A 1,153,433-nucleotide genomic window follows, 5' to 3' on the forward strand; every position below is an offset into this window, starting at 1 on the left:
TCAGTGCATTTCTGGCCTTATGGAGTCATTCCTCAGCAGTGGAAGCATTCCAGAGCTCCAGCCCCCTGGGGCCAAACCCTGAGCTCTAGAAGGGAGCTGATACACTCACTCACCCTGAACTGTAAACGCTGATGGGGTGTAATCTTCTCAGATAAATGGATAAACAAACTATGGAATTTTGTTCAGTGATAAAACGAAACAAACTACTGATGCTTGCAATAATAGATGAATCTCAAAAACGTTATGCTCAGCACAGGAAACCAGACACAAAACAGTACATAGTCTAGAAGTGGATAAATGATGAGGCTAGACCTGCTAAAAGGTCAAAAGTTTGTACCAGCATGTCTAGCATCTCTTTGTAGAATGAGTGGGTATGCTCATATGTCATCTATTCAGGTTCATCCACAGTTCTGAAGAGAAACAGCCAACTTTAAGATCCTGTTGTGTATCTATGTGTCTTTAACTAGAAACTTTGGTTACCAACTCAGCATTCATTTCCTCATCGTTTTTCATTTCAGAACCCCAATTTACTCAAATAGCAATTCTATTATATTCCACATGGAGTTTCTTCTTTACTTGCTTAAGTCCATATGGTCAACTTCTTCCCCTGGTTAAGAATTATTTTAGGCTTGGGTATGTGACCTGCTTCTGGGCAATGAGATGTGAAAGGGCAGGGGACAACTGGGAAAGATTATTTTTCTCTTAGCAAGGAGACACCATAAGAGATGGTCCTCTTCTTTTCTAGACATTTATTGCATCCAGCAGAGACACCTGACCCGGGGATGATGATATGGGGACAGAGCCAAAACCCTAAGAGTAGCAAAACATAAAGATAGAAAAACTCTGAATCCTTGATCATGTGTTTGAATCACTGAATTAACCTACTCTGGAGCAGCCTCCCTCTGAACTTCATGTTGAGAGAGAAAATAAATTTCTTTATTGCTCAAGTCACATTGAATTGACTTTTCTGTTCCTTGCTGCTGAAAGCATCTTAACTGATACAACAAGTAACTCCTTGGAGGTGATACATAAAAGACACTCAATAAATGTTTGTTGAAATATTTTAAGACTGTGTATCTCAGACTCTCTGATGACCTCAAAGTTGCATCATTCCATCCAAGTAAGTGTGAATTGGGGCATGTTTATATTGCAAAATGAGTAGCACAATAAGAGGACATGGTAGGGTTTATGGGGAGTGAGTACATCTGAGAATCACTGATGGTCGAGAGTCAGCAGGGAACACATCAGTAAACCATCTGGCTGAAGAAATGAGGTTTATGCCTACAGGGACTTCAACCTTCAGTATGAAATCCTTGAAAATTCTGCTATAAAATGGGAAATGATGGTACAGCAGGATAATAGGTGATAATCTGAAAGTATTCCCAATCTGAGGTCTGGTGAAGACAAATGAAACAGAATCTGAGCCTCTAGAAAAGTAGATTTAGACCTTTGGGTTATGACACGAGTTTCTGTGTTCTCATATACTTAGAAAAATGCCACTCCATACAGGTTTTGATTGTTTTTTTATTTATTTTATTTTTGCATATTGCCACAGCCAAAGTGAGTTTTTGCAATGAGGGAAATGGCAATTCTAGGAAACCTTTTTTCAAACAATAACCCAAAGCCATGACTTCATGGGGACCTTAGTCAACACTATATTATTCCACCCAATCATACCCTACCTTTTAAAAAACAGACTTTATTTTTTAGAGAAGTTTTAAGTTCCCAGCAGAAATGATTGGAAGATACAGAGATTTTCCATATGCTTCCTGTCCCACACATGCATAGCTTTCCCCATCATCACCATCACTCACCAGAGGGGCACATTTGTTTCAATTGATGAACCTACACTGACATGTCATTATCACACAAGTCTATACTTTACATTAGGGTTCACTCTTGGTGTTGTATGCTCTGTGGGTTGACAGATGTATAATGACATGTATGTACCATTTTAGTATCATACAGGACAATTTCGCCACCCTAAAAATTCTCTGTTCTCTGCGTGTTCAGCTCTCCCTCACTACCCTGGCAACCACTGATCTTTTTACTGTCTCCATAGTTCTGCTTTTTCCAGAATGTCATATAGTTGGAATTATACTATAGTGTGTACCCTTTTCAGATTGACCTCTTTCAGTTAATAATATGCATTTCATTTTCCTCCATGTCTTTTCATGTCTTGATAGTTCATATCTTTTGAGCACTGAATAATATTCCATTGTCTGGATGAAATGCAGTTTATTTATCCACTCACCTACTGAAGGACATCTTGGTTGCTTCCAGGTTTTGGTAATTAAGAATAAAGCTACTGTAAACATCCATGTGCAGGTTTTTGTGTAGACATAAGTTTTCAACTGAGTTGAACTCACATAAATACCAAGGAGTGTAATTGCTGGGTCATACGGTAAGAGTATGTTTAGTTTTATAAGAAACCATCAAACCATATTCCAAAGTGGCTGCACCATTTGTATTCCCACCAGCAATGAATGAGAGTTTCTGCTATTCCATATCCTCACCAGCATTTGGTGTTGTCAATGTTCTGGATTTTGGCCATTTTAATAGGCATGCCATGGTATCTCATTGTTGTTTTAATTTGCAATTCCTTAATTACATATGATGCAGAGCATCTTTTCATACATATATATAGTTTAGATTTTTGGTTCTCTTTTTTTTATTCTTTGTTACCATATATTTATTTATTTTTAATTAAGGTATAATTGACATACAATATTATATTTGTTTCAGGTGTACAACATAATGATTATATATTTGTACGTATTGCAAAATAAATCACCACTATCAGTCTAGTTAACATCCATTACCATACATAGTTACAGAATTTTTTTTTCTTGTGATGTGTACATTTAAGGTTCATTTCTTAGCCACTTTAATACATGCAGTACACTTTTTATATGCTTATTTGCCATCTGAGTATCTTCTTTGTTAGGTATTTGTTCAGGTCTTTGGCCTATTTTTAAATTGGGTTGTTTGTTTTTTTGTGGTTGAGCCAAATTTTTAACTTCATTTTGGTGACATATTTCAAAAGAGATTGATCCTCTTCCCAACCTGATTCTATCCATATGTTTTAGATGTGCTGAAACTCACACGAAGGCAAGGCTAGAATTCAGTTCAGTGCAATACACATTATTTAACATCTATTATGTGCTCAACACATTGTTTTAAGTATTGTGGAAGATACAAAGAAGTATCAAATATGAGCGAGCCCTGTCATCTTGGCAATCTTTGAGGCAACCAAAAATATGGCAATAAAAAAAAAAAATTGACAACATTAAGGACACAAAAGGTTAATTGTCAAATGTGTGGTATCCCCTCTAAGCACTTCTCATGAAACTCTTTTCAATCTACTTAAAACTCAAATTTTCTATATACATACATTTAAAAGTTATTTTATGAAAGGTGACAATCAATCAGGCAGGTACAAGTATTTTACTGAGAACTATTAATCTATAAACTTATAGAGTACATACACATTTCACTTTTACTGGTGCACTGAATTACACTAGGCAGAGTAAAAGAAGGAATGGAACAATCATTTTATAACCTTTTAAATAGGTAAATTGATGGAGCTCTGTAAGTGGAGAAAACTTATCACAAGGACCCATATTTTATTCTTTGATGTGGAGATAAAGATCACATCAGGGGAAATAAAGAGCAGTGTGGAAACAACCAACCAGTGAGCTACAGTGCGCTGATGATCATTCAATAGAGGTATGGCAGCAATCATTAATAACTGAATTTCTGTCTACAGACCAATCAATCCTTCAGGAACCTAAAGACTGTAATGAGTCTGTGAAAGAATATAAGCATTATGAGAGGACCTAAATTTCGTCTGAGGAAATTTATCAAGAGATAAAATGCCTGTGGAAAAATGACTGACTAGAAAATCCAGCCTGTCAGCGACATTTCCCAGACTTACACAAGTTTTCTCAATTAGTAGGGCCCCGCAAACTGTCACCCAGGAGGGGGAAAAAGCACATTCCATTGACATTAGAATCCCTGGGGATGCAGAAAACAAACATTACAAAGAGACTGATTAAGCAGAGGAATTTGTGTAAGCTTTTTGGAGTTTCCATAAAACACTCATGAAAATAGATCTTCTCAGGAACACTCCATTGCAACCACACTGAGACAGCCCTAATTCTCTAAAAATAGAACTGGGTTCTCTAATTAGTCTGTGTATATTAGGAAACCTACTAGTACAAGAGGAAAGTAGGTATCATGGATAATATCTATAAATGGAACTTTGTGATGCATCCTTTGAACTTAGGGTTTACTTCCCCTGAGGCTTTATCCTAAGCTTATCTACTGAAGGTCTCCAATTCCCAAAAGACACCCAGAACTGACACGATCGATGGTAGGTTGGATAAACAAACCAAGGACTTTCCAAGAATGGGGAAATGGTAAAATTATCCCTATGAATATTTATTTTATTATTTTATTTTATTTTATATTTTATGGCAGACATTCTTAGTTGTCTACCCAATAGTCAACCAACTATGTCTGCCACTTGTCCTTCTTCTTTGCTTATAGAACCCAAATGTTGTTCACTGTTCTTAAAATAGCCATGTCCTTCAGAGGAAGTCACAGTTTCTTCTAGTCCCATGGGGCTGATGTCTCTTGCCAAATGATTTGTTTTAGGCAACAAGCATGTGGGAAGATCCTAGCCAATGAAACAGGAGGGATGTGTGCAGAAAAATAGTAATGTTTCTGCCTCTGAAAGAATGCTAATCTATATTTTATTTATTCACTTAATAAATATTTATTACTCAGCATGTGTCCTGAAATCAAGTCTACCTGTTCTTGAACTGGAAAGGAATGGTTTTAAGACTTGTACTTTAAAAATAGAATGGAAAAGGAAAGGAAATAAATAGCAGACAAGAAGGAGGAAGGACTGGGTCTCCAGCAGAATGGTTCTAAAGGCCTAGTTTGTTTTCGAGGTCTGGAGAAGGAAATGCATGTTGTAGACAAAGGCTACTGTCTTTCCCCAAAAATAAGACCTAGCCGGACAATCAGCTGTAATGCGTCTTTTGGAGCAAAAATTAATATAAGACTCGGTCTTATTTTCCTATAATATAAGACCTTATAATATAATATTAATATAATATTATATTATATATAATATATATAATATAATATTATATTATATATATCATATATAATATAATATATATTATATTATAAGGGTCTTATAATATAATATAATACCTGGTATAATATAATATAATATAAGACTGGGTCTAATATAATATAATATAATACCGGGTCTTATATTAATTTTTGCTCCAAAAGACGCATTAGAGCTGATTGTCCAGGGAGGTCTTATTTTCGGGGAAACATGGTAGAGACAAAAAGATAAGAAGAACAGCACCAGGGTTCCAAAAAAATCAACCAACTCCAAAGCCCAAAGATTCATAGGAGGATGTAGTGCCAAAGTGCTAGGCTGAGGAGCAGAACTAACAGTCCACAAATCTGAAAGATCAATGCAGCTTGAATGGGGTGGGACTTCTAATATCGTACTAGGGATGTTTGCTTTCTGCCGTGATTTTAGCTTCCCCACTATGCAAGCATGTGTGTGCTCATCTGTGTGCGTGTAGTAAGAGAGAAACTAAGTCCGACACAGCTGGGAGGATGCTGATTCCAGCAAAGACCAAGATTCTGCTCCTGTCCCAGGGCCCTTTACTAGATGTTCTCCTACTTCTATGGCCTCTTCTTTGAGACTCTTCTTCTGCCCATCCTATAAATTATCTGTTCTCCAAGTGTGGTCCAGGGATTCTTGGACCTGAGTGCCTGAGATACTTTCATGGAAAATGTGACATTAAACCTATTTCCATAGTAATAATAAGATGTCATTTGCCTTTTCACTCTCACTTTCTGATACACGCACAGTGGAGTTTTCCAGAGGCTACATGATGTGTGATATGGCAACAGACTGAATATAAAAGCAAATACGAGAATCTACCTTAGCTGCAAAAAGATTTGCAAAAATGCAAAATAATGCCACTCTCCATGTTAATTTTTTTGTTTTAGAAAATGTAACTATTTTCCACTAAAATGTGTAATTTACTCTAACACATAATGGGGCTACTTATTGTTATTTTAAAGTGAATTAACAAAAAATATTTTCAAAATTTTTCAGTTTCAATTTCTATACTGTTTCCCCGAAAATAAGACCTAGCCGTACAATCAGCTGTAATGCGTCTTTTGGAGCAAAAATTAATATAAGACCCGATATATTATATTATATTGTATTATATTATATTATATTATATTATATTATATTATATTATATTGACCCGGTCTTATATTATAGTAATATATTAATTTTTGCTCCAAAAGACGCATTAGAGCTGATTGTCCGGCGAGGTCTTATTTTCGGAGAAACACTGTAATGTGTGGTATCTGGACCAGCAGCCTCAGAGCTTGTGAGAAATGCAGACCTATGTATCAGAAGCTCTGCAGGTGGGGCCTAGCAATCAGGTTTGACAGCCCTCTAGGTAATTCTCATGGAAGCTTGACAGTCTTGGCTCTAATACATTTATCTGCCATCACTTCTCCAAGGTGAGCATCCCAAGTCCTCTTAATGCTAGTCTCCAGAGGTCGTGGCTCTGGTACTAGGTTATGGACCTGTCTCAGTCTGCTCGGGCCGCCATAACAAAATACCACAGGTTGGATGGCTTAAACAACAGAAATTTATTTTCTCACAGTCCTGAAGGATGGAAGTCTAAGATCAAGATGTCAGCAGGTTTGATTTCTCCTAAGGCCTCTCTCCTCGGCTTGCAGATGGCCTCCTTCTCACTGTGTCCTCACATGGTCGTTCCTCTGTGTGCCCCCAAAACTGTTCTTCCTGCTGTACTTTATATCCCTGTTGGTGGCATCCCAATCCATGAATTGTCACTTAAACCAGAAATCCTGGTGGGGAGGGGGAAATCACTGTGGTCTTCTCACTCTCTCCCACCACCTAGGAAAAATCAACCACTAATCCTCTGATTGCTTCTAGATTTTTCTCATCATCATCCTCTCCTCACCAACCCTGCTACTGATGTGCAAGTTATATACTTGTCATTTCTCACCTATACCAGTAGGCACCATCTTTTTCCTTCTGAGGAAAGTGTGCTCACGCATAATCATAGCACGTGTAGGACACTCCTGTAGCTATGGGCATGCAGCACAGATAAAAGAGGCTTCAAGTCCTGGGCAGTTTCTCGGCCCCTTGCAGGAGCTAGGGACAGTTCTCAGATTGATCAGGACACAGCACTGTCACTGAGAACCAGTGGCCTGCATGACAGCAACAGTTTTCTGAATGATCTTCCAGATACAACCTGGCTCCTTCAACTCCCGCTTCTACACGTGGCCAGAAGGCGCTCCCCAAACAACCCGACCAGGCCAGTCCCGGTTACAAATCATCTGAAGTTTCTCACTAACTACAGAACAAAACCCAATCACCTTCACGAGGAACACAAAGCTCACCATGCTCTACCCACTGCCAGCCTCTCAAGCCTCATTGCTGGACTCTCCCTCCCTGGCAAGATAAGCTCTGGCAACCCCAATGCTGCAGTTCCCTGAATACAGGGCTATCTATTCCTTACCTCTGTGCCAGTCCTCACGCTGCCATCCTGAACAAATGCCCTTCCTTTCATTATTCACCATGCTATACTCTTTAAAACAGCCAAATATCACCTCCTCCAGAAAGTCTTCCATGGCAGTGCCTCATCCACTTCCCTCTCCCCGTCTCAGGCATCCTGTAGTCACTCCTACCATGGCATTCACCACCCTGTCCCATACTTATGTCTTTAGAAATCTGTCTTTCTCACTAGACTCAGATTTCTTTGAGGACAGAGACCACACCTTTTTCTTATTTTTATTCCCAGCATCTAGCACAAGATCCTCATTTATAGTTGGTGCCCCATAAGTGTTAGGTGAGTGAATGAATGACTTCCAGGAATAATGGAGCTAACTCAAATGGCAGAATCAACAAGAGCACCACATACATGTCAGAGACAATCCAAAGTGCGTGGGGGGATTGGCACAATTGCTGGGCAAGGCAGGGCTGGGTGGGATAGCTTCAAAATGAAAAGTCCTGAGATGAAGTTGAGAGGAAAATGGTGTGTCTGAGCCCTATTTTTCAAAGCCTGGGGTCTGCTCCGACAGCCTTACCACTCTTAGACTGGCTATGCTTCAAGACTGTTTTGAGAGTATGCATCCAATTTCAGTCCCCAAGACATGTACTACCCATTAAGCTCAGTTTCAGGGATTTAGACATTGCCAATTCATATCCCATTGCTGGAATGTAATCTTTGTCTTCTAGAATCAGCTGCAATTGCCCTACGCAAACTGCCCCCAAAAGGAGGCCTCAGGGAGGGACCACTGCACATTCTGACAGTACCTGTGTTCCCACCTACCCTCGCCAGGGCAACAGGACTATTATTACCATGCAAACATCATCTTCAGTGGTCGCTTCCACTCTTAGCACCTCATGGAATGCAGCAGATAATCTCAGAGTTTATATCATCCTCCTGAGTGCAACAGACCAAGGCTCCGTGCTCCCTTTTGTGACATCTTGCCTCCTCTTAGCCACCCTGCTCCAATTTTTCAACTGTTACTTCTTTGAGATGATTTCTAACCCCCTCACAATTACGCACACTCTACTTCGAAACATTTCTGTGCTTTATTCGCCCATATTCCTCTTAAAACACGTTGCCTGGGATTCAAAGCAGTACTCCAGCAGTGTTCTTAACCATGCAGGACAGTTTATGTCAGTCAATGCGTTTATTTCTTATAGTGGTTATAAGGCCACTAAGATGACCTCGGTTTTTAGTAGCTGTATCATTACAGTATTGATAACTGTGCAATGGGGAGGAATATAATTATAATCAGCGCATAGATGCAGGACTTTGCCTTTGTCTCTGCATGAAAATGGCCTGGGAAGGTGAGAAGACTGGGAGGTAGCTCCAGAATGTAATATTCCAGCCATAACTTTGACATGGCATCAGACATTTAATAAAGGGTTACAAAGCAGCAGAAGTTTCTGGAGACATATTAAGCAGATGCTGAGGATGTGACCTGGCTCTTAGAAGAATTTAACATAAACAAAAGGAGTAGAAAGGATTAAGACACAGTTGCAAATTTCCTGTCATGCCCAAGTGAGCAATCACCTTAAAAACTGGGTAAAGGTGGTCAAAAGGTACAAACTTCCAGTTATAAATTAAATAAGTCATGGGGATGTCTGTACAGCATGGTGATTATAGTTAATAGTACTGCATTATATATTTGAAAGTTGCTAAGAGAGTAGTTCTTAAAAGTTCTCATTACAAGAAAATAATTTTATAATTTTATACTTGAAACCCATATAATTTTGTTAACTGATGTCATCCCAATACATTTAATTTTAAAAAAAAATGGGAAAAAAGAAAAAATTTTAACTATGTATGGTGATGGATGGTAACTAGACTTTTTGTGATCATTTCACAATATGTACAAATGTCGAATCATTATATCATACACCTGAAACCAAAATAATGTTATACGGCAATTATAGCTCAGTAAAAAAAAAATTAAGGTTCATTTCAAGGACTCCAGTTACCCAATGAAGAGATTTCACAATGAAACCATGACGAGGTCAAGCTCCAGGGCATCTCTTATCACCCCTGGTATGGGAGTCACATAGAACGAGTGGCAGCATCTAACCAGCAAATTTAAGATACAAAAGAAACTTTGTATACAGTTGGGGGTCAGTGGATGTTTATATCTGTTTAATGGACAAGTAAGAATTTTTATTATCTCTCTTTATTCAGTCTCAGGTGACTTTCTTTTGTAAAACAAAAAAATGCTTTGGTTTTCATTTAGCAAGTGACTAACTCATTGTTCACCCTGCTCCCCCTACTCCCCACACCTGTCTACCCTGATCTTTTTTTCAGAAACTGCTGCCAGGCAGATCTTTCCCGTCAGGCTTTGGTGCAGGCAGCTTGAGCTATCACTTCTAGCTTTGGGTCATCTATAAATCGCAAAGCACACTTTCTATAGAATCCATAAATAAATTAGGGGGTCAACAGTGTCCCCAAGAATAGGAATCATTAATCTTTCCTTGCCAAGAGTTGGAAGGAAAAAGTGGTAAGAGGATGGTTCTAGTAATACTGATAATTTGTTTTTTTTGATAATTCTGATAATATTGCCAAAGGGTTATTTTCAAATCATGGTAAGGAACATGGGAAGGGAATTTGCCTAGACTTGATTTAAATTTTCTACAATTAAAGGCTTGGTTAGCAAGTCTTACAACTGGTAACTTCTATGCCATAATTATAATGAATTGTTCCATTAATTTGTTTTTTCTTTGGACTGTTACCTATTTCTTGTATCCAAACCTCTTGATGTCTTTCTCTTTCCTGTCACCAGTCAACTCCAATTTTGTCAGTGTTTAGCATTCTTTGTTCGTCAGTTTTGCAAGAGGTAAAACTGCATTCAGCTTGCTTTGTCATTTAATAAAAACTCTGATAGGTGAGGAAGGAGATTGGTATGATTGGTTTGTTTCAATTTCCTTTCCAATGACCTGACTTTATATTAACAAAGCAATCACATCTATAACTGTCAGGAGGATCTGGGGGCAACATCACTAGAAACATTTTTAAGAGATGGAGTTGGAGATCTGAGGAAGAAGACAGGAGACCTAGATGTATTTTGTAAACCTAAATATTTTAAGATGTAATTTCATTAAAAAAGATGTAATTCCAAATATCCTGCTTACTTTGGCTTTCTTTTATCATAGAACAGGCAGTTCTTTGTGCCTTGAAAGAGACACGCAGGCTGCAAAGAGCCATCTGAACTGCCCAGAAATGTCTTTAATCTTGACCATTTTCAAACACAGATCTCCATGGTGAACAATTTTCTGAGGACTTCTTACAATGCAGAGTCTGTTCAGAGGATACTGATTTCAAAACCTCTGTACACAGGGCATAATGAAGAGGGGAAGAAAGTGCACAGCTTCGGGTAACTTAAGAAAAAGGAAAAAAATTCTACGGGAAATGAAAGACTACCCAAGTAGAAAGCATGTAGCATGCTATGATTCAGAATAAATGAGATGTAACTCTTCCAGGTCTAACAAAGACCAGTGCTTGCCCTCAAGCACTGCAAAGGATTATACGGTTTCTAGTTGTGTGAATAAGCACAAATAAAAAAGGATTCATGTAAAAGGTACTTAACATGATCACTGGCAAGAGATTTTCATTCATCTTTCATCTGTGATTTAGGTTCTATAATTTTCCATCGACTTTTATTCTCTTAGAACTGTAAAAATTCCACTCACGCATGAGCCGGTAAGAGTGTTTTATACTTACTGTTTGTCCGTTCAGTATGTGGATAGGTTAACCATTTCTGAACAGTGTGGTCTGAATAAGTGTGGTAATTTAGATATTCAGGAATGCAGATGAAGCCACTACACTGTTGGATTTTAGGGCTGACTGTGTGCGCATGTGAACATGAGCCAGTGGAGGGAGGAATTCAGTGCTCCCCCTTTCAGGACTGAGCAATACTGTTTGTCCTCAGATCCATTCTTTTTTTTTTTTATTAGTTTCAGGTGTACAAAACAATGTAATAGTTAGACATTTACACCCCTCACATAGTGATAACCACCCCCAATCTAGTACCCTCTGACATTGTATATAGCGGTTACAATTCCATTGACTCTGTTCCCTATGTTTTACTTTACATCCTGTGACTATATATATATATATATATATATATATATATTAAATTATAGTCGACATTCATTCTTATTCAGCTTCAGCTTCAGGTGTACAGTGCAGTGGTCAGGCATCTACACCATCCATAATGTTGTCTCCCTAATAAGACAAGTGTCCATTCTTTGTGCTTGTCCTGCTTTGCTCTGTATCACATGAGGCTGACCTCCGCAGGCTGTTTCCCAGGCTCCTGTTTCATGGGTCTCTAGCTGGGTTTGGCCAGAGATTGGACGGTAGGAAGAGGGGAGAAGCTGGGCTATTGCTCATTTTCCATCTCTGGCAGTGTTTTCATCTCTTTCTTGTCTCCAGCTTCCAAAGGACAAGCCCAACGTGATTCCTGCTTTGACTGGTCACCTTATGTTTCTCCAGCTTAAGGTTGATAGCAGTTTATAGCTATGGCCAATTTGGGGTTGCTTCACTGTCCCCTGTTGAGCTTCTAGCCTTTGTAGTCAATTTCCTACATTAAATTCCTTCTGTTTTAAATACTGAAAGTGGTTTCTGTTTCCGAATCGGATCTTGAATGATACAACTGATGTATAGGCTAATTGTCATCTATTGAATCATGGCTTCTTTTAATTTTATACAGAATCCCTTACTTTTATAATAAAAATAACAATAGCTAATATGTATAGAGAGAGTACTTCATAAGTACCAGGTAAACGTATTAGCAAGTCACTAAACAGAGGACAGCTACAGCTTTAGCCTCCAGCTTCCCTTTGCAGCAGCTGTGCTACACCCCCTCAGAGTTACCAGCTGCCCTGGACCCCTTGGTAGTCCAAATACTTGGTACTCCAATCAAAAGTCAGAACCACTTGTGCATGCCTGAGATGGGGATGAGACTTCCTCCAAGTTCCAGCTTTTAGGACCTCCCCCAGAGACACCTCTTCTCTTTTGGGTTCCAGCCCTAGGGGTGGTAGCCGCTTCTTTCACTAATTATCTGATTTACCTCAGCATTCTGGCTTCCAACATCTGTGTAACAAATCTCCTATATTCAATCTCCTTTGGTTGAAATATCTAGCATGGTTTATGTTACTATGATTAGACCTTGACTGATACATAGGTTCTTCTACCTTAATTCCCGTAAGTGTCCCATTGATTCTAAAAAATTGGCACTTACAGTCCATATTATTTCTATATTTATTTCAACTATACTAAGTTTAGGAGTTCTTATTTATATAACTACTTTTCATTCCCCCCCCTTTTTTGCTCTTTTTAATAAAATAATAAGAACAAAAATAAACACTGTCAAATAATTGCATAAATCCTGTTTACAAGCATAGCAATATTGCTGAAACAGAATATTTGACTGGCAGGCAGTGACTATGTGATACTTTATATGTTCATCAGCAACTGATGCATGAAAGATATACTTGGCATGCAAAGGGTGACCGAGAGATATATGAATGCTTAGCAATTTAAAAATTGAGAACCTTAAGCATTTGCTTTCCTGCAAAGGAAATTTAGAACTCTATTGGCAGACTCCTACTGCTTGTGTAATTAGAATGTTTTTATTGGCCATCATGATCTTATAACCATGTGCCAGATTACTTTTCATTTTAAGTAGGCAGTGATGAAAATCAAAACTTCCATCCGTAAACCACTGGTATATGTGGTAGACAGAACTCTAAGATGGCCCCCTATGATTTCTGCACTGTGGTGCACAATCCCTTGTCCTTGAGTATCAGCGAACTTGTGAATATAATGGATGTCACTTACATGATTATGTTACATTATATAACAGAAGGGATTTTGTAGGTGTGATTTTACCTACACCCAAAGTCAACCCAATAATCAGTTGACTTTGACTTAAAAGGGAGATTATCCTGGTGGGTCTGACTTAATTGGTTGAGCCCTTAAAAGGACTCCTGAAGCCTTTTAGTGTAACTTCAAAGTGTAAGCCTTTAGTGTAAGCCTTCAAAGTGTAACAGAGAGGACCTTTGGAAGGGGACTACATGGCATGGACCTGAGAGTGGTCTCTAGCAGCTGAGAATGTTCCCCAGAAAATAGACAACAAAAAAGCAGGGATCTCAGTCCTACAACCGCAAGGAAATTAATTCTGCCAACAACCTAAGAAAGCTTGGAAATGTATCTTTCCCTAGTCAAGCTTCCACATAAGGATTCACCTGGCTGACATCTTGACTTCAGCTTTGCATGGCATTAACCTGTTCTGGACTCCTGACCCCCAAAACTGGGAAGTAATAAATTTGTGTTAAGTCACTAAGATTGTGTAATTTGTTACACAGTAATAGAAAAATAATACAATCAATGAAGGAATCAATATAGATAGATTCCACTTGCAACCACAGCAAAATCCATAATAGCCCCAATAAGAAATATATGAGACCTATATAAAGAAAATTATACAATTTTATTGATGCATAAAAGAGCATTTGAAAAATGGAAAAATATAGTATGTCCCTAAATAGAAAGATTAAATGTTTTAAAGATATCAATCTTAAAGGAATTTTATGACAGATAAGAAATGCATTAATAGTTCAATAGGAAAAAAGTAAAATATTTGAACAGAAACTATGCAGACCATTTGGAAATCTTTGGGAAAGACCACCCTGGAAATAGCATCGAGGACCCTAAACTAAACCATAATCTCTAACTGGAACTTAAGTCTATAATGGTAGAATAAGTCTGACTTTTAGGCCAAGCAAACTCAACTGAACTGAGACAGTAAATTCCAGAGTTGGCAGGATAAATGACTTTGCAAACCCACAGAGGTAGAGAAGTAAGCACAAACCCACAGTGGGAGTACTTTTATGATAATTTTAGGACCTGGGAGACAAGGTATGTGAAAACTCTCTGTATGCTGTAAATATATACATATATATATATACATTATTATGTATTATCTTTGAAATGTAGATAATGATATCTGTTTTACTTATCTTGTGGTGTGATTTGATTAATTACGTGTACTTTAAAAATGCATGGATGTTAATGCAGGATTAGCTTTTGCTGAAACCCTAATCTCGACCCCAAATTTACACAGAGAGGGCCAATCTGAAGTCACTGAGCCATAGGGGCAGCAGCAGCAACAGCAGGAATTGGCACACGGCTAGAAGACAGACTGCCTGGTAGAGCCTCCTCCACTCTCCAGACTGTAGAATGCCGCCACCACAGTGGTTTGGCTACAAAAGGGCATCAGCTGGGAACTTCAGCTTCACACTGGGCCAGTTTCATGTGTGAGCGACTTCCTCGGGTCAGTTTCATGCCTGCAGCTGCAGTTAGAAGGGTCCATGGTTAGTGTATTTCTCTGTTGACACTGTCTTGAAATTCTTAATAATTTCTTAACAAAGGACACTGCATTTCCATTTTGCACTGAGCTGGGCAAATTATGTAGCCAGTAATGGCCTTAGAATCCATTTGGATTTTTGCTTCTTCTGACAAACAGGAATGAAATTTACCTGTGGTCAGGCACTGGCCCAGGAGTGAACATTTCTAGAACTGTCTTGACCTGCTCCCCTGCCAACCAGTGCCTTCTGTTTAATGTCCATCTGTTGAGCCGACTATAACTTCGAGAAACCTGGATAAGTCTCCAAAAAGAACTCTGCTGAGTTGCATTTGACCTCAGCAGCACCACCATTCTGTCAGCAACCTTCATGTTGTTACAGGTGTGGGAGACTACACTCCTGTCTGATTCCAACCAGTGGTGTATAACGGAGCTCCTGACGCTACCTGGGTGGGTAGCCTGGGTTGCTGAGGATGCTTTCTTCCAGGGTGGACAAAGGAGAACAGATAAAAGAAGGACAGAGGAGATTAGAAAAAAGATAGTATCAGAGATCAAGAATGATTACTCAAAAGTGAACTACCACTGAATGTTGCGTAACCTCCCTGAGCCTCAGTTTCCTCATTTGTAAATGGGGCAAGCAGAGAGGTACCCCCCACTCGCACCCCTCACTACCACCCCCACCACCCCCACCCTACCCCCACTGCCAGAGATGACAGAGTATGCGTAAAAGGCTTTGTTTAGTTCCTGGAGCTTAGTGTTATCACTGATTACACAGCGGTTCCTAATCATTTGGGTCATGGGCCCTGGGAGAACTTGATGGCACCTTTGGTTCTTTCTCCGTACCCCCAAAAATATCTCTTCTAAAAAGAGCTTGCAGAAGGTGCCAGCGTTAGACAACCGTTGAAGGTGGTCCCTGGGCCCAGGTGAAGGCCCTGCCTCTACACTGTTACTTAGGCGGTGCAATTTCCACTACCATCTTCGAAGTCTCCACCCGTGGGTCCCTGACGACCGCCACTCCGCTTCGACTCTACAGGAGGCTTCTCCATGCGGTCTGTACAGCCCGGCGAGGGTCCGGGAGGAATTAGCAGCTGCCGCAGCAGGAGGCGGGCCCGGCTCTCGGCCCGCCCCACGTCGGGGTCGGGGTGGGGGCTCCGGCCTGTTACCGGATGGAAACTCCGGGTGTCCAGGGGGGCGGGAGGGAAAGGGGGAGGGAGGGAGGTGCGCGGGTGAAAGGCGCATTGATGCAGCCTGCGCCGGCCTCGAAGAGCGGCGGGGCCAGACTCTGATCACGTCCGGGCTCCGGGTCTACTGGTCCTGCTCCTGCTCCGCGCGTCTCGGGGCCGCCGCGCGCCATGCGCCTTCAGAGCCCCGCCGCAGCCTCGGCTCAGCGGCTCCTCGGCCTCCTGCTGCTCCTGCTGCTGCAGCTGCGGGCGCCGTCGAGCGCCTCCGAGATCCCCAAGGCGAAGCAAAAGGCGCTGCTCCGGCAGAGGGAGGTGGTGGACCTGGTGAGTGCGGGGAGCCGGGGGGGGGGGGGGGGGGGGGGGGGGACAGAGCCGCCGGCAGCGCGGGCAGGGCGTCAGTCCAGCCGTTGTGTGTGTGGTGGAGCGGGGGCAGTTATGGGGGGGGGCGGGCGTGTGGGTGGGGGGCGTGGAGGGCGGTCTGCACAGCTGAGTGATGTGCCTTACTTGGGTGCGCCTAGGTGTCCCGCTTTGTCCCAGTCTACGTGTAAGGAAGGGCCTGAGCTGTAGGTGTAGTGGAGTTCTGGGACTCGCAGGGGAGACCAAAATGAGAGGGCCATCGAGCGGCGGAGATGCCACCTGGGTTAGGTGGGATACCCCTAAGAACAGGGAGTCGCCCAGTTATTTTTCTGGCCTCTGAGGCCCACCCTGGGATGATGATGAGGGTTAGAGCGGCAATGAGAGTACAATGAAGAGCTTGGGTAGGTTAAAGCGTTGACCTGAGATTTGCCTGGGAGACACTGGACTGGATAATCACCTGGGTGGGCTGGGCCAGGGATATGCAACGTGTCCTTTGTTGGGGCTGGTGGCCACGTCTGCTTGCAGGAGAGAATAACAACCCTCACAAAGCCTCTGTCCAACTCTTTGTAACTTGAAGACTATGAGTCATGTTGGGTCATCCTCCTAGGGAGTATGGGCTGCAATTTACTTTGTTGGACGACCACAGCTGGGGCCAGGAATGGTTCAGAAGGTTTAAGGCCAGAAGGGGAAACGAAGGGGCCCAGCATTGAGCCTTTGCGGGCCCATTTCATTGCTCACGTTAGAATATGGACAGTCAGTCCTTCAAGACACCGTGGGTCTTCAGCCTGTGACCGCCAGGTAGGAGGCATTACAATTGAGCTGAGGGAGAAGACAGTTTCCAGAAGAGCAAATAAATAGCCCAAGTGCTTTCTGAGGGGCTAATCTCTGCGAAGGTCTGTTGACTTAAAACTTTTTCCCTCTAAAAGTCAACAAACCCAATGGAGGGCAAGAGTGATCCTTTCACAACTATCATATTCCTTGACACATATCTTCAATCCATAAGCCAACTGCAGACAAATATGGCTTACAGGCATCGCAGGACATAGAGAGGAGGCATTTTTTGATTAAAAAACAAACAAACAAAAAACAACTGTTTCGAATTTGTTAAGCTGACATTGTAAACTGAACTAATAAGCCAAGTTCCCTGGCGGCTAGTTGTAAGGCAGATTCAAAAGCTCTGGAAAAAAATTCCTGCCATTTGACAGAGCACTTTTTGGTAATGCGCTATGTAATTTTGCTCCACAAAGCAGACTATGTGTTCAGGGCTACAGTTCTATTTTAAGTATCTAAATTGTTTAAAAAAAAAAAAACTGTACCAAATGAATGTGGTTTATGTGCAGTTTGCATTTGTAAATTTGTAGCTATGATACACAAAATACCCCTTTCCCATAAAGAAAGCTAGCAATTTTTTTCTTTCCCTCCAAGAATTTACAGTACCGTGGTTTCCCACAACTCTAGCCCAACTTGGAAAAGCTTACTATGCAGCCAGGCTCAGGTGCATCCTGTAGTTTGGACTTTGGTTTTGCTAGGGGGAAAAAAACCCACATAGTCGTTAAGAAGGCTTCAACAGATGCTATAAAGCAACTTCTTTGTACAGGATCTTTCAAAGCATTTCTTTCAAGCTTCCAGCAAGCTCTGCCCCCTAGTGGCCAGTGAAAGAAACAGGGGTTCCTTCCACAGACAGTTATCCAGCCTCTACCCGGCAAGTACTAAGCATGTGCTGTTAGCATTTTAAAGTGAAAAAAGAACACAGATGTAATACCTGTGGAACGAAATTCCATAAAATTATGTGGTCTCTGAAATGCAGTTTTTAGATGAAAAAACGGAATAAAAGTTCTCAACCACGGCACTATTGACATTTTGGGCCAAATAATTCTTTGCTGTGGGGACTGTACTGTGTACTGTAGCATATTTAGCAGCATCCCGGGCCTCTACTCACTAGATGCCAGTAGCAGTCTCCTTCTCCCAAGGTGTGACAACCAAAAATGTCTGCAGACATTTTCAGTGTCCCCTGTGGGACAAAATTGGCCCCAGTCGAGAACTACTGTTATATAGGAAAATGAAACTTTGTGTAGCATCTTGTCCTGAGGGGAATGATAGTGAAGAAATCAAAGAATACCAGAAGTCCTATTGTTTCTCTCTTTCCACCTGAAATCTATGTCCAAACATTGCATGTATCAGCTAGTGTAAGTGAATGAAATTACTAAAATGAAAATTAAGTCTAAAACTAGACTATCTTAGAATATTTTATACTTTAGCATATCTTCTAATACTTTTGCAATTTTGTTATTTTTCTTACTGTTTCTCTGTCAGTAAATAAATAACTGTCTTCCCCCCCCTTACAATCAGGAAAGTAGCAGTGGTCAAAGTCACAAAAATCATTTATTAAAACAAAGATCAAATAGGTAATGTGAGAAGCAAATTAATTGGCCAACATTAGAGACATAAGGATCCTGCTGAGGCAGTGTCATTACTGGATTTTATAATATGAGCATGTCTAATCCCAGATGGTGAAATTAAAAGATAAGCTTTGAAGTTATTTTAATATGAAAGGGAACTTGTTTTTTTGTTCTCATTGGACAGTATATTTATATAGAATGATAGTATTGGACAATCTACAGAAATGGGGTAATGTTACAATAAAAATTTAAGTTAGGTTTGGAATTTGGAGGGTCTAATAAGTGGACCAATTCAGGAATTTGATAGATGGAGATCAAAATATCACCTTTACCACCAATCCAACTACACTGGTATGTGTGGCTTATGTGTGTTAACTGGCATGTTTGCTGATGTTCTCTTCTCCAGATCTAGGCCCTGGTAATGTCCACCCAAGGGAGTGGACACACTTGCCCAGGGTCACTGCCAACCAGAATAACCATGTTTGGCATATGCAGTGTTTACTGTGTGCCAGGCACTGTTCTAAGCACATTTTATATATTATCTCACATCTCATACAAATCCTGCAAGGTAAGAATCCTTATTACTTTCCCCATTTTACAGATAGGGAAACAGATACTGCCATGTTTACCAGCTTACTCTACCTCACATTGCTAATAGTGAGAATCTGGCTCTAGAATCAATGCTGTTTAACTTGAATATGATACTGCCACTGCCACCCCCCACCCCAAAGAAAAACAAAGAAAATCCTAGCACTTAAGACATTTGATAGCTTACCGCTACCCTGTTGAAGACTAACGGTCACCTGCAAAGAGGTCATTTAATCCCTGTCAGGGAGGAGGAGTGGGGTTGGAGGTCAGAAGTGTTAACATTCTCCACATAAATTAGGCACGAGAAGCAGGGGATATGTATATCCAACTTAGAAATATTGCCAGTGTAAGATGATGATTGACGGTTAAGATTTTATTTTGTAATTATATCTCTCGGAATTTATTTTAGAGAAATAATTCAAAAGGAAAAAAGCTATATGGATAAAGATTTTCGTTACATTAATATTAATGATAGAAAAAATAGAAATAACCTAAGTATCCCAAAATAGTGCACTGTTTGCATAAAATTGTAAAAGTAGAATTCCAAGTCCCTTTACGACATATAGAGTTAGAAGAAAAAAGCAGTATATCAAATAATGTCCACCTTGGAATACAGCCATTTAAAAATGATGTATGCTTTTAATAGCAGTAGAAAAAAGCAGGTAAATGAAAACATTTTGTCTTTGATTTGTGTGTGAATGTGTATAAAGTCTGTGAAATAAAAAGAATAGGAAAAAGACCACAATATTTTAGAAATAACTTTAAAAGCATTTCTCTATAATAACTCATCTAGAACATGTACAAGTGGTATGAAAGGATTCTTGATTCCAAGGGCTCAAAATAAATGGAAATCTAATCAGAGTGAGTCTTTGAATTTTAAGTGGTACAAGTTTTTCTCCCTTTCCTTTTTCCACTAGTATAATGGAATGTGCTTACAAGGGCCTGCAGGAGTACCTGGTCGAGATGGGAGCCCTGGGGCCAATGGTATTCCTGGTACTCCTGGGATCCCAGGTCGGGATGGATTCAAAGGAGAAAAGGGGGAATGCCTGAGGGAAACCTTTGAGGAGTCTTGGACACCTAACTACAAGCAGTGCTCATGGAGTTCACTGAATTATGGCATAGATCTTGGAAAAATTGCAGTAAGTAAAATCTGAATTGTTTTAAAGTTGAAGCAAAACTTAAGGGTTTTCATAGTTGAGTGTTAATTTAGGTGAGATTTTATTTTATTTATTTTTACCAAAGACTTTTTAAAAAATTAAGGAGTAGGTACCATGTGACAGTAACTTAAAATTAATGAGAAGAAATTGATGACGTGAATTTTATAAAGGTATTTCTAATTTCTAAGACAAAAATGTCACCATATTATTTTAACCCTAATACCTCAAATAACTTACTTTTTTTTTTAATCCAAACAAAAAAGGTGAGCGTACGTGTCAGTGTCCACAAGATTGGACAGTAAGCAACTTTCCCATCTTATCCTAATGTAAATTTAAATTAGTTTAAGAAATTCTGCTGTGGCTTCAGACATAAGGATGGGAAGAACCTTCTAAGAAATTACTACGTGGAATTACTATCTGGAAGTGAGAAATTCATTAGTATTTGTCCTTATTCTGGGTAGCTGGCCTAACTTAAAATTGTTCAGCCTAAGAGAAGTGGAATGGACAAGAGTGACCATTTGGACTACAGTGACAATTTGAAATTGTTCTGCAACATTTGGGGGAAATTTACTCAAAATAGCCTGTCTGGCAATGCATTTTGATTAATGACTCAGTCACTTTGATCAGTGTTTGCTTTAAAAGTACCTGGCAAACCCCCTGGATGGCATAGAGTTGAAGAAGTTCCTACTATTCCTAAGCCTTTCATTTGTTGATCAACTCTGTACAGGATTCCATATCCACAATATATTACTTCATGATATTAACCACTACTACCACCAGGCAAATAGAAGAGATTTTATTTTCATAAAACTCTGTTTTAATCTATGTATTACCCCTGATCCTTATCTCAGCTCTTTAATGTCTGCTCTCTTATCTATAAAAAAGTTTGAGACTCGCTTGGTTTGATTTTTATGTGATAGAATTTCTGTATTGATTGTATGGTTTGGGTGACTGTGATCATTTTATTTTATTTGTGATTTCTTAGAAAGCATTTTGTTAAAATATTGCCTACTTCAAACGTTTGACATTAATAGACTGGTTGCTTATTTTATAGTTCATTGAAAGTTTCTGAGTTCTCTCTAAAACCATATCCCTATGAACTCTGAATTATTAATATGCTTTCAAGTTCTTTTTAGCAGTAGTCAGAATGGGTTTGGGAGCCTTCTGCAAGTAAAAGATAGTAGGACCATGAGCCAATTGACAGACAAATTTTTCAAAGACCAATTAAAGAGAGAGAAAAACAAAAATCAACCTAGGCTTTAGAATCATGTCACATAGGTAAAAACTGAAACCCTACCTATCTATTGTTGACCCCCTGATACCGTCTGCTGTTAATCAAATAGAAACAGATCAGGAATAAATACCGGGGGTGCAAAAAAAACGTATGTATACGAGGGGACACTTTGATCAGCTTTGCTCAAGCATTAGTTTGCCGTAATCAGAAGTGTCAGGACCCTGATGGTATCTTTGGTATCGGTATATATGGTATATCATCTTTTGTTATCGGTATCTATTGAGTATTACAATTTTAATACAGTTTTCTTTCTTAAAATGTGTATACATTTTTTTGGCACTCTGTATATCTGGACAGTGCTAGTCTAGAATGTGAGTTAGTGAGGGCAGAGATTCTGTTTCGTTTACTGCTGTATCTGTGGCATTCAGCACATAGGGCTCACAATATATTTTTGGAATGAAAAAAATATATATAGATTGGTTTGGTCTACATACTGAAAGCTAGCTGTTTTGGGTAAAAATAAAAGACAACTTCAATGGTGTGAATAATTCCAAGAATGCCATAATTTGATTTTTTTTTTAGAGTTCCTAACATCACAGTCTCATCTATCTTGGAGAACATCTTTTTCTCTCTCTCTAAAAGTTAAATGTGGTTTTGGGAAAAGGATAAATAAAATTCCCAACACAGTTTGAAGGCATCTTTTTAATTAAAGTTGAAAATGCACATTAAACCCTATTTCTATTTTGTGACAGGAGTGTACATTTACAAAGATGCGTTCGAACAGTGCTCTAAGAGTTCTGTTCAGTGGCTCACTTCGGTTAAAGTGCAGAAGCGCATGCTGTCAACGTTGGTATTTCACATTCAATGGAGCTGAATGTTCAGGACCTCTTCCCATTGAAGCCATAATTTATTTGGACCAAGGAAGTCCTGAACTGAATTCAACAATTAATATTCATCGCACTTCTTCTGGTATGTTGAATAGTGGCATTGCAGGGTGGGTCTCAGATCTTTAGAGACCAAAGATTTGTTTTGAGTCCACTATTACGTCAGGTCATGAGGCTGTTATTAAGAGACCTACAGCTCATAATGCTCCACCCTGGTTGCATTTCAGAAGATCCTGAAATGGATCTTTAAAAAATATGTGGATGCCTGGGTCTCATTTCTGACCAACTAAATCAGAATCTTTGGGGGTAAGACCATATCTTTTTAAAAAATCCCCAAGGTTGAAAATCACTTAGTTAGATGAAATGGCAAAACAGCCAATAATGCCATAGAACAGTGGTTTTTAGCATTGGCTACACATTGGACTAAACTGGGGAACTTAGAAAAACCCCCATGCATGCCTGGGTACCACCCCTCCAGGGAGTGTAACTTAATGGGTCTGGTACTCCCTAGGCAATGGGACTTCCGGACTCTCTCCTGGTTGTTCTAATGTTCAGCCAAGTTTGACAACCTCTAGCTTCAATTGATAAGGAGACCAATTTCTTTGCCTTATCCTTTAAAAGAATAGATGAAGTCTGCTGAATTTGTAAAAGAGAACATTTCTACATTATTCCTGCATTTTTTGTTTGTCTCTACCTAGTAGGAGAGAAAAGACATTCAATTAGACCAGTGGTCAGTTAAGCTATAAGAAAAAAATATATTGGTTTGTTTTGTTTTATTTTAAGGTTCAGTAAAGAAAGCTTAGAAGATATCAGAAAGTAAAAGGGGGAAAAATTACCTATTAATGTTATCATCCAGACACACAATCATCGATATTGGGCTGCCCGCCATTTTGGTTTCTTGAGTGGCTGTGAGGTGGCACACCATGACAGCACAGGCTGGGCGAATGACAAGATGTATATATTGCTGGCTTCATTTCCCTGATTTCTTGAAGGGATTTCTCACTAATTTTGTACTTAAAATGGCCAAAGGAAGAGAAGAGATCCCTCCACTGTTAACCAGAGGAAATTATAGTACAGCACTCTTTGGGAATCCAAGTCAGATACTTAACTCAAAAACTAATATAGCACATTTATCCTTAAGAAATCAAGGGCATCCCTTCCACATTCATCCTCAAATCTCCACAATGTTCTCGAGATGTAAAAAAGATATTTTAAGACCCTCTCTTTGCACACAGAGAAAGCCTAAGGAATTAAAGTGTCTTACCCAGGACAGCAGAATCAGTGTTCAGGAAAGCAGAAACCAGATTCCTGCTCTCTTGTCTCCCTAGCCCTCTCTTTGATCAGATTAAAAAGCCTCATCACAAAGTCCTTAGCTACATGTGCTGGAAAGGAAGATGTGCTTTCCCTCTGAGCAGCAGTCTCTAAAATAAGAAAAATATAGATATAAAATTAAAATTTGATTAGGAAGTGATACGTGTTTAGATAGTAGTAAATATAATCAACTTACTCTATTATCTGTAAGCTGTATGTGTTAATATCTTGCTATATAGTGTAAGCCCTCAGCCCAGAAACTGTAACCTATACATGTATATAGTTTCTAAATTATTTAACGTGGCATTTCCCAACCATGGTGTGAAATCTCATTTGGTGTGGTCAGTTGGGTGGAATGTCAGAAGCAATTTGTTATTCATAACATTTGTGTTAAGATGAATTGAAGGTTACCTCCACAATAAAATCACTTTCCCTTGCACACCGATACTCTTTCTTGAGGGAAAGGAAAGGAGATGCACTATGTTAGCAAATCAGAGGATGACTTAAAGCTTTGGATATGCCCATGGGAGTTTGAAAAACATTTGAATGCCATCTTATTACCTGGGTCCAGGAAGAAAACAGGTTGAGAACCCCTAATCCAACATATTTCAGGTGCTTAATAAGCTGCAATACTGTACGGTATTATAGCAAAACTGTTCATTCATTCAAAAAACATTTTTTTTGTTTGTTAAAGACTATATGCCATGACCATTTGACTCTTCCTGTGGGAGGCTGATGCTAGAACAAAGTTTGTTTGACATCCTATAAGGTGGGTGAAGTGAACAAGTTTCTAGCCCATGGATGTCAAGACCTTGGGAAAACAGGAGGGTTTCTGGGCATTCTCATCTGGCGTAGTGCTGAGGATACTAGATTAAATGGGACTGGGCACACTGGTTAGTTCTCCCAGCTTTGAAAGGGGCCTGCACTAGAGCCAGGTGTCTGGATTCTGAGGGACTTGCCTCAGGATTGCTACAGGCCTACATCCCTGAGGCTTAGCTGGAATGCACTGACTTTGCAAATAGGAACCCTGGCCTGTCACATGATGTCATCCTACACTACTTATATGTCAGGACTCATTTTCTTGAAGAATCTGTAACTTCTGGTTCCTTTTCCACCTTACACAGACATCAAAGGGGCTATTATCTTTTTGCCTATTAAAATGAGCACTGGGGGAAGATTTTTTTTTTTTAATGTAGAAGAACCTTGGTAAGATGAAATGCAAGCTGTGTATTAGTATGTGGAAGTCCAGAGATTCTGAGCAAAAGTATATATTTATATAGCATAAGAGGAAAGGCAGAGTTGTTTGTTTACTTGTTTTTTCACTGAGGAAATTCTGTGTAAAATGAGATTCGCAGGTTGAAGGACTGGTATAATGATTATGCTCGAATTAATGTTATAAAAGTTCTTTCTTCTACTTGAATATCATCAAGTGTGAAGGTAAGTGTTGGGAAGGGCTTTTTTAAAAAAAGACTTGCGTATCAAATAAAGTCTTGGCTTTTAATAGTGTTGGCTTCGTTTAGTCAAATAAATTGCTTTTTTGTTTTAGGTCATCTCTGTAACTAAACAAATTCTGGTATTATGTTAAAAACCTGTAAGAAACTGCCTGTTAAGCTTATGTTATAGATTGGATATGTATTTGTTTTTAAAATATGTATATGCCAATAAAAAGAGAATTTATCCCTATGAAACCCTTATCAACTATTAGAATTTTTAATTCACTTTACATTAAATAGATTTATTATCTAGCTTGCTAAAGTAATACAATTTAGCTAACGGTTTTTGCTTTCTAAAGAAAGATGTACCTTTCATCTTTGTTTTGCAGTGGAAGGACTTTGTGAAGGAATTGGTGCCGGATTGGTGGATGTTGCTATCTGGGTTGGTACTTGTTCCGATTATCCCAAAGGAGATGCCTCTACTGGATGGAACTCAGTGTCTCGCATCATTATTGAAGAACTACCAAAATAAATTCTTTAATTTTCATTCCCTACCTCTTTTTTATTATACCTTTGAATGGTTCGTTTTAGTGACATATAATTTTTAGGTATACATCTGAATGAAAAACGAAACTAAATATGTTTACAGACCAAAGTGTGATTTCACACTGTTTTTCAGTCCAGTATTATTCATTTTTTCCTTCGATCAAAGATGTTTGCAGGATTTTGTAGTTGAATAGAATACTGTCTTTGTATTCCCATTCCCTGAAACTATAATTTAGAATATCACTGTGGCCTTTAATTTTTCCTATTCTCTTAGTATAGCACTTTTTAAAATATAAAAGCTACCAGTCTTTGTACAAGTTGTAAATGTTCAAAATTGTTTTATATCTGTGAAATAAAACTTATTTCAAACAACTTTAATATCTTTGAACTAATTGCCACTAAAATTAGAGTTTCTGGTACTTTATATCTGAAAAGTTGAGTTAAATCTATATTTGTATTTATTCATTTAACAATGCTATATTGACATTTAGTATATGTATAATTCCATATTTTGAGGGATACAAAGAGAAAGGAAATTTATGTGTCAGCACTTTAGGAATTTTATCTTTATAATTTTTATCATTTTACTCTTAAAAAAAGAGTAAAAAGATGTGAATTCTGGCCTCAAATTGCTTACCACTTGGGAGGGAGGATAAGATATATACAAAAATATCAATAAATCAAAGATTATATGTTAATTGCCATAAAAGTTGTTGAAGAGACTGGTATAATTCAAAGGAAGATCTGTCACTTCTGGTTGAGGTGATTAGAAAGAATACAGGTGTAAGACTGATAAAGTTAAGTAAACCCTGGGCTTGAATTGGAAATGTCAGTAAGAGTTCATAAAGTACTTTATCTTAAATAAATCTCTAAAACAATAACAACAAAATCTCCTAGCTTTGTTTACTGAAAAGGCTTAGAAACAATGACTAATCTAGTAATGCCCAGATTGTGATCTCTACATACAATTTCCTACTCAAAGGAATTAAGTCTCCTTGAATAAATGGGTGATTTCATCTCTGGGGCAGGAAATGTACAATACAAGCCTAGAACACTTTGTCATACTGGAAAACAAGGCAACTATGAAAGACAAAAAGATCCAAGAACCAACATGAATTGTTCCCCAATGGCAAAGATGATAACGATTTAAGCATCAATAAAGATAATAACGGCAATGATTTGAGCCGCATCAAATATGTTTAAATGCATGAGTTCATAATGATATTAACATAAAATTCATTGGTCAACTTAGAGGACACCAGCAAACCAACTTGTTACTTTGAAAACTGGTACATAGTAAAAACCAAGCGTTTATTCTGCTTTCTCCATACGAACTGTATTTTTGAGTAACAAGTTGATGAAAGGAAATTTCACCTTATAGAAGTGTGTGTATGTACAAACTCGTGAATTAAGGGATCTAGCAATGGTCATCAGTGACTGATAACATCCCAAAGAGAAAGACAAACCAGACTATGTGCCTCCTAATGAAAGGACATAATAACACCCAAGAAATAATTTTGCCAAAGAACAATCAAACGTGGGTCTGATTTAGCCTCCAGATATAACCGTTAAATCGTAGGACAATTTAACGGTTATATCTGGAGGCTAAATACAGGGGGATAGAAGAACATGTTAATTGACATGACAGGGTTATAATCAGCAAATCCGGACTGTAGGAAACTCAAAAGACAACTTGGTTTCTTCAACAAATTGCAAGAAAAGAAAAAGAGAGAAAAAAAATGGAAGTAAAAGAGAGTTAATATATCAACCCATTTCAATGTAAGGACTTCATGTGAATGCTGGAGGTAGTTGACAACATTTGAACATTGGATATTTGATATTAAATAATTAAATATTTTTAGGTGTGATACTGGTATCGTGGTTGTTTTTAAATGGTGCTTATTTTTTAGAGATATTGAAGTATTTAAGATAAAGTGATATGGTGTCTGGCATTTGCTTCAAAATAATCTAGAAAGGAAAAATGGATGAGAGAGGATCTAGATGAAAAAATACTGAACATAGGTAGAAGTTAACCAAGATGAGTAAAAAATTTGACAGATGAGGCCTGGGATTAATGACATTTTGGGTGGGTGGGGACAAGAACATTAGTTAAGACCTCTTTGAATTGGCAGACTGTGAAGATATTTGTGTTCCACGTGAATGCCTACCAAATGTTATCCACTGCAGAGGAGGCTCTTAATAATGAGGTGGACAAAATAACACTGGATGTCAGTCAACTTCTTTCCCAATCCACTGCAGTGCTAGTTCAGTGGACCCATGAACAAAGAGGCCATGGTGGCAAGAATGGAGGCCATGTATGGAGTCAACAACATGGAATTTCCATTGCTAAGGCTGGCCTGACCACTGCTACTGCTAAATGAAGACCAACATTGAGTCTCTAATATGGCACCATAATATGGCACATGGGGGTCAAGCTAGCCACCTACTGGCAGGCTGATGACATTGAACTTCTATCATAGAGGTGCAGAAATTCATTCTCACAGAAATAGACATATATTCTAGGTACAAATTTGCCTTTTCTGACCGTAATGCATCGGCCAGCACTACCATTGATGGACTCACAAAATGCCTTATCCATTGTCATGGCATTCTACACAGCATTGCTTCTGATCAAGAAATTTCATTTTGTAGCAAAGAAGTGCAGCATTGGGACTCACCCCATGGAATTAAGTGGTCTTACCACATACCCCATTACTTGAAAGTGGCTGGCCTAAATGAAAGGTGAAATAGCTTATTGAGGACTCTATGGTACCAGTTGATAGATAACATCCTAAAAGAATAGGGTTCAGTGAGTGGATGGGTGGCTCAGTTGGTTAGAGCCCAAGCTCTGGGGCTGCCGGTTCAATTCCCACATGGGCCAGTGAGCTGCGCCCTCTGCAATTAGAATGAAGTCAATGAGCTGCCGCTCAGCTCCCAGGTGGCCAGATGGCTCAGTTGGTTGGAGCGTGGGCTGTCAACAACAAGGTTGCCGGTTCGACTCTTGCAAGGGATGGTGGGCTGTGCCTCCTGCAACTAACAATGGCAACTGGACCTGGAGCTGAGCTGCACTCTCCACAACTAAGATTGAAAGGACAACAACTTGACTTGAAAAAGTCCCGGAAGTACACACTGTTCCCCAATAAAGTCCTGTTCCCCTTCCGCAATAAAATCTTAAAAAAAAAGAACAGGGTTCTGTCTTATTAGGGTGCAGTATATGCTTCAGATTAGAAAGCATTATATGGTGTTCTCTCTCCTATAGCTAAAATACAAGCAGTATAAGTGGGAGTGGCTTTGCTCACTATTACACCTAATAACCCATTTGCAGACTTTTTGCTTCCTGTCCTGGCAATTTTGAGCTCTGCTGGTTTGGCGATTTTAGTATCCAAAAGGAGAATGCTTCCACCAGGGACCAACAATAGTTCCACCGAATTGGAATATAAGATTGTGTATTAGTTTTCTATTGGCTGCATAACAAATGACCACAAATTTAGTGGCTGAAAACAACATAAATGTATTTATCTCGTAGTTTCTGTGGGTCAAGGGTCTAGATACAGGTTAGCTGAGCCCTCTGCTCAGGGTGTTACCAGGCTAAAATCAAAGTGTTGGCTGGGGCGGTGATCTCATCCAAGGCTCTGTATCCTCTTCTCAGCTCATGTGGTTATTAGGAGAATACAATTCCTTGCAGCTGTGTGATTAAAGTCCCTGTTTTCTTGCTGTCAGCTGAGGACTGCTCTCAACTCCTCAAGGTCACTCTCAGGTCCTTGCCATGTGGCCCCTCCTCTCAAAACATGGCTGTTTTTCTTTCAGACTGGCAACAGTACTCTTCTGCTTTTAAAAGACTTGCTTGATTAGGTAGGTCGGATCCACCAAAGATAATCTCCCTTTGGATTATAGTTAGGGAACTTACTTACACCTGCAAAATCCCTTTTGCCGTATAGCATAATCATGGAGGTGATACCTAATTATATTTACGGGTCCCAAAAATGTGCAAGGGGAAATTATACAGGATGTGTACACCAGGGGGCAGGAATCATGGCGTCAATCTTAGAATTCTGCTGCCACAGACTGCCACCTGCCATTTTCCACTCCTTTTACCACTGAACCAACAGGTGAAAAACAGGAGGTTAATCTATTGGCTGTAGTGATTGATCCCAATTATCAAGGGGATTGTTGCTGCTACAACAGAAGCAAGGAGGACCATGTTAGAGAAAGTGCAGTTGCAGACCATTGGGTGGTGAGAAAGTTTGCTGGTTTGCCTGGGGCAGCAAATGATTCTAAAGTCTGGAGATCATCTAAAGTTTCTGTTCAAACTTTCAGGCCAACTGTAAAGGTAAATGGAAAACTACAGGAACCAGAAAAAGGCAGGATGATTGAGGATTCAGACTTCTTGGGAAGGAAAGTTTGGATCACTCCACCAGGTAAATAACCCAGCGCTGTGGGTAAGGAAAATAAAGAATGGGTAGCTGAAGGTGAAAGATAGCTATCAACTATAATCATGACCAATTACAGAAACCAGGACTGTGGTAGATTTGCATTATTTCTCTTTGTTATATGCATGTGTGTCACGCGGGTTGTCATGTGGGGTCTCTAGTCCTACTCCCCACATAAGAACTCAGGACATGGTGAGGTCAAAAAGGAACACCCACGGAGCCATAGATAGGGGAGTCATACCACTATAGTCTCGCTGGCGGCTGGGTTGGAGACTGTGGGGACAGAGCCCCAGAGAGCAGTTTCCAGGCTCTCGGCCTCACATAGAAAGGTGCTGGCTCGGGTAGTAAATGGCCATCATTAGATGTGATTAGATGGCCATCAGCTGTGGCTAGCTGGCCGTCAGCTGTAACCAGTGAGCCATTGGCCACTAATATAACTGCTATGGCTATGCTAGCAGCAAATGGGGGCTAGCAAGAAGATGGTGGCTGAGCTAGCAAGAGTGGATTGTAGTGAGCACGGTGGATGGCAGCTAGCGAGGGGAGTCGGTCGGTTGGCAGAAAAGCGGACAGCAGGTCACACGTCGTGTGAATCCAGCCTCCAGTGAGACCATAGTGGTATGACTCCCCTACCTATAGCTCCGTGGGTGTTCCTTTTTGGCCTAGCTACATCCTGCGTGGAGCAGGAGCAGAGACCCCTCAGGCCGCCCCGCGTGACTCCCTGCATGACAGAGTCACAGGAGGCAGAAGCCACACGATTCTCAACCTGCCGTCCGCTTCTCTGCCAACCAACCTCACTTGCTAGCTGCAATCCACCTCTCTGCAATCCATAATCCACACTCCACCACGCCACAACTACACCACCCTTTGCTAGCTTAGCCGCAGCAGTTATATCAGTGGCTAATGGCTAATCGGTAACAGCTGATGACCAACTAGTCACAGCTGATGGCCATCTACTACCTGAGCCAGCACCTTTCTATGTGAGGCGAGAGCCTGGAAACTGCACTCCTGGCTCTGACCCCACAATGTGTTTATTTATATATGCTAACCCTTTTTTTCTTTCCTCTCCTTCCCATTTTTATTTTATATAAAAATTGGTGGAGGTCACCTTTACAAAGTAGTCATTTTTTGGGGGGGGGGCGGATCTTTTTATTTGAAATACCATTAAATATGTAGAAAAGTAAAGAACATAATAAAACCAACACCCGTTACCCACCACCCAGCTTTAACAAAGCTTAATCTTTGGTCAGATTCAACACAGTTTTTTTTAAAATACATTTATCATAATATGCATATCATTCGGCAATTTGTGTTTCTCAACTACGATGATTTGGGGGATGTACACATGTTGATACCTATAGCTCCAGGTTTTTAATTGTCACTATTATATAATATTCTATCATGTGTATAACCCTATTAACCTATGCATTGTCATTGATGAACATTTAGGCTGTTCATCAGCCTAATTTTTTTCATTATTGCAAACAATGTTGCAATAAACATCCTTATCCCTATCTTTTTGTGCTTATGTGTAAAGTTTCTCTACAAATAAAACTAATTTAGTGGCTATATTTACCCCTTCATTAGCAGTATAGGGGAGGTTGTGTTTTTTTGTTTCTTTTTTTAATATTTTTTTAATATTTCAACTACAGTTGGCATACAACAATATACTAACTTCGGGTGTACAATACAATGACCAGACATGTACACAACTCATGAAGTGATCACCCTGGCAAATCCAGTACCCATCTTACACCATACATAGTTTTTACAATATTATTGACTATATTCCTTATGCTATGCTTTACATCCCCATGACTGTTTTGTAACTACCCATTTGTACTTCTTAATTCCTTCCCCTTTTTCATCCACCCCCCAAACCTCCTTCTATCTGGCAACCATCAAAATGTTCTCTGTATCTATGAGTTGTTTGTTTATTTTGTTCTTTAGATTCCACATATAAGTAAAATCATATGGCATTTGTCTTTCTCTGCCTGACTTACTCCACTCAGCATAGTACCCTCTAGGTCCATCCATGTTGTTACAGATGGCAACATTTCATTATTTTTTATGGCTGAGTAATAGTCCATTGTCTATATGTACCACCTCTTCTTTATCCATTCCTCTGCTGATGGACACCCACGTTGTCTCCATATTTTGGATATTGCAAATAATGCTGAAAGGAAATATGGATGCACATGTCCCTTTGAAGTTTTGGGTTTCTTCAAATAGATACCAAGAAGTGGGATTACTGGGTCTTTCTTTGTCTTTTGTTTTAGCCTTTGTTTTAGAGTCTATTTTGTCTGGTATAAGTATTGCTACCCCAGGTTTTTTGTTTGTTTGTTTGTTTTTCATTTCTATTTGCTTTCCATCTCTGTACTTTCAGTGTGTGTGTCTTTCAATTTGAAGTGAGTCTCTTGTAGGCAACATATGTAAGGGTCTTATTTTCATATCCATTCAGCACCCTATCTTTTGGTTGAAGCATTTAATCCATTTACATTTAAAGTAATTGTTGATAGATATGTAGTTGCCATTTTATTATTCATATTTTTCTTTTTTTCCTTCTTCTTAAGAAAGTCCTTTTAACATTTTTTGTAATACTGATTTTGGTGGTGATGAATTCCTTTAGCTTTTTCTTGACCGGGAAGCTCTTTGATTCTAAATGTTTTCTTTTCTGGGTAATCTTGGTTACAGGTTCTTATTTTTCATCACTTTGAATCCCTTCTAGCCTGCAAAGTTTCTGTTGAGAAATCAGCTGACAGTCTTATGGGAGCTCCCTTGTAAATAACTAACTGCTTGTCTCTTGCTACTTTTAAGATTATCTGTCTTTAACCTTTGACATTTTAATTATGGTATGTCTTGGTGTGGGCTTCTTTGGGTTCACCTTATTTGAGACTTTCTGCACTTCCTGGGCTTTTATGTCCATTTCCTTCACCAGATTAGGCAAGTTTTTCCTCATTATTTCTTCAAATACTTGTTTTTTCTTTCCAATTACTTTCTTTTTCTCTTCTCCTTCTGATACCCCTGTAATGTGAATGTTGGTATGCTTGACATTGTTCCAGGGGCCTCTTAAACTATCTTCTTTTTTTTATTCCTTTTTCTTTTTGCTGCTCTGATTGGTGGTTTTCTGCTACCTTGTCTTCCAAATCTTCCAAATCACTGATTAATCTAATCTACTTCATCTGCTTCATCTAATCTACTGTTGATTCCCTCTAATGTATTGTTCATTTCAGTTATTGTATTCTTCATTTCTGATTTTTTTAAATGTGTTTTCTATTTCTATTCTTATGTTTCCTATCTCTTTGTTGAAGTTCTCCCTGAGGTTACTGAGCATCCTTATAACCAGTGTTTTGAACTCTGCGTCTGGTAGATTGCTTATCTGTATTTTGTTTAGTCTTTTTTCTGGAGCTTTGTTCTGTTCTTTCATTTGGGACATGTTTCTTTGTCCCTCGTGTTTGTTTCTATGTATCAGGTAGGGCTGCTATGTCTCCTGATCTTAGCAGAGTGACCTTATGTAGTAGGTGTCCTGTGGGACCCAATGGTGCAGCCTCCCTGGTCACCTGAGCTGGGTGCTGCAGGTGTGTCCCTTGTGTGGGTTATGTGTGCCCTCCTGTTGTAGTTGAGCCTTGGTTGTTCTTTGCATGTCACTGGCAGGTGTTGATCCTCAGGCTGATTGGTTGTGAGAACTGGCCATAACTACAGTGGAGGAGCTGTTGTGCAGGGGCTGACCCTATGGAGTAGGATTTGCTTGAATACAGCTCTGGTGCCTGCTCAATCTGCCCTTTTGGGTGTGTCATCTTCCAAAGTGGCCAAGTGCTTCTCCAGCTTTGTTTGAATCCAGCCACTGTGCGTGCTGGCCCCAGGGCCACTTGGGGACAGGCTTTGCTGTAGGTCAAGTTCAGCTGTAGACTATGCCCTGCCCAGGGCCACCTGGCATGAGCCACAAAGCAATCCACAGATGGCTGCCGTCTACAGTGGGCTTGGAGGTCCCTCAAGAGGCCAAGCTGGGAATCATGGCCGGCTGCCACTAGTGCTGGGCTTGGGAATGCCCAGCAAGAGGTATGGGCACGCCAAGGCCAGATGCTGCTTGTTTGGGTTTTGTGAACCTTTCAGAGATTTTAGGAAAGTTCGCAGCATGAGCCAAGACAGGCTGTTTGTATGGAAAAACCAGTAGAAGCAGCTTGAGTGGCCCTACAAGTTGGGTGGGGAAGGGTCTCAGGGAATCACGAGGGTGGGTGATCTGTGTTAGCCAGGTTGATGGGAGATTCAGATATTGAGGCTGCCTGTGTCTGCACACTAGGAGGGGAGGGCTCAACAAAGAAACAATGGATTCTCCTAGCACTTCTGTCTGGGAGAAAACTGCCCCTCCAGCCCTCGCCCTGAAGTCAGATAACTCAGTTCCTCCTCATATGTCCCTGGCACCCCCGGAGGCTACTACACAAATACTGGAGCTCAGAGCAAGTGAGTCTGTCAGTGAATAAGTCTGTGTGCAGTCCCTTTAAGAGGAATGTTGTGAACTCCAGCTGCCCTCCATCTTACTCAGCCACAATCTCTGCTGATTTTCACAGCCAGAGGTTGTGGGGACTTCTTCCCAGCACTGGAGCCTTTGGTTCGGGGGCCTGGTGTGGGGCTGGGACGCCTTGCTCCTCCAGGTCAACCTCTGTAGCTGAGATATCCCTCCCAATTTTTAACTACCACAAAGGTGTGTGATCAGTGCATTCCGCATTTCTTCCCCTCCTACCAGTCTTGAGGTGGCTTCTTCTGTATGCCCTTAGTTGTAGGACTTCAGGTGATTCTCAATGATGGTTGTTCTGTAGTGTAGTTATAATTTTATGTGTTTATGAGAGGATGCAAACACAGTGTTTACCTACTTTGCCATCTTGACCAGAAATCCCAAAGCAGTCTTTAGTTAACAGAATAGTGGGACCATGACATAAATTTGGGGAGTAATTAACATAGCCAGGAATGGATTCAATAACTGTTGGGGTCCTGTGTCTTCTTGTTTGGGAGAAAAACAAGAACTTCACTTAACAGAATAGCTGCATCTTACTAGGCTAAAATACAGTTAACTGCTTTATTGTGCAGGAATTCAAATGTATAAGGGTGCATATGGAATCTGAGTGGTCAAAGGGGTTGACTGAGCCACTTATCAATCTATTGCTTCTCAGTTCCAAATTCATCCTACAGTACCTGATCGGCAATAATGGACTGGACTCTAAGCATTTCTCCTTTAGAATGAGCATATAAGTAAAGGATACTGGAGGGACATTGTAGGAGGATGGAAGTTTCTCTTCCTGGTTTCAATGTACTAAAATTTGCTTCTTCTTGCTCCTGCTGCATGATCTGTAAGTGGTGTGTGTATGTGTGTACATCTGATGATGCTTTGTTCCAGTTGCACACCCAGAATGCAGTCCCTCAACTATGTCACATCCCCAGCCCAGGAGGCCTGGTAATCACCTTCTTGTGGTCTTGAGAACATGCTCCTGGCCTTTCTAGCAGTGCCAACTCCCCAACTGCCCACTCACCCATCTCAGCTAGCCTGTCCCCTACAGGGTTGTTCCTGAGGCCTTTCCAACGTGGACAATGTCTGTTCCTAGCTTTGCACCTACAGAAATGACTTAACGCCCTCCACAACCTGCTCACCAGCCTGTGTCTCAGAGGGTCATTTTCTGTTTATCAGTCTGAATGCCAGAGGGGGACCCTCTTCCAAGCTTGTCCTTCCTGGGGTACTCTTCCTTAGTCCTAGGATAACATTTACAGTCCTCTTAAATATTTATATTATTCTGTCCTAGCTTAAATTTCTTAAATTTTATTTCAGGTGTACAAAACAAAGTAACAAGACATTTACACCCCTCACCAAGTGATAACCCCACCCAATCTACTACCCCTCTGACAGTGAATGTAGCTGTTACAATTCCATTGACTATATTCCCTGTTGTATTCCACCTCCCGTGACTACATACATACATATATACATATGTATACATACGCATATGTATATATGTATGTGTGTGTGTGTGTGTATATATATATATATACACATACATATAGTTGACATTATTATTCAGCTTCAGGTGTACAGCACAGTGGTCAAGCATCTACACATTCTATGAAGTGTTCTGCCTAGTAAGTCCAGTGCCCATCTGAAGCTTACCAATTCTTTAAGCTTCTCCTGGTTAAATTTACTGTGTGTTCTAGTCTCCTGGTTGGACCTAGATTGCTAGAGGCATGATTACTTGATTGCTGAGTTTGGGACAAAGAAGTGAGCATAATACTTTCTCTCCTCTCTCTTTGGGGATAAACTTCTCACAGAATGCATGCATTCTGCCCCTTTCCTCCTTGCTATAAATTTTACAAGGGCAGGCTGTAAAACAGTTTTGGTCCAGTATTGTCTGTGGCTGGATGGGTATATCTGCATGTTTCTGGGGTTTGGGAAAAGGAAGCCCATTTTTGCAGATATAAGCCTCATTCTCTACTTTCAGCCTTATCACTAATAAAGATCATATTTCATGTTCCACTTACCTCTTGTCTATTTCTAAATTAGTTTAGAACCTGAGTGGGAGTTTAATTTGGATCACTTAACAAAAGCTACTTGTTCCTTTTTCTTTTGACATGTTTCAGTGTGAACTGGTTTTACCACTCCAGCCTTGAGTAGAACAAGCCTAATGTTATAGTTAATATATATTGAAATTTACTATAAACACAATCCTGTAATATTTGATCTCAGAAAATATACTAGGGAGAACTTCCAAATCATCCAACTTTTGTACAGTTGGGCCTACTACCATGAACAGATTTTAGTTATTTTTCTAAGTCTACTGGTCAAATTTCTTTGATGCTTTTCATGGTGAGTTGAATAATCTTTAATTTTTATAAAAATTAAATAACAAGGTTTTTCTATTAAACAACAACAAAAAAACATTTTAAAGAACCTACACAACATATATAAGGGTCCCAAAGTGCTCACTTTTCATAAAGGTGATATCAATTTCCATAAACACAAAAGTTCACTGGCATCATGACAGTTGATGGGAAAGTGACAGACTTTAGGATCTGTATCGTATCGCCGATTCTCTGCCTAGGAAGCCTTCAGTTGTTACAAGTAATAGAAAAACCCAACCGAGACTGGCTTACAAAGTAAATTTATTGGTTCACCAAATTGAAAACTACAGAGGTACATGTTGCTAGGGCTGAGAATTGATCCAGAATCTCATATAACTGTGACTTAGGACCTAGTTTCTTTTCTGTTTTTCCCCCAGATCTATTTCTAGATGGTCAAATCTTAAGCTTATCTGAAACAAAAGGTTTTTCGTTTTTTGCTTTTTTTTTCAGTTCAAGATAGGACCTAATTTCTTTCAATTTTTTATTGTCCTTTCCTTAGTGTTGACTCCATTTGGACAAACTCATTCCCCCAATTCATGATACTAAATTGGCTTTAAAGAGCCCTGAGTTACATGCATCCTCATTCATAAAACAGCAAGGAGAGATTCTACATCAATATCCTCAGAACATAATGTCTTGAAGAGTCACTCTGATTGGACCAGCTTAGGTAACTGTGCCAATTGCAAACCACTCATGAAGAGATGGCACAGTCACATTAGTTGTGCTAATCAGGGCCATCCTCTGGGGCAGGTGAGGCCCATTCCATCTAAATCACAAAGGTGAGAATGAAGGGAGGGAATATGTTCCAAAAGGAAATTCAGGCTACTACTCCACAAAGGAAGAGGAATAGATGCTGGGCAGAAAATTACAGGTATTCACTACAAGCACTTCCAGAGTCTATTTCATATTTACTCATTTAGAAAGAAATGTAAGATTTTAAGTAACCCCAAACTTCACATACTTTCTGCATGTAAGCTAACACATTTTTAGAAAATGGGTTAAATAAAGGTTAAATAAATCATTTCACAGTATTTTATTTCTATAAGTAATTTTATTATCAGTAAAAAGATCTTGATATGAAAGTAGTAATACATACTTTATATAAACAGGAGAACTTTATATTCAGTAAAGTGCCAACATTCAAAAGAAAATCCTCTCTGATGCCTCATGAACGCACATACTTTTTAATTGATATCCCTTGTGTTTAAAAAAAACAGCATGACTTTCTTAAATTGCCAGACCACAAACGCACATATTGAAACATAATGGCCTTGTTTACATAAGGCATGGCCCCCATCACTGTCTTGGATCACATTCTACCATGTTTGTTCTCTGGTGCCTAGCTCCAGCAACCTTTTTTTGGCCTGTATCTCTGTCTTCACGCATTCCCCCACAATCATGTTCTGGTTTTCCCTTTGCCAACCTCCCCACTTCCACTCCTTCCTAGACTCCCAGCACTTTTTCAAGCTAAAGTCCTTTACCTTTCCTTTATCTGCTGAGATCCAAGAAAGAAGAGTCTGTAGTGAAATGAATACTTGGAGTTTGCAACACCTGCTTAGCTGCTTGCAATCTGTCTTCAGCCTCTATAATTTGAATCTACTTGAAGTTATCAGTGGCATTAATCTTCATCGTACTGAATATTTATATGGTTGATAACCCCTTCTGAGTTTGCTCCTACCTGATTGATCTTCCTCTGTTGCTCTAAGATGCAGCATGTCTCTCTGTTCCATTAATTATTCTTTATTTCTCTTATCCATCAAACAGGTTTAGTAAGGCTCTGAAAGTTATGTTTTGGTTCCAATCTTTCAACTTTGTCTCCCATTTCATTTCCTCATTGTCAACGCACTGCTCAAGACACCTTTGCTTTTTTCCATGGTTCCAAAGTTCCCTTTGAAATATCTTCCTTCAAGGCCCAGCTTAAAAGCTTTCCCCTCCACGAATCCTGCTGTAGTTTCTCCCAAGCTATAAACTACCTCCCACTCCATCAACCATGTCCATGCTACCACCAGCTATTGACTCAGTATCTATGAAAGCTTCCTAACTACCGGTAGTATCCCTGCTTCTTGCCTGTCTCCTGTTTCCTCATACAACCACCAGAAGGATCCCTCACGCAATCTAAACCCCCGACCATGGTCTGTAAGATCTGGCCCCTGCTAATGCTTACTGGCCCAGGAACTGTGCTAAGCACTTTACTTGAATTAATCCATTTAATCCTGTCAGTAATCCTACACCTATGTATTTTTAATATCCTCATTTGTAGTAGATGCTGTTGATGACCCACCCAGATCCCTTTTACAGGGCTGGTGCACCCATAGCCCAGCTGCTGTAGGTGTTGGCTGCTAACAGCTAACACCTCCACCTTACTTGGAGGAGTGCCCAAGGCTGAGAGGCACCTAGCCACCCCTCCAGCCCCTACTTCAGGTAGTAATGACTGCCTGAAATGGGAACATTAATAGCCCAGTCCTTCACTTCTGGGCAAGACAACCTCTGTGGTCCAATCCATACTGCAGTGTCCCATAGGGTCAGGCTGAGGCTCAACTTCTGAAACCTCTTCTTCCCCTGCTGGATCCTGGGTTTTTTGGTTTTTGTTTCTTAATTTCATTATAGATTTCTCTCCTAAAGAACGCCCTCATTTGCCCAGAATCCCCGTCTCAGCTGTCCACTATGAAGGAATGGATCTAAGACACATTTTACAGATGAGAAAACTTGAGACAAAAAGGGATGAAGTGATTGCCTAAGGTCAAACAGAAAATGGGAAAGCTGAAATTTGAACCCAGATAGTCTGGCTCCCCAACCTGTACTTTTTCCCACTACACAGTAATGGCTACTTCGCCAACCTCTCCCTGGCCACTCATCCCTTCCAGTCAAGTGACTTCCTGTCTCAGGGCCTTTGTATTTCCCATTTTCTCTACTTACAATGTGTTTTCTCTATCTCATTGTGCTTACTTCCTCACTTATGTCAAAATATTTCAAATATTACCTCCTCAAAGAGAAATTTCTTGACCCCAACCTAACAGAGCAACACTATTCCCAACTCTGCTTTCATTTGATTTACAGCATTTAATACCTGAAATTATATTATACATATATTTGTATGTTTGCTGTCACTCACACTAAAGTGAAAATTCTCCAAGGGCAGGAATGGTGGCTGGCTTATTTACTGCTATATTTTCAATGCTTGGTGACATAACTGGCACAGCAGGAGCTCAGTAACTATTTGTTGTTGAAGGAGGAGTGGAATGAGTCTCTTTCTCAGAACTCTTACAGCGCTTTGTAGAAAATTTGCATTGTTCTTAACCTAGAATTGTAGTTTTTTTAAAGCTTATTTTTTCTGCAAGCTTGTATTCTCTTAAAGGACAGAAATGGTATTTTATTAATTTGAGGGTACACAGGAGGCATTCAAATAATGGCACTACTTCTAAAACTCCAAATATCAACTGCAGCTTGTCTTTCCACATAGGGATTGGACTAATATCAGGATTTCATATGAATTACGGTATAATCCAGAGTATGAAAATAATGTATCACATTTAATTTATAAAGCATTCCTGTGCATGTTGTAAGAAAATTACAGTAAATATAATTAGGTACTTATCATTTTCACCTTTATTTTTAAAACAGTGCCATTTTCAAAATATAAAAAAATAGACCTAATTTTCAAAAACCCATTTAAATATGGCTTTGAAAACCACAACGTTTTATTTACAACAGATAGATGGTAGTGCAATAGTATTTATAAATGTTTATGATAAATAAAAATATTGGTATTATTCTGGCATCCCTTTAAGGCAGGCCTTTGCATTTATAGATATTTACAATGACTCATAAAACTGATAACAGCCATTAATGTAATTTGTATTTAAACCTGAATTTGATAACCAAAGTAGATTAGTCATTTATTTGGGATCTGGATTCATATCTGAAAACTGAAGTAGGAAGTTAAAGTATGTCATTTCCATAGTTTGTCAACAAACACATACCAGTCATTCCAGTATCTGTATAAAGTGATCTACCACATTTGCAACTCCAGTAATTTATTGCCAAACATGCTAAATAAGGGCTGACACAGCTAAACCCTAATTCAGATTTTATAAATTTAAAAGACACTAGGTAACCATGCCCAAATAATAATAATAATAATAATAATATAATAATAATAATAATACGATCCAGGACTACATTTTACATTATGGAAGAGCCTCTGGAAATAAAATTAGTGATGGAACGACACGATGTCAGATACTTCTCAAATTAAGAGAAGTACATAATTTCTCAAATTTCTCTAGTTAGTGCATTCCAATTGAATTAAAATTAAAACACTTTTACAGTGGATTTTTTTCTCTGTCAAATTTCTCAATTCTAAAATGGTCTGGATTTGGGCAACATCTTTTCCAGCAAATCCTTAAAGTTTGACTTACCCTCGAAACAGTGATATTCCTATAAGAAACCATTTTCTTGCAATTGCACAGAGGTCAATTTTAAAAACAATCCAGGTAAATGAGTTCAGAAAAAGAAGCATATCTATCTAATTCAATTAGCAAATGCTGCAAATCAGCTTCTACTTGAACAATGTAGAAATTTGTGAAACTCTCCAGTTGATGTCAATTTTACTGTTGTGTTCAGGCAGAGGTAGCCAAGTCCCGTATGTATGCGGAAGGCAAAAAGCTGAAAAACATTAACACTTAGCAGTTCTCTGACTTTTAATGATTACAGACCAATGTTGATTATGAGCCAAGTTGCTGTGTAGTATTCTTCTGAGCTTTACATTTCAAACGCAAAGCATGTTGCTGCCTTGGGCAGATATATTGGAATTATCTTCTTTTAGCTTACTTTTTCTTTTCTCTAAGATCAAGTAAAAAATGTGAGACATTTTCATATACCACAAAAGTAATACAGCAGGCTGGAGTCACTCTAATCAAATTGGGGGCAATTCCTTTGTAAAATCCACCGATGCCTTCTTTCCTTTAGAGGGAAAAATAGATAGGTGCTTAATTTCGTACATAGCTATCCTGAAGATACACACATTTAACTGGTATAGGGCATGGAGCCAGCAGTCAAACCTCACTGTGATTTAAGTCCATGTTTTCAATGTCTTTGAGGAATGTAGTTTTTGAGCCACTTTGTAGGGGTTTCTATTCCTTTTGTGGGCTGACTGAGGAAGAGAGCGCAGGGACACCTCAAAACTGAACTGAAAGGTGCTTCAATGATAACCATCTTTCAAATGTCCTGTGTGAACATGCAGGTTCTAATCTAATGATCAGTTAGTACTGATGTAAGCATTAAAATGATAATAATGATGTAAGCATTAAAAATACCATATAAATGCTAGAAAACACTAAAAATTGCATAAAGTAAAATAAAATTGTATTTTTTTAATGCCTAGAATAGGAATATAGCCTTGGAACTTGTCGCTTAGGTTCTTGATATTTACTAAATTGAACTAAATTTAACATTCTAAATATTCTGCTCTGACCTTTTAGAATTAAAGGTAATTCTAAACATGGGGATGTCTACCTATAAAAGTTTATTCCCATGCTGAAGAACAAGCATTTCTTCCATACATGGAAACTAGTGCAGTAAGTCCTCATTTTATATTATCAGTAGGTTCTGTGACTTTAAGTGAAACAACATAAAAGAAACCAATTTTTTACCATAGGCTAATTGATATAAACAAGAGTTGAGTTCCTACAGCATCTAATCAACTTTAAAAGAAAATGATGTTATGCGAGGACCTGCTGTATTTGCAAAAGTCATGGTGCCAGTGGCAGGTGTGGGGTCTTCTTAATTGTATTAAACTAGGTTCTTTCTGACTTTCAAGGCAAAACATTTTATAACACCTAAATTTTGTTTCATTAATTTGTCAAAACACTTGCAGATCTCATTTGATTTTTATAACCATATTAACTAATTTTACAAATGCAAAAACCAAGCCTTAGAGAGATTAAGTCCACATAGTAAATGGGAAATGGGAAAGCAGGGGCCACTAGCCATGTTTTCAGCACAGCACACTGGTCTTTGCTATAAAACTAATGTCAACCGGACAGTTTAAGGTTTGCAAGGTACGTCCTGAGAACCATTTTGATGTACCACATGCTCTCACCTCCATGTCTTTGTGATTACATCCACCACACCCTCGTAAGACATGTGTTGATCCTGCAGACGAGCTCTCACAACTTGATATGGATACGTTGCTGCTACAGCAAATATTTTGGACAGTGCTGCAACAGATATATATTCTACAGTGCTCTGAAATGACCACATAAAACATGTTTTTCTTCAGACACGATTTCTTTAAAAATATGGATGTATAAATTATATAGGAAAGCAAACATTTAAATGGATCTGTAAGTGAAAAAGACTATTTCCCCTCTTAACACAAGCTCTGAGCAATTAAGGGGTTCTATTTTTAACATATGTATCTTATTAGCCTATAAAATATTTAGCTATAAATTAAATTAGTGGCAGAGTACTCATCATCATACTACTACTACTAAAGTAAACATGACAAAATTTCCATCTATTATATGCCCATAAAAGTAAATGATACATTTTTTTCAAGAATCGTCTTACCAATTGGGCTTCAGGTAATCTATCGATATGCTGGTTATATTTCAACTTCAATAATTCATATGCCATAAACTGAAGGGCACCATGTGATGTTCCAAACAGCCCAGGAATAAATCCCTAAAAGGGAACAGTTAAAAGAAAAAGCTAAACTAAGCAAATTCCCAAGGGACCACAGCTTCCAGGGAGGGGAGTAAGGAATAGGTGAGCCCAATGTGTGAGTTAGTGAAATGGTCACTCAACAAAGTTTTAGACCGTCCTTCTCACACCCACCACCAGTGTCATGATGACCCATTTTATGGTAATGGGGATAAACAGCTTAAAGTACAATTCTAATACTGTAAACTAGATTTCAAGTTTTCATTAAATTGTTTCTTGCCTAAGTTTGGCTTCTTTTCAGGACTGACTACAGGTCATTCAGAACAATAAAGCCAAGGGAATTATAATGGTCAGTTATTAAAAATGTATTGATAATAGTTCATTACCTTATATAATCCACGCACACCTTCGAACTTATATATTTTCACAAGTGTATCAAACATTCCTTTATATTGCCGCTGTGGTGAGTTAACAACACCATTGTACTGTAACATAAGGCGAGTTTTTGCTACCCATAATGGGTTTGTGATGCAGAGTGTCATGGCTCCTAAAAACAGATTTAAATAAGATTACTCAGCATATAGGTACTTTCTCAATTATGACAATCCAAATTAAGAACAGTCCCTTTATATAAAGAATGGGGTTGCTCAGGGGCTGTACCTGCAACAGTGAGATGTCTCTGAGTCTGAGGCACAGTCTTAGGGCTAAAAGGTAGACATAGTTTTTGTGGTCACAAAAAGTTCCTCAGGTGGTTAGTGAGAGGTAAATGGAAAGGGATGTGAAAATGTGAACCACTTTCCCTCTGAGGTGTGAGGGCAGCAAAGATGTCCTGGCTCCTAAACAATGTGACCTGGTGTAGAGGACAGATGGCAGTCCTGGGAGACAGACTCTAACACGAGATACACACACTTAGGAGTAGGACACGGTAGTACCCAGAGGGCTTGAAGATTTGGTAAAAAGGACCAGGAACCCAGCACCTCAATAATCTGTGTATGTGTACACATATATCCACCCCAACTTTACCACGATCTTGCCCAAATCCATTCAAAGTAGCTACAACACCTCAAAAATTAAAGAACTATGCAATGTAATAATGTAATAATTCATATTCTCCATTCTTTACAGAAAGTGACAATTTTGTAAAAAAATCATCTGGTTAAGAGTCTCATTTGCTGAGTTTTCTAGTCCTTTATTCAACAAATATTTATTGCACCCTTTGTGATTCTGCTCTCTGTTAGCAGCTAGGTATTCAAAAATGAATACCCTGCCTTAAAAGACAATCAATAAACATCAAGAAACTAAAGTATGCAAAGTATCAAAGTAGGAGTTTTAAAGACTTTGGGGGTCTTACTTTGTTTTCTCCTTCTGAATATTATATACACATGAAGCAATTAAACAAGGCCACTAAATTGTGTAATTTGAAAATGGAAATTATATTTTCATTGAAGAAACACTATGCCGAATCATCTTAAACTATTAGAGATTTATAACTTTTCTAAATTTTACTACCCTGTGATAAGGAAAATTCTTGAAATCTATCTGGAGTAATCAATAAGAATACTTGCTTTCTAAGAAAGAATTTCACATGACCACTGATTAGTATAGATAGATAAACTTGGTATTCAAAGGGAAAAAAAGCAATAAAACAAAAAACAAAAGTGAAATCAATTTGGAAGCTGATGTTTTATATTTCACACAGTGTCTTACCAGCTTCGGCAGCTGAGACAAGGTATTCTGTTGCCTCTAACCGTTGAGCTCTTCCTTCTGTCTTATATGATTTGATAGCATTGTAACTAAAAAAAAAATTAAATAAATATGAGCCAGTTTAATAAATATTTGAATAGGTGTCATAAAAGAGTAAAGTCTGTTTTAAAGTGTTTAATTTTGCCAATAGTGGCCCAAAAGTAAAAGTCAAGGCATATGCAGCATAAAATGAGACCTTTTTCACGAATGGATTTGCTGGAATGGTTTACTGTAAGATTATTACCCCCCCACCCCAAACATATAGGGCTAGCAATACATATGTAAATATTTTAATCACACACTCATTAATCTACAAAAACAACAGACAGGGAAAACTGGGAGGTGGGAGGGTATGGTGGTGGTGCAGGGACTGCGCAGACAGGCAAGAAACCCAAAAAGACACCAACAAACACGTGCTGAACACCTCTATGCAGGTCTTATGGTTGGCACGTCTGAAGAAAAAGATAAACACTCAACGGATCCTTCCTAACAGAGGACCACAGGCAGCACACAAATAATAATAAAAGACAACACAAGCAGTGTAAGAGATTCAGAAACCTATGACTGAGATCACAGAAGGCTCTGTAATAGGAAGTGGCATTGGCTAGTATGAGAGACAAGTACAGTTTCAATAGGGAAACAGATGAGCATGAGCAAAATTTATAATAAGGGTGGATGGGAAGACAGGGAAACACTGAGCGACCCTTGAGTGGCAGACTGACATTTGGGCTTTATTTGGCAGAAAGTAGAGAGCCACTGAAATATTCCTGAGCAGGGGAGTTGAATCAGCCTAACTCCAATTTCCACTTTTCTCTTGAAAGAAGACTTCAGCTAAATAAATCTTTGCAGGTTCTACCAATGCCATTCTAACATGAAACAAGTATACTGTTTTTATTACAAAATTTTCAACACATAAACATTTTAGGGCTGGGTCCTTAGAAACTCTTTGGAGAACCTACCCAAGTCCAAAATTCATAGTAGCACAAGTTAAATACACATAGTTTCACCCTTCTAAGTATGTCGTAGAACCAAAAATGAGAAAAATATTTAATAATACTAAGGCTGAATTTTATTTGCTTTCACTTAAAAAATATTTTAAGATTCATTTAGATACTGCTATAAAATTATGAGATAAACTAAAATATATGGCACAAAAGAAAAAAAGGCAAATACAGCAGGTATTGATGTTTTCCTCAAAAATGGCCTTCTTTAAAACAAAGAAAAGCTACCCCCGCAACCTACACTCATGGATTCAGTTTCAAATATCAGAATCATGCTCAAGGCAGTCCAGGCTCCTCTACTGGGGTGCCCACACTCTTGTACACTCAAGTTGAACAGCCTGCCACAGGCGCTTTCTGTGGCTTCTTCAGTAAGCATGCAATTGGTGAACATGCAGTTGTTTCAAATGGTGATTACATCTGACAGGTCAAGGATAAAGGAAAAGAACTAGCTAGGAAGATGATGAAACAGGTCAAATAAGAGGTAAGGAGGAACATGCCTCAAGCTCTTTCAGCCATGCACTGGCTTTTGTTTTCTGTTCCAGTAGGGATTTTCCTGTTGTACATGTTCTTATAAGGACCCCAAGATCTGTCCTCTTCTGCTTTTCCAACTTCATTATGAATCAAAATATATTTTGGTATTACCAAATATATTTTGGTAAGCCATTTCCCTGAATTCATCTCACAAAAATGGTTTCTCAGGAGTGTTTCTCCATTTCACCTCTTTGCCTTTTTTCCTACTAAAACCTTTCTTTCAGACCAAATGCCTCTGATAGCTAACAGAGAATGAAAATGATAAGCTATTTTGCTTTTTCTAAGCTTTCCAACTCAGAGAAACTACTTAAATGACACATCTTGCTTCATTAACTGATATGTAGAAAATTACTAAAATAATAATTCCTTTTATTTAATTCTGTAAAATCTCCCAGATCTACTCACAAGAAAAAGTAGAGTCCCCAGGATAATCCTGCACCCCACACATTTGGGTTACTCCTTGGTAAAGTCCCGTAGTCCATCAAGTTTCCAAATGGTAGTCAAGCAATGCACGATTCCTTATATTTCGGTCTGAATTCCAATCCATCACTCACTGTAGTAAAGGATATACAAAGTGAGATGAGAGCAAAAGTTTTTAGTTCTGAATCCCAAACTGACACAATCAATCATTAAAGGAAATAAATTCAGAAGAAAAACCTTTTTAGGTGGAAAAAATTATTTTCCAGGATGACTTAATATTCAAAAATAAAAGAATTCATGAATTTATTCAAGACATACTAAGCACTCAAATAATATTGTAGGAAGTGTTAGATTAGCTCTTAAAATAATCCAAAAGCCTCTTAATAAGTTTCAACACAGGTTTGTTTTTGTTATAGATATCTAAGATTAAGGATTCAAAGATTAAAATATTACTCAAAAAATAAACTAGCCAGGAGCCTTAATTATATCAAGAGTACTGTCAAGACCTGAGGAGTGTTAGGAAAGAAAACAGGTAGGAAAGGAATCAATTTTTTCTGTAAATTCTTTTTCTACCCTCCCCACCAACACACAAAAATTAACATAGAAAGTAGAAAAAATGTCCTTCCCATTCATTGTTTTCTCACACTCAAAAGTTCTAAATTAATAAAATACAGGATAAAGGAAACACTAAGTTATATTATATACATATACATTTTATGTTTCTTAAATTAGAGGAATTCAAATCTGTTTTGGAAGCTTAAGAGAAAATATTTGATTACATAACTTTAAGCTTCTATTTCATGAAAGACTCCATAAATAAGAGATGGAGAAAAAAATGTTTGTAGTACAGAGTTAATATATATAATAGACAAGAAATATCTGCAAATCAATTAGAAAATGCACAAACAGCTCCTAAGAAAAATGGTCAAATTATATGAACTATCAATTTATAGAAAAATACAAATAGCCAAAATGCATTGAAAAGATATTCAACCTCACTGATAAAATCTTATTTTTTGGAAGTCTATTTAATAACAAAAGAGGAATGTTCAGAATATACTCGAGTGTGAGGAAAAAGCGTACAAAACTATATATAATTTAATTCTGTTGCTATTTGAAGAAATGATAGTGTCCTGAAGTAGGATGATGGCAGCGTGAAGTGAGAGATGTGGACAGGTCCAGGAAAGATTTATGATAGAATCAAAAGGACTCCTTAATTGATAGGTAAGAGAGTGTGAAGGGAGGAGGGTTCCCCTAGTTGATAGGTGAATTGTTTTTCTTTTTTTTTTGCTATTAAAAAGGTCTCTAGAGAATATTCTGTACAACAATTTGCACAAATTTTATATCCTTAGAATTAAGCATTAGAAGGGGAATTAATATGGGTCGAAGGGTAAAAATTTAAGGTTACAAATACATACTAAAATAGCCCCCCAGAAAGTTTATACAAATTATATAGTCCACTAGCCATATACAGTATGGCCAGCCAGTTCACTGTTCTATTGCCACTATTTTACTGTGTTTAACGGGGCCTGGCAAAGAAGAATCACTATTTATCATTTCCGGTAAAGGGAGGTAAGTCAATTTCTTTCATCATTCACCTGACAACGTTACACTCATGAAATGAGATTAAAGAACATGAGGTTTTGTTCAGAAAACTGTTTGGGGGAACACTGGGGATCTGGTGTAGCTGAAGTGTACAGATGGTGGAGGGAAGTGATGGTAGCAAGTTAGGCTAGAAAGAAGGGCAAGGGCCTGTTATGGACTGAATTGTGTCCAACCCTCCCTGCCCCCGCAATTCATATGTTGAAGCCCTAGCCATCGATGTGACTATTTAGAAATAGGACCTTTAAGAAGGTAATTGGGATTAAATGAGGTCATAGGATGGGGCCCTAATTCAAAAGGACTGGTGTCCTTATGAAGAAGGAGAAACACCACACAACACACACACCCCAAAAGGTCATGGGAGGACACAGTGAGAAAGCAGTAGCTGTAAATCAAGGAGAGAGGAATCACCAGAAACTAAGTCCTAGCTTCTTAATATTGGACTTCCAGCCCCCCAAACTGTGAGAAAATAAATTTCTGTTGTTTAAGCCATCCTGTCTGTGGTAGTTTTAGCCCTAGCGGACTAATAGAGGCCTAATTGCAAAGGTTCTTGAAAATTACACAAGAGAGTCTGGCTATGATCTCAAAGTCCAGTTTCTCAAATTTCGGTCCAAGTGTGCCTAAGATAGTAAAATACGTATGTGTATTAGAAAGGAAACCCTGCAGCCCCGGGAGAATGAATTTGAAGGTAAACAACCAGGAAGCAAGAAAGTAAGTTAATAGATCATTGCAAAGTTATTTAGATAAAGAGGATCTGAACTAGGGCATCCTTGAACTTGAATTAAAATTGCTATATAAATAAAATACAGTGAATATTTTTAGCCTAATGGCCCCATAATTTCCTTAAAAACATTTGCCACTAAAGAATTAGTATGTACATCTAACTACTTGCTACAAACTGTTACAATGAGAGTACTAAGAGATGCCAATAGACATAAGTAAAGATAGAAGTTTTGTGTGCAGGAGGGAGCCTAGACAGGGGACACTACTTTTAAATTCACTTTTGAGAAAAGACAACATAGAGACTTAAAAAAATTACCACCTAACACCAACCACCACCCTAACACAACTTGTTTCATTTGTTTGATATTAGTTTTACCTCTCCTATCCTGTCCTGAAGAGTTGGTCTTGTTTAATGAAACCAATCCTCTCTACCTGTATATACTCTATGTCAGTGTTTTTAAACCTGCAGATGGGTCAAGAAATTGAGCAGATCGCTAGTAGCCTTAAAAAACCAAAACAGACTGGAACAGAAAATAATGTAAGTGACATCACAAGTATAAGGATCAGGATTGTTATATGAAACTTATTTCAGTAATATATGTGTGTGTCCACACATACTGGATAGCAAAGGTAAAATTTATTTCCTACTGAGGAAACAAACGCACTGGCTAGTCTCTCAATCACTCAGGAGCTTCCATGGCTATCCCTGGGCTACAGTTTCTACATCTCTAGTCCTGCTTTCATTCCCAACATCCACACCTGGCTTCCATTTTTACATGGCATAAAAGATACATCAATTTGGCAGCTTCTTAAACTTTCTGGAATCATTTTTTCCCCCACCATTACCATTTTACCCTTTAGCTATACCAAACTACCCACTTAAGTTTTAAACTAACAGCATATGCTATGGAATCAGACTTACTAGGTTTGAATCCTAATTCCAACACTCACTTGTGACCCTGAGAAAGTTACTTGATTACTCTGTACCAGTTTTTTCATCCATAAAATGAGAAAAGTAACAGAACCTAACTCTAAAAATTACAAAAGGTTACATATAAATCCCTTAAAATCATGCCTGGCACATAGCAATTATTCAATAAGTATTAGTTTATTTATGCATCTGGCTCTTGCAATACTATACCAAAACTCAACTGTATGCTATTCTTGTTACTGGACTCTGCATTTTGGTTCCTTAATTTATGGATTACTAGACTTATAGGTTACTATATAAAATTACTATTTTTATAACTCATTTACATTCTTGTTAGTTGGGGGCTCTCTCATCATTCTTGATGTATCTAAAATTACAGTCTCCGCATCTGCAGATTCAACCAACCACGACCAAAAATATTGGAGAAAAAAGTTACACAGTTGCTGATATGTACTACGTAATTGGGCCTAGATGGTTGCATCTGTACTGAACATGTACAGACTTTTTTCCTTGTCATTCGTCGCTAAACAATAGAGTACAACTATTTACATAACATTTACATAGTATTAGGTATTTTAAGTAATCTAGAGATGATTTAAAGTATACAGGAGGATGTGCATAGGTTATATGCAAATACTATGCCATTTATTATAAGGGATTTGAACACCTGAGGATTTTGGTATCCACAGGGGAGATCCTGGAACCAATTCCCCATGGATACCAAGAGATGACTATATATCTTAAATTTAGAAGAGCCCTCAACAATCACCTAATCCAACCTTTCCATTCACTTTAAGAACATCATCGAAGCCCTGTCATGCAGCTTCAGAACCATTTCCAGTTATCACCAGTTTCATTTCTGAGCACCACTTTGCCAGGCCAAAATCTACTTCCCGGTAGTTTCCACCCAACTTCTTCTGCCCTTTAGGTCAACTCACAATAAGGTAACTCCATTTCCCACATGACAATTCTCTAAAGACCTTCGGTTCCACCACCCCCATCCCAAGCTAACTCGTTCTGCCAGTCATTTCTCACATGAAGTGATTTCTGATTTTTCTACCACGCTGGATACCTTTGAGTTCCAATTTGCACCTGACTTACTAAAATAGTCCAGGTTTGCTTTAATGGTACCTTCAAAACTAACACCCCAACACTAACTATTATAATTTCATTATCAGAGCTTAATTTTACTAAAGCATTAAAAACTACAGCACTAATGCTGATGGCCAATCAACTATTTTGATTTGTTATCCATCTTCCCCAAATTTCCTCTTTTCCATCAACACTCCATAGCCACACTGTGGATTCATCATTACAAAGTCCTGCTTCGACTCCTAGAGCTTTAATTGTGTTCCTCCCATCGAATCTCAATCACCTTATCAGTCACCTCAACCCTACTGGTTTCCTAATACTCTCCCTGTTTCATCAAGATTACCACTCTTCTCAGGTACCAAGAAATCCCTTTCCTCAGGTATAGTATGCTTACCGCATGCTCTTCAACTTACCAGGCCAACCACACTATTCCTCAAGGATTATCTCAACTGCCATTTCTTCTGCTCCTAGACAAAACACTGCAGAAGAGAGACACTAACTCATACAGGGATTCCTAGAGGTAGAAGTAGGGTGAGTGGTTAAGTGCCAGAGGGTTCTAGAATTAGACTGCCTGGGTTCAAATCCCAGCTCTATCTTCACAAACTTCTGCTTTGGTCAAGTTAGTCAATTTCTATTATTTTCATCTGTACAACGCAGATAATTCACAGGGTTGTTCAGAGTAGTCAATAAGATAATGTATGTAGGGTACTTAGTTTATTGCCTTGTTCCTAGTAAATGCTCAATTAATGTTACTTGTCCTCGTAATTTATTTGTGCACGCATATAAACTCCATGGAAATTATATGCCTGTGCGGGTTTTCTTCTAAGGATAATACTCCATAATTTTCACTGATTTTCCCCTTCACTGAATGTCTTCTTGCTTCCTGCCCAGATGTCAAAATACTAGTCCTTCTTTGGGAAACCGTAAGATCTAATGGAACCTTTACAGATACAGATTTATATGGCCATCAGAAATCTACAATATTCTTGATAGTCTACCTCTACTTATATTTTGGTATTTGTATTTATTCCATTTTGTCCTTGGTTTTATGTTGTCTAGACTAATCTTTTATATGACTAAGTCTCAGGCCTACATTTAGACTGTAAGTCCCCTGAGGACAAGAACTTTATTTAGGTGCTTCTGTATCCCATAGCACACTCTACAAATATTAAAAGAATATATCAGGTGAATAGAACAGAATAACTTTAACTCTTGAAGATAAACCACTTCTACAGATCTAATGCTCAAGGCAGAATTTAAGAGAAAACAGAAAAGTTTCCAAATAAAGTTATTGAAGACCTTCTTTGAAACTATCTTTTCCAGAATTTAGTATTGAGTTTAACTTCTAAAGTACTGTTAATTTCAATATACTTAACTCAAAGCACTTAATTCAATAAACCTAAATAAAAAACAACAAAAAAAAATGAAATACTATTTGAATTCTAACTATGTATTCCTTCGCAGAGAGAATTCTATCCCAAACCTTCTGGGGATTATGCCATACCCCCAAGCACTTGCATTTTCCTCTCAGCCAAGCTGCCAAACACGTGGCTACGCTCAAAGTACCTTAAACAGTGAATGTCCTCCTGCACGTGTTGAGGGCTAAGCCAAGTCAGGCCTTAAGCCCCACATTCTATACCAGTGAGAATTTTTCTACCCATGCTTCCCATCCCTCAGTCTTGGGGAACCGGGACGATGGTGGCCAGATCCCTTTACCAGGCTCCCCTTTCTCAAATCTAGTTGCAAGTGAGCCCGGACAGAGCATCTTCAACGCTCACCTCTTAGCAAGGAAGGAGGGGGAAACCAAGGCCTCCTTTTGCGTCCTTATCACCCAATTCCGGGTGACAGAGAGTAGAAGGAGCCCAGGGTCTGAGCGGGCACTTACCAGCAAAACGGATCTTCACGAGGTCCAGCGGGTGCAGCGCGAGGTTGGACAGGACCCCGCCGCTCACACCCGCCACCAGGTTCTCGTACCGTACGTGGCGGAATACCGTGCTCCACGCCGAAGACCCAGGCGCCGACTGGCCCTGGCTCGTCATTGGTTCGGGGCCCGCTGACACCACCGCGCCTGAGGCTGCCGAGGTGGAACGAGATGCAGGGGTCGCCACCGGGGCGACGAACGCCGCCTTGAAGCAGGAACACTTGGGCTCTAGCCCACTTCCGGGACCGGTGCGTGGTCTCGGACGCAAGCAGCCAAGCGACCGGGGCGCAGAGGGGGCATGTCAGGAGGGCAGCCGCACGTCACGCCAGCAGAGCGCAAAGGAGGGGGTGCGACCGCCCCCGCCGAGTCCCCGCCCAGCCTCGCCCACAGCTGCTGCGGGCTGGGGCTAGAGGACGTCGACGGGAGCGCAGAACCGCCCCCGGCCAACCTTTGTCAGCAAAACTACGGAGCGCCGCGGAGGCCAGCTGAGGCAGCGAGTTTCCGCTCCGTGAAAGTCACATGACAGGAAGTAGTCTAGAAGAAGCGGAAGTAGAATTAGCCGGAGGAGGCGGCGGTAGCGGCACCTGGAGGGAAAGGCTCGTGGAGTCCGGGAGAACTGATCGCCAAGATGAAGGTGAAGATGCTGAGCCGAAACCCGGACAACTATGTCCGCGAAACCAAGTTGGACTTACAGAGAGGTGAGACACGGTAGTAGGGAGCCCGCCAACCTTGGGTCTGCAGTCGGCTTTTACCTCGTAAAGGTGGCGGGGAGATGCGCTGTAGTCGCGTCCTTTTCCATGTTCTCTTTCTCTAAGGCAAACTTTGTACAGATCACGCCGTTACGAGACTGGGTAGGAGACAACTTCTCTTCAAGTCCTTTTTCTAAGGACTTTCTCTAGTGGTAAGTGGGAAATGTAGCCATGTGGAGAATGCTTGCGCCCCCACTACCGTCCCCCGCCAGCTACTGCTCGCAGATTTTTCTCAGGTTACTGTTGTTGTAAAGTGGAACTTGCATTAACCAAACTCGTGAACTGAAGCATTTAACAGTTAAGCAGGCTTCTGAAAACCTTCCTGTTTCTCTAACTTCTAAAAAGTGGAACTTGAATGAACCAAACTCGTAAATGGAAGCATTTCACTGTTAAAACAGGCTTCTTTGAACCTCCCTGTTGCTCTAACTTCTGGTCACTTTCCTACTGAAAATTATATACTGCTGGAAATGGGAAGAGACAAAGGTGAAACTTAAATCCATCAGGTTTCTCTTACAGCTCTTGGAATTGGGAATGGTTAAAATGAAATTAATGAATTTTATTTATCGGTCCTGGTCTGTTCCCCCATTAACATGCTGATTGCTTATGAATTATAGCTCATGATACCTAATCACAAGTAACCAAACATATGAGAACAGACTATTCTAATGAGAATAAGAAGTTCAAAGGCCTTAACGCAGGAATGAACTAAAGGCAGAAAAAAAAGGGCCGTGTAATCAGTGTTTGAGTAAGGAATAAGTGATAGAAAATGAGGTTAGAACAATATTTCACTATTTTGACTGAGTAGTAGAAGTTATCTGTCTATCCAAATGAGCTTTGCTAAGAGGTAAGTATGGACTCAACTCAGAAAATGTTTACGGGTTAAAGTAACAAGACAGTTATATTTCTAAAATGCAAATTAGGTTCTGCATTTTAGACTTGGATTTGACAGCAACTTTTTTCCTTGAATCTTCCTCTCTAGTTTCACCAGTCATGACTTTTCCCGCAAGTAGCTTATATTCACCCTTGCCAGTCTGAGTGCATTTCAGGCATGCTCTTTTCAGGCATCCTGTAGCACACACCCTTACCCAATTACTCTCCTTCATCTGGGAAGCTTTCTCTGAACAGCAATCCTTCCGTACTTACGTCTGTGGATCCTTCATCTAACCCCCATTTAAGTGCCCTTTTTAAATAATATCAGAGTGTTTATCACTTTGGCTTGTGATTATTTTGATTGTCAGTCCTTGCCATCAAACTGAGCTTGGAGAGGGGAAGAATTGTACCGGTTTCTTTATCCACTGTGTTTAGACACCTGGCACGTAGTAGTTGCTTTATAAATGTCTTAATGCGGGCATGAGTGAATGAATCTCAATATTAGGAGGTTATTCATCTGATCTTGTTGTTAAAGGTCTTATCTTCGCTAACATCTTCCTGTTTCTTTATACTTTCTGATGAAAGTGTTAATAGCAAAATGGAAAAATAGTATAAGTATTGGAGTTTTGTAAAACATACAATAAGAAAAACATTATCTTCCTTTATTCTTTCATTCTTTTTTTAAAACTTTTTTTTATTAGTTTCAGATGCACGAAACAATGTAATAGTTAGACATTTATCATTTATATCCCTCACACAGTGACAGCACCCTTTCCCCCATCCACTACCCCTCTGACATCGTGCACAGCCATTACATTTCCACTGTCTCTATTCCTAATGCTGTACTCCACTTCTTGTAACTATGTATATATAAAATTGTAGTTGACATGCATTATTGTTCAGCTTCAGGTGTACAGTGCAGTGACCAGGCATCTACATCATCCCTGAGGTGGTCTCCCTAATGAGACAAGTGTCCATCAGATACCCTACAAAATCTTTACAACATTATTGAGTACATTCCCCAGATTGTATCCCTGTGGCCAACTTGTGGTTACCGACTGTCTTTTCTAATCCCCTCACCCACCCCGCCTCCCATCTAGTAACTCAGTTTTTCCTCTATGTCTCTGAGACTGTTTCTGATTAGTTCATTCATTTATTCTTTTTTTTTAGATTCCACATATAAGTGAGATCATATGGTATTTCTTTCTCTGTCTGACTTATTTCATTTAACATAATTTTCTCTAGGTCCATTCATATTGTTGCAAATGGTAAGATTTCATTCTTCTTTATGGCTATTCTTTCATTCCTGTTTAGCTGTTATTTCCTTGTAAATTTTGTGCAGTATTCAAATACTTATTGAGTATTGATTAATAGACTCGGTGTGAGCATCAGAGAATCTGTATTTTTAAAACTCCTTTGGTTATTCTGATACAGTTGGTTAACATACAAATGTTTGAGAACAATTTACATAAATTTATGCCATGAGTCTGTTAGCTATGATATCCTTAGTGTTTGTGGCATATGGCAAGTGCCCCATATATATTTATTGCATGTTTATTGTTGACTAAATGTATGAATTTGGAGGTGGGAATGATCACAGTGATTTGAAAAACTTTATAGACATGAGATTTAAGCTGAGTATTTTTAAAGGCTACATAAGGTTTAGGTAGTTTAGGATGAAAGTTGGAGTACATTCATATTGGGAGAAATGACTTCTGCAAGCACACAAGAGTGGGAAGGAAAGAGCAAGGCAGTTTTAGGTGACAGTGAATAAACCAGTTTGGCTGGAGCTGAGTTTCAGAAAGCACTTGAAGCTCAAGAAGTAGATTGGGACCACGTTGTGGAAGACCAGAAAGAAGCTTGAAATTAATTCCATTGGTCACTGGTCTGTAAAATGGAGGTATTGGGCTATCCATTGTGGAGTGGGGGAAAAACAGTACTTCAGTTTATATTTCTTAAAAAGAAAATTAATCTTTATTTACCTAATACTTGCATTAATACTAATATCCTTATTTCAGCTAAATGTTAGTCACATGCTGTATGTGGTACTTCAGGTATACCGAGAAAAGACTGGAAGGTTGACAAAGGTGTGCTTCCTTCTAGAACCTTTGGAATATTAAAGTACATTACAGTTTACATTTATTGGGAGATTATATTTAATCTTTAAGTAACAAAGTCTTTATAATAACTTGTAAAGTGATGGGGGAACCATGAAAATCTTTTCCTGCAGAGGTTCCTTGGTGATATCATGGCAAAGTTCTTAAAAGAATTGTGGGACATAGTGATGAATTAAGCATTTTTTAAAAATTTGCTGAACCTTTGTGTGGCTGTGAACAGTAGGTAGGAGTTTTTATTTTAAAAGAAATACATAACCTGCTACTTCAAGGTCCATTTTAATGATGAATGGTAAGGAAGTGATTGCTTTTCAAAAAATCTTGAGCTATGGAAGACCATTTTGAAAATGGATATTTAGAACTGCTTTCATCATTTAAAAATTTTTGTCCTGAAAAATGATGAAAGTGTCCTCTATAAAAATTTGGTTTTGACTGCATGAAAATATTGGTAAACATAATGATCTACCTTGTTGAATCTTTTTAACTGTTAAAATTATGAAAATGCCAAATAGTTGTAAGAATAGCTATTGACACCAGAGTAAATGGAAATTTTCTAGATAAATTTCAGAAATAACCTTTGCAGAACTGGTGGATGGAACTGCAAAATTAAATACCAGGGGTGCCAAAAGAATGTATACACATTTTAAGAGATGTTATCTATGCTCAATGTTATCTCAGATGTTATCTGATTATGGTAGTTTGCCATAATCAGAAGTTTCTGGACGCTGATGGTAACCACTTTGAGCATCTCTTGTAATTGCAGAAGTCAAACGTGACTTGTATTCATCTTTTGTTATCAGTATATATTGAGTATTATAATTTTAATACGGTTATTTCCTTTCTTAAAATGGGTGCATTTTTTGGCACCCTCTGTATACTAAATCAACATAGCCAACAATGGATGTCTTTTCTTTGGATCTGCTTGTCTTTGTGAAGTGAAGGCATTCCTCCTTTTGCACAGTACCAGCCCCGTATTGACTGAACCAGCCCCACTCTGACGTGTTCATAGTGACTGAAGACACATCTGTTAGCACAAAACTGCAAAAGGAGGAATTGGTTCTGGTATGTCTGTGTTCCCAATAACACAATACCAGGCAATAGCTAGTTCTGCCTGTATCTTTCTCAACTATGATAGCAATTAAAACCAAACATTGAAATACATTAAGTTAAAACCTTTGAATCACTCTATCATAGTGTTAAATTGAAATTTGTTTCTAAAACAAGCCTCTTTAATTACATGCTCTCAATAAATATGGTTTATGTATGTAGAGGGGGGAAGACCTGCTCAAAAACTGTTGCTAATGGGGCACATCAAGAGTTTGAAGATTGCCACTGCAGGGAGCCTTGGCGAGTTTCTGAGCACAGGAGTAACATGTAAAAAGCTGGGTTTTAGGATGATGGTGTAAAGTGCCACCAAATCAAGTGGGGATGGTACGTATTACAGTAGTCCAAGTATAAAGTAATAAGGGCCAAAACTAAGTTACTAGAGGTAGGGAAAGAAAGGGAAGAATGAATAAGGATTTCAAACAGAGAATATAAGTAGGACTTTAAGTTTTGGCAGTCGGTAATGTGGAAGATGTAATACATAAGAATGAGCTTGATTAAATGTTAGATATAGTACCATTAATAGAGTCAGAAAGAAGAGACTGCAGGGTGAAGTTATGAGAAGATGCACTTACTTTTATAGACACTGAGGGTTTTTCAGACATGTAGACTTAGAATTATTTCCTAAGCATGATTATTAACTGAGACAACATGTTTGGTAGCATAGCATAATAGTTAACATGGATTCTGAAGCCAGACAGCCTTGGTTTGAATCCTGGCTCCATCACTTCATAGGCAAGTTACTGTTCTGTGCCTCAGTTTTCCCATCTATAAAGTGGGACTAGTAATAGAACCTAACCCATAGGGTGCTGTGGAGATTAAATGAGTTAATATACGACAGCGTAACTAAAGACACTCAGGGAAGAAGACTTCCAGGACTGCTTCAGAAAGTGGCAAGAATGATGGGAACACTGTATTCCAAGTGAAAGGGAGTATTTTGAGGGGGGTTAATGGCAATGTGTCTTTCACTGTAATAATTTTTTTAAATTTAAACATTCACCGTATTTTTTTATCACACTCCATAAGATATTTGGAACAGTGTCTGGCATTGGTAAACTCTTGTTTTTTTTTTTTTAAGTAAGTAAACAAATGTGGGAAATGCTCAATAAATAGTAGCTCTAATCATAATCACAACAGTGTATGCCTGTTACTACAGTGATTAGCACTAGGAATTAGTAATATTCCCTGCCCCACAAGGAGCTTAGAGTTTAGTCAGGCAAACATTTATCATGCACTTGTTTTGTACTAGGCACTGGGTAGGCTTGAGTACAAGTGAAGAGTATAGTTGGGGCGGGGGGGGAATATATATATATATGTGTATATATATATATGTATATATATATACACACATATATATAGCTAGCTTTCACAGGCAGCGTTTCCTCTCTCTCTCTCTCTCTCTCTCTCTCTCTCTCGCGAGAGAGAGAGAGAGAGAGAGAGAGAGAGAGGAAACGCTGCCTGTGAAAGCTTAGCACCCAGTTGAAGAGTGTAGTAGCACATATAAAAGGAAAAGCTATGTGCATATGTGTGTATATATATATATATATATGTGTGTGTGTGTGTATATATAGGGTCTAATTATTTTGCAAAATATATGCATTCTATGGTTTTATGGTAATTTTGGAAGTTTCTGGACAAAAGGTCTCCTACTTTTGTATTCACAGTACTAGGCATAGGTGTCCCTAGCAGTGGCTTATTGAATAACAAATGGAATGATTAGCTGAGGAAGACCACGGGAAATAATTAAAAGTGAATTATTTTATTAAGAAGAGTCATTCTTATTTCAGTTCCAAGAAACTATGATCCTACCTTACATCCTTTTGAGGTCCCACGAGAATACGTAAGAGCTTTAAATGCTACCAAACTGGAACGGGTATTTGCAAAACCATTCCTTGCTTCCCTGGATGGTCACCGAGATGGAGTCAATTGCTTGGCAAAGCATCCAAAGAGCCTGGCTACTGTCCTTTCTGGGGCATGTGATGGAGAGGCAAGTGTCATCTCTAAATGTTGATATTTTAAACTAAAAATAGTAACATTACAAATGTTCTTTAGTTTTGAATTTCTATGGGTTTTAATTGGTTTGATTTCATATTTCTATGTCTTGTTCTTTAATTCTCAAGTTTTAGTAGTTTCTTACCTAAACCTAAGAAATTAAAAATGTAGTAGTTTAAGACTTAATTTGACAGTAAATAATAAAGCATGCTTTCAGTAAAGATATTTCAATGTGAGTTTTATTAATAACAGGATGCTATTAATAATTCAACACTTCATTATTTCCCACTCTGGCAAAGAAGGAAAGCTTTGAAACATTCTAAACTACAATGAACAGAGTATTTTAACAGATTGAATATTGTGCGTGTTGGTATATTTATCCATATGCATTGCATTATTTTAATCCAGATGATTTTGTTTTTAGCTGTCTGGTAGAGTGATTCATAGCCTTTTCAGTGTTGAATTTATTTTTCTTGGAATGCAGTACTCCTGTGCCTGAACGTTTTATATTTACAATTCACTGGCATTTCCTGGTATGCTTTGTCATAGGTTAGAATTTGGAACTTGACTAAACGAAACTGTATCCGTACAATACAAGCACATGAAGGTTTTGTACGTGGAATATGTGCTCGCTTTTGTGGGACTTCTTTTTTTACTGTAAGTATCATGCAATTAAGTTACTAACTCTTTTCAACATGTATAAGATTAATCTAATTGAATATTTCCTGGGTTCATTTATTTGTTCCAAGGTCCTTTTGGAATTTCACAATGCAAAATACCTTCCTAAAACCTTAAAAAGTCCTAGTTGTCTTTATGTAATCCATCCTTCCCCTTTTTGATTTTTTAATTAATAATTACTTAACATAATCTTGGATTAGTATCCTATAGAAACTGAAAAGTGGGTTAAGCATTGTAAGACTAGAAAGGTAGTTTAGTTTATTCTGGAGGATTTTCAGTGCTAGGGATGAATAAGTTGTATGTGTCAGTAGTACGTCACAGAAGAATGTGTGTATGGGCAGGGGCTAAGATATATAACATAAAATTTACCATTCTGACCATTTTTAAGTGTACATTTCAGTGGCATTAAGTACATTCATATCATTGTGCAACTATGACCACTATCCATTTCCAGAAATTTTTTATTTTCCCACACTGAAACTCTGTGCCCCAATGAACAAGAATTCCCATCTGCCTGGCTCCCAGCCCTTGGTAATCACTGTCCTACTTTCTATATATTTAACTCTTCTAGGTATCTCTTATTAGCAGAATCACATAGTATTTGCCCTTTGGTGTCTGACCTATTTCACTTAGCATGGCCTGAAGCTTCATCCATGTTTTAGCATGTGTCAGAATTTCTTTCCTTTTTAAGGCTGAATAATCCATTTTATGTGTATTCCACATTTTGTTTATCCATTCACCCATCAATGAACATTTGGGTTGTTTCACCTTTTGGCTTTTATGAATAATGCTGCCAAGAACATTCGTGTACAAATGTCTGTTCGACTTCATTGAAAATTCTTTTAATGGGAATGACAGAACCTAAGCTGTGCTTTGACATGATTAATTTGACAGCAGTAAGCAATAATAAGAGTGAATGCTGGGGAGTGAAAACAGTGGAAAGTGGTTGTTAAGTTTGGAAACATTTTGGAGGTTTGACAGGCGTGACAACTGAGGGATGCCTCAGAAGCTGGTGGTTATTGTTACTGAAATGGGGAAACCAAGGGTGTCAAAAACTTTATAGGGCAGTGCGAATGTGAAGGCTATGGTGTGATGAGCGAGACTGCCAATGGGCTATGTTAAGTGAAGATGTCTGTCAGACTTACAGATGCAGGACTAGCGCTCAAGAGGGAAGTCAGAGCTAAACTTAGCAGCATCACTACAGAAATACTGATTGAAGCCATGGTATGGCGTCATTGGGGGGAAATGAGATGGAAAATGTGGAAATCAGAGATGTCAAGGAAATAGCCTTGGGGAATGCCTACCTCTACAAATGGGGAAACTTGGGGAGTAGCTAGAGAACTAGAAGAGCCTGTGAATGAGCTTAACATCTCAGGAGGAAGGGGTAGTTGGTTTGTGTGGACTACCGCAAGGTCTGGTGAGGACGAAGACTGAGAATAATACGTTAGGAATGTAGACCTGCAAAAAATAGAAAGTTAAAGGTCCTGTAATTCTATAATTTGATTTCTAACACTGATAGCCATTTCATGTATATCTTTTCAAATGTTTTACCCTGTATACACAACAGTTTGTGTATATATACACACTAACCAATTATGTAAATCTTACTTATTCAGTGGTGATTTTTTAAAGAACAGGTTGAGTAGTGTGCTAGGTGCAAAACCCAGATTGCAAGGAAATAATAAAAAGAAGAGATGACTTCTGGGAAACCTGAGAGCTACCTTTAAATATTTGAAAGATTGTCATGTGAAAGAGGAAATGGACTTATTTGTTGTTCCATATAGGAGCATTGGGAATAGGTGTTAATGTTAAAAGATTTGGTTTTGGTGTAAGGAAAAACTTATTTGCTGTCAAAAACCAAAATAGGCTACATTGCAAAAGCATTTAGTAGCTTTTCACTATAGAGGGGTGCAGACAAGTTTCATGATTCTGGATACGTATGTTGTAGAAGGAATCAGGTGGGAAGTTGGAGCAGACTGCAACTAATCTTCCAGTTAGCTATTTTTGATATATTGATTAGTTTAATTTCCCAGCCAGGGGATTTATTGTATATATTTTTTTAATACTTAAAATGAGTAAAGGCTGGAAATGTTTCATATTCATTATTCTTTTCTCCCTTCAAATATCTTTAAGTAATGTTTGCTTGGCTAGAGATGAGACACATGTGAAACCTACTTCCTGGCATAATTTCAGCACTTAATGTTTCAAAAAATGTTTAATACACAGAGTTGGCAAAGGATAACCTTTATTACCTAACTTTCATAGTATCTACAGTATCCCAGTTTGTGGTACCAACTTACTCAGCTTACTCAGCCTGGAGATGAGATATTCTAGCCAGCCACATATTCTCGTTTGGCTCCTCATTTCTTCAAGGTGTTGTTGAACTGTCTGGATTGATGGTCTGCTACTGACCTGTACTCAGTAGACTTGTACAGAACAGCTTAGACATTTACGAGGAAGTTTGGTCTTGAGCTTGCAGACACCATTTATCAAAACCTTGAAGAAACAGTCTTCAGGGAGGGTGTTCTCAATGACAGTTTTCCTGGCTTCCATAAATACTAAAATATTTCATTGGGACAAGCCAGATGAGCCAGCATCTCGGTACCTAGATAACATTTTACTGGCTGCCAATAGAATTGGGTTTGCAGAATTGAGTTTTGGTATGATGCCAGTACCTTAGATTCAGAGTTGTTAATAAAATATAGCCCTATTAAATACTTTTTGTGTATTATAAGGATGGTAAGGATTCTGTTTATTCGTGTCCTCAACAAAAGAAATTTCTGTCTGACCTTTGTACCAAAACCTCTCTCCTACTGTGTTTCCCCGAAAATAAGACCAAGCCAGACCATCAGCTCTAATGCGGCTTTTGAAGCAAAAATTAATATAAGACCCAGTATTATATTGTATTGTATTATTGTATATATTGTATTATATTTTGTATTGTATTGTGTTATATTAAATTATATTATAGTAAAATAAGACTGGATCTTATATTAATTTTTGCTCCTAAAGATGCATTAAAGCTGATTGTCTGGCTAGGTCTTATTTTCGGAGAAACACGGTAACCACTTATCTATTCTAATGTCATGAGTACTGAGAATTGTTTTTTGGGAAGGGTTTCCTTTTTTGGATTTGCTGCAAGAAAAGAACTAAATTCATATTTTTCCCATAGACAAATACATTTATTTGTTAATATTTTTATTTGAAAAGTAGATATAGATTGTGTATGATGTAGAAATGTAAAAAAAAACACCAGGAAGTTAATGTACCCTATAATTCTAATTTTAGTTGAAACTTAGCAGTTTGGTATATATACAATTTTTGTTCATCACCACATATGTTATTTTGTGTTTCTAACCCAGATCAGGTTATATTATGCACTGTTTTGCAGCTTATTTCACCTAATATCTTGAATATACCTGCCACATACCCAAGTCTAAATTACCATAGTTTGTTGCCTTGCCTTGATTGGAGCTGAGGTACCAATACTTCCACCCACCATTGCTTCTTCACCAACTGTACAGCTGTGATCACAGTGAAAAGGCAAATGATGTCTTTACTAACATTTTGAAAATGGTTTTGACCTCATGGACCTCTGAAAAAATTCTCACGGTCCTTCAGAGGTCTATAGTTCACAGTTTGAAAACCACCAACTTAACAGTTTTTAGAATTTTGTATCAGGTAAAGAAGGACTTTATTCATGTCAAGTTCATAAAAATGTCTCCTCTCTCTTATTTTTATGTTTTTTATTTCATTTTCCACATTTAAAGTTAGCTAAAATTTTATGTTTATGTCAGGCATCAGATTGGATCGTTTTTAAATGATTAACCTGGTCACAATATCATTTTGTTGCAATCCATTTTTCTCCCTAATTTGAAATACTATCCTTATTGCTATATGCATTTTTTGCCGTTACTTATGACTTCACTATTTTCCACTCTTATTCTTCTTTTGCTCTACTCATACTATTTTATTTTTAATTTTCTGTACTATATATATTTGTCACAAATCTGTAACAAGATGAGATATAAATGCATCAATAATTAAGATACTGGAAGGATGTGGTATGTGTTATTAAAAGTGGGGATGTTTACAATTTGATGTATATGTTGGCAAGTTTATAGTTTATAAATGTTCATTATCATCATCATAATAAATATTTCTAGGTTGGTGATGACAAAACTGTGAAGCAGTGGAAAATGGATGGACCAGGTTTTGGAGAAGAGGAAGAACCATTGCATACAATATTAGGAAAGGTACAAAAAGAAATCGACTCATGCTTTGTCTATTAAAATTTTTCTCTGTTACTTAAAATTATTTCATAATTTTAATTTCAAAAAGATGTAAATAAGAAAGCAAAGACTTTAGGCTATAGTAATTGACCTATTTTAGTTTTAAGCACTATTTGATGCAATTAAGGTCCTCTGCAGTTAAAGAATTTGATTTCTGTTTTTAGCTAGAAGATGCAATGAAACATTTCCCTGGAGGGAAATCTATTAAGGTGAAAGGTCATAAAAAATAATGCTTTAGCTTCTGTCTGATTTATATCATCACATATCTTATGCAAAGCTCAGAATTTCTTACTTAAAAGAATCCTTTAGGAAATGAAGAAATATAATATGATGACTTTTTGTATAAATCTTAATGTGCATTTTTTATAACATTCTGCAAATCAGGTGATATGGTATAGTTATAGCTTAAGTATAATTCAGAATATTTGACCTACCCATGTTTTATAATGTATAATGCTTACATTTTCATATTAAGCAAAATTCTAAAATTATATTTAATCTTTAAATATATTCATTTTTAAAATCACTTTGTCATTTCACTATTATAGTTTGTATATAAGTTTGCTTTTCAGGTTTCAAGAGGTTCGAAATGTTCTTAAAAGGACATGGAGGTGGGGTATGAGTATAAGATGGAAGTAATTTGCAAGTGGTTAAAAAAAATTAGTAATTCCTAAAACAAAATTGGTTTCATACTTGTAAAATGCCCTTTTTCTAAAAGTTGCAAATGAATTTTAAAAATTCTTAGTCTTTTGTCTATCTCTGTGGCATTGGCAAGTAATTCTTATTGTGGACAAGTTTGTAGGAACTGTATTCATGAATAAAAAGTGATTAGAAACCTGTAAATGCTGTTAAGAGTTCTTAAAGTATTGGCTAAATATTTCCCTATAATTTGCTTTGTAATGTTTTTTATCATATAGTACAAAGGCAGACTTTAATCTGGACCTGAATAGATTAATCACATACTTGAATAGTGAATAATATTCAAATTTATGAGTGAATAATAGCAAATTTATGAGATTTTGTTGCTTTTAACAATATTTGCATCCACCCTCACCAATTTTATTTTTCCCTCTAAATTTTAACACTGGTATCTGTGTTTCTGTCCTGGGAGTCAGTACTTCACATGTTCAATGTGGAATGAAGTTTGTGTTTCACTAGTTGGTTCCAAGAACCTTTAATACCCAATGATGATTTAAAAATACTTCAGTGATATATATTCAAACATAATTAAATGCATCCCATGTTAACATTTTATTCCCAAATGTGTGATAAGAAACATTACTCCTCATGGTACTGTTTTCTCCTTTAAGTGAGGGCTTCAAAGAAGTTTCTCTGTGAACGGGGATCTTTCTCAAAAAAAATGAGTGTAGATAAATATATTTAAAATACTATTCTGTAGATTAGAAGTAATAATGAAAAGACTCATCTATAACAAACTCTTTGCTTTCAAAGACAGTGTATACCGGAATTGATCATCACTGGAAAGAAGGCGTTTTTGCTACATGTGGACAGCAAGTAGATATTTGGGATGAACAAAGAACCAGTCCTATATGTTCAATGACCTGGGGATTCGACAGTATAAGTAGTGTTAAGTTTAATCCGATTGAGGTAATGTTTCTTTTTGAAATATTTTTCTGTTTCCTTATTATTTATAATTTCAGCTCTGTTTAGGAAACTTTTAAATGTATGATACAAGATTTTTCTGAGTTTTAATGGTGTTCTGGCATTTGGTCAATTTTTCAAATTATATCTGAGTTCTCATACTTTTGGTGAGATCTTGACATGTTTGCCTGCTGTTTGGTCCCAGCTACCAGTGGTCCCAGCACTCTTAGAGGAGGGTGTGTGCATGTGCTCATGGGATAGAATTCAAGTAAATACTGTACTGTGAAACTTCGGGTCTTACTTATGCCTTCAACACTCACATGTCACAGATTATTACATCGTTCTCTAGGAAAATGTTATTTTCCTTAACTCTCTCAGAGGTCAGAAAAAAGAGCATTGAGAGAGTCTGAAATGTCATTCCTAATTCCTTCCCGGTCTAAGGGAAGAATTGGAGATTGGCTACTACTTATTGTTAATTCAGATCTGAATTTAGGAAAGGAGGCTGCCCTGAAAGCTAAGTTAGCCCTTGGACTCCAGGTCTTACCCAAGCCTTTTCTGAATATATAGAAATAGGTGAACTCATTGTCCAGAAGACTCAGTAGAGATGCCTTTTCCTGTAGAAAGAAAAGGAAATTGTTGCATATATAAGCTGATTTTAGAAGTTATCAGATTATCATGTTAGATGGTATAAGAGAAAATCCTGATACACGCGTTTTATACTTGGGAGACCCAAGCTGACAAAAGGAGGGTAGAAAGGCCAAGTCAAGGTAGCAGGGTATAAAAATTGTTTGTATGATATATTGGAACATGAGGTGCTTCAGCATGATGTGAGCTTGGCCTTGTGCTACTGAGAAGTCAATCAGGACATGCTTCCTGGCCCCAGCACATATCTGCATACATACTTCTGGGTGGGATTATCAGTCTAGAGCAGAGATTGGCAAACCATGGTCTGTGAACCCAGTGCCTGTTTTTCTAAATTAAGTTTTACTAGAACACAGCCATGCCCTTTAGCTTACATATTGTTTGTAGCTACCTTTGCACTACAGCGGCAGAATTGTGCAAAAGCTACAGAGATCACATGGCTCACAAAGTCTAAAATAGTTACTCTCTGGCCTTTTACAGAAAAAGTTTGCTGATACCTGGTCTAGAGTATCCATCTGTACTATATTTTCCGTATTCTATCCTCTACCTCTCTTCCTTTGTTCGCCGTGGTTATAGAAGTGGAGATACAGCATGAAGGGGCAGCCAGCTCTGCAGAATTAGGCCATGGTGACACTAGACAGAAGTGGGCTACAAATACAAGCGATTTGTGGGAACATTTCATGTCCTGCTAGATGTGGAACTAACAGTTTGAACTGTTATTACCGGCCAGTGTGCCCTTGTTGTGCCTTTGACCTTCTATGGTCCAGACTTTTCTGTATATTTGTTTCTTTAATTCTAAAATGAGGTTAATTATATCTTTCAGTGCACTTCATAGGTTTGTTATGAGTATAAAATGTGATAATACCAGGGGTGCCAAAAAGATGTATACACATGATTTGTATGCATCTTTTGTTATCAGTATATATTGGGTATACAATTTTATATTGAGTATTACAGTTTTAATAGTTTTTTCCTTTCTTAAAATGTGTATACATTTTTTTTGGCAACCTCTGTCTATGTGAATATTTTTAAAAGGCGCTGTCCAAATTTCAGATGGTGATGCTATTACTATTTAAAAAAAAAGAAAAGAAGGAACAAACATGTTGATTCCTACTTCTCTGAGGGAAGATCTTTCACTTCTCTATTTTGATGAATAGCTGTGTCAGAAGAACTGATGGGTAATTCTAAAATGATAATTATTAGTGATGACCCAGCGACCATGTTTTTTAAATTTGCTTGTATTAACAACTATTTGTTCAGCTGTGTTCGTGGTCTTTTTTTTTTAACTTACGATTTGAGTTGGTAACAGCAAATAGTGTTTGTGTCTCTTGTATGAAATTTAATGGAAAAGTCATGTTGTTACGAACAAATAGAGTGTATTTGTCTCCTCTAATCATTAATAACAAATTTTCTGGTAAAATACTGAAGCCTAGACTTCTAATAAAGCCAAAAGTTTATGCTAAGCATTGCTACATTTTTACAGTGTGCAAGTCAGCTTTCAGTCTAGGTAGAATTTTTGCTTAGCTCAGATCAAAGTCTTTATTTTTAGAAATGGAGCCTGGTCAGACCTTGAAGTAACATAATGAGATACTAAGAAATGTTGAGAGGAGTCACTAGGGTTAGGCCTCAAACAGGAAGTGATTTGAAAGTGTTTTGGAACCATAATGATGTTTTATTTGAACTTTGTTCACACATGTGGTAGGGGTTAGCTGGCCACACAGCTGTTTAGTAAATAACTCTTGTTGTTCCTCTTATATTTGCAATAGGAAGTAATTAGTAGGGGGAGAAGCCAAGAGTTGTTAGTGTCAGGAACCATGAGTGAGCAGGAATGGTGCTACTGCGGGTGTGATTCAGGGCTCCACTGGTAGCTAAAGGGCTTATTTTCACTTAATGCCAAGGATTATGTAAGTACCTTGCATGTTTGTAACTGACTTACAAATAAATATTTGAAACAGTTAAAGAACAGCCCTGATTTAAACAGAGGCTTAATATACCTGATGAAATGTTTACTAATAAAGTAATAATTTATGTAATTAAGAAATATTGCCATACAGATACTAACTTTTAAATGATACTACCTAATGCTGCCCGGTTGCAGTAAAGTTGACATATTCCCACATTGCAGTGTATATTGGTACAGCTCTCTGGGAAATGATTAGCCCTAAATATCAAAAGCCATAAATTTTTTAACGCTTTTTGATTCAGTAATGCCAGTACTGAAATTTTATCCTTAGGGAAAAAAAGCTAAATGTATGAAAATGCTTATTAAAGTGTTATAATACTGAAGAAGAGAAAGCAGGTCTCAGTTGAGAATGGATAAGTAAAATATGCTGTTACAAAATAGAACACAGAATTATGCATGGGGATTTAACAGTGAAAATACTTGATTTAGGTTGCTGAGATTATGGATGTGAGTGATTCATTGTACCCTCTTAAAATGGACTTTTAATGTTGTAACTTTGTATCCTAAACATAAACATTAAGAGTAATTAAATCATTTGTTCACTGAATGGACATGGTTTGCTGCCAAGCCTGACTTTTAACTCGTGATGGTTATACTTATTTTTAGACATTTCTCTTGGGAAGTTGTGCTTCTGACAGGAATATAGTACTATATGATATGAGGCAAGCTACTCCTCTGAAAAAGGTGAGTTTCAATTTGTCTTCTGCTTTATACAATTGTTAATGCATTCCTCTGTAAATTGAGTGACTGAAAATATGGAACAAGTGTTTCTTCAAAATTCAAAAAAAAAATTTTTTTCATAGAGATGTTCTCAGAACCCACAGTGATTATAGTCGCATTCCCTCAGCACCCTGTTACTTTTTATACACCGTTAAATTCCCACTAGGTACTGGATCCTGGTCGTCTTTGTCTTCCATAATGCCAATAAATTTTAGCCATCCAGTTAGCGTTTATTAAATTAAAAGTTCTTAAATTAAAAGTATTACATCCCATTACTTCAGGCCCCAAGATTATCATATGACACATACAGTATTTTATTCCAGAAAGTTTTATAACTATATAACCAAGTTTATTTCTTTAGTTACATGCTGATGGGTACTAGTTTGGTGTTTTGTTTAGACAAACACTATCCTGTTCAAGGTGACAGATTTCCTAACAGTGCTAAGTGGTCTTTCCAGGACTTAGATATGAAAGCTAATACAACCTTAGGCTGACTCTAAAGAGGGAGAAAAATATTGTCGGTAAAGAGAGGAGTGCCATTGTAAGTAAAAGGATATAAAGTTGGTTTCAAGTATGTGCTAGAATTGTAAGTACAGAAGAAGGGTTAGACATCATTGATGTACCATGAGTTCATTGTCATAGTCTGCATGTAAAAGATGTGCTTCTAATATTTTTGTTGTTCCTCAATCACTTTTATAATATGTAATAAATTTAAGAATATTAGAAATAGAATATATTCATTGAAGTTTGAACTTGACAAATATAACCTTCCAAAGTACTGCTTGAATCATTTCACTCACTCATGGGATATAGTGGGAAGATCCTACATGAATTTTGGTTTTAGACTTGAAGCAGGTCATTTAATCTGTGTTTCTCCTATAAAGCAGTGATATTAATGACTATCTTGTAGCACATTGGTGAGAATACATGATACTTTAAGCATTTATCAGAAAGCTAACATGAAGTACTTGCTTAATAAGTAGTAGTTTCTGCCCCCTCCACCCTTCAAGTTTTTAAATGGTGTTCCATTGCTTTTAGTTTGAAGAAGAGAAATGTAGCCTGGCTTTCAAGGCCCTCCAAAATCTGGTCCATTTTGTATTCCATGCATTTATTTATTTCAGATAGTAAGGCAACATATAAATAGGGTTTGTCACATTGCAGGTCACCTGGATGGATGCAGAGATGCTCTTTTCTCTTATTTCTTCATTCTATCTACTAGACTATTGATGTCTCTACTATTCTCTCCTAAATGTAGTGGTTCTCAATCAGGGGTTGTACTCCCCCACCAGGTGTATTTTTGGAAATGTGAGAGGGGAATTTTAGAGACTGGTACTAGCGTTTAGTGGGCAGGTGCCTGGGAAGCTAAACATCCTACAATGGACAGTCACACAGTGTAAGATTATGCTACCCAAAATGTTCCTATTGAGAAGCTCTGTAATAAACTGGTCCTTCACAGGGCAGCGCAAATCATCCTTGTCTTTTGAAACCTTTCTTCTTCATTTTAACTCTAAGCTTACCATTAATTTAACCTCTAATTTGATACTTAAGCACTTACTGTTTCATTGTTTGTATTTTAATTTTTCTTATGTATGTCTCATTTTCCTGATTAAACTATGTTATTTGAGATCAAGGGACCATATATTAAGTATTTTTATATTTTTCAATATTAACCACTGCCTGTGTACTCAGGAAGCGATTATTGGTTGGTTTCTTTTCCTGTTGCACCAAGTCAAGTATTGAGCACACATTAGGTATTCTCTAAATATTTGCTTAAATCCAAGGGGGAAAGAAAGGAAAGGAAATGAAGTGGGAAATTATTCATTTTAGAGGGAATTAACTTCATAGTAATAGGTTAGTATGTTTCCTTTCTCAGGTCATCTTAGACATGAGAACAAATACAATTTGTTGGAACCCTATGGAAGCTTTCGTTTTTACTGCAGCAAATGAAGATTACAAGTAAGTTTCCGTCTTTTTAAAACTTATTTCTGTTAGAAATGGCTCAATTATATAAGTCTTACTAATTAAATAATGTTTCCTACGTAGTATTCCTTCCTATATGTTAGAAAACTGTCATTTGTTTTGCTACAAAAAATGTTTTCCCCCAAATTGGAGAATAACTACTAGCTTCTTAAAAACTATTCTGTTTTCAAAATGATACTGACAAGAGACAATAAACTATGACCTGTGGACCAAATCCCCTCTGCTGCCTATTTTTGTAAAGTTTTGTTGGAATATAGCCACACTGGTGTACTGAATATGGCTACTTTGTGCTATAATGCCTGAGTTGAGTAGTTGGAATAGAGACCATATGGCCCATAAAACCAAAAGTGTTTATCGGCCCCTTTACAGAAAAAGTTGGCTGATCTCTGATGCAAACCATGTAAATAATGACTAAACCATATGTGTTTTAGTAAAAACTAAAAATATCTACCTACAAAATTTGTAGCTCTTCAGGTAGATGACAACTCATGTAGTCATGTTATCAGCTATCACTGTTACTTCAGTAAGACAAAAGGAAAAACATAGTTTCAGTCTTTACCTTAGTATTTGTAGATATATTATTCTGTGACTATGTAAAAGTGACTTAGTGGCCTCATGTTCTTTGCCTAGATGCAATTTTATGATTCCTTGTATATTGCTTTAAAACTTGTTGAAGCATTTCACATTGACTGTCTTATTTATCTTTGCAGTATCCCTGTAAGGTGGATAGACATGTGTTATCCCCTTCTTAGAGATGAGGCTATTGAAGCAGGGAGTTTAATCTCGTAGTGAGAAAGGAGTGTCTTAATCAATTTTTTTATCCAAAGCATTTATTGTAAGTGCTATGCATATGGTAGGTTCATAACACAGGTTTTTTGGGGTGTTTTTTTGTTTTCTTTTGACAACGTGAAAGTTCATTGTTGGGTTGAACTTTAGAGCTTCTGCGTTTAAGTTCTGCGTTCTTTCTGCTACTATTTATGAAAGCATAAATTAGTTCAGAAATGGGATTTATTATATGATGCTATAGTGGTACCAACTAAAAACATCTATTACGACTTTGTGTACTAAAAAGTGCACTAGGATGCTCATTAACTAGCAATACCAAACCAAATTAGTTGAAGCCCTTTTAGTCTTTATTGACATTTTGAAATCAAATGGCCTTGTTCCGGTTAAAGGGGTTAAAAGCAAGAAAAGAATGTCTCGTAGACCAACCTTATTAAGGTTTCTAAAGCTCATTTTAATTGGCTATTTTGGCAAGATAATCTTTTTTGGGGGGTATCCCTGGAATTTCTTATTTCTTGCCTTGGGAAGAATCACATATGGCACCTGAAACAAAGAATACATTCCTCGTAAGAAGTGACTATTAGAGTACCCTAATTGCTCTTACTTGAAAGTGATCTTGCTATGGTATCCTTTTTCTATGTTTTTAATATTTTCTTTTATTGCCCTTTAAGTAGTCTAGTGATTCTGAATTAGAAACTGAAGTTCAAGCCTGGACCCAGCCAGTAACTACTGGTAGAAATATGGACAAGTTGTGTAAACTAAGTCTGTGCCATGGTTTCATCATCTGTAAGATAAGACAGTTGGAATAGATGATTCCTGAAGAATTTTATAACTCAAAACGTTGTTTATATAAATAAATGTCCATTCAAACTGGTCGATTTGCTTGTAATTTGACTTAATTTTTAACCTTTTTCTAAGGCAGAAATTAAAGCAATTTACTAAAAAACAAAACAAAATAAAAATAGAATTTACCAAAACAAAGCGAACCTGGTTGAAAACCACTGCTCTAGACAAGGAATATAAAGCAGTTTGTCAACTCAGAAATTTAACCTCACAGATCAGTATGACCTTGGATGACTCTCCTGTGGTAGTTATGTTGGAAGATTTTTAAGAGGAACACTGATTTGTCTCTTGATGAGAATTTCATGGTATTGGGGGTATTTTATCATTAACGTCAGTGACTTTTTGTAGTAAAGATATTAAAAAACATTCTTTTCGATGTGTTAAGTTTTTTTAAAACATTTTATTTTGAACTAAAATTTGTAAAAAGTTGCCCAAAAAAGAGGTAAAAATAGCACCTGTCAGCCAACTTCCCCTAATGTTAATGTCTTCCATAACCATAGTTCAGTTAGCAAAACCAAGAAATTAACATTGGTACCATACTATTCACTAAACTGCAGACTTTGCTCCATCACCAGTTTAATGTGTTCTTTTTCTATGGGAGAATCCAACGCAGGAGCAAATGTTGCATTTGATTGTCCTGCCTCCTTTGTCTGCTTAGTCTCTGTTCCTTGGTCTACCCTTGTCTTTCATGACCTTAGTACTTTTGAAAAGGACTCGCTTGTTTGTTTTGTAGACTGCCTTTAATTTGGGCTTAACTGATGTTTCTCATTATTATGCATTTTTTTGGCAAGAATACCAGGTATGCCTCTGGTGCATCAAATCAGGGTTACATGATGTCAGTGTGTCTTACAACCTGTGATGTTAACCTTGATCCCTTAGTTAAGGTGGCATCTGCCAGGTTTCTCCACCATAAAGTTACTGTTTTTTCCTCTTATAATTAACACATACCTTGGGGGAGATACTTTGAAATTTTGTAGCTATCCTGTTCCTTCTCAAACTTGCGCCCACTAACCTTAGCATCTTAAAGTGTTTTGATGTTAGAAACTTGGTCACAGTAATGCTGTTTTACTGTTGTCCATTGCCCATGTTGGCTCAATTTGAAGGGCTATTCTTTTAGCTGTTGATTAAGAAGAATGTTTTAAACCTTGACAGTCATGAAGTTATTGTTTTTACCAATTGTGTACATGCAGTTTTCTAACTTTACTACAGCCTTTGAAAGGCTGTGCTTCACCCTTATGTATTATTGCTAATATAAGTTAGTGCAATTTTGTTGGAAATGATTTGTCAACTCAAGCCTTAAAATGCTCATGACTTTGGACTTAATAATCCTAGGAATTGATTGTAGGAATCTGTCCAAATTTAATTGAAACCATCTCATTCAATTAAATATTTAATGTCAAAAATTGAAATATTGGAATTTTATTTAAGAATGTATGAATAAATTATTTATTAATGAATTTAAATTATAAATTATTTTAACTCGTATTTAAATATACAACCATTAAAATATTTTCAAAGAAAGATTTTTCAATGAATAAATGCTCATAATGTATGCTACATGAAATATCTGAATACAGAGCTTTATACAGTATTATTGAGTATCAGATACTCTCAATTTTATTAAGAGTCTATATATTTAAATTGCATGGTGAAAAGATTAGAAATAATTACTCTGGTGACTTTTTCAGGGTGGTGGAATTAAAGGTAAGTTTGGTACTCTGTACTTCTTTGAAATTTCCACATTTTCGACAATGAGATTTATGTTTATAAGGATGAAAGTGTGTATGTATAATCTTAAGAGATAATAAAAACTATTGATTGGTATTTTCCCTTTCCCTTTTCTGCTGTCTAAGGATTAAGCTGTTGATTTAGATGTGCATTATTTAGCAAATGGTCTTTTCAGTAGTGTCTCTTAAAATTGCATATACTTTATAGAAATTTGTATTGAGTAATTAAAAATCTTTTTGCAGCTTATATACGTTTGACATGCGTGCACTGGACAGTCCCGTAATGGTCCACATGGATCATGTTTCCGCAGTGCTTGATGTGGATTACGCCCCCACTGGGAAGGAGTTTGTGTCCGCCAGTTTTGATAAATCTATTCGAATCTTTCCTGTGGATAAAAGTAGAAGCAGGTATGTTACTCTCAATAAACCACTTGTTTTTGTTGGATTTTTCCTTGTCTTAATCATCTTTTTTTCTTTTTCTTTTTTTTTTTTTTTAAAGTGTGTTTGGTTGTGTGTATGCGATGGCACCCACACCCCAGAATTGTCATGTGGGGTACCAACTTCCACTTTGTCATCTCGGGGCGAAACCTCAGCCTGTTGGGCAGTTTCTTTCATTGAATAGGATGTTGTCTTTATATAATTTGTTGATAAGAAATTTTAGTGTTTGCCTTAGGAGAAAGCCTTTTATTTTAGCATCATTTGTAAATGTTTCATAGTGAACTTTTTTTAAATAAAGACTTTGTTTGTTTAGAGTGGTTTTAGGTTTACAACAAAATTGAGATGAAGAAACAGAGATTTCCCATATGTCCCTGATTCCACACACGCACAGCCTCCCTCACTACCAACATCACCACCAGAGTTGTCCACTTGTTACCAAGGGTGAACTTACATTGACACATCATAGTCACCCAAAGCCTGTAGTTTACCTTAGGGCTCATGCTTGGTTCTGTGGGTTTGAACAAATGTATAACAGAGATCTATCAGTGCACTATCATACAGAGTATTTTCGTCACCCTAGAATATAGTAAACTTAAAACATTTTTTAAAATTGATAATGAAGAACTTAGATAAGTTTTTCCCTAATACAGTTGAAGAGCAATTAATAATACCATATATTTGTTACTTCTTATTCAAATTCAGTTCTTACACACTAAGGCAGAAAACAAAAAAGGAAAGAGAGAGAGAGAAAAATAACAGTTTAAGTTGTCAGGATCATTCTCCCTTCATTCCGCTTAGTAGGTATATGTCCTGGAATGATCAGGAGCTGGGAGACAGAATTACTCAGCTGTCCTGTACTCTGTGTGTGTCTCATTCTGTAAGCGCATTGAGTGTCTTCAGGTGTTTAAGATGTGTGTTGTTTTGTACACCTTGGCCCTCTACTACATATTATACATTATTGAATGTTGTACGTATTTCTATTGTCTATATTGTATTATTATATTGAGGTAGTTTACAGAAAACTATAAGGTTTGGCATTTTAAGGGTAATTTTGACTACACTTGATTTTTTTCCTTTATAGCCTGACTTTAAAACTTAACTCCTATGTAAGATACAGCCCTTGTATAGTGTGTTATGGTTTACAGAGCACTTTTATACACATTCTTCTTGTTCTATAGTAAGGCCTTACATATGTTCCTGGAAGCATATTCAAAGCAAATCCAAGTAAACTAGAGGAAATTTATCTGTAAAAAATAATGATCGTTAAAGGATTATGGTGTCATTCACACTTGAAGATATGACCACCTCCATTTTAATACAATAATATTAATAACATTAAAATTTAAAAAGAAAATCTAAATATCTCTAAAATACAATAAAAATACATATCAGGGGTGCCAAAAAAATGTATACAAGTGGACACTTTGGTCAGCGTTGCTCAAGCAGTAATTCGCCATAATCAGAAGTGTCTGGACTCTGATGGTAACTACTTCGAGCACCTCTTGTAATTGCGGAAGTCAAACGTGACTTGTATTCATCTTCTGTTATCAGTATATATCGAGTATTACAATTTTAATAGTTTTTCTTAAAATGTGTATAAATTTTTTGGCATCCTTTGTGTACACACACACACACACACACACACACACACAAACTACACCCACGCGTATGCCTATATACATATACTTTATTGAATGGCCTGGTCTTGCTTGATGAAATTATAGTTCAGTGGGGAGAAGATGGGCTTGGTGAAAGATAATGGGGAATGACTGGAAGTAGTAGAAAAGGAAAAGAGAAAAGTGAGGGAAAGGAAAGAACAGAACCTGCCTATGAGGGTGAGAGGTAATGCCCTGTGCTCGAGGACAACAGTGAGGAGCTGGTAAAGCAGTTTACCCGGCTTCGTAAAGATTGATGGTAGCAGAGAATTTTTCTGGGACTCTTTTTTTCACTTAAAAGCAATCTAGAGAGCATTCAATTTGATATTGTTACTACAACAGGGTGGGAAAATCTCACTATTTTAGTGCAGTGATGAGAATTTTAATCATTACTCTTAATGGTAACTAGCCTAACTTCTACAGTGTTGAAGGTTTCTGAACCTTCTGCTGAAAGAATGCTGTTTGTTTTCAAAGGCATATCGTGTCCTCCTGACTCCCCGTCTTTCTGTTCTAATAGGGCCAGGACTACGGTGCCGAATTAAAGGAGTTATTCATTCTCAGGGTTGTGCAAGTGCCAACCCTATGGCTACACAACCCCGAAAGTGAGTGCCTCCTTCAGCGTTTACACTGTTGCTACCTCATTGGCCTTACTCTAATCCCAGCCCTGTGTTCACAACCGAAAGCACTTTCAGACCAAGCTTCCTCCTGAGAGTCAAGCAACACATCTGTACCTTTTTTGTCATGGCCAGTCTTTTTGGCCAGGCTTGTCTTTTTGGTGTTTTTATTTATGATAGTTGTATCTTGCTTTCCTCCAATTTAAGGAAGCCATATTGATTCCTAACCCACCTTGTATTGTCATTGATTGCCAGCAAATTATTGTTATCATCACTGTGTATCTGATTAAAAAGGTCTTTGAATCAAATGCATATTGATGGGAGCATGCTGACAACTTTGATAGTCATTCCATCCCCAGAGCTTCATTCCATCGTCTCCATTGTAGAACTCCTGGTTTTGATTTCTGTATGGCTACTAACTTGATATTATCCAAACAGTCATAAACGGTTTGTTGGGATTTTTCAGTCAGGCCCAAGGCAAGGCTGATAGTTTCCACTTTTCTTAGCTTTCTGGAAAATATTAAGCATCAAGAGAATATGACCCTCCATCATTTCTTGGCACCAGAACCTCCAAAGTAGTAGGGCACTATTTTTCCAATAGGTGGGAAAAGAACAAAGAAAGAGTAAGAGAAGTGGGAGTGTTTAGATACCTGTAATTTCAAGGGCCCACCAGTTGAGTTTAAGCTGAACTATTTCAAAACCAATACTAAATACAAGTCTAGCTAAAAAGGTGAAATTAAAATTGTATGAAGTGAGAAGTTCTTACACCCCCTTTCTGGGGAATTGTCTGCTGATGTCATTTGGAGGTTTTATAATCATAGTGTTAGTATGTGTTACTTCCTGTTCGGTTTACATATAAATTATATTCCCTCTGACCTTTGCCTTCATCTGCTTGAAAGCTAGTTCTGTTTGTTTCCATGTGGCCTACTCTAGTTTCCTATCATTACAAACATCAAATAACACAGGCAGTGCTTTGAATGACCTGTATTTTAAAAATATTTTCCTTTGAAAGACCTTAAAATGGTTAGTTATTTTTAAAGTAAATTCTGTGTAGATTTTTTATAACTACATTTAAATCGATATTTGAACGTAAGCTTCTATTGGGATTTCATGAAATATTTACTAAGCAAACAAGTAAATCGATTACATTTACATAGAGCAGTTAGTTTATTTTGACTTTGTATATAAAGACTTTAAGTTTTTAAAATATTTATCTCTGAATAGTATAACTTGTAATGAGCTTTATATATCTATCACATGTGTAAGCATAAATGTGTCTGTAAGTTAACTCTGCATAGTTTACCAGTAAGGAGGATTCTAAGTTGGTTAAGTGACTAACCATTAGATTTGACTGGTCTAATACGTGTACAGGTTATTTTTAATGGTTACCAAACCTGATTGAATTTCCTAATATTTATATTTATTACATGGCTATAGGTGGAAAAGGCCTCTTAAATAACAGAGATTATAAGAATTTAGGCTTGTAAAGCAGTGCATTGAGAGGCTAAGAAAAAGCAGTTTCATCTACTTTTCATTTTAATAGAATGTTCTTTCTAACCATTTTCCTACTTTTAGAAGAAAATTTAATGTGATTTATGTGCATGTTCACTTAGGACCTGAAAACATATCTTTCAGAAACTGTGTAAAAGACTAGCTTTGTGACTGTATTTCAGAGATGTTTTGATAGATATGTGCTTCTTTCCTTTCTCTAAGTAGTCTGCATTTTGAGTCTTTTTTTTTTTAAATCCAGATGTGGAAAATTTATTTCTTGAGAAGTCTCATCTTTTTAATTTTCTGTGACCTTATCTTATACTTTCTTTTTAATGCTGTTCTTCACACTTCCCAATATAGCATCTTCTGTGAATTCACTTAGCATGTTTCACAGTCTTTCCGAATAGGTATGATATTTGACATCTCCATTTATTAAATGATTCTTAACTCATCAGACACTTCTGTAGCCCTCCCTTTCTTTTCACGCATGTAAATCAGCTCTCACTTCAATTAAGTAAGCTTTTTAAACAATTTTACCAAAACACAAATCAGATATGATCAACATACCATGATGTGCTCTTTGAATGCCATTGCATTTATTTTGTTTTCCTGTAAAATGAAAAAAGAATAGTATGGTGGTTGACCAGAATTGATTTGAGGGTACAAGGGGGAAGCTTACTAAAAAACACTCCATTTCTTATTTTTATAAAATTACTCCAGATTCAACATATTTTGTGTTACATGCCTTCAGTTATTTTGTGAACTTTTCTAGGCATCTAGTTTTGCTTAGTTTGTTTATTTTTCTTATTGGATTCTAATTTCTCTGAGGAGAAGGATTTTTTTTTTAATTCCCCAATACTTAACATAGAATATTGTTAGTTTGGTTCAATAAAAATACATTAAAACGAATTTGAATTTCTCTTTTATACTCTCTTAGAACTCAAAAATTGTGTCCTGATACTTGATAGGCAGTGGTTAAAGAAAATCTGTACCAAAATACTAACGGTTTTAACTTAATCCCTCTTCTGTAGGGAAGTCTATCACACAAAAAGAATGCAACACGTTATCTGTGTAAAATGGACTTCTGACAGCAAATACATTATGTGTGGATCTGATGAAATGAATATTCGTCTGTGGAAAGCTAACGCTTCTGAAAAATTGGGTGTGGTAAGAGACCCCATTTTCTTTCATTGTCATAAAGCTAGTTTCTAATTTTATTGGATGTCATTATATTGTAAAGAGAATTTATTTGAAGTGCTTTAGGTATTTTGGTCAAATTGGCATAGTTGTGATAAAAAGAAATAACTTAGCACCAAAACAGACAAGGCTATATTAAGATTTTCTTTTTTTTTTTTTTTAGGTCAAAGGCACCTTCAGAGGTCTTTGTTAATTCAGGTGTTTGATAATATTTGAGCCATCTTGATTCTTTGTGTTTTCCTTGAGGTAGAGAGAGAAGATGTAGGACTAGAAGCTTAGCACTTAGATAGAACACCTATTTCTTTTGTTAAAGAAATAGTAATCTGGCAGATCAAAGGCTGCAAGTCCCTGTGAGTTCTTTTAATATCAAAGACACAGTGAAACACTTAAAAAACAAACAAACAAAAGGCTTCAGACTTTAAAAAAAAATTCAATGAAAATATAACAAATATTATCATTGGCTAGCTACCTCTGGGTTGTGGGGTTATATCTGCTTTTCTTGATATTTTGCTAAATGTCTCATGTTTTCTCTAAGAAAGATAACAATGTTTATATCAGAAATAAATACTAAGTTTAAGAAGGAGAGGTTAAGGGTTATTTTCTGCTTAGCCTCGGTAGGAAGATCAAGATATGATAAGCAGTAATTAAAGACAATTATGTTTTACATTTAATGATTGGTAAGTATTACACTATGCCTAGTTTTCAATTCATTAAATGTTCCTCTAAGTTGTATCATCCTTAACATTTGGTAAACAAAGGTAGTTAATACGGAATCGAATACTTTCTTTTTTGTTTTAATAGTTATTTCTGTAGAAAAAAAGTTGAGTGCTTAATTTAGCTGGTTTTCTCTGGTATTGATGCCTAAGGCAGGTCCAACTCAGTGGTCCACATAGCGCTGCTCCCTCGCACTGCTGTTTTTCACTTGCTGGCATTTATCACATTGTAGTCATGCATACTGCCTAAAAGGAAATTCATTGCTCGCAGAGCTGGTATTACTGACATAACCTTGTAAAGGGCACAATTACATTGGCAATTTTGGTTGCATGTCATAAAAGTTTAGTTTGAGGGAAAGTTTTGGGTGCATCCTAGGTTTGTTACACTGAAGCAATACAACACACCATTCATTCATTAAAATTCAAAATGCAATTTTTCAGCTTACATCACGAGAAAAAGCAGCCAAAGATTATAACCAGAAGTTAAAGGAGAAATTTCAGTATCATCCTCATATAAGACGAATTGCCCGTCACCGCCATCTACCAAAATCTATCTACAGCCAGATTCAAGAACAGCGCATCATGAAAGAAGCTCGTCGACGAAAGTATGTTTTGGGGCATTTGACTCTATCTCAGTACCCTTTTCTGACTTCCCCTCTCGTCTCACCAAAAACAAACAAGAAACCATCCTTTCAAGGGAAGAGTTTACGTGCTGTTACATATTAGAGATGTTTTTGAAGACTTCTCTGAGTTTTTCTTTTCTAATAAAAGGGGAAGCAACAAACATAAGATTGTGAGAGTTTCTAATACCTGTTTTTGAGAATATGTTTAAAGGACAGATAATGAAAATAACGTTTATCAAAATAAAAAAAAATGCTTCAGCTCATGCTAAAAGCTATTGTAAATAGATGTTTTAAATGATTTCTGATATAGTTAGAATTAAGAGGTATTACGTATTTTCCAAGTTAAAGAATACAAAGAACTCATCATGCACATTTTTTAAATAAAAATTTTCTAATATGCTTTATCATAACATTTGGAATCAGGTATTTTGGCTCTAAAGCAGAACTCCTCCCCACCATCACCATTTCCATATGGAATATTCTCTTTGCAGTTCTTGAATTCATGCAAAGTATTACAGAAATTCTAAGGTGGAGCTCCTTTTTTTTTTTTGAGTATACAAATGATTATTTTTCTGTCTTTGGATAGATGCTGGGATTGAGTCCCTTTTAAATATTTTAATAACTGGAGCAGGTTTTTAAACTTAATAAAAGGCACTGACATGTAATAAGAAAATAAGCAATTAAATAAGTTAACAAAAGTTGATTTCTAGCTACTTTTTACCTAATTTCATTGTGAAAACTTTTTTTTTCAGTAGGGAGTTTTCCAGTGAAAGAAAATGCTTTGTGATTTTTCTGTGAAAGTTTTCTTTGGTTAAGATTGTTTCTCATAAACTTGCTTATGTTTTGTGTATTTTGTTTTATTTCTAGGGAAGTGAATCGTCTCAAACATAGCAAGCCTGGATCTGTGCCGATTGTGTCAGAGAAGAAGAAACACATAGTGGCAGTTGTGAAATAATATTTGGTATTCCCACCAATACTGATGTATAATTATTTGTTATGTTTTGATTTGCAAACTACGAATAAAAATACAGTTGACCCTTTAGCAACACAGGTTTGAACTGACTGGGTCCACTTATATACGGATTTGTTTCAATAAATACACAGTTGGCCCTTTGTATTCCCAGGTTTTGAATCCAGGGATTCAACCAACTGTGGATCAAACACAGTGTTTTCTTTCCGAGGTTGGGAATCTGCAAATGTAGAGGGTCGACTGAAGTTATATGTGGATTTTCGACTGCCCAGTGGGTCGGCGCCCCTGACTTCCACATTGTTCAGGGATCAACTATACTGGTTCTCAGTATAACAAACAGTTTAGTTATCTGTATTGAACTTTATTGTTGCTCATTTTAACTACCCGGAAATATTATCTTTAAAAGGTGGCCTGGTTCATAAGACTATCCCAACATTTTATCCTTAATCTACTTTCTTACTAAAGAATACAGTATTTGCAAACTAGCTTATTTTTTCTGTTAGAAATTGCAGATATACTTTTGTTCTGATCTATTATTATAGATACTATAAATTTACATTTAAGACCAAACATCTCTTGTGTTACATTTAATATTACTTTGAATAATTACTGCAATGATTCTTCTTAAGGTTTCATAGAACATGTAAAAGAATAATGTCAGAACTTTTTTCAGTTGAATATACTGTCTGTGCTTTATTCATATTTGGCTTTTTGAGACTTTAAAGATGATCAGCCTGCATTTATGTAACTTTTATAATTGATCATTTCAATTTATGGTCAAGTCACAATAATAAACATCCTTTTTCTCAGCATTGTAACTGAACCATTTCTGCTAAATAATTTCTCTTCAATCTCACTAAATCGTAAATAGTTCTGCGTGACATCAGTTAGTAAACTATTACAATTTCCTAAATTCTAGGAAATTTAAAGTAAAGAAGAGATTTTAAAAATCCAAAGAAAAAATATGTTGTTTAAAAATACATACATTTGTAGTAAAAATAAGACACACTCAGAGACGATAAAGATCAAAATCTGGAGAGGGGTGAAGACACTGAGTGAGATATGCAGGAGACTTCAGCTCTTGGTAAGGTTTATTTCTTGAGCTCTTTGTTCATTCTATTATTTTTTATGCTTTCTTGGATAGCTTAAATATTTCATCATCTCTTTCATAAGGGTGAGAAGAGATGAACCGTCTGTCTTTTAATCCGTATGGTCTATTGTAGGCCTCAGATTACTTGATTTTTAAGGTGAAAGTGAACTTATACTGCTGTTTGTTTGGATGTGATTTCAAAGAAAATACACAAATAACAAATCCATAAATATGAGCTTCTGTGTCAGTTTGAGTTTTTAAGAAGCAGATACCTAAATGGGATAGGATGCACAAGAGATTTATTAAAGGGAACTGTCTTAAGGATGAACCTCTTAAGCAGGGAGCAGGAGTAGGCAGGGAGAGCCTTTCGTCTCTACTATCAGCTTGACTTCTATGAGGAGTCAGGAAGGAAGGGGACTGGGTAGGAGAGCCTCAGACAGCAGTGCAGTTTTAAACAAGGTTGGTCCAGGCTGACGTGGTGTTTGTGAGACAAAGTCGCTCGTCAAAGGATTCCCATGTGGTGCAAGAATGGGCCAGCACTAGACCCTCACTGCTCAGTCGGGGACAGGGAGCAGCCCTGGGGTGGCATGACCTTGCAGTGAATACAGTGGTAGACCCAAGAGGTGGCAGCTGGGACTTGGTCACCTGTGTTTCCTGCAGCCAGTTCTCTTGAGGGGATTCTGAGCAGAGCACTTCCAGGGCTTTACCTCTTGCTCCACACACAGATCCACTTCTTGCAGGTTTGAGGAGCTGCTCTTCCATGACTCCCAGGTACCTGTCTTAAAAGAGGGAGTTTGCTCGGGTGATATTCCCTGTCACTGACAGGCCGAAACTCACCCCTCTGTCTTCCATCGTCTTATCACCTTAGCAGGTCTTGGTGACTGACTTAGTGGTGTGACTTAAAATTTCATTCCTGACGTATCTGAGCCTTTGGTAATCATCCCTTCTCAGGCTGGTTGCTATGCACATTCACAGTTGCAGTGGAGCAAGGGAATACCAGTAGGCACCAAATGGATCGCCTGTGTTCTGCATGGATTTCTCCCATCCCACCAACGAGGGTGACAGCTCTTATAGCCTACTGATCCCTGGACATAAGTCCAAAGTACTTTGGTGACAGTCACCCCATGTAGTTCAGTAGAACTTTTGCTGTGTTTCCTAGCAAGAGTGTGCCCCCTTTGGTGACCAATACTTTCAACCCTGCAGAGCCCAGAGTTTTAGGAATGGGAAGCAGAGTCCTCCAGTGGGCACTAGAAATGATGGTAGTAGGAGCCACTCCTTTCTCTGGGTTCTTGGACTGATACAAAGGTTTGTGATTCTATGTATATACTGCATCCTATAGGATGGTATCTGAGCTTGTGCTTACATCGTGACTTTAGTAGGCCATTTAGTGATCTGTGGGACTGCATGTTTCTGGATTGCATATATGCGATAAGACCAGCAGGTTGGGCCACTCTCTCATACTCTTTGCTATGAAGTAGGTCCCCTGGATGAACACTGTGTTGAGTGGGATTTATGCTTATGAGTAGGCATTCCTTTGACACCCAAATAGTGGTGCTGACTGAGGGCTTTGTTGCTCTGGTAGCGGGGGATACCAGAGAAGGTATTCCTATGAAAGTGAATTGCTTGGCCCTTCTAGGATCAAAAGGATCCAGTGAAGTCAAGTTGACACCAATTGGCCTGTTCTAAAGGAATAGTGCCATATTGGGGGCATAGGTTGGACAGTCAGACACATGGCTAGATCAGCTTTGGCAAGTGGGGCTCATCTGTAGCGCTCATGCGTAGCCTCTCTCTCTGCCACAAGCCATTCCATCCTTGTGCCCATTGTGCCTTTCAGGCCAGCTAATGTCAACTGATGGAATCATTTTGTCTACTAGGTTATTCAGTGCCTCTTCTATGGTGGATGCTTTCTGGTGGACATTAACATGTTATACAAAAATACTTACTCTTCATTCATACTCCCTCACGTCCATTCACTTCCTTTACCCCAGACTCTCTCTGATCTAGCCCTTTTCCTTCCATACCCTGACCAGAGGGCCAGCTATTGACACTGCCCCGGAATCTCACCTAAGGCCACTTCTACATAAAATGGTGACCATGTACATTGATCACAGATCTGCCCATTGGGAAAATTTTCCTTTACCACTGTTTTTCAAGACCACCCCTTTAAATGCCTGTTTTGCTGCCATGTTTATTTGTATCTTACACCCACAATTTGAGCCAGGCCAACCCACTGGTAAAGTAATCTTGGGCATGTTGTCCTCTGTCAGCTGGTTGTATCTCCCCTCCCCATATGGCTGTAGGTGTAAGTGGGAGGAATGGCAGTTAAGCAACTCTGTTGGGTGACGTGGAGGTCTGTACTGTCTGCTCATACAGTTTACCTGTGCCTCCTGGTCCTGCCAGGCCCAGTCTCAGATGTACCAGTTTTGTCTTCTGATGGACTTCTGCTGAGTTCATACAACTTTGTGTCTCGCTAGGTCTGACTACGCTTAGCTCATAATGGGCCGTTCTGGACACATGATTACCTGGTGCTCCTGGTCAAGCATACTGTGTCGACCAGAGCTCAGTAACACACTAGGAGCTATTTCTCAAAAGGTATAATTCTCCAGTGCAGATGACATGGCCTTGCTCTGGAATCCTAGTTTTGTGTTGTGATTCTCCCACTGGGGCTTGCCATAAACTCCGAACTGCATCTTTCCCCCACCACTGATGCTTCCTACACCAGCAGGTCTGTTGATCTTATGGCCCAAGCCTCAGGGCTGCTTGCACCACAGCCTGGACCTGCCTTGGAGCTATTTCCTGCACTGGGCCCCATGCAAAGCTGCTAGCCTTCCATATTACCCAATATGCGAGCCAGAGCTGTAAGTATTCCTAGGTGTGGAATGTGTTGCCTACAGAACTCAAAGGAGCCTACCAGGTACAGTGTTCCTTCCAATGCAGCAGTTATACTTCAGAAAACATCATAGCCTACCCCTGATTGCTGGACCTCTAAAGTCAGTAGATTACTGAACCTTCATAGGATTAATTTCTCGCCCTCTTGACCTCGTGTCTTACCAAGGCTTCCAGTGCACTAGCCATCTTCTGTTTGACCGGTCCAATCAGCAGTAGGTCATCAATGTAATGGACAAATGTCATGTTCTGTGGGATGTCCAGTCAGTCCAGATCTCTTTGGACTATGAGAGAGTGTAAGAGAGTTAACAGCCCTGGGCAAAATGAAATGAATATTGTTCATTCCATGTAATATGAACTGTTTCGGATATTCCTTTTTAACCAGAATAGAAAACATTTGCCAGATCGATAGCTGTATACCATGTACACAAGGCCTAGTCCAGCACGGCAACTGATCATGGCCACCACTTTCAGCCATTTGCAGTGGCCTACATCACTGCAAATGAGCCAATTTTCCTATGTGGACCACTGACTGAAGAGGTGGCTCGGTCCCTGGGAGAAAGGACTTCATAAACCCATAATAGCAAGTATGTGCTTTAATGGTTCCTCGAAGGACCTATTCTAGAGTCATTCTCCAGAATCCATCTGGTTTGTGCACAGGTCTGACTGACAAATTAAATGGAGGTATACAAAAAGACCACCCCCATCTTTTAGGCCTTTAATGGTAGCACTAATCTCCCTATCCTATCCACCCCCGATGCGGTATTGTTTTTGATTTAATATATTGTTTGGGGGGATGAGGTGGGACTTAAAATGTTTTTACTTTTTTTTTGTCACTATCACAGCTCTTAACCCTAGAGGTCAAGAACCCAATATGGGAGTTATTCCAACTATATCATTCCCAGTTACACACCGGGAAACTGAGAAATGTCGACTGAGTACATCCATGGCCATAGTGGACCTACTGTAACTTAGACTCTAGATAGATCTCCATTTATTAAGTGACCCCCATAAGCTGCCATTTTAATAGGGTCATGATAACTCTTCAGATCTTCGGGAATCAAATGTCAACTCAGACCCTGGGTTGAATAGTCTTTGAAATATCTGGGTTAGAGTTTTCAGGAGGGAATTCCTGCCCATTCTCAGGAATTTTTTTCACTTTCCCATTCCCGAATCCCAAGATATAAACTGTTTTCTATTCTCCACGATGAATTGTTTCCACAAAGTGACGGCCGATACTACCAACCACCGGGATTCAAGGAGCCGATTTTCCCGATTTCCTGACCAACTTTTCTTGGGATTCGGGAACGGGAAAGCAAAAAAAAATTCCTGAGAACCGGCGGGAATTCCCCCCTGGAAACCCTAACCTGGGTGGGTATTCCCCTTTCTGTAGTGCAGTTACCTAAGTAAATGGCCATAGGTCCTTCTTAGGAACCATTATAGCATATACTTGCTGAGGGTTTGCAAAGTCCTTCCTCCTTGGTACTGAAGCACCTCTTTATTTATTTTTATTTTTTAAACTTTTATTTAAGTGTGTTTTTCCAGGACCCATCAGCTCCAAGTCGAGTCATTGTTTCAGTCTAGTTGTGGAGGGCACAGCTCACAGTGGCCCGTGTGGGGCATCGAACCCCCAACCTTGTTAAGAGCACGGTGCTCTAACCAACTGAGCTAACCGGCCACCCCCGAACCACCTTTTTAGTAAGCGGTTCCACATATGAAAATTAGCCCCGGTCTTGTAACTGAGCAAGAGATTGTGCCTTTTAATTGTGACTACACTCAGTCCTCTACACCTCCATTCTTGCTGTTTTTCTGGTTATAGATGTCAAGAGATAACCTCATTGGGTGTCCATCTATTTTGCCTCAAGGACTCCATGCTTTTAACTGTTTCCATAACTCCCTGCAGACTAAGGCTATTTGGCTGCTTCTCCAACCTTGCTGATCATTATGGCCTCCTGGCTTGTAATGATTGAGCACGGCCACCTGGCCTCTATTACTGGCATGTATTTGGGGGCAAGGGCATGATACCATGGAATTTAAAGAGCCCAGCTCTTTGACTGCCTCTCACCATTAGCTCTGTCCGCCAGAGAACCAGTACTGATTTTTGGGTGCTGTTAATGCTCCAATGTTAGCGCTTCTCTCACTAGCACGTTCACCCTGGTGAATGATGTGTCTTCCCTTGGAATATAATCTGATAGTCTTGTGGCCTATATTTCCATCCAGCATGACATCTTCCTTCAGCTCTTTATTTCTTCTTCTACAGGCTGCGAGGGCAACACAGCTGTGTTCCACTTTGCTCAATATTGACCAGCACTTTCTCCAAGCTACTAAGAGCCACCCTAGCAGTGAGTTTGACCTGGGGTCGTTGCCAGGGTGCTAAATCCCATGACATGAGACAATGCCCCCAATGTGATGCCTTCTTCCTTTTTCAGTGTTACATTCCTGTCCCCTTGATCAAGCACCCTCAAAATCCAATCCCACCAGTACTTGCCTGCTCCTGCCAGTATACACTAGCTAATTCTCACAGCTCCTTTGGTGTGTAATGTTTTTCCACTCTTGTCTGGCGCAACATATCCACAGCCAAGAAGTGCTGGAAATTAACTCCAGTTATTGGCTCAGCAGCCCAGAGTGTAGGTGGGGGAGCTCCACTCCGGTTGCTTGCAGGAGTGAAGCCTCTGTAATATTACCATGTGAGAGAAGTGCTTGCTCTTAACTTTACTAGAAAGGGGTAGACCACCTCTTCAAGTTTTAGGGGTTCAGGGAGGTTTGCAGTTCCCAAATCCTTGGAACATCCTCAGAAATCTCCTGTCTCATATTTCAAAACCCTTTGTTTTTCCTACCAGAACCCCGTCTTTAGCAAAATAGACCTACACTGGCTGGGCATTTAAATGTCTCAGGAGCTCTATAACTCTCATTATGAAATCCTGTCTGCTCCTCAGCTTTGCACTTTCACTGCACGATGTAAGTGCTTCTTCGTAAGCCAGCAAAGACACCCGTCTCTGGCTTTCATACTGAGCATCTAATTGTAAAGCCCTCGGTTTCTCATTCCTCTGCAGGGCCCCAGTACAACTTAACCAGCAACTCTGCTGTCCTTACAGACATTGTGTCCCTCCTATCTTTCAAATGCTTGAATCATCACACCTGTAAGGCTACTTTCCGCCACCAGGACATTTTTCTAGATCATCATCCTGAAATCAGCAACCTGGCCATTCAGATGGGGCCATTCTTTATCAGCCAGGCAGTGAGTGAGCTTGTCTCCAAACTCCAACTCCAACTTTATTTTCTTAAAGTACTCCTAGTACCACCTGTGTCCGTTCAGGTTCTCTGAGAAAACAGGGTTAGACAAGCAAGAGATTTATTGGAGGGAACTGTCTGTGAAGGATAAAGGGGGGTGAGCAGGAGTAGGCAGGGAGAGCCTTCCAACTGTACTGTAGGCTTGACACCTGTGACAGGAGAAAGGGAAAGGAGGAGGACTGGGTAGGGAGAGCCTGAGACTACAGTGCAGTTCTAGGAAAGCTTTAGCCAAACCAGTGGTGGTGAGCGGGGGGGTGGGGGGAGTCCTTTAGTCAAAGTTACCTATGAGAGAAATTGCCTAAATCCCGAAGGGATGGGCCAGCACTAAGTCCCCTGCTGTGCTCAGTCATTGGCTGGGGACAGCTGGGGAAAGTGTAGCCTCAGTGGGAGCCTGAGGGTGGATCCTGGGGTGGGTTGCAGCTCAGTTCTCCACAGCCAATTATCTTGAAGGAGATCTGAGTGGCACATTTCTGTGGCTGCCACTTTCATATCCATTGTCATTATGAGTTAGTATCTGTATTTCTGTATAGGAAATCTCGGATCGTTTAATAAGTGCACAGTAAATTTTCACTTATCCTGAAATTAATGTAAGTGAAAGTGCATTTTATTGGCAAAGTACTATTTAAAATATTGGTCTTAAGTGTTAGTCACTTAAGTGATATTAACTTAATATCGATCTTAAGTGATATTAACTGTCATGGAATTGGAAGTGACCATGGGCAAAAAAGGAGCCAAGCTCAACACTTAGCACTTGACACATAGTGGGGGCTCAGTAAATGTTTGTTGACATAAAACAAACAAAAAAACCCAGACTTGTGTTCCTGGTAGAATATTTACTATGTATTTTCGTAACTCTTTTTTTCCTAATTCCTTTGTCCTCCATAAGCTTGAGAGTGCAGAATATCTGTATTTAAGGAGAGGCCTTCTTAAAATATATTTTGTCCTGAAATACTAAAAAATATTTTGTCCATGTGCATGAATTAAACCATGTGATTCAATTTTTGATGGTGCTAATATAAAAAATGCATTTTATAAAAACTGGATTAAATTCAAGCCATTGGACTCTACATCATAACTTGTTAAATTCACCTTTAATGAAAATATTCAAGCGATTTTTTTGACATCCATACCATGCCTCAATTTGAATCAATTAATTGAAATAATTGATTCAAATTATTAAAAACATAATCCATTCACAAAAATGCAGTCAAATATTTAAAGTTAGGCCAAATGAATATTATAAAATACCTTTCTGATTTTATTATTTTGTTGAGGAGTGATCACTATAACTGAAACAGGACCCAACCATGATTTCTAAGGGATGAGTGATGGGCGTGCATAGATCAGATCACGCAGTTAAGAAACAAAGCCCCAGTTTTTCCCTTTGCTTGTTTTTTTTTTTTTTTTTTTTTTAGCCATGATGTGTTTTGTCTTTAATTTTACAAAATGTGAGGAGGACCATAGATTTCTGTACTTACTAAAGGGAACGGGCAAGATGTTTCATTGGTGGAAAAACATCATTACAGGGCTCTGGCTGCTCCACAAACCCTCTGACCACTTTTGAAAGTTTAAATATTTGCCATCAATCTATTTCACTTTTACATGAGGGGAGTATAGAGAGCAGTGAAGTAGGTGAATGGTCACCAAACTATCATGTCTGATGACTGAGTTCTCCACTTGAAATCAAAGGAAGATGTTGATAAAATGAATGTACAGAATAAGCATTTTTTGAGATACAATTGACATATAATTGTTTCAGGTGTACAACATGAGGATTCAATATTTGTATATATTGCAAAATGATCACCACAGTTAGTCTAGTTAGCATGCATCACCACACATGATGAAATTGTTTTTGTACTGAGATGTTTTGAGATCTCAGCAACTTTCAAGTACATAATACAGTATTATTAACTACAGTCACCGTGCTGTACATTACATCCTCATGATGTAGTTTATATAGTTTGTTTTTTTTTCACCACCCTCATCCATTTCGCTGTCTTCTACCCCCACCCCCTTATCCCCCAAATCCTGGCAACCATCAATCTGTTCTCTGTATCTATGAGTTCAGCTTTTTCTGTTTTGTTGTATTTGGGGGATTTTTAGATTCCACATATAAGGGAGATCATAAGGTATTTGTCTTTCTCTGACTTACTTCACTTAGCATAACGCCCTGTAGTGTAAGCCCTGACAGTTGGCTTTTCTTTTTGTGATACAAGTGCCTAACTTAAGATTTGATTGACAAGGCACCCACTTCAAAGATGGCTATCTCCAATATACACATTTCCAGACACAACTAGATAAAAAGTCAGGCCAGGTCAAAGACCCTTCAGGGTCTGCCAGCCCCTCAGGCTACTTTGTTTCAGAGATCTTGGTTTTTTTCAGTAACTGACCATTTGGGCCACTTGTTTTTTTTCTTCCCATGTATTAAATTCCTTCTCTTATGTTTTAAATTTACCTATAAAAAGTGAGCCCTCGAAATCCTAGTCCCCGCACCCTCAACCTCAATAAAAGCAGAATCCCAAAATGTGTGGCCCCAGGTGTGCCATGTAATTTCCAGGTTCTATAAGTAATAAACCTTGTCTCTTTCAAAGTTCCCTGATGGTTATTGCTGGGGGCATCTTGCAATCATAAGAACCACAAGGGTTGGTCCTGCTGCATCATTGGTTATGGATGGGCACACATGTCCTTCAGGTTCATTTATGTTGTTGCAAATGGTAAGGTTTCCTTCTTTTTTATGGCTGAAAAATATTCCCTTTTCTCCACATCCTCATCAACACTTGTTATTTCTTGATTTGTTTTTGTTTGCTTTTTTTTTCTTTCTTTATAATAGACATCTTAAAACGTGTGAAGTGATGTCTCATTGAGGCTTGTTTGATATTTTAAAACTTACTAGTTTACCTGACAACTGTAGGTAGTCTTTTAATATCAACTGAAGCGTGCATTTAATTTGTAAAGATAAGAATGTCTTAACATTTAGGAAGTATAAATAACCAGTTGGATATTGATTTTTATTTTATTTATAATTTTGGCTATTTTTTCAATGTTACTATTAGGATATTGTATATATGTCTTTTTGTACTTGTTTAAACATTTCCTTGAGATAAAAATTCTAAAAGATTGCTGAGCAAAGAGTTAAAGGAACATTTAAAGGTCTCAGTACACATTGCCCAATTGCCATCCAGAAAATTAGTCTGAATTTACAGCCCTGACCAGAAATGACAGTGCAATATTTCCCTATGTTCTTGCCAAAATTGGTTTTATCATTTTTTAAAAATTTATTTTTAATTATAGTTGACATAAAATATTATATTAGTTTCAGGTATACAACATAGTAGTTCAATATTTATATACATTAAAAGTGATCACAATAAATCTAGTAACCATCTGTCACTGCACATAGTTATTACGATATTATTGACACTTCCTTATGCTGTACACTACATCCCTGTGACTTATTTTATAGCTGGAAGTTTGTACTTCTTAATCCCCTTCCCCTTTTCTGCTCAATGACCAACCACCCCCTCTCTGGTAACCATCAGTCTATTCTCTGTATCTGAATTTGTTTCTGTTTCATTTTGTTTTTTCATTTCTTTTGTTTTTTAGCTTCTGCATATAAGGGAAATAATATAGTATTTGTCTTTTTGTGACTTATTTCACTTAGTATAATCATGTTGTTGCAAATAGCAAGATTTTGGGGTTTTTTTATGGCTGAGTAATATTCTGTTGTAAATATACCACTTCTTTATCCATTCTTCTATCAATGGACACCTAGGTTGCTTCCATATCTTGGCTATTGTGAACTATGCTGCAGTGAACATAAGGGTGTATATATCTTTTCAAATTAGTGTTTTCATTTTCTTCGGGTAAATGTCCAGAAATGGAATTGCTGGGTCATCCAGTAGTAGTTCTTTTTTTAATTTTTTGAGGTATCGGTCCAATTTTGCAATTCCACCAACAGTGCATGAAGGTTCCCTTTTCTCCACATCCCTGCCATAGTAGCCATTCTGACAGGTGTGAGGTGATACCTCATTGTGTTTTTTTTTTTTTAATTATTTTTCAATTACAGTTCCATAAGGAATAGAATATATGAAGGTCTGCCTGGGAACATTTGGGGATGTAAACTCTCACGGTGGCTGGGGTACGTGCTTGGCCTTGGAAGGATTGGCTACCCTCCCAAGGACCAAGAAAATATTTACAGGATGTGGAGCCTGGCCTTCGCCTTGACGCAGGTGGGCCGAGCTCCGACACATCTAATCTGGTACCCAGGACTGGCCCCGGCTCCTAGCCAGATCCGAGACCAGTTCCTTGTGTTGCTAACACGTATGCTTATTGGCTCCTTTCCGCTGTTGTTAGTGAAGTCCTCAAAAAAAACGCCAGAAAACCGAGGCAGGCACAGTTGTGTTCCCCGGGCCGCCTCGGCTGCTGCAAGATATTCCGCCCGTGCTGATGACTACTTGATTGGGATTTTGCCCAGGCTGTGAAGGGCCGGTGCTGTTTCTGCGTATAATGTTTTGCCCACGCTGATAAAGGGTTGGTGCTGTTCTGCGCATGATGCTTCGCCCGTGCTGATGAAAGGCCGTTGCTGTTTCTACGACTCTAATTGACTGGGCCCTGGTGGTATAATGAATTGCCTCCTTACTTGTTAGTTGTATGATGATATATTCCCCTAATCTCTGTCTTGTTTTACTTACTTTCACTTTGTAATAAAACTCTTTAACCCCTTCATCCCAGCTTGTGGTGGTGTGTCTTGCGTATAGGGCCTTGAAATGAAGTCTGTGCACAGCAATTGATAATACTTATCTATACAAGTTCACATACAATATTATTAATTTCAGGTATACGAGGTCTGACAATTAAGTTTGTGAACTTGTTGCAACGATGTTGCTAAACTTTTTGATATCAGAGGGATTATTCATTATGAATTTGTATCAACTGGACAGTTAACCAAGCTTACTATTTGGAAGTGCTGAAAAGGCTGTGTGAAAAAGTTAGATGAAAAAAAAAAAAAAGTTAGATGACCTGAACTTTTCGCCAACAATTCATGACTCTTACATCACAACAATGCACCAACTCACACAGCACTGTCGGTGAGGGAGTTTTTAGCCAGTAAACAAATAACTGTATTGGAACACCCTCCCTAATCACTTGATCTGGCCCCCAGTGACTTCTTTCTTTACCAGAAGGTAACGGAAATATTGAAAGGAAGACATTTTGATGACATTCAGGGCATCAAGGGTAATACGCCAACAGCTCTGATGGTCATTCTAGAAAAAGAGTTCCAAAATTGCTTTGAAGGGTAGACTAGGCGCTGGCGTCAGTGCATATCTTCCCAAGGGGAGTACTTCGAAGGTGACGTAGTGATACTCAGCAGTGACGTATGTAGCACTTTTTCTAGGGTGAGTTCGTGAACTTAACTGTCTGACCTCATACAACACAGTGATGAGACATTTATATTTCTGACATAGTGATAAGTCTAGTACCCGTCTGACACCATACATAGTTCTCACAGTATTATTGACTATATTCTTTGTGCTGTACTTTACATCCTCATGACTGTTTTTATAACTGGCAATTTGTACGATTTTGATTTGCATTTCCCTGATGGTTAGTGATGTTGAGCATCCTTTCATGTGTCTGTCAGCCATCTGTATGTCTTCTTTGGAGATATGTCTGTTCAGGTCCTCTGCCCATATTTTAATTGGATTATTTAGTTTTTTGATGTTAAGGTATATGAATTCCTTATATATTTTGGATATTAACCCTTATCAGATGTATCTTTTGCAAATATCTCCTTTCATTCAGTAGGTTGCCTTTTTGTCTTGTTGATGGTTTGTTTCCTTTGCTGTGCAAAAGCTTCTCAGTTCGATGTAATTCCATTTGTTTATTTTTGCTCTTGTTGCCTTTGCCTAAGGAGACATATCCAGTAAAATACTGCTAAGACCAATGCCAAAGAGTTCACGGCCTATGTTTTCTTCTAGGAGACTTATGGTTTCAGCCCTAAGTCTTTTCTTAGAATAATTCAAATCTTTATTCCATTTTGAGTTAATTTTGTGTGTGGCATAAGATAGTGGTCTAGTTTCATTCTTTTGCATGTGATTGTACATTTTTCCCAACACCATTTATCAAAGAAACTGTCCTTATTGTATATTTTTACCTCCTTTGTTGTAGATTAATTACCTAAATATGCATGGGTTTATTTCTGGGCTCTCTATTCTGTTCCTTTGATCTATGTGTCTGGTTTTATGTCAATAACATAGTATTGATTACTATAGCTTAGTAATATAGTTTGAAATCAGGGAGTGTAATACCTCCAGCTTTGCTCTTTCTCAAGATTGCTTTGGTTTTTCAGGGTCTTTTGTGGTTCTCTACAAATTTTAAGTTTGTTTATTGGAGTTCTGAATAAATGAAATTTATTTGAAAAATAAAGTGAAAAAATGTCATTGGAATATTGTTAGGGATTGCATTGAGTCTGAAGATTGCTTTGGGTGGTATGGACATTTTGACAGCATTTTTTCTTCCAATCCACAAATACTAACTACTTTGCATTTATTTTTGTCTTCTTCAGTTTCTTTCATCAACGTCATATAGTTTTCAGAATACAGGTCTTTTATCTTCTTGGTTAAATTTATTCCTAGGTAGTTTATTCTTTTTGATGCAATTGTAAATGGGACTGTTTTCTTAATTTCTTTTTCTGATAGTTTGTTATTAGTGTTTAGGAACACAAGTGATTTTTATAGATTGATTTTGTATCCTCCTTTACTGAATTAATTTATTGGCAGTAATAGTTTTTTGGTGGCGTCTTTAGGGTTTTCTATATATAATACCATGTCATCTAGCATTTTTAAAAAAGTAGAAAATGTTAAAAAAAGAAAAATACTTGGCACATATATTGCAAATAAAGGAAGGGGGAATCACTTCTAAAATGAGTCTTTTACCCCTGGCATTGAAGTTTAAGATTTCAATTAAAAAAAAAACTTTTTTCCATAAATATGTTTAAGAATAATCTAAATTCAAGCTCTCAGTTATCTGGGAGGAGGGCCTTTTACCTTTAGTCCCGTAGCCAGTTTTGTCTCCCTGGGGACATTTGACAAACGTCTGGAGACATTTTTTATTGTTATGACCAGGTGGGGGTGGAGGCTTGTTACTGTTATCTAGTGGTTAGAAGCCAGGGAGGGATGCCGTTAAATATATTACAATGTATAGGACTTCACCCCCACAACAAAGAATTTTCTAAAATATCAATAGTGGCATTGTTGAGAAATCCTGCTTGCTTGTTGAGAAACCCTGCTTGCTTTCATCAAATTTAGCCAAGCCACTATAGAAATAACAAGGATCCTTCTTTTTCAAAATCAAAATTCAAAACTGAAAATTTTAAGCAGTTTATAGAATTCATTAAGAAAAAAAATTCAAGGTGGGAAACTGTTTCATTATCTAGCAATGTCTTACCCTTCCAGGCAATAAGAATGCGCCTATCAGTAAAGAACTTCCTTCCCGTACAGCCTCCCCATGAGTAATCAATTCCAGTCACTGAGGCCAACTTTCAAGTGATTTACAAAGTTGAGTAGAATGAAAATTTACTTAACTTTGTTTTTCTTTCTCTTTTACCTCTCAACCCTGATCTTTCTCTTTTGCTGTTTTTCCTGCTTAGGTTTTGGCTGTTCTAAAATCCGGTTGCACCTTTGCCCGGTGAATGTCAATGTATATACCATCAAAAATATGAAACAACCATCATATGGTGTTTGCCTGGCATCTTGTCAGGGCACTGGGTACTACTGACTTTAAGGGAAATACCACCTGCTGAGTCACTGGTGCTGCCTCCTGCTACAAACTTGTGGTTTCCATAGTGATGTCTCAGTGAGCTGCACTCAACAGAACCTGACAGTTTAAAGACAAGAGCAATTTCCTGTGATTTGAACTTTTTACTAATCTAGAGATGGGAACATGATTTTGACCATTTCAAGTCTTTTGGAATAAAACAGGTATGTTTTGTGGTTATTTTTTTAAATTTTTTTATTGGGTAACAGTGTGTTTTTTTCCAGGGCCCATCAGCTCCAAGTCAAGTCATTGTCCTTCAGTCTAGTTGTGGAGAGTGCAGCTCAGCTCCAAGTCCAGTTGCCGGTTTTCAATCAGGTTTTCAATCCAGTTGCCAGGGGTGCAGCCCACCATCCCATGCGGCTACTGAACTGGCAACCTGTTGTTGAGAGCTCGCGTTTTAACCAACTGAGCCATCCGGCCGCCCCTAAAAGAGATATGTTTTAAGAAGTGAAGTTGTTATGGTAGAATCCTGAGGGAGGAGATAAGGATGGTGGTGATATGAAAGGGTTGCCTAAGGAGATAGAAAAACATTAGTAAATATAAGGGATTTATATAGTAGCCTCTCTGGAAAGAAAAGTTGCATCAAATGCCTCATTTAGTCTTGCCATTTGGTCACTGCAACAACACTTTTGATAGAACCTATTTTTTTACATCCCCACTCATAATCTTATTTTCAGAGAAAAGGAAGGGAAAAGAGCAATCTATTTGCACCTACTTGATACCCATTTAGTGATGTGGGCATAGAACAGCCTTTTTGTTTTTTTCTTCCTTTCTTCCTTCTTTCCTTCCTTCCTCCTTCCTCTCCTCCACTTCTTTCTACTTCTCTTCTTCCTTCTTTATCTTCTACATTTTTACAATTACAGAACAGGTTAGGGAGAATTTTCAAAATTGGAGTGACCTCTATGTACTAGCAAGTCTTAAGGCATCAAAAGTCCTTACAGAACGAACATTTATGGTCAGCTTGGATGTTTGAGAAATGAATCCAGAATTGGTTGCAAATCATTGAACATCAGTGATTTACACAAGGCCTTAAAGCCTCATAGTAGAAGATACTAAATAAGTGTTTGGTTTTTGGTAAAAGGGATTTAAAAACATAACAAATTAGTGTTTTCCACTTTTTTTGGTATTGTGACACTTGTATTAGGTTGGTGCAAAATTAATTGGGGTTTAAAAGGTTAAAAATAATTGCAAAAACCGCAATTACTTTTGCACCAACCTAATAGTGCTAATGGTGCATACATTTCATTAATTTTTTATTAATTTCAGGTGTACAAAACAACATAGTGATTAGACATAACAATACCATTACAATAGCCATTACAATGCCATTGACTATATTCCCTATTCTGTACTTTTCACTCTATGACCATATATATATTTTAAATTATAGTTGACATTCAATATTATTTTATATTGGTTTCAGGTGTACAGCATAGTGGTTAGACATTTATATAATTTATGCAGTGATCCCCCTGATATGTCTAGTACCCATCTGATATCATACATAGTTTTTACAATATTATTGACTATATTCCCTACCGTATTTCACATCCCTGTGACTATTTTGTAACTACCAAATTGTACTTCATAATCCCTTCACCTTTTTCACTCAGCACCCCCAACCTCCCTCCTACTGGCAACTATCAAAATGTTCTCCGTACCTATGAGTTTGTTTCTGTTTTGTTTGTTTATTCTGTTCTTTAGATCCCACATATAAGTGAGACCATATGGTATTTGTCTTTCTCACTCTTACTCCACTTAGCATAATACCCTCTAGGTCCATCCATGTTGTTGCAAACGGTAAGAGTTCATTATTTTTCGTGGCAGAATAATACTCCATTGTATATATGTACCATATCTTCTTTATCTATTCGTCTGTTGATGGGCATTTCAGTTGTTTCCTTATCTTGATTATTGTGAATAGTGTTGCAGTGAACATAGGGGAGCATATTATCTTTTCGAATTAGTGTTTTGGATTTCTTTAGATAAATACCCAGGATTGGAATTGCTGGGTCATAAGGTAGTTCTATTTTCAATTTTTTGAGGCACCTCCATACTGTTTTCCATAGTGGCTGCAGGTATATACATTTTAAAATAAACATTAAGTTTGCTTTCACCCTTTCCCTTAAAGTTATTGAATAGCAAGAATTAAATCAGGGCCAAGAACTCTTTCACTGAATGAATGAATGAATGAATGAATGAGCATTCTTTCATTTAGTCAACATTTATTGAGCCCCAGCTATGGGGATGTATATGTTTAAGTCAGCTTCATGCCTGGGTCCCTTCAGAAGCACCAAAGCTAATGTCCAAAAATGAACTATTTCCTCTTCCAACTCCCAAATTTTATTTCTTGCATTTCCTATTTCTGAATGGTACATCACCCACAAATATACCCAGACAGAAACCTGGTTGTAAGGAAGCAAATTACTACTTCTAATAGTAATAGTAAAAATAGCTGCCAATGTGTATTGAACAATCACAACACTGTAAATGCTTTGCATGCACTTAATTTAATTTATTTTTAATTCTCATAATAACCCCAAAAAGAAGGCCCTATTATAATCCGTATTTAGTCTCTGTACTTTGCACTAAATCTATAAAAGATTCTAAAAGGAGCTCAGTCTCAAAGGAGATAGACGTGAAAACAAGGAAATGAGACCTTACCAGGATACTATAGCAGCACCCAGGAAGGAAAGACTAACTTCCTGTTGGGAAAGAAAAAGCCCTCCAGAAGTGAATGATGTTTATCAAATGCCAGCTGGTTCTGGCATATTGCAAGTGTGAGTAGAAATACTGCTGGGCTGTTTTCAAAACAAATCTGTGATCCCTCACTCAGATATGTGACTATTAATGAAAGAAACTTGCAGCAATGCTATATTATCAGAAATGTATTACCCTAGGTCAAATAACATATAAGGTTTGGGCTAATATTCTCTAGAGAGATAAGAGAGTTTGGGGATAGAAATTTCATTAGGTACTAAAGATGAATGGATCCAAAAGAACAAAAAATATGTCTAAGGAGTCTTAGGGCACAGGGCAGAAAGGGCAAGTGTTAGATAAAGATAAAGATAAAGATAAAGGTAGGTGTGAGAAGTGGAGGCACTGAGCCAGAGCAGGATCTGCACATCCTGGTGGGCAGGCCCATGACGAGATCAGCCCACAGTGACAAAATAGGTTGCCACCAGGTGCTCCCTCATGCCCATGCACACATGGAAGAGCAGCGAGAAGGCTGGCAGCAGCTGCCAGGGAAGACATCTCTTCTGATCTTTAGTCACGTAATTCACCCAATCAAAGGAGGGGATCAAATTACTTTTAGGGCCAGCTTTAAAAATAAGCTCGAATGATTTTGTGATGCTCCATCTCCTGCCCCCACTACATTAAACATCTCTTTACTGCAATTAAACACAAAGATGAATAAATGAATTGACACACTGACTTGAACACACCACAGTTTTGTTGTAGATTGAGGATCATTTTGTTGCAAGGAACAATATTTTCCTCAAGGCAGTTCAAGAAATTTGTGATGAGGAGTCACACAGAAATCCAAGGAGAGGAAGCCAGTATAACTGAGCCAGACGTCTAGGGCTTTGGAGCTGGCACTGGAAAGCCACAAGGAAACAAGACTCCTGCGTCTGCTCTTTTAATTCTCTACCAAACGGATCCTTCTTCTTACTCGTAATTTCTACTGTTCCATAACTTCTCTTCGTGTCCCCAGATGGCGGCCCCAGACTGACTCGACATGACTGTTCAATTCCAATGCCCCATCAATTTGCTACTTACCTCTAAATCTTTCGGTTTCGGTTCCCCAGAGAGGAAAAGCCCTTAGCTGCGATCTCCTAATTGGGGGGCAGAGTCCTGTGTGGCCGTCACTCAGAGGCCCTGGTTAGCAGCAGGTCTGCCCTTGGCCACTAGGTGGGACGTCTTCAGAATGAACTCTGGGTAGACAAGCCCCCCAAATGCTTATTTCATTTCACTTAATTATCAACATAAAAAGCAATATCATATTAGTCTTTTGATATGGGCAAGGACGTGAAGCAAACAGGAAGAACTTGGGAGTTCAAAATAGGAGAGAGGTCACTCCTGAGTTGATTAAAAAAAAGGCACAGAAAGAGGAAGCTGGTGTCAACCTAATTCATTTTGACTGCCTCTGTTTTCCTAGCTCCTCAACCCCAAACACCTCCCCAGCTCGGTCTTGCCTCCATTGCTCCTAACTGAGATAGGAAGTATAAGGGAGGCTTGGATTTCACTTAGATTCCCTAGACCCTCCAAGTCTCCCTGGGTCTGGGAGACCCCAACCATCCATTCTCCATGTGGCTCCACGTTGAGCCCCTCTGGTGAGTAATGCCACAGAACTCTAACTAGTTCCTACCAAATTGGCTTCCTACCGGAATGGCTGGATCCTGCGAGCCTATGCTTGGCTTACTGGCATAACGGCTACTTGGGTAATTCTCTTGTCTGGCTCCTACACTGAACCACCACTCAGAAACTCTCTCTCTGTGCTCTGACCAACCACTGACGAGCCCCAGAATCCTGCCCCAGCTTGCTAAACCACAGCACTGCTGAGAGCACTGCAGCTGTTACCAGTAAATGCCACCCTCATTTTGCCAAGCCAGAGCTTCTCTTAGGCTGCCGGGGTCCCAGCGTGCTTTGTACCTGAGAAGAACACAAACTTTGCAGACTTCATAATTACTTCAAAGGGAATTTTATCTTCACCTTAGCGGTGATAAAAAAGAAGCTCTGTACAGAGGTGGTGTCCTGCCAACACATTCAGGAAGCCTTGCTTTGTTGGCTTTATCACCTTGAACTTCCTCATGAAGAAACTTATTCCCCCAAGGATTCCTTAATCAAAACATCACAACATTAGATTTGTAAAAAAGTTCCCTTAAACAATTAGAATTCGTAAGGAATATAAGCCCAAATAATGAGTTTGCTATGAGGGTAATACACATTCCTCAATATTTGTATTAATTTAAAAATTTGTTTGGATATATGTCTATTTGTTATCACAGTACATAGAATCCCAAATATAAAAGTTTCAAGCTCAACTATAACAACTGAGTAACAAGAACAAATATATTTGAGTCTAGTTTCAATTCTATAAGGAAATAGGTCAGGAAACTAATTTATAAAAAGCAATCTTGTTAATTAGATTCAATATGAATATTTGGATAGCATTATCCATTCTGATTTATAATTAATGAACTCAGTTTCTATTGTAACAAACAAATTTTCAATTTACGCATCAGAGACATTCAAATTTCCATCATTCTTTTTATGAGGAAAGAAGGTGAAATACTTTCTAGAGGACATGTATTTTAAAATAATTTTACTAATCATGTTTTGCTTAAATTGTAATAAAGTAGAAGAAATTACTCCAAATCTGTTCATCCTCAAAATAACCCATGATGCCTATAGTATGTAAGATTCTCACTGAGACTCTATGTAAAGTGGATATATTAAGGTGTGTATACCTTCACAGAACTGAGAGTTTCTAATGAGACAATGCCACATTCCAGGCAAACAACAATTTTGACAAAGATACTTGATTCAACATTTAAGAATCAAAGTTAAGGGTAGACCTGGGTGGTGTTTGTTATTTGAGTTGGCCAACATTTCTTGGGCAGAATTTCTCTGTTGGCCTTACAAACATTTCTGAAATCCTTAGCTGAAATTCTACACCGTTATTAATATAACAACACTTTAGTAAATTACCATAAGCATTGCACATTGGGCATTTGTCCTTTTTGTGGCTGCCCAGTATCTACTTTAATGGAATCTACACTGTGTGATTCTTGGAACTGATGGAGCCAGGCATTACCTCTCCACACTCCCTTAGGGGCAAAGCCAATTGGATGCCCATGCCCAGTGCTTTGAATCTGGGGTTGGTGAAGCCATTATGCGCGACAGTTTTGAATTGACACATGGAGGTGCATCCAGCAGTGGCCAAGGGCAGCTTTGGCAGTCATATCCATTGAGACATCTCAAACAGACCGTTCCTGCAATGGGACTTTGGCCTGGTTCCTGCTCCCTAACCTTGCCTGGCTCCTATTAGATTTCCAGCCTTGGAGTCTAGTCTTCCTATCCTGTACCTTTTCAACAAATTCCTTTTCTGCTGAAGTTAGCAATAGTCAGTCTCTGTTTTCAAGAACAAGCATATAGCTCTTAGCCAATTACAATAATTCATTAGGAAATTACCATTTGGAAGTTACATAAGAAAGAATTTTAATTCATTGGATTTTCTTAAGTAAATTTTGCCTTTCTGAGAATTGTTTTTCTTTAAAAAAACAATTGAGTGGGAACCCTAAAATAATGGTAAGCCCTGTATGTACATTCTATTGATCTGGATACATTCTATTACACCTGAACTACCTCCTCTTCTGGTTCAGATGGGGACTATTTTTGTCCTATTGGGGCTGTTCATTTCCTCTCTTTTCTTTTGTAACCCTGAATTGCTCTCCTCAAGACCATTTTTTTCTCATCTCTTGATCCCTACCCCACCAACATTTCGGCCACTGATCCAGTGGTTAGCACTGGTTGGTCAAGGAAAGGGGAATTGCATGGAGAAGGAGCACAAAGGAAGGGGAAACTGCAGTCCGTGTCTGGGAAGGAGAGAAGGGACAGGAAGGAAAGCTTATCACATTTCTACTTTAGTAAACTTCACTCTTCTACATTCTCCGCGCAGTTACTGTTTTCTACGCTTGGGGCAGAGAAATGCAATCGGGAAAGGTGGAAGAAAGAACTTTCTTGTCACAACTTTCTATCCTCAGCCCCTTATTTCCAACTAGACTGCAAGGGACTTTGTGTTTATTGTGGATTTCTCAGCACATAAAGTATCTATTGTATCATCGATGCTCAACTGAGTTTGTTGAATCAATGTGGTGGATCTCTTTCAGGTGATTTATATAGATTCTTATTGTAGCTCTATTAAGGCTTAAAATAAATTCTTCTGAGCTGGTTTGGGAACTTATCCACAATTTCTAACGTGTTCTATTAGAAATTACACTCCAAGAATCAAACCGTCTTACAAATAAACTATTGTAAGGCAATTTTAAATAGGTTTGGGACTGCCCCTCCAGTGGAACAGTGCAAATGTTGGCAGTGATGACAACAAGTAAAGGAGACTTCAGCTCAAAGTTGATCTGTGTTGATAATGAAAATATTAACATGATCTTAACATATAAATTGACTAATAGCTGTCCTCCCTTTAAAAATAGTTGCTCAAATTCTTTTTTCAGCAGTAAATCTACACCAGATAGCTAAAGCGAACTTTAGTAAACATATTTAAAAAGTGTTTTGGAAAGTGCCAAAAGAAGCTTCAGGAGCCTCTCCAGCTCGCAGACCATCCACCAATACTCCTCCTCCTCTTGTCATCCTAGTCATCAATGCCTGCCTTCTCCAGCTGCCATACCATCATCCTACATCCACCCCTCTGCTTCTACTTGCCCTGAAACATGCTAGCGTCTCTCCACTATTTCGTCTGATAATTACCCAGACAGTAGATTTCTACTTTTGGATGTCCTTGGCTGCTCTCTGTCCTTCCATCAGTCATCAAGTCCTAAATATCTCCTAATTACCTTTGAAACTTCCTTCTTCTCTTTATTCCCCACTGTCAACACCCCAATCTAGCCTATGATCAAACTTCAGTCAGACAGCAATCGCCTCCTAATGGGTCTTTTTACATAAATTTCTCCCCCTTTTAATTTGTCCGCTGCACTTTAACCAGAATAATCGTTTTTAAAAGCTAATTTCATCATGTTTCTCCTGTGCTTAAAAACCTTTTACCAGCTTACTGTTGTCATTAGAATAAAGCCCAAAGCTCTTAACATGGCCTACAAGGCTCTACATGGCCGGCTCTCTCAATCAGCATCACGTCTCCATCTCATGTTGCACTTCTCCATCTCTATGCTCAGCCAACTGGACTTCTCTCAGGTCTTTGATCACAGTGTGCTTTTTCCTGCCTCAATACTCCCACAAATGGTTCCCTCTGCCCTCAGGGCTTGTCCCAAATTCTTCAGGTCTTCTCAAACATTTCCTCAGAGAAAACTTCCCTGATCCCACAGGGCAGGTAAGTCCCTTGTTACATAATCCCTGAGCGCGTCTCTGCTATTGAGGCCTCTAAGAGGACATGGACCTTGTCTGTTTTATCCTCAGTTATAGTCTCAGCTCTGCTTTGTCATATTCCACAAAATTCCCTTTCCCTATTTCTTGAGGAGTACATGTTATTTCTTTCATTCTTTTCTCATTTCAAACTCTCTCTGAGAGAAATATATCCAACAGTTAATAACCTACAGCCCTAGGAGTCAGTGAGGTCTCTAATTAACCTATTTCAATAAGTAAATTTAGAGAGAGAAAATAGTACAGTAGACAAGATTGTAGTCACTCAAGGTAGACTGCTTGGATTCAAATCACTTTGCAAATCACAAGGAATGTAACCTTGGGTAAATCGCTCAACCTCTAGCCTTGATGGAGTTTTCTCATCTACAAAGTGGCAGGGTTGTTGGGAGAGTTAAATCAATGTAAGTCAAACACTTAGAACAGCATCTGATATATAATACATGCTAGGCAAATATTTGTTATTATCATTTCTTAAACATGGACTCTGTGTCACATTAAATTAGCAAAGTTAACCTTGTGAGGGTAGGGCTTATGGCAGTCTTGTTTATTTTGTTGTGCCCAATGTCTAGCACTAAATAGTTGCACATTAAATATTTATAGCATGAAATCAAGGATGATTGAATGAATGGTCATCATTCATTAGACATCATCATCATAGTGTAGAGTAGCAAAGAAAGGTCCTAACCTTTATTTAGCAATTTTCATAAACCTTCTGTCCTTACCTGAAAATGGCAGTAATAGTATCTTCTTCACAGGACTGTTGTGAGATTTCAGTGACAACAAAGTATGTAAAATACTCATCCCAGTGTCCAGTACACTAAGCTCACCAATTATGGGCTATTATTATTCTCTCAGCTTGGAAGCTAGTAGGTCTAACTCCTTATTTCTCTGGGTTCCAATATTAGGTTCTTAGTTCTGCCTCTTTGGCTGTCCTCTTTTATTATGGCATTTGTGACAAGATGATCTGTCCTCTCAACCTCTGATTGTTGTTATAAAATCTCTGTGAAAGGCCAGCAGACTCCTCTGCCTTCAATATTAGCCACTTTCCCTATCCAGAGCTTACTCCATCCTTACGGATATTGAGAAGATAAACGGAAATGATTAGAATGTACTTTCCAAATATAAAACATTGTACTCTAAGAGTTTGCCAAAGGGGATTAATATAGCCAGATATCTGCAGAACTTTATGAAGACCCTGTGTATCTCTCAACAATAATGTCTAAGATTGTAGATATGATAGAAATCTGTAAATAGAATGTAGAAGCCAATTTATTAAAGTCTAGGAAAACTGCATTACCCAGTTGTATACAGCATGTTCTTTCTTCAGATGCTGTGATAAATGAAAAAAATGGTTGCCATAGAGATAGGTAAACTATGCCCTTTGGCTAGTAGATTAGAAGTCCACTTCAATGTAAGAGAAGAGAATGTATTTTGTCTTTAAGTGGTATTCACAGATTATTTCTATCACAGATGCAACACAGGTTATTAAAGCTCATATATTAAACCTATAAACATTGAAATTTATGAAGACTTTTGTTTTTTTGGTAAAACTTATTTTAACATATATGTGCAAACCTTAAAAGCTACTATTTTTTTTGCATTGGCAAATGTAATTTAAAGTTCTTACCCCTGAGTTATAAAAATCTTCCTTGAAATCTATTCTACCACATGGTTGCTTCATTTTCTTTAAAGCTCATATTTTATTTTTGAATTATTTGTCAGAAGCAATATGTAGTATCGCAAAGGATGCACCAGCGCAGGAAATGCTTATGAAACATGGAAAACCCATTTAATAATAACTCATTGTAATCAGTTAGCAGGAAGATTTGTGGATGGTAATATTCAGATCCTTATGTAGTCATTTAATCTAATCTGTTCTTCAAAATTAAGAAAGTCATTACAAATCCACAGCCAGGAAAATCTGCCAATTGATGCAAGCATTTGCTGCAGGGAGAAAATTTGTCAAGGTTAAGCTTATTTTGCCTGGTTGGGTAAGATAGGTTCTGTGGAGAACAAAGAGGAAGCTGGATTTTTTTGTAAATGGAATGAATTTTATGTCATTGTAAATCTGACCACTGTTCCCTGAAATATTGCTGCATAAATCTATTTTTCAGGTGTGATAACTTAAAAGAGATTTGTATTCCCTGGGGAAATAATAATTTCCCTCTTTTCTCAGTCACAACCTTCCTTTGCCCAGGCCAAGGTTTAGATAATTGCTTCCTTCCCCTATGCTGGTGGTGACTATTTATATCGTTGTGTGTGTGTGTGTGTGTGTAAGTATATGTGCTGAACTGGGCATTGAAAGGGAGGAAGAATATTAGAGAAAAAGTACCTTGCTAAATATTGTGAACTCCAAACCAGGAAGCCTTAAAGTTCTAAATTTGGGTGGATAAATGACCACATAGCTCATTTCCCATCTTCCCCCTCATCCCCAACCTCCATTGTCTTTCTCTTCAATGTAGTAAAACCAAATGAGTCAAAATGCGTGAAGATCTTTTAGGACTAAAAAAGAAAGGTCACAAATCATTTAAGGTAGCATATCAGTTTTCTTTTTTCTGAGATGAAGGGTAAACTTCAGCAACGTCATTATTCCTAGGTTAATAGAGTTGAAATAGGAGTCACACATTGTCCATGTTCTTATTTATTATGCATAAAATCAGTTATTTTATTCATCTAAGAATCTCTTTAATGTTTGTATAAAGAAAAGCATGGCAAACAGTGAAATATAACTCGCTTAAAACCCATTCTCCATCCTCTTCTCTGTTCCCAACCCTCCACTTAGGAGGCTAGAAATATTTTCTTTCTACCCCCCTTACAGTTAGGGGTGGCCCTGTGAACCTGTTCTGGCCAATGCGGCATAAGCAGAAGTCTCCTGTGAGGTACCTGGGAAAGCTTTTCCTTCTTCATAAGGGGGCAGATATGGTTGGGGCCACCTTCTTTCTCCCCACACATGCCCCTCATCTCTTTTCTTCATGCCTTAAATGTGAACATGATAATATCGTGTTTCCCCAAAATTAAGACCGGGTCTTATATTAATTTTTGCTCCAAAAGACGCATTAGGGCTTATGTACAGGGGATGTCATCCTGAAAAATTATGCTAGGGCTTATTTTCCGATTAGGTCTTCTTTTCAGGGAAACACGGTATGAGGTCTGGTACTGTGGTGGCCATGAGTCCAAAGTATGAGGCTAAGGACGGTGGAATGGAAAGATAGAAAAGACCAGCATCTTCGATGGCATCATTCATCAGGAGATACTACCTTCTTTCTCCTGTTTTCTAATTATGAGACAAATAAATCCCGATTAGTTTAAGCCACTATTAGTTTGAATTTCTGAATATGTATAGCCAAGAAAACATTCTAACTGATACAAGACTTGGTTTGAGTTTCATTCTGAGAACCACTCCCCACCCCAAAGCATCAGTTAATATTTTCCATTTTTTTGTCTGTTTTAGGTGAGATTGTTCCATCTGTAGTAATCATTATAAGTTTGTTTTTTTTTCAATTCAGTAAGTAAGCTGGACCTTTCCAAAGGGTGGAAGAGAGGTGATAAGTTTGCTGTTATGCAAACATTAGCATGTTATCAAGATGTGCATGTAACATAGTTCAAGAATCATCCCCAGGGGGATAATAACTTTTAACCAGTTTGGGAAATGAGGCCAATTGCACACCAGGAAAGAGGATTTAAAGTTAATCCCTTTCAATCAGGGGTTCAGGTAGCTTATACCAGGCATTTTCTGCGGACGTTAATGAAACTGACTTCTGTAAAGTAAAAAGCACATCTTCCCTGTAAAAATTCTTAATTTTTCTACCCAAATTCTGTATCTTTGGGAATAGAACATGCTTTCTTGGCAGACTTGTCTGTTCTTAGTAGAATGATGTACAACTCATCTAAAGCACTTCTCTTGTTAACCACCCTTCTCCTTCCCCCCCATTTCCAGGTCCTAATTAGTATGCCACAGAATGGCAGATGTACTTCTATAGTTTCTAAGCTGTCAGCTGCAATGCTGTGTATCTATCAGCTTCATCACCTGACACTATCAAATTCCTCATGATCTCCCATCACTTCAGATAGACAGTTGTGTTCAAATTAATGTCACTTGTTCTGAACCAATCTCCATAAGTTATGGAGAAGCTAAATAATTTATACTGCTTTTTAACAGATTATCAGGTAAACTTTGAGCATACACACTTATAAAAAAGGATTTCCCTGAAAAGATAACCTTATATGATCCTTTGGAAAAAATTTTCAACTCAATAGACTATATACATCATCAAAAGTTATGGACATAATGTTGCATTATGTTGATTCTGGCCTCACATTTGCATGTCAGATCATTCAGTAACAATTATCAACTGCTTTTTTTGAGGAGATTGAGGTTAAATTCATGTAACATAAAATTAACCAGTTTAAAGTATACAATTCAATGGCATTTGGTATATTCGCAATGTTGTACAACCACCACTTCTGTCAAGTTCCAAAACATTTTCATCACCTCAAAGAAAATCCCATAGCCATCATGCAGTCACTCACTATTCTCTCCCTGAGACAACCACCAATCTGCTTTTTGTCTTTATAGATTTACCTATTCTGGTTATTTCATATAAATTAAATCATACAATATGTGGTGTTTGGTGTCTGGCTACTTTCATTTAGCATAATGTTTTCAAGGGTCCTCCACATCATGGCATGTATCAGTACTTTACTTCTTTTTTTGTTTGAATAATATTCCGTTGTATTCATATACCACATTTTGCTTAGCCATTAATCCATTGATGGACATTTGGGTTGTTTCCACCTTCAGGTTATTGTGAATAATGCTGTTAGTATTCCAATACTTGCTTTAAGTTATTTGAGCTATGTGCCTTGGAGTGAAGTTGCTGGGTCATATGGTAATTTTATGTTTAGCTTTTTGAGGAACCACCATACTGTTTTCCACAGCAGCTCACTATTTTAGATACTCACCAGCGAAGTACAAGAGTTCCAATTTGTTCACATCCTTACCACTTATTATTTTCCTTTTTTTAAATTATAGCCATCCTAGAGGGTGTAAATTGGTATCTCATTGTGGTTTTGACTTTCATTTCCCTAAGGATTAATGATGTTGAGAATGTTTTCATGTGCTTGTCGGTCATTTGCATGTCTTTTTTGTTTTTCGTTTTTGTTTTTAGAGAAATATCTACAAGTTTTTGCCCATTTTTTAATTGGGTTGTTTGTCTTTCTGTTGTTGAGTTGTAAGAGTTCTTTTTGTATTCTAGGTACAAGTCCTTTTTTGGATATGTGGCTTGCAAATATTCTCCCCAGTTATATGGCTTCTCTTTTCAGTTTTTTGATAATGTCCTTTGATACATGAAAGTTCTCAATTTCGATGAAGTCTAATTTATCTGTTTTTTTCTTTTGTTGCTTGTGATTTTGGTGCCATATCTAAGAATTCATTGCTTAATCCAAGGTCATAAAGATTTACCACTGTGTTTTCTTGTAAGAGATTTATAGCATCAAATGGTTTTATGAAGTTAGCACAGCATGACTGCTGAAAAGTAAAAAGAAATAAAGTTTATGGACTAACCTGCTCCAGAGAGAGCTTATCTAATACTAAAGATTTTATGTTTTCAGTACTGTATAATTAGAAGTTGGTCCTGGATTCTGTTACCTAGATGTCCCATTGTCCTTTTAGCATCTAGTTAACAGAGATTGTTAACTGATGAGTCAACTAAGAAAAAGACAAGAAGAAGGTCAGCATAGCCCTTGGAAGACAGGCAGATGGTTTGGTGACAAGATGCCAAACTTCTTACCAAAAGAAGGCTTACAGCACAAAGCTATCTTTGCTACGGTTCAAAATACTTTACCTACCACATAAATTCATTTCATGTCTTGAAAAGCTCCAGTAGTGAATATCTTGTATTGTACATCAAGGCACAGCCTCCACCAGTAAGATGTTAGACATAGGATGCCTTCACAATGCCACCCAGCAGAGCCAGTGTTTGGAAAGCTGGGCTAGAGATTAAGTTTGTCTTTAGCACCTATTGTACTGACTAAGTTTTCAAAGAAACACAGAACAGTCTCTGATCAACCTGGGCCCCAAATATGAATGATTTTCTTTAGTAGAGTCTCCGTAGAGTTTTAGCTTTGCAGGTTGAGAAATTATTTTTTTATTTCTTACAAAATTGTTCAAGTCTAGGGAGAACTCATTCATTCTAACCTAACTCACAAGAGGCTGCTTTATACAAGGATGCCAGTTTCAGAATTTATATCAGCCCAGATGCCACCCTTGGCTATTTGCTTCAATTTCTCTCTCTCAGCGGTAAATCTAAATTGTCGGTGCTACATTTTGGTAGAAATACAGTACAAGTGTGTGGTGGGTAAGGGTAGCATGGAGTTTTACCTGATCCTCTCCACTCATAGTATGAGGGAACTTGCATATAAATATTCATTGATTTCCCCCAAAGAGGTTCTGTCTTTCAACAGGTACACTGCTCATTCCCATATACACCTGTTCTCTTTGGTGAGTTGTAATCCGGATAAAAGTGTATGCAGAGTATCTAGGAACATTGCTCTATTTACAGTTCTGTACCAACAGTTCCTTCCATACTAGGGGAGAGCGTGCTTTTCTATTAATCTAAAAAACCCTCTTCCCAAATGGCTACCTCTCGCTTACACTTTGAGCAATCCAGTAGTTTCAGTAACTTAAAAGTAAGCCTCTGAGCCACCCAAATAGAAGGAAGGTAATGGTGCTTTATTTTCTCCGGCTTTTTTCTCTCATAAAGTAAGGAGCCTAAAAAAAAAAATAAAGTGAGTGCATTTAGTACTTCCCTTCTTACATACCAAACCACAACATTACTGGGGGTGAACAATATATATCTTAGTGTTTCTCAGAATGGGATCTGCATATCACCAGTACTACACAGGTTGATTTCAGCTGTCACACAGATGGAGAGCTTTTACTTTTAAGGTTATACATTTATGTTAATGTATGGTAGAAAAGCTCTTAACTAACTTATCAAACTCATGTTGTCATAGATACTATTGCTTAGAATGAAGCTAAAGTGTGAAAAAATAATTGTTTTAAAAATGATATTGAGATACACTAAAATAAGAATTAAGTTACATTAAGAAAGGATTACATTGAGTATAGGTGATGTGAGGATATGTCAGAGATGATAAAGGTAGGGCCCAAAGACTACACTTTGGGGCACACTGAATTTATTTCTCATATTATATTAAGTAACAAAGAGTTAGCAGCATTTATGCAATATGTCTTGATGGCTGATTTAATAACATTCAGCTTAATCACATTCTATTCCCATCTTCTACTTGGGCTGGTGATAAATGCTTACCCCTCAATTGCTTAACATTACAAAGTATCAGCTTCATTTGGGGGAAAAAATGCTTACTATGGCAAGTTGTACATGGAACATCTCCCAATTTTGCTTTTCATTCAAGCATTCAGATTCAGCATTTATCTATAAATGCATTCCCTTGTGATTATGCCTCATCCTAACTTTCTCTTATCAGTAGGTCAGCCTTGCCGTCCTCGTCTTTCTTTCTGTTCACCCACTCCCGAGCTGCATCAGCCTTGAAACTTCCATTTAGCAATTTATTTTCCTATCTAGCACTAAATGTACATTATTTTCCTCATCCATGACATTTCTATCCACTCTTCTTCCTAGTTCTTTCTGCCTACTGCAACACTCGGTAAAAATAATGACAACAAAGGTAGTTAGATGTAATTACTGGCTATTTTTATAAAATTAAGGGTAGCTTGCCCCTGCTCTATTCTATGTATATTCTAACTAAATAATTTCCATTGGCCCTCTGAAGTCAAAGTGTCCCTCCCTCTAGGGAGGCTGGATAAAACTAAGGTCAGCTTGCTCTCTTGCCTGCCTTTTCTTAGGTCTGAGGCGGATTTCCAGTACTCTGTTATGACAGCACAAGAGTCTAAGGCATTATCACTGAGTAAGCTATAGTTCTTAGAGAAACCCAGGGACTTTCTTAATTGGACTAAAAGACAATAGCTACGTTTGGGACATATTTATAACCCACTTAAAGTGAGCCTTTTCTGCAGATGCAGTCTTATCCAAGTTTTGTTAGTTTTCATATCAGAAGCTAACCTTTTCTTGACCTTATCCTCAAATTTTGTGCCTTAATGAATTACTATTTGGAGCCTTAATGAATTACTGCACTCTTCCGTACGATTCCTCAGCATCTCTACATCCAGGGCCTCCCTGTCTTAACCAGGTGCCCAAATATAAAGTGATCTTTGCCAACAAGGATTTTGTTGATTAAAAATAGTGACTACAAAAAGATAATCCTTCCCCAATGAATGTGTGGATTTAAGGGTATAATATTCCTGTCCATATAGAGGCAAGAATAATTGAAATGTAAATAGGCTTTATGTTGTATCAAGAAGAATAGGATGAAGGTTCTGGAAGTATAACTGTGAGAGAAAAAGATGCACAAAATGAAATGTAGAAGTTTTTAAAGAAACACTTGAAGAAAGTTCTAGAAGCATGGAAAATTAGAGCAGGGATAGTAGGTTGTAAGGATGCTAGATGAGTCCAATGGGAGAAGTACATTAGCTTTATATAGGTAAGTTATCTAGAAAAGGCTTGGAAAGAGGAAGCAGCAGCTTAAATCACTTCATCTGGACAGACCAAAGAGATCTTTGGATGAGAAATTTGATAAAGAGATTTAGGATGAAATCCAAATAGAACTGCTCAAGCAATACCTGGAGGTTGCAAAAAGAAAGCTATCTTCAGTTGGGACCAAGGACAGTACATGGTGGCTAGAACAGAGCTGAGCTGAATGACCAGCTGACCTGGCAGGGACGTTTGGGAAACAATCTGTTAAAATTGGGTTTTAATGAATTAAGAATCATTAAGCTGGTTTAAGAAGCCAGACTGTATTCCAGTAACTCTGGAAATTTGTATCCTGAAATTTCCTCACTGCAGAACAAAGCCATGTTGAAACCTAAGTCACTGATTGACTAGGCAGACATAACAAGGCCCAGAAAGGAGGGGAAATTAGCGATAAAAAATAATAACAATAACAATAATAATAATAATAATAATAATAAAATAGAAATAAAAGGAAAAAGCCACAGTCCATATGGGAAGTGGTAATTCCATTACCAGTCATGGAATTCTAGGAAGATTTCTCTAGGAGTAAGCACTCTGATATATTTTTGTCCCAAAGTACAAAAAAGATTATTTGGAGGTATGAGATCTTTGTAGTACCCTTCCGATCCTGCCATGTCTAGTCCTGAGAATAAGCTGAGGTGGGTAAAAATGCACTTAAAAAATACACACTGAAATCCAATGTATAACTGAAGCTTAAGTAAGCATAAGTGAAGCATAAGTACATTTTCCTTCAAATCAGATTTTCCCTATGTCAGAAGTTAAACCAAAGAAACACATGACCAAATACTTTATACTCTGTCTTTCTACCACAATTGCTCCATTCTTCCTTACAGGTAAAGGTTCATATTATTATATCATTTAAGTTTGGTGAGCAATTATGTTTTTGGTTGCTTATGATTCAGGTTACTTTTAAATTACTTTGTTTGGGATGTGATGAAACTCCAAACACATTATTCTTAGAGCTCTTCCCCCTACAAAGACCAATTTTATTTTTAAATTTTTATTTTTAAATAGTTTTTAAAGAGAATGGCTTCTCTTTAAAACAAAGCTGTTAATTGAATCAATCCAGTGGTTATCATAGGCAGCACAAAATTTTGATTTTGGGATGTGGAAAAGATTTGGAAATTTATTAAAATGAAGTGGCGTAGTGGTAGAATTAGACCTCCAAGTGAAAAAAGGAAAACCGGGGGCCGGCCCGGTGGCTCAGGTGGTTGGAGTTCCGTGCTCCTGACTCCGAAGGCTGCCGGTTTGATTCCCACATGGGCCAGTGGGCTCTCAACCACAAGGTTGCCAGTTTGATTACTCGACTCCCGCAAGGGATGGTGGGCTGCACCCCCTGCAACTAGTAACGGCGACTGAACTTGGAGCTGAGCTGCGCCCTCCACAACTAAGACTGAAAGGACAATAACTTGAAGCTGAGCAGCACCCTCCATGGCTAGGATTGAAAGAACAACTTGACTTGGAAAAAAGTCCTGGAAGTGCACACTGTTCCCCAATAAAGTCCTGTTCCCCTTCCCCAATAAAATTTTTTTTTTAAAAAGGAAAACCGTGTGTGGCACTGTGGCATCTCAGAAATGGGAGACCGGTGGCAAGTTTCAGTAACGGATGGCACCTGGCTCAAGGACAGCTATCAACCAGATAAGATAAACCCAGGGCTACTCTGCTGGGCTCTTAATTTAGTGCCCTAGTCCCATGCCCTGCGGTGGGATAAACATTCAGGGGACATTTGAAAAAAGGGAGAAAAGGATGATTCATATTGCAGGTAATGAGAATTTCCTAAACACACACTAGGCACCAAAGTGTGGGTAGAATCTGACATTTGCACATACAAGCCTGAGGGAGCAGGTAGGGTGGGGAGGGGTGGTGATAAGGCTGTTTTGGAGAAGCAAGAAACCACATAAAAAAGCAGCCACACTTTGTCTTCCTTCTTTACTGTTTCTGTCTTGATTTCACATTTGTCGTGCGGGAGACCCTGCTCGCTGCGCCATTTGTCGTGCAGGGTGGCAGGCGGGGTCTCTGCTCCCACTCCCCACATAAGAACGCAAGACATGGTGAGGCCAAAAAGGAACACCCACGGAGCCATAGATAGGGGAGTTACCACTATAGTCTCGCTGGCGGCTGGGTGGGAGACACAGGCAGCAGGATCCACACGATCTGCAACCTGCTGTCCACGTCTCTCTGCCAACCATCCTCACTTGCTAACTGCAATCCGCTCTTTCTAGCTTAGCCACCATCTTCTTGCTAGCCCCCATTTTCTGTTAATGTAGCCACGGCAGTTACATTAGTGGCCAGTGGCTCACTGATTATAGCTGACGGCCAACTAGCCACAGCTGATGGCCATCCAATCACAGTTGATGGCCATTTACTACCTGAACAAGCACCTTTCTACGTGAGGCCTAGAGCCTGGAAACTGCACTCCTGGCTCTGTCCCCATAGTTGTCCTCTCGGACATTTTTCCCCACCAAGGTGTCCCTGATGTTCATCTGTAACCGTTTCTTATCCCTGTAGAATAGCTCTGTTCAGACACCACATACGTTTAATGCACTACACATATACTGAGCACCTCGTAAACACTCAGTGGATACTCATGAAGAAGAGCCTGCAAGTGGGTGTGATCTCTGCTATTTCTGTAGCTTCCAGAGATTCTAAACGCTCTCAGAAGCCCACGCTCAGCCTTTAGTAATTCATTAAAAAAAATTAGTTGTATTCTTCTTCCCTGGAGTTTCTTCCTCCTGTGCTCTGCCACAAATGAGCCAGTATTCTTAGCCTATCTCCTTGGAAGTTCCTGTCTTTCCTTAGATTTCAGTGTTTGTTGCCCTGTGATATCAGCTTTTTGATGGGTGTAAGGAAAGGTTTGATTATGTTGATCATTCTACCTTTTGTTTTTATTAGGATGGAAACGATGTTCTTTCCAGCTCTGTACATCCTAGATGGAAGTGGAATTATATTTACTTTGAAATATATTTGGTTGGGCTGAAGGCAGGATGAGCATGCAGATATTTCTAAGATGTACTTAAAAATGTAAGACCCAAGACATGAAAATTCAGATGTCATCTGTAGATGTGATCACTAAAGTTGATAAAATAGATTCTACTTTAGGGGAAGAATAAACTGGAAAAAAGAGCTGATGGTTGGAGACACAGAATGAAATCATTGAACTTACTGTAAAAAGGATAATGTTTGTGTATATATGGGAAGTGGATGGTTGCACAAAATAATAATTATACTTTCTTTGTAATCTGCTATCATTGCATTTTTATATCTGATTTCCTGCTTCTGTGCCTTTTAGTTAAGCAGAACTGTTCCTAGAGAATCATCTAAAGGTTTTCTTCTTTCTCAGCTAGTTAATATTGATATATTCTGGCTTTATTGACAAAGAAAGAAACCACTATTTCTTTTATTTTTTCTTTCAAATTCCTTTAATTATTTAAAGTGGTGCTGCTCCAAATAGCTAAAGACTAATTAAAAAAACCAACTGGTGATTCATTCATTTCCTCCACCAGAGCCACATCTCAGCCCAAGGGCTCAGGATGACAGCAGCATGAGGTTAATTCTGGAATCACAGACTGCTTGCTTGAGAACTGTTAATTTCACTGCTTATCTCTTCTGAGTGGGGAGCTCCCACTGATTGCATATACAGAATGACAGATGAGAATTTGGCTTTCTAATTGGGAATTAGGTATTTTGAGCAAAATTAAGGATGGTGTCAGTAGGGTGGATTAGGCTGAAATGAAGCCCACTCTGACAAAGCTCTTTACGTATACACACACACATAGCCACTAGACGACAAAGCCAGTGTTCACCCTCAGAATGAGGTAAATCACCAAACATCTGCAGTGTCCTACTAGTTTTCCAGCAATAGCAGCATAGGGTGATGATTAAGGTTATGGATTCTGAGGTGAAATCCTGGCTGCATCACCCACTAGCTGTGTAACCTTGAAAAATTATTTGATCTCCCCAAGTTTCAGTTACCTCTAATGTAATCTAGGGGTTAATAATCATAGCTAACATTTGTCAAGTGTATGCTATGCACAGAGCATTTACTCATTTATTTATAATTTTTATTTTGAGAGTGCATAAAATCCTTTGTTTCAAACAATGAAGTGTATGTATATACTTTGTTTATTTTTTTTTGTTTTGTTTTGAAGATTTTATTGGGGAAGGGGAACAGGACTTTATTGGGGAACAGTGTGTACTTCCAGGACGTTTTTCCAAGTCAAGTTGTTGTCCTTTCAATCTTAGTTGTGGAGGGCACAGCTCGCTCCAGGTCCAGTTGCTGTTGCTAGTTGCAGGGGGCACAGCCCACCATCCCTTGCGGGACTCAAGCAGTTGAACTGGCAACCTTGTGGTTGAGAGCCCACTGGCCCATGTGGGAATCAAACCGGCAGCCTTCGGAGTTAGGAGCACGGAGCTCCAACCTCCTGAGCCATTGGGCCGGCCCCTATTTTGTTTATTTTTGATTTAATAAATTGGAAGAAGGGATCTTCAGACTTAAGCACACCAAGGGATGGAAAACAGAAAAGACAGTACAAGATAAATGAGACACAGTGAGTGGGTTCAACATGTGTAGCTGGAGTTCTAGGAGATGACAGTGAAGGAGGAGAAGCTTATTATTTGCCAGAGACTGCTTAAGCACTTCTCAGATATAATTCATTTAATTCTCATAAAAGCTCTATGACGTAGGTACTATTCTTGCCATACCCATTCAACAGATGAGGAAACCAAGTGCTGGTAAATCAGGTAACTTGCCCAGGGCCACATAGCTCATAAGTAGGGGACCTGGGCTATAAATCCAAGCAATCTGGCTTCACAATCCACATTCTAAACCAGTCCTATTCGGAAGACTTTACATATATGAACTCATTTAATGCTCACCGAACAACCCTTTGAGGTAAGTACCATCATTATCCTCATTCCATAGGTTAGGAAATTTGCCCAAGATTTGCACAGCTCGCTATAGCTAGTGGTAGAGCCAGGATGCACTCCCAGGCAAGTCTTGCTCCCAAGTCCACAGTCATAATCATTATGCTATATCCCCTTAGTAACAGTCCCCACACCATGGAGTTCTTGTGAGAATTAAATGGGATACAGTACATAAAAGGCTTAGCCCAATGCCAGGCACACGCTCAGTATTAATATTACTACTACTACTATTATTGTTGTTATTAATATTACTGTTAATGGTTATGTTCTGATGGCCTGTGGCTCCCTAAGAGCATGAGTAACAATTGCAGTGATGTGGGATTAGCAGGAATGTGTAGGATCCTACCTGAAATATGACTCCCTTAGTCTCCTCCTGTCTCTTCCTAATAAGAGCGTCCTTGCCTGAGAATCCTTATATCCCTGTTCATTTACCCCCCACTGCCTAACTGCAACACAGCAGGTGACTGGACACCAGAAAAATTGTAGGGAAAGAGAAAGGGCCATAAAACTTTTTCTGGGAGTTTTAAAATGTCATTACTTCTGATGGCCCCTAGAAATCCTCGGCCTTCCTTGTCTTGTAGCTGCATCACGTCAGTCTCTGCAGGGCCTTCACAGGGCCTTCTCTCCGTATGTCCTCTCCTCTTATAAGGATGACAATTCTTGGACTCTAAGCCCACCCTAATCCAGTAGGATGTCTTCTTAATTCCATTGCAAAGATCCTATTTCCAAATAGGGCCACTTTCTAAGGTTCTGGGTGGACATGAATTTTTGGAGGACACTTTTTCATTGACTACAACAGGCATTGGATCCTACGTCCTGGAACCAGGGCAGGAGAGGGAGTCCATTAGATTTTTTCAATCTCTTCCCCCACCCCCACACACCCTTCCTTCCTTCCTTCCTTCCTTCCTTCCTTCCTTCCTTCCTTCCTTCCTTCCTTCCTTCCTTCCTTCCTTCCTTCCTTCCTTTCTTTTCTTTCTCTCTCTCTCTCTCTCTCTCTCTCTCTCTCTCTCTCTCTCTCTCTCTCTTTCTCTCTTTCTTTTTATAAGGGAAGTATATTATGTTATCACAGCAAAAAGTAGAAACATACTTAGTTTTTCTCCTTCCTGTGTTTAACTTGACAAAACACTTCTGTTTGAGGATCCCATTTAACTGCAGTGTTCTTTTTTTTTTTTACAAAGCAATGTAATAGACATTTATCATTTATATCCCTCACACAGTGATAATCCTCTCCCCCATCTACTAAACCTCTGACATCGCATGCAGCCATTACATTACCACTGTCTCTCTTCCTAATGCTGAACTCTACTTCTTGTAAAATTGTATAAAATTGTAGTTGACTTTCATTATTGTTCAGCTTCAGCTTCAGGTGTACAGTGCAGTGATCAGGCATCTACATCTTCCCTGAGGTGGTCTCCCTAATAAGACAAGCCCATTGGGTACCCTACAAAATCTTTACAACATTATTGATTACATTCCCCAAACTGACTTTCGTATCCCTGTGGCCGTCTTGTGGTTACCAACTGTGCTTTCTAATCCCCTCACCTTCCCCCTTATCCCCACCCCCCCTCCCATCTAGTAACACTCAGTTTTTCCTCTATGTCTCTGAGACTGTTTCTGATTAGTTCGTTTATTTATTCTTTTCTTTAGATTCCACATATAAGTGAGATTGTATGGTATTTGTCTTTCTCTGTCTGACTTATTTCACTTAGCATAATGTTCTCTAGGTCCATCCATATTATTGCAAATGGTAAGATTTCATTCTTCTTCATGGCTGCATAATACTCCTTTGTATACATGTACCACAGTTTCTTAATCCAGTCATCTACCGATGGACATTTTGGTTGCTTCCATGTCTTGGCTATTGTGTATAGTGCTGCAATAAACATTGGGGTCTCTTAAATTAGCCCTTGTCTTCCTACTTCACCCCATGCCTGGGAACTCAAGTCCAGAGCCTCTTTGCTTCAGAGACCCATCTACTCATTGCATCTTGATGAAAGTCTTTGGGTATATGGTTGGGGTGGAGGACAGGTGCTGGAGAAAGTATGTTCTCACAAACTGCACACGGTTGGGAAGGAACCTAGGGAGTCTAATAATTTTCTGTCCAGATTTTTCAACCAGCCCTCCAGTTTAAGCCCCAGCCCTCCAGTTTAAGCCCTAGCCCTCACTGCCATTTGCTGTATCTTGGGCTTTCAAGTTGAAACCTTTCCATGGTTGTGTGGTTAAAACTGCTTCCTTTTCTTTAATATCTTCCCTTCCTGTCTCCCCCAGCTCTGGCCCCAGCAAGCACTTGGTTTTCACCGCAATCTGCTCTGCTAAGCCTGTTGCCACTTCTCCACCCTTCCCCACGGTTAGGTAGATGTTCAAATTATATTAAAAGATACAAGAAAGGTTGAGTTTTGTGTGTACTTATGAGAATCACATGAGATACTGTTTCTGAAAGCACGAGGCATATTAACTGTCATATGGCAAGAAATGGAAAGGTATTACTTAAATCTGAATTTCCTGGGGAAACAGTGTCTTTTGCAGAGCAAATTATCATGCCCTAATTTATCTTTTATATAAATCTAGATGTTCTTGTGATGAATTTGCATCAAGCAGACTAATACTGAAAAATCCTCCTCTTTCATTTATAAATAGTTGCTTACAACAAAAGATAAGTTTTGGGGTGCCTGGTTAGTTCACTTGGTGAGAGCGTGGTGCTAATAACACTAAAGTTGCCGGTTTGATCCCTGTATGGGCCACTGTGAGCTGTGCTCTCCTTAAAAAAAAAGAATAAATGAATGAATAAATAAGTAAATAAAAGATATAAGTTTTAATATAGTTTAAAAGTCTTCATTTTTAATTGAGCCAAATAAATTTTTTTCCCCTTTCTTCTGCCTCGCCCCCTCTCCTGTCTGGTTCAAGCTGTTGTTTCTCAGTCTAGTTGTGTAGGACACAGCTCCCTGGCCCATGCTGGCATTATGAGCCTTGCACTCTCCCCCACTGAGGCAGTCGGTCGCCAGTCGTTGGTCTGCCGGCCTGTCATAGCAGCTCTCACCAGCTGCCAGCTGGCAGCGGGCCACTCACGGTGGCTGCTGGCCTCTATGTTAGCCACTGGCCGCTCCTGGCAGCACAGGGTATCCTGCGGAAGCCCATGGTAGCACATGGCAACCTCCCGCTGCAGCTCACAGCAGCCCAGCTTGAGGGAGAGCTGTTGTTCACAATCTTAGCTGTAGAGGGCGCAGCTCACTGGCCACTGTAGGAATCGAACTGGCGTCCTCAGCCTTAGGAGCACAGCTCTCCAACCACCTGAGCCACCGGGCCGGCCCAAGCCAAATAAATTTTATATATTAATTTGTTTTAAAAAGAAATGCTTGTTTTCAATGTGACCTTTGATAAATACAATGATTTGGAAAAATATATTGCCTTAAAATTTTCATATGTAAATATAGCATTAAGATGTTGTTCAGTGTATTTAAGATTCTTAAGGAATCAAGAAATTTATATTTCCAGTGAATATGATTATATAAAATATACTAATATTTTGAAGGCAATAATATTTTAATTAAAAATTTTTATTTTAAAATGAATTAAAATCTGAGAAGATATTGTTTAAGAAAGAAATATACTAATAACAATTAGTGTAGTCATTTGCAATTTTTTATCAAATTCTCAACTTTATTCATGATGATGCATTGGTATGTTGTTAATGAAAAAATTGGTTCATATAAATACAAGTAAATTTGGCTTTTAATTAAGAAAATATTGGTTATTTGGATTCTTCTTTTGTTCATTAGGATTTAACATTTCTATGCACAATCTTTAAAGAAAAGTTTTATAAAAAATATTTGACTTTTGGAGTATAATTCATTTCACTCCCATTCCCTCCGCTTAGGCCCCCTTTTTAAATCTTTTAATTACAGTTGACATTCAATATTATTTTATATTAATTTCTGGTATAATTTCAGGTGTACAGTATCGTGGTTAGACATTTATATAATTTAAGAAGTGAGCCCCCTGACAAGTCTAGTACCCGCCCAGCACTATACATAGTTATTAACATATTATTGACTATATTCCCTATACTTTACAACCCCATGACTATTTTGTAGCTACCAATTTGTATTTATTAATCCCTTCACGTTTTTCACCCTGTCCCCCAACTCCTCTACCATCTATCACCCCAATAAATCTAGTACACATCTGACAGCATACATAGCTATTATAAAAGTATTGATTATATTCCTTATGCTATATCCTACATCCCCATGACTACTTCTTAATCCCTTCCCCTTTTTCATCCACCTCCAAAACCCCCTCCCACCTGGCAACCATCAAAATGTTTTCTGTATCTATGGTTTCTTTCTGTTTTGTTTGTTTATTTTATTCTTTAGATTCCACTTATAAGTGAAATCATATGCATATGACATTTGTCTTTCTCTGTCTGACTTACTACACTCAGCACAATACCTTCTAGGTCCCTCCATATTATTGCAGATGGCAAGATTTCATTCTTTTGTATGGCCAAGTAACATTCCATTGTACATATATGTACCACGTCCTCTTTATTCATTTATTCAGGGACACCAAAATTGGTTATTGTAACTAATGCTTCAGTTCACATATAGAAGCACATGTCACCTCGAAGTAGCGTTTTGGGTTTCTTCAGATAAATACTGAGAAGTGGGATTACTGGATCCTTCTTTGTCTCTTGTTATAGCCTTTGTTTTAAAGTCTATTTTGTCTGGTATAAGTATTGCTACCCCAGCTCTGTTTTTTTTTTTTTTTTTAATTTTCATTTTCATGAAATATATTTTTCCATCCTTTTACTTTCAGTTTGTGTGTATCTTTTGATCTGAAGTGAGTCTCTAGTAGGTAGCATATGGAAGGGTCTTGTTTTCTTATCCATTCAACCATCCCATGTCTTTTGATTGGAGCATTTAATCCATTTACATTTTAAGTAATTGTTGTAGATATGTCATTATAACCATTTTATTATATATATATTTGTCTTAAAGAAGTCCCTTTAAGATTCCTGTAATACTGGTTTGGTGGTAATGAAGTCCTTTAGCATTTTTTTATCTGGGCAGCTTTTTATGTGTTCTTCGATTCTAAAGGATAGCTTTGCTGGGTAGAATAATCTTGATTATATGTCCTCACTTTTCATCACTTTGAATATTTCCTGCCAATCCCTTCTGGCCTGCAAAGTTTTTGTTGAGAAATCACCTGACAGTCTTATGAGAGTGCTCTTGTAGGTAACTAACTGCTTTTCTCTTGCTGCTTTTAAGATTCTTTCTTTGTCCTTAACTTTTGGCATTTTAATTATGATGTGTCTTGTTGTGAGCCTCTTTGGGTTCATCTTGTTTTGGACTCTGTGCTTTCTAGGCTTTAATGTCCCTTTCCTTCAACAGGTTAGGGATATTTTTCATCATTATTTCTTCAAATAGGTTTTCAATTTCTTGTTCTCTCGGTTTTCCTTCTGGTACCCCTATGATGGGGATGTTGGTATACTTGATGTTGTCCCAGAGGCCCCTTAAACTGTCCTCATTTTTTGGATTCTTTTTTCTTTTTGCTGTTCTATTTGGGTGTTTTCTGCTACCTTATCTTCTAAATTGCTGATTTGATCCAAGGCTTCATGTAATCTATTATTGATTCCCTTTAATGTAGTCTTTATGTCAGTTACTGTATTCTTTATTTCTGACTGGTTCTTTTTTATGTTTTTTATCTCTTTGTTGAAGTTTTCACTGAGATAATTCAACATCCTGGTAACCATTGTTTTAAACTCTACATCTGGTAGATTGCTTGTCTCCATTTTGTTTAGTTCTTTTTCTGGAGCTTTGTTCTGTTCTTTCATTTGAGATACGTTTCTTTGTCTTCCCATTTTGGCTGCCTCTCTGTTTTTGTTTTTTTCCCCTCCTATGTATTAGGTAGCGCTGCTATGTCTCCCAGTCTTAGTAGAGTGGCCTTATGTAGTAGGTGTCCTGTGGGGCCCACTCGCAGAGTTTCCCTGGTTACCAGAGCCAGGTGCTCCAGGTGTGTACTTTGTGTGGGTTATGTGTGCCCTCCTGTTGTAGTTGAGCCTTGGTTTCTGTTTGCATGTCAATAGGAGGGATTGACCCTCAGGCTCATTTGTTGTGAGGACTGGTTGTGACTACAGTGGAGGGGTTGTGGTGCAGGGGCTGACCCTATGGAGCAGGATTCACTTTAGCAGGGCTCTGGTGCCTGCACAGTCTGCCCTTTGAGTGTGTCATCCTTGGAGGAAGCCAAGTGATGCTCTGGCGGGTCTGAAGCTGGCCACTGAGCATGACAGCACCAGGGCCTCTTTGGAGGGGGACCCACTGCAGGCCAATTTCAGCCACAGCCTGTGCCTTGATAGGGCTACCTGACAGGAGCCACAAAGCAATCCACAGATGGCCGCTGGGCTTGGAGTTTCCATAAGAGGCCAAGCCACGATCCAAGGCTGGCTGTCACTAATGCCAGGCTAGGGCTGCTCAGCCAGAGGTAGGGGGAATGCCAAAGACAGATGCTGTTTGTTTGGATTTTGAGATCCCTTGAAAGATTTTAGGAAAGTCTGTAGCATGAGCCAAGGTAGGCCATTTGTATGGAAAAGCCACTGGAAGCAGTTTGGGTGTGCCAGAAAGTTGGGGGGCACTGGTTCTCAGAATCATGACAGTGGAGGTAAAGAATGGTATTAACCAGCTTGATGGAGACTCAGATATGGTGGCCGCTTGCATTTGCATATGGGGAGTGGGGAGGGCTCACCAAAGAAACAATGGCTTCTGCCAGCTCTTTTGTCTACAAGAAGAACTGCCCCTCCAGCCCTCACCCTGCAGCCAGAAACTTCAGTTCTTTCCCGTATGTCCCTGGCACCTTTCAAGCTGCTGCCTCAGCACTGGAGCTAGAGCCAGTGAGTCTGTCAGCAAGTAAGTCTGTGCATGGGCCCTTTAAGAGGAGTGCCTGGGAATGCAGCCACCCTCGGTATCACTCAGCCATAATCTCCAGTGGTTTTCATAGCCAGAAGTTGTGGGGACTTCTCTTCCTGGCACTGGAACACTGGGCTGGGTAGCCTGGTGTGGAGCTGGGACCCCTTGCTTTTCCAGAGTGATTCTCAATAATGGTTTTTCTGTACCTTAGTTGTAATTTTGATATGGTTGTGAAAGGAGATAAGCACAGCATTTGCCTACTCTGCCTTCTTGACTGGAAATCACCAGTCATTTCTTTTGTTATATTTTTTTCTCTGTTATATTGGTAAAGATCCAATGCATAATTCCCCCCAATCTCAATGGTATTTCTCTTTTATTTTTAATTCCTCTAAGCTTCCCTCTAATTGAAATTTTGTATCTTCTTTTTCTCTCTCTCAATATTATTTCAACTCTGTTAAATCTCATAGTCTTAATTACTACTAAATACTTCAAGCCATTAGGAAGTTATCTTTGTACCAGCCCAGCACAGCATCATGTGGAGTAGAAGGTAATCATCAGGCACCATGGGGATCTATAATTAAATTGATGGTGATGGCAATAGTCAAAGATGTCCCATGTCTTTAGTCTTGTTTTGCTGAGATTTGCCTCCCTATTTTGCTGTCTCTTTCACTTAGGGATATCACATGAGTTGACATACTTAAGAGTGATCGCACACACTTTGTAAAAGTATTATATGCTGTGTTACAATGCCATGCACTTTTCTTATAAAAGCTGAAACACAAATCCATTTAAAGTTCATTCAGTGAAAATACTGGAAGGAAAATCTCAAGGAGGAAAAGGAAGAAAAAGACCCTAATTCTTTCATCTCCATTTTCATCTTCCTTTGGGATGACTTATGCTGTACCACTTTGAATTATGCTGGGTACCAAACCGTGGTCCAAATGTGAACAATATATACTTTCTTGGTTTTCCTTTGGACAAAGATGTAGGTGTTCATTTTGAAAACTTTACTAAATATTAAGATAGAACAGAAAACTAAATAGCCAAAAAAAAATATGAAAAAGAAAAGAAAAAAAGAAACAAGCAAAAAAGATATAAGTTTTTGATATTGAGATCATTATAATCACGCAGCAATTGTTAAAATATTAGATCAATTTTGCAAGCATGGTTTCTTTCCCTTTCATCTTCCTGCCTCAATAAGATGGGACATCTCATTTACCATCACAAAAGAGCTGTTGTTATGTCATTTTTGGGCCAGGGTTAGGATCCTGATTTAAATATTTCAGACTAACTAGAGTATTCTCACACAGTTCAGGTTTCTAGCCTGAGATATATACCTACCTTATCTGTAGTAAATTATTAGAATTATTACACTTCATACAGTGAGTTACCCAAAACTTTCTGGCTGAGGTTAACAGATCTGCCAACTACTTGAGCATTCTGTGAGGAAGTCCTCTAAAGGACTGTCATCATCATTACAAAATGATTTCAATCATATCACTATAATACGTACACAGCAACAACAGAATAGTCCTCGCATAGAAACACATAGGGAATTAAGCAGGAAAAAAATATCAGCAATCCTGGAACAGAAAATTATAAGCTTCTATATATGAGCTAGAAAAGAGTTTAATCACTTTTCATTTTCTTCTATAAAAAAGAAAATTTAATTAAAAAGTAAATTAAAATGAAGGTGAGCTAGAATTTAGAAAAGTAATATTTCATCAATTCACCTAACCAGATATATTTAATTTTTTTCAATACTTATGTTAACAATAAAACTAAAAGCAAAAGTAAAAAAAATATTCCTAAACATTTTAAATGAAAAAAATCACATTCCTATGTGTAGATGTTTTTCTTTCAAGTGTCAGGATTTTAGAGTATAAACATTGCCTATCAATTGTTGGCTGTTTAGTAAGGCTTATTGATTTGAAACTGAATGCAATAAATACTCAGTGGAGTAGAAGGCACTATGCTAGAGGATAGGTGAATAATAATAATAAAAAAATAATAATGCATTTCACATATCTTTAATTACTTCATAATCTAGTGGGGGGGAGACAGAACAGTTATTAGAACCATTACTAGGAATGCATTTTTTAAAGTTTGAGAAAGAGAAACTGCAGTAGTTATTTGTATACTTATTGTTTATTGAATCTGTTTTTAGAAATGAGTTTTTCCTTAATATGTTAATAATTCTTGCTTCTATACTTTGCTATGTTGCCCTGGTGAAATTAACTTTATAAAGCACCTTCACTTCATTTAACATTATTAGGAGTACATTTAATAGAAAAAGGCATTAGGTGAGTGCTAATGATTTCCATTTATAAATAAAAGATTATGTCATAATTAGACAGCTGGATTTGCTTTCTTCTTTTGAAGTGCAATAATTCAAAGAGAACTTTTCAGATCAGTCATATTTGAATTAAAAAATGTGAGTTAAAAATTAAAATACCAGCCAGCTGCATATCTACAAGCAACAGTTGTACTGTGAAGCGTTTATTATTAGAGACATATTAGATACCCAAATTTCAAGTCATAACATTTCAGTAAAATACATAATGTGTGGTTTTCATTAATAAAATATTTTGTATAGAAATAGCAAAATATTTTTATCAAAGTAGTTAGTCTGTCATCACTTCCACTTGCAAAGGATGAAGACTGTCAATAATAAGTCCTGTTTGTTAGAGCATTTTGTGTTCTAACAGTAAACGAAGCAATAAAGAGGTCAAGGGAGCAGTTAGGAAATAAATGAAAAGAATACGTTTTCCCAGATGCCACTTTAGGGAAAACACTTTGGAAGATTCAAAGGAAATAAGAAAGTTAAATTAAGATTGTCAACGCTAAGAAAGCCACTTGTGGAGTCATAAATATAGTTATTGAACAAAGCTATTAGAAAATCATATTGGCCTCAAACTTATTCTGAAAGCAGAAATGGGATTCTGTGGGTTCCTGCTTTGGGTAGAGAAACGGCCTGAGTTATTTTACCCAGGGATCCATTGCTTAACTTGTTACTCTCTTCCTAGGGCAGTTCTAAGACCCGGGTTACTCTTTTTCATCCATCCCACTTCTTTCAATCTCCTAGTTCCACTTTCTAAATATACAGCACAGAATCCACCATAAAACTGTTTTACCCTTCATTGAGTGTTCTCTGCATGCAGCTAGAAGCTGAAGAGGAATATAATATCCCTGACTTCAAGGAACTTATAATAAACTTAGGGAGGCAAGACACGTATACATAAAAGATACAGTATAAAGCAAGTCAAGAAGTGTTTATAGAAACTGACATTATCAGAAATGGTCTTTATTCAGGCATTAGGGATAGTGGAATGGACATTCTTTGCTCCATAACCAACATTCACTACCGGCTTTCCCATTATTAATAGCACCCAGACTTTAACTTGGATAGTATCCTTTACCATAAGCTCTAGTACTTTAGGGAAAGGTGATCCCATCTCAAACTTCAGGAGGAACTGTGGTTGGTTTAATGCCATCATTGGCACATTCCATTTTCCCTGGTTACATCATTGATTGGGGCTGGGAGGTGGGAAATGGGAGGATATAACCCAATTAAGGTGAATTTCAGGCTCTTGTTTGGAATACTGGGAGAATCTCTTCCTCCAACAACAAGGTGCATGGATGTGAAGCCTGAAACCACTAGAACTATTTTTCCAGATGTAAGTCAGCCTGAGGGCCACAGAAATATACAGAGAAGGGCACTGCCAAGAGAACAACAAAGACAAGGTAGAACACTTGGATCAAGCCAATCTGAATCCAGTCTTATCACTAGGCCAATATATTTTCTTATTGTTTAACATAGTGTATGTTGCCTTTTTGTTTTATGTAGCAGAAAGCCTTCTGATTTAATATGGGTACACTTCAAACAAGTGAAGAGGCTCGGTTGTTCTAGGCATAAATGATAGTGAAGAGATGCAAATAAGTCAGGAACCCTTTGAAGATAAAGAGTAGACCAGTATGTTTGGGGTGGAGGGTTTGCAGAATACAATAGCAAGAGCAAGTGTAAAAAAAGTGATTTAGAGGCAGATGTAGAAAAACGTAACTCAGGCTATGAGTTTTGGACTTGCTTTGTAGGCAGGGTCAATTAATGGGTTTTGATTGGGAAATGTAAGAATAACAAACATTTATTGAGCACTTAGAATGTACCAAGCATTATACATGTATTATCTAATTATTGAAATTCCCTGTTTGACAGATAAAGAAAACACTTAATAACACGGTTGGTAAGTGGCAAAACTGAGATTAGAATCTTTGCATTCTGACCTTAGAGCTGGCACTCTTAGCTATTGCTTTTCTCCACCTTCTAAGTGTCATAATCAAAGTGATGTTTATAAAATGGTTAATCTGGCAGCAGAGTACAGAATGATTTGGGGTGGGAAGAGTAGAAGAGACTGAAGCAAGGGGAAATAGTTCTGGCACAATATTTTAGAACTGAAGAGAACATAGTGATAATCTTGTCCAGTTCTATTCATTTTATAGTGGAATTTGGGGCTCAAAGATTGTGATACCTAAAATGATGTAACTAATTAGTGGTATACTGACTCAAAGTCCAGTGATTTTTCTCCTACATTATATGCTTAGGATATAGCAATTATTTGAGTGGGATGTGAGCATAAATTAAGGGCTATCTCTGAGATATTATAAGAAATAATTGATATTATGTAGGGGTTGATAAAATGTAAGAAAAACATGAGGAATAATCACAGATGTTTTTGATATTCCTACCCCAGAAAATTTGTGGGGAAATTATTTCAATGACAGAAAAATGGAAGTTGGAAAAGGAACTGGCCTTTTGTTGTTGGGGAAGGGGATAGTGGATAAATTCTGTTTTAGGCATGTGAAGTTTGAAGTGGTAGTGGAACGCTTAAGTATAAATGCTATATAGATAGACAGTTGAGAATGTAGGACTGAAACTGGAGATTCAGTTTTAGATATGAGTTTCATTGAGGTAGTAGTTGAAACTATAAATTTATCGTTAAACATAAAGTGAGAGTAAAACAAAGCAAGGACATTATTATTAATTTTTTTTTAACCTGGGGTCAGTTACTTGAAAAAACTTTAGGAAAATAAACTTTCAGTTATTTTGAAAAATCTTTTGCAATGCCTCTTCTACTGGATTTGGATAAAAATACTCCAATCAACAGAAGAGAAATGATAAGCAATAACATGTTTAAGGTTGTACCTTATCATGGGTAATCAATTCAATACATATTTGTATATTAGAAACTCTATTTATAAGGTAATTAATTCTTATGTGTATGTATTTTAACAGTGGGGTGGCCAAAATCCTTTTATTTCACTTTTGGTGCTGCTTCCATTTTATCAAAGATTCTCATCTGGAGTTTTGAGGTAAAAATCTAGATATATTCCAACCATTCTTATAATATCAATTTTGTTTTGAGTTGATTTCCCCCACTTTTTGTGTCTGGATGAAAAAAGTAAAATCACCTTCATGCTACCATTTTCTTCTTTATGCTCTAATGTGATTTTCATCTGTGAATCTGAAACAATATCATTTGCTCATTTTCACATTTCACAGTGTATTTTCTTAACATGAAACTATCTCACTTGAAATGTAAAGATTTTAAAAATAAGTTGATATAAGTGGAAACTGAAAAGCAGTCAACATTCTTTTATTGCTGACATGATAAATATCATGGCTATTTCTCCAACATCTATTCACTCTTCCCCATTGTTGCGACTACGTGGTTTGGGTGGGCTTAGCCTACCAGGTAATCCCATTCTCTTGCTGAGATGGTTTCAGGTTAGTCAGACGTAAGTCACCAGAGCATAGCCTGCCCTGCCCACAGCGATGAATGAGAAGTACTCCAATCAGTGCACAGTTTAAAACTTCAGTTTACTAGATATAGGAGCAGATTAACTCAGATAAGAAAAGGTCCTGGTTGTTTCTGTCAGTCGTATTATGTCAATGAAAGTAATTGTTGTTAAAGTTAAAACCATGGACAGAAGTACAGATCCAGAATGAAACCAAGTCCCTGAAAGAACATCGCTAGATTGTTGGATAAAGCAATTCTGATACCTTATCTATTTCTGGATTTTCTAGTTAAATGAACCAATAAATTTCCTTCTTGTTTGTCAGTTTGTGTTGAATTTTCCTTTATATAGATCACTGAAAGCATCTCAAGAGGTATAGATAGCATCCTTTCTCTATTGGTAAACTAACTGTTATGGGGGAAAGTCTTGGAATGCTCTTCCTTTAATCCTTTGTACTCAGTTTTTCTTTCTTGACTAAATTACTCATGGCAATTGCACAAGGCGTTACAATTGAGCCTTATTTATCCATTGCTTACACATGGGGAATGGGTCTGTTACCATTTTCACAGACCTACTTACAAATGAGCTCATTTTCTCAAGGGTGTTATGATCTTGAGACGTCTTCTGGGATTTCCAAACCTTGGTGTTGTTTCCCAAAGGAAAATGATGTTGATCTGCCAACATCTGCCAAGATCTCCTCACCTTCAATATGGTTTTCAAAAGTTCCCATTCCTTAATTCATTGACTGTTGCATTTTTAAAAATGTTAAAATATCTTCCAAGAAGAAAAGGATACATTTTAAAATAAATAAAGACAACAAATGTTTTTCATAATGTTGACTCCTTGCAATATAGATGCCTAAATGATCCTCTATCAGTACTGTCCAATAGAAATTTCTTCTAAGATGAAAATGTTCTATATTGGTGCTATGCAAAACTGTAGCCTCTAGCCACATATAGCTGTTGAAAACTTGAAGTGTGACTAGTGTAACTGAAGAACAAAAATTTTAATGTTATTTAATTAATATAATAATAAATTAATATAAATTTAAATAGCCACATGTGGCTAGTGTGGCTATGGCTAGTGGCTACATTGGACAACACAACTGTAGATCAACCTTAGACTATTACAGGGTCAAAGAGAACAATGGCAAAAGATTGTTGTATCCAAACAAATGTATATCCTGTTTGTACTCCCACAGAATTTTATAGATACCTCTTTATAGTATGTACCACAATGGATCATAAGTATTTGTGTGTCTCTCATACTAGACTGAACTTTTTAGACATTATTTCTTATACAGTTATGTTATTCACAGTAGTTCCCATTACATGCTTGCCATTTGAATGATATATTTCAGAAACGAGTATTATAATAGATAATGTAGTATTTCATAAAATCATTACATTTGAAAGGTAGAATCTTACTGATCACTGGGTAGAGGATTTTTTTTTACAAAAGGGAAACTGAAGTCTCCAAAGTTGAATGACTTTTCCAAAATGACTGGCATGGTGACATTTTTTCTGTATATACGAGACACCCCACACAATACCCAGCCAATAAATATAAACTTATTTTTCTCTCTCTGATATTTGGATGAACTAAATTTCATTCAACTAGGTAATAAACTTGGATTATTCTTGATCTCTTTTGCTAATCTTTTCTTCACCTTTCCCTTGTGGGAAATGACAGGACTCTTTTTCTATCTCCCTTTCAGTTTGTCTTATATGACGCTAATCAGAAAGATAGTGAAGTAATTAGGGATGCAGTACCATCACTACACAGCTGATAGTAAGCTTTGCATCTCCTTTCATCAGATCTAGGATGTGGTTTCTTAAATTTCACTGTGTCTGGCAGGATAAACATGGACGAAAGCAATTGGATCAGGCATCATCTAGATAAGACTAAAATGATCCTCGTAGGCAGAGGGACACAGTTGAAGTATACAGCATCTAGTTCACATTGTGGAAGATAAACCTGTCTCTGAAAGCCACAATTTTGTGGGAAATCTTAAATGATTAGATTTTGGCTGGGACTTCTATGATCACTTCCTACATGCTTTCAAGTAAACATCTATTATCTTTTATTCCAGTTGGGAAGCTTGCCATGACTTTATATTCTTGCACTGTATTTCAGCCTATGTAAATGACTTCCATATCAATTTTTATGCTTGTCTTACAAATCCTAGGCAGTTTGATCCATTTCTGCCATGAATCTTCATTAGAAGATGGGCTTGGTATTCCTGGTATTCTTATTAGTTATTTCTGGATTCCAGCTGGGTCAAAATCTTGTCCTAGGGAGGAATATATTCTTTTCTAATGGCAATGAGTAATTTATTCTTTTCTAATGGAAATTGATTAACTCTGTTTAAACCAAATTTATTAAATATCTAGCATGTAGTATAGTAATTACAAGATAGTTATAACATGGACCTTCACTCTAGGAACATACTGTTTAAATGTTATAGATTTTCTATACGCATTACATATTGTGCATCTGTGTCTAATTTATATTACATTAAATATAGCATGACCATAAAATTTGAGGTGCTAACTGGGATAGTTTTGAAAGTGAAAGGAATTGCAGTTAGTAATTATACCTGATCAACAGATTAAATGACTGTCCTGGGCAAACTGGGATAGTGTCAGGCAAACTGGAACATAATCAAACATTAGTATCTGTTATAATTGTTTTTTTTCACATGTTAAGTATGATAGTTATTAGGGATCAAGTTGGGCTATTTTATGATGACTATCCTATGCCAGATACTATAGTAAAAGTGTACTCAGATTTAGTCAGGGAAACAGAATATATACGAATAACCATTTTAAATAATTGTATATAGTTGCATGAATACTGGACAGGGAGACAGGAGACCTAGATCTGAAATTTGAAATTCAATCCCTTCCTTTGGTCAAAATACCTCTCAGGCTGTTTTCTTACCAGTAAAACGAAATAATACTAATTCTTCATACTATGGTGTGAGGTGGTAAAAAATGTGAAAGCAGCTAACACTTATCTATCAAATAATGAATGTTTGATAAAGGGTTATGTGTTTGTTGATTTCCGAGTTTAGCAAAAGGCAGCCAGAGTGGAAGTTAGAGAGTCTTATTCTCTTTGAAAAACTTTTATTATGAAGAAATTTTTTACTACCTTCCATGGCCAATTTTGCCTCATTCATACCCCCATCTATATTATTTTGAAGCAAATCTCAGATATCCCATAATTTCATCCATAGTCTTTCTGTATGTATTACTAAGGATTCTTCATGTTTTAACATCACCACAATATCAACCTAAGAAAAAATAATTTCCTATTATCAAGTACCTACTGTCCAAATTTCCAATTCTCTTATAAACATTTTTTTTTACAGTCTTTTTCCTTTAAAATCAAGGTCCAAATGAGGTTCATGAACGCTTGTACTTGGTTGATGTCTTAAAAGTTTCATTTAAACTAGATTCCTTGTTCCATCTCTTTTTTCCTTGCAATATATCTGTTGAAAAAACTGGGATTTATCCCATAGAATGTTCTGTAGTGTCCCACAGATTGCATCCCCATAGTGCAGTTTAATATGTTCCTCTGTCCTCAGTGTTTGCTGTTCATTGGTAGGTGGACCTAGAAGATGTTCAAATACATTTATATTTATTTATTTTTTGGCAAGACAGTTTCACAGTTTGTGTCGTTTTCTTCCATCAGGAAACATATAATGCTTCATTGATTATCTTTTATGATATTAGCAGCTGTTGCTATTTAATTGACATTTAAGGCCTAGATCCATTTGTTCATTAGTGGTATTTAATTTATTTCTGATCTCATAAAATTCACTTGGTTTATTTTTGTAACTTCTGTCATGGTCAGAGTTATAATTAAGATGAAGATATAATTAAGAAAATAGTAACATCAGTTATGCCTATATGTCTCAACCTCTAATATTGTCCTATTTCACTTTAAAGATGTGCTCATTGATTGTTAGGAACAAAAATAGAAATAACTTTATAATGCTATAATGAAAGATGATTAGAATATGATTTTCCCAGATCCTTTTAATATAAATGGCTCTATGGGTTTTATGATACAATCATTAAGACATAACGTGCTATATTGCTAAATACACAAAAAGTAATAAAGCTTATCTACACTAACATCCACTAAATTTTTCATTACTTCTTGGCTTCAAATCCCAATAATTAAACCATACTAATCTCTAGCTTCTCTTCTAGGAACAAACAATGTATTCTTACTCTAATGCTGTCTGTGTTCTTTTGTTGTTACTAATTGAATACTGTTTAATTTAAAATGACAGTATTGTCCTATAACCATAGCTAATCACTTTGAGTTACTTTTCCAATAATGCTGATAAACTTTTGATGAATCAGCCATATTCTTCCACCCAGTTCCTGGTCAAGAAATAACATGTTGTCATCTGACAACTGGCAAAGATTAACAGTCAGCTGTGGCCATTGCACTGGCTGACTCACCCAGGGATTTAAACCATGACCTTGGCCTCATTATCATGCTGTCATAATCTACTGAGCAAAATAGCCAGAAAAATAAATTCTGAAGATAGTAAGTGAAAAAAAATTCTGCTATTTGTGTCTCCAAGTCTAAACCACGCACATCTGTGTCCTTTCAGTAATTCTATTAGCAGGTGTTTTGGGTACGGATGAGGAACTGAAGGAAGAATATTCTCCTGAAAATCAAAGCTGATCAGGCCAGTTCTCTGGCTAAAAAAAACCTCCACTGCTTGTCTAGTGACTATAGGACAAATTCAAATTCTTTAGCATAGCTTATAAGGTTGTAGCATAATCTTGCCACAACCTATTTCTCCAGCTTTATCTCTTGCTACAACTCCCGGCCTCCCTCTCTTCACACTCCAATAACAGTGACTTTTCTCATTATTTTGTGACTGCTCATATAATTGTGTAGCATATATTTATTGAGTCCCTATAATATATAAGATAGGCTCCGGGTAAATTTGAGTAAAAACATATTCCTTGCCCTTTAAGAATTCGTGATCTAGTTGAGGAGATAGGCAAGGAAATAAATGGCTACAACATGGTATGATAAGTCTATATGTGAGCAAGGCCTATACAGTGCTGAGGGCCTGGAGCAAACATGTAGAAGGAGGAGAAATGGAAGGATAACATATGGTGGAAAAGACAAAGAAGTTAACTGACTGAAGGAAGATTATGGGAGAGCCAGTAGAAAAGGTGATCCAAGCTGAGGGAATAAAAAGCCGGAGATGAGAAATTACACATTCAATAAAGTGCAAGTCGGTTATCATGGCTGAAGAGGACATGTAGTAGGCTGGGTTGGAGATAAGGCAGGAGCTGAATTCTAAATGAACATATACTTTGATGAACAATTTAGATCTTCTCTGAACCTGTTTCCCTCTTTCAAGAATGCTTTTCCCCTTTCTCTCACCAAGTGAAACCAATAATAGAGACAAATTTCCTCTCCCCAGAAATTCATTCAACAAGCATTTGTTGGAACACCTATTATGTGTCATGTACTATTTTAGATGCTTGGGATACATTAGTAAAAATCCTGCTCTGTCCATCTGCTTATATTCTAGTAGGAGGAAGTTGATGATTAATGATAAACATAATAAGTGGCAAGTGCTACGGAAAAAAGGGAAGGTCAGGTAAAGAAAAAGACTGGAGGGACCAGGGAGTGGGCCAGGCAGCCTGGAGTATTAAGTAGTATGGATAACTGAGCAAAAATTGGGAGAAGAGGTAGTGAGCCAATTGAATATCTTAGTGGAGTATTGTAGGCAGAGGGAACAGCTAGAGGAAAGCCTAAAAGACAGTAGAAGATGAAGTTAGATAGATCATGTGGGACTTGTAGGCGATTTAGGGAGCGTAGCTCTGAGAAAATGGAGAGCTACCACAGGATTGTGACCACTGAGTGGTATGAGCTGAATAATGGGAGCCTTGCTGTTTATGCTGTGTGGAGAAAAGACTGCAGAGCCACAAGGAAAGGTGAGATCTGTTAGGAGAAACTTCAGAAATGCTAACCATCTATGTATATTTGTGTGCAGAAGAGCTGTAATGATTCCAAGCATTGTGAGGTCTCCAGATATCTTAGTAGAGTACTGAGTCCACAGTAAGTTATAGTGATGCGACTATTTCAGTTTATGATTTTAGTTTAGATGTACCTCTGTGGGGACAGAGTCCCAGAGAGCAATTTCCAGGCTCTCGGCCTCACGTGGAAAGGTGCTGGCTCGGGTGGTAGATGGCCATCAGCTGTAACTAGTTGGCCATCAGCTGTAACCAGTTAGCTATTGGCCACTAATATAACTGCCATGCTGAGCTCGCAAGGGCGGATTGCAGTTAGCAAGTGAGGTTGGTTGGCAGAGAAGTGGACGGCAGGTTGCGGATTGTGTGGCCTCTGCTTCCTGTGTCTCCAATCCAGCCGCCAGCGAGAATATAGTGGTATGACTCCCATATCTATGGCTCCGTGGGTGTTCCTTTTTGGCCTCACCCTGTCCTGTGTTCTTATGCGGGGAGCGGGACCAGAGACCCCGTATGACAGCCTCCTATAACTTATTCAGTAGATTACAAGTAAGTAGCCCTTACTCACATGTAAAAAATGAAAGTCCACAGACTCACAGGCTTTACAAGCTTGTGTTCCTATAGGAACTGAAGAAAGAACTTGCATTTTTAAATTAGTCTGGGCCTGTCAAAAAGACCTTTAGAATTCAGTGATGAAGAACGCCAGTTACTTATAAAGTTAAATAAGAATAATGCAGTTTTAACTCCAAAAGTGTTCATATATCTGAGGGGCATGCCCAAGTGAAACATTACGCCATACAGTGAGATGTGATAAACATTTTAGGTAAAATAGTAAACCAGAACAAACAAAATACCTCTAAGATCCATACTGTAGTAAGAGTAAAAGATAGATATTTTAAAGGTATTTTACTTTCTTTAGTTCTAAGCGTAGCAACCTTATACTAAATTGGGGCCCCTACTTTGAAAAGTAGCCTATTTAAAATTCTGTTATATATGTTTCTATCTATACGATGTGTAAATTTTTATTTTGAAAAGGTGTATGAATCAGGGTGGAAGATGATTTTATGATATTTTCACTCTTAAGGATTCCCTTTAATAGGAAAAACACATGTAATTGTAGTAAAGAAATGTAAAAAGGACACACAGTAATAGTAAGCTCACTCACTTCTGCTTCAGTCCTAGTAGAAGTCAGGTGTCCCAGTGATACTGGCACACACACTGTATATCATTTCATTTGTTGGCACTGATTCCAGGCAGGTGAAAGCCAGTGGGGGTGCAGGGAGACACAGGAACAGGCACCCAGCATGCTATGTGACTAGTGGAAAACAGTGCAGCAGCCAGGATGTGACTGTCTACTGCAAAGGAAGCGAAAATTGTTCAATTTGCACGATTTTTAAGTTCATATTTTATGTACTCAAAATAACTACACTATTTTAATCTCAGAGTTTCAACCTCAGAACAGTGTGTGTATTCTGGCTTCTGTTTCTGCTTGGGTTGATAGTTGGCTGGATGGTGGAAGTGGTGTTACTTCTTTAAATCTGGCTCAGAAATAGTTGAATAGGTAGAATGTTCCACCCATCCTTTTGGATTATTTTTAGTTCTGCTCTCCTTCTTTTTAAAGGAGCTTAGTTTATTTTAGTGGCACTTAGGGGTTCCTGAAGTCATAGGTACATGTACTTATTGGTACTTTTTGCATAGGAGTGGAAAGTGTGAATATTAGAAAACCCAACATTTCAATTTTAGGTAAAAAAAAAAAAATCAGTCTCTCTAGAAGTATTCTTTTTGTCTGTTTTCCACTTCCCAGTTTCTTCTCCCTTATCTATTTTGAAATGCACATAAGTGTAGTTCTCAACCTTCAGTATACATTAGTCACTTGAAAATTTAAAAAATATACCCATAACCAGAGATCTGATCTAGGGTTGGACTCACGTAGTTTTAAAAAAAGTGACCCAGGTAATTTTAATGTGCCAGCTAGGGTTAAAGACCAGCTTGGTTACAAACTGGAGTAAAAAATACCTGGGTTCTAGTTGCAGTGCTGTCATTCACTAGCTGGCCGATCTTAGTCCTCAATTTTCCTATAGGATGATGAGGTTGGATTAGAGATTTGTAAAAATTCTCTAACTCTAAAACAAAATTAAATAAATTGGGCTTTGTATCATCTCATCTACTTTGCTCAGCTCCAAAGAGATGAAAACAGAATTATCTGGAGTATGGGAGTTTGGTTTGAAGCAGGTGAGTAATAATAAAATAAAATAAGCCTTTAAACTTTTCCCTCTTCCTTCTTCCCAATTACAAGGCATGGGAGAAAAGAAACAAATTTAAACTTAGAAATCACTAGAGACTTCTAGGGTTGCTTTGTCTGTCCCCAGCTAGTCAACTGGGGAACAGAGTGAGGAGGGAGAGAGCTTACTACACACTAAGAAGGTAAATATAATACAAACCCCAAAGGCCTTACACTGCTCATCAGACCATAATCCGGCCTGGTATTAAAACAGGCACTTGTGGAAGGCGGGGTAGGGGTGTGTACATATACATGTGTAAACACACACACACACACACACACACACACACACACACAGTCATCCACTGCGCTTGCCGAGAGCACTAAGAAGAGGGGGTGATTCCTGGCTACCTGACCCCTGCCAGGTCCACCTGAGACTCACCTCTACCCCTCCCAGCTCGCTCCCTGCCCCGCCCTCCTCCGGAGGGTTGTCGGAGGGGGATAGGGGCGTTCAGCTCCACCAAGAAAAAAGAGGGCGGTGGCAGCCACTGCCATTCTCCAGGAGCTGGTTTTCTGCTACCCTCGACTTCTTTCACCGAACCCGTTGTGCTTCGAAAACCTGACTTCAATTCTAACCCGATCCCCTAGCTTCTTTGCCTCTTCTTTCTTCGTAGACTAGGTCCGCCAAAAAGGCTAAACAGACCGAAGTTCTTGGCCCCAGCGCCTGCTGAGCCTCACTCTCCGGATGATCCTCAGCCCATGCACCCTCACAGCCTCCCTTGTCCTCCTCATCCTCACACCTCTCCCGCACAAACCCTAACCCCCAGTCTCACCACCCCCACGTCCCCACGCTCTCCTGCGCCCTCCCCTCAGTACCTCTCTTAGCATGTTTTGCCGCCCTCCCGGTTTTCCAGAACTTCCTCATCACTCCCCTGCACCCCCGGGCCGTGCCGGACCCCTGGTTCCTGACATCACCTGAGCTTTCCACTCGCTCATACCTCCCTCTTCCTCCCCTCAAGTAACCCCATGCGCTCCCCAACTCTGACATCCCAGGGGACACCCCCACACCTACGTTCTCCCTCCTTCCAGGACCCCGCACACGACACCTCGAGAGCCCCTCTACGCACTCACTTTTACCTCCCGGCGGAAACCCGGGCACGCCCCTCCCCCACTCTTCCCTCCTTTCCAAAATTATGGGTGCCCCCTCTCTCTGGTCACACCCCATCATCTCCGGACCTGACATTCCTCATCCGCGACCCCCCAACCCCGCACCGGGCCCCACTCCTTTATCTCCGGACCTGACCCATTGGGCGCCCGCATCCACCCGGCTCACACCCTCCCTGCCACTCCCGACTCCTGCGGTGCCCTCTCCCACGTTCACATTCTCCACACCCCCGCCCTTCGCCCACCCCACCGCTCACACTCTTCCTCCCAGCCTCTCCCTGCCGGCCCCAGCCCACAGATCGCCCTTGGGAGGGGTGGCCGCCGCCCGCCGGGAGCCCGCTGTGCCTGGGCCTGGGCAGCCAGGAGGTGACGCGGGCCCCGCGGGAGGAGCCCAGGAGGCGGAGGGGCGGAGGAGGTGCGGGCGGCGGCAACGAGCGGCGGCGGCAGCGGCGGCGTAGGGAGCGAGCGGGCCCTCCGCGCCTACTCCACGGACCTAAGGGGCGGCGGCGGCTGAGGGACCCCGGGCGGGCGCGTGATGAGGGAGGATCTGCGCCCGACCCTGCGATGCATCGGAGCTCGCTGGGATCCGGGCGTTGGCAGCCGAGGGGCCCTAGCCCCGGGACTCTCCCCCGCTAGCCCTTGTCATCCCTTCGCTTTCGCTTCTCCGCTCTAGCCCGGAGGGGTCTCCGGCGGCCGTACCCGGCCCCCCTCTGGTCGTTTCTGGAGGGGTCCTCCCTCCACGGCACCTGAGAGCCCTGTGACGCGTCAGCCGGCGGGACGGCTGAGCTGCTTCTCTGGGAAATTAGCCCCTGCTGCTTTACTACCCTCTCCGCTCCCGCCTCGGCGCCCCTCCAGCTCGCGGGACGCTGCCTCCCGACGTTCGGAGCGAGTTCCCGGGACTCCTTGGGTTGCTGGTTCGCAGCTACCCCTTTCCCCTCAGTGGCGCGCGCGCCCCCCGCCCCCGCCGGACACACTGGAGCCCCGGCCCGCGCGCCGCCCTCGCGCCCGCTCCCTCCAGTCACCCCACCCTTAGCTGTCCCCGCCACCTTACTCCACCACCCTCCACCGCCGCTCCGCGCACACCGCGTCCCGGATCGGCCTCTCGCTCTTCTCTCACTCAAACCGCTCACTTGCCAGCCCTTCGCCCCCGGAGGCTGAAGACACATTTCCCGGATCGCACTCCTCAGACCTCCCTCCCCACCGCGCTCGCCCTCCCCTCCCCCCGCTCTTTCTTTCTTGGGGGAGGGGGGCTGTCGCCTCGGATTGAAGGCCATTGATTTGTATGTATTTGTCACAGCGCCGGAGGCTGCCCCAGCCGCCCGCGCGGGTGCCGCCGCCGCCGCCGCCAGTGGAGTTGCCTCCCTGCTTCCCTAGGGTGGTTAGGCTCCATCAAACATGTCGGCTCCTGTCGGGCCGAGGGGCCGCCCGGCTCCCACCCCCGCGGCCTCTCAGCCGCCTCTGCAGCCGGAGATGCCCGACCTCAGCCACCTCACGGAGGAGGAGAGGAAAATCATCCTGGCCGTCATGGATCGGCAGAAGAAAGAAGAGGAGAAGGAGCAGTCGGTGCTCAAGTAAGGACCCAGCTCCATCTTCCCGCCTCCTTCCCTGCCCTCCGCCCCCTCGGCGGCTGCCCTGCGGCCGCCTGCGCGCCCCGGATCGCCGCCCTCCCTCCCGCCCGCGGCGCCTGGGCCACGAGGGCTGCGGCCGGCGCCGGTTGCCGGGGCTGCTTTCTGGGTGTCAGAGCGCGGGGGTGTGTGTCGGGAAGGGAGGGCGCCGAGGCCGGCGCAGGTGAGGGTGGCGAGTCTTTGGGCGTTGTAATTTTTCCGGGCGTCCTTCCGGATTTCCCCGTGGGCAAGTTCGGCTCCCGCGCCCCGACGGGGCTGGGGCTGAACCCCGGTTCCGCGCGTGCCTTCTGCTTTGCCGCCGTCCCCGCGCGGAGGCAGTGACTGGGGCAATGAATCCAATATGGCCGTGCACAGGTGCTCCCTGGCTGGGACCCGAGCGAAGGCGCGCTGGCCGGGGATGCGGGTGCCGCCGTGGGCCCCTTGTCCCGCGTCTCCGCAGGGTGGCTCTGCCTCCAACGCTGAGAAGAGCAGAGCTGCCCACGGTTGTCACCGGCAGGAGGGCGGCGGTGGGGCGAGGGGCCTAAGATCTGTAGTGTCTCGGGTGGGTGTGCGGCCGCCGCCATCTTCCAGCCCCTCCCCCTCGGAGGGTTCTAACACCCTGCACTCTGCTGCTCTTCCTGTTTGCAACTAGTAAATCTGTTTAATCCTAAAGAGACTCTGAAGAGTCTCCAGGACCTACCATTACTGCAGTTTGGAATGCTTCCTACCTTGTGAAGTTCTATTCGAGCTCATAGTTTTAGGCAGCCGGGATTTGGCGGAGGATGGGAGAGTGAAAGCAGCTCCCAGCCATAGGTTTAGCGGCGGTGTAACTTCAGCACTAGGGAACTGTCCAGGCTGTAGCTTTGAGACTCCTTTTCTTGTCAGTCTAGCAAAGTGATTTGTTTATTCAGGTTTGCTTTTAAATGTTTTATGGTGATTTGATTTCTCAGTTACTACGTGAAAGAAATTGTACAGAAGATGTGTAACCTATTTATGTTTTTCTATCTCAACTTTTTTCTTTTTTACTTGAATTATTCAGTAAGCGATTAACTTGTACAGTTTATATGCCAAAGTGGGACGGTTCTTTTGCGGGTTATCAAATATACTTTTACCATATTCTCCACAGAATCACACAATTGAAAGTGTAGAGTTCCTCTGTGAAGAAACTAACACACTGACATCTAATCATGTAAATATAAAAAAACAGATTGTTGAATTCATTATTCTTTAGTTCACTTATGAAGAATTCTGTCTATACATATATACTTCCATAATTTAATGAAAATTACTATAAATTATCATGACAAACCTATCAAATATTTGTACATGTTTGAGAAAAATACTATTTATCAACAAATATTGAAGGGCTAAGCAAATGTATTCCTGACATATTAACTGAAATAAAGAATTGCTTCTTCAAAGATAATTTCTGGGTTAGAATACTTGTTTGGGAATGTGATTGATTAATAGGCTTAGAAAATGAAAAGAGATTAAGATAATTAAGTAGCTTATTTTAACAAATGGAAGAATAAAGCATTATTTTTAAAAGCCTTTTGAACATACTCCTAACTTTGCTTAACTTTACTGTATATACTAATAATGCCAAGCTTTTGATGAGTTAAAAGTTTGATATTTAGATATGTTAATCTATATTTTTTACTGTTATTGTTATGGAATTAGTGTTGCCAAACTGATGCTAAAATAACAGTTTTGCTTCTTTGACCCACATATTTAAATATGCAATGTGTTTTTTATTTCTTTATAGTATGCTAAATCACAGTATTTATTGGCAAGTTCGCTATAGTTCTGACTCTATTTATTGTTCTAATATTAAATGAGCTTTTGGGTACTGAATTAAGAATCACTCGAAATGAACAATATATTAGGAAAATGTGAAAAGTTTATTTAGATAGGTACATGTGAATATATAACACTTCTATGTAAACCTACATACTATGCAAATACATACAGTGTGCATTTATATTCGGACAGTTTATATAGAAACATTCTCTAAACATATAGTCATATAGTCGACGAAGGTACATTGATGGGAACCTATTCATATTTATTTTAAGTGTCTATTTGCATTTCTATCTAACTTAGTCTTGGAAGGGGTGTTACCTCCAAGTGGCTTACATGGTTTCAGAATTATTTTTGTATTCATTTTCACAAAAAGTTATTTGGAAGTTAAAGCATAATATATTTGAAAATTCTATTTTAAACATTTTTCAAAAATACTTTAGGCTTTTGTAATAAAATAAGAGTAGGCAAATAAAATGAGGAAAAGAATAGCCTTTATAATAGAATTATAATGAGAGAAATCATCTTTAAGAATTTGACAACTTGTTAAGTAATATATTATCAATATTGGGTATTAAGTTTCAAATGATACACACACACATATGAAAAAATAATACTAATATTTTTCAATGGTTACTATTTCCCATTCACTTTTAAGGGACAATTATCTGGTTTTGACTTATATCTTTTGTTTCTCTTTAATAATATCCATTTAATTGCATTGTTAATTTAACACCTATTCTGACAGAAGGTCACGGGCAGAGAGAAGTACACTGAAATTCAAATTCACATGTCTTTAAACAACTGTGTTAAAACAATTTGATGAGTGAAAAGTTGGAACTATTAGATGAAAGTATTTTTGCATGAACAGTGACTTTAAATATTCATGTTAAATATTTATACAAAGTGGGGTGTGCATACCTTAGAGCGTCACAGCATGATATATTGGAGTCCAGGAAGAAAATATGAAACCTTGTATTTACACTTATATTTTTAATTGAAAAAGCAATTTTTACTGACAGTATATAGATTGACAATATTAAGATGCATGTAATTTATAAATATGCATATATTAATAGGGTCATGCCTGAGAGATTTTTTAAATGAGAGAGGTGAGCGATAAAACAGATTGAGACTATTACAGTAACCTCTTTCCTCAGGAGCTGGAATAATTAATAACTATTTATATTTAGTTGTTAGCAGTTTCTTCAAAGCCTAGCTGAACATCCATATACTCAGGAAGTCTTCTGTCACCATCAAATCATACCATTTTACATGTGAGTGAGATAGAATTTTGGAAGCATGTTTATATCTCAGTAGACTTCTTAGTAGGTCAATATTTACTTTTTTTAAATTTTACATGAATTCCTTTAACCTTTTTAGTTTGGATGACTCAATCGATCAGTAAATTCTACAATGTCCTTTTACTGATTAATGTTTTTAAGCCTTGTCTTTCAAGATTATAAACTTCTTGAGGGTTAGAATAAAATGTACTCTTGGAGTTTGTGTTTTGCAGCATCCTTAATTACCTGCACATAGTAGGTACCTAATAAGTAATGTTGATTTGCCTTGTGGTAATGTTAATGAGGTAGCTAACCAATTTTGTTGGGAAACGAAGAATGATTTTTCTTTTAAAGAAAAGCATAATTTAAAAGTTTCTATTTTCCAATAAGGTGTTTTTTGTTTGTTTTTTGGTTTGGTACTATGAAAAAATATGAGTAAAACAAACCCACTGAAATCAATAGAAAAGTATTCACTTAGTAAATATTTATTGAATTTCTACTGTGTGCATATCATAGTCTTTCAGATGAGGTGGTTTTGTAACAAATTAGAAATTATATATTTCTTGATGAGTAAATTGTCTTTTCAATCTCAGTTTAGATTTTCTGTTAATGTCAAAGGGATAATTTGCTCTCCAAATAAAGGAAGGTAAAAGTAAAAATTTCCCTGATAGATCAAGGTAATAATTTAGCTTATATTTAAAACATTGTGAACAGTTCTAATTTTTTTTTTAATAATTCAATTTTTAAAGTACTTTCCAAAGTCAATTTGTAAATTTCTTTTTTTAATAGGTAACATATACATACATACGGTTCAAAATTTCTTAGCTAACTATTTCCCCTATCCAGACTACAACAGTGTATTGTATAGTCTTCCAGAAATATTCCAGGCATAAGAGTAGATATATGTGTATATCAAATATCTTGTGTGTATACATATATATGTATGTGAGTGCACATACATGTATGGATGCATGTGTGTAAACAAAAAAACACAAATGTGTCCTGAAGTTTACTTTTTAGGAAATAATTTCCACACCGTTTACTATGTAGCTGCCTAATTTATTTTAATGTCTGCATAATATCTCATTTTATGGATGTTCTGTAATTTCATTAACTAGTACCATATTTTTAGATAAGCTGATTCTAATTATTTTGCCATTAGGAAAAACACTATGTTAAATATCTTTGTACATATATTATTTCCCACATGTGTGAATATATCTATGGGATAAATTTTTAGAAATGGAATTATTTGGTCAAAAGGTCAGTATGTTTAAAAACTTTTTTTCCTCTTTCTTCCACCTCCCCCCACATTCCTGTTCAAGCCGTTGTTTCTCAGTCTAGTTGCGTAGGACACAGCTCCCTGACCCATGCTGGTATTATGAGCCTTGGCTCCCTGTTTAAAGGGATCTCAGAATCCTACCCACCCCCCCACCTTTCCCCCCACTCTCCCTCCCACCCCCACCCTCCCCCCACCCTCCCCCCACTTCCCCTCCCCCCCTGATGAGGCAGTCTGTCCTAGCTGCTCACATGGCAGCTCTCGATGGCTGCTGGCTGCTCACGATGGCCACCGGCTGCTCCTGGCAGACCACAGCAGCTCACGGTAGCTTACGCCAACCTACAGCTACTCATGGCAGCCCAGCTCCAGGGAGAGCTATTGTTCACAATCTTAGCTGTAGAGGGCGCAACTCACTGGCCCATGTGGGAATCGAACCGGTGACCAGGGCGTTAGGAACCAGGCGTTCCAACCACCTGGCCAGCTCTATGTTTTAAATTTTAATAAATATTGCCAAATTTACTTTCATAGAGGAAGTAGGCATGAGTGACATATGTTAGGGAGACTTTACCACATCCTTGCCAACTCAGTGTGTGATAATCTTTGCCAATATTTTGGTGAAAAATACGCCATTGTAGATTTAATTGTAGTTTTCTTTTTTTAATTATTAGTGAGGTTCAGAGCCTTTTACATTTGTCTAGAGCCTTTTCTATTTCTTTTTTTTTTGTTCATTTTCAGTGATTTGTAGAAGCTCTTTATATGTCTTTTGTTTTAAAATCTTATTTGTACCATTTTTTAATGGCCAGGATTTTTAAAAAAATTATTTGAATTTATTAATTTTTATTTTATGGCTTGGGGTTTGTGATATACTTAGAATGACCTTCATCATTCTAATATTAAAAAAAAAACTACCATATGTTCTTATAGCCAAATAAAAATTTAAGGACATGGCATGTCAGATAAATGATGCAATTGAATCATAAGACTTTTCAATAAAAATTACTATTGTATATGTAAATAACCATTGCCATTGCCAAAAATTGAAAACCTATAACTTTTAAGGATTCAAAATGCATTCTAAAATTTTGATTGACATTTTATGAGAAAGTACCTAATAAATTCTGTATATGTATTCTATGTTTTAAAGTAGCTAGGACAATTAATACCTTCTTGTTGACAATACGTATTGATAAAGAACTGTTTTTACTGTGTGAGGAAGAGGGAAGTAGTGGAGGCAAGTGTGATGGACCAAATGGAATTGGACCTGAAACCTTACTTTACTAATTAATAAGTGTAAGGTCCAGCTTATGTTATTAAACCCTCTGAGCCCATGTTTTCTCATCTTTGTTATCTGAGTGATAACACCTACCTTGAAGGATTATTGTGATCAATATAGACTAAGTGTCCTGGTGCAAATAGGTGTGCAGTAAGTAGTTTTTAATAACTGATTATAGATAACAGTCTCTAAACCTTAATATTGTTGTAGCGTTCCTGGGTGAAATCTTCCTTTTTTTTTTTTTTTCCAATTGAGTGATTCTTTTCCTTGCATACTAGGAAAAATAGGCCAGGGATGAGGAGAGGGAAAGTGATGAATTGGAAGAAATTTCCTCAGCAAAAACCATTCTTAGGGAGTCTGATAACAAAGGTGTAGCCGTGAAAATAATACTGACATCAAGTTATTGATTATTGGCAAGATATTGATTGTTGTAGGTAAATGTGAGGAAACTAATTTGTTCAAATTCCTCTGTGATTATCCTTAGATTTGTGGGGGATGAAATTTTTGCTCTATTAATAAATCAAAATATGTATTTACTTATTTGTCTTACTCATATTATATTTGAGAACTCAAAATCTTACTAGGTTAATCTAATTCTGATGCACGACTGTTAGAGCTTAGAATGCTCATCCACTTTCCATTGTCCCTCAAATACACACAATCTTTGTATGACTGCTGCTTTTTCATTCTTCTGGCCTTAGCTTCAAATTTGCCTCCTTAGAGAGCTCCTTCCTGACAACGCTTTCCTAAGTAGGTTCTCCTTTATTCTTTATCACAACATTTAAAATATGTCCCAAATATGCTTATCAAAATTTACAGTGATTTCTTTATTAGTTTATGGTCTGTGTACCCTGCTTGATTATAAACTCTCAGCAGACACCATGTCTTGTTCACTATTTCAGTCTCAGCTTGTAATCTAACCCAATGCCTTACGCATAGTAGTACTCAAAACTATTATTAAGTGGGTGAATGAATGAAACATTGGGAATGAAATACTATGTTCATTTAGGTAGTACTAGCTTTCAAGGTGAAATTCAGTAATCTGAAAGGAAAAGGTTTGCTTAGGTAGTAGTGCTCTTATTTTTGAAGTCAAATGTAATTTTTAAATATATGTCCAATTTTGCTTATTTTTCCTGAAGCAAACAGAGTATTTGTGTAGGATTGAAACTTGTGTTTCTTTTCTTTTTTTTTTTTTTTGACTAAGAGCATATCCATTTTGACTAAAAACTTGAAGAATATTGTGATATATCATTTTTTAATTTAAGGAACATTACAAATTAAGAAATGTTTTGGCTTCAAAAATTATTACTTTACTTCCAAATCATTTACAGATTTATAGTGTGTTTCGCAGAGTTGAATGGTAAGCAATGTACAGAATGTTTTGGATAGAAATAATACTTTTCCTCTAGGGGCAGATAGTGTAAGGCCAATCATAATTATGAACACATGAAAATGTAGTGTTATGAAAAAACACTGTACAGTAGTACCTCGGTTTTCGAACATCTCTGTTGACGAACATTTTGGTTTACGATGCCGTAAACCTGGAAATAAATGCTTCGGTTTTTGAACACGCCTCGGAAGTCAAACATGTCATGTGGCTTCCGCTGAGTGCAAGATCCTGAGGCCTAGCTATCGGCTGTTTTCGAACGTTTCAGAACTCGAATGGTCTTCCAGAATGGATTACGTTAGAAAACCGAGGTGCCACTGTAAAGGTGCTTTTAGTACATTATAACCATAGTAAAAAATATGTCTAATTCATCTAGTGAGTAGTTTGTCATCTCTTTGGTATTGTTTGAGGGTGTCAGACAGTTTATCCTTTTAATATCTAGAAATTTCACTCCTAGATAATAAAGATCCTAGAGACTAGATACTTTTGTATACTCTAGTCACCCAGAGAATTGCAGATCTCTCTCGGTGTTAAAACACTTTTAACCCTTTTCAGCTAACCCTTAAGAATCTCAGAAGAAGAAACATGATAGACCACAATTAATATATTGCATGGCAAGTGCTAGGAGACCAGTGTGCGTAGTGTATCATGGATATATTTACACAAGAGGAGCACCAGATCCAATCTTGGGGATATGACATTAAGGCCATTTCAGATGATGAGTAGCTAGCTGAGCAGAGGATGATATTCTAAGCAAAAATACTACAACTCCTAAGTCTCCCCCTCCTCCCCAAACTTTACCTTTCATTTGTAAAAGAGACTAAGTGCATGGTCAAGAAATTCACTTGAAGTGGTTCAGAAGGCCTGGAGCATAGGGTTTGAATAGAGGTGGGTCAGTAGAGGAGACTGGAGAGATGGCAAGGGTCAGATCTTAAAAGACTTTATATGCTATTCTTTTGATTTGGATTTAATCCTGAAGGCAGTAAGGATTCATGGAGGGATTTTTAAGCAGTGGTGCAATATCATCAGACTTTTGTTAAAAAAAGAAAAACAACCCACTCTTACAGTATAATGGATTGATGATGATATATAGTGCCAGAGACAAGGGCGGTAGTTAGGAGACTCGTATAGTAATCCAGGTGATAAATGATAATATGAAAGAAGGCAGTCATGGTGGAAGTGGAGAGGCAGGACAGATTTTGAAAAATTTAGGAGCCAAATTGCCAGTATTTCACAACTGTGTGTAAAGGGTGAAGTAAGCTTTTTTTTTTGTTTTTTTTAAAGATTTTATTGGGGAAGGGGAACAGGACTTTATTGGGGAACAGTGTGTACTTCCAGGCCTGCTTTCCAAGTCAAGTTGTTGTCCTTTCAGTCTTAGTTGTGGAGGGCCAGTCTTAGTTGTGGAGGGCGCAGCTCAGCTCCAGGTCCAGTTGCCGTTGCTAGTTGCAGGGGGCACAGCCCACCATCACTTGCGGGAGTTGAACCGGCAACCTTGTGGTTGAGAGGATGCACTCCAACAAACTGAGCCATCCGGGAGCTCAGCAGCAGCTCAGCTCAAGGTGCCGTGTTCAATCTTAGTTGCAGGGGGCGGAGCCCATTATCCCTTGAGGGAGTCGAGGAATTGAACTGGCAACCTTGTGGCTGAGAGCCCACTGGCCCATGTGGGAATCGAACCGGCAGCCTTCGGAGTTAGGAGCATGGAGCTCTAACCGCCTGAGCCACCAGCCCGGCCCCTGAAGTAAGCTTTTAAGATGCCTGACTTGCTCAACTGACTGCTTATCTCACTGATGGTCAGCTCTCTGAACTCTAGTCTCAGGACCAGTGTTCTCTTCAGAGAGCAGTTGGGAAGTGGCTCCTTTTATTGTTTTAGTAATTCTAAAGAATTTATAATATGAATAAGAGTACTAAAAGTGACTACAGCTTGGGATATAGTGGGGGTAGGGAGGAAAATAACAGAACAGTAGTAGAAAGGGTCAATTTTTGGGAGAAAGAAGAGAAGGCAGAGAAAAATGGGAGAATGACATATACAATGGAATACTACTTGGCCATAAAAAAGATGAAAGATTGCCATTTGCGATATCGTTGATGGATCTTGAGAGTATCATGCTAAGTGAAATAGGTGAGATGGAAAAGGACTAAAACCATATTTCACTCATGTGGAAAAAGCAACAAACGAGTATGTTAGAAAGGCTTGCAGAAATTGGAGGTGAATTTTATAAGACCAGAGGGAGATATAGTTGAATGTTGAACTTTATCACCGCATGTTACATATTTTTCCATTCACCCCTTTAAATCTACTCCACACGTTTTTTCCCCTTTGCAGTGTACCATGGAAGGCTGACCTCAATGGATTGCACCAGTGGGTTCCACTGTTGTGTGACTTCCAGCTGGGTTCTATTGATGTAAGACACTGGCAGATTGGAGGGAAGGAAGAGAATGAGGTTAGATTATTTCTTCCCAGGCTTCCTTCATCCTAGCTAGGCCTTTGCAGTTGGCTCTCTAGTGAAAACAACAGTTCCAGCTGGTGACCCTCTTAGTATAGCTGTTCTCTTCTGGTTATGGAAATTGCTTTCCACTCTTGCTAGCTCTGGGTACTGCACCTTCCTTTGTTGGTTTCCTTAAAGTCTGCCCACACCTTTGTAACATAGTCTCTTTATTAAACTCGCCTTTGTTACTCAGTTTGAATATGCCATCTGTTTCCTGCCAGGACCCAGACTGATGTTGTTCAGTAAAAATTTATTGGATTATGAATGTGCGTGAACCATGACTTTAGGTATTCACAATCCATTTCCTTCAATATAATGATAGTAATCTTTTAATGAATCTCTCTGTATGTCACGTCCTTTAACTCTCTGATTGTGTACATGCCCTCACCCTTTATCTGATTAGCTGTTTTGTGCCCAGCTCCATTGCTGTGAGGAGATACGTCTCTTTGATACATTTCTATTAGTTAGGTGTCTCTTCTCTCAATTTCCATAGCATTTTGTATATAATTATTTTATAAGGTTTCTGATATTCAATCGTAGTTGCTAATCACTATGTTCTTCTTACTATAACTGGTTTCTTTTAAGTCATGGACCAAGTTTTAATCATCTTTTTATATCCAGGTAGTACCAGGCACATATTTGTCAGACAATAAACATTTGTTAATAAAACCTGGTGGTGGTGAGAATCATTCTAATTTCTTTTCTCTCCCTCAGCCCTCAAATATAATTAGTTACCAAATCCTGTCATTATCTCCCCAATATCTTAGAAATCTGACTCCTTCTCTCTATCTTCATTGTCACTACATTGTTTTATGCCTTTATTATATTTTCCTTAATTATTCATTTCTAAACAGTATCTCCACTTTCTGGTTCACCTCCTGTAATCCAACCTTCATAATAGTACAATACTCTTAACACACAGATCTATTTTGAAATCTGTAATATTCTTCCGTGCCTCCCCATTGCATTTACTGTACACTCCAAACTTCTGGTTTGTCATTGAAGTCCCTTTGTGATGTTTTATCAATCTTTGTGTCCTGGTAGTCCTTCATAGGCATTGCCTGTTTTGGTTATATCAAACTATTTGAAGTTAGTTTTATAATGTTTTCTCAATCTTCCATCTGTAGTTTACCATATACTGTTCTCTTTGCTTAGAAACCTCTACTCACTTTTCTCTGGCTAAGTCCTGTTAGTTCTTAACTGAGAGTCATCTCAGGTTTCCAAACTATTGAAAACTGGGTTAGGTGACTCTCCTTTGTGCTCTCATAACTCTTATTGTATACTTCTGTTGTAACCCTAACTACATTAATAATAGCCAACATTTATTGAATGCTTATTGTGCTATTAGTTTGCTACATTATATATGCATTATATGATTCAGCCCCTACAACAACCTTATGAGGTAGTTAATATTTTTCCAAGTTTTACAGATGAAAAACTGAACTCAAGTTATATGCTCAGTTTACAGTAGGCTGCAAGGATTTAAACTCAAGCTGTAATTTTCTAGAATTTGCACTCTTAATAACTACACTTTATTATATTACAGTTGTTGACTTTCTTTTCTCTCTTTTCTAATAAATGGTAGAGAAAGGATTGTGTACCCAGTGGGTAGTTCATTGTAAGTGGATAGAAATGTTTTATGAATGAATGATTAAGTCTGGCATTGCCTAACAGAGTGGATATCTGCTAATACCTCAAGAAATGATTATCTTTGCGATTTGGTGGTCACATTTGCAAGAAGCTTTATGCTTTATTGTTAATTTTCTTGGACATGAGAGCTAATGATTATGTGTATGGTATTAATAAAGCTAACAATCAAGCAGTGAGCAACAAATGAAATCAGTGAGAACAAAACATATTTAATAAATACTATTTTTTCCATTTAAAAACTTTCATTTAATAAACATTTGTTCAAGGATGTGAGAGATTAAGCCACCTTTTCCTGGTGGTAGACACTGTTTTTTTTCTTTCTTTCTTGCTATTGTGTAGAATATTTTTCTGTTTGAAATAGTAGTTGTTAACATTTTAGAAACCACCACCAACAAAAAAATTCCTTGGGCAATAATGATGGTGGTAGTGCAGGGATAGGAAACTAAGTGGATATTCAGAGAGAATGTGTGCAAATGGATCATCTTGTAGGTATGCTGAAAAAAAACTCACAGAATTTTAAAATAAAGGGACTTGACCACAGGCATTTAAATGGTCAGCTAGTGCAGAGGGTATGTCCCTCTGAGGACAAAGCATCTTTGTTAAGACCAGGGTCAATGTCTAGAATATGAGATGATGAAGTTGATTTCTACATGGTAAAGAATATAAAGAATATTAGCATAAAGAATATTAACATTGACAATGATCACTCTTTAAGTATATGAACAAAAACAGGGTAACATGGTAACAAAGTCGAGCCAAAGAAATGAACCAGAAGGTGTGTATAATAAACTGTTTCATCTGAAGTAATCTATGGCTAAGATTACCTTAAATCAAGGAGTCTTTGCTCTACCTATATCTCATGTTTAATTTCTTTAAAATGTACTGTCTACCAATGTTCTTAGAGTAAATGCCAGTCTATTTTTGTTCCTACAATAATGAGAGCTTACAGTACCCCTACAGACAGTCTTGTTGTGGTGTACCATAAGTTGTCTTAGTTGAGATCGGAGAAAAGGAATATGTGGAACTGGGAGAAAGAAGTGGAAATTCAGGCTTATGAGACTAGTATTCAGTTTTTATCTTAAGTCTATTCCACATAGGATTTCTTTTGCATTTGAATATTTTAATATCTCTAGATTTGTAGCAGGAATTGAAGGAAGGAACTAACATTTGTTCAGTGTCCACTATGTGCTGAGATCCAAGTCGCAAAGCTTATAAGTACCAGAACACAGATCTGTAACTAGGTCTTTCTAACTCTGAAACCAATTTTCTTTCCATCGTATTGCCATTTAGTCTCATGGAAAACAGTTAAGAGCCTAGTGCTTAAGTGCTTGGATTCTGGAGTCAGAAAAGCTTGGGTTTGAATCCTAGCTCTGTTACTTTGTAGCTATGTACCTCAGTGTGTTTATCTGTAAAATAGCGATAATAGCATCCACTTCAAAAGCTGTTATGAGGATTGCGTTTACATTTGCAAAGCCCTTAGAAGAATTCCTAACACATAATAAACACCACATAAATGTTTATTAAACAAATAAATTAGCTAGAACAGGAAAGCATTGGTCACTGTAGAGAATATTAGTACAGTTTATTATCAATAAATACTTTTATGAACCCCTAATTTTTAAATATCTGTTGAAAGGACATTGCTACGTTCTTTAATAAAGACCTAGATCTTCCAAGTTTACAAATACTATTTCTTGTATTAGTTTTCTACTACTAACAAACTTAACGGCTTAAAACAACACAAATTTTTTATCTTACAGTTCTGTAGGTCAGAATTCTGACACGGGTCTCACTGGACTAAAATCAAAGGAATTGGCTGTTTCTTTCTGGAAGCGAGAGGGGAGGATGTCTCCTTGATCATTTGGTTGGTTGAAAGAGTTCAGTTCCTTAAGAGTATAGGACTGAGCTCCCCATTTCCTGTTGACTATCGATTGAATGCTGGTCTAACCTCCTGGGCCTCTCTCTGGTGCTTGTCTGTAGCCTTCTACGTTGTAGAACCAACAGTGGGGTGTTGGATCCTCATGATGCCATCGCTTTGACCCTACTTCTGTCATTGCATCTCTCTCTGTCCATAGGTGGGAAAGATTTTTCTCTTTTAAGAACTCATGTGATTAGATTGGGCCCACGCAGATATTGTAGAATAATTTCCCCATCTTTATCACATCTGTAACATCCTGTTTGCCAAGTAAGGATACATATTTACACATTCCTGGAATTAGAATGCAAACATCTTAGGGGGGCCCATTATTTTTCTTACATTTCTCAAGTGAGTGCTGCTAAATATAAGTTTGATATGTTTTTTATAAAGTAGACATTGTGCTACTCTTTTTTAAAACGCATTTTTGTATTCAGAGACATAAATTACAAAATGATATCTCTGAAATAATATTTTACAACGCACTTTTCCGTGGATTTGTAATAACTTATTGCCCTCAAATTATTGCCAATCTACTTTTCAATTTTTATTTATTTAATAGTTTAGTCATGAATTAAAATGTTGTTTTAACTGAGGGTAGGATTGGGGGTCTGGGGACCCGCAGTGTGAATTGTTTTGGGCTCTGTACGTGAAAAGCACATACGTTCTCTTCCTAACTAGTCATTTTAGTTAACAATTGTATTTATTTTTATAGGGGGAGGAATAAATAATTTTGCCATATGACAAACATAATGAGTTATTGAAATCTTTTCCAAATGCAGTATTTTCATTATCTAATGGTCATTTAAAAAGACTCAGCATAAACTTTATATTGCAATATGAGTAAATAAAGATTTGGATTTAATCTTTTGACAAGAATATGGTTTCTCTTAGCATGTTTGGTTGAAAAGCCTTTTCCTACCCTATAATAGGTGTGCTTTCATGTACTGTTTTTCTTTCTTATGCTTATTAGTCAAGAAGTTTGACTTAATGAAAAGATATAGTATGTATTATGACTTAAACTTTGTCATTGTTTAACTTAGGTATATAAAATATTAAAAGTAACTATGAAATAAAGAAGAAAAATAAAATAGGCTAAGGTTGTCTTTCAAAACTAATATAAATTCATGTTGCAGTATATAGTTTTATGTGTTAGGATAGATTAGATATCAGAGACCAGTCCAGAGATAGAAACTACAACAGTAATTTAAACAGGGAAATTTTAATACAAAGGATTATTAACCTATAGCAGGAAGGAGCTACCTCTTTTAGAGCTGAGGCCAAGAAACCAGGCAAGGAACAAACTTGAAAGAGGCCCCTTCCCTCATGGCGAAGGCCGAGATTCAGCCCTTGTTGCAGGGCGTGCCTGTGGCTCTTTTAGCTGCCATAGGCTGGGGCAAGCACGCTAGAGTTCATCTGTGGAGGTGTTAGAGGGGCTTGCTTAGAAGCTGGCTGGAGTGCTCAGGAAACACTGGCAAGCCACCAGTTGGGTGTCAGAGAGACTTGTCGGAATACTGCCTGGTGGGGCGCTGCTGAAACTGCTGGAAAGATGCCCGCTGGGGTGCTGGTGAAACGTGCAAAGAGGTTGAGTGCCACAGGGTTTCCTGGAAGCTCCTGGCCCCTAAGCATCTCAGGAAAACTAAGCACCCAGAACCGGAGAGTAGCCCCATCCGTTAATGTTGCTCCGGCTCCCTCTACTGACAAAGCTTAACATTGTACCAACGTACAATCCAGTATCCAGTATCCAGTATCACAAAGCAGGACAAAGAAGGGTGGATTTGGAGCTCAGAGACAATAAATTTATAAATTTACAGTAGGCTATACTATCTCCAAATATCAGTAGCATAAAACAACATAGGTTTATCTCTTTTTCATGCTATATGTTTTCTCTGGATCACTTGGGATCTCTATTCCATGTCATCCTGATTCTGAATACAAGCTGATGGAGAAGCTGTCTGGATCATTGAGAGAAGATGAAAAAAGAGACTGTAGTGAATCGCAAGTTGTCTCTTAAGAAATATGTATACAATTTATGCTCACAAATTACATGATCCTGCCTACCTCGGTAGAGAAGTGCAATCCTACCTTGTATGGAGGGAGAATCCGAAATATTTGTGGAAAATATAATCACCACAAGATTTACACGATTGGTATTAGAAGATTTGGCAATCCCTAAGATAATTATTTATAATTCTCCCTTTAAATTTTTGTGTTATTTTCTTTGTGGTTTTTATGATTTTTAGCGAAAAACAGCATTGACATAAAAGTTGATGGTGCTCTTAACTTTGGGATCGGTGACCTTAGAAGTTAGTCATTTGTGTAAACAGTGAAGCTGAAAACAAATTTAAGCAGTAGAAAAACTTTTGTTGGAACGTTAGATACAGACTTTATTTGAAAAGTTTGCATTTAAAAATTTTTATATTAACTTACGCTTACATGATATTACATGAAATATGAAATGTCTCTTTATGCAGAAAAAGGTTTTTTCATTTATGGTCAGTCGTGAATAGGGGATAAAATACAAGATTTAGAGATCTGGGTTGGAGTCCCAGCTCCATCATTTACAAGCTATGGTATGTTGAAGAAGTCACGTAAGGTCCCTAAATTCTGTAAAACAGAGATTGAAAATACAGATCCAAAATCACTTAACTGAATGAAACTCTTGGTGCTAGATGGATTTTAGAATTCAGGGACTTTGTATTTTAGAAATGTAAAGGTGCTTATATCATATATGTTACTCTTAAGAAATATGTATACAATTTATGCTCACAAATTACATGATCTTAGCAGGGTCAGGACAGCAGCTCCTAATCAAACACATTTATATAACTCCAATGAAATATATGAATATTTACAACTGGGTCAACAAAGATGATATATAGACTTCATGCTAAGTTATATTAGTAATTTTGGACAGACTTACAAGAAAAGTTTTGTTTTTGGAGCGTTTTAGATTTTGGAATTATGGATAAGGAATTATGGGCCTGTGGTGTCTTTGTCATAGGGTTAACGTGACACTATATAAATGAAAGTGCTGTGAGCTATAAATTGCTGATATGTTAATTATCATAATCACAATGGCCACTGATGTTATTATTATCAGTCATTTAAAATAATGTTTAAAGGAAAGAATTGAAAATTAGATTTTGCTACTATTGGCTCACTTAAATAGATCAATATTGGTGCCTTTATTGATCCCAGATAATTTAAGTTTTTATTTAAAATTATTTAAATGGTACTGTTGCCAGAAAGAGCTTTACACATGAAAAATCTGATCATGTAACTCTTTTGCTTAAAAATCAGTGTCTCCCCATTGCTAGCTGCATGCAACTTCAACTGGAGTCCCTCCTCTGATCCATGCAACACACAAAATTATGAGTAATTCTTTTCTCCCTTCTCCCAGGAATGGGTACATAACTAGTACCATTGTAGATGCATAAGTGATAAATTAATTTATTACATACAATGGATACTTTAGGACTTTAGAGCTTAATTCTCTTCCAGATTTCTGTTTGACAAAAGCTGGTAAAAGTGTACAATTATTAACATGGCAAACAAGGCCTGTCATAATTTGTCCTATATTTATTTACTATTTGCAGTCTTATTTTGTCCTCATCCATTATATATTTTAGCTAAAGAGATACTCCTTTACTTAGTACTTCCTAACCTTTTTGATGTCATGCCACACACAGAATGGTAATAGACGTGTATGTCATGTTGGAAAAGACTTGGGGATCTATATGGGACTTTGTGAAAAAATAAATCACATTTTCTATTTTATAAGCAAAACGAATGCCCGCTATTATGGAAGGCAGTAAATGTTGAACTGTAAAAACTTTTAGACAATATCTTTCCAACATCTAAAATGAGAAACTTAGCTGGCTTCTGTAAATATAACTTTTTATTCATGTTTATTTACTTATTTTTGAAAGAGATATACTTGACTCCTAATCAAGGCGGTTTAATGATAATCTATTTAAATTCTTTTCAGTTACCATTGATGAGAAACTCCATGCAAGCAGTTGGTAGTATTGAAGGAAAGAACCTATTTCTTTTTAAAGAGAAAAGTTGATGGAAATTCCTTTTATGCTATTAGACAGAATTTTGAAAATTCATCCTCTTTAAATTTCACTTTAATGGTGATAACATTCTTTAACTGCTTTTCCTTTTCTTTCATTGACAAATGTAATGTTGAAATTTCTTTTGAAAATATGAATGGATTTCAAATGCAGTTGTACTTTTAAAAAATATCAATTATTTACAAATAATGTTGATATTCTTTTTAAAGCATATATAATACTCTACTAGCCATAATTAGCACTCAAATTATAACATTGACTCCCTGGTGAATCATTTTAACCTCATTTTTATGAAGTTGAGCATTGCTTTGATTCTGTAAACTTTGTCATACTTATTAATATACTTTCATGTGGTTTGTGGACATTTTTGATTAAGGTCGTTCAGGTGTTTGAAACTGTCAGAAAATAAGCCATGTTTTGAAGCCATTTACCAACCTTCAACAAATGTGTAAAGCAAGAATCACTCACAATGTCAGTGCTTATTTTTAACCGATAAACTTTAAAATAAACACTTTCCTTTTGAGTAGACAACACTAGGCTGGGGAGCCTGGTATGGGGCTGGGACCCCTTGCTGCTATGGGGAGAGGGGAAACCTCTGCAGCCGAGATACACTTCCCAATTTTTAATGGTCACACGTGGGTGTGGGAACAGCCCGTTCTGTGTCTCTGCCCCTCCTACCAGTCTCAGGTGACTTCTTCTATGTTAGTTGTAGGGCTTAGTTGTAGGGATTCAGTTGAACTAGACTTGGGGCGATTCTCAATGATGTTTATAGTGCAATTGTAATTTTGATATGGTTGTGAGAGGAAGTGAGCACAGCATTTACCTACACCACCATCTTGACCGGGTCCCCTTAGTTTTTATTTTTAATAGTAAAATAATTCATTGTGACATTCTGTCATGAATAAGTCTTTTTCTAATTGTTATCACCAAAAACCAATAAGAAAGAAAAAAAAATGAAAGAAAAGAAGGGAAGAACGACAAACAATAAAACAATCGATAAAATAATTTATGTTCTAAGAGGGATTTCTAATATGACATAATGATGCTGATAAGTATCGTGGTAGTAATCATATATACTTTTTTGCTAGAAAAATGTGAAAATAAGGGGAAATTAAATTTAAAATAAATATTTAACATGTATATAAAACAAAGAACTTCACTAATAATAAGCCCATTGCAGCAAATGTAATAATTAGACTACCTGAGATGATTGAGTGGGAAGGCCAGGGAGAGATGCTACATGGTGCCGCTTTTAGAAAACCATGTGTATACTCTGTACTCTCTAAAATAATTTAGAAAAAATAGGCATCCTTTAGTACATGTTTAAGTTTGCATGTAAAAATTTCTAATATAGCATACAGTGTAGAAAATCGAAGATAATGATTATTTTTGGTTTACGTACTTCTTTTAAATAACTGTGTTTTGAGTGTTTGCTATATACTAGCCACTGCATTCATTTAGGAAATAGAGAGGAAGAGGGCATAATCTCTACCCTTAAGGTGCTCACAGTCTAGTGGACAAGGATCATGTAAATAAGTAATTAAATACATGATAAATGCTTTATGATAGTTGCGTACCAATTGTTTAGATGAAAAAGCGTAAAGGGCATGTATATGAACATGGAGGATTGAGGGGGAAGGCTTTATAACCAAAGATAACATTTAAACTGGATTTTACAGGAAAATTATAATTCTGTATGTGGAGGAGAATGGCATTCTGGGGGAATGGCCAATATTCCCATATTGCTAGAAGCATGGAAGATGGAGTGGTGGCATCTAATTGGTAGGGATCAGTTGTAAAGGGTTTTGTATGCAGGACTGGCATTTAACTGAGTTATACACCAGTACAGAGATACTACTTATTAAAATATTAAATCACAATCATGCAAATTGGTAAATTACACTGAGAGTATATGAGGTGTGCTAATTAAGTTCACGAACTTGCCATTGTGCGCTTACATTGGCAATATTACAAATAGCTCGGTAAGGTTTCATAACCATGGTATATCAGTGTCTCACAGCTGTGTTCCTATCAACGTGTGGCAGTGTCATCCTAAGTAACGTTCATTATTGTTGTTGTGTGTTTTTGTGTGCCATCGCGAGAATGTCTGAGCTTGAATTAGAGCAATGAACAAACATTTAAATTTATTGTTAAAGTTGGCAAGAATGGAAGTGAAATCAGGGACATGTTAGTTCAAGTTCATTGGGATACTGCCATGAGGAAAACAGCAGTGTACAAATAGATTAAACGTTTTTCTGAGGGGAGAGAAGGCATCACAGATGAAGAGAGGTCAGGGTGGCCAGTAACGAGACTGACGAAAACATTGCAAAAATTCGTGGAATTGTGTGTCAAAATCGTCAGCTGACTGTGAGAAGAGTAGCAGACCAAGTAAACATTGATAGAGAAACAGGAAAATCTTAACTGAAAATCTTTGCATGAGAAAGGTGTGCATAAAAATGATCCTGAAGGAGCTCACCGATGAACAAAAGCAAAGGAGAGTCAAAGTTTGCCAAAACCCTTTGGAGAGGCAAGACAATGTTTTGGGCCATGTTGTCACTGGTGATGAAACATGAGTGTACCGATACGACCTTGAAACAACACGTCAAAGTGCACAATGGAAGCCAGCCAATTCTCCATGACCAAAAAAGTTGTCAGTCCAAATCAAGAGTCAAAATGATGTTGCTGACCTTTTTTGATATCAGAAGGATTATTCATAATGAATTTGTACCAACTGGACAAACAGTTAATCAAGTTTACTACTTAGAAGTGCTAAAAAGGCTGCGTGAAAAAGTTAGATGAAAATGACCTGAACTTTTCGCCAACAATTCGTGGCTCTTGCATCACGACAATGCACTGGAACATTTTGAAATCAAAAGAACATTTTGAAAGATAAAGTTTGGTCACATTCTTTCATTCATTCATTCATATACATTGATGTGTGCCCTGTGCCAGTCATTCTTCCAGGCACTAGTCTGTGAGGGAGCTTTTAGCCAGTAAACAAATAACTGTATTGAAACACCCTCCCTACTCACCTGATCTGCCCCCAGTGACTTCTTTCTTTACAGGAAGATAAAGGAAATATTGAAAGGAAGACATTTTGATGACATTCAGGACACTAAGGGTAATACGACGACAGCTCTGATGGCCATTCCAGAAAGAGTTTCAAAATTGCTTTGAAGGGTGGACTAGGCGCTGGCATCGGTGCATAGCTTCCCACGGGGAGTACTTCGAAGGTGACCGTAGTGATATTCAGCAATGAGGTGTGTAGCACTTCTTCTAGGATGAGTTCTCGAATGTAATTGTTGGATCTTGTAGGTTGTCCAGTTTAATCTCTAGAGGTGGCTTTGGGTCCTAGTAACTAACTAGCTGGTGTGGATTAGTATGGTCTTTGGGAGGCATGTAGTGGCTGGAGTGTCAGTGCTTGCTTGATACTCCAGGGTGTCCTGTTGTTGGAGGCCATGGAGTAGGCTGCAGTGCAGGTAATTTTTGTGGTTTTTTTGGAGGTGTCCTGAGGCACAGGGATTTCATGGCCTGTTGGAAACACTGGCATCCATATATATGCATATGTGACAGTGTCCTACAGGCAACTTGTCCAGCTGCCACAAAGTACAGCTGCCTTATAGTTGTAACAAAGTGCTACTGGGCGGCAGGGACTAATGATTGTCATTTTAATGAGGAGGATGTTGGGAAAAGGTGGGTACAGTTCTGAATACCAAATCTGGCCCCATTGAAGAGATTAAATCAATACTTTCTAAAATTCAACAAATAATTTGGAAATTATTAAAATGACTATATGAGTAATTTATTCTACAACTCTTATTATACAATAAGCAGATATATGCACATATATATCTATATGTATAGTTTATTTGGAAAAGAAATTTATATTTAATGTTAATTTATATATTGATTTGCATATTAATTTTATATGATTATATCAGTTGCTAAATATTTAGAATCACCTATGCTTTATGCCATATTAAAAATTCTCAGTTTATCAAAAAACTTTGAATTTATCTCATTGGCATGCTTGATTATAGGTTTTGAAATAAGAGTAGGACAGGGCCTGTTACATGAATAGATTCTATTGATCTCGTGTCAGAGAGTCTAACTAGTGTGAGAATTGTCACCAGTGTATTTCTACTGGTACTGCCACTGTCTTGTATTCTGGGGTCTTGTGTCTCTCTACTGTGTTTGTCCTCTGTATTGCTGTAGAATACCTTCCTAAAAATCAAATTTAAATCATTCATTCCCTAGTTTAAAGACCTCTTTAAGCTTCCTGTTGCTTTGAATAAAATTCAAAGTACTTTTCCTTACAAGCTCTTTCATAGTCTCTCTCGAACCTATCTTTCTAGCTTCATCTTCCACCTCTTCCTTTTATACATTTTTTATTTTAGTGATAAGATTTTCCCTGTTTCTGGAGCATTGAAGTAGGGAAGGGGATCCTCTTGTAAGGGGTATATGTATGGAATAAATAATTCAATGAATTAATAATATATATATCCTAAATATTTGAGATTGAGACCACATCAACGGTGCTTTCATTTAAAATCTTATACTAAAATCAACTTTTGAAGAAATCAGATACCATTAAGGACATAAAACTTTCATTACTCATTTTCTTCAACTTTAATAGGAAATATTATGGAATTATTTTGGAACACATGCTTCCAATCTGCCACCAGATTTTGCAGCAGGAATTTATATAACCATGCCATAGCTCAGACTGTCTCACAATTTACCATATGTTTCAATATTTCCAGTGTTTTCAAACACTCTCCTCTTTCCTACCCTTTCCAGTTCACATTTCTCAGCTTTATCCTGGCTTTTACCCCACAATTCTCATTTCTGTGATTCATGAATAATCTCTGTTAGAGCATTACATTAGAGTCAGTTCTATTCTGATTCTCTATCCCGGGCCCTTTTCTAGACTGTTATAAGCAATGCTTAATTCTCAGTTTAGAACCGTTGATTCCTGGCCGAAGGCTCAGCACTCTAATCTCAGTACTTGTTTTTATAGCTTTGCTACTTGTCTTTTACCTCTGTTTAAAGTTACTAGAGTCAGAAAGATTATGAGGAGTCGGGTTGGCTTCTGTAACAATATAAGTTAGTAGTTCTAGTTAAAATTTCCCTCTTATGAATTCTGTTTTCATCTGGTTAGAATTTAGGGGAATTTCTAGTCTAAATCTAAGCAGTTAAGATAGTTTTATACGTATGTAACTGGACCTTTATGACAGCAAATACTACTTTTTCTGCTTATTTTCCTCCCAATCCTGTGTTTCCGTAACTGGCTTCAAGGAGTCAAGGCAGTGCAGTGTGGGTAAGCAGTATAAAGGCAAGGCTTTGGCATTAGTCAGCTTTGGGTCATACTACCATAGTTTGCCAGTTACTAGTTGTGTGACCTCGAGCAAGTCACTTAATCTTTTGGACTCTCTGTTGCTTTATCTATAAATTGAAGTCAATAATGCCTGTTTTACAGGGTTGTGGTGAGATGCAAATGTAATGTATCTGGCACACAGAAGATAGGTAATAAACATTAGTAGGAAAGAATAGACACTATGCATTTTAGGTTACTTTTTCTGCTACCAGTCGTATTCTTGCCATCCCTATCCAAAGTTAGATTCATTTGTTTATATGAAGGTCAGTCTTGAGGTTAGATGACGAGACTGTGGTGAGAGGAAGTGAGAAGAACACAGGTGAAATTCATCTGGGTGTTTGTCCTTGAACATTTTCTTCACTAAAGGAGTTTTGAGATTGTTGATAATAGCAAATTGTCTTCTTGAGGTTGGAAGGTGGAATTTTTGTCTTTGTCTTTTTTTTTTTTTTTTTTTTTTTAAACAACGGGCTGAAAATAGTTAACTAGAATCTCAGCTTCGTTTGACTGGTATTCATTCTTGCCATTAGTAACTTGACAATTGTATATTTTTTTTAATTAAAGTTTATTGGAGTGGCAATTGTTAGTAAAGCTACATAGATTTCAGGTGTACAATTCTATCATACATCATCTATACATCACATTGTGTGTTCACCACCCAGAGTCAGTTCTGTTTCTATCACCATATATTGGATCCCCTTTACCCTCCTCTACCACTCCCCAACCCCTTTAGGGGTTAATATTATAATTAGATTTCACCAATATTTTCCTTGGGTTTATATGGAGTAGAATAATGACCTTGATTAACAGACCCTCTTAGGACATAGCTCCTTTATAATAGCCTCAGTAAAATAGAAAAAAAAGTCATTAGTCTGGAACAATTGTATTTTTATAGTCTTTTCATAACTAAAAAGTAGTAGTATTTAAAAAATTTGTTTTGTTTTTGAAATTCTGCAAAGTGCTTTTCCAAATCTAAACCCTGCTATGGACTTCTGTAGTTTGATAAGTGTATATTTCAAGGCTGTTCATAACTTCAAATTGATCCAAATAGTATATTAATTCTAAATTTACATTAATTATCTTCTTAGCGTCTTCTGGTACTGAAATCACCAATCTTCCAGATACTTTCACCTACAGCACTAATTCCATTATATAGAAATAGAAAATCAAAGACTATTAATTTATCTCAATTTTTATTATAAAACTTAATAACAATAGTACACATTTTTTTTAAAAGATAAAATTTTGTAAACTGTCACCACCCTACATTACTGTTTTTTACATATTCCCTTGTAGTTTTTATCTCTATGCATCATGTATTTTACATATATGCAGTGATGGTATATGTACAATTTTATATTCTGCTTAGTACTTTATATAAATGTTTTTTACTTAAGAAGATATCATAAATATCTTTTCCATGAATTTATTTCTCAGTCATCTACCTCACTACCTAATCACATGTCATACATATTCAACTAAATGGGTTTTCCTCTATTCTAGTTTTTAATACTTGCAGAACATTTCATTGCAATTACAACAAAATTTGTAAACATTCCACTATTCATTTTTGTTGTATGTTTTACCTTTATCTCTACCCTGGTGTCAAGCTAAATGTGGGGCACAGCCCTATTTTCCAGATGCTAAAATTTTACTTGTGTTCGGCAGCAGTGTTCATAGCATTTCTTAAGAGATTTAGAGATAATGATAATGAGGTTTCCACACAGTGGATAACTCAAAATTGAATTAGACTTTTCCATTCTTAAAAAGTCTCTGAGCATTTCTGCCCACTAGGGTTCCAACTTATGAGCATATTGTTAGCCCCACCTTTGTTTTTGATCTCCCTTTCTTTTCTCCTCCATTTCTTCTCCTCTCTCCAATTTCTATTAATTTTTATACATACCAGGTTAGCAATGTTTCTGTTTTTTTTTTTTTTAAATCTATTCCCTTGGAGTTCCCCTTCTATTCTGAAATAGCTTATCAAGATTTTTACCTAAATGTAGTTTTTTTTCCTAATGAAAAATACCTCTAGTATTATTTAGTAAAATATTTTTTCTCAATTCTGTTGCTTAGGTTTTTCCATATGTAGTGGTTTAGTTGCTTTTGGTTTGTCTTTAGGGGATTCCTTCCGACTTACGTTCACTTGGACCTGAATAGTATCAAAATGTGGGTAAGAGTTTTACTCTACCTACTTAAGACAAAGGTTAAGGAACACTAGGTTAATATTATAATTAGATTTCACCAATATTTTCCTTGGGTTTATATGGAGTAGAATAATGACCTTGATTAACAGACCCTCTTAGGACATAGCTCCTTTATAATAGCCTCAGTAAAATAGAAAAAAAAGTCATTAGTCTTTTGAAACATTTTTGTTGTGAGTCTTATGGCTAAAAGACAATGTTCCTAATGACAATGCAGTTTTTATTTATCTACCCAAGTTTGATGATAAAGAGGGCAAGGACACAGTAAATTAGTCCGCTTGGTGGAAACTACCTTGTGTGCTCCCAAGATTACCTACCCATTTGACGTATTTTCTCCATCTTCTACTCTTCTACTCTTTAATCATCTCTCCTCAATCTCTAGCATATTAGAAAAGAGTAATTAGTCATTTATATTTTCCCAAATGGCAAATAATAATAAAATAACCTTAGATTTTTCAAATGGCTAGTAATAAAGTTATAACCTTAAGCATATATTTATTTACAAGTTAAACCAGTTATTAATTAGTTATGCTTATGTAGAGACTGAGGGCAAGATTTGTGTGTGATGATGTATTGCTCGATTCCTTTTTGAGGTTAGTACAGTGCTGGACACATAGTAGGTGCTCAGTAATGAATTAATGGAGGAATTAAAGACACCTTGTTTAAAGAGTTTCAGGTACTGATGGGAGATATGAAGGGGTACAATGTCAGGAAATTTTAGGATAGTATTAGAAATACTTTAAGCTGACCCTGAAGGTAAAGCTGAATTCATCATTTTGGTTGTAGCCAGAAATGAAGATGTCGGGGGTGTGTGTGTGTGTGTGTGTGTGAGAGAGAGAGAGAGAGAGAGAGAGAGAGAGAGAGAGAGAGAGAGAGAGAGAGAGAGACACAGAGAGAGAGAGAGAGATGGGGGAAGTACACGAGAGATGGTTTACTCTTCAACATAGAGGAGAAAATGGATGTCTTGAATCTTCGGTGTCAGTTCTGTTAATGTATTCCCTGCCAAATTGTGCAGGTTCCACCTTCAATTTTGGATTGAGCGTTAACTCACTTGCTACCTATTATTTGCTTAGGAAAGATGTGATTGACTTTGATTCCAGCTACTTACTTCTCTGGAAGAAGAGGGAGAACAGGAGACAAGAAAGTATGTGGGGAGTTTGCATAGGAGGGTCTTGGCTAAGGACTGAAAGGGACTTTATGCATGTCGTGTCTGATGAGTTACGATTGAGTCATCATTCTATGACCATTGGTTATTTTCCTAATCTCTGTTGAATAAGGAAAATAGATAAATTGAGGATAGACCAGTAGGCAGGGGCCAGATTAGGCAAGGATTTACATGACATGGCAAAGAGTTTGGTTTTATTCTAAATATACTGGCAATTTAAGGGTGCAGGATTGAGTGGTGTAATATGGGGGGTGAAGTGGTGGCGGGAGAGTATTTTAGAGCAGGGCACGAGAGATAGCAGGTTTCTGGTTCAAATAGGAGTTCAGTTTTGAACAAATACAAAGTTTGGTTTGATCCCAAGTTGTGTCTGGAAGATGCAACTTGTATATGTATTTTTAAAAAACTTTTTAGATGAGTTAAAATATCTTGACATTATCTTATTGTTATCTTCTAAAACATGTATGAGACTTTTCTTGTTTATTATGGGATAATGATGATACTTTTGAAATAATACATGAAATATAACCTACGGCTTTGAATTATAATTTACATTTTAATTAAAATTGTTACTTGCCTTGAGTCTTTTGGGCTAAGATGATGTTGTCATTGAAGTAGTGAATTGTGGTAGTGTTTACAAAAAATTATTTTCTAGATATTGACAATTGTAATTCTAATAAAAATTTGATTTTAAAAAACAGTTATAGTTTCTGAGGAAATCATAGTTTTTGTACTTTTACTGATTGATTAAATTAAAAATGTTCCAATCTCTTTTGCCCTGGGTGTCATTATAATAAAAAATGACCTAGATACTATTGGTCCACTTATGAACTAAGTCAAGAAGAAAGAAAAAAGAAATGAAGAGAGAGGATAGAGAATGGAGTGGATGAATGAGAACGAGGAAGAATGGACAAAAGAAACATAAAATGGAGAAAGAGAAAAAGAAGAAGTCCATGTTAATGAAAGTTGTGTAATTAGGAAAACAAAGAGCCACTCTAAGTATTTCAAACAGAGGGAATTTAATATAGGGAATTAATTACCAAAAGTATTGGCAGGGCTGGAGAAGCAAAAAGTGGATGATGAACTTACCAAATGGTCAACAACTGCAGGAAACCCTTACCACTCCTAGGACTAGGAGAAAAAAAAAATGAAAATGGTATTAAACAGAGCCCATAAGTACTATGATGCCAAGATTGTTGGAGTATCACTGCTATCCTTGGAGCTGCTACTGCTTTGCAGAAAGCCCAGGAGCCTGCACATCTAGTGATGTAGAAAGCCTGGGTAGTCTTGTTGATGATGCTGGATTCACCTCAAGGATGCTGGAGCCTGCAGTCACCCATTGCTGGCAGAACTTAATTGGAAACCAGCTATCAAGGAGTGTGAGAAATGTAGTCTATAGGCTTCTAGCCCCCTGATGTGAAAGGAGAGCGTGGAAGTGCAGGAATGGAGCTGAGAACCAACAATGAACCAGCACATAGAGAAGTTATAAAATACTAATATTTTAATCAAAGTAGAAGAAGCATTTTTGCAACTTTCTGAGTAATGTCAAGACCCTTTTTTTCATTTTTATCCCTAGTTAACAGAGTAAGTCATAGGGACCAATAGGAAAGCTTTGAAAATGAGATGTCTGTTGGGGGTATCAGTTAATCACTGTTGGGGGTTTCAATCTGCCGGGGGTATCAATCAGTTTCAAGCACAGAAAATGGACCCTGGTTAACTTAAGAAGAAAATAAATTTGTTATAAGGGTATTGGATAGCTCTCAGAAAAGTATAATAACTAGTCCTTGGAAATTGGGATAGCTTTGGATAGCTAGTTTGCCAAAACTAATATATGGCCTGTTCATGGTACTACTTGCTGTTTGTACTACGGATCAGCTTCACCATTTTTTTCTTAAGGTTTACATTACCAATAGAGAGGCAGATCTGACCTACTTTTGATTAGTTGCCCACCCTTTGTCAGAGGAGGACATGGTACCATGGTTGACAGCTACGTCAAGATTATTCTATAGTTTAAGACTAGTTTGTCAAAGGAATTTTGAGGAGTTAGAGGAAAATAGAAACTAGGCAGGCAAAACCCACAAGATCTCTATTAACAGTGTTGTTTTGGATTAGCGATAGATAGCTCAAAATCATAGACAAAAGTTCTTGTCCATTTTATATATAATAGGCACTCTGATCTCTTTTAATGACATATTTGAGGAAGTTGTCATTATTATCCTCATTTTACAGATGAGAGGAATTGAGAGGTGCACTTCTGGTGATGGTGGATTAGGCAATTTGGACTAACTCTCCCACTGAGAACAACTAGAAAAGCTGGATCATATATAAAAATCATCTGTTTGAAGGTATCAGAGAGCTAACACATCAGTGAAGACTATGGGCCAAGATCCTGGAGAAGAAGGATACCCAAAGAGGTGAGCTGGGTGTGTGAGGTTTTTGTTCCTTAGGAGAAACTTCTGTTTTTCATTTGAGGTGGCTGAGAGGCTGAGAAGCTGAGAAGAGCTTTTGACACACTCATGAGGTGGGGCTAAGGGAGCAATAGTTTGAATTCATGCTTCCCTAAGAAGAGAGATTTCCTGCTAAGTCTCCTATGAGTTGGGTTGCGACTCTGAAGGGCTATAGGAGTAAGGATGAGTTAAAAATAGAATGGTCTACTTATAAAATAAAACACAGTCAAGAATCATCCTTGAGTTGATTAAGGATATCCAGGATTGTTAATGACTAGCCACCTGGAAGAAGATAACATCATCCTAGGCCTCAAATAATTTTTACAGTTTTTACATAAAATGTCTTACATGCACACAGAAATAACCAGGTATTACATACACACAAAAATAACCAGGTATACGTATGACTGAAACTAAGAGAAACAAACACCATAGCAACAGACTCACAAGGGATTCATATAATGGAATTCTCAGATGCTCAATAGAGCAAGCAGACAAAAAAAATTCATAGTATATCGGATATGTGAACAAATAATACATTATACCTTATGATATATATAGAGCACTGCACCCAACAAATGCAAAATATCTGTTGTTTTCAAGTGCACATGGAATACTGATATTACCATGTCCTGGATCATAAAGCAATTCTCAACAAAAATCAGACAGTAGAAATATACAGAGTATGTTCTCTGAACACAGTGCTGGAAATCAGTAACAAAAATATAATTAGAAAATTCCCATATATTTAGAAATCAAAAAATCCACTTGTTAAGTAACCCAAGAATTAAAGAAGAAATTGGAAAATTTAAAAATATTTTTACCTGAATGGTAATGAAAACACAACTTATCAAAATTTGTATGATGCAGCTAACATCCTTTGAAGGTAATTGATAGCTTTAAGGATATACATTATAAAAGAATAATGGGTGAAAATGAATGATTTAAGCATTTATCTCAAGAAAGTAAAAACAAAACACCAGCAAATTAAGGCCAAAGAAAGCAGAAGGAAGTAAATAATAAAGATAAGAGAGAAATCAATGACAAGAAAACAAACATAAGAGATCAACAAAGAAAAGATTAATAAAAAGTGGTAAATACCTGGTATTACTGATGAAAAAAAAAGAGAGAGAAGGCACAACTAACTAATATCAGGAGTGAAAAAGAGGACATCACTATATAACCTGTAGACATTAAGAAGTAATTAAAGGACATTATGATGAATTTCATGACAATACAGTTAAAAATTAATTGATATGGACAAATGCCTAGAAAAATACAACTTACAAAATTTCTACAAGAAATAGAAAACTTGAACTATCCTCTAACTTTTAATGAAATTGAATCTGTAATTTAAAAACTTTCTCACAAAGCTTTAAGACCAGATAGTTTACTAGACACGTAAAGAGGAAATAACACTATCTTAAACTGAGAGAATAGAAAAAAATGAGAAAATTTCTAAATTCATTTGATGAGGTCAGTAAAACTTTGATTCTCAAATCTGACATTATATAAAGGAAAATTGCAGGTTAAATTTTACTCAGAAATGTGCCTGACAAAACTGTAAAAAAAAAAATTAGCAGTAATCTACTAAGAAATAAAAAAGATAATAGAACATGATTACATTGTGTATATTCCAGGACTATAAAGTTGGTTTACTATTTGAAAATCAATCAGTGTAATTCACAACATTAAGAGAATAAAGGGGAGAAAAACTGTGATAATGTCATTAGATGTAGAAAATATATTTGATAAAATCTATTATTAATTTTTGATAAAAAATCTTACTAGCAAATTAGGAATTCAAGGAACATCATTAATTTGATAAAAATATTACAAAGACTTTAAACAGGTCTCATACTTATGACAGAGAAAAGGGTGCCACCTTTACCACTTCTATTGAGTACTAGACAGTACAATAGAGTAAGAAAACGAAATACATTGTGTAGGGATTGGGAAAGAAAATATAAAACCATCATTATTTGTAGAAGTAGATATGGAGAGAGTTAAAAAAACTATACAAACACTTTTAGAATTAATAAGGATTTTAGCAAGGTTTCTGGATACAAAGTTAATATACAGGAATCGAGTATATTTCTATATAAATACAACACCAGAAAATAAATCTAAAATATGATGATTTACATCAAATAACTAGAAATAAATTTAAGGAAAGATATGTGAGGCCTTCACATTGAAAACTTCTGAAACATTATTTAGACAAATTAAGAATTCAATAATGTTGATAGGTTGAAAGGCTCAACGTTGTTAAAATGTTAATTATCCCCAAGTTGATCTATAGATTCAATGCAATCCCAACGAAAATTCCAGCAATTTATTTTAATTTTTAAGTGAACTGATAGGCTAGTTCTAAAATTTATATGGAAATGCAAAGGACCTCGAATAGTCATAGTCCCTCTTTAGAAGAACAAAGAAAGAAACTGCTTTAGTGGATGTTAAGAATTATTATAATTCGTTCATAATTAAGACTTTGAGTTAATGGTACAAAGGTAGACAAATAGATCAGTAACAAAATAGAGAACCCAGAAAGAAAACCATAAATACTTAGATTTATGATAGAAGAGCATAGCAGAGAAGTAGGGAGAAATTGTCTTTTCAAGATATGGTGCAGGGTCAATTGCAATATTGTGGTGGAAAAAAATTTATTTTTTTCTCCTACCATATGCTATATACCCACATACTTGCATCAATCCCAGATCTAAATGTGGAAGCAAAATAATAAGATTTCAAAAAGATAATTCAGGAAAATATCTTCATGACTTTGGAATGGGGAAAGAATTCTTAAACAGGAGAAAAAAAGCAATAATCATATAGCAAATGTTTGGTAAATTGTATTTATATTACATTGAAAAGAACCTCTGTTTATTAAAAAATACCACTTAGAGAGTACAAAGCAAATCAGAGAGTTGAAGGTATTTGAAGATTTAGGTAAAAATTATATTAATAACATGACTAGAAAGAGAGTCACAGTATTTTTTTTTTTTTTTTTACATGTTTTAGAAAAGGGTGCTTTTTATTTTTCCTTTAAAACTTACACTTTTTTTTTTTTAATTTATTGGGGTGACAATTGTTAGTAGAATTACATAGATTTCAGTTGTGCAATTCTGAATCACATCATCCATAAATCACACTGTGTGTTCACCACCCAGAGTCAGCTCCCCTTCCATCACCGTACATTTGATCCCCCTCACCCTCATCCCCCACCCCCCAACCCCCTTACGCTCTGGTAACCACCAAATTACGTTCCCCAGATTAATTTTCAAACCCCGTGGCCATCCTGTGGTCACCGACTGCCCTCCAATCCCCTCACCCTCCCCCCCACCCCCCACTCCCCCCGCCCATCTAGCAACCCTCAGTTTTTCCTCATTGTCTCCCAAACAGTTTCTGATTAGTTCATTCACTTATTCTTTTCTTTAGAATCCGCAAATAAGTGAGATCATATGGAACTTATCTTTCTCTGTCTGACTTATTTCACTTAACATAATGTTCTCTAGATCCATCCATGTTGTTGCAAATGGTAAGATTTCTTTCTTCCTTATGGCTGCATAATACTCCATTGTATAAATGTACCACAGTTTCTTAATCCAGTCATCTACCGATGGGCATTTTGGTTGTTTCCATGTCTTAGCTATTGTGTATAGTGCTGCAATAAACATAGGAGTGCATAGAGATTTTTAAATTGAAGTTCTGGATTTCTCCGGATAGATACCTAGGAGTGGAATTACTGGATCATAAGGTAGTTCCATTTTCAGAATTTTGAGATACCTCCATACTGTTTTCCATAGCGGCTGCACCAGTCTGCAATCCCACCAACAGTGCACAAGCGTTCCCTTTTCTCCACATCCGCGCCAGCACTTGTTGTTTGTTGATTTATTGATGATAGCCATTCTGACTGGGGTGAGGTGGTATCTCATTGTGGTTTTTATTTGCATTTCTCTGATGGTTAGCGAGGTTGAGCATTTCTTCATATGTCTGTTTGCCATCTGTATGTCCTTTTCAGAAAAATGTCTCTTCAAGTCCTCTGCCCATTTTTTAATTGGATCGTTTGTTTTTTTGGAGTTGGGTTGAGTAAGTTTTCCATAGATTTGTGATATTAATCCCTTATCAGATATATCACTGGCAAATATCTTTTCCCATTCAGTAGGATCCCTTCTTGTTTTATTGATGGTTTCCTTTGCTGTGAAAAAACTTTTTAGTTTGATATAATCCCACATGTTTATTCTTTCTCTTAGTTCCCTCGCGCGAGGGTGTATATCAGTAAAAATCTTACTCCGGGTAATGTCTGAGAAGTTTCTTCCTATATTTTCTTCTAGGTATTTTATGGTTTCAGACCTTACATTTAAGTCTTTAAGCCATTTTGAATTTATTTTTGTATATGGTGTAAGGAGGTGATCCAACTTCATTTTTTTGCATGTGTCTGTCCAGGTTTCCCAGCACCATTTATTGAATAGACTGTCTTTACCCCATCGTACATTCTTGCTTCCATTGTCGTAGATTAAATGGCCATATAGGCGTGGATTTATTTCTGGACTCTCTATTCTGTTCCATTGATCTATGTGTCTGTTTTTATGCCAGTACCATGCTGTTTTGATTACTGTAGCCTTGTAGTATAATTTGAAGTCAGGTATTGTTATACCTCCCACTTTGTTCTTATTTCTCAAGATTGCCTTTGCTATTCGGGGTCTTTTATGATCCCATATAAATTTTAGGATTATATGTTCTATTTCTGTGAAAAACGACGTTGGCAGTTTGATAGGAATTGCATTGAATATGTATATTGCCTTAGGCAGTATGGACATTTTAACTATATTAATTCTTCCTATCCATGAACATGATATGTGTTTCCATCTATTTATATCTTCCTTCATTCCTTTCTTCAGTGTCTTATAATTTTCTGAGTATAGATCTTTTACTTCTTTGGTTAAATTTATTCCCAGGTATTTTATAGTCTTTGGAGCGATTGTAAATGGGATTGTTTTTTTAATTTCTCCTTCTGATGTTTTATTATTGGTATATACAAATGCAACTGATTTCTGAATATTAATTTTGTATCCTGCCACTTTACTAAATTCATCTATCAGCTCTAATAGCTTCTTGGTGGAGTCTTTAGGGTTCTCTATATATAGTATCATATCATCTGCATACAATGATAACTTTACTTCCTCCTTACCAATCTGGATGCCTTTTATTTCTTTTTCTTGTCTGATTGCTGTGGCAAGAACTTCCAGAACTATGTTGAATAGAAGCGGAGATAGTGGGCATCCTTGCCTTGTTCCTGATCTTAGGGGGAATGGTTTTAGCTTTTCCCCATTGAGTATGATGTTAGCTGTGGGTTTGTCATATATGGCCTTTATTATGTTGAGATAAGATCCCTCTATTCCCACTTTCTTAAGGGTTTTTATCATAAATGGCTGTTGGATTTTATCAAATGCTTTTTCTGCATCTATTGATATGATCATGTGATTTTTATTTTTCATTTTGTTAATGTGGTGTATCACATTAATAGATTTGCGGATGTTGAACCACCCCTGCATACCAGGGATGAATCCCACTTGATCGTGATGAATGATCTTTTTAATGTATTGCTGAATTCTGTTTGCTAATATTTTGTTGAGGATTTTTGCATCTATGTTCATTAAAGATATCGGCCTGTAGTTTTCTTTTTTTGTGGTGTCTTTGTCTAATTTTGGGATCAGGGTGATAGTGGCTTCGTAAAAAGTGTTTGGGAGTCTTCCCTCCTTCTGGATTTTTTGGAAGAGCTTGAGGAGAATTGGTGATAATTCTTTTTTGAACGCTTTGTAAAATTCACCTGTAAAGCCATCTGGTCCAGGGCTTTTGTTTGTTGGGAGACTGTTGATTACTGATTCAATTTCTGTGGTGGTAATCAGTCTATTCAGGTTTTCTGTTTCTTCTTGAGTTAGCCTTGGAAGGTTGTACGCCTCTAGAAAATTGTCCATTTCTTCCAAATTGTCAAATTTGTTGGCATATAGTTGCTCATAGTAACTTCTTAAAACTCTTTGTATTTCTGCAGTGTCCGTTGTCACTTCTCCTCTTTCGTTTCTGATTTTATTAATTTGGGTCCTCTCTCTCTTTTTTTTAATGAGTCTGGCTAATGGTTTGTCGATTTTGTTTATCTTCTCTAAGAACCAACTCTTGGATTCATTGATCTTTTGTATTGTTTTTCTGGTTTCTATTTCATTTATTTCTGCTCTGATCTTTATTATCTCCTTCCTTGTGTTCCCTTTGGGCTTATTTTGCTGTTCTTTTTCCAGATCCCTTAAATGTGAAGATAAACTGTTGATTAGTGATGTTTCTTGTTTCTTTAGGTAGGCCTGCAAAGCTATGAATTTCCCTCTTAGGACTGCTTTCGCGGCATCCCATAGATTTTGGGTCGTCGTGTTTTCATTTTCATTTATCTCGAAATATCTTTTGATTTCTTCCTTGATCTCCTGCTTGACCCATTCATTATTTAGTAGTAAGTTATTCAGCCTCCATGAATTGGTGTGTCTTCCCGTTTTTTTCCTGTAGTTCATTTCTAATTTCATAGCATTGTGATCAGAGAAGACAATTGGTATGATTTCAATTTTCTTAAATTTATCAAGACTTGTTTTGTGGCCTAACATATGATCTATCTTGGAAAATGTTCCATGTGCGCTTGAGAAGAAGGTGTATTTTGCAGCATTGGGGTGAAATGTTCTGAAAATATCGATTAAATCCAAGTGGTCCAATGTATCATTTAAGGCTGTTGTTTCCATATTGATTTTCTGTCTGGAAGACCTGTCCCTTGTGGTCAGAGGTGTGTTGAAGTCCCCGACTATAATAGTGTTACTGTTGATCTCTGCCTTTATGTCAGTCAGTACCTGTTTTATATATTTAGGTGCTCCTATGTTGGGTGCATAGATGTTTACTAGGGTTATGTCCTCTTGTCGGATCGATCCCTTTATTATTATATAGTGCCCATCTTTATCTTTTAGTATGTTCTTCATTTTAAAGTCTATTTTGTCAGAAATAAGTATTGCAACTCCAGCTTTTTTCTCGTTTCCATTTGCATGAAATATCTTACTCCAACCCTTCACTTTCAGCCTGTGTGTGTCTTTTGTTCTGAGGTGAGTCTCTTGTATACAGCATATACAAGGGTCTTGCTGTCTTATCCAGTCAGCCACCCTATGTCTTTTGATTGGAGCATTTAATCCATTTACATTTAAAGTGATTATTGATAGGTACATAGATATTGCCATTTTTAAATTTGTAGTTAGGTTGTTTTGATCTTTCTTCTATTTACAGAAGACCTTTTAGTATTTCTTGCAATGCTGGTTTGGTGGTAATAAATTCCTTTAGCTTATTTTTTTCTGGAAAGCTCTTTATCTCTCCATCAACTTTAAATGATAGCCTTGCTGGATAAAGCAATCTAGGTTGTAGGCCTTTGTTTTCCATCACTTTAAGTATCTCCTGCCACTCCCTCCTGGCCTTCAATGTTTCTGTAGAAAAATCATTTGATAGTCTTATGGGAGTTCCCTTGTATGTAACCCTCCGTCTTTCTCTTGCTGCTTTTAGGATTCTCTCTTTGTCTTTAAGCTTTGCCATTTTAACTATAATGTGTCTTGGTGTGGACCTGTTTGGGTTAATCCTGGTTGGAACTCTCTGCACTTCCTGGACTTGTATGTTGGTTTCCTTCATCAGGTTGGGGAAGTTTTCAGACATTATTACTTCAAATATGTTCTCAATCCCTTGCTTGCTCTCTTCACCTTCTGGTATTCCTATGATGCGCATGTTGTTGCGCTTGATGTTATCCCAGAGGTCTCTTAGGCCATCTTCATTGTTTTTTATTCTTTTTTCTTTTTGTTGTTCCATTTGGGTGATCTCTGCTACCTTGTCTTCTAAGTCGCTGATTCGATCCTCTGCTTCATCTAGCCTGCTGGTAATTCCTTCAAGTGAGTTCTTAATTTCGGTAATTGTGTTCTTTAGTTCCAACTGGTTTTTCGTTATGATTTCTACATCCTTCTTTATGTTTTCTCTAAGCTCGTTTGTTATGATTTCTACATCCTTCTTTATGTCTTCTCTAAGCTCCTTAAACATTCTTATCACCAGTGTTCTGAACTCTGTCTCTGAGAGGTTGGTTACGTCTGCTTCATTTGGTTCCAGTTGTGGAAGCTTCTTCTGTTCTTTTATTTGGGACGTGTATCTTTGTTTCCCCATTCTGGCTGACTGTGTTTATTTTGATATATTAGGTAGATCCCCTAGAGTTCTTAGTTCTTGCTAGGTTATCTTGTGTAGTATGTGTCCTTTATATTTGACTCGCACCACGTCGTCCTCCTCTGCGTGTGCTCCAAAGGTGAGTCTTGTGTTGTGTACACTGTCCCGTTCAAGAAGATCTTTAATTGCTTCCCGCTAATGAGCAGGTGGGGTCAACTCCTGGGCTGACCTGCCGTGAGACTTGGCTCTGCCCCCCGCAGGGCACTCTGCTGCGTGAGGGTTGACCACCCCAATGTGATTTGGCCTCTATGGGCTCCAGAGCCTGCCGAGAACCCTCTCTAGGTGTGTGACCTGCAGGTCAAACCCGGCTGCACTCCGATTTGGTCTGGAGTTGGCCCCCAGATATGCCGAGTCCCGTGCCACCCAAGCTGGGCCCCGGCAGGGAAGTCCCAGAACAAGGCAAATCACCAAGCACAGCAGCAACGACAACAGCAAAGAGGAAAGAAAAAAAAAAAAAAAAAAAAAAAAAAACAGCCGATAACCCCCGCTCGACACAGGCAAAGATATCAAAGATACAAGACAAAGCAAAACAAAACCAAGCAAAGCAAAACAAAGCAAAACAAAAAGCAGCGACCGTCTCGGCCTGAGCCCATCAAGCAATGACCAGGTTGTCCTCTGCTGTACCAAAGAGCCCCCTGCTTATTGCGCAGGCAGAGCCGGTCACCTGGTGCTCAGAGAGACTTTGGGACTGCAGACTTAAAAGCGTGGGCCTGAGGGGTCTGGATGATAGTCTCCACAAAGTCAGTGCAGCTTCTGCCCTTGTCTGCACGTATGCACACCGAGAGGAGCACCACCAGTCCTTTGTCCAGAGCTCGTGAGTCCTAGGGCACTCCTTCAGTGTGTGTGTATGGGTGCGGGCGGGAGATTTCTGATCTGCTGACCGTGCCTCACAAGCTGGGCCCCGGCAGGGCAGTTTCAGAACAAAGCAAATCACCAAGCACAACAACAACAACAACAACAAAGAAAAATATCAAATACGTTCACATGCAAAAACCACCTGATAACCCCACTCGACAGAGGCAAAGATACCAAAGATATAAAGACAAAGCAAAACAAGACAAAACAAAGCAATACAAAAAGCAGCGACAGTCTCGGCCTAAGCCCACCAAGCAATGTCCAGGTTGTTCTCTGCTGTACCAAGGAGCCCCCTGCTTATTGCGCAGGCAGAGCCGGTCACCTGGTGCCCAGAGAGACTTTGGGACTGCAGACTTAAAAGCGTGGGCCTGAGGGGTCTGGATGATAGTTTTTACAATATCAGTGCAGTTTCTGCCCTTGCCTGCACAAATGCACACTGAGAGTGGCACCACCAGATATGTGACCAAAACTCTTGAGTCTTAAGGCACCTCTTCAGTGTGTGTGTGTGAGTGCGGGCAGGAGATTTCTGATCTGCTGAAAGCCCAGAGCTGCGCCTGCCTCACTGCTGATCTCCGGGTGTGTCTCGGCCGCTGCACCCACCCCACCCTAGGCAAGCCAGGAAGGGTGGGGGCTGGAGATGGAGGGGTCTTCACTCTCCCAGCCCAGCCGTGCGTCGCCCTCTTCCCGCAGGCCAGAAAAGGTGGTGGCTGGGGGTGGAGGCGTCTCTTCTCTCCTAGCGCAGCCAAAATCACGCACACTGCCCAGTCTGCCTGGGTCAGGGCTGCCCGTCAGGCTTCCCAAAGCGTGAGCCTTAGATACCACTTCTCGGTTCAGGGGCCAGTTTAAGTCTCTGGAAGGGCGGGGTAGGATTGGGAGAGCGGGGGGGGGGGGGGGGGGAGGGGCCCAGGTATGGAGACTGCGCCCCCGACCGCCGCAGGGCGCGCCGCCTTCCCGGCTGGAGAAATCAGCCGCAGGACGCAGGGAAAGAGCCGAAAGAGCCGCCTCCCGGTCTCTGCGCTCTCCGCTCCGCCTGGGCTCCTGTGCGCGCCCGGCACAGCGGGGCTGCACCGCGGTTTCCAGTCCCAGTCTCTGGAAGGGCGGGGTAGGATTGGGAGAGCAGGGGGGGGAGGGGCCCAGGTATGGAGACTGCGCCCCCGTCCGCCGCAGGGCGCGCCGCCTTCCCGGCGGGAGAAATCAGCCGTGGGAGCAGGGAAAGGGCCTACCCCCGGTCTCTGCGCTCTCCGCTCCGCCTGGGATCCCGCGCCTGCCCGGCTCCGTGGTTTTCGGTCCTCGCCCCCGCCAGCTGAGGCTCCGCTGGGGGCTGGGCTCTCCCGCCGCTGCCGGCCGGGCGCTCCCACGCCGCTTCTCCTCTCCTTGCTCCGTCCAGTTAGCTTATCCCCAAGAATTTCTTAGCTTCAAGCAATCCACGAATCTCTCCACTATATTGTGTGGTGAGCGAAAATTTCCTCGATGGGTTATAGTTCCCGTTTGCAACAAGATCCGGAGGAGAACTCAGAAAGTGCGCCCTGCTGCCGCCATTCCTATGACGTCCTCCAAAACTTACACTTTTTAAAGATTTTACAAATGATGATGCGGCCGGTCTTCAGTGATCCTGAAGCTCACAGTATCTTTTAAATGTAGATATAGTATGCATTGTATCAGATACTTTCTCTACTGAGCTATTTCTTATGTTTTTTTGTACAATTGTTCAAGTGGCATTTTATGAAGTTCGTTTTTGCTGGTAATGATCTAATTTATTTAAGTATTATATTAAATAACTTAATATATTTAGTCCAAAGGGAGTGTGCATTTTCCTATAGTCTACTCATGACACTGTAATAAAATCATCTAGAATAAAATGTAATAAAAGTGTCCATGTATTCACTAGACTCTGAGCTATATTCGCTTGCTCTGTAATTTTATATATGACATAGTTTGAATTCATTATTGTTTGATGGATAAATGAATAGTACTGATTTAGGTTGGCAATGATATCACTAGTGGCAAGCTATAAACTGATTATTATGTTGTTATACAAAAGAGGAATTTAGGGCCATTTCTGGTTAGTGACCTCAATTTATTCACATACTGGAAAGTCAGTTTTTATACTTTAATATGGAAACTAGTGAAGAATTTACAGTCTCCCCTGAGAACTATATAATGGTAAATGAAGAATAGAAGTGAGCATCATGCTAGGAGTCAGATCATCTGGGCTCTTTTACAAGAATAAAATGAAAACAAGGTAGCAACAGTCCTACCTCTTCCATCAGTTAGTTCCATGGCCTTTAAGTTTCATACCTTCATTTGTAAAATTAAGAGGCTGGACTGGATTATCTCTATGGCTTTTCCCACTTTTAATGTCTGTAATTATTAGACAAATATTTACTTTTTACACACTTGCATTATGAAGCAAATGAATTTTACTTTAGATTTTTCATGATTATTAAAATATAAAACTTTTAAGAGTTTGAACAGTACATGTCCAGTTTCTGCTAATTATGGTAACATTTTCTGTTCTACGATTATGACTTTAAAATTGCATCTGCTACAGAAGATATATTTAAGTCCAATACTTGATATCATTTTAAATTATTTAAAATCTCTAAGGAAAACATTGATTACACTTTGAACAGCAGAATATTTACCCTAATGTTGATTGGCTTTATTGGAAACAATTTAGGTTTTGGAAGCAGAGAAAGCTAGCTTGCAATATTTCTTCTTCCATCTGTTATTAATAGTTTGTCCTTTAATAAGTTATTTACACTGAATGACTGTAATTAAGGTAATTAATCTTGTAGGGTGTTGAGAACTGAGTAAGCAAATATGAAGTGCTTAATATGGTATATAACCATTGTATTTTTAGTTAATAATTATTTATTTTCTCTTCTATTCTCTCTTTAACAATACCCTACAGGGCTCTCTACCTAAGGCTACATAAAGACAAGAGAAATAGTTAGAAATGACACAGTAGGCAATATTCAATAATTAGCTAAGGTAAATTCAGGCATAAATATATACAGTAAATCACATTAATATGCAGCTATAACTATTATGTGCATCTAATGTTAATTTCTAATTATTCCTCATTAAGTTATGGTGAAATGCTCAGCCAAGTTTGGCTGAAGAAAATAGCTTTGTTATTTTCCCAGTCAAATCATCTTTCATTTTTTTGGCTCTTCATTTTCTACAAATATGATCTTCTGTTGCATTGAAATCTACTTCCTACTCATTATATCACAGAGTTATGATTGACTAGGTCTGAAATATCCTAGGAGTGAAGGAAAAAGTTTTCTAGGATGTTCTGATTTTTGTATCTCTCACTCCATTGATGGGTTTTAGCGAGGGGTTAGCAAATTACTATGAGACAAATGCTGTGAAATGAGTTTGTAGTTTTTTTTTTTAACTACTTAAAAAAAATCAAAAAGAGAATATTTTATGACTCATGAGAATTATATGGAATTCCAATTCCACTGTTTATAAAGTTCCATTGGAACACAGTCATGCTCTTTTGTCTTGTCTATGGCTATTTTGGCAGAGTTGAGGAGTTGGGTCAGACCTGTGAATGGGACTCTCTTAATTTTTGCACTGCTCCTCGATCCATTACAAATTATGTGATGCAGTTAAAACTCAACAGCATTTTGAGTGCCCTGTGTCCCACTGTACTGTGACAGTTAGTTCTACCAGTGCATACTTATCATGTCAAAACAAGAAGAGAAGAGAAAAGTAGACTTCAAATGTGTGCTTTTACAGCATAATGGAGTGTGGATTATTCTGTTATCAAATTAGATGAGAAAAGGTTATGTTTATTATGTATTGATGCTACAGTTGTGCTAAAATAATACAATATATGTTGACATTACCATACTAAGCACCCATCATAATATTCCTATGTAGGGAAAATTAGAAGACTTTAAATGGAATATTTATTACAGCAGAATTTCTTTACAAAAGTAAAAAACGAAAATGAGGCCTCAAAGAAAGTTTCCAAATGGCTCATTTGTTAGCCAGTCCATTTATCATGGTGATTTAATTAAATCACTTTCGTTTGCAGCAGCTGAAGAAATGTTTTTGACAAAAGAAATTTGTTTAAGACTATTAAGGCTTTCGATGAGAATAGTTTCTCAAAGAGTTGAGGACATCAGGAGCAACACTTTATAGTCAGTTAAAAAACAAGGCAAATAATTTTGAGTGATTTTCTTTGTCTCTTGCTGAGTTGACAGATATTATTGATACTGCTGTTGTTTACTTGAGGAATCAGTACTCAGTTTGAAGTGACTGAAGAATAAGCTCTATGAAAAGACTGCGTGGAATAAGAGGCAAGAACATTTTAAAAGAATTTGTGAAAACACTAGTTCAGTACAACCTGAAGTGGAATCTTCTAAGATGTGTTAAAACTGATGAGGATAAAAATATGTATGGGAGCAGAAGAAGGCTAAGCTGGATAAATTTACACAGCATTTGGAAATACAAGATGTTTAAAGCCTGTGTTTATTCACTGTGTTATTTATGAGTAGGCACTTTGCAGAAGAATTTTGAATTATGGTGGATTATTGAATCAGTAGTGTAAACAGTAAACTTAATTCTCTCTTGAGGACCTAACCATCAATTCTGTGCTTTTTTTGTCAGAAACAGAAATTACATATCATGACTTGCTCTATCTCATAGAAATTTGATGGCTTAGAAGTGGTAAAATTCATGTTTTGAGCTCAGGGTCTCTGCAGGAGAAAAATACCCTTACTCACTGTTACTGAACACTGTATAGCTTTGGAAATTTGTTTTTGCTGCAGAATTGGTGAGATTTCTGAGTTCATCCTATAATTAGAAGGTAAAATCGTGATTATTTGTGGAACTTATTACTCTGTGATAAAGTCAGTTCAATGACAATATTTATCACAGATAATTTCAGCTTCTTTATATGCTTCCCATGCTGTCAAAAGTTAAAACAAATAATAGCACGTTCTCCATTCCCATGCAAAATTTTAGTAGATGTGTTTTCCCAACTTCAACTATAGTTCCAACAGCATTTTTCAGACTTTGATGCAGGTGCAAAAATTTTACATATTTAAAGATTCATTTAACTGTGCCATTGAAGAGCTACCATTCAACCTCAATTTGCAATGTAATGACATGTTAAAAGGCAAATCTAATTCAATTCTGTGTGTCCTTTTAGTGATGATCAATATCAGTACTTGACATATCTTATCTGTGTGAAAAGACATTTCTAAAGTCATATTACAGATCAGCATTAACAGAAGAACATTTGCAATTGATTTGGATGATTTGGAGTACTAACGTTGAATTCCAACTAAATAAAATGTTATTCTCCGCCAAAAGAATTCTATTATATTCTCATTAACAAACCTATATTATTGCACTCAATTATTTGAATTTTGTCAATAAAAATTTTGTAGAAATGTGTTTCCTCTTTTGTTATGTTAGTAGTACATATTATCCTTTTGCCCCACAAAGCCTAAAATATTTATCATCGAGCCCTTTGCTTTAGGCCTTTGATTTAGGCCAATAAATACTAGTAGTTACTAATCTGAAATCTGTACATTGTATTGGTTTTCTTTTTTGAGTAATCAAAAGGAAATTGTTTATCTGTAGTTTGTAATATCTAGTTTACTACTGTCTTCTCTGGCTAAAAGAATGTTGTTTTGAGGAACCTGTGAATATAGATTATTTACAACTTCAGAATGTAATTATATATGGCTAGTCTCAGCATTATCATATCATTTTTCTTTTTTTTTCTCATCCTTTGCAAAGTGTGGACCAGCTAGAAATAACACTAAACTGTGGACTGAGGTAGAACAAGTATATTCATCAGCAGCTCTGAATGTCAGAGCTTTCTCCCAATGAAATTTTATCCTAGCATTGTGAGAGTTACCTTTAGTAGAGATTAGGCTAGTAAGAATAAGAGTAGGTGTGTAGGAATAGTGTAAATGCTTCCTCCTTTCTTGCTGTGCAACTTACCAGTTCACCCTAATTATTTTAAATAGTCTAGCACTACTAGAAAAGCCTTGTCTACACCCATATTTTAAACTTTTGACTCTGATATTTGAAACTACCAAGAGCTTTATTCATGAGTTTGATTATTCATCCATAAGTGGCACATCTGACTCAAATATATGTCCAGGATTTTAATATTACAATGTTTAACCCCACCATTGAGGAGATCACAGCTAAAAGAACTGCTTTGAGTACCTGCTGAGCTTTGCCAGAATTCATCATTAGCTTTTGACTAGGCTCCAGGAGCCAGTTGTGAATGTTGGCCATCTGGTCAGCTTCCGCATTTTCAGTTCTAGCCAAACAGAGAGGCAACTATTTGGTGCATTTTGATTAATGATAGGCTTAGCAAGGCGTGATGAGTTAGGCTTTCAGGTAGCTAAATGTGACAAGATGAGTAGGGATTTAACAATCTTCTGAATTCTATAAGCTTAGAGTGAAGGAGAAAATGTGAAAAGGCATGTGTCATTCTATTAAATTACAGCAAAAAATCTGGCAGTGAGGTACTACCATGCTTATTTTACAGATGAAACTCAGAGATCAAGTAATTCAAAGTAGTAAATAGTAGATTAAAAGCCCAGTTCATCTGTCTTCAGTACTTGACTCTTATGATACAATTGACAGAGTAGATACTATAGCAAAAGGAGAAAAGGCCAATAATAAAACAGATGTTTTAATAAACATCTGTTTAATAATAAAACAGATATCTGACTTCAGTTCATCATAGTGGGGAAGCCCAGTTGTGTTTGATCCAAACTTCTTTTCTGGGACTGGAACTGCAGAGAATATCCTGATCTCTACTTTGGTTGTTAAGCTCTAAGAAGAAGCTTTCTTAACTTTGCTGCCGTAGAAACACCCAGGAGCACTTCTGTGGATATGGGATTGAAAGAGATTTTTACATAAGAAAAAATTTAAAGTTTAGTTACATATATTTTTGTAGATGTGCTTTATATAATAGAGGAGGCTTAAAAGAGTCTGCGTGGTCCTAAGAAAAAGCAATAAGAAAGAAGAAAGTTTTAATACAGTGAAGAAATTATGAAATAATCTCAAGATATATAGTAGCCAGTCTTTGAATAATGTCTATTTTTGAATCGTAAAGTTTAGAAAAGATAAGATATTCTACCAAACGAAAGCCTCAAATCTTGTCAGGAGGCTGAAAGACAAAAAACTAACAATTGATTAAATAATTTATTGATCTGTACATCAAACTTTTATCTCCATTATGTGACAGCATCTTTGCTAGGCACTGGGGAATACAAAATAAACAAGACATGGTCTTTGTCTTAATCTCTCTAAGTCACAGTTTTCTCATCCATAAAATTATTTTATAATACTTAACCTTAAAAGATTTTTGTGTGTGTGAATTTTAAATAAGAGAATATATTTAAACTCTTATAAAGCACTTGGCCACATAATAAGGACTCAATTAATACCATAGTCTAGTAAAGGAGATTGAGAAGTGAACAGTGATTGTAATTGCGGTAATGTGTGGATATTAATGGCTATAACTCCTCAGAGCAGATGGCATTGAATCCTGAAGAAGGCTGAACAGAACTGAGAAACTGATTTTTGGAAGTGAAAACTTAGAACAGTTCAAAAGGTGTCTCACTAAAGTCCTACTTTATTTAGGGATATATTTGAGGATGTGACAGTTTTGCTAAGTTCTAATATTTTTACCAAAGAATAGTTCTCCAAGTTCTCTGCTCTACTAGTGCAGTGATTTAAGATCTTGGGATTTGGATTTTAGGCCTGGTTTTTAAGCATCTGACCTTGATTAAATTACTTAATTTCTTTTGCCTTGGCCTTGTCATGTAAAATGGGAATAACAGTACTTACTTCATAAGGTAGTACATAACATGGTTGAAATGATAAGCAGTTAGTAGAGGGAAATTATAATTGTTCTTTTTAATAATGTAGTATTTAGTAGTTGCAGAATAATTCCTTATGGCTGCTTGATTATAGTCTTTGCGATGGTCTTTCTCTTTCTTTAACCTTTCAACTACTGAGGAGATGCAAGGATTAGTCTTCTCTGGCTTTTTTTTCTTCTAATAAATGGTGGGGATGGGAGATGTTTAGCAATACAGAAGTAAGCCTGTGACTCCTTGGTTGGCTGTGTGATATATTTTGGTTACTTGCCAAAAAAGGTAACTTTATAGAAGTTTATGGTCAATGAGGTCAATTTCTGTGTTATAGAGAATATATGGAATTAGGTTTATTACAGTTTCTTAGAGCAGGGAAAATAATTTTATTCTTATTTTACAGATGAGGAAACAGATCTAAGTAAGTTAGAACGTGACACCCAAAGTTACACTGGGAGAGCCAGGACTTGATCTAGGTTTTTTGAGTTTTTGTCTGCTTCTTCTTCATAGGAAATTTTATTTATTAGCTCAGCCAACATATGTTATGTCCAGATAAAGTTAACACAAAACTCAGAGAATATTCTCCAAGTTACCATATTTCCTTTATGTTATTGACAAGCCACTACCTGTACAGGTACTGTACACTACATGTACAGACGTTGTACATGTTCTCAGTGTTCTTTGTTTCCTTCATTCACCAGATACATATTTCTACAGGAAAAAAAATGTTATTGATAAAAGTTAGGTTCCTAGGATGGACGACAACAACAACAACAACAACAACAACAACAACAACAAAACTAACCTAACAAATAATGTGATGTTTTTTAACAGGGTTTTCTACTTTCTCATTTGTTACAATATTATAGTATTTCAACTATAGTTTAGGTTTTGTGGGTCAACCTGGGGACCTAAAGATGATTCTATAGGAACATGCATTCTAGGTTACAAACAACCAAGTTAAGAAAGCTAATTTTGGAATGCAGTCCATTTGGAAGTTGGAGACAGTCTGCACAGATTCACAGTTTGGATTAGTGGTACAGGAAAAACAAATCAAGATAGAAATGTTACCTTACCCTAAGGGGTCGGTGAGGATTAAATGAAATAATATATGTAAAGTATCTAACACAGTTCTTACCTCAGTAATTGCTAGTAAATTCTCAAAAAAATAGAAAAAAAAGATAGCTCCTTTTTCTCTCCCTTTAACCCATATTACTGATCCTTAATGATGACAAACAGTACTTACTATAATCTCTGTGCTGTCTCCTGACTAAGACAGAACAGCTTTCAACTAGACTGCGAGCCAGTGTGTTGTCAAAAGCTTTTCAAGGCTCTTCTTAACTGCCAACATCAAACAGTGCATTCTCTGTGGGTGGACTACGAACTCGGAGAGTTTAATACTCTTGTCTTTCTTGGCATTTTCAGTCAGGAAAAATGTCCACGTGCGTTCCTTCTGATTTGCTTATTCTTTCCCACCTTTAGGCAAAACAAAAAGAATAAACATTGATGTTTATTCGTGTTAGACATTATGGTATTTCAAAACCTCATGGTTTATAGATCATGTAACAAATATTTATTTTGTTGCCTACTGTGTCCCAGGCACTGTTCTAGAAATATGGGACACAGCAGTGAATGAAACCATCCAATAAAACACATTGATAATTTCTTCCCCGGGGGAGTTCACATTCTACATCAATTGTTATTTCCCTGTATAATGACTGTAACAATCTTCTGGTTCCATACATTTTTGCTTTTTTCAATACTCTTTCAGTTATAATTCAGGTCAAACATGCCACAATTTTAAAAGTACACATAAATCAATTTATGTATTGTGTTTAAATATTGTAAAGGAGTACTGAAAGTGGGTAATCTGTGCTCTAGTTCTCACTCTACCCTACGTAATGCACAGAGTTGGGCAGGTTACATAAACTCTTCCAATAATGTGTAAAATTAAAATGTAAGATTGGATTGTCTCTAAGGTTCCTGCAGCTCTAAAAAATGTCTGTGATTCTAAAGTTTTAAAAAAGATATAAAAAAGTAGCTTCTCTACAGAATGTGATGTCTTAACGATACTGTCAACTCATTGAGGATCCAGCTTTCAAGCCTTATTCTTTATAAGTTAAAACTATATCACCCACTTTAATTACACTGATTCAGAAGCAAGGAGACTAGGTAAGAAAGCTACTGATAAACCAAAATCTTTACATCTTTGCAGTTTCAATACCTCAGCATTTCCACTTAAGAATTTCCCATCCTGGCTGTAGGTAAGGATTTACCCCAAAATACGATCATGCAGCATTCTCCTTTATGATACATACCCAACAACCTCAATATAGGTTCAATAGACATAGTAAAAGTATATAGAACAAAAGATAATTTTTTGGTAGAGAATCAAAATTTAGAATGATGATACCTGTAGTTCGTAGGTTTAAAGAAATCTCTCTGTTGCTAGTCACTGTTGCATGTTTTCAAGAGTGGTGTGGACTCGGGTGAGGTGGTATCTCATTGTGGTTTTTATTTGCATTTCTCTAATGATTAGTGAGGCAGAGCGTTTTTTCATATGTCTGTTTGCCATCTGTATGTCCTCTAGAAAAATGTCTCTTCGTGTCTTCTGCCCATTTTTTAATTTGGTTGTTTGTTTTTTTTTTGGAGTTGAGTTGAATGAGTTTTTTATAAATTTTGGATATTAACCCCTGATCAGATAGATATATCATTGACAAATACCTTCTCCCATTCAGTAGGATCCCTTTTTGTTTTATTTATGGTTTCCTTTGCTGTGAAAAAAACTTTTTAGTTTGACATAATCCCATATGTTTATTTTTTCTCTTACTTCTCTTGCCTGAGGGAATATATCAGTAAAAATATTAGTCTGGGTAATGTTTGTAGACTTTCTTCCTATATTTTCTTCTAGGAGTTCTATGGTTTCAGAGCTTACATTTAAGTCTTTAATTCATTTTGAATTTATTGTTGTATATGGTGTAAGGAGGTGTTAGCATCAATAAATCAACAAACAACAAGTGCTGGCGAGGATGTGGAGAAAAGGGATCCCTCGTGTACTGCTGGTAGGATTGCAGATTGGTGCAGCCACTATGAAAATCAGTATGGAGGTATCTCAAAAAACTGGAAATGGAACTACCTTGTGATCCAGCAATTTCACTCCTAGGTATCTATCCAGAGAAATCCAAAACACTAATTTGAAAAAATTTATGCTTTATTGCAGCACTATACACAATAGCTAAGACATGGAAACAACCGAAATGCCCATCGGTAGATGACTGGATTAAGAAACTGTGGTACATTTATACATGGAGTATTACACAGCCATAAAGAAGAATGAAATCTTACCATCTGCAATGTTATGGATGGACCTAGAGAACATTTTGCTAAGTGAAATGAGTCAGACAGAGAACGACAAATACGATATGATCTCACTTATATGTGGAATCTAAATAAAAGAATAAATGAACACTCAGAAACAGTCTCAAAGATATAGAGAAAAAACTGAGGGTTGCTGGATGGGAGGGGGAGTGAGGATGAGGGGGAAGGTGAGGGGATTAGAAAGCACAGTCAGTAAGCACAAGATTGTCACAGGGATACGAAAGTCAGTTTGGGGAATATAATCAATAATGTAAAGATTTTGTAGGGTATCCGATGGACACTTGTCTCATTAGGGAGACCACCTCAGGGAAGATGTAGATGCCTGATCACTGCACTGTACACCTGAAAGTGAAGCTGAAGAATGATGAATGACAACTACAATTGAATATGTATATGTTATATATATATATATATATATATATATATATATATATATATATATAGTCACAAGAAGTGGAGTACAGCATTAGGAATAGAGACAGTAGAAATGTAACGTCTGTATGCGATGTCAGAGGGGTAGTAGCACTGTGTGAGGGGTATAAATGATAAATGTCTAAATATTACATTGTTTTGTACACCTGAAACTAACAAATAAATAAGTAAATAAATCAATACAAAAAAAGTGGTGAGGAGTGTGAATAGAAATTAAAAACAAAAAGAGACAAACTATCACCTACCATACTGTTAAGCTCATAGAAGATATTCAGTAAGTACTTATTAAATTACATTGATCCATTAGATTGTCAAGAACTGTGAAGGGTCTGAGATTTTACTCTGCTTACAAGTTAGTCTGCCACTATTTCATGGATGCTTGTGGAAGATGAGACTCTGGGTCAGAGATGAAGTACTGAAGGGCAGTTGATGACTTACAGCAATAGCAGTAGCCAGAGTATCATCATTTATGCCAATTCTCTGAACTCCTCTTCCCATAGGGTGACATGAAGAGGGCCAGATTATACCTGCACATGTAGTGGATTGTTACAGGAGGGGAACTCTGAACCGAGGGAATCCAGCTCTTTTTGTAATGTGCAGTAAGCATGCCTGCCCTTTGCTTTGGAAGGAGACATTATTATTATTGTTTTTGTTAGTTTCAGGTGAACAAAACAACAGAGTGATTAGACATTTATATACCTCACAAAATGATAAGCCCAATAAATCTATTACCCATCTGACACTGTTACAATATTATTGAGTATATTTCCTATGCTGTACTTTATATCCCGGTGACTATTTTATAGTCGACATTCAGTATTTTATATTAGTTTCAGGTGTACACTGTAGAGGTTAGACATTTATTTATATAATTTATGCAGTGATCCCTCTGATAAGTCTACATTGACTGCATTACCCATACTATACTTTGCACCTCTGTGACTCTTTTGTAACTACCAATTTGTACTTCTTAATGTCTTCACCTTTCTCACCCAGCTCCCCAACTCCCATCCCATCTAGTAACATCAGTTCTCTTTATCTATGAGCCTGTGTCTGTTTTGTTGTTTGGTAGATTCCCCATGTAAGTGAGATCATATGGTATTTGCCTTTCTCAGTCTGACTTGTTTCACTTAACATAATACCTTCTAGGTCCATCCACATTGTTGCAAACGGTAAGATTTCATTCTTTTTATGGCAGAGTAATGTTCCATTGTATAGATGTACCACCTCTTTATCCAATCGTCGATTGATGGGCATTTTGGTTGTTTCCATATCTTGACTGTTGTAAATAGTGCTGCAGTGAACATAGGGGTGCATATATCTTTTCGAATTAGTGTTTTGGATATCTTTGGATAAATACCTAGGAGTGGAATTGCTGGGTCATAAAGTAATTTTATTTTTAATTTTTTAAGGAACCTCTATACTGTGTTCCGTAGTAGCTGCAACAATTTGCATTCCCACTGCACAACGGTTCCCTTTTCTCCACATTCTCGCCAGCACTTGTTTGTTGATTTATTGATGATGTCCATTCTGACAGGTGTGAGGTGATACCTCATTGTGGTTTTAATTTGCATTTCTCTGATAGTGATGTTGAGCATATTTTCATGCCTATTGGCCATATATTTGTCCTCTTTGGAGAAATGTCTATTTAGATCCTCTGCCCATTTCTTAATTGGATTGTTTTTTTGGTGTTGTATGAGTTTTTCTAAATTTTGGATATTAACCCCTTATCAGATGTATCACTGGCAAATATCGTTTCCCATTCAGTAGGAAGTATTTTTGTTTTGTTGATGGTTTCCTTTGCTGTGCAAAAAGTTTTTAGTTTGGTGTAGTCCCTGTAGTAGCAAGGGGCTATGTTTTAGGTGGCCACAGAATTTGGGTGTCGAATACGCATTCACCATGCACACTGAGATGGAGTTGAGGCAGCAAAACACTATTTATTAAGTGAGGCAATAAGTAAGATAGACAGAATAAAGCAAAGTAAGACAAAGAGCAACAGTGAGTTCTCACCACCCGAAGAGTGTTTCCAAGGCGCTGGGGAACCGAGACAGCGTCTTGGCTTCAGGTGTGTCCGGCGAGCATCCAGTCGTTGAGTTCTGATTAGGGCTCCCCCAGGACACTAATTATATTGGGTTTTTTTCCAGTAGATTATCAGTAGGGAAAGAATGCTAGGTCATAACGATTACAATCAGCAAGCATGGGGACAATGAATCACAAGTTTCAGGGTAATTATCTAGGGTAGAAGACAGGGGGCATGATTCGGGCAGTGTCACAATGTACATGAGGTATTATGGTCACAGGGCAACCTACGTGATCCTATTCATGCTTTCCACCTGCAGGTCAGCTATTGTTCAACACGAGGGGCTGGCGAGGCCTTCCCGAGTTTACTCCTGCTGACTGGGGAGTCAATGTCCGGGTGGCACCCGGAGAGAGCGTTCCCCTGACACGTGGAAGGCACAAAGGGGCACCTAAGTCATATTATATTTACTTTATAGTCCCATTTGCTTATTTTTTCTTTTGTTTCCCTTGCCCGAGGAGATATATCATTAAAAATATTACTAAGGGCAGTGTCTGAGAGTTTACTGCCTATGTTTTCTTATAGGAGTTCTATGGTTTTGGGTCTTACATCTAAGTCTTTAATCCATTTTTAGTTTATTCTTGTATATTTAGTATGAAGCTGTTCCAGTTTCATGTTTTTTTTTAAATTAAAGTTTATTGGGGTGACAATTGTTAGTAAGGTTACATAGATTTCAGGTGTACAATCCTGTATGACATCATCTATAAATCCCATTGTGTGTTCACCACCCAGAGTCAGTTCTCCCTCCATCACCATATATGTGATCCCCCTTACCCTCATTTCCCACCCCCCTCTCCCCTTGCCCTCTGGTAACCACTAAACTATTGTCTGTGTCTATGAGTTTTTATTTCTCATTTGTTTGTCTTGTTCTTTTGTAGTTTTTGGTTTATATACCACATATCAGTGAAATCAGTGAATTCTCTGCTTTTTTAGTCTGACTTATTTTGTTTAGGATTATAATCTCAAGATCCATCCATGATGTCACAAATGGTCCTATTTCATCTTTTCTTACCGCTGAATATTATTCCATTGTGTATATATACCACAACTTCTTTATCTATTCAACTATTGAAGGACGTTTTGGTTGTTTCCATGTCTTGGCCACCGTAAATAAAGCTGCAATGAATTTGGAGCACACTTGTCTTTATGTATAAATGTTTCAGATTTTTTTTGGTAGATACCTAGGAGAGGGATTGTGGGGTCATATGGGTTCTTAAATTTTGAGGAACCTCCACACTGCCTTCCATAGTGGTGCACCAATTTGCATTCCCACCAATAGTGTATGAGTGTTCCTTTTTCTCCGCAGCCTCTCCAACACTTGTTACTATTTGTCTTGTTGATGATAGCCATTCTGACTGGGATGAGGTGATATCTCATTGTGGTTTTTATTTGCATTTCTCTGATGATTGGTGATGTTGAACATTTTTTCATATGTCTATTTGCCACTTGTATGTCCTCTTTGGAGAAATGTCTCTTCAGGTCCTCTGCCCATTTTTCAATTAGGTTGTTTGTGTTTTTCCTTTTGAGTTGTATGAGTTCCTTGTAAATTTTGGATATTAGCCCCTTATTGAAGGCACTGTTTGCAAAAATCTTCTCCCATTCAGTTGGTTGTCTCTTTATTTTGCCGATGGTTTCTTTTGCTGTGCAGAAGCTTTTTAGTTTGATATAGTCCCATTCATTTATTTCAGCTTTTACTTCCCTTGCCTCTGGAGTCAAATTCATAAAATGCTCTTTGAACCCAAGGTCCATAAGTTTAGTACCTATGTTGTCTTCTATGCAGTTTATTGTTTCAGGTCTTATGCTTAAGTCTTTGATCCCTTTTGAATTAATTTTGGTACATGGTGACAGATAGCAGTCCAGTTTCATTCTTTTGCACGTGGCTTTCCAATTCTGCCAGCACCATTTATTGAAGAGGCTGTCTTTTCTCCATTGTGTATGTTTTTTGCTTCTTTGTCAAAAATTATCTGTCCATATTTATGTGGTTTTATTTCTGAGTTCTCAATTCTATTCCATTGGTCTATGTGTCTGTTTTTCTGTCAATACCATGCTGTTTTGATTACTGTAGCCCTGTAGTACAAGCTAAAGTCAGGGAGTATGATACCTCCAGCATTGTTCTTTTTTCTTAGGATTGCTTTGGCTATTTGGGGTCTTTTGTGGTACCAAACAAATCTGATGATTTTTTTTTGTTCTATTTCTTTAAAAAATGCCATTGGATTTTGATAGGGATTGCATTAAATCTGTATATTGCTTTGGGTAATATGACCATTTTAACTGTTAATTCTTCCAATCCATGAGCACGGAATGTCTTTCCATTTCTTTGTGTCTTCTTCAATTTCTTTTAAAAATGTCTTATAATTTTCAGAATATAGGTCTTTCACATCCTTGGTTAAGTTTATTCCTAGGTATTTTATTATTTTTGCTGCAATTGCAAAAGGAATTGTTTTCTTAATTTCTTTTTCTGACATTTCATTGTTAGTTTATAGGAATGCAATGGACTTTTGTACGTTGATTTTGTATCCAGCAACTTTACTGTATTCGTTGATTGTTTCTAATAGCTTTTTGGTGGAGTCTTTAGGGTTTTCTATGTATAGCATCATGTCATCTGCAAAGAGTGACAATTTAACTTGTTCATTCCCAATTTGGATGCCTTTTATTTCTTTCTCTTGCCTGATTGCTCTGGCGAGGACTTCCAACACTATGTTGAAAAGCAGAGGTGATAAGGGACAGCCCTGTCGTGTTCCTCAACGTAGAGCAAAGGGCTTCAGTTTTTCACCGTTAATTGTAAGAGTAGCTGAGGGTTTGTCATGTATGGCCTTTATTATGTTATGGCATTTTTCTTCTATACCTATTTTATTAAGTGTTTTAATCATAAATGGATGTTGTATCTTGTCAAATGCTTTTTCTGCATCTATTGATATAATCATATGATTTTTGTCCTTTATTTTGTTTATGTGATATATCACATTGATGAGGTTGTATATGTTGAACCATCCTTGTGCCCCAGGGATGAACCCCACTTGGTCATAATGAGTAATCTTTTTCATGCATTGTTGCATTTGATTTGCTAGAATTTTGTTTAGGATTTTTGCATCTGTATTCATCAGAGATATTGGTCGATAGTTTTCTTTTTTTGTGTTGTCCTTACCAGGTTTTGGTATCAGGGTAATGTTCGTCTCATAAAATGAGTTAGGGAGTACTGTCTCTTCTACAATTTTTTGGAAGAGTTTGAGGAGGATAGGTATTAGATCCTCTTTGAAGGTTTGGTAGAATTTACTAGTGAAGCCATCTGGTCCCGAAATTTTGCTTTTGGAAAGGTTTTGGATGACTGATTCAATTTCGTTACTGGTGATCGGTCTGTTTAGATTTTCCAGTTCTTCATGGTTCAGCCTAGGAAGGCTATATGTTTCTAAGAATTTGTTCATTTCTTCTAGGTTACTGAATTTGGTGGCATATAGTCCTTCATAGTATAATTGGATGATCCTTTGTATTTCTGTGGCATCCGTTATAACTTCCCCTTCTTCATTTCTGATTTTGTTTATTAGTGTCTTCTCTCTTTTTATCTTAGAGAGTTTAGCCAAGAGTTTGTCAATTTTATTAATCTTTTCAAAGAACCAGCTCTTTGTCACATTAATTTTTTCTATTGTCTTTTTGTTCTCTATTTCATTTAGTTCTGCTTTGATTTTTATTATTTCCTTTCTTCTGCTGACCTTGGGTTTCATTTGTTCTTCTTTTTTCTAGTTCTTTAAGATATAACGTGAGGTTATTTATTTGGGATTTTTCTTGTTTCTTGAGATAGGCCTGTAATGATATAAATTTCCTTCTTAAAACTGCTTTCGCTGCATCCCAAAAATTTTGGTAGGATGTATTTTCATTCTCATTTATTTCTATGTATCTTTTGATCTCTCCTCTAGTTTCTTCTTTGACCCAGTCCTTCTTTAAAAGTATGTTGTTTAATCTCCATGTATTTGTGGTTTTTCCTGCTTTCTTTTTGTAGTTGATATCCAATTTCAAAGCCTTGTGATCAGAGAATACGCTTGGTATGATTTCAATCTTCTTAAATTTGTTGAGGCTAGTTTTATGTCCCAATATATGGTCTATCCTTGAGAATGTTCCGTCTACACTAGAAAAAAATGTATAGTCTGATGTTTTAGGATGAAGTGCTTTATAAATGTCAATTATATCCTTTTCATCAAATGTGTCATTTAGGGCTGCTATTTCGTTATTTATTTTCTGTTTGGATGATTTATCCATAGCTGTCAATGTTGTATTTCGGTCCCCTTGTATAATTGTGGTTTGGTCAATTTCTCCTTTTAGTTCTGTCAGCAATTGCTTGGTATATTTGGTGCTCCCTGATTCGGGGCATAAATATTGATAACTGTTATGTCTTCTTGTTGTATAGTCCCCTTTATCATTATGAAATGTCCATCTTTGTGTCTTGTTACTTTTTTTACCTTGAAGTCTGTTTTATCTGATATCAGTATGGCTACACCTGATTTTCTCTGGATACCATTTGCTTGGAGTGACAATTTCCACCCTTTCACTTTGAGTCTATGCTTGTCCTTGTAGCTGAGATGCGTCTCTTGGAGACGGCATATGGTTGGGTTTAGGTTTTTGATCCAATCTGCTACTCTGCCTTTTTATTGGTGAGTTCAGTCCATTTATATTTAGGGTGACTATTGATATGAGGATTTCCTATCATTCTATCTTTAGTTTTCTGGTAAGGCTGTGTCTCCATTGTTTCTTTGCCTTTTTGTTGTATTATTTCTGTGTGATGGTATTCTGTGATTTTTTTCCTTCTGTTTCTTCTTTTATTACAGTATATATTTCAGTTCTGGATTTTTTTTGAATGGTTACCATTAAGTAATGTAAAAGAAAGTTTGATATTTAGAGTGTCCCATTTTCTTCAGCATGCTTACTTTCTCCATTCCCATAATCCGGTTCAGGCCTTTACTCTCCCCCTTTTTATGTTTTGTTTGCCACAAATTGTCCCTGTTGATGGTGGTCAAATAGCCTCCTTTAGTATTTTTTTGTAGTGCAGGTTGTGCATTGGAAAATTCCCTCAGCTTCTGTATGTCTAGAAAGGTCAGTCATTCCTCATTTATATCTAAAGGATATCTTTGCTGGGTATATTATTCTTGCCTCATAATTTCTCTCTTTCAATAGTTTGAATATTTGGTTCCACTCCCTCCGGGCTTGTAGTTTCTGCTGAAAAATCTGATGATAATCTAATGGGCTTTGCTTTGTAGGTTACCGTCTTCTTTTCCTGGCTGCCTTGAGGATTCTTTGTTTGTCGTTGACTTTTGACAGCTTCAATACAATGTGCGTTGGAGAAGGCCTGTTGGGGTTGAGGTAATTAGGTGTTCTGTTTGCTTCTTGGATTTGAGGATCCAGTTCTTTTCACAAGTTTGGGAAGTTCTCATCGAGTATTTGTTTGAATATACTCTCTGTTCCCTTCTTTCTTTCTCCTCTTTCTGGTATGTCCATTATTGTTATATTGCTCTTTCTGATGGAGTCAGAAAGTTCTTGTAGAGTTCTTTCATTTCTTTTAAGTCTCAAGTCTCTTTCTTCTTCCATCTGTGTAATTTCCAGGTTCCTATCTTTGCTGTCACTTATTCTTTCCTCCATCTGGTCAACTCTACTACCTAAGCTGGCTATTTCATTCTTAATTTCTTCTATTGAGTTCTTAATCTCCAGACATTCTACTTGGTTCTTTTTTAAAATTTCAATCTCTTTGGTAAAATGTTCATGTTGTTCTTTGATTGTGTTTCTGAGTTCATTAAACTGCCTTTCTGTGTTTTCTTGCATCTCATTGAGTTTTTTCAGAACTGCAATCTTGAATTCTCTGTCATTTAAGTCACATATTTCCATATCTTTAAGTTCCTTTTCTGGAGATTTTTCACTTTCTTTCTAACCTGTCTTGTTGCCTTGGTTATTCATGTCAATTAATGATTTATTATTTCTCTTCCTAGACATCTATAGGAGTGGGTTCTGCAAGAGGTTGATAAGAAGAGGTCTTTCTTTTGTTTTCCAGTACATATTTATAGAATGTTTTATTTTCTCTCCGACTGCAGCCTTTTTTTCTCTCTCACACTGTAGTTTTCACACTGTTATATTTTCTCTGCACCATTCCAGCTTCTCACACAATGGGGGGATTCCCTGGAAGGCGGGCTTCTCCTCTGTTAATAGTTCGCCTGCATCCCTGTGGGTATGCGTTGATGCGGAGACCTTTTAAAGTGCCAAAGCTCTTCCTGTACCAGATTCAGAGCCCATGTATTTCAGCAGTTCTGTTTACTCCTGCAGGGATCCATCCATATAGTTGGGGACAGGGACGGGGTGAGTTGTGAGAATTGGCCCAGAGCAATGGCGGCGACCACCGCCACAGCCGGTCCTGCTTCCACAGCACCCTCCCCTTTGCCGGAACTAGTTGGGCTGCGAATCTGTCTGCGGACCACAGTTTTCAGAACTGCAAATGTTCTGTTCTTTTGATCTGACACTGCTACTGTTCTGCTTCTAGTACTGGGCAGGTGGGGCAGGGCGAGCTCTGGGACGGTGGGGAGGGGGCGGCTCATCTCAGTGCCTAAGGCTTCCATTCTCTGTGGCATTGAGGGCTTAAACCTCCGTTTTCAGCCTTCTTCCCTCAGTCTTTTCTCCGAGGTCTTTGCCATGAGCTTTGGGTACAGCTGTGTTATATGCTGCCCCCTCAGCCCTGTGGGCTATAAGCGGAGCCCTAGCAGTCTGAATTCTTCCTTCTCCCACAGCTGCGGTAGTTCCGGGATGCAGCGAGCTCAGAGCACTGTGCTAGGTCTGCGTCCTGCGCCCACGCAGTTCCATCTCCGCACTTCTCCCTTCCCTCCTTCCCTGCTCGCACAATTTGCTCACCTTTAGGTGAATTCAGTAGTGAGCCTCTTCATCTTGCCTGTCTGCTGTGCAGGGAGTCCTTTGTGGAGTTATAGTTGTTCGATTTGTTGTAAATTCCAGAGGAGATTTCCAGAGGCTCTCCTCATGCCGCCATTTTGATGACGTCCTCCAGTTTCATGTTTTATGCATTAATCTGTACAGTTTTCCCAGCACCATTTATCGAATAGATTGTCTTTATCCCAGCATATATTTTTGCTTCCTTTGTCATAGATTAAATTACCATATAAGCATGGATTTATTTCGGGCTCTGTATTGTGTTCTATAGATTTATGTCTTTTTTTCTCTTTATTTTTGTTTTTTAAATTAAATTTATTGAGGTGATAATAGTAAAATTAAATAGATTTCAAATATGCATTTCTGTGATACACCATCTATATATCACATTGTGTGCTCACCACCCAGAGTCAGTTCTCCTTTTATCACCCTATATTTGACCCCCTTTACCCTCTTCTACCATCCACACTATATGTCTGATTTTATGCCAGTACCATGCTGTTTTGATTACTGTGACCTTTAGTATTGTTTGATATCAGGTAGCGAGATATCTCCAGCTTTGTTGTTCTTTGTTAGAACAAAGTGGCTGGGTGACCACTTTGGTTAGAGCATGAGCTCTGAACAACAGGGTTCCCGGTTTGATTCCCACATGGGCCAGTGAGCTGTCCCCTCCACAACTAGATTGAAGACAACGAGCTGCGGCTGAGCTGCCAGTGCTGCTGCGCCCCCTGCAACTAAAGATTGACAACGGCAATGGGACTTGGAGCTGAGCTGCGCTCTCCACAACTAGATTGAAAGACAACAACTTGGAGCTGATGGGCCCTGGAGAAACACACTGTTCCCCAATATGCCCCAATAAAAAATTAAAAATAAAAAAAAGATTGCTGTGGCTATTTGGGGTCTGTCATGGTTCCATATAAATTTTAGGATTATTTATTCTAGTCCCATGAAAAATGCCATTGATATTGTGATAGGGATTGCATTGAATCTATAGATTGCTTTGCATAGTATGGAAATTTTAATTATATTAATTTTTCCTATCCTTGAGCATAGTACATGCTTCCATTTATTTTATCTTCTTTAATTTTTCTCTTCAATGTCTTATAATTTTCTGAGTACAGGTCTTTTACTTCTGGGGTTAAATTTATTCCTAAGTAATTTTTTTTGGATGCAATTGTAAATAGAATTGTTTTCTTAATTTCTCTTTCTGATAGTTTGTTATTGGTATATAAAATGCAACCAATTTCTGAAAATTATTTTTGTATCCTGCTGTTTTACTGAATTCATTTATCAGTTCTAATAGTTTTTTTATTAGGATCTTTGGAGTTCTCTTTATATAGTATAATGTCATCTGCAAATAATGACAGTTTCATTCCTTTCTTTCCAATTTGGATGCCTTTTCTTTTTTTTTATCTGATAGTTGTGGCTAGGACTTCCAGTGCTATGTGGAAAGAAAGTGGTAAAAGTGGACATCCCTGTCTTGTTCCTTAAGAGAAATGCTTTTAGCTTTTCCTCATTGAGTATGATATTAGCTGTGGGTTTGTCATATATGACTTTTATTATGTTGAGATTTTTTTCCCTCTATTCCCATTTTGCTGAGAGTTTTTATCATAAATTGATGCTGGATTTTGTCAGATGCTTTTTCTGCATCAATTGGTATGATTGTATGGTTTTTTTCATTTTGTTTATGTGGTGTATCACGTTAATTGATTTTTGGATATTGAACCAAGCTTGCACACCAGGAACAAATCCCATTTGATTGTGGTAGTGTATGATTTTTGTAATGTATTGCTGAATTTGGTTTGCTAATATTTTATTGAGGATTTTTGCATCTATATTCAGCAGAGATATTGACCTATAGTTTGTTTTTGTTTTTTTTTGTAATGTCTTTGTCTAGTTTTGATATCAGGGTATTGGTGGCCTTACAGAATGAGCTTTGTAGCCTCCCCTCCTCTTGAATTTGTTGGAATAGTTTGAGAAGGATAGGTGTTAATTCTTCTTTGAATGTTGGTAAAATTCATCTGTGAAGCCATCTGGTACAGGATTTCTGTTTGTTGGAAGCTTGTTGATTACTGATTCAATTTCATTGGTAGGAATCAGTTGGTTCAGTTTTTCTGTTCTTGATTTGGCCTTCGAAGATTATATGCTTCTAGGAATTTATCCATTTCTTCCAGATTGTACAATTTGTTGGCGTATAATTGCTCATAGTATTTTCTTAAAATTTTCTGTATTTCTGTGGTGTCAGTTATCAGTTCTCTTTCATTTCTGATTTCATTTATTTGGTTCCTCACTCTTTTTTTCTTGATGAGTCTGGTTAAAGTTTATCAATTTTATCTTTTCAAAGAACCAGCTCTTGGTTTCATTAATCTTTTGTATTTTCATTAGACTCTCTCTATATTTTTTTTAATTGGAGAAGGGGAACAGGACTTTATTGGGGAACAATGTGTACTTCCAGGATTTTTTCAAGTCAAGTTGTTGTCCTTTCAATCTTGGTTGTGGAGGGCGCAGCTCAGTTCCAGGTCCAGTTGTCATTGTTAGTTGCAGGGGGTGCAGCCCACCATCCCTTGCAGGAGTCGAAACGGCAACCTTGTGGTTGAGAGGATGCGCTCCAACCAACTGAGCCATCTGGGAACTCAGTGGCAGCTCAGCTCAAGGTGCCATGTTCAATCTTAGTTGCAGGGGGCGCTGCCCACCATTCCTTGCGGGAGTCAAATAATCGAACTGGCATCCTTGTGGTTGAGAGCCCACTGGCCCATGTGGGAATTGAACTGGCAGCCTTCGGCATTAGGAGTACAGAGCTCCAACCGCCTGAGCCACCGGCCAGCCCCATTAGACTCTATTTTGCTTATTTCTGTTCTGATCTTTATTATTTCCTTTCTTCTACTCACTTTGGGCTTTGTTTGCTGTCCTTTTTTAGTTCCTTTAAGTGTAAAGTTAGATTGTTTATTTGAAATTTTTCTTGTTTTTTTTGAGGGTGGCCTGTATTGCTGTGAAACTGCTTTCACTGTGTCCCATAGATTTTGGGTTGTTGTGTTTTCATTTTTGTTTGTCTCAAGGTATCTTTTGATTTCTTCCTTGATCTCATTGTAAGCCACTCATTGTTTAGTAGCATATTATTTAACCTCCATGTGTTTGTGTGTTTTTTAGTTTTTAGTTTTTTTGTTTTTGTAATTGATTTTTAGTTTCATACTGTTGTGGTCAGAGAAGATGCTTGATAATGATTTTAATCTTAAGTTTATTGAGACATATTTTGTGGATTAATATGTGCTCTGTCTTGGAAAATGTTCCATGTGCACATACAAAGAATGTATATTCTGCTGCTCTGGGGTGAAATGCTCTAAAAATAGCAATTAAGCCCATCTTCTCTAGTGTGTCACTTAAGGTTGCTGTTTCCTTGTTGATTTTCTGTCTGGAAGATCTGTCCATTGGTGTCAATGGGATGTTAAAGTCCCCTACTATGATTGTGTTACTGTTGATCTGCCTTTATGTCTGTCAATATTTGTTTTATATATTTAGGTGCTCTTATGTTGGATGCATAGATGTTTACTAGGGTTATGTCCTCTTGTTGGTTTGATCCCTTTATCATTATGTAATGTCCTTCTTTGTGTCTCTTAAAGTGTATTTTGTCTTTTTGTCTGATAAGTATAGCTACTTCAGCTTTTTTTTTTTTCATTTCTATTTGCGTGAAATATCTCTGCATCCCTTTACTTTTCTAGAGTATGTGTGTCTTTTGATCTGAGGTGGGTCTCCAATATCATATGTAAGGGTTTTGTGTTCTTATCCATTCAGCTACCCTGTGTCTTTTGATTGGAACATTTAATCTATTAACATTGAGAGTGATTATTAATAGGTACATAGTTATTGTCATTTTATTATTCTCCCTCTCCCTCTTTTTCTTCTTCTCCTCCTCCTCCTCCTCCTCTTCCTCCTCCTCCTGCTCTTCCTCTTCCAATTCCTCCTTCTCCTTCTTCTTCCAGAAGTCCTTTTAACATTTCCTAAAATACTGTCTTGGGGGTAATGAATTCCTTTAGCTTTTTCTCGTCTGGGAAGCTCTTTATCTGTCCTTCAACTTTAAATCATAGTATTGCTGGATAGAGTAGTCTTGGTTGTAGGCCCTTGCTTTTCATCACTTTTAATATTTCCTGCCAGTCCCTTATGGCCTGCAAAGTTTCTGTTGAGAAATCAGCTGATAGTCTTATGGGACGTCCCATAAATAACTCGTTGTCTTTCTCTTTCTCCTTTTAATATTCTCTCTTGTCTTTAACCTTTGCCATCTTAATATAATGTGTCTTGGTGTGGGCCTGTTTGGGTTCATCTCATCTGGGACTCTGTACTTCCTGGGCTTGCATTTCTATTTTCTTTGCCAGGTTAGGGAAGTTTTCCATGATTATTTCTTCAAGTAGGACCTCAGTCCCTTGCTCCCTCTTTTCTCCTTCTGGTACTCCTATGATGTGAATGTTTTTACACTTTATGTTGTCCCAGATGTCCCTTAAACTGTCTTCATTAAAAAAAATTTTCTTTTTCTTTTTGTTGTTCTGATTGAGTGGTTCTGCTACAATGTCTTCTAAATTGCTGAATCGATCCTCTCCTTCATCTAACCTGCTGTTGATTCCTTCTAGTATATTCTTCATTGCAGTTATTGTATTGCATTTAATTTTTTTATTTGCCACTGGTTCTTATTTATAGTTTTTATGTCCTCCTCTATGCTTACTATCTCTTTGTTGAAGTTCTCACTAAGTTCCTTAAGCATTCTTATGGCCAGTGTTTTAAACTCTCTCTATGGTAGTTTGGTTGTCTCCATTTTATTTAGTTCTTTTTCTGGAGATTTCTCCTGTTGTTTTATTTGGGACATGATTCTTTGTTTTCTCATTTTGGCTGCCTGTCTGTTTGCTTTTATGTATTAGGTAGATCTCCTGTGTCCCTCAGTGTTTGCCAGGTGGCCTTAGTAGTAGGTATCCTGTGTGGTCCATTGATGCAGCCTCCCTGATCACCTATGCGTGTGTTCCAGGAGTGTGCCTTATGTATGTTGTGTATTTACCTGTTGTAGTTGAGCCTTGATTGCTTTTGGCATGTTCAGTGGGTGGGATTGACTCTCAGGCTGACTAGCTGTGAATATTGGCTACGCTTACAGTATATATGAAATGCTGTGTGGGGGCTGATCCCTCAGAGTGGGATTTGGCCCTGCGGGCTCTTGTGCTTGCTGAGATCATTCTTTGGTTGTGCTGCTTGTGGGGTTAATTGGGTAGTGCTCTGGTAAGGTCTGAGGCCAGCCCCTGGGTGTGTTTTTACTGGTGTCTCTTGGGAGGGGCTCCCATGCAGGCCAATTTCAGCCTTGCTAAGGCTAGCTTGTGGGAGCTACAAAGCTATATGCAGTTGGTTACTGCCTGTGTTGGACCTGGAGGCCTGTGGGGGTGGCCTCCCTATGAACTGAGGCCAGCTGCCACCAATATTGGGCTTGGGGAAGCTTAGCCAAAGGTACAGGTATCCCCTAGGCCTGTTGTCACCTGCTGGTTGCCCACAAGGCTCAGCTGCTGACAGTGGCTCTGTAGGTGCGCTGGCTGGACTGGTTGACCTGGTGTTGACAGTGCCCTGGCGGTGTTGCCTGAGTTGGGCATAGTAGGAGCCCAGGGAGTCACGGGTTGTGGCTGGTGGTTTCCATGAACTTAATGTACTTTCAGTTCTTGCACCAATGATAAGGCTGTGGCTACTCTGCAAAATTCCCAGAGAACACTGCAGTCATCCACTGCTCGCCTTGGGCCCGCAGATCCCCGAGAGCCGTTCAAGAATGGCTGCAGCGGAAATTGGGGCTGAGCCCTGACACCGAAAGATTCCCTGGTTGCCTCAGGGCGCCTGCTGCTGTTGAAGCCTCCTTCAGCTTGTGGATTGGGGCTGGCCACCCAAAAGCTGAGAGTGCCCCTGGGTAATGCCGCACTAGCTGGGTGGGACAGGGTCTCAGGTGATGTGCATGCAGATTTTACCAGACCAATGTGGTCTCAGATTTGGCCTTGTGGGGGTGGGTTCGACACAGGAAAGATGATGACTTCCTGTAGTCTACACATGAGGCAAACTTCACACAGGGATAATGGTGGCTGTCCCTCTAGCCCTTGCCTTGAAGCCACACAATTCAGTCTTTCTCTGTGTGTCTCTGGTGCCTCTTCAGTTGCTGGTCCTCCTCTGGAGCTCATGGTGAGTGCTTGCAAATGAGTGAGTCTTTGCACGGATCCTTTAAGAGGACTTCTGGGTTCCAGCCACCTTCTATCTCAATGGGACAGATGGACTGACTCCTTGCTGATTTTCACTGCCAGATGTTGTGGGGACTGACTCCTCTTCCTGGCATAGGACCTCTGAGCTGGGGAGCACCGTGTGGGGCTGTGACCTCTAACTCTTCACAGGGGACCTCCACTGCTGAGGTGTCCCTCCTGGTGCTCATCCACTGCCTGTGGATTTGGGGTCAGCCTGCTTCACGTCTCTGCCCCACCTACCAGTCTAGATGTGGCCTCTTCTTTATATCTTTAGTTATAGGCATTCTGTTCATCTAGTCTTCAGATGGTTCTTGAGGTTGACTGTTCTATAATTTAGTTGTAATTTTAATATGATCATAGCATTTACCTCTTCTGCCATATTAGAAGGGGACATTATCTTTATGTTCCAAAGCTGTAAGCAAATATGCTGTTGGCTTTGGAAGCAAATCTTCTCTTCTAGGTCTGTTTTCTGTACAACCATCCTTGAGAAGATAGTACAGAACAATGAGAAGTCAGTACTTCTGCTCACAGGATATGCTGAATTTAGAGACAATCCCATGAAATTTGTCTACCCACATAGATTCTTTATTAGAATTATTGTTATAGTAAAGAAGAAAAAAACAAATTTAGATTTCATCTTATCTATATTTACTAAAATACTAGAAATGGATAAACATGGGACCTTCAAATAAAAATCTTCAGAAAAGAGTATACTCTGAAAGCAATATTTAAGTCAGTTCTTGAGTGTTAGTGAACATACAGTTCAAACATTCGACTATGTTTAGTCTTTGAATCAAAGGAGTTGGAAAAGTAGCTTATATAATAATTCAAGTGTTTTACATATAAAGTAATGAGGCTGTATGTCACTGTCTGAGGATTTGGAAAGTATTTAAAAACACAAGGTAAATATGTAGTTACATGAAATTTAAGATGTTTTAAATTTTAAAAATAAGTTTACTTCAAGACTGTTACTTTATCAAATCCCTTAAAGAAAAATGAAACCCCAGATACCATAATTTTGTTCTTTTGAGGTTCTGTTAATAAATATTGATGTACTCTTTATGTTAAGTAGGAATTGATTAGCACTTGTCTTGTATTGCTGGCAAAGAAATAAACAACAAAAATTTACAAAAAAATTTACCAAAAAAAAGCAAAGACCAATGAAAACAAACCAACAACCAAAATTACTACCTATATCTTTAAATTTTTAAATGTGCTTTAGAATTTGTTTGACAAGGTTAGGTTGGTTTTAAAATTTAGCAAAGTGACTCAGTTGCAGCTGTTCCAAATAATTGGTCATGAGCTTTTTATACTATTTGGCTGAAATTAACAGAGGACAGCTTCCCGCTGTTTTCTTATGTGCTCAAGAATCTGAAGTATATACATATTAAGGGATTATCTCAGTTGTTCATATTTAAGAATAACAATCTAGTTTTTAGTTTTTATGAAGAGTATTTTTCATATATTTTTTATTTTAGATACTTTCATCTGAATAGATAAAAATAAAAAGAATTCCAAATGATTATGTATTTTTAAAATAAACCCATGTTCATTGTATCAACTTAGAAAATTCAGGCATATAAAAGAAATACTCCTTTCACTTAGAGTTAGCTATTTGAACATTTGGTAAATGGCCCAATCACTATGTCTTGATATCTGATTTATTGCTTTTGTAATGATTAAAATTATTTATCTATTATGACTAAGGTGGAAGTCAAGAAATACATGGACTAATTACCAGTCCTGATCCACTGAGAACCACTTTCCCTTTAAAAAAGCAAAACAACACATTTTCTTATTCATATTAGCAACAACAATACAACAACAACAAAACTAAAAGGTATGCTCCTAAAATATCTTAATAAATATTAGCTACTTGATAACCATAGAAATGAGTTAGTGCCTACCTGACTGGGTTACTTAAGATCTTTATATAGTAAATGCTTTTCCCTGGCCTGTTTTTATGGCCTCAAATCACAGTCTGTACTGTTGCACTACAATGTCTAAGTCTTTTGCATATTCTTGGTCTTATTTTTCCTATATAGAGGAGGAATGCAAGTTTTGTAACACATGCACTAAAGTTAATCTCTCCTTTCAATTCTCATCTCACATGTATTTATTTGAAATATGAGTATAGAGAAAAATGAACTGATTTTTAATAAATACATCTGATCCTATACTTTTGAACAAATATTTTCTCCTTTACAGTAGTCACCTTGGGAGACTATGGGTTTATTCCAACTATCCTATCATTGCTGTTCAGATTTCTAGGGATTAGGCATAGCCATCTTTTTGTAAGAATGAGAGCAAGAGAGAGGGTGAGAGTGTGAGTGAGAGGGAGGGAGGACAGTGGAAACTAGGGAGGGAAGGAGGGAGGTAGGGCGGGCGGGAGGGAGGCAGGGAGAAAGAGAGACAGAGAGACAGAGAGAGAGAGACAGAGAGAGAGACAGAGAGAGAGAGAGATATTGTTATGTGATATACAGGTCCATCCTCAGATTGTTAGCCACACCTTTAGAGAAGCCTCATACTGGGGACTCTGGTTGGGTTCAATTTAGCGGCTGGGTCCTATTTGGGCAGACATATGGGCTAAAAACATGTATGTGTATAGAAGTATATTGTCTCTCGTTGTGGTTTTGATTTGCATTTCCCTAATGACTAATAATGTTGAGCATCTTATCATGTGCTCATTAGCCATTTTAAATCTTCCTTGAAGAAATGTCTATTCAAGCCCTTTCCTTTGCCTAGCTTTAATTTGAGTTGTCTTTTTATTATGGAGATTTAAGAGATGTATATTTTGCATACAAGTCCCTTTTTGGATATGTGATTTGCAAATATTTTCTCCTATTTTGTGAATTGTTTTTTCACTTTCTTGGTGTTGTACATTTATGTACAATAGTTTTTAATTTTGATGTAGTCCAATTTATCTTTTTTTCTTTTTGTTGCTTGTTCTTTATTGTCCTGTGTATGAAATGTTGCCTAACCCAAGTTCATAAAAATTTACTTCCGTTTTTTAATAAGAGTTGTATTGTTTTAGCTCTGACACTTAGGTCTTTGATTTATTTTGAGTTAATTTTATATTCACTAACTTCATTCTCTTGCATGTGGATATACAATTTTCCAGCTTGACACCCTTGTTGAAAATCAGTTCATCATCGATATCAGTGTTTATTTCTGGAATTTCAATTCTATTTTATTGATCTGTATGTCTCTCCTTATGCTGGTACCACTGTCTTTTGATTATTGTAGCTTTGTAGTAACTTAGGAATTGGAAAGTGAACAAACTTGTTTGTCTTTTTTAACATTATTTTGGCTACTCAGGTCCTTTGAATTTCCATTTGACTTTTAGGTGAGCTTGTCAATATCTCCAAAAAAGCCAACTTGGATTTTGATAATGATTACATTCAACTAGTAGATCAATTGCAATCTTAACAATATTAAGTCTGTTGATCGTGGACATGGGATGCCTTTCCATTTATTTAGGTTTCTAATTCCTTTTAATAATGATTTGCAGTTTTCAGTGTATAGGTATTACATTCCTTTTCTTAAATATACACCTAAATATTTTATTCTTTTTTGCTGCTATTTTTTAAATTTTTTATTGGGGAATATTGGGGAACAGTATGTTTTTCCAGGACACATCAGCTCCAATTCAAGTCGTTGTTTTCAATCTTGTTGTGGAGGGCGCAGCTCACTGGCCCATGTTGGTGTTATGAGCACTGCACTCTAACCACTGAGCTAACCGGCTGCCCTTTTTTGCTGCTATTTTAAAGTGTGGGTGTTTTCTTAATTTCATTTTTGGAATGTTCATTGATAGTGTATAGAAATAAATTGATTTTTGTATTTTGGTCTTGTATCTTGCAATCAGTTCTAATCTATTCATTTAAGACTTTCTTAAATATTATCTTCTCTGAGAAGTTTTCACTGACCCTTCTGGACTGAATGAGGTAACCTTTTTTTATGTTGCTATAAATTCCTACCTCTCATTATATATATACACACATCTATCTATCTATCTATCTATCTATATATATGTGTATGTATATATATATATATATATATGTATACATATACATATATACACACACACACACACATACATATGTATATATATACACATATATGTATGTATATATGTATAAAATGCACTTCTATGCTATTTTGTTATTGTAGGTTTATTTCTAGACCTCTTATCTAAACTACTATTAGATTGGCTTTCAATCCTGATATTGTAACTTACTTGTGTGCCAAGTTTACTGACAAGGTTTGTCCCAAATATTTCTTGAAGTACCAAAGTTTGTGAGTGATTTGCTTGCTACTTAATAATAGCTAACATTAAAACTCTGTAAATCTAACTCTAACAACAAAATAAGTTTTATTTTTCTATCTTTCAATGATACTCATTCCTTTATTTTATTTATAATACCTATAGAGTTGGAAAAAAAATACTAATTTTGAAAAAATGGAGTTCAGGATTTAAAAAAGTATGAATCTTAGTTCTGATTCTTTATTACTTATTTATCTTCGATAAAATGACTTTTTTTTAGTTCTTTAAATGAGGTCACTAAACTCACATGCATAACAAATATTTTTATGAATAACTCTCCTACTTCATTAATTCTCTGATACTTCACTTCTTCGAACATTTTTTTCAGGAAAAAATTTTGGCAGGAGATGCAAATGTGTTTAGAGATGGAAACAGTTAAGAATATTCCAGAAGTCAAATATATGGCGATAGAAGGAGAATCAACCTTGGGTGGTGAACATACAATGCAATATATAATGATGTATTATAGAATTGTACACTTGAAACCTATATAATTTTATTAACCAGTGTCACCCCAATAAATTTAATGATAATTAAAAAAAAGAATACCCCAGCAGACTATGAGTTCCGTAAGGGCAAGGAATTTATTGTAAGCACAGTACCTGACACATAATAGTTATCAGCAAATTCATTATTGGATGAATGTTTCTACTTATAAATCTTGAAGATACTTTGTTCAAAAATAACACATTCATTGAGCACCTACTATATGCCAGACACTATTCTAGACCCTGTGTTTTAATAGTGATTAGAACTTTCATGGAGCTTACCTTCTAGTGGGAAAAACTTAAACTTTCAAGTCAAGCTCATAATATTTTTTGATATAAGCTGTTGATTTTCTAATATTAATTATTCAAAATAGATATATTTGAGTCATTTTTGACTGCTCTCATTCTGACCTAGTGACTAATTGGTCTGTGTTTAATTTTTCCTTTTGCTGATCTATTTTGTATCTATTCTCATCCATTTTCTTATCCATTCTTATCTGTTGTCAGTGTCATCTTTAAAGAACACAGACCTAATCACTATATTATAAATTCCACTAAAGCAGCTCTCATATGTAGGTATACTCTAACATAGTGCCTGGCACATAGTAGGTATTCAGTAAACAATATTGAATGAATAAATGATTATCATGTATCTTCTTAAAAATATCATGAATTCCTGTATTTAATAGAGTAAATGTTAAATTTCTTAATATGACATACGAAGTCTGTGACGATCTGATCAATTTACTTTCCAACCTCATGTGCTTTATTCTCCTTTTCCCACCTTCCCCACACCAGTCTGCTTGAGGTTTCCTGAAAATGCTGTAACAGGACATTAATGGAAACAGGATATTAATTTGCAGATTTGGCCAAGATTCTAAGGCAGCAGATATTACCACCCAGTAGAGTTATATTTAGCTGTTTATCATCTGGGTATATAGACTAAAACTGTTTTCATGTGTATCTGTGTGTGTGTGTGTGTGTGTGTGTACTGCAGCAACAAATAATGAAAATCCATCTGTTGGACATATATGTATATATTTTCATTTATTTTGTGATTTATAGACATAAGATATTTATATTGGTTAGTACTTTTTCTCTGAGTTAAAAAAACCCAGCTTAAATTAGCTTAAGGAAAATTAATTATTGGCTCATGTAACTGGGAACTTCAGCAAGTGATTGGAACCAGGGGCTCAAAAAATGTCTTTAGGACTCTTCTCCTCTGTCCTCTTAATTCTGCTTCCTTTTATTTGTTGGCTTCAAGATTTATTTCTCTTTGCTCTGAAACTGACAAAGACAGGCTACTTGCATATTTAAGCCACATTGTCTAAATTTATCAATCTTATGTATTTATAATACCAGTAACAAAAGTAGTAGTAATAGTAATGGTGTTAATAGGTAATATTAAAACTATTTAATGCCTTTTATCTGCCAGTTACTACACTAAGTTCTGTATGTTTCACTGTATTTAATCTTTATAATACCTCTGTGAGGAAGATGTTATTAGTAGGTACATTTTAAAGATGAGGAAATTAAGAGAGAGACCAAGTAAGCAACTTACTTTATCATTAGTGATACAGCCAAAAGTTAAAATCCAGGCAGACACTGTGTGGTTATCACTACGCTATACTGTACACCCAGTATCAATGTAGGGAAACACTTATTGTCTTCGCTTCAGTCACATTCCCATTCTCAGACTAATTACTGTGTAAAAATTAATGGTACTGTGTTTACTCAGAGCTGAGTTATCTACCTGGCCCCGGTGGCAGCCTCACAGAGCATGGGGGAGGGTGATTCCCTAAAGAAAGTGATCTTGGACATATAAAAAAACCACACATGTCCACTAAATAAAGATTATGTTGACCATGTTGCTTAGCAACAGAGTTCCATATTAAACATTGAAAAGCTTCGCTGCAGCTGTCAGAAGCCAACAGTGTTGTTAATTTTGATTATAGACTACTTAAATGTGTTGCTTTTGTAGGTGAGACCATTTGCAGTACATTGTTTGATTGGTTATTTATGTAAGTCTTAGAAAAATAAACTTTTTGAAACATCATTTTGGACAGTTTCAAAATGCTTTAAAGCCATCTATATTTTAAAAGAAATTTGATTTAAAATAATCTTAAGAAGGTCTTATATTGAAAAAAGGAAAATGAAACAATAAGTAATGACAAATGATACTTTTGAAAATATTTTTGACTTTAAAAAAATATTTAAATTTAGTCTAGGTAAGACCAAGCTTATTAAAGCAAATGAATAGAACAACCTCAGTGATTAAGGCAGAATTTATGTTTTACCTTTAAACAGACCGGCGTTTAGATATTTGTATTATTTTCACTGCTATATCAATACTGTGTTTATTTGTTTCAGGTTTCTGCATGTTTTGCATAATTTTCCTCAATTGGCCATTGACCTTAGTAAGCTGTTTGTTTTTCTACCCTACCCAAAAGTCTTTCATCTGCCTACTGTATGTAGGCTTCATTCTTTTGTGAGGTGAATGACTTAACTGCATGGAACTATCTAAGAGACAACACTTATTGGATGTTATTCAAGGAAAAATTGGATATCATATTTGCCTAAGGCTTCCCCAATTTATTAAATATAAAGATATCTGGACAAAAGGTATTCCTAAACACCATAATGATTCTGGTGTGGAGTGGTCGTTTTTCTTACAGCAGTGAATCTTAAGGCAATATGTCCGTGTACCAGTGTTCCCTTGTGTACTTTCCGCTAAGACTTTGTCACATAAAAAGAGGTATCTTTCAGCCTAATATTGTTCATAGTTTTATCCTGAACTCCTTGACCTAGTTTATTATGGACAACTTGTTGCTATTTCTGGAGATTCGTTTTCCTTTTTATTTCTTTACTTTATTCCTCTGATATGTAACTACTCTGATGCTGTCATTCTCTGTCTACAATGCATTCACTGCAATTTCGGTCTTTCTGTCTTTGATTATCCTGTGAAAATATGCTTCTAAGTCTGCGCGGTTCCTTTGACTCCCTGGTACTTGGCTAGTATAGTTGTTTGAGCTTCAGTAATTGTGACTGGCTGGTTACCAGGAAGTCCTTACTTTGGAAGATGAATGAATTCTGTTTACCTAGGGGACTCTTTCATTTAAATGTACGGGATACATTGTGTACACTCAAGTTATACTTAGTATTTAGTATCTGCGGGAGATATAAAGGAGATAGGAGATATTTTTAGGCCCTGCTCTGAAGTCCCTTTTCATTTAGACTTTTAGCCATATTAGATTTCATGCTTCTGATAAATCACAATGTCCGTATTGTAGCTATCAAAGATCCCCAGGGGAGCCACCAGAATGCTTCCTTTTTAACTCTTAAAAGGTCCTAATTTATGTGACAATGGACTCATCTAGAATATATAAACAACTCACACAAATCAATAAAATAACAAAACACCCAATTAAAAAATAGTAAGACACTTGTGAAAGTACCGGATAAAAAAGGTTATAAAAATGGCCAATAAACATGTGAAAAGTGCTCAACATCATTAGTCACAATGGCAATGAAGTATAACCACAACAAAACTGTACTGTGTACCCAGCAGAGTGGCTAAAATAATAATTAAAAAAATAACAATGCCAAGTGTTGCAAGGATATGGAATAACTTCAATTTAGATATACTGTTTTCGGGAGTTTAAATTAATTCAACCACTTTGAAAAACTGGCAATACCTACTGAAACTGAACCTATGATATCCGTGATCCAGCATTTCATTCTTAGGAATATATCCAATGGAAATGAGTATACGAGTATGTACAAACCAAAAGAAAAGTCAAGAATGCTCATAGCTGCATTATTTGTAATGTTCCTGTATTAGTTTGCTATTTCTGCTGTAACAAATTGCCACAAACTTGATGGCTTAAAGCAACACAACTTTATTCTCTTATAGTTCTTGAGGTCAGAAGTCTAAAATGGGTCTCACTGACCTAAAGTCAAGTTGTTGGTAGGCTGCTACCTTTTGGAAACTCAAGTGAAGAATCCCTTTCCATGACCTTTCTGGCTTCTACACTGTGTCCAGTTACTTGGTTTGTAGCCCTGCATTGCATTGCCTTTTCTCCTTTTGTATCTGTTGTCACATGGCCTTTTGTTCCCCCTGATTTTCTTGCATTCCTCTTATGAAAACCCTTGTTGTTACATTTGGCCCACGTGCATAGTCCAGGATTATGTTCTCACCTCAAGATCCTTAACTGAATCACATTAGTAAATTTTTTTTTTTTTGCTACATAAAATAGTATAGTCACAGGTTCTGAGGATTAGTATGTGGATATCTTTGAAGGGTCATTATTTGGCCTACCACAATTCCCGATCTGGAAATAACCCAAGTGCTCATTAGGAATAGAATGGATACATGTGTAGTGGTGTGTATTTATAAATTGAATACTAAACAGTAATATAAATGAAAAAACGAATACTAAACCCAGAAACATGGATAAATCTTTCACGAACATAATGTTCACAAAAGAAGCTAGGTACTATGTGTGCGTGTGTGTATGTGTGTGTGTGTGTGTATATATATTTGTGATAAATATATATATATATTTGTGATTACATTTATATAAAGTTCAAAAACAGGCAAAATTAACCTGTAGTTATTGACAGCAGTAGTTAACTTTGGGAAGTGTTAATGACTGAGAGCTCAAAGAGGGTTTTTGGAATGCTGGTAATAATGTTTTTCATGATTTTGGTGCTGATTACACAGGTGTACTCACTTTGTAAAACTTAATTGAGGTGTACAACATATAATTTGTGCAATTTTCTGTAAGTATATTATACTTCAGTAAAGAAAACCCGAGTAACTATGACTTCTAATTATCAATGTTTGATTTAGAGGAATTACCATCTGTTTTCCAGTCAACTGTATGGAGTTAAAATGTTACTGATGAGGAGTGAGTTACATAGAATACTGAAACAAAATTCTTTGAAAATGATATTGATGAAGAGAGCATAGATATGATTCAAGTAGAAAAGTCAATTTTGACGGCACAGTGGCAGAATAACTAGAATAGCAGTGAGAATATCTTAGTTTGGTTCCCCCGTTTAGGTTCCCCAAGAAATAGATTCTGAAATGAAGACGTGTCTGCAGAAAGTTTACTGGACAATACTCTTGGTAATACTGAGAAGGGGGTGAAGGAAGCAGAACTAGAGAGAGAGAGAGAGAAGTTAACTGTCATACATCTGAGACAAAGGCCTTAACTGATCCCGAGGAGAGTTCTGGAAGTGGGATGTCCCCTCCGGCTTGCCCTGACTTGAGGATATGGAGCTGGACTTTTATATGTCCTTATCCTTGGGTCATTGGATGTGGATGCCCCTTGGAGAGGTTCATAAATTTGGATGAGGCAGCTCTCTTCAGCTGAGAGAAGTTTCTGGGGAGGCATTCCATTGTAAGCTGTCATCATCAGACAATAGTCCTTACAGCCCTGGAGGATTGGGCTTCATCCTGAAAGGCGACCTGTGCAGTGCACCTCAGTATCCACCACAGAGAGGTACAGAGTCTGTCTGGTTAACAGGCATTTTTAACAGTTCTGGTGAAATCAAAACATTTCTTAAAAAATCCGGATTACAATAAGAGGGAATAGATTAGGGAAATTATATAATGGAAATACCAGATTTGGAATTGACTAAATCTCAGAAGGCAGGTATAGTGAGTAAATTGGCTATATGTTGATAACCTCTGTTGTGGTTTGGGAAATAAAGGAAAAAAATAGAAGTTGTAAAAGAAGCACCTAAATATATGAAGCAGATATTAACATTTTAAGACCTAACAGATGTTAATAGAACATTCTATCCAATAGCAGCAGAATACACATTCTTCTCAAATGGACATGGATCGTTCTCCAGGATAGATCGTATGTTAAGCCACAAAACAAATCTTAACAAATTTAAGAAGATTGGAATCATATCAAGCATATTTTTTGACCACAATGGTATGAAACTAGATATTAGTTACAAGAAGAAAACTGGAAAAAAAAAAAAGTGAAGGGTAAACAACATGCAAAAAATCAATAGGTGAAAGAAGAAATCAAAAGGAAAATAAAAAAATATCTTGAGAAAAATGAAAATGGAAATACAATATACAAAACTTATGAGATGCAGCAAAAGCAGTCCTAAGACAGAAGTTCATAGTGATAAATAGTTACATTAAGTAAAAAGAAATCACTCAAATAAACAACCTAACTTTACACATTAAGGAACTAGAAAAAGAAGAACAAATTAAGCCCAAAGTTAGTAGAAAGAAGAAAATAACAAAGATTAAAGCAGGAATAAATGAAAATAGGGACTAAAAAGACAATAGAAAAGATCAATGAAACTAAGCGCAGTTTTTTTTGAAAGATTAAAAAAATAGACAAACCTTTAGCTAGACTCACCAAGAAGAAAAGACAAAAGACTCAAATAAATAAAATTATAAATAAAAGAGAAGCTGTTACAATAGATATCACAAATACAAAGGATCATAAAAGACTACTATGAAGAATTATATACCAACAAATTGGACAACCTAGAAGAGATAGATAAATTCCCAGAAACATACATACTACCAAGACTGAGTCATGAAGGAATAGAAAATCTGAACAGACAAGTCACTGGTGGGGAGATTGAATCAGTAATCAAAAACTAACAAACAACAGTCCAGGACCAGATAGCTTTACTGGTGAATTCTACCAAAAATTTAAAGTAGAATTAATACCAAAACTTCTCAAATTCTTCCAAAAATTGAAGAGGAGTGAATACTTCCAAAATCATTTTACAAGGCCAGCATTATCCTGATATCAAAACCAGTAAAGGTAGATGCAAAAATAGATGCAAGAACCCTCAACAAAATATTAGCATGCTGAATTCAACAGTACGGTTGTGAGCCACTTAGTGACAGGGATATGTTCTGAGAAATCTGTTTTTAGGAGATTTTGTCATTGTGTGAACATCAAGTGCACGTCCACAAACCTAGATGGTATAGCCTACTGTTTACCTAGGCTACATGTTATAGCCTATTGCTCCTAGGCTACAAACCTGTACAGCATGTAACTCTACTGAATACTGTAGGGATTGTAACACAATGGTAAGTATTTGTGTATCTAAACCTAGAAAAGGTATGGTAAAAATACATAAAAGGTGAAAAAAGGGCACATCTATATAGGGCACTTACTATAAATGGAACTTCCTGGACTGGAAGTTGCTCTGGGTTGGTCAGTGAATATGAAGGCCTAGGACATTACTATACACTGTGGTAGACTTTATAAACACTATACATTTAGGCTACACTAAATTTATAAAACAACATGAGGTGAAGAGAAAATGATGCAATTGAGACACGGTAAAGATGTGTGATGACATGTATGAAGCTGCTGCTGGTGTAACATGGCATGCTGTTTTACAGCAGACTTCTAAAAGTGTATAAATAGAAAAAGTACAGTATAAAATAACAATAAAAAGTATAGTGTAGTAAATTCATCAAGTAGTAACATATTGTTTATTATCATTATCAAGTATTATGTACTGTACATAGTTGTATGTGCTACACTTTTAAACAAATGGCAGTGCGGTAGGTTTGTTTAAACACAAACACATGACCAATGAGTTGTGGTATGATGTTGCAGTGTCTATGGTGATAGGAATTTTCAGCTCCATTATTATCTTATTGGACCAGTGTCATATATTTGGTTTGTTGTTGACTGAAATGTTGTTATACAGTACATGGCTGTACATTAAAGGGATCATACTCCTTGACAAAGTGGGATTTATTCAAGGGATGCAGGGACAGTTCAACATCTGCAAATCCGTAAATGTGATTCACCATATTAACAAAATGAAGGGTAAAAAATCGTATCATCTCAATAGATGCAGAAAATAATTTGAAGAAATCCAATGTCCATTCATGATGAAATAACGAACTGAGGATAGAGGAAACATACCTCAACGTAACAAATGTCATATGTGACAAGCCCACAGCTAACAGCTTTTCCTTAAGATCAGGAACCAGACACGAATGACAACTCTCACACTTTTCTTTAACATAGGACCAGAAGTAGTAGCCAGAGCAGTTGGGTAAGAACAATAAATAAAAGGCATCCACATAAGAAAGGAAGAAGTAAAACAGTTTCTAACTGAATGACATGATATTATATACAGAAAACCCTGAAGATCTACCAAAAAAACTTTGGGAATAAATGAATTCAGTAAAGTTATAGGATACAAAATCAATATACATCAATATATATATAATTGTAGTTGACATTCATTATTGTTCAGCTTCAGCTTCAGGTGTACAGTACAGTGATTAGGCATCTACATCATCCCTGAGGTGGTCTCCCTAATGGGACAAGTGTCCATCGGATACCTACAAAATTGTAACAATATTATTGATTACATTGCCCAAATTAACTTTCGTATCCCCGTGGCAATCTTGTGGTTACCGATTGTGTTTTCTAATCCCCTCACCTTCCCCTTTATCCCCCTCCCCCGTCCCATCTAGCAACCATCTAGCACAGTTTTTCCTCTATGTCTCTGAGACTGTTTCTGATTATTTAGTTCATTCATTTATTCTTTTCTTTAGATTCCACAGGTAATTCTATTCTTAATTTTTTGAGGAACCTCCACACTGCCTTCCATAATGGCTGCACCAGTCTGCATTCCCACCAACAGTGTATGAGGGTTCCTTTTTCTCTACAGCCTCTCCAACACTTGTTACTATTTGTCTTGTTGATGATAGCCATTCTAACTGGGGTGAAGTGATGTCTCATTGCGGTTTTTATTTGCATTTCTCTGGTGATTAGTGATGTTGAGCATCTTTTCATATGTCTGTTGGCCATCTGTATGTCCTCTTTGGAGAAATGTGTCTTCAGGTCCTCTGCCCATTTTTCAATTGGGTTGTTTGTTTTTTTGTTGTTGAGCTGTATGAGGTCCTTGTATATTTTGGATGTTAGCCCTTTATCGGAGGCGCTATTTGCAAAAATCTTCTCCCATTCAGTTGGTTGCCTCTGAATTTTGTCAATGATTTCTTTTGCTGTGCAAAAGCTTTTGAGTTTGATATAGTACCATTCATTTATTTTAGCTTTTACTTCCCTTGCTTTTGGAGTCAAATTCATAAAATGTTCTGAACCCAAAGGTCCGTAAGTTTAGTACCTATGTTTTATTCTGTGCAGTTTATTGTTTCAGGTCTTATGCTTAGGTCTTTGATCCTTTTTGAATTAATTTTGGTACATGGTGACAGATAGCAGTCCAGTTTCATTCTTTTGCATGTGGCTTTCCAATTCTCCCAGCATCATTTATTGAAGAGGTTGTTTTTTTTTTTTCCATTGTATGTTTTTGCTTCCATATTTATGTAGGTTTATGTAGGTTTATGTAGGTTTATGTAGGTCCATATTTATGTAGGTTTATTTCTGGGTTCTCTGTTCTATTCCATTGGTCTGTGTGTCTGTTTTTTTGCCAATACCATGCTGTTTTGATTATTGTTGCCTTGTAGTACAAGCTAAAGTCAGGGAGTGTGATACAACATTGTTCTTTTTTTCTTAGGATTGCTTTGGCTATTCGGGGATCTTTTGTGGTTCTATACAAATCTGATGACTTTTTTTGTTCTATTTCTTTAAAAAATGCCATTGGATTTTGATGGGAATTGGATTAAATCTGTATATTGCTTTGGGTAATACGACCATTTTAACTATGTTGATTCTTCCAATACATGAGCACGGAATGTCTTTCCATTTCTTTGTGTCTTCTTCAATTTCTTTTAAAAATGTCTTATAGTTTTCAGAATATAGGTCTTTCACATCCTTGGTTAAGTTTATTCCTAGGTATTTTATTCTTTTTGTTGCAATTGCAAAAGGAATTGTTTTTTGTATTTCTTTTTCTGAGATTTCATTGTTAGTATATAGGAATGCAATGGACTTTTGTATGTTGATTTTGTATCCAGCAACTTTACTGTATTCATTTATTGTTTCTAATAGTTTTTTGGTGGAATCTTTAGGGTTTTCTATATATAGCATCATGTCATCTGCAAAGAGTGACAATTTAACTTGTTCATTCCCAATTTGGATGCCTTTTATTTCTTTCTCTTGCCTGATTGTTCTGGTGAGGACTTCCAACACTATGTTGAAAAGCAGAGGTGATAGGGGACAGCTCTGTCGTGTTCCTGAATGTAGATCAAAGAGATTCAGTTTTTCAAGTTTAATTATGATATTAGCTGAGGGTTTGTCATATATGGCCTTTATTATGTTAAGGTATTTTCCTTCTGTACCTATTTTTTAATTACAATGAGTTTTAGTTGCATATAAAGTTCTAGTTCTCCGACAGCCTGAGAGAACACACATAATAGCACAGTTCCACACTTTTTTGCTCTCATGCATGAGGCAGCCAAATGCCATCAGCCTTTTTTCCTTTCTGGCATAGTGCATTATTTTCTCTTGGCCTTGTTTCCTCTTGTGTGCCTGTGTCTGCTTCCCTTTCTGGCTCTCGTTCCATTTAGCCTCCTGCTTCAGGTTCTCCTTGTTTTTCTGGCTCTGGATGTGTTTATCTTTTATTCTCTGCTTCCTTTGTCAGCTCAGTAGGCCCCACACCTCCTACCTCTCTGCCTACTTAATGTTCATTTCCTTTTTCCTGCTCAATACTTATGCTTACCTTCTGGCTCTAATAAACCACCCTCTTCTGAATTATACTCCTTTGCAGTCCTTTACACATAGATTTACAATGATTTAAACCTATAGGGTGACCCAACAACCTATCCCATCTGCACATATAAAAGGTGATTATAAAGGCACTTCATGTTATTTGGCTATTTTTAAGTCTTAGCCTGCTCTCCTAACCCTAAGCTTGAGGAATATTCTGTAACGCATAAGGAACTCAAAAGACTGGATTTTGCCTGAGATTATAGGTATAAGCTATCTGTATTTACTGTGGAGGAGTGTTTTTCAGACTGGGTGATGAAATCAAATTAGTGAGAGTACCTCTAGCAGTTAAGAACAACAATGTAAATTGAAAAGAATAGATAATATTGTATATTGCACTTAGTAAGTATTATTTCATGGACTTTTATTATTTTCATGTATATAAATATACATACTATGTGAAAAATGTGGGTCAAGTTTAAAAATGACTGTCATTGCTTTAAAAATTTACTTTGAGTCTTGACTGCTTTCAGATAATATTTATTCAAAGAGACCACTCCATATGGTTGTGATCAGCATCCTCCTCCTCTTCCCTCTCCCCCTCCCCCCGCCCCTCACTTGGCTTTAGCTACAGGTAGTTATGGTCTGCTTCTGTGCAGAAGTGGGCTGTCTAATATAGGATCTTTATTTTTTACAAAGATTACTATCTTTACCATCTAGGTGTCTAGTAGGTAAAACATGTTGATCTTTCAATTAACACAGAAAACCTACTCTTAGCCAACTTAGACTTGAATATGTGATCGTTCCAATTTTTGCCAATAGCTAGGGAGAAACAACTGATAGGCAAGAGTTGTCTCAAAGGCATATTACAACTCTTTCTCCTCCTCTTCTTTTTTATTTTCTTAACAACAACCACAACAACAACAGCAAGTACTATTACTACTAATTGTTGAGCACTTAATATGTGAATCAGGACTTTTCTATCTGTATTGTTTGTATTTTTTTGAATTGTCAACTTTATGAAGTAAATATTGCTTTTTTAAATTAAATGTATTGGGGTAACTTTGATCAGGTATACAACTTTATAGTATAACATTTGTATACCCCATTGTATGCTCACAACCTAAAGTCTAGTTTCCTTCTTTCACCATGTATATGACCCCCTTCACCTTCTTCATCCTTGCCCCATCCCCCTTATCCTTTAGTAACAACCATATTGAGTCTGTGTCTGTGAGTTTGTTTGTTTGTTTTGTTTGTTTCTTTTTGTTTTATATCCCACATATGAGTGAAATCATATGGCTCTTGCCCTTTTCCACGGGACTTATTTCAGTTAGCATGATACTCTCAAGATCCATCCATGTTGTCTCACATGACAATATTTCATCTTTGTTTTGTGGCTGAGTAGTATTCCATTGTATTTATGTACCACATCTTCTTTAGCCAGTCATCAGTTGAAGGACACTTTGATTTTTTACATGTCTAGGCTATTGTGAGTAATGCTGCACTGAACACAGGGATACATAATATCTTTACGAATAAGTGTTTTCTAATCCTAAACAAAATATTAGGAAATCGACTACAGCAATACATTAAAAAAATAAGATATTACTATCAAGTGTGGTTCATTCCAGGGACACAAGGATTATTCAACATATGCAAATCAATCAATGTGATATACCATTTTAACAAAATAAAAGAAAGAATCGTATGATCATTTCAGTAGACCCCGAAAAAGCATTTGACAAGATACAGCTTCCAGTTAGGATGAAAACACTAAAAAAATTGGGTATAGAAGGAAAGTAACTCAACTTAATAAAGGTCTTATATGACAAACCCTCGGCTAGTATATTCGATGGTGAAAAACTGAAAGCTTTTCTGTAAAATCAGGAACAAGACAAGGATGCCCACTCTTCCCAATGTTATTCAACATAGTCTGGAAGTCCCAGCCAGAACAGTTAGGCAAGAGAGAGAAATAAAAGGCATTCAAATTGAGAATGAAGAAGTAAAACTGTCACTATTTGTAAATGGTGTGATTCCATATATAAAAAACCCTAAAGATACCTCCAGCATTATTCTTTTTTTAGGATTGCTTTTGCTATTTGGGGTCTTCTGTGCTTGCATACAAATCTAATCATTTTTTGTTCTATTTCTTTAAAAAATGCCACTGGGATTTTGATGGGGATTGCATTACATCTGTATATTGCTTTGGGTTATATGGCCATTTTTAACTCTGTTGATTCTTCCAATCCATGAACATGGAACAATAGTAATCAAAACAGTATGGTATTTGCAGAAAAACAGACACACAGACCAATGGAATGGAATTGAAAACCGAGAAATAAACCCACACAAATATGGACAGATAATTTTCAACAAACGAGACGAAACATACAATGGAGAAAAGACAACCTCTTTAATAAATGGTGCTGGGAGAATTGGAAAGCCACATGGGAGAATTGGAAAGTCTAGAATGAAACTAGACTGCTATCTGTCACCGTGTACCAAAATTAACTCAAAATGGATCAAAGACCTAAACATAAGACCTGAAACAATAAGCTTCATAGAAGAAAACATAGGTACTAAATTTATGGACCTTGGGTTCAAAGAGGACTATGATTTTGACTCCAAAGGCAAGGGAAATAAAAGCTAAAATAAACGAATGGGACTATATCAAACTAAAAAGCTTCTTCTGCACAGCAAAAGAAACCATCAACAATATAAAGAGACAACCAACTGAACAGGAAAAGATATTTGCAAACAATGCCTTCAATAAGGGGCTAATATTCAAAATATATAAGGAACTCATACAACTCAACAACAAAAAAACAATCTAGTTAAAAAAATGGGCAGAGGACCTAAAGAGACATTTCTCCAAAGAGGACATACAGATGTCCAACAGACATATGAAAAGATGCTCAACATCACTAATCACCAGAGAAATGCAAATAAAAACCACAATGAGACCACCTCGCACCATTTAGAATGGCTATCATCAACAAGACAAATAATAACAAGTGTTGGAGAGGGTGTGGAGAAAAAGGAACTCTTATACATTGTTGGTGGGAATGCAGATTGGTGCATCCATCATGGAAGGCAGTGTGGAGGTTCCTTAAAAATTAAGAATGGAATTACCATATGACCCAGCAGTCCCTATCCTGGGTATCTACCCAAAATACTGAAAACATTTATCCATTAAGACATGTGTGCTCCAGTGTTCTGATTGCAGTTTTATTTATGGTGTCCAAGACATGGAAACAACCAAAATATCCTTCGATAGATGATTGGATAAAAAAGATGTGGTATATATACACAATGGAATATTATTGTGCCGTAAGAAAAGATGAAATAGTGCCATTTGCAACAACATGGAGGATCTTGAGATTATTATGCTAAGCAAAATAAGTCAGATAGAAAAAGTTGGAAACCATATGATTTCACTGATATGTGGGATATAAAACTGAAAGCAACAAAGGAACAAGACAAACAAATAAAGAAACAAAAACTCATAGACATAGACAATAGTTCAGTGGTTACCAGTGGTTACCAGAGGGTTACCAGAGAGGGTGGTAGATGAGGGTAAATGGGATCAAATATATGTGATGGAAGAACTGACTCTGGGTAGTGAACACACAATGTGATATATAGATGATGTATTACAGGATTTTACACTTGAAACCTATACAACTTTACTAACTATTGTCACATTATTGTAAACTTTAATTAAAAAAAAGAAAACTCTAGACTCCAGTAACAAGACTATTTGGAACAATAAACAAATACAGTAAAGTTGCAGGATACAAACTCAATATACAAAATTCCATTGTGTTCTTATATACTAACAATGAATTATCAGAAAAAGAAATGAAGAAAACAATTCCATTTACAATTGCAACAAAAAGGATAAAATACCTAGGAATAAACTTAACAAAGGAAGTTAAGTATCTGTGTACTGAAGACTATGAGACATTGTTGAAAGAAATTGAAGAGAACACAAAGAAATGGAAAGATTTTCCCTGTTCATCATGGATTGGAAGAATTAACATTGTTAAAATAGTAGGTACTATTAAAAATGTTTTCATCCCCGTTTTTACAAACAAGGAAACTCAGCCTCAGATAGAGAGAAGGGAATTGTCTAAGGTATCACAGGTAGTGGTGATATCAGGATATAAACCTAGTGTGTCTGACTCCAATGAATGTATTCTTTAGTTATGGTGATTATAGCAATTCCCTTTTCTTCTCAAGTTTCCAAAATTGATCACTATAATAAGACATCACCATAAAACTGTATATATAAATGTATTTCTCTACTTCCTATAAAACGGATTCAGTATCACGGATTCAGTATCATGTTCTTGACAGTTGCCAGAGTCCCATTAACAACTGTGTCATTTCTATATGTTTTGGGATAATGTTTTTGAGGATATTGTTTAATATTTGGTTCACTGCTCTTTATATGAAGACCCATGTGACAGATTCTTAACAGAAATTGGGAACTTTTGACTTTACTGAAGAACTGTCATTTTTTTTTTAAAGAGTTTATTGGGGAAGGACAACTGGACTTTTATTGGGGAACAGTGTGTACTTCCAGGACTTTTTTCCAAGTCAAGTTGTTGTCCTTTCAGTCTTAGTTGTGGAAGGCACAGCTCAGCTCCAAGTCCAGTTGCCATTGCCAGTTGCAGGGGGCACAGCCCACCATCCCTTGCGGGAGTCAAAACTGGCAACCTTGTGGTTGAGAGGACGCACTACAACCAACTGAGCCATCCGGGAGCTCAGCAGCAGGTGCCGAACTCAAGGTGCCCTGTTCAATTTTAGTTGCAGGGGGCGCTGCCCACCATCCCTTGTGGGAGTTGAGGAATTGAACCTTGTGATTCAGAGCCCACTGGCCCATGTGGAAATTGAACCGGCAGCCTTCAGCGTTAGGAGCATGGAGCTCTAATCGTCTGAGCCACTGGGCCGGCCCCAAGAACTGTCATTTTTTGAGAACTATGTATCTCATTACATTTCTCTCTTTCATATTCAATTACTAATTATCTCCTGTCTTTTATTTATGTTTATATCTTTTGCTATTCCTGGATAATAGCTACCATAATAAAACTTGTGATTATTATATCCTAGGCACTGTGCTAAACATTTTTCATGCATTATTTCACTTAATTTTCACAATTTCAGATATTATCTCTCCTTTTAAGATGGTGAAATTCCTGAGTCTCACGTACCTTAAGTAACTTGCCCTAGTGACCCCGAAATGGCAGAGACTAGATTAGAATTTAGGTCTTTTGACTCCTAATCCTATGTTTTTGACACACTAGACTACTTATCATGTATTACTTTTATTCCTTGCAATCAGCTCACAAGGACAATATTACCAGCACATCAAAGATTGGAACTAAATTAAAAAATTTTAACACAGCTAGAGAGTGTTGGTGATAGGCTTCTTTCTTAGAACAAAGTGACTCCAAAGCTTACATGCTTTCCATTAAATTTTATTAGAAACCACTTCAACATACTTTTATTTTAAAGAAATTCAACACTTTTTTAAAACGGGTGGAAGTATAAATAAGTAAATACATATAAAACAGACAAGGTAATATGTAAGGAAGCATTTTCATGTGTTCTTAAAGAATATTTTTAATTGCAAAAGGTAATATTGTTGAGAATTTTTTGTGTGTGTCTGTATGTTATTGTGGCCCTTTGATGGTCTTAATACAGCTCATATCATAAACCCGGGATTATATCCGTACATCTTACTTTAAATTTAGTTAACAATGGATTTAGAGGTCTAGGGAGCTCAAACCAAATTTTACACTATTATCAGGACGACTATGAATCACAGCTCACTGGTGAAGTAAGCATCAGTCAGGGAGATCACTTACAGTTTAGCTGTATTTATTAGACTTATTCATGTGGTGCCAAGAGTCTTGCTGCTTTTTAACTGTTAGAAGAACAGAATTACAGAAAATGAGTGGCTACTAGACACATTTGCTCATGTGTTATAGTTTCTTCCAATTTATATCAAGCAGAGAGGGAAATACTCAATTGTGTGTGTGCTCCTTAATTGGTCAATATTTAAGATGTGCTGACCATTAAGCTAACCAAGTCTCTACTTCAGTGATCATACATGACAAAGAACACAAACTTTACAGAATTAGTTTAAAAAAGTCATTAAACAAACAACAATAAATAGCAAAAACAAACCCTGGGGATGGGGGAGAATCTGATTTCCAAAACTGCCACAATATATTCTTTAAAATATCCAGTATTCATCAAAAAATTATCACACATGAAAAGAAACAAGGAATTGTGGCCACACAATGGAAAAAAATCAATAGAAATTGTCCCTAAGGAAATACAAACTCCAGAAAGATCACTCAACTGGAATACCAGATAGATTAATTATTATATATATTATATATATTACTGGAGAGATTAATTTAAATCTTTCCACATCTAATGCTTCTATCATTCAGATAAATTTCTATTATAACCAGAATTGGCACCAGAAGACAGGATATCAGCAATGCACTTGAAACTAACAAAAGGAATTATAGTATCCTTTTTTTTCCCCTTACTTAAACCAACATTTTACATTCTTTCAGTCATTCTATCTCAAGAAAGGTATTATATGTAGTTATAAAGGATCCAGGCAAGATCAACTGCTATCTGTGAATGAATGGGCCTAAAATTGGTAGTCAGATTTTAAAAATTCATTTTGAAAATATGAGGCTGAAAAGAGATAGAATTAAAGTGTCAATAACCAGTAAAAGAATGAACATAGTAAATAGAGGATATGGGAATTCTATTGAAGTTTAAGGGGACAAATTGAGAATAAGCATATAAAGAAGTATTACCTTATATCACAAGTTTTAAAAGTAACAAATAATAGGCGCTGACTGCCCTGTCACAGCCATATTCCAATACATGATAATTTTTAGCAGGATCCTCTCTATTTAATCATACAGATAGATCTTGGGGATTAGTGAGAAGAATGTTTCTCATCACAAAACACAGGTACTCCTCCCTTGAAATATGATGAAAAACATATAAATAATGATTTTAGGTTGCTAATGCCTTGTAAGAAATATTACTGATTTTGGGGTGGGGAGAGTACATCTCTTACATTATGAGACGGGCTTTATTACTGAACTCAAGTGGTTTGTCACTTGAGGTATTCTACTCAAGAATGAGACATGGTTGTTGTTAGGTGGTTTTATTTACTTGCAGCAAGTAAAGGAGACAGGACTCACACTCACAGCTCTCTCTCCCGGAAGGGAGGCTTAGCGATTGTTTAAATACACTTTCGGTTAATTACATATTATTACTTTGCAGTTGGCTGCACTTATCCCTTGGGTTCCTGTCAAGCTCATCCTGTTTACAGCTGTGTCTGGAAAATACTATGCCACTGTCGTGCAGGGGACCCTACTTGCTGCGCCATTTGTCATGCGGGGCGGCCTGCAGGGTCTCTGGTCCCACTCCCCACATAAGAACGCAGGACATGGTGAGGCCAAAAAGGAACACCCACGGAGCCATAGGTAGGGGAGTCACACCACTATACTCTCACTGGTGGCTGGGTTGGAGACACAGGAAGCAGGAGCCACACAATTCTCAACCCTCACTGCGCCGCTTGCAGGCTCAGCCACCATCTTCTTGCTAGCCCCCATTTTTTGCTAGCGTAGCCACGGCAGTTATATTAGTGCCCGATGGCTCACTGGTTACAGCTGACGGCCAACTAGCCACAGCTGATGGCCATTTGATCACAGTCGATGGCCATTTACTACCTGAGCCAGCACCTTTCTATGTGAGGCCGAGAGCCTGGAAACTGCTTTTTGGGGCTCTGTCCCCACAGCCACATTTTGACATTTAATAAGAACTGCCCAGATCTTGAGACCTGGGTGCTATCTGACAGTGTTATGAAGGATAATTCTGAGTTCCAATGAATCATTCAAGAATATTGTTAAAGACACTATTTTAGGCTCAGTGGAGATGGGATTGGCCCAACATGGCAAATCATCTGTTTTACATAAACATTGACCTCCATTATGCTGCCTTCCTTCTCTGAATGTAGGTGTCATTAGATTTATTATTATGTCCTGATTGGATAGAGATTTCCTTAAATGCCTAGAACTAACAAATTTCCCAGTGTTTGCTAAGGGGCTCTGTGTGGGTGTTGGTGCATACCTTTAACACTCAACCAAGCAGATTGACAACTCTGCCTTCAGAGTTAGAAGAACAGAATTGCAGAATGAATGGATACTAGACATACTTGCTCATGTGTTACAGTTTCCTGATTGCACGGGAGCCCCAACGGTCAGCTTAGCTCTGTCCTGAGAATGGGCACAGTCCGATGCAGGTGTGTGGCCTTCTAGAGTCTAAGGAACAACTTAAGAGCTTTTTAAAGCCTTTGTGAACATGTCATTCCTTTTACATTTTTTGGTTAGTCTCTTTGCTCCAGTTGTTGTCCACAGCCTCTGTTTCTGACAAAATCCTAACGGGAAAAAGGCTTTTTTTTTTTTTTTTTTTTTTTTTTTTTTTTTTTTTTTTTGCACTGGGCAAGTTCTAAGTCAAGTAAAATAAAGATAGCCTTGTAAGTGGGGTCTTCCAGGATATCACCAGACAGGTCAGATAAGGCCACATCTTTGGGAATGAGGCTTTGAAGGACCTCCAATCCCACTCTGCCCCTTTTGGGGCTGTCAGGCTGCTGTTTTTACTGTGGTAGTGGGTTGTTGATTTTCAAAGCTACTGTGGAAAGTGAGAGGGGATGGGAATACTGCAAATCAAAATGCTACATATAAAGCTAGCTCTTCTTACTGAGATCTACCCATTTTTCTAGAAAGAAGCTCGCAGGTTTCTGCAAGCTTTTGGTTAATTTCCTGACTTCTGAAAAAGTTGATTCTGACAATTTTTTTTGTCAATTTTTCTATTGCTTTTATGAAGGAGATAATTTTTGTAGGTTCTTACTCTGTGATTATTGTTGAAGTCACCCTCCCCCATGATCATATCTTAAGTATATTAGCAAAGCAAGGAAATTGATATTGATGCAATACTATTATCTAAATTACAGACTTTATTCATATTTCACATGCACTTTTTTTGGTGTATAGTTTTATGGAATTTTAAAATTCATTTATATTCGGTAACTTCCACTTCAATCAGGATGCAGAACTGTCCTATCACTACAAAGACACTCCTTTGTGCTATGCATTTACAGTCACACACTTTCCGTATCCTAACCTTTGACAACTTCCCTGTTCTCCATAACTATAATTTTGCCATTTTGAGAATGTTATATAAATGGAATCATACATGTAAACTTTTAATATTGGCTTTTTTCCCTCAGGATAATGCCCTTGAGGTCCATTCAGGACCAATTGCTTGTATCAACGGTTTATTTCTTTTATTGCTGAGTAGTATTACATAATATGTATAAACTATAGTTTATTTTTCTATTCACCTGTAAAAAGATGTTTTGGTTATTTTCAGCTTTAAGCTATTACAAATACAGCTACAATGAACAATTATGTGCAGTTTTTTTTGTGTGTGTACCTAAGTTTTTATTTCTTTAGGGAAAAGACTCAAGAGTGTGATTGATGGGTCAAATGGTAAATGTATATTTCACTTTAAAAGAAATTGTCCAAATGTTTTCCAAAATGTCTGTACCATTTTATATTCCCATCAGTAATGTACGAAAGATGTAGTTACCCTGCATCTACGCCAACACTTGGTATTGTCAGTATGTTGTTTTAGCCATTTTTTCAGGTATATAGTGATATCATGGCTTTAATTTGTTTTTCCCTGATAGATAATGATGTAGAACATCTTATATGATTATTTACCATCCATATGTCCTCTGTGGAAAAGTATTTGTTTCCATCTTTTACCCAATTTCTAATTAGATTGTTTTTCTTACTGTTGATTTTAGAGAATTTTTTATATCTTCTTGATACAAGTCCTAATTGCATTTGTGATTTGCAAATATTTCCTCCCAGTTATGACCTGTTTTTTTAAGTTCTCAACAGGGTTTTCCACAGAGCAAAAGTTTTTAATTTTGTTAATGTCCAATTTATTGATTTTTCTTTCATGGATCATGCTTTTGATGTTACATGTTAGAGATCTTTGCTTAACCTCACTTGATGAAAATTTTCACCTGTTTTCTTCTATAAGTTTTATAGTTTTACATCTTATATTTAGTTTTATTTGGTATTTTCAGTTAGAGTTTGTTTAAGGTGTGAAGTTTAAGTCAAGGTTTATTTTACCCATGTTCCATATGTTATTTTTGTTTTTCTTTTCTTGGTTTCTCCTTTCCTGCTCTGTGAGTTACTTGACCATATTTTAGTATTTCATTTTTTTCTATAGTTTTTTTAGTGTGTATGTCTTTTATAGGTTTTTTGTTTGTTTGTTTTTTAGTGGTCTCTCTATAGATATGTATGTAACTTATCAATCAACATTTTACCACTTTAAGTGAATATTTTAATATTCATTTTATTTTATCTATATTTTTTTGTGCATATCTCTTTATATATTTTTAAGTGGTCTCTCTAGGAATATAAATAGGTATATGGATATATATAATCTCAATCAACATTTTATCACTTTAAGTAGAATATAAAAAAATTACAATCTTTCAGGTCTCTTTACCATTCCTCTTTATGATATAGTTGTTGTAAATATTTTTTTACATACATTGAGAAACACATCAGTGTTACAATTTTTTCTTTCGGTCATCAAACAATTTAAAGAACTCAAGAGAAGAACATTTACCTGTATACTTACTCTTTCTGTTGCTTTCTTCATTCCTGATACTCCGAGTTTCTTTCCGTTATTTCTTTTCTGTCTCTAGAACTTTCTGTAGTCATTTTTTTTAGAGTAAGTCTATTGGTGACACATTGTTTTAGTTTTCCTTCATATATGAATGTCTTTATTTCACCTTTATTATTGAAGGAAATTTTCACTAGATATGGAGTTCTTGGTGAGAGTTCTTTACTTTCGTCATTTCAAAAATGTTATACCATTTACTTTAGGACTCCATGGCTTTTGATGAGAATCTGCCGTTATTCAAAATATTGTTCCCTTGTTCAAAGCATTTTTACTCCTGTGTAATGCATCATTTCTCTCTGGATGCTTTCAAGATTCTTTTTCTTTGTGTTCAGTTTTCAGAAAATTGATTATGATGTGTCTTAACCTGGATTTCTTTTGGTTTATCCTGTTAGTGGTTCACTCAGTTTCTTCAATCTGTGCGTTTATGGCTTTCTCCCAATTTGGGAAGTTTTTAGTTACATTTCTTTAAACATTTTTTTCCCAATATTGTACTCTTTTTCCTCATTTTCTGGGACTCTGGTGAATGAACGTTAGATTTTACACTCCCCACTGCCCCCCAGGTCTCTAAGATTCTGTTCATTTTATTAGTCTATTTTTTCTTTTGAGATTTTAAAATTTGTATTTATATATTTTCAAGTTTACTGCTTTTCTCTCTGTCATCTCTATTCTGCCTTTGAGCTCATCAATGAGTTTTTAAATTTTGGTTGTTGTATTTTTCAGTTCTAAATTTTCCATTTGGTTTTTTTTTTTTTTTTTTGTATCTTTTATTTCTTTGCTGAGACTTACTGTGGTTTCATTTGTTTGAAGAGCATAATGCTTGTTACAGCCTTTTTATGATAGCTGCTTTAAAATACGTAGAATTTGTTAACATCTGTGTCATTGCAATGTTGGCATCTGCTGATTGTGTTTTTTCATTTGAATTGAGATTTTCATAATTCTGAATATGCCGAATAGTTTTTGATTGTGTCCTGGACATTTTATATATTATAAGATTCTTATTCCTGTTTTTTCAAGTATTATTATTATTTTAGCATTTATTCAACCCATTTAGGATCAATATGCATATCCTGGCCCACTTTTTAGGGTTGTGGTTAAAATGTCAGTTTAGTTTTCAAAGCCTTTCCAGCGTTATTCTGGTTTGTTTTACTGATGTGTTGGCATGAGGCCAACCTGAATCTCGGATTGTAGTCCATCGTAGTTAGTTCTCAAAACTTTTGCTGTGTTGACTCTGGTCCACTTTATACACTGACTGCTCATAGATCTGTTCAGAACTTAATATGCAGATTTAGAAAATCCCTTCCTCTAGCTCGCTCCTCTCAATATTCCTCCTTCCACCCTCCACTTGGGAAGGCATGGTGTTCTGCCTCATGATTGCATTGTGGAGATGGAGGACAGGATCTGTCCACAGTTTGTGACTGCAGCACTCAGTAGGGGGAGGGAGGGTTACCATCTTGTTATTGAAGGGTGAGGGTGCAAGACAGGCTCTGCTCAGAGTCTGTAGCCGGGGAGAGAAGCTGTTTCATTATTACCTGGCGAGGATAGAAGACCAGGCTCTCTCCACAGTTCCCACAGCTGGGGAGTGGGTACTGCCTTGCTATTCAGGATGGGGATGCTGGGCAGGGCTCTGCTTATAATCTCAGCAGCTGTCCTACTTGTTGGAGAAGAGAAGGAGAGTCTACTTATTTTTTTCATTCTGTTTGTCTAGAGTCGGGAAGTATGGTCAAAATATATATTTGTTCTGTTGTACTGCCCTTTTCCTGGTCCTTTGGCTAGAGATAGCAGGCTTTTCTTGGAACACTTTTTTTGTTGTTTCGCTGTGACTGTTAGTGTTTCTGGGTTGTGGGTCTCTTACTGCTTATGTTAGGACATATAGGAGGCAAACAAACAAAACAAAACAAAAACAAACAAACAAAAAAACTGACCAGACAATAAACAGAAAGCCTCAGGGATCTCACACCCAGAGAGTTTTCCTTGGGGATCAAATTGCCTATCTGGTCCATTTTCTTTGTATTTTAATGTCTTCTGTTAGTTGCTTTTTGAATTTTATTGAGAGTTTCAAAATAGTAATTAGTAGGTGTAATAGGGTGGAGTGTATTGACTCCATCTTATCTGGAATTATATATAATTTCTTTTTGTTCTCTTAATCTTTTGTTTTCTCACTATGTTTATTTTCCCCAATACATTTCCATTTGTTATAAGTACAAATATACATAAGTATGTAATTTGGCAAGAACATTAGATTAATTACAAAGAATTCATAGGTAATATAGGATTGTGAAATTTTTAGATGGGTCTAGTTAGTATATACCCAGTTTCTCTGTAACTTTGGAGAGCTGGTGCCCATGAAGAGATTTGTAAATTAGGTTTCCAGTTCTATAAAGAAGAAAGTGCTTTTAGGTTTCAAAAGGCACTAGATTAGCATAAATTTGCATCTAAGTATGCTTTATCTAAATTTAAGGCATGAAAAAGTATGACTGATTACTTTTCTTTGCTGAATAAAATGATCATAACTGATTCCTATTTCTTGCTTTGAGTTGACTGTCTTATAGTAAGTGAAGTCAGTAGTTCTCTGCATTGTAAAAATTGAGAACTTTTTGTTTTTTTGATGAACTGCTAAAGGATATCAATATTTTTATATTATTATATTGGTACGTACTTTATTTAAAATAATTCAACTCTCTCATTCTTATTTGAAACAGCTGTTTGGAATGATTTTAAACTTGTTTGTAGTTTTGTATATTGTGTGCTGTACTACATAATTGTAAGATTTCTTAGCTGATGTCCACATTTTTGCAATTGCAAGTTCTTTATTTGCCTGGACTAGTTTGTTGTTGCTATTTTCTTCCTCGGCTTCTGCTAAGTTATTGCTTCTTCAATGACTGCCCTATTAATTTTCTACTTAGATCAAAGAAAAACTCGCAGGCGTAAATTATTGTAATTAGTTGGTAACAGAAAAGTGTGACAGCTTTACAATCATGTTTTATTATGAATAGATTTTCTTCACTCTATGAATCAAAATTCAGCTGTTAAACATTCAGCAATCCTCTTAATAGAAATATCTGAAAGAAACATCCTAAGAGTTAACACATACATTTAAAATTGAATCTACCCCCCTATGTTTCTGATAATATGCCATCTAAAGTATTAAAATGTAAGTAAATTCATAATTCACTCATTCTTTTTGCATTTATTCAGTACTTATTATATGACAGACATTGTGTTAGGTGTTGGAGTAACAATAATGAGTATGACATGGTCCCTGTTCTTAAGGAGTTCACGCCCTCGTGAGGAAGATACACCTATGTGAACAATCAAATCTATAATAGCATATGAGGTGGATATGTATATATTTATAAGGTAATATAAATATATAAATAGTGTAAAATATGTGTAAATATGTAATATATACACATATGTATTATTTAAGTATATATTTATATATCATAGAATAGAAGAATGTTACAAAGCCAGCAGATGCCAAGATATAGTTATAGCTATTAATATTAGACCTGGGTATACTCAGTAAGTATTTGTTAAATGTTAATTTAATTAACGGATAATTTTCACTAATTTTGCTTTTTTCACCATTTTACCATCATTAAAACTGTGATCTGGAAGATGTCATTAGTTCTCAATATGTGTAATTGGGCTTTTTTAGAAATAATTCTACCTTTGTATGCTTTTGTGAGTATTAAATGAATTAATGTATAAGAAAGCATGTTATAAACTTTGAGGTACTATGTTAGTTACTATAAATAATCCTAACAACTTTTGTGCTACTATATGACTACAATGGCAAACAAAAGCAAAGTGTTCTATTTTAAATCCATTTTCTTATTTCTGCCTTAGCAGTGCTCTGGTCTAGAATGTAGTTCTTGATCTAGAACATGAGCTGTTTAAGGGCAGGATATTATGAGTCTTTATCTGTCTTGTTTACTACTATATCATTAGTGCCTAGACCTGTTCCTGATATAGGAAGTGCTTAAAAACATACTTGTTGATGGGCAGATCTGCTTTGTAGTTAGAAGTTTTCATTATGCTCTGAAACAAGTAAACAAAACCCCTTGGCCCTTAAATAACTATCTCCTCCCCCAAAAAAACATTGTATGTGTTAATAGCTGGATGAGCACCAAAGATAGTCAATGGAAACAGGAAACATTAATTATTCAAGAGTCTGACGAAACATAAACTCACGTTTTGTTGAAATAAATAAGAATATTGCCTTTAGGTATACTTTGAGTCCTTTGCTTTCCGTATTCTTCCCCCTAGAAAGGGCACGGTGTTTTTCTGTATATCATTTATTTTTGTGTGTATATGTATGTATAAATGTGAATTGCTTAAAAATTAGAAAATACAGATAAATATAAAAATGAAAACCATTTATATCTTAAAAATCAGGATAATAATAATACTTACTTAGAGACTTGAGAAGATTAAATGAGTTAATTTTGTAAATTACTTAGAACAGTGCCTGGTACACAGTGAATCACTATGTAGTACATGTTTGTGTACTAAAATAGAATAAAGTCTCAAGTTAATGACGTTCACTATTCATATTACATACACGTATACACGAGAGGTTAGATTATTCCTTCAAAAATTTCACAGTGACAGTAAGAAAAAGAAATTTAGATAATGAACCTTGTTAAACAATGAAGCAGAAACATAATCTTCCCAATGTTATTTAGAGAGTAAATGGCATTAATCAGTATTCAAATATTATTGGATTTCCTCTCTTTTTCCTGTTGATTTGTAGGGATTCTTTGAATAGTCTAGACGTTAATGCCTTCTTTTCATTTTTAAAATTAAATTTATTAGAGTGACAATGATACAGGTTTCAAGTGTACATTTCTATAATACATCATCTATATATTGCATCGGGTATTCACCACCCAGTCAGTTCTCCTTCCATCACCTTTTTAATGTTGCAATTTTCTTCTCCCACTGTGTTACCTACCTTTATGATAGGTGTCCTATGTTGTCTTTCATTAGACGTCTTTAATTTTAATGTAGTCAAATACACAATTTTTTACTTCATTGTGATTTTAAGAAATCTTTATTCACTCCAAGATGTCAATGAAATGTTTTTCTTTATTTTCTTATGTTTTATAGTTTTATCTTTCACACTTAGCACTTTAATCCAATTTGATTTTTTATTGTTAGTTGCAGGTGTACAAAACAACATTTTTTTAATTGAATTTTTTTTTAAATGATGTGAAGTAGGGTTTGTCAAATTACAAACCCACAGTCCAAATTAGTAAAATCTGGCTGTGAGCTAAGAATAACTTGATATTCTTAAACGTTTAAGAAAAATCAAAGAATAATAATACTTTGTGATATGTGAAAATTATATGAAATTTAGTTTTTGGTGTTCATAAATAAAGTTTTATTGGAACGCAGCCATGTTCATTCATTTGTGTATTATCTATGGCTGTTTTTGTGCTAAAATGGCAGAGTGGAGTAGTTGAAACAGAGACTATATAGCCTAAAGCCAAAGCATATAAAATATTTATTAGCTGACCCTTTACAGAAAAATTTGCTGACCCCTGATGTAAAGTAAGGATATAATTTTACTTTTTCCCTTACAGTGAATTATTTTCTATATCATCAACCAAAACATCCATTTTTTTTTCTTCTACTGATTTGTGATACAATTTATGGGTTTTATTTGTTTGTTTGAATCACTATGTCTTTGTAAGTTTTAGCCATTTAAGCTACAGGGATCCTTAGAAGAGGGGTCCTTTGTGCAATCAGCATTAACTAGTCTGAATTTAATTGATTATTATTTTCCTATTTATGATCTGTTTAGACTTTGAGAAAACTCTGTCTTACACCTTTGTGCTGAAAAATCATCACCTGATGTTTACTTAATGTGATAAGTCTGCCTAGAGTTAGAGGTCTGAATTCGATGACCTCCTCTAGTCTCTTCCTTTTTTTTAAGCTACAAAGAACTCTATTTAATTTTCATGACTGTAACAAGGAAGTGAATCAACATTTATTGAGAGCCCATATGTGCCACTTTTTGCACTATTTGTTTTTATAATATTCCAAACATATAGGAAAGTTTAGACAGTAATAAAACATATGCCATGTATTTTCATCCGTTACTTATTTAATCCTAACTACCGCTCTATGAGATAGCTATTTTAGTCTCCATTTCTACAAATGCATTATAAAATGGGTAAGTAACTTGCCAAGCAGTGAACATTGGAGCCAGTATTTAAAACCCAGTCAGCTTGACTCCAAAACCCATACTCTTCCCTATAAAAACTGACAAAATTAAATTGGGAGATCATGTTGTTTCCTTATTAATCTCCAGTATGTCAGATCAAATCCCTCATCATCCTCATTTTCTTTGAGAATGTCTTGTAGATAGAATACAGGCACTTAGTGTCTTTATTCCTTTTAAGTTTTTTCTGAAAACCTCATTATTTTGAGTTCTCTCATATGTTGTGACAGCAGGTTCCTTTTTCAACCATCCTGTTCAGAGTAAATAGCCTGTTCTATGCCAGCATGATTTATTGTTGCTACTTCCTTTCTTTATGTTTTGAGTAATTTTATCATAAAAGGATATAAAGTGTTTTAGACATGTGCAGATGCCTGGCTGACTAGAGCAGTTCACCTGGCTGCTTGGCCAACTGCCTGTGGACAGTGCTCCATTTGATCGCAGAGAAGATAGGAGAACAAATTAGGTTTTTCTTTCTTTTTTTTTTAAAGACAACCTAATTTTTTTTTTTTTTAATTGGGAAAGGGGAACAGGACTTTATTGGGGAACAGTGTGTACTTCCAGGCCTTTTTTTTCCCAAGTCAAGTTGTTGTCCTTTCAATCTTAGTTGTGGAGGGCGCAGCTCAGCTCCAGGTCCAGTTGCCGTTGCTAGTTGCAGGGGGCGGAGCCCACCATCCCCTCTGGGAGTTGAACCAGCAACCTTGTGGTTCAGAGCCCGAGTTCCAACCAACTGAACCATGCAGGAGGCAGCTCAGCTCAAGGTGCCATGTTCAATCTTACTTGCAGGGGGCGGAGTCCACCATCCCTTGCAGGACTCAAGGAATAGAACTGGCAACCTTGTGGTTGAGAGCCCACTGGCCCATGTGGGAATCGAACCGGCAGCCTTCGGAGTTAGGAGCATGGAGCTCTAACTGCCTGAGCCACCGAGCCGGCCCCAAATTAGGTTTTTCAAACAAGATCGGTTTACTGAATTTAATGACCATTTCTCCTAATGACCTCCATAGAGAACTGCCAAAAGATATCAAATGATCAGAGAATGTGTGTGTGTGTGTGTGTATGATTTATTTCTGTTCTTTGAGCTCTAAGTTACTGTCATGAGGTCAGAAAGAAAAAGTGGCACTAATTGTAAATCCCTTTTTTGGGGACTTTGAAAATGGATTTTACATTTATATGTGTAGGATTGTTTAATTTTTAAATTGCCTATAAGCATAGGTACATTGGATGGTTTCTTCTTAAACCAGATAGTATTTTGAAACTATTATATATATTATGAGAAAATGTAATTACATTGGAGAAAATTTTGAAAATAGAGGCAGGAAGAATAAAATCACCCACAATTTTGCCACTCTAATAGAAATACTAATATTTTGATAGCATTATCAAATCATGCTTGTCTTTTTAAAATCTTACGCATTACAAAAAAAACAACTTAGAGCTAATCTTCCAGATACTACCTTAACATCTCTTCTGGACCCAAGGCTATATGATTTATAGTGATGATGCTAAGGAATTTCAAAGTGTGTATGTTTGTGTCACTGCATGTATTCATTTAATCAGATAGAGATACCTTTCTAACATGGACTGATTTGTTGCCTTGTTCACCTGAACTATCTTGTAATCTACTATGGAAAGATAATTTTTCAGTCTTCATGATTTATTTGGTTTTCTCAGTTGTAAAACGTAATGACCCGATTCTTTGTGAGCAATTTTTAGATTTTGGGGAAATATAGTTTTCTCTATAAATATCTAGAAATTAATGATAGTTTTAAAAAATATTTGATGTTATAGCAATCCACCATATTTTTTTGGATAGTCTTATATACAGACATTAAATTTATCATTTGGGGATCAATTATTGTTGGTTACCTTAATAGCACAGTTAGTTAAGTTGTTGTATGATTATGTAAGTTAGGTAGATAGAAGCTGTAGAGAGCCATTTTCAGTCTTTTTTTTGCTTCCATATAAATATAACCAAAATGTACATAGTGGTCTCAGCCATGCAATTCATTCCTCCTGATGTTTTTGAATGTTTTATGTGCCTAACATTGTTAAACATTCTTGGGTTCCAGAGATCAGTAAGAATAATTCCATAAGCCCCCTGCTCCCTTACATAAAATTATTGAGACTTTCTGTGCTACATTTATTTGATTAATATCTTTTGGATATATTGTTTTACTATTTTTATTTAAATTTTTTTCATTTATTTTGAAATATATAAATTGAAAGTTACCAAAATATATGCAGTGAAAAATTTCTTTTCCAAACCTTTCTGCCATCCACTTGTTGTCCTCTCCCTAGGAGAATATATTCACAGAAATGGAATGTAAATATTTTAAAGGCAGGGATAATTAAATTTTTAAAATTTAATTTTGAAAAGGAAATTCAGTTTTGAAAAGGGTACTTCCATTTATTGAGTAACTACTGTGTGCCAGGCACTTTTTAAATATCTTATTTAATCCTCTTAATATTCTTCATCTAGTATTATCACAATTTTATTAATTACAAACAGAGGCTCAATAAAATAAAAGTTGTTCACGGTCGTATAAATACTAAATTGCATAGCTAAGAAATAGGAACTAAATTCTTCTGAGCCCATTCTTTTTTCATCGGTTATCTTATACAAAATTAATGCTTTAGAATTCCAAATGAGTTTACATTAAAAGGTTATTATTGTTTTTCTCTCAGAAAATGGCTGGGAAATAGATTTTTACCCCAAGCTGATAATGATAAACTTGAGTAACTAGTGAAAGAAATTTGGGAGAAGACATGAAGAAAACATTGTAATTTTTAAATGATACACTCAATATTTAATTGCTCATATTAATATTAATGAAGAATTGTAAATAATTTTGTCTTGAATTTACATTCCATTATGGACTTGTTATCATATATATGTTTAACTTAGGAAAAAATTTAAGCTTGCATTCCCTAAGCAAATACCATCTGGCAGTGAAGGTACGTCTTTGGTATCGGGGGAAAACAATTTGTCATTGAAAAATTGCCACACACTGTATAATCCAGATTGATTATGTAACATTTGTAGACTAACTCTACTATGGAAAGGACTTCATCATTCATTGACAACCACTTTATTGACTAACAGTTTGATGAATGTTCTCTTCCATTATTCATAAGTATAGTGGCTCATTCTCATAGGCAAAGGTTGTAACAGCTAGAGTTTAGGAGGTATCGTTTCTAAAACACTCATCTGTTTGCTGTGAGTAAAATGCAAAAAATCAGTCCGTTTATAGATGTACATAAATGTTAAAATATTTGGCATTATATGGGGAATTATATGGTTGTTACTGAAATGTTTATAGGTCTAGATATTTGCATAGATCTCACGGCAGAAAGATGCATGGCCCTTTTTAGGAAATGAAAGAAAACCCGAGTGACTGAAGTACAGATTAAAGGGACATTCTGAATAGATGTGGGCAGGTGGTAGAAGTAGCTTCAAGTACTGATGGTAGAGGCCATAAGGTGTTTGGTCTCTGTTCTGTCTTATTATTTCATTTATGTTTATATTTATATTAGACAGTAGAAGTTTTTCACTAAGTGATTTTTTTTTCTTTTTGCTCCTTCTCCCTTTTTTGTAGTTCTGATATTACAAGTGTTAGTTTTATTTTAATATCCTTTCGTAATATCCTTAGCTTCCTCTTTCTTTAGACATTGACTCCCTACTAAAAACAATAACATAGTGCGTGATATACGTAGCTGGGCTGCTTCGTTGGAGACTAAGTTAGCACAGTTCTTTTCTCTTGAGCTAGTTAGATTTCTCAGAGCAGAATCCTCCATACTTCATGCCTGGGCATATGCCTGGCTGATAGTGCTTTGAGGGCCATGTTGGTAGGAAAAGCTAGTCTTAACATTTATTTTATAAGATTTCACTTAATTCCTTTGTGTCCAGTATATTACCTCACCCTCATTTCTGCCTGGTATCCCTAGTTTATTCACTGTTTTATCCTCTTCAGAGAAGATGCTGTCCAGCTTCTGCTGAGGTTGGGGAGAGGCATGAGAATCTGGGTCTGATCTAGTTCTTAGAGAGACTTTCAACTTGTTTTTCATCCCACTTTTACTCTACTTCTAGAGATACCTGGTACTGTCAATTCTTGAGCCTTCTGGAGTTCCACGTTGTTAATTTGCTTCTTTGCTTTCTTTACTGCTGGTTTAGGATTCAACTTGATCAGGACTGCTTAAGTCAGTTACCACTTGTCTGCTTTGTAAGTCACTCAAATTTGCTACCATTGGATTCTAACCCATTCTATTGATAAACAAACAAATAAAACTCTATCATTGTGTCTTTGGGGGAGTTTTTGGGAGAGAATTAAACTAAATGCTTGTATCCATATCTCCACTTTTGGTTAATCTAATAGTTTGAGCATAATAACTGTGGTTTTTCAATTATATTGGTTTTATGTATGTATGTATGCATTTATCATCTTAATCCCTCTGTCCCTTTTTTCCTCCCTCTCTCCCTTTTTCCCTCTGTCCCTTTATCATCTATTTATTTTTGTCTCTTTTAGCAGTTTCTGAGGTGGCTGTGTTTGCATTTTCAGTTATAATTGCTGATTTTTCTTGTTTATTCCCGTTTGTTCGATATACCTGGCTACATATATGGATATGATGGGTATATCTTTTGTTTCTTTTACAGACACAGATAAATAATTCATTGTCCCTCTAACTTTGTTTGGTCAGCTCGTATCAGTCAGGGTCCAGTCAGGAGAGATAGAAATTTCAACAGAGAAGTTTTCATATAAAGAATGAACTATTTATAGGCAATTAAGAGTTTGATAGGAATAAAAGAGAATACCCTAGGGCAGGAGGAATACTCAAAGGAGGGATAAATTTGGAAGCCATGGATGGCCCTTCTTCAAGGCTGGGATTCAGAACTTGTTGGACGGGGTATAGTTACAGCCCATTGGATAGTGGAGAGAAGTTTGCTAGGTTGCTGTGGGCCAGAGCTCATCCCCTGTCCATAGAGAGAGGATTGTGGGAAGGAAACTCCAGTCTGAGGCAGGCAAACAAAGCTTTCCATTGGGTTGCTGGCAGGATGAGAGTGGTGGGCAGGTTACCAAGGGCTAGCACCTTTGTAGGAAGGACCCCTTCACCGGAGCCTATTGGGTGGGAAACTGCCTGCTGGGGTGTTGATGAAATTCACCCAAAATCTGCTTGTGGGGAGTACTGTTGAACTTTCTGGGAAGTATGCTGGAGTACTGGCTGACTTTCTGGAAAGCTGCTAGAAAGTCATCTCTGTGGGAAACTGGATGGACACCCTCAGTCGTCACTGGAAATCCACCCAGGAGGTTTGTAGTGCAGGGGATCCTGCCAACTACGCCAAGTGTCGTGCAGGGCGTCCGGTGGGGTCTCTGCTCCTGCTCCCCACATAAGAACACAGGACATGGTGAGGCCAAAAAGGAACACCCATGGAGCCATAGGTAGGGGAGTCACACCACTATACTCTCACTGGCGGCTGGGTTGGAGAAACAGGAAACAGGAGCCACACAATTCTCAACCCTCACTGCGCCGCTTGCAGGCTCAGCCACCATCTTCTTGCTAGCCCGCATTTGCAGCTAGCGTAGCCATGGCAGTTATATTAGTGCCCGATGGCTCACTGGTTACAGCTGACGGCCAACTAGCCACAGCTGATGGCCATTTGATCACAGTCGATGGCCATTTACTACCTGAGCCAGCACCTTTCTATGTGAGGCCGAGAGCCTGGAAACTGCTTTTTGGGGCTCTGTCCCCACAAGGTTGCTGCTGAACTCAGCACTGAGAAGGCAGTTGGGGTTCCTGTGGACCTTATTGAGAAGCTGCCCATTGGAGTGCTGCTGAACTCTCCTGTGCAGCCAGCTGGGGTGCCCACAGAACTGGCTGCAAAGCTACCTGTGGGGTTGCTGCTGGAATGAATTCCCTGGGGTGAGCTACAGTGGTGCCCTGAATATCAGGTAAGCTCCACAGGAACTAGGAGGAAGGAAAATATGCTAAAAACAAGCCCCTTTCTTTTCCAGTGTCTCCCTGTCCCGGGATGCTCACAGGGATGTCCAGGAGAGGACTCAACCTGGAGCAGCGGTGACTGGGTTCTTGCCTCTGCGCAAGAAAGATTTCAAGAGCGAGACAGATGCAGGAAAGGGGAAGTGATTTATTGAAAATGAAAGTACACACTTGAGAGGAAAAGTGCGGGGTAATTCAGAGAAGAGTCACCCTGAGGAAGTCATTGTCGGGGTACTTATCCCTCCCCAAGCGGGAACTGGTGACGTCCCATTGATGTGGTGGTTCATACATCTCTTCCTCTATAGGCAGGACCCTCCATTTTCCAGATTTTTCTTCCTCATTTGGTTCCTCCGAAACTGTCATGGCATCAGATGCATGATGGGAGTTGCAGTAACTGCAATGCAAACGAGATTATAATGACATTATAATTAGCTAAAGGTCAGATGGGGTCATAGAGATCAGCCTAGCTGGTAGAAATTGGCTCTTGTTTTTCTCCAGTTGCAGGTACTGGATACATTCACCTTGTTACATATATAACCAGTGAAGCACCTCATCCTTATACACTGGAGGAGGTTGTCAATGACTCCATGTCCTGCTTCATCTCCAATACCCTGTCCTGGCAAAGCCAAGAAAGGCAGAAATGTTTCAGTTTTATAAGCAGAGCAGTGAAAGGTGGATTTGGAGATGAGAAGTAATAAATTGATAAATGGCATAGTTGGTTATTAAGATTATCTTCCAGTGCTTTCCATCTATTTCTTTACACATTTTCTATGTCCTGTGTGTGCTTTATGTTGGAAGTGCCTGTCATTTAATTGTGAATTCAATAAATTTACAGTTATTGTAATTACTGTTAAAAGGACAATTTTTTTTAAGTTTATTGGGGTGACAATTGTTAGTAAAATTACATAGATTTCAGGTGTACAATTCTGTATTACATCATCTATAAATCCCATTCTGTGTTTACCACCCAGAGTCAGTTCTTCCATCACCATATATTTGATCCCCCTTACCCTCATCTCCCACCCCCCACCCCCCCTTAACCTCTGGTAACCACTAAACTATTGTCTGTGTCTATGAGTTTTTGTTTCTTATTTGTTTGCCTTGTTCTTTTGTTGTTTTGGGTTTATATACCACATATCAGTGAAATCATATGGTTCTCTGCTTTTTCTGTCTGACTTATTTCGCTTAGCATTATACTCTCAAGATCCATCCATGTTGGCACAAATGATCCTATTTCATCTTTCTTACTGCTGAATAGTATTCCATTGTGTATATATACCACAACTTCTTTATCCATTCATCTATTGAAGGACATTTTGGTTGTTTCCATGTCTTTGCCACCGTAAATAAAACTGCAATGAACATTGGAGCACCCGTGTCTTTATGTATAAATGTTTTCAGATCTTTTTGGTAGATACCCAGGAGAAGGATTGCTGGGTCACATGGTAATTCTATTCGTAATTTTTTGAGGGACCTCCACACTGCCTTCCATAGCGGCTGCACCAGTCTGCATTCCCACCAACAGTGTATGAGGGTTCCTTTTTCTCCACAGCCTCTCCAACACTTGTTACTATTTGTCTTGTTGATGATAGCCATTCTGACTGGGGTGAGGTTATATCTCATTGTGGTTTTTATTTGCATTTCTCTGATGATTAGTGATGTTGAGCATTTTTTCATATGTCTGTTTGCCATTTATATGTCCTTTTTGGAGAAATGTCTCTCTTCAGGTCCTCTGCCCATTTTTCAATTGGGTTGTTTGTTTTTTTCCTGTTGAGTTGCATGAGTTCCTTGTATATTTTGGATATTAGCCCCTTATCGGAGGCACTGTTTGCAAAAATCTTCTCCCATTCAGTTGGTTGCCTCTTTATTTTGTCGATGGTTTCTTTTGCTGTGCAGAAGCTTTTAAGTTTCATATAGTCCCATTCATTTATTTTAGCTTTTACTTCCCTTGCTAAAAGGACAATTTTTAAATCTATTATTTTTAATTTACTGCTCTTGTTTTTCTCCCCATTGTTTACCTAGGTTGCTTTCATATCTTGGCTATTGTAAGTGATGCTGCAGTGGACATAGAGATGCACATATCTTCTCAAATTAGTGCTTTTGTTTTTTCCAGATAAATACACATAAATGAAATTGTTGGATCGTACGGTAGTTATATTTTTATTTTTTTGAGGAACCTCCATCCTGTTTTCCATAGTGGCTGCATCAATTTATAATCCCACCAGCCGTGCACGAGGGTTCCCTTTTCTCCACATCCTCACCAACACTCATTATGCTGCATACCTGAAGCTAATATAATATTGTGTGTCAACTATACTTCAATAAAAAAGGTATATTCTAGTTTTGTTCTTAGGGTGTCCTTATCCTAAGATCATAGTTATGGTTATTTACATCTCTTGACTTTCTAATGTATCCATATCTACATAATTTCTCTGATAAGACGAGTACATAGTCTGGTGTTCTTTTGGTGTAGAATCCATTCTTCTCTACCCACAGTGTTGATTTGGTCTAGAATTTTAGTTTAGTTATTTTAAAATATATTTTAGCTTTTAAACAATTTTAACAAAATGGACAACACTAGATTTTAGCAAGATATTTGATCACCCTTACTCCATATGTATATATCTTGCCATATCTCCTGGTTTTGATTCTCTTGTTATTTGAGAGCTTTTTTCCAAGTACTGACTGTTTTCAATAGAGGTTTTTGTGTAGCAAGCCTTTTGTGATCTTGTATAACTGAAACTATGTATTTTAATTATACCCTCTCATTTGAATGACAGCTTGGATATATAAACATTCTGAGTTCAAAATTTCCTTCAATATTTAAAATACTGTTTTGACTTCTTGTTTTCAAGAAGCCTGATGTCTGTCAGTCTGATCGTCTTTTTTTTTTTTTGAACGATGATCTGTTGTTTCTTGTTATAATTATTCAGATTTTTTCCTGACTTTTGTATCCTTCACAATTAAGTTTGTCCTGGTGTGGGCTCTTTATCTCATCTGTTTGGAAATCTATAGATCCTTTTAATCTGAGGTATTGTTAGTTCTGGTAAATTTATCTTCATTATTTCTTCAAATGTATTTGCCCCTTATTTAAAAAATTTTCCTTCTCTGTTACTCCTGTTGGTTAAATGTTTTCACCTTTACTTTTAACCTCCAGAGTCTTGATTTTTCTTGTATATTTTATTTCTCTTTTCCTTCTGAGAGACTTCTTTAATCTGAGTTTTAAATTAACTGATTTGTTCTTTGGCTGTTATGTTTTCCTTGTCTTATGTTTCTATGTGATCTTTTTCTTTTTTGGTTAGCATTTCTAGCATCTTTCTTTTTTTAAGTTGTTTATCTGATTACTTTAAAAATGTACTCATTGTATCAGTAAGGGCCAGTCAGGCAACAGAAACCATACCAGTAATTTCAACATAGAAAAAGTAATTAAAAAATTAACTAGGGTTGCATGAAATTGAAAAGGAAAAAAAAATATCACAGAAATAGCAGGTGCTGCAAGTTGCTTCCACCTCTACGACTGGGGAAATAAAGTGAAGAGATTAGAATTATTAAAGCTTAGAAGCTTGGAAAATGGGTCCCATGTTGCTGGGATCTCTGAAAAGGGACACTAACTAGTTATAATTCTGGTGCGTCAGCAAATGTTGGAAAAACTGCAAAGGCAATTGAGGTACTTATTTGGAGAGAACCTACTACCAGTGAAGAGATATCACTAGTATGTTGCTCACAAGAAATGAAACAGGAGGAAAACAATCAGAAAGCACACATGAAAAAACAGGAAGGAACAAAAAGCCTTACAGTCTCCTACTAGCATCTCTTGTTGGCAGAGCCTGGAGCCAGCTGGCAAAGCAGAAATGTGGTGGGTAATGCCCGAGAACAAGTCAGAGAATCAAGTGAAGAAGGGTAGGTTTAGAGCTGAGAAATAATACTCAGTAACGGCACATCTTCCCTGTCAAAACTCTGATAGATGGTTCGTGCTTTCCAGTTTGTTCTCTTTCAGGTTGTAGGCCATTGTAAAATCAGCGTTCCATGGTCATAATGTGTTATCCTTTTGTCAGGTGGGGAGGCCTGCGGGATCTCAGCTCCCGCTCCCCACATAAGAATGCAAGATATGGCTAGGCCAAAAAGGAACACCCACAGAGCCATAGGTAGGGGAGTCACACCACTATAGTCTCACTGGACGCTGGGCGAGACACACGCAGTAGAGCCACACGATCTGCAGTCTGCCATTCACTTCTCTGCCTGCCAGCCAACCAACCAATCAACGCAGGCTCGCAGTTACATCAGTAGCCAATTGGCTAACCGGTTACAGCTGATGGCCAACCAATTACAGTTGATGGTCATTCACTTCCCGAGCCAGCACCTACCGCTGGAGGCCGAGAGCCTGGAAACTGCTTTCTGGGACTCTGTCCCCACACCTTTTTATATGTTCAATTTGCTATTGGATTAAGGATTTTTGCATCTATATTCGTGGGGGATGTTAATCGTTTTTTTGAATTGAGTTTCTGTATTTTTGATATACAGTAATAATACTCACTTCACAAAATGAGATGGAAAGCATTCTTTCCCCTTCTATTTTTTGAAAGATAAATGTAACTTGGTGACAGATAAGCATTATTTATTCCTTAAATTTTTGATGGAATTCACCATTGAAACCATGTGGGCCTGGAGTTTTCTTTGTAGGAAGGTTTCTATTTTTCAGATTTTTCATTTAGAAGTAATTTTTGATTTACAGAAATGTTGCAAAGATAATACAGAAAGTTGCTGTATCCCATTCATCTAGCTTTCTACAATATTAATAACTTATATAATTGTGGTGTATTTATCAAAGCAAAGAAAATAGTACTGGTACAACACTGGTAAAAACTGTAGGCTTTACTAGAATTTTACCATTTTGCCTCACTAATGTCCTTTTTCTGTCCCAGGATCTAATCTAGGATATCAGGTTGCATTTAGTTGCGTTGTCTCTTTAGTCTCTTCCAGTTTGTGACAGTTTCTCTATCATTCCTTGTTTTTATGACTTTCACATTTTGAAAAGTACTATTCAGGTATTTTGTAGAATGACCCTCATTGTGGCTTTGTTTTCTCATGACTAGATTGAGGTTATGAATTCCTTATGTGGGACTACTGAAGAATTCCACAGTAGTCCCACGTCAAATCGGGGGTTACCTTTGATCACATGGTTAAGACCAGTGTAGTGCAGGGGATCCTGCTGACTTCGCCATGTGTCATGCTGGGTGTCAGGCGGGGTCTCCGCTCCCCCTCCCCACATAAAAACGCAGGACATGGTGAGGCCAAAAAGGAACACCCACGGAGCCATAGGTAGGGGAGTGATACCACTATATTCTCGCTGGTGGCTAGGTTGGAGACACAGGAACCAGGAGCAACACAATTCTCAACCCTCACTGTGCTGCTTGGAAACTCAGCCACCATCTTCTTGCTAGCTCCCCCTTTTTCTGCTAGCCTAGCCACGGCAGTTATATTCATGGCTAATGGCTCACTGGTTACAGCTGACGGCCAACTAGCCACAGCTGATGGCCATTTGATCACAGTCGACGGCCATTTACTACCTGAGCCAGCACCTTTCTATGTGAGGCCGAGAGCCTGGAAACTGCTTTTTGGGGCTCTGTCCCCACCCCCACACTCCACCCCTACAGGGTCTCGCCTCACAATCTATGCGACAAGCGTCTTCCGCGAGGGGCCCTGTGCGAGGAGCCTGGAGGTGAATGCTATTTCCTGGAGGTGAATGCTATTTCCTGGACACAGCCAAGCTCTCTGGTCACAGCCAGGGTTTCTCAGGGCACCACCAGTACTTCTGGGCACAGCCAGACTTCCTGGACTTCTTAGGGTACCACTAGTCTCCCCGGACACAGCGAGGGCCTCTCAGGGCACTGCCACTCTCTCTGGGCACAGCCAGACTTCCTGGACTCAGCCAGGGCTTCTCAGGGCACTGCCACTCTCTCTGGACACAGCCAGACTTCCTGGACTCAGCCAGGGCTCTCAGGGCACTGCCACTCTCTTTGGGCACAGCCAGACTTCCTGGACACAGCCAGGACTCTCAGGGCACTGCCACTCTCTCTGGGCACAGCCAGACTTCCTGGACACAGCTAAGGCTCTCAGGGCACTGCCACTCTCTCTGGGCTCTCAGGGTACCATGCTGGAACAACAGCGGCTCACAGTCAAGGCGCTTACATATTCTCGATGGCGGCCGGTCAAGACACAAAAGCAAACATCCGCCAGTTCCACTACATGGTGGTATGTTCCCAAACAGTCAAGTGGTCAATTAAATTAGGGATGGAAGGCAATTCCCCATAGTCCATAGTCATTCGCCAGGGCTGTCCTGGGGGTGAGGGATGACCTTGACCTCACCCTCAGCTCCCATGGAGGACTCAGCAAGCCATTCCTCCTGGGACTACAAGTCCTGCATCCGGGCTGCCTCAGCCAGCACTTCCCAGCTCACAGGGCCGCAAGAACCTTCGCTTTCTCCAGGCTCTGCTAGTTGGGGAACCGTCCACGTCTTCCCACCCCTCCCCGGGGGTCCAGCTCTCAGGCAGCTGCTCCTCCTGGTCTTCCTGCAACTGAGTGTTCATAGGCACAAACTGCTCCACCGTCCTTTGGGGAGCTTTGGCCGACACCGTACCCTGCTCGCTGCGCCATTTGTCGTGCAGGAGACCCTGCTTGCTTCAAAAGGTCGTTAATAGCGTTCAATCATGCCAGCTGCTTGTGGGTTAGACGGAGCATGAAACAACCATTGCACGTCCATCCTGGCAGCCCAGCGCTGCACTTCTTGCCCCGTAAAATGGGTACCCCTGTCACTTTCAATGACTTGGGGGTGCCCATAGCGGGCGCACAGCCGTGTAAGAGCGACCACTGTATGCCGCTGATCCGCAGCTGGACACGGCCAAGCAAACATCAATCCCGTAGCAGTGTCCACTGCTGTAAATGCGTATATCGCATTGCGGGCCTTAGGCAGGGGTGTCATACCACTATATTCTCGCTGGCGGCTGGGTTGGAGACACAGGAACCAGGAGCAACACAATTCTCAAACCTCACTGTGCTGTTTGCAGACTCAGCCACCATCTTCTTGCTAGCTCCCCCTTTTTCTGCTAGTCTAGCCACGGCAGTTATATTCATGGCTAATGGCTCACTGGTTACAGCTGACGGCCAACTAGCCACAGCTGATGGCCATTTGATCACAGTCGACGGCCATTTACTACCTGAGCCAGCACCTTTCTATGTGAGGCCGAGAGCCTGGAAACTGTTTTTTGGGGCTCTGTCCCCACAACCAGGTCTGTCAGGTTCTTCCAACTTTACAAGTTATTATTTTTTCTCTTTCCATCCTCTGTTGGTTAGAAGTGAATTACTAATTCCAGTCCCCATTTAACGGGAGAGGAATTAAGCTCCACCACATTTCATAGAGGAATATCAAAGAATTTGTGGACATATATTAAAACCACAGTGATTAATAAATATTTTGGGCAAGATACTTTGAAGCTATGCAAATATCCTCTTTCTTTAAGTTTCGACCATGGTATTATCTGCAGCAGTTATTACTGTGATGTTCTAATGGTGATTTTCTATTTCCCTCATACCTTTCATATTTGTTGTTTGTAATTTTTCTGTTAGGAAGATATGCCCTTTCATCTGCCCATTTATGTTTGTTAATATGGATTCATGGATATTTATGTATTGGGGGAAGGTTTATAATCAATACTATTAATTATTTTGTCCTCAAATTGCTCTAGCTTTGGCCATTTGGAGTTCTTTCAGGTTGGTTTCTGTGTCTTTTTGATATGTTCCTTCCTTTTTTTCCCTTTCATTTTTGAGTAATTCCTTGCTTTCTGGCATTTTCTTACCAAAAATCAGCCATTTCTGCCAGTAGTCTTGATTACTTTGATTGGAAAGTGGTATTTAGAAGCCAAGGTCTGGTGCTAGGTGTGCTCATTGCACTGGGGTGTCACTTTTTAGGCCCTTTTAGTGGACAAAATGAGGAAATATGTATATTATCCTGTGTAGACAACACTTCTCTCTCTCTCTCTTTCTCTCACTCTCTCATCATCTGTTTATCATCTATTTATTGATTTATCAATCGATGTAGCCATCATCTATCATTTCTATGTATAATATGTAAATATGCATAGCTTCACACTATTTTATAGTCTCCAGCAGTTCTGTTACTGATTTCTAGTTCAATTTCATCGGAACACAGCATACTCTGTATGATTTGTATTCTTTTAAATTTGTTAAAGAGTGTGTTATGGCCCAGGATGTGGTCTATATTGGTGAACATTCCATATCAGCTGGAGAATAATGTGTATTCTGTATTATTAGATGAAATGTTATAGAATGTCAATTAGATCCATTTTATTGATGATGCTATTTAGTTCAGCTATCTCCTTACTGATTTTCTGCCTGCTGGAGCTGTCAATTACTGATTGAAGTGTGAAATCTTATTCTGTAACAGTAGATTTGTCTATTTTTTTGTGGCCGGTCTGTCAATTTTTGCCTCTTGGATTTTGACATTCCGCTGTTAGACGTATACACAGTAAGGATTATTATGTGTTCTTGGAGAATTCTCTCCTTTATCATTATGGAATGCCCATCTTTATCAATGGTAATTTTCCTTGCTCTGAAGTTAACTTTTTCTGAAATTAATGTAGATACTCCAGCTTTATTTTTATAATATTAGTGTTAATATATCTTCTCCATCCCTTTACATTCTTTCGTTTTTAAAAATATTTTTTCACTTATAATTGGCATACAATATTATATTAGTTTCAGGTGTTAAAAACAGTGATTAGACATTAAACACAATGATTACGAAGTGATCACACCAATAAATCCAGCACCCATCTGACATCATATTCAGTTATTACAATATTAGTATATTCCTCATGCTATACTCTATATCCCCATGATTCTTTTATAACTACCAATTTGTACCTCTTGATTCCCTTCACCCTTCACCCATCTTCCCAAGACCCACCCCCCAATCCGGCAAACATTAAAATGCTTTCTGTATCTATGAACTTGTTTCTGTTTTGATTTTTCATGTATCTTGTTCTCTAGATTCCACATATAAGTGAAATCATATGACATTTGTCTTTTTGAGTCTGACTTACTCCACTCTGGGTCCATCCATGTTATTACAGTTGACAAAATTTCATTCTTTTTTATGGCTGAGTAATATTTCATTGTGTATGTGTATCACCTCTTTTGTATCCATTCCTCCATTGATGGACACCCAGGTTGCTTCCATATTACTGGATCCTTCTATGTCTCTTGTTATAACCTTTGTTTTAAAGAGTATTTTGTTTGGTATAAATATTGATACCCCAGGTTTTTTTGTTTGTTTGTTTCCATTTACTTTCCATCCCTTTACTTCCAGTCTATGTGTCTTTCAATCTAAAGTGAGTCTCTTGTAAGGGTTTTGTTTTCTTATGCATTGAGCCACCCTATTTCTTTTGATTGGAGGATTTAACCATTTCTGTTTAAAGTAATTGTTAATAGATATGTAGTTATTGCCATTTTATTTTTCATATTTTGGATCTTTTTATTCTTCTTAAAGGAGTTCCTTTAACGTTTCTTGTAATACTTGTTTGGTGGTGATAAACTCCTTTAGTTTTTTTCTTGTCTGGGAAGCTCTTTATCTGTCCTTCAATTTTAAATGATAGTTTTGCTGGGTGGAGTAATCTTGGTTGTAGGTCCTTACTCTTTTCATCACTTTGAATATTTCTTGCCAATCCCTTCAGGCCTGCAAAGTTTCTGTTGAGAAATTAACTGACAGTCTTATGGGAGCTCCCTTGTAGGTAACTAACTGCTTTTTTTCTTGCTGCATTTAAGATTCTCTCTGTTTTTGATTTTTGGCATTTTAATTATGATGTGTCTTGGTGTAGGCCTCTTTGGGTTCATCTTATTTGGGACTCTATGCTTTCTGGGTTTCTACATCTATTTCCTTTGTCTGGTTAGGAAAATTTTCCATCATTATTTCTTCAAATAGGTTTTCAATTCCTTGCTCTCTCTCTCTTCTCCTTCTGGTATCCCTATGATATGAATGCTGTTCTGCTTGATGTCGTCCCAGAGGCCCCTTAAACTATTCTCATTTTTTTGTTTTTTGGATTCTTTTTTCTTTTTGCTATTCTGTTTGAGTGTTTTCTGCTACCTTATTTTCCAAATCGCTGATTTGATCCTCTACTTCATCTAGTCTTTTGGTGATTTTTTCAAGTGTATTCTTTATTTCAGTTAGTATATTTCTTTACTTCTGACTGGTTCTTTTTTTAATAGTTTTATGCCCTTTTTCTTGCTTTCTCTTTGTTGAAGTTTTCGCTAAGTTCTTTGAGCATTCTTATAACCATTATGTTGAACTCTCTATCTGATAGGTTGCTTTTCTCTATTTTGTTTAGTTCTTTTTCTGGAGTTTTCTCCTGTTTTTCATTTGGCACATATTTCTTTGTTTCCTCAATTTGGCTGTCTCTCTGTTTCTATGTACTAGGTAGATCTGCTGCATTTACCAGTCTTGGTCAGTGGCCCTATGTAGTAGGTGCCCTGTGGGGCACAGTGGCACAGTCTCCCTGGTCACTTGTGCTGAGTGCTCCAGGAGTGTCTCTTGTGTGGGTTGTGTGTGTCTTCTTTTTATAGTTGAGCCTCGATTGCTATTGGCAAGTCAGTCAGTGGGATTGATTCTCAGGCTGACTGGCTGTGAGTTTGGACATGTCCACTGCTTACAGGCTCCTGTGCAGGGAGCTTACCCCACAGAGTAGGATTAGCCCCAGGGTGCCTATTGTGACTGCCCTTTGGGTTTGCCACTTGTGGGGCTAATTGGGTGGTGCTCTGCTGTGGTCTGAAGCTGACCTACAGGTATATTGATTCTGGGGCCTCTTGGGAGGGGCTCTGGTGCAGGCCTATGTCAGTCACTGCCTGTGACCATCCAGGGACTACCTGATAGGAACTAGAAAGCAATCCATGGTTGATCACTTCCTGTACTGGACCTGGAGGTGCATGTGAGAGGTCATGCTGTGAATCAAGGATGGCTGCTGCATCCTTGTCTGGGAAAGCTCCTGTTGCCACCTGCCAGCTCCCAGGGAAGGCTCAGCCACTGAGTGAGCCTCCTGCAGTACACGAGTTGGGTGAGGCAGGATGTCAGGGAGTCACCAGGGTGAGATGAGTGGTGTTCACCAGGTTAATGTATGTTTTGGTTTGGTGTCAGTGCTGAGCCTGGAGCTACTCAGCAAAAGTCTCAAAGCACACTAAGGGCAGTCATCACCGACCTGGGGCCCATGGATCACTGAGAGTTGTCCAAGAAATAGTGCGATGTTGTCAGGGCTCAGTGCTCACTGAGAAAGTGCCTTCTGTATTGTGTGAGTTGGGTGGGGCGGTGTCCCAGGGAGTCACCAATGTGGGCCTAGTGGAGTTCACCAGGCCAATACAGATTCAGATTTGGCCGTGTTGGAGGCGTGGCTGAATACAGGAATGATGCAACCGCCTGCTGGCTGCAAGGGAGGAGGATTCTACACAGGGAAAATGGTGACTGTTCCTCCAGTTCTTGTCCTGAAGCCACACAGCTCCGTCTCCCTGTGTATGTCTCTGACTCCTCCCTCATCATTGTTCTTCCAGTGGAGCCCAGGATGAGTGCCTGTGAGCGCGTGAGTGTGTGTCTGGATTTAAGAAGATGTCTGGATTTCCCACAGCCTTCCATCCGACCCAGACAGTCAGAATCCCCACTGTTTTTCACAGCCAGATGTAGGAGCTCCTCTTCTGGTACCCGTACTCTGGGCTGGAGAGCTCCGAGTGGGGCTGGGTTCCTCTATTGCTCTGTTGGGGATCTCCACAGCTGAGATCCCTCCCAATTCACAACCAGCACATGCAGGTGTGGGGCCAGCCCTTTTTGCATCTCTGTCCTCCTACCAGTCTCTGTGTGGCTTCTTTATATCTTTATTATAAAACTTCTATTTAGCTAGACTTCAGATGGTTCTCCAGGTTGATTGTTCTATAATTTAGTTGTCATTTCAATGTGGTCATGGGAGGAGGCAAGCACAGTGTTTATCTACTCTGCCATCTTGGATCTCCAATCCCAGCCATTATTTTTTCAAATATTTCCTTTGCCTCCTCTTTCCCTGTCTCTTTTTCTGGATTTTCCACATCAACCCTATATTGGTCTACTTAATGGTGTCCCACAGGTCCCTTCAGCTCTGTTCACTTTTCTTCAATCTTTTTGTTTTCCTTGTTCCTCTGATTCAGTAATTTACATTGTTTCATCTTCAAGATTTCTTCTCCGTCCTAAAATCTGACTCTGTATCTCTCTAGTGAATTTTTTTATGTCAGTTACTATACTTTCATCTTCAGCATTCCTTTTTTGGTTTATTTTTAGGTTTTCTGTCTCTTTATTGATATTTCCATTTTGTTCATACATTTTTCTTTTTCATTTTCTCCACATGTTACTTTACTTCTTTGAACATGTTTAAAATCATTGATTTAGTCTTTGTCTAGTAGATCTGCCATCAGGATTTTTTAGGGATAGTTTTTGTTGATCATTTTTTCCTTTGAATTGACCTTACTTTCCTATTTATCTGTATGCATTGTAATTTTTCTTTTCATTGAAAACTGGACATTTGAATCTAATCATGTGGTAACTTGGGAAATCATATTCTTCACCTTCATTTGGTTTTGTTGTTTTCTGTTGGAGGACAGGGTCCTTTTTACCTACCCTGGAACCTGCACGTGTTCAGGTTGCTCCAGGAACAGTTGTACAACTATCCACCATGGGGCTGGGAGATGAGGGGATAGGTAGCTGTCAGCATGCTAAAAGCTCAAATTGACCGAAATTAATAGCAATGTACAATGCAAGCCTTCTGAAGTTGAAAACTTTCAATAGACAGCAGATTGCCAAAATAGTTATATTAGACAGATTCAGGCGTTGTTGTCTAAGTGGGGAGACTGATTTCTGTTGCTTTCTACTCAGTCAACTTTTCAGAATATTCTCTTCTATTGTCTTTATCTTTGTCTTCTTTCTGTTTTGTGTTTCCCTAGAGACTCCTTACTAAATAGTGTCTAAATCTTTCAGTTCTTTTAGTTGTAATCCTGTTATTATTCAGGAATACTAATGATTTGTTTGTAAGGTGTTGATGCAGGAGAAGCATTGGACAGTCCTATAATTAGGTCTCAGTTTTTTAGTGAGCCTGAGTTGGGTACATTCCTTCTGCCCATGAAGAAGGTTAGAGGGAGCTGTAGTTTGATATTTTCCTTCTCCCACAGCAAAGGCTAGAGGGGACTGTAATTTGGTATTTACCTTCCTCAATGTTGTTTGGTTTTTGTAAAACTCCAGTTGGTTAAGCTCTGGTAAAATATTTTCCCTTGATGCTGGCATTGTTCAGAGTATAGAGTTCTGGGAGTGTTTAAAAAGGGTTACTTTCCTCTCCTTTTGCTGGATGCAGGAGATTTTTGTCTGATCTTTTCAGTGAGCAACTGGTAGGGCTCCTGGAGGTAAAATTTATGGAAATGCCTAAGACTAAGACCTCTTGGAATTTTAAACTCTCGATCTGCTTTACACTGGAGGTACAGCAATTGGTTAATTATAGTACAGAGTGTTCCTACAGATACTGGCTCCAAGTATGGACTTCTCTTGCTGGGTGCATACTCTTGTTAAAATGTGATATGTGATACTCTGTATCCGCTTGTCTTTTTCTCTAGTTTTTAGGGCAGCAGTTTGCTCGGTGACCTAAATTCTTTATGGCTTTAAAAAGAGTTGTTGATTTTCAGTTTGTTCAGCTTTTTTTCCTGTAAGGACTGAAGTAATAATTTCCAAGCTCTTTATGTATCAGACTGAAGCTGGGTATCCCTCATACACTTTTTGGAATGCAGGAATATAGGAGTTTGTTGTCAGTAATGTCAAAGAAGTATATTATGTAATTATTTTTCATATTACCAGTTCTTAAATTATTATCTCAACATGAATTTTAATTATGGTCAGATACTTTGAGGTTTGATTTTTATCTAAAATATTGAAAAAAGGAGAATAATTTTATACTCATGATTGTATTAAAGACAGGATAAATATTTATACTACCATATTATGATACATACAGAGGGTGCCAAAAAATGTATATACATTTTAAGAAAGGAAAACGGTATTAAAATTGTAATACTCGATATATACCGATAAAAGATGAATACAAGTCACGTTTGACTTCTGCAGTTACAAGAGGTGATCAAAGTGGTTACCGTCAGCATCTGAGACACTTCTGATTTCTCAGACACTTCTGATTACGGAGAACTACTGCTTGAGCAACATTGACTAAAGTGTCCACTTGTATTCTATTTTTTGGCACCCGGTATTTTAACTGGGAAGCTGATACAAATATTTGTATATTTCATATATAAATATTTTACAAAGCCCAGAAATAGTTCCTGAATTGGTAATTAGAATTTTTATGTCTATTAATTTTTTCAAGTAAAGATTTGAAATTGGAAACTGATTTGTAGGTTAATATCAATTTATTTACTGTAATAGTGTTTGTCACCAATTAAGAATAACATGATTCCTTTCAGCATATCGCTCAGGATTTCAATATCTCCTCCTTTACATATTTATTTCAATATTTGTTGTTTTTAACACATTATTTGGTGAAGGGTAATCTTGAATTGTTCTCCATTTTGATGAGCTGGTGTAGTAATCTTTCTTTGTCATTATCTATATTCGACTTCTTTTGTTCCAAAATGTTAAGAGATTTTTGTCTTATTAAAGAAATACAATGGTAAGTGTTTTAGATAGAATCCAATGTCACTATAGTTTGCTTGTGTTTGTTTGTTAATATATTTGGTGTTAAATAAAATCTTTTATAACTAATCCATTATATTATTATTTATATACTAAATGATGTGGCTTTAGCTCCAGGCTAAAACTGCTATACTTTTTGGTTTGTGCAGAGAACACAGAATTTTTTTTTTTATATGTATATAATTACCAGTTATATTTATTTATTGGGATAATGGTGTATCTTTTAAATTATTGCTTAAATCATTATAAATAAGAATACACTGGAAATGAAAATCAATTTGATTTAAAGGGAATTTAATTTACTGTGTTAATATAATTTCCTAATGAAAGTCCTAGATTTTGGTGACCGGTTTTTATTACCAATTCTTAGTCTTATTTTGGGAAACTGAAAGCTAATCAAGTCATTATTGATTCATAGGTTTGTTTACCTCTCAGGAGCAGTCCTAGGCAAAGTGTAGGAAGCCAAATTTCAGAGTCATTGCTACCTTGTGTATGATCTTTCTGTACTTTTTAAATATCCAGTGTTATTTCAGTGAAGTACTGTGTTGATTATAGTTTAAATACATATTTAGACTGTTATATGAATAATTTACTTTAGCTTAGGAATATTTTAAATTTAATATACATAGTTATTTCAGTAGCTATTTTTAGGTAGATTGGATACATAACCCCCTTTTTCCAATTCCTTTATCTGCTTTTTAAGCAGTAAATACCATCATATACATTTTTGAAACCTTATATTTTATTTAAAATTCTATGCTTTTACTTCAATTTATATTAATGAATAAATTTAAAACATACAGAGGAAATCCATCTTCAGTAAATCAAATTAGATATGGTATTTAATATGGTACCTTACAATAATTATTTTAAAAGTGTCAATATCAATAGCAACAAAAATATGCAGAAAACTTGAAGACTAAATCACGAAATCGTTAAAACAGTAGTAGAGTTTTAATATCGGTCCTCCATTAAGTACAAATGATTCAACTTCTCTTTTGTGTGTCAAACTAATTAAAATGTATAATTACAATATTTATCAAAGCACTAAGCTTTTCTATGTAACAAACCTCATTTGTCCTTTTTATATGACCACAAATCTGTAGATAGAAAGTTTTTCATAGTACAGTGCACTCAGTTGTGCAAACTTATCTTTTTAGGGTCAAAGAAGAACACAAACCACAGCCGACACAGTAAGTAAATATATTGAGTGCAGTAGGCTTGACTTCTGTACCTTCGCCATATTCTGCTTTCTGCACCTTGGATGGTATTAGCTTCCACTAATACTGGATAGGCTGCAGCTAGTGTGTCTTCTGCTTTCTGACTTTCTGGCTTATTAGAGAGGTGCCTGCAGTTTCTTATGTCATCCACATACTGACTGGATGTAGTTTTTTGCTGCCTGCTTGTGGACTGGTTAAGTGTTCAAACTTAATTTCCCTACATTCTGACTGCCTGGGTGGTTAATTGGAGCTCACATTTCCATTGGCTGTAGCTTTTGTGCCTGTGTATTTTTATTATGAATAAGAAAACATTTGACCTACATTGTTATTCATTTGGTTATTCAGTCACATTATTTGCTTATTTAAACAGGTGGTTTCCCTTTAGTGGGATCACTGAACTGGTAAATAACGTTCTTCAGCCCCAGCAAAAACAACAAAATGAAAAGGAGCCCCAGACGTAAGTAAGCTGATCTGTATAGACTAAATATTATCTCTGATAGTATAACATACTGAAGAGTATGTATTAAAATACTGCCCTTGAATATTATTCCTCAGAAATGAATATTGTTAGGTTATGAGCTTTATACTTATACCTTTAATTAGCCCATGGAAATCGAAAAAGAAAAGGATAATTTATAGGGTAGTAACAACAAAGAGGTAATTCCCCCCAGCCCCCAGTTTACTATAAATAACGTGAACTGTATTAATCCATTAAAATATCTTTCTCCAATAATATAATTTATTCCAAAGAGTATTTTTTTCCCTCAGAAATAGTTCCAGAAGACATTATGAGGTTTCAATTCCCAAATTCAATCTTTGGTCGAATAGTTTCAGAAAAGTTGTTTTAAGAAAGATTAAGCAGGTTTTTTTTATTGTAATACTTCTGACAGCCTAAATGTGCTACAAAATGTTAGAACATGCCATGTTTGCTAAACTTATTTGACTACTGAATCTTGTTTTCACTGAACATTTCATTAGATTATGAACCATAATTTGGGAAATGAAGAATTTATTTTCACATGACCTGAAACATTAAAAAAAAGTCCATTCTATCTATTTTAGTTGTTAGCAGATTAAAAAACATTCGTTAAAAAGTTGTTCACACTTGTATCTTTTTAACTTCATGCAAGCAATATTATTTAGGTTGTTAAGTGGAGGTAACTCTGAAAATGTGAGAAAGACTGCATATGTATTTAAATTCTAGTCTCCCCATGATAACTTCCATTTTATACAACCTCTGTGCTTTCGTAAAGGAGTTTATGTCAGTTGGAGAAGATGGTTTGTTTGTAGGAATGGACAGACTGAGAAATGACATGACCTCTAAGAGAGAATGAGAATGGCTACTTAGAAGCCCTACGATGAAATATATAGAAAACATTCACTTTTGCCTTTAAATGCAAACTAGAAGATAAATGTCTTCTTGTGTTGTTGTTATAGATGAGGATAATCTCCTCAACCATTTTATTGTTACTTTGCATGCATTTTATTTTTAATTTTGTCAGTGTTTCAGTTTCAACTGAAGTAAAATATGTTGTGATATACCACTCCTAATAGTTGATATGTGGTTCTAGAATTGGAACTGTTGCTGTCTTTGATCTTTGGCATCTAACAGAGTGGCTCATCTATAATCGGAATGCAATAAATATTTCTTTATAATTGATTTTACATGTTTTATCATTTTATGATATAATAATACTGTGTCACAATGAATAGGAATAAATTTAATACTCTTTCTAATTAGCAAAAATTGTATTAAATGGCACACAATGTCATTGTTTTGCTGATTTTTCTCTAAGGCACTGAAACATAATAAAATAGTAAAATCAATAACAAAATATAATTAGATGCAACTTTGCCTCAATTTTAAGTGACTTCAGTTATGTATCTTGCTTGTGACTTTTAGAGAATAATCAAGATTAAGTCTTATTATATAGTAGATTAAGATGGGCATTAAATAAATAGATATTTTGTCAGTAACTTTAAAAAGTGATATCTAATTATTCAAACAAAGTAACAACTGATTGGCATAAACAAAGATCAAGGCAAATTTGAAAAGAAATAGCTTTCCTTCAATATAAATATAATTCAAATTGCTTTGATTTTTGGATAGGAAGATGGTAGGAGAAAAGACTAGTACTTTCAGATGTTTTAAAAATTAATTCTTGGTTAGTAGGTATTGTTTCCATTAAAGTTTCTTGGACAACTCATTCATTCTTGTGGTTCTGTGATTTGTGCAGATTTAAAAATTCAGAATTAATAGGTTCTCTCAATAGTTACCTTCTTCATCTTCATTTTTACGCTGAAGATTTCTGGTATATAATTTTCTAGGATATTTCCTTTATATTTCTGATCCACAGACCAGGATTACTTCTGAATCTTCTCTTTCAATTCATGTTCTCTTTGATCAGAGTCTACGACTTCTTTCTGCGTCATCTCATTTGTTTCTCTCTTTGATTACCATTTGAGTGGAATAGCTTCTTATCTGCTTACTTTATATTTATTCATCCCTAAAATCATTTCTGAGAGCAAAATTTCACGTATTTATTTTAATTTATTAAATGTTAAGAGGTAGGACTTAATTTTTTTGTATTCTGTATAAACATTTTCATAGTAGAATAACTAAGTAAATGTTCTATCAGTATTAAAAATCTAATATTTCCTGACCAGTAATTTCATTTTAATGAAATTTGGGTAATTCACATGAAATTGTAGGTATAAGTAGAACAGTGTATTCAACTTGGACTTTCTTTAAACTTTGAGGCATAGAAAATTGAGCTTTTTGTTTCAGTTGTCAGCTCATTCAACCCTTGCAAAAAATTGCTTAATATACAAATTAAATAATTTTATCATCTTTACTTCACTATTTCTTTACATCAGCATCAAAATGAGGGAAAGTTGTCCATAAAGGCAATATAAATTATATGTAAATTTTCAGACATGTTCCTGGATAATTAAGGATGGGCATACTAGGAAAAGAATGGTAAATGCTTTGTGATGCAACTGTTATTTTAATGTTGTATCCCCAACATCTAGCATAATATCAAAGGTAAGTAAGAGTTTTTAAATACAAATTAAACTAATCAATTGGATTAGTTTGTTTGAATTTTCATATAACAGTTTTACTCATGTTGTGATATGATAATATACTTTTAAATACTTGAAAAATTTAAAATTTGAATCACTGCAATTAGATGACCATTTAATATAGTAATCTTCTTTGATTATGAGGTCTTTTAATAGGAAAAAATGCTAAGGGGAAGAGTGTTTTTTTAAGCATAAGGAACATCATATATGAAAGTTTTTAGGTAGCTAAGGATTTGAGAGATACAAAGAAGCCCAGTGTGCTGTAAAGTAATATAGTGGTCAAGAGGGAATGTGTCAGGAAATGAGGCTCCAGAGGTAGGATTCAGATAAGGTAGTGTTTTTATAGATAATGATACAGATTTTAGGGCTGAGTATCAATATAAAGGGAAGATATTGAAAAGTTTTAAACATGGGAGCAATGTGATTTAATTTATGTACAAAGATCAATCTGGCTGCTCTATGAGTGAGTGAGAATAGAAGTGGAGAGAGCAATGAGGCGGCTTTTGTGAAGGACTCTGCTTGAAATCATGATGACATGGACCAGGTTAATTACAGTGAAGATGGGGAGAAGTAGATTGGGATTATATTAGAGGTTGGAATGACATGATTTGTTAGTGGAGTAGATTTGGAGGGAGTTAGTAAGGAAGAGAAAAGAACCAAAGATGGCTGCAAGATTTCTGATTGGAAGAACTAATTGGGTGGTGATGGCATTAACTATGGTCAAGAAGGGGAAAGGATGAACAGGTTAAGAGTGGAAACTAAAACTTAAGTTTTAAACTTTATTTTTTAAATAAATTTTATTGGGAAATGTTGGGGGACAGTGTGTTTCTCCAGGCCCCATCAGCTCCAAGTTGTTGTCCTTCAATCTAGTTGTGGAAGGCGCAGCTCAGCTCCAAGTCCAGTTGCTTTTTTCAATCTTTAGTTGCAGGGGGCGCAGCCCACCATCCCATGTGGGAATTGAATTGGCATCCTTGTTGTTGAGAGCTCGTGCTCCAACCAACTGAGCCGCCCGGCCACCCCGCCAGAAGCTCAGCGGCAGCTCGTTGTCTTCATCTAGTTGTGGAGGGTGCAGCTCACTGGTCCATGTGGGAATTGAACTGGCAACCCTGTGTTCAGAGATCGCGCTCTAACCAATTGAGCCATCCAGCCGCCCCAAGTTTTAAACTTTTTAAGTTTAAGATGCCTGTAAATTAGTCAGCTTTAAAAGAGAGAGATGGATTGGCTGGACATACAACTTTGGAATTGTCTAGAAGAATAGATAAGATAACCTAGAGAGAGAGAGAGAGTGTGTGTGATGAACAGCAGATAAGAAGGTCTGTGATTGAGCCCCAAAGAATTCTGTTACTGTGCAGGGTACTAAGAATCCAGAGATAAAAGGACTGTGGTTCCTGCTCTCAAATATTTCACATTCAAGTGGGGAAAAGACATGTTGATAAGCAATTAGCAATATTGTGGAGACTTAAAGTTTTGTCTTTGACATGTAAAGAGTTTGGGAGTTGTCATTCTCATTCTCACAACAAGAAAAAAATCTGAACAAACTAATTACCAACAACTTTTCTTCTTTAATTTTCTTAGATACATCAGAAAATTGAGATCACAGGGCTTATCAATGCCCGACAACTGGAGATAGAGGTGAATAAAGAGTATTATAGCTTGCTGGGAGCAGAAACCACTGGGGCTAGGATCTGGTAGGAAAACTTAAACTATACTTTACAAACAACTGAAGGCTGAGTGTGGACTAACTTAAAAGTTAATTCCTGGGGGCCCAGACTTAGGGGACCTCCCCAGTTTTGTGAGTTTACTTTCAGGAACCCCACCAGGTTCTCAAGGTGAAGATCAGGAGAAAATTCTCTCATACTTCCAGCAGAGACAAGGGAAAAGTAACCATTTAGAAATACTCCCAGAGCTTTTCGTTCTCAAGGAAAACTAATTCAGTAGAGCCTAACCAACATGAGAGAAGGGAAATACCCAACTGCAGTCCGCTCTAACCTTCCTGTCTCACCAAAAGGGAGAAAAGCAGAGAAGTATTTGTGAAGGTCACGGCCCAGGGGCACAGGTCCACTAAAAAACTGAGACTTATTTATAGGATATAGAATGCTTCTCTTTAAAGGGGTAACTCAGGATCCAGACTGCTTCCATCTTGTTGGTAAGTCTGCTGGGACACATAGCTACCAGGGTTGCTGCATCAGAGGAAGAGAGAGAATGGACATCTCATACTTATTCTTAACCATGTAAAACAGGAAGTGACATGGACCACTTTTGCTCACAGCTCATTGCCCAAAACTTGTCACAAGGCTCTTAACTGACTTCAAGGACATCTAGAAAGTTTCTCCAGGTGCTCATGAAGAGAGAGCAACATAATATCTATTATAGTTATTTTACATTTAATTCTCATTTATTGCAATGAGATGGAAATTTCAGGATGCTGAAAGATAAAGATTTGCCAAAAGAATGCTACTATAGCAAAGATAACTCTCAATATCAGTCCCTACTCTTGTTGCTATTGTTTCTACTGAACTGCAGTAATGACTAATTTTTATAAGACTGAAGATTAGAAGAAAATCCAAATATAGAAGTGTGGTTTGGAAGGAAGGAAATTTATAGGTGGTGTTTCAGGGAACACCTGTTAAATTTTGTCAGAGGGATTACACGAAGACTTTTGCATTTTCTTAGGTGAAAGTGAAATACTATAGTAGATTAAAGATACGATAACTGAAAATATATGGAAGCATGCTGAGAAACCTTTAGGTGACCTTCAGAGATGCTAACGTACAATAAAAAATAAGATGGATAGTAAACAACATAATTTAAAAAAGGAACAGAGATAGCAGAAATCTTCTGTTCTTGGGTGGAAGCTGTCTACTTTGGTTTGTCATCTTCATGATCTAAGAGTCATTGGTTAGCTGTTTCCTTCCAAAGATAATTTGGAGAATTCTTAAGATTCTCTGTGGGGACAGAGCCCCAAAAAGCAGTTTCCAGGCTCTCAGCCTCACGTGGAAAGGTGCTGGCTCAGGTAGTAAATGGCCATCAACTGTGATTGGATGGCCATCAGCTGTGGCTAGTTGGCCGTCAGCTGTAACCAGTGAGCCACTGGCCACTAATGTAACTGCTGTGGCTACGCTAGCAGAAAATGGTGGCTAGCAAGACGATGGTGGCTGAGCTGGCAAGAGCGGATTGCGGTTAGCACGGTGGATTGCAGCTAACAAGTGAGGTTGGTTGTCTGAGAGAAGTGGGCGGCAGGTAGTGGTTAGTGTGGCTCCTGCTTCCTGTGTCTCCAACCCAGCTAGCTGCCAGTGAGACTATAATGGTATGGCTCTCCTATCTATGGCTCCGTGGGTGTTCCTGTTTGGCCTCACCATGTCCTGCATTCTTATGTGGGGAGTGGGAGCTGAGACCCCGCCTGCCACTCTGCATGACACTCTCCTATTTAGTTTCCTGATGTAGTTTTCCAACAGTCCAGGCAAAATTGTTTGTGTCTTTTTTAGTTGCAAAATAATGAATTTAGGGATCAACATTTTGAGGCTTTCACTGAAGTGTTAATTGTTAACATGACTCATTACAGTCTTTTCTATTAAGACTCTGGGGCAATTTTTCTTTCCTAGCTCGTCCAGAAGACTAAATCTCAAGGTTTCTGGTTATGGAGAGTTTTGGAAAGACTGCTTATACTTGTTGATGATTAACACTAAGTATATCACATGATTCCTTTGTTGTACTTAATTATGTTAACTTGCAATAGAAATAAGTCTAAGATTGGAGGGGAAATTTCTAAATGCATGGGCAGCGTATTAGTAACTCTTAAGGGAGAGCTGCTGGATCCCCAAAAGGGTTGTTTTTATTGTTTGGAAGTCTAATTAATGACAGTGGAAATTGAAGGGTCCTTGAGAATATATTAATTTAATTTTACTTTAAAAATTCCACTTGTTCTTTCTTTTTCTGAAGATTGAGGATGATAAGGACAAAGCTGCTTTTATGTAAGCTATATGCTTCTTATTGGTGCTTGACTGGTCAAAATGGTTGATACAGAGTTTTGAAATGGAGAAGGAAGTTACTGCACGTAGGTGTGTTTCCAAGTCCAGCACAGATATTCTTCAATCTGAATAATCTAAAATTGCCTGCATCTGTCATATACTTTAAAACAACCTTAAATTCCTTTTGGCTCAAGAAAGGGATAAATAAGGAAAAATTGTGAATGACAGATTGCTAATACAGAAAAATGAATTTAGAAAAAAATGTAAAAGTAGCAAATTACTTATTGCCAAGGAAAGATTTTATTAAAACATAACATGTGTAGTGAAAAGTGCACAAATTGAAAATATATAGCTCATTGAAGTGCCAGATGGTGAACTTAATCTGGAAACCATTACCAAGAGCAAGAAGCAGAACATTACCAGCCTTCTAGGATCTCTTCCTCATGCTTACTTCCAGGGAGGACTACCTCCTACCGCAAAGGGTAACTTTTATCCTGACTTTTATCTAGCATCAAAGATTATTTTTGCCTATTTACACTTAGGCTTTATACAAATGGTATCACATAGTATGTATTCTACTGGGTCTGTATTATTTTGTTCAACATAATGTTTGGGAGATTTCATCCATATAATTGTATGTATTTCATTCATTCTCATGGCTTTATGGTACTCTAGTATCCGAATATACTGCAAGTTATTTGTCGCTTTTACTTTTATTATATATTGAGGTTGTTTTCAACATTTGACTATTATGAATAGTGCTGTTATATACATTCTGATGCTGTTCTTTTTTTCCTATTACTTTGGAGGAGAATTTTATAATTTATGTGAAAGTGAAGTCGTTTAGCTATTTTAAAATATTTTCAAATATTGAAGCTACTTACTAAGTCAGGGTCTCTATGTGTCCATTTCCCCATTTATTTATACAGTAATGCTATAGGTACTGTTTGTTGAGCATTTTCTACTGCTTAATATTTTGATGCCTCTGCGTCTATCCAAGAAAAGGAGAAAAGGCATTTCAGGCAAAGGAATAGCACATAGGATGATATGATCTGATTTGTATTTTAGAACAAATGTTGGAGTTAGACATTTAAGGAGCTGTTTAGAAGTTCATCTGATATGGCCATCTATGAATATGTTTATTCTTTTTTCTTAAAAGGACATTAGTCTTTTAGCTGATTAGTAAAGCAGTGGCTTTCACATTAAATTTTTTTTTCTTTCATCCATAAAAAGAAATATATTTTGCACTATAATCCTATATACACAAACCTACATACAATGTGTGTGTGTGTGTGTGTGTGTGTGTGTATGTATGAAGTAGAAACAAGATTTGCATGAAATGCTTACTTGCACACTTTCCAATGCTCTGTTCTATCCTGTTTCATTAAAAAATTGTGAGTCTTGGGCAGCTAAATTGATTGCATGTCCTAGTATTGGGGTGCACTTTGCAGTTTGAAAAGCACTCTAAAAAACTGTGTGACTACATTTAATGATAACAATCCGTAACTGCGTGCCATGAACTTGTAGAAAGCATTACTTCAAATTCATTCTGTGATGAAAATCAGTGTCAAAATGATATTTATTTGAATGCTTCAGTTTTATTAATAATCAAGTCACTTCTTAAGGTTAAAGAGTTTCACAGATTGGACTTTTAAAGAAAAAACTTCATAATATCTGATCAACTTATACCTTGGAAGAATAATCATAGTTAAGAAGTGTGAGAATATAGAAATACAGTTTTCCATTTGATTAATCAGACACAATTTTAGTTCTTTTAATGATAAAGAGAATAAATACTCAGATACTAAAACCTTGAATTGTGTTGTAGGTGGTAATGCAAGTCCAAGTCCAAGTCCAAGCCCAAGTAACCCAGACATACAGAAAATGTAAATGAGAAGAGAGAAACAGAAACATTGAGTGAGGTTGCCTTCCTATGTTATCTCACTTAATTGTCATAGTAACTCTATGGAGTCTATATTAAAATCGCCACTTTACAGATGCAGACACTGGTACTCAGGGTAAGTAACTTACTAGCTGTGTCAAACAGCTAATAGGTAATGAAACCAGGACTTGAACCATGTCTAAAGATAAGTATTTATTCTTCATCTTAGAAATACTGATTTTTTCTTGCATATTTAAAATACCTCAAATTAATTTTAAAGTACGTATTAATTACCTAGTATGTATAAGATACTGTGCTAGGCAAAAAATGAATGGTCCTAGACAGAAAACACACATAAGAATAATTACAATATAATACATTGTTCAGAGGAACAACACAAGAGTAAATGTTTGGCTTTGCTTGGTGGGGATCAGAAGGGTTGCTGAAGTCTGAGCTAGGTCTTGAATGTTGAGAAAGAGTACTAAGGAGAAAAAAAGTAAATGATATTGTAGTTGATTGAATAGCGTATGCAAATGTGTTGAAGAGCATAATATGGTTGGAGAACTCTATTGTTCTAGTGTAAATGTTAGAAGAGGGGCAGCTATAGATTAAGCTGTAGAGCAAAGAAGGGTTCAAATCATGAATGATGTGTATGCTAGTAATTCTGAGAACAATCTGTGAGCTACTTAAAAATTCAGATTCTTGGGTTCCTACTCCAGAAATTTAAATTCATTAGGTTTGGTGTAGATTCAGGGAATCTGCAGTTTTGTTTTTTACACACAACTCTTTAAAGTACCTTCTCATATATTTACTTATATTAGTTATTATTTTGATATCTTAGTTGCCAGCAATATAAATAGCAGTTGTGCTGCTACATCATGCAGTAGTTCAAGGTTTACAGTTATCTACACCAAGCTCAGATTAAGTTCAATTAAGTTCACACTAATTATAAAAAAAAATTTATATAATGAGGTCAGAGTTTTCTTTTTTAAATTTTTTTAGATGGTGAGCACATGGTGTTTTACCCAAGCAGCAGTACATAAAAAATGTCTTACTCTCCAATGTCAGCAACCCTGTCTGATCCCCACCAAGCAGAGCCAAACATTTACTCTTTTGGTGTTCTTCTGAACAATATATTATATTGTAATTTTTCTTATGTGTATTATCTGTCTAGGACTGTTCATTTTTTGCCTAGCACAGTATCTTACACATACTAAGTAGTTAATATGTGCTTTATTTAAAATTTATTTGAGGTATTTTAAATAAGTAAGAAAAATTTAGTATTTCTATGGTGGGAAACAAGTTTCATAGAAGCCTGAAACACCTTTTCATCTTGGCACCAGAGAGGGTTATCTACATATTGAGGATAGTTATTTCCTAGTGTCAATAAACTTTGAGTGTACTTTTACTTATTTAAAATCTCAGTCTCTAACATCAAGATTATGTCACCTTGTGAATGGAATAATGATTTCACTTCCAAATTCTATACGAAGTCTGATAAATTCGCGAACCTGTTGCAATGATGTTACTAACCTTTTTTGATATCAGGGGGATTATTCATTGTGAATTTGTACCAACTGGACAAACAGTTAACCAAATTTACTATTTAGAAGTGCTGAAAAGGCAGCTTGAAAAAGTTAGACGACCTGAATTTTTTTCTCCAACAATTCATGGCTCTTCCAGCACGACAATGTACCAGCTCACACAGCACTGTCTGTGAGGGAGTTTTTAGCCAGTAAACAACTGTATTGGAACACCCTCCCTACTTACCTGATCTCGCCCCCAATGACTTCTTTCTTTATCTGAAGATAAACGAAATATTGAAAGGAAGACATTTTGATGACATTTATGACATCACGGGTAATGCGACGACAACTCTGATGGCCACTCCACAAAAAGAGTTCAAAAATTGCTTTGAAGGGTGGACTAGGCGCTGGCGTTGGTATATATAGTTTCCCAAGGGGAGTACTTCGAAGGTGACCATAGTGATATTCAGCAGAGAGGTATGTAGCACTTTTGCTAGGATGAGTTCATGAACTTAATTGTCTGACCTCATATCTAGTGATTATATTAAAACTTTTTTTTGTTTAATGGACCTTCTGAATTTCATTGCCCTTTGGATACTGGTTATGATGGCATCATGAAGCTTAGAAGCAGAGTCATTTGTAATATATATGTATATATATATGCATATATAAAATATAAAAGATTAATATTATGTAAATAATTTTATGTGAATTTTGATATAAAGAATATTTTAATGTGTTTTTTTTTGGGGGGGTGCAATAGTTACACATTGTTTTGGATAAATACTATTAGCCTAAAAAGAGTGAATCAAATATTTATTTGAGATAGTTTCATAATATTTCTCAGCTTTGTCTTACTGAGTTTTATAAACGTGATGTCACAAACTCAGTTGTATATCAGATAATATGGGAAATGAACCTTAGCATGGAATTTAAGATATTTCCCTTCAAGTTGCCTTTCCAGCTTCTAATACTGTATTTCTCTCCTCCCTTAACTTATGCAAACTTTATGCCAAATGAAAATACTTTCAACTTTCTGAATTCTCCATCTACTTTCATGCTTTGTACATAAAATACTTCAGGTTGAATCGTTCTTCATTTTCTATCACAATTTTGCATCTCCTTCAAGCCCAGGATCTTTAAAAACTAAAAATATACCTCTCTTCTATGAAGTCATCCAACACCATTTACAATTAATGGCTCTTATTTTTTTGGTGCTCTGGAACCATTTTTCTTATATATTTATTTAGTATATGTTTCATTTTGCCTTGTATTATAATTTATTTACATTTATCTCATGTCTATACTTGTCCATATATGTCTATCCTATGTTATTGATGACAAGATTTGGTCATATTTAACTTTATATGTTTGTTTCATCACTTATTAAATAGTACACACACAATAAATATTTGTTTATTCATCATTAATTCAAGGATTTGGTAAATATTTGTTGAGAAGTTGGCTATGGTCCATGCATTATGCCAGTCAATGGAATAAAATGGAGAGCAGTAACAGATACAACAATCCTCATGGATTATATTTTCTAATTAGGGAGCTAGACATTAATCAGATAATCACATATATGAATAAAAAGGTACAACTGTGGAAATGCAATATAGAATATAGGGCTTTGAAAATATTTGTGGAGGAATTTGACATGTGAGGGATGTTAAGGAATACCTTTCCAAGGAAGCGATAATTGAAATGCAGTGAGAATAATGAGGAATTATGAAAGTGGAGAGCAGAAAGTATCAGGGTTATATTGGTTTCATGAAATTGTTGGGGAACTTGCTTTTACTTTTATTCTGAAACAAAATGTAGAACATAAGACTATCTTATAGAGGTTCTTAATCTGTTTTTTGACAAGTTGATGAATCCTATAGACTCCGTCTCAAAATAATGTTTCGTGCAATTAAGACAAACACAAAATATAATACAAGCAATTACACACACACACACACACACACACGCATATACAAAATTACAAAGGGAGCCAATTAAATTGAAATACAGGTTTGTCCATGGACCCCTTAGGGGTGGTTCACAAGTTAAGGTGGAACATTTTGAGTTAAAAAGTCCCCGGTAAAGCCATATAGACAATTACTGTCTTTTGAGGATTGGCAATAAATGGACTCAGCATGTTTGTAGGAGAGAAGACTCAACATTGTAAAGATGTCATTCTTCTAAAACTAATGTATAAATGTGATGTAATCACAATAAAAAAAGTCCACCAGGATTTTCAAGAGAACTGGATAAAAGGATTAAAATATTTATATGGAAGAAAAATGTTTTACAAATAGTAAAACAATTTTCAAAAAGAACAAAGAGGAGAATCCATTTTGCCAGATATCAAAACAATTCACAAAGCCAAAGTATTAACACTATATAGTCTGGAATATATGGATTTCTTTATTTTTCTGAAATCATACCTCTAATAAAAGGGAGTTGCTCTGCATTCTTGTAAAATCTATCTTATTATGAGAAGCCTTCAATTTCTTTGAACTACAAAGTACTGCTTGGAGAAGGCGTATTATGTTGAAAGGACCTCAAACAAACTTACCTATACCTATGGATATTACAGTTGCCCTCCTTATCTATGATTTCACTTTCTGCTGTTTCAGTTACCATCAGCCGTGGTCTGAAAATATCAAATGGAAAAATTCTAGAAATAAACAATTCATAAATTTTAAATTGCACACCATTCTGAGTAGTGTCATGAAATCTCCCACTGTCCCACTCTGGCCTGCCCAGGACACGAATCATCCCTTAGTCCAGCATCTCCACTGTATATGTTACCCATGCATTAGTCACTTGGTTATCAGATGGGGTGTTGTGGTATCACAGAGCTTGTGTTCAAGTAACCTTTATTTTCTTAATGGCCTCAAAGTATAAGTGTAGTGATGCTGGCAATTTGGATATGCCAAAGAGAAGCCATAAAGTGCTTTCTTGAAGTGTAAAGGTGAAAGTTCTAGACTTAATAAGGAAAGAAAAAAAATGATATGCTGAGATTGCTAAGATCTATAGTAAGAAGGAATCTTTTGTTAAATTGTGAGGAAGGAAAAAGAAATTTGTGTTACTTTTGTGCCACACTTCAAACTGCAAAAGTTACAGCAACAGTGTGTGATAAGTACTTATTAGTTACGATGGAAAATGCATCAAATTTGTGGGTGGAAGACATGAACAGAAAACATATTCCCATTGACGACAACATGTTATGCCAGAAAGCATTGAGCCTATACGAAAACTTCAGCAAGTAGTCTGCTGAAATGAGTGACACCAAGCCATTTTATTGCAAGCAAGGGATGGTTACACAGATTCAGGAGTAGGTTTATATAAAAATTACTGGAGAAGAGAGAGACCACATTCATGTAACTTTTATTACACTGTATTTTATTATTAAAATTGTTCTATTTTATGATTAGTTATTGTTGTTAATCTTTTACTGTGCTTGGCTTATAAATTAAACTTTGTCATATATGGCTTATAAATTAAACTTTGTCATATATATACACATATATATGACAAAGTTTAATATATATATATATATATATATATATATATATATATATATGAAAAAAACGTAATATATATATAAATAGGGTTTGGTACTATTCTCAACGGTTTCAGGCATCCACTGGGGTTCTTGGACTGTATCCCCTGTGGATATGGGGATACACTGTACCTGATAGAATTTGTGAAAGGGGAGATAAAGAAATTTAGCATCAATCTAGAAATTTCCAGAGGTATGACCTCACAATGGCTAGTGTTGGAAGTTGTAGTAAACAAACCTTTTAAAGATTATTTAAAAAAGTAATGTAAATGGTTAGTTTATGGAGATCATGAAAGCATACCTATCAGATGAATGGAAAAACAACAACAAAAATCTATGTGGCTGGGTATAAAATTACCAGGAACAGCAGGATTACCATGAACAGGTTGTAAAGTTTTGTTTTCTCAAAGACTCAGAAGTGAATAAAATCTATTTTGGAAAACAGTGAGGTCCTTTAGTGGTGACGGAGACATTTATGTAGAAAATACACATTAAAAATTTGGATTATAAAATAGCTTTATGAAATAAAGTGGAAAAAACAACAGTTTTGAATATATTATTGTATGTCTTTTAAATATTCACTTGTAGTAAAAATTGTAAATTAAATATGAGTATATCTTTAACTCTTTTATCTATATCAGGGATCAGCGAAATATGGCCTGTGGTTCAAATCCTGCCTCCTGCCCGTTTCTGTAAATAAAGCTGTATTGGAACACTGTCAAGCTCATTTGTTTGCATATTTTTTTTTTTATGGCTGCTCTTACATCCTAATGACAGATTTGAGTAGTTGTGACAGACCCTATGCGCACAAGGCCTAAAATATCTCCTGCTGGGACTTTTACAGAAAAAGTTAGCTGACCTCTGATTTACATCACTGGGAAGTTATATATTCAAGTTTATTATATATTTGAGATCTTTTAGACCTTTCATTCTATTTGGAGTTTGTTTCTGACAGTGTTGTTCTGGAGTAGGAACAAACACAAAAACCAATGAAATAGAATACAACGTCCATAAATAGAATTTGCACATGTGGAAACTTAGTATATGATAGATTGCTATCATAAATCAGTGGAAGAACGGACGGGCTATTTAATGGGGCTGGAAAATGGAATCTCTATATGGAGAAGATTGAAATTAAATTCTTGCATTATATCACATATAAAAATAAACTTCAGATCGATTAAAAGCCTAAATGTGAGAGGCAAAATTATAAAGCTATTAGAAGAAACTGTAGAATTTTTTGTGACTGGCTTAGGGGTAAGTAAGGAATTTTTATAGCCAGCCACCAAAACCACAAAACATGACGGGAAAAATTGATATATTTAACTACATCAAAATTAAAGATTTCTGTTTAACAAAGGGACACCATGTACAAAATTAACAATGAGTTGTCAGATTAGGATATTTGCAATATTTAATGTATAAAGGATTAACATGTAGACTGTATAGGGTACTCCTGAAAATCAGCAAGAAAAATACAGGAAATCCCATAGAGTATTGGTAAAGGACGGAGTGAAGAGGCGGTTCATAGGAAGGTCTGGCCAACTGGCTGAACTTCATCAGCAGTCAGAAACACATGAACTTAGATAACCTTTCAAAGCTCCAAAAATTTTAAAAGTTGAATGATATTACACATGGACGAGGACAATAGAAAACTAGACTCTTCATACTCTGCTTACAGGTGTGCTAACTGGATTAAGCTATATGGCAGCGCAGTTTAGACATATTTAGTGAACTTGAGTATGTGTAATACATTGCTGCGTATATAATGCAGAGAAAACTATTTATAAATATGTCATTACAGAAATATTATAGAGTAATGAATTATAGGGCCAACTTAAAAAATACACGGATGAATAAAATGTGGTTTAGATAAACAGAACATTACAAAGCCATTCAAATGCATGAATGAGATGCATAAACTATAATGCTTCAGAGCATGGAGCAACACTGAATTTGGGTCTTTAACCACTTACCATCTATGTAAGCATGAGCAAAATAACTTCTCTGCAGAATAGGAATAATAATAACAATAATATCTATGAGGTCTGACAATTAAGTTTGCGAATTCATCCTAGAAAAATTGGTACGTACCTCATTGCTGAATATCACTACAGTCACCTTCAAAGTACTCCCCTTGGGAAGCTATGCACCAATGCCAGCACGTAGTCCACCCTTCAAAGCAATCTTGGAACTCTTTTTCTGGAATGGCCATCAGAGCTGTCATCGTATGACGCTTGGTGTCCTGAATGTCATCAAAATGTCTTCCTTTCAATATTTCCTTTATCTTCCGCTAAAGAAAGAAATCATTTGGGGCCAGATCAGGTAAGTAAGGAGGGTGTTCCAATACAGTTATTTGTTTACTGGCTAAAAACTCCCTCACAGACAGTGTCCTGTGAGCTCGTGCATTGTCATGATGTAAGAACTCCTTCGGAACCAATTTTGCATACACCTTCTCATGCCAAGATTTTCATTTAAGATTGTCCTAACTGATTATCGATGTTTACTTGGTCTGCTACGCTTCTCACAGTCAACTGATGATTTTCATGCATAATTGGACGAATTTTTGCAATGTTTTCGTCAGTTCTGCTCGTTACTGGCTGCCCTGACCTCTCTTCATCAGTGACGTGTTCTCTCCCCTCAGAAAAACGTTTAATCTATTTGTACGCTGCTGTTTTCTTCATGGCATTATCCCCATAAACTTAGACTAATCTGCCCTGGATTTCACTTCCACTCTTACCAAGTTTAACAAGAGATTTAATGTTTGTTCGTTGCTCTAATTCAAGCTCAGTCATTCTTGCAATGGTACACAAAAACATGCAGCAACAATAATGAATACCACTCAGCAAGACACCGCTACATGTCGACACGAACACAGCTATGAGTCACTGATATACCAGTGTTAAGAAATTTATTGAGCTGTTTGTACAGTGCTGCCAATGTAAGCGCATGGTGGCAAGTTCACGAACTTAATTGTCAGACCTCATATTTACCTGATACATAGTAAGCACCCTATGCATTAGCTATAGTTTATATATAAAAATGTAAAGCTGCGTAAGAAATATAGGAAGCAAAAATAAGTAAATGACACAATGTCATTTATGTAACTGTACAAGATTAGTTACCTGAGGGAAGGGAAATCACATTGGGGAAGGGAAAATAATTAAAATAGGAGTCAAGCATGGATCAGTGAATGCTACCAACATTATGATCAATGCTATTCTGGATACCTAAGAAAATGAAAAACAAAAAAGGTGTGCTTTGCAATCTAGGTGGAGGCAAGAACATGTATAAAATACAAAGACCTTGTAATGGGCTGCACCATGGTGAGTCTAAAGGATGAAAGAAAGCCAGAATGGCCTCAGCAGAAGCACGGGAAAGAAATAGTATAAACAATGAAGATTGAAGAGGTGAATGCGTGCTAGAACATTCAAAGTTTTGTAGGTCTTCATAAGAAGTTTTTTCTTCTTAAGAGCAATCAGAAATCATTAGAGTATTTTAAACAGAGATGATAATAATTTGTTTCAGGAAAGATAATTTTTCCCGTAGTATACAGAATAGATTGAAAGGAGAAGTGGTGTGGGTAGCTAGGGGAGTAGGTGGGCATTGATGGGAACAAGGCCGATGGTATTGACAGTGGATATGGAGACAGTGGAAGGATTCAAGACATGTAGGAAATAAAATTAAAAGGACTTAGTGATAAACTATGTGTTTCAGGGAGAGAGATATTTCCAGAATAATTCTAGATTTCAGGCCTGTATAATTGATTGGTGGCACTACTTACTGAAGTAGGGAACACTGGATGAGAATCTGATTTATATAGGACAATTATGAGTTCAATTTTGCACATACTGAATTTCAGGTGGTATTGAAATTTCCAATTAGTGATGTCAAATTAGGCAACTGAATATTGAAGCTCTGAGCTGGGGATTTACATGTTTAAGTGATTTAGATATATGTGGAAATTGAAACCTTACATATGGGTAAGCCTGCCTAAGACACCATAGAATGAAAGAGAGGAGGGCCTGAGTCTTGACCTTCAAAGGAGAAAGAAAATGAAAGGCCATAGATACAGGAAGAAAACCGAGAGTGTTATGAAAGCCAAGGGGATAGTGAACATAAAATTTCAAATACTGTTGAGAATGCAGTAAGATGAAGACTAAAGAATTTGTCCATTAATTTTAAGTACAGGGATACCATTAGTAAACTTTGTGAGAATTAGGAAGTTGACTAGAAACTAGATTAGCTTGGTTAAAGAGTGACTGGGGTGAGGAAGCAGAGACAGAATTTTGCTTATTTATAAATGGGAAGGCAAGATATGCTCTTGGCAAGGAATGTAATTTAGCTCCTGAATCCACACGTATACTACCACTTCTACGTATACTAGTTTCTCATTTTAAAGGACTGGAAGGACGAATACACAAAATCTCTCTAAAAGTCTTTTCTTATTACCTCAAACTATTGCAGGCAGGTCCTGTCTGGAGTGCAGCTTCTGTATCTCTTCCCACAACTGGGACCATTTCATTCCATCCTGCAACCTTGATAATGCTGCGGCCTCTGGAATTATTACAGTTCTTATGTAATGTAAGAGAGTTTTAAATAGTTCTAATCTAGCACTTTGGGAAACATAATTACCAACTTTGCTATTAATATGACTGGCCTTCTCCCCATGTGTGAAACGGGACTTCTACTTTCCTTGAGGCACTATATGTATATTACAGCACAAGTCACTTAACTAGACTTCTGCTTTTTTTCCCAGTGTGCTTTGGTAACTTGCCTAGTATAGTACTCCAGTCTCTCGAAATGAAACAAAGCAATGCTCTTTCCAATTTTCCCCTTCCTGCCTTCTTTCTCTTTCTCCCAGTGAGGTTCAGCCATTTACTCAGAGGTACACCAGAGATCGTAAGTGTATCAACAGCTATATAGAAGTGTACAATATATGTCACACATACAAAGATAATTCTCCTAAAAGGTGGGAGAAGCTCTGATGCAGAGCTTAATAAATAGCCCACATAAAAACATGTCTGTTCTGGTATGTTTTATCGGCTTGGACACGTGTAGTAGTGCTTGTTTTGTGTTAGTGAAGATTCACTTAAACCTGGTGGAAGATCATCAGGGAGAAACAGTGCATTATCTGAAGTTACAAAAAAAATTAATTAAACTGGCATAGCTATTTGAATTTATTGGTATTAGGTGTGAAAAGAAAGTATGCTTTAGTGATTAAGTAGATATAAGAACACACTCATAGAGCTCTACTTTTAATTTACCTACTGACTTAAGGTTAGCACTGTGAAACTAACTTTTTAAAGTCAGGTTTTTTGAGGTATAATTTATTTACAGTAGAATTCACTCCTTTGAGATACACACTTCAGTGAATTTTGACATGGACCTACCATTATATCTACCATTATAATGACAACAGAATATTTTCTTCACCCCATAAAGTTCCTTTTTCCCGTTTGTAGTTTTATGCCCCTTACCTTATTCCAGCCCCTAACAACCATTGATGTCATTTCTGTGCTTATAATTTTTCCTTTTCCAGAACGTCATATAAATGAAATCATATTGTATAGAAATGAGTGAACTATGGCCCAGAGGCCAAATCTGGCCCAATGCCTGTTTTTTGTATAACTGGCAAGTTTAGAATTGTTTTTACGTTTTAAAATGGTTGCAAAAAATTTTTTTATGATAACATTCTGTGACTATAAAGTGACACGAAATTCCAATTTGTGTTCATAATGTTTTATTGGAATACAGCCATGCTTATTCATCTATATATTGCCATTGCTGCCTTCTGGTTCATATTTTTTACATTCCATTGAAGAAATGTTAACCTAACCTCTTTTAAGAAATCTTTGTTTCACCGAAGAGCACAGTTTTCTTCAAGGTCATTTTCTAGGAGATTTGTATTTTAGTTATTATATTTATTTCTGTAGTCCATTGATTATAGTTCTGTAATATATTGAGTAATTTTTATATAAGGTGTGAAGTATGAGTTGAGGCTCATTTTTTTTACACATGCATTTTCAATTAATTTTTTTACCCATGAATTTCCCATTGCTTAAAAGACTATTCTTTCTCCATTGAATTACCTTGGAACCTTTAAAAAAAATAATGACCATTTAAGTATTAGACTATTTCTAGACCTTATTCTGTTCATTGGTATCGTATGTGTTTCTCCTTTGCCAATATCATATCGACCTGATTACTTCTGCAGCTTTTAAAATAAGTCTGAAATCAGGTATTGTGAGTCCTTCAATTTTCTTCTTTTTCAAAATATTTTGTCTATTCTAGGAATTTTGCTTTTCCATGTAAATTTTAGTGTTAGCTTGTCAATTTCTTCCAAAAATTGTGCTGATATTTTGATTGAGATGACATTGAATCAATAGATCAATTTGGACAGAACTGATATTTTAACAATATCGAGTATTTTCATTGATGAATACAGCATATTTGTCCTATTTTTAGATCTCCTTTGATTCTTTTTATCAGTGTTTTATAGTTTTCACAATAGCAAGCTTGTACATATTTTGTTAGATTTATTTTCTGTCTTTTCTTTCTTTTCTTTGTTGCAGACTACTTTTAAAATTTTTTTGAATTTTTCAATTACAGTTAACATTCAATATTACATTACGTTCAGGTGTACATGTTAGTGGTTAGATGTCTATATAACTTATGAAGTGATTTCCTCGATGAGTCTAGTACCCACCTGGCACCATACATAGTTATTACAATATTATTGACTGTATTCCCTATACCGTAGTTTATATCCCTGTGACTATTTTATAACTGTCAATTTGTACTTTTTAATCCCTTCACCTATTTCACCCTACCACACACACCCCCCTCCCATCTGGCAATCATCAGTTTGTTCACTTATTTTATTTTTCAGATTCCACATATAAGTGAAATCATATGGTATGTGTCTTTCTCTGTCTGACTTATTTTACTTAGCATAGCAAATGGTAAGATACATCTTCTGTACCCAGTTGTCTATCTATGGACACTTAGGTTGCTTCTATATCTTGGCTATTGTAAATAAGGAGAGACTACTTTAAAATTTTTTGATTTTCAGTTGTCTGTTGCTAGTATACAATAATACAATTGTTTTTTGTGTATTCAGCTTATATCTTGTGACCTTGCTAAGATCAGTTATTTATTACAGGGGATATTTTGTAGTTTCTCTGGGATTTTATACAAAAACAATTATGCCATCTGCACATAGGTTTTAAATTTTCTTTTGCAATCCCTATGCTTTTAATTTTTCTTGCTTTTTCTTGCTTTAATGCACTGGCTAAGATTTCCAGTCCAATATCAATTAGGAGTAGTGAGAGAGGACCAGAGGATACCTTAATTTGTTCCTGATTTCAGGGGGAAAGCATTCAATTTTTCACAATACTGAAAGTTTTTAGTATAGGATTTTTTTGTAGATATCCTTATTGCATTAAGGAAGTTCCTGTCTGTTTCTAGTTTGCTGAGTCAAGTGCTTTCTCAGCATAATTTGACTTAATCATATATTTGTTTTACCTTAGTCTGTCAATATTGTGAATTACATTGCTTTAATGTAGAATATGGAACCAACCTGCATTCCCAGGATAACCATCACCTGTTGTTATGTATTATTCTTTAACATATTTCTAGATTTGATTGTTTATGTTGTGTTGAAGATTTTTGCATTTTCTCATGAGGAATATTGGTTTATAACTTTCTTGTTATATTTTGTATGGTTTTGGTGTCCGAGTAATGCTGGCATTAGGAAATTAATTAGAAAGTATTCCTTTTTCTTCCATTTTCTGGAAAAGATTATTAGAATTGGTATTATTTGTTCCTTAAATGTTTGGTGGAATTCACCCTTGAAGCCATCACGAACAGGGGTTTTGTTTTGACAGGTTTTCTTAAACTATGAACTAATCTTCTTTAATTGATACAAGACTTGTTAGGCTATCTATTTCTTTGTGAGTGAGATGTGCTAATTTCTTTCTTTCAAGGAAATGGTCTATTTCTCATGCAAGTTGTAGAATTTATGGGCGTAGTTTTTTTTTTTTTACAAGTATTCTCTTATTTAAATTTAAATTTTGTTCAACTGTGGGGCCTGTAGTGATGTTTCCTCTGTTATTTTTGCTATAGATAATTCTTGTTCTTCACTCTTTTTATTCTTTCTTGATCATTCTGGCTAGAGGTTTATAAATTATATTGATTTTTTCCAAAAGAATAAGCATTTGGTTTCATTGATTTTCCCCCCATTCTAATCTTTATTTCCTTCTCTCTACTTTCTTTGTGTTTAACTTTGTCTTCTTTTTCGTTTTTGGGAACTGGTTTGAGACTTTTTCCCTCCCCCTTTTTAACATAAGTATTTCTCTGTCTAGGTCCAGGTTCCTATTTGATACGTCCAAGTAGTACCATAGTTGTCCTGCCTGAGGAACTTTAAATTCCTTGTAGTTAAGGTCTACTGACAATGAATTCTTTCAACATTTCTTTGCTTGAAAAAGTTTTTATTTTGCCTTCATTTTTTGAAGCATAATTTCACTGCATACAGGATCTTGGGCTGAAAGGTTTTTTTTGTCAGAACTTTATATAGATTGAAATATATAGATATATAGATTGACTATATATACTTTATATATAGTCACTCCAAAGTCTTTTAGCTTGCGTGGTTTCTGAAAAATAATCTTCTACACTTCTTATCATTGGTCTCTGTATATAATGTGTTGTTTCTTCTGGCTGCTCTCGTAGTTTTCTCTTTCTCTTTGTTTTTTAGCAGTCTAACTATGATGCGTCTAGGTGTGTGTGTGTGTGTTTCTGTGTATGTATTTGGCATTCTACAATGGATTCTCTGAGGTTCATTGTCTGTGATTTGGTGACTTTCATTAGTTTTGGAAAATTCATGGCTATTATCTCTTCAAGTATGTCCTTTGTTCTGTTTACTCTTTCTTCTTCTGGAGCTCCAATGTCCCATATGTTTTTTCTTTTTTCTTCTACTCTTTTTTCCGTTTTAGTTTAGATACTTTTTATTGACTTATTTTCAAATTTACTGATCTTTCCCTCAGATCTTTCAAAACCTGCTCATGAGCCCATCAAAGGAATTCTTCATCTTTGATGGCATGTTTATGTTTTCAGCATTTCCATTTTTACTCTTACAGTTTCCATCTTTCTGCTCCAGTACCCCTATCTGTTCATGTGTATTGTTCACCTTTTTCTATATATCCTTTACCTTAATAATTTTAATTATTTGAAAGTCTGTGCCTGCTAATCCCATCATTCTTGTCATCTGACTCTAACTATTGATTATTTTATCTATAGACAATGGATTGTTTAATTCTTATTGTTTCCCCCCATGTCACATGGTTTTGAATTGTATTTATGCTTTACAGGGGGCATGCCTTTTCTGTCAGACTGTTAGTATTTGGGATTAAATCACCAATCAAGTCAGGAGTTCATATCGATGTGGATGTTGTTGTTGTCATTGTTATCCACCAGTCTTCAAGTTCTTCTAATAGTGGACTACTATTCCCTTGTGCTTAGGATGGTGCAGCAGCACCCGAAGCATTTTTTCCCATTGTTTTGCTACTCCCTCAGCATTGCCATCCAATCTCTCCTCAAGCTCTTGCCCCTTCTTCAGCAGTAGACTAGTGGTGCTTATTTCTTGATGCGAGACTTTTGGTAGGGGAATGGGTATTCTGTTATGTTTTTCCATCCCCCTTCTTTGACAAGCCCTGTGCACCTGTGCCTTAGGCTTGCTCAGAGTTGTTTAGTTCCCCCTTCCCATGGAAGCAAATCTGCCTTGTGTCTCTGATTGGTTTGGGATAGGATTTTCCATTCCTCCCTAGTGATAAAAAGACTTTGATTTGTAGGTAGGATCTTGGCTGAAGATGGTTTCCTGTTCCTCTTTCATGGGTAGAGAGCTTTTTTTCTTCAACCTTTTCCTTAGCTGCAATGGATCTTTGTTTTTGCTCTGGGGATGACGAAGTTTATTTCCTTTCCCTGTGGATTTTAGACTTGTGTTTTTTGTTTGTTTTTTTTCCCCCAGGAGAGATAGTCTGGGGAATTGTGCTGTGCCCCAGAAGCCACTAGTCATTTCTTTAACACACACATGTGAACAGCCACCACCCAAAGGATTGTTTTGTAAAATAAAAAAATTTTATTGGGGAATATTGGGGAACAGTATGTTTCTCCAGAGCTCCAAGTCATTGTCCTTCAATCTAGTTTTGGGGGGCACAGCTCAGCTCCAAAGTCCAGTTGCCATTTTCAATCTTTAGTTGCAGGGAGAGTAGCCCACCATTCTATGTGGAAAGTGAACCAGCAACCTTGTTGTTAAGAGCTCGCGCTCTAACCAACTGAGCCATCCGATTGCCCCGGATTCTTTGTTTTTATGCTTTGCTCTCAATCTTACTCATGAGTAACTACTGGAGAGGAGTAACCTGTGGAAAAGTGCGTGTGAGTGAGTGTGAAATTCCCTTGAGTCTGGGCCCCTAGCTATTCCAAACTGTCATGTTAGCTCATACTTGGCCTTTTACAATTTGTTGAAGTTTTAACTTATTTCCTTTTGCCTGGCTGGACTGTGGCTACTTCTTTCTCCTGTGCCCTGCCAAAGGCGAAACAGTGTGTCCTTGTTACTCTTTGGAGGGGCTTGCCACTCTTTGGAGTTCAGATTATATGTTTGCCTTATATCCTCAACTCTGGTGGGCTTAAGAAAAGTTATGATTTTGTAGAATAGTTAGCCTTTGGTCATTTTTAGGATGGGAATGGCATTATTTACAGCTTTGTAAATCCTAAGCAGAACTAATTGTAGTTTTAAACATTTTCAATTTTCCCTATAAAAACAATGAAAGTGAAAGTTTTATCATTATTTCTTTTTAACTAAAGTAAATAATACCCGGTTCTAGGTATCTTTTTTCTTATCTTTTCATTTTTAAAGTAAAACTTGGCCTTACTTGCATTTGCACAGCCTTATTTAGTAGGATCCTAATATTTCAGTGTTTTACTAGCCAACTAATGTCCAGACTGTTGAACAGATTTAAACAATTAGTGAGAGCACTCATCCAACATATTCCCCTCTGTCTGGATTCTTAAGATTACTCCAACTGAGATTCTGTCTCAATAATTTGAATTTCATAGGTTTTGACTTCACTGTGTAAGTGAAATTAGCTCCCTCTGTTTTGAAGCTAAATTGCTGAAAAATAATATTGTAAATATTTTATAGTCTATGATTGGAAATATATTGCAAATAATAGGTCGAAATTTCACAATTATATTAAAAAAAGTCTCCATAAACATATATCATATTAGCTGGTTCTTAAATTAATTGCAACAGTTTGATGATATGATGTGTCGTACAAGATGTTATTCCACTATCAGAAAATTAAATTTTTATTCTTTTATTCTCACCCTATGGATTTTTTTTGTTGTAAAATTGTGTCTACAAATTGTAGTTATTTTTTTGAGACCATCAGAAAATCAATTTCTTCTCATCTGTTCTCTTTGCAGAAAACTTCATCAGCAGTTTGAAATGTATAAGGAGCAGGTAAAGAAGATGGGAGAAGAATCACAGCAGCAGCAAGAACAGAAGGGTGATGCCCCAACCTGTGGTATCTGCCACAAAACAAAGTTTGCTGATGGATGTGGCCATAACTGTTCATATTGCCAAACAAAATTCTGTGCTCGTTGTGGAGGTCGAGTGTCTTTACGCTCAAACAAGGTACGGAAATGAAAATTACACATACAAGTAATAATTCTCTCATAGTTAAGCTTATCGTGAGTAAAATGTAAAAAGCAACTGAAGTTAATATTCAGATTAACCAATGAACAAACACTTTCTCTAGTGTATTTCTTTTCTATAAAAGAAATTTTTAATTTTTTCTGTGAGTTAAAAGATATCTGACTCATTATTTATGTTCTTAAGCTAACTATTTTATTTAGAATCATGGAACCTTAGACTCTGAAAGATGATGAAGATAATTTAGAGATCAATTGGTCTAATTCCTTTATCTTACAGGTGCAGAAAACTCAGATCTAGAGATACTAAAGTTCATTCTTAAAGTCACACAACTGATTAATATTAGAGTTGTGGCACAGCTTTTTCCACTTCTACACATAATTTTATAAACTTCATAGATATATGGTCTTCCTTTGGCTGCTGTTTCTTTTCTTCTTGAAAGAGGCTCTTTCCAGCTTTGAGATTCTGTGTTTCATAATTTTATAGCCTTTAAAGATATATCACCTGTTATTTTTGTCTTAACATTAATGAAATAAATGTTAGACTATGAAATTTAAAGAAGAAATGTTTAAGGAGGTGTTTCACACTTGTACTAGAATTTTATAGTGTATTTATCCCCTTTAGAAAAATTTTAATGCTACCCAAAGAATGCTTTGTTGAAATTAGCAAAAGCAATCTAAAAAATGTTTGTCTCAATAAGTTCTTTGGAATTTGAATTTACCACCTTACTAGTATCTTATCTATCATTTCTTTACTTAAGTGACTTTTAAATAGGAAGCTGATATCTTTGCATACATTATTTAGACAAAATAGTGAGAATTTGTTCCTCTATGATTTCACTCCTCCATTTTCTCATTGCTCCCCTTTTCTCATTGTTTTGTTGATTTCTGTTAATTATTCCCCGTTTACCTGATTATTTTTAACCATTCCCCATTCACCTGATTATTTCTTTCTCTTGACTAGTTGCATTGGCTAGAAACCAGTACAATTCTGAACGGAAGTGGTGAGAGCAGACATCCTTGTCTAGTTCTTGATCTTAGAGAGAAAGCATTTGTCTTTAAGTATCAAAAATTATGTTAGCTATCAGGTTTTCATAGATGCTGTCTTTCTAATTTCGAGAGGTTTATTTTTAACATAAGGAATAGATGTTGGATTTTGTCAAGGGCTTTTTCTCCATTTGTTGAGATGAGGCATGTGTTTTTTTTTCTTGTTTTTAAAAAAAGTTTTATCAAAATATGGCTTATATGTAATATTATATTAGTTTCAGGTGTACACAATAGTCATTCATGATTTATGTACCTAAACAAGTGATCACCATAAGTCCAGCAACCATCTGATACTGTACCATTCTATCACACTATTATTGACTATATTCCCCATGCTGTACATTACATCCCCACGACTTACTTGTTTTATACCTGGAAATTTGAACCTCTTATTCCCCTTTACTTACCCCTCCCCTTTAAAAAATTTTCAATTGTAGTTGACATTCAGTATTATTTTATATTAACTTTAGGTGTACAGCATAGTGGTTAGACATTTATATAATTTAAGAAGTGATCCCCCTCATTAGTCTAGTACCCACCTGGCTCTATACATAGTTATTACCGTATTATTGACTACCATGTTTCCCCCAAAATAAGACCTAGCCGGACAATCAGCTCTAATGCATCTTTTGGAGCAAAAATTAATGTAAGACCTGGTCTTATACTGTATTATATATCATATCATATCATATCATATCATATCATATCATATCATATCATATCTTATCGTACTGTATAAGACCCGGTCTTATTTTACTATATTTTACTTATATACTACATAAGACTGGGTCTTATATTAATTTTTGCTCCAAAAGACACATTAGAGCTGGTGGTCCAGCTAGGTCTTATTTTTGGGGAAACATGGTCTATTCCCGGTGCTTTACTTTACAGCCCCATGACTATTTTGTAATTACCAATTTGTACTTCTTAATTCCTTCATTTTTTTCACCCTGTCCCCCAACCCTCCTTCCATCTATTACTCTAATAAATCAAGTACCCATATGACACTGTGCATAATTATTACAGTATTATTGACTATATTCCTTGTGCTATACTCTACATCCCCATGACTACTTTGACCAATTTGTACTTCTTAATCCCTTTCCTTTTTTCACCCATTCCCAACTCCCCTCCCAACTGACAACCATCAAAATATTCCTGTATCTATGAATTTGTTTTTGTTTTGTTAGTTTTTTGTTTGTTTGTTTTGTTCTTTAGGTCCCATATACCGGTATAAGTGAAATCACATTGCATCTGTCTTTCACTATCTGACATACTTCACTCAGCACAGTACCCTCCAGGTCCATTCATGCTGCTGCAGATGGCAAGAACCCATTCTCCTTCATGGCCAGACAATATTCCTTTGTATATATATACTACCTACACTTCATCCATTCATCCATCGATGGACAACCCAGGCTGACTACACATCTTAGCCATTGTAAACAATGCTGTAATGGACATATGGATGCACCTATCCCCTCAAAGTAGTGTTTTACGTTTCTTTGGATAATTACCCCAAAGTAATAATTACTGGGTCCTTCTTTGTCTCTTGTTATAGCCTTTGTTTTAAAGTCTATTTTGTCAAGTATAAGTATTGCTACTCCAGCTTTTTTTTTTTTTTTTTGGATTCCATTTTCACGAAATAACTTTTTCCATCCCTTTATTTTCAGTCTGTCTGTCTTTCATTCTGAAATGAGTCTCTTTTAGGCAGCATATGTAAGGGCTTTGTTTTTTTCTTACCCATTCAGCCATCCTATATTTTTGATTGGAACATTCAGTCCACTTACATTGAAAGCAATTGTTGATAGACATGTTTTATTGTATTTTATTATTCATATTTTTTGTCTTAAAGAAGTCCCTCTAAAATTCTTTGTAATACTGGTTCGGTGGTGATGAACCCTTTAGCTTTTTTTTGCCCTGGTAGCTCTTTATCTGTCCTTCAATTCTAAATGATAGCTTTGCTGGGTAGAGTAGTCTTGGTTGTAGGTTCTTGGTTTTCATCACTTCGAATATTTTGTGCCAATTCCTTCTGGCCTGCAAAGTTTCTTTTGAGAAATAAGCTGAGTTTTATGGGAGCTCCCTTGTACATAACTAACTGCTTTTTCCTGATGCATTTAAGATTCTTTGTCTTTAACATTTGGCATTTTAATTATGATGTGTCTTGGTGTGGGCTTATGTGGGCTTATCTTGTTTGGGACTCTCTGCACTTCCTGGGCTTGTAGGTCTATTTCCTTCACCAGGTTAGGGAAGTTTTCAGTCATTATTTCTTCAAATACGTTTTCAGCTTTTTGTTGTCTCTGTTCTCCTTCTTATACTCCTATCAGATGTTGGTGTATGCTTGATGTTGTCCCAGAGGCCCCTTAAACTTTCCTCATTTTTTTTGGATTTTTTTTTTCTTTTTGCTGTTCTGATTGGGTGTTTTCTGCTACCTTATCTTCTAAATTGCTGATTTGATCCTCTGCTTCATCTGATCTACTGTTGAGTCTCTGTAAGGTATTGTTCATTCCATTATTGTATTCTTTATTTCTGATTTGTTCTCATTTATGTTTCCGTCATCATTTTTATGTTTCCTATCTCTTTGTTGAAGTTTTCCCTGAGATTAATGAGCATCCTTATAACCAGTATTTGGAATTCTGTGTCTGGTAGATGGCTTATCTCCATTTTGTTTACTTCTTTTTGCAGAGTTTTGTTCTTTTTTTTTTTTTTTTATTTGGGAAATGTATCTTTGTCTCCCCATTTTGGCTGCCTCCCTGTGTTTCTTTCTATGTAGTCTTCCTCTGCCACCTGATCTTAGTAGAATGGCCTTATGTAGTAGATTTCCTGTGGGACATAGTAGTACAGTCTCTCTGGTCACCAGAGCCAAGTGCTCCAGGTTTGTCTCTTTTGTGGGTTGTATATGTCCTCCTGTCGTAGTTGAGCCTTCGTTGCTGTTTGCACGTGGGAGAGATTTACTCTCAGGCTGATTTGTTGTGAGGACTGGCTGTGACCACGGTGGATGAGCTGTGGTGCAAAGGCTGACCCTATAGAGCAGGGTTTGCTTTATTAGGCCTCTGGTACCTGCCCAATCTACCCTTTGAGTGTGTCATTTTTGGAGGTGGCCAGTGGCATGCCAGCCTTGGGTCATCCTGGGAGGGGACTCGCTGCAGGCCAAGTTCAGCTTCAGTCTGTGCTCTACCTGGGGCTACCTGGCTTGAGCCATAAAGCAATCCAGTGATGGCTTCTTCCCATGCTGTGTTTGGAGGTGCCTTGAGAGGCCAAGCCGCAAACCAAGGATGGCTATTGCTAGTATTGGGCTTAGGGCTGCTCAGCCAGATTTATGGGACATGCTGAAGCCAAATGCTGTTTGTTTGGGTTTTGAGAACCTTTGAGAGATTTTAGCAAAGTTTGCAGCATGATTCAAGGCAGGTAGTTTATACAGAAAATCCACTGGAAGTGGCTTGGGTGTACCTGAAAGTTGGGTAGGGTGTGGTCTGAAGGAATCAATAGGGCAGGACAGACAAATGGTGATAGCCAGTTAGATGGAGACTCAGATATCCTGTCTCCCTGTGTCTGCATACAAGGATGGGAAGGGCTCAACAAAGAAACAATGGCCTCCGTCAGCTCTTCCATCTGGGAGAAAGCTTCCCCTTAACCCTTACCCTGAAGCTAGAAAATTCATTTCCTCCCTGTATGTCCATGGCACCTTTCAAGCTGCTGCCTCTGCACTGGAGCTCAGAGCAAGTGAGTCAGTCAGCAAGTAAGTTCATGTGCAGTCCTTTTAAAAGGAGCTCTTGGGAGTGCATCCCTGCTTGGGTTGGGCTCACTCAGCCACAATCTCCACTGATTTTCACAACCAGAACTTATGGGAATTTCTCTCCCCATCACTGGAACCCTGGGTTGGGGAGAAGCTGGGACCCCTTGCTTTACATTCAAGAGGAATGAGCACAGCCTTTATCGACTGCCATCTGACCGGAAATCTCTTTCTTTCTTTGTTAATATGGTGAACTACATTGATTGATTTTGAAATGTTAAACCAACTCTGAATTTTTGGGATAAATCCCATTTGGTTGTGAGGGATTATCCCTTTTATAGGAGGTCTGACAATTAAGTTCAAGAACTTGCCACCATGCACTAACATTGGCAGCACTGTACAAACAGCTCGGTAAGGTTTCATAACCTTGGTATATCAGTGTTCCATTGCTGTGTTCATGTCGACATGTGGCAGTGTCTTGTTGAGTGCCATTCATTATTGTTGTTGCATGTTTTTTCTGCTTTCATGAGAATGCCTGAGCTTGAATTAGAGCAGTGAACAAAACTTAAATTTCATCTTAAACTTGGCAAGAGTGGAAGTGAAATCAGGGGCATGTTAGTTCAAGTTTATGGGTATAATGCCATGTAGAAATTGGCAGCGGATTAAACATTTTCCTGAGGGGAGAGAACATATCACTGAGGAAGAGAGGTCAGGGCAGCCAAAAATGAGCAGAACCGATGAAAACATTGCAAGAATTCATCGGATTATGTGTCAAAATTATCAGCTAACTGTGAGAAGCGTAGCAGACCAAATAAACATTGATAGAGAAACAGGAAAATCTTAACTGAAAATCTTGGCATGAGAAAGGTGTGTGCAAAAATGGTCCTGAAGGAGCTCACCGATGAACAAAAGCAAAGGAGAGTCAAAGTTTGCTAAGACCTTTTGGAGAGGCAAAATGATATTTTGGGCCGTGTTATCACTGGTGATGAAACATGGGTGTATCAATACGACCTTGAAACAAAGCATCAAAGTGCACAATGGAAGTCAGCCAATTCTCCATGATCGAAAAAATTCCATCAGACCAAATCAAGAGTCAAAATGATGTTGCCTACTTATTTTGATATCAGAGGGATTATTCATTATGAATTTGTACCAACAGGACAAACAGTTAACCAAGTTTACTATTTGGAAGTGCTAAAAAGGCTGTGTGAAAAAGTTAGATGAAAACAACCTGAAGTTTTCACCAACAATTCATGGCTCTTGCATCACAAGAATGCACCAGCTCACACGGCACTGTCTGTGTGGGAGTTTTTAGCCAGTCAACAAATAATTGTGTTGGAACACTCTCCTACTCACCTGATCTTGCACCCAATGACTCCTTTCTTTACTGGAAGATAAAAGAAATATTGAAAGGAAGACATTTTGATGATATTCAGGATATCAAGGGTAATACGACTACAGCTCTGATGGCCATTCCAGAAAGAGTTCCAAAATTGCTTTAAAGGGTGGACTAGGCACTGGAATTGGTCCATAGCTTCCCATGGGGAGTACTTCGAAGGTGAATGTAGTGATATTCAGCAGTGAGGTATGTAGCACCTTTTGTGGGTGAGTTCACGAGTATAATTTCCGACCTCGTATATTAATGGGTTTGGTTTGATAATTTTTTTTTCTTTACAATTTCTGCTATGTGTATGAGGGTAGTTTTCTTGTAATGTCTTTTATTTTGCTTTTTTTTAAAAAAAAAAATCAGTGTAATGCTGGCCTGATAGAATGAGTTGGCTAATATTTCCTCTGCTTAAATGTTTAGAAGAGTTTGTGTAGAATTAGTATTATTAATCCTTTAATGTTTGGTAGATATTATTTATCCTTGAATATTTGGTAGATTTTACCAGTGTAGCCATCTAGGCATGCAGTTTCACTTGTTGGGAAGGTTTTAAAGAACAGTTTCGATTTCTTTAATAGATATTTGATTATTCATGTTATTTACTTTTTTTGTGAATGAGCTTTGGTAATTTCTTTTAAGGAGTTTGTCCAGTTACTCATAAGATTTCGAATTTATTGGCATAAACTTTTTCACAGTATTCCATTTGTATTCTTTTAATATCTGTAGAATCTGTAATGATGACATCTCTTTCGTTCCTGATGTTTCTAATTCATGGTTCCTTTTCCAGTCTTATTAGATATTTATCACTTTATCAAATATCCAGCTTTTGGCTTTGTTGATTTTCTCTGTTGTTGATTTTGTATTTGACCTTTATTACCTTATTTTGTTGAAAATAAGACTGGGTCTTATATTAATTTTTGCTCCAAAAGATGCATTAGGGCTTATTTTCAGGGGGTGTCTTATTTTTTCATGTACAACAATGTACATTTATTCATGTACAACAATCTACATTTATTCACTTATTCATGTACAAAACCCTACATTTATTCAAATACAGTCATGTCATCTTCTTCTGTAACATCATCATAACTCTCCAAACCCCGAATTCCGGCTTGAATTTCTTGCGACTCCATTTCCTTTAGAACCATTGGCCCCTATCTCTCATGTCCAGCAATAGAACTCTCCTTAAATGAGCACTTCTTGTCCATGTAGCCTGCTTGCAGTGCATTGGCAACACAGTTGTCAGTGATTTTATCCCATGAATTCTTCATCCAAGTCACGACCTCTTGCAGGCTGGTGTTCACAAAGTTTCCACGCTGATTTCTCTCCATTCTATTTTCAATGTAGTCATTGATTTCCATGCGCAAATGGTCCTTGAATGGATTGTTTATTGCAATATCAAGAGTCTGGAGATAGTCAGTAATTCCTGTGGGAATCATTATTTGATCTATTATTCTCTCTGCAAGGAAGTTTTTCATGTCTTTAGCCCAGTGAGTGCTGGCTGAATCCCAGACTAGCAGATCTCTTTGGCCACCTCGCAGAACAAGTGGCTGCATTAAATCGACCCACTTCCTTATAACTGCTTGTGTGTACCAGGCTTTTTCGGTTTAAGAACATAAAAACCTGAAACACGTTCAACCTTATCTTTCTTGCCCTTAGTGATGATTAGAGGTTGGGGCTTTCTTTCCATCCAGACGAATTGCCAAAATACAGGTAACACATGCACTTTCTTGTTACCGGTGGAGGGAATGTAGATTGTTGAGGCACCCTCTGATCAATTGTTGTTTGAGCTTCTTGGCGCATAAACACTGCAGTTTCATCCATAGCAATCATGTTGGAGAGTTGGTATTTAGAAAAGTCGATGCCATCAACAAAGGACTTGAATGCATTGCACGTTTAATAACTTCAGTATCTTCCAGATTGAACAGTGTTGTCGATCTTAGAGACACTTCATATTGCTGAAGGAAGCCATCCAGCCAGTGTTGTGATGCTTTGAATTCTTCTGGGGATATTTCTAACTGTGGTGCCATTGCAAGGGCAAATGCTTGAACATCAGCCCTGCGCACAACCAAAGCCTTTGCTCTCCTGTCAGCAGTCCATTCGCAGATGATGTATTCCAGCTCAGGAAAGGTTGCCAACCTGATCCACACTTGCGCTTCTTAGCATTTCCCTCGTCCACCTGTTGACTAAGATTATTGTACGCTGCTCGCCATTTTCGGCCCAATCAGAGATCCAACTTCTTCTCTTTGCAGAAAGCCATAAGATTCTTGCCCCGGTAGTCCTCCACGATTCCTTTCTTGTACTCGACAGAATAGCTTTTTCTTTTTGTACTCATCTTGTCTGGGAGTCAAAATATTATTCTCTTTAAATCTACCATTAAATCAAGTATTAATTGAAGACTTATGAGACAAGAGTGGCAACAAAAATTATGACAGTTAAGAATGATGGTCCACACAAAAGCAACAAATAATTGCAGGCACCAAAATTTAGAAAACGTTTATTTCACATGAGTGCATTAAGTGCGTTCATTATAACACACGACGTATTGGATTATGAAGATTCATATTAGGCACAACCACGTCCGTTCATTATCAAGTGTATATGTTATTTGTGTATTGTGTCTGCATTCTGATTGGTCATTCGGCAATAAGTCTCGAGTTCATGTGTTTAAATAGGCATTTACCTCTCGTCCAAAGACGCCTGCTTGGGTATTTACAAATACTTAAATATAGTTTATATCATCATTTATTTTAAGTATTAATGTATTTATATTTAATTATATATTAATATTATTATTTTATAATTCAATACGTCCGTCATGTGTTGCAAGGGACGTACAAAATGCGTCTGTCTGGCTGACAGTCTTAACTGGGGCTTAATTTTGTGGTAGAACTTATATTAGGAGCATCCTGAAAAATCATGCTAGGGCTTATTTTCCGGGGAAATATGGTGTTTCCTTTCTTCTGCTTACTTTGGGTTTCATTTTCTCTTTTATTGGTTTCTTAAGGTGGATGTTGAAGTCATTGCTTTGAGACTTTTTTCCTAATGTGGCACTCTATGCTGTCAATTCCCCGTAGATACTTGCTTCAATGGCATCCCCCAAAATCTGCTATATTCTCTTTTCATTTTTATTCAGTTAAAAATATTTTCTAATTTTCCTTTTTTTCTTTGACCCATGGATAATTTACAAGTATGTTGTTTGTTTTCCAAATATTGGGGGGCTTCCAAAGATCTTTCTATTAATGATTTTTAATTTAATTCTGTTGTAGTCCCAGAATATACTTTGTATGCCTTGAATCCTTTGAAATGTGTTGATACTTACTGTGTGGCCCAGATGTGATTTATTTTGGTAAGTGTTCTGTGTGCACTTAAAAGGAATGTAAGTTCTGCTATTTTTGGACAGAGTATTTATAAATGTTCATTAGTTCAAGTTAGTTAATAGAGTTGTTCAAATCTACTGTATCTTTGTTGATTTTCTTTTTATTTATCCTCTCAATTATTAAGAGAGTTGTATTGAAATATGCAACTATACTTGGATTTATCTGTTTCTTCTTGAAGTTCTATCAGTTTTTATTTCATATAGTTTTAAGCTCTGTTTTTAGGTGCATAAATGTTTAGAAATACTGTTTTTTTAATTAATTGACCTTTTTATCATTAAGTGACTTTCTTTACTCCTGGTAATATTCTTTGCTCTGAGGTTAATTTTTTCTAATGTACTTATATCCATTCCAACTTTCTATTGGGTAGTATTAACTTGGTTTATGTTTTTCTATTCTTTTATGTTAAGCTCATTTGTATCTTTATAATTAAATTACTTTTCTTATAATCAGCATGTAATTGGATTTTACTTTGTTATCCAGTTTTATAATCTGTGTGTTTTAATTGAGTGTTTAGAGAATTTACATTTAATGTGATTACTGACATGATTAAATGTTATTGTAATATTTTGCTTTTTTTCTACTTGTATCCTCTGATCTTTATTTAAATCTTTTCAGTCTTCTTTTGGATTAACAAAGTATATTTTATGACTCTTATTTTATCTCCTTTGTTGTATCATTAGCTATAACTTTTGTTTTGTTATTTTATTAACAGCTTTAAGATTTATAGTATACATCTTTAAATTATCATAGTTGACCATAACTCATATTATACCATTTCACATATAGTGTTCGAAAATTACAGAGGTGTAATTTCATTTCTCCCCTTTGGATTTTGTTATTGGTTTTGTACTTGTATATTTTACTTTTACCTATTTTATAAACCTTATAGTGCATTGTTATTCCTTTTGTTTAAACTTTTTACCTTTTAAAGAGTTTCAAATAATGAGAGAAATAATGGATATTTGCTTTTGTCATTTCCATTTCTAGTACTAGTCATTTCATTTTGTGGATCTGTATTTGTATCTGGAATCATATTTTACCTGCCTGAAGGCATTCTTTCAATATTTTTTGTAGTGGAAGTCTTTTAGTAATGAATGCCTTCAATTTTTTATGCTGAAAATTCTGCCTTTTTTTAAAAGATATTTCTGCTGGGTATAGAATTGTAGATTGACAATTATTTTCTTTCAGTATTTTAAAGATGTTGCTTCATGCCTTCTCCCTTTCACTGTTTCCAATGAGAAGTATGATATCATCTCACCTTTGTTTCCCTTTATATAATGTGTCGTTTTTTTCTAGCTGCTTTTAAGATGTTCTTTTTATCACTAGTTATGTGCAATTTAATTATAACATTTCTTGTTATATTTTTCTTTATTTCTTGTGTTTGGAGTTTTTTGAGCGTTTTGGATCTGTGAGTTTATAGTTTTGGAAAATTTTGGCCATTATTTCTTCAAGTATTTTTGCTGGCTCCTCCTTTCCTCTCTTTCAGGGACTTCCATTACCCATATGTTAGGCTGCTTGAAATTGTCCTACTTACCTCTGTTCTTTTCATTAAACCAAATTTTGTGTGTGTGTGTGTGTTTTTATATTTTCTATTGTATGTCTTAAAGTTTACTAATCTTTTCTTCTGCAATATTATATGTGTTGTTAATATCATTTGATGTCGTCTTTCATTTTAGACATTGTAGTTTTCAATTACAGACCTTCAGTTTTGGACATTTTTATATCTTTCCAAATCTACTTAACTTTTTAAACATATAGAATACATACTCCATAGTAACTTTTAATGTCATCCTCTGCTAATTCTAACATCTCTGTTAGTTTTGGATTGATTGATTATTCTCATTTTTTTTTTTTTTGACTTTTTGCATGCTTGATATTTTATGTTGGGTGCCAGGCATTGTAACTGTTACTTTGTTGGGTGCTGGATATTTTTGTGTTCCTGTAACTCTTCTTTAGCTTTGTTTTAGGATGCAGTTATGTGGTAACAATTTGACACTTCTCCGTCTTGCTTTTAGGATTTGTTAGATGAATATGGAGCAGTGCTCAGTTTAGCACTAATTATTCTCTTCTACTAAGGCAAGGCTTTCCTGCATACTTTAACCGATGCCCGACCAATTGTGTGTTTTTCTAGTCTTACAGGTGGGAACATCCACTGTTCTTTCTAATCCTTTTAGATGACTTTTTTTCTACTATTGGTTATTTTCTCACATGCATGTTCACTGATCATTACTCAGCTAAGTGCATGAAAGTACCCTCTGCAGACCTCTGGGATTCTCTCTCAGTCCATCTTTCTTTTCTCTCTGGTAACTTGTCCTGTGAAATCTAGCTGTGTTGTTCTCCTGAGACTCTCAGTTTTAATCCCTTCTACTCTGGTTGTCTGCCAAGCTGAACTTCAGCTCCTCCATACTGCTCTGCTTCCTGAAGTCTTTCAAAGCCCTAAGTTGGGGGCAATTGTAGAGCTTCTCTTATTTGTTTCTATCTTTTAGCTACCATGGTCTTTTGTTGCTTAATATACAGTGTTTTGGAAACCATGCTTTCATGTATTTTGTCTGTTTTTTTTCAGGCAGGTGGAGAAATCTAGTCCTTGCTACCCCATTTAGGCCATACGCAGAAGTCTCTAATAACATCTGATTATAGTTTGATTGAAAATATATTTCTTGATTTCTAACATCGGGTCCCTATATGCTGAGCAAAGTTTTAGTCAATAAATTAAGTACAGTGAAAAATTGGAATATCCCTTGAAAATCTGTTGCATTGCTATCTACTATAAAACTCTGTATGTTGTGTATTAACCTGTCTATGTTGTGTATTAACCTGATAGACATAGTTTATGGAAGAAGAAGTACTCCCCAGCTTTCTCATAATTTTTTTTAGAGGAATGTGTCAGGGGAATAAAGTGTAAAAAATAATTTAGAGTTTAGCTCAAGAAAGATATGTCTGGATTTCTTTTATTAGTTTTTTTACATTTTCATTCAGATGAGAAACCTCTCATAAGAGCATCATAGTTCATTTATTTGGAATGTTTTATATTCAAACAAAGTGTTCCTTTGAATGATATATACTATATATATAAAAGTTGTTTACATTCTAAATGAAAAGTATGTTCAGTTCAATTTCTTTTTCAAATTTGATCATGATACATATGCCCAGCTGCCTTATGAAATAGAAAAAGAAGGGTTTTGCTTTTAATAGACACTGAATACATTTCTTTGATTTATCATAACCCCAAAGGATTAAGCTCAGTGAAATTTGGCCAGACTATTCTTAGGAAGAAAAATAATGACAATACTAACATTTTATAGCTTAAAATTTAATTAAAAGCTGATTAAAATATTAATTGTTATTTTTTAAGAATCAAGATTAAATAACCTTTTGTTTTAATTTTGAGGTTTTTTTCATGTGAAGCCATCCCTAACAATTAATTAACTCTTTGAACATGTAGGATACAGAGAAAATAAATGAAGTGCAGGACATATGGAAATTTCAATACAATAAGATTTTATGAAATATTGCTTCCATTTATTTCCTTTTAGGTTGATACCTCTTTAATAAATAAAAGCTATATATTTAGTCAAGTTTAAAAATAATGATTATGGGGAGAAATTATTTTGTAATCCTAGGATGGTGACTCTAGTTAGGAAAGACATTAAAGAAAATTTACAGCTAGGATTATTTTAAGCTTCAAAATGCAGCAACATTAATTTTTTTTGGTGCAAAAAATAGATTTCCATCCCCTTAACAGTTAATCTAATATTGAAAAAAATAAGTGTTTCAGAATTGAATTGTTTAATTTATAAATGTAAATATATAATATTTTTCTGTCAAAGTATCAGATTTGAAGCAGAGTGAATTATAACTTTATGATTATAAAAGAAAGTGGTCCTTAAGAAAGTCCTTTAAATATATTGGTATATATGTGTTCAAGTGGTAAGAATGGAATGATAATATTGACATGCTCTAGTGTAAATGAGTCATTGAGTACCATTTATATGAATGGCTTTAATAACCAGTATTTAAATTGTACACTCAGAGATAAAATAATGATTAGAGTATTATTACAGTCCTCTAGCCAGTTCTTTCTTTAATTTCAACTCACTGTGATTACGTGGAAGTCTGTAGCTAGTATGCTAGTGCAGTATGCAATTATTCCCCATACACCCAAGATATGAATTTTCTTTTAGACTTCATAGAATTACATATACCAGTATATTGGGAAAATTTTGATATTCTCCAGAAAGAGCGAGGCATATGCTGAGAAAATTAGGAGAACCAGGTTTTGTTCCTGCTCTGCTGTTACATGACTTTTGTTTGACGTGTCATTTCATGTCTTAGTGGTTCTGTGTTAAAACGTGTAAAATGAAAGCATTAATCTAACTGATTTGTAAGATTTCTCCTGGATTTAACATTTTATAATTTTTTAATTAATGCTAGATTATTCATGCACTTCTTGAAGTGTTTGAAAAGTGTATTCATGTAGCCAAATATTCTGCTTAAATAATTTTTAAAAGGTAATTGGGAAGCTTCAGTAATTCTCTTATGTTACTATGTCTAATATGTTGTGTGATAAGCTTTGGTTTTTATTCTTTCTCACATTTATATAACATGGGAAAGTTGAGGGCACCACTCTATATAGGAATTTGAGAAATAAGTAAAGCAGGGAAACTTATCAGAATTATATAATTTACAGGACCATCATTAAGTAAGTGGTTTTATAAGGTGGATCCTCAATTTCAAGCTGTTAAACCGAATAATCTAGAAAGTGTGAGAATATTATTAGAGAACAGTTGTAGGATTTAAAAGGAAGAGAGAGAATTGTTTCCCCTCACTAATGTCAACCTCCCTAATTCTGCAGGATAATGCAGTGACTACGAGAAACAGCCTAACTTGCAGAATTGTAGGACATTTTATGCCTCCTAATGAATATTAATGTTGTGGGAGGCGGTAAAATAATGTTTCAAACTGAGCATAAAGTAATACAATTTCACCACTTAAATTTATGCTGAAGACACATCAGCACAAGATCTGAAGTGAGACTAAGTTTGAATCCCATTTTCATCACTTACTAGCTATGCGACTTGTACAAGATGCTTAATCTCTCTGCCTCAGTTTCTTTATTTGTAAATAGAAATAATAGTAACTATCTCACAAGGCTATTGGTGAAGGTAAAATGAATTAATATTTGTGAAGCACTTAGACATGTACTTGGTGCACAGTGAGTGCTATAGAAGTGTTTTGCAATAATTTTTATGCTTTTAGTTTTTTATGTACTATATATGTGAGGTATTATGTGAGCTGCTTTCACATTTGTTTCCTTGTTCATTTAGATAATCATATTTGTTAATTGGGTTAATATTGTCAACCAAACAATAACATTGACTAGTTAGTCTGTTACCAAAACGATTTATTCGAGGAAAGGAAAGAGTACTGCAGCGGCATGAGAACAGGCAGACCCAATGAGCCACGTGTACATTCTGCCCTATGCCAAGATGGTGGATATATATATATATATATATATATATATATATATGGCAGGAAGACAGGAAGTTAGAATCATAGAGCTTTATGAAAAGAAATTAGGACCGTAGAGTTCAAGGAGCCCAGCTGTGCCCACAGATCTCCCAGACTGATTAATTTCCTTAAAGTCCCAGTTCATCTTTATCAGTGTACAGGTAACCCCCGTATAACATGGTTGTTAGGTTCCTAAAATGCCGTGTTATATGAAACAAAGAACTAGTAAAAAAAGGGGGGGTTAGATTCCAAAAATTAAAAAAAAAAACTACTATACTTTTATAATTAAGAGAAATATCTTTATTAAAGCAATTTTCACCAAAAGTATAACATATTAATATGTAATAAATGATGTTTTCTTCGTCATCATTAAGCTCCATTAACTGAGTGCGTTTTCTTTTTGACAAGCTATCTTCATCCCTCTGAACTTAATACTCCATGAACAAAATGGATTTAAAATTCTAATAAATTTTAAAATTCTGCAGTCAAATCTGATATAACATCCACACCCGAATGAAAATTTTCAAATGAGATATCTTTTGCTCTTGAAAGCTCTTATAACGTTTTGTGTTGTTCGGGGATTTCTCTTATTTTGAATGAGATATTTTTTGCTCTTAAAAGCTCTTATTACTCTCCATGTTGTTCGGGGATTTCTCTAATTCTCAAACTGTGTTAGAGTGAAACTGTGTTATAGAAAGTGCCATGTTATATGGGGGTTACCTGTATGTATGTATGTAGGTAGGTAGGTAGGTAGGTAGGTAGGTAGGTAGGCATGTATTTATTTCTCTCTTTTTTTAAATTAAAGTTTATTGGGGGGACAGTGGATACATAGGTTGGTTATGGAGGGAGAACTGATTGGGTGGTGACCACACAATGTGATATATAGATGATGTATTACAGAATTGTATCAGTGTGTGTCTTATTGCATACATAGACTGAGTCTGCCATAATGAATATGTATGTAAAATAATCAAAGCATACCTTTGATTAAATTGTAATCTTTAATCTTTGAATTGAACCATTTAGTCTTTGTTGTTTTTTTTTTTTTACACAGACTAAATGTAAAGCTGAAGGAAATATCCATGATTTAGATTGAAATTCACTTTTAAAGAAAGTGAATTTAAAATCCAAATTGTCCATTTGTTTAAGATAAAAATACTCCTCTACAGTGGGTTATTATGTATATTTACATGCGATTTTAATCAATCCTTGTCTTAAAGTCCTTGTTAATATTTTATATTTATACGTTATCTTTGATTTTCAAGGAACACAGTTCCAATTTGATTATTAATGAGATTAATATCATTTGTACATATACAATGAAACTTCTGACTTAATCATATTTCTAAAATCTGATTAGAGTTTGTTTTGTTTTGAATTTCTTTTCTTTTAAAGGCTTGCCAGTTCAAAGAGAAAAACCATCTTGATTAGGGTCATCATCCTCATTCTTCCTTTTTCTTTTAACAATTTTCTCGGGAGATTTTATTCACCCTAATGTACTACATACGCGTATATGCTGATGGTTTACAGACACTGTTTCACTAGCTGGATTATTTTTGAGCTCCAGATCCAGCTATATAGCCTACCGAAAATCTCTGCTTGGATGCATTAATAGGCACCTGAAATTCCCTTATATCTACCTGAATTCATTATTTCCCCTAAATCTGCTCCTCTTGGTTTTTTGTCCCCCAAGGAATTGTCCTCTTATCCTCCCAGTTGCCCAAGTTATAAAAGATTCTGGAAGTACTTCTCTCCTTCTTCCTCTTCCTCAGTCAAGATGTAAGGGACCTTACTTCTCAGTATCTCCTAAATCAGTCTACTTCTTTCCATTCCTCTTGCTACTACTATACGAGTTCATACTACTCTCACATTTGTTTCTTACCCAAAATATTGAAGCAGTTCCTAGTTCTACATGCTCCAGATTTGTCTCCTTCCAATCAGTGTGCACATTGAAGCATACTGAACACTTAATACATAGTAACATAATATTATGCCTTATTTATAAACCATATGGTAGGTCTTATGTTTATTTTTTCTTCCTATTGAAAGATAATAAAGATATGATGGCAGTAGTATTTCATATATATATTATAGCTAAATTTTCTATGTATATATTATAACTAAAATTGCACTTGTTTTATTTGTTAAGAGGGATTAAGTATTAGTAAATTTATTAGTTATGACTTCAATTTTTTTCTTAATTTTAAAAAGTTCTGTAATGTGAGTTATCTTTTGAAAGTGTTATGCGTCTGAGATTTTGCCAGATATTAATGCACCATGTTTCACCGAAAATAAGACCTAGCCAGAAAATCTAATGCATCTTTTGGAGCAAAAATTAATATAAGACGTGGTATTAGATTACATTACATATTATGTCACATCACATCACATCACATCACATCACAGACCGGGTCTTATATTATAGTAAAATAAGACCGGGTCTTATGTTAATTTTTGCTCCAAAAGATGCATTAGAACTGATTGTCTGGCTGGGTCTTATTTTGGGGGAAACCGGGTAGTTAACCATGAAGAGTTTAGTTCAAACATATCATTTATATAATCTAGTTATTATAAACTGTTTGTATTCCCAATATGCCAGTCTTATTTGTGCTTTTGTTTCTTTTTCAAATGCCATATTCTTTGCATAAAATGTTCTCCTTTACTGGTCTTGCTGACATTCTCTTCGTATTCTTTAAAGCACTGCTTACATCTCAGAAACCTTCTCTTAATTCTATCTCTAATTCCTGTTATTTCCTCTTTTATTTGTGTTTCCATAGTGCTTTGCTTTTCCCTTGCATTCAGGACATCTCTGTTCCACAATGATTTATTTTTCTCTCATTATATTTAGTTCCTTGAGGGCAGAAACTAACTTCTAATTTTTAACATATGAGACATCTAGTATAGTGCCTGATACATATATAAGTGCTCTGTAAATGATTTTTGTTGGACTAAATGATTGGCAACAGATGGCATTGACTGTGTACAATAGCTTTTATATGATCATTAGCTTTAACATTTGTAACAAAACAATTAAGAACACAGTAATGTAAAGGATACAATCCTATCTCTTCAATGCAATATCCTATGTTTTAATAGGCTAGAGTATCAGATGTAGAACTATATGCCTGACACTGTGTTGAGAGCTTTTCATACTATTTTAATTCTCAAAAAAACCCTATAACATTAATTCTCTATTTTGCATATAAGGAAGTAAAGGCTAGAGAGCTTAAAGAAATTGTATAAGACGTACAATTAGTGTTGTTTTAAAAGGTGGGATTTTAAGATAAGTCTTTCTGATTACAAAATTTTTTCTCTTAGTCGTGAGTATTATTCTACCACCCATATTTCAGAAAAAGTGCTACCTCAAAACACATGATTTTAATTTTTAATTTATATAAGTTTTTGTAATACATCAGGCCATTATTATCACTTTACTGAATTATTATTTTATATTTGACTGTAGAAAAATGCAACAATCGAGTTTAATTTTATTATATCTAAATATGTTTTCTTGAACAAATCATATATCTTATCCCTTTATTTTCCACATTTATAATATTGGGAAACTATGACCCAAAATTACCACTTGTAATCAGTAATATTTTATCTTTAATGACTTTTTTAAGTTAAATATTTTCTTTTTAGTTATAAAGTTCAGAAGACTTCTAAATTAATGGAACAGAGATGACTTTCAGAAGCTATAATATGCATAGCATATAAAATTAATTTTTGTCTACTTTTGATAGTTTATATGAAATTAAAGATAAACAGTTATGCTGTGTTTTACTATCTTTGTACATAAAACCTTTTTTCTTAACATTTCTCAGTTTCTCTCTTTGAATTAATTGAGTATTTAATTGGGATTTTATTTGCGGAAAGAGCATTCTTTTTTTGATGTTTGGGTAGTTAATTTTATAGAAACTGTTCTAATTTACATATCTTAAGATATTCTAGATGCTCTAGCTTGAAATGTATGGAATAAAATTTTCTTTTAAAATGTTTAGATTTCAATCAAAATGTAATTATACTTTTTCAGATTTTTTATTTCACTAACAAACTTTTAAAAACTCTTATTTGTTTTAAGAATGGAATTAATTATTTCTTTTTTGTTTTGTCTTTTCTGTCCTTTCTAACTTGCTTTCGTGGATATTCACACCAGGAGGACAAAGTGGTTAGAGTCTTTTCTCTGTCTAATATTATTTTTTCTTATTATTGCTACTTTTAATTTTGTAGCTGTATTTTATTTATATACTTATAAATGTTTTGTTACAGTTGTAGTGCATGATAATTGCTATACATTAAGATATATCTTAAGCATGCTATCTGATTTTACTGAAAAATACTTTATTATATTATAGATGAAACACTGATTATTTGATTCTTAAAGAGTCTTGCCTCTTTAGAACTTAGTATTTTTTTAAGGCGATCTTATAACATTCCCCATTATGATAAGAATTTCTTTAATCTTATGTTTTCCTAAACTCATCAATATACCATCAGAGTTTTTAAAAGAAGCTTCTGAGTTAGTATCAAGATTCAATCTTTGTAACAGTAAGTCACAATAACACTGAAATGAATTTTCTGAAGTACTATATATTTGCAGTTGATTATAAGTATTCGATATATTTTTATTTTTCTTAACAATATGTTTTAGAAATTGGTAAAATGTCTCATATCTTCATATAAACGTTAGATATAATTGTAATTTAAAAATACTTAGGTATAAAGGATTTTACTATAGACTTGGTTTTAATATTCTATTAATGTCTGCCCTCAGAGGTTTGATTTGAATTTGGTTCTGCTCTGGAGACTGATGACTTCCTGCAAATATAGATAAAATCTATTCTGATTCTTTTTGATGAGTCAAACTAAAGCTTGAGGTCTTTTCAAATTTCCTAAATTCAAATTTGTATAAAACCCCAAGAAAACATTATTTAGCTGAGGTCTTCTAAACAGTGCTTTCTTTCTTTTTTTTTTTTTTTTTTTGGTCAATGGGAGCCTTTTTATTCTCTTCAGTCTTCAGTGACTATGTTGGGATAATGTAGGTGGTGGCAAATATTGATATGGATTTAGAATGAACTCTGAGTGAAAGAAAAGATACTGCAACTACCTCCAGGGTTGGTGGTTTTATTTTTATTTAGTTATTTTTAGCCTATAGGAGTTCTACCAAACTTTCAAGGCCATTTTGAAGATATAGAGGTCAATTATTGTAGACATGTCCCCGACTGTGCATCATCCTTAAAACAGGGCAGATTCTCTAGAGAACCTACCAGCCTTTTACAAGCCAACCTTATTAGCTGACTCCCAAGTAGTGCGCTTCAGGCAATTCAAAGCCTTTAGAATCTCTAGAACTACTTTTGTGTCCAGAGTTAACACAGTATATACATAAAGGTTTGATTACTATCTATAATTTTTATCATGAATTCTGACACCTATCCCAGATGTTAGACACTTAATGATAATAGAGTTATGATTTTCATTTACTAACAAGATTTCATAATATAAGTCTATATTTTAAACAAAGGATTGATTAACAGATAAAGGTATACTAATTTTATGTGGATTTGGAACATTGCAAATAAAATTCAACAGGCCTTTTTATGACACTCTTTATGTAGTACTGTTAAATAGAATGTTCAACAATGATGAAAGTGTTTTGTATCTTCACTATCCAACACAGTAGGCTCAAGTCACATGAGCCTTGAAGTCACATTGAACACTTGAAATGTGGCTTGTGTGACTGAGGAATTGAATTTTTAATTTAAGTTAAATTTAATTTAAATAGATATATGTGGCTAGTGGCTAATGAAACCCCAATCCTAGACAGCAAACATTCTATCCATGACTATTCAACCCCTAAGGCAGTAAATACCCTGCACTCATACTAGCAGAATGTATACTAGCCACGGAGATGAAAGCTGTACAGAATGCAAGAAGGATACACTTACCAATGTCAGTCTCATATGTGGCCAAGGAGGATAATGGACAAGGACATCCCTCTAAAGGGCAGAATCAGGGAATATGAATGACAACAGTCAGATCCTAAACAGCTGAATCTGAGGCTGTCAGAAAGGATAACCAAAGAAATTAACCATTGTCCACGTAGGGATCACTGTGTGCTATGGATGGTTGACTTCTGTATATTTCTAATTCTTCCTATTTCTGAATGAGAGTTTTTGTTGCCATTACCCTCTTCTTTCTCCATCACCGTGTATTGGGTATGTTGGGAGCAGATGATTTGTCTTCAAGTGTATAGGTTCACAACGGTTCACACTCATCCATGGTGGAAAGATTTGCTCTACCTCAGAGATTCTGGATTCAGAGCTAGATTTTATAACTAGAAGAGACGTTGGGATTATCTCCCTTTGGGAGGGGGTGAATGTGTTACATATAAAATATATGTGTGGAATGTTGAGTCACTGAAAGAGCAGACTGTTGTAGACCCTGTTCAATGGCTATTCTAACAGACATTTTTCAACTTTTCTCTTGCAATCTCCAGTAGAGGGACTTGAAAAATATAAAGTGTTCTAGCTTTCTTTGCATCTGGGAATGGCTTTGTGACACAGGTCTAGCAAGTGAGATGTAAGAAAATGTATGAGGGCTTTTAGGAAGTCATGATAAAAAAGATGTAGCTGAAACTACCTTTTAATGTAAAAGCGATGTCTTGAACTTGACAGGCCATTTGTGAAGATGAGGGAAAAGCCAAGAATATTATTTGAGTCATTAGTCATGACATTGTTGAGCCACTGATCCAACACCATTGGACACCTTTCCACCATGTAAGAAGAATACGCACCCCAAGTTCTTTCTGCCACCAGTAGTCAGATTTTCTTTTACGTATAGCCAAAAGCATTCTTAATGGAAACATTAGTGGAGATGCAATGTGCACCAGAAAAACCAAACAAACTTTTGGAATTGTTCTTCAGAAATACAGAAGTAGAATAACGAAGTGCATATTGATCATTGCCTAGATACTCATCTATTTGCTTTTGCCTTTATAAATGTTTGAAGAATGAGGATCACTTAACACATCTGCTCATATATTATATATAAATTACCCTAGGTTGTAGACAGTAAATTAATGTGAATGTGTTGGACTTTTTGGGATGTGTGAAACAAATAAGTAAACTAAACTTCCATGGTAAATTATTTGCCATAGGTTAGAACACATTATCTAATTGTTCATCTTTTAATAAATACTGAACTACTCATGTCTAGTGAGAGCATAGTGAAATTATAGTTTTGGCGACAAAATGATGCTCATTTCACTGTCTAGAAACAATATTATCTGTTTGTATAAAGACCACTTTATTGAGGATCTTAAAATTATTCCTCTTTTTCTTTTTACAACAGTTACTAGTTCTCTTATCAGGTATCTCTTGAGTCAATAATAAATAACAATTTCACTCATTGACAGGTTATTAATCTTTATTGTAAAAAAGAAAAATAATGTTACTAATGGTGATGTTATTGAAATGAAGGGTGTGGAAGGATGATAAATGTCCTGTAGTATTTCTCACATAGCGGAAACATAAAGGTTATCTGTTGGGTTGCAGCTGCAGCTATGATGTTCAGAGCAAGGTGTTCTTTGTTTTCACTGCAATCTGATGATTTTTCTAATTTAAACACATTATTCGGGCTTCTATACCATATGTGTTTATTTGCCCGCCCATTGTTATTCTCTTTTGGAGTTGTACTTTAGCATATACTTAAATAGTGGCAATAGCGTGGAGCTGCATTCCTGTAAATACTGTCTTTACAGTAGTAGATTAATTTATTTGCTTTTGTATTTTTATTAAATCATACAATAACATGTACTTAATTTTAATAAAATTGTTCTAGAAACCAAATATAACAGTGCTGTCAGGGCCAACTCTTACAATAAAGTCACCAGTTTCGACACTGCTACTACCATTCTGCCTCTTTTGTTGTAAGCCTGACCAACACCAGAATTCTTACATTGTTTGGTAGGAAAACTACACAAGCATCCAGAGTTTTTCATTAGCAATATAGAAGTATTTTGGACTATATTATTTAAACAGCATACCATTCAATAAGAATATAGGGAAAAAATGCATCTAGAAGGCCGAAAGAATTTTGAGTAAATCATAAGACAGAGAGGAGTTGCTGAATATTTGTTTGGATATATTAATATATTACACATTTGAAATTTAGTGAACAATTTATGTTAAAAAACCATTTACCTGATTATTTGCATATTTTGAGTAAATGTGCAAGGATGTATTATCCTTTTGCTGGTTCTGCTTGGTCTCCCACAGGCCTTGTCCTGACCAGGACAGCCAGTGGGGACCTTGTTATGGGCCAGTTCTTTTTGTATGGAGCTGCATTTGAGTCCTCATTCCTGGCAGAAGAAACTCATTTCTTGTTTTCATACTTCTTTCCATTTTCTTCTTCCTGTATAGCAGTCTCTGTTCTCAAAGCCCCTCCACCCAAAGGCACTTTCAGTTCCCTTAATTCCTTCCTCGGATATCATCCTATCTTCCAATTCCTTTGTCTCTTTAGCATACAGTTCTTCATCACTTCCATTTTACAGTATATGTGAAATATTAATGCTTGTTTTAAAGATTATTATGTATTTGCATAAGTAATATAGGAGCATGGTATAAAATTCAAAAGATACATAAGTATATATAGCGAAAACTAAGTTTCTTTCCTATGCTTGGCCCCTAGTCTCCCAGTCCTTCAGTTCTTTTCTCCATAGGCAACCAGTTTTTATACAAATGTTCTGCACTTTAAATTTATATCTTACTTGTATATCTTGGAAACTTTTCTGTTGAGGCATACGGAATTATCACACTTATCTTAATGAATTCATTATTAATTTGTGCCATAATTTATTTAACCAGATTATATTTAATCTTTTACTATTATAAACGTATTTTTGTACATATGTCACATTGCGTATGTGATAGTTAGTACTTGTCTGATAAATTCCTGGAAGAGGAATTCAGAACATTTCAAGTTTCGATCAATATGCCAAATTGCCCTTTCTAAGGTTATATTAATTTGTATTTTCACTAACAGCATGTGAGAATGATGTTCTCAACATCATTCTCACATGTTCTCACATGTTCTCAACATGCTTGATAACACAATGTGTCCAACTTTTTAATCTTTACCAATTTCATTGTAATTTTAATTTGCGTTTATCTACTCTGAGTGATGTTGAGCATCTTTTTATATGTTTAGAAGCCATTTGTGTTTCCTTTTTTTTGTGCTGTCTGTTCATGCTTTCAAAAAAGAGCAAAGCTCTGCATTGTGTTTTAAGTTCTGAAATCGTCAAAAGTACTTTTAGTAATATATACTCATATTGAAGCAAGATGCTTGATCAAACTCTAGAAGTTTCACTGTTTTTAATTATAGTGTTTGAGATCATAGGGGCTAGATTAAGGCAGAAAAGGAAAAAAAAGTCTGTAGTTCCACCCCCTTTTCAAAAAGTTTATGATAGTTTTGCACACTTCTCCACATGACCATTTAGAAATAGTTTGATTAGCAAGTCCACAGCAAAGTAATTTATGCCTTAAGAGGTAAACAAGTACAGTTTATGAACTATCACTGTTAGCGATACTAACTATAATACTAACTGTAACTATGTTTTATGACTTCATGCATTAATTTTCAAATGTATATACAAACGTAGAGATGGGATTTCTATTTTTAAAGATAAATGCAGGTTCTATAGTACATCTGAAAGCTGTTTTCTTCTTTAACACTGTCAGAAACAGGGAGAATGAAACCCGAGATGGAAATAGGATATAGTAAATCCTATTTGGATTGACGCATTTGATTTTACTCTAATGAGTTCAAATAATGGATCTTTGTAACTAATGAGGTGTTTGCTAAAGTCCAAGTGACTGCTTCATAAATTCCCTTTAATCAAAATTCTATTCCTTTAGTAAAGGGAAACTTTAGTTCAGATTTCATAGTTTCCCTCATCATGTCGGAGCTTGCATTTTTCTTTGCTCATTTGTCTTAATTTTTTTTAATGTGAGTCCTTTATATGTTAAATGATGTACTTTTTCATGACACATACTGCAAATAACCCAGGTGATCAGTTTTCTTTTATTTGTTTATTGATATGTAGGAATGTTTAATTGCTTTGTAGTCAAATTTATTACTCTTTATAGCACCTGGATTTTATATCACACATAATAAAACCTTCTTTACTCCAAGATTCCAAAAACAAAATCCTCCATATTCTAGCATGGCTTTTTTGGGGGTAGGGAGTAGGGTGGAGGAGGTATTAAATTTTTTAAATATTTAGGATTTTGACTTATTCACAGTTTATTTTGGTGTGGGTTATAGAGTATGGATCCAACTTTATTTCATATTGTTAGGCATTTGTCATAATGTTTTTTATTGAGTAATCCATTTTTTATCCACTAATATGCACAACCACTCTTCACATATGGAATTCCTATAAGCATTATGGTCCATTCCTGGTCTCCTCAGACTTCTTCAATCTGCATGTTGATTTTTCTGTTCTTGAGCCAATACCAAGTACTACGTAGTTTAATTACTATACCTTTTTATTATGTGTTACTAGCCCTGGTCAGTGGCATGTTAGGTGGTGGTGGTGCAAGTGGGCTGCCCTGGCTAAGGGATTTTGGTGGGAGCTTGTTGTCTGTGGAAAATATTAAAAAAACTAAATAAAAGTTGGCTTGCTTATTATTACCTCCATTTGCAGGCAATGCTGAACCATTTGGTGATAAAGTACTCTTCCCCACTGGGGCAGGTTACATAATCCCTACCCCCACCTCCAGTGCTACACCACTGGATCTAGTGTCCTCAAACATTGCTCTTCTTTTCTGTTCAGATATTTCCTGGCTGTTATCTTTCATTTCCTTTTTTAAAAAATTGAAGTGTAACTTCCAATAAAATACAAGGATTAAGTATAGTTTGATGAGGTTTGAAAAAATATATATTATTCCCATGTAATCATCACCCTTATCAACTTATGTATCATTATTCCTGTCATCCTAGGAAGTTCACTCATTCCCTTTTCCTGTCAATTAATTTATATCCTCCCTGTTCATATAAATAGAATCATACAGTGTGTATCATATATACCATCTTCTTTCTCTCAATTCAAAATCTATGAAATTAATCCATGTTCTTGCTTGTATCAGTAGTTTGTACCTTTTTAATCCTAACTATTACTATATCGTGTGACTATACCACAATTTGTTTATCCACTTTCCTGTTGTAGGACATGTGGTTTGTTCCTTTTTTTTTTTTTTTGCTATAATAAATAAAATTGCTGTAAACATTTGGGTTATAGGTCTTTTTGTGGGCATATATTTTTATTTCTCTTAGATAAATACCAAGGAGTAGAATTGCTAGACAAGAAGTTAGATATATGTTTATTAGAAACAATTTTCTAAAGTTCATGTATAATTTTTACATTTCCATCAGCGATATATGAAAGTTCTGGTTGCTCCACAACTTTACCAGCATTTGGTGTTGTCATTCTTCTTCATTTAAGTTATTCTAGTGAGTGTGGTTTGTTTTTTTCCATTTCCTTAATGACTAATGATGTTGTCTATTGCCCATTCATATTATGTCTCTTGTGAAATGTCTGCTTAAATGTTTGCTGATTTTTTTTTAAGACTTTTTTTTTTAAAGATTTTATTGGGGAAGGGGAACAGGACTTTATTGGGGAAGAGTGTGTACTTCCAGAACTTTTTTCCAAGTCAAGTTGTTGTCCTTTCAATCTTAGTTGTGGAGGATGCTATTCAGCTTCAAGTTGTTGTGCTTTCAGTCTTAGTTGTGGAGGGCGCAGCTCAGCTCCAGGTCCAGTTGCCGTTGCTAGTTGCAGGGGGCGCAGCCCACCATCCCTTGTGGGAGTCAAGGAATCGAACTGGCAACCTTGTGGTTGAGAGCCCCCGCTCCAACCAACTGAGCCATCCAGGAGCTCAGCAGCAGCTCAGTTCAAGGTGCCCTGTTCAATCTTAGTTGCAGGGGGCGGAGCCCACTATCCCTTGCGGGACTCGAGGAGTTGAACTGGCAACCCTGTGTTTGAGAGCCCACTGGCCCATGTGGGAATTGAACCGTCAGCCTTCGGAGCTCTAACTGCCTGAGCCACTGGGCCAGCCCATGTTTGCTGATTTTAAAATTTAATTTTTGCCTTTTTATTATTGATTTGCAGTTTTCCCTACATATATTCTGAATGCAAGTGTCAGATATATGTATTAAGAATATTTTTTCCTAGTCTATGACTTGTGTTTTTATTTCTTAATGGTGTATTTTGGAGAACAGAGAATTTAATTTTGATGAAGTCCAGTTTATTAACTTTTTCTTTTATAGTTAATGCTTTTTGTAGCCCGAGGTATCTTTGTTTAACCCAAAGTTGCAAAAATATTCTCTTTGCTACACTTGCTCATTTTTCCTTCTACATGTTATAATCAATTTGTTTATTCCTAAATAAATCATATAGGCATTTTTTACTAGGATCACTTTAATTATGGATTTAGGAAGAATTGTTATTTTTATATTATGTCTTCATATTCAAAATTAGAATATTATTTTTGATTTATGCATCTTCCTTTATATCCCCATAACATTATTTATATTAATTTTGCCTATTTCTCAATAGTTTATTTTAAAATTATAAGTGAAATATTGTATTACTTTTTCTACTTTTATATAGGAATATATTAATTTTTGTATATTAATGTACACACCTATCTTTCTAAATTATATTCTTTATCAGAGTTTTCCAGTTGTCTTTTGAGTTTTAACAGTATGAAACCATATGACTTGAACATGATATACTTCCTCTTTTCTCATTGATTTTTTTGTGTTGAGTTGCATTAGCCACAACCTTCAGAACAATCTGAAATAAAAATATATTCACTTAAATAATTAAAATAATCTATTAACTTGTCATTTTGTTTTATTTTAAAATACTTTACAGTTGTATAATTACTTTTACGGTTTTCCCACCTTTACCATGCAAACATCTTTTCCCTATCTGTTGCAGATTAATCCCAATTTTGTTTAGAGGTTTTTTTGGTTTTGTTTTTTTTTTTCAATTTTTTATGGGGGAATGTTGGGGAACAGTGTGTTTTTCTGGGGCCCATCAGCTCCAAGTCAAGTAGTTGTCCTTCAGTCTAGTTGTGGAGGGTGCAGCTCAGCTTCACGTCCAGTCAATCTTTAGTTGCAGGGGGCATAGCCCACCATCCCATGTGAGAATTGAACTGGCAACCTTGTTGTTAAGAGCTCTGCTCTAACCAACTGAGCTGCCTGGCCGCCCGACCAGAAGCTTAGCACAGCTTGTTGTCTTCAGTCTGGTTGTGGAGGGCACAACTCACTGGCCCACGTGGGAATTGAACCTGCAACCCTGTTGTTCAGAGCTCCCGCTCTAACCAACTGAGCTATCCGGCAGCCTTAGAGGTTTCTTGATATACTGATTTTCTATTTTATGATCTTTAAGAGTTATAAATCATCCAATTCTCTTTCTCGTCCTTTGCTACTTTTTGGTCAGCTCCAATTCTAAGGACAGTCACTAAGACATGTTAGTTATAGGAATTTGGCTGCTTAATGGGGGAAGTGATTAAGATAGAGTTGGAGTATTGGGATAAAAAAGCAGATTTTTTTTTAAACCTGATATAAAATTCGTATAGAGACCAAGGAAGACTATGAAAAGAAATCACAAAATATTTTTCTTATTAATTTTGTCTTTATTTAGTTTTGTCCCTTTTATCCATTGATATCATCACGATACACACACACACACACACACACACACATATATGTATATATATATATAAATCTGAATTTGATTTGCTACTATTTTACTAAGGATTTCTCCATCTATGTTCATGAAGGATATTGGTCTGTAATTTTCAGTTCTTTTCTGGTTTGGTTTTAAGATTATGCTGAGTTCTTAAAATGAATGGTTTTATTTCTTCTCTATATTTCTGAAAGAGTTTGTACTATTTTCCCTTAAGCATGATAGAATTCATCAGTGAAGCCAACTAAATCGAGAGTTCTTTGTGGGAAGTTCTAAAATTTTGTATTCAAATTTTTAAAGCTATATAGAGCCATTGAGATTATTTCTTGTTGTATTTTTGTTAAGTTTTGTTTTGACGGAATTTGTCCATTTTGTCTAAGTTGCATTTACTGCCCGTAGGCTGTTTATCATACCCATCAATGTTTAAATAATCTGTAGAGACGTCACCTCTTTCATGCTTGATAACGATAATATGTGTTTTGTCTGTCTCTCTGTTTCTGTCTCCACAATCAGACCTGATAGGGATGAATCAATTCTTTTTATTGGTTTACTTTTTGTTCAGTTGTTTTCTATTTTTATCTGTATTATTTTCTTCCTTCTACTTACTTTGGGTTTATTTTGTTTCCTTTTCTGGCATCTTAAAGTGGAAGCATAACTTATTAATTTTATACTGTTCTTTTCGAACACAGGCATTTGAAACTATGAATTTCCCACTAAGAACTGCTTTCGTACATAAATTTTGGTATGTGTGCTTACATTTTGTCATCAGTTTAAACTATTTTTAAAATTTCCCTCTTTGATTGTTTAATTTGACTTATATGTTATTTTAAAATGTGTTGCTTTATTTTAAGAAATTTGGGCATTTTTAAGATATCTTCTCAATGTGTAATTTAATGCCTTTGCTGTCAGAGGACACACTGTATGAGACTTTGATCCTTTGAAATGTATGGAGACAACATGTGGTATTTCTTGGTGAATATTCCATGTGATTTCTGATGTCGAGGGTATTGTTTCATACATATCAAGTAGATCAAGTTGGTTAATGGCATGGTTCAAGATGTCTAAATCTTTAGTTGTTGTTTTTTTTTTTTTTTTGTCTGCTTGTTTTATAAGTTACTGAGAGAGATGTTGAAATCTCCTTACTCGGTGGATTTATTTACTTTCCAATAATTTCAGTTTTGCTTCATCTGTTTGAGAGCTTTATTATTAATTAGTCACTCACATTTAAGATTGTTATGTTTTATTTATGATTTGACGTTTTTATTATTATGAAGTGCTTCTCTTTATGTTTGGTAATACTTAATTTTGATGTCTGCTTTTTCTGATATTAATATAGCATCAACACTTTCTTACGTTTAGTGTTTTCATGATAAATCTTTTGCTATCTTTTTTCCTTCAACTTGTATTTGTCTTTATGGAAAGTTTTAAGGATAAAAGTGGACAAATCTACAATCAGAATTAGGTGACTTTAATACCCCTCCCTCAGTAACTGATAAAACAAGTGAGTAAGTACCCCACAAGTCATATGTTTATAATGAATTTTTAAAGAATAATTTCTAGTTGGGTCTTGCTTTTAATATCCTGTCTGGCAATCTCTGCTTTTAATGAGTGTATTAACTTTTAATGTAATTATTGACATATTTAAATCTACTACTGTCTTTGATATTTATTTCTACTTGTCCTCCCTGTTCTGTGTCCCTGTTTTTCCTTTATTGTCTTTTTGGGGGGGAGAATCAAGTTTTTTTTAAAACGTTTTCACCTCCTCTATTGACATTCTAGTTATGTCTCTGTTATTTCTATTCGGAATTATCAAGATATTACAGTATATATCTTTAATTTATCACAGACTACTTTCAAAACATTCTTTTATTTCATGAATAATGTAGGGATCTTAACATCAACATACTTCCAACGACCACCCTCCTGCTTTTTGTGCTCCACATATTTTACCTATAGATGCTATAAACCCCACATTACATTGTTATTAAAAACAACTGTATGCAGTCAACCATTTTTAGAAACAGATTTGTATGGTTTGTGTATGTGTACATAAATAAGTTTAAACACCAGTCCTTTACTAACATATTTATTCTTTCTGATGTTCTTTATTCCTTTTTGTAGAACCAGATATCATTTTCTATGTGCCAAAACTTTGAACACTTCTTATAGTGCAGGTCTGATGGAGATGAAATATTTCAGTTTTTGTGAGTCTGAAAATGTCCTTATTTCATCCATATTTTTGAAGGATATATTTGCTGGATTAAGAATTTGGGTTGAATGGTTTTTTCCTTTTAGCACTTTAAATATTTAAAATTTTTAGTCTTCTAGATTCCGTCTACTGAAACAGTAAACAGATACTGCTTGTTATTCATTATAAGGCCTGGATTACCACAAATTTTCTTTCAATTTTCTTGTCCTGCCCTTGACCTGAACAGGCGCTATATGCTTGCTCCTTAGAGAGGGGTCTTTGTCCACTTTCCTGCCTTTCCCCCAGTTGTAGATAGTCAGAACCTCACCCTAAGTGAAAGTCCTGGCATGTCTGCAGAGTTCCTCAGATCTCTTTCTTCATCCTCAGTCTGTGGTCGCCCTCAGGAGCTTGTTCCTTGTTGGGCAGGGGTCTTGCTCAGGTCCTGTGCTCATTCCTCGGTGATAACGCTCAGTGTCTGCCATTCAGCGTTAAGGCCTGGAATCCTGTGGGCTTCTTTTCTCATTTCCTAACCCCACTGCTGTGTCACAGAAGGGCTGTCACTCAGTTTCCCTATCCTGCCACCAATCTTTCTTGGAAGCAACTGGTAAAGGACCATGGAAAAGAGTTTCTAGTTGGATTATAACTCCCGCTGTGTCTGGGGATTGCAGGGATACTAACACTGCCACACTAACTCACATTCAGCCTTTAAAATTCTGTTAAAAGTTCAGCTCACCTACACCTGGGGTGGTTTCGTCCTCTTCCCTCTACTCTGCCTCTTGTTCCTCTTCTCAGCTGCCTTGCTTTCTCTTCAGAGGAGCTGGTTCATTTTTGGTGTTTAGTTTAATAGGTTTCTTTTTGACCTCAGTTCTTTAAAGGGTTTAAAGAAACTAGGATTTTGTAGTTTATCTGGATCATTCTCATGGTTAAGGGGGAATAATTTTATCTTGTAATGTTCTACATCGTAAGCAGAAGCAATGTCTCTTAATGACCATTTTTAATTTCTAGAAATTCTATTTTATTTTATATAGTTAATCATTTTAGTGTTTTTATTCATTTTTTATGTCTAATAATTTTAAATATATGTATAATCTTTAGAAAATTTTTCTTGTATTTGAAGTTCTTTGGGTTTTCCAATTCTATGTTTGTTAGTGTGGATCATTTATGGTGGATTGTTTTCCTCACGTGGTTTGTAATTTTTGTGAACTTATATTTAGACTTCCTCAATCCATGGAAATCCTTTGCAGCCATTGTTTTGGTGTGTCACTAAAGCAGTTTAAAATTTTTCTTCTTCCAAGTGCTTTTGTAAAATTTCTAGCTTGGCATCAATTTTCTTGATAATTTCTGGGCTAGTGGCTTCCTGGACCATGCTGCAAAATATAAACCTGTGTGACGTGCAGGACAGTGTTTTGAATTCTCAGGTGAGGCTTTTTTATTTGTCTAGAAGTAAGCAGAGACACACTTCTTTGTGTTTTAATGTGCCATCATACTGGTTTGAATATGAGTTGACTTGAGTTCCTTGAGATAACTTGTGGTGATTAGAGTTCCTTCAGTATTTTAATAACTATTATATTACAGTCAAGATAGAATTCCACAAAACAACGGATAATATAGGTTTTCTGACATCAAAAATTTGTTATTCATAAAGCCACATTTTAAAGAAGACAGTTCTACCGCTTGTTCCATTTTGTCACTGCTAGTGAACCGACCTGACCAGTTTACTAGCTTTGAAATTATGCTTGTTGTGAGTCCAGTCATTTATGAGAAATGACTCATCCAAGTTCGTTACCAATGTGAAGAAATACAAACCTATGTTCTGGCATTGAAGAATATATGGCTTGATTTCTTTTAGCCCTTACCTTGGACTAATTTTGACCTATCATGAGCAATTATGAATTGGTGAAAGGCCCTTTCTTATTTACATATGTTGTTTCTTCTACCAGGTTTTCATATGGAGAGCTCATTCTGGTCTTTGTTATCAGTTCACCTGCCATCACTACAGTAGGGGCTTTCTCTGACTACCCTCCGTAGGGTGTTATTCCCATGCAGCACCACTTACTCTCTAGCTTATCACTTAGCTTATTTTCTGATATTACTCAATTTTCCCTGCTGTCAACCCAAAATGAGCTGAAGAAATAATAAAAAAGACATAAAATGAGATAATTATTTCATTATTTTTAAGAAAGAACAGTATCATTCAACCAAAATTGAAGTGGAAATATATTAAATTTCAGTCACTTTGATTTAAACTTCAATATTATTTAAAATTGTTAAAATTGTGTCTTGCATGTCAAATGAGTTTAAGTAAAACTGGCTGCATCAGGCCAGGTGATTCTTTCTCTGTTAACATCAGTTTTCCAATTTTTGGTCCAATGTTTTGGTATTATGAGAAATTAAAAGTGAACAGTTTAGTTAGATATTGAGACATACATCTTTATTATGTATTCCCTACTCCTCCTCAGTGTGCATTCCAAGGGATTTCTTTATCTGTGTCTCAGGGTCTGGTTGTCTCCAGGAACAAAAATATAGTATTTTTCTTAAGTCTAACAGAATGCTTACTGGCTCAGAATCTATATCTTTATATCACAGACTAGGACTTTAAGTGCCACAATCATATATCATAAGGTCTGTTCCACTTTTGAGGGATGTTCTTACTATATTGGATGGTGGAACTAGGTGCAAATGGGCATAGCTGAGAAAGGTATGCTCCTGTCTGGAGCCCTTCAGTACTTCATTGCAACAGACTGTGGATCCAGACTATCTGAGGACCCACCAGCGTGTAATCAACCTGGTAGCTGACCAAATTGGATGTCCAAGAATAGCTATGCGTTAGCTCTAGCAACGACAGAGTAACTGATCTGGGCTTTTAGTGAATAGGTAGTGATTCCTCAGGGACTCGTGTCTTCTTGGCAGGACGTGCATTGGTAGCTGGCTTAACTTTTTGTTTGGAATTTATTTTTAGGTATTTATCATAAAAGAATTTGCTGAGTTGTTTGTGTGCCTTTTAAAACTGTCAGCATATTGTGCTTTTGGGATTGAGAGTATGCTTATTTAGTTGAGGATGGAACCACGTGAGGCTAGTTTTAACCTAATAGCATAGTATTAGAATTTATTGTTGAAAAAGCAGGAAAATGGCCTATTAAAAGTTAGATAATGTTCACTAGAAACACACTGAAAGTAGCCCATATAATATCCAGATGGAGTCCATGAAACTCAAAGAACCACTGATATGATGAAAGATACTTGGTTTGTGGAATGGACATGGTAGAGAGAAAGCTAATAATTGCTATTGGGATTTACTTACCATAGCATGTAAGGCCATTTATCATTGGGATTCTTTTTGTTCTGTCTCTCTTTACATTCTTTTTATTATTATTATTATTATTATTATTATTATTATTATTATTATTATTATTTTAATGGGGAATATTGGGGAACAGTGTGTTTTTCCAGGACCCATCAGTCACGTTATTTTATTTTTTTCGATCTAGTTGTGGAGGGCGCAGCTCAGCTCCAAGTCAAGTTGTTGTTTTCAATCTAGTTGTGGAGGGCGCAGCTCAGCCCCAAGTCAAGTTGTTTTCAATCTAGTTTTAGAGGGCGCAGCTCACTGGCCCATGTGGGAATCCAACCCGCAACGTTGGTGTTATAAGCACTGCGCTCTAACCAACTGAGCCAACCAGCTGCCCTAAAAATTTTTTATTGTGGTAAAATACACAAACAAAAATTACCATCTTAACCATTTTTAAATTACAATTCAATGGTATTAAATACATTAATAATGTTGTGCAGCCATCACCATCATCTATCTCCACAACTCTTTTTACCTTGTAAAACTGAAACTCTGTGCCCATTAAACAGTAAGTCCCTATTCCTCCCTCCCCTAGCTCCTGGCAACCACATTCTACTTTCTGTCTCTATGCTTTTAACTATTTTAAGGACCTCATATAAGTGGAATCATACAGTCTTTGTCTTTTTTGACTGGCTTTTTTCACTTAGCATATGTCTTCAAGGTTTATCTATGTGGTAGCATATGTCAGCATTTTCATCCTTTTTAAGGCTGCATAACATTCCCTGTATGTATGCACCACATTTTGCTTATTCATTCATCCATGGATAGACCCTTGGGATGTGTCCATGTTGAAGCTATTGTGGATAACACTGCTATGAACAAGGGTGTACAAATATTTCCTCAAGGCTCTGCTTTCAATTCCTTTGGCTATATACCTAGAAGTGGAATTGTTGGCTCATATGGTAATTTTTAATTTTTTGAGGAACCACCATACTGCTATTCACAACAACTGTACATTTCCACCAACAATGCATAAGGGTCCCAATTTCTCCACATCCTCAATCAACACTTGTTATTTTCTGTTTGTTTGTTTATTTTTTTGATAGTACCATCCTAGTTACTGGGTGTGAGGTGGTTTTGATTTGCATTTCCCTAATGATTAGTGAGGTCAAGCATCTTTTCATGTGCTTCTTGACCATTTGTATATCTTCTTTGGAGAAATATTTATTCAAGTCCTTTGTCCTTTTTTAAATTGGGTTGTTTGTTTTTTGTTGTTGAGTTTTAGGATACACACACGCACACACACACACCCACACTCTGGATATTAATCATTTATCCAATATATGATTAGTCAACATTTTCCCCCATTGTGTGGTTGCTTCGTCACTTTCTTTGATAGTATCTTTTGATGCACAGAATTTTTAATTTTCATGAATTCCAATTTGTGTATTTTTTTCCTGTGCTTTTGATGTTATATCCAAGAAATCATTGCCAAATCCAGTGTTATGCAGCTTTTGTCCTGTTATCTTCTAAGAATTTGATAGTATCAGGTTTTACATTTAGGTCTTTGATTCGTTTAGAATTAATTTTTATATATGGTGTTAGGTAAGGGTCGAACTTCGTTCTTTTGCATGTGGATATCCAGCTTTCCCAGCACCATTTATTTTTGGTGATGTTGGGTAATACCCAGAAGTGGAATAGCCGGATGATATAGTAGTTCTATTTTTAATGTTTTAGGAGACTCCATACTGTTTTCCATAGTGGTTGCACCAATTTACATTCCCACCAACAGTGTACAAGGATTCCCTTTTCTCTACATCCTTGTCAACACTTGTTATTTCTTGTCTTTTTGATAATAGCCATTCTAGCAGCTGTGAGGTGATGATACCTGACTGTAGTCTTGATTTGCATTTCCCTGATGATTAGTGTTTTTCTGGACCGGTTGGCCATCCGTATGTTTTCTTTGGAAGAATGTGTATGTAAGTCCTCTGCCCATTTTTCAATCAGATTGTTTGTTTTTTTGCTGAGTTGTATAAATTATATATTTTGGGTATTTACCCATTATCAGATATATGATTTGTAAATTGTATTTTTAGTTCAGTATGTTACCTTTTCATTTTGATGATGTTTTCTGTTTGCTGTGCAGAAGTTTTTTCGTTTGATGTAATCCCATTTGTTTATTTTTGCTTTAGTTGGTTTTGCTTTTGGTATCAAATCCAAAAAATCATTGCCAAGTTCAATGTCAAGGACATTACTGGCTATGTTTTCTTCTAGAATTTTTATGGTTTCAGATCTTATATTCAATTCTTTAATCCATTTTGAATTCATTTTTGTGTGTGATGGAAGGTAGTGGTCAACCTTTATTCTTTTGCATGTTGTTGTCCAGTTTTCCCAACATCACTTATTGAAGAGACTGTCCTTTCCCTATTGTATATTCTTGATCTTTTGTCATAAATTAATTGACCACATATGTGTGAGTTTATTTCTGGATTCTTTATTCTGTTCCATTTATTAATGAGTCTGTTTTTATGCCAATACCATACTGTTTTGATTGCTATAGCTTTGTAATGTAGTTTAAAATCATGCAGCATGATGCCTCCAAGTTTGTTCTTCTTTTTCAAGATTGCTTTGGTTATTTGGGGTCTTCAGTGGTTCCATGCAAATTTTAGGATTGTTTGTTCTATTTCTGTGAAAAATGTCATTGGAATTTTGATAGGGATTGCATTGAATCTGTAGATTGCTTTGGATATAGTATGGACATCGTAACAGTATTAATTCTTCCAATCCATGAACATGGACTATCTTTCTATTTATTTGAACAACAGTTGTTTAGAAGCTGCTAACTATCAGGACTGTGCCCAGGAATTGATGAACTGGATACGATATAGTCTCTCCTCCTCAAGAGTTCAATTATCTGCATTTTTAATATAGAAAACAGAGTCAAACTATATTTATTTGCCCAAAGTCTCCAACTCATAAATATCAGATCTGGGTTGATTTATCTGAGGAGTTCTCTAATGCTTGTCTGTTGATTGGTTTTATCAGAATTATCTAGGGAGCTTTTAAAAAAATTACACATTTCCATGCACACTAGATTGACTGAATCAGAATATCTGAGGGTGATGCCCAGGAATGTTTATTTTTATATAGTTACTCAGATGACTCCAATGCATAGTCAGGATTAGATACCACTAATTTCTCTGACTCTGAAGAACATTTTTTTTTAAACTTGAAGCACTACCTTTCTCTCACTGTTAACACCCTCAGAAATCTGTATGTCATGAGTTCTAGATTTCCAAAGATAGAATATGTATGAAAAATAGAATATGTGTGAAGAATAAAATTATGTATAGGTGCCCTTTGCCTTAAACTTTTAAACAAGAAATGATTCACAAATATGAACTTTGTTTCTGGTCCAGAGAGCTTATCTGCCCTTTGTACCTTAAATCAGAACGGATGGGAAATGATTGAGTTAGATAGCCATTGTTTTATGTAAACATGGGAAGTTAACATTTTGTTAGTGTTCAGAGACATGTAGCTTTTTGTCTCTTGTCATAATAGTCACTATCACTAAGATTAGGGGACAGTGAAGGGAAAGGAGGGAAAAAAGAATATTTATTCTTTATATGACAAATTGGCACACAAAATATATATTCTTACAAAAAAAGTTTTATAAGTGGCGATTAAATGAAATATTAGTGGGTATTACTGCATAAGCCATGCTGACTTAATCTACATGCCTGCTGGCTTCCTGACAGTCAGCTGGTAGGAAGGGAAGAAATTCTTCAGTAGGCAAGACCTGATTTACAGGGCTTGTTGTAGTGGATGATCGGTCTATAGTCTACATGATTCTGCTCAGAAAATGTTGTGCAGTTTAGCTCAATGTAAGATGGCTATGGATTGGGGAACTTGTTTAGTCTAGGGATTAGGAGTGAAGAAGGCTGAATGTTATAAGCAGTAGCAGAGATGGCAGTTCAGACATTGATCTTGAAATGTGTTTATTTCAAACCCCTAACTTTCAAAAACTTTTACCTCATCACATATTTTTAAGATGACATCTAACATTTTCATCATAAGTTTAAATGGTTGCAAATGGTATAATGTCTAGCATGTTATTAATACTGACATTTTACAGTAAAGCTGTTATAACTCCTTTAAAAATTCTTACAGTGGAATCTAAATAGCGTATCAGTTTGATAACTTCCATTATCCTTAAAAATCAAACAATGAACTCATTTGTAGCAGCTTGAAATTTTTCTTTCTTGTTTTTCCTTGAAAATGTACTTATATTCTACTTTCTCCAAGGTATTTTATTCTCATGTGATATATTTTTCACTAGAAATCCTCCAAATAAATCACCTTATTATACTGTTTTAATGAAGTACATATATTAAATTAAATATTTATAAATTTTCAATGACCATAAGACTTAAAGTTTTGAAAATTTCTAATGGATTGAGTTTAATATGATAAATATTATATAATAGTAAATTATTCTCAAAAATTATTTAAAATTATATATCAGCTGACTACTCATTTAGGTCATTATTAATTTGCAATTGGCTAAAATAACATACATACAAATTTTAATTAAAATTATTAAATATAAGAAATAAAATTTCACTAGAAATTTATTTATTTGTGAGATGGATGGGACTGGTTTTCTTTTAAACTTTGTTCATAAATCCATGTATATAGACAGAGACACAATTCAGCATCAAGTCTGTTTCTATTTTCTTTGTCTTCTATAAAGACATCTTTATTGATGCAGTACTGAGGAAATTTGTTCACATTAATGACTAGATGTGAATAGGGATTTAGTTATAACAATCACTCAGTTTTTTTAATTCTGTCTGTTATGTGACAATGCATATAGTTAATTGACATAAAAAATTATTTTAAGTTATATATTAGCTGACTTTTCATTTAGGTTTTCCTTAAATTTTTTCAAAACAAAGAACTGAAAACACTTTGCTTGCAAAATAAATGATTTGTTACCCAGTTAGTGATTCAGTCTGTCAGTTTCCAAGAGTTACACCGAAAAAGTTTACCAAAACTCATCGAATGACTATTCTTATTAATTTTTTTACTTAAAGTCATCTTGTTTAAACCAATATACTAAACAGGATTTTGAAAATGTTAATTGAAGTACCCCTGCTAATTATAATTTATATTTATAAGATTATTTTTCCTTTTCATATTTTAAATTATTTTTCTAAATATCTTAAATCTTATATTTGCTCTTTCAGTTTGTAGAAAATATGGAACATATGAGCTGATAGGCAAAGATAGTCTTTGTCATCAAACCAATTAGCCTAATGAAACATTCTGAAAAAGTCTCGCTTTACTTTTCAGTTTAAATAAACATGTTAATACATATCCTTTGCTAATCTAAATGTGATTTCTTAATATGACAAAAACTACATATGAGTGGACCACATTTATTCACTTGAAAAAATTTAATGTTATATATTAATATCATTGTAATAATATTTCCCCTTTTAATGATAGCATGTGACTCTCAAATAAGGACTCAACTTTTTGAGAAGAGTTTCTTAATACGGCTGGTCTCAGTGTGGGGTTTAAAATACAGGTATTACCCATAGGCTATGTTTTTGTAATTATTCACTGAATCAACTCCATTCATTAAGATCCTTATATACATTGCCAACTAAGCCCAAAACATCCTGAGTATGGATGTTCACAAGTTTGAAATCTCTTCACTGGTTAATTCGTGGGCAAATCTCTGTGTGCCATAATTTAATCAGTTACGCTGTTTTCATATCACTGAGAATGATTGGAGACATCTATAGATTACTCAGTCTTTTAAGTAATATCTTCTGTCTATCAAAATTTTCACCACAATCTATTGAACAATGCCTCTTATGATTTTATGAACTCTAGAAAGTATAGTGGTATCAATAAGGATTTAATAAAATTGCACTGATGGATTTAGGAGCTAACATCTTTTTAGCTATTCTCTTGTCGAACAGAATAATAACCTTTTTTATCATGTAAGATTTTCTAGCATTAGCAGTGAGCAATATTGATTTGTAAAAATTCTCCAAAGCCGGTCTTGATTACTGCTTGTAAGTTGCTAACAGCCTCAGTTTTCTTTTTATAACACTAATAGCTTTCTTTAGGATTTGAATGTTTTGCAAATAAATGATGCTGTGAGAGAAATGGTTTATAGTTGTTTGGCAATAATGTCCGAAGAGCAGAGTCTCTCAGGGTTTCTCTGAAACATTGCATTCTTTCACAGTTTGGAGTCACTTTCCCAGAAGGAATATATGTATTTTATATGTATATATAAAATCTCCAAAGGCATTTTCTTGTATATTCTCATACCTCCCTTCTTAAACTGCATGGATTTATTAAATAGCATTAATTTATTATTGGATAACATATCATGAACAGGATTTATAAGGTATGATCAACTTTATTAGCAATTAGGTTATTTTTACAAAGAGAAATGTCAGTTAAAAATGGTAATCTCAGCTGCTTCGTACTGTCAAACTGTATTTTTCAGTATCATGGCAATGAGAATTAGATTCTTGATATGCCTTTTTTTCAAAGTTTGTTTAGGCAGTACCTTGTTTAGTCATGGTTATATGACTGTAGCTTCCTTAATGTTACCAGAACACAGAAGAAAATTCTACACATTAAATAAGTAAATATTGAAGTTAGTTGTTGACACAACTCCACTGAATATCTAATGAACAAATATATGGCATATTTCATGTAGCTATAGCAGGAAGTAGTCACATTTTTCTGTTTTCTCAAGCTATTTACCAGTTATCTATAATAAATACTTTACAGATGTATTCAGGAACTAAAAATCATGATTACCTGCAGAATAAGATTGACAGGTGAATTTGTTCACCTTCAGTTTCTATTCTGTTGAGGTGATGCTTGTGTCTGACTTGAAAATATTCTCTAAAACTTGTTAACTCCAGATTATTGATGTGAGAAAAACTCACAAATAGTTCATTTACAACTTATCCAGCTGTCACGATCATTAACAACATAACAACTGAAGTCTCCTTTGCATTATTTCCTATAAAAAATCAGCATCTATATTTCTGGATTGTCTTACGGTTTTGTTGATATCTCAGATCCTTCTGTTTACTTTTCTTTTGCAAAAATAGTAGTACATGCTCTAAGGAAGTATTTGAGAAAGCACAATTTTAATTGGTCAGGTGAATCCAAAGCTTCTGCACTAAATGTAACCTGCTGAGGGTTTTTTACATATAATCTTTACCAACCTAAGGAAATGCCTTCTTATTCCTTCTATTACCAACATCAGGAAATACACTTGTATTCCTTGTTTTCTAAGAATTACTTTGAACCATAAAATGATGTTGAATTTTATGATTGCTTTTTTTCATTGATTAAGATAATCATACAATTTTTCTTCTTTAGTCTCTTACGTTGAATTACACAGCTAGATCTTCTGATGTTGCGCCATCCTTACATTCCTGGTGTTATGTGGTGATTGATTATAATATGACATGGTTTTTAGTTGTCTTGGATTTTGTTATTTAAGTTTTAGCTCTCCATCCTTGTGAGTAGAATTGGCCTATGCTTTTCTTTTGTCAAAATTACATTTGCCTCATAATGAGCTGTACTGCTCTTATTCTTTTTAAGAGTTATATAGGATATGAATTAGTGGTCTCTTAAAAGTTAGGTAGAGTTCTCTGGTAAAATTATAGCAGTTGCTATATGTACCCTAGAATATTTCCATCACCCTGAAAAGAAACCCTGTATCCATTAGCATCCACTTCCATCCCCCACACCCAGACAACAACTCATCTTTCTTTCTCTATGTATTTACATATTCTGGACATTTCATATAAATGTATTTATTCCATATATTGCATTTTGTGTCTGCCATCTTTTACTTAGCATAATGCTTTAAAGGTTCTTCTATATTTTGCAAGAATTAGTACTTCATTCTTTTTATGGCTGAATAATATTCCACTGTATGCATATACTCCATGTTATGCTCTCCAGTTGAAGGGCATTAGATTGTTTATACTTTTTTTGGCTATTATGAATAACACTGCTAGGAACATACATTTATCAGTTGTTCTGTGAACATATGTTTTAAATTATCTTGGGTATTACCTAGTAATGGAATTGCTGGGTCACCCAGTAACTCTATGTTTAAGTTTTTGAAGAACTGCCAAACTGTTTTCCACAATGATTGCACCATTTTATATTCCTATCATCAATGTACAAGCCTTACAATATCCCACATCCTTGCTACCACTTGTTAGTTTTCATTTAAAAAATTATATCCATCCCAGTGGGTGTGAAGTTCTCTTGGGTTCAGTTGCTGCCACCACTGTCCACTGCAGCTATGGCTGAAATCAGATTTGAGCCAAGGAGATTTAACACCGAGTACTAAAATCATCTGCTTCTTGAGACTTAAGATGGACTTCACGTGAAAAATTTTATGTCCCTTGGTCCTTAAAGACTGGGGTTTGAATTTTGGCTGTGTTACTTCTCAGCTGAAGACCTTGTCTATGTGACTTAACCTTTCTATCAGCAGGTTCTTTCTTTATAAACTGAGAGAAATTAGTGTGGATTAAATGAGATTAAATAAATACAAAAGAATTAGAAGACTGCCTGTAACAGGAAGAACTAAAAAAAAAAACACAAAAAACTATTTATTGTTGCTGCTGCTGCTGTTGTTGTAACAGCAGCAGCAGCAATGGTGGTAATAGTGGTTGTGGTGGTGTTGTTATTAGTAGACCCCAGGTTTGGGCTGGAGCTCAGAATCTCACTTACAGTCCAGTCTACTCTAGAGTCTTGCTATGCAAAGTGTAGTTTGCAGAACAGCAGAAGCATCATCATCTGAGTGGTTGATAAAAATTAAGAATCCCTGCCTCTCTTCCCCCAGACCTAGGAATCGGAATCTGCATTTTCACAAGACGTCCTGGTAATTCGAATGCACATTACAATTTGAGAAGTACTGGTGTAATACATCATTTTACTTCTCTCAATTTATCCAGCTCATCATATATAGTAGGCAGTTTCCACAATTTTGTTTTTAATTTTTTAAAACAGCTTTATTGGGGGATAAGTGTTGTATAAAAAGTGTACTCTTAATGTATACAATTTGATGGATTTGAACACATGCATACACCATGAAAACAATTAAGTTGATAAACACATTTATCACTTCCAAAACAGACAAACAAACAAAGAAATAAATGTGGTATCCCCATAAAAGACCTAGTGAAAATCTAAAATCAATTGAGATACATCAAAAGTAGGACCTTTATTGGATAAGTTTGGAAACCTTTGAGATAAGCTATGCATATTTTACTTTCAATTCAATATTTAAGCAATTTTAGTGCACATAAAAATAATCTTAAAATACTTTATCTCTGCATTTTGAATTTTATTAAATATTTTTATCAGAAAATGTATTTTATAATAATACTTGAATTTGGAAAGTTCTTAAAGATTATTTTTTCTTAAAGACAATTTGATAACAGCCTGTGGTATTTGGATTGTAGAAATTTGCTAAGCAAACAGATTTATATAATGGTTATACATTGTAATATATTGTTGATTGTTAATATATTAATTCACTCATTCTTTGGACACACCTTGGTGTTTTTTAGGCACTTGGAATATCAGTGAACTAAAACAGACAAACATCTCTTACCTTCCAGGAGAATATACTCTAATTAGGACATGCACACAACAAATGAGATAAATATTAGAAGGTATAAGTGTCCTGGAGAGAATTAAAATCAAGATACTTAATTTTGGGTGTTGCTATTTTACTTTCTATGGCCTTGAAAAGTGACAGTTGAACAATGACCTGAAAGAGATGAGGGAGTTAGCATTGCAGATATTGAGGGTAAAAATAGTCTAGATTGAGGTAATAGTGAATATACAGGTCCTGTGTTAGGAGCATGCTGGACATGTTGGATGAAGAGCAAGGAAGTCAGTGTGACTGGAGAAGAGCAAGTGGGTGAGAATAGTGACATGAAGGTAGAGTGAGATTGAAGTACATTTTGGATCACTGTAAGGACTTGGGCATTTATTCTGAGCAAAATGAGGAGTATTAAAAGGTTCTGACCAAAAAAGTTACATGATGTGACTTATATTTTAAGACACTTTAATACATTTGTTTTGACTGTTTTGTTGTGATAGGTTAATGAGGAGAATGAGAAAAGAATGGAAGCTGGGGGATCAGTTATGAGGTTATTACAATAATTTCGGCAAGCTATGGTGAATTAGATTAGAGTGGTTGTGGTGGAGATGGTGAGATGTCATCTCTGTAGATATATTTTGAAAGTAGAACTAAAAGGATTTTCTGGTGAAATGTATGTGGGATATGGCAGAAAAAGATTATCCCATTTTTTTTTTGGCCCAAGGCAAACGGGGAAGATGGAGAGTTGCCATTAACTGCTGTGAGTAAGACTGTGTGTGGATGGAGCAGTTTGGGGTGAAGGTCTAGAATTCAGTTTTGGTTGTGTTAAGTTTGAGATGAATGAAAATACAAATTCATTGAAGCTTAGATATAAGGTTGTGCTTTTAATTTTGTACTGTGATAGTGTTGTGATCATTTATTGATTTTTTTTTTTTTAAGAATAGTAAATCTCCCTTGGGTGGGCCAAGTTGGACTTGCTTTACATTGCATCTACTTTAAAGTAGGTCAGACGACTACTGTTTGTGGTTAGTGATGTTATTGCCTTTTAGCAGTTACAAGAACAACAGATACAGTTTGCAAAAGGAATTCCATAGAGTAGTCCATGGCTTCTGGAAATTGACTTGCAAGAAACCATGGAGGATCCCAAATAGTTTTGTCCATTAACCTTAAAGGTTTAAAGAATTACTTGTGAGAATCTGAGAAACAGGTAAATGAAGCTTTATACTTTGAACTTTTTTCTCTGAATTAATAATAACCTTTCCTTAAAAATTTCTCCTCAAGAATTCTAGTAATTTCCATATAACCATATTTTGTTAGTATTTCCTTCGTATTGCCTCTAGTTTTACACTTTCAGTTCTCTTCAATTTGTGTAAAGCATCATTTTCTTTAATTATTTTCTGAACCCATTCTTTTTGTAAGAAGTCCTCTTTAGAAATAGTCATGTTGTGTTCTCTGTTTTAAATGAAACCTTCCAGGTGAATATGCTTTCTATTTTAAGAAAGATAAATCTTGCTTTCCCGTCATTTTTAAACCATACTTTTACTTTGTTTATTGAAATGATTTTTGTAGTTTCTATAATTTAATGTATCATAACCTTTAAGATCTTCTAAATGATGGAAAAAAACGTCAATTGGTAGTACATTTGTATTTATTAAATCTTTAGTCAGTGAATATGCAATGGAGAATAATTATTCGAAATAATATAACATTTTGTGATGTATAATAATGATACTCTTTCAACTCACTTTATTTTAATAAAGTAACTATATTTTTAACTGAAATTTAATTTATTTTTAGGGAAAAAATAAGTTAACATAGTACTAAATGCAAAGGCATTAGGTCCAGATTGAACAAAGTGCTATAGCACCGACTAGTGGAAAAATGTAATAACTGCAGAAGTGTTCACTTTCCTTAATCTTGCTGGATAAACCTTGCTTGTCTTTTCTTTAAAAATTACTTAGAGAAATTTAAGCTCAAAGTGAAATTCTGAATTAAAATTAGATTTAAAAGTCAAACATTTATTGTGAAGGTGACAATGACCTATTCTGATAATAATATAAAATTAAATTCTTCTCAATGACTAATTTACTTTGGTAGCCACTTCTGTAGTTTTTGACAAAATTTAATTTAGAACTGAAAATTTATAAAATATCACATGCTTTGATGAAAAGGAAAATAAAAGCAACACTAAAAAATGTGCACAGTTAATTGTTACCTTTGATATAATTGTCTAACTCCTTTTCACAGACCCCTCCATAAAAAACCCCTGAAAGTAAGCTATATCATATTTAAAAAATTATATTTGTATGAAAATTCAGTTCTCAGTAAACTATTATATTTATGTTAAATACACATTTATTTTCAGTGTAATTATGAGTATCAGTAAATAGTTTCACTAGTCCAATTAACTTTAATTGGTTACTAGTCTGACATTCTTATATATTCTTATCTCCTCCCACTTTTTTTCCTTCTTTTTTGTAATATTTTGAAATATTTCAAACATGTTGAGATATTTAGAGAATAATACCAATAAGTTATACAAATCTTAAAATTTTGCCGTATTTTTTTTTTAGGGATACAGTAATTTTTTTAATACTTATCATTCCACACGTTTTTATTTGTATAGTTCAACATATTGTGTTTCTCTGAAAATAAAATCTAACCGGAAAATAAGCCCTAGCATGATTTTTAAGAATGACATCCACTGAACATAAGCCCTAATGCGTCTTTTGGAGCAAAAATTAATATAAGACCCGGTCTTATTTTAATATAAGACCGAGTCTTACATAATATAATAATATAATATAATATAATATAATATAATATAATATAATATAATATGATATAATAATACCAGGTCTTATATTAATTTTTACTCCAAAAGACGCATTAGAGCTGATGGTGTGGTCTGGCTAGGTCGTATTTTCGGGGAAACACGGTACACACACACACACACACACACACACACACACACACACACACACATATATAGTGCTAAACCATATATAGTATTATTTTGCAAAGTTTTTAACTTTATATTATGGGTCATACTGTACATATTTTTGTGAAACTTGTTTCTTTGTTTAACTATATTTTGAGAGTTATTTCAAAATTTAGATTCATCTAAATCTAATTCATTCGACTGCTGAATATAATTCTGCATGAATATGCTATAGTTTATCCATTTTCATGTCGATTTAAGTTATCTATTTTTTTTCCTAAGAGAAATAGTGCTCCTGTTCATGTCTTCTTGTGCCTGCCTGAGAATTTCTCTAGGGTCGAAGTAAGGTTTCTGGGTAATAGAGTATAGGTAGCCATTTCCAGTTTCACTAGCTATTGGTTCTCCAAACTGGTTGAAAATAATTTACAATCCTGAGAGGAATATTTGTATTGGCTCGTTTACTTCCTCTCCAATGGTTGGTATTGTCAGACTTTTAAATATTGCCAAGCTGAGAGTGAAATTGTAGCTCATTGCTTTAAATTTGTATTTTTTACTTGTTTTATGTTTATTTTCCAATTGGGTTTCTCTATGGAATTGTATATTCATTCCTTGACCTATTATTCTACTGTGATGTTTGTCTTTTACTTATTGAACTATGGAAGTTCTTCATATATTCCGAATGCATATCCTTTGTTAACTATATACCTTACAATAAAACCTCTCCTAGATTATGATTTCTTGTTTTACTTTATCTTACTATTTTACCAACTCAAAATATTTAAACATTTTTATACAGAATTTATATTTTTTAATTGTTTGTGCTTTTTGAATTTGAGTTGAGATATCTTTTGTTTTTCTGACTTCATAAAACTTTCTTGACATTTGTTCTAAAAGTTTTGGCTTTCATGTTTCAGTGTTCAATCCATTTGGATGGATTTTTGTATGGGGTGGGAGGTGTGAATCTATTTTTCCTCCCAGTATGGACAACCCTTTGTCCCAGCTTTATTAATTCGATAGTGCCCTCTTTCTCCACTTATTTGTAATGTCAACATTGACACATGTGACAGTCTGTTTCTAGAGGCTCTGTTAGGCCCCTTGTTTTATCTATTTACCATCTCTCTACTACCCTGTCTTAATTTCTGTCACTTTTTAGTGAGTAGAGCAAGTCCATCTCAATTTGTTATTTCTCTTCAGAATAATCAAATTTTTTTCTTTTATCTTTGGCTCCTACATGTTCATTTTAGTATTAGCTTGATAAATTTCATGAAAACTAGAAGTTTTGATGAAAATTGCTTTGAAACTTATAGATTTAACTTGGGCAGACTGACACCTTGTGGTATTTTGTCTTCTCATTCCAACAAAATATGTTTCTTCACTTATGTAAGTCTTCTTTTAGACTCTTGTATAGTATTTTTCTTGTAGCAGATATTAATTTTTTTATTAAATGTTTGTACTTGGTTATTAGTGATATATTTTGATTTATTTTGGTTTGTTCATCTTTGATCCATGAAACTCATAGAGCTCCTTATTACTTTTAATATTTATAGATTTTCTTGGATTTTCTATTATAATCAAATGGTATTTACAATCAAATAGTGTTCAGATAAGTTTTATTTCATCCTTTTTTTTTTTTTTTTTTGTCTTGTGTATGTGAGATTTACTAAACTAGTGTCTCCAGGATGGTGTTAAATAGAAGTGGTGATACCAGTGATCCTTAGCTCATTCCTGACTTAAGTATCAAATAGGACATATAATTTTTGTAAATACTCTTTGTCAGGCTTAAGCATTAGTTTTCTATTTCTTGTTTGCTAGATTTTATTTTCACATGAATGAGTCTGGCATTTTATAAATGCCTGAATATTCTATATCTATTGTTATGATCACTGTTTTTATTTTAATCTATTAGTGTGGTGAATCACATTAATATATTTTCTAATATTAAACTATTTTTGCATTTCTGTTGGAATCCTCCCTTTATCATTTTAATAATACTGACTGCATGGTGATACAATAAATGATAGTATTTTCAACTTAATTGTCTTTCATTTTCATTATCATTCCCTGTCATTTAATTCATGTTTGGCATCCGAAATTGCCAAAACATGGGAGATGGACACATCATATTATAAGTGTTATGAAGCTGTTGAAATTGTTACTCAATTATCTGATTGGCTCAGTTTTCTAATTTAATTGGTTATTTATTGTAAGGTTATGGAAATTTATACTGAATGATCTAAGCACCTCAATTCTCTAAATTGGTTGAAACCAGTTTAAGTTCTACTTGATAGCTCTCTTTTTGGAGCATACTCCCAAAGTGAATGAATCCTTTAGACTTGTGACACTGCTAGACATCTTTTTCTTTTCAAAGGAATTAGCTTACTACCAACATGCACTGCATAGCAGTTTCTCAGATTGTTCCTTTTCACTCTCCAAACAGCTCGGTTTGCTGGTTTCTAGTATTTACCTCAGGCCCTCCTATCATTGACGTTTTGTGCGATTTCTTTAGATTATTGACTTCAGTTGATTTTGCTATATTCAAAACTTGGCATTTTAAAAAGTGTTTCTTTATGTAATATCAGCTTTGAAAAGTATAGACTATTGTCACCTTTCTTAAATACCCACCTTGGCTGAACTAGATTCCTTTTCTATCCTCTCCAGCCTCCCATCCCACAACTCCTGCCTAGAGCAGAAGAATCAGCCATTTTGCCCGAAACCTGAAGTTCCCAGACTTTTTTCTTTGGGTGTGGATGTGGTCCATACTTTGTACTTAGGGAAATATTAATCTCTTATAGCTGACAGTATTCAAATGGCAGTGTAATAGGTATATTGTATTTGAGGTGCTCTCCCTTTAGATTCTTTTATCAGTAATCTAGCTTCTTTTTTTTATTTTTTGCCATTAAGTAAATGAATGGGTTAAGGGAAGCTATGAAAGGATGAAATGGGAAGCCTGAAATTCATTAGTTCAAGCCTGAGGATGCTTGAGGGAAAGTGTTAGGTATACAGAAAAGGGAAATAAAGGAAAAGCCTGCCCCTTCTATCCTTGTACATTGTGAGGAAGGAGAAAGAAGAGAGAGGTAAGGCCAGTAGATAATCAGAGGTATGTTCTAATCTCTTCATTCCAGGCTTTGACCTAGGAGGAGGATGCATGTTGGTTAGGTTGAAGGGCAGCTTTTACCCTTCTTAATATTTGAGGTTTTTGGAAGAAATCATCTCTCAGGATGCTCTTAGACCCACCTGGGGCATAGGTACTTCAGAATGCATCATGATTGGCAGTGCATCATGGTTCGGCCAAGAAAGGGCCAGCATTAGCTTTTTAGAACTATCCTTAGTTCCAGTGTAGCATGGAGGACACAAAAGTAGCTGCATGCCCCTGTCAGGACTCTCACCCCCACACCCCATAGTGAGGGATGAAGGATGAGATGACTTTGCAGAAGAGGCTGCAGAACAGATAGCTTGGGCCATGGCTGGATAGAGGATAGTTCCGAGACTAAGAGGAGACAGGAGCGCGTTGGGAGCTGGAGATCAAGTCAGTAGTGAAACACAATCCTGTCTAAACTGAGAAGAACCAGGTAGAGATTAGATGAGCTACAGTGTTCAGTAACAGAAGCCCCACAAGACACCTAGACATTTTCTTGGAAAACAGGAGGGAAAGGGGTAGAAATATCAGAAATAGATAATTTACCCAAAGGAGCTATTTCACAGACTAAAATTTAGTGGGTGGCTTCAAAAGAAATCTGGCAATATGCTTTTGAGGAAAATTAGGTAAAAAAAATAGAGAAATTAGCTACATTTCTTTGTGAACGTTTTTCAAAGCCACAATAGCCAACAGAGAAGAGTGTGTAGTAACAGTTAAGACTTAGAGATGTTCCAGGTTAAAGCTTCTTCTTTAAAGCACTACTTCTCAGGAAGTAGTGCTGCTACTTCCTGAGAGACTTATAGAAGACACCATCAAACTTTCCTGCTAAAGCCTGCAAATGGGACTGTATCTGGAGAAGCCTCGCCTGCCGTTCGGAGGGAAATCTGGGAAAGTCTTGCGGCTTGTCTCCGGGTATCAGATGAAGCAAAATTTCTGATTTTTGTTTTGTAATCCAGAAGCCTGTTATATAGAGATTATAGTGATCTCTTAATTGTTAAGGAATATATTTGAAAAATTTTAACCCTCTAGGATATGGGCGAGTACATCAACTTTCCAAATCCACCAAGACAGTGCTGGGGGAGGGGCTTGTAGGTTAGTAGCCCCCAATGCCACTGAAGTTTGCCTTTTGAGAGACAGACACACCCTGGATCTGATGATGGGGGTGCTGTAGGATAAAGCTGTGATGGAACCTCTCTGAATTCATGGGCCTCTTGCAGATTTCCTCTGCATCCTCCTGTTTTCCCAAACAGTCTGAGCCAGCAGAGAGGAAGGAATCAAGGGATCTGTGATGTGAATGCATTCCTTTTGTAGCACTTGTAATATAAACAATATTAGCGCAATTATTTGTTTGCTTATTTTCGCCTCCACTGCACTTCAAACTTCACAGCAAAATCTGTTTGTTGAGCTGTATTCATCAGCTCTTAGCATAGCATCTGGCGTAGACTAGGTATTTAGTGAATATTGTATGAATGAATAAATAACTAATGAATTAGTGTTCATAGTTTTTGCCCATCTATAAATAAATTGATATTTTATGGTCTGAATTAATTTTTATGGTAAATTGCAGCTCCATCCAAGTTTACCTACTAATACTGAATGTAGTATTAATCTTTTAGTAGAACATATAGTAGATACATTACATTGAGTGGTGCTAATAAATGTTAACAGCTGGCTCTCTGTAAGAAAAAGCCCTAATTTGTGGTATTTTCCAATTTCCATAGTCTAAATCCATCCACCACGGCTGCTTTCAAGCAACCACATTACTTCGTTGAATTGTGGAGATGGGAAAAAATGTGCACAACGTGTTCTTAATGACCTAGTGAAAGCTGGCTTCTATGAACAGTGAAGCACATTTGTATGCTGGTTTTAGCAATGCATTGTTCTTCACATACAAAGAGTGTGCTGTGACACACATTCAATAGAACATGTGCTCTTAAAAAGATTTCGAATTAGTTAAGGAAATGCTATCAGTTGTAAAACATACACTTAAAAGTCTCTGAACCTCAACACAATAGAAGTTTATTTCCCACCTACATTGAGTCCACATTGGTGTGGCTTATCAGTGCTCATTCAGTTCCCAGGCTCCTTTTTTTGTGTGTGGCTCCTTTATCCTCCAGGGTCTTGAACAAAGAGCATGATAGTAGCATATGAGAATTTCTTAATGGTCATGAAAAGGGTCCACATCATTCCATTTATAATCCATTGGCCAGAACATAGTCATGTGGCCGTGGCCTTCCCTAGCTACAGGAAGTTTGTGAAATGTAGTTTTCTAAGTGAAAAAGGAAGTAAGTTTAATAGCTAGTCAGGATCTTCCACAGTTTTCTAGTCATCTGATAGAGTTAGCTGATCAATTTACACTCTTTTCTTTTCTGTCAAATGTACACATTTATAAGCAGGCTGGCAATGATTAGAAGTGGAGTCTAGTAAATTCTTCTCTTCTATGCAGAGTTAGCTGTATCTTATGAGTTTGGCCTATGGCCTCATTAGCACCAGTCTCTAACCAATACTCCTACCCTTCTCTGAATTGCTCCATTATTTATTATCCCTATTTAGATGAAAACCACAGTTTTCAGAGCTTTAAATTCCTTTAAATTATTGTATATACTTAACATAATTGTGGTTTTGCTTTCTTTGACTAGTTTAGCTGTTACGTTTTCGATTTTTATTGTTTTAAAGAGATATTTTTATTTTCCATATTTTTTTTCAATCCCACCAAGGATTGACTATAGTGTGGAATATAATGTAATAAGTGACAAATTTGGGTCATTAGTATTTCATCTCTTATATAGCTATATTACTTTCAAAAATATGGCATATTGAGAACTGAATGTAATAATACCTTATAATTTTGAATCCTATATGTCTTTGTGATCTCAGGGTCTAGGACTTTTTGATATTTATGAGGACCAACAAAACTAATAGGCTCTACCATGGTGATTTATAGGCATATGTATTTCTAATGTATTTTTTAAACATTCATCATAAGATACATTTACTGGTTAATTTAATTGGTTAAAGGTTTCCATTAACAACAGTGCTGCTATTTTATTCCCAAATTAGTTAAATTTTGATCCAAAGACACAGAATTTACCTTTTATAGACATTAATCATTTCATAGCCTATTAGTGAAAAATCATCTCATAGCATGTATATGTGTATGTATTTGTGAGATATAGTTCAGTATCATCAGTTTATAAGTTGCTTTGTGTGTTTGGGCATCAAGTGAAAGTTTCAGTCCCTTGTATTACTTGAAATGAGTGGATTTAGGCTTCCCGAGCCTTTAAAGATTAATAAACTGTTAATCCAAGAGTGGGAGGAGATAGAAAAAGAAGAAAGGTAATTGGGTGTTAGGATATGAGGCTACTAGAAGCTAGCACCTCAGGAGAGAACATAGGATCTAGTCAGAAAAAGAGCAACCGATGTGGCTAGCCCAGAGAATATGTGAAGAGTCTTAATGCATAGTCTTTAATTGCAATCAAACATCATCCTTCATGCCTTATACTCATTTATCTTATATTACTATCTCCTGGGTCTTTACAGATGAGTAAAACAAAGCCCACAGCATTTATAATTCTTTTTCTCATTTTGGGCTAGGCAGAAATGATACTATTTGTACAATGAATACATTTAAATTCATGTATTTGTACAAACAGTGTCATAGATTTACCTAGTTCACATTGAGGTAAATTGGCAAAGCTGATCATGACCTCCATTGGCCGGCCTTATGTAGCCATTCTGAGGAACACACTTGTAACTCATTCCACATATTAAGTTGGGAATCTCTGCCCTAAGCAGTGGTTGTCTAACTTTATCAAGCATTAGAATCGCTTGTAGAATTTGGTAAAAAAAAAAAAAAAAAAACCCACAAAACATATTTCTGGGTCCCGCCCTACATTTCTGATCCAGTAGGTCTGGAGTGGGGCCTGAGAATTTGCATGTCTAATACGTTCCCAGGTGATTCCCAGGTGATACCTACCGATGCCGCTGTTTCAGGGATATTCTTTGAGAAGCTCTACTCTAGAAGAGGTTAAGTAATCTGCTTACCTTGTGGTAAATAATGAAGCAGCAATAGGTTGTTTCTGCAAATGATCATGATTGGATAATTGTCTGTCTCATACTCTCATTTCTGTTTCATTGTAAATTACCAAGCAGGAAAGGATGTTATTCTTGAATACTGTGCGACTTATTCTAGATAAATTCATATCACAAAATAATATAACATATATTATAACTGTCTCATGAATAGTAACTTGTTTAAAATAAACAGAGAAGGTGAAATTCAGACTTAATTTATTTACCATTTTGTGGTTCCATGTGTAGTATGCCTTTCACTTTTAAAAAAGGTCTGCAGTACCTACATTTGTCACAAGATGGCATTGAAAGGCTGAAGATTTTGGTTGAAATTTGATTTTTGAGGCTGTTGATGGGTTAGATATATTTCATGTGTATTCAAACCAAAGAAACTTGAACTGTGAGGTATTTATTTTTAAATTGAGTGAGATTTTGGTATTTTCATGTCAAAAATAGTTTCTTATTTAGTTATGAAAATAAAATAGTCACACATATTGAGTAACATTATTGATAACTATTTCTTTTGGAATTCTATGAAACATAAATCTTAATGTAATAATATTGAATATTTTATTATCATATATCCCCCCCAGAAGGACATCAAATAAATTCAAGTTAGCAAGCATTTGGAAGATCTTACTGTTCCATGATTTATAAGGTCTTATTATGCATTAGAAGAAAACAGACCTTGACCCCATTGAGCTTTAAATTTAGTTAATGAAAAAAAGAAATATATATAAATTCAAAGAGAGAACAAAGTAATGAAAAATTGTCAAATACAATGTTGTATAATATGGACTATACAAACAATATGAACTGGAATAATGGTCAATGAACCACAAATTTTAAATGGTACTTTATCAAAATATTCTTGTATCAGTTGAGAATACTATGTTGAATTCGTCTTTTACTCTGATTATTTATATTATTATTTATTTAAACTATGACGAAATGTTCAGCAATGTGGAGAGTTGTGTAAGATTCAGTATTTGACATAAATAAAACATCAGAAACACTCGTTTGAAATATGAACTCACCTTTTATTTCATGACTATGTGATTTTATTTTTTTCTGATTAATTGAAAAAGATTTTTCAGAAAAGGGTGAAGGCTTTTCTGGTCACACAGATTTAGTTAAAATAGTCTTAGATTCCTGGAGTCTGAAAAACATATCTAATAAAAAAATCAAGTATAGAATGGTGGTTATCAGGGTATGGAAGGAGGGAGAAAAGGGGATTTTTCTGTTTAATAGGTATTGATTTTGACTTTTGCAGATGAACAACTTTAGGAGATCTGTTTCACATAGTGTGAATATACTTAACACCATTGAACTGTGTGTGTTAAAAATGGTTAAAATGGTACATTTTATGTAAAGTGTCCAACTACAAATTATGAGCAATTAATAGGTTTTTATTGAAGATCAACAATGTTTCTAGCTTTATTTTAGTTAATAGGAGATACTTAAAAGAAATAAAAGATACCTCAGGAAGCTTCTATAATAATGTAACTGGTGATAGAAGATTAATCTGTATACTAATATTAGTAATCTACTTAAAGTCCAAAATATATCAGGTATTGTGCTAGACATTTTAAATAAATTATTTCTAATCTTCAGTCCTCAAAACAATGTAGAAAAATTAGTATTGTTCCTATTTCCCCATTTTATCATTAAGGAAGCTATGTTTTGTAGATATGAATGTTCTGTACCTTATTGATGGTTGAAAATTTTTAATCTTGGAGTTGGTATTTAAACCCAAGTGTGTCTAGCCTCAAAATTCACTTTCTGTATACTATCACTAAGCCCATAATTAATTTTAACATAATTAAAGAATATAAGTAAATAACTAGTAATTTGGTGCTTTAGTTTGGTATTTCTACTACCAGTAAACATTGTTTTTTATTACAATTATTCTGACAAAATTAAAAGGAAAGACATGTAATTTAATTAATGGTAGCTATTAATCTGGGTTACATTTTAACCTCAGAATGGATAACAATATAATGTTTGTGTTGTTGTTGGCTTGAATTGTTGTCTCTCTTTTTTGTTTATTTTGAACTTCTGGAAACACTAATTTCTTTTCCCTATGTATTTGTGTGCAGGTTATGTGGGTATGTAATTTGTGCCGAAAACAACAAGAAATCCTCACTAAATCAGGAGCATGGTTTTATAATAGTGGATCTAATACACCACAGCAACCTGATCAAAAGGTTCTCCGAGGAATGCGGAATGAGGAGGCACCTCAGGAGAAGAAAGCAAAACTGCACGAGCAGGCCCAGTTCCAAGGACCCTCAGGTGACTTAGCTGTGCCTGCAGTGGAGAAAAGTCGATCTCATGGGCTCACAAGACAGGATTCTATTAAAAATGGGTCAGGAGTGAAGCACCAAATTGCCAGTGACATAGCTTCAGACAGGTAAACATTTTGCTTAATCTTTAGGTCAACGTATTATTTTTAATCTTCATTCCAAACAAAAATACATGAAATGTTTAGGCAATGAGTTGTCTAAATGTAATGTAAATGTCCATATGTTTTATATAAATGCTGAAAGTGATATTCAGGACTTGAGTTACATTATCGGTTTGAATGAGCTTAGGTTTGATGAAGGAGTGTCAGGTTATCAGATTTTCCAGAAAAAGAAGTGAAATAAAACAGGGAACTTAGCACGTTATTGTCATAGGAGAGACAAACTGGAATAAGCAGTGGGAATGAAGAAGAGATGATTGTAAGACACATTAGAGATGTTGAATTGATGGGACTAACTGGAAGTGGGAGGTAAGAGAACGGGGAAGGTTAATGATGTCTCTAAAGATTCTACCTGGGGCTGCAGGATGAAGTGGCTTTCCAAGCAGGTAAATGCAGATGAAAAGGTTTTATGAGTTTGATGTATCCATGGGCTAACTCTATTATTACTATTTTGGCACAATTTTATGGCCTTCTCAATGTTCAGAGTGTTAGACTGTTAAAAACAATGTTTATGGTTCTTATATTTCCTACCTCTCGAAGGAGGAGAATGAAAAAATTTCATGGGAATATTATTTTTCTATTCCATATTTCTCTTTTATAACTAAAAATTTTTAGAAAAACCTGGTGATACTCTGTATTGTCCAGAAGTGGCAGATACATTTCTATGTGAACAAGTATAAAGTCATGCCTTTGTGGAAAAACGAATCTAAATTGTATTTATAGGACGGTGGGTTCTGAGCAGTCAGTTATAGTAGATAAGAAAACTGGGAGTCACTTCAGATGGTGCCTAAAGCCATCACACAGATGTGTTGCTAATGTTTTGGCAGAATAATAAAATGTTGGCTATACCAGTTTTTTTTGAAAACTAGCAAAAGTGAAATAGACAATGTAATCCTATCTTTGGACAAAACAAGTGATATCATGGCTGGAGTACTATGAACACATCTCAGTGCAGAATCTCAGGAATCCAAGAATTTTAAGGTAAGAAGACTATCTTTGAGAACTAACTTAAGCACATGAAGGATTGATTGCAGATGGTTAATTTGGAAGGTAATCACAGAAACCATCTGTAAGGAAGTAGAAAATAATTCAGTTAAGAGAAGGAACACAATAATGGGTACGTTCAAGAGCAAATTACCTCTTTTGGCAATTGTATCTCAATCTTACTGGGACTTCTGGGAAACAGGGTATCAGGACTTCAGAGTTATTCCACATAATCGGCAGAAGCTGGGGGTATTTATCCATAACTCTCTATTGTTATTGGTCTAGGGCTGTTCCTGGAGGTTATTAACTCTGAAACTCACTGGCCAGAGAAAGCACTCAGGCAGAGTTCTACAAATACAATAACAACACACCGCTGTGTAGGGATATGGTGAATGATGAGCCAGTGTTGGTTGGGACAGTAGTAGTGTCTGCTACACAAGTACTTTAGAAATCAAGAAAGTCTGTAAAATAGCAACTGTAATGGCTGAGGTATGTGAACATGGATGAAAAAAATGCTGTTAACCAATGGAGCTAGGATTTTAAGTGAATGAATGACTTAATAAAATATATAATGGGAACATACCCTCATTCTTCAAAAACTAGATAGGTGCATGAGATAGTCTCCTTTGGAGGTTGGAAAGGTAGGTTTAGGAAGAATGAAAGGATATACTAAAACACTGGGTCACGTAATAGATTATTAAGTTTTAGAATGCATATCATAAAGAAGTTGTGGACGTTAACAATAAATTCAATAAATTCAATAAATTTATGAGTAATTCATCATTGTAGGGAACTAGAAAGATAGTTCTAATCTTTGAAGAAGGTGATAATGAGAAATATATTTCCTCCATTATTATGTTAATCCTTCTTTCATTGACAAAATGCTAACCTGAGTAAACAGTACAATGTGACCCTAGATGTAGTAGTTCTTTTTTCTTTTTTCTTTTGCCTTTGGCTGCCATTACTAGTAAATGTATATTTTAATTACGCAATGTATCCTGTAATTATATCCTTCCTTTCTGAATCTCACATAAGTCAAACCAATAGCTTCTTTTGTTTATAATAATTATTTTTAATTGGGGAAGAAGTTAGAGTTTAATATAAAATTTTGTAGTTAGGCATAGAAAATGGAACCAATTATATAAACTTTTATTTGGAAGATACTTTCTCTTTCAAAAGAATTCAGTTCCCTTATCATAAGCAAAAAGCATTTGTTTTATTTTTAAATGCAGATTCTATAGTACTTTATTAGGCATGTATCTATGGACACTTTGAATTCTTTCCCCTAGAGCAGGGTGATCAGCAAACTATGTCCCTGAGGCCAAATCTGCCTTCCCCTCTGTTTTTTGTAAATAAAGTTTTATTGGAACACAGCCATACCTATTCATTTATTTATTGTCTATGGCTACTCTCAGCTACAACTCCAGATGTGAATGTTACAAAAGACCATATGGGCCTCATAACCTCAAATATTTACTCTCTGACCCTTTATAGAAAAGTTTGGCAATTCCTGCCCTAGAGGATATGTTGTTAATTCTTTTAGTGCTATTGAAATTTCTCCGTTCTTTGTTTATTTTCTTATACTATTTAAATAATTTCAGTTAAATCTGTTTTCTTATTCCCTTTCCCCCATTCCTCTTCCCTTCTCCTTATTCCTCCAACCCCCGTTTCCACATCTCCCTCCCTCCCTCTCTCTCTTTGTTTCACATCTCTCTTCTTTTTTACCAGAATGGGTCTTCTAGCAGTATTTAAGTTGGATAGTGAAATGAAGCTACTTATAAGGAATATAACTTTAAAGTATTACTAGTAATTTGTTTCTTCCATACCATTCAGAAACCAGTGGCCTCAAAAGGAGAAATTTTGGTTCAATTAAATTTAAATTTCTATGGACCTAGAACTATATTTGAAAGATACAAAAGTGTATTACTTTTCCTTCTCTTAAGGAGCTTTAGTTTAATCTTTAACTACATGCTACAATAGTTGTGACCTGTTTTATGACTTTTTACTTCTCTCACGGGTGCTTTATATATAGACCTTTAGTATTTAATGAGTGAAAGAATACCAAGTTGGCCCTAGGCCATAGCTTTGAGTTAATGAATATTTACTTAATTCATTTATTTACAAAAATGGCAGATGTTTATCAACTTAGACATAAAATATTGTTTGAGATTTTCAAATATGGTTTTTTATTTCAAAATAAGTTTTGAAATAATCATTTTTTTAAATGTACAATTTGCTTTCCTCTTCTTACGATGTTTCCTAGGAGTGGCCAGTGGTTTCTCAGCCTTTCTGAGGGAGGACCCACAAATCTGTATTTCTAACTAACTCCCACACGATATCAATACTGATAGTGCAGAACAGTAGCAAGGCACAAAGGCATCTAGAAATATATTATGGAAGGAAACAAAACTATCTTTCAATAGCTCAGTGGCACTTGTCCTCTGTAGTACTACCACTAAGAGGCAGAACACTTAGTGAAATTTTGTGGTTCTTAGAGGCAACATAATTCCACATTTGAGTATACTGTTCTGACACATTGATTGGGGGACAGAGGTGGAAGTCAGCTACTTGGTGGCTGGTTGACTACATTCACGTAGTTGCAAGCATCTGACTCCTTTATTGTGACATCTAAGGTTATTGTATCTGATCATTTATTTAAATATATTTTATTTTTTAATAAATTATTTTTTAGCATTAAATTATTTATTTATTTCAACCCTATATTATACAGTTAGGAATACATACACACACGTGCACACACACACACACACACACACACACACACACACACACACACATCGTGTTTCCCCGAAAATAAGACCTAGCCGGACAGTCAGCTCTAATGCGTCTTTTGGAGTAAAAATTAATGTAAGACCCGATTTCATATTATATAAGACCAGGTCTTATATTATAGTAAAATAAGGCTGGGACTTATATTAATTTTTGCTCCAAAAGACACGTTAGAGCTGATTGTCTGGTTAGGTCTTATTTTCCGGGAAATACAGTATACATTATGTTAGAATATTTTATCTCTGGATTTCATTTTCAGGGTAGTAAACGCGATGTTACAAAATATTTGTTTTAGCACTTCCAGTTCCAAAATTCTTTTTTTATGTTGTATTTTAAGGTCCTCTTTCATGGTATAAACTTGAAAGCATTCCCTTCCATTATTTTTTTTCCTGCCCTATAACGGATAGTATTGTGTTCAATTAATAGAGAATTATCTTTATTCATATTATAATAACTATTGTAATTTATTTATTTAACAAATTTTTTTGAATTTCATTATAGAGATCACTTGTTACCACACGGTTGAAATAATTTAATCATGATTCATGTTTAAAAATGAATATATTTGGCAGACATTTGACTCTGATCTTATAATTATATTACTGTGGAATATTTTTTATTCTGTTTTTCCCTACTTTCTTATTCTATTGTGAAACAAAAATTAACAATGATAGGAAAAAGTAACAGAGTTACTTGGTTCTAGTGGACTGTGAAGCATTTTAAGAAGCATAGCTACAAAGAAATAATATTTGATAGGCGTTACAGATTCTTAAGTATTTTTTTCTACATTTTATTGCTTAAATAATGACATTTAATGAAAGTACTGAGAGCCTTCATTGCTATTTTGTCTGGAATGTTAATGAGGCAAGAGTGGAAAACTAAAAAAAAAATGTTACATGACTCAATTACATCTCAGTGCATTTTGTTAGATAATGAAAAATGCTACCAGGTAAGTGATGATGAGAGTAACAGAAATATAAAGTGATTATCTTGGATCTAAAATGCAAAGTTTTAAGGTAAGTTAATTATAACACATATTTAAGAGTTTGATAATCGCCATCATTTTTTTATTGTCTGTTACATATGACCTTCCAAATACGTTTGTAACATTTGATTAATGGAAGTAATAATTAAAATATATGCGTAAAACTTTTGCTTCCAGTACGGGTGGGGTAATAGGGCTTGGATTTACCCTTCTGCCTGAAAAATTTGAAGAAACCGACAATATTGAAACAATGGTTTTTAAGAAATGGGACATCAGGCAACAAAGGAGAGTGATACCTGAGAGGTGGGAAATTAATCAAATGATTGCCCTAGCATATTGCCTTGAGAGAATTTCTAGGCTGTTGCACAGAGAGAGGATTATAGACAGAGCCCAGAAGTCTTCATGAGTTGAGGAAACAGTTTTGAAGGGTTCTGGAGATGAAGGCAGCTGGAGTTTGCTAGACAGAGTACCAGAAGGAGAGAGCTGACCAGCAAGATACCCTGGAGATTTGCAGAGGTTTCTCCTTGTGTATATTCAGTGGAGTGATGATTAGTGCATGTGAAGAAACTTCCTGAGGCCAGGGAAAGAATCAGCCAAAATGATTAGAGAGAACACTGGCCTGCATTCACACAGGACCAAGAATAGTGTTCCCAAAAGCCAGGGTAGGAAACCTCAAAATTCCTGGAATACTGGGTAGAGTATTTTGGAAAGTCTTGCTTCAGCAGTGGGGAATAATTAATGCTATACTGAACACTGCTCTGGGACAGAATAACAAATCATAAAAGCAAGATCTGAAAGGATCACACTGTTTCAAGTAATTTAATTACCTCCCAGACAAAGTTCAAGGAGATTTATAGGAATACAAAAATATCCAGTGCCCAACAAGATAAAATTTCATGATGTTTGGCACCTAATAAAAAATAACAAGCATACAAAACAGCAGGAAAACATAATCAATGTGAGAAAGTAATCAAACATTGTACACCAACACAGAAGTGACACAGACATTAGAATAAGCAGGCAAGAACATTAAAATAGTTATTATAATTATATGCCATATAATTTATAAAATGAAGTAGAGATATGTAAGATATAAAAATAAACACTTAAATTGAACTTCTAGAGATGAGAATTATAATATCTGAAGTGAAAAATACACTTGATGGGAATAGTGGAAGATTAGGTACTACAGAAGAAAAAAATTAATGAATTTGAAGACAAATGAATAGAAATGATCCAAAATGAAACAGAATAAAAAAATGAATAAAATAATTTAAGAAGTACAAGAACATCAGGAGCTATAGAACAAGATCAAGTACTTAATATACATGTACTTGGGGTCCTTGAAGGGGAGAAGAACATGGAAGAGTACTAAGAAAATTTTGAAGAAATAATGGTCAAAATTTTTTCAAATTTCACGGAAACTGCAAAACCAAGAAGCTCTTTAAACTCCAAACATAGGAAATATGAAGAAAACTGCACCAAGGGGCTCTATAATCAAATTGCTTAAAATAAGGATAAAGAAGCAATCTTAAAATCAGCCAGAGAAGGAAGACATGTTTACACAGACATGTTTACAAAGATAAAGATGACAGCAGGTTTCATGTTGGAAACAATGCAAGAGAGACAAGAACGGAGCAAACACCTTTAAGGTACCGAAAGATAAAAAGGAAAAAAAGCCATCAACCAGTATTCTATACCCAGTTAAAATATCTTTTAAAAATGAAGGCCATATAATGACTTTTTTAGACATACAAATACTGAAAAAATTCATCACTAGTATAACTACTCTATAGGAAACGTTAAACAGAGTCCTTCAAGCAGAAGGAAAATTATACCAGATGGAAATATTTATCTACATCAAGAAATGAAGCGCTATGGAAATGATAACTACATGAGTAATTTATAATTTTTTATATATAATCTTTATTCTCATTCTAAATATCTTTAGAAGATAATTGACTGTTTAAATAAAATAACAAAATATTATGGGGTTTATACCATATAAAATAAAATATACAACAATGGCATAAAGTGTGAATGGGAGAAATGGAAGTACACAATTGCAAAGTTCTTATACAAACATGAAATGGTAAAGTATTGTTTGAAGAGGGACTGTGATATGTTAAAGATGTATTATAAACCCTAAAATAACAAAACAAAGAGGTATAGCTAATAAATCAACAAAGGAGATAAAATGGATTACAAAGTTTACTCAATCAAAAGAAGGCAGAAAAGGTGGGGAGGGAACAAAGAACACATCAAACAAATAGAAAGTCAGTAAAATTGATTAAAAAATTAACCATATTGATAATTAAATATAGTTTGTCTAAGGCACAGATTTTCAGATTGGTACTAAAGAAAGACTCAACAATATACTGTCAACAAGAAACACACTTTAAATATAAAGACAAAACATGTAAAATTAAAAGAATGAAAAAGATAAAGATATACTATGCTAATACTACTCATAAGCTGGTTATATTCAGATTTCAGAGCAAAACGATGGGAATAAAAATGTTAGTTCCTAAGGATAAAATGGTCAGTTAATCAAGAAGACATAAAAATCCTAAACATTTATGTCTATATGTGAAGCAAAAACTAATAAAACTAAAAAAGAAATAGACAAATCCACAATTAAAATTGGAGATTTCAATATCCTTTTCCGTAACTGATAGAATAAGTAGGCAGAATATCAGCAAAGATAGCGTAGACTTGAACTAATTGATGTTTATAGAACAATCCACCAAACAATAGCAGAATATTCATTCTTATTGGAGGTAAACAGGGCAGTTACCAAGATAGACCACATTCTGGCCATTTAACAAGCATCATTAAATTGAAAGAAATTCAAGTAATAAAAAAATGTGTTCTTTGATTAAAATGGAGTTAAATTAGAAATCAGTAACAGAAAGACCTCTGGAAAATCCCAGTGTTTGAAAGCTAATTAATACACTTTTAAATAACATACAGATCAAAGAAGAAATCAAAAGAGAACATAACTTTCATTAAACTGAAAACACAACATCTGAATTTGTAGAGTGCACTAAAGCAGTAGTTAGGACAGAATTTATAGCACTAGACACCTACGAGTATATTAGAAAATGAGAAAGGTCTCAAAACATTGATTTTTAGCTTTCACCTTACGAAACTTAGAAAAGCAAATTAAATCCAAGCAAGCAGAATAAAGGAAACAATAATAATTAAAGCAGAAATCAGTGAACTAGAAAATAGAAACAATGAAACCAAAAGCTGACTCTTGGAGAAGATCAATAAAATTGTTAACCCGGTAGTCACACAAATCAGGAAAAGAAAGAGAAGATACAAATTACCTATATCATGAACATGAGAGATAACATCACCACTGATTGAATGATATTAGAATGCTAACTAGGAAATATTTTGAAAAACTTTATGCCTGTAAAATCAACAAGCAAGATGAACTGGACAAATTCTTTAAAAGACACAAATTACCCAAGCTTAGTCGAGAAGAAATGAATAGTTTTAATAGTATTATATGTACTAAAGAAATTGTATTTGTGCTTAAAAACCTTCCCATAAATAAAACTAGAGACCTGATGGCATCACTGGTAAATTCTAACAATCTTTTAAGAAAGAAATAATGCCATTTCTACATAAATTGTTCTGGAAAATTAAAGAGGAAGGAATATTTCTCTACTCCTTCTTTTAGCCAACACTATCTTGACACCAAAACTGAAGCTATTATAAGGAAACAAACAAACTACAGATCAGTAGCCCTCATAAGTACAGATGCAAAAACAAATATAGCAAATTGAATCCATAAATATGTAAAAACAATAAAGAGCATGACCAAGTGGGGTTTATCCCAGGAATGTAGAGTTAGTTTAACATTTGAAAAATCATAATAATTCATCATTTTAACAAATTAGAAAAATCATATTATCATTTTAATAGATACAGAAAAATCATTTGACAAACTCCAGCATCCACTTTTAATAAATACTTTCAGCATACTAAGAATAGAAAGGAATTTCCTCAACCTGATCAAAGACATCTTTGATGACCTTCAGCTAACATCACACTAAAAAGGGAAAGACCGAATACTTTCCCCTTAGATAAAAAGCAGAACAAGGATGCTCATTTTTACCACTTTTATTCAACATTGTAGTGGAGTTTCTGGTCAGTGAAATAAGATAGATAGATAGAGAGATAAATAAATAAATAGAAAATATAAACTATGTATCCAGATTGAAAAGGAAAAATAATACTTTATTTACAGAGAACATGATTGTTTATATAGAAAATTAAAGGAGTCTATAAAAATGCTATCAGAACTAGTAATAAGCTTAGTGAGGTTGCAGGATATAAAGTGAATATCAGATAGCCATTTGTATTTCTAAATATAACAATAAACATCTTGGAAATGGAGATTTAAAAATATCATTTGTGATGCATTCAAAATATGAAATACATTTATACTAGCATCAACAAATTGAAATACTTAGGTATAAATCTAACAAAATATGCATGGGGTCTGTATAATGAAAACAACGAAACATTGATGAAAGAAAGGAAGTTGTGAATAAACAGAGAGATAAACTATATTCATGGATTAAAAGATTCAGTGTTGTTAAGATGTCATTTCTCCCCTCCCCAGTTGACCTATATATACAGATAGATACTAAAATTCGTATAGAAATATTTGGAATTACTAAAGCAGCTTTCAAAAATAACAGAATTTAGAACCCTAATGCTACCTATTTGAAGACATTATAAATCTACAGTAATTAAAACAGTATGATATTAGCATAAAGACAGACAAATAGATCAATGAAACAGAATGGAATGTTTCTATATAGACTCACTGATATATTGGCATGTGGCGGGCCAGCCGCCACAAATCGAACAGTACCTGAATGGGGGAGTGGGAATGAAAAGAGACACTCACACAAAATGATGATGCGGCCGGTCTTCAGTGATCCTGAAGCACGGAGTTTACTTTCCTTTACCAATTTATACTACCTGTGTACGTGCAGCTTAACAATCACGAGTGTGCATTACCTCATTGAGAGTAAAATTTTCAACTTTTACATATAAACTACAGACTCACTGAAACTTCCCCAAAGTCATTATCTCAATGACAAAGCCCACCAATTACCCTGATAATCACCAGTGATCTGTGTCCGGGAACTGGCAGTTCCCACCTCATTCCTCAGCAGCTTGCAAGCACCCTCCGGTTGCAGGCAGAGACAATGCCTCAGGAACTAAAACTGAGCCAGTCTGCAAGGCTTCAGAATAACAAGAAATCATGGCTCCCCACATTGGCAACTAATTTTCAGCAAAGGTGCAAAGGCAGTTCATTAGAGAAAGGGTAGTCTTTTCAGCAAATGCTACTGGAACCAAAAAATGAAGTTTGAAGTTTACTTTTTACCATATTAAAAAAAAATGAAATGGATCATAGCTCTAAACGTAAAAGGTAAAGGTATAAAACTTCTAGAAGAAAATATGGAAGAAAATTGTGGTGACTGTGGGAGGTTTAGGTTAAAACTACAAAGCTTTAGAGGAGTCTATCTTCATGACTATAGAGTAGGCAGTGATATCTTAGACAAACACAGAAAGCACTAATCATAAAAGGAAGAAAATAACAAATTAGATGCCATCAAAATATAAACTTTTCCTCATCCAAAGATTCTAAGAAAATGTTTCAGCAAGTTATATTTCAAGAGAAAATACTTGCAATGCATGTAGCTTAAAAAGAATATGAAGAACATTTTACAAATAAATATAACCCAAAAAGTGAAAAAAAAATTGCATGAGAGAAAAAATACAAATAGCTAATAAACACAAGAAAAAAATGGACTATGTCTTTAGTCCTTTAAGGAGATGCAAATCAAGACTACAGTAAAACATTTGGATGCACCCATTAGGAAGGTTACAATTTAAAACAACAACAGAAAAACCTGCTATCACTTAGCATTTGTTAAAATTCAGAGCAAGCGAATCTCTAATACTTTGCAAGTGAGAGTGTAAAATGGCCAACTGTACAAGCGTTTTGGAAAAATATTAGAAAGTTTCTCATAAAAGGAAATGTGCACTTTCCTGTGACTCAGTAATTCTACCGCTAGGTGTTTACCTAAGAAAAAGGAAGTTGTATGTCTACAAAAATACTTGTATAATAATGTTGATAACAGCTTTATCCTTACTAGTCCCAAAATGGAAACTTCCAATGTCTATCAACTAGGAAAATGGATAAATAAATTGTGATATATTCAAATAAAGGTATTATGCATTAATAAAATGAGAGAACTATTTACATGCCCAGAAACATGAATAAGTCTCAAAACCACTATGCTGAATGAAAGAAGTCAGACACAAAAGAGTACATATTATATGACTCCATTTATATGAAATTCAAAAAGAGACAAAAGAAATCTATAGTGCAAGAAGTCATAACAATGCTTTTGTTGAGGGAACTTTTTGGAGTGATGGAAATATTCTGTATCCTGACAGGGTTATGAATTACTAGTGGTATATATTTGCCAATAGCTATTGTAGTGTTACACCTGAGATTTGTATACTTTTTACTGAATGTAAATTATATTTTAATAAAAATTAAAAGATAATTTTGTGCATAATTGCTACATTAAACATTTTTATACTTTAAAAATGTTTTTCTAATTTTATTGAGATAATTGACATAACATTACATTAGTTTGTAGAACAAGTTTGTACAAAATATATATGTATATCATATTATGACATGATTACCACAATACGTTTAGTTATTATCCATCACCTCAAATAGTTACCATTTATTTTTATTGTGATGAGAACTTTTAAGATCCACTCTCATATGTTTGCTACATTTTGAAATTGCTGGTTTCACTGAAATTTTATTGGTACTAAATGTTTAACATTTATTGTGAAATTGGATAAAAAATAATGAATTTTTCTTTGTAATCAACCTTTCATCATTGGCTCTTTTCAATAGATTCAGATGCCTATATTTATAGAAAGCTCCTAGTAGACCTAGAACCAAACCAGTGGTATTTATAATTCACTATGTGTGGATTACAAATGACTTACAGACTACTCATATGTAGCCTATTTCTATGAGCTGTTCTATGAAACAGTGACATAATCCTCATGAGTCTTTTTCAAAATGGTTATCTGAGATATGGGGTGAGGGAAAAATAGTGTGAAGATGAGAGAAAGAAGATAAAAAGATGTAAGGGGAAATACTTTTAAAAAGGGAATCAAAGAATATTTAAGAGAGATTCAATTTTAAAGTGCTAAGGAACTAGAAAAGATAAAACTGTGATGGTTGCCTTAGGAGAATAAAAAAGAATCTTAGTAACTTGGAAGCAAGTGGCCTAATAACCTTTATTCCTAGACAATTCTTCTTATACCTTTTAGAATATCAGATGAAAAGGTAACAGAGATGGCTGCATATTTGGTGCCACTTCTTTATTTATGCACATTTACTAAATGCTTGGTGCAATAAATGAATGAGTGAAAACTGTAGTACTAATTTTTTTGACGTGACTGATGTCATTTCTGTAGCATCTTTGTCTTTTATTGGCAGAATAATCAATCAGACTTGAAGATGTATAATGACATGTTCTCATATAGCCAACACTTACGAGGCTTCTTTATTTTTAAAAATATGATATGAGCTCTGAAAGACAAAGTATGTCTTTTTTTTTTTTTTTAAAAAAAAGGATGTTTCATATATTATGATAATTGGTTTGATTGTGTAGAAGTCAGATACTTCTTGAGTGTACCCTTGGAAGAAATAACTTTAATAGTTTTAATGTCAATATTTAGGTGAAAAGGGAATCTTTATTCTTATTTTCAAATGAATTAAACTATATGTGCCAGCTTTCCCAGGACACTCCCAGTTTACACTTGCTCTGCTGGCAGCCTGCATAGGTTGGCATTTATCCTGAATTTTTTATATGACATATTTTATTAAGAATTCCATTAAAATAAGCTGGGTTGAGTTTGGTAGGTTTGCACTTCGTACTTAGCGCTCCTGACATGATTTCATTCTGTGTGGGATGTATGTGCAGTGAACTGAGTTCGCATCTGAAATAATCAGCAATAATCCATATTTTCTTTAACTTTTTGGACACAAGGTAGCTAACATTTTTTTTTAAGGACAGGATACAAGGCGTTTGCTGACAAAACGACATGTGATCAAAAGGTCTGTGGTGGTGGTAGGAGAAGTATTTGACATTGTTGCCCCATTTTCCCTTTGACGTATATCCCAGTTTTGTTATGGCTCATTCCTTAGCATTTGAGATGCAGAAACCAAGACTTGTGGGAGATTTTGGCAATTATAGATTAGGTGTATGAGAAATATGTGTAGGAAATAGAGGCTGAAAAATCTTGTAGAATGTATAGAAAGTAGTCTGGATGTTTCTTCTGCTGTGGTATTGTTGTTTACTCTATAGTGTAAACCTACAACTATTTATATACTTATTGTTTGGTAATTTAAAAACTTTGCAATGAATATTTCATTAGCAAGGCGCTTAAAAATAAAATGTGTTTTTTTACCAATTGTGTAACTTGAACAAAATTTTTGTTTTATTTGCCATCCACTAGGGGGCTCATAGTCACTGAACACATGAATTAAAAAAAATTATATAGTAAGCAAGCAACAACATCTATTTCAAAAGCTAGTAAAGTTATTTTAAGAAGACCCAAAGATGGCAAAGTAATACTTAGAAACACAGAACGTGTATTTTACATATTACTCTGTGAAGCATGACTTTGGTTTTACACAAAATGGCTGTTTTTTAAAATTAATTTTAGTCATATTTAATTCCAAGTTTTTGAGTGTGTGCGCTCAAAAAGTAAATTATTGGATCCATTAGCAGAAGAACTTTATTGCATCAGTAAGTGCTGACATTTTAAAAACTATTTTAAAAGCAGTGCTTATCAATTATCAGACGTTGAAAAATTTCTCTACAAAAGTAAGGGAGGAGTCAAATTTCATGATGCAAGAATCAGGTGTATCTTCATCAATGTATTCCTAGCACTTTGCACAGTAATTGATACATAGTGGTGCTCAGCGAATAGTTGTTGAATACTGAATGAATGGAATAATAGAATATCTTCAGGAAAAAAGGGGATGAATTATAAGGATATTGGCATGTCTGACAGGCCTCCAGGAAAAGAATGAGGATAGACCTTAGGAACAATGGGAGTTATGGACTCAAAAACTATGAACTCTGTCTCAGTATCTTATCTCTGTTTCTTAGTTCTATTGTGTCTCTCCAAGAACATGTCTCGCCAAAATCGTTTCCACTATTCAGGTATCTAAAAGGTGGGGAAAATGACCATAGAAATTTGTTGAATAAATGAATGAAAGGAATTTTGTAGTAGCCTTCATGTTGAAAATCAGTACATTATTGGCATATGTATTGTATTATCTTGGGAATTCATATAAGTTAATATAAATAAAAGCTATATAGAGAGATTCAGTAGTCAAGAAACAGAACTTTGCTATGAAAATACCGTTAAGGTCCAGTAACACATACTTGAACTGGTTATCTTAAAGTAGAGATAGAACATGAGTATAAATTTGACATTTGAAGACTCTTAAAATATCTCACCATTTGACTATATGATGGCATATATATAAAAGAGTTTTAAGATGGGCTGTATGCATTTTGGTCTGACACTAAATGTCAAGATTGAGCTTGCCAGTGGACCATAAATAAATCACACTGGCTAAAAATAGTACTTTGTTTCATGCTTCTTAAACTGAGTGCAGAGGCATGAGTAACAACCTTTGAACTCATTCATAGCATATGATAACTCTGAAGTATCCTTTCTTTTCTGATATTAAAGCTTACCACAACTTTGATATTTTTAAAAAGTTATTAACCCATCTTCATAGGTTAGAAGTTAAAAAATGAAATAACATGAAAAGTACATACTTTAGTAAAATTTGATTAAATTTTTTCTCTATCAGTGTGTTTGAAGTTATTTTGTTCAAAATGACTTATTAATAGTATTATACATATAGAGATGGCTTTGATAGCTACTTGAAAAATCACTATGCTGATATAACATATGGTTTAAGATTCTGTTCTATAATTATCCCAATTTTAAAATTTGCATCATTTTTTGAACTCTTGTTTTTGGAGTCAATTTTAGACCTCTGAGCTCATGATGAAGGATTTTCTTGTGCTTTAAGGAGTATTTTTCTTTTGTGTATTATCGCTCCCATTCTATATACCTACTCCAGACCTTAGCCACTCAGTTTCTTTTTATTCTGCAACTACTGTTACTATTTGTGCTTCTATGTATTTTTTTATAGATATTCTCTGCAAATATAGGACAATGAGATCTTATAAATAAGTTCGCAAACTTGTTGCAACAATGTTGCTAACTTTTACTATCAGAAGGATTATTCATTATGAATTTGTACCAACTGGACAAAGAGTTAACCAAGTTTACTATTTGGAAGTGCTGAAAAGGCTGCGTGGAAAAGTTAGACGACCTGAACTTTACACCAACAATTCATGGCTCTTGCATCACGACAATGCACCAGCTCACAGCACTGTCTGTGAGGGAGTTTATAGCCAGTATTACAATAATACAGTAATACAAATACAGTAATACAAATACAATAATACAGTAATACAGTAATACAAATGACTGTATTGCAACACCCTCCCTACTCATCTGATCTGGCCCCCAATGACTTCTTTCTTTACCTGAAGATAAAGGAAATATTGAAAGGAAGATATTTTGATGACATTCAGGACATCAAGGGTAATACGATGACAGGTCTGATGGCCATACCAGAAAAAGAGTTCCAAAATTGCTTTGAAGGGTGGACTAGGTGCTGGCGTCAGTGCATAGTTTCCCAAGGGGAGTAGTTTGAAGGTGACCATAGTGATATTCAGCAATGAGGTATGTAGCACCTTTCCTAGGATGAGTTCGCGAACTTAATTGTCAGAATTCGCACACATGCGTGTATTCGTGTGTACACACACACACTTATATAGGCATATAGTATATTTATTCCTTTAAAATGACAGCATATATATATATATATATATATATATATATATATAGTTTTCTATTTTTCTTTTTTCATTTAATAACATGTTGGAGATATTTTTGTTTTTACCAGCACATAACAAATGTGCTTCATTATTTTTAATGGATGTGTCAAAATTATTTAGTCCCTAATGATTCACACTTAGGTCATTGCCAAAAATTTTTTGCTATTACAAATGTTGTAATAAATAATTTCATATATGTGTACACATATGTATATACTTATAATTTTGTATATGTATATATACAAATACATGTATATAATTATAATTTTGTATAAGAGTAAATCTACAAGATAAGCCAAAATTCCCAGAGGTGGAATCACTCAGTCAAAGAATGTGTGCAGTTTTACTTTTCGGTAGGCATTAGCAAATTGCTTACTATAGAGGATGTACCAATTTATATTTCTATCAACAATGATTAGGGTTTCTGTTTTATAACTTTAGCCAACATGTTATAGAACTTTTGATCTTTACCAGTCTGATTGGTGAAAAATAATACTACATTATACTTTTAATCTCTTTCTCATATCATAAATGTGTCAAGTTGAGTACTTTTGCATATGTTTAAGAACATTTATATTTTATCTTTTTGAACTCTCTGTTCATATATCTTGCCCATTTTTCTATTGAGTTGTTAGTCTTTATCTAAATGGGTATTTAGCATCTCCATTTATATTATGGAAAATATGGATTGTGTATTAGCTTTCTATTGCTTTGTGACAATTAACACAAACCTAATGGTTTAAAACAACATAAATTTATTATCTCATTTTTTCCATGGGTTAAAATCAGGCTACAGGTTAATTGGATCCTTGGCTCAATATCACTAGGCTGACATCAAGGTGTTGGCTGGGGCTGAGATATCATCTGATGCTCTGGGTCTTTTTCCAAGCTCACTGATGGTTGGCAAAATTCAGTGCTTTTCAGTTGCATGACTGAGGCCCTCAGCTCCTACAGGCCACGATAGTTTTTTTTCCTTCAAAACCAACAAAGGAATGTATGTGCTGGTTTGAATCTCTGACTTCTGTCTCTGATCTCTATAAACTCTCTTTTATAGGGCTAACCTGTGCAATCAGGCCCATCTACGACAATTTCTCTTTTGATTAACTTACAGTCAGCTGAGTAGGGACTTTCATCATATCCACAAAATCACCTCTCTTTTGTCATGTAACCTAACCAGGGGAGTTATATACCATCATATTCCCAGGTCCAGTCCACACTCATGGGCAGAGGGGATAACATGAACTGTATATGTCAGGTGGTGTGAATTGTAGGGGTCTTACCTCAGACTGCAAATGATTTTTCCCAGTTTATTTTTTGACTTTGTTTATATTGTTGAGTTTTTTTTTTTTTGCAATGTATAAACATAAAAATGTCTTTTTATTGTGGTGGAATAGTTTTTCTTTTATGACTCTCCATTGTTTTTTAACGGAGATCTAATACACTTGCCAAAAAATTCACCCTTTTAAAGTACACGATTCACTGGGTTTTAGTATATTTATGAATTTGTGTACTCACCTCCGTTTAATTCCAGAATATTTCCATCACCCCAAAAAGAAATTCTGTACCCATTAATAGTTACTTCCCATTCTCCCCTGCCCTCAGCTCCCTGATAACACTAATCTACTTTATATCTCTATAGATTTGTCTATTCTAGACATTTCATAAAAATGGAATCATACAATATGTGGCCTTTTGTGTCTGGTTTCTTTCACTTAGCATGTTTTCAAAGTTCATCCATGTTGTAGCATGAATCAGTAATTTATTCATATTTATGGCTGAATAATATTGTATGGATATACCACATTTTTTTAAATCCATTCATCAGTTGATGGACCTGTGAGCTGTTCACATTTTTTGTCTATTATAAATAATGCCTTTATGCAAGGTTTTGTGTGGACATATATTTTTCAATTGTATTTTTGATTATAGTTATCCTAGTGAATGTTAAGTTTTATCTCATTGTGATTTTGATTTAAATTTCTCTAATGATTAATGATGTTAATGCTCTTTTTTGTGTATGTTGGCCATTTTTGTATCTTCAATGGAGAAATGTCTAGCTAATTCTCTTTGTGTGGCCCTTTCCTCACTAAGGTTAAAAAATATTCCTATAATTTCTTCTAATACTGTTATGATTTTACTTTTACATTGTGAAACAATGATTTATCTGAAATTTATTAGGATATAGTGTGAGGTGCTGATCCAAACTTAGTTTTTTACACATGATTACCCCTTGCCCCACTGTATTTACTGAGTGATCAATTTTTTCTGGCTACTGATTTGAGATCCCATTTTAATCACATTGAATTATCATTTGTGAAGGTATATTTATAGATGTTATGTACTGTTCTGTTGTTCCAAGCATATATCTAGTTTCAAAAAACTCATTTCCAGTACTTAAGCAATCCAAACTATTACCGTATTTTGCCTTGTATAATGTGCACTTTTATTGCCTAAATTTGTGAGGGAAAAATAAGGATGCGCATTATACATGGGTAGTACTAATTCTGTGTCTATATAAATGTTTCAAATTCTTTTATTTATGCTTATGAGTTAAAAGTGTAACTATAGAAATCAATAACGATATCCATATGCAAAATAATACCCTGGAATACAATAATCGGTTTTGTTGAACTTACCATGAACTTGCAATGATGAAGAGTTCTTGGCCTTTTATGATGTGTAAATATTGTAAATTTGTTACAGGTACTTAAAATTCCTTGTACCTTCTGTTTGTTCTTGTGTTCTGTAATTATTTGTTACATAAAATTTCTTGTGCCATAATATGTTACAAAGTAAATGCTAAAATTCCTTTATAATACAGAAAACAAGTACCTAAATGCAAACAAATAAAGATTTGAATTTAAAAAAATACAACAAGATTTTTTCCCCTGAAAGTTTGGGCCAAAAACATGGGTGTGCATTATACATGGCAAAATACGGTAGTTGTTGACAGCAAGAAACTTGCTAACATCAGCCTTAGTAATACATATAATTTCATAGTTATTTAACCACAATATACATTGTGGTATATATTGGATTATGCAATAAGTAAGTTTTGAAGAAGTGGGAGAGTCCTGGAGAATGGGAAGATTATGTTTTTTTATCAGTAATGCTTCTTCCAGTTATATAGTTTGAATGTATTAGTGGCCAGAGTAAAAAGTGAGAAGAGAAATAGCAATTATGATAGAAAGCAAGAATGGAAGATCCTTTCCATGTAATATGTTGCTGGAGATGGCATCGGTAAGTTGAATGACAAGGGAATCATTTCAACTTTTGAAATGATTAGATATAAACCTGTGTATTCATCATTTTTGCCACCAGATGGCGAAGGTGCACCCTAAAAGCAAAACGATTTAATTCTGATTGTTCCATTTGAATTAGTTGCAGAGATGGTTACAGACCAATATGTTGATTAAGTTGGCACTTGAGATTGTGAAAAACAGAACTTCTCATGTGACATGGCTTTTCATATTCAAATATGGTATTTATTCTCAAATCTTTACCTCTAGTTCTGAGATTTCCATGGACCCGACTTGTATTTACAAATGAAGGCTGTACAATCCAACCTTTTGTTCCATAAATATCTCAAAATCAAGGTGTTCTGAATCTAAGTGTCTGTTTTCTTCCAAGTACCAGTTTCTTTGTTATTCCCTAGCCCTGCTGAGTGTGCCATCAATTATCCTGCTGCCCAAATTAAGATACTTAGGTATTATTTTCTAATCCACTTCCTTTTGATTTTCATATTCAATGAATATTTACTTAAGCTTTTGGTTAATTCCATCTTTTAATTTGTATTCCACTTTTCCTTTCCAACATGGATATTCTCATCGCCCTGTTTAGGCATTAACTGTGTCTTGCTTTCTTTCTGGCTTCCTGCTTCTCAGTTTATTTGCTTTTCTTCCTATTCTACTTTGTTTCCAGAATTATGATTTTTAAGAACAGATATGAAGAGGTTATTCATTTGATCACTTTCGATGCCTTCCCATTTTGTACTTAAAGCTTAAATCCTTAGTTTTCTAAGGGAAACTAACATTTATTGATAGTTAACTACAGAGCCTAGTGTACCTATTATATTTTAGGTTCTGTGAGAAAAAAACGTAAGGCATTATTAAATTTAAATTTCCATAATGATGTTGTAAGGTGAGGTTTAAGATACCCTTTTGTAAACTGAAATAATTCTCAATATTCCAAAATTACAGGAAGAGTTTTAATTGAAACATATTTCTGACTGAAAATCCTATCCTTCTGCTTTTTGAGGCTCACTGTTATCTGTTCTTTCTAACCTCATCTCTTACCACTTTTTTCTTTCTTCCACACGGCCTACAATCTAGCCACAGCAGATAACTAATGAATTAAAAAACATCTTTCATTCTTAAAATTTTAAGTGTTTGCTTATGTTATTCCTCTTATCGAGAATTCTGTTCTTGCTATACTTATACTACTTCAACAAATATTTATTGAATATTGATTGTGTGCCAGAAATATTTCTAGGTGCTGATGGTATAGCAGTGAAAAAAATACAAGAAAAATATCCCTCAAGGCGATTGCTTTTTCGTTGGGGAAGACAAAGGAATAAAATCTAAGTGGTATATTGGATAGCAATACAACTTGAAGCATGTGCATTTGCTTAATTGCTTACTGTAGAGGATGTACCAATGTTTACTTCTATCAATAATTATTGTTTCCTGTTTCTTAAGTCTTTAGTGAACACAGTATTAAAACAATAAATTTGATCTTTACCAATCTGGTGAAAAATGATGCTGCATTATATTTTTAATCTTTCCTATATCATAAAATGAGTCCAGTTGAGCATTTCTGCAGAACTCCAGCGGGGGCGCCATTCACTTAGATGTGAGTGATTACCTGTAGCTGGTACCTCCCAGGCCCTGGCAACAAGTGCTGTGGAGGAAAATAATACAGGGGAGAAGGAAAAGCAATTTTCAAGGGAGATGGTTTACAATATTTGATAAGAGGTTAGGGAAGGCCTTAACACTGAGTTAAGACTTGAGGGAGGTGAAGAACTAATCATGTGGATGTCTGGGGGAAGAACACTCCAGGCAGAGAAATAGCAAGTGTCAAAATCCTTCAGTGAGGGTGTGCATTGGTGCATCTTCCTATCTGTTACTTTTTCTTCGAAGTCCAGGTCAAGTGACCCTAATAAAGTCTTCTATGATTTTTCTCCAGCAAGAATCATATATTTTGCTTATAAAGGGTATACCTATATCTATATCTATATCTATATATATGTATAATTCCTTTATTTACATTTATAATTTTAGCACTTAACCACCATCTGCCTTTCAGTACACTGTTGCCATTGTTTTTTTTCCTTCTTACTAAATTTTGAGCAGCTTTAGGGCGTACTGTCATTTACATTGTGTGTCCATATATGCCTACTTTAGATTCTAGAAATAATAGGCATGCATCAAAAAGTAATTGAATTGGAATGAATTCAAATAAATGGAATTACTGAAATGACAAGTAGATAACCAGTTCTTTTCCATATCTTTTACCTGTTACAATTGTCCTGTGTTTACAAAAATTGAGTTTACTTACAGAACCCAGTATTGTATTTTTCTCTGCCTCTTAGACTAATTTTTTTCATAATGTCTTTGTAGAAATATGTATAAAAGAACTACACTACTGGTTGTTAAAGGTAAGGTTGATCTCTAGGTTGATCTCTGTTGTTTCTTAGACACCTGCAATGATGATGGGGCATTTTAAATCCTTTAACGTATTTTAAAAGAAATTCTTATGCCCGTTTGCTTTGACTTACCATATTTTAGCTTCAATTTAAAGACTTTGATTTAGTATCTTGCTGTTTTCCATGTTCTTCAATCTATTTTTTGTCTAGGATGACCTATATCCCAGTTTGTCAGGTCCAGCCCTGGCGTTTACCTGTTGTCCCAGCATAATTACTAAGAGAACCCATTTCACTCTCAAAAGTGTTGTGGCCTGGACAATAAATTACATGATCTTCTTATTCTTCTTAGAGGATTTCTATGTGATAGCTAATGAAAATACTGTACAGTACTTTTTAGACTTATGGAAAGTTCCTTATGGAACTACATTGCAGCAAATATTACTTCAGGTACTTAGCCTACAATATTTACTGAGTATGTGTTTTATTTATAACACTAGGATATATGGAGAAATAGAAAGACAGCAGAAGATACTCTGTGCCATAAGAATTTATAATCCAGTACATAAGTCAGGATTTGTGATGTAGTTATATAAACAGAAATATTTGAAACTGATAAAAACAAATATAACAATATATAACTTAGAAATATATGGAACCAAATAAGGCAGTTTGGGCAAGTTTTGTGTGAATTTGTTAAAACTTCAACAGAATTTTAATAAAGTAATTTTAAAGACAGAAGAAGATACAGCATGATATAAAAATAGTAACAAAGCAAATTGTGTAGTGTAGATATTTCTAGATCATCAGTGTCTCTTCTGCCACTCATTATTTTATTTTGAGTCTCAGATGTAGCAAGCTGTGTTAATCGTATTTATCAGTTTATGGCCCTTCAGTAATCTATATAGTACTACTCTATTGTGATTTTCTTACACTTAAATATGTATCTTTGAATAACAAAAAATCCTGCATTGTGTATGTACGAGGTCTAACAATTAAGTTCGTGAACTCATCCTAGGAAAAATACTACATACCTCATTGCTGAATATCACTACAGTCACCTTCTAAGTACTCCCCTTGGGAAGCTATGCACCAGCGCCAGCGCCTAGTCCACCCTTCAAAGCAATTTTGGAACTCTTTTTCTGGAATGGCCATCAGACCTGTCGTCATATTACCCTTGTGTCTGAATGTCATTGAAATGTCTTCCTTTCAATATTTCCTTTATCTTCAGGTAAAGAAAGAAGTCATCCGGGCAGATCAGGTGAGTAGGGAGGGTGTGTCAATATAGTCATTTGTTTACTGGCTAAAAACTCCCTCGCAGACAGTGCTGTGTGAGCTGGTGCATTGCCGTGATGTAAGAGCCATGAATTGTTGGCGAAAATTTCAGGTCATCTAACTTTTCACGCAGCCTTTTCAGCACTTCCAAATAGTAAACTTGGTTAACTGTTTGTCCAGTTGGTACAAATTCATAATGAATAATCGCTCTAATGGCAAATTAAGTTACCAACATCGTTGCAACAAGTTTGTGAACTTAATTGTCAGACCTCGTATGTGTTTTAATTTATATAAATGATGTGGTATTTTAGATTTTACATTTTAAAAGATTTGTTTATGTAGGAATATTAGTTCATTGCTCCAGATTGCTGCATTATACTCTGTGGTAACAGAATAATGGTCTTCAAAGATGTCCACTTTTGATCCCTGGAATCTCTGAATATGTTACCCTACACAGCAAAAGGGCCTTGGTATATGCGATTAAGGTTATGGACCTCGAGATGTGAAGATTATCCTGGATTATCTAGGTGAGTTCAGTTTAATCATTCGAGTCCTTACATGTGGAGAACCTTTCCTGACTGGTTCAGAGATGAGGTGGAAGAAGGAGGAGAAGAGATTCAAAGCACAAGACAAACTCGGCTGGCCATTGTTGAGTTTGAAGATGGAGGAGGGGTTCCACAAGTTAATTCAGCAGACTGTAGAAGCTGGGAACCAACCTCAGATTACAGCCAGCAAGAAATGGTGACTTGGTTCTAAAACCACAAGGAATTGAATGGTGCTGACAACTTGAATGAGCAAAGAAATGGATTCTCCCATAGAGTTTCCAAAAAGGAATTCAGTCGTTACCTTGATTTTAGTCCATCGAAGCTTCTATCTGACTTCTGACCTACAGAACTGTAAGGCAATAAACTGATGTTGTTTTAAACCATTAAATTTATGGTAATTTGTTGTGGCAGCAATAGAAAACCAATACATATTCCCGACTGTGTATCTACCATATTTTATTTGACAGTCCATTAGTGTTGGATAGTCTAGGCCATGTGGAAACTCCTCATTAATATAAATAGTGAATCAGTGGACATTCTTGTAACATATCTCCTTAAGGACCTTTGCAAGACTTTCTCTGTAGGCTGTATGTCTAGATGTGGAATTAATGTGACATAGGATATGTATACTTTATTTCACTAATTCTGTTCTCAAGAATGGCTCTGTCCATTCCTACCTGCAGTGCTTAAGAGTTTGGGATTCCCGAAATCATTACTAATGTTTAATATTATTCAGACTTTTGCTTTTTGCCTGTCTGGCGGATATTAAGGGTTTTTTTTTTTTTTAATTTGCAATTTCTGGTTACATTCATATATTTGTTAGCTATTTGGGTTGCCATTACTGAATTTTTATTTATATCATTGGCCCATTTGAAAAAAATTAGTCCCCATATATATTTTTTTCGTACAGTGTCTTTGTTGAACAGACATCCTTATTTTGATGTAGTAAAATTCATTATTTTATTTTACTTTATAGTGTGTAATCTTTTAGTCATGATTAAGAGACCTCACTCGAAGATCCTAGGAATACTCTTCTACACTTTCTACTATTAGTTTTTAGTATTCCTTTCTTGTATATGTCTTTAATCACCCTGGAGTTCACGTGTGGATATGCAAAGTATGAATTCAAGTTTTTTTTCCCCCACATAGTGAGCCAGTGTACCCAGCAGTAGCTATTAAACAGTCCATTTGTGCACCACTGGTTTTTGTTGGCACCTGTGTTTATAAGATGTTCCTTTATATATAAAGGGGGCCAGCTGTGAGTTTTGTATTCTGTCATATTGGTCTATTTATCCTATGATACTATCACACTATTTTTTTTTTAGCATTCATTGAGATTTTTTAACAGATGATTATCTCACCTGTAGAAAAGACAGCTTTATTTCCTACTTTTCAATTTGTAAGCTGTTTATTTTCATTTCTTGTACTATTTTACTGGCTAGTGCCTCCAGTACAGTGTTAAATAGATGTGATGCCAGTGCCATCTTTGCCTTTTCCTCAGTCTTAAGATGAATGCTTTGAGTCTTTTACAATAAAATATGATGTTAGTTGTATGTATATGAAAAACACATGAGAATTGAGGGTATTCTCTTCTATTACTAGTTTGCTGAGAATTTTTTATCATCTTTTGTCTGTGGAATTTTGTCAGTTGCTTTTTTTCTGCCTGTATTGAGATAACAATATGATTTTTCTTTAGTCTGTTTATATAATAAATTATACTGATTGTTTTTAAATGTACCAACCTTGCATTTTTAGATATACCTTTGGGTCATGATGATATTCTATTTATATATTGCTAGATTTGATTTACTAATGTTTTGTTAGAGAAAATTTAAATTTATGTTCATGAAGGATATTGCTGTATAGTTTACTTTCCTTGTAGCATTATTAGTTTTGACATCTGGGGAATGCTCACCTCATAAGATGAGTTAGGCAGTGATCTTCTATCTTCAATTTTCTACAAGAGCTTGTGTGGAACTATTATTATTTTTTTTCTCTAAATGTTTGATATAATTTGCCTCTGATGCCAGAAGCCAGGAGTTTTCATGTGCCTATGTTTTTATAACTATGAATTCAATTTCTTCAATAGATATAGAGCTATTCAGGTTAACTTATTTATTCTTGAGCATAGGACGTTTTTACAGTTTAGTTTTATAAGCCATGGCAGCTGTATTTATTGGGGATGTCTCACTAATTATTTGAAAATCATTGTGTCTTCTTCCTTATAAAATGCTAGAGACAGAATAAGACATTTTCATAGAATAATTCTTTCCAACTTAACCTTTTCCATGTTCCATACATGATCTATGTCTTAGAACTATATTGTATTCCAATTTCAACTCACCTTTATATCTGCCAGTATTTTGGGGATAATTTCAGTGACCATTCCTCTATGTCTTTAGCTGGATTTGGGGACTTTTTCCTTTCCTGCAGTGACATTAAATCATAGTTATTTTCCTTTGCCAAATAGAAGTTTTGCCTTTTACTCTACTGTTCACTTGGTTTATCCTTATTCAAAGTCTAAGGAAGTTGTTACTTCCTTAAGAGTATGACTTTAATATATTGATCACTTTTGAAGTACAATAAGACCTCCCTTAATGTTGTCAGTAGGTTCTGCAACATTAGGGAAGCAACATATAATGAAACCAGTTTTACCATAGGCTGATTGATATAAACAAGAGTTAAGTTCTTACGGTATCCATCAACATTATAATAAAACGATGTTGACTGAAACAGAGTTGAAGGAAACTATGACATTGTTCGAGGATCTAATTTTGTTGCTTTTTAGCCATACTTCAAATATTATAAGCCAATATTATCCTAATCATTGACATTTGATTAACTGAGACTCTACTTATTACTTACCATTTCTTGAAAGTGTCTATAAATTAATTTTTAACAAGCTTTTTTTGAGTGCCATATATTAATTTGTAAAATATAGTTTTGTTTTGGTATTGATAATTATATCAAGGAAAATGCTTTAGTAGTAAAATTAGAAGGAAAGGAAAGCTAGGAAGACGTTAAGCTGTGGGTAATTTTCTGGCCAATGGTGGTGATTTTGTTAATCAGCAGCACTTCTTTTTAAGCTTTTGCTGATAAAATTATCGATTAACACCCAAATCACCATTTTTGAGACTTTTAATTCATTCCATCAGTAATGTGTATTTTGGATAACTCAAGTCATCTGTAGAGTGAAAACATAAAATTTAATAAATTGTAACAAGTTATTAACTGATACTAGCATATATGCTCATATAATCCCTTTCCTCAGTTTTTTTGTACAGATTTATTGGCAGTAGAAGTGTATATGTGAGTCTGTCTGCACAGTGAACTATGGGAATATATTGCGTCTAGTTTGGATTTTATGGCAATATTAATGTTATAGACTGACTTTCAGGATATCTCAACCACCTCTCACTTTATCTTCTGGCTTTCCGGATATACACCAAGTGAAGCAGTTCTGATATTGGTCAAGGATGTAATAGATAAGGGCTACAAAACTGGACTGTCATGCTGGAGTGGGCAAGGGTTAGGGTGGGTGAGTGTAAAACTGCTTTTTAGATCTTTTAGTGACATGTATACCTGGTTTGAGGTAAATGCCTACTTCCATTTTTTTCACTACATATTTTCATTTCTTACGCTGATGTGATAGGACAGGCTTGGGATGAAACAATTGGGAAGTATCCTTTGGAAGCTCAAAGGGGAAGAAAGGTGAGACTAAGGAGCCAGCCTCTAGATTTGTTTTGAGTACTGAAGCTTAAGGAGCAAGAAAAGTCTTTTCAAGGTTTATACAAGGTTTAGCATATTTGACTAGAGTTAAAAAATACGGAGTTGGAGTCAAAGCTGTAAATAAAGATAAAGATACGTTTTCTTATTTGCTATCTTTAATTGTTAAGAATTCAGGCATCGAAATTTATCAGTCCACTATAACGTGAATAATAGTAGTCAGCATCATGGGGGAGCCTTCAAATTCCTTTAACTCATTTACACTGAGGCATCTGTGCTCATATTCTGTGCCTTCCTGCGTGTTACTATAAACAATCCCTGTTCTAGCTCTGCATAGAACCTACCTATTTTTATCTACTCAAGAACACAGCTCCTGCAGTTCCCTGAAATTGTAAAAGTGTGGGATTTGGTGGGGAAATATTTAAACATTTATAAACATAAATGATCATAGTTCAAAATTTTAAGATAAATGATACAGAAAAGTGAAGAACGTGAATAATTTGCTCAATTTAAAATTTTATTTTATGTTGGGAGCATGACTACTGCTTATTTGTTTTAAAATAGGCACACTACATGCAGAAAGTAAATTTTTGTATCTATTATGTGTTAAATATAAGAGGCAGAAAATATGAAAGGCAGCTTAGATTAGAGCAATGGTTTTCAAACAGTTTGGTCTTGAACTCTTTGCACTCTTAAAAATGATTGAGGACCTCATAGAGCTAATGTTTATATGGATAGTATTTATTAATATTTACTATGTTAGAAGTAAAAACAGAAACCATAAAATATATCTTTATTAATTACTTTAAAAATAACAATAAATCCACTACATTTTAACTAACCATAAGGAGTTGGTTATCTTAGAATTAGATAGAATTCTAAGTTGACCTGCAATGAATTTTACTCTGACCTCAAGTATGTATAGAACCTGTGACTTCGTTCTAATTAGTAGAGAGTATGGCAAAGATGATAGGAAAGTCACTTCTGTGATTACATTACATTACGTGAGACTAAATCTTAGTCTGAAGCAAGAGATTCTTCTGCTGATTTTGAATAAGTAAGCTACCATGTTGTGAAAGAGATGTGAGAGGACCACATTGCAGAAATCTGTGGGAGAGTCCCTAGGAGCTGAGAGCATCCCCTGGCTGACAGCCAGCAAGAAAACGGACCTCAGTCTTAAAGCCAGAAAGAATTGACTTTTGCCAACAATCACATGCGCTCGGGAAAAGACCCGGAGCTCTAGAAAGAAATGTGGCCTGGCCAACACCTTCATTACACCCTTTAAACCATGTTTACACTCCTGACCTATAGAAACTGGAAGATAATTAATATATATTTTTTAAACCACTAAGATTGTGGTGACTTGTTCTGTAGGAATAGGAAACTAATACAGAGTATTTCAAAAAGAAAAGGAAAGTTTAGTGAGAAAATTGGCATTATGTTACATTTTTGCAAATCCCTTTAATGTCTGATTTAGTGAAAGACAGCTGGATTCTGTTATCTCCTGTATTCACTATCTGGAGATATGATACATAATGTAGCCTCTGGAAAACTCCACTGTACACCCATGAGAAGATGAGCGTTCAAAAGGCAAATAGCATTTAGTATTATTAAGAATACAGATTTAACCTTGCAGATCCTCTGAAAGAGGCTGCGCACCCCCTGAGGTCATTAGACTATACTTTTAAAAATGGCTTGACTAAGAGATCTGTAGTAGTCCCCTACTCATCACCAATAGCGTATTTAATTGTATAGAGACAGGATTATAAAGTAACCTAATTTACACGGAATTCTCAACTTCTGTGCTTATTTTTCACTTGGTTTCTGGTTTTGTTCTTGAGTTTTTCTATGTGGTTTATTCCCTCTGCTCCTTATCGTAAGCTAATGTAGAAGATCTTTGCTGACTTTAGTTTCTAGGAGGAATAGATAAGGGTATGTTTAATTAATATGTAGTCAGTCGATTAGGACAAAGTTTTTCTTGAAATGATCTTGGCATCTTTTGACTGTAGCCTTCACCTGCAAAGGTGCTTGTAGCCATTGAGAGATTTGGCTTAAAACTCAGGAAGAGGTTTTAAAATGTATTTTTTTATTTGTAAGAAATTGTCTCATTTTATTTTTAATTATTTATATTCATTTTTATGTGTGTGTGTGTGTATATATGCATTACTTAGCAATGGTACTAGTGCGTATTTCTCTTAACTGGTTTTGTTTCAATTTTGTGTGTTATCTTTTATCACTAGAAACTCTGAAGAATGAATTAGTGTCATGTATCTCAAGATAGCTCAATATATAACAAATTGCTTTTGTCCTAAGATTTGGGATACACTTTGTTATTAGAAACATTGATATAGCATCATGTGGATTTCTTTTTCAGTAATCTATGGCTTCTCTATAGTTTTTTCAAACGAATAATGCAGCAAAAATTGTGTAGAGAATAAAAATTGTTGTTACCTATAATCAACTATTTTTATTTCTGTGATATATACCTGTGTGTATTATTTGACACAGTTAGGTGTTTTGAGGTATGATTTGGAGCATTTTGTTTGGAAAGAAGGTCTTTCAAGGTTGGTTTGAAGGTTATTAGTGGAACAGTTCTCACTGTGCTTACATAATTACACAGTGCTTGAGCTGGAAAATTAAACTTAAGGGTGACCTCCCTCTCTCTACTGATGCTCCCCCCCCCATTGTTTTCTTTTCAGTTCTTCTTTTTTTCATTACAGTTCCACCCAAGCATTTTTTTTGTTTGTCTAGTTCTTAGATGTTAGTTTTCAACTTATTTTTTCTCAATAATATTTTCAAATTCTTGAGTTTTTTTATCTATTTAATTTTTTAACTGTTTTAGTCTTCCTTTTCTGTGTATGAGAGTTGATTTGTGTCGATAGAGTAAGATTGTCAAATTTTAGCTACATCTCTCAGAAAAAGTTTATATTTTTCATACAACTAAGACTGTAAGACTACAGAATATATGGACTCAATATTACTGTGATGTAAAATAACTTTTTAAATTCTGTTATATATATCTGAAATTCACTTATGAGTATATAAATTATTTGACATGCTTAAAAGTTTGGAGGTTTGATTTAAAATCCCTGTCTAGAAAGCGGTAAGAAGCCCATTTCTTCTGGTTGACTGTGCTTAATAAGAATTAGAGTCACCTTAGTGGGGAGGTTTATAAACATTTGATCTTTCTCATTTCAGTATTCCCCTTTTTGCTTACATATATTTTGTTCCAGTGCTTTAGGCCATATTTGTGATTTTTTTTCTCTCAAAAATTGTGGGATTTGGGATTTATGTTTATGTCCAAGTTCCACATTGGTCTTCTCCTTTTTTTTTAATTAAAATTTATTGGGGTGACAATGGTCAGTAAAATTACATAGGTTTCAAGTGTACAATTCTGTAATACCTCATCTATACATTGTGTATATACCACCCAGAGTCAGTTCTCCTTCATCACCTTATATTTGGCCCCGTTTACCGTCTTCTACTACCCTTCTCCCTCCTTACCCTTCGGTAATGTTGGTCTTCTTATTTGTATTTTCACATCATCCTTTCTCTTACATTCTGGGACACTTATAAACTGTAAAATTGGTTTACATTTTAAATGAGAGCATTCATAAGAAGTTGCCGAATGTCAAAGACATGGTAGTACTATGTAAGGAGAGCTGGCCTGTGAGTAAGCAGATGTGGATGTTCATTCTAACTTTGTCACCAATCACTTGGACATAAAAGTTCATCTCTCTTCCTTTCTGTAAAATAAGAGTTTATATTCTATTTTAAGTGGGATAGGATACCATTGTAGGGTTTAAACATGGAAGGAACATGATATTAATATTTTTGTACGGTTATTCTGTTGTGTGTAGAACGGTTTGTAGGGAACAGGAATTGATGCTGAGAGAAGTTAGGAAGCTATTGAAGTAATCTAGGAAAGAGATGTTGCTAGCTTGAGTTAGAATTGTAGTAGCAAGATGGAAATGTTGATGAATTTGTGCTTCATTTAGAAGGTGGAGTTGATGAAAACTACTACGGATAGATTGGGTACGTGTGGTGGAGTGTTAAAGAAAGAAACATCAAGATACCTCCTAGAAAAATCATGTTATTTTTGCAAGATAGGAAAAACATAGGAGGAACTGGTTTGGATGTGAAAATCAGGAATTCTGTTTGATCGCGCTATGACCTTTTAACTTCCATTTGGGAATGTCAAGTTGACAGACAGTTATATGAGTTTGGAGTTCTAGTGGATGATAAGAGCACAGGTATAACACATAGAAGATATTTAATGCTATGGAATGTAAATTACCTAGGGAGACCATAAGATTAAAGAATAGAAGAGGTCAATAACATAGCTAAAACAGAGTCTTGGACACTCCCAACATTTAGAGATCTAATAGAGGAGTGAGAGCTAGCAAAATGCACTGAGAAAAAAAATTGCCATTGAGCAAAAAGAAATTTAGGAGAATATGTCTCAGGAACAAACAATAAAAATGGTTTAGGAGCCATGAAATTGAGGAAGTAGACATAGCAACTTTAAACAACTTCAAGAAATTTTGTTGTGAAAAGGTGCATAAAAATAGGGCAGTACCTAGAAGGGAATATGGAATCAAGGGAGGTTCTTTTAAGATTGGAAATAATATAGCAATAAAATCACTGGTGACTTAATTCATGCATAGAATAAATATTATTCATTTGTCATTACAAGTATCATTAGAACTAAGAGGCTTCTAAAATAGATTCAATAAGAAATAAACTAGATATTTTAGGAAGGAGCTTATAAGAAAAAGGGGTAAGCTAGATGGAAAATTGATAGACTAAGTCTTATTTACATTATATATTTTTTTCTACTTTCAAATTTGGTGCTTAATCACCTCCACTCATAAGTAGCTGGGTTCTCTGATTAATTTTGATCTGTCCGTTTTTAAGAGTCAGGCATGTCTAATTGTATTTTTTAAGTTGGTAGGATTGGATCAAAATACATGTAGATTTGCATGAGTTTATTTGCATAAGGTCTCCTGCTGTGGCTGATCCAAGACTAAAACTTTTCTTTGCTTACCTTTCACCAAGGGAGGAAAGGGGGTTGATGAAGGAAGCTTAGAAGATAGCTGCTCCCAGTCCATTTTCATGGGTACTATGGAATGAGTAATTTCACACTAAAAGAGCTATTTTCAAGAGAATTGTTTTGAAGCCCAGGGTCACAAGCAGCATTTTTGCAAATTCCAGATGACAGTATTTGTAACAGTGTTACTCATACCACTCTTTTTAAACACTGTCTTTTATTGGCTTCTAGACTATTACACTCTCCTCATTTCCCTCCTACTTATGTATGTGGATGCTCCTCTTCGCTCTCCTTGACTGGCTTCTTCTTTACCTGATGGCTTAATGTGCAACTTAGTTCCCTGGTGCTTTGTCTTGCACCTCTTTTTTTTTTTTTTCTCATTTTGAATTTTCTCTCTGGGTGATTTCATCTACTCGCTTAATTGAAATCATTACTAAATGCTGACGCTTCCTGAATACATATTTTTAGCTGAGAACCCTTTTCTGAACTCCAGAATGACATATTCAATTGCTTACTTGTCTGTCTTTTTCACTATCTTTCATGCTCCTTAAATTCTACAACTCATCATCTTTCCCTCCTTCTCCCTCAGTGTGCTTATCCTTTAGTATTCTCTGTCTCAGCAAATTTCAGTCTATCTGCGTGGTTACTTAAGAGAGAAATGTGAGAGTCATTTTTTGACTCCTGTCTTGACCTTCATACTCCACCTCCCACCCCTGTGACAAATCACTCATGTCCTGTTGAATCAACAACCGTCTTTTTAATGTTCCTTTGTCTCCATCTTACTGTGATTACCTTAATCCAAGCCAACTATCTTGCTTTGACTACTGCATTAGCTATGTAATTGATTTCCCTACATCCACATGTTGTGAGATAATATTTTGGTGTATTTGTGGTGTCTTGACTCCCCCATTTTTTCACGATGTAACAAGTATAAAGAAATTGCATGAAAGAAAGGAATTATGGGTGGGAACTCCTGGTGGCCAGTATTATTGCATAGTATTTCATTTTTACCATATTTTGCTGAAACATATTTATAGTTGTGCCAGTGATTATTATTTCTGATGTCCTTAGGGTAAAAATGTACAGTCAGTATTTCTTTCCTGAAAAAGCCAGGCACACTTTGTTAGGTAGCAGAGGTGCCTTGTGAAGGCAGTTCGCAAGCTTCAGTGTGAGTGCTTCGAGTCCCAAAGCTATAAACATTCCTTATACTGTGGTTCCTGGTGAACATACCTATCAGAGATGGAGTGGGATTTGTATAGCTCCCCAAAATTGTAGTGTTACTTCCAGTGGTTCTCTTGATAGTTACCAAGGGAATATATATTCAGAACTAACAGTCCTAAGACTGGAGGGACTTACCAAACTGTGTTTTCAGAGATCTTGGTTCTCTTTCCTCTAATAGGTGTAATCTTTAGGTGTCAGAGCAGATAATCACTCTGGAGATTTTCATTTGGGAGCTTAAATCTAGGATTGGTACTCAGTAGCCTAACTCTTGCATCCAGTGGGAAAGATATTCCTGCTGCTGCCAGCTTGTAGGTGTGGGAACTGCTCTGGTGAGAGCAGCTCTGGCACTGGACTTTGAACCTTGTAATACATCTCATACTAATGCAAACTGAGCCAAAGCACCAGTAAATGTAGAATTAGTCCTCACATTTCTGGCCTAGGAAGAGGACTCAGAGAGATGATAATGATGGAGGGGCTTCATACATTTGTAGAGGCTTTCACTATGCTTCCCACTTTCCTTTCTGAATTAGATGGTAGAAACTGTAAGGAGTGTGTTCAGCAGCAATGGTCGAAACTAGGGACAGATAGATACAGATTTCCAGCCCAGGGAAATACTACAGAGTTTTCTGTACATCAGAAAACAACTGAGCATCAACACATTTTTAAAAACTTCTTATGAAAACTAGCATAAGCATTTTAAACTAAACTCTTGTGATTTTTATTTGAAATCTTTAGATTTATAGTGTGCTTATTTAGATCTGGGCTCTTTTTTCTTTCTTCCATACTTGGATACACGTTATGGTTCACCCGAAGATGAAGGACAGGCCAATTTCCCTTTATTGAATGCCCCCTTTCCCTCCTTTGTTAGAAACTTCATCATCTGCCTTTATTTGGTATTCCTGAGGTGAATGAGTCTATGGTCTTGCCTCAGGGAAACATATAATGCAAGACTTTCATTTGTAAAACATATGAAAAAAAACCCTTGTTGTAGGGACATCTTACTTCTAAACCCTTAGAATTATTAGGTTGGAGCAAAAGTAATTGCGGTCTTTGCAATTATTTTTAACCTGTTAAACTGCAGTTACTTTTGCACCAACCTAATATATCAGTCAGATGCTTCAGATAGTCAATGAAACAAGAATAATGTAATAGGAGAGATAGTGCAGTTACTTCCATTATATAGATAGAACCACAGATGTATAATTTAATAAAAGGAAAATTTTTTTAGCATTTCAGGGATTTTTGTTATTGATTATACATGTTATATGATATAGCTTCAGTAATTGATTAGCTATGTATAAATGTTTGCATGTATGGAGCATTTTAATAGAAATATTTGATACTCTTAAAAATTCAAAATAACCCAGATGTCTTTAACTATAAAATTTAAATATGCAATGAGTGATTGTGCCTTACAAGTAAGAGGCTTGTGTAGTTACAAATTTAGAAGAGCATAATTTCCCAATTGTTATTTTTTCATTTAATTTTTGAGTTTGTGTCAAATTTCTTTAACTTATAGCCACTAGGTGTTTATCAACCAAAACTCTTACATAATTTTAATTTAAGCGCATACACTTCAAATATTTTTGAGGATGATGTAAAGATGTTAGTGCTAAGTTCTGTCTTCTCATTTCATTTGGATGTTTCATAGTACTAATTAAACAATTTAAATTATTACAGAATTTTAGGAACTTATTGATAAAGAAGAGCATACCATTGCTAAGGGATATAGTAAGCACATGAAAACTGATAATTTAGTATTTGATTCACTTGAGCGTTGCTAAGCAAAGTTCATGGGCCAACATCATACTTAATATGTTATGGTTAATGATTTTGTTGTAATTGTAGAGTTCTCCACTCTAGGTAGATTAAACTTTAGGCCTTTCTTTTAGTTACTATATCAAAAAATATAATGGAAAAAAGAATCTGTGATGTTCTCACCCAGAGATAATCCATACTAACATTTTGGTGTTTATTCTTCTAGTATTTCCTTCGATTTTTAGCATTTTTAATTTTTTAAATTTATTTTGATTTTTTCCCCCTTCCCCTTTCCTCCCCAACTTCGATTCAAGCCTTTGATCTCAGTCTAGTTGTGGAGGACCCAGCTCCCTGGCCCATGCTGGTATTATGAGCCTTGCGCTCCCCCGGGGCTGAGGCAGTCGGTGGCCAGCTGTTGGCCAGTCGCTCACGGCAGCTCAGGGCAGCTCTTGCCATCTGCCGGCCTCTCAGCTCCACGTCGAGCCGTTGTTCACAATCTTAGCTGTAGAGGGCGCAGCTCACTGGCCCATTTGGGAACCGAACCAGCGACCTCAGCTTTAGCAGCACAGTGCTCCAACTGCCTGCAGCCACCCAGATTTTGAACATTTTAAAAAGTTTTCCCATGTATTACTGAATATTTTACAAAATGTTCTATGAGAGTGCCCATTCTCTGACCCTCTGGTCTCTGGTCAATACTTTGCCAATTTAATAAGCAAAAATACGTTATGATTTCTAATTGCACTCTTCTGATTACTTTCAGATTGAACTTTTTCAAGTGTTGATTAGTTTTTTAGATATCTTCTTTAATGAACTTGCTTTTGCTGCTAAAAATTTCATAGCACATCTTCTTCTGTGAGAATTCTTGTTAGTATTGCCATTTCCAGTGAGGGACTAAAGCTGCTATTAGAACAACCATAGAGAAACCAATTGCCATCGTCTACACCATTTGTGAGAATTGATGCCTCTTTGCTGGACTCAATGTAAATACTAAGCGGACTTTATTTCGAGACCTTACGTTCTGAGAGAGATTAGAGCCTTGCACAAAGAAATTCTATAAGTATTTGTTGCATGATTAAATATGACAAATAAAATATATCTGATAATAATTGTTAGAATTCTGGTCCTAATAATTTGATTCCTTAGATAGTTCATAGTAAGGTTATTTCCAAACATTATGTACTTTAGAGTTTATAAAATGCATTTATATACATTACATATTTTAATGCAATAATAACCCTATGAGGTAAGTGATGTAGCTTATTTTGCATTTGAAGGAACCATAGCTCAGATATGTAAAGTGAACATCCTGAGCTGTTATGGCCAGTTAGAGTTTGAGTCAGTATTTCAATCCAGGCCATTTGTCTCTATGTGCATGTTCTTTCATCCTCATGGAGCCTCCAGCATTTATGTTACTTGTGAGCCTGCAGTATAAAAGCAGATATTAGCTATAAACCTTTTTGTAATATTCATAAATTAAAAAGTCCACACAAAGCACAATGTTTTTGATTGTTAATATCAGTCGCTCTTGTATTTATGAACCTTCTAACATGATGTGGTAGGTTAAAACAAACACAGAAACTAAGAACCAAATTAAGTCTTGAGTGGTTTCCTATCCTACTTATGGGATGTGACTAAAAATAATTAACTTTTCAATAAAATTTAAGCACCCATCCAGTCAACAAATATTTCTTGAGCACTTACTCTGCACTGTTCTAGATGAATAAAACATATATGAGTCTTAACCTCACGTAACTGAGGGTGAAACACGTTAACCTTTTTTTTCAAGTAAATATGTAGTTATACTTTTATTAGATGCTATAAAGAGCAAGTAGAGGGTACAATGAGAGTGTATAAGGGGGACCTAATCTAAGTCAGAGAAAGTCTTCTCAAGAAAGTGATATTTGAGCCCTTAAGGATGAGGAGGAACAGGTGAAAGGTGGTAATGGGGTGGGAAAATGGAATAAATCATTTGGGCGATATTGAGGAAACTAAGAGAAAGCTGACCAGTTGTGTGTGTTGTATAGTGAGACCTGGAAACTAAGGGTCTGAGAAAAAGGCAGTTGCTATATTGTTTACTCTTTCAACAAAGTCTTTTCAATGCTCATTCCAGTGATGTTCCCATTGCTTAGACCATTTTTGAAAGTATTCTCATGACCAGACCTTCAGATCCTATTTTAAAACACAAAAGAAACTTCTTTTTAGCAACAAAGAATGTTTTGCTGTAAAATCACCTTCTTATTTAATAGACTTGCTTCAGAAAGGCTTTTGGTTATTTATAAAAATGGAATCTGCCCACAAGGGGGAAATACATACATATATTTTTTCATCACAGGTAATATGAGCTTTGAAATTAAGAAATTTAAAAATGTATATGTCTCCACTTACAGAAATTTATCTTTCATAGATGTGAAAAATCAACTTATGATCAGAGGCTTAAAAATTTGAAGCACATCAGGTTGCTTCTGTTTGAGTTAAATGGAAGAAACCCATTTAAAGTTACTTGTGAGTAAAAAATTTTGAGATGTTTGCTCTAACTGAAATATCGTTGATTGGTCACTGGCAAGTAGTTTTTCTATTCGTCTATAGAGACTGATCTGTTCACAAATATATGTGTGCATTTCTGTGTGTGTGTGCGTGCACATGCTCATGTGTGCACATATAGAGAAGATAGAATGATAGGGAAGGAGCATGTGAAATGGAGTCCAAAGCAAAGACCTTCACTCAAATACTGTATCTTTTACATGCTGTGTGATCTTTGATCCCTTAAAGCCTCAGTTCCTTTTCATCTATAAAACAGTAGCAACATTACCACTGACTAACAATGTTTTCTGGATATTAAAAAAATAAATTTAGAAGTACTTTATAAACCAAAATGTACCTTATGATTATTACGTATGTGTACATATATGTGTGTATATATATTTCATAGAAGGATTAGTGTGCACCTATAAAAACCTGAAATTAAATAAGCAAAATAGGGGTACTCTTAGTTAAGGACAAACCCGTAATTCAACATAGTTCATAAAATAAATAAATTAGTTGTTTCAAAGTTTGTATTATGGATATTTATTTTGTCATTTAAAAATTTATATTGCATGTTTTTGTGTTGTTCTCTTGTGACATGTTTATTCACGTTAAAAAAGAATTCGCCAGTTTTTTAAAAAAAATTCTTAGTATATTTATTTCAGTGCCTCTTTATCAGTAGTGGTATGTGTATGGAAGGAGATAGCAGGGGTTAGGGCTAAAAGTTGAGGTAAAAAAGGGCTAAAAGGGATGTATCTGTTAAAGAAATGTAATGGTTTAGGAGCAATTAAAGATCAATAAATATATTAATCATTTCTGTAAGTGAGTTGGTTTTTAAAATTTGGTTTGCACTACTTTTAGAGCATCTTTTGGTACTCAGATGGATGTATCTGGATATAGAAAAACCTAAGATTTTATCTAAACCAGAACTATTCATTGAGAATGGATGATGATCTGGGATACTCTAAGACTATTGGAGTCTTCAGGAAATACCCTTTTCTGAAAAGTGCTGTAACCACTATTATTGAAATAAATTAATAATAGTTGATAGATAAAGTCTGTCTGGCCTTAGTTGTGTTTTTTGATTTGTGGAAAAGTTCATATTTATGTGTGCTGTTTAAGTGAATTTTAATAGATAGGATATTTTCTTCTCTAAAATTACATCAATAATCATGTAGTCCATATATGGACTTTTAAAAGGAACCAGATTAAACATCATTCATTTTTCTTAAAAAATAAACAAATGCAGACTTTTAAAATTGAATAAGAAATTAAGACAATGAAGTACATGTTTTCAAAATGCTTCTTTAGAAGTATGGCATTATAAATGCAGGCAATAAAAGCTCTTTTATCTATCATATTTTTATTGCTTCAGGATATCAAAATAAGAATATACCACTTATTTTTAGAGTGTTCTGGTCCTATGCAGTACTTTGAATACTGAAGAGACCTATATACTCTGTAGCTGGAGTTATTTATTTTTCAGGGAAAGAGAAAAGGGTTAGGAAATGTATAATTTCTCTTCCTCTTATCCAGAAGTAACATTGAGACGATACCTTGTCCTCATTTTTATTACTTCTTAAATTTTACTGCTGGTAGCCAGATGTGCTGAAACTCCTGACGACAGCATATATTCATTGCGTGTTTTTAATAGGCTTAGAGAAATATGAGTAGAGTCCATGAAAGCAGCTCAGCTTCACACTTCAGCTGGGAATGCCCAAAAAGCTTACTGCTGTTTAGAATTCTTGCTACAGTCAGGAGAAAGCCTAAAGCCGCACGGGTACTGAATCTTCTCCGACTGAATTAGAAGAATAATGACTGTACAATTAACTATCAACCTCTGCTCATTTAAGCACAGTTTTTACAGAGCTCAGGAGAAATATGGAACTTGATTGACATGTTTTTATTTGATGGTGTCTGCAAATAGATGACTTTAAAGACAGGTGGTAAGGAAAAATAGAAGGGAGAAAAAAAAAGAAAGAAAATGCAATTTGAGACATTGCGCCAGGTCTGCAATTCTGTTTTATCTCATTTTCATGGGGTTTTTTCATCCCCACCAAATATTTTACAAAATGAGCTTTTTGGACAAACGCTGAACAATGCAAGGTGAGTAAAGCTAAACTATATTTTCTTTTAGTATTGATATTTTGAGGATAATCTTATATGTCTGTAAAAATTGTTTTGTATTGAAATGTTAGCATTTTAAGGGTATTGTCTTTATAAACATAAAATTTTTATGTAAGTATAAAATTTTATGTAGTGTTCGTAATTGATTTTAAGAAGGAAAATAAGCTTACTTCAAAGCACAGAAAGCATCTTAAATTTAGCTAGCTTGACCTCTGAAACATACAGGCTGTTTCATGATTTCATTTTCTAATAAATAAAAGGATTAACTTAAAATGCCTAATAGATTTTTTTTCGTTGTGGTCATGGCAGTGATTATGTTGCATATATAGGGATGAGGCTATATAATCATATGTGATTTGCTGGAAAATGTGAATTAGCAGTCATGCATGCTCTTTGTAAAACATGCGGAAGATGTTTTCTAAAGACATTTCTCTATGCAGGGTAGATCAATAATCACTTTTAAACAAGCTGTATTATGGAACTGCTAATAATGTTTTGGATTAGATCAGCTAGTTTAGAAGGATGCTTTGTTATAAATTCTTATTGCTTTTTCAACCTGATTTTTTTTGTGTGTGTGGTGAACGTTGTTAAATTATGAACATATGTTTTAGATGGTTTCTCTGGCTTACAATAAAGAATGCTTCTAAAATGCAGTTTTATCATCCAGTTTTTCCTCTGTTTAAGTTGTTTGCCTTTTGAGAATTTCTAATGTCATATACCTACTATAGAAAAGACCTCATTTTAACTAAATATATATGGAGAAAGACTGAGAAAGAAATTCTGTGAACATGATAATGCCCTGAAACCTTCTGGAAATTAAGAGAGAACTAATAATGCATAGAATATTGGAATGGTTTTGCTGGTCTCTTCCTTTTAGGGTCTCTCTTAAAAGTGTGAGATAGCCCATTTTAGAGATTTAAAAAATACCTATTAACAGTATGTGCTTTAATTTAGCAAATGTAAAAGAGGCTTTAAAAATGTGTAGGTATTTAAAATGTTTGATACCATATATGATAAATACATCTATGACCTTTCCATTGAATATGGAATAGCTTATAGGCTTTTTATAGAATTTCACTTCTTTCCTCAGTGCAGTTCTGTTCAATTAACTAATTTGAGTTTTTTATATTTTGTGTTTGGACTAATGTAAAATATATAGCAGATGAAATGCTCTGATATTCTATAATAGGATATTTTTTATTTTAAGATATTGGGTTTCTTTATTTAGTAATACATTGCTTAGTGTAATTTATGTTAAAAATAATCTGTATTGCATGTTATATTTAAATAAAAGAGGCAGTATGGATTTCTTAAAAATTCCTTGACCTGAAATGAAGCTAGCAGAGTTTTAGGATTTGTACTCATCCTTTATAAATCTTTTCCTTGTTTGATCTCTCTTTTTTTTAATACCAAGAATTTATGTGTTTAAAAATATTAATATCAGGGCTGATTGTATATTCACTTTAGAAATTGTGCTATTAACAGCATGGTATGGAATTCATTTTAAAGTAAATGTTACTAGTTTTAAAATATGAGATATCTATTTTTGAGGGAATTTTGTACATACCACTGTACATTTGCTTTCCTTCAAGTTTCTTTTATTGTTGTCATGTTTATAATGCTCTCGTTATTAAAAATTGGGAATTTTATGCTGTAGCAATCAAACGTTAAATTGTGAAGTTTCTAATGCTTCTCAAAGACCAGTCTTATTTAATTTATTTTGATTTTTTACCTAAATTATCTGAAACTACCAATCAATCAATAAAGAATTTATTCTGTTTTAGGGGAAAAAGATCCCTGTCTATGTTCTTAACTTCTTAGTCTTCAAGAAACATGACATTTTTTCACATATAGATCTATATTTCACATATAGATCTATATTTCACATATAGATCTATATTTTCAAATATATTTCACTATTGATCTTCATAAATATTCAAGTACTTGATTTACTTATAAAATCAGTCAAAACCAGTGTACAAATAGTTACTTTAGAAGTATGAAGAGTGAAAATAAATTTATGTGAACTCGTAATTAATGCCTCTTTCCACATATTTTAATGGTTTGGTCACTTTGTGTTCAGATCAGATGCAATGATCTTTTAAAATTATTCTGCTTAGGGTCTTTTAAAAAATACAAATACCTAGCATCAACGTTTTAGTTAGCATTGAATTGGAAAGTAATATGTAGACTAAAAAAATCATCCCTGAAGAAAAAGATCGTGGAAAAAAAAAATGATCTGAGTATGATAGAAGATGTTGTTTTACAACTTTAAAAATGTTTCTTAATAATAGGCCTTTCAACTTCATGGACTAGACATTGTGCTCTTGAGATTTGAGGCATCAATTATATAACTATCACCTCTGGAAAGAACAGTTTTGGTTGTTATTACATGAATAGAAATCATTTAATTGTTTGGACTAGTTGAAATGGAATATTCAGTATTTGTACTGTGACCTTAATTACAATCTTTAAACTGATAGAAAATATCATAGATGTGAACAGTTAGATTATATTTTATTCTGAATTGCTTTCTAGGATAAATTACTAGAACAGTACTATGCATAAATTATAGACAATATGTTATTAAAAGGGGACCCTTTCAAGCAGTTTTCTTGAGACTTTCCCTAGGTAACTAATCTTATCCCTAAATCTGCAACTCAACTTTCATCAGGTTGTCAGATGATAGGGCAGTTTACTTCTAGACATATTAGCAATAAAAGGTTAAAACATGACTATCTCCCATAATTACTCCAAAAACATTTCCAGGCTCAGCTTGTCAAAGGAGCAAAGATTTTAAATATACCAACTTCATATATCATAAATCACTAAACCGGAGATTAATATATTAGGTTGGTGCAAAAATAATTTCGGTTTAACAGGTTAAAATAAATTGCAAAAACCGCAATTACTTTTGCACCAACTTAATAGCTTGTTACAGTATTTTATTATCTAATGAGTAATTGAAATTTATTTGTGAGTGCAAATCATTAGAATAGTTTAGACTAACTTTTTGTTGGAAAACATATAGCATGACCCTTATGTTTCAAACTGAAAGTTCTTAACTTACTCTTATCATTGTGGTTCTTGAGTACCACTTTAGTGCATAAAGGAGGTGGCAGGATATCCTCTGTTCTTTTGGAACTAAAATGAAATGACTGAAGGTTCAGCAAGAAAAAAATCAGTATCTGCATCCTATATAAATCCACTTGATAGGTTTTGATGAAATGCCACTTTAACTTAAATTCTTATCAAGGCCTTTTTTTTTCTTTTCTTTTTTTTTTTACTGTAAACTCATTTTCCCCAAATTAAATTAATCAGGATACAAAGATAATTGGTTTGTTGTCAGTAGAAAAGTCCTCAAGTACTAAATTCATTATGAAATCTAAGTTTTGTAATCTTATCTTTGGAAGTAAGCATAAATATTGGAATGCTAGAAGATATATTTTTAATAGAGTTCACTGCATTAAGTAATCAATTGCTTTGAACAATATTCAAAATGATGACTATCTTTTGTGATACAATTTCTGGAAAATGTACTTAATAGTCTCTAAGTTTTTCTGTTTACTGGTTTTTAGTAATCTTTCCTGTACGGTGAAGAAATATGTATTTTCCTCCAGATGTAATTATTTCTTTGTCACAGTGAATTTGCTGTCTGGCCACACAGGGGCATAATAGGACTGGATTTATTCAGAATAAATATTAAAGACAGTCTTTCTGTCCTTTCCATATACATATAATGAGATATACAGAATTTCATATTAAAAGTAAGATTTAAAAACCTTAGTAGACCAAAGAATATTTGGATTTGTTGGTGTTTTTACTGACAATAAGTTGGCCATATGGTCTGGTTTGCTTGCTGTCCTCCACTATTATTAGTACCACTTTTCTTTCTCAAAAGTGTTTATTTGACAGTAAATTACAGGACCACTCTGATTATAAAAATGAAATATAAAGCTTGAAATCACCTAGTGTAAATGGATTCTTTTCTACTGCAGCATTCCCACAGTTCTAGAAAAGTAATATTATTTTAAATACAATTTGAATTTGCAAAATAATTGTTCAATTATTTAGTCTGGTAGTGTTTTTGGTCAGAGGTATTTAGTCATTGTTATTTACATAGCATTTACTATTGCTTTGGTTTATAATGAAGCCATTAACTGTGTTCAGGATTTTTGGCACTGACACCTGTTATGATCATGGCACATTAATGGCTACTTTGACATAGAAAGAGCAGCATGCTTACGTGTCATAGCTCTGAGAGTGCGGTCCTCACAGTGTGCATTGTTCGAAGTTGGTAGGAGCCCAGCAATCATTATACAGTATGAGGATAGGAACATATTTCATGAAAAGTCTGTATTCTGATGTATAAAGCCACCCAGTATTCTGATACACACACACGTGCATGCAAACATGAGTGTATTTATGTACATATAAAAGCCTTGTTAAATATATATAATCATAAAAATAATATATTGTAAACATACAAGGCTACCTTAACAACTGTCTCTTCATATTTCTAATCAGAATGACTTTTGATTCATAGATGTGTATCATTAATATTTTTTACCAGAATACTTACTGTGGACCTTAGCTATATACCACAATCATTCATATAGATACTCAATCAGATATTGATGTACAGTCGTTAAGTATTTTCTTTATTGAAAGAACTTTTTATAAAACTGATGCTTTTGTTGATGACAGACAGGTGAATGTTAACTACTCTTTTATTATAAACTTATATGATCATAAAGGATCTTAGAAAACTAAAAAGAAGATAATTACTGGTAAATTTCTTTCCGTTTAATTCTGGCACAGTTCACTAAGTAGTAAAATGAATTCATTTCATATGTGCTATGACTGTCTTTATATCCATTTATGAATTACTCACAAAGATTCGTATACCCAACAAAAGAATTCCTAGGACTGATCCACAATTTGAGTTTGGCTTCTTAATATAAGAAAGTAATTACCTCAGAAATGTGCGTGAACATTTCTTTTTGGGCAAAATTCCCCAAATTATACTTTAAAATTGTAGTATCTTAAAACATAAGGGCTCTTTATTTTGTTTAGGATTTTTCAAGACACACTTTTTGTTTGTTTGATTTTAGCAGAGAACACTTTTTTTCAAAATTGAGCTCAATATGCAAAGCAGGTAAGAGTGGAGCAGCTCTGGTTTAGAAAGTGGGACGTCGGACCAACATTAGGCTCTAAGAAACGCAATTTTTCGCTGCTTACTTAAATCAAACTCAGGACTTTTCTCTTAAACTCCTTTAAATTTCCTCCTTTAAATGTCATTGTGTGACCCTTGATTTGTCAGAGATAGAGGTAATGGAAAATGACAAGGAAAGCTGCTGCGTTTAATCAAGTATTGATTTGTGCCTGACTTTAATATAGATATTGTGGTAGCTTTACATTATAGAGTATTAAACATAGGACTTGTGTTCATATCGTGGGTTGGCAAATTACTGGCTCTGTGATATTGGTAGAGTCACTATATCATGAACTACTTGAGTTAGGGACTAACTATATTCATTAACCTCTGAGTTCCCACACGTATCCCTCATGCTTTCCAGTCGATACCAGCTCCCCTTAGCCTTCAGAACCAAATATTGTTCTTTTCTTTCTTTTACATATTAGCTTTGTCTGTTCTAGAACTTCATATAATTGAAATCATATAGAATAGACTCTTTTATAAAAGACTTTTCATTGAAAAATATTCATCCATGTTGTTGCACATATGAGTAGTTTTTTCCTTTTTGTTTATCCCTGAGAGTTATTCTGTATTATGAATATACCATACTTTCACATAAGTCTTTTTGTGGACATGTATTTTTATTTCTTTTGGATGAATAACTAGAAGAGGAAATGGGTCAAAGGATAGGTATATGTTTAGTTTTATAATACCAGATCATTTTAAGAAAAGGTTGTACATTTTAGACTCCCACCAAATATGTTTGAGAGTTTTGGTGGTTCCACACACTTTCCAACATTTTGATAATATGTCTTAAATTTTTGTCATTCTGGTGAGTTTATAATGGCATCTCCTTATGATATTATTTTGTATTTGCCTAATGATTAACAATGTCAAGCACCTTTTCATATGCTCATTGGCCATTTGTATATCTTCCTTTGTGAAGTGCCTGTTCAAAAATAATTTTTTAAAATTAGGTTGTCTCTGTCTTTATTAATGAGCTGTAGAAGTTCATCTTTGATATCTGTCATTTGTCAGATATATGCTTTGTGAATATTTTCTCCCTGTCAGTGGCATGCCTGTTTGTATGTTTATTTATTTATGTATTTATTTTTCAACTTCAGTTGACATACAGTTTTATATTAGTTTCAGGTGAACAGCATAGTGATTAGACATTTATATAACTTATGAAACGATCACCCTGATAAGTCTAGTACCCATCTGATTGCCTATTTATTTTCTTGACAATGCATTTAGATAAGCAGGAGTTTTAATTTTGATGAAATTAAATTTATCAACATTTTTCATTTATGGTTTTTGTTTTTTATGTGCTGTGCAAAAATTGTTTGCCAATCCATAACTCATTAAACTATTCTTCTTTTTATCTTCCAGAAGATTTGAGTTTTTAACTTTTCATTTTAGGTATATAATCCAGCACTTATTAACTTTTATGTGTATGGTGTGAGTTATGGGTCAAGATTCATATTTTTCCAGATGGATATCCAGTGTTCCATCACCATTTGCTGAATATAGTTAAAGACTTTCTACTCCTTGTTGGATTGTTTTTCACCTTTGTAATGAAATAAACAATGGTATAAGTGTGGTTCAAATTCTGGGCTATCTGTTCGGTTCCACTGAGGTATCTATCTATCTTTATGCAATACCCTACTATCTTAACATTTATAGTAATGTTGAAGTCAAGTAGTATAAGATCTCCACCTTTATTCTTTTTCAAGATAGGCTGAATATTCTAGATCCTTTGCATTTTCATGTACTATAATTAATTTATAATTTTGATTTAAGTGGTTACTAGAATTAAGTCTTGGATTACTTTGTATTTCTGTAGATTGATTTGGGGAGAATTAACTGCTTAAGAACATTGAGTTTTCCTATAGTATATCTTTTCATTTATGTAGGTCTTCTTTAATTTACTTAAGAATGTTTTGCAATTGTTTTTCATTTAACTTTTATTTTTTCAAATGTTTTTTATTTTTTTAATTATAGTTGACATACAATATTATATTAGTTTCAGGCGTAGAACACATTGATTAGGCATTTATATAACTTATGAAGTGATTACCCCAATACATCCAGTACCCATCTGACACCATACGTAGTGATTACAATACTACCGATGATATTCCCCATGCTATATGCTACATCCCCATGACTATTCTGTAACTATGAATTTGTACCTCTTAATCTTCTCCCCACTTCACCCATCCTCCCAATCCCATCTCCCAATCTGGCAACCATCAAAATGCTCTCTGTATCTATGAACTTGTTTCTGTTTGTTCATTTATCCTGTTCTCTAGAATGCACATATAAGTGAAATCATATGACAATTGCCTTTCTCTGTCTGACGTACTCCACTCAGCATAGTACCCTCTAGGTCCATCCATGTTGTTGCAGATGGCAAAATTTCATTCTTTTTTATGGCGGAGTAATATTTCATTGTCTATATGTACCACTTCTTTTTTGTCCATTCTTCCATTGGTGGACACCCAGGTTGCCTCCATATCTTGGCTAGTGTAAATAATGCTGCAATGAACATATGGATGCCCATGTCCCTTCAACGTTGTGTTTTGAGTTTCTTTGGATAAATACCCAGAAGTGGGATTACTGGGTCCTTCTTTGTTTCTTGTTATAGCCTTTGTTTAAAAGTCTATTTTGTCTGGTGTAAGTATTGCTACCCCTGTTTTCTTTTTCTTTTTCTTTTTTTTGCTTATTTCCATTTTCATAAAATAAGTTTTTCCATCCCTTTCCTTTCAGTCTGTGTATCTTTTGACCTGAAGTGAGTGTCTGGTGGGCAGGATATATAAAGGTCTTGAATTCTTATCCATTCAGCCACCTTATGTCTTTTGATCGGAGCATTTAACCCATTTACATTTAAAGTAATTGTTGATAGATATGTAGTTATTGCCATTTTATTTTTCATATCTTTGGTCTTTTCTCCTCCTCCTCCTCCTCCTCCTCCTCCTTCTTCTCCTAGAATTCCCTTTAACATTTCTTGTAATACTGGTTTGGTGATGATGAACTCCTTTAGGTTTTTCTTGTCTGGGAAACTCTTTATCTGTCTTTTGATTCTAAGTGATATCTTTGCTGGGTTTTAGGTCCTTGCTTTTCATCACTTTGACTATTTCCTGCCAATCCTTTCTGGCCTGCAAAGTTTCTGTTGAGAAATCAGCTGACAGTCGAATAGGAGCTCCCTTGGGGGTAACTAACTGCTTATCTCTTGCTGCTTTTAAAACTATGCCTTTGTCTCCTTTTTTTCCCCAAAAAAAAATTGGAAAAGGAGCTGATAGTAAAATACAAACATAACACAGTTCTGCTGCTTGGAAAATATAGCTGAGGTTGGAGATCATTTTACAGATCAGAATACTAGAATTTTGCATACTCTATGATCCACTCTGTTTGAGTAGAAACTTATCCTTAAAAAGTAATTATAGATGTACCCAAAATAAAGCCATATGGGTAACCATGACAGAATTTATGATAGTGAAAGACTAAAACCAACTTAAATGCCTATTAATGAGATTTGTTAAAAAATTATGGTACATTTGTAGACAGAATATCATGAAGCCATTAAACATTGTGTTTTAGAATAGTTAACAGCCCAGAAATTTGATTGTAATATGTATAATAAACAAAGGGGGCATAGAAAAGAACAGGTAGTATGATTATTTTAAAAAATGAACATAATGCACACAAAAATGACACGAAGTCTTAAATATGGTTACTTCTATAAGAGGGGGTTACATGTGATTTAAAATTCCATTTGTTCTTGCCTATATTTATACATATTTTTATAAGTATTAATAATTGCTATCTTTAAAAAATACCTTATTTTTTAGAGGATTTATTGAGAGTTTACTGACAATCTAAAGTATGATTTATGACATAGTATAGCACACCATAAGCCATTGTTGTGAGGAATATTATTTCATGTGCTGTTAATAGGTACGTATGGAAGAAAATGCTCACATATGTTTGGAAAACTTTGTTTTAATTGTAGTTTCACAGGTATGATTTTTAATGGTAGGAATACTCAGAACTTCAGTATTCTAATTTTCATTGAGAATCTTCTTTCCCAATTTTAATTAATTCTGAATCCTTTTTGCATAAAATATTTACCAACATATTTTTTTTTAATGAGTATTTCTTATGCTGCTTTGATACATGGTGTATTAGCATAAGTTTCCTTAAGATCATAGATGGTCTGTACATTAGATGGTTATTATGATACTGATAAGCATGAGCGGGGATACCACTTTACTTTCAGTCTGTGTGTGTCTTTTGATATGAAGTGAAAGATTCTCATTGAGTCTTTAACGTTTGGAATTTTAATTATGATGTGTCTTGATGTAGGGCTCTTTGGGTTCATCTTGTTTGGGACTCTCTGTGCTTCCTGGGCATATATGTCTGCTTCCTTTGCCAGGTTAGGGATGTTTTCTGTCATTATTTCATCCAACAAGTTTTCAATTCTTTGCTGTCTCTCATCTCCTCCTGGTACCCCTGAGATGTGAACATTGGTACTCTTGATGTCCTAGAGACTCCCTAAACTATCTTCATTTTTTTGGATTCTTATTTCATTTTGCCATTCTGATTGGGTGTTTTCTACTACCTTATCATTCAAATTACTGTTTTGATCCTCTGCTTCATCTGTTGTTGATTCCCTCTAATATATTCTTTATTTCAGTTATTGTAGTCTTCATTTCTGACTTTTTTTTCATGTTTTCTATCTCCATTTTTATGTTTCCTATCTCTTTGTTGAAGTTCTCACCGAGATCACTTAGTATCCTTATAACCAATATTTTGAACTCCGCATCTGGTAGATTGCTTGTCTCCATTTTGTTTAGTTCTTTTTCTAGAGCTTTGTTCTGTTCTTTCATTTGGGACATTTTTTTTGTCTCCCCATTTTGGTTCCCTCCCTGTGTTTGTTTCTATATATGACGTAGGGCTATTATGTCTCCTAGTTTAGTAGAGTGGGCTTATGTAGTAGGGGTCCTGTGGGACTAAGTGGTACAGTCTCCTTGGTCATCTGAGCCGGGTGTTTCAGGTGTGTGTCTTGTGTGGTGTTGTGTGTACCCTCCAGGTGTAGTTGAGACTTGGTTGCTATTTCCATGTCAGTGGAAGAGATTGACCCTCAGGCTGATTGGCTGTGAGGACTAGCCATGACTACAGCGGTGGAGCTGTTGTGTAGAGGCTGACCCTTCAGAGCAGGATTCGTTTTAGCAGGGCTCTGGTGCCTTCTCAGTCTGCCCTTTGGGTGTATCATCTGCACAGAAAGCTGGGTGGTGCTCTGGTGTGTTCTGAAGCTGGCCACCAAGTATGTCAGTTCTGTGGCTTCTTAGGAGGGGCTCTGTTACAGGCCAAGTTCAGCCACTGCCTGTATCCTGTCCTGGGCCACTTGGTATGAGCTACAAAGTGATCTGCTGCAGATGGTTGCCACTTGCACTGGGCTTGGAGGTGCCTGGGAGAGGCCAAATGTGAACTGTGGTTGGCTGCCATTAGTGCCAGGTTTGGGGCTGCTTAGCAAGTGGTATGGGGCATGTGGAGGCCAGATGCTGCTTGTTTGGGGCTTGTGAACTTTTTAGAGATTTTCAGGAAAGTCTTTAGCATGAGCTAAGGCAGGCCTTTTATATGAAAAAGCCACTAAGGGGCTTCGATAGGTCTGTAAGTAGGGTGGGGCAGGGCTTCGGGGAATCACCAGGGTAGAGCCAACGGTGTTAACCATGTTGATAGAGTTTCAAATATGGCGACAGCCTTCATATGGACTTTGGGAATTGGGAGGGCTCAAAAAAGAAGCAATGGTGCCCGCCAGCTCTTCTGTTTGGAAGGAAAGCTGCCCCTCCAGCTCTCACTTTGAAGTCAGACAATTCAGTTCCTCCCTGTCTGGCCCTCATGCCTTTTGAGCTGCTGCCCCAGTGCTAGAGCTCAGAGCAAGTGAATCAGTCAGAGAGTAAGTTTGTGCATGGACCCTTTCAGAGGAATGCCTGGGCCTTCAGCAGCACTCAGTCTCACTCAGCCACAATCTCCACTGGCTTTCACAGCCAGAAGTTATGGAAACCTCTCTTCCTGGCATTGGAACACTAAGCTGGGGTGCCTAGAGTGGGGCTGGGACCCCTTGCTCCTCAAGATATTCCTCTGCAGCCAAGATATCCCTCCTGATTTTTAACCACCGCATGTGGGTGTGGACCCATCCCATTCTGTATCTCCACCCCTTTGACCAGTCCCTACGTGTGTTCTTCTGTATATCCTTAGTTATAGGACTTCTGTTCAGATAGACTTCAGGTGATTCTCACTGATGATTTTTCTGTAGCCTTAGTTGTAATTTTGATCTGGTCATGAGACAAGGGAAGCACAGAGTTTACCTATTTGGCCATCTTGACTGGAAGCTGTTTTGTAGTTTTAAGGGTAGAAGTCCTTTTGTTAATTTTTTTCATAAATATTTAAAATTTTTGATCTTATTATACATTGAATTATTTTTCTTTTTTTCCTTTTTTTTCTTTCTTTAGAGTGAATTATGTTTTAAATTTCAGTTTCTAGTTTTCTGCTAGTATGCAAATACATAATTTATTTTTGATATTCTTGTATATTTTGACATTGCCAAATTTACTTATTAGTTGTAGTAGTTGTCTTGTAGATTTGTTATGTCCTGAATAAATAATCATGATATTTGCAAATAGAGACAGTTTTACTTTTTCCCTAATATTGATGCTTTTTATTTATTTTTTCTTTTTATTATAATGTTTAGCAGTAATAGTACAATGTTAAACAGAAGTTGTGAAAGTTCATTAGTATATTGATAGTATATATATATATATATTTTACAGTGACAAAATTTCATATTTAGAATTAGCCAGCTGGACTCAGTTTAGATGATCCCAATTTTGTTGACAACATCCAAAGCACCATAGTCAGCCCTTCTTCTCTCCATGAGGCCTGATCAGGGTGTTGACCTTGGCCACATCAGTGTCACGGAGCTTCTTCACAGCCTGTTTGATCTGATGCTTGTTGGCCTTGACATACACAATGAACACAAGTGTGTTGTTGTCTCTTATCTTCTTCATGGCTGACTCAGTAGGTAGGGGGAATTTGATGATGGCGTAGTGGTCAAGCTTGTTTTTCCTGGGGATGCTCTTTTGAGGATATTTGGGCTGCCTTCGGAGCCGCAGTGTCTTGGGCCTTCAGAAGGTGGGTGACGTGCAGATCTTTTGTTTTGTGGCTGTGGATGCCTTTCAGCAGTGCTTTCTTTGCCTTCAAAGCCTTTGCTCCGGCTTTGGCTTCGCCTTTGTGAGGGGCAGGGACTTCCTTCTTTGCTTTTGGTGCCATCTTTGTGAAAAGGCAGTGTATTGATAGTTTTTAAAATATGATGAATGAGTTTGCATTTTGTGAAATGCTTTTCTGCAGTTATTGAAATGATCATGATCCTTTCTCCTTATTCTGTTAATATTGTTAATTAATTGAATTTTAAATATTAAACCAATTTTGCATCTGGGTTAAATCTCCTTTGGTCATGGGATATTTTTCATTTTATATACTGCTGGTTTAGATTTTCTATGATTTTGATATGGATTTATTCATGTATGTTCATGAAAGCTATTGTTTTCTTTTATTGAAATGTCATTGAGAGGTGTAGCATTAGGGTTTTTCTGACTTCATGAAAGGAGCTTGGGATTTTTTTTTTTTAACCTGTCCTTTATTTTGTTAACAGTTGTTGGAAGATTGGTGTTATTTTATTTTTTAAATATGTGGTAGAATTCACCAATGAAACCACATGGACGTGAAATTATCTTTGTGTGATAGTTCTGATAAGGAACTTAATTTCTTTTAGATAAATAGGGCTATTTAGATTTTTTTTTAACTTTTGTTACTTATGGTAAGTTGTGTTTTCAAGAAATTGTCATTTTATTTAAATTGGTTAATTTATTATGAATTTCATAATATTCCTTTATTATCCTTTTAATGTCTATAAAATCTATAATGTCAACTGAACAATAATAACAACTAGGTATTCCGTCACCAAAAGGATTTATTCAGGAAATGAAAAAAAAAAAAAAGAAAAAAGGCTGCAACCCAGCACACAGTCTGGCTTGTGTGCTATGATGGAGGGTATTTAAAGCAGGAGACATGAAGTGAGACCATAGTTTTATGAAAAGGATGTTAGGACCATAGAGTTTGACTAGGTGTGCTATGATGGAGGGTATTTAAAGCAGGAGACATGAAGTGAGACCATAGTTTTATGAAAAGGATGTTAGGACCATAGAGTTTGACTAGGTGGGCTCATGAACTTCCATGAGTTCAGCTCCTCCCATAGACCTCCCAGCCTGATCAGTTACCTTAAAGTCCCGGTTCATCTTTATCAGTAGTGACAATCTTTCTTTTATTTCTGATGTTGGTATTTTGTAATTTGTGATCTTTCTTTTGTTTACTTACTCAGTTTACCTAGGAATTCATCATATTTTTTCTTTTAGCATTGTAGATTTTCTCTATTGTTTGTCTATTATTTCACTGATTAATGTTCTCATGCTAATTATTTTCTTTCTTACAATTTTAATTGTTTTTCTTCCTGAAGAGTCAACTTTTTATTTGACAAATTTTCTTTAGGCTAAAGAAGATTTGTACTTCATTTCTTGAAGTACAGATATTCACTTCTTTGTTTATTTTTATTAAAAAAAGCCTTTGTCTTCATTCTTTTTGAATATTTTTGTTGGATATAGAATTCTGTGCTGACAGTCTTTTTTTGTTTGTTTTTTAAGTTTTGCAGTGTAAGGAAGGTTTCATAGTTTCTGATGAGAAGTAAGAAGTATATGATGACTTAAAGTCAGTGGCACTTTAAGTCATTGTTTTTTGTATTTAATGTATTGCTTTTCTCAGATTGCCTTCAAAAGTTTCTCTTTATCTTTTGTTTGTTGCAGTTTTACTGAGATATGCCTATATGTTATTTTTATTGTGTTTATCTTCTTTAGGTTTGCTGTGTTTCTTAAGTTTATAAATTTATCTTTTACCTAAATTGATATTTTTTTTGTCCATTGTTCTAACATTTTGTCCTATCTCCTTTTTCTCTCTTTTCCTTGATTCCCCAATTATTTGCATTTTAGGCCTTTTATAAATTATCCCCAAATTCTTGTATTTGTTTCAGTTTTTCAGTTATTCTGATTTTGTAATTTTCAAATTCATGATTCTTTCATAATCTGCTATCAGATGGAAATATTAGCTAGTGAATTTTTTATTTCAGATATTTTAATTTTTGTTCTAAAATTTTCATTTGGCTATTTTTTATAGTCATGATTTCTCTGTTGGGATTCCCTATCTTTCACTCATTATGAACATATTATCTTCCTTTAAAATAGTTATTATTATGACTTTAAAATACTTTTCTGCTAATTTTAATATCCAAGTTATCTCTCAGTCAGTCTCCATTGATTGTTTTTTTCTTGAATTTGAATCATGTTTTCTTATTTCTTAATGTAGCAAGTAAGTTGTAATTATATTTTGAACATTGTTAATAATACCTGATAGACACTCTGAAGAGTGATGATTATTTTAAAAGCGTGAGGTTAATTTGGTTGAGCTTGAGCTACGGAGTCTATTTCCCCTGAGGTACAGCAGGGGAATTTTATTTTGAAATTATTTTAATTTTAGCTGAGCTGCTTGAAGTCTTCCTTGGCATACATGAGATTTGGGCATTGTTTATTATACACAAAACTTAACTTTTCCTTTCTGTATTTTTTTTTTTTTTTTGTCATTCCCTCACTTTCCATCTTCTGTATTTGCTCAGAATATTTCCTCTGGTTTTTCAAGCTAGTAAGACTCTAACAATTTAGCCTCTGAGAATTGATTGGATTTGACGAAAAGTCATAAAATGGGAATCTCACCCAGTGTGATTCCTTTCTTCCAAATGTCAATTGCAACACACACAGTGTCTTTCTTCCTTTTGTTACTTTCTGAGGCCTTCAAACCGTTGTTTGTTCATATTTTGTCTAGAATTTACTATGTTTGAGAGGGTTAGTTTGATGGGAACTGCTTGGCCATTATCAAAAGAGGAATCTGTTCTTTAATATTTTAAATTGTATTTGTTAAACCCTGTTCAGGCAGAAATTATGTCTGTAGCTTCTTTTGTAACCTTAATGTCATTCTGTGTAATTTACTGTGCTTTTCCAAATACCATCAGATAAGCAGTTGTCCAGTGTCTGTTTGGGAACTTCATGTCCTAATTAAATTATCATTGTATCATCAGAATATATAGAGAATACATAACTTTTAAATGTGTTTTCTTTACTTCATCCATATTCTAATGAATATTGTTAACAGTAACATATGAGCAATATGTACACCGGCTTTCTTCACAGAAAACACAAGATTGATGTGACTGATCTAACTATAAGAGAAAAATGTCTAATCAGATACAATGAAGAGACAAAAGTCATATTTATTTTTCACCTTTTAGTTGGATGGACATCTATTTCAAAGATAATTTGCACGAGGAATTCTTAAAGGAAATTTGATGATGTTTGTGATGAGAACGAGTAGGCTAAGGATGAAATCTCTTTTGGGCAAGTAGTCACCAATTGATTTGAATTCTTCAGCCTTTGTAAAACATTTATTTTTGCCTTAACTTTTTGGAAGGGCATTTGATTACAGATTATATATAAATTTAGATGAACTTTCTGTTTTTCTTTCAGCACTTAAGAAAGGTCATTCAGTTGTCTTCTCGCCTCCATTGTTTATGGAAAGAAGTCAGCTATAATTTTTATTATTTTTCTTGTATAGGTATTGTGTTCTTTTTCTCTGGTTGTTTTTAACACATTTCTTTTGTTTTCAGCAGTTTGAATTTGAAGTATTTAGGTGTGTTTATGTTTATTTTCATTGTGGTTCAATGAGCTGCTTGGATTTATGACTTGGTATCAGTCATCAATATTAAAAACTGTTGGTCATTATCTATGTATTTTCTCTGCCTCATCTGTTTCCTGTTTCCCTTTATGACTCCAGTACATATATGTTTGACTATTTGATATTACCCCACCAATCTCACATGCTCTGGTTGTTCTTCATTTTTTTTCTCTTCCTGTGATCAGTCTGTCTAATAATCTGTTTTGAATTCATTCTTTGGGGTTTTTATTCCATTCTACTGTTAAGCATGTGTAGTGTATTCTGTACTTCTTTTATATCATGTTTCAGTTCTAAAATCGACACGAGTTTTTTTTCAACCTTCCATTAACTGATGAAATTCCCTCTCTGTTTCCCTACTATATCCACATCTCCACTGTTCTTTGACATATTCATTGTTGTAGTTATTTTGATGCTTTTGTCTGTTAATTGCAACATCCTGGTCATCTATACAACTGTTTCTATTGACTTTTTGTTCTTTTGATTATGGGTTCACTTTCTTGCCTCTTTGCATGTCTTTTAATACTTCATTGTATACTGAACTTTGTAAATGATGCGTTGTAGAGATTCTACATTATGTTTTCATCTAAAGAATGTTTTTTAAAAAGTCATGTCCTTTAGTTATATCAAGGAGAATCGCCTTGATCTTATCAAAGTTTGGTTTTAGGCTTTGTTTGGATAGTACTCTTACTTTTTCCTTTTGTCATAAGGAACAGCCCTTACTCCTGGGGTATGGTTTCTTACTTTTAATGCATGACTTTTCTTGGATCTCAACTGAATGCCTAGGGAATTTCACAAATATATCTCCAAGCCTGGCTAATCAGAGAATTTTATAATACTATATGAGTTCTGAAATTTCTCTTTTATCTCTCAGGCCTCAATAGGTACACTCTACCAGGCTCCAGAAAGCTTGCATATGTATACAGCTTAAGATTTGGACAGGAACCTGAGTAAAAACTCTATGTCTGTTTCTCGAATTTATTCTCTTAGCTCTCTTCTCTCTAGTCTAGCATCGCAAGTCCTACTGCATTAGTAAGCCTGAATTCTAATCTCTGTTTTTAGTTGCTGACTGTTTCTTATGCTCAGTAAATGCTCTACCCTCTGCCTGGGCTCCAGTTCCTCATGCTATGGTTGCGAAATTGTTTCCAGAAAGAAAGCTAGTGAGAAGCTTACCTTATATGCATTTCCTATTTTAAGATCCTTAACCTTGTGCCATATCCAATACCTCAAAGTGATTGTTTCATCTCTTCTACCCAGTTTTATAGTTCTTTATGGCAAGAAGGGAAAAACCTTATACTAGCTACTCAGGAAACTGTTAATTATTTAATAATAATTTAATAAGCACCCATGTACCTACCATCCCAAACAAGAGCTGGAACCTTAGCAATTGTTTACATCTAACCATTTCTTTAGCTCATCCCATATCCCTGACTTCTCCAGTTTGCGGCAATTATTAAATTGAACCCCACTGTCATCACTCCTTTGCTTTCCTTTTTCATATAGGATATATATTCCTAAAAAGCATTAGTTGTTCGATTCTTTATGGAAAGGTACTACTGTGTGTTTTTCCACTTAATATTAGTTCATATATTTTGACTGCTATATGATTTTCCGTAATATGATTATATCACTGTTTTGAATCCTCTCTCCCACCAATGGGCATTTGGATTGTTTCTAAATTTTTGCTATCATGAAAAGGCTGCTATGAATGTTCTTGTATATGACTCCTATTGTACATATGTAGGAGTTTTTTTTTTGGATGTATTTTATTCATATGTTCAGTTTTAAGAGATAATGCCAAAGTTTTTTTCCAACATGTTTTATAGGCAACGACAATTCAGTGAATTCATAAGTGGGAATGAAATGATTCAAGACCAAAACATTAATTTAAAAAGTTGGACAATTTTAACCATAGCTGCTACTGGAAAGTGCACTGGTTAATTTGACAAAATCAATTATAAAATAAATGGATGTTAAGTGAGTACACTCAGACCACAAGTTTTTCTTCCTTCACTTCCTCCCTCCTCCCCGTCTTCCTTCTCCTTTTTTCATCTTCCTCTCTCTCCTTTCCTTCTTTCTTTCTCTCTCTCTTTCTCTCTCTCTCCTTTTTTTTCTTGGTATAAAATCAGTGAAGGAAGACCTTTGAAACAGGCAGGAGTTCAAGGGATAGAGGACTTAAAGAACACAGGTTCTAACATTTTCATGGATAAAGTTTCCAGATGGCTGAGAAAAACTGCATTGTCTGTAGTGATATTAAATTAGGGTATCTGGGCCCATCTAGGTCCCTAATTCTGTTGCTTAAGAATTATTTTATTTATTTGCAATTAATTGGTTATCACAATTGCTCCCTCCCCTGTACACATCTTTATCTCTTCTTGATTTTTATCTCCAGAAACAAATAAATGCTAAATCTCTAAAACTTGTTTCCACATCTGAAATTGTTGCCTTTTTTCTTACTAGCTCAGAAGAATACATTTCTTTAATTTTTCTCTCTCATGCATGATGTTACTTTATGAATTATCTCTTTCATTTGTATGTTTATTGTTAAACACTGAGAAAACTAGAATTGACAATTTTCTCTCTTGGTGTAAATCGCTGTTATCGGCATCAAGATGTGAGCAAACGAATCAGAGTACATTTTCAGTCCTCACATCCTGGTGGTGCTTTATCTCATTGCCTCCAGCCACAGAAATGCAGGTGAGCCTCGTTAACCCAATCGGCCAGACATCTTCCCCATCAAATCTTACATATGGTTCAGATGTTTCAGAATTCTCCTAGCATCTGTTTAAAGTTCTCACAAAACTTTTCACCAAATTTGTTGACTCCCATCTGTGATGACACTTGATTATACATCTGTAGACATTTGAGGATTGGCATTAAGAAAGAGCTTTATGTCTTATATGATACTAACATTACTTCTGGTGTAGCTATAATTGAAGTGAAAATAAATAAAAACAAAGCCCCAAAATGTATGAGATTAGGGTATTCAAAGAAATAGAGCTTCATTTCATTTTATGTGGTATCCTGCACGGTATCATGCGGGGTCTCTGGTCCCACTCCCCACATAAGAACGCAGGACATGGTGAGGCCAAAAAGGAACACCTACGGAGCCATAGATACGGGAGTCATACCACTATAGTCTCGCTGGCGGCTGGGTTGGAGACACAGGAAGCTGGATCCACACTATCCGCAACCTGCCGTCCACTTCTCTGCCAACCAACCTCACTTGCTAGCTGCAATCCACCATGCTAACTGCAATCTGCTCTTGCTAGCTTAGCCACCATCTTCATGCTAGCTCCCATTTGCTGCTATTGTAGCCATGGCAGTTATATTAGTGGCCAATGACTCACTGGTTACAGCTGATGGCCAACTAGCCACAGCTGATGGCCATCCAATCACAGTTGATGGCCATTTACTACCCGAGCCAGCACTTTTTCACGTGAGGCTGAGAATCTGGAAACTGCACTCCTGGCTCTGTCCCCACATGTGGGTTCATAAAATCTTGCACATAAAGCAAAATCCTAGTTTTCTATTGACTTTCATTATATTTTCAGTGATTTGATAACAGAATGCTTTTTGACTTCAGCTTGTCAAGTGAAAAAATAACAGAGATGTGGTTTTTGCTTTTGTTTTACAAGTATGAAAAAAATTGTGGGGACAGAGTCCCAGAGAGCAGTTTCCAGGCTCTCGGCCTCACGTGGAAAGGTGCTGGCTTGGTTATTAGATGGCCATCAGCTGTAATCAGATGGCTATCCGCTGTGGCTGGGTGGCCATCAGCTGTAACCAGTGAGCCGTTAGCCACTAATATAACTGCCGTGGCTACGCCGGCAGGTTGGTTGGTTGGCAAAGAAGAAGATGGCGGATTGCGGTTAGCAAGAGCAGATTGCAGCTAGCAAGTGGGGTGGGTGGGTTGGTTGGTTGGTTGGTTGGCAAAGAAGCGGACTGCGGATTGTGGATCATGTGGCTCCTGCTTTCTGTGTCTCCAAACCAGCCGCCGGCGAGAGTATAGTGGTATGACTCCGCTATCTATGGCTCCGTGGGTGTTCCTTTTTGGCCTCACCATATCCTGTGTTGTTGTGCGGGGAGCAAGAGCTGAGACCCCACATTACAAAAATTCATAGAAAAAAGAATTGAAGAAAATATACCAAAATAGTAACAGCAAATGCTTTGGATTTTATAATTTTAAATATAGCTAAAAAAATAAATAATGTGACAATGGGTTTTATGAAAATTAAATGAGCTAAAATATGTGAAGCTTTGAGAACATGGCCTGACAAATAATAAACATTAATTAATAATACTAATTATTATTATTAACTACACCATTATTTCTATTTAGGATTTCACTCTGAAAGAGTTCCTGAAATCCAATTACTAGATCAAAAGCTATCTTTTTCTAAGACTCATATTACTGTCAAATAGGGTTTCCGGGCAAGAATTCCCACCCATTCTCAGGAATTTTTTCGCATTCCTGAATCCTGAGATATAAATGGTTTTCTGTTCTCCACGATGAATCAATGAATCATTTCTACAAAGTGACAGCCGATACTACCAACCACCTGGGTTCAAGGAGCCGATTTTCCTGATTTCTCGACCAACTTTTCTCGGGATTCGAGACAGAAAAGACAAAAAAATTCCCGAGATCGGGCGGGAATTCCACCCGGAAACCCTGCTGTCAAGTTGCTTTCCTAAAAAGTTAAACTAATTATATTTCCACAATGAACACATGAAATTGCTTTCCAAAATTGGCATTGGTTGCTTTCATATTGTCCTATTTTAAATTTCATTGGTTGTTATATAAGTATTAAAAATACCTTTAAAAATATTTACTCATTTGTATTAGTTTGGTAGGTCTGCCATAACAAAGTACCGCACACTGGGTGGCTTACATCATAGACATTTCTTTTCTCACATTTCTGGAGGTTAGAAATTTAACCTTTCTTCTTATGAGGATACCAGTTAGATTGGATTAGAGCCCAATTCCTAATTCAGACGTCTCTACTATGGCAGGCACTCTTGTGTTGGGATGTTGATATTAGTAGAATAAGGCTGGCCAGAAGGAAATATAATGGTTAGCTAAGTGAGAGAGGAGTGGGTAGTTAATGTGCATCCGAAGATACAGACTGGAGAATAAAACAAAAATGTGAGAAAGAGCAAGCAGGGTCATAGTCAGAGAGGAATTCCCTTTACAAGGATGTTTGATAATAGTTTCCTACTTTCAACCATTAGGCTAGTGCAAAAGTAATTGCGGTTTTTGCAATTATTTTTAATCTTTTAAACTGCAATTACTTTTGCACCAATCTAATACATTGAGACACCCCTGAGTCCCAAATATGGTTCCATTATAGCAAGGGTAACAGAGGGATTTGATCGAATCAAGTGACATAAATGTTACCTGTACTTCACTTCAAAGTTTTTATGTTTTTCATGCTTTCTCTCTGTTAGTTTATCATTTATGCTTTGCTCCTTTTCCTGTTTTTCCTAATTTGTTGTCTTATACACTGCTTGAAATGTTACCTGGCTTTTTTCTTTCACAACCTTTTTTATTTAGATCCTTTTTTCTCTGTGTTTTGTTTGTTTATTTGTTTGTTTGTTTGTTTTGTCTTCATTGAGACTTGAAGGACCTTAGAAAAACTTAGTTACACCTTTTAATTTTAATCTGGAAACATCAGCCTCATGTAGATACTACATTTTGCTAAATTCTTTTCTAGTACGCCAAATGTGTAATTTTCTTCCTGTGACAAGTGAAAAAGCATCTATTTTAAACAAAGGCAGCTATCAAGTACTTTTTATTCTTTCAATTAATATTTGTGAAGTACCTACAATTTGCCAAGTGTTTTATAGGCATTGACGAGGAAGTTGGTGGAAAAGATAGTCAGGGTTTCTATCCTTGGAGAACTTATACTGTGACATATTGTCATGCAGGGCGTCAGGCCGGGTCTGTGGGGTCTCTGGTCCCGCTCCCCACACAAGAACGCAGGACATGGCTAGGCCAAAAAGGAACACCCACGGAGCCATAGGTAGGGAAGTCATACCACTATATTCTCGCTGGCGGCTGGGTTGGAGAAACAGGAACCAGGAACAACACAATTCTCAACCCTCCCTGCGCCGCTTGCAGACTCAGCCACCATCTTCTTGCTAGCTCCCATTTTCTTTTCGCTACTAGCCTAGCCACGGCAGTTATATTCATGGCTAATGGCTCACTGGTTACAGCTGACGGCCAACTAGCCACAGCTGCTGGCCATTTGATCACAGTCGATGGCCATTTACTACCTGAGCCAGCACCTTTCTATGTGAGGCCGAGAGCCTGGAAACTGCTTTTTGGGGCTCTGTCCCCACACATATCAACACACTAGGAACACATGAGGAAAACTTATGAATATGTTCAAAGGAACCATTCTTAAACTAGACCTTTGGTCTCACCTTGATTTTGCCCTAATTGAAATGTTACTTGAAGATGACCGAGTCTCTCACTTCCTTTTTAAGTTTGTAGGAATCTGGGGCCTGAGGACTGGAAGTCAGAATCTTGGTCTTTAATTAGTATTAATTTTGAAATCTACTTTCTTCTTTCTGCCTTACACTTGAAAAGTCTAGTTAATTAGAATTTATATTAAGAATTAGAAAAAGAAAAAGAGGAGTATCTTAATACAAGTTGCTTAGAAACAGAGCCTGACAAGAATTTAGGTATATGTGCTTATTGAGTTAGTGCTCTTCAGGAAAAACAAACAAACAAACAAACAAACAAACAATGAGGGAATGAGTGAGGCAGGACAGGGCCATATTCAAGGATGTGGCCTCAGGTTACATCTAGCCATGGGGTTGAGGGACTCTTGAGCATGAATCATTCCTCAGAGTTGTTCCTCCTATCTATGTATGTACCCCTATCTCAGTCACTCATTGGTTAAGAGCTGTCCTTGAGATGAGAGTCCCCTCCTAAATGACATGGCTGTCATCCCCTGCGGGCATATCTTTGGCAAACAAGGGTAGCAGTTTGAATAGTTACTAGCCAACACCCACAGCAGCTGGAGGGTGGGTGCACTGGTCTGACCAAGGGTATATGGGCAGACCATCAACAATGTATGCTTTAGTGTATCCTTTGAATCATTTGGAGCCAATTGCTTCTGCCAATTAAGTGAACTCCACTCAGGCACAGGTCCTCCAGAATTCCGTGTTCGTAGTTTTTATAAGACTTTTATGAGGAGGACTTTGCCCCTTACCACTGCAGTTGACCCATAATCGATGCTTGTCAACTCCTTTTTCCCCCACTTCTATTAGTCTAATGACTTGCCTGGTAGGCAGACTCTGACCCTCATCCCTGCAGTCTTAGCCCTTGTCATCATGTCCTTATGATGGTTTCCCACTTACAGTGGCAACATGACTTGCGAATAACAAGAGACATTCCAGTGGATAACTTGAACCTCAGACGTATGCTCCTGCCCCCATTTTGTGGTACGCATCTTCCCCTCACAATGATCAGGGTCAGTTCCCCCCTGTTATTTTTTCCTGGCACAAGAAGTGCAAAGTGACCAGGCAGTAGCCATAGTTTAGTTATGTGTCCCTGATGAAGCATTCCCTACTTTGGGCACCAAGATCTCTAGACCTGTAGAGCCTGAAGCAGAGTATGATATAAATTTCCCAAGTGGATGACTGGCATAATGGTTAGTGAGCCACTCTCACTTCTTGTTCCTGGCCTGTGTATTCTACCTATTGGGAGCACAGCAACATATGATAGCCAGTGATTTAAGGAGTATACTGTATCCTAAAAGATAGTATTCCTTTCTTGCAGGGTGTCCATTACAAGCTGGAGTCTCAGCTTCCTGTTTAACAGGACATTCTGCTCTATTGGGCTGAAAGGTTCTAGATGCCACAGTTTGTGGTAGAATCAGTGGATCCCATGATTGATGTCCTCACTGCATTACCACTACAAAGTAGACATGTCCTTTGCTTGATCTGATTTGTAATGTGGCATCCCATTAGATAAAGCAGGGGCTCTAAGAGTGCATAAGTTGTGATATGTGCTGAGGCCCTTTGGGCAGGAAAGACAAACCAATACCTGCATGTCTACCTATGCCTGTTTGAATGAATTACTAGCCCTTATAGGGCGGAAGGTGTTCAGTGTAGCCAACTTACTACCAAATGTTCAGTTGGTCTCTTTGAAGGATGGAATCATACTGGGGAGAATCTGGTTGACAGGTCAGACATTCATCAGGAACAGTAGCTTTATCAGTCACAGAGAGAATAGAATATATAGGTGGGCATGCGCACACCTTACGTATCTGCCACCATGGCTTTATTTCACTTATGCAGGTGGGTGGTGTTGGGGAAGACACAGGCCGGCTGACATCTCATGACAAATCTATTGGTCTACTTGGTTATTCAATGCTTCTTTTGCAACAGATGTTCTCTGGTATACAAAATATTCAATACAAAGGTCCATAAACCTTCAGCCCTCTCTGATAGGTCCGTTCACATGCCTCTTTATTGGAACTCCTTGTCCCTGATCTCCCAATCTTGCCCTTTTTTTTTTTGGCCCTTGATCAATCAGCTAAACTATTCACCACTATTCATGAGTCCATATGGTTTTGTTTTTGTTTTCTCTCTTCATACAAAGTGAATAACCAGATGATCTCCCTGAAGCTGTACCTGTTGAGAGGATTTCCCCTCATCACTGCTTTTCAGGGCCAACCTTGAATGGAGCTGAGCACCAACAGTGCTGCATTTTTAGCTTACCCTCACATACTGAGCTGGCCCATTCATTATCTAAGCTCAGCCTTTTTCTTTCTTCTTCAGCTGATTGTAAGTGGATATGAACTGCAGAGGAGGCATTGACGTAATAGTGTTAAGTGAATTGATAGCCTGGGCACCTGTTTGGGCAGTTTACTTGTGCCCTCTGGACCTGTTCAACCCCAATCCTAGATGAACTGCTTCTGTTTTATTATAGAATGCTACTGAGCCTGTCTGATCTTATGATGTGGTGGTCTCATGATGGACTTTTCTGGATGCATGTTCACTTGATGTCTCAAGATCATATAGTCTGTCTCTGCCAGAACCCAGTAGCATGACAGAAGGAGTTTTTTTGAATGGCTGTCTGCTTGGATAGCATGACCTTATTCCTGAATCCGGTGGGTTTCTGTTGCAGTTCTCCTATTGGGGCTTTCCAGAGACTCAACATGGTTTCCTTTTGTACCACAGATATCTCTAGTTCCATGTGTATATGAAATTGTATAGCAGCCTAGAATTCTTGCAGGTCTCTCTGTCTCTCCTTTTTGCTTTTGGCTTTGGACCCTACACAAAACAAGAAATTTTTTTTTTCTGTTGCCAGAATGGGTCAGAACAGTATTCGCAAGTACTGAATATGTTATGTTCAAAACCCAAAGGGTCCTAACAAGTTTTAGACTTTTTTCTTAGTGTTTGGAGGTATAAGGTGCAACTAACATTCCTTTTTGTTGGAGATGTTATGTCATGTTCTATATCACTTAAATCCTAAAATGTTAATTATTTTGAGGTTTTTTTCTCTCCCTTTACCTTCTGGGGTGCATGTGCCTTACATGCAGGTTGTTTTTCAGTCCAGTTAACATGCTGTTATCAATATAGTGGACCAAAGTGACGTTCTGTTTAGAAAGCAAGGCTCCCTCTGACACTATTATGTCAGAGAGCAGGGCAATTAACATATTCTTGGGGAAAGTCTGTGAATATATATACTGGGGGGTGCCAAAAAAACGTATACAGATGAAATGTATTCATTTTTTGTTACCGGTGTATATCAAGTATTACAATTTTAATATACGTTTTTTCTTTCTTAAAAGGGTATACATTTCTTTTTTGGCACCCTCTGTAGTTGTTTGGCCTATGTGAATGTAAATTGTTTCTAATCCTCCTTTCTGATGGAGAAATAACACTTTCACCAAATGAGTGAATACAACATCATGTATTCGAGACTGGGTTCCTCAGTTCTAGTAAAGACACCATTTTTGGCAGAGCAGTTGCGGTTGGGGCCACTACTTGGTTATATCTGCAGCAGTATGCCATCATTTTCCATGGTCTATTTGGGTATGCAAAGGCCAGACGGGTGAATTAAATGAGGATATTATTGGGAACACCAATGTGGTACTATTTAAGTCTTTGAGGGTGGCACTAATCACATTTTTTTCAGAATGCAAGTTGTTTTCCATTTACTATCTTGGTGGTGGTGATGGGGTGAAAGATACTCTCTAGGTTAAAAACCCAGTGTTATGGGTCTGCCAGTTGCTAATTATGTCCATTATGATTACACACTTAGGAATCAGGGAAATAATCCCTGGGTGGATCCATTGTAAAATAGACATGGGCCAGGATTCCATTTATTATCTAGCACTACATGCCCCTACTCTTATTGAGAGTGAGGGGTCATGATAGTACTTGAGGCCACTGGATGTTAGTGTCTGCTTGGATCCTGTATCCAATCCTCACAAAGTCTGGATATTGCCCTCTCCTGTCATCCCCCTTGATTCTAGGGAGCCCAGTTTTCCAATAGTATTTTCTATCCTTAACCTGGGCCTTCAGAGGACAGCCACTACTAGCTTCTCAGCTATACTCATGTGCCCCTCACCAGTGTATTTGTACCAACTTGGTAAATGGAATGTCCCCTGACCGCTCTCAGGAACAGTCAGCCATTGTGTTTTTGTCTTGTATAGCAGGACTATTCTAGCATACACATTTTACTAAGTTTTTTGAGCCTTCCCTCCACAATCTTCCGGGGCAGAATAGCGTCTCTACTTAATTTATTGTAGACCACCACGTTTTAAGAAGCAATCTAGTTGCAAATTAGCACCTACCTGCCTTGCCAGAGTGCTAAAATCCTGTTAGTTGATGAGGGCAGTTCGCCCAAGCGGGTGGGGGAGGGAAGTGCATGCCGTTATAGCAGTCAATACTCACAGCAGCTGGGAGAAGATTTATCAGCCTGGTAAAGACACTAACAATGTCTACCGTAGGGAGACAAAATTATGTCTTCTTGGAATAAAGAGTCTTAGGGACTGTCTGTAGATTTCAGTATTTTATGATATGATAATAATTAGCTGTTTTGTCTAGAGAAGTAGGACCGATATATTTTATAGAGCAGTTAGTGAGGAAAAATGTTGAAGAAAATGATCTAAATATAAGTGTTTACATATAACTTTGCTAAAGAGGATGAATGTAGAAAACGACAATAACGGAATGGATTCCATATGGCAAAGATTTAGTATTTAATAGCAATCATTTAATATTGGGAAATTTGCCAATATCTAATAAGGTATTAACATTTTTTCTTTTCACTCAGTTTTCCAGAAATTTTTCTTTATCCTTGGAGATAACATTATTGATGGAGTACACACTGTTTAAATGTAGTTATTCAATCACATGTGACTACATACTACACAAATGGAAAAATTTCCAAGATTTGCATCTATAACTTCTATTTGTAGGGCAAAAAGAATGAAATACTATCCATTTTAAAATAACATTTTTATGAAATGGGTATTTAATTTAAAAATGTAATATGTACTTGGTGTTGGTAATAAATTGTCAAACAGTTTTTTCATTTCATCGTATCTGGGCTCCTGGTCATTGACAGCTCAGTAGATTTCCTCTAGTGCGTGTGCCATTTGGAGTCTTGTTACAGAGGCTGCTAAGTACACTATCTTGGAGAAAGGATCATCTTCCAATGTAGCTCCCTGGTGCCTGTTTAGTTCTCCAATGAATGCCAAAGACCAAATGCTCTGGTGTTTGGTTGAGAGTGAAGAAACTGGAGGCACCTTAATTCTGATCATTTTATCTTTTGTAGACACTTATTCTTTCTGCATGACTATGACTTTCTAATTTTATCTTACACCATGTTTCCTGTTAAGAACTCTGAGGGAGCAGAACTAAGAAAGTAGGATTGGGGTTTAGTAGGTAAGTCATATATTTTTAATGTGAATGATTGAAATGTACTGGATCTTCCCTGTTGCGCATGATCTTCTTATCTGAAAGTATATTTAAAATCCTATGTTTTTTCTTATCCAGTATCGACTGCTGGATAAGACAGCTAATTCTTGAGTATAAAGTGTATTAATTATGTAATTTTCTGTATTAAATCTATGATGTCTTTGAGTGGGGTGAGCTTTTGATAACTTTTAGATAAATATTAAAGAGCATCCTAGTTATTTGTTTACTTTGTCAAGAGTTTCGGAAAATTAATTTTAAAGTCTCATATACTTTATAGTTTTACATTATAAGTTGTTTACTGTCATATCTGATGTGTTTTACATTCGGGCACGAAAGGAAAGGTGCTTAGAGAATAAGTCTTTTAATATTCATTTAAAGTTTTTTCTTTATGAAGTAATATGGTAAATCAAAAGGGAAATAAAAAGTGCATAGTCACAGTCAAATATATATATATATATCAGTTTTCTTATTGATATTTTTTAGAGCCAGGGGAATTGATTTTAAAATAGTTGTGAATTTTCTATTGGTACATGCAATATATTTTTAATAAGAATTATAGTCAATTTTTATTATATATTTTGCTAGTTATCTGTAAGTTGCCCTATAATTTTGATAATTCAAAAATATTTGTAATGTCCATAAAAATATGAAAAAAAATATGATAATGTTATGGGAATGATTCCTTGAAATAAGAGTAGAATAAATGATCTAAGAAAAATACTAAAAATAAAAAAGTTGTATTCTACATAGAACAATGAATGAACTTTTAAATATGCCAATTCAATAACAGTTGAATATATTTTCTTCTTTTTTATTATGTTCAGAAAATAGTTTGATTTCAATATTCTTACAATTGCTGACTGCAGAGCAGTTACGTATGTGTATCTGTGTATATGCCTGGTTGTATATGATGCATGTGTACACATACATGCAATCCAAAAGGTGAAGATTAAAAAGATGACATAATTTTTGTCTTAAACAAATAAAGTCAAAGAAATATTTACAGCGATGGCCAAAATAGGACTTAGTATATATTATGATTTCATTTTCTGTATATATTATTGATTATACTATAAGGACAAATAAAACATGAAAATGTAGTTTCACTTTTAGGAAAATCATTAATTATTTCATGATTCAGCGCCACAAAGAGCCAAGAAAAGATCAGAGACATCTGGATTGTAACTCCCTATCTCACCTGTATAGATGCTGCAAGTGATATTCAGGCAGATTTAGAGCAGTCTTCCACTGCAGTTGGACTTTTCCCCCCAAAACATTGTCTTAGAGAGTGAAGCTGCTACTTGGGTAGGAGGGCTATGGTTGCAACTTCCAGCAAGACTGGACTCTGTCAACTGGTTTGCATGAGAGGAATCAGCACTAATAGAACTAAGAAACGTGGCAATTGACAAACAGAATATAGTATGGATGTAATAGCAATAAACTCATGTTCAGAATTGGGAACTAATTTTAACAGTTTAAGTATCAATGAATTAAATACACAGAAAAATGTTTCTCTTTATTTGAATTTTGAAAGTAAAATCACAGGTGACGTTACATTAGTTATATTTAAACTTTACATTTACAAAGCATTATTGCATACAGGTTTTTAACTTACTAATAGGACAGTAATACGAAACTGTATTTCACCTGTGACTTTTGCATTGGAAGGTCATTCCAAAACATTTTTTATTCAGAAGAAGTTGTCATGTCTGCTTCACAATAATTTTCAGTTGTAACTGATTAATTTGTTACGAACAAGTTCACAGGGCAGTTTAAAAAGAAGAGATAAAAAAGAGAACAAGAAAAAAAAGGAAGTTGAAAACCCTTTATACTTTATTAGGATATATCCAAAAGCATTCATTTTTAAATAACCAAAACACTGATTTTACTTATGATAAATATGGCACATCTAATACTAGTCTCAATAAATGTTAATTAAATATTTCCACTAATAGTTTGTTTGATTTACCATCCTAAAGTTGGTTGTATAGTATAAATAACTTAGTTCTCTTTAAAAAGCTTTTCAAAGAAATTCAAACTGAGTTTTTTTCCCTTTAGATATTCACATAAAGATGGAGGCTTTCAATCATTACATTAAACTTTGAGTTTTTTCCTTTCCAAAACTGCAGACTCTCTTCTTAGAAATGTGATAATAGCTAACAGAGTACTTTATACTTTTGTATAAAATTTTACTCAGGGGAATTCATGAGTATTGATTCTGTTACCACAGTTAATAGATAAATAATAAGTAGTTACTTATTAATATATTAATCTAAGCTTACAAATACATAATGCATTTCATGAAGATTCTAAGCACATAACTGGTGCCTAAAACCCTTTTATTGAGCCATTTTCTTATTTTAAAATGGATAGGATAGGACGCTTCTGATTTGCTTCTTCAACCAATTTGTATATATCCATGCTCACTTATTTTCATGTTTGTTATTACTCTGATACAACTTTTTTTCATAGGTGTTATGATAAAATTGTTTCCTCAATATTCAATTTTTGATATAATAATTATCTTAAAGGTCTTCGTTTACTAGTTTTTGGGGACTGTATTTTTGTGTGTGTGTTTTTGAGCCATGATGCTTAATTTTTACTTTGGGATATATTGGTTTATTTTAAGAGTGTGTTTACATAAGATTGTGTATTCTGGCCTTTATTTCATCTCACAGTATTTTGATCCTCAATTTGATGATCCTCTATTTTCCATCTAGATGTCTGAATATTTACTATTTTTTATTTTACTGTGTATATATGCCTGGTTGTATATGATGCATAAACAAGAGTATAAAATTATTATACTCTTTTCAACTTATTATTTTTGGAATTACACTTAATTAGAAAATCAAAACTATAGTCCGCAAATCACAACGTGCATAGATACTCTCTGTGATCTCACTAAGTATTCACTACATCTCTCTTGTCGCTCTATTCCTCTACTCTAAATTCTTCTCCGCTACAGTAGCTGTGAAATGAAAAGCTCATCTTTTCATTGCAGCTTCAGGCAGCCTTGAGACTCAGTTCTAGACAAAGAGAACATGGCCCACTAGTGTAGCCTCTCTGGCTTCTCCCTTTTTCCTTCCTGGACATTCAAGAAATGCCTGAGCTGCAGTATCCAAAGTCCAGGATTGTAGAGCCATAACGTTACAGAGAGTCTGGTGCTCTGTCAGCATCATTTAGTGCTGTACCAGCCCTGGACTGACTTCTTGTGTAAGTCAAATAAATCCTCTCTGCTTAAAAATGCCGTTTGATGGATTTTCTGGGACTTGCAGTCAAATGCAGTTTTAACTAATTATTGGATTAGCTTTTAGAGATCAGCTTCAAAAATGTTTGCACATTATATCTAAAATAGTCAAGAGACATTGTCCTGGTTAGGCTTGTGTAACTTTTTATGCATATTCTCAGACAACATTAAGAGACATAGTGAATACTATTTTATTAACATTTTAAATCACAGTCATGTCTAGCACAATGCTTTCTGGGTAGTAGGAAATTAGGATATGTGTATAAAGGAATAAAAAAATTGAGTGAAAAGGAATATATAAATTATTGGGCACTGCTTATAATAAATTTGAATAATACTTTCTGTTTTTAATTTTTAACATTAAGGGTATATTTTACCTGTAAAATTTTTTACTCAGATTAGATTCAACACTAATTTTTGAATGAAATTATTTTATACATTAAAAAATTAGTGTTAAGAAAATAACTATAGGCTTGCTAATTAAATTATTAAACTGTTCCTCCTGTAAGCTAGACAGTTTATTTTATTGCATTACTATTTTATCAGAAAAATTAGAACTGAAAATTTTCAAAGCCTGTTGATAGTTTGTATTAAGAAAAAATAAAGGGTCTGTTGAATGATTAAGGATCTGTTACTATCACAAAATCTACTAGTTTTAAGTATTTTGTTCAGGTTTCAAGAAATCTATCCAGCGCATGAAAATGAAGAAGGAAAAACTATGATGATTTATCAGGAGGGGTTTAACATAAACTCTTTTTTTTAAAGAATCAAAGAGTTGTATATTATATTTGGTCATTAGTTCTATTAAAATCCTTTTAGTATAGATTTATATTAGGAAAATAAGTAATATTTGTATATTATGTATGTTTATATTCTTATATAAAATATTATTAATGAATAATTAAAAATTCTGGAAGAGTACATTAGAAAAATCCAAATAATATAAATACTCTCTTCATATTTATATAAATACGTTTGTTTTTGGAAAACCAAAAAAACTTCAAGATCCTATTTTAACACAGACAGGAGAATATCAGTTATAAAATTGCCAAACCCCTATCCCAAAGGAAGTTCAAAAACCCTTGAACAAATGAAAATTGCTGATGACATTATTATGTTTATCAATTATTTGTTAATATTAATTAACTTTTTAAAGTTTGTATTATGTATTTATAAAATTTGATACAGATTTTGGTAGTAATCATTGGATCCCATCTACCTTTATTCAATCATAAAGGAAAATGCTCCTTAAATTTTAAGTGTTAAAAATGATTTTTCCAATTTGTTTTAATGTTGGTATACAGAAAAGCATTGAATTATCATGTAAAATTAGGAGAATTAAGTTAAAAAGAACCTTAGCACAGAAAATAGCTGGGCTTATCTTAATTCAGAACCTAGTCACCTAAAGTTATCAAGCTTTATTTCTCCTAGCTGGATAGTGTAGTAAAAATTCTACAACAATATATATAGTATTATGGGACCATAATTTGCAACAATATAGTATACAATATTATAAGATCATAGTAAGGTAGAATTAGAGGGGATCTTTGTTTTCTAGTCTGAATCTTGCATTTTACGGAGAAGAGAAAACAGAACCCCTCTAAAAGGTTATTTTTTGTTCATTCATACACTTGTATGAATGGGTGTAATTTGAGTGGTTCTTTGTAGCATACTCATACAGTTGAAATGGATAATTGTGGCTTGAAGAAATTTTCAGTATCGCGTAAAAAATAAGTACTGCAAATGATAGTTTGGGATAATATGAGACTTTAAATAACTATAGTAGTATGTGGAGTGGGTCTTTTTCTTTTGCTTTGGAATTAGAGACTGGAGCCTAATGTGAATAGAAAAACATTAAGTACACCATCACTAAACAAAAGTCTTGCCAATAATTGGGGCCCAAGCCTTCTCTTGGGGGTTCCTAAAAGGAGATAAACTTGCAGCTACCTTCAGCCATCTCCCTCAGTGGAATCTTCACTTGAATATAAAGAGGACTGGGAAGATGGCGGAGGAGGGCGAGAGCAGTAATGACTAATGAATCTGGGGCCAAGTGGGGAGTACAGTGGTCTTCTCCCTTTTCTACCACTTTGGGAAGGAATATACTATCCCTCTTCATCAAAAACCAAGTGAAGGGAATCTCTGAGTTACTTTTAGTGATTAGAGTTTGTGACAGGCAGGAGATGATAGCATTCTGTTTCCTGGTTAGCCATCGATTTAAGTAGTAGAGTTATTGATTTATCCATCCTTGTGCCTATTTCAACAGAGGAAAAGAGAATTGGAAAGAGAGTGGTAGTAGGGGATGTGTGCATAGAGCAGCCTGAATTTCCATGTGTGGGGTAGAAAGGAATGTGTAAGTGTTTTATTCACGATTGGCAAGGTTATACAGCAGTAACAAGCAACTCTAAAATCTCGATGCTTAGCATACAAAACTTTAACCAAAAAAAGTTTACTTCTTTTTTTTTTTTTTAATTTATTGGGGTGACAATTGTTAGTAAAATTACATAGATTTCAGGTGTACAATTCTGTATTACATCATCTATAAATCCCATTGTGTGTTCACCACCCGGAGTCAGTTCTCCTTCCATCACCATATATTTGATCCCCCTTACCCTCATCTCCCATCCCCCACCCCCCTTACCCTCTGGTAACCACTAAACTATTGTCTGTGTCTATGAGTTCTTGTTTCTCATTTGTTTGTCTTGTTCGAAAAAAAGTTTACTTCTTGCTTTTGTTTCGTGTGGTATAGTGTGGTACTGTGGGTAAGGGTGACTTACTCTCCAGAGTAGCTGCCTCCCCTGTGGTTCAGCGGTAACAACTCTGCCATCTCGTAGCTGCACTATTTAGTATGCACGTGGCCAGAGGAAGAGAGGCTGGAGAAGTGAGGATAGGCTTTTTACCACGGCAGCCCAGAAATGATACACTTTCCTTCAGAGTTCATTGGATGGGATCAATCTCTTGGCCCTTCCTACCTGGAAGGGTACTGAGAAGTATAGTCTTCCGTGTGCTCGGAAGGGGAGGAACATTTGCTGTCACAGGACTCTAGCAATATCTATCACAATGAGTTTCCTATCGGTCAAGTCGACATCATTGAAGATGGCTATACTTGAGGTATTCTGGATGTCATGGAATGGGAAAGGTAGATTAAGCAGAACATAGTTGAATGCACTGATTGGAGAAAAATAATAACATCTTCATATTTATTCCCTGGGGAGCTGACACAGCTCACTGAACTTCACGCATAAAAGTATGGATTGTTTTAAGAGCGTCGATTCTGGAGTAAAACAAACTGGGCTCAAATTCAGACTCTGTCATTCCCTGATTGTTTTTCTTTTACTTAGGCTCTCTTAAGGTTTACTTATCTTATTTGTGCATAGGGAATAGAACCTTCTTCATAGATTGTTTGTGAGAGGTAAACAAGATAGTATAGTAAATCACCATGCATAGTATTTAGTAGATAGTAAGTATTCTGTAAATGTTAATGGCCACTGTTTTTGTTAGGCATTTGGAGGCTTAGAGAAAGGGTCCACTATGAATAAACTAAGGATAAAGAAAAAGATGTGGGAAAATATGCTAGGAAAAAATTTTCTCATTCACCATTTCTAGGTTGAAGTAAAGAAAACTTGGTTTTTATACTCTGTGGCCTCTGCATTCCCAGTAAGCAGAAGTATCCAAAATAATGCCTTTCATCATTGAGCAGAAATGTGTGCCAGGCATTGTGTTAAGCACTAAACATATATTATCTCATTTAATTTTTATTATGTTTATTATTCCCATTAGTAGGTCAGGAAACTGAGGTCACACAACTGCTACTCATAGAGCTAAAAATAGAGCATACAAGTTATACTGTCTATTATTTTGTTAAAGTGGTGATCAGATGATCAGATTTTCATTCTTTTTTTTAACGGTTTTTATTAAAAATGTAGCTAACATACAACACTATATCAGTGTCAGGTGTACACCATAGTTGTTGAACATTTATGTACCTAAAGAAGTGATCACCTAAGTCTAGCAACCATCAGATACCATAGTATGCTGTCACAACATTATTGACTATATTCCCTATGCTGTACATCCCCATGTTACATCCCCATGACTTATTTGTCTTCTACCTGGAAACTTGAACTTCTTATTCCCCTTCACTTTCAGCTTACAGGCTGCTGTGCGGCGTGTGTGTGTGTGTGTGTGTGGGGGGGGTGTAGCGGGGAGTGAGGGGGCAGGATTCGCCCCAGCAGGCTCTGGTGTCTGTTGAGACCACCCTTTGGAGGTGCCACTTATGGGGTTAATTGGATGGTACTCTGCTGTGGTCTGAAGCCAGCTGCCAAGTATGTTGGTTCTGGGCCTCTTGGGAGGGGCTTTGTGCAGGCCCAGCCACTGCTTGTAACTGGCCCGGGACTACCTGATAGGAGCTACAAAGTGATCCACAGTTGATCGCTGTCAGTGCTGGACCTGGAGGCTGTGGGAGAGGACACACTGTGAACCGAAAACAGCTGCCACCAGTACCAGGTCTGGGGTAGCTCTGCAAAAAGCCACGACACTCTGAGGCCTGCTGCCCGTTGCTGGTTCACGTGAGGTTCAGCCACTGATAGAGCCTCGTGCCAGATTTTCATGCTTCATAAGCAGCTATGAATGTGTTACAGTTCTATTGTGAAATAAGACATAAAATGCACGTAACTTATACAACATCCCATGCATTATCATTATTAATTAGGCACATAGATTAAGCATTTAACTGTAAGTGTTTACTTTTTTTTTAAACCAAATCCATTATATTTTAGTTCTTCTTTTTTATTTGTTAGTTTTCCTAGTTGTCTAGTTGGCTTTAGAATGGACAGTTTCCCTGATACGGTGTACCTGTCATGTATGAGGAGTGTTCATATATAGCATAGTGTTTAAGAAAATAAGCCTTGGATCCTGAAGAGCTAGTGTTAATATCCTCCGGCCAAAGACAACCAGGAACACATCTCTAGTCAAACAAAATTGGGTTTTATTATTTGCTGCAGAAGAGAGGTTACATACCTTGTGAAATTATGGGGTATCTCAATAAGAAGGGGTTAAGGAAAGCTTGTTATAGGATTTGGGCTGGTATTAGGTGATTTGAGGGAGGATTCAAAGAAATGGGAATCTGTGTTGAGTTGGATGCTATCAGAAAGCAGGGACAGTTTGAGTATCTTAATATTTATCTAGGAGATGGGAGGAGCAGAAGATCATTAGAGTATACTAAAAAAGAAGCAGTAATCACTTTTTCAGCTAGGGGCAGGGAAAGTTTGGTCATTTTGGTTGCACCATGTCTTTGCTTTTATCTCTGTTCAGACTTGTTGATGGGCTGGTCTTGTTTTTACCTTGTTCCATAATAGTCACAGAGAGTCTTTGTCTAGTGTTGATTTTCTGTGAAATTGTTTGCATTTACCAAGGGCATACCAGAGCCTAACTGATAGCAGCTAGACCAGGTACAAGCTGATAGCTGTAAGGGCAGCTTTCTCTCTTAGTAGCTTTAAATTTCTCCTCTGTCATTTAGCAGCTGTGTAATTTTAGTCAAGGTTAATAACTTTGCACTCAGTTTACACATCTGAAAAATGGGGATGATGATAACAATACTTTCTTCATAAGATTATTTTGAAAGGTGAATGAGTGGATACATGTGAAATGTCCAGAACTCTACCTGGTACACAGTGTTCAGTTTAGCTAAACCACCATCACCATAACAACAACAACACCAATAATAATAATAAACAATAATTCATAAGATTATTATATACATTAACTTATGGCATAATGTATTCAATCACTCATATTCACTATAAGAATACAATCTGCTAAGTAGACAAACATGCTCGTGTTGGCTAGTCAGGATACCTTCTCTTTTGTTCAGGGATGGAGAAACATTATACATTCTTATTGTTTGGTGTCATTTATGAAATATTGGACATTAGAATATATATATTTTCCTATAAACCTTTTTCTTTTCCTCTATTACAAATTTTATTCATTTAATCCCCCAAGAAAAAAGAACCGTAGCCTTTTGTTTTTCTCTTTTTTCTTACTTCCTACATCTAATCTGTCATGAAGTTTCACAGACTTAAACTCCTAAATATATTTTGTTTCATTTCCTTCCACTGCTTTGGTTAAGGACCTCATAATTTCTTATTAGCATCATTGAAATAATCCAGTTAATTATCCTACTACTAGATTAGCTCCTGTCCCTTGGTTTAACCAGATGACTGTTGTATGAGTCCACACAAAACATCTGATGACTCCTGTCCCGCCCCACCCCCCCACCATGGTCTACAGGATAGAAGTCCAAAACAGTTCGTATGGTGCATGAGCCCTTTTTAAATCTTCACCCAAGTTTCATTTCTGGTCTCTTCTGCCATGTATGACTTTGATCCCGATTTTCTGTTTCTGTATTTTATTTTTTGTGCCATTTCAAATTCTTTGTGCAAAGAATTATGATATAAATAATCCTGATAAATGAAATAATGTAAAAGGAATTTTGCATAACATAAAAATGTACAATAATGAAAAAACTAGGACAGTTTTTTGTGAATACCTCCAAATGTCGATTCAGCTATACAATCTAGTGCCATCTAGTGGTAACTATTTTTGGTTTTCGCTATGTGACTGGGGAAATTTAAATGCAATGTGACACCCTCTTTCCCTATCTGTCATTACACTGACCATTGGATCTTTGGAAATCATACTTACCAAGGTTTTTTTTTTTTTTTTTTTTAAGCTCTAACATGTTCTGATTTCATAAATATACTTAAACTGTCCAATATGCAACTCAAACAAAAGACTGTAGGTTGGAGGGGTAGAATGCCATCTTCAAAGAATTGCAGGGACTTTCAGGTATCATTAAATTAAAACTTGTGGAATTTGCTTTCCTATTTTTAATTGTTTTGAAAAATAACATTAACTATAGTTATCAGTGACAGAGAAAGAATTTTTTTTTCCTGCCTTACTCTCTTCTCAAACAGTGCCTAAGCTCCTGCTAAATGTCGTGCTTTATATTAGGTATTCTTTCCACTAATTAATTGAAGTATCCAAATGAATAGTGATAGGTATTTGGCTAACCATTGCACTTTTTTCTAGGCTCTAGTTTAGCTGACCGGGGGGTACAAGGAGTTGTGAGCTGGTAAATATTTGACAATCACCTCTCCAAAGGGTGGGGAACCTGATTTGTAGCATTTGCAAATTTTCATGATGTAAATAGTCCCAACATGGCTGATGTTAAACTATCAGTGTGACCTCACTGAACAGAGTTAGGAGGACTCACTCACAATAGGTCTTGGCTCCAGCGCACTACTGGATAAGGAATTATGACCTGTGCTGTATTATTCTGCTTCTTTCATTTGAAGTCATTGTCCCCTTGGCTTATACTTCATCAGACAGCGTGCATATATTTTCCGTTCATAGTCCTTTTCCATCTATGGTAGCCTCTTATTTTCTACAGAAATAGCAGCCATGGTACTAGTGAACCCACATGCCTGAGATTTCTCACTAGAGACAAGATTCTCTCTGGCCTCAGTTAGCATTACATTTGGCTATATGCTGTGTTTCCCCGAAAATAAGACCGGGTCTTATATTAATCTTTGCTCCAAAAGACGCATTAGGGCTTATGTTCAGGGGATGTCATCCTGAAAAATCATGCTAGGGCTTATTTTCCGGTTAGGTCTTATTTTCTGGGAAACATGGTATAGCTATTCATATGTGGTTATGTCATGCTTAAATAAAGAAGGGGTTTATGTTTTTCTCACATAAAAACAAGTCTGGAGATAGACAACTCAAGGGCGATACAACTGCTCAAGGAAGTCAGTAGAGACCTCTGCTCTTTTTTGCTTGCTTTCCTGCTACTCACAGTGTGTGGCTTTCAAACTCATGGTTAACAGAGGCCTGTTGGGTTACAGGTAGGATCACATTCCAGTCAAAAAGGAGGAAGGGCAAAGTATGAAAGGTGCATGCCAGCTGGGTCTGTCTCTTCATTAGGAATAAATAGCTTTTGTAGAAGCTGTACCTGGTAAACTTCTATCCAAATCTCGTTGACCTGAACTATGTCACATGACCACCCCCAGCCACAAGAGAGCCTGGAAAATAAATTTTTAGATTAGGCACATTGTTGCTCCGAATAAAATTAGGAATCTATTTGTAAGAAAGAAAAGAGATGAGATATTCAATAGGAGACCAACTGAGTCCGCCACATTCTCTTTTGCCTCTGGTCCTGGTTAAATACTATGAACTCTCTAAGGCTATTATTCCTTACTACTATCTCATCAACTTACAGGTTCAGCAACATGTTATTTTGAACATTAAATCATGAAGTCCTGTGTTCACTAGAGCTGCGTTAACTGAACACAATTCTAGACTTAAATGTTCTCGAGTTTTGGTAGGATGCCCTCCTTCCTTACGCCTATGTTTCCTTCCTTGCGGAGAACGCTGCACTGGAATGCTATCCTGGCTTCCCTGTACTGCCAGTTCTACTCCACTGTGGGGACAAGGACTTGAGCATAAGCAGCACTTGCTTTTCCTTGGGAACAAGAAATCTTGGGAACAAGCTGCTCACAGAGAGTACACATTCTCTCCTGTCCCTGCCTTCAGTTTTACAGGGACAGGCTGTGAAATAAATAGTCTTAAACTAGTGTTATTTGTACCTGGATAGGAGTATTTGTATGATTGTGAGACTTGGTGTTAGGAAACCCACTTTTACATGGATGCAGGCTAGTTCTCCAATTTCAGTTTTATCAGCAATAGTGGTTACTACCACGTGCCATCTACATCTTTTGCCTCCTTCGGATTAGCTTAGAAGTTGGATGGGGGATAGTTTACTATGAATTATTAATACTTAGAAAAAAAAAGAAAGCTTGTTGCTGTTGCTTGAGACATGTTGAATGTAATTTTGTTTTACCATTTTCTAGCCTTAAATAGAACAAGTCATAATTATCATATGAAATTTAATATTAAACGAGCAATATTGTGTTTTTTGATCTCATAAAAGATTTTTGATCTCATAAAAGATCTCATTAAATGACTTTTTTTTATTATTGAACTGGAAATAGGAAATACTTTAAAGAACCCATGTGACTACATGATACGTAAGAGTCCCAGACTACTTACTTTTCACAAAGGAAAAACCAATTTCCATAGAAACAGAGTTCATAAACATTGTGACAGCTGATGAGAAAGTTACTTTAGAGTCCATATCACAGATTCTGTTAGCCAAGAAGATTTCAGGTGCAAGTAACAGAAAACCCAACAGAGACAGGCTTAAAAAAAAGGGGAATTTATTTGTTTACCTGATTGAAAACTCCAAAGGTACATGTTGCTTCAGGTGAGAATTGATCCTGAATTTTATATAATGTGACTTAGAACCTAATTTCTTTCTTTCTACTTTTAATTGTCACTAAGTGGATATTGACTCCATTTTGGGAAGACTTCTCCAACTCATGACCCTAAATTAACTTCCAGTAGCTCAGAGAGTTACATGGATCCTCAATTATAAAACAGGATATCTGCGTCTCAGCACTCTCAGACAAATGTCCTCATGAGTCGGCTTTGGGCATTATGCAGGGATGGTACTCTGCTAATCATGACTCAATTCTAGGGTAAGTGAAGTCAATTCAGTCCAAACCACAAAGCTGAGAATGGAGGAGACATACCTTCCCTTCCACGAAAAAAAGGAAATGGATGAGAGAGGGCCAAACAACAGATAATTCATTACAGTTGTTTCCAGAATACATTTTCTATTTTCTTTATTCAGAAGACTTTGAGTAAGCCAAAAATTCACCTATTTTTAGCTTGTTACCTAAACATATTGTAGAAAATAGGCATAAACTAATAAAAAAAAATAGGCAAAAACTAAAGATTAAGCAAGTATGTGCACAGTGTGATATTATTTTCTATCAGTTACTTGGAAGACTGCTAAAGAAACTTTGCTATAAAAGTGGTTTTAAAAAAAGCATAATTTTTCTGGGAAAATTTATATTAAAAAATATATCTATATTCAAAAGAAAGTCTTAACTCCAGTGTCTAATTGGCTGTTTCATCCTCCTCATGGTCTCAGACATGCCTCTTCCTTGATATCCCTCTTTTAATGTGGTATTTAAAAGAGATCATCATGTTTTAAACTATTAAACCACACAGAAACACTTCGTGAAATTTAACAGCCTTCTTTCACAAAGCTTAACCCCACCAGTGTCTTTCATCATATTCTGTCTCTACTTATTTGTGATGCTTCAGCAAGCATCACATTTTTTTTTTCTTTTTTCCTAGCTATAATACCTCACTGGCAGAGGAAATTTGTAGAGGTGTGTGGGGAACAAGCTGGTAAGAGGCTAAGAGAGCTTTATTGAAGGGAAATTACTTCAAGGAAAACAGTGGAATTATAAAAAGAGGACGTTTTATGGAAATTTTGCTCTATGGGGTGCAATGCTGTCTTCTCCTCCTCCACAAACCTTGCTTAAAATTTCCATCATGTTTTAATGCTTTTGTGATGTAGATATATGGGTTTGGGGCAGACTTTCTGAGATTTGGAGTGGAGTGAAAACAATGGTACTCCAAGATGTAATTATATGTATACCACTTTTGAAAACAGCCACATTTGAAGACAATCTGCTCAAGAGTCCACTTTATAGTATTTAACTGGTCTTAAAGAATTAAGAAATCAAGAGTCTGTGTCTTGAAGAGAATACACTGCACATATATATATATATATATATATATACATACATATATATACGTATATATATACACATATACATATATATGTGTATATATATATGTGTGTATATATATATATATATATATATATATATATATATATATATATATACAGATTGTTGCTTAATTTGAAGCAATGCAATATTGGTATAGATAGCTAAGGAGCATCAGCATGCTGGCATGCAGATGTTAGGTGCTGTTTTCTCTGAGAAAGAATATTCTGTTAACTGGAAGATAAATCGGGTTCCTTTAATTGATCTAATTGAGTCAGATTGGAATTGTAGATCATGTAGAAATAATTTACGTCAGTTCCTTCAGCCTTGTGTCAAGATATATAATAGGGTATGTGTGTATTTATTGGCACATAAATATATAGGAGTCATGTAGGAAAAATTCTATTAACACAAATACTGGTATAATGAAGATTCCAACATTTAAATGAAATACATTTTGTTTGTTTTGTTTTGTCATGGTAGTTGCTCCAAATAGTACTGTATTGATTTGTTATCATGAATTCTCTTTCAAGAAAGATCTTGTTTAGCAAGTGCTTTCTTTGTACCTGCCAGTCTCTAAAATAGTTTGATTGAGTTGTTTTCTCATGAAAATAAGTGACAGGCTAATTGACAGAGTTGTAGCTCTATTTTTCAAAGATTCTGTTCTGTTACTAAGAGACAGCTTTTCTTTAACTCCTCACCTCTCCCAATCTCAAGCAATGCAGTTTTCTCTATCTCTCTGAAAAAGACCCACTTAAATTCTCAAATCACTCTTACAAATCAACAAAATAGCATAAAAAATATTCAGTAGTTGGGAAAGGGAAGAGGTTGATGTTCTGAAGACTCATACATTGAAGGCACATCTTTTGCTTGTTTACTTAAGAGCGGTACTTTGTGTAATTTTTTAGTTTATTTTTCAAGATAAAATACAAATAAGGAAAATAAATAGTGTGAGTTTTGTCAAATACAATTAAGCTTATATTGTAGATAGACTGTCTAATTAGGCAAATGAAATTTATTTTTAACACAGTATAAAAAATATTGTGTTTCTGTAGCTTTATTTACTTATACAAGAAATATTTATTGAGTACCTACTATGTGCTAGGCATTTGGAAATAAAGTGATTAAACCTGTGATTCCTGCCTGTAAAACTTATGCATGAGGAAACAGACAGTAAACATGGCAAATAAAAATATGCCATAACTAGAAGGTGATAAATGTTAATAAAACATTAAAAAGTAAAGCAGTTTAGAGGATTGGGATTGGGAGTGCCCAGAAATGGAGACTGAGATTGAAATATTAAATACAGAGCTCAGGTTAGGCCTCCTTGAGAAAGTGAAATTTGAGGGAAGACTTTAAGAAGGTCTCTACTGACTATAACACTAGAAGGTATCTCTGCTGATCTCTAGAGGAATAGCATTCCAGGCAGAGCGACTTGCCAGAGCAATGGCCGTAAAATTGAGAGCATGTAGGGAAGCCAGCATGGTTGGATCTGGGCGTTTTCACTGATGATTATAGAAGTTATTTGTTAAGCGTATTTATCCTTTTTTACTCTTCTGTTTCTCCTATCTTCTTTGTATTATTTTCAATAAATCTTTTTTTATTGTGGGGTTGTTTCTAAGGCTGCCTGTCAAAGACTCAAGTAGAGCACCTTAAAAAAGGGAAATAAAATCACTACAGGTTTAAATTATTCTCTAGTATAGAATGGTTCCTAGTCTTTGGGTCTCTTTTTGACATGGCAATTTTGGGAGGGATGGTGGGGAGAGTGGAGTGGCACAATGGGCTACAATAGGGGACATCGTTTGTGTGCCATTTTCCAGAGATTAGAATATGCACGCTATCTTTCATATATAAGTTGAAAATATTGGCATGAATACAATAAAAATTAATTTAACCTGTTATCTGATTTATAGAATCTTTTTATTTTGTACTTAGTCAGTGGATACTAACGATATAATTATTCTCATTAAAACTTAAATTAAAAAAAAAAATTTTTTCAATTATAGCTGACATACAATATTATATTAGTTTCAGGTATACAACACACTGATTAGACATTTATATAACTTCCGAAGTGATCACCCCAATAAATCTAGTACCCATTTGACACCATACTTAGTGATTACAATACTACCGAGTGTATTCCCTTTGCTATACGCTACATCCCCATGACTATTTTGTAACTACCAGTTTGTACCTCTTAATCCCCTCCCCCACTTCATCCATTTGCCCAACCCTGCTCCCCAATCTGGTAAATATCAAAATGCTCTCTGTATCTATGAGCTTGTTTCTCTTTTGTTTGTTTGTTTATCCTGTTCTCCAGATTCCACATATAAGTGAAATTATGTGACACTTGTCCTTCTCTGCCTGACTTCCTTCTCTCAGTACAGTACCCTCTAGGTCTATCTATGTTGTTGCAGATGGTAAAATTTCATTCTTTATTATGGCTGAGTAATATTCCATTATCTATATGTACCACCTCTTCTCTTTTTAAAAAAGATTTTTATTAAAAAATATAGCTAACATACGTTATGTCAGTTTGAGGTGTATACCATTGTTGTTCAACATTTATATACTTAAAGTGACACCATGATAAGTCCAGCAACCATCTGACACCATACTATGCTGTCACAATATTATTGACTGTATTCCCCATGCTGTACATTACATCCCTATGACTTGTCTTATACCTGGAAATTTGAGCCTCTTATTCCCCTTCACCTTCCCCGCCCTTTTTTAAATTTTTCAATTACAGTTGACATTCAGTATTATTTTATATTAATTTCAGGTATACAGCATAGTGGTTAGACATTTGTATAATTTAAGAAGTGATCCCCGGACTAGTCTAGTACTCACCTGGCACTATACATAGTTACTACATTATTACTGACTATATTCCCTATGCTTTACTTTACAGTGCCGTGATTACTTTGTAACAACCACTTTGTATTTCTTAATCCCTTTACCTTTTTCTCCCTGTCCTCCAACTCCCCTCCCATCTGTCACCCTGATAAATCTAGTACCCTTCTGACACCATACATAGTTGTTACAATATTATTGACTATATTCCTTATGCTATACCCTACATCCCCATGACTCTTTGTAACAACCAGTTTATACTTAATCTCTTCTCATTTTTCATCCACCCCCTCAATGGCCCGCCCATCTGACAACCATCAAAATGTTCTCTGATTCTATGAGTGTGTTTGTGGCTCCCTTGTGGGTAACTAACTGCTTTTCTCTTGCTCCTTTTAAGCTTCTTATTTTTTTTCTTTAACCTTTGGCATTTTAATTATGATATATCTCTTTGGGTTCATCTTTTGAGGGACTCTGTTTCCTGGGCTAGTTGTGTCAATTTCCTTCACCAGGTTAGGGAAGTTTTTTGTCATTAGATTTTCATTTCCTTGCTTTCTCTTCTCCTACCGGTATGTCAATGATACAAATGTTGGCACCCTTGATGATGTCCCAGAGGCCTCTTAAACTCTCTTCATTGTTTTTTCTTTTTCCTATTCTGATTGGGTGTCTTCTGCTACCTTATCTTCCAAATCGCTGATTTGATTCTTCACTTCATCCAACCTTTTGATTTCTTCTCATGTATTTTTTATTTCAGTTTTTGTTTTTTTCATTTCTGACTGGTTCTTTTTTTATATTTTCTATCTCTGTTTTTATGTTTCCTATTCCTTTGTTGAAGTTCTTACTGTGATCATTGAGCATCTTTATAACCAATGTTTGGACCTCTGTATCTGATAGATGGTTTGTCTTCATTTTGTTTAGTGCTTTCATTTGAGACATGTTTCTTTGTCTCCCCATTTTGGCTACTTGCCTGTGTTTGTTTCTATGTAATAGGTAGGGCTGCTATGTCTCCCAGTCTTTGTGGAGTGACCTTATGTAGTAGGTGTCCTGTGGGGCTTAATCTCCCTGTTTACCTGAGTCAGGTGCTCCAGTTGTGTCCCTGTGTGGATTGTGTGTGCCCTCCTGTTGCAGTTGAGCCTTGGTTGTTTGCACATCAAGGGAGGGATTGCCCCTAAGGCTGATTGGTGTGAGGACTGACCATGACTATAATGGAGGAGATGTGCCAGGGCTGATTTTAAAGGCAGGATTTGCTTTAGTAGGTCTCTGGTGCCTACCTGTCTGCTCTTTGGGTGTGTCTTTTATGGAGTTGGTTGGGTGATGCTCAGGTGTGGTCTGAAGCTGACCACCTGGTGTGTCAGTTTTGGGGCCTTTTGGGGGGGCTTTATTACAAGCTGAGTTTATCTGCTTCTGTGTCCTGCCTGGGACTCTTTAGTAAGAGCTACAAAGTGATGTGCAGATGGTTGCCACTTGAGCTGGGCTTAGAGCTGCCTGGGAGAGGCCATGCTTTGAAATGAGGCCGACTGTTGTTAGTGCCAGGCTTGGGGCTACTCAGCAAGTGGTACGGAGCACGCTGATGCCAGGTGCTGCCTGCCTGGGGCTTATGAAACTTTTAAAGATTTTAGGAAAGTCTGTAGCATGAGTTAAGACAGTTCATTTGTATGAAAAAGTCACTGGAAGTAGCTTGGGTGGGCTTGCAATTTGGGTGGGGCAGGGTCTTAGTTAATCACCAGGGTGGGGCCAGCAGTGTTAGCCAGGTGGATGGAGTCTGCATGCCAGATGTGGGGAGGGCTCAACAAAGGAATAATGGTGCCTGCCAGCACTTATGTCTGCCCTAGCCCTGAAGCCAGAAAATTTAGTTCCTCCTTGTATGTCCCAGGTGACTTTCAAACTGCTTCCCCAGTGCAGGAGCTCAGAGTGAGTGAGTTTATCATCGAGCAAGTCTGTGCACGAATACTTTAAGAGGATGCCTGGGACTTCAACAGCCTTCCTTCTCACTCAGCCACAATCTCTGCTGCTTTTCACAGCCAGAAGTTATGGAGACCTCTCTTCCCGGCACTGTAGCCCTGGGCTGGGGAGCTTGGTGTGGGGCTGGGACTCCTTGCTCCTTCTAGGGAAACGTTGCAGCTGAGCTATCCCTCCAGATTTTTAACTGCCACACGTGGGTGTGTTCTTCATCTCAGCCCCTTGTACCCATCTCAACATGTCTTGTTCTGTATTTCCTTAGTTGTAGGGCTTCAGTTCACCTAGATTTCAGGCAATCCTTAATGATGGTTATTCTGTAGTTTAGTTGTAATTTTGATGTGGATGTGAGAAGAGGGAAACACAGCATTTACCTACTTCACTATAAGTCTCTAATGAAAACTTTTTAAACCCCAAATTGAGTCATCATAAATTTGAATGCATGGGAAATACTTAACTGAGGGAATTTTTTTTTAATGTTAAAAAGAGTTAAAAATGGGAGAAGTAGTCCTAACAAGACAATATAAACTTGATGGGTAGGAAGGAGGAAATTGAAGACCTAGAAATATCAGTAGAGAGTAGAGGGAAAGCAGTACTGGTGTTAGAAATAATGCAAATGAGAGTTCAGGTGAACAAGTAAGAGGAGCTAGAAACAAGGTTAATGGGGAGGAGATGATTGACAGCAGAGTGTGCATTATAGTTGGGAGAACACTGCCAAGATAACTCACTGAGGTGGTAAAAGTGAATGGAAGAAAAAGTAAAGAAGGTTTGCTATTCTAGCATCAGTTGTAATGTTGTTTTTGAAATCATCTGGACTTACTAGTTTGGAAGAATCAAAATATTCTGTGTAATTTTTTTTTCCAGTTTGCTGTGAACTAAATGGTTGAATTTTATTATTGGTTAACATTTCTATAAAGATCATTTGCCTTGAATTTTTATTGCATTTCTGTTTGAAGAATCTACAAGTCTTCATTAGGAATCTCAGAGGGGAAAAAGACATTTATTTATCCTCAGCCTTTCTACAATCTCTCCAAATCTATACTCAATTATAGGAGAGAATTCTGCAGATGAATACTGCACAAATAGTTGAATGGTGCTACCACATGTCCCTAGACTCTCTTTAAACTTGAAATTCGTGAGACCAGAAAGCAGTACAGTACTTTTGGATTTCTCCCCACTCTTCAGACACTGACCTTTTGTCAGTTTTATTTAACTTTGTTTGGAATCACTTAAATGTAATTCTGAAAAGTGTAATAGTAACACTTGATAATCGACTTTTCGTAGAAAGGAATTTGTGATGTTATCTTCTTTTGTATTTTTATTTTTGTTTTTAATGACTAAATACAGGCAATGAGAGGTTAATTGATAAAGTGAGCAAAACTTGATTTAAACTCAGTGTCTAACCAACCTTTCAGTTCATGGAACACATTAGTTCTTTTATTAAATTTCTATAGAAACCCTTCTATAGAAACCCATTAGCCCTTTGGGGTGGCATTCTCTTTTTAGTAAAGATTAAGAAACTTGTTATTGAACAATTGAAAAAAAATCATAGAATAAACTGGTTAAAACATCAATACCTTTTATTATCATTATACATTTTATAGTGAAAGCAGTGCAGTTAGGCTTATCAATAACAAACAATGAATTTTGTTAATTTAAAATTATTGTAATTCATGTAGGACAACATGGTTTACAAATTTCTGCGTCTGTCCGTTTTAAGTGTGGTGCGCCGAAATGCATTTGGTTTTCAGTATTGTGAGGCACTAATCAGCTAAGTACCATAATCCTCCTTACAGGGTACATTCTTACTTGACCTGGAGCTATATGCAGCCACAGAGTAACAGCATTAAAAAATAACCTTTTCCTTAACAGGCCCATCACTAGAGGATTTTATGACTTCATCCTTGAATAAGTGTTATTTTATGTGTAATTTTTTTAGTAATTGACTTTTGAAATACAATGTTTGTAAGCAGCAGAGAGTTTCAAATCATCTGATTAAGGATGACTCCTATGATTTTGCTCGAGCTAGAAGGATTAAATGAAAGCACTGCCTGGCACTGTTAGTGTATTTTTGTCAACATGATGCTTCATGCTCAGCAGATGTACAGTGGTTGAGCAGAAGGTAAAACTATAATAATGTGTTAAATATTGTGATGTGGAAAAAAAGATTGATCTATGTTATGTTTTGTAATGAATATAAATGGTTTGACCTGTTAAAAGCTTTTTGTAGGAATTGTAGGAATGGAACCTATATATTTCATGTTTTATAGGATTTTATATTTCTGTTAAGTCCTTGATTTAATGTGTTTTAACAGCTTCTATTTTTCGAATTTGATTGAAATGTTATGTTTAAACTGTATGGTTAGTATGAGTAATTGAATTAATGAGGTATCATTTTAATTTATTTAGCAATATCCATGCTTTATGAAGCTTTAAAACAGATGGAGGTCTTTTTTCAGATTATTGATTCTTTAAATGTTTCTATCCTTTTGTTTATAAAATGACAATTATTTAATGATCTTGACTAATAAAGATTATAAGTAAAAGATTTTCCTATATAGTACTTAACTGTAATATAAAATTTGAATTTCCAGAAATTAGTAATCTTTAAATTCTTCACTTTACTTTTAGTGTCATTATGATTCTTAAAAATTGCATAGGTCTTAAGAGTTAAAAATATATGAATATTAAAACTTAAAATTTCCATTTACCCTTTTACTATTCTTATAAATATTTTTAAATGTTTACTGGATTGTATTTTCAAAAACTTGATTATTTTATACTTATAGTATATATGGTCAGTATTGCTGCATACAGGTGGCATAGTAATAGAAACCACATAGAATGGTAAAGGTTGTAAATATTAAACTATTGTAAAAGAATGATAAATTAATATACATTATGTAAATAGAGAATGCTTTGGGTAATTGGGAAAGTGACTTTAATTGGTAAAGAATCTTTTTATTTGGAATTTCCCCATCAGTCAGTATAATTTTTAGACATGGAATTTTAAGGAAATTTATTTGTAGAGTTGTTTGCTTAGACTATTATGCTTAATCAAGTGTGAATACATAGCTAGAATATTTAGAAATAGATTGGTTAGTCCATATAACAAAAATTATAAACAATGAACAGAAATTCTATTCATTAAGGTAGAAAGAGGATATTTCCAGATGTGATTTTCTATAAACTGGTTCCAGTTAAGATGACTATCATGTGATGAAAGAGAAAATAATTATAACAACCTATGTTTAGATAAAGAGAAGTAAGATGAACAGATATATAAATATAAAGTGAATATAAACACTTGCTGACATTGGATTATCAGTGAAAGCAGGGATTAATAGAATGCATAGGAGTAAAAATCAAGGCATTACATCATAAATACATTTTATTATAAAGGAAGGCATAATTTTGGATTCTGCCCTTTAAATTCTCAGAATCGTTGAAGGATTGTGATATAAAACATCTAAATGAATTGCTTCATTTTTCTGAATCATAATTTATGGGTGAAATACTGTTAAATGCTTCATGATTGTTTAGAGAAGTATAAAATTTATCATTGTATTATTTTACCTATGAAATGTTTTCCATTTTTATAATAATAAATGCTAAGATATGCTTATTAAGGCTAGTGATAAAGATAGAGATTAGAGGTATAGTACTTGAATTTTCATCAGTTCCTGAAAAAAAATATAATGTCTGAGAAACATAGCAGTTTTAATTCAAAGGAGAGTATAAAATGCAATAATTCACAATATGGTTGTTAAAATTGTTTTGGCAAGTATTTTAATATTTTGGAGTAACTGATCCCAAATTCTTCATTATTTGGTAAGAATATTCTTAGAATGAAATCTTGCCTGACTTCTAGCATCAGCTTTAATATACTGTACAGTACTATAATGTTAAAGTGTATTTTTTAAAACCTAATTCCATGTTAAGTAACAGTGGCAGTAGTTATCCCAATTTCAGAAATCATGACGACTGTTCTATTTTTACTTAAATCCAGTACAAATCAGTATCTACAGTATGATTCACATGCTTCAGGCAAATTTCATAATCTCTAGAACAAAGTGATTGCTGGATTTAATGTTGAAGTTAATTAATTGAAGGTATGATTTTTAAAAAGGCACTCATATGGCTTGCTAAGGACTCATTAATAACCTTTCTTCTGGTGGAACTGAATTCTATCAGTATTCTTATTTATCAATAAAATAGAATATATTCCTTGTGTTATAAAGACTAACTATATCACTTTGTTTATACCCTACTTTCAATCTTAGGGAATGAAGTCTTTCTTCAATTTTTTTTCCTACTTCTGTCCTATAATACCCAATGTGATGTTCAATACGTATATTACTAAAAATCCCTAATTTACACAGAGGTTTTTTTTCTAAATGTTTGATTGTAAAGTGATTGATACTCAAAATACATTTTGCCAAAGAAGTCATTTCACAAACAACAGTTGGTGTCTGAAGCCCAACAAAAAAAAACTCAGTTAACATATAATAGAGCTAAATTCCACTACTAATATAAGTATTTGCTTCCTTTCACTTGAGGTGCCATTACTACCATGGGAGTATTAGGAGAAAGAGAAGAACTAGACTATTTTAACAAATCAGAGAGTTTCAGTATAGGAAAAAAGAGCAAGCCATGAAAAGTAGAGATAATTTAAGGGAGAATTAATTAATTATTTAATTCATCAGCTGTTTATTGAGCACCTGCTATATGCCAGCCTCCTTAGATCCAGGTTGCCAGTCTTCATGAAACTTAACATTTTACAGGTATTAGAGATATACCTGGATAGAAATGGATAAGATTACCTAGGGGAAAAATGCAGTGAGGAAGAAGATCACCATTATGTTGAATTGCCTTCAAAATATCCAATTTCCCCCTTAACATTTTCTGAAATTTTTTACTTCTCCTTCTTGTATGGCCTTATTTTTTCACATTTCAGAGATTAATTTTTATTAACAAACTTGAAGCATTTAAGTAATTTTCATAGTATGATAAAACTGTATTTATTCATTTTGATTTAATTTGCTTGTTTTACTTTTGACTTTCAACTCAGGTCAGGTATAATGGGGAATTGGAATTTACCCAGTTTGGGAGCATGAAATCGTTTGAAAGGGAAGGGGTATGTGAAAAGGGCTTAGTGGGCTGCCTTGAGGTGGATTCTAGAGGTCAACTACAACTACCTTGGAAAATCCTTGACTTAATAAAGCAGCAATTAAGAATTCAGTAGATTTATGTTATAAGACAGCTTTGAGTAAAAAAAAATTGAAAAGAAAATAATAACAACTTAATGAGAAACATAAAACATTTTCAGCGGAGTTGTATATTTTATATAAATAGGCTATATTTAGTATAACTACGGGGGGTGCCAAAAAACTGGATACACGTTATCTTAAATGCGTGTACATTTTTTTTGCACCCTCAATATATATTCAGGTCTTAGTTCAAATGTATCTTTACAGAAAGACCTTCTATACAGAAAGTAGCTTCTCTTAGTCACTGGTTTGTTTTTACTGTTTCAATTTTTTTGTAGTGTTTATCACTATATAAACTTAATGTATTTATTTATATGCTTACTGCCTTTGTCCCCTACTAGAAAGAAAGCTTCTTTAGAGCTGCGACCTTATCTTTTCTCTGTTTTATTTCCAACAACTAGAATCAAACCTGGCACATAGTAAACCCTAAATAAATGTTTGTTGAGTGAATGAATAAATAATAGAGATACAAAGGTATATTAGACACAGTCTTTTCTGGTTCAAGGTTTTAAAGTCTAGTGGACAGCACAGGGCAGTAATTAGTTAATTGTAAATAATATGAGTAGTATTATGTTGAGGAAATACAAAGGCACAAAAGTGAGCTTTAGCTAATGAGCTCATCTTATTGGTCCATGCTAATACAGTAATATTCTTTATTTAAGAAATCACATTTTTCTTCCATTTCTATGTCTCCTAAATTCATGTATTTATAGATAGCTTTATAATTTCCTATTCAGCCCATATTGAATTTTATGGAAATTAGAATTTCATTAAATAATCACTGAATTAAATAAAAAAATATATTCCTTATGTACCCCATATAAAGCTGTGAAACACTGAAATTTACTCTTAGAACAGTATCGATTTCTTGGTGTTAAATAAGCCTATGAATAACTGTTATGTTTTTAGAGACAAATATCTTTATTAACTTACATTGCAAATAATTATTATGTTAGTTTTAACATACCAAAATATATTTGAATTCCTAACATAAAGTCTGTATCAAATGGAGGTTAGGTGGTCAATTTAAGAAGGAACTGATTCTGTAGGGTTCCTTAATTATCCCGGTATTTTAGTAAAGTAAGTAGATATAAATCAATAGCCAGTTAATGAGATGTGAATATGTTGAAAATTGGCATCACTCAGTTAATTACATCTTGACAGGACTTTCCTTATTGTTTCTTGCTATGTTTTAAGCTTTCATTTAGACATATTAACTTGATGAAGTGGGGTATCAATATTATAAGATCATAGTCCCTAAGAAATGGAAGAGGGTTTTAGAATCATTTAGCCTCTCAAAATCAAGGGATTCTTACTAATTTCTGTATTCCCAGTCTATATTGTAGTGTGTAGCATTTACTTCTTAACTATTAGATTGGTGCAAAAGTAATCACGGTTTAAACAATTAAAAATAATTGCAAAAACCGCAATTACTTTTGCACCAGCTTAATAATACATATTTATTAAAAGCATATATAAGTTAAAGTGTATAATCTGTCTCTCACTTTAAAACATACACTCTCAAAGCATAAATGACCATATAGGTTCAAATAACTGGTTAATGGCAAAAGTAGGACTAAGAAACCCAGATCCCTCAATTCTAGTGTTCTTTTCATGATACATTGCTGCCATGCTAATGTATTTTTCTCTTTAGTCATATGTATACAAATAATGACAAAATTAAAATTAATTATGCATAACAGACACACATATTTGGATATTATGTGGGTTAATACCATAAAAATTATTTTGAGTGCTCTGTTTTGATTGTATATTTTAAACTGTAGGAATATAATTTATGTAACAATTGTAACCTAAAAGATTTGTAATTAAGTCCTAAATGTTTTATATTTATTTGTAAATATAAGAATGTAAATGTAAAAAAAAAAGATCACATCCACTTGCTTAATCATAAAACATTTAGGGGAGCATTTACTATGATACTTTTCCTTTTGTGGTCCCAGGTTAGAGTCTAACTTGATAACGCATTTGTGTGAGATTTGACAGACGGAAGAGATACAGAATCCATTATTGTCAAGCAGCAGTTGTTGGCTGGCAGATGGGCAGATGTGAAAGTCTTAGTGGCTCCTGGGCAAACTCCTGTTAATTGACCACCCTGATGAGTAGGCCTCCTAGATAATTGGTGGTAAATTTCCAAAGACTGTTGAGATTCACAGCCACTTCCTAATGACCATTTTGAGAACCATTGCTTTTATTTTTCAGGTTAAGAACAGCAGTATTAACTTCTCTGGACTTCATTGCCCTATCTTGTTCAATAATTGTGTAGCTTCTGATTCCTGTATTGAAACCCTTCCTACCTGGAAAACCTAGAGTGACTGCTATTTTCCTTAATGAACCCTAATTGATACGTTGGCATACTGTATTCCAGATATGGGGGAAAAGGATTCGGGGACACAGAGGAGATTTTAGAGGACAATGATGATGTGCTGGGTTGCAGAATTTCTTTGCTTTTGCATTTGGGCCCAAAATAATATTGTCTAAGCTGAGCTGTCTAATGTTGGTCATCTTTAAATTCAACTAAGCCCACTATTTCACTATCTATTCTTCATGTGTTCAGACAAAATCGCCGTTAACAGTTATTCCACACCTTTTCTGTCTTCTTCAGGATTCTAGTACCATTGCTAATGGTCATGGCTAATGGTTGACATTATCTGAGTTCTTGCCAGAGAAGAGGCATCTGTGAATATTTTTGTTGGCAAAGAGTATTAATACTAAGTGTGATTGCCAGGCCCACCAGGTGGTACCAGTGCTAGAGGAACAGGTTGAGAACAATACACAGTATCTTCTGAGACTGTAAGGAAATATGAAGAGTCAGATATGAAGACAGAGAAGACAAGTGTCATGGAGCTGGCCTGAATCTTAATGAAGATGGAATGAATAGCAGGGCTTTCTCACTTCTAGGGGTTTTGTGATGAATAAATCAGTATTGTTGGTATTTATTTAGATTGCTTATCTCAAAGTAGGGCAGTAAGGAAGGGTTGGAGATATAATGATAAGATGAAGATTTAGATGAACCAATACTAGGGGTGATCTGCATGATTGAGTGGTGAATTTTAAGAGCCAACAGTTTTAGATAAAAAGTATTCAACTTTTTATTTAAATTAAAGTTTATTGGGGTGACAGTGGTTAGTTAAGTTTCATAGGTTTCAGGTGTAATACACCATCTATATATCACACTGTGTGTTCACCACCCAGAGTCAGCTCTCCTTACATCACCTTATATTTGGTATTCAACTCTTTAGCCAAGTCAGTTTGGCTTCATTATGTTTTTCAGGTAACTTTCATACCAAGGTGTCAGGAATAGAGAGAATGGAAGGGGGAATTATTTTTTTTTTTTAAGCCTCTGAATAACAGTTGGGAGATAGCTGAAGTATATTGAACCAAGCAAAGAAATTAGAATAAAGGCTACTTCGTAGCAGCAGAATATGGTGGTTACCTAATTTCAGGGCATAAGCATATTTTTATCTAGTGTATCATGCATTCAATAACCATATCAGAAGTACCATTATAATTTCCTATTTGAATGGAATAAAATGAATATAAGTAAATCTTTTGTTATGGCATGACTTTAAAATGAAATTTAAAAAAGAAAGCAAAAGAACTATTTGAATTTATCCGTCAACCTGCCAGTGAATCAGCAAAATGTAAAATTATTTGAATGTTGCTCTTCATCATTCTTTTTCTTTGGTTACTTAGGAAAAGAAGTCCATCAGTATCCAGAGATCAGAATAGAAGATACGACCAAAGGGAAGAAAGAGAGGAATATTCACAGTATGCTACTTCGGATAGCGCAATGCCTAGGTCTCCATCAGATTATGCTGATAGGCGGTCTCAACCCGAACCTCAATTTTATGAAGAGTCTGATCATATAAATTATAGGGACTCCAATAGGAGAAGTCATAGGCATTCCAAAGAATATATTGTAGATGATGAGGATGTGGAGAGTAGAGACGAATATGAAAGACAAAGGAGAGAGGAGGAATACCAGGCACGCTATCGAAGTGATCCGAATTTGGCCCGTTACCCAGTAAAGCCACAGCCCTATGAAGAACAAATGCGTATTCATGCGGAAGTGTCCAGAGCACGGCATGAGAGAAGGCACAGCGATGTTTCTTTGGCAAATGCGGAACTGGACGATTCTAGGATGTCTATGCTAAGGATGGAACGACCATCAAGGCAAAGATCTATATCTGAACGTAGAGCTGCCATGGAAAGTCAGCGATCTTATTCAATGGAAAGAACTCGAGAGGCTCAGGGACCAAGTTCTTATCCACAAAGGACCACAAACCATAGCCCTCCTACCCCCCGGAGGAGTCCAATCCCCATTGATAGACAAGACATGAGACGTACTGACTCACTGAGGAAACAACACCACTTAGATCCTAGCTCTGCTGTGAGGAAAACAAAACGGGAAAAAATGGAAACCATGCTAAGGAATGATTCTCTCAGTTCTGACCAGTCAGAGTCAGTGAGACCACCACCACCAAAGCCTCATAAATCAAAGAAAGGAGGTAAAATGCGCCAGGTTTCATTGAGCAGTTCAGAGGAGGAATTAGCTTCCACACCTGAATATACAAGTTGTGATGATGTTGAGATTGAAAGTGAGAGTGTCAGTGAAAAAGGTAAGCTACTCTATTCTAATCACAATTCCCTGTAATTGAGTAGATAAGGGGTTTTCTTTTTAGGTTGTATTTCTGAGTAAACATTTAAACGTTAAATATTGGTACTCATATTTATTATATGTTATTTTAAAAGTCTTTTAATGGTGTTGGTTATGTGAAGAAAATTTTAAGTTATAAAAAGTGAATTTTCTCTGTAAGTCTGCTGATTTAAAAAAAACTTTTTTGCTCTGTTTCTAAAAATTTTCTTGCCCCACTTGGTGGCATATTTTTAAAAACCTTTTAGCTATAGTTGTAGAAGTAACATTTTTGTGTTTCTTTTTAAAAGTAACAATATGTTTACTGTAGAACATCTGAAAAATTCCTCAAAGTATAAAAGAATGAAATACAAGCTATCCATAATCTTTTCCCCCAAATATAACCATTATTAACATTTTGTTGTATTTTCTTCCCCTTTTCCTATGCATTCATATTTTACATATTTATAAAATTGATATCATGCTATATATATAATTTTGTGTTCCAATTTTTTTAATTGATGTCATATCATTAGCTTTTTTCAAGCCATTAAATGTTCTTCAGAAATGTATTTTAAATGGCTACATTAATGTTCTATTGTAAGGACATACCACAAACTAACTCTTCCTTTATATGGGGGCATTGCAGTTGCTTCTAACTTTAGTATAAATAATATTATAATGGTTATCTTTATACATATTTTTTTGCCTATATCTCTGAGTATTTCACAAATACATATTCGTGATTTGATTTTTTTAAAGTTTTTAATTCAGATTACCAACCTGCTTTCCAAAAAGGTTATAACACTCCATGTTCCTTTCATATGCTTTCATGAAGCAGATATGCTTGAGCTTTCAGGCTAGATGAACCAAGTCTCTGCCTGTTGAACTGACCACAAAAAAAATGCTATCTCTTTGTCATTTTAATTTGAATTTCATTATGTATGTTTATTGGTGTTTGGTATCTTCTGTGAATTATCTATTCATTCCTTTTATTTCTTCTTCCCATGCACCTATTGGGTACTAATCATAGTCTTATTGATTTATAAGAGCTTTTCTGTCTTACTGATTTATGAGAGCTTTTCACATGATTAGGATTTTACCGATTCCCAAACTGTCATCTGTTCCAAATATATTTCTCATTTTGATGTTTATCGACATATTTTTTTGGTTATTTGGAAATATTCAATTTAAGATAGCTAATTCTTTGCATCTTTGGTGATTTTTTTCTATTCCTTTTATTCTCAGAAGCTCTATTCATCCCCAAATCAGTTAAATATTTAACTGTATATTTTCTCATGTTTTTATTACTTATTTTTTTAAACTTTAACTTTTTAATCTTTCTGTGATTTATTTTGGTGTATGACAAAATAAATCAGATAGGGGATTATCTAATATGAATTCCTTGTACCAAACCCCTCCACACACAATTTTCTGACACTATTTGAGGAATAATTGATTTCTTGTTCATAAGAAAGAATGGAAATCAATAATGGAATTCAAGAAGGCAGCTAGATGTGAAATTAATATAGAATCTTTTTTTTTTTAATTTATTTTGTGTTTCTCCAGGGCCCATCAGCTCCAAGTCAGGTAGTTGTTTCAATCTAGCTTTGGAGGGCGCAGCTCACAGTGGCCCATGTGGGGATTGAACTGGCAACCTTGTTGTTAAGAGTACCGCACTCTAACCAACTGAGGGAACCGGCCGCCCCTCATCCAGAATCATTTTATACTGTACAAAAAATAATTAATTAGGAAATGTAAATAAAAGGCAGTTCCTATTTTGAACTAAAAACAGAAAATGTGATTTAAAAATAATAAGAAGTGAGGGATCCTACATGAAGAAAGCTATAAAACTTTCCTGAGTCACACAAGGAAGATATGAGTAGAGATTCATTTCATGTTCCTTTCAAATCATCTCTTGGATTTAATAACATTGTAGTCATAATCCCAATTGGTTCGTTGAAGTATGCTATTTATAAAGTTAATGTGGAAAGTGTAGAGGAGGAAAATTTTAACTCTTTTTTTTCCTTCTGTGCATTTTGGTTTCATCAGCTGGGGGCCTGTAAATTAGACTGACAAAAGACAGACTAACAAGAGAAAAACAAACTGACATTTTATATCATGTGCATTGTGCATACAAATAAGAGCAGTCAGTTATGAGATACTCAAAGGAGTGGTAAGAATTTGAGTTTATAGAGCAGCTTAACAAAAGAAGAGTACATTTTTAGAGAGGTGACAAGACAAAGGAAAGGGACTCTGAGCTTCTAGGGGTGGCCAGTTGTGGGAAGGCAAGTATACAGGGAAACAATGGAAAATAAGGGCTAGTTTTAGTAAGGTTTGTTTTAGATTCTTTTGGTACTTACAAGGGTCCAGAGTTATCTCCAGAGTTATCTCTGGTTAACTTCTGTCCTTCCTGATAGAGACGGGGTCACCTTTGCAAATGTATGTCCAGCTTTTCGGCAAATAGGGGGAGGGCAGAGCTTTTCTTGTGTTTGCTTCTTCTCAATTGCTGTCAGTACAAAATAGTCCTTTTGCTACGTGGCATATTAAAACAAATAAGTGATTAAAAAAAAAGAAATCACCACAAACCAAGGGTGAAGAGATACATGATTCAACAAATGGGCTTGGGGAACATGCACATATGGTGATAAAAAGTCAAGTTAGAGCTTCATTTCATACAAGTTGCATTTTAGTTATAAATAATAAGAAAATTGTATTTGTTGAAATATAAAGATCTATAAAAAGAAAGTGTAGATCTTCATAGTATCATAGAGCACATAGATATTTCCCAGAAGCTACAATACTTTCTTAAGTATATTTAATAATCTTAAGTTTGATCGTTTTTCGTATTTGCCTGAGTGTATCAAAATACTAAAAGATAAGAAAAAGATAGTTTTGTTATTCTTAATGGTTTGGTTTAGATTCTGTTACATACTTTTATTACTCTTTGCTAAAGTAATGCTTTCACTTTTACCACGTAATGCTTTCACTTTTCACCCTCCCCTGAAACCAGAAATGCATCAATCTAATACTTGAAGCTTTATATGGCATCCTTCTAAGGGCTTATAGTTTGTTTCAGGATTTTGAAGTAAACACTTATAAAAATCTCACGTAAATAAAAAGCTATATATGAATTAAATTAAAATCCTTTATAATACTATTTAGTAGAACTGAAACATTTGTGAAATATGGAAAGAAAACTACAAGTCACTTACATCTGTACTGTCCCCTAACTTGAGCTCTTAGTGGATACTTTTAGAGATGGTCCTCCTTCTCATCTGTCTAATAATTTGTTTCATGGAGTATGGTTTCTGCCAACATGTATTTCCAGCGGACAATCATAATTTAATTCCTCTGAAGGAAGAAATCTAAATAAAATAACCTTTTCCTGTTTGCTATTACCCCCAATAGTATTCATTGATGAGAAGTAGCTGGTCAGAGACTGGAATAATATGCGAAAGAGATTAAAATGTGTCATATTTTGACTTTTCATCATTAGGGTAGCATTTTTGATTATTGAAAAAATACCAGTCTGATTTGGGAAGAAGCTACTTTTAAAGATACCTGACATTGTAATTCATAGCCATCCTTGGTAAACTGTTTGAAACTTCTTCCCAATAATTACAAAAATGTTATTAGTGATATTTTTCCTATATATTTGGATGTGGGTACATCATTCTCATGAAAATCAACCAACTTTTAACAGATAGTCATCCCTTTGCTTTATTATACCTAGTTAAATAACTCTAAAGAGTATGGTTTACAGGTGAGATATCTTTCTCATTGTCTTTTACGTTTCTGTCCCTTTTCATTCTTCAGCAAAATCTTTCAAAAATGTATAAAGCAAATTTGGATCAGATAATCTAAAATGTTAACCAACACTGTATAAATAGCACCCAACAACATTATCATTGCAGGAGGATTCTTTGCAGGCCCTTATATGTTACAGTATAACTTCTGCTACATATCAGGATCTTCTCTGATCTTTAAATAATAAAATGCATTTGTGTCAGTTTCGCCTCTTCCAGTATCTGCTTCATGCTGAACTAGGCTTGTATTTCCAGGCTAGGAAGAATAATATACTTTTAACTTGAGATATCATTTGAGATATAATCCAATGTCTCACTAAATACTAGACATGTGTTTACTCCTTTTTCTGTCCAATACTTTTTTAGTGCCTACTATTTGCAAGGTGTTGGATTGGAACTAGAAGAGAATATAAAGATAAATAAGATAAAGTTTCTACTCTCAAAAAATTGAGAGTCTGAAATAAATAGCAATATAATCTCACTGTACTATAGGTACTATGGGATTTCAGAAGAGAGGGGCATTGGCCATCTCTGATTTTGTATGATTTGTATGTTTTGTGACACTATTCTCTTCCCTCATTATGATATAGTTTGTTTTTCACATGTTATATTGATTGCTTCCCTATATGTTGTTTTGGGTTAGAAAATTGCAATTTTCTTTTCTTTTCTTTTCTTTTTTTTACCTTTATATTATGGGAGGAAATAAGTCTTAGATTGTTGATGCCATAGTGTCTCGGAATTTAAATGTTGGACATCTCCCAAAGTTTAAAATATATTTTTCATAAGCTTTAAAAAGTACTATTGACTTTCCAACTTTATCTATGATTTCCTTATTAAATAATCCAGAGCAGGTTTTACATTCTCAGCACTATTGACATTTGGGGCTGAAAAATTGTTTTGTGGGACTGTCTTGTGCAAGATGTTTAGCAGCATCCTTTGCCTCTACCCACTAGATGCCAGTAACATCCCCACCCCAAGTTCTAATAACCCAAAACATCTACAGCCATTTCCAAATATTCCTTGTGGGGCAAAGTCCCCCTTCACCGCTCCCCACCCTCCACCTGTACCCCCTCCACTTATTCTCCTTCCTTCCTCACGTTCAGAAGCAATTGTGAGTCATACCAGTATTTTTAAAAAGAGGGAGACTGCAATAGGAGTAGAAAACATCAGAGTGAAGGGTACTGAGTAAGGGTAATTAATCTGTAAAACATTTTTTTTCAGTGTTGTGTGTATACTCCATAGGCTCACAATATAAAATATTTCTTACTGTAGATCATCGTCAAAAATGTTTTAAAGCTACTCTATTATATTAGAATTTCGTGACTCACTTGATACTAGTGTTCCCTGCCTCCCCCTTCTTCTGTACCTGGAAAAAGGTCTAGAGATGATGTTCAGTGGCTAATTCATATATTGTAGACAGTATATTTTTTCTAATTTTATACATTTTAATCTTAATATTATAATGCAATATTTTTTTCACTTTAATTACATAGCCATGTTGTCAACCATTTGTGCAACTGCACAAAAGATATCCAGTTTGATCTTTTAAAAATCAATTATGGGAAATTTTTGTTTCCCCTGTTTTCCAGGTCCTAACATGACTGATTTTTACTTGGTTGTTACAGGTCTCGTTTCTCTGTACTAGTAAATGCAAGAATACATGTGTATGGCAATCTCCTAATGTATAAATTGTGGAATGTTTGATTCAATTATTATATTCTTGATAGTAGTGCAACACACTGCTTCCTTGTACTTAATTTTGGGAGAGGGTGAATGGAAGTGTAAAGGTGGAACAATTTGGAAAACAGTCCAAGAATAGGAATACAAGAAGATAGATTGCAAATCTCCAGATAGAATCATGGGTCTTAAAATATTAAAGACAAACCCTAAAGACATCAGCTTTATATATGTCTGAGTTTAGGTGTCATTATTAATAGTGAAATTTATCCCCTTGTATGATCTCAAATTTACTGTAATTTTTAAGTAATTATTTACGATATACATTGTAAAGAAAATAGACTGTTGAAGTGATAGGCAATATACACTAAGGATTTGAGGAAAATCCTGATTTATGGTATTTAAGACCAATTAAACAGATAAGGAATTCTGAACCAAGTGGACTAAAGTGTTTTTGTAGTAATGGGGATATTTAAACATTTTTCAATTAGCTATTTTATTACTAAGATTTTCTCAAATAAAAATTCTTAAGTCAAAGATTGATTCATTCCATCAATTGGTAAAATAATTTTATGCTAAATAATGATTCCAATCGTAGCATGAGTCTTAGAACTTCACTATGGAATAAAAAGAACTTCATTGCATAAAATTTACATGGGAATAAGTAATTACTCTGTTGCTACCTTAGGCAACTTGAAATTATTTCATCATGTATTTTCTAAAAATAGGATACTTTTCATCCTATGAAAAATCAAGTTGCAAATACATGTTACAAAGCTTATTTCAGGCTTGAAATAATATAACATAAATGTAAGCAGATTAAGAAGCTAAACTAACTCAAAGTAATTTTTAAAGTGCATAGCTAGAAGGTAGATTTACAGATGGGAATAAAGGAGAATTTTTTGTTTCCTGGTAAATTGCAGCACTTAAGATGTTTAAGATGGTAATTCTTTACTTTTGCAAAAAATATTTTCTTGTTAATTATGGATGAAACAGTACGTTAAGCCTAAAGAAAAAAAAATTGTTTTTAATGGAAAACTTAGTTGCTAAGTTCCAAGTAGATATTAAGAAAAAATCTTACAGGTTTCAATTTGTGGGATATTTGAGAGGGTTCTTAGGTAGTTGAATGTAAAATTAAAAGCAAAATTAAATTATAGACCTGTTGATGAAGTTAGTTTAGAATATATAAAATGTTAATTTTTAACTTAAAATGACGTTTCTGTTAAGTTGAAGTAGAATTCATTAGGTGATGCCTAGATATTGATATTTTGTATAGCTTTAAATATTTGATGCTGAAACATGTTCAATGGATGGAAAAATATAAAGCTTTGAGATGAACATATTGTTATTAATTGATAGGAGGCATATCAGAGCAAATATTCTAAAATTGTTACAAATGCTGTACAAGCCTATTATATTCAAGTTAAAAAAGCACTGAAATAGCAGAAAAGTTGAGTCTAAGATTAATTCAAAATTTCAAGCAGTATACTCTAGATTCATTGATTCATTCCTTATTTCATTCAACTAAGATATATTAAATGTCAATAATCTATAGTGATAGAGTATGAAACATAAAATAAGAAGGCGTCTGTTATCACCACAGAGTTGCACCTTTGTAGAACACGAGTAACATTTTGTGCTGTAATTTGACTGCATTTATGCTAGTTGAATCATCCAAGAAAATTGTGCATGGGATGGGCTTTCCTTTTTTTTTGGCTTGTGCTAGAAACTCTCTGTTTTCCTTTTAGGATGTATTCATGAGAAGGGATTTTTGAGGAAATATTGGGGATGAGGGGAGATGTGTTTTAAAGTGAAGGGCAGCTCCAATTATTGCCATACATAATCTCATTCTTCCTGAAACTGCCTGTCTACCTCTTCTTGTCGGGCTTAGCTTGGTTAATTAAGAATGCTTTCAGGAGCAAACAAAGTGAGCCTGACATAGTTAAGTTCAAGCATGGGCTCCTACAGTACAAGACTGATGTTAAATCTTTTAACAGAGGATCTAACGAAATACAAGTGTTTAATTTCATAGGAATGTAAGATGCTCCTGACACCTTTTCTCCAAATCTCGAAATAATAATTATGTTAATTTGTGGAATGGAATGTTGAATAATAAAATAATAAGATCTATGAAAATCATGAGCTTTAATGAATGACCAAGATGATAAAAGCAAGTTACAGTATGTGTAAGAAGAAGGACATCAAAAACAGAAATATATAACTAGTAGAGAATAAAAGGATGTTAAAATTCTGGGTTAAGAATAATGAGTATGAATGGAATACTTTGCAGACTCTTCAAACCAAATACATTTTACGTACGATTATGTTTTACATGACAATACACATATTCAGAAGTATGTGTGTGTGTGTGTGTGTGCACGTGCATGTACCATGTTGAAATAGCCAGCAAATCAAGTTTTAAATGTTATTCTTACAGATGATTGTACACGCCCCTTTATTTCAGCACATCCTGCTCTGTACAGGCTGGGAATTTTTTAAAGGAAAAAAAAAATTTCCCATGGGACAACTGACCTTTGCTTTATAATTAAGGATATCTAGGGTTTTGTTAACCTAGAATTTGGATTTCATCCTATTCTTGAGTTGGTAGAAGGGGGCAACTTGCAAATTTTACTGAGGAAACTGGAAATATGTGTTTCTGATTTTGAACTTTAAATGTATTTTCTCAAAGAAATAATGTTATAAATTACAATAAATTATACCTTTTTATTCATTTGATTCTGCAAATTTGAGGAGCCAGTTCTAGTCACTCAGTCAGATACTTGGATCCTTTGGTGTAAAAGGCAATGTTTTACTTCACCTTCATTTTTGGAGGATAATGTCTTTGGATATAGAAATTTTGGTTGACAGGATTTTTTTCCTCTTTCAGCGCATTGTATGTGACGTTCCATTTTTTCCTAGGGATGAGTGTTATCTCTTGCTGTTCTCAATATATTATTTTTGTCTTTAGGTTTCAGCAGTTTGACTATTACATATCTAGGTTTAGTTCTTTTGTATATATTTTAATTAGGGATCATTGAGCAGATCTGCAGATTAATATTTCTCCTTAAATTTGGGAAATTTGTAGCCATTATTTCTTCAACTCTTTTGCTGCCTCTTTTTCTCCCATGAATCCCATTACATGTATGTTCATATGTTTTATATTTGCCCACATGTCTCTCAGGTTCTTTTCTTTTTTTTTCCCTCCAGTATTTTTTCCTCTTTGTTCTTCAGAGTGGATAATTTCTATTGCTCTCTATTAGAGTATACCGATAGTTTCTTCTGCCATCTTAAATCTGCTGTTGAGTCCATTTAGTGAAGATTTCATTTTGGCTATTGTATTTTTCAGCTGTAGAATTGTCATTTCTTTCCTTTTACAGTTATTTCTCTGTTGAGAGTCTCTGTTTATTGTCATTGTCATCATATTTTCCTGTTATTCTTTGACTTGGTTTTCTTCATTTTTTAAACATATTTATAATAGCTGCTTTAGAATCTTGATAATAGCTGCTAAATACAACATCAACTAATATTTCTTTGACTAACTTTTTTCCTGGTTATGGGTCACATTTTCATCTTTCTTTGCATGTCTCGTAATTTCTTGGCTGAAAACTGGACATTTTAGATGATATATTTGATAGCTCTGGTTTCTTATTTATTTTCCTGAGCATTGTCTTATCTTTCCTTTTTTTCTCTCTCTCTCTCTCTCTATCTCTCTCTCTCTCTCTCTCTCTCTCTCTCTCTCTCTCTCTCCCCCTCTCCCCCCCTCCCTCTCTCTCTCTCTCTCTCTCTTTAAATAACTTACCTGGACTTAGAGTGTGGACTCTGGCCCCACTGTGGTATACATCCATTGATATCTCTGCTGAGTTTCTTTTATTCAAGTATACATCTCCAACTTCTTATGGGTCACTCCTGTGTCTGCATAGCTTAATTGTCAGCCAAATATTTGGGCGGAAGTTGTGCTCAAACATTTTGAGCTTGTAAGGCTTCCACCCTCTGCCAATCAATCTGTGTATCATTGGGGATGCATTCAAAGTTCAGCCAGTTCTCAAGTCACCCTTGGTTTTTACTTTCTACCAGCCTCTCTCAGGATTTCTGCTGAACATGGTATAGTTTCCTAGTCATCCTGATACGTTTGGAGAGTTTATCTTTTTTCTGTGGGTCTCTCATTTCCAAGGTTTCTCTATCAAATTTCTGACTGGTCTGCCATTCACCCTGTGTGGGACTGAAATCTTATGTTAACAAACTGCTGATTTTTCTGTCCTTGTTTCCTATTGAGTTTGCCTCTTTAGCTGAGAAAGCCATGGGTTTTCATATCCACCCCATCAAGTAGAAAACTGCTGGTAGCAAAGTTGCTGATTTTCTCAGCTAACTTTCCACTGCTAAAACTATTGATCCTTTCTGTAGACCCCTTCTCGTGTATGTACTGTGCCAGAGGAGGTTATGCGAGTAACCCCATGTAAGGCGGTAACAGACTTCTGTTGTTTTTATCTGAAGCTCTAGCAGTTTTTCTGAATTTTTTATGGGCCTTTGTTTGATTTCCAGAATCATGCACTTGTTGTTTTTGACAGTTTCTTCCATGTTTGTACTTGGTTTTTGTGAAGAAAACTAGCTGACACTTGATGCTTCTAAGGCAGAAGTCCCTCCCTTTATTATGATTTTGAGCCTGGAATTCAGACAGTGTTCAACTGGGTACTTTTTGTTCTTCATATGATGTTATTGAGGTTAATTGGTGGAATTTAACTGGCAGGATGGACTGTTCTGGAGGATTCAAGATGCCTTCTTTTGCTTATTTGGCATCTTGGCAGCCATGGTTTGAAGACTGCTCAACTGGGATTCTGAACCAAGGCACCATCTCCAACAAAGCAGTTTCTAGTTAGTAGGATTTTTTATATGGTGCCCTGGGGCTCACAGGGATAGAGTTTCAAAACACCACTGACTTTGATGTAGCTTTGACCATGTAGTGTCATTCCTGTCATATTCTATTGGTTACAAACAAGTCACAGTACATATAAGGGAGGGGTCTCCAAAGGGCATGAACACTGAGAGACCCCCCCACCCCCACGGAGGGACCGTCCTTGGAGTCCAGCTACTACAAGGGCTTCGATGTGTGATACGTAGGTCTTTTTTCTTGCTAATTCTCATGGGTTTATTAACAAGCCCCTTCTCTAGACATCCCTTTCTCTGGTCTTTCAATTTTTTTCCCCCTTCTAGGCCTCTAACTAATTAGCCATTCCATTTGTCCAAGCCTATATATTCATATAGGCACTTCTTGCCACCCATGGCACGTCTCTTTCTCCACAAAGTGATCAGATACACCGTCGAAGGCCCTGTATATTAAGAGGATTTTCCTCACTGATGTCTTTCAGAACCACCCCGGAACGGAACTGTGCTGTAGTAGCAGTCTGCTTTTGTCTGGTGCACACATACTGAGCTGGCCCATATGTGAACCACGCACAATCTTTGCCCTCCTTTGCCAGGTAGTCATAATGATCTCCAATGTGGCCATGGATGTGAGCTGAGGGAGAGAGAGATGCTGGTGCAATAATGGTCGATGATGTATAAGTCTGGGCTACCTGCACATGCAGTTTACTTTTATCCTCTAGCCCAGCCCGACTTTTGTTCCAACGTGGATGCACCACTTCTATCTTATAATTGTTTATTGTTTGGCTTGTCCAGCTTTTGACTTGTTGAACCTTACAGAATCTAGCTTATGTTGGGCACTTGTGGCTGTTTGGTCACTTGATGACTCATGATCAGATCTTTGCCCTTACTTGGGCGAGGCACATACCAGGTGTAGTTTTTCAAATAGTATATAATTCTCCACTGCAGACTACGTGGCCGTGATCCAGAAACCTAGGAGTGTATATTGTGATTCCCCTATTGAGGCTTGCCATAAATTTCACATGGCATCTTTTCCAGCCAATGATGCTTCTAGTAACGTTCAGTCTGTTGCACAATACGGCCAAGTGGCATGGCTGCCTGCAATACAGCCTGGATTTCTAACAACGCTTGTGAGGAATAAGGGCAGGAAGACAGGAAGAAGGAGAAGTTAAACTGTGAACGGATGCATCCATGAAACCCACAAGAGCTTGAATCTGGGGTAGCTCTTTAGAGATGACCTAATTGAGTCTGGGGGCCAGAAGGGCTGGATATGGCTGGCCCCCTGGGGAGGGAGTGTAACTTTGGGCAAGGCAACTCTTTTTTTTTTCCCCATTAGTTTCAGGTGTGCAAAACAAAGGGCAAGGCACCTCTTGTCCTGAGTACATTTCTTGGGTGAAGGACTCAGATATAAGCAGTGAGCTTGCAATATTTGGAGTGGATTGAGGAATGAACACAGCTTTTAGGGGTTCATATAGGTAGTATACAACAACATCGACTAAGATTTTATTTTTATAATTGTCCCTTTAGTTTTATAAGAGGGATGTAACTATTCTACGCATCCTTTACTCGATCTCCTTTTGAAATTGAGGGAAAATTTTCTAGAAGCCTCCTCTGTAGACTACTTCTTTTTTTTCTTTTGCTTTCTTTTTGTGGCTGTAATTGCTACTTATGTCAGCTCCTAACTATGTACTAGCAATGGAGCTAGAATTATCAAGACTGGATTAGAGTTGACGATCCTAAGGAGATAGGCAATGACTGTTGGATAGAGAACCAATTGTGCTTGCCAAAGAAATTCATTGTAAGGGTTATAGTAGTGCAAAACGGGAAACAACTCAGATATAAAAAAATAGTTTGGAGCTGACTTATATCAGCTTGTGAGAACCAATTGTGTTCATTTTTTCCCAACTCCACTTTCAGTGACATAGTGTTGGTAGCTCAAAATTGGTTGAAGTGGAAGTATTTACACCATGGAAATAAACAAATGTTATAAAACAGGGCCTGTTCCACATTGCACCCTCCCCGCCACCAAGAAAACTGGTTGTTAAACATTAATCACTCTACCACTAATGTTTATTTGAAGTTTTGATAACTATGGAAGGTATGGTAACAAGAAAAATAGTCTAGGATATAATGTAAACTTTTTTTGTAACTGAGTTGAATGTTATATCTGCTATGTTAAAATGACATGTCCATATAGAACTAGGAAGAAATAAGGATAAATTAGAAGTTTTAATTGTTGGGGCAATAGTTAGTAGGAACAATTTAATATAGAATTTCATTCGTGTGGCTGTAATGTTTGTGTAATAAAAATGAAAAGAGGAAACTGTTGATTAAATTGTCTCGCTGTATTCCATTTCTAGTGACTATTTTCCCTCCTGTGCACTCTCCAAATACATATCAAAAAAATATTGTGAATACAATGTTGTGCATTAGGTAGGTCATGCTTAATGCCTAAAAAAATGTAAAAATACTTCATTTCTCCATAACATTTCCCTCACAACCTCATCATGTCCTAGGGTGTTGAATTTTTTTTTTATGGTTTATGCTTCATATTTGCTTATATTTGCATTAAAATTCAGATAAAAATAAACTAGTCATTAATTTATTATCTTTTGCTATAAATGACTTACCCAGATCATATAACTTTTCAGGATCTTTTACAAGTTGTCAATGAGCACTTAACATATGTCTTTTTAGGAAATTTGAAGACTAACATTGATATGGAATCTAATAGGACAGTATCTCATTCCTTTAGAAAACTTTCGACAGGCTGCATAAGTAATTACTATATCCAATAGGTGTAAAGCACCTATTGTTTTTTTGAAATGTTGATATCAAAGTATAGCAAGCAGTTTCCTACTTGATTTATCTTTATTGTCTATCATATGCAATGCTACTCTGTACAAAAGAGAGATTTCATTATATTATGAAATAGCCATTAGCACAAAATTAAGTTTTCAAAATAAAACTTTCCATTTCCAAAAGATTAACATCAAAAATGAATTAAGATCTCTGATTCAAATATTATATTAAAAAGTAAATGCTTTTTTAGGTATGCTAAATAAAATATTTCCCTTTTTTGTTTATTTAAAACTCAAATGAATGCATTTGTAACGCTAGTATTACCAAACTGCCATATTGGAATACGTACATTTGTGGTGAAAAAGCGTACCATCTTTAAATAAGACAATCTTAGTTTTGAATTACAGGTTGGGCAAGTATATTCAAACACAGATAGGGTGTTCTGACCATTGTTAGTTTCCCTCATAATTGAAAAGGTTGACATTCACTTTTAAAGAATTATTCAAATGAAATAGTAAACAAAAAACTAAATGTACTCTAAATAGTCTTCACCTAAATTTATTTTGAGGCAACTGGAATCATTTCCGTGATCCAATTATACTTAACTATGTTTTGAAAGATTTCTTTCATTGAACTTTCTTTCATCACCCTATTTCTGAATTGGTTCAGTAATTGTAATTTGCAGATGCTCTGTACCATATTCTGTGTCTCAGTTTGTCTCCCTCTCTGCTTTGAAATATTTTCTATAAACCACATAGTGAGGAAAAGGTTTTATTAATGAAATACTTCCAATACTAGAAAGTTAGAAAGGCTAGTGTAGGTAATTTTTGTTTAATACTACGCTCCCTTGAGAATGAGAGCGAAAAGGGATCATTGTTATACGACCAAATGCCCATTCCCTTCCACCCCTGCCCCATGCAAATTCCTTTTCGGTAGACTTTCTGTGAAATTAAGATTGTATTCAAATTTTAAATTTAAATGTGAATGTCCTCATGATTCAAGACATTTCACATCAGTTTGATTACTTCACATCATTTTAATTACATTAATAACTAGTTGAAAGTATATAATGTCACCTTTCTATGTTTGAATTTACATGTTATTTCTCAATTATAGCCTAGAATGCATTAGTTGTTGAAAATGTCTTAATTCGTTCAGGGGAAAAAAGTATAACATAAGTATTTAGTTCTAAGAATTATAGCTGTTAGAGCCTATTAAAATTCATTATTGTCTTATTAATGAAAATGTATTGATTTAGGAAACTATACTTAACAATTTATTAATGTTTTTTCTTATTAAGGTTTAATTTTTTCTAAATTTTCGATGACAGTTGGCATACAATATTATATTAATTTCAGGTTTACAACATAGTGATTAGACATTTATATAACTTGTGAAGTGATCACCCCAATAAGTCTAGTACCCATCTGATACCATACATAGTTATCACAATATTATTGACTATATTCTTTATGCTGTACTTTCCATCCCCATGACTGTTTTTTATAACTGGCAATTTGTTGTTCTTAATCTCTTCACCTTTTTCACCCATCCTAAGGTTTTTGTCTTTTATTCTACTTTGTAATGGTTTCCGAGAGTTAAAAATTGTATAAATATGATTTAGAAAATATTTGTAAGAGTGAGGACCCAAATCAAACGATTAATATTTAAATGGTAAGTGCCAACTAAAGATTAGCAGAGAGAAAGGAAATTTAGAATTAATCACTAATGTAAGACACCATTAAAGAGCAATAACTACTAGGTTTCAGATGAGTTTTTATAAGAATGTAGTTTAACTGACAGAACATATAGTGATGTTGGAAGAAAACAAATTTCTGTTTACCTTTCAGTGAAACCGAGCATTGTAAAACCAATATTCTCTCAACCCCTATTTTCAAATTCTGTTTAATACAATTTAATTCAAGATAGAAAAAAAAATTATTGCATGCCATTTTGTGCTGAGTGTAATATGAATACAGCATGATCCCTGCTTGGGAGATAAGCATATAAGCAAACAAGAGCAATATAATGTGATAGATATGAAAATAGTTCAATATGAGACATAGGCATAGAGAAGACATGATTCAGAGACGGTAAGGATAATTCTGTCTTGACTTATCAAGGAAGACTTTACAGAGGAATTGCTATGTGCTTTGGGCTTTGAAGGTTGAATAGAATTTTCCATTCTAGAACAAAGCAGATATGGGATGAGTATAGATGGTCATTCTGCACAGTGAAATCTAAGCATTATGCCAGTAGGAACAACTTTCATGGAGTACTTATTATTTGCAAGACACTGCTTGGCATTAAGAATGGGAATGGGTCATATACAAAGATGAAAAAAGACACATTCCCTTTTCCTTAAGAAATTTTTAAGCCATTAAGGAGCCAGTGTGGTTGATAGGTTTATCAATTATCTTTTTGCAATAGTGAGACAGTGTGGTATCTTAGAAAGAGCAATGGATTGAAAATACATACACCATGTTCTATTCTAGGCTCTGCCAGTGACCCCCATTGTAATCTTAGGAAGGTTATTTAATTTTCTGGGCTTCAATTTCCTCTCAGAAATGAGAAAAATAGGCTAATTCAATATTTTAAACTTGTGCTCAGTGGAGCAACAGATTTCTGTGGCAATGTTTCTGGAGCTGCTGAAGACGGTCCAAGGGCTCAGCCAAGGGGGTGAGCATCTGGTTATTCCACTTTCTTTCAACCAATCTTTGCTCTTAACCAGTTTTATATTTGGGGGTTCTCTTAGGAAACAGGCTCTATTGCATAAGAAAGTATGAAAATGACTAGATGATATTTTAATTGATCAATTAATTTATTCAGTTAATATTTATGTTCTAGGCACTGCTGTATTCCATAGGCTACAATAGTCTGAAAAGAAACACTGGCAAATTTCCTGATATCAAAAGATAGCAAGAGGCCAGATCATGTAGGGCTTTGTAAGTCACTGCAAGCACTTTGGCTTTCATTGTAAGTGAGATGAGAAGTCATTGGAAGATTTGAACAACAACAAATAACTTGATCTGATTTGCCTTTTGAGAATCGCTCTTGATAGTACAGTTGAAAATAGGCTCGAGAGGGTCCAAGATGGATGCAGGGAGAACAGTTAGGAGGCCCGCGTGTTAGAAGTTATTTAAATTAGGATACTATAGGGAATGAGCTTCTTAATTGCCTTTCTTTCCTCTTAGACTGTAACCTCCTTGAAGGTAGGGATCTTACCTATGTCCAGAAATTGGGCTGAGAACTGGCACATAATAGGCTCTCAACAAATATTGTTTGAATGAATGGATGAATATATAAAACAATTTTTTAGGATCTCTTTTTGCTCTAACATTGTTTGATTTATGTCATTTATATTAAGGTAGCTTAAGAAAATTTTTTTGCTTTAGTTATAAAACTCAGAGTAAACTAAATAACACTATATAAAATAAATGAAGAGCTATTATGTTAAAAAGAGGACTATTTGTGAAAACAGTAAGTAGACTTCCCATATACTTATGAGAGAACATTTTCACATACTTATTTTCCTTATTTTGAAAGGTCCAGGCTATCTCAATTCGGTTAAATTGATTCTACTTGATAAAAGGGATATTTATTAAAACACAAATAATGGATTTGCTAATAGTTTTTATTCCTGCTGACTGTCATTAGATTAATTTGATTTATAGCCAATCTTAGGTGGCTCTTAAAATTATTTAAAATCCATTGCAAATGTATTACTTAGTCAAGAATCATTTTTAATATCACAAATAATTAAAGGCTGATTTAGATTATGTGTGCTTTGATTTACTGAATACGATCAGTTCTGTAGGATAATAATTCCATAGAATTTATTTTTAATGCAGGATTTAAGGATGTGGATTTTGGAGACAGACTACATGGGTTTTCAATCCTGGCTCCATTATATCGTAAGAATGTGGCGTTGGGCAAGTTATTTTAAGTTTTCAGTTTTACTTTTCTCACCTGCCAAATGAATAACATTGTTACCTAGCTCAAACGGTTATTTTGAGGGTTGAGTGAGATACCATGTAGAGTGCATATTCCGGTTCTACAAATTACTTCAAAATAGAGAGGCAAAAAACAACCATGGGTCAGATTTGAACAGGATCAACCTATTAACATTTTGCAGAATTAGTATTTGTTGTTGGGAAATGCCAACATATGTAGTCTGACAAGTTAAAGAGCATGGTAAAGTACCAAAAAGAGAAATGAGAGGAAAAATAAAAGGGGCAAAGATGAATTTTCCCATTTAGAATGAAAGTTATGACTATTTTAATTTAATAATGTTAAAAGTGATAATACCATCAAAAATTGAGATGACGATACAATTTACAAAGTCCTTTCATAACTATTGTTCTTTTTTTTTTTTTACCATCTTAACCATTTCTTTAAATTTATTTTTCAATTTCAGTTGACACACAATATTATAGTAGTTTCAGGTAAACAACACAGTGATTAGACATTTATATACCTTACAAAGTGATTATCTTATTAAGTCTAGTACCCATCTGACACCATACATAGTTATTACAATTTTATTAACTATATTCCTTATTTATAACCTACAGCCCCATGAGTACTTTGTAACAACCAATTTGTACTTAATCCCTTCCCCTTTTTCACCTGTTCCCAATCCTCCTCCCATCTGGCAATCATCAAAATGTTCTCTGTATCTGTGAGTTTGTTTCTGTTTTGTTTGTTTATTTTATTCTTTAACACATATAAGCAAAATTACATTGCATCTGTCTTTCTCATTGTGACAGTCTACTCAGCACAATACCCTGCAGGTCCATCTATGCCACCACAGATGGCAAGAACCCATTTCTTTCCATGGCCAAGCAATATTCCATTGCATATATGCACCACCTACTCTTTATCCATTCATCCCTTGAAGGACACCCAGGCTGCCTCCACATCTTGGCCATTGTAAACGATGCTGCAATGAACATATGGATGCACAAGTCCTCTCAAAGTAGCATTTTAATTTTCTCCAGATAAATATCCAGAAATGGAATTACTGGGTCTTTCTTTGACACTCGTTATAGCCTTTGTTTTAAAGTCTATTTCGTCTGGTATAAGTATTGTTATCACAGCTTTTTGTTGTTTCCATTTTCATGAAATATCTTTTCCCAATCCTTCACTTTGAGTCTGCGTGTGTCTTTTGATCTGAAGTTAGTGTCTTGTAGGCAACATATGTAAGGGTCTTGTTTTCTTATCCATTCAGCCACCCTATCTTTTGATTGGAGCTTTTAATCCATATACATGGAAATTAATTGTTGGTAGATATGTGGTTAGTGCCACATATCTAATATATTATTCATATATTAGTCTTTTTTTATTATTAAAGAAGTCACTCTAAGTTTTCTTGTAATACTGGTTTGGTGGTAAGAAATTCCTTTAACTTTTTCTTGTCTGAGAAACTCTTTAGCCATCCTTTGATTCTAAATGATAGCTTTGCTGGGTAGAATAATGTTGGTTGTAGGTCCTTGCTGTTCATCACTTTGAATATATCCTGCCAATCTTTTCTGGCCTGCAAAGTTCTGTTGAGAAATCAGCTGACAGTCTTATGGGAGCTCGCTTGTAGGTAACTAACTGCTTTTCTCTTGTTGCTTTTAAGATTCTGTCTTTGTCTTTAACCTTTGGCACTTTAATTATTATGCGTTTTGGTATGGGCCTGTCTGGGTTCATCTGGTTTGGGGCTCTCTGAGCCTACTGGGAACTGAAAGGGGAGGACATACTAGAGTGGGATTAATTAATTTATTTAGCAATATCTAATCAATTTATTTAGCAATATGTAATAGCAAAAGACAAAGGCAATTAATGGAATATGCTAATGACAGAGTAAAGGTAGTTAAGACTAAAATATGCCAAAGAAGCTCACCAAACTGTAGGAAAAATAGCACTGGAACAGTCAGGAATCAAAACCTTGCCAGGTCTGCAGCTGAGAAAAACTCAGATGTCTCCCACTGCTGCTTGCTAGTTCCCAAGAATGCCAGAATGATGAAGAAATCACCGAAGAATCTCTCTCCATTGCAATCTCTCTCTCTTTCAACTGAAGTCTGTCTTATATATATCTTTTCAAATGTACGTTAGAGCCAAGCTCCTTGTTCCTGCCTCCGCCTTAGGGAATAGCCAGTTCCTGGAGGGTTCTGCAGTTACTGTGATAAAAATATTGCTTATCTAGCTGAATGGCTAGTTCATCTGGACAGGCAATATCTACTGTTCCTGCTTGGGACCATCGGCCCAAGGCCTTCCAAAGCCTGGCAACGTGCCTGTCACATCATTCTGATATAACTTAGTTAGTTTTGGTATCTGCTGATATGGGTAAAACAGATAGAAAGCAGCATCTCAGGGAAAATTATTTTAACCCTAAGCAAACCAATACCTCACGTGTAGTCTCTCACGGGAGGGAACCCCACATACAGTCTATCATGTGGAGGAACAAAAAAGCTAACTAAAAGCTAACCAATACCTCAAATGCAGTCTCTCACATGAGGAAACAAAAACTAACCTTAATCTGACCAGCCACCTCACATGGGGGAGACTAACATCGGCCCACATGAGGGAAACAGACAAACAGACCAAAAAAAAAAAAAAAAAAAAAAGCCAACATCAGCCAATTAAGGCAAATTTTCTTAACATCTTCCCTACATGGGCTTGGTTATGGTAGTTTTCAGTCATTATTTCTTCAAATTGGTTTTCAATTACTTGCTCTCTCTCTTCTCCTTTTGGTACCTTTATGATGCAAATGTTGGTACACTTGATGTTTTCCCAGAAGCCCCTTAAACTCTCCTCATTTTTTTGGACTTTTTTTTTTTCTTTTTGCTATTCTAATTGGGTGTTTTCTGCTACTTTATCTTCTAAATTGCTGATTCGATCTTCTGCTTCATCTAATCTACTGTTGATTACTTCTAATGTATTCTTCATTTCAATTATTGATATTCTTTATTTCTGACTGGTTCTTTTTTATGTTTTCTATCTCCATTTTCAAGTTCCTATCTGTTTGTTGAAGTTCTTACTGAGATCACTGAGCATCCTTTTAACCAGTGTTTGGAACTCTGTGTCTGGTAGATTACTTGTGTCCATTTTGCTTAGTTCTTTTTCTGGAGCTCTGTTCTGTTCTGTTATTTGGGATATGTTTCTTTGTCTCCCCATTGTGGTTGCCTCCCTGTGTTTGTTTCTATATATTAGGTAGTGCTGCTATGCCTCCCAGTCTTAGTAGAGTGTAGTAGGTGTGCTGTGGGACCCAGTGGTGCAGTCTCCCTGGTCACCAGAGCCAGGTGCTTCAGGTGTGGGTTGTGTGTGGGCTGTGTGTGTCCTCATGCTGCAATTGAGCCTTGGTTGCTGTTTGCACATCAGTGCGAGGGATTGCCCCTAAGGCTGATTGGTTGTGAGGACTGTCCGTGACTACAGTGGAGGAACTGTGTATACAAGGGCTGACCCTATAAAGCAGGGTTCACTTTAGCAAGGCTTTGGTGCTTGCCCAGTCTGCCCTTTGGGTGTGTCATCATTGGAGGTGGCTAGGTGATGCTCTGGCCCATTCTGAAGCTTGCCACTGGGCCTGCCAGCCCTGGGGCCTCCTGGGAGGAGACCTGCTGCAGGTCTGGTTCAGCTTCAGTCTGTGCCGTGCCCAGAGGCACCTGACTTGAGTTGCTGAGATAGCTGCTACCTGTGCTGTGCTTGGAGGTGCTTTGAGAGCCCAAGCCACAAATCAAGGCTGGCTGTTGCTAGTGCTGGGCTTAGGGCTGCTCAGCCAATTACAGGACATGCTGAAACCAACTGCTGCTTGTTTCAGTTTTGTGAACCTTTGAGGGATTTTAGGAAGGTTTGCAGCATAAACCGAAGCAGGCTTTTTATATGGAAAAACCACTGGATGTGGGTTGGGTGTGACTGACAGATAGGTGGGGTGGGGTCTGAGGCAATAACTAGGGTGGGTCAGATGAAAGGTATTAGCCTGTTTGATGGAGACGCAGATATGGCATCTGCATGAGTCTGCTTGCAGGAAAGCGGAGGGCTTAACAAAGAAATAATGGCTTCCACCAATTCCTCCGTCCGGAATAAAGCTGCCCCTCCAGCCCTCACGCTGAGCTAGACAATTCAGTTCTTCCACATATGTACCTGTCATCTTTTGAGCTACTGCCTCAGTGCTAGAGCTTAGAGCGAGTTAGTCCATTAGCAAGTAAGTCCATGCACAGGACACCTTAAGAGGAGTGCCTGGGAGTGTAGCGGCCCTTGGGCTCACTTAGTTGCAATCTCTGCTGGATTTCTCAGCCAGACGTTATGGGGACTTCTCTTTCTGGCACTGGAAGCCTGGGCTGGACAGTCTGGTATGGGGTTGGGACTCTTCACTACTCTGAGGGACCTCCGCAGCCAAGATATCACTCCCAATTTTTAATGGTCACACGTGGTTGTGGGACCAGCCTGTTCTGAGTCCCTGTGCCTCCTACCAGTCTTGAGGTGGCTTCTTCTGTATGTCTGTAGTTGTAGGGCTTTGCTTCGGCTAGACTTCAGGTGATTCCCAATAATGGGTGTTCTGTTGTTTACTTGTAATTGATGTGGTCCTGAAAGGAGGTGAGCACCACGTTTGCTTTCTCCGCTATCTTGACCGGAAATCACTCTATTCAACCAGTCTTGCATTCCAGCAATAAACCCCATTTGGTGAGAGTATAATTCTTTTTATATTGTATTGGTGAATTATATTTGCTAATAATTTGTTAAGGATTTCTTTGTCTATATTCATGAAGGATATTTGTTTGCATTTTTTTTTGTTGTTTTTACTTTTTTTAATTTTGTTTTTTGTTCTCTCTTTTTTATATGTTTTTTTTTTTTTAATTGCCGTCCTATGGGTTATCTGAACCTTTTTAGAATGGTATTCTGATTGTTCTGTAGTGTTTTTGAGTATATTAGTGTGTGTGTGTGTGTGTGTGTGTGTGTGTGTGTGGTTGCTCTAGGCAATATATTACATATGCATAACTTATCACATCTTACTGGTTAGAATGACGTGTAGAAACCTTACTTACATATTTTAAGTTCTTTTTTCCTTTCCCTGTTTATAATGTAATTATCTTAAATATTTCTTCTATATATGTTGAAAAGCACATTAGACAATGTATACTTTTTGCTTCAAACATCAAACAAAATTTAGAAAAGTCAAGAGGAGAAGGCAAGTCTATTGTATTTACCCATCTGTTTGCTTATCGTGTTCTTTATTCTTTTTCCATATTTACAGGTTCCTTCTTTTTTGTTTCCGGAATTTCTTTTAATCATTCTTTTAGGGTAGGTCTGCGGGTGACAAATTCTCTTAGTTTTCTTTTTTGTCTGTGATTGTCTTTCTCATTCATTCCTGAAAGGTAATTTTACCATATTTAGAATTCAGGGTTGATATTTCTTTTATTTCAGTTATTGAAAATATTATGTCACTTTTTTTCTGGCCTCCAAGGTTTCTGAGGAGAAATCCACTGCCATTTAAGTTATTTTACCCCTTTAGGTAAGGTATTGTTTCTTTCTTGCTTCTTCCAACAGTTTTGTCTTTAATTTTTAGTTTGATTATGATGTTTCTTGGCACAGATTTCTTTGTGTATTTCTCATTTGGGAATTTATGTAGTTTCTTGAATCAGTAGTTTTACATATTTTGCAAACTTGGGAAATTTTCAGTTATTGTATTTTCAAATACTGGGACTATGATGAGATGAATCTTCGGTTATAATCCCTCAAGCCCCTGAGTGTTATTTTACTTTATTTTATTTTTATTTTGTCTGTTATCTCTCTCTCTCTCTCTCTCTCTCTCTCTCTGCATTGGGTAATTTATGTTCTATTTTCAAGTTGATTGTGATTCCTCTTCCTCTCTATTCTGCAGTTGAGCCCATCCATTTTCTTTTTTATTTTCAGTTATTTTTCAAAAAGTTCTAAAATTTCCATTTGGTTCTTTTTGTGTCTTCTGTTTCTCGTTGTAGAACCAGAAAGTCCAGCAATACATTTTTGTACTGCTACTAAAGAAAGGATATTTTATTACCTTAGTTCTGCCTTCTGAAACTACACCAAATAAGAATCTGAAGTGATGATATTATATAAATACTAGTAATCCTAGTAGTTTAGGAATATTTTCTATGTGTTTTATATTGATTACCTTATTTAATCCTTATAGTAACATTTTTATTCATTCAGCAAATGTTAACTTAGTGCCTAACATACACGATGGTCCTATTTTTTTGTTAAATATTTTCACTATAGCTGTAAGTGGTTAAACAGCTGATTTCCTTTTTTTATACTGGAAAGAAATGCATTTCTACTTTTTTGGTAGGTTGAAGGTATAGGGGGAGAAGAGAGATTTCAAGCTGTATTCTCACACCTTCACATAAATCAGCCAAGAATTTTCATTTACAGTCTCCATTCTAAATTTAATCCAACTCAGATTTAGCAATGCTTTGTGTGTGACAATAGTTTATTTTCAAAGGGTTATAAGTTTTTTGAGATACAAATACTCTAGGCTTTTTGGATAGCTGTAAAATTATAATTGTCTACTTCTACGTTGAGAAAGATTGGGAAGCACTTCTCTAGTTCACAGGTTAAAGAATTTTTTCTCTACAAATTGAATTTTGTATGTGTTAGCACAACTTCCTCATCCTTCATAAATAAACTTCTTAAAGTAATTGTCTCAAGTAGTTCTCAAACATCAGTGAGATCATAATCACCCGGTAGGCTTGTTAAATCACAGATTGCTGGGCTGCATCTACAGAATTTCTGATTAATTAAGTGCAGGTTGGTGCCCAAGAATTTGCCTGTCTAACAAATTCCCAGGTGATGTTGATTATGCTATTTTGGGAATTTATCTTTGTGAACCATTCATCTACACAAAATTTTCTACTTTATTTTCTGTCTGACTCACCGGTTACTTCAATTTGATTTTAATTTTAATGGTTCTTTCCAAAGTGCTTTTTCTAACATCTTTTTTGATCTTTGTGTTGCCAAATCAAATGCACAGTTTTCAGTTCCTTGTCTTTCCTGATGTGTAGAAATCATTCAATATAGTTGATTTCTCCTCCTGTATAGGAAACTCTTCTGTTTGGTTTGGAGACTTCATCTCCTGTCTCCCTCCATCTTTTTTTTTCCCCTCTGCATATTTCTCTCTCCCTCCCTCTGTCTCTCTCTGTCTCTGTCTCTGTCTCTGTCTCTGTCTCTCTCTCTCTCTCTCTCTCTGTCTCTCTTCTCTCTTCTAAAATCAAACTTTAAATGTTAGCATTCAAATTGGGTCTTCTTCATATCTTACTTTACCTTCTGTTCCTAAATGATCTACTTAACTGTTGTCTGTATGCTAGCAATTTCCAATTTATGTCTCCAGGCCAGGCATTCCTTCTAGGCTTTATTGTATCTTAACCAATTGATTTCTTATATGCTCACTTGAATAACTTATAAGTATTTCAAATAATATATTCAAAATGCTTAATAAATTCAAGGATGCATATTTTTATTTTAATATGTATGAATCTTATAGTCAATACCATCTTAGATTTTATGAGATAGAGTAATTCCTTCCTACCTCTCCCCTGATAAAAAGTGTTCTTCCTCCAGTCTTCTCCCTCTCATAAATGGTCTTTCCTTCCATTCAGTTTTTAATGCCTGAAATCTGGGAGTTATCCTTGACTCTTCGGTCTTTCTTAGCACTCTTATTCCTACCTTCAAAACACCTCTCAGTTCCCTCTTTACTTATCATGTCTATTGTCATCACCTGTCTTAAAGCCCTAATCACCTGTTCCATGGGTTATTGCAAATGTCTTTTAACTCTTGGTGTCTTCAAACTGAATCTCTAGTTAGTACTTAGATGCATCTTTTAAAAATGTTAATCAGTTTATGTCACCATCTTACTTAAAATCCTTCAAGGAATGAAATTCATAATATTTAATGTGGTATAAAAAGGTTTCACTAAGCTGATTTGTGCTGCCACCAGTCTCATTTAGCATTATATTTGCCCTCATTCTTTTTGGTTCAGCCTCTCTGGTGTTCTAGCAGTTCTTTTACACTACTACCATGGTATTACTTTGTCCTGCAATGCTCTTTTCTCTCCCCATCTCCTTTCTCATCCTTTAGGTCTCATGTTTCAGTTCTCATCTTAGATATCACTAGAAGTGTTTGCTGATCCCTAAATTTAAATGAGATCTTACTATACTCTCTCAGTGTTTTGTACTTCACTATATGACACTGATGATTTGTTTATTGTGTTTATCTCTACTCTGTTGTATATCTCATTCTTTTACCCTTCACACTAGAGGATAGCACAGTGCATAGTAAATGGAAGGTGTTTAGTAAATATCTTTAGATAAATGATGTACAAATAGAGTTTTAAAAGATGTATGTGCACATACAGCTAAAAATAAAGTCATTTTTAAAAAATTTTATTAAATTTATTGGGGTGACATTGGTTAGTAAAATTACATAGGTTTCAAGTGTGTATTCTGTAATACATCATCTATATATCGCATTGTATACCCACCAGCCAGAGTCAGTTCTCCTTCCATCACCATATATTTGACCCCTTTTACTCCCTTCTTTCACTCTCCCACCCCTCTTACCCTCTGGTAACCATTAAAACTGTTGTCTATGATATTTTGTTTATCTTGTTCAGTTTTGCATGAATGAAGTCATATAGTTCTTGACTTTTTCTGTCTGCCTTATTTTGCTTAGCATGATAATCTCAAGAGACATCCATGTTGTCGCAAATGGCAATATTTCATCTTTTCTTATGGCTGAGTAATATTCCACTATGTATACGCACCACATCTTTTTTATCCAGTCATCTACTGAAGGACATTTTCATTTGTTTCATGTCTTACCATAATAATGAATAATGCTGCAAAATGAACATAGGGAAACATATACCTTTAGAGATAAATGTTTTCAGTTTGGATAGATACCCAGAAGAAGGATTGCTGGATCGTATGGAAGTTTTATTTTTAATTTTTTAAGGACCTCCATACTGTTTTCCATAGTGGCTGTACCAATTTACATTCCCACACGCAGTGCATGAGGGTTTCTTTTTCTCCATAGCCTCTCCAACACTTGTCATTACTTTTCTTGTTGATAGTAGCTATTGTTACAGGTGTGAGGTGGTATCTCATTGTGGTTTTGATTTACATATCCCTAATAAGTAGTGAAGTTGAGCATTTTCCCATATATACCTGTTGGCCATTTGTTTGTCTTCTTAGGAAAAGTGTCTATTGCAGTCCTGTACCATTTTTTAATTGGATTTGTTTGTTTTTTTGTTGTTGGGTTGTATGAGTTTTTTATATATTTTAGACATTAGCCCCTTATTGGAGGCATTGTTTGCAAATATCTTCTCCCATTTGGTTGGTTGCATCTTTATTTTTTCGATGGTTTATCTTGCTGTGCAGTAGCTTTTTAGTCTGATATAGCCCCACTCATTTATTTTTGCTTTTCCTTCCCTTGCCTTTGAGGTCAAATTTATAAAATCCTCTTTAAACCCAAGGTCCATAAGTTTGGTAGGTATGCTTTATTCTATGCCATTTATTTTTTCAGGTCTTATGTTTAGGTCTTTCATCTATTTTGAATTAATTTTGGTATATGGTGACAGATAGCAGTCTAGTTTCAATCTTTTACGCGTTGGCTTTCCAATTTTCCCAGCACCATTTATTGAAGAGGCTCTCTTCTTCATTGTATGTTTTTGGTTCTTTTGTTGAAAATTAACTGCCCATATATTTTTGGGGTTATTTCTGGGTCCTCAATTCTATTCTGAGTGTCTGTTTTTCTACCACTACCATACTGTTTTGATTACTGTTGTTTCGTAGTATGAATTGAAATCAAGCAGTGTGATACCTCGAGCCTTGTTTCTTTTTTTTTTCTTCCTTAGGATTGCTTTGGCTATTCGGGATCTTTTGATGATTTTTCATTCTGTTTCTTTAAAAAATACCATTGGGATTTTGATGGGGATTGCATTAAGTCCGTGTATGGCTTTGGGTAATATGGTCATTTTAACTGTTGATTCTTTCAATTCATGAACATGGAATATCTTTCCATTTCTTTGTGTGTTCTTCAATTTCTTTTAATAATGTTTTATAGTTTTCAGTGTATGGGTCTTTCACATCCTTGGTTAGGTTTATTCCGAGGTATTTTATTCTTTTTGTTGCAATTGCAAAAGGAATTTTTTTGTTTCATTTCTTTATTTGAAAATTCATTGTTAGTATATAGGAATACAATGGATTTTTGTACATTGATTTTGTATCTTGCAGTTTTACTGTATTTGTTTATTGGTTCTAATAGTTTTTTAGTGGCGTCTTTAGAGTTTTCTGTATAAAGAATCATGTCATCTGCAAAAAGTGACAATTTAACTTCTTCATTCCCAATTTGGATGCCTTTTATTTCTTTCTCTTCCCTGCTTGCTGTGGCTAGGATTTCCAATACTATATTGAATAACAGTGGTGACAGGGGACATCCCTGTCTTCTTCCTGATCATAGAGGAAAAGCTTTCAGTTTTTCACCATTAATGTGATATTAGCTTAGGGTTTGTCATTTATGGCCTTTATTATGTTGAGGTACTTTCCTTTTATACCCATATTATTAAGTGTTTCAATCATAAAGGAATGTTGTATCTTGTCACGTGCGTTTTCTGCATCTATTGATGTGTTCATATGATATTTATACTTTATTTTGTTTTTGTGGTGTATCAATCACATTGATCAATTTGTGTATGTTGAACCATCCTTGTGACCCTGGAGTGAACCTCACTTGATTATTTTGATATATTGTTGTATTCTACTTACTAGTATTTCATTTAGGATTTTTGCATTTGTATTCACCAGAGATATTGGTCTGTACTTTTCTTTGTGTGTGTGTGTTATCCTTACCAGCTTTTGGTATCAGTAATGTTGGCCTTATAAAATAAGTTAGGAAGCATTGCTCCTTCTTGAATTTTTTGGAAGAGTTTGAGGAAGACAAGTATTAAATCAACTTTGAATGTTTGATAGAATTCACTAGTAAAACCATCTGGTCCTGGACTTTTGTTTTGAGGGAGGTGTGGATGATTTTTCCATTTCTTTACTATTCATCAGTCTATTAAGATTTTCCAGTTCTTCATGATTCAGTCTAGGAAGGGTATATATTTCTAATAACTTGTCCATTTCATCTAGGTTATTGAGTGTGGTGGCATATATTTCTCCATAGTATTATTGTATGATTATTTGTATTTCTGTGGTATCCATCGTAACTTCTTCTCTTTCATTTCTGATTTTATTTGTTTCTTTTTTCTTTTTTCCTTAGTGGTTCTAGCCAGGGGTTTGACAATTTTATTAATCTTTTCAAAGAACCAACTTTTTGTTTTATTTTTTTTTATATTGTCTTTTTGTTCTCTGTTTCATTTAATTCTGCTCTATTTTTTATTATTTTCTTCCTTCTGTTGACTTTGTGATTCATTTGTTCTTCTTTTTCTAGTTCTGTAAGATGTAATGTTAGGTGTTTTATTTGAGATTTTTCTTGTTTCTTGAGATATTCCTGTAATGATATAAATTTCCCTCTTAATACTACTTTCCCAGCATCCCAGTAATTTTGATACAGTGGATTTTCATTCTCATTTGTTTCTATATTTTTATTTCTTTGACCCAGTTGTTTTTTTAGTAGCATGTTGTTTAATCTTCACATGTTTGTGTTTTTTTCTTTTTTCTTTCTTTCTTTTTTTTTTTGTGTGTGATTGATCTCCAATTTGAAAGCATTGTGGTCAGAGAATAGGCTTGGTATTCCAAGCATAGTAAGAAATTCTTTTTGAAATGTAAGGCAAATATAGAGCAACTATGTTTGGGAAATGGATATTCATTCTTAGTTGCCAATTACACAAATTATGTGACAAAAGTATATTAAAAGAAAATTTACTTTTTATGAGAATGCAATTTCTGAAAAAGTTTAAAAAATGTTTCAAAATAATAGGTAACTCATGATATTTAAGAAAGTTTATTTTCACTAATAGAAATTGAGTGAATTTGTTTTTTTCATTTTCATACGAAATTATTACTTTGTGTAACCAATTCTGTTTTTTTAACCATTAAAATTTTGTAGGAGTTTTCAGCATTATAAAGAATCATACTACATTCCAGGAACAACATTTAATTACTTGGCTTTTTGTTATAGTGGTTATTGGCAAACCACTGTTTAATTTTTAAAATATTCTTTGATCTTTGGAGAGTAAAACTCATGTTTGTAGGCCAGCATGAAAAAAAAAATAGATGAATAACAGACATAGCTGACAGTCTTCTTTTTTTTTTTTTAAGAATATATAATTTTTTCATTTCTATTACTGTTTATTATTAGGCTTTTCTCTCCTTGCAGGACTTTTGTTCTGTAGGGTCTGTCTATAGATTTATATTTTATGTTCTGTAAATTTTACTCATTTGGAATCTTAGGTTTCTCTTGGTATGTATAGTGAGTGCTACAGACAAAGTTCTTGAAACCAGACAGTATAACACAGTTTAAAATGTTTATAATGTCTTTGTCTGTCCTTTCTTTCACGGTCTCCTTTACTGCACTCTTGTCTGTCTGACTCTCACAGGAGACATGGATTACAACTGGTTGGACCATACGTCTTGGCATAGCAGTGAGGCATCCCCAATGTCTTTGGTGAGACATGTGGAGCCTTACTATTTAATTTCCGTTATCATTTCACTTTTCCTTTTTTTATTTACACCTTTGCATGTTTTCTTTTTTGTATCTTTTTTTTATTTTTTTATCCCACACCTATAGGGGACAGTCAAAAGGGAAAAAGAAAAACTAGTGAGCAGGCAGTTTTGTCGGACTCTAACACCAGGTCTGAGAGACAAAAGAAAATGATGTACTTTGGTGGCCACTCTTTGGAAGAGGATTTGGAATGGTCTGAGCCTCAGATTAAGGACTCTGGGGTAGATACGTGTAGTAGCACAACCCTTAACGAGGAGCATAGCCATAGTGATAAGGTACTGAGATTGTGGAGCCTGCCTTTTAACCTGCTCATTTGGTCTTCGTTTGCTCTCTGTCACTCATTCAAACAGAACATAATAAAAGGACAGGGCATTGCAAGGGTCAATGTAGCATTTCTTAAGGTGCAGAAAAGAAAAACAAAACCAAAACAAACAAATCAAAATACTTCTTGCTTGCTTTGCTGTTTTTGTTGTTTGACGGCATACCAAAAACTAAGCAAATGAAATAAAAAATTAGGAACAAAGGAATGTTTTGTCTACGGTCGCATGAGAGAACTTTGTAATGTTATTATAAACCACAAATATAAAGAATTTTTTTGATTGGCTTATTTGATTGCTTACATATATTTTCCTTGGGATGAAAATTAAATTATTAATAGTTTGAATCCCAGGCAAAAGGGAGATAATTGGGTCTGTTTGCACAGAAAAAGTTGTTTTTCTTTTTTCCCTTTCACTGTCATTTTGCTCTTTTGTTTTATTGTCATAGCATTTTAATGTAGTATTAATTAGTATTAGAACCATTGCCATCTGCTTTGGTATTTATTATTTTTGCTTTTAGTGAAGTGAGACTTTTGAAATCTTATTACTATATAGATGTGATTGACTGGAACTTGTCTTTTGCTTGCTAAATTTTGCATGAAGGTGTGCATGTTACTTTAAGATAACTGTGAAACTGTGATTACACAAATCATTTACTTTGTTATTTGACATATAATTCATAATAGAATGGTGTCATGATTTATATAGGGCTTGGTCTGCCCTGAGAAAGAGATGTGCTCCTAATATTTGAACATATTTAGCAATGGATACCATTGAATTATACAATAAAATTAATTTACTAAATAGATCAAAGACTTGAAAGAATCAGCGAACTTCCAAAAAGTGAGAAATGTAATCACTTTTGAATCAGGCCTGTTTCACCGATGAAGATTCAATTGGAAAGTCATTGGGGCGCGTGTATTTTTTTTATAATTTTAATCTAGAAACCTGTTTCAAGAAAGCCCTCATCATTGGTTTGAATTTTGTGTTTTAATATAATTTGACCTTTTAACTTTTACTGTAATAAGGTCACTCAAAGTCTTCCAAAAGTGTTTGAAGGTTAACTTCTCATTTTTAATTTAGTTTAATTACATGGAATATCAATGCATCTTTTCTGCCTGTGAATTTATTAATCTTTAGCATATATACTGGGGGTGCCAAAAAAATGTATACAAGTAGACACTCTGGTCGACGTTGTTCAAGCAGTAGTTCGCAGTAATCAGAAGTATCTGGAAGCTGATGGTAACCACTTTGAGAACCTCTTGTAATTGCAGAAGTCAAATGTGACTTGTATTCATCTTTTGTTTTCAGTATATATTGAGTATTACAACTTTAATACAGTTTTCCTTTCTTAAAATGTGTATACATTTTTTGACACCCTCTTTATAATTAAATTAGAGTTTGAATATATTTTCAACTTTTCTCAGATTTTTGTAGAACTACATAATTTCAGTATTGTGTCAGAGCACTTTAAGAATTTGAAGTAATTGAATTTGGGCAAAACTTGAGATTATAAGATTGAGGTTATAAGCATAATATAGTAAGCCCTTTTGATCGAAGTTTTGAATGCAAACTGGTTTGTGTAATCATGACACTTTCGAAATCTGAAATGTAGAGAGATTGTAAAATAAGGGGTCATTTGTTGTAAAAAAACATTAATTTTCTTTGTTTGTTTATACAATACGTCAGCACCCTGTGACGTGGCAACCGTCTAAAGATGGAGATCGTTTAATTGGTCGCATTTTACTAAATAAACGTCTAAAAGATGGAAGTGTACCTCGAGATTCAGGAGCAATGCTTGGCTTGAAGGTATGTGATGAAAGTATTTGAGATTTTGGCTCTATACTCCTTTACAGAATTATCAGGAAAGCAAAAGATATAGTACCTCTTTCTACCTATATCAATTTAGTGATTTTTTCCCCCCATTTTCACGAATTCCCAAATATTTGCCTTCATTGTCCATTTTTTTGTTTTCCAAGTTTTATTCAAGAAGTTGCCATTTTCTATAATAACATTTGTGTATATAATTTTGGAAAATACAACTTAAGTTATATACGTGAATCCTAAATATAGTGCTCAAACTTATTTTACCTATATAGTTTGTCCTTTAAGTCTATATCTGTGTTTATATTCCATTAAAATGATAGCTTTATTCAATTACTAAATATGCAAACTTGGGAACTGTAATATATGTATTACACAAGAATATAATTTTTGTATTAGTTTTTCAAAATATATGTATTTGTATTTGTGTGTATGTGTGTGTATGTGAGAAAGAGAATACTGTTTGAAATCTGGAAACTCAAAAATATGTTGGGAAATTTAATATAAATATTGATTTATATTTTACTGTGAAATAACAGACACTTAGTAATTATAACAAATAGAGCTCTGTATATATATATATATATACATATATATGTATATATATATGTATATATATATATGTATATATATATGTGTATATATATATATATATATATATATATATCTGTACGGTGAATTAAAAACTGAAATGAAAAATGAGAGAATGTTTTGGTTAAGCCTTTGCTACAGAAGTTGTATAGAATATAGTAAGTGAGAGAGATTAGAAAATTTCGGTGTAAGTGGAATTCAGCAGCTAACATTAATTGGGTGGCTGCCATGTGGCTGGCACTCACCTGAGCATTTTATATCTATAATTTTATGTAATAGTCACAACAGGTAAAAGAATAAGCTTAGAGAGGTGTCATAACTAGCCCCTGGTCACAAGGTGGTGATGAAGGTGGGATTTAAATCCAGATCTGCCCATTATGCTGTTAGAGCAGTATAGTATAGAGGTTAGAAAGTGTTGGCTTGATTTCTAGTTATAGCAATTACCAGGTACATGACTTTGGTCAACCAAACCTCTCTTAGCCTTAGACTGCTCATCTTCTGTACGATGGAGATAATAATGCTTACTGAATGATATAATACAATTGAATGAATCAATATATAAACTTTTAGTACAGTGTCTGACACTTTATAAGCTTCCAATAATAATAATTCTAGTCAGTAATATTAGTTATTACTATTAATATTTATCAAGCCAGGGAAGTTTTTAGAAATTAACATAAAGATATGTCCTAAATATCTATACATTTAATTTTCAGAATTAAACAGGAATAATTAGTATTAACTGCAACTGATTGTAATTCACTGCAGTTTGGGAATAAATACATGGAATAAGGTAAATCAGTGTTTTCTGAATTCAGATATCTTTCACTCAATTTAGAAGAGAAAAAAACTATTTTAGTCAATTAAGTTAGTTACTTAATTTGCTATAAAGTTGATATATTGACTGAATAGCAGTTGATGAGAAGCACAGTATTAATTTTATGAGTCCCCTCTTTCAAGTACATATATGACTCCACAGCATTATTGCTAACAGTTGTTTTTCTTTTCATGAAACATATATATTAATAGAAACATAAAAATAGGAAAACTGGGATGCAAATGGTCTAAAGTTTCATTAATTCTGATAAGATTAAGTAAGTTTTGTAATTTTCTCAGGAAAAATATATCATCATGCACATTATCAATGTACCTAAAAGATTACTAATGAAATTTTGGTAGCATATCACAATTATAGCAAAAGTATCAAATATTTATATTATTGTAATATTTGAAATCTATAACTAGATAACATAATTACACAGTACTGAAATAACATGTTTTTAGAAATTATGAAAATAAGAACCCTGTAATAAAGACAGAAATTACAAATTATTTCTAAGGTATGGAACGTTTTCAACAAATAATGGATTAAATTGTAAAACATCGTGAATATGTAAAGAGCTTATTCTTGTGACATGTGCTCAGTTCCTGATAACAGCACTATATTATTTAAAAATTATTTTTAGTATATTAAATTATAGTTTTAAAAGCTGCAAATTGTCTAGTTATTTTTTACTTCAATCTTCAACCATGTTCATTGGAGTGGTATGTCTCCTCTTTTAAATAGGTTGTAGGAGGAAAGATGACTGAATCAGGTCGGCTCTGTGCATTTATTACCAAAGTAAAAAAAGGAAGTTTAGCTGATACTGTAGGACATCTTAGACCAGGTAGGTTTCTCTTTGATTATTTACAATTAAAATGTTAAACTTGAGTAGTTATGAAAAAGTTATGCTCATTTAAAAGTGATGTAACAGTAATAAAGAACTCATCTTACTTAAATATAAATGTACTCATTAATGGAAAGTTGTACTATTATTTCTTGAGTCATGTTGGATAAAAAGGTTTTTATATGTACTGATTTTTTTTATTTTATTTGGTGATAGATATTCCTAGTCTGTACCTTGTATAACCTATTTTATTTCCCATAAGCCTTTGTTTTTCTTTTGAAGAATTTCCAGCATAGTTTAGGAAACAAACTTCATGGATAAATACATATTTCCTAAAATGTGTCATTCCTTATCTCTTTGTTAATGGATGTTATTGGAGAGATCCTTGAGTGTGTTGGACATGATTAGATAAGATGCTAGATACTAATCTTTTTACAAGAGAGTTTAGACAAGGTGCCTAGCTGAATGTATTTTGAAAAACCTAGAATGCAGAGTCATGAAATCTACAAAGAGGCAACTGATCTTAAAGGTTTCTAGAATTAATTTCTATGAAGAAATCAGAGACAGGAGTGACGTCACCAAGATAGTGACAGGTCTCTCCTGACTTAGCTCCCCCCTCAAAAAGAACTAACAACTAACTATTCATGGACAGTACACCACTGAGAAAATCAGAGCTAACTTTTATGTAATTTGTTTTCTGACCCTTGTTCTTTTGGGTAAAATACGCTAATCATCCTGGTCATCAAATTTTATGCCACTGGAGCTGTGCGCATTTTGTTTCTTATTCCATACTGGTGATTTTATTCTATCAAGTTCATTGCAGCTTAAGATTGTTTTGTTCTGAGTACTTTTTATTGGATTAGATTTTCTTTCTAAGATTATTATTACTGACACACACAATAGGTGATGAAGTGTTGGAATGGAATGGGAGGCTATTGCAAGGAGCCACATTTGAAGAAGTATATAACATCATTCTGGAATCCAAACCTGAACCACAAGTGGAGCTTGTTGTTTCAAGGCCTATTGGGTAAGTTGGTTTGAGTACTTTTCACATATATAGAGTAGACTGTTGCATCCCGTACGAGGAGGGTTGTAGGGAGCGAGGAGGACGGCGCAGGGTTAAGAAAAGACAGTAGCCAGAAATAGAGTTTAAGCAGGGCAAAGGGACCCCCAGCCTCAAGAACTGGGCTGGATGCCCTGAATCAGGCCTACACATTAGCTTTTATTAGTTAGGTGGGGAAGTAACGGAGATAAAGCTTGTCAATCTCAAGATCTGTGAATCCTATACATCATAATAGGAAACTGATTCAAGTCAATCACCCTTGCCTGCAGGCAGCTGAACCATAAGTGTCAGGATGTGTGTACTTCCCCAAGGGACAAAACCTAGATGCCTATGACTAGATGGAGAGCACACCGTTGAATCTCTTCCCTTGCAGGTTGTAGGAAGGAATGCAGCCACAGAGGCAGAGGCTTTCCTTGGCCAGGGAAGGAGGGGGGCTGCACCCACCTCTATGAACCCTATGGGTTCTCCTGTTGGTCCCCACTGGACTGCGCCTGGCTTGAGATGTCCCTCCCTTCACCCCCCTTCTCCCCCCCCCCCCCCCCCCGTGGGGATTCTTACTCGTCATTGGCTGACCAGCCATCTTTTTAGGGCCACACAGGGAGACATAAGGTGCAAGCACAAAGGTGAAGCAAAATCCCTGAAAGGATCTGTCTCACAGACTCTCCTTTCTTTAGGGGCAGGTACAAGGCGACAGACGGGTAGGCTGGTGCGTGGCAACAGTAGACTACTATTAAACAATTTGTAATGTGCAATCCAAAAATGTCTGATTCTTTATAAAAGTAAATTATTTTGAGGACATTTTTATTATTTTGCTAAAAACAGCTCACCAAAAATCATGATATCTCTTTATCTGATCATGCTAGATTATGCAGGAAGAGGAATGATTTAGGTGTCTGTTATTTGTATTATTTTAGTAGCTTAATAGATGGCTAACGATATTAGTAGAAGAGGATTATAGTAACAATTACTTTTAAAGGAAGGTTTTTTGAACTATGGTCCTCTGCATTGTAAAAATGAGCGTCAACTATATTCTATGAATTTTCCGTAATTTTTTCAAAAAGGAGATTTCAACATAGGAAAGAGAGGGTCTAAGAGTATGCTATTCCCAGATACAAGAAACAATTTAAGGAAACACATAACATCTTTAAGGAAAGAGGTAAAATATAAGCAAATGCCTAATACTTTTTGGCTTTTATAATTTGTTACCTATAGATTAAATTGACAATTTCGAAAAGTTGGCAGTAAATACTTTGCACCTTATTTTGAGAATTACTCATTAACTATCACAACAATATTTTCTATATAGACGCTTATATTATAAGTGATTGTAAAAGATACACCTATAACCAGAAAAAGCAATTAAAAATTATAAACTGACAGTGAATTATTAAATGCATGTTCAGGGTAAGAAAGAGCATTCTAATATAGAGGCAATAGGAATTATTCTTTGTTGTATAATACTAATGCCCAATTTTGATTCATTTGAAAATGATTGGACTATATTATTTTGATCTCTTTTTATGCTGTAGAAAATGACTTATGTTGGTAGCTTAGTTTTTGAAATGTTCCTTTCAAAAGTAATAATCTGGCACATGAAATTGTATCTATTTTTCATTTTGTCTTTTCAAAGTTTTGTATTTTGGTAAAACTACTCTGCATCAACTTAGTATACTATCAAATATATTTCTTGGTATTAAAAAATACTTTAAATATTTTTGTTTAATATCTTAAATATTTTTATATATTTTTTTGGTGTAAATACAGTTACAAGGTAATTTTGTAAGTCCCAGTAAGAAACCTAGTTGCATTTTTCTCTGTGGAATTACTACATTTAAAAATTTCAATCGCAATCTGAATAATTTAATTTTTGATTTGGTTATATATTATTTATATTTTAATGTTACTGATTTAGAACAACAGCAAGTAAAAATAAAGAGTAGAATACAATTAAAATATATCTATAAAACTTGTCAAATACAGAAATTTTTTAGAATGGACAATTGTGTAATGAGGCACATAGAAAGTAAAGTATATGCTTTTACAAATCTGCTATAAATGTGTATAAATTTTAAGTAGTTGGGGTTAGTTAGCCCAGAATACTTTTATTAGCAATAGAGGACTGCTATTGTTTTTTTCATTATTAGATTGTTTTTTCATTATTTATATAATTCTACTTCATATACAATTTTGTTTGTTTTGCACTATCCATTTATAGGTTGATATCATCAAAATAGCAGCAGCATTAATTGTTGAAACAATTTTTTATTTTCTTTTTCTATCATTTCAGAGATATACCTAGAATACCTGATAGCACACATGCACAACTGGAGTCCAGTAAGTTTCATTTATGCTGAAAGAAAATGTTACTAATAATGTCATTCATCATAGATCAAATGAAGTATTTAATCTATTAATGCAAAATAAGAAATATAATAATCTTGTTACCAAGTATATAATCATATAAAGATGTAAAATTTAGTGTTATTTAGTGTCATTGTTGGAAAAAGTACAAAAGTCTATAATACTTTAAGATAGTTTTTTAAACTATACTGTCTTAACTAGTATGTATTTTTAGGCAGCTTTGTTAAGGTGTATTACAATAAACTGTACATGTTAAAAATGTACAGTTAGATAAGTTTTGACATACATGTGAAACCATCATCACAATAAGGACACACCATCACTCCTTCTCCTTTCTAGCAAATCTTCCCTAATTTTTAAAATTTACTACTTAATAACCTGTTCCTCAGTAAATGGGGGGAATGCTTGGGATAATTTAGAGAATAATCATAGATATTCTCATTTATATTTTTAGAAAATGAGATAATACTTGTTTAACATCAGAGTAGTACTGGAACAATAGATATATTAAATAAGTCTATTTTAAATAATGTTAAACACATAAATACGTTTTATTATTTGTGTTTGAGTGCTGTTTCAGATGTTAAAGTAATGAATTTTTTTCCCAACGAACTAAGTTTCTTTATTGATTGACAGTAGAATAAGTGATATTGTGAATGAAGAGAGGAGGCTTGCAATTTGAAATAAGTAGATCAGGGTAGACCACGTGGGGAAGAAAGGATCTAAGCAAAGATTTGAAAGAGTGGCTATCCTGGAGAAAGCTTTCCAGGTACAGGGACCAGACATGCAATGTCTCTGACGCAGAAAAGCCTAAGATGCATTTAAGGAAAGGCAAGGAGGCCAGTTTGGCTGCAACGGAGTGAGAAAGGGGGAGAATAATAGGAAAGAGGATAGAAGAGTAATGGGCAGTTAAATTGCAGACTTTATAAGCTACCGTAATGACACTGGCTTTTACTCTGAGGGAAATCAAGACTTTCATAGGATGGTTTTGAGGAGAGTCTTGTGTTTTCAAATCTGGCTACTCTGTTGAAAATAGATTAAGTGCAAAGGAACAAGACAAACAAATAAAGAAACAAAAACTCATAGACACAGAAAATACTTTAGTGGTTATCACAGGGTAAGGGGGGTGGAGGGGTAGTAGATGAAGGTAAATGGTGATGGAAGGAGAACTGACTCTGGGTGGTGAGCACACAATGTGATATATAGGTCATGTATTACAGAATTGTACACCTGAAATCTATGTAACTTTACTAACCATTTCACCCTATCAAATTTAATTTAAAAAAAAAAAAAAACAAAGGAAGAAAATAGATTAAGTGGAGTCAAGGGTGAAAGAAGAGAGACCCGTGAGAAGATTGTTCTGGTATTTTAGTGACGAGATGATGGTAACTTAGAGGTGGTAGCAATAAAGGTAGTAAGAAGTGGTTGGATTCTCTAAACACACAATGCTTGAGAATATCATATTGAAATAGAGGTATTTTTAATTTTATATTACAATTATGAATATAAACTTCTTTAAAAATCTTTACCAGATAGGTGAAATCCCTTTGGAATGGCATAGCTCTATTCTTTGAAATATGCTCATCTGACCTATTTGATTTAGTACCTTTGGCTAGGTTCTAAATTATTTCAGCCAAAATAGTATCATAATCATATGAAGCTATGCTATAATAAATTAATACTAATATAATGGTAATAATAATTATTACATATAATATTATCATCATCATTGCTCCCATCTTACTGAGTTCCTGGAACTGTGCTGGATGTTGTGTGTACATCATCACACTTAGTTTTTACAACAGTCCTTAGAAGTAGGTAAATTTTTATTTACTTATATTACTTCACTCAGCTATTGTGTAATAAGCAGTGTGGAACAATTCCAAAATTGTTCCTGAGGAGCAGGGGTCCTTCTCAAATTAGATTTAGTCCTTTATTCATTAAATGCTGAAGTATAGGTTTCCCTTAGCCCAATTCTTAACCTCCTGCCTTCAGTTCCTCAGTAAATTCTTATCTTCATATAATTTTATTGCCATATAACTCCTAAATTTATATTATCAAAAGGATCTATCATTGTGTCTTTATCCTTGATTGTGTAAAGGATACGTTCTGTTAAGTGTCTTCCTGTTTCTTGAAGCTTAACATGTAGAACACTGAGCTTATTTCTTACTATAAAGTCAACATTCTTTCCACTTCTAAATATTATAAAAAGTATCCCCATTACTTCTGATCCCAAGGCTTGCAGTACCCCCCTTCATTTTACACTACTCTCTACAGAGGTGAATTCAATCCATTTGTGCCTCTGATTAGGGAGACACTTTACAGTTTAATTTCCAACAACAACGTCTACTCGATACTTGGTTCCATACATATAGTCAGTTACCTTCTTTTCCATCTCTTGGATGTGTCAGAGGTGTCACAAGGTCACTGTTTCAAACTAACTGTCCCACCCATTCCCTTACACACAGGACTTCTCCAGTGTTCCATATCCCAGGGATTGTCAGCATGGTCCTGTGCAGAGAACAAGACAGACACACAGGGGACTTTCTTGACCCCATAGCTGGTTATAAGACTTGAAATCTTAATGTTTTCCCTCTCTCTTTTCTTTGTACCTCATATCTAATTCATTTCCAAGTCCTCCTTTTCTCATTTATGATATCACCTGAATTCTTTCTATTCCATTGTTGCAACCTTTCCTATTATCATTTTATTAAATCTACTTGACTCTGTTTTCCATCTCACTCAATTGAATCTACATTTTAAAAACATGGTAAAGTCACCTTCCTCAAATGCAATTTTTATTACTTCACTCCTAAGAGCTTAGCATGGATGGGAACTTTATTAGCACGAAAATGTGTAACCCAGAAGTCCAGCCACTTAATCCCCCCAGTATCCCATTAACCCCATTTTTTTTTTTCACTTTCCAATTTGTCTCTTCCCCTCCATAGAAATAAATTCATACATGTAACTTCTGGGTACTCATGGTTCTGCTTTTTCTGATATGCCCATGTAATTCATTATGTTCTTCCAGGTATAGTTACAAGAAATCACTTCCTGAAAACATTTTATAATTAACATTCTATGTTTCTAATGTTTAGCATTACAAGTTTAGATCATTTTCAAGTTGCTTTACTGATTTAGGTTTTGGCATTTCCTACCTAAGTTTCCATTAAAACATTTTCCTAATATGTTATTGTAAATATGAGTTCAGTACACATAACAGACAAATAAATAAGTCCTGATGTAGAGGTCTCTCTCTACTATAATTGGCACAGAAAATTATACACCCTTGGTCTTAAGAGAATCCCTAAGTTTCATTTATGCTTCAGTGAAACCCTCTAAGTGTACTTGGAACACTGTGGCTAAGAAAATGGTCTATATAGTGACATTCTGTGAACATTAGAAATTTTAAGAGATAGAAGGTAAAGATTATTAAATGCTAATTAAGAGCCGTTGTTATTATTCTTTATGTATAATTATCGTTTTAGGTTCTAGCTCTTTCGAATCTCAGAAAATGGATCGTCCTTCTATTTCCGTTACCTCTCCCATGAGTCCTGGCATGTTGAGAGATGTTCCACAGTTCTTATCTGGACAACTTTCAGTATGTAATCACTAAATTAATTTCTCTTTTTGGAATATCAAGTAGTGTTTTTATTATATGTTGCTAGTTTTTTGTAAACCAATTTTTTATTAGAACGTATTTGTCCTTTTAACCATCAACTTTCTCATTCTTAGTAATTTTAATTAATTGAAATTCAGTTTTAATTATTTACCATAATGCTTCTTTTCTTAGAGTTAGCTATCCTGGAATTCACTGAGAGTTAGAATTTGAGAAGATGTCTAAAATTCTTTTCACCATAGTGCTATTATTCCAAAATTTAAGGTTATTAGTTTTGCTCAATACAGTAAAATAACTATAATCTATCATATACTTGAAATAAAAATTCTGTACTATACAAGGATGATATATTTAAGATAAAAGGAAATATTTATGTATTCTTCCCTGATATTCAACCATAAGGAAATTTGGGGAAAATTTCATAGTATCATTGGGATATGAATATTGCTCTGAAATATAATACTTGAGATGTTTTTGTCAACAGACAAAACTAAGTAAATGGGTAAGTATATAATAGATTACTGAGTACAGCAGGTGATTTCGTATGAAGTGATCCCTAATTTGAACATTTTATAGTGAAAGTTTAAAATTCAGTTATGTGTTTTATGTCCATATTAGAAGAGCTTTGCAGATTTGAGCCCTCTTTATATTCACTTCTTCAGTTTTCATTCCCTTTTAAAGCCATTAAAAATGTTAAAATTTATCCAGTTATGTTTTAGAAACACTGGTTAATATTGACAATAATGATGAAAAGTTACTAAACTTGAAATTTTATGATTATTAAGAACTGTTAGGTTCTCAAAATTCAGACACTAGATTTTGCATAAAAATTATAATAAAAACTAAGCTGTTATTGGGGTGATATTGTAAGAGCAACAGAAAAACTTTTTGTTAAATCACCTATAACATATCTACTTTATGTTTTGGGGGGAGGAGAGGTTTTTATTTTTACTGAAGAATTTTCATTAATTAAAAGGAAATATAGGAAATATAAACAAAATTAACATATTAAAATTTATTGGAAAAGCCACTAGACAGGCCTGTTCTGGGACTATTTTGATCACAAAGGCAACAATTACAAAAGGTATGCAAGAAACAAGATACTGTTTGGAGATTGTAAATGTCTTATTAAAATAAATTTCCTCTCTTTGTTATTTTCTTTTCCTTTCTCTTTCATAGACAGAATGAACTTTTTATTTGAGGATAATGATCTTTTTTCGTTTTTCCACATAAGTAGCATCTTTCTCCTTATTCTCTACATAAATTGACAGCACAGGTGTCATTTATGGTTACAAATGTACATGTATTTTTTTGTCACTATTTTAGAAAGTGGTAATAAATGGTAGCTGGGTTTTCTTTTTTTTCTTTTTTATTTGATTGTTTGTTTTTATGGCTCTAGTCAAATAGTTCCTCTTTAAATAATCCTCTGGGTCAGTATGTAAGTAAGTGTGTGGGGGTGGGCAAGGGGGGTGTATGTGTAGGTGGCTTCAGTTGGTGGAGGGAGGAGGGACTGGAACTTGTACTCCCATGATAAGTAAGTACCAATTTGTTAATCCTGTTTGAAATCCCAAGGCCCTGTTACAAATTGGAGTAGGAGGGGAGGGTGAGGAGCATAGTGCAGGCGCTTAGAAAAATTTCAAATTCCACAATTTTTCCTCATGGTTCAAAATTAAGTTTACACTGTTACATATTTGGGGAAAATGTAAACTTAAAAGTTTTACTTATAAATGTATATATAATGGTACAAATTTATAGTATTTAGATTTATAAATGATGTTGGTTTAAATCCATGCAATTGTAATTTAAAATGTGTACCATTTTATCATTTTCTTATGACTTGGAAGGAGTATGTTCCAGTAAGATAATGTTTGTAAGTATAATGATATTTATTGTGGTAAATCTAGAAAGTATTGATAAATAAATAAAAAATAAAAGTCACCTGTAATCCTGCCACTAAAATATAATGATTCACATACATATAAATTTTTAAACAAACTGTAATAAATCTGTGTATACTATTTTGAAGGCTGCTTTTAAACTTACTAATATATTGTGCACTTTTTCCTTTAAACTTTTAAAAATTCCTTTTAAACTGATTTTAATAGCTATTTAATACTCCATTTTTACTTAATTTGCTATTATAGGATACCATGCTTGTTTCTAATTTATATTATAAATAATGATGCCATGGAAATCCTTTAGAATAAACCTTGATTATTTTGTTAGGACAAAATTATTTTGTCGGGATAACTTTTCAGAAGTAAAATTACAATATGGAAGGAAAACAAAATGGTATGATTCTTGAAATCTGTTGCCAAAATTTTCCTCCAAAAAGTTTTTATCAAATTAAGCTCCAATCATCTATTCAAGAAATATATGTTAAAGTCTGACCCCAGTTCAGCCATAATACTAGTAGCTGGAATACAACAGTGAACAAGATAGACATGAATTTTACCCTCATGAAACAATTTTATATTCATTTTTTGCATGCACAAAAACATAAGCAAGATACCCTTTTGGACATAGTATTTCCCTTTATATTTAATCCTATTACTACCAACAGGGGACAATTTTAATTTGATCTAATGATGTAGAGGTTGGGAAACTGTGTGTCCACATATATCACCCCTCAGAAAAACCCCTGAGAAGTTACAAGGCAACATTACAATTTCTATATCCTTCTACTTTACCTTTGGGCATTTTTGATTTTGGTCAGGTTTTACCCGGGCACATAATTCATTTACTAAATCATGACATTGCCGATGCCTGAGAACAAAGATAATTTGTATAGTACCTGAGCTGACTGTCCTAATATATTTATGTCAATTCATGGACTGATTTTCTCAAATAGAAAAATATACATGTAATGGAAATTTTTGTTTAAACTTTCATGCTCAAAGCTGTTGATGATTTAAAAAAATATATGTAGTGTGTTTCCTCTCCATGCTTGAATTGTGCTGCTGCTTGTGATTATTATATGGCATAACTATGAAAGTGCCATTAATGTGTTTGGTGAGAAAATCAGTATGAGCTCATGTTTATGACACCTGGACTATACGTTAATCTCTTCAGTGTCAGCACTCCCTTAGTTTGATTCTTTTTTAAATTTGTGTTCTTCTATAATATAGTTTCCTTCTTCTGAGGATTACTTTTATAATTTCCTCAATAAATTAAAATTAATTTGCAGTCTTTGGCTAGTTGTTTTGATAGAGACTTAAGATAAAATATAGCCTTCAACTCTTTTAAACATGAGAAATGGCTCATTATTCTTTTCTATAGGAATACACTGATTATTATTAGCAGTTATATTCTATTTTACTTCATGATTGTAATGTTTCCCTAAATTACTTTGTTTTAATATTTTTCTGACTCTATTTTTAGTGATGAGTTTGTAAATATTGTACATACAATTTTATATGTCCATTTAAAGGGAATAAGTAACTGAACAGTAGGTATGTATCCTTTGTAACACCTTAGATACTCTATAGCCTTTTAAAAACTTTCTGTAAATGAAAGTTTTTTTCTTTGAGCTTTTATCTTTTTATATCTTAGCCTTATTATTCCAGAAGCATTGCTTAAAAGGAATGTCCTAAAGATGGTAATGCAATAGTAGGGAGTGACATTAAAAATGCAAAATGAATTGTGATGTGCAAATTCAAATTCATTTGAATGAGGCAGAATTGTTATAGATATCATATATTTCATGCCTAAAATAAATGAAGTCATATTAATTACAAATTTTAATGAGATACATAGTACTTTACCATTCCTATGTGAAATATCCAGAATCCATAGAGACAGAATAAATTTTAGTAGTTGCCAGGAATTGGGGTGATGGGGGAATGGGGAGTGATGATTTAATAGGTACAGGGTATTCTTCTGGGGTGATGAAAAAGTTTTGAAACTAGAGGGAGGTGGTGGTTGCACAGCATTGTGAATACACTAAATGCCACTGCATTGTACATTTTAAAATGGTTTATTGTATGTTATTTGAATCTCACCTCAATTAAAAATCTAATAAGACAAAAATACGTTTTTATAGCCAAGCTTAATGTATAAACATGGATTAAGATTAGGTTTAAATTGCCATAGATTTAGACAATTGATTATAGAAATCTGAGTTACTTTTTTTGAGATCACTTTAAAGATTGAAAATACTTACTGTAAAGGATTAATTTATTTCAAAGTACTATTCCTTTTAAAGTAAATCTTTTGTTTTTTGAAGTAATGTTTACTTGCATTACCTTGATATTTTTGGTTTAAAACAGGTAGAACAAGTGAGAGGGCAAGGAAAATAAAATGTATTTCTAAATAGAGTACCTCGTTAGTGTCTTCGTTCAGCATGCCTGACTAATCTGCATGAATTTCACATACCCTTTCCCCATTTGCTAGAGAATTACCCAACTAGGATTATGCAGATATCAGTAACACACTCCATATATAAACATTTCTTTCTTCCTTTGGAAATGTCTCCACAAAAAGGAAGACAGCTTAGATTTGAGACTTCCATGGTTTTTGGAGAGAAAGAAAGATGATTAATATGATTCAATGATAGCCTGCTTGTAAGGTCTGCTTTCCTTTCCTTTGGGTCTTAGATTTATGTCTTAAAAAGTACCTGCCCAATAGTTGAATTGGGCAACAGTCCTCCTAGTAGCTATTAACTGTTTCCATGTATCAGTGGAAAAGTCTGAAGCCATTAATATTTATGACTCTTTGAATTAGACAAGACAGACATCCATGAGGAACAGAACGGAATTTTGGTGAAAGAAGCAAAATTAAATGCCTTGTAATCCATTCCCAAATCCAGAGAGAGAGAGATCTGATTTTGTTCCTGATTTAACTGTTGACATGCCTTAATAAAGGCACAACATTCTGATTATTGTGGTGTCTTTCGGAAACTGTTTTAAATGAAAACAAAGTAAGTCAGAAGAGAAAAGAAATTTTGATTTTAACTCTAAGACTATGAAATAGTGATCTAATCAAAACTATACCTCTATACTATCTTACTTTTTGTGTGAGCTTCTAATTTTTTGGTTTTTTTGGTTTCTGTTTCTTCATCCACAAATTGGAGATAATGGTAACTACCCTTTAGTGTTGTTGGCAGCAATAAACTGTCATTTAAGTCTTGAAAAATATAAAGAACTGTATAAATAAAAGGAAACAAGATATTTTCATTAATAGGTATGATTAGCAATAAACAGTGGTATCACATGGGCTACAAAATAACTGTCAGAATGGTGTTGAAATACTAGAATCTAGTATAGTTTCTTAAAGTATGAATTAACTAATTAATGCAGTCATTTCGGCATACTTTTATCTTAATGTGTTTATTCTTTCAAGAAATGCTAAAGTCAATTTAATTAATGCTTTTTAGATTTCTGTTAGACGTATCATTTTGGAGAAGTCACACGATTACTTCTACAGATGTCTTTTCACTAATAATTTATAATGCATTTTCATCTAACTTCTTTTTGGACTGTGATTTTTTTTTTTCTGTATAGCGTGTTTAAGGGTGAAACCTTAAATTTCATGGCTCTTGGGTTATGTTTACACTCATTCGTTCAGAACATACGAGCCTGAATGTGTTATTTTACATTCATTCTTAATTCCTGTTATGTTGATTGCATTGAAAAATTCTGAGATTTTATATAGTTTTTATATATGTTAACATTTTGACAAAATTACTTTATTCATTACATTGAAGTACTTAATTTAGATGCATATTGTCATGGAAAAGTTATATTTAAGGGACAGTTGTATGTGTTTGTTTTTACTTTTGGTTTGAGTTCCAGCGTGTTGTCCTTTTGGTTTTGTTTTATTGCTTTTTTCTTTAATTTTGCTTACCAGAGCCAAAGCCTTAGTAGAAGAACAACGCCTTTTGTTCCTAGGGTTCAGGTAAAGGCCTTGTCTGCCTGATAGAAACTAAAGTTGTGTTTTAACCCTTATTTGTATGTTTCTGGAAAATGCGTAGTAGGAAAACTTTTTTTGGTATGTTGCTCCAAGCCATATTATTGACTTTCAAATCATTTTATAAGCCAGCTTGAAATACTATGCATGGGGATTGAAATACAATAAAAATTTAAAGAGACAATCTTGGTTAGTGATTTTATATGATGAACTGAAGACTAAAACTCATAGATTTCAGAGTTGCAATTAATATATATTCTACTTATATATGTAACATTGAAATCGGTAGCTAATTTTATACTTTTGATATTTTTTCTTTATTGCACAAGGCTGCTGTCTCTTTAAATCAGTCATTATATCACTTAACATCTACATTCTCTTGCATTTTCCAACCAATAACTCGTGAGGAGATTGGCAAATAAATTTGTACCTTATCTAAAACATCAATTTTATGCATATTCTATTAAAGTTCCACTTTTGGGCAGTGTATTATTTTCAAAGAACACAATCACAATCCAAATAAAATATGGTGAGTTTATTTTATTTACGTTTTGTAATTGTAATACCATTTAATTTTCTATACTTGTACTACTTGGGTACAAATTGTTTGCCTCTTTTCATTAGGAAACCTCTATATGGTAAAGTAATGTCAATATAGTTTTTTATTTTACAATAGTATTATGCTTTCCTTGCTTTGCTGCATGTTTTTTTGTCATTGTTGGTTTTGAATAATACTACTTTAGTTTAAATTTTAAAAATTAAAATTGTTCTAATTGATATTATACAATGTAAAATATTTACTACTTATGCTGTTCAGGTTCTGCTTAGGAAATTTAAAAATGGTTTCAAGGTAAAGCTGGAATAATAATTATGTTAAAACAGTTAAAATGATATCAAGATTTTTATTAGTGATATTGAGGCAAAATAAGAAATATGTCATATCTAGAATTGTGAAAATACATTTGTTATGTTTTGGGAAATCAATGGATATATTATCCATTCACTTAAAAAGCACAGATAAAGAATTTAGAAATGTGATAAAATAATCTAGCTAATAAAATGATAATGTTTTGATAATGTGAACTGGATATCTGTTAAAAACTTCAATGCAAATCCTGTAATATAGAATGAAAATTAAGGCTATTGCTCAAACTCCCCAGTTTAAGACAGTTTATTAAAAAGTTCGATTTTGATGGAAAAGTTGGTAAAATTAAAATGTGCCTATCTTATATATATTAACAATTATATGTTTGTAAAGTGTAATTTAATAAACTGTTAAGTATTATGATATATGAAAATCATATGCCTATCTGTTTGTATAAGAAATTAATATTATTAATAAGTGATATTTTTGGTTTTCCATGGCATAAGAAAATCTAAAAAGAATACTCTTTATCAAACATTTGAAATATATATCTGAAATGTTTAGCTGAAATGATTTTAAAAGATGGTAAGTGCTTAGTCCCAATCTCTCAAAAAAAAAAATAAAAGCTCACTGAAATCAATAACTTGTTCTAATAATTATGAGCCTAGTTTAATAATGATAATTATTGTTTCTTTTTTAAGTTTAAAGTTTATTGGACAAAAGTTTTAGCCTTTCAGTTTTTCTCTTTGAGGTATTCAGTATTCATGTCATGATCCTCAGAGAAGGAGTTTTAATATAATGAAAAACTAAAGCCATAAGCTTTTTTATTTCTATAGACAATAGGAAATATCAGAAATTAATCTGGTTTGGTCACACATTTTAGAGGAAACATGATGCTATCTGACATCTCTGTTTCATCTCATATACAAGACACTCTTGTATTTCTTACCTTATTTTTTATTTTGTTTTCCCCTCATGTCTTTTGCCAGAATAGTTTAGTCTCTTTTTTTCACTTATTCTTATCTGTATCTATGTTTTAATATCGTTAGGCAAGCAAATATTTAAACTTTTATTTCAAATGTTAGAGGCTTTTTTTTCAGGTTGATCCCCTCGCCAGGGGTGTCAAAACTGCGGCCCACAATCCATTGTTAATTGGCCCACAGCAAATTCCAAAAATATATTTAGTTTACTTAAATAAACCAGGTGAGGCAGCACGTACTTCACCTCGAGGGAGTGGCCCGGCTGTTTGTGTATGTTACCGCATATGGCCCATGGTAAAAAACGTTGAAAAAAGTTTGGACACTCCTGCCCTAGACTAAAGCAGTGGTTTTCAAACTTTAATGCCCAGGGGAGTCACCTGGAAAAGACTGTTCAGATGATAATTCCTGGGCCCCATTCTGATACAGGAGGTGAGAAGTGGGCCACAGGAATTTGTAGCTTCTAAACAAATAAACCAGATAAAACTGATGTAGGAGGTTTGTGAACCACAGTTTAAGAAACACTGTTTTAGTCTATTTGTACTTAACAGTGCTATTAGGAAAGCTTTTTTGACTCAACAGTAATATAATACCAGCATTAAACATAAAGACTTAACACAACAAAAAGAGTAGTAATTATAATTTTAAATATTTTGATATTTCTTCTTATAATTTTTATAACATATATAAATATGTTTATATATACCAGAGCCTGGCCTAGACCTGACTGTCCACTTTGGAGAGGAGTGGAAGCACTGACATGAGATGTATATTTAAAATTTTTAAACTGCTACAAATATTATACGTTCAAATTTAAGGAAAAATTTAAAAATTAACATATATATATATATATATACACACACACATATATATACCATAAATCATATAAACCATAAAAATATATATTATATAAATAAAATTTTTCCCCAAATTCCAAATTTTCTATTTAATTTCAGTTTCAAGATAACAATCAGAGAAGTGCTGAGTTCTGAACCAAAATGTGGATCAGAGCTACAATTATCATAGATCCTGACATGGTAGAATCAGCTAGCTAGGTGTGGGAGTGTGAGGTATGTCTGTGGGAAGTGACAATTGTTAAATCAAATGAATTCAGCAGCTGGATGTGAAGTTCCATCTCTAATTATGACATAGGGAAATTATTCACTTTTTCTCATCTCAAATTATAAAGGATATCCTTATTATTCTAAGGATGTGATACATTTGCATATCAAATAAAAGAGATTTTATATCTGTATAAGAAAAATTTTTAAAAATGAATTTATTATAGTTTAAATACAAACTTAAGGATTCTATTGACTAAAGCTGCTAGTAATTCCCTGTTGCTTATAATCTTTGAAATGTCTTTTACTGTGGAATAACATGAAACATTTACTTAAAAATTCCCTATAAATGCCATATAAATAAGTTACTGTCTGTTCAATTCATTTCAAGCATTTATTCTGAACTCACTAGTATAGGGGAGCCAAAATGAACTACAGTGATTCTTGCATAAAGATAGACATGCAGCAGTCATTGTATACAAAGTCGTTAGTTATGGTAGTATAATTACTATGTACATGTTAATAAGCAAACAAATTAGTTTAACAAAAGTCAAAGTAATTTACCAAACCAAAATATTTGAATTAATCCCTGTATTCATTGAAGTTATTAAAGCATATCCTTTTATTTTAACTAAGCACAATTTATTAAGTGAAATTTGTATTCTGTGCTAGTATTAGTGTATGGAAATAGGGCAAAGATTGGGAATGTAAATATGTTACGGTAGTAAATGTTTGAGCTGATGAATGAATATTTTTGCTTTTCAGATAAAACTATGGTTTGACAAGGTTGGTCATCAATTAATAGTTACAATTTTGGGAGCAAAGGATCTCCCTTCCAGGGAAGATGGGAGGCCAAGGAATCCTTATGTTAAAATTTACTTTCTTCCAGACAGAAGGTAGGGATATAAAACAAAAGTAAATGTTCTTGAAACTAAGTAAGAAATGTAATAGCAGTAGGTGTTTCGATTCTGTATCATTTATTTGTATATATCATACCAGTCAGACACTTATGAAGTATAACATAATCATAATGATTCTTAGGAATCAAAATAGTGACAGTAAATGCTTTGAGATTGTTTTAGAAGTTTATCAAATGCTTACGATATAGGTTATTTTATTGCATATTTATTTTAAGTCATGTGGATTATTTCTTAATGTATATTTTCATTTATCAAAAATCATTAAAAATTATGCTTCTTTAAGTCAAATGTATTTTTAGCACAAACTACAGAGGCAAAAATATGGAAGTGGTACCAAAAGGTACTTATATTCCTCTACAGTTTTTACCGTCTCTTACTAAGATATTATTTCTCTAAAATCTGTAAAATTAATTAGTGTTTTTTTTTCTTTTTTTTCTATCATCACCCTATATCATTAAGGAAATTTGACACTGGGCCAGAATTAGCTTCTTCAAGTATAACTTGTTTTGTGTCCTTTCTAATCAACATAAATTTTGTTCTACCCTGATTTAAATAGAGAAATTAAGATTGCAGAAATAACATAAAAAATTATCTAATCACTCTTAATTTCAGGCACATAAAAAATAAAAGAGATTATTCAATAAGCATCTGGAAAAAAGAAAGAAGCAATGGCACCATTTACCCTTTCCACAGTTATTTTTCATCCCTGGTGTTCAGGGCAAGGTGTTTTCAACGTCTGGTCATTTTGTTCTCAGGTTGGAAGTGGCTGGGCACAGATGTGATTTTAAATATGTTTATACACATTTGGACCCTTATTTACTTATTTTAAGTTGAAAGTCATCCAGGTTGATTTGAGTGCCGAAGTATCATCTGAAGAACAATTTCAGCAAAGAAAAAGATGAAAGGAAAAAAGTAGACAATTAACAAAGGCCTTAAATTTTATTTGATATATATTTTGAAATGAAAGTTAAAAATTTCTCAGAAAACATGTAAAAGTGGCACAACATCTAAATTAGAAATTGTTTGCTATATAAATTTATCTTGAAAAGTTTGTTTGAAGGTGATTGTTCTCTAACAACTTAGGTTGTCTTTTGGACAGGGATATACTTTGAACTGCAAGGGAGGAAGAGTACATCCATAACTGGAGCTCTTAAATCTAGCTTTAACTTCAGTTGGATGACAGTTGTCACAGTCATATTACCCTACCATTCTGGAGACTAAGTCACTTAGCCTTTTAGAGCACACATGATTTACTAGTCTAAACATCCTTAGAATATTATCATTAAAACCTGCAGAAAATGCCGCGTTCCCATCGAAGGGAACACATAAGTTTCTACTTAATCAAAACTTTAAAGAAAAATACTTTTTATGATGATAAAGTAATAAAGTCTCTCAAATTATGGAATGTATTTCTTGATCTTGATTGACTACTTTTTTATTTTTATTTTACTTTCCATATCCCCATCCAACTTTCTGAGCAGATAGAGCTAAAATGGAAGGGAAGGTTCCCTTTACCACTTTTCAATATTCCAGATGTAGTATTTTTATCTTTTCTCAACACCAAAGAATATGAGAAACATTTGAACATTTACTTCCAAGATTATTTTTCAGCTGAGTTTTGTCAATTAACAGGAATTTGAGAATTATTTAGGCAAGTTTGTCATTTATTGATAGAGTTGTGTCAGGGTTTTATCTTTAATGGAGAAAATAATGCACTGGTTAACTCAGGAACAGCTACATTATCGTCTCAATTTTTTTTTTTTTTTTTTTTTTTTTGCTGTTAGCAGAAGTTTTTACATGTGAATAAAACACTACTTATGGTTTGGTATGAATTATTTCATTTTTCTTGACAATTTTTCTGGGAGAAAAACTACTTAAATATGTAAACATAGAAAAGAATTGATACCTTTTTATTGATAATAAATTCTGAGGGGACAAGTGATGCTATATAGAAGAGATTTATTCTAGAATGTCAGTATGTCAGTTACACCATTCAAAACATTGTTTCCTATAAAATTACTATGTACTCTAAACAATAGCTGGGCATTCTTTTTTATATCTTGAAGTAATGCTGACTACCAGTCAAAGTATATTTTCTTTCATTTTGAATTAAAACATCAAGTCTTTACATTCTGTTACTAAGTTAAACTAAATGGAAACCAAAAGCACTGGTAACATAAAAATAAATGGAAAAAGCTTTAGGTTAGATTTTCTTTTAAAAAAATATTAACTGCATTTTCAACAATTAAATGATGCTGTCAGAGGTCTATGATTTATTATTGCTAGGCTGCTATTTCAAAAATATGTATAGTATGCTTATTGATCTTCCTTTTTAAGTGCTTTTAGCAACTTCTCAGTGTTTGCCTCATACTGCATGGTCTTATTTAGAAGGCCTTAGTTATACTTTAGAAAAGATAAAACTCGTGTTTTTTTTTTAACTTCTGCAGATAATTTTTTAAGTTCTTTTCATGGATTGGTGTTTCTGTGCACAATAAATTGCCTTACTAAATTGTAATCATATATGGTGGGTTTGCAAAAAACTTCAGAGATTATCTGGTCTTCCTCCCACCCAGTATAGAAATTCCTTCTAAAATAGTCATTCTTTGAGAACTTGTTTCACTCCTTAAGAGAAAGTTAAGGCTTATTCTTCTATTGCCTTTCATATTGCGGTATAAACTATTCTAGAATTAGACATCAAGGCTCCCTAATTCTTTCTCTCTAGCCTTCATGGAAGGAACTTTATCTCTTGACAAGGTCTGATAATTCATTCTTTAATGGATGGAATATAAGTAGATCCTTAAAAACATTTGTTAATATTTTAGAAGAAAGGAGGGAGAAAACTCATATTGTAGTCCTTGTTATTATTTCTATTATTTAGTTAAAAATAACACTTCCATAAATTTGAATAGAAACAAAACCTCCTACATGGGTTTCCAAAGTTATTTTCCTTCCAAGGCCTTAAAAACTAATAAAGATACATTGTTTTAAGGTGGCTTTCTGCCCCATTAAGTTTATGTGCTCTGGAAACAATGTGTTCTTGTTTATTTAAGTCAAATCTATATTAAACATTAAGCCCTATATTCACCTGGGAGAAGTTGCATAGCCACCTCAATTCAGAGATACTCAATCCTTTCTTAGATCTCTCTGCTTCCTATATCCCAGCATTCTTAGAACTGTGCTGTGATGAGAAAATTTGTAGCAGTTAATACAGTTCCACTTGGAGTTCATTGTCCACTTCTTACTTCAAATAGGCTGTCTAGATAGCTTAGCATTTCTATCCTATATGATTTTCTTTATTTCTATTCAGCCATTAATCCTAATAAGCTAAAGTTGTGATCTCCATAAAGAATGTATGTTCCCAGGGGATGTATAAGACAATCCCGAGAAGGGGGCAGCCGGTTAACTCAGTTGGTCAGAGCGCGATGCTCTTAACAACAAGGTTGCTGGTTCAATTCCCCACATGGGCCGCTGTGAGCTGCACCCTCCACAACTAGATTGAAACAACTACTTGGCTTGGAGCTGATGGGTCCTGGAAAAACACATTTAAAATAAGTAAAAGTTTAAAAAAAAGAAATATATGAATTTTTATTTATTTTTATCTTTAATTTCTATTTTTTATATTTACCAATGTATACAATATATTAGTCCAACAGTATAGTAATCCATGTATATAATTCATAAATACATGTGCCTATAGTAGGATGCATAGCTGAACACATTCACTTGATAGACATATACGATTAGCAAAAGTATGGAAGCCTCTGAGGTGGAAGTCCCATTCATCATCATGGCAATCTTCCATTTCCAGCCCACATTTAGTGGCTACCTCACATAGAAATAATTTTATAATGTTTTAAGAGAACCGATAAATGTCAAATAGGCAAGTAATATTTCTTGTATGTAAGAAAGTAACTTGATAAAATATAATTACAATTACTCATTAGCTAAATTACAGAGATGTGAGGTTGTAAACATCACAATTTACTAGATTTTTTGTACAATGAGACTTCCGTAGTTTAGGTGAATAGTATATGTAATGTTATTGGTTATTAGCATTTGGGTGGTTTCCAATAGGGCACTATATGTTTTTTTTAATTTAGAAATAAGATTCTATAGTCTGGTTTTATTTAGATTTTAAGAAAGATTAACTTTTAAATATCTATCATCGAAAAATTTCAGATTTATTGAAATATTGCTATTATAAAGCAAGAAAATGATACACCTTATAGATTTTAATAGTAATTTTAAAGATTATAATATTTATAATGTACGATTAAGTTGTGGCAAAACTTCACTTTTTTCCTGAGAAATTTTACACTAATAATTTTTATGGCAAAACTTAAAAAAAGGTTTACATAAGTTCATATATTCTCATTTTTTTATAGTGATAAAAACAAAAGAAGAACTAAAACTGTAAAGAAAACATTGGAACCCAAGTGGAACCAAACCTTCATTTACTCTCCAGTGCACCGAAGAGAATTTCGGGAACGAATGCTGGAGATTACTCTTTGGGATCAAGCTCGAGTTAGAGAGGAAGAAAGTGAATTCTTAGGAGAGGTATCTGACATTATCTTAAAACTTAGACTATACATGTCATCCGTGTGTGTGCGTGTGTGTGTGTGTGTGTGTGTGTGTGTGTGTGTGTGTAAACATTTGGAATACAGTGTCTGTAAATTTGAAAACAACCAGTGAAAATTTAGGAAGAATGAACTTAGCTGTTTTGCTTCTTTATCTCCCATTGCTAAATAGTGATTATCATTATATAGCAATTCTCAAGTGCCTAAGCACACTGTCATGTTTGCACATGTCATGTTTGAATCCTTAGCAGCATGAACACAGAGTTTTAAGTGAGACAGACTTTGATTCATATTACAACTGTTTCGCTTACCAGCTGATGTGAGCTTAGAAAAGTTAGAAAAGTTCTTTTAATCTTTTTCAGCCTTGATATCCTTATCTATCAAGTTGAATAATAAGACCAAACTAGTAGTTATTTTAATGAAAATTAAGATAACGTATGCTATGATTTGAAATACCCATTAAGCATTTCTGATTGGTTTTTCTCTCCGCATTTAGAGTTTTTGTAAAGGTAAAATTAATGAATGAAAATGCTTTTTAAATTATAATATGATATATGAGTACATATATTAGTTATTATTACAGACTTTTAGTAATAAGTATTATTTCTGTAACAGCAAATTAAGTATCCTTAATGTAGTGGGTGGTCAAGGGTCCACAAAATAAGTGTCTTAGATATTTAAAACTATTAAATCATTAATAGTTATAAATATTTATCTTTTGTTATTTTCAAAACACATGAAATATTTTGCAACATGACATTCCTTTTGATCTAACAATATTCCTACTATCATTATTATATAAGTTGTGAGACCATTTAAGAGAATTTTTGTATTGTTGGTATATAACAGTTCTTTGTCTCTTGACTTTGTAGATTTTAATTGAATTAGAAACAGCATTATTAGATGATGAGCCGCATTGGTACAAACTTCAGACCCATGATGTCTCTTCTTTGCCGCTTCCCCATCCTTCTCCATATATGCCACGACGACAACTCCATGGAGAGAGCCCAACACGGAGGTTGCAAAGTAAGTTTTCAGTAAAATTTATATCATTATTGAATTATCTTGAGTGCTATATATGACATAGAATTTGATGATGCCATTATGGGTATTAACAAGTATCTCTTGGTGTTTTCATAGCTATTATAGAATCTTTTAAATTGTTTGATAAACTAACATGAGGCTACGCCCACAGCACTCACTATTTACAGTATAACCCCAAATGAAACATAGTCATGTTTTAATTTTAGCTCTTAGAATCTTAAATAAGAAATGAAATAGATAATATAGTAGCATTTAGTGATGGAGCTGTAAATACTTGAAATTATGATTTCCACCTTCATTATGCCAAGTATTTTATGAGTATGTAAGATAGCAAGTGTTACATAGTGCTTGAAACCATGACCATGAGCATTGTTCAGACAAACCAGAGTTTAAATTTTGATTCTCTCACTTAAGACCAGTATGACATGAGGTAGGTCACCTCTCTATTTTCTCATTTAGAAAATGGAAATAATAATGCCTATATTATAGTGTGGTTATAAGAGTTAAGCTCAGGAAAATGAACTGATATTATTATTGTTATTATTAGTATCATTATTTGCATTTTACCCTGAATAATACATAGTCCAAACCATGAAATAGAATTACACTAACCCAGAGAATCTTAAAGGAAACTCAGAATGTTTTCTAATTGAAAACTGTTAGCTCGTTGCTTCTACAACTGAACCTTTTATCCCCCTGATGATTCTATTATTGAAAGGTGAGGTGGGGGCTTGCACTTTGGATACTATTCTTGGTATAATTTTATCTTTGTGGAGTCAGCATGTTCCAGGTTAGCAACATTTTTGTTAAGTAATGGAGAACTGCTTGACATTACCCAAATATCAGAAGTGTAAATTATAAGCATGAAGGCCATAACATTTATCAATTATAGGAAGTATACTTGGCAACATAATAAATGTTGTCTATATGGTTCACATCCTTCCTGCTGAATACAGGACTAAATTATATATTCAGAACCCTATTAGATGAATAGAGAATTAGAGCAAAGGATTGGTCCTGTGGCGTATTCAGTCAGGAAATCCTAGAGAATTATCTTCCCTCTTTTTAAAATTTTTCTCACTAATGACTAGAATTGTATTATCATTAGATATAGTATTTTACACTTGGATGGTATTAATTGATCACTAGTACTACAGCACTCACTTTTGTCAGCCTCCCCACAGAATAAACACCCATCCTTATTTGCAATGCCATTGCAACATCCTTTGTTGTAATAATTTAATAATTATATTTCCATGAATTTTAAGTGTATTAATTTTAAAGTGTCGACTCTTTCTGGCCACTATAATATGTTCAGTAAGATTCTCTCTAAAACACAGTGTAGGATGATAGGTTACTATAGGAAAGTTATTGATATAATTCATTATGTACTAATTTTTATGGTTTAAGTTATAGACTACTAACGCTAGCCACCATTACCCTTTCCTACAGGATTGTCCTGTTTCCATTTACTTTTGTTTTTATTGCAACAAGATTGAGTTTGACAACTCTGAATATCTGAAACTTAAATTTACCAACAATTTCCATTATTTTTTCCTCCCTAGCTAATTAAGAATAGTGTATGTGAGGAACAATGAGAATAGAGCACTTTCTAATTAACTGTATGTATCATGGATTTTCATGTCATGAATTTAATCAGTTTTCAGCTTTTAATATTTTCTGTCTTCAAAATGATTCTATTGTTACTTAATCATTAACGATATTAAATTTACCCATGGATAATATAATAGCTGCATGTTGTGCCTTGACAATCTGGTTACTAACTACCAACTAACCTCTAATAAAATTAATTCTCAATAGTTGAACATATTCATATGGCTAGATTTGGTGTTTTACATGTAAAATGTTACCATAATTTATAGGATCGTGTTTCCCTGAAAATAAGCCCTAGTTAAGATCATCAGCCAGACAGGCGCATTTAGTACGTTATGACGATGTTCTAGAAGAAGATGACATGACTGTATTTGAATAAATGTAGATTGTTATACATGAAAAAATAAGACATCCCCTGAAAACATGCCCTAATGTGTCTTTTGGAGCAAAGAGTAATACAAGACCCGGTCTTATTTTCGGGGAAATACGGTAATGTGTAGGCCTGAAGATAGGTTAGATACATGCATACATATGCATAAAAGAAATGAAAATGAAAATTAGGAAATAACACTTAGTAATAGTCAAAAAGTTAAGAACATTAACATTGGCTGAGGATTTATTGCTCATCACTGGCAGGTTTAGTTTGGGTATGAATAAATAAATATAGTAGTATTTTAAAGATTCATTGATGACCCTAACCTCCTTTATGATTTTTCTTCATGGAGAGAGTAAATATTATATTTATTTATAAGTATGTTTAGTATTGTCAAAGATCATGATGGTTTACGTATTTGATGGAATATGTAGGCCTGAACAGTTATCATTAAAAATGTGTAATAAGCCCTCATTTATTCCCTACATCTAAATAAGATGTTTTTGTAATTTAATCTCTGAGGTTATGAATATCACTCTGAGGCTATGACTTTGTTGAGTGTATATGGATATTAAAATGATTAAATGGTAATAGTGGAATTCTCTTTTTTCCACTCACGATTTCCTTTTTTAAATTTGTAGATTCACATGACTCAAAGCAGAACTTCATATATATGGACATTAGTAATTTATCATTTTATTAACATGAAAACTTATTTAGTAACCATTCTTAGAATAATTGTTTTGTATATCTTTGAGTTAACTTAAATGTTTTTTAAAAATTTTTTTGAGATGGGAAAGCAGGCAACTTTGATTATGAGCTTTCAATGATTTCCCACATAAAGGGATGGGTAAAGTGTTTGAAATAGATAACTTCTTATATCAGTATTTCTGCATATGTCAAAATAAGAAGGTTGTATGTATTTAAACATCTGTAGAAATGATCATTGCTCAAAAGTCTGAACGATAGGCTATGAGAAATTAAGATTTTAATGAGGAAGTAACATTTCCTACAACATTTTTCTTCAGGCTACTTTTGGTTACTTCCTTCCCAGATGTTATTTTGACATTTTCAAAGAATGGGAGGAACGCTGCATATTTCAACGAGTGATTGATTAAGCATTTTTGAAAATATATGAGGAAGACTGCAGCTATTAGTTCAAATAATTAAAATGCATCAAAGAGAAGTGAGCTTGCTTTTTTAGATGGTTGAAATATTTACCATATTCACATAATTTTATTTTTGATTCATTGATGAGTAGTAGTATTCATTACCTTCCTGTCAGATAAAGAGATTGTTGTGGAAAGCGTATTTTGATGTTTGGGTTTTTATTGTTTTATATTCTTTACTGTTTCCAGTTAAAGTTGTATAATATCTTAAGGGAAAAAATTTTCCTTTTAACATGACAGAAGTTATTTGTAAATTTGTTTTTTACTTGATATTAACCACTCTCATCACATTGAACTATAATATGAAGGTCCAATCAGAATTTTCTTTGATTTGATCCTTCATTCTTTGTCTCATATCAACTAGGTTCTTAAATTCTCATATCAACCAGGCTCTTTAAATTCTCAAATGTTAATTCTTTACTTAGTAAAATGTAATATTATCACCCCTTTCACTTTTTAAAATGGACATATCATACCTGTTATACTTCCATTCAGCCCCATGACTGTAAGTCTTCAAAGGAAAGTGAATGGAAGCAAATCATTGAGACAAAACCAAAATGATGCTGTTGAGAGCTGTAAGAGAAAAGAGACATGATTCCATAATTAAGTTTCAACTATTTGGGGAGATTCTGCATCAGTATTTCTTCCAGTTCTCTACCCAATTGACTTACTTCTTTTTCTCTTGGACAGCAATAACATATACACAGGCAGACCTCTTGACATTGTTCCACACGTTATTGAGTCTGTTTATTTTTTTTTATTTTCATTTTTTTTGCCCTTTTTTAAAATTAGTTTCAGGTGTACAAAACAATGTAATATCTGTTTGTTTTTTAAAATATTTTTTTCTCTTTTCCTCAGTTTTGATTATTTTTATTTATCTCTCTTCAAATTGACTGGTATTTTCTTCTACAGTGTCCAATTTTCTGTGAAAACCATACTATGAATTATCTTATTAAGAATACTGTATTTTTCATTTTCAGTATTACATTTGGTTTTCTTAGGAGTTTCTATATTCTTTTTGAAATTCCCCTTCTTTTAATATATCTGTGTGTATGCATACACACATATAGTTTCATATGTATTTATAATATTTTTTTTGAAGTCTACAAATTCCGACATTTTAGTTTTCTGTGGGTCTACTTATATTTCTTTCTTCCTTTTGAATATGGATCCCATTGTGTTTTTGTTATATATCTACTAATTTTTATTGTGTATTGGACATTGTGTTTAATACATTTTAGAAAGACTGGATTTTGAAACATCTAGCAGACAGTCAAATTCCTGAAAGATAGCTTAAAGCCTATGGAAGATATGTTAGGGTTGTTCTATTTTGGTTCTTTCCATAGTTCTAAGGCATACACCATAGTGTGGATTGTCATTCTTATTTCTGAAGTGTGAGCTTTCTAGGAAAATCCAAGATGTTGGCCACAATCCTATAATATAATCGGACTTAAACTCCTAACTCTGTATCCTGTGCATTGGGAGGTTGCTGAAATCTCCTTGTAGCTTTTAGCTTTCAGCTGTGGCTTTCCATTGGGTTTCTTGTTTTTCCCTCTGCAGTTTACAATTCATGCAAGGATTTGAGAGGCTGTTGTGTGTAAATTTAGGGTCCCCTCCCTCTCTCTCTGGTTCCCACTTTTCCCGGATCTCTCTCACAATTCTAGCTGCTCTGACAACTCTGAATTCTGACCTCTGGTTCCTCAGCTTTGTAAGACTAAGGCATTTAGCTTGAGCTGTAACTCCTCTGCCATGCATCACATAGGGAAAAACTGGTTAAAGTATATGCTTTCCTTATTTCAAGGGTCATATCACCAATTTCTGCTCATGTTTGTTCTCTGGTAGTTTAAACAGCTTTTTGTTAAACTGTTTTGTTCACAATTAATAATTATTACTGGTAGGAGAGTTAGTCCGATATCAGCTACTTAATAATCATTGTCAGAAGGAGAGCTCAACCTTTTAAACTTTTCACCTAAGTATAGCATTCATACAGATATATAGTATGTATATAATTATATATACGTATAATTACACACACACACACACACACACGGGTGAATTTTCACAAAGTAGCTATACCATGTAAGTACCGTGTTTCCCCGAAAATAAGACCTAACCGGAAAATAAGCCCGAGCATGATTTTTCAGGGTGACATCCCTGATCATAAGCCCTAATGCGTCTTTTGGAGCAAAAATTAATATCAGGCCCGGTCTTATTTTTGGGGAAACACGGTAGCACCCATGTCACAAAATAAAACATCACCAGCATCCCACCAGCTCTCTTCTCATAATTATTCCCCTTACCAAAGTAACAATTATGCTGACTTCAAATACTGTAAAATAGTTTTGCTTATTATTTAGCTTAATATAAATGGAATATTCACACACATATATGAATTTTATAGAAATGCAATTACACAATATATTACTCTTTCACATCTGGCTTTTTTTTATTACCAGTATGTCTTTAAGACTCATCAATATTGTTATGTATAACATCACTATTGTTACTTATAATTGCAATTTATTGTCATTGCTATATACAGTTTCTTTCTATAAATATACAACAATTTATCTTAGGTAGGTTATGAAAGTTGTTTGTCCATGTGAATTCTTCTGCCTTGTTCATAGGTAATAACTATACAAAGGAGTTACTTATTTTGGATTCAAGTCTGAACTAAACTGTTTACAAATTTTGACATAGTGTTTATTAGCAGTCTTCTAAGAAGATTCTAATGTGAAAATAGCTGAAATCATTAGCCTTGGGAATTTAATTAATTTAAAAAATATATACAGTTGTTTAATAGTTTGCTTTTAGATTTTGGCTATTCCTGAGAGTGCTTTTGTGAACATTCTTGTACGTGCCTTTTTGGTAATCATATGTGTTCAATTTGCTGGAATGTGTCTAATAGTTGAATAGATAGGTAATAGGCTATGTATAGATTCAATTACAGTACATATTGTTAAATAATTTCACACAATTGTACCAATTTATACTTCCTGTAGCAGTTAATGAAGGTTTCTCTATATCCTAACTTATTTTTTGGTATTTTTAATGCTTTTCATCTACCCATTCAGGTGCATGTGAAGTATTATCTCATTGTGACTTTAATTTGCATTTCTCTAATAATCTTTTCATAGGCTGATTACACATTTATATATTCTCTTTTATGAAGAGCTTAGTCAAATTTCTTGCCTATTTTTCTTTTGGGTTCTATCTTTTTAATTGATTTATGAGTACTTTCTTTTTTTAATTTTTGAATTCTTGATAGGATAAATGTATTACAAATGTATTCTCCACTCTTTAATGGGATCTTTTTATGAACAGAATTTTTAAATGTTAATGTATTTTAGATCTCAATTTTTTCTTTAGGTTAATGCTTTTTTTGGTGTGTTCTGTAAAAAAATCTTTATCTTCTTGGAGATTGTAATGATATGTTGCTGTGTTTTCTACCAGAATAGTATTTTGTTCTTCTCATTAGATCTGTAATTTGGAATTGATTTTTATATATTGTGTGAGGTAGGGATCAAATTCTTAATCCTATGGATATCCATTGATCCATCACATTTATTAAAAAGACTATGTACATGTGGTTAAGTTTCTGAACTCTATTCCTTTCCATTAGATAATTTTTCTCTTCCTGTGTCAATACCAAATTGTCTTAATTACTTTAGCTGTATAGTAAATTGTGATATCAGTAATGTCATTAACCCAGCTTTGTTCTTCATCTTCAAGATTATTCAAGAATAATATCTTAATGTTTTGCACTTAGAAACAAATTGAGTATCAAATGATGATTTTGCATCAATACTCTTCTGGGTTTTGATTCAAATTACATTGATCAATTTGGGGAGAGCTGAAATCTCTTCCTAGAGTGAGGAGAATTCTATTATATTTCATAAATATGGTATATCTCTAAATGATATTTTAATAGATTTCAATGTAGAGTTTTTGTTTATTAGACGTATAAGTAGGAGTTTGATTTAAATTGATGTTAGTATACAGAAATAAACGTTATTTATTTGTATTAAATTAATCCTAACAACTTTTCCATACACTAGTTTGAATTTTGATTTACAATATTATGTTATCTGTGAATAAGGACGTTTTCCTCTTTCTTTCAAGTTGCTACACCTTACTTTTCTTTTTCTTAGTTAATTAATTCTTTGCCTAGGTCCTATAATAAAATACTGAGTGAAAGTGACATTGTTGACTAACAATTGGCATCTATATTTTGTTCCCCATTCCTTAGGAAAAGCTTTAATTATTTCCCCATTATATTAGTATTTGCTGTAATATTTTTGTGTTACTCTAAGAGATTCATAAAGGACTGTCTTATTCCTAGTTTGAAGAAAGTGTTTAATCATGAATGGATGTTGAATTGTATCGGTTTTGTTATGTACGTATGGATAGGACCATATAATATTTCTCTTCTAGTCTATTAATGTGGTAAATTGCATTGATTTTCAAATATTAGAATTATCTTGCATTCTTGTAATAAATTGCATTCCTGATGATGCATTATTATTTTATCTGTCTTTGAATTCAGTTTGCTCATATGTATAGAATTTTTTCATCTATATTCATGAGAAATAGAGGTTGTCTTTTATTTTCTCCTTTTTTGGTAACATTAGCTTTTGGTATCAGTGATCTACTGGCTTTATAAAAAGAATTAGGAAATGGCCTTCATTTTCCATTTGATGTCTTCTGTTTTCCTTGTAATATCTTTGTCAAGATTTGGTTTCAATGTTATGCTGACCTCATAAAAAGTGTTTGGAAGTATACCTTAATTTTCTATTATTTGAAAGAATGTGCATATTATTGGTATTACTCCTTCTTTAAGTGTTTAGAAGTAGTCACCTTTTAAGTCATCAGGGTTGGTGTACTTTATGTTTGTAGGTTTTAAATTAAAATTCAGTTTCTTTACTGGATTTGGAACTCTTCAGAATTTTATGCCTTCTTGTGTCACATTTGTTAAGTTGGATTGTTCTTGGAATATGAACATTTCTTCTAGTTTTTAAAAAATATTTGCATAAAATTTTTCATACTAACATCTTATTTAATATCTATTGGTGTATAGTGATGTCCTCTTTCCCCAAATATAGGTAGTTTGTTCTTCTCATTTTTATGTTCTTGGTCAGACTTGCTAATGATCTGTCAATTTTACTAATCTTTTCAAACAGTAAACTTTTTTGTTTGTTTACTTTCCAGGTTGTATGTTTGTTTCCTGTTCCCTAAATGTCTTTATTCTTATTATTTTTCTCTTTTACTTTCTTTACGATTGATTTGTTTCTCATTTACTCAGAAGGCTACTTAGTTAATATTTAATGTGGTGCTTTCATTTACCTGTATATTATTTAGGCATGTATTGTTAAATTTACAAACTCCTGGGATTTTCAAACTGTAGAGTGTTTTATTTTTTTAATATTGATTTAGCAGAATTATAATAATTTCCCTTTTGCCAGAGTATATACTCTGAATAATTTGGAATCTTTAAAATTAGTCATTTGCTTTATGTTGTTACATGTACTCAGTTTTGGTAAATGTTCTTGAAAACATGTTTGTTTTGTTGAGTACATGTTCTACAAATGTCAAGTTAGGCTTATTAATTTTATTGTTTATATCTCTTTTTGCTGATTTTTCATCTGATTATTCTATCAGTTATTGAGAGAGGTATGTTAAAATCTCTGTGTATGATTGTGGACTTACCTTTTAATTTTGTGACTGTTTGCTCTATATATTTTGACATTATGTTATTAGGGGTATGCAAATGTAGAGTTGTTGTAATTTTCCTAATAATTGTAGCATTACATAACATCTTTCTTTATATCTAGGAATGCTTTTTCCTTACGATCTGCTTTGTTTTATGTTACTATTGCTGTAGCTGCTTTTATTGGTGAACTTTTTTTGTATGGTATAGGTTTCTCAATCCTTTTACTTTCTGCCTCTCTCCTTGTATTGCAGGTTTGTCATCGAAAAGAATGTAAAGTTACTCTTAAATTCATTCTGACAAGATTTATATTTTATTGGGATAATTCATACATTTATGTTTTATGTAATTTCTTATTAATTTTGTTTAATATTTTACATAGTATTTAGTTTTGATTTATCCTTTTTTCTCCTTGCTTTCTTTTGAAATCCACAAAATTTGAATTACATGAACAAATCTTTAGTTACCAGTTATGTTTATGGCTTTGATATTGTGATTGATCCAAAGATACATGATTGATCCAAAGATACGTTATACTTAGTAGCAAGTAAAACTCTTATTCACAAACTTGCATGTGAAATATACTCTTCCCCGCCCCTTCTCCCCACCCCAAACCCCCGGCTCCCCAAACATCATATTTAATGTGACTCTTAGGTACCTTTATTCCCAGTCAAATATCAGTCATTATTACTTCTTCTTACTTACTCCCACCTCTCAACAGAGGTTCTGGGAGATTCTAAAAAAGGACAACATTAAGGAAAAACTCACTAATTTTTAATCCTTATAGAGCTTCCCTGACATGTCCAAGTGAACAATGGTTACTTGAAGCTAACTCTGCTAAAAACAATTTTTACTAATGCTGACTGCTTTGGTGCTTAGCATCCAGCCTTCCAAGGTGTATCATGGAGATACTATCCTGGAATCTTAAAATATCACTGGACTCTGGAGCAGTCCTAGAGGCTGGGTTACTATTATTAGACAAGGCTGTCTAACTATTATCTCCTTGCTAATTCTGAGGAATCTTGACCATTAATGGGGATTGTCTTCTCTTTCTACCTTCTCTATACTACTTTCCTCTATCATCGCATTTGTAAGCCTAGAGCATGGAAATTAAAGTAGCTACATCTCACTTTGCTTTCAGTCCTGAAACATAAAGTTTCCCTAATTCCCAGTAACACAAAAGTCTTGCTACTTCTCTAAAATGTGGGAGGGAAAATATAAGGCTAATAATACATAATTTACATTACAGTACACAATCATGCCATACTTAGTCTTTAACTTTGTACAATTTTTAAAAATCATACATAGGAAGGAGAATTGTAAAAACTGAAATTGCAAGCTTATGTGGAGTGCTATGGTAATTTAGAGGTGTGAGAGAATAATAGAAGCGTTTTAGCTAGACCTGAAAAGAATAAAGAGGATTTCAATAAACGGAGGTAAATACATAGTAAGTTTGGGAGGATAATGTGATAACATTTAAATAGTATCATGAAACTTTACACAAAGTGTTGAACACCAAGATAAGAATTTGGAGGTTTACCATTTTTAAATAGCATCTAAGGGTAGAAGTCTGAAAAAAATAGCACAATAACATCTTAACATGATGTATTATTTCTCCTTGATGTGCAACCTGAGTGGAAAAAATTCCTTTGAAGGGATGGGTGTCTTTTCATTATACCATGTAAATAAATGCCTATGTTTCTTATAAATAAATGAAACCTCAATATTTTGGAATTGGAGAAAGTTAAATGCAATAAATATTAAAGAAAGCAGCAAACTGCAGTGGATGAATTCGGCGTGGGAAATGGCTTTCCTCTAACTACTTGCATTTAGATTACAGGCAATGACCATAATGGTCTCTAACTGGTAAATGTCACAATATGTTAATAATTTTCTACCTCCTTCATCAAAATCCCTTTCAACAATTTTTAACCTCATAGCTTAGTCCAAAATATGTACATTATTTCCCACGATTTTTTGCTGCATACCTTGTGATCACTTCTGTATATGACAATTTTGTACTATCAATTATTTACTATAGATTGTACAAGTTTTTTTCCTCTATATTACTTTTGTTGTCTGCCTTTTTTTTTTCCTAGTTAAGAAGGATTGTTGTAACTTTCTTTATCTCTACTTTGGTTATTTTCATTGTCTTTATTTTTGGGTAATGAGATTCTTCATTATTGCTACTCAGTTTTCTTTTACTTTGTGATATAACAAGAGTTTTTGACATTTTTAAGTGTCATTAGTCTTTTTACTTTAAGTTTATCTTTATAACTTTCACTAGGACCATTATTTGCTATTACAGTATATTTTAATTTCAGTGTGCATATTGTCAAAAATTTTATCCAATGGTAAAACGGAGCTAGAGCCAAGTTTGTACTTCTCTTTCTTTCACATTCAGTAACATTGGTAGCTTGAAATTGGTTATATGGGAGTATTTACCAAATGAAAACTGGCAAATGTTATAAACTAAAGCTTCTTTTTCCCCAGAAAGATAGTTGTTAAACCTTTACCAGCACAGGACTGCCTTATATGATACACCAACATTAATTTAGGATTTAACAAAATTTAAATGTAAAAAGTTAAAATGTTAAATGGCTAGAAAACGTAAGTGATTATTTAATCAAGCTCTGTATGAAAGCAATGGGAGGAAACTCAAAGAAGAGTATCAATAGATTTTTAAAATATATAGTGAGTATGTAAAATCTATTTTAAATGAAAATGTAAGGTAAGTTTGGAACCGGATGATAAGAGTAAGTGTTGATCAAATGAATTAGAGTTTGGGTTAATTTTTTTTTAAATCCTAGTTTTATGTAGTTGATTCATTTTATCTTTAATTTATGAAAATATGTCCTGGATAAAATGTTATAATACTTATAATATTATTCGCATCTAGTATTTTTTCTAATTTCTGCAATTTTATACTTATGTTCTTATGAAATTTCTATACTGGCCAGAATAAAGTTGTTTATTTTCCCCCAAAATACTTTATATAATTTCACCAGTGTGTAGATAACTAATGGGACAGATCCAACTATGTAAAATAATAACAAACATGCTACTTCTCTTTGTTAAGTTCAGAATCATGTCTTTCAAATTTAAAAATTTTTAATTGAACATTAGGAACTAAGTTTCTATATATCTTGTAAACCTATTATTTTATTTGCCTGTAATTTATTATCTTTTGGCAAACAACTTAAGTGTGTCAGGATAAATATTTACATTTTCCCAGGTATAATGGCTTCTTGTACTACTCGGTTATTTTTGCTGCATGTTGGCTCATACATTCCTTTAAATTTCCAATGTATATTCAGATGGTAATTTACCTTTTCTTTTTTTTTAATTAAGGTTTATTGGGGTGACAATGGTTAGTAAAGTTACATAGGTTTCAAGTGTACAATTCTGTAATACATCATCTATATATCACATTGTGTTCACCACCCAGAATCAGTTCTCCTTCCATCACCATACATTTGATCCTGTTTACCCTCATCTACCACTCCCCTCCCCCTTGCCTTCTATTCTGCCATAAGAAAAGATGAAATAGTGCCATTTTTGACAACATGGATGGATCTTGAGATTATTATGCTAAGCGAAGTAAGTCAGACAGAAAAAGTCGAGAACCATATGATTTCACTGATATGTGGGATATAAAACTGAAAGCAACAAAGGAACAAGACAAGCAAACAAATGAAAACTGATAACCATAGACAATAGTTTAGTGGTTACCAGAGGGTAATTTACTCATCTTTTGATGTGAAAACAATTTATTAATATTTTGCTGTGTTTTAAAACTTTGTAAATATTTATACAAAGAAAAATCTAACTCATCTGTATTCTGCTAACTTACTTGTAATGATTTCATATATATAGATTTTATCAAGCAAAAATATTAAAATAACTTGTTCCCAATAGATTTTTAAAGTTTTCCTCTTCCAACAAGAAATTAATTTTAAAATGTACTTTTTCCAAAATTAGGGATTCCAAAATTAATGATGTTTTTATAGGATTCTTTTTATTTAAATTCATTAGTTGCTTCTTGTATGCTGAATTTCTGTGTGTTACAGTTATGTCTTACATTACCTGGTATGTTATACAACCATGTATTGATAACCATTGGTATCCAGGGCAGGTCTATTATTAATTTTGATTTTATGTACCTTCTCTTACTAATTTGTGCTTTTCTATTAGATTATAATTATTGAATCAAAGTTACTACGAAAATTTATAATTTGATTTTTTTTACTAATTCAGATATGATGTATCTTCTTTTCCAATCTTAATTGGAAAATATTTTAAAATATATTAGTCTACTGAACTTTTATATTTTTAAAAATTATCTTCTTAAATAGTATTAGGAAGTAATTACAAAAAGCCTCAGTAATGGCAAACTAAAGTTTCAGATCTACTGAGGAAGGCTACTATTAATACTTTCGACCAAGATGGAGTAAGAGGGAATGGACTTCTTACCTCAAACAGCAAAAATGGACAAATAAATGAAATAATTGTTTCAATAACACTGGATATCAGGCAACTAAGGACAGAAACTACTAAGACAAGGGAAACAAATGAGTTGAACCCTATCATTGCTCTTGCCTACCACTGTTTCATGCAAACAGCATAGGGGGAGAGAACCCAGATAAAGCCTATGTGGAATCCTTGAGTTAAGGAGATACAGCTGAGAGTTCAGGGAAACTAAAGTGACTAGAATTCACATGTATACTACTGGAAAGAGTATACAGAGAGAACACTGCAAAGATCTGTGGAGGATCCCTCTCAAGTGTTTAGCTGAGTATTGATCATTGCCTGAATATAGGAGTCTACCCAAGTCTGATGAACCAACTATCCAAAAGGGTTGGAACCTAATAATAGTGATTTTTTTTTTCAGTGATACTGGGAAATATCACGTTTCTAGGGATATTGTGTCGAGTGCACAGAAGTGTCTGACCTCAGTAGTGGAGAATAATCAGCCCTTTTCTGAACATAGTATCACATTAAAACGTCTTAAAAGCAAGACCTGAAAGGGTCAAATGTTTCTAAGTAAGACAACTACATGCAGAAGAAATCTCAAGAATACTTACAGATATACAGAAATATTCCATACATCAATGTACAATTCACAATGGCTTGTATCTATTAAAAGAATACCAGGCATGCAAAAAGGAAAAAAAAATTACCTTTAAAAAGTGTATAAATCAATCAAAACTAAACAAGAACTGGTACAGATATTATAATTAGTACACAAGGGAATTAAAGTTATAGAAGTATATTCTGTATGTTCAAAATGGTAAGTAGAGACACGGAAGATAAAAATGGATCTAAATCAAACATTTAGAAATGCAATCTACAACATCTGAAGTGAAAACATACCGGATGGGATTAACAACATTAAATATTGCAGCAAAAAACATTAGTGAACTTGAAGATACAGCAATAGAAACTATCAAAAATAAAGCATAAATAGAAAAGAGAATTAAAAAACACAACAGAAGGAAATGCTCTCCAATTTATTTTGAGGCCAATATTATCCTGATACCAAAGCCTGACAAACAGATCACAATGAAAGAAAACTGCAGACCAATATCCATCATGACGATAAACACAGAAATCCTCAACAAAATATGAGTAAATTGAATCCATCAATATGTAAAAAGGACACCATTAAGAAGGTGATAAGATGAGCCATAGATTAGGAGGAAATATTTGCAAATCATATATTTGACAGAAGACTTGTACCTACAGTATATAAAGAATGCTTAAAACTCAACAATAAGAAGACAAATAATGCAATCAAAATGTGAGCAAAAATTTGAATAATTATTTCACTGAAAAAGATATACGGATGGCAAATAAGTACATGAAAGGATGCCCAACATCGTTAGTCGTTGGTGAAATGCAAATTATAGTCATAGTGAGATTATCACTTCACATCTACTATAATGAATATAATAAAGAAAAAAAGACAGACAATAACAAATTTTGGCAAGGATATTGAGAAGTTGGAACCCTCATATATTTGCCAATGAAAATGTGAAATTGTATAGCCCTTTGGAAGACAGTTTGGTGGTTTGTTAAAAATTAGAACTAAGTTTACCACAGGAGCCAGTAATTCACTCATAGGTATATACCCATGTAAAATGAAAGTGAATATCCACTCAAAGACTTGTACATGAATGTTTACAGCATCATTATTCATAATAGTTCAATGTGGATATAGTCCAAATATCCATCAACTGGCAAATGGATCATAAAAATGTGATATTCGTACAGTAGATTACTACAAATAAAAGGGAACAAAGTTTTACAACGTGGTTGAACCTCAGGAATATTATGCCACAAAGGGCCAGATTCAAAAGCCGCATGTTGTGTGATTCCACTTATATATCATACAGAAAAAATAAATCTCTAGAGATGGTAGATTAATAGGTGTCTGGTGGAGGGTAGGAGTGGAGAGTCACTGCAGGTTGATGTACAGAATCTTTTTGAAATGATGGTAATGTTCTAAAATTGGATTGTGGTGACGTTTACACAATTCTTAAAATTTACTAAAAATTACTGAATTGTACACTCAAATTTGTTATAAATTATATTCAATTAAAATACAGTGATAAAACTATGGAAGAGATATAACCTCAATTACAGAGATTTTAATACTCCTCTCTTAAATGATCATAGAACAAGTATACAGAAAATCAATAATACTGTAGAAGATTTGGAACAATACTATCAACCAACTTGACCTAATTAACATTTATAAAGCATTACACGCAACAACAACAAAATATACATTCTTTACAAGTGCATTCAGAACATTTACCAAGGCAGACCATTTCCTGGCTAAATAATCTCATTAAATTTAAAAGTATTCAAGTAATACAAAGTCTGTTATCTAAGCACAGTAGAATTAAATTAGAAATCAATAACAAAATCTTCAAGTAGGTAGAAACTAAATAACACACTTCTAAATAACCATGAGTCAAAGAAGTTAAAAGGGAAATTAAAATTTATTTTGAACTGAATGAAATGAAAACACAACATATCAAAATTCATGGGATGCAACCAAAACAGAACTTAGAAGGAAATTAATAACAGTGAACACATGTATTTAAAAAAGTCTCAAATCAATGACCTATTTTCAACTTAACAAAATATAAAAAAGAGAGCAAATTTAATCTAAATTAAATAAAAGAAAGGGAGTAATAAAAGTCAGAACAGAAATCAATGAAATAAAAACAGAAACGCAATCAAGAAAACTATTGAAACCAAAAATTGGTTTCAATAAAATTGATAACTTTCAGGAATAATGATCAGTAAATAAAGAGAGAAGACAGGAATTACCAATATCAGGAAATGGACAGCTGATATCACTACAGACTCTATAAATATAAAAAGGATAGTAAGGGACAATTATGAATAAGTTTATGCTGATATATTTCACAACTTAGATGAAATAGAAAATTGCCTTGAAAGACAGAAACTAGAGGCTCACTAAAGAAGAAATAACTGTAATAGCCATATATATATACATTATACATATATAGATACATATATCTATATGTATACATATAGATAGATACATATGTAGATGCATAGATGTATGTAGATACATATGTATCTATATATGTAAGAAATTGAATGTGTGGTTAAAAACTTCCCCATAAATACAAGATCCAGGTGACTTCACCAATGAAGCTACCAAACAGTTAAGGAAGATATAATAACTACAATGATGATTATACACTCTTCCAGAAAATTGTAAAGTTGGGAATATTTCCCAAGTCATTTGATGACACAAATATTATCCTGATACCACCACCTGACAAAGATAGTAAAAGAAAGAAATCTATAGACCTTATAAAAATTTTAGCCAATTTAGCAAATTGGATTTAGAATGATTTACCAAATTGAACCCTACAGTATAGAAAGGGTAATATAGTGTAACCAATTGGGGTTTTTCCCAGGAATGCAATGTTTAACTTTTGAAAATTAATATAATGTTATGCACCATATTAAATTAAAATGGGAAAACAAATCATTATCTCAAGAGATTCAGAAAAAGCATTTGGCAAAATCCAGGTAAATCTAAATGAACTCTGAATGAACAAAATGATATTCTATGCATACAAACAAATGTGTAGAATTAATTCTTTTTTTTCTAACAGTGTCCTATCATAATTCCGTGCGCTCTGTTTTTTACTTTTCATCTCTATTCTTTAATGGTTACTATTGAAATTATAACATGTACACTTAGCAAGGTAACATTAAATCTGCACCTTTTTTTCCAAGCCATGCAATATAAAAAATTTTAAATCTGACTCATACCCTCACCCCTATCATTTAACATATTCCTACTAGAATTTTACCTCTCCCTCCAAATTGGTAATTATTATAATTATTGTCATTTTGTTCATTCCTGATGGAATGTTTAGCTATACGAGTATATAAAATTCTAGAATGACTTTTATTTTCTCTCAGCACGCTGACCATGTTATTCTAATATCTGGTTTCCAACTTTGCAAAAAAGTCTCCATTTAAATTTTATTTCGTTTGTTAACAGTTGTTATGAGTTGAATTGTGCACTCCCCTTTCCTTCTCCCCCCAAAAATGTGTTAGTTTGGTACAAAAGTAATTGCTGTTTAAAAGTTTAAAAATAACTGCAAAAACCACATTTACTTTTGCACCAACCTAATATATTGAAGTCCTAAAGCCCAGTGCCTTGGGATGTGACCTTATTTGGAAATAGAATCTTTTCAGAGGTAATCAGGTTTTCATTTTTGAGATCATTAGGGTAGGCCTTAATCAAGTATCACTGGTGTCCTTATATAAAGTGGAAATTTGGACACAGATGGACACAGAGGGAACACAATATGAAGACATTCAGGGAGAAGATAGCTGACTGGAGTGATGCATCTCCAAGTGAAAGAAGGCCAAGCATTGCTGACAAACACCAGAAGCTAGGAGAGACAAGGAAGGATTCTATCCTAGAGTCATCAAAAAGAGTATGGTACTTTTGACACCCTAAGTTTGGACATCTGCCTTCCAGAATGTGAGACAATAACTTTATGTTGTTCTAACGTACCCAGTATTTGGTGCTTAATTAATTACAGTAGCCCGAGGAAACTAATACAGCAGTGTTTTGTGGTTTGGGGCATACGTGTTTTACACATTTTTTGTTACATGTAATTCTAGATATTTCAATGTGTTTAGATATTCTTGTAAGTGATAGTGGTTTTGAAATTAATTTTCCAATTATTCATTGCTGTTCTCTAAGAAATAAAATCCCTTTTTGTGTGTTGACTCTGTAGCCTGTAATTTGCTAAATTCACTTGTTAGTCCTAAGTTTTTTATAGTTTCCCTAAGATTTTAAATTTCATGGTCTTGTTACTTCTTGTTTTCTAACCTGTATACCTTTCATTTACTTTCCTTGTTGTATTTTCTGTCATGCAGGTAAAGTGTTGAACAGAAGGGATTGGAGTAGACAACCTTGGCTTATTCTTTGTCTTAGGGGAAATGCATTCTATATTTCATAATTAAGTGTATTACTAGCCGTAAGTTTTTTGTAGATGCCCTTTATAAATTTGAGGATTTTATCATAGATGGGTATTTTTCAAACTTTTTCAAATGATTTTTTTCATCTATTGAAATAATTTTAAACTTGCCTGCATAAGTGAAATTACTCCATTATACATAAAGTAAAACTAGAGAGAAAAATCAAATTTACCACCAGTGAAAGACATTTCTATACAATTCTTTCTCAATCATTGCTAGGTCAAGCAAACAAAACTTTAGGGAAGACACAGAAGAATCAAACTACACAATTAACAAGTTTAATCTCACAGTCAAATAAACAACTTTACTATCAATTCATAATCCTTTGTTATATCCATGAAACATTTGTCAGAATTATTAATATATTATTCAATAATTTATTTTTTGACAAATTTCAAATAATTGACATAATATAGGCTATTTCTTCGACTAGTGTGTTACTATATCAATTTTTTAAAAAAGGTAAGTTACACTCATGTATTTTAAAATTTTAAAAAGATACTTCTACTCTAATGAACATTTTTTTAAAGATCTGTTATTTCTGCAATTGTCATGCATTATTCATTCAGTGATATCTTAGATTTAATGATGTGTGGCAAATATAAACTCAAGAAAAAATAAAAAATCTAGGACTGAACTTCAATGAATATATTACATGTAAATGTTTGAGTTATGCAAAGAAGACTTAGAGGGGGAATGCTTATGTTAATAAAGATAAAAGGCTGAAAATTATGGTATACTCATCCAGTTTAAAAGTTTAGGAAAACAATAGTGAAATAAATTCAAAGTAGAAGGAAAGAAATCATAAAAATAAGAGCAGAAATCAATAAAATGAGAAATAAATTTCTAAATGATACGATTATGGAGCCAAAAAGTCAATCCTTTGAAACGAATAGCAAAATAAACCTTTAGGGAAATTTATTAAGGGATTAAAAAGAAGGTACAGTATTCAAGTGGAGACATAATCAATACATCAGAAAATAAATACATAAGATAAAATTCTGATTATTGTAGTAAACCTTCAAAAATTTAGAAAAAGTGAAAAATCCTTATAAAATATAACTTAATAAACCTCGAATCAACAAGTCATTCTACACATACTGAAAATTGGAATAAGTAATTGAAAGTATTCCCACAAAAGAAACATCAGACCATGGTAGTTTGGGATGGGTTCCATCAAAATTTCAAAGGACAGATAGTTTTATAATCTTACACAAATTCTCCCAGAGAATTTAAAAAAAGATGAATTCTCAATAATTTGTTGGGTCAGTGTAACCTTGATTTTAAGAAAGGGAACTGAATAGGCCAGAATCACTTGTAAATAAAAATGCGAAATCTGATGAAATATCACTGAATTTGCTGAGACATTTTATCATAAATACGTGTTAAGAGACCTTCCTCAACTTCATAAAATGTAACTTCAGCAGATATAATTTTTAATGGGGAAACATTGGAAACATTCTGTTTAAAATCATAATTTAACAAGAAATCTAAATTTTCTCTGCTTATTTCCAGCATTGTGCTTTTAAGTATAGAAAGACAAGAAAAAGAAAACAGGCATTAAGATTGGTAAGAAAGATTGTCTACATAGAAAAATCCAAATTAAATTACCATAAATTTATTAGAAGTAAAAGAAAAGAGAGAGAAAGAGACAGACTTTAACAAGGTGGTAGGTTAACATTATTTTACAATAAAATTGTATTTCTGTATATGAGAAATTCGGTTAGAAAACATAGTTTTAACAGTATTTCTTGTAGCAATGACAATTATAAAATACAAAGGATAAATCCAACAAATGTGGAAAATTTGGCCAAAATTAAAATTTTCTAGTAACTTAACTGGTAAGCAATGCTATAAGACATGCAAAATTTCTCTAAATTGGTGTATTGATTCAAAACAGTTAAAATCAAAATCCTGATAGGATGTTTATATGCAATTTGATAATCTAATCTAAAATTGATATGGAAGAGCAAAGGGGAAAGATCCAAGATATGAAGAATTTGCTTTACAATATGTAATGTTGTAATAACAAAAACCATGAGTTATTGGTTTATGGATAGACAGCCTGTGCAAGGAAAAAAAATAGAGTACCAGACAGATGCTAGCAGATAGGATACATTCATTTATCACAGAAGTGACATTACAGATCATTGGGGGAAGGTAGAAATATTTAATGAAGAATGCTGAGATGTGTTGTCCATATGGAAAAAGGGGAGTTGAATCGTTTCTTATACCATATATAAACTCATTTTCAAGATGGATGAGGATGTAAATGCTAAAAGCAAAATTTAAACTTTCAATAGAAAGTATAAGAGACTATCTCTCTGATCATAAGCTCAGGAAAAATTTCTTAAACAAGACACTGAAAATACTCCTTTGAAAAAGAAGATCAGTACATTCAATGACATTAAAGTTAAGTTCCTGAATTCATCAGAATATGAAGTAGCTAGATACAAATAGAAAATAATTGCAACATACTTAACCTCTATAGAATTAATAGCAAAATAGATAAAGACTTCCATCCAGAGAGTAATCAATGAGATTTGGAAAGAAGAAACATTTACAAACCACACATAACCCCAACCCCCACGCGTGCAAACACACACACACACACAGACACACACACGACCACTCACAAAGTCTGATAAAATGAACTTCATTTTTTGCTGGTGTCATTATTATTTTACATCAGAGGCAGATCTGATTCTTGACCAATACCAAAAGCATGTAATCTTTATGCTCTGTAGTGTACCTGGCATATTAAACTAATCATTACCCTGTTCCTGAGTATTTGCAAGGTAAGTAATAATTCTTAAATCTTTCATTAGCTTCATCTGTTATCCCTTCTCTCTTCTCCCGTCTGTTTAGAGTACATGTCCTAATTCTAGAAACTTTTGTACTATGCCCAGTCTGTTGGGATGTTGTCAGATAATTGTAGTTTCTGTATCAATTGGGGCTATAAAAGCCTCAGATTTGATTTGGACTAAAGTTTTATGATAAAAGGATTTAGAAGGAAAACAGTGCATTCACTCATTGGGACCACATGATCAAATCAGACAGGTTTCTTCTACCTATTAAAAGGAGAAAAATAAGAATGTAGTTCCTGACAAAAAAAGACTTTCCCTTTCCCAACGGAGCAGAGATTAAAACAATAAAAATAGAAAAAAGTGTATAGGAAAACTAACTCTGGGTGGTGAACATGCAATGCAATATATAGATGATGTATTACAGAACTGTACACTTGAAGCCTATACAATTTTACTAACCAATGTCACCCCAATAACTTTAATAAATTTAAAAAAAGAAAAAAGTGTATAGGGTATTTTTAATATCGGAGGGCATTCCTAGAACATTTCAATATTGCTACTTTAGATACACGTGTGAGCTCTGTTTCATAAACCTATAGGAAAGCATTTATTTTCTGATAACTGAGTTTAGTCTGTTTAATGAGTAATATATAGTGTAAGTAGACAAAACTAGTGATTTTTTGAAATAGCAACATTTCATTTATTAAGGAAGGGAAAATGCTTTAATACAATTAGGATTCTATTGTATAGTGTGCCTATTGCTGAAACACATGTAGAGAAAAGATATTAAAAAACAAAGTATAACATTTTTATTTATATATGTGATATATTTCCTAATTAAGTGCGAAGATATAATCTGCTTTAGCCATCAAAGTTCTGCTTCATTCAGTTCAATGCTGTTTTTGCCAAAGCATGATTAACATTCTAAATTTTTTCTTACAGATTTGTTTTGCAATAAAAACACACACATGGACCTCTTGAATTATAATAATATTTACTGTTCTGTTTTAGGCTATTTCTTAGAAAACAACACAATTCAAAATTTAGATGTATTTGTCAGTTTGTGGATGATTTATTTCTCATTTTCTTCTCAAAGTAATAGAGAAACAGCTAAACTAATAGTAAAAGAACGTTCAAGATATCTTAAATTATGTTTCTCTCCAGGAATATAAAAAATAAATAATTGGGTATACTTAGTCATTGAATTTATTAGTTATGTAAATTAGAAAAAGACATGTGAATGTTTTTGAAATAACATGTTTGTGTTTTGAAATTTACCTAGACTTAAGTACCTTGGTCTAAAAGCATCTAAAACTGACTTGACTTAGCTTTTTGTCCAGTAGATTTTTATCAATCAGCATGAAATCACTTATATGTATTATTTAGTATTTAATATTATTTCAAGTTTTAAGCCACTTAAAAACTTTATCATTATACATTTCAAGAATAATATCCCTACTTCATGAAATATGTGTGAAAATGTTTTTGTGAGCTCATGACTTTCCATCTCTATATTTCTTACTCCTTTCAAAATCCTTTCATTTGTTTTTCAGATTTGTGAGGGTTTTTTTTCTCCTTAGGAATCAGCAATTTTAATTATTGTGTTGTTTGTTTCTTAGGGTCAAAGAGAATAAGTGATAGTGAAGTCTCTGACTATGATTGTGATGATGGAATTGGTGTAGTATCAGGTAAGAATTTCTGGATTATTTTATAGTACCAAGAAGGATGTGTAATTCATCATTATTTACCAATAGATAAATATATAGATAGATAAATAAAATGAGAAACTAATAACTTGCCCCCTTATGTTGGATTCTTAGATTGAGTGTTCCTATTGAATGATGTTGGCTAAGTGAATATAAGTTTTCTATTTTAACCTACTAAATAATGATTTCACTATCAATTTGAGGCATAATATTGTATAATTGAAACCTACTGCACTAACAGTGTGAAAAAAAATCCTTTTGACATCACTATCCTACCCAAAATGTCAAATATTTGAATGAGCTTTTTAAAAATTTTTTTTCATTGTTATTGTATTGATTAAGTATCAAGTACTGCTACATTTTGAAATTATGGTATTATCGTTTAAAATATTTGCTAATTTATGATTATAAATTACCTGATGATTTAAAATTTAGGTAAGTAGCCATTTTTAAAAATAAATTCTGAAAAAAAGGTATATATATATATATATCTATATACACATAATACTTTTAATATAAAAAATGTTTTTCTTCTTGAAAATTAATTAGCCTAACAAGTTTCAAGTGTATGACTAATTTTACCTTGAACAAAATATGTTCTGTTGTATGTAAAACATGCTACAGCTGCATCGATGATTGATAAGAATTTTTGTTTGACAATTTTTGTTAGAGTGGATCAATTAGCATGCTATAGGGTACTACTTTTTAAAAACTCAGTGACTATCTTTTAGCCTTTCTTTTTTTGTGCTAAGGGTGAACAATGTATTAATATACTAAGACTGCAAAAAATAATTTTCATGTTTTATGGTTTATGAATTAAACCTCAATAAAGTGGTTTTGAAAAATATTTTCCATAGTCTTTTACTTGGGGATCACTACAATTTTTTTTTGCTATTTGTATTCTTTTCCTTTGATAATTGACTTTTCCACTTTTTCTCTTTACTAAATGTCTAGTGACATCAGGTTTTCTTTATCCAAAATATTTTCCTTCAGGTCATTAAAGTTCGTCATCTTTATGCTATTTCTGGCACCTCTAAATTCTTTCATCTTTAAAGGATGGCAAAAATATGATCATTTTATTATTTTTCCATTCTTTTAAAGGAATTGTATATTTTGAAAAAACTTCATAGGAATCTTTCATTATTTGGGTTAATACAGCCTGCTGGAATTTTTTTTTTTCTACTACAGAATAGTATTTAGAAAGACTGTAATTCAAAATGTTTATCCTGAGCTCATTGTTTTTCAACATCATGACAGATCATTCTTTCTTGTTTCAACATTATTTTTTTTGCCTATGTAGAGACTGTATAGTGAATCATTTAATAATCCATTGAGGAGAAAAGACTGTTGTGTAATATTCTGTATTTTGCTATTTTGAAATGTAGTGTTATTTTGCAACATAATTTTTTCATCATATACTACTATACTTTAATAATATATTTGAAAGATAACATTTCAGAAATTACAATACCATAATCCTGATTTTGATCATAGAAAGTATACGGAGAGAGAAGACTTCAAATTTTGGGATTCTGTCACTATTAGAAATTTGAAACCATCTCTATATTCTTTCTATGAATATCAAATCAGGATTATGGTGTTGTAGTTTCTGAAATGTTATCTTTTCATAGGCTCAAAATTTTATTAAATGATGCACCAATTACACTTACGTAAGTATCATATCTAAGCCTTAAACATATGTTGATTCTGCTATTAATTTTTTTACATTTTCTTTTATGTCCTTTTTGTTTAAAGCTCCACCATTAAAACTAGTTTCAATAGAGAATAAATTCTTCAATCAGTAGCTTATCAAATAATGACTACAGGATCAAGTAAATAATTCTGTATTCTCTGTGCAATTGTTCTTAAGGCATTTCAAATGCAAATTACATATGTACATTACACAATACCACCTATCCTCCTCCCAGATGTTAACTAGCATTTTAAGGAAATAGTAAAAGTCAGTATACCTGCAAATCTGTTAATACTTTGTTGCCCATATGCAGAGATTTGTTGCCAATTGCAGACTGCATATCTGTCAAATTTACAGTATCAGTTATAACCATTCATAACCCCTTTTTAACCTAATATGTCAGTCTTTCCTCGAAAGTGAACAGTTTTGGCTGCTTTATTCAATTTGTCCAAGTTTGCAAAGCAGATGTCTTGAAAATTAACTATTCTAGAAGTAATATTTTCCGTATACTCTTTATTTTATTTATTCTGATTAACTTGTCAGAGGTAATTTTGACATTTGCATTGCTAATATTATTCTTCAACATAAATTGAAATTTTGATTGATACTGACATTTAAGTTTCTCAGGGAAACATTTCCAGCCATGGATTTTTGCTGTCCGCCCTCCACCCCCCACCAAGGTATACTGAGTAAGGGAAATGGGAATACCCCCCACCATGGTATACTGAGTAAAGGAATTGGGACTAGTTATAAATCAACTATTCTTTGAACCAGTTGATTTACCCTACAACGTGAATAAATGGAATACATATATAATATTAATCAAATCCATGTAAAATTTTAGTAGCAGTTACCAGTCTGACCTAAAACAATATACAAATGTAAAAACTTATTTTCCATTGGAAAGGTACAGAGATGTTTTGATAATTAGCTCTTTGATAAAAGTCACTTATAATCTTCTGATTTCCTAAGTCAATTATTTCTTTCCATTGCTAATTTTTTAATCACTTACGAGTAGCGTTTTACATTATTACATGAATATTGTCTTAAAACTATTTCTTTTTAATCATCACGTGACCGCATTATTTATATTTTCTTGTAGTAACTCTTCCTCCTTTTCTCAATAGTCTCGCTTAAACTCCATAGTCAAATCTATTTTCTCTGTATACATATTCTATATATACTATAAATGACGCTTAAATTTTTATCAACAGACCTAATGCCTTTCCCAAGATTCTTTCCCACATACGTAATTGTTTGCCTGCCTGTACGCCTGAAATACTATTATCTCCCCGTCTCCAACCTGGTAAACCTTGTAATATGCCTCTTCGACATTGTGGCATACTCTTAACTTCCTGATGGACTTATCAAAAGTTAAGACTCATTTATTTCTTCCTTTTTTTCCCCTCCTGTATGTAATTATAAAATGTTAAAATGTTATTGATTCATATTAGTGTGTCCTAGGGTGGTTCTCTATCTACACTCACTCCCCTAATGATCTCCTCTATTTCAAGTCCTATGTTTTTAAATACCTTCTGTTTGCTAAAACTCCCAAATGTCCAGTCAACACCACTTATTTGTATTCTAATTTTTATTTTCTACTGTCCACTTGACATCTCTACTTGGAAATGTGCTCAATTATCTTCAACCTAATATGTCCAAAATTAAACTCCTGATCTTTCCCACCAAACCATGTCTTTTGATGGCAACTCCATTCTTTTATTAACTTGAATTAAAATTTTAGATTTGTTCTTGTCCCTTTCTCCTCTTCTTATGTCCAACATCTAACCTTTCACAAAATCATCCTGATGGCTCTAACCTATAAAATATATGCAGAATCTAACTGCTTTCCATCATCTCCATTACTGTTATCCTGATTCAAACCACTGTTACCTCTTGCCCGATTTATTGTCCTGTCTCCTTTCAGTCTGTTTTCAGCATAGCAATCAAAGTCATCCTGTTTAAGGGAAAGATAGATCATGTCCAATTTCTGCTGAAAATCCTCTGATGGGTTAAAATCACTCAGATTAAAAGCCCAAAATCTTTACAATAAAATACAAGGCCCTGCATCATCTTCCTCCTTCCCCCAAATTTCTGATTTCCTCTCTGCATCACTTGCTCCACTCCAAGCACCCTTTCTCATTGCTGTTCTGTGAACCTGTCCCATCCACTCCTATTTTGGGACCTTTCTACTTGTCTTTGCACTCTCCTCTCTGTTTATCCAATTGGCAAAACAACTCACTCCTTCAAATCTTTCTGAAGTGTCAACATCTCAGTGATATATATATATATATATATATTTATCTCCTGACCACCCTATATAAGATAACAAAACGCCCCCCTATTCTGATATTTTTTTTATCTCCCTTTGCCCTGTTATATTTTCCTCATAGCACCTAATCGCATTCAAATATACATGATGATATATGGAGCTTTTAATTGTCTCTGTCACTCTTCAACTAAAATTTAAGCTCCACAAAGGCAAGGCTTTTTGTTTTGCTCACTGTAGCACATAAAATAACATCTGAATGCATATACACTCATAAATATTTGTTGAATGAATGAATATATTGATTATTTCTGTGTAGTTTGTTGCCATTAATAAGTGTCATATTCCAAAGTTGTATCACTAGCTACATGTGGCTATTAAATTAAAATTGATTTAAAATAAATACATTAAAAAATTTAGTTCTTTATACAGACTTCAAGTGATCAATAGTCATATATGTCCAGTGGCTACTGATAAAAGTGAACTGGCATCTTAAGATGTTTAACCATAGAGCTAGGAGGACTATGGGTGGAGCTGGGCCCCTTGTTGATTCTCTGGTCCTGACTTCCTGTTGGACTTTGTGGTAACTAGTGGGGGAGGGATGTGGATATATAGAATAGCCATCTTGTAACCGGGGCTATTCTTCTTCACATGGGCAGCCGGTTGGAGCCCAGCACTGGAGGTGTGCTTTTCTGCACTGCAGGGGTGGTTTTTGTTTCTTTTTTCTTTTCCCGAATAAACTGCTCTTTTGGTGGATTTTCAGGAGAGTTATTTTTGCCAGTCGACACTATCGTATTGGACATTTCTATCATTTCAGAGAGTTCTGTTGGACAATGCAGTTCTAAGTTTTAGAAGAGCCATTAATCTTGCTGCAATCTCTCTAACATTTAGTTTGAATTGTATACTGCTGTCAGTGTCATCTTCCTAAATTATTACTTAAATCACAAGTAATTAGAACACAGTGGGAGCATTAGAGTCAGGTAGATCCTGTTTTAAATCCCAGCCCTAGTATGATACTTAATGTAAATTTCAGTTTCTTAGATGTAAAATGGGGATAAAACCTTGTGTGCAGAGTTGCTTCTATTACATAGTCTACGTATTCCTGAAAGAAAACTTTGTGTTCTGCAAAACCATGGGCTGAAAACAACATGGTGTCTGGGGAAAAAAATTTAGTTAAAACCTTTCAAAACCCATGTAGCTTTGTAATCAACACATTGAAAATACAAGCACAATTCAAAAGTCGTGTTAAATTTTAAGCATGGGACTTTACATATAGGACTTTAAAATACAATGAAAATATCTCTGCAAGGAATATATCTAGATGGAAAGGAGGATAAGTCTGTAACGTTAGGGTGTCAAGGGAATTCAAACACCAGGAAGAGCCCATGCAGTAAGTACCTCTAAGCAGAGCTTGGGACCACAGTGAGCCAAGAGGAAGAACGTGGGTTGCACAAGCATCATATATAGTTCTGTTATTTCTCTGGTTTGCTGCATCCAGCTGTGCCAGAGTGCTTTGAATTCAGCTGCTATTCTTCGGTAGTTATATTGGACACTGTTGGTTCCCCATCCATATCCTCTTTACCTCAGCTGGTTCATTCGTCCCCAGCTACTGTGAATGTTGGTTGCTAACCACTCACAGCTGCCCTCTTCTCCAGAGAATTGGCCTTAGACAAAGGAAAACCATGTCACACACGAGGTTTATCACCTCACCTACTTCCCACTGGCAGTCTTCAGCCAGTTACTGGCTGACACAGGAGTACTGAAGTCCAGGGCCCTTGTCTCAAATTCAGAGCAATTCTGGTGCAATTCGTGTTTGAGAGCCTCCAGGGGGATCAGGCTGAGACCACATCTTGGCTCAGTTTCTTCTCGTGTCCTCTTCTGCACTTGTAATTCCTTTCTCCTGAGAGCTCTCCTTTCGTTACTCATGTGTGCCTGAATCTTTAGCTCCTGCTCTGTTTCTAGGGAATCCTACCTAAAATAATGCTGGAAAACATTAACATGTTTTGAAAAACCACATATGAACCAATACTTTTTCTGAGTTTATTTCTGAAACAGGTGTTGAAGCAGAACACTTTATAGAATGCCTGGCAGAATTCCTAGTGTAGTACAGGGGATCCTGCCGACTTTGCCATGTGTCGTGCGGGGTGTCAGGTGGGGTCTGTGGGGTCTCTGCTCCCGCTCCCCATACAAGGACGCAGGACATGGTGAGGCCAAAAAGGAACACCCATGGAGCCATAGGTAGGGCAGTCACACCACTATACTCTCACTGGCAGCTGGGTTGGAGACACAGGAACCAGGAGCAACACAATTCTCAACCCTCACTGTGCCGCTTGCAGGCTCAGCCACCATCTTCTTGCTAGCTCCCCCATTTTCTGCTAGCCTAGCTACGGCAGTTATATTAGTGCCCAATGGCTCACTGGTTACAGCTGACGGCCAACTAGCCACAGCTGCTGGCCATTTGATCACAGTCGACGGCCATTTACTACCTGAGCCAGCACCTTTCTATGTGAGGCCGAGAGCCTGGAAACTGCTTTTTGGGGCTCTGTCCCCACACCTAGCATGTAGTAAAAGGCCAGTTAATAGTAGACATGATGAGCATGATGAAGATGTTGGTGGTGGTAATATCACTTTCTGCTCAGAAATTTTCAGGCTCTTTCCATTACAAACCTCACGACGTTTTAGATATACACAACTTGAATCAAATTTAACCGTTGGTACTTATTTCCCCACTGCTGCCCCACACTGAACTGCTGTTTTTCTACCAGCTTAGAATTCCTTCTACTTTTCTCCCTCTCTGTTAAATGTCAGTCCCTTTCTAGGACTCATTTGAGTAATATCAGTTCTAATATATGTTGTCTAAGTGTCACAAATCACTGGGCTATTTCCCTCCTCCAATCTGTCATATTTTTATTCTCAGACTTCCATTTTATCTCAGCCCTGTCAAACACTGTAAGAAAAGCAACTTGCATAGGTACTTCAAATAGTATTTAGAATGCTTTCTAATACTGTTCATCTCTTAAAGAAATAACTATAGACTTTTAGGAACTTTTGTGAAGTTCATAATTTAAATATTTTACTGTTGAGAAGTAGTTGAAGCTCTCCTAGATCATTGAAGAGATGGAAGTGTTTTTAGAATAAACGTGATTGTTTTATTGAAGATAATTAATTATATGTAAAAATATTACTCTGCCTCCTACAGTGCCTTGGACATCACAGCTATCTATGTATTTGAATGTTTGTCATTCCTTTTTACGTGTTTATAAAATATTACTTTGTCTTAGTATTATGCTTTATTCATTATGTTTACATTTAATGTATGCAAAGCCTTTCAACTTCACCAACATTTTATGTTTTTCAGTAAAGTACAAAATATAAATTACAGTGTAGGTAGCTATAATCTTAATCTTTTCACCTTTAGATTATCGACACAATGGTCGAGATCTTCAAAGCTCAACACTATCAGTGCCAGAACAAGTAATGTCATCAAATCATTGTTCACCATCAGGGTCTCCTCACCGAGTAGATGTCATAGGAAGGACTAGGTCATGGTCACCTAGTGTCCCTCCTCCGCAAAGGTAAGAATGGCACACACATTTTACTTATAGGATGCTATTATTAGGTTGGTGCAAAAGTCATTGCGGTTTAAAAAGTTAAAAATAATTGCAAAAACTGCAATGACTTTTGCACCAACCTAATACAAGCCTGTTTATCATGAAGTATCATTAATGATCTCTAAAGATAATAAATTCTTGTGGAAAACAGTTACTTAAGGAAAAACAAAGATGCTGCTCGATAACCTGTATAATGAAAGTAATATCAAATATAGGCTACTTTATAACTTTGGGTGACAGTTCAAAGTTACAAAGAAGATCCAGTTTTCGATCAATATTGAACAGAACCAGTTAGAACCAACTAGCTGTACTCACGAATGATATAAATTCTGATAATTTAAGACACAGGAAAAAATAAACATCTGATAGCACTTTAACATTAGTAACAATCATGCAAAGAATAAAAAGGCATGTATTGGTAGTGGGAGGCTTAGAAAATCTGTAACTCCAGGTCTGATACCTAGTGGAAAACTTTGATCAATCCAGTTAAGTACAGAAAGGCTTAATAAAGTAAGAGCCATGGAAATAATATGTTTGCTAATAAAAAAAATATGTTCATTATTCACATTGTATATAGTTGAAATGTTAATGAAATTTGAACTCTTAGAATGATAGCCTTATAACTCCTATTTTAAGTGACTAATTGAGTCAGTTTTAGACTTAGAATTTTTAATTATAATCTTAATTTTATGCATGGTCTTGGTCCATCTAAGAGAACTTGAGATTTATTGTATTTATAAACTTAATTTATTTAATTTATAAGAGTATTAAGTGCTTAAAAACTGTTTACTTAATCTAGACAATTGAAAAAATTAAAAAGAAAATGTAATATATTAGCTAAGATTTGTAATCTGAAATTTAAAGTTTAAGAGAGAAGATTTTGAATTTGTAAGTTTAGTAAACTAAGCCTCACCTCATTAAAAAAAAAAAGAAAGGAAAAGAATATTTGACTTTTATCAGGAAATGAATTTTTGAACATGCCAATAGAAAAAGGCTTAGGTTTTAGATTAGATTCAGCTGTGCATAATAAAAACATAACAGGAGCTTAAAAGGTTTATTCTGTCATGAAAAGGAAGTATGTAAGTAGACAATCCAGGCCAAGAAAGGTGGCTTAAAAAAATCATCTTTGATCAATTATAAAGACTTCAGTTTAGATTTTAAAAAACAAATAATCGTCCCTAGAGTAGGATCCAGCATTATGTTGTCTATAAACATGCAGAACTCAGTTTTACCACACAAATCAATTCCTCCTACTATATTTCATATGTCATTGAGTAACACCAGTAGAGTTTTGATAGTCTTTATTGATAGTTATCAATAGTTTTGATAGTCTTTATCTCTACCTCTATTGATACCAGCTTAATTTTATGTTATATCTCTGTCATAGCACTAGCCTCCTAACTTTGCCATCAACGTCCAATGGATAGTTTTACTGTTAGCCCGAGGTGCAATTCATTAAACAAAACAAGAAACTTGGACTTGACATTATAGTGATTTTTGTCTTTTTCTACTATCTTTATTAATAAACATCATTTCTTAATATAATATATGATTGTGGTTTATTAAGATATTTAATAGCTCTTGCTATTTCAGTCGGAATGTGGAACAGGGTCTTCGAGGGACACGCTCTACTACTGGACATTATAATACAATTAGCCGAATGGATAGACATCGTGTCGTGGATGACCATGACCATTATTCTCCAGATAGAGACAGGTAAATATGACTAACTACTGTTAAATCTTATTATAATCACTGCCTTCAGGAAAAAGGTGTTACCATAAAATATTTTCATCCTGAACTTGGGTTTTTCTTAACTTAGTTTCTAAAACTGTTGTTATGTTTCCTTATGACCACTATGACCATTCTTATGACCACTGTCATTCAAAGAAAAAAAATTAAACACAGCAAAAACAACCTTTTCTTTGGTAAGAAAAAAAATAAATCATCTTGCTCTTGTAGTTTTGGTCTTTTGTTAAATCAAACCAGCAAAGTGAGTAAATTTGCACATGAGGTTATTAATAATAGTCATAATGAAAACAAGATGTTTTATTATTTTTACCTTAACGTAACCAATTATTATATATGAAAATATTTTCATGAGACAATAGATTTTTACATTCATCATGGAAATCAATGTGACTGTTTAAATATAAAAGTGTTGAGACAAGTCTGGTTTCTTTAGGAAACAAACACAAAAACTGATTCATGAAGAGGTTTTTCCTCATGGCTTTCAGTAAACCATTTAAGCATCTTAAAGAATTATACTGTTGATTGCTGTATTTTGAAGATTTCTCTGAATTTGCTCCATTAAATATAATATACTTGGAAGTAACATGGTATGTTTCAATACATACATTAATTGCTACTACTTTTAAATTAAGCAAATTGATTAACTCTCTAATTCATGATTTGAATGTATGTAAAATGAAAAATGCTACGATATTTCCCCCAAACGATCAAATGGGTTGAGGTAAGGATTGGGAAAGAAAGTTTAATTTGCTATTCAGAAAATGCCATAATAAAATAACAAGAGAACTCAGAAGTCCTTTTCTATGCATCGTAAACTAATTTTATTAAAATTCTTGGGGAATTTTAAATCAACTGATATGAGATGTTACTGTCAATGTTTATAAATTTAATTATTCTAAATCTAAGATTATACTCAATTCATGCTCATAATTTCGTTGTGTTTTAGCACACACTTTCAAAAGAAAAGATAGGAAATACCCTGGACTTTAATAGTGTCAAACAAATATTGTCTTTTGTGTCTGAGGTCTAAGAAGAAATTAAGAAATGATTAAAGTAATGTCTTTATTAATGTTGAACAAAAATTAATGTAGTATTTTAGTTATTTTTAATTTTTTGACTTTCATAGTTTTTTAAGTCTTTCGGAGTAATTATAGGCATGCACCTAAAATTTATGCTTATCAGTACAGTAAGAGTGAAAGAAAATAGATTAGTATCTTGGCATAATTAGGAGTTAGAAGGTCATATTAAGGTGTGTGAATGAGTACTTTTATTATTAGGTTGGTGCAAAAGTAATTGCGGTTTAAAAGGTTAAAAATAATTGCAAAAAACGCAATTACTTTTTCACCAACCTAATACCTAATAGAATTTTAATGAATTTGATTATTTCTGGAAATTATTCTATATACTAATTCATAAAATTATTGTTTCTTGAAGATTTGTTAAGGAAATGATGAGACAGGAAAGTCTGAAATGATTTTAAAACCTTCAAGTTTATGTAAAGTTTTTCTTTTAATGAAAAATGGACTCCATATTTTCTCTGAAGGTAATACGGTCTAATCTTGCAAAATAAAAATAACCTCTAGAATTATACTCAAAAACAAAAATTGTCACTGTCATATCAAATACATAATATTTTATCAATATTTTAAGGCAAATGGCCCTAGGGTTAATGACAAAAAATTTACTATTAAATCCTTGGTGACTAATCAATCCTTGGTATTACCTGATATAGTCATAATTGAAATGTCATATTTTTCTTATTTACTTTATAACTTTGTAAATCTTTTACTTTAGCAAAACTGTTCAAGTAATTCAGAAGTTTTGGGGGAAATTAATCCATGTGGTTCATTACTCTTTTAGAGTGCTATAGATTACCAGATCATAATTACTCTTAATTGTGAACTGTTTTAAATCTTTTTTGAAATAAGTAAAACAGAATTTCATTTAAATAAGCCTATAAAACCATTTCTAATGTATCATTTCTGAGTTATCTGTGTAATCATTAATATGAGGAATCAAAAAGTATAGTATTGTGCATGTAATCCATCACATTATTAAACAATGTGTTCTTAATTTCTATTTTATCCTAATATTCTAAAAGATTTTCAATAGTAGAATGTCTATGAAAGTACTGTAATTTTTAAGTAGTATTTAGGTGGTAAGAATACTCTAGGACTCTACAGTTACTTTTCAGGAACAGCACTTTATAGAGTTAATCAATAATAATGTTGATTAAAAAGCCTAAAAGAAACTTTCCTTTGAAACAGTAATTAAAATTTAGGTATTTTGAATGGTGCATTAACCTTTCTTGTCAGTAAGAATTAATGCCCTAGATTAGAGTAGTATTTTATTGAAGTACTCTTTTTCATAGGATTTGGAACCAAATGGCATTGGGTTTGAATTCAGGCTTTTTACCACTTGCTGACCATGTATCTGTCGACAAAAAACATCCAGCCTAAGAGAAAGCTTATAAGAGTTTATTTGAGCCAAACTGACGACAATTGCCAGGAAGCAAAATCTCAACAGATTGAGAAAATGCTCCGCAAAATGGCAGTTTGCAGCTAATTGTATACATAGAATCAAAGGAGGAGGGTTAGTGAAATCCACTGGTAATAGATTAAAGAGGTGGGAGAAAGCAAAACGGGGAAATCTCTGGGATTGGATAAAAGGAAATTGGAGAGACAGGTACACATAGGTGGGTACAGGATAGTTAATAGTTCTCATAGAGATGTTAATCAAGGAACAAGAATAATAATGAGAGATTTTGTACTTTCCTGCTCTGGTCTGGAAAAAGGGATTACTGACATTCCAAGGATGTCATTTTAAGTGCAAAAAGACAATAGACAGGCCCACTTAAAGGCACAGATCAACTTTATGAAGGAAGCTAAAGATGTGACTTCCCTCCATGGTCCACTTAGTTATGAAATTTTTTGTGCTCACGCCATCTTATGTCGTTATTTTCAGTCTCCTGAGCTTGTCAGTTTTAATATGTGGCCCCTTTTCCGTCCACTTATCTTTGGGAAAATTAACTTCTTTGGCACTTGATTTCCTTATCTATAAAATTATAATATTAGTACCAACTTTATAGCATTGTTGAGTGCAGTGAAGGACACAGTCCCTCCATTTGCATAGGATGTACTCAAAACATGTGCTCCACCCTTAACTTTTTAAAAGGATGTTTCATCTTACAAACAATTTACATTTTACTGTGCTTATCAGTTAAGCAGAATAAAGAGAAATCAGTCAATTCAGATGTGTTTTCAAAAGCTTTGTAGAGAATGTAGGACATGAGTTGGACCTTGAAAAATGAGCATATTTATTCAGGCAAGAACAAGGGCAAAGATACAGAGGCAGAACACACATATACATCAGAAAGCCCCACTACAAAGGGTGAAGGACTTGGGGACATACTGGAAAGTTATGCATGAAGATAATGGCTTTTACATTAGTTTTATTGGTATTTGACATTAATTTATAGTACTTGGTTAAACTTAAGTGATATAAGAAGGAGATACATTTATTCATGTCCTTTTCGTATAGGTAATATAAAAATAATTATATATCAAAATTTGATCAGATGTTTATTTTTCTGTACATCTCACTCTTATCATTAGTCAAAGTTATATTTCGTTTTGAAAGAGAATAGGTTCTTCAAATGTAATATAGAAACTCAGGTGCAGGGATATTAGCTAAAATGATGGATTGCAAAGGATATCTTTCGTCTTCCTCTCTGCTTCCCCCCTACTTTTTTATATAATTGTTTCTCTGGTAAATTCTGGTAATTGCCATAACCGGGAACATAATTTTCCTGGGGCAAACTGTGTGGCTTTAGTATTAGAAGTCATTTCAAAAGCTTATTTGTTTATATGACTAAATTTACTATTGGAATAAGTATAGAGTACTAGATAATATTCCTGTAACATGTCAGAGATATTCTGCAGTAGGAATTTTTATTTCTGCTCTAGAGGACAAAATATATTGGGTGCATGGAGTGTACTATTAAACAAAAAGCTTTCACGGCTAAAAGCTTTTCTAAAATGAAAGGTTTATCGAGCCAAATGCTAGCCAGAAAAGGACCAGGTCATGGGCATGAAGTCTAAACGACCGTCAGCAGGGCTAGGGAGAAAAAACAAACATGTTCACTGTCCTAGAGCCGATGGGCACTTTTATACATTATGTTTTAGGGAAGAAAGATATAAGATGTTTTATTGGCTAAAAATAAAGAAGGCAGGCAAAGGTGAAGTGGGGACAGTTCTAGAATAGGCGCACAGTCAGTAAGCTAGAGATTTATTACTTTTGACTGTTTGTGGGAAATAGTCTTGAAAGTTCATGCATAGGCAGGCTGCTGTCCTGTCTGGTGGTCCCTGCAGAAGTTCATTCAAGCTCTAACATACATTCAGGAATGTGAGCAGTCTATTGTTAGTTGGCCCACGGCTATTAACTGGTGAAATTCTCTTGTCTCTTTCACTCTCTGGCCTGCTGCAATTTAATGTAGGCCATTTCAGAATTTTTCTTTTGTCAATACTTTTAGCATGATAAGAAAAAAATATAATTAGCATTGGTAGAAAATACATTACTTCATAAACGTTCTTCTTCTGTGCATTCTTTTAATACATTTATATTCTAAAAAAATGCCCTATTATATAGATACCTGAGATACCTCACACATTTATGCCATTTCTCTATTCTTTATTAGGCAAACTAACTAGCAGAAAGTATCAAATATACCCATAAATATTTATAGTCTTTTTAGTCCTTTCAGTTATCAATTATGAGGGAAAACACATCTGTGAAAGTTTGAAAACATAAAGTAAATGAAAGAATTCACTTTACAAAGATAATATATTTTATTTATTATATTTCAGGAATATATTTTAACATATTTAAATCATACTGAGTATATTTTACAAACTATAAAGTTGCAAAACATTAACAATATTAAAGACAGTAGAAAGTTTTGTATTAAGTTGAGATTGTTGGAAACTTAGCTTTCAAGAACTATTGGTTAATTAAGGGTGTGATATTTTATCGTCTTTTGCAATCCTTTTTGTGTATCTGGTAATTTCTAAAAGGGGACATTCAGACCAATTTAATATAAGTGAAGGATAATTATAAATACAGTTTTGTTCTGTCTTTACAGATTATATTACTTAATAAGAATCAAAGTGTATCTAGAAATTGGATCAGTAATCTAGTGCAATTCTTTGAATAGTGATATTTTTTATTAAGATTTTAGAATGTCTAACTTCATTTTTTTCTTTTTAAAATGTAATTTTTTTAGTTTTTCGTTTTTGTCTTTTATGTTGAATTACTGCTCTGCTCAATTTTTTAAGAAATTTCAAACAGACTGAATTAAATGCAATTTTTAATGGAACTTATTTGTTTAACTCATTGTGTATATTCATGACTATTTATTGCTTAGATTTTACAGTGACTATTAATTTTGGAAGAAGAATAAGCATAATTTAATGGGGAAGTGTAAATAAAGTGTTTTTTCAGTTGTACCAAATTTTTGCAGCAAAGTACCTTGGATGCATCTCTGGATCTTGGGTGTATTGTGGTTAAACAATATGGTTAATTTTGTATACTATTCACAGATGCATTTTTATAGTTTTAGCAGAATCTCAAGGGGGCTCATGACCAAATTATGTTAAGACGTATAGCATGACTATAGAAAAGCATATAGTAAGGGTTCTCCAGAGAAACAGAACCAATAGGATAGATAGATGATAGGTAGGTAGGTAGGCAGGCAGGCAGGCAGACAGACAGACAGACAGGCAGATAGATAGATAGATCGATGATAGTGAGGAATTGGCTCACACATTATGGAGGCTGAAAAGTCCTGTGGTCTGCTGTCTGCAATCTGGAGACACTTGAAATGGTGGTGTAATTCAGTTCAAGTCCAAAGGTCTGAGAACCCGGGTAGCTGATGGTATAAATCCCAGTCTGAGGGCCAGAGAGATAGATGTCCAGTTCAAAAGTGAAGCAGGGAAAAAGGGGGGAATTCCTTCTTCTTCCCACTGCTGTTATATTTAGTCCCTCACCAGATTGCATGATACCCACCTACAGTGTGGAGGGCAGTCTCCCGAGTCCACTGATTCAAATCCTAATCTCATCTGGAAACACTCTCACAGAGACACCCAGAAATAATGTTTAATGTGGGTACCCCTTGGCTAGTTAAGTTGATGCATAAAATTAACTAACACAAGGGAAATAAACTGATGCTTGGTAAAGGTGATTCTTGCTTAATATTTTCTCTGGCTTTGTAGGGACAAAATTAATTGTAAGTCTCTTCAAGGAAAATATTAGAAATTGGATGATATATATATTCTACTGAATTTGAAAATTTTTAACAGGCTTTGAAGTTTACATATTTTCATTACTCTTAAATAATTTTCAGAGAAAATCTATTCCTTTTTAATGCAGTAAATCTCAACATCACAACTGTTGGAGTATTATTTCTCTTTGTAAAGCCAGGCGTGCCTTTTTTGAAAAAACTGTTTTCCTTGTATCCTTATGCTACATAGGTTTATAATCTTCTGTTTGCATTCGCAGAATGTTTCCATGATTATGCAAACCACTGCTCTCTTTGGAGAATAAGTTCACCATAAAAATAGTGCAATTCTGTTTTTATTTTTTAGTTCAATCAAAGTGCATTTATTGAGTGGGTTAGCCATTGTGCATAGATTTAAAATAGACATTGTCCTGGTCTAAATAAATGATGCAACTAATTATAAATAATATATACCAGCTAATTATACACTATGCCATCTACTTATAAAACAGAAGACTGAATCAGAAGCATAATACTATTGGAACAGATTGGAAAGAAAATTACTTGCTTAGGCCTATTGGAAAAGTTTTAAAAAGAAATTGGACTTTAAAAATTGAGTAGAATTTTGAAAGTTAATGAAGTACAGGCAGAGGGGGGACGATGGGCATTCTTGGCAGAGTGATGATCATGAACAAAGTCTTGGAGTCTGGAAAGTACGGAATATGTTTAGAGAATCTTAGATAGTCTGGAGTAACTAAATAAAAAGTTACGGTATGGGAGATGGGAAGTGATAGGAGATGATGATCCAAAGTAGTTTAGAACTTAATTGGCGTGCCATTTAAAGGAATATGTGCTTGTTTTTTAATATGGGAAGCCATTGAAGGATTTTGAACAAGGTACCTACATGATCAGAAACATAATTGCAAATATACTTCTCTAGACAAGGTGGGAAATGAATTGGCTCAGGATTGGGTTTGGGTTTAAAGAAAGGGAGACCTAATGAAAGGTATTTAATAGACATGGTAAGCCTGATTTACCATAGTGACAGAAGAAAAGGAAAAGAAGGGATAAATCTGAGTTATTGAGGGATTAGAACCAGTAAAGTTTATAAATCATTGAATGTGGAAAATACAGAAAATGGAGGAGTTAAATTCTGAGATTTGAAAACTTGGTTTAGTAAGTAAATATTTAAATCCTTAGTTGAAACTTGGATTACAAGAAGAGGAATAACTGAAGTATTATATTAATTTCCAAAGGAGGATTTAAAAATTACGTTTGAAACTAGAAGGGCCTTTAGAGATCATGGAGTCCTAGCTTCTGATGAGGTACCTGAAGGACTGCTGCTGTAGGTAAGGATGAAGCCAAATGGGTAGGATCTAGGCTTCTCATTTTCTGTTTACCCAGAGTCCTTCTGATTTTAATGCATTTATATATGAGTATATTTCTTTTACATAAAATTTTGTTTGGAAAAGGAAGTGGTCTTCTGCTCAAAAAGAAAATTTGAAAACTACTACTCTAGGCCCCTCATTTCACAAATGCATCACCAGATGTCTAAATAAGCAAATGTCTTGCTCAAACTTCACGGTTAACATGTGTTTTTCTGAAGTGTCTACGTGGCACTCAAGCAGCCACGGGAAGCCCAGAAAAGAACTGGAAATATGCTGTGAAACCCAAAGAAAAAGCAAGGCTAGAGCAATGTGAGAGTTTACATTATACAAAAAATAGTATTATCCAGAAAGAATGTGTTGGAATATAAAGAAGGTCAGGAACAAATCCTGGGAAACCACTGCTTCTAAAGAAAACACAGGGAGGGAATCCAATAAAGGAAATGGATAAAGAAGCAGTTAGATAGTCCGATCCTGAATTTAGGATTCAGAAAGCCCTGAGTTTGAAAGCCAGTCCTGGTACTTAGTATACGGCTGTGGGCAAGCGCTCAGAGCCTCCATGTCTCTGTCTGTGACAATACTAGAACCTACCTCAAGAGTTGTTATGAGAAGTAAAATGAGTTAAAGTAGATAAAATTTTAATGGAGCACTTGGCGCATACTTAAGTATTAAATAAACACTATTTTTATAGCCAGAAAAAGATAATATTTCAGAAACCAAGAGAGGAGAGTGTCAAGAAATGGAGATTGAAAATCAATGTCTACCTAATACCATAGATGAATGTAGAATTATGAAGATCAAGCGGAGATTAAAGGATTTTTTAGGATTTCACAGATAACATTCACAGGATAGCTTCAAGAGAATGGTAGAGGCAGAAGTCAAATTACAGTAAGCTTAAAGCATGACTGAGAAGTGAGGGAGTACTGGCAAGAATTATAGATATGTTTTTTAAGATGTTTTATGGTGAAAGAAAGTCAGAAAGATTCAATGGCTTGAGAGGAAGGCAAATTTAGTGAAGGTTTTATTTTTAGGATTAAGTGCACTTGAGGAAAGTTAAGCAGGAGGCAAAATGAATGAAGCAAGTTCATGTGGGAAGTAGAATTACAAGTAGAGGAATTTCTTCCTTTGGTGAAGAAGAAAAGTACAAGTGAAGATATAAATGTATATTTCCTTTATATTTAGTGGTAGAAGAATGGAAGTTGAGAGAGTGTAAGGTTGGTTTCCATTTTTTACTGAAAGAAGTATAATGATCATCTGCCAAAATTAAGTGTTTTGGCAATAAAGCTTTCACGAAGATAAAAAAATTTTAAATTAGTGTCGTGCCTTAAAAGAATTCACTACAGATGGGCAAAAAGGTCAGTGTGCTGCTTTGGTCAGGCTTGTGGTAGTCATGAGGCATGAAATGCAGCAGAGCCAATAGCATGTAATAAAAATAATAAACATAGTGAATGGATAAATGGATAGTATCCAATAAATTTAATAAAATTAATAATCAGAAATAATTTGAACCACTTTGTCCCTTCCTAACAGGAATTTATAAAGCCCTTTTAGTTATTTTTAATTGTTAATGATTGAATAAGAAATAATTAAGTTATAAAATCTCCTAAGTATGATAAGTATTAAAAATTACCTTTTATTATTTTCTTTTTAAAACATCTGATTAGTTTATCATTTTTCTCTTCTTACCTTTCCTCCTAAAGAACAGGAAAGCATCTGTATTGTATAACATTTTATAGATGGCGCTGAAGATGTTTGAGTGATAGTTGTTAAGAATTCATTTTGGGATATAATTTGTTTAAATCTCAATTTGTTATATTTTTGTTGTGTTTTACTTTAGAATACTTAGAATATTTTAACCTTTAATATTGACATATTGTTATGGACATCGGGAGGAAGAAGCAAGCTTTCTAGTAACAATTTTCATTTGCTTTGCTTACTATCTGCTTATCTTTTTTGAATCTTACTTTTTAAAATTAACCTACTCCTTTTCATTTCTTTCCTGAGTCTCATTTATATTCTTGTTTCTGCATGCTTGCAGTCATTTTCTTACTCTACCTCGCTCCAGATACAGTCAGACCATTGAACGTCATCACAGGGATGGCAGGTATATTTTTCTTACAATTGAGTCTGTTTGTAGAATTGCATGTGCCTGTCTACTGATATGATATAATTCACTTCTATTTCTGTTTTTTCTATATACATATATGGTTATTAATGAAATATAGAAATACCCTTATAAAATAGCAGAAAATAAAGCATAGATAAACCCTTTCATTGTAGCAGGATATCAAAAATACAGCTTCTTTAAAGAGTTAGGATCATCTCTTTGATAATTCTATTGATATAATTCACTTCTATTTCTTTTTCTTCTATATACATATATGGTTATTAATGAAATATAGAAATACCCTTATAAAATAGTAGAACATAAAGCATATATAAACACTTTCATTGTAGTAGGATATCAAAAATACAGCTTTTTTAAAGAATTAGGATCATCTCTTTGATAATGCTAAAAATTTAGTTCTCCAGGAATTACACTTAACTCTTGATTACCTAGAAGGATAGAATAACACTATTTTTTAAATATTAATTGCAATTAACTGCCTACCTTCCTCAGCAGGGTTCCTAATTAGATATTTAGGCAGCACTGGTTGATTTGTACATATCTTGACAGCTCATTTACACCTCCCTCTACAGTTGAAGAGTCAGTGGTTGGAAGTACTAAGATTGAACTGATCGGCTTACGGTTACCCTGTCAAAGGTGACTGTGATCTACTTCTTGGTCATCATGGTAGATGATTTTTGGATCCGTGAAGAATTCTCAGTCTGTGGGAAAATCCTTGTTTATTTCTACTCTACCACCATTCCTCTTGTATTGAAAGGACATATCAATTACCTGGTATTTAACAGAAAGGAGGATTAACTAGAACAAAGGGAAAGAAGGCCTCTATGTAGCATTAGGGAGTTGAGCCATTTCAGTGACAACTTTTGAAACCTTGTAAGCAGAGAAGAGGATGGTAGTGATAGTGTGGGTTCAGCTAGTATAGCTAAGGAATTAGATGCTGTACTCACTCTGTTGTTTCAAAGTGATTTGGGTTATGTGTGACCACTTTTATCCTATTAATTTAATTAAGAGTTAAGAGTTAATAAAAGATTTTAGGAAAAAATAATTGAAACCTATGAGTAATTTCCTGAAGAGTGAATTGATGTAGATAAATGTGGAAGGAAACATAACAGATAACATCAACAATAAATTCCTAATAATTCAAGTTTTGTGATTTCTTTCAGTAAATGTAATTGAACTTTAGTGCCTTTCAGTTTATTATATGGTAGTGGGTATTAATATATTAAATTTTCTTTTGTATTTTCTCAGTTTCTTTTCTGTTATTTTGCTTCAATACTAAATAATTATTTTTTATCGTTATGTCTTTTATTTTAATTATTGCTGTATATGACATTCAGACTATTTTTTGGTTGCAATGGTTATACATTTACCTTACAAAAATATGAAGAAGTAGTTATGTAATTGTCCTGGTAATTGGCCAAGACCTGTCTTAAGGTGGGTGACACGAATGAGACATTCCTGATTCCTGATTACTTATTCTACTTACTTTGGTATCTCTTCATTTCAATGCAAGTTAAAATCATGCACCACATTTGGTTTTTTATATTCTACATTTTCATTTTAATTATCAATAAATAGATAATCTGCTTCATATTATTTATTCTCTGAACAAACGAACATGGGTAGAATCTGTTCTTGATCAGCTCAAGATTGGTTATTAATTTCATAATACCAAATTCTCAACCTCAGCCTAGCTGGCCTATTTCGAAGGGGACGTTTCTGAATTGTCATTTGTACATTGATTTCGTTTATGGTCAGGAAACACAATATCATCAATATTTGCACTAAAGTAAAGCATAGATAGGAAAATCAGTTTTAGAAACAAGTTATCAAACATCTTACTGTAAGATTTGCTGTCATTTAAATGATTCAGATTTGTGAGTCTAGTGTATACCTACTCCAAGACAAATTGGGTAGCTTTTATAAAAATGAAGTTCTTTACTAGTTTTTTTTTAATTACCTTTTATCATCATTATCAGTTTAATACATAGAAAAGAATGTGTATATATTTCAAAGTATGGTGATAAAATGAACATCCATGAATATACTCCCCAAACTGAGACCCAGAATATATGTTTATATACCATGCGTCTACCTGTATGGTCCTTGCCTATTGCATCCATGTGCTTCTTCCACAGAAGTAGTAAACTCTATACTGAATTTTAATTTTAACATTCCCTTCCTTTGCATTTTTTTAGAAGTGATTTTGATCATTGGTTTTCATTCTACTGTCTTTCTGAGTTACTCAGTCCCTTTGGCCCCTATTTCAATCCACTATGAGATTCTGGGATTGTTAAAGATATGAAAACATAACTAGTCATCTATTCATTCTCCTATATTAATTATAATGTTCTATGCTTCTTGTCTTTAGCCTTGTATGTAATGTAAATGAGCAAAACCACCCATTACTGTTCCATGTTATCATCTGTTGACCTCTTACTTGTGCCATTTTATTCACTGAAAATTTTAGTACCTGGCTTTAGTCTTGCTCTTAATTCCAATTTCTGCCATCAGCCTGAGTGATGTTAACATTCACCTGAATAATCTATTTAGCACCCACTTATTTCCTTGATTGTCTCACATTGGAGGCGGTGAACTTTTGCCCCCAATTCTACTTCAATCTGTCACTCCCATGGCCTCACTCTGAAATCTTGTCATCGCTAGAAATTCTTCTACCTTTGAAATCTTAATTCAAGTACTCCACTCTTAGACAAGAACTCCATGTGGTTCCTTCTTTTTCTTTCATCAAGTTACTTCTACCTCACTAGTTCTTTTATCTTAATAGAGAACTCCACTCTCTTGACCCTTTATTTTTTCATTATTAGCTTCCACTTTTCTGTACTTATAAATCCAGAGGTTGAATCTGTTCTCAGAAATATCCTCAGTTCCCTTGCTACATTATTCTTATTTTATCTATTTTGGAAAACTTCAAAACTAGATCAGTCTCTTTTTCTTGAAGAATGGCTTTGAACGAAATTATTCAAATTCTTCCTAACTCACCTACTTGAGTCAAAACAACTGAACATTTAAAGGAGAAGTGACCCCTTTACTGAGAGTTGTGGGAAAAAAAAGTGGCACCAACTCTGTAGGTGTCCAATTTGCCAGCCTAGATTTCAAGGTGGTATCTATTATCATGGCCTGAAAGTTTCCCCTTTGGGAATAAATATGTGTTAAAAGCTCCAAGCAGACTGTAGTTTGGCTATATGAAATCTGGAATTTTCTGAATGGAATGAATGTAGTACACTCAACATGGCACCCCTGGTCTGTTAAGAATCATAATCACTAGTTTCTCTACCCTAAGACTGTAAAATAAAAAATTATGAGTGTTATCTCTTTGGAACAGATGGATAAAGGCTTAAATAATGTTTTCTAAACTTCTTTTATTTCAGGAGAAAAATATTAACTAATATTAGGAATCAGAACTCTTTTTCTTGTGGCCGTGTTATGCTGACCAGTACAAAATTATCTCTGATTCATTGTGTATTTTAAAACACAGTCAACATTTAAACAAACATATTTATAATGGATATTATGTTACCTTTTATTAATATCCCTTTATTAAGATACAAAATTCATTTTCATAAATACTTTTATATTTTAAAATTTGCCCCATACCCTACTTTTTTTCTTAGTATTTATCTCTACTTAAAACTATACAGAGCATATTAAGGAATCACTGACATTGATGTTGAGAAGTGTGATGGAGGACTTTATGTAAAGATGTTTTGGAGGAGACAACAACTAGGTCACATCATAGAGGAGGAATTAGAGTTATTTAGGTTTATATGGAGGTATGGTAAGATGTCAGTGGAATTTTAAAGAAACGTATGAGTAAAGTCACTAAAGTAATAAACACCATCTTTTAGTGCTGTTAGAACATTATCCAAAAGACGAGGAACAGCAAGAAATGAATGTGAAATGATAGAGATGGTCCCCAATTATGAATAACCTTGGGTGCTGTATTAAGAAACATAGATCTAAGACTATAAGTAATAGAGGTACTTTGAAGAGTTTTAATTAGGGAATGGCTATATTTATTTATTTAGAATAATTACTCTTGAGACTCTACATGGATGATTTGAGATAAAAAGGTATGGAAAATAAAGTCATGTATGAGGTATTTGGCTTGGTCTAGGACAACAGAAACTCATTGAGGGCCTGAACTAGGTAGGGTAGTGAGATGGAGAGATATAGAAAAGATGAGAAATTTAATCAATTAAAATGAATAATACTTGGTAAATAACAAGATTTGGATATTGAGGGGGAGCAAAGAGTCAAGAAACACTCCCAATCTCATAGCTTGGGTAATTGGGTACATGTGGTACCTTAACAAAGGTGGAGGTAGGAGATGTTAGGGGAGGAATCCATTAGGTACGGACAAGTTCAGTTTTGGAATTGAGAGGGCTGAGGGAAACTCTAGCAAGGAAAAAAAATACTTTTAAATAAGAAGTTTAGGCTACATAGAGCATTTTGGAAGTTGATTCCCTATTAATGGGAAGTAGACACAAAAACGAAAGTGACATTAGCCAGAGAAACAACCCATGACATGAGGACCACGGAGTTTTCTTCTGCCCTGGGAAATATTAACATTTCAGTGGTAGACAGAAGAAGAGAAACTTCTGAAGGACATAGAGAAAGAAGTATGAGAAGAGTAAGAAGAATAGAGCTAAAAAACATATTTTTAAGAAGTAGGAGATAATGTCAACAGTAAAATATCATAAATAATAAATGCCTATTAGGTATATCAAGTGAGGAGTCATTGGTGACTTTAGCTAAGGTGATTTTAAAATGGGTGTTGAAGGAAACAAAAGCAGATTCAGTGTCCTGAGGCGTGACTGGGAGATAAGAATATAAACATACCAAGAGAGTCTGGAGGAGAAATATTGGATAAGGGTATGTAATATAAAAGTAGGGTTTCTTTCTTTTAGAATAGAGGACACATCGTGTGATTATAGGCTGGGTTAAAGGATCCTTTAGGAAAAGATAGATTGAAAATACAGAAAGAAACAGAGGATTACTGGAAGAAAAGTCTTAGGGGCAGGTTACTGGACTAACCATATAGATGGTGTTTGTAAACAGAAAGAAGCTCTTATTTATCATTGAAACAAAAAGAAAATACATCAAAGAGTTGTAAATAGGTAAGGTTTTTTTTTTAAAGAATATTATATTAGAGGTAATTATGTTTGATAGCCTCAATTTCGTTGTTGCTATAATTCAGATAGATTATGAAGGCTGTTTTTGAGACAAATTCCTGAGGGTGGAGGCCTAGAGGTTGAATATAATGTTTGGTTGAAAAATGAGAAAGTTTAAAATAGTTGTTGGGTAAAAAGTAATGGTAACTGATTAAGTGTAAGTGAAAAGATTATTCATGATGGCAGCACAGAGGAAGTTGGAAACCATAAATTTGTAATGTGCTAACCTGTGTGAATGTATTAAGCAATACCCAGTTGCCTAGATGTAGAGAAATCAGATTATGGCATTGAACTCGTTTTTAGGTTTCTGATAAATGTTTAGAAGATTATGTTTGTGTTAGAAGGGAATCTGAATGTTGGTACGAGAGTGGTTTAGATGATCAGGCATAGAGTCAGGGATGGGTAAGGAAGGAAAAAAGGCTAAGAGAGTGATATATACTGGCAGGAATTCGGGACCGAGGAATGAAAAGTATCAAATGAAGTTTGAGTAAAGTGGGAGTGAGATGACGAGGCACCTGATATAATTAATGTTTGTAATTAAGAATTTAAGATATTGGAGTTTAATATTTCTGAGTTTGAGTAGTTTCATTGAATGGTAAGATCCATAGTATTTCCCCAAAAGTGTGTGTGTGTGTGTGTGTGTGTGTGTGTGTGTATGTGTGTGTTAAGGAGGTAATACAGGGGGAAAAGTGAGGATTACTGAAGTTTGAAGATCTTGTGGTTCAAAATTATTGAACAGTTTTCTGCATCTGTGTTGACATGTCCTGGCATTAACACAAGAATTGGGTAAAGACAACCAATTCCCAAAATTACTAGTGACTAAGGGATAGTGATTGGAAGTTGAATAGATATTAGCAACGTGAATTAATAATGGAATTTACAGCTAAGTGGCATACTTAATAGAAATAAGGACATGTACATTATGATGGGAGAGTAATGGCCCATGTGTCTCTAGAGAGCCATTCTCCTGGATCCATGGACTATGAAATGTGAAAGAATAAGTAGCTTTGCAGATGAGAGCTACTCTGTAAGCAGAGTCTGCAATGTTGAGCTAAATGTTACTTAAGGTAGGGATATGCACATACCATTCTGCAGCAAGGTTGGTGATATAAGGAAGTTTGTTAATACTGGATAAGGATTCTTCCAAATAACAGCTAAGAATTAGAGAACGTTAAAATGGTACAGAAGAGAGTACAGGAGATGAAGAATTTAGAGAGAAGATCAGGGGACAAATTGGCTTTACCCTTTACCTGATAATTAAGAATTACAGAGATAAGATATTTGAATATATCTCAAATATCCTGTTTATCATAAGTTGTTTTGGTGCCAGAACTGGGAATTGTTTTGGTGCTCTAATTGAGTAACGTTCTGGAAAGGGTCTGACCTCAGTCTAGAGTAGTGCTGATGGATGCCATGGAGTTTGAAGGAGGCACTGAGTGGTCTTATCTCCAAGTATTTGGGGCCATGACCAGGACCCTGATTAGAGAAAGGATTCTGACAAAGCTAAGTGGAATCACAAGAGGATGAGATTCCTGTGTGGAATGTAGACACCCTATGTGGGAAGGAGTACAGAGAGCCTTTAATAAATGTGATCAGATTCAAGTAGCTCACATTTGAGCTACCCTCCTTTTTGCCTTATTTCGTTATTACCACTCTTCTCCTTTTCTCCTACAAGTATTTTCTTTTCTATCACCGCTAATCTTCTGTTTGTGTTTCTGACTGTAACCTCTCTTAATTTCCCTGGAATTTTCCTTCATTGAATTATTTCTTGTTTCTCTTGCATTTCAATCTCTATTACTTTAATGATTTTGTTTCTCCTCAAATTATTGTTGAAGTCTCCTTAATATAATATCTTCTATTTCACTGTACCTTCAGGGTACCTTGAGAATGATCCATTTCTCTTTCTTTCTCTCTCTGTCTCTCTCACATAGGTCATGTTTCTTGGGTATGTATTTTTACATGTGCCTCCTTTACTCCCTTTACAGTTTGACCTTTGTCTCCAGCACTTTATTTTAAATTATTTTCTCTGTAGTTATTACTTACCACATCTTTTACACATATTTTTCCTTACTGCCTCATTGCATCTGCCATTATTCATCACTTATTTTTTTTTAGTGTCTCTAATGCAGTACTATTCTGATTCTCATTTTACCCTTTGACTATTTTTCTGTCTCCTTAACTTCTTTACTGTTTCTCATGTCCTCAACTTTTGACCATATGTTATCCTATATCCTATCATCGCTACGGCTTTGACCAAAACCTCTGATACCTAGTATATGCCTGGCACATAATGTGAACATAATAAATAGTATTGAAAGAATGAATGAATCAATGAATAGTGAAATATTAATACTATACAGTGACGTTTCAAGCTCTCTGATATCTCCATCTGATTGACATCTGTACAAGAATATTTAAGTTCCTATCATTTCCTCTCAGGAATTTTTCTATTTCTCATAATAGATGATCATTTTATTTTGGAGGCTGAGAATTTCAGTTTTTTTTTTTTTGGTTTATTCATTTCTACATTTAATTCATATGGTGCCGTGTCAAACATTATTGAGAGGGGAAAAAAAGCATTTTTGTTATCAAAGAAGTTAACAGGCTTTAGAATCAAGAAAGTTCAATTCAAGTTCCAGCTCAGAAACTATCTAATTGTGTAGCTTTGTCCAAATTTCTGTGAGCCTTAGTTTGCTTATTTCTAAAAATGAAAGAGATTGGCTTATATGACTTCTGAGATTCTTTCTAACTCTAACATTCTGTTTGTATAATTCTGTATTTTGTGTATTCTCACTGTATATTGTATGTTTTGTACATTGTGATTTATAATACTTGTCATCCATATCTTCTCTGCTTCTACCCCTCTTAGTACAAGTCAGCCTTTTCCTACTGTAATTAACTCCATATACTACTGCTGAATTAATCTTCTTAATTCATTCCTTAAAAATTACCTTTGCTCAGAAGCTTTTGGTCACTCTAATTGAAAAATAAATGGATTTAATTTTCATTTAATTAAATGAAATGTTTAAACCTCTTAACTAGGCATTTAAGATCTCCATAAAATGATTCCAAGCTCATTTTCTAACTAACATTTTGACATATTCTGTTATTTCTAGCATTTCCACTTGACTTTTTCCCCCCTCCAATCAGATTTATTGAATATAACAAAATTCTATATACAAAGTGACCTGGACCCGCTGTTTTAAAACATGACCTTTCATACTAATATTTTGATAAGTCAATCCACAGAGTGTCAAAAAGCAATGTGCTCTAAAATTAGTAGGAAAGTACCCAATGCACATTAAGTGAACTATTTGAACTTTAATAGCCCTTTAAGATAATTACCATGGAGAGGATCAAGCCCCTATGTGAGACTGCTGGAGAATTGACACAAAACTTCAAGAGGCCATTTTGTGCACTGCTACTGTGATGCCATTGTGTTTCTGGATAGTAACATTTTCATTATCCGATTCTGGACACACCACAGGAATATCGGTGGGGTCAGAAGTTAGCTTGGCTATTTGCTAGGCTAGATAGAGCAGTTCTAGCATGCTCATTTGACCGCACCGTAGCCCAGATCAAGCCCTTGTGAATCTGCACAGGGCATAGGACTCCAACGATGGGCAGTTTTTTCATTGTTTTCTCCAAGTGCTGCTCCGAAGTCACCTCCATCCCACCCACTGTCTGCTCTGGCCCAGATCCCTTCAGCACATTGTGTCTTCTTTGCCACAGACCTCGCATTTGACTCTTGTGGTCTCCATCTATCTGCTGAAATTTCTCTAGCTGTTCAGGCATGTTGTCCACCTTTTCTATTACAGTCTTTAACATATGAATCATACTTATTTTAAATTCTCTATCTGATAGTTACAGTATTTGCATCATCTCTGAGTCTGACTCTGTTTTTTGCTTTGCCTCTTGACATTGCGCCCTATTTTTCTCCCTCTTTGGTATTTTTTAATGACAGACATCATGTAGTCAGTAGTAACTGAGGCAGATAGCATTTATGCCTGAAAATGTGTACACTTCTTGTTTTGTCAGAGTGTTTGTGTATGTGTGTGTCTGTGTGTATGTGTGTGTGTGTATTTAGGGGAGATTAATCAATCCTCAGACTATTACCTCTGACTGTGTTATTTGGCTGATATCACGAAGTGACAGCTACGGGTAGCAGGCAGCAGTGTATATGAACAATTTGCACTATACCGATTCCACTAACCATGTAAAGATAACAAAACAAAAGGAAGACTAGTGAATTTGTCAAAGTTGATCAGTGAAACTGTTGAACATAACACTCAGATATCCTAGTGTGTGGACCATGCCTCATCACATTTACTTATATAATACAATAACAATGCATAATTCAGTCCGTTAGAGATACATCTTTAAAATGTCTATTTTATGGAATCTTGGAGGACCTGGGAAAGGAAAACCTAGGGCCAATACCTTGGTGGAATAACTTGAATTTCTTACAGCTGACAGACTTTATTAAACTTTAACATCCAGTGAAACTGGAAATTTTTTATTTAGTAAAATAAAAATTTTATAGATAGAAGGTGGTAATTATATAACTTTGAAAATGTATATTTTACAGATGTATAAACTTGCTGCATGTTAATTGTTGCTGGGTAAATAATCCTGCTTGTGGTTTTGTTTCTGTTATTTTTTTGAAGTAAAAATTAAATAACAATAATAATTATAAATATTTAATAAATTACTCAAAATATTCTCAAGACATTTACATTTTATATGTTTCTGTGTGTGCATATTTAATAATATAATATATCTTTATTGTTCAGTATTCTATTTGGCTAATTTTCTTGAGGAAATTAGGATATTTAATCATTTCTTCTTGCTGTTTCCAATAATGACTATTTTAAAAAAAAAATACCTCCAGATATGAGAACACTTTACTTCTCTTTTTTATAATAAAATAGGCTTATGGGTAATAGTAATATGTTTTTCTACATTAAAGCTGTCTTGCTTTCCCTCATCAATATATGTTGTGTTACTTTTTTTTTTTACCATTTTAACGTTTAGTTTGTTATTAATTTGGCTGATTAGATATTGCTGTTATTTTTTAATAAGCTTGTTTACTTTTAACAAACATACAGAATTTATGTTTAACTGAGTACTAATGTTCTGCAGAGAAATGTTATCATTCCCAAGGATAAATAATGTATCTTCCACCAAAATAATAAAATGTTCCTATTTGTACACAATACTTATTTACCATGATTTTCATGGTGAGTATTTTGTCTTGCAATTCTTTTAACTTTGGAAGCAATGCTAAACTAATATAAACTGGAATTTTAAAAAAGTTAAATTTGTACCTTGCACATTATGAATGTGAAAATTATATGGTTGAGTCATATAATTACTTTAAATTATACAAGCATATATGGTATATTAATTACCCTGAAATGTCTCATTTTAAAATTCTATTATATATTTATTTCTTCCATTATGCAGCTAATGCTCAGAAATTCCCTAGATAGTCAAGGTATTTTCTCTAAAGCTTCTGTTGTTAATCACCTTACTATATTACACAATATGGGTACAGGGAAGGCCTTTCTTGCCCCAAGCCTGAGATTATACTTCTTGTCCTTCAGATATACATCCAATTTTTTTTTAATTTAAGATTTCTGCTTTATAAAGAAATAATTTCTTTATGGAAAGAAAAATAATTCCTAAACAGCTTTACTTTTTACAGGTTTATTTTTCAAGAAAGCCTATTACATTTATTACAGCATCTTTACAATATAAACATGAAATAAAACGTTCTGATAGAGTGTAGACTGTAAGGCTATAGGGTCTGAGTTATATTCTAGGACACTTTTCATTGATGTATCTGAATAGTATATTGAAACTTTGCATTGTGCTGGTTGTTTTTAATTTTGTTTTTTGAGTATTCTTAGTATTCTTCTATCATATCTAGAAAGATAGTCTACATTGAGCTTATGTTGATCTGGAATCGTGTCATTATGATAATTAAATATAAGTGTTATAGAAAAGAATGCACATTGGCCTTTTTCTCCTGTTATGCTGCATAATTTCCTTGTACTTTGATTGCAAATAGGGTAAGTCAGTAGCAAAAATGATGAAATAAGCAGGAAGCTGTGCCAGATACTTAGAACATATAAAACATTTTTAAGAATATGGAGAGGAAATATGACTCAAAATGAACTTTACTAGATGATTATAAAATTATTTTTCCTTTAGAAATCCTCATCTCAAAATCTGCATATGCTATCATATGTTTTTAAAGCTGAGTGTAACAAATAGTGGCTCTTGTTACAATACTGTCAATCAGTATGAATTAGCTCTCTTTGTTGAGGGGCTATTTAACCGTACCTCTCCAGATGCTTGCAGTTTGGAATAGCGGCCACTAAATACGACGGAGCAGTAATCTCTATCTGTCCAGGTAAATGACACATATGAAAAGTGAATTAATTTAAACATATATTAGAAAATATAAGCTATTTATTAAAAATAGAACTATGACATATATTAAATCACTTTTTTAAAGACAACCAAATTATTTTTCTAAGAAAGATTTGAATTTATAGTTTAGTGGTTCCTAACCATTTAAATGGCTTACCCTTTGGAAATCTTGTAAAACCTATAGCCACTGTTTTGGAATGTTTTATAATGCATAAAGTAAAGTAAATAAGTAGGGTTACCAAGGAAACTACTTATATTGAAATACAGACCCCAAGCTAAGAACCCCAGGTAGGCACTAAAATATTTTATGCCTTGCAAATGGTTATTTCCTGCTACTCAGTTGCTACTGTTCAAAATTAATTATTTATAAGTTCTTGTCTTAATATTAAAATTCACTAAGAATTTAGGTGGAAATTTTCAAGTTTTATATTAGTCCCTTAAAGAACTTGCTATGAGACTGAGTGTTACATATGAAACTTAGGCTTTGCTGCTTTCAGTTTTCTCAGCAATTATCTTAGTTCTTACCTAGTAAGACCTATTCTCACCCAATTGTGGGATCAGGAACTATCTTGACCTTCCATTGTGTTATCAAAGTTCAAATATGGTAGCTTTCCATTCCCCTTAACTGTGGTGGAGCATTTCATGAAATTTCTACCTTCTTCTGCTGTTCTTTTGATGTTTTACTTACTGACAGATTTTTCATTTCACACTCTGAAAGTCACATAATTTATATTATTTATGATATGGAGAAAAAATATAGTAAAATTTAAAACTCACTATAGTCTTCAAACAACTTTTTTACTAAAGAGATATAATTTTTAAAGGTATATTTCCTAAGAATTGATCTGTTTTATAAATAACAATACCCTTTTGAGGACATAAAACATAGCAGCACATTTGAAATGATTCTCTGTATTTTGCTCACAATTATGTATTTCAATTATTAAAAAATACTGTCAAAGAAGTGAAAGTATATATCCTAACCTTTCACTTTACACTTGGAAAAATTGCTTGATAGAATCAGAATAAATCAAAATTTGCATAAACAAATGAAATATTAGCCTACTTATCTGTTTAGGTAGTCTTAGATATTCCACCAAGTTTTGTTACTACATAGTATATAATGAAATAAGTTTATTATTAACTTAAGAAAATAGGAAGTCTGAAAATAACGTAAATATTGATACTCTCTCAAAAACAGGTTTTAAGGAATCTAAGATATGTATATCCCTTTGATTCTGGTTATCTGTTCTGATGAAGATATACAAAGATACGTACACTAAAAACATTTAGCAAATCATTGAGCATATTCCTAAAGAGAAGTGTTCTCTCTTAAATAGTTTTTCAGGAACAGAAAAAGAATTATGATTTTTTAAACCATCAGGTTGCTTTTTTTCCCTCTTTTTGGCAAGTAATTGAATATTGTATATGCATTTACATTTAATCTTAGATTTTTTGACATATTCTGGTTACACTGTATAAAAATACTAAAATTATTTTAGGAAATCAATCATGTTATGATAGATGGACTTAAAAATATTTAAAAATTATTTGACTTATATGTTACCCTCTGAATTTAAAATGTTAGATAATCATAAGGTATGTTATAGAGCAAACCCAGTATTCATTTCCTAAAGTTATCTAATCTAATGTCTACTAGTCCAAAATTGTATGCCATATAATTAATTACATATGGGGAATTGTGTCATTTCTTTTTTTATTTTTCTTTAATTGCTTGCATTTTTTATTATTAAAAATAAGATTGAGAGAATTTACAGGTTAAGTGGAAGTCCTTGATACATTAGTCTGGAGGAAAACTAATGTTTGCTTACTGTCTATAATATATAAGCATTTCCATTTGTGTGATTACAACTGCGTGGGGAGGTAATAGTTTGGTCTGATGTATACTTTGGAGTATGTATTACTTTGGAGTTCTAGAGTCAAAGCTAGTATTTTTAGTGTTGTCTCACAGATAATGAAGTGGGTGTTAGAAAACACTTATTGAGCAAATGTTAGGTGTTAAAAGCATTATGCTAGAATCCAAGGATTAAAAAAATGAATAATGATGAGTTACTTATATTTAAGTATATTTCTTTCAACAAGGATTAATATTGGTATTGGTTTATTTGTGGTCAAAGAGAGTTTTCACATGTTTCAGAACCATTATTATTTCAACCAATTAATACGCTCCTGGACTTGTATTGGTTGTTATCACTTAAGTGCACTGAGATAGATGGCATAGATGGCTGATTAAACAGTTTTCTACACAGTGAGTTTTCTTGTGGATGTTTAAATATGGCTACAGACTGCAAAGTAGCACTGTTTTCTTATAACATTTTGATTCTTCTGTTTGATGTTTAGTTGTATTCAGTATTCTATGATGGTGTTGAAGCCTTTTATACCTTGGTATAATAAACAGCCTTAGGGGTTTGAGAATAGTGCTTCTATGGTTTTCTTTACTCTTTTGAAAATGTTAGGAAAAGTCATTGAATTCTTTTAAAATAGAATACTTCAAATGTTCCAAAGGGAATTCACTTTGGAAAGCAGGCAGTTTTGTTTGTCACTGATTATAACAGCAACTCCTATTATCTTCACTGAGAATTGCTATGAAAGGCAGATTTTGGTTCCTTAAAAATTTTTAGTTTAATGAAAATTTACTCAGAATATGTTGCGGAAGAGACTTTTTTTTTTTTTACATAATTTTAAACAATTACCTTTTTCAAAATCAGTTTGATGCATCATAACCAAATAGCAGAAGGGCACTAAAGATCAACTGAGCTGCTTTTTGACTAACGTTTCAGGGTTTGTGAAGCAGCAGATAGACAGCCATATCACAGATCCAGATCAGCAGAACAACGGCCTCTCCCAGAGCGGACCACCACCCGCTCCAGATCCACTGAGCGTCCTGACGCAAACCTCATGAGGTCGATGCCTTCATTAATGACGGGAAGATCTGCCCCTCCTTCACCTGCCTTATCGAGGTGAAAGATAAATCAATCAGACTAACTCCCCCTTTGCCCTACCAGCACACCATTTTATTTTCCCAGCAGCTAAACAGTCTCTTCCATCATCCTTGGCTGATCACTAATAACAATCGATACTAACCTTTTCAGTGTAAGCACACTATTTATATTCAGCGAATATAATAGTGTGTGGCTGCCATTGTAATTTGTTTATTAAGTGTCCTGACTGCATTTGTTTTGTGATTTCTCATTTATCAGGAGTCTTGGGTAAATCCCCACATAATGCACCTCATAACTATCATGTTCTTCTCCTACAGAATGAGAAATTGTTTGTGTTCATTAGGCATCACTTTTGGACTAATCATCATTACGACAATAAATAAAACTAAATTTTTAGTTTCTTTCTATCAATACTAATGTAACGTATTGACTAATATCTTCTTTAGCTGAATTTTCAATTGTTCAGGGTTTTATTTATAGTTTCATCAGATATTTTCTAATGAAGGGATATCCAATATAAGCCTGAGTAAAAATCTCTTTGGATCAAGTGAGAGAGGTTTGAGCTAAAAGTTTGATATCTGGTAGAAAGAAATGTAAAGCATTACCTTTTATTTTTTGAGCTGCAGAATTTTGCTCTTGCTTTCATATGGATAGAATACTAAATTTACATTTAATTCCATGGATTTTACTATAGGATTTTCTGTGCATGTATCTGTGTATGTATGCATATTACACAAAAGTGTAAACATCTGTGGCTATTTAGGTAATTATTCAGACATCCATATTGTGTCCTACTTTCTTAACCTTTTAATCAGCAGCTAAACAAACCTCTTTTAAAATTGCATTTGTACAGCTATCATATGAACCAAATGTATTAAAAGTATTTAACTCATTTTATTAAAAATGAATATTAATGGTGTATCTTGTAGGTCTCATCCTCGTACTGGGTCTGTCCAAACTAGCCCATCAAGTACTCCAGTGGCAGGACGAAGGGGTCGACAACTTCCACAACTTCCACCAAAGGGAACATTGGAGAGAAGTAAGTTTTATTTCTAATCATGTCATATAGGAAATACACAAGGAAGCTAAGGTGAATCAAGACTTTTTTTTTTTTTTTTACTAACTTTGCGTTAGTTTTCTTCTTTTGTTAATTGAATGCCTTAGCTGCATTTGCTAATAGTTCAATATTACATATTTTGCATTTAACATTTGTAATATTTGGAGGTAAAATAACCTACTATTATTACTCTTGCACATTTTCCAAATTTGAATTAATGCATTTTAAAAAGTAAACTTAATGCTCTTAAATAAGCAGTTGGATGATATTTCTTTGCTACAACTAAGTTTATATAATTGTTGATAGTTACATAAAGTTTATTAGTAACTAGCCAAATCAATTTTCACACACTGCAAAGGACTGGTTAGCTGATGCACAACAATGATGATCCTTCTCAAAACTGGAGTACCAGAAAAAGGTAATCATGACTATACAAAGAAAGATGCATGTTGTACTGATATTTTTAATACTTTCAAATTTTTGCATAAGAAGCATTATTTGCTTTACACACAAATGAACATACTCCCCAAACATCTATAAATTCTTGGATAAAGGACCTCTAAAAGCATGAGATGATAGAATACAATAATTTTTAATCATTTTTTAAATGGTCCATTTATATAGTAACTGGATATGCTGTGACAAAGAAAATTTTTTTAAGTCACCATTTGACTTTTTTTTAATAGATGATACATTCTGTGCCTTTGGAAATTTCTGTTGTTTTTAACCCCTGTGCTTTGGTTCCCTCTTTTGTTTTGTTTTTATTTTGTTTTTCCTAGACAATGGAGTCAAGGAGATAGAACCTTATGAAGGTCTGTACATAAAGGAGGGTTTGTTTTGTGCTGACAGCCTTTGTGGGGGGCTCTGTAAGCAAAAATAAACCCAACTGCAATCGGTGTCCCTCCATTGAATAGGCTTTTATATACAGTAAAATTGTTTTGTTTTATGATTTCTAGTAAAATATTCTGCTATTGGTTTACTTGGAAATTATACCAAGGAGTTAAATTTCTTTGATCCAATCAAGTAAAAGTGCAAAGAGTTTAACTTCTTTTAAATGACAAGATGAGATTCCCTCTTTTTAACAAATTTAATTTCCCTTTTAAGCAGAATTCTATGTTTTGTGCAAGACTTTAACCAAAGATATCAATTGCAGTCTGTGTTTATGTCACTGAGGATGTACACCTAGTCTAGTTATAGTTGTCATCATATATTTCATTTGTATTTTTGATCTTTTAATTATTAAATTTCGCTTTCTAGAAGAGAAAGTTTTGAATTAGATAGTGTTTGTGGTCTGTATTTCCTACATCATTTTTCATGTTGTAGCAAAACTGCTTACAGTATATCGAAGATAAATACCTAGAGATTTACTGTCATAGTATATTATGACTCAAGAGAAAATATTGAGTCGTGATATATGGAGTGGCATACATTTACTAGAACAATAAAAGTTCCTCTGCTAATAATAGAATTCTGAAATTGACTTTGCAACTTTAAAGAATTGTTAACTATTTTATTTACTGAATAATCTCCAGCACATAGAATAATGCCTGGCACATTATAAGCCCTCAATAAATATTTGTTGAATGAATGCATGAAATATTTATTTAAAAACTGAAAAGCTACTTTAAATCGTGTATAAACTACCACTAAAATAATCTTGTCATTCTTTATGTATGTATGTAAAAATTCATATTCTATAGCCTATTTGTAACAAATTTTCAACTGCATTGCATTTGGGCAGCAATATTTGCATTGCCTTATATAACTTGGAATGAGTTTTGCTCTTGTTTGTTGTAATTGAATGATTACCCACTTCTATTTTGTGGTCCTTCCTATTTTCTATGTACCGTGATTTTAAACAACTCAGTGCTGTTGTGCCTAATGGTCTGTTATGCTGCCTGATGAAAAGATTTCAGCAGCATTTCTACAATTCTCAATTAATTGCATAAGAATGGGGTATATAATTTTAAAAGTAATTTCCATTAGTAAAGTTCTGTAGTACATGTGGTACTTCTTATCTCTCAAATTTTGTCATTTGTTGGCATATGAAGTCAGAAACATAGTTTATGTCACACTGTTTTAAAAGTTCGATTTTAACATGTTTTATACCGATCGTCTATTAAGATGTGAGTAGCTCCATTCTTTGTAGTGATAAATTTACCAGAAAACTGACATAAGTTGATATTGAAAGTCAGGGTTGAGGAAGTTATTAATGGGCTTGTCATCAAACATATTATTTACTGTTTTTCGCCCGATAGAATCTATTAAATTCCCATTTTTCTTTAATGTCCCCGATTGTGACCTTTCCATTTTTATGCATAAAAGAGAGCCAAAACCTTCCTTATGCTTTCCAGTATGAGATAAAAGGACTATTTGGTTTTTGTTTTGTTTTGCTTAAAAATATGAATGATTTTAACAGTGTGTTTATTAATTTTTAATATGAAGACTTCAGTAGATACATGATTGTGCAAGTTTCTTTAGCTTTAAAGTCGGTATATATCTTTTAGAAGCTTTCAACTTCTAACTGAAGTTAAAGGTGCTTATCCCAAAATAGACTATCAACTGATGATCTGAATCAAATTATGTTTGGATTATCTCTAAGAAGTTATAATTGAATGGCATTATTTTGGAGTTTATTTTCTAATTCTATTCAACAGCAAAAAAATGAGCAAGTCCTAATTTAATTCCTTCTGATTTTGGTTACATTTCTGTCTGTTAATTAAATTAGTTTAAACATTATATATGTTGGCCTTGATGGTACTACAGCATTAGTCATCTTCTTTGTCTAAGAACCAGAGAAAATAGCAATATAATGAAAGTATAATGTACTAAACAACTGTAAGGTATTACTAATTTTTTAAAAATTTTCCCTAATTTTTGTACTGGCATTTTATAAAAATAAATGATAGTTTATAATATCATTTTTGTTTCTCTAGAAAAAAAGTTCTATAATATTATTTTTTATAAGAATACACCAAGTTTATAGACAAGTATTTTGTATTTTCCCTGCTTTATACAGTCATCACATATTATAAATGTCTTAGGGGCCACGATTTCTCTTTTACAAATCAGTCATTATAAAAGGAGACAATGTGATCATTTATTACCAGTATACTTACTTGCTTCCATAGCATGTCAGAAACTTGTTAAAAATACTGTTAGCATTTTTATAATTACTACTATGTCATGAAAAATTTGAAATCTATTGTTTCGCTTAAGAGTACAAATATACATATCTGGTCTTATCTTTTTTTTACTTTTACTTGTGCAAATACAGAAGATAATGAAGAAACTGGGAATGTTGAAGAGCAGGGGGGAGAAAAGCAGGGTGAAGAGGTCAAGGCAGGTCTGTCTGTGTGTCTAAATAATTGAGTGTTTCAGAAGAATGGCTTTTCAATTTTGCATAAGACTTCGAGCTTTAAATTAATAAATGTAAAATAAAGAACAGATTGGTTTTTAGTACTAATTTTTAAATAAATTACCTAATTTTAAATGGAGAGATATTATATAAGCTATCTTGGTAACATAGCTGAATATTTAATTTACCAATATGAACATTTTCCTAAATGTTTAAATCAAACTAATATTATAGACAACGCCTCAGACCACAGTTTACACTTATCTTTTACCCCATCTTACCTTCAGTTCATTTATTTATTAAAAAATGTTTATTGAGTACCTGCTAAAACACTGTATTTTACCATGTGTTACACTAAGTAAAGGTACATTGAAGTCCCAGCCTCTTCTCTCAAGATTTTTTATTTTGTAGAGGCAAATTACAAGTAAATACAGAGCAAAATATAAATTCCAAAATTTTAATTCTTAAAACTTTCAGAGGCTATCATCATTTTATCCATATTTTTTTCTAAAATAATAAAAATTAACTATAGGTTCCATTTCTTCATTGCAGCTCAATATTGCTTTAATATTTATTAACCATCATAATTTCTCCCCAAAGAGTCCTCTTTCTAAATGCTTATAGAGACAACTTCATTTTGGTGTTTTTAAGTCCCTATTATATTTGCATAACATAATTTTTGCCACTTTCTTTATAAAAATGTTCCTGAAAGGATTTTAAAACTTAAAATTTTACATAATCAGTAAATATATTTATATGCTTCTTTTATCAATTTTCAGTATTTTTATTTGAAACTCAGAATTGAATCCTAATTTTATGTAAGCTGTCAGCTTTAAAATTTTTTTAAATTTCTTTGAACAGTACAAGATAATTTTAGATCTAATTTTATCATGTTTGACTCATCATCAATTTTTATTCATGAGTAGTGGAGTGTACTTATGTGCCTTATATTCTCTCCTTTACCACTGTGTGAAAACAGTCACATTATGTAACGCGTGCATGAGATATATTTTCATGGATGCATTCTTTCAGTGTTGTTTGTAGTTTAAGGCAGAAGATTTCTTAAGCTGCAGTTGCTAATTACTAGTAACTATTTTTAATGTCATACAGATGAGAAAAATCATGAAAGTACATCTGATAGTGAAAACAAAGGCAAGTTAAATGCATATTTATAGAAATATATAACTATACTGTTCTGGATTTCTAGTATACTAACTACGAGAATGTCACATACCTTCCATTTTCCTATCATGCTATAGGAATATCATTTTTATGTTATTTTTTTTGTGTTGCTGTCTGAATGAATTTGATTTTAATTTAGCTGTGCAGTTGTTTTCTGCTGACCATTCCTATATATCTCATACCAGTACTAGTCCATATGAATAGTGAAAGGCTTTCACACTGTTTATGATTAGCTTTCACAGTAAAGGCATTTTTTAGGATAGTGTTAGTTTGGGGACTTCAACAGTAGTTAATATCACCCTTTTAAAAAATATTGTCACTTTATTTTGTAATTTTTTTTTTTAGTATGGTTGACATATCACCTTTTTTTAAACTTCATTAAGAAAAGAAGCCCATTTGTTTAACCAGTTTCTTGCTTATGCTTTATTCTCAAAATTAAGTTACGTGAATTACCTCAATTCTTAAATTAGCATAAAAATATAACTGTAATCTTCCTAACTTTATAAATGACTTACTATTCCTCATTTTATTTTTATTTTTATTACTTTTCTTAGAAGCTAGGAAGGATAGTCTTTACCCTTTGGTTCGTTAATGTGAGGTGTCATATTTAGTGCATGGATTTGTTTCCCCAGTGTGTGATGCCATCTTTTGTGGTGTATGTGCTTGGTTTTTATTTGGGTTGTTAATGACATTAATAATTAATCACTATTGTCTGTTTTCAATGTTGTAAAGACAATGAGGGAGAAACAGCAAGCCCACCTAATAATGGGAAAAAAGGCAAGTCTAATATAAAGTTAATAGTTCCTTTCTACATATTAGACACTCAGTGTTGAAATTTGTGATGTGCATGAATGTGCTTTCTTAAATTAAATAAGCATAAATACAAGTATTAGTCCCAATTTAAGTTATCCAATATTTAATGTGTCTGCTCTTTTAAAAATATACTTGTGAATATGAAATTTGTCTTTAAATTACTTATTTTATTATTGGATTCTGGTAAAATCTTATTCTATTGAAATTTATAGCATTAAAATCAGAAGTTGTGCGTTGTTGGTCATGTTAGGGAATAAGATTCTGATGAAAATAGTAGTAGTCATCCATTTAGGAAAATACAACATAGATACTGTTCAATTCAGAAATTGTTTAAAAATTGAACTATTTTAATAATATTTTAAAGCATAAAGCAGAATTTTAGAGTAGAAAAGTGAAATGAACTTAATGAGTTCAATAATATTAAACGAACATTTATAACATTTGTACCTATTTCACAGATATTGCGTAGGTGAGTAAAAGAGGATGATTGATTTTAATACTAAATTTAGTTTTCTTAGAACTATTGGGGACTTAATTCTGTAACCCACCACAACTAAGTTTTTTCAAAATAGGACTGTATGCTTTATAATAATTGATAATGAAATATAGCTACACTTATTGATTTAGAATGTCAGCATCTTAAAAGTACATTAAAAATCAATATTCTAAAATTTCTCTATTTCATAACAATTTTCTCTTGTTATTCAGCCACACTAAGAAATGAATAATTTTAAGATTCAGTAATATAGTTGAAATGACCTTTAGTCTTGAATATATTCTTTCTTCCTGGTTTTCATCTTTTGTAAATAATGTCTACAATGTACATGTAAGATCTAATTAGCCCTAAAACAATTTTATAATTTTTCTTACTGTGGAGTGTTAATTATTCATTAACTCCACGCCATGTATAAAATTCTTAAAATATGTTAGGATATTATTAATATGACAAAGCAAAATAATATAACAAAATAAATAAAATTACATCAAATATTATAAACTATGAGCATTCTCCATAAAACAATGAAAATTTAAATGAGCTCTCGATGTGTATTTATGTATTTGTCATTTTTATCTGTTTCTTGACTCCCATGAATTTTGCTTAGTATCTATGAAAGAATATATTCATATGTACTTAAATATGTCAGTGATCTGAAAGAGTAAATGTATCTTCTTAACTGTTCAGTCAATTATTAGGGTGAAACAAGTTTTAAGAACATTTAATGCCATTTTGCATTTACCTGCTATTAAATGTATCAAGATAGTATCTGCCTCAAATGAAGTCACTAAGTTAATGATTTTAACTAATGAAGTACTCTCAGCAGGTTTTGTTGGTTTTCTGAACTCTAGTTGGCCCTGAATATTGTTAAATCTTTCACCTCCAGACTGGTCTGCTTTTTTATTATTTTCTTTGATCTTGCATGTAAAGGTTGTACTGGCAATGTTTTTTGGGACTTCGGTAGCACTTAGTATTAATTTATTTTTTATTATTTACATACAAATCCTTTCCACTGTAAAACATCCCTATTATGTAGACCAATCCTATTTAAGTATAGTTGGACCTAAATAGAAGGTAATGAATAAAAATTTGAAAGATGAGAACTCAGTCTATTTTACATAGGCAAACAAACTCTTGTTTTTATTTAGTTTAATCTTTTGATGATCTACCTAAAAAAAATCAAAAACCTATAATTAAGGTACCTAACATATCCTCTTGCTGTTTTCTTTGGGAGAGACAAATTTATTGTTTTAGATTTCACAGTAAGATTCATGAGTAAGTTTCCAGCGGTTAAAGGGATGTTCCTGCTTCTATTTATATATTCAAAGTTAAAAAAATAATAACAACAAAATAAATAAATAAATAACTGAATTTCAGCTGAAACCATGTGTTAGCAATGTCGAAGTATTGGGTTGAATGGTGGCCTTACCACCATCCTCTTTTTATTTAAAATGCAAAGGGAGAGAGATAGGAGGGAAACCATCAAGTATAGTGATTTTGAATGGAAGGAAACAAAGTTCTTAAAGCAGGAGAGAATTATCAAAAGTGTGACATGATCACTAGTTTTAATAAATAGGAAATCATCATGTTAACCTGCTTTAAGCAGTTTTGGTGGCATCAGAGCAGGCAAAAGGCCTATTAGAGTGGATTTAAAAAAAGAAGAGAGAAATGGAGACAGTGAGGACAGACACCTTTGAAAGAGTTTGGCTGTAAAGGGAAGAAAAGAAATAAGAATCTAGAGTTGAGGGGAGAGGCCAGGAGAACAGCATACATGGCGGAAACTTTGTGTTCAGTCTTTGCCTTCTAAATTCAGATCTGCCAGTTTATTGTGTAGAGCCATCTAGCTTGGAGCCCTCTGCCTATAGTTTATGGAGATATCAATCAGTGTTCTGTGGCTTAGCTCCTAGATTTAGAATCAAGACTTTTAGATTTGGAAGGAGCCTTATAAATCTTTTAATAACACTGTTTTCCTTTACTGACAAAGGGCAGAATTCTAGAGGATAATTAACTCCCTCTATTCCATCTCTAGTATTGACTCCCAACCTCATGCGTTTATATACCAGGCCTCTTCAGATAAGTGGCATTCCCTATTTATTTTAGATATTAACTAATGATTTAGTTTGATTCAACCATTATCTGCTATTTTCTAGGTTGAAAATGAGGATGGAATGATGAATAAGATATATTCCCTGCTTTGGGGGAGCTCACGAGAAAAAAACAATAATAATATATTGATAACAACAAATGAAACATAGCTGGTAAAATTATTCTATAGTATGTTATATTCATAAAGTGTCTTATGATTATGATACATATGCAGAGTCAGCTTTGTAAAGAACAGGTAAGTTTTGAGGTCTGGGTAGGTTTTCAGCCCAAAATATTTCTCCCATTACTTGTTATAATACTTTATATTCTGCTATTCTCTAGTGGCTTAATTATTTTAATAGTATAAATCTTTAGGCTTACCAGAACAATGAAATTTAAATATTCCTGAGGGGACAGACTTGAGCTGTTATTACAGATATTTTTATGGGAAGCAAGTTAGAGCCTATGAATAGAGAAAGTTAGATATGGGGAGAGTGATGCTAAAAAATGTGGTAGAGCACTGGGTACCTTGGAAGTAGGACAGTGGCAAACTAGGCCCAAGGACTAGCCCAAGTTTATTCTAAATAACATTACTTGTCGTATAGATATGTTCTAAGTTTACTTTTTAAAATAATTTGATACATTTAAATTGCTTAGAGCAGTACTTGTCACATAATAGTACTATATAAGTGTGACCTATCATTACTATTATTTCTTAGGAATGTCTTCCTATCTTTTTGTATGTTCAGAACACAATCTGAAAACTTTAGATTTAAAGTCAAATTAAGCCTGATTATGATCATCACCCGGAACCAAGTATTCAATACATATTTTTAGTAGTTTTTAGGAAGTTAGTACTCTTGATCAAATAGCTTGTGTAAGAAACAATACCAAGGGGAAATAAATCGGATGTGATTGCAATTTAAGTTACTGCACTATGTGCTAATACAATTGTACATATTTCAGTGCGTGTGTAAAAATCAACATGAAAATACTTAGAATACTTTTCTGTAAGTCAGAGAACTGATTAAGTCGTTAGGACTTTTAAAGTTTCATAATGGCTAGAGAATTCCATTGGATGTCAATACTTGGGTCATAAGTTCAGTTTTACTCCTGATTATGACTTCTGGCAAGGCTTTTAATTTCTTTGGAACTCAGTTTCCTCTGCTCTAAGAAAGTATCCCATATGAATTTTAACACAACCTCATGTTTTGGGGAATGTGGCTGATAATGTCTGAAGTCTCAAATAGTTTTGTTTCCAATTTATTGTTTATGTTGTTATTATTCTTTATTAATTTTGTTTGCTGTTAGTGAGTCACTCATTGTTGGGATTATAGACTGAACCCTACCATACTACTGCTTAAACAGTCACATTTCTAAAGATACATAATGAGACTGAAGGAAAAATATTTTGTTCCTTTGAGCCTCACTGTATAGTTGCCGACATTAATTCAAATATAGATAACTTTATAAATAAGAAAGAAAGGAAGGGAGGCAGGGAGGAAGAAGAAGGAAAACAGATTACAAAGGAACCAACAGAAATAAAGTAGTTTTGATTACTCTTCGTAATGGATGCTTGCTTCTATAGGCATTCTAGGAGTTAGATACTGTTTAGGATGACAGGATGTGTACACGCTTTGTTTTGCTGCCTCTCTATTCTCATGAATGCTTCTAGCATGAGGAAAGTGCCAGTTCCTGTGCTGGATTTACAAATTTGATTAATATCTGAATTGGAATGGATTTTATAGGGGCATTAATTGATATTTCTTAAATGCAACATTCCCTGCCAACTTAGATAAATGACCGTTTGACCAAAATTAGTCTGAAAGCAAATCAGAGATTCTTTAAAATAACAAGGGATTTATCATGTTTTTTCCATTTTGGCAGTGATTTCATCTTATTAGTTATGTTTTGCTTAGCTTAATATTATTAAATGTTAATATTTTACTATTTATGGCCAAAAGGGTGGATAAGGCATCAGAGAGTAAAATGTACATAGATAGTAATTATCTACTTGTCTTCTAGTGTAGCTTTAGAAACGTGAATAAAAAGAAAGGCAAGTTTATACTTAAGTGTTTATGAATGCTACTGTGAGATTAAGATTAAATGGTGACCAGTAAATTTTTTGGTATGTGTCCTACAGGGCCCTACGTGATCTGTATTCCCAACACTTTCCATTCCATTGCCTCTTTAACCTCATTTTCTACCACTTTCCTCTTTGTTCACTCTGCTTTAGCCATAGAGACCTCCAGGCTTTTCCAGAACATGTCAGAATGCTCCCAACTCAGGACATAAGCAAATACTGTTCTTCTGCCTGTAATGCTCTCTCCCCAAATAAACATATGGCTAACTCCCATACTTCCTTAAGTTCTTTACTCAAATTTGCCTTCTTAGTGAGCGTTTCCATGACTACCCTTTTGAAACTTTCATCACACTGGGTATTTTATTTACTTCTTACTTCATGTTTGTCTTCTAAGCGCTTAATCAATATCTAAGTCACAAAATATTTTACTCATTTATCTTGTTTATAGTCTATTTTTCCCACTAGACTATATAAACTTAATGAGAGCATGGGTTGTTGTCTGTTTTGTTTGTTATTACATCCCCAGTTCCTAGATATGCCTAGATTATGATAGGCAATAAATATATATTTGTTGAATGAATCAATATTATACCACACAACAGATAATTCTAAATAATGTTAGATAAGCCAGGTAACTCATATTCAATGATACCAAATTGTTACTAATTTTTATTGAAATCATATCTCATACCACATAAATTTTTCTGTCATTTAATAAAAGTACTAAATATGTAGTAAAATAAATAGCCATTTTATCTTATCATATATTAAAATTTATTTTGGATTTTCTCTTGATATGTATAAAAATTCTATATTTTGATTTCACTTAGATATTTCATTTCACCGTAAAAAAAAAATGCTTAACAAAATGTTTATTTCTAAAACAAATTAATATTATTTGATAGCGACTAAGAAAAAACTTAGTTGTCAAACCATTTTAATTATCATTTTGGTCATACATACTTGGGTTCCCATTCATTTTATTGATAATAAATTTTGGAATTTACTGGCAGTGAGTTTTAGTGCTTTGGATTTTTGAGATCTATTTTAAAAAATTCAAATATCACATTCCTATATTTAAAACATTAATTATTTATTACTGAAAAATTACGGGAGAATTTAGGGGAAAATAATCTTATTGAGTGAGAGAGAGAGAGACACCCCTGAAGTATAGTACTTTCAAGTTCTCATTATGAACATGATCTAATGTTTCTGAGAAGCTCTGATTATTATTATCTTTTTTTTTATTTATACTAGAAGTTACATGGGAAGACCAACAGAAAAAGGTGAATGGTACAATAATTGATGACATACCATTGCCGAAAAAGAAACACCAATCTGAGCCAGGTTTGTCAGGGTTTGGAAAACCACTGAAAGCATGAGACGATAAGCATTGCATTTCATGCTTTTTAAATACGTGTGTGCTTGTTGTACCTCATTTTTCTCATTTTGGTGTGAACTTTATAGTGTGCAAAGCCTATTTAAATTAGAGTGGTGAACACTTTATTTCAAGATTTATTTAGAAAACTTATTCTACATATTTTGGAAATAAGAACAATTATTTTATTATTAAGATTAGTTCTTTAGAAAAACAATTGACTAATGTAAGCCCAAATGGTCATTTGTATGTTTGGTTGTTTTAACTCAAATTAGTTTTTTAATGAAGAGGTACTTGCTTTCCTAAAACGTACTATAGAAAGATCAATATATTATTTAAAGTTTGTGTTTGTAGGTCATTCCTTGTTTTTCATTGCAAATGCTATTGAGGTATACTAGTAATGATTTATTTACAATTTCTGAAGCTAAAAATATTGCCAATGAAAGCATAGTATGTGAATTCAATAAAGAGTCTCTTCAAACTGTTAATTTCACCAGTGAGTTGAAATGAAATGGTTTTATTTTCCACTCTCCTTTTTCTCTTTTTTGGAGAGAAATGATTAACTAAGTAGAAGACAAAAACTTGAACCAGGAGTAAAAGGAAGAGAAACAAAGTACAAAGATAATCAATTAACTGAATAATCAGTACTGCTTTTAATCAGTAATTGAATGAGAGTACATTGAAAATTGTATTCAAAATTTAAAATGCAAATAGTTTTTGATAATATCTTTTAAATGGATGTGTGTCTATAGTTAGAGTGTTAATGTATTTTTATGGGTGACTCATTTCCTGTTAGATCTCTAAAACCAATATTGTAAAATACATCAATGTATAAATTAAACTATTAACAAGTATCCATTGCTATCCTGTTGTATGCCAGGCAGTGTGGTTGACCCTGAGTTATAGGTGTGAACAAGATAGATGCAGCGATTGCCCTCATAGAGCGAGCTTACATTCTGACAAATATGCACAACTTAAACATAATTATACTGATGACTGAGTTATTACAGTTGTGATGGTGCTATTAAGGAGAATAAGGTGGTTTGAGAAAAATGTATTGCATTACGTAAGTCTGAAGAGCAAGGAAAAATGCCATAGTGCAAATGGCATAGTCTGTGAATTCTCTTTTAGTAAAACAGTTATATACTAAAATGTAATGAAAATAACTTGTATTTCATATTGGGATTTTAAATATATTCATGAAGTTGTAAAAAAATATCTTACATGTTTTTTCAAATCTTTGATTACGAATCACTTAGTTCATTTGGAAAATAATGGTATATTATGATTATATATTAGTGTATTTAAGGGGATTTAAAAAAGTAAATAGTATGTATAAAATTAGTTTTATATTATCATTTATATAACAAATACTATTACTGTGATAATCTGCCCTTCCTATATTGTGTGATGTGGATTATCTTTGGTCATAAACTATTATTTATTTGTCTTGTTTGCCCTCATGTCTGATTACATGAACATATTTGTGGCCATATATATATATATATGTAAATAAATTATATTGTATATTAAAATCATGAACCAATGCAATGTGGCTAAAAAATATTTTAAAATCTCACAAACAAAATCTTAAAGATCTTTAAATTTTGTTAATTTGTGTATTCTTGTATGTAGCATATATTTTTTTATTGCTTAAGCCCTCTAATTGAATATAAACTAAGTGTTTAATAGAGGAAGATTAATGCAATTAGAGTACGTTAATGTCATGGTTTAAAATGTTAATAGATTTTTCTGTTTTGGCAATTGTGCATTTTTCTATATACTAGGAAATTTCTGGATATTCAAACCCCAAATATCATGAGTAAGTATGCAATGTGCTAAGGCAGTGAATGCTATATTAAATTTTAGTTTTCCATAAATATTTTTGTTTTTTCTAAAAAAAAGGTAGGATATGTAGAGAATATTTTTAATTATTGAAACTTTGAAGTGATAAAATGAGACGAAAATAGTTAAGATATCAGGTGGGGGTAATAACATTTTAATAACATGTTTATGAGCTTGGGCTTTACAGAGACATGTTTTGAGTCATTATTTTATACCTAAGTACATCTATGATATTAATAATCTATTAACTGTCATCAGTTTTTAACACATAATTTTTATTCACTAGACCTAAGAGGTTATCTTTTATTAATTGTCAAAGATTTTTTATCAGTGGATTACTGTAGTAAACTTGTGGTATTAGACAACGTTTGCGAGGACTTAAACCCAAACCTGAGATGAACAATAGCATACATTGTTATCTTTTTAATGAAAGTCTGTGCAAGAACAATACCTGGGAATTTTGTCATTTTTAGTATGTATAATTAACAATAAAAACTATCACTTGAAATTTTTATTTTAAATATAAGATTATAGAACTGAAGGACTAAGTGGCATTATATAGACTAGAAAATGAGTTAAACGTATGCATGAACTTGATAGATTTTGGACTAGTTGTTTTTTTTTAAAGAAAATTCTTGACATCTCTGAACTAGGCTGTCCTAAGAGGATTATCAATAAAAGGGGTGATTTATTTGCAGTATCTCTAACTTAATTCACAGTAGTATAGATGAAGATCCCCAGGGAATATAATATTTATCATATTAATATCTTTGGTGTGAATGTAAAATATACACTTCTTTAAAATCAAGTGATTTTACATCACAGGTTTTATAGATAATGTTTGGAGTAAATCACTAAATGTCTTCCTCATGTGAACTGCAGATTAGATTTTGTTTAGGCCATAAAGTTAACAAAACATTCTTAATGAAAATCAAGGATATATAGGCATGGAAAGTCTGTTGTTCATTTTTTTCCAATGAGCAATCTGATTCTAACCTAGAATACTATGGTATATAATAATGCAGTTATTTCAGTTATTAAATTTCAATTATATTAAATATTGCAAACAAACTTTAATCTATTGAACTTTATTATAATTATGAATTTGTGAATTTTCTGTTCTTATAGTAATTAGAAATATATCAGAAAAGAGCATATTTGTACATAAATTATTTTATCTCATATTTTCCTTAAACTCGTCCCACAAAAATGTCTGATGAGAAAGCTAACTTCAGTTAGACTGAATGAATGTTTAGAATTGATAGTTTGTCAGTTCCTCTAAAATGAGAAACTCTTAGAATTAAATACTTCAGAATCTACTTTCAGATTAATTTAAATGATTTCCAATGTGTTTAATAATTAATTGATTATATTTGTGAAAGGATTATCTGCCTTGATTTGTTATTTTCTAAGTGTAAGTTGTACTATATCTAGGAAAATCTTGAATTGACTTAACTACCCTTATTGTATTTACCCTAAAACCATGACAATGTTACTTACCTTGCTGTATCTTATCTGGAAAATACATTTTTCTGGAAAACTGAGGGCAATGAAACACTTTCCTGGGTTACTATATGATTGTCAGGTATTTAGAAATTGAAAATATTCAAAGTAACGAGTTATGTTTTACCACTTACTATAACACCTTGTGTGCCTAAGTGCCTAATTTTACCATTATATTATTTAGTTAATATTTTGACCTCTAATTTTTTTCCAACATGGACATTTCCATGTTGTATTTTTTATGGATCTGTAACTGTGATGAAGGTAGGGATAATGTTCCTTAGTTTTACCTTTGAAATTATGCTTTGTCAAACTTATCTTAAAGAAAAAGTAAATATTCGAAGATGATTTTGTTAGTGAATTTTATACTTTAAATTTTTTTTCTTGAGTTTTTTGATGTGATGGACTTTTGTTTTCTTTTATTCTTGAATACTTTGATATATCATAAAAGTAGAAACAATTATTTCAGTCTAAATCAGTATTTTAAATTAGTCTTCTAATTAGATGCTAATCAAATTCATCTAATCTGGAAAAAAGAATTAGGGTTGTTCTTGGTCAATATTAGCCAGTTGGTAATTTCTAATTATTTCAGATTTGTTGTAGAATGAATTTTTATTTTTGACAGAAAAAAAGGTGATGTAAAACAAAGTAAATATCTTATACAACACAAATCAACTGATGAAATTTTGTAATTTAATAACACTGTCACCCTCAGACGTAAATACAGCATTCTTTGTTAACAAGCATGCTTTCCTGTAAATAAGGGGAAATTCATGATTTATGAGTTTAATTGCTCACTTAAAATTAGTTCAGTTACCTCTGAACATACATTTAAGTTTATGAGGTCGAAACTGTACTTAAGTGACTGTCTTTTTTATGATAGCCTGCTATAATTTGAAAATGTATTATTTTAAATTGACTCAATACGTACTGTAAGTATACTTTTCTTCTGCATTTAAAATTGCATTTCATATCATACTTCAAGGATAGAATCAGAAAAACACAGCTGGGAATAAGAAAGAACACATTTAAAAGATTAACATTTCTTGGTGAGCATTAAAAATAGTGAAATGTTTTTAGAGATTTCTCCCTCTACCTATGTTAATAGGTAGAATTTATTGTAAGAGTTCAATAATTTTACAGTTGTTGACAAAAGTATGGAGAGTAATAATTAGTTTTAAAAATAAATTCAAATCACTTGAATTGAGATATTTTCAACAGATTTTTGTCATGGTGGAGAAGTTTTAGGTTGAAATCAGTAAACTTGGGAAGCATTTTATTTTTATATTCTAGGTCTATCCAAATCTTTATATCATTGAGACTCTTACTAAGTAGATGCTTATTTAGGCTTCATTTTGAAAGGTATCTCTCCTGTCCCCAAAGTAAGCATTCTAAGACTCCTATGACCTTTAAAAAGCCTTCATAATATGATCAGCTTTTAATTATGTAGAAGTTTTAATATGCACTTAAAGTTTTGAGACCTCTCTTTCATTGTCAGGAATTTTTTAAACAAAATGCTTACGTCTATAGAACATATGTTTACTCAAGTACAATTAAATCTGATAATAGGACCAATATTATATCTGTCGTAAATGTTGATAAATGAGAACATTAGCTAATCAACAAAGTTTCAAATCGATATTATACACCTTTGTTAAAAACTGCATTCATGGGTAAACAGGCCCCAGGTGTATGCCTTCTTTAATTGATATGATTACAGATTATTATTTTGTTTGAGCTTTAGATGTGTTTGGTTTAAATATAATAGTTAATACTATTTATATTGGCAAGGGAAAACTTTTTGGTTTGTACAAAGTACTGCATAAAATCTGACATAATATTCATTCTCATGAACTTACTTTTTCTACCAAATACGTTAATGAAAGTGATTATTTTATGTATCTATTTCTCTTCAGTAGATTTTTTATTTTAAAAACCAATACAGACAACTATATATGTATAGTACTATTTTGCTTGATTAAAAGCCCATTCTTTTTATAGTTTGCACCTTGTTCATACCTTAAATTTAAAAATATTTGTTGAAAAATAACTACTGTAAGTGATGAGATGGTGTTTATGAGTTATTCATTATGTTTTATAAATGTCATCTATTACATTACAATATATAAAAATATTTTATTTCTTTTTTGTTCACATGAGGGAATGAACTAAAAAAATACTGTACATTCTCTTTATAATTTTAAGATTCAGCCATTATTGTGACAATATGGACACCTAAAAGACGGTATACTTTTACTATCCTTAATCACTCTTACTAGTTATTGGTTAAATGAACCATTGGAAAGAGTTCTCATTACCACTGCCATTAACAGCACTGCAAAGTAGAATATTTGTGGCAAAGTAATGATTAATGCAAAAGTATGGAGATAGGAAGAGTGGAAGGGGTGCTCTTAGCTTTTTAAAGGTGCACTGAAGTCTGTAATCCACTATAATATCTGTGAAATAAGAATTTATAGTTTATTACCATTTAAAGAAGACATGGCTGTTTAAATGATATATGTTTCTCTTTCAAAATGAGGCATGAGGCTGTTTTAAAACAAATAGTATATAATAGAAAACAGTAACAAGGAAGACAAGAAAACCAAAAAATTTTTTTAAATATGTATGGTAAAACTGTAAGTTACACATTGAGATTTTATGATTTAAATGAAAATTCTGTCTTCTAATTAAAGTTAAATGATTTTTATATAATATTAGTTATGATCTATTTTTTAATGGATCACATTCAAAGAAATGATGGAAAAATGATTTAATGGCACTTTCAATTAGTAGTGAGATCATTGCCAAAATCTTTCATTTTTATCCTTATGTAATATAAATTTTGTATAATTTTCTTTAAAAATATTAAATTATTGGTGCTAAGACAAGTGTTACCATATTTCTCACAAAAGTAAAAGCATTAGTGAACTATAATACTTGCATCATTTTGCCACATACTCTTTAAAAATATTCTAGTTAAATACTATATAATAGTTATATCCAGTTAGATGTCACCAAGAGAAGATTTTTTGGTTTTTCCTTGTTTGACTTTTTATTTCACATGTTTTTATTGGGTCATTTAGCATCCAGTAAAACGAAAATTGATCTGGTAATCAATCAGGAGACCTATGTTCTTTTTCTTGTTCTGCCACTGAACTTGTTGTGTGACCTTGGGTAAGTCACTTGAACTCTATGTGTCTCAGTTATTCTCTATAATAAATTAATGAATGGGTTTAAGAAGAGTTTTGAATCTGTATAACATGAAAAACTTGCCGCAATGCCATTATAAAATAATCTAAGATACGGGAAAATACTAAGTAGAGAAAAGGCGTCATTTGTTTGTTGTTTCTATGTTTTCTGCAAAAAAAATTAAGTGTTTTCTTAGAGATGGAACATACTTAAGCAATTTTTTAATTTAATTTGTACTGATTTCATTTTAACATGCAAGGAAACTATTTTAGAAGTATGATAAATATATATAAGGAAATTTTGCATAGAATGAATAATGCAAATATGATGCAATTCACCTTATCTACGATATTAATATACTCTGATTTTTCTGTCTTTTCTTTGAGAAATGGGTGGACTGGGAAGGGAAAAGAAAATATGGCAAATGTATGAATACATTCAGGAGCACAGTACTTTTCTAGTGGTCAATGCTATTAGCAGTCTGGTTTGTGATATAATTATGATGAGATTTAGTGTCTAATTTTGATTAGGTCAAAGATGTGCTTGTATAATAATCAAAATGACATTGTTAAGTTTCAAAATGGGTCATACATATCTTTCTCAATTCTCTAGAATTCGTACTAGGATTTCTGTTTTTTCTAATAAAAAAATTTTGGTCATATTAGCACTTTTTTCCTAATGGAAAGATTTCATTTTCTCACTACTCAGGAAAAGAGATAAATTTGTTATAGGAAAGAATGTTCTCAAGAGTTATAATTTCCATATGTCAATATTCCAAGTGTAGTTTGATATAATATGGTTTTCTATAAATCATTCAAAAACTATGATACAACCATTGCAGAAGTGAATGTGGTGTTTTCATTTATGAATTTTGTGGTACCTGATTCAATGCTAAGTAGGTAATTAAAATAGGATGTTTGGTTTTGTGTTGCATTGTTAACCTGTGTCAGTCATACTAATACTAACTCATATCTTTGGAAGAAATTCTTTCTTTGAATCCTGAGTTTAGCAGATATTTCCTGCTTTCAATCACTTTATAACATGTCTATTAAACTTCTCTAATGGCAATGAGGAAAGAAGTGTTTCCAAAATGTGTGTCATACCTGTCGCAGCAGATGTTGGATTTGAATGGGCAAATTTGATAGAAACATCATGATCTGTTATGTGGCATCTGTAAGAACTTTCTTAATAAATAAACATTATAAGGAATGCAGTCAAAGACAATTTGCCTAAGTTGAAGGTTAATTTGAATTTTTAATATTTAAATAAAGCCATATATTTCAGCTACTCTCCTTATGATGATTTTTTTTTGTTACTCTCCATAATATTTTTATGCTAATATTTTGGTGTACTGAAGTAATTCAATGAAATATTGGCCTGATGGCCATACTTTATTTTCTTACATGCACTGAAGCTTAAAAGGAAATGTTGGAACTACTTTTATTGCTTCTTTTGAAGATGTTTCAATTAAATTATTTTCTTTAGATGATAATTGAAAAATTCTGAAAGCATTTAACACATGTTAGATGGACTCAGTGATGTCTTGAAAAACATGATCATATAAGTAATAAGGTTTTTACTAATGATATCTTTCTTCAGCATCAGTGTTCAGGATTGGCTGTCCACAAATAATTGTAAACTTCTGAATCCTCTTTTTTTCCTATACTAACTTTATTTTTCTGATTCTGCTAACCCATGATATCTTAACCAATTCACCATCAGTTCTTCTGTATTCTTCTTCTTCTTTCTTTTTTTTAATATGGTGTGTATTTGATTATATTTTCCTTACCACTATGCACAGGATTCTTTCTCAAAATGATTTGGGGCCCTTTCCTTCAGTGTCACTTTTTACCTTTTGAGTACATCCACTCACACCCATCTCCTTTGTCTATGTCTGTCCATTATATGATGTGATCACAGAAGAAGTGGACACCACAAGGAGAAGACATGCAGGTCTGTCTCTTCTACTGCTTTTCTTTGTTATTTTTTCATTTATCTAACTTGTCTTAGAAAACTTTTACTCTTTTTTTTATTTCATAATTTTTCATTCTCCTCTAATATAACAAAATGTTAAATCTTTCAGGTATTTTCATTTTAGGCAATTTTATATTCAACTTTTAATAGCAACTGCTGCAATTAGATGGATAAATATAAAATGGTTAATTATTGTATAACTTGTATGTGTATAATTTTTTCCATAACCAGGTGACTAAGTTCAGAGCCTATATATATATATATATATATATATATATATATATATATATTTGCTAGATTATATTAAATTAATTATAATTTGTTTCTCAACTTATTTTAGACTTAAAACTTGTTTTCAACTGTTTTTTTACATAATTCAAAAACTTCTATTTCTATCATGGGTTCAGCAATGTAATGGACTCTGGAAAATACTAAAGAACTAATACATGCCCTAAACAAGTTATCAATATTGCCGAGGAGTTAAAATATGTGGGTAACATGTTATGTTTATGTACCAATATGTCTGGCTAGCAATATGTTTTACAAAGCTATAAAGTTAAATAAAATTTATTTTAACTAGATGGCCAGAAAAGGCTTCATGGAAGAAGTAAAACATGAGCATTCATTCAACGCTCATTTATTAAGCACATGCTGTGTGGTACTGTTCTAGGTGCTGGAAGTAATAAAACACACAAAATAGCCCTCTATCCTTGTGGGCTTTTTCTAGTGTGGGTCTTACAAGTAAACACAATAATATTACAGTTACCATGAGAAATCTATACATACAGAATGCAATGGAATCGCAAAGGAGGGTGTGATTGTTTCCACCTGAGAAGGGTGAACATTATTTCAAGAAACACTTCATAGAAAATATGACCCTTAAATTGAATGTTAAAAACTAGAAAGAGGCCTCATGTGTAGAGAGCATTTCAGGTAGAGAAAACAATATAGACAAAATGATTCAAACAAGTTTAGGCAAAAGTAGGCAGTGGAGTGTTTCTGAAGATGGTGTAGATTATTGAACATGTAAATTAAGTAAGGAACAAGATCAGATATTTGTTTCTGGAAAGATTACTTAGAAGCTCTGTAACAAATGTACTGGAACAATACAAGCAGAAATATCATTTATGAGGATGTTGCATCAATCAATTCAGAGGTGATGATGGGCTGAATTATGGTATCAGTAGAAACAATTGGTACATGAGAAGTTATTTAAAGGTGTAGAATCTATAAGATTTAGTTACTGATTGAATATTATCAATGCAGGAAAAGGAATAAGATAATCTCTGGTGACGGACGTGTTTGAATACATAGTGGTACATTTTATCAAGATAGGGAATATATGTTGAACAAGTTTTAAGGCAAAAAATAAGTTCAGATTGGGGAATGGGTTGAGTTTGAGGTTCCTTTGGGAAATTCAGGTGTAAATATCTAATAAAGGTGATATTTATTAGAAATTTATATCTAATATGTGGATCTGAACTCAGGAGAGAAATCTCAACTAGAAACATAGATTAGAGTATCAGTATTTAACTGATTACATCGGAATGAATGAAATTGCCAGAAGCAATGAAGAACACAAAGAGTGCCAAGCATCAAAATTCTGAGATCACCAACATTTATTTACATTTAAGGAGTGTATGGGAGAACAAGAGCCAGAAAACAATGTTGAAAGGAATCATTCAAAGGCAGTAAAATATCCAGAAAAGAGCAGAATTCAAGGAAGGAAAGTGTTTTGAGGAAGGCATACTCAACAGAGAAAAAAATCCATAGAAAGAATAATTTGTCGTCAAATGATAAAACTAATCAATAACGATCTTTGCCTGATTGGTTTCAGTGAAGTTGTGGATGGTGAAAGCCACTTTGAAGAGAAGGTAAATGAAATCTAAAAGGAAAAAAATAAAGTAAATAAATAAGTAAATAAATAAATAGGATGGATCTTGAGATTATTGTGCTAAGCGAAATAAGTCAGATAAAGTCGAGAACCATATGATTTCACTGATATGTGGTATATAAAACTGAAAATAATAGAAGAACAAGACAGACAAATGAAGAAACAAAAACTCATAGACACAGACAATAGTTTAGTGGTTACCAGAGGGTCAGCGGGGAGGGGGTTGTGGGAGATGAAGGTAAAAGGGATCAAATATATGGTGATGGGAAGAGAACTGACTCTGGGTGGTGAGCACACAATGTGATATATAGATGATGAACCTATGTACCTTTACTAAAAATTGTCACCCCAATAAACTTTAATTTAAAACACAATGAAGATGAATGTGGAACAAGCTTCTTGATGCCTTGAGAAAATTATAAAATTAGAGCAGTTACCATGGGGGATGGGAGAGGAAGCTCACCAGAGATGCATAGAATGGTGACAGTTTACATGAAGGACTTAAATTTGTGATACCATGGATTCTCTAAGATTGTGTAATTGGCTCATTACCACACTTCAAATGTAATCCTGAGGATCTAAGGTTGGAAGTTTGTGGGCAGTCACAGTGTAAGTAGCAGAAGATAAGGCTGTTGAGTGTGGCTGGCAAGGAAAGTGATTGATGTCCAAGATAGTTTAGGGAAGATGCCAGTCATATTAAATCATGTGGTCTTGTTAAATCATGTTTAGATTCAGTTTTTCATGAACTGGGAGAGGAGGGTTTCAATGAAAGAACTGGAACTTTTGGAGATATTGAAGGCTAATGGAAGCTGGTGGGAAAGTTATTTTCAGAGATTGATTTAAGAATGTTTAGAATTTTCAGATGTTAGACAATCCCAAATAATGTAAAGATGCAGGGTTTGTCCCTGGGAGTGGGTTTCTGAGATGGAGCAAATTATGTGGGAAAGCAAGGAAAGCAACATACTTTGATGCTAGAATTTTTATAGATGAAGTCACTAAAAACGTAAAGTTAATAGAAAATGGATGAAGAAAATTGCCTGGGAAGTAGAAAATAACAAGGAAGTATACTGGTATGGACATAAAAGGAGTAGATTTTACATGAAATTAGAAAAGTAAGCATGTGGGAATAGCAACGCAGACCTAGAAAAATGCTGATACCACTTTCAGGCTTCTGTAGTATTTCAGGTATAGGATTTTGAGCAGTTGCCACTGAAAACGTTTCTGAGGGAGTTAATATTCTTGTGGAAGGTCAACTTTTCATTCAAGCTAAGAGATGAAATGAACATGCTGTGATGATGCTGAGGATGTTTAAGTAAAGAATCGGGTTTTAGAATTCACATGGAAAAGACTAGGATGTCTCTAAGCAATGTGGGAAAAATTAGAGAAAGAAGCTCGGGATAGATACAGTTGATGGAGTGATTTAAAAAAAATAATAGGTGCTAGGAAGGGGGAGGAATCAACTGCTTAATTTGCTATAGGAGAAAACAAGGAGAAACATAAGGAATTTAAGCTTAGCTTGGGGAGAGTGAACTCAGCAGGCTGAACAAAGGAATCTTCATGATATGCATAAAGGCAAAGAGACAACAGTTAAGTGGTTACCAGAGGGTAAGGGAGGCGGGGAGAAGGTAGAAGAGGGTAAAGGGGATCAAATATATGGTGATGGAAGGAGAACTGACTCTGGGTGGTGAACACATAGGCAATATATAGATGATGTATTATAGAATCGTACACTTGAAACCTATGTAATTTTACTAACCATTGTCACCCCAATAAATTTAATTTTCAAAAAAGGCAAAGGGAAGGTACTTAGTTGAGGGAGTTTGAAGATTTGGAAGAGAAGATTAATCATAGAAGCAACCTTTCTTGAGAAAAACATAAATGATATCTAGGACATATGTGAAATGGTTAAATTTATGGAGGGAAGAGAATTTTATTGTATTCAAATATTAGGTCCTAAATTACTTCTAATTATTAACTAAACATAATTTGAAGTCTTTCTTAGTGTACACTTTAAAACTGCAGTTGTAGCTATAACTCTGTAACACTTTCTTTCCTTCCGGTGTGAGGAGGCTGAAGAGTGAATTTGCTCAGTTCTAGTTGTAGACCCCTAATACTGTAGGTTGAGACGTGGTCTGTATTAACTAGCACTGAGCTTAGGATTCCACACCTTATCTTAAGCGTAGAGACAAATGAAGACTAATGCATTCCATTTCAAAGGAAATAAGAGTAAAGAGAGAAGGATAGAGAAGGTAATAAAAGGCTTCAGAGAAAATGGAAATGATATTTGAAGAGAAAACAGTAAATTTTGTAACAAGCAATTCAGGATGGATTTCACTTGTTTAATAAAAGTTAAATTGAAGTTAAGGCTTTTCAAAAACTTGCTGGAGTATGCGACCAATAAAATGTAATATCTTTATTAACCTGTCATTCATATCTCTAATATGAATATGTAAGTTGGCATTTTACTTTATCAGCACCACCTATTAATAACTCAACCCAAAATGTGATGGAAAAATAATTTTATAAGGCTTATCATTTCCCTGACAAATTAGAAGTGTATGTTAATGTTTTATATCACAATCATAGAACCTTCATTTGTGTTAATAGGTCCAAGTGTAGTCACTGCAACATAATTCTACACAATGAATGGAGGAATGGAGTTGATCACACATTTTGAAGGAGCAAAAAAAAAACATTCATTTTATCTCTTGCAAATCATAATCAGGTTTCTTTTAAATGAGAAGTAGTGAGTTTTATTAAGATTTATACTTTTCCACAGGCTATTCCTTCTTATTAGCAAAATTAAGCTTACAAATTTCTGAACTTACATTCTGAATCTCCTTCTCAACCTTCCAGTTTCCTAACAGTTCCAAACACTTGAAAAATATGTAGCTGTGAGAATAACTACCACAAATGAATACTTGATTAAAATTAGGAAGAGTGGAACATAAGAACCTACTGAGTAAACCTCATAGAGAAAGAAAGGAAGAAAATCAAAATAAAGACTTTTCCCTTCTCTACATAGAGAGGGGAAAATTATTTCCACTTCCCTCTGATATCTTAACAACTGAAGAAGATCTACATATTACTGTTACTTTCTGTATTCTATTCCTCAAATATTATGTAGATGTTCTTTAAAATGCATACTATATTAAAATATTTAAAAATAAAAGATTTACACTTTTTCTTCTTACTCTTATGAAATTGCATATGACAATTTAATTTTTTTAGATAATTATAAAACAAGTCTTAGAGACCATTTGAAAGAGAGCTAATGATACAAAAGAGATTTTAAAAATACTGTTTGGTAAGTTTCATAAAACAAAATCTGTTCATGTTTTTAAGTTCAAGTTTCAACTACATACATTTTCAAAATTATTTCCAGACCTAGTCTAAAGCATCTGACGATCTTAATGCTATGTAATATATAAGTCTTATTCATAAGGAGATCTCAAAAAAAAAAGATATTTTATGAGCGATACTTTTTTACTAATTTCTTAGATTAAATTATTTGTATGTTATAATACCAATTACATTATAATGTTAACTAATTATTACATTATTATCACAGTTGAATCTGTGCTACATCAAGAGTTTTATAAAATATGTTAAAAAATTACTTTTTAGACTCGTCCATTGGTCTGCCATGTACTAACATTAATTTGAAAAGCTTAACAATTTAAAGCTTAAGATTTCAAAGACTGCTTAATTAAAATACAATTAGGATTAAGTAACTTATATTTTGTGTTGTAATTCTAATTCTTTAAAAATGTTTTTACATTTAAAAAAATTTTCCCAGCTTTTATAGATATAATTGACATACAACATTGTATTAGTTTAAGGTATGCAACATAATGATTTGAATATGTATATATTGTGAAATGATTACCACAATAAGTTTAGTTAACATCATAGAATTCTTAAGAAAATTATTACTTCGCTTCCTGTTAAGGCATTTTTCCTGTAAAGGAAAATTTTCAAAATTAGTACTATTACAATATTCTTTTTAGCATGAAACCAGTTTCTCTTTTTGTTTTATTTCTCTGATTATTCTGAATATTGACCATTGACATGTATTATTTCAAACTTGCACTTCAATTCTTATCAGATTTGCTTGACAGACATATTTTGAGTGCGATGTGCTTTCACTTGACATTTTGTTCTACTTGTGTTACGTTCTGAAAGGCACTGAGAACTGAGGTTCATTTTAGGGGAAATTTAACATGTGTATATATGTACACATATAAATGCACAGATAAGCTGTTACTGAAATTTCCCAACATCTTTCAGGTATTGATTTTATTATCAATCTTAATCACACATTCTACGCATGTTAGAGATATTCTCTGTGCATTGATTACATCCAATATTTAATAAACCCAATCTTATTGGTGAAAGTATAAAACACAGATACTCAGAGTTGCTTGATGATCATAAACTTAGTACACGGAAATCTTACTAGAAAATGTAAATCTCAGCTCATAAGAAGGTATGAGATGTTAATTCTATGTTCTGTGCTAGATAGCTTAGATGTTACAAGAGACACAGTAGCTTAGAAGAATATTTTATATAAGTTCAAGCTTAAAATTTTAAGTAATATTTTCATATTTCAACCAAAAAAAATCGCAAATAAAATATATATGTGTTCTTATATGTAAAAACATAACACATCTTAGAGGAAAGCTCCTATTGATAAAGTAAAATACTTAAGCTTCATTCTCTAAAGCCAATTAATACTGAAATATAAGAGAAGAGAATTAAGAAAGTTTTGGGAACTTGAAATAGTAGGAATACCTGAACATGGAATAAATATGGCCTTGAGCATTTCTTGTGTGGGCGGTACGGAGGAAATTGGAAATATTATTAAGAGACCTCGTTTTAGCCCTAATCTTGCTACTGAGATATGTGATCTTAGACACGTAATTTAATGTCTTTGAGTTCACTATCTCATATTTAAAATGAGGATTTGGAATGCATTGTTTTTTAATTCTTTATGAATACAAAATTCCATTCCTGTTGGAAGATGCATCCTGAATCTAAAGCATTATTACTAAATTCTCAAAACATTATTCATGTGCTGGTAATACTATAACATTCAATATTATCTAGGCCTATTGTCTACCTTACCTCTCTTTCCTAAAAATTTCAACTAAGGGGCAAAATATTTGTTCCTGTAAGAAATGTTAGTCTGAGAAGCAATATTAGAGCACAGACTCTGGAACCAGACTACCTGATGAGTCCCACCACTTACTTCCTGGGAGAAAGTTACTTTCTCCCAGTGCCTCAGATTCCTCATCTGTAAAATGAGGATAGTAATACTACTACCTCAAAGAGTTATTGTAAGGATTAAATTAGTTAATATACAATATGTAACTCACCGAAAAACAGTGTCTGGTGCGTAGTAAGCATATATAAGTGAAGGTATTATTTTTTTTACAAAATACTTTAAAAAACTATTTTTATTTTGGATCAGCTGTAGTATAGCTATGCATTTTGATGTGTAGGCATTCTATGACATAGAATTAATTATTTTTGTTATCTGCATTATAAATATCTTATACTAGTTTGTGGCTGACGGTTGAGGAGGTAGCTGTCATACAAACCTGCATTAGGACTGCTGCACCTGTACTGTTGAGCTTTAGCATTTCTGAGGCAACAAAGTTGCATAGAAACAGCAAGAACTTTGAAATCAGATAGGTCTGCATTTTAATCCAGGTTCTGTCTCCACTAGGGATGTGACTTTGGCCTGCTCGCTTAACTCTTCCTATTGAACAAAATAAACTCCAATTAGATTAAGGGGTTAATTATGTTTTTATGAAAGCATGAAAGAACTTTTCTCTGAAAAAAGAAAGCCTTTCTAAGAATAAAAGCAATGAAAAAATTAAAAGAGACTTGACCACAATGTGACAAATATAAACTTCAGAATATCAAAATTGCCATAAACAAATTATAAATCAAGTGACCAACTGGAAACATATTTGCAGCAACTCAGACAGTATTCAGAGTCTTAACACCTGAGTCACTTTGACAAATAAAAACATATATTTTACAAAATTATAATAGAAAAATGGGCAAAACACATGTACAGTCATTTCACTAAATAAGAAATTTAATGATTGGTAAATATAAAAATATTTATTTGAATCATAACCAAATAAGTGACATTTTCCTAAAATCGATTCTATGTTTTACTTATTTAAAAAACAACATGTTAATGCTGGTGAGAGTAGAGAGGAACACTGGCAGCATAGTATCATGTAATTTTTCTAAAAAGCAATTTTTCAATATAAATCAAGAGCCTTACAAACATTCATAGACTTTGGACCTGGTGAAAATAGAGATTCAGATAAAAATGTACTCATGTACAAAAGTTTTAATAAAGCATTATTTGTAGTAATGAAAAAGATGCTACCATGCAAATTAAATAATGAGGGAGTGGCTAAATAACTTATGATACATATACAACCATCTCATTGAATAATTTTATTAACATAGAAATTACCAATAATTACTTATATATTTTTTGTAATTTGAAAAAAATTGAAAGTGATAATATCTGTAAAAGAACTTACCACAGATTTTGTCCATACTAGGTAATAAAAAACTGGTAGCTCTTATTAATTATGCTGCTAAAACAAATTATACCAAAAGGTTGTTTTATCAGACAGATCTACTTATTTAGCTCTTTTTTTAAAATTAAAATTTATTGGGGTGACAATGGTTAGTAAAATTATATAGGCTTCAAGTGTACACTTCTGTAATACATCATCTATACATTACATTGTATGTGCGTCACCCAGAGTCGAGTTCTCCTTCCGTTATCATGTGTTTGACCCCATTTACCCTCATCTACCACCCTTTTTCCCCCCTTCCCCTATGGTAACCACTAAACTATTGTCTGTGTCTATGAGTCTTTGTTTCTTTGTTTGTCTTGTTCCTTTGTTGCTTTCAGTTTTATATCCCACATATCAGGGAAATCATATGGTTCTTGACTTTTTCTGTGACTTATTTTGCTTAGCATAATAATCTCAAGATCCATTCCTTTTGTTGCAAATGGCACTATTTCATCTTTTCTTATGGCCGAGTCATATTCCATTGTGCATATATGCCACATCTTCTTTATCCAATCATCTATTGAGGGTGCGGCACGTTGGTTTCCATATCTTGTCCACCGTAAATAAAGCTGCAATGAACATCTTATTTAGTTCTTTACTTACGATTTATTCTTGTTTTTAGCAAAATCCTGGGTTTAGCAATAGGCTATTGAATTTAAATTTAATATATCAATGATCTATAAACAATGAACTACTAAGAGGTTTAGATAATATGCCCATCACTAGAATTGTTTAAAAATAGAAAAAAACAATTTTAATGTAGCGCTGGGCATTGGACTATACTTATTGACCAGTTTGTAGCACCAGACTGGTCAATAAGTAAGCACCAGACTGGTCAGTAGTAAGACAAACTACTTAATAGTAGGTACTTTTTAAAAAATAATAATCACGCTTCCTTTGAAGAACAGTAATACAAGTAGTGTTTTATCCTCTATGGCCCTGTACAGAACAATGTTCGTGTATCAGTAAACTATGAAATTCAAAGGCCTATGTGATCTTAGGTCTATTAATCTCTCCAAGTTCCGGTTTACTCATTGGTAAAAGAGAGTTGATTGTGTGTGTGTGTGTGTGTGTGTGTGTGTGTGTGTTTACTTTCAGTCAAAAGAAGAGTAAAATCAATGACCAGCCAAAATAAAAAAAGTTTCCATTTCCAGAGTAAGAAAATAAATGCCAACAAAAAGGAAAACAAACAAAAAACTGTGAGCTACCACTTAGCTCATTAAGGGCCAAAGGGTTGTTTTAAAGATGAGGGAAATTTTTCATAAAGTGTCTGGCACATGGCCAAAAGAATAGTTTTAATACATATCATGAATTATTCAGTATTCAAATTCCTTCTCAAGATTTTCCAACACCAGAATATATATTTTGTGCTCAGAATTATAGTAAATTGTAAGTTCAATGTGTAAATAATGAAAATGAGTCTTTATTAAGATAGGGATAAAAATCCAAAGCAGAGACTATCAAATATCCTTGTAAGATACCCAAATAATCTGTATTTGACTATAGTAGACTCAAATTATTCTCTGTTTTCATAATGACATATTAAGTTATTGTATAACATTATTGGCTTATATAAAGGCTAGGTTATTTCTGAAATTTTTATTCCAGTGACATAAAGGTATTTTACATCCTAAAAATGCATTTGTTTTACAAATATCTACTAAATATTTATTATGTACCAGCCCTAATTCTCGATGCTGGAGGCATAACAGTGACTAAGACAGACAAGGTCTTTCTCATAATAAAAATTATATTCTTGGGAAAGGAAATCATCACTAAACAAGTTTAGATAGTTATAAGTGCTGTTAAAAATCCTTAGTATAACGGGGGTGAATAATCTAGGAAGTTTTGTCCAAAGAGGTGATATTTGAACTAAACCAGAGAAACCAGCTCTGCAAAGGAACCATATGTAATTAAGATCAATAAACAGAAGTAAGGGCATTAAAGTTCAGAAAAGGAGAATCATTTTCACTGTAAAATTTTTTTTCTGAAAAGACATTTAAGTGTTGGTGACAGATGAGAGTTTTAAATAAGATTTGCAGAGAGATGAATAAAGTGCAGCTCTGGATAATAGCTATGATAAAAATACATTTTTTAAATCATTTGACTTGAAAGGAAAGGGTACCTATGTCAAAAGCCAATTAGTAATAGAGTTATTTTAGTGAGTATTAACATGTACACACTACTTACTAAATATTCATTAGGTGAAAATAAGTTATGATTGTTTTCAGATCACTTCTTTTCATTTGAAGCTCTATACCTTTATATCTTTAAAAACAACAACAACATTGTAATGTAAACAGATTGGAATGAAACATATATGGGTTTCATATGAAAGAGGGTAAGTTATCATGAATAATGCTAGATTGGAGATAATTCTAAGGGGATTTCAATTTGGTTATACTTTAAAGAGAAGCATGTTACTTGAAAATCCAGAGTTGCTTTTTATCATCCTTATGAAGGCTTGAAGGGGTGGGGTATGGGATTTGAGAGTAAGGATGAGGAAGGGAACTAATAGTGGAAAGGCAAAGTTTAATTGAAATCAAGACAATAAGAAGTAAAAGTAATTCAATTGATTAATTATATGACATAACTCATGGGGAGAATACAGTTATAGATTATCAGATCATACAGAATATGAAGGAGGTTGATGTGCCAATTCGGAGTAAAGGAATGAGAATCAGAGGGAATCTCTAAAAAGAAGATTAAGTCTCTAAAAGATTAAAGATTAAAAATGATTATATTGTAGTCTAATGTTGGACTCAGGGAAATAAGCTGAAGCATTATCAAAAAAAAAGTCCAAAGAATACATGCAAGTAAAAAAGAAGGGGAAAATGGTAAAAGAGCACATTGGAAAAAGAGAAAACAATTAAACAAGAGTTGAACTGTGTGTGTGTGTGTGTGTGTGTGTGTGTGTGTGTGAGAGAGAGAGAGAGAGAGAGAGAGAGAGAGAGAGAAGTGACGAGTCATTTCATGAAAAAGTACTTCAGATTATAAATTTTGGAGGACAGACCACTTTCAGTTACCTACTACTAGTTATATGACCATGAACTAATTTTCTAGTAAGTAATATTGAGAAAATAATAAGACCTTTCACATACAATTTTGCTGATTAAGTGACATAATCATAACACATGCAAAGCTCTTTCCATAATTCTTGGCATGTACAAAGTATTATTGTTAAGAATTTAATTGTTCAGGACCATTAGTATTAAGTTCTAGGACACAGAATTTTAACTGTGTACTTTTTACAGCTTTCTTACATTTCATTTTCTATGCCTCGAACTAGTAAAATTTTAGTCTAAGAACATTATTGGAGAGAAATAAAAAGCCAGACAGAAATCTGATCAGTGGTTCTCTAGCCTGGAGGGAGAGGATTGACAACAAAGCAGCACCAGGGAAATTTTTAGGGTGACAGAAATGCTCAGTATCTTGATGGTGGCAAGGTTGCATGACTATATATAATACATTTGTCAAGTGTCATAGAACTTTGCATCTAAATAGTGTGAATTTTAATTTATGTAAATTATGTCTCAAATCTTTAAAAATTATTGAAAATACACAAAATTAAAATGAATTGTTTTTATATGTTACCCAAACTATATGCTAATAGAAAATTTTACTTAATCTAACACCACCCAAGCAATTAAGAGCCAAGTCCCCTCCCAAAATAAGGTTGGTAATGGGTGGGGTTGGCCTACAGCTTTGGAACCCGGAGAGAAGATTATAGTGAATGAGCTGGAAAAAAAGGACTAAAGTGTTGAGTCTAAAGCAGCAATCAGTTAACCAAGAAAGATCAAGAAAAGGATTTAGGGTTGACAGTTCAAGAATAGGCAAGGCAGTTAACAAAGAAATAGATTCTGGATATTCTGGATATTCATTGACAGTAATTAAACGAAGACACTTAAATGTCTTTTCAGAAAAAAAATTTTACAGCAAAGTGTTTGTTTGTTTTGAACTTTTGCAACTTGTTTTGAGCAAGCTGGGTTTACGCGCTGATGGGGTATCTATGAGAGGATGGCTAGGAGACAATTAGAAATGTGAATCTTACGCTTACAGGGAAGGTAGGAGCTAAAGTTAGGAGAGAACAATACCAAAAAACAACACAAGAGGTCTGGGAAGAGGAGAGCAGGAAGTGAAGAGTTCAGAAAGGGAGACTTAATGTCAGTGGAGAACTACTTAATCTAGTTTGCAGTTTTATTTAGGATCCTCAGTGTAACCAGTATTGCCATGTGGGTATTTGGAAGGTTGAATGAAATTCAGTCCAGTCTCTAGTTTAGGTTAGTCTTTCCTAAAGTCTCTTCATCTAATCCTCATCCTCCTTTCTCTCAGAGTGAGCCCATCTAATTAATTTTTATTCCTCTCCCTTCCCAATATTGAGTAGAAAGCTTTCATGAGATGATTCTATTAGTGAAATATTTAGAATGCATTCCTTGGAATCCTGAGGAAGTGTTAGACTGTATGACGTTAGTTACTCTGTAGTCATTTTTGCACCCTTGACCAGTGGCAATCATCATTAGCATTTTTGGAGAAAGAAGAACAGATTGATATTTAAGCAGCTAAGTATTTCCTCTTCTCATTATAAATAACCCCAACTTAATGGCAATCCTAACTTAATGAAAAATTTTAGTATCATTTTCTAAAATATTTATGTAGCCAACATGGATAAAATTACAAGTATATAATAAAAGTTAATACATCTTTCCTTTTAATCATACTATTGCTACATAAGGCAAACAGATATGTTTTTATTTACAGCATGAGTATTCTCTACTATAAGTTTGAAATGTACATAAGAAAAATTATATGGGTCTCTTTTCCAGCATCGGTCTTATCTCAGTTTTTATCTGATGGATTTTTTTGTGTGTGATTTTTAAACAACATTGTCAACATTTCTAAGTATATTTAAATTTCTATTTCTAAACAAACATGAATATAAAGATGCATTTGAATGTCTTTATTATGATCCTTTCAAACCTTCCATGAAATCTGGAGATACATGTAATAGTGGATGTGTTGAAGTACAGCTACATTAATTAGGCCCCAAACGTGGGACATAGTGGTGTTTGATAATTATATCAGACTAAAACATAATAAGATGGGATCAAGACATACACAGGGTAATAATACGTGCTACTCTGTGGATCTTAATGTAGATTTTAGCCATCAGGAAAAAGGTAAAATATTCCAAAGTGCTTAACACATATGGGGACTAGTTTATTAACCTAATGAATCTGATTCATGTTTGTATTTTTATAAATGGTTTTTGTACTTTTTCTTAGAAGCAATTTTAATACTAACCATTGTATTCTTTCTGTGAGGGACTTTCATTTTAAAATGTAATTATCCTCTAAAATATACCTTGTTTTTTCAAAGATATTTTTAACAAGTTAAAAATAACTAAGTTGTTAGAAAGTTACTAGCATTTTCTCCTACGCATGTCACTGTACACCTGGGAGAAAATGTATATAGGTAAAACAATTACACTTTAGCTGGTCTAAAAGATTGTTCTAGATTAGATCACACTTATGATTCTTTTTCCTGTGCAAATATCCTGATTTAATGAACTTTTCAGTACAATCTGTGTCTATCTCTCTGTCTCTCCCAGGCACATGCGTTCTCTACCTGTCTCTCTCTCTCTCTCCCCTTCTTTCCCTCCCTCTTGTCATTCTCCTTCCCTCCCTTCTTCCTTCATCTTATTCCACTCCCAGCCTCTCTGTACACAAACACACACATTCACACACACACACACACACACACACACACACACACACACACAAATATTTTGTAAGGGAAATTTTAATGAATGCAGTACCAGGGCAAACAGTAAGAATTTTTAGTACAATTTGATTATCTACATTAATGAAATAGGTATGACAATATAAAAGAACAAACACTTAAATATCATTTGGCTTCAAAATTAACCAACCAGAGAGTTATTTAGCAAAAGGAATCATAAAGAGTGTCTGGTCTAAAACTATTCATTTTACAGGTTATGAATTTTATGCCCAGAAATGTGAAATGAAGTGCTTACAATTACAGGGCTTGTGAAATCAAGACTCGAACCCAAGTTTTGTCTCTTATCTTTAAACCAGTGCTGTTTTTAAGATTTTCTTTAATACTATCTATTGTAAGAGTACCCATTACACTAAATTTGGGGACTCTATTTCCTTAGATCACTAGATCACGCCTAATAACTAAGGTCCTAAAGTAGTTTGAATATGTTTCTTTTGTCTATAGTGAAAGTAGTCTATGAAATTTGTCAATAGCATCTCCTTTGAAGTATTGTTTAAAGAATATGACAAAGAGTTAATAGAGAAACGACCGCGAAGAGTAACAGTTAACCGTAATATCTAAAATAGATTGTCAAGGCTGAGAACGTAATTCAAAGGACTATAACTCATAACTGAGCCTCAATGTAGTACAAGTTTGTAACTTTCTAGATCTTTTATATTTCATTTAATTTCATGTTTCACTTGGGCACATATGAAGTTCAGTTTACCTAGATTCCTGGGAGGAAAGATCATCTTATAAGCAAATACATTATAAACAAAATCGAATTATATTTTATTTCATTCCGTATGTGTCAGTTCCTAATGAGCACAGTAGACAAATCCACAAAATTGATTAATTTGGAAGTAAGTATTCCTCAAAACTTGTGTATCTTAGTTGCACAGTTAAGATTTTGTTTACACTTTAAAAGAAAATGCTTCTGTTTACCCTAGTACTAATATACAAGTAATTTGGTACGTAATTTATAATTTTTTCAAAATACTTTCATACTTTTTCTCAATTTAGCTTGTTCCAATATTTGTTATTCTCTGCATTACGTCTATTTTTAGTAAAAAATTTAGCTAACAAAGTATACTTTTAATGAAGTTCTAGTATATAATTTAGTATAAAATTTCAAAAAAATTTATTATAGGCAAGTGATTGTGAAGAAATCACTTTAAAACAACTTGTAAAATTTTTGTTGCGTAGTATCTTCAATTCCAAAACTGCAAAAACTAATATGGAAAATTTTATAGCATGCCAGATCACTTTTTGTATTAATATTCATAAAAACTGGAAAGATCTGCACATTTTCACATTTGGAAGGATATCTTATTATAAACCATTTTCAGTTAATACATCAAAATGCTTTTATTTAAAAATAAATATATGTCCATAAGATAAATTAAGTAATGAATGATTGCGGTTTTAAAATTATTTAACATTTATTTCCAAAGCACTTTTATCACATCATAACAAAAAATATAAGGTTTTCAAACTCGATAATTTGTCCTATTTCTCACAAACATTTTGTGTTATTTTTTAAATAACATTTTTCTTCTGAATAATGTATAGTCATTGTGGATATTTTATAAACTCTATCTTAACCCAAGTAAAAACACAATAGCACTACACTTCTAATAACCAGTGATAACTTTAACACTCTGGTGTATGACTCTTAAATCTTTTTTATTCCATCTGTCTTTTTTATAGGTTATGTGCGTATATATTTTATGAATATATAGCTTTTTAAATTATAGTTTATAAACTACAGTACTATATCTACCATTTAATCTGTTTTATAATTACTAATTGCAGTACATTTTGTATAATTTATATGAATGTACATGCACACCCTACTTATCATTTTGCGGGGATGCATAGCATTCTGTAGATACACCAGAAATGCAGTTAACCCCCTATTGTTGGACATTTGGAGTTTCTTTTCCCAGGCCTTCATGGCTATGAAACAATGGGGCAATTAATATAATTGTATGTACAGCTTTGCACATTGATTTATTTCTTTAGGAACGTCCCTGGGGAGTGGAATTTCAGGTTAAAAAATATGACCATTGTAAAGCCTTTGATACACAGTACCAAATATGTTGTTTTGGGTTTTTTTTTTTTTACTTCTTATCATTGTACATCAGGTACTTAGTGATCATTCGTATAAATGACCACTAATTTTTTGTCAACAGCTAGTGTGTGACTATCAGTATGAAAAATAAATTTTTTTCACAGTTATCAGATATTGAAAAAATGGTTAAAATATTCAGTAAAATCAAGGACAATCTTTTTGAATTGCACTGCCTTAAAAAATAAAATTATAACGTGACAAAATATTATAGACTCATTTATCTTGAGTCATTATAACAATTTCTATTCTTATTCTTGCGGTTATTGGAAGACATTGATAAGTAGTTTTTATAGACTATCCTACTGAGTCTAGAAAATAAACATAAAAAAATAAACATCCTGTGTAAAGGTCACCTCAAGATGAGCAAATAGCTTCCACACTGATTATACCGTGTTTTTTTTTACTGCCTTTAGTTTGGTACATACCTAAATAGTGATTACATGAATTTGGCCCTTTTAATTTTTCATTTGAAATATTATTTCTGTCACTCTCATCACTATTGTCTTAAATCTTTTGTTTTGTTCTGTGCCTCTTCTACATTGTATCTTCTTAGAAGAAAAGTTTGTAAACTAAGATTCGATAGGGTAGTTAGTCAAATGTAATTTCTTTCCTCTCAATGGTTTGGTAAAAAATAGTTAATTTAAAAAATATGTTTCTACCATATAACTAATATACTTCTTTAGCTTCAACCAGAAAAATGCTTCAGTAATATTTAGTTTTATGTTCAGGTTAAATTTATTATTTTTATATGTATTTGAAAATCAATTAGAATTATTAAAGCTACACTTTGTATTATCAATTATTTGGTTGGTTCAACAGAAAATAGTTTTTGTTGGAAATCCTTCACTATTAATTAAAACTTGATATTGCAAAATGTCTTTAATTCTTAAATTTAAGTGGGAAACAAATTTAAACTGTACCTTTTAAAATAAAATTCAGAATAAATCCAATTATAAAATGCAAATGTTTAATGATCATTGCACAATTTCTTGATATATTTTTTGTTTAAAAAAATGAACTAATAAATTTGTTTTGTAACCTCAGATTATTTGAAGGCACATCTTAGTTGTGTGAAGACATATAATAATCGAAGAAAAAGGAATTGCAGATATTATTTTTATCAGAAACCCTCATAAAACAGCCACTTAATTAAATTTTCAAATCTCAGTTAAAGGAAGACTTTTTTTTTTTTACCTTAAGCCAAAAAATTATATAGCAATAGGAGAAAAGGATGGGTTGAGTGGAGGAAGGATTTTTAAAAAAATCATTAAGTTAACCACAAGAATTTGGGGTACTAACTGATGCAGTTAAATAAGATTACTAATCTTAGACTTTCTTAATGTCTGTAATGTTAGGTTCTCTCTCTTTTTTTCCCCCCTGAATTTCAGGGTTCTTTCTTTCAGCTTTGATAGTAGGCTTAAGAGGTTTTTTTCCTTAAAATCCCCAGATTTGAACATTTTATTTAAGGTCACAAGATAGATCACAAAATCGGCAGTCCTGCCATATTCTGATCACTACTGTTTAGCTTCATTGTGAATTGCATTACTGCCAAATCTGTGTCCCAGCTTCAAAGAAGTTTGGGGTATGAAACTGCTTTAGAACCCTAAGAGTGGGTATATATGTGTGTGTGTGTATTTGGAAAAGCAAGCAAAACTAATACTGCATGAAGTGAACTACAGAAATCACTGCAGGTGTACTGATGATCATTGCAGCACACATGTCAATAGTGAAAACTAAGCAATCACTGGCTGCTGCCCTTCTATCTGGGCGTTTTCAGCTACATCTCTGGATACAAAATCCACTTGTACCCTTTTTTAACTTGATTGTCCTACCAATGTTATAACTATGACTTTAACTTTCTGCACACATTAAATAGTCCTTTTTAAGTTCAAAATAACCATTGACTGATTTAGACATATTGATTTAAGAACAAGTAAAACTCTCAAGTGGGTTATATAAAAATAAATGGCTTACAGAATATGTGATATGATATTAGGAAACACATTCAATTAGGATCAACAAAATATTGGACTGTTTAAATTATGTGACAGAGAATGAACCAGGAGCTTCCAATCTGAGAAAAACACATTTTGAGATATGTATCGATTCCAGCACATCTGCATTTGACTTTTTTTTTCCTGACTTAAAATTTTTAGAGTGGAAAAAACAAAGCATTGTATAATTTAAATATATTATTGGGAAAGAGACAACTTGATTTTCACAGTTTAATGCACTAAAAGAGATTATCTCCTCAATAAATAGACATGCAAACTTTTCTTGTAAATGTGTTTGTCCAAGAAGTTTGATTGTCCTATTAGACATTTTTAATTATAATTTGAAAATGTTTTGATATTTAATTTGATTTGGAACACATAATGACTAAATTTGTAGCATGCTCAAATTACAAAATCAAATCAAACCACTAAGATGTCTTTTGTGATAAGCATAGTATCATCACATATAAGAAAATGAATTTTAGAAATTCTTAGATAAATGTATCCTCTAAACCTTTAAGCTAATATTTCTTACAATGTATTTTTGAGGTTATTATCACAAAATATTAACAGATAATAGGTGGGGTGAGATTTCTGAGATCAAATAATTATTCTTTATTGTAGAACTTTCAGGACCCTTTATATGCAAATTTGAAGTATAAATCTGAAAGAGAGGGGATTGAACAAAAACCTGCCTCTTTAACACTTTTACTTATTTTGCTTTTATACAAGTACAACATTGGGCATTAGGGTTGAAAGTTTAGAAATTACATATTCCATTCCCCAACCAGATAGTGAACAGCTTTTCTAATTGCAATGGTTCCTCTAAATTGGTTTTCATTCCTCGGGGAAAGAAACAAGAAGACTGAGTTTGGTTGAAATCAAAATAATTTTATTGAAAATATTATTTCTGGGTTATTTTCATTGGAGAAAAGGACCAGCAAAGAAAAATCAACTTGCTGGTAAAGAATCCTTTGTGATGGATCTCTTTATAAATAGGATACTTTCCTCTCTAAAGATATTATTGTTTGTGGAGTGTTTTCTTTATGAGAATAGGTTGATAAAAATGTAGGAAAGTAATGGAAGACTTCATAGGAGCCAAAAAATTTTAGAGAGAGTCATATCTGGTTACTGTTTGTCCTAAGGATTAAACTCATAGGAGAATTTAAAGCTCTAACTTAAAAGTATATCTACCCAAGTTTGTTGACTGTATATTCACTAAGGTGGTCCCTTAAGATTTCATTGGTTTCTGTAGATGATGTTTGAGCCTGGAGTTGAGACTTTTGTTTGGAGATTGGAATTTTAGTTGATAACTATTTAAATGGTTATATCACTCTATTTGCATCTTTGTTTGCTTATAGCAAATACAGATTAATATCCTTCTTAGACCCCCCCCCGTCCCGTTACCTATTAAACATAAATGATTCTGAGAGAGAATCATAAACTTGATTGTACAAAATCTTTAAACCATTGCTAAGGAGAAAGGCTTTTGTTGCAAAGCAGTATTAAACCAATATGCTTTAACACAGGGGTGGGCAAACAGACCCACAGACCACATTCAGCCCGCTGCTCATTTTGTAAATAAAGTTTTATTAGTGTATAGTCACACTCATCTGTGTATGCATTGTCTGTAGCTGCCTTTATGTTATAATAGCAGTTTTGTCAGACACCATGTGGTCTGCAAAGCTTAGGATATTTATTGTCAGGCCCTTTACAGAAAAAGTTTGCCAATTCCTGCCAGTATATATCTTATTCACTACCTACTAATCAGACAGAATTTAATGTAGCTTCATAAGAAGGTGATGTGCAGAAAATAGTCTAAATATTAGAAAATGCATATGTATGTATGCGTATATACCTGTATGTGTGTGTATATATATATTATATATGTATATATATAATGTGTTTAATCTTTGTCTAATTATGATATCAAAATGAAACATTTTTTAAAGAAACGTCCCACATTCTCAATTTAGAAAATATTATTTCAGTACACATAATTGTGTGATGCCAAGATGGCTTTTTTGTTCCCTTGCCCTTGGAGAAAATAAACATTTTTTAAAATTTTCAGAATAAAACAAAATATATTTATATATAAATAAACAAAAGATATTTATTTCAGAATATCTTTTGAGGTGCAAACAATTTCAAAATTGTGTTTTAATCGACTAATAGACATGATACTTGACAGTATTCCACATTCATAGCACAGAGGCAGTCACTTGATTTTATGTATCATTCAATTTATATTAACATGACATATATATACCCTGTTTTAAAATTTGATACATAACTAATTAATCAAATCATTATTAAAATGTGACTCTTAAAAAGAACCAATTGCCTCACTTTATTGAATAGCTGATATAAATTTGCCGTTAGAGGTCATTTAATGTAAGATCTACATTATTTTATTCAAGATTTTCTTATTCCTCTTTAAAACATTTTCTTCCCTTTTTATCTTATTTAAATAATTGATTTCTATCAAGAATTTGATAGATTTGTTACTATCAAGAATTATCAGGTATATGATGAGATTTTTTTCAAGTATTAAAATACCTATTTTTGCGTAGCACAATTTTATCTGGATATCTTTACTGCAGTTTTAAAGTTATGATCTTAAGCAAGGGCTATGTATGTGTATGTTTACATTCCTACCTACACTCAGTGTTTGTGAATTTACATGACAACATTTTATTATAGAAACCCACTTGAGCCTACTCAGCTATGGTTATTTTTCTGTTTGTAGACTTCCAGTATACAATTGAGATTTTGTTTTTACATTACTCTTATTTATGAGAAATGGAATTTTTCTATAAAATCTCTTTAATAAATATCATAAATATACTTTTAGAGCATTTTTTTATGTTAGCTAAGATTTCCTACCAGAATTTAGTTCTTGTTCTAACCAAAGTTTTAAAGCCCTCTTGATATCTGTAATTGATGTGTTTTGAGGTAGCCACCTGTTATAGAGAGTATTAATCTCATTTTGTAATAGGCTTACCATCTCACTTTCTCGCCTCCGTTCATTTTTTTTTATTTTTATTTAATGATTTCAGTAATACTCTATGCCTTTACTGGCATGGTATCTTCTGAGGGTTATTATTCTACGTTTCACTTTCTTGACTCTAGTTCTACAAAGTTTGAATCAAAAGATCTTGATAACTACATTCACATGTATGTGGGCAACCTACTCTAAATATGGGCTAATTTTATGATAATAGTATCTAAATGCAATTGTAAAATTGTATTTGAAAACAATTAAATTTGTAACTTCTCTCCAGTAAGTAAGTGAAGTCTTGATGAATTGCAAGCCAAAGTTCTTATATTAATACTATTGTCAAATTTATATGCTGTCAAATATATTCTCCTTGACCTACATGTACCACAAAGTGTTTTCTCTTTAGTGAAGATTTGTTGTCTACTGTCTACTGTTTAAGTTCATTTACATTTTATTCAGATTAAAATTATTTTACATATTTAATAATCATGCTTTTATTTGCCAAATTGCATACTTTAAATAAATCTAAAAATAGTGCATTTAAATTGTACTTACTACCTTGTATGACAGTAATTTATCAGCCTAGCATTTCTTCTTTTATACATCCTGTAAGTAAGGCTCAGAAATAAGAACTGAACATTAATTGTATGGGTTTTTTTCTACTCGATAGGTGCTATGGATATAGAGGAGAGAAATCGCCAAATGAAAATTAACAAATACAAACAGGTAGCCGGATCAGATCCCAGACTGGAGCAAGATTACCATTCGAAGGCAAGACATTTTTCTTTTTAAAAGTTGTAAGATAATCAGTTAATCATATGAAACCGTTAGATTCTCTTAAAAAGGTGAATACAGATTACTCAGACATGCACATATAATGCAGTGGCCCCATGATATTATTAAATTATTAAATGCTAAAATTTATAATGTATTTGGATACCAACTTTTAGGTATAGAATTTGCCTTATTTTTAAAAATCATTGTATAATAATAGGAGATAAATGATCTGAAAAACAAATCTTTTAGAAATTTTTCATTTTATAAAACCTATAAAGGCCTTAAAACCTTCAAAAGTGTTTAGGAAGAACTTCTGTTACCTTATTATGGTATTCCTACACATATAATTATTTTTTATTTTATAGTATTTTAATCTAGTTTGTTAATGAGTTACTGGAACAAAATATGTGTACTCAGGAGGAGTTGTAAGGTCAAAAGTTTTTTTAGTAAAGCTCTTTTCTAACTACTTTTTGGGAATAAGCTGAGGTATGAGGTTTATCAAGATAGAAAAGAAAAAGTATTGTTTCATTGCTCTTGCTCTTTATTGCCTTCATATTTTCAAAACATTTTTAGGTTCATGAAATTATTCAATGCCAAAGTCATGAAAAGACTTTGCTGTAGTGTACCTATTTAAAACTTAATAAAAGAATGACAATGGCAAAACTTACTCTTAACATTCAGTTATTACATGCTCTATGGCTTAGTTATTTAATCATTGTAATCATGTAATATTCATGGTCTGTGTATGTGTGTGTTAGAGAGAAGTTTGGATTTCTTGGTCTATTCTATTCTTTCCTACTAAATCTTCAGTTTCTCTCCATTGTACTCCATTTCTTTGGTAAAGTCATGACTTAAGTAAAGCATAACCGGCCGTGTTGGATATGCATCTGTTATAGGTACCACAGGTTTCTAGTTTCTCTGCTGTACATCCTAGAGAAGGCAGAGATTCTTACATCAGCATCATCTTCCAAAATACCAGTCTCTTCCCCAAATCACATGAACACTGACATGGTGAATATAGGATTGTTCATCACAGAATTCTGGTGTACCGTAGATGGCAAAGGCTAAAGCTAAAAGAAAGGTAAATTTAAGAAAAGCAAAAATAGCTTTGCCTTTACTCACCAGGTTCTAAACTTCTAGAAATCTTTCTCTAAAATGAAAATATAAATAATTTCAGATAGGTTCAGTGAATTTTGTAAAAAATAGTTTTGTAATTTTATAATATTTCAGATACCTCCCTAACCTTTTGAGCTTGATGTCAGAAATGATATCCATGCCTTCCCAGTTACTTTTTTGGTATTTCTGCCTAGTACTAAATCGATAGGCCTGATCTTTTGTGGCATATATTATGTTCTAATCTCTCATTTATTTATTTTATATAATCCAAGGACCAAGGCATTAAGTCCTAATAAAATAGGATATTAAAACTTTTGTAAACATGTCTTTGAGAACACAAATTTGTTTTATTTATCTATATCCCACTATATTTCAGGAAGGAATGTAGATGATTTTTTTAAATACATATAATACTCTCATTAATATTGTCAATGAAGAAATGAATGTCAAGGGAAAATGAAGTCAACAAAACAAGGTAAAATTTATGAATAAAATGCCTAGTGTGTGATCCTGTACCCCTGCTACATGTGGGGCATATACTTTGTCAATAAGCGTCCTAACAATCAGCAAAGGCAGAAAGGGAAACTGGGTCAGTTGTGTGATTTACAAAATTTCTACAATAAAAACAAATTTCTTAGAAATAATACCAATGATTCTGCTTATGGATACATGACAGAAATTTCTTACAGGAGGATTGACTACTATTTTTTAGAAAAACAAGTTGCGATTCCATTTCAATTCATAAATAAATGAATGCTGAGGCTTCAAACTTTTAGGTTAGAAAATAATTAAGTCTTGGCAATGGATTAATTATACTAAGCAATGTAATTTCCTGGGTATTGTCTAAGGCAGCAGTGTTCAAAGAGTGCTCCCACCAGTAGTATCAACATCACCTAAGGACTTTTAGAATGCAATTCTCCGGCCTCCTCTAGACCTACTGGAGCAACACTCTTGTGGTGAGGTCCCTGTGTTTCAACACGCCTACCAGGTGATCTGATGTAGACTCAAGTTTGAGAACTGCTCTAAGGTGAGCTGCTTGTAGAATTTACAAGGTCACTGAATGAGTTGACTTCTGCAGTTACAATTTTAGCTTAGAAACCAATGATGAATGATGTCATTAAAAAATGGAGACTGAGAATGTATGATCTGACTCCTTTCCAGGGCCTCTCACAGTTTCTAACAAATCCTATCACTTGGATATCAAATACTTATTCTGTTTTCTATTGCTAGAGTTATGCATTCACCTTAACCAAAAATGTAATCAAGTCATTAAGGAACAACTTTCTAAAAGGGTCCAAAACACATCTGCCTGTTTTGTTCCACCTGAGACCATTTGCTGATGTGGACCTCTCTTTGCTTGGTGACCTGTCTCCCCCCCATCCTTAGCTGATCTTCCTCTCTCAGAGATCAAAGAGAAAATTATAGAGGATTCTTTATCAGTCAAGGGGGTTTGCAGATTTCGTTATCAATTTCCATACAAACAGTTCCTTGGATTAAAATTTTCAACATCATCCCTCTCTTTTTAATTAGGGATATTTAGCTTATATTTTCATTTTCGCTTCCTTGTTTTGATAGCAAGGGCCAATTAAAAGTTTGCTATTGAGCCATATAATTTAATATTTTAGAACTAATGTCTTGAGAAAAAAAATCATTTAACAGATGAGGGAACAAAGGTATAGAAAGGTTAAGTAATCTACCCAAAACTGCATAGCCACTAAGTCATGGAAAGTATTATTTGTAGCTAATTTGTTTTCAAATTTGAGATAACTGAGATTATATCTCAAGCATCAAACATATGGAGCATATGCTGTACCTCTGAGCTATATTCCTGAAATACCAGTGAAGCTGTTAAGAAACTTTGATGGAATCTACTTGAGTATGGAATCTACTTGAGTATTACTGAAGTGATGTTTTTTAACTACACATTCCACATTTTAAAGTCATTGCCTCCCTGAATTTCTCAAGTCTTCTACACTAATAATTGTAAACAATTCTTACTAATTTAAAAACAAAAATGTTTTTAGTAACTCACTTTGAAAGCGTCCGTAGAGCCATGGCTATTAAATTACTGTCTTTCTAAGAATATTTTAAACATATTAGGAAATTTGAAAGCAGAGAATCTGTATGTAATGAATAACAAAAGGCATGTGCAGATGCAATTCCTATTTAATCAGTGGATGATTTCTTGGGGATTTTCCCTCAAAACAGAATTTAACTTTCATACCTATTTGTGTTCTCTCAGTTTAAATGTGATTCATCTCTTCTACCCATGGAAAAAATTTAAGGATCAACTTTTATTTTTTTCTATGAAACCAATATCTTCATTTGTTCAGAAAAATGTGATTTGTCTATTAAATTTAACAGTACAAATTATAATTCAGTATAGACCAACTACCCTTCTGAGAATTATATAATGATTAATTAGTATAGTTAGCAGTAATTGAAAATCAAACAATGTGTGTATTATATCTGAAAATTAATATGTAGAATTTGATGTTTATTTAAATATATGATCTTTATTTTTTTAAATTAGCTTCATTTAATATTTGTAAATGATTCCAGAAGATATTTTTAAAAAGGACAACCCATAACATTTCAACATAGAATGCTCTACAGTTCATTGATACAGTATTGTATTTATTTGGAACTCAAAGCTTATTTCTCTGTGGAAACAATTTACTTTTTAAAATGGTGGTAATGTTCCCACAAAATCATCACAAAAATATTTACCCTTGTTATAGCATGTATAGCTGTATTCTTACTTGTCTCTATAGAATTAAGTAATGTAGCCCATAAATTGCTCAGAATTTTTCAAATGTGGACCAGAAGTCCAAACAAATCCATTTAACCCATAATCAAATAGATTGAGTTAGTATTGTCGGATCAGAGGACAATATAGCAAAAGAAAGGAAAAGAGTTCTCCTCCATTCATTGTGCATGCCTCATCCTATGCACATGTCACCTTTTCACCCAGGCTTTTTGTCTTTTAAGGACCTATTCACCAATTTCAAAGAGACATAGTAGAAGGAAAGCAGTCAAACTACAATAATTTTTATTATAATATGAATAATAAAACACAGAAATAGTTTCATTTTTTAACAAAAGCCTTGTAGATAGAAATAAAACTCACATGATTGAATTGTAGACCAAATCAATATAAAAAATTCAGACAGGTAAAGACAGTTTTTTTGGTATTTTCCCTTTATTAGAACTTCCTCTCTTCTCAACACTGAAATACACATTAAACACCCACCTTTAGTGTTTTAAATTGACTTTGAAGACACAGGCAGTAGGGCCACCAGAAGAGGGGAGACAGATTGGGGCTCATTAGCAGTGTCCATATAGCGGCTGTTTATAAGTTTGATATTTGTAAGTCAGGAGTACTTTAAGGCTCCCATATCATCAAAACATGGCAGCCATACGAGTATAGTGTGCGAGATGAAACACAGCTTGGAGTCAAGCAAACTCGACCTGGGTGGTTTTGGATAGGTTGACCTTTTAGTCATAGTTTTTTTCTTTATTAAACAGAGCTTTGAGGTCTATTTCATGGGGCAATGATTAGAATGAAATGAGCTGATGTATATAAATGGTTTAGCATTTAGTAAAATGCTCAATAAGTGGTGCAGATAATATTCATTATAATTATTATAACAGTAAATGTAATTATAGGCATCAGAAATGAATATGATGAGGTTGAAAAGAAATAATTGCTCTAATGAAAAGGATTTTAGTGTAGCTCAAATATTATTGAATTTTCCTTTATTCTCAAGGAGATTCAAGCAGTAGAGATCTAAAAGAAAGAATCAAATTTAGGGGGAAAGAATTTGTGACTCTTCAAGGGATATGGAGATTTAAAAAAAAAATAAAAGGAGACTGGAACATAATGTTATAAAGTAAATTACTGAAATTAAGAAATTATGCTATCAAGGTTGACATTAAATGAGCCTGTTATTAACAGGTACACATATGGGTGTGGGTATTTAAAAAGTAATACTTGTTAAAAGCAGTGTGTCATAAACGGATCTGAAAACTGAAACACTAAATTTATGAAAAGCAAATTTTAATATGTAGATTAGGTGGCCTTGTACAAATTACTAAGAAGATACATGAAAATACAGGTACTATTTATTAGAAGTGAAGAAATGAAAGATGTTTTAAGTTTACAGCAGTGATTGAATTTTTTATTTTATTTTGTATTTTTTTATTTTTTTGCCTCAGCAGAAAAGTTCAGTTGCTACTAGCATACAACAGCCCAGTAACTTTATGGTTAAATTAGCTAGGCCTCGTGTCCACTGCAGGAAGAGCTGCAGCAGCATCAGTTCTCAAGCTACCGAGAGAACCCGGTATTCACATAAAACACCACAGTACCAGTATTACATGGAATCATCTGATGAATAGAGCAGGAGAAGACTAACAGGAGTGATTTCAGTAACCCAATCTCTACCCTGCAAAGTCCTCCAGGAGTAGGTTAACATGTTCCATAGAAATAGTGAAACATCGTTTCTTGGAATAAGCAGTCTACTGTTTCGTGAACAGAGGCAAGATTTAGATTTTCAAAAAATTCCTGCTAGGTTTAGTCTAGCCAGATATCCAGCAGAAAGATTTCATTTTTTAAAATTAGAATTAAGATCACCTACTCATAGTATCCATCCCAAACCAGGTCAAGAAATCTTACCACTTATTGATGGAGATGCCAGAGAGAGTGCCAGTGGCTGCACCTGGATTTCTTCAACAAAACATACCATTTCTCTAAACTTCTACTTTATCAAATTTTTCTATTTCTGTGTTTATTTCTACATAACCCTGCAATCAGATAGCTTCATGTTCTATAGCAAAATCTTAAGAGAAGTTTTTAAAATTTGCGCTATGGGAACATAGGGAGAAAAAAAAGACCGGTTACATTACCCAGAAGCGTTCTTACTGCTAGACTTGGCTCTGAAAAAGTGTGCTGAGTCCTGGGTGCTGCTGACACCTCTTACATTCCCCACGTCACCCCCCGCGATCTGACGATACATTTTGATGAAGCATTGCACATTTCAGATTGTTTCCTGGCCTGAAACCAGGCCACAGCCCTGTAGACTGGCTATTTACCCAAGCAAGCCAGCCAACCTACCTCCAAGCCTAAATTTAACTAGTAACCTGCTGTGCACTGTTTTTACATCACTCTATGCTTGTTCCTTTACTAAGTGTATTTATGAAGAAAGAACTAGATTTTAAAATCTAGGTTATTAAACTAGCAAGTAAGAGCAGCAATATACAATATGGCCCTAGAAGTGCAAGAGATAAGAATGGTAATCTTTATGAAGGCCTGATTTAAAAAATCTTCAGTCCCACCTGCAAAATCGACAAATGGCTATATAGCCTCATTAAAAGAGAGAGGTAGATTGAAATGAAAAAGAAATCAGATAAAATCATATTTTAAAGGCCTTTATATCCTATTTTCTCTCATCTGTGGTTGTTTCCTTACTGATGTTTGTAAGGGTAAATTTCTCATTTATGTTTTATTAAAATCCATGAAACTAGAATTTTAAAGAAAGTAAAAATTTTCTATATGTATTTATATAATCTCTTCCTTTATCATTAAGATAACGGAAGGGATGATCAATATATCAAGGGAGGAGGAGCTGTTGGAATTATAACTTCTTGCTGTTGGTGTGCATTGTAACCACAGTAGCAGTCATATTCACAGCACAACTGCTGAAGTGTTGATTACAGTAAGAAAGAGATATATAGGTAGTTGCTAATCACTCTCCAATTTATTTTTAGTGATTATGATTAAATACAGACAGCAGAAAGTCTTATTAAAAGTCGCCTCGAGAACCAAACTGCATGGGTTCTGATCCTCCTTCTTTTGCTATTTGTATGACCTTGGGCAAGTTATTTAACAGCCTTGTGTCTAGGTTTCTTATTCTGTAAGATGTGCTAATTAATAGTAGTACCTGCCTCATAGGATTCTTTTCAAGATTAAATATAAATATATATATATATATATATATATATATATACATTTATGTATAATATGTATATGTATACATATATATCTTAAGTAGAATTTGGAATATAATAAGGAATAATTAAGTGTTAGTGTAATATGATGATGGTGATGATGGTGATGATGGTGGTGATGATGATAAAGGAGAAAAAGAAAAACTTTTTACAAAAGATAACTTGCTCTGACCAAAATCCTTGGGGATTCAGGTCTATATTTGTTGCCATAAATAATCTAGTAGATGTATATAAGTATATCTTTAAGGTAATCCTAAAAATATGTGGATGGAAAGGGAAGAAAAGTGTAAAACTTAATGATAATTTTTGAAGTCTAAAGTTTATTTGGGTTGTCTTATTTTTACCAATTTAGTCAAATTTTTATGTACCCAAAATTATTATTATTACCATTTCTACTCCCTGGCAAGCTGGACATACTTCAATTTTAAAGATAAAGAGAGAGATAAAATAATATTTCACATAATTTATCTATATCTACACACACACACACACACACACACACACACACACACACACACACACAGAGACACTCCCTAAAGCTCTAAGCGAAAGGAGAATTTCTCTCCTCCATATTTTAGCTGATGGAAGCAACAACTATTCATTATTTCTTGCCTTATAGGTACAAAGAACCTTGCTTTATGTTAAAGATCTCCAGTTAAAAACTTAATGGTAAACAATTTTCACAGAATTTAAATTTTTTATAGTTTTATCTGTGATTAATCTTTGAATTTAAAAGTTTCCAACTTTAGGGTTGTTTTTTTTTTCTTAGCATTTTATATTACTTTGCTAGGGCTGTCATAACAAAATGCCAGAGATTGTTGTAGACTGAACAACAGAAATTAATTTTCTCACATTTCTGGAGGCTAGAATGCCAAGAGCAAAGTGTTGGCAGGTTTGGGTTCTTCCCAGACCTCTGTCCTTGGCTTGCAGGTGCTGCCTACTTGTTGTGTTCTCATGAGCATCCCTTTGTGTGTGTCTATGTCCAGATTTCTGTTCTTATAAAGACACCAGTCATACTGGATTGGGGCCACGCATATGACCTAACGTTTCCTTAATTGCCTCTCCAAATATAGTCACATTCTGAGGTACTAGGAATTAGGACTTCAACATATTAATTTGGGGGTACACAGTTCAGCCATAACATCTTTACAAAGTAATTAGTGGTCTTTTAAATTATCACTTTAATGCATTATGAAAGCATATTTGATTATAATGTGAATACTGATTTTAAGGTAACTAGCTAATATTGTTTCAAACTTTTTAATTTCTTAAAGTGTTATTACTTTTCTCTTTTGATTTTTTTTAAACTACTTTCTCACATCCTATCAGATGAAATATATTTAGCTTTGTGTTTGCAGGTTCATTTTTTAAATTATTTTTCTTAGTCATAGAACCACATTCAATATAAACATGCTTTTCTTATCCATAATTTCATGCTAACATTTAAGCATGTGTCCTTTTTCTTTACATGTATTTGTGAATTGCTACCTCCTGCTATATAACCACATATCAGGCTAGGAAATATAAAAAAGACATTTATTAATTATGAAGTCATTTGAGATTATTAAGACAGCAACTTAAATGTTATAGAATGCTATAAAATTACAGAAGAAATTTTAATTTTGCCCGTTTTAGTAAATATAATGTTACTAAAAATAGACACAAGAAAGAATTTTAAATAAGTTACATTTAACTACCTGCTGCTAAAAGGGTTAATCTATGGACAATAGCTGGTGTTACCAACAGCATAATTTCTTCTTGTGCATTGCTTAAGAACACACAAGGGAAACATTTTTTTTTTTTTTTGACCTCTAGCAAAAAAAGGAAATTTATGCATTCACCGTTGCTTTCATCAAGCCTCCAGAGTTGCTGGCTTGCTAACAACTAGAATACTCTGCAGAGGAAGTAAGGACGAATGATATTGGTCACCGACGGGAGAGAGCTCTTGCTTTATAGAATCAGGAGGATATGGGAAATAAAGAAGAAAAAAATGTGATAAATAGGGCAGAAACAGTCTTTCCAACTCAGATTTCATATAATCTAAAAGGTTACGTATAGACATACAAAGAATAAGAATATTCAAAACAATAGAGATGTGAAAATTTATATGTTCTGAACCCATGGCATTTATCACCTCCTAAAATACTTCTGTTTTATATGGTGATTATTTGCTTATTTCTTATCTTTTATAGTAAAGCATATACTTCTTGAGAATAGGGACTATATTTTATTTATCTTTGTAGTCTCTCCAGTGGCAAGTATTTTGCTTCGGCTGTAATAAATATTCAGTGGGATTTTTTTTTTGTATAAATAAATATGTACATGGATACTTAAGAGGAAGCTAGAATGGCAGGGGTAGCATGTGTTTGGAAAAGTTTTAGAGGAGGTGAATGTTAAGCTTGTACCAAGATAAGGACAAGATGTGAACTTTAGGAGAAAGTATGGGTAGGTTACTGCCTAAGAGTCAAAAGCAGATTTTCTAATGGGCATATGATTATTGGTTTCTGTCTAATTAATCATAATAGAGAGAATACTGAGAAACAATTCGAAGATTTGAGTTCTAATTTTTATTCTACCAGTTAAGTGAATAAGTCTTTTGATAAATTGCCCAGTAGTTCTTCACAACCCAACATTTTTCTGTGTACAAACTGAAGGAATCCTATAATCTATAAAGTGCTACACAAATATATGGTACTCTGGAGGCTGCATTGAAAAACTACTGACACTTGGGTTTCAGGCAACCTCATTATTAATTAAGCAAATCATTTAAACTCATAACCTAATCTTTAAAATTAGGTTTGAACTAGATTTTCTGTATTTCATTTCCTTCATCTAATGTTGTCTCATTCACTGATTCAGTAATCTCTGATCATTGTCAGGCTTTCTACTACATGTAATCTCACAAATGATTGAATTTATACATTTTTAAATTAATCTATGGCATAATAATTTGATTTAGAGAATAAATTTATATGAATAATGTTTTTGTCTATTACTTCCATGAAATAATTGATAGCTAAGTTTGAATCACCACTTAAGTCAAAACCTTAGTCAGTTAGGGCAATCAGTCAGTGTGGACCCATACACATTTATAATTTCAATTTATTTTGCCTAATTATAACTTGAACATATCTACAGTTTCATTATGTAACAGCTTTGTTCATAAGCACAAAACATTATTGTAATTTTTCTTCAGTTGAAAAGGTTGCAGGTGTTATTTATTAGCAAAACAAATTTACTTATGTTTTCCTAAGCATGGAATTTTTATAGCTTTTATTTCATCAGTTTTAAAGATTCTAAAATAATATACCAATGTGGAAATAAGATAGCTAACCTTGAAATATATCTATATATTGAGAGAAAGAACTTCAGGGGAAAGAAATATTGCATGTAAGAGAGTATAGAACTTGACCTGGCACATGGGGGTGCCCAGTAATGGTAGTTATATTTATTATTTATTATTTATTATAACATGTCAGGTAGGGGTAACAAAAAAATAAAATTTAATTTGAAAAAACCTGACAGTTGAACTCCATTCTGATGGATGTACCAAAACCCACCAGCTCAGTACAACTTCCGAACTAACAGAGCAAATGACAGTGATTTTATAATTGGCCCTTTTCAGGTCATTTTCATGACTAGAAATACTCACAGCAAGGCTAACAGCCTTCAGGGTACAGTCATATAAGAATATGTTGCTTCTTATGTAAGCCCATTTTATATCCCCGAACACAAAAAAAAATTTACCTAAATTTTAAATGCAGTATAAAAGGGTTATTTCAGTAGGACATAAAACATCTTTTTTATTCAAGTTAGTTTATATGGTATTGTTTTTTATTATTTCAAAGTTTCACTTGTTTAAAATCTATTCAACTACCGTTATAAGCAGTGTTGTAGTGTTATTTTCATGCTGGTTTTGTATTCTGATTATGCATATCATTTTAGATAGAATTTTCAAAATGTCAGAAAAGAAAATCTTTATTTTGAAGTACATTCTTGAAGAAAAAAATATGTAAATATTTTATAAAGAAATTGCTTAGATTCTAAATATGCTTGCCTAATATCCCATTAAGAGTGAAATTATAGTTCACAAAAAAAATTTAAATGAAAAGAAATAGAAAGAATTTAATACTTGTACAATCTTAGTCAATTCACTCAACTTCTCTGTCAGTTTTGTCATCTATAAAATGAGGAAGCTAGATTATATCCTCTCCAATGTCACTTTCACCTTTAAAATATTGTAATTTTTTTGACTTTAAAATATTGTAATTTTTTGACAATAATGACTCATTGATGAGTGAATAGCTAAAAGTATGTTTCAGCACCAAATACCTTTCCCGGGCTTTTTTCTTAGACAAAGAGTAGTTATATGAGTCCTCTTTTGTATATTGGAACATATCTTGCAATCTTGGGATATTTAGTAACTTTCTCTTTTCTGCAACTCAGAACTATATCCTGGGGTGTTTCTAAAGCTGGTCAACTTTAAATCTGGATTTTGGTTCTGGAACATGAACAGAAAAAAATGCCAAAGAAACAGTCAAATGAATGACAGTAGAATAACGAACTGAGTGAATGAGGAAGAGGTAAAGGAAAGGAAAGAGAAATGAAAAAAAGTAGAGAGGGAGAGGAAAGGAAGGAAGGAGGTACAATCCTTCCAGTCTAAGGGTTCATAATCAAATGAGGGAAACACATGTACATAAGTAATACTCATACAAAATAGGCTGTGTTAAGTGATATGATAAAAGTAAACTCTGCGAAGGAAGAATTAGAAGAGAAATATTCATTTGGCTTGGAAAAATCTGGGAATACATTGCAGAATAAACATGAGGTGAAGGACATATCAGGCAGAGGGGAGAGCTTAAGCAAATTACAGAAAAATATGAGTACAAGCCGTATTTAAGAACAGCTAGTGGTTCTTTAGAACGGAAATAGAGAACACTTTGGGATACATATTAGAAGGTAATGGAAAAGTTGACAGGGACATGATTGTGGGGGCTTTAAATTACTCAGTTAAAATCTAGAACGTTCTTTACACTCATGAGCTTTAAAGAAGTCCCCAATGTGAGCAAATTTGTGTTTTGAGACGATAGCTCTAATGGTATACTTAAGATGCATTTGAAAAGGAGATTAAAGACAAGGAGCCCGATTCTGAGGCTATTGCTGTAGTCCAAGCAAGACATAATTGTTATTCCTTGCCGTGTTTTGAGGATTGGCTCCATCCCAAGCGATTTTTGTAATGCAAACCCAGCTGATGCTGCTCTGTCTTTTCACACAGGAATAAGAGTAGTGGGTCTCTTCTAGATTTTCAACAGAATGTAATTATTTCTATGCCTGAATTTGATGGGTCAATGAAATTCTCTGTCCCTTTCAGGTTTTTCAATACTATGTGGTTAGTCAGGCTATTATTTTACCCTGATTCTCTTAGATACAAGTACCATGAGTTACTCTATTACTTTCTAAAGTGTTAATATTTGAAAGGGAAGCCCACTTCATATTCCCAATCCATTAATTTTTGTTGTTTATCTACCTGCTTCAATTTCCCAGGACCTTGATTCTAACGTTGTGTTCTCATGTTTTATTTCTGTTGGAAATAAATAGCTTACCACTCAATATCTGTAATATCTCTACCCTATATCCTAATAAAAAATACAAATATTCTTTAAAAAATACAAAAATCATATGATAAGCCATATAACATTTAAAGATATTTACAAAAGACCAAGTATCAGGAATTCTTATAACTAAGGAGAGTTTCTTTATGGCATTTCTTAATTCTTGCTGGGTTTCTAATCTAAGGGCTTAGAGAAGTAGTTAGTCATAATAATGGTGTAAGTGTTTTCACAGTGAGTGACTCATTTCTCTTCTGGAAAAATAATGTTGGTTTGGACCACCGTGTTTCCCCAAAAATAAGACCTAGCCGGACTATCAGCTCTAATGCATCTTTTGGAGCAAAAATTAATATAAGACCTGGTTTTATATTATATAAGACCCGGTATTACATTATATTATGTTATGTTATGTTATATTATATTATATTATATTATACCAAGTCTTATATTAAAATAAGACCGGGTCTTATATTAATTTTCGGTCCAAAAGACGCATTAGAGCTGATGGTCCAGGTAGGTCTTATTTTCGGGAAACATGGTAGCTGCAGACAGTCTGTTCTACTGGGCTTGGATATAAATGAAATATTATGTATATCAGAATGAGATACTGTTATTAATACATTTTAGAGTCTGGGAAGAACAGATTTTGAGAACACTTCTTGACTGAGACAGAAATTTCAGATTACATTTATTTGAGATATAACTGAATAATAAAGGGCATGAAATAAATGTAAGTCTCACTAAAGCTGTTAAAAACGAAAAAAATTATTTATCTTATATAGCATCTAAATCAATAAATGGCTAGATATTAATACACATCTGTAAATTTAAAAATAATAGTCTTAGATGTTGGGAAAATAAAATGATATAGAAAATATTTGAAAGTTGATTGTAAACTATAAAAACTATTCAAATTTTAATCTTTATTAGTGTTATGGTCATGGATTGTTACATTCCTTGGTCTGACTTTTCTTGATGCCAAGTATAAACATAATTATAAAAACTAACCCAGGTTACAGCTTTTAGAATAAAAAACCCTGAATTTCCAAGTCAGGTTTGGCGTTAGCCTACCCAAAGTAAATAAACAAATCTGATGTCAAAGGACAATTACTTATTTAATGAGATGGAATTAGGAACTTACTTATAAAGTTTTCATAGCTTTTTTCAAGTCAAGATAAAATGTTGGAGATTATAGACAAATGATGATGAAAATTGAATATCACAATCTAGAGCTTCTTTAGAATCAGCATGGATTATACCTAATTATTATCATGACTAATATTTATGTACTGTGTCAAGACCTATGATCTCTTTTAAAACACACATCAGTCTCAGAGAAATTAAGAGACTTGTCCAAGGTGACATACCCCCCAGTAAGTCTAAGAACAGTTACACATTCATATCTTTCAACTCTATATCTCATAGTCATTATCATATACTGCCTCTTATCATGAAAATTAGATGACTACATTATGGTTTTCATCAATATTGCTGATTAAATACTGTTCCTTTTTACCATGTGGTCAGAAAGTATTTTTCTGACACAGAACAGGATGAGTGGTATATCACTCAGGTTTGCCTTCAGATTTATGCATTCAGATGTAAAAATAACAACAAAACACCTTACAAAAGTATTTGAATAAATAAGGAATTTTTTTATTGATTTTTCACAAACAAGGAATCCAAATAGCAGGGCTGATACTACTGTTTAAGGAGCCAAGCTCCCTGTCTTCCTGCTCCCTGTTAGAGTAAGATATTCATCCCCATTGTCACAGAATGACTACTGCACCCCTAGTTTCATGTTTAACCTCCCATCAGAAAGAAAAGTGAAGAGAGAAAGGCAAATGGCCATACCAGATGAGTCATCCCACGGGGAACCTAAAAGTAATAGCTTTCTCCAAATCCCTAGATTCCTGCTTATATCTCAGAGGCCAGACTCAAGTGAAATGGTCACCCTAGCTATAAGTGATCCTGGAAAATGAAGTTGTTTTGTTGTTGTTGTTGTTGTTAAATCACCAAAATGTATCTGGGTTCTTTAGAGAAAGAAGGGGAGAAAGAATGTTGGTAGGCATTCGGGAGCAACTGTGATAAATAAATAGGTGTAATAGACCCTAGTTACCATCAATGAAAGACCAAGGACCCATTCATAAGCCCCAAATAAATAAAAATTGGGATATTTGTTTCCATAAAATGAGTGACCCATATTCATGACTGATTAGAATGGAGAATATTGGAGAAGTCAAAGACCACTCACAAATTTTCTAGGTTTTAGTTCGATATTGAGCCTAGTAAATAACAGTGGGGATATAGGAGATACAAGAACAACTGGCTTGGGGTGAAAGAGAATAAATTTGGTTTTGGCCATATTGAATTTGATATACCTGCAAAATGACATGGACAATGCCCCGTTAGAATCTGGAAATACAAGTCAGAAGGTTGGGAGAAAGGTGAGGGCAAAAGATAAGGATTTACTAGTCACTACATTGTATTAGATTGGTGCAAAAGTAATTGTGGTTTTTGCAATTATGTTTAACCTTTTAAACTGCAATTACTTTTGCACCAACCTAATAATTAAAATGGATGATAGATAATGGATTAGGTTCCCCTGGGGCAATGTGTGTAGTGAAAAGAAAATAGGGCTAAAGATTGAAATTTTGGGAAAATATAATTTAAAATCAGGTTAGGGACAGCGAAGCCAGCAAAAGAGATTAACGATGGTCCGGGAGATAAGGGAGAAACTATGAGTGACATTATCTGAGCTGCCATTACGGAAAAGTTTCAAGAAGGACTTTAACGACATTAGATGTAATAGCAAAATCAAGAAAGAAGAAAACTGAAAACATTCTACTGGCTGGAAAAATTAGGATGTTTTGGTGGTTTTTGTTTATTTTTGAGAACAGTGTCAGTAAATGATAGATTAGAATAAGCGAAGAGTTGTGGGTTCTGAGGAGCAAAGTGGTAAATGCATTTGTTAAAGGCAAAAGCATGAGTTCTGCAGTAACCTAAAATCTGGGATTCCATTGCAAAACTGGCATTTCCAGCTCTGAAAATTGTGAGGAATCAATGGAAGTAAGTAAAGGATGATATTTCTCTAGAAACAGCTGATTACTAATAAGCAGAGTTCCCACTGAGCCAAGCCTTTGGGAACGTCATAATGGACTACTAGCAATAATTTTTCTTGTACAAATTCTCCAGGAAAAATGGTTAACTTTATAAATGTCCTTCAGACCAAAAGACAACAGTTGGCCATTTAGTAAGTGTTGGTCTGAGGTTAATGGCTACCTTTTCTACATTTGTGGGTTTTTTTACCTTAAGCTGTTCTTGCTGTTTTATTTTTCACAAAAGTTCACTGGATGGGCAATATACAGATATGATATGTTATTATCCCTTATTCGTTTTCTCCTAAGGAGTCTTGGTGAGTCCTACAAACAATGTATGTATGTATTCCTAAACCCCACGCTTAGTGGTGTTCACCAACTCTGCGTTCAGCGACCGCTTAGTAACCTGAAATCAGCTATGCTGGGAGTATTTATTCCTTGGAAATCAGCAAACTCTGTAAATCTACTTTTTTTTCCCTGGGATAGCTGGTTGTTAAACATATACCAGCACACCACTGCATATACCCACCACAGAGAATCAAAGAATTAGGTGACTAAACTCTATTCAGCTATTATCACAGTATTTTATACTCATTACTTTATACTGGAGATAATACTCCAGCGTATAGGCCAGGTAAAACAAACATTCCATTCATTTTTATTCATTAAACATTGATTGAGTTCCTACTAAGTGCCAAGCTCTGATAATGGGGATACTAAGATAAAAAAGACAGTCGTTATCCTCAGGAAGCTTATAATGTAGCAGGGTAGATGGATGAATAGATCAATAGATTAGATAGATGATAGATAGATGATAGATAGATAGATAGATAGATAGATAGATAGATAGATAGATAGATAGATAGATAGGAGACAGACGTATGATAAAACTATTAGAAAAGCATGAATAAAGCAGTTTAGGAACAATCAAGGCAGTGATTAATTCTCCTTGAAGGAATAAAGGAAGACTATTGTAGCTGGGATTTTATCTGCAGAATATTGTTTACAAGGCTAAATAAATCTTAAATTAGCCCTCAGTTTACTTTGGCCTTTCTTCACTCTCTTCTCCCTTTCAAGCAAACACCTTATCTCACAATACCCTCTTCAGGAGTGCTATCTAAACAAAATTATCTCTGACAGAATTTTGATAGTGCAGCATTTCAGCATTGAAATCAGGCACTGATAAGAGCCCTGGCTAGGACAGAGAAAAAAATCACCTGGAAGTAACTCTTCAACGATACAGTACCTACAATTGTGGTACTATCAAAAAACACCAGCTACTTTCTTTGAATTAAGATATGAAATGAAACCAGAATGGTGAAAAATGAGAGCATCTTCTTATTCACATGATTATTTAATTGACTGCTGTGCCAAGACTATCTGCTCTGTTCTTATCTCCTCTATTCCCCCAGACTGATATCAAAGCCCCGCCCAGAATTCAGCCTCTCCTTTCTCTTCCAAAGATTATCTTAGCCATATTTTTTCCTAATTTTTGATCTACTCATTGAGTTTTCTGTCAAAATATGATATGAATATTCCTCTAAGTACTTCTTGATGGCATAAAACTTGTTTTTCTTCAAACTTGGGCTTTCTTACTGCCCAGTATTTATCACCAATCCTTGGAGTAGAGTTTTGGATAACAAATTGCAGTTTTCTGGTGAGTTTTATTAAATTGAAAACTAGGAATGCTTAATGGAACTCATAATTCCACCCCCATGTTTTGTCTGAGAATTTCATGTACAAAACTCAAACAACCTGAGTTGCTGAGATGCTGTAGAGAAATCAAACTAGGAAATTAACTAATGTAAGAACCTCAGATGAGTATACTGGAGAAAAGGAAAATGTTGTTTTAAAAATTCAAATATACTTTTCTCTCAGGACTGTTATTCTAAAATTTTACTTAAAACTTTCCTTTCAGTAGAGCTTTGCAGATACGCTGTTACATTCCGCTAATGTTAGGGAAACAGGGAGAACATTAACTTTTCCAGGCCACTTAGGAACTCCTTAGAGTCTGGAACATCCTGAAGAAGAATAATTTCCTGTTAATATTTTTTTTTAGTTCATGATTTGCTTGATAGTAATGTACAAAACATCAAAATATTGTCGGGAAAGCTTTGTCACTCTCTTACTAATGCTAAGATTTTAATCAACTCCAATCAGAGTACAGTTTTCAGCTGGGACCTTATAATCCTATGCAATAAATCTTCTTTGTTTTTGTTCTGTTCAAGAGAATAATGAACATATTATTCATTGTTCAGTTGTCAGCTGTCAACTAATATATGCTAATTCTTTAAAACGTTGTTTATTGTATAGTGCCAAAACACCACCAACTATTTCCTAAATAAATGAACTTATTTATTCATATTTATAACTCATTACTGTAGTATAATAATAAGTTAGCTGCTTCTATCTCACTGTTAAAGTATATAACTTTTTATTATACTTCAGGACAAGCAAGAAACCGTTTAGGAAGAGAAAAAAAAGAACCATTTTAAAAGTAAACTCCAGTGTTAGGTCATTTATTACTTTGATTTCTGGGCTTTTTTATGAGCTGTATATATGAAGCTGTTACATTGTAAATAGGTTTAAAATAGGTTCTGAAGTTTTATTTATGAAAATGTTTTTCTTAACAAATATATTTTTCTTATTATTTCTCACTTTCCAAATTTGTCATTCTGTTTACCGTATGTCTATTTGTAATGCACACCTGAGCTGTATCTCAAAGGTAAACATGCTCAGTTGCTTAGAAATAGACAGAAAAATACGTTTGGTGCAAGCCTTGAGTAGATAGCAGAATCATCATCAGACTAGAGATTTGGGCTAATTTTTTGTTTTTATGTAAATTGTTCCACTCTGTTTTTTTATTTAGTGACCTCCTGCTTTAGGCACTGGAAATGAGAATCTGCTGTACGCTAAGCATACTATTGGGTATTTTGAGCATCTTATTCCTCACTCCTCATGATAATCCTTACAATGGGATGATTTATCCTTGTCTTCCTGGTATGAAAGCTAAATGTCAGAGTTTAAATTAAATTAAATCTTTGACTCTTACGTGCTCAGAGAGTTACAAAGATAAGGAAAATATTGTCCTGGCCTTCAGGATCTTATATTCAAATAGAGGGTTTGAAAATTAAACATGAACACACAGACACACACATACACACACACACACCTTTAACAAGAGGTATCGTGTGATGAATTATATACAAGGCATCAAACTATAGCATATAGAATCTTATATTTCCTTAAATTTTACATATCCAAAATTTTAGCTCAGCAAACTAGATTATCTGAGAGGTCTTAGCCAAAGATAGGTATAATGTACACCATGTGTGTCTTAAAAAAACAAATTCTTAAGCCGTCGGCTGGCCTGTGAGTCATAGCAACAGGATCAAAAATCATGACAACCTGAAAAGAAAAAGTCCAAAGTATGCAAAGTCAGAATCCTAACTACTGAAATTCGAAAGTCAGGTATACAGTTATGATTTAGAAATGAAGGCAAAGCAAATCAGACAAGCAGTCCAGGAGACATGGGATAAACAGTTACCAGGGAGCTTTGGATATCAGGATAAAGTACGAGAAACAAAAATTTTAAATGAATCTCTATGTCAGCCAAGAAGTGTCATATATTTCCTGCTGAGATAGAGCTATTCCTCATCCTGCAGTTGCGGATCAGTAACTCCCTATAAGTTGATGGGACATAGATGAACCTGGCCAAATGCGGAAGGTGAGGCCTGACGACATACTGGGAGTTAGTGAAAAAAGTTTCATTTAATATTTAAATTTAGCTCTATAAACAGAGTTTTGAAACAAATCCATTGGGTATATATATGTAGAAATAGTTATATTTTTCCTGCAGCTTAGAGCAGTCGTAAAATAATATATTTATTGTTGTGTGTTTCGACCTAATATTTATTTTAGTAAAGATATTCCTAGAATTGATACCAAGCCAATTTTTAGCTGCTATATAATCATTATCATCATCATCATCATCATCCTTTGTCATTTATGAAACACTTATTATGAGTCAGATATTGTGCTTAGTGCTTTGCATACATTATCTTATTTAATCCTTGCAGCAAGTTCAGGAGACGGGTATGATTGTTATCCACATTATATTGGATAAAAAACTGGAACTCGTAGAAACAATTAGCCCAAGATCACAAGCCTAATAATTTATGTAGCCAGGATTCAGACCACTGAGTCAGGCTCACTCCAGAGTATATGCTCCTAATCATCACATAATATCCTTATTACCTCGTAGAAACTTGAATTTGGATGATATTATAGTCCCATGAACAAAAGCGAAGGAAAAAATATAATACCAAATCTGCTTCAAAGAAAAAAATGTAATACCAAACTGCCTATCTATGCAATGATAAATTGTTTTAAAAGATATAATAGCAGGCTGCTTCTCTTTTTTATTATAAATTATAAGAATGAGAAAGATAAAGTCTGTCAAATACAGTACAATATGTATTGAACAGTTTAATAGTTTTGAAAATATTTTTGAAACATTCATTTTTCATATAAATGAAATGTCCAAAAAGTATATAAATGAAATTAAAGACTTCCCATTTATGTCTCAACTTGATATTAAAATTTACTTTTAATAAATTTGGTGAAACGTATATTATGTGTACATATATATTATGTGTATATATATGTGTACGTATGTATTATGTTATATATACACATACACCCGTTATCTATGTTAGCCAGTATGTATATGCATATCTAAAATAGATACGTTGATTCACTTATTGAAATGCTATTCTAGTCAATGGCTGAAGACATTTTCATTTACAGTAACATGTTTTTTATCATTTTAAATAACTTTAATTTGAAAAAGAATATCAGGGACTAAGTGTTCTGCAAATAAATCCACTGTAAATAAATAACCTTCCTTTTAAAATAAAACATGAGAGTTCTATTTACATAGATATTTCCTGAAACAAAAGGCAATGACTTTTTAAAGAATTTAATTGTATTCTTTGTGGTAATAGAGAATTTACCCAACAAGGTGGAAAGTTAAAATGGGATAAGAAAGGCCAACATTTCACCTAATTTGAATGTATATTTCTAGATTAAGTATTTGATTATTAAAATGTTATGACCCTTAGAAATAATCGCTTTATTTTACATTTGAAGAAAAGCATAGGTTAACTCAAAAATATACAACTAGATAGTGGAAGATCCTGGGGTTAAAAAACAGGTCATTTTGAATCTGAGCTAAGGGTTGTACTACACCCTAGTACAATTCATTTTATCTTAGCCAATATGTTTACATCTAATATTTGCAGCGAATCTTCAAGTCACGGTAAATGGCTTATATAAGATAATCATCTTCCTAAGGCTTTGTGAAATTTACCACACTCTATGTTTTGAAAAATCTCTGTTGCAAAATTGATTAGATAAGGATATTTCAGTAGTATGTTTGAAGTGCCTATAAAGAAAAATCTATTAGCAGATATTCTCTTACTCCAGGATTAACTGGCAGGACAATAATAATACTGGCATTTATTTACATTATGCCAGGTACCAGACATGTATTACATTTACATTTGAACAGCACTGGTTTGAACTGTGCAGATCCACTTATATGTGGATTTTTTTCAACAAATACTGTATATGTATTTTCTCTCTTACTATTTTCTTAATAACATTTTATTTTCTCTAACTTGCTTCACTGTAAGAGTACGATATATAATACATATGACATACAAAACATGTGTTAATTTACTGTTTGTTATTGATAAAGATCCAGTCAACAGTAGGTGATTAGTAGTTAAGTTTTAGAGGAGTCAAAAATTATATACTGATTTTCGATTGTGTGGGGGATAAACTTTCCTAACCCTGGTGTTGTTCAAGGGTCTGCTGTATTTATAGTTTTTAAAACAACCCTGCAAAGAAGATATTATCCCTTTTATTTTATAAACAGGTTTTTAAAAGTAAAGGAATTTGCTCCAGTTTACCCAGTTAGTAAGAGTTTTCCTTACTCTTGGTTTCCCAGACTCCAAAGTCTATTATGTTTTTTACAACCCAATGTCATTAATGTAAAGCATTTATGATGGTTTTCGATTTACCAGAATATTTGAACACCCAGAACACCCTGCACCCTGCCTGTGCCAGATAACTGATTATTTTAATTACAGGAAGTTTGAACTATTGTAAATAATAATGACTTTTTCTAGTATTTCTAGGATTCATCAAAATTCCAGCATCATTCAGAAATGAAACTTTCTCTTTTCTCTTGGCTATTCTAAAAACAGTATTTTAATAATTAGATTTTATGTTGTCTCTAGGTTTTCAATGAAACATAACGGATTAAAGAGAAAATTGATGGCTGCAAAATTGGATTTTATAAGTTACAATGGCAACTTTATCATACTCTTTTTTCAAATTTTATTCAGAAATAAAAAAAATTCTACTCCCTTATATTAAGCCAAATGTTTATTTCCCAGATTTTACCTAATGTTCTTCCCTGAGGCCATTGCTGTTGTGAAACTATTGTAATGGCCTTCATTGGGGTGTGGTGAAAACGCTCTAATTGCCTTTGCTAAAAACAAGGGTTTCATATAAATTGAATTTTTCTTTTAGGAGAATTGCCATTCACTTTTGTTTTATATGCAACTGAGTGGGGGTTTTTGCAGTATCCTCTGTGGACAATAAAGTGCTGAAATAGGAGAAGCTAATAATTGCTTTGTGTGGTAATACTGACAACTTCTGCGTATTTGTCAATCTGTGTTAACAGTATCGATCAGGATGGGATCCTCATAGAGGGGCAGATAATATTTCCACTAAATCTTCGGACAGTGATGTAAGTGATATATCTGCGGTTTCAAGGACTAGTAGTGCTTCTCGTTTCAGCAGCACAAGCTACATGTCTGTCCAATCAGAACGACCAAGAGGAAACAAGAAAATCAGGTAAGGGGACTTGAGCAGGAAACTACTCTAAATATATCCTAGAAGCTACTTATTTTTCTTTGGATAAATATAAATGTCTTTATTTCTAAAGGTTAAGGCAGTAAGATCTTCTATACATATTACTTTTTATATTTTGGTCTGCATTTCAAACTTCTTGCACAAGAGAGTTTTATAGAACTTATAACAATTTTCCTACTAGATTATTTGAAATAATATCATTAGTTGTTTTTTAATGTCTGCTGTTTAAGAAGTAATTCTGTTATTATTATGTCTTTATGAAATTAAAGTGACATTTTGTGAAAACTTGAATTTTTTTAATATTCTAAGATATATGAAAAATAATATTTTGAAGGTTTTTATTTTCCTAGGTGAATATATTTCAGTCATTCAGAAAACATGAGAATATTCCTTTTTTAATATGATGCTCCTTTATCCTCCTGAAACTTTTATAAATGCGTGAAAAACCTCCATAGCTTCTCAAAATTTCTAAGTGTCAGATACATGTTAGTATAATTTGTGTTCATTACCGGACCTATAGATTTTACCAGTACCTGAGCTAAATTATTTTTTTACTTCTATTGTATCAAAAAAAAATCTATAATGGAGAAACCAGAACTTTTTTCCATGCAACTTTGTAACAGGAATATATGATTTAAAAATAATTATGAGGAAGTGTTTTACACAGTGCTTCTCTGGTATACACTGGGGGAAAGTTTCAACATTTAAAAGTTTAATTTTTATTTATGTTTTAGTAGTTTTCATTACCTTTCTGTTTAATTTTGTATGCATTTTTTCTTACTTTCTCTTTCTTTTTTGTGTTTATTTGCATGCCTCCGATTTGTGTTGCTTTCAAAGGCCAAAGGGAATAGAAGAGGGAGGGAAAGAAGGGGATAAACATGAAGAGATAGTTCATGAGGAGCAGGAGGTAAAGGAAGAAAGAATTAATGAGAATGGGAAAGGGAAAGAAATTATAAAAATATGTAATAATGAAAAAAACAGAGAATCAGGAGGCGAGAAAAAAACCCAAGATATACCTGAGCAAGGGAATGAAAAAGAACAGTGGAATAAAGAGGATTTGCAAAAGCGATTCTCACAGGATGATGACAGGTAAAATATGTTTATTTTTGTAGACGTTTCCCTTTATGTAGTCCTTTTTCCTACCCCTAAAAACTGCTTTGCCATTTGCATTTGGTTTCTTTTCTTGTGGTTTATCTATATATCTTCTAATACAACAAATTAGTATGTCGGCAAATTATTATCAAATAGATTGAATTATTAAACAGTCTTTAATTTGTATCCACTAGCTCTGAGAGTCTTATTTGGTTTTCAAGTTACGTAACTGAATCAAACTTAAATTTCCCTTTATTCTTTAGCATTAATTATTTTATATCCTTCCCATTTGTAGAGTCACAATCTTTAAAATGAGGTTCTAAAGTGTCTGAAAATGTTTACCCTACTTTATAAGAAATACTACATACTGGAAATTAATTTTTAAAATGAGTAGCAAAAAGTAAACTTTATTCAGTCTCTGGCTCCTTTGCTTCTTAGTTTTCTAGTGGGTTCTAGTGTAGTTTTGAGTCCTGATGAGGATTTCAAAGCAGCGACAGTGTTCTTTCATACTCTGATAAAAAAGATTTGATGCCCTAGAGCTTATTAGAAGGCAGACATATTGAGTTAGGCCCTCTCGAAATTCATTCAGCCAGAGAAACTGTCAGAGAAGGAAATTTAAACAGGGGACAAAGACAGAGAAAAAAACACAAGCAATAAGGCATAAGGCAACTGTTTTCATTTTCATAGCACAAGGCACTAAGTTCCATATGAAGCTATCTTTACAGTGTTGTACTGAAGGTCAGATCTGCACAGTATGCAGAAACACTTCATCCCTCTACCCGAGGAGATGAGATTTCTCTAATTGCATTTATCTGAGACCGAGAATTGCAAATTATGTACATTTTGGAGGAATTGGTGTTTCTAGGATTCTGTCCAGAATTTGATTTTGTGTTAGTATGAAGTCTGTTTGATAAGCATACATTATTATAAGCCAAATTTTGCATCATTATATCTAAACCCAGTCTCAGTTTCTGCTTTACTCATAATTAACTCATAATTGGGACAGACATTTACCCCTTGGTTTATACAATTCAGTGGTTTAGTCTATGGTACTTCACTTTTTGTCTCAGATTGGTATGTTTAACTATATCTCTGCACTATGAAAGTTTCTAATAGACACTAAACCTAAACATGAATCTTAAGTTAGGAATATTTTGTGATTTGAGTCTAAACTAGTAATTTTAGTCTGTCTGTCTTCATTATTTGTCTAACTTTTGATAATTCCATTGGTTTATTAGTGAAGATAATTTTTCTGATTTAGGCATAGGATCATTTTGTCATTAATTCAGAGAGAAAAGCTTTCCAAGGTTTCCTTGGAAAGAAACATAGTTCCCTTTCTTCCAAAAACGGCAAAATATGAGTCTCTAATATGCTTTATTTTGTATATACTGTATATAATTAAATTCCCAATTTTTAATATTTCTTTCTTCATGTTCTTCAGGAAGAGAACACATCATTTTATAGGGAAAAGGGAAAGATGGTGTATTCCTAGAAATATGAGTCACTGAGGCACTGTACTCAGCTTAAGTAACTATAGAATATTTCTGCAACTATAAACTAGTCAGGCATTTCTCTCCAGGAAACATGTATTCCATAAGATGACAAGCAGTGTCAACTGCAATTTTTGTAAGAAAATATTGGTGACCCTAATTAATTGTTGCAACATACAATCTTGAATTTGCTTATATTTCTTTGAATAATACTAACACTCTTTATTCTGAGAGAAAATATGTCCGAGTACCCCCAGAGAAATTTTGTTTTGGTAGATGATAAACACAGTTACAGATTGGTTAAATGATCGAAACAACTTACATGCTTATGCAACATTATTAGAAATAATCTTATTCTATAATAAGATTGACATTTTATGCCTTTCACTTGTAATCCAAGCTTTCATAAATGAACAAAAAATTCTGACATCAGCATTTAAGTATTTATAGTAATGTTAGTATTTAAAATTAACACTGACCACAATAAAATCTATTGCAGTTGCCGTTTTCATTACAGTAATCAAATATCATTGTGATACAGAATTATATTATTTGTTTTATATTAAGTCAAATGATTGAGCATCTTCTAAATGTACAAGTAGAAAATGAATAGCAAAAAGTAAATTCAAAAAGTTAATGAAATATTTGCATTAATATTTTTCTAAGTTGATTAATAATATATTTGATTTAGCTATTTATATTTACACACATGTATATAGATCTAGTAAAAGCCCCAGTACCATTGATGATGATATGGTGAACTCTAGAAAGTATGAAATTATATTTGCCATTTAAAATATTTTTCTCTGTGTAGATACGTGTATTTTATGTCAATTTACATTTGCTGATTATATACCAAATATATGTGGTAATCTGGCCCAGAAAAAAAGTGTTAAGAGTAAGGAGAAATAGTTCATTCAACCAACATTTATGTAGAAAATTTCTCAGGCACGGTACTAAGAATTGGGGACAGAAATATAATTAAACATTTCTAAACTTCTAAGCCTGAAAGTGAAGCAGTTTCTTAGCTTTGCGTGGGTAGATGTTTAAGGGTAGCTCCATATCCAAAAAATGGCATCGAGGTACCTGAACAAATTCGCAAGGGTATTTGACAAAAGAATTTGGCACAGAAAGGGGAGATCTTAAATCTGGAATGAAAGATAGAAAAAAAAAATACTGGAAAGTATAACACTGTCAAAACCAACAATGTTGATAGTTTTGTGATCAGACTAGACTCGTATTCTTCCAGGCTCTGTTCTGGAGACATAAAACAAATGTAAAAAATTCAAGAAACTCATTCTCTATAAATATTAATTCTCAGACATTTCTATGGAATTACAATTTATCTTTTTTAAGAGAATGTCCTTGAGATAGAGAAATTTTTTAAAGGAAAAAGATGGCATCAGTTCAAATTTTCATGAATAGCTGTTTTTAAGAGACTTAAGCCATTTAAATTATCTGGAGAAAAATTCTTATAATCTTTAGAAGGGCAAGCAGAAGAATTGTTAATGAAATATTTATTGCTGCTAATGTATTAGTTTTAGATCAGAGTTAACATGTAAAAACACATATTCCTGACCATATAATACAATTTGATGGATATGGCATATGTATGCCTATGTTATATACCTCTATAGGGACACAGTGTATCTCATAAAAATAAATGTGGATTAGGAATCTAAGATATCTGGATTCTCATCCTGACTCTGTCACATGTACCTACCTACTTTATCTGTTTGGGCTTTTTTGCTTGGAAATAGGAGAATGGAAATTCATACTCTCTTCCAGAGTTTAGATGAATATAGAACACAGGAACCAGGAAAGTAAGCATCTTCTGTTTTGCTGATGATTTGCCTTTATAATCATGAACTCAAGAGATAATTGATTCGGTGACTAACTATTAGTAGAACAAATATCTCTACATGAATTTCCTCATACTTGCCCAAACTAGAAACATGGGCATCACTCTTTACTAGTCCTTCTCCACTGAGCACAATTCCTTCCCTCCAGTCACCAAGTCTTATTGATTCTAATGCTTAATTAATTCTGAAATATGTCCATTTTCCCCAACCCCATTTCTACTTTCATAATTTAAGCTGTATCTTTTATGGAGATTACCCTGTTCCCCAAAAATAAGACCTAGCCAGACAATCAGCCCTAATGCGTCTTTTGGAGCAAAAATTAATATAAGACCTAGTAAGTATTACATTGTATATTATATTATATTATATTATATTGTATTGTATTATATTATATTATATTATATTATTAGACCCGATCGTATAGTAAAATGAGACCAGGTCTTATATTAATTTTTGCTCCAAAAGACGCATTAGAGCTGATAGTCTAGCTAGGTCTTATTTTCAGGGAAACATGGTAATTTAGTAGGAAAGTCTTATCTTTAAAAATAATAACCCATAAATCCTAGCTCAATGACAATAGCATAAAAAATGAGTAGTCAAAGTTTTTCTGAAGTAGTTCATATGTGAATTGTGTACTTTAAAAGAGTGAATTTTATGGTATATGAATTGTATCTTTAAAATGGCTCTGTAAAATAAAAGGGAGGGGGGAATCTTATTTGCTTCTTCAATAAATATTATGGGAATAGTGTTGATAAAATGCAAATGATAATTTGTTTAGGGTTTAGTTTGTCAAACATCTTTTATTCTATTCCAATACCCTTTAAGAGCCACCTTTCCCCAAAACGTTTATTAATCTCTTTCTTTTTAAATTCTTGCTTACATTTTTAACATCACCAAGGTGCTGAAGATGAATAAAATACAGACCTTTTTCTTAAGAAAAGGTGATCAGTTTCTTTCCTATTTTGTACAGTCCAAAATTTGTCCTTTGATCAAAAGTATAATCATTGGCCTAAAACTGTGAACTCTCTCTATATTGAATGTTCTCAATTTGTAATTAAATAAACTATTCTCATTTAAAAATTAGGAAAATAACTGGATTAAATGTTGATTTTCTGTTATATTTTCCATGTGTGGTAGAATGTGCTTGTGATTTCACAGTCGTCATATGGGATCACTGAAAGTGAGAGATTTCAGATTTGATCATGCATGTAGTCTGAAGAGAAGGAACATTTGAAGATAGACTACTGTGAAGGTACAGCTACTAGAGTAAGAAGCTGAAGCTGAAGAAGGGAAGGGTTGGGATCCGAAGCATAGGTGGATGGATTGGCTCAAACCAGGGGACAGATAGATATGAAAATAGATAGTTATTAGGGAATTGGGAAGTTGGTTGTCACTACCTGATGGCCTTAATGTTCTCAAACACATAAGAGGCAAGAATATAAGAGATTGGAAGTTCAAATAGAGATTTGATTTGAGGATTAGGAATAATTACCAAAAAAAATAGGAGAAGTAGCTGACCAAGGACAAACTAAAGGGCTAATGAATAGTTGTGCAGATCCAGCTGAAGGTTGGAGACCAACAATTTCAAGATACACCAATGTGTAAGAGCAGTGTGATCTTTTCTAGCAGCAGTCAGCCAATCTAAGTGTAGAAACAGAGGAGTCAAACTGGAGCATTTGTTGAGGGTTGGGAGTTTTGATGGACGTGGGGTTGTTGGAAAAATAGTAGTGGAAAGAAATTGAGGATGCTTGTGTAAACGTCAGTTGTAGACCAGAAAGAATAAAAGTCCAGACAGGAACTGAGAGAGTAGGAGGATATAGAGAAAAATCTAAGAATTCGAAAACTATATGATGTAGTACAAAAACAAGTTTTGGGTGCTGGAAGAGGTTTTTGTTAGACTGTGGAATTGAAATTTAAGATTTTTGTGGTGGAATTATTCCATTAGTTGATAAATTCTAAGTCATGAGCATTGGAGTGGAGGGTAGATGAAAAGAATAAATATGAAGGTAACAGGAGATATGTAAGTTTTGGAATTATTAGGTATTTGCTTAGGTCTTTTTAATGAATACTTAAGCTTCGTAGGATTGTGGTAAGATTGAGAATTAAAAGGAAGACTAAACCAGGCCCTAAAAACTTAAGTGAATGAGGTAGTGACCATGAGGTTATCAGATAATAGGGGAAAAAAAGGAAAAAACGAAGAAGTATATTTTGGCATAGCCAACAGTCATAAGCTGTAAAGACATTTAAATTTTTTAATAAAAGTAGAAGAGACATATATTCAAGAAAAAGTAGCCAGTAGTCAGAAATATCACAACTTTGACCAAGAATAGGCATTTGTCACTAGATAGGACTTTAGGGCGAAGCAGTGTGTTCAGGGAAGCACTAGGTTTTAGTTAAGACAAGATATAGATTGAGTGTTGCATTGAAGTAAAAAGGATTAGGAATGAGTAGTAAGGTTATAGGTTTGTAATACAACTTTTGCTTTGCTATTGGTGTCATCATATTTTCAGGGTGATTTCTTCAGCAAACTCATAATATTTCTACTTCAATACCATATCTATATTCTTTGATATGAATTTGGAGATCAGTATTAGTTAAAATTTACTCCCACATCTTACATAAATTTTAAAATATACAGTTTAATTGACCTTGTAATGTAATCATTATTAGCAATTTCTGTTAATTTGTGTTTCTGTGGTGACTCATTATTCTATCCTGTTATATCACACAGAAAGTCTTGTTCAGAGATGTCTACACAGATTCATTTTTACTGATGAATTGATTTTGTTATGGCTAAAATACCAATTTATGTTTGTATGTATGTAAAATGCCCATTAGCATTCGTTTATATATTGAACTTTTTTGTTTTCTGGCATTACCACTACTGTTCAATACATAGGTTAATCTTTCTGTATTCTTGCCTTGTATAATGGGTAAAATTCATTTTTATGCTACTTTTAAATATTTATTTCTAACATTCTTCCCACGTGTTGTATGTCAGAGATCAAAATAAATTTAGTCTGAAAGTAGAGAAATAATTAAATTGGAATGACTTCTACCATACAAAATAATCACAGTAGGAGAAAAATTGCTGCAGTAGTTTCCATCATATTCAGTAGTTACTTTGACAAGTCAATAGGAAAATTAATCTACAGCTGTTATTCTAAACTAAATGCAGCATTCTGACCAGGGACTCCGACAGATTTACAAGTATCGTTCATGATGAACAAATTTAACATACAGAGGTTTGGTTTTTGTAGAAATAGTAAAAGTAAGCTCACGTTGGAAGTCCAGCAGTTTTCATGCATGAGTATTATTGTGGTAGATACCAGTAAGTCAGTATAGTCTGGTACTGTCGTATGGCTTCATTTTTCAAATTCTGATTCTCCATGTGGAGAAATGGGGTCTAATCTTGAGGAAGCAATAGTCAAGGAAAAAAACCAAACCTACCAACACCTGACCTTAGACTCTAGAACCGTAACAACACAATTCCAGTCTTTATTTTTTTTAGCCTTATATTACTTCACCATTTCACACATGCTGACCCTTCTCATTACAGGCTTTTGCTTTTATTGCGTGTATGCTTACATTGATTTTTGTGTCTAAAGTATGGTTTCTTTCTTTCTCTTTATGAGTAAAGTACGTACCCATCTTTCAATACCCAACTCAAATATAAATTCATCCAAGAAACACTCTTCTCTTTTTTCACAATTTATCTAATATTCTTTTACAATAACAGTATCTCTGTGGCACTCTTTTCTCTCCCCTGCGGTATAGTTATTGAAGTATATGTTTAATCTACCATGGTTGACCATTAGTTAGCCTTTTGAAGGTAGGGTATGTATCATTTCTATTATCATACCTGCTAATATCTACAATACCTCACACCTGTATGAATATATGAATAAATGAGGTTGTAATGAAGCAGTGAAAGTTTAGAGGCGTGAAGAGCTTCCCACAGTGCTTCTAGCATAGTGCAGCACCCAATATGTTTATCTCAATCTTCTTTGACAAAAGTTTTTAAATAGTCAAGGAGGTCATATTTTTTCCAAAGGATATAAACCTCTTCTTTGTTTCAGCAATCAATGGAGTTTATTTCTTAAGAATTTGTTTTATGACCCACTTGTATTCCATTTAGGAAAGATAGGTTTGGTTGGTTGGTTGGTTGACTGATTTGATGTATGATGAAGAATCATTTCTCTCTTTTTTGCACCTTTCAATAGGATTTTAGAATTCATTTTACACCATTCTTTTGGGGGAACATTAGATTGGTATGAGTTTGTCTAATCTTTAAATACTGCCTAATGAGCTCTTTTGTTATCTTTTCTAACATGGTTTTCTTTCACTCTTGTTAGATAGACTTCATACAGCATTTTTACGTATAAATTAATGATTATCATTTGGGGATGGCAAAAGTAAGAAGATTTGTAAATCAGTTTTCTTAAACTTTCTTTCAAAATATTTTGAATAAATGATATATAAAACAATATTGAAGTTATCTAACAACAACTGCAATTTTCAGGACATTCTATGACTTAATCAGCTTTATTTTACTATTTATCATGGAGTATGAATTACTACCTTATGTTGGGAATTCGGCTGGCTTGTTTTGAAAAGTTGTGACTATGAACTTAATGTCATGTTACTCTGACTCATTATAAGCATAATATTACTGTCATTCAAAATGTATTTTTAGTATTACAATAAATAATGCTTACTTCTTCCAAAATATGCATAAGACATAACATATAATAATGGTTAAATGTTAGCTCTGGATTCAGACAGAACCTGGATTGAATCCTGCTTCTCCCAGTTCCTAACAATGTAAACTTGGGCAAATAAAAACTGTGTTTCGGGGAATAATAGAGTAACTGTCTCACAGCGTTGCCATGAAAATTTAATGAGATTATATCTTTAAAGCTCTTAACACCTTTCCTGGCACATGACAAGTATTTGAATAGTAAAGATTGATAAAGAAAGAAAGTAAATTTGTATAATTCTGACTTTTTTTGGCTTTTTAGAATTGCATATTTCATAGAAACTTTCCTACAGCACTTTGCCACATGACAGTTCAGAATAAGATAGATCCTTCTTACAATTTCTGCAAGACAAATAATTTTCCAAAATACCAAAAACAATTCATTATAAGATAATGTCACAAAGTAATATGTTAGAGATTCTGGAAAACATTTATAAGGTTTGTTTCATAGTTTGATATGGTTAACCTTTAATGGTCTTGAAATTAAAATTATTTTATTTCTTAAATTGCCTTCATTTATTCAGCAGATATTTGTTATGCCAGATCCTGTGCTAAAATAGGGGAAATTGTGGTTAACAAAACTTAATCTTTTTCTCAAATTGCTTAAAGTTCAGAGGGGAGATAGAGAAGGAAATAAATGATTACAGGATAGAGTGAAAGTATAAAAAGTAATTGTAATGTGTTGATTCAGTAATAATACTTCCCTGTGGTACAACATTTTAATAAACTACTTAATTATATCATTTAAAGCTCTCTACTACTAACTGAAGTGTAGGTGCATGGAAAATTGAAGTTGCAAGAGGTTATCTAAAATGCCCAATATTAAATAATTTAAGTGTCAAAGTCGTGATAGAAATCATATATTTTGACACCAAAGTCCAGTGTTCCTCTTACTTCATTGTAGAATGCCTTTGAAATCAATAAATTGAGGCAAGCAAGAAGAGACAAGTGACTCTTTCAGCATTGTACAGGTAGGAAAACGTTCTCAGAAGAAAACTCGTGACTTCTATAGCCTCTAATCATTAAGAAGTCTTTTTTTCTGATTTAATAGCTCAAGAACATATTTTAGAGCTTTATCAAACACTTTCTCTTAGCTCTGTGTAAACCAAGCATAAGACTTTTAAAATCCAAAAAATAAAATAATTAAAACATTACATATTATTTTACGCTTGGGTCCCTTAGATACTACTGTTTAGTTTCTTTTAAATCTTCCTGCCATGTGAATCTGAAAAGGTCTCTGGTTAAAATCAGTCAGTGAGGTAAGACTATGAAGTATGAATACTTAAATGTATAAAATTGAACTTTTTAAATCAGTGCTTTCCAAGTGCATTTCTAGAAAATTAATCCCATGAGCTGATGCTTCAAAATAAATGGTTTTATGTCAATAAATTTGGGAACTACTATACATACTGTTCTTCCTTCAAGATTCATAGCATACATCAGCACTCTGAAAAGTCCTGTAATAAAGTTTTGTTTAACTCAGCATTTCCCAAACTTTATGATGGACTCTTTTAGTGTAGTAATTTCAAAATGTGTCCTGGGAAACATGCTTGAAATTCAATGACATACTTTAATTTTCCATTTCTAACTTTGACCCCCATTCCATCAGTGAAATGAAATTTTTTTATATTGCTGAGTTTAAGCATAGGATTATGATGTAAAATTTGGGATTGCCCAGAAGAGATCTTAGGAGCTGAGTAAATTTACCATGGGATTGGATCTTGTTCTTAAAAGGACACGTAGACTAGGAAAAGAATTGTAAAATCAAATAGGAATTAGCAAATATGACAAAGAGGAGAAACATTATCTAAGAAATATGAGATAAGATTTGTCTTTCAAGTAATAATTACACCAGTAGAGGGAATACATAAAAATGGCTTATATAATTCAGCAAATATAATGAGCATTTATCAGTTTTGCTGACTTTTCATGTATATTTTTAAATTTGTATATTTTAAAATGTCTTAATTCATTGTGACTATTGTTTAGGGAATCACTTCAAACAAAGCAGTTAAACCACAATGTGAAGGGATGTTGTTAACAAGTGGCCCCTTTTCTATCTTTTTCTGTACTTCTAAATAACACATTGGCTTGCGATCTGTAGTTGCTGAAATGAAAGGAGATTATAGCTCTAGTGTTCTATTTATGTTGTTGGTAGTGGTGGTGGTGGTGGTGATGTGTGTGTGTATGCTTTGCTTTAATCAAGCACATGCTTAATAGAAGAAGAATCTCCATTTCCCAGTTTCCATCTAACTTGATGCCTTCTTATTTCTAATTTTCAAGACTTCCAGAGTTGGTTTTACTTTTTTATTTAATGGTTATTTATATAATCCATAACTCCCATATCTAATATTTTAACACATCATTAAACTTTATTTCTACCATTCATTGGAATACCCCACTCTTCATTAAAAGAATTCTACATATTATAAAAGAAACAAGCAAGTTCCATTATGTTTAAGGATACATAAAATATTCATGAAAGTCTGTCAACGTAATGAGTGTATATTAGAAGGGAGCTATTTATAGACATTTCTTAATGTATAGCTACTTCATTGTCCTATTATACTTTCAAAGTCTCCACCACTTTATTTTTATCATTGTTTTAATAAATGGTAATGTTAATATCATCTTTGTATCACAGAATGCTTTACTGGTTTAAAACTGATTTTATATATCAAGATTCTGATGTTGCTCTAAAAAAATAAAATTAGAATTTAGGTTCAATCTGTACAAGTGGTTATAACTACAAAAATAAAAAGAACCTATGATTTAAGTAGGTTTCTCTCAGAAAACAATATTTAGGGTGTACTGAAATGTTAGTTTCGTGGGAGCAGACTCTCTATCAGTTCTGGCACTGTCGTATCACCAGTGCCTAGAACACTGCCAAGTGTAGCATAGGCCCTCAACCAATGTGTGTTGAATAATGAACGGATGCCTATTTCAGCTATTTATTTTAAAAATTTTTTATTAAAATAGCTGAACTAAGAAATGGATAAGAAAGATAATTCTAAAGACTCAAGATTTTAAGGCCAAATTATTAGACAAAATTGAGTGCCTTTCCACTAATCCTTTAGGTGCTGTGAAATATTGTAATCATCATATTCCCTCTTCTTGATTGTAATTTTTCTTGATAATGATTTACTCCTAAAATCTTAATGTAGCACTTCTCTCTCATAGTTAAACTATTGTACACAGAAAGCCATAGACCATTATGGGAAGGGGCTTTAGAAATTCTCTAATTCTGACTTAAAGTTAGGACTTCTCCTATGTCAGTGATTCTCAAACCAAGCTGAGCATTTTAAAATATAAATTTTTTGCCCTTGATATGAAAATTCTATTCCATTATATCTAGATGTGATGATTCATAACCCTATACAATATCACTGATAGTTTATTGTCCAATCTGCCTGAAAAATTCAGAGCTCTCTACCTTAATGAGGCAGTCCATTATGTTCTTGGAGATTTGGAACTAAGTGAACACTTCATACGGTATATAAATATTTATATATTTATGTTGTACAACTAAAACTTATTTAAGATTGTACATCAACTATACTTAATAGAATTTTAAAAACTTTTTATTAAAAAATAGAAAAAAAACCTTTTCTCAATTGAGCCAAATCCTACCTGCTTATAACTTAAAAAAAGATAGAAAGAAAGAAAGAAATTCCAGTGTCTTAACCTGGAGAGTGTTTATAAAGGTATTCAGTTTGTAAGTATCCTTTCATTGAACATATGTCTTATGCATTGCTTAGTATTCATGATATATTTCACAACTTTAAGAACATGGATTGGAAAAGGATTGGAAAAGAGAGTTGTGTTAGGGACTATCATCTCAGAATTGAACCAGGTTATATTTAACCCACCAGTGATATGTATGGTTATAAATATATGGTTATATATACAGTTATATATATATAGTGATATATATTATACGACACACATTTGTAATATATTTTAATATATACATATTTATAGTAATTCTTTATTTTTTGCTTTGGCCAAGACATCTTTTTTTTAATTTATTGAAGAGACAATGGTTAGTAAAATTACATAGGTTTCAAGTGTACATTTCTATAATACGTCTATATATTGCATTGTGTGTTAAAACAGTGTAAGTTTGTAATAATGATATGAAAAAAACAAAGAAGTTAAAAGATGAAGGAGGGAACAAAAAGATAGTAAAAGGATTAGTTAATATATTTTATTTAAAAATATATAAATTGTGCTGTAAAGCCTTTTTAGTAATCTTTTGAATAAAATCAAATCTACTCTCTAGTAGTATTTAAATACCTTAGAGTTTTGTTTATAAATGTTAATACCTAATATTCCTGTTAGCTATAGTAAGACTGTAGAACCAAATTATTTACATTGAAAAATCTGACAATTCCATTTTTTTCTGAATTGATGGAGTAGATGTCTAGACCGTTATCATCAGCAGAGTTGCTATGGAGAGTGATAGACTAAAACTCAATATTCCTTCAATGCTTTTTTTGTTCAAATTTTTTTAAATCATTTAAAATTGTTATTTACCTAAATTTATAAGAAAACATTTTAGTCCTTTAGTTTGTATTTAAGGATTTCATATTTTTAAACTTTACTAACTATGAGACCACCTGTAAATCAATATTTCTTTATGAATTGAAAATAATGAAATGCATTCTCAGAATATTACTACATAATAATTTATAAACTATTCTGCAGTGACAAAAAGTAATAGTAGTGCTATAAAGCTAAGACTATAAATGTATTTAAATTTGCATTAATTTATTATAAATCCTAAAATATAATGCTAACTATGGTGACTAAATTCTTAAGCTTTTAGCAAAATAAATAGCATAAATATGAATAATAGCTGTCCCTCATTTCTTTTTATGTCACATATAGTTGTCTATTCAAGAAGGTATTTTGTTCAAGTCAAGGATTAAGTTTCTTTAGTGCTACATTGACAATAGCCTACTTAAGATCTATAATGAAAATCACATGCAAAAAAAATGCCTTAATGATCTTTTAGATGGTTCAGTAAGACTAGGATTTTTAACTTAATTAGAGCAAAATCTTTAATTGTTCCTCCTCACTCCATAGAAATAATTGTTCAGTGTATCTGGCTTTGACCAGCTAGAACAAACTTAGTAGAATTATTATTAACCATATTTTACTCCCATGATTACCAGAAATAGGAAAGTGACCATAGAAACCAAGATAACTGAGATTTGTCCTAAAGGCAACTTCCATAGAATTTTCTCCAGACTTATTAAGTTTAATTTCTTTGACTCCTGCAGTTTCAGTGTTCTAATATTAGTCTGGGCATCTCAGACTCAAAGGCCTGAAGGTGCCAAGCAGGTAATATAAGTGATTAAAATCAGGTTTAAGGACCAGATAATGTTGGGAGTTGTGGCCAACTGGAGAGCACGTGCTCCCTTTAAACGGGTAAGTGCCGCTCAGCTTCAGCTAGTCGTTGCCCTACAGGGATGAAGGCAAGACCACCAGATCTGATGTTTCAGGAGACCGAAACCTCAGTTCTTGTGTTAACTTTGTAAACAACTCTTCTGGCCCTAGAAAGTATACCCGTGGGCCAGATCCACTGGGTTGGCCACCTGTTTGCAGCTGAAGTAGTAATTGTTAGAATAATGTCTGAGTTACTAAAAGTTCCAAGTGATAAAAACAGAATACATTGTTTTCTTCATATTGTCCTAGCATGAAAACTGTTCATATGTTTTAGAACATTCTTTAATCATGTAAATTCAAACAGATTAATCAGACACAATATTACATTTCTAAAATATTCTTATTAATGATTAGATAGACACATAGATAAAATAGATACATAGATAGATACATAGATAGATACATAGATAGATACATGTATGTTAGAAACTAATTAAACTTTGGCTCTTTGCCTCATTTTCCTCCGGTCACAAGCCAAATAATAGAATGTTATATGGAATTGTTCTGTAGAATGCCATAAAGCCCTTAACAAATACAAAAAGAAGAGCTGTGATGGACTTGAAGTGTCTAAGAGTGGAGCTAATTATAGAAATGCTAAATAAGTATAAAGAAATGATGTCTCCCATGTAGAAAACTGTTTTTTCTATATTTTATAATGTGACTACCTAAATGAAGGAGACATTAAATTAAGCTTTATTGGGATTGCTAGAAAATAGAAAACATTAAGTTGGTTCTAAAAATGGTTTTAATAAAGCAGCTCTTTAAAATGCAAAATTAAATACTATTGATTGGTTTAGGGCTTGTTCACATGATATTCAGTGAGTTAGATTGAATTTTATACTCTCAGCTGTCATTTTTGAATTTTGGAGATACTATTTAATTTACCATGAAAGAGAATGATATCAATTTTGTTTTTAACTCTGATCAAGTATGTGTCTAAAACCAAACAAGCATGGCATTGTTACAATTATTATAATTATAGTACAGTAATTATTATTATTTGTAAAGCTGGATAAGATTTCTTTTTAAAAAACCCTTCCTTTATTGGTCAGCCTAACTTAGGTGTAAATAGTAGTCACAATATACTTCTCATTTATTTTTAAATGATAAAGAGCTTTTCTTATATCACTCTAAGTATAATATTGTATTGTGTGAATTTGGAAAAATTGTATATACAGTGAATTACAGCAATATGCTTTGGAAATCTGCTCACACTTTGCCTTCTTTCTGACCTAGTTATTCAGAAATGTATCTATACAAATTTATTTCAGCTTTGTCCAACATTTATCACACTGGACCTATTAATATTTAAATTATATACATGATATATGTGAGCATACAATGTGTATATTGGCATATATTCTGTATTTCATGGATATCTTATAATTTAATGTATTCAAACAGGCTTACAGTTTTGGAGTAATTAGACTTTAAAATTTGTGTAGGCATAAATATTTTGAAAAATAATTTATCTGAGGATTTTTAAAGAATGTAGTTATGAGCAAAATAATCTTTACATTTTCTCCTGATTGGTTGTGTGGAGTATTGTCTTCTGCGTTCATCAACAAAACCCAATATCTTAAGATAAATATTTGGGAAATTTTGTCTTCTCTCTTCTTGTACTGAATTCTGAGATATCTACCATAGACTTATCAAATTTCTGGTTCCCCTCAGGCTGCCCAATATCTGTATACATTTATGTATTTAAATGTATAGTTTAAGGGAATTCTTAAGACTTTGAACTGCTGTCTTACTAGGACATTTATATTATGATTACAAAGATTGTTTATGATCAAATCAAGGACAGAATACACTATGACCTTCCATTGGCACCGGGTACTGAAAAGTTCAGCAGAGGAAATACATTATGAGAAGAAAGTAAAAATACTTCCAATAAGCAAGACAGTTATTTCACTGGTAGGGGAGTTTCTTTTTTTACCATATTTTACCTGTTAATTATGATAAAAAAGAAATATAAAAATTTTGTAAATTATATAGTGTGATAGATACTTAGTACCATAAAGAAAGAACTTCATAAGAAAGATGTTTATAAGAATGTCATAGTAAAAAACTTGATAAAAAGATTCATTCTATTTCCAGTTGATAATTATAAATTGTTTAGGCTAAAGTTTCATGGTTAGTGTATACGACATATTCTCTTCAATTATTGTTAGAACCAGAACTTTGTATGTGATTATAGTACTTTAGACATGCTGTAAATCCAGATTTACTGTAATCTCTGTATATAGCAATTAAAGAAAAACGCTTAGCAAAATAAACTTTGCCCATAAATTTGAAGAGTAAAATTTTCAAATAAATTCAATATGTCCCAATATTCACATATTCATTAGAGAGAGTAAAATTGTCTAAATGGTAATTTTAAAAAGATTGTTTTTAAGTTTAAAATTATGTTATTCATTTTGTTTACTTCTAAATTTGGTATCTCAGTGTTCTCTCTGAAACAAAATTTACAATACAAATACATCATGTCTGTTCTGGCAGTTTACTATCAGCTTCTACTTGATTGGTGCCTATGAATCAAGCTCCGGGTTGAAGCTAAATAAGGGCAGTTTAACCACTCTTGCTGCCACATTACTGTATTCTAGCTTAAAATAAAACCCATGGTGACTGAAAAATTACAATGCCCTAGAGCCCACAGAAGTGACACACCCTTATCTGTTGCTTGAACAGCAAAATGCAAGTATGGATAGAAATTTTGATTGAGATTTATTTTGTCATGTTAAATAAAAGGTTATTTCAGAATTCTATTTTTACTTAAGCATAGTAAAAATTCTTGTGTTCTTAGACAAATATAGAGCACATTGTGATATGCAGAGTTAATGCCCAATAATTTTCCTAGCACATTTCCATATGGTACAGCAGAAACAGCACTCAATTGAATAGATTCTAATTCCATTTGGCTGTTAACACTCTGAGATGTGGGGCAAGTATTTTAATTTTTTCGGTTTCTTACTCCTATAGAGAGCAAACCAGATGATTTTCAAGTCTCCTTCACCTATACAATTCAGATGTAGATCATTATAGTTTTAACATTTAAGTAACATTTGACATTTAATCTAAATTCCAAAAATATGAGCTAGATAATAATTTATAACTTTGAAAAATGAATGCTTAACATTTTTTGCTTTTTAGCCAATGATATAAAGTATATTTATAGTTATTATTACTTAATTCCTCAAGTTAGTTGTTGACTGTTTTTTGAAAAAGTATCTAGGAACCTTTCCATCTGTATTTTCTTTCTCCATTGGACAATTTTGAGATGTGTTTCTAGACTGATGTTCATGATGAGGGTGAAGACGATGTGTTAGTCATTTCTGTATCCATTAATCACAAAGTAATTCATTCTCATTGAGAATTGTGTGTTGCCTTAGATTAATTAAATCACTCATTAGCTAAAAAAAATTAAAGGCTATTCTTATTCACTATTTTGGTTTGTTTTATACCACACAGTGTACAATCAAATAGCAATGATTTTTTTTATTTAAAACTTTAAAAAAATGTTTTCTAGAGAAAATACCAGGATATTAGCCTTACAATAGGCAGCAACAGTGTTATAAAACTAAACCACAGAAAGGATAAGGAAAAAAGGAAAAGACTTAAAAAATACCACAGTTTTTGGTGTCAAGATATAATTAATTCCATCACACTGTGGGGATATAGCACCATATGTCGGTGTGTAAAAATCCAGTCTTTTCCCTCTAGTCACCACTGAAATATAAAAGAAATGAAAATGCAGATTAAATTAATTAAGTGGCTTCTCTCCTTAGCAGTGTTTGACAGACAAACTATTAACTTCCTTCTCCTTTCCTTCTTTCTTCCCAATCCTCTTCTCTCTTTCCCTCTCTGTCTTTCTCTAACCATTTTTCCAGCTGCTACATTTTGGCAATTGCGATAGTTTCTAGAGAGATATTGAGACGTATGAAAAGCAGTTGTTGCTTTAAGGAGGTCACAGTGAGTGGAGGACGTGGACATTTAAATAATTACACTACAATAACTAAACTAAATTGGTAATATAAAGATATATTCAATAATAGAATATTTTATAGTTACATATGTTAAATGTTAGTTACACATACTAAATAATCAATGATTCCTCAGTTTCCTCATGTAAGGAAGTAGTGTAAAGAATCTTGGGAGATCCCAGTTAAGTTCCAAGGCACAAATTCACATTCCTGATTCCTGCATATTCCAGCAGATGCTATACCATTTCAGGGTACTAGTATCTATGCCAGTTAATCTGAAAATTCTTATTTTAATTTGGTTTTGATAAGGTACTGGAATAGACATAGCAGGAAGTAACAAAAAAGGGAAAAATACAAGACTATTAGAAAGAATGAATCAGTAAGTTTTGATGATTTATTGAATTACTTCACTCATTTATTCAATAGATATTTATTGAGTTAATACTAAGTGTCAGGCCCTATTCTGTATGCTTGGGATAGATACAGCATTGAGCTAACAGACAAAATTCCTGCTATCACGGAGCTTATGTTTTGATGGAGAAGACTTTAAAGTGCTAAATTAGTGCACCTGATAATTGAGGTGAGTCTGTGTTTGCTAGAGTCAGGGTTTTTTACCAGAGCACAGATATCCTGTTACCCCGAAAATAAGACCTAGCCGGACAATCAGCTCTAATGTGTCTTCTGGAGCAAAACTTAATATAAGACCAGATATTATATTATATTATTGCATTACATTACTTTACATTACAGATACAGACCCTTACATTACAGATACAGACCCAGTCTTATAGTGAAATAAGACTAGGTCTTACATTAATTTTTGCTCCAAAAGACGCATTAGAGCTGATGATCTGGTTAGGTCTTATTTTTGGGGGAAAACACAGTAGTTCTAGGGCCCACTTCCTTCAGGCATATGCTGATGGAGGGGTGATCTTACCTGAATGTAGGGAGCAAAGGGAAAGGAACAGGTAGAAAACTTCAGTGTTTCTACTTTTGATAACTAAAACTGTTGAAAGGAAAATTGGGTAGGTGAAAGTTTCATGAGTTCTGAACAGATAAAGAGTAAAACATTTTTAAATTTTGAAGTTTTAAAAATAAGGAATGAAATTGGCTTGAAGCTAATTGGATCTGCATATTTCTATTTAGATACATAGTTATAATCTGTGACAGGAAATAAGAATAATCCATGTTATTATTATTGAAATTTTATTAACTTCATGTTTAACTTCAGTTTTTAAAAGGATGGTAATAAAAATAAGGCATTAATTATACCACCTTGAGATTATTGTAAACTATTTCCATGGCAGACATTTAAATTTCCTATTACCCTATATATTTTCTGAATAGAGTACTTGACAATCAATAAATTACTTTTCCTTTCAGAATCCCAAGAAACATGAATTTAAATAAAGTTTCACGTACTGCTGAATAAATAAAGGAAAGAATATATGGCTTACCAAATGACACTATGTTTTTGTATCTTAATTTTCAGTTTGCTAAGGTCATTGGTTGCCATGTTATTTTTGTATAATGGGATCTTCCAGAAGTGTTCAATAAATTAGAATGAAGTGGAGTGACATTTTTAAGCAAAGAAAATACTGCATTTCAATATGAGAGTGGCTAGATTTTTGCCATCTGAAAGAAGATACTTAATCACCTTTTAGAAAATATGTTTATTTTATGCTAACTTTCAATCTGTATATTTCTTGATTTTAATGTAGAACCACAGGAAATTAAGGGATCTTATGATATTTTAACAACTCTAAGAAGCTTTTATTCTAATTATCTTAGGCAATAATTTTGAAAAGTCTGGGTCAGAGAAAAATCATGTCTATTCTTAACTTATTATGAAATACCCAGATCATTCTACTTGGGCAGCATTTCTCCCGTTTAAAAATAAAAACCTCTAAAAATTAAATTTTACACTAGTTATAAAATAGTGTTTAATTGCTGAGTACAACAGATATTATTTACACTAAATTTTTATTGAGTGAATCAAGGGAGGACAGTAGGCTGAGGTATAACAGTAGATGATTTTTTAAAAATCATATATTTGATGTGCAAAGTACATCCTTCTGTTATTTCTTAAATACATTTCATGCAGAAATAGGATATAGTCAAATGTCAAATATTGGTGGGAAAAAAAAATTGTGAATGGTGGTTAACTTGTTGTATTCTTTAAACAATTTTAATTTCTAGGCCCAAGGACAATTCCGAATGATTTAAAATAATTTTCAAAGCTCAAAATACACATGGTCAAATGATTTAAATTTTCTGTGGTTAAAAATTATTTTAAATCTTACAGGAAAATAAAAGAATAGTGAATATGTAATATGTATGTAAGAATATGTAATATGATACATAATAAAGTAAAATTAACTAATTTCCAAATAAAGTTTTCCTACATAAACACATGAAAAAAATTCCAAAGTTAATTTTCTTATATGTGAAATTATCAACCAAAGTGGACCTGTACCAACCTTCGTACCAAAAGCAACATTTTATTTTTCTCAAAATTTAAAATCAACTAGTGTAAAAAAGAAAGAAAAAGAAAAATTAATGATATACAATCACATTTTACATGAGAGAAAAAAATGTTTTTCCCCAAATCATTCTTAAGTGTATGCTAATCAAAATAACACAAAGAAGCACCTCATATGATTCCAGATAAACAAAGAACTAATTAAATATAATGCAGATCATCCTTTAGCTAAATAGCTCCAAAAATGTGGATAACTATGGCTGGTAAAGTCCAGTAATATCTGCTTTCTGCTTATTAATAGACTTAGAAATTTAACCATAAAATTCTATCTAAGCTAAGAAGCAAAACTAACCAATTCAGATGTTTGAATAAGGTCATTTTTGATTAGCCTCCAACACATTTTCTTATGTGATTTTTGTATGTCACTGGCATTAGAATGACCAGAGAAACTTCAAAATGCAAATGTCTGACTCTCATGCCCTAAGTAGCACATAGAATCCCCGAGGCTAAGGCTGCAGACTATATTCTTGAAAAGCTCTTTTAGTGGTTCAAATATTTGAGAACTGCTCTTCTAGTTCATCTGGAAATTGTGTATTTCATATGCTCTTATAACGGAACAATATAATTCAAAGACAAAATTTACTGCTTGACTCTTTGCCCAGCTGCCTTTGGGGATCTTCAAGTTTCTGGAATTATCCCCAAAAGCTTTGCCAAAAGAGAAGTAGACTTGTCCAACCCACAATTAAAGACGCGGAAAATCAAAGATTACAATCAGCATTCTGTGGTTTGTCAGTTTGCCCCATAGAGAACAAGGAACACTTTGCCTTATTGGTCCTGTCCATAAATTTCTTGTCACTGAATATGAAAAACAAGTGACAAGAGAAGAGATTGGATTAAAAGATGGTGAGTGGTAAGAAGCTGCAGCAGCAGCGCAGACACAGTGGAGTTGGTATAAACAGCCAACTCACTCAGGAGGAAAGACTGAAATCTGAACAATCCATGTAATTATGTTGTGCTCTCCATAGTAAAGGACCACGCTGTCTATGCACACATGTAGATCACAACATCTGGACCATGATCTCTGGGAGTGATTGAAGTTGAAAAAAAAGTATCTTCTGGTCAAGTTAAAAGTCTAAACACTTCAAAATGCCAATTAACAGCAATGTGCGCTTCATCACTGCAGGAGAGGCAGCACCAACTCGGGCCATTCTGCCTTTGTTTGAGCCCTGACTCCAGTATTTTCATCCAGTTGTATGACTGCTCAGTTTTCTCATCGTTAATTGGGATAATAATAGTACTTACATCATGGAGTCTCTGTGAGGTTTAAATTAGTTAATATATGTAAAGCACCAGGAACAGTGCCTAAGCACATAATAAGCAGTTATTATTCAAATATAAAACAAAATTATATAACAAGTAAAATGTCAGCATATCATAAAACTTTGGAAAGGTGCTGTGGCATTGCAAATAGTGCATCTATTAACACAGGAAATCAAAACAACCCTAGAGAATTGATAAAAATATTATTATAAACATAATTATGGCCTACTTTCACCATGATACAGGTCAGTAAATTAGGTGTCTCCAGATTGAAAATGAGTAAAAATTGACTATCTGTTCCTAAATGTATGTTCATCTTGGTGTCAGAAAATTATAATCCTTGACCTTTCAAAAGGTCACACATTCTAAAAATGCAAGCAAAACCTTTATGTGTGTAGGCAATAGCATCTGGAGCCTCAAAAGATTTGATGAATAAAAGAATAGCGGTTGATCCTCTCTTCCATGTCTTTGCGTCTTTATAAGACGTAAATTATAATAAGAAGCTCATCTTCACTGCTCTTTGTGTTTATAAAATTTCTTCTCTTCAGAAGCAAGGTTTAGTGTTGGCTGATTTAGGTGCTCCTGTGCTTACAACTAGGATGTGGATTAGATGACAGTGAAATCTATGTCAGTGCTGTAACACCAGTGTTTTCCTAATAAAAGCCAACTTCTGTGTACTCCGAACCCCCAGATCCACAGGCTCCTTCTGCACTGGTAGGGAGGAATTGGAATTTTGGTCAATTTTTTATTCTTCTTCTTATGTTTCACTATGGCTTGACCAAAGCAAGTCCACTCGAACCTTATGTACTTATTGAAAAGTAATGTAAGTATGGAAGCTGAGAAATTATTGTCAAAATGCAAAATAAGAGGTCAGCCAAACCAAAAAAAAAAGTATGCTGATGCATAATGTTTTACTGGCTCTTCTACCTTTTTGTAGCTTCAGTGAAACATAAATTCCAAATTCACTTGGAGGATATCAAAACTCTGATGGCTAGATAGAAAATAGTGCCAATGAAATCAAGTGAAAGGTACAAATTGATTTGAAAAAGAACCTATGGGGCAATGAAATGTGTTGAGGTTTTGTTGGTGGGTGCCTCAGGCCTGCAGGATAATACTGTGCTCAAGCAAACGGTCTCTAGAACCAGGTAAACTTGGGTTTAAGTAAAAACCACTCATCAGCTTGTGACCTTGCACAACTTACTTCCCAAATAATCAGTTTGTCAGCAGCATGGGTATAATTACCTACTTCAAAGATTCTGGTGAATGTGAAATGAGATAAGATATATGTAAGGTGCTTAACCTAACGGCATGGGGTAAGCATTCAATATATGTTAGACAAAGGTAGAAGCTGTTTTTGAAGTAGTGTGATGATATTTTGAATGGAACTGAAAACCCAAAGCACATTGATGACATTATGACAGTGAGAGTTAGGATTTTTTTTTTTTAAGGGAAAGAAATATCCTTCAATAAAGCTGCTTTGCTTTTGATTTTGTCAATAGGAAATCCATACAGCTATGTTTGCCTCCAGAGATAAGGGATCAAAGAGGAAGTACAAGTTTTCAAGCCAGTTTTCATCATGGCCACTCTGAAGCTAGTGCCCATTCAGTGTTAAGTTCCAAATGATCTGAAACTCAGAATAATAAATGATATTTATAATTATTATCCTAGTCATTAACAAAAAGTTATTTCAATGGCTTTTGTAAAAGGTTCCTACCTTATAGTACCATATATATTTAAATTTTAGTTGTGATAACTCTCTAGAATGTTTACTTGTTTCAGATTAATTTTTCCATAAATGTGTCTGCTCTTGGCTATTCTAAAATATTGCCTGTTAAGGTTGTACTTGTTTTAATTGAAATACTAATTACTTCAGAAGTGACCTAAGGATTCACAAAAGTGGAGTAAAGGTGAAGTAAAACCATTAATTCAACAAACATATGAATATCTTACTCATCTATGTCCAATAGTAAGTGCTCACTAAATGTTAGAAAGAATAGACAAATGAGTAAAAGAATGAAAGAATAATGTGTATAGAATATAACGTTATATTTAAGAGTGCAGGTTCTGGAACCAGTTAGGTTTGAATCCTGGCTCTCCCACTTACTATCGAGTATGTATGTGTGACCTTGGACAATTTACTTAGCTTCTTTGTGCCCAGTTTTCTCATCTATAAAACTGTGATAATAACAATAGTTTCCTCATTGGATTGTTTGAGGATTAAGTAAATTAAAACTAACAAAACATTTATACCATGTAGTATGCACTGGTAAATATTTGCTGTAATAAGCACAATAAAAAAAGAATTTCTGACGACAACTTCAAAGGCAAAACTTACATGTGAAATGCCATCACTTTACAAAGTCATGTACAACATTTTTAAGTTGAGAGGAATGAAGATTGGGTTGGTAACTCAACTGTAGCCAACTGATACTGCCTCTACCCATGTTTCTCATATGCAGGCCTTTTTCTCACAGATTGGTGATTGAGGAAAAGGGGAGGGTATTTGAATCTAGTCTGGAGTAACACTTAGGCATTGATACCTCAGCTCACATCTTAGCCCAGTTAGCCCAAGATTCTATAAGCAAGAATAAATATTTTTCTCTTATAAATTTAAAAGATATTTAGCCACTCTATTAGGTTGGTGCAAAAGTAATTGAAGTTTAGAAGGTTAAAAATAATTGCAAAAACTGCAGTTACTTTTGCACCAACCTAATATTTAAAACAGGCGAAACAGGGAGGCTCTTCTGAGTCTAATGGAATGACCGCTCCTGGTCGTACCTGGGGGGATGCCTAGATGCTCCAGTCATAGGAGTGGGAATGAACCAGCACTAAGTTTGTATTTTCCTTAGTTACCATCTGATCAGCAGGGTCATACAGATAACATGGGTAAGAAGGTGTTTATCCAGCTTTGTGGAGGGTATTTAGTCATTCCTCTGTGCTGATGAGTTGCATGTATGAGTATCAATTTCCACGGGTAATGGCTTTTCCAAAGATTACTCGAAGACTACATTTTTAATATTCAAATAGTAAGTCATTTTATCTTCTAGTCTTTGAGGGATTAATATGTAAAGAGGTTAATTATATAAAATAATCTATCTCTTCTATAACAGAATAAGCAATGCTGTTTAGCCAGCTGTGCCCTACTTAATTAAAATTTTGATTTCTTTGATATGCTAGACTAATTTTAAATAGAGTCTCACCTGTTTTACATAGCATGGCTAAATGTTTTCAATTTATAAGAGAAAAAAAATTATTTGTTGTTTATAGAATCTTGGACTAGATGGGCTAAAGTGTGACCTGAATGTTAGACTAGATTCAAATACAATTTCTTAAGTTACTCCTTTCATCCCTACTTTACAAAGCAACTGAGCAGGAAAGTAATACATTCTAAGACTGGATTGTTTTTACGTAGGGACATAACTGAAGCTTAAGAATAAGATTTTATAACAAATCAATAAAAGCATTTGCTGACATCTCATTGTATGCTTTGACTGTCTGCATCTGAATTGAAAGTATAACCTAAAAATAGTGTGTGGCTCCCGGAAGACGGAAGGATTAGCTTAAATGGAAGAAAGAAGGAAGCTACTGCAAATTAGTGCAATGCTTTGGTATCAGCATGGAAGCGAAACTGAGTGCAGCGTCAGGCTCTGCATGGCCTGCATGGGAGGGAGGCCTGCTGTGAAGTGTACGAAGGGACAGAGTACGTTAGTGGTGTTTCTTAATGTATTATCTGAAGTTCTTTATTATTTGATGCCTTTAGCATTTACTTGATACCACATTTTGTCTTAGATTGTATTTTTCTGTATGCTTTGTTTAGCAAACTGGGTTAAAAGTGGTTTTAGAACAAATGTCATGTCTTATATTTATAATTGGCGTAGCATTGACTCCAGTGTACAAATAAATATTTGTTAGTTGATTGACACCTGTATATCTCTAAAACAGTTATTAGGCTGTTTTGTTTACCTTATCAGCAGATACCGTGTTTCTCCTGAAAATGAGACCTAGCCGGACTATCATTTCTAATGCGTCTTTTGGAGCAAAAATTAATATAAGACCCGGTCTTATTTTAATGTATTATAAGACCGGGTCTCATATAATGTGAGACCCGGTCTTATATTAATTTTTGCTCCAAAAGACGCATTAGAGCTGTTGATCCGGCTAGGTCTCATTTTCGGGGAAACACGGTATTTATTGAATACCAAAATGATTTGAAACATACTAGATGCAGCTTAAACATTAATATTTAATTATTCCTACATTATTAGGAGCATTAATTCATATCATGAATTTATTTATTTAATTCACCTATTCATAAATTCTTTCTTTAGAGTTCTTTAGTGCCAAGTATTAGGTACTCGACTACTGAAGTACGTGGACAAAATGAACTGTCCAAGTTCTATGAGAAGAGAGAAAACAATTGCAATAGAATTTCTATAATGGAGATATAATAAAACCTTGAGAAAACACTATAATGTTGCCATATTTTAGGTTCATGAAAGATACTGGTGAACCTGCACAGCTAGCGGTCTTGCTACGTGAACCCCACTCCCAGATTCCAGTTGCAATTTGGTGCCACCTGGTGGCAGTTGTTTACTGTAGTGAAAATATCCAGAGTGACGGTGATTCTAAATCCTGTGGCTGAGACTTGCAATATAATGGCAGAGTCCAGGCGTCTCTTGGTTGGTCCCCCCAGCCCACACAAAGGATTGGGGGACCTACCTTATACTTCCCTGCTTCCTAAAATGGGCTTGAGGGCCTTGCCATCCCTACCACACCCCCCTCCCAGACGATAAGAATTTTTACCCACACCTGTTTGCCAATAGGTACTAGGCAGAAGATGGGAGCAAACTGGCAATCATGTTATATCTAATTCATGCCATTATGGAATATGTTTTGTACAGTTTTTCTGTCTGTACAGTTGATATAAAGGAAAGCACATCAAAGTTATACAAGCTGACGGGAAGGAGATTGGGGAAGTCTTCACAGAGGAACTCTTGTTCAAGCAGAGACTTAAAAGAATTATAATGGTTTGCCAAGTGGCCTTTTGGAAAAAGGGTATTTATGAGAAAGGAGAAAAGTAAATGTCAAGGCACAGAAAACTGAAAGTATGTAGGTATTCCAGGGAACTACAGGTATTTGTGTATTTCTGGAGCGTAAACTTGAAGAGGGAAGAAGGAAATGAAGTTGCAATGTTAGACATGGGTCAGAGCATTACTCATTTTGTAGGCCATGCAACAGACTTTCTGTCTTATTCTATAGAGGAAATAGCCATTAGTGAAATTTTTGCAGGAATTTGGTTTGTAAAAGATCACTATAAAACTAGTTTTCTCATCTGTAAAATGATAATAGTAGAGATAATAGTACTTTAGGTTGTGTGGGTTAGAGAGAATATGTTAACTACTTTGCAAAGTAAGTATTAGGTAAGTGGTAGCTATTAGTACTATTAGTGTTGATGTTACTATAATTAATGATTGGAGGGGCAAGGCTAGAGGCTTGTACTAATTTGACAATCAAATCTGTATATCTTTTCAGATAATTTTGAAAGCTATTCATTTTCTATTTTGCATGTTAATATAATTAGAACTAAGATAAATGCATTTTAGTATATTTGTGATTTTCTTAGATGAAGTAGTTATGTTCTATATTACTCCAAGCTTAATAGCCTTAGTAAAAAAACTTTCCACTTTGCAAATTTTCTCTGGTTCATTTTAGAATTTCTGTCTTTTGCAATAGAATTATATTGTACTCTGTAATGTCCATTCCCTAACTTTACAGTTGAAGAACTGAGGCCAGGGAGCTCACGTCATTTGTCTAAGGGCATATGCTACCTAGTCCTAAAGTCAGAACTCCAGTCTCATAAACCTGTGTTCCAGTCTCATTAACCTAATTTCACTAATATTTGAAAAGCATAGAACTGCCGTCTAATGGACAAAATACCTGAATTTCCATCATAAATTTTCCTTGACTTACTACCATGTTTCCCCAAAAATAAGACCTAGCCAGACAATCAACTCTAATGAGTCTTTTGGAGCAAAAATTAATATAAGACTCGATATTATATTATATTATATTATACCCGGTCTTATAGTAAGATAAGACTGGGTCTTATTAATTTTTGCTCCAAAAGACTCATTGGAGCTGATTGTCTGACTAGGTCTTATTTTCGGGGAAACATGGTATTATAGGAGGACAGAAAAGCAAAAACGTTGACTGGATAGGCAGAGATAAAATAAACCTCTGTGGAATTGTCAAAGCCCCTGACTACGGCAAACAGAATGGAGAAGCAGTTACCACAAGGTAGCAGCAAAAGGCCTGTGAGGTGAGATAAGAGTAGCAGCTAGTTGTCGGCAGGTAGTAAATGCAAATCTGAAAAGATTGAGCGAAACAGGAGTGACTTGAATGTTTTTACCAAACAGCGAATGAAGGCCTACCATCTTTTCACAGAGGATGTAGTTGTTCTCTTGTAAAAGTCTCAGCCAGGCAGTCTCCTAATATGGTTGCTGGATCTGCAGCATCAGCACCACCTGGAAACTTGTTAGAAACGCAGATTTTCAGACCTACTGAATGAAAAACTCTGGGAATGGGTCAGAGAAATCTCCAGATTATTCTGAGGCAGTCTAAACTTTGTCAACCCGTGCTCTAAACTAAGTGGAATTTGTTTTCATCTTGCAACACTGGGAAAGCGTGATGGCTAAGAGCATGAGTTAGAATCAGACTGCTGGATTCAAATACCAGCTTCAGGACTTAATAGCAATGAGACGTTGGGCCAACTTCATAACCTTCTGCGCTTTACATTCTTCTTCTGTTCTTATATCAAGTTCCTTTTTCATAAGGTTATTCCGAGGAGTATTTCCAGTGGGGTACAATATGTGTGAAGGTCCTGAGGCAGAAAAGTGCTTGACATTTTTCAGGAATTTAGAAGAGGCTGCTGTGGCTGAAACATCGTTGATAAAGAAAAATGAGATAAGGTGAAAGAGAAAGACAGGGGCCAAATCGTGCAGTCTTGCATAACCTTGGAGAATGAGGGTCGGTTCCTGAGCTTCTGTGGAGGAATTGTATTTGCAGAGGGACATTTTGTTGTTGTTGTTGTTGTTGTTGTTATGGGAGGGAGAAAGAGACAATAGTGTACAGAAGCAATTAGGTTTCTAGACTGATATTTGCAAGGTAAGGAAATTTCTCCTGATAGATTCTATTTTATGGATCTTGGTTTTTTCCCCAGTACAATGAAAAGACATTGAAGAACTTTAGCAGAAGAGTGACATAACCCAATTTATGTTTTAGAAAAAATCACACTGGCTGCTATGTGGAAAATGGAACATGGGCAGTTAGGATGCTATTGCAGTAGAGTAGACGAGAGTATCATGGATGTGAGTGGTAAAAGTCAGGTTGGGAAGAAACGGAAGGATGTGAATGTATTTTAGAGGTAGAATCTGTAAGACCTAATGATAGATTAAGTATAGGGATAAAGGGAAGGGAGTAATCAAAGGTGCCTCTTAGATTTCCATCTTAAGCAACTAGATGAATAGTTTCCAATGAAACAGGGAAGACTGAAAGAGCAATATATTTGAGAAAAAAGTTTAGGTTCACTTTGGGACATATCAAATTTGTGATATCCTGTATCTGAGTAGTTATTATAAGTAAGCGATTGGATATACAATTCTGGAGTTCAGAAAAGAAGCCTAGTCAGCTACCTCAAATTTAGAGATGATTGTGTGTGTATGTGTTTATATATATTGGTATAAATATTGGTGTATAAATATTATTTTTAAGATAAGGGAATTTCTTCTGATAGCTTCCATTTTCTCTGTGAAATAAAAGGAAAAATTATCTGCTCAGAGTAAAGCAAGTTGAAGGGTTTGAGAAGCATGAAGAAAGAGTACAGTGGTTATTGTGGAGTGCAAAACACATGTGTGGAGTAACTTTTGATGACAGTGAATTACACAGGAACCAATGTGTCCTGTTGAAGTTTTTTTCCAACAATGCTCAAATGTTGAGTTGTGGGCATAGAAGAAGCACATGGTAAGATTCATCAAAGGGTTCTGCCAGTTGGATGCCATACGAGGAGAGGTACTGAAAATGTTGAGGGTATTTGCAAAAGAGTGATTGAAATGATGGGCTATGGAATCTAAGTTAGTTAAGTGTGAGAAAGATAAGGGGCTGATAATTGGAGGAAAAGTGGGGGGATCGAAGTTATAATGTTGAAAGGTAAGGATACCTACCTTTCTAACTAAATGGGCTAGAAGGAAAAAAGATAGAAAGGCTTGTAGCAACTTTCTGAATAAAGTTGGGGTGTATTTCCCCATTTTACGTAACAGAGCAACTGAGAAACAAACTACTTTGATGACTCAGTTACAGCATGAGTAGTGCAGCTTCATCTGGAATGTGAGTCTCCTGAATAAATTCAGTTGTCTTATTTTTCATACTAGATATGCAAATCACAGGTATTCTTTGTTCAAGATTAGGAATCATTACCCTTAATGAGTGGAAATACATATGTCCAAATAAGTATTAAAATAGAAAAATCAATTGTTCATTATAGAGCATATGGCTGCCTTATCTTTGTAATATTTATTTGCTAAAATGTTCTTTTACTGCTTTATATTTTCACTTTCAATGTATTTATTTTATGTTTTATTTGAGTGTCAATTGCATTATAGTTATTTTTAATATTAAACTTACTGTTTTTTTGATGATATCATTTGATTGCCTTTATAAGGTTTTCACATTAGTCCATTTTATTCACAAACAACACGAATTTCATAATTAGTATCAAAGGGAAATGATCATTTATATAGGAAAATGCATTTCAAGTCAAATATTTTTGCTGGATTTTATCTATGCCATTTTAAACCAATTATCTAGGGCAGCATTGTCCAATAAAAATATAATGTGAACCACATATGTTAAGTTTAAATATTGTAGTAGGCACACTAAAAAAATTAAAAGGAAATGAAATTAGTTTAATAATGTATTTTATGTAACCCAATATATCCAAAAAATTGCAAGTTATGATCTATATAAAAAGATTAATGCTATATTTTATTCTTTATTTGGGGGCATGTACTAAGACTTCTAAACCAGTGTGTATATCACATGCACAACTGAGTTCATCTCTTTTTGAATGAGGCACATTTCAAGTGTCCTTTAGCCACATGTTGCTAGAACCTGTAGTGCTGGACAGTGCAGATCTAGGGCCTTTATGAAGTATAATTCAACAAAGTAAAATACTCAAATAAAGTCAAACTCTTGGTCTATTTCTCCTGAGAGAAGCATAATTTAAGAAATCTTGGTTAGGAAAGATACATATTTGTTGGAAAGAAGAAAGAAATGATAGTAAGTTTTTTTTTTTTTTTAAGTAAATAGACTATTAAATTGGTACAAAGTTCTGGTCTTCCTTAAGTACAACAATTTGATTGGTGAGCCTATCTTTTAAATCCATAATTTTTTCATTAAACTTTTATGTGACTACTTGCAGAAATATATTTTTAGCATAATTGTTGTTGTATAAATTTGACTTTATATGACTAATGATAAATCTTGGGCAACTTGATACTTTCATTGTATGATAATCTATAGCATAATCATTCAAAAAGTTCTGAGGATCTATGATTTTTACTTTTGGAATATAAGAATTTAAAAATATAAGCATTTAATTGTGTAGAATTTAATAAATGTTATGTTTTAAATTAAAAATTTAGGGTTTCCACTTAATGTCAATTAGCAACATTATTGGTTTCAACATTTTAAATCAAAATCCTATTATAAAATACTCAGTGCAATATAAAATATAATATCAACACGTATGCTTATTGAATGCTTATAATTGAATACTGTAAAATGTGAAGGTGAAGAAAATTACCTTGTATTTGTATTTTCCTTTGTATATTCATTATTCATTCATTCAAATATGAGTTTAAGAGAAGTGGCATGTATGTTCATTAAAAAAAAGAACTTAAGATAGATAAATATTCGTGAAAGCAGAAGTAGCCTATAAATATACTACGGGAAGCATGTTAGAGACATGATATTTACAATTTGCTTAAATTCTATTTATCTTTATTATTTTATTATGATGCATAGATATTTATTAGCTTCACTATTTTCTAGCCTTTGGCATCTCAAAATTCATTTGAGAATGGAAGTGTATTACTTTCATAAGGTGGCCAACTATAATGGAAGTATTAATATCCTTCAGTTAATTTTGCTGTTAGTTTTCAACACAAACTTGAGAAAATAATACTTTAATGTTTCATGTGAGCACTTTTGCCACAAGGTTACAGTGGTGACTCCTTTTTGATAAGCTCTTCATGGGCTATCATTACGTTGCTAATCTCACTGAGCATTTTCATCCAGTGTTAATAACATTTAGCTAAAGGCAATAATACAGCACTTAAATTGGCATTCTTTCTAGGCAAAAAGGGGTTTATGGGAAAGTCTGAGTTCTGGAATTTAGGAGTGTTTTCAGGAGGATGATCTATAGACTAAAGACAATTTCTCATTTTAATCATTGTTTACGAACAACATGGAAGAGTAAGTTTATTTGCATGGATTGTGTGTAGCATTTCATTTAATGCCAAAGTGTATAACTTTTCATTCAGTACCAACTCCAATTTTTGACATTTTATACATACTGAATACATGTCTGTTAAATAGAATTTACCTGTATAGTAATTATCATTCACTTAATTATTAATTATCAATCACTTGTGTAACATGCTCATATCTTTTAAATCCGTAACTTTATAAATGTTTTCATTGGAATACATCTTTTCAAGTGTGAAATGACCAAAGGTATGGGAATTATTTACCTATATGAAGTCTAAGGGACCAATTCTTTAAGGCCACAGAACTTCTCTGTTTATGATTACAGCTGCTTCAAATAAATCTAGCAAGTTTAAGTTTCTGTGCTTACTAAAGCCTCAGTGTCCCCATATAATTGTAAACATATATAATTATTACAGTGACATATCTAACATTTAGCATGTGCTAAGTGCTTTATATATGTTATTTCATTTAATCATCACAACTTTGTGCATTATTATTTTTGTTAGCTTAATTAACTCATTTATTCAACAAATATGTATTGTACACTTACCATGTGTCAGGCATTCATTTAAAGCCTGGGATTTAGCACTGAAGCAATGAGGCAAAGTCCTTGCCCTATGGAACTTAAATTTAAGTGGACAGGTATATAATAAATAGGTGAGAAAACTTAAGCTCAGAACAGGTAAAGAAATATGCTTCAGGTCATGAACTATTAAATGGTAGAAATAGAATAGAAACCCATGTCTGACTGACTTGAACCTAAACTTAGGTTTCACCTCTTGATAAAATTATCAGATTTTGTTGCCTTGAATAAATCACGTAATATTGAACTACGTATCTGCCTAAGAATCAAGCATAAAACTTTTCCTATGAAGGACCATGCCATAAGCTTAAGAGAATCTGAAAAGTAGAAGAATTACAGTATCCCCACCCCTACCCACAGCTTCACTTTCACGGTTTCGGTAGCCTGTAGTCAACTATGGTCTGAAAATATTAAATGGAAAATTCCGGAAATAAGCAATGTATAAGTTTTAAATTCTTTGTCATTCTGAGTAGTGTGATGAAATCTTTTGCCTTCCCACTGTGTCCTGCGCAGGACATGAATTATCTCTTGTCTAGCATATCCAAGCTGTATGTTGCTACCCGTCCATTAGTCACTTTACCAGCCATCCCATCTCTGTTATCAGAGTGATTGTCATGGTATCGCAGTGCTTGTGTTCAGGTAACCCTTATTTTACTAAATAATGACCCCAAAGCACAAGAGTAGTCAGGCTGACTGCTCAGATAAAGAGAAGCTGGAAAGTGCTTCCTTTAAATGAAAAGGTATTTACATATAGGAAAAATCTTAATATATATAGTGTTCAGTACTATCCACGGGTCCAGGCATCCACTGGGGGTCTTGAGACATATCCCCCATGGATAAGGGGGAACTCCTGTACCTCATTACCCCAGTGTGAAGAATTAGGCTCATTTCAAATCTAAGTTGTTTCTCTTTGAACATGTTGATCAGTAACTCTCTTAAAATACCTGTCTTTTGGGAAAACAAAATGTGAACAAAACCTATAAAATCATTTGTTGATTACTCCAACCAAAGAAAATTAGAAATATTGATAATTAGAGAAGCATAGCTTTAGTCTCAACATTCTCACTGTATATTTTGCTTTGTTTGTTATTTAATGAAGCCAAAGACACAATACTTAATGTCTCACATATATCTTAGAAATTCTAAACATTAGGAAAAGTATATTTAAGCTCCAGAAAAATTTGGCAATATTTTTTTTCCTATATAATGCATGGTTTTAGCTTGTTATTCTTTATATCTTTCACATTTAAAATAATAGTAGGAAAACTCCAAAAACCATGCACTAGACTAAAAAATGGTTTACCTAACTTCCCTATATTAGTTCCAATTCCAGGGGACTTCCTAGCCTTGAAAGACTAGCATCGTGCACGCTGAGACGTCATCCCAGAGCAGATTCATGATCTCTGTAGGACTGATTGCCTTGGACTCTGACAAGAAAAATGATTAGATTTCTAACAAGCTGAAGGCCTTCCTTTAAATGGTTCCAAGGAAGATTCAGTATATATGACCAAGGACATCTTGTCAAAAATATCACTGTCATTATAATCAGTGAAGGAGGTTATTGTCTTTTGTTCATGGTGATTTCTGAGTGACATAAAACAAACTTATAGTTCGGTGATGATCACTGGAACATTGTCTACTGCACAAGTACAGGCTAAGCAGGTATTCTAAATTAAGTCAGATATTCGTATACTTTTATATGAAAGAATATTTTCTTTATGGATAAATAAAGAGATAACCGTGGGAATTTAATACAATGTATTTATTAACATGAGATTTAGTCAAAGAGAAATTACCAGTACTTGTCAAATAAGGCAAGGAAAGTATATTTTAACAAAGAACAAGTTCAGACTGCCTATCATAAAAAGTATTTTGTTTTCCACATGTAATGCCTAAATTCAATATAAAATATGCAAGTTTAAGTCTTAACCTAGATACCATGCTATACTTCACAAAGTAATTTACACATTAAAGCTCCCTGTGAGTTTTGCTTCATATCCTCTCTAATTTACTATTTTGTTTTTCTAAATTTATTCACTGGAAGTATAAACCATTGTCTTTGACAAGGAGTACCATCATTGTGTGTGCGTGTGTGTGTGTGTGTGTGTGTGTGTGTGTGTGTTTTCCTGAGTTCTGTGTGATGGCCAGTCAGGTATTCTGCCACAGGAGGAGACAGGAGAAGCTAAGAAAACCAAAGCATATGTTAATAGGTCCTAGGAAACAGGGAGATGCCACACCACGCAGGGCCACGTGTGGAAGCCTCAGGATCTTCAGGAGGCAGAAAGCAGGAGTGAGGGGTAGGTCTAGGCCAGAGCCTTTATTGGGGGTTCCATGGGAAACACAAGGCCCGGCAGAGTAAATAGTTCAGCATTTACTGGTTTGAATAATTCCTGTAGGCTGGGCTTTGGGCGATGGGGCGGTATCTAGTTGCCTGGTAAGGGCCCTGGGATGATTTTGGGGTGGGGTGAGGGGGTTGGCTTGCTGTGAATGGGCCAGATGGAGGAGGTATGACTTTGGATTGGTTAGTTTTCTTATCCAAAATCATGCTGTTGGCTGAGCCCTTTGCTATCTCTGAGAATTGGCTAGCCCCAGGGAAGGGCACTCTCTCCCTAGCCAGGAAGCTTTTTAAGGTGTCAAAACATCATAATAAACTGAAAATAAAAAGATACAAACAAGACACATACATACATGTGCACATGCACACACGTCTAGTCTTTAGACATTAGTTTTTTAATACCCACTAAAATTGAATTAAGAAATATAAAAAAATCTTTACTTGGAGCTTTGTTGTTTAAATGTTTTAAAATATCTGTAATCACTGGTCTATCTGTGTATACTACTGACAGAAAGACCTCTTCTTGGTTTTTTTTATTTCTAAGGCCAGAACCCTAATCCCCCCACACCCCCAGCAAGCAAGGGACCTGATAACAAACGCTGTCTCAAAAAACACTATGTGCTCCTCTTCTTCACTGCCATTTCCAAATCCCATGGCCCTGTCTCTTGAGCCTTGCTGTCTGTTAAAGAAGATAGATGGTGAAAATGTCTATCTTTTCCAGTAAGAAAGCCATTACGAGAGCAATAATGTAAAGTTCACTAAGAAGAACAATATAATATATGTGACATTATGCCACAAATTCCAGGAATTTGGAACAATGAGAGTTATTTCTGGTGTCCCACAAATCATTTTACCTGACTAACAGATGCTAGGAAACAGGACCTATTTATATACTTCTCTTTGCTCATTTATTGTCAGACAAATACAAGGAAAACATAGACTGCAATAAAAGTATCTTTGTTTCTGAATACAAAGGAATAATATATATTTGACCTTTTGAAAAAACCATTCTAGAATGAGTTTTGTTTTTTAATCCCATGAGACTCCAAAAATTTGGGTAGATTCTTCCATGTGAGTTTGAAAGATTGGTTTTATTAGACATGGGAGTTGTGTAGATAATAATTAGATTTTATCAAGATATATAAGTTTAAGGCATGTTCTCAGTGTCTGAAATGATGCCATGTGACTACACAAAAATAGAAATATTTTAAATTTGAATTTGATCTGTATCAATTTTTCAAAAAAATAGTATCCACTATTTTTCAAAATAGGGGACTAATGTATTTTGTAATTTATAGACTGAGGAATTAATATCCTTAATATATAACCATTTATAAATTTTTATATATTTTGAAACACATCTAGTGATTTTACGAGTATATGGGCAAAAGTTACAGTCCAAGCATAATTTCATATCATATGATTTTATATGGGTAAGTTATAGTCCAAGAATATTTTCACATTATGGTTTAGCTTTCAGTATTATTTTTGGAGGCATAATGTGAATTTTTATTTTGTGTAATCATTTCAATAGCATAAAATAGTCATTATTTGTCAAATAATCTACAAACTTGATACATCGATTATAGAGTTGGATGATTAGCAAGAATAAACAAAGCCCTTGGTTTATTTTTTTTATTTTCATAAAATCTTAACTATTAGTGTTCCTTTGGTATTAGGAAGAATGATGAAAAATGTAAGTTGATACTTGAAGTTGTGAGCCAGCAAGTATACCTTCTGATAATTTGTCAGGTCCTTTTTATGTTACTGGAAATACTATGTAATTATGTGGTAATTATCAGAAGAAGCTGAAATGAAAATGAGTTAGAAGCAAGTCTACTCCTGCCTAAAATATTTACATATAGAAATAATCAGGTTTAGCTGAAAAATGCAGGTGAAATAATAGAAAAACTTAAGGGGATTATGCATACATTGTATTATAAAGTTGAAATTATGAAGTTATTCTGGAAATTTGTAAAGGAGAGATGTTATTGCTTAAAAATCATATACTAAGGAAAATTGTGGGGAACAATAGGCAAAGCTGGATTAAAAAGAAAGAGAAAAAGAACCATGAAGATTTGAAAGGAATTAATTTTTAAAAAATAAATTAATAGAAGTATTAATTCATAAAAGTTTGGAGGTTAAAAGTACAATGATCTACAACGTCCTCATGTACTAGGTTAGGAAAATGAGGCCCAATGAGTAAAAGAAACTTTTCTGGTAAGCCATTAATGATGTGGTTTTTGATCTAGAAATTATGATAATATAGTGGAGTTTTTGTCACTAGCAAGCTGTTGGGAAAGGAATTTTGGACACTACAGGCCTTCTCGGTGCTCCTTAAACTATCCTAACTAAGCACGATGTCCTCTGTAACCATCAAGGCACTGCTTCCAACCATGAGACCCAAGATCTAAGGACCTTAAACATAACTTCGCTACTAATGGCTATAATCAAGGCAGATGTTTTTAACTAAAAATACTTTATTAATTAGCTAAATATTTCTTCCTAACTCTGGACATCAACTTTGTGGCATACACACACACACACACACACACACACACACACACACACACACACACACACACACCCCCAATACATTTAGATACTATCCTAATATGTTATAGTATATTGATAGAACATATTTATATACAGTTTCTGCAATGATGTTAAAAGCACTGTTACAAATTTGTCATCTCCAGAAATCAAAGAATTAGCACAAGAAACTCAGTTTTTACATACTCTTCAGAAAGAGATGTTTTCTTAATGTTTAACTTAAAGGGTTTCTCGACATTAGGGTTGGTCATTGGAATTTCACTTATAAACTAAGACCATGTTTTTATACAGGAATATTTACATTTTACATGTTATTTGCCAGTAAATTGATTAAAAGAAACAGTGTCATATCACTTTTGTATCCCATATTTGTAGGGATAGATTTTCAGTAAACTTTGGTTGAATAAATGATTACCACTCTACTAGCCTAAAATTGTGGATGGTCATTTGAGTGAGTGAAATAAAGCTTATTAAATCATAAATTAGGATAATAATTTCAAGTTCAACATTTTAGCAAAGGAAGAGTAATATAAATTTTTTAATTAGGAGAACTTGAGACAGGAGCAGGATTTGCTACACACAAACACACACACGCACACACACACAAGAATACAGAATTCAGGAAATGACACTTTAAAATCCAGACGTCTGCCCAATGACTGGCAACTGGTACAAGCAAGTATGAGTTATCTTGGTGATAGGTATTTGGTTATCTCTTGGCATCTGCCTCCAGAAACACAGCAGAGGGAAGGAAAAAGAATTTAAACCTTTCAAGGTGCCATAATACTTGGGATCTTGGCCAATCTTACTAGATTTTTTCTACTCTATCATTATTACTATTGTCTTCTAACTTTTGAGCTCTCCAAACCCTCTCTAGCACCACGTCCTAGCCCAAGATGTTTTAACACTTCCACTCCTGCAATTGTCTGTCCACTTCCTAGCTTTAAGTGTCTTTTCTATTCCTGTGTTGCAATTCTCAAACTCCATTGTGTTAAATGCTAGCCCCTGTATATCTCTGTCCACAAAATTCTGAATCAACCCAGTCTCTCATTCCTTGGATAAGTTCTCTTCTAACCACCTTCCTAGCTTTCAATATGATGAAATATTGTTTTGACATGACTATGTATTTTATTTACAATGCTACTCTTATGCCCGTACTCTCACAAACTCAGAATTTATCTTTGTCATGTGTTTGCTATTTACCTTAATAGGCACCCCCTTAGCGCCAGTCATTCTTTAATTAATACTTTTGGCCCTATGGCCTATAACCTTCATTTAATTTAATCACATACTCCTTTAACCTTTGATATGCTATTTAAGACTTTGCGGGGAATATTTACAAATATTTCACTTGCCTTTCATTACTTTTCTCCTAATGACTGACAATACCAGATTTGCCTTTTTAAAAACCTTTCAGGATACAACTTTCAACTACTGTAATTATGTCATAAAGTAGATAGCTTGCATTGGCGATTTTACGTATTTTACTTTGACACTACCAAAGATATAGTTTTTCATTGTTTGTCTAAAGCCAAAAATTAGAAAACATGTGGAAAACAATATTTAGAAATGTAGAAACATTGTGTCTGTTTCTGGAGCTGAGCATCCTATATCAACACCCAATATTATGGTTTAGTGAACTCATTGGATTAGCTTGAAAGCCATGCTACGCACCTTTAGCCTGTGGAATGAACTATGTGCATTGAATAACTTGACCTATGTAAAAGAAAAAGGAAGGTTGGTCCTCGATTGCTCTTTTCATTTGTCTGTTTAATTTTTTCTTATTGCCAGTATCTTTCATGTTCATTTTGGAAAAAGCAAAACAGAAAAAAAAGAACATGTTTTGAAAGCATAATATCCAACCAGAGAAAATTGAAACTATGTTTGGCACACCGTTTAGAGTAAATCCTTCTAGATAAATGCTACGTGCTTTTATACTTTTCCCCCCTAAGAAAATAAACTTCTGAACGTTTAAGTTTATTTTTCTTTATATTCCCTTTATTCCCCAATTATACAGGTGACTCGTAGATCATATCATGAATCCAGCTTTCCCAAACTACTGCCTAGTTTAACAAGAGATGTCTTTCTTTTTATGTGAATTTCTTTTGGTTGTGTTGTTGTCTGGTTTGAGTTTGTTTGTTTATTTGTTTTGTGTGTGCGCGTGCACGTGGGTAGCCTCTGGCGTTTGAATTTGTCTGTGTCCCCCAGCATTTGGCTAAATCCATATTTGGTATGTGTACCAGCCAAAGCTAAGCTGCAAATCTCTGCTTCCTTTCTCCCTTCCCCCATGTCAAGAACATATTTTATGTCAATAAATATTTATTTACAACAGCATTTTCAAAGGTACATTCTTTTTTATTGATGAACATAACTTATTTAAACACCCTCTACTATTAGACATTTATGGGGTTTTCCCTTGTGTGTTTTCCTATTACGATCAATTCTGCAATGAATCTCATTCTTGCTAAATCTGTACTAAATCTGCACTAAATCTTGCTAAGTTTTCCCTTAGGATAAATCCTGAAAGTAGAATTAATACGTTAAAGGTAGTCTTCTTTTTTTTTAAGGCTTTTGATACATATTGCCAAATTGTCCTTCAGAAATTTAACACCAGCAATACTGGAAATTTACCATATTACCAGACTTACACATTATTTTTCTTTTAAAGTAATTGATAATGTAGTGAGCCTTTGCTTTCTTAAACATTTGAAATGATCCCGTATGTTTACAGAGTCTTTACTACAAGTATTCCACAAATCAACAGTCCCAAAACTTTGAAAATTATGTTTGATAGTTTGTTTACTTACAACATTGTTTGCTTGTAGTTTTAGGTGACATCCAGAGAGAAAAGTAAAGGAAACCAATAGTGATACTCTCGCCTCAGTCTCCCTCCCCTCAAAACACAGCATCCTGGGGCAACTATTTATAAACTCGTCTCTGGTGATCTCTATGTTTCAAGGAGAACCCTTTTGTACATAATGCATTATCTACATTAGATAGATAAAGTGAAGAGACGTGTATTTCTTTAAAACCAAATGGTAATTAAAATATTTATCTACACATTAACTTATCAGTTCCAGTTAGTATTTTATTGTATCCTGCTTGATTTTGGCCAAGTTCTTTACACCCTTTGTATTAAACCTTGAAAATTAAAATGCAAATATCAGAAGGTAATATCAGTAAGCAATATTTTGTGAATTTATCTTTGACTTACTTGGTAGGTAGGTAATAGATTAGGTGCATTTTTTTTTTTAGAAAGGAAAAGACTGTGTTTTAAGAAAAGAAAAGACTGTATTAAAATTACACTGATAGTAACCACTTTGAGCACCTCTTGTAATTGCAGAAGTCAAACGTGACTTGTATTCATCTTTTGTTATCGGTATATATTATTACAATTTTAATACAGTTTTTTCCTTAAAATGTGTATACATTTTTTTTGGCAGCCCCAGTATGTGTTTAGGGTAAAAATTCCTACATAGCAGGAGCACCAGTTTACTGTGGCTATCGGCATATGTTATTATTTTTCAAAGCCTTAGTCTCAACCAAATTTTGACTTTTCTACACTATGCCATGCCTTCTCTAATGACAGCATACTGTGAAATCCTAGGTTGCATTTCTGGGTTAATTTGCTCAGAATCCATGTAATGAGAGATATCTTGGAGCAAAGCATTCAGTTAAAGGGGTCCTTATAGATATTCCAGTTCGCGATAATGGATGCTTAGTGGATGATGATGGTGGTGGTAATAATAATGGGAAAGAGGAAGAGAATAATTTGTGGAGCTCTCATATGTCTGGCATTCTGCTCAGTGCTTAACCTATGTTTTCTCACTAGTTATCAAAGGAAGTTAAGTTCCAAAAAGGGAAGCAACTCTCCCAAGATCAGTCAGTAAAACCAAAGAGCAAACCCAGAATTCCTGATTCTCAGTGCAGTCGGCCCTCCATTATATAACACTGGCTATATGGAAACCATTTCAGACAGTTTAATATCAAATTCTTCAAATTGAAATTTATGATTACAAATGTTATTTCTGTTGATGCTATTAAGTATTTATATAATACATGTTGAGGAGCTTTAACTTTATTTTATCTATTGTCCATATTCCCTAATAATAACAACTATGATTTCTATTTATTAAATTTTTACTTTAGGTATATTATCTTTATTCTTGAAAATAAGAAAGGAAAATAAAATATTCTAATTTTATAAATGAGGAACCTGAGCTCAGAGTAGAGCAATTAACTCTTCTAAAGGAAGTCAATTAATTAAGTAGCAGCAAAGCTGGGATTGAAGCCTGCATCTGTTTGCCTCCAAAACTCTTTTATTCTATTGTTTATTAAAAAATAGCAAAATCAAACAAGCTTGAAAATGATCGATTTGGGGCATATACACTTCTCTCTTCTCTCTCTCTGTCCCCCCCACTCCATCCCTCCACCTTACCCCCATCAGCCGGTTTGTGCTTCATTTCTCCTTGAAGCTTATGCCTCATTTCTCCTTGAAACTACTATGAAGAATAAAATAATACACTTTACTGTATCTTTTTAAAATATCACATTGAGCCTTTTCCCTCTTAAATACTGAAAGTATTTAATTTCTCCCAAAAAGTATTAATTAAATTAACGGGTGGTCCTAGCCTTTTAGCAGATTTTAATCTAGGATAGAGAAAAAATATTTTTTTTTACAAAGACCAAGAAATTGAATTAGAGGTAAGAGCTCACCTCAGTGGGTCAGTTTCCTTATTCTCATCCTTTCAATGATGTATGAATATATTTCTAATATTTTTAGATTTTATTCTTTTATTTTGTTTCTATAATCAAGTGTTATACACTCAGATTATGAGAATCAAATTAAAGCAGCAACTATGACTTTTTAATGCACTGAGTCAATAACTGGTGATATAAACATGAATCTTCCTATTTCTGCAAAGCAGGCTGCTTCCTTCACATTCTTCCAGGTTTATGGGGCCAGCTGGACACCCTGCTTCCACATTCTTCAACCCCTGCTCTATCTCTTACCACAGCCCAGTAATCACAGAACAGTCCAGACAGTCCAGGGTACTTTCCCTGATTACTAACATTCGCAGAGTTAGTCTCCCAGTAGCTCATCAATCAGCTCACATGCTTCCTTGACTCATTGATTGCTTTCTGACCATATTGTCTAGAAAAGTGATAAGGATTTTTCTTTCAAATGAATGCAAGAGGAAAATCTTTTCTTTATGTTTGGAATGTAGACTTATGTCCATAAATATGAAATTATATAAAGTGAAATAAATTATTTTTAATTCAAAGCTAATGAAAACCTCAATCCCTGTTAGAAAATTTAACTATTATTAGATAAACTTTATTTGTTTTTTCACACAATGAAAAAACTTATTTTAAAACACCATTCAGCAATGGATGCTATAATTTTTGCCATTTTTGGTAAAATTTTTCCCACTCATCTCATTTCTTCTTGAAGACAATAGTGAAGCAAATTGGAGAAGAATGCTTTTGGAAACTTCTTCCTTATGTTATGCAGCTACCTGAAAGCATTTTTGCACTTTCAGGACAACATATTCTCCCCAATGAGCCCGGTGATATTTCATGAATATATATATTTTTTTCCTGTGGCCATGCAAACTAGTGTATTCTTCAACAGCAGAAATGAAATAAGTCTGGTTTTCCATAGTTGCGATAAGGTTGGCCTTGAATAGTAAGACCCATTCAAAACCATGGTATTTGAAAATTTTTAATCCTAAAAATATGTCCCATTTTTTATGGGACAATTAAATGACAGAATTTAATTATATTCCAGATGTTTCCTCTAAAATACCTTTTCTTTCTTTTCCTTTTTACTCTTGTCTTCACTTGTAATGATCCATCGGCCTACAGTGTCTTTACATCCAAAATGCAAAGCAGACAAATGGGCATCTCAGGGAAGAACATGACTAAAAGCACCAGCATCAGCGGAGATATGTGCTCGCTGGAGAAGAATGACGGCAGCCAGTCTGACACCGCAGTGGGCGCCCTGGGCACCAGCAGCAAAAAGCGGCGCTCTAGCATCGGGGCCAAAATGGTAGCTATTGTTGGCCTCTCCCGGAAAAGTCGCAGCGCTTCTCAGCTCAGCCAAACGGGTAGGCATTTTTTTGTTACTTTTGACTTCATAGCCGAGTTGTAATTAAAATGCATATTCTTTTCTCTTACTCGTTTTATTGCAGTAATATGTGGATGATCCCATGTTCCAGACGGAAAGGGGAACTTTAAACTAGTCACCTTTTCTGAAAATATAATAATAACTTTGTTTTTCAGTGGTGAATGAATCTCCTTTAAGGTAGATCTTGGCCACCGTTCTTGAAATGTGTTTAAGGTCCTTCTTCCTCAGGGAGGAGTTAAGCTGTGGTTCCCCAGATTGCCCATTGCTGATCCTTTACAAAGCTACTCTGATCTGTGAGATGCCTGCTTTTCTTTAGGTTCTCAAGTTGGAACCAGCCAAATTAATTTTTATTCCCAGCAAGCGATGGTGATGAAGATGACACCTCATATTTTGTATGAATAATATATTCTTATTGCTGACAACCTATCTTCTTTTTCAGTTTGTAAGCAGCATTTGCCAGTAGTATCAATTTTCTCACTGCAGTTTTATTTCCTTGTTAAAACTTCAAGCAACCTCCAGCAGCAGCGATGGAGGAATTTTCTGCTGACAGTGAAGATATGCAAAGCTTTACTGATTTAAAATTCAGTTGCTAAATCACATCTGCAGAAATAAATTAGATCCAACACTCCTATTCAGAAAAGCCACTGTTAGCAATTAAGAAATTTGTGAGTCAAGGCAATGCCTTTTTATAAATGGGTGTTGATAATTAAACATTAAATCCTGGGTGTCTTGAAAATAATAGCATATCTTTACCTAACAAACAAAAGCATATAATACGGTGTTTCTTTTGCAGCAAATAAATTATAGGCAAATGGATTAAATCTCATTTATGTTTGAATACTAGGGTTCTTGTACACAAAAGTGAAGACTTAAACGTGCAACATGAAATAATTTAAAGATATATTAATTCCTGGACCCGGCCGATCTTGATTTTACAAACTATAACAGAGATACTGGAATTTGAGCCTTATGTAATAATATTATTGAAATAGTCATTTGATGGTATTCCTTATAAGTTGGTTGATTCCTTAAAAATTAGCTGTATTTAATGTGATTATTGTTATAAGAATTGTTTATTTGGTGTATCAAAATGTTAATTGTTATTTTAATATGGAAATAGAAATTTAATTGATGAACACAGATATTTAAATGATTTTAAATTGCTAATATTTATACATAATTAACTGTGTTGTGCTAATACCATAAATGTTGGCCTTTTGAAAATGTTTCTATATTTCTCTGGCAATTAGAGCTTTATTTATTGCAGTTTTCTCTTTAAAACTTACACACATCTATAAACCAAAAACTACTCTAAAAAAATAAAGTCTATTAATTAAAAAAATTAAAAACCTAAAACAGACTGTACATTAGAGAATATGTGGAATTAAACTAAATTAATTCCATTTATTTTGGGGTTTTTGATGAATATTAAGCATTTACTATGTGCCAGGCACATGGAAAATAAAGATGAATAAGAAACCATTTATAACCTGAGTTGCTTATAATCTAGCAGAAAATAAGTACTTAAACAGGTTGTTTCGAGGTCGTATGTCAGTGGTAGAACTAGAATTGCATAGAAAGTGTGCTGGATGACTAGAAGAAGGACACCTGATCCAACCTGGAATTCCAGGAGGAGATAATACCTGATCTAAGGCCTGAAAGCAGAATAATTGCTAACCAGGTAAAGAACAATTTGAAAGATGTTCCAGATAAAAATCATAAAAAACTGTAATGTACAAAGGCATAGAGGCATTATATGTACAGGAATGATAGTCAGTTAGGTGTAATTTTAGTCAATTAGGTGTAATTTTACCATAAAATGTTAGACTGAATGTGGCTAGAGATGAGGCTGATGGATAAAAGGGACAAGATCATGGAGAATTCTGTAGACCATATTAATTTATAGGTTATAGGAAGTTTTAAAAAGTTTTCAATAGAGAATTTATATGGTAAGATTTACATGATATATAATTTTTAGGACATTCAGGCTGTTATTTATCTAACAAGTAGTTTTTGAGCATCTACCGTACGCCAGGGACTATCCTAAGGAAAACAGGAACAAGACAAGAGATCCTTCTCTTAGAGTTTATATTCTAGTGGGTCTGCAATAAAGAAGCAAACTACTGGAGTTTACTGGAGTGAGCACCTGATAAAAAGTATTTTAGGATGAATTAGCAGAGCAGAACAATAATTCAGATAAGAGGTAAGAACCTGAATGAACCTGAATTGAGTCAATTGTAATAGAGATAGAGAGAGGGTGATAGTTTTAGGGATATTTTAAAGAGCAACGTTAATAGTCAATCATTCAATTTATTGACTCACTGGATATAGGGAGGTGAAGGAGAGAGACTTCTAAGATGAGTTCCGTATTTCTGGCTTGCATCACTGGGTGGATGGTTGTAGTGCTATTAATGGATATTGGAAGTATAAAAGAAGGAGTAGGTTGGGGGAAGAGGGAGAGGGATGAGTCCTGAGCCAGTGAAGGAGACCGAGAAAGAATGATCATGAAGAAAAGACAAAAACTATGAGAGTACTGTCACAGAGCTAAGAGTTCAAGAAGAGAATGGTCACTGTTTCCAAATGATCAATTTCATGACTTTACAGTTTTGGCATAAATATCCAATATATCTTTCTTTGAAAGTATTTTCATTGAAAAAGTATATATCTATTAATTATCCACTGAGATTCTGTAACAATATTGGTTTGTTTTTTATGTATGAGTAGTTATAGGTTTTTAACCATCAAAAACATTGTGATGTTGGCAGATTTAAGAAATGTAGTCTTGTTCCTTATTATATCATATAGCTCCTTTCTGTATCTATAACATAAAGCATAAAGTATATAGCATGAAGTATTCCTTTCCGTCATTGTTTCCATTAATATTCAGTGACATAACAGCTAAGATTTTAATCATGTTTAAAATGTGCAAGCAATTATTTCTACCTATCTACCTAATAGTTTTGATCTATTAACAATAGAATTAGAATATCTCTCATTACTGGACTCCAAACTTTCAATGCATTTCTAACTCCCATATTTGGGTATATATGTGTATGTTTCAAGTAAGATTTTTATGTTTTCTTTTAAGAAAAAACTTGCAATCACAAGCTCTAACAATATTTAAAACTGAAATCTTCAAATTTAATGTCTAAACCATTTGATTATATGATAACATCTAAAGTAACAAATTTGTTTTATGATGTTGGAGCTTACATAAATACATAGAATGTATGGAGTAACTTACCTAAAACCAAGAAATACATTTTTAACTAGCATGTTTGCATTTTCAAAGATTAATTTAGTATTCCCTTGATTTTCCTGGCATCTATATGGAGATCTGCATGTAATTAAGTTACAAAGTCATTATTTAATGAATGATATACAATAATGTTTTCAAATTTTTAAGGTGGTTTTTATTATTGTAAAAATAAGTATCATTGCACCAGTATGGATTTTAAACTAGACAAGACTGCTTCCTTGCCTCCTGAAGAATAGAAAAATGAGAAAATGAGATCTTTCTAAAACATAGTGAAATTATTCTCAATAATATCATAGTAATCATATGTAAACAATAATTGGCAAGGGAAAACCATATATAAAGGTATATTGGCCAATACACGTGGCAACTAAATTATACATCTTTTCTTCTGCCATGCTATTTTGTATTCCGCTTTCCCTGTTAATTGTAAACTCCCTTTTAAAGTCACCATATCTAAAGATTAATTATGGCTTGCTAAGCGTTATAACCTAATGGAAAGCATATTGAGAAAATAAGGAGGCTTGAATTCTGTTTCATACTCTGGGTTATATATCAACTATGACCTCTTTAAAAACCAACCCAACATATCTGAGTCATATAATGTTCATATGACACGGAGAATTAACACCTACTGTGCCACAGGATTTTTATAAAAATAACATTTTTAAATGTATAAGAAAATGCTTTGAAAACTTAAAAATCACTTTGTAGATGTGAGACATCAATAGCCAATTCAGCCTTATCAGAGAATCAAGAATTCTGTTTTAGACATGGTGATGTTGAGATGCCCATTAGACATATAAGTGCAGTTGTTATGTTGGATATGAGTCTAGATCTGAGTAGGTCAAGACTAGGGATGTAATTTGGGAGGAATCAACAGGTAGTATTTGAAACCATGGCACTGATAAGATTACTTAGGGTATCTTGAATCAAGGAGAAAGCTAAAGACTGAGCCCTGGGGATACTCCTTTAGAAGTCAGGAAGAGAATCCATCAAAGGAGACTTAAGAGAGAGCAGTCCTTAAAGAAGAGGAAAAGAAGAATATGGTATCTTGGAAACCAAATGAAGAAAATATTTTAAGAAAGATGATCAACTATGCCCAGTGCTTCTGAAAAGTCAAATAAGATGAAGACAGAATTGACCATTGGATTTGGCAAGATGAAGGAATTGGGTAAATCTTGACAAATCTTACAGTAGTGGACAAAGCCTGATTGGAAGCAGGTTAATGAAAATGGGCGGTGAAGTAGAGTCTTGAGAATAATTTCAAGAATAAAAATGAGAACACCTAATATTTTTTGAGCATTCTTTATGTGTGAGGCACTATTCTAAGCACTTTACCTGTAAATCATTTAAACCTCACAACAATGTTATGAAGCAGGAATTAATTAGTATTATCCTCATTTATGGATGAGGAAACCAAAGTAGACAGAGTGGGAATGAATTCCCCAAGTTTACCCAGCTAGTAAGGGTAGAAGTTGGGATTTTAATCCAGGCAGTATGGATGTAGAGACTGCACTCTAAATTATTCTGTCTAGACCAGCGCTGTCCGGTAGAACTTTTGGCAATGATTATTGTTCTCTCTCTGCACTGTCCAATATGACACGGTGGTGCTAGCCACATGTGGCAATCGAGCCCTTGAAATGAGGCTGGTGTGATTACATGTGTTATTTATTTATTTATTTATTTGAATTTTTTTAACGAAATTTAAATTTAAACAGGCACATGTGACTGGCAACTACTATGTTGGACAGTACAGATAACAACAACTCGAAAGAGAGATTTTTGAAAAAAAGTAAATAAATAGGATTTGGTGGAGATGGAGTCAAAGAAGAGTTTTATGTTTTTAATGCAAGAGGGGATACTTATGGGAACAACTGAATAGGTGAAAGGGCTTTGGTTCTAGAGCTGAAGTGGAGATCAGCTGTTAAGACCTGTGGAATCTGCTCTTTTCATCTTATAATATTTCTAAAAGCTCACACAGTACTTTACATTTACTCCAGTTATAACACTTTGTAACTAATTATTTATTTATTTGTCTATCTCCTGGCTAAACTCTTTCTTATTTTGTATATCCTTCTGAGTGTCGTGTTTGGTATATTATAGTTTCAAATATAGTGATCTTCAATGAAAGGTCCATGTACTGCTTGGGGTACATGATTAAATTCTCTAGGAAATGGAAAGAAATTCATAAACGTATTTTTTTTAAAGACAAAAAAGATATTAAGCATTACTAATATTTAAAATATAGCTCTACCCTGGTGTTCTCAGTTCATCTGGATATCAGAGGTTGGTTCACTTGGTCTGGATGTCGTGTCTTGCAGGCCTTTCTGGAGGTGTTAGGTAATTTAGTTAACCATCAGAAAATGGGCAAGTGGTTTAAAAAGATTCCTGCAATGAAATTGTCAATCTAGTGTAATACTAATATTGCAATTACACAAAAAAGCTACTCCTATCTTCAACAGCAGTTGATGAAGTAAATACAGTGACACTCAAAGATCTGACAAGAAGCTCACAAAAAATTCAAAGTTATCAGGAAGACTAATAAAATATAGATTCATATCCAATGTTATTAACAATGACCCTTACTCTGCGTTTATACTTTATATGGTCTATGGTATGTCTTTGTGAAGTCTCTTTTTCAGTTATAACATCATTAACACTACTAAGTAGGAGAAACTTGAGTTTGGAAGGAGACCTTCAAATTGCTCTATTTATCAGCTAGTATAATTCCAGCTACTAGAGTATATAAATTGAAAACTTAATATAAAAGTTTATTTATTGAGCAAATATGAGTCCAATGCACTCATTCCCAGTTGAGCGGGTGGCCTTCCATCTGGTCAGATAGGGTTTGAGGTTCTTTTCATCCGTGGCTTTCCCCTCTGTAGAGCCTTAGAGCCCTCTCTATTCGGTCAGCACATGGGAAGTTTTTATGAGCAAGAAGTGGAAACAGTAACGTCACTTCTGCTTATATTTCATTGACTTCACTCAGTCGCATAGCTGAGTGCTGGAAAATGGAAGGTTGTGGAATATAATCTAGGGAGTGCTTAGGAAAAAGAGAAAACAGGTTTGGTAAGAAAACCCATGTTTTTAAAAATTATAACACACATTACTTCAAACATTTTTCCTGAGAGCTTAAAGTCTTATCTACCATTAGAAATAATGATTTGCAAATATTTATTGCATTTTAATCTTTTAAAATATTTTATATGTTTTATGTATTGTAAAAGTATAATCAAATATGGCTATCATTTATAAATATTTTTTTTTTTACTGAAATGGAGGGGAGATGATGTTTTAAAAGATTCAAAACAGCTTATCTAATATGTAATTTTATAAGGCTTAAAACCACTGCTCTAGTATGTAATAGTTCTAAGTAAATGTTTGCTGAATTCAGAGGTCTGTTAACAGAGAACTTTGTAATAATGAAGATGTTAAGTGGTAGTGTTGTCCTTTCATGTCATTAGAAATCTCAGACTAACACTACAGGATATATAACATATTAAGAATTTAACAAAAAATATGCCTTTAACACTAAATTTAGGCACATTTCTCACTTTTGTAGTTATAATAACACTACAAGCCATTATTAATTAAAAGTATTGATAGTCATGGTACTATTTGTCATTTGCTAATAAGTTCAAGTGATTCAAATATTATAGGTGAAATAAACAAAATCTTATAAGTGAAGGCTATTATTAACATCTTATGAATTGTGTTAAAGTACTTCGATAGCAAGCTAGATAGCAATTTTATTGTCAGTGGAAATTAATTAGCATTTCTTAAATTTTAATTGAATTTCATGTTATTTGTCTAAAAAAAACAAACCTTAGTTTATATTTTTTTTATTGTAGTAAGATATACATAACTTAAAGTTTACCACCTTAACCATTTTTAAGTGTACAGTTTAGTGGCATTGAGTTACGTTCACGTTGTTGTGCAACCGTCACCACCACCCATCTCCAGAACTCTTTTCATCTTGCGGAACTGAAGCTCTGCATCCATTAAACAACAACTCTCCATTCGCCTTTTCCTCTGGCTTCTGGCAAACACCATTTTATTTTCTGTCTCGGTGAATTTAACTCCTCTACATACCTCATATAAGTGGAATTATACAGTATTTGTCCTTTGTGTCTGGGTTATTTCGTGTATCCTAATGTCCTTAAGGTGCATGCATATTGTAGCATGTGTCATAATCTCTTTCCTTTTTAAGGTTGACTAATATCCTGTTGTATATATGTACCACATTTTTTTTAACCATTCATCTGTCAGTGGACATTTGGGTAACTTCTACTTTGTAGCAATCATGAACAAGATTGTTTTGAACATGGGTATACAAATATGTCTTCGAAACTCTGCTGTCAATTTTGGGGGGCATATGTCCACAGTGGAATCAACTGGATCATAGGGTAATTCTATTTTTAATTTTTGAGGACCTGCCATACTGTTTTCCATAGTAGCTGTACCATTTACAATCTTACCAACAGCACACAAGGGGTTCAGTTTCTCCACATCCTTGCCAGCGCTTGTTATTTTTTTATAATAGTCATCCTAAGAGTATGAGGGAATACCTCATTGTAGTTTAGATTTGCATTTCCCTAATGACGAGTGATGTTGAACATCTTTTCATGTACTTATTGGCTGTTTATATATCCTCTTTGGGAAAACATCTATTCAAGTCCTTTGCCTATTTTCTAATTGAGTTATTTTTTTGTTGAATTGAAAAAACTTTTCTATAATCGGAAAATATAAGCCTACTTTTGAGATTCTTAAGTGTCATCTGTGTACTAATAACATGTTGTATTATTATTTATTTGTATTTGTCTGAATACCATTAGATTATAAAGTCCTTCAAGGGAGGAACTATATCACATTCATTTTAATATCTCTGGTAACTAAGATAATAGTTGATATCTACTAAATACTCAGTATTTGTTAGAATGAATGAATGAACAGTTCAATTTACGTTTGTTATAGACAAGATAACTTAAAACTGTTCCTCAAGATGTTAAATTGGTACGTGGCAGTTTTAAAATCTATAAATCATCTTATAGTTATATGTCAAATACTTCTTATCATCTCATATTCTAGTGTTATTTATAGAAAAAATAATAGAACCCTTGAAAGCTATTGTTAAGGAACTATGTATTTTACATCTACACATGCAAATTATCTTGCATTGTCTCTATCCAAACATAAAGATCACACTCACTCAAATTATTTAAAATTTGCTAATGAATTCTTATGGTATTTTAATCATTTCCCTAAAGCATAAACTTTACCATACATTTTTTCATCTCATTAATTTAAAAAGGCATTTTGGTAGGTGCTGTGGAAGACAAAACTTGACAAAATATAGTTCGTACACTCTCATAGCTCTTATACTCAAGGATCATAAAACCTACTAGAAGAAATGAGTTGCAGGCTTGAGTACATATAAAACAAGGTGGAACATGATGAGGACAAGCAAGATATTCTATAAGTGTAGCAGAATAGAGAAAAGATTTTAGATCTCATCTCTGCTACATGGACAAGTTATGTAACCTCTCTAACCTCCATTTCCTCAACTGTAAAAATAATGGAATCTATCTTCTTACCTCATCTGATTGTTATGATCACTTATAAAAGCATTTAAAATATTGTCGAACATATACTAAGTTCTTAATAAATGGCAACTGCTATTGTTAATATTATTATTAACATCAATGTAGCTGTTATTCTTATCATTAGTGCAGTAGTGGAAATTGTCACTTTCAACACCCATACCAAGGTAACGGTTGATCTGAGCCTTGAATTATAGATGTTTAAACTGTGAAGATGCTGAGACATGGACATTTCAGGCATGGGCAACCTTAGACCCAGAGATAAAGAAATGCAGTTTATGTATGAACAGAACAGAGAGTATTTGACACATAGTGGGAAATAAGACTAGCAATAGAGGTTGGGGCCAGATTACAAATACCTTAATGTCAGGCCAAGGAGTTAGAACCATAGAGTTGACAATAGGGAGCTATTATTGCAGGATTCGGAACAGGGTCATGACAACCAAAGCTAGAAAGATTTTGTCAATAAGTCTAGAGATCAAGAATAGAAGACAATTGTATTAGTTTAGAGCAGAGGTGATGAGGGCCTGATCCACGTATACTAGTTTTCTATTGCTGCCATAGCAAATTGCCACAAACTTAGTAACTTAAAACAATGCAAATTCACCATTCTCTCAAAAGTCTGGGTGAGATTGGGTGGTTTCTCTGCCCTGTGTTTCGCAAGACCAAAATCAAAAGGTCATCAAGGTGGAGTTTTTATCTGAAGGCTCAAGGGAAGACTCCATTTTCAAGGTCATTCAGGTTATTAGCAGAATTCCGTTACTTGCCTCTGTAGGACTGAGGTCCCATTTTCTTTGACATACGGCCATCTTCATCTCCAAGCACATTGACTATTTCTGGTGCTTCTAGTCTCTCTGAGTATGCATTCTGCTGTATTTCTTCTGCCATCCAGCTCAAGAGAGTGTTCTGCTTTCAAGGGCTCATGTAATTAGGTTGGGTCCCCTGAGATGATCCAAGATAATCTCCCTGTTTTAACGTCCTTAACCTTAATTACAGCTGCAAAGTGCCTTTTACCATGTGATCTAACATAATTTCAGGTTCCAGAAAATAGTGCATGGACATTTTTGGGGACCATTCTACCTACCACAATGATAATAGCGGAAGGAGATGGAAAATTGAGAAGAATCAAGAAATATTGTAGATATATTATATAAAAATTATTATTTACATCCTACATGCTTCCTAGGAGAAAATGCAAAATGGAAATAAAAGTTAATCTTCACAATTTACACAGCCTGATTAAAGAACATCTACCAGTTATTAAGATATAAGCTTTTTAATAGAAAATTTAGAAAATAATTTACCAGTCATTAAAAGAACGTAATTAGTAATAGCATGAATTTGTTCATTTTAATTTTCACAACCTTATATGTATGCATTATCATTCCCATTTCACATATCAGCAAACAAATTCAAAAGTTTCATGGTATACAAATACACCCCAAAACTGGCATCCTTTACATGACCCCTCTGTGGCTAACAGTATATTTTTATAATTAGTTCTTTTCATATCATTGGGGGGGAAATACTTTCTCTTCAAAATGAAAATTTCTCAGGGAACTACTTTTAATTTAATATTGGTTTTACTTAATTTAATTAGACATAAATTTAAGATGTAAATAGCCAAAGGCATCATACATGCTAGTAATCTAATCACTAAAGACCTAGTAACTGTAAATCACTAAACCATAAAGAGTTTAATTGTAGGCTGAGAAATACAGTCTAAGAAAAAGAAGTCTTTAATTGTATTAAAATAAATGCTTTAAGGTTTTTTAGTATCAGCGTATAAACAGAAATGCAATTTTAAGGTAAAAGCCATTTTTAATGAAATTTCCATATACTCTGAAGAGGGGCTACTTGATGCTTTTTATTCAATTGAGTCCTGTTCCTGTTACCTACTAGGAAGACTTCCAGTATTTATAGGTAATTTAATAAAGCCCTAGGTTGGCAATATAAAACTCAGGCTTCCAACATATGGAAAAGGTAGTAGTGTTGGCTCATTGTTCCCCTGGGCTTTGAAAGCTATTTCGTATTGAGGCTTTGTAGAATGAAAAACACTAAGGCAGAATACAACCCATCTTTCCTCTCTGATGCTGCTCTAAGTGGACAAATCCTTCTGACATTTTTTATTTTTTTTTTTATTTTTTTATTTTTTATTAGTTTCAGGTGCACAAAACAATGTAATAGTTAGACATTTATCATTTATATCCCTCATACCGTGATAACCCCCTCCCCCCATCCACTACCCCTCTGACATCGCACACAGCCATTACATTTCCACTGTCTCTATTCCTAATGCTGTACTCCGCTTCTTGTATCTATATATATTATACATACATATATGTATGACAATAATGAGTGTCAACTACTATGTTATATATGTATATATATATACATAAAATGTATATATACATAAAATGAATATATATAAAATAGTAGTTGACACTCATTATTGTTCAGCTTCAGCTTCAGGTGTACAGTGCAGTAATCAGGCATCTACATCATCCCTAAGGTGGTCTCCCTAATGACACAAGTGTCCATTGGATACCCTACAAAATCTTTACAACATTATTGATTACATTCCCCAAATTGACTTTCGTATCCCCGTGGCAATCTTGTGGTTACTGACTGTGCTTTCTAATCCCCTCAACTTCCCCTTTATCCCCACCCCTCCTCCTAGAGAACATTATGTTAAGTGAAATAAGTTAGACAGAGAAAGACAAATACGATATGATCTCACTTATATGTGTAATCTAAAGAAAAGAATAAATGAATGAAATAATCAGAAACAGTCTCAGAGACAGAGGAAAAACTGAGAGTTGACTTTTTAATGTAAGATAAAGTTTTTCTTTTTTAACTGACACTCTTATCCACTACCTTATAACATTTTAACATAACATTATATTGTTACCCAGTAAATATTTATTGAATTTCTACTCTGTAATAGACACCATGGTATTATAAACTGGAATCCTCCTCTTCTGGTATTTATGTTCCAGTCAGAGAGCTGGGCCTTAACAAATAAAGTAATAATTAGTGAAAATTACAAAGCTCACCTTGATGGAAAAGTACCAAAAGGCGTGAAAGTGTATCACGGGAGATACTAACCTGGCCTGGCTCTTTTCCATCCACCCTAGCGCTTGTTGGATACTTTGCACACAGCAGGGTTTCAACAAATGCTTGTTGAATGGAACTGAATGTTGTACGTTGTGTAAGGTGTCCTTCTGTCTTTGTGTTTGGTTTGTTTAGCAATTTCTGTACTTATGAATATGGTCGGCATATTCACTGAGATCAGTGTGTATATATGTTTTCTATTAAAAAATAATTAAAAGCCAAAATGACTTTTTGAAAAGGGATTTAATTTCAACTATAAAAACACCGTATTTGTATACTATGTATACTATGACAGAGAGAGGCAATAGATTCTAGTTTAACCTAGACATATACTTGAAGTTGAAATAGTGGGAAAATGGACTTCTAGTGTACTTCTCTAGAAGTTCGGCACTGGCATACGAGGTAATTTCTGTAGCTTTTAGTCCAGAGAGTGGTTTTGTGTTTGTTTTTGGTTTTTGTTCTGGTATATGAGGAATGTATTGCTTTTTTTCTTGAAGCTTCATGATTGTTAAGAAAATAAGAGTGGGTAATAGAGTTAATAGAGAAGTATGAGATGAGTTGGGGAACTATTCTGATGAGGAAATTGATGGTGAGGCAACATGTAATGCAGAAGTATAAGAAAGCATACAAAGGTGCAGAGACAGGGAAATAATTGCAGAAAACCACGAAGAACCCCAAGGCGATTGTGCTTATAACTGAGGCATTTCTACATCAATCCCTTTCAACTAAACCCTCCTTTCCAAAGGAAATATAGTGCCCAGAGGTAGGAGAACAGCGGCCAGCAGCCTCCTATCGCATCCTTTCCAGTCCCACTGATATTTGGAGTATCTCAATTCCTTATCCTTTTTTGATCTTCCTCCTCCTTCTGCCAGCAGTCATTTTATCCTGGAATTGAGCTATCTGTGTGTCAAAGGGAAGATGGATGGCCACAGGTTTCTGACTTGCTATCATCCAGACTAAGTTCTTCATTTAACCAGTCAGTTGTAAAATTATTTTACTGAAAATGACAATTTGATAGACTTGTACTTCAAAATGTTAAAATAGATCTCTTTTTAAAAAAAATACAAATACTATTTAATAATCTGTGTTCATTTGACTTATTTCATTTGGAAAGTTTTCCCCCCCAAAATAAGGACAATAAAAATTGCTTTACACAAATGGAAATACCAATGTTTTAAAAACAAAATAGTAAATGTGAGAAAGATGGCATGTCATATACCTAAATACATATATGTTTGAAAATCCATTTGTTATTTCTAACGGAAATGGAAAACTGAAGTTTATTTCCTTCCTCAATGAAATATATCTTCCTTCCTAACCATAGAGCACAATGTACAATTTTAAAGCTGTAGAGGTTCTTTTTGAATCATGTTCTAGAATTTAATCCCACTTACAATCAAATGTTTTTTTGTTTTATGTTTTATAGTGATAAAGACGACGTGGTCACACTCAGTGTATATTTGAATGATGTTTCATCTATTTAGATATGGATTTGCCTTATTCTGAGTTACACAATCTCAACTTCAGTAAAATTTCCTCACAGATTTTGCATACTGTGTTATTCCTGTGTTTAATCCTCTCAATCATGTTTATTTATTTTGAATTTATCTTAATGTGTAGAAATTTAAACTGGAAAAAATTAAAAGGATATAAAGATGCTTATTTTTTCTGGCTTTCTCATAGAATATTTGTGTGTGTGCTTCCTTCTGAATAAGAAAACTGTTTCAGTTCATTTAGTTTTAATTTGCTTTATCTTCTTGGTCATTTATGGTTGCTCAGTCATTCTTTATCTCTTGGTGTAATTTTCTTTTTGTTCTCAAAATAGTCCTCATTAAATTTCATTCAAATTGCAATAAGACATTTTAGTATACTAAGCTCAGTGAAAATTGTGTTGCATTTAAATATTGCTTAAAATTTTAAGTAGACTATCAAACACGCGCTAAACAGGTTTTTTTTTAAAGTATTATAAATTTAAAATAATCAACATGATTAACTATGTTTTTAATACAGAAAGGGTGTTGTGCGGGTACAATAGACTATTAAAAATTATACAAATTATACAAAAATTATACAAATCGCAGACACCTTTTCCAAAAGCTTAAAATCCATTAGGGAAGATATATCAGGTAGCATATCAGTAACACAAAATACTTTAAGATTTCAGAAAGATGACTTCTGACTGGAATGAGATTTTAAATGGCTTCTTGGAAGGTGTATTATTTGAGCCAGAATTTGAACATTAAATAGCCTTTTAATGAAACGATATAGAAGTGCATGTGAAGCACAGGAAATTTTAGTAGTATACTGGTAGGTTAGTTCAGAGAAACATAGATATGTATCAGAGAAAGATCAGTGATCTCATTTGACTAACGTACTGGTTCTCAAACTTTTTTCTAAGCAATGGAGCCCTTTCAATATTTGGAAGAGTCAGACAACACAATCTGTAAGGGTGTTCAGAGGGGAGCATGGCATACTCAAGGAACTAAACTACATGCAGTGTGCCTGAAGCGTAGAGGACAAGAGATAGAGTTGAGCTGTAAGCCTGCAGAATTGGGCTGAGAACACATCATGGAATATCCTAAAAGTCATCTTCAGGATATTAAATTTACCCCAAAACTGCTGACAGTTTTGTCAAAGGGAGAAAGATTAGAGGCAGAGAGAAGCTGCTGGGGAGTTTTGCAGTGATTTTTTTCTTTTCAAGAAAGAGTAGTGGCCTGGACGACCAGATAGTAATGTGGAGGGAGAGACATGGATGGATTTGATAAACAGAATGAAAAGGACTAGATGGTAGATGAGAGGTGAGGGAGAGAGAGGAATCAAAGCTGATTTCTGAAAGTTTGACTTGAGCAACTGGGTAGACAAGTGTTTTTGCTGTTTATTGAGAGAGGGGAACCAGACGAGAAGCAGTTAGAACCATGTTACTCTGAGGAATACAAGAGTGTTGGTATTAATACTTGCTACATGCCGTGTGTCAGATGCACTGTCTTCAATGCATTATCTAGTAATCATCTGTAATGCACTACTTAATCTCAATACGTATTAGCTTTTAAGAAGAAGGCCAGATTATCAAGGCTTAAGGAGGAAATAAGTGGTAGAAATTGGAGGTACCGGCTATAAAGAAGCAAAAAGAAAAAGGCTCTAGTTGAGGGACTGACAAACTATGGACCACAGACCAAATTTGACAGTGCTGCTTTTTCTTCTTTTTGATAAATAATTTTTTATTTGATAAAGTTTTATTGGAACACAGCAAAACTCATTTGTTTATGCATTGTTACTTTTGTGCTACAATGGTTCAACTGAGAGATCAAAATCATATGACCCAAAAAGCCTAAAACATTTACCATCTGGCCCTTTACAGAAAATATCTTCTTGCTATCTATTTACTGTCGTGTTCATTGGAGAAAATGTGTTTTCTTTCTTTAGCCAAATGAAACAGACACAGGAAATGTAGCAAAAGAGGAATGGACATTTACTGTTGTGCCAGCCATGTTCTAATTTATTAACTCTTAATCACCATATTCTCTCTTTGAAGTAGGGATTATGGTCCCTACTTCTAATTTTTTATATGAGGAAACTGAAAGGGCAATGTGGGGAAAGGCAAAGGAGAGAAAACAATAAATGCTTTTAGTAAGTCCTGCTCAAAATTGTGAACCAGGTGAATTTTCTCTGGTAGTCTCCACTTTCTGTCCTCTTTGAATGGTCTCCCTTCCTTTCCATAGCTGATCCTCCTTAAGTTTTTTCAGATTCTTTCACCTTGTTTCTTTTCTCAGGAAATAATTGACTACCTCATTCCCATTAAAATAGAGAATAGCTGGAAATGCTTAAATACCCTCAAGGAGTATTTGTATTTTCAGAACTGGAAAGGACAAAAAAAGTGAAGCTGTAAAGGTGGGGATTCCAGACATCAACAGAGGAGAGTGAAGTGTGGAGAGGCAAAAGGTCTTCTTCTATCTCCAAAATCATCCCCATAATTATTATATAATCTCCTTTCTTTTCCATTCCCAAGTGCACCTTTGAAGAGCTGCCATTTTTGTTAAGTGAAAAGATGTTACCTGCGGAAAGATTGTTTTAGCATAATGACTTTTCAGTAACTTTTAAGTTGCAGTAACAAACACAGAGACCTTTCTATTCACGTTATTGGAAATGGACTCCTCCAAACCTCATTGAAACTTACTATTTACAAAGATGGATTTTGAAGAGCAGAGATACCAGGGGGAAAAAACAAATAGAGAAAAGTGCATCATCATTACTCATAAACCTTTCACACCTTGGAGAAGTTCTTTTTGTAGAGGTTGAAGCAATACCAACATCTGAAGTATCACCGAGCAGGCCCAGTAGTTTCTATCAATCTGTCATGATTTTTAGGGGTGGCTGATGTATGTTCTCTCCTTTCACTCTTCTTTCCCTCAAAGAGCAAAAGAACTGAGCCAAGCTGCATGCTTCTCTTCATCCCAAAACAGGCATAAAATCTGTTCCAAAACCAGTCCAGCTTCTGAGGATGGCAAATTCATTCTCTCTCTCTCTCTCTCTCCCTCTCTCTCTCTCTCTCTTTCTCTCATTCTCTCTCTCTCTCTCATTTTCTCTCTCTCATTCTCTCTCTCTCATTCTCTCTCTCATTCTCTCTCTCTCTCTGTCTCTCTCATGTTGTTTTAGCTACAATTTTATCTACAATTTTATGATGCAGGACTTACATCAATCTCATGAGTCCTTGGCCCCATTGTTTCATATCTGTTATTCTAATTTGCTTACGTCTATGCTATCTTGCCTTGACCCCTGGCAACACGAGCTCTCTTACTTCCGGCGTCGTGGCTAGTACTGATTCATGGCCTTGCCTGTATCTCCAGCTCTCCAACTCTGGCTTCTTTTCCTGTCGTGTCTTCCTTTCTAAATTCATCCAAAGAACTAAAGTCATGGATAGATTCCCTGAATATTTCTCTTCTTGTAATACGCTGAATCAGGAACCATGTAGAAACCCTCTCTGTTTGGATTGTAACCCTGACCACCCACCACCACCATTACTCCCGCCCCCAACATCATCGCACTTGCCCGTCTGTTTCTGCACACTAGTCCTGTCCTGGCTTGAGATAGTAATGGGCATGGTTCCATTCTCTCAGGCTTCAATTCTGGTGCTTTAAGCTATTGGTTTATTTATTCTGTCCTCCTTGCTGTGAAATTATAGACACTGTTTTCATAGTAATAATAACAGTATCTCTATAACTAAAGAGAGACAAAAGTAAGCCTTCTATAATAAAGAAAAGATACATAAACATTATATGATAATTTTCTTAAAGAAAAAAAATTAAGCAGAAATAATTGGAGGACAGTCACATCACTTCCACCAGGCTTTCTCAATATTTCTGTACTATATTGAAATTACATATACTTTTGAACTTACAGCTGAAGGGCAGAAACAGCACATGGTTTTATGTATTTCTCCTATTTTATCATTAGCAACCTTTTCAAATATTTACTTACTACAAGCAGTATGGTTATTTGACATAAGTAAGAAATGTGACAAACTCAAAAAGTGAATTTATGTTGAAATATAGGAGGCCAATATATACATGTGCATAGAACAGTTCTAGAATGTAAGTTAGTCAATGATAATATGTTTAAATATCATTCACTGTAATTATGATTAATAATATACTGTATTGCATTTGCATCTAAAGGAGATAACAGCATTTTTTAAAACTTGAATTACTTTTCTCACTTAGTAGAATAAGACAGGTGGTAATATTTCATGAATGTGAAACCAAAGCAAAAATATTAAGTGACTTTCTTGAGGTCTTGTAGTAATATTAATAATGAAGCAAAGAAAACGCCTAGTTAATTGTTTGTAAATGCAATCGTGCTGCCTTTGTACTAGGAAAATCATTTTAAATTCTCAGCTATATTTTATATAGTAGCTCTTTTCATAGAAAATACATTAGGATGGCAAATTTATATACCTCGTACGTAATATCTTTACTTAGAACTAAGCTGACTTTCGGAACTAAGCTGACTGCTTAATAAGATCTTACAAATATATGCTCAATTTCTAGATTTTATATGTCAACTAAGATGAAGGGGTACTGAAAAATTTTCCTAACATAAATGATTATAAAGGTAAAATATTAAATGCTCAAAGGTGATCTCTACAAATTAGTCACACAGGCAAAGAAGGAAGAAGCATACATTGAACTCATAGACATGAGGTAGTAATAGACTGAGGCAATGTGACATTTAGGAATAGGGTCTCCATAATACATTTCTTTTTGGGCCTTGCGTCCTTGGTTCTAGGCTTAAAGGGAGATATCAAAACTGCAGATAAGGAACTCGAATGATGATGGCGTCTACCATGAGCAAGCAGGGGAGAAACAAGGAGGGGCTAGAATCTAAGAAATTATGTTTTCTCTTGCTACTGTAACAATCTACCACAAATTTAGAGGCTTAAAACAATACATATTTATGATCTCACACTTTCTATCTACACTTTGTAGGTAGAAGTCCAGACACAGTGTGGTCAGCTGGTTCCCTGCTTAGAGTCTCACAAGGACAAAATCAAAGTGTTGGCAGGACAATGTTCCTTTCCAGTGGCTCTGGGGGTGAATCTTCTCGCAAGCATTCAGTTGTAGGACTGAAGGCCCCATTTCTTTGCTGATCGTCAGCAGGGGATCATTCTCAGCTTCTAGAGAAAGCCTGCATTCCTTGGTTCGTGGGTCCCTCCTTCCATTTCCAAAGCCAGTAATAGTGGTCAACTCCTTGTTACGCTTCCAATCTCTCTGACCTCTCCATCTGCCTCGTCTCTCCTCTGCTTCCCTCTTCCAGTGCAGCTGTACAGCTGACTGTTCTGCCTTCTTCATCTGCTTTTAAGGGCTCAGTTAATTACATTGGCCCATCTGGATAACCCAGGACAATCTCCCAATTTTAACATCAGTACCTAGATTGTGTTCGAATAACCACAGGATGTGGATCTTGGGGATTGTTGTTAGAACTCTGCCTATCACAAAACCCTAGAAACAGTAAGCCATATTTTATAAATGAGACTATCTAGTTTCATATTAAAATATAGATTTTGTTGTTGATACTACAAGCCTTAGTGAGGTCATATTAACTGTTCCAATCATCTCACTACTATGCTTCTAGGGGGTTAAGAAAAAGGTTGTACCCTCAGCCATACATACTTAAAACAGAGTTAGAGATGACAACAGCAGAAAAATCTCAAAGAAGTTCTTGGATAATAAGAGAAACTACACTTAAGATGTGCCCCTCCATGAGGAAATCGTTACACTGTTGCCAGTTTGGGAAAATTGGGATTTTATGTTATTAAGGAGAATGATTCTTTTTGCAGTTGCTAAAGAATACTAAGATAAATAGTGATTCTTAGACGTTTACCTAAATTGACTCTCTTGATTGTTGAACCGTACTCCTGGTATGATCAGAGACATTGGACTTTATATTTTGCTGATATGTCCTTGAATATGGGGAGCCTGGGCATAACAATAAGAATAGCTCAGGTTAATCTATAAAAACCCAAAATGGATGTCTCCTGCTAATTAAGAATCAGAGTCCTCTTCGTTATCTTCTTATTTCAAGGACAACAAATGTGCTCATTTTATTATTTTATTGAAGTAAATTGTAAGAAAATTTTTTCTGCATTTGTACTGAAAAATTTGACTTTTCCTTTGTTTCGATTTACCTTTACTAACAATAACACAGGAGAGTCAATTTCCACACGATAAAATAAAACATGGTATATTATGCAGAATTTTATGTAACCACTAATTACTACTTATTATATAAACTTTCTCCTTTGGATTTTGTGTAATATCTATTTTGTTGCTAAGTAAACTGAGCCACTGAAGATAAGTGGCTTGGCTAGGAAAATGTAATAAAATAAGAGCAAATTATTTTCAAATTGTAAATCTCTGATAATACACATCTATTCTTTAAGTGTAATCATTATCTTGTTTTTCCAAGAAAACATGCATCAAAAACATTTGCTTTTCTGTTTTTTTAATTTATATTAATAAAACCAATATCTGCTTTTCTTATATAAGAAACAATACCAACACTTGTAACAGAAAATAGAAGTTGTTTCTTCTCTTATCCACCTCCTCCCCTTTGATTCACCTCCCAAAGATAACCACTGTTAACGTTTTGTTGCATTGTCTAATCTTCCAAACTGTATGCATATTCCAGTATATACTCCACATTTTCTATTGAAATTTGCTTTTTTTTTTCACTTAAAAATATATTTTGTGGTTTTTCCATGACAATATGTATAGAGCTATCTCATGTTGCAGAGAATTCTATTGAGTACCCTTCTGTTTCATAAATTGAACATAATGCCCCATTGAAGGACATTTAGGCTTTTCCTATACAATGGTACAGTGAACATCCTCATACTGATCAAAGTGTACCTATGACTTATCTGTGGGATCATTTCTGCAAGTAGAATAACTAGCTAAAAGGATGTGCTCATTTTTAATTTTGAAAAATGTTGCAAATAACCCTTTAAAAGTACTGCATCATTTATATCTCTTTCAAGAGAATGTAAGAGACTCATTTTTACCCACTCTTGACTATATGAGTGTTAATTTTTTTCATCTTTGCCAGTCTAGTAAAAATTTTCATTTTCTTCAGTATTCAACAAACACTGAATACATTCTTTGACTATTGGTAAGGTTAAAACTATTTCCATGCACTTATTGGGTTATTAATCATTTTTATTTCTTTTTTCCTGTGAAATTCTTATTCATAGTCTTTGCCCATTTTCCTGGTTTTGTGTCATATTTAGTAAACTCTTCCTCTCTCTAATACTATGAAAATGTTATGTTTTATTCTCATATGTGTATAAGGTTTTTATGAGTAGATCTTTGATACACCTGGCATTTGTTTTGTAGATGGTGAAAAGTAGAGATCTAAATTTATTTTTTCCAAGTAGATAGATAGTAGTTAGATAATTCACTGAATAGCCCAAACTTGATCTATTTAAATAAATTTCAATACTTTGTATATATTAAATTGTCCTTATTTTTGTTCTTGGTTTTTTCTATTCTGTTCTATCAACTTGAGAAGTTAAAACAGTACCATAATGTTTTAAATACTAATTTAGCTTTATTATTTGTTTTACTAACTCATAAGTACAGACTATCCTCATTATTCATCTGCAGAATTCTTGCCTAAACTCAGATTTTCTTTTCTTGGCAAACTGTAAAGTTAAAATTGCATTAAAATTTGGATTAATTTAGGGAGAATTGGCGTCTTTGTAATATTAATTCTTCCTATTTGGAGTCAGGATGTCTCCCCATTGATTTAGGCCATTTTTTATATCATTCATAACATTTTGTAATTTTCATCATATGTCTTCTGGACATAACTTGTTAATTTTATTCCTAGGAATTTTGTAACTTGTATTACTATTGGAAATACCTTTTTTTATTACAGTTTAAAGCTGGTTATTTTTGTTATTTATTTATTAAAATTGTTGATTTAAATAGTGTTTTAAATCTTGTATCAAGCCACCTTCTGAACTTTAATTGATTCTAATACTTTTTTCTCAGTATTTCTACTAGCTTTTCATTTAGATTTTCTAAATACAACCTCAGATCTTCTGAAAATAATAATTTTCTCCCTTCCTTTAAGTGTACTTTTAAGGTATGTCTGCCCAAATCTGTCAGAGTTTAATTGGAGCAGTGACTTAAGATATGTTCAGAAATGATATTGCATTTGTTCCCTGCTACTTTAGAAAATGGATCAGTATGACTCTGCTCTTTTTAAAAAAGGGAAGGAGAAGAGATATTTTTTTCCTTCCCAACCCCAAATCTACATTACATAAGTCATGTTGTCAAATAGAAAAATAAAATTGTTTTCCTTTCTACTGTATCCTCTGCAATACTTTGAAGCATAAACTTTAATCTATGATTCATTGCTTTTTAAGGTCACTGCACTATTTAATGTATTTATATGACATTGGGTCTTTTGCCAATCTAAGATCTATTTCCAGCTATCAATATTTTTAAAGTCATGAAAAAATGAATTTTAAAAATAAATTAACAAAGTGACAGGAACAAGGGCAAAAGTAGTCAGAAGTAATATGTACTAAGGGCTTGTATGCCTGTTGCATTCTAGCTTTCTTCATTTAAATGTGTTTCTGGTTTAAAATGGACAATATTGGGCATGATGAAAGTGGAAAATTTTTTTCACCTAAAGTAGTATTTCCCAAAGTGTATCCCACAGAACAATAGGTCTTTGGGTGCCAACAGATGTTAAGCAGAAAGTATTGTTTCGTGGTCAAATAAGTATAAAAAATGTGGGTTAAACAATTTTAATATGTGGGGTCTTTTAATTGCAGGACTTCATAAAGTCTTTTTTTATGTTTATGTGCTTTGTGACTTTTCAAAAGAAAGGTAGAAAATGTTGTTTCTCCTTGACTCATTTTGACCAAGTAATCCTTTGTCTATGAAGCATACGTCAAAATTAATATTCCTTGGAATACTTTGGAAAACACTTAAACATTTTCAAATTTAAATTGTAGCATGTGTTTTTTAAGAGAACAGAATTAGAAGAAGAAGACAAAAAACTTTTCGCTGATTCTCTAGTTGCATTTTTTGGTAAGTGGATTGACTAAGGACTGAAATGTCCTTCTCAGCTGTTTTAAGTATCTGTGATCCATTCTTTAACTAAATCAGGAAGATGGTCAGAGCTAGCTGGGTGGTAATACATGAGGTGAGAGGTGTGGTAGCATGAAGAAGATGTAATGACAGAGAAAAGGAGTGGGGGTGGCGATAAAGGTGCAGTGATTTAGCCAGAGATGAATTGCTGTAATCTAAAGTGGTACCAGTGGTGTTAATGGGATTTGTAGATTTGTGATGCATCTTGATGGTAAAACACAGTATGATTATTGTGATCATTTTCGCATATCCCTAAGCTGTTTATGTAGAAAGAAGGTGTAAATTTGAGGGACATAGAGTAAGATTTAAACCACAGATAATGAAAGCTGCAACTACCAAAGGCAATAATTGAGAACATTTTACCAAAAGAATCATTTATTTACAAAATAAAATTATTGATGTTCATGTTAAAGATAAAGGATATTGAGAAAGGATCAAATAGGAGTCTGAGGTTTAGTTTACACAGGTGTCCAAGAGAAATATAATGTGAGCCACATCTATAATTTAAATTTTCTAGCAGCCCTATTTTGAAAAGTAAAAGGAAGCAGGTGAAATTAATTTTATTTTATTCACTATAGCCAAAATATTATTTCAATGTGTAATCAATAAAAATTATTAATGAGATATCTTATGTTTAATTTTTTGTACCACCTATTTGAAATCTGGTATGTATTTTATATTTATAGCACATCTCAATTCAGACCAGCCACATTTCAAGTGCTCTGTTATCACCTGTGGCTTGTGCCGTGATATCAGACAGCAGAGGTTTAGACAATACAACTTTGTAGATGTGCCTCTTTTGAGCCTTGGCTTTCTCGTGTATACAATGGACATAATATCCATTTCAATGGGTTAGTATGAGGATCAAATTATGAATTGTTTACAAAATGATGATTATTTACTTTAAGTCATGGAACAGGTACAGCTGTTCCAGAGATGCAGCTGAAAGCACAGCCTTCCTTTAAGACTCAGAAAAAAAAATGAAATGAATGAAGGCATTAAAAATGAATCAATGAAAATACAGAAGTAACTACAACTTTTACCGCATGTTGGAAGTTGTTTTGCAGCTCTATATTCTATTCTGTCTGTTGGAGAACAGCTAAACAATATAAACCCTTTCATGTACTAGCTTTCCAAATAATTCAATTATGAAAAGGATTGCTGTCTATGGAAGAATTAATATATTTTTTCTAATTTAATTCTAAATTCGCTATGACATTGGCTGCCAAGAAGTTCAAAGTTAAATATGAAGTTCAACTATTACATTAAGTAGGACTCTATAGTAGTATATTTCTACTCATTTGTATTTTATTAGTTTTCATGTTTTTTCTACTTTATTTTACCATTTGTTTTCCATTTATCTTTCTTAAGTAAACTCATATATTTTGTAAAAACAGTAATGTAAATAAATACAAAGGTCAAGCTCTTTTACAAATTTTTAAAGTTAAGAAGATTAGACAATTTTGAGTACTAAAATATCATTGACACAGAATGCAAAGTTTCCAGAATACCATGAAAAATGAAAATTATTTTGAATAACCATTGACTTTTTTAAAAGAGAGAAAAATCTGAGTTGTCAAGGCATATAGAGCTAAAATTGTTAGGAAATGCAATATATGTTCCTTTAAAAATTAAATTCAGGACATCTCATTAAATATAAAGGAATATGATTTTATTGGAGGTAAAATCCATGACTTTTACCATAACTAAATTTAATGAGGTGTAATGGAATTAAATCTCATCTGTATTTGATAGTCTCATTTATTAGCTGTATTTTCACCATCAGAGGACTTCGGGGAAAGCAGTAAGTAGTCTAAGTTCTGCAAATATAGACATCTTTTAAAGTATAGACTGGAGTTAACTGTGAAAGGAACACATTTTTGATAAAACTTCCTGTAACAGTAGCAGTCTTACATTATGGGAGCTACAAGGAGACAACTATTGTTCCTTTAGTTGGTATTTTTTGGGTATGAGCATGACCTGCAAAGATTATGAAAACATGGAAAGTGTCCAAAAAAAAAAAAAAAGCAAACAAACAGTGTGCTATCTGTGTCATAACGTGTACTCCATCACAAATATGTAGAAAACATATATAATGTGATTTTTTTTTTAAACAAGTCATCTATGCACCAGAGAAAAACAAGGTAGCAATACTATGACATAAAATTTAGGCACACAGTATTTCTGAGGCCCTGTTTTCTCAAGGTCATCATGTCTATACTCTCTTTAGATTGCTCATAGTGAATTAGGTTATGTGCTTCTAAAGTGCAAAGACTTTATCTTTTCTATAAACTATTATTCTTAAAGCACCTACACTTAACAGCATATGTAATTATTTTTTGTTCAATTTGAGTGCCTCGTCTCCCAGCTAGATTAAAATCTAAAATCTCCTAGAGAGAAAACACCATTTATTATAACTCTTTTACCTACCTCATGATATCTAAAAGAGTACTTTTATTGGCTAGTGTGAGAGATATATTTCTTGCTTGGTCATAAATGTTCTTTCTGATACAATCAAGATGAAAGCTCTCACTGACTATAGTCCTGAGTCTGTATGATTTCTCTTTTAGTATTTAGGTAATATTTAGGTAGTCTAATATTTAGGTGTTTCCAAATAGATCGATGAAGTTTTTGGTGGTTATTAGTAGTTGCTATTGAATGACTTTTGATTATATTTTATTTTGGTTAACCATAAAAGATTCAGAAAATAATTAAGATAATGTTATGTACTTCCTAGAAGTCCTTAGTAAGTCAAAGATTGAATTGTGGAAATAATAAAGAACAAGTCTAATGACAGTCATCCACCTTCCTTGAAAAGCACTGTGTTAAGGAACCCTTTTGGTATATATGTACACACATACATATCATGCTAAGAAGTCAGATTCTACAGAAGTTTATGATAGAGAATGAAAGAAAACAAAACAAAATTCATGACCTGTAGAGAGTTTTTTGTTTTATTTCTGTTTTTTTGGGGTATACCAGTAGTACTAGCTATAATAGCATCTGTTCTGACTGGTGAGTTGTAAAATATTTTCAGTGTTAACGCTGTTTGTGTGAAGCATAATTGCCTTGATTATATCTTTTTATGCATATGAATAAATGAAAATGAGTTTAAATTTCTCCAGTTACATTTACATTTCACACGAGGAATGTAATTTCAACTCAAAACCCCTGAAAACAAAGCATAAAATCTTGCTTAAACCAATAATTGATTATATTTCATTGTAAACAAAACTGATTCATTAAACTTTTATGATTTTCCTTCCTTGTACACAGTGGGTTATGTATAAATTTTTAAGGATCCCTGATCTCTGTAACCTTTCAAAACTCATTTTAAGTCTTCATTTATTTTATGGTTAGACTGAAGAGCCATTCAACATGACTAAATAATACATAGATGTTGTTTCCAAGAGCCACAGGTCCTTGGAAACATTCTACATTTGCCTGGATCAGTGTTATCTGTAGTCCAAAGTACTAAAAAAATGCACTAATGAAAATAGTAAACATTATACTAAAAGAGAGCCTTCAGCTATGGAGATATAAATTAAAATTAAAGGGATTTGTCATTAAGACTCCAAATGGTATAATCAACATCTAAAGGTTCAGCGTTTTTTGTTTTCTTCCTCAGTAAATATCTCCTTAGTTATAATTATTTCTGTCACTCTACATACAGGGGTCTAGCTTCTAGCATTGCCAGGGTGGGGAATAAGGTGTGCAGGAGAAGTAGGGGAGAATTAGTAATTCTCTTTGTCTATAGGGCTGACGACGGATGTTATTCCATTCTCAGAATTCCAAGGCCCTTCATATTAATATTTAAGCCTCCCATTCCCTTGTCCTTGTATCTGTTTCAGGACTAAGTCAGGATCCAAAAAGCCCTTGGAGCCTTAAAAGGTCATTCTGCAGCATGAATCCAGCAATCTGCTGGTGTTCCCAAAGTACAGGAATGGATATTATTCAAAGGAAAAAAATACCTTGAAGGAAAATAGAGGAAAGAACCTATTTCCACAGGGAGGTCTGGGGAAAAGAACAGCTTGGGAAGAAATAGTATTGACAGACTGAGAAATGGAACAAAGCCATAATACTCAACTCGAGTCTCAATTTAGATGATTTTAACATACTTTCTCTTAGAGGAAATCACATGGTTGCCTTTGGAGTACAGGTAATCTATGCAGAAGTTATTATATGACCCTTGCCTTTTCCTTCATAGACTTAATGAGGCAAACATTTTGCAGAAATGTAAGTGTGGAAAATACATGTTCTTGTAAATTCTAAAAGAATTCAAGGTAGGCACTTAGTCCTTTAGTTTCTTGTTCGGGATTAGTTCCTCTTCACTGTGAGAATTTCTATTCAGTTCTTATAACATGAACAATATAATGATGATAATCTATAGTGTGTTTAAGAATAAATCTCAAGGAACATAGTGATGTGATAGGCGAATCATTTCCTGCTGCTAGTGAAATACCAATGCAGAGTTAAAAATAGCCTTAGAAAATAAACCTGTAGGTGAAAGTGAAACATTTCAAAGCTGGAGTCTTTTATTCTATCACTATGTTCAGATCTAGCATAGAAATGTAACTATTTTTATTTAGATATGTACCTACTTGAAAATTAAATCTCTTGCTTAAAAGGAAAACATTTTGTATTTCTTAGTTTCATTTGGAAGCATGAAATCCATTTTCTTTGGCTGAAGATTTTTTAATTTCCGGTATTTTAAAAAAATTATTTTAAATGATTTTTTCAGTAATTAAGGAAATAAAATGTAATCATATTATAGGTATATGGACTTATTATTTAGAAATCATGAGATTCTGTGGAAGTACAGCCAGATTCTTTAAAACGTCACTTTAATAAAACTGATTGCACTTGAATACAAAACAGTTCCCTTAACTGTGAATACATTCCAACATCACACATACTTCTTTTGTCAGAAATTCTTATTACTATACATTGAAATGATACAGAAGGGTTTAAAAAAAATTTTTTTATTGTGATATAATTAGGAACTTACACGGAGTTGCAACAGTAATACAGAATGTCTTGTATGTCTTTCATCCAGCTTCCCCCAATGGTAATATCATATGTATTAAATATCAAAACCAGGAAATCTAAATTGGTACACTAATGTTAACTATACTACAGACCTTAGATGTGGTGAGTGAATATGAGGGAAAGTCTAGAAAGTTTTCCATATTTGAGACTTATATAATAGATTTAGTCATCTTTTTCTACTTGGGCTGCCATAGCAAAATACCATACGCTGGTGGCTTAAACAACATGAATTTACTTCTCGTGGTTCTGGAAGCTGGGAGTCCAAGTTCATGGTGACGACTGATTTGGCTCTCTGGTGAGGGCTCTTTTCGTAGCTTACAGACAGCTGCCTTCTCTATATGTCCTCTGGTGTGTGTATGAGAGAGATCCTTTCCTTTTCTTATAAGGGCACTAATCCCAGCATGAGGACTTCACCCTATGACCTCACTTAAGCATAATTATCTCCTAAAGGCCCCATCTCCCAATACCATTGCAATATCACATTGGGGGCTAGTGCTTCAACATATTAATTTAAGGGAGGGGTGCAGTTTAGTCCATAGTGACAGTGGAAGTATTTATCAAAATAGGAATACAGATAAGGGGAGAAATACCATTTCCATCTTGGGAATGATGATTTTTGTTTGTTTGTTTGTTTGTTTGAAATCCCTGTGGAGATAGCTAAGAGACAGCTGATACACCAGTCTGAAATTTAGGCGATTGGATTGGGCTGCAGATATAAAATAGGAGATCTAGGAGTCATCAACAATGATCATGTGTCTAGGATTGGAATTGATGGATCTTAATACATGTGTTCAATAGGACAATGCTTACTGGTTGGTAATGAAAGTTACAGAAAGGAGCGTTCAGTTGGAGTGCCCCATTTGTCAGAAAGGTTTCATTAAAGAAATACGACTTGTGAGTGGTTTGTTTAGATAGAGAGTTGTGTGTCTGTGTATGTGTGCAAAAGTATAGAGTTGATACTATCTAATTTTTTATCTAGAGCTACCTGAACTAAAAATTCCACAGGATGCCCAGTATTCATTTCAGGATTTTTCTTTTAATCAGCAGATTAATGTTAATGTCTATGTATTCGATTCAGAAAAAGTAAATAATAAACTTATCTAGGAGCCATTATGTGTCAGGCAATACAGAAGTCCTGATAGTCAAATATAAATAAGATTTTATAAATTTCCTATGTATGAAGCACTCAAAATCTATCGAGTCAGTGAGATATAATGTGTGTCTAATCTGAGAGGAATGTAATAGTTAACATTTTAGTAGGCATCGTGGTACCTAAGGGAGAGTTTGCTCTATATGCATGGGAAAGGACTCACAATGTGTTAAAAAAAAAAAAGAAAAAAGAAAAGAAAAAAGGTACAAAATTATAGAGTATGATTCAATTTTTATTGTATTTAATTACAAATAGTAAATGTACCAAAATATAATTTTCTTCATTTGTTTCACATTAGATATTTTTAGTATTTTCCAGGTTTTCTACAATAAACATATCACACTATTTAAGTTATACATTCTTTTATATTCTTAAAAGAAAAACAGCTGTTGTATGGACTGAGACTGCTAGTGAGCATGACTAGGCTTGTGAATTACAAATATTGGCCTTTTATAAATATTCCTCCACTGGTTTACCCATGTCTGCAAATTACTCAATCTTCCCTCACTTTAATAGCTCTTTGTAAATTATGTTTTTTCAAAAAATAAACTATGAATTGGCTTCTTAATAATACTTATTTTAAAAACAGTAAACAGCCAGACTTTTCCATCAGTTGTCTTTACAGGATAGCTGTTTCTATGGGAATCAAAAACAAAAACCAAAAAAGAAGAAAACTCACCTCCAGTGAGTTTTCAAAAGAAGAAATAGAAAGAAGAAAATGGAAAAGATTACCTTCTTTCTCCTCAATACATTTAAAGCCTTTGGCAGTGGAGACACATTCCAGCACCTCAGTGCTTATGTGGAGAATAAATCATTAGGCTTTTGTCATGTGGTCATTTGTCCATCTTCCTGACCTGGGGATAACACAGAACTGTGCACTCACTTAGGTGCTTCTCTTTGCTTCTGATATCTGATACCCTCTACTGTTGAACTCAACATATTATTTCTCTAGAGGTCCAAAAGAATGAAATTACCAGAAGAAATAAATATATTTTTTCTAATGTATATTCCCAATGGATATATATTTCAAATTTACATATTTCAATATATAGTCTAAATATGTATGCGTATGTATACCAATGTATATACCAAGTATATATATTCTAAATATATTTATTCCAAATGTATATGTATTTCAAATATATACATACATTTAAATTGTATGCATTTTCCCCAAAATGCTGAAAAATGGCAGCAAAATTATAATTTGCGGTAACATATTTTTATGAATTACTAAATTATGAAAAAAACCAGGTTTTAATCTGAATCTCTGAAGACAAAGAAAAAAGTCATTAATCACTTTGCTTCAGAAATCACATTATACCAGAACTGGAAGAGACTATCTAATCCAACTACCCATTTGTTGATTGAATCTTCTTTCATCTTGAAGGGTCACTGGATTATGCTAAACACCTCCAGTGGCAGGGAATTCACTACTTAAGGGTACTTACTCCATCTTTCCAAGAGCTTTAATTATGATCTGTATCTGTCTCACTGTGACTTCCATCCATTGGTCTATTCTATTCTTTGGACTCATGTTACTCTTCTATGACAGTTTTTCCTTTTTTTAAAGAAAGTTCTGATGTCCTACCTGAGTATCTTTTCTAGTCTTTAGTCTTTTTTTCTTTATTATTCAAGTCTTCAAATACTTTAATTCTAATGTTCCAAATGTATTCAAGTTTGTGTGCATTTTTCCTAAGTTCAGCACTGGAAAGTGAGTGAGGTTCTGAGTGTGCTGTGACTGTATAGATGCAGAATGCGCTATCAACTTTTCTGTAGATTTAAGAGGATGCATCTATGAGTTCGGACAATTAAGTTCGCGAACTTTGTTACAAGGATGTTGGTAACCTTTTTTGATATCAGAGGGATTATTCCTTATGAATTTGTACCAATTGGACAAACAGTTAACCAAGTTTACTATTTGGAAGTGCTGAAGAGACTATGTGAAAAAGTTAGACAACCTGAACTTTTCGCCAACAATTCGTGGCTCTTGCTTCACGACAATGCACCAGCTCACACGACACTGTCTGTGATGGAGTTTTTAGCCAGTCAACAAATGATTGTATTGGAACACCCTCCCTACTCACCTTATCTGGCCCCCAATGACTTCTTTCTTTACCCAAAGATAAAGGAAATATCGAAAGGAAGACATTTTGATGACATTCAGGACATCAAGGGTAATACGATGACAGCTATGATGGCCATTCCAGAAGAAGTTCCAAAATTGCTTTGAAGGGTGGACTAGGCGCTGGTGTCAGTGCATAGCTTCCTAAGGGCAATACTTCGAAGGTGACCATAGTGATATTCAGCAATGAGGAATGTAGCATTTTTCTAGGATGAGTTCATGAACTTAATTGTCTGACCTGGTATTTTGGCAGCCTAAGAGCACATTGACTTTTTTGGGTAACTACTTAACAGCCCTACTATTTAACAGATAATTTCAAAAATAAGAAAGATATGGTTGCTGCTGCCAGGTTTTGAGTTGTTCTATGGGTTGAAACTATTTTAAAGGCCTATTCCTCCAGTATCTCCCTTTCTCAAACAGTTGAGGAATGTTACTTGAATCTCTCTCTTTCCTGTTTGTGAGTTTGTTTTAATCTCTTCCTCTTCTTCAGTGGGAAACAGTAGGGAAAGGTGGTAATATGTAGGATCAAGCAAAGATACACATGCAGTCATATCTTAAGAACGAGAGGAGACAAAGAGTTTGTTACCTAAAACATTCTGCCTTTTTGAATAATAGTTTCTCTTTTCATGGGATCTAATTGTCATTATTTGCTACTAAAAAAGAAAATAATTTAATATGTGAATAGAAACATAGCCTCTATGCCTATGGGATTTATGGTGGGCTACTCAAGATGGTAATAATGAAACCTATCCTTTTTAAGTCTTATTTTTATAGCGGTTGTGCCAAGCTTCTGCCTAAAACTGAATAGACACCCTCAAAAAGTATAGCTGTTTGTAAATTCCAATTTTTACTAATCAGCATACTCTATTGTGGTGAAAAGTAATCTTCTAATTCAGCTATTTCTTCTGGGTCTCAGGACTCTGGTTTATCAGATCAGTAAAGATCTGATTTAGTAAAGAGAGGCACTATGCATGCTAGAGAGTTCTGTGCTTTTCCAAAAAACAATTGAGCTTAAGACCGAAAGATAGAGGTTTAGAAGAAAGTGCATTGAAAATTACACGACTTAAAAGCCAAAAGAGATTATTTAGCAGCTTTAGCCATTCCAAAGAAATTGTTATCTAAGTGCAAATTAATCAGTCTTTAACCCTATAATATTTGGCTATTTCTAATCTGTGAATAATAAGCTATCAAATGGTGCAATGAAGTTTAGTTTAGAGCTAATCAGTATAGCTCTATGTCAAAATTTGATTTATGTAAATTATGTTATGTCCTGGAAAATAAATTCATTTCCCAAGAAGAGCAGTTATGTGAGAAAAATGTTTGTGCCCAGAAGAATTACACCTAATGAAAAGTTTCACTATAATGTGTATGAGCCAAAAAATGTAGTTTTACTGCACAAGAGGCTAGGGTGCGGATGCAGTTAAAAGATTTTCTTTTTTGACATGTGAATTCATTGGTAAGAGTTCTTTCAATTGCAGACAGTAGTAAACAGGCATTTATAAATTCTGGTGGAGAAATCAAGGATCAAGAGCATCTGTGCTGAAATTATAGTCATTTGTTCAGTACAATATAATATCTCTCTGGTGGTACGTTGTTTAGTTCTAAGTGAAATACTTGGAAAATGCGTGCTTGGATAGGTATAGTGCTATTCCGAATCACTTTATAATGTTACATTACAAGCAGAAGGAAAACTCACTTGATAACATTTGTGACTAAGAAATTTCAATATAAGAAAGCATAAAAACCTATTTTGATAGGAAAATTATGCATAACTTGAAATTTTAAAAGGAAAACACTTCTTGCTATTTGAATAGTAGTATCTCTTTATCCTTCTGATATAAAAAAGTTGAAGATATAAATCTGTATTCTCCCCATTTTAACTGGATTATCCAATACAAATGTGGTTCAGCTAATGCCACATATGAATACCACTGAAAATAAAATTGTTGCTCTATCTACTTCACTTGAATGAAATATAAGAATTTATCTTTCTTGAGAGGAAACCTGGAATTTAACACAGAAATGATCCTTATGGAATTTTTTTTCAAGATCTTAAGTTTAGCTTTCGGTTTTCTTTATTTTAGCATGAGCCAGCCCATTGTAAAATTGTGCATTCATTCATTCCTTCAACAAATATTCTTTGAATACCTTGTGTGCAAGCACAGTACCAGGAACTAAGGATACAGCAGAGAATAAGACAGATACATGGTACCCACTGTCACGTGGATTATGACCTAGCTGTAGAGACATTTAATGTGTAATTACACTGTGGAATGGTTGAAAGGAGGCAGCACAAGGAAAAACACTCAGAGAAACAGGGTCACACGGGTCCACACTGAGAGAAGAGACTCTCTCCTTCTCCCCACCCCTCTCTCTCTTCTTACTTAATTCCTTTCAATCCCTATTTTCCTCCCTCCATCTGTTAGAATGGTTATTTTAATATGTTTGATGTGTACTTTCGGTGTATATATGTGTTCTTATAAAAGGTGCATTATTGTTTTTTACATACATGTGTGTATTTATGTATGCATTTTTAATGTACATTCTCTTTTAACTTTTCTCATTGACCATTATGGTTTTCAGAGCATCCAGGTGTACATTTAGTCCTGTATTTCTGATTGCTGCATAGTACTCCATGGTAGGCATTTACCACGTTTTTCCTCTCTGTTCTTCCAATGCTGGACATCCAGATATACTCCAGCCCCTGAAACCACAACTAACACTGAAATGAATATCCTCATGTAGCTCTCCTTATGAGCCTGGGTGAGAATTTCTTTTACATATCTATCTATGCATACCCAGAACGAGATTTATCGAGTTGTTCAGTGTGTGTTTAATTAATGTGGCCAGGTTCTGCCAGCTTCTTCATCCGATTTTCTACTTTCCCACCTGCAGTGCACAAGAGTCCATGTAGCCTAACGGCCATGCCAACAATTGGCATCAATTCCGAATTTTTAACAGTATTTCTGATATTAGAATGAATGCTGATTAGCGTGAGTGATATTAGCAACGAGTGATTTCTCGTCACATTAACTTGCATTTCTCTAATTAATGAGTTTGAAAATCTTTTCATATCTATCAGTATTTTTGTTTGCTTTTATTTAATTGCCTGTTCCTAATCTTACTCATTTTTTTTATTGGAGCTTCTATAACTTTTTGGTTTTCGAGGGTTTCTAGTGTTAATCCTTTCTTTGGTTTAAGATACTACCCAAATCTTCATATCTATTATCTGGAAGATTTTGGTTTTTTCATTATGAATGTGGTGGGGTAAAATCTGCAGGAGTCCAGAACCTCTCACAGCAAGACTGTTAACCATCAGGCATTACAGGCTTAGTGCCTACAGCCTGTAAAGATCTTTAAATGGCCTTCTTCACGGTGGCTGCATTGTTTTCCAGCCTGCTTAGAATAGATTTCCACAGCAAATATCAATATTACGAGTTTTATTTTTTCAAATTGCCAAAATTCCCCGATATTCCACTTTTGTTTCTGATGCTTTATTGCATATGATTCCCCAGTAAGCTTCAGACATCGTGGCTCCAAAATTCATGTTTTGGAGCAAGGTTTCTGCAAGTAGCTTACCAAAATGATGAGCGGTTAAGATTTCAGAGTTCATACATGTTGTTGGGCATTATTTGTACTGTATGATCATATAACTTCGCAATCTTAATGGTGATTGATAACAATAATTTTTTCTCAAAAACATTTTTATATCAAGTCTGAATATAAAAATAAATCAAACAAAAATTTTTTGAGCTATCACTACATATAAAATACTGTTATAGAGTGGGGACATGAGGGTGAATGGAAATAAATGAAAAAAACATACTAATATTCCTTTTAAAGTTCAAATGGGTATATTCACTCATTCATTAGCAATACCTAATATATGGCACAAAAAGTGCCTGAGCAATCATAACTAACATTGATCAAGTATCAATAACTATTTGATGAATCAATCAATGAATGAATGAACATAATTATAACATAATTTGAATACTGTGTGGTAGAAATAGACTCGAGATGCTATCGAATCTCAGAGAGGGAGCATCTACTCTAACCTGAAGAGATTAGGAATTATTCCTAGGAGACACTTGAACATACATGGAGAAAATGTCTAGATAAGGGAAAAGGAAGGAAGAAGGTGCCCCACCTTTAAGTATTCTAGAACATGCAGGGAAGCTCACAACATCCAGTATTGCTGGAACCAGGAGTGAGAGGAAGAAGCAAGAAGTAAAGAGGCAGAGAAGGCATGCCGTTTAGGCCAAGGGAAGGGAAACCACTGAACATTTTTTAAGCAAAGCAGTGACACGGACTAACTTGCTATTTAAATAGATCACCTGCTTCATGAAGGATAGATTGGAAAGTACTCAGATTGAAGAGAAATTTGACTGAATCTTGAAGGATGGGCAGTATGTCAATAAGCAGGGATGCAGGCGAGCATTCTGTGACCAACATACCGTAGTGTCTTGAACAGGCTCTGTATTTGCAAGGCTACTGGGACCTTGACTTCATAAGCCTTGGGTTGGGAGGAAGGAAGCTTGAACTGGATGGTGCTGGAAATGTTGTAGAGCTGGGTCCTCTTCCTAAGGCCTCTAACTCGCAGCCTGCAGTGCACTATAACGATGGATGTGATGAACCTGGGCCCTACTCGGTGAAAACAAGTGAGGAGGGCCATGCAAGAAAAATTACCTAGGAATGGTAATATTCAGGATTGGATTAGAAGCTGCATCACGGTGCTTAGGGTCCAGAGGCCAAGGGTATGAAGCATCAGACAGCTTACAGCCCCAGGATAAAAGCACAGTCAGGATGGTACTTCACTCTGGCACAGCAGACGGCAGGCCTTGGACAAGAAGATGCGTTCCACACCCTACTGATGGGCCCAACTGGAGGGAAGTAAGACATGAGAAGCAAAGAGGAGTGCCAAGGGGGCAGCAAATAGAGTAGTGAATCTTGATTAAAGCTGTTTATGTTTGGAAAGTGGGGATAAAATTGTGAAGGTCTTTTGGTTGGAAGCCCTGAATTCCAAAATTGGTAGATTAGATTTTATCCTATCAATTCATTAAGAATTCATTTATTTATTCCTTTTCTTAGAAAGTGATTTGATTAAAAAAACTATTCTAGGAAAATGAACCTGGCAAAGATGTCCAGGATGGATTGAAAGAGAGGGACTGGCGGCAGGAAATGCGAACAAGCAGGTTGTAAAAGGATCCACACAAAGTAAAGACAGCTGGGCGAGGGCGTGAGGGCTGGAAATTGAGAAGAGAAATATTTACCATATGTATTTTTAAATCTGAGTTGGCACCAGTATCAATAGTCATTTTTTATCTTAAAACTGTGCCAATGTATATATACTGAGCCAAAGTTTTAATCCTAGAGTTAGAATTGATTTTTGAAATAATTTCAAGAACATAATTAGATATATTTTCTTTGTCTTATTTTTTAATATATATCGTAGGATTAGGATCATAAATACATACTTAGATTTATGGGAATTTAAAGTTGCTAGGTAGATCAGTACACCCAGTGCTAATTTAGTAGCAACACTTCGGGTTTCTATACTTTTCCAGAACTATCACAAAATGCTCAAAATAGTCTCAAAATAAAGTTTAACTCACTTCAATTTAATATATCATTAATGATATCTAGGAAAAGGAGATGGTCATGAAAGTAAGTAAACAATTAAGGGATATAAAGAATTCAACTTATCAGATATGTGGTGATGGAAGGAGAACTGACTCTGGGTGGTGAACACACAATGGGATTTATAGATGATGTAATAGAGAATTGTACACCTGAAACTATGTAATTTTACTAACCATTGTCACCCCAATAAATTAAAAAAAAAAAAAAGAATTCAACTTTACAGGTTTAAATGAAGATACTGGATTAAGACATTTTAGAAATGCAAGACTTTACATTTATATATAATTAAGTGGCTAGAAAGTGACACACTTAATTTTTAATGTATTCAGTGCTTTAAAAATTAGGTGGGCTTCTATTGTACTGAACACTTAAGGTGATGAAAATGAGAACCATTTTGATTTGTTTCCTAGTAAGTAGAGGTATAAAGATGTGTTCAGGGCATCATTTGCTTTGGTGAATTGAATAAGCTATAATTGCATTTTGTAAAGTGTTTTAAATATCAAAAAATGTAATCTGTGAATAGTGATTTAGAATGCTAATGAAGAAAAATCAATTCCAAAAGTCACAATCCACAGTAATAGTAGTCGGATGATTCATTCACTTTCACCACAGAAGCTAATATTAGCAGCTTTAATTTAAAAATATTTCTTTATAAGAATAATCAAATAAGAATTACAGTATACCTGTTGATAATGAACAGCTCCTTTATCAGAATTTATTTAGATAAAATAGTATCTTTAGAAGCAAAGCAGTGAGCTTTGTGGTAGGCCCTGGGAATTCTAATAATATTATCAAAAAAATACTATTTCTGTCCTTAGTAAACTTAAAGTCTTATATACATAAAAATATAGTGACAAGAGTGTTTTTTAAGAGACTATGTAAATAATTTACCTTTGTTTAAACTGGAAGCATGATATCCACCATTGGTGTAGAAACACCAATTTTTAAAATAGAAGTAATTAGAAAATACCATTTGATTTATAGAAATTCACTTTACAGCTAAACTTCTATGATACAAAGAGACATCGCTTACAGGGACGGCAAAATTGTAGAAGATGTTTAAAAAAATGTAGAATAGATCTAAGAAATGCTAAGTAAATAAGTAAAATTTTTAGAGAGGAGACTGGTGAAAGCGTTTGAAAGCACTGTAAAGCTAAAGATTATAGGAGACTTAATTTATCTCAAAGCATATTATATCATTTTGCTGGGGCTGCCATAATAAAATACTGCAGACGGGGTGGCTTAAACAAACATTTGTTTTCTCACAGTTTTGGAGGCTGGCAGTCCTCCATCCTTGGCTTGTAGGTGGTCAACCTCTTGCTGCCTATTCACAAGGTCTTTTCTCTGCACTGCAGTCCTGGTGTCTCTTTATGTATTCAAATTTCTTTTTATAAGGACATCAGTCACATTTGATTAGGGCCTCACCCTTAACAGCCTGATTTTAACTTAACCAACTCATTAAAGACCTATCTCCAAGTACAATTACATGCTGTTGGGACTTCAACATAGGAATTTTGAGGGAACACAATTCAGCCATAACACTCTGAAGTGATACCATATAAGAGACATAAATCACAATACGTTGTATTCAGTTTACTAGGAACAAATATGGAGTGAAATGTAAAGGATGAAGTCAGGAAGTACAGGAGGTTGCGAAGCATCTTTCCCAAATATTTTGAAGAGAAGTTTAATTGATTGCCTTCATGTAATGTACTTATGGACAGAGATTACACCCACCCCTTCTCAAGACATTTTCAAATCTTCAAGATATTGTCATTCTTCCCAATCCCCCAAATACAAAATGATTTACCAGGCGGAGAAACTACAAAACAATTAAAATAGTAACACACATAATATAATTATCAAGTTCTTTGACCAGAAACAAATTAATCTGGGGAATAACAAATTACATACAACAAAATTTTTAATATTTAATATCACAAAATCTCATTATGTAATATATGGCTTTTATTATATGCAGAAAAGAATTATATTAGAAAAGATGTGTTAAAGGGTTTTAAACATACTAAATTTCTTAAACTATTTGTTTTATCATATCATAAATACATTAAGGCTGAAATGCAGAAAACTATTTAAATGATCAGATGAACTAAGTTAAGAGAGCAACTTAGGACAATGCAAAATGCATTGAATTTTTAACACGTTGTAGAAGTTATTTTTCATGCAACTAGAAACTGCTTTTTATTACACTAAATGAAATATTGAAGCAATTAATCCATTAGAAACTACTTCTGAAGCATTCAGACTTCAAGTTTTTGCTTTCGTGACTCATATAAAGAATGGCTGTAACTATGTCTCAGTTGACTAAGGGAATAGACAAAGCCAACAGTTTGAATATTTAAAATTGACACTTCCGGTACCTACAAAGTTCCTCTACAGTCAACATGGCAGAAGTAGCTGATACAGAACGACCCTCTGCCTCCCCTTTCCCTCACATGAAAATACTCTATTAAACACAGCAAAATCATTTGGGGACATAAATTTATCCTGAGTTCATCTGATCTTTTGAATGAAATAAAACCTGTGATCAATTATTCACATGTAGACTTACATTAAAATATACATAAGTATATACTGTACACTATCCTATATTGTGAAACTATCTATACAACGTTAGGGGAAAATTCAGAACTTTTATAAATGCATGTTACATTTTAATAATCTTTGTAATGTTCACCTTATAGTCATGAAGAATGCAAACTAGATGATAAACATGTCCTAAAAATTGAATTAATCACCTTGAGATGGCTGGCTGCCTTGTCAAGCTTGATATAATCAAGAACCTGCCTTGTCTAATATGATACTGTTATATTAATGTACAATATTTGTGTTCTCCCTCTGCCTCAGAAGAGTATTGCACAAAGGCTGGTGTTAAATTTCTATGGAAAGTATTTGTGAAATTTGAATAGATTAAAAATATATGCACAGATACAGTTCTCTAACATACAAATGTCGACTGAAAAATAAGCCTTAAGCCCCGAACCTCAATCTCTAGAACACCTGATTTAAAAAACAAAACAAAAAAAAAAAAACATTACTTGGCCTTTTTAGCAAATCTGTGTTTGGTTTGCTGTAACAAAGCTAGAACTCAGGAGAACTGGACCAAGGAAAGAATTTTAGGAGAGGCTTGTTTGTATGATACAATTTACCACTTCCATATTATAATCCCTTGATAAGTTTGCTCAGATATTTTTAAAAATCACTTTTAATACTGCCTGAAGTTTCACCAATTAGTTAAAGATATTGTTTGAAAATGAAAATATCTCTGTAAGATAAATTCATTCCACCAGTATATTTTCATCCTAAAACCAGCCTGACATTATCACTACTTCAAAAATAGGATTCTTGATTGGAGATAGGAGGATATGGAGCTGATGATTTGGAATTGCTGAGCTTAATATCTACTATTAAATGAGATAATTCTCACAACAACCTATAAGGTCATTACTATGATTATCTCCCACTTACAGATGATAAATCTGAGACAGGGGGGCGGGGGGGGGGGTTTAAGTAATTGCCCAAGGACACTTAGCTAGGAAGTAGAGGGATTGGGATGTATACCCAAGCCTGTCTAATTTCAGAGTTCACACCGTCACCACTGTGCCTTCGTGTCTCCTGAGTGAGGATAAGAAACATCTGAACAGGCTGTTTGGAGATGCCCCAGGAAGTAAGGAAGCCAACCTTCCCGACAGTTGTATTCCTGTCCCTTGCAAGCGGAGATGGAGAGTAGGGCCTTCTGTAGTGCTGTCTGGAACAAAGCAGAAAGTTTAAAACTGCAAACTATTAAAGCTGGAAGGGAGATCAGTGACCAGTTCTATAGACAGTACTGAGTAGTTATCTGACCTCTTCAGAAAAGAAATCAAGGGGCAGAGAGATGAAATGGCTTGACTAAAATCACAGATCTGTTGAAGAGATAGTTAATGATAGTTAATGAGAGTCTCAGAACAAAAACAGACTTCTTTTTTGACAATTGAAACTTGAAATGTCTGCCAAGGGCTCAAAAGAAGGGATGAAGGCTCAGTGTCACAGAGTTTCTCTTGTTTGAAGAGGAGGAAGACCTGGGCCTGCCTGGCCACTTCTGTTAGACCCAGCCCTTCTCTCCCTCATGGATAACCGAGTTCTTTGTCCTGCTGCAGAGCTAGCAAATGGACTGGCGGGTTCTGCTGGAGGACACATGAGAGGTGAAATTCAAAATAAAACGTTAAATTATAAAAGTGTAGTGTATTTCTAATGGCTATGTAGATGGAATCTAATAATATTATATGAAAATTAAGTTACTAAATATTAAATAATGATCATAAATAATATTTGATGGCCTGTGTCATGGTCCTGAGGTTCTGAACCTACCCCCACTTTTTTTCATTGTAGCAATGTGATATTCTCGTCAGTAATAGCAGTTACTGTATAAACGAGTTCTTCGGGGAGGCAGGTGTAAGTTTTAAAGCCCTCTTCCAATAAGTGATTGTTGTGTTAAGTGGTCACCGAATTATGTATGAAACTGCTGTAAAGAATTTGGCCAGAGATACAGTACATTTCATGAGACCTGGAAAAATGTGTTTGGTAGGAAATGACCTTTACATAGTTCTCTTTAAACTGAAATATGAGATGTAGGGAGAAAAAGGCCTGTTTAAAATTGAAGAATACTTTCTGTTACGGGTATAAGTATCATGTACAAATAATGAGAAAAAACACATGGAGAAAGGTGCTCAGTGATTTGTTAGAGTAAATAACAGAAACTGGATCCCACAGAGAAGCCCTTTGGGGTAATAAACAAGGAAAACCTGAAATTTGAACGTGAAGAGGTAAATATACTCATAAATTTAGAGGGAAAACTGAAATTTAGAGGGATGAGGTTTGTGACTGAAATATCAGGAAATTTATATTTTCTCAATATAAACAAATATAGAAAGAAAAATGAGGAAGAGATGCTTTTTGAAGCAAATATTTTTAAATGAACCTGAAATTCCATGAATTTGACAAGGGAAGCCAAATACAGAGCATTTACCTGAAACAGAAAGGAAAAATTATATCATTTTCAGATTTAATACAGTCTAGAGCAGGGGTGTTCAAACTTTTTTCAACATTTTTTACCAAGGGCCACATGCGGTAAAATACACAAACAGCCGGGCCACTCACTCGAGGTGAAGTACGTATTGCCTCACCTGGTTTATTTAAGTAAACTAAATATATTTTTGGAATTTGCTGCGGGCCAATTAACAATGGATTGCGGACCACAGTTGGCCTGCGGGCCGCAGTTTTGACACCCCTGGTCTAGAGGATAATATTATTTCTTGAAAACACATCATAAAACTATTACAGAAGTAAAATGGGGTGGTTAGAAAATGTCAAATATCTGAACATGTATAGAAGTCTTTTTCAGGATAATTAGCCTAACTATCCTTCTGGACTCATCTGAACAGCAAAGAAGAATTGATGAAGAGAAAGCATTAGTAATCTTAGGAAAAGGAGACCATATTTTCTTAGAGTTCAAAAACAGTCGTCTTCCAATTAGTTCTGTGGTGTGTATCCATACCTTTATTATGACACTTAATACTTAGCGATGTCTGTTTCATGGCTCTGCCCCCACTAGACTGTGAGCTAATAGTGGAAATACTGTCTCTCATGGATCTTTGAGTTTCCAGGACCCATGGTAGTGCCTCACACATTGTAGGTAATAAATCTATAAGAACAAGATGGTAATAAAATAAAGGAAGGGAAGGCAATAGGCTGAGAGGGACAAGAGAACTATCTTTGAGACTTGGCTCAAAGATATCACCTTCTTGCTGAAGACCACTGGACTGTCACCTCCCACCACCTTGATTCCAACCCTTCCTCTACTCCCTTACAGAGCTGTACTGTTTATTTTCAATAACACTTATCATCTTTTAATTTACTGTACAATTTACTGATTTCGAATGTTGATTGTGTTTTGAATGTGTCCCCCTGATAGAATGTGAGCTTTGAGGAGACAAGGGTCTTTGTTTTGTACACAAATGCATCTGAGGTACTGAAGGTAGTAGGTGCCTAAAAACTATTTGTTAAATACATTAAATATCTGAAAGACTAGTTCAGAGAAGATGAATTAGATTTCTTGCACATATAACTGAAAGGCACAACAAACTGGTAATACATTGAAGTTACAATTATACTGATTCTGACTCAATAATTAGACTTAAGAAGAGTAGTAGAGGCTTAAAATATAATTCTGACAGTAAATAAAAAAAAATGGACTTGATTCTAATCTTTAAAAAGTGAGATAGGAGGATATATAAGAAACTATTTGGGCCAAGTGGGGAGAAACGAAGGATGAAGGAGAAAAGGAGGAACATACAAGGAGAGATGCCAGCAGATTATGAAGGGAAGTGGTGTAGAATTCTTAAGTACAATACCCGGAATTCTAAAGGTCCAAATGACCTGCAGATTTTTAGTATAGGTAGAGCCACAAGGGAAAAAAACACAGACGGAGAGAGACTAGATCTGAAAAACAGAAGGCTGCGAAAGAAGGTAGTAACTGTCTTGTAAATAATTCAAGGCTTCCCTATGAAAAAGGCTTTTTCTGTGCCACTACAGAACGTACAATTAGGACTGCTATTTGGAGCCTGTTTTTGACATCATAGTAAAAATAATTATTTAATAACTAAAACTATAGTTCTCCATCACTGGAAGTGTTCAGAGAGTTTGCAGGGAGAAATTGTGCACAACACAGAATGTTAAATTATATCTATCACCTCTACTGTACTTTGGAATGTCACTAGGCCTTTGGAATGAGGGTCCTATAGTATGAGTAAGAGAGCCCTGGAGGAAAATTAAAGGGGATTTTTAAAAATTGAATATGGTAGATACTTTGTGCAAAGGATTTATTCCTCTCTGGATCCCCACATTCACATCTCTCTCTTTTTTTTAATATTGCTGGAATCCTTCCATTAAATTCAGAATGCTCACGTTTGCCAATGGACTTTGGGTTGTTGTGTGGAAATGCAACACACCAGGCTTTCCATCTGGCCTTTGCACAGTAGCAGGCTGCTTCCCGTTTTATTTTTCTACTCCAAGTTGTACTCCTTTCACTAAAATTGACCTTTCAAGGCCCGTGCCAACTGGTACACCTGAAGCCATATGTCCTAATATTTTAAATAACCTGGAAGGAGCTCAGTTCAATTATGTATAGACAAAATGCAGCTCTGGCATAGACATTCTTTGGATCAGTAGCAAATTGATTGACTTTGCAATTACAGGTCTGTTGAAATAAAACTTCTATTATGGGCTTTAAAACTTAAAATTCCCTCCCTTGGATGTTTGACGTTATGCTATTGAAAATGAGGAACTAGATTTTATGCTAGTTCAAAACTGGAAACTAACAACAAAATTTTTTATTTTATTACATTAACTCAACAAAATTACATGTCTCCTAAGGATTAGGCATTGGGGAAAGTGAGAGAGTATATAGTAGTGAATACAACAGATAATCTTTGTTCTAATAGAGGATTCAGTTGAGTAGGAAGAGGAAAAGAATAAAATGTAAAATACATTTATAAGTATATCTCTGAAATAATATTATGAAAAGTAGAAAAGGATACCATGTGAGAGAATAAAAATGGCCTCCTACTTTAGATTGGATGGCCAGGAAAGTCCTTCTAGGCTGAGTCCTAAGGTATGAGATGTCAGCCATGACAAAAGATGATGAGGGGGAAAAGAATTTGGCCCCTTTAAGGAACAAACCAGTGTGGTTTTAGCCTGGTGATCACTGGGAAGTGTGACTTGTCATAAATTAGAGAGACATGCAAGCCCTTCAAGGTCATGCTATATGTTTATATTTTATTGTAATCACAGAAGACATTGAAGAGTTTTTAGGAGGGTAGCGACATGATCCAACATATATTTTTAAAAGATAATACTGGCTGTTTTATGGAGAATGTCTTGGGGACAAGTGTGAAAGTGGCTTGGAATAGGATTAAGAGAAATGGATAGATAATGAGATTTATTTTAGAGATAGCATCAATAGAATTTGATAATGATTAGATGAGAGGTGATACACAGTAAAGGAAAGTAAGGAATAAAAGAGAATGTCCAAATTTTTGGTTGAGCAACTATTTGGCTGACAATATTGATTAAGAGAGGGAAGATAAGAAGAAAAGCAGATTTCTGTGGGAAAGAAATTAAGAGTATAGTTTGAGATGTCTGTGAGATATGCTAGTGGTGATGCCTGATAGACAGTTATTATCTCAGAAACTCAGATGAGAGGTCTCCACTCAATAATAAATTTGAATGCATATAGTTTTTAAAACTGGAAATGGAATTGATCATCTAGGGGAAAAGTATAATGAGAGAAGAAGGCCCAGGATTGAGCCCTAAAAATGTGTTAAAGATGTTCAAGGTAGAAATTTGATAGAATAGGTGAAGGCAGCCAAGAGGGAGAGTGGTCCAGTCTATGGAATGCTGCTCAGGGGCCAATAAGATGAGGATTTGAAAGCCCCATTGGAAAGCTCCGACCTGGTGGTCATTTCGAACCTTCTAAAGAGCAGTTTTATTTTCAATTTATCATATTTTTGTTGTTATATTCTTTTCTGAGTCATTTTGTACCTCTATAATTTAATGCTTTTTTTTGTGTGTGTGATAACCGAAGTAATTTATTTCCAGATTTCCCCTGTAGTTACATTTTCCTGTTGAACACTGTGCTTTTCCAAAATTGTGTGTTAGAATGTGATAATCCTACGATTTGTAAAATTAATGTCCCATGATCTTGAAGGTGTGGCATTATTATGGTCAAAATAGAAATACTTAAGTTGTCTTCATTTTGCTTTGGTGCTGATAACTTAAATGCTTTTGAGCTGCATGCACATGTTCCAAATACATGCTGGTTTATAATCGTGTCTTTATTTTTTATTACATAGTATTACTGATCTGTTTCCTTAGCTTTTTTTATACTTATCAGTTCAAATAATAATTAGTGGTTGAAAACAATAGATTTAACCAATGGTTAGTTAGTTATTAATGATACTACCTTCTACTTCTGCTTAGCACTATACATGCCCATGGTGACGTTCAATAAATATTTGTTAAATAGTATTTAATAGTGAATGGTTTAATGGTCAGTCAGTTCTACTAAGCTAACAATCAGTTGTCTTTGTTAAACACTTTCAACAGATTACCTTTTGATAGGAATATATTCATTGGCCCTTCACATATATTTTTGTAAACAATTATTCAATGTTCAGAAATGTACAAAGTTTTTAAACCCACAGTTTAACTATCTAAGCTTCACCAGATCCTACCACTAATGGATGTGTAGCTTTTTATCTTACTTTTACTTTAGCACATATGAAATGGGGCTAGTACTGACCTTTTCTTAGATACCGTCTTTCCCTGAAAATAAGATTTAGCTGGACAATCTTTTGGAGCAAAAATTAATATAAGACCAGGGCTTATATTATATTATATTTATTAATATAAGACCTGGTCTTATAGTAAATATGATATAGCAATATTAGTAAATATTATAATAGTAAATATTATATAAGACCAGGTCTTATATTAATTTTTCCTTGAAAAATATCTTTCAGTGTTTATTCAGATACAATATAAGATTTAATAAGATATAAATACAGGTTTTATTTTTGTCTCACCCAGAGGACTTGTAAAATGCTGCCTTCATAGTGTTAAATACAGTATTATTTAAAATAAAATTAATAGCTTATAACTATGAATCAGGAAGCAATGACTTTTCTAGACGTTAGATCAATGCCAGATAATCATAAAAAATAAATAATGCATAACAGAAAATAAAGGAACTCAGAATTCTACACCAGTTTTCTTATGTCCAAACGCTGGTAAATGGTGGCTAGACTATAAATAAACATTTTTAGAGAAAAGCTTTTTGAGTAGTGTTGCCAAAATTTAACTATACACATATATATTTGCATATTCCATTTCTTTTTAACTGTAAATCATGCATCAAGACTGTGGACCCTCTCAAAATGTCTTTTCACAATTTGTTTTCAAGTTTGGGAAGGGAGGTTGGGATTTGAAATGCTACTTACTCTGTTAAGAGGTTGCACTGTAAAATAAATTACCAAACAAAAGAATCCAAGTTATTAAGCAGTGGTCAAGGAGAAGCATTACAGAATATTCCCTTAACTAAAACACATTGATTTGCCTCTTTATAATTATTTGTATTTATTGGAGAGTTTCTGTAAGACACCACAAATTTACCTCTTAGGTTTTCTCTGGCGAATAGTCTGTTTTCTCTTGCAAATAGTCCTCTGTCTTTTTAGACCTGAGCTTTTCACCTTATTGTGGAAGTATAAACAAAGTATATTAGAGGGAACCCTCTGAATTGAATTTTAGGAGGAAAATATGTTTAATCTTTACTGTTATTTCCTATTATGAATTTTCATATCCATAGGACAAGCTGTCACTGAAAGACATCTTTTAACAGAGTTCTTAAATAAATGGGAGTCAGCTGATGATGAGTTGCTTAATTTGCTTTCTAAGTTGGACACTTTGCACACAATCTTAACCATGTACCAAATATACTGAGCTATGAATAGAACTACCTTCAGGCAGCTCACTTATGCCCAATCGAGTTGATGTCTGTCCTGCATCTGTATAAAATGAATGTTTTTTTGTGGGTTTTCTTTTTAATGGGATTTTTTAATAGCTTTGACAGAATCCCCATTATTCTCTATTGCCTTTGGTTTTTAACAACTTTAACTGACTTTGTTGTAAATTTTATGCCTTTATGTATAATAAAAATAATTAAGGAGCTTGCAATTTAAAAGTCAACTGCACTGTTAAGATATCTATGAAATATATTTTCTTCTTTTGTGTTATCATGGTATCAAGCAGTATAAATAATGTTTAACCATTGATATCCAGCCAATTTATGATTCATTTAAACAAAATGATAATCAAAGGAAGTCTCTACTGCCATTTATATTGAAGTGAATACATGAAGCTTAACCAGTAAACAAAAAGAAGGAACAGGAATTAGTGGAACTAGACATCATTATGGTGAAGGGAATCCCTCTGTTTTCCATGCATACCTGATGTTATACTCGTCATACTGTGGTGTAAAGAGTAAATGAATAATGAGTAAATAAATAGTGAATAAATAAATTATTAATGAATAGATAAGGCAGTTTAAATCACATACATTTTATAAATATTGCATAGTAATTGGCATTAGTACCTGAAACTTACATAAAATTTTTAGCTTTTGCTATATATTTTGTGCAGAATGTTTACTCTCAAAAATCTTAAAATGCTACTGATCTCATAAAGATACGCAAAATTGCTAGGTGATATTCATCTAGAATTTCAAGAGAATTATAATAGAAAAAAATGTTTTCTTTTTTCTCACATGTTTGAGAATGTTCCTCTAACATTGCTATGAAGACTGTATAAATTTATCACAAAGCCAGAGCATTGGCTGGAATAATGGAACAGAATGCTGGAACAGGGAGTTTCTCAAATTTGGCAACGATCCTTGCCACCACGGCTACCCAAAGGACTGGGAAAAGAGAGGCCTCATGAGAGCCCCGACTCTTACCCATTTGCAAAGATCCAGAAAAGGCGTAGATAGTAGTTATTACGGTCAGGTTAGAGACTTTTGTTTTCAATTTCTTCCTCCCCATTTTCTTCCGACCAAATGTCCTTCAAGATGCAGCTCAGGTATCTCTTCTTCTGTGAGGCCTTTAGCCCATCTAAGTAGAGTTGGTCACTCCCTATTTTATATCACCAGAGTGCCTAAAACCTACCACAAATAATGCTACTTATTCCACTATATTACACTTACTCGCTTTGCTTTTCTGTATTATCCTCCCTATGCCCCACCACCAGACTGAGCTTCTTGAGAGCCAAACCCATGTTTTGTGTATATCTTCCCCAAAGATCCTAGTAGAGAGTCTGGCATATGGTGCTAAGTAAATATCTGAATGAAGGAGGAAATGAAGGAAAGTGTGAAGGCCAGCATACACTAGAAAAGAAACTATCTGAATGACTGAAGCATAATGGTATTTTATGCACCTCCCTTTTCTCTGGTCCTAAAGAAGTTTCTCTAAATGTCACTCTTTCTAGTCTATCTATAGATCTTTAACTTATCATTGGATCATGCTTCATCTTATCAGTGAAATGAAGTATTTCCTTTTTATATGAATATTTTTGTTTTCTTTGAAAATGGTATTTTACATGACTGTTTTTAAACTTGTATATATGGTATGTAGAAAGTATGAACATTCTTTTTCTAAATTTTCATATTGTTTATCCAAAATGTTTGACTCAATTTCATTTTGGGAAATATACTTTCAGCAATGAACCAAGTACCAATAAATTACAAATTTCATGAATGTATATTCCCCATTTTCTCTGCAGGCTGAATTCATGCGGTTCTGTCTGAAGTCATATCTGCACACTGACTTCTAAAATTTCTCGAGGATATTAGTAAAAGTTTTGGATTCCTAGTGATAGCTAAATGAAGATTTATATAAATGTGCCATATAGTAAAGCCATGCTAAAAGTAAAAAGATCTAGCATGCTATAAGTTCCTTGTTACAGATGGAAAAACAGTTCTTATTGACAGTCCCATTGTATAATTGTTGATATCAGTGGATTCCCTTAAGCAATATTACGTAGTAGTTAAGAGTATGGATTATAAGGCCTGGATTTAAATCCTGGTTTTGCTACTTATAACATTGGACAAATTACTTTATAACATTGTGCATCAAACTTCATGGGCTTAAATCATGTTTTATTTCTTAGTAACCTATGGGCAGGTTACTTTCCCTCCATGTACCTCAGTTTTCTCATTTATAGAATGAAGATATTAATACTAATATCTCCCTCACAGGGTTGTGTGTTTATAAAATGAGTTGCTGTGCTTGTGTGTTAAGTTGTTCAGAAAAATGCCTGGCATGTATTAATAGTAAGTGGGCTATAACTGTTAGATTACTCCACTGAAATGGGAGCTCCATGAGCGTAGTGTTGTCTATTTTTGTTCACTGCTCTATTCCCAGTGACTAGACTAGTGCCTGGCATGTGGAAGGCACTCAACATATATTTACTGAATGAATATACACGTACATCACTTTTCTTGTCTGTGAAATGAGAATAATAAGAGTAGCCACCTTTAGACGGTGTTTATAAAGATAAAAGGAGGTAAAATATGTGAAGAATATAACATTAGCTATCATCCTCATTGTTATACATAAGGGGCCATAATTAATATTAGAGTTCAAATATTTGTTCTTTCCCTGTATCGTCTAGCTCTTCTGCTTTTATGAGTCATGATTTTAATCTTTAGAGTTTTTTCCCTTCATTCCTCAGTCAAATCTTACCATTGTTTTTTAGCTAAATCAATAAATTATTTTGCTTATTTCCATGGACATTTTCTATAAGATAAACTCAAGTATTATTATAAATCTCATTACAGAAATAATGAAAATGCTGATCATTTATTCTTTCTTTTCTATCTTCTCATACCCTAAACATCTTTTGACTTCATCAACCTTTGTGAAAGTTTTGGGTTGACCAACTGCTAAAGTATAACACCTGCTATTCACTTTTAAAATCTGCTGTGTCAACACCAAAAATACTTTTGAAAACTAAAAATAACAAAGGCTTACAGTTTATTTGTGTCATATTGATATTAAGCTGGGGGTGGGAGAAAAGACTATATATTTTGGATTTCATATTCAAGTCAAGAGTAGTTGCCCAAGACTATTAAATAATTTTAGCAATTTAAAGTCAGTATACAAATGTTGTCTATGTGGATTTTATCACTCATGACTGAAAGGCAAAAATATTTTGTTACAAGATTCTTAAACCTGGTTTTGAATAAAACAAACTAAAACATATCCACAAACATTTTTATTTAGCCTAGAATTATTTGCTGTAAAGAGGAATAGTCCAAAGTGGCAAAGGTAATTGACATCCTTGTGAAGACTGAGGTGGAGATGAATGCCCATATTACCGAGAACAAATGTATATCAAGAGAAAAGAGGTTAGGTCAGTCTGCAGCGTGGCTCTATAACTTACCGTGAGTAATTCCTAGCTCTTCCAGCAACCAGCCATTTCTGGGTTGACTGAAAAACACTAAATAGTGACAAAGTAGCAACAAGAGTGCTTTTTCTATTTCTTTTTAGCAGATCCACCTCAGGGCTTAACTATCTATTTTTTTCTACTACTTCCCAGAGGAGCTTACTTCCTTTTCCCTTCCCTTTGCTAGTCATTTGCATTCTCATCATCACTTACATCATCATTTCTAGCCTAGAAAACGGCAAGGTTGCCAAAGGCACAACTATGTTTCTGATTGAACTAATCTGTAGTCTAGACACTATATAACTACTTCACATAATGACTTTTTTTTTATGTATTCACTTAAGTGACCAAGCCTCTAATTCAGGAATAAACTAATTTAACACACTATCAAATTTTAGTGATTATTTTTTTTGAGAAACTATTACAAAAACTGATACATAAATGACATGTAATTTTTTTAGCCCTGTTAGAATTGATGGACTGAAATACACATATGGCTAGGTAATATTGGTATATTTTGATAAAAGAGGCAAATATAAATTTAACATTGATATATAGTTAGAATGAACATTATGGTTGTAAAGATTTGGTTTCAATATTTTATTTTATTTATTTTGAACTAAATAATTTATTGTATAGTTCATATTATGTCTATCTTCTCTACTTTGTGTTTATGGTGTGAGACACCTGTGATATAGTAGACACGGTACTGAACCTGACATCAGGTCATCTGAATTTGAGTTCTGCTCTGCCACTTTCTAGTTAAGCAAGTCATTTAATATTGAGTCTTTATTAGCTCATTTATAAAGAAGATATAATGATAACATTCTCAGGATTGATGTAGTAATTAAATAGCATAATTGGTGTGATATGTTTCATATTCATCAAATAGAATACTATGATAGTTCATGCAAGCTGTCTCTATATCTTTTTTCAAAAAGATGATTTTTATACTTAATGGTGGAAGCTTTCTTCAAGGCCATATTTTACTTTTAAAAGGCAATTTATTGTGTATATTTGTGACTCACTTTTTCTCTTATCTTCGAGCGAAGAATAAAGCTAAAAGTAATTTGAATACTGGATTATAATGATTCTGGAATTACACTTAGTTTTATTTAATGGCTATATAACGACCCATCATTTGAGAACTACATCCAAAGCCATTTGAATGTTTATTCTGGTATAGAAGAATAACATTTCCAATCTTTTATCAGTAGTTTATTTTTTATGTAAATTTTAAAATTCCTTTGGGGGTGGTAGTACTTACAATGGAATAAAAGATAATAAATAAACTTACAAATATATAAACCAGAAATATTATTTATATAATATTTAATATATATATGAAAACGAGCATATATATATGAAACGACACAGAAGTGGAATTGTAAATTTTCTCAATAAGTTCAGTATATTACACAAGTTATCATTCAAGACTAGAGGTCTCTGGCCATTATTGTGGTTTGTCTCTCTGGTACCTATGTGCCAACACTCTTCTTTTTCCTTAAAGCTCTCTTTCCTGACATGAGGTGATTTTCTTTTTTCTTCTCCAGTTCTCTCTACTTCTCCTTCTGCTACTCTTCTATCACTTATCAATATCTCTAAGATCCTAACAAAAAAAAAATACCAAAAAGCTTCCCAGGACAACTTTGTTCTGAAACCACAAAAGAGAAATGATGCTCTTGTAGAAATAGATGCATCTGGACTCTTCCAGGCTAACCTCTTCTTGATGTATAAAGTCAGGTCAGATGAAAGCAGAAGGCAGGGCCCAAGCAACTCAGGCATGACCACTGATTCAGTTCTTAGATTCCCTATCCCCATGCAATCACTAATAGAAACTCAAGATACTCCCTTCCAAAATGATTTCCAACCATCATTATGATTTCCTTGGATGCCAAAATAAAAATTTTCCATCCCTGGCCAATTTATTTTCCTAGGATTTCCCTCCTCAATCCCTCTTCCTCAGTACTTTCCTTTTAATCACAACTCAATACACACATACACACATACGTATATGTATTCATGAAATAATACTACAATTGATGCAATAGCTACATGGACTACACTCTGAAATTTCATTTTATTTTTTAAAATGCTGATTATAACCGAGTAAGTTATTTTCATGACTCACTAAAAATTTTGACCCACACTTTTTCAAAAAATTAGATGACATTCAATGAAGTCCTTTCAGTTTCCAAAGTTCTATGATTCTCCTTATTCTTATAATGAAAATTTTATTTAGTAAAAAACTTTCTGTTCTCTGAATAAAAGCAATATGGTATGAAAAGGTGCTCATAGAGTTCTCAGTTTTATCAGTGTTCTATTGAAATGCTGATATTCTAGAAAGGCGAATAATAAACAGGAAATTGAGTTGTAGGAGTTGGAGGAGAGTTGTAGGAGTATTAAAGAGAAAAGACAAAGCCTATCAGAAAAACAGACACAAAAAACCTGAATGATATTGTCTAAGCAACCAATTGTTGTTATGTCAGGGCAATCTTATTTGTACTGAAAGTTTCCTAATTTCTATATAGATTTGAAAGGATTATATGTATGAATTTGTTTTACCTTCTAAATTGTGCTGTCCATTGGCAATGTCGTTAACATACCTAGAAGGCCACATGTGATCTGTCTCCTTTTCTGTCTCTTGTCTCTCAGATCGCCTTTCCCACTCACTATACTCCAGCAATCCTGGTTCATGGACACACCAAGATGTCACACACTAGTGCCTTTGCACTAGAGGTTCTCGGCCTCAAACTCACTTTCTTCCTCATACACCTGAATGGTTAACTTCCTCAACTTCTTCAATCCTCTGTTCAAATATAGTCACCTTATCGATGAGGCCCAGCCCGAGAGCCCTTTTTTTAATTGCAGGCTGCCCCATAGCCCTTAGCTTAATTTCTTGCATTTCCATTTATACCCCTTTTAACACTATATTGTGTCTCTCTACGCCATGGGATGTAAGCTCCCAGGGATTTGTATCTGCTTTGATCACTATTTTGTCCTAAGTGTTTACAAAGGAATCTGGAATATTAATTGAATGAGTGTTTGAATCAGTATATCCAGCAAAGAACTTGTGCATACGAGTATATACTACTCAGGAAATAGATAAAAGAACCATTTTAGATTGTATAGTTTACGTTTTACAAAACACTTTTGAAATCCCCTATTACACATACCCAACAATCAAGCTGTGATATGGTTAGGACTGGAATCATTGTACCCTACTGTCCCACCCCCCTAGACAGGGAAACCAAGAAGTTGGGTGGCTTGTCTAAGGTTACAAAAAGGGGGGCAGTCTTCTGATTCCTATTAAAACGGAATTACCATTGCTTTGCTTTCTGGGATGGAGATTTGCAGTTTGCAAACTTTTGTTTCTGGTATGTCTGTGTTGCTTCCATATTTATGTTAAGAGGATGTTATTTTTTATTTAGATATTACAGTGTTTGTAGTTATTCTTAGCAACAATAGGTAGCAGATTATTTAATTTGGAGAAAGAAAATGAAAAATTCCTGAGATTAAAGCAAAGTTGATAAACATCATAGTACTTTTTAATGTTGCTGCTTCTTCAGGCTCTTGATTTTTTTCTAAACTTTTTTCCCTCTGTTGACGTTTTATCTTTTCAATAAAGAAAAGGTAAAAGAGAAAGCTTTAATTCTAGGCTTCTGTGGAACCTGTTAAAAATTGGGGAGCCTTTGTGTAATGATTTGGAGAAAATTTCAGTATTTCCGGTCTATGCTTGTGGAGTGTTAACAAATTGTATGTGAAACTGGGGAAAGGGAAAGTGACTACCAAAAATTTGCCTGCTATGTTACCCATCTGTGATGCCTAAGGTAGTTGCATATCATTAAACACCATTCTCTGGCCTTAACGACGCCGGGCGGGAGAGGAAAAAGCTAGAGCTACTCGCGGTCAGAGTAGCCCAGAACCAGCGGTGCGGGCTCAGGAGCTGCCAGCCCGCCGAGGTGCTGCGATCGCCGCCTCCCCCTCCGGCTGCTGATTGGCGGGGACCACAGCATCGGCAGCATCTCCCAACGAGCAGAGGGCGGCGAGACTCCAACAGCCGCTGCCTTCGGGATCTCCTCAGCTCCCTCCTGCGAGACCTGGCACTTTGACTACAAGCAGCAGCGCTTGCGCCCGCCAGCGCTTTGGTCCCCTCCTTAGCCCCTCCCCAACAAAGTGGAAGTCCGGGCAGCCAAGAAAGCCACGTCTGGTCGGGACCAGGCCAGGGAGGCAGGGGCCAGCACCCCAGGGTCGCGCCGCACCGTCCACACCCCCGAAGTGCAGCGGTCGCCGCGCCCCAGCCGCCAAGACGCCTCGTATCTTGTACCGCGGGAAAAGCGGGTCTACGTCCAAGATGGGCCGGCAGGGCTTGGGGGGCGCCGGCGCTGCGGGGCGCTCCATGCAGCGCTCCCAGAGCCGCAGCAGCCTCTCCGCCTCCTTCGAGGCACTGGCCGGCTACTTTCCCTGCATGAACTCCCTGGAGGAGGAAGAAGAAGGTGAGACTGTTTGCGGTTGGCCTTTCTATTTACAGCTCGCATCTCGTAGAGTCGGTGGTTGGAGGGTTGGCAGGGGGAGAGAACTCCGAGTGGCCGTGGTCTGTCCCCTCCCCTCTCGGGGACTGTGCTGCGGGCGAGAGACCCCCAGAGCGCGCCGGCCGAGCCTAGGAGAAGTGCTAGGCGATTTGGAGAGCTCCGCGGGCGCTGACCTGGGAAACGACTTCCCTGGTGAAGTTGAATTATCAAGTATGTGGAAGTTGAATGAGGACTAGACTGCTGGGAGGCAGGCGACGCCTGTTGAGTGCACCCCACTCTTTTTTTGTTTACCGCAGACTCAGTATTAGCATTTGGCCTCGAGGACAGAAATACACAAAATTAAAGGGAAAGGCAGCAGCAAAACTTTAAAACAGGAATCTCAGCCTGTGACAACTCAAGATCCGGGTGAGGGGAAGGGGGAATCCAATGGACAGGTCAAAGGTTGGCAGTACTGAGGCGGTTTGTGCTGTGGAGACTCGGAACCTTGCCACAGGGCAGGATACTATGAATGACCATTGGTGGTCTATCTCTGGTGTTGGAGTGATGTCTTTGTCCTTAAGCTGATGAGAAAAAGAGGGAAGGGGGACTGTTTTCAACTTTTCACCAAGTAGTTTCAAGTCCGTCATAAAGTTTTGAATAACAACATGTTTTCTTCACAAAGAGCTTGCCTATAAGATTTAACAACTAACATTAAAAATATAATTTGTATATCAAAGTAAGAATTGACTGCTGAATAATAGCGTCCCAACATTTGAGATACTGTTTATTAATTTATTGATATGCTAGTTGCAAACTGTGTTCATCTTGACCCCATGTCCAGAGTAGATTAGTTACCATCATGTTAACTATTACTGTATGTAGTAGGATTTATTTTGCTTTTTTTCTGTGAGAATCAGTGACCTGATTTTAGGAAATCTGTAGTGAGCCCTGATTTGGAAGAAACTACCTGCTTTAAGATCAGGTAGAAATAAATTGTTTCACTATTTTTCCCAGCGGGGAACAGGGAAGTGGAAGGTAGAGGATTCATAATACGTCTGAAAGCAATCCTCAAAATAATTCACTACTTAGAGCTACCCAAGTTTCTTCTACTTACTGCTGCAATATCAGTTTTCTATAGATCAGTACAGGTTTAAAAGTAGGATACTTCCTTAAACATGACTTAATTTTCATGCTAATACTTTGCTGTTCTTATTTGTGCATTGTTTTCTACAACTAAGTGTTTAAAAATCTCAGGCAATGTAAAGAAGTCAAGAAATTAGAAAATCAACTCGAGTAAATGAATGATTATAATGATAGTAAATTTTTCAGGATTTATCATTAGTCAGGCACTGGTCTAAAAACTTGCCTTATATTTACTCTCTTAGGCCTACAACAACCTTATGAGGTATTTTTATTATCCCCATTTCACAAATAAGGAAATTGAGGTAGAGAGAGTTTCAGAAACTTGCCCCGGGTCACCCAGATAGTATGTGATAGAGTTAGTTTTTGAACCCAGGCAGTCAGCAACACAACTTATGAACTCAACTCCAGGCTATACTATATTATTTGCACATATTTGGCTACAATCACATACTTAGTAAGTGGTGAAGCTAGAATTCAAACCCAGGTGTGCCTGAAAATACATATTTGAATAAAACATTATTTTAGACTCACTTCTCAATTTTTAATTTTTACACCGGGTCTTCAGTCTTGAGTTTGCTTCAGATACTCTATCATCATTCTTCCTTAAATTGTAACTAGAATTGTTGGATTTAGTACAAAGTACCATTCTAAAAGCCTTTTTGAGACGAGAAAAGCTTATATAAATGTCGAGATTTTTCAAAAGTTAAAGTACATTCACTTAACCTTGGCTCATACAGACAGACTAATCCCAAAAGAAATTCCTCCATCTACACATGAGAAATTGGAACAGATTTCTGTCTGTCTCATAACATGGCTTCTTGAGTGGCCAAGACAAAATGTTCCATGAGGAAGCCAGTATTTTCAAAATGAAACATATAGTTCTTTACAGGTAACTAGAGAGGAAGCACTTCCCATAAATGAGAAGATACTGCTGTTTTATAACCAAGAGAAGAAATCTGAACTTTCTTCTTTGATTTTGCAAATACTCCTACCACCCTTTAAAGTCATGAGATCTTTTAGGGTATTTCAACATATCCTGTAGAGTTGTGAAAGTTAGAAATCACAAGCCTGGAGCAGTGTTTCTCCACAATTTTTTTTTCTATTGGGACACCCACACGGACACATGAAGTTCATGTGGATAACATACTCTCATGAGCCTACTCAGGAATATGTTACTATAGTCATAACTGTGAAACCCATTCTAATATATAAAGAAAAGTAAATCCATCACAACAGATGGTTTTCACACTGGTTGAGAACAACTTGTCTATAGAGAGCAATGGTCTGCTAACCAGTGTGATTTGACTAAAATAGTTAATCATCTCAGTAAGCCAGTCTGATTTTAAAGCTAGTCTGTTTTTCTGTTTTTGTTTTTGTTTTTGTTTTTTGGCTCTTCAGAAATAGTGCAATAGCTAAATAATCTCAAATGTACTCTGTCTTCCAGTTGCATATCCTCATTTCATTCTTGTATAGTATATACAGATACAACCATTCTCTAAAAGAAGTGCTAAGGAGTTTATGGAGACCATATTCTTTTCATTCATTTCTTCATTCAGAAATATTTACTGAAGTTATTTTATGTGTCAATAGCTATGATAGTCCCTAAATTTTGGAAGATATGCTTCCTACGCTCTTACAGTTGCGAGTCTAATGGCAATAGGTATTAGTAGGAATAACTATGTAATTATAACTGTGACAAGTGTCAGAAAGGTGAAGTACAGAGTACAGTAAAAGGTTATAAGAGAACCTAATCTCGGAGTTAGAGAAGGATGTCCTGAGAAAGTGAGAGTAACCAATGAATTCAGGCGTCAGTGATAGTTCTCAGTCTCTCACGTGCCTCCCACACACCTTCGAAAACAACTTGCCCAGAGTCCACAGCTAGTAAGTACTGAACCTATGATCTAAACCCGTAATCTGGCTCCGGAGTTTATAACCCTAACTACTCTGTGTATTGTTTTTTTATTATTATACTGGATTTTCTTACAATATGCTGTATTCTCGAAAAACAAGTACAATAATAATAGTTACCATTCATTGAGCACCTTCTATTTGCCACATTTCTTTGATTTCATGATAGTTCTTCAAGGAAGTTATTGTTTTCATCATTGTACACATGTGAAAACTGAGACTTAGCGAAGTTAAACAACTTGGCCATGGATTATAAATCTCAATGGGGCTGACTTCAATGAGAATGAAAAGGGCAATCCTATAAGCAAAATAAGTTACGATTGTTGACTGGTCTCTGTAGCATCTTTTTGTATGTTTGAGTTCTTTTTAATTTTATTTATTGTTTCCTCTTTGTTCTTGTCTATATTTCAGGTAACTGTTCTCCAAATCTCTGAGTACTTTTTTTTTAAGTAAAAGTAATAATAGTGTCTTACGTGTTATTTAACAATTTATAAATTGCTTACTTATTTTATCTTTGAACCCTATATAGTAAATATTATCTGCACTATATAAACTACTTGGACCCAATATTGAGTCTACCTCTCTAATGTAGAATATTACTGTATGCAGAGGTTTTAAACATTACAAGTAATTCTAATAAAGAGTGGACCATTTCAAGGAGAAACTACCAGTCTTAGTAGGAGAAGGAAACCCACAACTTTCCATCCATAGATCCCAGGGCAAATGGTTATGGTCATATAATGTAGGAAAATGGCACATTTCCTCATACTTGGTGGATCTGATTTCTCAGAGGCTGTCTTAATATTATCTGTGGTTCTGGGCTAGCTATTCTTGTTTAGTTATGTTCATGTAATCTGTACTGAATTTGATTTGCTTGATTTTATGGCCTTCTTTCTTTAGTTAAAAGATGACTTGGCAATCATACAGAAGAGATCCTATCAACTTAATACTCTTTAACTGAATAAATTAACTCATTTAATTTCTTTTACATGCCACTAGCTTGAAGATTAAATTACAAGAAAATCATTAAAGAAACAAAAATAGTTTAAAAATCACCAGAAAAACTGACGAAAGTTTCTTTGCATGTAATAGTGAAGCTATGAGAGATTAAAAGGAGCTAAACAGATTGTAATAGCAAGGCCTATTTAATTCTCTCCACTCTTTTTAAGAGGCTGAGCAGCCAATAAGAAGAGTGTAAAAGACATTATCATATTCTAATCTTTGTGTATGATAAATAATACACTTGATTCTTAATAGGCAGTCCCATTTAATTAAAATGGAGCTTCAACTTTGCTCATGTTCCACTGGAATAAAATAATTCTCCATACACTTAAATGTAATCCTAAATACAGACATCATGCCGAGTACAGTAAGTATCCATTAAGTATCGATTAATAATAACAATAAGTAGACCTACCATTCTTTACAGGCTGAATATCAACATAACTGACTGCTATTCATTGTACTGTCTTTAAATTATAATATGCAATCTAGACTTTTTAAAATTCAGTGATCATAGATTTGCACATCTTCAGAATGCCAATATTGGGGACAGGACATGGACAGACAGTTATAATCTAAATATATATCTTTTTTTTAGAGGATATTTTTCCTAGGATTTTGGTTGTATATAATAAATAATTTCATAAATGAGTGCATACCATATTCAACAATAGCACAGTGTTTTTATATTAGATTTACATCCTAGGCAGAGAAGGTGAAGCAAAAGATTTTGGAATTAAAAAATAAATAAATGAAAGAAGAGTTCCATTCAGAGTGCTTATCAAATATTACCTTTTTAAGATTCAGACTCTTTCACTGCCAAGTTTCCAAACAGTAGCCTTGAAGTAATTTAAAACTTGACGACGAAAATCGAGTTAAACCATGATTTCCTTCAGTATGTCACAAAATTCAAAACTAGTAATGGGGACGAGCTTTCCTATGGAGCATCTTGTGAATAATGACTTACAAAAGAAACCCACTAGAAAGTTGTAGTAGCAGCATCCCATTGCTGCCAAAACCTATGGTTTAGTGTAAATGTTCTCTGCTGTTTGTAAGTAGGCTCTGATTATCCATCAAAATGAACCATTATATAAAATCATTCTACATATTCGTTCTAGCTCATATTGTAATGGTGTTTGATTGGAGAGGAGGGGCGTACCTAATGCTATGTGTATAATTTAAGCAATTGAAGAAAAACTAATATAAAAATGATGGTATCAATTCCAGTTGTGATATTATCTAGTATTAGTTAAGATTTAGATTTTGCCTGATGAAACTAAAATGAAAGGACTATTTCTTTTAGCTATTTCAGTGGTCAGTTTTTCCCTTATTATTCCTATAAATCATGGGCCAGGAAGGCAACCTATATCAGTGAAACAGTCCAGATGTAACACAAAAGTGAGAAGCGATGACTGAAACTGTGGAGAAAGCTTTCCCATCCACAAAGGACTGGTGAATACTCAGTTCTAGGTCATGGATGCCAACCTGAATATCCGCCCAAGGCTGGCAACTTTACTCTTCTTTTTTACCTAAGAGAAGCTATAAATCTGGATGTTTACTTAAAACCTTTAAATTTGAGAATGTTGGCACCTAAATGAAAAAATTTAAACATTATTTGGGCCAAACAAAACATACCTGTTGACCAAATGTGACCCAAATGTATGCCACCTTGGCAACTTCTACCAAGGAAAGCTCCCAACTTTTCTCAGTTTTCTGTCTTCCTTCCCATTCTCATAATCACCTTAACTCTGCATTAGCTCGCTTTTGAAATCATCTGAATCTCCTAATCTGATCTCCTCACTCCAATCTAACTTCATTGTCCCTGTATCAATTCTCTTAAACATCATCTTGATCTTGACACTGCTCCTCTTCTAAGAACTTCGATAGATTCCCATCTCCTACTAAACAAAGCCATTAGCCTGACATTCAAAGTTTTTACCAATTTGGTTCTCACATACAGATAGATTCCTGCCTTCTAAGGCCCTTAGGGACCCAGTAATTCAGTAAAACTAACTCTTCTTGCTCTTTGCCTCCAAATTTTTCTTCATGCTTTTCTTTCTATTCTTCCTCTACCACTGTACATGCATCATGTCTAATTTCGCTTCATATTCCATCTGCTCGGACGTCTACAGAAGCTCTACAGCTTCTGTAGGCAGAGGGAAAAGCGAATGGACACAGAGTTAGAGGTGGGTTTGAAATAGTAGTTGTGTGACTAAGCAAGATATTTAATTTCTCTCAGCTTTAGTGTCCTCATTTTTATGAGAATTGTATATAATATACTTCTCGTGGAGATGTTATGAATTTGTGTTATTATGGTTATTTTTCCCTTATGATTCTATTTCAAAATATTTTTACCTTGTTCTGAACCTCTAATCCATGATGTCCAGGACAGGAAGCACTAGTCACATGTCACAATTTAAATTTAAAGAGTAAATAATTTTAAATTAATTGAAATCAAATTAAATTCAAATCTTAGCCACATTTCAAGTGCACTGTAACTACATGTGGCCAGAGACTGCCTTATTGAGGAGTGCAGAATTATAGAGCATTTCTATCATTCACACAACATGCTATTGGAAGGCACAGTTCTGGATACTTAATACCACTCATACAGCACTTAGAATATATTGCCTTGGGTTATCACTGTTTCTTTACTATTTTAGCTCACCTGCTGAATTGTAAGAGCCTATAATAAGGAATTATATGATCAAATGTTACATATATTTATTATCTCTCAAAGTGCCTTACACCCAGTAAGTATGTATAAATATGTAGTGAGCAAATAAATGAACAAGTGTCTGGTTGGTTTCTGCATTCATATCATGGAATGGAAAGAAGCTATTAGAACTGGAAGGGACCAAAGTGATTAAATAATTGTTTCCATTCTTACAGGTACAAGAGTTGAATGTAATGTGTTTTTTGTGCTACACCTAGAAGTTGAGTATACATAGCTCCATATAGACTAGGGACATATTTTTCTATTATAAATTGTAAGTGAAATGTGTATGCAATATGTCTCATTTAGGGTGCCTAGTTGCAATCAACAGAAAACCATTCTAGCAATTTAGGTGGAAAAGGTATTTGCTAAGAGATATGGAATAGGTCACAGAATCTATAGGAAGACTGGAGAGCCTTAGCCAGAGGTCAAGAAGTTTGCCCCAAACCATACTGCAGAACTCGTCCTACTGAACTACCACTTCTGCTTGGTACAGACATCCCAGCATGCACCAGTGTCAGCACTGATGTTGGATCACTACACTGTTATAAACCCCTCCTAGAAATTACATATGCTGGCCACTACCTTATTGGAATGGGAGCCTGTAGTGTCTCTGGTTCTTTGCTTCAGTAGCTTCAGATTCAAAGTTTGGGACAGTGGTGTCTGATGAGCAGAACCTTGGCCATGTGCTATGCGCTAATTGCCAAAGAGGCTGAAAAAACGACACCTGACATTTTTAGCTTCTATAATTGAAAGATAGGATATTTCTCGTACATAAGAAGAGGGTTCAAATGCTGGTGAGCCTAAAACATTAAAAATATCTACTTAATAAATAATTGTCAGTGGGGGAAAATAATTAAGCTCAGTCTAATTACCTATTTTCAATTTTTAAAATACTAGTTTTTGCTATTGGTTATTTTTCTCTTTGCTCAATAAGCATAAGCAGACAGGAGAGGAAAAATAAATCTGTGGAAGAAAGCTACAAGAAAGAATATGGCTCTCATAACTTTTTCCGAAGATTTGGCCACCCAAATATTCATGCACACTCTTATTTTACACAGAGAACATAGTCAATCCCTCCCCAGAAAGACAACCTTAAAATGTCGTACATTTACTGCATAGAGACTGAAATCTAGAATCTTTGAGTGATGTGTAGTACTCTTCCTCACATCCAGATGTGGCTTTTCATGTTATAGTAAACCTAAAGATAAGTTATCTGACTCTAATATATCCAATTTAAATGGTACATAAGCAACAGAATAACCAAAATAAAAATTCTCATTTTGAAAGGAGAGTATCGGGGAAACAAAACAATCAGTAATCCACAGGAGTTATCAAATGCCACTCAGAAGGAATGGCAAAGGTTGACAATAGAGTACATTTGTTGGCTTACTCATCTGGCAACCTTGGTTCTGTTTTCTGGAAAGTGTTTCTTTGTCCTTTATTCTTCATGGCCACAGAGGTTTGCATTGAAGAGGAGGCTTCGTAGCTTATGGCCTGCTTCTTGCTAGTGCAGATCAGGAAGCTCAGTAGTTACTTTAGGGGTTGAACAGACTTGTGTACGTAGGCTAGTAATTATTTTTTCTGTACAGGTCCTTCAAAAATATAGTAGGCTTCCAGACTATTTGATTCTAGTTAGTTTCAAGTGTGAGTACCTCCAGCCAAACACTTCACTTGACAAATATTTTAAGCCTCAAGTTTCTGTTCTTTTACTTTTTAGCCTCTGTGTCCTCCTGCCCACTTCCTTTACTCTCAACTTAATGGCAGTCCCCCCTTGATATCATCAGAAAACAGTGGGTTTGGGCAGGAAGGCAACCTTTTGATCCAGTTTCACCCTTTGTATGGCAAGGCCACACTTAACTTTTACATAATTTTCTTCCTGCAAGTTTTGGATAATTGCACGTTATTCCAGTCATTTTTCAAATAAGGATTTGCATAGCATTTTACAGTTTTTAAAACTCTTTTACACAGATTATAGTAGCCGATCCTTATTCATCACTGTTTGTTAAATGCCACTACATGAGGTATGTCCTGTGACATATGCTATGATCTCAAGTTTGTGCAAAAGAACTCTGAGCTTCAGATAGGTAAGTTACCTGCCCAGAGTTTGACAATTGTCAAATAGGAACTTGAACTCATACCATCATATTCTAAAGTAGCATGCTCTTCCCACTACAAATGCTGCCTCAAAATAGCTAATTTGATAAGAAGAGGTTGGTGGCATTTCATGTCCATTCTGGAGAGAAACAGTCACTGATATCAGTGAACTGGTGTATGACCAAGAGTAGATCTGTCTGTTTTTAAAAAAAAGCAAAAAGGGCAATTTTCTAAATAATTTAGCTTGATTATTTTCTAATGGGCTTTGATTTGATCCCCTGTAGTGCCATAATAGCAACATCAGCTAGTAGGAATAAGAAAATACCATAAAAATGACAAATCCCAGAAGAATAACAATGAGAGCTATAATTTCTTATATTTAATTGTGTTAAGAATACCAAAATGATAAGCCTTAACTTTTATGGAAAAAAATAGGATAATCTTACTGCAAAAGAGTGGTAAGCTTGGTTTTATTTCTTGTTAAAAATCAGGATTAATAATTATAGGAACTCACAATAGGTACATGGTGTTCTAATCTTCTGGTATAACCCCTTTGTTTTATACAAACCACCAAACTTATCTTCCAAAGTGGCTGTACCATTTTTTATTCCAACCAGCACTGAATTAAAGTACCTGTTGCTCCACATCCTCCCCAGCATTTGGTGTTGTCAGTTCTGGATTTTGGCCATTCTAATAGGTGTGTAGTCGTAGCTCACTGTTTTAATTTGCATTTCCCTGATGCCATATGGTGTAGAGCATCTTTTCATGTGCTTACTTGCCATCTGCATAGCTGCTTTGGAGAGGTTCTGTTAGAATGTTTGGCTCATCTTTCAATCAAGTCGTTTTCTTATTGGTAAGTTTTAAGAGTTCTTTGTATATTTTTTATAACAGTTCGTTGCCTGATATGTCTTTTACAAATATTTTCTCCCAGTCTGTGACTTGTGTTCTCATTATCCAGACAGTGTTTTTACAGAGCAAAACTTTGTAATTTTAATGAAGTCCAGCTTATCAATTGTTTCTTTCATGGATCATGCTCTTGGTGTTGTAACTAAAAAGCCATCGCCATAGCCAAGGCCATCTAGGTTTTCTCCTATGTTATCTTGGCAGTAGTTTTATAATTTTGCATTTAGATCTGTGATTCATTGTGAGTTAATTTTTGTGAAGGATGTAAGATCTGTGTCCAGATTCTTTTTTGTTTTGTTTTGGGGTTTTTTTTTTTTTTTGCATGTGGATGTCCAGTTGTTCTAGAACCATTTGCTGAAGAGACTGTCTTTGCTTCATTGTATTGCCTTTGCTCCTTTGTCAAATATCACTTGACCAGATTTATGTGGGCTTATATCTGGGCTCTCTTTTCTGTTCCTTTGACCTATGTGTCTGTTTTTCTCACCGATACCACACTGTTTTGATTACTGTAGGTTTACATTAAGTCTTGAAGTTGGGTCATGTCCGTCCTCCAACCTTATTCTTTTCCTTCAAAATTGTGTTGGCTATTTTGGGTCTTTTGCCTCCCCATATAAACTTTAGAATCAATTTGTCAATATCTACAAAATAACTGGATAGGGTTTTGGTTGGCACTGCATCGAATCTATAGATCAAGTTGGGAAGAACTGACATCTCAACAATATTGAGTCTTCCTATCCAGAAACATGGAATAGCTCTCCATTTATTTAGTTCTTCTTTTATTTAATTCATCAAAGTTTTATAGATTTCTTCATATAGATCTTGTACATATTTTGTTACATTTATGCCTATTTCACTTTTGGGGGATCTTAATGTAAGTGATATTGTGTTTTTAATTTCAAATTACACCTGTTCATTGCTGTTATATAGGAAAGCAACTGGCTTTTGTATATAACTGTGTATCCTACCACCTTGCTATAATTGCTTGTTAGTTCGTTTTTACCTCAGTTCTTGCAGAATTTCTACATAGACAATTATGCCATCTGCAAACAAAGGCAGTTTTGTTTCTTCCTCCTCGGTCTATATACCTTTTATTTCCTTTTCTTGTCTTATTGCATTAACTGGAACTTCCATCATGATGTTGAAAGGAGTGGTGAGAAGGAACATTCTCGCTTTGTATCTGATCTTGGTGGGAAAGCTTCAAGTTTTTCACTATTTAAGTATGTTAGCTCTAAGTTTTTTGTAGGTATTCTTTATCAAGTTGAAGAAGCTCTCCTTTATTGATAGTTTACTGAGAGCTTGTAATTATGAATAGGTGTTGGATTTTCTCAGAATGCTTTCTCTGCATCTCCTGATATGATCATGTTATTTTCCTTGTCTAGCCTGTTGATACCATGGATTATGTTAACTGATGTTTTAATGTTGAACCAGCATTGCATAACTGGGATAAATCCCACTTCATCGTGGTGCATAATTCTTTTTATTCAGTGGATTTGATTTGCTAATCTTGTTGAGGATTTTCCATCTGTGTTCATGGGAGATATTGGTCTGTAGTTTTCTGTTCTTGTAATGGCCCCTTTGTTTTATTGCTGAGAGTCAAGACAGAGAATCAAGATCCTTCTCAACTCCACATGCCAACAAATTCACAATTTTTCACAGTGTATTTAGTACTATTTGAATGCTATGGCATCATATGATGAAATCTCCACTTTTTGGCGCTGACAGGTCTAAGATGACATGCTGAGAGATAGAAATGCATATGTATGTCATAGGGAAGAGCTATTTCTACCACATTATTTTGAATTTTGTTATAAATATATGTTGCCCTCATGTTCACAAAGTCAGAATTTAGCCATAAAATTGACATTTTTTCCATTTGTCATGCAAAAAACAAAAGAGCGTGAATGATATCTCAGCAATGTCCATAAAACAACTTTAAGTTTATTTGGACATGAGATGAGGTTTTCAGCTACTGATTACTCTGGAATTAGAAATTAGTCTCCAAAATACTAAATGAAGATGGAAGCCAGCATGCTTTGAGAAATAAGAATAGACTTTGACACTGATTAAGATTTTGGTTCAAGTCTCATTTAATATCACTTGCCAGCTGTGTGACTTAAACAATTTCCTCATATAGAGAGTGATAGTAATAATAACCACCATACAACACTGTTACGGGGACTAGAGATAGGTAGATATTATATACAAAGTATCTCCACAAAGTAGTAAGTCAAGATACAGAAGTTATTTCTTTCCTTACTTTGTTTTGAATTTAGTAATTGATTTTTTTCCCAACTTTTATTGCGAAATATTTTAAACATACAAAAAAGGAGGAGTACAATGAACATCCACAATATAGACTGACCGATTTTCAGTTGACTTTATCTTTCCTCTCTCTCTTCCTCCTCCCTTTACTCATATACACACATATACGCTTACACACATGCATATGGTATGTATTTTTGCTGAACATTTGAGAGTAAAGTAAGTTGCAGATATCATGATACCCCACCCTTAAGTACTTCAGCATGTCTCCTGATTTAAGAAAACTACATAAACAATAAGATTAACAAAAAAATCTCTATCATCTAATAGTCTTTCCATATTCAGTTTTCTTCAATTGTCTCAAAACTTTTTCATAGCTTTTTGTGGTGGTGTTTTCCTCCTTGATCCAGGGTCTAGTCAAGGCTCATTCATTGCATTTGAGTGTTCAGCTTAATCTAAAACAGTACTTTCACTTTTTTTCATGCAACTCTATTTGAAAGAGTCCAAAGTTGTTTTCTAGAATGTCCAACAATCTGAATTTGTCTGATTATTTTCTCTATTTCTTACGTTTCTTATAAATGTTACAGGAGGTGTAAACTTCATACATCCATCACTAGACACACCATGTTAAGGTTTCTCATTCTTAGGCATGCTAAGTTTGATCATTGGTTAAAAGGTGTCTGCCAGTTTCTCTCTATGGAAGAGATATATCTTTCCCTTTATTATTACTAAGTAATCTCTGGTGTGATACTTTGGTACCATATGAATATCCTGTTTCCCAAAAACTTGTCATCCAATGATTTTAAAGTGCAGTGTTAATCCTTGATTGAATCAATTATTACATTGGGAATGGTGATTTTCATTTGAATTTTTATTTGAGACGTAATTAAACTATTTATTTTAATAAACTATTTAAAAACATTAAAATTATATTAACTATTAAAAAGATATTAACTCTGTTCTTTTACATTTTGCCATACAGTGTAAATTAATTCAGTATTGATGAGTCATTTTCATACATTTGCCGTTTTTCACTTATGACATGATATATTTTCTATTTTTCTTTAGATGGGTATTTTCAACTTACATATTGTTTTTACTAAAAATAAGTGGTTTCAATGAGTATATTTATACTACTTTGAATTACTATAAAGCACATTAATTTCACATACAAAGAGCAGACTAAAAGGAGTTACAAATATAAAAGAATGTCAGGAATTAGAGACATTGAAAAAACCTATCTCCAAGAGGAGCCTAAGGAGACATAATAACTAAATGTAATGTGACATCATAAATCACACAAAAAACCTAAGGAAATTTAAATGTAGACTTTAGTAAATGTCATGTATCAATATTAGTTCATTAATTATGACAAATATACCATAGCCAAGTAAGATGTTAGTAATAGAGGAAATTGGATATGGAGTACACTGGAACTTTCTATACCATTTCAAAATTTTCCTGTAAATCTAAAACTATTCTACAAGTAAAAGTTTATTTAAAATTATTTTGGTTTTTTTTAAAATATGAGTCTGAAGTTTAAGAACAATGATTAAAATTTCTTTATATTTATAAGACAAAAGCCATGAAAACAGTTATAGAATAGACTATCTAATGCAGAGTTTTTATTAACAACTGTATTGAAACTGGTCAATATTTTAATGATGTTGTAAAAAGGGGAAAAAATTACAAAAGTTTAAAACCTCTTAGTTACAAGAGAATGGAATACTGTCTTATGGCTATTGTTTGTGTGTCTGTTAGAATAGATTAGGTTAGACTGTAATAATAAACGTCAAAATTATCAGTGACTTCGCACAAAAAATTCGTGTCTCACTCTATCTACGTGTCCAGTGAGAGTCATGCTTGTGGCTATAGTCAGGGTCCCAGGCCGATGAAGGCATCTGTTGCTGTTTCATATAGGAAAGGGAACACGGTGAGTCACACAGTGGCTATTGAAGCTTCTGCCTGGACGTTATATGGGCCAGTTTTGCTCATATTTCATTGGCCAAGCAAATCACATGACCACACCTAGCTTTAGAGGTGGGGAGAAAAGTGAATATAGTTAAACAGCCCTAATATCTACCATAATTATGACCTCTGCTTGTCGTTAACTGTATCATAGCTATTAACTACATAACTTTCGTAATATTAGGTTGGTGCAAAAGTAATTGCGGTTTTCGCAACTATTTTTAACATTTTAAACCGCAATTATTTTTGCACCAACCTAATAGTTGTAACAAAGCTGTTGGAATGAATTTGTGTTACACTCTAAAACAATTTTGAAAATCAACTATGAATTTTTATTAATTTCTATTTTAGTTCAGTTGTCACTGCAGATCCTGGATTAGCCCAAGAGAAATGGTCAGCTATTTGTCCCTATTTTGTTTACACTTTCAGAGGTTTGAATTATATTATAACTAGAAGCTCTGACACACATAAATATAAGTGTACAACTTTTATATGCAATTATAGTAATCTACTCATGAGTGTTCCCGTATTAAGATCTTGCAAGACCAAATAGGTAAATAAATCAATTTCTTTCAAGTCTTGATATAAAATCCACTGATGGGATTATATATCAACTGGCCATCGTGGAGGTTGGGGAGAGTGCTCTAGGCAACTCTTTTACTTGAAAGTTTGAGGAATTAGAGGAAGAAGGTGTAAGAGAGTTAACGTACAATTTGAAATTATTACTGGTTTTTAAAGATGAAAATCTACTAAAGAGGAAGTAGCCACTCAGGACCTCAGCTTTCTCACTGCTACAATAAGGGAGTACATAAACTACAAAGGTACACTGGATCCCTAAGCCAGCTTCTGAAATTCAATGAATCAGTAATTTTAGAAATTCTAATTTTAATGCATTTTATAAATTCTTTAAATGTAGTACAAAATGACTTTTCTAAATTATGCTCACTGTGGAAAATGGTAATTTTGAATAAAATTCAAAACTAGTGCCTTATTAACTCAAAGCACTTAAATCATGGTCAAAACTAAAAATTAAAGTCAATTTTCAGAATCTACCAATCTGTTTCCATGAATCATTTTCCATATTAACATCAAGAAAACTCTGACTCTAAAGTAAGTCTGTCTGCAGTGGGAGATGACACCTTCTAATTGAGAGCAAGCGGGAATGGCTTCTGTGGATACAAAATTTGGAAAGAGGTCACCGTGACATTAAGTTTGGCATTTCCTTGTGAGCCTCGTCTTGGGGCTTAGGAGAGTTTCCAAATTAGTAGCAGAGAGGACCTTTTGATTTTGTTGTCAAGTCACTCAGGGTTTTCTGGTTTTCAGATATTGTTAGGGAAACTGACCCTTTGGTTTGTTTATTTAATCAAGTGGCTTTCTTTGAATGTAGAGGGAGCCAAGTAAATGAGTCATTAGACTAAGCAGAGCAGAATAACAGGGACACCTCCTGTGTTCAGCTTTCTGCCTGTGATTTTTTGCAATTCAAGAATTTGTTTTTCACTTACAGGCATCTTCTCCAAATGCACTTTGTCTTAAAATACCTGACACAAGATTGAGTGGTTTAAGAGCGCTAAAACATAATCTGGGCCTTCGTTCTGTAGTTTGCTACTTAAGTATTTTTAAACATTTTGATATATACACATATACATGTATATGTATGTAGGGTATATATATATGTATGTGTGTGTGTATGCACACACAATTTTTATCATGGCTATTGAGTTCTTACAAATAATTTCAGTTGGTCTACTCCTATGGTTACAATAAATTATTTTCATAGTTCTCTCCAGTAAAAAAAAAAAAAAAATTATCTAAAAAATGACCTAGTGCTGCTTAACAATTATCAAAAATTTAGCAACCTAAGACAACATCCGTTTATTAGTTCACAGTTCTGTAGTTCACACATGGCGTGACATGGCTGGGTTTTCTGCTTAGGGTATCACTGTCCAGACATTGCTGTCAGCCGCCGGAGGTTACTCTCAGGTCCTTTCCACAGAGTCCCCTCCTCCATTTTCAAGCCGGCAAAGGTACACTGAATCCATCTTGTGCTTCACATCTTCCCGATTGACTCTTCTGGAACCAACCAGAGAAAGCACCCTTGTGTGTATGTTAGGCCCACTCAGATAATCTCCATATCTGATTAGTCAACTGATTAGTAACCTTAATTACATCTGCAAAATCCCTTTTGCCATGTAAGTAATGTAATTATGGTGGCCATCTTAGAACTCTGCCTACTCTACTCTACTTATATAGACATTGAGTGTTCTATGGATTCAGTTTTTAGGTGGACTAACCTGACAGAGCGTTTGGAACACTAAGTGTGAATCACCATAATGAATTATATTCAGGTTAAATTACTTTTGTGAACATGATGCAAAGGATTTGTGGTACTGAAAATACATTTACTTGCTAAATAAGTCTATAAATATATCAAATAAATGTACGTTTAAAAGACATATTTTAAAGAGCTCTTATAAATGTTCAGCATATTGTTCTAGAATTCTTTGATTCCGTCAGGTGACGATGAGTAGCTTTATTTCCTCAATGTATGCTGTTAATCGCGGTCTTGGTCATACATTAGTGACACAAATTCATAGACTTTAGAGCTAAAAGAGATCAGAGATCCTCTGTCACCCTCCCCTCTCCCCTGTCTTTTTCATAAACGAGGAGCCGGAGACTCAGAGAGGGAATACGACTCTGACGAGACCACAGAGCCAGCTTGTTAGTGGTAGAGATTGGCCTAGAATACATGTTTACTGATTCCCTATCTGGTAGTAATAGAAATAACAATACTATTAATTGAAGATTTTCTACATGCCAGGCACTCTCCTAAGCACTTTAAATATATTATTTTCCTTAATTCTCACAAAAATTCTATGAGGTAAACATTGTTATCATCACTGCCATTTCACAGTTTGAGAAAACTGAGTCACAGAGAGGGTAAGTAACTGAATCAGTGTCACCCAGTGTGTACATGGTAGAGTGGAAATTCAAGGAGAAACAGTCTAACAGCAAGCAGGACCTGACCTCAGCATTGTGCTCTGCTCTCCCACCCCCCACCCCCCAGCAGCTTCTAATGGCCTTTCATGTCAGTTACACAGTTAGCTTAGGATTCTCTCCATAGACAGCTGCACAAGCTACCCATTGGCTATATTCTGACAACAGCTCCGTGAATAACAGAATTTGGAATCTGGGAACTGTGCACACGCTCTGGTTCTGTCATTTTTCTATGTGGCTTCAAGGAATTGCATAACCTCCTGGGGCCCTTGGGTGACTATCTGTAAAATGGGATTTTTAGAGTTGCTCTGAAGAGGACCCATGTCAACAACAATCTGTAAACAAAAGGATTACATGCTCATTATAGTATTTATTTGACAAATGGTGGCCGGTTCTTATCATCCTAGAATAGCAGATTTTCACATCACTTTCACTGTGGTAGAATCAGACATTAAATGAAAAATACTAGATCTTTGACATTGCAATGGCTGTATCATGAGACCTTTAGGAATCATTGCCTTTGAAAGTCCTTTATTTCCTGAACATATCCTCATTCCACATTTTCAAACTTCACAGAAGTTGTATGTCTCACTTGATGGTGATTTGTAACACAAGTGTTCCTCACAGGAAGTGAACAGCAAAGTTACAAGCAGAGGCCAGGACTTAGCCCTTGGCCTGGCTCCCTCACTCCAGCCTAGCACCTTCCATGATTTCAGTTCACACCTGGACAAATTTTATTACTTCTGATGTGGTCATTTTGGGATCACTCTCAAATGAAATCACAAATATTAAATTTATGAATACCAAGGTCTACTCTTCATCCCCATCCTTTTTAAAAAACACTTCGTCCTCTTTGTTTTATGAATTTTTGTTATACTATTTGAAATTGCAGGTAATATAACATTTTAGGTCTAAATACTGCCGCATGTATTTTGTAATGGTAAGGACATTTGTTATAACACATGCCGTTATCTACCTAGGAAAATTAACCATTTTATTATCCCATCTAATATTCAACCTATATTCAAAGTTTCCCTACTTGTCCCAGAATTACTTTTAGAGTGTTTCGCTTTTAGGGTTTCTTGAAACCAGTCAAGGTACACTCATAGCATTTAATGGTTACATCTCTGATATTTTAAAATCTGGAACAATTCACCTATCTTGTTTGTTTGTTTTCATGGTAATAACTATTTTAAGGAACTATGCCAATTCTCTTGAACAAAATCCCATATTCTGTGTTTGTGAGATTTGTGTATGTGTGTGTCATTTATCTTGTTACTCTATCTTCCCTTTTTGAAAACTAAAAGTTGATTCCAAAGATCTGATGAGAGACAAGTTGCATATTTTTGTCCAGAACAACTGCATAGGTGATACTGTGTATTTTATATCAGGAGACACATATGACTTCCTTGCTGTTAGTGCCGCTAAGTTTGACTACTTGATTAAGATGGTGATAGCCAGGTCCTCTGGTGTTAAAGTATGTTTTCCTTTAATAAGTAGAACGAAGCTGTGGAATGATATTTGGGCTCATATGACTATCCTTTTATCCAATGATGTTAGCATCCATTAATGTGCCTTATTTGATTCATTCATTCCATTGGAGGTTGCAAATTGAGAATTTTAAATTTTTATCATTCCTTTTACGTTTATCAACTAACATTCCTCTGTAAAAAAGAGCTTTTCCTCATCAATGGGGGCTGCTTTATATCATCTTAAGTTCATATCAGTACAACATGTTTATTATCAATTATCTAAAATATCAGCCTTAGATTATGGAACTGTGTTGTAGATCAATCATAACTTTTATTTCATACATACTTATTAAAGCATTTTGATGTACATTAAAGGTGGAAGTGGAAAATAGATGAAATTTAAAGCAGTGTTTCAAAATGGTGAGCAAATATTCTAAGAGGTTTGGTGAAAGGGATTTCAACAAGTCACTGACAATATCAGCAAATATGTATTGATCTAAAATGAAATTATTAACACCAGGCACTAAAAGAGCTTACCAAATCCCAAAAAGCTAATGATATGCATGGTCACTGTGGATAAATATCTAGACCTGAAAAGAACTAAATTAATACAGATAATTTGGACTGTCACCCTGTAGCTCCAGCTTCAGTAGTCTCTCAACCCCACGCTCCGACGTGACCCTTTATAACTTGGTCTCAGTTTCTTGTGTGACCCACCCCCACCCCCACTCCTCCGTAGGTTTTGGTTATTGGCACCGACTGTCCACTGCGCATGGTCATCCCTACCGTCATACCTTTGTCCGTGCCCTTTCCCTTGGCAAAAGCTCTCTCTTCTGCCTCTTCTTGGATTCCATGCTACCCATTTTGCAAGTTTGACTCAAATTCCACTCCCTCTACGAAGCTCCTCCGTCCCTGACCTCTCCAGATAGCATTTCTTACCTCTGTCACATCTGTGGTACTTGACTCAGTTTCCCATTTGGTCTTCTAATGGGCTCCTATCAGTAAACCTGTCTCCAAGCTGCTGAAGATCCCTGAGGGCATAGCTATGCATGACCAAAACTTGCAAAGCTTTTTTCACTGGCCTCGCTGGGTTTTTGTAACCCCTTTGAGGAGTTCTCTGAAAGTTACCCACAGATGTGAAACTATTATCAACAGGGCCATCTCCTTTGTATAGCTTTTTTTGCCTTCTAATATCAATCACCCTACAAAACCAGGTTTTTGTGTGAAAGTTACAGTTAGAATTGAGGATTACTCACCACCTGTTCTTTGGAAACAATATGAAGGCTTCGTTCTTTTACAATGACAAAAAGAAAGGAAAAAGAAAAAGACATAAGTTAATCTTGCACTCAAATATTATAATGAAAACAAAGCTTATTTTATTTTCCTTAAGTTGAATCCTTTTGTTCTTTTGTTACCAGTTTGAACACTGTTTTAAATGCAAATAAAACAATGGTATTTGTGCTGCTTGAAGATTTTCAGAAAATTTTCATCCCACTCAACGAGGCATTGTCTGAAATACCTTTTCTTTCTGTCTCCTTAATAAAAGCGCTTTGTATGTATGCAGTTCTTTTCATCTGAAGACCTCAAAGCGTTGGCTGATACTTTTTGTCACCAGATGGTGATGACAAATCTATCACCTTTTTGTTTTCTGTCTGTGCAGAAGCAGGAGGTAAAAAGCTACGGAGCACTGTCCAAAGAAGTACAGAAACAGGCCTGGCTGTGGAAATGAGGAACTGGATGACTCGACAGGCAAGCCGAGAGTCTACAGATGGCAGCATGAACAGCTATAGCTCAGAAGGAAAGTGAGTGAGATGGCTATAAAGTGCATCTCTTCCATGCTTTCCTGACCATCTTCTCTATCTCACTCTTTCTGCTTTCACAAAAATAAACACACACTTTACAGCACCATTTTAATTTTCACGGGCTGATTTGCTGTGGAGAGAATTTTTGCTCACCTGACACTGAGAAATTTGACATTTCTGGCTTTTTATGTCAAAGGAAATAGTTTGGAGGATAAAATGTTTTGCTTTAATGACAAGATGCTAAAATGTGACTTACCCAATACATGCAAATAAAAGTTTGCCCTAATTTGAAATAATACATAAAAGCACAAAAATGATAAGCACTCATGCCATGCCACATGAACAGTGCTAATTTTTAAAATCTTTTCTCTAGGAATTATTACTAAAAAGTATAGAATATTGATACATACTTAATTCCATGCAGTCACAAACAATTCAGACAAATGTTAATAGCCAAAAAGAAATGTCACAGAGACTTGGTGAGCCTTTCCTATATGTAGTTGACATGTAGCTTCCCCTTGAATCAACTATACCTAAGATATTTTTCAAACATTTATAAAGATCGTGTAGCCTTGTCACCAACAAATAAACAGTAATTAGCAACTGCAGATCGTAGATGGGTGCGTAAATGACATTAACAAAACAAAGTGGGGTTTGCTGACCTCAATCTGTCATCTCCATGGAAGCATCTGATGTTTCGACAACATATATGTACCCAGTTAACAGATGGCAGGCCATAGGAGCTGCTGGCAGAATATTGATGATATGCCCTAAGGATCATTTGTCTAGCACAATTATATATCTAGATATATATAGATATATACACACACACAGAGGGTGCCAAAAAATATATACACATTTTAAGAAAGGAAAACTATTAAAATTGTAATACTCAATATATACCGATAAGAAAAGATGAATACAAGTCACGTTTGACTTCTGCAATTACAAGAGGTGCTCAAAGTGGTTACCATCAGTGTCCAGACACTTCTGATTATGGTGAACTACTGCTTGAGTAACATTGACCAAAGTATCCACTTGTATACATTTTTTTGGCACCTCTGGTATATACATACATATATATATATATATATATATATATATATATATATATATATATATATATGAGATGTGTATGGTTTCTATGCATTTATAAATAAGGTTATGTGGGATACTTATGGTAACATTAAAATGTTTGGATTAACTGTATATTTGGGAATTAAGATTGGGGGAAGAAACAGATTTGATGTTGACGAAGGATGTCTTAAAAGAGATGGAGAATCAAGTAAAATGTAAATATGCACTGAGTACTCATCATTGCAAAGCATTATGTTAGATACTGTTGGGTATATCAAAATGTTTAAACTACGGCCCCTGCACTCCAGATGTTCTTAATCTTATTGGAGAAATGGGATGAATACTTTTAAGTTCAATCAACAAATAGGACACTAGAAGTTCTAGTACTGTAGACACTATGCTGTGGGTTGGGGATACAAGCCAAGCAAGGGAGCCAATATCGGTGGTTAGGAGCATGGGCTTTAAAATCATATAGGCTTAAATTCTCATCTGGTTTTTTGATACTGTAGAAACTTGGGCAAGTTTCTAGGCTTCATTTTAATTAACTGATTGAATTTAATAATTATTCATTAAGTGCTTACAGTATTCCAGGCATAGTTCTAGGTGCTAGAGATGTATCAGTGAACAAAATATATTTTAAAAAAAAAAAACCTACCTTCACCAAACTTACAGTCTAATAGACCAGATAGCCATTAAACAAGAAAAATTAGTAAAATATATAGTAGAATAGGTGGCATAAGTGCTAAGGTGAAAAATAAAGAAAGGGAGACAGATGATAGAGAATATGGGTAGGGCTTTATGTAGGGCAGACAGGAAAAAAGACACATTTGAGTCAAGATCTGAAGGAAGTTAGTGAGCGTATGGATATGGGAGGGAGAACGTTCCAGGCTGAAGCAGTGCTGAGGCCCTGAGGCAGGAACTTAGCTGGTGTCCGCACTGTGGATTAAGAGCAAGAGGAGTAACAGACTGGGAAGTAAGATGTGAGGAGCAGTGCTGGACAGTTTATGTTGTCTTTACATATCGTTGTAAGGACTTGGCTTTGACTCTGAGAGGGATGAGAAACCAATGGAGGATTTTGAGCAGAGACCTGACATCTGACTTTAATTTTCACAGACCATTCTGATTATTTGTGGGGGTGGAGAATAAGGGTGGCAATGGAAAAATCAATCAGAAGGCTGTTGCAGTAATACGGAAGATAGAAAGCGATGGCTTGGATCAGAGTGGTAGCATTAGTGAGGTCAAATTCTGTATGGATTTTGACAGTAGAGCCGATAAGATTTATAGAAGCATTTGATGTGACTAATGAGAGAAAGAGGGTATATTAGTTTGCTAAGGCTACCTTAACAAAATACCACAGAATGGGGTGGTTTAAACAACAGAAATGTATTTTCTCATAGTTCTGGGGGCTATAAGTCCAAGATCAAGGCGTCAGCAGGTTTGGTTTTTCCTGAGGCTTCTGTTCTTTGTTTGCAAATGGCCTCCTTCTCACTGTATCCTCACAGGGTCTTTCCTCTGTGCATGCATACCCGGTGTCTCTTCCTCTTCTTAGAAGGACACCAGTCATATAAGATTAAGGCCCCACCCTTATGACCTCACTTAACCTTAAATACTTCTTTAAAGACGCTGTCTCCAAAGAGTCATACTGAGGGTTAAGGCTTCAAAATATGAATGGGGGTGGGGGCATAATTCAGTCCATAACAAGGACGAAAGACGACTCCAAGATGGAGCCATTGAAAGAATGAAGTTACCGTTGAAGATGGGGATCCTCTGAAGGGAACAGAGTTTGGTTTTTTGTTTGTTTGGAGGTTAGGAGTCAGTTTGGGACAAGTGATATTTCAGTTGCCTATTAGACATCGAAGCAGATATGTTGAGAAAGCAGTTAGAATACCTCCCAAGGGAGAGGTCCGAGCCAGAGATGTCAGTCTAGGGTAATATCAGCGTAGATCGTGTTTAAAACCATGAGACTGGATGAGATTACCAAAGGAATTGGGACATATAGAAAAGATAAGAGGTCAAAGGGTCAAGCCCCTAATATTTAGTGGCAGAACTAGCAAAGGAGACTGAGGTAGAGTGGCCAAACAGGAAAACCAGAACAGTAGAGAGTCTGGGAAGCCAATGAAGAAAGTGTTTCAAGGAAGAATGGGGGATCCATTGTGTCAAGTGATGTTAATATGTTATACATTAACATCATTGATGTTAATTAAGTAGTATTAATTAACCCAGAGTATCCCTGTGGCTATTAGGTAACATTGATTAGAGAAATTTTAGTGGCGTGGAGAAAAATAAAGCAAGGAAAAACTGATTAGAGTTTCAAGAGAGAATGAGAGGAAAGAAATTGAAGAGAGCACATAGAGACAACTCAAGGAGTTTCAAGGACAGAAATAAGGTAGTAGCTGGAGAGGGAAGTGGGGTGAGGGAAGGGATTTTTTTTTTTTTAAGGTGGAAGAAATAACAGTACGTTGTGTGCTGGTGGGGGTGATCGAAAGAAGTTTCTTCATGTATAAAAAGGGTTAAATAATAGAATCTGTCTCGTAGTGCAGCTAAGATGATTAAGTATGATACTGCTGGTCACGGAGTAAGTGTTCGGTATGTACTGAGTGCGGTACGTGTGATAGAAATCATAGTCCATGCCCTCCAGACAAGGAAAAGAAAGAGGCATAACAGAAGCCTGCAGTACAGCATGTCAAGTGCTTCTGGTGACATACATGGGCTGCTAGAGAACAAGGAGGGAGAGCCAGGGAGGTGGCATGGGGTGTTGGGATCCAATTAATACAAGTGGCAAAACAGTGTCACCTACTGCTCCTGCCACAGGGAGGGGCTACAGGGAAACCTGAGCTGCCTGAGCGTAAACAGGGGGTAAGGGTTTAATCCCATGTGTTATTTTGCTTTTAGTCTGATTTTCCCTGGTGTCCGCTTGGCCTCTGATAGCCAGTTCAGCGATTTTCTGGATGGACTTGGCCCTGCCCAGCTAGTGGGGCGCCAGACTCTGGCTACACCTGCAATGGGTAAGAATTTCTGTCACGTGATTTCCTTGTTCTTCTTTTAGATTATTGAAAATCACGTTCTCTAATTTCATAGACTCTTTAACAGTACTGTTCAGCAGGAATGAGTATCTTAGATCTTAAAAATTAAAACATCTTCAACTAATTTTTTTCCATTTAATTTACATGCTTTTAAAAGTGAGATATCATTGAAGAAGTTGTTTTTTGGGGGGGAGTGAAATTGTAGGTGTATAAATATTAACTTAAATAACTAAAAATATTGTAAACATAGTAATACCATTACTGACCTCGCATGTAACTAATGTCATTATTCTAATTTCTGTTTTTAGTGCCATATTAAATTTTATTCATTTAAAAATTGAAAAAAAATTTTCTGGTTAAAAATTGATTGTATTTTTGATAATATTTTCTTTTTGCAACTTCTTAGAAACAAGAGTGAATTTACTATCCCATTTTGTATTTAATAAAATTTACTTTAAAAAAGTGAGATATCATTAGTAAGATTTTAAATATATAGGAATTTAAAAATTTAGGAAATAAATGGGAAATGATGAAATGATTTTAAAACAAGTTCTTTGGCACCAGCATTTTTCTCACTATGCTTGTATATTAAATCCTGTGTGTCTCTTCCTCACATACCATTAGGTGACATTCAGGTAGGAATGATGGACAAAAAGGGACAGTTGGAGGTGGAAATCATTCGGGCTCGTGGCCTTGTTGTAAAACCAGGTTCCAAGACACTGCCAGGTAAAAACAGAAGAGATTCTTCTATTATTGTTCATAATCTACACTTTTCAATTCAGAGACTTTGTTTTTGACTAGCTGCTGAAAACTTTGTTTTTAGATAATCAAGGATACCAACAAATGAGTCAGTTATCTGTAATAGTTTGTGTATTTATCCTGAGTAAGCATCAGTGAGGGTGGTCTGGTGGGGATAATATAAGTTGTTAAAAGAAGTACATACTCGTATGTAGTTGTAACCACTGCAAAATAAAAACTACCATACTTAGATAATTCATTTTGTACAACATGTACATAAAAAGGTGTTTTTCTCATTAACTGGTATTTTATGTTATCCTTCAGTTTACCTGGAGCTTCAAAATTCTCCTCGGAAATTCTTAGAGTTCTAGAATTAGAATAAGAATAACATACAGACCCCAAAATAGCATAAGCCTATGTATGCAGGACATTCTCATTATAAGACTTTTACTTCCTGTTGTGTATAAAGAAAAAGAGCATTATAAATTTTTATTGTGATGTCACATATTGTGTCCTGAAGGTACGTACTAAGGTGCTTGTTTCATAGAAAGTGCCACAGACCCCAGGCGCGTTGTGCAGAGATGTATAGGTCATCAGATCTGATGTATAGAACAATTACTGAGGATTCTGAAACTTGGTTTCTTACTTTAGCACCTTCACTGACTGGATATAATTTTGAATCTCTTAATTTTCCTATCCTTGCAGAAAATCTAAATTATAATATATATGACCTATTGTACAACCTTACAGTGGTGATATTAAGGAAAGTGTGTTTATAAGGTCTTGGAGCTAATCAACCCATTCCTCTAGATAGAATATCATAATTTCTACATGCATGAAAATGCATACATGAAGAGTCTATCAGATAAATTTCAAGCCATGGAATTCATAATTAGTTGCCTCTTCCCAGCTAAGTTGAACATACTACATCCAACCGCATGCTTGTACCCACACCACCATCAATACATAAACCCTTTTGAGTGGTAAATAAGTGATTTGTGGGAATGGGTGTGTAAAACTATGATTTCAAGCGTGTTTAATTAGATTTAAGTATTAACAAAAGAAAGACTAAGTCTGAGTAAGACATCTCTGTTAGGGACGAGAAGCATTTTACTTTATTTAAGGCAGTGTTCAGATCTATATAACCAGATGATGGCAAAATAGTAATCAACTCAGAAGCTGTGTCAACATTGCCTAAAACTACCTGAATGGCTGATAGTTATCCATTGTTTATCTAGTGATTTTGACGTAATGTGGAAAGGCCAGTGACTTTGGATTGCTAGCTTTTTCACCCTAAGATGAAGCAGTTGCAGATCTCACCCATGATAGCTCACCGCTTAACTCTCCTCTGTGTTTTCTTTCCCAAGCACCGTATGTAAAGGTGTATCTATTAGATAATGGAGTCTGCATAGCCAAAAAGAAAACAAAAGTAGCAAGAAAAACGCTGGAACCCCTTTACCAGCAGCTATTATCTTTCGAAGAAAGTCCACAAGGAAAGGTTTTACAGGTATTTCCTGAATTGTTCTTACCTAAGAAAGTATTTTCATGGAGTCAAACTTTGTACCCAACATCTTTTCTCATCGCATTCTTTTCTATTCCTCGCAGCGAAAATTCTTGGGAAACTTCAAAGCAGTGGCCAGTGCTATGAAGCGATAGACACTGTTGTTTCCTTTCAAGTGACTTGCCACCCCCCATCACACATAAACTCGAGTCCCCTGGGCCACTTATGGTCCTCATACTCCATGCAGTTTTCCTGATACACCTTTGGAGTCTAGTTGTTAAAGACAACTATTATAGAATTAGATACCACCAACTTGATGTCTGATGTCCGCACATTAACTGGATGTATTTTAGTTTACAAGTTTTCATGTACCTGATTATACTGACATTACTCTCCTTTTTATTTTGCCAACAGATCATTGTCTGGGGAGATTATGGCCGCATGGATCACAAATCTTTTATGGGAGTGGCCCAGATACTTTTAGATGAACTGGAGCTGTCCAATATGGTGATTGGATGGTTCAAACTTTTCCCCCCTTCATCTCTAGTAGATCCAACCTTGGCCCCTCTGACAAGAAGAGCTTCCCAATCATCTCTGGAAAGTTCCACCGGACCTTCTTACTCTCGTTCATAGCAGCTGTCAAACTGTTGTCATAGCAACCAGCGTTACAAAAAAAAAAAAAAAAACCCACAGGTCAGCAAACCCTGGTAACACTGCATGCTTAATGTTGTGTCTTCTGAGCCTGTTTCTAGGGATACAAAGCGATCCTGTGTTCTCAGAGGAAGTTGCACACATTGTGCCCTAAAGAAGGCCCTCAGGTGAAAGAGCAGAACTACAAAGAATTATCAGGTTTGGAGTTCAATTAATACTCGCGTTTTGGTCCAATCTGAAGCCATGGATTAATCTCAAAGAATCAGTCAGTTTCATGCAACAAAAGCCCTTTTCAGTGGCACCTTTATATTTTTATCGTTCCTTTTTCTTCATTTCTCTGACCCCAAAGCCCTGTTATGCCACAGAAATGGAGCTATACAGCCATTAAGCCATGTTACAAGTCAAGGAGCGAAGTCCTAGGAAGCATCAGGTGAAAAGCAGGAGACCAAAGAAGTGGTCCAGGACAAAAAGTCAGCCCTCCTCTGGACGGTGACCGGAGCAGCCAGTCCGACGTGAACAGTGGCAGACTGCAGAGCTCCAGCAGGCACGCGATCCCCTAATGCCGAGATGTGTGGGACTCTGAAAAACAAAATTCTGTGGCTACACCGTACTGAATGAAATTCAAGAAACTTTTTTTGCATGGACACAGATTAGCTGAATACTTAAATTATTTTCTTGGGGCTGCAACTTGCAAAAAATAAAAATAAAAATCAGCCATTTTCAACAATTTATATTATTTTTAAAAATAAATTTCACTAGTGCATGGTTTTAAAAGGGGGAGAGAATGCAGGGTGATACAAAGACACACCATGTTTATTCTTTAAACTAATCATAGTCTGTGTTTTGGCAGACATTACAAATGAAAATACTTTTTAGAAGATACTTAAAATTCTCTTTATGTGACAAATAAGTATATATTCAATTTATTTCCATGTTAAATATACAAATCTAATGAAGTTCAATATGTGCGAATTGTTCACATCTTTCTTCCTCTATCTCACTTTTCCTCTTCTCCCTCTTTTAATCTTTTATTTTCTTTCACTCTACCATAGTGAACATTATACTAAAAAATTACAAGTTTTTGACCTGTTACTCTCTTATACCCCATGTTTGATTCAGAGCTGTAGATGCTTCTGAATCTATGAATTTCTCAAGGGAAAAAAAAAAACTAAGATCTTTCTTTATTTCAAGCATGTTGAAAAGGATTTTGCAACATGGCTTGGGAGTACATTAAAGTAAGTCAGCATGTATTTGATAAAGAAGATATTTGAACTTTTGCAGTTTATTGTATAGTGCATGGTAATTTTATTTTCACCTTCAAAGTTCAGTTTACCAGAAAATTCTAAAATCATGTGGCCATTATAATGTCTAATAAATTTGTTTCTGGCACCAGCATTATTCATACAGGGGTTAAAGTATTATTTCTAGAATGTTTTAGGTTTTGTTTTTTAATTAATTAAAGCAATTTCTTTAGCTAGTTTCCATATACTATGTGAATAGAAACACTGCTAAAACTTTGGGGCCCTGAAACACAGGGACTGTTTATTAATTCATTTTTCTGTAGTAAAATTCAATTTTTCACAAATTATATTTCTAAAGAAATATAGTAAACATGAATTTGCAACAAATAATTTTAAAGCTCTAATTTTTAGGGGACTCAAAGAAAGTCAATCTACCTATTAATAGTTATTTGATGCCATCACCAAAAGTCTACACGTAAATCCCCCAAAATTAAACCCCTGCTTTTGGTTTTACAGATAGTTGTTACCATTGGGTGGTGCTGCAAGGTCAAATTTCTCTTAAGTTCCCCTATTTAGAGGAAAAGTCACTGGTTAATGTAATAAACCACCCATACTTTCTGCTTTTTTATGTATAGTTTGATAACACATTCTTTAGGTTGATTTTAATTTCTTGTAATAATTTGAAATCCACATACATAACCATTTCTTTAAAGCCATGCACAAAAATTGCTTTCTTTTTTTTTTTCCTTTTTAAATTCACTGATGACCATTAAAAACTATCATGCTTGATATGGTGCAAAAGTTAAAATGAGTATCACTAAAAATGCCTTCTCTTTATGTGGTGCAATATGAACTATACTGAGACTGTGTCTTGACATTCTGAGATCTAGGATGGACCCGGGTAAAGTTTTTCAAAGAATGAATAAAACTTTATTGAAATAACTTAGACACGTGTGTACCAGCAAACAATTGATTTAATAGACCTAGAGTGTCTATATTCTCCCTTAGAATAAACGTTTACCATTTTCCTGATACTAAGATGCAGTCACATAATCTTTTGTGCATATTCCTATATAAATTATTTCTAATTTTAATAAGAAGGACATGACTGTATGGAATATTTGTACATACCTCTCATTATGCAGTATTTATTTAAAAGTTGGTGTACTTTTTTTTAATTTTCACCTATCTGCACCTCAACTTGTGGTTTAGTCATGTAAATAGCACTATTCCAGTGACCATTGCTGCCCTGTATATAGTATGTTTTAAAAGTAAAAGGAATTCCAGTTGGGGAAAAAAGGGGTGGGGGCAGATTAGTCCTGTAATGAACACCAACTAATGTAAATCAAATTCATTCTGGTGATGGTATTTAACACTTTAAATAAAACATTTTCTTTACAGACGTTGTATGCACGGCTTTCTCTGACTTCTCCCCACACTTTCCTAACCCCACTGCAGCTCATTCCTTTAAAGACAAAGAGATAATCTTTTCTACCTCTCCATGCCAGAAGCAGACTGCTGGTCTTAGCAAGTCGCCCTCAGTAGGGCATTTCTTTAATGTGCCGAAGGATTCCTGCTCACATCATTAAAAGTTGCTGCTTTTTAAAAAGGTTATTCCGGATGGAGTTGCTTTCTGATCCAATGACTCAGCAGCTAGCAGATTTCATGAGTGAAATGGGTGAGATCTGAGTCAGTACAGCTGCAGAGTCATAGACTCTTACACAGGCCCTGTCATTCCCTGTGTGAAGGTGACGAGGGTAACAGTCTGCTTTCCACTATATGTTTCCACTGACATGTCAGTTCAGCTTTGTGGGGGTTGGAGGGTGCGTTTTAAGTTGAAGAGGTGTGTGGTAACCTGTCCAGAGACTGGCTTTTATCGTGTGGGTTGAATGGATGAAAGGACTTCTCCATATCCTTCCAGGGCAGTTCCTCATACTGGGAGAAAGAATCCCAGCCGTATTCCAATGGGAGTCCTTCCTGGCTCGAAATTTAGGAGCTAGTTTGATTAGTTAGAAATCAACTGAAATAAACCTCGTTCTCTCTTCATTCTTGGAAACAGTCATTTCTCCATTTGCAAGGACTCAATTCCAGCCCAGTCCCCCATACCTAACCCCATATTATTTTTCATTGTTCAATATACACTACCTTCTCCACCAAGCTATTTCTTTGCTGTTTATTATAAAAATCTGCTTGCCTTACATGCCATCTCTTGAAAATCCCTTCTACTTTCTCAAAAATAATCCATATTAGTCCCTTCCTGCGACTCCTCCTCAGGACTGAGCTCTTCAGCAGTTCCTGACTAAACCCTAACAATATGGCTGCTTTGATGCCAACACCTACACTTTCCCAGGAGCTCCAGATTCCCAAGGCCCGGAAACAATAAGGGACATTATGATCACTCTTGTAGGGGCTGTCAGAGAATTGGTCAAGAAATCACCAAAGCTGTCTACCTGTACTGGTTTAGCCTTTAACATTCTGTGCATACAAAAATCATGTTCTCTACATGTTTGGCTCAACTCCCTTAGCTCATGATGCCCTCAACATCCTGCAGGCATTCATGGACTGAATAATGGAAGTTCACACACCCACCTTTGCTTTGTGAAGCGTGTATTTGAGAAACAGCAGTATGTAAGAGAAAAGTAAGAAACAACAACAATCTGCTATTCAAATTCTCCACATTGTTTACTGAAGGCACTTAGTTTCTCTGGCATTTATTTCTTCATCTGAGAGATGAGTTTGAGTTAGATAGTCTTGTATCATTAAATCAACACTTTGACTAATATGTAAACTCCTTCAAGGAAGGACCACATCTGTTTTCTTCCTCTTTTGTATACTCAGTGCCAAGAACAATGCTGAACATAGATGCTCAATAAATATCAACCAAATTAATGAATATTTAATCTCTGCTATTTTTGAGACACTATTCTAGACTTTGTAGTGAACAGAATAAGCACGGCCCTGTCCTCATGGGGCTTTCATTCTACTAAGGACACACACTGGGGAGAAACATTACAACTATGATAACTTTCCAAAAAGGAAGCCCCTAGGATCCAATGAGAGCATACCGCAAAGTGTTTTAACCAAGTCGAGAGAGTCAAAGAAAGTATCTAAAAAAACGGATAGGAGTTAAATAAAAGATGATAGCAATGGGAGATGGGAGTAAACTGAAGAATATGCGAGGCAAGGAATTTGAGGGAAGGGAATTGTGACTCTACCACTTTTATTACTGTATAGAGTGTCTAAAGCAATGGTGAGTATATAAGAAGTGTGAGTGAATGAATGAATGAACGAACAAGTGAATACAGATTTCCGCAGCCTGAGCTATTTCTATATCATTGAGAGCTTTGTTGAGAAGCTGATTTTAATTTGAACTTGATGTTAGATCTATTTGTAAGTGAGATCATTGATGAGGGATAATCTTCTGTATAATTATATTTTAAGTGGTTCTCAGAATACTACTCAGCCCTTAATGCCATTCAACTGTTAGGTCTTTGAACATAGAAACCATGGCCTGTAGCTCTTCTGTACCCAACACAGCACCTAGCTCAGTGCTGTGCGCATTATAGGTGCCACACGCTCAGCCTCAACAGTGAATATCCCTTTCAAATCTTCTCAGAAAGATTACTGTTATCAACACGGAGACTCCTGAGTCCTAAAATTTATGTTCATAGTTTGCATATGGTTGAGTCAAAAAGACTTTAAACAAGTGGTGTTCTTAATGATTTTTGGGTACCAGCTTTCTGTCATTTTCCTTTGGGGTAGGGGACCATTTCATTTATTATGTGTCTTTTCTTTTTCTGATCCATCCATACTGTTCCCATGAGACTTGCATTTTCTAACTAATGCCATTCCCCTGACTCCAATTGATGGAAGTATAGAGGGTACAGACTCTTACACTGAGTCAACTTGCACCCTTGCCTGTGAAGATTTATTTTTTGTTTTGTTTTGCCTTGATACCAAAGAGGCAGTCCATCTATAGTGACAGAAACTATTAGATGGGGAAAAAAAAAAGGTCAGGCGCTGCCAGTGGCTATGCTTTCTGATATATGATGGAAGTTAGATTAAGACAGAAGCAAGTCAACAAAGCCAAGTAGAGGCAAGAAGTCTTTTAGATGTCATGTTCCTGGTTCCATTACGACAGGATCAGCTTCATCCTTACTCTTCCAAGAGAGCCCATACTCTTCCAAGAGAGTTCTAGCTATAGTTAGTTGGGTTCCTGCTACTTGAAGTTACGAGTCCTAATTAATATATTTGGCCAATGGCAAGACTCATGGAACTGTAGAATTTTGAAGGAGACACTGAGGTTACCTAGGACAATCACATACCATCAAGAGAAACCCTAAGAGATGGCCATCTAACCTCTGCTTGGCAAGGGGCTGGAGAAGTAAACTATAGTCTCTAACACTTAGATTCTTCTTCCTAACACCTAGCCTAAATCTCTCCTCCCAAATTGTACATTTCCTGGGGCTAGCACTACATTTTAGAACGTAGCAAAGGACTGATCCCTCTTCCACATGATAGTCCTTCAAATATTTTAAGTTGGCTCTCTTACTTTCCCCAACTCTTAGAAAACAGCACAGCAAATCAGCTATAAGTAACTGTTCTAGATAAGAATGCCTGAGTTGAAATACATGCTCCTTCATTTACTAGCTATATAACCTTGAGTGAGTGATAAATCATTTATAAAATGGGAAGCAGGATAACAATGCTACCTAGCTCACAAGGTTGTTGAGAGGATTAGATGAGATAACATAGATAAAGGACAATTGTAGACATGTAAATACTCAATAAATATTAGCTATTGCTGTGGTGGTTGTAATTGTAATTATTACTACCACTATTTATTCTTCTCTTTCCCAGGCACTTCTAAACCCTTCAACCATTTGTCACTTGCTACAACTCTTCCTTGTCGCCTGTATATCTTCTCCAGAATAAAGCAAATGACTCCAGATGGGTCCTGGCCCAAGAAGTGTACTATGCTATGGATTCTATTTCTGTAAACACAACCTATAATTCTGTTGCTTTTTGCTGTAGCCACCTCACATAGCCCTTTCAGACTGGGCTGGAGGTTGACCAAATCTCCCAGACTTTCATATGAATAGCCGCTTCATTCTGTCCTTGTGGAATTTTGCTTTTAGCCAAGCACAGATAAAAAAAGTTAATTCTTGCTAAATTTTTTCTTGTTTTTTTTTTCCAAATATTCCAGCCCACCAAAATCTATGACCATCCTAACTCTAGCATTAACTCTGAATTCTTAAGACTCATCAAATATATTAGCTTTCACTGCCAGCTCTGTGTCACCTGCAAATCTGATAATGGTGTGTTTCCTCTACCTTCATCCATATCTTTAATGTTGACAAAAATAGGGTCAAGATCAATGCTTTGTAACCCTCTACTGGTACTATTAGTTCATGTCAATCGTAGTTATTGTCATGTGATACATTATAGTTGGCAAAATGACTTTAATATACATGGCCTAACTTAATTCTTATGACTGCCTTATGAGGTGAGTAGTAGTATCATTATTTTGCAGGTAAGAAAGCTGTCGTTTAGGGGGGTCAAATAATGTGAGCAAGGTCACTCATCTGATAAGTGGCATATATGCAAACCTGGGTCCTCTGACAACAAATCGGTTGTTCAATCAACTGTGAAAGCTCTTCATCTTACCGTCATCATCCACCACAGGTTTTCCCATCTTAGCATCAGTGAATTCATTAGCCTTTCTCAAATGACTTCCTGAAACATAGATTTACTACCTTTACTGTGTTTTCCTTCTATTGCCCTCGAGATGCTCACAAAACATAGGGCGTGCGATGGGGGGGGTTGCTGGTTATAATAATACCCACTTGTCTGAGTTCCGGGATTTGACCAGAACACAGATATGGGCATAAAATGGGTAGTCACTAGTGACAGGTTTTTTCTTATTATGGGTGTCAGCTCCTATTCTTTACTTTGTTTGTTTTTCCATATCCAGTTGAATATTCTTCTCCCGGTTGCAGACAAGAAAAGCGAGAGAATTAGAAAATACTTTAGCATTTTTTCCACTAATACCTCTGAGCAGTGTGTCTGCCCCTTCTTTGACAGCTCCTTGGCCCCAGAAGAAGTAAAAAAGCCATTTTTTATTATTACCTTCAGCAGTTTTCCAGCCTCACTTCAATCTCCTGCCACTCTTCCTATAGGTATCTGCCCTGGTCCTGTTTGTCCTCGCTTCCGGACCCCCGCCTCCTCCTTTGCTCATCAGAGGTCATCAGTAGAGCCTGTAATTAGACTGCTTTTATCTATTTTTTTCATTTCTTTCTGTTTTGCCTGCCTTTCCCTTTTTCTTATTAGAATATTAGAATAATTTTTTTTCTAGATTTTTGCATGCGTCTTTGGCCATTACTGTTCCTGCCAGGGATTCACCTTTATATCCTCTGGGTTTTTCAATGCATCGGTTAAAAACTGTAGGACACATGTCTGTAGTATCTTCTTTCCTCACCGTCATGACTATAAAATGAAATGGTGACTTACTACCAAGAGTGTAAGTGACTAACTTCTACATCACAAATCAGTTTTAGGTTTTTGGGGGTAGGGAGAGGGCTTTTTTTTTTTTTTTTTTTTTTTTAGAATTATACTCTGTTGCTGGTTCTTGGCTCCACCCCTTACTCAATGTTCAGTCTTGACAATGTCATATGTGTTCTCCGAGTCTCACGATGCACAGCTGCAAAATGGGAAATGTAAAACTCAGTGCATTGTGTTGTCACAGGGATTAAACGACATAATGTTTATAGAACACACAGCACCATTGATAATATAGAATAAGTGCTCGCAAGTGCCAACCATGAATATTATGAGCATAAGCAATTGATTAGAATGACTTGAAAACCATTTCTTTCCTTGCTCGCCCGTCTCATCAAAGGTAGAAATCCTCCTAAGGAAATAAATAGACATTTGGACATTCAGGGCCAAGCTGAAGCTCCAGCTGCTGGATTTGGAGGTAACTCTGCTGAGCTCCCTGATAGCCGACCTTGTCTAATCTTCCCCGGACGTGAATGTGCTCCCAGTGGATTCAGTAGTCTCCTATCAGGGCTGCATAAAAGAAAGACCCCAGAGAGGAATCTAAGCAGCAAGGCAGCTCAGCCTTCTCAGAAGGGAGCAGCTGGGCAAGAGAGCCGGGCAGCCATCCAAAAGATAGGACCGTAAGAACACCCTGGGAGAGTTCACTGTGTGCCCTGGAGAGCCAGGATGAGAGAGGAAGTCGCAGCTCCTGGATGATAACAAGAGATGGGCAGCCTCAGAATCCTCGTAGGCGTGTCCTTGAGTTCCTTACCATGCAGCTTCTCTGGTTGTTTCCTAAGCAAGAAATAGGGCAGGCTCTTCTCTGGTTCTCACCTCCAGAGTCTCGCACCCCCATTGCAGGTCTGACTGGAGGGCTACCAGGACAACTGACTTCTTGGGTGGCCACCCAAGGACAGCAGGGCCCCTGCAGGCTACAACAGGGCCCTGACGACATGTTGGGATACTCAAACTCTGAACCACTGATGACTTGGGCCCTATGTGGGAGTGATGAACAGCGTGGCAGCAAGAAACTGTCTGTTAGACAACCTTAAGCTTTTCTTAGCAAATCTCCAGCTCTTGCGCGAGAAATATTGGAAGTGTAGAAAAAGGTATATGTTGCCTAGCTCATTCTTGATTTGTTGTAGCCAGGAACTTTGTGTGCTAATACCATGCAGCTTATGTAAGTTCTTTGTGACATAGTAAAAATATCAACCAAACAAAAGTAAAAACAAAAACCCCAGATTGGTGGTATGAGGGGGCAGGGTGAGAGGCTGACTCATCCTGCATGTTCTGAGTTTTGATGAGTGCTGAACACTCAAGGTTGACAATCCAATTGACTTTAGGTACAAATCTGGTGCCTAAAGACTTAGAGAAGTTAATCCCCAAATCACAAAACCAAAAATCTAGTTCATAAGGGCCTTCCCAGAGAGGAGAAACAATGGGGTACAACAAACACAGCCTAAAGTCTTAGAACCATCTAAGAGACAGGCTTTTAAAATATAGGGGAATCATTTTACTTCCAAGCACAGTAGGCCTTCCATCAATAGCCATCTCTAGGTATTAATAGACACATCTTTCCTATCTTATTTCTTGTCTGTTGTCACAATAAATCACATTTTGATCCTCAGGTATAAATACTATGGACTCCTCATTCAAAGCTAAACCTCAAACCATAGTATGAAAGAGGAAGTGGGGGCAGAAGGAGACAGAGGGGAAGAAGAGTGTGGAAAAGGAGGGGACCAGGGAAGAAGAGGTCTCAAAACAACTTAGCCCTTAGCTAGAGTTTGGTCCATGTTCCCTATCTGGAGTTTGGTCTCTGTCTTCTCACACGTAGCTCAGAGTGAGGCAGGTGAGTGGTAAGTGTTTGTGAGAACCAGAAGCAAACTGGAAACTGGAACAAACACTTGAAGGCTCCTTTTAATAATATACTTATATCCAGGGTCTTCCTGAAGAACTGAGTGTGCCTTGAATGGGAAGGAGAGGAGTCAAGGCTTTTAAGAGGACAGTCAGAGAAGAGACAGCCATGCCTATGGGCAGAGTTGAGTTTGGGGGAGAACAAACCACACCAATGGAGAGCAGGACCATAACAACGCTGCAATGGAAAGGTCTTCCCTTTGGAACACATAAGTAGCAATGGGACTACCTTTCACTTGATGCAATTTTCTGCTGCAAAATACGCAGCTGTTCTCTTTCCTTTCTCTTTTTTTAATATGTAAATATCAGCGTACTAGCCCACCCAGCCAGGTGTATTTTTCTTATCTGTTGGGCTGGGTAGCTTATTGGCCAGATTTAAAACACAGCATTTTGCACATATGAAACAGAATCGGAGGACATGAACCACAGGCTGCTCAGGGATCTAAGGAGTGAGGGCAGAGGTGAGCAGCAGCAGTCCTGGTGGGAGACTGCCCCCTGCAGGAACTTGGTGGTTCTTGGTCTCCCCGTGGGCGATGATGTGGTCTCTCCGTGGTCTCCCAAATGCTCGTTGATGGCCACTTGCTCTTGTCTCCTCGACATAACTGGTCTTAATAATGACAGTTCTGAAGAATATATTGCAAGACAGTATATCCCCTAAATTTTATATTTTATTGTTTTAGATATATATGTAGTAAATAAGACGTGATTTCAGACTGGAAAGTGCCTCCCTGAATATGACCAGAGTGTATGTTTCCATACCTCAAATACGCATCAGTTGCTAGATAAGATTTATACTAGATAAAAGCACAAAGGCAGAATTGGTTAATTTTCTTTAAGGAGGTTGCCTGAAGGAGGTGAGCTTTTCTGTTTACTGTTCACTTATTCTGTTTCAGTTTACTCGTCTGTAAACAGAGGCATATCATGCCCATTTCAAAGGGCTTTGGGAGTTTAAATGAAAAAAAAAAAAAAGACCACATCCAACACAGCCCAGTATATATACTGTGTTTCCCCAAAAATAAGACCGGGTCTTATATTAAGGTTTGCTCCAAAAGACACATTAGGGCTTATGTTCAGGGGATGTTATCCTGAAAAATCATCCTAGGGGTTATTTTCCGGTTAGGTCATGTTTTCGGGGAAACATGACAACTACTTAACCCAAATTGTTTCTTGTGTAAATCAGGGATTGCATTCACCATAGGTAACAGAGTCCCCAGTAAGAAAAGCTTTAAAACATCGAGGCTTATTTTTGATTCAAGGTTATTTCCTGGTTACAAGATGGTAGCTGCTGCTCCTGCCATCATGTCTACATTCTAGGAATGAAAAAAGAGGAAAAAGGAAGAACAAAGGACACTAGCGAGGTGCGAAACTATCTTTAAAGCTTCCTGGAAGTGCAGCCCAAGACCTCTAGTCTTAGGGGGAAGTGTTCAATATGTAACCACTAAGTACAATGCTAGCTGTAGGGTTCTTGTAGATGCTCTTCTCGTGTTGGGGAAAGTTCCCTTTTATTCTTAATTTGCTAAGAGGTTTTGTTATGAAGGCGCTAAATTTTGTCAAATGCCTTTTCTTCTTCTCTTGAGGTGTTTATATGGTTTTTCTCATACACTATGTTAATATGAAGAATTACGTTAATTGATTTTTCCAATGTTAAGCCATTGGAAAATTTGGAAAGAAACCCAACCTGATCATGATGTATTATCTTCTTTATATATTGCTGAATTCAATTTGACACTATTTTGTTAAGGATTCCTGCATCTATGTTCAGATATTGGTCTTTAATTTCTTTCTTTGTAGTGTGTTTGTTAGGTTGGTATCTGGGTTATGATGACCTCATTAAAAAAAATTAGTTGGAAGTATTCCCTCCTCTATTTTCTGAATGATCGTGTATAAAACTGGTATTATTTCTTTCTTAAATATTTGATAGAATTCACCAGTGAAACCATCTAGGCCTGGAATTATCTTTGTGGGAAAATTTTAACTACAAATTAAAATTGTTGAATAAGTAAAAGGCTATCTGTCATTTTGGCTATGTTTTTCAAGGAATTTGTTGATTTTATGTAAGTTTTCAAATTTTATCTTTATAAATGTAATATTTTTTATCATCCTTTCGATTTCTGTAGAATCTAAAAAAAAGACCCTTTTTTTACTCTTGATATTGATAATTTTCTCTCTTTCTTAATTGGACTGGCTAGTAGTTTATTAACTTTGTTAATCTTTTCAACATAACAATTTTTAGCTTTGTTATATTTCTCTATTCTTTGTTCTCTGTTTTATTGATTCCTGCTCTTTATTATTTCCTACCATCTAATTACTTTGAGTTTGATTTGTTATTTTCTAGCTTCTTAAAGTGAAAGTTTAGATCTTTGATTTTAAACCTTTCTTTTCTTTCTAATATAATCCTTATAGTTCCTTTTAAACACTGCTATAGCTACCCAAGTGCTGACATATTTTCATTATCATTCAGCTGAAATATTTATTATATCTTGTGATTGCTGTTCGCATCCGTGGGCTATTTACAAGAGCACTAATTCCAAATATTTGGGAATTTTCTAGGTATCTTGTTATTATTGATTTCTAATTTAATTCTATTTTGGCCAGACAATAAACCCTGAAAGATTTTGATCTTTTGATATTTGTTTGGACATATTTAATTGTTCAGTATATTGCTTGTCTTGGTGAACATTCCAAAATGTTAAAAAGAATATGCATTCTGCAGTTGTTGCCTTTAGTGTTAATGTTCTATAAATATTAATTAGATCAAGTTGATTGATTTGATTGTTAAAATCTTCAATGTCTTTAGTGATTGCCTAGTTTTTCTATCGGTTACTAAGAGAGAAGTAATAAAATCTACAACTACATGTAGTTGTGTCAATTTCTCCCTTTAATTCTGTCATTTTCTTCCTTCATATATTCTGAACCTCTGTTATTAATTGCATAATATATATGATTGTTATATGTTCCTGATGAATTAAACTGTTATCATCATGCAGTACCCTTTTATCACTGATAATATTATTTGTCTGGAATTTTACTTAGTGTTGAAATACTTACACTAGATTTCTAACGCTTACTGTTTCTATCCTTTTACTCTTAACCTGTCTGTGCTTTTAATTTATTTAAATTTTGTCTTCATCTCTTTCTGGCAGCATATGGTTGGCTTTTGCTTTTTAATCGAGTCTGGTGTTCTTCCTTTTAATTGTAATGTTTAATTCATTTATCTGTAGTACTACTATTAATATGGTTGAGTTTAAGTGTCCAAATTATCCTATCTGCTTTTATCTTGTCTTTTCCTGTCTTTAGATTAATGTATTTTTTAAATACTCCATTTTAATTTCTCTCTTTGCTTTGCACTGATTTTTTATGGTTGCTTTTAGATAGATTACAAATGAATCCTTAACTTATTTTATTATTGTTAATGAGAAGTTAATATTTTACTAGTTCACATAAAATGTAAGAACCTTACATCAGTAAAAGTCTCGTTACCCTGCCTATCCTTTTTGTTATTCTTAGTGTTTATTTTGTCTCCATAAGTAGTAAAACACCAAAAAACAGTGCGTTGTTTTTGCATTAAATAATCAGTCGTCTTTCAAAGAAATTATGAGAAAAAAAGATATTCTTTTATATTTTCCAATAACATTTACTAATTCTGGTTCTCATTCTGTCCCAAGATCCAGTTTTCTGTCTTGTGCCATTTATTTGTAGCCTGAGGAATGTTCGTTGGCATTTCTTGTAATGCAGGTCTGCTGTCAACAAGTTCTCTAGGTTTTTATTGTTCTGAAAATATCTTTTTTTTTTTTTAGCAAAATTTTCTTTTTTTTTAAGATTTTATTGGGGAAGGGGAACAGGACTTTATTGGGAAACAGTGTGTACTTCCAGGGCTTTTTTCTAAGTCAAGTTGTTGTTCTTTCAGTCTTAGTTGTGGAGGGCGCAGCTTAGCTCCAGGTCCAGTTGCTGTTTTCTAGTTGCAGGGGGCGCAGCCCACCATCCCTCGCGGGAGTTGAACTGGCAATCTTGTGGTTGAGAAGATGCGCTACAACCAACTGAGCCATCCGGGAGCTCAGCGGCAGCTCAGCTCAAGGTGCTGTGTTCAATCTTAGTTGCAGGGGGCGGAGACCACCATCCCTTGCGGGACTCGAGGAATCGAACTGGCAACCTTGTGGTTGAGAGCCCACTGGCCCATGTGGGAATCGAACTGGCAGCCTTCGGAGTTAGGAGCATGGAGCTCTAACCGCCTGAGCCACAGGGCAGGCCCCTGAAAATATCTTTATTTCACTCCTATTTTTGAAGTATATTTTTATTGGATAAAGAATTCTGTGTTGAGTTTTTCATTCCCTCTTGCAGAACTTTAAAGGGATCATTCCACTGTTTCTGGCCTCCATTATTTATGATGAGAAGTCAGCCATCATTTAGACGCTTCTTTCCCTTTTTGTAACTTTTAAAATTATGTATATAGCTGCTTTTAAGATTTTTTCTTCCTCTTTGATTTTCAGCAATTTGACTACATGGTACTTAGGTGTGCTTCTCTTTGTATTTAAATTTAAGATATTGGTGGATACTTTTGGTCCTGTCAGGCTTGTTTCGTTCTCTATTAGGGCAAATCTATTTCAGTTTCAAACTTAGTCTTAGTGCGTGGCCCTCGTTCCTAAAGCATGATCTTTCTGGAGTCATAACTGAATGTGCAAAGTACTCAGTGAGGTGTCTCTACTCTGGCTGGTCTAGAATTCCGACATCTCCCAGCATCATCTTTCAGCTAATATTCTCAAAATATTTGATCTCTGGATTCCAGCCCTTTCACACATAGCCTGGCTCTCAGCCAAGGAATTGAGGTAAATTCTCATGCTGACTTCTGAGGTTACCTCGAGGTTCTCTACAGCTCTCTTTTCTTGAGTGTTCTCGAGTGTTCATAAGTTAAATTCATCTCCTTGATTCCTTAACTCAACAGGATGACAACTCTGCTTCTCTAACTCCTCTTTATACTCGTAGAGGCAACTGTTATCTTGTATTTATGTTTATCACTTTTATGCATATCTTTATACTTTTCCTATTCATGAATATATTCTCAAACAGAATGGCTAAGTAACTGAAATACGTAAACACTGGAATACAGAGATGCTTTGGAGAGAGTACGGAATTTGTATGAGTAAGAAAGATTCAAGAGGCAGGAATATGACTTAGAAGGTTGTTGAAATGGTTCATGTGAATGTTGGTAAGGCAGGGGTTAAGGCAAAAGGAATTGACAAGGAGACTCAAAGCCCATTTGTAAGGAAGCAATACAATATTAGATTTGACTTAGAGCCTGTGTTTCAATTGTATTATTGGTGTTATTTAAATAGTTAGAAATATAGTTTTCAAAAATATGTCCTGTTGAACATTTAATGAGTGTCAGGCACTGTGGATGCGATGTTGAGCAACAAACAAACAAACGAACAAACACCCCCAACCCCCTATAGTTTCTGCCTATATGATTTTCTTTTTTTCTGTGCCCAAAGTCCCTTCTAAAGAGACAAAGCTACACAGCCATTATTTCAGCCTGATAATCTGCAGCATGCTTTGGTATGGCTGTGCCAGATGTGCACAGTCAGTGCCTATTCTAATTGGTTGGCACCTTGTTCTAACTGGTTGATTCCCCATTCTGGTTGGTTGATGTCTGTGTTGTATTAGTTATTAAATACTTAACTATCACCACAAATGACCAATAATGTGGCACCCAAAAGATAAGCTAGGCCTCTCATACTCTTTATCTCAAGAGAAAAACATTGAAAGAATTAGCCCTGCAACTCAAAATTATGGAGGATCAGAAACATGATTAAAAGAAAGAAGCTAATGGTAGCAGGATTAAAAAAAAAAAAAAGGCAGACACATAAGACTGTAATTACATCACAACCAAGGTATAGCATTAAAACTCTGCCAGGATGTTTTGACAAATCTTGAATTCAGAACCATTCTTCAACTACAGATTGTTTGAAGCCCTCCTCCCCCACCCCGTATGTTTTAGATATCTGTTTCTTATATGTCCAAGGAATTCTAATCACTTCCTATGATTCTTGATATTACTCCCCCACTCCCCTCACCGTTACTTAAGCTACCTTGAGTAGGTCTCTGTTTATTTAACCGAAGAGATAGGCTGTATCATAATCTGTAATTCAGGTATTTGTTAAGCCATGATACCAACCCTTTCATTAATATGAGCATGGTATCATTGCAGAAAGAGGCCAAATGTATTATGAACAGAGGAGCAACCTGAAGCCCAGAGATATTTTCTGACCACACTGGGTGATGGAATTTACTCAGTTCTCTTAACTTTAGGTCTTAACTGATGATACAGAACAGTGGTTCTCAAATTTGAGTGTGCTACAGAATCACCATGAAGGCCCTGTCTAGGCCTTATTGCCAGAGTTTCTGATTTGGTAGATCTAAGAATTTACATTTTCAACACATGTCCAGGTGCTGCTAGTGCTGCTGGTCTGGGGACACACTTTACAAACCACTGACATGGAAAATTCTCACACAAGTTCATGTTTATGTTTGTTTCCCACCTTTAGAGAGTCACCAGCTCCATGGTCACTCATTGCTTTACAACATTATGTCTGTCATTCATATTCCCAGGGTTAGATGGGTAGTGTTTGGAAGCTGATATCCAAGAGCAAGGAGAAAGTTATAAAGGAGCCACTTCACTAATAATGATTTTTTTCTTCCTGGAAGAAGTGACGGCAGGGAGATTTGAGTGTTTCCAATTACTTCTCCAGTGCTTACTGTGCTATGAATAAACTGCCGTAAGTATACAATTGGGGTCTGGCAATATTTCTTTAATATACTATACTGGGAGAAACTAATGATGGTGAACTACAAACATTTCTCAGATTTAGGTGGTTATTATCACTAGGATTACATCTCTAATTCACATAAAATAAAATTTCATAACCCAGCAATGACCCATTTTTATTACTTAAAAAACTAAAAATCAACAATAATAACAGTAATTGTTGCCTAAGCTTAATAGAGGTCTGTTTTGTCAAAATGGGAAATTCCTGCATGAATTCTCTTCACTTAGTCACACACTTTTCTGTGAATTGAACCATGTCCTGGTACTTCTTCACTCAATTAATGTTTATGGAAAAGCAAAAGTTAGAAACCATGCTCTGTGGGGAAGCCAAAGACATTCAGGATATGGTGACTTCCCAAAGAAAAGCTTACTGTTCAATAGGATGATGAGATTTCTACAGAAATTACTGTGACAGCAAGAAGTAGAGCAGATCAAGTGCCCTCAGTGTCAGAGGAGAGGGGCGTCTCTTTGGGTTGGAGTGATCAGAGAAGGTTCTGTGTAGAAAGTGGAATCTCAGCAGGATTATGAAAGTGGACTTGGGTTTTGACAGGGATATGTGGGAAGAAAAGCAAGGATGGAGAATTAATTCTAAGAACTCAGGATATATCTCATTAATAGTGGGTTAAGTGGTTAGTGGGTTAAGTGGCTCATGGAAGATCCATGCAAAGGAGGAGTGGAAAAGGAGAGTAGAAGTGAGAAAAAAAAAGATCAGAATCCTAAATGCCAGATCAAGGATTGACAGTTTATCCAGTAGAAAATGGGGACACAGTGAGGTTTCTGAACAAAGGAATAGTATGATCTAGACATTTACCTTTATCACATTCATGAAGGGCCAATGACAAAGGAAGTATAGTTGATTATAAAGTGAAGAGAATGAAAGCAGTGAGATGATTCAAGAGGTGCAATAGTCTAGGAATGAAGGTTAAGACTGGACTAGACCTAGAAGGCCCTCATGGGAACAACAAAGCACGGCTGTAAGTAAAGCTGGGACAAAATGTGGCTACTAATTGTACAAAGTTTATGTTTAGAAGAGTGTTGGTGTTATTTGCCAAAATAGAAAAGTCAGCGGGGGAGGTATGTTTAAGGGTTGGGGAGGAAAATGATGAATCTATATATACATATGCTGGGTTTATACTTCTCTAAGTAAAGCCAGATAGAAATCTTGATAGTGGTTGGAGAAGTGGAGCTTGAGAAAAAAAGTCAAATTGAACTGTTGTATCTGTCAGGATAGGCTAGGTTATGCTGCAATAACAAGCTGCACTGAAATCCCAGTGTTTTGAAACAATGGGGTTTATTTTTAACTGACAATGCACAGCCACTGCAGTTTAGGAAGGAGACTCTGTTCATCCTAGTTACTCAGGGACTCAATTTGATGGAGGTTCCATCTCAACATATTCTCAGTGATCACAGAGACTGGGAAAGAGGAGCATGGCAAACCAAGGGCTGGCTCATAAAACTGCTGCCTGGAGTAACACATGACACTTTTGCTCACATTTCATTGGCAAAAGTAAGTCACATGATCATGCCTGAACTAGGGTGAATGCAGAAAAACAATCCAACATTCTCCTAGGACAAAAGAACTACCATGTATGAAACTCTGCCCTGACTCTTGTATCATCCAGGTGAGAGATGATGAAGACAGAGCAGTAGATACAATCTTCAATGTAAAGAAGAGAGAGGGGTAAAAACAAAGCTCTAAGGACAGAACCTCAAGGAGCACTCTTATTATAGGGAGAACACATATTTAAGAAGACAAAATAAAAACACATTGAAAAGCAAAGGTCTCAGCTTTGTCTGGGATCACATCTGTGAGAAGCATCTCAGGAAACTTCCTCACTGTCAAATCTAGAGATAAGTCAGAGAAGCTGAGGCCAAGGAAAGGCTGTTGGGTCTGACCATGAAGGAGATGTGGTTGACCTTCAAAAGAGCTGCTTCAGTAAGGAGACGGGACCACATATAAAGCCAGACTGATGAGGCAATGATCAAAAATGGAGACAGAGCACACTGGACTGTGTTAAAAAAGGAAGGCAAATAAGATGGTTGCTTGAGGTAGCAGCAAAATCAAAGCTGCTTTGCTAAGTCAAATCTGACAGATTTTCATTTGTTCAGTCAGCAAATATTTATTGAGCATTTACTCTTGCCAAACACTGTTTTAGGAGCTGGGAAGAGAACGAGCAAGATAAATTTTCTGTTCCCATGGAGCTTATCTTCTAGTGGAGGCAGACATACAATAAACAAGTGAGCAAATAAATGAATGACTGAAAAAGATAATTTCAAATTATATTTAGTTCTGATAAAACTAAATAAATTAGATTTAGTTCTTCCTTTCCTTCTGAAAGGAAGTAACTGGGTGGGTGAAGAGCGTGGGCTGAAGGGTAGATACCATAGTAGTCAGGAAAGCCTTCTCAGGAGGGGATGACAAATAAGATGATTCCCAAAGGACAAGAAACATCAGCCAAGCAAAGATTTGGAGCTAGAGTGTTCCATGGTCGGCAGAATGGAAAGCTCTGATGGAAAGATCAAGTTCTCATAGAAAATAAGGATTAGAAGGAAAATTTAAAATGGCTGGGTGTGTATGCATATTCGTGTGTGTGTGTGTGTGAATAGCTACAGTAAATGAAGGTTCTAGAAGGAATTTACTTTTCAGTGCACAGGATTAATTAGTTTAGAAGCATGTGACTTGTCCTTCAGGTAATCTTCCACAGCACCAGCCTCAGTTGTTTGGGAAAGGTTGCTGCAGGGTAGAGATCTGCTGAGGTAGATTCTTTCTCAGGGTTTTATATTGTCCAAGCTATTTCTTTTTAAAGATTTTGAACCAGCCCTACTGGTTTACCATGAAATGCCTTTTATACTTGCGTTCTCTCTAGTTTCAGGTGTGCAGAATGTAGTCAAACATTTGGATAAGTTTGACCTTTCTCACGTGTCACTGTGGGTGTAGGACCCCTTTTCCTAGGCCTACTCTTCTATCTATGTGGGTTTTTGAAAGAGATGCTTAAAACAAATCTCTGCAGAACCCTATCACCAGCCCCCGTGGCCTTAGGAGATGAGAGAGGTCCTTACAGCCATTAGGTCAGAATTGAACTGGCACTGGGAAAAAGTCTATATATTTTATTTGGTGTAAGCTGCAAAAAGATTAATTTGTGTTAACTTATTTCTATTTATTCAGAATATTTGTTTATTGCCCTCCCCTCCTGTAACATGAGCTCTATAAGGGCAGGAATATCTGTTTTGTGCAATGATGTAGCTCTGGCTTCTAGAACAGTGCCCCACACGGAGGAGGCACTCAGTAAATACTGCAGAATTTAACATTTCTTCTCCCTGTTGTGGGACCCTGGCAGGAAGGAAGGCTTCCTGTCGGGGAGTGCCCCAAAGGTAGCCAAGTTCCCATGTGAGCTGTGACAGCTGGTCTCAGGACCTGTTCTGTAGACCTCTAAAGTCCCAGGCCTGAGGTCTGGAGAAAAACCTGCGCTCGGAGAAGTGGACTGGAGACCCAGGGTGTGGGTCTCCCTGCTCTGAGTCCTTGGAGAACCAGAGATAGATGGGGTGTTCCTTGCAGGATGCCAAGGAGGAGGAGCTTCTCTCCATTTTGAGAGAAGATTAGAATGTATTGTTTGGATTTACTTAAATTTAAAAATTCCAAAAATTATCTTAACGGCCAAAATGGGATGACAAGGTCGGGAAAGTGACCACAGCCAATACGCACTTTTTACGCACATACTATGTGTGGGGTGAAATGATAAAGTGCTTTACGGTCATTTTGTCTCCAAGGTCTGCAAACCATCCTGGAGGTGGGTCGCAGCCCCTTTTTACAGATGAGTTTAGTTTGGAGCTGCTAGTGGCTAGTGTGGCCTGTAGAAGATTGCCTGCAGCCCTCGCAGTCAAGAAACCAGCGGAGGGTGGGAGCAGAAGGACTCCTCGCGGTCAGACAGGATCACCAGCAATACCGAGCGGAGCCGGCAGAGGGCGTGACGTAGAAAGCCAAGGGACGGGGCAGGCAAGTGAAGTCACTTGCTGTTGATCCCCTGCTTGGTCTTTCCTACAGGAGCTTTGTTTTAATATGCCAGCAATTTGAGGAAATCTTGGGCCAAGAGGGTTGGGAAGGCCAATGCTGCTTGCAGTACCTGTGTCAGGGAGGGAAATTGAACTCCGAGCCCAACTCAGTACTAGGGCAGAAGGGCAAGGATGAGAGAACCACGGTCCTGCACAGCCATCGCCTCGTTCACGCCACCCCTCACTGCGCCACCAAATTTCCTATAAGAGAAAACAACAGAAAAGGGTCAGTGATTGTCAAAAGTGTCTCTGCTAAAACTAATTTAAAAAAAAAAATTGTTTGAGTGGTCGTTTTGGAAATGAAGCCCTTTGCCTGCGGGGCTGGCTGGGGTCAGGGACACACTGGTAGGCTGGTGCGCCCCGGAGTGTCCGCGCTCTCTCCAGGGAGGAAAGGAGGGGTTCCGATTTCCCACCTTTCTGCTCCAACAAGCTGGGCGCGCCGTCCTCTTCAGCAGAGAAGGACGCAGAGGAGGCTGACCCACGTGGGCCTGTGTTCTCCCGGCAAGGCCACAGCCCTCTGCCCTTGTTCTAGCGTCCCGACGCCCAGGAATGTGCGCCAGGCAAACTCAAGGCCCTCCGAGTCAGGATATGGGCTGGGGCCCTTTCTTTTGTCTTCAGCACCTTTTCTTTGTCTCCCTCAGTGCTTTTCTTGAGGGGTCAGGATCTTCAGGGCCAGCTGTGTCACCCCTGAGAGCGGGAAGTCTGCTGTTGTTTGGCGACTGACACTAGAAGTGGCTCTGAGAGCAGAGGTCAGGCTCAACCTGGTGCGGAGACCGCCGAGGGTGTTTGTGTCTTCCGCACTGTGAGCACGGTGTGTACTCACGGAGCTAATGCCCTGTGACAGATGGGTTCTGGGCGCGCCTCACGCTCGGCTGGGCGCTCCCGCAGAGAGGACAGTCAGCAGGGAAGTTGCTCCCAGAAAATTATTTCTGTGGGTTTGAAAAGCTACGGGGCTCTGGGAGCATTTAAAGATGGATGATTGAAGGAGACCAACATCCTCTTTGCAGATTTTAAATTGCCTCCACCCCACCCCTCACCCCCAGACAACCTGAAGGAATATGTGAGAACAGAGAAAATTGGTTCCAAGGGACTCTATACTCAGGGGCAGCTGAGCCTGGCGGCCCCTCCCTTCTCTTTTCCATCTCTGCAAACCCTTCCAATGCCCCCTCTGGAAACATCCTCTGACCTTTATTAACCATGAAGATTTCTCTTTTGTTTCAGTTCCTATACTATCTATTATTTCACTTACATTCAACCAACATTTACAAATCCCTTACTTTGTTCCAGGCAAATGAAAACGACGCCATCCCTCCCTCTTGGAGACTTGGAGGGGAGGCAGGCAATCATTAGAGCATTCACAGTGCACTAATACATACTGCCTTAGAGTGTTTATGCACCTCACCTGCATGTATGTATATATATATATATATGTTAGTTACATATGTATATGTTTATGTGTATATGTGTGTGTGTATATATGTATGAACTGGTTTTTCCATAAGACTATAAGCACTCTGAACACAGGGCTGTATTTGTGTTGATTTCGGAGGTGCAGAGTATCAAGTAAATGTATAATGATTCTTTTTGAAATTGAAAGGAAATGAATTTGAAGCTATCGAGTGCAGCAGTCAGAGCATCTTCTGAAGAAAACAGCAAATTGTTCGTGTTTGTTACAACTAAGTACCCCTGGTTGGTTTCACTTGCACTTTTTCCACTTGAACGAAACCCCACCATTTATGCAGCTAGAACAGAACAGAATCGTACTGCTGATCTCAGGACTACATTGCAGGCTGATCATTTCCAGTCATATCCTTTCAAAACAGCCAAATAGGCCATACGAAGCAATGAGGGATGATCATAAAAGGAAAAGAACTAAGTTGGATCTTTATATCACACACACAGATAAATTTCAAATGGATTAAAGATGGGGGAGGGGAACAAACCTAGATAATTAGAATATCTCTGTAATCTTGCGATTTAAAAAAAAAAAAGCCTTCCTAAACAAGACAAAGTAAAACCCAAAAACCCAGAAGTCTTAAGGAAAACGATTGACAGATTTGATTATATAAAATTAAAAACTTCTCTAATAATGAAAGAAAAGGTATTTTTTTAAAAAGAGAAAAAAGAAAAAGAAAACCACCAAGTAGCTAAAATCGAGATTACTAAGAAAGGTAAAAAATTTCAAAAGGGTATCTAAAAGAATAAAACAATTTTAAAAATGGCATAAACAACTTACAGAAGAATACAAAGAGCCAATCAGGGATACCTTTCGTTTTGTCTCTTAAGGTAAGCCTCTGTTTTTGTTGCCATTAGTCTGGCTTGGGTCTATCATAGCAAAATTCATGTTATGTCATTTCATAAAATCAGGCACCATCTCTGCTATAAATCTTTTAGAAAGAAGTAAATAATCTGATCCTTTTTAGATATTTTACCTCTTTGCAGTCATCTAGACTCTAGGTTTCCTCATTATCACTTAGAAACGAGAGGAAAACATGACCAGGATCTCAGCTTTGAGAAGCCATCAACAGAAGATAAAAGTCACGGATCATCATCACCAAGGCCGAGCCTCCCATTCACTGCCAACAGTGAACCGTCTTTGATTGTAGGATCCCACGTTCTAGACAGTGATAAGCTAAATGGTCCTTGGTGGCTTAGAGTAAACAAAGAGTTTATTTCAGTACCAGTGATGTTTCAGATCTTCCTCATTCAAAGGCAAGCTGACTTCAAATCACATATATTTGCAGCACACATAAAGCTATGATGTTTTTGTATCCCCAGGCATTCAGAGGCCCAAACACACTCATTTGTTCTGTCAGCAGCTTTCTCCTTATCTGGTCCCATTTCAGGGCTAGGTGACCACTTCCAGAGCCATAGGCTGCTTTGGTAGGCTGTGCTCACAGACCCAAAGAAGAAAGAGAATTCCAAAGAGAATTCCATTTATATATCTGTGAAAACAGCTGTTAGGAGAGCTTGGAAGAGAGATTCTAAGGATCAGACAGTGACTTTGAGAGGAACAGGAGCAATGGTAACTCATATAACTAGCTATAAAGGTCAAGTTGCAACTTTTGCTAAGTGTGACTGGAAAGAAAACTAAGAATTGGGTTAGGGACTGACTGGGAATGACAGGTCGTGTGCCTAAGGTTGCTAATATCACCTTTTTGTTAATTCCCTATCAAGGCTCAAGTTCTGGCAAAGTCAGCCCTGCCTTCTCCCTGCCTTTCTCTTCCCTCCCTTGTGTGGAAACCGTGGCATCCAAGATTTATTGCTGGCATATTTGGAATTCTTAAGGAAAGTTTTCTCTTACTTACCTTAACAAGGTGTTGAACGCTAAAATAGGTATCCCACTCATGATCCCATCTCATTAGTGGAAATATATTGGACAAATCTTTGTCTCTCTTATTTTGCTTGTTGCTTGCCATAGTCTGAATAAAGTCATCTTTCTTTCTCATTCCATACCCTCTTCAGCATAACATTAATAATTGCTCAATTATACAGATTCATTAAAATGTACATATACGTTATTTAAATCTGCACATATAATATATATCATTATATATTTGAGGGAATTTTTTATAATAAACATAAAATATATAAATTATACATGGTTTAGAGAGCATTGTGGTGGTAGCCTGGTGCAAAACAGCTTCAGTGATCCAGGAAGGTAAGTCAGCACCATGCAGGAGCAAGTGAACCCTGAGGGCATTGTATGCATGCCACTGGCCTAGAACATCAGTGCCAGGAGGAATGGAATCAAGGTGGGGAGGCAGATCAAAGGCCACCGCAAGCATTTCTAGGTTTTAAAAAGAGTTACACTCACAGAGAAAGTTGAAATTAAACAGAAACTCATAGGCAGACAACAGGGACAACTGTCTGTCTTGGACTTGACCAAGTAACCCTTTCTCCCAACCCAAGTATTGTCATTTAAGGTTACTTTTGTCTGTAGTATCTCCATTTGGCATTAGCAAACACTAGTTATACTCTCAACCCAGGCCTCAATTTTCATTGATAAAATTGCAGCAAATATGCATTTATAAAGAAAACAAAACTTGCGAAACAGAAAATGAGACAATATTTCATGAATAAGATTCAGAATAGAAAGTAAACAACAGAACTACAAAGACTTTAGATGTTGGGATTATCAAATAGAGAATATAACATGTTTAAAGAAACAAAGTGGGAATTTAAAACACAAGTAAGGAACAGCAGACTATCAAAGTGACAATATCCAAATTTTAGTCTGAAAAATATACAATAGAATTTATAGAAATCAAAACTATAATAAATGAAATATAAAATATTAATATATGGGTTAAACATAAGTTTAGACACAGCTGAAGAAAGAATTGATGAACTGGAAGACAGGTCTAAATAAATTACATGGAAGGACAGGGCTCAAAAGAGATGGAAAATAATGAAAGAGTGGTTAAAAAACATTTCAGATAGAGTAAAAATGCCCATATACATCTAATCAGAGTTACAGAAGAGGACAGAGAGAATTGGTGAGAAGCAGAATTTTTAAAAGAATGAGAATGTACCCTACTAGTGTAAAATGTTAATAATATGGGAAATTAGGTGTGGGGTATATACACTATCCTGTATCTATGCACTATCTTTGTGCTTTTGTATATCTAAAATTGTTCTGAAATAAAAAATCTATTACTAGACCTCCCTGCAGAAAAAAAGAAAGAAAAGAAATCTTCCAAATACCATGAAGACACAAATCCTAACTTCATGAAGTCTTATGACTTAAAAGCAGAATAAATAAAAAGAAGATAGACAAAAGAAGGTACTTAGACACATCCTTGTAAACCTGCAGAATCAGAGGCAAAGACATAATTAAGACAGCCAGTGAGAAAGAAAAGATAACTACAAACAAGTGACAATTAGACTGACAACTGATTTAGCAGCAACAATGGAAGTCACAAAACAGTGAAAGAATATATTCAAAATGCTGAGATAAGATAACTGTCAACCTAGATTGATATATTTAATGGAAGTACTTCTCAAGAATGGGCAAAATAAAGATATTTTCAGATAAACATTGAGGAAGTTGATCTCCAAACTCTCACTAATGGAAATTCTAAAGGCTGTACTATAAAGAGAAAAAAAATACCAGGAGATAAGTCTGAGATCCAAGAAAGAGGGTAATTAAATTTTTTAAAATTCTAAATTTGGAAAAATCTAGCATTGATGTTCTAAAAAATAATATCTAAATTGTGAAGTCCAAAAAAGAGCTAGAGCTCCCTCTGAAAACTAGCGGAAAGTCCTAGTGGTTTACTGGCAATCTTTGTCATTCCTTGGCTCATAGATTCATCCCTCCAATTCTTCATGTTCACATCTTCTTTCTCTGTTTGTCTCTCTGTGTCCAAATTTCCCTTTTTTATAAGGATATCAGTTAAATTTGATTAGGACTCAGCTTAAAAACCTCATTTTAACTTCATTACCTGTGTAAAGACTCTATTTCCAAATGAGGTCACATTCTGAGGTACTCAAGGTTAGGATTTCAACTTTTTTTTTTTTTTTTTTGGCGGTGGGGAGGGGAGCACAATTCAACCCATAACACAATCCCAATTCTAATTAATTGTTTTAAACACCGGACTTCACCCTCAGTTCTGATTAAGATGAACCGGGACTTCAAGGAAACTGATCAGGCTGGGATATCTATGGGAGGAGCTGAGCTCATGGAAGTTCATAAGGCCACCTAGTTGAACTCCAAGGTCCTAACTTCTTTTCTATAAAATCCTTTTCATAAAACTCTATGGTTCTAACTTCCTGTCTCCCTGCCTTAAATACCCTCCATCTTAGCACACAAGCCAGAATGTACATGTGGCTTGCTGGGTCTGCACATGCTGGGTTACAGCCCCTTTTTCCATTTCCTTTTTCCTTTTCCCGAATAAATCCTTTTTGGTGACAGAATACGTAGTTGATATTATTGTTCAGTCAACATTTCTAACTGCTACTGCTTTCCTTTCCACTTCTCATCCTTTCAAACCTCCAAAGCCAATGGTACCCATGGTTTTATGCGTCTACACTGCTTTTTATGGGCTGGAGTGCATCCTTCCAAAATTCATATGTTCAAGTCCTAAGCCATCCTTCAGAATGTGACTGTATTTGGTGACAGAGCCTTTAAAGCGGTGATTAAGCTAACATGAGGTCATGAGAGTTGACTGCAGTCCGATATTTCTGATGGCTTCATAAAATGAAGAAATTTGGACACACAGAGAGACACCAGGAATGTGCACACACAGAGGAAAGACCTTGTGAGAACCCAGTGAGAAGGTAGCCATCTGCAAGCCAAGGACAGAGGCCTCAGAAGAAACCAAACCTGCAGATGCCTTGGACGTCCAGCCTCCAGAACTGTGAAAAAAAATGTTCAAGTCACCAGGTCGTGGCATTTTGTTATGTAGCCTGAGCAGGTCAATTCACTGCTCAAAGCCACTCCCCTCTGCATATGGCAGTGCTTCTGAGGACTGTCCCCACACCTCACTCCCTCTTCCCTCAGGGGGGATTTTTCTTGACTGACAACTCTAAGTCAGTGTGTGACATCCACAGAGCCACGCAAAGTCAGTGAGTGTGTGAAGTCTTGGTTTAGGTAGGTATGTATGGACGCCAACAGAGAGTTTGTTATGCTCCCACCAGCTGTCTAGTGTGGGCTTTGATGCCACAGCACCTGCGGCTGTGATGAGGGGGAATAGGGGCAGAGGAAGGGATGGATTCAGCAGCTGGTTTGAAACTATTCATGGGCACCAAGAATGGAAAAGAGGGTTATGAGAACATCGAGCAAGCAGATTGCTGAAGGAGAAGCTTCACTGAAAAGCTTGGTTGAGACTTGAAATTCTTGTTTATTGCTGTAGCTCCAGCAATGGACAAAGGAGGGAGCCACCCATCCTAACTCTCTTCTCCCTTCACGTTATCACGCAGGCTTTGGATTTCTCTGGGAAATCGCTTCCTTTCCTTGGTGGATACCCAGATGTCCCCTTACCCAGTGGGGCTCTCCTTCCTCTTCTGGTTCTTCACTTGTTTCCTGGGCTTTCCTACATAACAGAAGTTAACGCTGCAAAGAGCCTCGAGTGCAGAACCACATACTATTCGGGGCTCTGTGGACACAGCTGGCCGAGATTGAATTCAGGAGTTTATATTCTTGTGTTCCGGAGAGTGAAGATAAACAAACTAGAAAACTATCAGAGAGTAATGTACTGAGAATTAAAATGGGGAAATGGAGATTGCAATTGATCAGGGGATGGCTTAGACTCGGTGGCCTTTGGTGCACCTCTTGCCAATGGGGAGTAATTGACAATTTATGATCTACGTCTACACTATTAATCAGGCTGTGAAACCACAAGATACCCCACAGAGTTCTGCCACCTTAGCTCAAAGTTACAACAAAGGAAATAAATTTGCTTATCTATACCATAGGGTGTAACTAGACCTGGTTAGAAAATGAATAAAAAGTGCTACCAGGTCTCGTTTCCTTTGTCTTTTCAGAGAGGATTTTTAGCCTTCACAAAGCTTTCTTATCAGACTTTTGATAAGGAAAAGGGAAGGCTGTTACCTAAGAAAACAAAACCAAAAGATACATATTTAACCTACCCTGGTAACTTCTTTAAGTCCCAGACATGCAGGGACCTTTGAAAGTGACTTGGGATCCCAAAGCCAGGCATCGTCCCTGAGGCCCCAGCACTAAGTCCAGGGGAGCCCTTTTAGGCAGGGCACACCTTTGCTAAGGGGCCGAGGGCCCAGGTCTTGCAGGAGTGCTCTGTGGGGCTCTGCGACAGCACTTTGTGGGAGGGGTGCAGGGGAGGGGCTTAGGGAGCAATATGGGGAGCACAGGGGGTACCAGGAGCAGTTGGAGCCTCAACACCTCCCCCAGTCCACCTCCACCCCAAAATGGCAGGAGAGAAAATGTGGCTTTATCATGGATGCTCATTCCCAGGCCAACACACCGACCTTCAGCTCAGGTAGTGATTTCTTGGTCAATTGCTGCTTTTAAGGGGCCTGCCAGGATTTGAAATGAAGCAGCAGTTCTTGTAACATCCAGCCATAAATGCAAATCTTTTTTGTTTTTTTAACCCAAGCAAAATAGTGAGATAACTTGACATTTTGCATGCTTAAATTTAGAACAGATTACAGAAATTGAATACCCACGTCATAAGCTGCTTCATTTAAGCACAACACACACACCCAGACTCAGTTTTATGTGATTTGCATCTTGAGAGTGCTTCTTCCTCCTTTGCCAAAATTTTAAAATCTTGAGGTGGCTAATGAACCTCAGCCTGAGAATGAGGCCACCTGACCTCTAGTCCTGATCTTCTCACGTGGCACCCCTCTGGGGTGAGCCCCTCTCTAAGGTTCCAGGGTGTGTTGTGCACATATGGTGTCATGTGCGATATCTGGCTCTTGTGCCCAAAGGTCATAAATCCAGATGACCACAGGCACTAGTCAGGACACACCTCAGTGCTTGGGATGATGTGAGTAGGAAGATCTATGAGATTACCATAGAATCCATGCCTAATGATGGTTCTTAATAATAGATGCCCCTCGCGAGTGCTTCCCATGTGCTGGGCACTGTTGGAAGCATGCTTTGTTTGTCTTAATTCTCCTAATTCTCATTACAACCATATGAGGTATCACCATTTTACCAATGAGGTAATTGAAGCTCAGAGAGGTTTAGTAAGTTGCCCAAGCTCATCCAGCTCTAAGTGGGCAGCCAGGATGCTAACCCAGGCATCTGAGTGCACTTCCTGACCCCGTAGCCTTTGTGAATCAGCCCCGAGTTCTTCCCACCATCACTGACATGGGTTAATGAGAATGGGACAGGGCCAGTGATTCTGACCCAAAGGTGGCTTCTTACAGGGGTCATTGTCCCTGGGCCTGTCCCAGAGCTGAGGAGAGAGGGACTTGTCCAGAGAAGGAGAGATGGCTAGAATACAAAATGGTTGATTCAATTTAGAAAAAAAAAATATATTGCCTCATTATCACAAGCAAGGGGCAGCATTTTTAAGTTTTCTTTTGAGAAAATTGCTATAGATCTTAGAAAAATGAATCTAATAGAAGAAAAAAGGAAACAAAAGGAACCCAATGATTTGAATATGACTATTCAAGTTGAGAGCATCATTTCCCCTTTAAATTCACCTTGGTGGAAAGTCCTGTTACCTTAGGTTTGTCTCAACTCTCATTCCGAAGGCTGTCTGGGATTATGAGGCTAGACCATCTGTGCCAGAATGAGGTTTCTTCCCAAGACCTGATTTTGATTTTCTAGGAGCTAAACATGACAGCATACACTTTAAAGAGGAACTTCTCTACTTTTGCTTGTTGTCTCCCTTCCTGCCTAAATAGGTGCCTGCCTGTTTTACAAGTAGGGAGGCAGGTTACTGGGTAAACTCTTTCCCTGTCGAAGGACACAACTGTAGAACCCAGGAGCACACAGTCAGCCAGGCCTGGTTGCTGGCTTTGCCCGAGGACAAGCATCCAGTCGAAGATGAACCAGCTAGTCAAAGCCAGTGTGGATCTAGTCTTTCCAAACTGTTCCTCATTTTCTCTACTCAAAACTTGTTAGAATGAATTCACCCAGCTTTTTGTGGGTTTTCTTGGCAGGTGGGGTGGTAAGGGGATATTTGCTTGTACTGATTGTATTGATACACATATATATCAGTACTTCCAACCCTTTTGTCACCTAATTTAAGTCTAAGCGAAAATTATATACAAGGAGGTGACGTGGAGATGAGGAAAGGGAGAGGTTGTGTGTCACAGAGAATTATGAGAATCTCTGAATTGAGGCTTATATTCAAATTAAATAACCATCTATATTTAAAGATCAATAAAAATAAATACATAAAGTACAAGAGGGTCATTCCCGTTGCTGGAGCTGAGCTATTAAATAAGACTGAACTAGAGAATATTATTATTAATAATAATAGTAATGACACCACTTACTGAGCATCTATTATGTGCCTGGTAACAAAGCTGTGTGCGAGGTACTTTCTCCGTCTGGATGACAGAACAGCAGACTCTGTGAAGTGCCAAGGTCACAGAGTGCGTAGTGGTAGAGCTACTTCCTGAGTCCAGATCTGGGGCTCATGCTGCCCCCTGATGAAGAAGCCAAGGCACAGATTGCCGTGCCGTGACTTACTCATGCGTGAGTGCAAAACTTGCTAATGAACCAAGGAAAATGACGTAATGAAAGGAGCCAAGTGCAAGGACCTGGGTTGGAGCCCTTTCTGAAATTTCCCAAGTAAGACTTTAGGAACACTGAAAAATAACTCTTTGTGCCTCAGTTTCTTCATGTCTCCAATTTTCATACAACCAAACAACTCTTTTAAGTGTTAGATGAAAAAATATATGTGGGGGATTTTTTTGTCAACTCTTCTGGTTTATATAAGAGCCATATAAATTAACAATGTCGATTTTAACTGCTGGTGGAGCAAGGCCTATTATAACTACTAGTGAATTGAGAAATAATGCTTCCAGAAAGTAGCATCAAATAGCATCAGCATTTGCTTCCATGTTCTGCAAACAAAATCTGCATCTCCATCCCTGGACTAGTGGCTCCTTGGTCCTCTGATGTCCTGTCCCAGCAGCAGGCAGAGCGGTCCTATGAAATCCCAACAGGAATCCTTCCACAGAGCCCTGGTAATGAAGCTATTTCTGGCAACATGGAGCAAAACCCTTACCTTTCCCCCATTGTTTTGTCCCTTAAATCACAAGAACAATAATGAGATTCACCTGCCCCATAGAACAAATCTGTGTATGGAAACAGATTCACGGAGAAGTCTAAGACATCTTGCTCCTTGCCTCCCTCACCAACAAAGGCCCCACATGACTGCAGGAAGATCCATAAAGGGAATTGCTGATGCTTTAGAGCTGGTGTGGCCACAGGGAGCTCCCCACGTCCTCAGCCTCACTTCCCATGCCAGCAAGGGCCCCCAAGGGCAGGGCTGGCATGACAGCCTATGTCCATTCTTCTCTCCTTAACAGCCCACAACTGTGGCTGAGCCCCGGGGGCTGCGGTGTTGTTGAGTTTCATAAAGCAGGCGCCCTGTCAAAGAATCCTAAAGAAATCTCTAGGCTATCTTCCCGAAGAGCTAGTAAGCACCTTTGTGCCCCAAGCCATGCTCCTCACAACCTGGCAGGCCTGCTTGTGCTCCAGCGGTAAGAGCCATAGCTAGGAGTGAGTGCTTCTCTGTGCCTGGCTCTACTTGGTGCTGTTTCAGGGCTCTCTCTTGTCCTCCTAGGTAGCCACAGGGAAGGGTTTATCCTCACTGCCCAGGTAAACGAGTTCAGGCCCAAACAACTAAAGGGCAGCTCAACTGGATAGAAGCAGGATTTGAACCCAGGCCTACTCTTTCTGCTGAACTTTGTATCAGCTCAGCAAGGCTAAGATTGGGGTTGGTTAGTGCCCAAAGGTGGCCTAGTACTGGGGAGTCCAGGCCACATCTCTAATAGTAACTTTTACTATACGTCTGACCTTGTGTTTTACCAGTGGTATTGCATTCATTTTCATAGCAATCCAATCATATCACTACCAACGTTACTCCCCTTCCAGGAAGCCAGGGCTCTGGGAACTTCAATAACTTACCCACAGAACACACCTGTGAGGGGCTGAAGCAGGCTTCAAACCTCGGCCTGTCTGACCACGAGGCCAAGCACCAGTGTGCTCCACTGCCTGTCAAGTGGTTCCCCCACTTTCATCTTAGGAGCTCGTCAAGCCTGGGCTGCCCTACCTGGCAGTCAGGAGAGTTCGAAGACAGGCAGGAAAAGGGTAAGGGGCATGGGGAAGACCAGCTTGGGTATAAGCTCTGCCATCTGTCCCTGTTGGTTTCACCGGGATTCCGCTGTGACAGTATGTGCCAGGCCTTAGGATGATACAGTCACATTTATTACATCACTTAACTCTCAAAACAACTTTGTTGAGTAGCTGCTATTATGTCCATTTTACAAGTGAAGAAATTAAGGCTACCTAAATAAAGTGACTCTCCCGCGGACACATACCTAGAAAGTGGCAGAACCTGGGTGGGAATCCTGGCTGTAGACAGGGGAATGGTTTTTCTGACAAATAATACTTGTTGATTGACTTGACAGATGGTCCCACTCCCTTATGCTTGGCACCTCCATTACAAAGGGCAATCGCTGCCTTTCTCATTCTCTGTTAAGTTCTCGCGACACAGTTCTTGTGAGTGGGATGTCAGCAGAAGTCCATTAGGAGCTTATGTGGAGGTCCTTGCTCTTTCTTATGAGAGGGATACTGCTGCTGAATTCACCTCTTGGTTTAATGTGGCCACGTGCCTTCAGTAGCATCAACCATCTTGCAACCTTGTAAGAAAGGCCAGGAGCAGCTGGCCCTGACACTCCTGAGTCACTGGGCCAACTCAATCAGCAACCTAGCCAAAGACTTACGAGTATGTGCACAAAATACACCCCTTTGTGCATAAACCTCTATAAGTCTGGTTTTCTGTCACTTGCAGCCCAACATACTCTCAGCTAATGCAGGTCCTTATGAGTGAGAATGAGGCATACCTTGTGATACCCTGGTCATGTCACATCTATTGATTGGTAAGAACAAAGATATGAATTCATGCATTCACTAGGAATGAAACTCTTGAGTGTGATTCCGAAACTCGTGGAATGACTAGACTCATGAAAATATGGTGTCTCATTTCCCCAAAGTAAAATGTGTGAAGAGCTGATCAATGAGCAAGCATAAAACATGAACTGAAATGGATGGACTTATAGGGAGCAAAGTTGTCAGGGGCTGTGGTTCCTCTCTGTGACCCCTCTAGAGCCCGTCAGACATGGGTGGAAATCTTCCTGAGCAGGATGGAAAGGAGGGCAAGAGTCAAAGTTGGAGACCCCAAGAAATATTTCCCAGGGGGTACCAAAAAATAAGGGGGATTTTGGTGACTGTCTGACACCCTTCTTTCTCCACCACCCTCTCTCCATCATTTGGCTGTATAATTGACAATTTAATGTAGCGGCTAAGAATGTAGGCTTTAGATGGTCTGGGTTCAAACCTCAATTATGCATACAATTCCAACCATGAAACTGACTCTTCATAAGACCCTGGATAAGTTACTTAAACTTTCTAAGCCTCTACTTCTTCATCTATAAAGTGGGCTAATCATGCTTAATTCATGATGGTATCACGAGATTTAAATTAGATAAGGCATGTTATATGTGTAACTCAGGACCTGGCATATGATGTTAGTTGTTAAAAACTTTAGCAACAGCAGGTGGGTCTCTGTCTATGATGCTTCTCTTGACCTTTCATCACACAGAGAAGGCCATCTTGCTTCTAACCCTACTGCTCTCTGCAGGAGGTCTACTGTGACTGCCATTATACTCTTATACTGTTAACTCTGCTTAGGGTCAGAGAAGCAGGTGGCTGGGGATGGAGGGCAGTCAGGACCTTGGCCAATATGCCAGTTGAAGTTCTGGCCAGCAGCCTTGACTTTGCCAATGCTAACCTTTTTATACCTGATAAGGCAAACCACCATGGGTCAAGTCAAGACACGAGCAGGGGATGCAAGGAGAGAACTGGCCCATGAGATAGGTAAGCCAGATACCCTCTGAGAGCTGCTTTCAGCATTACGATTTCATATGGGCATACAATTGAATGCAATCAATTTAACTCTATGTGAGACCACAAGGATAACCACTGACCCCACCCTAAGTCTGGGCAGTCTAGAGAACAAGCCGTAAATTTCCCTGTGGATGTGAGTTCTGGGCATACAACACACTCCACTGTTTCCCGTATTTCCAGAAAGGGTTGATGGATCCTTCCCCTCACATTTATTTCAACCATTAAAGCAGCACAATAGGATTTCAACAAGACAGAAATAGAAGACAGAAAGGTTGGTCTTGTCAAAAGCTTTAATACAATTATGAGAGTCTAACCTGTGCATACATCCCCCACCCCAAGAATAATTAGGCTGCAAAACATTGGGAACTGAACGGAGGTGGGGAGGGAAGGGACAGCAGGCCGAGGGCCGTGCTTAGTGCAATGGCTGCTGCTTCTCTGCAGGAGGATGCCGGATGCCGCAGCCCTGCAGGCTCCCTGGGAATTCTGCAGGTTCATAAAAGCCCCAGTTAGAGCTTGCATCGTCCCAGGCAGCAATTAGTGGCTCTAATCGTTTCAGCTGAGGCATTACGGCTGCCCCCACTGCCAGTCTCTCTGCTGAAGGTTAGTCATGTAGAAATGTGCCCTTATCACCTCCCACACCCACAGTGTCTGCAGAGGTGGCCAGAGACATCTAGGCCGCAGCACCAGGCATCACGATTAATGGCCTCAGAGGCAAACCAGCAGGAAAGCAGAGTCCCTCTTCCCTTGAACATTTGCTTGATGTTTAGTGTTTAATTTTCTCTTTGAAAGGCAATCTATGGAATGAAAAAAAAGCAATCCCCAAAGTCCACTGAGCTGTCTCTTCTCCAACTTAATTTCCATTCTAATGTTTATGTAGCTCCCGCAGTGGTGTTAGGCATTCGTTATTCTAATTCTGCTGTTAGTCTCCCCAGGGTTTATTGTTTTGTCAGGGGCCTGCGCTGTTCTATTTCAGGGTTTGGAGAAGAATTAAAGAGCTCAGGTGTTGATGGAGGGAGAGGAGGGGCCCAACATCTGGGAAGAAGCTCTCCAGGGTTTCTTCTTTGCTGGACCCAGAGATGAACTGAGCTTTAGCTCTACTGGCTGCCACCTGGGCTCTGGAGCGTCCATTCTACAACTGGTGGCCGAGTGACAGAGCCCTGAGCTCTGTGCATGGACAGACTCTGATCCCTGAAAACTGTTCCTCCGTGATTCTGTGCCTGGCCTACATCGGCAGCAGTGCTAACTGTTAAACGCACTATCTAGAGCTGAGATTACCTTGGGTTTGCATCTCAGAACTGCCACTTACAAGCTGTGTGATCTTGGACAAATTCTTTAACCTCTCTGTGCCTTAGTTTTAGCATCTATAAAATTGAGTACCAACAGTACAGGACCGCTATTAGTATTAAATGAGTTAATAGATATAAATTGTCTGAAAGAGTTCTGGGCGCACAGTGAGCAGCAGCAGGTAGTGGCTCTAATCATTATTACTGTTATTAATCCCTCCTGGGGCTGTCCGGGAGGCAGAGACGGGATCTGCAGTCCCCAGTGTGCCCAGCAGGGTGCGCCCTGCATCTTAGAGGCACAATGCCAGGTCCATCAGACGCCAACTGTCTGGTACTCACATATTGGATTCAGATGGACAAGGGGGTGCTTCCACCCCTTCACAGGCTCCATCTTTATTCCTCCAACCCACCTGGCTATGACTGGTTTGAGGAGGGCAGGCAGGAGGGAGAAAATCATAGGAATTCTGATTCTCATCCTCAGAGGGGTTCGGTCAGTGGGCCAGGGTCACTTGACTTAGAAGTGGCATTGCAGTGGTTTACATGCACATTGACATGACTCCCAAGGACACAGTTACCTACGAGGCCCCTTGGGGTGATGACCCTTTGCCAGAGGCTGCCCTCTGCCATTCCAGGTGGTATGTGGATGAGTCCACCAACAAATCTCTGAAATCAGAGGTGAGGCTGTTTCATAACCTCCAAAGGTTGGAGACTGTCCAGGGGAGAGAAGCTGGCCTACTTTGAAGGCTTCAGCGAAGGAAATTCCCGACCTCTCCAGACACAGGATGAGCTGCCACCTTCAGGCCGACTGTGGATGACAAAGCCTCTTCCAAAAATATTCAACCATCAGTTCGACCCTTGTGGGACCCAACACCTCACAAATCTGAGCCCCTGCCCACGGCGAAAGGCTCAGAATCAAACCAGAACCTGTGCCCTGCTGACTACCTGAGTGGCCCCTCTTCTGGGAGTGTGAGGATGAACCCTCTGCCCCCACCAAATGAGGTCCCCAGGCAGGAGGACATGCAGCTGTCAGCCACTCCTCTGAGTTTTCTTCGCTTGCTTTGTGGCACATTGTCAGCTGCCTACATTAGTGATTGCTCCACAGTGTAGAAATACTGACTGGTAGTTGTGGGCACCCCAGGGCTGCAGGATGCCTTCGGCCTCTGACAAGCGGGGCAGTGACCAGTGAACCCCAGGAGTGTGGGTCTCTTGAAGGCTGGGTTCAGGCTGTGGAGAGCGCAGACTCTCTGTGTGCAACCTGCCACACAACCTCTCCTAGGGCCTTGCGTGCCCTGGACTCCCCCATCTAAGGGCCGGGCCCTCTGACTGCCTGTGATTCTCCCTCTGTTCAGGCTCTGGTTACATTGCCTGGGGACCGGTTGTTTTAGACTGAATTTCCCTAGATCAAGGATACACCAGCATTGTTCCCAGCAGACCAGGCAGCCACAGCGATTCGAGAGGCTTCCAGGGTCCTGGTATTGGTCATTTTCCAGCCACAGTCTCCTCAGGTCCTGGCTTTCTTGAAGTCCTGGCCTGTCAATTTTGGCAAAGGTCAAAGATCTGGGCTCTTACGTCATACTCCTGCCATTATGGAGCCTTCGCTGGCCCCGTGAAGAGATCCATCTTCCTAGGCCTTACAGAAGAGAAGGGGTGAGGTGTCAAGGAGAAAGCCCAGCTTTGGGGCCAGATCTGGGCCTTAGAACTTGAGTGCTGTGTGGCCTTGTACAAGGGACAACTCTATTCCTCAGTAGGCTCCCTGCACAGTAGGGAGACTGATGGCTCCATTAACTGTCATTATGTAAGCAAGTGACATCGGGAGCCCTGCAGCTCAGGACATTACACACACTCAGTACTCCTTAGCTGCTTGCCGAATGATTTACTATTAAACCCATGACACCCAGGCTGCTCTGCAAACGTGGCAGCTGGTTGGGTGTGAGGCCCTGCGGAAAAGAGGCTGGGCTTATTTGAGTCTGAGAAAAGGGAAGGGAGTTGCCTTGAGCCCAGGCATCTACTGTAAAAGCAACAAAATCCAGAGCTCCCCCGAGAGGAAGAGAGAGGCATTGACGGGCATTTGGAAAGTAAATGGAGAGGAAATGGCAAAGGCACCACCAATGACTTGCTTGTTTTGCCATTTTGCCCAAAGATGGCTCATCCTCAGGCAAGTCCAGATTCTGGAATTTCCTGCCCACCCACTTTCCACAGCCCTGGAGCTCTGCTTTACAGCCCATTCATGACCCATTGCCTCACGGCCTTGCTCTTCACAGGGGCAGCTGCTTCCGTCTGCTGATTTCTGAGAATACAGAAACCCTTCTGCATGTTGGGAGGATGGTGGGTAGAAGATGTGGTCTGCTCAAGGCGTTCTGGAGGTTCCAGGGATTGGAAATCCTATGGAAGGAAGCAGGTGGACAGGGAGAGCAGGCAGAACTTTCAGCTCACGAGGCTCCTGGGGCACTTCCAAATCCCCCTGCAGGCCGCTCTGCTGGCACAGTTGACAACCAGAAAAAGTGAGAAGATGGGCGGACATGTGTGTGACTGAAAGGTCAGGCTGTTGGATACATGGGCTCATTCTCTTGGATCTTGAAAAGTCTGTCAGCTGGAAGAGAGGTTGGTCCCACAGAAGAGCCTGGTCCGACAAGTGCCCATCTGCTGTGGGGCTTATGCTGCCTCCCTCAGGGCTGCCTGCAGAGGGAAGGGAAATTCTCAAGGCACAAGACACAAGAGCTGGACAGGGCCGCAGTGGAGGCTGAGCCAGCTGTCTGCCTGGGTTCCTTCCTGTCTCACAAGGAAGCAGCTCCCCTTTATTTGTGATGAAAGCATCACAAATAAAACACAGAAGAGGCATGTTGGGGCATTTTCAATGCCACAGACATAAATCAGGCAATTTTCCTGATACCTGAATTTCCCACATGCCATTTGATTTAATTATTCATAAATACCATCGATAACTACTGATCTCCAGGGTAATGAATGGAGCTGCCCAGGGTCCTGCTGAAGGGGTTGAATGGGCCTGTACTGCCCCAGCCAGAGCCCATTCTGAGCTGTCAGGCGCCACTTTCCCCATTAGCACTCAAAGCACAAGGCTCTCGCATCAGTCATTTCTGGCCTTATCTTATCGATCCTTTTAATAGCAGACAGTAACAATTTATTAGTAATTTTCCAAAGTCTCTGCCTCCTGGCTAGATTTTTTTTCCATCTTGAGAGCTGAAGTAATATTTCTTCTAAATCTGGCTCTTTTCAGGGCACTCAGGGAGGCAAATCTGAGTGAGTCCTGATGCCTACAGAGAATGAACAACTAAATTAAGACATTTCTGTTTTTTTCTCTTTGCTTATTTGTAAAAAATAAATAAATACATAATTTAGTGGCTGCAAATAACAACGGTGTGTGTGTGTTGGGGGTAAAGGGGACCAGTTGAAAAACAAGTAATCTTTTATTTCAATCTTATATTGAAATCTTTGTTTCAATCTTTTATTTCCTTTTACAGAATTTGATTTCTAAAAGCCAGGGAGAAGTTGAATAGACCAAGGAACTCAGGCTGAGCTGGGAGTGGGGTGGAGGTGGGAGGGAGCAGGAATTTCCCTGCAGCCCAGCCTCCCTACCCTGCCCTGGTGACTCAGGCTTTTGATGCTTCAGTGTCACTCACCATCAAAAGTAAGGGAACAAGAAGCCACTTCCCTGTCTGATGACCCACGAGTTGATTCATGGCCTCTCGTCCTTGCGAATGAAGAACTGCAGGGAAGGCGCTGACAGGGTGCCAAACACGCGCTGGCGGTCACTGCGCCGGCGGTAGGCGCCAGACTGTGGGAAGGAGAAATTGGGCCGCGGGTCAGGGGCACAGGCAGCCTTACTGGCTTCTCAATAGCCCGCCCAAGCCAGGAAGCGACTTGGTCCAGGCAGGCGACTGGGGACTGTGTAAATGCTAAGTGTTATCCTGTTGATGGTCCAAAGAAACACAGGCTAAGATGAGGCCAAGGGCTAACAAAGCCCCAGAGGGGGACAGACCCTTCATCTCAGGCTTTCAGGCCATGGTTACAAAGTCGCTTCTGCCTCTCAGCCAGAAGACTGCTTCCCAAAGGAGGAACTTCTGTCTCAGGGACACTTTACTCTCCCCAGGGGGACCCGACTCTGTTATCCTCTGGTTCTCTGCCCATGTCCTCTGGTGGCCCGTCCCAGAGCTGATACACACACCAGCCACCAGCTTCCTGTGCGTACAGTTTACAGCCTGTCGGTTAAATTTGCGCAATAATAATAGATGTCATTGTGCCCAGAGCAAAAAAGAGCCTCAAAAAGTGTAAGCTACACATCCAAGACCACACAACTAGTAATTGGTTTAAATGCGTGTCGATCTGCTTTATTATTTACTTATTTTTCCACTATTGCCACTTATATTTCCACTACTTATATTATAGTAAGTTATTGACTTACATATTTATATAAATGTATTTATATAATTAACATAGAACTTGAATATATTTGTTTAATTGTATAATACACTAAATTACAATTTTGTAGTTAATGACATTATTATTATTATTATTATTGAGGATTTTATGTTATTTATTTTTTGAATAGGCAATAGTACGTGCAGTTCAAAATTTGAAATATACCAAAGGAATGCAGTGAAAAGTCCTCCTCCTCAGCCTTTGTCCTTCAGCCACCCAGGCCCTTCTTGAGAGACAACCACAATTAATTCGTTTCTTGTGTATCCTTTCAGAGACAGTGAGATAGATAAAAATAACATGCCTGTATATTCTTTTTACACAAATAGTGTGTACAATACATATCATTCTGCTCCTCATTTTTTGTTCCAATCAGCATTTCTTGGAGATCATTCCATTTCAATATGTAAAGAGCCGCCTCATTTCTATTTATAGTTCCATGGTATGAAGACAACATATTAAATTATGTTTTAATCTCAAGAGGCAAATGCTTTTCCACTCTCCTGTTTTATGTATTTATTTTTAAGTTCCATCTTCCATCTAACTGAACTTTCCATTGTGAACCTCAATTTCCTAGTGTGGAGTGAATTTCCGGTGCTGGGGAACAAGTTGGTGCTGGAGAACAACCAGTGACGGGGGGTGGTAGACCCCAGGGCTGACCCTACATTACCTGCTGTTTGGCAAAGTCCCTGACTGGCCTCCGTCTGGCCCACTCCACAAATTGTAATCCTACCCTTCTGCAATTAAGGCTCCTAGGCCTACACAATGGGATTGGGTCCATCGCTATCTCCATCTGTGAGTAAGATGCAGTTCTGAGGTTATTCCGTCAAATGTAAAGTCCATGTTTCAGGAATCAATGAGTTTGAGATTGAAAGTCTTGGGAGTTTAGGGAGAAGACATTGGGAAATGCTGTAACTTTTGATGTCCCCCAGAGCTATACATTTGACGATTTTTCAGTAATGGGGATTATGGTATAACAGAATTTTTAAAAATAGGTTTTGATTTTTTAGAGCAGTTTTGCATTCACAGCAAAATTGAATGGAAAGTACAGAGAGTTCCCATATTCTTCTGCCTCCACACATGTGCAGCCTCCCCCACTATCAACATCCCACACCAGAATGGAAGATTTGTTATAATCAATGAACCTATATTAACACATCATAATCACCCAAAGTCCATAGTTTGCGTTATAAATTACTCTTGATGCTGTACATTCAATGGGTTTGGACAAATGTATAATGACATTTACCCTCCATCATAGTATCCTACAGAGTCATTGCATTGCCCCCAAATCCTCTGTGCTTTGCCTGTTCATACTTCCCTTCTCTCACTGATCTTTTACTATCTTCATGGCTTTGCCTTTTCCAGAAGGTCATATAGTTAGACTCATATGTATACAGCATTTTCATATTGGCTGATTTCACTTGGTAATATGCATTTAAGGTTCCTCCACGACTTGATAGCTCATTTCTTCTTAGTCCTGACTAATATCCCGTTGTCTGGGTGGACCACAGTTTAATTATCCATTCATCTACTGGAGGGCATCTTGGTTGCTTCCAGGTTTTGGTAATTATGAATAAAGCTGCTATAAATATCCATATGCAGGTGTTTCTGTGAACATAGGTTTTTCAACTCCTTTGGCTAAATACCAAGGAATGTGATTACTGGATTATATAAGAGTATGTGTAGTTTTGTAAGAAACTACCAAATTGTTTTCTAATGTAGTTGCACGATTTTTGCATTCCCGCCAGCAATGAATGAGATCTGATATAACAGAATTTTAAATCTAGACGAGAGTTGGTATGATAGAATTTTAAATCTAGAAAACACACTAGAGGTCACCTGGTTTTACCCTGACATATTGCAAATGAAAAACAGAAGCACAGAGCAGTTAAGTGTCTTGTTTGAAAACACACAGCTTGACAGTCAGTAAGCAGAGATGTCTGTAATGACTAGAAAAATGATTATAGCATTTCCTACCTTGGCTGCTGGACATTATGCCACCAACTAGCTGATGTGGCTAAGGAAGCAAATACCAGACAGCTTCTCCATGTGAGCTCAGGGTATTTAGAGTAATTTTACCAATGGCCTCTGTGAGTTATTATCATTATAGTCAAATGCTGGTAAGGACACTGCAATTTTAACAAATTCTGTTATTAGATAAAATGAAGAACATGACGGTTCTTAATAAATGCTAACATAATGTAAACATCAGGAAAAATACACAAGTGTGCAACACTGGTAGGTGAGCTACAACATACCTCTATCGTGACATCTATGTCTCTGTACTAAAATTCTCATTTTACATATTTGAGTTCTCCCCCAGATAAGAAATGCCTAAAAGTCAAAGATGGTGGCTTATTCTTTCTATAGCCCTAGTGGCTAGCTTGGCATTTGGTGTATCATTGTTCTCAACAAGTATTTGTTGAGCTGAAAGTGGGAAGCATCAAAATATAGCTCATTGTTCTTCACAGAGTGTGGAGTGGCATCCTACATTTGCACATCTCATAGCTATTTTATTTTCACTTGGGTGTCCCTTTAGAAGGTGGTACCCTTACACAGTTGTGTCAACCGCAGGTTAGATAGGTCATCAGATCACCAGACTCCCCTGGCCCTGGCTAGAGACCAGCCAGCTTGCCAGGCATGGTAGGCAATGAGGCTGAGAAGAACAGGAGAGGGTTGTGGAGGTCTCAAGAGCCATGAGTTTGAACTGTGACCTGTAGCAATGAGGACCAGACATGCATGTTAGAAAGTGTGCTCTATTGAGGAACAGAATAGAAATTTCTGGAATAAATATATATCTCATGAATTTTTTATATGACGAAGCTCACATTTCCAATCAGCAAAGAAATTATGGATTAATTATTTAATAAATAATAGTGCACCAACTGGTAAATCATTTGGATAAAAAGCAATATGAGATACTGTGATAAACAGACTAATCCCCCACAGCCATCCCGCCCAACGTCCATGTCCTAATCCCCAGGACCTGTCAATGTGTTACTTTACAATGACAAATAAATGTGATTAAATTAAGGATTTCGAGATTGGGAGATTATCCTGGTTTGCCATAGAGATGGCAAATAACTACATGGAAGCATATTCCACATCATTAGTCAGTAAACGAATGTAAATTAAAACTACAATGACAGACCACTGCACACCTATTAGATTGGGTTACAAGAAAAAGACTGACCATACTAAGTGTCTGTGAGGACATGAAGCAACTAAAACTCACACTCTGCCAGAAGGAATGCAAAATGGTACAACCACGTTAGAAAACTTAGGCCATTTCTTAAAGATAAACATCCACTTACCATGTGATCCAGCCATTCCACTCCTACATATTTTCCCAAAAGAAAGGAAAGCATGAGCCCATACAAAGACTTACATTCAAATGTTCACAACAGTTTTATTTTTAATTGCCCCAAAGTGGAAACAACCCAAATACTCATCAACAGGTTTATGGACAAACAATTTGTAGTGTGTCCATACAATGGAATACTACTCAGCAATAAAAAGGGATGAAATATTGATACCTGCAACAATGTGGACAAATCTCAAAATAATTATGCTGCATGAAAAACTCCAGACAACAAGAAGAAGAGAGTACATACTCTATGGTCCCACCTACAAAACAGTAAAAATATCAGTGGTACCAAGGATTAGGAGAGAGAGAGAGACATCAATAGGCAGAACACAAAGGCTTTTTAAGGCAGTGAAACTCCTCTATCACTGAATACCCACTGTACTTGTGGACACAAGTCATTACGCATTCATCCAAACCCATGGAACGTACACCACCAACGGTAGTTTGCAATATAAACCATGGACGTTGGGTGATTGTGCGGCATCAATGTAGATTCATCAATTGTAACAAATTTTCACTCTGGTGGGCAATGTTGATAGTTGGGGAGGCTGGACATGTATGGTACAGGGTATATATGGGAAATCTCTGCACCTTCTGCTCAGTTTTGCTATGAACCTATAACTGCTCTAAACAATGAAGTTTATTTTTAACACGTGGCCTGAGGTGGGGAGGGCAGACGTCTGCCTGACAAACCTCCACCTGTGGGAATGACAGTGGGAAAGCCATTTATGTGCCATTTTGTTTTTCTAAGAAGGAAAACTCAGAATGACTGAAAGAATACATTTTCCATCGGGATTTTCATAAATAAAGATGGCTACTATAATGGGGAAAAATATGGCTTGAATGATTGGGATATCTGTGCCTCCTATCCGGGGCTTGGGGGCAGAGGGCATCAAGACTTTATTCAGTGGCTACAGATGCCACTGAGGACCTGAGGCTTCCCATCTTTTGGCCCTGTCACCCCTCGTTTTACAAAAATGGTTGCAGGTCTCCTAGAACTCATATGCAGGCACAACCGTGTCTAGTAAAGGTGAACTTCTTTCTTCCTATACGTGTCTCTTAAGAGAGGAATTCTTCCCACAAGCTCCTGAAAGTCTTCCCCTAATTTCCCCTGGGCCAGGGTTGAGTCCATACCCAGGGTCTGATCACAAGGAATGCAGGGGAAAAGGAGGAGAGAGGGCTACCAGGTGAGCACGTACCTGGGCCGGACACTGGCACCTCAGGGCCTGCAGCTTTGCTTGTTTCCCTCCCACTTTGTCCAATGGACAAATCCAGCCTTATCCTCTCCCTTCTCTCTGGCTCTCCCTTACTCCCCCTTCTGTCCCTGAGAGGGTTCATCAGTGTTTCCACGGGCCTTTCTGTATAACTTCATTGTTTCTCTGTCTAGACTCCCTTACATGTGCGTCTTTAAGAGCCAAATGTGAGCTTCTGGAATCATGCCTGTGTCAGGCCTAGTCCAGGCCTGGTGCATAGTGATGCCTGAAGACTAGACCTGAGCAGTAGAAAAAGCTGATGGAACCGGACAAAAAGGCAAAGGGGGTTGGGGGCTGGGGGCGAGCAGCAGCGTCAGTACAGAAGTGAGTGCAAAACCCTGGATAACTTCAGTATTGAAATAGTAGAAATCATCAAGATCTGTAATTGTAAAGGCTGTAACGCAGATGATCTCAGAAAAAAATAGACTGGGACTATCACTCTGAAATTAGAAGGAGAGCGTTTTAGAGCAGAGATGGCACAATTGGACTCGTGGGGCAGAATTCTCTCATGGTTCCTTCAACATATGAAACATGTTACTACCTCTACTAGGTTGTTAAAAAAAGACTACAATTTTAAGGGGTTAAAAGCTATTAAATGGGCAAAATGACTACATTTGTATATGCTAGGCCTTACAGCCTCTAAAACACCTTCTCCCTATCTCGGTCCTCTAGAGGGATTCCTGAGCAGGATGAATCACAGGTCTGAAGTAAGCTTCATTTAGCCATGCTTTATCAAATCAAACATCACCTCTGTGGGACAGAGATTCCTGATGGCAGGAAGATGCTCCTGACCCTAGGATCACACAGTAAAATTTCAGCATGACTTACTGCTGCTCCTTGCCAGCCACCTCAGGCAGACTCCTAGCGATGCCCTGGAAATTCAGGTCCCAAGTTTAGTTGGCTGGTGGCCATCAGGCCCTGGTGTTAGAATCCGGATGGTTTCTACATATCAGGGCCTCTCAACCATTGCTGTTCTGAAGCCATTTATCTGAGGAGTACAGATACTCTGAAAGAGTCCAGCCCACTAATTGCAGCCTTTCAAAGCTATTAAGGAACATTGGAGCTGAATCAGGTTAAAATTCCCAGCTGAGCATAGCTCTTCCACTCTCCAGGTTCACTGAAAGTCTAGGGAAGAAATCTTGCAGCAACAGCTGAATCTCACCTGCCTGCATCCCAGCCCCTCAACCGTAAGCTGCACTTAACTTTTAGGAGTCTCCAAGGTCGAAACCCAATTAGCCATTTTCTCCTACTACAAAGTTTGGGGTTTTTCAAAACTAGGCTCACTGGCTTCCCTTGATGGACCTAGGGGCGGGGTGGGGCGGACCTCCTCCTCCCAGTGCTTCTTCGAGCAGCTGCTCCCAGACTTGTTCTCCAAAAGCCAGCAGCCTCTGTCTCCCCTCCTTTCTTTTTGGGCAGATGTCTCCCTCTCCTCCTCCCCAAGAGGGCTGAGACCATCCCCAGCAACTTTTCTCTTCACCAGTCTCCTCCTATGATCGTTCTCCTTTGGGAGGCTGATATACTACACTTTCTCTGTTCTTATCAAAAACCAAAACCACTGCTTCTCTCCTTACCGCCTTCTTTCTCTCCATCTCCACCGCCAACACTACTACAAAGTAACCATTGGCTTGCCCCTCTGCTCTTCACCTGTGCTTCACTCTCAACCCCCTTACCGAAATGTCTCTTCCATGAGCACAGTGACCTCCTAATCACCAAAGCCTAGGGCCATTGCCTGGGCCTCATTCTTCTTTCCTCTCTCACAATCTCCAGTCTGCCCCTGATCGTCCGTTCCCTGACTCTTCCCTTTCTTGGGATCCCCAGCGTCGCATCTGGATCACCCAGTCAGTCATCCACACTGCTTCCTGGACCTTGTTGTTTGAACGAAAACATCTTGCTTTAATGACTCTCTTCACCTTTATTCCTAACTAGGCCTCCTGACATGCAGGGCTGTTAAGGATGTGACCGGTGGCCTTGCCTGCATCATTTGTGACTGCTTGTCCCTAGCACCTTACATTTCAGTCACATCCAGACTTTTGCAACTGTCTCATGGGTCTCCATGCACTTGCACCTGCAGTTTCCTCCATCTGAAATGCCCCTCTTCTCTCCCCACCCCGCCCCAGGCTAAGACTTGCCTCTCTGCCTCCTGGAGGCAGCTGTGCTCCTGTATTCTATGAGCTCCATGATTCAGGTCCAGCCCCAGCACTGTGAGTGCTAGAAAGGCACCCTGCAGCCCGATATACAATAAACAGAGGTCTCATTCTTCTGCTCTTCTTTCTCCACACTGTCTCTCTCTGAAAATCTCTTTGGTTTCACAGTTTCAACTTGCAACTCAATTCAACAGAAATGCCCTGGATACTATGCTGCAGGCACTGATCTGACTCTCAGCTCTCTGTCTATACCTCACATCTGCTCCTAAGCCCAGGCCCATGTTCCTGGCTGTTCACAGGATGGATATTTCTATTTGGAGATCTATCTGGGACCTTATTTCTCCAGCTACATTCCCTATAAACCCTCATGCTCTTCATTTAAATCAGTAGACTTTAAGGAAAACTGATTTTCCTCCACAATGTAGGTGGGCCTCATCCAATCAGTTGACATCCTTAGCAGAAAAAAGACTGAGGACCCCCGAGGAAAAGGGAATTCTGCCTTCCATTCACCTTTGGACTCAAGTTGCAACATCAGCTCTTCCACGGGTCTCCCGCCTGTCTGTCCACCCTGCAGATTTCGCAGTTGCCAGCCCCCACAATCATCTGAGTCAATTCCTTAAAACAAACCTCTCTCTCTCTCTCTCTCTCTCTCTCTCTCTCTCTCTCTCTCTCTCACACACACACACACACACAATTGGTTTTGCTTCTCTGGAGAACCCTGACTAAACACTGGTCCCAATTCCTAAATCAGCTTCCTGTCACTGTATTCACTCCCCTCTAACCCACTCCAAAGATACGCACTGATTTTCTGTAACATTAATTTGCTCACAACATTCTCTGGATCCCTATTGTTTATTGATCAATAGCTGTGTCTCCCAAGCATCAGACATTTGTGTATCTTCACCATAATGTTTGACATGAGTTTTTAGAGTCTCATCTACAAAATTATTTATTTTGTATTTTTCTTTATATCACTCCTTCTCAGGCCTATTTGCATTTTGGCAGGAACCCATGAATTTTAAGATTAAAGCTCTTGCAGTAATACCATGATTCTCAATCAAAAGTTGAAGAACAATTTTGTGGATGGTTTTGGATGCTGTCTTATTTCCCCAAAACCACACAAGCCGGTATTCTTGACTTGGAAGCTCAGTTTCTGAGAGAGAGTCCTGTGCAAGATAGACAAAGATTGTTACACTTGTCTTGCGTCATCAATGCACAGGTGGCTCCTTTGACTATGGATGGGAGTGAGGACGGTGAATGTCATCGCCCCATAGCTGGGGGTGGGGGTGAGGAGAATGAGAGTGAGGGGGAAAGAGAAAAGAGGGAAAGAAACCATCCAAGATTTCATAAGTTACTCCCTAGTGTTTGAAAATCTCTTGTTCCACATTGATTTTTGGAACATCTGTACTGAGGAAATCAGTAGAAAAACAAAAAATGTCATTCCTTTGCATCAATTATCCCCTTTGTCAATATTAAATGACTTAGTCACTTCATGGGGAAATAAAGAGGTTGATTCATGGTGATGTGACTCTCTTGTCACTCTGGTTCCTTTTTTCCCTGTCTTATATTAAGACTCGGAGCCCTTGGGAAGGGCATCTTTGTACACAAAGAAGAATCTGAGAGGAGCCTGTAAGTAAACTTTCAAAATAATCTTGTTTTTGAAATTGCCTTTTCTTAAAGAAAAAATTAAATATTAGTAAATTGGAAGAAACAATTGAGACCAGAGGATATACTTGAATCCCCCTTTCTCTACCCCTGACTGTTTTCCTACATGAAGAAATATCAGAAAGGAAGTCTTGGCCCATGTTGGCCTGTGGGATCTGAATACCCTCATCTCAGGCGAGAACTTAAATATCCTTTTAACAGAGCGGCTTGTGTAGACTGGAGCCTCTCTCAGCCTTTGAAGGATTAATCCCTGTCAGCCAAGCCTCTGGGTGGTGATGAGAAGCGGGGCTGGTCCCATCCTGCTGCCGCTGCAGGGAGGCTGGCAGGCTTCGCTGACAACGCCGGGCACGATGACGGACTGAACTGTTCCGTAAATGCACGCTCTTCTGTTTACCCGGTAGCTTTCATTAATCTTTCCTTTCTTGTGTGAAGGTTGCTTTCACAGAAAAAGGCATTTGCTGGCTTTCCCAAGGCAAGAATGATTAAAACAAAGTTATGAGGAATTCGTTCTGCCTTAAACGGAGACCTCGGCGCCTGCTCGATGTATTTTGGCAGGCGGAGGGGACAGTATGTTCCGAACCCAATCACAAGTTTGCCTGAGTTTAAAAAAAAAAAAAAAAAGAGGAAAAGACAAGAAACGCTTTCATCTTCTTCTGTCCCGCTTACAGTAGTCCCAGGTGCAGGACTACTATAAAATGCCCAAACCAGAGGCAGCTCAGCTGTTGTTTTTTGTGCCTCTACTTCAGAGATGATTGGGAAACAGAACAGGGCTAGCCCAAGGGAGATGCGGTCCCAACAGGAGAGGTGACCTATGCAAGGTCACCCGTTCTGAGTGGAGCCAGGCTAGGCCTCTGGTCTCCCGTCACCCTGCTCGTGCACTTTTCCTATTTCACTCTACCCTTCGTCTGAATTTCCTTTAAAATGAGATTCTCATCAAGTCCTGAAGACTGTGATAGAGGCTGGTGGGTTCAGACCAGGTTCCTGCAGGAGATCAGCAGAGCTGGCTGGAGGAGTACAGAAAGAAGAGAGAGATCGTTCGTCTGGGTTTACTTTCCCCCAGGGTGTCTGCAGACTGTATCTGGGCTTGTTGAGCATAAGCCATTGTCTTGTGCATGGGGAGCAGGGTCAGAATGAGCCGGTCTCACTTAATGGAAAAGTCTGGGCATCAGACAAGGCAGGTGCTCCTCACATGGGAAGAGAGGGGAGCACCAGGACGAGTCCCAAGGTCTTTGTCTCCAGGTCCTTCCCCAAAGAAGCAGTGAGCCAGGGGATTTCTGTTTGCCAGTGACAGGGTGGCACTGGTGATAGGTATCTTCTGTATCCCCTGAGCTAGAATGTTTCTAGGATGCTCCATCTGTTTGGAGGCTCTAGTTATTTCATGGCTCCTTTTGTGATGGCTGCTGGCTGGGCCTTGTATCTGAAGCAAAGATGTGTTCTTTGCACCTTAACAGTTGATCTGTGCTCAGAGGTAGGTGCTCAGAAATGTTGGTCTCCTTGACTCCCCGACAAAGTGGGTGAACAGGGCTTCGGGGGTGGGGTACGCGCTGGCAGCCCATGCTCTCCATTCCAGGGCCTTTGCTGCTGCCACTAACATTTCATACCCATCCTCCCACTCCCCCCCAGGGAAAACAATAGAATCCACTGTGTAGGTACCTCCAAGCCAGTGTCTGCTAGCTTGTGCAGGATTGATGGAGAAGGTTGACCCCTTCTGTTTCCCATGGCAACAGCTCAGCTCTTCATGAAAGCAGATAAGTGTGGGCTCAGGCTGGCTACCTGAGACATTCTGCATGGCTCCCGGCTTGGACCAGCTCTGTTCCTTTCTTTGTTCCCTCCCACCCAGACACACACTTCCACAACAGTGTTAACCCAGTGAAAGAGAGATGGGGCTCATCATACTCTCCTGTGGACTCCAGCTGTGGTACCCCAGACTGGGCTGTGATGACAACTATAGGTTAGAGATAAAGGCAGGAAAGTTGTCATTACTTTTGCAATATGCTGTTGGCAAAAGCAAGAAGCAGGTCCTCTGTCCTGGGAATACAAGGATGTTGAGTCAGACAATAAACATTATTGATAATGGAGGCAAAATACAGAGATATTGCAGTTAAAGGGGTCAGGTTAACCTTTTAGAAGCTACTGGAAGACACAGTGGAGGGAGAAAGGAAAGGGATCTATCCAGTAGCACGAGAGGAGAGAATAAAGTAGAATTTGAGATCTTTGCACGAAAAATAAATATTTCCAAGGCATAGAGAAAAACTTTTATGCATGAGACTGGAAACTGGCGTACAACATGATTTGAAAATGTCCAGAGGATGAAAACAAGGAAAGGTAGTTCACATAAGTAGAGAAGAGGAAGGATAAGGAGGGGAGGGAGGCAGAGCAGAGAGAAGAGGAGGAAGTAATGTGAGGATTCCTCAAAGACCAAGGGTTGCAAACTGACAACCAGGGGACAACGTCAGCCAGTCAGAGTGTTTAAAAATAATTTGAGCCCACTTTTAAAAAAAAAAAATCAAGAGACGTCACCCCAAGAAATCTAGATTTCTGGCTTCTCTTGAAAAAAAATCAGAAAATCTGGTAACTCTACAGCCTTATCTCTATACATCCTAGGTGAAAATTTGCCTGGGGTCTGCTGCTTCTGGAGCTTAAACTGGGGTATGGGCCCACTGCCCCATATTTCCTGCCCTGAAGAAGTATCTGTATCTACTGATTTCCTTCACTCTTTCTTTACAGTGCCTGTCTGAAACCTGTAGGCATTTGATATGCTGAGTGCTGCTCACACGTCTCTGATTTTCTAGCCTTGACCCTGACCCCCAGCTCCACAGAGTTGAGGCCAACAGCGAAGGCACCTGTCGTCCTCTGATCCTGGGAGAGGGGGCTCCGGTGAGAACGATGGCTCTGCAGCCTGAGCCTCAGACCCGGAAGGGCCTGACACCAGGATGGGACCTGTAGACAGCCATGGAGGGTTCGGGCTGTGCTGGCAAAGGAGGTGGCAGATGCCAGGGGCAGATGACAATGCAGGGAGAGCTTATACTGGCATTGCTGAGTCCGCATTTCAGGATGCATGCGTGATTGGGATTCTGGGAATATATTTCAACTAAATGTAGGGGCTGCTCTTAGAAGAGCATGGTAAAGAGGGTCTGAGAAGCTGCCCACCTTGAACCCTCGGTGTCACTTAAACACGGATTAGAATCCAGGCTCTTCCTTCCACTTATTCTGTGCGTGAACTTAGACAAGTTGTTAAACCTCTCTAAGCCTCAGTATCTCACCCAGACTGTACAGATACACGAATACAGAGCTTTTGTGAAGATTAAGGATAATGTGTATCTGATGCTAAAACAGTGGTCAGGCATTTGGTTGACAACTTGATAACTGTCTATTATTATTATTACTATTTAGCTAATTCTTGGATAGAGACACGGGTTATAGGTTGTCCACTTCTCTAATTATGTAATTTGTGCCCAAAAGCAAATTTGGTGTGTGGGAAAGTTAGCTCCATTACTCAGGAACAGCCCTGGTAAGGATTTTAAAAGGAGGTTCATGAAAAGTCAGAGAAGAGATGTTGATGTGTTGAGAAATGCGTCACTGCGTGTTGGAAAACCGGGGCCTCACTCCCAGCTCCGCCTCCAATGCCAGGAGGCCTTGGCAAGTCCCTTTGCCCCTTTGGATTTTCACCTCCTCATCTCTGGAAACCAGCCAGTGAGGGGTCAATCATCTAGAACTGTGCAGTTTAATACATAGACACCAGTCACATGTGACTACTTAAATTTAAACTAATGAAAACTAAAGAAAGTTAAAAATTCATCTCCTCGGTTTCACGAGCCCTATTTCGAGGGCTCAATCGTCATGTAGGGTTAGTGCCGACCACAGTAGTCAGCACCGATAGAGAACAATTCCATCATCACAGCAGGTGCCATCAGACCGTGCTGAATTCTAGAGCTGGCAACCCAACGTCTGGTCCTCAGACGAGAAGCAGCAGCAGCAGCCGGGCACTTGTTAGGAATGCGGAATCTCAGGGGCCACTCTAGACCTTCGGAATCAAAATTGGCATTTTAACAAGGTTACCCCAGGGACTATATACTCAAGGTTAAGAATCTCTGATCTATTACATTTCTTCCCGCTCTAAAAATAAAATTTATGAATCTGGTACCTCCTCGACAAAGTCTTTGAGAAAGAAAGAAACCACCAACTTGTCGAAACCCTGATTCACTCATTTGCTAAGCAGCGGCTACCTAAAGAAAGACCAGCAGAACGACTATACCTCCGTGGGAGTGAGAGGAAAGAAATCAGCAGACGTGTGAAGGCCACATGTAAACATCAGTGTGGGGAAGGTGGCGAAAGCCCGCTCCTGATCAACTCGGGGCATTTGATCCTTGTCTAAATATCTTCAGAGAAGGGAAGTTCACAATTTTTTGTGGCAACAAAAAAACAGGAAGAAATGGATTGCATTTACTGGGCACCTTATTTCCAGGGTGTACTAAGGTGCTTGCTAAAGTTCCCCTCATTAAACCTCACTGGGAGGAAGCTCAAGAAGGTCATTTATTCAAGTAGGAAAAATAAAGAGCATATTGGAGAAGAAATCAAGGCGACATCCAACAGTGACAGGAAGGGCAGCCTGAAACACCAGCCTCTGGGCTCATGGTCCAAAACTCTCCTCTGTGGCTTGAGCTATTAAATAGGAGAGAATACATTCAGTCCTCACACTGCAGAAAGTTTTGGTGTCTTTTGGTGACATGCTGTTTTCAGCACAAAAACAGAAGGGATTAATGTTAGATTTGTTGCTTGTTAAGACAACACGTACCTCTTATGGGACAAAATTGCAGTCATATATCTTATTTAATTGATATTAGATTTTATAGCTGAATGTTAAAATTTTAATGTGTCCATAAATCTGTTTCTTATTTTCAGAGAAATATCTGTATTAAGAACACACTGTACAAGAGAAGGGAAAAATGAATCCAAAATGTACACTGTTAATTTTTTAGGAAGCAAGCAACATGGTGCTCTTACAGGACATCAGAAAAAAATGAAACAGCTGGGATTTCCGATTTGCTTTAGAGAAAAACCTGCTGATTTGAGACATATCCTTAAAGGGTCAACTATTTTGATGAGGGGACAAATGAGCAGATAGAAATGGGTTTATAATATACAGGTGAGTTCTTGAATAGTCACTGGCAGAAAATGTGATAGGTTACCAGCAGTAAGCTGGGCATCCTGTCACATAACCCAGAGTCATAGAATCCGGGCACACTGCAGATGACAGCGAGCTGGTCAGGAGTCAGATGGATCTGGTCTGAACTCCACGGTGCCTCCTAGTCTCTGTGTGACTGCTGACACATTTCGGTGAGCAGTCTGAGCCTCGGTGTCCACTGTGTGAAATGTAACGAGCATGTGTCTTCAGAGGCTGCAGGGAGATGCTTTATGTAAAGTGCCTAGGACAGAATAGACAATGGATCCTTATTAGTGTATCAATTAGTGAAATACTGGTTTGGGGTCAAATCCAAAGCCATGACAAAGAAAGCGAATGGGGACACACGTAGGAGGAGAGAGAGCACTTCCTGACCTGCTCTGGTGCTGGGTGTCCTGCCCTTTGCCCAGTGCTCAGCGCTGACTGCTGGGTCCTGCTGAGGCAGTGAGACAGGTCTCACTTGGATTGGCAGTGCTGAGGAAGGATCAGGGGTACAGGGGCTCATCACTCGTTTCCAGGGCTCAGAGAGGTGAGGGAGTGGAGTCGGTGCACGGGAACACTCCAACCTTCAAACAGACCTCCGATTCTGAAAGGAAGCAAGCTTGCAGGAAAAACGGTCTGCATTCCTTTGCTGGTCCCCGTGCCAATGACTGTTCCAGTTTCCTTTTCTCCTGATAGAGTAAGAACATTCTCTTACGGAGTATCTTGAACCGCTGATAAGGCCAGTCCCACATGGTAATGACCTTTCTTCAACACTTAATTTCTCCCTGTATCTCTTTTCTGTGCTGAGCATTTCCATTTAGATTACATGACAGGAGAGGCAAGCCCTCTATACGATTGCTGGAGAAATTTCCACAGGTTTGTTTCTAACCTGCCTGTTTCCCCATCTCATTTCTGTTCTTCATTAACCTCATTCAGCCTGAACCCAGAAAGAGAATCATTTCCTCTCCTCAGGTTGCTCAGTTCACGCCCTGTAGCCGATGCTGAATGCCTCTCTAACACTAGGAGCCTAATTCTCTGGCTCAAACAGTAGGAAGCTACCCCATAAATCCAGTCCCTATTTGATGTGAGGAGAGATTTATTGACAGTGTTTTAACATTGATCAATGTTTTCATTAACATCCCATATATACGGCATAATGCTCATTAGCTATTTTGATGTCAATCAGGAAACATCTCAAATTTATTTTATGCCGTTCCAAATGAACCCAAGTTCATCACAGACCTAAATCTGCATGACAGGCTGGTGGCAGCCCCATTTGAATTGGTAGCACCTTCATTGTAATTATGCCAAACTCGGGAAAAAAAGAAAAGATAATTAACTCAGTGACAAAATATTCTTGTTTTCCTTGTAAGAGTCTCAGGAGAGAATTGCCCTGGGAGGGTAGGCGCAGGAGAGGGCAGATGCAGTGGTTGCAGAGCAGAGATACAATGGCCTCAATCCAATGCCACGTTGAAATTTGGATGCCCCTTGGTATGATCTGTGGTCTGTAAAATTAGAGCACAAGAAAACAGATGACTCTCAAAAAGTGATCTTAATATAGTTTATTAAAACGTGAGCTTTTCCATAAACCCCCAGGGTTTGTTTTAACTTTTAAGACCCATAATACTGCATTGCTGCTTTTATCAAGTAACAATCCCTGCCTAGCAAAGCAGCATAGAATTCGGTGGCTTAAGGTCAATAAGCATTTATTATTGCTCAAGTATCTGTGATCAGCTGGTGGGCTGGCTGGGAACTGGCAGGTCTAGGATGGACTCCTTCACATGTCTGGTAGCTGGCTGGCTATCGGCTGAGTTGATGCAATAGACTGGTCATGTGTCCCTTGTCACCAGGCAGCCCAACCTGGGTGTGACAGGCTGAATAATGCTCCCCTGCTTACCCCACCCTGGATATCCATGTCCTAATTCCCAGAACCTGTGAAAATGTTCAATTTCATGATAAAAGGTACTCTACATATGTGCTTCCGTTAAGGAGCTTGTGATGGGAGATTTTCCTGGATTACCTGGGTGGGTCCAATATAATTACAGGGGTCTTAATAAGAGGGAGGCCAGAGGATTGGCATCATTGAGAGAAGATAAAACGATGAAAGCAGAGGTCAGAGAGAAAAGAAGACACAACACTGCTAGCTTTGAGATGGTGGACAATGCGTGAGCCAAGGAATATACTCGTAGGCAGCTTCTAGAAGCTAGAAAAGGGAAGGAAATGGATTCTCCCCTAGACTGTCCAGGAGAAATGCTGCCTTCTGGACCTATTTTACATTTCTGATCTCTAGAACTGTAAGAGAATATGTGTTTCTATAAGCCACTAAGTCTGCGGTAATTTGCTATAGCAGCAATAGGAGACTAATATACCTGGACTTGTTAAAAACTTTGTAGTAGGGTTCTAAGAGAGAGGCAAGAGTGAATCATAGACTTAGGGTTGACACACTGTCACTTCTGCCACATTCTATTGGCCAAGGATGTCATGAGGCCATCCCAAACTCAGGTGTTTGAGAACTAGACCCCACCTCTTGATGGATTCTATTTCTCTCACCTCTTGATGGGAGAACTGCAGAATCCCATTGCCAGGCATTGGGGAGGTTGAAAAGGGTAAAGAATTATGGCCATTTTCTGCAATCAATCTATCACCATGCCCTTTACAAAAATGCCAGAGGACATTTCAAAAGCAACAGCTGACCCTGATCTCTTTTTCATTTCCAGGGAAACAGAGAGCATGGGTGTCTGGACCTCAGGCACCGATATCTTCCCAAGTCTTTGGGGAATGTACGTGTCTCCAAGAAGTCCTGGGTGGATGAACTTCATCCAACATTTGGGAGTTTGCTGTTTCGTTGCTTTCATTTCAGTGGGCCTCCTCTCTGTGGCCTTCTCCTGGTTTCTGTCCTCATTTATAGTCTTCGCCACCTCCTGGGTGATCACGTGTGTTCTCCTGTGCTGCTCCAAGCACGTGCGATGTTTCATTCTTCTCTTCTTCCTCTCTTGTGGCCTGCGTGAAGGCAGGAATGCTTTGATGGCAGCTGGCACAGGCGTAGTAATATGTGGACACGTGGAAAATATCTTTCACAACTTTAAAGACCTCCTGGACAGTATGACTTGCAACCTAAGAGCAAAGAGCTTTTCCGTACACTTTCCACTTTTGCAAAAGTATATCGAAGCGATTCAGTGGCTTTACGGTCTGGCCACTCACCTAAGTCTATTTGATGACCTTATTTCTTGGAACCAGACTCTGGCAGTCTCTCTTTCCAGTCCCAGCCAATCCCTGGAGGCACAGCTAAATGACACGAAAGGCAGAGTCCTGGGGGTCTTGTACCAGACGGTGACGGCGACAGAGCTGTTGTCCTCCCTGGGACGGCAGCTACTTGCCCTCGCAGGGCTTTTGCTGGTGCTACTCGGCACTGGCCTCTTCATGAAGCGGTTTCTGGACCCTTGTGGTAGGAAGTTTGAAAACATCTACATCACAAGACAGTTTGTTCGGTTTGACGAGAGAGAGAGGCATCAACAGAGACCCTGTGTCCTCCCGCTGAGTAAGAAGGAAAGGAAAAAGTACGTCGTCGTTCCGTCTTTCTGGCTGACTCCGAAAGAAAGGAAAAACGTGGGGCTGTTTTTCCTCCCCATATTTACTCACTTCTACATCTGGATGCTGTTTGCAGCCATTGATTTTCTGCTATATCAGCTCATTTCCTCAGTGAGCAAACATTTCCAAAGCTTGCCAGCACTGGAGCTTCACCTGAAGCTGCACAGGGAGGTAGGTGCTGACGGGCACTGCACATGGGGTATCCTGGCTGTTTGCTGGTCTGTTTGCAAAAGCTCATGAACCTCTCAGGCGGGCCTGTGTCTTACCCACTTTGGGAACTACAAGTGCCTGGCACATAGAAGGAGCTCAACAAATGCTGGTTAAGTTGAAGTCCCGCTGTGAGAGTCTATCACTCTGAAAACTTAGAGTCACTGTGTTGGTTACCTGTGGCCATAGTAACAAATTACCACAGACGGAGTGGCATAAAACAACAGAAATTTATTCTCTTGTAGTTCTAAGGGCAAGAACTCTGAAATCAGTATCACTGGGCTGAAATCAAGGTGGGGTTGACAGAACCACAGTTTCTTCCAACTCTAGGGGAGAATCCACCCTTTGCTTCTTCCAGCTTCTGGTGGCTCTGGCATTCCTTGGCTTGTGGCTGTGCTACTCCATCTTTGTTCTATCTTCACATCGCCTCTCCCCAATATATGTAAAATCTCTCTGCCTCCCTCTTAAAGGATGCAGGCAATTGCGTTGGAGCTCACCAGGATAATCCAGGAGAATTTCTCCATCTCAAGGTCCTTAACTGAGTCACGTCTGCAGAGTCCGTCCCCCACCCCCCGAATAAAGTAACATTGACAGGTTTTGGATATTAGGGTCTTCTATCACTGGAGGGCCATTTTTCAGCCTCTTCTAGTCAACAAACACTGAAACATGGGAATAGGGGCCTCTGATGTGAGACACAAAGTTGATTCTCAGGCAGGAGAACCTGGCATGAACCTAAGAGGCCAGATGTAGGGCCTGACGCCCTCTCTTCCCAGGCTTGTTGTGCCAGTAGACTTTGAGCACTTTCTCTGAATGAGAACTTCTTTTCTTGGCATCCTGAGTCCTTATCAAGCATAGGAGGCTCCTAATGCATCAGCGTAGTGTTTAATAGGGCAGTCATTTGCTTCCTCAGTGACCAGATGGTGCAGCCTTGTAGCACCCAGGGAAAAAATGGAACCAGCTTAACTTTTGTTTTCTAGACAACTTACATCAGTGGTTTCAACCTTAAGTATGTGTTAAGAATTTCCTCAGGTGGATGTAGAGCCTAAGGCCTCAATTTGCAGAGATCCTCTTTTACACAGGAGAGCTCTTTTAATAAGCACTTCATGTGATTTCAAAGCAGGTGGTCCATAGACCACACATTGAGAAACTCAGGTATCTCAGGTGCTGGAAAGCAAAGACCTTCTAAACCAGCAGTCCTCAACGAGGCTGCAGTGTCATCACTGCGGAGCTGAACAAGCAAACAAGCAAACAAACCCGATGCTTCGTCGGACCCCCTAGATCCACACAGGCTGGGTGAGGCCTGGGTGAGGGATTTGTAAAAATCTCCCTGAGTAATTTTAACGTGTGGCCAAGATTGAGAACCACTGTTCTAAAGCCACCACTGAAAGAATGGAGCCATCGGATAGATCCAGGAAAATATTAATTAGCCAAGAAAGTGTGTTTCCTTGAGTTTGTGCCTTCTGAGTCTTGAGGAATCTGCCTTTCTCTCCTCTATTCTCACTTCTCTTGGCAGCTGTGTCCTAATGGGTTTTTGTGTATCCCATCTTTTCTCTTTTCCATTTTTCCCTGTGGAAATTTGTGATTATGTGGACATTTCAGAGGATCTGGATATTGTCAGACTCTTGTCTTATTTTTTTTTAACCCAGAGGTTGTGAAGCTGAGCTAGGTGGACGTGCATGTGTGCATGTGTATAATGCGTGCTTGTGTGTGCATGTGCTTGTGTAACGTGTGTGTGTATGTGTGCGTATGCGTGTATGCGAGTGTCACACATGCTAGGATGGAGTGCAGCAGCCCAAGTGGTTGGTTTCCACATGTCTGATTTTTCCTTCTCTCTGCAGATCTACCATAGGTGTTCCAGCTGCTGGGGAAATTTTAGAGGGGATCGATTGTCCAAAAACCCTCCTCTGAAGCCCCATTTTCCATTTCTGTCTTCATCTTGGTCTGGGATCCTCCTGCTGCATCCACACCTTCCCTCACCTTTTCTTCTGGCACAGACGTCCTGTCCAGGCTCCCACCCCTCCTAATCCTGGGCTGCTCCTCAGAGTTGATTATTCTGAGCACTCTGCTTTCCCTGAAGAATTCAGTTAGTTATAAGAACCCTGTTGCTCTAGATATCTGGAGCAGAGTAGATAATGGAAGCAGTGTTTCAAATGAAAGTCACACAAGATTTTCAGTCATGCTTGATCCTGGGGGGTGGCTGGTAAAAGGGCCTCTCTCTTCCCTTTCCCCACCCATTCTCTTCCTGTTTTTTTTTTTTTTTTAATCTTCCCCGCTCTGTTCTCCCTCACCTTCTTTCTCTTTTTGCCTATCTCTCATTTATTCCTTTCAGTCAATAGCCATGCCTGCCTTGTGAATTCTCACTGTTTTAGACAGAAGGGGAAAAAAAAGTAAGTCCTGCTTTTCAAAAAAGGCCCAGCAGCTGTCCAATGACAATGTCTTGACAATTGCATTTTGGGGCATTGCTGGGTACTGCGAATGCAAAGATGTCTAGACCTGGAGGGCTGCCATTGAGGGGCTCACGTCCTGGATGGGGAGGCCACCGTGTGCACTCACAATGACAGCTGGAGCAGATGTGAGTGTGAGATTGCTGTGGGAGCTCCTCTCAGACTCTCTCTTGTGGTGCCTGGGAAACTGCGCTGCCAATAGCCTCCGCATGACTGGCAGTGCCCTGCTCTTACCCCAGGATGCTCTTGGCATCTCCTGGTCTCTCCATTTCTGTAGATTTACAAAAGAGAAGTCAAGCAGGAAGAGAAACATCAGCTCAAGGGTTTGCCAATATTTCTGTCCCACCTTCATAAGATTTTAAGTAAAGAAGAAAGATGGGAAATGACTGGAATTGAGCTAGCTGGATGGGTGGGCATTGTAAGTAGACACAGCCATGTTGCAACTTATTGAACACCTGCTATGTGCATAGCATTTGTCTGCATCAACTTTTCAGTACTGTTTGATACCAGAGCCAGTCCTCTGTCCATTACTCAATGCGCTCTTGGCAAATTGTTTACTTAAGAGAGGTAAACACATTTTAAAACATCAGGGTACCATTTAGTATACTGCTCGAGTTTTGAGAGTTCATTTGTCTTCCATGTTACCCTCCACCAACCCTGCACAAAAATGTTGACTCAACCTTTACGAAGCCCTGCCTCCCAACTGCAAAATCTCCAGTTAGATTCCTAGACTAAATAACTTCTCCCCAGACCAGACACCCACTGCTTTCTTATTGCAAGATTTCTCATCACGGAGTCAATCGATGTGTTTGTTTCTTCAATAGAATTAAAAAGAGTGCATGCCTTTGCTCTGGGGATCAAAATCTCTCTATTTAATTGTAGGCAAACTGTCTTAATAAGAGAAAAAGAGAGGCAACACAAATGTCTTTCACTGCTTAGCCACAGTGCTAGGGAAATTACAGATCTCACTTGATGTTTTTATAGAGGGCCCTGGTTTGGGATTTCCAGAGTCTTCACAGGCATAAGGGTAGATCCAACGTGCATGGTATTCTGTGGGTGTGGTCAGGTTCTTTTTGAGAAGTCATTTACCTCTTCTTTACTAGTACTCCAGTCTATAAGGTTAATGCTCCATCCCCATGGTGTTTAATTTACACTGGGAATAGTTTATTCATGGACAGGATCTGGTCCATTAATTCCTGTTTTACCAAATTAGAAAACAAATCCACAAGAGACTAAATGACTTTCTGAGGTCAGGGAGAAGAAAGAGCTGAATCAGCACACACTCTTCTTGCTGGTGGCTTGGCTGGGTGACTAGATGCTACCTTCTGCCTTCTGTGTCAGTTTGCTGAGGGCAACTGATTTGTTCTCTTGCCTTTAAGCAGGAAGGAATGAGTCTCTCCTGAGCATCCAAGAGATAAGAACTGTCTTATTTCGAGGCCTCTAAAAATAGGATTTTAGAGCCACCTTCAGTAAATACTATTCTTAGTATTCTTACACTAAGCATAATTTTCCCTCTCCCAAGCTCTACAAGGATGAGTTGGAACATAATGTAATGACTCTATATCTTTGTGACCTTGTGGTTTTATGGGGAGGATCTGACTGGGTCTTAAGGAGCTATGGTCCAAAAAGCTTCACCCCTAGTTGAGCTAGAACCACTTTTAATTAGTTCCACATGCTCTAAAATGTAGAAACAGGTGCTCCATAAAAATGGGTTACGTGGTCAAATTTGTTAGGATAACCACTGGCTGAAGTTAAGCAGATTTCTCTACCTTCTTCTCAGAGCCTTCAATAGTCTTGTGGGCATCGTGTCTCTCCAAAGAAGGGACAAGTAGACAAACTTATTTGATACCTTTCTTTTAAGGAAGTCTGTATGTCCACAAATACAGTTTGGAAAACACTGCAATAACTACAGATAAGACTTTACTTCAATCACAGGGCACAAAAGGAGCCACAAGAGCTCTTTCAGCCAAAGCTCCCTGCATATTTTTAAGATAAATGCTCTGTTGCAGGGCAGTATTGAGAAAGACAGGGAATGACACGAAATGACATGCAGCTTGGTGATTTTATTCTTTCATTTTAGGAGCAAGGAACTCAAAACATCATCCATAATTCCTCCTTTAACATATCTCTGTTTGAATCCAACTGTATCCCTAAACCGAAGCTCCTTCTGTCTAAGACCTGGATTCCTCTCAGTATTATTCTGGGGATACTAGTGATGCTAGGACTGTTGTCTTCCTTCCTGATGCAACTTAAAATCTTGGTGTCAGCCTCCTTCTACCCAAGCGTGCAGAGGGAGCGCATCCAACACCTACACATGAAACTACTGAAGAAAAGAGCAAAGCAGCCAGTGGGAGAAGTGAAAAGGAAATGGAATCTGTACTTCACAAAGGTAAGACCTAGATGAGGGTATAACCTAGAATTAAGGAAATTTTGAGTTTGAAGGGCAAATGGCATGTCAAAGCACTCTTCAGCCTCACATGAGAGTTATATCCTCAGCAATGGGTGGGACACTTGGGTGAGGGGGAATTAACTGGCTAAGGCTCTTAGCTTTGTGATTTTGAATGCTGGGCGAGAGGATACTACAAGACGTCCTTCAAAAGATTGATTTCAAGTGAGTATATTTAGTCTTATCATAGAGAGGCTATTGGGAAGGTCCTCTGTAATGACTATTAAAGGAAGGGATTAAGAAGTACAACTTGGTAGTTACAAAATAGTCATGGGGATGCAAAGTAAAACATAGGGAATATAGTCAATAATATAATTACTACAAGGTCAGACATTTAAATTCGCGAACTCATCCTAAGAAAAGTGCTACATTCCTCATTGCTGAATATCACTATGGTCACCTTCTAAGTACTCCCCTTGGGAAGCTATGCACCGACGCCAGCACCTAGTCCACCCTTCAAAGCAATTTTGGAACTTTTTCTGGAATGGCCATCAGAGCTGTCGTAGTATTACCCTTGATGTCCTGACTGTCATCAAAATGTCTTCCTTTCAATATTTCCTTTATCTTCTGCTAAAGAAAGACGTCATTGGGGGCCAGATCAGGTAAGTAGGGAGGGTGTGCCAATACAGTTATTTGTTTACTGGCTAAAAACTCACTCACAGACAGTGCCGTGTGAGCTGGTGCATTGTTGTGATGCGAGAGCCATGAATTGTTGGTGAAAAGTTCAGGTCATCTAACTTTTTCAAGGAACATTTTCAGCACTTCCAAATAGTAAACTTGGTTAACTATTTGTCCAGTTGGTACAAATTCATAACGAACAATCCCTCTGATATCAAAAAATGTTAGCAAAATCGGTGCAACAAATTCGTGAACTTAATTGTCAGAGCTCCTATGTATGGTGCCAGGTGGGTACTAGTCTTATTGGTGGGATCACCTCATAAATTATATAAATTTCTAACCACTATGCTGTACACCTGAAACTAATATAAAACAATATTGAATGTCAAGTGTATTTGAAAAAAGATTTTAAATACCAAAACAATAAAAGGAGTTACTTTACTAGGTCAAGGATAAATAAATAACAGAGAGGTAAATATCTGCTGCAGGTTGGTAAACTCCAGAGTTTTCTTATTCTCCAGCATTAAAAAATATATATGGCATATATGTATATTTATTGAAACATATGGTAACATAATGACTTTCATACACATAAAGTGAATGCTTGTCAAAGATTTTGTTTAACTTATTAATTAAAGAGAGAACAGTAAGAAATTCCAACCAATTCAAAGAGCAATTCAAAGTACACACATATATAGGTCATCAGGAATACCAAAATTAATTTGTTTAATAGCTGCAAAACTTGCTTCTTCCCCAAGGGTGGATGGGAAGGTCCATTGTACTTATAAGGTAAAATTTATTTGCAAGTCCATGGGCAAGAATCACTTGCATTGTTGCTATCAGCTTCTACAATATACACAATAAGAAAACAGCTTGTAGAAAATGAAAGACCAAGATAACCCACAAGGATAAGCTTTTCTGGTCATTTCACAGTCTTTTGCAATTTTTCTTGACACTAGTAGCCTCACAAGAAAAAGTTTCTGTCATACGCATTTGACATTCTAATATTCCTTCATCTACCTTTTTGTCTCTTCAGATTCATTTCTGGCTTCCAGTCCTGAAAATGGTTAGGAAGAAACAAATGGACACAGCAAGTGGAGACAATCCATGAGAGACCCAAGTAGCTCCCTGGTCATATTACACCAGCAATTGTCCTTAGCTCTACTGTTGGTGGTCACTATTTATGCGCAACAGCAGAGAATTATGGTATATGCACAGTCCTTAAGGGGATTAAGCTTTCAGGGCCAAACTACTTTTCTTTATAAGGCCAAAGGGCTATCAGGTAAATGGTTATGTCATTTGTCTTCTAAACAAGGCACATGATCTAAACTGTGTCACAATATAACAGGACTATAAAATACCAAGTCCGTTGAGGGTAAGTTTCATCATAGAGTAATATTCCAAGAAAAAAAAATTAGAAAAAAATAAAAAACTCTACTGTAGGCTCACAAGCAAATACCAAGGATAACATAAATGTATAATACCAGTAAAATATCTTTAAACCCCTCTGTCCCTTCTCTGCCCTTCTCAATATCTTCCATAGCTATTCCATACCCCCACAACTGTCTCTCTTCCCCCGGCCCCTTATTCATGAACTGTTTCCAAACCCTATCTCTAGCAGCTCCTAATTTCTTCTTACCACCACCTCTGCTCTTATCCCTACTTTCCTGGATCTCTTGTTTTTCCTTTTCTACCAAATCTTCTAACCATATTTATTTAGGGACAGCATTTATCAAAGTCATATGCAATGTTTGTTAAAATGCCCATCTTGGGCCTCTTTTTTACTCAATATATAATATATAGTACAGGGGCCTATTTCCCCTATACTCTAAATACCTAGGGAGGAGGGGAAAACCCTTGAATACTGATTCTATTATCTCTGAAGTCCTAGAAAGGGTAAGAAATAAAGAAACATTAATGTCTTTTTATTTTTTAACTTTCATTTTCAAAAATTTTTAGAGATACAAAAAAGTTGCAAAATAGAGCAGAGTTCCATTTACTCTTCACCCATCATCCCCAAATGTTAACATCTTACATAGGCATAGCACAATTATCAAAACCAGGTAAATAACATTGAAAAATGTATAATCTACAGAGTTTATTGAATTTTCATCAGTTGTTCCACTAATAGCCCTTTTCTGACCCTTGATTCAATTCAGGCTCACACATTGCATTCAACTGTCATGGTTCCTTGGTCTGGTCCAACTAGGGATCATTTCTCAGTCTATCTTTTTCTTTCATGATCTTGACACTTTTGAAGAATACTGACCAGTTGTTTTGTAAAATGTCCTTTGATGTGGGATTTTCTGATGTTCCTTGTAAATAAACCCAAATAATGTATTTTTGGAAGAATACTACAGAAGTGATGATGTGTTCTTCTCAGTGTGTGATATCAGGGGGCACATGATGTGACATGTCTCATAACTGGTGAGGTTACCTTTCATCACTTAGTTAAGATGGGTGTGCCAGATTCTTCCACTATTAAAAAGTTCCTATTTTTCCCTTTGTAATCAATAAATATGTTGTGGGGAAATACTTGGAGACTATGAAAACATCCTGTTTCTCATCATACTTTTCCCCTCTAATTTTAGCATCCGTGGATGCAAAACCATGATGGCCAAACAATGATTATCTTCTACATTTCTTAATTGGAATTTCATATTATCCCCAGAAAGAAACATGTTCTCAAGGACTGAACTTTGAGAGTAGGTATTTACACATACTATATCATTTATGTTTCATGACAACCCTGTGCGGTAGGTATTATTATTTCCATTTCGTAAGCGCAGAAATCTTACCCTCAGAGACCCTGACTTAGCTGGCCTGGAGTGGAGCCTGGGTGCTGACATGTTTAAAGCTCCTGGATGATTCTAATGGGCAGCCAGGATTGAAAACAACAATTCCAGGAAGCTTTGCAGAATTGCAGGTCTTTCAATTCAGGTCTTCAATGGTGAAATCTCTCTAACAGAAGGAGCCTACACTAGAAATGTGTCGGATTCAGCATGTTCCAAGGTGTGTGCCTCGGACCGCCAGTCCTTTAGTTGTTCCATGAAACGAATTACCGGATGTTAGTAAATCTATACAATCTGCCTTCCAAACTTGAAGATTCATAAAGTACATTGGCATAATTTAAAAACTTTGAGAAACCGTATAACGAAGAAATGTCTTTTAATCTTGTTTCACCCAGAATTTCCCCAAATTACTAAATCAGGAAACAATTTTATCTGTAATAACTATTGTCATCCCATAGGACCAGTCCTACAGCCCATACTCTGGCAAATGCTGATATAATTGGCATGACTTTCAACCAAAACAGGATCAGAGAAAGTGAATATGCATGTATAGTTTGGGTTTATTGAGCTATTCTGATAGTTTTATGCTTTATTGTGTTTTCTACACAAACAAATGTATATATTAATAAACTGATACAGCGTGTGAATTTTTGTACTCATTTTGCATTTATGTTTCCTACAGAGAAGGGATCTGCCCCACATTAGGTAAGACAAAGAATCAACTGTTCGATTTTTAGCAGAAATTGGATGCTTTTGCCTTTCCCAATTCTAATTAACTGACTTACTTATCTACCTAATCATTACCACTATCTACAGCAAACATTTGAACAGGGCACATAGGAAGTGTTAGTGATGTCCACACAGCTCACCATGGTCCCTGCTGTTGGCATACTTCTAGTCAGGAAGACGGACAGATGCTTAGTCAATAACTAACAATATGTGGTAGCTTTTGGTAAGTGCTGAAGGCACTGAGCAGGCAGTACCGTTAGAAACAATGGCCAGGTTCTCTGCCTTAGTCCCTATGAATGCCCAGTTTACCCCTCTTCCCTATAAGGGCGTTGGAGAGTTTGGTAAAGGATTCTTAACTTCCTTGAAATTAAAACTACGTTTCCGAAGTAGCATAATCTCTGCTGTTTGCAACAGACGGTGGCTTTAAACAGTTCACAAGTCTTCTGGAGAGTGTCTTGCTGTCTTTGTCTGCTAGGCAAGCTTGCCCTTACTCGGAAGTGCTTGTCCCTGTTAGGGGAATGGACTGGCAAGGAGGGCTGTCATAAAAGGCAATTTTGATATGGAAAACAAGATTTAGGCTTCCTCATTAGGGCCAGTCTAACTTGGGACATAAAATGCTTATTTAATTGCAGCTTATCCACTTTAGATTTAAATGAATGGTTTGTTAAATTTCTTGAGACATCTATTGTGAAATGTGCTCAGTTAATCTTGTAGAGGCAGAAAGATATCACCCTAATGTAATAGAGCTTCCCATTTCACCACTAATTTTAATGGCTTATAAAAGTATATTGTATTATAGTCTAAGCCACTATTTCTCATCTCATGAATCACAACTTGGTGGCCATATTTTGTTAAGGTCTTTCAGGTGTCATTCTGATGTCCTCATTGACTCCGTATCTGTTGTCAGTGGTGTTTCTCGTTGACAGTAAGATACAGTAATTCCAAACACCTTCATAGTTCTCTTTCATTGTTCTACTCAGTACGTTAAACATGGTCTTTCTTCTTTTTAGATTCTATAGGCTGCTGCTTCCTCTGTTAGAACCTAATCAATCCTAATTCTAATATGGATTATGTTGAAGTCTTTACACATCATGTATGTTTGTCTTAATTCACCTGAAAGAAAAAAATAAACATATCTCATCCTAAGCGGGTAAGAACTAGCTTTCTCACGCAAAGTCAGTAATAGTGACAAAGACCATTGAGGTCAATTATTTTATTTAACTTATACTATGGAAGGGAGAGGAACTGGTTAGAAAAAGGAATGGGGGTTGAATGTGATTATATATGTATATTTAAAAGCCTGTTATATTATGCTAATATAACTGCCACATAGTAGGGAGGAAAGATTTATTAATGTGTGGCAGACCACCAAACTGTCAGGGTTCAAAGTCCCTTTTGGTTTGGATCACTAATGGTTGTAGTGACATTTTTTAAAAGCAGGAAAAGGAAAAGGAGATGAATAACAGGATACCCGGGATAATAGCCTTTTACCATCTAAATGCTGGGTGTCTATAAACCTCACCTCTGTAGTCAGAAAGCAGAAGAAATCAGAGTGGATTTGTCATTTGAAGTTTTTGTGCAAATCAAATGGAAAGCGGAAAAGGCAAGGATAGAAATAAAAGCAATAACTAGCCACGATGACTACAATGGAGGCAGAAAGTGTTTGCACTACTTTACTGGATGCCAGGGAAATACACACTGTGGTGTGTGAGGTGCCCTCACTGCCAGACTCATTCAGCAAAGACAGAGAACACTGTGCCCATGGACCACAGCCTGGGGCTGAGGAAGACGACAGGCTTAGAAGACACACAGAAGGACCAGGAAGAATGGAGACAAAGATGCAGACGGCTATCCACTCCTTACCCAGAGCAGTGGTTCTCAGAGCTGCCTGGTCATCAGAATCACCTTCAGAGGTTAGAAAAGAAAAGAAAATGACAGATTCCCAAACCTCAATCTAGATATACTGACTGGAGAGCAGGGGGGAGGGTGCTCGGAATCTGTATTTTAAGGGACTTCACGTTTGATTGAGGTATCAGGCAAATTTGGTAACTGCTGCTTTAGAGAATTGTAGCAAGGCTTGGAGAGGAGCGATTGTTGACTAAAAATACCCACATCTACATGGTATCGATGTAATTAGTTGTGTGATATACACACAGGACTTCCACTCTTTAGCATGATGCTAAAGGAGCTATTAATCCATCAAATTTCTTCAATAGTACAAAATGCTAATTGTCAATAACTACTGTCCTGCAGTCTAATGACCCCACTCGTGTAAATGAGCATCAAAGCAAAAACAAAACAGATGATGGCATCATAAATTTGACAATTTGAACCAGTAATGAACATGATGTGGCACCCAATATTATTTTATCATTACATTATTTCCATTTGGGGGATGGGATATCACATTTTTTAAAAATAGAATTTAACTTCGACTATGACAGTCACATGGTATAGTAGAAAGAACATATTTTTGGAATGAGGAAGGCTGGATTCAAATTCTAGTTCTGCTAATTATTAGTGATGTCAGCTTAGGCAACTTAGCTCTCATCTCTCTGAGCCTCAGTTTTCTTATTTATAAAATGGGACTTAAAATAGTAGTCTGATGGTATCTTTTTGAGAATTGAGATTACACATAAAATGTCTCCCCAAATTAGATAAATAGGTTAGCTCTTTCTTCTTTTTCCTCTCCCACTGTTTCCTGCATAACCCCACTTTCTTCAACTTTTGACAGTAGGGTCTGATACAAAAAGAGTAGAAACAAAAAAGAGAATTTCAACCAGGCTTGATATGCACAGCACGGATTGATGAACTTTTTCTGTGAAAAGACAGATAGTAATTATTTTTTTTAATTAAAGTTTATTGGGGTGACAATTGTTAGTAATTATTTTAGGCTTAGCAGCCACATGGTCTCTGCTGGAACTGCTCCCATCTACCACTGTAGCAAGAAAGTAGCCATAAGCAGTAAGTAAATGAATGAGCATGACTGCATTTCAGTAGAACTTCATTTGGAAAAACAAGTGGCAAGCTGAATTTGGCCTGCCTGATAATGCAGGAAGTCTTTTTAGAAATCCATGAGTTGATTCAGAACATGATGTAATGGGGACTCAAAGTCAGAAAAAAAGTGGGTTCAAAATTCCTCTTTACCACCAACTAGCTGGATGACTTTGCAAAAGTCACTTCATCTTTCTGAGCTTAATTTTCTCATCTATAAACATGAAGAAAACTGGAACACAGAATCTCTGAGGAAGCTGCCATCTCTGAAATTCTATGATTCTTTGGGAGACTGCATTCTCTTGGAGACAATTCCCAACAGGATGTCACCCAAGTTTCAGCACTTGATTTGTTTGTTCTTTCATGGTTGATCAATGAATCATAAAAAACAACAGAAGCTCTTGGCTCATAAGTATGATTTATTTGATGAAAAAGGGAAAAGATAAGATTTGGTCAAAATAAATGTTATTTTCTCCACAGACACAATGAAGCAATCAGAATACTTATTAAATTCTAAATGTCATAGGTAATTTCATAAGGTTTAAAGTCAGGTTGCAATGTCAGTGGCTGAAGACCTGAAAATTGAAAGTCTTGCATTTTCAAAGGGAGCCGTGCACTCCCACTAAATGTGATATATTAATTAAGGAGTGAAAGAAATTGATCAAAATTGTTTTCCGAAAGGGAACCATTGTGGAAGCATGTCTGCACTGAGACAAGAAGGATGCTATGTCTTGCAAGTGGCAATGCTAATACATACAAGAAAATAAATGATACATTGTTTTCAAACATGAGGTAACGAAAGAAAAGTGTTGAATTAGAAAGGAGAAGAACTGACTTCTAATTCTGGCTCTGCTACTAACTTGCATAGCCAAGGCACTTCCTCTCTGGACACAATTCAGTCTTTCCTAGAAAACATCATAATAGCTATTATGTATTTACTGAGTGCTTACTGGGTACCAGAGACTGTTTTTGGTGTATAATTTCCATTAATCTTCACCAAAATCTCATGACATGACGGAGGTTCTGCTGCTATTGCTGTTGTACAGATGAGGACCGAGAGGCACTGAGAGGCTAAGTACATTGCGCACAGTGCGCTCTGGAAACAATATTCGAACATAGTTACTCTCTACTGCGCTGCCTCCCAGAGCATGCTTTGCATGTCATTTCCCAGCTCAGAGATCTGGACCCACCCGTCCTGGTGAGTTAGCATTGCCCTCAGCAGGCATTCAAGCTCCCCTCCAATCTGATCCCAGACTATTTCCTCACTTTATTCCTTACTCTTCCTCTGCCTAAACTCTCCCTTTAGTCAAAAAGCTCTTTCCAGCTGAGCCCGGCAAGAGTCACCTGCGTTCTCCTTCACACCCTTGCTTTCCTGGGCCTCCCATCTGTGAGGCGCTCCCCGTCTTCTCTCCCCATTCACCTCCTCCCGCCCTTCACGGCCCTATCCGAGTCCAGCCTCCTCAGAAAGTGAGCACAGTGGGGAGAGCACGGGTGGGCGTTACATGAATGGGGCCTCGTCCTGGCTCTGTCACAGCCTCCCTGTGGGAATTGGAAGGTAGCATTTAAACTCTCCAGGCCTCAATTTCTTGATCAACTGAGTGTTGGGCTCCATCTGAGACTTTCAAACGTATTAACTATTGTTCTTTCAAGCAGCAGACCCCTTCTTCTATTTCAGTCTTTAGCTCACCACTTCCCAACCCGGCAAAGACACAGTCGCTCTGCTTGACATAAAGGTAGGTGGCTTGGAGCCTGCTTTCCCAACTCTTGTCCACCTTGGCAATTCCTGGGGCACCTGAGGGATCTGCAGAACAAAGCAGGAAGACGTCAGGCTAACTTCACTCACTCATACACAACCTCCATAATGTTTTATCACATCGGCATAGGTCAAGCCCTATCATTTACTTAACCGTTCTTTAAATGAATTCAGCATTTTTACTTAAATAAGGTCATTTTAAAAGGAAACTTGATAACATCATTGTAAACAGAAGAACAGTATCACCTTCCATAAATAAAAATAATATACATGTATACATACACATATCTACATTATTTATTATATATCCATATTACACACATATATAATATACACACAGTATATACATTTTACATGTGTAAACTATACATAACACACACACACAGGAAACAAAACATTATTACGTTATTAACTTCCAGCGAGATATTTGCCTGCCAAAGCCAGCAGCCTACTCTCTCTGTGCTAAACTGCTGCAGAAGCCACACCTAGGCATTGTCCCACTGAGGGGTGAAGGACAAGGGTATTGACACACCGCGTCCTACCAGTTTCTGATTCTGGGCTGCTGCTGCTTCGGGGTGATATTCATTTCCTGGCACGTCTGGCTTTCCTCAGTTCTGAAAAAAGTCCCCAGGCAAAGAGATGCAGAAACTGGCAGTTGGGAGTCAGTAGGGTGCACTCAGGTGGTAAGACCCAGTGGGGACCCCTCCAGCAACCCCAATACCTCCATTTCCCCCTCAGTAAAATCAGAAAGGGCCGCATTCCTTGACCACCGAGGTTTCTGCTGACATTCACGTCCTGCCATTGTCACAACGTGGTTCTTGCCTATAAGGCATTCAGAACCCTTGGCTCTCAGTCCTGATTCCTTTTCTAAAGAAAAAAAAATGCCTACTCCTGCTACAGGGATATTTATACAACTAGAAAATAGTTTTGCTGAAAAATTGTCCTAATTCTCCACGTTATCTACACTAGAATCATTCCTCACTATACTTTCGAGTGCAAAAATATCACGGGAGCATTAATGCAGCTTAAACAAATGATTTCTCTTTGAGCCTCTGCATCACTCAGCCATGAAATCCTAGACACCTTCCAGAAAGCTGTGGCCCACAACACCCTGAGCCCACTCAGAACACTATTTATAAGAATGCTCTGTGTGCAGTAGTCTTCAGAGGTGTTTTTCTTCTTCTCAAATGTTCTTGAGGCTATGTAGATGGCATTTATGCAATTCAGAGAAAGGTGCCTCAACAGGGTTAGTCAGCAGGAAGTCTTCTGATGAAGCTTCTGTGATCTCGTTAAAAATAGGAAAGAGGATGTTTTGCATAAGTCATCACCATTGTGCAGTACGGAGAACTGACCTCTTTTTTCTTGGTTTCCACATCCTGTTACTTTGTCTAAAAACAGATGAAAACTCTGTCCCTGAATTTTTGGTCAAGCCCTCTTTTTCTGTGAACTGGGCTTTCTGGTTCTGCTTGTCGCCGGGTTCCTTGGCTTCTTTACCCGCCTGACATTTACAGTCTCAAATCTTGGCCCCCGGCTCAGGGCCTTTCCCTTTCTTCCTCTCTTCCAGGGGTGGCAAACTCCAGGGACCATGTAGTTAATATAAATTGTGAAGCTGGCTCGGTAGAGGGGGCCACACATCCTGTGCACACCCCATCTGAAGGGAGGGCAGCTCTACTCAGTTTCTCACAGATCGACTGACTTCTCCCAGAGCAGCCAGGCACCCAGATTTTTATGGGAACTTGCCTAATCTTTAAATGTTAGAGATAAATACCAGTATTAATTTTAAAAAGTAGAGTAGCTGTCAAACCATGAGCTTGCGGTGTGTAGCCTCTTCCCGTTTGGGAAATGTGTGTGTTACCAGTTATAAAGTGGGGTTCTACAAAATCTGCATCCTTAGGTCTCAGCCTTCCCTCTTTTTCCAGTTCTTGACTTCTAATTTGGAAAGAGTACAGGATTAGGACTTTGGCTCTGCCTTTTGTAAGCCATGGAACTGTGGTTGAGTGGCTTCACCTCTCAGGGCCTCCGTTCCTCTGCTGTAAAACGTGGCACTTAGAGTCAGTGATTTTGAAGGCTCTACGAAGCCCCATTAGCCTGTGCATCTGACAGATCTTCATCCTCATTCCCCCCTTTCTTTATGTCAAAGATTAGTTCCCCACCACAGTCAGTGACCCAAACAAACATTTTCAGATTTTCGCAGCTTAGGAGTCAGCTTTATTTGTAAGTCTGCTTCTAGTCAATACCCACCCAATTCTGTTGCTACAGCATCTCTTAACTCTCCCCTTTTTCCAGTGTTGACTGTTCCCATCATTTCCTTACCAAACTGTTAGGCAGAAGGCAGGCATGAGCAACAGGAGGGGTGGGTGATAATGTAATGGCGCCTTGCAAGGCCCAGGTCCACTCCCCAGGGACCACCCAGGTCCAACTTCTAGGGACTCATTTTTGGTTAGAACATCCTGATAAGAGGGAATTAAAATCCATCCAGAATTACCTGGTTTTTGACACCTGCACAGAATGTTAAAGCTTACCCTTTGTTCAACCTTTAGATTAATTATAATATAGTTACAATAAATTGGCATTGTGGTTTTAACCGCCCCTCCCCCCTGCGGGATTTTCTCTGTGCATTATGGGTAAGGGCCTGAGCAGAAAGGAATGGGTTATATAACCCACACACGTCAATCAAATGACCCATGTCTATCTGTCACACATGCGGAGCTGGCTCAGAGGCAACAAACCCTTCTGCGCCATTGTTTCTCTTGACTTGGCATGTTCTTCCCTTAGAACGTATCTTAATAAACTTTCCTTACTCTACATCTTCATGTTGGCTGATCTGTAATTCTTTACTGTGTGGGCAAAAGGACCGAGCTGTTCTTCCAATAACAAAACCACTGCGTTTGCTTCCACACCTATTTTAGCATCCCCATTGCCTCCCAGCGCTAGAACTCCTTCTCCAAAAACAACAGCAACAACAACAAAAAATTATAAGAGCACTTTATTCAGAGCTTTTCCTTGGAAGAGAATTTACAATGGTCATTTATAATTCCCGTTACTTATTACATCCAACACCCAGTTGCCTGCTGCACTTGGAAGTTAATGAGTTAACTCAGATGGTCATATTTAATTTACTCATTGGGCCTGAAGGGAGGGTCCAGTGGTGTGTGGCACGGTCAGAGGGCTCTCAAATAGTCTCATCAGGATCTCAGGCGTTTGTGCTCCAGGAGGAGCTGTAAATACTTAGGTAGTATCTCCAATATAAGGGTCTAATGCCTCATGGATAATAATGTTATCACCATCAGTTGAGGGAGAACTCCATTTTTTCCTCACATCCAAAAGTACAGAAAGTGTTATCATCCAAGAAACAAACTGAGAAATTTTCCATTTATTCATGGACGCATTGAACCCTGCAGGCAGGACAAAATTCTAGAGATTCAAAAACCTCTCACGTTTGTCTAATTTTCCAGTTGGTGAATGGATGTAGTATTGGTTTCCTAGGACTGCTATAGCTAATTACCACAAACTAGGTGCCTTAAAACAATAGAAATGTATGTTCTCACAGTATTGGAAGGTAGGGAAGGATCCTTCCCTGTCTCTCCACCTTCTGGTGATTGCTGGCAATCCTTTGAATTCTGTGGTTTATGGCAGCATAACTCCAATTCCTGCCTTCATCTTCACATGACAGTCTTCCTTCTATAAGAACAGTGGTTGGATTAGGGCTCACCCTAATTCAGTATGACCTCACCTTTACTTTATTACATATGCAAAGACACTATTTCCAAATAAGGTCATATTCACTGGTACAAGGGATTAGGACTTGAACATTTTTTTTGGGGGGGGTGCGGGGGGAGACATAATTCAACCCAGTATAGTGAACAACCAGCAAAGACTTTCCCCTACATGAATTACCGCTGTACAGTAGGCAAACCCAACTCTTTAGAAAATATCTTTACAAGTTGGTCATAGTATAGCTGCACAGTTAGGATGAACTTTACGTATGTTCTGGTGCACCTTAGCTCTAACTGCAGGCATGAAAAGAGCAGGAGAAATCAAAAGTGAATTTTTGATGAACAGTCGGAGGAAAGTTGTTCTAAGGAATGTGGAATTATACCTTAGCCACAATAAATGATCTGCTAGTGGAAATGTAATGGCTGTGTGCGATGTCAGAGGGATAGTGGATGAGGGGAGAGGGGTTGACACAGTGTGTGGGATATAAATGATAAACATCTAAGTATTACTTTGTTTTGTGCACCTGAAACTAATAAATAAATAAATGATCTGCTACGTTGGAGACTCACTGAGCTTTGAGGAAAGGATCTAGAGGGAAGACCTCAGCAATATAGTGATCTGAGCCATGAGATGCCTTATAAGTGAGAGATACCAAATGCGGGAATCAATATGGCGTTTTATTGGAAGGCAAGGAATGGTGGTGAAGGGCCCCAAGTGATGGACAGGACTGGCTGCCGGACCAAGGATGGGACTATTTATTCTGGCTACAAGGGGAAATTATGTGGCAGACAGTTCTGTCAGCCGGTGTGAACATCCACCTTGAAAAGTACAGATGAGACGCTCCTCAGCTGGCGTCAGTGGGCTCCATCTGAGTGTTTTCTAAAAGTCTCACAAGTTTATAGCTGAGAAAGAGACTATGGTCAAGAGACACTCTAGGCGTGGGACAAGATACATTCTAAGAACGGGTCAGATAGGTCTTATGTCATTAAAGTGATGAAACCCATGTTGGGAGACTGAAAAACGCAAATGGACCAGTCTGATAAAAATAACACAGTGCAACAAGATGAAATATGCATCGTAACTCTTGTGCCTACATTTTCTTGAGATGGTGTTTAGATCTTCTTCAGTGTTGAGGGCGAGACTGCTGATCATCTGAACATGACAGTGACCATCAAGGGGTAAAGTCTACAGAAGTTGGTGAAAGTCTGAGACATTATTTTTGGAGCCAAATCCTTCTCCTGGAGCCTCCTCCCAGGGCTGGCTTACAATATTCATGGAGAAAAAAGTTGTGGAAAGAGTCAGTGAAAACAGCTGACAGGGAAACTTGTTTCTTGGCAAGGAAGTTGTGCAGAAATGTTATATTTCTAGTTGAAAACAATCAAGCCATAATGTGTTTAAATGCATTTTTAAAGTTAATTTCTGAGAAGGCAATGTTCTCTTAATGAAAGACATTCTGTATCAGGACAGGATGCAAACACGGCTGGGAACTGAATAAGGTACAGTACGGCAATGCCTGGTGACTACAAACAGGTTGGGTATGCCATAATGAAGGAACAAGTTGCCACGGAAACAAGCCACTAAAGGAAACACAGCCATCCTCAGAGCATACACAATATGAAGAAGAGGGAAGGGGTCAGACACGTGCTAGACGGTCAGGAGATCTCAGAAGGGATAGTGAGGGTGGTATCCACATTGGCTATCTGGCACTAGGAAGAAAGCCAAAGGCTGTCAAAAGCCAACAAAAAGGGGAATAAAATTCAAAGTGTGTTCGGTATTTTGAATCATGTGTTGGTTCATTCCAGCAAACACTGATTACTTCCTGAACGCCAGGCAGTAAGGCTACAGAGAGGAATGAGACATGGTTCCAGGTCTCCAGGAGCCCACCGTCCTTTATGGCTGTCTGGAGTAGCAAGACCTGAACACAATCCTTGTGTCTCACTTCTGGAAATCAACTCCACTCCCTTTGCCCTGCCTCTCTGGTCCTATTCCAGGGGGCCTGCCAGCTTTCCTTCTTGGTGGAGTAGCATCCTTGCCACCCTGCTTAGGATTCCAGCTCCTTCCAAACTGGTCTTGGCCTCCAACCCCATCCCTGTGGTGGGTCCTTACACCTGCTGGCAGCCTCCTCTGCCCAGATATCTGCATGTTTGTTCTGACCTCCCTCCACGGCCTGCTGCTGGGCTCTCTCCAAACTTGCCTAGAATGTCCAACTCATTTCACTGTCCTGGTCCTCCTGGCCCAGCGCATCTTCTCCGCAGGTTCTTGAGCGCAGTGCTAACCTTGGCTGGCATGTGTTCCTGGCTCTGGATTTTGCATGTGACCTTCAATAGGGATGGTACAGTGACTCACAGACAACACATCATTAGCTTTTTCCCAACCCTATTTCTCAGCATACCATGGAACAAAGCCTCCAGCTTCCTCCTGGGGAGCCTGGCAACACCTCCTTCTCCTCGGTCACCAGGGCTGAACTTCCTGTTCAGGTCCCAGTTATTCTCTCCATTTCTTGGCATTCTCCCTGCAAAACTGCCCTTCTGTTATTACTGTGATCTCACCAATCTATTTTTAAATCTCCCGTGGCCTTTACAATCTCTCTGGTTCTCAATCTTTTTTTTTTTCTTTTTCCCACAAACTAACTTCCCAGAGTAACTTTTTTTGAGTATGACATTGATGTAATTATATTCTACTCATTACATGCATATTGTTTTATTGTCCACAAACTTTATTTGGTTCTTTTGACAATGCAGTAAAGTAAGTAGGGTGGCTAGTATCATTCCCATTTCATGGATCAAGAAATTGGGATTCAGAGAGGTTCTGTGACTTTCCCCAGGCCACACACTGAGAAGTGATGAAAGCCCTCTTCTCATGCCAGCTCTGGGCTCCTTGCCTGTCATGTGTCCTTTGGTGCATGAGGCACTGCCTTTTGGGCTTCTGAGTCTTTGCCCACACCATGCCTCACTCTTATTCTAAGGGTGCTTCCTTTTTAGTGTAAAGCCAGTGTCCTTCAAAGAATTTCAATAAACAGAAACACTAACTCATTCTTTCATTTTCCCTTTCCCATTGGATCCAGTGGCATAATTGTAGATTCTAGGATCCTACAATTAAGATTCAGGAAGCTGCATTTTTCCTTTGTTGCTGAAAGAGAGAGAGAGAGAGAGAGAGAGAGAGAGAGAGAGAGAGAGAGAGAGAGAGAGAGAGAGAGAGAGAGAGAGAAAAGAACAGAAGAGAAAAGAAAAGAAGGAAAGGAAAGGATGAAAAATAAAACACAACAAGAAAATCCTTTTTTCAGGAACTCTTGAAATCTCAGCCCTTCCTGCCTAGTACACATGCGTACTCTCCCAAGAAACCTGGTAACTTTTAGACTCCTTTCCCTGTAACCTTTTTATCATGAGCTCTCTGAGGGCTGTGTCTGCATCTTCTTGATGTTCAGTAAAACATGGCAAAGCCAGTAAATATTGATTGGCAGGGGTGCCGCGTGGTTTTTAGAATGGAGAAAACAAGCTGCCAAGACTAGAGAATTATTTACAGTGAGTTGCCCATAAGATGTAAAGTAACTCAGAATATTGTAAACCACTTAAGAAAAGAACACAAACCTTGGGAAAGTGGGGGAGTGGAGAACAAACAACTCTCATGACGTCTGTCTGTAGTGCTGAGAGGAGCCTAGAAAGCTCCAGGCGTGTGGGAAAGTCAGGAGCGGCTGAAATCAGCGTGCGCCCCGCCCACCGCCCGGCAGTTCTTGCAGCCGCATCCTCACCGCTGCGCAGCTCAGGAGGGGCCACAGCTACCAGGCCCGAGTTGGTGACAGGCCCAGTCAGATCTTGCTGGACAGACACAAACACGAGGTGTGTGGGAGGCGGCTCTGACTGGCGTGTTTTCCTGCAGTCCCTTTGCAGGGGCCTGCAGTGACTCAGGGAAATGGCGCTGGCTGGAAAGCGTGCAGTCACTGTCATTTACCTATAGCTCACTCCTTTCCAGCTTCCTGCTGGTTGCTTCGTGTGCATCCATCTCATCTGAACCTCACAACAAACTTCTGATGGTGCTACTGCCCCCACTGACCAGTAAAGAGGAACCTGAGGCTCGGAGAGGTTAAGTCCACGGTCTGCTGGGTAGAGAATACTGGTGGCTGGGCTCCAAAACCTGTACCCTTTACCCCCTCTAAAAAATGCGCTCTCTTACCTCTTTCCGGCATCTGATAAGTTTCAAACCAATTTTATAGACTTTATTTTCTCATGTGTGCCTCACAATAAGCCTATGACTAGACTGGGTAGATGTTATCATTTCTAGTGCAGGAAATTGAAGCTAAGAGAGGTTAAGTGACCTGCCTGAGGCCACACAGCTTAGAAAGGGGCAGAGGACGGTGAACAGCATAGGCCCTTGGACATGATCTCGGGAGCCTGTTGACCACAGATCTCTGTGGTCACGTCTCATGACCGTGAACAAAGTCACTTGTTGGAGGTCCCATCCCACAGAGTTTCAGTGTGAGGAATGGGTGGAGTGTACAAGTAGGTGACCTCACTGGCAGTAAAGGTGGAGCCTGCAAGGTACAATGACTGGCACAGAGAGGTGATCCAGACGCTCTCATTCGATTAACAAATGAATGTGAGTCAAGAAAATGCTGTTATAATAACTCGACATAACAAAACTGTTTCCATAACCAGCTCGGGTTCTGATGGTGTTTTCACCGTGACAATTGCTGAGTCCTAGTCTCTGCCCATTTCACAGTCCCTCTCTGATCATCAGGAGGACTTGGTTTTTTTAATTTGGGAAGAGAGCTGAGAGGCACTGCAGCTGGCCGTGTGAACATGTTTTGTTGTCATTAGGAGATACTCACTTTTCAACTCCCCTCTCGCCATCTTTCTTTCAAACTTTCCAACCACTTAAACTCCCAAATCCCTCACATTAACCAACTTATTTGAAAATAGTTACGTGGGCCTTTTAATTTTTTTAAGTTTTGGATTTTTTTCCTTGTGGTAAAATACACATACAACATAAAATTTACCGGTATAACCATTTTAAAGTAGCTTTTCACACATTCACAATGTTCTGCAACCTTCACCACTCTCTAATTTCCAAACACTTTTTATTATCTCACAAAGAAATCTCATACCCATTAAGCAGTCACTCCCCATTTCTCTCTTCCCTGAGCCCCTGGCAACTACCAATCTGCTGTCTGTCTCTATGGGTTTACCTATTCTGGATAGTTCATATAACTGAAATCATACAACACATGGTCTTGTGTCTGGCTTCTTTTGCTTAGCATGTTTCCAAGGTTCATTCGTATTGTAGTATGTATCAGTACTCCAATTCCTTTTCACAGTTAAATAATATTCCATTATATGGATGTACAGGAATCCCCCGCTTCTTGAAAGTTCGCGTTAGGCCACTTCACTTTTAAAAAAGACCTCCATGAGTACCTGTTTTCACTAACCAAAAGAAAACTGAAGAGGATTTTTGCTTTTACAAAAAAAAAGTGATGAGCAAAAATCGCATTCAGCGTTGTTTGCAGTGAGCTATTGTAGAGGCAACACGCACTTTCAGCAGCAAGGCTGGCACTGCTTTTACTGTATGTTAGTACTTTTCTGGGTTTGATGCGTTATTTGGTATAATTCGGTAGGGTTTTTTCGAGTCTGGGAACACTCAAAAGATTTTCCATATAAATTAATGGTCATTGCTTCTTCACTCTATGCCATTCAAGCTTACGAAAATTTTCATAGGAACGCTCCACTTTTGGATAGCAGGGGAAACGGATCACAATTTATTTTGCATTCAACGGCTGGTGGACGTTCGAGTTGTTTCCACCTTTTGGTTATTATGAATAATGCTACTATAAATATCTGTGTATAAATTTTTGTTTGAACATCTATTGTCAGTTATATGAAAAATAATCACCGTGACCAATACAAGTATTCCTTCTGGATGTGGGGTTGACTATAACTGCAATGTGACACAAGAGCTGCAGGAGCTACAAGAAACTTTAGCAGGGAGGGCAGAGGAAAAGAGGTGAGCAAAGATGACCCAGAAGAGGTCACTGGAGTTACAGAGGGACCTTTGGTTGGTATCCTTCCTCTCTGCTCCAAAGCAGCCTGCCACTGCCACAGTCCTTACCACCCTGTACTGAAACCACTGATTTCCTCGTCTGTCTAGTCTTAGGGACTTTGAGCTGGTACTTCATTGCTATATTCCTGGCACCTAGCTCAGTGCCTGGCACATGTCATCAAAAGACACCAAAGCTTTCTGCAGTTAGAGGACTGAATGTATTCTCTCCTATTTTATAGCTCAAGCCACAGAGGAGAGCTTTGGACCATGAGCCCAGAGGCTGGTGTTCCAGTCTGCCCTTCCTGTGACCTTGATTTCTTCCCCATTCTCTGTTCCTCATTTTCCTTATTTGAATAAAAGACCCGGAGCTCTTCCCTGGTGAGGTTTAAGAAAAAGAATCTCTCTCTCTCTTTCTCTCTCTCTCCCGCCCCATCCTCTCTCCCTGTCTCCGTCTCCCTCTCTCTTCTCTTTCCCTCACCAGCTACTTCAAACTTCATTACCTTACTCACACTTCCAGGCCCTTGCCCTCTGCATCCGCAGCCACACATACTTCTCTGCAGGAAGACTCTTCCTGCTCTCCTTTGCCTGGTTATCTTCTAGTCATTCTTCAGGTCTCACCTCCTCTGGAAAGTCCTCCCCGACCATTCCCCAAATCATCAAATCTTTTCTCCCAGGTTTTCATTTTATTGTATAGCTCTTCTTTGTAGCACTTGAAGTAGTTACACATTTAGGCAGGTTTGTGATTATTTGATAAATACCTGTTTTTCCCAGGCAGGTAGGGATCACATCAACTTTTGTTCACAATTTTGTCTCTGGTGCCAATACCTGGCACACAATAAGCATTCAATAAACATTGGCTGTACAAGGGCATGACTAGTAGGGAATAGTGGAGCCAGGGGTGGAGCCCAGGGCCCCATCGCCTCTGGGCTTCCATTTCCTCATCTCTTCTATGTGGGGCTCAAAGACATTTTTGGCCTCAAATCTATGATCCTCTCACTTCCTGTGTGAATGAAATTTAAGTTGATCCATATTTGAATGTAAAGAAGACTTCATCCAGCAAATCACTCTCTCTCTCTCCTAACACAAGTTTGAGGCATAAACACCCACGATTTAAGCTTGGTTTCTATGAAAATAAAATTTTGAAACATTTGTGACTTGGGAAGAATTAGTTGCAGAAATATTTTAATTCCATCTACTACTGACATCTCATTCCTCGGTAATTAACACAATACTATATTTTATGAGACTGAAAGACTTATGTTTAGTTGGTTCATGAGATTTGAAAAGAAAACGGCAAGGTTTTTTTTCTCTAGTGGTTTCACAGTTGACTGGGGCAAGAGGATGTGCTTTCCTGCACCTAGGAGGGAAATAATGTGATAATTTTTAAATCAAGGAAACAATAAAAGTAAATAGGAAGATAATAGTCAATCAATCACCCTAGAACCTCTTTTGCAGAAAGGTTTGTTGTGTCTTTTGGCTTGAGTTTTAATTTTGTAATTGCACTGATGAGCAACAATGGCCATAAACTGTGACCCAGAGGGGACTGACCGTTCCTAAGATGGTGTTAGATGACTTCATGCTGCCTCCACATAGACGAATACAGCAGACCAGCACAAAGGAATGCCAGTAGCTGACGTTGATGGAGGGCTTACTTTGTGCTCAGCACAGTGTTAAGTACTTATGCCTTATCCCATTTATCTCTCCCCCAAACCCTAGGTGGTATTTTTATTCTCCCATTTTACAGATGGAACATATGAGGGTGGGAGAGTTTAAGTAATTTGCCCAAGTTACAAAGGTGGTGACAGAAGCAAGTTTTGAATCCAGTCAATTTGACTCCAGAGTCCCTGCTCTTGAGTGCCTCCCCACACAGTCAATGACACCTCCTTCATGAGAAAATGAAGACATGGGGGTTTAGAGCAGAGCTGTGACTTGCAGGAGCCACACAAGCAAATGGTGCAGAGCTGGGCTGACATCGGGTTTCTGGAGTCAACCCCACTCTGCATCATGCAGGGTGTTCCATGGCAAGAGGCACTGATGGATGTGAAAAAGCCCTGGATTAGACTTGACACTGCTTCAAGTTCATTTCCTCGATGGCTGGAGGGGCCAGCTGCGACCAGGCTCCCACTGGTCCCTGGCACTGACTCAGCAGCAGAGGGTCACACACCTAGAGAATCAGCCGACTCAGAAGCCATTTGCCTCTGAGTCAATCCCACCCACCACTCACCAGTCCATAGTTCCAACCTGAGTTCTTGACTTAAGATGCAAGGGGGAAAACAACAAATCTGGATTCAATTCTCTTAAATAAAATGCATACAAGGAAGACAACTCATGCTTCAGGCTCCTCTAAGAGAAGCATCCTTACCTGAATGCCAGATTTCTTAGAAAGAATTGAATCAATTCCATGAGAACTGACATCGATTTCAGAAAATCCTGTCTTCTGCTCTTCCTGTGTTACAGAGATCACTAGTTAGAGAAAGTTTTCCAGCAAATCTGTTGAGACGAGGTGATGCACTTCCACTGGTATTGTCTTGGGTGGTTCAGAAACCGTTTCCTGAAAATCTCCATACGTCTTGGAGACCCTCTTCCAGGTCGTCCTTTACAATATCTGGGATCTGAGAAGTTACAGATAATGTACCTCTCTGTGCCTCAGTTTCACCATGTATAAAATGGGGGTCCTCACCTCCTGGTATTGTTGGAAGAATGACATGAACTAATTCTTGTAAAGTAGGTAGGGGCTTCATAGCGGTAAGCTCTTAATGACTCTTAGCTGCTCTGACTTTTTTTTCCTGTGCTCTAATGATCATCATTCAAGAGTGAGTGCTTTTGAAAGTCTTGAATTCACTAGAGTGATCAAGTGGAGTGACATGCACCAGAATTAACACCTGGGTCACCTGCTGACCAGCTAAGTGGCTTTGGGCGATTACTTAACGTCTCTTAGCCTTTGTTTTCTTGCCCAATCAGAATAATAATAGTACCTATCTCACAGGTACTATGAGAGCATTTAATGCTGCAGAGAGCATTAAATGAGTGTCTGTACAGAGCTTAACGCTAGTCCAGATACCTAATAAATGTTATATTAAGAATCTATTGAGCACATTTATAGGTTTCATTAAAGAAAATGGTGAAGGTTCTGTATTCTTGTGGAGCCTACATCCTGTTCTAAGCAATTCTTGGAAAGTCCTGTTAAAGCATCTTTACTGCAGCAGCTTGTTATGTAAACCCCCATTATCCCACAGAGCCACAATGGCCAGTCCCTGGTGAACCTCTATGGCTGATGACCCTGGCTGAAGCTGACCTGTACTTTTGTTGTACCATTCCCCTTCTTAAAGTGTATTTCTTTTGCTCTTCGGCCAGGCCTGGGTATCATCATAAAGCAATATTTAAAAATTTTTTCCTTCAGAAAACCTTTCCAAATTCAGACGTTTTCCTCTAAATCCTCTCAGCCATGATACATTATAGTAGTCCCCCTTTGTCCTTGGGAGATATGTTCCAAGAACCCCACTGGATGCCTGAAATGTCAGATAGTACTGAATCCTATACATGCTATGTTTTTTCCTATACACACACACCTATGACAATGTTTAATTTATAAATTAGGCACAGTAGGAGATTAACAACAGTAACTAATAATAAAATAGAACAATTATAACACTATACTGTAATAAAAGTTATGTGAATGTGGTGGCATTATTAAGTAAAATAAGGGTTACTTAAACATAAGCACTGCAGTAGTACAACAATTAATCTGATAACCAAGATGGTTGCCTAATGGGTGGGGATCGTATACAGCATGGAGATGATGGACAAAGGAATGATTCATGCCCAGGAAGGGCAGAGAAAGATGGTACACGATTTCATCAGGCCACTCAGATATTGCACAATCTACAACTTATGAATTGTTTATTTCTGGAATTTTTCATTTAGTATTTTTATTTCGCTGTTGACCGTGCATAACTGATACCACAGAAAGTGAAGCCATGGATGAGAGGGAGGGGCGGGGGTGTTCCTGTAATTTCAATTCACTAAGCCCATTATAAAGTTCTACCCTGTGTAAACCATTGTGCTGGTGTGGTTTGGGGCACAAGCTATTAAGAAATTGCCCCTGCCCTCAAGGAATTTACAATTATAATGCAGTTGAAACTATTTTGCGTAATAAATACCAGGGTGCCAAAAAAAAGTACACATTTTAAGAGATGTTATCTATGTATTATTTTTCAAAGTTGAATTGAATGAATTATGGTAGCAATGTGTAGTATGACATTCGCTCAAACTATGGCGTTAATCAAATAAATGCTAGCATCATTCATTGTATTACAATTTTAATAGTTTTTTTTTCCTTTCTTAAAATGTGTATACATTTTTTTTGGCACCCTCTGTATAATAGTTATTTTCCCATGTTAGATTATTTGTATAGGTGAGATAAAACACGGGCAAATATATTTCAAAACCGGTCATTTATATTTTTACAAAGTCTCCTGACACACTATGGATAGCTCCTAAAACAAATGCAGTCCTGACCCCTGAAGACAAACAATGATTTGCTCTACTGTTTATTTTCATTCATGAATTATTTCTCTCTATCATCATCATCATCATCATCTTCTATTCCTAAGATTAATTCACTCCTTCAAAAAGGTTTCATCAAGCACTTCTCTGTTCCATTCACTGCATTTGAGGGACAGTGGCAGCCAACAGGAAGGGGTGTGGTTCCATGTTCCATAAACAGTAGGTGTTTAATAAACAATAGGTCCACTGATTTTTATTTTTTAACCTGTCCACAGATATTCTCCAAAAAGAAGGAAAGGGAGAAAGTGGGTCTGACATAAAGAGATTGAATTAACCTATTTAGGTTTTCAGGGGGTAGATGGAAAAACAAGGAACGGAAGAAAGGAAAAGCTAGTGTGGGAGAAGGGCAATGAGAAGAGGACAAATCTGAACTTCCATTGGTGGAAAGCCAGAGGCTTTACAGGTATCATCTCAATGAATCCTTTCAATGAAACTCTCTGCAAAGGAAGTGTTGTTTAGAACCACTTTGTCAATAGAGAAACTGAGACTCAGGAAAGTCAAGAAGTATTGTGCGCAACTGGTTCCAAACCAGCTTTTGTGACTTTAAAGCCTGCGACAGGCCCCATGATCTTTTCCCTGTAGGATGCTGCCTCGTGTACAGTGCGCGAGCAGAGGGCAGAGAAAACACTGAGAGAAGAGGGTCCCAGGTGTAGCTGGCAGATGCTGATATGGGGACCTGCTGGACCTACAGGTGGCATTTGCGAGCCAGGCTCTACCCATTCCACATATTTCAGCTGGTGCTCCTGCTCAGACTGGTTGTATGGTGCCAGGCCCCTGGACCACTATGTCCACTGACCTCAGAGCTCTCTCTGGACCCACGCTACACTCTCATCCTACGCCTGCTCTCCCTCTGCCCTTCCAGTCTTGGCTTCCGTATTTCTGGAGCTGCCAAAGGAGCTGGCACTACCAAGCCTGGTGAGCTTCCCCACAGAAAGAGAAGAGTCAAGACTTCGGCAGTCTCTGGGTAGCACGCCATTTATTAACTCATCACATGGCTGTTTGCACAGTAATCTTCACTAGCATGTGCTGACCAGACAGTACGGGCCTAGTAACCCTACAGCACACTCATGGGTTAGGTTGATACTATTATCATTCTCGTCTTATAAATGAAGAAACTGAGGCTTAGGGACAGAGACCAATTAAACTGCACAACGAAAAGGAGCTCAGCCTCTTTAGCACTTGGGAAAATGTAAATTAAAACTCCAATAAGATGCCTTTTCTATTAAACAGATTGGCAAAAGTAATTAATTGGACAATAGCTAACGTTGATGAGAATGTGGAACAATGCAAGTCTTACACTGTATTATTGAGGGCATAACTTTCCACTTAGGAGAACAATTTGCCGGGAGCAAAGTAAGAGAAGAACGTGCACATTTTAGGACCCATCATTCTCACTCGTCTCTACTGAGGGCGGTTACCTTAGAGAGACTCTCATGGTGTATACAGGGAACCCTGTACAAAAATGCTTCCTGTAGCATTGTTTGTGACAACAGGACGATGCAAACAATCTAAATGCCTATCAACAGGAAAATACTAAGGAAATAGGTTGTGTATGGTTATAGGATGGAATGTTATGTAGCAATAACATGGTTAATGAGAGCGAGACCTATCAAAACATCTCGCAAACACCTTTACTGCAAAAAAGCAGGAATCAAAACAATACATACTAAACAGCAACAAACTAACAAAAAAACCAATGCACACTATATAATACTTTTATAAGATTTAACCACAGACAACATAGTGCTTAGACATATGTACATATATAGCAAAGGTTTAAAAGATGTCATGGGACTGAAACACCAGATTCAGGACACTGGTTCCCCTGGGGGAGGAAGAGGAAAAGAAAAAGGAGAAGACAATACGGCACTTCAACTGTATTGGTAAAGTTTTATTTCTTAAATGGGATGATAGGTACCTAGGTATGATTATGGTTTGTTTTGTTTTGTTTTTTTGCTTTTTGTATGTTGTAATAAGTTCACAATATATATTAATTTTAAAAATGACTCAAGGCCTCATAGCTGGTAAATAAAAGTTTAGAGCTCACACTTTTTTTCTTCCCAGTACGTCACACTGCCCATCAGAGGAAGGAGGCAAGGAAAGGTGAATGTAGAGAAGGAAAGCTACTCATTACCTCGATTCTTTGTGCAGACCTTGAAAATGCAATTGTCTTGTGACGAAGGGATTTTACTGTGTATATCAGTGGAAATCCCAAAAACATGGTAAAAATACTAATAGCTTGAGTCAGGTTTTCTAATCACCTTATATTGTTATTTAGAACTATGTTTCTGCAAAATATTTGCCACAAAGCCTAGTAAAAGCAGTAAAGAGGTCCATTTAATCATTTCAAATGACTTTGTTGATGCAGAATCTTATAGCTATTTCATTCTCCCAAATAGATCTGTCAAATTGGTAGTGAATCTGTATTCTTCATTTAAAACACCCTTACCACAAAATTTATTCCTAGTTTTGTTGAGAATGCTCACTAACTTCATCTATATCAATCTAGGAACTTAGAAGGAATTCTTTCACCTCCTCCTTTATTTAGAAATGAAATACCCATTGAATTCCTATCGATTGCCAGGCACTAAGCTAAACGCTAGGGAAATAACAGTGAACCAGACAGACCCTCCCCTGCATGAGCTTGCAGTTTGCTGGAGGAGACAGACAAGTAAAGCAGGTAATTATCATGCAGTAAGATATGGTAGGGTGATGGGGTACAGGGGGTGCCGTACTGTGGAGGAACATAAAAGTGGGACCTAACCCTGTCGTGTTGGATCTGGGAAGCCTCTGGGAGGGAGTGATATTTCAGTTAAATACTAAAGGATGAGTGAGACTTGGCTTCTAAAGAAGAAAGTGGCTTATTATTTTTTTCTCCAGAGGATTCAGTCATCTTACTGTGGAGTTTCTATTGTCAACCAAAGCGGAGGGGAAAACTAAAAGTCATAAAATATTTTACGGTGTCTCTTACCTGAGAAAAAAAGACCGGTGGTTCTTCTTTAGATGTAGTTCACTGTCCTGTTTTCTGTGTGTTCAATACAAATTACAATTGCGTAAACTGGATTCCTACTACCCTTTGTGAAATGTGTGAATATACCCCCATCTAAGTAAGTCAGGGGCAGATATACCTGCAATGAGAGCATAATTGCCCTGAGTTTCACTTGATCCACATTTTAAAAATCCCTCTTGACCTGGTTACCCAGGAGAAGAAATATAAGCTCAGCTTCTCTGCACACACAGAAGGATCCCAGTACAGACCAGGAAGCACAGAAAAGAGGATATCACGGCAACATCTTTCAGCCATGCTGATTCCATTTAATTCCTTCAAATCCTGCACTTGTCAGTGTGATTGGATAATTTGCCTTGGAGTTATATTAAGGTTGAATATCTAATTTGACGACATGGGGTTTGCTGAGGGACCTGATTTCCAGGAGTTGCTGAAGCAGATGTCACACAGGAAATTATGCTTTTGAATCACAACCAACCTCCCTGAATCCCAATCCTACTAGTTAGAAGACACATGTAATTCAGATAACAAGATATAAAATGAAGATTTAAATGTTTATTACTTATAATAGAACATAAAATTAGAGTTTGCTATTTTAAACAAATGTTGCCATTAAAAAAAAACTTTAACCAAAAGAGTGATTTTTAAAAATTCAAAGAAATCTAGCACAAGCAAAAATGACATTTTAAAGTATCATCAATGAATTTTCACAAAGACTTTCCATCACAATAATATTCATTTATATCCTCAATCTCACACAGCCGCAAAGTCACAGTGAGAACGACAGCAATTGCTTCTGAAAGGAAATCAAAGAGGCCTGGAGCGATTATTTTTCAAAAGGATCTTGGGGAATTGAAGTAAGGCCTGCTTCTCCATGGCTGACAACGTTTAACTGTGATGGGAACAGCAACATCTTTTTGTCTGACTTTGATTTTGCCCAGAATAAAAGGAACTCGGTGTAACATTCTAACAAACAGATGCAGAACTCAAGCCTAACCTTCAAGAAATGCTATCATCAAAGTAAACTCTAATCCTGCTCCTGCAAATGCTGTGAAAAGCATGTTAGAGCATTCGATAGAATTTCTTCCTCTTGCTAATCTTCCTTTGAATTTTTAACACAATTTTCCTGGTTTGCAAGAATAATTCCAATAGTCAGGAAATGACAAAGAAGCTGAAACTTGTGGCTATAGAATAAAGGCTCACAACTCTCACTAATGAAAGAAAGCACAGCACACAGTGCACAAAGCCTCGTTATTCAGGTCATGGAGTTTATGGAGGAAAACACAGGTTATTGTAATGTGAAAATGTGCAATGCCGAACGGGGTATGTATAACACGAGTCCTCTAACAAAGAGTGCCTCTAATTAACACAAGCATCTATCCATCATGTCAGCCTTTTATGTAAGCTTTTTGCAGATTATTCTGCAAACACCTGAAAATGTATCCCAAATTTAAAAAACCTTAGAGCCCAGTGACATTGCAAAACTGACAAAGCATATAGATTTCATGAAGTCAGTGGAAGTGAAGTTAGAGAGATGCTTAAATCACAACAAAGCCTCTGTCAAATAGGCATCTGGCGGAGCAGGACCAGAAAACACTTAAAAAGAAAAAGAAAAAGAAAATTAACAAGGAAGAAGATAACAGGTACTTCAAGAAAGAAAGATCTCTATGTCAAAATACTAAGAGAAAACTGATGAAGCACTCAAAAATGACCACATCTATAATATTATTCCAAAAATCAAGTGTGAAATAAAGTACACCAAATACTATCCAATAATTTTCCTGAAAAATTATCCCCCAAAAGCTACATTTGATTCATTTTTCATTCATTCTAAGTTCTAGAATACAGTTGCTTTTACAATATGAAAATTCATTTTTCCAGATAAATTCTTAATCAATTTATAAATTTTGACCATGAACTTGTACTCCCTGTTGTAAGCAGTGACAGCTTTCCTCGGTAACAGGTCTCTCTGTGTTTACCAGCCTATGGCCTCTTGCGCATATTTGATTCTCCAAGGCTCTTGCTGAATGTTTCCTAACATCTCAGAGAATAAATTTGGAGGTTCATCTAAGTGTTGTTCTGTGTCAAGAGGTCTTTTATCAGTCTTCCCTTAGCTACACTGTACTTGAGTCTTATGTCACTTAGAAGCCTTTGACCTTTACCCTGGACTCTTCAAATGCTTATAAAGAGAGAGATGCCATATTTATATGTTGCCATCAAGGAATACTTTCTTTGTCCATTATCCCTTACCAACAGCACCCAGATCAGGGGTGGGTCTATTTCCTGGTCCCAGCTGTAGAGTCTTCTTTTGTCCCTCTTGATTTCAGTGTGATGACTTCTCCCTTATAAGGTTCACGCTTCACAGGGGTAGGTGTGCAAGTCTGAAAAAGAACATTTCATTTTCCTCTTGTGGTTTGTTTATTGACTTCTTGAATTCAAAGCTAAGTGCCGCTTCCTTAATGAAGTGTTAGAGCAAAAAAGAATCTTGTGAATTTATCATGTGCTTCTCACCTCCTTGCCCTTCCCCAGAAATTCTCAGCAACGTCAGGTACCTACATTGCCCCACTCTGCTGGTGTTAATCTGTGTCAGACAAAGGCCCAGGGAAAACTTGTGAAGGATTATTCTTTCCATTATAACTTTCACTGGAGCCTGGGACATATCCTCACACCTTCAGAGTTCTATTACCATCTTGTCTTTTCAAACATTCTAGACATCTGTATTCCCAAAGTGCTTTGTTGTACCTTCCCTAAGACTCTCATCGTTTTGGTTCAGATTCTAGCAATCTTTTTTTCTTATTTGCCTGATTGCTGCTGTGTGTAACAGGCCTTCCACAGAATCTCACATCTCTAACCATTACTCTCTGGTGACTAGCTGTGCTGCAGAACTCTCCACTGGACTCAGGTAGAATTAATTCAGCGCCTGAAGAGAGTTTTGAAATCTGGACTTTATAAACAGAAGAATTCACGAGAAGCAACGAAACCATACTGTTTGTAAGCATGCACACAAATTCACTGAGAAGTCAAGAAGCAGCAAATCACAGTGATTAAGGGTGTGGGCTCTGGAACCAGGTTGCCAGGCTTCAGTTCCCTTAGTTGTAAACCTGGGGATAGTAACAGCACCTACCTCACAGGGTGGTTGTGAGGATTAAATGATGAGAGGATTAAATATGAACAAAGCATTTAGAATAATGCCTAACATGTAACAAGCTCTTTACAACTAAATAAACACACACACACACACACACACACACACAAACAAATTATCGTGGGTTTTATTTTGACCACCCAAACTAACATAGTGTAGTAATCAATAATGTGAGCTTTGGGGTAACACAGATCCCAGGCTGGTTTGAATTCTAGCCATGCCATTTACTAGGTGTAGGCAACTGGCGAGCTAATAAACCCCTCGGAGCCTACTCACTCATCTGTGAAATGGAAGGAATAAAACCCCTCTCCCAGATGCCTGTGATTTCCAGATACAAAGCACTTCCTTCCCTCATTCAATAGGTATTTAGTGAGCACACACAGCCCCAGACACAGAGGATAAAGCAAAGAAAAAGACAGAAACTGTCCCTCTAGCTTTGGAACTGGCAGCACAGCCTCAGGCACTCAGTCAGGGGGAGAGGACCCCTGCCCTCTGCTCGGGAGTCTGAGCTTCAGTCCACTTTCTGTGTCTGATTAGACACTTTGCAGAACTTCCACTCTTGTTCACTATCGACGCAGTCCTTTTCTTCACCGTGGAACCTGTCATCATCTTGAGGAACATTGATACCGAGAAATGAAGTGCCAGACTCCCATTTCTGTTCCCCAGCCCCTGGACATTGTGGTTACCTGGAACCAACCCACCCCTGAAACTTTAAACTCATTTGATACCCCACTCTATGACCACATCCTCGCTTTCAGGTCTTTGGTCTCTGTTTTTTCCTCTCTTGGTTTACTCTTCAAGCCAGCCTATGTGATGTATTTTTCAAACCTAGGGTGACCATATAATTTATCATCCAAACTAGGACATTTCTCAGAGTGTAAAGGGTACTAAATGTAATTAACAGGCATAATCCAGGACCGGCCAAGCAAACCAGGATATATTTTCACCTTCCTTCAACCCCACTCTTGCCTACAGTCTAAAGGGTCTTGCCTTTCTCTCTTTTCTTTTTGGTATTTGCGCTCAGCCAAAACCTGTGGCATATTACAGTTCAATCAACAGAGTTTTCTGCAGCCACTTTCTCAAGTACATGACGCAGACCAGGCAGCTCGGCGTCCAGCCTTTGTCTTTCTACCAGGGCCATGTCTTTGACCATGGGGAATGCCCACCCTCCTTTTTGCCTGAATATCTCCGATTTATCTTCTATTAATATAACTCTTCCCAGGCAGTCATCAGTCCGGGAAGCTTTAGCCCTCCCTGCCACCTCCACTATCCTACTTAACAACAGTTTTCCGTTAACTATCTGTTCACTTGTCTGTCTCCTCCAGCAGGCTCGGGGCCAGTGCACTGCTTTGTTTCTCCATAACAAGTACTCAATAAATAGTTGATTAAGTCCTACTAAGGATGTGATGGGGAGGAGATGCCCATCTGAGCTTTCTCTCCTCTTTGGATGGGTTGTCCAGGCCTGGGCTGACTCGTCAACTTTAGCTGTGCTTCACCATTCATGTGTTCTCCATGCCTCCTCACCTTCTCTTTGGCTGGCTGTTTCCTATAGGCACGTTATCTAAGAACCTCTTTTTGGCTACTTAGTCACCAAATTAGCAATGCCATCAGGTACCTCTTAGCCTGGCTGGGCACTTTGGTTACACTGCCCATCAAATGTCTCTGACCTGACTGGCCACGGCTCATCTGCACGTGGTCTTCTTCCTCTTCTGCCTCTGGGGCTCTAGGTGGGCGGGGGCTGGTTTCCTGCCAGAATGGCCACGGGACTCTTGCCCACACTGCAGCCTCAGAAATAAGCCAGCCCTCTCCAGGGAGTCTTCTGCTGTCCCATACTTCATAATCCTCCCCTTTGATAGATAAATTGACAGAAATCAAAGGCCATGTAACTTCTGGGCTCAAGCTTCCCAGTACTCTTAAACTTGTAATAGTCTCTTATCCTTACAGGTGGGTTACATAAGCTCTTTAATGCTAGACTCGCATCTTGTCCACCTTTGTACTGCCGATGCCCCGGCATTGCACTCGATGTATATTTTAGCACCTCAATAGATGTTCACCATGACAAAATGGAAAGGTGGCGGCCCTTGCTTGTGCTGCAGAATCTTAAGCCATCACTGCGTTACTCAGAAGTTCGGTTGCACATTTGTTTTCTAAATTGACTTAACCTGCAACTCTGAGGAAAAGTAGTCTTGCTACTTCTCTTCAGTGACAATGACAAATCTCCATCTGAAGTATAAAGAGCCAAGCGCTGTCATCAGCGCCAGCATCTGGCGGGACCAGTGCCTAGGTTATTCGTAGGTACTCGTAGGTTATTCAAGTGGTTGGAGCCAAAAGAAAGCAGGCTTCTTTCCCTGGTGTCCCAGTTGAGTACAGTAGTAACAGGGACTCCACTCCCTGTCTCCCAGCTAAATATATACCTAATCCTTAGAGGACATTGATGCAGCATAAAACATACTGAAAGACCAGGATGAAGCATCAGAGGGTTCTGGTAGAATAAAGTAAGTAGGTTGCCTTCTCTTCTTGCCTTCTCTTCTCCATGTTCTGGTTTTCTTCCTATTTCACTAGTCAGCTTTCTCAGGCTCCTTTGCTGGTTCCTTCGCTACTCTTCTCCTCAATCTTTGAAGGTTGATAGCCTCAGAGCTCTATCTCAAGTGCCCTTTCTTCTCTGTCTACAGTCTACTTGGTGGTCTCAGACTCATGGCTTTAAATCTATATGCCATAATTTCTAAATTTTATGCCCAGCAATGATCTCTCTTAATCTCCAGATTCCTTTATCCAACTGCCTAACTGACCTTATTACAGAGACGTGTTATAAGGATCTCAAACAGAACTATAACTTAAGCACCACAAACTGTAGTTGAAACAGAAATAGGATTTAAACTCTTTGAGTCCAATGATTGCGATCTTATTTATGCCTGTAACTCCAGGACCTAGATTACTGCCTGGTACTCAACAAACATCTGTTAAATGAAAGAAGATTTCTTGACTGTATGACTTCCCAGAACTTTTTATATGATATTGGGCAATAGAATCACCTGAGGGCAACATTATCTAAAATTATTTGACGGCTTTCTCAAGGAACACCTCAAGAGACTAATGTCCTAAGAATACACTTTTGAAAAGCTGGTCTGGGTTGTGGCATCTTTTCCCTCCAGTACAGACTGGTCAAAATTAGGTGATTTCACCCCACTAACAGTTCTCTCTATCTTGATGATATCACAATCAAATAAAATGGCTGTGGGTAAAGCAATGAGAGAAGCTCTCCTAAGTAATATAGGAAACACAGATGGCACCTTGCCTAGTAGGATGTCGTAGTTTACTTTGGTAAATGAGTTCAATATGTGTTCACAGTATTTAATAATGATTGTCATTGTGATGAGTTATAGAAAGACAATAGTGAGAATTATGTCGTAATATACAGTGCTACGAATAAATATTAATTGCAATCATTCTTATACCTGCGGAATTGCAGAAATGTACTTTTGGCTAGCTGAATAGTTGATAGGAAATGTAACTGCACCGTCTGCAGAGTGGAGTGCTGGGATGCGAGATTTTTCTGAGACTAGAAAGACTAACAGAGAAGAATCCTGGACCCCGAAGGAGGTATTGATACCATGCTGCCCACAGAGGCTCAGACACTAAAATATCAATAAAGACAACAGAATTTCCAAATACCAAACAGCAGACACTGGCCCAACAACAAACTGTCCAATAGAACAGTGACTTCCTGAGAATGAAATCCATACCTGCCTGGTGAACTTAGAGATACCCATTACACTTGAACTGAGCTCTCCAGGGACAGTGAATAACTAGGACATGAGTAACCCCTAGGTTCAACAGAGGCGGTCTATTAACAGTGAAAATGTGCATTTTGCTAATGTGTTGCAATCCACCAAATGTTTCCCTTTAATCCTTGAAATACCCTGTATGATATTTCTCCAAGACAATTGACAAAGCTGGACCCTCTCATTTCAGGGCTGGATCCTCTGGTAAGTTTGCCAGTCTGAAGGTAACTGAACCCTACGTGCAGGAGGGGAGACAGAAGAAGTGATATCCTGAGGATGGAGGCGGGTGGCTATGTGTCTGAGTAGGGATGAAACTTTGTGATTGGTACACTGCAGTGGTTGAAGTCAAACGGATTGGCTTTGGAAGTAGAAAAATCTGAGTTTGAGTTCTAATGTTGTCACTTAGTGGCTATGGGACTTCTCAAGGCCTCAATTTCTTACTCTATAAAATGGGGATACCACTACTTACTTCAGCAGGTTGTTATAATAATTAAACTATACCTGGCACATCATTGGTCATCAATAAATATTTACTGAATTGAATGTTGAATGGTTAGATAAAGCATGGAAAGGGGGTATTTAGACAGACCCTGTACACAGTGGTGTGCCGGTAAATGTTAACAACCAGTTCTATCTTCTCTCTTCTCACCACCTCAAAAGCCCTGATTTACAATAAGCATTTTCCTATTTCTGATGTGTAAATACTCCCATCACAACTGATATCAAACTACCAAAGTGACATCACTGAATGAGGAGTTGAGAAGAGATACACACAAGGGTCTCTAATGAGCCAAAATGAGCTAGCTCCAACATGTGTATCACCTTTTTAAATTATTAGCCTTTTTTAATTAATCACCTTTTATTTAATCACCTTTTTTAATTAATTATAAGTTTGAGGAAATGAGGATTACATGGCAATTGAAGGCATGTCTTAAATTATTTTCTCTGAGCTACCACATTGAGAAAGACATTGACAAACTGTCATTTCAGAAATGGAGAATAGCCATTTCAAGGACGAGATCAGCCATCCACTCAATTTTATCTCATTTAAAAGGCAAATTAGGCTTATAGTTGCAAAGATATGACTCAGTTTAAAAGCTTTGGTGGCAGTATTCTGAAACCATGCATTACTCCATGAAACTATTCCTATTTCTCTATAAAATGCAATTTGACCCTTATTTTCCAGAATAGATTAGGTTACTTATTACCGAAAAAAAGAGAAAAGAGATGACTTAAAGAATGCCTGTACTTCCAAATTTTGGTAAAATTTTAACACTCTAAACACATAAAAATTCTAGAAATAATATCCATATAAGTTTAAAGAGTTATATTTTTTGGTAAAGAATAGTATGTAAGTTGATTTTGTTTTTTCAAGATGGTCTAGAACATCTAATTTGCTGTTACTTTTTTCTTCTTTTATTTTTCCTTCCTGCATACCCTAAACTCTTCCTTAAGTGATTTTTTTACATAAAATTGAAATATGTATTTTATTGTGTTATATTTATCAAATAAAGTTTGATGTCTCATCTTCTGATTTAATTGTTTTACCATAAGGATCAGCTGCTTAAATGTTAAAATAAAGTAACAATTACCCAAAGCTGTCAAATTGGATAAAAATGTCATATCTTTCCTTTAAAATTCCTCACAATATCTGATAACAGTGATAGCTGCATGGCATGATGCTGATAAGCTGTATTAAGTAATAAAATCATGGACAAGAATCAAGCTTACAGATAACCCCACTATTTGGGATGACTCAGGGGCAATCTTCAGGTAACTGATTTAAGTTTCTTTCAGTGACCTCGGAAACTATAGTCTTTGTTCCTTTCATTTGCAGTTTGTTTATCAAATGCCTACAATGTACCAAGCACAAAATATAAGATGCTGCCCTCAAGGAATTAGCACTCTAGCCAGGAGATCAGCCGAGTTCTGGATCTGGCAAATGCTGAGGTGTCTGTACAGTCTGTGCTTTGGGAGTCCAGAATGGTAAGTGATTAATTTGCTTGGGAGGATAAGAGGCGAGCAGCAGAAATGGTATGAGCTGTCCTTGCTTACCTTCAAACACTTTTCCTCACTCACAAAGAAATCTCAATAATTTCAATGTAAACCAAAGTAAGTGCTCTAATAATTTCATGTGAATTTAAAATCAAGAATTTCTAACAACTTTTTTCTTAACCTTAGTGTGATACTTTTCTTCTGTAAAATTATCTTTGCTTAATGGAGAGAAAAAAAATGTTTGAAATGTCTCCAGACAATCCCCAAACCTCACTTTACCCATGTTATTTGAAACTGTTTCCACATCAACGCTTTTTCAAATATGCATTTCCCCATGCTACGAGTTTCCCAACCATTTTCTTCTTTTTTCTTGCTCTGCAGAGGTCGCATGAAACAGTGTCAATCAGAGAGGCTTTATCACAAAGCCTGGCTTTTATGTTGACTTACTGCTTAGCCCAGGGAAAGTTATTTAAGCTTGCTGAAACTCAGCTTTCTATTTGTAAAATGGGGGTGATAATATCTACCATGTGGATATTATTATGCGGATTAAGTAAAATAATTACTATAAACTACCTAGTAAAGTTCCTGGCAGGAAGTAAGTGCTCAGAACAACATATGATAATAACGATAGCAGTTATTACTTATTGTTATCACAAAAACAATAACGTACTAGATACTAAATACTAAGTCACAAAATTGATATTGAACTCTTAGAAAAATTAGTTGACATTATGTTTGCCAACAAAACAGAAAACAACAATTTGAAAAGGAGAACTGATGAAGTCAGTCATTTGATGCTCTCTTGCTGCCTCAAACATTTTTCCCGCCAGTGTCAGACTTAGACAAAGTCAGTCATTTAAATACAGTCTATCAGCTGTTCCTGGTTAGTCTAGCGTCCCTGCTGGTGAACACCGGAACTGACCGCCAGGAGTCGCCCTGCTTTGGATCCACTTCAAGTGTCACGTTATCACTTAGTTCTGTTGATTCTTCCTCCTTATGATTTTCACCTCTTTTTGTTCATCCTTGGATTACTGCCACAGCTTCATGAACGAACTAGGTGCCATCAATGCCTCCAGTTCGGATTCAGTTTTTGAGAGTATTGTTTTCCAAACCTTGTACTGAGTATTGTGTCTCCCGTTAGTTAACTCAAGCTTTATGATTTACAGGACCATTTATTGCTTCAGGATACAGTTTTTGGAGTCAGATAATCAGAGCTTATGTTTTGGCTGTCGCATATACTAGCTGTGTGCCTTGGATAAGTTTCTTAATTTCTTGAATCTTCAGTTTCCAAATCTTTAAGATGGGGAAAATAATACTTCCCTCCCTCACAGAGTTGTTTCAGTGACAGAACCCTTAGCAGCATGGCTTGCATTCAGTAAGCAGTCAGGAAATGTTAGCATAAATGTTTAGAAAGACATAGGATTCTTATAGTCACTACTTATCTGTCACTTGTCAGTGTCAACATTTACAAATTAATCCCCAACAAAATGAGCTATAACCTTAAATATTTTGACTGAAATGCAGTGTATAAAGAATTGTAGCATCCTGAGAATTCAAAGAATTCTAGATCAATTGTTTACTTAGTCAAAGCTTTTTTAAAACATGGAAGTGTTTTAAAACATGGATGAATCTTGTACAATAGACTCTAAGAATCCATAAGTAAAAAAATTTCACAAGACATTAGAGGAGAAATCAAATAGACTACAAGACCCAACTGAAATGAATCAAAACCAGCCAGAGAACTATGGAAAAACAGAAGTACATTTTAAAATGGAAAGAAGAAAACAAGTTTCAGAACTAATCTAAGGGTTGCAAACTTTAATGACTAATGGCCAGGTAAAAACATTGATGAGTGAAGCCTGCTGGGTGAAAATCAGAAAGGCAGCCTCTGCTAGCTTGATCATCCAGCTCTGGCCTGTTGTCGCCATGTGGGATTGAGGGCACAGGTTGCCTCCCCCACCCCCAAATCCAGCAATTCAGATGGTTTTAATCTGAAATTTTCTGATGTGTTAGTGTATTCGGTGAAGCAAAATTTTAGGCTGTTTAAAACACTGTGTGAACTAAACAAACATGTGAAAGCCCAAGATATTGTTAAAAACAAACATCTCTTTTACAATGATAGAGTTATGACAAACAAAAACTTGGGAGAACTTTATTATAAATTTGGTAATCAAAAGAGGAAAGCAAAGAGACAGAACTAACATTTATTGACCTATGTGCCTGACATTTTAAAACTGAGTCTTACAATTTGTTAAGAAGGCAACATTGCCATTTTTTAGATGAGGCAACTGAGCCCAAAGATGAGAGAGAAACGTGCTCTTGGCCACACAGCTAGTAAATGGAAGGGCAAGGTAGAATTCATATTTAGACCTACCTGACCCCAAAATGCCACCTATGCTCTGGTGCTCATTGAATGTACCCTCAGACATTTAACTACAGGCAGCATAAATTTTCAAGGGATCATTGCTAAGCTCTGAACTCCTCCCCAACTTTGAACGAGGCCACGCCTCCTACAGCTGCTGCAAGCCAATGACAGCACACCATATAGTTGATTGACAAGAGACTTGGCCCAATAGCTGCCTGAAGGCCTTGCTCATCCCATCTTAGACTGCACGGCAGTCTAGGATGCTTCCACCCCTTTTTCTCTCCTCTCTTTCACTGGAGTCAGACTTGAATTGCAGTCCGAGGGCTTTCCCATCCTTTCCTGGCTCCTTCTCATTTCCCCCACAGGCATTCCTCTTAAAAAAATGTCAAACCTTTATCTATCTGGTTGTCTGCTTCTCGGAGGACCCTGACTAACCCAATTGCCAAAAGCCCCCAGAGGTCCTGAACTTGCCTGGGAAAACCTGACTTGGTCCATCAGGAAACCCTTAATAGACACCAATCTATAAGGGAAAATGCAAAAATAATTATTTTTTCTTTGAAACGTGGCATTTGTCTGGAACCTCATGATATCCCAGGAATATGTTAAATTGAGTGTATGTGACAACACCAACAACAACATCCAGAAGTGGGTGACAGTCCAGCCTATCGTAACAGCCACTTAGGCACAACTCACCTGGTCTCGCTGTTTGATCCGTTTGTAAATATATTCAGCAAATGGTTTTCGAGGAATATACTTCCCATCTCCTGCTGTGACACTGAAAACTCCAGCTTCATATACCACTTTGCCTCTGGAAATAGTCACTAGGGGCACCCCATGGCATACCATGCCTTCGAAGATGTTGAAGTTAACAGCCTGATGATGAGTTTTTGCTGAAATAGTCCTGTTTGTAAAAACAAAGAAGCTCTGGATCATCACCATCTCATCTGACAAATATAAAATATTAAAAGAATGACTTAGAAGAAAATTTAGCAACTCTATTAAGATATAGCTTCATCATTGGAACAAGCGACTTTAAGAATAGAACATAGCATTAACATTTCATTACAAAGTAATTACATTTTCTAAAGAGAAAAACCCAATAGATCACTCTTTATGGTGATTAATGAGGATGAAATGGATGAAGGAAGGGCATTGTCTCTCACATTTAAAATTTTAAATCAGTTTTTATTTATGTGTTTAAAGAAAAAACGTATTAATTATAAAACATTTCCAACACAGATGAGTCTGATGGACACACTGACTCAATATCCAGCTCTACAGAATTTTAATTTTTCGCAGGTGTTTATGAGGCTTCCCGGTACCTCTCCCCAAATGCCATTCTTATTCCACCCTTCACAGAGGCAATCGCTAAGTGACAGTTATCAAACTGAATTTCATAGTTATCAAGGAAAATCATTTCATGAATTTCATTCTCTCGTCTGTGGCAAAACTGGAAATTTGAGGAGAATAAAAATAACAAAATGTGTTAGAATATAATCTCTTAGCATGTTGTATGCCATTCATTTGCATACCACCATCACTCTCAGTAGTTTATTAATACATAGCTCACCCTTATCGGTTTCGCTTTCTGTGGTTTCAGTTACCTGCAATCAATTACAGTTTAGAAATATTAAATGGAAAATTCCAGAAAAAAACAATCATAAGTTTTAAATTGTATGCCATTCTGAGTAGCGTGATGAAATGTCACACCATCCTACTAGATCCCACCCAGGATGTGAATCATCCCTTTGTCCAGAATTTCCACGCTGTATATATACCACCTGCCCGTTAGTCACTTAGTAGCCATCTCAGTTATCAGAGCGACTGTCATAGTACCGCAGTGCTTGTGTTCACGTAACCCTAATTTTACTTAATAATGGCCCCAAAGCACAAAAGTAGTAATACTAGCAATTCGGATATGCAAAAGAGAGTGATTCTCTTAAGTGAAAAGGTAAGTGTGTATAGGAAAAAACATAGTATATATAGGATTTAGTACTATCTGTGGTTTCAGGCATCCAGTAGGGGACTTGGAATGTATTCCACTCACATAAGGGGCACTATTGTTCTTTCAATCGTATACAAAATGTTTGATGACTTCCAGGTTGGATATTTGGAAATGTTGGATGTCTCTTTTCCCTAAATCTCATTAATCTCATTAAATGGAAAAGGAGTGGGGTGGGGTGGGGGTGGGGGATCTGGCAGCAGTGCATAATATTAAAATAATCTGAATTCTGGTAGAAGTTTCTAGAAGCCCTCTCAGAAATGCATTGAAAAGAAGTACTTTGCTAAAAAAAAAATTAAAACAAAAACAAACAAACAAAAAAAACCTCCCAAGCCTGGTTCAAAGGAAGAGCAGATAAAAGCTCCTCCAAACCTAATCTGGAAGGGTGGAGCTGCGAGACTTACAGCTTTGTGTGCTGCACTCCTAGAAATGAATGTGACACTGCTGGCCAGGTCCTTAGCCCCAGAATGCCACATGCAGCTACTTACTCACTTTCCACTCCTAACAAGTCCAAACAAAATCCTTTTATCAATGAATACCACCACCCAGCCACTTAACTTTGCTTCTCCCTTAAATTTGCCATTTCAGTAAATGACACCACCATCTACGTTTTCTCACCCACCAAACCATCATTAAGTCTTGGTTCCACCTCCCAGAAAATAAATCTCAAACCTGCCCGCTTTTCTCCCCCCCATTGCTCCACACCACTACCATTTCTCATCTGGACGACCCCAAAACCTCTTACTGGCCTTTTTGTTACCATTCTTACCCTCCTACACTCCTCACCACTCTCTACAAAGCTGCTCAAATGATCTTTTTAAGATGAAATCAGATCATGGCACTTTCTGCTTGAAACCCTCAATAGCTCCAATCTGTTCCCCAAGAGCCAAACAACTATAAAGAAATAAAAATAGATGATACAAATAATAAAAAGAATCAGCTCCCAATAAAATATTACCATAGAAAAGAAAAAAAGGAGCCTCTTATATGTCAGGTAGATACTTTATAACATCTTATTTCATCTTTACAATACTTCTTCAAGGTAGAGAGTATTTTCTACACTTTACAGGTTAAAGAAATTGAGATTTAGAGAGGTTAAGTAAATTGTCAAAAGACATATAACTACATAGTTTGATGAAACTGGGAATTTTTATATTTTAAAATCAACATTAATTTTTAAATTAAATTAATATATTATCCCTTTGTAGTCACACCCTCCCCTCACCCATAACTTTTAGAAACCATTGATCTCTTCTTTATCACTATAGCTTTCTCTTTTCAAGATACCATGTAGCTTTTCCATGAAAATTGTGCCTAAAGCAAAGAAGGAAGCCACCGTCCCCCCAAAGCCAAAGCCAAAGCAAAGGCTTTGATGGCAAAGAAAGCAGTAGGTGTCCACAGCCACAAAAAAGCAACCAACCAAACGTGCAAAATGGAGATCCGCATGCCACCTACCTTCTGAAAACCCAAGACACTGCGGCTCAAGGCAGCCCAAATATCCTTGGAACAGTGTCCCCAGGAGAAACAAGCTTGACCACTATGCCATCATCAAATTCCCCCTAACTACCGAGTCAGCCATGAAGAAGAGAGAACACAATAATACACTTGTGTTCATTGTGAACGTCAAAGCCAACAAGCACCAGATCAAACAGGCTGTGAAGAAGCTCTGTGACATTGACAAGTCCAAGGTCAACACCCTGATCAGGCCTCATGGAGAGAAGGCATATGTTCAACTGGCTCCAACTATGATGCTTTGGATGTTGCCAACAAAATTGGGATCATCTAAACTGAGTCCAGCTGGCTAATTCTAAATATAAAAATTTATCACTGTGAAAAGAAAAAAAAAGAATGTCATGTAAATGAAATTGTAGAGTATATAACCTTTTGAGATTGACTTTTTTCATTCAGTATGACTATTTGGAGGTTTACCCAAGTTGTTATGTGTATTAATAGTTTGTTCCTTTTTCATTGTTGAGTAGTATTCCATTGTGTGGATACAGCACGATATTTATCCATTCATCTATTGAAGGGCATGTGGATTGTTTCCAGTTTTTAATGATGATGAATAAAGCTGTTATAAACATTCATGATCATGTTTTGTGTGAATACTTCTCTAGTGTAAACACCCAGAAATGGAATCACTGGGTCGTATAGCTGGAGCTTGCAGTGGTCTTAGGAACCAACTGACTGATACAAAGAAAAGTTTAAAAGATCACTAATGAATAGGAGGTAGGTACAAATACAACAATAATTTCAAATACTAAAAAGGAAGAGTACTGATCAAATAGCAAGTAATGTCACTAAAGTAAGAAAATGAATAAACTATCTAAAGAATTACTAAATATAGAATGATTTATGATGAGTTACGAGTTGGTGATGAAAGACACAAATTCAAAGAAAATCTAGGAAATAATATAGAGGAACTTCAGACCTGCAGGTTAAAGAGACATTTTATGACCATCACTACCTCTCTGTGACAGTATTTCCATAGTCTGGGCCGCTTCTTTCCTACATATCCCAGTAACACTGATGGCAGAAACTCTTGGCTAGTATTGAACAATGTTCCATAAACATGTCTGGATTGATACAGTAGTAAGGCTGCTATATAGAGAAAGTAGAATGCATAAAAATGTATGCTAAAGATGGTTATTGACATACAAGAATGAGAGGCGAAAAAGTGAAAACCCTAAATCATAAAACTTTATTTTTCCTAATGAGAAGTTAAGAGTTACTGATGCTCTTAGGAAAAATTAATTAACAGAAATTAATTAATTAACAGAAGAAATTAGCTTTATACACAAAGATTGCCTAAACTATTGAAAAACTTAAGCATAACAGTTTTCCAATGACTATTCAATGGAATATTGGGCATTTATGAAAGACTAGAATTAAGAATACACTGGGAAAGCAAAAAAAAAAAAAATTATGTAATATAAAATGAAAAAAGGTATAGAAAGTATGTACACTATACCTATAAGGAAAATGCATGCATATGGACGAATACAAAACGAAATGTAACAGAGCAAAGTGTTATTGTGGGCTACGAAAAAGTGAATATGCAAAAAAACAAATATGAAAGCAAAACGTCTGTGACAGCAAAATATCAAATCAGATTTCTCTGCCTCGGCCAAATAAAGGTAATTCATTACTTTGACTTTCTCAGCCTTTGGGTTAACAAGAGAAAGAAGATAATTAGGCAACATCTAAGCAATTCTTTATAATAGGCGTTATGTAAATGAGGTCAAATTAACACAAAATGTAAATTCTAGGCTTTATCACCAGCAGCCAAAAAAAAATAAAATGTGTTTCCACTTTCACATTTAAAGGCATCTGACAGGGTGCCATCCCTCCCTAATTTTTCCCTTCCAGCCAGAGCTGCAAATCTCCAACTTTTAGGAGCTTTCACACGTCTGCTGAACCCTTGAATGCCTTCCTCACACTCATGTCCGCCCCACTCCCTTCCCTAGGACTCCCCTCAAGACTCCTGGCTCCATGTCTGTTATATCTCAATAAAGCTGGAAAAAGAAAATAATCCTGGTCCCTAGAAGTCAACCCTGCTGACCCAGGGTGTAATGAGCATCTTTCCTCTGTGGATTAGCATGATCTGAATCATTGTGATGACGTCTTGATAAGTCCCTTTTTTCCGACTTAATGCACACTTTAAGAAAGAGACCATGTTTGCAGTGTAACAATGGGGGGGGGGGTGTCTTGCAAGAGGATCCCTGGTAGTAACTTAGGGTGCTTGCCTCCAAAACACAAATCTAAGCTGGAGAAAAATAATTGCCTCCAAACACTTGAACATTTATTTTTGAGAAGGATTGTATTTGCTCCCTGATGGTGCACATAGTAAAACTAAGGCCAACGAGGAGAAATTACAAAGAAACAAATTTTACTTCAATATATTATAGTCTTCAAAAAATTAATAATGAAAGAACCGTATCTTTGTCTTACACTTTAAAATAAACAGAACCCAGCTATTAAAAAAAAGGAGACCATGTTGTTTTATCCCCAGCACACAGTAGGTGCTTAATAGATATTTATAAAATGAACAAAAAAAGAATTGCATCATTTTCCTCCTGAGGGTTTTATCTCTTGCCTCCACTGTCCTCTGGGATGTGACTGTGTTTTGGAAATAGAACACGAAATTAAATAGGATGTAAGCATCCAATCCCAAATGTCTGTTGTGTACTTAACATTTCTTGTAAGCTCTACAAGTTCATTAGTAATAAATAAATAACTGAAGTAAAATTGTTACAATTATCATTCTTAGTTGCATCTTATCAAATTATAGGAAACACTTGTTCATCAATACCTAGCAATACCAAGATTATCAACACTGATAAATATGCACCTAAGTATTGTTACCCCATGTCAGATGATAATGCTGAAATAGCTGTGTAAGAGCTTGTCCAAAGTTCACACAATTTGATATGAGATGAACCTCAGAGAGGTCAGAATTGCTTTCATTTTTTGGGAAAACTGGTATATCTGTAACCCTGCCATAAGAAGGTTAAAAAAAAAAGTGGTACATTGCCAATATTTGTTCTAAACAAAAATAGAATGCAACATCAACACAAGATTTATAAAATTATAAAATGTATTTAAAATCTATTCATTACTAGTACCATATGGGAGATGTGATCCATTAATGGAATGAACACAAGTTCAAAGTCACACAAGTGTCTTTGTAAGAACACCTGTTGTTCCTTTGAACACACTTCCTCCAAAGCAGAGGCCTTCTGTTCCAAGGCAGAAGCCAGAAAAGTGCCTTCCCAGCCTCCTTTGCAACTAGGGCCCAGTTATGTGACCTGGCTCCTCCAAAGTGGTGCCCTAGCACCAGACTTTGCATGGCAAGCTGGTAACTCAGGAAGCAGGTGTCACAGGAATCCAGGTGGCTGAGGGTGGAGATGGACACATCCTGCTTTTAGGACCGGCCGTGACAGAGGTTTAGCAGTAGGGTCCAAGCCCCAACTCAGCGAAGTGATCCCCTGTGCCCAGGGGCAGCCTGGGGCTCTCCATTGCCCTGTGGTAGAGCTGAGGTGTTGCTCCTGACAGTGTAGCCTCTGAGTCTGGGCCTCTGTCTCTCCTGAGGATTCTCTGAGCCATCAGCTGTCTTAATACATCCCCTCATCCCACCTTTTTACTACCCAGAGTGGATTTCACTTGGTTGCAGCTAAGAACCCTGCCTGATACAGCTGTTTCCTTTAATACTTGTAGTATATCCAAAACTTTCTGAAAAATCTCCTTTTGTGATAATCTCCAAAGTACAAATTTGAGGCCGTTCTTAAGCGTGAAGGCTGAGCCCAACTGCCCCCTAAGCCTTGTTCGAATGTTAGGCCCCTGACAGAGGTGAGCGTTAAGCACCATCTTTTGAGTGGGACCCTCGTCATACAGCACAAGGGTGAGACCCATCTTTCTCAGAACTTTATGAAAAAATAACAAAACATCTCCCAAGTTTTCATAAGTTGCTCAAAGGGCAACACAGGTCCAGGTGTGAAAGTCAAAGTCACTCATGCAACCTCCTCTGCAGAGCTGGTGGCTCTGGTGTTACCTGGCGAGCAGGTAGGGCTTTGAATGTTGGAAGACTATCTTGGAAGGCAACAAGAACACACATGTCCAGGCTCTGACTAAAAGGAAGAGTCATTCAATGGACTAACACATCATTATAATAAGGTACAGCAACGATGTCGGATAAATTAGAGCAGGTGTCGTGGATCTGCATAGTGGCATTTCAGCTCATAAAGGGGCCACCTACTGACACCGTCCTGAGGAATGCAGGGTAGCAAAGGCTATATTTTGTCTCTTGGCATTTGTTTCCCCCTCCTCTGGTGTCAGCACCCTAATTTTTCTTTAAGAAACTTCTCTCTCCCAATGGAGATAAACTGGCAAGACTGTTAAGCTTGGTGCCCTGTTCTTCCCTAACCAAGAGATGGGTGATTGTGTTCTGTTTCCCAGGAATTTGAATCTTTGGCAGAATGACAAACAAATTAAACGTGATTGGAGTGTGCATCCCTGAACACAGACCAACTCCTGCTGCGGCTGCCCAGGGCTATGGTGGCCACTGCCTTTCCACAGCCTGGAGTACTGACTCTTCCTTCTGTCTGTGACATTTCCATGGCTTTCCATGGAGTGTGTTTCTGCTTAAGTGAGAGCAAGTTGGTTATTACCGTTTTCCCCCGAAAATAAGACCTAGCCTGTCAATCAACTCAATGCATCTTTTGGAGCAAAAACTAATATAAGACGTTATATTATATTATATTATACTATACTATATTATATTATATTACATTATAGACTGGGTCTTATAATAATTTTTACTCCAAAAGACGCATTAGAGCTGATTGTCCGGCTAGGTCTTATTTTCAGGGAAATACGGTATGGTTTGTCGCCAAAGATCCTGACTGGTAATGACCTTGTCCTTTGGAGAGTAGTAACTCACTTAATGAAGAGCCTATGGATGTCTCTGAGGCAGAGTTCAAAAGGTCTGTGACTCAGAAAGAACTAAAAGCCATTTTTATCCAAATCTGTCTGCAGAACACATGCAAATGTGGGGCAATGCTCTGATTCCATTTGTAAGCAAAACCCAAGGGCTGCGAGAGTCATTATCAAATATTTTTCAAATTTAACAATATGTGTGTCAGCTCAGGAGAGTAGCATTTACGAGAAATACCTTTTCTCTAATTACCGATTGGCTGGCCAGGCTGCCGGCCTGTCCCAGTGGTGACAGGAGGGATAGGGATGACTAAAGCCCTCCCATCCAGCCAGCCAGTGAGGCTGGAGTTCTAGGCCACTGACTCTTCATTAGCAAATTCACAGGAAGGGTGTTCTCAGCGGTCACTCTGCCCAAGGGAAAAGCTGCTCTTTGTCAAGTTTGCTTTGAGCCCGTATCAAACAGGCACGTCTCTCTGCAGAGGGGTGTCAAGGTTGTCTTACTGAGCCCCAATTATACACATCTCCAAGGCCCAAGCCGACAGGGAAGCAGAAGCCCCGAAGATAACATTAAGCTATTTTCCAACTTAGTCAATAACTTTGATACCACTCAGATCACAGCTGCAGAAAAACATTCTGTTCCTTTGCACATAGCTTTCAATCAAAGAGCCGCGTGCTCTTATAGATGAGAAAAATCACTGAAGCAAAGCCTGCAGGAGACTGCAACACCACCCATGTGCACTCAGAGAGAACACTGTGGAGAGGAAGAAAATTTCTTAGAGCAACATGGGTCCTCCTGATCTCAGGGAAATGACGTGTTTAGGTGTTTTGTTATATTTTCTCCTACTCGGTCATTTTGTCCATGGCACAGATAGATTCTTATCAATAGGTTGCCATGAGAACCAAAAAATGTTAATAGGATCATGTCAGGGTTAGTAGTGGCACTTAAAAAGTATAATTAATCTCTCTATGTTGTATTACAGGATGCTTTGTATATTCAACACCCAAGAACAATAGTCAGTAAATCTTTCCAACAACCCTATGGGACAGGTACTATTTTTACTACCTCATAATAGATGAGGATGATGAGACACCAAAACATCAATTACTCACCCGATGTGTCAGAGCTAGTTAAGTTCATGGAGCTCAGGTGAGACAGAGGGTGGGCTCTTAACCACTATACAATTTTGTCCCTTGAAAGCTCTAGGAGAAGCTACCAGGAAAGCATTCAATCAATGAAGACATTCTTCATCCACCAGAAAGCACATGGAAAACAGCTCGTCTCATATTTCCTAACGTTTCTTAGGCTGTTTTCTGTTAGCAGCAAGGGATTTAGGATGTTATTAAAAATTCCTTAAACCGAAATTGGTCATTCTCAATGTGATCATCATACAAGATTTTTTTTTGACGTGAATTCCAACTGTCTATTTCAAACTATCTCTCTTGTCATTTCTTGGATGTGACACGTTATATAAATGGGAAGCAAAGCAGCCACATCTCTGGAAATGCTAAATGGTGCTACTTCAAGTACATTGCCGTTATTAAGCAAAGCTGCTGTTCACTGCACCCATTAATCTTCCACCCTCTATTCAGACTTCTACACTGACCTCCCACAGAAGAGAAAATGGGAGTTCTTTCAGCCACATTATTAAATCTAAATTGGACAATAACTTGGGAACTCGATTGGTGCTCAGTGATGACAAGACATTTAATGCAGGTTCATAAAAATGCTGTGCAAACTACAACTTCAAGAAATAAACTGATCAGGTAACCCTGCTACTTTGTCCTCGGAGCGGTCATGGAGGTTATGGACGGTGGTGTAGATCATGGCGAGATACACGAGATGTAGATGCTGGAAAGCTGACCTTGGAAGTAGGTACCACGTTCTTCACCCCCTGTACCTCACACAGCACTGAGCAAATAGAAAGCATTTTATATACATATTTATTTATCCGAAATTAAGTTATTAGCAAATTTCTGAATTACTACTTAACATAAATATTGCATGTTCTATATACTAGTTTTCAGAAAGTGGGGAACTAAAAATAATTTAGTGTCTTAAAAGAACAGGAACTGAATGTGAATCAGCAAAAACTAGCATGATCCTAGGATGTATGTCCTTTGAATATTAAACAGGTAGGTGCTTATAGGTGAGTTATGATTATTAGCTTTTAGAAGGTGAGCTGTTGGCCTGACATATTGATAAGAGTTAGAAATCACTTCCTGGGGGTGGTGTGTGGACTTGGTCCTGTAATTATATCATCACCCTTCCTGGGGAGCTGTCTTGCCCTTGGCAAGATGACATTGTTTGACAGACTATCTATGGGTGCAACTTGGGCAGAAAAAAGATGTCAGTTTCCTATAGAGCAACACCCTGGGAAAATTCAAACAATATCTTGCCTAAAAGTTCAGACTAGGCTAGGTGCTTATTATTATGTTCAGTTTATTATCATGCCATATTTTAAGAAGAAAAAAGAATGACTAGAATATGAAGGGAAGACAGTAGGGTTCTCCACTAAAGGGATGAAAAAGAGAAAGTTGGACAACAGAAATGTCTGGGGGACTTTTAACTTTACTCTTTTTTTGAAAGGAAGAAGATGACCTATTTTCCCTCCATTCCTACTGAGGAGAATAAAAAGGTAGTAAGCATAAATGCTGGCAGATGAAATGTAGTTTGACACTGAAAAATAACTTCTTGACAACCGAGGTGTGAGGTATGTTAGCGAAGGAGAGAAGCAAAATCTGTGGACAGGTAAGAGAATCATGAACGCAGACTGCTTAAGAATTGTGTGACATCCACAGAGATGGGCTGCAGCACCAGTCAAAAGTCCGAATTTCTAGCTCTGGCCTCCTAAGAATGGAGGGCTGGCCCCAGCACCACGAGGAGGTGATGAGGCCAGCCTAATAGTGCACGATTCTCCTCCCAAGTCACAATCAAAGGGGCTCTCAGAAACTCCAAAATTGTCAAAAACATTTTCTTATGAAAAACCATAACAAAAACGTATGGGCTGCCTTGCTCAGTGATAGGTATTCAAAACATTATCTCATTTAATCCTCACAGTAAACCTATGATATCAATGATTGTTATCCCGATTTTATGGATGGGAAAACTGAGGCTGAATGAGGTTAATTATCTAGGATATAGCTATCACATGACATAGATAGATCTTGAACTTAGGGCTGTGAAGTAAAAAGGATTTTCCCTTTAATAATGAAGAGCAGCTTGTGCTAACCACAGCACAGGGTCTACAAGCTCTTTCGGAAGTGGGCTGAGATGATTAGTCGATAAATATGCAAACGTGCACAGTACCAGCAACATGCTTAGATATTTCTGCTATGGCAAGCAAATTTTACCTATACTGGCTACTCAAATACCATCAGTCAGTTTTGAATTGATAGAATCACTTATGATCCAATTGCCTAAATGGGATTTCTTTAGAATCTTCTAGACTTAAACGGTCTTCCAGTGTGAATACCAAAGTAACCTTTTTCAATCACTTCTTGATCCACTGTCTAATGACTATGCTGTGGAAATACAGGGACCAAGAGCCACTGAGACACCAAAGGCTTCCTCAGTGTCATGGTGGCAACTGGAGATCCAGGATGTCCATCAGAGGAGCTGACCATGGATGTTCAATGAGAGGAGTCTGTAATCTCCAAAACTCTAAATCAGGGGTTGGAAAACTATGACTTGCAGGTCAAATCTGCCCCACAGGCTGCTTTTGAAAATAATACTTTATTGGAATACAGCCATGTTTCTTCATTTATGTATTACCTATGGCTGCTTTTGTACTACAATGGCAGAGTTATATAGTAGCAACAGAGACCCTCCAGCCCATAAAGCCCAACACATTTATTACCTGGCCCTTTACAAAAGGAATTTGTTGACTCCTTCTCTAAATGCTGCAGTAGCGAAAACACCCAAGGCTCATGAGAGGATTGGAAGACCCGAAATCTTGACAAAGGGATAGAGCCACAAAAAGAAAAAAAATAAAAGACCAGGAGAGAAACAGAGACAAAAAGCTGGAGGGGTAAAGAAAAACAAAGAAATAATGAAAAGAGCACAAAGGAGGATGGGACGAGTAACCAACAAGTTATGAGGCAAAGGGACGCTGGTAACCATCCCAGCAAGCTCCAGGTCTGGTCACCGTCATTAAGCCCCTGCCGTATTCCAGGCACTTCCGTGTGCATTATTGCCTCACTTAATTTCTGAGCATCCCACATTATTATCTCCGTTTAACAGATGAGGAAATGGAGACTGAGAGGGATTGAGTAACTTGCTCAAGTTGCCCGGTAAGTAAATGGCAGGGTCAGAAATAACGCACAAGCAGGCTGGGCCCCGACTCCGTTCTCCTTCCACCATACCCCAGCCACCAGTGACCATCCCCCTGCTCACAGGATGAAAGCACTACGTTCTTCACTCATTACAAAGGTTACCAGAACACTTGGAATTTTAACACTGAGTAATTATGTGTTTTCCGTCTGCGCAAGAATTAGTGACAGCTAATGATCTATTTCAGCCATGGTACACTCCAGTGTTTCATGGGTCCTCCTAAAATAGAATGTTTTTGAGTCCCAATGAGCAATCAAGTTGTCTAGTTCTGACTTGACTAGACCGAAAAGGTACCTGCTTCTAGGAAGTACTGTACTGGCGGGTGAGAGGCAGGAGCTGGGGCTACTGGAGTCACTGCACCATCTCCCCTGACAGCCTGGAGTAGGCATGAGGCTCAGAATCTAAGGTGGCGATGCTGAAAAGCTGCAGAAATGCAGCCCGGGAAACTGACTCAGCTACACCACCAAGCTCGCCTAAGGGCAGACTCATCCATAATGGAAGCGGGAAAGGGAGTGACACCCAAGGAGGGCCTGACAAGCGATGTGCCACTGCAGAAACCTTGCTGACTTGAGCAAACTGGGGTGATGACTGCCAACATTCACAGGGTGCTTAAAGCTCTGGGCACTGTTACAAAGAATTCACATATCTTAACGCTCTGACTCTACATAGCAGCCTTTGATATGGGTATTCTAATTATGCCCATTTGACAGATGGGGAAATTGAGGCAAACCAAGGTTAAGTAACTTGTCCCAGGTTACACTGTAAGTGGAGAGGCCAGATTATGAACCGAAGAGGTCTAGCTCCAGAGACCAAGTCTTAACATCTGTGCTGTAGGGGCCTCTTCCGTCCTCCCCTACCCTTTTGGGAGGCTTCACAAGTTTAAGGGATTAGACACTGGTGTCAACCATGCCAACTCCGAATCCCAGCTGTGTCCTTTCCAGCTCTGGGATTTGGGCAAATGACAGACCTCTCTGAGCCTCAGTGTCTTCATCCTTAAAACAGACCCTCACATTGGTAACGGCATCTATGCTTTGGAGGGTGGAGGGTGGAAGTGAAGCAACAACCAACTGGCAGCTCAAATTATCTGCAAGCTCAACTCCTGGCGTGAGGACCCATCAGGCCGCATCTGCTCTGCCTTCCCCTGAATCCTCCTCAGCTGCTATGACTCCTGGGCCAGCTGTGTGTTGGGCCCCATGACCAAAGGCAGGCGCCCACACCACACCACCAAGGGCGGAGGCGACAAGATCCAGCGCGGGCTCCACTCCGTTCCCATGGGGCTCCGGCTTATGCTTGTGCTTCCACCTAGTCTTGCTCTTTCCATTTTACCCCCATCGTCCCTTCTTGAAGGCCTGCCCGCTGGACTTCAACCTCCAGCATCAGACATGAAGATAGAAAGCCTTGTAGACACTGTTTAACCAGCTCCTAGAATTGTGGCAGGTCAATCATATGTGTGCATATATGTATAAGTCTATATGTATACCTATGTGGGTCTATATACACATATGCATGTGTATACATACATACGCATCCATATATACACATACATGTACCTTTTTGTGTGTATGTGTACACAAATGCATGTATATATATGTGTGTATATGAATGTATATATCTATATCTATACATATACCTATATTTATATTTATATCTCCAAGTGGTTCTACTTCTCTGTTTGAACCCTGACTAACATATCCCGGCGGGTTACTTCTGGGATAGCTTCTTGCAGGGATCTCTCTTTCTTCAAGCATTCACTTTTGACATTTTCACTTGCTTTTCTTACATTTACCAATAGCAGCACCTCAGTGGCTAAAAGTCATGGTCAAGTCATCTATGATGAACATGATGATGGTAAATAATAATGATATTCAGTGCAGCTTCCATTTATTGCATGCCATATGTCAAGCCCTATGCTTAAATCTTTTCAGACTTTTACTTAATTTTCCTTACCACCCTAAGGAAGCAGGGTTTTTAAAAATACCTATTTTATAGGTATTTTAAATGAAGCAATTGAGGCTCAAGGAAGCTAAGTCACCTAAGATCATCGTTAAGAGTCTCTGTGACTCAAATACTAACTGATTAACCACCAAATATTGCCTCCCACTGTCAGTGATCTACCCAGAACACAAGTCTGGAGTAAAATGCTCATTTATGTATATGAAATTTTACAACAACTTCTTCCAGAAATACCAAAGCACCTTAAAAGGAAAACATAATGCAAAGTAGGATAATTAGGGATAACAACAGGACAGAAAAACTTTAGAAAAGAAGGTGGTACCAGGCACTGGTGGGTAGTTGAATCTAGGTCTCTATAGGAGATTATACTTATCAGCATAAATTTCTATGCCAAACCTTTCCCCAAAAGTAGGCAACCAAAGAATGAATGAATTTTAAGACATATTGTCATGTTTTCTTTTAGACCTTGCGTACAATTTATTCTCGTAGGTGTCCAGAAGACAACAAATGAGGCACAGGAAGACTAGGAGGTTTCCCATATATTTAGGAGTTAGAAATGCTTGTATATTAAAAACAAAGCAACAATTTAGGTCTTTTATCATATTGCTGAAAGCCCTTGTATCATTAAACTCTGCTTGTCTCTGGTTTATCACTTAAATAAATAGGTAGGATTACTAATTAGGTTTACAATGTTTCTGTAAAGGAAGTTAGGTTCTAAGAAATAAATTTTCTAAATTCAGGATTTTAAGACCATTTTTTCACAGCTCTGGTCTCCCAGCTATATACAAGTCTATTCACTTCTGGCTTGGGGCAAAAAAAGAAAATGAAATGAAGAAGTCATCTTGATGGAACATTGTAGAAAATCCCTATCCATCTGTGGGTTTATCATATACTCATTCATACGCTGTTGTAGGTACTGAGAATGCCGCAGTGAATAAAAGACACAAAACCCCTGCCCAAATGAAGCTGACACTCCAGGCATACCTATTTCTGAAAATTGCAAGGACCTCTTTGTTATAACATGATTCTAACATACGAACAAAGTCAATGTTTCAATAATAATAATATGCATACAAATACATACAATGCTTTATAGTTTATGCAAAATAGTTTCATGTAACTAGAGCACTTATTCCTCAAAAGAACTTTGGGGAGTTTGCAAGAAATATGACAAACCATTTAAATAAGGAGACACATAGTATTATGTTACCAAAAGAAAAATGAACAAAGGGCATGAACAGATATTTCTTTATAAGAAAAAAACTCCCAATGAATAACAAACATGAAAAAGTATTCAACTTACTTAGTGTTCAAATATATGCAATTTATAGCTGAAAGCTAACAATTTTTACCTGCAGAAATAACAAAAGTCAAAGAAAAAAAAAAAAAAAGATTGTGCCCAGAGCTGGCAAGGAACCACGAGGTGGTAACGACATATGCAGAACCCTTTAATACACATACCCTCTGATACAGTAATTCCTCTTTTAGTATCCATCCAATGGAAATAATCAGAAATTTGGACTTAAAATAACAAAATATATTTTTTACCTGTAGAAATTAGCCATCTCTATACAACCCAGATTAAAGACCTAACACAAAGAAATTACACAGAGAGCCTTACCTGCAAACTACTGTCACATGCTGTCAGATGTCCAAAATTGTTTTAACAGCCCTGTGCAATGTGTAAGGGATATTTTACTGAAATTGCAGTGACAATTGTGTCCCACTGACACACCAATTACAAACTAAATGTGTGGAAGAGGATATGTATAAATGGACAGTATGACTGACAAAACAACTGGAATTCTGGGACTTGTTGATTTATTTAATCTATTTTCCCCTAGGATTCCACATTATAAAAGTCATTTCCTTTGATACCATTTCCTTGGTACCTTTGATAACCTGCTGGCTTGTAAATCTCTGCTGTCTTACCATTTTATATAGGGTAATGATAATATTGATATTAATGTTTCTTAAAATTTTACTATATGCCATGCACCAGGTTGAAGGTATTATCTCCTTCCAACAGCCCTCAGAGAGTACAATTATTAGTGTATCTATATTTTGCTGAGAGGAAACAGAGCCTCAAAGAGGTGACTAACTCGCCCAAGGTCACGTATGGGTACAACTGGGAACTGAATCAAGCGACCCAGTTCTGCTCTAAATCCCACGCCTCTTAACCACTGGGCCACACACCCCGACCTTTCACCTTATATTATAGTTATTTTAATCATTTGGAGTGTTTCTTATCTGTTCAGTTAAATCCTAAGTTATATTAGGGGAAGACATCTGTCACTCAACTTTGAAGACGATGTACTGCACCCAGTTGACACTCAGTAAATGCTTGGGTCATAAATGTACAAAGCTGCAGTTGTTTTAAAGTCACTTCTGACTCCTCTCCCTCACTCCATTTCCAATCTTTCACCAAGTTGTCATGGAGGATTTTTCTTCCCAGGGCAAAAAAATATATATATATATATATCTGTTAAACAATTCTTTTTTTTTTTTTTTTTTTGTGATGCTATCATCTTGCCTGAGTCCTTATCCTCTCAAGCCAGACTCCACCAATAGACTCCTGACCATCCTCCCTGACTCCAATCCATCCTGCACACACCCTAAAATACTAGTTAATCAGTTTCCCAACTGATGGGCCAGACCCAAACTCTCAGGGCCAAGGGTGACCAGGTGTAGGCAGAGCCTGTGGGCTAGTCACTTTTGACCGAAAGCATCCCCCCAGGTGACAAGCAGTCCTGGTGCAGCTTTAGATTGAAGGATTTGTCTGGACACAGGACTTTTCACTGCTAAAACTGGGGAAGTTCCAGGCAAATCAGGACAAGTTGTTTAGGCAACATTCTCCTCCCTGTCTCCAAATCCTCTTCTCATTACTGCCATGTACACTACAAATAAGATCATTTTCTACTTGTGCCATGCGAAGATTGGAAAGCACAGATTTAGATCAATTCAAACTCTCACTCAAACACATACAATAGCTCATGCTGCTTAACAGAAAAATCTATACTTAAACTAACACTTAAAGCACTTGGCAGTCTGGCCAGGACTCATCTCCAACTGCCTGCCATCCTGATCGCTCTGCCTTTCCGGTCTCTCGATTGCCCCTTGAATGTACGTTTCCCATTTTCCTTTATTTACTCCTGACTTCTCCATCTGGGTAGTTTTACTGCCCCCATTTCTACTTATGCAGAGACACCCCAAAGGATTCAGTTAGTTCAAGGCCCTTTCCCAAGCCCAAACCAGTTTTCTCTAAAGTTTGATGACCTCAACTTAGGACAATGACTTGGACCACTCATTTGTCCTGGGTCAAGCCCATGAGACCCTCTCCACCTCTTGGGCCACTGTGTTGAACTGTTATTATTTTCTTCTTCCAAGGGTTATTTATCCTTTCCCATGTTTATATCTCATCTGTCCAACCAGAATGCAGCCTCTTTGACGGCATGTATTACACCTTATGTGTATGTCCCCGCCCCCGGCACTCAGCAATGCTATTTCTTATACAGACTGAGCATGCGATAAATATCTGTTTATAGATAACTGAGTAATCCTGTCTTTCCCCCTCTACCATGTGAGGAATTCAGCAACCCTTCCCCATAGATAAATGCGCCAATTTTTTTTCTTGTGGAAAATTGCCTTCTCATTATTCTGCCTCCAGAATCTTAGCTTTCTATAAATGCCTAGTAGTAGGAGAACAGAACTGGGAGCAAAGTGTCAACATATCCCTCCCCTGTGATATAGGAAAAGGGCAGAATCACAGCAGGGGAGGGAGTGAGGGGGACAGAAAGAAAATATTGTAACAGAAGCATAAAGAAAGCATCTTTAAGAAATTTTGGAGAGGCAGAAAGCTTTCGAAATATAGAAAAGGACATAGAGAAAAAGGGCTTCACAGGAAAGGAAAAATGAAACAAAGCTGCCTATATTACAGTACATACAGAACAGCATGTGCCAAAATCCTCAGCTCGGCCCTGAGGGGGGCAGCCTGATTGACCGCCCCATCCCCCAGAAGCACACCCTTGTGAGCTCTGTGCAGATATTAGGCCTCACGTGCACATCTGCAGAGGTCCCTGGTTGCCCAAACAGCACACAGCCCCAGTTATAGGACTGATGACAGGCACAGTGAGCCGATGGAAAATTTCCTTCAGGCAACATAATGTCGGCATAAAAAATATTATTGATCCATTTGCCTCCTGGCCAAAGAGAAATCAACTTAGACAAAGGAAATTAGGCAATAGGTTTAACGTGACTCCAACTGCAGATGCAAAATAAGCCTAATGGACCCTGACTCTCCTTCCCAAGCTCTCTCAGGTCTCCACAGGCCTCCGCTGGAAGGGTGCTGAGTAGGTGTCCTGCAGGCACATGACATCGCCTAAAAGGAAACGCCAACTGCCCTCCGGTGTCCAAGGAATCCCTCTGCCAATAGGAAGTGCTGGGAAGTGTGTGCAGGAACACTGGCAGATTCACAGGGACCCATGCCACACACCGGCCAAGTGCACACTTGTCCCCGAGGACAGGTCATGCAGTCTGCTGCCCTGAAGCACAGCAAGGAAGCTCTGACCTTGAGCTCACAGGCAGCTTGCTCAGTACCTCCAGTTTATTTTGCTCCACGTGAACCTGTATATATATATATATATATATATATATATATATATATATATACACACACATATACCAGGGGTGCCAAAAAAATGTATACACATGACTTTTGTTCATCTTTTGTTATTGGTACATATTGAGTATTACAATTTTAATACAGTGTTTTCCCTTCTTAAAATGTGTATACATTTTTTGGGCACCCTCTGTATATTTTTTAATCTGTTTATATGTGATAGAATTGGGAAATCAACGGCCAATATGTATGTTTGTGCAAAATATGTGTGGCTGTAACCAGAGGCCCTGGTTAATAGGGAACAGTTATATGTCTGTGTGCATATGTCTTGAATGGGTGCCAATATTCTATATTTGAAGAATTGGGTATACAGTTAGAAAACAAAATAGGTACCGACCCAGGTCTACAGGTGACTATTTGCTGTGTCAGTTCAGGAGCCAGGAAGGGGTCCTGAGCCCAAGTTGTCTAACTCCACTTCCCTCCCACCTACTTCCTAGCTCCACACCTCATCTCACTCTGGCAGTGACAGCTAATCCTGCAGCATCAGACTCACAATCCAAAAACCAAGAAGCAAAAGCCACCACTTCTCCACCAGCCCTGCCCTTGCCACCCTGGGTAAAGAGTGAGATTATGCGGCATTCATTTTTGTCTTTGGCCCCCTGCTATGGTCTCTGGCACATGGCAGGGGCCCCATATATGGTTTTTAATGACTGAATAAATGAATGTGGGACAAGATAAAATGTAATAGACACAAATAAAGTTCTGTATTTAGTAAGAAAAATCAAGCAATTTTATATGTTTCTACTAGGAAAAATTTGACAGCATTTCATGTAAAACAAATTAGGGACTAGATAGCTGTCCTAGAGAAATACTTACACATGTATACAAGGATGTACAGAGTGTCTGAAATAGTGAAAGATGGGAAACAACCTAAATACCTACCAGCAAAAGAAAATATAATCTATTATGCTATATTCATAAAATAGGATACTATACAGCAGTGAAAATAAATGAAACAACCTTACATGTTTCAACATGGATTAAGTCCCACAAACATAATATTGAGAAAGTTGCACAATATACATATAGTATAATCAACTCATATAAAGCTAAAAATACACAAAATTTTATATATGTGAATATACATATATATGTGTACATATACATATACATGTATGTATATGTATATGTATGTATATGGTTTGGGAATCCATCTACATACAGTAGAAAGAGAAAGATGCAGAAATGCATGGGAGTACTTTGGTTTATATTAAATATTTCATCTTTTTTAAATTATGGACATTGTAAATTATTTTCTACCCAAGTGGACTTACAAGTTGTGATGTCAAAATGTAACCATTTTCTATAATCCTAGCCATAGTAACATAAACATCAGAGAAGAATACCCAATATAAGTATTTAAATTATTGAATGAATAAATGTGATTTTAGAACCTCATGCAATTGTCCACATTTCACTGTTTGTTTTTTTTTAACCTATAATTTCAAGGTTAAAAGGCAAGTTCATAAGGTGCATCCTAGGAAAATGTAATAAAGGAAATGAAAAGTTCTACATTTACTTATAAAACTAATCAGCCTCACCTATTCCTGCTCCGGTGGTATTACAGGCAAAATCGTACCTGGTTCTGAGACGCACCTGTTCATAGGATATGGACAAGTGTGTGTCAAGAGAAGGGTGAACAGAGAGTGGTCAGAATACTGGGATTCTGCTAATCCTGGACCCAAATTTGTTGAAGAACCTGAGAATGCTTATCTGGTGATGGAACGGCTCATTGGGGGCCAATAGCTTTGTTCAAATATTTGAGCGAGTGAATGAATGAAAGAAATGACTGACATATGAGAGTACAGATATATTCGGCACAGCTCCAAAGGCCAGACATGTTAGGAGCCGGAAAAAGGTAATTTTTAATGCAACAAGGGAAGAACCTCCTAACAATCACAGCCATCCCAGAAAGGACTGAAAGGTTTGGTATGGTAGTAGGTTCCCTAAAACTGGTAGTAATCAAGCAAGGCTAAAGAGAACTCTGTTTGGGGAGTTAACTGGACTTGATGAGTCCCAAAGTCTTTTCCAGACCAGTGGTTCTCAAACTTGAGGGTGCATCAGAATCCCCTGGAGAGCCTGTTAAAACCCCCATCGCTGGGCTCCATCCCTAGGGTTTCTTAGGCTATAGGTCTGGAGTGGTGCCTGAGAATTTGCATTTCTAATAAATTCGCAGCGGGTGCTGATGTTGGTAGTCCAAAGACCATATTTTGAGAACCTCTACTCTTAAAAAAAAAAATCAGCTTAAATGAAGTTTTTTGGTATTTAGTCCAGGCCATTAAGCAAGATTGCCCTTTCCTGAATTACTCACTGCCCACAAGTAGACTTCCATTGTGATCTTCTTCCAAAGGGAGGCGCGTATTTTCACTGAGGCTGTCTCCAAAAGCCTTTGTGGGAAGCTATGGCTCTTTGCTGTGCTGTAAGAACATAAGGACCCTAGGATTCTTTTCATGTACTGATACTGAAGTTCCTTTGATTCATTTTACTCTGTCTCCTATTTCCTCCACAACCAATGTCTTTAAGATAACTGGCCAGTCTGACACCCTACAAAATCTTGACAACATTATTGATTATATTCCCCAAACTGTCTTTCATATCCTGGTGACAATATTGTGGCTACCAATTTGTGCTTTCTAATCCCCTCACCTTCTCCCTCATCCCCACCCTCCTCCCATCTAGATTTTGTAGGGTATCCAATGGACACTTGTCTTATCAGGGAGACCACTTCATGGACGGTGTAGATGCCTGACCACTGCACTGTACACCTGAAGGTCAAGCTGAATAATATTGAATGTCAACTATAATTAAATATATATATATATATATATATATATATATATATATATATATATAGTCACGGGATGTGGAGTACAGCATAGGTATTAGAGTCAATGGAATTGTAACAGCTATATACGATGTCAAAGGGGTAGTAGGTTGGGGGGTTATCACTTTGTGAGGGGTGTAAATGTCTGACTATTACATTGTTTTGTACACCTGAAACTAATAAAAATTAATTACTTAATTAATTAACAAAAAAGATAACTGGCCAGAATTAGGAGTAATACTGAGGCCAATAAACAGAACTATTTGACCCACAAAATGACCCAACCTGGTTTAAGCCACATTCACGGGCCAGATCTGGCAATGCTACTGGCCACTGACTCCGGAATGCATTTTGTCAAGTACTGCTTTGGCGAAAAAGAAGGCAGAAGTGCCAAGAATTCTTTTTTTTTTTTTTTTAACTCAAAGGGAAAAAAATGTAAAACCTGGATCTTGAACCAGTTGCAGGAGCAGATAAACAAAGCTCAGACAAAAATTTTAAATCATACCTTTGTTCACTGGCCCAAAACTATTAGTATCTGATTTATTCACTCAACAAATAATTATTACGCTCCCATATGTACCTGGCACTGTTTTGGAATCTAGGGATACAGCTGTAACTAAGACAAGCACATGCCAAAGACAGGAAAATATATATGTCAAGTAGGGAAATATATATAGCAGGTCCTTGTGAGAAAAGCCCATGCCACAACCACCTCCCCCTGGTGCTTACTTTTTGCCCAAATCTTAATGCTTAAAATAAACTGTGCTTACTTTGGCAAAGGCAAATAAATGATCAATGATAGAATGGGTTACTGTGATCTGCTCCTAAGCTGCTTCCTTTTATAATTTGAAAAAAATTTTACAGCTATTAGTAGCGAAGTCTCTGGAAATCATTTCTAGTTCACTTAAAAGCTTCCGTTGCATAAGAACATGTTTCAATAAACAACCTGGAATAACATTTTACCCATATGTAATCAGCAAAGCAAGCTTTTTTTTACACATAGTCCAAAACTTTTTTTTAAAGTAAACGTCTTCTAAAGGCTACAAAAGCAATCTTAGGTCGTTTGTTGGAATAGTTTCACTGCAAATAATTTTTCAAAGGAGTCAGCTCTGGGGGCATGTAAGAGTTCTGATTTAATCAGGTTATCTCACCCAAAAAAATTCATCCAAGTTTCTTAATTTTAGTCATTCTTGGTGAAAATTGAAGAGTGAAAGAACACAAGAGATGATGATTTTATATGAAATATAATTCTAGCAACTTATGGCCATGTCTGAATTAAGTCATTACAGCAAGGCCTTTTGAATCACCAATATAGCTAATAACAGCTCCCAGTTATTTGGTAAATTGACCACCTACTTGCACTACCACCTACTATTACTAACTGAGCACCTACTGTGTGCCAAGCACGATTGAACATTAGCTATGAACCAAACCTTTTATTTTGTTTTTTTCTTTTATTATATCAAGCATTTTATGTACGCTATCTTAAACATTCACAACAATGCTATGAAATCAATATCATCATCTTCCCTTGTCTACAAGTAAAGAAACTGAAATTCAGAAAAATGAAAAAACATTCCCAAGGTCACATCCAGTTAGCAAGTGGCAGGATAGGAATTTAACCCCAAAGCCTTTCTCTTTACACTATGATTCTGCTCCTGCCCCCAGATTTTGAGTGGATCAGTGAAAGTTACTTTGCCATCACGTGTCAGAAAATTGTCATAATTACTTTATAAATCTATGGTGACTACTATGTGAAAGGTACCCCCGTAGCTGTGCAAAATCACAACCTAGACAACCTCAAGCTGGTGTCATGCTATCTCCGTGAGTGTGTGTGAGACAACACAGATAAAAATCATGGCATAAATCATCTTCATTGCACCTAGGCACCTGGTACAAGGCCTGGTCTCCCACCATCTCCCACCACACAATGTGCCCTATGATGAGTGGGTTTGGGGACTAAGGGAGGAATGAGTTAAACACTCCTAGAAACAGGCATTGAAAGAAGGCTTCAGGCTGATCAACATTTACAAGCAGAAACCCAGTTGCTAGGTTTATGTGCAAGTGTGTGAGTGTGCGCTAGCATGCATGTGTGCATATGCTTCTGTTGAGGAGGAGGAAGCTTACAGTGTACAAATTAGGCAAATACCACAATGCGCAACTTCAAGGGAAAATACCTCGTAGCTTCTGTAAAATAGTCACTGACAATATAGGTATAATAATGAGCCATAATCATCACTATTTGCCAAAGGGCACCTCCCTCTTTATTTCCTTTTCCCCACACCCCACAATCCCCAGGACCCAAGGATGAAATAGTCATTTCTCCCCTGCTTTCTCTCACACACAAGGCTCCCTCTAGAATCCAGAGGGGCACTTTTTTCATAAGCTGAAAGTCATTACTCTTCACAGAATATAAAGTTAAATTCATTTATCTCTATCTTCAATGAGAAAGGGAAGGAAATTAAGCAGGAAAGATGGCACAATGCCTTCAAGAATGGTGCCTTCAAAGTCAAAGCCTGCTATAATTGAGCTTAAAAAAATAAACGAAAATAACTGTGAGTAAAATGTGCCCGCACTGCAGAAGAGTCTCGCTAGAAGTCTTCATTAAATGTTCCAGTGCACACAATGTGTTTAGCTGTGTGTTTGTGTGCTCGAGATTCTGTGAGATATCCTGGAGCTCATAAATACTGAAAAGGGACAGTTGCCATAGTAACTAAGTGCTATTTAATGAATCCTGAAGAACTGAAGCTCATAGGATACTCTTAAATTGCCAGAACATGAGTTACTGCTGCTGCTATGGGCTTGCAAGTAACTTACATGCCTTCCTGTCTAACAAGATTTTTAACAAGTTGGCTATGTGACCAGCCTCTGTCTTGCCCACATGACACGACAAGATTCTGTTCTGAAACCCCATGAAAATCATACTCTTGATTGCTTACCTTTGACTCTACATACATACTAAGATATTCTACTGTAATGGGCCACACATATAGAGAGGGAATGTGTCCTTAAATTTGAGGCTCTGACCCAAGGAGTGAAGCATTAGGCCGCATGCCTCCGTCACAAGCAGCAGACACTGGCTCAATGAGCCGTCCAGCTGAAGACAGCAGCAGACTCTTTGTACTTCTAAAAAAGGTGAATGCTCCATATGCACCAAATGCGGTTTCTTTTTATTTTGCAATGACACGTAAGAGCTATTACAGTTGATTTTTGCAGGAACTTTTTACAGGCTAGTAACGTCTTAGGTTGTCTTTCATCAGGGTGTCCAAACCTTCTCAATAGACTCCCACTCCCAATTCTCTCTCACCATCCATCACCACATGTCAGATTTCTCACCCTGGGATCATCCATCTTTGTGCAGGTTTAAAAGGAAAAGATCGGGGATACTCGGCTTTTCTTTACCCCTCCCCCCATCTCCCTCAGTAACTTCAATGCAGTCCATTTTTAAGGCTACAGACTGTGTCGCAAGCATACTTATTTCTACATGCCATTAATAAGTAATGAGAATTTTTCAAAATGAAAACAGCTATGTACCACAAAGCCAAAAATCATTAGCAAATGCATCCATTCTCCTGAGGCTGGCTTTTTCTTGCATAACCAGCAGCTCAAACGGCCTGGTTGGGGCCCTGAGCTCAGTGTGGGCTGTGGGCGCCCTCTTCAGGATCTTGGGTGAAATGCGTCTTGCTCTCATTTGAGATACTACCAGTCATCTGGGCAATTGTTTTTGCTAAAACCTTGCAGGAAATTTCGAAGGAAAATTTTGACGAACCTCTAACGGTGTGGTCAGACATAAATTCATCACATTACCAGCCTTCAGCTAATATTAAAACCAGGTAGGTAAAATAAAAGGGAATATCTTGCAAGAAAAAAAGATCCCCATTGATATGTCCATTTATTCATTTGATTAAACAATGCTTCTCCGCTAGATGAACTCTATTCAAAATGGTAATAAACAAAATTAAAACTGGAGAAAGGCAGCCCACCACCTCCTCACCGTCTCACTCGCTTCCATAGCCTGAACCTGTTCTCTCTCATGTAATCCCTGGCCTTCACTGCTTCCTCCCAGATCCTTCCTTCAGTGCCTCAGTTTATCACCCCTCCATGTTTAGTCTTGAGTCTCAGGGCCAGTCATTGTTGCTGAATAAAACTTTTCCAATTTTCCTTTATGCCATTTATTTTTCTGCCATTTGTTTTACTGAGGTATAATTGACATAGTGTGTGAGTTTAAGGTGTACAACGTGTTGATCTGATGCATTTATATATTGCAAAATACTTGCCACCATAGCTAGCTAACACTTTTATCATGTCACATAATTACTATTTTTTTTTGTGATGAGATCATTTAAGATCTACTCTCTTAGCAACTTTCAAGTACATAATAGAGTTTATGTCATTTCTTTATCTCATCAATCTTCCATGCTGTGTGGAAGGCTGTATCCTTCTCATTCACTCATTCAACATCTATTGTGCTTCCACTCTGGGCTGACCTAGGCAAGGCCCTAAAGATACAGAATTAATTAAAACATAAAACTAGAGCATAATTCCCTACTCTTTAACTGTGGGCTTTGCATAATGACTACCTTCTAACAAGTATTATACAATAGTGTGGAAAGGGAAAGAAATGAGTGACACTACAGTGGAAAAAACTGACAAACTCTACCTCAGCCATCTGATCAAGGTCAACATCAACAGTGATAAGTCATGTTGATAGCGTGTCCCCTTGAAAGAATGTGATAAAAACAGTTCTTTACCTCTGTAGTCTTCCTCTTAAAACCCATAACCCCAGGCTAACAACGAGGGGAAAAAAATCAGAAAAATCACAATAAAGGGTTTTTCTACAAAATGCCTGACCAGCACTCTTCAAAACTGTCAAGGTCATCAAAAACAAAGAAAGTCAGAGAAACTGTTACAGACCATAAGCCCCAAAGGAAACATGATGACTAAATGTAATGTCACAACCTGGGTGGGATCCTGGAGTGGAAAAAGAATATTAGGTAAAAACTGAAGAAATCTCAATAAACTATGGACTCTAGTAAATAGTAACATATCAACATTGGTTCATTAATTGTAACAAACGTACCATAGTAATTCAAGATAATAATAATGGAGCTGAGCTTGTGGTATATGGAACTCTGTACCATCTTTGCAACTTTTCTGTAAATATAAAACAATTCTGAAATAAAACATTTATTTCTTTAAAAAACAGGATTACACTTTAAAATGTTAATGGAGGAGAAAGACAGTGAGTAAAGATTGGTACAGTATTGTAACTGGGTGTGCAGCAGTCAGTAGAACTTAGTGTGCAAGGTGAAAGGAAGCGGCTGCGACGGTGTTGGGGGTGGTGTCTAAGGCAATGGGGAGCTATGGATACTGTGTGTACAGTCAGAGAAGGCTAAAAATATTGTTTCACATCAGAAAGGTCCTAGGTGAGGTCAGCAGCATAAATTTTGGTCAGGAATAGCCAGCCCAAATGAGCAACTTTCTCATAACAACCAAGAATAGAGAAAGCTGATGTTATGAAAGAACTAGATAAGGAACCAGCATACAGTTTCCACAAAATTTCCTCTTTTAATATGAACCATGATAAATGCATTTTGTCCTTGTTCAAATATTCTTTCAGATTCATTATTCTATGAAGAGTCCTCTTCAACCATCCCTTCTCTCCTGTTTCTTACATCCTGCAATTTTCACACTGAAAAACGTGAATAATGATAGTGGAAAAATTCTCATGGTGGCTCAGAGAAAATTCTTAAATTAAAGGGTTGGAGAAGCAAGATACAGAATAAGTCAAAGACATCCAAAGGGGCTACATCATTTCAATGTGTCCTGCCAAGTAAGAATAATGTTTCTTTATTTTTCAAAAAAAAAAAAAGTTCCCAGTTTTTTAAAAGAATCTGAGGGTCAGAGAAATAGAGCCTTATAGTTCAGCTGCCTCCCTGGTCACCACAAGCAAAACAGTTGAGAACACTTACAAATGAAAACATACTGGAGAGACACCAGCCAAACTAGATAAACAGAAAATAACCATAATAATACATATCTTGTCTTTGTGTAACACTTTCTTAGTTTACAAAGCATTTGCACATATATTATTTCATGTGATTCTAAAAAAAATCTTATGAGGTTGGCATAACGATTATTATTAATAATAATCTCATTTTACATGTAAGAGAGTTGATATTTAGAGACCTTAAGTGACCTGCGTGGGTCCCCCAGCTCGGCAACGGTGGAACTGGGACCAAAACCTACACAGCAGGCTCTCGGGCTGTGCTGGTTTTCATTCTGCACCTGGTTGTTCAGAACAAGCAGGCATAGATGAAGAAGGCTTAGTGCTAATAATTAAATGCCAACATGTATCTCTACCCCAAAAGACACATATATGAAAATGTAAATATTTAGTTTTCTGCTATCATTAGTGTTACACCGTGAGTACAGGCAGTATATAACACTATTAAAGAACTGATGAGAGAAAGAGATAGATATAAACTTAAAAGCACAGAAGCTTTTTAGGTTGACCTTAAATTAGTTATTCTTAGATTAGAAATGAGGGGAAATTAAGGAGGTAATATAGAGATGTTAAAAGAAAACACAAAATAAAACATTTGGATCATTTCATGCTTGCTATTCAGAAACAACTGAGTATAAAAGGAAGGACAAAACAATGTTACAGAAATCAGTAGCTAACGCTTGTGAGAAAGCAGCCTAAATTTACATAGTCGAAAAACATGACTCAAAGAAGCATCTTCACAGTCTATAAATACCCTCCAAGCAACAATTATACCTGGTAAATAAAGTAAGTGAGTTATGCATAACCTTAGGTTCAGGTCATTTCTCTTTGTCCAGTTGTCTAAGGAAGACAATGCTTTCCACCTGAGCCGGTGTCATCTTCAGAAATGAAAACAGCCGAGGAGACCTTAAGGCTGGGATACCCATGTGTAGGGTGAAAAAGGGGAACCACAGGGAATAGCCTGCCATGGCTCACCGCATTAAGAATTAGACTGGATAATCACATCACTCAATAGGGTTTCATTTCTGCCTTATCTTTGAAAAGGAATAATAAAGAAGAGAATCAAATCCAGAAACAGCTTTTGGAGTGCGGCGTTGGTGGAATGGCGGTGAGCATACCTGCCTTCCAAATAAAGCTTTTGGTTACTGGCCTACTTAATTGGAAGAAAAAATGGACCATGAACAATCAAGTATGACGTCAAGGGCTCTGCTTTGATATCAGGAGATAGCATGATCCTGAATCTCATGAAAAGAGTACAAGTTTGCAAAGTCAAAGCCACTGGATCATGGTTGTCCTATCAAACCTTCCCCAGATGCTGCTGTGCTAGTTTTCTCATTGCCATAAGGTGATCACATGTGTCTTACCTTGTAAATCACATTCTGGATACCAAAGCATTTTTAAAACCACTAAGAGCTGCACACAAGCAAATTATTACCCATTTTTATCAGTGTTATGACTCTCCCAGATGCTATGCTTTGAAAACACCATTTTCCACAAACCTTTCCTCCACGCGATCGTTTTCTCCCTTTTGAAATGTACCAGGTTTTCTGAGTAAGTCTCACGATCTCCTTAAGCCACAAGTTATTATATTTGAAAAGACCAATCTCGTCTCAGTACTTGGGGAAGCCTAAATTGTTTGAATTGCAGCAGAAATGACCTTGGGCAGGCCCCTGCAGTGTACAAGAGTCCCGGTAGAGTAACGTTTAAAATATCAGGAGCTCTCTAAACACAGCATGCTCAGGTCATCCACAACCCAATCCAAATCGAAGCAATTTTTCCCATTGTCTTCCCAAGGACAATTTTTCTAGTCTTGTAGAGAAGCCGCCTGCATTTGGCTGAACTTGTCTTCCTTTCTTGTGCAGGGAGAAGGGACTAGAAAATCTGACAACCAGATTTTTAGTTCCTAAGTGGGCAAATGGTTCCTTGTTCATATAATAACAAAGTCCCCGAGTGGTGCCTTATTGGTATCTTAGGACACTTATGTAAATAAGATGTGCAGACCACCATTTCCTGCACTGCATGGATCCTAAACCAGCAACAAGGTGACACATGTTCACTAAAGGCTACTTGCAATGACAAAGGACTGCCAGCTATGTGAACTGGTCTCTGAGTTAAGACTAGTGCCCAGAGGTGAATGGAGAGGGTCAAGCTCAAAAAGTGAAGTATTTCTAAGAGAACATTGGGGTTTGTTTTTAAGCTCATAGCTATGGTAGCCAAGTGCTTCTTGAGTGGTCTTTTGTCCGCAGAGGGTAGGCCAGGAGCACTCTCTGAAATTGAAACTGGGTATTTGTGACAATATTGCCCCCAAGAAACTACAGACTTGCATACTATAATGGAAAACCTAACAGACTTTGGAAAGGTGCCTATACAATGAAGGTAGAGGGTCTTATCACATACCTGTTTACAAATGCATGCACGCACACACACACATACAGTATGTTAAAATATTTGGAATTTTCTCCATTACAACTGCAAAATTTATGAAAAACACAAATCAGGATACAGGTGTTGCCTGTACTAACATCCTGTAAGGAGAAATTAACAGAGCTTCAGCTTCTATTGAATGCTTTCTTGAGTTGGAATTTGCCAGGCTTGCAGTATTAACATAGAATTATAGAAATTGGAAACAAAAAGCTGGAGTCTACTGGGAATGACAGACTCAAGATGAACTCAACTGGAAAATTTGGCTAACTAAAAGTGACATCCTTTGTGCTGGAATTATTCTATCTGAAAGCTTTAAAAGGGCTGTAATTATTTCGAGTTTTCAATTCAACCTTTTTCAAACTAAGCCTTTTATTTTCTTCATTGCTTTGTACCTTTCCTTCATGTGAATTGAGGCATTTGAGAAGCACTGAAGTGGTAAATTCACATTGGTGTTATACACATATCCATTTCTAGGGAATGGTAAGCAACACAATTTTTGCATCCTCTAAGCCAAGAAAAACAAAAGAATATTTGTACATCAAAACTTTTATCTGTGCATAGGCTCAAAATACCTGAGCATGGCTAAATAAATCGCCGAGTAAGAAATGGCTAATTAAGACCTGTGAATAATTTCTTTGCAAGTTAGTGCTTTTTCTCCATTGTGAAGCCAAGGAATGCAAGAATTTAGATTTACCTTGTGGCTTTTGGGTCCCAAATCACAATGTCAGCATCTGATCCTACAGCTATTCTTCCTTTTCTTGGATAGAGATTAAAGATTTTAGCTGCATTTGTGCTGGTCACTGCCACAAATCGGTTTTCGTCCATTTTACCACTATGCTATAAAACAATTCGAGGAAAAAAAGCATTTGTTTTAATGATCAAACATTTTAAAAATCTCTTATCAGTAAAAGTACAAAACTTGACTCTCTTAGAACCAAATAGAATTGTATCTAATTTCTTATGCTGTGGAGCTGAAAACATTGTGGATGCTCAAACAATTGTAATGACAATCATGCGGATGGCAGGGTAACATACAGAAGCCTGACGGTAACTTTTCAAAAATACATCAGCTTAAAAATGTACCCCCGTTAATCCTTCCCAGAACCACACAGATAACAACTAAATATTAGCAATGGTATTTTCATTTCTTGTTTAAAGTTTACTACCACCATCTACTACATTTATGATCTGGCTTATTTATTACAGGCCCAAGATTTATGAGTGGTCATGTAGACATTAGATGGAATATTATAGAGTTAAGGTAACATAGGCCTTTGAATCAGATGACAACAATTTTAGAAAAATAAAGAATTAGCTCAAGAGGTTCAATATTGCGCAATGAAACTGTACATGAACCAATGATCATGGACAATCTATTGCTAGACATTTTTACATGGACAGACATTGGAAGGATGTGATCTCACAAAAATTGTTTTTTTAATGTTGAGAGTTTATCTCTCTATATATTTATATGATAAAAACATCCTTAAGTTTTGTTGCATTATCAAACAGTCCCTGTCTCAAAAAAATTAAGGACTATGCCCTGAAAGTGATATTCCCATAAGTAAACCATCTTACTGTTTCAGAAAATAAAATCATTTCTTGTATGTCATTAAGAAATATTCAATCACTTTAAAGCCATTTATATACTTGGGAACTGTAATAGATTATGAAAATCTGCTGTAATGAGGATACTCATTGTAATAAAGCAAGTTCAAAGAGAAAGGTCGGACTGTTATCATGAAATCTAAGAAAAGAGAAAGAGAGGAGAACTAATCTGGGATGGTTAGGATTAGGGTAGAGGAAAAGGAGGTGAAGAGAATGATCAGTAGAAAATAGGGCTATAGAGATGTTTTGAAGATCGTTAAATGTAAGTTAATTGTTCAAATATCATCCCATAAGTCATGGAGCAAATTAAAGACGTTTAGAGAAGAAAATATCATGAAAAGATTTTCATTTTTGAAAGGTGACTCTGGTGGTGGAGTATAGAATAGAACGTAGCAATTAAGATTGGAGGCATGGACAGCAGTTGTGGAGACAACTTCAATGGCCTCAAAGTAGTGTGATAGACATGAAGGGGGAACTAAGAAGGCATTTGGGAAATAAAATGAACAAGAGCTAGGAAATAATTAGAGCTAGAAGTGAATGGTACATGTAGGGGATTCTGAGAAATGAGACATGATTAATGTGTCATCTAAGGGAGGGTTTCCAGGAGGTGAGAATGGCATGATAATGGGGACCTCAGGTCTAACCAGGCAGGTGTCCCTTGCTGATCTTTACAACTACACATGGCAACTGGCTAGACAGGTTAGCATGAACATTTAGCTGTTTGATTCTTCTCCATTCTTAGGGAGAAATTTTTAAATCATGAGAATTTAAAAAACCTTGTTTCTAGACTTTGGATTATTATTTATGTGACCTCATGTGGCTGTTTTTAAAATATGACATCCACGGTTCTTAAAAAGGGACATCTACAAAGATTTTATGAAAAGGAGGTGTGAACATAGTAAAAATCCTTCATGTATTTTCAGTCATTCCAAGAATTTATACCAGTGACACACAAGGAACTGGGATTCAAGAACCTGAGAAATCAAGTAGAAGGGTTATCACATTTCAAAGACATCAAGAATCTACGTTGGCACCCAATCTACATGCATCCCCTCATGTCCGCAAGATGGCGTAACACATCCCCGAAACTAAACCACGCAGAGAAGGAAATTATCATCATCCTGGGGGATGGGCTGGGGGTGATAGTGTAGCATTCCCAGTCTGCACTCTAGTAAAAATAATCGAAAAACTTCTCTATGAAGGTTGTTTTCACATCGCTCTGAAAATGGGCCAGCTCCTGGCCCTAGAGTTAGGCAAAACAGGCTGGATCTTGCGAAACTCACCACGCCTTTTTCCCATATTACTGACATCCGGTCCTCAACACCGTTTACCCCATTGGGAATCTTAGTAAAATCGTCCTTCCCTAGGGCTTTCTGGCAGGTGTTGAAAGTGCAGTGGTCAGTCCCTGTTGTGGTTAGATCATCACTGTAAAAGGAAAACACACCAGAGTGGAGGTGAGTAGATAGAATGGGTCAGGAGGAAACTACCTTAACCTTTCCTAATCTTCTGACCCCCTTCTCAACTGAAAGTTAGAAAACTGCAATGGAAAATGAGGAACTTTTTCAAGTACATATCTCACCCACTCCCATCTCTATTCTAGAAAGCACCTTTGGAGAATACGCTTACAAGATGCATGATGACCGGTTCCAGGCTCAGTTTCATTGTGATTAGGTGCTTGTCTGATGCTCGGTTCCTCATCTAGAAATTTATAATGATATGTGCTTGGTGACAATTGTTTCGGACTCACTGGCAATAACGTAAGTGAAAATTCCTTGTGAGTAGAGAACTATGCAAAGATGAACCATGGTGATCCACATGAACAGAGGCAGGTCCTCCAAGGCAGCCACTGGCCAAATGGCAACACTGTGATGAGCAGAGATGTGACATTGGCTGAGGATGCTGATGTCACCAGCGACAGGACTCCTGCTTTGATTTGTGAATAATCTTGGGGATGTAGAAGTATGAAGGAGGAAGGAGACTGACAGGAAAGGGTAGGTGAACTCTTGTATAGTCTACTGTGTAAATCATTTTGTTAACTGGTACCTGAGTATCTGTTAATGGGGAGTGTCAGGATGTCCATGAATGGTGGAATTCTCAAGAAAAACGATCATAACATCCCAGAAAGTAGCGTCTTTGAAAATAGTTTGGATGGACTTTTATGGGGAAACCTGCTCAAGGGTAGGATTTTGCCTTTCCACCCCTACAGTGGTTCTGCCCTCAGTCATAACCTATTGTAGTTGTACAACAGGCACATCTGGTTCCCAGGTTATATCAGCATGGAAAAAAATTCAAGAATATTCTGAATGATAAAAATAAAGCATAATGAAGAGACCTGGCTCTAGGCAATAAGAAAGGACAAGGAAAAAATCAGAAGAGAGCAACATTCCAATTAAAATGATCTGATTTCTCTGTGTCCAGGAGAGACTTTGACACTATATCATAACGTAATTAAGTCAATGCTTTTCGTCTCAGGATGAGGGACAGTCCCCAGGGCCTGTCAGATCAAGTATAACAGAATACTGGGAGGTCAATGGAAGGTCGGACAGTAAGACAAGATCTCCTACACTCAAACCTGAGACTCGTAAAATATCTTATTTTGACAAAACACTTCACAAACATCTGCAAAATGATTACTTAGCCAACAGATTCATGAGGTAGTCAGGAGTTGCAGGGTCTGGTCGCAAGGGTGGACCCATAACATGGTGGGCTGCATGGTGCCATTCTTTATTCCAGTAGTGAGTGCCATCTGTGCCCAGACTTGCCGCTATGGGTTCTCCATAGACTACCTGCCCTGAAAAGTTAAAAGGAAGCATTCAGCATCTTAATTTGCTCTTAAAAGAATCATCTGACAAACACATAAATATTAGTTTTTTCTGTCTTAGCAAAGAATAATATGAATCCTCAATCCTTTGTGAGCAGGATTTAAAAAGAAAAACTACTGCTTATTGGGCATTTACTATGTTAGAGTCAATGTGCAATGCATGTTGTGGTTGATGATTGTACCCACTCACTGATATTAGACTTGGCCTTGTGGCTTACTTTGGCCAATACGAATGGAAGTGACACATGCTACTTCCAAGCAGAGGTTGTTAAAAGCACAGTAAGTTTTGCCATCTGCATTTTTCCCTCTGTCATGAGACCAGCAGAGGCTGTTCCTTCAGTGGTGCCTCAAAATGAAGAGAATATGGAGCAGGGGCAGAGCCAACCCACGACGGACATGAGTATGAATGAGAAACGAATCTCTGTAGCTTTAAGCCAATACTATTTTAGATGAATTTGTTACTGCAGTGTAACCTAGCGAAAGCTGGCTGATACATGTGCCATTCTAATGGAATTGTCTCAAAACCCTCTCTAGGAAATGCTATTATTATTTCCATTAAAGATAAGGATAAAGCTTACGGGATTAAAAACTTCTCTACAGTTACATTACATGCATTCGATATAGAAGGAGTGGAGGAGGTAGGATTTGAATCCAGGCATTTGGACTCCAGTGACCCTAACATCTATGTTATACTACCCTGATGACAATTATCATATAGTCACCTGGAGTTCAACTGCAGCGTATCTCTGTCACAAGTAGATTGATAAGCTTTTCACACGCTTAAAAAAAAACAACACAAAAACTTCCTCTGAAAACATATTAAATGAAAAAACACTCAGATAAAATTATAGCCAGAAATGAATATTTTAAAAATCATGCAAATGAGGCCATCAAAAGCACACGCAACGTTAGGAAAGTTAATAGTGCGGAGTGAATTTGAATTTAAAATCAGAATCCTGTCTCTGATTAGCATTTGTCAGAATAATAGATTCCCTGGCATCCACCTGATCATATTCAAGCAGTCATAAAGGAGAGAGCAAAGAGAGTTGGCATACCAAATTAGCTCACTCTAGTTAATCAGATGGCAGATTTTAGTTAAAATCCTGATATATAACTGAAATTATCTGATTTCCTCAGGGAGGACTGAAAGTGGATGACCACCTGCTGCCTGAGTCATACTAAAATGGAATGTAGCACCCTATTATCTCACAGATCATTTCTCCCCCAAACTAGCCACTGTCCTCAAGCTAGTCTAGGAATTTAAAAAAAAAAACATGAAAGCAAGGCTTCCTGCAGCATAACAATCTTTGCTTCTTAAGCAACGAAGGATCAGATTGTGGTCAATAAAAGTTACTCTCCAGGGACTTAGCCACTGCTAAAATCCTTCGCTGTCTTGATGCACACACTCTAGGTGAAGCCCACTCCCCTCTTGTCTCTTATTGTCTGAGACCCAGAAAACGGGAAATACCATTAGTATCTCTTTCTGGTGTGGAACAAAAAGCAATCATTTTTAAAATGAACGAAGAAGTAATGTATTATTCGCTAGAGAGATAACAGGACAGACGCGATATTTTATTTGTAGGAAGGAAGAGACCTTCCTATTCCAAGAGACCTTCTTTCTCGTGCTTGGACAATGACAAACTCGGGAGACTGGCCTGCAGTCACTTTACAAGTTGCCAACTCAAGATTTTCTGCCGCACTCTTCACAGAGGAAAGATCTTTATCACATGTCCTATTCAATCATTTGGCCTATCAAGGTGATATGGAAACACTGTTCCAAAAGTTCTACAATGTTAACAGCCCTCAGGAAAAATTAAAAGTGTCAGCATCTACTAGGACTGTTTTGAAACTAGATAACAAGTAATTTCCTTGGGAGGGCTCGGATCCTTTAAAATGTGACAGCCATTTTTTTGTATACACAACAAGCTCTTCATTAACTGGGCTATTTTCAACTGTCTCTCCACTGAACATCTGTAAATATCAAAAAAAATTAGAAAATGAAAGAGTAAAACTTCCTAATAGCTCTTTCCCATATTTCATAATGGTTCTAAGACATTTTCAAAGGACTAACAGCGTGCAAGAGTAAAAAGGGGAAAGAAAACAAAGGGCCTTATCTAATACACAAATTAGATAATCAAACTGGAAAATTCATCATAACTGTGGGTTCTGTCAGATTTGGGCTGAACATAAAGTAATAATAAAAATAGCTATCTTATATGCGTAGCACTCTATAGTTTGCAAATATAGTTTGGAGGTCATATATCTCATCTGACCTTCATGGCAACCCTCATGCTGGTTTGACAGATGAAACTGATGCTCAATGAGACTAACTAAAATGTCCAAGACACTGGGGTAGTAAAATTGTACACCAGAATTAGAATCCTAGTATTCTGCTAGCATATCACGCATGTGCACTATGTTACTAAGAAAAGTATAATTTTTCATTTCTTGGTAAAGAGCATGTATTTTTAAATGTTTAAGTCAACCACAAGCTATTTGTGGAAATGGCTGAGCAATTTTCCAATTTCCCTTACTAGTTTCATTTACTACGCTTAGCAGGTTGGTAATGAAAAGTGCTATATCTGTCCTTGTCTGGTACTCTCCTGATTACATTTGAGACCAGATGGTTTCAACAACTCTTACGAGATAGTCCGTCTTCATCATTAATCTCCTCTCCCCATCTCAGCAAGTTTCACGTCATGTTGTATCCTGTCTACCCATACCTGTTCTCTCCTTCTTCCTCCATCCTTTGGCTCAAAACCAAAAGAAACTTTGCACTTATGATGCAATCTCCCACTTCAAGGAGTTTTGCCCTCTGGGAGAGTCTAAAGATTTCCAAATAATGAAACATGTCAAAACAATTCAAACTCCCTCCTGACCAGACAACGTGTTTATTAGATAAAAGTGATAGAGCGGATGTTAACACCTTGTCTGGACTGGGGAGCAGAATTTAATCAAGTCCTGAGATCTGTTAGGAAAGGTTGAGAGATGCAGAGAAGCCGACATAGGTGTCCAGGAGTGGAAGCACTGACTACCAAATAGAAAGCCCAACACATTTATAAAAATAATTTTTCCTGGGTTCTCTTTTGATTTAAAATATTGCATTTACAAAGAAAGGAAATAATTGAGAAGGAAAATATATAAAAGCAGCATAATATTCGTAGAGTAGATCACACAGGTCTAGGTTCAAACACTGATTTTGCTTTTTAGTTGGTGACCTTGTGAAAGATGAGTGCTTGCTCTTAGTCTCAGTTTTTCTCATCTGTGAAATGGGATCACAAAATCCATCTAGTATGGCAATTTTGTGAGGATCAAATAAATTAATGGATATAAAAGTACCTAGCATCTTCCCAGGACCATGGAGTCACTTTATGATTTGGACTGAATTATGTCCCTTGCCAAATCCAAATGTTAAGCTCCTAACCCCTAGTATTTCAGAATGTGACTGTATTTGGAGAAAGGGTCCTTTATAGAGGTAATTATGCTAAAATGAGGTCATTAGTGTGAGTCTTAAACCAATATGACGAGGGTCCTTATAAGAAGAGGAAATTTGGACATAGACAAATGTCTAACGGAAGAGACCATGTAAAGACCATGTAAAGACGCAGGGAGAAGACGGTCACCCACAAACTAAGGAAAGAGGCCTGGAACCCATCCTTTCTTCACAGCCCTCAGAAAGAGCCAACCCTGCCAACACTTTGATCTCAGACTTCTAGACTCCAGAATTGTGAGAAAATAAATTTCTATATTTTAAGCCACCCAGCCAGTGGTACTTCGTTACAGCAGCCCCAGCAAACTAGTAAGTTCCACAAATGTTAGTTTCATTATGGCTACACCATTCTACTCTAAAAGGAAAAGTGTTTTCAACTGGCCCATTTTCAACTGCTTTGTAATTGGACAAAAGGTAAATCATTTTGTTGTAAATTTAAAAGACAAGTGGGTGTTCAGATGTACATGTTCAAGAAAGAAAAAAGAAAACCTGACATTCAAATCCACCTTGACTCAGCCACAATTAATCCTTTCTTAGGAATAGCATGAATTACCAAGTATCAGCTCATCACACTCGTGTAAATGAGATTGGGTTTACTGTTTATTCAGCATTTAACAAGCCATGGTCAACATGACAACATGGGGACAGAATGGTCACTTTGTGAACCTTTCTCCCCCTTATTCCCTAAACACAGGAGGAATATATGGGGGGCAGAGTTTAAATAACATGCAAAGTAGGACATCTAAAATCTCTCCATAAGAGAGATGTGTATTTTATAGCAATAAGCCTGGAAAATAAAGCTCTCCACAATAAGGAAAACCAAAACCCAAACCAAACCAAATCACTGTCAGCTACTTGAGAATTAAAATTATCTTAATCATCTTTGCAAATCCAATGCCTGGAACATGGTGTCTACAATATACATGATGTCCAACAACTTTTTTAAGTAAAAAGTATAAAGAAAAATATTTATTAATAAGTTCAAATGAAAGTCACATTTATATCCCAGAGTCAGGAACATGGGGGAAAAAAACAACAACATAGAGTTGAATTTTATTCAGACAAGTTAAAATAAGTTAAACTGGAAACTTAAAAAAAAAAGCATTGAAAATTTCAGTCATAATTAGGAAACAAATATAACAGATACACGCCAAATAGAGCATCAGGTAAGATACTGAGAGAATCACCATCATTCTAAGCAAAGCACCAGAAAAATAGTGAATCATCTGAACAAGAGCAAGTTTTATGAGGAGGTGGAGAAGAGAGGTGAACAATATATTTTTAAAAGACCATTAATAATTCCATATGTCAATATGTGGCAGAAAAGGGACATGTATAATCAAAACCACTCAAACCAAAATAAAAAGCGTCACTGAAGCCAATGGCACATATTGACACATATACTATTTGGACAAAGACTAGACTATGTTGAGTGAAAGAAGTCCGGAGTGGGCAGACTGGAACTTCTACATGTGACACAATTACAGCTGATTTGTCCAATCTTATATGTGGGCTATGGAGCAAAGGAGCAGATTCTGCTTCTGGAAGAAAAGGATAATACTCGAGGGACAGCCTTTTTATTCTTTTGCCTTGTTTTTATAAAAATGGCTTCTCAGAAGAAGGATGGAAACTAACCTAGTTCTAGTTACCCAACTTAGGTTAACTAAGACTTGAAATAAACATGAAATTGAAATTCCTTGCAAAGGCAGCTCCATTTTCAATGGCTTGAACGTGAAAGCTTTTTTCTTTTTCCTATAACCTGCTTTCACTTTTTATCACAGGTGCTGAATGCTAAAACAAAATATCCAGATATGAACACAGGGAAACCTCAAGCTTTGAATAAAAGTTGGTAGACTAAACATGCATTGCTGTCTCTTCCTTTCCAGTTCACATCAAAACCCTGCTGAAAATGTACAAAAGCCATAGCTATGCTGAAAATGAAGGAGGACCCTGGCTGACCAGAGGTTTTGAAACAATTTAGGATGCCAGAAAGCAGATGAGATGGCAATAGCTTATAAAGGTAGGTAGAGGAAGCCACAGCGTGAACTCAAAGTAGTAGAGGGAGTCATGAAAAACATGTCCTGGGAAGCAAAGGGCAGTTAAAGTGAGGGGGAGGAGATGAGCTGGGGCAGTTAGTGCCCACCCCCGGACTCTGCCAGGAAAAAAAATCTTCCTAAGGTGGCATTGATCCTACAGAGCAAAGCCCCCACACCTGAAATTGAAGCTCACTGGTGACCAGGCCCTACTTACAGTCACACAGCTCATGGTCAGGGCTTTCATTTAGGGCTGGGCCTACTCAAGAAACAGACCTGTACAGCAGCAGACGAAGTCCACACCCGCTCCTTACTCTAATCACCTGAACTGTCCAGGCTTGAGTATGAATAGCCCAGGATCACAAGACATTAAAGGAAAAGCAAACAAAAAGAAGGGTCAAGATGTTTAAAAAAACAAAAAACAAAACAAAACAAAAACAAAACAAACAAACAAAAAACAAACCAACAAGCAAACAAAAACTGAAAAATTGACTCAGCAAAGAACAGGGATAATCCAGAAAATAAAATAATTTTCTTTCTTTTTTTTTTATTTTTTTTATCTCCATTAGTAGTCGTCGAGAGATCAAGGAGTTAATGTATCCATTAGAACCAAACAATAGAAAAGGAAACAACTGTTGGGGGGAAAAAGAGTTATCAGAAAACAAGAAAGTTTTCTTGCAAATAAAAATATGATTACCAAAACAAAAAGTTATTAGAAGGACAGAAGAAGTAAACAAAATCCTTTCCTAAAATATAGAACAAAAATTCAAGTTTTTGTTTGTTTTCTTAAAGGTGAAAATAGTTAAGGGACATGAAGGATTTATTTAGGAGATCTGATGGGGGAGTTCCAAGAGAAGGAACAGAGAAAATTAATATGATAGAAATAATAGAAGAAAAAATTCTCAGAATCAAAGATCAGTCTTCAGATTGAAACAGGCCTCTGCACACGAAGGTGAATTTTTAAAAGGCTTATTACTAAATATAGTCTTAATAAAGTTTCTTGACTTCTAAAATGAAGAGGAAATACAAAAATCTTCCAGATGGTGAATAAAGTTAATGACAAGAGGACAAGAATTTTATTGGCATTTGCTTGTTTACCAGCAACACTGGACACCAGAAGAGAATGAAGTGGTGTCCTTACAATTTAGAAGAAAATAATCTGAACCTAGAATTCTATGCCCATTCAAGTTGCCAAACAAGCCTGAGGACAAGGAATCAGAAAATTTACCTTCTATCACTCTTCCTTAAAAAATGACCTGAGGGGGGCGGCTGGATGGCTCAGTTGGTTAGAGCGTGAGCTCTCAACAACAAGGTTGCCAGTTCAATTCCTGCATGGGATGGTGGGCTGCGCCCCCTGTAACTAAAGATTGAAAAGGGCAACTGGACTTGGAGCTGAGCTGCGCCCTCCACAACTAGATTGAAGGACAATGACCTAGAGCTGATGGGTCCTGGAGAAACATAGTTCCCCAATATTCCCCAATAAAATTAAAAAAGAAAAATTACCTGAGAAGCTTCAAGGTAATTCAAGAAAAGGGGAGATATGGGAATCAAGAAACAGTATATCCAGTCTAAGATGCTGTGAAAGGAAATCCTAGGAAGACATCTCTACAGAAGGCTTGAAAAAAAGCTATTAAAAATAAAACAGAAAGTCAGAAGATTCTTCTCCTGTAAAGAATCTAAGCAAGACGAGCTGATTTCACTCAATAGAAGTTGTGATGAAGAAGCCAAAATCTTCATGATACGATAAAGAAGACATATGTTTCTTTTCTGAAGCTATTTTAAAAAGAGCTAATTGTGAAAATTCCAAGAGAAAAAAACTTAACAAGACGATAATGGCCGAAATGTGTAGCAAACTAAAATAAGGCATGCTTTAAATCTTATTGGAGGGCAAGAAAGGAAATCCACGTGACCTTAACACTGGCAATTGCTTCTCCAAGAGTTAATTTTAATGACTTGAGTTTGCACTTCAAGTTAGTGGTATAGATTTCTCTGAGATTCTCTTCTCACTAATTGTTACCACAGAGAAGAATATTTCAATAATCTTATGTTCTAATAGTTCTAAATTTTAGACATAACCTATCGACAAAGCATGGAAGACCAAATTATACAATAGTTATAGCCAACTGTAATGCCATCCATGTAAACATAATAATATAGTTCATAGAAGTCAGGAGGAACAGAGAGGGTAATGCAGGGTCTCTAAATTCCTTTTCAATCTAGTAGAGAATGAAGAGATATAACTAAAAATTATAGCCCAAAACACATAAATTTAATTAATACTATTTGAAGTGACACTTATTACTACTAACAAAACTCAGGAGGTAAGATTTATGTGAGCAAAATTGTTCATTTTTCATATTTCAGAGTCAAGGGATACTATCAAAATTATAAGTCAATACTTACGGATTTATGGTTTAGAATTTTGGAGTTAACCACCAAAAAACTAAAGATAGATATGGTTAAAAATCGCTTGTTCCAGGACTGAGCTGAGGGAGACACTTTCCATTTAATACATTCTTGATCATTTCCATCTCTAGCATGTGTTTTTCTTTTAATAATAATAAAAAATAAGAAAATGATGATAAAAATTTAAATATAAGGCCCAAAAAGAAAACCAATTAAATATAAACTTGATGTTCAGGCTTCCCAACTTTGTAAACTAATTTCTTCTTGAACAGAGTGGAGAGTAACCAAAAGTTTAGGCTTTGGCATCAGATGGACTTGAGCTTGAATTCCAGGTTTAGCACTTACTAATAAAGTGATCTTAGGCTTAATTTACAGAACTTTCCCAAGCCTCAATTTCATCGGTCACAAAACAATGATAAATTTAGCTTGAAGCATTGTTATGACAATTAAAAATGATAATTTATATTAAAATACATTGATGAGATAATATATAATAAAACCCAAAATGTGATAAGCTATTCAAATATGTGCCAGGCACACATTAAGCACTCAACAAACAATGTTGGTTGTTCTAATCATTAAGCCTCATCTTACTGTCTGCTGGGTGTATGGCTGGCAACTCAACAATACAATCAAACTTAATAGCATTTGTATTTCCAGGTAACTAGAATAGAGACAATTAATAATTGGACATCTTTTGTGCCGGCTGGAACAGTGATTCTGAAGCTTTAATATGCATATGAATCACCTAGGGTTCTAGCATATTCTGATTCAGTGGGTCTGGGATGGGGTCCAAGGCTGTGCATTTCCAACAAGCTCTCCGGGGATCGAGCTGCATGCCAAGGACCACACTTTGAGTGGCAAGGCCCTAGATGATAGGTTGGCCTGGAAAATGTATTTACAGTAGGAAATGTTCATATTATAAATCTGTTCCTTGTTTAAACAAGATAGCAATTAATCGATTTGCATTGCTCTTTTATGTTCAGCAATTATGCTAGGTAATAAATGAGTGCAGACAGGGCAAATGAATCTTCCGTACAAGGTCAGTGTGGTCTTGTCACTCTGTACTCCCCAGGGATCTGCCCTTGGGTTGGGTGGTGCAGTCACCATGTGGGTGGTTTGGTGTTGTTTATGTCCCACCCTCCCCTGCTCCCTCCAGGTTCCTGTTTGATCACATGCCTTGATGGCATATGAGGGGTGTCACATTCCAGGGGTGGGAAATCTTTCTTGCTAATTTACTCTGAGAGATCTGCTGCCTCTTTGACAACTGTGCATTAGAGTCTTCTCACAAGTACAATTACAATGAGTCTGACTCAACAAGAATATTTGGGGTGACATTTTAAATATTCCATATTTATAATCCCTTTGGAAAGAAATTGAACAACATCCCCAAAGTGCATATGCATTCACCCTTTGAACCAGCCTTCCCGCTTCTGGGACTCTTCCTTGAGGACAGAACTTTGTGGTAGGCCAAATAATGGCACTGATGTCCATGTCCTAATCCCCATAACCTGTGACTATTACCCTACATGGCAAAAGGGACTTCACAGTTGTGCTTCAATTATGGGCCTTGAGACAGAGAGGTGATCCTGAATCAATGAAGTGGACTCAAGGTAGTCCAAGGGTCCTTAAAGTAGAAGAGAGAGGCAGAAAAGGTCAGAATAATGCAGTGTTCTCCACCCACAATTGCTGGCTTTGAAGATGGAGGAAGGGACTTGAACCAAGGAATTTGGGTGGTTTCTAGAAGCTAGAAAAGGCAAAGAAAGGGACTCCCCTTAGAGCCTCCAGAAAGAACACAGCCCTGCTGATACCTTGGTTTCAGCCCACTGAGACCAGACTTCTGACCTCCAAAACTATAAGATAACAAAATTGTGTTGCTTTAAGTTTGTGGGAATTTGTTAGAACAGTAATAGAAAACTAACACATCTTCCACAAATATGAAGCAGCATATGCATAACGCCATTATTGTGGTTTTATTTATAACAGCTGAAGATAGGAAACAACCCAAATACCCATCATTAGGGAGTAGTTGAACAAATACAGTGCATACTCTGAACCTGTAAAAAAGAATGAGGAAAGTCTCTATACTTGATATGAGCTGAGCTTTAGGACATAATTTTGAGTAGGAAAAAAAAAAGCAAGATAGATGACACTATGTATAGTATTTTACTTTTCATGTAGGGAAGAAAGAAGTAAGAATATATACACATATTCATTTTTTGTAAAGAGAAATACTATAAAGATAGGCCAGAAACAAAATAATAAAAATAATTACTCCTGGAGTGTGGAATGAAGGAGCTAGAGAAGGAAGCAAGATTTCTCTGAGAATACATTCTTAATATATGATTTTGACTTTGGTATCATGTAAATGTTTCACATATTCAAAAAATAAAATAAAATTTAGAAATAATTTAAAATATAATTAAAATATACATACTTAAGTTTTCTGCCTATGATTTACATTCTAAAACTTTCCCTAGACTTTTACTCTGCTCCTAATGGAATTCTATCCCAGTACAAATTAAATACCCAAGATCAAGAAACTGTTTCCTGACAGAACTGTCAAAATTGTAGCTTGCTAGTAGGTTTAGGTTGACCATTTCTGCTGAATTTACCGTTTCTCAAATCATATTCTGACATTATGGATCTGACTGATAGGCTTTGGGACATGGTACATGACTTAGAAAGTACATAATTATAGAATAACCAATTTCATAGCGTTAGCAACCGCGCCATCTGGTGGCAAAACGTAATGCTATAACATTAACATTTCAGGATTTTCTTTTTGAAGTTTTGTGCTCTTTCATACTGAAATGACATTATATGTCGGGGGAAAGCAACCAGAAATGGTTGGTAGTAAGACCTTATTAGCTGCTGTGTGAAACTGAGTTTACTCTTAACACAAAATATTGATGGCTTGCATTTTAAAAATGCATTTGGCTAGCACAAAATCCTTATTGAAACTTCACGTTACAAGAACAAATTTTGAAAAAAATTATTTTAGTGTCAATTATAGACATGCCAAATCTATTTTCATAATTTTTATAATCCATATTATAAAAATTCAGCCAGTTTCAGTTTACACAAACAAACAACCAGAATGATTTTTATAAGACTATTTCTGATTATCCAGGCTCCTAAAAGTTAGCACATCCCAGGAGGGTCTACGTCAAGGAATAAAATTCACCTCGTTTTTCATCCTTCCTTTACCAGTACTGGCAAATGAGTGAAATTATTTTTCTATCCAATTCTAATCAAAAACAGATTTTTCCCATGGAACAAGATGGAAGAAACATAATGATTGTAGATGTCGTAACAAGTCTCGGTTGCCCAAAGTTATATGTGAAGAAATAAACTCCTATCTTAATTTTTTTTAAAGGAGATTTTCTCTTTCTTTTATAATGATTACTTACATATTAAATTGAACTAAGGAACTGAGGCAATTAGGCAATTGGAGTAAAAATTGTCGAGAGCTGCTGCAACACACAGGCTCTGAATCTGGTGCAGGAAGAGCTTTGGAACTTCAGAAGCTCTCCACATACCCCCACAGAGGCAGTGCCCTATGACCCAGGTGAACTGGTCACAGAGGACAAGCCCGCCTTCCAGGAAATCTGCCCCCCCCCATTGTGTGAGAAGCCGGAATAGTGCAGAGAAAATATAATACTACAGTGTGAGAGAGAGTAAAAGGCTGCAGTTGGAGAGAAAATAAAACATTCTACCAACACCTACTGGAAAACAAAAGAAAGACCTCTTTCTATCAACTGTTGCAGAACCCACTCCTGTAGATGTCTAGGAAGAGAAATAATAAATCATGAATTGCCATAAAGAAAAACAAATTGTCATAAAAATACGATTTGGATAACTGCTTCAATCGCATCAACACCCAAGTTGCTATGAGACAAGTCGATTCAATTCAAAAGAAATTTGTTGTGCCCTGCACTGCCCTGATCCAGGTACTTGGAGGGATGGTGGAGGTGCCTAACAGACAGACAGAGAAGCTTCTTTAGAGTTAACTGGAGAGTTTGCACTTGACCATCGGATTAGAAAATGGGATACTAGTGGCATTAAGGGTGGGAGTTGTGGCTGAAGGAAATGTCTTGAGGGTCTAAGGATGGCAAAGAAATAACCTGAAGGAAGAGAAGCAGTCATGACGGTGAGCAAAAAAAGAGAACAACAACAGACATGCATAAGGATGGAAGAAAACAGAAAAGACGATAAGGGAGGAAGAACAGTTGTGGAAATTCATGTGCAACTTTCTCAAAAGCAAAAGAGAGGTTGCAGGTATTTTACCTGACTCTTTAGCTAATACGGAGTTACAAGTGAGGTTAGATAGTTCAGGAATTACCATCTCTCCTTGCGTCTGCTACCACCTTTGCTGCAGACTTGCTCATCACGTGCACGATGTAGAGAGGGCAGTTCACGGAGCTGGCAATGGTGATAGCTCTCAGTGTGGCCTCTGCCTCCACGGCTTCTGGCCGGCACAGCTCATGGCCCTCGGGGCCTGTTATCCCCAATGCCAGCATCTTCTTTGCTCCCTAAAAAGGCAGCAGGAACATAAACATGTGCAAGGAAGGTTGACAAATGCCATTATTGTATCGTAAAATAAATACCCTGACAGGCTTTTGGATCTGTTAGGCATAGGTGTGTGTGCGAAAGTGTGTATATACAAAGCATTAGGTAAAAATAAATTTCATACTCTGATAGTATATGTAAAATTTTCTTATACATATTTCACAAATTATCATGATTGAAAGGTGAAAAAGATAGGAGGTTAGTTCTACTCACATCCTTTGAAAAGTAGTGTTTATATTTAAGACTTACTGGTTCATTTAAGACTTACAGAACAAACAAAATAAAATGAAATACGCTAATCTCCAATCCTGGATCCTTGCTGAAGTGAATCATGGTGTTATATTATGTAGTTACCGCTACTTTTTACTGAATCAATCTTCACTGTCCTCTCCCCCAACCCACTGAAGGATATTGGACCAGTTATTGCCCCTCTCTGAAAGGTTATTTCTTCCTTATAAGAAAAGCAGGAAATCAAGGCTCCAAGTGGAAAACGACTCGCCCTGTGTCACACAGCTAGGAAGTAGTGAGTCAAGTGTAAACCCTGGTCTGTTTGAGTTTACAGCTCACGTTCTCCTCTCATCCCCTACTGCCTCCTGACCACCAAGCCTCAGTCTCACTGACTTTAATGGGAAATGAGCCTAGGGAGAGAAAAACTTCAGCTAACATAAAGAATAAGAGACAGCTCTTTAAATCTTGCAGATGGTGCAGCCTTCGGGTATTAATAATAGAACTAATATGAGAAATAAATATCATCTAGATTCCTCCAAAGTGCATTTTAATACCCAGTTTCTGAAAAGAGTGGGACTTTAACAGCTACCTAATACCCTACTTAAGTCATCAGATTAAGCCGATGCTCACATTTTGGAATTCCAAACCAGCAGCCTGAGGTAGCAAAAAAAAAAAAAAAAAAAAAAAAAAAAATAGTGTTGGGCTACACAAAGAAAAATATTTGTGTTTTTACAAAAAAACATGCTTGAGATCTAGTAGCTGGTTTTAAAGGGGGAAATTCTCATTTAAATGTGTAACCTGAATAAAACTCAGAGTAGGGACTCAAGGAAACCAACTAAGTGTTTTCCAAACCGCAGAAAATTCATTTCTTCCAGTGCATTACATGAGTTTACCTACTTAGGGCCAATCGCCTTCACCTTAAGTTATGGTCATTTTCATTTCTGGAGATGCTTTGGAATGCAGTTGCTTACCTCTGCAATTAGGTCTCCATTTTCCGCGTGGACCTGAGCAATTGCTCCAATTTCCTTGCACTGAGAGAAGGCCGCGTACATCTCCACATCTCTCAACATATACAGATCTTTATATGCCATAAACATCTTGAAAGAGTTCACACCTTTCTCTTGGGTAAGGATTTTCATTTCTTCTTTAACCTAAAAGGGAATAACAATAAGAAAAAAGTAACAATAAGAAAAAAGTAAAAAAAATAACAATAAAAAAAATTATCTTTCACTTAAAGACAATTTCAACGTTCTCTAAAACATCGTATTCACGAGAGAATTAAGGAAAACAAGGACAACAGTTTAATTCCAGAAAAAATGTAATTAAAGTCTTGATCTTTCCCCCATTTTAGATCCACATTTCAGCCTACGAATTGCTGCTGATACAATACTGTAAATAGTGAAAGAGTTAATAGTGTTACTGAGCCCCATTTTTTAGAAAACCTTTTCTATAATTTCAAATTTTCTACCATGAGTGTATTACTTTTTATAGTCAGAAAAAAATGCTTTGAACATTATTAGCATATTCACATGATGGGCTTCCAAAGGAATGTACAATCTGCATTGCTCAAATGAAATACCTATTAGTCGCTGAGTAGAAGAGCCTTTCTGAAGGTGACCTTGTTCATCACCCCTCTCATCCACATCTGTGAGTAAGTCCCATTATGTGACTCTCAGGCACGGTAGCCTAAGCCTTGCGACTCCAAAAGTGTTGTACCTGAACCAGCCACATCAGCATCACTTACTTGGGAGCTTGCTTGAAATGCAGCATCTCAGGCCCCACCTAGACCTACTATTATGAGTTGACTTGTGTCCCCCCAAAATTCATATGTTGATCCCCTAACTTCCAGTACCAAATGTGACCTAATTTGAAAATATGGGCAATGCAGATGTAATTAGTTAAGATGAGGTCATTAGGGGTAGGCTCGAATCCAATAAGACTAGTGTCCTTATTAAAAGGAGAAATTTAGACACAGACATGCACACAGGGAGAACACAACGAGAAGATGAAGGCAGAGATGGGGTGATTCTGCAAAGTAAGGAACACCGAAGATTGCCAGTAAACTACCAGAGGCATGGAACAGATTCTCCCTCGCAGGCCTCTGAAGGAACCAACCTGCCCACACCTTGCTCTTGGACTTCTAGTCTCTAGAACTGTGAGACAATACATTTCTATTGTTTAAGTCCCCCAGTCTATGGCACATTGTTACAGATGCCCAAGCAAACTAATACACCTACTTAACAAAATCTATATTTTTAACAATAATGACCAGGTAACATTTGCATATTTAAGTGTGAGGATCACTGGTAAGGGTAAACATCATCACTATTGCTCTATCTTATACAATAAGAGAGGGAGGAATGTAGGGTGGTAGAAAAGAAGAAAGGCAGGAAGGCCCTAAAAGGCCCTAAAAGAGATCAGACGCATCACTTAGAATGACATTTTCGTAGAAAAATTAACTTTAGCTGTGGACTATAAACCTGGCTATTATATTTGCTGAACTATCTGTTAAAGATTGATTACTTGTTTTATATTAACTTGGTGTCTAAAGACCAATTTTTAGGGGAAGTGGGGACATAAATTACATGGTAACTTCAAATAAAGTCACCTTGTGAACCCTTCCTGGTAAAAAGATTTCTAAATTAAGTCCAATGTGGAAAAACATGTTGTTGATTTAAATCACAAGTAAAAAATTTTTTCTAAAGTACACACACAAATGTATAGGGGGAGAAATGAACACATTTTAACCTCTCTCAAAACTATCTTTCTTATCTGAATCGTGTTAACATTTGTGCCATGGCCTAAGTAATTAGCAGACATGGAAGGGTGCTTTGAGCTCCATTTACGAAATGATTTGACCAGGTGGTGATATTAGCAGAGCAGTGTAGAAAGAGCACCGGGTTACGAGACAGATGGGAGAAGAAGGCCTTGAAAACGTTTCCAGTCTGTCCTTTCCTCTTTCAAGTGCACAGGAGGGGAAAAAAAGCGGAGTGGGAGGGTGGGGGAGATGGCTAACAGTGGAAATGGAAGCATCCAGTTTTAATGGGAATTTCCTTGGTTTTTCTCCCAAAATTAAACATTTCTAATTGAAGTTCTAATCTGTTGGAAAATACTATTTTAAAAGAGTCTGGAGGGCAGCCGGATGGCTCAGTTGGTTAGCGGGTGAAATCTGAGCAACAGGGTCGCCGGTTCGATTCCCACATAGGCCAGTGAGCTGCACCCTCCACAACTAGATTGAAGACAATGAGCTGCTGCTGAGCTTCCGGAGGGGCGGCCAATGGCTCAGTTGGTTGGAGGGTGAGCTCTCAACAACAAGGTTGCCAGTTTAATTCCCACATGGGATGGTGGGTTGCGTTCCCTGCAACTAAAGATTGAAAATGGCAACTGGACTTGGAGCTGAGCTGCTCCCTCCACAACTAGATTGAAGGACAACGACTTGGAGCTGATGGGCCCGAGAGAAACACACTGTTCCCCAACATTCTCCAATTAAAAAAAAAAAAGAGTCTGTAAATGTGGAAATTGAGAAAAAGGGAGATGGGTACTTTTAAAAATTACATGCCATGAATTAAATATTAGAAAAGGCTATTGTGAATTATGAAGGATTTTTGCTATCATCTATATATGATTTTTTAAAAATAGTTCCCAGGATTCAAAATTCAAAAGGTACAAAAGACCATGCAATGAAAAGTCTTCCCTCCAATTCTGAACTCCAGTCATCCAGGAAGCAACCAACATCCCACTTTCTTATGTTTTGACATTATCAGCTTCTTGATCTTGTACAGAGAAAGGAGTAGGGGCTAAATGGAAGAAATTGAAGCCCTAAGTGGTTCACCTGGTCACTCCACCATGTCACTGCCACGTGAAGGCTGTAGTCGCAGCAGACTTTGGGATCAGCCCAGCTTCGCCAGGTCTCGAAGGCCTGGATGAGGGAACCGCCTTTCTGAGGAATGGCAAAATCGATGATCATGGTGGTGCCTCCTGCCAGAGCAGCCTGGAATCACAAGGGGGTTTCAATAAATGAGCCATCAATTTTCTACGTAAGTCATTTATCTCCTTGAACAATATGCATTTGCAGGCCAGACCGGTGGCTCAGGTAGTTAGGAGTCCCAACGCTGAGGTTGCCAGTTCAGTCCCCACATGGGCCAGTGAGCTGCGCCCTCTACAGCTAAGATTGTGAACAACGGCGCTCCCTGGAACTGAGCTGCGGAGGGCTCTGCCTCAGCCCAGGGGAGGGCAAGACTCATAATACCAGCATGGGCCAGGGAGCTGCGTCCTACACAACTAGACTGAGAAACAACAGCTTGAAGGGGGGTCCCCACCTTCAAGAAGAAATAAAAAAAATGCATTTGCAAGCACTTGGGCAAACTTGATGGGTCCCGGAAATTGCACAAAGATGCTGCCTTTAAAAAACCCAGAGGGACACAAGTAGAGTGCATAAGTTAAAGTTTGAAGTATTAAAACTGCTGGAATTGCTTCTGTAAAAAGAATGGCATGTCTCATGAAATAAAAATGACTTTGACCCAAAGAAAACAGAGGGAGGACAATAAAGAAAAACTAAAATGGAAAAAGTGAATATTCAAATTTTTTTCTTCTCTAGAAAACTATATTCATTATTGAAAATCCCATTTCATTAGAATCAATCTTGGTGACTTGTGTTTCCAACTGCACTGTGGTCTGTGCAGAATCCTGAAAGATTCAACATGATTCCCACTTCATCTTCATTCCCCACAACCAACCGGTGATCCTCCCATCTTTTCTTAATTCCTATCTACCCCTCTAATCCATCCCCAAGGCTCTAGTCTTCGTTCAGACTCTTCTCATCCCTCACCTCGTATTTATATCTCCAGTTTAATTCTCACTACCTCCAATAAAAACCCATTCGTTGCAACTAGTGGGATGTCCCTAGCATGGATGTGACCCTTTGACTCCAAAGCTTAAAACTGAATGCTTCTCACCGCCTCTGGAATAAAATTTAATCTTCTTAGCATGGTCCACAAGGCCCTACAAGATCTGTCTCAACTCTTATATTCTCCTTGGCATATTCCATTACATTACGATTAATTTTAACACCAAGTGTCTTGACTAATTATTGAAATTGATTTTATTTAAACTAAAATCACAAAGTGGTTAATGTGCTTTCAACTGTTGTATTCAAATAACGCAGGTGAAGAAAACAAACAGGCAGAGTATACTAGTGCAGTCGTTGAGGGCCCCAGCCAAGGAGGCTTATTGGATCCAGGGCACAAAGCTGAGATTCAACACTTATCAGCCTTGATTCCCTGAACAGTTTCCTCCCTTCCTTCCTCCCTTCTTTTCTTCCTTCCTTTCTTCCTTCCTTCCTTCCTTCCTTCCTTCCTTCCTTCCTTCCTTCCTTCCTTCCTTCCTTCTTTCTTTCGATGTATTCTATATTTTATATCTTTTTTATATGTTTTATAGTCTATTTCTTTTTTTAATATCTAGTTTTCCTGAGCATGGAAGAAAAAAGAATGCTTTTATTATTTTCCCCAGCTTTATTGAGATATAATTGACATATCACACAGTTTAAGTTTAAGTTGTACATGTGTTGACTTGATAAACTTCTATATTGTGAAATCATTATCCCTGTAGAGTTAGTTAACACCTCCATCACCTCACATAATTACTATTTCTTTTTTTGTGTGGTGATAACATTTTTTACTCTCTTAGCAACTTTCAATTATTAACTCTAGGCAGCACGCTGTATTACATACATCCCCAGGACTTATTAATCTTATAATTAGAAATCTCTATCCCTTGACCAATAGCTCCCCATTCCCCCCACCCCAAGCCGCAGGTAACCACCATTCTACTCTCTGCTTCTATAAGTTTGTTTGTTTGTGTTTTAGATAGATTGCTCATATAAGTGATATCATACAATATTTGTCTTTCTCTGACTTATTGCACTTAGCGCAATGCCTTCAAGGTCTGTCTATGCAGGATATCCTTCGTTCTCATGGCTGAAATGTATATATATATATATATATATACACACATACATATATATACAAATATATATTCATATATATATATTATATATATATATATAATATATATATATATATATTCTCACATTTCCTTTATTCATTCATCCATAGACGGAACATTAGGTCATTTCTGTATCTTGGCTATTGTAAATAATGCTGTAATAAATAGGGGAGTGCAGACATCAGTGATTTCTTAACATCTGTGTGTCTTTGATTCCTCATCTGCAAAGTGAGGACAGTAATTGTACCTAAACCATAGGGTTGTGAGGAAAATTAAATTGAAGTGATGTATATAAAGGGCTTAACATGGTATTTGACTCATGGTAAGTGCTTTATAAGCTTCAGCTCATGAGGCATCATAAGCCTTTTCACTATTGCTCTAGAATTAGGAATTTTTCCATTTTTCAAACATTGTCTTATCTCACCACTAGAAATGTGGTCATGTTACAACACAGAAGGGGGTGCTACCAGCCTCTCTCCCAGGTCCCTCCAACTGCACCCCCATCACCCTCTCCCCACAGCCCCCCAGAAATACCAAGTGCTTCTATGTCCCACCTGGTATACTAGCTCTCTTCTATTAATACCTCCTTTTTCTTGCTTATTTAGATGGATCTTTTTTTTTTAAATCACTTGGCCTCACTCCAATTCTTTTTGCTCTCAAAAATATCTTTTTTGTACAAGATCCTGTACTTTGTTTCTACCTTTAGATAACATTGACTTACTCATGCAAAACAATACATATTTGCATCTCTTAAGAAATCCCTATTGTTGTAATGACAATACCAAGAAAAATTAATCAGGCTGTGTATTTTTATCTAAATGCAGATGAGTCTTCTCACCTTCTTCCTTCTTAAAGTGTCTTGCTTATGCGATACAAACATCCGTTGAGGATGAAAGGATTTTTCTAATACAAAATGCTATTAATTAAAATGTTAGAAGCAAGTACTTCTTTCATATCTACTGAACTAGAAAATCAAGCTTAAAGAATTATTCTTTCCATTCTTTCCATATTAAAAATCTAACACCTGCAGGATGTGGGGAAACTAGATACATGGTGGTAGAAACACAAATAAAATGGTGCAGCACTTTGAAAAACAGTCTGGCAGTTCCTCAGGGAGATAAACGCAGAGTTACCACATGACCCAACAATTCTACTCATAGGAATATATCAAAAGAAATGAAAACATGTCCACACAAAAACATGTACATGAATATTCAGAGCAGCACTATCCATACTAGCCAAAAAGTGGAAACCACCCAAATGTCCATCAACTGATAAATGGATAAACAAAGTGTGGTATATGCATACAATGGAATATTATTTGGCCATAAGAAGAAATAAAGTTCTGATACATGCCACAACATGAATGAGGCTTGAAAATATTAAGCTAAGCGAAAGAAGCCAATCAGAAAAGATCATATATTATATGACTCCATTCACATGAGACATCCGTAAAAGGCAATTCCATAGAGACACTAAGTAGAGTAGTGGTTGCCTAGGTCTGGAGAGGTTGGGGAGAGTTGGGTGATGGCTAAAGAGTACAACGTTTCTTTTTGGGGTGATAAAATGTTCTAAAATTGATTGTGGTGATGGTTGCACAACTCTATGAGTATACTAAAAACCACTGAATGGTACACTTTAAATGGCTGAATTGTATTGTATATGAATTACACGTTAATAAAATTGTTACTAAAACAAAAAAAGCCTACCACATGCAAGTCATTACACGGATTGAGGGCACTGGGAGGACATATAAATTATCAAAGATCCTGCCCTCAGGGCGTTTATAGTCTAAGGGGGGAGATGGAAATATGAAGAAATAATTATAAAATACTCACATTGTAATAAAGGTAGAAAGTATACTTCTATAATAAATGGTAGTATAGGAAATGCTAAAGGGAAGTAAAAATTGCTAAGCTCCTTAGAAGAGATCCAGGCAAAAGACTACTGGGAATTCGGAGGGAAAGATCAACTCAGAGATCAGAAGAGGCCTGGTTTGAAATTAGCATTAGGACAACAGGATAATAATATCTAACTTGTAGCGAGCGCTTATTGTGTGCCAGGAACTATTCGGATGTTCTAGGTGTTTTAACTGGTGTAATCATCCCACCAGCTCTGCGGCGGGTAGTATCATTGACCCCATTCCAGAGTTCAGAAAACTGAATACAACACCATTAAATAACTTGCCCAAAGTCTCACAGCCACGAGTGACAAAGGCAGGATTGGAACCAGGTCATCAGCTCCAGAGCCTGCGCTTTCAGAACAGCCAACAGCACAGGGGAAGCTCTGAGGAAGGGGCCCATGAGGAAGAGGCAACAATTCAGCAGAAAAGTGGGAAAGGGCAGAATCAAGATGACAGGGGACGGTGCAAAGCGATAGCTTCCGGAGGAGGAAGGTGGGGCAGTGGCTGTGCGTAGGGCTGACAGGAGCCCCTGAGCACAGTCTGATTGGGATGACTCAGAGGGTGGCAGAGGAGGAGACACAGGAGGGGAGTCGGTCTGGCATTTGGAGGGAGCATGAGCTCCCCGTGGAACATCCTGAGTGTGAGGTGCCCGAGCACATGTCCACTTGGTGTATTTGCAGACTGAACAATGTAGACCGGGCATTGAAGAGCAATCAAGGGCAGGAGAAAGATGTGGCAGTCGCCTTGGAGAGGATGCCTGCCAGAGGGGTCCTGAGGGTGGCGGAGATGACCAGGGAAACAGAAACAAGACATAGGAGCCTTGATAACATACCGACATGACACTTAGCGTGAAAACGAAGCAGTATTGAGCCAAGATGAAACGTTTACAGCGGCTTTCTACGTGGCATCACTATAAGTTGTTTTAATCTCCCTCCACTTAAATTTTGTTTTCAGTATTTGCTACATTTTCTATAACTGAGCATAACTTATAGCTACAAGTACATGTATGTGCTATATAAGTACACAGACTGCTTACGATCTTCTTACTAGACTGAAGATATGATGGTCAAAGGGCCATTTTATAAAAAAAACTACAGCAGATTGAAATTCCTGGGGCTACAATGTGCAAGCTCCTGAATAAGAATTTATCACATGTGCACCACCTCCCTAATTAACCAGGCGCAGGAGAGGGAGAGGAGAGGAGCAGCCACTTGTCTTTTCTTTGTCTCTTCTTGTTCTGTTTCTCCTCTCCACTCCTCCTCCCTCTATTCCCCCTCACAATGGGAAAAAATGTAAAGAAACTATACTGAATGGGAGAGTATAGCCTGGGCCAGTGTGAGCAAATGGATGAAAAAGAGAATCTGCCTTTTTCCAAACCACTGGCACGTTAGCCACTCGCCACAGGGATCCTGGCTGTGACCCTGGGTCTTGGCAAACAGCTGCCAGGCACTGTCGGTACCTCAACCTCCTCTTGAACCTCTTTCTTCCTCCTGCCTCTTCTGGTCTTTCTGTCCACCCAGGGTCCTTGGGCTGCCCAAAGTTATCTCAAATCCGCAAATATTATTTCCAGATCTAAAATGTTCTCTTCTTTCCACTGGATGCAAGAAGCCACATGCTAGAGCTGCAGAACTGTAATCCCAATTACAGTGGACTCCCCAAACTGTGGAAGATACCTGCTCCTCTCAAGAGTTACTTGCTTCTTGAAAGAGGCATTTGTTCAACTGTCCAGTTCCGCGTTATGCCTCTTATACTCATTAGCTCATTTAATTAAACCTTGCGACAGGCCCGTGAGGTAGGAAGTGCTTTTCTTATTTTACAGTTGAGGATACTGAGGCTGAGACATTAAATGACTCTCCAAGGTCACATAGCTGGTAAATTCTCATTGGTAACAAACATGGAGGAAGATACAACTTTGAGCCAGAGGACTTCCAGTCAGCCTACTCTGGGCCGCAACCCCATGTGGGCTGCTCCCCCTTCGCTGATCTTCCATTTAGTGTGATCTTCTTTCCAGCCTGGGGCTCCAAGTCATCAGTGAGGATGACCGGGAGACATGCACAGGTTGGTAAAATGAATCAAGCATTTAGGAACCAGAAGCCACACAAAACAAGACAAATCCTATCAAACTATGAATTATAAATTCACAAATAAAATGCAATTTTATTAAGCTCACGTAATGTTCATCACTGTGACAATCGCTATTGAAATAATGTGCCGCTGAAAGGTTTATAAGGAACGGCCCTGGACTAGTGCTTCTTTGCCTTCGCACAACTGTCATCCATGGGAAAACCCACTTTATCTACCAAACCACTGGTCAGAACATCACATTCCCAGCCCACCTTAGAGATCTTCAGTATTTGTTTAATTTCTTTTAACATCAGATGCTTCTAGATGCACTTCACAAAGGGTTCCTCAGGATTTACTTAACATTTGAAGAATGAAGAGAGCTTAGGAGAAGTAGAACCAGTAAAGGGTGAACATTTCTTTCATAGTTCTACACAAAACATAATTGTTTCCTCTGTTTTTACTGCTGATTGACTTTGCTCCATTTTTATTTGTACTGAGCTAAACAAAATGCATTTACCTTTTCTAATCTGGGCTCATAAATCAATTCTTTCAGCTCCTAATTACTTTGGCTGCTTTCCCTTGAAATACTTCCAGTTTATCTAAAACCTTCTTTTGTGCAGAGTAGAGCATGTGCTGTCTCAGGTGCAAATATGATAGAATATAAATTGAGATAAACTCTAACCAACAGTGGGGTCATAATATTACATAACACGAGATTTTATTTAAGAATGCATTAGGTTGCAAATCATTATTGCAAGCATCCCAAGCATTTTTTTTCCTTTTTATGGTGTCACCAAATTTTCATTTCTAAGCTCATCCTAAAACAAGTGACCCTGCTTCACTAAAAATCAATCGCAGAACATGCTCAACCCAAATAAAACCAAAAGAAGTCCAACAGTACATTTGAGCTGGAGGGAGGAAAACACTGGGCTGAATTTTCAGCTTTCTCATAGTCACTAAGACTTAGGAAAACAAACTTCAGGACCCCAATTTGTCTTCCAACTCCAGAAAACACATTCAGCTTTGTAAAGAGGTCTTCCACATTGCCTCTCCTTGTCTCCCAAGTTTGAAATATTAAGCACACCATCATCCATCTAACTGTGCAAACCAGACTTGAGAGTCACCCTGGACCTTTACCTCTCTTCTTTCCTACATCCCCAAATCCAATCCATCAGCACCCCAGGCTACCTTCTACACACGCCACGAGTCTACCTCCTGCATCTTCACCGCCACTGCACTGCCCTGTGCCCCTTTTATCTTCTAACTAGACTAGTAGCCTCTTCATTGTCACCTGGTCCCCAGCCTTGCTTGCCACTTCCAATCTTTCATTGACTTCCCTTTGCTCTTAGGATAAAGAAAAGACAATTATTATACAATCCTTTAAGGCCCGGCATGAGCTGAACTTTGGCTACTTCCTTAGCTTTCTATTGAGTCACATCCCCACCTCCCACACTCCCAGTTCATCCACTCCATTCCAGTGGCACTATTCCTCCCTCTCCTTGGAGTGCTCTGAGCTCATTTCTACCTCAGAGACAGAGGTCACTCATGTCTTCCCTCCTTGGCTCCTCCTCTCCTTAGTCCAGTGAATCTTAACCCGGGCCGCATACTAGCATCATCTAGGGAACTTTTAAACCATCCCCCAATGATTCTGATGCAATTGATGTAATTTCTGATGCATCTCTGTATGCCCTGTGCCTATTACAGTGCCTGGTACATAAATAGTCTTTAAATGTTTACGGGAGAAACAAATGGAGAAAGGGATCAATGAATTTTCCCCAAAACCTACGAGTTGGAATGATTATGATGGTTCACTTTTTCAATGGCAAAATGGAAAAGGAGTGTAAGTGGCATATTAATGTAAGATTTTTCATTTCTCAAAAATATGGCTAGCCCTGGCCATGTAGTTGCCTGGATCCTTCTATGAAAATGTTAATATGGAATGTAGATCTTGAGTTGAATTTGAAAGATGGATGCTCAGTTTTGCCCAAAACACATTACCTCCTCCGTGTTAACTAGGACTTCTAATAGGACAAAATTACAGTTTATTTCGATATCTATGCCTCAAATAATTTTTTCTTTTTTACAAAAGATGACATTTTGTTTTATTTTAAGCTAATTTTTAGGTCTTTGTTTTTATGTGTGACCAGATCCTCAGGGCTCAGAAAGTCAGGACAGACACTAGAACATGCAATTTCGCTATTAGGAGGCAATGAAATATAACTGAAAAATTGAAGTGTCCTCCCTTAATGTGCTACTTGACATGTGAAAAGAAGAGTCCAGTGTGATGGTGAGGAGTCGACCGTGGGTAATTGCCAAAGCTCACTTAGCAGCCAAACAGCCTGCTCAAAAGCTCAGCTTGGTGATGCAAGCTGTTATGACCAGTGACTTCACAAAAGGGAAAATGCCAGACCTCAGGTATTCATTCAAAAATAGTCACAATTATCGAAGTTAAGTCTATAAGTCCAAAAGTCTACAGTAGATAATTTATTATTAAATCCAACATAAATTATATCCCTGTATACCTGCCACTGAGAGCAAATGGATTTAATTTCTATTACCCCAACCACAATGCCAGACAATTGGTTTCCAAGAAATATTTGTTGACTGAATTAATAGAACCTAAGCATCAATTTGGAAAATCCTTAGTTTAGGATTCTTCCGCGCTAGATGGTGGGGACAGGGTCCAGGATATGCCAGCGTGTCAAAAAAACCATTTTAGGCTAAAGGCATTTGAGAACAGACTCTTTTGACAACTGTAAAAATTGAAATTTGAAAGTTTAAAAAATATATATATTAAAAAAATTGTTTTAAATGAGAATCAGCTTTTTTCCTGAAGTGCCTTATCTGCCTATAAGCAGAGCCTCTCAAAAGAATTTCAACTGTCATTCAATTGACACTTCCAGAAAGTGTCACCACCAGGGAAGACTGACTCATTACCTGCGACTAGAAGCTTGCAGCACACCTAAATAGCCTTTGTCATGAAACTATCATATCTCCCACCAATTCTCCTAAAGGCCCATTTGACTTTCCTAAAAGTCATTTGTTTTCCCTAAGTGCCCTTCTTCCCCTCCCTTTCCCCTGTTAAGGTGGTATATAAGCCTCAAATTTGCACTGCCTCCTTGAGTCACATTTTTCTATGAATTTACTTACACCTGAATTTTAAAAATCTCTTGCTAATTTGTCTTTTGTCAATTTAATTTGCAGGCTCCAATAACTAAACCTAATAGGTTACAGGAAAAGTTTTTCCTCCCCGACAGCAGCATCATGAAAACCTTGATTTCTACACTATCCTTGTTGGACATCAAAAACATCCAGTCCATGCAAATTAAGGTGGAAACAAGTGGAACTGAAAAGCGTGGTGAACTCCACTATGGAAACTGAAAGAAGGCAAGTCTAGATTCTGTAAAGTTCAGTGAAAGGATCCCTAACATACAACACCCTCAATAGGGCCAAAGCCTTATTTAACATCAGGAAGTTTCAAATTAACATTTGAGATGGTTTTTCTCTTCTTCTAATTAGTAGTGCAAAGATTAACTTTGTAATCAATAAAAAGCCACCTAAGGAAATCACAGAATTATAAGCTCTTAGAGCTTGAAACATGCAAGCTAGCACAACAAGACATTCAAAGTTCAGCCTCACCAGCAGCTAAAAAAAAATGCATATTTACTAACAATTAAGAAATTCTATGTTTTTCCTATTAAATTGGCATTGATTTTTTTTTTTTTTTTTGCAAGTCAGTTTTCACAGGTAGCTAGTTTGCAGTGAGATGAGAATTCTAATGTATTGGTCACGGGAACATAAACTGAAGAGCAATCTGGATGTATGCATTAAACTCCTTTAAGATGTATCCGCTATGCATTAGCGCAGTCATTTCACTCTGAAGGGTGATTTCTAAGTCAATCATCAAGAATCTGAGTGATGACTTCTGTTACAATGTTGTTATACACAAGCAAAAAAACTAGAAACCATCCAAATGTCCAACACTTAGAAGAAGAGAGCTGTTAACACTTAGAAGAGAGCTGTTAACACTTTGGGAAATGGGATGAAAACTGGGCCTGGCATTTGCAGGGAAGGATAAATTTCGTTTGGAACATGCTGAGTTTGATGTGCTTATGCGACCAAATTGCGATATCCTTAGGCAGGCAGAAATGGAAACCTGATGCACGAGAGGTACCAAGACCAGAAAGAAAGCTCTGAGACTCAGACTGGACTCAGAGAGGATAAAGGGGGCCATGGAAATCACATGCTCCAATGACAGTTAGGGTCATGGGGAAATGTTTAATGAATAAGGCTGACTCGAAAGAGTATGCACAATTTAGTAGAAGGAAAAATGCTTCTATGCCCTCCCAAAAGAAAAAAAAAATCTCTGAAAGGATAGAAAGCAAAATGTTAAAATTATAGGTGATTTAAATGTTTTTCTTTATACGCTTTTCCTTTTTTAAAAAAAGTTTATTCATTCAACTAATATATATTGAGCAACTATAATGCTCCAGCATTTTCCTAAGGGCTGGATGATGATTATATTTTGCTTTTATTTGTTGTAAAATTTTATTTTTTTTATTGAAGTTGTTCTTCTAACCAGAGCCTCGTTTTTACACGTAACAAAATGTTGACAACCCTGAGAGAGGAAATCACTTGCTCAAGGTCACACAGTCAGCCCACACAGCCTCTAAAGCCCAGCCTGGAGCTCCAGGAGGCAACAGAAAAAGGAATTTGGGTTGCAACCAAGTTTTCTGAGCACAGCTCTTTTTTTACAAGGTGAGGAAGCTCGATAAACACAATCATAAATGTGTGCTTAATCACATACCTTCCACTGCCTTATTATAAGTAATTATCTTGATGGCACCCTACCAAAAAGTTCCAGAGTAAAGTATAATTTCCTTTCTTGATAATTTCGAGGACTTTTTGTCCTTTCCAAAAAAGAAAAAAAAGTGTTTTCCCAATTTTTTAAAAAAATGATTCTTCCGCTAGCTACTGATGCTGCCAGGTTTTTAATGCAAGTCCACACTTCAAGCTGCATATATGTCAGAATATAAATATATATATTTGAAAACTGGCTGAGCTCTTGTAATCACTCTTTTATCACAGGATATAGTAAAAACAAAGTCACAATTTCTTCAAGTTTATCTAATTCACAATATCCACTTGAATTAAAAATTCTATTTTCTTTTCTTACAGATGTTGAATTATTAAAAGACATCTAGTATAGACCAACAAAATGAAATATGATTTATTTAAAGGAGAACATTATTAGTTTCATCAGATAGAAAGCTTTTACCTTTAGTTAAATAAATTAATTACAGGCTTTAAATCAACCTCTGACATGAATTAGATTTACAAAACACATAACCTTTGGTTGACCTATATTTCATTGTTTAAATTGGGCCACATCACAATCTAGCAATCAATAAATGAAATACCACAAACAGTATCCCTTCTATTTGTCAGATATTATAAATGATCAACCTGGTGGATGCAGAAGGCAAACAGGGAATGGTCTAACCTTTGGGGACCTATCTTCTGAAAACACTGTGGGCCAAAAAGGGGTTCTAAAGAAAGTCACCTCACAGGGTGATCTGATCATAAATTCCTAACTGGGTAGGTCATGGTGGGTAGTCACAATACAAGCCTATCACTTTTTTAGTAAAAGGTTTATCTTTACTTTAAGCAAGCCCTGTCCATTGTTTTTGAGCATCTATTTAGCACACCTTTGAAATAAGGGTAACCACCCTCAAGAGAGCATGTAATCTTAGTATTAGGTATCCTGTAATCCAATGTCCTCCTTGCTTTCTCCCACCTTCCTGTAATCTTCCTTATATTCTCTCCTTAATCTCAACTGCATAAAAGAAACTGTAAAAGTGTTATTCTCCAAAGCATTTGAGATCTTGCTTCTCAGCAATTGTCATCAGTTTGGTGCAAATAAACTCTTATAACAATTCTCTACAGGTTTGGACGTTTCGTACATTGACATTTATTTAGTGTAGCCAGCGGAATTCTGAAGAACCCCACCCAGGACCATGCGGTAGACCTGGACCCGAAGCTAGGGACAAGCAAGGGCCCATTGTCCCCACCAGCTCCCCGCTTCACACTGGGTGAACGAACTTAGGTGAGTTTTCTCTCTAAATCCCAGGCCCCCTTGTTTTAAGTAGAAGGGCCATGACTTTATTTGAGCTGTTCTTAGAAAATCCGTAAGGTGCATAAGGGTTGAGATAACCCAGGAAAAGGCAAAAACAAATGGGTTGCTGCTTTTAATACCGGCTTTTAATTGGACTGCTTACTGAAAGTCTGAACAAAATCTTTGCTGGTTAAATGAAAGACTGAACTCTCTTTAGTTTCAAAGGATAAAGAACACTTACTTCCCCAACCCAAATAGCCAATGGGGTGACAATAGTTGCTACAGATCCCCAAATCTGGAATGGCGAAGATGGATGCTGCAAAGTATTCAGTGCGGTAAAGCAACCCATCCCGGAGAAGCCAGCAAGAAGAGCCCCAGGGAGAGGAGCAGGGTGCCCTGGAATGCATACACTCCAAAAGAGGGGCCTGTGCCTTGGAAAGCATCCGGTGAGCTCTCTCTGGCTCTTGCTTGGGTATTCTTAGGTCAGTAAGGATCTTTGTGGGGTTGCCTGAGGAAAATTTTCCTCTAGGGCATGAAGCAATCCTATAAGAATATCCACCACATTTGGCTCATCCAGAGACGTGCATGTAAAGGCTAGTTTTCTCTATAAATTTGTTCACTTACAGATCTCAAAGAAAAACTAAATTAATATGGTCAGAAATAGCAGCTCCTACCTGGCAAATGGGGGTAGTAGAATGACCTGCCATCAACAAAGGACTTTTTTAATGATGAGTCTGTGATAACAGGAAGTGCTTGTACTATAACTGGAAACAGCAAGTTACAAAATTTTATATAGGGCGGCCGGTTGCCTCAGCCGGTTGCCTCAGTTGGTTAGAGCATAGTGCTCGTAACACCAAGGTCACCAGTATCAATTCCCACATGGGCCAGTGAGCTGAGCCCTCCACAACTAGATTGAAAACGACTTGACTTGGAGCTAATGGGTCCTGGAAAAACACACTGTTCCCCAATATTCCCCAATAAAAATTAAAAAAAAAATTTTTGTACAGGTATACACACACACACATACACAATACACTCTCAGTAATGTAAAAAAAAAAAGCATATTGAAAAGCATAGAGAAAATATACCAAAATGTTTGTTGTCATTAAGTGGGAGATTATGGGTAATAGTTTTCTTCTTTCTGCTTTCCAATCCTTTCCCCAAGTTTCTATTATTTGTATTGCTTTGATATCTGAACATTTTACGTAAAATGTAAAAATAAGTTCATTAAAATTGAGCAAATTTCAATTTTTAGCAAAAGGTAAAAATGAATGTTCCATTTTCAAAACAAATAGTGACCTGTCCTACAAAGGACTTTGACCACTGCCCTGATGAGAAAGGCTGACAATGAGTAACTAGGAGGAAGCTTTCCAAATGTTGATGTGAGCAGCGTACTCCAGGCCTCTTTCTCTGGATTAAATCTTTCTCTTTTTTTTTCTTTTTTCTGTTAAATATTCTGGCCAATCATAGATGATTGGGTAAGGCGGAGGGGGGAGGTGTAAGGAGAGTAAAAATGGTAGAAATCAGTAGGGTACCTGAACTATGGTTAAAAATGCTTTGAAAGCCTGAACTGCCTCTAGTTGGAGCCCACCCTGTTTCACACACATCAAGGTGTCGCCCCCAGGAAATCCTCACCCACATGCCTGAGTGAAGAGTTTAGACCTTCAGGGTAGCCACACTTTGGTTTTGCAAGGAGCCGTTTCCCTCACTGCCCCCCAAAACTCAAAGCTCAAAGAGTGTGAGGGTTTGGCTTTAGCAGAACTAGTAAGTGGAGTTTCACATATACCTTCCTGTAAGGCTGCCCTGTTCATCTCCTGATCTTGTTTTCAGGAGCCTTGGAGGACCGTTTAAGGTTCTTTTCACCGACCTGATCCTCTAGGCCTTTGTGTGGAGAGAAACCCAAGCTCCCTCACCTGGGGACTGGTGATCTGATCCTCCTACACCAGCAATAGAGCTGCAGGTGCTCAAGCAAGCGGTAAGAATCAGAGGCTGTATTTAATGCCCCCAGGGCGAGTAGTTCAGAGAAGAGATGGGACAAGGCAGGCTTGATGCAAGTGTGAGTGCCTGGGAGATCGTATCTGGACTATTTCTCTTGGAAACCCTTCTCTGGGTTGTATTTTATTTTGATGGAAGGAGGCAAAGATTGTGGATCGCTGGGCTTCCATCCATCCCAGACTTCTCAACACCCACCACATACCACTAACTCTGAGTCAAGGCAGTAACTACCAGGTGAATGGATTTTTCATTTGGTTCTGGCTGGGAATGGAAGACGGGAAGAAATGTCTGGGAGTGCCAAGTTCACTAAAAGATTCTACAGATATTACGGAAGTCTTGTGGATTTCCAAAGAACGCCAATGAATATGGGGGGTGGGGAGGATATAAGGTGTAGAGAAATTAGGGCCAGGTTGCCTTAAACTTGTCAAATTACCCAAATGTAGGGGTAGGAAGCTGCTGGTTTAGGCAAGGTGGGCTAATGCCACCGAGAAGGAGCACCCAGAAAAAGGGGGCTCAGCCTGCAGAATCTTAATCCCAGCTCTTCCACCCGCTTGACGGCTGCGGCTCGCTCCTGCCCACTCAGCCCCGCCCCGCTGCGCAGGCGCGGGCTTGTGGGGGGAGGAGGGGGGGCTCTGCTTTGGAGCCCGGGGGCGGCAGGAGAGGCGGCCACACGGCATCGCGGGGGGAGGGCGCGGCGGGGTGGGTACCTTGGTGCCTTGGTGGAAATCGTCCACGGACCTTGAGCCCATAAAGGGGAACTGCATGTGCGTGTGCGTGTCGATGCCACCTGGCAGGACGAGCTTGCCCCCCGCGTCGAGGACCCGTAGCCCCGCGGGCGCGCCCCCAGGCGGCAGCAGGTCGCGACCCAGAGCCCGCACCACACCGTCCTCCACCAGCACATCGGCCACCTGCGAGAAGTCGTCGTTGACCACGCGACCCCCGCGGATCAGGAGCCTGGACGGCGCCGCCATGCCAGGGGCACACGAGCTGGCTGGTCTGGGCGAGCTGGGGTCGCCCTTCTTCACGGTCCCCAAGGACCGCCCCCAGTTTCAGGCTGGAGTCCTGAAGGCTGGAGTTCAGCAAGTCCAGAGCCCAGAGCTCCGGATCCCAGGGGCGGTTTATTAACTGACCTCTGGATGGCGGCTCCACCCCCAGGAGGGCTGTGCGGGGCGCCGAAAGTCTGGGGCAGGACAGGAGATCGACACAGTTTTGACCCTAAATGTTGTTATGTCGCTGTGAATCCAGGTGTACATCCAGATCTCTGAGCCATTGCAAAGGGAAAGATTTTTTAAACTGAAGGCCGCAGAATGGTAGTAGACTTAGCGGGGGTGGGGTGGGGTTGGGAGGGTGATGGAGGTATCATTTTGTGAGAGATTCAAATGTCTAATCATTATGTTGTTTTGTACACCTGATACTAATATATTCGTATATATTTAAAATAGTGAAGGACTGTGGGAAAAGAAATCCACCACATGAGCAGTGTATCTGTACACACACACACACACACACACACACACACACACACACAAAACAGGAACGCGGGGCAGAGGGGTTGGAAGAACCACCACCAGCAGCAACAACAATGGAAATACCCACACCAGGCCAAAAAGAACCACTCTATCCGGATTTTCTTTCAAATATTCTTTATATGAGAAGCAAGTCATCACACTATCCCAGTAACTGGTAGAGACTGAAAGTTCAGAGTGAAGTATTTATTTGAAATTCAAATGACTTGATATCTACTATTCTCCAGGTTTCAACGATACAATACATACCAGCAAGTTTTTCTTGGAAAATAACAAGTAATCCAACTCTAAAGATCTAGGTTTTCACCCCCAACTTTCTACAAAACTAGCTTAGAAGTCTTCAGTTAAATCTTTGATCCTCTTGGTATAAAACTGGTATATACCCTCAGATATAAAACAGACATTTGTTCTTCCTCTCCAGATGTTCTTTGAGAAGCAAAAATGCTGATGGATGTGAAGTACCTTAATCAAATGGGAAGCGCCATACACATTTATTTAACAAATACTAACTATACAAGGACTGATCCTGGGTGGAGGCGTGGAATTGAATAGATGGGTAAATGATAAAGGTAAGCCACATTCTTGCATTCAAGAAGCTAAAAGCTAATGTGACACACATACATATTTCAATATATAACAGAATATCTAAAACAGAAAATTATACCTTTGAGAGAGAAGGATAAGAGTTTAGAGGGAAAAGAGTTTATTTCTGCCTTGAAGAAAATTGATGGAAGTTTCACAAAGAGGTATTTGATCCAGGATGTACCGTGTTTCCCCGAAAATAAGACCTAGCCAGACAATCAGCTGTAATGGAAATCCTCACAGCTACACATCCCTGACGGGTTCAGGGATGTGTACCTGTCCCAAACTAACAAGAGCAAATTCTAAGACAGATTCTGTCAGGTTGAGCAGCCAAGAAACTTGTTATTTCCTGCTGGACTGGAATCCGGGAGGGTGTAAACAAGAAGCTCAGGCAGCCATCTAGACAACACAGGGAAACAGTCCTGTGAAAAGAGCCAACACAGAAGAAAGGGAGATGGAGAGAGACTGGGTTCTCATGACGTAGTTGGAGCTCCTGAAGTCCCCTCCCCTAGATTTTCCACTGTTTGCTGAAGCTGATTTACTTTTGTCATTTTCAACCGTCAGCTGATAGAGCCTGGCAAGATACCTTTGAGTTTGGAGTCCAGGTGGTCACACGTGACCTCGAGATGGCATTTTCAACAATGGAATGCAAGGTATTATTTTTGTCAAATTTCCTCAAGCTTCAGATTAAACATTAGAAAGCACCAATAATTTCAAGTTCCATAGATTTGGCTGTCAAGCCAGGAACGAGAAACCCAAGAAGGTTATGCAATTATTGTCAAAAGTCTATTATGTAAAGGTGAAAGGAGTAATTATAAATATAATGAAACTCCTACAAGCTCTACAAGTAAGCACCACCCTAGGAAAATAAGATTAGATGTCAGGGAGGTTGTGACTTCCTTTCTGAAACTGTCCAGATGAATGATTTCAAAGATTGCCTTATCGTAGACACTTTATATCATGAAATGCCCTGCAACACAACACAAAACAAACTTTCCACTTTTAATTAACTCAAACTTTGATCAGAAAAGGGGGTTTGTATCATGTCACCGAAGCAGGAGGAAATGGCTCATTGAAATTCCCTGGCAGCAACAGAAGAGAGTGGTGGGTAAGTTTAAGTAGAAATGCGAGCTCCATCCCCTCATTTGGCCATTGCTGTCCCACCCCAGCTTGCCAAGTGGGAGGCTAAGCGTGGTCAAGCGTGCTCAGAGGGGACGTGTGCCCTCAGAACGCCTTCACCTCCCTGTCTATGCCCTGCTCAGCCACCTGCTTATACTCAGTGTCCTCAATGGGCAGGAAGCAAGTGGTATGGAGACATAATGTTGGTATTGGGAAGTGGTGGGATGCAAGATTCTTGCTGCTTTGCATTATTCTTGCTGGCAAAACAATCAGTTTGACATACCAAAGTGTGTCTGAGAACACATTACATTAGTGCCCCCTGTATATACAGGAAATATGTTCCAAGACCCTCCAGTGGATACCTGAAACTGTAAATAGTACTGAACCCAGGACAGAGCAAGACAGAGCGAGATTTGATCATGCTACTCACACAGCATGCAATTTAAAACTTATGACTTGTTTATTTCTGGAATTTCCATTTAATATTTTCAGACCACAGTTGACAACTGAAACTGCAGAAAGCAAAACCGCAAATAAGGAGGGAACTACTGTACTTCTCAGAGGACTGAATTTAAAGGATGATTACAGTGATTGTTAATGCTTAACCCATAGAAACATATCTTCTTTGAAGTGTAGGTGAGAGTAGCTTGGCAGGAAGTCCTCCCCAACCCTCACTGATGGTCTAAAGGGACAGCAAGGTGGAGGAACACATGATGACTTCCTTCAGTGAGTTTGGGGTTTTGAGCAATCCTGGAGCACTGAGTTTGCTTTTGCTATTCTCCTAACCCATCCCCACCCCTATTCTAGCCCGCTATGGCCAGGGGAAGGTTTCAGGTGGTTGTTCCCACCTGATGGAAAAGCTGTCCATGGGGTAGAGGGAAGGGATGGTGAGGGTATGTGAGCAAGGAGAGCTGCAACAGAGCTGGGCGGCTCCAGACAGCACGCCTGAGCTGGGGTCTGTGGGAAGCCCCAGTTCCCTGGCCCAGGGATCCAAGTCTCTGGCTGGGTAATGAGGTTATACCTGAATCAGCATTAGAAGAGGGAGGTACACAGCCTAGAAGGGTTGGAAGAAAGAAACTCAAATGAGGTATTGAAATTAGGAGTCTAATCCTGGCTCTGATGCAAACTTCTGGTGTGAGCTTGGGCAAGTCACTTACTCTCAGGGCCTCTACCTCCCTCACTGTGTCAAATCTCCCTCAATCTCCCTCTTATATGGACATTTGCAATTACATTTAGGGCCCGCCTGGATAATCCAGGATTATCTCCCCATTTCAACACCCTTACCTTCATCACATCGGCCAAGTCCCTTTTGCCATATAAGGCAACAGCCGCAGGGACTAGAAAGAGAACCAGATATCTTTGGGACTTATCATTGTTCCTTTTGAACAAAAAAGACGCTGCCTTCTTGACTGATGGAGGGGTGGCGTAAGAGCCCCAGGATCCCCTGGAAGGTTTCTTTGGCCCATTCTGCCAGCCCCACTAACTTGTGTTTGCAGAAACTCTGCTGCTTCTCTAACTCACTTGTGCTGTGTGCCACGGCTTCCACATTATTTTAGAGCTTTCTTAGCAAAATATATTCCAGCAATATAATACGACTTAAGGAAACAATGAAAGTGTTCCTTTGATTAAAAGAGTATAACAAAGTAAACTAAAATACACTTGCACTTTGGAGGCAAGCTGATCTGGATTTGAGTTCCGGCTTTATTGTGTATTAACTGTGGATTCTTTGCCAAGATTCTTTCTTCTTAACTGTTCTAAGCCTCGTGTTTTCCCCTAATGGGACTTCTGACCCATATGGGGGCTATACACTTTAAATGAGATAATTCATGTAAAGCTCATAGCATAGTGCTTGTTAGATATTATTAGCAAAACCGATTGTTTTATTTCTCTATTCTAGCAACTTTCTTCTTACTAATAGCTTTACTTTTTAAGTATGAGATCCACAAGCATATGAAATGCTTCTGATCTTGAGAAGAATTTTTTTTAAGAAGCAAGAGCAAATCATTAAAAAAAATACTACTTGGATTTTTGCTACATAGACCAAATAGAGGTGGAATTTTGCATTTTATATGTTTTTAAATGTTTAAATAAAAATAGAGTAAAATACAGAGTAAAATTCATCTTTTTTAAGTGTACAGTACTAGGAAGTTTGATAAAGGCAATCAGTCAAATAACCACCACCACAATCAAGATGGAGAATATTTCCTACACCCTTAAAAATTTCCTATGTCCCTTGTGTCCCAGTTAATCCTCTCCCCCCAACCTGGGACTGGACTCTAGCAACCAAGGATGTCTTTTCCATCCTTTGCGTTTTGTTGACTTTGAACTTAGGTACAAATTACTAAACTGCAGGGTATCTGAAGGAAAGTTTGTCTACTTTGGTTCTGCAACTTAGTAGCTTTCTTCCTGTGCTCTGCATCTAAAAAACCCTTGATGTAGTCAAGGTCTAAAGCAAAAGGGGTTCAAGGCAGACCTTACAGGGATTTATTCCAACTTTTTCAGGAATTCTGGGAGATGCTGAGCCAGTCCACAGCTGGGGCTGGAGCAGCAGGCGCTATTCTGGAGATGTCGCAACACTGTTTCAAGTTATGTAGTTATGCGGACATGACAGTGTTGTGACTCTGGTAATGTGGGAGGAATTAGTGTAAAAGCCAGAGCATGAGACATAGAGACATCAGTCAGGGTGTGGCCCCTCTTACATGGTGACCCTGCCGAGGCCCACTGCCTCTGATTTAGTCTTTGCCATCTAATTTTATGCTTTTGTCTCTCTAATATAACTAGAAGGTAATGTAGTTGTAGATCTTCCTTCTTCATTAAAAATGTTGTCATCTTAAACAAGTACTTCTTGGGAGAACATTGCTTTTGTTGCTGTAAGAGGTATTTAGTACCAGACATGATAAACACAGTGAAAATGTTGTAGGCCTAAGATAATACCTAACCACCCATCTGTGTACTTAAGGGCACTAATCCATGAACTCTGGAAAATGAAAACTGGATCACATTTACCTTTGTATTCAAAGACCAGTCAAAGGGCACGGTGGCACATAAGAAGGGCTCACTAACTTCATTTTCACTATGTCAACATTACAGTACCAGACTCCATGGAGGGACTTGGACGCGTTTGGTCTGTATTAATAAGAACACAGCTAAAAGTCTCTTTAGACTTATTTGGATCTCCAAACTCAGCTTCAGCCTCATTTACTATTTAACTTACACTTTTTCCTTCAAAGTTCATTTGAGTGTTACGAAAAAAAAGTATTAAAACTAATTGTGTTGCAAAATAAGTAACTGTAATGCTTAAATAAACCACTAGATGGCATCTTGAAAACATCAACTATTCCTTCGGTTTGTTCAGCAATTTGACACATTAAAAAATGGAAAAAAGTGATTAAGAAGTACAAACTGGCAGGTACAAAATAGTCATGGGGATGTAAAGTACAGCATAGGGAACATAGTCAATAATATTGTAATAACTGAATGGTGCCAAGTGTGTACTAGACTTATGGGGGTGATCACTTCATAAGTTCTGTAAATGTCTAATCACTATGCGGTACACCTGAAACTAATATCATATTGAATGTCAACTGTAATTGAAAAATTTTAAAAAAAGCAAAAAGAAAACGGTAAGCCATTCCTGGTGACCTTATGTCTATTGATACATAGTTGTTATCCTTTCTTTAAAGTTGAAAGGAAAGTACCTTCTTTGTTTACTTGAATATGACTAATGCATCCTTTTGTGGACATATTGTAATGCACAAGTAATCTGCAACTTAGTAGCTTTCTTCCTGTGCCCTGCATCTAAAACAAAAAGTTGACACTGTCCAGGTCTAAAGCAAAAGGGATTCATGGCAGACCTTATAGGGATTTACTCCAAATTTTTCAGGAATCCTGGGAGGTGCTGAGCCAGTTTCATTTTATAAAATTATGATTTTCTCTACTTACAAAATATATTATTCACAGTAAACAAGGTTCCACATTATGATTTAAAGAACATATGGATTGAGCATAATTATTGAGCATATAGTAAGTAGTTCCTCCATGAATGTTTATAGAATAATTAGTTATTGAATTTGAATATACTAGGCATTGAGGTAAGGCCCTTCTATACAGTATATTGTCTCATCTCTACAGGAACTTCATGAGGTAGGAAGTATTACTTCCATTTTACAGATGTAAAACTATTGGCTCAGAGAGCTTAATTGCCCAAGTAATATATCAGATTTCAAGGCCAATGGTATCCACAATCACCACACTATACTGCTAACTAAGTAATGAAGACGGTATTTTCCATCTTTAATTTGATAAAACAACTACTTTTCTCTTGCAAAGTAAGCAAGGTTATTTGTAGAGGAATAGCTTAGACCCAATTCTAAAAGCAAACCCAGAAAAGGGGATATTACTTTTGTTTTTGTTTTCTGATCTTTAATGGCTTTATTGAGATATAACTTGTATACCACAAGTTCACCCACTTGAAGTGTATAATTCAATGGTTTTGAATATAGTTTCAAAGTTTTGCAATGTTCATCTACCTAACAAGAAACCTGTACCCATCAGCAGTCATTCACACCCCCTTCCCCACCATACCTATTTCCTAGTCCTAGATAGCCATTCATTTACTTTCTGTCTCTATAGATTTGCCTATTCAGGACATTTCATATAAATGGAATCATATAATACAATATGTGGTCTTTTGTGACTGGCTTCTTTCACTCAGCATAATGTTTTCAAAGTTCATTTGTGTTGTAGTATGTTTTAGCATGCCATTCCTTTTTATTGCCAAGTAACAGTTTTGTATGAATATATCACATTTTATTTATCCATTTATCAAATATGTACATTTTGTTTGTTTTTACTTTTTGGCTATTTTGAATACTACTACTATGAACACACATGTACAAGTTTTTGTGTGGACATATGTTTTCATTTCTTTTGTGTGTATACCTAGGAGGGTAATTTCTGGGTCTCTATAGTAACTCTGTATTTAACTTTGGAGGCGCTGCCAAACTGCTTTCCACAGCAGCTGCACCATTTCCCATCCCCAGCAGCAGTGTGTGAGGGTTGCAATTTCTCCACATGCTTGCCGACACTTGTTATTCCTTCTTTGTTTGAGCAGAGCCATCCCAGTGAGTATAAAGTAGTTGTTTTCTACTCTTTTTATGTTTTTTTTTTAAATAAAGCAAATATTCTTCCAAAATAAAACAGAAATATCTACTATGTGGCTGTAAGAAAACCTCAGTATAAAGTAACATTTCTCCATTATTCTCTATGTAAAAATATAATACAATAAAGATGTAGTTCAAGTTCCAGGAATTATACTGCTTCCAATCCCAGTAACAAAGGCACTTAGTGATGCTTCTCCTGGTATTCGAAGGGATAACATCTATCATGCAGATTTGTTCTGAGGGTTAAAAATGAAGTACATAGGGCATCTAGTACTATGGTTGCTATTCAGGTAGTACTCAATAAATGGGTGCTTATTTTTCATTCCAAATAAAGAAAATGGTTACAAATGGTTACAAAAAGAATTGCTTTGCACACTTGACTAACAATTCTAATGGCAACTCATGAGCCAGAGAAATGGAAATTACGTTCCAAATTAAATGGTGAAATCTCAATAGAAAAATAGCAATAATACAAAATCTAATCAAAGGAAACTAATAGGAACACGACGAAGTTAAAATTCCCACGATGTACTTTAACAAATTCAAAAGCCATAGTTAAGGAATGTCTGACTTTGGAAAACTAAATCTAAAAGCCAAATTAGGTAAGAAATTTCTATGTTCCTTGAAATCAGAGTTCAGCAGGAAAGATAGAACTTGTATGTAAATAGGTAAAACTTGATTCTATTGTAGCAAAATTGAGAAAAGTTTTTGGCTATTGTTTCTATGTTGCTTTTCACCATAATTTCTGAATAGAAATTTATGTTCCCTGCATGTCTGTTATTTATATTCGTTCAACACGTATTACTAAGTCCCTAGCAGGTAGCCACGTGTTTCCTCTTCTGGTCTTTACAGAAGTTCTTCATTTGGGCTTTTTTATAATAAAATAAAGATACATAATAAAATAAAATAAAGAGGTCTGTGTGCCAAGACCCCATTCTACCTTTGTTTAGTGAATCTACTTTTCATTGAGAGACAGCCGTAAATTGCACTATAAAGAAAATGGGAGAATGGGTGCTATGAGAAATCTTTTCTTTCAGAAAGTTGTACTAATATGCAAAGGAGTTTCCAGACAAATGTCTGCCCCAAGTGTCCACGGAGACATTTGGTTTGCACCAAAAGGTCTTTGATATTTGGTACTGCCCACAATTATTGGACAAGTGAAACATAATAATATTTTCATGGATTAATGCTGTAAACCAGAAATATAAATAAACGTTATGGGCTATTTGAACTCAGGGACATTTTCTAAATGTGGACATTTTTGACAGGACCAAATATTAAGGCCTATTTGGCATGGACCAAATATGCTCCTGGATATTTGGACAGGACCACATGTCCTGTAAGGTACAGGACACAGTGGAAGGGAGCTTGAAAATAAGCTTGTTTTAATTTGGAAAATGAATCTGTAGTATTGACAACTAAAATTTATTTTCAAGTTCTTATATTTAAGGTTCTGAGAAAGCCTTCTGCATTGGCTTTTTCTTTTTTCCCATTCGTTTAGTCCTTACACGGAAAAAAAAAAAAAAAGTAAGTGTTATGCAATTTTCAAGATGAAACAAAGGCTAAGTGAGGTTAAGTCATTTATTTACACTTACAAAACTCTTAAGTAGCAGAGCCAGGATTCAAAGTGTGCTGTGTCTGACTCTGAAGCCCACGCTTTGCCATCTCACTCTATTATTTCTCCTTACTAAAGCATCTGTGTCACTTTTTTTTGGGGGGGGAGGCGGGAAGGGGAACAGGATTTTATTGGGGAACAGTGTGTACTTCCAGGATTTTTTCCAAGTCAAGTTGTTGTCCGTTCAGTCTTAGCTGTGGAGGGCGCAGCTCAGCTCCAGGTCCAGTTGTCGTTGTTAGTTGCAGGGGGCACAGCCCACCATCCCTTGTGGGAGTTGAACCAGCAACCTTGTGATTGAGAGGAAGCGCTCCAACCAACTGAGCCATCTGGCACTGGTCCATGTGGGAATCGAACCGGCAGCCTTCAGTGTTAGGAGCACGGAGTTCCAACCACCTGAGCCACCGGGCCGGCCTCTGTGTCTATGAGGCTATTAAGCTTCTTTGGGTTTGACGTTTCCATCAGCACATGGGAAAAATCTACCCTAATTGACATCTCAGTATCTTTACTTGAAATCACTGTTGGTAAATTCTTATCAAAAGATATTTCATTATCAATAAACCATGTGTGCCTTAGGTTAGCACAGGGTAACTGAATCTTGTAATGTTCTAGCACTTACTTCCAAATTTTACTAATCCTTCAAATCCGTTATTCAAATGAAATTTAACAGGAAAGTCCAAGCTATAAACAGAGCTGCTGTTGGAAGAGAGCAAGGTGAGAGCACTGGTCTTTCCTATGATGAAAGGCAGCTGGTGCTAAAGGACTCTTAGAAATGGTCTTTGATAGTGTGAACATGGCTGCACACTCCCATTTAGGGTCAAGTAAGTGTCAAAATGTCAAAAGAATTACCTAACCTTTCAAAGACACAATCCTGTAACATCACGTAATTGTAAACTATGTATGGCGTCCTTATATATGGCTTATGTAACATGGTGTAGAATACAGATTTCTTTGGAGTTGAGCACATTCCTGATTCATTAGCTGTTACTTCTTCATTTATAAAGAATCCTTCAAGCTCTAAAATCGGTGCATTTTACTTCGTCTCCTTCTGCCACCTTTAATGTTGAGTGCCTTAGCAAAAAATGCCACCAACCAACTTTTGACCCATAACAATCCCCACAAGTAATTTATAAGCTATTTCTGAACAAGAGTTCAATCATTCTGAGAACTGACCTTTCTCTATACTGCCTGCTTCTATCGATTTTTAAACAAGGACCCACTTGAGTTAAAATAGATCCTATGAAGATGCTGTCCTCTTCTCCCTTGGAATTCAGGACAAAGGGTGTGAGGGGATGACCAGGCAGCTTGAACGGAGGGCAACAGTAAGGTACTGGGTGTCACCATCACTGGGTGTGTAGTAGGTACTTGATAAATACATAGTGAATTGAATGTATTTTTTTCCTTTATCCTTTTAGCCTGTCTTATCCATTTATTTGAAGCTTAACAGTGGATGATGGTGGTAAGCAGTACTAGCAGCTAAAACCTCAGCAGCTTACAGAAAGCCTCCCCGCCAGTCCTACCCTATGATATGAGCTAAGGCAGGGGCTGCTGGCCCACAGAACCATTCGTACACAGCCCCCTTTTGTTTCTATTTTCTACCACGTTAATACTGGAGCTCTCACTTACAGACTAAGACAAAATACTGTAGAGAAGACCAAAATGACATGACAAATCTGAGTAATATCTACTAAAATATGCATGCTTTACACAAAGAATGTACTTTTCAAAAGTATTCCTGGAATATTTAAAAAATTGAGACAATAAACTCCCCAAGGCAGATATAATACACATAACATTCTCTGATTGTGGTGCCATAAAAATAAAAATTAAAAGGATCAGAAAACAAAACCACTACCCAAACAAAAAAATCTCATCATTTGGGGAAAAAACAAAACAAAACAAAAAAAGCAAAGGTAAAAGCCTTTTGCAATACAACTTTTGGGTTAAAGAATAAAAACTGAAATTTTAGAACATCTAACATAAAATGACAACATGACATGTGATTGAGCTTAAGTAGTGATCAGAATTAAGTCCACACTTTAAATCTCATATTACTAATTAAGAAGAAATAAAAATGAATGAAGTGCTAACTCAAGGAGTTGGGGAAAAAACAACAAAATAAGCTAAAGAAAGAAAAAAGGAAATGTATTAAAATGGAAATCAATTAATTGGAAAACAGAAAAATTATAGAATGGAGACATTCAAGGCATACTACTTTGGGGGAAACAAACAAAAAAAACACAATAAATTATACGTTAACTGTTACCTGTCTTAAGTAAATAAGGTTAACTGTTAAGCCGTCTTAAGTAAATAAGGTTAACTGTTAACTGTCTTAAGTAAATAAGGGAGCAAGCATAATACATAATAAGGGGGAAAAGTCTATGCACAGAAGAGGAAGAGGTAACTTTGCTCAGTTCTAGATAAATACATTTGAAAACCTGGATGAAATGGATGGTTTACGATCCCAGCTAAAATATAAAACTGTACAGACCATTACCACAGAAGATTCCAAAAAAGTTGTCAGAGCTACTTGCCAAACATCCTTCAGACCCTGATAACTTTACGGATTTTTTTTTTTTTAATAAATTTTATTGGGGAATATTGGGAGACAGTGTGTTTCTCCAGGGCCCATCAGCTCCAAGTCGTTGCCCTTCAATCTAGTTGTGGAGGGAGCAGCTCAGCTCCAAGTCCAGTTGCCCTTTGCAATTTTTAGTTGCAGGGGGCGCAGCCCACCATCCCTGTGGGAATTAAACCGGCAATCTTGTTGTTGAGAGCTTGCCCTCCAACCAAATGAGCCATCTGGCTGCCCCTCCGGAAGCTCAGCGGCAGCTCGTTGTTTTCAATCTAGTTGTGGAGGGTGCAGCTCACTGGCCCATGTGGGAATCAAACCAGCAACCTTGTTGTTCAGAGCTGGTGCTCTAACCAATTAAGCCATCTGGCCATCCCTTTACTGAAATTTTAATAAACAAATATTTAAATGCTATTTAAATTGCTCTAGAGCATAGGAAAATGAGGGAAGTTTCCAGATTCATAAGCATCAAATTAATTAAACAAAGAGAGAGCAAGCGCGCGCACACACACACACAACTAATCTCACTGATGAAAATATCCTAAATAAAATATGAAAGTCTAGCAATATATTAAAATGAAAAATACACATGGCCAAGTAGAGTTTATTTCAAGAATGCAAGGATGGTTTCAAATTATAAAATACATTAATGTAATTCATATTAAAATATCAAAGGAGAAAAATCATACGATCATCTCCATAGATAAAAAGGAATGTGATAAAATTCAACCTGCATTGTTGGTTAAATGTTATTACTATTATTTTTTAAATAGGGACCAATGGATATTCCTTAACATGATTAAATATATCTATCTCAACCCAATTCATTGTAGCCAATATATTTAACATTATTCTAGATGAACCAGACAATGCAATTAGACATAAAGAGGTATGTGAATTGCAAGACATGACTGTAACTGGAAAACAAAAAAATTAACTGAAATACTATTATAAACTCTAAGAAAATGTAAGTCTGGTAGCTGGGTAGATAATTAACCTAAGTAAATAATTAGCCTTCATGTATACCAAAATCAAACTAAATCATAAACAGAAAAGACTTCATTAATAACTACAAAAATGAAATTTCTAAGAATAAACTCTTGAAGATATCTGGAAAGTAAAATGTAAAGCATATTAAAAAGGAAACAAAATTTGAACAAATGTGCACCATTTTTAGATAGTGCACCATGATTTAAACCGAAGCTTTAACATGATGTCAAATATCCCTAAGTTAATTTATAAAAGTAAAACCGTCCCCCCAAATAAAAGTACCACGGGATTTGTTTTGTGGAACTCAACAAATTGATTCTAAAGTGCAAATGGAAAAAATATGCAAGAATATTTGAAAATTAGTTATTAAAAGTGTAGGACTGGTACAAAAAAAAGAAAGGCAGGTCAACTGAATAGAATTTGAGCCTAGAGACATATTCAAGCAATATGAAAATTTACTGTATAATAAAAGGGTCATTTGAAATAGTAAGGAAAAGATGGATTTATTTAATAAACAGAAAAGACTTCATTAATAATTACAAAAATGAAGTTTCTAAGAACAAACTCTTGAAGATATCTAGAATAACCTGGGGGGAAACTAGGATAACGGGGGGGCGGGGGGGGAGGTAGAGACTTAAATTCAGGATAAATGATTTAAATGTGAAAAATGGAATAGAAATACCTAAATTTACTTTTAATATTCAAACCCTGATACATTTTTTTCCCCTTGAAAAAAAGACACAGAAAAAGTACACATAGTATGTTAAAATTTGTGTTACTGTATATGGCATTTATGTATGTGCATACATTTATGTATCTATATGGTATTTCTAGAGGGGTATAAAAGAATCTAGTTATTGGTATCTGTCTCTTTGAAAGGGAACTAAAAGATAGGTGTCAGGGGTAGGAGAGACTTTTTACTGTTTGAACCAGGACGATTTATTAATTTTAAAAAAAATAAAATAAAACACATGCCAGGAAACAAAACCAAAAAACCTACCCATGGTAGTATATTCTATAAGGGTTTGAAATGCATCTGAAAATAACATAAAAGGAGAACTGATTGAGTTACTGCATCTTTGAAGATACATCAATCAGAGGTAGTTTTTTCAAAGGCAAAATAATATTCAGGTTCTTAGGGATTCTTGTCCAGTACTGGTATAAGCTACTAATTTACTATAAAGTAGTTAAGGAAGAACATCCCCTCCTTTAATTTTTCTCCTAGACAAACTGCGTATTTTATGGCCTGAACTTGTATATGCACCAAAATGAAACAAAAATAAAGAGCAACTTTGATTTAAAAAGTACCTCAAGGCAATACAAAAAAAGTCATTTTAATTTTTGATACATATTAAAACATTTCAGTCAGTTCTTCCTGACAGCATAACAGGACAAATACACAAGACCTCAAACATGCTTTAAAATGACATTCAGCAAAGTATTTAAAATTTAATAAATAGCAATAATCACACACAAATACATTTTTCATACTCAATCATTAAGCTACTAAAAGACAGCTAAAGAATAAATAAACAGGAATTGACAATAAAAATAATATGTGGGGTTTGCAAATCACTCTACTTACTTAAAACAGGGGGGTGATCTGTATGATTTCTTAATTTGTTTTTCAACATGTAGTATGATCCCCCCCATGAATAAAATATATTGAAAAAGTCACTTTCTTACAACAATGCAGTCTTTAAATACAACAAATAAATATAAAACCAGCAAAGCAATTTCAAGTTGTAATAAAAATGTCCCCCTCACTCCCAAAAAGCTATGGAAATATATAGTTACTGTGGTAGCAAATAATAGTATTTAAAGTGATAGTGCTTGTGCACTAAACTCATCTGAGACCTTGATATGATTTTAGTGCAAATCCCTAGGGTCCAATGCAAGCATAACCCTACATCAGGGAAAGACATTACCAGTTGGAACTTATCTTGTACAATTTTTTGTACACATTTTATAAAGTTCAAGATTTAATGCATAGTAAAATATCTTCATCCGCTTAGATCTGTCCCTAAATAAAGATGAAAACGGAAATGCCTTGGGATTTTACCATTTGGTTTGTACCATATTAGAGTATTAAAGTTAATATTAGAAAATCTATAAAAGAGTTTTGTTTTTGCCATTCATTTTTCTAACTATCTAAATTTCACATCACTGCATGTTAAACATAAGAGAAAAATTTTTAGACACGTTTTTTTTCCCTTTGATAAGCTCTTATGATGAAATCCAATAATATTTAGACAAATGTTACACAAATAAAAACACAGGTGAGTATAAGGGCTTTTTTCCTTGGGAATACAGTAACGACCTTAACAGCTAGTCTAGTTACAAGATGTACTGGCAAAAGCATAACGAGTTCAATTAAAAGAAGATATTTTGTACAAACAAACGTTAACACAGGATAGATAAACTGACAGTCAAATGAGTTTCAGCAGCCATATTTCTACTGTAAACGACAGTACCAGGATGAAAACAATTAGAAACAAATGGAAGAAAATTACTGAACAATATGAATACATAACGCATTTTTAGCTGATAAAATAGCAAACTCTAAAAGTTCATAGAGTTAACAAATTGTTTAATTTAACCATGCAGGCTAATATATAATAAGAAATCACCCTGCATCTTTTTTTCTTTGTAAATTAAAACTAGTTTAATTGTAAAGTTACAAAACAATGAATGGATATTGCTCCAACTTGTACACAATCTCCCTTATGTGATCCGTACCTAACAAAGTAACAAAGCCTCGTCATCGCTCGTTTCATTTTTCAGTGTTGCTTCTAAGCAAGTGTCCGGTATCTGGGCAGTGTGGACAATGCCACAGCGCTCACAGGGGCCATCTCGATGACCTGGTCTCACTCCAGGGTTTGTTGCACTATATGGTTGTCTAAAGCCTTGTCCCTGATCTGAAGCAAGATCAAGAAGAGGTCTAGAACAGTCATTCGCATCCAAGTCTGAAGCTCCATCAGAAACTGGAATTAGCATTTCAACATCATCATCTTCTTCTCTTCCACTGACCCCATTATCAAGTTGTCTCAAAGGACTCTGGTTCTGATTTACTGAGCTCGATCGCCCTAATGTGAAACGTACCCATCGCAGCCCCTGAGTCATGCGACTTAGTGCACTTGTGAGCTGGTGACGTGCTGGACTCACACTTGGGGGTTCCACACTGGTCCCCTCCCTTCCATTATCTGTGTGACTGGCTCGGGTACTCGGAGTTGAGGAACTTCCACTTGCTCCCACTGAAGCTTCTACTGCTGTTGTGGGAGGGACTTTTTGGGGCAAAGGAGCTGCAACCCCACCAGATGCTCCTGCTGTATCCCTTCTCTCATTTTCTGTGTCTGTGTCGTCAGACTCCACGGAAAACAAACTTCTGTGAGTGTGATTTCTTTCAGGTTCTCTGCTGGTATTCTGACTAGGGACAACCTCATCTCCATCTGCTGAGACCAAAGCCAATGACCCTGAATGACGTGATCTTGCAAAATTAAAAATACGATTCCAAATGTTGCTGGATCTGCCTGCCATAGGAAGCCTGATTGAAGTAAATCCAAGCTGAGATCGGACAGCTAGCCTCAGGTTTTCCAAAACAGAAGCCTACAAACAGAAGAAGAGATCTTTAAGATACCTAACAATGAAGTACCAAGATGGAAAACACCCTTCTAATGAGAATGTGTTATAGCTAAGAAGTCTGTTGCTCATTGTTAGGATCTATGGAGGATGAATAAAGTTTTCTTACATATACAGGTTCAAACTACCACAGTATCTAATCTATAACTGGAACCACTGTTCACTGTGTTAAAGATGATCTTGCCATTTCATTTTTTATATGCAACTTTAAAGTAGCATTTAATAGCGATTATAACAGCTATTCTATTCCAAAACTTCACATAGTGATCCATTCCTAAAAGTGCACCAAAGTTGGATAATAGAATCTCCACAACTCACTAAATGACCTAAAGCAGTGTGAAAACTAGGCCCTTTACTTGTTTTTTGTTTGATTGCTTGTTTGTTTTAACATAGAACAAGTTATACTTATACTTGATTTACAAGGTTGATCCTTTCTAAAATATGTGAAAATTATATTTGGTTCCCAAGGATCTGTTGTATAAATGGAGACTGAAGATTTGTAAAGAAAGGAATTAATATATTTGTTACACAGCATAGAGAGTAATAAATACAGGAATTAATATATTTATAATACAGCACAGGAAACAAAAAAGCTACAGAAATTAATGTGTTTATAGCATTATGCAATGGTATCTGAGAACTTCCTAATCTTTAAAAATTAAGTTTTATTTTCTTCAGCTTAGTATTAAGCATAAATTATATCCTTACTCTTTGAAAATCGGTGATTTTTAATTAGTACAGATGGGAGTGATTTAATTAGTACATGTTGTTCAATCGAAAGGAATGAATGAATTTACGGATTACTTAAAATGAAAACAAACCTACAGCATTTATATAAAACAGTGTTTAAGCTCCATCTAGTGGTTAATAAAAAGGAGTATTCAAACTTGGACAAACACAGCTTTCATCAATCTGGCATTTAGTACGGAAAATACAGTATTTCCAGGAAATAATGGAGAGCTGACATATTCCCTTTCAAATGATGATACAGTTTTTCTCTGCCAAAATGAATGGCAGTTTTTGTCTGCCAAAATGAATTTCTATTGCCTTTCCTCTCACAGGAAAAAAAAAAAAGGATGAAAATAAGGAAGATGTGATAGCGTTATGTTCTCCATCTCTCTTTGTGACTGGTATTAAAATTTATTTCCATAGAGGTCTTTCAAACATAACCCCAGGAATTTAATTCACAGAAAGCTAAGAAGCCACTACCATAGGAATATTTCATGGTCTCGCCTTAATAAAGCACAGATTGTCAGTAAGAAATTTGGATATCAGCACACACAGATTTGCTATACAAATGAGTAAAATATTTCACCAATTAAGAAGTACCTAACTATATATATATAAAAAAAGGTAGTCACTTCCCTAATGAACTTCTCCACAGAAGTGGTCCTCACCATTCAACATGCAAGTTCTAAGGCTTCGTGTGAGCACTACATGGTTACATACAGCAATGAACAAGGGACTCCTCACATATCCTTGACTTTTGTGCAGCTACTACCCATGCAGACCCACAAAGCCTTTAGCACACATTAGTGCTGATTTTAACATTAGTCTGTCACAGCGAGGTAAAGCTCTCCACTTAATCTGTTAAAAGCATTTCTATTTTAAATGAGATGGTAATTAAGGAGATTTTTTTTTTTAATAACTGCTATGGAAATTTTGTAATTTATTACCAAAATTTTCAAATTTGGGAATTTGACACCTCATTAACTGAATAAAATCTAGCTTGTTGTTCAAAAACATTTTATTTTAAAACACTGTTGAAACAGAATTCCCTTATAAGGGTAAATTATAACCCTAGAGAATGGTAGAATATGAAGTAAATCACCCCAAGGGAGGTGTGACTTTACCTTCTACTTCGGGGATGTGATCTTAGCCCTTGGAATGGCACCTATGCTAGAAATGTCATTGCCTGAAGCCTTGGGCCAGCCAGATAGTGAAACTGTGCCTTAGGAAAGCTCTGTTTCATCCCAACAATGTGATACAGGGTGGAGGCTTTGGGTCATCAGTATTGGTTAGTCTCTGGATGGCCTAGAGACTGAGATCAGCATGCGTGCAATTAATCATGCCTGTATGGACGGAGCTCCAATAAAATCTCTGGACACTGAGTCCCGGGTGAGCTTCCCTGGTTGGCAGTATTTCTTACATACTACCATGCATCTGTGTTGCGAGTAATACTGTCCTGACTTTACCGGCAGAGGACAATTGTTTGGTACCCTCCTGAACTCTGTACTATGTGTTTCTTCCCCTGGCTGATTTAATCTGGGTCCTTTGAGTTCTGAGTCCTTCTAGTAAGTCAGCAAACCTGAGGATGGTTTTGGGAAACCCTGAACGTGTAATTGGTGTTAGAAATGAGGGCTGTCTTGTGTGGACTGTACTCGTTCTAACTCTGCAGCTGGCTAAACTCTTGAAGGTAGCCTCGAGACACAGGGGTGGCAGGTGGTACATGGTGGACTAAGTGGATGGAATTGACACACCTTGTCTGATTTCCTACCTAAAAGGAAGTATTCCCCATGGCAGGGCCAACAGTATACAGAAGCCACAATTTAGGTTTTTCCTCTTTTGCACACAAAATTCCAACCAGTGGAACTTCTGAATTATTTACTTAGCAAATTATATCCAGAGAAATGTTTTAAAACTACAATTTATCACCAAAGATTTCTAAAAGATGCAAATAAGGTAATCAGAAATCTCATTTACCAGAAATGAAATGGTCTTCTATTTTGAACAGAATTAAATCACTGGAAAACAATGTTTATCAATTTGTCTTAATTTTAATACCGGGAGCAATTTTTATAAATATTTCTGGATGCATGTATATTTTAAATGTGTAAATCCTTATAAGCCTTGGCACAATTTTCAGCATTGAAAACGAAATTTAAAAAAAATCGCTAACAGGGCAGGGTGAAAAAGGTGAAGGCATTAAGAAATACAAATTGAGAGTTAATACAATATGGAGAATATAATCAACAATATTGTAAAGATCATGTAAAGTGCCAGATGGGCAGTGAACTTATCAGGGGGATCACGTCATGGACTGTGTAGATGCCTGCCCAATGCACTATACACCTAAAGCTGAAGTAGAATAATACTGAATGTCAACTATAACTAAATATACATGTATATACAGTCGCAGGATGTGGAGTAGAACATAAGGAAGATAGTCAATGGTATTGTAACAGCTATATAAGAGGTCAGAAGGGGTAGCAGATTGGGGGCTTGGTTATCACTTTATGAGAGGTTTAAATGTCTATTACGTTGCTTTGTACACCTGAAACTAATAAAAAATAAATTAAAAAAAATATTCCTCTTAAACAAAAAATCGCTAACAGAAATCTAAAGAATTTGAAACATTAATAAAGAATAAGTTACTATTTAAAGAAAATGGTATGAATTCTTAAATACTGTAAAATCCAGCTGTGAAAACATTTTCCTGTAAGTCAGGTGGAAATGTTAACTTCATTTCAATTACCGTTATTTATAGTTGGTTATTCTAGCATGTTACTAATATGTTACTAGAATATTAATTTTAAATTCTTAAATCTTTTAAGTATTCAGTTGAAGTAGAAAATAATCTGGAAAACTTTACGTTTGGTTTTAATGCACTAAATTACCCTAAACAGTGAAATGCTTAAGAACCACATAACCAAATCAGAAGAATGAAAACTATACTTTTGTACTTTGTGGTATTTGTTAAAATACAATGAAACAATTATAATTTCAAATCCTCCATATATTTAATCCTTGACTTCACTGCAAAAATTCTGAGACAGTCAAGGGTCCTTTACCATACAGACAAGTACAGATTTCATTTTAAGAGATACTAAGACAGAAATCATGAGTTGCAACATACCTGATTAGGTGAACAAACAGGAAAATCTTCAACTGGTGGAATTAAACCCTGAGCAATCAATTGTCCATATGAAGGAGGAGCTTCTCTTCTTAACAGTTCTGCTTCCACTCTCGACAATTGTGTTTCAAATGATCTTTTGAAGAAACAAGGAGATAAAAAGGGTTTAAAAAAGGTAAGCCAAAGGAATTTTTTTTATTACAAATAATTAAAACAACATGAATCTTAATATATTTGATAATTTTAAAAGCTTAGTCAACCAAAATTTACTGATATCTATACTACGCCTACACTGAGAATACAGAGATGAAGCAGTATGTTCTCATGGAGAGTTACACTAGAACCTGGATCATTAAGTTTTAATAAATTAAAAATCCCTATAAAAGGTAAAGGTACTAGCTCTTTAAATCCCTAAGAACATAGGGAGGTTGAGGCTTTAGGCAAACGTATTGAAAGTTCTTAGAAGATACGTTATTCATCAAGTTCAACAAATTTATTTTTCACGTAAGGAAAGGAGTGAAATACGTCACCAATACACCTTCTGGAGTAACCAGTTCTTGAACTCAAGACACCTGACTCTTCACTGTGCTCTTATGGGGTAATGTAGTAAAAAGTTTTCTGGCCATTTACACTTGCCCAAAGAAAAGATGCAGCATGGTTACTGTGATACTGTGCATCTGTGTGCACCTATTATCTTAGCTGTCAGTACGTGCAGTTCTTTGTTGAATCTATTAGTTGTAACTCTCCTGGGACTAAGGGTCATTGTCTCCACATTACTTCGTAGGGGGACCTCTCTGCCATCAGCTTCTCTAAGGTGCAGTCTCTCCACCACGTGGAAGACGATTCCCCCCAAGGACACCCTTTAATGTTTAACCTTTTATTACTTCAGAACTCTTGTCATGTGGCTCTCACAGAGCTCCACATAACACTGGCTTTGTGTTCGGTCTTATTTTCTATTACCGTGTTTCCCCGAAAATAAGACCTAGCCGGACAATCAGCTCTAATGCGTCTTTTGGAGCAAAAATTAATATAAGACCTGGTCTTATTTTATTATAAGATCCGGTCTTATTATTATAAGACCGGGTATAATATAATAGAATATACCAGTCTTTAATATAACATAACACAAGGTCTTATATTAATTTTTGCTTCAAAAGACGCATTAGAGCTGACTGGCTGGCTAGGTCTTATTTTTGGGAAACATGGTAGTTCTTTACACGTATCTTAGCTCTGGACAACCATGTGCTTACTCTTTGAGTAGTGCTGGCATTCCTACTTCTATTAGGTGCAAAAGTAATTGTGGTTTTTGCAATTATTTTTAACCTTTTAAACCACAATTAGTTTTGCACCAACCTAATACGTGTTTTCCCAGGTTATTTTTCCAACTATAATACCTTTTCCCTATCTATATTCTACTCAGAGATTTCAAATGGCACTTGTTCAATGAAAGCCTTTCCATATTCTCCCTATCAGGTTAGGTCTCTTTTGACTTTTATACCACTTTGTTTTATAGTTCTTAACAACATTTAAATTTTCTGTCATCCTATTCCACCCACTGATTCCTTCCAACTGTAAACTGTCTGAAATGATCTTATTTATTTTTTCTATTCATCTGTATAGTGCTTCGAACATAGTAGGTTCCTAAATATCTGAAATAATTGAATTAATATTTATAAAAACACAGGTTAAAAAAACTACAACCAAGAGCTACAGCTTCCAAAATTCCTACAAAACAGATTAATCTGAAAACAGGAACTGGTAAATACAGATTGGCTGTTCTCTCACCTCATAACTCTTAAATATTCATCTGTTTTCTAATGTGTTTATTAGCCTTTTCAGTCTTCGGCTTTTCACGCTAAGTTTGTAAAGCACAAACAATATCTATTTCTAAAATAATATGAAACAAAACGCTCCTGCTAATCACACAAAAGTGCTTGTTGCGAATAGCTGGGCCATGCCTTTCTTGCAGAGAGCATAACCAACACAGGCTTGTCCCGATACTGACCTGCGTTCAAACATTCTCAGAGAGTAAAGCTTACAGGTACAGCCCAGTGCAATGACGAGCAGCAGGCCACAGATAAGGCTCCCTATGACGGCTGCAGTGATGACTCTGGTGGGCACGATCACTGGGCAGTTCTCCTCATCGCTGCCATCACCGCAGTCATCCTGAGAATCACACACCCAGCTTTCAAACACGCAGCGATTGTTTTTACAATGAAAATTTCCAGGCTGGCAGAAAAAGCAGTTCTTTTCGTCAGAGCCATTTGGGCAATGATTCTGGTAGTTGCAGCGATCAGAACGAGGATAACACACACCATTTCGGGAACACGGGAATTCTTCCTTTTGGCACATGGTACAGTTGATTTCATCCCTTCCATTTGGGCAATGCCAATACCCATCACAGCGCTGCTGCTCAGTGTAACACCCCCAGTTACCCCCACAGGGTATTTCCCATGGCAAACAGAAGCCATCTACTTGGTAAGTAGCATTAAATCCCCTTGCAGCATTCACTTTATCTGCACAAAAATGTACCCTTATCTGTCCAGAGGAAGAAACAACTGTAAGAGGTGCATGAGAATCAAAGGCAGTTAACACACGCAAAAGCTTGTGTGGATTCTCCTCCAATCCATCATATATTTTGACATAATCACCATAGCCAGTACCATCAAGTTTAAAGTCGGTGAAACGTAAAATGACTTTACGATGATCACCAGTGTCTATTAACCAGGTGCAATTGCTTCCAGGAGGATAAAAGTCTGGATAATTGGGAGAATTAAAAGTACCATAAAAATATTTTAACCACTGCCCACAAGTTGGCACATCACAATCTATCTCATCCCCTAGGTCCAGGCAGTCAATGTTTCCGTCACATTTTAAAGATTCGGGGAGGCAAGTGTAAACTTTGGTAAACCGAGATAGACACTGGAACTGGTTGTAAGCACAGGGTTGAAAAGGTGCAGATGTTGGAGGATTAGCTTCTTTTGCACAGATCTCTTCATCAGAACTATCTCCACATTCATCCATGTTATTGCATCTCCAGGCTTCTGGTATACACTTTCCATTTCCACAACGAAACTGATCACAAGCACAGCTGGGTTCCTCAGATTTCCCTGGGAGGCCACCGGGAGGAAGGAGATGAAGAGATAAGGAGAAAAAAACATACTCTTTAAATGATGTATAACAGCAAGTAATATTTTTATAACAAATGTTCATTAAGCCTAAGTGAAAGGATTTAAAAATTTTTGTTTTAAAAAATAGGTTAAATTCTAATGGCAAATTAATATTGACTTACTGATTACTCAACAAATCCATTTGCTAAACACTTATGATTTGTTCCATAAAGGTCTCTGTGGTTTGATCTAAAAAGAAATCAATTTTGTTTTTGCAGAGCTATTGTACTGCAGAACATCTACTAAAGTGATGTAAGATACATGAATGAGTCAACAGGATAGATTGCCTAAGAATTTTAAATAACCTGTTGCGTAAACATTAAAATAAGGCATTTTGAAATAAAGAAAAATTCATTCACAGTAATCACCTTTTCAAATCCCATTTTTTCATAATCTTTTCTAGTTCTTATTTATATAAATACATTCACAATATTGTTTATATATATATACATACACAGTATTTTGCTATGTATATCATAGCTTACTTTGCAGGCCCGTTTTATTCAAATATTTGCTAAGATAATAAGGTTAACTTTACACTGTTAGTTTCATGTAATCGTAACACAGTACTTCCGCTTTATCATTTCTATTGTTTCAACATAACTGCAAAATATTGCATGAATCTGAGCTAAAGGTATAAATTTATTCATCAAACTAGTAGAGGTAAGGAGACAGAAAAAAACTGAAATGCTTATAGAATTCTAATTATGTAGTGTACCATCCTAAATATAAAACCATAACGGGTAGGGAAAGAAAAGCAAACATTAGATCCCAATAGTCCCCAAATTGACAACATTAGGCCAATGATCATTTCTCCATTAACAAGTAACTTGTTTATTGGTAAATAGGTGACAGAAAATGTACTTCAGAGCCTAAATATTACAAAGACTGTGTTTTTAAGAAAAAAGAGAAAAAGCAGTATATGTTTGCTAAAGGAGACCATGTAATTTCAGATGTAAAACTATTTTCCGGAAAAAAAAAATACATAACTCTAATAATCTGAGTTATTCACATTTGTATGATCTGGTCACTCTTCTTGGATAAAGTCCAAGACTAGCAAAAAAAAAAAAAAAAGACTTTTGATACTACAAACTATGACGGTGAAACTAAGTTATGTCTTTTTGTAAAGACAATGGTAATTCAGAAACACAAAAATATATGTGTAACTTTCAGGATATGAGTAAGCACCTGAGGGAGAAACAGTTCTTTTAAACTAAACGTATTTGAAATATTTAAAAAGAAAATTAGCCTTAGTTTATGAAATTAATCATTTTATTAGAATTATACAAAACAAAACTTTTTAAGATCTAGTTCCAGGGCACCTGAACCTTTATCTTCTAATTCCTCAATCACAGAGCTGCCTCCAGAACTTAGTCATAATTAAATGACAGTATTTAGAAGATTAGCCCCGAAGTGACTGAGAAGTTAATATTATAGCATTCTGTTCACTATCTTCCTTCTTATTAAAAACATACCTGAAAAGTAGGCCAGTCTGAAACCCTTCCTAGAGATACTGTCATCGGAATGGAACCTGATCCAGATGTGGTCTTGTGAAGAAATATATGGTGGTGGAATCGTGGAACCACAAGCTCGATAACTTTCAATATTCTTGTATGTTTCTATCGTCAACCAGTCCAAACTGCATCTTCTGGACCCTTGAATATCAAAATCCTGAAAACTACAAATAAAATCAGAAAAGGCTATTAGAAAGGGTAATTTTGGAAAAAAATTATCATCATAATACAACGTAACTGAGGGCTTTATTATAAGCCTCCATGTATTTATTGACTCTCCTGGGATTTTCAGATATATGCACAACCCTATGACCAGCAAATAATAACACTGCTGCTGTGTTCCTAATATCTGTATCTCTGCCCCAGATTCCAGAGTAACACTGCTTTACAAGTAATGTCAGATTATAAAATAATGCTGAAAAACAGGTGACCCTTGGCACCTTTTCCTTTTTCTTCTCTGTATATGAATGTGTTTAGGAAAGACCACTAATTCAAAACACCCTAAACTGTGTTTGAACTCAAAACAACACTCTATATAATCTCATGAACTGAGGCACACAGAAAAGGCCAGCTTTCTTTTACATTAGATGGGTTCATTTGCTTGTTTAGTGAAAAGTTTGTAGTTTACATTTTCAGGAAAGCAAATAGAACAAATCTGAGCAAAGTAATTAAAAGAAAAAAAATTAAAAATGAACAAAAATTTTTCAGTGTAAAGTCCTAGCATTTGAAAAACTTTTCTTACATAAGTTACTGTATTACTAAACATTGTCTTGTAGTTCATCAAATATGGACCTGAGTAAAGGGCAAACAAGTCAAGTAAATAAAAGCACATAGCCACTGCTATGAAAAAAGAGAAACCAAAATATCGTTTTCTAGTAACGTCTCACTAAACAGTGAAGATCTGACTTTACCGCCTTGCCTCCGCCTTACACTAAGTGATAATAAAGTTAATTATCCAAGGATTATCCTACCAGGATATTTCCTTTTCAAATATTCTGAATAACTTTAACAAAGGCTGATGTAGACAATTTGTTTCCAGTTTTCACTATTATGAATAATGCTTTAAAAAGTCCTTATACACATACCTCTCTCTATACATATGAGCAAGCATTTCTATAGGACATTTTTTTCTAGAAGTAGAATTGCTAGGTCAAAAGACACAATTCCACTTTAAATGTGACAGTGAGAAATGTTTATATCAACTCAGTTTCACCGAGTGTGTAGGAAATACCCCACAACTCGGGCAAAATGAGATATTCTGTATTCTAAAATATTTGTTGCCAATTAGGTGTACAAAATTATCGTTATTCTATTTTGCATTTCCTTATTTACTGAGATTGAAACTTGTTCCTATGTTTATTGGTTATTTCTATTTCTTTTCCTGTGAATTGCCTTTTTATATCCTTAATTCATTAAAATTTTTTCTTAATTTTTAAAGAGCTCTTTATAGTATAAACATGTACCTATTTGGAGTATTTCTGTTATAGAAGATAATATGTACAGCCACACACACACACACACACACACACACTCTCCCTCTCTCTCTGTCTCTAACAGTTGATATTGTCAGTCTTCTTAATTTTAGTCATTAGTGGGCATGAAATGACATCTCTCATTGTGGTTTTATGTGCACTTCCCTGAAGGCTAGTGATGTTCAACATCTTTTCATGGGCTTACTGGCTTCTTATTCTTATATCTTCTGTGAAGTGTCTGTTCAAGTCTTTTGCCCATTTAAAAAAACCTTTTCTTCTTGAGTTATAAAAGTTCCTTTTATATTCTTGATTGAAGTCCTTTGTTAGATATGTATATTCCTAATATTTTCTTCTAGCCTCTATAGATTACCTTTTCATTTTCTTAATGGTATCTTTTGATGAACATAAGTTTTTAATTTTAGTTTTGATGAAGCCTACATAATTTATTTTTCTTTTATGCTTAGTGCTTTTAGTGTCCTAAGATACCTGTGCCTACCCTAAAGATCACAAAGATATTCATAATGTCTTCTAATATTTTAGAGTTTTAATTTGATATTCATACCTAGGATTTATCTTGAATTAATTTTTGTGTGTTCTAAGAGATAGGTTGAGATTCTTATACTATTTTTTTTTCTATCATGCAATTAAATTACTGATTACCCTGAACTTGTGGAGGTTTGATTTTACACTTTGTTAGTGAGTTTGTTTAGCTTTGTCCTTAGTCTTAGGTGAACTCGTAATTTTAGGACACTGTCTTTACTTATAAAGTATGGCATCTTTAGGGTTTAATAAAAATCCCAAGGCATTTACCAAGCCCCTTGGACTCAGCAGGTTTCAAACTCTGAACTGTGCCCTGTGATGGACAGGACTCAAACCCCAAACTCTACCTCAGCTGCAGTGCACAGCAATTGAAATCCTTGCACAGCTTGTCCTACCAGGTTCCTTCTAGTCTCTCTTTAAGTATGCACAGTTCCGAGGTCGGCCAAGGATTTGAGAATTTATGTGCAGATATAAGGGCTTCTTACTTTGTGGTTCTCTCTTTTCCAGTGTTTGCCTTTTCAATTTCCAGCCACTCTGGCAGCCTCAACTCCATCCTCTGACACTTCCAGTCGAGACTGGCGATCTGCTTTAGTTCTAGTTACTTGATTCTGATGGACTGGGGAGCAGACAGGAAACAAACATCTCACCCAGTGTGGTTTCCTTCTTTCAAGGGTTGAATCCCCTCTGGTTTCTTCCAGCTTGATTACTCTTCAGAGCCTTCAAATTTTTTTTTTTTAAATTTTATCCAAAGTTGGTAACTGTTTATGGGAGGGCTAGTCCCATTAAAGCTAGGGAATCCCTTAATACACTTTTAATCCACTAAAATGTTTAAGATTCATGAAAGCTGGGACCTCGTATATATCCGTCTCTTGGTCCTTGGTGCTAAAATTAACTTCACTATTAATTCTGATTTTAAAATTTAACATATACATTATCAGGGTAAGAAAATTCCTTATCTATTAATTTTGTAAAACTATCTGGGTGTAGAATCTTATTTTGAATGTTGACTCAATTTCTTTAATGGCTATCGATTTAATCAGTTATCTAATTCTTCTTGAATCAATTTTGGTAATACACATTTTCTAGAAAATGATCCATTTCATCTAATTGCACAAAAGTATTAACAACCATTTATTATGTTCTCTTATGACCTTTTTAAAAGTATTTTTATTTTTCAATTACAGTTGACATACAATATTATATTAGTTTCAGGTATTCAATACAGTGATTGGATATTTATATAACTTATGAGGTGATCTCCCTGATAAATTCAGTACCCATCTGACACCATACATAGTTATTACAATACTACTGACTATATACCCCATGCTAAATGCTACATCCCATGAGTATTTTGTAACTACCAATTTGTACCTCCTAATCACCCATCCCCTCAATGCCCCTTTCCCCCGCAATCCAGAAAACACCAAAATGCTCTCTGTATCCATGAACTTGTTTTTATTTTTTAATTTATAATTTTTTTTTTTTTTTTTTTAGATTTTTTACTGGGGAAGGAGAACAGGACTTTATTGGGGAACAGTGTGTACTTCCAGGCCTTTTTTTTCCAAGTCAAGTTGTTGTCCTTTCAATCTTAATTGTGGAGGGCGCAGCTCAGCTCCAGGTCCAGTCGTTGCTAGTTGCAGGGGGCGCAGCTCACCATCCCTTGCGGGAGTCGAACTGGCAACCTTGTGGTTGAGAGGATGCACTCCAACCAACTGAGCCATCTGGGAGCTCAGCTCAGCGTGCCATGTTCAATCTTAGTTGCAGGGGGCGCTGCCCACCATCCCTTGCGGGACTTGGGGCATCGAACTGGCAACCTTGTGGTTGAGAGCCCACTGGCCCATGTGGGAATCGAACCGGCAGCCTTCGGAGTTAGGAGCATGGAGCTCCAACCACCTGAGTCACCGGGCCGGCCCTTGTTTTTATTTTTTGCTCATTTATCCTGTTCTCGAGATTCTATACATAAGTGAAATCCTATGACATTTGCCTTTCTCTGTCTTATTTCACTCAGCATAATACTCAAATCCACCCATGTTGTTGTAGGTGGCAAGATTTCATTCTTTTTATGGCTGAGTGATATTATATTGTATATATATACCACCTCTTCTTTATCTATTCATCCAGTGATGGACACTCAGATTAACTTAGTATCTTGGCTATTGTAAATAATGCTGCAATGAAAATAGATGCACATGTCGTTCCGAAGTAGTGTTTTGGGTTTCTTCGGATAAATATCCAAAAGTGGGATTACTAGGTCCTTCCCTGTCTCTTGTTATACCCTTTATTTTAAAGTCTATTTTGTCTGGTGTAACTGTTGCTACCCCAGCTTTTTTTCTTTTTTTTCGTTTCTATTTTCATAAAATATATTTTTCCATCCCTTCACTTTCAGTCTGTGTGTCTTTCAAACTGAAGTGACTCTCTTGTAGGCAGCATATGTAAGGGTTTTGTTTTTTTATCCATTCAGCTGCCCTAAGACTTCTGATTGGAGCATTTAATCCATTTACATTTGATTATTAATAGACTTGTAATTGATGCCATTTCATTTTTCATATTTTTGATGTCTTTTTTTTTCTTTTTAAAGAGATCCCTTTAACATTTCTTGTAATATTGGTTTGATGTTGGTGAACTCCTTTAGCTTTTCCTTTTCTGGGAAGCTCTTTTTCTGTCCTTCAGTTCTAAATGATAGTTTTGCTGGGTAGAGTAATCTTGGTTGTAGGTCCTTACTTTTCATCACTTTATTTCCTGCCATTCCCTTCTGGCCTGCAAAGTTTCTGTTGAGAAATCAACTGACAGTCACATGGGAGCTCCCTTGTAGCTAGCTAACAGCTTTTCTCTTGCTGCATTTAAGATTCTCAATTTGTTTTTTAACATTTGGAATTTTAATTATGATGTGTTTAGGTGTGGGCCTAGGTGTGTCTTTGGGTTATCTTGTCTGCGCTTCCTGGGCGTGTGCATCTATTTCCTTCACCAGATTAGGTAAGTTTTCTGCCATTATTTTTTCAAATAATGAGCAAATGCCTTGCTCTCTCTCTTCTCCTTCTGGTACCCCTATAACCTGGTACCAGAAATAACATTCTGGTACCCCTGAATGTTAGTATGCTTGATGTTGTCCTAGAGGTACCTTAAATTATCCACATTAAAAAAAATTTTTGTTGTTGTTGTTGTTCTGATTGGGTGTTTTCTGCTACCTTATTTTCCAAATTGCTGACGTGATCCTCTGCTTCATCAAATCTGCTCTTGATTCCCTCTAATGTATTCTTTATTCCAGTTACTTCATTTCTGAATGGTTCTTTTTTATGTTTTCTAACTCCATTTTTAATGTGTTTCCTATCTCTTTGCTGAAGTTTCACTAAGATCATGGAGCATCCTTATAACTAGTGTTTTGAACTCCACATCTAGTAGACTGCTGGTTTCCATTTTGTTTAGTTCTTTTTCTCCCCATTTTGTCTGCCTCCCTGTTTGTTTCTATGTGTTATGTAGAGCTATTATGTCTCTTGGTCTTGGTAGCATGGTCTTATGTAGTAGGTCTCTTGTGGGACCCAGTGGAGCAATCTCCTCGGTCACCTGAGCCAGGTGAGCACTGGCTGTAACTACAATGAAGGAGCTGTGGTGCAAGAGCTGACTCTAAGGAACAGGATTTATTTTAGCAGGGCTCTGGTGCCCGCCAAGTCTGCCCTTTCGGTGTGTCTTTTGTGAAGATTGTTGGGTGGAGCTCTGGTGTGGTCTGAAGATGGCCACTGGGTGTGTTGGTTCTGCGGCCTCTTGGAAAGGGCTCTGGTGTAGGCCAAGGTCAGCTGCTGCCTGTGCCCTGCCTGGGGCCACTTGTTATGAGCTACAATGTGATCTGCAGATGTTTGCTCCTTATACTGGGCTTGGAGGTGCCTGGAAAAGGCTAAGCTGAGAACTGGGGACAGCTGCTTCTAGTGTCAGTTTTGGGGCTGCTTAGCAAGAGGTTTGGGGCACACCAAAACCCAATGCTGCTTTTTGGGGGTTTGTGAACTTTTGAGATATTTTAGGAAAGTCTGCAGCATGAGCCAACACAGGCTGTTTGTACAGAAAAGCCACTGGTAGCGGCTTTGGATGGGCCTGCAAGTTGGGTGAGGTGGGGTCTCAGGGAATCATCAGGGTGAGGCAAAGTGGTGTTAACCAGGTTGATGGAGACTCATATATGGTGCCCACCTGCGTTTGCACCTTGGATTGGTGAAGACCTCAACAAAGAACAGTGGCTTCTGTGTGTACATCTGTCTGGGAGGAAGCTGGCCTTCCAGCCCTTGCAATGAAGCCAAACAATTCAGTTCCTCCCTGTATGTCCCTGGTGCCTTTTGAGCTGCTGCTGCAGTACTGGAGCTCGGAGCGAGTAAGTCTGTCAGCAAGTAAGTCTGTGCTGGGCCCTTTAAGAGGAGTATCTGGAACTGTAGCCTTTCTCCACCTCAATCATCCACAATCTCCGCTGGTTTTTACAGCCAAAAGTTGCAGGGACTTCTTTTCCTGGCACTGCAACCTTGGGCTGGGGAGCCTGGTGTTGGGCCGGGATCCCTCATTCCTCAGGAGGGACCTCCACAGCCAAGATACCACTCCTGAATTTTGACTGCCATACATGGGTATGGGACCAGTCCATTCCACATCTCTGCACCTCCTAACTGTCTTGAGGTGGCTTCTTCTGTGCGTCCTTAGTTACAGGACTTCTGTTCAGCTAGACTTCTGGTGATTCTCAATGATGGTTGTTCTACAGGTTACTTGTAATTTTGATGTGTTTGTGAGGAGGCAAGCACAGTGTTTGCGTACTCCTCTATCTTGACCAGAACTTCTCTAACAGTTTTAATGTAGCAAGTTTTACTTTTCAATAATACACTACTTAACCTCAATATACAGACAGCTTTATAGTTGTGAATATAGAGGACTGTGAGAAGAAATCTTTTCCTTGGCTTCTATATGACTTCTTTTCCATCCATCCATCTCCTCTTCTGCCTTTGAGCAAACCCAGGACATTTACACTTTTAACTTTGTGATACAGTCAGCTGACCTTTGAAAAAACCCCCTTATGACTTTTAAAATCTGTATTACTGTATTTTAATTATATATACTTCTACTCATTTATTTGACCTTTTCTCTTTTTTCTTTAGTTTTGCCTTAAGATTTGTCTATTTTCCCCAGTTTTTTTTTTCTATTAGATAGCTAGGTTTTGATTTATTGAATCATTGGGTTTTTTTTTTCTATTTTATTATATTCTGATCTTATCTTTATTATCTTTTACTTGAGATTTACCTGTGGTTCTAAATTCTTGAGTAAGTGCTGAGCTTATTTCCCATCTTACTAAATTTTAAATCAGTGCATTAAATTTTTCTGTCGGTACTTTTTCAGTATCTTCTAACAGTTTTAATCTGTAGTGCTTTCATTATGGAAACAAACATATCACTTAAAAATATTTTATGAGTTCCACTATGATTTCCATCTTTAATGCAGGAGTTAGTAACATATTTCCAAACATATGGGTTTTGTTATTTTTCCCCTCAGTTTTTTATTGTGGGTTTAATTTAACTGCATTGTGGTCAGAGAACACAAGCTGAATAATGAAAAGTCTTGGAAATGTGCTCAGAATTCCTTTGTCATTTAACACAAAAAAATTTTTACAAGTGTTCCACATGTCTTTGAAAACAATGTGTATTCATTTAAATAGGTATAAATATTACACACGTATATAAAACATGCTCCTACTGAATCAAGCTTGTTAATTTTACCAAATCTTCTATATCTTTATTTTTTCCTGTTTAATAAATTCTGATCAAAGGTATGTTTATAAACTTCCACTACAATTGTGGATTAGTCAAACTTGTTCACATTTTGCTTTGTATGTATTTTAGGCTGTGTTATTAGGTACACAAAGTTTACCACAATTATATTCTCCTGTAGTGGATTATTTCATTGTTACTAATATTTTGTGCCTTAAGCTCAATTATATCTGCTGTTAATCTTCCTACACTAGCTTTCTCTGGATTAATATTTATAAAACTTATTTTTTTCCATCTCTCTTTTTCAAACTTTCTGCATTAGTTTTATTTTAGGTATGTTATTATAAGCCCTTTATAGAGGGATCATACCAATCAACCAACCAATAAACCTGGTTGGATAATCTGTCTTTTAAAGGTTAAATTAGTTTTTTTTTATTGAATAGCCTTTCTATTTGGTAGAGTTCTTATTTTCTTCCTTTCCTGTCTTCTTTTGTATTAATAGATTTGTGCTTTTTAAAACAGTATCTTTTCCTCTCTTCGATGCTATTTCTAGTTTTTCAGTAGTTATCTTTAGATGTTGTAATTCAAATACTAATACATACTAATGTGTTAATAAATACATCATAATGTATTTATGCATTAGTAATAAATACTAATACATACTCAGATTCTGAAATTTGGTGGATAAATTTACATATTTATTTTCACTAATCTCTGAAAATTTACATTTCCTTCACTTATGAATATAAACAACAAACCATTATAGTAGTTAAAGTACCTATCACACTGTCGCCAATAGAAATCATATATAACTTCACGTTGCATTTCAGTTTTAATAGATATATGGAATAACTATTTATCCTCAAAATCACTTTGAAATTCAGTAGTTGTTAGAACCATTGCTTGCTTGCTAATATGTTAATAAATAAGCATGTATTACTATATTACAAATTCTAATAAAATATCTCATAGCTCTATTTCAATGTAATTGGTTCCCTCTGTAATGCTATGTATTTTATGAATTTAAAAACATTATTCTAAGAAAGGAGCTATAGTTTTCACCAAACTACCAAAGTGTTCATGACATAAAAATGGTTAAGAAAAAACCGTGATATAATAAAGTTTATAATATCTGGAGTAAACTTTGTTCCAACTTAATTTTGTTGGCTGTTTTTGTTAGCATTAATTTTTTCCATATATTCTGGAAATTTGGGTTGCAGGTCTATTTTACAGAAGGTTTTCTGGTTCTCTCTTTTTAATTTTCTCTCTCTATATACTCCCCCACTGCATCTGTTTGGTAGCTAGCTACCTCCACCTGCGTCTCCATTCCAGTGCCTGTCTTAATATGGTGGCTCACAGTATTTATAGATCCTGTCAGGGAAACAATATGTGACTTATTTAGTTAAATTCCTATTTGCTAGGGTATGTTCTCCCACCTCTCTAAGCGCTCAGCCCCATACAACTTAAGGCAATGGTTAGTGGAAGTTTTTTCAGCCTCCTTTGTTGAACAAAATATCCTGACCCCAGCCCTTGGCTTCAAGCAGTGAACCAGAGTCTAGTCCTCTATCTCCTATGGATAAGGTGGCCTTTGTTAATTTTGGTAGGTTTCAAGGGAGAAGAGTGAAGTAAAAATGCCTTTATATCACCATGCTTAACTAGTTTTTAAAGAGAGTCCTAAGTATTGTTGGTTTATAGTCTGTAATTTTAGTTTCCCTGTTTTATCTAGATTTTATTTTAAACTTAGGGGTATGTGCTGATTTTCTCTTTACCAAAATGCTTTAAAATATCTATCTATTCTAGATAATCATATACTTTTTCTTTGACTTGTTAATATAGTAAATTAATTAAAAAGTTCTAATATTGACTCACGTGGATGCCTAAATGAGCTGCCTTTGATAATGGTATAAAATTCTTTTGAACACTTAAGATTTTATACTAATATTCACAAGTAAAACTTGACTGTCTTTGTATGTATATACACAAATAGTTTGGTATTACCACGATCATAATTTCAGTAAAAACTAGGACAATTACTAAAATGACTTCTGAGGCTGCGTAAATCCAAATTCATTAATTCTTTCCAGAATTTTAGGAAATTTTCCTTTAGATGTGGGGTTCATTTCTAATTTTGTTTTGCATTTCAGTACTGTGCTTGGTTTTTAGTGTAGCTTACTTATGACATCTCAAGAATCCAATACATGATCAGAACCAGATGGTAGAAGTCCATGGAGCCTCCTCTGTGCTGGCAAGTATTTCCAAGTTTTACATAACTGAGCTAGTAGGCTGCAAATTTAATTTTGGGGCTGGATTTTAGGTTAAAAGCTAAAAATGTCCAAAAATTCTAGTTCTGTGTTGAAAAAAGATCCAATGTTTGGAGTTCCTATCATAAAAATGCTCTTTTATAAACGCATTTATATTTAATCATATGACAAGTAACAGAAAAATAAGCATACTGATCAGATTCCAACATTGGTTCTTTTGCAGAACGATAATCTTACTGGCATATCCTACCAATCCATCAGACAAGAGAATCACACTTCTCACAGAGGAGTAGAACAGCCTCTACAAGCTCAGCTCTAGTGTTCTGGAAGATGTGGCCTGGGGCTGGAGGGAACAAATGAAAACAAACCATATGCTCCCTGTTTTATGGCTTCCACAGAAAAAAGAGGATAGATAGACCACAGCTGTGTTTCTCAAGAGAGAATTGTTCTCTCATTAGTTAATGGATATGGAAAAAGATAAAAAAGCAGGCTAAATTTACAATCTCATTTAAAAAAAATAATAAATGAAAGGATTTAAGTCTATGATCTGCCAAATCTCTTCTAATTCTAAAATTCTACGATTCTTACCTATAAACATGTTATTAATATTAATGAAAGAATGCTGCAGAGGCCTTTGTACTATTGCAGAACTCTGTCTCTGGAGGAATGGCATTCTTATTTGTGTTTCAGCTCCAACTATAGTTCTTTGTTTAAAGTACACTATATTTTTTTCTTCTCCCCTTCACACAATTTTTTATTTTTCTGATGGTCTTGATATAATTTCTCTAAGCAAGCAGTATCTAGTTCCACTGAATATTTTTTCGTTAATATCTTATCCCCACAGTTTTTCTCTGTAATTTTAAATGTTTTTAAAAGCGAAATCTTAATCTTTCTTACTTATATTTATTCTTAGAATCTTAAAGTTATGGGTATTTCCCCAAGGAATACGAGGGCAGACAATTAAGTTCGCGAACTTATCCTAGAAAAAGTGCTACATACCTCATTGTTGAATATCACTATGGTCACCTTCGAAGTACTCCCCTTGGGAAGCTATGCACCGACGTCAGCACCTAGTCCACCCTTCAAAGCAATTTCGGAACTCTTTCTGGAATGGCCATCAGAGCTGTCGTCGTATTACCCTTGATGTCCTGAATGTCATCAAAATGTCTTCCTTTCAATTTATTTCCTTTATCTTTCGGTAAAGAAAGAAGTCACTGGGGGCCAGATCAGGTGAGTAGGGAGGGTGTGCCAATATAGTTATTTGTTTACTGGCTAAAAACTCCCTCACAGACATGCCATGTGAGCTGGTGCATTGTTGTGATACAAGAGCCATGAATTGTCCAAAAGTTCAGGTTGTGTAACTTTTTCACAAGTTCAGGTCGTGTAACTTTTTCACGCAGTCTTTTCAGCATCTCCAAATAGTAAACTTGGTTAACTGTTTATCCAGTTGGTGCAAATTCCTAATGAATAATCCCTCTGATATGAAAAAAGGTTAGCAACATTGTTGCAACAAGTTCTAGAACTTAATTGTCAGACCTCGTATCTTCCACTTTGTATTCTTTTGTTTCAAAGTTATGAGAAAAAAAGGTTTTTCCAGACACAGTATTTAAGATTATCAGCCTGTTTCAACTTTCATACATACATACCTACATATATATATATGTGTGTATAGATGTATACACACACACACACACACACACACACACCTACAACTGTTTTAACTCATTAAGGTATAACAGTACTAACGAGACTAAGGTTATGGGCTAGATCTACAAGTGGATTAGTGAGTTTTGTTTATTTGTCCCACGGCCAAAGATTACACCCTTGAACCTAATTAAGATATTTTGCAAATGTGTACCTTTTGTTAAAATGTGGTCTAGAAGAATATGGAGTGCAAAGCCATTACCACCAGGAGGAAATACTGAAAACACATGTTCTAATAGTAGGGAAAGGATGGGCCATTTTCTTACCCTTAAGATGTACTAAAATTTATTACATTATCTGAAAACCATCTTTTTATTTTACTGCATGTTGAGTGATGGTACTTGGAAACAATTTATATTTTATAATAAAATAGGATATACTAATAAAGATGCCAGAATCACCTGATAGTAATGATTTCCCCTGGATTTGCCCGTATGAGCCAGCTACAGTTGATCTTGGCAGGATACTCAGAAGGCCAGCCTGGGCTCGTGATTATACCACTTGGTGCTCGAATTTGTTCTGCAGTCTCCCCACAAGCTGGAAGATAGCCAAAGCAATCTTAGCTAATTATTATACTTTAAAACAAGGCATTAAGTAAATCAGTGTTTATAAAAACAAAACCAACGCTTCAGACATCAAATCATCCACAATAAAATATGGTATTATCAATTTTAAGAAGCTTTTATTATTCTAATGAGATATTTTATTTTCCTCCTTTTTAGTCACAATATCTTATCCAAATCAAGTACAGTTTGGTGAGCATGGACGTTTTCAAACTGGATCTTTACAAACAGTTTTAAGACTCTAGAATTGATAGGTTTAGCGATGGAGATCGATCGATTGCTCCATCCATCCTTTTTTTAAAACTCACCTTTTAAACTTATTTTCTTTATTATAAACTATTTATGGTTCAATATTTACCGGACTGTTATGCTTACATCCTTAGGAGTACCATTTTGCTTTTTGGACACTTTAAGTAAAAGACTATTATATAAATAGTCCTCTGAACAAAATAATTAAGGGAAAGCACATATAAACCTAATAGTAAAATGCTGGAATGTTAAAAAATTAGTGGATGATTAGACAAAGACAGCCAAATGTTACTTCAAAATCACTGCAAAGTAGATCTTTATTTCATTACTACTTCTAATTTAGTATAGGGACATGAAGGATTCCTACATTACTTTTAAAAATAAAGGCCTGAAATAGTGATTAAAATATCATTATGTAAGTAGATATCTGACTATCACAGAAAAGTATAGAATAAATTCAAACTATTACCAACACTTTCCTGGATTATTCTTCTTGATTGTCTTGAACTCTCACAGTAATACAATTAACATTTTATATATCGATAATTCAGCTGATAATCTGACAATTTATTCTCCCTTAATTTAAAAAATAGTCACTGGGCTACAAAAAAGTATGTAATGAATGTTTAAGCCTTCAGTAACATTTAAAATCCTAGAACCTCTTATTTGATACAATTTCAACAAATTAGAATATCTGATTTGTAAAATAACAGATTACAGTGGCAAATGAGGAGTAGGAGAGTAGCGCAGGGGTACACAGACAGTTATCAGAAGCGATGGAGGCAATTTTCAGAAAAATAATAAAAAGGATGTATTGAACTCAAATGCCATGAGCTCAGAACCTGTACAATACTAGCTCTCTTCCCAAAAGTAAGAGAAGACTCTTGTAATAATTAGTAGTTGCACCTAGCTAAAGGAATTGTTGAGTGAACAAATGAATCATTGCAAGCAAAGTACCTGATACAATATTTGGCCTAAATTTTCATGCTTTTTGAGTTCTGTTAGTTTAAAAATAAAAATTAGGCAACCCAAGTTGTAGGTAGGCAAGTATCCCTATTACAATTATAATTTGGAAAAATGACTTTTTGTTGTAGTTGTTGTTCACAGAGGTTTACAGTCTGTTCAATTTAGGTTAGAATGACAGGAAGTATAGCATGTAATTTTAAAAAGTTTTCCATAATGATCAAAATGAAGCAAGCTATATTGCTTAGTCAATCTGTATTTCTATAGAATAACCCATCCCTTAAAGAAAACATGCAAGGATTTAAAAGTGTATTTTACTGAAGAAAAAAGGTTCATACCTAAAATGGGTCTACGCTGGAATTAGGGTACATTACCAAAGAGATTTCGTTTTCAATCACTTTTAGAACATACAGGTTCATGAAATAGAATGTAAAGATATAAATATATCAAGAGCCTACCTAGCACACATCTTATTGCTTACCCATAGTCAAAGCTTCCAATGTTTTTTTATTAAATTTCATCAAGAGTAAAATTTCCCTTACAAAAAATTTTAATTTTAATGAATGATAGATAATTCAGAAAAAGACTAAATTTAACTAAATGTGATTCTATTTTAAGAGCTTATTAACAATGAAGTGCCAGAGTGTTGCTTCCAACTATATGCTCTAATGAGTTATCATCACAATAATTAATGAAGAGATACCATAAGTCATTCATAAGACTTTTTTCTGTCTTATTATCTCTTGCAAAAGCATTCTGGAGTAGTATGCTGAAGGAATTCTTAAGTTCATGATGATAGAAACCAACATACAAATAAACAGGCAAAAATAATCATCACCTCTCCCCCAGAATGTAGACAATTGCTCATTTTCTTTAAAAGATTCATCAACTTTAAAGAGAATATTATAATTTCGAGTTCAATTATATTTAACTTAGAATCATAATACTGTACTGGCTGGCATGTAAGTACTCAAATACTTATTAGTTGATTTAACAGTAATGGGATACATCTGAAAACTAGGTGGGAACAATTTATGATTAGGGAGACAATTGTTAACCTTTCAATAAATGAACAGACTAGTTACAGAAAAAAAAACTAGAAAGAATTTTATTAGGTTTTTGTTTTACTTAAAAAATTTCCACCCCTGAAATACTTGAGAAACCCATAGATGGTGCTCTTATACCAAAAACTAAGGAATTTATGTTCTGATATGTTCTAATACTGTTGTGCATATTTTATTTTCACACAACTGCCCAAAGACCCACCACCCATAAATAAGAATGGTTCCCTTAATATTCAGTATTTTACATTCGTATTCAATAAATACTTTAAAAACAAAACAATATCATAATGTTGCTCCCTTAAGTGGTTATAAATATTTATTTTGATAACATTAATTTTGCACATTTGCAACATGACTGAATTTGGCATTTTGTTTCAGATCCAGCCAGTGGCTTTTTATCAATACATTTTTGCATGCACAACACATTGGGGGCATGTAGATAAACATACTCTAGCACAACCATAACTTATTTCCTTCTTGATCTAAGAAAGAATAAATTCATATGCCAAGAAGAGTAAGATTAACATTAGAATCCATTAAAGAGATTTTCCTCCCTTTGGGTTAACAGTTTGCCTATATATACTGGTAGACTTGGAATCAGAAGACGTAGACTTACACGCATCGCCAGTGTAAACTACTAGATCTTTTGGGGCTTTGGTTTCTTCATGCTGCTATTTAAGTATCTCTAAGGTCGATTTCAGTCATAACTCATGCCCCCCTAAACCCCTCAATCATCATGATATATTTGCACTGTATCTCTGATAGCTCATCAAGTTGCACTGATACATCTCCTTATTTTCTCACTTTGCATTTTTTTGAGCCACGGAAATCAGAATTTCAATTCTTACTTTTAACTCCATAAAAATCTTGCTAGCAGGCAAAGGCTATCACTGACTTCACTGTAAACTCCAATGGACCTTCAGTCCCCACGATACTTGATCTGAAGAGCAAAACAGTAATGTTTCTTTTCTTCTTGATACGTGTTACCTTGCCTTTGCTGACATCACCTCTTCTTCTCCTAACTCTGACTGTGTTAGTTCTCTAGCACCAGATCCTTCTTCCTAAGCCAGCTCCTGATATGTTGGTGTTCATGATTCATTCCCAAGCCTTCTGTTCTTCTCATTCTCTATGGAAGATCTCATTCACTCCCACATTTTCAATTATGACTTCTAGTTCATAGGTTTAAAATGTCTAACCCAGATTTTGCAAAGCCAAATGCCCGCTGGCCACTCCAACCTGAAATTCAACATGAACAGAACTGTAATGTTTCCCAAATCCTTCTCTTTGTCCTACATAGCTGTCCCTGCTTATCTTAGGTTTCACTTTCCATGGTTTTAGCTATGCGCAGTCAACCAGGGTCTGAAATTATTAAAATGGCAAATTCTGGAAATAAATAATCCGTAAGTTTTAAATGGCGTGCCATCTGAGTAGTGTGATGAAATCTCTCATTCTTCTGCTGTCCCACCCGGAACGTAAATCATCCCTTTGTCCAGTGTATCCATACCGTATATGCTACGCGCTCATTAGTCACTTCGTAGTTGTATTTGTCATCAGATAGAGACCACATTGAAATAATTTATGATAGAATATTGTTATAATTGTTCTATTTTACTATTAGGAATTATTATTCACTTACATGCCTAAATGATAAATCAAACTTTATCAATTATGTATAGGAAAAAACAGTATATATAGGGGTTGGAACTATCTGCAATTTCAGGCATCCACTGAGGGTCTTGGAATGTATCCCCCACAAATAAAGGGGGACTACTGTATTCTGAATCTTTACTGTCTTAGGCATCATTTAGTCATTTCAGCTAACTCAAATAAAAAGGAAATCTACTTTGGGAATACTGCAGGCAATCTCAAGGATTTTCAAGCTCAGGAAACAAGTAAAGCCAGGCCCCACAATAACTAAAACTCAAAATTTCAAAAGCAGAAATTAAGGCTGCTTCACTGCCTCTTAGGGAATCAAGGCCTGTTTTATTTTCTACACATCTGCCCCAATCTTCCAATTGGCTTCCTCTTAGTCCTCTATTGTGTTATTATTTCAGCATCTTATGATGATTTCCCATTCCCAACTCATCATAACACTTCAGCTCATACAGCTATTAAATGGAATTTCATTTTTTCTTAGTTTATTATATTTATACTTTTACATAAAAGATTTTTGGTGACTTACTGTTGCAATCAATTTGATAATACTTAAGACTCCATTTCCTCACTTATAAATGGGGATTAAAATACTACCTTACCACATAAGGGTGTTTCAAGGGTTAAATACAATTATTTTGGTAAAGGAGTTAGCACAGCACTTGAATTACAGTACACTGTCAATACATAACATCATTTGATATGCCAAATCAGAATGGCTGGTATTTAATGCTGCATTGAGATGGCTACTCAAGGATGTGTTCAAGCTAAGTGGGAAAAAGGGCAGTGATTGTTCATTTAAAATGTAACTGGCACCATTACACTCTGGAAAGAATGAGAAATAATGCCATGATTATTGGTTATCTGACATGGGTAGAAGCCAGGGTAAGGATGGGGTTCAGATACATACTCACAAAACCTTGTTTTAGAAAATGAATCTGTTTTAAACCAAAATCTTTTCTATGGTTTTGCTAGTTTGAACCTCATGTTTTTAGATTTTGACTATACTCCCAATTTAGGATATAATAAACCTGAGCTTCTTTTACCTACATTTCTTCTACCCATACCTTCTCTATTGTTTATACATAATTATTTTAGCTACTTTTTGACTAGTTCTTCAATGAGAATTAGTTTACATATAATTGACAAATAGAAGAATCTTGTCAGTATAATGAAAAGCTGTGAAAGATTTTATTCCCAGCATGTTAATGATTTGAAGCAACCTAAAGCAAGAGTTTTCATAGTTTAAGAAAAATATAAAAACCCTACAGAAGGGCCTTCTGTTATTGCAAGAAGTGGTTACTTTACTGACTTAAAGAACTGCTTGACTATCCTCTATATTGAGCTGTCTTGGCAGGCTGCAGGTACCGATGGAGAGGTGAAGACATTTCCTCACTATGAAAATAAAATAAACAAAACACTCAGTTGATGAAATACATCTCTGAGTTATATTTTCAGTTTTGATTAAATTGGTCTCCACTACAAGTAATTGTCTTCAAGGAGGAAGTATGAACCCTTGAGTTTATAGCTGCAAAGTCTGGCCTGATTCTAGGTATGTCAGCTGATATTTGACTGTGCTAGAGTGCGGACTGGTATTGTTAGAGCTATACTTACAAAGCTATGTATCTGTAAGTGATGTTTACCAACACTACTCTTACCATAAGCCCTTTTAGAGTTTGATTTTGCAGAATGTGAGATTTTCAGGAATGCCATATACATGGCATTATGGCAGATATGACTATATTTTAGTTTTTCTTCATTTAGCTTTCTTAATACATCTCTTAATAGCCAATATTAACTTTTTGTTCTGGGAATACAAACATCTACAAAAAACATGTCTATTTAATTTACTTTGGTCAGTATCTTTAGATATAAATAAACATTCAAATATTTTGGATGATTTTATATATATATATATATTTTATACACACACACACACACACACACACACACACACTTTTCATAAATTTCCCGTAAGTCTAGAAATAGCAACTCCCAAACTAAAGGGGTTCTAAATGGTCATTCAAAATATAACAATTTTTAATTTGGACAGCATCTTCATAGTATGTAGTGATTAGGTTATCTGATCTCAAAAAGCCTATTTAATTCATAGTGAGTCTAGTATACACAACATCTGAAATGAAAAATAAAAGCAAATGGGATTATTATAATGCTAGTGGTTAAGCTGCACCAAAAGACTAAACTAAATACATACAATTTTTAATTTATTATGTTGACGGTTAGAAAGGGAGAATTAACTAAAGAATTAATTAGGTATAGATTCATTAATGGAGCTTCTTAATAAGATTTTGGTATCAGTTTCCAGCTTAAAATACAAAGATCTCACTGCATAGTTTAGAAAACAGGGCAACACGGATTGAGAAATACTCAAGACTTCTCTATATTTATCCTGATACTATTTCAATATTCCCACAGAAAAGCAAATAACTATGATTTTAAAACTAGATTAATAAGCCATGCTATTATCTTTAAAGCAACCATTCAAAAAGTAAATAAATAAATAAGAACTGTTTAACAACCTCTATTTTAGAGGACATATGGAAAAGGAGAGGATGACTTCAAAATAGTGTCAAATCAACTTCCCTTAAATTTCAGGTTTCATGGTTTTAAACTTGCATACCTAAGAACTGAGGTATGCAAGAAAATTTATGATTAGAGCTGAACTACTTGTAAAAGAAAAAGTACCATTTCCTGTTCTACATATGAAGAACTGGGTTATTTTCAAAACTGACAAGGGTTGACACCTTACGACTAAAAAAGTAGTTGAGACTAAAAGTGACATGAAGTTTTTGTGCCTTTGGTTTTAATAAATCACAAAACCGAAATGTAAGTAAAAATCTGCTATGCTTATGACTCCCTAGGTACATGAGATACATATGAAGAGAATTCATGCTCTCGTGGAAACTATAGTTTTGTAATAATGAGATATGCTTAAGTGAATCTAAGAAACATAAACAGTTATGAGAGCATATGAGACAATATAGTCCTCAATGATATACTGTATAAAGTAATTTTAAGCAATGTATCATATAGGCATGTGGTAATACTAACAAAGGCCCACAACAACAAAAAACACCCTACATTATGTAAGTATAGAACAGGGAGGGTTTACTTGACTATTAACATAGGATTTCTTTCATACAACAGAATAGAGCCAGAGTAAAGAGCACATTCCAAATTAGAAGAATTTAATGATTAAATTCCATAGACACCAGTTAGGCCAAGGTAGGCTATTCCAGAAGGAAGTGATATGATCCAAATACTTTGTAAAGATTACTTTGCGGTGCTAGAACCTGTGCAAAGAGAAATTGATGAGGTAAGGAGATCAGTTAAAAAGCAAGTACAGAAGCTCCTCTACTTGTAAAATTTTATTTTATGAAAGTTTTCACTATGGAACAAAACTCACCCTGTTCATAAGCAAAGGATGGCATGTACAGTCAATGGTGGTTACTACCATTTGGTATCTTGTTTTTCAGAGTATAGAATACTTTATAAACATTAACCCCATTGTGGCTGATACACATAAAAACAATTCCAAATGTTGAAAATACTAGTAAGAAGGGTTTGATTCTAATGGAAATAAAGATACTTAAAAAAAATTTCCAAAGTAAAAAAAAAAATTAGTAAGCAAATGGTGACTGAATGGCCATATGGGATGAGAATAAGAATGATTCTGAAGGTTAACAAGTGAATCATACAAAACATGGAAAATTTTGAACCTACGCAAGCAATAAAAGGCACACTGACAAAAAAAATTAGAATATGTAGTTAGATGATTAATATAAAAACCAGATACCTATTGTCTCACTATTAATTTAGGAGGAGACAGAGAACATGAGTAGTATTCCCTAAGAATTCTCCAAATTTCATTCTAATTTTTTCAAGTAGTCAGAAAACTGAAATTCTCCTTTTACGAAAACAATTATAGCACATTTAAAATATTCAATGCAAGCAAAAAAACGTATTAATCTACCACTCATACTGCGGACCATCTCTCATTAAGACCTATTACCAGAAATCATACATTTCTACTGCAAGCAGAAAATCCTACATCCAGCTGCTTATGGTTAAATGAATATTCATCTGCATTAGCACAGTTACTTAAGAACAAATGCAGCAATATTTATCCTTATCATTTATTCCTCTTATTCTTAGTAATTTTTTTTTAAGGACCAAAATATTTCACTTGACCATTAGCTCTAATCAAGGCAGGTTAATTCCTTGGTTCCTTGAAGGTCACTGAAGTCCAGAAGAAAGAAAGAAACAAACAAATCATCATCAGGGTCTACATGGCAGTTAAATAAAATATTTAAAAAGTCGAAAGAGGCACAAAATATGGAAAAACAGAAAAAAAGTTTTTTTTAGTTCCAATAGGGTCATAGCATAATATAAATAAAGTAGGAGAGTATTCTTAATAACTATCTAACCAGCTTTACCCTAAAATTTCTAAGGAGTAAGAATAGTTTTGTATTTTGCTAGCAAAGCACAAGATAAGATGAATGTGGAAGATTCAACCTTTTATACTTTTTAAGGGCACAAAAGGGCAATTTTTTTCCTGAAAGGGCATAAAAACTATTGATATGGTACATATGTTTTCCAATTTTAAGCACTACAAAAGACAAAAATGCTAAGCAAGCTATTTCTATTTCCTGAATGGGAAAATTATTAATTTTTGCAGTTTACTGTGATTCTTGCTGGAAACTGACGAGGTAAGGCCGAAATCAGCACCTGAGCAAAGATGAATTGGCCTTGGGGCTCGTAATTTTCTAAGCTACCTCTATCAGCTTTGATATAATTTTTACAATATTCACGTTTTCCTCTGAGACTGTCCCAGTCTTCCTGTCTCTGTCAAGGGGGATACCCAGAAATAAACTTAATACTCAGTGTGTTTAAGTGAGGAGTAAAGAGCTGTCATCTACTTTGTTCTGAATACTGTACTTCTATTAGGGCAGTTTAAGATAAAAATCACCCCTATTTTTTATCCGGCCCAGTTTGCTCACCTGTAAGTGACTGACTTAAACAATAGTTGCATAGTATCTCCAATTCAAATTCATGCCTTAACAAAATTACAAATAATTAATATGCTATCACACTAAAGAATTATTCTCAAAGGTATAGAGTGGACAAGAAAATGTTAAATGCTTGAATGCAACTTGTTTTTATATCTTCACTGGAGCTGTCCCATTCAGTCCAGTTGGATGGATGAATTTCACTTCCACCATCTAAGCATCGCACATTTTTGTTACATTACAACCTGTTCTGTCTATGATCCCAGTACTTACATTTACTGTTCTAATGCTGAGTTTACTTACTGTTTATTATAATAATGTAATATAAAATTATAATGCATAGTAATCTTGTTATAAATATATAATAGTTCAATAAATATTTGATACTACGTGAAATCTTATGATTATATAATACACAAACATGCTTCACATAAAATATGTTATTATATAATAAAACATTATAAATCAGGTTTAATTATATAGTATATATTATTACACATAATAGTATGGTGTATAAAAATTATAATTCAACCACTATTTTTCTTTCTAAAACTTAAGGGAGTACTCTACGCTAAAAGCTTAAGTGTCTTATAAATAAACTCTCTGAAAGCAGGCAATGTCTTTAAAATTAATAATATCCTAAACTAATGTGTGTGATTTTTTTAAAAAAAATGAACTTAGTCTTATATTCTCTACGCACTTTCTTTATTTGAAGGATAATTTCTTGGGTTCACACTATGTTCTTTTATATTCTGAAATCCTAAAAATCCTAATGAATTCATTGTCACCCAAAATATAATAAGCTTTCTTTCCCCTCTTCATCTGAAACATGGCTAAAAGACACACTGTATAATGCTAGTCAAAAGAACTGGTGAAATTCTTTTTAGCAAGTTTAGCCAGAGGTGCAAGTATTTGATTGAATAACTGAAAATAACATTAAAATCACATAAGATGCAAAGGACCACTTGTACTTGCTGTTTTATTCATGTAACTTTTCTGTATTTAAAAAATAATTATAAACTGCTCTCAAATAACTACAGTTTATTTCCTTTTAGATTCTGTATTTGGAAGATCTGAAAATTCTAGGATAAGAAAAGTGTTATCGGACTCGATGTTCTTCCAGGAAAACTTCACAATATCATGTTACAGTCCCTAAGCCTAAAACTGTGGTTAAAACAAAAGCCCTTCTATTACAGTGCTCTACGCTATTGCAAACTGTTGCTAACTCATCTGTCGTAAGCAAATTAATTGCAATTTAGAAAATAATATAGCCTAATTTAAAAGGCTACAATTTAAATCATTAGTTTTAAAGGCTTATAGGATCAGCAATGTCCTCCTTTGAGTACTAGCATAGGAACTATAAAATGCAGATACATACCAGCAAGAAAGGGTGATGATTCTGATGGAATAAAATAAGAACAGTACTTAACAACTACTTGAAGTCTATTTTATATATTCTGCTAATTCTGTTAATATGAACAAGGCTTAACAAAGAAACTTCCTAAATTGATATTTTCTTTCTCAGCTCTCAGAATTGTCAGCTTTGCCTGGCAAAAAGTCTAAGTCAAATGTAGACTCAACATCAAGCTAACTAACTTCAGACTTTCAGCGATGCGTGTTATAAGGTATGAACATTCAGAAGCTGTGTTATTGGCGAATTGGAAATAACGTGTTAATCCTCATATGCAAAAACTTTATACTTGAGAAAGCACCAAGCTCCAACATCTGTTCCTATTGGCAACCAGAAAATCTTTTTTTAAATTTCAGGGTAGTTTTTGCCTAATCATAAAGAAAAGCCAATCTCATTTTCTTATTCTTTGCAATGTCACAACTCCAGGCTATGAATCAAAAAGGGTTCCATTTCTCAACAGTTTGGGGGAAATAAAAGTTTGGGACCTTTAATAGAAACATGGCAAGAAAAAAGTTAACAGAAAAAACACGATCATACCCAATGTAAATGCTCTCATACACTGCAGATAGCTATGTAAATTGGTACAATCCTTTTTGAAAGCAATCTGTCAAAAGATTTCTAGAGTCATTAAATTATTTATGATCTTTGATACAGTAATTCCACTTCTAGAAATCTATACTAAAGAAAGTCTTAGAAATAAAAAAGGGTTTTATGTACATATATATATATGTGTATATATATATATATATATATTAATATGTGCCTTGAAATAAGATGCATACTATAAGGGGACCCCACTGGAAACAATCCATTGATATGTTTAAGAACATTACAATACAGACAGTTGAGAAAAATTTTATATAGGTATTAAAATAATGGTTATAAAAAAGGTCTTCTATAATATGTTAAATAGAAAGGGCAGGAGACAAAATTAAAAATTCAAACACATATACAATTTTTAAGGTATGGACAGAAAAGGAGAAATGAAAGAAATTAAAATACTATTATTAATTGTTCTAAGAATGCAGGGTTAATGGGTGATTTTCTTAATCTTTTTGCTCTTTTTCCAGTTTTTCTAAATGTTTGCCAAAATGTTTATAATTAATAAGTAGAATTTGTAAAAACAAGTAAAAAACTTGATTTGAAAGTAATCAAGAGTAGGGAAGGCATAATTATTTCTAGAATTATCCTGATTGAAGCAAATATCACAGATCAGAGTAAAATTCAGTACAAATACGTTTTAAAAATCAAATATATTTGTTTAATGTGTGCAAAGGTTTTGTTACAAACCAATTTGACCTAAAAATGTTTCAGATGAGCAGTAATTTAGCTATTTAAAAAATTTAGACATTTAAAAAAAGAACATGAGATATTTAATTCAGACATTAAAATACCCTTCCTACTTCTCCCATACGTGCAGTTAAATTACTTGGCTGTTTCTGTGATATAACTGCATAACGATTTTCACATATAATTAGATCTATAAAACACCATTTGTCTTTTCTTCTTATTTTATAAATGAAAGCAGATTTATAATTCCAGACAATGAAAAATTCTAAACTAAAAAAAAAAGCATAAAAAATAAGATTTATCCAATAATTTTTCCCCATTATATTGTAATTAGATGTATGTATACTTTTCGATAGTTTACATTTTCTTATGCCAATACCTGTAGCATAAGAACCAGCAAAAGGATAGAGTTCTCTCTCCTAGCAAAGATTTGAGGAGGATACTGTAGAATATTAGAAATAGAAACAAATTATCCCATACATAAGAACCAGAAATATATTTTTATATGTTTATATGTTTATTCATAGGAATTTTGTGGGAATTATTCATTTTTACTGGCTGGTCTCAAGAGAAAGCAAGCCCTCCATTTGGAGTTTCCTCCAAAGGCTAGTTCTCCATTTAGACCAGCACTGAAGGAGCTCTCATTTTAACCGAGGACACAAGGAATTCAGAAGGCTTATACTACAGCAAGCATTACATCCTCCACAGCTCCACATTATCCAAAGAAAAACGGCCATGAAACTGTGTATTCAAAAGCAGCTTTTGAAACCGCATTCATTTATTTTTTAGTGGTATAATTGGAATAGATTTCATTATTATTCTTCTCTTTCCACAGAAGGAAAATTTTATGAGAACAATTTTCAGGAAAAACAATAAACCATTAATAAGGTTTCACAGACCTCTGAAATTAAATATTTTTATTGGTGCATAAATACATTTAATTAAAACACACGTTGTTATAGGCTGAACTGTGTCACTCCCAAAGCTCTTAAGTTAAAGTCCTAACCCCCAGTACCTCAGAATGTGACTGTATTTAAAGATCGGGTCTTTAATGAGATAATTAAATTAAAATAAGGTGACATGGGTGGGCCCTACATATGACTGGTGAAGAGATTAGGATACAGATATAAAAATCAGACATAAAGAAAAGAGGAAACTTTCAGTTTTGCTTCATATGATAAAAAAATAATCAAATTACAAGGTGACATGAAGAAATCAGAGTAGATTGACAAATATACTAAGCGCAATTTTTTAATCACACAAAACATATAAAAATATAGGGCAATCTTAAAATAATAGTAAGAAACTCTATGTTAGTATATGCAAAAATAAAGTATTTTGCTTTCCTAGTAATTATAGTCGATACAGCAAAAATGGTAACAAAGCTGTGGAAGTCAGTAAGAATGGAAATTTTAATGGGCCTTTAAGTAATTAAGTTATAAAAGCTTAGATGAGTGGAAAAGAGATACATTTACCTCAACGAGTCTATGAATTTTATGGACACAAATATGTTGGATTGCTTTTTAATAGCATATAAATTGTACACTCAAGTACAACAGCTTTATGTGGAGTAGTACTCTAATCTAAAAATCAACCAAAATATTTAATTTCTAAGGCTCTAATTCAAAGTTACATTTTAATAAATTTCATTTCATATAATTTTGTAAAGAAAATACTAATTCAACTTGAGTTAACTTCTCTTGGTTCAATGTTTGTATGAAAAATAATTATTCAGTCCATTTGGAAAAGTATAATCAATCCATGGGCATGCAAGTATCAGTTTTATCTTATGAGAATTTCTCCATGTTCCAGTTACTTCATTCCTTATTACATGCTGCAAAAAGCAGTAATAATTTTTATAGCCAAATATCACTTCGTAAGATACCAGGTGGCTTTCAATATTTACCCTATAAGTCATGCATGAAATTTAAACATTACAAAAAATGACTTACCAGTTGACACTCCTGAAATATGCACATTTTCAGAATGTTCTGCAAGAGCACCATTTCCTAAAATTAAACATAATGAATAAACTAATTTCCAAGATAAAAATTTATAAAAAATTTTCAGATTCTCTCTTTAAAAGAAAAACAACTACAAAGAGCTACCGGTAATATTCAGAAACTAAAGTCTCTTAATCTTCAAAACAATAGGTTGAGACCCAAAATTTAGTAGTACTAAGGAAAACAAAACATTTTGGAAATCACAATGATGTAGTATAATATATAAAGGTCAAATATACAGATCTGATTAAAACCAGAAAAAAATTTCTATCTATAGTCAAAAGAGAACTCCATACTACTAGATAAGAGAGAATCATGTAATTATAAAAAATAGTATTCCTCCAAGAGCATGCTCAATCAGACCACAATGTGCTTACTGCTAGGGTCACACATCTTGGTACTTTATGAAAAAAAAAATGGCTTGCATTGTCTCTTTCAACCTTTTCTTATCACCAATTTTAACAGTTTTAAGACCAGGGACAGAATTATTTCCTATTTTGGTAGCTCCTGATTTTCTATACCTCCTATTGCAAAGCTGAGCAACTGGAACCATTCAAATAACTTACCGAACTGAGTACGTATCACCTAGTAAAAAAAAAGTGTTTTTAAAGACTCCCACTTAAAGTACTAAGAATATTTACTCCTTCAACTTAACGTGAACAGTGTCCCTTCAGATATTCTTTTTAATTTTTTTAATTCGATTTTATTAAAATGATTTCCATCTACCTCTGTTCTTTCTTTTCTTGTACAAATTGTTTATCTTCACTTCTAAAGTTTTGTCTCTCTCCACCCATTAGATCAAGTTAGCATCACAACAGCTCAGGAATCCAGCTGACAGAGAAAGAATTCCTCCTTGGAGTGAGGTAGGGAAGAAAACAAGGTGGGAGAAGCTTAGAGGACTAAAAGCAGAATTGTTCTCAACCATCACATTTTTTTCCCTAGAGAAAGTAGCAAATATTGTAATTAATAACTTTTCTTTAACAACCATCACACGTTTATGATCACCTGTTACTGTATAGCATCTGCACTAGGCTCTAGGTAGAGCAGAATCGGTGTTTATTTGACTCAACACTGTACGCACAGTTCCTGGAACAGAGCAGGTGCTCAAAGAGTTGATGAATGAATAAATGAGGTCATGATGATTAAATGAGATCATGCCAATTAAACACTTGATACAGTGCCTGGCACATAGCACGGAAAGAGGTATTCATTTTGTAACTGTGTAAAATGTGTTATTACTACTAAAGAATAAAAGTGATAAAACAACATTTTTAGTTCATGACAGCTATATCCTTCAAAATGAAATGTTTCCCTTCCATAAAGAAATGGTGGATATGATGACATAGATGTGTAAAGCATATTTAGTACACCAATAAATCTGATTATAGTTATTTAAGTACATTAATACCACATAAGCCATAATTTATTTTTTCCAGCAATGTTAATGCTACTAATGACTAGAAAGCCCCCACCTATTTCTTTAATGTACACAATTTGTAAAAATTGGCAGCATAAACAAATGATGTAAGAAACTGATTCAATAAAACAACTAACAAGATTTGCTAAAAGTACAAACTGCATAAACCTTTGCTACTCAAAAGCAGACCAGCAGTACTGGTGACATCAGGAGCTTAAGAGAAATGCAGATTCTCAGGCCCCGCCTCAGATGATTGAATCAGAATCGACATTTTACCAAGATCTTCCCCCACCCTCAGTCATTCACATCCTAACTAACATTTCAGAAGGGCTGGCGTAAACATTCTAGTACTTCTATATTAGACAGCTACAATTACAGCTGTGTAATTTCATGACCTTGAGGTTTCGATATCCTTAAGGAAGCATATTAAATTATCCTTAGGAGAGTTTTAATATTAGATACATTTTATACAGTATTTTTCTCCAATTCAATAAACAGAATAAAGAGGCAGAAGGAACACAGCAGCGTACAGTAGTATTTAAGACTGTGACTTCTGGACTAGATCGCTAGGATTCTAATACCAGCTCCACCATTACTTCATGTGCAATTGGGGCAAGTTACCTAACCTCTTTGTGTCTTAATTTCACCTCTAAAATGGAGACGATACTACCTATCTTACAGGGCTCAGTGGAATTATTTATAATAAAAAATAGAATTTAATCTAAATCTCAATCAGTATGCAAATGAATAAATATAGCCTTATAAAAAATATTCAATAAAATATTTCTGTATATATTAACTTGGAAAGATACACACACTAAGTTAAATATGCTTCAGAATAACATGATCTTCATTTTAACTTTAACTGTATGATTTAATTTTTTATTAATAACTTTAAAACGATGTATATAGTTAATATGCATGTATTTACGTAAGTATAAGGTATATGTATGTATATAAAGTGTATGTATGTACATGTATGTATATACATTTATGTTTGTACATATATGACTCTAAGTGTGTATAGAAATCGTGGAAGAAGACCTCTGGAACTGGAATTAGAGAAGACAACCTCTTTTGTGTATTTCAGCACTGACGGAATTTTTTTATAACAGGTGTGGGCTTCTTTAAAAATTTTATTCGTATTACCAAAAAAAAAAAAAAAGTGAAGAGAATATAGTTCATTTCCCATCATTCTAAATAACACAAGTCTCATATTGTGCAAAATATTATAAAATATTTCAATTTCAGAACAGAATTATTAATGATTTTTAAAACTAATAAACAATACCTTAAAACATAAAACATGATACTGCTAATATCCCATACACTTACCGTAACTTAAAAACAATACTACACAGAAGTTAAAAAAAAAAAAATCAATAATAATTTCTGTTAACATCAAATAACCAATCCTTCTTGGGTTACATTAGATATTTCTTATTCTGAGTATCATTTGAAATGGCTACGTAATTTAGGTGTACTGACATTCTAAAAAGCATTTTTACAAATATGCCACTTACATAACACAATTATTTTCATGTTATAAGCAGATAGCAGCCCCCCAACTTGCTTTCTTGATACAAAGCTAACTACCTTCTCCCTAATGCACCTCCTCCAACCCCTGTGAGAAGAGGACCCATACATATGAAGATACACACACACCACCACCACCTCCTTTACTGTGTCTCCAGTACGGCCATGTTAGATATTCGTGCAGAAGTCACCCTTTAGAAGTAGCATACGCTGGAAAAATACAGTCTTATAAAACATTACTTCCATAACTATACATTAGCAGCTGACTAAATAGTTAATGGACCACCTAATTAACTAGAACTCCTAAAAAACTGTTTTCAAATAAGAACGTTTCATTATCACCTAAGTCAGGAAATAATTTTTTATGACAAATTTTTTTTTAGTCTCACTAGCCAAATGCCAAAGGTGATCGATCAAGCACCCCCCTTTATTATTCTTCTTGCCAAGGTGAATCATGGTTTTGTAGTTTTTGACTGCAATGCAAGAGAAAGAATCTTCCAGAAGAGATACTGTTTTAGGAAAAGAGGTCAGAGGGCACTGAGTTTGAGCTCTGGAACCAGACTCCCCAGAATCAAACCCCAGCTCTACTATTTATTTAGTCATAAACTTACTTAATTAAATACATCTCCTAACATTTGGTTTACTCACCTGAATAATCAGGATGTCATCACTAACAGAATGTCTAAATTTATGATCTTTGCATCCCTAATGCTTTGTATCTTTGTTTTTTATATAAGAACTAACGTTCTCAAGAATAGCTAATAAATACAGCTAAAATTTGATAGATATATGCCAGCCAACTCCTAAGTGCCTTACAAGTCTTCCCTCTGCTCATCCTTAAAACAGTTCACTTGGGGTGGCCGGATGGCTCAGTTGGTTAGAGCACGAGCTCCGAACAACAGGGTTGCCAGTTCGATTCCCACATGGGCTAGTGAGCTGAGAGCCCTCCAAAACTAGACTAAAGACAATGAGCTGCTGCTGAGCTTCCGGAGGGACAGTCGGATGGCTCAGTTGCTTAGAGAGCGAGCTTTTAAAAAGGTTGCCGGTTCAATTCCCACATGGGATGGTGGGCTGCGCCCCCTGCAACTAAAGATTGAAAACGGCCATTGGACTTGGAGCTGAGCTGCGCCCTTCACAACTAGGAGGAAGGACAATGACTTGGAGCTGATGAGCCCTGGAGAAACCCACTGTTCCCTAATATTCCCCAATAAAATAAAATAAAAACAACACACAAAACAGTTCATTTTACTAGACTAAAGCTAGACTAAAGCTTCTAGCACTTCGTAATATTTTCAAAGAGCTAGTAATTGGAGTCATTGAAAATTCAAATCTACAATCATTAAGAAATTTATGTTCCTAACTTTTAAAAAAAGAATTCAGGTTCTATAACAATTTCCATGACATTAAGAAGTCTGTGTTCCTTACTTTTTTTTCCTTTCTTTTTTTTTTTTTTTAAAGAATTCAGATATGAATGTAATTCTTGCTTATTGAAGAAATAGTGTATTTAACTTTCGGACTTAAAACCCACTTGCCATAGCTATTCCAATCTGTATGAGGGAAAATCATTGGTTCAAAAGTTAGTAAGTGGCAGTTTCAAGTAATTTATATGCTTAGCATCCTACAATCTCATTTCCACTGTGCAGTGAGAACAGTAATCAAACATAAATACTCATGTACATACAGGGTGCCAAAAAATGTATACACATTTTAAGAAAACTATTAAAATTGTAATGCTCAATATAGAACATCAAGGGTAATACAATGATAGCTCTGATGGCTATTCCAGAAAAAAGTTCCAAAATCGCTCTGAAGGGTGGACTAGGCGCTGGCGTCAGTGCATACCTTCCCAATGGGAGTACTTCAAAGGTGACCATAGTGATATTCAGCAATGAGGAATGTAACACTTTTTCTAGGATGAGTTAGCGAACTTAATTGTCCAACCTCGTGGTTCTTACCAAATCCATAAGGCTTACAGATTTATTTCTTCTCCTAGGTTTTCATAAACCACTTCTTTTATTCTCTATTTATAATCTTCCTTGGGTCATTATCACTAATTGTTGGTTTGTGGAATCCTCATTCCTCTCACCCTTTTTGGAAAAATCAAAATTGCATTTCCTCCTTCCAGTCATCTGACTTTTCTTTCCTTCTCTCAGTCCTTGGAAGTATAATAGTACCTAAGTCACAACTCGAAGTTCTTTAGAATACCTCAATGAACTCCTATTATCTTTGCAGCAATGTCCTTCAAGGTTTTCAGAAATTTTCACTCTTATCCTTTCAGTTTGAAAAGCACATATGACAAAAAGGACACAAACATCTACCAGTATTACACCACCTATCCAAGCTACAGCTCTATATAACTTTCTGTTATTCTTTATCCTGTATGTTCCAATGACCATTTTATTGTCCTTGGTATTTTGCTCAAATCAAACATGAATTTTCTCTATATTAGTAATATTTACAATTCATCCCTGGATAAATATCCTTTCTTTGTTGTGAATATATTCTTAATGAATCTGAAGTCATTGAGCAACCTCTTGATTTCTTTAGGTTTCTGTGCAGTTCATTGCTTTTTGGGATTGTTTGTGATTTTAATAACCAGAAATTATTTTTGAGATCTTAATATCCTTGGATTCTCTTTCCAGATTCTTAATGTTGTGAAGACATATTAATATTTTTTTCCGAATTAATTTTGAATCTATTGGTCTTAAACTCTGTGCCCAATCTCTCCCTCCCCCCTCCTAAAATTCACGTGTGTGTGTGTGTGTGTGTGTGTGTGTGTGTGTGTGTGTGTGTATCAAAGTCCTAACCCCTAGTGGGACTGTATTTGGAGATAGGGCTTTTAAGGGGTAATTAAGATTAAAGGAAATCATAAGGGAGGGAATCTAATCTGATAAGACTGCTTTTCTTAAGAGATAGCAGAGATCTCTCTTTCCACCTGTGCAGAGGTTACGTGAGGACCAGGCAGAAGGACACTACAAGCCAGGAAGAGAAACTCATTAGAAACCAACCTCGAAGGCATCTTGATCTTGAGACTTCTAACATTCAGAACTGTGAAAAAATAAATTGGCGTTGTTTAAGCCAGACTGCGGTATTTTGTTATGGTAGCCCTAGCACACTAACACACAGCTGGACCAAGATATTAGGTTGGTGCAAAAGTGACTGTGGTTTAAAAGGTTAAAAAAATTGTAAAAACCGCAATTACTTTTGCACCAACCTAATACTTGTGAATCCTTTGGAAATGTATGAAAAATTCAGTATATTCTTTTGAAGAGACGCTTTACAGTGTCTAACAAATACCTATAATGAAATGTTTTGTGTAAAGAAAGGTTAAGAAACCCCTGGGAAATAGAGTTTATTTTCCTGCTTTATTTAATTACTGGTATTCTAAAAGTATTATTCTACAGCTTTTTAATTGCAGCCATTCATTATGGATTTAATAGACTTTTATGAACTGGCCTGAACTACCTGCCATTTAAAATAATAGCAACGATCATTTATAACATTACTCTTTTGGAAACATACATTCTAATTTTCAAACCACATTCTTAATAGACATTTAAGAATGTTCGGTGTTTTTATATGTTTTGGCTTCCTGTAGTATTGTTATAAGATTTTACATTTAAAATAAAATATACACCCAAATATACACAAGTACACACACACACAAATTTGCTGTTACTCATATATTTTATTCTCATTTAAGGAAACACTAAGCATATTTTCTTCTTGACGTATATTAAACTTCATAGCTTATTACTGAACAGTAGGTAATCAGGTTGTTGATTACATTATAACATTTCTGGAAAGTGACCAGTGGCCTGCTTTACTAAAATGATGTATCAGGCATAGTACCCTAACAGATGTACAGTGGTACCTCGGTTTTCGAACGTAATCTGTTCCAGAAGACGGTTCAAGTTTTGAAACGTTCGGAAATAGCCCACATCTAGGCCTCAGGATCTTGCACTCAGCAGAAGCCACGTGACATGTTCAACTTCTGAGGCGTGTTTGAAAACTGAAGCATTTACTTCCGGGTTTACGGTGTTCATAAACCAAAATGTTCATCAACGGAGACGCTCGAAAACCAAGGTACCACTGTATATGGTCAGCTTAGTACAGGAGAAATAAAAGGTAGTTTATTTAGAGACAAATAAAGGTAGTTTTTCTTTATCCTTTTCTCGTTTCCCAACAGGCAAAATCTTTCACAGAGTGAGGGCCCGTGATCCGGGTTGGGAAGGGATAGGAGAAACCTGGCGATAAAAATATTGGATATCTTTGATATAAACTCTGTTTTAATAGCTGATGAAAGTGAACTACAGAGAGAAGGGAAAGGCAGTTACTTTTTTTCAAAACTCAGCACTTTGTGGTATAATTTACATGCAAAAAAGTCATCAATTCCAAGCATAAAGTTTGATGAGTTCTAACAAATGCATACAGCTCTGGGATCACCATTACAATCAAGACACACATTTCTATCACCCAAACAACTCTCTGGGTCCCTCTGTAGTCAATCCCCGTCCCACATTCCTAAAGCCAGACAACTACTGATCACAGTCAACATTTATAATCATTACGCATTGTACTGAACTCATGATGTACTATTTAATCTTCGTCCTAAAGTCATAAGAATACTCTTATGCCTAAGGTATGGATGAGGAAACAGACTCAGGTTAAGTAAACCAATGACCCAAAACTCTTTCACTAACAAGTGGAAGGGATGGGCTCAAATCCAGAGCTATCTAACTCCAACATTAAAAACTGAGAGCTTCACCTAGAAATACTGAATTTCTTGGCTTCCCTTGAAAAAAATTTATTATCTGTCTATAGTATGCATATATGCAAATATTCTGAGCTGATCTCTTTTAGGAGAGGTATGCATTTTCAACCCCATTATCTTTTACTGTCATTCCGACACTGACACTAGGCTCTATTCATTTGTGTTACCTACATGGTCTTTGTCAGCATTTGAATTTGCGACCTCTGGTATATTTTGTGAGTCCAAGTTACACATGTAGAAAAATGTATGAAAGACAACAAACTATTAACACTGTACTAGTCCTACCCCTTTTCCCCATCCCTAAGATAGGAAGAAGAAGGGACAGAAATGATTAGCTTTTCTTCTTGATACATTTCTATGTTTGACTTATAAAAGTATACACTACTTTTGTAAGTTAACTCATGTGAATTGAATATTATGTACTAAATGCTACTCTAAAAAATAAACACAACATAAAATTTTATAGCCACATAATTTGAAGCTTTTCTTTTTAAGATTATAAATAAAAATGATGACAAGTGATGTTTTTTTCTTAATTGTTTGACAAAATGGTGTTAAGTACTATCATTTAATATAAATACAAAAGCATATTCATTATCCTCTTCTATAGCAACAGGTCACCTTAAAAAGTATTTTTATACATGAGATTCGATATTGAGAATACTATTGTGTGGCTACCAATTTCCTATTCTTGCTGACATCACTAACACTATGATGTTTACGTACAAACTAATGTAAACAGAAAGTGTTGGCTTTTGTAGTAACAACAAAGATAAACGACCCTTAACATATTAGACTGTGGAAAATAGCCTTTCAGAGGTAAAATTAGAAAGAAAGTAGAATTTAAAAATCAGTCACCGTTTAAATTTTAAAGTATACTTTCAACGATATTAAAATTACTAAATTGTTAAAGTCATAGTCAATACCATTTGTAGATTTAAGTTTTTCTTGACATTAACCGTTTCTTTTTTCGCATCAAATATCTACTGTTGTCTTTTTCCTACCTTTATCATTTATGAAAGATGAGACAGTAAGTAGTTTGTTTCTACTTCTAGTAATATCTATGATCAGACAACAGGAAATTATGAGGAGTAATTATTTACTTGATAGTGAAGACTGTTCTCAAGTTTATCAAAGAGTCTATCATGGGAGCCAAGGACACACAGTAAGTCTAAAATTAACATCTCTCTGGATCCTGGAGTCATTCATTAGCCCCTCTCTCCTTCCCCTCCAGACCTTCCTCTCTGGTTCCTTGTCTCCTCTTGATATATTCAGGTCTTTCTCACCCATAAAAGAAAACTTCTTGCCAGCATACCTCCATGTTTCTGCTTTTCTATCTTGGTCTTTCCTTTTTCAGTTAAACTTTTTGAAAGAATCTACACTCGCAAATGGAGCTTCCTTACATATCATTTGCTCCTGAACTTGCCTCAGGTTTTGAACACGTTCTCTCTGCCTGGAACAGTCCAGAGCATTGCCATTACTCACTGGCATAACTCCTTCAGCTCAGGAAACAGATCTCCATCCATGTCAGGATGAATTAGGAGTCCTCCGTAGTGTTCCCACGTCAAATTAGTACTGAGTTACGAGCATGTTACTACATAGTCCTTATCATCGTGTTTGAGCTATTAATTTAACTGCCCACCTTCCACACCAAAGTTTGAGTGTCTTCAAGGGCAAAGAAAGCCTTTCCCTCCTCTCTTTCTTTGTTCTCTCCTTCTCCCTTTCTCCCTTTTTTTTCCACTCTCCCTTCCTCCCTTCCTATTTCTCAGCAACAATCTCCCAGTTTCTGACAGAGATCTCAGTAAATGTTTGTTCATTTAATGAGCCAAAATTTCCAGACTTTGTACTTAATTTAAGCATGAAACACCCTTTCTGTAATTAACAATTTGGTTTCATGTTACCATTTGCTTGGAGGGTAAGAAAAAGGAAAAGGATGGAAAAATATAAAGAGGAAGATAAGCATGCCTTCATTAGAGAATGAAGTTAGAAAACCACAGGGGAATGAGCGATTTCAGATCCAACTAGTCCTTCAAGCTGTAAAATATTTGGTAAACAACTAATCAAATCTCTTGAGCAGCTTCAGTCTTTAGATTGAAAGGGACCCAATTATGTTTAAGCTTTGGCAACTAGTTGGGAAGGGGGGGCGGGGAGACACCAAGCCAAAGGCATGCTGCGTTTTACCATTTTTGATGTTCAACGACTCCTGGGTTCTTAACACTTACAACCCACCAATTTAATAAATATATCTAAAGAATTCTTTTTTTCTCCAAGCAAACAGCTAGCTTTTCACTTACCTCTACTGAAGCTCATCTCATAACTTTCCTGCTCTTTCACAGAATGTTAAAATAGTATCTTGCAGTTTATCCTGTCAACTTAACATTTTGCTATTAAAATATAATACATGAAGTTGAGGATGGTGCTTTTTCACATAACTTTAAAAAAATTACCTAATGTAACATATCCCTACTATATAGATATTTCCCCAAGTGCATAAAAGAAATATTGACATTCTCTTACCTAAGTACAATGCTACTGCTTTTCTAAAAAAATTAATAATAATTCTTGATATTATTTAATATAGCCAGGCCATAGTCAGATTTTCTTGGGTGTCCCATAAATGTCTTTCTATAGCTACCTTATTTGAAGCAGGATCCAAAGTGAGTCTCAACGTTTCTTTTGGTTGGTGTGTTTAAGTCTCTCTTAACCTACAATAGTACCTTGTTTCCCCTACTGCTGACTTGTTACAGAAACCAGATCAGTTATCCTGTAAAAGGCCCATATTCTGTGGTATCACTTCTGTTAGGTGTCACTGAACTTTGTGTTCATCTAGCTCAAGGGCCATAAAACTTTTTCTGTAAAAAGGCCAGACAGTAAATATTTTAGGCTTTGTGGGCCATATGGTCACTGCTGCAACCACTCAACTCTGCCACTGTTGCATGAAAGCAAGCATAAACAATACTTAAATGCATTGGAGTAGCTGTTTCAATAAAACACAGAATAAAAAAAAAACCCAAAACAGGCAGGAGGCTGGATTTGGCTCAAGAGCCAACAGTTTGCCAAGCCCTGTTCTAGAAGCTTGATTTGACACAGGTTTAACATTTTTGGCTGGAATACTTCAGAGCCCGTGCTGTATGTTTTATATGTCTCGCAGAAGGAGGCACATGTTTTCTGCTTGCCCTACTTTTCGTTAAGACTGAGGTTAATCAATAGGTCCAAGTAGCGCAGCCTAAACCTTCCACTGCAAAGTGCCCATGTGACCATTTGTCTAATAGTTTCATTAGACGGAACTAAGGATTATGGCCTGAATAAATAATTTCATCACAGAAAAACTATTTTCTAATCCTGCAATGCTTTATACTTTCATTAAGTGAAATTCTGCAAAGAACTTCCTTTCAACCAATATTACTTGCTTACCCTGAAACAGTTCATACAGAAAAAGAGAGGATAAATGCTTAATTCTTTCCTTATAATTGCTTATTTACAGAGTATAAAGTTAGTGCCCTATTTTTCACCACTGGTATCCAGCAACTGGTGGTGGTGGCATGTTTTTAAATTGTAAGTCTGTTGTTATGAACCAAAGAGATTTCTATATTCAGTGAATTTCAACCAACTGTCTTCAATGCTCTTTCTGACACCTAAGTTTCCTCCTCTTTGGCCAATGGGAACCCTTTATATTGGCCTCTGTTTCCTTCTGGTTTAAACCACTAGTCTTTAAAAGTTTCCTTGCTTTCTGATGCAATAGAATGTCCCAGGCTTATCCTTTGTATTTTCCACCCAAGACTGGATGTAGCCATTCAGCCACGACCCTGAGATCCTTTCAATGAGGATTGTTAACATTTCACTGATAAAGGTGTAAAAAGATATATAATCTTAGATTCCTTGGACAGAAGCTTAAAGTAGTATCTTCTTTCTGGAAAACAAACCCTGCCTCTAATTGAGTGACCTTAAGAAATTATTTAATTCCTCTATGGCTTAGTTTTTTGTAACATGAAGTTAAAATAGGACCCATCTCATAGTTTAATATAAAGATTAAACTCATTTATATAAAAACTTATATAATATATTTATATCAATTTATTAAATTTATATTTTTATATATAAAACATTTAAAGCAATGACTAACATGGTAAGCACTTAATAAAAATCAAGTATTATTTTTATTTTTATTAAGAGCTTTGAAAATAGTCTAATCTTTGACACAATAAGTCTACATTTTTACTCAATCATAAGGAAAATAATAAACAATTAAGATAAAAAGTAATAAAAGCATGTTAATTACAGTATTTATAAATGTGAACAAAACTATAAACAATCTAATGTTCAACATTATAGAAATAGTTTATAAAGAAAAAGTGATAAAGAAAAATGCCCAAGACATATGTCAAGTAATACCAATAAACCCACCAGCCAAAGATGACCATTTCTGCTAGTCAAGTATGAATGCTCATTTCATTACACCCTAAACAGTTTTATTTTTATGTCTTTATTGAACATTTTGAACACTTAATAGAACAGTTTGATTTTTACATATTTACTAAATTAGCGTGTGATATTTATTTGCATTTCTCTGTTCATTTTTATTTCTAATTTGATTAGCCATCCAATTACTGTTTCTATAATTATATTTTGTACATCTATAGAAGAAGAAAATTAACATTTTATGTAGAAAATATTTGCATAAGCTATTTAATAATCTCACATCAAACCTTGAGGATAGGTAGAACAAAATCCAATAATTCAGCTGTAGAGACGGAGTCTCAGAGAGCAGTTTTCAGACTCTCGGCCTCACGTGGAAAGGTGCTAGCTAGGTTATTAGATGGCCATCAGCTGTAACCGGTTAGCCATTAGCTACTAATATAACTGCCGTGACTATGCTGGCAAGGAGGTTGGCAGAGAAGTGGACGGCGGATTGCAGATCGTATGGCTCCTGCTCCTTGTGTCTCCAACCCAGCTGCCAGCGAGAATATAGTGGTATGACTCCCCTATCTGTGGCTCCGTTGGTGTTCCTTTTTGACCTCACCATATTCTGTGTCCACCCACTAAGAGTGGGACCAGAGACCCTTCTTGCATCTTGCCATTTAGAAATCTCAATAAATAGCAAATCAAAATTAATTCAGGAAACATTAATGATCTGGCATCTGTGGCTCATCTATCAGTATCACAGGTGTGGGGACAGAGTCCCAGAGAGCAGTTTCCAGGCTCTCGGCTTCACGTGGAAAGGTGCTGGCTCAGGTAGTAGATGGCCATCAGCTGTGATCAGATGGCCATCAGCTGTAACCAGTTAGCCATTAGCCACTAATATAACTGCCATGGCTATGTTAGCAGGCGCAGAGTGCAGCTAGCAAGCGGGGTTGCTTGGTTGGTAGAGAAGAGGATGGCAGATTGTGGCTAGCAAGTGGATTGTGGATCGTGTTGATCCTACTTTCTGTGTCTCACCTGGCCTCCAGTGAGATTGGGGTGCAGGAAGACACTTCGTTGGGGTACTGGTGGATGTTTGCTTTTGTGTCTTGACCAGTCTGTATCGAGAATATAGTGGTATGAACCCCCTATCCCTGGCTCTGTTGTTCCCTTTTTGGCCTCACCACATCTTGCGTTCTTATGCGGGGAGCGGGAGCTGAGTCCCTGCATGACAACAAGCAGCTGAGTTCTAGGACTGAATTTAAAAGAGCAAATGTATCAAGAATTAATTGGTTTGCATATAAACTACACTGAGTTTGGGGAGATCTTTAAGTAAAACTACAAAGAAGCAGTGCAGTGTTATGGTTAAGAGCACAGATTCTAGAGCCATGCTATCTGGATCCACATCCCAGCTCTTGTGCTTACTAATTACACATAGCCTTGGCTAAGATATGTAACTTCTCTGTGTCTCAGGTTCCTCATCTGTAAAATGGAAATAATAATAACAGTATCTAGACTGATAGGGTTGTTATGAGAAGAAAAGGAGTGTGTGTATAGAATACATAGGAGGTGTGATCAAGAAATACGGTGAATGCTGCTGCCAAATGCCATCCAGGTGATGTTAACTGTGTTTTTTGACCTTGATGGAATTGTGCGAGCTGAGTTTGTACCCAGGAACACTACGGTGAACTCTGAATGTTATAAGGGCTTATTAGAGCATTTAAGAAATGATGTGTATAGAAAACGGCCTGAGAAATGGGCAAATGGTTTCATCCTCCATCATGACAACACTTTGTGTCACACATCGCTTCAGGTACGGCCATTTCTGTCAAATAAAAACATTATAGTGTATCCTCATCCACCTTATTCACAGGACGTGGCACTGTGCAACTTCTGGCTCTTCCCCAAAGTCAAAATGACCATGAAAGGAAAACATTTTGAATCGATTTAGGACATCGAGGCAGTCATGACAGCACAACTAAGGACACTCATGAAAGAGGACTTCCAGAACTGCTTCAGAAAGTGGCAAGAATGATGGAATAAGTGTGTTCGGAGCGAGGGGGGAGTATTTTGAGGGGGAGTAATGGCAATGTGTCTTTTACTGTAATAATTTTTTTAAATTTAAACATTCCCCCTATTTTATCACACTTTGTATATACACATATGCACATGAACATACACAGTGATTAGAACAGTGCCTAGCACATAGTAACTGCTATGTGTTTACTACTGTTCCAAAAACGAGTTTATAAAATCAGTCCCTCCTTGTCTCTCTTACTTCATATAGCATAGCTTGCTATTAAAATACTGTATTGTATTGTGACCATTTCAAAATATATACACTTTAATTAGCCATGAACAATTTGGGTGATCAATTTTTTAAAAGGTGCTCCTGTTGATATGCCAGATATGACAGCAATGAAAAGAGGAGAGGGGGGACAATCAATATAGATCACATACACCCCAAGACCACAGCAGTGCTTCTCAGATTTGAGTATGAAACAAACCACCTGGTGACCTTGTTAAAATGGAGATTCTAATTCAGTGTTTGGGGCAGGGCCTGAGTAGTGCCCAATACTAACAAGGATTCTACCATTTATAACCATTTCTAACAAGTACCATTTCTAAGAGGTACCCAGGTAGTTTAAGAACAGCACTATTAGGGCTCATAAATGAGCTCTAAGGAATTCTGGAATGATATGCTATCGTATATAAAATTATCTGAAAATGTCTTATGTAGATTATTTTCTGAGAAAAGAAACTATAGTTCTTACCTTACTCTCAGGGGTGGGGGTGAGAGTATGGAAAGGGCAGGTAGAGAGTAAGAATTCACAGGAAAGGTGAGAAAGACACAAATCAGTTCCACAATTAATTGGAAAAAAGAAATGGTCATTATGAAAAAGGAGAATTATTTGTAAATAGACAAATATTTTATATTTGTCCAGTAGATAATTATAACTTAGAATAAACAGAATAATCTTTAAATTCTAGAATAAAAACACAGGATATAAAATAAAGAGACTAAAAAGATAAAGCTAAAATGTCTAATATTCACTTAATAGGCACTCTAAAAGTAGAGAACGTACAGGATAAAAGACAGTTACAACACATGTATTTTAGAAAAATGCCTTTAGAATACACATCTAGATATATTCAGATAAAATACCCACCAATACCAAACAATAATATCTGAAGATAAAGATATAAACACATACTGGTGAAAACTGTAAACTCCAAAGATGAAAAGAAAATTATTATAAACTTCCAAAGGAACAAAGATATGAGAACCAAAATGGCAACTAAAGTTACAAGATGACATAAAGTAACATACACAGAATTCTGAACAGAAAATATTGGAAACTGGAATTCTATACCCAGTCAAACCATTATTTAAATATGAAGACAAGCTAAAGAAACATTTTCAGCTGTGTCCACTAGGAATATATACAACCAATACATATTTCTTACTGAGAGAGGGAAAGAGAGGTAGAGAGAGAAGAAACAATCAAAAAATGTACTTTAGCAAAATAAAAAAGTCAATCTAATTAAAGACTTCAAGAAAAATAACACAGGATAAAGAAAACAGAGAGGGAGAGAGAGAACATTTAGGAAATCAAAATAATCCTTGAGAATGGGGACATAAATTTTAAGGTAATTAATTTTGGGAAGCATCTTAATACATTCTTTAGCTTTACTATATAAAATGTCAAATATGCACAAAATAGAACAGTATAGTACATCCTCAGGTATCATCTTCCCATCCTCTCTGCTTCAACAGTAATAGCATGCTTTAACAATTGTTTTAAAGGTATTCTACATAAAGGCAAAGTTGTTCACTCTTGCCACTTCTATTCAACTCTGTTTTGAAGGTCCCAGCCAGAGCAATTAGGGCAAGAAAAAAATAATGAAAGGTATCTGTATCTGAAAGGAAGAATTAAAACGTCTGTTTGCCAGATGTAACATAATCTTAGAATTTTCTAAAATTCTAAGGAATCCACACAAGCAAAAAGACTCAGAGCTAATACACAGGCTCAGCAAGGTTGTAGAATATTTTAAAAAATTGTATTTCATTCTAACAATGAAAATCTAAAAATCAAATTAAGAAAACAATTACATTTACAATAGCACACAAACACAAAAGAATTTAACAAAAGAAATGGAAAACTTATACTCTGAAACTACAAAACATTGTTGAAAGAAATTTAAAAAGGCCTATATAACTGGAGAGTCATCATATGCTGACAGATCAGAAGGACTAAAATTGGCAGGATAGCGATACTCCCCAAATTGATCTACAGACTCAATGTAATACCTACAAATCCCAACTGCTTTTTCCCTAAAATTTACAAACTAATCCTAAAATTCATTCAGAAATTCAAGGAATCCAGACTAGCAAAGGAACAAATTTGGTGGGTTCACATTTCTGATTTCAAAACTTACTACAAAGCTACAGTAATGAAGGCACTGGTGTAGGACAGGCAGATAAGCATATGGATTGTAGACACGCATACAAAACTGAGAGTACAAAAATAATCCCTTACATTTATAGGCCACTGATTTTCAACAAGAGTGCTGGGATAATTCAATAGGGAAAGAATAATCATTTCATCAAATTGTGATGAGACAACTGGTTACCCACATGCAAACGTAAGGAATTTTGACCCCCTACCTCATATTGTATGCAACAATTAACTTAAAATGTGCCAGACTTAAATATAAGCGCATAAACTATAAAACTCTCAGAAGAAAACATAAGAATTAATTTTCATGACCTTGAATTAGGAAATGGATTCTATAGATATGACACCAAAGCACATGCTACAAAAGAAAACAAGAGGTAAAACAGACTGTCTCAAATCAAAAAACACTTATGCTTCAAAGGACACCATTAAGAAAGTAGAAAAGTCAAACTACAGAATGGGAAAAAATATTTGTGAATCATATATCTATCTGATAAAGGGTTAATATGTACAATATGTAAAGAACTTTTACAAGTCAACAAGCAAAGGATAAATAATCCAAACACTTAAAAATTAGCAAAAAATGTGACTAGACATTTCTCCAAAGAACATACACAGATGGCAAATAAATACATGAAAAGGAGCTCAGCATCATTATTTGTTAGGGAAATGCAAATCAAAATCACAAGGAGATACCACTTCACATGTGCTACAACATGCATGAACCATGAAAACACTGTATTAGGTGAAAGAAGCCAGACACAAAAGATCATATATTGTATGGTTCCATTTATATAAAATGTGCAGAATAAGCAAGTCCTTAATGACACAAAATTGATTAGTGTTTTCGAGGGGCTAGGGGCAAGGGAAAATGGGTAGTGATTGTTAATAGGTACAGGGTTGTTTCCTTTTTGGTTGATGAAAATATTCTGGTATTAGACAGATACTGGTGATGGTTGCATGGCTGTGTGAACATACTAAAAACAACTGAACCGTACACTTAAAAAGGCTGAACTTCATGGTATAAAACTGTTATTTAACAAAACATGAATAACACACTATGACCAGTGGTTTATTGCCAAAATATAAGGTTAAACATTCAAAAATTAATCAGTGTAATTCACTATACTAACATTCTAAAAAGAAAAATTACATAATATAAATCGATGCAGAAAAGCATTTTTCAAAATACAACATCCATTCATGATAAAAACTCTCAGCACACCAGCAATAGAGAGGAATCTCCTCAACTTGATAAAGAGTATCTACAAATGTATTTAATAGTAGAAACTAATGCACTTTTCAAAAAGTTAAAACGCTAATGTACTTAATAGTAGAAACAGTTTCTACCGTTAGCTTGATGGGAAACAAGACAAGCACTCTTACCACTTGTATTGCATATATACTGAAAGTGTTAGCCAATGCAATAAAGCAAGAAAAAGACATAAAAGGCATAGTTTGGAAAGACAAAATTAAACATATCAACATTCACAGATGAAATAATTAAGTAGAAAATTCCAGAAAAACCTACACGAATACTCCTAGAACTAATAAGGAGGTTTATTCAGGTTGCAAGATACAAGATCAACACACAAAAGTCAATCACATTTCATATATATAAGCAAAGAACAATTGGAAACCAAAATTTAAAACTCCCATGTTCAATAGCTCCAAAAAAATGAAATACATATAAATCTAACAAAACATACGTCTGTATGCTGAAAACAACAAAACACTAATGAAAGAAATTAAAGACCTAAATGAATAGAGAGATCTTGCATTCATGGATTAGAAAACTCAACACAGTGATCTATATTTAACACAACTCCAATCAAAATCTGAGCAGGATATTTTGCAGATAAAACAGGCTGATTCTAAAATTTATGGAAGAGACAAAGGAATTAGAGTAGTTAAGACAATTTGGAAAAATGAATAAAGTTGGAGGAATCACACTATCCTATTTAAGGTTTAGTATCAAAGCTATAGTAATGAAGACAGTGTCGTAACGGTAAAGTGATACATACAGATCAATGCAACAGAATAGAGTACAGAAAAAGATCCATGCAAATATGACCACCTGATGTTTCTTTTGACAAAGGGCAAAAGAAGCTCAGTGGAGAAAGGATAGTCTTTTCAACAAATGCTGTTGGAACTGGTTATTCAAATGCAAAACTAGAGCTTCCTCCTAAACTGTACATCTTATTAAAAAACAAAACAAAACCTCAAATGGATATCTAACTGTATAACATAAAACTCTAAAACTTAAGGAAAAACAACTTTGTGATCTGGGGTTATGTGAAAACTTTTTAGAAATGACACCAAAAACACAATTCATAAAATAAGAAAATGACAAACTGAATTTCACCAATTTAAAAACTTGCTTTCCAATGACACTGTCAAGAGTATAAAACACAATCTGCAGACTTGAAGGGGGAAATGTATATATACACACACATACACACACACACACACACATTCTCATAACAGTAAAAAAATAACCAACAAAATTAAAAATGGGTAAGGGGGACTTCAACCCTTTACCCGAGAAGATATAAGATGGCAAAAAAGTATATGAAAAGATGATGAAGATCCATAGCTACTTATAAAAATGCAAATTCAAATCAGATGAGATATTACTATATACCTATTAGAATGACAAAAATAAAAAATACTGACAATACCAAGTGCTTGGAAAGATACAGAGCAACTGAAACTCGCACATATTGCTAGTCAGAGTGCAACTGGTACAGCCACTCTGGAAAATGCTTTGGCAGTTTCTTATAAAAGTTAAGCATATATGTATGTATAACTCATGAACCAGCAACTCAACTCGTAAGAGTGTACCCTAGAGAAATAAAACCACATCACCCAAAAATCTGCAAATTAATGTTCATAGTAGCTTTATTTATAACAGCCGCAAACTGAAAACAACTCAAAGGCCCTTTACCAGGTGAACTGACAAACAGCTGTACATCCATACAATGGCCATAATGATCAGTAATGATCAGCAATGATAAACTATTGATCCATGTAATAACATGGATGATTTCAAAGATATTAGGCAGAGTACAAAAAGTCAGTCTCCAAATGTTACATATTGTGAAATTCCATTTATATGACATCCACAAAAAGACAAAACACTAGTGATGAAAAAATAGATGAATGTTTATCAGGGATTATGGGTGTGGAGAGGGTGTGACTATAATGGAATAGCAGAAGGGAGTTCTTTCAGATAATGTATCTGATTTTGGTGGAAGCTACACAAATCTGTACATGTACTAACATTCACAGAACTGTATACCAAAGGAAGAGTCAGTTTTAGTGTATGATAATTAAAAAAATAAACTATTGACCACCATAAAAACTAGAAAAACAAAATACCCCTCCCCCCAAAAAATTAAGTTAAAATAATAAGTTAATAAAATAGAAAAGAAGGAAATCAGTAAACATAAAACCAAGGCTGATTTCTTAGAGAAAACCTAAAATAGAGAAACCTGTGATAAGTGTGTTCAAGAAAAGAACAACAGATAGACAGGTATTAGGAATGACAATAGTGATATAATCACAGATGTAGAAAATATGTCTGAGAGATTTCTTATAACTTTAAGGCAAATATGGAAATACATATATAAATGACAATATTCTAGGAAAATGTAACTTAGTATATTAGCAAAGTTGGCTCAAAGAGGTAGAAATTGAAAAGATATAGAGTTATTCCCCCCAAAGCACCATTCCCTTATAGTTTTAAGATAGAATTCTAACAAACCTTTAAGAAACATAACTTCAGTTATTTTAATACTTTTTTGTAGCTAGCCCCCTACTTATGTCAAGGAATAAAAGAACAAATAAGTAAAATAACTCACAAAATAAAAAGCAGGGATAAATCACGTATTGTAATTTGAATTCTCACACACCCACATACATCAATCAAAACACTCAGTCCCTTTTGTAATGCACTAGAGAAAAGTTATGTGGAGCGGAATCCTATTCAGATTTAACTTACGTAATTTTATCTATTCTCACTCATATTTTTCATACGGCCTCTAAATACAACCATTTTATCGGGTGCTCAAAAAAATTTCTGTACCAATGTTAGGGAGAAAACTGGGTGTTTGCACATAATGAAACTATGCTATTCGGCATTAAATATACAAAACACGCATACTGGACTTGAAGACGATTTAAGGGATTTTTAAAAGATCTATGTTAACCTTACTCACTGACATTAGAAACCAAACCCTGAATAGTGACTCCACGCCAGTAGCACCAATAGTAGGGTTCCCTTTCATCTCCCATCCTTTGTATCAGGGCAAATGCTCTCATGTACAGGTAATCATGTTAGCGACACTGCTAAGTAGGTCATGGTTTAGGTTCTACTGGGGCCACATTGTGGTTAATTCTTGGGGTTGTTACCTTTTGAGCAAATAAGTTTGGTCTTAAAATGTCATCCCCAGCAGACTAGAAACACTCAATTGATAGAGTACCCTTTGACTTGAGCTCAGGGTTCCTTTAGCATCTCCATTTTACCCCCACCCCAGATCAATCCTTCAGACTCCACTTTTCATGGGACCAATCCATCTCCACTACGTTATCCTATTAGTTTATTTGGTCATAAGGCCCATTCATAAGAAGGGATCTACTTACAGGCTCACCTCCATAACCTTCCTTAGTGAAACAAAGGTTAACCACACCAGAATAACATTTCTCCTGTCAGCACAACAAAGCTGTTCATTTTTGATTTCCTATCATAGTACTTGTACAGTTCATAAACACTCTTCTTTCTTAATCTTAAAAGGCAAAACAATCACAACTGGCACACTAGTATCTTCTATACTGTTCCTAACCACACAAATCAACAAAGAAAGCTTATAAGTGTATCTGAAATAATGGATTAACAGCTATGAAAATCAGGCAGGTGGAGAGGGGATGTTAGTTTACAAGACAGGGAGAGAAAGAAAAGGAGTGGAGGGAGACAGAAAGCTATAGACTGATCTCATAAATAAGAACACAAAGTCTAAAAAAAAATTAGTAAATGTATTCCAGCAGATTAAAAGATAATATACCATTACCAGCTTGTTATAGCCTATTCCATAAATGCAAAAAATAGTTCAACATTAGTAATCACACAAATGTAATTTGCTCTATTCATGGATAAATGAATTTATTCAGCCAGTTATGTTTGCCATTATGTGAGGTATGTTTCACTCACATAACTCTGGTGCTCATAAACACCTTATGATCATTTTTGGAAATGAAAAAACTTATGTGACAAAATTAAATACCTATTCTCAAAAACCTACTAATATAGGAATATAAGAAATATCTCCAATCTGATTAAGAATACCATAAAGCTATAGCAAATATCACACTTAAAATTTAAATTAAAAAAAGGAGACATGAAACTATTAAATTAAAGACTTAACAGATATCAACAATTGCAGTGTATGCATCGTATTTGGACCTTAATCCAAACAATTTCTAAAAATTCATATTTATATGACAACCAGGGCAATATGTACATGGCTAGATATTTGACGATAATTAGGAATTGTTAATTTTTTAAGTGTAATAATGGTATTTGGCTTAAGCTTTTGCTTTTTTTTAAAGGTCTCACATTTTAGAGATACATACGGAAATATGAATAGATTAGATGTCTGGGATTTGCTTCAAAATCATTTGTGTTTAGAGAGGAAATGGAAGTGTAGATAAAACAAGGCTGGTCATATAATGATCATTTGTTGAAGCTGGATGTTGGGTTTATCAGGTTAATTACACTAGTTTCTTAACTTCTGAATATGTTTGAAATTTTCCAAAGTACAAAGTTTTAAAAAATGTTTTTAATTATCAAACACAAAGAAAAAATCATAGAACAAAAACTAAAAGCAAAACACTAGAGAGAATCTAAATTATCGGAAAACCTTTTATGGATATTATTATTGAACACTGATCTTTTTTAAAAAAAGTTTTATTACTTTATTACAATTCCATGAGTTATCACCAAAATGAAACAAAACAAACAAAAAAACTGTATCTGTGTAAACTAGAAATAGAATATAACCAGCAGCTGAAAAGCTACCCTAGTACCTCTCTCAATCACTACCCCTCCTATAGGTAACTATTCTCCTGCATTCTAACTTCTTAGATTGTAAATATACAGTACCTATAATTTAGTGAATGACTTTTTTTGATCAACATGTGAAATTCATCCATGCTACCTATACCAGTAGTTTGTTTTTTTCCATTATCGTGCAGCAAGTTATTCTCAAAATATGGTCAGTAGACTCCTGGGAATCCCCAAGACCCTTCCAAAGTTTAACAGAATACAGCAAGTTTACTGACATGCTTTCAGTGACAAGAGGCAAGAAAGGTAAAAACTAGCCAGATAGATCATGAAGGGCCTACTGAGTTACGCTTGTATTTTAAGAACAGGGACTACTGTTGGGTTTTAAGCAAGGAAGTTACGTAATCATATCTGTACTTTAAAAAAGTCACTCTGGCTACTGCTATGTGTGATGTAACTGAATCAGGACAAGACTAGAGTCAAGACTAGGTAGGGGTTGTAACAATAATGTTGACAAAAAATAATGGGCCTATACACTAAGAGAACCCCAGTAGAGAGATGTGAACCTTAGGCAAAATCACTGCTCTCAAGGCTTCAATTTCTTCTAATAATAACACCTACCTTACAGAGTTATTTTGAGGATTTAAATAAGGCATTTTCTTATAAAGGAGTTCTGTATTCTAACTCTGGGTAAAAGATTTTAGTATCACTGGAACAGGCAATTATAATTTCAAGAAACTGAATTCTGTTTCAGAATATACCAGATACAAAGATTCATCTTTTCGGCAACTTACTAACTTAAAACCTAAAAGATACTTTAATAATCAATGAAAATAAATCAGATAAGAAAGTGTTTACCCTTTCCTTATATTTGAAAGGCAAATTCTAACTACTAAACATCTTACAGTGCTCCATTTAATCTCAATATTAAAAGATGAGCACCACTTCCCATTTCTCTAAAAACTGAAATGTAAGTGCATTAAAGGTAGGTATCAAGTTGCTCTCACTCATTGGTAAGAACATGAGTGTAAAACAATTGCACTTCCTCACCAAACAGAGCAGGACAGTGAGTTATCAAATATTTAAGCGAATATTAGGGAGACCACTTCATGGATGGTGTAGATGCTTGACCACTGCACTGTACACCTGAAGCTGAATAATACTGTATGTCAACTATAATTTAATACATATACAGTCACGGGAGATGGAGTATAGCATAGGGAATAGAATCGATAGAATTATAATAGATATATACGATGTCAGAGGGGCAATAGATTGAGGGAGGGGGTTATTTTGTGAAGGGTGAAATAATCACCCTTTAACTATTGCATTGTTTTGTACACCTGAAACTAATAAAAAATATTTAAGCGAAAACTAGAAAACTGTTCTGTCAGATTAATTTATTTTGAAGTTTCAGGATTTTCTAAAGTTATATCTTCTGTAAAGCAAAGGACACAAACCAGGGAGGAAAAAAAGGTAACTCTATTTTTACAAAATGTCTACAATCCTCTAATCTACCAATGCATGCTTGACTCTTCTGAGACATAAAGCAATCTTATTGACCACTTAGAGGTATAAGGCATTGAACTTGGGCAAAAAGTCCTTAAAATCTATTTTTTATCCCATCCTTTGCTTCCTGCCGGAAACACTCTTAAAACACTGTAGAAAGTTATATTCTATACTTACCTCACTGACAAAAATGATAGTCTTTAGAACTGCCTTTCTATGGAGTTCTCCGTAGACTGCCTCCCACCTTGTAACTTAAATCCTCACCCTTCCTCTCATGTGTTGCACAACTACTCATCACAGTATCCCTTCTTGCATTGAGTGTCCTTAGCCTTCTCTTTTCTAGATGAAATAAAGGAAACTTACCTTCCTAAGCATCTGACATGTTCTACTGAATTGTGGAAACAGAAATCACTCTCAATCTCTCATCCTTTCTCTTCACTCTCACCTGAGGACCTCATGTCGTATTACTTTGAGAAATCTCGGTCTTCCCACCCCCAAACCTGCAGACCTAAGTACACCTGCACCAGTATTTTCCTCCTTCCCTCTTGTGACAAGAGAGGAAGTACCCCTGTCTTCCCTATCGAAAGGGCAATCCGTCCTCATCGATCTCTACTACCACTACCTGGGTCCAAGCTCCTGTGTCTCTCACCTGGATTACAGCCAAAACCTAAACATCCCATCTCTACTCTTGCCTACTTCACAACAATCCCCCACAGTGGGAAACGCGACGATGGTTTTTAAAACAGAAGTCACACTTTGTCACTTAAACCTATTTAATAATTACACTTAAAATAAACCCAAACTCTTTGCCATAGTTTTCAAAGCCCTGAGTTCCTTCCTAAGATTCCTACCTTACCTTGTCACTCTCCCTATGACCACGGTGCTACAGCTACCGTGTTTCCCCGAAAATAAGACCTAACTGGACAATCAGCTCTAATGTGTCTTTGGAGCAAAAATTAATGTAAAACCCGGTATTATTCTACTATAATATAAGACCGGGTCTAATATAATATGATATAATATAATACCCGGTCTTATTTTAATTTTTGCTCCAAAAGACGCATTACAGCTGATTATCTGGCTAGATCTTATTTTTGGGGAATCACGGTACACTGACTTTATTCACTTAACTGCAACACGTGTACCAGCTTTTCCACATCAGCTATCTCTGATTCTGGGCCTTTCACGCACTGCTCCCATGTGCACGGCTCTTATCCCAATCATAACATGGTTAGCTATCCTTTCGGTCTTAGAAAAGTCTCCTTGACAAATAAACCTTCCAGTAATTACCCTGTGCCCGTTACTATCTCTGCCCCTTGTTTGTTTCTGTTAGAGTGCTTATTACAACATATTCACAAGACTGTAAGCCCGACGAGGGCAGAAACTATGTCCATCAGGTAGTTGTGCCTTATACAGTGCCTGACATAAGCAAATGCTCAACGAATATTTGCTAAATGAATGAGTGAGGAGACAGAAAGGATTAGATTGCAATCTTGGCTCTATGACTTCTTAGTGGTTTGATCTTAAATAAGTCACAAATTCTCTGAGCTTCAACTTTCTCTTCTATACAGAAGGGATAAATGCCTTACATAGGAATGTTAAATGCGACCAAATGAAGATTAACTGGCAATGAATAAAGACCAAGCACGGTATCCGAACTTAATGTTATATATAAACTTAATAAATGTTGGTTTCCTTTCCATCTTTCTATTGTAGCTTAGACAGTGAGAATTCCCTACGCTAATTTCGTATTGAAATTAACAATATATATCTATAGATCTCTACATAGATCTATCTTTATACACATTTGTTGTTGGCATCTACTTTGAAAGACTGATGACATGCATCTGAACAAATAAATTGGTAACCTGTATTATATTTGCAGGATCTAGTCCTCTACCTGAGAAAACAGGAGTAAGTAGTGTATATCTATTATTCACCCCTCCCAAAAATCATGCGGGGGGTGGGGGGGGAGGAGGAGGAGAAAAAGAGGAGAAATAGGAGGGAAAGGTGACCTTAGAAATTGGAGATCATTAACTCAACTTCAGTTCCTAAGTTTAGAACAACCTTCATTTACCTATAAAAACTTGCTGCAAGTACAGGATTAAATACTCATTCTAAAATTCTGAAATAAAAACATTTTCTATTTGCCTAAATCTATATAAATCTCATCTATATTAAATGCGTTTACCTCCTTTTTTACCTTCCATTCTTTAAACTGTAATATCATTCACAAAAGGAAAAAAACATTAAAACCCAATCACAAAAAAACACCTCAGATCAAAAACACAAAAAGATCTCATTGTTCCCTTAATTTCTCGATAAGCTTTAAATTTTCTAACCACAAAAGTCAGCCTTTCCTTTCTAAACATTTTCTTTAACTGCCGTTCACTTTTCAGCCTGACATCACTTTTAAGTTTTCTTGAAAGATTTTACTTTCTAGGAACCTTCTAAATCATTTACCATACATCATTCAAATCTCCTCTATACTCTTCCTGGGACATAGTTATTACTCTGAAAAGGGTCATTTTATACTTTCTACATGAAAACCATCTAGAAGTTTGTGGAATGTGCTGCCTACCTTCATATTCTCCCTAGGATATGGATGTAATTTAGATTCTAAACCCAAGGAAGAGTTTATGTTAAGCAATTAATTCAATTTTACTCAACATATTTTATGTAATCAAGCTTGACTTTTTTAGAAGTAATTGGAATCGGGTTTAATTTTTTTCTCATGTTCCAGTTATTTCTACTACCTTTCTAAAATTGGAATTTCTAGTCTATCCTTAAACTGAAAATTTACAAAATCTACTGAATATTCCATAAAATTCATGGGAAAAGATGTACCAATTAGATATAAAATGCAAGAATGAAAAGAACATTTCAGGCTACCGTAAGATCTAGAATAATACTGTGTATAGCAAAGACATTTAACTATAAAAAGCTGAAAACCAGTTTAAGGAAGAATTTATCACAGGTCAGTCAGTATATGCCAGGAAGAGTTCTTACTGCTACCAAATGCTCTGGAAGCAATTAACCAAAAACTAACCATCTGCAACTATTCAAGGCTATTGTAAAATGATATACAACTATAACAAACATTTTAAATTACATTTTAAGGCTTCGTTTAGGGCAGTGTTTTTCAAACTAAGGATTGTGATCTATTAGTGGATCCAAAAATAATTTTATGAGCTCAAACCAGCAAGCTTTGGAAGAAAGACAGAGTAAGTAAAATAAGGGAGGATAAATAAAAAGACTAGAAAAAATTAAGAGTGCATCACAGGTAGTAACAGTAAGTATTATTTCATAAACTTTACTTTGTTCTGTAGATTGGGAGTAATATAACATGTACTTTAAGGGTGGGTTTGAGTAAAAAACAAACATTAGAAAACACTGATCTGGGAGACAAAAAAGATGGAAAAGAATAAAGCAATGGAGCTATTATAATTACTAAATTATGGCTTGAGAAGTGAGTCAGACTAAAGCTTGTATTGACTAGGAGACAATTTTGGAAACCTTCATACATTTATAAAAGCCAGACATCCTATGCGAATTGTGAAGAAGCACCTTCTCCTCTTATAGTACCTAAAATAATGCCCAGCAACGTTCAGTTGCTCCCACTAGTGTTATTAGTCCTCAAACTTCCAAAACAACCACTACCTTCTATTAACTCTCAAGAACATTCAAAGCAGTTTAAGATAACAGCAGTTTAAGATAATTATAGGTCCTTGAACAACTACTTCTAGAAAACACAAACCGTATTCCATATCACAGTTTAGAGTTTCAAATAAGGCTTTGGTATTCAGAAAAGTAACTTGGAGTGTAATAGTCATGTTATTCCACTAAAATGGTAACATATGAAAGTCACAGTCCACTAAAATGGCCAGATGTAGAGAATAATCATCAAAACAAACAAAGATTTTTTTTAAAAACAAAGATATATGAAATGTTTCAAAAATTCAAGGCATAACTTGGAGCCATTTAAAACTGTAGCTAATGGATAAGAAAGAGTCACTCTGAAGAGTTAGTATTGGAACTGCCTAAATATTGGCCAATCAACCTGCTTTTCTTCATTGGGTGTTAAGAGTTACTCTGAACACTTGTTTGTTTGTTTTTTTTAACAGAGCTTTCTAATTATTTTTGGAGCCACTCAAAAAAAAAAACCACTACTTGATCTATGAGGGACAGTTTCATAAATTACAACTAATATTTATTTTAAAAGGCTCAGGGTAATGGGTATTTGGGGAGAGGAATCCACTAGCATCACAGCCAGTGCCTATTCAAGTTAAACAAACCACACTATTGTTATGGAAGCAAACCCCCATACTATTGTTATAGCTTTTTTTTCTATATAAATACACACATGGATGCAGAGACAGAAGAGGACAAAAACTGCAGCTATAAAGAAAATTTTCCCAGTTGTGGAGTGAAGGGATCCTTCAATCTCTGCACACACATTTTAAGGTTCTGCCTGGCTCACCACCTCCTTTTTTTTTTTTTTTTTTTTGCTGTGGCTTGAGACATCAACCCTTGGCATAATCACTTGCTAGTTTTATAGTTTGGTCCCACATTGTTAGAAAAATAAGTTTCAGTCTTTGCCTACTAACAATTCCCCACTATACACAAATTCCAAAAACAAATCTTTGACAAGCACCTACCAGGAAGTCGGTTCGTGTACAGGTACAAAAGAATGTACCAAGGCAAATTATGGGGTTCACAACCTCTTATTTCTAGAGGCAAAAAGACTTTTAGTTCAAACACTAATGACATAGGTTTTAATGAGAGAAGAGCAAAAGAACTTGTTTATTCATCCATTCTGATCAGACATCACTAAAATTCAATTCTGATTATAGAAGACAAAGCTGAACACTCTTAATCACCCTAAATTAAAGATGCCTCTCACTTTCTTTCCTCTCCTGAGCCATCACACCAAACCTAGAGCAGAACTATATCCACCTTCAGGCGAGAAGAAACAACTTAATAGCTTAGTGACCTCTGCTGTAGACCCAAACCCACAAGATCACAGCCACTTGATGCCACTAACAATCAGAAGTCAGGGGCCAGGTTTCCTGGTCACGCCATTGGCAAGTGCCATGTCAAATGTGGACCAAACCTCTCCTCTCACCACCAAACAAAAATAATCATCATCATCATCATCATCATCATCATCATCATCATCATCAGTCAGGGAGCAATACCTTCTGAACCACACTGAAATACTAGTTCTTGGCTGTCATTAAATTTCAACTGAAGTTCATTACATTCTTAAGTGTAACTTCCCAGGTTTTAAAAGTTACCATCAGATTTAATTCCACAGATAAATGCTATCAAAAGAGTTAATACTTGCTCATGAATTACATGTTGACTGAACTGCATCACCACCACCATTAGTGGAATTAGTGTGTCAAACGACTTTGACTTTTTACACGTAAAATTTAACCACGGAATGGTAATTTCTAATTATTTTCTTCTGAAAAAAATCAAAGCACCACTCCAAAAAGTCAAGGGTAACTGTGTTCTCTGAAACACCACCAATATGTTTACCTGATAAACTAAGAACGGTGTAGTCAGAAGTGGAACTTAAGTCTCTCAAAAAATGAATGTCCTTTCCAATTAATTCCTTAGCTCTTGTTCGGACCCCAATGTATTAAAAGCTTAGTTATCTCAAATAGTCTTCAGCCTTCTCTTAACCTCAAAGGAATATAAATAACGCAATCCACAGATTGGAATAAAGCAACAGTGACAACATCAGCGGACAATGATGGATGAAATGACAAATGAACTAGAAGTCAGGGCAGACATGTATGCCCTAAGACGGAGAAACTGAGGTGGGGCTGGAAACTATTTTCTGGCCTTCTCCCGCGTGTTGCTCCTGGGGAAGGAACAGGATCCTGCACGCCCAGGATCAACAGAGCCTCGGCAGAGATGGGAAGAAAGCAGCGGGCTGCTTTTTCAAGGAGTGGGGAGGATGGGGGTGGGGAGGCCTGATGCAGTGGGAATTTCACTGGGGAGAGAACTTCCTAACCTCGAGAAAGGGTCGGGGATTGGCAGGACCGTCCCAGCAGCGGCGGAGAAGACTTCCCCTTCTTTCTCACACAGTCATACATTCTTATGTATGGCTTGTGCGAGGGGCCCTCGAGCCCAGGTCGGGAAGTCCGCCCGCCACCCCTTTGCTCCACGGGGATCCCCCACCGGCCGGGACACCCAAGACCCTCTTCAACAGCCCGAGGGGCTGGAGGTGGGTGAGCGGACCAAAGCATCTCGGTGCAGGGCCACCCCCTCCGCTGCGTCTACCCCTTGCCGGGTCTTTGTCCCGCCAGCGCCCAGGGTCTCTCTCCGGTTCTCCCGGGGAACCCCTGTCCTGGAGGCCTCGGTCCCCAGGGTCGTCCCAGCTTTGTTTGGTCAGCGGGGCGCGGGGACGCAGACACTTACCGTACACCTCGGCGAGAAAAAGCAAAACCAACGCAGACCTCCACCGCGGAGACTCTTTTGTGCTCCAGCGACGGGCCATAACCACGGCAGATGGAGGGAGCGAGGAGATGGAGGAGGAGGAAAAGGAGGAGGAGGAGCTGGGGCCAGACGCCGCCGCCGCCGCCGCCGCCGCTGCCGCCGCCGCCGCCGCCGCCGAGCCCCCGGCTGCGCCCAGCGCTCTCCGCGGCGGCAGGAGGAGGAGGAGGAGGAGGAGGAGGAGGAGGAGGAGGGGGAGGAGGAGGAGGGGAGGGGCTGCCGCCCGCGCGCGCGCTCTCAGTCCCTCCGTCCCTCCCTCCCTCCCTCCGCCGCTCGCCGGCTCCACTCGGGGATGCGTGCGAGCCCTACGCTGGGCGGCCCTCGGGAAGACAGAGACAGGCGACCAGCGCGCGGGCGCGTGGCGAGGGAGCGGCGGACGCGCGACTCCCACCTCGCACTGCACAGGCTGGCGGGCGCCGCCACCCGCCAGACCGAACGGGAGCCGGCGTCCACGATCATCCGTGCGATCGGCAATCCCCTGGCCCGCCTGCCTTGGTTCCCGCCCCTCGCTCCGCTGGACTTTCCAAGTCAGGGGCCGGTTTCCCCGCGGCGGGAGCCAGAGGAGCAAGGCAGTGCCAATCGATGAGCGAGCGCGCGAACGCGGGCCGCTGGGTTCCCTGGGGCTGGAGAGCGAAGGCCCGCGGGGAAGCTCCGCCGCAGTCCTGGGCCTCCGGGCTGCCCCTGCGCGTGGTGTGAGGGCGAGTTGGGAAGCTGAGGAGGGCTGCGTATGCTGGCAGAGTGGGCGGTTGGAGGCTGGGACCTTGGGAGCTCCGCTTCCCTGCCCTTACATGCCTCCGCTTAATATCGGCACGGAGCTCGGGGTGGGTGGGCGCAGGTTAGGACGGCCGGCCGGGCAGCAGGTCGGTGTGGACGCCTGCTGGGGAGCTCGGGCTGCACACCCGCGATCAAGGTGCCCGGGATAAGTCGAGTAAGGCTGGAGTGCGGAGCTCTTCCAGTCTGGCGTGGAAGCCGCGGGAGGTGATTTGACCTCGCACGGGGGTAGGGGGTTGTTGGAGCTGGGCTGAGATGCTCGGCGGGAGCCGACCTTGAAGGTGGACAAGTTGGGTGGGGGTGGGGGTGGGGGGAGTGCGGGGTTCATTTAACACTCTAATTTCCCTAAACATCTTCCCCATCCCAGCAAGTGTGACCCTTCCTTCTCTCATATTTTCGTAGCACTTTGTAAATAAACACATTTGTAGTGACACTGGCACGCCAGACCTTCCGCCTTGTATTTTTAAAGTGTTTGCCTACAAATCTTATCACCCTTACTGGATTTATCACTGGTTTTTACATGCAGTCTCCCAGCTATTCATTGAAGACCTACGATGCACTATGCTACCCTATGATATAGGTTATCTTTTTAATTCCTAACAACCTTGTGAGAGAAATACTATTATCCACATTTCACAGATAAGAAAATGAGTCTTAGAGAGATTAAATTACCCAAAAGGATATAGCAAGTAAATGATTTAAAACAAATTTTCTCGTTCTAAATTCAAGATTGTTTCCCCTATACCACAGCCTACTTACTCTGTGGCACAATGCTTAGTGTATAGGAGGTAAATGTTAAATTTTAAGACATACTTTTTTGAAAGTACATTTTAAGCTTTCCCTCTGTCCCCTACTGATATGTCCCCTGGGAGATGTTCCTTTTCAGGAAATGGTATAACAAAAGATAAAAAAAATATATATTAACAATACAAAATCCATTAATTAACAAATCTTGTACTAGCCGGAAAACAAACAAAAACCCCAGAACTCTAAAAATGTTTTCCACTCTCTTGATAAAAAGGAGCATCTAACGTCAGTGTTCTTCAATAACCTGCAGTTGTCTCTCCTAGTTTTAGGGTTCTAGACCCTACTTGCTTATTTCTTGAGATCACTTTCTAGAAATGGCACTGCCATGATGGATGTGTTTGGAACATGCCACAAACAAAATGAATGGAGGTTGTGAGCTGCATCTTCCCCTCTCCATTCCCCAAGATGAGAAACGGCAGTGTCTTCATCAATCCCTTGACTGGTACATTCATGCCCCTGCCACCCCTACACTTGCTCATCCACCCAGACCTGTCTTCTGGGACTTAACAAGTTCTCAAACTCTTTGGTCTCAGGGTCCCTTTAAAAACACTTAAAATTTGGGAGGACTCTGAAGAGCTTTTGTTTATATGGGTCATATCTATTGATATTTACTATTTAGAAATTGAAAAATTTTTTTTAAATATTTGTAAACTTATTTACAATAAATGCATTACAACTTAATTATCTTTTCCAAAACTTAGTGAGAAGTGTGACATTGTTTCCATCTTTGTAAATCTCTTTAATGTCTGGCTTAATAGAAGACCACTCGATTCTTATATCAATTCTGCATCCAATCAGTTGTAATAGGTTCTTTTGGTTGAAGTATATGAAGAAAATCCAGACTCACACAGATATATTGGCAAAGGGAAGATTTCCTGTACATCTGTAGGGTGCTCAGATAAAATCTTGAAAATTGTTGATCTAGGAGTCTATTACCTTCAAAACCTAAGTATTTTGTTTCTCATTGGAAGGAATCTAATAAATATCCATTCTGATGTACTAGCCTCAGCAATTCAATGTTCACCAGCCAAGGATATTTATGATTCATGAGGGAACATTTTTATTTATACAAAATCTAATTCTAATGGAATAGCATACATTGGTAAGCAACATGGCACAGATTAGGTATTCAGTATTATCCTTTTGCTTATCTAATCTAACTAGCTGAGTACCAAGATGCCGACTTCTAGGCTAATATATCAAATAACTCAAATATGAGAAAGCACTTAGAAATCTATAAAAACTATATAAAGTGGTTAGTACTGGTAACAGTCCACTGCATTTGGACTGCTGATATAACTTGGCCAGCGTTCTGATCTGTACCCTATAAAGCATAAAGAATGCTCCTGAGACTCATAACGGTTTTTAATCTGGGTGCCTGGATCCACAGATGGACTTCAAGATGAACTCTCAAGCCTCCTGAAATTATATGAAAATTTAGTGCTCCTGTATTTTTCTAGGCAGAAGATTCATTATTTTCAGCAGATTCTTGAAGGGCTGTGTCAATCATTTAAAACAATGTTTAAGAAAAATGAGGCAACTATTTGAATTGCTTCTTAATTTTTTTCCAAATGGTTCTCAAACACATGCATTTGGGAATGGAGAAGGACAAAGATTGTTTCTTCCTTGAAGTATTCTAAAAAGGGCCACAATCCTCCACTATACGGAGACATGCCCTTACATAATCCTTTCATTTTGATTTTAAACTCTCTTTCTCCTTGTTTGGTTATCCTCACATGTAATGGTTTAATTTTTACTGTTGTCACCGATGAAAACTCCTTCCTTCCTGGTGTAGACCCTGCTCAATTTAGCATTTGAGACTCATCAAAAGTGAGGTTAGACTGGGAATTTAAGTCTACGACTGTGAGCATCATTTTTTCCTTAGAAAATTGATGATAGTGGTTTTTCTACTTGGCAAGTTGACAGGCGAAGCTAAATCTTTTAACTTCCCCTAAAAGTAGTACTATGTTTAAAAAAGAAAAACAAACTTGATAAACACATAGAAATAACTAAAAGAGAAAGAATTTTTTTTTAAAGATAGAAGTTAAATAAATGAGATGTCTTTATAAGCAAATTGCAATTTCCTTTAGAATTGAATAATATAGTGTAGCAAATGATATTCGTCAATCTGAGAAACTTCTATCTCAGTTCCCTAGCACACTTATTGTGATTATTATTTATTATGTTCTGTGCTCTGACAGCATACCCAGAATTGTACCAAGTAGACAAAGACATAATCCTGGCTCTATATTAAATAACCCCAACTCACATAGATACAGTTTTGCCTTCATAAACTCAACTTATTAATTGCAAAACCCAACTGTAGAGCATGAATGAATTTGTAGTACTAATAACAGCTATGTCTTGTACACATATGAAACATTTGCACGTTCCAAGAAAGGAGGGAAGAGGGAATTAACTACATACATTGGTATTTAAAAAGAGATACTCTGAGTGTCTTTGTTGTTGTTTATTTGCTGAGTTTCAAAATGTACATAATTGTGATATCTAAGTTCTTCCTGTGATTGATTGAGGATATGAACTGGAAATGCTTGTAAGATGGAATCTTATATGAGCCCATCAGAAGGGAATTTGGCAACTGCGATGGCATCTCAATGGTTATTTGTAGAGAAATATTGCTAATTTCAGGCATATATAACTTATTTGTTTGCACTCTGCCCAAGTCCAAACAGATTTGAAGTTCTCCAGTATGTTTGGCAATATAGCAGACAGTAGTTGTTAAAAGTATAGGTCTTAAGATTCTAACAGAGCTGAGTTTGACCTACGTTTAATTACCTTGGTGTCATGCAGGGTCTCTGGTCCCACTCCTCACATAAGAACGCAGGATATGGTGAGGCCAAAAGGGAACACCCACGGAGCCATAGATGGGGGAGTCATACCACTATATTCTCACTGGTGGCATCCGCCTCTCTGCAATCCGCTCTTGCTAGCTCAGCCACCATCTTCTTGTTAGCCCTCCATTTTCCTGCTAGCGTAGCCACAGCAGTTATATTAATGGCCAATGGCTCACTGGTTACAGCTGACTGCCAACTAGCCACAGCTGATGGCCACCCAATCACAGTGGATGGCCATTTACTACCTGAGCCAGAACCTGTCCACATGAGGCCGAGAGCCTGGAAACTGCACTCCTGGCTCTGTCCCCACACTTGGTCAAATAAATAGATTAATGTTTTTTTGCCTCATATTTATTTCCACCCACAAAATGGGAAAAAACGGGGTTCTCATTAAATTATCTATGTGCCTTAAATGAGATAGTAACTGCTAATATATATTGAGTACTTACAGTATTACACATTTAATCCGTAAATAATCCTATGATGTCAATTCTATTATTATCCCCACCTTTCAAGTGAACAAACAGAGGTTCAGTAATTTTCTCAAGATCACTGATAGTAAATGGTCAGCATTTATACTCAGTCAGTCTGACGCAAAACATGCACTCTTAATCGTTCTGCCATGTTGTATGTAAATCACTTAATACAATGCCAGGCACTTAGTAGTTATTAAATACATAAATGACATAAACAAAGCAGCTCTTATTCTCTAAGATCATGTACTTTAAAATAAAAAATACACAGATATTTTCTGTCTTCCTTTTATTTCCTGGAAATAACTGATATTATCTTGAATTTGTTTTGTTAGACATAAACCTCTTTAAATTTAAAAAAAAAAACAAAAACAAAAAAACAGTCTTTTTATGAAGTTTTGTTTTCTTGAATTTTGGAAAACATCAAGTGAGTATCGGTTAGATAAAGCATAAGTCTGGCTTTTTTCTGCTTGTACCAATGACCTTGTAGTCATTACTTATAGTTTCCTTTGAAGATCAGAGAACTTAAGTTGCTTATTGCCCTAATCACCAGAAAAGATCTATGACAGATTTTTCTGATCCCAAAGAATACATCAAATCATACTATGAAACTGCTCAGTTATCAGACCATGACAACAGAGGTCATTTCTGCTAAAGAATAGATTACTCCAGCTTCATCATGAAAAGAATATTCTCCTTGGAAATACCCAGGTGGGTTTGCATTTTAAATATGTACCAGCTGTGATGGAGAAAAAACAGTGGAATCCTTTCGATTCCTGCAGTCCACTGCTTCACTTGCACAGCAGGGAATGTGAAAGAAATGGTGTCAAAGCATTTCAATATAAAAATTTTATTCTCATACTCAGTAAAGTGAACTAAGTAACTGAAAAAAAGTTAAGCACTTCAAAACTTTATGTTGGTTGGTTCTAGTCACCAGGGTACTTAACCCTAGTCACCACAACGTTTTTCATGTGATTACTAGCTCTGCTTAAGTACAGACTTAATGAAAACCCCAATTTATAAATACCCATATATACAAAATTTTATAAAATACTTTTAGCGCTTTATGACATAAGGGCAATTAAAGGCAATTAGTCGGTAGAGACCTAGCTACTATATGGAGGCTGTTTCACTTGGTCCATGAACAAGAAAAAGGGCACAGTCCCAGAGCAGCTGTGCTGACTGTGCTCTTTCCGGATCCGATTCTCAGCAGCTCTAACTTTCAGTACTCCAGGGACCAGGATATATGGGAATTAAACTTCTCAGGACATATTGCCCTTTTTTGTCATTGCCTCACACTGGCAGAGCAGAGAGTCAGGCTGCCTGCCATGCACACTTACTCTTTCCTACTCCTTTCCCTTTTCAGGTGATGATGTCTCCCAAGAAGTCTGTTCTCAGTGTTGTCCACCCTCATCAGAAACGTTGACCTTTTTCTCCAACAGACTTCTAGGACAGGTTTCAGACTTGTTCTGTTAAGCCTCTTTATGGGCACCCCTAATTCACTCAGAAAAAGTATGTTAAGAATTGAAAACTGAACCAATCTCTGAAGATGGGAGAAATATTCTGAATTCACTAATCCCATCTGTCATGCAGGGACTCTGGTCCCGCTCCCTGTATAAGAACACAGGATATGGTAAGGCCATAAAGGAACAATAGCGGAGCCATAGATAGGGGAGTCATACCACTATATTCTTGATGGTGGCTGGTCAAGACACAAAAGCAAACATCTGCCAGTACCCCAACAAGGGGTCTTGCTACACCCAGTCTCTCTGGTGGCCAGCCGAGACACACACAGGAAGCTGGTTCCACAGGAAGTAGTTTCCACACGATCCGCAATCTGCCATCTGCTTCTCTGCAAACCAACCAACCACCCAAAGTAGCCATGACAGTTATATCAGTGGCCAATTGGCTAACTGGTTACAGCTGATGGCCAACCAGTCACAACCGATGGCCATCCACTACCTGGGCCAGCACCCCTCTACACGAGGCCGAGAGCCTGGAAACTACTCCCTGGGACTCTGTCCCCACATCATCTATGGCCAATGGACTGGTGTATTTGCTAGTCTGAAGGGTAGAACCAACATATTCAGATTCTCCCATCTTCATTGAGATAAGTAGATAAAGAAAGAGAAGAGAGAAATCTCTAGAGAGATAGGGGCTTTTTGTCTGTTTTGTTTACTCCTGTATCCTCCGCACGTAGAAGACGGCTTATCTCTTATTAAATGCTCAGTAAACATTTGTTGAGTAATGAATAATGGAGTTCTGAAATGAAATAGGTCCCTGAAGGGAAAGAAGAAGCAAAGCTGTTTTTGTCAGGGCAATATGGAGAAGACCCATTTCTGTCCTGACATTGGTGGCCAAGTGGCCTGCAGAGAAGTCTACTTGCTTTGGAGCCCAGGCACAAATGAACTCTTCTAGGAAGAGCCAATAAACCTCACTATAGAATGAGGTCCATATAGCCTTGTGTGCTGATATTCAAGATATTGCTCAATGAGGCTTAAAAAAAAAATTCTGGCATTGAAGTCACAATTTTCTACAATCTTATTGCCAATGCTTAATATTTTCAGTATAGCATAGGTTAAATGGGCTTTTTATGGCATCGACTGACCACATATAATCTATAAATCGGGCACACTTAGTTTATATTCCAATAAACAGGACCTTTATTCTCTAATCCAGGAGAAACCCTTAAAAAAGAAAGATTTTCAAAGTGTTCTTCTTCAGAAAGCTGTGAACCAATGCCTTGCTTCAGATGTGCAGAGATTCCTGCACACCTGAATTTTCTATTGCCTATGAAGTCAAGTTGTTCCTTAGTACGATCAGTCTAACAGGTGATGAAATCAATGTCCAGTGTGAAGTCAGGATCAGAGAGCAGACAAGGGAACGTAGATAGCCAGACCTTTGCGGTATGAATTCAAGATTTGTCAATGTATTATGAATTTCTGGGTCATGAGTCACTTCCATATTAAAATGTAAGTACAAAGAGCACCTTTCAACATCCAAATTTCAAAGTAAATTATCTTTATTATTTATCATTTGCTATTATCCATATTGTTTTCTCTCCATTAATACATATTTGTAACAGTTGATTTTTCAGCAAAATAAAGTCAATTTTCTAAAAATGAACCAGCATATTGTTGGGATTTTAATAATAATTTACTTTATATTTTTGAATATTAGAAATATGCTAAAGATTGTAACATATAGAAGTTCACATCACCTGACTCACCATTGTCAGGCTATCCATTGCAGATACAAAGGAACTTATAATCTAGTAGGGAAACAGATATACCAATAAATATAAGCAACACTCATTCATTCAACAAATATTTATTGAGCACCTGATCTGGGAATGCTCAGTGAATGAACAAGGTAACCACTGTGGTAGAGGTACATACACATAAGATACACCACAGGGGAGAATTAGAGAAGGCCTCACAGAAGCAAAATACTTGATTTGCGAAATGAAGCATGAATATTAGATTGACCATAAAAAAGGAGGTAGGCAAGGAGTGATGGAAAAGCGTTCCAGACAAAACATCAATTGGAAATAGGAGAGAAGAAGAGGATGTGTTTGGGGAATATAAAATAGTTTGATACTGCTGATTTAAAAGTTGTGTGTGTGTGTGTGTGTGTGTGTGTGTGTGTGTGTGTGTGTGTGTGTGTGTTGGGGTGGGGAGGAAATAAACATACGATCATAAATGACGTTATGTCTTAAATAACATGCAAATGTAGATTTTATTCTGTAAGATGCAGGAGTTCGGAGCCTTGTAAACTCATCAGCCATGTGTCATGCAGGGTGTCTGGTCCCACTCCCTGCACAAGAACGCAGGATATGCTGAGGCCAAAAAGGAACAACAACGGAGCCATAGATAGGGAAGTCATATCACTATATTCTCAATGGCAGCTAGTCGAGACACAAAAGCAAATATCCACCAGTACCCCAATGAGGGGTCTTCCTGCACCCCCATATCTCTGGCAGTGGGCGAGACACAGGAAGTAGGATCAACACGATCGGCAATCCACCATCCCCTTGCTAGCTGCAATTCGGGCTGGCTAGCGCAGCCACGGCAGTTAGTATATCAGTGGCCAACGGCTAACTGGTTACAGCTAATGGCCATCTACTTCCCGAGCCAGCACCTTTCCACGTGAGGTTGAGAGTCTGGAAACTGCTCTCTGGGATGCTGTCCCCACATTATATTTCATCTATGATGGGGCCTGGAATGGGAGAGGGAGGGAATTGAGAGACCAGTCAGGAGGATATTACAGTACAGTAGCCCCTCCCCCATCCATGGTTTTGCTTTCCTCAGTTTCAGTTACCTGCAGTGTCCTGCAGGGTGGCAGGCTGGGTCTCAGCTCCTGCTCCCCACATAAGAACGCAGGATATGGTGAGGCCAGAAAGGAACACCCACGGAGCCATAGATACGGGAGTCATACCACTATAGTCTCACTGGCAGCTGGGTTGGAGACACAGGAAGCAGGAGCCACACTATCCGCAACCTGCCGTCCACTTCTCTCTGACAACCAACCTCACTTGCTAGCTGCAATCCGCTCTTGCTACCTCAGCCACCATCGTCTTGCTAGCCCCCATTTGCTGCTAGCGTAGCCACGGCAGTTATATTAGTGGCCAGTGGCTCACTGGTTACAGCTGACGGCCAACTAGCCACAGCTGATGGCCATCCAATCACAGTTGATGGCCATTTACTACCTGAGCCAGCACCTTTCCACATGAGGCCAAGAGCCTGGAAACTGCACTCGTGGCTCTGTCCCCACATGCGGTCAACCATGGTCCAAAAGTAATAAATGGAAAATTCCAAAATTAAACAATTTATAAGTTTTAATTTGAGCCTGGTTTTTAGTAGTGATGAAATCTCGCGAGTCCTGCTCCATCCCACCTTGGACATGAACCATCCGTTTTTGGAGCGTATCAGTAGCCGGAGGTTATCAGGTAAACTGTTGCAATATCGGTATCCCAGTGCTTGTGTTCAAGTAACCCTTATTTTACTTAATGTTGGCCCCAAAATGCAAGAGTAATGATGCTGGCAATTCGGCTATGTCGAAGAGAAGCCGTAAAGTGCTTCCTTTAAGAGAAAAGGTGAGTGTTCTTGACTATGAACAAAAAAGTCATATGCTGAGGTTGCTAAGCTCTATGATAAGAACAAGTCTTCTATCCATGAAATTGTGAAGAAGGGAAAAGGAAGTCGTGCTAGTTTTGCTGTCGGATCTCACACTGCAAATGCATCTCATCATGTAGGCATTTAATCATCTCACGTCACCACAAGAAAAGTAAGTACAGTTCAATATTTTGAGAGCGAGAGGGATCACATTCACATAACTTTTATTATATTGTAATTATTCTATTTTATTATTAGTTATTGTTGTTAATCTCTTTGCCTAATTTATAAATTAAACTTTATTATAGGTATGTATGTATAGGAAAAAAATATTTATAGGGTTTGGTACAATCGGAGGTTTCAGGTATCCTTGGGGGAGGGTTCTTGGACTGTATTCCCTGTGGATAAACGGGGACTACTGTAGACAGAGAAAGTGATGGGCTAAACTTTGAGCAGCACATTCAGGTGGAGAAGTCTAATAGGCAGTAGGACAAGTCATATATCCTAGAGGAGAAAAATGGGCTCAAGGTAGAAAATTACTGGCATTGATAAGATTACTTTGGAGAGGATGAATTGTCTCTTAAAGAATAAGAAAAATACTGGAGTGGAGGTGGTAGACGAAGAGGAACCAGTAAGAGTGAAAAGAAATGACCAGTGGGTAGGAGGCGATGCAGAAAAGCCTGGTATCACAGAAATCCAGCAAAGAGAATTGTTAAGAAAGGAGGCAACGTAATGAGTGTCAGTGCTAAAGAGAGATCAAGTAATAAAAGGTCAAGATGTGAAAAGGAAGTAATACATTTGGCTACACATACATCTGATATGCTTATCTGAAGGCTTCTGCAGATATCTGTTTGGCCTTTAATTTAGTTCAAAGCTGAATTCTGGTGATCTGTATAGTTTATTTCCTCAGGCATTTTACCGTGCTTTTTTTTCTCAGCCTGTTAGATCACGACACTATCCTATTTGAATTTAAAGTTAAAAATTTCTAAGTTCAGCGTGGACCCTGAACATGACATTGAAGTACATAAAGTTTGGTTTTACCACTCAGTATTTCCTTTTCTATTTCCCTCTCTCCTCCCCAGCCTTGATTACATTCTCATGCGTTGACTTCAGATTTCTGACCTGTTCATACCTTCTCACCCTCACCTTTCCTCCATCAGAAATGCTTCTCGAGAAAGAAAATTACAAGTGAATTCATCTTGAAGCCAAATATGGTTTCTCTTCCAGGAGTACAGGGGAGAAAATAGTAAACATCCTTAAGTGGATGTTTCTGGTGGAGTGGCTGTGGATAAGGGAGAGACCTGGGGCCAGGAAGATTTTCCCAGTGCTCTCTAAGGTGAGCTCTGACCACAAGGCAATCTTTGCCTGAGATAGAAGCTATGGCAGTGCAAAAATTCCTATTTTTTCCTCCTAGGACCATACTAAACCTTTAGAAGACTTAAAGGTCACAAACATTTATTCTATTAGTAATGTTCTTTTTGGAAATTATATTTTTGGCGGATAGTATTTCAATGTACTTAGTTGCTAACATAATAGCCAAGGAACACATATCTTTTATCTTGTTTAATGCCAGTTACTCTGCCACTATTTTGCTCAGAGCTATTGGAATAACTTCAAATGTGGTTTGGGACAGACAAGTTCAACACTACAGAGGCCATATATCCATGTCCACTGAATCAGCTGTTTCCCATTGAATTTTTTAAAAGCAATATTAATGATTGCCCTCTGTACAGCCAAGTAGCTTGATCATGCTTTCAAGTTAATTCAGTTGTTTAGGAAAGGGAAACAATCTCATTAATCATTTTTTAAGATTCAGTTTATGTATGCAGTATAGATACTGTGCTTCCTGAAATGGTCTCAGCTGAAGTTGTTTGGGAAAAAAAAAGAGTAGCTCAGTGAGTGAAAAATTTTATTGTTATGAATTTTATTTCTAAAAGTAAAGGTAAATGATGAAAGGATTTGCCTATTGCAAACAGTGAAAACCTGTATTAACGTTTGCTCAGTATATCGTATAAAATGTGTTATACTTTCATGGCTATGTTTGTATCTCATGTAAATTAGTTATGTTCTTAATCCTCTATTTACATTTAAGCCTCAGGGAACAAGGTTCCTAATAAATGCATTGTGTAAAAATATTCTTGTACCAAAAGAGGGGAGGACATGGACAAACCCAAACATCTCCTCACTAGCAAACGCCCAGTACCAGAGGCTGGTATGGGTGCTGCCCAGAAAGCTCAGGAACACGCTGCTGAGGGGCAGGAAGCAGTAGATTAGCAATGTTTTCTATTTAACTTCCATTTGTCTTGCGTAAGAAATGCAGGGAAAAATATCTTTGGCACATTCCTAATGGTCTGACCGGAACAATTAGGTGAACTGATAACTAGAGTATTTAAGCAAAAGTACTGTCTAAGAAATAGAAGCATTGCTCCAAAAGAATGGTGAGAAACGAATCATCAGAAAAGCGGGCTAGGCATAGAAATAATTTATTCAGTGTGGGGACAGAGCCAGGAGAGCAGTTTCCAGGCTCTTGGCCTCATGTGCAAAGGTGCTGGCTCAGGTAGTAAATGGCCATCAACTGTGACTGGATGGCCATCAGCTGTGACTAGTTGGCCGTCAGCTGTAACCAGTGAGCCATTGGCCACTAATATAACTGCCATGGCTACGCTAGCAGAAAAATGGGGGCTAGCAAGAAGATGGTGGCTGAGCTAGCAAGAGTGGATTGCAGCTCTCAAGGGGTCGGTGGGCAGGCAGAAAAGCGGACAGCAGGTCACATGTCGTGTGAATCCAGCCTCCAGAGAGACTATAGTGGTATGACTCCCCTACCTATGGCTCCATGGGTGTTCCTTTTTGGCCTAGCCACATCCTGCGTTCTTACGTGGGGAGTGGGACCAGAGACCCCGAGTGACTCCCTGCATGACACTCAGGACATGGTGTTATTTTTCCTGAGTTGCTGTCAAGGACCATTAAATAGAAGAAGCATTTATAGACTCATAAGACTGTCAGAGCTGAAAGGGTCATTTCTAGTCCAATCTCCTAATTTTATAGGTGAGAAAACTCAGGCCCATTTATACAAGGGTAATCATACTCTATGAATTCTGCTGCAGGACAGGTATTCTGGGAGAAATAGGGTCCTTGAAGTAGGCCTATACATTTGGGTAGAGGTGGGGGAGTGAAAAGGGACGGGCTTCCAGAATGGAAGACCAATCTCATGGAAAGAGCGTGGTATATGAAGGGAACAGCAACAGAGAAAATGTCATGTCCTGAAAGAAAAATGTAGCCTCCATGGGAAGGGCTGAGGCAGCAGGGGTACCCCAATAGATGGACAACACATAGCTGTTATTGGGAGGCCAGCAGTTGGGACTGGGAAATCCAAGAAGTCAGTAGATCCTGAGCAGGTAACTTGCACTTTAATTATTCATCTTCCCTTCTGGAAAGAAGGGAAGTGTCACAAGAGCAAGACAGGTCTCTAATCCCAGAAAGATACCTAGCTGGAATGCCAGTTAGGCTAAAAGTAGACAATCAGCCTTGAATTAGACTGGATTTCAAGATGCATATTTGCAGCTCTAGAGCAAGAGAGGTTCCCAGAGCACAGGGTGGGAGCTAATAGAAGCAAAGTAGACAAATGGGGTGTTCCACGATACTAGGATACAACCCCCTAAATTACTCTTAAGAATTTTTCTAAGGAGCTGTAGTATGTGGAAGTTCAGTGTTCCAGCTGTGAGAAGAGGGCTTCACGTCCAATTAAAATGCATTTAGTCACTTCTACCATCGCAGATCAACTTCATTTAGAACACTTTTTTGCATTATCCGGTTAATTTTCACGTTTAACAGATGAACTTAATCTAGGGATTTTGCCCTAGCAGTTCTTCAATATAACTTATATTAGCATCACAGGGATGGAGAAATAGAAGAAAAGTTGCCCTTTCTTTCCTCATTAAACTGCTGACTGTTGTCATGTGTGGATTTAATAATAGAATTATGAATGATGGCTCTTGCTTTTGTTTCCAGCAAAAAGAGCAAAGTGAAGAATAATATACTTGGAATATCATGCAAAATTTCAGATGAGTGGGATAATCTGTACTGGTCAAGAATTAATATTGTTTAGTTCAGGATTTACTGAGACTTCACCATGTGAAGGAGCTTCAAACTGAAGGTTAACATGGTAAGATGGTTACTGTTGATTGTCAACTTGGCTCAGTTAGTTCCAGTGCCAAAATATTTGGTCAAACACCAGCTCACATATTGCTGTGAGGGCTTTTTTTGTGTGTGTGTATGTAATTAACATTTAAATCAGTAGACTTTGAGGAAAGCAAATGTGGCTGGGCCTTAACCAGTCAGTTGAAATCCTTAAAAGACTGAGGTTCCCTGAGCAAGGAATTCTCCTCAAGACTGCAATATAGAAATACTGCCTGAGTTTTCATCCTGCTTTCCTGTAGAATTTGAAATGTAGCTTCAACTCTTACCTAAATTTTCAGCTTGCAGACCTGCTCTACAAATTTTGTACTTGTCAGCCCCCACAATCACATGAAACATTTCCTTAAAATATCTATATCTATAGCTCTATATCTCTACATCTATCTATCTACCTACCTACTTATCATCTATTCATCCTACTGGTTCTGTTTCTGTGGAGATTCTGACTAACGCACGGCCTCTTCTTACACTGGAAATCAATCAAATGCAGAAAAATCTTCAATATCTGAGGTAGCTTGGTCTGGTTAGGCCAGTAGCATTTGCATTTTTTAAAAAATGTTACCAGGAAAGCAACACATCTCAATACACTGTAGTTCAGTTTCTTGGGCCAAGACTTGATTACCTTTGTCTCAGTTTGAGTCACAATAAATCTTGTATCTGCTGAATCTCTGCCATTTTTCCTATCAGGAACTATTCAAGCCAAGATTTAGCGGGGACATGTGAAAATATCTTTGAGGCCACGGAAAATAAGAGAATCTGAAAATTTGAAGGGCACCTTGCTGAGCAGCCCTACTTCATCATGAATTAACCGTTGCCAAGCATTTGTTTAAAAATAGTGTCAGATTAAGCAACAGATTTATTGTTTGTTGTCAATCACAAAACATTTAACAAAACCAAGGATTAAAAAAAATGTTTTCTACTCATATTGTTATGATTTCTTAAAAATTGATGCAACCGAAAAGGTGCTATGTAATCTAGCTTACTGACTTTGCAAATGAGGTACAGAAAAATAAAAAGACTTTGAATGTGATTTATTTTCAACCAGCAGGCAGAGTGAATTTTTAAAAATATGTCAGATCAGGTTACACCTACTCAAAATGTTCAAGGGCTTCCCAGTTTACTCTGAGAAAAAGCTCAAGTCCTTACAAGTTTATAAGCTGCATCTTCCTTCTACGCCCCTTGGTTACCATCCTGACCATTGCCTTCCTGGCTTGATCTGCTCCAGCCAGCCACACTGGCCACCTAGGTGTTCTTTAAACAGATCAATAGCTCTCACTTTAGGACAAAGAGGAGTACTGTTAATAAAATGTTCAGAAGAGCCCATTTATGCAGAAAAGAGTACATAATTGGTATGATCCACATGACAGGTAATTAAGTAGTAAAGTAGCAGGAGCATGTTCAGAATCAAGTAAATCTATTAACAGATTTCGAAGACCCCAATGTGTAGGAAAGCTACGCAAGACCACTATTCAGCAAGCACACTGAGCAACTACAATGTGTCAAGCTTTTAGGCTCTGGGCATAAAGCAGTAGATGATGAGAACCCAATCCTTGTTGTTATGGACTGCAACTTTTAGTGGAAGAGGACACACAACAAAACAAATCAGTGCGGTATGCGAGAGCATGCTTCATGTTGTAAAGAATAATAAAGTAGGAGAGAGAGAGAAGGGAGAGATAAGGATTGCCTGGGGCTGGGGGTGGGGGTGCGGGGACAGTGAGGAGAGGCGTGTTCAGTTTTACATAGTGAAAGCCTTAGTCAGGAGGTGACAGTTAAGTCAAGACTGAGAAGCGGTGAGAGAGTGATTCGTGTGGATATCTGAGGGAAGAGGGAAGAGGGAAAAAGGCTGGATTACAAATTTGTGGGTTACGAGGCTGAATGAAATCACCAAGAAAGTGAGGACAGATGAGGAAGAGCCTGGCTCTTGGCCTTGGGGCCCATCTCATTTTGCAGAAGAGGAGGAATCAGCAAAAAAAAAAAAACCACTGAGGAGCAGTCAACGGAAGAAGATTCGGAGGATGTTGGTATCCTGAAAACCAAGAGAAAGTATTTTGAGTTGGAGAGAACAATTAACTGTGACTTAAGCTGCTGGTAAGTCAAATAAATGAGGACTGAATATTGACCGTTAGATTTACACATGGATATCTTTGGTGACCTGGACAAGATTAGATTCAATGGAGTGGAGGGGGCGAAAAGCAGAAGGGAGTGGATCAAAAAAGAATAGAAGAAAAGGAATTGGAGACAGCAAGTGTAGCCAACTCTTTTGAAGAGCTTTGTTGTAAAGAGGAACAGAGAATTGAGATGTTAGCTGAAAGGGGTTGTGGAAGTAAAGAGTTTTTTGAAAACTAATTTATTTATCTGGTTCCTAAATTTTATTCAAGAACCCATATGAAACATTCCAGAGTTTTAATCCTCATCTTCTTCCACTTCTTTGTCCTGGTTAATCTGGAAGTAAAGCGATTCGTAACTTTCTTTGCTGTTAGCAACTACATGCAACCAATCACGTAGATTGCTCTTCTTCAAATACTTTTTGGTGAGATATTTCAAATACCTTTTGGAAAAAGGCACCTCAGAAGTTATAATGATCTTGCTCTTGCTCCTTTCAATGGTTACAACCCCTCCACTGAGATTCCCAGCTTTTCCCTTCACTTTGATTTGCTCCTGAAGAAACTGCTCAAAATTGGCAGTATCCAGGAGTCCATCTTCTACTGGGTGGGTGCAGTTGAGGGTAAACTTCAGAACATGCTTCTTTTTTTTTTTTTTTGCCCCACTTAGCCACAAGCTTTTTCACAGGTGCCATGGTGGCAGCTGAGACAGAACAAGGAAAAGTTAGTTTTTCAGATGGAAGAAATGACAGCATATTTGTATGCTATTGCCATTGAGCCAAAAGAGAGGAGGGAGCTTGATGAGACAAGAGGGAATTTTTGGAGAGGTGAGAGGGGATGAGATCAGTGGATAAGTGGAGGACTTGATCTCAGACAGGAGTACACAGGGAGGAAGGCAGAGTATATGGATCAACAGCAGGTAGGTGGATAAGCTGTGGTGGTAGGAGGTTGGGGAAGTTCTCTTCTGGTTGCTTTTTTCAGTGAAACAGAAAGCATGACCATCAGCTGAGTGATGTGGGAGAACTCAATTTTTCAGCCCACTGTAGATTTTGACTTTATCTTGTGGTTGGCGGAGAGACCTTCTGTTGAGGCAGGAAATGCATTATTGAGAGAAATGGAAATAGAGATTTGAATTGATTGGTTCTAAACAAAATCAAATGTGACCTAATCATATGCCCCAAGCTGGGTATATCATTCACAGTTTTCCATAGAAACAGAACATATATATGAAATTATACAACAGGAAGAGAGACAGACAGACAGATTAATTTTACTTTAAGGTATTGGCTCATGTGATTGTAGGGCTGGGATGTCGAAAAGTCTGAGACTGCGGAGTAGGCTGGCAAGCTGGAGACCCAGAGAGAGTTGATTGCAGTTTGAGTGCAAAGGCAATGCAAAAGCAGAATTCCCTCTTCCTAGAGAAATCTTATCATTGCTCTTAAGGCCTTCAACTGATTGGATGAGGCCCGCCTACATTAGGGAGAGTAATCTGCTCTGTTCAGAGTCTACCAATTTAAACGTTAACCTCATCTAAAAAATACCTACATAGCAACATCTAGACTGGTGTTTGACCAAACATCTAGGTACCATAGCCTAGCCAAGTTGACACGTCATAGTGGTGCAGTCTGAATTAACCAAATTAACCATTATTGTTTAACCATATTACCAAATTAACCATTACAGTGGAACAGTCTGAAGAAACGAGAATCAAAGTTAGGGGGAAATGGAATGGAGGACAGAGGGTGGATGCTGTCGAAGCAGCAGAGGGGAGCAAAGAGGACACCCACCCCACATTCAGTCTGACTTAATGTTACAGGAATGGGATTTGTTCTAGAATCAGGAACCAAAGTAATACATCAGTTAGGCATAACATAGCTTTCAATTGTTAGAGCAACTTAGGGCATGATAGCTATGGTTAGACATTCTAGCCATATATGTTGAATATATTTGCCTAACAGTTATAATACTTTGCCTCATTTCTCCTCATACTGCATATGAAACATTAAATAAGATACATACCACATGTAATAGAACAAAAGAACCCTTCATGCTTATTTTTATTCAATAAATTGAACATATTTTTGTATTTTCCCTACTTCCTGTTTTTTAAGATATGAAAACAGTTTTAGAACAATGTGTGACAATGAATACTGGACGTTGATTTTAATAATAGCAACAATGGTAATGATTATGAGTAGTTTTCCTGTCACCATGAATTTCATCATAGACCGACTGATGTGCCATTTTAAAGTGAGATTCTACGTCTACCAACTTTGCTACAGCAAATAGGACTGAATATCTCACTATGTAATCCCCATCCTAGCCTAGCATGTCAGACCAGGCCAATAAGAAGTTACTGTCTTGACTTTTTGAAATTACCTTGTGGTATATATATATTTCCCTTTTTAGCTCAAGATAGCTAAATGAATATGTTTGTTATGATTATGGCAAGGGTTACCCATTGACTAAGTCTGATTTTCTAAGGATCAAGGTATAACTAACCAGTTACTATTTGACAAACTTACCAAGCAGAAGATTGTATTATAGCTATGAGTCCAATGACCTCTCTCTTCATTTGTGAATTTTGCTGATATAGGCGTTATTTTGTTATGGTCATAGACTTGTGTTATTTCACCATTGTTGTTGTTGCTTTTCCTGTTTTTTTTTTTTTAGCATACTCTTTCCTCTTACTATTCCTGGTAAGTCTTGACATAGGAACCTCACATATCTCTATTTACTAGTCTCTTATGAGTACTATTTGAGTAATGATTTTGTTTTGCAAGTTACTTTCACTGAATATGTGTAGTAACAACTATATCTTAAATACTCAATCCATGCTTTCTTTTTTTTTAAAGATATATATTTTTTTTAAATGGGGAAGGGGAACAGGACTTTATTGGGGAACACTGTGTACTTCTGGGACTTTTTTCCAAGTCAAGTTGTTGTCCTTTCAATCTTAGTTGTGGAGGGTGCAGCTCAGCTCCAAGTCCAGGTCCAGTTGCCGTTGTTAGTTGCAAGGGGTGCAGCCCACCATCCGTTGCGGGAGTTGAGGAGTCCAACTGGCAACTTTGTAGTTGAGAGCCTGTGCTCCAACCAACTGAGCCATCTGGCCATCTGGGAGCCGAGAGACAGCTCATTGACTTCATTCTAGTTGCGGAGGGCACAGCTCGCTGGCCCATGTAGAAATCGAACCGGCAGCCCCGTTGCCCAGAGCTCACACTCTAACCAACTGAGCCACCCATCCTCCCCTCAATCTATTCTTTATGCATGCTGTGGTTAATCATAATTTTGAATTTTACAATCGAGGTAATGAAGGCTTAGAGAGATAGAGTAACTTACGTAAGATGTCACAGCTAAGTGGCAGGGCATGATTTGAACCCAAGTTTGTTGAACTCTGAAACCCTTCCTCTTTCCACTCTGTCGTGCTGCACACAGTTCATTTTATCTTTTCAACGATAATAATAGTTGATATTTTTTGAATAATTATCATGTACCTCTTTTATACATTTGGCATGTATCATCTCATTTACTCCTTAAACAACCTCACAAGATGTGTGATATTATTACTCTTACTTTGTAAAAGAGGAAATGGAGGCACAGAGAGGTTAAGTAATATGCCCAAAACAAACAACTAGTTACTGCTGGAGGTTGGATAAGTAAGGGAGATGTCATTATGATTCCAATTTGACAGCTGAAGAAACTGAGATTCAGAGAGATCAATGATTACTTCATATTTTACAAAGCTGGTAAGTGGCAAAATTGGGTCTCCAAATTTCATGGCTTTAACAACAGTAGTATAAAAATTACCTTAAAAAGAGTAGAGTTCTTAATGGCCCTGAAAGATGTGAAAGCTGTGTAATGAGCACTCTAGCATTTATTGTATATAAAAATTAAATGATATGACTGTACGTAAGGGATGCAGAAGAAACACATTAAGAATACTGAGGAACCATTTCACACCATGAAGGATAACTGTGGACCACTGAGAAACAGTAATAAAAGACAGCCCAACCAAGCGTGCAGAAATCAAAAATTGGATTGCTCTTTGGAAACAAATGTCACTAGCAATTGCAAAGATATTTTTTAATCTATGGAATAAGTGAAACCATTTAAGTCTACATTCTTCTTTTCTCTTTTCTCCATGTTTAATAGCCAAATCACTTTGGTCAGTTTTTTCAACATTTGCAATGCAAACATTCATGACTTCATCCATATAATGCTATGAAGTGTGTAACCCAAAATTTAAGAACTTTAAGGCGTCCATTTCTGAATTCCTAACTCTTTTCTTTTAAGGAGTGAGTGTAACTATTTACAACCAAGAACGAGTTTTAGCAATAAAAGAGTCATTGTTCAGGTAGGACTTAATCTCAGTCCTGACTGTGTGGTTATTCTGATGCTATTTTCGGTAGCAATGGTCCAGGCTGGTAGAAACCCTGCCCTCCTTCATGCACATGTCATGTGAACCAATAACAACATTTGAGACAGATGAAGGAAATGTAACAAAAAGTTTTATACTCTTATGGGAATTCAGAATTGAATTTTATTAGGTTGGTGCAAATGTAATTTTGCTTTTTGCATTTATTTTTAACCTTTTAAGCCGCAATTACTTTTTCACCAAACTAATAAAACTCTCCAAATATTATAACCAATTTTTTTAACGGGAATATCAGTCTGGTAAAATATTAACGCAGTGACCCACCTGAAGGATTCTGTATTGCTAAATTTATTTTGAATGTTATTGAGTTACAACATGTATGACATGGAGTATATTTTAAAATCCCCAATCTTTCAGTTTCTATGTGGTATCAGTTATTTGAAATTCAAAATACAAACATGACAAAAATGAATGGAGTTCCTCTTGTTGATCTCTTCTAAGTGTCTTAGTATGTATGTGTCTTTTGTGTAAGTATGACAAAATTTTAAAGGCAGTTTTGTTTCTTTATGTGATTCTTATGATAGGACATTTATTTTTAGTAAAATTATTCATACTATAAATGAATCTTTGTTTTATTGGATATGCTAATAAAATATATTTTGTGTGGATTTTTGGTGTATATTTATAGGAAAGTATAGATACTATTATATTAGCATGTTAGTAAGAAAGTATTGGAATTGATCCATTCTGGACATTTAGCAATTTAGGAAATAATATTTAAGAACTTCATTAAGCGTCTGACAAGATATATTCCAACTATTCATAGTGTGAGGAGGATTGGTGTTGAAATTCTAAGAGTTAAAGGTCTAACAGAGGAAGAGAGGCCTGTTGAGGACACGGAGAAGGTGCATCCAGCGAAAGTACAGGAACTTACCATCAAAACAGAGCAAAATAGAGTCACCGTAGAATGAGGGCCTTATTTTAAGATCACAGTAGTATTATTTACATATACTAGAGAAAGGCTCAGTATACCAAAAAATTTTCAGAATTTTCTGAGATATGCACAGAAAAAGATTCAGAGTGGAATTCCCTAGAAAAAAGTTACAGTAATCCATCGACATCTTTAAAAAACTCATAAGGAAGGTGAGCATGATGAAGTCGCAGGGTTTGAGGAGTTTACAAAGCTTATTTACATGGTGAAGAAGATGTTGAACCAACTAAGATAAATCTCAGGGTAGGGAGGTGAGGGGGAAGTGGCTATTGACCTTGTAAAGTCGAGTCTGGCATTAATAGTAGTATGAACAGTAACCACATCAAGCATGCCAGGTGCTAAGCAAGGTGTTTTAATGTATGTACCTTAGTTTTGATTTTTGCCAATAGCCTTGAAGGTTCAGGGTGCTTGCCCAATAAGCTCGGGCTTGGGAATCTGACAGTGGGTTTCCTGTTATGACTCCACCCCCAACGCCCACCACTGTTCTTGGGGGTTAGGCCAATTCCTGAAATGTCCTCCTGCCACTGATTCTGACAGGTCTGTTCTCCCTCTCTCTACTTCTGAAGTTTTATCTAGCAAATTGCCCCCTTGGATCAGGTAATCTTTGATCTCAAGGAACCAGCTCTGGAAACTCAACTGTATCTATAAGCAGCTCTTTGTAAATCTTGGTCTCTGACCTCTGACACTGCAGACCCCATTTCTGGCTCTGTTCTTGTTATTTCTGCCAAATTTCAGTGAATTCCCCCTTACTCAACTGCTGTCTCCCTTTGCTTGTAGGATATGGTGCATGTTCTCCTGGAATTAAGTTTGAGAAAGAACTAAAAGTTAAAGCAAGAAATGGGTCAGATTCAGGCAGTCAAACTAGATTCAGGAAGGAGGAGAAAGTTAAGTAAGGCCCAATCATGAATGCTGGGCAACGTCTTCAGTACAACCTTAGTGTGAACTTGGCTCCAAACCTAGGCTGCCTTCCAAAGGACAGAGTGTTGACGTAAACTAATGCTGTCACTGCTGTTTGCTTGCTACAGTCTGATGCACCAGCAGCACAGGAATGGCTCAGGGCCCACAGGTGTGTAACTGTAGCCTGAGGGGACACTCAAAGAAGGAGCTCACTGTTTGTACGTGGGGCAGGAGCAGAGGGGCTGTGGTCAATGGAAGGGTCTGACTAGATTGTATAGCAAATCTTCAAATAGTCATGAACACCCACAATTTCCATCTGCCTTGGAAAATATTATTTAACAGCATTTTCTATTTCATTATTATTATAGTTAGGATTGTGTTTTAAAGGCAGAACCAAATTTTGCAGTCAAGACGAGTGTTGATGAAGTGAATTTTTAATGTGCTATGTTATTACCATTTTTAGACCCGGTGGACTGCCTTTTGTGATACGGTGTTTATTCTTTTGACAATGTAGGGGCTATCCACTCACTTAGCAAGCTTATGTTGTTACCAGCTATATACTGCACACTGTGTTTGTGCCGGGAGTAGAAAGATGAATAAGTTCCAGTTCTGACATCAAGGAACCTAAAATAGAGTTAGGAGAACTTAGAATATAGTAGAATTATTTTTAGGAGCAATGATGTGTTTGGGGAGGCATGAGATGTCAGCATAGAATACAATGAGAGTATAAGGGTGACTCATCAATTTTATGGGGTTGGGAGGGTTAAGAAATCTCCACGGAGAAGGTTATCCTTGAAATGTGCCTGAAAAGCAAGTAAATGCTCTGTGAGTAAACAAAGACCGAGACCCTCCAGGTCAAAGAATGTGGGTGAGCAGACACAAATATATAAAGAAGTGGGGCATTGGGAAGGAACTGCAGTTTGAAAAAAAATTTTGACTATAACATGGTGGATGAATAAAAGAGATGTGAGATTGGAGGCAGAGAGAGCCTTAGAATACTATTTCTATGGGACTGAAAAAGGCAGCAGCCACAGGGATGGGAAGAAGGAGACAGTTTGGAAAAATGATTTTGAAAGGTCAAATCAACAGGACTTGGTTGCAGATTGGAATAAAGAACAAGAAGGAATCTAAGATGATTTCAAGATTCCAGGTCTGGATGATTCCTGGGGATAGATGGTGGGTCATTTGCTAAGATGCAGAAAGTTTGGAAGAGAAGCAAACATAGAGTACAGATTAGAGATGATTTTGAGAAGTCTGAGTAATCAGCGGTACAATAAATATTTCTAGACCACAGGAGTGAGGTCAGATGCAGAGGTGTGGATTTGCGTGTTACTTGCATGTATGTGTCAAGCTGTCAAAGCTGTAGGAACTGATAAGATAGGAGAATGTTACTACTGGAAAACAATAGAGAAGTCATTCATGGCAATTACCAACATTAGAGGACTGGGAAGGAAGAGGAGCTGGATAATAAACCAACGAGTGGCAAGACTAGTAACATGGGACACAAGAGAACTATTTCCTGTTAAATTAGGGAGAGTTGTTCCAAGAAGGGAGATTTCAGTATAGTCAGGTGATATAGTCAGGTGAGGCAGAGAGGTGAAGATTTCAAATAAAAACAGACCAGTCAATTAGAATGCCAAAGATGACCTTTGCCAGAGCAGTGTGTCAGGGGAATAATTCGAGCAGAACCTTTTTTTATTTTTTTTTCCGAGCAGAATCTTGACTACAATTTACAGAAGAAAAGATTATTCTTTGGAGGAGCTTGCTTAGAAGGGGCAGGGATCGCTAGCGGAGACTTGAAAGCCAAAAGGATATACCAGAGTGCCAAAAAAAAAATGTATACACATTTTAAGGGATGTTATCTATGCTCAAGCAGTAGTTTGCCATAATCAGAAGTGTCTGGATGATGGTAACCACTTTGAGCACCTCTTGTAATTGCAGAAGTCAAACATGTCTTGTATTCATCTTTTGCTATTGGTATACAAGTATATTGAGTTTTACAATTAATACAGTTTTTTCCTTTCTTAAAATGTGGATACATTTTTTTGGCACCATCTGTATTTTCAAGCAGAGGAAACTTGAGCTTGTTTAGATGTCTGAAAGGAGCCAATGGAAAGAGCAAGAATTGAAATACAGGAAAAGTAGGAAATAACCTTTGCAGCAAATTACCAGAGGAGATGGGAGGAAAAGGATTCAAGAATCCAGGTAGAGAGGTTAGCCCAGAATAAGAACACTTCTTTTTTTGGGACTTTGGAGAAGAAGGTGAAATTTGGCACCACCACAATTTTTCCAAGCCTCCTCTAAAGCATCCTGCAAAGCATTCTAATCCACATTTTCCTTATTGTTGTATTATGATATACTGAATCATTGGAATGTTTTCTTTCTTCTGATATTCAATCACACAGCAGAGCTTGCTTATTAGTTGTTTTCACGTTTTTGATTTTTTTTTTTTGAGGATGTGATCTTTCTGGTACAAAAATTTGCAAATTAAGCGTTATTAAATCCACAAGAGCTGAAGAACCCTGAATGCCAGCCTTAAGTGACAGCTTTAATTATCTCATTTGTGTGAGTGTTGGTGTCATAAGGCAAATCCCAAACGTCTGCTTACAGAAGTTCTTCTGTTATATCTTTAAGAACTCCAAAATCTGAAGCTACTCTGCTTATGTAATTTGTTCTGAAGTTTTCCTGAAAATCAAACCTTTAATTTCTGGTTACCTCCCTCCTTCTCTCCACACTTCCATTCTTCTTCCGGCAGTGTTTTCTTGGGTGCCACCGTGGGCCAGGCACTGTTCTTGGTCCTGGAACATAGCAGTGGGCAAGCAGAGATGGCTTATGTCCCTGTGGAGCTTTACATTCTAATGGAGGAGCTGGAGAATAAATAAGTAAACAGAAACATGAACAAAATGAGTATAATTTGTGCTATAAAAGAAATAAAGATGGTTCTGTGACAGAGATGTGTATAAGGGGAGGCTTCGTTAGATATGGCGGCTGGGGAATACCTCTTTAAGGGAGTACCATTTACTCTCCAAACAGAAGATGAAGAAGCAACCATGTGAAGAATTAAAGAAAGAGTGTCCCTAGAAGAGGGAAAAAGAGAGTCCAGCAGGATCTAGAAATCATAGAAATGCCAATGCAGCTGCAGCCCAGGGAGTGAGAGGCTGGAATGGGCTAAGAGAAGAGTTCTTGCAGAGTTTGGATTGTGTTTAAAAGCTCTGGGAGATCAAAGTGTTTTTTTTTTAACACAAGGAGTTACATACATCAACATATATATTTTTAAAAAGTACTTTGCCAGCTGGATGAAGACTAGATTGGAGAGGGAAACGTTAGAAGCAGAGAGATCAGTCAGATGTTGATGGATTAATCCAGGTGACAGATGGTGTTGGCTTAGACTATGGTGGTAGCAGTGGAGATAGAGAGAAGTGGAAAGTATTCAAAGTATGTTTTGGAGGTAGAACTGACTGATGGACTGAATGCAGAAAGGATGTGGATGTGGGTAAGGAAAGGATCCAGGCTGACTTGTATATTTCTGGTGTAACTGAGTGTCCCTTACTATGATTGGGCATACAGGGAAAGAACAGTTTTAGGAGGTGAGGATGGGGAAGAAGCAAAACGTGTGTCCTGGATGCAACACAGCCTCATGTTCCTTTTTCCTGAAATGCCTCCCATCTTTTTTCTACATTAAGGAAAAAGAAAAACAAAAGCACTCCTACTTATTCTTTAGGGCCCAGTTTAAATATCACCTTCTCTGTGCTCCCGTAGTCTATTGTAATTTCCATCTTATTGTGTTGATTATAGAAAGTGCCAGTTGTTATTTCAAAGAAAATGAAATAGGGTTGGGAGGAGGGATTCCTGTGGTTTCCACCCTGCCTTATTCTCAAGATAAAAACTTCTGCTGACTCCATTTGAAGGAAGCGAGCCAGCCGTTATCTCTGGGTTCCATTGTAGTTGTTTTTACATGTCTGTTTCTTTTGCTGTGTCTGAGCTTTTTAATGGCAGAGTCAGTGTCTTATTAATTTTTGTATTCCTAGCACTTAGCTCACAGAGAGACAAATACATGTAGAATAAATAACATTTAACTGCATAAATAGATGATCCCTAAGGACTGGCTTTGTTCATGCATAGTAAGAAACAAAAAGGAGGAGCCAACTAGGTCAGCTAACTCTAATAAGCTATGGTGTGTAGTTATATTTTGAAAGTTATAGCAAGATGTTTAGTAATATTTAGAAGTGAGTGGTTTCTCACACTAGTTACAGTTCACCACTCACCTGATTTTTATTGAAATGTACATATGGTTTTACGGCTCACAAGTCATGTACAGCTCAACAGTTTTAGAAACTGAAGAAGAGTTCTAAAATGACTGTGGGTCTGTGCAGCTTACTATGAGAATAACCACTTTTTTCATCATATATATTAAAGTCTCTTAAAATAGATACCACTTAGCATGTGAGAGAGAGGGAGAGAGAGAGAGAAAGAGTGTGTGTGTGTGTGTGTGTGTGGTATGTGGCTGCTAGCAATAATTTTGTTCACTAAGAGAGGATTGGCTACCATTCTTGGATTAGTTGTTTTTTTTTATTTGGAATTTTTATTTTATTTATAGTTGACATACAATTGTATTAGTTTCAGGTGTACAACATTGTGATGAGGCATTTATTATGTACCTTATGAAGTGAATACCCTGGTAAGTCCATTCCCCTCTGACAAGACTTGGTTGTTTTTCAACTGGCAAAATGCAAAACTACTCTACATAGCACAGAAACCAAAGAGATAAAAAGCATTTTTTAAAGTTATTCTTTAGCAATATTAACAATAGCTACTATTTATAAGTACTTATCATGGACCTGTGACTATACCTTCTGCTGTGGAGGAAACTATATAGTAAATCTGTTGTACAAGAACATGAAATTTTTTTTAAACAATCTTTGAAAGGTTACTGAAAGATTAAAAATGTAAAGAGACACTTCTAAAAAAGAAGTAGGATGGGGATGAAATCTACCATGTTTGAATACAAACTTCAAAATGCAGTATTTACAACTGCATGATACTGAAACAATAATAGACAGTCAGGGCAGAGAATCACAATATATATAGACCAGAAACACATACCATTATGTAAGAGAATTTAATACATAACAAAAGAGGCATTACAAAGCAGTGGAGAACAAATTGATTATTCAATAAATGGTACAATAACTAGTATTGTTGTAGTATAAAAACAATCAATTTATTCACTCTGTACCATACACAAAAGTAAATTTCAGGCAGATAGGATGGTTAAATATAAAATTAATCCGTAGATAATGTAAAAGAAAATAGAATTTACTTTTTGTCAGGCTTCTAGAAGGGGAAGAGGACTTTCCAAGCTTCAAAGTAAAAGAAGAAAGCAGCAAGGAAAATATCAACAGATTTGTCTTATTCGTGTAGATAAAAGTTTTGCACAGCACCTTTTGAAAAATGAAAACCTCAATCCAATCTAAATAAACTGCCAAATGATAGAGTAAGATAAAGCATTTTTAGGAAATTTAATAAACAGAAGTTTAATGTGTTTACTATAGGAAGAATATATACAAATCTCTTAAAAATTCACACACAGACAAAAGAAATAAAACTGATAAACAAATATGGAAAAATATATGTGTTCGTTAGCAACTAAAGAAGTGTAAATTAAAACAAGATTCAAATACTATTTTTGCATATCAAAATAGCATACTTCAAATTAATGAAAATATTTAGTGATGGAGAGAATATGGTGAACAGCCATCCTCTTCCATTATTGGTGTTTACATAAATTGTTGTTTGAAATCAATTTAGTAATCTTTATTGAGTCTGAAAAAATGGTCATATATTTTGACCTACAATTTTGCTTTTAAGAATCTATCCAAAGGAATGAGTTGCTAAAAGCAATATCAGAATATTCCTTATAGGAAAAGATGTGTACCAGTGTTTATATTAGCATACATGGTTGCTGTAACAAATTACCACAAATTTGTTGGCTTAAAACGATCGAAATTTATTTTCTTACAGTTTGGGAGGCTGGGAGTCCAAAATCATTATCACTGGGCTGAAATCAAGATGTCAGCAAAGCTGTGCTCCCTCTGAAGTCTCTAGGGAACAATCCATTCCATGCCTCCTCTTCCAGCTTCTGGCATCTACTGGTACTCCTTGGCTTTAGCCTACAGAGAGATGTTACTTTAGGCAATAAAGCTTCTCCCAATTGCTCTGTGCTTCCACAGCCCTCTCTACGCCCCCTGCCACAATACAGAAACCTGATTCCAACTGCCTGTTGACTCGTACTACATATTCTCCACTAATTCGTTACTTCTGAGAGATCCTGGTTTATGCTGTCTCAGTCATTATTGCAGTGTTAGCTTTCTATCTTCTAGTACAGTACCTGGTTCATAGTTGGTGCCAATAAGTATTTGTTGAGTTAGTGAGTAAGTGAGTGAATGAGTGAATAAATGAACACAAGCAGTAGGAAACTTCCAATTGAGCAGCATTCACTTACCAAGCCTCCTTTTTACACTGAACTTCTATTAAATATGCAATTTATCAAGGGAGGCTAAGCACTAGATTTGATAGGTCAGACAGATGCAAGTTCAAGATTTGTTTTTCCTTCCTTAGTTGTGTGACTGTGTTTCACCTAACATCCCTTGTCGTCATTTTTGTGTTTTTGATCTATACAATTCAGAACGTGGATTAAAGTCCTATATCTGAGCTCTCTTTCTGTCCTGCGTGTCCATGATTCTTGCCATTTCCCAGTCAAACCATTTCTTTGTTCATGCACCTCTCTCTGTGTGGAGTGCCTTTTCTCCTCTTGTCTCCCCTGGAGAATTCCTAACACCCCTTACAGCATAGCTCATCTGTTGCTCCTATTTTCCCCCTCGAGCTGGTAGGACGCCTCACTTTTCTTCCCAGAACACTTTGCAAACATCGCTATTAGAGGACATACCACATTGCACATCGTTGCTTATGTCCCACTCCCCTCCTGAGCCCCCACTCTCCTCTAAGATGGCGGTTCCATGATATTTTCATGTTTTAAATCTTTTTGTATCCCTACTCCCGAATGCAGTTCCATCATCAGTTCACAGAAAATGCAACTGAATTCTTTTTCCTGCTCTCCCATGTTACATATAAGCATCTTAGAATATTGGGTAAGAAAAAGGGAGGACTGATGTTAATATCATGGCAAGTCAGAAGCAACTGGGTACCAGCATTGAACTGCAGTCCTACAGTGTACAGCCCTGTAAGTTCAGCCCAAATAGTTTCTCTGTGTAAATGTAATTCCCAATATCTTCTAAACAATAGATGTGTTTGGCTGGGGTTGATCAGAGCAGCGAAGGGAGGCATAGTTTACCTCTTAGGAGAAAGTAGTAGGAATTAACCTTTTTGAGATACCTGGATCCATTTAGTAATTTAGTTGTGGTAAATTGCTTAAATAGAACCTTAGTGGCCTACAAAGTTAGCACATCAGCCTAAAAGTAAGCAATTTACTCTCCTCTCAGTTATAGGATTAGTCTTTAATGGCCCCCTTAAAATCTTAATGACTTCCTCTGAGTGTGGAATGGTGTAGACTTTCATGGTATTCAAACTTAATCATTTCAAATCAAAGCACATATATTTACAGAGCTCTGTAAAAAGCGTGGTGCTTAGCTGTGGGGCATACAAAGATGAATAAGATATAGTTGCTATCATCAAGGAGGGTACTATCTTATTGGGTACACAAGGCAGATGTATGATAAATTAAATAACAATACATGATTTAAATAACAATTCAAGAATCTCATTGAAAAAATTTCACAAGGCAGTAAGTGATTCATTGGCAGATTCGTTATTCAGACTACATATAGTAGGCATTCCAGAGAGTGGGGAGAACCCTTTCAGTTATGAAAGCCTTTATGAAAAGGAAGTATTTTAGTTATTCCTTCAAAAATCTCTAGGAAAGGAGAAGAAATTTATATTATCTGGGGACATGAGTGGGAATGAAACCAGAGGGCAACTGAGTCCAGGGCTTGTGCTGCCCGTGCAGCTCAGCCAATAGACCGACATAGGAGTTGGGTCTTAGGATAAGCATTTATTATCAGAGCACCAGTGGTCTGAGAAGACAGCGGGTTAACACCTTCAAAAACTGCCTTAACATTCAGACCGGCTGGGGGTATTTAAGGGAAAATCTGGGCTTTCCTCCAGAGGCTACATAAGGGTTGGGGTCTTCATGGAGTCTTCCCTCTCTGGCCACGAGGTTGTCTAGTGGAGTCAGCAACCCAGGGACAATGATGGGAGTGGCCTGGGAAGAATGCTAGACCATGGAGATTGTGATCAATAAGCCTAAGGGTATTGATCATGAGTTTCAGGATAATTTTCTAAAACAAGGAACTGGGACAGGGGACATTCCAAGCTATAGTCTCAGGGGGATGATCTGTTGTTAAGCTGTAGGTTAAGAAAAGGTGAGACATAGACTTTGGGATGCCTCTACTATAGCAGTCCCAACCGGGCCCTGCTTCAGGACAGGTAACACTATTTATCAGAAAGTAGTAGGTAATGGGTGACCTTAGTCCTTTTGGGCTGCTGTAACAAAGTACCACAGACTAGGTAACTTATAAACAACACAAATTTATTTCTCACAGTTCTGGAGGCTGGAATTCTAGATTTGGGTTGCCAGAATGGTCAGGTAATGGCCCTCTTCCAAGTTGCAGACTTCTCATTGTATCCTCAAACAGTGGAAGGGCCATCTGTATGTCTTCTTTGGAGAAATATCTTTTCATGTCCTCTGCCCATTTTTCAATCAGGTTGTTAATTTGTTTGTTATTGAGCTGTATGGGTTTCTTATATATTTTGGATATCAACCCCTTATCCAATGTATCATTTGCAAATACATTTTCTCATTTAGTAGGTTCTCTTTTTTGTTTTGTTGAAGGTTTCCTTCACGGTGCAGAAACTTTTTAGTGTGATGTAGTCCCATTTGTTTATTTTTGCTTTTGTTTCCCTTGCTCAATACTACTTATTGATGTCAAATAATTTAGTTCCTGTGTTTTCTTCTAGGAGTTTTGTGGTTTCAGGCCTTACATTTAAGTCTTTAACCCATTTTAAATTTATTTTTGTATACTGTATGAGAGTGGTCCAGTTTTATTCTTTAGCATGTATCTGTCCAGTTTTCCCAACACCATTTGTTGAAGAGATTGTCATTATTGCAGGTGTATATTTTACCTCCTTTATCATAGATTAGTTGACAGTGTAAGTGAGGGTTTATTTCTGGGCTCTTTATTCTGTGCCATTGATCTTGGTGTCTATTTTTGTGCCAGTACCATGCTGTTTTGATTATTATAGCTTTGTAGCATAGTTTGAAATCAGGGAACATGATACCACGAATTTTGTTGTTGTTTCTCAAAGTTGCTTTGGCTATTCAGGGTCTTTTGTGGTTCCGTAGAAATTTTAGTGTTATTTGTTCTAGTAGTAAGAAGAATGACATTAGTATTTTGATAGAAATTGCATTGGATCTGTAAATTGCTTTAATTAGTGAGGTGATCACATTGTAAGTTATAAAAATGTTGAATCACTATATTGTACACATGAAACTAATATAACCAACATAAGATTGTATGCCAACTATGCTTAAATTAAAAAAATATTTTAAAAGTTAATAGTGAAAAAAAAGAATGTGTACACATAATTAAATATATGAAAAATACTGACACAGTATTATATGTAACATTTCAGATGTTTGTCAGTTATATTATGAACACTTTCACATAAAATTAAATATTTTTTAAATGACTTTAAAATTTTTTATTTCTGCATACTATTTTAACATGTAGATGTGCCACACTATATAACTATTGTTCTTATGCTGGATATCTTGGATGTACCTTTTTATTTTTTTGACATTCATAAATAACAACAGAGTAAATTAAAAAAAGGAGAAGGGATGAGGGAGCTCTCTTGGACCTTTTTAATAAGGGCACTAACCTCTGCCATCATGATCTAATCACCTCCCCAAGGCTCCACCTCCAAATCCAAATACCATCACATTGGGCATTAGGATTTTAAGGTATGACATTTGGGGGGGGCCACAAACATTCAGACCATGGTATGAGTAAAGCACTAGGATCGGACAGGGAATTGCTGGGGGGGAGTTCAGTCAGTCACATAGCACCTAGAGGGAAACCAGCAGCCAACAACATGTGACATGGTCTTGGCAAGAAATCAGTATCCAGAGATCCTTTTAAAGGAACAAGATGTCAAGATAATTGATTTTGTGTATATATGTATATACACACAAATTTTATATATATACGTATATGTATATATATACGTATATATACGTATATATATACAAATATATATATGTATATATGTATATATGTATATATATGTGTATATATGTATATATGTATGTATATGTATGTATGTATGTGTATATATATGTATATATATGTGTATATATGTATATATGTATGTATATGTATGTATGTATGTATGTGTATATATATATGTGTATATATATATATATATATATATACACACAAGTATATATACAAATTTGTGGAATTTTGTCCACAAATAGTACCTGGACAAAGGTTATCTTAGGAAACTTCCAGCCCTACAAGGATCTGAGAATTAGGCAGGTTGTTAGGAGATGGGTTATTACAAAGGGGTCTTTATTTAGTCTAGCCTGAATCACTCATTCACCATGTACCCACCAGCCTATGAATTTAAGTCACAACCACCCTGTAGCATTTGTGCCGTGTGGCCTGGAATTGCCCAGTACTTTTGTATCGAGACTCTATTTCTACCTATTTTGTCCTTCTAGTTCTGAGACCTCTGCCTTGATTCCTGCCTCCAGCTTCTGTGTTGGTCTTTGGACTTTCCAGTCCTAAAACTTAGTTTTCACTAGTGTACTCTGACTTGGCTATCGTCTTAATTTGGGGCCTGTTGGACTGTTTCTAGCACGAAGTTGTAGTTTCCATTCCAACCCGTAAACTCAGTTTCATGGAATCCAACACCATCTTCACTCAATATTCCACATAGGCCAACCCTAGGGCTCCTTGTTCACTATTCCGCTAAGTGGAGACAGGGTGGGTGGGATACGGGTAGGTTCAGACATGAAAAATATTTGTTGTGTTTGGAATCAATGAGTGTGGCTGGAGCAGAGTTCTTCAAGGGAATAGAGGAAGACAAGCTTGGCACAGTCTTTTAAGATCAAAAGGGAGAGGGTCTTTTACCTTGAAATACTTGAAATGTAGGATTTCTAGCAATTATAAAAGCAATGATAACAATGTGTTTTAGATGCTCCAACTCTGGGCTGTTTGCAAAATAAAGTCACACGTGGGATCTATATTAGGTAGATTTTTCTTTTCAGTTTCCAGTAATATCTACAACCTTAGGATGCCTTAGGTTAATATTTCTTAAGGGTTATTCATTGGAATATCAGGCTCAGATATATGAAATAAAAATTTCTAAGTTGTGCTCTGGACCTATTGGATCAGAATCTCTTTGGGTTTGGAGGTAGTAGATTTTTAATTCACATATTAGGTTATTGTGCACACCAAATTTTTAATGAAAAGGAAGACCAATAAACACTTTAGCCATGCAATCAGGCTTCACAGAAAACTGTAAGAACTTTTGTGTTATATTGTTATTCTAGTGATAGTTTTCGTGTCTTTAGCAGTATTGTTACTTATCTTAATATCTCACCATTTTGATTCTCAATCACAACCTATTTTCACTCTTATTACTAGCATTCTCTACTCTTCTACTTGCTATCTCCTGATTTTTGCCTACTCTCAATTTCTACTATTTTATAGCTTCTACTGCCTCATGACTTTTTCTTCCTGCCTTTTCTCTGGATTTTTGTCTGCTCTGTCTTTCCAGTGATTTTGTCATTGTCCAAGCAGAATTTGTTGTACAAGGTTTTAAATCAGAGATTAGTAGATCCCTGAACAAGATAATGCTCATGGTTTTTATTTCCTATCCTCATGAATAAGTTAACATTTGCAGGATTATAGAAGAAATAAAACTGTGATTTATATTTCCCAAGTTATGTAATTAAAATCTCATTCTATCATGTTCCCCCATCTTCCTCTAATGCTACACATGTAAACTCTCCAAGAGAGATAACTTGAATTATTTAGTGTTTTACTTTCCCAAGTAGAGTGGCCCTGCTAGCAGAGGTTTCATGCCATTTCACATGTCCCTGGCTAGCCTTGAGTCAGGCACCTATCCTGTGGCTACAGCAGTAAGGTTACATGGTCAGCTCTTCTTAAAGAAAGAAATCATGGACCAGTGAAAAACTTAAAATATAAACATATCACTCTAACATGTGGTCGCATTAGTACTTGGTGATTTGGAGCTTTTGGGATAGGATATTGTATTTTTTTTTTTAGGTTATTAAGAAAATACAGTCTAACACATCATTCGCAGCCTCAGTTATACACAAGGAGCTCACAGTTGGCTACATCACTGGGTATATGTCACCGTGGGCTTACAGTAGAAATGCAGAGATAGGGGTAAGCATATTCCAAGAACCACACACCACTACTTCTCTATTCCAGAGAGGCTGGATGCACCATAAAGATTCAGGAAACTTTATTTCAAGTGCTGTCTAAAAACAAGCCAATAAAGTTGGTTGAGGGATTCCGTAGATACTAAAAAAGTCATAGGCCTATAGCTTCTTCAGACCAGAGAATCAATTACACGCTAGGTTCCTTGAGAAACCATGCATTATTATTTATAGCAGGCATGCCAATTGATTATTATGGAGTATACTTAAAAAATAAGAAGCCTTGATTTATAGGCACTTGTTTTCTCACAGTAGATTTGAAATGCTGGTGCCCACTGTGTTCATAAGACAGGAAAAATTATTCAACAGGTGTCATGGGGGCCATATTACAGGGAAATCTAAATGAATAATTATTTTCCTGAACACTATCTATTAAACATATTACATGGAGCATGAAACTCTTATTCAAAAAGAATTGCTCCTTGTGAAGAGGAGACTCAAAGTTTATATTCTGTAAAGTCTTTTCTACTGGCATTATTGTGAATATTTATGTTATATGTGAAGTTCCCAGCTCTTCACTCAACAAATATTTATTGAGAGCCTATTATGTTCCAGACATTGTGTGTCAGTCATGAGCAAAATAAAGTCCCTCTCTCATGTAGCTTACTTCCCAGAGGAGGACAACAGAAACAAATCAGATGATTCCAGATGGTGGGAAGTGGCTTGAAGAAAATAAATGAGAGTAACGGACTGAAGTGTAAGGGGATGGATGGGGGTGAGATCCGTTTACCAGAATGGCCAGGAAATGATGCTCAAAGGAGATAAACTGGAAATGAGATATGGAACTGAGATGTGAATGAAGAGCTGCAGGAACATCTATTTAATGCTGCTGAAGTGTATATTAGGAACACTTTGGTATAATCTATGGAAAATTGAAGACTCACATGCTCTGTGACTCAGGAATTTCTCACTCAGTGATATACATATTCAATAGAACTGCCAGCATGTTTGGGCCAAGAGTTATGTAGAAAGATTACTGTCTACTTATCTGACTTGTAATGGTGTTCACATCTGCGCTAGTCTCACAGTACTCAATGCTGACGGTGTGGAGTTGGGATGTGTTAAACAACATTTCTCAATGTTATTGATTTACTAAAAAATTTATCGCTCCAAACACCTCCAGTGTTTCACAGTTTCATGGTCTCAAACTGAAAACAACCCAAATGTCCATCCACAATTGAAAGCATAAATAAATTGAGTTACTTCATACAATGGAATACTTTTTAGCAATGAAAATGAAATTACATCTACATACACATCAGAGATGAATCTCCCAAACACCATGCTAAGTGAAAGAGGCCAGACACAATACATGATGTGTAATTCCATTTATATAAAGTTCAGAAAGAGGCAGAGCTAAACTCTAGGGCCTAGGGAATACAAGCCTAGGTGGTAAATCTGAAAACAGGCAGGGAGGCAATTCCTACGTAAGTCAGGAGTAGTTCCCTCTGTGGAAGTGGTTCGTGCTCTGGAAGTGGACAGGTGGGAGGCTTTTGGGGTGCTGGCCATGTCTATTGACTTGCAGAAGAATCCCCTTGTTATTTTGTGCATATAACTATTTGTTATATTTCACAGAAGACAAAAATTCATAAAAGCACAACCCATGCATAATTTGAGTATTACCTGTACAGCAAAATGAAAACACAAAGCTTACTTTTCAAAATGTAAAAAATGAAAAACATATTAAGATGAAATTGACAAATTATTAATGATATTTTATATTTTACTTATGTTTGAATTTTTCTTAAAAATATGTTTTTTTTGTTTGCAATAGAAACATCCTATATATCATTAATTTTTAATTTGCTACCCCATTGCTTTTTATCTGTTGAAGATGCTGATGAGTGATTTATTCTTACCTTAAACCATACCAGCAGGTATTTTAGCTATTACATTAGCAACAGGAAAGGAAAAAATATATATATTACATTTTATATAATACCCTTTATGCTGAGAATGCCTTAAGGCATTTCACAGAGTAAACATTAATAATGAATAACCTTGAGCAGATTTTGCCATTGCTGTGGATTTAAAATTCTCTGTGTATATCAAATAAGGAAATTTTGGCCAGAATGCAAGGCTTTTGTTATTTTTATTTCTGAGCCTACTAGGGGTGCATATATAATAAAACACTATGTTAAAATACTATCATAAAAAAAGATTTACCTGTCTACTTATCTACTTTGTAGATGCTCACATTTGTGCTAATATCACGATGCCTACTACTAAGCGTCAGGAATTGGGCTGTGTTATTCAATGGTACTGATAACTTGTATTGATTCCTGAATAATGTAATGCTCAATAAGACCCAGTGGCAGAATGGGCATAAAGATTTCCATGATAAAATTATGAGATACAATTTCTATGGAGGTTCGAAAGACTTAAAACCAGAGGATTGGCTTGGGTGACAAAATGGATGGTTAAAGAACAGTGGTTTTTCTGGGGTCTGTGAGGCAGTAGACACCACACCCTATCCACGCCTGCATCTGCATCCAGATGGCAGACTTGGTGTCTGAGTGTCTGATTCTAAGAACTGCAATGGCAGGAAGCCAGACGAGAGAAGGATCTTTTTCTCATACTTCAAGAACAAGTGGTGCAGTTCAGCCCCGAGTCTCCACCTCAGAGGTGGCTCAACCCAGCTGTCTTTCTTTGGAGTGGACTAGCAAAAGTTGATGTCCTTACAGAAGTGACAGCAGAAACAAAATGGAGAGTTTCCTTAGCCAGGCTTTTGAGCGGCCTTCTCCAAGGCTGCTGTTCTAAGGAAATGCAATCCTCAGAACAGTAGTAGCACAAGAGTCACCTGGAAACTTGTTAGAAATGCATGTTCATAGGTCCTTGTACAGACCTTCTGAATCAAAGTCTCTGACAGTTGGGAGTCAGCAGTTTGTATTTTTATGAGCCCTCCAGGTCACTCGGATACAGGGTGAAGGTTGAGAAGCACTATCCTAGCGCAACCAGCTTCTAGTAGAGGTGATGGAATCCTCCAGCTTCAAGGCTCTAACAACAGGGTGCAAACCACCAGTAGTGGCCCTTTAGGTCTCTATAGGTGGTCACCCTGAGCTCCAGCACTAGTGGACAGCTTCAGCAATTAGTGACAACATCAGGGGCCAATGTGCTATCTCGATGATGACGGCAAAAACAGCATTGTGTTAACGTCTGGAAAGACCCAGCCTTCATTCCTGCTGGGTTTCCACCAGCCTCAAAGGAGCTTCCGTGTGATTTGAGAGTGGATCAGTTAGAACTTTGGACTCCAGAAAGCAGTCCGGGGGGCTTTTGAACACTCAAGGGAGAGGGATCTGACAGGAGGAGAGACTAAACTCTTTCTAAATCTGTGATGAGGGGGGCTCCAGTGCTGTGTGTTGCAGCACTGGGGGCTTAGCCCTATAAAGGAGCATTTCCTAGTTACGCACGAAGGTATTTTCACTTATTAATTTACATTTTCAGTCAGTTTGTCTAAAATGTTAAAACTGGAAACATTTTCAGAGTAATTCAATGGTCAGTGTCCTGATTTACAGCATTTCTGACCCTACGCCGGGATCTCTCAGGTGGCCTTCTGTCTAGGAAAGGGGCAGCAAGGAAGGAGTTCCTTGCTCCTCTGGGAAGCAGCCCCCGGGGAGGTTATGACAAAGCACTCACTGGAAACATGCTGCCTTTATTCTCTCAGGAAAATAGAATGAAAGTCAACATTACCCTCAGAAAGAAAACTTAGTACTCACTGTAAGACAGACGACAGGACCTTTGCCATGCTTATCTATGGCTTCTGTTATGGGAGTTAACAGTTAAAAAAATGTAAAACAACATGAGGACATTGTTAGGATCTAATATAACGCAGTGCAAACCTGAGACTGGAGAAGATTAAGGAAACTAAAGGTATTTATGTAAACTTTCCTCTGCCTTGACTTTTAAATATTTTGTACAAGCTCTCCTCTAACAAAGATTGAAGAAAAAAATAATTCTCATATCTTAATTATAAAGCCACATCTGATGTTAAAGAAGAAAATATTGTTATGGCTCGGCCTGGCATCTTTATTTTGTATTTTACATTCTCATTAATTTCTCTCCTTTTCCCCCAACCGAAGAATACATTACATCATCTCCATATTAAAGGACTGCAGGACTGTATAGATTTCTCTGCAAAGTTTTGAAACTGTAGGAACAGCCATATTCATAAATTGCTGGTGCTTAAAATGATCATGAGCTGTAAAAGCTTACCTTAATGGTTCTTAGCATATAAATGAGAGCAGAATTTGTTCTAAGCAAGTTATTGCTATCCTGGCACTTCCTCAGTGGGGCTGTTGGACTCACTGACTATATATGACTGACTATGTATTATGTTGAGGAATAAGTTAATAGCATATTCCTTTATCCACTCAAAATCTAGAGTTTCACAAGTAGAAATATTGACTTTTTTCAGAATCATCAACACACAGCAGATCACTATGAATAATTCTGATTTGAAATGTGGTGAGGTCCTAAGTCTAGCTAACTTCAGAGTAATGTGAGAAGCTTTTCATATATGCATACATATATATCCCCACCCCTGGAGATTTTGATTTAATAGGTCTAGAAAGGGACCTGAGAATTTGAATTAAAAAGGAAATTCCCAGATTTTCCTGGGAATCAACCAGACTTGACAGCCACTGAAGTCATCTATCTGTCTACCTATCTATATCTATCTGTCTATATCTATCTATCTATCTATCTATCTATCTATCTATCTATCTATCTATCTATCTATCTATCTATCTATCTATAAATAGAGATACAGATTATATCTAAAACTTGTTCATAACTTTATACCTTATAAATGTATTCTGAGGTTATTACATGAACCTTACAATCTGTTGAGGCAAGTAGGAAAATTTAAGGACAAAGTACTGAAGCTCAAAGACGGTCTAAAGCTGAAGTTCTCTTGGTTTGTGGTTGGTAGGAATGAGGTTCAAACCCAGACCCTCTTGTGTCAGAGCTTGAGCTCTTTTTCTGTATCATATAGGGCTACAATAAAGTCTTGCCAGCAGTTAAATGCCATCTTTCTCATTCAGAATGGTGTGAACCACCCAACCTCTTAAGATGGAAGGGGTAGGAGGAGATGGGGAAGAAGAACCACCACTTTCTTTCTCTTTTCCTGAATAACCCAGTACTTTATGCATTCAGTGAGGTGATAACCAAGAATATACAGTAGCTGTATGTATACTAGGGGTTCTTGACCTGGTTGGGGTAAGATTCCCAAAGATACATGTATGGGTTTCAGAGGGTTTATGAACCTTTCAAGAGTATATGTAAAATTTTGCATTTGCACGTAGTTGAAACATTAGCTATAAGTTTGGCACACTACTATGCTGCATTTCACGTTCTTGTAGTACTAGTATCACCCTGATTGTCTTTTGGAGTTAAACTTCTTATTGTATACACTGTCAAAGGCTATTAACGAAGGTACTCCATACTTCTACAGTCCAGGTCTAGGCACATGACTCATGTTAAGCTAATTAAACAGTCATGTGTTTTCATTTGCATCATGAACCAAGTAATACAAGACTGAAATAATTTGGAGTTTATTCATTCTAGCAGAGCTGCCCTGGGCAATCCTTATAAGTGGGACCCTTTAGAATTGCTTGATTCCTATTTTTTAGTCAATTTGTCACCCTCCCCTTTGTATCTGTGAACTCTCCCATATGCTTCCATAAATTATTTTTGTTTGTGTAATCAAGAGTGATTCTGTGGCTTGCAACAAAAGAGCTCTAGTGACTGTGTAACTATTTTCTGGGGACAAGGTTCAAAATTTTCATTAAACCTTCGTTTCAGTCAGTGACCCCAAGAATGTTAAGTATTGCTGGTCTGGAGCAACTGGGAAGGCACCTGACACCGTTCTTGGAAGTGGAGGTGGGAAGAGGGTTGGAATGTTCTCCCTATAGAATTTGAGTGGTGAGAGCTAAACCTCACTGAATTCCTTCCTGCTTTTGTGCTGCATCTACATTTTAGGGGTGATGGTGACAGCACAGGTTGCATGAATGTGGAGACAGTCCTTTGCAGCATCATTTTTCTTTCTTCACATCTCCTTTCCCACCCTTCGTCTCACAGTGACACATGAATGAATCTGTTTTCCTTCATAGTATAAGAAGTATTTATCTAAAACTGTATTTCTCAAAATGTGGTTTAGGGGTCCACCCACATCAGAATCATCTAGGGTCACTTAAGTAAAATTTATATTCCTGTACCTTTGTTTCTGTTACAGTGGATGAGCTGTCCTTGTTTCTTCTGGGTAAGGCAATTCTCCCACTTGTGTACTGGGTGTTGTCCCTGCTAACACCCTCAAGGACTGTGCATCACAATTATCCCCCTGAAGCTCCTGCTCATCAGATTCTGTCTATTGGATCATTCCCTTCAGCATATGAACATGCTGTAGTATCTCCAGCTTTAAAACAGTTGTTTAGACCCATATTTACATGTAGCTGCTACCCCATATCTCTGCTCCCCTTGAAAAACTCCCTATACTTTCTGATGAGGCAAAAACGGGTTAGTAAAAGTGAACCTGAAGGGAGGCTGTCGAGGCCTGCATCCCCTCCCCAGGAACCACCTATGCTCATCCCCTAGAAATAAATCAAAGGTGTCCAAACATTCCTAAAAAGAGGAGATAAGACCCTAACTGGAGTAATCTGGTTTTGATGCCTGTGCAAACTGTTGAAATCTGTCTGTTACTTGAACACTAGCCTCATTATAATACAATTAAAATGAACATTAAGGCTTGTCCCACCCTCCCTCCCCGTGGGTTTTTCTGTATGCATTCTGGGTAAGAGCATATGCAGAAAGAAACTAGTTATATAACCAACATATGTCAATCAAATGTCCTCAGTCTATATGTCACATCTCCTGCTATAAGGAAATTTACCTACTCTATATAAGAAAAAGCTAACCTAAAGTTTGGTGCAGTTGTCTGCCCCGGCAACTTCTATGTTGGCATCTTTCTTCTTGAATAAACTTACTTCCTTGCTTTCCTTATTTCAGGCTGAGTCTGTGAATTTCTTCACCTTTTGCAAACAACCAGGGGTTAATTCCAAAGACGCAACACTTTCTCTTCTCATTCTTCCCCCAGGCAACTTCAATCAGGCTTTCATTCCCACTCCTCCAAGAAACTGATTTTTTAAAGGTTGCTAAGTTACTAACAACCTCAGTTTTGTCAAACCCCATGGTCAATTCTTACCTTCCCAGTATCCTTTTACTCAGTTGGTCACTTTTTTATTATTTCTTCTTTTTTTTTTTTTTTTAAAGCGATTCAACATCAATGCTTTAATAAGTTCTACAGCTGTACTGAATTTTTTTACTTTTTTTTTTAAACTTTTAAAAATTTTAAGTGTGTTTTTCGCGGCCCCATCAACTCCAAGTCAAGTGGTTGTTTCAATCTAGTTGTGGAGGGCGCAGCTCACAATGGGCCATGTGGGGAATCCAACTGGCAACTTTGGTGTTAAGAGCACTATGCTCTAACCAACTGAGCTAACTGGCTGTCCCACTTTTTTATTCTTGAAAAACTTTCTTCACTGTCTTCGGAGACAGCATGCTGAGTTGGTTTTTCTCCTACTGCAGTGGCTTATTTTTCCTTGATTCCCTCCCACCCCCATTTTCCTTATCTATAAATTGTGGAGAACCAAAGGGCATGTTTTCCTGCTCTCTTAATCTATTCTCACCTCCTAGGTGAACATTTTCACAATTGAGTCCCTTTAATCTTTCCCTTGATGCCAGTCTTTAATATTTGATGGCCTCCCCAATGTCTTTACTAATATCTTAATTTTTACGTCTATGTCTTTAAATCTGCCCCTTCCCCAGGGTATCCCAATTCAGTCAATAGAACCATCACACGTTTAATTGCTCAGGTTGAAAACCTCAGAGTCATCTTGACCTTTTTCTTTTTTTTACATGCCCTATAGCTAACCCATCAGCAAATCCCATTGGCTTATGTCGTGCGGGGTGCCCGGCGGGGTCTCTGGTCCCACTTCCCACATAAGAACGCAGGATATGGCTAGGCCAAAAAGGAACACCCACGGAGCCATAGGTAGGGGAGTCACACCACTATACTCTCACTGGCGGCTGGGTTGGAGACACAGGAACCAGAAGCAACACAATTCTCAACCCTCACGGTGCCGCTTGCAGACTCAGCCACCATCTTCTTGCTAGCCCCCCTTTTTTTCTGCTAGCCTAGCCTCGTGGCCAATGGCTCACTGGTTACAGTTGACGGCCAACTAGCCACAGCTGATGGCCATTTGATCACAGTCGACGGCCATTTACTACCTGAGCCAGCACCTTTCTATGTGAGGCCGAGAGCCTGGAAACTGCTTTTTGGGGCTCTGTCCCCACAGCTTATCTTACAAAATATCTAGGATCCAATCACTTTCATCTTCAACATTCCCTCCCTAACCACCATCATCTCCTGTCTAGATTACTGAAATAGCTTCCTCACTGGTCTCCCCGATCCCTCACTCTACCCTCTGTCAATTTCCCACATACAAGCCAGAATGATAATTTCAGAAGGTATATCAGATCACATAATCCACTATTCAAAATCTTCCAGTGGTTTGCATCATACTCAGAATCAAATCCGAATTCCGTATCAGTACCCTATGATCTGCTCTGTGCCTATGTCTGCCCTCGTCTTCAACCATACTTCTCATTCACTCAGCTTTAGCTTTATGGGCCTTCTTGCTGTTCCTCGATCATGTCAAGACTTTTCCTGTTTCAGAGACCATTACTTTTCCTTCTCTTTGGAATGACATTCTCCCCAGATCTTCAAGTTTAATTCAGGTCTCTCAATAAATATTATGTGTCTGGGAGACCCTCCCTGGTGGTCCTTCCTCCTGGGAGTTAGTCTCCCCAGGCTTCCAGCAGGCTGGTGGTGTTCCAGTTCTTTACCTGAGTAGTGAATGCAGTGCAGAGATGGTTACTTTTAAATGTAGGTTACATTATCAACTTCTAGTTTTTAATATGCTATATTTCACAGTTAAAAAAGACTTTAAAATGGAGAGAGGCAACTCCCAAATAAATCATTTTAAAGAGTTCCCCAGAGCTGAAGACCATGAATTTCTAGATTGGAAGAGCCCAGTGAGAAATCAGCATGATAGGGGAAAGAAGACCCACACTAAACACACTGTCCAGACTTCAGGGCAGAAAAGGGAGTGGAGTAGCTGTGAGAGATGAGGCTAGAGCTGTTGAAGGATGTAGAGAGAGGAGATAGGAGTGGTTCAGAGACAGATGGCAGGAGCTTGGACCAAGGTTCTTGGGCTGGAGATGCTTTCTGCAGCTTTTCTGCTCTTCAGTGATCTCGATTCCTATCTTGTTGACTCTCAGGTTTTTCCCCTCTGTCATTTGAAAGCTTTCCTTTCACTCCAGTATCCCTAGGTCTCTTCAAAAGCTCACTCGGTTCTCTCCCTACGCTTTAGGATTTCTCTATTCCTACTCTTTCTTTGTTGTTTTTATCCCGTTTCTATTATGAAGTTTCTTGCTTTTATTTGCTAAGAAATCTTTCAATTCTTTGTTTTATTTATTCCCCACCCCCCCAATCTAAACTTGAACATCATTCCATCCCTGCCTAATTTTTCCTTATAGCATTTATAGCAACCTAAATTATATTAGTGATTTATTTAATATCTGTGTTTCTATCCTACTAGAAAGGCTGTAAGCCTTGGGACAGCAGGGTCTTTGCCTCTCTCACTGCTTTAACCCCTGTTGCTGGAACAGTGGTTGGCACACAATAGGTGTTCAATAAATAATTGCTACATGAACAAATGAATCTGAGGATGTCTGCACAATTTGTTCACAGTTTCTATCATTTTGTTCTCAAGAAGCAGCACAGGGAAATGGGCAAAATTTAATCATTTTTCTCTCTCAACGGACTTTCTATTTTATACATATGGGGTTTCAATTGTTTCTTTAGATATGTTACGTTTATTAAACAATAAAGACACTTCCATTTAAAATAAATTAGACAGTATCACTCAGTACTCTCTACCTACTTAGAATGCTTATTTTTCCTTTATAGAATAACATTGTTTGAAATTATATCATATATTTATTTGTTTATCGTCTGTCTCCCTGTCTAGAATGTCAGCACCACAAGGGAGACTTTTTCTTGTTCATGCTTGTTTTTCTTGTTTCTTGTTTCTTGAACAAGACTTTTTCTTGTTCATTTCTTATTTCTGCCTAGAACATTGATTGGCACAGTAGGTACTTAGGTTAATTTTAATTCTCTTCTCAAATTTACTGCTGAATCACAATCTCTGTGATGATACCCAGGAATCTGCATTTTTAATAAGTTCCATAGATGATTCTATGAGCTTTAAAATTTGAGAACCATTTATCAAAATAATCATTACTAGATCAATAAATGTAGGACTACCAAGTATTGCTGAATTTAGGGAATAGTCTGATTTTATTATTTTGTAACTCCAATTGCCTTATTAGAGAACAGATTGAGAAACTATAAAGGGGTAAGAATAGAAGTGCGTTCTTTTGCTCTTCCAATGGTTACAACCTAGTAGAAGGAACAGCTCCCTTCCTCTTTTCTTTTAATATTTACAACTAGTGTGCTCTCGATTCCTATCTCGATTCCTATCTTGTTGACTCTCAGGTTTTTCCCCTCTGTCATTTGAAAGCTTTCCTTTCACTCCAGTATCCCTAGGTCTCTTCAAAAGCTCACTCGGTTCTCTCCCTACGCTTTAGGATTTCTCTATCCCTACTCTTTCCTTTTTATTCAGAATTTTAAGCAATATAACAATGGTTGGGTGTTTAGGTATTATAAATTATAAATTACATGAGTGTAACCTACTTGTGAGCTGTGTGAATTTAAAATATTTCTTATCTTATAAGGTAGTTGTGTAAATATATCACACCTGGACAGAAATAAATCTTATTCAGAGAAAATTCTGTTAGGAAGCTTCTTATCTACTAGTAGTTTTGCCCACTCTGAGACCCAAGTATCTATATACATAATAGTTAGCAGTATTTTTTATCACCTTTGTGAAGGTGACAAAAAGAATTTTGGGAAAATTATTCAACCCATAGTCTATAATGACAACTATTTATAATTTGCCACATATCTATATCTATATCTCAAAGTTGGAAAGATTCTGCTGTCAGTCTTCAGATTCTTCTCACTTTTGGAAGCTGAATTAGCCATCCCCCACCATAGTGCTAAGGGAATAGTTTGGGTTCTCTTCTTACTTACCCTTAAATGTTTGCTTCTTGCGAGGGACCTTTATGACCTGGTCTCAGCTTTTGCTTATGTATTTATCTTTCAGTCAAATCTCTTAAGACCTGAATCTTTGGCAGAGGATATATATCAGAAATTTTGCTCCCTTTCAATGTATTGTAGAAATTGTTGGTTATGGTTCTATTTTGCCACTTCTTACTTGGTGTGCCAACATGAAAATAGATATCCCCTGCATTGGTCAAAACCATGGAAGTGATTGTGATGATGGTTTTAAAACATGCCTAAAAATTCTTTGATTCTTCGCCAATCCAGAGGTGGACTCTAATTCTCCTCTCTCTGTCTATGGAGTGGCCACAGTGACTCACTTCTAAAGAATAGAATGTGGCAGAACTGCCACTATGTGAATAACTAGGTTACGTTAGAAAAACCCCAACCTTCTCTCTTGGAACACTCACTTTGGAATCCAGCATCATGTTTTGAGAAAGCCCAGGACACATAGAGAGGACTAGTTGACAGCTCCTATTGAGATCTCAACCAACAGTCATCAATAACCACCAGACAGGTGAGTGAGGAGGCCTTTGGGGTGCCTCTACCACCAGCCACTATTTGACGGCAACTGTTTGAGAGGCTGGGAGTACAGCTGACTAGTTGAATCTAGTCAGCCTTCAGAATCCTGAGTGAAAATAGCGATGATTATTATAGTTTGACACCACTAAATCTGAGGTGGCTTGTGATTTTGCAATTGGTACCCAGAACAGCCGTGATAGTCTCTTGGCAAAATTTCAGTCTGTGCTAAGCATCTGATCCTTTAACGTTGTTAAGCTTGTGCTGTTTTCCTCTCTGAAATTTATGATGCAAAATGCTGACTCATGTTGAGTAGTGTTTTTAGAAAAAGTGGGCCTGAAAGAGAATTAGGGACCAAAGGAGACAGCAGAATGGCACATTTTTCTTTACTAGAAAAAGAAGAGACTTAGGAGTTGCAGAGAATTCAGATGAGCAGAGAATTCAGGGGAAAATGGTGATGAAAGGAGAGTTGATTACTGGACTGAGGGCATGGCCCCAGCAGGTGGTCTCTCACCTCCTCCTTTACCCACTCCAATCCAGTGTCCTCACTATGGCTGGAGAATCTTTCTAAGGCATTAATCCTGTCACTGGCCCACTTAAAAGACTTAAATACACCGATGCATTGTCTTCAGTATAAAAGTGTGGCACCCAAGGATTTTTATGAACCCTGCCTGTGCCACTGCCTGTCTCTGTGGCCTCAGAATTCCTCCCACACGCCTCCTACACTCTGTGTTTTAATTACTCCCCTCACAACTGCACATTCCCTGCACATAATTTTGTACTTGCTCTTCCTTCTCCTTGGAAAGTCTTCCCCATCCTTTTTTCCGCAGTCAATTCCTATTCATCCTTTAAGTCCCGCTTCAGTGTTGGCTTCTTCAAAGTTGGTGGCATTACATACACATTCCACGTATTTTCTAGGCTTACCTGTGTCCTAGGACTTTCTGTCTGGAATTGTCCGTGTCTATCTCCTCACCAGGGTGTGAACTCCTTGAAAGCAGGGCTTGTGTCTGTCCGAATCCTCAGAGCCCGTCGTCTAGTAAGTGGCTTGTGGTAAACACTCATACATATTCCTGAATGAATGAATCATAGCAGACAGTAGGGGGTGGGGGTGGGGTTAAACTATTGTTGGTCCTCGCAACTAGGAGGAAAGTGTACTTGTGATATTTAATACTTGCAATGTGACTACTTAAAAGCTTAGGATGAAGTGAAACACATGGGGTGTAAGCTGTGAAATTGCCTTGAGGTGGACTCTAGATGGGAATAGGATAAGGAAATCGAATAATTCCAAAATAAACTGACAGAATACATTCTTTGTACCTCTAAGTTATTTTTCTTTTTTCTTCTTCCATGTTATCTTGCACAAAGCATTTTTTTGAAAAGTGAATTTAACTAATTTATTTTGTATCCTATACAGTTTTGTGTGTTTGTGGGGAGGAGATGTTTGGGTATACGTGAAAAATATGGGTAATTTTGTTGGATGTTACAGCCAGTGTTGTGCTAGAAAAGATCATATATGCTTGTAAGAGCCAATTGTTAAATTTTTAGGAGTCTTGCAAGTCACTTATTAAATACAGTTAACTTGAAATTTGCCAGGGTGGAAATGTTTATGACACAGAAAACAGCAAGTGCTGCAGGTCATAGCTCTCTTCCCTGTACCCAGCTGGTTGTTAAACATTTACTCGTTCATCACTGGATAAAGTCCTGTTTTACTCAGTAGTATTTTTATGCTCAAAGACTTCACAAAATATGTCCTTTGTAACCTTGCAAGAAATGAAAGATGACGTAAAGGAACTTATCCCATATGTAGACAGATGACTGGAAGAACTAGGCAATCTCCTTAGGTTATGTCCAAAACTTGAAACCTTCAAGCATAATAGAAATATCACCCTGGTTTTGTATCACAAATATATTTTCTGTATATTGTCAATTTGGGGAGCATGTTCTATTGAGATAACTGAAAAGGAGAAAGAGCTACATTTTTCTGATGTAGCTCATTTTTCTGAGCTACATTTTTCTGAAACTTTTGTCACTACTACAATCAAAATAATGTTTTCTTTGTCTTTTTAAAAAATTTATAATAAAATGTTAAATGATTCAAATGTAAGCTTAATATTTAAAAATGTATACGTTTACTCATTCCATAAATAGTCATCGAGTGAGTAGATCTGTATAAGAGGCTATGGTGGTAAATACGACAAAGAGGCCTGCCCTCATGGAGCTCCCAGTCAAAATGGGGAAAAAGTCAGAAAATATTCCTACATGTCGTTATTCCTACATTCATTACATGTCGTGAAGAAACTCTGAGGGAAGAGGAGGAAGTAAGTACAAAGCTAATAAAGCGGAAGCTTCAGGATACAATCTCCATTTCCTATGTACATGTAAAGACCCCCCCGGTAAAGGGAACACTGTCATGTTTTAAAACCTGAAAGGAGGCCAAGGTGCCTAGACTATCAAATGAGAAAGAAGCTGGCACATAATGGGATTGCAGAGTTAGGTAGGGATGAATTCATGGAGGGCCTTTCAAAAGGGGTTAAAGAGTTTAGATTTTCTCCTAAGTATAATGGGAAGTCCATAGAGGGTTTTAAGCTGAGGAGTGACATATTTTAAAAGATTGCTCTGAACTGCTGTGTAGAGAATGGGTTAGGGGAGTGGGGAGCAAGGCACATAAAGCCTAATGAAAGATGGTCCTGTTACGAATGGGGCGAGCAAGAGATTGCCTAGGAGAATGCTAGTGGCATTGTTATTATGAGGTCACTTATACTGAATGTCTTTTTTAATGACCTGGAAGGAGTAGTAAAAATAATTTGATTACTCTTGCAGGCAGTAATAGGGAATTACTCATAAAAGTGGAAAAAGACATAATTTTTAAAGCTTAGAAAAATTATAACTAGTTAAGAAATAAAACCACGTTAATCCTGAAAATCTGTGTAGACCTACATCAAACATCTAAGAATTTGTCAGGTCTCATGGAAGACTGCACTGTGAACAACAGCACATCGTGTCCTGTGTGGTTTTGATTCTGAGAGCTTTATGTTGTTTGGTTCAGCAGAGCAGCTGCTCCCAGTTAACTACTCGTGCTTTTAAGTTCTACTTCTAACAGAATGACTACCGACAATCTATTTAAAGAGCTTGCGGGAGGATGGCCATTCATGTTAAAAACCGGGACAGCCTCACTTGTGCCATGAAAGAATCAAAGAATCCTCTACTACCGTAATCAATGGGAAGCTCTATAAATGAGATGCCATCAAGAGTCTATACAGAACGGAAAGTAAAAATAATTATTGAATAATCTAACTGGCCTTGAAAGATTTATATGCTGTTTATTGATTCTTATCACAGAGGGAGCATGGAAGAGTGATAAAATACAATTCAATGTTCAAGTCACAAAAGTGTGAATATTTAGCTTCCATTATGTCAGTTGTTGACAAAACTATCCAAATAAAAAATGTAACTTGAGGGCCGGCCCGGTGGCTCAGGTGGTTGGAGCACCGTGCTCCTAATGCTGAGGTCGCTGGTTCGTTTCCCACATGGGCCAGCGAGCTGCACCCTCTACAGCTAAGACTGTGAACAATGGCTCTGCCTGGAGCTGGGCTGCCCTGAGCAGCCAGAGGTTGGCGTGAGCTGCCACAGGCTACCGTGTGCTGCCAGGAGTGGCTGGTGGCCAGCGTGAGTGGCTGGCAGCTGCTGTGAGCTGCCAACCAAGACCAGTGGCTAACTGCCTCAGCCGGTGGGGAGTACAAGGCTCATAATACCAACATGGGCCAGGTAGTTGTGTCCTATACAACTAGACTGAGAAACAACGGCTTGAACCGGAGTGGAGAGAAAGGGGGACAGGAGATGGAAGAAGGGGAAAAAAAAAGAAATCCAAATTGAACTGTTATGGACAAAAGCATTAATTTAAGTTACATCCTTGGAGACTATTCTGTTCAGTCCTCCCAAATGAAAGATCATTTACCTTCTGTTATATAAGTTTAAGTCATACTGACTATAAACTGGCTGCTTCTTGTCTTAATTCCACTTATCAAATCAAACAGAGCAGATGGTTGTCTTAATGCAGCCTCTTTCATTCTGAATCGCCACCAAATAATCAACACCGCTAGTTTGGCATGTAGGGAAATTAATGTGCTGACGACTAGTCTTTAGGTTTGGAACTACAGTTTATTAATTTTGATTTTTATGATTATTACATATGTTACCAGGGGAGTAGGGTAATTGCCACAGTGAACAGTATTCATTCCATCCTCACCTAAACTAAAATGTTATTAGTGCTGCTACATTTTCTTTTCCCCAAGTAGAGAGAAATAAGATATTGGGAATTAAATAGGTTATGACTGAAGATAAATAATGTAAACAGTTTGTGATGCTGATGGTTTGTATGTGATACGATGAGGTTAGATGCTTGATTAGAAATGTGTCTAATCTTGCACAGTCATGTGATCTTTAAATGAACTGAGCTGAGTGAAAGATTTTTCAAGTGCTGTAGTGAATTAGCCTCTTTGATAAATTGTTCCCTTCAGGCTTTGTCGATGGGAGCCATGAAACTACTAAGTAGTGCCCCTCCATGGGTTCAATGGCCAGGACCCAGGCTGGTGCCTAACAGCGTAATCCAGCAACCAACGTGGTATTATGGTTTTGGTACTGTGGGGTACTTCTTCGGTAGGACTCAGTCTGAATAATCCTTGGGTAAGGTGTGGGAAGAAACAAGGGAGGGAGAAATGGAGAGAGAGGGAGGAAAGAGGAAGCAGGGGGAGAGTTTCTAAATCACAGGCAGCAACAGCAGCCGACAACTTTGGAGAAAGAATGTTGGAGGAGAGTGAATCCACTTTAAATCCCATATTGTCTAGATCTGAGTATTAGCAGATAGAAAGATACATAGGTAAAGCTATAAAAATAATATCAGACATAGTAAACTGAAATGCATACAGGAGCCAAGCAAATAACATAAATGTAAACAGGGACTGGGAGGGTCCCATAAAAGTATGAAGCAGGCTGCAAGTAAGATATTTATGTTTTTATTGCAGCCAAGTACAATCCCCATTGAGTTACGGTGTCTTTAAGATACAATTTGAACTAAAAGAAAAATGAACCTATAAAACACACTGAGGTTGATTTGTGACCCCTAAGGTACTATGCTTAGAGTTTGAACTTGAGCAATTGCATGCAGTGAGAGAATTTTCTGCAATGACTGTAAAAGCCCTGAAACCAGAAATTGTTCCTTCAAATGGAGGCAAGCAAGATAAAAGAATATTTCAGAATCATATTTTAAAAGCATGTGTGACCATGGGTTCTTTTTCCAATAAATTCCCAAGTATGGAGAGATTAGAGTTAATACCAAAAGTTCATTTTATGTTATTCTATGTGTGTTTTTGGTATATATTTGCCTAAGTTAGCACTTTAGTAAACTTTTCACAATTCATTTCTTAGCAAGGAATTAGTCATTGTCAACTCAGCTCTTTTTTCTGTAGTGTTACATTTCCAAGTTTAATTCATTCTTCATTGTCTTTGGTCTGAATTCTTGTAAACTTGCTCTCACCAGTTTTTGTTTGTTTTGCCTCCAATTTCCACTTCCCCTAACTCATTTTTCCCAGCCATTTCCTTGGGGAAGGCCTGGCACTCGTCCACTTGGGATTTCCATCAAGGGGCCAGTGGTGGGAATTGAGTATGAGAATGCAAGACCAGCACAGACTTTCCTGCCAAAAGTGGTCTAGAAGTGGAAGAAGTAAATAGGCCCATTGAAATATGAGTTTATTGGGCAATGTGTTAAATGTTGGAGGGTCCAAATACCAAGGCCAAAGGGCCAAAGATAGGAGGATGAGTGAAGAATTTGGAATGGGTCAGGGTGAAATCAGGTGAGGAACATACAAGAATGGTCCATAGTTCACGTCTATTGGTCAATGGGTGAGTGCATGGTGGTTGGAGTGTCAGGCTGGGACTGGGATAGGATATTTATTGTTCGCGTCACCATTGTTAAAGTGGACTAAAACTCGAATTGCATCATGTAACTCTCTTCTGACAAACATGCTTAGGATTCTGCTCAGAATCCCACCACTTGCTCTGATGCTCCCTGATGTAGAGTCACAAAATCCTGGTGTATTGCAATCCACTCGGTATCTGCAGTCACATTTCAGATGTGACTCATGTAATTTGTTACTTGTAATAAAGTGCTGGAGTTTGTGAAGCATTTTTGTTTTCAGTATGAATTAGGGCAGATTGATGCGCCAATTCATATTTTGTCAGTTTCTCTTGTATTTGTGGGGCGTTTTCGTAGTAGAAATGAAAGGTACAGTGTTACAAGAGGGTCTTGAAGAATTGCGTATAACCTGAGGCCCATCTTAGTTATGCTGAAAATTTGCAAGCTACTACCTTTCCTAATGTTCTGGTAGTTATTACCGAAAGGTAATACGAATTACTGTAATGCTGGGCTTTATCAAACTATGTTGTGCCCGTAGGCATGAGTGGTGAATGAGAATGTTATCTGTTATGTCTCTTTTGGGGAAAAACATGTTGAGATCTGCTAGCAAAATCCAAGCTTGTTAGTTTGTGTTGTGCTGAACAGCTTCAATCTTTCCCCGCCCCTGCAGGTGTGCCAGATTCACCACACTGCTTATAGAGTCACCTTTCCATGTTTTTCAGTTGCCTTTCCTTTTGCCTGAAATGGCTAATTGTGGCTGCTGTATTGCCTAATTCCAGAAAGCACTATTTCCATTGCATTCTAGAGATGTCCTCTGGAAAGTGGGAGGTGGATGGCATTCACACAGGGGAACGATGTCCCTGAAGTTGTACAAAAAACTGGTTTTTATTTTGGTTCCTTTCCCTAGCAGGTGTATTTATGGGACTTTATTCCCCCTTAAAATTTTATTATTAGTGTCCTCTTTCAAAATTATATTAATTATATGTGATCACTTAACTTTTGACATAAATCAGAGGTTTGCAAATTTTAGGAAATATAGCAGTATACCTTTATCATGTTTCTATTCCCATTCTCACCACCTGAGGTTGTCAATGAAAACAATCTGGTGCAAAAAAGAAATTCTTTTTTCAACAACTTTTTAAAAACTCATGCAAACATCTAAATGTGAATATTTATATCTGTATCTTTGGACATTATGTATTTTTCCAAAAATGAGATCCTATAACTTTTCTACAATACCCTAGACTTTCCCATAGCTCAGTATTTACAGATATAACTCATTCTTTTTAAGGGCTGCATTTAGAGTCATTGCGGGGTATTGAGAGTTAAATGTTAGGATGACCAAGAACTAAAGGCCAAAGGCTCAAGGATAGGTTTAAAGTGAGAGGATGAGCCAGGGATTTAGAGTTGGGTGGAGCTCAATCAGGGTGAGATCAGGTGAGGAACACATAAGAATGGTCCATGGCTTGGGTCTATTGGTCAGTTGGTGAGTGTGGTGGTGGGAGTGTCAGGCTGGTGGTCTAAGGGACAAGAACTTCCTGCAGCATAACAGTTAATGATCTAGCTCATTCTTTTAATGGCATGCATTCTTAGTTTGAATGCACCATGATTTATTCAACTCTTCATCTATGTGGATTGCTGTAAATTTTTACCAACTTTTCCAGTTCTGGAACAAACATCCTTGTTATGTACCCTTAGGCTCTGCAGCTTTTGTCTCTAGAGAGCCCCAGAAGCAGGTCTAAGAGGTTAAAGGCCGTGTGTACACAAATAGCCCAGCTATTCTCCAAAGTAGCTGCCGCAATTCTCATTTCTTGGATATTTTCTCAATAACAGAATATACTTTTAAATTACATAGGTCACAATCTTATTTTTTTTACAGTGGTGCTCACACTTTGTGTTTGTGGATCGAAAGCCTAAAGTTGAAGATTTTTATCAGAAAGAATGTCTAACAACCTGATTTTCTGTTGACAAAATTATCCATGAAGCCAACAGAGGATTCTAGTGATCACTTTGGAACTTGGTAAAGGTTAATTTATTTAACTTAAGCAAAATAGAAAGGCTGAGAGAGAACAGAATCTGGAAAACCCACCCAGGTGGGAGTGAACAAAAGAACAAACCCCACTCAAAATTCTAGGAGAACATCTGGTCCAGATGATAAGTCATGGAGTGAGGAGAACAGATGGCACTAGAGAGGCCCACAGCTGAGCCTCCTGGGGAATTCAGGAGCAGAAGATATTTGAAGACTTAGGAAGGCAGGAGGCAAACGGTTGGCATTAGGAACACTTGTTGGAAAGAAGCCAGGACCCAGGCACAGGACTGGGCAACAGGGAACCATGGATCACTGGGAGAAGTTTAGGGTTTCTAAATTATACAGACCTACTTTCAAGTCTGGCCCTGCTGTCAACTACTTCTTTGACCTGGAATAAAATATTTCATCTTCATGGGTCTCAGTTTCTTTATCCAGGACTTGGCTCAGTGTGTAGCCCATACAAGACATATACACAATGTTTGTTGGCATTTCTAACACTGCTCATTTTTACTCTGCCAAAGGGTACACTAGCAGGTGGTGTGTGAAATGAGGTGATGGTTGTAAATCTAGTCACCATGCAGTGTGCCATGTTTACCTTATCTTCCTGAGTAGCACTCCAGTTGCCCCACTGGAACTAGGACTCTTTGTCTTCTTTCCTGGGACTTCCTGCCAGTGTCTTCTGCTGGGCAGTTAATCCGAAAAATTATAGGAAACCTTGAGGCTGTCATTTGCCTGACTTCTAGTAATACCAGTGTCTGTAATGCCCTGACACAGGGCTCACTTACTGGATTATCCCTTCTTGAATTTCCATTTCAGGTCACCCTTTCCCTCTAGTACTTAATTCTAGTCTCTTTTTTGCCTATTGGCCTACTTTCATAAAGTCCCCAATATGCTCCCCAAACATACCTGAGTTATGACACAGAGCAGAAAGGAGGCAAGGCCAAAACCAGACTCTGATGCTGCATTCTCAGAGTGTTGAATCCATACCCCTAGAATCCTTTTGCCTACGGGTCTTGTTTGGTCCTCAGGTAGGAAGTGAGTGAGCCTCTCACTTAGGGGGCTATAGACACTGGGAACCACTCAGAGCTTGGCAACGTCAGTGTTTGTAACTGGGCATTCATTGCCTTCATGGAAGATATGCTGTATACCAAGTATTTCTTGAACTGGTTAGACTGCATTGATTCCAACGTTCTGAGAACAAGAAGGTACTTCTCAGGAAAGTATTTTATAAAGGTCTGATTCATTATGTTAACAACAAACAAAAAGTCAATAGCATAACAAGCAATAAAAGTAATAACCGTGCAGTGCATACGCCTGCTGTTTTTGTCTGCTCAGAATCCATTTTCCATTCTCCAGGAAAAGATATTTCAATTTTCCTTTGGAACCCCCCTCTTATCCCTACCTCTGAGTCCATGCCATGAGCAGGTGACCCAAGTATAGCCAATCAGCATATTTCAGTTGCTAGTCATGGCTTCAGTTCAACAGTAAACTGATCCAGTGAAGTTCAATCTCAAGACTTTTGCTGGAACTGTTAGGAAAGAGATTTTTTCCTTTTGCAGTGGTATTTAAGCTGGTAGAATGCTGAGCCTGGAGGTGCTTGTGTTACTCTTGCCAAGTTATGGGAAGAGCCTACTTAGCTGAGTAGGTATTTAATGCCACACTGCTTCCTGGACTGTTTAGTTACACAAGCCATTATATTTTCATTGTTTTACTTAAGCTGGTCTTTTTTGTTTTTCTGTCACTTGCAACCAAAAAATTCCTGAATAATTTAGATGGGTTCCTAAGACTTTGAAATCCAAAGTTAAACTTAATGCTACTGAACTGAAGACTCTTCTAAATTGCTAAAAATATAAATAATAAATCTGAGGAATCAATGTGGTTCCTGCCCATCACTGAGACAAAAAGAATTCTGAACAAAAAACATGGTAATACTTCTTCCAGCATTAAAAATAACATACCATGTAACAAAAAAAGAATCTACCAGATTGTATTTTTCAGTGGTATTTCTATCACCTTTGAGCACTGAAGGTAAATGTTATAAATTCATCTGAGATCAGATGTTGAATCAGATTATTTCTAGAGTCCCTTCTAATTCTTTACAAACTATGTAGACAATAGGGTGTGATTTGGTTTGTCATCACATGGTAAGGACTGAAAGAGAGCTGTGGACAATATAACATGATATTATATGCATACATAGATTTTGGAACCAGGCAGACATGGATTTGAATTCTGGCTAAATGACCTTGGAAATGTACCTAACCTCAGCGTTTCAGTTTTATCATTTGTAAAATGGGGATGGCAGTACCTACTTCAGTATCAAAGGTCAAGTGAAATACCACATGCTAAATCTACTCTGTGTTTGATGCATAGAATTTTAGTTTTTGTTTTCAAGTTCTATGAAAGTGACTTAGTTATAAATAAAGGTTCTTAAATTACCTGTTATGCTTTTGTATAAATGACTCCCTCATTCAAGCCCAGAATGAATCTTTTTGTTAAATGTTTGGTTCATAAGACTCCCTTTCATCCTAAATTGGTATATTTTTAAGTGTTTTGAGTTTAGATTTATTTGAGCAAAATAAGTGGCAATGATGGGAAGCTGAGGTTTACCAAAGACTAATTTAGAAAAAAAAAGGCATAACTCTGGCTCAGGTTGACAAAACAGCCATTTAAAATGCAGACACTAAGACCATTGGAAAGAAAGCTGAGTTATTTGTAATGCATAATGTTGAAATGCTATATGCTATATCGATTTCACTACTGAGTGGATGTTTCGCTTTTTGATATGCTCTGTTTTTAAAAGTTTTGTGTGAATTATAGATGATACCAAAGTATTTGCTAAGTCCCAAATAGCATCTTTTTTCTCGTTTTATTTTTATTTTTGTTGGAAGTACATGTTTTGATGATGCTGAAACCATAAATCTTTCTTGATGGTGCTCTGTTAGTTTTACTAAGTAGTAGCCAGAGCTGGCTTCCATTTACGGCCTTGAATGTTAAACAGCACTGAAAAATGTTAAGCTGTTAGATAACTGACTAGTTTTCTCAAAGCTCTTCTGGGAGGCTGAGAATTAACTAGGCTCTCACTTTCTTTTTCACACTCCAAAGGGAAAATGCTAATTCACTATTAACTTTACAGTAGTGGCTTAACATTCCATTTCTTCCAGTTCATAATTCACTCAGGAACTTGTGCAGAAGCCCTGTGTAAAGTGATTTCATTTCGCCAGGAATTTCCACCCAGAAGCATTGCGCTGACACGGGGAGTACACGATGCTCCCAAATGCAGGGCGCTGCGTGACACTTGGCCCACAAGAGGGCCTCAAGACATGTTTGTGGAATCAATAAAACACAACCACCGTACTTCTCTGCCCAAATATTTCTGCTCACAACACATCCAAATTGATTTAAACTGAAGGAGATGGAAAGTAATGCTGTGCTACGGAGAACATGAATCCGGCCCTGTTGGTTTTGCTAGTCAGGCCCCTTGATGTATCTTTCAGGGACAAGTCCCATGAGACTATGATTCAGGAACATGATGCTTTTCCTGGATGGCAAGACAGCATCAAGATCCTTCTGGGACTTGTTTTGTTTTTTCCTGGAGGCTCTATGTCACTATTTTTTATTCTCCCCATTCATTTCTGATCCTCTACTACTTGTCTGTTTTTCAGGGGTTTTTTTTTGTTTGTTTGTTTTTTTAACTTGGTCTTGTGGTTCTTATGTTAATGGAAAGATTTCAGTGATTTAAAGTTTTATTTTAAAGAATCTTACATGGACACATTAAAAACATCACTGTGAATTCTTCCCTTGTCTATTTAAAGCCACACACATTTGTCATTTTTTTTTCCAGGTGGATTGGAAGCAAATGCTCTGTAGATGGCTACCAATGTTGACCAACTTAGTCTGGCCTAGGCATTCTGTGTACATTTTCTCTTTTAGTCCTTACCACGAGCCTATGGAACAACTCTGAGACATTATTTCCATTTTACGGATGAGAATAGAGAGGCTTATAGATGTTAAAGTTCTTTTTGGTTAAGGACAGTGTTTTGGTCTTTAACAGAGATGGAAGGAAACGTAAGCAAACAGACAGTGCTATGTCTGGACAAAATACTTTAGAACTGGCTATATCTTGATGGTTAATTTTTTATTTATGATATACGATGTTTCATTATGAATGTATTTAAATGCATTTATTTTACAATTCTAGAAATCTCTCTGAGCCACTCCAGGGTCTTCTGTAGTTTTTATGTAATTTGATCTTTCAATGCCCACCTCCCCTTTCTCCCTATATCACCACTTACTTTCTAAGTATTGAGCTCTCAGCTCAGATGTTACCCTTCTGAGCTGCCTTCAGAGATGCCTTCTAGACCCTCCCATCACGCTCCATCCTATCCCCATGTCCTATTTCAATTCCTTCATAACCTTTATTACTATTTGAAACCGCATTTTAAATTTGTTTGTATCCCTAACAAGAGCAGAGGGTGCTTAGGAGAACCGTCCTTATTCGTCTTATTCACCTCGGCATCCTCAGTCCCTAGAACAATGCCTGGATGAGTTACAGCATATTCTTCAAGATGCAGACTAAAGTAAATGACATGACTCTGGTCCCTAAATAGTGGGGGATTAGCAAGGGCAAGACACAGAGGCACAGGTAAATGGAAGATACATGGCAACACTCCCTATTTGCCAGCTGCTGTGTTGTCCTTCCAGCTCAGCCCACTAAGGTGGGTATGATTAGCATACGCTATACGGTCTGTCTAAACAAGTGCCCAAGACTCAACATGAAGCGATCTTTATCTAGGTCCCTACAGGCCTTGCTGGTTTGTATGAAGCCGGAGCAGCCTCAGTAGGCACTCCTAACTCCTGGGACATTAAATCAACCTGAACTAATCCTAGGGACTTCTGTTTCAATATAGGGTATTTGTAGATTGCTTTGAAAATGACCTAACTTCGGGATCCCTGCAAATGACTGTGTTAAACCCTACTCACCAGGCTCTATAAGAATTATTTTAATACCATTTAATTTCATCTTCAAACACATATAGAAATAGATACTACTATTATCTTCGTTTTCCGATGAGGAAAGTGCAGCTTGGAATGAATAAGTGACTTGCCTAGGTCCCACATCTAGTAGAAGAGGGATGCAAGTCCAAGCTGACTCTTCCCAAAGATGATACTTACTGTCCAACTGGCAATAATGACCCATTCTGATCTCGCCTATAATTTCTAGGAAAATTGTGTTTATCTGCTATGAATAAATGTTCACAGTCTGAGGATGAGCCTGAGGGACATTGGCAGAAACTTGGTTTGGAAGTTAAAAAGAAGTCAAGTTAAATAATCATATTTAAGTCCTGATAAATGGAAGTCTTATGCAAATCAGTTTTTGAAAAGAGTTGATCTTTATTGATTTGAATTGTATATGTACTTTGGAGACAGATGTGGGTTCAAAGCACAGCAGTTATTTAAGGGCTGCACAACCATCAGTAGATTTTTATCCTTGTAAGACTTAATGTGGATTCTTATGCTTATTTCACAAAATTTTTCCAGGGAGAGCAGCTAATTCAGTGCCTGACACGTAGGATGGAGGGCAAAACTTGATTTCGTTTCCTTTAAGTATTGTGGTTGAGAATTTTTTGATCATGCTGCTTTATTTTTCCCCACCCTTAAATTTTATGTTCTCCCAGGATTTATGTTAAAATTTTATTTCTATTTTTATTTCTTACTTCAGGCAGAGTTTAAGGTCTTAATTCATTTCCTAAGATTTACATATGACTGAAAAATCTCTTGGCCATCATAGTAACTGTTAAAGTTCGCTTTTGCCCTTCACTGAATCTTCCCAGACCTCATTTCTGACCATAGTCTTTATTTAACGGCTTACATTTCACCACTGTTAACCACCACGTTTCCCCGAAAATAAGACCTAGTTGGACCATCAGCTCTAATGCGTCTTTTGGAGCAAAAAGTAATACAAGACCCCGTCTCATATTATATAAGACCCGGTCTTATATTATATTATAATATTATGTTATAATATTATATTATACCAGGTTATATTATTAAATTATATTAAAGACCCAGTCTTATGTTAAAATAAGACTGGGTCTTATATTAATTTTTGCTCCAAAAGATGCATTAGAGCTGATGGTCCGGCTAGGTCTTATTTTCGGGGAAACACGGTATTCATGAATCTATGTCACAGCTTCTTCTGATGTTATCCTAAAAGAATTTCTCTCAAACCATACTTCTGAAAAGTTGGGGCATACGACTTTGAGAGAATATTCTTATTACTTTAGGAAGTTTGGATTGCTTTTAAATCATTTTTATAGTCTTTATACAGAAACATTCGTGGTAAGAAATAAAAGTACAAATATGAAGTGGCTTAGTCATTGTCTATATCAATAATGAAAACAAAGGCTATTGACTTAGTTGGAACGATGAATCTGAGAATGAAATTATTCAGGTAAAAATAGCTAGCTATACTATGAGTCCAAGCAAGGCAAGAAGCTACCTTGAATATGAGAGAGACAATGTAAAGGCAATAAAATGTGAATTGTCTATAACATTTCTCTTGGAATAAGATCACTTCCTTTACACTTGACAGACTACATCTAATGAAATTATCCACAATTTTTATTCTGTTTTTAAGGCAAAACAAGCTGGATAGCTTGCATATTTATCACAGATATTTCAGGACATAGTTGCAAAATGACAATAAACTTACTGTTCTTTTTACAAATGTCTATCTTTCTCTTATTCTTGAAACCTTGGCTTCCAGGTCATTTTTTATTATCCAAATCACTCCTAACTTATCAGGGGTGCAAAAGGCTGCCATGGGCACTGGAACCTCAAGTACTACAATCTTTCTGACTCTAAACTGCCTAAAGCTGTATCCCTCAATCAGGATCCTGCATTCTTAATTTAGGTGCTATTGTGGCTAGAGTTGGCTCTGAGGCAAACCCTTGCATCTGTATGGGGGAATAGAACTGCTAAAAAGTACTTATAATCTCCTTTCATTAGTGGTGGGTAAGCACTATTATTCCCATTATACAGATGAGAAAACTGAAGCACATAGGTGTTGAGTAGATGACTCAGAGGTATTGAGTAAATAGATCACAACAGTGATAGTTCTAATTTGCTCAGAACTAAGGGGTGTCCTGGGATACAGAACTTTCTGGGCTAAAACTGAGGCCGTTCTAGGCAAACTGGAATGGTTGGTCACTCCAATGTCTGACTTTAGAAACTCTATACTCTTCACCTTTTGGTTCAGACTCTAAAATATTTAGCTCTCCCTAAAATATTAAGCCTGCAATATCCTCCTGTAACCCTCACACACCCACTACCTTACTTCTTATACTAGTTGAATGAGCTGACTGTGCTCACTGTTGCATTTGCTGTGAGACTCTTGCTACAAATTGCCCATTTACCATCATTTCTGAGCCCCAGGAAATAGTAAGGCTCACAACCCAGTGTTTCTATGGTGTTCTAGGTCTCTAACCCTAGTGGATTTCCAGGCAGAGAATTGTTATTCTTCCTCTTTGGTGACCACTGGGTTGAGAAACTCAACAATTGCCCTGATTTCAAAGATGACAGGCCTATGAAGAGGAAGAAAGGTAAAGCGGAAGAAATCCCTCCATCCAGATACTATGTCTGATGCTTTGGTGATGGTTCCTGGTTAACTTCAAATCATCTGTCAGGGATGCCTCTGCTTCTCTTGGCAATTTCTCTTAGCTAAGGAGGATCCAGATGGTGAAGGCTCCTGGCACTTGCTGTTATTGGCCATGCTCATCTTAGCAAGGACTCCTCCCTTCAGGCTCCTCCCTTAGTTGATCCTGTTATCTGTGACAGCTTTGAGAGCTAGCAATTGCTTCTAGTAGCTTCTTTGGCTGATGGTAACAATCCTGCCATCAGGTTTTCTAAGATTTTGCTGAATCTTTTGCTTTTTTTAGAAAGCCCTATCCTTCCTCTATAATTGATAACTGAGTTTGATCCTGAGTAGGTGCTACAGTTCTTATTAGATCCTCTGTGAAAACCACGGTGCTTTGCCATGCTCTAAGGCAGTGTTTTCCACTGCGGGTCATTACTTATTACTGCGTCATAAATCAATGTAGTGGGTGAAGACCAATCATTTTAAAAAATAAATGTAAAAAGACTAGAGTAGAAAAATAGGAATCCATTGTATAGTGTAAGGATTAATATTGTTTTTTAACATATTTTTATCATTACATATGTGTATGTGTGTGTGCAAACCTACAGACACATATATAAGTGTATACTTGTGATAAAAATATGTATTCCTTGATGACTTAGATTGCAATTTATAAAAAGCTTCTAGAAAGATTTTTATACAGAGATATTCATCACACTTTTTACTTATTTATTTGTTTATTTATTTTATTGGGGGAATATTGGGGAACGGTGTGCTTTTCCCAGGACTCCTCAGCTCCAAGTCAAGTCGTTTTCAATCTAGTTGTGGAGGGTGCAGCTCACTGGCCCATGTGGGAATCGAACCAGTGACCTTGGTGTTATGAGCACCGTGCTCTAACCAACTGAGCCAACTGACTACCCCCATCACATTGTTTCTTAAAGTGGTAAAACATGGCACTCAGCAAAAGCATTTAGCATGGTCCCTGGCACACCATAGAGCTCACACAGAGTAGGTGCTCAATAAATATTATTGACTATTATTGTTGCTGAGAGATTAAATGCATTCTGAAGCATCCACATGGTAGGATTTAATGCAGTTATTAAAATCATTTCCAATAATTTTGTAAACATATGGGAAATGTTTATGATGTAATGTTAAGAGAAAATATGTTGTATAAGCATATATATATATAGTTGTATGTATGCATATATGTAAAAGATTGCAAAAAAACCAGGAAAATGTTAACTATGGTATTTCTGGTTAGTAAAATTATGAGTGGTAAAAAATTCTTCATTACTCTTATTTTTTTCTACATTGAGTAAGACTTTTATAATTAAACTTTTTAAATTCGTTTGGTATTGCATCAGATAAGTAAATTTACTCAAAACCACATGGTATCCTAGATTTAACTGCCCCAGTTGTCCTTTTTTAGGGCCTCATGGCGACGACAAGTTCCACTGACTCACCCTTGTTCAAGGAGAATCTGACACACAGTCTACAAAGGGATCTCTTAAGGGTATATTCATTTAATCAGTAAAAATGTATTAAATTCCTTTGTTGGAGCCACTTAGCTAGGCTTAAGGGATTTAGAGATTAATGGAGCATAGTCTCTCTTCCAGGACTTCACAGTGTAATGGGGAAGAAAACTAGGAAGTAACTAATTCTTGTACTATATAATAAGTGCTGAGGTAAAGATATGACACTGTGCTATGGGGATTGAATTTTGAGCTCATCACTCTCTTTTTGTACGGTCTTAAACTCCAGCAATTTAGGGGCTTGAAAGACATTCTAAGTTTCTCATCCCATGTTTCCCTGTTTGCCTTAAGTCCTAGAGGAAGCCTTGCAAATCAAGTCCCAGTAGCTAAGGTGGTCATCTCATTGACCCTCTAGTAGAGCTGTTAACTCTAGGCAGTATAATGGAGTGGTTAGGAACAGTTTTGGATTCAACATTCGATGATGTAGCTTATAATTTCACTGCTCTGTGACCTGTTCATCTGAGGGTCATTTTTCATACGTGTATTATATATAGGATAAGGATCTCAACCTCTTATTATTGTTGGGATTAAGGCATTTACCATGGTCCCTGGCACAGAGTAGGGCTCATTATGATAGTGTAACGGTGACACTACAGCTTCTATTTTGAGATTTAAACCTCTGCTGTAATTTGATTTGACAGTGTGGTTTGGTTTGAGACTTTGAAAGTTTTTCTCTTTTTTGCCTTTGTCTCCTCTCACCATACCTTAATGATTCTATTTACTATACATTTACTATGCATACCAGTTTCAGTGGTTCTGTTCACTTCAGGCCCTGTGCAGGCCTGGCCCGTTGACTAGGAAGAGTAGGTTTTTGCATCCATATGGGATCCATATGGGATCTGCTCCTGACCTTGAGGCAGGCCAACTTCTGGGAAGCACCTTTTCCTGGAGCTGTCTGGCCAATGTCCCTTCTTTTCTTTGTTCTGCCTCTTTTTGCATGCCTATAAGCCTTTTGGCAGTATTAACAGTAAGAAGGCCACCTTTGTGACAAGCCTTTGTGTCTTCCCTTAATGCTACATTTTGAAATAAACCTGCTTTTCTTTTCACTAACCTCGCCTCTGGAGTTTTGGCTTTGGTGCGGTGGGCGGACCTTTTGCCTGGTAACAGTAACAATTATAATTTTAGGTTCTGTTGGTTTCAAATTGTTGTCAGGGCATATGAAAGCTAAGTTGATGTTTCTCTTCTGAGCATTTATTATATAATACAGGCACGAAAAAAGTTCAAATTACTGTACTTTTTTAGTAAAGCATATAAATTTTGCCTGAGAGGTTATGTAGATTATAATAGATTGAAAATTGAGAAATATCTTAATTGAGAAATGGACAACTGAGCAAATCTTATATATATTTTAGGTAAGTCAGTAAATATTTTGGTAGAAGTTGACTATGATTGTTTGCTGGATGGAGGCCACTTCAACAAGCAGCCATTTTGAAGGGTGACCAGTTAGTTCAATTGGGTAGAGCGTGGTGCTAATAACACCAAGGTTGCTTGTTCGATCCCCGCGTGGGCCACTGTGAGCTGTGCCCTCCTTAAAATAAATTGGTAAATAAGTAAGTAAGTAAATAAATAAATAACATTAAAAAGACTTTATTCCAAGCATATAATTAAAAAAAGAAGAAGAAGCAGCCATTTTGAGAAAGGAGGGGCCATTAGAGTAGATCACCAGTTCATTGTTTCCTTTGCTTCTCTTGGAAGATTCCATCTTCTGTCCCTTTGTCACAATTCATAGGCTCAGATCTGGGAAGATTAATGCTTGTACACCTCAAGCAAACAAACAAGTAAAATCATACAATAATAATTTTCCTGGAAACCTTGCATTTTGAAAAGAAAATGTTTCGTTCTTTAAACAGGTATATATCTATAACAGAATGCCTATTTTCCTCCTATTCTGATGCTGATTCATTTCCACAAGTATTTGTATTAATCAGGATCCTTTCAGTTGCTAGTGAAAAGTCTAGAGGTATTTCAGCTTCAGGCACAACTTGATCTGAGGAACAAAATGATGCCATCAGGAAGCCATCTCTCCGGCTTTCCTAAACTCTTTTCCTCTGTGTTAACATCATCTCAAGGCAAGCTTTCCTCAAGGGGTGGAGAAGATAAGATTGAACAACAGCTTCAGGCTTACAGTCCTCCAGTTTAGCAACTGCTGCTAAAAGTGGGTGATCTTTCTTGATAGCAAAAGTCTTTGGGCTGACTTTCATTAGCACAGATTAGTGTTGGCAAATGTGCTTACCCAGGAAAGGGTAGGTGTTATCCTATCTGATCCCCAAATGAGCTTGTATGCTGAGCAGGCAAAAACAAAAGCAGACAAACAAAACACTTCCCCCACAACAAAAACAAAAACTAATGCTCACTACGTTATTAACTCAATTCCTTCATTTGAAATAAGCATAGCATTTAGAATAATGACACTCAGAGTTACCTTTTCCTTTTCAGCCTCTACTCACTGATATATCTTTAATTGTTAATTCTCTGTGGTCCATTCCCAGATCTGTACTCCATGCTGCACCTCTCTCCCTGACTCCAGAGCCAAATATCTCACCACTTGTTTAACATCTCCAGCTGAATGCACACCCTTGTTTCACTCAAAAATAAATCTCTCTTCCTCTCTCAGACACACATACATAGATATGAAAACATTCGAATGTGTGTGTGTGCATATATGAAAGAGACATCTTTCACACATTGTGTGAATATTTAGTATTTTTAAAAGCACATTGTGAAAATGATAAGAACAGATACTACACGACATATTCACAGTGGCCAAGATATGGAAACAACTGAAGTTCTTGGATAGATGATTGGATAAAGGAGACGTGGTACACATATACAATGATACAATGGAATAATAGCCATAAGAAAAGATGAAATACCACCATTTGTGACAACATGGATGAATCTTGAGAATATCATGCTAAGTGAAATAAGTCATATGGAAAAAGTCAAGAACCATATGATTTCAATCATATGTGGGATATAACACTGAAAGCAACAAACTAACAAGACAAACAAACAAAAACTCATAGACACAGACAATAGTATAGTGGTTACCAGAGGGGAAGGGGGGAGAGGTAGAAAAAGGTAAAGTGGATCAAATACATAGTGACAGAAGGAGATTAGACTTAGAGTGGTGTGCACACAATGCAATATACAGATCATGTATTATAGAATTGTATACTTGAAACCTTTATAATTTTATTAAGCAATGTCATCCCAATAAATTTAATAAAAAAGTACACTGTTGATATATAGCTATTTAAATTAAGCAACATTTTTGTATCAACTGATTCACTGGTAAAACAAAAACTTGACAAGTAACCTGTGGGCCGGTCAAAGTGACCCTTTCGCCAAAAAAAAAAAAAAAAAAAAAAAGAAATCAAGGGATCATTATGGTTTGGTGCTAACAAGCAATGAAAAACAACATGCTTTTCTGCTAGGTCTTCGTAAGAAAATCTGTTAACCTATTTCTAGACTTCTGTCTAAACTGAACATGCTGCTGATTCCATTGATAGGAAGGTTATATGATGTCACTCTGGCCCAAGCACTGGCATGTAAACCTGCTGGCAAACCACAGCTTGTCGGGCCCCACAAATGAGTCAGTTGGGATGGAAATGCCAATTAGACAGATGTATACTCCTTTTTTAATCCATCACCTTAAGGAGCTGTCGTGACTGTCACAGTGTACATATTTAGGTTGGTGAGTTTTAAAATTTTAAATATGAAAACATCTTGCTTTCTGTGAATCTTCAAGAGTGTGGTTCTGATAAAAGAGATACCAAGCTGTAGACGTAAGAATACGTGTTGAAAAGGAAACTTTTGTTATGAGAGTCCTCTATAAAAATTGTAATTTTGAAGGGAATTATTTTGTAGCGTTTTTGTTTTTTAATTTCTTAAAATGCAAACTAAAAACATGCTTTTATAGGTTTTAAGCATTTTGATTTTTATTCTGTATTTTGTCAAACTCTTATCTAAAACTGAATATAGAATGAGGAGTCAATTTACAAAAATATGGGTATTTTTCTTGCTTTGGAAATAATATTGCCCATGGCCGATCTCATCATCTCCAACCAAAACCAATTTCTTGGTTCTTTTCAAAGCTGGATGATTTTTCAAATGTTGTTTGCCTCTGTTTCAACATAGTGGTTTAACATTGATCATGCTTTTGTTTATGAGTGTGTGATATGAGAATTAATTGTGTTTCGGCTTCAAATGTAAGATAGTCACCTCTTAGTGTTTAATTTTTTCCATTCATAATTTTCATATTTAGGAAAATCTTGGCAAGAATATATCTGGTAATAGTATAACTTCAAGGCCTTTTGAGCTCCTAAAGATAGTGGGGGAGAGAGGGAATGAGGAAAAATTGTTGCTTATAATCTTGGTTTGAGTTTGGGGAGGAAAAAAGTTTTAGTGAAGAATAATTTGAGTCCACGGGAAGAACTCTAGAAAGTGAAAATAGCATACTTTTAGAAGAAAATGTTTCTACTACTTTTGTTTCAAGAGGTCCTTCCAAAAATCAGGTAAAAAAACAATTTATGTTTGTCGTTATAAATCTATAGTTCTAGTAGTATTATAGTAAGAGAGTAGTTTCCCTTTTGTAATGGTTTTTAATATTGGTCTATTACATTCTCTAAGCACTTTCCTCGCAATGGTTTTATTTATTCCTTAGCTCTTTGGGCCATCAAAGGTTCGTGTTTGGCTATAAAGCATCGTACTTAAATGTGCACTGAGGCCTCATCTTAGTCTCCCACCTACATTTTCTATGTGTCGTCAACTCTCAGCCTCTCTCTAATTTATAAGCCTTTTTGCCTAGTATAACTATTACCACTGCTACCACAGAATTTTGCTGATGTTGGAAGTCACCCTTGTTAGATCAGGAAAAGACATAACTTGAATTTCTGATAGTTCAGATAGACTTCATATCAATGTGATTATACTTAAAGTGTTTGATAAAAAATGTGGGTTACAAAAAAGGACACAGTTTTAAGTTCAAGGAAGACCTGTTTGCATGAGTTTCTCATGAAGAATTTGACAGCATCAGCCCCAAACAACTTTATGGGCATTCAAGGAGGTGGTGACAGAACAGTTAAGTGCCCTCCTGTCCATAAGCTGGGTAACTGGCACAATATCTTTCCAGGCTGAAGGTTTTTTTGCACCTGTTCACAGGATTTCACAAAGTCAATCAGTAGAGTGTCTGGCAGCCCATTTCACTACTGTGCTTAGGTGGCTTTGCATTGTGGTTCTTATTGTCATGTGTTGCTCAGTCTCTCATTATGTCATAGTTACAAAAATACAAATTTTCCAAGTGGTCTCCTTGCCTTCCAACTGGCCCTAATCAAATCTATGGTTTGCATGGCTAAGTTATCTTTTAAAAAACATTCATTCATTAATGCAACCATTCATAATTCACTTAACTTTATAGAACACCTATGATGTGAAGGCTCTTGTGACAAGTCTAGTGAGGGAAACAGACTTATATACAGAAAACAAGGCAATGTGGTACGTGTTCTATCTCATTAAAGCTTCTTCATACTTCTCCATTGTTAATAAGAACAAAAGTTGAAGACTTCCCCTAAAATAAAAGATCTTTCACAATTTAAGTCCACTCTGTTGACACAACATCTCCAGGCCCTTCTCCTATGTGAACCCTATGTGTCAACTTCCTACAATGTACTGATGTTCCTGGGACCTGCACAACTCCCCATAACTGGGGAATCCTTACACATTCTGCAAGATGTAGCTCAAGTGTCATTATCTCCGATTTGACTCTGACTTCATAACTCCAAAGCAGTTAGTCATTCACTCCTTTGGGGTCCATGGAAATTTTTATATATGTCTTTTTTCTCATGGCTCATAAAATACTTTATTTCATTATAATATCTACTAAATTGTGACATTCTTGAAGACAAGGAGTATATTTTATGGCTTTTATTTTCCTGACGTTTAGTTCAATGACTGGCACACACATAATGCACAAGGTATTTTTTTGAATGAGGAAATGAATGAAAGAGTGAATGAACTATGAAGCCAGCATTCTGAGTTACCACTGGATTTGTTTTATGACGAACGCTGTTGAAATACTCTGTACTGTTAAGCAATTATCTCGTGGTAGAACACCTGGTGGAAATATATAACTATGTTGGCCAACAACTCAAAGTGATTAGTGAAACCAATTTACTGCAATTAGAAGGAGGACCACACTTCAAAGAATTTAAAAGGTGCATTGATTATACACCTGTACAACATAAAAGACGTTATGACCACTGTAATAATCATGAAAGCATATCACTCTTTCGCTAATTAGTTAAATAGGCCACTGACATTGATATTTTATAAAAATATAGTCAGATAACAGCAAAAGGTTGAAAAGCAGGCTACAGGAAAGAGATTTGAGAAGAATCACAGAGACAGAATTTTTTGAAGAAGACAGTGTAATTCCACATACACGTCTACTCACATCAATATAATCATTTTCATGTCTTTAGGGCATTTTTAGAGTTAACATAAGAAGCTGGGTTAGAGAAGGTCAAATTACATGGGAAGCAATGTGCATACAGTTTCGTTTTGGAGCAGAATCTCCATCAGTGTATACAGTGTTTAAGAGACTGGGTCTGAAGGCAGGCTTCCGTGGTATGAGTCCCAGGTCCACCTACTCATAGCTATATAATATTAGGAAACTCACACAACCTCTCCGTTTTTCAGTTGCCTTATCTATAAAATGATGATAATAATGCCTATCTCAAAGGATTGTTGAGAGAATGTAAAATGGTAACCTCTCAAGAACATGAACTTGTATTACTATTCGCCAATTTCCTCTTTGGGCTCTTATCATTTCCGATCTTTACCATTTTGTAGCATAAATTCTCACTGGCACTTGGTTCTTCCATATGTTTTCTACATTGTGTATTTTTCATATGTTCCTATAAAGTTGCTACATTGAAGGTATTAGCATTTTGTTTTATCTATGAAATGGTAATGGTCATTGGTGGATCCAAGAGAAACAGCAGATTCATTGGTAACCAAGGTCACAAAAGGATTGCGTCCTTTTCCTTTTATTATTTGCTATGTATTGCTCAGAAATCCTTTATGTTGCCTACCAAAGCTGTGAATCAGTTATTATCACTGAATTTAAGGCTAAAATAAGCACATTTAATTGTGGCTGAGTTAACAAAAGCTAAGTGCTGAGGAAAATTTTTAAAGTTTTCCTGTAATGATGATTATATTCCTGGGCCTCATAATTAGGATGTGATACAATAATTGTTATACTGATTAGAGCTATATTCAGCTTTGGTTTGACAATCAGCCAAACACATAGCAGTCTTCCTTCAAATATGTGAAAGGACTGTTCTGTTGAATGATTCACTGCGATATTTCAAATAATTTCTTTTATGATCAAATTTGAAAAATAAATAAATACCAAGATAGTAAAGTGTTGATAAAAATAAAATAAATTGATGAATACCAACAAAATAAGGCATTATACATATTAGAAAATATAAATTGAGATTTTTAGATCTTAATATAAATATTAAGTAAATATTTTGATTTGAATTACTAAAATGTGGACTAGGCACTATGAGTATGTTAGACAGTTTTACTCCATTTTAGATGGGCTATTTATACCCATTTTTAAATGGGCTATTTATGCAAACTTAGCCAAAAAAAAAAATCAGGGTAACTGATTCTAATAGGTTGTTAACTAGCCACATTTCAAAATTATTTTCTATACTAACCCCTAACTAAATATGTTTAAGGACTTCCTACTTGAGAATACCATAAAGAGAGTATGACTGGAAGGAAAGACAAGGAAAGACTGCTGTTTGTAGTGTCTTCTGTTTGTAGGAATCAAGAATAAAGATATGCTTCAAATGGAAATATTAAGCATCATCATGGTGACTGCTTCTTTGACTAACAGGGATCATCATAAACCAAAAGCTATGTCAGCTGTGTCTTGGGCAAAATTATTGTTTTATAAAACTTAATGTAAAAATCAGTGAATGAATGAAAAAATAAATGGATAAATTTTAGGAACTAAGTTTTGATGTGATTAATGTCTACGTGTAGCTCTATTGTTCCCTATTGAGCAGGTCTCACTAAGAAATCAATTAGGCAAGAGTTTCAGGAAAAGATGAAAAATTGAACATGTGCATCAACATTTAGTCCCTATATCCCCACTCAATAATAATGATAATGGATTTTTAAGGCTATACGAGTCAGCTTTTGCTGCATAACAAAAATACCACAAAATATAGTGGCTTAAAATAACAATCATTTTAGTTCATGATTCTGTGGCTCAGCAGTGTGAGCTGGGCTTAGATAGCTGACTAATCTGGTCTCAGCAGAACTCCTTCATGTACCTTCAGGTAGCTGCAGATAAAGTTCAACTTTGCTGATCTTGACTGGGCTCCTCCATCTCTGGGGCCTTTATTGGAATCAGTGGGCTGACTCAGGCTACCATCTTCCCTCAGGCCAGATGGGGCTTGTTCACATAGAAAAGAAAGTGAGTGGAAGTGTGTAAGGTCTCCTGAGGTCTACCCTCAGATCTGACACATTGTCACTTCTGCCTCATTCTATTGGATCAAGCAAGTTACAGTCCTGTCCAGATTTAGTGGATGGAAAAATTGGCTCTTTCTCCTAAGGAGGAGATTCAAATTTACATTGTAATATCGTGAGTATGAGGAAGGGAATAATTAGAACTATTTCAGTAGTCAATTGACCAGAAAGGTACAAGCCTACAAGGACAAAAAAGAACAAAAGAGAAGATAATGGTAATGAAATTTTAAATGCTAGAGAGGAAATACATGAGTGGCAATTGACTTAAAGACACCTGAGAAAGCTGAATTCTAAACTGGCTGTGGAGAAAGTCAAGGAACAACTCCATGTACTAATATAAACCAGAAATCTTCCGAAGTCTTAGGAATTGGTATATCTGATATATATATATATATATATATATATATATATATACACACATACACTAGGTAGGCACTTATGGAAGCGGGGTGTGGGGAGGTGGTGAAGGTGAAAATAAAAACAGGAAGATTCGTTGAAATTGTCTTTAAGAAGTACTGTAGTTAGACCCTCAAAACCTATTACCAGTCTTTTTAGTTATCATCTACCACCCCCTTCACATCCTGTCGCAGAGAAAATCAGAGGTTTAGTTTATGAAGAGGATAAAACCAAGGGTCTCTGGACTTGTTGATACCCTAGGCACAACTGAGGATTGAGATGCTGTGGTAGGCAAAATAATGGCCCCCAAAGATGACCACATCCTAATCCCCAGAATCCATATTAAGTTATATGGCAAAAGGGACTTAAGGTTGCAGGTGGAATTAAGGTTGCTAATCAGCGGGCCTTGATATGGGAGATTATCCTGGATGATCTGGGTCAGCCCAGTATAACCACAAGGATCCTTATAAATGGAAGAGGGAGGCAGAAGAGGGACGTAAGAGAGATGGCAGCATGAGAAGGACTTGATTGCTGCTTTGGCTTTGAAGATGGAGGAAGAAGGCAGGAGCCAAAGAGAGTGGGTGGCCTCTAGAAGCTGGAAAGGGCAGGGAAATAGATTCTCCCTAGAGGCTCCAAAAAGGAACCCACCCCTGCTGACACCTTGATTTTATTCCAGTGAAACCTTTACAGAGTCTGAACTATAGAATTGTAAGGTAATAAATTTTTATTGTGTTAAGCCACTCAGTGTGTGGCAATTTGTTAGATCAGCAATAGGAAACGAATACAGGGACTTACTGAGAACAGGAAGAGTGAGTAAATATTTGCATACTAAATGCTGAGACTCCAATCAGTCTTGGTTGACATGGTTTCTAGAATACTGGCAGCAAGGCCATTACCCTTTACGCAGGAGCCTGGAAGAGTCTTCTCTGGGGAACCTGATCAGTCCAGACAGATTACTTAAAAACACTGACATCTGCGATTGACCAATAAAATGGTTTAGTCAGATCATTCAACAGGAAAGCCCAGAGTTGACAAGTGCCACCATGTACTCAAGCCTACTAAAGCTTTTGAGTGTCTCATTCCTAAGGCTCAACAGTCATCTGAGGAAACATGGAAAAAGAAATTCACAGACCCAAACAAATAGAGTCTGAGGGACTCCAAGGAAGCTTCATTGAGGAAATGGTATGAAGCAATGATGAAGAAGAGTAGTAAATAGGTAAGCAAAGGTTGGTGGCAGGAGGTGGAAAAAAGGGCAATTCCATCAGAAAGAAGCACGTGTTTAAATCCCTGAGGAGAGCTACATCCTGGTGTGGTTTAGGAGCTGGAGCTAGTGTGACTAGAGCTCAGAGAGCTGGTGAACAGGTTGGAAACTGAAGGGAAAAAAGCAAAGGAAAAAAGTGAAGGAATAAAAGCATCCAAGTAGTCAAGGGCCTCAATTCAGGGGCTTATAGTAGTCCACAATCTTACCACAAAGAAAACATTTATTTATATATATATATAAAATATATATAAATATATATATATATATATATATATAGAGAGAGAGAGAGAGAGAGATACACACATGGACTTACGCACATATACATATGCAAACACATTACACATATACATAGTAAATACATATATGCATAATTCATATATATGCATATGTAGTACATTTATATGTATCTTATATGTATCTCAACTTCTAACAGGTATTTGACATTCTTATTGTTTCTGATGCAAGAATGGGGAAGATAGTCATCTCTTTGCACATTGAACATGGGTGGGGAGGAGAGGCTGCAGGAATTACTCGTTCCTTTGCATATAGTTGAGGCAAAGAGAAGCCAGGCTTTCACGGGAGGTAGTGGCAGAATTTAGAAATGAGATGTGGTGGGACTAGAAGTTCTGTTTACTGTCCCCTAGGTCTCACATCTGTCACTGGTGATGACAAATGTGATATCCACCAAATATTGTATCTTCTCTCTTAATGTCATAGCTTATGTCGTACCTATTTATTCCCAGGATGACTAAGAAGAAAAATTCAATCTTATGGCATTTCTGGAGTTGGGTGAGCTGGGAAGATTAAGCTTCTTGTTTGGATTGGCTTTGCTACTTTTTCCCTGAAATTTTCAACATTCTTCAACATGATTTTTCATCATACCTGGAGAGAAAGGAAAGGACTCCCTCTTTAGCAATGCATATGAGACTGAGTTATAAAAAACAAAACAAAACAAAACAACAAAACCTTTTTTGGCCAAAGGAAAACAGGACCTTTAGACTCACAAAGAGGAATAACATAAGGAAAAATGAAAACTAGACCATGCTGTTAACTGTCCAAATGTGCAATTAAGCACATTGGAGTTTTAAGTGGTCTGCAAATGGTTCCTGAATAATCTAGTTAATATATGGCAATGGCTCCACATTAATTGTGACTCTTCAAATGGAGTAGCTCTCTGTGTTCTTCTCTGGAAAACACACTGTAGGGAAAAAAAAATTGGTCTCTGACTCACTCTGCTTGTTCTTAAAACAGCAACAAGAGCAGCAGCAAAACGCTGGGTTTAGTCTGTTGGGTTTCTTGATGCGAGAGGTACCTAAGGCGCCTGGGATCTGTAGCCAGCCTGAATCTGTCAGCTTCGTCCTGACAGCAGGTAGTGGTTAAACTTTAGCTTGCCTACTCTTTAGTTCTGTGGCAGCCTAACCTTTCTTTATGAGCATCCATATTTTTGGAACTGTAGTGATAATTTTATTGAACCTATGTTGTGAGTGCTGAGCACAATTAGTTGTACAGAGCAGGCCACTTAATAAATGTTGTTTGAAGTACACTGAATAAGATTTAAAAAGTCACCGAAAGGGTGGATTAGCAAAATCTTATTTATGGAAAGTGTAGTAAGCCTCCTTTAACTGTAGGCATTCTGATTATGTGCAAATGTTTTATGATTATTAATTAAATTTAACAAATATTTACTGAGCCCTACTAGCCACGTGTCACTGAGGGCCTGGAAAGGGAGGATGGACAGTAGTACAAAACCATATCAAATAGATCCCTCACTCTCATGGAGCTTATAATCAGGCAAGACAGATGGACTAGAATGATGATCTGTTTTTAAAATTTGGGGTAAGAGAAATAGTTGGTATGTCCTTGAAGCAAAATCTTACTAGATTTACAAAGAGTCCTAGCTAAGTAAAAGGAAAACAACATGCCTAGCCAGAGATTGAGAAAGAAAGAGAGAGAGAGAGAGAGAGAGAGAGGAAGAGAGGAAGAGAGGAAGAGAGGAAGAGAGGAAGAGAGGAAGAGAGGAAGAGAGGAAGAGAGGAAGAGAGGAAGAGAGAAGAGAGAAAGAGAGAAAGAGAGAAAGAGAGAAAGAGAGAAAGAGAGAAGAGAGAAAGAAAGAAAGAAAGAAAGAAAGAAAGAAAGAAAGAAAGAAAGAAAGAAAGAAAGAAAGAAAGAAAGAAAGAAAGAAAGAAAGAAAGAAAAAAGCCAAACAGGTTTGGGTGAGTAGGGTTTTCAGAGGGTAAACAAATGCTTCTGGAGCCATTCCACTAAACTCCAGGGTTTCTTGTTCCAGATAAGACCTGACACACAAGCCGGTTCCCTTCCTCTCTAGTGTCATGCCGATTCCTTACTCACTTCTCCTTTTCTTCAGGGGTAACTCCCTTAGGCTTTGACAGAAACTGCTCAGCACAAGGAAGTTCCCACCCAACGATGGTGCCCCCCTCTCCCCAAACTCCATGCTTCACAGATGCCCTTTACAGGTCTGGCTTGCTCATGAACTATAACATTAGGGGAATCAGTTTCAAAAGTTTGAGATTTCTAAAAACTGAGCAAGGAAACATTTAAATTGGCCTTGGAGCAATCTGTTTGGCTGGACACTCAATGTTCCTTGAAACACTATGCCAGGGGTGTAGGGGCTACTTCCAGGAATTGAATGGAATCCCCCCTCCCAAACCAAACAGGCACTGGTGAGGTGACTGACTTATAAGGAGCCTGACTGTTTTACGCTATAGGAAGCGACAATGATCTGCTGTTATCTCTCAAACTTCTTCCAAATGGTTTGAAATCATGCTGCTTTGAGAACGGTAGTTAGCATCTCTAGGTTGTCTTTCTAGAGCTTTCTGGATACAATCCCACTGTCTCTTGAGAACTACTTTTCCTTCCACTCTAGCCCTGTGATTCCTTCTAGACTGCCATGTTCTTACCTGACATTGCCTATCTCTTGATATCTAAATTAGTCAAATCAGTCTCACAAGTGATTGGTTCAAGGATGCACAAATTATCCAAAATGGGCAAATCAGAGTAATCCCCAGGATTTTTCTCAGTGGAATTGAGGAAATTCAGCCTCTCTCAGGTTGTGGGAGGCTTGGAATTAGGAAGAGTAGGAGCTCTTGGCAGTTTTGTTTTCTGTCACATGTTGTCAGATGGTCTGCAGTGGGATACAATATACATGATACACAGAGAAAAAGCAAAGAGAAGAGACACACTAAAAGAATCCTAGTGGTGTTTTGATTCCCGGTTCCTGTTGTTCGGGAGGCATAGCTTAACTCTGCATGGATTTGGTTGTTTAATCTTTCCTTCAGTTACAAGAAATGCTTCCAGTATGCTTCTAAATAATAACCTCTTTTTTGTTAATCTGCTTCACATTGAGTTTTTTTAATACTTGTAGCCTTTAAAGAGTCTTAAGTAATAAAGTGATTTGCTCTGATGGTGGCCCCTTACCTCCCCTTCTTCTGTATCTTCCCTTTGCTTTTATAAACTGTCAGCAATTTCCATTCTTCTGTGTATGATTTTCTCCATTTATTTCCTCTCCACTTCTCCCTAGTCTTACAATCTTCTTTCCTTCTTTCCTTCTTTCCTTCCTTCCTTCCTTCCTTCCTTCCTCCCTCCCTCCCTCCCTCCCTCCCTTCCTTTCTTCTTTCCTTTTTTCCTTTCTTTCTTTTTCCTTCTTTCCTTTTTTAATACTTCCCAGATATCCACTGTTCTTTCTTCCTAGTGGTTAATTATTATTCATTTTATGTGAACAACCGGTGTAAGATGTTTTTAATTGCATTGTAAAAACCCTTTTAGAAGTGATTCTTTAGTAGCTACTGTTTGGGATCATGTTGAAGGTAAAGATTCAGAAAATAAAAATAAATGTGTTGTTCCTGATGATTACCTCTGGATTATATAATTACAGGTGATTTTCTTTCTTTCTTTCTTTTTTTTTGCTTTCTTGTATCTGAGGAAGTTCCTGCAATAAACATATTTTGCTTTTATTAAAAAATCATTAAAATATTTTGTCTTTAATCACCTAAAATTGGCAGATAATTACGTACCTTTTTCTCATTTGTCCCTGTTGGTAAGCCACTTAATATTAAAAGTTCTATCTCAGGATGACTCCATCAAAAAAGTCTCCCCTAAGAGAGTCAAGAGACTTATAGATTAATCCTTTTTTGCAAATATGGATGGATAAATAAAAAAATGAATGGATAGGTGAATGAATAAGAAAAAGAAGATACCGTTATGGCAAAGCCTGATTCAGATAATGTATCAGATTCTGTCAATTTCTTTCAGCAGATTTGTCTGCACTGTTTGACCAAAGATGAATATTCAGTAAATTCCCTGGGCTAAACCTGGTAATGTTGTATTTGACAGCTTTAAATAGAGAAGGAACACGACACTTCTGGATTCACTCCAGCTGGTAAAGGAAAAGCAGATAGATGCTCAACACAAATATTTTAGCAAGTTGTGAAGACAGTGATGAAGAAAAAGATCCGACTGAAAATAATGCTCTCTCAAACGAAACATCTAGTTAAGGAGAGTCACAAATGTGGTATCTTTGGTCCAAAGGGAGCTATGACACATACAATTTTAGATCAAGTTGCCACATAAATGGAAAGTTAGGTAAAAATAAGCCAGTTAAGGAGAAACTGAGGTAGTTTAAAGAGAATGATAGTTCCCAGGTAAATTTAAGCTCCCAATTCCAACGTGTGTAGGGTTTTTCCTACACCACCAAGAAATTCCCTGACATCAGCTGGGTGTCCTACAAGTGAAGTCACTTCAGACACTGTTTTCCTAGAGGTAGCATCTGGTCCCACAGGAGTGCGCTGTCTTCTAACACCGCCCCCCTCAACTTCAGATGCCAATCACCAGTCCAGGTTATTCCCTACGCTTCTGACCTTCTGGCTATAAATCGTAGGTTCCAATGACCCCCTCCTTGGGTTTGATTAATTTGCTAGAGTGGATCGCAAAATTCAGAGAAACATTTTATTCACTAGATTACTGGTTTATTTTAAAAGAATAAACTCAAAAACAGCCAGATGGAAGACATGCATAGGGCATGTAGGAAAGAGTGTGGGCTCCTATATCCCCTCTCCCAAAGCACTGTTCTCCCCAAATTCAAATCTCCACAGGTTCACCAACCTGGCAGCTCTCTGAACCCTGTCCTTTTGGGTTTTCATGGAGACTTTATCACATAGGTAGGCATGATTGACTAAATCATTGGCCATTGGTGATGAAACACAATCTCTGGCCCCTTTCTCCTTCCAGGAAGTGTAGGGGTAACTGAAAGTTTCAAGTCTCTGATCATAGGATTGGCTTTACTGACAACCAGCTCACATCCTCAGGCGCTTTCCAAAAGTTACCTCATTAATGTAGCAAAAGACACCTTCATCACTCTCATCACAGTAAGTTCCAAGGTTTTTAAGAGCTCTGTGCCAGCTATGGGGTTAAGACCAAATACAGATATAGTACCCATGGGAATGTATATCAGAACCACGTTTGTGTAAAATACTCTGATCCTGTGTCTCATGCCTCTAACCAATCTAATCTACTTGAACGAACTTATATTAAAGAAAGTTTCAGGAGATTGTACAGACATATGTGTATAAGGGTGTTGATTGGCGTGATTTGTTAATAACAAAAAAGAAACTGAGACAACTTAACTGTCAAAAAGAGGTGCCTGGTTGAATTATGGCACATCCATAAAATGAATATTATGCGGCTTTAACAAAGATTAATTTACAGTATTTTCATGGGCATAGATATATTTCCAATATGTCTACCTGTATTTTTAAGTGAAAAAGCAGATTTTAAAGTAGTGTGTATAAAGTGATCCTGCTTTTGTTAAGAATATTAGTGTGTTTATAAATACATGTATGTCTTAAAAATTCTGAAAGTTTGTACCAAAAGGTTTGCAGTAGTTCTATTTGGGTAGTGGGATTACAGGCATTTAAAAATGTGTTTGTTTATCCTTATTTTCTGTTTTTCTATAAGGAATACAAGTTATTAGTACAGTAATATAAATTACATTTTAAAGGGGAGTTAGGGACATTTGTAAGTCAATTACTTTTTCCCTTTTCACATTCCACTTGTGGAGCCCTCACTCTCCCTACCACCTTCTTCTCCCTACCCTCACCTACCTACAGTCCCTGAAAAAGGTAGGTGTGTTATATGTCACAGGACCCCATCCATCCAGGACCTTACCCACTGCTCCATTCCCACAGGGGTATCTGGAACTGAGATACTGAAAGGCAGAGCTTGGTGACGAGTGCTTAAGCTGAAAGGTCATAAAGAGCGGGGTGCAGAGCTGGCACTGTGACAGGCCAAAGCCACAGGAGGGCTGAACTCTGGGAGAGCAGGGAGGCCCTGAATAAGCTCTGATAGCTGCCGGCTGCTGAGAGGGCACAGGGCTGGAGGCAGAAGCCAGACGGAGCAGGGCTGAGAGACCTACCAATGAGGAATGGGAGGTATAGCCTCACTATTGAACTCTCCAGTTCCTGTTCCTACGTGGCCTAACTCTATTTCATTTCTGGCTTTTAGAACATCTGTGAGATTGCTTTGTTTTTTGAATAAAAATCCCTGTTACTCCTGGCAGACTGGAGCGAGTCTGTATTCATTGTCATAGCCTTGATAAGGACAGAAAGTGTACTCTGAGACCACCAGCAGGGTAAGGCAGCAGTAGGGACTCTGAATGGGCTGCCATCATCAACTCCCCACTGTCTACAGTCTCAGAAAGAGGCTCCCCAACGTGGCCAACACCAAAGAGGCTTTTACTTTTCCATTCTTGGCCACGAAGCCTGGGAAACTGGTGTGGCAGTTCTCCTTCAAGAAGCAGCTGGAAAAAAATGGGAAGTAAAACCTTGACAAACGTTTCTCCCAAGGCTGCCGTAATTCCTAAGTCATATCTACCCATAATTGTGGTTTTTTTTTTAAAGAATTTTGGGGGTGAGGAATTTTACAGTGTAGCTCTCCTATTCAGCATTCTGAACTCAGTTGTGCAGAACTTAGCCTAATGTGCTTAACAGTGTTGGCAAAAACAAGCACTATTTAAATGCATCATCAATATAATAATATAAATTGAATTAGAATGTTCATTCTGTTCTGCCATTTTTTTCCTGAGCTGATTACGTCTGAAAAGGCTCTTGTTAGAAGCTTTCTTATTATGAGGAACTCACTGTTCTGTTCCAGCCCTCTGTCAAGTACCACTTGTTTGGCACTTTCTGCTGTTATTTTCTTTCTTTTTTTTTTTTTTTTAAGTCAAGTAGCCCATATCATGTGCAGATTTGAAGCTCAGAGTCATGGCGTTAGAATTGCAGAGTGCTGCTTCTCCTGGTTTACTTTTTCTGTTAGTAAGTTAAGGTTGCATTTAGAAGAGTACAGAATAGCAGTTTGGATACTTGTTTGTTGACAAGGTTAAATGGTGGCCCAACAAATGATGACCTTAACATTTTCTCTAATAATAATCTTCTCCTGATTGTATTATTCATCTTTTATCCTTATAGAGAAGTATGGGTTATTTGCAGTGTCCTAAACCACTTGCTATGCAAGTGGACTGAATAAGTGTCTAAGTTATGTATTACTAGGAGTGGGTCTTTTTTTTTTAAATTATAGGCTTTATCTTTTAGAACAGTTTTGGAATTGCAAAAAAATTGAGCAGCTAGTACGGAGAGTTTCCATATGCCTCTCCCTACCACCCCACATCGTTTCCCTTATTAGTAATAATGTCCATAGTTTATTCTTATTTATTTTCCTATGCCCTCTTTCTGTTCCATCCAGGATACCATAGTATAGGGGGTCTGACAATTAAGTTTGTGAACTCATCTTAGAAAAAGTGCTACACACCTCATTGCTGAATATGACTACCGTCACCTTCGAAGTACTCCCCTTGAGAAGCTATGCACCCATGCCAGCACCTAGTCCACCCTTCAAAGCAATTTTGGAACTCTTTTTGTGGAATGGCCATCAGAGTTGTTGTCATATCACCCTTGATGTCCTGAATGTCATCAAAATGTCTTCCTTTCAAAATTTCCTATATCTTTGGGTAAAGAAAGAAGTCATTGGGGGCCAGATCAGGTGAGTAAGGAGGGTTTTCCAATATAGTTATTTGTTTACCGGCTAAAAACTCCCTCACAGACAGTGCCGTGTGAGCTGGTGCATTGTCATGATGCAAGAACCATGAATTGTTGCTGAAAAGTTCATTTTCGTTTAGGTTTTTCATGCAGGCTTTTCAGCACTTCCAAATGGTAAACTTGGTTAACTGTTTGTCTAGTTGGTCCAAATTCATAATGAATAATCCCTCTGATATCAAAAAAGTTTAGCAACATCGTTTTGATTCTTGATTTGGACTGATGGAACTTTTTTGGTCATGGAGAATTGGCTGACTTCCATTGTGCATTTTGACGCGTTGTTTCAAGGTCGTATTGTTACACCCATGTTTCATCACCAGTAATAACATGGGCCAAAACATCATTTTGCCTGTCCATAAAGTCTTGGCAAACTTTAACTCTCCTTTGCTTTTGTTCCTCAGTGAGCTCCTTCAGGATCATTTTTGCACACACCTTTCTCACGCCAAGGTTTTCAGTTAAGATTTTTCTAACTGTTTCTCTATCAATGTTTACTTGTTCTGCTATGCTTCTCACAGTCAGCTGACGATTTTAATGCACAATTCAATGAATTTTTGCAATGTTTTTATCAGTTCTGCTCGTTACTGGCCGTCCTGACCTCTCTTCATCAGTGACATGTTCTCTCCCCTCAGAAAAACGTTGAATCCATTTGTACACTGCCATTTTCTTCATGGCATTATCACCATAAACTTGGACTAACATGTCCCTGATTTCACTTCCACTCTTGCCAAGTTGAACAAGAAATGTAATGTTTGTTCGTTGCTCTAATTCAAGCGTAGACATTCTCACAATGGCACACAAAAACATGCAACAACAATAATGAACACCACTCAGCACAACACCGCCCCACGTCGACATAAACACAGCTGTGAGACATTGATATACCAAGGTTATGAAATCTTACCGAGCTGTAGTGCTGCCAATATAAGCTCACGGTGGCAAGTTGATAAACGTAATTGTCAGACCTCGTATTTAGTTGTCATGTCTCCTTAGGCCAAGTGGTAAAACAAAAACCGAAACGAAGAATAAATTCTAGGGCAAGAGACACTGAAATTCACCTTCTCTTTGTGGCTCTCACACTGGGCATGCACCACTCTCCCCTTAGCATTTGTAAGACAGGCTATAATTTTCACAAAAGACTCTCAAAATGTAAGGAAGAAGGAAATTTCAAAATGTTTGGAGAAAACAACTCAATAATAATAAATTCGCTGAATTATAGCTTTAGTATCTATTATCCCAATAAAAGAATCAACATGCTGTATTAGACCCCCAAAGGTCTTTATTCTAAGGTAAAGTCCTTACTGAACTATGGCTTTTCTCTTTCCTGGTGTCCTAGGTGATTTGGCTTGGTGTTGTCTTGTCATTGTTTGTGTTCCTCGCCCTCTGAATGTTATTTTATGCCCTGTCAAATGCCAAAGTCCTTTCTGTATTAAAACTTAAACCTTTCTGAGTTTGAAGGTTCTAGAGGATTTCTTCGTATTTAGTTCTAGTTTCTAGTCTGAGATACTTGCTGCAGAGGATAGACAAAGCTTCAGAATGCCTGAAAAGTCTATGGTCCTTGTATAGAGACCACCTTCCTTCCTTAATAAAGAAAGGCTCTAGGCTGATCTTTAAGCAAATGTGTTCCTTTTGGCATCATTGTGACCTTGACTTGTTAGCTATGGCTGATTAGACCAGATATGGACATCAGACCAAGGATAATTTATAAGCTGTTCTGTCATGGTACAAGAGCTTTGTTCAACCAGAACAATGGGAATTAAATTGGACAAATAAAAAATTCTAATTTCTGTTAAAACAAAAAAAACCAAAAAACAACTTAGAAAATAAAGGCAACAAAGCCAGGAGTTAGAAGGGCCATGAAAGATCATGAATAACAGAAACTGTGAGCAAGCAGAAGTCATGAGTAAGTGAAAGTGATGAGTAAAAGGAAACAGAAGACATAGGTATTGTTTGTAGCAGTAGGGGAAGTCCAAGGAGAAACACTGAAAAGCTGACTCATTATCTCAGTGGAACTCTGAACTCCTGAGGCTAAGGGGATGACAAGGTAATTGGGAACTAGAATTGTCTTGGTTCCAAAGACATCCCAGTTCATGAGCTTTATTCCTTCTCTGGGAGGCCTAATCGTTCAGGTATTATCAGGCTCCACAGTTATTCATGTTGTCCTCATTTCCATGTGTACCCTTACCCGTATACAGTTATTGTTCAAGGTAACATAAGGGAGTTTGAACAGCACACACGTCTGTCTTGTCTCCAAATCAGATTGGCAGAGTTATGATTAACATTGCAAATGATGTATCCCACTCCAGCTCAGCATCTGTTCCAAATTGTTTCATAAAGGATTGACCTTCACCCCAACATAGAGAAGTAGCCTTATAAAGGCCAAATTAATGCAGTAAAAAATAATTTATATCATGGGCAAAAAATGTTGTACCCCCAAAATTTCCTTTGTCAACTCCCACCCACTTGCACTAGGTCCTTTTGTTAACTCATTCATCAAGTTTGTTAGTCATTGTTTTGTTTCAAACTTGTTGCAAGCCTTCTCTTCACCTACTTACTAATATTCACATACACAAAGTATTGTTCTAAGAAATGTACATATAGTAATTCATTTAGTCCTTACATTAGCCTTCTAAGACGATATCGTCATCATTCTCTTTTTGCATGTGAGGACATTTGTATAATTTAACCTTAGAGAGGTTAAATTATAAACCAGAGTTCATACAGCCAGTAAGTGGGATTTGAAGTATAATCTGTCTGATGTTAGGGTCTTAGTTCTTAACCAGGGGCCATGTTCTCTGATGCTCATGAGCGTGGAGTCGAAGTCCTTCCTACCTTCTGATAGTTGACTAACATTCAGTCAAGTCTTTGCCTGCGTCTCCCTGGGGTTTAGACTCCTCAGTAGTGTGTCCACCCTGCCTGTAGACAAATCCCTGATAAACACCCCTAATGGGTGTGTATTAGGAAAATAAATTAGAAAAATACTTCACTCTGGAGTCATAGGAATCCAGCTCCAATATCTATTTCCTCAAAATAACCTGTCTGAACCAGATTGCCTTAATATCCAGTCATTTCCACAACAACATTTTTCTCCTAGAGATTGGTGTGTTTCTTCTATTTCATCAATGGCTCACTGATCCTTTTCTCCAAATGTCAATGCTTACCAGGCAATGAGGCAGTGAAGGCAGTGGTGATAGCCACTCTCTTCAGTGGGAACTCCCATGGCTGCCAGATGTTGACCCTTCCCTGTCCTCCATTGGCAGTGACTTCCTGCTGAGTCCCTCTTCTTTGGCATTTGGCTTCCTGCCCTGGCTGCATAGCTGTTTTGTAACAAGCAGATGCTGTGCTGGAAGGGGTCTGCTCTGTTTCTGGGAACCGCTATTACAGAAGTTTCCATTTCCCAAGGAGGTCTGCTCCTCATATTATGTTGACCTCTTGCTAAGGAAGAGGGTGATACCTCTTATTCAGGCTCCTAATGCCTTTTCCTAACATAAGCAGAAGGGAAAAGACTGACTCTGAAGTATAAAGCTCCTTATGCCAACCTCAAGTTGTCAATAGCATCTCTTCTCTCTTAGGAATTCTCTACCTCCAGAGAAAGGCTCAGGGGTACAGAACTTACAGCTCCCCACTCTTTCTGAGCAGTGTCGAATGGGAGAACTAGCCTAATATTACGGGTGGTTGACACTATTGTTTGCTTTTCTAGGAGCTTCCCTCTTCCTTTCCTTATTGGACAAAAGCCCTTTTCCTACTATGGAAAATGCCTATTACTCTTTTCCCAGCCTCCCTTATAGGCAAGTAACTCAGGTATTGGCCCTTGAAACCCAAAGAGATATCTGCTAAGGGTTTTGAGGAAAAGCTTCTCTTCCTAGAAAAGAGGAAGCATCCATTTTTTATTTTCTGAATATGATTTGTCTGCATGTGACTTGCAGGCTTTTAGAGGTCACGAGGGGAGGTATCAATGTCACACTGTGAATGCCAGACCACAGAGAAGAAAAGCACCTTAGTCCTGAGTTGTTTGACTAAACTTGGAACCTTCTTGACTTGACTATCTTGTTGTAATGATAGTAATAATAGTACTAGTTATTATTATTACCAGTAATAATAGCAACTAACACTTCTGTAGAGCCTATTAGGTATTAGACACATTTAATTATTATGTGAGATTATAAATATCTATATTGTTTAAACCACAATTTATAGTTGGGTGTTCTGCTATTTGTAGCAGAAAACACCCTAACTGATATGCTTGCATCTTTGGTTCTTACTCTCTCTAGGCCTTAGAGGTCCTTGAGAGATTTCTTCAGTAAGCAGACTTGAGCCTGTGCCCTCTAAAATTTATGACCTTGACATCCTGGGATGAATCTTCTTTTCCCAGCATCCTTCAATGAAACCCCTCATCCTGTGCAAGCATTCTGAAATCTACATGTAAAGAGTCCAATTGTGAACTTGCCATGCTTTTATTTTCAGCGTGGTGGTTTCTAAATTACACAGACAACAAGAATTCGCACACATATAGTTCCTAGAGGACCACTCTCTCACAAAAAAACATGTGAAAATGAGGGTTTAGAGTGAGGGTGGGGAAATATTTCTGAGACTTCTCTATTACTCTCATACCCTCACTATAATATTTCAAGAAGTCAGTTAGGTTACTCTAAGGGCTCAGTGTCTCCTGAGAACCTGTGATTAGGCCACTGCAGTGACTTTTTATCAGGACATGTCTGCCCATAGAAGTCATTTTCCTGGCTCACACACTCCACTTGACAATACCCTGTTATATAACTTTAAATAATAAAATAAACGGCATCAACAAGAAACTCTATGAGTTGTAAAATATTATACAGATATAACTTATGATGATCCCAAAGATTTATTCATTACTTGCTTTCAATATTATTGGCTTTGGGAATCTAAGAATATATTTATATCCTAGTCTGTTTTATTACCTTATTCAACTGTCAACATAACCTAGTTTTCCACCAAATATATTGACTATGTCAGAACTGGTAGTGTTTTCTTTCCTTCCTATTGAATTCATTTCACATTTTATTAATAAATCTGACTAATGTTGGTCAACATTTTATAGTTTGCTTTTCACATGTTATCTCATCTGAACTTCATAACCACCCCCACTGAAAATGAAAATGTGGAAACTCAGACTCAGGAAAAAGCGATCAAGTAGGGAAAGGAGCAGGTTCTTCTGAAGCCAAGGCAAGTTCTTTCTGCTGTAATGTGCTGACTTCCCTTTAGATCATGCATGGCTTTAAGATGGAAGAGGGGGCCCAGGGTGAGATATTGAAGTCACTAAAGAAGGATAAGAATACTGAAGATGAGCTAGGCAGAAGTACGATGGGGGAGAGATTTGATGAATAGGAGATATCCTGAATGACCACATGGTGGACTTTGGCAGCTCTTGTGCAAGTAACTCAGAAAAGTTATTTGCCTCAGTCTCCTTAACTGTAAAATAGAGTTCCCAATAGCACCACCTCATAATATTGTTGGTTTATGTGAGTTAAAACAGTGCTTACCACAATAAACAGAGCTTCATTAAAATGTGGTGTTTTGGTTTCTATCCTGTGTGAACACAGTATAGTTGAGGAGAGGGTTAGGGCAACTCAGCTGTTTTCCTACCCCCTCAGATACTTCCCTTTTCTCTACCTTTGGAAAAGATCTGGAAAACATATATTACAAGGCTGTGTATAAATGTCCTCAAGGGATCATCTAACCTTGATTCTAAGCACCCTGGTAGTAAAGTGAGTCTTGATCTTAAATGAAAACTAGCATATTCAGCTCTGCTCACTGCTTAAAGAGTTCCTTTAAAGAACTTAATAAAGAGGATCAGCAGGATTCTTGGGGTTTAAACACATCTTCCAATGCAATATTTTAGCAAGGTAAGTATAATATAGCAAATCCTTAGATTAATCTTCTCTTAAAGTACCCATGAGCTTAAGATACAGAGAAAAATATCCTCAGAAAATTGTGGGGACTTTTAGTGAACCCATGTGTCAAATAGAAGACAATTACAGGTGCGTGATTCCTAAACCTCATCAGGGCTGGCTCTCTCTTGCCATAAAATCCCAAGGCAAAAATGACTACCACACAGGAAACCTGACAGACTGCATTTTTGTTCATCGTCCTTTTTCAGGTTCTGAAGCAGCAATCGCTGGCCGGGTTTATCATGGCAGCTGGTTGGAGAGCTGGGCCAGTTGTGCCCACTGAGGCTGTACTCAGTGCCAGGGACTGAGAGCTTTTTGGCGGAAGGCTCCACGGTGTGTCCTCAATGCAAAGACTGTCTCTCCTCTGAGAGCTCACAGTTTATTTTTAACAACTGGTACCAAGACCTTGTGTTGTTCGCCTGCATCAGAGTGTGGGCAGCTAAGCCGTACACATGCAATTTCAGAGCTTGGGAGCCATTTGTCTGGTGTTAGTCATTAGGAGGTGGCTGCCGCCTCCTTCGGCAGCTCTTTATAACTGGGCCATTTTAGGTTGCCTATCCTGATGTATACAGTTTAATTTTGAGCTCTTTAGCTTAATTTTGTCCTTTGAATTCCTTTATAAATTGCAGCATCTTGTGATGATTATTTTTCTTTCTCAAGAAAGGAAAGGACTAGTACATAAATCTCTGAAGTGAGAGAGAGAGAGAGAGAGAGAGAGAGAGAGAGAACTGAGAGGGAGGAAAGAAAGAGAAGCAGCTATTCTCTTTTCTTTCTCCTTTATCTTGGACATTGTGAGACAGGTACAGATGACCTCAGTGCACTTCAAAGGGTAGATAGACTGGATGATTTCTGTGGGATTTGATTTGATAAGTTGGACTTGGATTCGTCTGATTGCCCCAAATATTCTGTCCACTTTTTGCTCTGATTTATTCCTTTGAGTTAAGCACAGCCTTTCTTTAGGAGGCTTTTTAAAAGACAAATCCTTTGAGAAGGCTAACCATGAAGTTTTAAACACTTGATAAGAATGAATTCTCAGATTGGTGGTTCCCAGATTTAGCTGATTATCCCAAGCCCCTGAGGTATTTGTTAAGCATAGAGATTCCAGGGCCTCACCCCAGAATCTCTAATGAGGTGAACCTGCCTCTGTGTTTATAAAAAAGCTTCTTAGGTATTCGAATAATTTGAGAATTTCTTATAGGCCCTCAGGCATGCTTCCATGTCTGATTTGTCTTCCTAGAAAGGAAAGAAGGGCAGAGTAGCAGAACTGTACTGGGTCCTTTGGGAGAATGAAGATTCTAGAAGGAGGAAGTAAATGGGGCGATTTTTTAAACAGGAAATGGAGTGTTCCATAAACAGTCTACCTACCTCAGTTTTGCTTTAAGTTAACTGTGTCAGTGGGGGTGTGCCTTCATTAAAAGCCATCTTTATTAATACAATTTCACAAAACAATTACAGAAGTCATTGTTTTCCTTCTGGCACTTCAACTATTGATGCCAATCACCAAATTGATACTGATTATATGGTCTTGATATTTTGCTGGTGTGAATAAAGAGCCAGTTTATGTCAAAGAAGGGATAGCTTAATTAATTACAAAGAGCGTACACACATTTGTTTAAATCAGCAGGTTATTTCAATTTAACCGTAGTTATAATCATGGATGGAAGTCCTGTTGATGAAACAACATCATTTTGGTTTCTGTTCTTTTTTTTCTTAGTTTTCTTATTTCTAAAATAAAAGGAAGAAATTAGAGTAGATTCTATTCTTGGGGCACATGAAGGTTAAAATGGGATTCTATATGCTATTTTCAATATCTGAAAAAGAAGCCACGGTTAAACATTATTTATTTACTTTGCGATAAAAGTGTATAAGCTAACAAAAAAATAGACATTGTATTTTGGTAATAAGTAGATCCGTTCATTTTTTCTTAGCACTGGTCACTCTGTTGAATTAAAGTTATGATTGGCAATTATATTGTTGATAAATATAAACGAAACAAAACGTTTGAAAACCTGGGGTCCATTTGTTCATTCATTTAGTCATTTTAGCTAATAGTAGGTTTTCAGATATCACTCTTGGAAGCATTTAGATAATGGAATTAAAAATATTTCAAAGCCTTCAAAACACAAAGCAATGGGAGAAATATTTTAAATAGGGCACTTTCCATAGGCCTACAAATGTAAAATCCTATCCCATTATAAGACCTCTGTTCTATGGTGGGGATCTTCAGGAAGTAGATTCTAAGATAGAAAGTTTTAAGCAGGAACTTGACTGGGGAGTGCTGCAGGGGAGTGAAGGAAATGCTCTTGGGCAATGCAGAAGTCCTCAGCCAATCCTACAGAGAGTTCAGGAACTGGGATAACACTCCAGAATTAAGGCAGTGTCCAGAGAGGGACTCAGCTGAGCCATCAGCATCCACCCGAGGCTGACTCTGCTTGTGTCAGTCATTGGTGCTCTACCTCCTCTGATATATGTGATACCTGTCCCCCACACCCCTGGGAATTGTGTTCTCACATACAGTAGTACCTCAGTTTCAAATATCTCCATTGATGAACATTTTGGTTTACAAACTCCATAAACCCGGAAGTAAATGCTTCGGTTTTCGAACACACCTTGGGAGTCAAACATGTCACGTGGATTCCGCTGAGTGTAAGATCCTGAGGCCTAGCTGTCGGCTGTTTTTGAACGTTTCAGAACTTGAATGATCTTCCGGAATGGATTACGTTCGAAACCCAAGGTACCACTGTGTAATATATATAAAATGCTTTTTTCTGTAGAATTCCTGGTTGCTGAAGAGCGTTTAGCAGAACACATTGAGCAACTTTAAGATGCCAATTGTTTGCACATTTTTACAGGAGGTAGGTCTCAGAGTTGAAAGCTCATGAATACCCTTATGAGGTCATGAGGGAAGGGTAGGGCAGGGAAGAGAAGCTGACAGTTACCTGTACCTACCATATGCCAGGTCCTGCGCTAGATTCTAGAGATGAAACATGAATTAGATATAGTAGGAATGCAGAGAACTGCAAATTAGTAATTGCAACAAAGTATTATGGGCATGCTGAGTAAAATATAATTGGAGTTCAATGGAGACATAAAATAGAGTATGGTTAGTTTACTGTGAGGAGTATTCAGGAAAAGCCTTCTGTGAAATATGAAATTTGAAGTGCATCTTGAAAGATGACTCTTGGCCAGAGAGAGGTGTAAGAAAAGATGTTCCAGATAGAAGAGGCAGGGTATGCAAAGGCCTGGAGGACTCGACTCGCTTGGGAAACTCCAATGACTGTGACATTGTTGATGCTTAGGTAGTGGCATATTTCATGCTGGGTGCCAAAGCTTGAGAAGTAGGCAAATCATAGAGGTTTTGATATCTTGTCAAGCGATTTGATTGTATCTTAAAGGCGAAGGGGATCCTTTGAAAGTTGTGTGTGTGTTTGGGTTTCCTCTTTAAAGGGAGGAGTGATGATCAGATGTGCGTATTTGAGATTTCAGTACTAGGCTAAGGCAAACTGTGAACTCTTTGAGAGGCAGGCTCTTTTGGTTTTCATTCTGTGTAAGTGTCTTTGTCAGGAAATAAAGGCTAAGAATGATGGTGCTTAAAATATGAGGACTTTGCTTCATATTTGCTTTTTTCTATTAAATAAAAGTGAGTGTGAGGACTCATATTTATTGGCCCTATCCAACACGATAGCCTTCATTAATCAAACAAATCAATTAACCTTTGCCAAGTCATTTGAGAAATTCATACTTGTGCTTTCTGTTTATCTGGAAACAATATAGTACAATTTATACAGAGAATTTCCTTGGAATATGTTTGGCAAGAAAGAAATATCCATAGGTATACTGAAAATATAGAGCAAAGATGCAATCATCCATCCATTCACCTATCTGTCCATCCACCCATCCATCCACCCAGCCATCCACCCAGCCATCCATCCATCCATCCGTCCATCCATCCATCCTGGCCCACTCCAGGCAGTCTATAGACACCAGAGCTGCAAAGAGGAATAAACTCAGCCTCTGTTCAAACAGCTTAGAACCTAAGTTCAGAGACATGTGTATAAACAGATGATGGCAATACTATATGACAATTACAGCTATTATTAAAAATACAATTTCAAATAAAATAGATATATAATTTACCTTGAAAAGATTAAGCACTTGAAATTAGAATACCAGGGTTTGGTTTCCAGATACAGAATTTATTATCCAGGTAACATTGATCATGTTATTTGATCACACTGACATATAAGTAAGTTTTTAAAAATATGTACCAAGGAAATAATGGTTGTACCTTATCCAAAAGAATCAGTTGAAAAGCCATTCAAATTAAGAGTCCCATAATGTTGCTGCCTACAAGACAAGTACATAAGGCAGTCTGCCATTAGCCCTAAGTGTCCACACACATGCTGGAGATACCATGAACACAAGGCCCTGGTCTGACATTCTGTAACCGGGCCATCTCTCAGGCTTATGTTTGCAGCAATCTTCTCTGAGGGATGAGATAACATTTCCACCCAGGCAAAGAGCAGGCCCTCTTCTGCTTACCGTTCAAGTGGAGAATACCTCAATCTCAGGGTTCTTCTGCAAATGTTGCCTACTGTGTGTGCAAGCACCCACTGGGTGTCCTTCTTCATCCCCACAGGGAGATGGAGAAACTACATAAGCATCATACTGACAATTTAGCTACTGCTTTTGCTGGGGAGTAATAACGTTCTTTTTCTTATCCAGGAGTTTCGTGGCTGCTGGCAGTGTTCATGAAACAGCAACAGGCTGGCATATTAGCTTGTTGTCAGCATAAAATCTCAAGTCCTGCCTGGTTCTTGACAGTAAGTACAATAGATATTTAATACTATCATAAAGGAGATCTTACTCTCAGCAGCAATAAAAATATGGTATGGGGTAACTTATAGAAAAAGAACTTTTGACCGATATGAAGAAAAATGCAATATTTTGTTAAGATTAAAAAAGAGATAAAAAATAGAAAACAGTGCTATATTCTTGCATAGGAAGATTAAATATTTATGAAAGAAATCAATTCTCCTCAAATGTTTTTATAGGTTAAATGCAACTTTAATCAAAATGCAAATAGAATGCTTGGAAACATTACTACTTCATTCAATATGTGAGAAGACTCCAAGTAGTTTATCAACAAAATTCTAGAAAAGAGAGATAAGTAGCACAAAGGTTAAGAGCATGAAGGCACAGTGGATGATAATGGGGCTTTGTCATCAAAATTATCTTAGTTTGAGCCTTGGCTCTGTCATTTATAACTGTGAGGCTTGACAAATGCACTTGACTTCCCTAAATCTTAGCTTTCTTACGTGCGTGATGGGGTTTATAGCAGCAACTACTTTGTAAGGTTGCTGTACGGATTAGCAACGTGTTTAGAACTTAGTTCCCCATAAATGTTAGCTATTATTCGTTTTAACTGATATTGAAATGTGTCACAAAGCTATTTGGAACTAGCACAAGAATTGAGAGAAATGAATCAGAATCTACCATCTTTGATCCATCCATCTACCCATACACAGAATGTAATTTATAACAAAGGAAATAGCACAGATAACTAGAGAGAGAACACACATACACAAATATATGTGTCTGCATATGGAATGCAGCATTGACTCCCAATCTTGTGAAGTTGACACTTTGTGTGTGTATATAAACATACTATATATATAAACACATTTCTGTATTTCCCTTTTCTATTCACCTGTGACATTTCCTTTATTATAAATGCGTGTCTCTACTATGTATGTATATTGTATATATACATATAAAATCTTGTGTGTCTATATGCTGTGTGCAAGATTTTATATGTATATGTACAATTTACATAAATAGCACATAGGCACAAATATTTATATATATGCATACAGTACAAATATATGTAACATATACATACAAATATTTATAATAAAGGGAATATCACAAGTGAATAGGAAATGGAAACATATATATGTTTATATATACAATATGCTTATACACACACACACACACACACACACATAATAAAGTGTCAATTTCAAAAGACTGGGAGTCAGTGCTGCATTCATTGAAAAGATAGCCTCTCAACAAACTAATAATGCAAAAGAAAATCCCCTAGGGCACACTAACCTTATTTGATATGTAATCCTACCCACTAGGAAATACTTTATGCAAAAATTTCATCAAATAAGCTCTTCTTTCCTGTTTCTTTGGGCTGCCAAAATAAAATACAGGCTCTGGTGCAAAGGTTAATCACATCCCTTTAAGGGAAATACCCTCTAAAATCTGATTGCCAAGTGTTAGGGGAAGTTGTAAATATACAGTAAGTTCTGAATTAAATTGAAAGCTATTTTAATTATAAAAGTATTAATGACAGCATGAAATTTAATGAAATAGTGGACCATGAAATCAGTGTTATCATTTTAATACATAACAGAATATGACAAACTCTATAAGATTCCTGTTCTCTTTCATGTCTATTACAATTTCTTTCTATTAGTTTCTACAAATAGAAAATTACATATAAAATTGAGTTTAACCAAATCTCTGTTAAAATCAGACAATCTGATTTGGTATTATATAACCACACTGAAATTTCATTTAATTTAGAAAGGGCTTCTCCTGGTGCCTTGAATACTAACTACTTTTCTAACAACACATATGTAGCTCTGGGTTTGACAGGGGAATAATCCTTGTGCTGAACAATAGATCAAGATTTTAACAGAAAGAACGAAGACGGATAGAAACGAAGAGCTCGACCCAACCTCCTATAGGAGAGATTTCAAAAGCATTTCTTGAAACGGTCTGAAAATGTTTACTCTTGCTTATCATCTTACAAAAGAATTCTTTCTGAGAAAAAGCTGAAGATTCAGATGTCAAGCCTGACTGTCTCCAAATATGGCTCACCTGCGTCTCCCCTGTGGGCTCCATAAAGAATAAAAGACCTTAGAAAATAGGTCTTATGTGCTTCCACTATACTGACTGAATTGTTGTGAGAGCGGTCTGTGGTACACTGGCAATTATTTGAGGACTTCCTAATCTTTCACACAGATCGAACGTGCTTCAAAAAGAAATGTTTTAACAGGAGCTAGTTGGTTTATTTTAGAGAGAAGAACCAAATCTAGAAGTTAGGAGAGAGGTGACTATGGGGGGAAGAATACTGGTTTAAAGAAAAGATGACAGGGACCCTGGGGTGCTGATAACGTTCTTGGCATGAGTGCTGGTTATAATGTGTGTGGTTTGTAGAAACTGAGTCATAGAACTATGATATGTGTATTTTTCTGAACGCATGTTGCACTTTACAAAGTTGTTTTTTTTTAAATTAGAAAATAATTGCCTTAACATTCTCTGTTAAAACTACAGTTTGCCTGAAATAATAATAAAATTTCAAGCAGTAAAAATTTCTGTGTTAACATTTAGTGGAAATTTCTAGGTTTGGCTTTATCTCGCACATTATAAAGATAAGATTAAAAGCTAATAATAGGAGGCCTGTCTCCCTTTAATCTGTCTAGTCCACTGTGACTTGTCCAATTTTCTCTCCTAAGATCCACCCAATGAAAGTGTCCTTAGCCATGTAATCCTACAGAATCCTAAAATGTGTGTCCTAAAATGAATGCATATGACATTGATCTTATTTTGATTGGTCTTCAGGTTTGCAACTCTCTGCCAGCACCTAAGCCGTATTGAATCCCAGCACCTAACAGACAGCGAATCACTCATTTATTTAGGTAAATTGTCCTTCTGAGTGTCTACAAATACAACTTGCTCCAGCCCCTAAAGGTTTTTGCATCCAGCCAATTCTCTTCTGCCTTTTGGTTAACTCTATCTTCAGTGATATGGCAGGCAGTTCTGTTCCCTGACTCTGGATTTCTTAAAAAGATTACTGCAAAGTCAGACTGGGAAGCAATGCAAAGTGATAAAAGTAGCAAAAACCAAGAATCAGAATGAGAATCCATCAGTTTCAACCGAGTTCTACTTTTCAATAGCTGTATGACCTTGTGCAACCACTTTATGAAATACGGGTCGCATATCTGCCCTCATGGGTTTGTTTATGAGGATTGAATAAGATAATGTTTATGAACATATTTTGTATGCCATCCACAGCAGTACAGGAGTTCCTACAATAATGTAGGTTATTTATTGTAGGCTATGCATTTTTTAGTTCTTGTCCTGGAGAGATGTATTCACAACCACATCCAAGGCATAGAGAAGCAGAACTGTTTTTGTTCCACTTCTGGCCACTGCATTAGGCATCTTTCAAAGTCAGTGTGACTTAGCTAGGTTTGAAGGGCAGATGCCAAAGTACAGTGCCAACCCTTGTCAGACAGGATAGTCCTCTTCTCTCCTCAAATTCCAGATTACTGTCTGAAAGAATTTTGTGTTTGTTCTCAATTTGCTGTGTTGGGAGTTTCCCAGATAACCAACCCAAAGTGGATTGTGACAGGAGCATCTAGGGCATTTGAAGCATCCTGGAGCAAGTTTGTGCAGAAAATATTAAATAAGCTAAAAATTAGAGCTCCAATGATAATAGGTTATTTAAAAGCTAGGTTAGGGGGAAAGTGACTTCTTGGGATTCTCCAATAGATTGAAACTATTAAATTAGAGGTAGATTGTTTCTTGGATCAAGAAGGCATTCCCTGTGGAAAATTATTGTATAACCTTGGACCGTGTCCTGTGGAATCCTGGGGAACCCGTCCCCATTTAATTCAAGCAATGTTTTAAAAAAATATTTCAGTTCAACCCTGCTGGAATTCTGAGATTTGCCTCAAAGGGTTTGTAAGGTTACACAGCCCAGAGGGAGTTGGAAACCAAATTGAATTGTTTAGCTTTACAATTTCTTTACCCAGCTGGAGCTTACATATTACATTATTTACTGCACTTCGAAGTAGTAGTCTCTTTCGTGTTCTTAAGTCCCAGATAAGCCATAACTAATACTTAACGAATTACAAATACAGAGAATAGACAGCTTAAAATAAACATAAAGATGTTTGCAATTCTCATGGAAAATAACAACTCTCTATTCTAAGGAATACAGGCCATAAATATGCCCATAGACCAGAGTTCTAAATCTTTTCCAGTGGAAGCTGGTGACTAAGCAAGTTAATTATATTGTTGTCCTAGGGGCTGGATGAAAGGTCATGTAGTGCCTTGAAATGCTTTCTGCAGTTCTATATATTACAAGGATGGTATTCTCAACAAAAGTAGCAATCAAGCCATCCTTTTCAATCACGGGATCTCACTTTATTACATGCTTTCAGAAGCTACAGCTCTCTAACCAGAATTCTGTACAAGTCAGAGACAGAAAAGGTGGGTGCAGATGGAAGGCTGTAGAAAGGGGCTTTGCAGTTAGCCTCCTCCACCCTAAGAAGGGCTAGGGCATTAGGGCATTTTAGGAAGGAGGCTCTGTGTGTGTGGGGGGTGGGGGGGTGGGTGGCGGGGGAGGAGTGTGGGGGGGAGTGTAACTGAAGATACAGAAAGAGTTGTGAGTAAAGGAATTGGTGTCAGGTGTCAGGTGCAGGTTTCACCTGGGACTGGGTAGAGAAGGAATTCACTGGGCTGTGATTTTCAGGAGCCAATCATCTCCCTTGCTAGGCTAATTCTGATGCCTAATGTTTCATATGGCATCCTTTGTGTTAAATGTTGCTTAGGTGAGCTGCCTCTTTACAAATACAAATCTTCTCAGGAGAGGTAACCCACTAAGCTACCTAATACCTTAGCATGAATGAATCTGGAGAGGGAAGGCTGTGGGGGAGGGAGATGAAAAGAAAGGTGAAGGATGCCACAAGTCAAACTATCAATTTATGCAGGGCTTTGCCTAGGGAGCAGAGGCCAGGTGGGTGTCTGGCAGGGGTGGGGGCTACTTGTTGTGTATTTGTTTGTACAGTATTAGGGTAGTGTCCCTTCACGGGAGGTAGTCATTAGGAGATGATGGTCAACGAGTGAATCCCCACTTCAGAAGGAGTGCCTTCCCGCCTTGCCTCCATTTTCCAGCCCTATTATGCCTCTTATTCTTTCTATCCTCGCCCTCCTTATGAGTTCTTCCTCAACCCATCCTGTATTTGGGTTTCTGACCCTTATACAGGCCATTTCGGTTTTGAGACAGCCCTGTGTGCCACCTCACGGAGGGAGCTGGTGGGTGGGCAGGCTTGCACAGAACACCAGGAAGAGAGATGAAAGGAAGTCGATGATGCTTCCTAGAGGAGATGAAGCTGAAGGGCAATTGGATGAACATTCTGGAACATCTGTAGGGCCCCTTCACATGGGGTGCAGAACAGTGTCCCCCACCCTTTCTGAGGGTCACACAGAAGGAAGGGAAATTGCTGGCAGGTGAGGGATCATGGTTGGAGTTAAGGAAGGCTTGACACCCCTCTTTTTAAAAAATAGAGCAGGAGTGAGAGAGGGATTTGTCTTAACCAGGGATATTCTGCAGGGGAAAAGTGTGAAAATAATAATTTGTGAAATACCATAATTTTCCAATTTTTAAGGTTACTGCCTTTTCCTTTCAATTAAATTGTATGCAAAACTCTAATAAAAGCTCATCTTCTCTGATTGAACTGGGGATATGCAGCCAGGAAGCCATTTCAGTAATTTCCTGAGGAATCCCAGGCTTTTCTAAAACACACATTAAACATCCCTGGTTTAGTGTTTTGAGTTTCCCCAGCACTTTCACATACTCTAGCCCATCTGATCCAAAGAAAAGGCTCAGCGTCATCATCATATTACAAGTGAGGCGATCAGGCCGAGAGAGCTCAGGGAAGTGGCCCACTCATAGTCAACAGGGATGTGCACGCACCAGGTATTCTGGCCACAAAGAAACAACCCACTCGGCAGCACTGTTCTTCCTCCTAGGATGTGCCTCCAGACCTGTAAGAACCCCAGAATCTTTGCCTTCTGGAACCTCAGGGACAGTCAAACAGACATAAACTGCATCTGAGAGGTGTTCAACCTCTCAAGCACAGAGCCGGCATCTCAAGTTATTTGTGACTATAGAAGGACAGAGAGCAAACAAGGGCCCAGATGAAGTGATCTTCACATGTCTGACTGCTTGTCTTACCGCACAAATAATCCAGAAATGGACTTTAGCCGGTCAGGACACAGGAGTCAGCCAGACTAGACGTCTGAGAGAACGACTCAGTGAAACAATGAGGAGCAGAAAATGAGGCGGCAGAAGAGCAAGCTGATGCTTTTATACTAATTGAGAAAAGAGAGGCAGATGTGCAGTGGAAATGCTGGCTCGGAATTGTGAAAATCAGAAAATACATAAGGCAGCACCTGTTTTGTGTAATTCCGGGTACCATGAGAAAGGAGGTGCACATTCCAGCTTGGTCACTCACTCTGGGCAGACTCTTGAGGTCGGCCTTTTGAGGAACAGGAACATATAACTGAAATTTGTATTAGAGGATGGTCCACACCCCTTTTATACTCCTATTTTATGTTAGGAGAATTCATTCCTCGTTCCTCCCTCCCTCCCTCCCTCTTTCCCTCCCTCCCTCCCTCCCTCCTTCCTTTCTTCCTTCCTTCCTTCCTTTTCCCTCCCTCGCTTCTTTCCTTCTTTCCTTCCTTCCTTCTTTCCTTCCATCCTTCCTTCCTTCCCTCCTTCCTTCCTTCCTTCCTCCTTCCTAATCTTCATGCAGAATTTGCTTTTAGGTGTTCTAATTGGCCCAGGTTGTTGGCCTCAGCACCGCTGCTCTCCTCTCTCTCATTCCTCTTCCTGACTCTTTGCTCTGATTTGCCTTCCTACCTTCCTTTCAGTCCACCCACATCTTTCTCTCCCTGCAGTTCTTCTTTCTCTGCCTCCTCCAGTTCTCTCTCCAAAGGTGAGAAGGAAAAAAGGGCTATCAAGGAATTCTATAGTCCAAATACCTTACTCTGTGTATTCTCTAGCACTCATTGTCAGGGGAAGTAGCTGCTTCTACTTTAAAACAAGTTTTGTATTTTCTGCAATGTGCTGATATGTGTAAAAATATTGAAAAAGAAAAATAATGGTTTCACTGCATGACAGAATATGATCTGTGTGGAAGAGTAAGTCTGGCAGAAAGCAGCCTTAGCAGGAACAGGAATGTACTATAGGCAAGCAAAGGTGTCATCCCCAGGCTCTGGACTGTCTTCCAGCTGCCACCCACACCCATGGACCAGGGCTCTCCACCTTCTGCGGCAGGCAGCGTGGGACAAATCACGGAACACAGGGCCAGTGTAGTGGGATCCACGACAATAATTCTCTGTGCTCAGTCTGGTCTGATGGACTCTGGGGATTCCACTTGGTTTACCTAAGACTTTTTCGAGGCTCTAGCAATCATAATCAGTTTCTGTGGGTGTGGCCTCTTACCTCTCTGCTCCTTTCCAGTTTTACCCTTTCTTTCTGCTTGCCTATTCATCCAATTTCTTCCATTGAAGCTCTGGTACTGTGATGTGTTTGAGACACAGAACTACTGGCACGGTGATAAGCATTTGCTAAATGAAGAAAACAATTTTTAAATTTTCCAATTGCTGTTTGTTGTCACACAGCAGCCTACCTGTCTGTTCCCTCGTAACTACCCCTAAAGAAAGGAGAGTCTGTGAGACTGATCCTTTCAGGGACTTTGCTTCACCTTTGTGCTTACACCTTATGTCTCTCTGTTTGGTCCCAAAGGATGGCTGGTTAGTCAATGATGGGTAAGATTCCTCAAGGGAGGAACAACCTAAGACAGACACAGTCGCATAAGGACCATCTTGGAGAACTCACGGGGTTGATAGAGGGGGGCACAGACCCCCACATTCCCCTGGCTAAGGAGGGCTTCTGTCTCTGTGGCTATATTCCTTCCCACAACCTGCTTGGGAAGAGAGTCAATGATGTGATAACATTAGCTCTCCATCTATTCATATCAGTAAGTTTCAGCATATCAGTATGTGCCTTGGGGAGGTACATACAACAATTACTAATACATCATGGGGCTTTCGGTTCCGGCCGCTTGCAGGCAAGGGTGATTGGTTTGAATCAGTTTCCTAGTATAATGTATGAAATTCACAGACCGTGGAGAAAATAATGTTACTTCCTTGTGTGTATATCAATAAAGGCCACAAGGTGGTCCGATTCGGGGTTCTCAGTCCTTTGAGGCTGTGAGACTTTTGTCCACCAGGGCATAAATCTCCTGACTTCTATTTCTTTTTCAACCCTTCACCGCCCCCTTCTCGTTCTCTCTCTGCCTGTGTTGCGCTGGATGCGACAACTGTTGACATACAATGCTCATATTATGTTAGTTTCAGGTGTACAGCATGGTGATTAGACATTTACATAACTTACAAAGTGATCACCCTGATAAATATAGTACCCATTTGACAGCATACACAGTTATTACAATATTACTGCCTTTATCTTTTTCATCCTCTCCCCCCTAACCTCTCTCCCAACTGGCAACCATCAAAATGTCCTTGGCATCTATGCATTTCTTCCTGTTTTGTCTGTTTGTTTGTTTTGTTATTTAGATTCCACATATAAGTGAAATCATATGGCGTTTGTCTTTCTCTATATGACTTATTTCACTCAGAATGATCCCTTCTAGGTTCATTCATGTTGTTGCAGATGGCAAGATTTTATTCTTTTTTATGGCTAAGTAATATTCCATTGTGTATGTGTGTGTGTGTGTGTGTGTGTGTGTGTGTGTGTGTGTGTGTGATATATATATATCCTCTTCTTTACTCTTTTATCCATTGATGGACACCCAGAATGCATCCATACTTGTATCTTGGCTATTGTGAATAATGCTTCAATAAACATATGTATGCACATGTCCCTTTGAAGTCATGTTTTGGGATTCTTTGGATAAATACCCAGAAGTCTGATTACTGGGTCCTTCTTTATTGTTATAGCCTTTGTTTTGAAGTCTCTTTTGTCTGGCATAAGTATTGTTACCTCGACTTTTTTTTTTCCATTTTCATGAAATATCTTTTTCCATCCCTTTACTTTCAGTCTGTGTGTGTCTTTCATTTGAAGTGAGTCTCTTGTAGGTAGCATAAGTAAAGGTCTTGTTTTCTTGTCCATTCAGCCACTCTACCTTTTGATTGGAGCATTTTATCCATTTACATTTAAAGCAGTTTTTGATAGATATGTAATTATTACCATTTTATTATTCATATTTTTGATCTTTTTAAAAATTCTCCCTAAAGAAGTCCCTTTAACATTTCTTGAAATACTGGTTTGGTGGTGATGAACTCCTTTAGCCTTTTCTTTTCTGGGAAGCTCTTTATCTGTCCTTTGATTTTAAATGACAGCTTTGTTAGGTAGGGTAATCTTGGTTGTAGGTCCTTACTTTTCATCACTTTTAATGTTTCCTGCCAATCCCTTCTGGCCTGCAAAGTTTCTGTTGAGAAATCAGCAGACAGTGTTATGGGGGCTCCCTCATAGGTAACTAACTGCTTTTCTCTTGCTGCTTTTAGGATTCTCTCTTTATTTTAACCTTCAGCATTTTAATTATGATGTCTCTTGGTGTGGACCTCTTTGTGTTCATATTGTTTGGGACTCTCTCCACTTTCTGGGCTTGTGTGTGTATTTTCTTGAGCAGGTTAGGGAACATTTCTGTCATTATCTCTTCAAATAGGTTTTCAGTTTGTTGCTCTCTCTCTTGTCCTTCTGGTATCCCAATGATGTGAATATTGGCATGCTTGATGTTGTCCCAGAGGCCCCTTAAACTATTCTCATTTAAAAAAATTTTGTTTTCTTTTTGCTGTTCTGATTGAGTATTTTCTGCTATGTTATCTTCCAAATCACTGATTCGAACCTCTGCTTCATCTAATCCACTGTTGATTCCCTCTAATATATTCTTTATTTCATTTATTGTATCTTTATTTTTGACTGGTTCCTTTTTTGTGTTTTCTATCTCCATTTTTATGTTTCCTATCTCTTTGTAGGTGTTCTTGCTGAGATCATTGAACATCCTTATAACCAGGATTTTGAACTCTGTGACTGGTAGATTGCTTGTCTCCATTTTGTTTAGTTTTTTTTCTGGAACTTTGTTCTGTTCTTTAATTTGGGACATGTTTCTTTGTCTCCCCATTTTGTTTGCCTCCCTGTGTTTGTTTCTGTGTATTAGGTAGGGCTGCTATACCTCCTGGTCTTAGTGGAGTGGCCTTACCTAGTAGGTGTCCTGGGTGTCCCAGTGTCACAGTCTGCCTGGTCACCTGAATTGGATGCTCAAAGTATGTCTCTTATGTGGGTTGTGTGTGCCCTCCTGTTATCGTTGAGCTTTGGTTGCTGTTTGCATGTCAGTGGGAGGGATTGACCCTGAGGCTGATTGGTTGTGAAGACTGGCCATGACTACAGTGGAGGAGCTGTTGTGCTGAGGCAGAATCACTTTAACAGGGCTCTGGTGCCTGTGAGGTCTGTGCTTTGGGTGCCTATGGCGGGGGCAGTCCAAAGTGAAGCTGGCCACTGGGTGTGCTGACCCTGGGGTCTCCTGGGAGGTACTCCACTGCAGGCAAGTTCAGCCACTGCCTGTGCCCTGCCTTTGGTCACCTGGCATGAGCTACAAAGCAATCTGCAAATGTCTGCCACCCACGCTGGGCTTGGAGGAGCCTGGAAGAGGCTAAGCTATGAACCGAGGCCAGCTGCCACTAGTACTCGGTTTCAGGCTGCTTAGAAAGAGGTATGGGGCATGCCGAGGCTAGATGCTACTTGTTTGGGTTTTGTGAACATTTGAGAGATTTTTGAAAAGTCAGAAGCATGAGCCAACACAGGCCATACCCATGGAAAAGCCACTGGAAGTGGCTTGGGTGGGTTCACAAGTTGGATGGGGCAAGGTCTCAGGGAATCACGATGATGAGGCAAACAGTGTTAGCCTGGTGAGTGGTGACTTAGATGTGATGGCAGTCTGACTCTGCACACTGGGTTGAGGGAGGGCTCAACAAAGGAGCAATAGTTTCTGCCAGCACTTTTATCTGAGAGAAAGGTGGTTCTCCAGCTTCCACCCTGAAGTTAGACAATTTAATTCCTCCCTGTCTGTCCGTGGTACCGTTTGAGATGCTGCCCAGTGCTGGAGCTCAGACCGAGTGAGTCTGTCAGCAGTAAGTCTGTGTGTGGGCCCTTTAAGAGGAATGCCTGGGACTCCGGCAGCCCTCGTCTCACTCAGCCACAATCTCTGCTGGTTTTTACAGGCAGAGTTGTGGGGACTTCTCTTCCTGGCACAGAAACCCTGGACTGGAGAGTCTGGTGTGGAACTGGGACCACTCACTCATCTTGAGGGGGTAGGGAGGAAACTCTGCAGCTGAGATATTCCTCCTAATTTTTAACTGCCACATATGGTTATGGGGACCAGCCTATTCTGGGTCTCTGCCTCTCTTACCAGTCTCAAGGAGGCTTCTTCTGTATATCCTTAGTTATAGGACTTCTGTTTAGCTGGACTTTGGGTGGTTCTCAGTGATGTTTTTTTTGTAGTTTAGTTGTAATTTTGATGTGGTTATGAGAGGATGCAAGCACAATGTTTACCTACTCCACCACCTTAACCAGAAATTCTGAAGAAAATAATCTTGATATGCAGAAAACTATGATGATCATAAACCTTAACCTCTTCCTTAGCCCAATATTCCTCTGTGTTTATTAGCTTGTTAATGATATCATTGTCCTGCAGTTCCTTTGCATATATTTTTTTTTCTGTCTTCTTTTTTTCTGTCGTTTACATGATAATCATACCCCAGCCCTTTTATATTCTACCTGCAAAATGTCACTTGACTTTGTTCCCTCCTTTTTGTTTCTTTTTTGTTTCCTTGCTCAGGCTTTCTTTTTTTGAAAGATGACATTCCGTGATTATTTCTCCTTTTCTAGTCATCTTTTGCATTCCAGATTATTTCCTAAAATCTGAAAAACAGTTTTTAAAACTCCATGACATGAATATTTTATCACAACATTGGCATATTGTGAATGCCCCTAATGACTTGGACACAGCATACATTCCTCTCTTCCCCCATCACAGCCCCTCTCATTCCTCATCACACACTAACCCTTGTTTTGACCATCATCCCCCTCCCAGTCCTTGAACATGCCATATAATTCCAGCCTTTGTACTTCAGGTCAAACTGTTTCCTTTTCTTGGAATGTATTTTCCCATTTCCACTTGTCTGAACCCAACAGAATTTCTAAGGCAAAGCTCAAAGTTTGTCTCCTCTGAGGAGTCTTTTTTCCCCAGGCAGCATGAATCACCCCTACTCTGTTCCCATAGCTCTTGGTTTATACACCTCTTGACTCACTCCCCATTTCCCCCAGTAGTGAAGTTATTATTGACAGATCTATTTTTTTTCCCACTAGACTGTGGACAGTTCAGGATTATTTATTTATTTATTTTTTTAGGTTGAATATTCCTAGCACAGATTCTGGTATCCAATAGGCAACAAATGAAATGCAATTCGGGCCTTGGTGATTAGGACCTGTGTAGGGTGATATTTGCTGACCCTGGAATTGCCCAGTTACTCTTGCAGCTGGCACACACTATAGCAATACCCCTTGGGTATAGCCAGGCCTGAGGAGAACTACTTATCATTACCATAAATAGGACTCTTTCTGTCTTGGGGTTTTGTGTGAAGCCTCAAAACTAAAAACAATGGATTTAAAGTATCCCATTATAAGGCAAATGTTAGACCATCTATAAAGAATTTGTAAAAAGAATAATAAAAGCTAGTTCTATCATCAAAATAAAAAATTAAGAATTCATTAACTGAAGTGGCCGCCAAACCAGTCTCTCAGATCTCATTCTTTCTCCCCTTTCTTGCTAGTATTCTGAATGTAACTGCCAAAGTGATCCAGGAAAATTGTGTCTCCTCAGAAACCACAATGGTTCTTACTCAGAGTGAAAGCCCAAATCCTTGCAATGGCTTCTGAGGCCCAGCAAAAGCAGGTCTCACTTACCTTTAGAACCTCATCTCCTGCTATGCATCCCTTGCTATCCTTGCACTAGCCACATTAGCTTCCTTGCTGTTCTTCAAACATGCAAGGACACTCCTGCCCTGGGCCTATGCACTGGCTCATCCTGGTTGACTGCCTCACCTCCTTCAAGTCTTTGCTTAAATCCTTCTTACTGAGGTCTACTCCATCTCCTTATTTAAAATTGCAAACTGTAAATGCTAGTACTTCTAATTCCTCATATCATGCTCTACTTTTTCTTTTCCCACAGCAGTAACATACTATAAAATTGAATTATTCATTATATTATGGCTTATTGTCTGTCTCTGAGGGTAAGGGTATTTATCTTTTCTGTTCATGAAGCACCCATTCTATCAATGAAGCATAGGCTCCATTTGTTTTCTGCACTAGTCATTAACTAAGTCAGGATTTCCAGGAGAGAAAGGATGGCTCATCAAACTCACTTCCCATAACAACCATAGTTTTCCTTGGATTTGACTCCTATTTACATGTCAGCTCTTGAATTCCTGAAGTGGCCCTTTTACTAAAATAATCTTTCACTATTGTTTACCAATATTTTAAAGAAGCTATCCAGAGTAGCTTTATCATAAAAGCAGTCTCCTTTGAAATATAGGTAATAAAAAAAAGATTTTCTGTCTTGTTTTCCTCTTGCTCTATCTTGTTTGTCTTTTCAATGTCTCATTTCGCTCCTTTCCCAGGTGGAAGAGACAATTCATCTGTGTATTTTATCTTAACAGAAGGAAGAAGGATCAAATGAGTTGACTTAGGCAAAAACCAATGGAACTAGAAAGAAGAAAAATGAAGACACATGAAATTAGTTTGAATAGATTTGTTGACAAAGCCAATCTCTAATGCCAGGCTCGTAAAAACAGAGGATGAGGTAACTTGTCACAGATTTCAGTATGTGCTCAAACCTCAGAATCATATTTAGAAGCACAAATATTGAGTCCTTATGTTACTCCACTATCATAGAGATATAGTGGGAGGACTATGGGACCAGAAGCCAGAAAACTGGGCCACAGGTATCTACCTAACTCTTGTGTAGACATTGGCCTGTCAGTTCATCTCTAAAGTGGGGATAATGATAACACAGGTCATCCTACTTCAGAGTTGTGAAAAGATACATGAGAAAATATTTTGGAAGGCATTTTTCTAAGTGCTTCATAAATGTTGAAATAGTTTATTCTAGGATCAAGGGGATTTGTTTATTAGCTTACAAAACAAAGACACTAAGATTCATTTGAATCTTCATGAAAAAAAATCAGCATTGTTGCATTTCCTCACACTAGGGAAGCAAATCCTTTTACTCTTATGTGTCAACATTCATCAACTAGGGAATCTAGCCCTCAGCTATCCTCCTTTCTGTCAAGATTAAGAAACAAAACAGCAGCAGCTGGAGAAACACAGAAGTATGAGTAGAAGATAAGGATTTCAGACTCTTTCAATGTCTTTGTCTAAAATAATTTCCAGGTCAGCAGTGTGTTTCTTGTCATTGGTGTTGCCTATGCAGTATCATTAGTGTGAACCCAGAAGGTCCCTTCTACTCTCCCAAAGTCTGCCATTGTTGCCTACAAGTCTCCATCATTAGAGATTCTATTTCTTTACAGGAGGCATTAATTTCTGCTCAAATCTTTTTGAATTGTCACGCAGAAGACAGGGGAAAATGAGGTTCAGAGTACAGGGAAAATGAGGTTCAGAGTACAGGTGTCTATGGAGAAGAAGAGGCACACTGGTTATATAAAGAAAAGAATTACTTAAAAAGGAACTGAGAAGATACTGGAGATCAACTGTATTCCCTCTGATTTTTACCTCGAGCCATCCTACAGGGCAACAGTGCCTTCTGCCCAGACCAGAAAGAAAGTGTCTGCCCAGACTCTTTCTAAGCATGGTGAAAGAAGCTGAACCATGGGAAATGAAGAACAAATGTGAATTATCACATTTCTCTAGGTGTCTTCCTTACAAATTGAAAGCTAAGCACAATTTTCAAGATGGAGATTGGTTTTATCCTTAAAGTGTCTTGGGCTTCTGTGAAATTCCACCCCTAGCCAACTGCCAACAGTCATTCCTCCCAACATTTTAGTGCCTTTTACCCCCTCCTATATGTGCAATCAAGAAACCACTGGGGATTTTGGGTTGCTTATCTCTTGGTTCAGTTATGAAGCATAAAGTTAGTTATGAGCGACTAGGTCTCCACCAGGTGCAACCAGAGTATCTACTTTAGGATTTAGGACAGTCCTTGGGTAACACTGATAATCTTGAACTTGCATTACTTATTGCAAGAGTGGCTTAGGGTACCCTGGAATTGAGTTTTGGATTTCAATGAAATCTTTTTAGTCACTGGTTTGTACTTTGGGCCATAGATTTATATTTTCACTTGGTTTTTGTGGGGCTTGTCACTTTAAGTTGCTGTTTTCAGTTTTTGAGGATGAGGTTATGGAGGGTGGGAAGGGATAGGAAAGAATTAAGATTAATCAGTGAAGGTTGAAGCCAAAATATGAGATGGGAATTTTAATATAAGACTAAGTATTTTTGCAAAGACCCAACTTTTGTGTTTCTTTTGAAGGCAAGTCAATCGAGTAGGCACAAAGTAATTCTGTTTTCTGTGTGTGTGAAATGCTAAAGCTGCTGAAGATATGTAGGAAGAAAATGGTTTTGAATGTCAAAGAAAGGAATTAATGAAAACCAAAATTACAAAGAACCAAAGTAATCATTGCCACTATAAGAAAATCAGCCATGTGTATTACAAAAATCTTTTATGATCTCAAGACAAAGCCTTAAGTGCTGCTTCTACGTGGCAGACATTGGAAGGCTACCCGTAACCTTTCAAGAGCACTAAACAAGGTGATGACAAATGCTCATAATTAAAGGTGCATGGTGAAATATTAATACTTTTACCACTATCCCTTGGCTCCAAAGATGAGATGAAAAACCTCTCCAGAAATCTACAGAAAACAGGATCAAAGGCAAAACAAAATTCAGACTTTGGAAAAATAATCAACACTTTAAAAATGAATATAATCTTCCTGTCTTGTTTATTTGGCTAGCTTCAAGTATACAAGGGATTTTGCCTTTCTAATCAAGTAAGTAATGCACTTGATTAGCTATCTGAGTTTGTTTGAAAGTAGGACAGTATAGGAATTGAGAGCAAGGGTCTTTGAATCAGACTGCCTGTGCTTAACTCTGCCAATGACCATCTGTATGACCCTGGATAAGTTAAATGGCCTTTCCAAACTCCAATTTCCTCATTTTTAAAAAGTGCCTGTCCCATAGTAAGCGCTCAATACACTTTAGGTATTATGAATATAGTAAACAGTGCTGGTGCCCAGCCCATATTTCCTTTACAAGTACATTCCTCCTTCAGCTGTTTTGAGTATTGATACTAAAAGATTACAGTTAATCTATTCTTTGAAGACTTGCTCTGATCAAGGGGAGGAGGGGAGAGTTTGATCCATCCTGCCCTCTGTTGCTGGCAGCCGATGATTGACTAACATGGGTTACAAAGGCTACAGGCCCCTTCGGCCCTCCCTCCCTCTCCAGCATGGAGCAGGCCAGACCTAGACTTCTCTCGAGATCACATTCTTACTCAGCTCCTTCAGTTTCCCTATCCTGCTCCTCTCTCTCCCTTACAGTAGACATATTGCCCTCCCCACTCCCTCCCCCTCCCCCACACCCTGCCAAAAACCACTTCCTCAATAAAGCCACATGCACTTGAATGTTTGTGTCAGGCATCTAGTGACCTGACCAAAGAACCATATTTCTTTGATTTTTAAGCCACAGATTTCAACAATTCTTAAGTCAGGATGAATTTCAAAATCACTGTTGCCTCGGCTAAAGTTGTCATTTTTTTCATATTGAAATCCAACAGTGCAGAAAATCCTGGGGACAACAATGGAGCATTCTTTTGCTGCATGGCCAACATTCTTGACTTGCACGGAGGACCACACTCTGTGGACAAACAGTCATCAATGACTGAGTTGAAAAGGTTAACAGTTGAAGAGTCAGACTCTGAATGAGTAAGCGTTTTAGGAATATTTTAATCTATTTTCCTTTTGTTTTCTTTTTGCAAATGTTAAATGACAAACAGTGATAGATAATACATTTTACCGAATAATTCCAAAAGAGCTCTTTCAATAATAAAAAAATCCTAAGTGATGATTATAGATAAAGGTGACAGGGCAGTACAAGGGGAAGGGATGGTCTTTCAATAAATGCTGCGAATCAATTGAATGTGCACATTGTGTCATTGGGATGTTCACATTCCCTTACCTATTAGCACATCCAAAATTAACCTCACATGGACTGTAGATTTATCCATGCAATAAACATGAAAGACAAAACAATGCAGCCACTGAAAGATAACACAGGAAGCTGTCTTCATGAGCTTGGGTTGAGAAATATTTAAGCAGGACCTCAAAAGGTCTAGTTATAAAGAAAAGCATAAGTAGGTTGGACTACATCAGAGTTAAGAACTTTTCTTCATCAAAACAGACAAAAGAGTGACAAAGCAAGTCACAAGGTGGGATAAAATATTTACAATGTGTATATCTTACAAAGGGTCATGTTTCATATAATAAAAGAACTCTTACAAATCAATAAGAAGAAGACTAACATTCTAATAGAAAAATAGGCAAAAGCATGAACAGATAAATCACAAATGAGGATATCAAGTAGTCAATAAACATGTGAAAAGGGCTTACCTTCATTAGTCATCAGGAAAATGCCAATTAAGATGACAATCATTAGCACTATGCACCCAGCGGGATGGCTAAATTAAAAAAGACAGACGGGGCAGCCAGATGGCTCAGTTGGTTAGAGCATGAGCTTTTAACAACAGGATTGCAGGTTCGATTCCCACATGGGCCAGTGAGCTGCGCCCTCCACAACTAGATTGAAAACAACTGTTTGAGCTTGGAGCTGAGCTGCTGATGGGCAGCCAGTTGGCTCAGTGGTTGGAATGCAGTGCTCCTAACACCAACGTTGCCAGTTCGAGTCCCACATGGGCCAGTGAGTTGTGCCCTCCACAACTAGATTGAAAAACAGAGACTTGACTTGAAGCTGAGCTGTGCCCCCAACAACTAGATTGAAAAACAGAGACTTGACTTGGAGCTGAGCGGTGCCCCCCACAAGTAGATTGAAAAAACAATGACTTGACATCCTGGAAAAATACACCATTCCCCAATATTCCCCAATAAAAAAATAAATAAAGACAGTATCCAGTCATGAGGTGTTGAGAAACAGGAATTCTTACACATTGCTGGTAGGAATATAAATTGGGCAACTACTTTAGGAACTGTTTTGGCAATATCTACTAAATTTCTACTCTGACACAGCAGTTCTCCTAGGTATGTACCCAACTGAAATGCATATAAATGTTCATCAAAATAAAAGTACAAGAATGTCTGTAGCAGCACTTTTTGTAATACCCCCAAACTATAAACAGCCTAAGTGCCTGTTAATAATGCAATGAGTAATTATATTGTGATATATGCATACACGGAATACTATACAGCAACAAGAATGAATATATTATAACTACATACAATAACATGGGTGAATGTCATCAACATAATGTTGAGCAAACAGAACCAGACTCAAAGAGCACATAATGTGTAATTCTATTTATGTAAAATTCAAAAATAGGTAAAAATTATCTATGTTGTTAGAAGCCAGGAAAATGGTTACCTTTGGAAGGTGGTGACTGAGAGCAGGCAGAAGAGTCTTCTAGGGCTCTGGCAATGTTCTACTTCTTGATCAGAGTGTTGTTTACATAGGCTTATTCACATCATGAAAATTCATTGAGTTATATTTATAAGTTTCATACTTTTGGTAACTCTATAAAATGAAGACATGTCATTGTTTGGCAGCGTTTCTATCTCTTTCTTAGCAGTATTGAAATAATGATGTCTCACAATGATGGCATCTTAGTCGAGGTAAAAATATGGTATTATCATTATTAGTCAAGTAGTAGTATTTCCCTGACTCTGATCTGTCTCCTACTCTCACTTTTTTAGCTCACTTCAAGTGGTCAGAGGAGCACCCCAAAATCTCTTCCCAACTTTTTGTTTAAGAGTAGCACCCCTGTTTCTTAGCTTGGTATGTATTCACCTGGGGTAAAAATTGCCCTTCTCAGACTCTCTTACACCTAGGTATGGCCAACATGATTCCATTTTCGTCTTTATCAGAGGAAGGTATATGAATAGTGTGCAGCGAAGTGTTAACTGAGCAGGATCAAATTGCTCAAATCTTGCACATTCCCAAGAAAGGTCTGTTCCATGTTTGGCCCTTGGCTGATTCTTGGAACTTGAGCTGCTGGAATGTTCTGATAAGAGTGTTTTGCATGCTCAGGGCTTTGAAATACACCCTACAGATTTGTCTACATATTTTGTGCAAACAATTTCCTACTTGGACCTGGAGTTTCAGTGACCGCAGGTAGTAACAGAAGCATTACGTGTGTATACCTATGTGACTGTTGCTTGACTCCTAGACTCAGTCAGGTTTCCTTGACTGGCAACACTTTGCATGAGTTGTCACAACTTGTTGCTGGAGGAATTAAATGTGTCCTATGTGACTCCACTGGGATAGACTCTTGGAAATTTGCACTTGGTTTCCTCTGGCCTTCCCTCTTTGTTGAATTTGCTTTCTATCCTTTAACCACAATAAACTGTAACTCTGAGCATAATGACCTGTGAGTCCCTCTAGTGAATCTCCAAACCTGTGAGTGGTCTTGGGGATCCCTGACACAGATAGTGTAATATATGACATTATTGTTTAGAAAATATTCACCTCTTTCCCTCAGTTTTCGTAGGAAGAGTAGCATATACTTTCCCATCCAATGTATATTGAACTTGGTCATCTGACTTGCTTTTGCCAATGACATGGGGGTAGAAGTGACTTTGTGCCAGTTCAAAGATAAGACACTAGGAGGCATTGAATGTTTCTGTTTATCCTTCTGGGAATATTTGACACTTTCTATGGGAAAAACATGTTTCAGGAAGCTGCTGAGTCTGTCAGCCTGGGCCACAGAATAAACACACAAAGTGGACCTGAGTCCAAACTGCAGTGTGGTGCCGAGCCTGGTCAGACCTGCAATCTGAAGTAGAACCATCCTGCGGAGCCCAACCTGGGTCAGACAGCCATGAGCACAAAAGGAATTTAACACAGCATTATTGTGGAGTAGTTAACTGATAAAGGCAGCCCTAATAAAACCTCCCTAAAAAACAGCTGATGTTTTTCCTCTTTTGTCTGTTTCGCTGTCTGGAAAACCAGATTTGGCCCTCAAGCTCTAGCCACTTTTGTGGGGAGTGAGGATACTGGCCAGACCCTAGGAAAGGTGGAGTAGTGAGCTGGAAGACACATGGATCCTTAATGAATTTGTGGAGCTGCCATGTTTCTATTTTGTTTAGACTACTGTTAGGTTAGATTATCTGTCACATGCAGCTGTAGTTAATCCTAACTAATACAATCAGCAAATCCATATCTATCCATAGACTCTACAGCTAGAACCATCCAGGGGGACAAGACAAATGCAGAAATTCAAGTGATCTGCTTTTCTCCTGGAAGATCTTGGGCTATTATCAGAATATGAGTCTGTCACCAATTCTGATATTTCCCCCCTCCTATGCCTAAAATAAGTTCAATTCTGGGAAGAAAGAACAAAAGGGCTATATAGAAAATTGGTATAGAAATTCCAGACGGTTTTTTTTTAAATGTTTTTTCTTTTTTGTGTGCCTCCAAGCTCTTTCCAATGGAACCTGAGTGAAAGCCAATAAGTAAAATAAACATGAATCAAAATGCTCTGAAAGGAGGATGGTGACAAAGTCCGGTGTTATAAATCTCCCCTCTCCTAGCCCCAGAGGGGCTCTGTGGAATTGCTCTGACCTTGCGAAGCACAGGACCGTGTCCAGCAGTGGCGCTACGCCCCCTTCTCTGGATCCTGCTCTCACTCCCCAACCCAGCTCAGGGCTTTGCTGAGAACACTTTATTGAATGTCACATTATTATTCTCTTCACTGCTCTCTCTCTTCCATCTGGGGTGGAAGGGAGACAGTGAGGCAGACAATTACATTGCTGATATAGGATTTTTAGAGGAAAATTGAGGGAAATTATAGGGACTACCCAGCTGTGGTAAAAACTCCTAATGCTCTTCCCACAGGACCCATTATTTTACAAACTGCTACTATTAAAAATGATTTATAGTCACTTGCCAACTTTACCATGCTGTTAGATTCACTAGAATCTTACCAGCTCTTAAAGAGTACAGACGGTCAAAGTGTGTCCACTCTCAACATGGTGTGGAATTTGATGACTACTAGAGTTGAAATCTACTACACCATCAAGGTCAATCTTATTTCTACAATATCCCTTATTCTATTTGATCTTATTTTCTATCTCCTACATCCTGTCTCTTATATCAGCTTCTTTGTACTTTAGAATTTTCTCTCACTAAAATGTCTCTGGACCTTTATCTGTTTAGTCCTCTCCTTCTAAATATGGATGAAACCCTTGAAAACTTTATCTTTACCCTTAATTTAAAGGCATTCACAATGCTATTATAGGCACTCTCTTCCTTTTCAGTTTCATCAAGAAAGACAAATACCTGAGATGAATGATAATCCTGTAAGACTGACACAAATCCTCCTGGCTTGGTGAACTGTTTAGTCTTCGTTTATCCTAATCTCCTGGTTGCCTTATTATCTTAGAATTTGGAAGAGATATGGCACAGCTGAAGGTAAACAGTGGAGTGTTTATACAGTAATAGCCATGAGCAGATCTATAGGTAATTATTGAAAGGAAGTATCTCCAAATCTTGGTATAAACTTTGGGGACCTGACTTTAGAAGGGAGCTATTGCCTGGTTCACTTTGTATGTTCACTTTAGAGGCTACTGCTCTATACAATTAACGCTTAGAAAATGGAGAGGAGACTGTTTATCTGGAGAAAATGCTCAGGGACCTCTAAATAGTTTAGATTGTGCCAAAGGAAATCTCTTCAGTGTAACAAAAGCACAAATGGAGCAGAGATAAAATGAGTCACTTCCAAGATGTATATTTAAGAACCGTAGAGTAATAGGTTACTTTGAGTGGAGGTAAAATGGATAATTTTACATTTGACTATCATATAAGGTAGCTTTTTTTTTTTTTGAAAAAAAAGGGAAAGCAGTTCTGAGATTCTGGCTGGATAGCTTTTTAACAAAATACGTGGAATACTAGGTTTTAATCTTTGATTTTTAAATTATAAAAGTGATTCATGTTTGCTGTAAATAATGTCAAAGAATGGAGAACAATATTGCATTGTTCAGAGCAGTCTAGGCTACGCTGCATGGTCTAGACGCTGAAACGACCCCAGTGATCCACCTCCTGGTATTCACTATCTCGAAATTCTCATTCCCTTGAGCATTAGCTAGATTTATTGACTCACTTCTAACAAAAAGAACAAGGCAGAAATGATGGGATGCCACCTCTGAGGTTAAGTTATCAAAAGACTGTGACTTCCATCTTGGAGTCTCTGTTCTCTATATCTTAAATATTCCCGGGAAAGCAAGCTGCCCTACCTTCAGCAAACCTCTGGAGGGGCCATGAATATGTTTGGCCAATAGCCACCAAAGAGCTAAGACTTGACAACAGCCACATAAGTGGGCCTGGAAGTAGATTCTCCAGCCCCAGTAGAGCCTTGAGATGTCTGTAGCCTTGGCCAACACCTTGATCACAGCCTCATGAGGGGTCCTCAGTCAGAGCTGCTCCTAAGTTCATGACCAGTAAGATAATACATGTTTGTTGCTTATAGCTGCTAAGTTTGGGGTAACTTGTTATGTCCAATAGATAACTAATATACTGTATTAATTAACTCCCAAATCTCAGTGGCTTTATACAGTAAGTCCCCCTTCCCCCAACACACACACACACACACACACACACACACACACACATAATCACACTACATTTCTAATTCAAGTTAGGGGACCCCCTGGGAAATTGTCCTGTTTTGGTAACTTAGTGATCCAGGCTGCTTCCCTTTTGTGGTAATTGCTTGGAGAACTCATGACTTCAAGTATCCCACACAGAAACTGATGTATGTCACTCTGCTCACAGTTCAAGGACAGGAACCAGTCACAGGATTCCACCTAATTGTATGGGAAAATGGAGGAGCACATGGACAGTGAATGATAATCAAATGTTTCTACCACATGTGCAACATAAAAAGTAAAAATTCACTTTCCTCCTCTCATCAAACATCCCATGCTTAACGGCTTGAATTGTGCCCTTTGAGATATACACACTTCTATGTATCACACATATACGTGTATGTGTAAAATAGGATCAAATTTCTTCATTGAGCTCTGTCTCATTCTTGCTAACATATCTGCTTGGTATTCCATGGTAGGGCTGTATCATAATTCAATTAATTGATCCTCTGTTAATGAGGACTACTTTAATCATTTCTATGGCTATAAAAATGTCTTAATAGATTTTCACCTGGTACTTCTTTAAATTGTCCATATCATATCATGTGCATGTATTGAAACCACAGAGAGAACAAATCCTGTCTCCACCAGCTCTTGCCTCATTCTTGCTGATGGCTTACATAAGGGCATCATCCAGCTTGCACCCATTTTTAGGGGCTATTAGAAATGTTAGGGAGCTGTTGAAGTATTCAAGTTCACCTGCCATCATTCTGACATAAGAGAAGACGGAGGGAGCTAGTATCTATTAAGTGTATAGTGTTTAGGCACGATCTGAGCATTTATATACTGATTTCATTAAAAACTCAGAGTACCCCTATGAAATATGTAATTATTATTTAGCTCCCGTGGTGAAATTCTTTCATGAGCTTTATGTACCTCCCTGCCTCCACCCCTACCACGTATACTCGTCATGTAATTTGTTTTGTTTTTTATTTTTCTAGAAAGCATTAGAGTTAATAGGCTGTGACAATTGTTGCTTTTCTTAGTGAAGATGCTATAAAGCTCCTCTGCTCTTTCCCAGAAGATAGACCATACGTAATAAAAAAGAAAAAAGAACATGCCATGCTTGTAAATTTCCTGGGGAAAAAAAATCTCCCTAAAAGTATATTAGTTTGCTTTCAACATCTCTATTAAAGAACAGAACAACAAAAAATACATATATATCAAATGGTGGGAGAGAGATATGACTAGCTGTCTTCATTGGTCCACCATTTCCTCTTGGGACTCTATCAAAGGGCTAGAACATCCTTTGCCTTTGAAGCAGTGGCAAGATGGTGACTAAGAGGTATGAGGGTTGCAGGCAAACTCCTCTGGCCCTTCTCTCTGACCAAATGAGCTATTCCAGTTCAGAGGCTTGGGGCTGCTAGATAGCAAAATACTTCAACTTCAGCTGAGAGATGGGAGCAGTGAGGGTAATATCTGAATTTTTATAGCGCTTTTCTTGGATGGGAAATAAAGGGAGAGAAATCTTCCTTGACTGGTCTTTGGCTCCCACAGTCCTGCAATTTCCTTCTCTCTGCACTGAAAGAAATAAACTAAGGCTCAGTTCATGACTGGAGAGCCATCTCCAATCCTGGCAGGTACTAAGATAGTATTAGGTTGGTGCAAAAGTCATTGCAGTTTAAAAGGTTAGAAATAATGGCAAAAACCGCAATAACTTTTGCACCAACCTAACATTACTATTTCAACTTTGCAGGTGAGCAGACAGAGGCTCTGAGAGATTAAGGAACTTGACCCCAAACTCTGAGTAACTACACTAAACCACACAGGCCTCAGGACACATAATTTATCTATGGGGATTGAAGCATGTGATTTCTCAAGTTCTCTTAACATTTCAAATACATGATCTAAATAGAACTCTGGCCAAATTTTATACTTTATGCACATCTAGAAGAACCCTTCTTCCATTCCAACACCTTGAATGCTTTCTCTGGATGACCTAAAAATAAATTTCTACTCTACATCCCTTCAGCTGACAAGAGTTTGGGGAGCATTGGTGAGAACACCCTGCTAAAGAATTTGATCTGTCCAAGTAAAGGAAAATTTTAACTACAGACTTTTATTAGGTTTTTCTGCAAATGGAAGGTGGTGGAGGGTAAAGTTTCTGCTGGACAGGTGTTATAATTGGCCTTGTTTTCTATCTATCTGGAGGTTCCTGGACATTGTATGAAACCAGGAAAGGGGGAACTGAAGCTACTCCACAAACCGATGTTAAATGGTGTATCTATGCTCAGATGGGAAGCCTATCAGATTAGATTACATTAGTGAAGAGTTTCCTTTTCTTATATGAAATTAGACAGTTCCTCCAAGAATTATTGTTTTTTCATTGGTTGATGTGTGCGCGCGTGTGTTTGTGTGTTCTAATAGCCATTCTTTTATTTATTCATTTATATAATAAATATTGACTGAGTACCTGCTATGCATCCAACACTGATAATAGATGCTGGGAATAAAGCAATGAACAAAAAAACCAAAAATTCTTACCCTTATGGAGCTTTATTCAATCTCATGGGAGAAGAGAACCAAAGCAATAATTAACAAAAGTAGCATGTCAGAAGCTAAGGATTACTATGGAGAAGAACAAAGCAGGGAAGGGCAAAAGCCGGTGCTGGGTGGGGAGATGGCAATTTTAAACAGAATGGTAGGAGGTGACATTTGAGTCCAACGTAAGGGTGGAGTGTTCCAGACAGGGGAACAGCAAATACGGAGGCCACCAAGAAAGGTTAAAGAGACTGGGAAGGAATGGAATGGGGGTTAGGGGTGAAGGTGGAGGGGAGTGAGAGAGAAGGCCAAATAGGTGAGAGAGGAGTGGGACAGGTGGGACCTTAGAGGATGTCATAAGGATCATAAGGACTGGGGCTCTTGTTCTCAGTGAGGTAGGGAACAATGCAGAGATTCCATCAGAGGACTGATAATATCTGACTTATTTTACGATAGGATCACTCTGGCTGATCGGTTGAAAATTCCCTGTAGGGAGGCCATTTGGAAACTATTGCAATAATCCTGGGGAAAGATGATGGTAGCTTTGATCCAGATTCTTATAACAGAGAAGGCAAGAAGTCGCTCAATTCTGGGTATATTTACTGATCTATTTAATGTTGGATGTGAGAAAGGGGGAGTCACGGATGACCCCTACATTTTTGGTTTGTGCAATTTGAAGGATGGAGTTACTATTGGGGCAGCCAGGAGTTCAGTTTAAATATGCTAAGTTTGAGATGCCAACTAGATATGTAAATGACATCTGTGAGTCATTTCTTCAGTCCAGGGAGAGCTCTGGACTGGAGGAAATAGTTGTAGGCTGGTACTTAAGTCTTGAGATTGATAAACTGGCCTATGGAATGAATGTAGACAGGGAAAAGAAGAGGTCCCAAGACTGAGCCCTATTTTTAAAATAATTACAACCGAAAAAAACCTTGCCTTGCTTCCATGGGCAGTAGAGTGGGGAGTATATGTTTTTATAACTTAGTCATCCTACTCCAATGAACAGAAAACTGTCAATAAGTGAGCACATTGTTTTCTTTTTTTTTTCTGTTTAAAATATTAGTATATATATTTATGTATGAAGCACAGAGGCAGCTTTCTAATCGTTTGTCCCTTATATTAGTGCGGTATTTTAAATTCCATAATAAATTTGCATGAATTATTTCATCTTGTCCTTGAAAACTTCCATGAGATAAATAGTGTTAGCAGAAGGCCATAATGACGCTCAGCAAATAATATGTGCATTATTTACAACAACTCTATTGGGTAGATATTATCATCCCAATTTACAGGTAAGGAAGTTGAGGCAGAGTGAGATGAACGGATTTGATCAAGTTTAAGCTTTTCAAGTATATTAGTACTAGAGCTGGTTTAGAATGAGTCTATTATTTCCAATATAACTTACTGAGTGCTGGTGATAGAAATGAGTAACATGCAGCTAAAACACCTTCCCACACTCAGCTTTTCTCTCTCTGATTGAAGACAGGGCTTCTCAACCTGGGCACTAATTGACATTAGGGGCTAGGTATTTCTTTGTTGGGGGGCGGGGGTGCTGTGCATTGTAGGACGTTTAGCAGCATCCCTAGCTTCTACTCACTAGATGCCAGCAGCACCCCAACTCCACTTGTGGCAACCAAAAATGTCTCCAGACATTGCCAAATGCCCTCTGGAATGGGGAGTTGGCAAAATGTCCCTGACTGAGAACCACTGGTTGAGGGTCTCCACTCTGCTTTGACTGGGCTGGGAGCAGCCCCCTATTACCAGTTTTCCAGCAGAGTTTAGTGCAGGATACCTGGAGGCTCTGGGCTGCAAGCACTCTGCTTGGAGGCTCCTGGGGTCCCAAGGCCGGTCTGTGGCATCTGCTGCCCGGTGGGATCGCTGCACTGCCTCTTCCACAAGACCCTCGCCTTTCCTCATCCCTGCCTCGAAGGTGGTTGCCTCATATATGCTTATCTTTTTGCCTTCATTTCCTGTGTTCCCTCCAGTGTCCAGGAAAGAAAGCAAAGGACAGGTCTCTGGTAGTTCTCTGATTCCATGTCTATTAGCTAAATGAACAGCAAACGTATGTGACTATTAAATTGCAGGGGAAATGTTAGTCCCTGGACTTGATGGGATTATCTCTGGTCAGGATGAGCAAGTCAAGAAGCTGACAGATATTTACTGGTCAAAAGAAATCCTATCACTAGTCAATTGAAAAACACTTAATGAATATCTAACCTAAATTTGCTTAGCACAGCTGTGACATTTCTCACAACCCCAGACGTGGCGTTTCCATATACCAATGACGAGGCATTAATTTGGAATTTTAAAAATCTTATCTATTTTTATCTTTCTGATCTTCCTACCCCCTGGATATGCTTGGGTTGCTCCAGAAAGCCTGGCTTGTTGCTCAAATATTGTGTGTTTCAGTACATTCTACTGGAATGTTTTATTTCAGACATTTATGTCTGCCAAATTGGTGACATTTCTCTCGTGATACTTGTCTCTACAAGTCACCCAATGCTTATTGTTAAGCTGGAGCTTAATCTTCGCATTGACAAATTCAGCTTTGTGCCCAAAATCCTTTGGGGGCTGTGCTCAAAAAGTGGACTCAGAAGTGGCTTGTGGGAGGTCAGTGAGACATCTGTAAAGGGAGACAAACAGACCTTTACCAAATTGTTTTCCGATCGAAAATTTTCAGGACAATCTGTTCCTAATTCAGAGCATGTTACCATTTTGTGAAAGAATTGCTGCTTACTCTTCCACTTTTGATGTATTAGTAAGTGATCTCTGGGAGTATGGAAGACCTAGGATGTCACTTGGTTGGCAACATGAAGCATTTCTAAATCTTCTCCCGTATTCTATTTTCTGCTTTTCTCTTTGAATTATTTTCCTATAGGAAGGTTTTCCTTAGAGTTACCATCTTCATTATGCAGGATACTGCTTGATTTGATATACACTTCTATGTTATTATAGCCATGAGGCTCTGATAAAGGTTTAAACATAGCAGTTCTAGAGGATTTTCCTGTGAGGGGTCTCATTTGGAAATGGGAGGCTTGCAGGAACAATAGCTGTCCCAGCTATGCCTAAATACCGTCTCCCCTGTCTGTCTGCCACTGTCTGATAAAATTACTTTTCTAGCCTCCTCTGAAACTAGACCTGGTTCAGACCAATGAGATGGTAAAGGAAGTATATTGGGCATGGGGGATTTTGGGAATGATTTTTCCTCATTGATAAAAAGAGAATAGTATACAAGTATAGTGCTTTCTAACTGCCATGGCCACCCATCTGCTTCTTGCCTTAGACTATAGCCAGTGAGAAGGCTGCAGCTGTGGCAGCTATCTTGTCACCATGAGGGAAAGGTTTCTTCTCAGGAGAATTGCACAGATGCCAGATCTAGAACCTTGACATAACAAGAAACCCAATTAAGAAGGACTTAAACCATAAGGACATTATTGAATCCATAATGATATGTATTTCCAGTGGTGTTTCTTTACTCTATAGTTAAAGCAACTCAGTAGCAATTAAAGCTCAATCTCCAAAGTTCATACACTCATTAACAGAGCTAATACCTAAGCTGAGGGATACTCTCTAGTAGAACCCTGATCCTTTACGCCTCTCTAACTCTGTATATGTAGTTTATAAAGTTAAAGAAACAAAATACTTCTACAACTAAACAATAAGATGTGTGAATAATAGTATAGGAAGAGTCATAATTTCAAAATGTATTTAATTTATAAGAATCTTTAAAATGACCAAATCCAGCAAATGAGACAACAAAAACAAGGCTGAAAATAGACCCTAAAGATGTAAATTGCTATATAACATCTGTCTGGATTAAGACAAAACAATGAAAAAGCTCTGAAAGTCCATACTCTGTGATGTAAATCACTAAATAATAATTTGTTCCCAGTGCTCTGGAGTCTCTATTAGATCCTTCTGCACTTTGAAGTCAAGCTGTGAACCAGTACATTCTCTTATTATCTACAAAAGAAACATCATAAACTGGGAGAGCTGGCAAAAGGTCTAGGCATGCAGATGGCATTTTTAATATAACACTATAAGATATAGAACCTTATAGGATTTGGATATCAAAATTACATTTAGACTGGCAGCTTGTATGCAATAAGATTCATCTCAAAAAAAAAAAAAAAGATTCATCTCAATGTCATTTTAAAGGGCTGAGATCCTAAGCTGCCCGAATCAGCCTTTGAAAGAAAAAGATGAGCTTAGTATGCCATGGCTTTGCTACTCCAATGACTACAAGATGTTCAAATATGCTAACTCTGAGCGGGGTAATGCACTGTGACATGTTCAGAGGAAGAATTGAATTACACGAGACAAGGAAGCCATTGATATGGGCTTTTATGCAAGTTGATTAATAAAGTTCTCAAAGGATTACACCAAAATCAACTGCATTCTCTAGAATAATGTACAACACGAGGTGAAAAACTTTTTTGACTGACAGCTGGCAGTAGAACTCATTGCAGGAAAGGAGGTGGCTCTGGTGGGCAGACCACTTTATGACATCTCTTGGGGAAGAGAGGAGACCCAGAGGGTTTGGGTGTTGACGGGTCCAGCAGAGACCTAGAAGGAAACGGCAAACTGCTTGGCACAAGACATATTTCTTTGTGCTGTTGAAGGAGGGTATGAAAGTTGAGGTAGAAAAGGGGAGAGAGGCATGAAGACGTGGTGAAGTCTGAGGAGCTATGGAGTATTAGGGAGACTGTGAAGAGTTCTGGGTGGCTAGAGTGGCTAAAGGGCTTCCAAGCCCAAGGATGTTTTGTTCAACTTGAAATTCTTTGTAATGTAAACTTTTTCTCGGTCCCTCTCCAAATCTTCCATGTGATCTGATAAACACAAAAATTGCCCTTTGTGAGTGGATGTTTTTGTGGAATTTGAGGAAGGGGCTGCATCTTACATCTGGATCTGTGCAGTGCTTCCCAGAGATAATATCCATGGGTTGGCAAGGTGATGAGTAGACTGAAGAAGGGCTGGGAGCCAGAGGGGAACATGAGAATTTAAAGTTACCTTTCCCCCCAATGCCCATTTTGTTGAAAATCATAGAGAGGGTTAAATGTATAATACCATCTTGTTACTTGCATTGACTTGTGAGGTCTGTACTGGATAGGGGTTGCGCATCTTTCTTGAGCTCTTTTGAGTGCCTGCACCTGGGCTGGGTGCTCTGTTCTCTGCTCCAGGCACACCCTCCGCCCTTCTCTGCCTTGCTCTCTGCCCTGGAGGCTGGTTGGTGTGGACCTGGCTTCCAGTTGGCTTTGGCTCATGGAAAGCACAATGGAGAGCCTCTTAGGGAGTTTAGGAGGGGGGAATCAGGAAATGTGAGACCTCAAGCTTTGTTCTTTTTTCTCAGTATTGCTTTGGCTATTCGGGGTCTTTTCTGGTTCCATACAAATCTGATGATTTTTTGTTCTATTTCTTTAAAAAATGCCATTGGAATTTTGATGGGGATTCCATTAAATCTGTATATTGTTTTGGGTAATATGCTTATTTTAACTATGTTGATTCTTCTAATCCATGAACACAGAATATCTTTCCATTTCTTTCTGTCTTCTTCAATTTCTTTTAAAAATGCGTTATAGTTTTCAGTGTATAGGTCTTTCACATCCTTGGTTAAGTTTATTCCCAGGTATTTTATTCTTTTTGTTGCAAGTGCAAAAGGAATATTTTTTTTTCCATTTTTTTCCCTGAAATTTCATTGTTAGCAACGTGGATGGCTCTTGAGATTATTATGCTAAGTGAAATAAGTCACACAGAAAAAGTACAGAACTGTATGATTTCACTGATATATGGGATATAAAACTGAAGGCAACAAAGGAACAAGACAAACAAACAAAGAAGCAAAACTCACAGACATAGACAATAGTTTAGTGGTTACCAGAGGGTAAGGGGGGAGGGCTTGGTAGATGAGGATAAAAGGGATCAAATATATGGTGATGGAAGGAGAACTGACTCTGTGTGGTGAACACACACGTGATATATAGATAATGTATTACAGAATTGTACACCTGAAGCCCATGTAACTTTACTAACCATTGTCACCCCCATAAACTTTAATTAAAAAAAAAAGGAGGGAGGAGAATGAAGTCAGGTTTTTTATTCCTCTGTCCTCCTCCCTGTGAGGTCACTTTGGATTAAACGTGGCCTTGTCTGAAGGTCAGTGCTTCCTAATAAGGGGACTGCCTCTCTTTTCAGGTTTTAATAACCATTCCTTTCCCTTCTACCTCTGCACTAGGCAGGGTCACCAACCATTCTCGTTTGCTGGAACTGAGAGTATTCCCAGGACATAGGATTTTGAGTTTAAAACTGGGAGAGTCTTGGGCAAACAGGGACGAGTTGGTCACCCTCACTTTAGGAATGATTCACAGCTCCTCCGCTGCTTCTAGCTTCAGTTTACTAAACTGTCTCTTGTGGTTCCCCCATGCCTCATCCTACTTTTGTAAATCATCCTTTTATGAAATGAACTCTCCTGGAATTCTCTTATTCAAGCATGTCGTCTCCCTTGTGTTGGGACACCCAGTGACACACTTATGCCCACATGTTCTCTGAGCATTCATTTCCTCTACTACCAAATAAAGGAGTATACCAGAACATTCCCACACATCTTTCCAGCTCCAACATCATAAAGTGTTGAAAAGCACACTATGATCTTTATCTCTTAAGTATTTCCAACTATCTACTTAATTACCATTGTCACTTTGTAGTAATTCTGCCCAAAGAATTCTTGAGGGCCTCCTGTTTTGCCAGGACCCTGCACCCTGCATCTCAATTTCCAAGGGGGAAATTGAGATGCAGGGTGCAGAGTTCTGGCCCTGGAAAGGATTATGTCTGGTCTAGGGAGAGGCCACTGTCAGCAGATTATTTCAGTACAACCTGCTATGTGCTAAGTGAGATTTATACATGGTGTCCTAGAAGCCCAAGGCGGGGTACTGTGACCCAAGGAAGACCATGGAAGGCTTCCTGGAGGGGCACCTGAACTGACTTTTAAATGACTTTTAAATGTGTAAGGGCCAGGAGTAGGGGGCCAGAGGACATAAAAAGAGCAGGTGGAACATTCCTTGCAAAGGAATGGGCTGAGCAGAGGACTGGAGGAGGCTAAGGACATCCAAGTAAGCCATGGGATGAATATGCAAGGATTTCTGGGCCAGGTAACATTAGCTGTTCAGTTTTAGTGGAGCCTAAGCTGCAGTGCAGGAAATGAGTCTGGAGAAGCAGGAAAGGCCAGATTATGCATGGTCTGGCAGGCTGCTGAGGAGGTGGCCCTTTATCTTGTAGATAACAGAAAGCCCCTAAAAGTTTAAGGGGTTGTTTTGCATAGATCAGGGCGATCTAATATTTAAGTATCCAGTTTCTTTCTGAAAATAGAACATGAAGAGCAGCTCTGAACCAACAGCAACAAAAAAATAGTGTTTGTTCAGCAAACTTTCTGAAGTGTTGCTCACACAATGGAACTTTAAATTTGTATTTTTAGCTCTATGAAGCTGATAAGTTGATGCTACTATTAGGGAAATTCATCAAACTCCACCCCCAAGTCTTCTCTGCAGGGAAAAAAAACAAAGCAGATACTGAGTTTGATAGATTCACCTTGATTGTATTCATTCAAACCTCAATATTCAGTTTGGTTCACTCAAATTTTGAGGTTTCGAGGACAAAAAAGTATGTCGTATTTATTACCACAGTTTTCAAGGAACTTTGTGTGTATGTGATTGTTTTCTTGGCTTTGATCTTGTCAATAGTCTCATGAGGTTAGCCACTGTTTAAAAAGACCTTCCTTTGAAACCTCATGTTCGGGTTGTTCCATGACTCGCCCATGGGGACGTCACTAATAAATGGCGCCAATAGGATTTTAACCTGGATCTTCCCGCTTGGAGTCCAGCACTCTCACCAGCACAGCACGGTCTGCTCTTGCTTGTGTTGCTGCTGTTAACCGAGAGGAAATGCAGGTGCAATGTGCGCACTGCTTATGGATGCACGTCTGGAATGAGGTGAGCAGTGACAGATCTTTGTCCATAAGCAAACACTCTCCGTGGAGCTAATCTGTGGTGCAGACCTGAGAGTGGCTCTTACGTACAAACACATTGCTGACATGACACTTCAGGGAGAGATTTCCCGTTACTAGCTAATTGTCACTGAAATCTGTCAGGAAGGGAAAAAGTGCCTCCCACATCTTATTTTAAAATATGAAAACCTTGGGAGAGTTGGAGAGTGATTTGCTATTTTTCCAGCTCCAGAAGTAGCACCAGTCGGACCTGAAACGAGCAGTAGCAGAAGGGCCATCACTGTGGTGCCCCTGAGATGCTCCATAGGGATGACAATCCCAGACCCGCGATTTCACACCGAATAAGATGCAAACAACACAGGTGAGCGTGCTGGGAAGGGAAGAGCGAGAATGGAAATGAAAGATGGATCTCAAAGCAATTAACTAGAGATGATTTGTAACCGGAAAGGCTGCTGATGCCAAGAGGATGGAGCTGGACGCAAAAGACCACATATCATGATCCCATTTGTATGAAATATCCAGAACATACAAATGCATACAGATAGATAGAAAACAGCTGAGTGATTGCCAGGGGCTGGGAAGCAGGGGAGGGACTATCGGCAGTGACTGCTGAATGGGTACAAGTTTCCTTTTAGGGTGGTGGAACGTTCTGGAACTAAGTGGTGATGGTAGCACAACATTGTAAATTTACTAAAAATCACCAATGGTAATTGTTATGTTTGGTGCATTTTACTATGCTGAAAAAAAATACACGCGCGCGCGCACACACTTAAAAAAACCTTACTAGTTGTGTAATACCAACTTCAATCTCCAAGGTACTTCTACAACATACCTGATGAGTGGTCATCCAGATTTTATCAGAACATCTTCACTGAGAAGAAAATTGCCATCTCCAAAGTAAGCTCATTTCATTTTTAGGAAGCCCTAATTGTCAGAAAACTCACTATCAAAGTGAATTAAAATCTATATTCTTGAGAGAGAGAGAGAGAGAGAGAGAGAGAGAGAGAGAGAGAAAGAGAGAGAGAGAGAGAGAGAAAGGGGGGGAGAGAGAGAGAGAGAGAGAGAGAGAGAGAGAGAGAGACTGCCAAGTGGTCAGGATGAAAGGATAGCCGGTATCTCAGATATTCCCCACATTTGTATTTGTGCTTATGTGAGATGGGAGTTCTGGGCAAGGGGCCACAGCCTTACAGGGGCTGCTGTATAAAGGTATGTTCCAGTCTAAAACAGGGTTGCTACATTTTCCTGAGAATGTAAAACTAATGGGCTTATGTGGGATACAGAATTTATGTCTGCATTATTCCAGAATTTGGCTATAGATTGTTCAAACTCTAGCCCTAATGAGCACTACAGGAGATGGATAGAAATCTGGGGAAATTTTCAGAATTTTCTATCGGAAGAAATACATTACTCACTATGCTCATTTAAAAATGAGAAAATTATGTTCTGCTTGAAAAAAATACAGGAGAAAAAACTGTATTACAAGAGATGTTATGTGTTTTATAAGCAGATATACAGTCAAATGTCTTTAAACAATGAAGCCCCAAGAGCTTTGATTTGATTTCTAAACTATAATTCATTCATATTTATAACAACGTGACTACTGTGTAAATCCAAGCACGTGTGTGTATTTCACTTTCTTTATATGCTAGGATCGAAATAGCACATATACATACAACGTTTAAGAAAAGGAGAGAGTAATCGTTCAGAAATTATTTTACATTCTGGTTTAATTAATAGTGGAAAAGATCCATAGAAAAATGGAAGTGCTTCCCTCGGAGCAGGGCTCAGGGTGTCCTGGTGGGAAAAGTCAGTAGTGGCTTGTTCCGACTGACTTCCCCGGTCTCTCAGAGTCATGCACCAGCTCTCTTTTGTGTTTCTCACAGCTCCTCTGGACTGCCATGAGTAATTAGGGCTCCCTTCTGCTGGGGGTGTTCAAGAGCTTCTTGGCAGCACAAAGAAAGATGTGAATTTTGTCCCTGGGAACTAGCAATGTTTTGTATTTTCAAAGCCCTGCTTTTAGATGGTTCCCAGCATTCGAACATTTGAACAGTGTCTTATCTTTTGTCATCACTGCAATGAAAAAATGTTAGCCTGAGGATATGGGCTGCTAATAGCTGCGGGAGCCTGCCTGCCTTTAGGATTTAGAGATGACATGGGAAGCTTTTTGCAACCCGTACTCGGAACTGACTCAAGGTGGGAAGAAGCCAGAAATCCCAGAGCAATTCAGGAAAAACATGAGAGCAGCGAGGGGTGACACCAAGAGGAAGAAAAGCTTTGTTTTAGACCTGGGGAGAAAGAGACATAACCAGGTGAAGACACAAAGGATATGAAAAACATTTATCTTTCTCAGAAAGTGGTGAGAGCTGGGTACAGAAGGACCCACGCAAATTTCCTATGCAATGAAGCTTTGAGGCCTACGATTTGCTCTATCTGTGTGGGAGGGGCAGGTAGTTTGAGATGAAGGGGAGGCAGAACACAGTGTGATGGGGAAAACTTTGCATGTCCCTCCCTCCTTTCCTGTGGATTTATTAGGCAGGCAGGCAAATCGTTGTGTGAAGAATAGGTTTGCTGGAATAACAGCTGGGTAAATGACACATTATGTAATGTTGCAAGCACACACTGATCTGTAGTTGCACGGAAATGAAATTATATAAAGCGAAGGACTCTGCGTCTGCTGTGCCAGCCTCAGGGCTGAGCATTTGCCTTGGGGAAGGGTTTTTATTCAGAGTAAGTCTTGCAGCCTGCAGTTCTGAGCTGCGCCATCCCTAGCATGGAGGTGATGTTTACTCACCCATGTGAAGAGGACGGTTTAACTCTCCATCTTCCCCTCCAGTGCGCAGTATTGATTTTCTGCTGTAAGATGACAGACTTTTCTTCAGAGTACTTTTGGAGGCTGTGGACTGGGCTTTGTGAGCAAGACCTGCATTTGGGAAACGCAGTCTCTCTTTCTTAGTCGCAAATATGTTTGTGCAATTTACTAGTCATAACAAGTTCATGTTTTATTGTTAGTTGTTCAAGAGAAACCTGACAGATTGAAGCTGTTTCATCACTTGATTAGTCTAAACAAGTCTGGATAATTAGCTTGGCTAATTAATACCTATGTCTATTGTGCAGTTTGAGCTGACATATTTTGAAGATGGTGCCAGTTCAAAAATGTAAAAATAATTACCAAACTGGACATGAGGCATATTTCCATGGGATTTCACCTTGAATATGCAAATACTCTCTCTATTGAAATGTGATCGGCAGAAGTTAGGAGTATTTGAAAATTCTCCAATTTGGGACTGTTTTTGACAGGAGTTCATGGAAATTCTAATCTTGCCTGGCAGGCATGAAAGTCTTACCAGTAGCATCTCATAAAAGAAACAGATTAATAGAACTATCTCCTGATCTAGAAAAATCCCACTATAGTATGCTGAATTTATAGTCTTGATTATGCAGAGAATTAGTCTTTGATTACCTTGAAATTAAGTGCTCGGGTTCCTCATTGCTTACCATATTAAATACAGATTCCTTGCCTGGGTTTCAAAAGGCCTTGAACCACATACACCCAACATCTACAGGCCAAATACGAGATTACAATGTACTTTTATTAAATATAAATACTGTAAAATATACTACTGAGATATAGGAGAAATTCCTGGGGCTTTGAGTGAGAGGAAAAGACAGGATACATGGATGAAAGGGAACTGATTTATCGATTCATTGATTTATTAGAGATATATGTATTGAGAGGTAACTGAAGGAGATACATGGTAAATGGTGCTCCAAATAATTTTATAATGAGAAAATTGCCATTAAGTTATAAAGAGGTAGAGGTGGAAATGCTAATTTACTTTGGAGCACACCTTCTTTGTTTTGGAAAGGACCAACTTTGGTGGTGCCTTTTGGTTGTGTAGAAGTGGGGCAAATTAGGACAGGAACCAACGAGAGTACTTGGAAGAAGGGAACTGATACCTTTGCATTTGAGGCTCAATGTTCTATAATGTGTCTGATGGATTGAAGTGACTATGCCCGAGGAAAGCTGTTTATAAATGAGGATCTCAAGTGGAAACACAGTTTAAGGATGAGGGCAGTCTAGAGTGGTGACAAAGGCCAGAGTCATCATTGGAAATAAACACAAGGCATCAGGGCATGGCTGTGCTGGAGCACCTCTTGGTCAAGAAAGGGTGTGTGTGTGTGTGTGTGTGTGTGTGTGTGTGTGTGTGTGTGTGAACTTAAAGAGCTGAGTCAACAACAGATTATGGCTTTGGAAGCCCAGGCCAATTACAGCATGCTGTGAGCACTGCTGAGCGTAAGCCTTGGGGATACGTCCCCACGTACATGCTATTCTAGCCCTTCCTTGCACCCTGAGGAAATACTGTCATAGCAGCAAGTTCCTTGTTAGCAGAGCATGACCAGGAGTAGATAGGGACTGTTCAGGATCTCCAGAGTGCTTGGGTGAGAGCACTATTTTGATAGAGAGCCCAGGATGAAGAGAATGTGGCTTTTTAAGAGACAGGTACAATTTTCAAGCCCATTGTAGTTTTTGACTTATATTGTGGCTGGAGATTGGGGAGAGACTTTCTATTGAGGAAGGATAGGCATTATCGAGATAAATGAAAATAAGGATATGAATTGGTCAGCTTAAAACAAAATTAAATGTGACCTAATCATGTGTCCCAAGTTGGGTATATCAGTCAACGTTCTTTGAAGAAATGGAATAAAATATATATTTTATATATAATATATATAATATATATATTTACACACATATATATGTGTATATATATTATATATAAAGAGAGAGAGAGAAAGAGAAATATATATAGAGAGAAAAACATATATATATATATATATAGAGAGAGATATTCTAAGGAACTACCTCATGTGATTATGGGGGCTGACAAGTCCAAAATCTGTAGGACAGGCAAGCAGACTGGAAATTTAGGTAAAAACTGATGTTGCAGTCTTGAATCCAAAATCCACAGGGCAGGCCAGAAACTCAGGCAGGTCTTCTATGTTACCATCTTGAGACAGAATTCCTTCTTCCCTCAGTTTTTGCTCTTAAGGCCTTCAATTGTTTGGGTGAGGCCTACCCACATGATGAAAGTTAATTTGCTTTACTTAAAATCGCTATTAATCACATCTACAAAATATCTTCACAGTGATATATAGGCTAATATTTGACCAAACAACTAAGCACCTATAGCCTATCTAAGTTGACCTATAAAATTAACCATTATAGTGAGGATACAAGACAGGCTGGTTGTCTAACATAGGAACTTCCAACTTGGTAATAGAGTGATAAATTTATCACAAAACTAAGGTAAAATGTAGTATGTGGTGTGTGTCATAAAAGAGGTGTAGAAAAAATTATATAGGGGTTGTGAGAAGTGGGAGTTCATATATACCTGGGGTGACCTAAACAAAGACATTTCAAATAGAAGGAAAGGCCAGACCAGTTTCAGAGGAAAGCACTGACTTGGCATGGCATAGCATAGCGTAGCATAGCATGGTACAGCATAGCATGAGACATGTCGGAAAGCACTCGAGGACTGGAACAGGCTGGACATTGAGAATTAAATGGAAGGTGAGGGGGATTATTTAAGTTTCTGCACACAGGAGTGACATAAATACAATAATTGTATATAGGATGGATTGGAGTGCTTTTCAAAGTGATGGTGAGGAACAAAAGCAATTTGGTTGATTGGCAGTAGAATAAGAACTTTTATGGATCTCTCTGGAATAATGTACTCTACTTGTCACCCCTCCCCTTCAGTGATCCTACAACCCCTGAAAAATAAAACATGAGGAGGACATATAGAAAGGGTGTGTGTGTGTGTGTGTAAAGAATTTGGACGGGGTTGATCTGAATTTTTGAAGTTATTCTGGTCTTAAGGTGGGGGATAGATGGGCGGGAGAGAGGCTGAGGACAGGGAGTGCAGTTCAGAAGAGAAGTGATGTAAAAGACAAGAAACGTTATGAGAGTTCAACTGAGGGAGAGAACAGCTCAGGAAGACTTCAGGGAAGCTTCCTTTGACGTGGGCCTTGAAGAGATGAGGACTTCAGTAGGTAGAAGAACGTGTACATACAAAGCCATTTGGCAAGAGCTTATGGTTTATTGAGGGAAACATTAGGAGAAAAGGCTTGGGAGGTGCCTTGGAGATAACTCGCAGGTGTTTTTGTACGTATTCTGGGACACAATTGCAGAGGGTAAGGGGTGTCATGGAAGGTTTGATTTTTGAATAGGGTAGCAGTGAGATTAGAATTGTGCTCCAGGAAGACTGTTAAAATAAAGGTTTTATGGGTAGACGAGAGAGAGTGGTGCAGTATAAACAGTTGGAATGCTAATAGCTATTATGCAGTGAAGGATAGAAACAAGAATGAAGCCATAGCAATTGAATTAAGGAGTCATGTTTTAAAGATATTACAGAAGTCAAATCTATAGGATATGACAATTCATTTGGGGTAGAGTGGATAGGACTGGGAGGAATAAAAGCAGATATTAATTTTTCCAGACAGTGTGAATGAAAATATAAGGATAATATTAACAAGACCAGAGAATTCAAGAAGAAAAACTGAGGTGGAAAGCAAGGTAATGATGTCATCTTTAGACATTTTGAGTTTAATGTGCCGATGGAACAATCTGATGAAATGCTTTAGAACCCAGTTATAAACATGGCCCAGAACTTAGGAAAGAGGTCAGAATTATAAGTATATATTTGTTTCTAACGGCTCTGGGAAGGGATGTCTGAGATAATCCTTTGCCTGCAGGCTTTGCCCTTCCAGGCAAACATCACTTCATATTTTCAAGGACAATAGGCTGTAGCAGTTAAAAGCTTTTGCTTTGGCTCCAGCTTGGTCCAACTCAGCTATTTACAGACTCTGTAAACTTTGGGGGTGTTACTGAGCCTCTCTGTGACTCAGCCTCGTTACCTGTAAATTGGGAATACTATATTGGGTTGGTGGTGTTAACTGAATTCACACACATGAAATACCGGCTGGTGTGCTATTGTTACACTGCTGCGACTGCAAATGGAAGTGCCTTTCTTCTTCTGCCAGACCTTATGGTTGTGGATACCAGGACAACCTTTCTTTCTGGCCCTCCCCACACCTCATTTAATAACTCCTTTTCATTTGCCAGCATGAGTTGAACTCACCTAGAGTGGTCAGAAAGTGCAATCCTAACTTGTCTCTTTGTCTGTGAATCTTCTTTCTTCTCTGTATCTTGGGAGAATAGCTAGTGATCTGAAGGCTACTTTGTACCCTTAGCCTAAGAGTGTATGTCTCTGGCGTAGGTCCATTCATGTAGACAGGCAAGAAGTTATCTTTATCTTTTCCTCTGGAAGAAGAAAAATCAATCCTTAATCAGCAAATTCACTGATGTGTAGATGGTGGTTGAAACTGCAGGTGTGGATAGCATTGCCACTGGAGTGTGAACATAGAGAAAGCATCTAGAACAGAACCTTGGAGGATATTATCATTTATGATTCATGGAGATGAAAAACTTGCTACTGTAATCACTAATAAGATGAACATAACTAATAACAAGAACCTTATTCCGTTTGTTTACCACTGTATCCCCAGAATTTATTTGCTCATTCATTCAACAAATATTTTTTGACATCTACTAACTACAAACCAGTATAATGAGCATTGGGAATATAGTAGTGACTAAAGTAGACCAAAAATGTTGGCTTTCATGGAGCTTCGACTACAGTAGGCACTTGAAAAAAGTACTTGTTGAATGAATGTATATTTGAACAAGAAGCATGTCTCTTCAGTAAATGGTGTTGGAAAAATTGGACAGCCATATGCAAAAGAATAAAACTGGACCACTATGTTACCCCATACACAAAAATTAACTCAAAATGGATGAAAGATTTGAACATAAGACCTGAAGTCATATAATTCCTAAGAAAAAACCATAGGTGGTAAGCTACTTGACATACATCTTGGCAATAATTTTTTTAAAACTGACACCAAAAGCAAAAGCAACAAAAGTAAAAATAAAAAAGTGGGAGCAAATCAAACTGAAAATCTTCTGTACAGCAAAGGAAACCCTTAATAAAATGAAAAGGCAACCTACTGAATGAGAAAAATATAATTGTAAATCATATACCTGATAAAGGGCTAATACTCAAAATATATAAAGAACTCATACAAATCAATGGCAAAAAAACCCCCAAACAATCCAAATTTTTAAAATATGCAGAAGATCTGAATAGACATTTTTCCAAGGAAGATACACAGATAGTCAACAGGTACGTGAAAAGATGCTCAATATCATTAATTATCAGAGAAATGAAAATCAAAACCACAATGAGATATCATTTCACACCTGTTAGAATGGCTATTATCAAAAAGAAGAAGTAACAAGAATTGGTGGGGATGTGGAGAAAAGAACCCCACTGTTTGTGGGATTGTAACTTGGTGCAACCACTATGGAAAACAGTATGGAGCTTCCTCAAAAAGTTAAAAATAGAGCTACCACATGATCCAGCAATTACACTTCTGAGTATTTGTCTAAAGAAAATGAAAACATTAATTTGAAAAGACATATACACTCCCATGTTCACTGCAGCATTAATTACAATAGCCAGATATGGAAACAACCTAAGTGTCCATCAATGGATGAATGAATAGATAAACTGTGGTATATATACAATGGAATATTATTCAGCCACATAAAATGAAATGAAATCTTGCCATTTGTGACAACATGGATGGATCTCAAGGACCTTATGCTAAATGAAATAAGTCAGACAGAGAAATACTGTATGATCTTTCTTACATGTGGAATCTGAAAAAAACAAAGGAAAAACCAAAGAAAAACAAACAAACAAAAAAACAAGCTCACCGATACAGAAAACAGAGTGGTTGCTGGAGGTAGGGTTTGAAGCGTAAGGTGGTTGAAATGAGTGCATGGTGTTTTTTTTTATTTTTTTTTATTTTAAAGAAATTGAATAAAAATTTTAAAAAGCACGTCTGAATAAATGGAGCCTCAATTAATCGCAAGCACTGCATTTGATAGGCACTGATTGGGAAGTCTTTGTAAAGGAATAAATATAGGAGGTGATACTTGGAGCATGGACCGGACTTAGAGGAATGGAAAGAAAGGCCAATAATCCAGGCAGGCAGACAGATGCAAGGAAAGGGCAGAGAGGCGGGTACTTACATACTGTCTTTAAGGGATAAAATGACTGGGTGGAGCACTTTGGGGGAGCACTCATCTGTCTATAGGAGTGGAGACGGAGGGAGTAGAGATAATGAGGTCAAAAAACTTGACCTGTGGTGCAAAATAAAGAATACCTTTGTTTATTTTGTAACACGAGGCTCCTATTTTGAGCAGGAGCTGCTTACTTTCATCTCCAAGATGAACAAATGACCATTACAGAATTTTTGGTCAGTAAGAGGAGGAAACCAGCATCTGTTATGCTTCTATAGTATGCCAGACATGAGATCAAGAGCTGTGCATATGCAGGGCATATATGAATTAGTTCCACAACACTCATGTGCAACAGCCATCATATTTCCTTTTTTATTAAATCAGATTCTATCTGAACTGGCCCAGATGAGCCAAGGGTGGTGAGAAATTCAATTTCAGTTCTTGCTGGAGAGGAATAGGCTTCTTCTCCTTCCTTGGGGGAGTACAATAACCTCAGCATTTGCAAAAGCCAAGAAGCTGGGAAAGGACCACTGGTCCATTGTTATTAAGATATTTATATTGTGTGTCTTCTTTTTTTGTCATCTTAGTTCCTGGGCCATTGCCCATGCCTCCCAACCTTGAGGTGTGTGGTGTTAAATCCCCACTCCTCCATTAGTTATCTCCATTAGGGCTTCTTGTCTTTGGGAGCCGGTTTCTGGCTCTCCTCTAGGCCACTATCCATACAGTATCTGGGAGTGGGGACACTCCCTTCTTCCTCAAAGCACTTGCCTTTTCCCCATCTACCCTCCATAATTCCCCTCTAAGGATCCATGTCTCCCAGATGGGCCTGTGTGCGGGCTTTCTTTGGAGCAGCTGACGCAAGGAAGCGCTTTCCCTCAGTGGCCAGGAAGTTCAGGACAGATGCCTACTCAGCTAGGACATGGGAGAAAGAGGAGGAAAAAAAAAGGAAAAAAAAGAAAGTCAACTTTAAGTTTTTTGGAATCTCCTAGAGAAGCAAGAATAAGACAAAAATGAATATGCCAATGTATTATCTTCCCATGCATTATCTCCTCTAATCCTGCAAATCACAGCAAGATAGGTATTGTTATTACCATTTTACAGAAGAATTCATTCATTCAATAAATATTTATTGTTTCTCCCTTATAGTGTTCCAGGCTCTGGAGGAAAAAACAAACACAAAAACAAAACAGTGAATAAAACAGACAAAAATCCAGATGAAGACACTAAATCTCAGAAAGTAAATACTGTGCTTGAGATCACATAATCCATAAGTGAAAAAGCTATAATTGAAGCCAGCCAGGTCTGTCTTTCTCCAAAGTCCACACCGTTTTATTATGCTACGTTGCTATTGAAATACAGACTATTTTGCAAAGAACTAATTGGACTTCCAACAGATTTGTTGGGAGAATGAAATATGACAGCACAGGCAGTTGTGATAACAGTACCTATCACTTATTGATTTCTTACCACATGCCAGGCAATGTAAGAAACTGCATGCAGTATCTCATTTAATCCTCACAAGAAACCCATGTTCTCATTTTTTCTTGGTGCAAGGAAACTGAAAATTGTGTTACATTCCTTGCTCAAATCATTTAGTTAGCAACTGAGTGAGCAATATTTTATTCTGAATTTGCCTTTTCCTATCTGGGGCACTAAAGAGCATTATGCCTCATCCTAATTCTCTACTGGGAGCTTGTCTTTGGGAAAAGTAAGTTCAAACTCCTCCGTTCTCTGAGTTTGGTCCCACCTCAGGCTGGAAAACCTGTGGTGGGTCAGGTGAGGGGAGTCCATTTTTCTTCCTCGCTCCAACTGTCCTACCCCCTAATTATCAGCATCTTCTGTTTTGAGCTTCTCCAGGTTTGATTACAGGAGTTGGGAGGACAGGCAGGGGGCAAGGAGGGAGTCTTATGGCTTGGGGTGTTTTTGTGGACAGAGAATAACCAACATTAAGTTTTTCCTCCTACAGAGGTTCCGTGGGAACCCCATTCTGGACTACACTGGTAGGGGCCCTTTGGCTAGCCCCAGACTCTCCCCATTTAGACTTTTCAGGTATAACTGAGGTCCCGGTCCCTGCATCCTTCAAACTCCAAACAGTATGTGTTTTCGCCCTAAATGGTTCTTGTGAAGCCCCCTTGCTTAGCTTAACATGGCAATGGGCAGGATCACCTCCTTGCCCTCTGCCAAGGAAGGGTGACTCAAAGGGAAGGAAAGTGACCCTGTCTTAAATACTGGTCACTCTCTGCCTCTGCAAACCCTCAATGAATGTCACCGTATCTCTGATGCAGTCGGGAGGTAGAGGGTGGGCTAAGGTGGCAGAACCGTGTCTCAACAGGTCCTGCAGAGAATGGGAGACTATTTCGAACTTCTCTCTGCTGAAAACAAAACAAACAAACAAACAAAAAAAAACAAGTGTCATTTAGCATCCACTTTGCATTGGCTCCAGAAATTTCTTCAGAAGGCACAAGATCATAGGCGCTGGCATCACATTTCCCGGGTCTAAATCTCTCTTCTTTTACTTACTAGCTCTCTGATTTAAGGCAAGTTATTAACCTTTCTGTATATCCATTTTCTCTGCATATCCATCTGTAAAACAGGGATTCTACAGTACCGACCTCATAAGGCTCTGAGAAGAATAAATGAGGCAATACATGTAAACCGAAGTGTAACAACTGTCAACGTGCTTAATGACCTCAGACTGTGAGCTGTTATTATTCTCTCCACTTTCTCCTGTACATCAACTTATGAAATGGACTGAAGATAAACACTTCTGAGTTTAGAGCACAGGTTTTTGTAAAACCCCAACTCAACAGGCTGATAGATATGAAAGACAAAAATATATGCAACTTCTTTTGAAACTATGGTTTACTTTGCTTTAGGGCTGCATGATTTCAAAAAAAGGGTGCTGCCCGGTTTGGGCTGCTATATCTCTTCCAATGTGGTGTTTACTTTTTTTCCAGCTGACTAGAGGCAATGTAGATGGTGAGTAAGAGGGCAGACACTGGGTCTGTCAGACCTGGCCTCTAATCTCTGCTCTGATACTTCATAGCTGCTAGGACTTATTGCAGGTTACTTAATTTTTCAGTGTCTTCATTTTCTCATCTGACAAACAAAGACAATAATGTACCTACTTTATAGAGTTATTATGAAGATTAAATAATATACTATAAGTAAAGAGCCTGGCACAAAGATGGGCTCAAAAAATGAGAGCAGTGCTCTGGTAGATGGAGCTAAGGCTTGGTTATTGACCATGGATTCGAAGCAACATCTGTTTTGACTTTTGTTGTCAATGGATCCCGAGAGTTAGAGAGTCAACCAAAAGTATGTTGGATATTGCTCTAGGAAATTTTGAACACATTAGATTATGGACACAATCTAAAAAGTAGACATAATAATTGATGAGATAGGGAGGGATCTGGCTGATTTTTCAAGAAAGACTCAGGTCTCATCTAATTCCCTAGGTAGTGTTAGAAACACTGAGGGGTTATGGGGCTTTAAGTCTTCTCACTGGGAGAGCAGGAGAGCTCTTTGCTCTCCTCTCAGATTTTGCCAATTTTTTTTTTCACCTTCTTTTCACAGTATGATCCTGTCAGTCTCAAAGTCAGCCTAAGGTGCCCTTCCCCCATTCAAAATGCTTAGCATTTCTCTGACCAATGGCTTATTCCATGTCAGATTGGGATATGCATTTTGTGTCTATTTCAGTTATGCTCAGTTCTTTTTATCGTATCTTCCTCTTCAGAACATAATGGACTTGCTTTTGGGACTCGTGCTAAGATATCATGAGCCAGGCACTGACTCCCACTGCTCTAGGGAAAAAGTGCGAGCATGGGAGTGTTGTTGGAGCTCCACTCGTCAGGTCCCAGACGAGTGCAGTCAAGCTGGTTGTGCAGGTAAACTGCAAGGAGAGGAGGATGTGATCAGAGAGTGTGATACCTTTCTGGAGGGTAAATTGCAAAGGCAGAACAATAACTCAGGTACGCAATAATCAATATAAATGAGCCTCAGGTAATCTGAAAACTGAATGATTTGTCATTCGCCTCAGGCTTTAACTCACTTCTCACTTTTTCTCCTGGTTGCATTATCGTCTCCACTTAACCTCTGATTCCCTTATTTTTGTTTCTAGCTTATAGCTGCTCATATGCCCCTTTAACAGTTGATAGAACTTGGCCTCTCTGGCCTTGAACCTTGATGATAGAAGGTTTCTGTCTTTCTATTGGTATTTCCTATTGCGGGCTGCTCTAGGGAACCACTAAATGAATCTCTGGCCCTTACACCACACAACAAGACTGATTCTCTTGGATAAAACCCTACCTGGGTCAACCTTGGCCTTTACAAAGAGGAATTGTATGCCAGGTTTCTTGCCTCCTAGTTCAGTGCTTTTCCTCACACATCCTGCCATGTTCCTCTATACGCATGGGAGCCTGGCTTTCTGTTTGTGACCAAGGACTCTGTTTCACTCTTTGGTCATTCACTCTTTAGAATTCTCTCTTTGGGTTCTGTGGACTCTCAGACAGTTGTCCTGAGTAGTGATACAGTGGTCTGTTGGGTGTGATCTGTCTGCTGCTGCTCTGTCTCAGCATTTCTCTAGCTAGGTAAACTGATTTGAGCTCAGCACTCTGTGTATGTGTGTGTGTGTGTGTGTGTGTGTGTGTGTGTGTGTGTGTGTGTGTGTGTATATTTCTTAGGATTTTCTCTTCCCTATGTTGTTTGGGATCAGTTGATTCAACTGAATTTCTTAACCCTGAGAGTGATCTATAAATGAGTCAGGAAGCCACAGAATGGACATTCAGTGTAGAGGCAGAAGATACCATTCTATTCTGATATTGATTTGAGTAATTTTGCATTGATAAGTCAGAATGAGGGTGTGCTGTGTGTTAGAACATTAACAGGGCACTGGGAAATAAGGCTGACTCTTTTCAGGAGTCACTGTCACTTAGTCTACATTTAGAATCCATGGACTTTCAGTGAAAAATGGTATTTCTTACCAGGCTCTATGCATCATACATTTACCCAATCCTATCATTAGTAAAAAGATAAAGACCCTAGTAAAAAGACAAAGATTTCTTCCACAAGCACATATTCCCTAGAGTAATGGTAACAAGATGGTAATAACAAAGAAGAGACTTTGCTATATTTCTCTTGTCTCATTGTTTAATCTCCTTTAGACCTGTGTGAGATATCTCTAACTAAAGAATTTTTAGATAACTAGCATGGTAGAAAGAATGCAATCCAGAAACAAGGCAGATTTGATTTTGAATTAGAGTTTACTCCTACCAGTTATGTCCTGTAGGATGTGGTTTTACTCCCTTTGAGCCTTTGTCACTTCATTGGCAAAGTGGGGACAGTCGTACGTATCTCACCCAGTTGGTGAAGTGCCTGCCACATAGGAGATGCTAGTGGGTTGGCTTTTCAACATTCACCCCAAACTACCGACCCTCCTCATTGCAGAGGCTGGAAAGCTAAAGAGGACATTTCTCAGACTCTCTTACAGCTAAAGTTCTAGATGTGATTTCGGTTCCTTCAGTTATATGCACCCAAATGAGACTTGAATGCAGAATGGAGTTAAGGAGAGATATTGGCAGGGAGGAAAGTGTCTATTTTGCTGACACAGACTGTGATGGAGTCAAGGTGACTCAGCTGTCGGCAGCTTCCGGAAGGAGTGGCTTCCTGCAGCAGCAGCATCCACTCTTCTTATTATGTGTGATTCTGGGAGCTGGGAGTTGTTTCTGGAAGCTTAGTCTACAGCTTGCTCCTCCATCCCTTCCAGCAATTTTTTAAGCTCCCTAAAACCTGGTTTAAATATCTTTATGCTTGAACTACTGATAGTAATTTCTGTTATCTAAAACGGTAACTAAAGGAAAACTGAGTAAATGGTAGCTCAATGCTAGCTAGTCCTCTTCCTCATTGTGACTCCACATATGCTGACACATATGTAGAATTTGCATAGATTATAGGAAACACAATAAGGAATGGGACATAGTCCCTGTCCTTGTGACGCCTATTGTTTTGTGGAAGAGACACGTTTGTAAGTGGATATACTTTAAAATGATCTAAGCATCATATGTTATCACCAAGTGCTTTGAGAACCAAAGGATGGCGTAAGTAACAGTGGTTTGATGAGCTGTATCAGAGAGATGGCATTTTATAGAATTGGGAAGAATGAGTAGGACATTAATAGGTGGAAAAAAGGGGAAGGGTTGGAATGGGAGAAGAAAAGCATTTTTGATGAGGGCCCAGTATTTGCAAAGGGGCAGAGATGTGAAAGTGATGCTGTGTTTAGAGAAGCATGAGAGGCTTGGTGGGTCTTGGGCATGGCTGGGGTGGATTGTAGTGGGTGAAGGATGGGGAGCATTGATTGTGTAGAAATGAATGTGTCTACCTAGGAAATTTTGACTTTTTTATCATCCAGTGATAGTGAGCCAGCAGGGATTTTGAAGCAAAGGACTGAAAATAAACAATTTTTTTTCTGTTTATGAGGAAATATCTGACATCAGTGTGGAAAATAAAAAGGAGGATAATGGGTCTTCAAAGGCAAACAGAAGGCTGTTAAAAAGGGGCGGGGTTTGAGAGAATGAGGGTGGCAATTGTGATAGAAAAGAGGGGCAGAATTTAGGATGTATTTCTGAAATAAAAAGTTTAGAGTTGGAGACCAATTGATTGGAAGAAGAAGAAGGAGGAGAAGGAGAAAAGGAAGAGGAAGAAGAGGAAAAAAAGAGGAGGAAGAAGAGGAGGAGGAGGAAGAAGAAGGAGAAAGAAAAGGAGAAGAAGAAGAGAAGTGAAGTTTGTAGCCAGAATATAGGTTTCACTGGAGTGTTCATGGATATATCCTCAGTACTGAGAATAGGCCTAGCACATAGTATATGTTCAATAAATATTTATTAAGTGAATGGGGTAAATGACGATGTCATGAACTAGATGACGAGGTTATTTTTGGATGCCTGTGGAACACTCAAGTAGAAATGTTTACTATGCAAATCTGGTGCTTAGAAAAGAGCATGACAGAGATTTTAAACAGAAGTCATTGAGTGAGATGTTGAAGCATAGATAAGATATTCCAGAGAGAGCATGTCAAGTGAGGAGAGAACTAACAGTGAACTCTGGGATCCACCAGACCTCACAAAGCCAGCAGAGTAGGACTTCCTGGGCAGAAGCTTGAGATGCAAAGGCCAGCAAGGGACTAGATCCAGGAGAGAAAGGTATGTTGAAATGGAAAGTTAGAAGAAACTTGTAGGTTTATAGTATCAACTCTGTGGTGAGATCAAGTTGGATAAAGACCTAAAACAGGCCATTGGATTTCTAAATTAGGAGGTCTTTAGTCATTTTTGCTATTTAACAGAGTTATAGAGACAGGAGTTATATTGCTATGGGTTTGGCACAGAACAGAAGATACAAAATTAGAGATAATAAGTGCAGAGTTCTACATCAAGAAGTTTAGGGACAAAGAGAAGGAGATGGACAGAATGGTAAACAGAGGAGAAGCAGGACTCTCCTGTTTAAAAGTGACAGAAGCCCACCCAAACTAGTTTAAATAGTTTGAATCAATTTACTGGCTTATATAACCAAAATATGGGGAGAGTGGGGATGCAGCTGGCTTAAGAAATGGCTGGACTGGAACTCTGGAAGAGTAATCTTTTGGTCTCGTAGCCCAGCTTCTCTCTGATAGTTTTATTCTCTTAGCAAGCTTCTCCATGAAGAGTAGGCTATTGGCAACTTCAGCCTCCCACTCCTACAGTTTTACCATTAAAGAAGAAAAAAACCTTTCCCTTTGTAGCTTCACTTAGAAAATCTCAGGGAAGGGTTTTGATTGGTCTTCTCTGGGTCATGTGCTTGCCCACTGGACCAATCACCGTAGTCAGGGCCTTGATCATTCGCTCAGCTTGCTCATCCTAGACTTATTACTGTGACTTAAGTAGATGTTTTCCTTTAAGAAGATGACAGCTCCTAGTTGGAGTGAAGAAGGGTGGGGAGAAATTATTCAAAAAAACAAACAAAAAAAAACACAAGCCATGTCAAACAGGGTCACCGAGGGAATAACTGTGACCAGGGTACTTACTCCAAATGTTCTTTATTCTAAGAAATAAAAAACAGACTGCAATAGATTGAGTGGTGAATAGGAGATGGGAATGCACATTTCTTTTTCAAGAAGATTGAGTTTTATTTATGTGGAGTGTGGCTTCAAGAGGTAATTTATCTCTCCCTCAGAGTCTGAATATCCTCACAAACCATTTCAAATAAAACTATAATACAAGTGATAGATTATGATTGCTATTCAAATTCAGCCTGAAGACTAGTCTCCTAGTTTTTGCATTTGCTGGTGAAGGGGAGAAAGCTAGTGGAGAGGATGAGCTTAAAGATAAAGGAGAAGGACGAAGGGGCTCATTAATGGAAGAGGTTCTGGAAGGTGGCATCAGAGAATGGGTTTTGTTTTGAAGAGGAGAGTCATTTCGCTTCTAAGAAAGAATCAAAGGAAGTGAAGTTTAAATATATAGATATTGAGATGATCGCTACGGGGTTGTAAATCTGTTCAGAGTGGAAGGAACGGAGGAGAAAATACTACACATGGCCTTTATCTGCCCTGGGAAACAAATGGCACAGACTGGCTTAAATGAAAGGGATAGTGAGGGGATAGAGTCAGAGATTTGAAGAAAGTGCTGAAAGTATTGAATTTCCTTGATGGAGATTGTGAACAAGAGCAGCCTGTGAATAAAGGATTTTTGAGCAGCATTATGGACCTTTGATGATAAACCTGATTCACTTAGGAGAAATGGAATGTTAACTAAATTTAATCACGAGAGCTAACATTTTTTTGAATGCTTCCTCTATACCAGGCAGCGTGCCAAGTGCTTGACTTGTACTGCCTCGTTTAATCAACTCAACCACCTATGAGGTGCAGAGTAGTAGCCTCCTTTTCCAGGTGAGGAAACTACGACAAGCAGAGGGTCTTGTTCAAGTTCATGTCTTTAGAAAATGGCAGAGATCAGATTAGTGTTAGACTTGTCTGATCGCAGACTCAGAGCTCTTACCTCTACAGAACACTCTTCTCTTAATTGCTTTTCTCACCACCTGCCCAGGTTGGCTGTTCATGGGGACATGAAAAGCTCAGAGCCCAAGTTATATTTTTACAGCTTCTCCTGGACTGGGGTGGACAAAGAGCATTTGCATCCCAGCACTGACCCTCTAGCACTGTGGCCTTGGGCAAGATATTAAGCTTTCAGGAACAGTGATGAGTACATCAGATGGTAAGCAGCAGGGGTGAACCAATTGATTGGAGCCAGATAGTGTAATTGAAGGTGCATAGGATTTAAAAGTAGAGAACTCAAATTTCAAATGGATCTGCCATTTTTCAGCTAATTTAGGGCAAGCTATTTAAATTCTGTACAGTAGTTCCCCACCCATCTGTGGAGTTGCTTCCTGAGGTTTGAGTGACTCACAATCCCAAAATATTAAATGTAAAAATTCCAGAAATAAACAATTCATAAGTTTTAAATTGTGAGCCATTCGGAGTCATGGGATGAAATCGCACACCATCCTTCTCTGTACTGCCTGGGGTGGGAATCAGCCTTTGGTCCAGTGTCTTCATGCTGCGTGCGCTCCCACACACTCATCACTTAGTAGCCCTCTCAGTTACCAGACTGACTCCTAAGGTATCGCACTGCTTGTGTTCAAGCAGCCCTTATTTTACTTAATAATGGCCCCAAAGTGCAAGAGTAGTAATGCTGGCAATTAGGATACGCCAGAGAGAAGCCGGAAAGTGCTTCCTTTAAATGTAGAAGTGAAAGTTCTTGACTTAAGGAAAGAAAAAAATCATATGTTGGGGTTGCAAAGATTCTGTGATAAAAACAAACATTCGATCAGTTAAATTGCCTAATTTATAAATTAATCTTTATCACAGGTGCGTACATACTATCATGCACCGTTTAATCATGGGGACATATTTTGAGAAGTGCATTGTTAGGCCTTTGTTTTCATTGTGTGAACATCATAGAGTGTACTTACACAAACCCAGATGGTACAGCCTACTCCACACCTAGGCTATATGGTTCTACCACCATCCTATATGCAATCCATCATTGACTGCATTATGTGGCACATGACTGTATAAAAAAAAAAAATCATTGTATACATAGGGTTTAGTACTATGTGTGGTTTCAGGCATCCGCAGGAGGTTTTGAAATATAACTACCCCCCACCTCCAAGTGGATAAAAGGTGACTACTGTACACATCTTTATTTATTGTTTTCTTTTCCCTTTTGAATATGGGGCTGTAACTAATTCTCCTGACAGTAATGTGATAAAAATGAGAGATATTTTAAGTAAAGTATTAGAAGAGGGCTGGCATATACTAGGTGCTCAAATCTTAGTTCTTATATTCTTGCTTTATTGTTACTAGGTAGATGGGGTAGAGCCAGTCTGCCATTTGTCTCTACTAAGACATGCCAATATATTTGTGCTTTCCTACCTTCTCTACTAGTCAGTCATGAGTAGGTAGACCAGTATTCCCAATGGGGGCAGAGGGGGAGGAGTTTGCCCCCCCCACCAGGACATTTGGTTATGGCTAAAGCATTTTCATTTATCACAGCTGGAAGAGTACTATTGGAATCTCGTGGGTAGGGATCCCGCAGATATCCCACAGTAAACAGGACAGTCTCCAACCACAAAGAATTATCTGCTCATAGTACTGAGGTTGAGAAACTCTGCTAAAGAAGAAAACACAATGTGGTGCAATGAGGCCACTAGGAAGAAATACTGAGGGGTGAGAAGGAGTAGAGGATATTTTCCCTCTTTGGGTGTATGACTTAGGGACTTAGATGCATTGAGTAGACCTTTAAAAAGGCCCTGTCAGTGAAATATAAACAGCCTAAGTCAACCAGCAAAGCAAATGGCCTCCGGGATATTGCTGTCTTCTCCTTTTTTCTCTTCCACATCCAAAGATAATGGCTTACGTCTGAAATCTTGCTGCTACTTTTCCTTGTTGTTAGGGAACATTGCCTAAGGACCCTTTGTGTTCAACATTGCCAGGTGTGTTATCAAGGCTGTGACCACTTTTTCTGAACTAAAGATTGGGTTACCTGATGGGTCAAGTTTTAGTTTTAAGTCCAGTCAACTAACATTGTTATTTAGGATGTATTAATAAACAATGATAGTGACATACAAGGTGTGAACATAAAAAATAAGACTATATTTTCTATATGAAATATAGTTACATGTAACCAGAATTTAGGTACAGCCTTCTTGGAGGCAGAGTTCTTGGCTGTTTTGTTCACTTCCTGGCACATATATCAAAGAAAAACCACATACACACACATGCTGGAGTTCTGAGTGAAGATTTCCATTCTTTTTCGTTTTTCTCTTTTCTTTAAATGTAAAATATATACAAAGAGCTGAGATTTCAGATTAAGTGGCTCTCAGAATAAAGAGAAAAAGTGATAAGTGTAGTTGAAATTATTACAGTAAGTTGTCACTTAATGTCAATGATAGGTTCTTGGAAACTGTGACTTTAAGCAAAACAATGAATAATGAAACCAATTTTATCCCAAGCTTATTGATATTAACAAGAGTTGAGTTCTTATAGCATATTTTTGGTAAAAAAAAAAAATCAGTGAACATCTAAATAAAGACCCCCAACACTTACAATAAAACACAATATTAAATAAATGTGAGCCATACATACATTTAAGAAAGGTTAATAAAAACAAGTAAGATCATTATTTTTCAAATCACTTATTCCAGTTTATGTTCTCGAGTGGCCAGAAACTCTCTTGGCAGCTCAGGGGCGCAAGGCAGGACCCACCGTGGACAGGACGCCCTTGCGTCACAGGATGCAGTCACATCCACACATTTGCTCAGACTGTGACAGTTGAGACACACCAGTTCACCTCACATACACATCTTTGGGATGTGGGAGGACACTGGAGTCCCTGCAGAAAACCCACACAGACATGGGGAGAATGTGCAAGCGCTACACAGACAGTGGCCCCTGCTAGGAATCAATTTTTTTCATCAATGTTACAATGAAATGATGTTATTTGAGGACCTGTTGTACATGATAGTTAGCAATTCTGATTAGATACATTTTGGGTCAGTTTTGATAAACAGAAATTTCCGCCTTTGATTAAAATATATAAAGCTGTAAACAACAAAGGAACAATACAAACAAATGAAGAAACAAAAACTCATAAACACGGAATAGTTTACTGGTTACCAGATGGTAAGGAGGTAGGGAGTGGTAGATTAGGGTAAGTGGGGTCAAATATACGGTGATCGAAGGAGAACTCACTCTGGGTGGTGAACACACAAAGGGATTTATAGATGATGTATTACAGAATTGTACACCTGAAACCTATGTATCTTTACTAACCATTGTCACCCCAATAAACGTTAATTTAAAATAAATAAATAAATAAATAAATAAATAAATAAATAAATAAAATCTGAAAACAGCTCCTTCCCAACAGAATATTCCTAGCGCATGCGTGTGTGTGTGTGTGTGTGTGTGTGTGTGTGTGTGTGTGTGTGAGATATCAGAATAGAAAACTTTTGGGAAGGCTCTGTGATTTACTCATGGCTTATCTCTCAGAGTAAAAGTTTTCAGATATGTAAACCTCCTGGGTCAATGGATGACTGTGCTCCCTGGGAGGTAGGCTAAGTTTTACTGCTTTTACATAGTAGCCATTCAGTAAATAATTGTTGAAGTAATAGAAGAGGACGATATGAGATAATGCATGTAAAGTGGTTATCAGAATGCCTGGCTCATAGTAGTTGCTCAGTAAAACAGAGCTGCTTGCACTTGTAAGCAATGAGATGCTATCAACGAGAATATTAAACGGAATGGGCTGTGCATTCTGAAGTAGGTTCAGAAGCATTCTGTGAATACTTCTAGAGAGAAGTATTCTATGGGGCACCTGTAAATGCCGTTGCTCTCTTGGTGAAAGGAACAAACATTGATGAAACGGCCTCTATTCTTCTTACACTGAATACTGACACGGTGGCAAAATTGCGGCATTAAATTACAGGGGTGAGGACAAAGGCATAAATGTGGCTGAGTAGAAAGTTCATGTTATAACAGCATAATGGAGCCTGCACTGTTTACTTTCTGACTTGTGGTTATGTGAAAAAATAAAAAAGTAAAACAGCAACGACCCATTTGGATAAACCACTAGATGTTGGATTTGTCATGATGTGCAGCCAGGCCTAATCCTCAGAACACAGCCCACACCAGACTCAGCAGGAACAGCTGCACACCAAATCCCACCACTAACAGAGATGGAAGAGCAAAGGCTTTCCCCTATGTGTCCTTTACACTTGCCCTCAATTTTATTTTTTGGCAAGTTTCAAGTTACATTTTTATTGATGTTCTACATAGGATTATCATATTTTGAGCTTCCTTCTATCTCTCGTCTGATATTCCCCATGTCCATTCATAATACTGATGAAGAGGAGTATGATGTCCACACGGGACTCCCAGGGCCCATTCATCTCAGGTGTTTGAACCCCTGAGAACAACATAAATTCACTGCTGGAACTATCCTACGGGCACTGAGGGAGTAGGTGGGGAATGTCAGCTCTACCTATAAGTACAGAGATGATCCACGCCAAGCGTGCCTTGGAGCGGCATCAAAGACTTTAGGAGGTGGGGGTGGGTTTGCGGAGCGCTTCGCTTTTCCTCTCTCCTTTCCACTAGTATTTCTCCATGTTGATCTGTATTATATAATGCACGTGAGAAAGTGGGTTTTATGGGTAGAAACTTCTGGTTTACAGATCAGTAATATGAAGACCACAGAGGTTAATCTAACACATGCAGAGGGTGCCAAAAAAAAGTATACACATTTTAAGAAAAGAAAACTGTATTAAAATTCTAATTCTCAATATATACCGATAACAAAAGATGAATACCAGTCACGTTTGACTTCTGCAATTACAAGAGGTGCTCAAAGTGGTTACCATCAGCATCCAGACACTTCTGATGACGGCGAACTACTGCTTGAACAACATTGACCAAAGTGTCCACTTGTATACATATTTTTTGGCATCGCCAGTGTTTGTCAAGCATCCACTATACACAAAACATCACTGCAGGCAGGTCTGCACACTGCACAAATATGGAGGAGGCAGTTCTTGTACACTACAACGTGAACGCTACCCTCGAGTTATGCAGTGAGGCAGCCCTAACTACAGGTGCCACATATATGATGAGTAAGAGAGTGTTCTTATCTTAGGCACTTACATTGTGTGTAAGAAAAGAATGGGGAAGATAGCAAAGATACACTGTGGTTGTTGTGTAAGACAGAATGAGATAAATATAAGAGGCATCAACTCCATATTATGGGAGTTTAAAGACAGAAAGTATAAAAAGAGGTGAGGTATCAGAAATGACTGTGCACAAAGCTGTTATTTAATATGGACCTTGACATAAAGCTAGACCTATGTGTGGAAGACTGTAGACGGGTAAACCTAAAATAATCTTTACTGAGTGTAGGTGATAGGTGAGTTCATTGCTCCTATTTCATTTAAATCTCATGTGAAGCAAGAAATTATCCCCATTTTACAGATAAGAATACTTTAAGAAAGAGGCTGAATTATTTGCCCAAAGCCTTACGGATAATAACTGGGGGCCACAAGATTCGAAATCAGATCCATTTGCTGTCAAAGTCTGTGATCTTACTAGTTTCATCCTGAAATAAGAGGGGTCAGACCTCAGGACCCAGGTCAGGAGTTTCCCCCAGAATGGAAGGAGGATTCCACAAACACAGACCTGATGCCCTTTCTTGCAGGATCCATTTATGAGCTCTAAATAGGACACTTATAAGAAGCAGGACAGATGAAAATGCCTGAGAGCAAGGAGCACTAGAAAACCTTTTTTTTTTTTTTTCCAAATTGTGGTGAAACGTACGTAACACAGAATTTACCATCTTAATTTTAAAATGTGCAATTCATAGGCATTAAATACAGTCAGTGTTGTGCAACCATCACCACTATCTAGTTCCAGAACTTTATTATCACCTCAAAAGAAAACCCTGAACCTAGTAGGCAATCACTCACCATCCCACCATCCCCTTCACCCCCCCGCCCCCACCCCGTCCTTCAGCCCTTGCAACCCCAAATCTGCTTTCTGTCTCTTTGGATTGGCCTACTGTAGATCTTTCATATCAATGGAATTATACAATATATGGCCTCTGTGTCTGTTTTCTTTCACTTAGTATAGTGTTTTCGAGGTTGGAAAACATTTTGAAAGGAGTATTTTTGTTGCTTCCAACAGTAATTTCGTCTTGTTGGGAGGTGGTAGCCGAGTCCTCCCGCGATGTCACTGCTTGCAGAACAGCGGCCCCTGGTGGACTCCAGGAGAAATTCGCTCACCCAACTGCAGATACTCTGCAGACAAGCATTTGGCAGTCACCCTCTGTTAGGGTCCGGAAATGAAGGTAAGAGTTTTCTTTGTAAAAGCCCCGGAGTTTTAAAAACTTAAATTAAATTTGCGCCTCCTACAGAAGCTTTACTAAAACAAGACTGCAGGGGGAAATGACGTGTCAAACTGGTGTTAGTAATTTTTAGTAATCATACTCTGTACTAAGAGGAATCTGTAGGGTCCAGATAAGTATATGGGGCCATTTATGTTGCTTGTGATTAGTCCAGCAGGATTTGATGTCCTTGTAGGTTAGCTCCAATGAAATAACAAGTGCATTTGGAGAAATCCATGCTTAAAGTTATGTTAAATACCCATTAATTAAACTTAAACACAATTGTGCAATTGCTTTGGTTATTAGTAGCAGTCAAGAGTTGAAGCCCTGAAAATTGCCCCATCAAAATTCAAGCCTATGACAAATGAGATAATAAAGAAGATGCATGGTTTTATATTAATAAGACTATATTGGACTTTGTCCTCCCCAAGCAAGACAGGCTAGTTGTTAAATAGATCTCTGGCCAAATATTTTTTCCCATTATTTGGCTGCTCCATGCCTTCAGCTCTAGAATGTTCCTAGGCACATTTCTTCACTTGACATACTAGAATGGACCCAAGGCAATAGGAGAGAGGCATCTAAATAATTTTGTCAGGAGTAGGTAGGAAGCTGATAGTCATTAATTTAAATAAGAGCCTCCTTGTATGTGTTACCATTGCTCCCTGAACTTCTGTCAGCAATTAGTGAATTGGTGATTATTCTATTATTTTATGTCTGTTCTTCCTCCCTGAGGAGATCTCTCTCTCTCTCTCTCTCTCTCTCTCTCTCTCTCTCTCTTTCTCTCTCTCTCTCTCTCTCTCTCTCTCTCTCTCTCTCACCTATCATCTTTCCCAAAGCCTGGAAAAGGGCTGAGCACGTAGTAGGTGCTCAGTAAATATGTTTGGATGATTGTCTAGATGAAAAGGATTTTGAAGACATGATTTCTAGTTCTGACTTTGTGGCTGTGTTGTGACCTATCTCACTAAGTACTCGTGATGCTCAGATGGATAATATGCTCTAAAATAGTACTTCAAATTAGTAAATTTCCACAATGTGACTTATGAAAGCCAGTGGTAATAATTAGCCTTCCGCAGTCTTTGGTTTGGTTCCGTTTTTGATTGAATACCTGTTACTTGCAAGACAGAGGTGTGGACATTGCCCAGGAGTCCTAGAAAAGTTAGGCACAGCCTCTGTTCTAAAAGAAATTTATAAGACTTGATAAAAGGAGATGAGAATAAGACAAATATGAAAACAATCATATCAGGAGAGCTATTCAAACTACTTAACTATTGGTGTGCCATAGGCAACTAACAAAGAGAACAGACGTTGGCTGGATATCAGAGCATTGAGGATCAATTCCAAGTAGAAGCGAATGACCTTGACAATTATGTCTTCACCAGTGAAAAGAGAATAAGGAACAAAGTGATATGGCTAATCAAACTTGCCCGCTGAAGTACTGACACACATAACAGCAGATAGGAGTTTTTAAAAACTGTGCATTTTTCTGGGCCTGTGTGGCCCCAAATGACCTGCTATGATTTTGAAATGACTTTGAAGTCCTGGGCTTTATCCCAAGCATGATGTACATTTGGCGTTTTGTATCATAATGGACCCCATGATTTGTGTCATCATATAAAAATACCCCGCACACCGGCTCAAATAGGAACGTAACTGATGTTCCAGGCAGCTTGGCTGGGTTTATGTAGGTGTCCTTGGAGTGGGGCACACTGCAGAGGGTGTACCCCTGTTGAGAAGCTGGGAGAAGCATGGAGGAAATCTTGCAGTTTGTTCCAAAGGCTCTATGTCCATTTGAGATCTATACACTGTGTGAAGAGCAGCACATCTTCATCTTATTTTATTTATTCCAAACCTTGAAGACTTGGAATTCCGTCATTCACTGTGGAATTTTGGAATAAAAGTCTCAGTTTTCCTGTTTCTAGACTAGTTTGACTCCATTTTCTATGGCAACTACATATTAAATATCTCATACATACATACCGTGCTGTAGTAAAACATAACACAACTTCACTGAGTATGAATGTTTCAATAACCCCATGACCCCCATGGATGAAGAAATAAAGAATCAAAGAGGCTGCCTTGGTCTAGTTGTGCCAGTCGGTACATGGCAGAGTCAGACCATCAGTTGATCCAAGGACTTGGTATTTGAATCCAGTGCTGTTCCCACCATACATTTAGTTTCTCTTCAAACCCAAATTGCCAATATAAACCTTTATTTTAAAAGTTGTTCTTATGTAAAAAAGAAGATTGTTTAACCATGACTCTTGTAAATAATGATGCCCTCCTAAGCTTCTTAAACTCCCTGGATGCTTTTCTGCCCAGGAAATCATTGTAAGGGCAAGGAGGGTCAGAAGTTTGATTGGCACTCTGCTGTCCCCGCTCCAATCAGACCGTGACACTCCATGAGGTCTCACAGTCACCTGGATCAAAACTTTGGAATCATCTTTCCCCCTTCCTTCCTATTAGTACCTTCTCTCCACCAAGTTGCAATACTCATCAGGTGAATGATTAACGGCCATTGAACTCTGAAAGAATTAGTATCAAGGTTTCACTTAGGACTAGTCTTGGGGCTTCTTTTACTTCCCTGCCCACACTGTCTGACCCCTTGCCTGGTTTGTCTGAGTCAGACCACAGCGAATTGGGATTTCAATGCAGGAATGTGATGATAAGAGAAGAGTTCTGTTTTCAGTTTTTTTGACTTCCAAATGATGTTCTTGAGAATCAAAAAACAAAGCCCCCAGGCAGGTGGGATTTGCTGTTTAGGCAGTCATACAGATTAGGAAGAAAGCTAAATGAGAGAGTTTCAGGGCAAAGACCACAGGGATTAGTTGGGGAGGCACCTGGGAGGCTATTTTAGGGAAGTGGGTGGGAAGCTGGGAAGGTAGCAAATGCTAAGGAGCCTCTGGGAGCTGATCCCGCACCTGCCACACACCCAGCCAGCTGCATTCCTCACAGCTCCTGGAGGAGGGTGGTCCATCCAGGCACTTCACCTCCTCCATGGATTAACCCATGGGGTTCCCATCCTAACTACCTTGCATGTTAACCCCTCCCCCCCCAATACAGATGAAGGGGTGGGTGGGAGATTCTTAAAGAGTCAAGTAAACAGGAGACCTGAGGACAGATGGACAGAAAGTGAGTCTTATCCAGTCCTGAGGAATCTAGGTGAGAGCAGGGTGGTCGTTTGTGCTTTGCCCTTTCTTGGAACACAGTAGGGTTGAAACGGGATTTCTTCACTGTAGCTGCTTTCTGGGAACACAGGGTTCAGATAAAGTTCAAGGTTGGCAAGGGAAAACTGTAAAGCAAAGATGTGTATGTTGCTGTTTCCCACCTCTACAGTAAGAGGCTTCTTTTCACATGGCTGGCATCCTATCTTGTTCCCTGCTAGTTGTCAACTAATTCCTAATAAAGTGTGAAATATTAAGGTTCTGATCTGCATAAAAATGGTGTTTGTGGTGTTGTGTTTGGACTATGTATGACTTTTAATCTGTAAAAATAAGCTTCTGACAGATGACAGTTCACCTGGACTATTACATGGAAACCTCTGCCACAAAGGGAAGAAACGTGCACTTTCTTTACACACCCAGATCTGCTCTGATAGGACTCCTGTGACGGTAGCCCCCTCCGTGAACGCTCCCCTAGCTTCTTCTACGTCAGAGTTGCTCACCCTCTTGATAATAGGGGCGGGTTTATGCCTTGTGCTGGGTGCTGTCCTGTGCACGGCAGTATGTTCAGCGGCCTCCTTGGCCTCTGCCCTCTACTTGCCAGTGGCATCTCCGTCCCATCCTCACCCGTGCAGCTGTGACGTTTGCAATATATGCAGACATTGCCATCTGTCTACTGGGGAGCCACATCGTCCCTAATTGGGAACTGCTGATTTAAGAGTTTATGTTTTAGACACAAAATGTCAGGATTTGAGTAGAAATGGAGAATATAAGCCGTACTTTGAGATGGAGTTTTAGATTGATAAGGTAGCAACACAAAGCAGCATGGGAGGCCAGGGAAGTAGACAGAACAGCAAAGCATCACTCGTACCAAGTGTTAAAGATCCCAAAGTAGGAGTGAGGGAAAGACAAGTGCCTGATGAGGAAAGACTTGGGAGTTTCCAATCAAACAAAATTTAAAAAAAAATATGTGTTCAGGAGACCAAAAGTCCACCCAAAGGACATAGGGTATAGTCACTGAATTTTTATTCTGTTATTGTTCTATTTAATGGTTTCCTATGAAGATATATTTTGGGGCTTCATTCCATTTATATTAATAAATGATACTTTATATTTTAAGGGGCATGTATTCCTCCATGCTCTGTTTACTTTGTTTTTTGAAGATCTAATTGGCTTTATTAAGTGATTCATGAACTGGGTAGCATCCCCTCTAGCAACTAGAACGGGCCTCTGTTTAGTTTTTAATATTTTGAATTAAGAGAACTGTGATTACTTGGTCTAAGACTCAGTGGTGTCATCTTGTGTTTCAAACCTCAAACTGCAGGTGAAAGGATCATGAGAAAGTTCTTTGGGAGCCTAACAGGCTGTTTTACTCCTTTCACAGGTAAAAACAAACGAACAAACAAACAAACAAAAAACATGACAAGGTGGTATTGATAACAGCTTAACATCCAACTGTTCTCAATGGTATTTCTGCCTTAACAGTATTTTCACTAGTTTTAAGTCTCTTAAAAACAGGGACCATATCTCATTTGTCTTTGTACCACTAGCACAGTCCTTGGAACACAGTAGATGCTTAGTAAATATCCACTGAATAAATGGATGAGTACACACAGTTTGAGATTCTCAGAAATGGGACCCCATGTAGGATTTCATGCATAGACAAGCATGTTGTGGTGGGCAGTGGGGACAAGAGAAAAAGCATCAGAATATTTAAGTAGTTTCTGTGCCCGTTGCGAAATGATCTTTATCGAATAGACATATGTAATAAGGTAGGGCTGACGTTTTGCCGTGGTCTGCAACACTTGCCATTATCTCTACAAAGAACATTACCGAGGACCGTGCATGTTTTCCAATGCACTCTCACCTCCCAGCCACAGCTCCAGTCATATCCAGAGGACCTCATCCTCATTCTGCAACTGAGATGTCTGAGTCCTACCGCTGCATCTGTGCATAAACATTGCCACCTTCCCTGGTAGGAACTAGAGAGTTTAAGATTTCTTGTTCACTCCTGAATTTGCATGTCGAAACGAAGATGTAGAAATACCCATTATAGACATTCTCCTGTATTTCACAATGTGTTGAGTGCCATGAGATTTATAGCTTGAGAATGCAATGCACACAGATTTGTAAAATTTCGTGGAGATTTGCCAGAGTGGAAGGAAAAGAGTCAGTGACATTCCTCTGCTTTTAAGTATTTATTTTACAGATTTGTCAAATGATAATAATATTCATTCTTCCCCCCCCCCCCACTTATTACTTCTATAAATATGTCCTATTGAGTGCTTATTCTGAGTGGAGAACTGTGCTAGGACCCTTTAAAGACCTAAAAGTGAGGAAGGCAGAGTCTCTTTCCTCCAACGGTTTAATCCCGTTAGGAAGACTTACTCGTAGAAGAAAGAAGGCACACCTCCCTTTCTATTTATTAAAAACAAAAAAGTAATAAAAGGAAAGAGTGTAAGAGTTATGTAAAAATGCAACTGGTGCAACTTTATAAGCCCTCCGTTATATTCTGTGATTATGGTTCCACGCTGAATATGCTTATTTGGTGTAAAAAAGTGAGAATTGAGGAGAGTAAATCCTCATTGTACATCCTGTTCTTCATCATTTTGTTAATTAGCTGCTGGGTATCAATAAGTCCTAATGGGTGTGCCATTAAATGTGCCTTAACCTGATAGTTAATATTCTTACTATCGGTTTGTTGAGGGAGGAAGGTGGAAGAGAGAAATGCTTTTATTTCTCTGCAAAGGAGAGATTTTGGCTATGTTTCAGATAACCAACACATAACTATTGGAAATATCCAGAAGACTTGGGTTGAGGGGGTGGGAGAAGGAGGGAGGGAGAGAGAGAGAGAGGAAAGCTCTGTGGGGAAGAAATACTCTCATGTACTTGATTACAGTACAGGCATCCCTCGCTTTATTGTGCACCCCCCCCAGATGTTGTGTTTTTTACAAATTGAGTGTAAGACCCTCCACCAAAAAAAAAGACTGTGACTCGCTTTATCGCAGTGGTTTGGAACTGAACCCACAATATCTCCAAGGTGTGCTTGTACTTGGTGGAGGCTCAATCAACACATATGATTTAACAGTATGTTGAAGTAGGAAGGCAGGTGTGGCTATTCTCCTTTTATAAAGGAGGAAACTTAGGCTTAGAGATAATATTTGACTTGTCCAAGGCATAAATGTGATAAGTACGGAAGTCAAGATTTGGAAATGAAAAATCTTATGATTCCAGATTTGATGTTTTTCTCCATTCTACCAGGGTCTACCCTGCAGTTGGAAGTCACTAGACAGTGGAAAAGAGGGGGAATGCTATTTATTGTTCTATG

The 1,153,433-nt window shown here is 36.4% G+C and overlaps 7 protein-coding genes and 1 pseudogene across 58 annotated transcripts; 4 read left to right on the forward strand and 4 right to left on the reverse strand.

Annotated features, from left to right (window-relative positions):
* Positions 1–16,196: 16,196 nt before the first annotated feature.
* CTHRC1 (collagen triple helix repeat containing 1) lies at positions 16,197–26,459 on the forward strand. Its single transcript, XM_033126470.1, has 4 exons — positions 16,197–16,496; positions 20,434–20,655; positions 22,660–22,876; positions 25,925–26,459. Exons 1-4 carry the CDS (start codon positions 16,344–16,346, stop codon positions 26,065–26,067), a joined length of 735 nt encoding a protein of 244 aa, XP_032982361.1. The 5' UTR covers positions 16,197–16,343; the 3' UTR covers positions 26,068–26,459.
* Positions 26,460–40,970: 14,511 nt separating this feature from the next.
* SLC25A32 (solute carrier family 25 member 32) lies at positions 40,971–54,453 on the reverse strand. The gene is given in 10 exon segments (XM_033126085.1): positions 40,971–42,352; positions 43,491–43,636; positions 43,961–44,074; positions 44,440–44,600; positions 45,761–45,846; positions 47,734–47,782; positions 47,785–47,802; positions 47,805–47,849; positions 47,852–47,881; positions 53,982–54,453. Coding segments are annotated over 10 exon segments (939 nt in total). The 5' UTR covers positions 54,136–54,453; the 3' UTR covers positions 40,971–42,216.
* An 88-nt stretch (positions 54,454–54,541) lies between these two features.
* Positions 54,542–84,584, forward strand: DCAF13 (DDB1 and CUL4 associated factor 13). Its single transcript, XM_033126084.1, has 11 exons — positions 54,542–54,715; positions 60,642–60,841; positions 61,396–61,503; positions 65,691–65,780; positions 67,269–67,424; positions 70,630–70,707; positions 72,617–72,699; positions 76,320–76,484; positions 81,306–81,441; positions 82,626–82,789; positions 83,675–84,584. The coding sequence occupies exons 1-11, from the start codon at positions 54,646–54,648 to the stop codon at positions 83,760–83,762; spliced, it is 1,338 nt and encodes a 445-aa protein (XP_032981975.1). The 5' UTR covers positions 54,542–54,645; the 3' UTR covers positions 83,763–84,584.
* Positions 84,585–143,747: 59,163 nt separating this feature from the next.
* RIMS2 (regulating synaptic membrane exocytosis 2) lies at positions 143,748–749,111 on the forward strand. Of its 50 annotated transcripts, XM_033125957.1 has the most exons (34): positions 143,989–144,198; positions 262,993–263,025; positions 263,423–263,509; positions 288,550–288,760; positions 307,989–308,000; positions 344,980–345,290; positions 440,818–441,743; positions 471,667–471,875; positions 473,607–473,726; positions 475,900–475,999; positions 476,903–477,026; positions 479,350–479,396; positions 482,912–483,024; positions 488,890–488,937; positions 492,618–492,748; positions 497,158–497,329; positions 498,222–498,375; positions 521,235–521,303; positions 528,702–528,858; positions 530,488–530,610; positions 540,344–540,409; positions 554,865–555,044; positions 555,956–556,065; positions 556,863–556,895; positions 567,358–567,447; positions 598,072–598,172; positions 620,762–620,934; positions 621,790–622,041; positions 665,276–665,517; positions 740,824–740,965; positions 744,935–745,047; positions 745,690–745,791; positions 747,171–747,310; positions 747,719–749,111. In XM_033125957.1, the coding sequence occupies exons 1-34, from the start codon at positions 144,023–144,025 to the stop codon at positions 747,935–747,937; spliced, it is 5,286 nt and encodes a 1,761-aa protein (XP_032981848.1). In that variant the 5' UTR covers positions 143,989–144,022; the 3' UTR covers positions 747,938–749,111. The 50 variants fall into 50 exon arrangements, with proteins under 50 accessions (XP_032981809.1, XP_032981823.1, XP_032981834.1 ...); XM_033125904.1 differs by lacking the exons at positions 567,358–567,447; positions 621,790–622,041 and adding an exon at positions 575,939–575,968; XM_033125917.1 differs by lacking the exons at positions 471,667–471,875; positions 567,358–567,447; positions 621,790–622,041 and adding exons at positions 471,476–471,543; positions 575,939–575,968 and having other exon boundaries at positions 747,719–747,937.
* A 47,043-nt stretch (positions 749,112–796,154) lies between these two features.
* Positions 796,155–814,018, forward strand: DCSTAMP (dendrocyte expressed seven transmembrane protein). The gene is made up of 5 exons (XM_033126449.1): positions 796,155–796,206; positions 798,970–799,119; positions 804,124–805,165; positions 809,726–810,034; positions 811,746–814,018. Exons 3-5 carry the CDS (start codon positions 804,137–804,139, stop codon positions 811,818–811,820), a joined length of 1,413 nt encoding a protein of 470 aa, XP_032982340.1. The 5' UTR covers positions 796,155–796,206; positions 798,970–799,119; positions 804,124–804,136; the 3' UTR covers positions 811,821–814,018.
* Positions 814,019–821,967: 7,949 nt separating this feature from the next.
* DPYS (dihydropyrimidinase) lies at positions 821,968–914,577 on the reverse strand. Of its 2 annotated transcripts, none has more exons than XM_033126837.1 (10): positions 914,180–914,443; positions 899,225–899,383; positions 896,364–896,543; positions 894,938–895,127; positions 882,477–882,633; positions 881,126–881,267; positions 878,929–879,071; positions 848,278–848,485; positions 838,548–838,678; positions 821,968–822,658 (listed from the first exon to the last, which is right to left on the reverse strand). In XM_033126837.1, the coding sequence occupies exons 1-9, from the start codon at positions 914,441–914,443 to the stop codon at positions 838,574–838,576; spliced, it is 1,548 nt and encodes a 515-aa protein (XP_032982728.1). In that variant the 3' UTR covers positions 821,968–822,658; positions 838,548–838,573. The 2 variants fall into 2 exon arrangements, with proteins under 2 accessions (XP_032982728.1, XP_032982729.1); XM_033126838.1 differs by lacking the exon at positions 821,968–822,658 and adding an exon at positions 836,965–837,893 and having other exon boundaries at positions 914,180–914,577.
* A 13,751-nt stretch (positions 914,578–928,328) lies between these two features.
* Positions 928,329–995,941, reverse strand: LRP12 (LDL receptor related protein 12). 2 transcript variants are annotated; one of them, XM_033126674.1, is made up of 7 exons: positions 995,728–995,941; positions 965,090–965,146; positions 951,316–951,451; positions 939,170–939,372; positions 936,530–937,634; positions 934,528–934,660; positions 928,329–930,638 (listed from the first exon to the last, which is right to left on the reverse strand). In XM_033126674.1, the coding sequence occupies exons 1-7, from the start codon at positions 995,804–995,806 to the stop codon at positions 929,772–929,774; spliced, it is 2,580 nt and encodes an 859-aa protein (XP_032982565.1). In that variant the 5' UTR covers positions 995,807–995,941; the 3' UTR covers positions 928,329–929,771. The 2 variants fall into 2 exon arrangements, with proteins under 2 accessions (XP_032982565.1, XP_032982566.1); XM_033126675.1 differs by lacking the exon at positions 965,090–965,146.
* A 16,478-nt stretch (positions 995,942–1,012,419) lies between these two features.
* LOC117034089 (60S ribosomal protein L22-like) lies at positions 1,012,420–1,012,813 on the reverse strand (annotated as a pseudogene).
* Positions 1,012,814–1,153,433: the final 140,620 nt, after the last annotated feature.

This window comes from Rhinolophus ferrumequinum, chromosome 14, assembly GCF_004115265.2.
Source record: "Rhinolophus ferrumequinum isolate MPI-CBG mRhiFer1 chromosome 14, mRhiFer1_v1.p, whole genome shotgun sequence".
NCBI classification, from domain to species: Eukaryota; Metazoa; Chordata; class Mammalia; order Chiroptera; family Rhinolophidae; genus Rhinolophus; species Rhinolophus ferrumequinum.

What these genes read in the sequence shown, in the direction of transcription:
- CTHRC1 (XM_033126470.1), top strand. Translation starts at nt 16,344, where the DNA reads ATGCGCCTTCAGAGCCCCGCCGCAGCCTCGGCTCAGCGGCTCCTCGGC. An exon ending in AGAGGGAGGTGGTGGACCTG is followed by an intron (nt 16,497 to 20,433) that starts GTGAGTGCGGGG and finishes TTTTTCCACTAG; the next exon opens with TATAATGGAATGTGCTTACA. An exon ending in TATTCATCGCACTTCTTCTG is followed by an intron (nt 22,877 to 25,924) that starts GTATGTTGAATA and finishes TTTGTTTTGCAG; the next exon opens with TGGAAGGACTTTGTGAAGGA.
- DCAF13 (XM_033126084.1), top strand. Translation starts at nt 54,646, where the DNA reads ATGAAGGTGAAGATGCTGAGCCGAAACCCGGACAACTATGTCCGCGAA. An exon ending in GCAGCAAATGAAGATTACAA is followed by an intron (nt 72,700 to 76,319) that starts GTAAGTTTCCGT and finishes ATCTTTTTGCAG; the next exon opens with CTTATATACGTTTGACATGC. An exon ending in GTGGATAAAAGTAGAAGCAG is followed by an intron (nt 76,485 to 81,305) that starts GTATGTTACTCT and finishes CCTCTTCTGTAG; the next exon opens with GGAAGTCTATCACACAAAAA.
- RIMS2 (XM_033125957.1), top strand. Translation starts at nt 144,023, where the DNA reads ATGTCGGCTCCTGTCGGGCCGAGGGGCCGCCCGGCTCCCACCCCCGCG. An exon ending in CCCAACACGGAGGTTGCAAA is followed by an intron (nt 498,376 to 521,234) that starts GTAAGTTTTCAG and finishes TTTGTTTCTTAG; the next exon opens with GGTCAAAGAGAATAAGTGAT. An exon ending in GGAGATAGAACCTTATGAAG is followed by an intron (nt 556,896 to 567,357) that starts GTCTGTACATAA and finishes TATTTATACTAG; the next exon opens with AAGTTACATGGGAAGACCAA.
- DCSTAMP (XM_033126449.1), top strand. Translation starts at nt 804,137, where the DNA reads ATGGGTGTCTGGACCTCAGGCACCGATATCTTCCCAAGTCTTTGGGGA. An exon ending in ACCTGAAGCTGCACAGGGAG is followed by an intron (nt 805,166 to 809,725) that starts GTAGGTGCTGAC and finishes CTTTCATTTTAG; the next exon opens with GAGCAAGGAACTCAAAACAT. An exon ending in GGAATCTGTACTTCACAAAG is followed by an intron (nt 810,035 to 811,745) that starts GTAAGACCTAGA and finishes TTGTCTCTTCAG; the next exon opens with ATTCATTTCTGGCTTCCAGT.
- DPYS (XM_033126837.1), bottom strand. Translation starts at nt 914,443, where the DNA reads ATGGCGGCGCCGTCCAGGCTCCTGATCCGCGGGGGTCGCGTGGTCAAC. An exon ending in ATTTCCACCAAGGCACCAAG is followed by an intron (nt 899,384 to 914,179) that starts GTACCCACCCCG and finishes TTGTGATTCCAG; the next exon opens with GCTGCTCTGGCAGGAGGCAC. An exon ending in CTCATGAATCTGTTGGCTAA is followed by an intron (nt 881,268 to 882,476) that starts GTAATCATTTTG and finishes TTCCTTTTACAG; the next exon opens with TGATGATCTAACCACAACAG.
- LRP12 (XM_033126674.1), bottom strand. Translation starts at nt 995,806, where the DNA reads ATGGCCCGTCGCTGGAGCACAAAAGAGTCTCCGCGGTGGAGGTCTGCG. An exon ending in CTGAGAATGTTTGAACGCAG is followed by an intron (nt 934,661 to 936,529) that starts GTCAGTATCGGG and finishes TTTCTTCAAAAG; the next exon opens with ATCATTTGAAACACAATTGT. An exon ending in CTGTTTGTTCACCTAATCAG is followed by an intron (nt 930,639 to 934,527) that starts GTATGTTGCAAC and finishes TTCTGTTTGTAG; the next exon opens with GCTTCTGTTTTGGAAAACCT.